At 42.5% G+C, this 915,226-nt stretch overlaps 3 protein-coding genes, 7 long non-coding RNA genes and 1 other non-coding gene across 20 annotated transcripts; 5 read left to right on the top strand and 6 right to left on the bottom strand.

Annotated features, from left to right (window-relative positions):
- Window positions 1-54,729: 54,729 nt before the first annotated feature.
- On the bottom strand, window positions 54,730-54,811 carry TRNAS-AGA. Its single transcript has one exon. It is a non-coding gene; the product is annotated as a tRNA-Ser (tRNA).
- Window positions 54,812-59,869: 5,058 nt separating this feature from the next.
- LOC102937318 (myosin regulatory light chain interacting protein) lies at window positions 59,870-80,800 on the bottom strand. Of its 2 annotated transcripts, none has more exons than XM_037893096.2 (7): window positions 80,516-80,800; window positions 78,638-78,828; window positions 64,670-64,855; window positions 63,598-63,795; window positions 62,921-63,085; window positions 61,868-62,288; window positions 59,870-61,331 (listed from the first exon to the last, which is right to left on the bottom strand). In XM_037893096.2, the coding sequence occupies exons 1-7, from the start codon at window positions 80,615-80,617 to the stop codon at window positions 61,242-61,244; spliced, it is 1,353 nt and encodes a 450-aa protein (XP_037749024.1). In that variant the 5' UTR covers window positions 80,618-80,800; the 3' UTR covers window positions 59,870-61,241. The 2 variants fall into 2 exon arrangements, with proteins under 2 accessions (XP_037749024.1, XP_037749025.1); XM_037893097.2 differs by lacking the exon at window positions 80,516-80,800 and adding an exon at window positions 78,974-79,882.
- Window positions 80,801-81,448: 648 nt separating this feature from the next.
- Window positions 81,449-120,113, top strand: LOC119565502. Of its 3 annotated transcripts, XR_006288662.1 has the most exons (4): window positions 81,449-81,829; window positions 88,521-88,584; window positions 116,976-117,276; window positions 118,612-120,113. It is a non-coding gene; the product is annotated as an uncharacterized LOC119565502 (long non-coding RNA). The 3 variants fall into 3 exon arrangements; XR_005224173.2 differs by lacking the exons at window positions 116,976-117,276; window positions 118,612-120,113 and adding an exon at window positions 96,860-97,316; XR_006288663.1 differs by lacking the exons at window positions 116,976-117,276; window positions 118,612-120,113 and adding an exon at window positions 96,802-97,316.
- Window positions 120,114-172,813: 52,700 nt separating this feature from the next.
- Window positions 172,814-183,972, bottom strand: LOC122464271. The gene is made up of 3 exons (XR_006288218.1): window positions 183,839-183,972; window positions 181,642-181,776; window positions 172,814-173,167 (listed from the first exon to the last, which is right to left on the bottom strand). It is a non-coding gene; the product is annotated as an uncharacterized LOC122464271 (long non-coding RNA).
- Window positions 183,973-212,457: 28,485 nt separating this feature from the next.
- LOC122464197 lies at window positions 212,458-219,414 on the bottom strand. The gene is made up of 5 exons (XR_006288137.1): window positions 218,985-219,414; window positions 217,692-217,804; window positions 215,907-215,991; window positions 215,210-215,308; window positions 212,458-213,919 (listed from the first exon to the last, which is right to left on the bottom strand). It is a non-coding gene; the product is annotated as an uncharacterized LOC122464197 (long non-coding RNA).
- Window positions 219,415-252,306: 32,892 nt separating this feature from the next.
- LOC122464196 lies at window positions 252,307-276,230 on the bottom strand. The gene is made up of 11 exons (XR_006288136.1): window positions 276,148-276,230; window positions 275,620-275,719; window positions 274,906-275,001; window positions 274,075-274,153; window positions 273,476-273,610; window positions 272,595-272,689; window positions 266,623-269,256; window positions 265,504-265,578; window positions 264,960-265,124; window positions 260,036-260,118; window positions 252,307-252,893 (listed from the first exon to the last, which is right to left on the bottom strand). It is a non-coding gene; the product is annotated as an uncharacterized LOC122464196 (long non-coding RNA).
- Window positions 276,231-347,990: 71,760 nt separating this feature from the next.
- On the top strand, window positions 347,991-522,264 carry DTNBP1 (dystrobrevin binding protein 1). Of its 7 annotated transcripts, XM_037893089.2 has the most exons (12): window positions 348,104-348,285; window positions 351,585-351,635; window positions 357,907-357,957; window positions 376,495-376,555; window positions 381,654-381,786; window positions 417,298-417,430; window positions 431,325-431,347; window positions 489,314-489,385; window positions 511,271-511,426; window positions 513,674-513,817; window positions 521,492-521,756; window positions 522,012-522,264. In XM_037893089.2, the coding sequence occupies exons 1-11, from the start codon at window positions 348,230-348,232 to the stop codon at window positions 521,743-521,745; spliced, it is 1,134 nt and encodes a 377-aa protein (XP_037749017.1). In that variant the 5' UTR covers window positions 348,104-348,229; the 3' UTR covers window positions 521,746-521,756; window positions 522,012-522,264. The 7 variants fall into 7 exon arrangements, with proteins under 7 accessions (XP_037749019.1, XP_037749017.1, XP_037749016.1 ...); XM_037893088.2 differs by having other exon boundaries at window positions 348,105-348,285; window positions 521,492-522,264; XM_037893093.2 differs by lacking the exon at window positions 348,104-348,285 and adding an exon at window positions 348,503-348,704 and having other exon boundaries at window positions 521,492-522,264.
- A 638-nt stretch (window positions 522,265-522,902) lies between these two features.
- JARID2 (jumonji and AT-rich interaction domain containing 2) lies at window positions 522,903-825,482 on the bottom strand. The gene is made up of 18 exons (XM_007054880.4): window positions 822,084-825,482; window positions 695,422-695,557; window positions 655,380-655,521; window positions 611,651-611,820; window positions 589,922-590,098; window positions 578,395-578,624; window positions 570,649-571,666; window positions 565,740-566,233; window positions 560,140-560,232; window positions 559,461-559,579; window positions 559,196-559,266; window positions 550,712-550,826; window positions 540,659-540,764; window positions 536,586-536,768; window positions 531,085-531,215; window positions 528,808-528,991; window positions 525,980-526,087; window positions 522,903-524,787 (listed from the first exon to the last, which is right to left on the bottom strand). Exons 1-18 carry the CDS (start codon window positions 822,126-822,128, stop codon window positions 524,614-524,616), a joined length of 3,696 nt encoding a protein of 1,231 aa, XP_007054942.3. The 5' UTR covers window positions 822,129-825,482; the 3' UTR covers window positions 522,903-524,613.
- Window positions 551,477-566,192, top strand: LOC119565623. Its single transcript, XR_005224395.2, has 2 exons — window positions 551,477-553,332; window positions 559,798-566,192. It is a non-coding gene; the product is annotated as an uncharacterized LOC119565623 (long non-coding RNA).
- On the top strand, window positions 773,244-781,383 carry LOC122464195. Its single transcript, XR_006288135.1, has 2 exons — window positions 773,244-773,559; window positions 779,882-781,383. It is a non-coding gene; the product is annotated as an uncharacterized LOC122464195 (long non-coding RNA).
- LOC119565622 lies at window positions 823,521-889,420 on the top strand. The gene is made up of 7 exons (XR_006288134.1): window positions 823,521-823,588; window positions 834,208-834,311; window positions 862,938-863,121; window positions 867,018-867,140; window positions 871,267-871,370; window positions 872,940-873,039; window positions 884,056-889,420. It is a non-coding gene; the product is annotated as an uncharacterized LOC119565622 (long non-coding RNA).
- Window positions 889,421-915,226: the final 25,806 nt, after the last annotated feature.

The raw sequence follows: 915,226 nt of genomic DNA, 5'->3' as shown, positions 1-915,226 counted from the left end.
ACTAATGATCAAATAGTAAAAATGGAAAAGCCAACAGTAAGTGAAATGTCAGTGCTGGGGGGACAGCAGTGAGTGTCAGAGGGGCTCAACCAGGAATGAAGGGCATGAGGAGGAATGTAAGGTGTGTTAGGTATAAGGAAGTAAGGTGTATTGAGGGGAACCAGTGATGGAGGGAGAAGTAGTGAGCAAGGAGTAGTTGTGAGAAGGAGACAATGAGTGAGCAATGGGTGGGTGGATGTAGGACGGCCAGGATGACTGAGGGTGTAGACACAGACTGGAGAGGAAAGACTGAGGGTAATGGAGACAAGGAGGGAGAGCCTGAAAGGGGGTTAGAAGAAAATGAGGGAGAATTTGTAGATGGGGGGAAGAGAGAGTCAGACGTTGATGGAGGTGGGAAAGTTGATGGAAAGACAGGATGAAATACTACTGGAAAGGAAGGAGAGAGCAATATATGAAAGAATATGGAGGAAGGGTGATGAACTGGGGTAGAGAAAAATGAATTAGCCCAAAAGAGAAACCCTGTAAAGATAAATTAAAAACAGATACCACAGAGATGTGGATGAATTAAAAAAAGAATGAAGGAATAGAAAAGGGAAAGAAGGAATAATAAAAGTTAGGGAAATAATACTATAGTCTTTTTAATGTAATAAAGTTTAATGCCAGAATGTTGCAATACACATAAATCAAAGAATATTTTCTGAGTGGCCCATAAAGTTGCACATTAATTCTTTTCAGCTTTGATGTCTTACATTACATAATGCATAATGGGGCGGGAGCAGGGGTGCACACATGTGCATGTCCTGTACAAACAGTTATGGTAAATTTAAGGGAGTGATAGTACAATATTTGGAGCCACTAAAAACACACAACACAAACCACTACCACCTACCAATCCAACCCTCAGAGGAGGAGGCTTATTTGGGAGGGCTGGGTAAAGTTAGTGATGATAGAGAGAGGTGGAGGACAGGATGCCAGATTTAGGTGGGCTGAAGTGCCCATGAATGGGGGCCCAGCTGGGACAAGGTGTTTGTTTTGGAATTAGAAATAACAGTTTTGATCTAAGAAGGACATTATAGCCATTCGAAAATCTCAAGAGGGTGAGAACTATCAACCATAGAACTTATTTTAAAAGTTGTAGCCAAGATTTTAAATATAGCAGTCTAACTATAGTCTCCTAAATCTCTATTTAGGCACATAAATAAGTAGTCAGATTTTCAGAAATCCTGAGCACCTATGAGTTCAGTCTTCTGAGTAACTGATTCAAGGCCTTATTTTCTGTCTTGTTCAGGATTATCAGGCCAAAAGTATATTTCTCATAAAGACACAGAATTGATACTCACAAAAGTTCTAAATTCCAAGTCAGGTGTACCCTACTAGTTTGAGTCTGGTTAGACTCTGGTATTTCTCTATTCTAATCTCAGTTCTGAGACCGATGCCCTCTGTGCAAGACATAGCCTAGTTTCTTGTGCAGGTCACTTAATTTCTCTGTTTTGTTTCCCCATCTGTGAAATGGAGATAACAGTTAATTACCCGCCTCACAGGGGATTAATTACCTAATATTTATAAAGTGCTTACATGTTGAAAGCCCTATATGGATGTTTTTCCTTTATAAACAATGTTCAGGTACCTAGAGAACAGAAGAGGAGCTCTTCATATAATTAAAATTAAATGAACAAATTGCTATAGAATTGCCATGCATTAGATCAGTATTATATCCATTTGTTATTATTATGTATATTATAGTGTGATCTCACCTACTGATTTAAATCTGGATTGTGCTCCATTGTGCTCAGCGCTGTACAAACTCAGAGCACTAATGATCTAATTTGTCATTACTAAATTCTGTATTATTTCTACAGCACCCAAAGTATGCATCACAAAATAAATAAGCTGTGACTGCAAATAACATTTGGCTGTCTGTCCAAGCCAAATTAAAGTATGGAATGAAGGCCATGTTCCAGGTTGTGTTGTGCCTGCTTTGCATGGGTCCAGCCAGAAGAAAAAAAACCGCCATAAGCCAGATGTACTTGACAAAAGAAGGATTTCCTCTGAATAGGGGCATCCTATATAGTATCCTCCATATTGGCCCCCAATTTAAGGGAAAAGAAGTATGGCTAAGGAGTTCCGGCTTCTTGGTGAGCCCTGGCTGTTGAAATGACTCTGGGGCACCATTGCCAGACAGATAAAGTAAAGAAGCCCTCAGCCTGCTCTGCGTTATGCCAGGAACTAGACTAGCACCAAAATGGCCCCAGAATGAGAACTGAACTCAAGGTGGGCTTACTGCTACCTTTGCTCTCCATATGCCTGACCTGTGCTGTGCTGAGCACAGCTTGGACTTAATCCAGGATCTGGCCCTGAATCTGTAGGTGTAAAATTGAACCTTAACTGAAGTATAGCTCTCCCTAGCACCACCGGGAGCGGTTTCCAAAAGGGAAAAGAAAGGCAAAAGTGAAGAAATGAAATACAGTAGAAGCTCAATCAAGTGCTCTTCAAAGGAGCTCACCCCTCAGAATTTGTAGTGACCTTACTCGTGACAGTGTAGTTTTTCCTAGGTTTTTCAACAAGCAAAATGAAAAAAGAGTAAATCCATCATGTAGCATCATATTGACACTCACATGGGTCATCAGCAGGTTTAGAACCTTTAGATCCACAGCACGGATCTCTTCCGCTTGAGCTGACAAAGTAAAGGACAGTAGTAATAGGTTGTCATCCTCTATGTGGGCTGTCCAGTAGAGGCAGACAAGGCACTCATTTTGAGAGTGGGTTTCACAGCACAGTCCAGGCATATGGAACGCAAAGGTAGCATTAATTCCAGGTTCTGAGAGGAATACTCTAGTGGTTAGAGACCCTTCTGTCTCTGGCTCCTCCAGCCTGCCCATATCCCAGTCCCACCTGTTGGCTTCTTGGCTCAGTCCCAGTCTCCCCATCCCCATTCCGTTCATCTCCTTGTCCCAGTCTACACACACACAGACCCCCGCACCCTATGGACTCCTTGTTCCAATCCCAGTCTTCCCCTAAGCTCTTCATCTCAGTCCCAAAATCCCCAACACCAACTCATCCTAGTCCCAGTCCCAGCCCTAGGGTGAGGTGGGGAGGCTGAGCACTCCAGCTCTCTGGAGGAAGGCGGAGAGCCAGAAGGGAAAGAACCTGGGTGCTCAGCCTTCAGCAGTCTGCCTGGGAGGTTCTTGTCAATTTCACTTTCTGCAGCAGGGACAACTGAGGAGAGCCTCTGGGCCAGGCAGCTGGAGAGCTGGAAAATTCCTTTTCAGTTCTTTCTAAACAGAATTTTTCTGGAAATCCCTTCCCATGAAAAATGTGGTATTTTCAACTCAATTCATGATGACAGTTTTTTTCAAAAAAACCACCTTTTTTTGGCAGGAAGGGATTGCTCATCTTCCAGCCAGCTCTACTGCCAGACTCTTTACTGAGCATCTACAAACTGAGATTTTTCAGAAACGTATAACTTGGCCAAATGTGGGTGGATTGTCATTGGGATGGCAAAAGACACAGCCCTGACAACAGGGTGACACCCCTTGGCCAAATTTCAAGTCCTGCTCCAAAGCATAGACGCGCTAGAGCTTCTCATTAAAAAGCTTGTCAGACATTTTTTACTTAGGAAAAACAACGTATTTTCTGCTAACTTGATTCTAAGAAATGGCAGATACATTTCTGCCTAAATTCAGGCTAAGATAGACACATGGCCTGGAAAATTTCAGCCCAAATGGTTTAAGTTTAGCAAAGTTATAAACATCTGAAACTAGGATTTTATAATAAAACATGTCAGGCAACCTTAACTATAGGCATCACTACCCTGTGCTGCCTATAGTAAGTAAGATCCATTTAAATTTGACATGGGAGGAGAGAATATTTTGATAACTGCTTGGATTTAACAGAAACTGAATAAGCAAGATAGCAACCTACGCTCATTTACATGTTAATTTAAATAAACCTATGTCATTAGAGAAATTCACATGTACATTTAAAAAGCCAGAAGCATAACTCCCATCCATTCCCAGGCACTGCGAATAATAATAATTATAATAGCTCTTATATAGTTGAGGAAGACTTTTATAGAATCATAGAAGATTAGGATTGGAAGAGACCTCAGGAGGTCATCTAGTCCAATCCCCTGCTCAAAGCAGGACCAACACCAACTAAATCATCCCAGCCAGGGCTTTGTCAAGTCGGGCCTTAAAAACCTCAAAGGATGGAGATTCCACCACCTCTCTAGGTAACCCATTCCAGTGCTTCACCGCCCTCCTAGTGAAATGAGAGACTAGATTGCATAACATGGTTAAATGCTGGAAATTTCCTTAGTGCTAACTCTGAAGACATTGTGGGCCAAATCCTCAGCTCTTGTAGAATCTGCGAATATGGCTCTGGTGCAACTGAGGGTCTGGCCCTGCAAATATCAGAAATACCTAGCTGACATTACAGACCTGTTTGGGCTCAGCACTAACAGGGGCATCATATAAAGTTAAAAGGTAGCGTGTATAAAACTGTAATTTGATACATCCTAATGTATGGAACAGAGACTTGGCTAGTCACAAGAAAATAAATCTGTATGTTCACCACCATGGAAATGAAGATGTTGACAAGGTCAAGTGGTTGGACACGCTGTGATAGGAAACAAAATGAGGTTGTGAGAGGACTATTGTTGGTTGCCCCAACTGAAGACAAGTTGAGAGAGGCTAGGCTATTTTGGAATGGACATGTCTGGTGGAGACCTGAGACATATATTGATAGGATGGCCTTTGTAATGATTGTGGATGGAAGACGAGCAAGGGGGAGGCCAAAGATTCTGTACATGGACTGGATATCAGCGGACCTTAGAGAGACGTATTTGCAAAACAGCCTGGCATACAATCATGAGTTTTGGAAGAAGGCTCTAAAAGTCACTGATCCCAAATAGGGAAGTGACGAGAAAAAAGAAGAAGAATCATTGCTATCAGCTCCACAAAGGTAGATCCCTTTATCCACTCCTTTATCTTCTCCTAGACCCACCAACATAGATCCAGTTGCAGGACTGATGACTTCATTTTCAAAGACAAGTCCCAATTTACTTGTGCTGAGTAGTGCCCCTTGCCTTTCTGGCTGCTGGATGGGAAAAGTTGGGTATTGTTTTATTTTAATCCACACAGAAAAATATCTGAACTGAATTGGAGAGAACAAAAATAATAAATGTGATTACCAGGCTGCTGATTGGGTGACTAGCATGGTAACATCAGTGAAGCTAAGCAAAATCAGAATCTGCCTAGTCCTGGGAGATTTAAAACGTGATGAAAAGGAAGCTTTACCTGTCGTGTAGAGCAGAAAATGTTACACTGTAGTGACAATGCTGTATTGTTTTTTAGACTGGCTACACATCAGTGGCTTTGGCAAATACGGCTAAAGGAGGAATGCTGGAAGCTGTGTACTGTACATTACATTTTGTCCAGCATAATGTTGATTCACATGATCTCTCTTTAATAGCTCATCTGCAGTGTAAGAATCCCAGAAATGTCTGAGAGTTTGGAAATTCTAGAGGTGACATTTGGATATGTGTTTAGAAATACATGGCAGAAGCATGATCATAGTCTCGCATTGCAGCTAGAAGCAACAACCTTGAAACTGCAAGAAAGTACAAAGTCTGGCTGAATGAAGTAGGCTTCACTGGGCATCTACTGACTAAGCAGAAAATGTTTCATGCCAAATCCTGGAAAGGTAAGGGCCATTCACAAGATGCCAGAGCCCCAAAATAAAGTGGCACTCATGAGACATGGATAGGATCCAGTACTGGGCACAGTCCATTCCCAAACTCTGTGAAGTGTTCCATTGAGAAAATAAGGTTGAATGGCACTGAGAACAAAAGCAATAGAATGGCTTCTATGAGCCAAAAAACTGGGTTTCAGATGTTCCTGTCATCCAGCCCAGCAGTGAAGCAGTGCCAGTAAATCTGTTCACTGAGGCAACCTTTGAGGATTAAGGAGCAGTGGTTTTGCAAGATTGAAGCCAGTCTGAGTTTAATAATAATGGTGCCAGTAACTGTACATAAAAGCTGTTCGGGTGCAGACTGGCACAGTAGAGCTGCAACATGAAACTGTGGTTTGCAGGTGCATTTAAAATCGGTGGGCCTGGTTCACCACTGGCTCAGCCCTTATTATTTAGTGTTAATTATTTCTGTTTTATTATTATTCATTATTTGTGTTGCACTCGCTCTTAGAGGCCCTGTAGAGAATATAGGCTGACATTACACCTGGGTTTGCATTTGAATGTAGGCATGAGTGATAGGCCCAAAGGGTGTGACTAGACCGTATGAACTCATGAGACAGAAAGATTGTTTGTGTTAAACTTGTTGTGACCTTTGAAATACCAGCATTATCTTATTTAAGGTTTGGGATGAGGTAATAGAAACAAAGAAAAACATGGTTAATTGGACACCAAGTGCCCAGTAGTTAGGCAGACTTATGGCAAAATGAGATAAGGAGAAAACTTTGAAGAAAGATGCCTAGTCATTAATCTTGTCTTGACTGGAGCAGAGGACAGTGTCCAGCCCTAAAGTGCTAAGGTCTGATAACCACCAATGACATCACTTTTTTAGGATAGTGTATAAGAAACAAGGTTCTTTAGAATTTTCTCTGTCAGAGCTTTTCATATGGAATCACACCATGATTGGAAGGTGTCTCCTGGGCCTGATCCTGTTGTAAGTATTTGGACAATGCATGTAACTGTATTGTTAAGGTATGGAATATAAGTGCTTGTATTTGTATTTTCGATGTAATCAGCACCATGTGACCTTTGGACTAATAAAGGAATGCTTGTGTGGAAGCTGAGTCATGGTAAGACCTTAGGAAAATTATTTCCAACAGGCCCTGACTAAGATCAAGGCCCCACTGTGCTAGATATTGTACAAACACATGAGAGATGATCCTGGCTTTGAAAAGCTTACAGTCTAAAAAGGTAAGACAAACAAGGGGTGGGAGGAGAAACAGACACAGAGAGGTGAAGTAACTTGCCTAAGGTCACAGAGGAGGTTAGTGGCAAAGCCAGGAATATAGTCACGTCTCTTAAGTCCCAGTCTAGTGCAACCTCCACTACTAGACCATAATGCCTATACACCTGTCCAAAGCAGTTGTAAAAAGCTATCAAATTGGATCAGCAAATTACACTCCCTTTGCGTGGGTATAAATGACTATGTAAGAGATAAAAGCAGGAGAGGAAGCACAGAAAGAAGTCAGTAGTCTATATAAAGGGGGTATTTTTATTTTAAATCCCACAAACAGTAAATTAATGTGACTTAGAAAAAGTCAGATAAAATAAAGATCTCTCTGCAGAAAGTCATCCCAGCAAAAGTACCAGGCCCCAGATCCTCAATGATATCCAAGCCCTTGATGCTCATTGATCTCAATGGGACTTAGGAGCCTGAATATCTTTGGGTATGTCTACACTACGAAATTAGGTCGAATTTATAGAAGTCGTTTTTTTAGAAATCGGTTTTATATATTCGAGTGTGTGTGTCCCCACAGAAAATGCTCTAAGCGCATTAAGTGCATTAACTTGGCGGAGTGCTTCCACAGTACCAAGGCTAGAGTCGACTTCTGGAGTGTTGCACTGTGGGTACCTATCCCACAGTTCCCATAGTCTCTGCTGCCCATTGGAATTCTGGGTGAGATCCCAATGCCTGATGGGGCTAAAACATTGTCGCGGGTGGTTCTGGGTACATATCGTCAGGCCCCCGTTCCCTCCCTCCCTCCGTGAAAGCAAGGGCAGACAATCGTTTCGCGCCTTTTTTCCTGAGTTACCTGTGCAGACGCCATACCACGGCAAGCATGGAGCCCGCTCAGGTAACCGTCACTGTATGTCTTCTGGGTGCTGGCAGACGTGGTACTGCATTTCTACACGGCAGCATCAACCCATTGCCTTGTGGCAGCAGACGGTACAGTATGACTGGTAGCTGTCATCGTCATGTCCGAGGTGCTCCTGGCCACGTCGGCCAGGAGCGCCTGGGCAGACATGGGTGCAGGGACTAAATTTGGAGTGACTTGACCAGGTCATTCTCTTTAGTCCTGCAGTCAGTCCTATTGAACCATCTTATGGTGAGCAGGCAGGCGATACGGATTGCTAGCAGTCCTACTGTACCGTCTTCTGCCGAGCAGCCATGAGATGTGGATGGCTTGCAGTCCTTCTGCACCGTCTGCTGCCAGCCAAAGATGTAAAAGATAGATGGAGTGGATCAAAACAAGAAATAGACCAGATTTGTTTTGTACTCATTTGCTTCGCCCCCTCCCCCATCTAGGGGACTCATTCCTCTAGGTCACACTTCAGTCACTCACAGAGAAGGTGCAGCGAGGTAAATCTAGCCATGTATCAATGAGAGGCCAGACCAACCTGCTTGTTCCAATAAGAACAATTACTTAGGTGCACCATTTCTTATTGGAACCCTCCGTGAAGTGCTGCCTGAAATACTCATTGATGTAAAGCCACCCCCTTTGTTGATTTTAATTCCCTATAAGGCAACCCTGTAAGCCATGTCGTCAGTCACCCCTCCCTCCGTCAGAGCAACGACAGACAATCGTTCCGCGCCTTTTTTCTGTGCCGACGCCATACCAAGGCAAGCATGGAGGCCGCTCCGCTCACTTTGGCAATTAGGAGCACATTAAACACCACACACATTATCCAGCAGTATATGCAGCACCAGAACCTGGCAGAGTGATACCGGGCGAGGAGGCGACGTCAGCGTGGTCACGTGAGTGATCAGGACATGGACACAGATTTCTCTCAAAGCATGCGCCCTGCCAATGCATGCATCATGGTGTTAATGGGGCAGGTTCATGCTGTGGAACACCGATTCTGGGCTCGGGAAACAAGCACAGACTGATGGACTGCATAGTGTTGCAGGTGTGGGACGATTCCCAGTGGCTGCGAAACTTTCGCATGCATAAGGGCACTTTCATGGAACTTTGTGACTTGCTTTCCCCTGCCCTGAAGCGCATGAATACCAAGATGAGAGCAGCCCTCTCAGTTGAGAAGCGAGTGGCGATAGCCCTGTGGAAGCTTGCAACGCCAGACAGCTACCGGTCAGTCGGGAATCAATTTGGAGTGGGCAAATCTACTGTGGGGGCTGCTGTGATGCAAGTAGCCCACGCAATCAAAGATCTGCTGATATCAAGGGTAGTGACCCTGGGAAATGTGCAGGGCATAGTGGATGACTTTGCTGCAATGGGATTCCCTAACTGTGGTGGGGCCATAGACGGAACCCATATCCCTATCTTGGCACCGGAGCACCAAGCCGCCGAGTACATAAACCGCAAGGGGTACTTTTCAATAGTGCTGCAGGCACTGGTGGATCACAAGGGATGTTTCACCAACATCAGCGTGGGATGGCCGGGAAAGGTACATGACGCTCGCATCTTCAGGAACTCTGGTCTGTTTCAAAAGCTGCAGGAAGGGACTTTATTCCCAGACCAGAAAATAACTGTTGGGGATGTTGAAATGCCTATAGTTATCCTTGGGGACCCAGCCTACCCCTTAATGCCATGGCTCATGAAGCCGTACACAGGCAGCCTGGACAGTAGTCAGGAGCTGTTCAACTACAGGCTGAGCAAGTGCAGAATGGTGGTAGAATGTGCATTTGGACGTTTAAAGGCGCGCTGGCGCAGTTTACTGACTCGCTTAGACCTCAGCGAAACCAATATTCCCACTGTTATTACTGCTTGCTGTGTGCTCCACAATATCTGTGAGAGAAAGGGGGAGACGTTTATGGCGGGGTGGGAGGTTGAGGCAAATCGCCTGGCTGCTGGTTACGCGCAGCCAGACACCAGGGCGGTTAGAAGAGCACAGGAGGGCGCAGTATGCATCAGAGAAGCTTTGAAAACCAGTTTCATGACTGGCCAGGCTACGGTGTGAAAGTTCTGTTTGTTTCTCCTTGATGAAACCCCCCGCCCCTTGGTTCACTCTACTTCCCTGTAAGCTAACCACCCTCCCCTCCTCCCTTCGATCACCGCTTGCAGAGGCAATAAAGTCATTGTTGCTTCACATTCATGCATTCTTTACTCATTCATCACACAAATAGGGGGATGACTACCAAGGTAGCCCAGGAGGGGTGGTGGAGGAGGGAAGGAAAATGCCACACAGCACTTTAAAAGTTTACAACTTTAAAATTTATTGAATGCCAGCCTTCTGTTTTTTGGGCAATCCTCTGTGGTGGAGTGGCTGGTTGGCCGGAGGCCCCCCACTGCGTTCTTGGGCGTCTGGGTGTGGAGGCTATGGAACTTGGGGAGGTGGGCGGTTGGTTACACAGGGGCTGTAGTGGCAGTCTGTGCTCCAGCTGCCTTTGCTGCAGCTCAACCATACACTGGAGCATACTTGTTTGATCCTCCAGCAGCCTCAGCATTGAATCCTTCCTCCTCTCATCACGCTGCCGCCACCTTTCAGCTTCAGCCCTGTCTTCAGCCCGCCACTTACTCTCTTCAGCCTTTCACCTCTCCTCCCGGTCAATTTGTGCTTTCCTCCATTCTGACATTGTCTGCCTCCACGCATTCGTCTGTGCTCTGTCAGTGTGGGAGGACAGCATGAGCTCAGAGAACATTTCATAGCGAGTGTGTTTTTTTCCGCCTTCTGATCTTCGCTAGCCTCTGGGAAGGAGAAGATCCTGTGATCCTTGAAACACATGCAGCTGGTGGAGGAAAAAAAGGGACAGTGGCATTTAAAAAGACACATTTTATAGAACAATGGGTACGCTCTTTCACGGGTAAACCTTGCTGTTAACATTACATACATAGCACATCTGCTTTCGTTACAAGGTCGCATTTTGCCTCCCCCCACCGCGTGGCTACCCCCTCAACCCTCCCCCCTCCCCGTGGCTAACAGCGGGGAACATTTCTGTTCAGCCACCCGCAAACAGCCCAGCAGGAACGGGCACCTCTGAGTGTCCCCTGAAGAAAAGCACCCTATTTCAACCAGGTGACTATGAATGATATCTCACTCTCCTGAGGATAACACAGAGAGATAAAGAACGGATGTTGTTTGAACGCCAGCAAACATACACTGCAATGCTTTGTTGTACAATGATTCCCGAGTACGTGTTACTGGCCTGGAGTGGTAAAGTGTCCTACCATGGAGGACGCAATAAGGCTGCCCTCCCCAGAAACCTTTTGCAAAGGCTTTGGGAGTACATCCAGGAGAGCCGCAAATGCCAGGGCAAATCAATCCTTTCACATGCTTGCTTTTAAACTATGTATAGTATTTTAAAAGGTACACTCACCGGAGGTCCCTTCTCCGCCTGCCAAGTCCAGGAGGCAGCCTTGGGTGGGTTCGGGGGGTACTGGCTCCAGGTCCAGGGTGAGAAACAGTTCCTGGCTGTCGGGAAAACCGGTTTCTCCGCTTGCTTGCTGTGAGCTCTCTACAACCTCATCATCATCATAATCATCATCTTCTTCGTCCCCAAAACCTGCTTCCATGTTGCCTCCATCTCCATTGAAGGAGTCAAACAACACGGCTGGGGTAGTGGTGGCTGAGCCCCCTAAAATGGCATGCAGCTCATCATAGAAGCGGCATGTTTGGGGCTCTGACCCGGAGCGGCCGTTTGCCTCTCTTGTTTTCTGGTAGGCTTGCCTCAGCTCCTTAAGTTTCACGCGGCACTGCTTCGGGTCCCTGTTATGGCCTCTGTCCTTCATGCCCTGGGAGATTTTGACAAAGGTTTTGGCATTTCGAAAACTGGAACGGAGTTCTGATAGCACGGATTCCTCTCCCCATACAGCGATCAGATCCCGTACCTCCCGTTCAGTCCATGCTGGAGCTCTTTTGCGATTCTGGGACTCCATCATGGTCACCTCTGCTGATGAGCTCTGCATGGTCACCTCTGCTGATGAGCTCTGCAGGGTCACCTGCAGCTTGCCACGCTGGCCAAACAGGAAATGAGATTCAAAAGTTCGCGGTTCTTTTCCTGTCTACCTGGCCAGTGCATCTGAGTTGAGAGTGCTGTCCAGAACGGTCACAATGGAGCACTCTGGGATAGCTCCCGGAGGCCAATACCATCAAATTGTGTCCACAGTACCCCAAATTCGACCTGGCAAGGCCGATTTAAGCACTAATCCACTTGTCAGGGGTGGAGGAAGGAAATCGATTTTAAGAGCCCTTTAAGTCAAAAAAAAGGGCTTCATCGTGTGGATGGGTACAGGTTTACATCGATTTAACGCTGCTAAATTCGACCTAAAGTCCTAGTGTAGACCAGGGTTTTGAGGATCTGGGCCTATGCCCAGATTCTGCTATGAGATTCCCACAGCCGCAGGAGGTGCACAGAGCTCATTGCAGGATTAGGCCATAGAATGTTCCTGTCTGAGTGCTGTGTTGAGCCTGATTTGTTTAGGTGCTGGAGACTAATTTTAAAGGCATTGGTTTCAGCCCCTCTTTTCTCCCAGCTGGCTTTTGTTGTTATATTTTTGTTTCATAGTTTCCCCGTGGTTTGGATGTTAACCACTAAAACCAATTTGACACCTTAGCCTTCCGTAGTCATCAACACCAACCATTCATAAGCACACAGAACAACAGAAGCACTAATATAATTACCTGGTATGATAGACCAGACCAAATCAAACAAAAACAGCTAATTAGTATTTTGCAGTGTTGTTGTAGCTGTGTTGATGCCAGGATATAAGAGAGACAAGGTGGGTGAGGTAATAGCTTTTTAGTTTCTCACAGAAGTTGGTGCAATAAAAGACATTACTTCACCCACCTTGTCTAGTAAGTATTTGACTGTTCCCCATTCATTTCACTAAGAAGCTGTAGTACTGTATTCTTAGCACAGAGGGTGCTGTGTAAGGGTATAAATAGCAGCACTCACCAGTTTCTTTATGTGATCCAAAATGGCATCCATCAGCAAGTACAGCTCTTCTCTTGGATCCAGAGAAAATCTTGAATTCTGAAAAACACTCCTCTGAGGTCAGAATGTCTTTTTGTAATATAAGAGCCAGAGGAAGGAAGAAACTTTCTTTGCAATTGGTTTCTCCTTATCTTGCCTCTTGGGGATTCATATATGGTTACAGTGAGAACAGCTCTTCTCCTTTGGCTTTTTCATCTCATTGGTGGATTGTTCCATTGCAAAGACTGATTACACCCACTAGAGATTAAATGTAAAACAAACGGTAATGTGAACACCTTCTGTGAGAACTAGGGGAAATAATGTACTGCTGAGAAAGTGAAGTAAGAAAAAAATATCACCCATAACATGCCATCTGGAAAAGAATGCAAATAAAGAGTGATTCCATAGGAACTCTGTAAGAGGTAGAAACAGATGGAGTTTTTCATTCAAAAGGTGTTTTTTGTTTTGTTTTGAGTCTTTTGGGGTTTTGGTTTGGTTTGTTTGTTTGTTCAAATTAAATATGGCTTTTTTATCAAAATGAAAATTTCAGAAGAAACTGTCTAATTTTGCCAAAAAGGATTTGTGGGGAGAAGAAGGTTGTCAAAAAAACAAACCCACAATATTTTGGCCAAAAACTGAAAAATGTTTAAGTCTTAATTGCTGAAAACAAAATATTTTTCAGTTTCCAGACAAATTTTTTCAGTTTGCTGAACGTGTTCTGGTTTTTGCCATAAACTGGAAAACAGTTGAAGAAAAATGTTGACAAAAATGAAAAATTTTGGTTTAGTTTGAAAATTTTTTTTTTTTTGTAGGAACAAAACATTTCCCAGCCAGCTCTGGTAAGAATGCAAAATACCAGATAAACCATGGGCTATGATAGGGAAGATTTCTGCCTAAAGACCAGCTCCTGTGTGGACTGCTGCTCAGAAATTTGGGCATAGGTAGCTGGGCACTATTTGGCAGTGATGTATTATCAATATCTTAATATTTTAACAAAAACTTCCTTCTTAGCATTGTCCTGGGGTATGTATGCTTGCAGACAAGTGGCAAGAGGGACTGGAGAATCGATTAAGTTGAACAAAAATGTTGTCTCATAAGAAGAAATTAGGAAGACTGGAATGCCACTGTGCAAACAAAGTTCTATTCAGTGCATTTGCTATATATGTATACATTGCCCCTACGATGTTGCCAGCTCTCATGATTTTATTGTGAATCTTGCTCTATTTGGTGTTTTTCTTAATGTCCCAGCCCCTGGAATCCTGTGATTATGTGAGAATCTCAGGTGCATTTTAAAAAATGTATAACCTAAAGGCTCAAAAACCAAAAGGCAAATAAAAAGAAGCTAAGCTTTATTATTTTATTTAAAAGCTCATGCTTGTTAAGCCAGTCTCATGCTTTTGGGGAGCCTGGCTCATGGATTTTGAACACTGAAGGTTGGCAATCCTGAAACTACACTGAGTACTTTGTTCAAGCTGTATCATCTGAGCGAGATAGGGTGGAGAGGGAGGAAGACCCTTACAGACAGATATGAGGAGATCTTTCTCCAGGAAATTGTTCTAAAGTACCGATCATCTGATGCAATCTGGTTTATTCGATAAGTACGAATTTTTCTCTTCAGCAGTATTTTATGAGCCTTGGGATCGGATCAGTTTTAGATAGGTTTTGTGGGTTCAGTTGCACCCACAGAAAGCATGAAAACAAGGGTGCAACCCCCGCCCCATGGGGGGGGGGAGGATTGGGGAACTGCATTCACTCCTTTGCACAAGAAACCATGCATAGCTCAGGTCCTGCATCATGCTGGTGCTGCTCCTAGCCATGTCACTGTGTGATGATGTCAGAGTCATGCACCGCTGTGAAGGCCTGAAGAACAAAATGTACAAGAGGGAGCAATGGGGTGCTGGAGGGAGATGTCTGATGCCCCCATGTGTCCCAGTCTCCAGGCAGTAAGGATGTGGGGATGGATGCCTAGCTGGGCTGACTCCCTCACCACGTCCCAGGTGGTGTCTCTCTCGCCACTGTGAGCACACCCATTGAATCTGGAGGCTGTACCCTTGCCACTGTCCAGGCTGTCTGTGGGAAGGATGATCTATCAGTACTTGCGGGGGGCGATAGGGAGGAAGGGCTAAATGCTAGAAGAGACAGTGAAATCACCCCAATCCTCTATGTAGAATTTTAACAAGGGTTTTCAGGAACTCCTCAAGGTACTCCAGTACGCTGCTGCTTATTGGTTTACTAAGGCAGTAACTTGGCTGATAGTCCCAATTATTGTTATGCTTCTTGCAGGCCAGTGTCTACTAAACTTTTAGGGCCAGGTTATGGAAGACTCTCTCATTGATGTGCAGGGTGGATTTGATTTAAATCATGATTTAAATCACTAGTCAGGAAGAATCAATTTAATCATGACTTTCTACATAAAAGTGCATTCATGTTGGTTGTTATAACCTGAATACATATTTTTCACAACACAGAGATAGATGTAGGTTTCATTTTTAGAAGGTACTGTACACACTATACATTTTTAAAGTGATTTATTTTGAAAACTTTTCAGATTAGTTTTATAGCTATATCAGAAAAGAATGATTATTTGGTTATTTCATTTACCAAAGGTAATTGAAGCAGATATTTATGAAGTCATTGGGAGGTGAACTACCTCCAATTTAACAGGTTAATCATTAATATTTGGAGGATTTTCTTGCCATGCTGTATTAGGAGGAGAACATTACCAGACAGACATTTAAATTGTTTTATTTAACTAAAACAACAACGTTAAGTATTCTGGATTTTTTTCTTCAACAGCAAACGTATAATATTTTAACAAAACAAGCATATGTCCCTCGCTTCTCACGTTTATGTCCCGACTTCTTCTCCTTGTCCAGATCTATTCCTCCCCCAACAATCTTCTATTCATTGAACTTTTTGAAACTTTGCACTTTTAGAGAGAGGTAAGGGATTGACTCTGTGTACACAAATTTGCAGAGGGACAATAGGGTTGAGGTCTGTTATTTCTCACCTCTATATATTTATTTATTTTAAAACTTTTTTGCTGTTAACAAGCATGTTATCTCTGGAGACACAAATCCACAGTTTGAAAACTGCAAAACTAAGCATCTCTGATGGTATCTTCTAGACTGAGCACTGAGTCCCATTGGGTAGATAGAAAGATTAACCTAAATAATCTATACAGAAGTCCTTGGAACCCCATAAGATTGGGTTCCTAATCCATGAACTGTTGGAACTCATTTACAAAACTTTTCTTAAACATTACATGAATATATTGTCTCATACTATAGAATTAGAATTTATAATCCCTATTCCATGATGAGATATCTTTGAGCTATAATGTATCTTAATTAAAACTATCTTTAGATAGGTTTTTTCCTCAAAAAGCATTTTATCAAAAAAATAAGATTTAAATAAAAAAAAACATTGATTTTTATCCACCCTGGTGATGCGTGTAATGGTAGTGAACAAGAAGCTGCCTCCCATTGCAGGATCCATGCCAGGACCACGCAGGGGCTGTATTTTTGGGGCATCCTCCAGGGCACACGTACATGGAGGGACAAGGCAATGAACTTCTCCTCTGCACCATCGTATGAAGTGGGCTGTGCCACTCTTTAGGGGGATGAATGGGCCTTGATGATGGTACCATTTGGTAAGTCTGGAATGGGTTCTATGGAGTAGGCCATGCGTTTGAGGGTCGGCCAAGTGTAGGTAGCTCCTGTTCACTATACCTGTCCTAAACCCTAGTTTTGCCTTAGCAGAGAGAAGGTGTTACTGTTCTACAGTGATCATGTACTCCATTCCTGAAATGTTCTGTAGAATCTGCAAGGTCAGAATGCAAGTATGTGCAGTGCTGGCATATGGGGACACTGCTCAAAGAGGGCCTAGTTAAGGTTGTGTTGTGGGGGTGGCATGTAGTTCTGTATTTCCTGTCTTTCAGAAGGTTAAATTTGCATTACCTTAGCTCTTCATTTCCTAGATTTCAGGGGTTTAAGTGTAGCTGAACTCGATGTTCTGAGATAGGGTGACCAGACAGAAAGCATGAAAAATCGGGACGGGGTGGGGGGGTAATAGGAGCCTACATAAGAAAAAGACCCAAAAATCGGGACTTGTCCCTATAAAATCGGGACATCTGGTCACCCTATTCTGAGATGAAGCATCACTGGACAATCTTAACTCTGCCTTAACAAAGTTTTTGGTCCTTTAATTTCCTTTAAAAAAAATTCTAAGAACCCCATGTTCCACAGGCCAGCTCTCCATCTCTACTGCCTCTGGCTCCCTGACAACTATTACCCTGGCCACAGAAGGTACTGAACTTTTGTTGGTCCCTTCACTGCCCTACAATCACCTCTCTGCTTGTCCAGCACAGCCTGGTCCTCCCTTCCCAGCCTTCCTACCCACAGAGGAATGGGCATCAGTGGGGGGCCCATTAGATTGAGAATCTGGGTACAAGATGCAGGAATAATACAGGCACTGACACAGTCAGTAAAGGCATATTTTGAAGGGGGGACAAAAATGAGGGGCATGGGTAGGTTTTGGGGATGCTGAAGCCTCCCTACTTCCCTCAGTGCACAGCTCTGACCCTCTCCTTTCCTCTCCACATTCTTCTGCACTTCTCTGACCTTCCCTTTCCCCCTAGAAGCAGCAATATCCAGCATCCTGGAGGCAACACGGGGAAGGACAAAGTCCTGGGTTCCTTCCCCGATCAGGTTTCATTGGAGGGAAGGAGAACCACTGAGCCCCCTCCCTTGGCCTGGTGGAGAAGCCATGGGGAGGAACTTTGAGGTGGTGGGTGTATCTGTAAGGGGCCTAGGGCAAGGCAGAGCTCGCTCCATTTCCTTTCCCCTCCTTATGGTACTGTTCTGTCAGCACTTATGAGCTCCCATGGAGCAAAGATCCCTTTGAGGATGATCCCTTATTCATAGAGTGATTGTAGAAAAACTATACTTTTTGGGAACTTAGTTCTTCATCAAAGCTCTAATAATCAAACTAGGTTTTCAGAAACATAATGCTTGTACGATCCCTTGCATTAATAAAAGTCATTGTCTAAGTGTGTGCTGGCCTCTTAGTAGATGTGCCCGGTTGGCAAAGGGGCAGAGCTGCAGTCCCAACTCCAACATTGCCTGCCCTGCTCCAACATATACCCCTATTTCTCCCTCACCTCTCTAATTCCTCCATGTTCCTATGAAACAAAAAAGTTATGAAAATCTGAAAATGTTATGAGCAGCTCATGTTAATGGGTTGTCTATCACTAACCCCCATGACCAGAGGACCCAACAACTTACTTGCTTTCCTTTGATCACATTCAGTCCTATTGTTCAGGAAATGATTGAGCCTCATGAGTCATAATTGCATTACCTTTACTAGAATCTTTTATCTGACATCTGTTTAATACTAATTTCCTTGGTAATACTTCTAAAGTAAAACCAGAGTGCATGTGGATTTTAGAGCACTTTAAAATATTCGCTCTTAAACCAGGGCAAAACTTTCCAAAAGGAGCCCCTACAGAATGCAGGCAGAGAACTCAAATGTATAATACAGATGCTCTGAAAACTGCCAAGGGTACAGCTCCAATTCACTGTTCATAGCCATTGCTCAGGTTCAGTGGCCATAGCATGTCACCTTGAGCCATCCAGTCACTGTGATAAGACTGCCTGCGAACTTTCTGGCATGAACAGAACCCTAGTCTTGCTGCACATGTGGATTTCACTCTTTGGCTTGTCAGTTAGGCTCAACCCAGGGTGAAGTTCTAAACTTTACCCTGAATAGCTTTGGAAATATTGCATTCCCTAAAGAGGCCGTGGGTAGCATGCAATAGTTGAGATAAATCCAGAGCAGGTAAAATCAGTGTGGAGAAGATTAGAGCCATTGTTCAAAACCCAGGTATGCACAAAAACTGTTAGAAGAACCCAGTGATTTTGTAAACATGATTTTTAGGGGGACTGCATTTCAGGAACCCTTTGTTCAAATGATCCCAAATTTGAATCCTTCCCCCAGCCCCATGTTGCACAGCAACTTTCAAGACAATACAAGCCACCATGTGGATTTTAGGGTGACTCTAAATCTTAACTATGCAAAGTTGCCACTTTGCTATATGTGCAACATCTAAATTGCCATTAACACCATGACCCCAAATCAAAAACAGAAAGTATCTTAGTGCAAAAAAAAAATTAAAAATCAGAAGTACTTTCATGAATGACCACCATGTGAGAAGCATAAAATGATAAAAGACCTTCACAAATTGTTGAGGCCATATTTATTATGTTCTCAGGATGACATATAGTAATGAAGGCATATATCAAGGATATGAGAGGCCCTCTTTGAAAGGTATCTGGATGTCTCACATGTATCAAATAATCAAAGCAGATGTGGGTATTATGGACAGTTCCAGTGTATCAGTTCTTAGTGAGAAACCTGCATCTAGAGCAGGACAATAAAAGGTCATTTTGTTTTGCAGGAGATTTTGATTTTTAAAAATTGGTTTACTTTGGATTTGGAATGAAAACCAAAAATTTCAAAATTCTCTGTGGAAAGGAATGGAGCCCTGGCTAGCTTGAAGCCAGGGACCCTGAAAGCTCTGGGAGCCTCGCTGCCCAGGAGCCGGGCAGGCAAGATGGCAGAAAAATAGGCAGGTTTCATGACCTACTTGGGTCCCATCAGAATTTCATCAAAATTGAACCATGTCTGTTTGGTTTTCAACAAATTTGCGAATGCTGATGAATGCCGATGGTCTGTGATGACTTCTGACCAGTCTATCGACAACATTAAAAATCGGTAAGTTTGTGTAGTCAGTTCATTATTACTGTTTTATTTCTCTGTCAGTGTTATGAAAGCATTTTGCATCGAAAGTCAAATGTAGATCTAGTCAGTGGATGATGGAGCTGATTGTTGTGCACAGGGAGACAGTAGAACCCCAAACTTAGCAGTAAATATTTTCCTTCTTTTTATTTATTTTTTCTTATTTTTCTCCTGTTGCAGCTTTCTTTACATGTTCTTTGCTGACAACATTAGTCCTTTGTGCCTTTCTTATGGATGACTTTTCTTGTGAATTTTGTAAGATACTTGTTCCCACTTTTCATGGCTGGTGATAAGTTGAATTACTCCAGACACACTCTTGTTTTGCAGTTTATATCCAACTCATAATTTAATCATTTGAAAATAGATATGTTCTTTGTAGAGTGGTAGATTATCTATTTTTTGTGTGCGTGTGAATCAAACAGAGGTCAATTAAAATAACAAAACAAAAACTATATAATCAGGCAAAGGAGAGACTAAAGCAAGGCTAGATTGCTACGAGATTATCAACACCTTTTATGAAAGGAATCTAGCACCTACCATCTAGTGTATAAAATAGTCTGAACAGTACTAAATAAACTACTGCTTGATGCTGGACACCTCACAAACTATTGCCCAGTGTGTTACCTTCCTTTCCTAAGTAAGATAGTTGGCCAGCTTGCAGAAAACAGTCTCTGATGCCCTCTGTTAGCTGCCAGGACCTGGGATCCCTCTCAGTCAGGCTTCAGATCAGGGAATAGTACAGACACTGCACTTGTGGATTACTTCTTTCTATCCACAGGTGATGGAAATGCATCCGTATTCTTTGCTGGACCCTTCTACGGCATCTGACGGTACTGATCACCAGCTAGTCTTGGCCATCATGAAGAGGTTACTGGAGTGAACAGAAATGCCCTGAAATGGCTTTGGTCCTTCTTCCCTGTCAGTGGGTTGGAACTGGCAGCTGTTTCTCTGTCTGGAGTCCTCCAAGGCTCAATCCTCTCCTCCTCCATTTTAGTCAACATCTGTATGAAGCTATTGAGAGAGCTGGTGAAACAACACAAGGTGATGTGACAGCAGCACACAGATAACACACAGTTCTACAACTTGTGTCAAGTATATGTAGCACCATCTCCCAGCTTTCTCAGAGCCTGGCTGAAATCAACACTTGGGTGAAGAACAGCTGCCCAAAGCTGAATCCAAGCAAGACTGAGGGGATGTTGATAGGAAGAGGCTGAAGTGCTGAATTCAGACTTTTCACAGGAGCTGGGCCTGGATTATGGGACTCACTTCCCCAAGAGATAAGAATGACCATGGAACTAACTACTTCAGAATGAGATGTAAAACTCACTTCTGCAACTCAGCTTCCCCTCAATAATTTCTTCACACATGCCACATCCATTTATTCACACATGCATATCCACAAGCCTAAACAAGCAAATAAAAAGCCTATAGTCTTTCTCCTTGGAAGAAAGCAAGCATGGTTGTTGTGATTTTGTTTTTGAGATACTTGGGCGGTGCTCTCATACGACACAAACACCTAGAAGGTTAAAAAGGAGAAAATGTTCAAACCTGGGTGTCTAAAGTTAGACTCCTAAATCCATATTTAGGCAACTAAATACAAATGGCCTGTTTTCAAAGGCTAAGGTTGCTAACAGATTCTCCTTCAGTGTATGTGGGACATAGATACTCTGAGTTCTACTATGCTCTCGTTCAAATATTTCTGGTGTGAAGCATGGTTACAGCTGTGAATTCCTATGTTCCCATACAGTTGTTGTGAATATATATATATTTATAATGGAAATGTAACATAGACCTTCTCACTGGTAAAGAGATTTCACATATGTAACACTATCTTCTGCAAGGGGTAAATGGTCATTCATAAAAAGTCATTTTGTAAAGGTCCTGTATGAGTTCTTTTTGGGACTCAGAGATTAGCCCAACAGCAGAAATGACAGGTTCTGTATGTGCAGAAAGGAGGGTAAGTGTGATGGGGAAAAAATGAAGGACATACAGTCAAACACACACAATAGCCTGAAATTAAACATTTCCCTTGAGGAGGTATGCTCTCTGTGGCCATGAAAACTGTTTTCTATCCTCCCAGCACAGTATGTTATTAGAGAGAAAAAATAGACCACATTGTAATGTGTGTTCTTTCAAATACTTTATGAAGAAACTTGGCTAGCTTACTCTCTTGCTCTTTGAGTGGCTTCTGTCTGCTGTTCCTGAAACAACAGATTGTTGTGACTGAAGCTGTGACAAAAAAACCTAAATGTGGATGTCCACAATTTTTGAAGTGTCCACAGAAAATACCACAAAATAGTGCAAGCTGAAATCACTTCCCTGGAGAAGTGTCTGCACAATCAAAATGCTCTTCTTACCGCTGGCATCACCTATATTTAGTAACCGTTTCAGAGTCATGGTGATTGGAAAAACTGCTCCTCCTTGTGCCCTTTGGACTCTCAGATAGTCAGTCAGGCTCATCTGGGTTTCTTTTAAACCTCATTAATGGAGGATGCTGCCAATGTGAGTAATAAGCTGGGACTCCTTGACATGCTGTGTATAACACTGGAAACAGAAAATATCCCCCAGGAAAGTTCCAAAGACACTCTTGGCTATTCATTCAGCTACACTGAATCACATCACTTGAGTTGAACATTTGCTCTGTCAGAAAGAGCTTAATTAAACAAAACAAGAGACCAATGCCCAACATTTCTTTTGAAAGCCATCTGCTTCGCTGACCTGTTTCAAAGCATGCAAATTTACAAGTGAAATGCAATTTTCAGTCAGTCAGTGGCCTGTGAAATATAATTATTATGCTAATTTCAAATTCCAAATCATCAGCCCAGGTTATGGGTGCTCACTCAGCAAATAAGCTTGTATAATTATAATGAAAATTAAAATGTCAATCCTAGGATTTGACTAAGGCATTGAAAAGTGATGTCTGTTTTTTTTATGGTGTCAGCAAACCAAAGTTCAAAAAACTCAGCATGGGTGAATTTTTCCAGTAGAAATTGTATCTGGCTGTCTGAAGGCAATCCTGGATGAGGGAATTGTGCCTCAATGGATGTATACAAGACTGAGTGAAGAGGCATGTGATCTGTATTGACTTGTGTGACCTTAGTCAAGTCACTTAATCATTCTGCTGTGCAATTCCCCATCTGTAAAATAGAGCAATTGATACTGACTCTTTTCTGTAAAGTGCTGGGTGATCTACGATTGAATAACGCGAAACATTCATAGGTGTACAATATTTCATTTTGTCAGCATGTTAGTGGCACAGGGATGTCTTGGAGATGGGGAGCTGTTTAGAAAACATGGAAATATCCTCTTAGATATATTTTCCTTTCTTTGCAATAGAACTCTTACTGTGAAATTTCAAGCTATATTTGAACTGTAGTGGCTTCTCTCCTCCCAGCAAGATAGCACATCTATCACCTAACACCAGACAGTTATTTTTCTTCAGTAGCACCTTTGGGATTCAACTAACCTTAGAAATTGTGTTCTGATGGTAACAGCAGGTGACATACGGAGCCAAATTTTTCACTAAATTATATCGGTGCAACCTCATTGAAGTAACCGAGAATAGGATTTTGTCCATTAGTGTCTCTAACGCTGAGAGATGAATCAATAACATGACGCTGTGATGTATCACAGGTAGGATTCTAGTGAGCAAAATAAAGCCACAGCTCTCTTGGACATTTGTCTGAAGGGACTCCATTACTGACCTTCAACTGGTCATACCACTTGTTAGGAAAGAGCTGTTGCTGCTGCCAGGGTTGTTGTTAACGTAATCAAATTAACAGTGATTTTGTACAGTGCCTCCAACTCTTGTGAGGGCATGCACACAATGGGTGTCACCATGCCTCTCAGCACAATTTCAATGTACGAGTAAGCAATGCTCTATGGACCCAATGAACCAGACAGAATATGTACAGTAGACATTTCTAGTGCAAAGCACAAGAAGGAGTCTGGAAAGGAAAAGAACTGGGGAGCGAAAAAGAGTAAATTTTGCTTCTTGGAAGAGATTAGGCCTGCTCCAGCTCCACTGGACAGCCTCTATGAGATTTTGCTTTTCTCGGGACCATTGGAATGAATGGGAAGGGAATAACAGCATAATGAGGAACCATCTGATCGAGAATGAATCTGTTGCCCAGGCCTGAGATTCTCTAACCTTGCTTCAGAGCTTTGGTAGCTTGTGGTTCTGTGGCAAGGCAAAGAGATCCATTTTGAGTCTCCCCCGCTTTGAGCAAATTGAGAGAGAGAGAGACTGCCCGCTCACCTGCCCTGTTGACGGACTGCTTACTAGGGCTGATGGCTCGATAACTCAGCCAGTCTGACTGCAAGCTGGGGGCTCCTGCCAAATGTGATACTTTTAAGGCTGTGAAATTCTTCTCCATCCATTCTGAGAGCATTCGTCCCAATGGCTATACAGTTCTTTGCCAGGTGCCCTGCTGATGATTGATATGAGACCACCATGGCATTGTCAGGTAGCCGCATGGTCTCCTCATCCTGGGAGACCATGTCCTTGAACAGCTGTACAGGTAGTCCCCCGACTGCTCTGAGCTTGAGGAGGTTGATATGCACCCTCCTGTCCTGTCCGGACTGCATCCCTGAGGCACAGTGGGCAGGAGAACAGCTGTTAAGGAAGTGAGAAAGTTTAACTGTTCCTGTATGAGTGATCCAAGGAAGGGTAACAATAATACCTAGCACTTATCTAGTGCTTTTCATCAGGAGATCTGAGTGCTTTACGAAGGAGGCCAGTATCATGGTGAAAATGTCTTTCTGTGACTGGGAGGAAGGAGTCTTTTCCATCATAGAGGTCTTGCAGTGCTTGGTCTGGTGAAACTCCAAAAAGACATTTCCATTTAAAGGGATTGGCAGTGTGACCATTTGCATTAGAAAATGCTACTCAGCTTCAGGGTGGCAGAATCAAGCCCTTTACAATCACGTCCTGTTTAAAAATTAAAAAATTGACAGGGAGGCTTGGTGACAAGTGTAGCACCTGGAACTACTTTAAACTTTTTTAAAAAATACTGATTAGGTTTCAAGTTGTCACTTTAAGAAATGTCTCAAATACCTGTAACTAGGCTTAGCACAAAATGTATACACTGGATTACAAAATTGATGCCTCCGACCACAAAGGGAGGCTGTGAGGTTAGGAGTGCCTTGGGGGTGGGGGGCTGGGGATATCTAGACTCAGTGCATTCTGACATAGTGTTGCAACTCCTGTCTAGGGTGGAGACTTAAACAGTAGGCTTTAGAATGCTGTAGCATTCTAGACAAGGTAAATACTGTAGGAAGCATTAAACTAGAAAAAACACAAACAGCAAAAACTAGCTGTAACCAGTCCCAGAAGTCTGCACCCTTGTGGAAGAGAAGCTGAGGGAAAGCTGCTGGCCTCTCAATCACGTGCATTTGAGCTTATTTGTGTAACTACTCAAGGGGTCTAATTCTCTGTTACACTAAGGTCCCCTTATCCCACTCTGGCAGCATAACAAGGACTTAGAAACATGGAGATAGCCACCCCCCCCCCCCGGATAACACCCCATCCACAGGGGGCTTCCCAGGCCAGCACAGAGCTGGTGTATCTATACAGAACTCATAACTAAGTATAAGGGCTCCAGGCTGATAGCTAACTCTAAACTAGCCCTGCTCCTAACCCTCAGCACAGGGGGCAGGCAAGATACAGCTATTCTTAGCTTCCTAGGACTGCTCAAGGATGCCCAACCTCTGGGCCGTAAACAGCCCACTGCAGCATTTCATAAGGCCCACAGCCTGCTTCAACACAACATACTAACGGCCGATTCATTAGTGTTGTGTCATCATGTTCACATCATTTTAGTTTACACAAGTGTATAGACAACACTGTACATAGGTTGTTTCTGTCTCAATACATACAAAACAAGCTGAACTTAAAAATACAAGTGACTTTAAATTTATTAAAATACGTTGAATCTGTTTGGCCCACACAAGGTTGTGCTTAGGTTTACGTGGCCCTCCTGTGTAATGAGGTTGGGCACGACAGAGGATCGTGAAAAGCAGAGCATAAGCAGAGAACAGTCCTGAGGTTGCTGTAGCTTACTCTGGTGACTGGGCATGCTGCTGCATCACCCCAAAATACAGGGAGTGCAAAGGTGACTTAAAGGCACTTTAAACCCTCTCTATGTCATAGTCCATCCTTGCACTTGGAGAAATGGTAATCTGAGCCAATGCAAGGTAAGTATGGAAGAAATCAGGTCCTACATATCTGCCTTTCTGCCTATTGCTGTGTATAAAACCCACATAAACAGAAGGGAATGACTCATTAACAGTTGATTGTTCAAGGGAAACCATGGCATTGACCATCCACCAAGTGCTGTCATGCGCCAAAAAAAAGTAAACAAAAAAAGTAGTTAAAATATTAGTTCCCATAATCTTTCAATGATAGTGGGTGTTACAAAGTGACAAAAATGTTCAAGCGGAAGTGACCATCTTTGTGTTCTGTTTGTACAGCACCTAGCAGAGTGGGGTTCCGGGACATGACTGTGGCTTCTAAGCATTATGGTTATGTTACTGCTGCTGTTATCTAAATTAAAGGTGTTCCCTTAAATCTTGTGTACTTTGTAGCTGTCATATATAGCATCAGTCATCTCAGTCTCTTCAAAAAAATTAATTATGCTTCACAACACTTCTCTGAGACAGGTATTATTCCCATTTTACAGATTGGTAAACTGAGGCACGGAGACGTTGCCCAGAGTCACAGATCAAAATTAGTGGTGGAGTCAGGAATAGAATTGAGGACTTCAAAGAGTGCCAGCACCCTGCTCAAACTACTAGACCTCACTGCCTTGTCTGTACGCTGTTAATTTTCTTCTTGTGTAGCAACTATTTCCCTGTTTTCTTTCTTTTTTCACCCGCCTGTCCCTCCTCAAAAAATGTATTTCAATTTTCCCCAAACATAATGCTTAAGTAAACTTTACGCATTTATTTTTCTTGACTCCCTACCCCACCCACCCATTTACCACCTGAGTACCTGGAAGAGATTTCCCAGCCCTTCCCAGTCAATCTGAGTGACCAGTCAAGTGACACAGTAGCTAGTAGCAGCCTCAGCCTGTCAGTAGGAAAAATTATTTTGCTTCTCTCCAGACAGAGCAAACTCTAGTGTATTCCAGATGCAGGAGCTGGCTTCTTTATAAATTGCTTGGGAGGAGAGGAGAGAGATCTTGGTAGCTCCAGATGTGGTGGGAGGAGCCAACTCCACTGTCCCCCACATTTATTGGTATTTGTGATTTCCCCCTTTTAAAAAAACTGCTTTCTTCAAAGGGGGGTTAGAAGCCAGTGTGATCTACTAGTTAAAGGAACTCAGAACTTCTGTATTCTGGACCTGGTTCAGCAATGTACTTGAGCATGTGGCTTACATTAAGCACGAGTGGTTCCATTGACTTCAATAGCACTAGTGTCACACTTAAAGTTAGGCATGTGTTTAAATACTGTTACGGGTTGTTAGGTTAAACCGTGTTGAAACTGGAGGGTGTAACAGCTGCCCTTCATTTGGAATACATATAAGAAACAAGCTCCCTTATGGAACCAGTAGCTGAAACAATAGCAGCCTCCACCCAAAACACAGGCACATGTCACTGTGCCAGACAAAGACACATGTGAGCAGAGGGGTTTCTCTGGCTATTGTTTTGTGAAAATTTGCTTCTGTGAAAGAGAGGCAGAAAGACCAGAGAAGCTGCGAGAAAAAGAAGCACCAGACACAGCCTGAACAAACACTAGGAGTGTGGCCCTGTGAAAAGGCTAGAAAGGGAGCCAAGTCGTGAGCTCTGAGCGAAGACACTGTCTCCTGCTGTTTGATTTCTGCTGTGTCTAAGGAAACAGGACTTTGATGCAATCCAAATTATTTACAAAGAATGTACAAAGATACCTGACTACATCAGTTTCACCTTCCTCACCAAAACAACCTTCAGGGCCCTGAATTTGGATAACCACTCAGGTCAAAAGGGATAACAGTGCCTGGATGAATTGGGGCCTCTGTTTCAGCTCTTCCACTAATATACCGGGTGTCCTCAGTCAAGTTGTTTAACCTTTCTGTGCAATAATTCTAAGCTGCCCCTGAGGGTTGTTGTGAACTTTTATTAACCAATGTTTATAGAGCTTTTTACAGTCCTCAGATGAAAAGTGGTATATATTACACACACACACACAAACTACTTTAAATGAACATTATTAAGCTTGCAAAGGTAAGCACTCAAAAGTTGGAAAATGCCAGAATTAAGGTTGCCTATGCAACCTTAATTCAACTCGCTTGTGCATATGCATTATGATATTGTAACTATTACAGAGTGAGCTGAACCTTAGACCTCTTGGCAGTCCCTCATGAGTGCCCCTCCCAAGTGCCAGGGTTTGCTTCCTTCAACTCTGTCAGGGTAGAACCTGTAGGTCAGCCACTATTAGACTGGCTCTCTGGGCTACAGCCCCCTTGTTTCCCAGCTATGTTAACTCAAAAGGCCCAACTTATTTGCAACCAGCAAGAAACTTCCTTCCCAGAGCCTGTGACCATCTGCTGATTGAAGTGACTCAAAACAGCTTCTCTGGAATAAATTTGTTTATTCACCTAAAGGTAAACAGCAACCAGAGAAAACGGTTAAAACGACAAAAGGCCTACAGGCCTGGGTCTTACCTAAAGCTTATCATTTCCCTCAAAGCTTGTGCAAGCCTAGCTACCTCGAACCCATCCAGTAGAGCTGTTTCAAAGTCTCTGTACTCTGCAAACAGCCCCAGATGACTGAACTGCCCTTCCCCCTATAAAGTTTTTAGCTATTTAGTGTCCTTTTGATCTCAGGCCTTCAGCCTTGTCGAACCAGCAGTGTATCTTTGGCTAGTACCTGGAAATAATATCCCGGCAATTAATGGCCCAGCTATGGGTCTCTCACCAACCTTGAAGTTGTTTAGCCAGAGGTATCTTATCTGTGGTGGTTTTCATTTCCTGTTTGCTCTTTCTAACAGCTCCTTTTGATTCAACTCCAGGTGATTAGACAGAATAATATCAAACAAGTAAATTGGGGTACACGCAATATGAACAAAAAATAACAGATATCTCCCATATTCTCCACAGATACTCTTTTTAATTACATGATCACTTACTTTATATTCCATAGGACCCCTTGCTCACACAGTGCACAAGATGGATGGTACTTATTTAGTGAGCACCTGTTTATTATTTTGTTTTATCCTCATTGTTCAATGTGTACCCCCAGGCCTTATTTACTGCACACTATTCAAAACCTGCTATGGAGAGAATTATTAATTTCCTCCTGGCTTTTACTATGGTGCTCATCACTATAGAACCTGAGTGCTTCCCAAGAAAATGGTTACTCACCTTTTTGTAACTGTTGTTCTTCGAGATGTGTTTAGGGTGACCAGATGTCTTGATATTTAGTTGTTTGTCCCGCGTCCCGACTGATGTACGGTTGGGGCGCCATTTGCTTCGGTGGCACTCCAGCTTTTTTTTTTTTTTTGCTTGGGGCAGCAAAAAACCTAGAGCTGGCCCTGGTGTGGGGGTGAGCCTGTGGCTGCCCTCCCATGAGCGCGGATGTCGGAAACTTTTTCCGCAGCAGCTACCCATTGGGCCAGCTGTGGAGCCCCCTGGAGTGGCGCCGATATGGTGCTCTATATATGACCCTGCCGGCCCGACCCCCCCTTCAGTTCCTTCTGGCCGGCTACTCCGACAGAGGGGAAGATGGGGGGGAATGGAATAGATATGAGCAACACATCTTGAAGAACAACAGTTACAAAAAGGTGCGTAACTGTTTTTTCTTCTTCGAGTGCTTGCTCCTGTCAGTTCCAGTTAGGTGACTCCCAAGCCTTACTTCGGAGGTGGGGTCGGAGTCAAGGAATTGCAGACTGGAGAATCACCCTGCCGAAGGCCCGCATCGTCACGTGATTGGTGGACGATGGTGTAGTGCGACGTGAAGGTGTGCACCGAAGCCCATGTGGCAGCCCTGCAGATTTCCTGGAGGGGTATGTGTGCCAAGAAGGTTGCTGACAAGGCCTGAGCCCTTGTGGAATGAGCCATGACAACAGGCGGAGAGACCTTCGCTAACTCATAACAAATACAAATACACGCCGTGATCCAGGAAGATATCCGCTGGGAAGAGACTGGCAAACCTTTCATCCGCTGTGTTAGAGCGACGAACAACTGGGTTGTTTTGTGGAACGGCTTCATTCGGTCTATGTAGAAGGTGAGCACCCTTCTAACGTCCAGCAAATGCAGCTGCTGCTCATGGAGGGTGGCGTGCGGCTTTGGATAGAAAACCAGCAGGAAAATATCCTGGCTGACATGGAGGCGAGACACGACTTTTGGTAGGAAGGCCGGGTGAGGCCTAAGCTTCACTTTGTCCTTATGAAAGATGGTATACGGGGGCTCACGTGTGAGGGTTCATAGTTCAGAAACGTGTCGTGCTGAAGTGATGAACTCTAGGAAGGCAACCTTCCAGGAGAGGTAGAGGAGCGAACATGAAGCTAACGGCTCAAAGGGAGGACCCATGAGATAGGACTAAATTGAGGTCCCAGGCAGGGACAGGGGGCTTCATCGGGGGATGGATCTTTTCTAGTCCTTTTAGGAAATGTCCCACGATAGGGTGCGCAAACACTGAATGCCCGGAAATGTCCGGGTGAAATGCTGAAATAGCCGCAAGGTGAACCTTAAGAGAACTGAATGCCAGGAGCTGATTTTTCAGGTGCACCAAATAGTCCAGGATGCACAGGATTGAAGCCTGGAGTGGGAGTACCTGCCGTTGGGCATACCAGATAGAAAACCTTTTCCACTTTGCTTTGTAAGTGGTTCTGGTAGAAGGCTTGGGGCTTTCCAGGAGCACCTGCCTCACCGGGTCCAAACAGGCGAGCTCTGCTTGGTTCAACCACAGATCCTCCAGGCCAGGAGGTGAAGTGACTGAAGGTCTGAGTGGAGGAAGCAACTGTGATTCTGCGAGATGAGGTTGGAAGTGAGAGGTAGACGAATTGGTGACCGGATCGATAGGTCCATGAGGGTGGGGTACCAGCACTGGTGAGGCCAAGCTGGGGCCACCAGGATGACATCTGCCTTGTCCCTGCGGACCTTGAGAAGTACCTTGTGGATGAGAGGAAATGACAGAAAGACGTATAGTAGTTGACTGGACCATGGGATCAGGCAGGCATCTGTAATCGAGCCTGGGCTGTGAGCCTGGAAAGAGCAAAAGATTGGGCACTTCTTGTTGGCCCGCGTGGTGAACAGGTCAATTCGGAGAAACCCCCAGCTGTAGAAGATGGAGTGGATGATGTCCGGCTGAATCGACCATTCATGTGTGAGGAACCGCCTGCTCAAGCTGTCCACCAGTACATTCTGAATGCCTGGCAGGTATGAGGCTTGGAGAAGATGGAGTTGGCTAAACAAAATTCCCATAGGAGGAGAGCTTCCTGGCAGAGAGGAGACAACCAAACTCCGCCTTGCTTATTTATGTAAAATATAGCCCTGGTATTGTCCGTCAGTATCGCTACACAGTGGCCCTGCAAGTGAGACAGGAACGCCTGGACACGAGGCGGATTGCCCTGAGCTCTTTGATGTTGATATGCAGAGCCAGTTCCTCTACTTGTCATAGGCCCTGAGTCATCATGCTCCCGAGATGTGCTCCCCAGCTGAGGGCCGACGCATCCGTTACCAATGTCAGAGTGGGCTGGGGGGGCGGGGTGTGGGACGGTACCCCAGAGCTTACCATTCGGGGGTCCAGCCACCATTGTAGGGAATCGAGGGTATGTCCCGGAATGGTCAGCACCATGTCCAGACTGTTGCGGCCCGGGCGATACATTGACACAAGCCACACCTGCAGGGGCCTGAGCCACAACCTGGCATGCTGCACCACGTAGCTGCAGGACGTCATGTGGCCCAGCAGCTTGAGGCACTGTCTCACTGTGGTGGTGGGAAAGTTGCAAAGGCCGGTGATTACATGCACGAGGGATAGACGACAGGCCTCTGGGAGGAACGCTCTCACCTGGTTTGCATCCAGGACTGCCCCAATGAACTCTATTGTTCTTGTTGGGGTGAGAACAGACTTGTTGACATTCAGAATAATGCCTAAGTGGTTGAATGTGTCCCTGACCAATTGTACCTGTGATTCTACCTGCTGGCGAGACCAGCCTTGTATGAGCCAATCTCTAGGTACGGGTAAACGTGTACATGATGGCGGCGAAGAAAGACTGCCATGCATTTGGTGAAGATGTGGGGAGCCGTGCACATGCCAAACGGGAGAGCCGGGAACAGATAATGCGTCTTGTCTACTACGAAACAGAGAAAACGTCTGTGAGACGGGTTGATTGAAACGTGAAAATAAGCGTCCTTCATATTGAGGGTGGCGTACCAGTCTCCTGAATCCAGGAAGGGGATGATTGTGCTCAAGGAGACCATGAGGAACTTGAGTTGACAATGTGCTTGTTGAGTTCCCTTAGGTCCAGAATGGGCTGTAGACCCCCCCTTTGCCTTGGGAACAAGGAAGTAGCATGAATAGAAACCCTTGCCTCTGAGCTCCCGAGGTACCTCCTCCACTGCTCCTAGAGCAAGGAGGGACTGGACCTCCTGGACCAGGAGTTGCTTGTGAGAGGGGTCCCTGAAGAGGGATGGGCAAGGGGGGTGGGAAGGAACAGAAGTAGATAGAATAGCCTGCCTCCACTGTGCAGAGGACCCACTGGTCTGATGTAATAAGGGACCATGCAGGGTAGAAGCGGGATAGATGGTTCAGGAAGGGAGGATAACTCGCCGGGATATGGACTGGTAATCTGTCTTCAAAATGGGCGCTTAGGGCCCGGAGGGGGCTTGGACTGGCCCTGGCCCTGGCCCTGACCCTGACCAGAGGGAGGACGTGATGGTCTGCGCCTGGTGTATCTACTCTTCCTGCAGGAAAAGTCCTGCCTGGGCCTAGCGGGGAAAGACCGCTGCTGGGTGGGCTGAGGCTTAAACGGAGGAATGTAATGACATCAGAAGGAGGTCGCAGTGCAATGAAGTTTCAGAACCCCTTTCATATATAAAATCTTCCATGGTCCCAAGTCTTCCTTTCTGTAAGAAGTCCTTTCATTTTATTTATTCTCTGTCATTCCAGACTCTGTATGGGAGTGTGACCTTGTGGGAAGACACTCTGCTGGTTTCCTCCTAGCTTGACACCTACTCCCCGTATTCCCTTTAATGTGTCCTTGCCCTACTACTGTCTCCTTCCCGCTCTGCTTATCTGTCTCTTTCTCCTTGCCTACTCAATCCCAATCTCTATTCCTTGGGCTTCTCGTTCCAGTTCCATTCTCCTTGCCCAGCCAGTGCTACTCTTCCTCCTCCAGGTGTGCTGTACAAGTCCTAGTCGCCCCCATGATTCCCAGTTTCTCCTCCCCACACCTAATGTCAGTCGTCTTGCCCAACCAGAGTTTCTCCCCTCCTGACTCCTTGTCTGATCTGCCTCTGTCCCATGCCACTGGCTCCCAGTCCCAATTTCCCTCCCTGGGCTCCTCATCCAATGTCAGTCTTCTCCTCTCTTACTGCTCCTTGTGCCAGGCTCTCTTCCCAGTCTGTCACTCTGTGGGGATGGTGCATGCACAATGCAGTCATATATAGGATCCATGAGGGGATGGACCATGTTCAGTGAGGATGGACTCATCAGAGATTTTAGCTGAGAAACTCTAGCAAGTCTCTTCTGAGCATATATAATCTGCAATTTTTTCAGAGGCTTATAACTTAGCCACATTTAGACATATTTTCACAGGGATGGCAAAAGGCCCATCCCTTAGACAAAAGCCAATTCCTTGCTAAATTTCAAGTCCCTGCTCCAAAGCATAGGGGCAATAGAACATTTCAAAGACAAGATCTCAGGTATTTTTTTAACATGGGCATAACAGTGTTTTTGTCCCTAGCCTTGTTCTCAGAAATGGTTGAACCATTTTGGCTGAAATTTCCTAGAACACCCAGCATGGTATATTTCAGCCCAAATGATTAAAGTTGGCAAAGTTATAAGACCTTGAAAACAGGGTCTTATAATGGGAAGTGTCAAGCAACTTTAATAGGCAATGGTCCCAGCTCTGCCTATAAGAAAAGAGAAAAACTACATTCCTTTTACAAGTTTCAGAGTACCAGCCGTGTTTGTCTGTATTCGCAAAAAGAAAAGGAGTATTGGTGGCACCTTAGAGACTGACAAATTTATTTGAGCATAAGCTTTCGTGAGCTACAGCTCACTTCATTGGATGAAGTGAGCTGTAGCTCACGAAAGCTTATGCTCAAATAAATTTGTTAGTCTCTAAACTTCCATTCCTTTTACATCTGTTCCCAAACTGTGGATCAGGACCCCAAAGAGGGTTGCTACCCCATTTTAATGGGGTCATCAGGCCTGGCTTAGATTTGCTGGGGCTGAGGTTACAGGCTACCTGCTTGGGACTGAAGCCCTTGGTCTTTGGCTTTGGCCCCCCCCCTCAGGGCGGTGGGGCTGGACAGGCTCAGGCTTTGGTCCCCACTCCTGGGGTCATGCAGTAATTTTTGTCATCAGAAGGAGGTCGCGGTGCAATGAAGTTTCAGAACCCCTTTCATATATAAAATCTTCCGTGGTTCCAAGTCTTCCTTTCTGTAAGAAGTCCTTTCATTTTATTTATTCTCTGTCATTTGGTAAAGCACTATCATCCATTTTGCTGTCACATTGGTTCACAGGGCAAACCAAAAAACTACATTAACAAAAATGAGGGGTCAGTATGTAATGTCCCACATTATATCTGACTGGAAACTACTCCAAAAGCCAAACACATGCAAGTAGTTAAATTGTGGTTTGCATTTCCTCTTAGTCCAGGCCTCCAATTTTCTCAAAGACAAACATTCCCAAACAGACCATCTGTTGTTGAAGAGAGCACTTTGAGGAGGAGCAGATTCTTTCCATTTCACTTATTTCTTGGTACCCATTCCATTTTCTGTGTAGGCCTCTTCTGTAAGTAATGAACGGCTTTGCATTTATTTGGTGCAGTTGCTAAAATGCTTTATATGTAATATAAACTTCCTTATATGTGGAATATGTGACTTGGGATGGAAATCAGCATAAGTTAAAAATTGAAAAGCTCTTAGATTGAATATATGAAATGTCTATTTACTGACCGTAAGCAGTTTGCTTTTAAAAGGAAAGGGATATATGAATAATCACTAAATACTAAAGTCAGAACAAATGTACATATTAGAAAAGTGAGGCCAAATATCAGTGATGATAGTCAATACAGGGCTAAACCTGGTGGCTTTAAAGCACGGCCACATTGCTCTGGGAGGCATTGTGCTTGAGGCAGGTACAATGCCTCTGAGGACACAAGAGTGCCAGTGCTGCTACACCTTTGGAAAGAAAACAGCATGTACTTGCCTCGGGGTGGAATCCGTTCCATGGGCTGGCATGGAAGGATGGGCCCTCTCCTATTTTGCAAAACTAGTGTCACTATGGCTGCTAGTGGCAGCAGTCTCCATGGTGCTGATTTGCAAAGGAGCTGAGCACTCACTGCCCCCAAAGTGACTTTACATAGGGCTACAGGGGCCCAGCACTTCTGAAAACCAGGGGCTCTAGGCAGGCGCTTGAACAAGGGTTGCATTGACTTCTACGAGGATGTCAAGCAAATTCAAAGTGTGGGACAGTGCTGCAAAACGCCTCTGTCTCCATGTCCTCTGTTCTTTCCCAGCTTTAGAGCCCAGGCCCTCTGGTGTGCCTGCAAAGGTGCTTGCATGGGGTCAGATGGGAGTATGCCATGGAGGTGGCGCGCCCACATTTTCTGCTTTGTACTCCCCTCCACTCAGGGGAGGAGCGTGTGGTGCTCTGGTTGCAGCTCATTCCGTCCTCCCAATTCTAACAAAAATCTGCCAAAAGGGAAAGAACGAGAGTGCTGTGAATTCCAGTAGCCCAGGATCCCTCAAGCTTTGCCCAGCTGAGGGCCACATTAGCAACTGGCTCAGAGCTCAAGGGCTACCACGTCTCATTTTCATAAAATGGAGCATTTTACATCTGTACTCAATTTGAATCTCGATGTGCTGCCTGCAGAGCCTGGCTGCTCAGATCAAGATGGAGCATTGCATGCTGGGACTTCATCATAATGCAGCCCACCGAGACTTAATCATATTGTTATTTGGCTACTGTTGTTGGTTGTTACATATTTAACCAGGAATTGTGCCAGTGGGGCCTATTGTACTAGGTCGATACCAACATATACAAAGATATGTCTGGCCCTGATCCTTATATATTCACATAATGGCCTCTTTACACCACTCTGAGAGTATAACAGGGCCTCAAAGTGGACATTAATAAAACAGCCACTGTAAGACCCTTTTCCATGGCTGGAGCAGTGTAAAGGACCCTTAGTGTAAATAAGAATCAAGGCTGTTAGTGTAAAATATCAGAACCACTGTGGGCCACATTTTTCTCTACTTCTGCTGTAGAATATAGAGCTCAAAAGCAGCTCAACTTATTGTCCCAACCCTAACTAATATCCATGGAAAGGTTTAAGAATCCTGTGTTCTAGCCCCAAGCAAGATTCTTAAAGGAAATGCTTTTGTTTCAAAGAAACAAATAAATGCAAGCAAATAAACAAAGCCAGTTCACCCACTCTCTGCGTGCTCTTTTCAAACTTGAAAGGTCAGTTTCTCGAGGGAGACCACAACCCTTTTCAGGGGATACAGAAGGAAGCCCTGGGGAAATGGAAAAAAACCCACATTACCACATTCTTTTTCAGTGCACACACAGCACGGGAAGAGTTAGGGTTGCCAGGCATCCGGTTTTGGACCAGAATGCCCGGTCAAAAAGGAACCCTGGTGGCTCTGGTCTGCATCGCCGACCAGGCCATTAAAAGTCCAGTCGGTGGCACAGCAGGGGCCTGGGGGCTAAGGCAGGGTCCCTGCTTGCCCTAGCTCTGTGCGGCTTCTGGAAGCTGCTACAAGGTCCTTGCAGCCCCTAGGCGTGTGGGTGACCAGGGAGACTCCACGCATTGCCCCTGCACGACTGCTGGCTCTGCAGTGCCTATTTGCCAGGAACTGCGACCAATGAGAGTTGCGGGGGAGGCGCCTGCGGGTGTGAGGGCAGTGCACGGAGCCTCCCTGGTCACCCATGTGTCTAGGGGCTGTAATGACTTGGCAGCTGCTTCCTGGGAGCCGCGGTAAGCGCTGCTGGGACCCCACACCCTGAAACCCTTCCTGCACCCCAATCCTCAACCCAGAGTCCCCTCCTGCACCCAAACTCCCTCCCAGAACCCGCACCCCCCGAACCCAACCCCCTGCCCCAGCCCTGAGCCCCCTCCTTCACCCCAAATCCCGCATCCCTGGCCCCACCCCGAGCCCTCACTCCCTCTCACACCCCTGCCCTAGCTCAGTGAAAGTGAGTGAGGATGGGGGAGTGCAAGCAATAGATGGAGGGGGGCTGGAGTGAGTGGGGGCGGGGCTTCAGAGATGGGGTGGGGCATCCTTGGGTGTGGGGACATCACAGAGAAGACACAGGCCCAAGAGGAGTGGAGATTGTGGATATGGCAGAATGACCTCCTGCATGGTAAGGAACATTTCCATGTGGCCAGGGGTCTGTGGGATGCCCATAGATACTCCAGAGGGGCTTGGTGGAGTCATTGGGGTCAGTCAGTCCAGATGGTGATGAGACAGTACCGACAGAGTAGTTGGAATCATGCTTGCAGTCGGGATAGTCAGACTGTTTTGATACTGGGCTCCCACCATCGATACCGATGGATCCCTCTTCCTCTTGCTTTACCCTCAAACTGGCAAGGGGTCTTTGGCACTGGTCCTGTGGGATCTGCATGCAACATCTCACCTGACCGGGCGCAGCTCAGGGAGGAAACACTGTTCTTATGAGCAGTTCACTGCGGTGCCCTGCTCTTGTGCCTGTGAGAGAGTTTCTTACTGTCATGATAGGGCTCGTCTTTAGGCTTTGGTGCCAGCAGTTCCGCACTATGAGTGTGCTCGGAGGGGTGCTCGCAGTTGGCGGTGGCCACTGTACTGGGGGAGGTCCCTGGCCAGGATCCAAGTGCGCGCAGGGCTTCATTGCCTTCTCCATGAGGTACTTGCAGAGGTGGCGTTCATGGTCCTCTCTAGTACTGGGCGGAAAGGACTTACGGATAGCGCAAGTCACCGAGATGTGCACCTCACTCAGACAGTAGAGGCACCGTCGGTGCTCATCACTCATGCAGAAGGAACAAGGACAGGAGACACCGTTTCTGAAGCTTGGGATCCTGGCCATAGTCTCTGGATGGTGAGGGGATGACAGCCAGAGAACTTATATACTACTTTACACTAGTCTATACTGTCTCTATAAACTATCTACAAGACGAGGAACAACTCTTAGGGTACTAAGAGCGAAGAAGGAGCAAAAGTTCTGACTCAGGCCATGCGGTGGTAAGAGGGAACTGGAGTCGTGTTGACCCGCACTGCCCCTTATACCTTCAGTTGAGAGCACGGGAAAACATACTACACACGTGCGGGTCAGTGGTCGCTGCTTGGAAACACTTCCAGACTCAGGTGCATGGTGCGCATGTGCCCCCACATGTGGAATACACCTAGGGCCCATCACTCGAAGCAGCAGCATCGGTTACCCTCTGAACCCACAGGTCCTTTGTGGTTGAGGTTTGGGTCGGGGTGTGGCTGTGGCAGACGGGCTTGTTTGTTGGTTTTTTTACATGGCTATGAGTAGGAAGACAAACATATGAAGAGGTTCTCTTCATATTTAATAAAAACACAGCCCAATACATTGGACTGCTGAGGAAACTGGCCCTTCACCTTCCTCTCATCCGTGCCCCCTCCTATCGTCATTTGTTCCCCTGTAGCTTGGGGAGAAGATGCTTTTCGAAACCAGTGTTACAGCTGTGCTGTTCCTATGCCATTGGTCAGCCTGTCTCCTGCATAGCATGCTAAACTGTATCTACCTGCTGCCACACAGCTTCCTGCCACTCAGAGAGCAAATGCCATGTGGGGTAGTGAGTTGAGTCAACCCAGCATGGCAGCTGGATCAGGAGGACTGATGCTGGCAGGAGCGGAACAGCAGTTGTAATTAAACATTTTTAAATTTTAGTTTCAGAATCTTGCTGCTGTTTCCAGAGGTCCCAGCAAGTGGCAGTGGATCAGACTCCATCAGGATTTAGAAGGGAGCCAGCAGACAGTGCAAGGGCTAGATCAGGAAAGGATAGGGTTGCCAGCATTCTAATGGCACAAAACTGAACACCCCTTCCCCGCCTCCTGCCATGAGACCCCGCCCCTGCCCAGTCCCTTCCCCCCGCTCACACCATTCCCCCCTCCCTCCATCTCTCATTCTCCTCCACCCTCGCTCACTTTCACCGGGCTGGGGCAGGGGTTTGGGGTGTGAGAGGGAGCGAGGGTTCCAGCTGGGGTGGTGCAGGCTCTGGGGTGGGGCTGGGGATGAGGGGGTTGGAGTGCAGGAGTGGGGTCCAGACTGGGGCAGGGTTATGGGGTGGGGTGCAGGCTCAGGGCTGGAGTTTGGGTGCAGGGGGGTTAGGACTCCAGCTGGGGGTGCAGGCTCTGGGGTGGGGCTGGGGATGAGGGGGTTCAGGGTGTGGGAGAGGGCTCCGGGATAGGGCAGGGGGATTTGGAGTGCGGAAGGGGGTTTGGGCTCTGGCTGGGGGTGTGGGCTCTGAGGTCGGGCTGGGGATGAGGAATTTGGGGTGAAGGAAGGGCCTCCAGGCTGGGGCAGGGGGTTGGGGTGCAGGAGGGGGTGCGGGGTCCCAGTGGCGCTTACCATGGTTCCCAGGAAGCGGCTGCTCGGTTCCTGCAGCCCCTAGGTGCGCAGGTGGCCAGGGAGGCTCCGTGCGCTGCCCTCATGCTCGCAGGTGCCACCCCCACAGCTCCCATTGGTCGCGCTTCCCAGCCAATGGGAGATGTGGAGCCAGCACTCGGGGCGGGGGCAGTGTGCGGAGTCTCCCTGGCTTTCCCATGCGCCTAGGGGCCATAGGGACCTGGCAGCCACTTCTGAGAGCTGCAGTGAGTCTGCCTTAGCCCTGGGCCCCTGCTGAGCCACTGACCAGACTTTTAACGGCCTGTTAAGCAGTGCCGACCGGAGCCGCCAGGTTCCCTTTTCAACTGGGGGTCAAAAACCGGACACCTGGCAACCCTAGGCCAGGAGGGCAGAAACAGGATCTGGATCTTAGGCAGGAGTCAACACGTAGGGTGGGTAAGAAAGGGAATTTGGATTAGGTCTGGTGGCAGCAGCTGGGAGGGGCACCTACCAGGAATCCTTCACTTCAGCTGGCAAAAAATTGAAGTTACACTTGTCCGATCTATTTCTGTGATTCCATCTCTTTTTGTTAAGAGCTCAGTATGTTGAGATGGGGAAACCGATATTTCTTTTGTTCTTCTTTCATAGATTGTCTGCTTTATGTTCGGGGTGGTTTTATAATTGGGGGGTGAATGTGAGTGCTTGTGAAATGTGTCATAGTGGTAGCATGGGCAGTTCTGTTTCAAAACAGAACAGGCAGCAGTAGGGTAAGGTTGCTAACAGTGTCCACCCAATGCAGTGTGCTAGAGGGACCAGCTCAAAGAGGGGGAAAGCTGTGCAAGCCTCATGACATTCAATCCTTCTTGGCCTTTCAGCTCAGCCTGCCCACAAGGATCCCAGTGCTCATATGGCCACTTGCCTCTTTGAAAGCAGACAAACTACCCAAGAACCAGCCAACAGAAGCAGTGTTTGGTCTTCATCAACCTGGAATGGATTCAGTTAAGATTGTATCCCAATCTCCAAAGCTATCCAATCCCCCAAGTTCTCCCTTCTAAAAAGCCAAACGTTCTGTCTAATATAGTGTTTGCTTTAACTGAGAAGCAGAGATGCAGAAATGTTTTGAGTCAATCCTGCTTCTGACATCACTTCATAGGATACATCATAGATTATAAAGCCAGAAAGGACCAGTGTGATCTAAGCTGACCACCCACATAACACGTGCCATAAGACTTGCCTGAATTAAGACCTGTTTGAACTAGACCATATCTCTTAAAAACCATCCAATCTTGATTTTAAAATTTCCAGTGATGGAGAATCCACCACAACCCTTGGTAAGTTGTTCCAATGAGTGATTACCCTCCATGTTAAAAGTGTGGACCTTATTTCTATTCTGAATGGTCTAGCTTCAACTTCCAGCCATTGGATCTTGTTATAACCCACACAAGCCTTCTCAACAGAAAAACAGACTGTAACTATGAAAGCTTTTATCATTCAGTATTGCTTCAAAAATCTAATAAAATCTGGTTATGGGCAATTCATTTTGCGATACTGTTTGGAATGAGGTCCAGGCAGGCTGGAAGCTTTGTCCTTGATTTCAGAGTCAGAAATACAAATTACTTTCTTGTTCCCAAAGTTGGTACACTTATCATAGGATATGAAAGGAAGAATTGAAGTCCATCGATGGCAGCCCCTTGCAATCAGGGGCAATAGATTTCTTGGGCTTCCCAATGGTCATTTTCAAATGTAACCCTGCTCCATGTTCCAAAGGAAGGTGTATGGGGAAAGAAACTCCTTCCTAATTCCCCATATTTGATGACTTGATCAATTCCACACATGTAGGCAAGAATCTAGTTGAGCAAATTAAGCCTCTGATCGTGTGTGTGTATATAAAGTGTGTGTCTATAGATATATCCCAAGATGTATCTGATATTCATGTAATTATCTTTTTTTATTCTTTAATTCTAGTAAGGTGAATTCAGCCAATACTCTCCTCTTGTAGCTATTTATGCAATAGATTCCAGCAACCTCTAGGTGGTGGTAAGGATCTCAGGCAACCATTCTGAAAAGGTTCCAGAGCTAGTTCACAAACAGGAATTGCCTCACAGTGAGTTGAACTGGAATGTTGGCCACTAATTGTCTCAGTGCTCATGTGACGTTGAGTCATTTCCTTGTTTTTAATATTCCTATTTGTAACATGGTTAAACTTTCTCTTTTACTATTGGGCAATTTAAATCAAGACAATGAAAGGTAATTTCTGTGATCAAAAAGAGCCCTTCTTTTCCAACAGAAGAGGACATATTCTGGGGAGCAAATTGATGAATGGACTCCCCAGAGGTTTGAAGGTTAGGACAGATTCCCCCCTCCTCAAATTTTGGCTGCTTAGTCAAATCTCTTGAGGCACATCTGTCCTTTCCCCATCTGTTTCCCACCCGCCTTCCAACCCAACTAAATCTTGTTCCTCAGTTTTTCTATCTGATCCATAAATTTGCTCTCCCAGTTTGGACCCACAGCCTGGACCCAGTGACTTTCTCCTCTTCTAGAGCTCCACTTTCTTCCTCTGGGTCCCCAAAACAGGAACGTCACTAGCCTTTCCCTCGGTGAAGCAGCAAATGTCCACCCATACCAGCCTGCAAACACCCACACAAGCAATGACTCAAAGTCTAGCTGGTCTAGTTGAGCCTTTAGAGTAAAAATCTGTCCCAGCTAAACACCTCACTATTTTCCTATTGTGATGTTACCAAGGAAAACTGAGAGTGAAGTTCAAGAACAGTATTTGACGGCATATTACTTGAAGTAAGCTCTGACAATAGATAGTTCCAAGAGTGTACATAAATGAAGTACAGAGTTTCTTGTTTGTGGTTTAAAACTATATTTAAGAAATCATATGCGTAACTATTTTGCAGAGATAGGACCGTTCTTTCTCTATGATCAGTGTGCCCATGTATCGCTTGGCTGTGAATTGAGAGAAATAGGTGCAGCCCAAGGGAAATGCAGGTTGGCAGATGAGAATTGTCCCTAAGAGTGTTTTATTGAGAACATAAAACAGTCCTGATATATCACAGAAAAACAAATCTCAAAACCTATGGCCACTATTTTCATGCGGCCAGTTGTTTTGAATGTGGTTTTGTAAAGCACAGGAGAGAAACCAAGGGAAAGGTTAGCTTATAGTTCAGCTTAACTACCTCACTTAGGGCTGTGAAAAATTTCACGCCCTGTGTGATGTAATTAAACAGCCTAAGTCCCGGTTAGTTGACAGAAGAATTTGTCCATTGATCTAGCTACCACCTCTCGGGGAGATGGCCTTACTACAGTGCTCGAAGAACCCCTTCCATCCCTCGGTGTTTACACTACAGCACTGCACTGGCATAGCTGCAGCACTGCAGCTGTGCCACTGTATCATTTCTAACGTAGACGTACCCTTAGTAAGGCTGAAGACTTTGTGCTGACTTGTATATTTAAGATATTCGTAAGTGAATAAAAAAGAAAAAAAAACCTTTAGGCCAGGCTGTAGAACCTTGCAAGGTGGGTCTTCTATGTGCCGATCTCCCTTTGCCTACAAAAAATGGGGGGTGACCTGAGGCTAGGGGCAACTGCCTCCACCAGGCTGGGGCCAATCAGCACAACTGTTCCTGCCCCACCCCAGAAAAGACTGGGGCAGTCCATCTTTTTTAGCCTGAGAAAAGGTGGGTTAGGAGCACAAATGTGTCTATAGCTAAATGCACAACTTTTTCAGTGGTATTTAAGTCCCAAAGAGTTTTATTAAGGGCAAATCCAACTCTTCCAGTAGGGTTGCCAGGCATCCAGTTTTCAACTGGAACACCCGGTCGAAAAGGGATCCTGGCAGCTCCGGTCAGCACTGCTGATTGGGCTGTTAAAGGTCCAGTTGGCAGTGCTAAGGCAGGTTCCCTGCCTGCCCTGGCTCCGCGTGGCTCCCGGAAGCAGCCAGTATGTCCCTCCCACTCCTAGGCATAGGGGCAGCCAGGGGGCTCTAAGTGCTGGCTCCACAGCTCCCATTGCCTGGGAACCATGGCTAATGGGAGTTGCGGGGGCGGTGCCTGTGGACAGGGGTAGTGTGCAGAGCCACCTGGACAGGCCTCCACCTAGGAGCCAGAGGAACATGCCAGCCATTTCCAGGAGCCGCCTGAGGTAAGCACTGCCTGGAGCCCACACCCTGAACCCCTCCTGTGCCCCAACCCCCTACCCCATCCCTGAGCCTCCTCCCACACCCCAACCCTCTGCCCCAGCCCTGAGCTCCTCCTGCATTCTGAACCCCTCTGCTCCAGCCCTGAGCCCCCTCCAACACCCAAACTCCCTCCCAAAGCCTGCACCCCCTCCTATACCAAATCCCTCATCCCTAGACCCACCCCAGAGCCCGACCCCCCCCCAATCTCCTGCCCAGGCCCAATGAAAATGAACTAGTGAGCAAGGGTGGGGGAGAGCAAATGATGGAGGGATGGGGGAATGGAGTGAGTGGGGGGCAGAACCTTGGGACTGGGGGCGGGGCAAGGGTTCGATTGTCTGCAGTCAGGTAGTTGGCAACCCTATCTTTTGGTCTGGGACTTACTTCTCCTGCTGATCACTGCTATGTTTTCGGGAGGACTAGACGAGGAGAGCATGTGGTCAGTATTAATGCTGTACTATTAATTGTCAGGTAAGAGGTGCTACAGCGCAATATGGTTTGTTTTTCATACCATCAAATACGCGAGCATGCTAGCTCTGTTGCTGGTGCTTTTCTCCTCCAAGCAGTTATTTTTACTTGTAGCAAAACTAGAGGCTGTAGCCTTTAAAATAAGATGTTGCATGGCACTAGGCCCACTGAATATTTCACACAAACAACGTTCATTGTGTATATGTAGAGAATTTGGCTTAATGGATAGAGCACTGGACTGGAACTCAGGAGACCTGGGGCATAGTCCCCTCTGCCACTGACCTGCCAAGTGATCTTGTATGAGTCTCTTCACTGTTCTGTCCCTCAATTTCCCCACCTGTACACTGGGGATAATGACAGTGACACATTGTAATGTGTTTTGAGATTAAAAGTGTTACATAAGTATTATTTCTATAAATTAGTCTTTTTGCACTGGAATAGAGTTAGGTGGAGCATGTGTTCGTGACTTCTTTGGGAGTTTTAGGTACACAAGGGGTACAGGATCACTGTTGTATAAAATAAAAATTTTGTCTTGAGGCAAGGAGAAAAATGACTACCAAAGAATGTAAATACTGGGCCATCCCTCTACACTTGCAAAAAAAGGTACAAATAGTATAAACCTCACTAATTTCAATCAAATTTACAGTAGTGTTTATTTAACACCACTTCCCTATCTGCTAATATTTAAATTGTGGAAATGATTTGGAAGGAGAGAGGGCAAAAATTATCAAGATTGTCTTGGGAAATAGGGACTGACTCTCACCATGAACAATAATTGATATGTACTGCAGCACACAGTTTAATTTTGAGGTGCTAGATGGTTTATTTCCTGTTTTTAAATTCTTTAGCCTTCTTCAGCAGATCTCTGCTCCTGGGGGGATTGGGTGTAGTGCTCTTTCATAAAATACATACTATTGTCAGAAATCCCCAGCATAACCTACCACCTGAATTCTGCGAAGTGTGGCTAAGAGAAATTATTTTTGTGTGTGTTCTCAAGTGTGTTATTTTAAGCAGGGCTTTTGGGGAAAGCCCTGTGAACAAAGCAAATACCCTTACGCCTTCAGCCTTTCTGAGGTAGCTTGTGGGGCACCTTGTAGCTTGATTTTTACTTTACCTACTAAAGTTCTGATGAGCTTTCAATCTGCAGTATTTAAAAAGAAAAACAAAATAGTTATGAGTTAAGTGCCTCTCAAATGAGTAAAGGATTGGACATCAGCTTTTTGCTAATTTTAAATGTACTTCTAATCTCCTCCCTTCAGCAATCAGCTTCTATTTAGTGCTTATACACCTTTCTGGCAATATGATACCCAGAAATACTGGAGACTGTAAATTAAGTCCTGAGGAGGCTTTATTTCACAATATGGCATGATTTCCTAAAACAATCTTATCCCTTACAACAAGATATAAAAAATACTCTTTTTAACCAAAGGATTTGCCATACACATCCAGCTAGTTTCAGTTGCATACTATGTTAACAGAAAGTGGGCCGGGTTTTGTGCTGTGAAAGAGGAAGTCAGGGCAGGGCAAGGCAAGAAAGGCTTGGGGATTTCTGCAATGTGTGCCTTGCAAAGGAAGGTCTTTTTATTGCTCTATATGTGTAGGCAAAACACACTCAAGCAGTTTTTGTTCTGCTTTCTAATTACAGCTCACACTCAACATGATGGCTACATGTTCTTTACTTAAATTGTAGCATACTACGGTGAGTGATATATTTTCCACTGTCACTGCTATGCTACGTAGGCAGCTCCTAAGGGAATGCAGCCACAGATTTACAGTGAATGATGGCATCCATAGAATATCAGGGTTGGAAGGGACCTCAGGAGGTCATCTAGTCCAACCCCCTGCTCAAAGCAGGACCAAGCCCCAACTAAATCATCCCAGCCAGGGCTTTGTCAAGCCTGACCTTAAAAACTTCTAAGGAAGGAGATTCCACCACCTCCCTAGGTAACGCATTCCAGTGTTTCACCACCCTCCTAGTGAAATAGTGTTTCCTAATATCCAACCTAAACCTTCCCCACTGCAACTTGAGACCCTTACTCCTCGTTCTGTTATCTGCTACCACTGAGAACAGTCTAGACCCATCCTCTTTGGAACCCCCTTTCAGGTAGTTGAAAGCAGCTATCAAATCCCGCCTCATTCTTCTGCAGACTAAACAATCCCAGTTCCCTCAGCCTCTTCTCATAAGTCATGTGTTCCTGTCCCCTAGTCATGTTTGTTGTCCTCTGCTGGACCTTTTCCAATTTTTCCACATCCTTCTTGTAGTGTGGGGCCCAAAACTGGACACAGTACTCCAGATGAGGCCTCACCAATATCAAACAGAGGGACATGATCATTCCTCTCGATCTGCTGGCAATGCCCCTACTTATACATCCCAAAATGCCATTGGCCTTCTTGGCAACAACAGCACACTGTTGACTCATATCCAGCTTCTCGTCCACTGTAACTCCTAGGTCCTTTTCTGCAGAACTGCTGCCGAGCCATTCGGTCCCTAGTCTGTAGCGGTGCATGGGATTCTTCCGTCCTAAGTGCAGGACTCTGCACTTGTCCTTGTTGAACCTCATCAGATTTCTTTTGGCCCAATCCTCTAATTTATCTAGGGCCCTCTGTATCCTATCCCTACCCTCCAGCGTATCTACCTCTCCTCCCAGTTTAGTGTCATCTGTAAACTTGCTGAAGGTGCAATCCACACCATCCTCCAGATCATTCATGAAGACATCGAACAAAACCGGCCCAAGGACCAACCCTTGGGGCACTCCACTTGATACCGGCTGCCAACTAGACAGAGCCATTGATCTCTACCCGTTGAGCCTGATAATCAAGCCAGCTTTCTATCCACCTTATAGTCCATTCATCTAGCCCATACTTCTTTAACTTACTGGCAACTAAACTTTCAGTCTGTTACAAGATCAACTGAAACCCAATTCTTAATTAGGCATTAAGACCTTTTCCGGCAGTTATAATCTCTGCATTATCATGAGGTCAAATAAATTGCTTAGTCAATTCAGTACAGGTGCAGTGTAAGTCTTGCTTACCTATTTTAAAATCTGTTTTTGTAGAAAGCCAAACTTTTCAAAACATGGGTCCATATTTTGGCTTAACAGCTGTGTAAGCTCAAAAGCTTGTCTCTCTCACCAACAGAAGCTGGTCTGATAAAATATACTATCTCACCCCTTTTTATCAATGTAATCAGGATGAATTCAAAATCTATTTTAATTTAATTTTTTTTTAAATAAAGCTGTTTAAAAAGAAATCTGAATTTAATATAAAGGTCTAAACTTATCTTTTAAAAATTTAAATAAAAAAAATATGCTGAATCCATGAGCACTGAGCCAAAAACTTGACATTTAAAGGCTGCATTTTTATGTAAACAAAGTGTCAGGGGAAAAACCGCTAACTCTTGAGGTCAATTTTTATTAACATGATACTGTATTAAGGGCTTGATCCTGTGGGGGAGCCAGGGGCTGTGCTTCTGGATGGAAGAGACTGGCGAAGTCATCAGTGGTGTTGGGACCCAGCCTCTTACTCCAGGGGATACCATCATGTATACCATCAAGATCATCCACTAACCCCCAACCCCTGGTGGTCTGATAGTCCTGTTTTATAGCTTCTCCCTACCTGAACTCTGGCTCAGTTCTTGATTTAAGAATATTTACGACTCACCCTCCCATGGAAATTTACTCTCCAGCTTATGGAAAAACAAGGATCAGCCCAGTAACTACCAGCCCCTGCTTCTGGATGGTTCTGGGCACTTCAAGTAGATGATCTTGCTCTCTCTCCCCCCTTGTATGTGTACAGACAAAGATAAATTAATGGATTTCTGTTTGTAGCAGCTGTCTCAGTCTTTCAGCAAAGAACTGCCATGTAAAAGGCATGTGAGTTACATAGGTGAAGTTTTCAGTGTTGTTGGTTCTTGTGTTTTTTCTAGAGGTGGGGGAGTTATGCAACAAGGAAGGCACAACACTGGTGTAAAAACAGGACACTGTGCAAAGGGGGGACGATATTCTTCAGAGGGCAACCTCTAGCATGGGGAACTGCCAGAAAAAACTACCATGGGTGCAGGTCGTAAAAAAGACCCTATGTGAGAATTTTTTCAAGAAATTCCTGTATCATTAGGTAAAAAAGAAAACACGTGCCAAATGTAAACATAAAGCAATGCAAGGCCCGGTTGTCAAAATGAAACAGTATGAACAATGCTCCTCAGAAGGCAATGAGTTTAAAGATGATATGGACATGACAACAATCTGGATCAACTGGTAATAAACCTAGTTTTGCATCATTCCCTTGGACTTCCCATCACGTCTTATGTGCCAGTAAATAAAAAACGGTTACTCACCTTCTCGTAACTGTTCTTAGAGATGTATTGTTCATGTCCATTCCAATCAGGTGCGTGTGCGCGCATATGCATGATAGCCGGAAGATTTTTCCCTTAGCAGCATCCGTTGGGTTGGCGCGGGCGCCCCCTGGAGTAGCAAGCTTATGGCACCTAATATATAGCCCTGCTGACCCGCCACCCCTTCAGTTCCTTCTTGCCGGCTACTCCGACAGAGGGGTAGGAGGGTGGGTAGTAGAATGAACATAAACACCACATCTTGAACAGTTGCGAGTAGGTGAGTAATCGTTTTTTCTTCGAGTGCTTGTTCTTGTCAATTCCAATCAGGTGACTCCCAAGCAAAATTAGGAGGCAGGGGTCAGAGCTGTCCACTGACCGGAGTACTGCTCTACCAAAGGCCGCAGCATCTCTGACCTGTCTAGTAATTGCATAGTGTGCGGCAAAAGTGTGTATCGATGACCACATCGCTGCTCTGCAGATTTCCTGGGTGGGGACTTGGGCCAGAAAGGCTGTTGATGAAGCTTGTGCTCTTGTAGAGTGCACTGTTATGGGGGGCGCTGGGATCCCTGCTAGATTGTAGCACTCGGTAATGCAGGCCACAATCCATGATGAAATGCGCTGTGTCGAAACAGGCTGGCCCTTCATTCTGTCCAGTACTGCGACAAAAAGCTGTACTGACTTCCTGAACGGTTTTGTCCTTTCTATGTAAAAGGCCAGCACTCTGCGGATGTCATGAGTGTGGAGTCTCTGCTCCCTGCTACTCGCATGAGGCTTGGGGTAGAACACTGGGAGCAAAACGTCCTGGTTGATGTGGAACTGCGATACCACCTTCGGGAGGAAGGCTGGATGGGGTCTGAGCTGAACCTTGTCCTTAAAAACACAGTGTAGGGCGGCTCTGACGTTGGAGCCCTAAGCCCAGACACCCTCCAGGCTGAAGTTATCGCCACCAAGAACGCAACCTTGTAGGAGAGGTAGAGCAGGGATCATGTTGCTAGAGGCTCAAAGGGGTGCCTCATGAGCCTAGAGAGGACCAGGTTAAGGTCCCAAGCAGGAACCAGTTGGCGGACGTGCAGGTACAACCTGTCGAGGCCCTTCAGGAAGCGATTGACCAGGGGGTTATGAATACCGAGCAGCCCTGTTCCCCCAGGTGGAAAGCTGAGATAGCAGCCAGGTATACTCTTATAGAAGACAAGGAGAGACCTTCCTGCTTTAGGTGGAAAAGAATCCAAAATCTGGGGCACTGAAGCTGGCGCCGGGGGAAAGTCATGCTGAGCTGACCAGATTGAAAATCTCTTCCACTTGGCCAGGTACATGGCCCTAGTGGAGGGTTTCCTACTGCCCAGGAGAACCTGTCTGACCTCTTCTGAACAGGAGACCTCGAACAGGTTCAGCCATGGAGCCTCCAGGCTGTGAGATGCAGCGACTGCAGGTCTGGGTGCTGGAGCCGCCCATGATCCTGCGTGAGAAGGTCCTGGAAAAGCGGCAGGGTAATCGGGGTTCCCACTGACCTGTCTAGGAGAGACATGTACCAATGTTGGCGGGGCCAGGCTGGGTCTATGAGAATGAGCCAAGCCCAGTCTCTGCGGATTTTAAGCAGGACCTTGTGGATGAGGGGTATGGGTGGGAAGGCGTACAGAAACTGTCCCGCCCAATGGAGGAGTAATGCATCCGCTGTGGAGCCCGGATTGTGATTCTGGAAGGAGCAGAACTGCCGACACTTCCTGTTGCATCTCATGGCAAAGAGGTCAACCAGGGGAGAGCCCCACCTCTAGAAGAGCAAAGATGCGACCTCTGGGCGAAGGGACCGCTCGTGGCTGTGAAAAGACCTGCTGAAGCTGTCTGCCAGCTTGTTTTGGACCCTGGAAGGTACGACTCCTGTAAATCGACTGAACACTCTATACAAAGTCCCATAACCTGAGGGCTTCCTGGCACAGGGGAGAGGAGTGTGCACCCCCAATTGTTGATATAGAACATCACGGTCGTATTGTTCATCATGACTGAGACACATTGACCCGCTAGATATGGGTGGAATGATTGACACACTAGGCGTACTGCCCTGAGCTCCCTGACATTGATATATGACTGAGATCTGTCTGTGACTAGAGGCCCCGAGTCCTGTGGTCCCCCAGATGAGCCCCCCACCCCAAATCTGATGCATCCGTTACTAGTGTCAGGCATGGTTGTGGGGCAGCGAAGGGGACTCCTGAGCACACTTGCTGAGCATCCATCCACCAAAGGAGCGAGTCGAGGATGGGGGGAGGCAGAGTCACGATCCTGTCCAAGCTGTCCCTAACAGGTCTGTACACTGACACTAGCCACAACTGAAGTGGTTGAAGCCTGAGTCTGGCATGTTGGACCGTGTACGTACAGGCTGCCATATGGCCGAGCAGTTTGAGGAAATTTCTCGCGGTTGTGGTGGGGAGGAACTGCCTGAGTCCCTGGATCATGTTGTCGAGGGCCTGGAATCTTGCCTGCGGGAGGAATGCTCTGTCTTAGGTTGAGTCCAGAACCGCTCCTATGAACTCTATCCTCTGGACCGGGGACAGAGTTGATTTCACCTTGTTCAGTAGGAGGCCCAGATTCTCAAAAGGTGGCTCTGATGAACGCCACCTGAGCTCTGGATTGGCCTTTGATCAGCCAGTCGTCAAGGTATGGGAACACCTGTACCCGATGTTTCCGCAGAAAGGCAGCAACACCACGTGCATGGGAGTCAAAGACTTGAGGTGCTGCTGACAGGCCGAAAGGGAGGACTGTAAATTGGTAATGGGAACAGTTGACCACAAACCTGAGGTACTTTCTTTGGTTTTGCGCTATTGCTATGTGAAAGTACGCGTCCTTCAAGTTGAGGGGGGCATACCAGTCTGCTGGATCCAATGAAGGGATAATGAAGGTCAAGGAGACCATGTGGAACCTGAGTTTCCTCACAAACTTGTTGAGGCTGCGCAGGTCCAGGATAGGCCTTAGTTCTTCGGTATTAGAAAATAGCAGGAACAGAAACCCTCATCACTGTGCTCCAGTGGAACCTCCTCCACAGCCCCTAGCGCTAGGAGAGATTGCACCTCCTGAATGAGAAGTTGCTCGTGAGAAGGGTCCCTGAAGAGGGACGGGGAAGGGGGGAGGGCACAGAATTGGATGGAGTATCCCCTCTCTACCATGCGAAGCACCCAGCTGTCCGAACTTATATGAGACCATGCACAGTAGAAAGGGGATAGTTAGGAGGGAAAGGTAAGGTGGGGTGAATCCAGTCTCTGGTCTGGTGCACTGTCCTTGACCGCACCTTCAAAATGCCGGTTTAGGGCTAGAGTGTAGTTTGGGCTGGCCCTGATTAGCAGACGGATGTTGCCTTCTCCTACCTCTCCAGTTCCTCCTCCTAGAATTGTCCTGGCAGTTCTGCTGTTGGAACCTTTGAGGAGGTTGCGGGCAGAAGTGTCTGTGGTGTGTGGGTGGGGTATGCAAGCCCAAGGATCTGAGGGTGGCTCGGGAATCTTTTAGGCTGTGGAGAAGTTTGCCCGTCTTCTCTAAAAACAGTCTCACTCTCAAACGGAAGGTCCTGAATCATTTGTTGGACTTCGCAGGGCAACCCTGAGACTTGCAACCAGGCCCCCCGTCGCATAGCTATCCATCGCCATGACTCTTGTGGCAGCATCGAAAACTGCCTGCAGTGAAATGCGGGAGACTAATTTCCCTTCTTCCACTAAGGCAGTGAACTCTGACCAAGAATCGGAAGGGATGAGCTCTGTGAACTTAGCCATGGAAGCACAGATATTATAAAAGTACCTGCTCAAAATGGCCTGCTGGTTAGCAATATGGAGTTGCAGACCGCCAGTGGAGTAGATTTTCGTACCCACGAGGTCCAGTCGTTTAGCATCCCTATTCTTTGGGGAAGGACCTTGGAAACCTTGTCTCTCCCGCTCGTTAGCCACATCAATGACCAAGTTGGGAGGGCGGATGGGCATAGAGATGCTCAAAGCCTCTGGAGGGGACGAAATACCGGCGCTCATTATGTTTGGCATTGAGTGGCAGAGATGCGGGCACCTGCCATAGAGTTTTGGTAGTTTCCACCACTGTCTTTATAAGGGGTAATGCTACCCATGAGGGCACTGAGGGTGTTAGGATATCCACCATGGGATCCATGTCCTCAACCACCTCCTCAGCCTTTATGTCCAAGCCTAAGGCAGCCCTGCAGAGCAACTGCTGTAAAACTCTGTTGTCCTCTAATGCAGGGGCTATGGACATCCCTGCCAACGCTTCGTCCAGTGACGATGAGGAGGAAGCGTGCGCTGGTGGTAGAAGCTCCCTGTCGTCTGCCCCAGACAGGTCACATGACTCCTGGGGCAGCATTGGAGGAGGTACTGATGATAGTGCCGGGGCCATAGGCATCGTAGCCAGCATCGATGTCAGTCTCACAGGAGGGAGCTGCATCGGCACGCTCACAGGAGCCACCGGGGTTGGGGGGCCCGGTGCCGACATCGGCACCTGGGTTGTAGGTGCCTGCATTGAGGTCAATGACTTCGAGATCTTGGACACCGAAGACCACAGAGGAGCCAATCCTTTGTATCTCGAACGGCGAGAGCTCGGGCAGCGGGAAGGCTCTCTGTCGGAGTGTGTAGGTGCCGATGGACAAGGCAAAGGGGAGTGCCTCGACATCATAGCCGGCTTTCCCTTAGAAAGCACCGGAGGATGGGGCTCCGTTGGAGCTGATGGTTCCTCCCTGGCAGGTGAGGACGGTGCTGGCAGGTGGAGGAGATCTCTGGTGGTCTGGTATGCTTCCGGCGTGGACAGGAGCTGAAGCTGCTGTGTAGGCAGAGATTGAGGTGAGGCCGGACTCAACTGCCTCACCTGGACAGGAGTTGATACATCCCCGGAAGGCCCGCCTGGGGTCGCACTTCAAGGCTTAGCTGGAGAAAGGTCATCTGGCTTTTTCTTCTTTCGAGGCACCAGCGAACAGGAGCAGTGCCTACTATCAGAAGAGCCCCCTGAGGAGCCATGGCAGTGCCAAGTGTCCCTGGAGGAGTCCTTCCTAGGTGCCAAAGTTGCTGAGGTGCTCCGTGTCGAGGATGACGCCGTTGCGGTCAGATCTCTTGAACCTGGGTTGGAGTGGAGGCACAAGGCTGCCTCCATGAGGATCACCTTCAGCCGCTGTTCCTGTTCTTTACGTTTTCTCGGGCAGAACTCGTGGCAGATCTTGCAATGATCATTCTGATGAGTCTCCCCCAGGCACCGAAAACACGATGAGTGCAGATCACTCTTAGGCATGCGCTTGGCGCAACCCACGCAGTTCTTAAATCCCAGGAACTGTGGCATGCCATGGCACCAGGGCCGGAGTGTGGGGGGAACCCCCAATGACTATGCTGTACTAAACTTTAAACTGGTACTACTAACAACTAACTATATATACACAGAATGACTAAGAAAACTTGCTGAGAAAGAGTAAGGGAAGTTCCAGACACTGTCTCTGGTGGTAAGAAGGAACTGAAAGGGTGGTGAGTTGGCAGGGCTATATATTAGGCGTGACTCCAGGGGGTGCCCAGGCTGATCTGACAGATGCTGTTAAGGGAAAAATCTTCCTGCCATTGTGCATGTGCGCGCGCATGCACACACCTGATTGGAATAGACATGAACAAGCACTCGAAGAAGAACTTAGTTTATCAAAAATTTGTGGTTGGGATGGGTTACTTATTAACAAACTGTGTTCAAAGTATAATTGGTATATTTGCATCCGATGAAATGAGCTGTAGCTCACAAAAGCTTATGCTCAAATAAATTGGTTAGTCTCCAAGGTGCCACAAGTACTCCTTTTCTTTTTGTGAATACAGACTAACACGGCTGCTACTCTGAAACCTGGTATATTTGGAGTATTTATCAATTACATTTTTACTATTACTTCTAAAACAGATAGATTTGGTGCTCAATATAATTAAACATCCTAGGTGAAGATTTCCTGTTTAAAAGTAATGTTTTATTAGGCATTTCTCTCTTCTAGCATTTATTTCCTCTTCTCCCCCAGTTACTAGGTATGTTGCTAGAGATAAGTATTTAAAGAGATTTAGGTAACAGTTATGATTTTTCATCTTCCCTATAAAACTAGGTTTAGAGTAAGTTACACCATTTAGACAGTGGTACAAACAGCTGCAGCAGGAAGAATCTTTCATTTACAATTTTATTTTTAAAGCAGTGCACTGAGTAATTCAGTAAGTGATTTTTTTTTACCATTTTGTTTCATGGTCCAACTTAGACACAAGAGGTTATGAATGTCCATCACCTGCAACTTTGGCATCATCTGCTGGTTACCACCAGAAGTGGTGCAACAAGGTATATATCAGATAATAAAATACCAGTATCAAAAAAAAACTTCATCCAGGAAATCCATGGATGAGTTCATAATCAGGATCAAGAAATTCCAGCAAGACTCCTCTGTAGTTGACAGGATTCAAACCTGTGCAAAGAGACCCCAATGGATTTCTAGTCCTTCACCTTAACCACTTGGCCACAACTACTTGAGGGGAGGGATAGCTCAGTGGTTTGAGCATTGGCCTGCTAAACCCAGGGTTGTGAGTTCAATCCCTGAGGGGGCCATTTAGGGATCTGGGGCAAAAATTGGGGATTGGTCCTGCTTTGAGCAGGGGCTTGGACTAGATGACCTCCTGAGGTCCCTTCCACCCCTGGTATTTTAGGACTCAGATGAAGAGACTGTTCAGTTAATTTGTGCAACAAATTCTCCCTTTCATTTTGTTCAGAACAAACATTTCAATAACATGGTTCAATCCTGATGAAGCTATGCTCCATCTGGCTGAGCAGACATTGCAGGAAGGTTGCTGGACAGTATATGAGAAGGAAGTCAAACAGCATGCAAAAAACATTGACAGTAAATTCATTAATCTCTCTTGATAGGTGGAGCCAATGATCCACTAATATGTGCTTGTGTGACAACAGAAGATGGGGTTGTCTTATAGAAACAATTGATACATCAGGAAATGCCCATATGGCAGAATACGTAAGTGTAGCACAAAAGCTATAACTGAACAAAATTCTAGTGTTTTTGAAAACTTCTGCATGCTGACCTAAAATCATAATTCACTGACTACAGTTAGTCCTGCTGTTCCTTTAATAAATCATTTAGTTGTAAATGGGAAACAATTTTTGAAAAGAAGTGTGTATCTAAAGCATTTAAGGCAGTTTTGTTTAATTAAAAAGTTACATGCGGTTATGTTTAAAGTAGCGCTGTCGATTAATTGCAGTTAACTCACATGATTAACAAAAAGATTAACTGATTAAAAATTGTGATTAATCGCACTGTTAAATAGAATGCCAATTGAAATTTAAACATTTTGGATGTTTTTCTACATTTTCAAATATATCGATTTCTGGTACAACACAGAATACAGAGTGTACAGTGCTCACTTTATACTATTTTTATTACAAATATTTGCACTGTAAAAATGATATTTTTCAATTCACTTCATACAAATCTCTATCATGAAAGCATAACTTACAAATGTAGATTTTTTTTTGTTACATAACTGCACTCAAACAAAATAATGCAAAACTTTAGAGCCTACAAGTCCACTTAGTCCTACTTGAAACAACATGAAATATATGGCAGAATGTGGGTAAAACAGAACAGGGGAGACAATTCTCTCCCAAGGAGTTCAGTCACAAATTTAATTAACACTTTTGTTTTTTTAAACGAGCATCATCAGCACGGAAGCATCCTCTGGAATGGTGGCCGAAGCATGAAGGGGCATAGGAATGTTTAACATATTTGGCCCGTAAATACCTTGCAAGCTGGCTACAAAAGTGCCATGCAAACGCCCGTTCTCACTTTCAGGTGACATTGTAAATAAGCAGTGATTAGAAGTATCTCCCGTCAATGTAAACAAACTTGTTTGTCTGAGTGATCAGCTGAAGTGGACTTGTTTTACATCATTTTAAAAATAAAACAAAGTTATTTTGTACACAATTCTACATTTGTAAGTAGAATTTTCATGATAAAGAGATTGCACTACAGTATTTACAGTAGGTGAACTGAAATACTATGTTTTTTACCGTGCAAATATTTGTAATAAAAAATATAAAGTGAACACTGTACAATTTTTATTGTGTTGTAATTGAAATGAACATTTGAAAATGTAGAAAACATCCAAAAATATTTAAATAAATGGTATTCTATTAACAGTGCAATTAATCGTGATTTTTTTAATCATTTGACAGCCCTAGTTTAAAGTCCAGTTACCATCCTAATGCAGGTTGACACAAATCATGAGCAAAACATTGTCTAGTAACTAAGAAAATGGTGAATCAGCTATTGCGAATACTAAAAATGAAATTAAAATGAATATTAAGCTTAAATATTGCTTAAATTAGTTGTACCTTCCTAGCTCACCCGATATACCAAATCTAGTATAAAGGCTTATTTAGTTGTAAATCAATTAGTATATGGACTAATGAAAATGCACCTTTCTTTAGAAAAGAAAAAATAAAAATGGAAAAAGATTACCAATTACTTAAACCACCTTGACTTAAAACAATCCAGCCTGATGTTAATTTACAATTTGGTTATCAGTTTTAGCCAGCTTTCTTGTGATACAGGGATTTAGATTCTATCACTGAGACACTGCTGTCCACTGAACCAACTAGCTACTTTAGGATACCTACTTAGGTGGCAAGTTCTTTGTTTTGGACTTCAGGCTGGTGTGGTAGACTATTCTTTCACCTCAAAGATGTAACTAAAGGCAATGAAGAGGATAGCTTGTGTTGTATATTTGTTTATGCGAATACACAAGCTGTGGTAGTGATCATGTTTTATAAATGCAAACGTTTCAATGTTAAGAGTAGGAAAGATTACCTTCTAGTTCAGGGATGACAGTACTTTCACTTCAGGTACCTGTGCACCAAGCTCTTAACAGGGGAAGACGCTTATGTTAAATGGTTGTCGCTGCATAAAACCTGATCTTTGGATACTTTTGTCAGTCTATTAGTAAAAGACTTCTGCCCAGAAGCTGAGAAGTATTTTATACAAATACTTAAATAGGTACAGGTCAAGAGAGAATATTTACAACCTAGTGCTTAGGCCCTCGGTCTTTGTGCCAATGATTATTTATACACACTGGAACAGCTTCAATAGTGGAGACCCACCCCAGAATAGCCAATAACCTGCAGGTTAGGGCACTCACAACCTTTTCGAGTCCCTGCTCCAGGTGAGTGCCCCAACGACTGAGCACATCAGTAGCACTTCCAGCTCTGGTTTTGTACATCAAACCCTTCATTTCCTTTGCTTTTATTAAAAAAGGTTAATGTGTGGAAATGAAACACTGGAAAAGCTGACAACTTTTATCTGAAGTCAAACAATTCACCAAGAATTTTTTGGATCACACCAACTTTATGGGAACTGCCAGTTAACTGAAAAGTTAGGTATTGGCCAAGCTCTAGTTTCTGAACAGTGTTAACAAGTATATAGCTCTCTCTCCAGTGCTAAGTCTTTTAAGTTTTTAAAAAGCTGTCTATAGTTACAGTATCATGTTAAGAAGTGGATAGGCTGCAGTTACTAGTTCCCATAAAACTAAAAGGGTGAATTACCCACTCCAACCATTCATCACGAGTTAGATTTTCTCCAGAAAGAAAAAGGAATAACTTGCAAGTGGTCAGCTAAAAGGAACCAAGTTCCATACAAGAGCCTGAAGTATGTCTACTCCCACCCCATACAAACTAGTAACTTTTCTCTCCAGTGTAGGGGGAAAAAGTTTGGACTCCCAAATCCTAGACACCTAAACACACACACCATGACAAGGGAATCTGCTAATCAGAAAACCCTACTCTGACACTACAGACATGCATTTTCAAGTTTGCTTGGCAAAATACAATTTAACATAAGACAGACCACCACCCTTTCTGGATAAACTGCCACAAAATACCAGAGCAGAACTTGAGAGATCATGTCAGAAGGGCAACACATGGCAAAGACAACCTTGTAGGCTATTTTAAATGCCTGACATGGCAGCTTATTTGGTGGCCACAGACGTTACAATGCGCAGAACCCCGATTACAGTTCTCATGGTCAGACAACCATCACAGGTTTACTATTCAAGTATTGTGAGCTCTTAAGCTTGAATACAGATAAAGCACTCCACACTCTTAAGGATAGGAGAGTTACTCTGTACTCCTTGGTCCTCAAAACTCCAAGTATTAAAAGGAAATCAGTCAGATACCAAGGTCTTGAATATATTTGCCAGCGACTGAGGAAGCTTTTTGAATTCAACAAAAAGAATTTTCCTTGAAAAGAAATGTGAACCTATCTTTGGAGAAGTGATCTGTGCATTACTGATTCAGTCCCATAGATCTAGCTCCAAGCATTTACATCATACTCATCACTGTAGTCTGAACCTGATTCACTCCCCTCACAGCTGAGACTGACAACAGTACAAAGACATACGCTGCTAATAGCGTATCTGGCAACAGAAGAAGATATATTAGTCTGCAGCAAGGCGGGCTGAAGTCTGACAGCTAGTCTCTGGCCAGCAATAATTTGTTCAGTATCTTCAACCAGCGACAACTGCTACTTCATCTTAAGTAGCATAAGAGGTAGAGGCAGCCCTGAACAACTCTTCAGAGAAGTCTCTTAAGTTCTGCCTCAGCTTTCAAGAGGGACTGTAGTTCTCCTATCCACCTTAACCATGGTGGTCTTTTGGAGATGTAACTGCTTAAAATAAAAGCAAGCATAAGTACGTACAGTGCTTGGTTCAGGCTTAGCCATTCCAAAGTACTTAGAAATGGCCACTATGATTTGCTATACATATTAAAATTCCATGAAATTACATTCACCTACTACACTATTTTGAGTTGAAATACCATTGTTTCATTTGCTCTAAGGTGACATTAATAGGTTCAAGTAATAAGGTTCCTGGGATTGTCAATTTAAACTGTGTTCAGGTGGAGGCCAAATGTGGAAAGATTTTAGCTTCAATAGGATAAGTGATGCTAATGAAGCCTTCAAAACTGAAGAGTGATATAGCTGATGACTAGTGACTCAACTTTAAAAAATTTCTAAATGTCTACACACTAGTGTAAAAAGGATTTATGTTAAATGCTTCAGTTGGACTGACGAAACTCTAAGTTTAAATTCTAAATCTTGTAAGAAGCTTGTTTAGGTCAAACAGTATCTTACATTTTTAGTTTCTACTCACAAAAACCTTGTATTTCCTCTGAATGTTTCTATAAGAAAAATTAAGGACCCTCCAACTAGTGAGGTGTTTTAGGCCATATCATTTGAAAGCAAAAGGTAGCTACAACATGAAAAAAGCTTCCTCCTCCAGTTAGCTCAAGAGAGGAAACAAAAGAGAAGGGTCTGATCCAGAAAGATTTTAAGCACCATTACCCTGAATGGCAGTTACAAATGGTCAGTACCCCTTAGATGAGTCCCAAAATATGCAGGTTTATGAAAAAAATGGACAATATGATAACTGCAAAGGAATGGATTAAATTATGTACGACATGGCAGGATTTCTCACAACAAAGCTAATAAGCAGACTTCCAAATACCATCAATAATGTAGAAAGACATCTGATTTAAAGTCCTTTATTAACCTGAATATAAAAAGACAGAAGTTGTCTACAATATAGGACAGAGTTCTTGCTTCATGTGGAAACAAAATTTCTTTACAAAGTGAAAAAATAAATACCTCTTGGAGTAAGGTTTATATGCTAATATGTGCGATAAAAAAGTAGAGTTTTAATATTTTGACAAAATGTCTGTGCAAAGAAACAAATGCATAAACACACATTACTGCTACATTAAGGCAATATGAAAAGTATACTCAGAAAATCTCAGTAAAGTGACAGTGTAGTTTTCTAGCTTTAATTTAGCTAGTATTGCACCCAAATATGCTCTTCTAGTTTCCTCTAAATCATGGAGAATACACTAGTTGACTGAAGTCCAAAATGCCCAAATGGGGGGTGGAAGATAAAGAGTTTTAGCAAGATAGATAATCAAGCAACTCAAAAAATAAACTTATGAAAGCACTTAAATTATACAACGTTTAACACTATTTAGGCCAAAATGGATTTTTGATAGTTCAAGCAAAATCAGCCTCCACAGGTAAGGCAGATTTATAGGATGACAGATGAATTTGTGGCAACCTGGACACATCTCTAGGGTTGGCTAACTTACATCCTTCCCAAGTGGAAATGGTCTTCCCTTTTGATTTGCAAGCAAAGCCCCAGAACATTTCCTCAGTGGAGCATCATTACTAAGCAGGAGAGACTTTCCTGACTAACCCCTCAACATCCAGAAATTAAAATTTGCTGTAAAGAACACTTCCAAAATTATCATTGATTTGAATTAAGCTTTGATTAGATTGCTGATTTAAATACAACTGCTTGCTTAAAGCCTTGCAACCTCAGGTTTTTAAAAATACCTGATTTTTAAAATAGTTTCCCCTCACTTCAGAACAATTTACTAAACACAGAAACTATGAACATAATAAAACTGATGTATAAATTTGTAAAAAACTAGTTTTGCTATTAAAATAATGGAGTGATCACACTAAAGGAACAAAATAAAAAAACTTAAAACCAATTACAAAATGTGTAAAACTACATATTGAAATATCCCTGCTGGGTATATCAAATTGACTTTACACCCCATTCCCCAGAATTACCTAGCTTTTGGCAATATTGCCACATTGCAAGCTCATGCATCAAGAAGAACTTTTTCATCCTTTAGATGACATGAATTTATTTAGAGTTCTGTTTTCACAGGATGACCCCAAACCATCTTCTTGGGCATGCTGAACAGAGAATATTGACCCCTCCACGACCCAAAGGTGTAGTGGGAGTTTTGCTTCTCATTGTAGGCAGGAGCTGGAGTGATTGCCTTCTTCACAATCAATGGCTGTAGTTCATCTTAGTGCAGTTTGTAAAAAGTACATGATGATCATATCACTGTCAGATTGAGAAGACTGGTGTGGGTTGGCAAATACACGTGCTGGACATGCTCTACCCGAGACCTGCAAACTGGGCATGACTGGAGAGAAGATAGAAAGTATTAGGGAACACTCCTTCACCACAATTTTCGGAGACCCTATATGTCTCATGAGCACAAAGTCATCATCTTAATGAATAAACATTGTTGGTGAGACTGAAGTATTCAGATCTGTCTCTATATTTCTAACATGACACCACAAGAAACTTCCATGCCACTGATTCCTAACTTCTCTGCAAAAAATGCCTTAATTTACATCAAAAGTAATGACCACATACTATACCAGACCTGAAGAGCTCTGTGCAAGCTCAAAAAAACTTGTCTTTCACCAACAGAAGCTAGTCCAATAAATTACCTCACCTATGTTGTCTTTCTTCACAATACAGCCTCACCTATTTAGCTTATCATCTAAACATTGTGAACTAAGACATTATGCAAACTGAGTTTAAATACCAAAGCAAACTTTGCTGAGTATATTGGTCAAGATCAGTTAATTATACTTGTAAAAAATGAACTGTAAAGTGAAATCAGCTGTTTAACACATTAATATGGAATGTCCCAAGTGACATTGCAATTACCTGCAATTGGGCAGCACAGGTCTCACAGCATACTGTGTGGCCACAGGGACAAAAGGTTGAATTTATTTCTTCCTCACAACACACCATACATAGCATAGACTCCTTCAGCTTCCGCAACTTCTCTTGAAGAGCTTTTGTTTGCTGGCAGCTGAGACCCTCACAGCTGTCACAGTTCATATTACTTTCTGAAGACTTAAGGGGAGAATTTGGTGGCGTTTGGTCACTTCTTGAAACAAGATCCACAATACCAGCATTGTAAAGAGTCCTCCTCGCATGATCATAAACCTCCTTTGATGTTCGTTTAATGTCAAAGACATACTTTTTGCCAAGATTAATGTTTTCATTCAGGAACAAGGATGCTAGGTGACCCTTTAAATCTCGACTGTACTGCATCATGACAGCGCTAGTAACAGTGTCACACCTACAAGACAAACCCATGAGACAAGTGAAAAACTTGGTTAATACTGAAACCTCAATGTATCTTATTTGTTCCCTGAGCTCAGACACCCGCGAAGGATGGAAGATCCACAGCATGGTTAGCTTACATAATTTTGTTTCTATATATGACAGCTGTATTTGCAAGGATTTTTAAAAACAGAATTAGAGGAATGAAGCTATAGATTATTTTGATGTTTTCCATAAATTATAAACTTGTTTTCATTTCTAGCATATATTAGTGTCTACTGCTTACTGAGGTATCTATTAGAAACTGATTTAGTTCTCATTCTGAGGAAATGCTATGTATATTGTAGTAGTGCAGAGAAATATCTTGTATATTCTCACCCCAGAAAACCTCAACAATAAGAATCTATCCAGCTCTTGGATGTAACAGAAGCAAAGTAGGACTATGCTTGAATTTTGTTTCATACCATTCCTGGTGTTGTGTGTCCAGGAGTAGCAGCAAAGATATGATGGAATTCTGCAGGGGAATATCTAAAATGCAAGGTAGTCTGAGGAAGTGTCAAATACCTATAATCCAGTGCCAAGTTTAAATACTGACTCAACTGCTGTTGAAAAGGTAGGAAGAATGGTTTACTCACTAGTAATACAAACCTGTAAAATGCATGAGTCTCTGTTATTGCTCTGTACAGTCCACTTGCTGCTCTGGTACTGATCATCTTAAACAAGAGAACTATGCTATTACCAGACTCCTTGGTGACTGTCAGATACACATTCTTCCCAGACTGGGTTGCCATTTGAACAACAGGATAAGCAATCCTAAATGTGAATAGAAAATGATGAGTAGTGTGCGCGCGGGGGGAGGGGGGATTATTCTCCTTCTAAAAATTAAGACAATTTCTACAGCCACTCACATATTGTACTATGAGAAACGTCCTCTAAGACTACCCAGAAGAAATTAACAGCTACATTTGCAAACAAGAGGCCTTCCCAATCTTCTATAATGCTAGATTGAAAATGCTACACTGAACAAGTACAGGACAGCTATACCACTAATACAGTCCCCATGGAAGCACATAATTTATTTGTATAGCCCCAAACACAGCGTTTTAAATCAATGGTCTCCTGAAGAAAAGGCTATCAGAAGTGGATAAATCCCCAGGCACTGCATGCTTTGGAAGCTCTTGCATGGTCCAACCAGAACACAAAGATACAAAAGATTTTAAACACACTTCCTTTAGAATACCACAGTTTTGATTATATAGGTATAGAACCAAAGTATAGCTCACAGAAAAGTCAGAAGATGAGATTCTTTCGCCCCAGGAACTTACCTGTTAATGGGATTGAAGTCATCTTTACAGATGGAAATGCCGTCAGGCCCAACACCAATGAGAAGTTTCTGCCCTTCACTGTCTCTCACTGAGTGCCACTCTACCCCATAGTTCTCCAGTGTTGACACAATCTGCAGAACCTGGTACTCTGCTGAAGCCTGGCTCAGCCCTTCTAGTTCCTTGTGCTTTGCAGTAATACTGTGGATAAAAAAAAGACTGATAGGTGAACCATTCAGCCATATGCAGTAATTTACAGCAACATCTCATTTTAACAAGGTTTTAAATGATCAAGTTAGGTGGTCCTTATATAAAAGTACTAAATTAGTTGGTCTGTTTAGTTATAGCTGGCTATATGTTTCTGATCATTAAAGTGACAGAACTAATTAAATTAAATTAAAAATTAATTATTGGACTATTTAAAGGATCCATATATTTATTGAGTAAGTGAGTGAGTAGAAAGAGATCCTTTCTTTATATAAATATGAAGAAAAAGCTGCATGCTATTTTAGAAACTGTCCCTTGTGTACAAAGGCTTTCAGATCGCAAATTTCCTAGCAGTAAAAAATTCACATGCATGCAAATACAACATTTAGAATTTTTCTCCTTGACGTTCAGGTTTTACACTAGAAAAATATGTGCACGTGCACAGGAAGTAGACTCAGGCTTGTTTACAACACAATCTAAGGGTATTAAAATTATGGAGAGTCTAGGCATCTAAAGTCCTAAAATTGTACCTTTAGATGTATATAGTCTTCTATATGAAAGACTATTTAGGCTACCTTTACTTCCTAATCAAGGAATATTTAAATAGTTACCACTTCTGTTTCCAAAAAGGAAATGTAAACTGCAGTCTACAAATGCAGATATGTAGGGCCACTTTCATTAAACACATTCTGGTTAGAGTTTGGTTTCCTTTCAAAGAATAGCTGACTGTAACATTAGCTTTGATTTTTTTGCAACATAACTTACACTTACGTTTTAGCACCAAATAGCCAGACATTATCATTTACCAATTTAAATTCTTAAACAATTTTTGTCACTGGTTGTTAGAGTAGTTACAGCAGTTACTTACCTGTCTAAGGTGGCAGTAGTGAGCTCCTTTGCACACATCTCTTCATAACTGTACTTGGCAGTATTCTGGTTATAATCCCCAAACTTCATGTGAGCCAACAACGCACTAAGTTCAATGGCATGCTCTGAAGAACACTGAAGATTACCAGCCAAAAGATCCTCCCTTATATGCAAGAAAAACATATGCCTGCAAGAGAATTACTTTTTATTTTTAAAAAGTTTGACTAGCATAGAAGTCAATAATTGTTTGAGACTCTAGAATGGTCACTGAGCATATTAAATACCGAATAGTTCTGGCATCAGAGTTAGAAAACTGACTTGATTTTGTTAACGCTTATGCTATCTTTTCAAAAGCCAGCCTACATTAAAAGATGAGTTTCTTTCAGCAGCTTCATTTAAATACTGAATTGTCCAGCAAGTCCAAAAAGATCAAATATCTTAAGGCCATTAAAAAAAATCTCACTATCAGTGAATATCTGAAATGTTAAACTCATCCAGTGAGAATTACAGATTAAACAAAGAAAGCACTCATATTGCATGTAAAAGGCTACCCATGTAGTTACGTTGTTCCACTGTCATTTCTAAATAAATATGCATTACTTCAGTAGGCACTATCATTCGTAGTTAAGTGAAGCAAATATTGTAAAATACTAAGCATAAATCAGCACATGCAGTTCTGTGAAATATTACAGTTGAGAAATCTGTGGGAGATTTTTCTGTTTATTCAAAACAAACAGCTCTCCAATAGTACTCTTACAGAGGTGGTGTGATTTTCCCCAGCCTGAAAGAATCCAGCGAAAAATACTTGAAAAACCTACAAAAGTGCTGTGAAAACATATATATGCTATGTTTACTTTGTAAGCATATTTATTCAGCCATTTATTGCCGTTCTGGGTTTAGCCTCGGACCTTTATATTTGGATCTGTCAATTGGCTAAACAGTTTAAAAAACAGGATGGATAAAAATCAATTTGAAAAATTCAGACTTATTTAAATCAATTTAAATTAAACCATTTAAAATTTGACAACCTATATTTAGACCTAACCTACTTATAAGCTATAAAAATAATTTACATTACATAAAAATAGACTTCAAGCAGTACGTATTTTCAGCTGTTTTAAAAGAAGTCAAATCACTGAACTGGTGGCAGTCACTCACTAGGCACCAGGAATCAGAGTTTGAAATGCTAAAACAGCTTTTGACAGAAGTAGTCTCTTCTGCAGATGCAGAGAATATTTTCTTCAAGTCACTTTCTTCAACTAGTTCAGATCAATGACTAGTTTATTCAAAGGTGAGAAACCGAAGGAGAATTGAAAAGAGCAGGAAAGCCTGTTTTAATATTCCAAATTATAAATAAAAATTAGGTATGAAGATGAGATGTTCTAGTTCTAAAATCTTGGAAGGGCTTGATGACCAGAAACCACCAGTTCAATTCAGTAACGACTAATACTTCCTTTGTTTAATAAAACAGTTTTAAATGCAAAACATGATCGACTTTTTCTTATGTATCCAGCACACTGAAGGTAGTTTTATAGAATTAATAAAACCAAACTTTTAGAAAAATATTGGTTCTGTACATTTAATTTTCCATCCACATACAGCTTGAAACAAGTCTCATGTAAAAAATTAATTTAGTAAATATGAAAATGCTTCACTCATTTTCTAACATAATAAAAATGTAAAAATTAAGAGCCTGAACAAATGAATGTTAAGCTCTGTAACTGCTTAAATGTGTAGATACACTGTATCCTTCTGGTTAGCAAGAGTACCACCAAATTTAGTATAAAGGCCACATTTTGTTTCAAATCAACATGTTTTAAGGGTTACCAACCAATGAGAATCAACCTTACATACTTCAGGAAACTAACTACAGAGTACAAATGCAAAACAAGATTAAAAGTCATGGTTTCCTGCTTGCCAATTTAAATCAGTTAAACCTGGTGATGGAAATCAATGTGATCACAGACTAATTGCCATATTTCGGGTGTTAAAGCAGAGACTCATCCTGAAGCAAGATGCAGAGCTACTCCAAGGTCTGGAACAGGGACTTAAGGGCTTGTCTACACTTGAAACGCTACCCACTGTAGCGCTTTAGTGTAGACACTACTATGCCAACAGGAGTTCTCCTGTCAGGGTATGTAATCCATCTCCCCAGGAGGCAGTAGCTAAGACAATGGAAGAATTCTAACAACCTGTGTAAACTGATCTAGCCCCTGGTGTAATGATGTTGCTGAGGAGTGTGGATTTTTCACACTCCTGAGCAATGTAGTTGGGTCCGATCTAACTTTTCAGAGTAGACCAGGCCTTAAGCTACGTCTACACTTATTATGTCACTGTAGCACTTCAGTGTATATACTCACTACAGCAACATAAGGGGGTTTCCTGGTGCTGTAGTTAATCTACTTCACTGAGAGGGGGTAGCTAGGTGAATTGAAGAATTCTTCCACCCATCTAGCATGGTCTGCACACCCCTGAGCAACATAGCTGGGTCAATTTAATTTTACAGTTTAGACCAGACCTTATTTGGGAATCAATATTCTGCTCTTCCATTTCAATAGTGGAAGTTTTATGCAATGGCATATTTCATCTTGAAGAATTAAAATAAATGTATTTTCTGCATTTTAAGGTGAACATAAAACCTATCTAATCTTGCTAATCAATTTTTGACCATGTTTATTTTAGACCATTTATTTTAGAACTATCCATTTTCATTACTTCAGCTAACTTGTTCACCAGTTCCCTACCTTTTTAACTTTAGACATGCTGAGTCAGGTAAGTTCTTACATTTCGTAATCCTTACGCATTTGCTAACCAATTTGATGCACTGAGCAGCAGATTTCACATTTGCTACAGTCAGAATGAGAAAGTTATCTAATGAATAAAATATTGTAAAGACTAAAAAAATAACGAGAGCTAGCCAAGGCCTGAGTGGTGATGAGTTGCAACCTGAGTTGCAGCTCTCTTCCCCCGCCACCCTCCAGGGAGGAGGGGAAGAGAAGGGATGCTTATATCTTCAATTTGACTACATACCAATACACACGAGAGAGAATTGATATACCAAATATAAAAACTAACCAAAATAATTGTTTTATAAAGCAATCCTTATGCATCATGAAAAAAATTCATTTTATTGTTGCTTTGCAGTTTACCTCAAAAAACCTGAAGCATTATTAAAAAATTGCAACATGTTTAACTGTAGGGTTTATATCAAATTGAAATTTTAGCCACATGCATGCAATCTGACAATATATTTAACTTTTTAAGAGCAATTAATGCAGGTTATCTAAATTAAACTACTCAGACTTGCTCTGGCCAAGACAGCTGTCTAACAGTAATCATTTGTTCAACTTTGCCTCCCCCCAAGATTAGAAATATGAAAAGTCTGTTTATACATTTCTGCATACTACTGCTTCTTTGGAAGTACTTATGATTTATGTAACAGTGACATTTAAAGGGATATAGCAAACTTGAAAACATTCTCTGCCTGAAAAATTTACTCCTACTATAGTTGCAAGTGACAAGATTACAACTGAAAAAAAAGCAAAAGATATTTCAGTGTGCTTTGTGCAGTTGACAGCACTTTGATTATACAGGAGAAACAGCAAGATAATCTCTACCATTACTGAGAAGGCCCTACAGACATCAACAGGGAGCTGTGAAAAAGCTAAAGATTTCTCCAGCAGATAGAAATGCATTAGAGAAGAAACTACAATAGAGATAACTGTTCTAGAACCACTTCCACCTTCTCTTGCTAAAGACCTATCAAGCCTAAAAAGTGAAGATGCAGAGAAGATACAGAATTCCAGTGTGACCTTGGGCAAGTCACGTAGCCTCTCTGTGCCTCAGTTCATCAACTATAAAATGGAGATAACAGTACTTCCCTAGCTTACAGAGGTGTTGTGAGGTGTTCAGATATCATGGTAATGGGGGCCAGATAAATAGTTCAGACAGACGCCCACTGTAGCTTTTTCACCTTTATTTTTATAAAAGGACACTTGAATGGAGCAGACAAAGCAAAATTGGGATGGAAAAATTTCTGAAGGCTTTAATCATTAGTTACAGAGCGCTCAACATTTAAAATGCTAATTTTGACCAGTGTTCCCTCTTCATACAACCTGTTTCAGTTCACACTCCCCGAAGTCATTTTAATCAGTCAATTTTAATGAATATCTAGGTTCCAGTTGCCTGATACACGTGCAACAACCAGAACCTCAGAATCTGGTGAAGTCAGCTGCCCTGGGTAGTATCAGATCACCAAATTAAAATAATGGTGTGTTACTTAACATGAAGAGGTGTGAACTAGACTCCTAATTCTTCAAAGTTCATCTGCAGGGCTGAATGGACTACCTGTAGCATTCTTGAGCCAGGAGGCATTAAACCAAATTTCTGCAAACTAGTTTTGGGGCTTGAGTACAAAGCTTTTACTGGATCTCCAAAAGCCAGGACAGACTCAGGTGGATCTCTAGGCAAAAGGTGCTCAATTCTTCAGATCTATGCATTCATTTCTAGGACATTCTGTTCAACAAGGCAGAGAGATTCAGCACATTCAGAAAACTGACTGGAAAGTCAAGATAAAAATGAAGTGGTGGTCCCAAGAAGCATTCCTGTAGCAGTTCACTAATTCAAAAACCGAAGCCTCCTTTAAGTTGGTTTCTATTTAATTTTTTTAAACAAACTGCACCAGTTGCTATAAACTATTTCAGTTCAACAAGTTTATTAAAACTGAATTAGACAGTCACTGACCAAGTTTCATGGCTACATTATTTATCGTTTTAGTTATGCAAGGATACATTTTTAACCCTTAGAAACATGCTGGAAAAAACGCTACTTTAGTCTCATTAGAATTGCTACAAAAGTTAGTACTTCACCAGTTCTAAGATTCCGCCTTCTCTTATATCATGTGACTGATTCAAACAAGTAGTTCTTTAATTTATTTTTCCAAACCAGTTGTACAGTATCACTTCAACCTTAAAACCTCTTTAAAATACAAAGCAAATCTTCATAATGCAAATTTTCACTCTTAAATTAAATTTTATCATGGTTTGTGTTAATCTTAATATCTCCCAGACTTAGGCTTAGTAATGTCAGAAGTGTGCCAGTGAAAAAAATAAACTCTGAAATCACTTGTATACAGAAAAACTGCTTTCCAGTGTAGTAACAGAAAGTCACTCATACCTCCCTTGAAGACCTTCAATCATGGATTCACATAACGTTGTAACATTAATAGGAAAAAATTGAAATTAAGAGTTTAATCTTACTACTCTGCAATGCAGGACAAATCCTCCTCTCAAGTTTAACTGCAGTATTCCTGCATGACAATCATTCAAAATTTCTTGCCTCCAGTGTAATGCACCCAAGATTGTATAGCATTAGGATATTAAAACTTGTCTTCTGTTTTGAGTATGAATATTTTTGTTTGAGAATGAAGCCAGGTGCTCCAGAATATTTCTGGATATAAAGCAGACTACCTCAAAATATAATCTAAAGAATTACTGTCAGAATTGCAAAGTAGCTAAAGGTTTGTCCATACAGGATAACTCAAAGTTAAGAGAATTAACTAAAGGTGAAGTTAGGGTGCATACATTAAAGTGCACTGCACCCCAAAGTGGATCTTCTCATTCAGAAGTAAAATGGCCTTAGTTTGCTGTAGCTTGATCCTTGGAATTAAGGCCACTTTACTTCTCAATGCAAGGATCCGCACAGGGATTTAATGCACTAATATATGTGCATTAACTTCACACCTTTAGTTAGTATGGCAACTCCCACGTAGACAAGCCCTTAGTCTTCAATTTGACATTTCTAGCTAATTGTAGCCCATAACAGGGCTCAGGAGTCCCAAGGCTTTTTGAAATAAAGCATTTAAGGCAGTTGGAACAGTACCAAGAGGCTTCTGGCCAAGCACCTACAACATTAAAATTAGTTTATTTTAATCTTGTCTCTTTTATACTGCCCTAATCTTTCTCATACAAATTTTATTGACGTTTTAGCAGCATACACAAACCCTCAGAAAAAATTCAGAATCAAATGCATACTGGCTTAGATTTATTTTTCTTTTTGACAGTACCTTTTTTTCCAAAATTAAAAAGCAATACTAGTGATGCAGAAAAGGTGGTCAACATAAGGATTTTTGTCTAAATGGTCAACGGTATGAAAATAATTTTAGGGGTACTGAAAACTACCAACCCTAATCACTAACACAAATCTACATGTTGTGCCTACTGTTCCTCTCTTCATATATGATTTATGCAGAGTCCCTGGAGTGACAGCTGTTGCAAACAGAAACAGGTACTTAGGAGCCATAATGAAATTTAGACAGGGGCAAAATTCAACAGCCCACAGAAGGCATAATTGTACATATTCCAGATTTTAAGTTAGACTTGAAATTCTACTTCCCCTTCAAGAAAAAGAGTTCACACTTAATATGCAAGTTCTGATATCAAAATATTCCTTTTGTATCCATAAAGTTAATTAAATATCTTTTTAGTCTAGTAAGGTAAATATGGGAACAGTCCAACAGGGCTGTCTTAATCCCTTTCTCGTTCCACGCTCCAGCTGAATGGTGCCTACAAGGGAATGAGGCTGAGGTAGCAAAAAAAGAGCTGCAATCTCCACTCTGCTTGTGGTGGGAGAGGCAATAGGTGGCCAGTGTTTCTCAAAAACTAGGTGGCACAACCAGGAACATACATCTCTTGGAACCTCCAGTTACTGTGCTCCTGGTAGAAATACTGCCGGTCCTTTGGGGGCTAAACCCCTCTAGTACCTGGGGGTCCTCTCACTGATACTGAAATGTAATTTGCAGCTCCTTGCATGAGGTGAATTTGAACTATGAAGTATAATTCTCTCAAAATGGAGTTACACTGTTGAAAAACCACCACCTGAAAAGCTGAAAAATAAGGCCCACCTACCCCAACAAGATGACCCAATGTAAGTTAGTTACCTGATATGAGAATCTAAAACTCTGCACTGGTGTACTCCTATTATATTTCCCAGTATCTCTATCCTAATTTGCTCTCTGTAAAAGTAAGTGAAAGGTTACTAACACTATTCAACTCTGCCTCAGATAAACAATTAGATGCATTCAAACACATGCTAGTTTCAATGGCAGCAGTTAGCTTTCATTTGCTCTTAAAATAAGAGGGCACCATATCTAATTCAATGCCATGCGCAGCCAGTGTTACTATGTAAAATAAGCGAGAAACTGGCCATTTCCTCACTCTATTCCCCATATAATCAAATGTCTAAATTAGCTATAAATTTACATAAACAAACCAGCCATTCTTACTAACATTGGCCCATAAGAGCAACTAGGTAATGTGGTAATGAAGCAGTTCACTGTACTAGTCTTTAAACCAGAATGCTTATTTTGCATTTTTCTTACTGAGTCACTATATGTATATTTCAAAAATACACAAGTAAACAAAACAGTCCTCAATGGAATATGGCAATGCCATATTTTTGAACAAAACTGTTCTCAAAGTAAAACAGAGCTATTTTAAATGCTAATTCATTAGACTTTTCAGTGTAATATGTCAGTGACAAAAAGGTGCCAAGAGCTATATATGAGTATCTGATTTTCAACCCAGTCACACAAGTAAATTATATAACCTACTTTGTCTCAGTGTCAGGTTACTGAAATAACATTAATAAAGCTTGTTTTAGTCAGGCATTATGTTTCTCAGCTTTCTAGAAAACCTGTTTTAAATAGAAAGCTAACTTTAATAGAAGTGATGGCCTCTGGTCAATTAGGAAACAAAATATAACTAATTGACATCAATCTTTGCAGAAAGCTTTCTTAACAAAATAAAGTGTCCATATATTACATAGTGGAAAAAAGATGTGTACAGACAAATTACCCCAGAAGTAAGAGGTTTGATTTGGAAAACCATCAACCTATCAACCTCAGTCTAATACAATAAAATTTCTTTAAGATATTGTTCAAAGGGTATCTCACATCAGTCAGGTTAAAAATATAAAAAGGAAATAAATGCTGGAGAAATTATGGTGAAAGAGGAGATTTTATGATTATCCAGCGGTCATGTCCAGTCATTAGAGTATTGCGATGCAATCCATAAGCAAATATCACAAATTGTTAGTCTCTAAGGTGCCACAAGTACTCCTTTTCTAGTTGAAATGGTCACACAAAAGGAAAAGAAGAATTGGTCTCATCTGCTAATAGCCGCTCCACTACTGATCGCCTCATACTGGAAAAAGAAAAACTGACAACCACAGAGGAATGGTTCAAAAAAATATGGGAGGTTGTGGTTATGGAAAACACCATATTAACTGAACAAACAGAAGGCAGACTGATACTTAGACAAAATACACCCATCCCTTTTTAAAAAAATATTAACATTTGATAGACATGCCTTGTCTTACTTAAATAGGTGTATATAGAAATTTCATTTAATTTATTAAAATCACTAGAAACAATACAGGTGTTGTGATAATGCTTACTCTGTAATATGGTAACACCCTGTTTAATAGAAAGATTTGATGATTAAATTCCTGTATAATGTCTTTTTATACAAAAGCTAAGTGTTGTAATGATAGTTTGGTTTCTGATATTTACCAGGCAAGGATTCGTAAGCTTGTTTAAACATTCCTAAATAAAGAGTTAAAAAATAAAAATGAACTTGTTTTATTTTACTTAGAATAATCTTTACTTTAAAATTAATTTCAATGTTATACTTCATAAAAAATGCACATTTTGTACATATGGGCTCAAGTTGAGAGTTTATCTTAACATACAAAATAATAAAGCAGTACATTTCAAAAGTACTACTATTAACTGCAATTTGTCCCTTCATACAGTTTGGCAAACATTGCTTGTTATAAAAAGTGACAAGTTCCAAGACTTCTTTGCTACTTGCTTCACAAAGAAATCTTTTAACCACAAAAGCAGAACTTTCTGCCTCGAGACAAGAGTTCTAAGCCAATCAGGAATTGAATGTCTTCAGATCCTGGGCTGTGTTCCAATGCAACAGTCACTGATTTGTTAGACATGCCTAGTAGCTATTAGTCAGGGGTTACTCGCAGTCAATGACCTAAAGTTACATTACCATCACTTTACCATAGAGAGCCATACATCCTCCCCTGGAGCCTCATTGCTAAAACAAGTACAAAAGAGCCACTCCTAGTCACTTCTGAGGTTTTAAAGTTTAACAAACTCATCTGAAAGTATAAGCTAAAACTGCTTCTGAAGTCTGCCAATCATCTTGGATCACAAATTCAAACCCATTTGCTTCCCTACTCTAAAAATCCCATTTGCCTTCTGTTAGAGAATTGTTTTATAGCAAGTTCTTTGATACAGCAAACACCACCCCTTAAACCCTGATTCCTTTGAATTCAATGGAGCAAGAACCCTGCTGAAGTGATCATTTGACAGTATAGGTTATTCTAATGAACAAACTACGTTAACCAAGCCTGGACCATCTATAAAAATGTCTATTTACAAATGCAAAAAAATATTTTGAAAACCATGAAAGATGGAAATGTCTTTTAAACTGTGTTAGAACATAAACTGGTAATGTTTCAGATAAAATGAAAAAGTATATTCTTTCTCAAAGGAATTTCCTACTCAAAGAATAACACAGAAACCTCAAAGACTGGAAAAGTATACAACATAAATGTCCTTGAAATAGGCCTGCTCCTTTCTACATGTCTGAAAAAACTTGCTTGGGAAATTTGAGCTGCCACAGCATATTATTTCAATAGATCTATGCCTGCATTGACCATTTTACCTTTTATTTCAATGGAAACCAGTCTAAATTTGTGAACTTTGCAGCCATAGTTCACCACAATAAAGGATTTAGATTTTAAAAAAACAGCAGCCAGCCAATAAACTGAAACCCACATTAGAGCACCAATAAAAGCAACTGTTTCCCCACTCTTTAAAAGGAAGAAAAATTTAGTAGGCACAGATACTTCATGCACACCTCCATTTACTTAACTAATGGCAGCTGTTTCATGGCCACAAAGGTTAGACAAATTAATCTGCTATGCCCTGGAAAGCCTAGCAATGCAAAGAAAAATAAAGACCATAGAAAATATCTAAGAGTTTAAACTTTTATTTTCCACTATTTTCCAAGTAGGCAAGAAAGAGGTTACTACTCAGTCAAAACAGCTTTCTGGCATCTATTTGATAGAAGTTGTTTTGAATACGTAACTGACATAAGAATTATAGACAACATTGTAAACTAAACACTCAGGCCATGACTACGCTACAGCTGTAGAGCCACAGTGGAGGCACTTCCTACATCGATGAAAGGCTTTTCTTGATGTACTTAATCCACCTGTCTGAGAAGCGATAGCTAGGTCAATGGAAGAATTCTTCTTCTGTCAACCTTACTAAATCTACACCAGGGGTTAGGTTGACCTAACTATGGTGCTCAGAGCATCAAATTTTTCCTGGACCTGAGCAATGTAGCAAGGTCAATCTAACTTCTGTGCATAGACCAGGCCTCTGAGTTGAATAATAAGTGTTAGCATACAGAGTTCTTTCTAATGAAATGGTAAAATTGCCTATTTGTGTTCTGACTTTAAAACCATTCAAAAAGGGGCAAAACACAGTGTTTGACAACTGTGTCATTCCAGCTCTTCAATATTGTAGTATCTAGTAATTTACAGCTAACATGCTTTTGTAATTTAAAAGCAAGTGTGGTATTTAGTTAATTTAAGGAAAATCCAGGGCTGTGATCTGCATACCTTATGGTGTCAAGGTGTGAAGAACATAAGCTAACTTCAGAGGCGATATTTAATGTGGTACAAGCTAGACCTCCTGGCCTTATCTACACTGAAGAAATTGTCATGTTAACCACCGTTCGGACCACTTGACAGCCAACATATTTTTACATACAAAATTTTCATCAACAATGCACAGGCATTTGCACAACTGCTTTGAATAAAGCTGACTATCACGTCATCCATCCCTGTGTTATCTGCATGGTTGCAATGTCAATGAAGAAACAAGGTGTTGCAGCTGTAGTGGTACAAATGATCCTCCAAACATGCCAATGCACCTGCTCATTATTCAGTGACAGCTCAGACAAGCTTCTGGCCTGCTCTCCCTCCTCAATGTCTTCCCCTTATACAGGCCTGAGAATGCCATGGCATCTGCAGTGAGTGTGAGAGAATGTGTACCAGGCTGTGGCTCCTGGCCTTCAGGGACCACATGTAGTACTTTCTACAGGACAGAAATATTGGAATCAACTGAATTAAACCAGAAATGTGACCACAAGAAAAACAGACATTATGCAGTTCCAGAGTGCTGTGTATATCCAAAAAGAGGATTGCTTAGTGCGGCCTACACAGTTGCAACTTGCACCACTGTAACCCCACCAGTTCAGTTAATAGTTTAATTATCTAACACAGATGCAACCTAAAAGACCTACTTACATCAATGTGAGTGCAAAAAGGTTTATGTTTGTGTAATTTACACAAAGATAAGTGGTCTCAAGCCTGGTCTAAATCTAAAATTTAGGCTGACTTAGCTACCCCGAGAGATGCAGTTAAGACAACCTAAGTTCTAGTATAGATGCTATGACTTCAATGCAAGAAGTCTTCTGTTAATCTAGCCACCACCTCTCGTGGGGATGAATTAACAATAAAACAGAAAAATCCCTTCCATCACTGTAGCAAGCGTCTACACTACTGTATAGGCACACAGCTGCAGCGCTGTAGCTGGGCCACTATAACGCTTGGAGTGTAGACAAGCCCTCAGTTAAAACTAAGTTTGTCTTTTTTTTTTTATAAGGGAAATCTTCATTTTTTCTGACTTTTTCAACCAGAGAAATATCAAGAATGTCAAACCAGTTCTTCCTTTGTTATACAGGACTTTTTGGAAGTTCTCGGGCTTTAGACTGTGAGCTCTGACACCTTAACTGAATACTCAGGAGTATTCTATCTTTATAAAAGGATTCTCTCGCTCTCAAATGTTCATTGGAATTCAATATGTAAAAGTACCACTCAAACTCCTTCCCCTCTCAACTGCTTTACTTGCAGGAAGTTGTCAAGGCAGTTTCACTAAATCTCTGGATGACCAAGAATTCCCAAGATAGAAAGGATTTGAATTTATATTATAAAACAAATTTAAAAAATTCAGATCTTCATACATCATAAAGAGGGGGAAAAGGACACATCTAATATGTAATCCTCCTGTGTAATAAGCATTCAGATCAGACCATCAGCCACACTGCACAAATGAATTAGCTGAAAATTTCTGGTAAAATGAAGAGTGAAATACCCGACAATCCTGGGATATGCGTGTTCATAATAAACTTGAATTTCACATTAAGATAGTGGATCATCATATTTTGTGCTATTTGTTTTCATACAGTAGAGTTCATCAGTTTATGGCCCCCATCTAACACTAGAACCTAATGGCTGACAGAAATTAAATATATAAATGCTTTATGTTGCTAGTTCAAAAGGAAGAAAGTTATTGACCCGTCCAATGAAGATGTGAGACATTTTCTCGTGTAAATTAAAATCAGTAAGGCTTCATTACTATTTTTGCAGGAGTTTGGAACTCAAAAGATTGGTAACGATGCATTTTTCTGAAATGTAATGTATCATCAATTTAGTTATTGTGCTTTGTTAGTACCCCTCTACCCGATATAACACGACCCGATATAACACGGGTGCACATACAACGTGGTAAAGCTCTGACACGCTGCTCTGAGCAGCATGTTAAGGGTGCCGGGCCAGGGCATTGAATAAGGGGCAGAGGGTCTCGGGGGTGGTCAGGGTCTGGGAGGCAGGAGCTGTGGGGGGGCACTTTTGGGGCCCCGCAGTCCCAGAGTGGCCCGGGGTGATTAGTGGGGGGCCGGAAGCAGCCCACTCCACTTCCCTCACCCCGGCCCCAGCCCCAGCCATGTCGCTTGGGGGAAAGGATTCCCCCCTGCACTCACCGGCAGCAGAGCAGCCCAGCCCCAGCCTGCTCCCAGCCACAGCGCTCCACTTCCCGCTGCAGGTGACTGCGGGACCTTTCCCCAACACACCACACCACCCCACAGCGACACAGCTGGGACAAGGAAAGTGGAGTGGGCTGGGGCTGCATCACTCTGCTTCCCACCACCGGTGAGTACGGGGGGCATCCTTTCCCCAACCTCCCCACAATCACCAGCGGCGGAAGCGGAGCACCACGGCTGGGAGGTGGCGGAGTGGAGCGGGCTGGGGCCGCATTGCTCCGGTTCCCGCCGCTGCTGGTGAGTGCCTGTCAGGGTGCAGGGTGTGTGGATAGGGGTCGGAGCAGGGGGGGTTAAGTAGGGAGTGGGGTCCTGGGGGTGATTAGGGATGGGGGGGAGTTTCTGGAGGGGGCGGTCAGGAAACAAGGAACAGGGGGGTCAAAGCAAGTTCGACATAACGCGGTCTCACCTATAACACTGAGATTTTTTGTTTCCCGAGGACCGCATTATATCGGGGTAGAGGTGTATGTCTTCTACAGGAGAAATAAAACAGCTGTTCCTTTTGTAGCTTGAGAGAGGACCTATAGCTGTTTGAAAATTATTGTAATATGACACTAGACTAAGGAGTTTAGCAAGTTTAAGCATGTGGGAGAAGCCACTTCCTACACAAGCAGTTCAGAATGACCTGCAGTAACATGCTGGAAGAGAGGTTACTATCGGGCATGCAAACTCAGTATAAATATCACATGTTACCTCCTGTATTTTTCTTTCACTTGTAGCAATAAATATGTATGGAATTAACTATGCTGTTCTTAGCTCTCATACTTAGCTACATATTATGAATAAGTTACCCTTCCTCTTCAAGCTCAAAAAAAAGGCAGAACAATACATTTAAAGTCATGTTAGGTTTTCACAGCAAGCTATATATACAGCTCAAAAGCAAATAAGTTGAATATAAGAGATACTAAATGATTGATATAGACAACGTACAGCTACTTTACAGTATTAAATTACAGAACATGAAAATGTGAAATGAAGTTCACTCAAGATTGGATTCATCTTACCTTGTCTGTTCTTGCAAAATAAGATGTGGTTCTACAAAAAACTTGACACGCAGTTTAAATCGGTAAGGAGCTAGTCCATCCATCTGCTGGGAGATCCTATTTCTCAAATTCAGCCATAAACTCTCTCCTTTGCTGCCCGTGAACTGCAGTCCAAAGTAATCAACTTCTATAATCCCCAACCTTCTGCATACCTATAACAAAAATTGAAGTTTTGTACAAGTGGCTCTACAACATAGCTAATACCAAACCCATTACCCAAACACAGAAGTTTAGCTTTTTAAAAACTGCTCTCACACGTTACAAAATCTCAACACTCAAATAATAAATTTATCTTACTGAATCACTTTTCAGTAGAATCATAGAATATTAGGGTTGGAAGAGACCTCAGGAGCTCATCTAGTCCAATCCCCTGCTCATAGCATAAGTAGTCATCAAAACTAAGCAAAGCATTAAAGAAGCTGTCCAGATGGCAACCTACAGATATATATGTATATAAATACGAAATGGCAATAAAAACAGGAGGCACCTCTGTTGGTCCACAACACACATCACAGGAGTTATCGCTATTTCCCCCCTCAAACCTGGGCATCTAAGCAAGAGTGAGTGACCTGATTTTCCATGATGCGGAGTGTGGACTAAGGGGAGGTATGATAGAGATCTATAGAATCATGAATGATGAGGAGAAAGTAAATAAGTAAGTGTTATTTACCCCTCCCCCCCAAAGAACCAGGTTACCCAAATAAATTAATATGCAGCAAATTTAAAAACAAACAAAATAAAGTATTTCTTCACACAAGGCACAGTCAGCCTGCGAAAGTCATTGCCAGGGGATATTGTGAGGGCCAACAGGGTTCAACAAAGAATTAGTTAAGTTCACCAAGGATAGCTCTATCAATGGCTATTAGCCAAGACGGTCAGGGAAGCGATCCCATGCTCAGAGCCTAGGTGTCCCTAGCCTCTGACTGCCAGATGCTTGAGCTGGAGAACAGGGAACCCACAGTGACCGGCTCACTGGATAACTGCCCTGTTCATGCCATCCGCAGCACCTGGAGCTGGTCACTGCCTGCAGACAAGGGTACTGGGCTAGATGGACCGTTGGTCCGACCCAGCACAACCCTTCTTCTGAGCATCAGCAACGCCCAAAGAAGCCAAGGGCACTTCTGAAAACCAGGCTACTTGTTTAGGTGCCTAACACAGGCGGAGCGCCCCAGGTCTGACTATTTTGGCCACCGTGGAGTCAACTGAGCAGGCAGCACGGTTCAACGGAGACAGGGAGGACGGACAGATCAGAGGCAGTAGGGTAGCCCCCTCCCGGCCACGTGTCTAATGTTTAGGTGAATGTTTGCGGTGCCACGCGAGAGAACCCCGAGCACAAGCCGGGGTCCCGCCTCGGGTTGGCTCCAGGCGCAGGGGGGTCCCTCCCCGCCCCCTAAGCCTGGGAAGGGCGAACTCGCCGCAAGGCGAGGGGATGGGAGGAGAGACGCTGAGGCCTCTCCCCACCCCGCCCGGCGGGGTCCCCACCCGGGGGGAGACCGAGCACCCGAGAGCGCAGCAGCCTCTGCGGCCAACATGGAGGAGGACTGGGGAGACTCGCCTCAGGGAAGCAACAGAAGCACGAGCCGCTTCTCCCGGCCCCCGACCCCTTCCCGTGCAGACACCCCCCGCTCCCGCGCAGCAACCGGCCCGCGGAGGGCGGTGGGCGCGTTAGCTAAGGGCGCGCGCGAGCCCCGCGCGGGGCTGCCGCCGCCGCCGCGTGACCGGAGGAGCCGCTGGGGGGGGGGGGGGGGGGGGGGGGTCGGTCGCGATCTCCGCAACGGCGGCGGCTTCCAGGGCCGTTGGGGAGCCGCGCGGCCGGGAGCCCCCGGGGCGGCGCCTCACCTGGTTGAGGCAGTCCTCGCCGTTGGCTTTGGCCTCCACCTCCACCTCCATCACCACCGCGTCCGGCCTGGTCACATAGCACAGCATGGCTGGGGCAGACATCCACCGCCAGCGCGGCCCCCGCCTCGGACACCGGAGCCGCTGCCGTCGCCGACCCAGCCACACACCCTGCCCGGTGCGCCGCCGCCGCCGCGGCGTATCCCCTCCCAGCCCCGCGGCCACTCGTGCGCGCTCGCTCGCCCGCCTCCGGTGCCGCCTCTGCCCTGCGCTCCAGCAGCCGCGCTCCGATCGGCAGCCGGCGCCGGCGCGCCCCCATATATCCGCTCCGCCTCCCCGCCTCCGCCGGCGACCGGCAAAAGCCGGCCAATCCCAACGCGTCTCTCATCGCGGCAGACAGTAGCTCTCGCCAATCAGAGCGAGGCTTTCTTGCGACCGCGGGGGCGGTTTGTTGTTGCTGCTCCCTGACTCCCCCTGCTGGGCCACAGTGGGGTGGGGCCTGCTGCGCCCAACGGGGCTCTCTGTCCCCAGGAGGCAGGGGAAGCAGCCGCCTGGCCCCACCCGTGACAGGCCCTGGAGGTCCCTGGGGCTGCACAGAGCCAGGCTGTCCTAAACCTCTTCAAGCAGGGAGCCAGCCATGCTGAGGCTTGTGTTGCACTTCAACATTATATCTCCTTGTATTAGCAGTTTACTCACACCCCGGTTCACCGAGCCATGCCCCCAACCCCCTGGTGTGGACGCAGCTGGCTCAATGGATGCGTGCGGCTCTTGCCAGACTGAATGTTGCTCAGGGTGGTGGCCTTCCTACGCCAACAGAAAACCCCCTCTGGCAGCGTAGGCTGCCTCTACCCTACCGGGCTGTGCTGACATAACTGGGCTAGCATAGGGTCCGTAGCATAGACGTAGCCTAAAAGCTAGTCTTCCTGTGGCATTGCTCTGAAATAGCTATTCATGAATAACGGCCTTTGTGGACACTTCTATTCTGAAATAAGAAGGATTTTTCCCAAATTTTCCAGTCCGCTTTCGAGTTCTGTCTGGAGTCTCTGCTGGTGGGTCTGGGGATGTGTCTGCACTGGCGGTAGGTATCTGGCCACAGGTATGCTGTGTAAAGTGACCAGGCTGGATGTGGTGGCAGGCCCCATGAGAGAACGTTTGGGCTGTAGTACATCATGTTTGCTGTGGCCCCATCCCCTCTCATTTCACTTTATTTACACAGATGCTACAACATTTGGAGGATCCTGGGAGCTTGAGGCCCTGGTACAACTGTTCCCCCTTCCCTTCTGTCAGCACTGTGTGGCAGTGATGGAGGAGGTTGAGGTAAAAGGCAACAACAAGGACTGTCTCAGAATTATTCATTTCCGAGTACAATATACAATTATAAAAATATATTTTGGTATCTTATTTCTAGGCTAAAATGACTCATCTGATTCTGTGACTGGAAAATAATTTGAGATACCAATATTAAGATTAACACTATTTTCTCTGCTATGTCCACCTTTGTTCCTGATTATACCATTTATTTCACCATGCGCAAGGCACAGGAGATGGGGCAAACTGTGTGCAAAAGTGGCCACAGACTAAAGTTCACCAACCTCCATGCACTGTGATGCTGCATCTGAGCACAAAGGATGATAGGCTGTCCTGTATACAGAACTCAGTGGATATGAACTATTGTAATAGACAGTGTGGGCTGGCTAGATGAAAAACACCTGCACTAGATAATTACCTAAAAGTATGCATTTGACAAAGGCACAGAACATGTGTGAAGTAAAATAGCTTCTAGCTGAGTGGTGGGCAACCTGTGGCCAATCAGGGTAATCTGCAGGCGGGCCACGGCCACTGGGAGCTATGGACGGCCATGCCTGCAGCCTGTCAATATAAACAAACTGTCTCGTGGCCCGCCAGCAGATTACCCTAATTGGCCACGTGCAGCCTGTGGGCCGCAGGTTACGCACCACTGCTCTAGCTGCTTAAACCTACGTAGGGAATAATATAAGCCAGTATGAAAGTAAAGAACACGTCAGCAGACAGGGGAGGTCCCAGAAAGAGGTAGCAGTCCAAGTGAATAATAGGCAGCACAGAGTGAATAGGAATAGGCAGTCTGTCAAGAATAAAATAGGGTTCTGGAAAAACTTCTTGAGACTAAATGGAAAAAAAGAGTAGAGAACTAACTAGTGGAATGTCACCACATGGATGGACATTAATGTTCTTGCTGCAGTTAATTCTGTATGGCGCATCTGCTTCTGTTTCTCTGGGTATTTGTTCTGCATCCATCAGCATAGCATTTGACCACTATTATTAATTAGTATTACAGTAACTCCTGGATGCCACTCTCGAACAGGTCCCCCTGTATTGTCCATTCCTGATTTGGTGGCAGCCACACAAGAGACATGAGCAGAACAATTCCCAAGCTGCTATGGTGGGGGATGGTGCTCTAGGAAGGCTGCCAAGCAGGCTCTGGTAATCACAGACACCTTGTCAATTTCTGCATCTCTGTAACAAACAGAAGCATACCCTTTGATGGGCAGGTTGAGCACCAACTGGTTCCTACCAATACTGGTTATACATGATACAATTTACGATCCATTTGGGAAGGACAGTCACATGCATATGACATACAATGTTTTTTGCATAGTTGTGTGGGTTTGTTTTTTAAACTTGTCCACTGATCAGAACAATGAAGGTCTCTGTATTATGTGTCCCTCTCTTGTCCTATATTTTTTCCTGTCTCTCCCCCACTCTGTCTCTCCTATTCTTATTCCTTACTTTCTCACTTTGGCAATGCCTTTAAAGTGCATTGAGATCCTTAAAAGAAAAGCACTACAGAAGTACACTGTACCATCATTACTACTTTAACTCTTCCTTTTGCTCCTGTTTATTTCCTGTGTCTGTTTCTTCTTATTCTGGGTCAAACTACCAGCAGCAGCCAAGGATTAACACTGCTACAGAAATAGACTTTACCGCCAGATGTGAGGTAGAATGAAACTGACCAGGATCACATGATTCCAGTCCATTCCTTTTGGCAGCTTTTCCTTGGGAAAACTTCTGTGTGTGTGAGAACAGTCATAGTGCAAGGCTGTTCCTTGGAATTGTCTTGATTGCTAGTGCACATCACTCATGTGGAAGGTGGTGTATGAATGGAGACACATGGAGGGAGGCTTAGAATTAGAAGCTAGTCCAACACAATCATAGAAATGTAGGGCTGGAAGGGTCTTTGAGAAGTTATCAAATTCAATCCCCTGCACTGAGGCAGGACCAAGTAAACCTAGACCATTCCTGACAGGTGCTTGTCCAGCCTGTTCTTAAAAACTGCCAGTGACAGGGGTTCCACAGCCACCCTTGGAAGACTATTCCAGAGCCTAACTAGCTGTCATAAATATAAAGGGAAGGGTAAACACCTCTAAAATCCCTCCTGGCCAGAGGAAAAACCCCTTTCAACTGTAAAGGGTTAAGAAGCTAGGATAACCTCGCTGGCACCCGCCCACAATGACCAATGAGGGACAAGATACTTTCAAAGCTGGGCGGGGGGGGGGGGGGGGGGGGGGAGAAACAAAGGTTCTCTGTCTGTGTGATGCTTTTGCTGGGAACAGAAAAGGAATGGAGTCATAGAACTTAGTAAGTCATCTAGCTAGATATGCGTTAGATTCTGTTTTGTTTAAATGGCTGATAAAATAAGTATGCTGAATGGAATGTATATTCCGGTTTGCGTGTCTTTTTGTAACTTAAGGTTTTGCCTAGAGTTTTGCCTATGTTTGAATCTGATTACCCTGTAAGGTATTTACCATCCTGATTTTGCAGAGGTGATTCTTTTACTTTTTCTTCAATTAAAATTCTTCTAAGAAATTGATTGCTTTTTCATTGTTCTTAAGATCCAAGGGTTTGGTTCTGTGTTCACCTATGCAAATTGGTGAGGATTTTTATCAAGCCCTCCCCAGGAAAGGGGGTGTAGGGTTTGGGAGGATTTTTTTTTGGGGGGGGGGGGGGAGAGAAGAGAAGACAACATTTCCAAGTGGGCTCTTCCCCTGTTATATATTTATTAGGCGCTTGGTGGTGGCAGCAATGAAGTCCAAGGGCAAAAGGTAAAATAGTTTGTATCTTGGGGAAGTTTTAACCTAAGCTGGGTTTAAAAAAAAAAAAAAGCTTAGGGGGTTTTCACGCAGGTCCTCACATCTGTACCCTAGAGTTCAGAGTGGGGAAGGAACCTTGACACTAGCTTTATAGGTAGAAAGTTTTTCCTAATATCTAACCTAAATCTCCCTTGTCACAGATTAAGTCCAATACTTCTTGTCCTACCTTCAGTGGATGTGGAGAACAATTGATCACACACCTCTTTATAAGAGCCCTTAACATATCTGAAGACTTATCAGGGCCACCAAAGCCTTCTTGTCTCAAGTCTAAACATGCCCAATAATTGTAAACTTCTCATAGATCAGGTTTTCTAAACCTTTTTAGTGTTTTGTTGCTGTTCCCTGGAATCTCTCCAATTTATCTTCTTTCTTGAAGTATGGCATCCAGAACTGGAAACTGTACTCCAGCTGAAGCCTCACTGGTGCTGAGTAGAGCAGAACAAATATTTTCCATGTCTTACATAATACACCCCAGACCGATATTAGTCTTTTCCACAACTGCATGACATTGTTGACTCATTCAGTTTGATCCTCTATAACCCTCAGATCCTCGTCAGCATTGTTATCCCCTAAACAGTCCCCCGCCCCCCAATGTGTAGTTGTGCATTTGGGTTTTTTTCCTTCTTAAGTGAAGTACTATGCATGTCTCTATTGAATTTCATCTTGTTGAATTTAGATCAGTTCTCCAATTTGTCAAGAACATTTTGAAATTCTAACCCTATCTTCCAAGTTGCTTGCAACTCCTCCCAGCTTGGTGTCATCTACAACTTGTATAAGTATACTCTCTACTCTATTATCCAAGTAATTAATGAAAATATTGACCTGATGCTTTGAGGGGCACACTTATCTATCCATATAGACACAAATACTCTTTTGCAAATAAAAGGTCCTTCTAATATTCTCAGATATCTTTCTTAACTTAAAAAAATTCCCAGGGCTGTAGTGCTAAATAGTGTTCTCTAGGGAAGTGAATGTCTATGACTGGAAGATGTTGCTTCTTCCACCAGTGCAGATTTGCCGTAACCAAAACATAATCATTGCTCTGTATTGAAAACAGAACAGCACATAACATCTTATGATGAGATGTTTTCTGCAGTTATTTGGTTGTCACCTTTCTTTTCTACCAAGCACGAGCAGAGATACCTTTTCACCAAGATTGGCAGATGTGACTAGTGACTTTGGATAGCTCAATTTTAGAATGCCCAACTTGAGATACTGAAGATTAATCCCCTTTAAAGTAAGTTCTGAGCAACCAGCCTCTGAAAATTAAGACCTCTGTATGTGTCTGAAGATGGAGACCCAGAAATGATGGTCAAATTCAGGAGTGATATACATGGTGCTACATGTCAGTAAGTTGGTCTAAGTGTGTACAAGATGGAGTAATTTACATGGGAGTGGGAGGAGGAGGTTGCAGTAGGTGGATGTAAGAAAGCCCTAGGAGGTTCTTTATTGTATATGTTCTTACACCTGTTACTTTTCCTGCTGTAACCCCTCCCTTCTGACACCAGCATGTAAAATACACCAATTTACACAGATTTATATGAACATATCAGATGTAACATCCTTGGCCTAGAGATGTTAAGTGACATGCAAAAAGCTATACAAGGATCAGGTGCAGAGTCAGGAATAGCACATGCAAGTGCTGACACTCAGTCCCCTTCTCTAAATACTGAGATTAGACGTTCACCCATACTTTTTGTATTTGCTTCCATCTATAAAAGCCAAACATTTTTCATGAGCATTCAATAATTTATGCAGTTCTGATGCTCAGGTTAACATGCCAGTTGTTGATCACTGCAAAATTCTGTGCAGATGTGGTGACATACAATCTGCTGCTACGTGTAGGATCTGCTCCTCTTATGTCATCTTCAACCTTTTAAAGATTCCTTGCAGAAAAATATATTCTCCCCTTCTCTCTGCACCTTCAGGAATTCTTAGCAGCATGCCACCTTTTAATCTGAGCTTGTTTTCCAGGTCACCAATTTAATTTGAGCATTCCACATTCTTTAGTGTTCTCAAAATAGAGTCATTTATTATTTTCATGTCTTTAAAATGTTCTTTCATGCTTTAGCAATGCTGAGCCAAAGCTTTCAGATTTCACATCAGTAGCCATTACCACCCAGATGACAAAAATCTTTCCTAACATTAGTCCTCACTATTGTATGTCTAACATCATTTGATAAATCAAATCTCTAACCCTCAATCCATGACCGCTGGAATTTTGAGAACAATATGTTGATACTTAAAGCACACCAAAATTTTTTTAGGCATAACACAGCATTTATCTTTCATCTTCCTGGGAAACTAACAAACACCATTTAGAAAAATCAGGACTGAGGGCATTAAATTGCCAAAATAATAAAAGTAGGACACACAAAACAAGCAGGTAGCTGTTAAAAGCTTTCTGTGATCATGACTGACCAATATGTAATGAACAATAGACCCGATTCTGACACAGTCAACATTTGACATTTACCACACAGTAGCTGAGATGACCAGTTTCCTCCCATATTTAGAATAGAAAATACCTGTGGTAACTGTATGGCCAGCTACCAAATATTACTTCTGTATCTCTTAAATTTTTAAAGGGACACAATCAGCATAATCTTTTTAATGCACTATTACAAATAACACCCAATAAAGAGATTAGAGAATATAAGTATTACTGGGTGCATTTTATTCTACTTGTCTATAATCATTTTCACTGTTTCCCCTGTGAAGTCTATTAATTAGTCATCTTCCCCTTTTGTTTGTTTGAATAAAAATCACACTCACTGTTAAAATTTAAAAGTGCAAAAATCTGGTGGCAGAGCAGGTTTCATAGTGGATTGGTGTGGTAATGTAAGAGGTGTTTTCAGGAACATGTCAATTAAGAAGACTGAGACAGTCATCTCTTTTCTAAGGTGAACAAAGGGGAGATATGAGAGAGGTCTGTAAAATCATGAATGGTGTGGAGAAAGTATTTACCTTTTCACATAACACAAGAACTAGGGGTCACCCAATGAAATTAACAGGCATCAGGTTTAAAAACAAACATAAGGAAGTATTTCTTCACACAATGCACACAGTCAACCTCTGGAACTCATTGCCAGGGGATGTTGTGAAGGCCAAAAAGTATAACTGAGTTTAAAAAAGAATTAGACAAGTTCATAAAGAAAGATAGGTCCATCAGTGGCTATTAGCCAAGACAGTTAGTAATGCAAACCTATGTTCTGGGTGTCCCATAATCTCTGACTGCCAGAAGCTGGGACTGGACCACAGGAGATGGATCACTTGATAATTGCCCTGTTCTGTTCATTCCCTTTGAAGCATCTGGCACTAGCCATTGTTGAATACTAGTCTAGATGGAACTCTGGTCTGACCTAGTTTGGCCATTCTTACATTCTGCTCTCCTTTTGCTGTGTTTTTGCAATGTTGCTTTTGATTGTGTCTTTTTCTAATGGTGAGGCAGAAGGGAAGGCTTTAGGCTGCAGTTGTGCTTTCATGATATCAGTTAACTGAAAATGGAAAGACACCTACAGTTGTTAAAAATATCCTGGGATCCACTTTCAGTATGAAATTGTGTACCTAAACTTTCCAGTAAAGCAGAGCCGGATGTCCCATTTCAGTGGCCTAGTTTCTATTATAATGCTGATATATATTGACTTGATATTTCAATGCTGTTTGTGCACTGCTAAAGAACAATTTTCCAAAGAACATTGTTATTTGATTCATTACCTACTTTATAAAGCTCAGATATCAGCTTATTAAATGACATTGTAAAGATATCATGCCAAGTATTGGAGCATCTTAATTTTCTGCTAATAAATAATTCTGCTAACTTAACGTATATTTATATCATGTCCATTAAATTCATGGATCTATTTTCCTTTCTTATATAGTTCCATATTCTAGCAACAATACAAACCAAGACATGAGTTTTAAGGTGGTAACTTCACTATCCAGGTCAGTAAAGTCATGTGGCTTTCTGCCTCATTTTATGTAATACTATTACAGCCAGATTATTATTAGCCAGAATAGTACTGCTAGTTGTTTTGTTTTATGGTTTAACTACAGTTTTATTACTCTTTGCTGTTGGTTTTATGGGTATGATGCAAAGTTCAATTTACACATGCAAAAACTAGGTTAAAAACTTCATTAAGGCTGAAAAGTCAAGCACTCAGAAGTTAGGAAACGCCAGAATTAAGGTTGCCTGTGCAACCCCAATTCGGCCCCTTTGTGTGCATGAATTAGGACACAGTCTAACTACATGATCTCACGCTATTTTTTTTCTTATAGCCTACGACCCTTGCCTCATTCAGGGGCATAGAATGGATGGTGCTCAATGAGTGAGCAACTGTTCAATAGATCATTTTTTCTTGATTGTTCAATGTGTGGCTCCAGGCCTTGTTTACTGCCTACTTCAAACCTGGCTCTGAAGATAGAATTATCAATTTCCTCACAGGCTTTTTTATAGTGCTTATTGTTATGGTGTCAAAGAGCTTCACAGATATTAATGAATTTATTTTCACAAGACTCTTGTGAGATTAGGGAATATTATTTTTCCCCTGAGAGATTAAGGTCAAAAGTCTATGATTTTGGGTGCCAAATTTAAGATGCCTAGGACCTTATTTTTCAGAGTAATCAACATTATATAGCACTTGATATGTTCAAAGCATAACACCCAGTGATTTCAGTTGCTGCTGTGGGTGCTCAGGGCTTCTGCAAATCAGACCCCAAGGCCTCATGTCAGGCACGTAGAAAATGAGCAATGCAATTTGTAACCATCTGTTAAAAGTTTGGTTTAAGTGACTAGATTAGCATCACATAGGAACTCTGTGGCACAGGCAGGGATACACAGCAGTTCTTCACTCACTTACCTTAGTCAGAGACCATCCTCACTTTTTCAGAAATCCCCTGCCTCATTCACTGTACACCTTCCAACTTCTGCAAAAATAAGGCAAGGGTCCTACAGACAACAGTTTCCTTCACTACACAACCCTGATTCATCCCCATAGCAGGTCCATCCTATGCAATGAATGAGGCATAGGTCCTGTGGGAAGACCACTATGTGATCATGTAATCAAAAACTGTGTCATGATGAGTATACACAAGGGGGCAAATTTAGGTTGTAAAGACAACCTTACTTCTAGCATTTCCTAACTTCAGAGTGCTTGACTTTGCAACCTTAATAATATTCCTTTAATGTAGGTTTGTGCGTATCATTTTCTAGTTTTTTTAAAAATCTGAAACAAATTCCATCATGTGCATCATATGGACATCCATATGGGTCATCAGGATTGGAATTTAACCACATAATCTGCTGCTAACAGCATTAATGGAGTAATTGATAGCAGTAGTAGGTTTCAGAGTAACAGCCGTGTTAGTCTGTATTCGTAAAAAGAAAAGGAGTACTTGTGGCACCTTAGAGACTAACCAGTTTATTTGAGCATGAGCTTTCGTGTAGCTGTAGCTCACGAAAGCTCATGCTCAAATAAACTGGTTAGTCTCTAAGGTGCCACAAGTACTCCTTTTCTTTTTTCAGTAGTAGGTTGTAATCCTCTCTGTGGACCAGCACTAGAGAGGGCTGAGACATTTTGCCAGTAGGTTTCACAGATATTTGCTGACAGCAAAGGAATGATGAGACTCAGGAATCTGGGGTTCCATTCCAGACTATGGAAGGCTCATCTGCTCATTCCTCCTGAGTGTGACCCCTTCTGCACTGTCTCCACCAACCTGTCACTGTCTTAGTCCTGCCTCTTCCCTATCCGTGGCTCCTCATCCCAGTCCCATTCTCCTTACTTTGTCAGTCCCAGTCTCCACTTCTCAGGTATCCAGTTCCTCACTCCAATTCCAGTCTCCTTGTACCACCATTCCCAGTTCCCCTCTTCTCCCCACCATCTCTTTGTCCCCAGTCTCCTTGCCTAGCCAATTCCAGCCCCCCTCTTGGCTCTTCATCCAATCGGTCTCTCTCCCCTGGCCTCTAGTCGCCCCTTCTTCTCCCCCGACTCCAGTCTCCCTTTATTTCCTCTCCCTGCTTCCCCCACCCATGTTCCCTTTCTTCACTGGCTCCCAGTCCAAATACCCCCTCCTCAGGCTTCTCACCTAGTGTCAGTGCCCCCTGAAGCTCTTCATCCCAATTTCTTTGCCAAGCCTGTTGCAGATCCTCGTCTCATCAGGCTCTCTCCTCCATCCTGGCTCCAATTCTACACGTCACACCCTGCTGCCCACATTCACGGTCTCCACTGGCTCACAGTCCAAATATCATTCCCCAGGCTCCTCATAAAGTCTGTGTTACCTCCTCACTCCTCCTAAATGTTAACTTACTGCTTTTTGATTGGATTACATAACGTAAATGCTTCAGCCAATCAGAAACCATTTAAGCCATAAATGTAGTTTATAGAGACTATGCTGTACTTGTATGGATAAATTAGCTTCTGACTGGCCAATAAGTAGTGAAATCATATTTGTCACTAAAGTGAGCAGATATGACACCCAGAGACATTATTGAGCAAGGTGATATTGTTGCAGTCATATTTGCAGGTAGGCAATCACATTTTACTAATCTGATGGGTGAGCAGATGATCATTAATTCCCTGATAAAAGTTTCTCTCTCACTCACAAATAAAAAGGACCTATGCTAAAATACATGATTTTAGGGTTGTAGAGTTATTTGCTCAAAGACTAGTGTCACGGTGCGAGACTCACCCCTGCGGCGCCTCCTGCTGGTCTCTCAGGGGAATTAGCTCTTCTAGCCTCCAGAGCACCCTCTGCAGGCTGGTGTCCCACTTGCCGCTGGGCCCAAGTCCCTCCTGGACCCTGGTGCCCCTTTCAGGTCAGGGTGTCTTCCCCTGGCAGTACCCCCACAGGTTTCTGGATCTCCGTTCCCCAGGGAACCCACACCAACTATCCCCACCTCACCTCAGTATATGGCTACTGCCCAGTCACCACTAGCCCCCATTCACTGGGGCAGACTGCAGTATATAAGCCACTCATCACAGGCAAAGGGGGAGTTTGGACCTGCTGCCTCTGCCTACCCATGGGCTGCCCCCTGCAACTCCAGTACCCTTTTGGGCCTTCCACTAGGCCTGCAGCCTGGGGGTTTCCAGGCCAGAGCTCCCCAGCTTCTCTGGCCTTCCCCCAGCCCTGTTCCACACCAGGTACTTTTTCAAGCTCCCCAGCAGCCAGGCCTATCTCCCGCCACAGCTAGAGGAGACTCTCTGCTCTTGGCCCACTGCCCTCTTACAAGGGCCAGCTAAGCCTGATTGGGGTGTGGTCACAGCTGAGGCTGCTTCCCCCAGTCAGCCTGGGAATTGCTTGCTCCCAGCCACAGCCTTCTCCTGGGGTGTTTTAAGCCCTTTAAGGCCAGAGCAGGTGACCACCCCTCTACAATTAGGAAATACCAGGATTAAGGGAACAGAATGGAGGTTGCACAGACAACCTTCTGTTCCTTGTACACTAAGTGAATTTGTTATGGCAGCTGGTGAGATACAAATGTGGAACCAATATGTGTTTTTTCTAAAGTTCCTTTTCAGTGTATAATCAGACTTTGAGCAACAAATACTGTCACCTCCTTGATTTACAAGACAATCTGATCATTGTTGAAACAAGAAGTAGAATTTTTCTTTTGTGTTTGGAACTTGCAGGCTTTGAGACTACTCAGTTAAATAATTGGCATGGCATTATCTGAACAGTGGATACAAAGACAGGAATCAAAAAGTCATCTGACTTTTATCCTGCATTTTGATTGGATGAAAGGATCCATTTATATTATAATAATTTCCTTATCCTGCAATAGCATTCTATTCGACTGACATGAGAGTTCTAAGAGCCACTTACAAGCTTTCAGAAATACACTTTTAGGTCAAACTCTTCAAATCAAATAATATTTTATGTCACACAGAGTGAACTACTCATGAAAAGAAATGGTTGTCTTCTGCCACTGAATTCAATAGCAGGAATTCCCTTGACTTCTTTTTTTAAAAGTTAGTTGTGAGAATAAATCATGAACATCCAAATTATACCATTTTCCTCTTTTTTACTTTGCCTGTCATTTCCTGTGTAACATATGGTCACACATGAGATGTTTTATCAAGAGTTGTTTCCTCAAGTTATCAAAGTGGAGCATAAGACATTTATTTGTATTATATCTAATGTCAAATCTATAATATTTCTTTGCTAATATATAACTTAAAACCCAGTAAAAAAGTTAACTTATACTATTCTTAGTCAGTGCTGAGTACATCAACTGAGGTACCAGCATGAGCCAAAACAAAATAGGGAAAACTACCTGGTTAATTTAATAATTAAATAATAAGTTAATAATTAAAGCTTATGCTCAAATAAATTTGTTAGTCTCTAAGGTGCCACAAGTCCTCCTGTTCTTTTTACCTGGTTAATGCATCTCTGTAGTTATCAAATGTGCACTAAGCACTATTGTTTGCTGCATGTCAAATTCACTTTAGGGCTATTAATAATGTTTGAGAAGACACAGCTGTGCCATCCTGGTCAGGTCACCCAGAATTGTGAGCCATTGTGTTCCTGCTTTGCCTCAGCAAGAATGAGCTTTGCTGCTGCTAAGCTATGTGTCAGCTCCCCTACACACCAGCTTCTCTGCCTTGCCAGCAAACTCTTCAGGACTCTACCGGTCCAAACTTTGCCTTGCAAGTAACAATCAGTGAACCTCAATTCCCAAGTTCTCCAGAGACATCTTTCTGCAATGTCTGTCCCTCTCACTGGACGCTCACAGAAGGTCAGTTCACTTCCTTCAAAGAGACAGAGCACTCATCAGCCTGTTAGATTAGCTGTGGAACCACACTTCACTTAAATAAAACAGCACTGAGATGGTTTTGTAATCAATTAATTCTTGTTTTATTAATACAGAACATAGGTTTAAGTGAAAGTTAGAGTGAAAGATATGAAAGGTTACAAACAAAACACATTTTTAGTGACTAAAACTTAACTTCAGCAAGTTACAATCTTTGTCTAAGCAGGTTTCTCACCTACAGTCAGTTCCCAGAGAGATCCACCTTTCTCAGATTTTAAGAGCTATGGCCTCTTGTGTCCCTCAGACAATGGATGCCAAAATGACTTTGTTTCTGCTTATATTTCCCAAAGTCCATTGTCTCTATTTCAAGAGCCAGGAAGGCTTCCTGAAGATCCAGCCCCCCTCCCCTGCCATGATCATTAAGTGGACATCTCCCCCATTTGCTAGTTTGTTGGCTTTGTTTACCTTCTGTGTAAATGTACATCTATTGTTTCTGGACTCAGCTTACTCAATTTACATTGGAGACACAGTCAAGCAGGCGAAACAACATTTCTTTGTCTGGGATTGGCAAGCAGTTCATACCCCAGCCTAACACATTTTAAGAACATATTTCCAGCACACATCTAGAATTCTTTATACACCACCTGTACATATATCATGTAATAACGTTAGTGACAGTATAAGGTGTCATATGCAAACCGATCACACGTGACATGTTTTAGATACAGATTATGACAACAGTGAATTGGGGCAATGAGTATGTCACTCCTGGTGCGAGGTCACAGGGAGTTGGCTCCCTGGGTCACAACAGCCCTGAAAGCCTGTTAGTTATGTACGCTCTAAAACAGTGGTTCTCAAAGCCGGTCCACCGCTTGTTCAGGGAAAGCCCCTGGCGGGCCGGACCGGTTTGTTTACCTGCCGCGTTCGCAGGTTCGGCTGATCGCGGCTCCCAGTGGCCGCGGTTCGCTGCTCCAGTCCAATGGGGGCTGAGGGAAGGGCGGCCAGCACGTCCCTTGGCCCGTGCCACTTCCCACAGGCCCCATTGGCCTGGAGCGGCGAACCGCAGCCAGTGGGAGCCGCGATCAGCCGAACCTGCGAACGCGGCAGGTAAACAAACCGGTCCGGCCCGCCAGGGGCTTTCCCTGAACAAGCGGCGGACCAGCTTTGAGAACCACTGCTCTAAAAGACTCTAGGAATTAATATCCCAGTATTTAGCAAATGAAAGACAAGCAAATTACTGATCTGCCCGCCTTTGTTATTAGAGTATTCTGCACAAAGGCATTCTGATACACTACTACCATGCTACTGAAGTTATCTGCAGTCAAGACATTGGAGTGGATTATTCTCAGCCGTAGCTAATAAGATTGCAAAAAAAAAAAAAGGGTAACAAAGTCGGTTCCATGCAGTACCAGAATTACCTACTGTCATTAATCTTTTCTGTGAATAGATTTTTACAAAAAACAAAGGGCTTGATTTACTCTTCCTTACACCAGTTTCAGGATGATGTAACTTTCTAGGTTTACTTGGTCCTGCCACAGCGCAGGGGGCAGGACTTAATAGCTTCTCAAGGTCTCTTCCAGCTCTACATTTCTATAAGTCTCATTCTAACGCCGATGAATTCACTGTGAACACTTCTGATTTAGACTGGTAAGTAAGAGAAGAATCAGACTCCCAGTTTTTACTGGAAAGTGCTCAGATACCATGGTAATACTAGGTGGTAAATTTGTTTGTGGATTTTGTTTGTTGGTTTGTTTTTATAATTTGCATTTTTTAAAAAAAGTTAAAATTAACACAATTAACCCCTGACAAATTTCCTAGTTGGTTACTAGCCAGAAGATTGATTCTACTGATCACTAGTGCTCAAAGTATGCATAAAGTATGAGGTAGGTGAGAGGGGGCAGTTAATGAAGCTTGGAAACGTCATATAAATCAAGGGGTAAAATTAAAATAGTTCAGATACAGCTCTGAGTCTCAGGAAAACGAGCAGACATAGTTCAGACCTCTCAGATGAAATCTTGCTTCCTCTTCTGTGGTTAAGGATGCCCTCTTGTAGCAGAACTGCTGCGGATTGGCTGTACAGGGATGCAGGATTTGGGGAGTTAATAGAGGGGAGTCAAGTCAAGGGTTCTCCCTACATGCCACCTGTGTAGTGAGTATTTTGTGGCAGAGCCAGTGGTTCAGTCACTATGTAGTTCCACCAACCATTATTATTCATTGAAGGGGAAGGTGCAAGTGATAAAGGGGCTACTCCACTCTGGAGGCACAGAGTAGCTCTTCTGCTGTGGCGTGATCAGGCAAGGGCTTCTTCCCTCGCATCCCTTGAGCAACTCCACAGCACAGAGTCTGGCTGCTCAAACTGGGTTATGGTACAGGCAGCATATTTAGCAAAAAAAGTTCAACTACAATATTTATTTTAAAATATGTGCTTTGCATAATATCATTCTTGGACAGGGAAGGGTTAGTTGATTCATAATGTAAGTGATACAATTGATGGATTAAATTAATTGTTGCATGAAATCAATGAAAAGATTGCTGGTTTCATGAATCCAGTAAAGTGCTATTGATTTTCTGAACCATGTGTCTCAAATTTTATACAAGTCAATGAAATAGATAGTTATCAGTTTCTCAAATTTGTTATGTTCACATATGGCTCAGGAAAATGACAGTGGTTTAGGAAATTTGTGAATTTATCTTCACACATCTTTCTGACTTGCAACACTGGCAAGCCTTTTGGACTCATGAACTCAATAACAAAAGGAGTAATATTTCATGAAATCAGTGAACACCTTTCTGAGGTGAGATATAGCGTGTTTATTGCAAACATTTGCTAATGATTTTAGGGCAAATATTATATCTATTAAGAAAAAACAATGGTTAGTTGAACTGTGCTGTATTTATTGTACATGTCTGTTAACCAGTTAATGAACTGAGAGAAAAAACGTGATGTGTCCCTTGATTATGCCTTCATGGTTAGACATCCAAAATCCCAAGAGAGCCATTTAGGAGCATGTGTGCATAGTGGGCCATATGGCCACTGCTTCAGCCTATAGGCTGGAGTTGCAGCTCCAGCCCCTCCATGCCACTTGCATTGTGTGGCGGTGCCAGGGATCCCATAGCTCAGATCCATTGCTGCCCTCCAAGGGGCTTGTGCAAAAACAGTTTCAACAGTTTTCAGAGGTCACTGAGGCACCCCTGCGTGGCTTCTTTGCTCACAGTTCTGGCTTGAGTGGTGCAAAGGGCCTGGCACTGGCTCTTCAGTACCATGGATGAATTTTATCCTTTGTGGATTAGAAGGATTAGGAGAAAATGGGAGTGGAGATGTAGGTGAGGACAAGATTACACATGACCTTGAAAGCAAAGATAAGGAGCCTGAATTTTTCTTTCTTTCTTTCTTTTTTTTTTTTTGGTGGTGACAGGAAGGATCCAAGGAGAGGGGAATGTAACAGACTCTTTTATTATTTATTTCCTCCCCAGACAAGAAAATCTAAAACAGGAAACTTACTGGAACAGCTAAGTATAAGAAACCCTCTAAAAGCCTTTGGAAAAAAAACAACTTCAAATACATTATTTTGTACATGAAAGGAGAGAAAACTGGAACCATGAAAAAAATATAAAAAACATACCTAGAGACTCTCTTTTCATTGGCAAACTTCTGTGCATTAACACAAACAATAGCAATAAAGAATTAAAGTACAATATTATTTGATCATTATTGAACTGCTAAAAACCACACTGGAAAGGATTGGGGCCTATTTTATAGCGTCCTCTGCCAGATCAGGTTTTGCTGTTGCTTAGCCAGCTCACTCCCTGAGACAATTCTGCCTGAGCTCTCTCAAGGAATCCAGGGAAGCAGTTTCCAGCTGGGGCTTTATTTTAGGCCTTTTTCACAAAAAAATTAAAACCTCACAGGCCAAGTAGTCCTTTCCTCAAGTTTGCCCCTCAAACCAGTAACTTCAGCAACCAAAAATTTCTTGGCTCTTACCTCACAGCCTGAGCAATCAAGGACTTCACACAGTCTCTCTTCTGTCCATTTGGTTTCTGGAACAATTCCTCTCTGCAGTAGCTCAAGGAGCAGTCCATTGGGAGCACAGCCCCTGGCTCTAGGGTTGCCAGGTGTCCAGTTTTCGACCATAATGCCCGGTTGAAAAGGGACCTTGGGAACTCTGGTCAGCACAGCTGACCAGGCTGCTAAAAGTCCAGTCAGCAGGGCTAAGGCAGGCTCCCTACCTGTCGTGGCTCCATGCGGCTCCAGGAAGCAGCAGTATGTCCCACATCCAGCTCCTACACATAGGGGCAGCCAGGGGCTCCACATGATGCCCCCGCAGCAAGCGCCGGCTCTGCAGCTGTCTGCAGGAGAGATTAATGGGAGCTGTGGGGGCGGTGCCTGCAGACGGAGCAGCGCGCAGAGCCACCTGCCCGTGCCTCTGCATAGGAGCCAGAGGGGGGACATGCCGCTGCTTCCAGGAGCTGCTTGAGGTAAGTGCCACCTGGAGCCTGCACCCCTCCCTGCTCCCCAACCCCCTACCCCAGCCCTGATCCCCATCCCACCCTCCAAACCCCTCGGTCCCAGCCTGGAGCACCCTCCTGCACCCCAAACCCTTCATTCCCAGCCCCACCCCAGAGCCTGCACCCCCAACCGGAGCCCTCATCCCCCCCACCGAGCACCCCAACACTCTGCCCCAGCCCTGATATTGTGGTATCTTCTCACACTGAGGATACCTCTCCAGGGGAGGGAACTCCAGTTATTAGGAAGAGACAGGTTTCAGAGTAGCAGCCGTGTTAGTCTGTATTCGCAAAAAGAAAAGGAGTACTTGTGGCACCTCAGAGACTAACAAATTTATCTGAGCACAAGCTTTCGTGAGCTACAGCTCACTTCATTGGATGCATTCAGTGGAAAATACCGTGGGGAGATTTATATACATAGAGAACATGAAACAATGGGTGTTACCATACACACTGTAAGGAGAGTGATCACTTAAGGTGAGCTATTACCAGCAGGAGAGCGGGGGGCGGGGAACCTTTTGTAGTGATAATCAAGGTGGGCCATTTCCAGCAGTTGACAAGAACATCTGAGGAACAGTGGGGGGTGGAGGGAAATAAGCATGGGGAAATAGTTTTACTTTGTGTAATGACCCATCCACTCCCAGTCTCTATTCAAGCCTAAATTAATTGTATCCAGTTTGCAAATTAATTCTAATTCAGCAATCTCTCACTGGAGTCTGTTTTTGAAGTTTTTTTGTTGAAGAATTGCAACTTTTAGGTCTGTAATCGAGTGACCAAAGAGATTGAAGTGTTCTCCGACTGGTTTTTGAATGTTATAATTCTTGACATCTGATTTGTGTCCATTTATTCTTTTACGTAGAGACTGTCCAGTTTGACCAATGTACATGGCAGAGGGGCATTGCTGGGACATGATGGCATATATCACATTGGTAGATGTGCATGTAAACTAGCCTCTGATAGTGTGGCTGATGTGATTAGGCACTATGATGGTGTCCCCTGAATAGATATGTGGACACAGTTGGTAATGGGCTTTGTTGCAAGGACAGGTTCCTGGGTTAGTGGTTCAGTTGTGTGGTTCCTGGTGAGTATTTGCTTCAGGTTGGGGGGCTGTCTGTAAGCAATGACTGGCCTGTCTCCCAAGATCTGTGAGAGTGATGGGTCGTCCTTCAGGATAGGTTGTAGATCCTTGATGATGCGTTGGAGAGGTTTTAGTTGGGGGCTGAAGGTGATGGCTAGTGGCGTTCTGTTATTTTCTTTGTTAGGCCTGTCCTGTAGTAGGTGACTTCTGGGTACTCTTCTGGCTCTGTCAGTCTGTTTCTTCACTTCAGCAGGTGGGTATTGCAGTTGTAAGAATGCTTGATAGAGATCTTGTAGGTGTTTCTCTCTGTCTGAGGGGTTGGAGCAAATGCGGTTGTATCGCAGAGCTTGGCTGTAGACGATGGATCATGTGGCGTGGTCAGGGTGAAAGCTGGAGGCATGTAGGTAGGAATAGCGGTCAGTAGGTTTCCGGTATAGGGTGGTGTTTTTGTGACCGTTGCTAATTAGCACCGTAGTGTCCAGGAAGTGGATCTCTTGTGTGGACTGGTCCAGGCTGAGGTTGATGGTGGGATGGAAATTGTTGAAATCATGGTGGAATTCCTCAAGGGCTTCTTTTCCATTGGTCCAGATGATGAAGATGTCATCAGTGTAGCGCAAGTAGAGTAGAGGCATTAGGGGACGAGAGCTGAGGAAGCGTTGTTTTAAGTCAGCCATAAAAATGTTGGCATACTGTGGGGCCATGCGGATACCCATAGCAGTGCCACTGATTTGAAGGTATACATTGTCCCCAAATGTGAAATAGTTATGGGTGAGGACAAAGTCACAAAGTTCAGCCACCAGGTTTGCCATGACATTATTGGGGATACTGTTCCTGATGGCTTGTAGTCCATCTTTGTGTGGAATGTTGGTGTACAGGGCTTGTACATCCATAGTGACCGAGAGACTGCTGAATTGGAATTAATTTGCAAACTGGATACAATTAACTTAGGCTTGAATAGAGACTGGGAGTGGATGGGTCATTACACAAAGTAAAACTATTTCCCCATGTTTATTCCCCCACTCCCCACTGTTCCCCAGACGTTCTTGTCAACTGCTGGAAATGGCCCACCTTGATTATTACTACAAAAGGTTCCCCTCCTCCCCCGCTCTCCTGCTGGTAATAGCTCACCTTAAGTAATCACTCTCGTTACAGTGTGTATGGTAACACCCATTGTTTCATGTTCTCTATGTATATAAATCTCCCCACGGTATTTTCCACTGAATGCATCCGATGAAGTGAGCTGTAGCTCACGAAAGCTTATACTCAAATAAATTTGTTAGTCTCTAAGGTGCCACAAGTACTCCTTTTCCTTTTGCAAATACAGACTAACACGACTGCTGCTCGGAAAGAAATCAAAAGGTACAGCACCAAAAGTAAAATCCCCTGCAAGCTTCATGGAAACTTTTTAAAGACACCATAATAAAGGCTCAATTTAAATGCATACCCCAAATTAAAAAAAAATAGTAAGAGAACCAAAAAAGAGCCACCGGGGCTAAACAAAGTAAGAGAAGAAGTGAGAGGTAAAAAGGCATCCTTTAAAACGTGGAAGTTAAATCCTAGTGAGGAAAATAGAAAGGAGCACAAACTCTGGCAAGTGTAGTTTAAAAATATAATTAGGAAGGCCAGAAAAGAATTTGAAGAACAGGTAGCCAAAGTCTCAAAAAGTAATAGCAAAATTTTTTTTAAGTACATCAGAAGCAGGAAGCCTGCTAAACAACCAGTGGGGCCACTGGACGATTCAGATGCTAAAGGAGCACTCAAAGACAATAAGGCCATTGCAGAGAAACTAAGTGAATTCTTTGCATCGGTATTTACGGCTGAGGATGTGAGGGAGATTCCCAAACCTGAGGCATTTTTTTTGGTGACAAATCTGAGGAACTGTCCCAGACTGAGGTGTCATTAGAGGAGGTTTTTGGAACAAACTGATAAAACTAAACAGTAATAAGTCACCAGGACCAGATGGCATTCACCCAAGAGTTCTGAAGGAACTTAAATATGAAATTGCAGGACTACTAATTATAATCGGTAACCTATCATTTAAATCAGCTTCTGTACGAAATGACTGAAGGATAGCTGATGTGATGCCAATTTTTTAAAAGAGCTCCAGAGGTGACCCCAGCAATTAGAGGCTGGTAAGCATGACTTCAGTACCGGGCAAACTGGTTGAAACTATAGTAAAGACCAAAATTGTCAGACACATAGATGAACATAATTTGTTGGGGAATAGTCAACATGGTTTTTGTAAAGGGAAATCATGCCTCACCAATCTACTAGAATTCTTTGAGGGGGTCAACAAGCATGTGGACAAGGGGGATCCAGTGGATATAGTGTATTTAGATTTTCAGAAAGCCTTTGACAAGGTCCCGCACCAAAGGCTAGTAAGCAGTCATGGGATAAGAGGGAAGGTGCTCCCATGGATTGGTAACTGGTTAAAAGATAGGAAACAAAGGGTAGGAATAAATGGTCAGCTTTCAGAATGGAGAGGGGTAAATAGTGGCGTCCCCCAGGGGTCTGTATTGGGCCCAGTCCTATTTAACATATTCATAAATGATCTGGAAAAAGGGGTAAACAATGAGGTGGCAAAATTTGCAGATGATACAAACTACTCAAGATAAGTCAAGTCCCAGGCAGACCGCGAAGAGCTACAAAAGGATGTCTCAAAACTGGGTGACTGGGCAACAAAATGGTAGATGAAATTCAATGTTGATAAATGCAACATAATGCACACTGGAAAGCATAATCCCAACTATACATATAAAATGATGGTGTCTAAATTAGCTGTTACCACTCAAGAAAGAGATCTGGGAGTCATTGTGGATTGTTCTCTGAAAACATCCACTCAATGTGCAGCGGAAGTCTAAAAAGCAAACAGAATGTTGGGAATCATTAAGAAAGGGATAGATAATAACACAGAAAATATCATATTGCCTCTATATAAATCCATGGTACGCCCACATCTTGAATACTGCGTACAGATGTGGTCGCCTCATTTCAAAAAAGATATATTGGAATTGGAAAAAGGTTCAGAAAGGGCAACAAAAATTTAGGGGTATGGAATGGCTGCCATATGAGGAGAGATTAATAAGATTGGGACTTTTCAGCTAGGAAAAAAGACGACTAAGAGTGGATCTGATAGAGGTCTATAACATTATGACTGGTGTGGAGAAAGTAAATAAGGAAGTGTTATTTACTCCTTCTCATAACACAAGAACTAAGGGTCACCAAATGAAATTAATAGGTAGCAGGTTTAAAACAAACAAAAGGAAGTATTTTTTCACACAGTGCACATTCAACCTGTGGAACTCCTTGCCAGAGGATGTTGTGAAGGCCAAGACTATAGCAAGTTTAAAAAAAGAACTAGATAAATTCATGGAGGGTAGGTCCATCAATGACTATTAGCCAGGACGGGCAGGGATGGCGTCCCTAGCCTCTGTTTACCAGAAGCTGGGAATGGGTGATAGGGGATGGATCACTTGATGATTACCTGTTCTGTTCATTCCTTCTGGGGCACCTGGCATTGGCCACTGTCAGAAGACAGGATACTGGGCTAGACGGACCTTTGGTCTGACCCAGTATGGCTGTTCTTATGTTAAATCACACTCCCGCCCTCCAAAACTCTCAGTCCAAACCCAGAGCACCCCAAACCTCTCATCCCCAGCCCCACCCCAGAGCCCGCACCCCCACCCACACTCCAACACCCTGCCCCAGCTGAGAGCCCCCTCCTGCACTCTGAACCCCTCAGTCCCAGCCCAGAGCCCCCTCCTCCTCCCCAAATCCCTCATCCCTGGCCCCACACCAGAGCCTGCACCCCCAGCCAGAGCCCTCAGCCCCCCTGGACCCTAACCCCCTGCCCCAGCCCGGTGAAAATGAGCGAGTGGGTGAGGGTGGAGAGAGCAAGCTACAGAGGGAGTGAAGGGGATGGAGTGGAGGGGTGGGGCCTCAGAGAAGGAGCATGGCAGGGGGACAAGGGTGTTCATTTTTTTGCAAGTAGAAAGTTGGCAACCGTACCTGGCCCCCTCAGACTTCCAGAGGGTGTTGCATTCCTCCCATCCTGTCCCCCACTCTATTTCCTGCCAAGCAAAGCAACCTACAGATTATAAAGTGCTTGATACTAAACTGCCAGCCTTTAATACAAATAATAAATAATTTTTTAATGTAAATGTCTAGGAACTTTAGTCATGGATCAGGACCCCAATATTCTAGGTGCTTTACAGTACAGATGTTGCCACTCTTTTTTTTTTCTTCATTAAAACTTTAATGGTGGTAAATTTACTCAATATATATACAGAACCCATCTACCAGAACTTGGGACTTAAACAAGTTGAGAGTCTTTTGTTTAACATTCTGGAAAGAGATGTCACTGCTACCCATTTCTGTCCCCAGACCGAAATATCTGTACTATCACTGGTGCATCATTGGAAGATATAGCCTATATGAATCAAATTTGGTTAGATGCTGGATTCAGCAACATCTTATGCTGTCATGGCCCCAATTATATCTGTACTGGGAAGCCTCATATGTATCCAAGTTTCTGCAGGTAGGCCTGCAAAAGCCACCTAAGTCCCGATGCCACCCCTGCAGCTAACGAGTCGCTTGGAGCCCTCGCTCACACCTCAGCCCCTGTGGGATTCTCAAAGTAGGCATTCCCCTGGTAGATGAACTCTGAACATGCCTACTCTGCACAGAACAGCTAGCAGGTGAGGAATCTGGTTGGCGCGCATGCCCCAGAAAACCCAATAGCCCTGTGGTTTGGGCACTCTCCTGGGGGGGGGCACCCCCAGCAATTTTTCCCATGGTATCCCCAAGGCTCCCCAGGACTGTGACCTCTGTGCAACAGGTCACAACACCACTCACTCAATTTCAGCCCCACACCTTCCCTTGTCATGATGGAGGGGCTGTGGAGGCCAAACCTGTGGGCAGTGGGACGGCTAATGTTGCTTCTCCTCATCACTGCCTTTGGGAGAGCCCAACACTTATAACTTGGCAATGATATGCCCTGCCAATGGTATGCACAGTGCAAATGGCTGCAGGTGCCTCTTCTCTCCTCTCCGGCATGTTCGAATCCCCACTCTGCCTGATTTGAAGGAGGGACTGGAAGCCAGATTTTCTATATTCTAGGTGAATGCTCTAACCACCAGGCTATTGAGCTTTCTGGGGTTGGTTGCTCTCAATCTCTCCATTGGAGCTGCTCCACTTTGTATAAATAATGAAGTATCATTGTGCTGAAAGATACTGGTGAGTGCATGGATCACAAACCTCCTTAAGACTGGGTGTGAAGCACCCTCAGCTAACATAACTGTCCAGATGAGTTAATCACAAGCCCGCCTCCTAAGACAAAAGGGGGTTGAAAACCCACTCAGGAGACTGGACTGTGTGGGTGAAGAGCTTATGCTGAGTAGTCTGTGTGTGTGAATGGATAAAAGAACACACAGAAGCAGAGGACACAGACAAGCAGAAGCAAAAAGCAAGAAAGCCAAGGAGTAGCTTTGGAGTCTGTTAGCTAAATAGGCTTGGGGTATAAGCTAAGAAGCTGCTTCTTTTGTTCTTGGTTCCTCCTGCATTTGGAGAAGCAGGACTTTGTACAATCATTGTAAATAAACAAGATGGCATCCAAGAAAATACCAGACTCCATCAACTTCTACTTCCAGCTGGAACATCTCCAGGGCCCCAAACTTTGATTAGCTGCTCAGGTCAAAAAAAAGGACAACAATCTCAGTTGGAGCAGGGACTTGAACCTGATCCTCCCCCACCCTGCGTGAGAGCCCGAACCTCCACGTTAGAGAGTTCTTCTCACTCATGCTTTCTCTGTGACCCAATTAATATATAATAATACAAGGTGGAGCCGCTTCAACTGGCGAGATGGAGAAAGCCCTAGAATACCCAAGAGTCTGGTAGTTCAGGCACCAACCTGGAGTGTGGGACACCTAGGTTCAAGTCTCTGCCCGTAATCAGGGATTTGATCTCAGGTGAGTACACTCACCACTGGGCTATTAACTATGATGGTGTGGGAAGGGTCATCTTTGTGAATCTAGCCCTAAGTCTTTGCATGCAGTCGTCAGGACTGTGATTATATTCAATCCTGGCCCTGGGGCTTATTGGTGAAGAAAGCTCCTTAAACTCTCCTCTCAAAATATCCATTTAAAACATAAATTAAAAGATGAGTCACTAGTGCTGGCTTGAATTTGAGTCCATAATACAGTGCAAGTCATGCATATGAAGACAGAGGAGTTAAACTGATGTGAAGGCCAAAGAGCTGAATAATAACAACTACATTGGATAAGTAAAATGCTACTTGAGAAAAGTAAGGTTTGGGATCAAATTCTGTCTTCAGACTGTGCAGCAAACTGGAAGGAGTGTAATATTCAGAAGAAAAATAATTTTGGTGTTATAGCGGGAGATAACTAATCAAACAATATGGGGGAGAAAAAGAAGGGAAATATCTGAGACAGAGAAATTGTTATGGATTATGACAGGGGGAAAAAGACAGAACAATATGACATGAAAAGAGATAAGAGATATAACCATATAAACATCCTGCAGAGAGTTAGGGATTGAAAGGACAGTTCATATGCTGCATGAAAATGGAGAATGACATGATAAATGGGGAAAATATTCGTGATTGTCTTCTTTTTACTAACCTATCAGTCCAAATCGGGAGCTTGGACATCAGGAGTACGAAACATCTGGTGTGTGTCCCATAGAAATATTGTATCTTGACAACAGTTTCCACTTTCCACATAGTTCTCAATTTCTCTTCAATGAGCCAGAGTGTTGTGTATACCAGTTGCTTTTCAGTTCCAATATGACTTACATGGGTTGAGGGCATTGTTCAGAGACGCGTGGTTTGAGACATCTGGTCATCTGTCACCTTTACACTGCATTTGTGGAAAAATGTATCATAAGATTTATGTCCTCCACAGCTGAATATGATTTTAATTGTCTTGAACTACAATTGTTTGTGAGTTCCCCAGTTAATTCAGTGATTCCAGACAGAGAATGCTTGACAACCAATTTGGGATCTTAAGATAGAAGACACTACCAAAGCACAAATTATTCTTATTATTAATCATTCTCTAGAACTTCAGCTAGTGTAAATTAGTAGATCTTCACTGAAGTCAGTGGCATAAATGAAACAATGTCAATTTTAGCTAACAAGGATTTAATCCGAAATGTTTCAACCTCATTGGGGCATCTTCAAAGCAATTTAGTAGTGATTTTTCTTGATGTTGTTTGTTTTCAAAAGAAACCAAGGGGAAAATAAATGCAAAAAACTAATGTTAGTGCAGTGTTCATGTTGAGAAATCCATTCATAGTAAAATAATTCAAAAACGGAGAATTCTATTGGAATGGTATTTCAACCATATATGGGGGAGAGAGCGTGTGTAATATATATATTGTCTATTACTGTTTTCCTTGTGCAACTGTAGAGACGTGCAGTAAACCATATTTTTATCTCAGCTATGATAATTTACTTCTGGAGTATCTCCAGTGATATACAATGCTATAACTGAGATTGAAGTCTGGCCCATAATGTTTTAAATGCTTTCTAGTGATAATGTCTCATTATAAGGAAGAATTTGTAAGGAAGAATTTGTTGGATTATGTTACCAAGATATTCTTATGAATAACTTGGGTGTGATTGTTATCAGAGTGGAAAAACCCTAGTGGATTATTAACAGCACCAAAGAGTTCCTTCACATGTACAATAAACAATGCTATGTTTGTTAGATGTAAATTTTCACATATTATCCTTTATTATTAAAACTATTGTATATAAAATATACAGAATATGCAATGTGGTCAACTTAACATTGGGGTAGAAATAAATTTTGGAATTTCTTGACTTTGCAGTGCTTAATTTATCAACCTTAACACTGCATTAATATTAGTTATGTCACGTAACATCACTGGTTTTGTTTTATAAAATAAAATTCAGGCTTTAGAGTACAGTATTTCATATTATGGAAGGTGCAGTGTACCATGAAGTAATCAAAAATGAAATGATAAAACCCCACGCGAGCAGGCTGGCTAACCTAGTGAGGAGGGCTTTAAACTAGGTTCACCAGGGGAAGGAGACCAAAGCCCTGAGGTAAGTGGGGAAGCGGGATATCGGGAGGAAGCACGAGCAGGAGCGTGTGAGAGGGGAGGGCTCCTGCCTCATACTGAGAACAAGGGGCGATCAGCGGGTTATCTCAAGTGCCTATATACAAATGCACAAAGCCTGGGAAACAAGCAGGGAGAACTGGAGGTCCTGGCAAAGTCAGGGAATTATGATGTGATTGGAATAACGGAGACTTGGTGGGATAACTCACATGACTGGAGTACTGTTGTGGATGGGTATAAACTGTTCAGGAAGGACAGGGAGGCCAGAAAAGGTGGGGGAGTTGCACTGTAAGTAAGGGAGCAGTATGACTGCTCAGAGCTCAAGTATGAAACTGCAGAAAAACCGGGGATTCTCTGGATTAAGTTTAGAAGCCTGAGCAACAAGGGTGATGTCGTGGTGGGAGTCTGCTATAGACCACCGGACCAGGGGGATGAGGTGGACGAGGCTTTCTTCCGGCAAGTCGCAGAAGCTACTAGATCGCATGCCCTGGTTCTCATGGGCGACTTCAGTCATCCTGATATCTGCTGGGAGAGCAATACAGCGGTGCACAGACAATCCAGGAAGTTTTTGGAAACTGTAGGGGACAATTTCCTGGTGCAAGTGCTGGAGGAACCATCTAGGGGCGGAGCTCTTCTTGACCTGCTGCTCACAAACTGGGAAGAATTAGTAGGGGAAGCAAAAGTGGATGGGAACCTGGGAAGCAGTGACCATGAGATGGTCGAGTTCAGGACCCTGACACAAGGAAGAAAGGAAAGCAGCAGAATATGGACCCTGGACTTCAGAAAAGCAGACTTTGACTCCCTCAGGGAACTGATGGGCAAGATCCCCTGGGAGAATAACATGAGGGGGAAAGGAGTCCAGGAGAGCTGACTGTATTTTAAAGAATCCTTATTGAGGTTACAGGGACAAACCATCCCGATGTATAGAAAGAATAGTAAATATGGCAGGCGACCAGCTTGGCTTAACAGTGAAATCCTTGCTGATCTTAAACACAAAAAAGAGGTTTACAAGAAGTGGAAGATTGGACAAATGACCAGGGATGAGTGTATAAATATTGCTCGGGCATGTAGGAATGGAATCAGGAAGGCTAAATCACACCTGGAGTTGCAGCTAGCGAGGGATTTAAGAGTAACAAGAAGGGTTTCTTCAGGTATGTTTCAGAGTAACAGCCGTGTTAGTCTGTATTCGCAAAAAGAAAAGGAGTACTTGTGGCACCTTAGAGACTAACCAATTTATTTGAGCATAAGCTTTCGTGAGCTACACCTCACTTCATCGGATGCATACTGTGGAAAGTATAGAAGATCTTTTTATACACACAAAGCATGAAAAAATGGGTGTTTACCACTACAAAAGGTTTTCTCTCCCCGCACCCCACTCTCTTGCTGGTAATAGCTTATCTAAAGTGATCACTCTCCTTACAATGTGTATGATAATCAAGGTGGGCCATTTCCAACACAAATCCAGGGTTTAACAAGAACGTCTGGGGGGGGTGTAGGAAAAAACAAGGGGAAATAGGTTACCTTGCATAATGACTTAACCACTCCCAGTCTCTATTCAAGCCTAAGTTAATTGTATTCAATCAGCTCTCGTCCCCTAACGCCCCTACTCTACTTGCGCTATATTGATGACATCTTCATCATCTGGACCCATGGAAAAGAAGCCCTTGAGGAATTCCACCATGATTTCAACAATTTCCATCCCACCATCAACCTCAGCCTGGACCAGTCCACACAAGAGATCCACTTCCTGGACACTACAGTGCTAATAAACGATGGTCACATAAACACCACCCTATACCGGAAATCTACTGACCGCTATTCCTACCTACATGCCTCCAGCTTTCACCCTGACCACACCACACGATCCATTGTCTACAGCCAAGCTCTGCGATACAACCGCATTTGCTCCAACCCCTCAAACACCTACAAGATCTCTATCAAGCATTCTTACAACTACAATACCCACCTGCGGAAGTGAAGAAACAGATTGATAGAGCCAGAAGAGTTCCCAGAAGTCACCCACTACAGCACAGGCCTAACAAAGAAAATAACAGAATGCCACTAGCCGTCACCTTCAGCCCTCAACTAAAACCCCTCCAACGCATTATTATGGATCTACAACCTATCCTGAAGGATGACCTAATGCTCTCACAAATCTTGGGGACAGGCCAATCCTTGCCTACAGACAGCCCCCCAACCTGAAGCAAATACCCACCAGCAACCACATACCACACAACAGAACCACTAACCCAGGAACCTGTCCTTGCAACAAAGCCCATTGCCAACTGTGCCCACATATCTATTCAGGGGACACCATCACAGGGCCTAATAACATCAGCCACACTATCAGAGGCTCGTTCACCTGCACATCCACCAATGTGATATATGCCATCTTGTGCCAGCAATGCCCCTCTGCCATGTACATTGGTCAAACTGGACCGTCTCTACGTAAAAGAATAAATGGACACAAATCAGATGTCAAGAATTATAACATTCATAAACCGTCGGAGAACACTTCAATCTCTCTGGTCACGCCATTAGACATGAAAGTTGCGATATTACAACAAAAAAACTTCAAAACCAGACTCCAGTGAGAGACTGTTGAATTGGAATTCATTTGCAAATTGGATACAATTAACTTAGGCTTGAATAGAGACTGGGAGTGGCTAAGTCATTATGCAAGGTAACCTATTTCCCCTTGTTTTTTCCTACCCCCCCCCCCCAGACGTTCTTGTTAAACCCTGGATTTGTGTTGGAAATGGCCCACCTTGATTATCATACACATTGTAAGGAGAGTGATCACTTCAGATAAGCTATTACCAGCAGGAGAGTGGGGTGCGGGGAGAGAAAACCTTTTGTAGTGGTAAATACCCATTTTTTCATGCTTTGTGTGTATAAAAAGATCTTCTATACTTTCCACAGTATGCATCCGATGAAGTGAGGTGTAGCTCACGAAAGCTTATGCTCAAATAAATTGGTTAGTCTCTAAGGTGCCACAAGTACTCCTTTTCTTTTTTCAGGTATGTTGGCAATAAGAAGAAAGCCAAGGAAAGTGTGGGCCCCTTACTAAATGAGGGAGGCAACCTAGTGACAGAGGATGTGGAAAAAGCTAATGTACTCAATGCTTTTTTTCCCTCTGTCTTCACGAAAAAGGTCAGCTCCCAGACTACTGCACTGGGCAGCACAGCATGGGGAGGAGGTGGCCAGCCCTCTGTGAAGGAAGAAGTGGTTCGGGACTATTTAGAAAAACTGGACATGCACAAGTCCATGGGGCCGGATGCGTTGCATCCGAGAGTGCTAAAGGAATTGGCGGATGTGATTGCAGAGCCATTGGCCATTATCTTTGAAAACTCATGGCGATCGGGGGAAGTCCCGGAAGACTGGAAAAAGGCTAATGTAGTGCCCATCTTTAAAAAAGGGAAGAAGGATGATCCTGGGAACTACAGGCCAGTCAGCCTCACTTCAGTCCCCGGAAAAATCATGGAGCATGTCCTCAAGGAATCAATTCTGAAGCACTTAGACGAGAGGAAAGTGATCAGGAACAGTCAGTATGGATTCACCAAGGGAAAGTCATGCCTGACTAATCTAATTGCCTTCTATGATGAGATAACTAGTTCTGTGGATGAAGGGAAAGCAGTGGACATGTTATTCCTCGATTTTAGCAAAGCTTTTGACACGGTCTCCCACAGTATTCTTGTCAGCAAGTTAAAGAAGTATGGGCTGGATGGATGCACTACAAGGTGGGTAGAAAGTTGGCTAGATTGTCGGGCTCAACGGGTAGTGATCAATGACTCCATGTCTAGTTGGCAGCCGGTATCTAGCGGAGTGCCCCAAGGGTCGGTCCTGGGGCCGGTTTTGTTCAATATCTTCATTAATGATCTGGAGGATGGTGTGGATTGCACCCTCAGCAAGTTTGCGGATGACACTAAACTGGGAGGAGTGGTAGATACGCTGGAGGGTAGGGATAGGATACAGAGGGACCTAGACAAATTGGAGGATTGGGCCAAAAGAAATCTGATGAGGTTCAACAAGGACAAGTGCAGAGTCCTGCACTTAGGACGGAAGAATCCAATGCACCGCTACAGACGAGGGACCGAATGGCTAGGCAGCAGTTCTGCAGAGAAGGACCTAGGGGTGACAGTGGATGAGAAGCTGGATATGAGTCAACAGTGTGCCCTTGTTGCCAAGAAGGCCAGTGGCATTTTGGGGTGTATAAGAAGGGGCATTGCCAGCAGATCGAGGGACGTGATCGTTCCCCTCTATTCGACACTGGTGAGGCCTCATCTGGAATACTGTGTCCAGTTTTGGGCCCCACACTACAAGAAGGATGTGGAGAAATTGGAGAGAGTCCAGCGAAGAGCAACAAAAATGATTAGGGGACTGGATCACATGAGTTATGAGGAGAGGCTGAGGGAACTGGGATTGTTTAGTCTATGGAAGAGAAGAATGAGGGGGGATTTGATATCTGCTTTTAACTACCTGAAAGGTGGATCCAAAGAGGATGGATCTAGACTATTCTCTGTGATAGCAGATGACAGGACAAGGAGTAATGGCCTCAAGTTGCAGTGGGGGAGGTTTAGGTTGGATATTAGGAAAAACTTTTTCACTAGGAGGGTGGTGAAACACTGGAATGCGTTACCTAGGGAGGTGGTGGAATCCCCTTCCTTAGAAGTTTTTAAGGTCAGGCTTGACAAAGCCCTGGCTGGGATGATTTAGTTGGGATTGGTCCTGCTCTGGGCAGGGGGTTGGACTAGATGGCCTCCAGAGATCCCTTCCAACTCTGTTATTCTATGATAGGTCTAAATGAAAACATTTTTGGGATCAAACATCTCTTATCCATAGTCAGTTATGATTACTATCTGGAAAATAACCATAATTTGAAGAGAATCAATCATATTTTTAAAAAGTCAGTTTCTAAAACAACTACTTAAAATCTGTACACTCTGCCTTATGTAATTGCTGTAGCCAGGTGCTCTGTCTGCAAATGGCAGACATAACATCATGTTTCTAGTAATTTCATTTCAACCACAATGCAAATGAATTGAGGACAATGACATGGAGGAAGATGGAGGTCAGAAGAAGAAATGGAGGCATGATACCTTTGAAATGGTAACAATTTGCCATTCAGTTCCCAAGGATAGCAAACCCAAGAAGATGACAAGGGAAAAAAGAAATAAGAATGTCACAATCCTATTCCTCAACATGAGCTGTTCAAAAATCAGCAGCAGCAGGTGAAGAGGCAGAGAAGAGGATTACTCATATTGTGTATTAATATTTTGTACTTCTATAGCATCTCACACCCCAACAATCTCTAAGAGGTTTATATACAGACTTAGAACATCCCTATGAAGTAGGGAATGTACTATTAACCTCATTTTACTGATGGGGAAACTGAGACACAGAGAGGCTACCTGATTTACTCAAGTTCACAAGGCAAGTCAGTGGCAAAACTGCAAGTAGAACCCGGATATCTTCTTTGTTAGGCCTGTGCTTTATCCCAGAGAAAATGCTCCCTCTTGCTAGTAAACCATATTTCCTCCAAATACCTAGAATAGCCAACTAGCTACAGTAATTGCCGTTGTAGCAGTGACACTTTATGTCTGCTGTGAACTCTAATTAAAGTAATAACATTGTACTTTTTAAATAAGTGTGATCTTTAAATCAAATTTCTATATGGATAACCACTGGATAGCTATCTGGCATATCTCTATTGTGCTGTCCCATTGGATGACTGCAATTATTCTTCATCTCAACTGCCACTTAAGTGTTTCACACATACAAAAGAATATTGAACCTGATAAGTGGTGAAAAGTGAGACACAGAATTAAAGGCTGCCAAATAGATTGAATTTAACAAATCAAGAGAGAAGCGGATTTCTTGGATCAAAAAGCCTCCAAGGCCACATTGGTAGAAGCATGTCATTTTCATGGCTGCAGTTAGTGGAAAAACCCACAGTGAGAAAGCCAGTGAGATGTGGACAGGGCTTGCTGCCCTGCATCACTGGCTAAAACAATACATAAAGCTTACTTTGCAGCTCCAGCCCCTCTTATGCAACCTATCCCTTTTGTTCAGAAGGCTCAGCTTCCTCAGCACTAAGGAGGTAGATAGGGGAGTTCTATCTGGGTAGCAAATCACCAGGTATCTGCCACTTTGGGGCCAGAAGAAGAAGGTTCTACTGATCTCTGATCTACATGTACTTTTGACACTTAGAAGTGAGGATTTGATTTGTTGTACATTATGATTTGTACAAATCTCATCCCTCTCAGGATCACATAGAAGAAAAGGATCACTTTACTTGGTATGCTGGATAAGGAGAAATCATGATATTACATTGCACATTTAAATTGTTGCACAAACTATACATACGTCAGGTATTTTCACGCACCTCTGAAATTCAGTCACCTCTGGGTGAAGTGTGCAACTGTTTTACACTGCTTTACAACACTCCATACCATATCAGATGAGTTTAGAAACTAAACACATTTTTTCCCAATAGAAAGTATAAAGGAAATTTGGATAGGTAAAATGTAATTGTTAGAATTGAAACTTGGCGAATATAGCAAAGTTAACACCACTACTCTCACAAAAAATACTATAGGATCTTTAATTCCCACAGGTGCTGAGAACTACGGTTTTAAGGCTCATCCAGAGGAGAGAGGAGGTGGAACAACACAGTGATAAAATCCCTGGCTTTTTTCCTTTTCCTATACTTAAGTAATATTCATTAATTTGCCTGATTTTTGTTAATAAATTATTGCTACATAATTATGTTTATCATTCCAACACACTCGAATGTACAGTTGCCAAAAAGTCCAATCTTACCATTGCTGTCCACCTGGAGCTCAATGGAATTTTTGTGTGCACAAGAGATCTGTAGAATCAGATTGCAAAATACTTGACGAACGCTCATTGTGGTGTAGCTAAACATACTGTAACAAACTGAGTGTGAATTTCATGACAATAAGTATGCGCTTATATCCTGGTACGAATCAGGGAACACCATGTTTGAATTCTGAAGACTTTGTACTTATCTTTAATCCAATTTAATTCCATTCATGGGACAGCATTGCGTCCCCCTCTTATTTGTTTGGTTTTGCTTGGTTACGGACCCTAAAGAAGATATAGGTGAAGGTGACTGGTGTAGAGAGAACTGTCGGTTCATGTCATGCTGGAGCTGATTTTTCACTTAAAAGACTTGTTTTTATGGTATCAAGTACAGATTAATTTTCATCACTTATATTTCTAAACAATATGAAAAAGTAGCGATGCCTTATCAAAGCATTGATCATCCTCTGAACTACTGTGGCAATAGTTTATTAGATGAATAATTTAGGATAATAAAATACTGTATAGAAAGTTAAAGATTTATTGTTGAAATATGAAAGGTATGAATCTGAAAAAGAAGTCTTACAAAATAAGCTGATTTTAATATTTTTAAAAATATATGTTTTTATGGGGAACAAAAAATGAAATATCCCTTCGGTTAGGTTCACAACAGGAAATGTTAGCGGAAGTAATTTTTCGTTTTGCTTTTGTGATCTAGCGGGTCTGAAGCTATTTTCTGTCTATTCACACTCTCAAGGCTAAGATGACAGACTACTTCTCTAGCTTTAAAAATTGATCAGATTTTTTTTTTTAAAATCACAATTACTTTCCACAAGGTAAAAAGCAGGAGGATTAGACTTTTGTGGTGACCAGGGGAAGCTGTGCAAATCTTTTGTGATGAAACCCAATGCTAAAGATGGAGCCAAACTGCAGATCGGAGCCTGAAAATGAACTCATTGCAGATAGAAGGGTTCATATGTAAGAAGCTCCCTGCAGGATCAGGGCCTCAACTGCCAGATGCTATGTAACACCAACAGACCCTGGTCAGTGGCGGGCGGGATCAAATCCGGGACCTCTGGAGCTTAGTGCATGAGCCTCTACTGCATGAGCTAAAAGCCAACTGCCTGTTAGCTAAGGCTGTAGAGCAGACTCATTTTCTCTCTCTCTCAGTGGTCTCACTGGATGGGACAGAACACCACACCCAGCAGGTGTGTGGGTTGCACTTACACCCTCAAACATTCAGGGCAGTCAAAGTCTGAATCCAGATCTGAGTTTTTACAAATGCCCCCTATCTTTATAGTGGGCTGAAGAAAAAAAATCAAGCATGAAGACACTTTGTCCAGTCCTATCCTTAGACCTTAGTCCATCCCATGCTTTGCTGCACATTGGGCTACCCACATTTGCCATCCTTGCCTGTCCACTGCCCTTCTCTCCAAATCTTCCCATTTCATGTTGAGGTGCTTGATGTTGTTCAGAACTGTTCATTTCCACGTTATTCGCAGTCTTCCTCTCTTTCTTCTTGCGTTTTCTGGCTTCCATTCAAGGGTGGTATTTGGTAAGTGTTCTTTTTCCATTCTCAGCACATGTCCCAGCCACTGATCTCTTCTTTTGTAGATTATTTGTGAGAGGGTGCCTTGTCCAGAAATTTTTCTGATTTCTTCATTCGTCTTCCTATCTCTATAGGTTATTCCCAATATTCTTCTCAGACATTTGTGATGAAATGCATCCAGCTTTTGTGTATCTTTCTTGGTAAATTGCCATGACTCACTGTTATATGTCGTGATGGCAATAACAATTGCTTTGTACATGTTCAGTTTTGTCTTGAGGGACATGTTTTTAAGTTGTCAGATATTTCTGAGTCTTCCAAATGATGGAGGGATGAGGGTGCGGGGGGGGGGGGGGGGGGTTGGGGCGGGGAGGGATGCAGTGAGGAGGGTGGGGGGTGGGACAGGGAGGGACACAATGATGGGGGGAAGGGGGTTCAGGGGAGTTGGGACAAGGAGGGATGCAGTGACGGGGGATGGGGGTTGGGGGGTGGGACAGGGAGGAAAGCAGTTAGGGGGATGGGGGTGTGGGTGGGTTGGGACGGGGAGAGATGCAATAATGGGGGTGTGGGGGGTGGGACAGGGAGGGATGCAATGATAGAGGGATGGAGGTGTGGGGGGGTTGGGACAGGGAGGGATGCAGTGACAGGGGGATGTGGGTTCCGGGGGGTTGGATGGGAAGGGATGAAGTGATGGGGGATGGAGGTGCGGGGGGGTTGGGATGGGGAGGGATGCAGTGACGGGGGGATGGGGGATGGGACCAGGAGTGATGCAATGATGGGGGAATGGGAGTGCGGGGGGGTTGGGATGGGGAGGGATGCAGTGATGGGGGGATGGGAGTGGGTGCGGAGGGATGCAATAACAGGGGGATGGGGATGCAGGGGGGATGGGATGGGGAGGTATGCAGTGATGGGGGGATGAGGGTGCAGGGTGAGGGATGCAGTGATGGGTCAGGAACCTTGTCTCCATATTTGTCTGTATAGCATTTAGCACACCGTGTGGGGAATACAAACAAACAATTACCAAAGCCCAGAAATCCAGGAGCACTGAACTTTGGGGTGATCAAAATACAAGTTATTCATTCTTCTATTGCTATTTTACAGCCTGATACTGTGTTAGGTGCTTCACAGCCCAAACAAAAACAGATACATGATCTGTTTTGAAGGATTATGGGGGAGATTTTCAAAGGCACAAAGAGGAATTAGATGCTTAACTCATATTGAAAGTTGGTCACCTAAATTTCCTTTGAAAATCTCCCCCTACTATCTGATTTTTAGACTTTACACAATGAGAAGGGGTAACAAACTCTAGGGAGGGAAGTGTTACAGAAATAAAGTCCTGATATTACTTATTTTAAACATGTGCACATCTTGGTGGTTCAATTAAAAGTATGGGGGAAAATATCAAGCAAACCTTGAGCCATGGTTTTGATTTGGGATTGAAAGCATATGAAACATCAGAGCTTCACATTGTTTTTTCCAAACCAGGAAATACATGGCAGTTTTGGCTGAGTTTTGTTTTGTTTTTGTTCATCCAGATCTGAAACTCAAAGTGAAACTTGGATGGGGGCAAAGTCTATGGGAAGTGAACAGGAGAAAAATGAATCACATGGAATCTGGCAAACCAAAATGAATTTCACAGATCTCATTCAAGACCTATGGTGACATCTGAGCACTACTGAAGTCAAAAGGAAGTCTGCCATTGATTTCACTAGAGCCAGGATTTCACCCTCAAACCTAAACCTTATGGGCAATTCTATTCTCAAACGGATGCAAGTCCCACTGATTTCATCTGATTTGGCCTTAGAGTAATAAATCTGCATTATTGTATGTGGTTATGTAAGTGGTCTCTTGGTTACTTATTTTAATGAAAGTTTTTAAACCCAGGATTCCTAGTATCTAATTATTCTGATTTACACACACTTCCATCAGAATGAAGTTCCTATCCCGTATTCTAAGAGCTAACTGACAACTCTTAAATATACAGCCATGAACTAGACCACCCTTGAAACCTGCCTTCAAATGGTAGTCAACATAATAGTATAATACAAAGGATTAGGGAGTGGAACTGGGTGACATTTTTTGGCTGAAACTTTTTTTGGCAAAAAATGCAGAATCACCACCCCTGCCACCGTGGTTTGTGAATTTGTGTCACTTTCCCTAATTGTTCATTTTGAAAAAAAAATCTGAATATTTTATTTTGACATTTTCAAAACAATTCTTTTGGTTGACAACTTTTTGTTTCCAAATTTTCTTTAACGTTATAATTTTTAAAGTGTAAGAATGATCAAAATTGAAATGAAAGGCTTATATTTTGTCAAAACAAAATATTTAGTTTGACCTGAAACAATTGTTTTTAACTTTTCAATTTGTCAGAAAAAATTTGTTTTCAGTCCAAAGCATTTCTTTTAATTTTTTGAAATTGCCAATGAACAAAAAAACACAAAACAAACAAACAACATCAAAACTCCACCATTATTTACCCAGCTGTTTTGGGAAGTCTGTTTCTTTGTTTAGCACTGACACCCTGCATTAGAATTCATTATTTCTGAATATTTTTGGAAAGAAGGAAAATTTGTAGTCGACTAGCTTTGCTAGCAGTGATGTGAAAGGCATTACTTCAAGGGCTGCTGTAATTTTCATGCAGGGGAGGAAAGAGCAACGTAGAAACCTGCTAAGCAATTGCCCAAAGGTCAGGTTTGAGCCTCAACCCGATCACGACAACAGACTTTGCGCTAATGCTCACAAGCAAGAGTTCATAGTAGGGTAGATAGAAAACTGCACCTAGCTCAAAAGAATAACATGTCAAGATTGCTTACCTTTAGAACATGTCTTACTAAGCATAGCAGTTTAAAGGTTTCCCATATACTTTAACCACAGAGACAGAAAGAGAGAGAACATACCACAGAGCAGTTAGAAATTCAGCTGCCACTTTGCTTAAAGATTATGGTAACTAAAAATTCATCAAGCCCTTTCCCAAAACTGTGCCTCACATAATATTACTTGCATTTTCTCTCCTATCAGATAAGATATTATTAGAGATGAGAAAGGAATCTAGCAAGACCTGCCCCCTACCCACCACACTCCAGGCCATATGTGGGATTTATAATAATGCATAGTCAGAGGATGCCATTCAGTTCTTGATTTCCTTTCCCCCTCACCCCTCTTCCTTAGAGTCACCAAAGGATGAGAACCACAATGGAAACAGTTGGATCACAAAGAACTTCTTGATACTTGGAGTGCTGAATTGTTGACTGCTGCGTTGCTCGGCAGTCCATCAAAATGAATGACAAACCACAACACCCCCTCTCCTGCCCACTGTACTCTAAAGTATTCCTGTGGCACAGAGGCTTTGGACAGCCTGTCAAGATTTTTCTTTACATGTGTTTATTTTTGAGACTGTGGGATCCTAACACTGCGGTGAGGATCAGAGGCCTGGCTTACAGACACTGTAAACTAAGTATAAGATATGGTCTATATCAGCTTTTGGATTTCTTTCTTTAAATCTTTATGGAAGTACAGCTTTAAATCACAATTGATGTGAGATCACCGGTAAACAGAACTTGAAGCACTGTTGGGCTTTACATGTGAAAATATATATAAAAAGGTGTGTGTGAACACCAAAGGAAGGCATGAAAACCTTTAATATCTTCAGTTTTCATATATAACAACCATCTGTCTATCTAAGGTTCTTATATGGTCCCCATTATCACAGTACCTGAGTGCCTTACAATCTGTAATGTATTTCTCATCAAAACATCCCTGTGACGATGGTAAGTACTATGTGTGATGCTGGCAGACCAGGTGCAAGCTCTTGCCAAGTCTGTAGGTGTCAGCTGAGCACAGACAAATTCATAGCTGGAAACCAGACCAGCTCACCTGTATGTTAGTATTGTTCGAGATAGGTGTTAGACTTGTAAGGATATGTTTAGTGCTTAGACGCTATAAAATGCTTGTAAGTTGCTGCATGCATTATTCTTACTTGTTATGTTTGTATCCCGCGCTGTAAGGTAATATGAAAGTTTTGCTTTAGAATTGTAAAAATGCCTGCTCTGAGCTTGTGAACTCAGACAGAAGGAGTGGTTCCCCCCACCCATCAAGAAGGACTATCAAAACTAAATGGGCCTTTGTAAGACAAAAACTTTGTTGATTGCCCCATCCAGCCATGAAGAAATTACGTATGCTCCTGCTCATCCCACCGATCTGAACTCTGGGGGAAGGGCTTATAAAGATGTTCACAAGAACAAATAGTTATATCTTTGCTGTTTGGACTCACAAGGGCTGGAGCTAAGAAACTAAAGCAGAGATCCCCAAGGTCAAGCTGGGGTTAGCCCTAAAAGACATTCAGTGGAGAGATTAATACATCTCTGTCACCTTTTGGAACCATAGACTGTAACTCGTTTGTACTTATATGTTGCCTGCTTTCACCTGTAAATAACTCATTTCTTTATCCTAATTAATAAATCCTTAGTTAGTTTACTTTGGGATTGGCTACCAGCATTGTTTTCGGTGTGAGATCTAAGGTACAAATTGATCTAGGGTGAGTGATAGGTCTCTTTGGACTGGAAGCAACCTCAATATTTTGTGATTTTTGGTGTAAGTGGCCATTCATCACTAAGTCCAGCTTGCCTGGGTGGCCAGATAGACTGGAGTGCCCAAGGTGTCTGTCTATGACTCCATGGTAAGACTGGTATAGTGCTTCAGGAGTTCACATTTGTTACTGGTTTGATGAAATCTAATTATAGAACAGACCACCAGTTTGGGGTGTCTGCCCTACTTTTTGACAGTCTGCCCTGAGGTAGGCACTCACAGTCATGAACCACTCCAGACAGCATGACACTATGATCCCCACTGCACAGATGGGAAACTGAGGCACAGAAAGATTAAATGACTTTCCTTGGTTAGGGCACTAGCCTGCGACGCTGTAGAAGCAGGTTCAGTTCCTTGCTTCCCCATAAAACAAACCCTTTTGTTTGTACTGAAAAAGAAAACAATAAAAGACTGAAGGGTACTGAAAGGATGTAAGTGCCCTGTTCTGACATATACTTTTTGAAAAAACACAGAAGGGATATATTTTCTTTTTTCACTATGTGCAAACATCTCTTCAGATTATTGTAAACTAGTTAAGAAAAATGGTAGGTTTCAGAGTAGCAGCCGTGTTAGTCTGTATTCGCAAAAAGAAAAGGAGGACTTGTGGCACCTTAGAGACTAACAAATTTATCTGAGCATAAGCTTTCGTGAGCTACAGCTCACTTCATCGGATGCATTTAGTGGAAAATACAGTGGGGAGATTTATATACATAGAGAACGTGAAACAATGGGTGTGACCATACACACTGTAACCAGGGTGATCACTTAAGGTGAGCCATTACCAGCAGGGGGGTGGGGGGGTGGGGACCTTTTGTAGTGGTAATCAAGGTGGGCCATTTCCAGCAGTTGACAAGAAAGTCTGAGGAACAGTGGTGGGTGGGGTGGGGATAAACATGGGGAAATAGTTTTACTTTGTGTAATGACCCATCCACTCCCAGTCTCTATTCAAGCTAAAGTTAATTGTATCCAGTTTGCAAATTAATTCCAATTCAGCAGTCTCTCTTTGGAGCCTGTTTTTGAACTTGGCATACTGTGGGGCCATGAGGATACCCATAGCAGTGCCGCTGATTTGAAGGTATACATTGTCCCCAAATGTGAAATAGTTATGGGTGAGGACAAAGTCACAAAGTTCAGCCACCAGGTTTGCCGTGACATTATCGGGGATACTGTTCCTGACGGCTTGTAGTCCATCTTTGTGTGGAAACTGCGGAACCACCTGATCAACATCCTCTACAGCAAACAGGGAAAGATTAAGAATGAGCTCTCAAAACTGGATACTCTCATAAAAAAACAACCTTCCACACAAACTTCCTCGTGGCTGGACTTTACAAAAACTAGACAACCCATTTACAACACACACTTTGTTTCTCTACAAAAGAAAAAGGACACTAAACTATCTAAACTACTACATGCCACAAAGGGTCACAACAGTGGTTCCCTTAACCCACACAGCAATATTGTTCATCTGTCCAACTATACTCTTAGCCCAGCAGAAGAATCTGTCCTATCTCAGGTTCTTTCCTTCTATCCCTCCACCCCCACAAACATGATACAGTTCTGTGGTGACCTAGAATCCTATTTTCGACGCATCCGACTCAAGGAATATTTCCAACACACCTCTGAACAACATACTAAGCCACAGAGAGCTTCCTACCAAGACTACAAAAAGAAGGATTCTGGGTGGACTCCTCCTGAAGGTCGAAACAACAGACTGGACTTCTACATAGAGTGCTTCCACCGACGTGCACGGGCTGAAATTGTGGAATAGCAGCATCACTTGCCCCATAACCTCAGCTGTGCAGAACACAATGCCATCCACAGCCTCAGAAACAACTCTGACATCATAATCAAAAAGGCTGACAAAGGAGGTGCTGTCGTCATCATGAATAAGTCGGAATATGAACAAGAGGCTGCTTGGCAGCTCTCCAACACCACTTTCTACAAGCCATTACCCTCTGATCCCACAGAGGGTTACCAAACAAAACTACATCATTTGCTCAAGAAACTCCCTGAAAAAGCACAAGAACAAATCCGCACAGACACACCCGTGGAACCCCGACCTGGGGTATTCTATCTGCTACCCAAGTTCCATAAACCTGCAAATCCTGGATGCCCCATCATCTCAGGCATTGGCACCCTGACAGCAGGATTGTCTGGCTATGTAGACTCCCTCCTCAGGTCCTACGCTACCAGCACTCGCAGCTATCTTCGAGACACCACTGACTTCCTGAGGAAACTACAATCCATCGGTGATCTTCCTGAAAACATCATCCTGGCCACTATGGATGTAGAAGCCCTCTACACCAACATTCCACACAAAGATGGACTACAAGCCGTCAGGAACATTATCCCCGATAATGTCACGGCAAACCTGGTGGCTGAACTTTGTCCTCACCCATAACTATTTCACATTTGGGGACAATGTATACCTTGTGGCAATACTTCAACAAAAAATCTTCAAAAACAGGCTCTAAAGAGAGACTGCTGAATTGGAATTAATTTGCAAACTGAGTACAATTAACTTAGGCTTGAATAGAGACTGGGAATGGATGGGTCATTACACAAAGTAAAACTATTTCCCCATGTTTATTCCCCCGCACACACACACTGTTCCTCAGACGTTCTTATCAACTGCTGGAAATGGCCCACCTTGATTATCACCACAAAAGGTCCCCCCCGCCTCCCCCCCCCCCGGCTCTCCTGCTGGTAATAGCTCACCTTAAGTGATCGCCCTGGTTACAGTGTGTATGGTCACACCCATTGTTTCATGTTCTCTATGTATATAAATCTCCCCACTGTATTTTCCACTGAATGCATCTGATGAAGTGAGCTGTAGCTCACGAAAGCTTATGCTCAAATAAATTTGTTAGTCTCTAAGGTGCCACAAGTACTCCTTTTCTAGTTAAGAAAAAGATATCATTGACTTAAAGTTCATACATTTGGATAAAATTTGAGTGCCAACAGATTTTAATAGGATGCAATCTGCCTTAGTAATTTGCAAGGAGGATTCTTTGTCCATAGTTGGATGTTGGGCCATGACATTGAAAGCATAATGATTGATCCAGATAAGAAATTCACCTTTAAACAGTGTGCATCCTGCCTCCCTAGAAGCTGAAATCAGATGACCATATTTGCTGCTTCATCTGTCTAGAAAATGGCCATTCCCTGGTTCAGTGCTCCATTCAGATGTGCTTCATGCCTTGGGCCCACAGGCTCGCTTCAAGCTTCCTTTCATAAATGTCAGAGATGTGTAGATTCCAAAGTTAGAAGACAGCACTATGATCATCTAGTCTGACCTGCTGTATAACATACACCCTAGGACTTCCCTGAATTAATTCCTGCTTCAAGTCCATTAGCTGTGGTTGAACTAGAAAAAAAAATCCAACCTTGATTTAAAGATTACCAGTGATGGAGAATCCACCACAACCCTTGGTAAGTTGTTCTAAATGTTAATTACCCTCTCTGTTAAAATCTTGTGCCTTATTGAAAGACACCTTATGGGCTAAATTCCAGGATGAGTGCTCTTTGGAGTGAAACTATTCCAACCAAAGGACTAGGTAGGCTCTCACCAGATTAGAAGAATGGAATGACTACAGATAGGCTTCTCTCAGCACTGCAAAGCATTGTCCATTCCAAAGTAGTCCACAATGACTACTTTTTTCATCGGTTTGAGTCTTATGTAAAGACTAATGCCAGGTATATTTGGCAGCTCTCTCGGCCTAGCATGAATTAGTTGAAAGCAGACCAGTAGATTCTGCAGCCTCTTATTGTCAGGTTCATGCACGGCTAGACCCTTCTGGACCTTCCCATTAAGAAACCTATGTCTTGGAATATTAATGGGGGTCTTGATAGAGCTAATGAAAGCTCCTTCTGAACCACTTAATCTCTATGAGATTAGGTTTCCGACAGAGAAAATAATTTTTCTGGTGATATTGTCTTCACTTCACAGCATACCCACTCAGTACTTCATTTGTAGGGATGTCATTTTAGTCCCAAAGGCCCAGATCTCCAAATGTATTTAGGTTCCTAACATCCGGTGAAATCAAGGAAAGTTAGGACCCTAAAATCCTTTGAATTCTGGGCCAAAGTTACTTATATTCCATACAAATTTGTTGTCCCCTCACTTCTGGTTGAAAGTCATGGACAACAGAAATAAAAAAATTATTAAACTGATTGTGCTTCTTTGAGCGTCCTCTGTATATTTTTGCACATGGGATGCTACTGAGAATGCCTTGCCTGATACATCCTAGAATCGTATTTGCCTTTTTCACAGCCACATCACATAGTCATCCTGTGATCGACCCGCACACCAAGGTCTCTCTCCTCTTCTGTCGTTTCCAGCTGCTGAATCCTCAGCTAGTAGCAGAAATTCTTATTAGACCCTTAGTGCCTGACCTTGCATTTTGTACCGTTGAATTTTATCCCATTTCTGTCACTATGGGCTTCAGGGTCATCCAGATCTTCCTGTGTAATATTCCGATCCTCCTCTGTAGAGATGATACCTCCCAACTTTGTATCATCAGCACATTTCGTTGGCTCACTCCTACTGTTTGTGCCAAGGTCATTAGTAAATATCCCAAGACCGATCCTCGAGGAACTCCGCTAGTAACCTCCCTCCAGTCCAATTATTTACCTTTCAGCACAACCGTTGGCTTCTCCCTTTTAGCCAGTCCCTTATCCACCTTACAATTCTTGTACTTGGGGCACCTTAGAGACTAACCAATTTATTTGAGCATAAGCTTTCGTGAGCTACAGCTCACTTCATCGGATGCATAAAGTGGAAAATGCAGTGAGGATGTTTTATACACACAGACCATGAAAAAATGCGAATACAGACTAACACAGCTGCTACTCTGAAACAATTCTTGTACTGATCTCCATCTTCCCTAATTTAGCTAATAATTTCACATGTGGTACCATGTCAAATGCTTTACTGAAGTCCAAGTTTGTTAGATCTACTGCACTTCCCTTATCTAAAAAATCAGTTATTTTCTCAAAGAAGGAAATCAAGTTAGGCTGGCATGATCTATCTTTGATAAATCCATATTATATTCCATCCCATTTACCTCCATAAATTTAATTATTCTTTCCTTCACAATTTGTTCTAAAGCCTTCCATACTACTGAGGTCAGGCTCACAGATATGTATTTGCCCGGATTACTTTTTTTCCTTTTCTTAAATGCAGGTACAATGTTAGCAGTCATATGGTACTATCCACAAATAGATAGATATATTAAAAATCCTTGATACCGGACTAGCAATCTCATATGTCAGAATTCTGGACATTAGCCTGTCCTCCTGATTTGAGCACATTAAGCTCTAAGTTTTTCTTCCACCTTAGGTAATTTCCATTTCTAGACACTTATTTCCATCAGCCATACTGCCTTTGTGCACATTTGGGATGGTTCTCTATGACGGTATCAGCGTTCTACTTTAATAAACTTACTATCCTGCCAAAATTCTTCTCAGACCTACTTGCCCTTCCTGCAAGGCCCTTCTCCATATGCTTAATGTCAAAAAGACCTTAAGATACTACAGCACACTGTGGCCCTTAGAAAGTCCCACCAGGGACTTTTTTCTTTTCACACCAGTTCTCAGGGCAATGCTGTTATTAAGAGGAACATAGCTAAATGTTTGGTAGCATTTCACCCTAATACCACTGGTCTAAAGGGTAAAAAACAAAAAAACCCAAAAGAACTAGGGACTTCTTCCGCTTTTGTGCTAAGGATTTAAGACCCTGGAGTGAGTATCCCACAAGATGATAGCTTCACAGAGGCACAAGGTAAGTAATTTTCGATTTTTGATACCACTGGAGGCAACTGTTAGTGCAAAATGCTCTAAGTATTGCTCAGCTCATTAGAACGTACCAAGCTCGTCTCCCACAAAACACTCAAGGACACAAAAGGAAAAGACCGGCATGTTTTGCCAAAAGCAAAGATTCACCTTGCTTTTCTTCCTTGGTCCAGCTGGGGAAGCCGCTACACCACTAGAGCATAGAACACTAAGCAAAGGTGCCAAGAAAGCCGCACTGCACTTCTATCTTTGCACATAGTTATTATACCCATTTTAAGGATGGCAAACCTGAGGCATAGACAAGCTCAAACTGCAAGTCAATAGCAGAGCCAGGACTGCTTCTGCCTTTACTCCCTGTTCTAACCTGACTCCAAGAGATGATTTGCTGTGAAGAAGTGACAAATGCCAAACAGTCCTTCTTTAAAAGGTGTATACACTGTAGATGGTATTGATTTGAACAGCACTAACCAACCTGGATCTCACGTTACAAAACACATGTTGCATCTCTTCTAGACAACATTACCTACAGGTGCACTGATCATTAATTACAGCTGCTAGTGGGAAAGGTGCTTAGGTAGAGCTGCATATTCTAGAAAAACATTGATCTACAATTATGCAACCAAGTGCAGCATGGTTCGAGAAGGCCCTCAAAGCTATTTTATGCTTGTAGATCATGATTTAGGAATGCTCTTGCAGGTATCCCAGAGAACATCACACACAGAAGGCCAAACTGCACTGCAGATTTAGGATGACAACGAAGGGATGCTTTCAGGCTACACTCCATGGAACTGATGAATTGCAGCAGAACAGCAGGGCTGTAGGAGTCATTTATTAGCAAAGGGAGAATGGGCAGAGCTGGTTAAAACCTTTCAGAGTGTAAAAGGCAACAAGAATTCAAGCTCAGGTTTGACGGTTACCATATGTCAGTCTTTTATATCTCCTTTGCACAGAAATGCAGGGGAAGAGAGAGACATCTCTGCTAGGGCCCACGGTTGTCATCTGCCCTTGTGTGGGTGTGCAAGAGCATGCAATGAGCCTCGCCCCAGCCTTTGCACAATTGCGTGAGGACCACCCACAATAGCAGTCCCCACACTCCAGAGAGCACAAGGATGGCTCCCTCTTGCTATCGGGCTAGGGGGCAAGAAGCTGAAAATAGGATGGAAAGGAGGGGATCATGGCCTTACTTCCCACTGCACCAGTCACGGAATGGGACTGGCGCACAAGGCAACAGTCTATGGATGGAACAGATTACACATCCCCTTGTACACACGAAGAAATCCTTGGAGAGACTGTGTCATGCCTGAGCCATAATCTCCCCCAGACTTGTCCTGGGGCAGTGCAGCTCTGCTTTGACCTTGATACACGGTTGTGGCATAAATGCCGCAATCTAGTCCTTTGTGACAATAAACATTTTCTGACTTCTGAGTGATTGACTTTGCAATCTTCATATTCTTTTAATGTTGTGTTTTTCTACATCTATCTATAGATATGGATATGTATGTATTTGTGTATGTATCTATATACATATGCACTCAGAGGCCACATGAACAAATTAATTTGTGTATACATATCTCTGTTTATAAATCTATAATAAGAAACATTTCTAGCTTCAATAAGATTTTTCAAGCTGCAGTTACATTTGGGGTCTAAATGTCTTGACACTATCTTATTAATAAATAGCTAAAACAGGGGAATTTAAAATTTGCAAGTTAGAAATTTATTTTAAAATGATATGCTATCTCAAAGAGGGGAAACAATTACTGTCTTTGGCTTTAAAAAGACAGAGTTGTAAGAAGGATGGACAGAAAATGTGTCAACTTTATCATATTGACATGATTGGGCCATGATGTCAAATGTTAAATTATGATAGTTTCCAAATCTTGCTTTTCATGGCCTGATCTTGAAGGAACTGAACACCTGCAATCTCCATTGATTTAAATAGATCCAACCTCATGTTGCTTGTAACATTACAACATACAGTCTGATTTGTATGTGAGTTTTTCTTGGCAATAATCTTTTTTCCTCATTGGGAGAAACAGTGAACCTTCAGATTTTTTGTTTCTTCACTAATGAACTAGATAATTGACTTTGGGGAAAAAAGCAAGCTTTCTATTATTATATCAGTGAGTCCAATGGCCAGAACACTGTGGGCCATATTTTCTAACATAAGCACCTTAGTTGCACCCATAAAATATGCACAAACATGTACACAAAAGTACTGCAAGCCCAGAAAGCTGCACGCACACACAATTCTAGTTGTGTGCATGCTCGTACATATTTTGGAAGCCTGAAGTAGGTGTGTGTGTATGCAGGGAGAAGGTGTGAAATTAAAAATGATACTGGGGTTGTGAGCCTTGGAGACAGTAATGGAAAAAATTTGGAAGTGAAGAGGATTTGGGAGGAGCTCAATGTTAGTCTTTTAAGCTAAAGTCGATGGCGACACTTCCAGCATATGCTGGAGATAATTTATTGAATAGACTGCTGGGATTGAGTCAACGCTGATGACAGAGGGAATACAAACTGCATCCCCCAGTGCCAGCAGACTCAGCTGTGCCCAAAAGAGGAAGGCGATTCATTCCTGGGCAAGGACAGTGGTACATGCACCCTGGAGTTCTGCCAAGGGAAGGCAGCCTTAAAGTGATTTGGGATGCATAGGAGCAATGCCTGGCAGATGCCCTGAATGAGAATCGTTCTTTGGTGCTCTGGCCATGCCCCCCCCCCAGTGAGTACCATCCAGTTTTGGAGCCGTGCTTTCCATCTGAAGACCTCTTAACGAAGCAGGGTTGTTCCACTGTGAACTTCCACTGTGGTGTGTGTATAATGTAAGCCACCAGGGTCCTGCAGCTTTGGATTTCTGCTGGCAGAGGCTGGTGGAACATGGGAGTGAATCGAAAGCATAAGAAAGACAGTGTTTGATACTTTGCCTGAAGGGGTGGGAAAAGATACACTGGAGATATATGACTAAGGAAAGTGCGAACTTGTGAATGAAAGCAAGGTGTCAAGATAGTCCCTTAAATATTTTATTGCTGCTACTCTCTGTAAAATTTCAGATGGCAATTAGAAAGCAAGCGAATCTGGAATTTGTGCTCAGGCTTAGTATTGTATTGTTTCCAGTGCAAAGGCATTACTCAACTGGACAGAAACAGGCTGTTCTTTCACACGTTTAACAGCCAAGCAGTACCAGCAAGAGTCTCTTCTGGTTCATAAATATGACCAGGCTACAACAATATGATTTAAAGCACTTTAAAAATACTGTTTATTGGGGTTCCTTCTATGATGAACTGCTGCATGATTTAATAATCTTTTACCATATCAGTTGAGTTGAATCCCAGTAAACATGCCACTGAACTCGGTTTCCATACTGAGCAAATGGTTCAGTTATCTCACACTTAACCCTTGGAACACTAAGATGTTACCCTCTGCATGCTGTATCAAGGTAGCAGATATACGTATGCTCATCTTCAGTACCTCCCCTCATGCCCGTGTTCCCTCTTGTTCTTCCAAAGGAACTACTGTCCCTAGCTTTCTTGCCGGGCAATCAGACAACCTTACCCTCCTCATCTGTCCACCTTTACCTACCCATAGCTGGCCTGCATAGAGCTGATCTGGCTTCGTGCCACAAACTTCTCAGTTCTGGTCTCTACTGCCACTGTTAACCAATTGCCCCTGGAAATAGCAGAAAGCAACAGCAAAGAAAAAGTTGTGGACACTGAGCGTGCAAATCAAAAGAGGAAAAAGGGTTCCCAACAGGGCATTCCTTCCTTAGGCCCATTAGCCAACATCCACAGGCCTTTCCTTTTCTTCCAGAGTGCCTCCCTCCCCAAGAATTATTTTCAAAAGGGATAAAAATTCCATCTGTTTTCTTTTGTATAATTGGATTAATTATCAAAAGCACTTAGAAAAATGATGAAAAATATTTTTGTTTAAACAAGGCTTCATTCCCCACCTTTCACACAGATCACAATCTCCTCCCTTTTGATTACATACTGCTGTTTTTAAAGCACCCTACTAAGTTCCATGATATTAAAGTGTGAAATCATAGAGGACCACAATTTTCATTGCAGGAAAATGCAAAATGAAAAGCTGGGCACCGTAAGGGAAAAATCTCAATTCAGTATGCAGCACGACAATATGGTCAGCTGTGTGAAGACATGGTCCCAAACCAAAAGCCAAGAACAGAACACTCCTAAACTATGGGGAAATTTGAGACCAAATCCAAAATTAATCCAAAAGACATCACGGACTGGTAATGCTATAAAGACCTATGGCAAAACTTTGGCTCTGACTAGCCTTAACTTTGGGAAAGTTTGGATCTGGATCTGAATTGCTGTGGATCTGAGGAAAACAAAGTCAATTGCTTTGATATAAATATTCTCTCTTTTTTTTTTCAAGGTTATCCCTGTACCCAATGTCCCTTTTTAATGCTGCTACCTAGGTTAGCTCTGCAGAGCCAGAATTCTAAGCAGCCTGCATTCATAGCCCATGCACAGAATTCTGAGCTTAGAATGGACATCCAGACCTGCTCTCTCTCTAAATGGGGCCATGTATCGATTAGTTTTCACAGAAGTTTGCTCTCGCTTATGAGGGGAGAAATGTCAAAATTCACATTCTGGAAAATTCATTAACAATAACAAAAAACAGTGCAAAAAAGTCAGGACAAATGGGTTTCACCACATCCAAATGACTGGTGCCATGTACATGGGAACAACAACCAAATAACGACCAGGGCAGCAGTGCTAACTGAGCCCCAGATAGCTGAAGTAGGAGAGGCAAAATAAAAGCCTATTTAGGATCTGATCTTGTTCTCACTGAAGTCAGTAGACAGAGAACATATGTTCTAATAGATCAGTTTAGGAGGCAGAACAGTCTTGTGCTTAAGGACTGGACTTATAAAATCTGGGTTTGGCCCCAAATATTCTATGTGGCCTTACAAAAGTCATATACTTGCTCTGTGCCTAATTCTCCATGTGTAAAGTAGGGATTAATTATATTTCTCTACTGCACAGAAGTGCAGCAAGAATTGAGAAATTCCTTAATATATAGGCGACGGCCAGTTACTAGGATGATGAGTAGCATAGAAAAGTCCATAAAATAGCAATCAGTATGTGCAGCCTGTTATAACTTTTCGTCTCTTTGTCCAAACAAAGTGCATATCATTTAGTGCAGTTCAACCATTTGAGCCGGGCAGCATTCTGTAAATAAAGCTGTCCCCTGTCAAACTGTCAGCTTCTCTCCTTCAGCGCATCAGCTCAGAGTACGGCTTGAGAAGCTAAAGAAGATCTTTCTGCACCAACAATGGTTATTGACAGGCACCAGAAGGGAATCGGGCCATCTCTGTTTCATGTCAACCAAAATGTAGCTAGAGAGTGAGGAGTGTATTTGTATTCCTGGGGCTGTCTGAAAGCAAAGCAAGATTCACAGGATCCTTCTCTGGTGCCCCGATTACTGTGCATAAAGCTGAGTTATTTTGAAATGGTAGGGCTGGAAAGGATTCAGATTTTTTTTTTTTTTAAAAGGAACTAAGTAAATAGTGGTCAGATGCGGAGGTGGCAGCAGTCCCAACAGGCAGACACTGATTTCATCTGCACTTTCCTTTATTTTCTTTACAGTTTATACTCACTAACAGTTTCATTGGATTTTCCCAGCAAATCAAGACGCATTAACAGTGTAAACTGTCAAAGACTCTTTCTGCTTGTGGACAGCTCTCCAGAAACTCTAAAACCATCCCTGTTATTTTGGTGCATTCTTATTTAAACTCTAGAGGCCTGTATTGCAAATCCCCCAGCCTCTGGCAGTTGTGCTAAAAACAACAAGAATTCTTTGTATTCCTCCAAACAGAAACAGTGAAAAAAAAGCTGCATGCAATCAAGTGTTCAAGTAGGTTGCAGCTGGGAGAAATGGTACTGGAAGCTCAGGAAAGCTTTGCAGAATCTATCTCACTAGGAAATGTGCTCACCACACCAGGGACAAGTTAGTTCATTCATGCTGTCCAGTAGCATTCACATTTTTTCCAGCTCAGTGGTACTGATCAGCAGACAGGAAAAAGACAAGAGACAAAGAAAAACATTTCAACCTTTTCTTAGAGGTTAACAATAAGATGTATCCAGTTATTCGGGAAGGGGCCTGGAGTGAGGAATCCTAAGTTGTATTTTTGGATCTGCCAGTTACTAGCTGCCTGATGTTAGGTATGGATCCTGACCCGTTCTGTACCTCAGTTTCTCCATCTACAGAGAAATAATACTTTACTCAGGGGTGTTGTGAGGGTAACTTACTTCATGCATATAAAGCACTTTGAGCTCCTTAGATGAAAAGCTCTGTGGAAGTGCAAAGTATTATCATCCTACAGGTCACAAATATCTTGTAAGAACATCTAACTGACCTGGTAATGACAGGTTTCAGAGTAGTAGCCATGTTAGTCTGTATCCGCAAAAAGAAAAGGAGTACTTGTGGCACCTTAGAGACTAACAAATTTATCTGAGCATAAGCTTTCGTGAGCTACAGCTCACTTCATCGGATGCATTCAGTGAATTTCATTTCCACTGAATGCATCCGATGAAGTGAGCTGTAGCTCACAAAAGCTTATGCTCAAATAAATTTGTTAGTCTTTAAGGTGCCACAAGTCCTCCTTTTCTTTTTGACCTGGTAATGGTTATCTATTTAAGTACATAATAGACCTCTGCTGTGGCAGGGTAAGTACATTTTCTGTTGTACATGAAACAAAACATTTTTTAAAGTTTTATTTTGCATGTGTTCTTCAGCAGAACATACACTAGGCTTCACAGTAATTACTATAGGACCTACCAAATAACCTGAAAGAGCAACTGGTTAGTATGGACCTCCAACTAGCAAAGAGAACGCTGCACAAAGATCAAAGATTGTCTCTGGCCCTTTTTATTCATATGGTATTTATTAAACCAAAACTCTGTGTAGCTACAACTTATCATGTATATTAGTTTCCGTTCCATGTAGGTATGGTTACCATATACCAATAAGGAAAAATTCTTTGCATAGTCTGATGTGAAACTTAAAGCATAATCAGCAACTGAAAATAAATATGGCTTAAAACAAAGACTATGGCTAAGATTTTTAAAAGTGATTCATGATTATTTGTGTGCTCCGCTTGAGATGCCTTAAAGGGGGTTGATTTGCAGAAAGTCCTGAGCACCCAACTTCTGCAAAGATGCCTCAACTTTTAAGATGTTTCTGCTCAGGCACCCAAAAACTGAGGCACCCCAAATTACAATGCTATTTTTGTAAATCTTGGTCTAGGGCCCACTCTGCCTTCTATTTTTGCTCCTGTTGAAGCCAGTCTCAAGAAACTAGGATCAGGATCAGGCCCTAAGAACTGAGTTTAAAGGCACGCTATGGATTGCGTCACATAACACATTTTTTCTAAATTAAAGATGGAAATGCCTTGTTCCATCTCTGTTCAGACAGCTAATGAGGGAGTGTCACTAGAAATACTGTCCTAACTAATGAAGAAACACAGTAATGATAGTTCACTTTTCTACCAAGTAATTATTGTCTGGTTCTGATTCAGAGACAGGCAAAGGGTTTGAAGGGAGAAAGTCTAGACTAGCTCTGTTTATTCAGGGCATGAAACTAAGTACAAGGTAATGGGTGGGGGCTGGTTGCTAGGTATCTCTGGGGTGGGGAGAAGAAAGGCCGCGTAGCGCGAGTAGCTCTCCACTGCAACATCGCTGTGAAGGACAAAGTAAGAGGAGATGAGAGATCTGCTCAGTCCTACTAACTGATTAACCTTTGAAAGTTTCACTCTTCTTGCTGCATTTTATACGTTATGGTGACTAGTTTGAGTAACAACAAATTCTCCATAAGTACAGGGTAGATTAAACAAAAATAAATCTGTTTACACACATTTTATTTAGAAATAACAAATGAAATAGCAACCACGTTAATACATCGTATTTGCAAACTAATAAAGATTCCATGCAAACCTTTCTTTCTCCTGGGGCACCAACAATTTCTTCCCAAGAGTTTTGCTTGCTGGAAAGGGATGCAAAGAGGTTTAGCACCAGAAAAGAGAAGTTTCTAACTCCCACTCTCGGAAGGGAAATTGACTCTTTCAGTAAGGGATCCTATACTCTTTACACTGGCTATGGATGAGTTCCCCTCTAGCAGTAGTGACTTAAATAAGAAACACTAGAATGGCAGATATGACAGGTCCCTAAAGGTCATTTGAATGAGCAGTGAAAATCCTCAATCATAGTTTTATAGACACAAATGTCACACCAGGAAAACCAGATTGTACACATGCTCCTGATGATGAGCAAAACTTTTTACACAGACCAGGAACTTCTGCAAGTACTTCAGTCATATTTTGCTCCAGAACCACATCAGTGAAAAATTCTAGCTTCGTAAAAGAAAGTGAAAAAGAGGGAGAAATGTTTTCATGATCTGTGGCTGAACACTGTGAATGGGTTAAATGGCACTCAATGTCAAGCTCGTCTGTAGTTTAAGTAATGAGGTGACAGAAACCTTGTATCATAAGTGGAGATGATATGTAATAATGCTATGAATACAGTAGGAGTTCCCATGCAACAATCTAAGAATATTGAGATGTAACCATTTTATGAACCTTGTATATGATCCAGTCAGTGTGGGCAAGTTATTACATATTGGTATGAGTATATTGGTCTGCCTTAATGATGGATTCTTAGTAACATGAAGTCTTTAAATCATGATTTGAGGACTTCAGTAACTCAGTCAGAGGTGATGAGTCTATTACAAGAGTATGTGTGGGTGAGGTTCTGTGGCCTGCAATGTGTAGGAGGTCAAACTAGATGATCATCATGGTCCTTTTTGGCCTTTAAGTCTATGAGTTTATAACAGGGCTCTGTGAGAAGATAAAACAGGAAGGCAATACAATTGCTCCACAGATAAGCAACCCCCAACAAAACACTTGGGGTGACAATTACAAGACAATGATATCCTTCCAGGCTTCAGGCTGAAGTAACATAGCAGTTTTGCCATGCTGGGAACTGGAGAACAAAAAGAAAGTAAATAGTTTAAAAGAGCTTCTCAAGAAAAGATGAGGGGGGTCAATTGTCAATGAGTTTTGTCCAGAAGTCAAGCTGACCGACATGCTCTATGAAGGAATCTGAAGGAGTTCTGCCTTTCTAGATCCAGAAAACAGTAAGCCTTCAGGAAAAGCAGGCATTGCATAGAGGGTGTTTTATTGTTTTTAAGATATGTTTTCTCTGAGATGCTCTTGTTTCAATAGATAGTACTTTGCTTGAAGGAGGAGACTGCCATCCAGAGTCCTGTCTGAGAATGGGGAAATTGTATGATTCTGCCCTGATCCAGGTGACAGCTGAAGGACTGAGACCTGGAAGGGCGTGCGCTCACCAGGAGGGGTAAGAGGTGCAGTTGGCACACTACCTGTGACACACCTATTGCCCGGGTTTGGTCTCAACACAACTAGGCTCTCTCTATGGATGACCGTATAAGGAAATCCCAATATGTGAAAATTGTTAAGTGTTTGCAAATCCAGGGGTTGTTTACTGATCAGATCTACTACAAGAGCTATGCTCAAGAGCTCTCTGCTGATGTGCCAGACACAAAAAAAAATTCAGAGAACTGACCCAGGCCAAACTTACTTACAAATGCAAGAGGTTGTGTGGACACCACCATTAATCCTTTAGGGGAAACACCGGCACCAGCCTTATTTCAAAGGTTTGAGCTATGCTGTCATGGGAGATGGGAATGGCAGACAAGGAGTAACCCTTTCTTTTCTTCCCTCCTGCCCTCTCTAAACCCAGCAGATATGTTAGATCTACCTCAATAGAGTCCCTGGCACTGCTGCATGTCTCTGCTATCTCTGCTATAGCTTGCCTAGATCATGTCCTCTTCCCACTCTGGATGAGGAGGGACGGAGCAAACCCCATCTGTCAGATGTACAAATGTCATTGAGCCAACGCCACTGAGTTTCCCTGCCCTCCTGTAGGTATTCCCCACAGATGATGTGATTGGCTAGGTTTGCACAGAGGGTAAATCAACTGTTTTTTCCAAGAATCATATGACCTTCTTTAATTATGAATATTTAATTTCAGTCTCATGTAACAAAGAGATATTCCACAAAAGCAGGATTAGGGTGGTTTAGCAGCACAAGGTTTTTTGATTCATTGCACAGCTCCATCTTACCCTGTAGCATCCAGAACACATCGTGTTCTCGCTCTTGCTTTTCCACACCGCTTGTATCTTGGCTCCCTTGGCCACTGCAGTCTTATATTTACATAGCTGGCCCTGACAATGTAAGTCAGCTCTAGCTCTTATCACATGAACAAATGTAACACGCAGATCACACAGAACATCACTTACCCGATTTCCCCCCTCATTATTAAGCAGGTCATGTTTTGGCATTTGTCTGCTGCAGGATAATTAAAATGTGTTTCACATATTAAACATTTCTGCTTTGCCAAAGCAGAATCTTTTTATTATTAATTTATTATTATTATTATTGTGAATAATTTCAGAACAGGAGAAAATACAAATAGGGGAAACTTTCAACATGGCACAGAAAAAGATAGGTTTAACACTCTCCAAACAGTAATAGGGGACCTGCAGGTTTAAAGCATAGGGATGCCAGTTTTGTTTGCATATATTCCTGGAGGTTTTATCACAATATAATCTTTAATTAAAGATTAATATTTAATTCCTAGAGATTCCAGGAAAATCCTGGAGGGTTGGCAACCCTAAAGCTACTGGTCACCATGTTACATATGCCATGGGAGGCTGTTGTAGACCAGTGATTCTCAATCAGGGATCTAGAGCCTCCTTGGGGACCGCAAGCAGGTTTCAGGGGGTCTGCCAAGTATGCCAGCAAACGACTCTCTAGGGTCCAGGGCAGAAAAGCCGAAGCCCCACTGCACGGGGCTGCACCCTGGGGCCCCAAGCCCCACCACCTGGGGCTGAAGCCGAAGCCTGAGCAACTTAGCTTCATGGGTCCCGCTGTGGTGTGGAGCCCAGGGCAATTGCCCTGCTTGCTACCCCCTAATGCCATCCCTGGTTTTTATATGCAGAAAAACAGTTGTTATAGCACAGCTGGGCCATGGAATTTTTATAGCACGGGGGAGGCTCCGAAAGAAAAAGGTTGAGAACCTCTGTTGTAGACCACCCCTACAGAGCCCACCTCTCTAGCTTCAAATGGAGATCCTCAGACTTTGAGGTCCATGGTTCAATCCCTGGTGCATAGGCTGAGGTAGCAGCCATCACTCAAGCGTTATGCTCTGCCCTGAAACAATGTCCCTTAATGACGGTTATCTATCACACGATGCAAACAGATAGAAACATAAAATACTCTTACTAGAATGTTGCAACATAACACTACTTAATTTCTGATGATTCAGAAACACAGAAGAACTCCCAAACAGGTTGCTGCCTGAACCAGAGAGGCACAATTCATCTTGCCTTGCTTTAAGCTGGCTCTTTTCAAGCTGGCTCTGCTCCCATGTTTTGCTACTAGAGCCCTGTAGCCTAGGAGCAGGGACAGGGAAGAAGCAGCCCCCTTCGCTTCCAACACCATCCTCAATACACCACAATGCTCAGATTATCAAAATGATAAGGCAGCTTCTTGTGCTATTGAGAAGGAATTTTAAAAGATACAGTCCACAAGATGTCACAATTATCTCCATGAGAGCTGAAATATATAAAACAACCACTTATGGTGTTTTTCCAGCCTTTTAGTGACTGAATGCTGCAGGGCCTGAAAGCCCAGGAGTGCTGAACTGGGGGTAAGAGACAACTTTCCAGAGGAGAACCAGGCTGCAAGTCCTATACCTCTGGCTAGACACAAATTAGACGGATGCGGACTCTCAGCTGTCAATCAAGTGATATGGTAGGTGTCAGCTTGAAAGGAGCTGGATGTAAATCTGCCTCATTTTTCAAAGGCTTTTAGGTGATTGATTAACTTCTGGTCCCAGGTTTTTTAATTCTCCTTGTTAATTATGCCTGGTGGGAGAAGGGAATTGATGCCCAGTCTTTGCCCCTAACTCAGATCCTCACATGACCAATCCCGGACATGAAAACAATTCCGCTGTGCAGACTGTCTGAATTAATGCTGATCAATAAGATCACCAACATCTGAGTGTGGGACAGAGAGAGAGAGAAAGCAGGAGTGAGAGAAATCTGTGTTGCTAACCCAAGTTATAGCAATGGACTCGTATAAATTATCATCTCATATCATTAGACCCTTTACAGCAGGTCCTATCGTGTAACTCCTTGACTGCACTGCTGATACAAAATCAATGACATGTAGGGCCATACCTGCTACGTGCAGCAGCACAAAAGATTTGCTGCCATGTATACCTAGAGCATTCATTTATCAGCAGTCAAGTGGTAAAATTATACTACAGTTTCCTAAAATGAGACTTCCTTTAAATTGTACCCCCAAACAGGCGGTGAGAGACCGTTTGCAGGGACTGAAAGTGCAGGAATTCTGTACTAGCCAAAGTGAGGCTCCCAAAGAACCAAAGAGCACCTTACTGTTATCTCTGCTCACGGCAAATTGTTTAGTGGAATTTCTAGGGTGGGCAAACAGTGTGGGGAAAAATTGGAAGACACCTTATTCTCCATCCTATTCCTCACGGATCCCAATATCTTGATTGCTTTGCCACCATAGCTGCACATTGAGCCGTAGTTTTTCACTGAGCTGTCTAAAATGATGCCCAGGTCTTTAATAAGAGTGGCTTATTATGTTCCGTTATGTTCCAACCCATTGGAGTTGCACAGGTGTCATTGACATAAAATACTGGCCTGCCAAATCTTTACTGCAGCTAATGATGCATGGGAAGTAAAGGACCCAGCTTTGTCCTCAGAACCCAGTTTGAATTTGCAGAGCTGGCAGCTAGAAAAAAAAATCTTTCTATCTGCAGACTAGCACAATTAACAGACAAATCAATGGGCCAGATTCTGATTTCAATTGCACCAACATAAATCTGGAGTAAATTTCACTGAAGATTAAGGAGATAGTGTAAATCTCTACTTGGTAAATGAGATCAGGATTTGGCCCAGAATATTTAGGAGGAAGAATGGGATATTGCAGAACAAAGGGACAGTGTATATACTGGGCTATATATACACATTGTTTTCCATCATCAGATAATCTGAGCCCCTGTCTCTTTCTCCATTTCCCCAAGTTTCTCTTTGGAAAGTGACCCTTTCCCAGGAACGTTCTGAGATGAACGAGCTGTCAGCAATCTTATGAATTGTGTAAGCCAGCCACTTTTCCTGCGATAATCATTTTAAAAAGAAAAAGAGCACTACAACAGTAGGAAATCTTTCTAATTAAAGCCCCCAAATAGCCCTGAGGAGTCAAGCAGAAATGGAACTGTCATATGGCCGTGAAAAGCATGTGAAATTTCAAGGGATTTCTATTTCACGTGAAGGCCAGCTAGCTCAAATATGGGTTGGTAGGAAATAGCTGCAGAGAAAAATTCATTAGCATTAGAAGTTGGTGTGAAGTCTGTCCTTTGAAGAGTGAGTGGTTCATGTAAACCTCAATGTATTTGGGTTTTATCCTAGCTCCTAAAAAAGGATGTTTAGCCAAAATCATCACATCTATGATGCTTGAATGTTGTTACTGGATTTTCTTTTATATACTTTCACCTCAGTTAATCTTGTCCACTGCTATTTGCAGTTTACATTATAATACATCTGTGACATTGCACTCCATATGTTTTATGGAAACATATTAATGATCTGGAGGATGGCCCTCAGCAAGTTTGCAGATGACACTAAACTGGGAGGAGTGGTAGATACGTTGGAGGGTAGGGATAGGATACAGAGGGACCTAGACAAATTAGAGATTGGGCCAAAAGAATTCTGATGAGGTTCAGCAAAGACAAGTGCAGAGTCCTGCACTTAGGACGGAAGAATCCCATGCACCGCTACAGACTAGGGACCGAATGGCTAGGCAGCAATTCTGCAGAAAAGGACCTAGGGGTTACAGTGGACGAGAAGCTGGATATGAGTCACCAGTGTGCCCTTGATGCCAAGAAGGCTAATGGCATTTTGGGCTGTATAAGTAGGGGCATTGCCAGCAGATCGAGGGACATGATCGTTCCCCTCTATTCGACATTGGTGAGGCCTCATCTGGAGTACTGTGTCCAGTTTTGGGCCCCACACTACAAGAAGGATGTGGAAAAATTGGAGAGTCCAGCGGAGGGCAACAAAAATGATTAGGGGACTGGAACACATAACTTATGAGGAGAGGCTGAGGGAACTGGGATTGTGGTTTAGAATCTTGATGGCTCCCATTGGCTAGGACAATTGGTTGTAGATGGTTTATTTACCTGCAAGCCTTCCTGTGTACATGTGGGCCAGCCTGTGGGTAATAAAGAATGAGGTCTCACAGGACATGTGACCATGTCACATGATACTGGAATCCATCTTAAATCTGGTACTTTTCCATTTAGAAAGAGGGGTGGGGACACAGAGAGACAAAAGATTCCCACCTCGTGCCAAAGCTATAAAAGGGAGTGGAACAAAGGGGGTGGCCAGTCATGAGAACACCCCTGCTTTCCACCTAAGATGTCAGCTGGAACTAACAAGGACTGTACTAGGGGAAAGGATTGCACCCAGACTTGGAAGGAGTCTAGTCTGTGAAAGAAGCTTATTGGAACATTTCTGAGGGTGAGATTTTTCCTGTAATCAATCAGTTTCTTAATGTATTAGGCTTAGGCTTGCGTGTTTTTGCTTTATTTTGCTTGGTGACTTATTTTGTTCTGTCTGTTATCACTTGAAACCACTTAAATCCTACTTTTTCTACTTAATAAAATCACTTTTGTTTATTAAGTATCGGGGGTAGCCATGTTAGTCTGGATCTGTGAAAGCGGCAAAGAGTCCTGTGGCACCTTATAGATTAACAGATGTATTGGAGTATAAGCTTTCATGGGTGAATACCCACTTTGTTGGATGCATCCGACGAAGTGGATATTGACCCACGAAAGCTTATGCTCCAATACGTCTGTTAGTCTATAAGGTGCCACAGGACTCTTTGCCGCTTTTGGTTCTTATTAAACCCAGAGTAAGTGATTAATACCTGGGGGAGCAAACAGCTGTGCATCTCTCTCTATCAGAGGACAAACAATTTATGAGTTTACCCTGTATAAGCTTTATACAGAGTAAAACGGATTTAGTTGGGGTTTGAATCCCATTGGGAGCTGGGTGTCTGGTGCTGGAGCGAGGTGCCCTGCTGAGCTGTTTTCACTTAAAGCCTGCAGCTTTGGGGGTGTGGATCAGACCTGGGTCTGTGTTGCAGCAGGCTAGAATGTCTGGCTCAACAAGGCAGGGTTCTGGAAGTCCCAAGCTGGCAGGGAAAATGGGCTGAGAGGTAATTCCAGCATGTCAGGTGACAGTCCCAAGGGGGTCTCTGTGACCAAACCCCTCACAACATCATCCATTTTTAGCATCTGATCCTTCTTCAGTTGAAGCCAATGGGACTTTTGCTATGGATTGCAATTGGAACAGGTAGAGGGCCTGGTAGATAGCATAAGCTTTTGAAAAATTATCAAAATATTTGGGAAGATGTAAGCAAGATGTTTTTCTATTCCCCTTTTGAACCAGGTCAAAGACCCAACACAATTAAAGAGCATTTCTAAAAAGTACCATTCAGATCACAGCTTTGGCTGCTGTTTTTCTATAACAAGTCATCATTTAGACTAGATCAACATTCACTTTTGTCAGGTCAATTTCCTTAAGCTTCTTTTTCTGAATATGTATAACTGCTAAGCTAAGCATGGCCCACACATTTTAATACAATATTGGCTATTTGCATTTAGAGGCCTTTCCAGAAAAATCTTGGGGAAAAAGAAGCTCAAAAGTATAAGTTCTCTAATGCATTTATAAAACCTGCTGCTATTTCCTGAATCTCCCTGTACTACTTGTCCTTAATGATAGCCAGTAACTCTAGGACCATACATACTGCTCTGTTAATGTGTAATTATGTTACTCATGCTAATCCATAAGGGGGATCAGACTTCATTAACTCTAATCTATTTTATGCAGAAGTTAAAGCAAAGTGATTTACAAGTTTGAATAAAGCTCAGGCTTTTAAATATAGGTTAGCAACTTCTTTAAAAAAAACCATTTGGTGCCCATTTCTGCTCCTCCCAAAGTCAATGGCAAAAACGCTCCCATGCACTTCAATGCATGCAGAGTTTGGCCCTGTATATCTATTGCATAGATCAGACATATAGATGACTGCTGAATCAGAGCCATCTAACAAAAGAAGAAATTATAATAAACTTCCTTAATCATAATTACCACTTTCTTATCTTCCGGATACAACCTATAAAAACAATCAAAACTAAAGATATAAAAACATTAACATTTTATTGCATTAATGCCTATAAGACCCTACATGCAATCAGTCCCTCTCAGAGGTCCAGAGAGGCTCAGGCCACTTCCAGCTTTTGAGGCCCCTAGCCATAATAAAAATAAAAAACAACAACACATGAAAACGAAATAAGGCACCAAAAAAAGAGAGAGACATAATTTGAATATTTTTTTATTTAACAAATGCTTTTCTAGCCTTTTTCTGTGCAAAAAAATTATGGCTTTTACCAAATCACATCTCTTATTTGCTTAAATTTGCAGCTCTAAGCTGAGAGAGTGTGTCACATTTTGGTCCGATAGGGATGCACACAAAAACAAGTTGCAAAACTTATCAAATGCCAAAAAATTAACATGTGTCTGAATTTGAGGCCCACTTTGAGCTTGAGACCCAGGCCAAATGGCCCTCCTGGGCCCCCTCTGATTGGCCCTGCATGCAATACACTGCCACACTGACCAACAAAATTGACAGGAATCCTTTAAAATGCCTCCTCTCGCACATTTTGGGGGAGCAGAAAACTATTTTGGATAGCTACAGTAGGAATAGGGAAATAGGCTGAGAATCAGATTCAGCCAGTATTATTATTGGGTTTCCTCTTCTTCAGATGATACTTTAGATTTGGAGATGAGAAATGAAAGTTTAAACCTATTTGCTTCAGTAAACTAGGGGAAATTTAGTTGCATGGTGGTTTCTGCTTGACTCACCTGAATTGCTGGTTCAAAGGGTTTTCATTGTAATAGAATTTGACAACAAACTGAACAGTAAGGAAAGCCTGTAGCCAGGTTATAATTGCCCAGAACCTCTACTGAAAATTGACTAAGAAAACCTTTAATAGCACCCAAGTGTCTGAGAAGGGTGAAGAAAGTGCTCTCATGATGGGACCGCTGCTACACACATGACCTTGTCAGTTGGGCCTTCTCACCCAATCTTGAAGTGAGCCAATGAAGAGGCCCTAGGTACGAATTTGATCCTTACTAATAAATAATAAGAATACATTGCAGATCTATAGTGCTACCATCTCAAAGTGCTTCACAAACGTTCATGACTTTAGCCTCACAACACCCTTGTGAAATGTTTTACAGGTGGAGAAACTGAAGCACAGAGAGGTTAAGCGCTTGGTCCTGCAAGGAGCTGAGCACTCAGGCCCCAGTCCAGAAAAATACTCTAGCACATGATCAGTCCCATTGTGACTTCAAAAGGACTAACTGTGCTCAAAGTTAAGCATGTACTTAAGTGCTTTGCTGGATCAGGGTGACAATGCCTTTGCAGCCTTGAGCCCTCATAAGAACATAAGAATGGCCATACGGGGTCAGATCAAAGATCCTTTCAGCCCAGTATCCTGTCTACTGACAGTGGCCAATGCCAGGTGCCCCAGAGGGAATGAACTTAACAGGTAATGATCAAGTGATCTCTCTCCTGCCATCCATCTCCACCCTCTGACAAACAGAGGCTAGGGACACCATTCCTTACCCATCCTGGCTAATAGCCATTAAAGGACTTAACCTCCGTGAATTTATCCAGTTCTCTTTTAAACCTATTATAGTCCTAGACTTCACAACCACCTCAGGCAATGAGTTCCACAGGTTGACTGTGAGCTGTGTAAAGAAGAACTTCCTTTTATTTGTTTTAAACCTGCTGCCCATTAATTTCATTTGGTGGCCCCAAGTTCTTATATTATGGGAAGAAGTAAATAACTTTTCCTTATTCACTTTCTCCACACTAATGATTTTATATACCTCTATCATATCCCCCCTTAGTCTCGTCTTTTCCAAGCTGAAAAGTCTTAGCCTCTTTAATCTCTCCTCATATGGGACCCGTTCCAAACCCCTAATCATTTTGGTTGTCCTTTTCTGAACCTTTTCTAATGCCAGTATATCTTTTTTGAGATGAGGGGACCACATCTGTACGCAGTGTTCAAGATGTGGGCGTACCATGGATTTATATAAGGGCAATAAGATATTCTCTGTCTTATTCTCTGTCCCTTTTTTAATGATTCCTAACATCCTGTTTGCTTTTTTGAATGCTGCTGCACACTGCGTGGACGTCTTCAGAGAACTATCCACGATGACTACAAGATCTCTTTCCTGATTAGTTGTAGCTAAATTAACCCCCATCATATTGTATGTACACTTGGGGTTATTTTTTTCCAAGGTCATTACTTTACATTTATCCACATTGAATTTCATGTGCCATTTTGTTGCCCAATCACTTAGTTTTGTGAGATCTTTTTGAAGTTCTTCACAGTCTGCTTTGGTCTTAACGATCTTGAGCAGTTTAGTATCATCTGCAAACTTTGCCACCCCACTGTTTACCCCTTTCTCCAGATCATTGTTGAATAGGATTGGTCATAGGACTGACCCTTGGGGAACACCACTAGTTACCCCTCTCCATTCTAAAAATTTACCATTTATTCCTACCCTTTGTTCCCTGTCTTTTAACCAGTTCTCAGTCCTTGAGAGGATCTTCCCTCTTATCCCATGACATGACAACTTAATGTACGTAAAAGCCTTGTCAAAGGCTTTCTGGAAATCTAAGTACACTGTGTCCACTGGATCCCCCTTGTCCACATGTTTGTTGACCCCTTCAAAGAACTCTAATACATTAGTCCTCAAAGGCAACAATGGAAACGTCCCAAATTGATCAGAGAAAACAAAGGGAAACCATAGTCACATACTCAGAAAGACCATGATGGTAATGGGATTCTTTTAAGAGTTATTTGCTACTTGTAATTCCATCCATCCTATTCATCACATGAACCAAAGAGATTGCTTACTGTATCTATTTTGCTTTTCTTTTAATGTTCTCTGTTGCCTGATCTTGCCTTATACAAACTGTAACTATATAATAAATGCTATAAAGAATATATATATAATATATTATATTATATATATATATAAATGCTTTGGTCTGTGTCATGTTTAAGGAGCACCCTTGGAGACATTATAACCTTTAGAGAATGCATGCCTTACGGACAGATATGCCTAGCCCGGTTATTTGGGTACACAGCAGAGTGTTGGAAATATGGTCTCAGGGCATGGTGAAGCTCATTGTATTTCAAAATTTACTGGGGAGACCAGACAGAGGGGAACAGTGCAAGTGCCCATAAATGGAGCCATGCAATTCATACAGAGTAGTGCTGTTTAGACATATCAAAACATCTGCTAGATATATGTGTGTGAGAGGGACAACGACACTTGGCTTTTTTTTACTAATGATTGACACTTGTCAATTTATTAGAAGAATAGCCACATAATCCCACTATTTATCCTTCAGTGAAGAAGTTGGTTTATCCATGGAAATAAACTCCCAATTACAAATAAAATCTTCAAACCGCTCATGTAAATACATACTTTTAGGAGAATTAAGTTCATTTTTCCATTCAGCAAGAAATACATTCATTTGAACTGTCTGCTGCTAACACAAAGACAACTGGAGGCATTTTAAAACAAAAATAATTCATATTTAGCATGCATAAGACCCTGCTGATGTAGTGCATGCATCCTTGCCATTTGGAAAGCAAATAAATAGGAGAAACCTCAGCCCAGGGGTAAATAGCAAAGACCTCTCACCCTCCAGTACACAAAGCAAAGAAAATCGTTATTACACTGCCTGAATGTTTTTCAGTTCAAGCACCTATGCTTTGTAGTTCCAGGAAGACTTCAGTACAATGCTGATTATAAGAGATATAATAAACTCCTTCAAAGACCATTTGCAGCAGAGATTTGAAAAAAAGAAAAATCCACAAAGAGCAGTGGAGTGAAATAAGGAACAGCAATCACTTACATTTTTTTCTTGTGATGTAAGGAAGCCAGAGAAAATTACCGCTATCCTGGCCTCATGCTTTCAAGCCACTTCCACTAATTTAATAGTATGGAGCTGGACGGTAACTGAAAGCCACAGGCTGCACTGGAGGCAGGTGCAGAGGGCTGCCCTAGTGCTGAGGGAGCTTGGTGGAAGAATTCTGGGGATCTCAGATCAGAGGTGCCAACTTTTTGGTTTTCCCATGGGTGCTAAGCCCCGCTCTGCCTCAGTCCCTGTCCCCATTCCACCCCTTCCCCCAAGACCCCAACCCCTCCCTGCCTCTTCCTGCCCCCTGCCTCTTCCCACCCCATTCTGCTCTCTTTCCTGAGCGCACCCAGCCCTTGCTCCGCCTCTTACTGCCCCTGCTCTCCCCCTCCTCCCAGCGCCTCCTGTACACCCCGAACAGCTGATCATCAGTGGGCAGGAGGTGCTGGGGGGAGGGGGAGGAGCTGATTGGCGAGGCACTGGGGTGGAGGAGAGGAGCTGATCGGTGGGGCCCACCAGTGGGTGGGAGGGGGAGGAGCTGATCAGCAGGGCCACCGGTGGCTGCTCAGCATCCACTATTTTTTCCCTGTGGGTGTTCCAGCCCCTGAGCACTCACAGCGTCGGTGCCTATGTTTCAGACATCATTCCTTCTGGGGATTCCTGGGGAGTACCAAGTGCTCTCCTCTGTGCTTGGCCAGGTTCAGCTGGGGCAGAACCAGGGGCTCACTGACTAGCTCTCTCTCTTCTGGGGAGGCTAACAATGCTGGGAGCCATTGCCACGCACAGTTCCTGTGCTCACCAGTTATTCTGTGGCTGGTTCCTGCACAGGGGCACAGTGGAAGAAGGCTCCTTATGCCTTCTCTTCTCTACAGGCTACATTCGATGCATCGGATACTGCAGCATGCCCAGTGGTCACCTCACTCAGCATGCACACGGCTCCATGGCTACAGTCATCAGGAATACTGGAGGAGGTCCAGAGAACAAGTGAGGACCTCCAATTCTAAGGTTGTGACCTATTTAATGTAAGAACCAATGAAATCGTGCACTCTCTGAAAGGTTCAGGAGCCACTGTTTGTTATTTGGGAATCTATAGGCCGGCCCCTAAGAGAAATCAGACCAGTCACAAAGCCACTGTAGACAAAGACCCTCTACATATGACTATAACCCACAATTTTTTTCCCCAAGGTTCCCAGCTACTATGGGGTTCTATACCACCTGGATTCTGTCCTGGTGAAGGAAATGAGGGATGGTTGCGCCTACTCTGCCCTACATGGCCGTTGTGAGATGCGCAAGGCATCCAGGGTGCAGACGTGGCCCCAGTTGTTTCTATTGGCCAAAAGATTTTGATCTTGTACTCATGGGGTGCATGCACACCAAGAGTGGAATCCAGGTGGACAACACATCTCAGTTACTGGAAGGTATGTGACCATTCTTTTTTATTGGGAAACTTCAGCATTTTTCCCCCAGTTGTTCCTTTCTAAATTTCTCACAGAAAATACTTTCCCTCCAATAATAATATATAGTGAAATCTTCAGTAATGGGGAATACAATACTCCTTATACTAGTTTTACTCCAGGTTTTTGCACCATTACCGTTATATGCTGTAGCAATTTTTTAAGTGTCAGCACAGAGTCCAAAGGAGAGCTGAGGCTAAACAATTAGCCTCACTTCAGAGCAGGCCACTGGAGTTTACTACACGCTTTGTGTGCTCTTGACATAAAACAAACTATTACAGCTAATAAAATGCAACCCTTCTGCTGGTTGGAGTTGGCAGCAACAAAGGCCAGGTTCAATATCTAGGGTTCCTTTTCAACAATACAACACACAACCAGCTTGAGCCCCTAACCAGTAATCTGGGACAATTACACACCACCCCCTGGGCGCCTCTGAAAGGCAATACTTCCCCTCTCACAAGCACAGAGTCTGAGTGTAGAAAATAAACTTTTAATGAAAGGAGGGAAGTCACCCTTCGTTAATTTGTGAAAATGCCGTAAGCAGGATTCATAAACATAAAGCCATGAGCAAAAGACCCACCCCAGAGTACGTTGGGCAGTGTCATTTTGCCTCAGGTTTTGAAGTCCATCAACCAAAAGTTCCTTTAACATGCCCCTCCCTTCTCCCTCCACCGCACCCCACTCACAGCTGTTGTCCTTGGTCAGTGAAGACCCAGAGTTCAGAGGTGCATCTGCATGAGTTCACCTCCCCCACTGCAGGGGGTGGGGGCACTTTGCTCACTCTGATGTCCAAGTGCTTCCTCTGGCATCAGTTGCCCTGCCAGCTGCTCGCTGGCTCGAGATCAGTGACCTAGAGATAAAAGCACACTATGTCATTATCAGGTCCCTGAGTCATCCACTTCCAAATACTTCTAATACAGCCATTTAAAAATCTATAGTAGGGTGCAATGAAAGATGGTCTGGGGCTCTATAGACAAATCAGTTATACAAATCATAAAGCATTCTACTTAGCATCTGCAGCTCCAGCGCTCCATTCCAATAACTAGAATGAACCTCGCAAATTCAAAGCATAGTTAGGAGAAGGTTTTCATACATTTACTGCTTCACACTGTTTCATTAATCATTGTAGCTGATGTTTTGACCAATCCAACCGTCATCAGGGCTTGATACTGAATTACTATATAAATAGAAAATTTCAGGTCCAGCACCTGATCTCCCTTTAGCATCACTAGAATGGGATTCCTCGCATAATGCAGCAAACCCAGGATTTATGTTATGCATTGATTTTTATTTTGCATTGGAATATTGATGATGAAAATCAATCCTAGGTTGACAGCGTCTGCAGAAGGGATCCTAGCGCTGCTGATGAGAGATGAGGTGTTGGAGAAGGCTTATTTTTTTAAAGAGCTATTCAAAGCTGCAGCTATAATGAGAAATAAAATAGGCTATAGCATCATTTCGAACACTGACTAAGACTGTGTCTGATTTGTCCATTTACACCATAGGATGCTCTCTTTATTTGCATACAACCAGCAGCAATTCCAAGTGTGACTTTGTATAACATTTTCACATCAAGACACTGACTTAATGATTGAGGGTAGCACTGGGGAAAAAGCACCATAAGACATTAGAAGCTTGTACATCACACTAACTTAATACATTATAGGGCAAATCAATTGTGACGGAATGAACTTCAAATAATAATCTGATTACACAGGAACAAAACCAAGAAGCATCCAGGTAATTTTACAATGTGGAAGGCAGACAAATTAGATTTAAATTTAATCTTAACTAGACAATCATTTCTGCATCCAGGACTCACGTTCACAAGGATTATTGATCAAAATATATCTAAACCCAAGCACAGTAGGAATGAACATCAGAAAGACTCTGCCCTCTGATGCACAAGCATTGCTGCCATTCATTTCAGAAGGACCTGCAACAATTATCTGAAGACCAAATCTGTCACAAAACGTTTTATTATAGCACTGCCAGAGTTAAGAATCAATATTTCCATTATAATCCTCCTTTCTTTTTCCTTTTAGGAGTTTATGATGCAATTTTTGCAGGATCAGGGGCCAAGCCTCAATCATGCAGATGTTTAAGCATGTGCATACCTCTAAGCATGTGATCAGTCCCATTGACTTATCTGGGACTAGTCAGATGTTTAAAGTTAAGCATGTGCTTAAACATTTGCAAAATCAGGGTCCAGGACATCATGACAAACTAAAGGTTGGAGAAAGTGTATTATTTAAAAAGTCTTTTCTAGAAAGACTCCAAAGATTACTAGAGTGTTTAGTGTATTGGAGATCAAACAGTATTTACAAAATATTTGCAGTGTGTATTTTCCATAAAGAGTTTTACTAACCATTTTGCTAAATGCATGCTACTGTGTATACATATTGACACAATTCATTCTAACATCTTCTTCAGCAATTTTACACTGAATGATATAAGCACACAAACCCAGTTAATTCATTGCCTATTATGAATTCTGAATACTGATTTCAGTGCTATTAGTAAAAAGCATTCAGAGTAAACACTGACTCTGAAGGAACCAGAAGTGAATGTTAATAAAAATAATACACAGGATTCAACAAAATGCAAATGAGGTGATTCACATGATGTCAAAATCATGGGCTCCCCAGGGAGTATCAATGGAGTATTTGTATTTTGTTTTATTTGTGGGAAAAAAATTAAACATCAGGGTCTGATTATATTAAACTCAAACTTTTGTCTGAAATTCTTTCCCTAATTTGACCCGCTGTAGTCTATTGCAGCTGTATTGGACAATTAGCCCTATTGTAGGTATAGCAGGGGTCCCTAGACATAAGACTAATTGTACAACTCTCCTGCAATATAATACATTGGGTCAAATTAAGGACAAATGTTTATCTGCACAGTGTAACATTATATACCCTGGGTGTCCTCTTGAACTGTGCACCTTGAAGGTAATTCCATTGTACACTAAGAGACAATGGGGATGCCTTTACAGAAGAGGTAAACAAAATCATCAAGCTAACAAGGGGAGGAGATAACTCAGCATCACAGCAGGAGGAGGAGATTGCAGCAACAGATCCATTTGCATTTTAGCAAACACCAGCATGGACCTTCCTTAACCAGGTCTCCTTCCTCACAGCTTGAATGCAGTTCACCCTGGCCTTCGGAAGAATCCATTTCAAAGGTTCACTGGACTATAGAAGAGAGGAGCAAAGAACCCCCCAGAGATCTTTCACCTAAGAACACAAAGGGGTGGTCAGCCATCTTGCTGGAAAGTAGTGTGTTAAAAAAATCTTACCTTGGACGAAGACTGTAGTTTTGTTAAGTCTTAGCCTCTAGAATGTGTTTTTCGCTTTTATTTGCATGTAACCATTTCTAACTCTATCCTTCATACTTGAACCCACCTAAAATCCTATCTCCTTTTGTTAATACGCTTGTTTTACTTTTAATCTAAACCAACCCAGGCTGTGTTTGAATTAAAGTGTTAGTTAACTCCAGTTAAAGTGATAAGCTGTGCAGTTTGTAATTTTGATTTTGTCCTGCATACATACACCATGCAATAATATTAATGATCAGTATGGTATTAGCTTTCTATTGACACCTTACCTGGCACTTTTTAGATACAGGTTATGACAGTAGTGAGTTGGGGAATGCTGAATGGTCAGGCCAGCTGAAACTCACTACCAGATACCAGTGACCCCCTTGCCTTATTGCATGGGGATGGTGTTCCCCATTCACCCCTTTTGGTTACAGACCCCGGCAGCACTAGTGTGGAGCAATCTTTGCACTTAGGAAAGTGAAAAGACTGATGGCTTGTGGTCCTTGTGCAAAGGTGGAATGGATTTGGAGGGAAGGTTCCTCTCCTTCTCTTGCACACTCATACAGGACAAGACACTGTGTGTTTTGTAATAAATAGTGAGTGGAGTGGAGTGAGTTAGACCCAGACTGAGAGAAACACTTAAGCATGTGCTTATTTTTAAGCAGAAGATCATTCCCTTTGAACTATACAGGACTATTCATGTGCTTAAAGTTAAATATTAAATTCTTTGTTGGCCTGGACCTTAAAGAGGGAGCTGAAGCCTTAATTTCTTGCTTTTATGGGTTTACTTAGATCACAAGAATGATATGAATACAGACATTGCTTTTCGTGTGTGCCAAGAGAAGGATAAAATATCCATTATATGCACTAGTAACAAATAAACCAACCAAAAGAATTCTACATTTGAAAAGTGGCTGTACTATTTCTACTGGAAGTCAAAAATAGCTGATCAGCTTGAAGAATTTAAAAGTGTTTGTTCCTTCAAAACTGTTTAAAACACACAGAGAAAATATACTGTTGTCTTGCTGAGCTCGAGTTATAAACTCAAGACTCAGATGAAGCTTTACCACTTGACAAAAATGTGGCAATAGTTGAATCTGGCCCTTTAGAAGCCATTTTCAAAATTCAGGTCCTGCTCTGGGTTTGGATGTTGAACATCCACAAAATTTCTCTGTATTCAGATTATAATTAGGACACATTTCTCAAACCATTCTAGATTTTGGTTGAGTCTTTCCTGCATTTTTACACAGATCTCAGACACTTTCCCTGAATAGCCTGCTTGACACTATATTTCCTGGGCTTTGCTTTTAGCCAAGCTTCTTCTTAAATTTTTCTTCTTAGCATCATTTATAGGGCAGGGATTTCCTGCTGGGCCTTTATTATTGGTATCCCATATGAAATGAGTTGATGACCCCAGTTCAGTTGTTAGTGACCAGCTGTCCACATCACCAATCCACCTGCATGATTGGCACTAATTGGCATCAGTGTAGCAGAGTCAGCACAGAGGTGTGTAGTAAGATGAGGCCCTGAAACATAAATCCTGGTATCAGAGGCCCAGTAGGAGACCTAAGGCCCGAGCTAAAGTAATGGTCAAGACTTTGCTAACATAAAGCAAAGTTAAGCTGCGAGCCAGAGGCAGGCCCTGCTCACAGAAGCTGGCAAGGAAAAGGCTGATGTTGCATAAACATATGCTGTTGCACAAACATATATCTAAAGCGTATTGGATACCAGAACTGTATACAAATGGTACAAGAACATTCTTATACCGTCCACATAGATAACAAGGACAGGGGCAAGAGGCTAGTATGATGGATAGAATTGTTTTGTTCAAACCAACACGTACAAGGTGAGAGGCGGCACCTCGCTACGTAGAAGGGTGGTGCATAGTTACGTAAAGGGGTTGCACCTCAATACGTCAGGAGCGTTATGTAACTTGTTTGTACCTGTGTATAAGAACGCATCCCTGGCATGGTGTCTTTGGCCGGCCTAGGGGGCAGTGGAAAGTCCTGCCACTGACTGAACTGAGTCCATTGCCAGGGGAGCACAAATTCATTGTATGCCCTGTAGAGTCTATAGGGAACTATCACTGTGCTTCGTTTGAGCAATAAACCTGGCCGACGTGCCTTTGTACCTTACTAGAGTCTGTGGTCATTGGGGGTTCTCTCGGGGTCTGCTGTGTTAGCTATCTGCGCAGAGCTGGGACAGCACACAGAGGAAACACACATGCAGCCGACTGTTATCATCACCGAACACGAGCAGAGCACCACACTGGTAGCGTCTGACAACAAGGTGAATGGCTAAATAGGATTGGAATTATCCTCTCATCTCTGGAGGCATTCTTTGCAGAACAGAACTAAGACACGTTGGCAGGGTGCAACGTGAGGCAGCTTCTACTGCTATTAAATATGCCATATTTCTTCAGTGACTACACAGAGTATTTCAGTCTCCAGGGCTGTCAAGCCAGCTCGTTTTGCGTCACCTTTCCCCACTAGAGCAAAATAGGATCCTTCCTACTGTGCTGTAAAGGATTAAGCTTTTGTAGGCTGTTTAAAAGTCACCATAATATCCTGAAGGTCCCAATGCCACATGTCCTGTTTGCTCCCACAGACTCTCTGCCACACAAAGATAGGAACCAGTTGCAACAAGCAAGACTGAATATACAACCAGGCTATATGATAGCAACATCAGTGCCATGTTTCCAAGTTATTTCTTGTTAGTTCAACATGTTTTGCTAAAACCTGCCTCACTGAAATACTACCTCCCACCAGAACTAATCTCAGTTTAAAATAGAATTCATTAGCAATTGTGGCTCTAGTTTTGATCAGGAATTCCTCTAGCATTACATTCTGCACTGCAGAGAAAGGTAGTCATGTCCATTACCTCATATTCTAATGAAAGGGCATCCTATCTGAGATTTCCATATGGATGGTTTGCTATAAACTCCTCATTCACTTGGTTCATCTATTGCAGCGTTGGCCTGACAGGTGTTGACATTTTTGAGGGCTCACTTATCCCAATAGAATTTGGAAAAGGTTAAACACTTATTACAGACTCTGAACACTTTGGTCAATATCTTGTGGGCATGGTGAGCAGAAATGGGTATTAATGAACTTTCATTGACCTGTTTTTTTTCCACTAAATCCTTTAGCAGAGGAAAATCGTATTTATTTCCCAGCCTCCAAGACAGAGAGCGCCTCAAATGGAAAGACATAAAATGTTACTAAACTGGAACATATTTCTAGTGGCAGGGTTATCTATGACCCTTTTCAGGATACATTTGGGACTGTTGCTCAACATGTCTGAGTCCTAGGAGAATCGTCGTCCCATCAGAGATTGAAACCCTATTCCATTTAATAGTAAGTTATTCCCCCAACCCACTACCTCTAGAAGGAAACAATGTCTTCTGAAGACAAGTGAGAACAGAGCTGGTAATATGGAGCTGTAGATTGAGGGGTTGCACATCACATCCCTTTGCCTGTGCACCAATTCACTGACTGTAGACTGGGACCAGGAGCAATAGCAATAACGTGGTTTTTTTTTTTAATAGGAAAAAGATGGAAACGGTTAAAGCAGTAGTAGTCTCATGAGGAGGGAAAGGAGTACTGGGAACCCATTTGTGGGCCTAGGAATGATGGGAGCTGTACTGGAATGGTGAGGATTGAATGAGGCATGGCACCCTTCCTTCTAGGGCAATTCTTGTGCTTCCCCTAAAAAAGCAAAAGTAGCATTGAATGAGAAAGGGGGATTGGCACAGATTCAGATTAGTCTGATGCTTCCTAGAAGTGTTTGGCATACCCTTACTCCTACTGGGAAATACTAGATTCAAATAGATACAATACAGGCTTATCAAAAGATGCCACTTTATACTCTGACTCACATGTAGAAGATTAACTACGACTGCAGAATGCAGACTTGTTTCATACAGTGAGCTAAATTCTGCCCCGGAGAGGCACACTCAGCTCTCATTAAAGTTACTAGGAACAGCAAACACTGAATTGGGCCCGGTATGTTTTCTAGTGCTTTGCCAAGTCCAGTTTTGAAGTCATTCTGTATTGCTTTGATTAACAGGTTGCTGTTATTATGTGTATTTTATTAGTGCCTACAGGTGCCTAGGTACTGTACAAACTTATAGCAAGAGACAGTTGTTTCTGCCCTGAAGACCTTACACTCTAAATCAGCAATCTGCCCTGAAGATCTTACAGTCTAAATTGGCACAAAGGATGGGAGGGGAAACAAAGGCGCAGAAAGGCGAAATGATTTGCCCAAGGTCATACAGCAAATCAGTGGCAGAAATGGGAATAGCACCCAGATCTTCTGAGGCCTAGTGCAGCATTCTACCCACTGGTCCATGCTGCCCTCTCAAGTTTGCTAAATGTTTAAAAATATTTATACTAGTGCAGAGATTATCATGCCCCTGCCAAACTTTTTCCAGAAGCGATCATGTTCTTTCACAGCAAATGCAAACGCATATAGTTTAGCAAAGTTTTGGATGAATACACATAGCAGCCACAGGCTTGTTTAGGAAACAGCTTGTAAAAAGATGTAAATTGCAAACAGACCTCAGCCACTGTTGTCATCCCTCTGCATATAGATTGGGTAGAAAACCATGAGCTGGGCTTAGCATGACACCATCGAGATAGCTGGCAGGTAATGTAACGGAAGCTGAAGAACTGCATTAGTTAGAACTGCCTCCCATAAGACCTGGTCCCCAGCATGCTGTTGTCTTCTTACTACTGTTCATTCGTCTTGGCAACTAATGGATCTCAGTGGCTCGCTGTTAGTATACAATTTCCACAGTTTATACGTGAAAGGCCCGATTCCTTATAAAATCCTCATACAGACAGAACTAATTTTGTCATTAATCTTTTATATGTGAGTCAGAATGCATATTATCCACACGACACATAGAAGAATGGCTTATCTGTGGGATGCCCAGAGGGTTGGAGCTGCATCAGGCAAGGGCACCATTACATTATAAGAAAAATTTAACCAAGAGCTTGAAGGAAAAAACATACTTTCTGGGAATACCTATTTGCATTTTGATTTGGTCTGGATTTTTATTGTTTTTAAAAGTGGCTCTTCAAGATCAACTTGGTTTCAAAGCTTATTGAAAGTCAAGTAAAAATATTCTAAAGGGTTAAAATGACTTTTCAACTTTCTCGCTCAGGGGTGTGAAAAAACACCTGCCTAAGCTGCTGTTTCTATAGAGACCGAATGCATCAAACTGAATCAAATGGGAAGGTTTGGAGCTTCAGTAAAAGGGACATTATTTTTTTGAGAAAAATCTATAAGATTTAAGTTAAAAGGGTTGATTCATGGCTTTTTTATTTTATTTTATTTTTTTAAACAAAGTGGCAGCACTTAAACTTCCTCTACTATACAGATTAGCATGGACATCATTTTTGTGCGTGTTTCTCTTTATTGGAGAACTTCCCTCCCCAAGTCCCTCATCCTCATCAGAGGAGTTTTCCTCCCTCAAGGGCCCAAGCTCTTCCTTGCCTGAAGACAGCTGGATGGGGATTTGTTTAGAGCCCATGAAAGCTGCTTCCTCCTCAGCTAAGAGGCTGCAGAACAATATGAGGGACTTGTTCTCTTTACAGTGTTCCCGGCCCCCTTTACCTCACAAACTGAGCTTTAGGACTTGTCTTCACTACTTAAAAAAAGCTGTGTTTTTTACCTCAGGGAAACTAACATGCATGAACTATCCTGAGGTAAAAACACACTGAAGACCAGGCACTTTAGTTTTACTGTAAGCCCTATATCCCTTCCAATAGTTGACCCTGGTGAGTTTACCTCATGGTAAGTCTTTGCAGTGTTTTCACATCAAGATAGTTCACAGGCATAGTTACCTGTTGTAAAATATACACCTTGTGTAGCAGTGAAGACAAGACCAGAGTCTCTACTGTGTCTGAATGGAACTTGGGACTGACCAACGGAGTTTCACTTTCAGATCCAAATTCTCCCATTTTGTTTCAACTTACACAGAAATGGCACACAGAATTAAATATTTTAGGCTACATACCATAAAAGGAATTTGCAGGGGACAGCAGTCCTTCTCCCTGGCAGCCTGTGAGAAAATAAAACAAAGAAAAGAATATTTGCTGGCAAGTAAAGTTAAAAAAATTTCCCATGTTAAGAAGTGAGGTGCGTTAACAACTACTGATCTAAGTCATTGGGTCCTTTTTCATTTTAACTCCTGCAGGCAGGCATGGACCATGTCACAATGTTTGGATATTATCTGTATTGCAAAAGCACTTATAATGAGCTCCAACCACATGAGAAGGCATAGTCCCTTCGAAGACAGGCATGATGTTAGAAGAGTAGGATGCGAAGCAAACTTTCCAGCCAAATCTATTTTAAGCCCAGAAACTCCATGGGCCTTCCTGGCTCTTGAAAGTCAGGTGGGGAAAAGGGGATCATCATAACTCTGGGAAATGAAAACTGTTCTCTACCTATCTTCATCAAGCCTTCGTTTCATTCCTTATAAACTTGGAAGTCTGAAACCAAAGTATTTTTTCTTTACTGATATTTTCCCCCTTCCATCATGTGTGCACACACCCATGTTTGCTCATGCTAGGCTGCAAGCATTTTAAAAAATGAAACATTCGGGTTTTATGGGGAAACAACAGATTTCAAGAACTGCATGGAGTAGTAAGTCAAATTTTGATCCAAATGCCTTTGAAAATGTTCTCTTTAATACAGGGAGAAATTATGTAAATTATAAATGGGAAAGTTTTTCAATTGTTTCCCAAGACAAAAATTAGGCACAGAGTACTCTGGAACTATGCTGAACCTGAAGTGTGTCCAAAAATGACATTAAGTGGAGTCGGTATGTAAACAGCTCTTTAGCCGTCACCTTGCTGGATTGATCTCCAGACCAAACAAGTAGATTCAAATTTTGTTTTACGCAGCACCTTTCAAACTCCAGGGACCCCAAAGAACTTTACAAATAATACCTATAAGTAGTAACTGGTATAACAAAATCCATAGGGAATAAGGTAGAAATTCAGACCTTGGTGGAATAAATAGAAACCCTAAAGGGCAGTTATAAAATAATGGTTTTGTTATTTCAGTTATAAAATTAGGTCTTTCAAAGATATTTATTCTAGGGTTTCTCAATTATTTTCTTCCTCCCCTGTACCCACTAATCAGTGGGTTGTTACAGAATGCAGCTATGCGTACCATGAACCATCTAGCAGTCTTAGGGGTTTCTACAGTATGCTCCACTCTAGCATGTAAGTGTCTGTATAGCATCCAACTATACCTGTTAGAGATGCACTTTGAGCACTATATTAATTCTGCAACTAAAAGGCTAAACATGGGTTAATTAGAACATCTAGTGACTCCTGTTTAGTGGCTAGCAGTAGCTGGGATCAAACGGAGTTGTACACTGTTCAAATGGTGTTACATTTTTTAAGAATGAGAGAGAAAGATGAGGTGAGAAAAATGCTGTCAGAGACGGGAAGGTTCTTCTAAAATGGGACAGACTTTTGGTCTGTCATCCTCTGGAAACACTCCTTTTTAATAGGAGTTAGGCATTTTATTAAAGACATTCAAGTGGGTGCTTTTGAATCTGCACTACACAACCGAACCAAATAAAGGGCATTAGTTTCAAGCATAACTCAGGTTTTGCCAGTGTGATAGGACATGCATATGTATAGAGTGGAAATATTGACAGTAACAGAAAAGGTTAAGTCAATGTTTGTATAATGCTTCAATCTTAAGGTCAATTTAGTGTAGCAAATTCTGAAATTCCTGACTATGAAGTAAACAAAAAGGTCAAAGCAATTAACAGATAAGCAAGAAGTGCTCAGCGCAGCCACAAGCGGGCTCAGAGTATGAAGTTGTTCCAGTGTGGGTGATTGCATGAACAGGCTGCTCTTGTTGCCCTGGGCTTTGCAAGCCAAAATATTGTAAGGTTTCCCTACATTATAGGGCAGAATTCTGCCCTCAGATACAGGCGTGCAACAGTCTCTGAAATCAACAAGAATTGAGCACCTGAACAGGAAGGCAGAAATCGACCCCTCCATGCATTTATTGTGTTTAGTAAAGTGAGAAGCTGGTCCTTATTCCATTGACATCAGTGAAAGTATTGACTTTTGTAGGAGTCAGATTGGGAGCTCAGAGACACATCAGTCTTGTCATAGAGGCATATTGACCTCTTGAATCTATATAAACAAACTAAAAGCAATATATTTTCATAGGTGCTGGAACGAATGGTGCTGCCGCACCCCCTAGTTTGAAATGGTTTCCATCATATACAGGGTTTACAGTTTGGTTCAATGGCTCTCAGCACCCCCGCAAAACAAATTGTTCAAGCCCCCCTCTATGTTTTATAAATGTTCAGCCTAATCTGTATATTTTTAATTTGCTGTGGAAATGAGTCACTGGAAAACATTCTTCAATGTGAATTGACCTAGTGACCTGGTTTCTTGACTGTGGACAAGGGGCAAATAGCGCAGTTTAGGCGGGCAAGCATATGGGTGGCTTTTGAGCTCTCCCAATCCTGGGTGAGCTGCCTGCAAAGCTAGTTCCACAGCCAAATACAGAGCAGTCTGAAGGCTGCTGTGAGTTACGCCATCTGCCAACACCCCCGGGGACTGACGTAACAGCTAGTACCTGCACGGCCTTGGGAAGTGCTGACCATGCCTCCTGCAAAAGAAACAGAGTGGTAGTGGTGGTATGCCAGGTTTAGATCAGCAGAGAATTCCCCTACACTAGAATGAGCTCCAATAACTTTAAGGGCAGTATTCATTAGCAATTTGATGAAAGGCAGCCAGGCTGCACCCCGGGAGCTGAGCTGGTATACAATAAATCACAGGTTATTAGCTTTGGAATGGTACAAGAGAGAACAGTAGGATCTTACATAGAATCAGCAGAACTGTCACCCATGTGAAACTGGTGTCTGGTTTCCAGGACTTTTAACTACTTATATCTGGTGTTCCACTGTACATTGTGCAGCTATTTTCTACAGTTATTCCATGCGTTGGCCCAAGCACTACCTGGCATTCTGGGCAGCAGTGAAGCAGTTAATCCTGATTTCCTACAACTCAGAGAGCTACTTGCAAGTCTGTGGAAAGAAGCCAATGTTTAAACACAAACCAAATAAATCAGGAGAAAGCACCCTCTTTAACCCAGGAATTGCAGCAATACACTTATGTCCTGCGAAATGTTAATGTCTAGAGGTGAACTAGTTAGACCTTGAACTTCCATAGAATTAACTTAGTCCATTCACTCCAAGAGACATTCTGTGTGCTTGTGTCCTTCTGGAATTATGAGACCAAAGTTTCTGCCAGTTTTCTGCTAATTTGTGAAAAGTGTAAGAGGGCATATCCTCCGCATTATTAGTTTTTAGAATCTTCTGACTGATCACTAGAAATGTTCTGTCATGCTTCTCTAAGAGTGGAGTCCAAATTGGCTTCAGGAGGTGTTTGATTGCAAGAACTCTTTATTTCTTTTCATAGTTCAGTAAAGGCTGGGGAATACACCAGACCAAATTCTCAGCAGGCTTCTCTAATTGCCCCAGCAAATGTTGTAAATATATCAGTCTGTGTGTAAAAAATGGAGAGGGATCTGAACCATAACTTCAGATTCAAGATTCCCAAACTCTGGAGAGCTTTGGATTCAAACTTTGCAGATTAGGTCTATATCAAGTTCAAGACTACATTTGCACATGCTTATTTGCATCCACAAATGGGGATTTTTTAAACACTATTTCATTGGTATAAATTAGTACATGTAACAAACATATTCAAGATTCACTTTGAGTAGCGAAAGGATCAAGGACATACATGTAAAACAGCACAGTAACCTGTCAGACAAAACACTCTTTTTATCATTGTAAGCAGAAAAACTCTCATGTGATACAGTGTGAGTGTTTCTAATCCCCCTCACTCAAAAGCAATTTTAAAAAGAGAAGATTTCATTTCCATCCTATCTCCTTCAGGAGTCAGAAACCTCTCTCTATGTTCCTGGAAACTTGCTATGGATTATGTGGGTGGGATAATTCAAAGGCTAATTCAGTCATGCCTGAATCCACCATCTTTTGAGTTCTTCCAGGCAGAAAGTTCAGAAGTGGTCCTGCAGAGCCCAGGAAGAGTTGATTTAATTCTTCATTCTTGCTTGTTTTTCTTTTCCATGTACAGAATTCCCAAAACATTGATTTTCAGCATGGGAACAATGTTTTGAGATATCTTTATCCAGTTTATCAGAGTTGTTTTCTGTGCCACAGAAAATGAGACTCTCAGGGAACAAACTTTGTAAATTATAAATGGCCAGCCAGAAGTTCCATGGGGTCCAAAGGGGATTTACACACTAAAACAACTGCACAAGATGGACAGTAAAGTTTCCCAATATGAAACCATCCCTGAGATCAACCACTAGCAACTGTTCTGGTGTGTCAAAATTCAGAGGCTTGGGTAAACCCTTGGAACTAAGTTTGCTTCTGAGCAGTGAATTAATGTACAATAAATGTCTTATTCTCTTCCCCAACAGTTACTTTGAAGGCAGCATCCAAAGAATCAAGAGTATTTGCCATATTAAAAGAGAAAAACAAACACTTTTTGATCTTGCCAGGGAATAATTCTCCTCTACATCAGAAAATCCCAAATGATTTGCACCTGACAAACTAAATTATGCTGATTCATGGCAGGGATTCCCAGATCTCATTTGCACTGGGTGGACAACCTTGTACATGCTGTTTTGGCCTTTTAAATGAAATTTGAGTATCATGAATTTGAACGGCATGACTGGAAACATTTACGAAATATATAGTATATGGGATATAGCTGTTAGTGAGACATCAGTGTAAGGGAGCTGCAATTGTCTTGACCGGCGAACCCTGATTTTGTTAACTGAAGGAAGAATGTTTCTCTCATACAGATCAGAGATTCCATTAGGCATCCAGTCACCAAGATAACTGGTATTCCTGTACGTCGGCTAATAAGTTATAGCACTTTCTAACCATAAATGTCAAGGCACTTCACAAAAGAATTTAAGTGTCATTATCCCCATTTTATAGATGGGGAAATAGAGGCACACAGAGGTGAAGGCCCAGAGCTACAAAGGGACTTACGTGTTGAAACACCTAACTTATAGGTGCTGCAAAAAGCACTGGATCAACACTGCAACTCTCACAGCCTGAGTTAGGCACGTCAGCTCCCTACACAATGAGATGGGGAAAGACAAGTATCTGAGAGAATGTGATCCACAAATGTTAGCATTCTAGGCAGCAAGCTGCCGGAACTAGTGAATAGGAGATGCCAACCAGAGAATGTCCTGAGCCCCATTCCTCTCAGGGAGCTGGGCACCCAAAGCTAGGCTGCAGGGAGGCACCTATCTCTGATTAGTGATCCACAACTAGGAACTCCTCTGCTGGAGTCAGGCAGCTTAGGCACTTAAGCCATTTCTTATGAGAAGGAATTAGGTACCTGCCTCACTCCACACAAAACAGCTAGAGGAGGCGGCAGTGGTGATGCTGCCACCACCACCCAACTTATAACTTTTCCCCCAGTGGTTACAGCACTCCCCTGGGATGTGGGAGACCCAGGTTTAATTCCCACTTGTGCCTGAGTGGGAATTTGAAAGGATTTAAGCAGGGGTCTCAGCTCTCAGAAGGGTGCTGTAGCCACTGACTATGGGACATTCTGAGGTGGGACTTCCTCAGTCTCTCCTGTTGAAGCTGTTCCACTGTGTATAAATAATTAAAAAGAGCCACTGGAGCACTGGACCTTGGATCTCCCACTTCCCAGGTAGGTGCCCTAACCACCAGGCTACAGAGTCATTCTCTCTCTGGTCTAACAACTCTTTAAGGTGGTGGAGCATCTATCTTCCCAGGGTTTATGAATTTCTCTGGAGCTTGGGTGGGAGATAGGTGGCCAGACACCTAAGGGAGTCAGCAGTGTGCATACTCAGAGGCAGAAACATGTAGGGAACTTTCACACTGGAAAATTAGGCACTGAGTGAGTTTAGGTTACATGGTTAGGCTTCAGCCAAGTGGAGATTTTGTGGATCACAGTTTAGGCTAAAACTGGGACTTGGGTACTTAAGTCTGAGATTTAGGTGCCTAAGTACCTTAATGGATCTGGGTCAAAGTAACCGATCTAAGGTCACACAGCAGTTCAGTGGGAAAACCAGGAATACTATCCAGCTCTCCTAATGTCCTATCCACTGAACTATGCAGTCTCCCTGATTTCCATTGGGTGAGTTTAAACAGCCCAAGAGGAAGAACTGCAGACTTCTCAAAATTAATCTTGAACCCAGAGAAAAAACCAAAACATTCAGTAAAATAAATTAGACAGAGTTAGTAGTCTCTTTGGGTTTGACAAAAGAAAACTAAACTAACTTATCATCCACCTCCAATGCATACATTCTGCCACTTCAGAGACAAAGATAAAACTATGACTTCAACAAGAGAATTTAGAACCAAGACAAACAGAAGGGAGGAAAGAGCGTATCCCCACGTTATTCCTCTTCCCAGTGCACAACATAAGTTAGTACTGCAGCTTTGGGGATACATAAAAGATGTAGAATCACTTAAACATTTGTGCCCTAAGATGACAGACTAGTAAATAATATTATAGCCCCACTCCACAATATCAAAAGACCTTCTCTGTGATCAAAACTACCCAAGACAAATCCAATGTATCAGTTTTCTCTGAATGGGCAAAGAGACTTCAAATGTGTAGCTAAAACCATGGAAAGTATTCTGACAACTATAGTAAGGACTGAAATGGGTAGGGCCCAAATGATATGAGCTGATAAAACATGTTCTACTAATGATGTAGTTAAGAAAAAATACCGTGGAATCTGAATTGCGGGATGTAGAAAAAATAAGTGTAGTTTGATCCTTAGGTTTTAATAATGTCCTAGCCATCAACCAGAGAAAGGGCTATTACCAAACTTCTCAGATAGCCTTCTTTGATGTAAAGATGGGCAAACTGATCCAAATGAGCATCTAAGACACAATTAAAATCTTCACCCAAAATAATGTTTCCCTATGTGAGAACTTAGAAGGGGAAGGTATTCTGCTTAAAACAACAACACCATAAAACCAAAATAACTGAAGATCAGGATTGTTAGGTGAATATTATACCAGATTAATTCTTCTCCATATCATATTCTTCTTCCTAATATTACTCTGTCATCCGCATCATTAAAAGATGATTTAATCTGTAAAGGTAGATTTTTATGCACCAAGAAATATACTTGCTACAAAGAACTCAGCTGTGGAAGGCTACATGCACTGTCTGCATTTTAATGGAAAATTTTTATGTCACCTGTAGTGGATTCTAGTGAATGGGGAACATCAGTTTCAGAAATATAGCCAAGAATTTTCAAAGATAATCAACAGAGAAGTAACCCAAAAGTCCTTACTCCTGGGCATGTCATGATTATCCTGGGGAACACTTTCAGCCTCTATAGGAACAATTTAACAAAACAGTGATAAAATAATAGAGCCAAGGGAAAATGTAATTGCTTAATGTTCAGACACTACAATTGCTCTTTCAGGAATATTTGCATTAAGAGAAAGACAAAAATGGGTGCCACTATTCAGTTAAAGTAAGACCAGGAGTTTGTTTGAGATACTCCATCATATTGTAATGAGCTACTCCTTCTCCAGTTAGCTGGGTTACAGGTGGCTGTAAATTGAGACAGAGTCTGGGAGAATTGAATTCAAATAAATTGATGGTTGGTGCTGCCCGTCACCAGTTCTGGAAGGCAGGCACTGCAGTGGTAAGGCCCTGGATGCATTAAAAAGTCTGTTATATTTTTAAACAATCTGGTCTTGTATTATTCATTTGGACACCCCTGATATTACAATATTTTATATACACACACTGATTCTTGCACTAGATTGAGCTATCCAAGAGAAGTATCTCTCCAGGTCAGCATTTCTCCAACTGAGCTCTTTTGGCCCAGTTTAACTCACGAATTCTGGTAGCCACAGCATCCCATCTGGATGGGTAGGGAAGGGCAGGATTGGACAAGCATCCAGACAAGTTAGTCAATCCACTAAAGAGAAGATGACTTGATGGGGAGTTGATGTATCCTGTACAAACCAAACGAAAGCTTCTCTCAAAGCAGCTAAGTGAACTACATTCATCTTGGAAAGTCAATAGTTCAAAGCTTTTCTGGGCTGGACTTGGGTGCTTTATTGTTGATGGTGGTCAGAGCTGTGTAATTAGATCTTACCAAAGATGAGTAAATTGAAGAAAAAGACTTATCATTTGTTGATATCTCTGGATATGTTGAAAGCTACACCCACAATGTCTTCTTTCCATCTGTAGGAGAGATCTATCAGTTCTGGGTGAAAGCTGCGCAGAAGACAGCTTATAGTAACCAAAGCATACATCAACCTTCCTCTTCCCCATTCCCAAACCTAGCTCATTCACACCACAACTCCAAAGGAAGAAGGTGAGATAGGACAGTGAGGGGAGACAAGCCACACCTCAGATGAAGTAACTGTCAACATTTTACAAGCGCAGCTGGAAATGGAAAGGGAAGTAGTAGAAATGTTGAATCACACAACAGATTTTGCAAGGTGGTACAGATATAATTACTCTTGGGGGAATTCTGTGCAGGGTGGATAAAAATCAATGATTTTTTTTTAAAAATAAAAAAAAATGGATTTTTTAAATTTAAATGGGATTTTTGAGGAAAAAAACCTATCTAAAGATAAAGATACATTATAGCTCAAAGATATCTCATCATGGAATAGGGATTAGAAATTCTAATTCTATACTATGAGACAATATATTCATGTAATGTTTAAGAAAAGTTTTGTAAATGAGTTCCAATAGATCATGGATTAGGGACCCAATTTTATGGGGTTCCAGGGGCTTCTGTATAGATTATTTAGGTTAATCTTTCTATCTACCCAATGGGACTCAGTGCTCAGTCTAGAAGATACCATCAGAGATGCTTAGTTTTGCAGTTCTCAAACTGTGGATTTGTGTCTCCAGAGATAATATGCTTGTTAACAGCAAAAATATTTTTAAATAAATAATATATAGAGATGAGAAATAACAGACCTCAACCCTATTGTCCCTCTGCAAATTTGTATACAGAGTCAATCCCTTACCTCTCTCTAAAAGTGCAAAGTTTCAAAAAGTTCAATGAATAGAAGATTGTTGGGGGTGGAATAGATCTGGACAAGGAGAAGAAGTCTGGAGACAAATGTGAGAAGGGAGGGACAGGCAGTAGAAACAAAAGTGAAACTGTTTGAGCAGCATATTCCAGAAGTCTTGAGGTCTTTCTGAGTGTAGCCTTCATTGATTTGAGATCTACCATACCATTCTCTCAATAGAAAGGAAAACCTATAATGGCAGCAGGCCATAAAAGAGACCAAGTTTGGGAATAAGAACCATTCAAGAAATATATGTTTGCTGCAGATGTTTTAAAGAAAGTCACACCAGTGAAATTGGTGGAAGTCACTTAAGCACTTGGATTCAGAGACTGTTGAAGTGATAATCTCACTTTTAACAACAGTAGCTTCTTCTGCCTGTGTAAAAAGAATATTTTCTTCCTTTGGATTAATTCATTCCAAATTGAGAAATTGTTTGGGACCTGAAAAAGCAGGAAAGCTTATTTTTATTTTCCAGATTATGAACAAACAGGAAAATGAAGGTGAAGACGACTGAGTTAGCTGCAGAAGCCAATATTTTAAATTTCTCATGTTTACCTGACTGACATAGTGGACTTAATTTTTGGTGTTTTTTTTTAATATTTCATTTAACTATGTATAGTGTGTACCTTCTAAAAATGAAACCTACGTCTATCTCTGAGTTGTGAAGAATATGTATTATGGTTATGACAACCAACAAGAATGCACTTTTATGTAGAAATCCATGATTAAATTGAGACTTCCTGAGTAGTGGTTTAAATCAATTTGATTTAAATCAAATCCACCCTGATTCTGCACCAAAAAATTAAAAATTCTGCAAAATTCTGCATTTTTTGTCAAAATAATGCAACCTAATCCAGCTAGTTTCAATTATTTTGATAATTTATTTAAACTACAATACAATGGACGGAAAATGGGAGTGGGGAGCACTGGAGGAAACCACCAAACCCCCTCTATCTAATAGTAATGTAGCTAGTATTGACCCTTTACCTCTAATTATTAGTCAACCAATATATGCAGCCAGATTCTCAGTGTTACATCATAGGCACCTGAAGAGCAAGTGAGGACAGGGGACTCAAACTCACAGTTTATACTGGCTGCTGACCATCTCCAAAAAGGTCAGTAGCAACAGTTCATGGAGCACATTCTGACAGGAGATTTTTTCAGTCCAAAAATTTAGACCAGTTCTAGCCATTAAAACACTATAAGCATTTATAAGGCATACTGTCCTTTACAATTAGGCTCCTTTACACCGGTCTGGCAATGTAAAGGAGCCTTAAAATTTACACACCTGTTTTATACTCCTGGGGAAATTCACTAAGAATAATGGGAACAATTCACTAAGCAGGCAGGCTGCTACATTCTCCTCTGCCTGAGGGAACAGAGCCTGCCCCACGCATACTTCTTCAGAAATGCCCCAAAGCCCTTTCCCTCCACACCAAGCGTGCTGCGATAGCAAGTGAGAGGGACAGAGTGTCTCTCTCACACACGACTACCCATCCCCCTCCCACAAGGTGGTCATTTACGTCTTTACTGGCTGCTCTGGGTGCCCAAACTGACCTGTCTTCACTGCCTGGGAGTGGGTGCATGACCACTCTTGTGGCTTCCCTTTGCTTCCCCATCAGAAGTCATTTTTCTGCGGGTAAGCAAAGAAATATGCAGGGGCCATGAATTCTGTATACATGTAGTGATGCAGAATTCCCACAGGAGTATATAATGTATTGCTGCTATTTAACACAGAAATGGTGGCTTTTCAATACAGTATTCCCTCAGCTGTAGCGATGTGAACTCAATCCCCCTTCAAAGGCAGTCTAACAGGTGAATGCAATGTATTATAAGCTTTTAAACATACTTGGCTTTTCTTCTTATGTTTTTAACTAAAGTTAAACTTGGGAGACTGACAGCTCTTAAGGGAGACATCCGTAACAAAGCTGAATTTTACTTGAAAAGCTGAAGGGTATTCCACAAAAGGTTGAATTGTACTTACATGATAACAAAATTTATGCTATGGTTTTAAAAACACTTAGAAATTAGATTGGAGCTCTTTGGGGGCATGGATTGTGTCTTCCTCTGTGTTTGTAAAATGTCTAATACAAGGGGCCCCCAATCCTGATGGGAGCCTTTAAGCACCACAGCAATAGAAATGACAAATAACCCTAGTGATAACTGAAATGCTTTTACTGTTATCAAATGCTTGAAATACATATACTTACTTTTAAAAACTAAATAAAAGGTCATTTGTGTTGGAAATAATTGCTCACCACACCAGTTACCCTGGAGAGAGGTGAGACAAAAATGGGAAGTTTATTCTTTTTAACTGCTGTCTGGTGTTCTAATATAAAATCTGAAAATAAATTTCCAGATAGATGCAGTGCATGAAGTTCCCTGTGTACCAGCTGTGTGTATACGTGTGCTTTATGGACACTGAAATCCAACTCTGGTCTCCTGGTATAGAGTGATGCTGTATCTGGACAATTCAGTGATCTCTGATCATGTTGGAGAGATGGCCTGATCCAAAGCCCACTGAAATCCATGTGCCATTTCATTGACTTCAGTGAGCTTTGAACCAAATCTTTAATATACGAAATCTGATGCTGCGTGGGGATACTATGGGGTGATCACTTAGGACAGTGAGTACTTTAAAAAAATGGTCTAAAACACAGGTTATACTAATACACAGGTTACATATACTCATATACTATACACAGGTTACAGCAATAACATGCTGAATGCCCTTCTCATTTTGGGGGTCTTATCTAAATGTATTGCTGGAGTGTAGGCTATTGACTGAAATTTTAAAAAAAAGTGTGTGTGTCCCCTTTAAATGATCAAGCTAAATCATACATGGCATTGTGGACAATACATCTTTTGTTGCTAAGTTGTTAAGCACAATAATTGAAACTATTTAGCGGATAATGGGAGTGCTCTATTTCACAAGGCAATAATCTAGTTTCCAAGGGGACTAACTATGAGGCCCAAAGCTTGTAGTTTATTTTTCCTCAGTAATGATCCAATCCCTGCACTGAGATAGAGCAGCCATCCAATTACCACCATTGTATTACAAATGTAAATGCATGAATTATATTCATCAAAAAAAGTTTCTCTCTCTTCCACTTCTTCGCTACTTGTCACTCGGTAATTTGTGACTGGGGTCTGAGCAAGGTCACATGCTGCCATGCAGCATTCCATAACTGGATGAATGTACCCAGAAATACTGGTAGAGTGTGTGATTTGTTCCAATAAACCACATACAAATAATGATAATTAATGATGATTGTGTCACAGAGGGCGAAGTGATGCTTTGTTTTGGAGGGACTAGGGCTGGGCTACATTGGCTGTTTGTCTACTTCCGGGCTTTCCTATAGGGCTGCTGAGCCATCTCCCTTCCACCTCCGTTTTTAGGGAGATGGAACAGATATTAACTGCTGCTTGTCTCTAACTATTTCAGTTTGCACCTCTTTGGCTGGGCTTCTTGTTACCTTAGGGTTCTGGTCTTAAATGTTATGGAACTGACCATCTGCTAGTGGGATTTACTGTAAGGTTATCAGGTTGTAAACTTTCTCTCCTCCATAACATCATCCTCTCTCTGCTCTTGATTTGCGCTTCTTCATCAGACCACAATCTCCAGTGATGTACTGTGGTCTCACCTCTGACCGAGCTACATGCCATATTATGTGGGGGAGGGGGGTCACATGACAGAGGGTGCATCATGTAGTCCAGCCAGGGAGCCTGGTCCATAGGGGAGAGTAGGAGCCTGAAGCACCCAAACTACAACTCCCATGAGGCACAGAGGCAGATGGAGTTTAATATCAAACTAACTCAAAAACTAAATGTTTCAATTCAGTTCAATAAACCAGAATGGAATGTTTCATTTCAATGTTTCCAAATAATTTTTTTGGGGAAAAAAAGCAGTTTGTTACAAATGTTTATATTTTGACTTTTTATCCCAATTTGGGATGAAAACAAATGTTGAAAAATCATATCTATTTTAATCAATTAAAATTACTACTACTACTGTTACTGTACTACTGTTCCTAGATCATTCCTCCTACTCATATCTTCTATATAAAAATATGAAAATGTGCAAAACAATAACAAAAGAATATGCCAAAAATATCCCAGGCCCAGATCCTGCAGTCAGGCTACATGCTCATTGATTAAGGCCTCATCAACAACATGGGCCCAATTCTCCACTCACTTAAGGCTGGTCTACACTCGGTAATTGCACCGTTATAAGAAAATCATATTCTAAATCAATTTAGTTAAATTGATGCAACTCGTTTAGTGTGGACACTCAAATTGTTTTATTGAATCAAGCTACATCAATATGAGCCATTCTTAAACCAATTTAACAGAAGGGAGGAGTTCCACTAATTTAACAAAATTGATTTAGAAAATTATATAGTTAAAGTCATCCAATTTTTGTGGCCCTATACAGATTTAATTCAGAATTAATTCCGTTGAAGTCAATAGGGATTGGTATAAAACTGGTGAGTGTGTGACATAAATCAAGAACTATCAGTGCAGCTGTCATTTTGCGCCTAAGTCATAACAACCATATTTATAAACCATCCGTGACATCCTCTGATTAAATTAAAACAAATGTAGTGGAGCTTATTTCACAACACAACCATCCGCCAAACACCTGTCATGCTGTCTAACCATGTTTTTAGTCAGTGAATTCTGGGAAAATCTAGGCAGCCGCTGCCTTAAACAACAGAGCAGAGTACCTGGAGGACATGCACACTCAGCAGCACCAGTAACACACATGCCAGTGTGCTTTGGGATGTTTTACCATATACAGAACAGAGAGAAAGGAAGACCAGACAACTCAATTACACTGATCTGGTTAGGGAGGTGACTCCCCTCTCCACAGCAAAACATGTGTTATGACCTTATTAATAGAAGAAAAACATGTCAGTCTACTGAATGTATTAAAGACTCCCAGTAATTTGTAACTGAGCAGTGGCCAGGTAGCATATGTTTATTGCTGTAGCTTTTTTCCATTGAAAACTTGGTGCCAGTATAGCTTTCAGTCAAATACAATAAATTGCACTTGCTAATTTATGGACAGACAGTAGGCCAAATCTACCCATTCAGCAGACTCAGCCCAATCTGGTAACTGGACAAACTATATACACATTATCACAAATAGGAATTGAACTGGAAGGAACTCTTATAATCTATAGTCAGCTTTGCTATTTGAGCAGAAAGGAAATCTTCTTCCCGAGCAGTCAACAGGGACTAGGCTATGGTTGTCTCAATTCTATGTTTAGCTTTCAACAGGGATTCTCAACTTGATTTAGTCTGCAACTCACAGAGTGCCTGAAAAATTATCCTGTGGCTCCCATGTCCCACAAGCCCTTGCAGGTGTAAAGTATTGTGAAATTTGCGTTATTGGATAGGTTTCAAGCCATTTTGTGGGTTGCAGATAAAAAGAAGAGGAGGGTTGAGGAGATAGTAGGCTGCAGGAGTTTGGGCTCTTGGGTGGGTGTGATAGTATGAAACAGGTGAATATGGGGGTACAGACTGACTATGATAAATCTTATACAAAGCTGTTCCTTTGTCAAGATATAGATTTTTCTCCCACACCCTCTTTCCTGCCAAAGAATAGCCACTTAAATACGTGATGGCTCATTTGATCTTGTTGACACCTGGCTGAGGCATTGACTAGCCTTTTGTCTGAGGAACTGGTTTGTGGCTTCCTCCCCCAATCCCTCCATTATGTCTAGAAATACCATATGGTTATAGGATTCTACTATACATACAATGTTGCCGCACATATTTTACCAGGACAGTAATGATCAGCAAATTGTGGTGATACCTCACAAGGCAAACTGTGTATAAGATTTATCATAGTCGGTATGAAACAGGTGAATATGGGGGTACAGACTATCACACCCACCCAAGAGCCCAAACTCCTTCAGCCTACCATCTGTCTCCTGAACCTTGGCTGTAGAGGACTCACAAATAGAACTGTACAGAGAGAGGAGTTGCCTCAAATCATCTCTCCCTTTCTCTCTACCCACAACATCAACACCACCTGAAGAACAAAGGAAGCAGCATTGGACTGGGGGAAGAGATCCTGAAAGATCAGCCAGTAAAATTGATGAGACGTGTGGTGAGAGAGACCTTTGACTTGAATTCACTTAGTTTTGTTAAGTTAGGCATTAGTTGCATTTTACTTTTGTTTTCTTGTAACCAATTCTGACTTTTATGCTTTATTTCTTGTAATCACTTAAAATCTATCTTTCTGTGTATGATGGTCATTAAAATGTACTTCTTACTGCCATGCAGTGTTTGACAGCTACACTTAGAAAGGACAATACCACAATACACTCAAATAGTGCAAATCAGTAAAAGCTGCTTTTTAAATGACAAATACTAAATGCCAGGGGGAAGGTTACAAAGGTGCTCACTAGCATCTTAAAGTGTATTCCAGGCAGTTCTTTCTCCTTCTGTCTCTCTCAACAAAGGGTGATTTTAAACTGTAGAGCACAGATGTGCATGGCTGATATATAATTCTGTCCACATCTTAAGCAAGTGTCTCAGAGATGCTGAACCATTAATCTCATCAACAACAGGTACTCAAATGGAATTAGAAAAGAATGCATCAGCAAAAAAAATAGCAAAAACTAAGAATGGTTAGCAGAAATGTTAGTAAAATGGAGACCTCCTGCAGTGAAAGAATACTGTACTATTGCTACTTAATTATCTGAGCTCCTGGAACAAATGCAAAAGGTGTCTGTTTATCGATATATTCCTAATGCACCCACCACTGTAGTATGCAAGGGCCAATGTCAGGCACATTCATGCACAGTTATTTGATGCAATTCTGAACCACTCTGGCTACTGAAACTTTCCTCTTTCTTAAGGAAAAAAATGTACAAGATTACACAAGCGAAACCCATTGGGTTTATTTGCCAATTCCGTACAGAACTTTTCATACAAGTCCCATACCTAATTAACTGCCTTTTATCACTGGCTCTCATCCTTTCGAAATGACAGATTTATGTTAAGTCAAAGCTTAGATGATATTTGTTGTACAGTATTTTACTTACCACCTCCGCTTTAAAGTATTTTCCAAAGCCCCCTTTTTTTTTTAATTAAATGAACCATTGCTTAATGCTGTAAGTATTCAGTCAACATCAATTATTATGCCTGGCACAATGTGGTTCAGTGTACTGGTGCCAGGCACTCATTGATCATTGCTTGTATGTGCCAGTTTTAAGAAAGCCTTTTAATAAGCTCAAAACATATTTCCGGGACTGGTCTCACATCATCTCTAGTGGAATAATCAGGCTTGTATGAGGCTGTGGAGAGAAAAAAAAACAATTTTATTCAAGGCATTCCAGCTCAGACATTGAATCAAAACAGTTCCTAACTTGGCCTCATTAAAGAAGTTTCAGATGGAATGTCAAGATCACAAAACAGCATTTCAAGGGCTATTTATGGACTTTCCCCCCCAGCTTGAATTGCCTTTATTAGATTACTTGACACCACCTATAGGACAGAAAGTATCTTAGCCACTTCTGGAGACCAGGCAGCCAAGTTTATTGGGATTTCCTGGTGTCCCGGACTTCATTTAAGTCAATAATCCTTCCATCTTTGCTGAGTTTTCATCATTCATCTGTTCCTCCACAGGTGAAGTATATTCCCATCCTACCAGTTCAGTTCCTGTATCTATCCTGAATCCCAGCTATAGTTGGCATTCTTGTCTTAGGTTCGGACAACCTTCCAGTCCAAATACTCTCATACTTCCAGAACCTCTGGTATCTAAACAATTGTTGACACAGAACTTCAAAAGTGCTGTGGGAGCAGTGGGTTAGGCACAAAGGAATCTGTGGAACATCACTCTTCAACCTGGAGGACATAGATGCCAGAGGTCCTCCTGGGTGGGCAGATGAACAGGGACACAGGATCAAGTCAAAATTGGGGCAATAACAGGAGAAAGAAGAGAATTCCAACTGGATAGCAGGGATGGCTGGCATCTGAAGATGCTTCAAGGAAGGCAAGATCACAGGATGAACAGCAGGACCCATTGAACCCAGGCAATGTAATGAAATATCCAAATCACAAGACCTGGTAGTAACAGGGGACTTTAACTACCAAGACATCTGTTGGAAGAATAATATGTCAAAACACAAAATGTCCAATCAATTCTTAGAATGTATTGAAAACAATTGTTTGTATCAGAAGGGGAAGGAAGTAATCAGAGAGAGACAGCCATTTTAGACTTAATTCTCACTAACAGGGAGGAATTGGTTGCGAATCTGAAAGTGGAAGGCAATTTTGGTGAAAGTGATCATGAAATGATAGATTCTATCATTCGAAAGAGAGAAAGAAGGAAAGAAGTGAAAGCAGCAGAATAAGGACAATGGGCTTAAAAAGAGCAGACTTTAACAAACTGAGAGAACTGGTAGGCAAGGTCCTGTGGGAAGAAAATCAAAGGGAAAAAGGAAACAGAAGAGTGGGTAGTTTCTCAAAGTGATGCTATTAAAGGTGGAACAGGAAACTATCCCAAAGTGAAGGAAAGATAGGAAGAATAGGAAGAATAGTAAGAGACAATAGGACTCCATCAGGTGGTCTTCAATGACCTGAAAATCAAAAAGGAATCCTACAAAAATTGGAAATAGAGACAAATTGCTAAGGATGAGCACAAAAGAACAGCACAAGCATCTAGGGACAAAATCAGAAACGCTAAGGCACAAAACAAGTTACACCTAGCAAGGGACATAAAAGGCAATTAGAGGAGGTTCTTTAAATATATTACAAGCAAGAGAAAAATGATGAAAAGTGTAGGTTCACTGTTTAGCGGGAAAGGAGAGCTAACAACAGACTATGTCAAGAAAACTGACATGTTTAATGCCTATTTTGCTTCAGTCTTCACTAAAAAGGTAAATTGTGACCAGACTTAATATTAATAACAAAGAGGAAGGAACACAAGCTAAAACAGGAAAAGAACAGGTTGAAGAATATTTAGATAAGTTAGATGTATTCAGGTTGGAGGGGCTTGATGGAATTCCCTAGGGTACTTACAGAACAAGCTGAAGCAATCTTGGAAGCATTAGCTATTACCTTTGAGAACTCATGGAGGATGGGTGAGGTTCCAAAGGACTGGAGAAGGGCAAATATGGTACCTATCTTTAAAAAGGGGAACAGAGAGAACCCAGGGCATTATAGACCACTGAGCCTACCTTCGCTACCTGGAAAGATACTGCAACAAATTAACAAACAACCAATTTGTAAGCACCTAGAGGATGATAGAGTATAAAGCATAGCCAGCATGGATTTATCAAGAACAAATCATACCAAACCAACCTAATTTCCTTTTCTGATAGGATTACTGGCCTAAGGGATAGGGGAGAAGCTGTATAGGTGATATATCTTGCTTTTAACAAGGCTTTTGATACAACCCAACATGACATTCTCATAAGCAAACTAGGCATAGGCACCGGCTTCTAATGGCATGGGTGGGTGCTTGACCCCTGCTCCCCTTGGCCCCACCCCAATTCCACCCCTGCCCCGCCCGCATTTCAACCCCTTCCCCAAAGTCCCCGCCCCAACTCCACCCCCTCCCTGCCCCTATTGGACTCCTTCCCCAAATCCCTGCCCCACCTCTTTCACGTCTCCTCCCCTGAGCGTGCCACGTTCCCGCCTCTCCCTGCTCCCTCCTGGAGCTTGCTACAGCTGTTTGGCAGTGGCAAGCGCTAGGAGGTAGGCAGAGGAGCTGGGATGCAGTACACTCAGGGGAGGAGGTGGAGGAGGAGGTGGGGGGGGGTGAGGAGGGGAGCTTGGCTGCCAGTGGGTGCAGAGCACCCACTAATTTTTCCCTGTGGGTGCTCCAGCCCTGGAGCATCCACGGAGTTGGCGCCTATGAAACTAGGGAAATGTGATCCAGACGAATTTACTATAAGGTGGATGCGAAACTGTTTGAAAGACCATACTCCAAGAGTAGTTATCAATGGCTCACTGTCAAACTGGGAGGAAGTATCTAGTGAGGCCCCACAGGGGGTCAGTTCTGCCTCCAATACTATTCAATATTTTCATTAATGACTTGGATAACGGAATGGAGATGTATGCTTAAAAAATTTACAGATGACACCATGCTGCAAGGGGTTGCAAGCACTCTGGAGGGCAGGATTAGAATTCAAAACAACCTTGACAAATTGGAGAAATGATCTGAAATCAACAAGATGAAATTCAATAAAGACAATTGCAAAGGTCTTCACGGGAGGGAGGGGATTAAATGAACTACTACAAACCGTGGAATAACTGGTAGGCAGTAGTACTACTGTAAAGGCCCTGAGGATTATAGGGGATCACAAAACTGAAGTAGCTAAAAATGTGATACAGTTGTGAAAAAAGGCTAATCTCATTCTGAGGTGTATTAACAGGAGTGTTGTATGTAAGATAAAGTAGGTAATTGTCCCGTTCTGCCTGGCATTGGTGAGGCCTCAGCTGGAGTACTGTGTCCAGTTCTGGGCACCACACTTTAAAAAAATATGTGGACAAATTGGAGTGAGTCCAGAGGAGAGCAACAAAAATGACAAAAGGTTCAGGAAAATCTGAGCTTATGAGGAAAAGATTTTTAAAAATTGGGCATGTGTAGATTTGAGAAAAGACGACCAAGGGGAGATCCTGATAGTCTTCAAATATGTTAAGGGCTGTTATAAACAGGACAATGATCAATTGTTCTCCATGTCCACTGAAGGTAGGACAAGAAGTAACGGGCTTAATTTGCAGCAAGGGAGATTTGGGTTAGATATTAGGAACAATCTTTTAACCATAAGGATAGTTAAGCATTGAACTATGCTTCCAAGGGAGATTGTGGAATCTCTGTCATTGGAGATTTTAAAGAACAGGTTACACAAACACCTGTCAGGGATTGTCTGAGGTATACTTGGTCCTGCCTTAACACAGGGGGCTGGATTTGATGACCTCTTGAGATCCCTTCCAGACTCACATTTCTATAAGTCTATGATTTTTTACAACAACCTTGAAACTTCAGTTAGTAGTTGTCACAGCCTATTGGCTCCTTGGAGTGGATTTTTAAAATCAGTGTAATTATTTGATTACATTAATGGCGCATGAACTAAAATGTGGAGAGCCTGTTAAACATGAAAAAAAATCATTAAAGTAGAAAAAAAAGACCTCAGTAGAACAGTATGGTCAATTCACTAGACTTATAAGCTGATTTTTTTTAAAAAAGGCTTCAGTTTCCAAATACATCTCTAAAAGTAACCCTGCCTGACCTGAAACATGAAAGGTCTTGGTATCCTGGACTTATTTATAGAGACCCTAGGTTTTTCCATTACAAAAATGCAAACTGTATGCAAAAATATTTTTGCAGAATTTTGAGTGCCCCCCTAGGGTCGTAAATAAAATGTATTTTCTTGCCTCGTCTTCAGCATTCAGTAGACTTCAAGAGCAAACATTTTCACCCTAGAATCTGCACTATGCCCTATAATAGAGATTACATCTTGGTTCCCATGGGAACATTAATTTGATCTGTGGCAAAGAGACACTCTCCAATGCAATTTTGGTTGGGATAATTCAAATTTAAATTAATAGCATACTCCTCAGCCTTCCATTCTTTATAGAAGACATACACGACTTGAAGGCATTCTTCTGTTTATCTAGCCTTACTGTGACTGGGTTGTGATATATTCATTTTACAGGCTTTTCTACAGACCAATCTCTACAGCTTTTGAGCACCACACAAACACTGAAGTTATCCTACATCACTCCTATAAGATAGGGAAGTAGTAGTATCCCCATTTTAAAGATAGGGAACTGACACACCAAGGAATTAGGTAAGTTGCCTAAGGTCAAACAGGACATCTGTGTCAGATCAGGGAAATGAACCCAGAGCTCCTAAGTCACACTCCAATGCCTCAGTTATGAGACCTTCCAGCCATTCATGCTACACACAGTTACACACATATGCCTCAACATTGAAGGCACTGAGGTTCAATACATTTGATTGAGGACAGAATAGGACCATCTGAATCTGGATTAAGTAACAGACCAACTTCCCCAGAAATAATCTTCCTTTTTAATCAGAAGATACCTCTTGAAGAAGGTGTTTGAAGGTTGGAAACAGTCCATTATTTTCCCTTCACACCTGTAACAAACCCAGTCTTCCTAACTGACTTCAGTTGGTAGGATCGGGACCTAAATGGGAGTTCTTTCATAGGAGTAAACTTTCCCTTTCTGCTCCCATCAAAACTCTTGTGTTACCATTACAAATGAAAGAACTGGTCTGGAATAAATAAGGTTCATTTTAAACTAAATGGATGAGCCTGGACCTTCTTTGTGTTTCAAAAAAGTTTGCTTAGAATTTTTGTTTGTTTACATTTTTCCTGAGCTTTCTGGTTTTGCCTCAGATGAAAAGTGGGAAGTTCCAAATATCTCCCAGGGGAGCCTCTTCTTGTGCAACTTCCAGTCTAAAGAGCTTCTGAATTTTTGGATGCTTGCTTGACAGACTTTCCAACTGATTGGGATTTCTGCATTACTATTAACCACCCTGTAGTCTCTCTTTCTTTGCCCTGGGGAGCTGCACAGCAGCTAAGCATGGTAACATAAGTGTGTTATCTGCTGGAATCAAAAGATAAATTAGATCCTGTAATAATCTGCCTTTTACCTTTAATGAAGGGTGACTCTTTCCTTTGATGTGAAACACAGGAAGTGCCCTGAGCACAAGTGTTTACTAGGATTGCCATAAAAGACTCACTCCCTCTCCCTGCCCCCTTTTAAAGTCTTTCACTTCAAGGGGAAGAAGTCTGTGAAGTGAAAAAAGTTAATTGACCTTAATGCCTCCTGTCAGACTATGCGCATCTGCCTCCCTGGATAAAACAAAATAAAAATTAACCTGGAAAATACAAATGTTCCTCTGTAGCCTTTGTTTTATTTATTAATCTCAGAGGAAAGGAAAAGGCTATAGGAAGGGATCTGAGGGCATTTCTCGTGCTTAAATGATTTCACTTTAAACACAAGCACATGGGAAACTTACTTTCTTCTCACCCTATATTTTTCCCTTCTGTTCAGATACTTATACCAATTCTGCCAACTGGAGGTAAGGGCTAATGGTTCTAGTGAGAACTGGTCAGAACACCTGGAGATACTGTGCAAGCCTAAAGACTACTTTAACATACTGATACAACCAAATTCCAAATTCAAGACGTACTTCCTGAAGGTCATTTGGCCTGCATATTGACCTATCTTAACAGTTATTCCATAGCGAAGGACTTAAACTCCAAAAACAAATCTGGAAGGTAAGTCTTTGGAAGGTGCTCAGCCACTCTGGTGATGGGTGTCATTGCACAAACCTGGATAGATTAGATTAGATAGGATTTGGATTATGTCCCCGCCCTACCAACCCATGTAACTGTGAGACCAAAACCCCTGCAGATTGGATCTATCATTCCACTTCAGACCTAACGCTCACCTCCAAACTTTTGAGAAGCTCTAATTTGGATTTAAACCCAAACTTCTTGAGCTGACTCAGAACGCAAACTTCCTCACCAGACTTGAACGGTCAGATCTTAATCTGAACTCGCTGAGGCAAATCCTTAGCTGGTTTAAACTGCCATAACTCACATACATCAGTTGAGGCACTGCCCCTGTGACTTATGCCCATAACTGGGAGTTGGAGGAATCCCATTTGTACCTCTCTGACTGGCACAGATACTTTCTGCTTCTCCTTCCAGAGCCCTAAAACCCCTTTATTCCCTATATCAGAGGCTTCCCCAAGATTTCCCTAAAGGGAAGGTTAGGATGGTCCAGTGGTTAGGGCACTACCTTGGGACTCTAGAGACTTGGTTTCAGTTCCTTGCTCCACTACAGGCTTCCTGTGTGAACTTGAACAAATCACTCAATTTCTCTACCCCTCAGTTTCCCTCTCTGTAGAATAGCAATTATAGCATTTCCCTACCTCACAGGATGCTGTAAGGATAAATATTACAAGGCACATGGACATTATGGTGGTGGAGGCATATAAGTTACATAGTGAGTTGAAGAGGAGAATGGGTAGTAAAGTCAAGGGAACTCTTTATTTACATAAAAAGAACAGGAGGACTTGTGGCACCTTAGAGACTAACCAATTTATTAGAGCATAAGCTTTCGTGGGCTACACGAAAGCTTATGCTCTAATAAATTTGTTAGTCTCTAAGGTGCCACAAGTCCTCCTGTTCTTTTTGCGGATACAGACTAACACGGCTGCTACTCTGAAACCTTTCTTTATTTACCTAAAAGTTCTGGGCAAATGACCCGGATTTGGTCTTCAGTAACATTTTCATGCTCATATTTAGTACTCTAATAGTAACTGACAAATTCAAAAATAGTGAAATTATCCTATGCTTATTCATTAATTTTTAAAACATTTCTAAATCTTCTAATTTTGTTGTTGTCTTATTTACCAATAAGAGAATGAAGCACACAATAGATGCAGTGCATGTTTTTGGTTATTATTAGACATGATGGTCTACACATTATTGAACATAACTAGTTATTTTGGGGCGCAACTTGAGCTGATCACCTCTGACAATCAAGCCCCATTAAGGTGTCTCACGTTGGGGGTCCCAAAATCACTGGTCCCCATATAGTAATTTAGGCTTTTACATGAGCCACACTATGCCATTAACCTTTAACAAAACCATCCTGATAGTTTAATTAGGGCTGTTTTACTGTAACTGTTTTAAAGTTTTATTCCAGTGGATACAAAAAAAGAAAAACAAACAAACTCCTGAAAAATACAGCCACATGCCTAAAGCGGTTTAAATGATTCAAAATGCAAGTGTTATAATTTAGCTGCCATAATCTCTTTTCTCTTCCCTTTCTAATGCACAAAATGTTAAAGCCATTTCCTTATGTTTGAAGATTTTGTCAGCTGAAATTTGTTCTCCTGCATGCAGTAGGTTCTTAATGCTGTAAATAGGATTATGTTGGTGGATGGATGGTTTTATCCTGATTTTTAAAACGCTTAAACCCAAAACTGTTCAAATAATGCTGGTCATTCATGCAGTAATCCGAGACTAAAAGACATTCTGAACTTTTTGTGAAAGTACATTGTAAACAACAGTACAGCCACATGCTTTACTTACATATTCCTATTTCCTTACGATGTAACATTTATTCAGGGCCAGATTCTCCATCCCTTATTCAGAGCCAGACAAATAAATGCTTAGGATGAACCACTTAAACAACAGTAGTCTCCAAAGGGAGAAACTTATTTCATCTGCTGGTTGCTACATTAGAAGGATGCTATATCACCATGTCAGATTGAATGGAAAACAAACGAATGAAAGAAAGATCCAACACTCTACCCAAAGAATTAATACCTGTTCTAATATGATCATGAGTGCAGTGAAAGATGTAAACAGTTTCCAAAACATACCTGAAAACACAAGTAAATTTAGTTCTGATGACAGGTACTAGGAATGACAGCACTGGAAACAAAAGCCTTCCATTTATCCATAGAATAGGTACCATACAGGCAACAGTCAATGTACCTCAAGGAGACCTGGAGGAACTATATGAAGGACCTATCCCCTCCTTAGACTCTCTGCTGAAACTGTCACCTTCTGTGCCATTTAATGCCGGTAGTGGTGGTGATTGGGGAATAGCTGTCCATTGAGAAATGGATGGGTCCCACCAAATTCATTTAACATAAAACACCAAATCATCTTCAGATGGTGACTGTCAACCCAGCTGGATTTGAACTTGTGAGTAGTGAGCGCCAAAGGCCCTGGAAGGAAGAGATTCTCTCTAAATGCTTTCCACATACCAAACTTTTGATCAACCCAGACTGGAAGGGCTTTCATCATGAGCAGGGGTTGCAGCGGGAACGTATGTGGGTATTTTGAGTATGTCCATACTTCCTTTCCAGAAGCAGCAGTATTTCCTTTGGCAGCTGTGAACACTGAGGAAAAGGGTGTAAATTACCTGTCTCCATTTCCCAGAGTTCCTATCTGTTCCCAGCAAGAGAAGGTTTGTAGAAAATACAGTAGATCCCCAAAATGAGTTATGATTCACTAATGGGATGCAATTTTACAAATTGCTACTGCCAATTCAAAATTACTCAGATAGAGTTGGGTTCCTTTGTGAGGAGGAAGGTTTTAGGTGTCAGTTTCCCAGATGAAGTATCAACAGCTGATCCTCCAGGCCAAGACAGAGGAAAGAGAAGAAGAGCAGAAAATGAAACAACAACAAAAAAAACTGGGCTTTTGTCATAAACATACAGCTAAGGGTAGCATAAAATGCCTCCTTTACCTGTAAGCAGTTAAGAAGCTCAAATAACCTGGTTGGCACCTGACCAAAAGGACCAATAAGGGAAGAAGATCCTTTCAAATCTGTGGGGGGAGGTTTTTTGTTTGTGTCTTTTGTTGTTCTCTCCAGGACAGAGAGAGACCAGGGCAGAAAAAAAAAAAACCTCTCCTAAAACCCTACCTGAAATAAGCATCTAGATTACAAAAGTTGTAAGTAAAGCAAGGAAATGCATTAGATTATCTTTTATTTTAGCTTGTGAATTTTCCCTATGCTAAGAGGGAGGTTTATTCCTGTTTTCTGTAACTTTAAAGTTTTGCCTAGAGGGGAATCCTCTGTGTCTTAAATCTTATTACCCTGTAAAATTATCTTCCATCCTGATTTTACAGAGGTGCTTCTTTTACTTTTTCTTTATAATAAAGTTCTGTTTTTAAAAACCTGATTGGTTTTTAGTGTCCTAAAAACCCAAGGGCCTTGTCTGTGCTCATCTTGTTTACCTATTTGGTTGGTATATTATTCTCAAGCCTTCCCAGGAAAGGGCGTGAAGGGGCTTGGGGGGATATTTTGGGGGAAACAGGAACTCCAAGTGGTCCTTTTCATGAATCTTTGTCTAACTCATTTGGTGGTGGCAGCAATCCCGTCCAAGGACAAGGAAGAATTTATGCCTTGGGAAAGCTTTTAACCTGAGCTGGTAGAAATAAGCTTAGGGGGTCTTTCATGCGGGTCTCCACATCGATACCCTAGAGTTCAGAGTGGGGAGGGAACCCTGACAGCTTTAGAAGGCATTGTTCTTGAGGAAGATAAATATATTATGTCACTAGCTGCTGCTACTGACTCCCTTCTCCTATATAATTGTAAGTCAAATACAGCTCGCTCTCTCTGCCTAGTGCTCCTCATATCTGTTATTAGATGAACTATCTTATCAACACATCTTCCCCAGCCAAGGCTTGGAGTTTGGCCATCTGATTCCACATAAGACCGTGCCCTTTAAAGGGCCTGTGACTTGCACTCTCTGGAATAAACCCCAAGCGTCCCTAAGCTGGTGATGTCCAGCAATGGCTTGCTACCGGATACCTGTCTCTTAGGACTTATTTGTTCTTAGGTAAAGGGCTTGTAAAGCAAATAGGCAAGGGCAGAAAAACCCAGGAAAGTTAACTAAACAGGGCAGGCATCACTCTGTCACAGATTTGTCCTGTGCAGAAGAGTGTGGCCATGGTTATGAATAACGAGGAGTCTGGTGGCCGCTTAAAGACTGACAGATTTATTTGGGTATAAGCTTTCATCGGTAAAAAAACCCACCACTTCTTCAGATGCTTGCAACCCTTTCTAGCTTTACTCCTTATATTTGCCATCACTTAATCCTATGGCCCTTTGTTAAATAAACTGGTTTTATTATAAACCGCTTCAGTGTGCTAACTGAAGAGAAGGGGTATTTACCACAGTTAAGCTAACAGGTTGCAGTGCATGTCTCATTAAGCAACCAACTTAACTGCTGTGAATATCTAGTAAGGGGGCTGGACACTGCAGGGAGAGGTTTCTAGGGTGCTTGGAAGTTGAGGTTCACTCTTTGTTAGTTTCAAGGCAAGGTTTGGACTGGCAGAGTCCTGAAGGGTTTGATAGGAAGGCAGACAAGCTGGTGCATCAGGGAGCTGTCATACAGCTTAGCAGTAGTAAAATTTTCCCTTGCTGCAGCTGAGAGGGGTAATGCAGTAACTCACAGTTCTGGGAGCACCTACAGATTGTCACTCTGTGTCCTGCTGATGAACTTCCAGAACAGCAAACCAAAAATTTCCCACATGCCCAGCAAACAATACAGCAGGGAGCAAGTCAGCCTACCATTTCCATCCTGGTCTGTTTCAAGCCCTGCCTCTGTGGTAACTGCTTCCCTTTTCTTAGCACGCCTTATGTCCTCCAGCTGCAGCCAATTTAGAAGTAAAGCTCCTGTTTAATTAATCAGTAAACTCAGTCCACATAGAGTGTCAGTGTTGCCATCTCAAAGCCTCTGTTCTATGCATTTTGTTCTGCCAGTTTGTACTGTCCATCCATGAAGTGTAAACCGAGAGGTTTCCCTGATGCCACATAAAAACCTGGCCCTACTTCTTCTGTTCACCTGCAAAGGAAACTAAATGTGAATAGACAAGTGATCACCTGTGCACAATATTCGGGACTTGTTCAAAGTGTTCTTATGAGATTGTATCCAACAAGAAAATCACCTGAGGTGTTTGTAACCATAGATTGAAGAAGAATACAGTGTAGGGGGTAGGTGAAGCAAGGCTACTCTAACTGAGCCTCCCCACCCCGCAATTGAAGACAGATGGTTTTCTCCTTGTCCCTTATAGACCGTGTAGTATGCTCTTTCTCAGGGATGGTGCATTTCATGTACCTCGGGATGTGCACGGATAGGAAGTTTGCTTAATTATGACACGATCTCTCAGAGAACTGCCTAATGGGCCAAATCCTCCCCAGGAGTAATTACATTTAACTCAGTTCAACACAGACAAATTTTGGCCCAGTGCTCCTAAGCAGATTCTGTTGTCCTACTACTTTTGAAACAAATGGGCCAGAGGCACCTCCCCCAGCGCAGAGGGCAAACATTATACAACCCCTCTCTGTGCACGGAGTAGCAGCTGTGCACAGTGGGGATTCAGCACTACTGCCCTCCTTGGCACCTAGGCAGGGAACCTTCCGGATCTCCATGAGAGACGTTCTGAATCAAATCCCCTACTGAGCAGCTTGACTCTGCCCACGCCAAGCTGACCTCATCCACTTTGTGGGCAGCACCAACCAGTTCTAGGGCCCCTTTGTGGAGTGGCGGTTTGCAGGCAGCTTACGCCACTGAGCCATTCCCCGCACCCTCTTCCAGGCAATCCTTCCATCGCTGAGGCCCTGCCGCCTGCTTTCTGTTGGGGCTGGGTGAATACAGACCGACTACTTTTTCCCGCTTCCTGCCCCTTCCAGTCTGTGTGCTTTGAAAATAGTGTCTCATAAGAAAACACCCAGTGGAACAGAAAATCCTGCTGCTTAAATTCTGCAGTCCACCTCCTCCAACCACTGAATCCCTTTAGTGGCTTCCTGACGTCTTCCATGTGAAGCTCACGGTCTGATTTCACCAAGGCAGTACACAGCTCTGCCGAAACTCAGCTCTCATTCCTTCCCCTTCCCTCTCGTCCTTTCTACTCTCTCCCTGTGCCACAGCCCTTCCTTTGACTCCTCCCACTGTCTTTCTTCCTGCCATCTTCGGGTTCCTGTTCAACACTGGCTTCTTTCAGGTAGCACTGAATTAGGGATTAGCAGTGGAAAGCTATCTGCTCCTTTGTTCGCGCCTTACCATTAAACACTGTGTTGTACCTGTCTAACTTAGAGTGTAAGCTTCTCAGGTCATAGACCTCATCTTCTGACAGTACATGTGTCACCTATCATGCTAGATAAACAACAATAATGTGCATTGTATCATTTCAGCCAGACCATGTACGCTTCTGGACCATGGCCAAAGACAGAGCGGCACAGGTCTAGATTTCCAACAAGAGTACCCACCTTTCAATCTAGTTCTCTCTACTTAGCTGTAGCTGTTTCTACAGGTTGCAAAATAAATGGGGTTATTTTTACCCCCTGCCCCATTCCTGTATATCTCTTCCACTTCAACTCAAAGACAGCCCACTTTGTTGATTTTTCTTCTCACTTTCTTTTCATTCTGTGTCTCAGCAAAAGAGGATTTGAGTAATACCTTGCAATAAGCAGCTCTTCAGATACATTATTCTGCTAAGAATGTTTCAGAACTGTTTCAGCCTACTTTCTGCAGGAGAAAACACTAATGGGCTCATCTTACCCTATACATTTCTCTCAGTTTAATCTCTGGTAGTAAGGAGTCCCGTCATCCTATGCTTTACTCATGACCACACAAATATTGAAATTGACAGATGGTGCAGGTGTGATGGCCACCATATTGGCCAACACACTAGGCATTGATTCACAGGCCTCCAGAACTAAATGTATATCCTCCAGCTAGAGTGAAAGAGCGAAAGCGCTCATGCTGGGGCTGCAATAGACTGAAGCCCAGAACCTCAACGGTATTTAGGTGCCTAACTCCCATTGAAATCATTAGTAGTTAGGTGCCTAAATACCTCTGCAGAGCTAGGCCTCACATCCCCTGCAGATCCGACACAGAGGGGAACTTGTAATGCATACTCGCCAGTGCAGTTACACAAGATGGTATTTTGATTTATCAGACTCATCTTTCCCAAATCAGGACTGTGCTTGAAGGTGCAGGCATTCTCCCTTCTCCACCTTTGTCCCTCGACAGGGAGAATTATGTCTTATGTGGGAAGGAGAGTATCCTCGGAATGTGGTGTTCACATGCCCAGCACTGTAGCCACTGGCCCCAGCAATTGGGACCATAAGATGTTCATATGAGAAAAAGGCTTGTGAAAGCACCATCTGTTATCTGGTCTAGCAGCTCCTCAGCCAGTTGAGACTGGACCATCTCCCTAAAGAGGAGAAGCTGGGTGGAACCTGCAGCCTTCTCCCAACAGGGAAGTTTATAGTTTTAATTGTTATTTCTCATTTGAAGCCAATGGGCCCACCCACAGTGTGTAAAGTTAAGTATATACACAAAGTCTTAGCAGACTTGAGCCTAAGAAGACAAGTGGTTATTACCAACCAGCCCCTGAACTTCACCATCACTAATTGGTTAATTTCTTATAGGTGTCATAGAGTCTAAGGCCAGAAGAGACCACTAGATCATCCAGTCTGACCCTCTATTTATCACAGGCCACCAACAACCTCACACTAAACCTAACAACTGAAATGAGATGCACAGGAAACTAGACTATTATGTGCCACAGGCAGAGCACAGAAGGGACAAAGGTGGGCCAGGGCTTAAGGCCCCAGCAATGACAGGGAAATGATCATGTGAGACATACCCAAATAATCTTAGCAAGTGACCTGCACGCAAACACTGCATAGGAAGACAAAAAACCCTCAAGGTCACTGCCAATTTGACCTGGGGGGAAATTCCTTCCCATACCATGTATAGCAATCAGTTAGACCATGAGCATGTGAGCAAGAACAGCCGGCCAGCCAACCTGAGAGAAAGACTACTCAGTGCCACCTCAGAACCCTGGCCCACCCCACCTAGCAGCCCATCTCCAGTTGTGGCCGTTCCTCATCCTTCAGAGGAAGGGGGGAAAAAACAAATCAACCTCCGATCATACACTGGGAGGAAAAAATCCCATCCTGACCCCTGTCAGTGGCTAGGTGAAACCCTAAAATGCAAGTTTTAGGAACATAAGCTATGAACCATAACATGAGATATACACCAGGGCTGTTGAGCCCCACTCCAGCCTCCCCGCCCCACCCCGCCCCCAAAACAACCGCATCATACAATTGCACTCAGATGTTTGTCCGGCTCGCTCTTAAAATTAATTGTTATTTCTCCTCACAACTCTTGTTGGGAAGCTGTTCCATAACCTTACCCTTCTGGTGGTTAGAAACCTTCTAATTTCCAGCCTGAATTTGTTCATGGACAGTTTATATCCATTTATTCTTGTACCAACGTTGTTCTTTAGCTTAAATAGTTCTTCACCCTTCCTGGTATTTATCCTCCTAATGCATTTATACAGCGTAATCATGTTCCTTCTCAGACTTCTTTTTGCAAGACTAATCAAGACAAGTTCTTCCACTCTCCTCTCCATTCCCCCAATCCTCCTAGTAGCTCTCTGCACCTGTTCAAGTTTAAATTAATATTACATGAACATGGGTGACCAGAATTGTACACAATATTCCAAGTGAGGTGTCACCAATGCCTTGTACAATGTCATTAATACAGTACTTCTCTATCTCTACTGGAAATACATCTCCTACTACATCCTAAGATTGCATTTGCCTTTTTCACAGCCAGATCATATTGGTGGCTCATAGTCATCCTGTCATCCTGTGATCCACACACCCAGGTCTCTCTCTGCTCTCTCACTTCCATCTTATGAGCCCCCCAGTTTGTAGACGAAATTCTTTTTACTTAATTACATGAGTTTGCACTTGGTACTATTGAATTGCATTCAATTTCTGTCAATTTGTCTTGAGATGACATATGAACAAGACAGTAGCCTCAAGAATCAGTACAGGAAGTGTTTTCCAGACCTAAGGGCATTTTTTATGAAGGGATGGAAAGGTTTGTGGAAGAAATTACATTCATGTAATGATATGTTGACTTACTCTTACTGTCTGTGTTTATGATACAAAGGTTGTTGCAGAAAGCCAACTGGCTATTATCTGAGAGCAGAAGCCAAATGGCTGTAAAATTGTTCTCTTGAGTTTTAATGTTCTAGTTGCCTCTCTCTGTAAAATGGCTTTTGGCCTTCACTCTCCAGGAAGAATTAGACTGAGCCAAACCATCTCAACTTTGTCCCTGTAACAAAAAATTATGAGGCACTTTTGCTGCTGGTGGAATAGTTTATACGCCAGACTTGCAATGCTCCAGTCGAGTGGTTTTCCCATGTGTTCATACTGTAATTACAGAAGACCTTTTCTTCTGAAGTCAGAGAAAAGCCTCCGAGAAATGTACTACAGTCATATCAGACTGCTGTAGTTGGAGTCTTTCCTTTTACATTGTGAATTAGAACAGCTACAAGATGTGCACTTTTCAGTTCTGCTGCTAAATTTTGTCTTTGAATATGGAGGCCTACCGTAAAGTATTCCACCTGCACAACACTGCTCAGTCTTGGAGGAATTCCACAGGTGTGTCTAATGATGCAGGCATGAAAGAACAGGGCTCATCATATATAATCTTATAATATTTATCAGTCAAAAGGTTTTAGGTCAAGAATTCCAAAAGTGACTAGTAATTCAGGGTGTCCAACTTGATATGCCTTGAAGGGGTCTGATTTTCAGAGAGAGCTGAGCAACCACCCTCACCCTTTTAAAGTGTCTCAAGTTGGGCACTCTGAAAGCTGTTTTTGGGAACCAGGAGAGGAGAGGTGCCCCACTGCAGTGAAATCTGGAAGGAGTGTTCTTTGGGGTTTGCTAACGAGACCCTGGGGCAATAGGAAATGCACATCTCCAATAAGGAGGCCTCTGTTAAAATTATATCTAAAGACAGAAAGAATGAATAAGAGTGAGCTGAGAGCATCTCAGGCAATCATCAGGGATTTTAGGTCTTTTGTGTTAATATTTACAACAAAACTTGGTCACTGTAAACAAGTCATGTGTGTGTTAACTCCTACAAACTGGGAAGTTCTGTCCTGGGTAGATGTTTCATATATTGTATCTACTTCTGGCCAAGACCCAAACATTGTGTTTCTTTTTACACTTTGGCCACTTTTGCTTAACGTATTCTGCCAATAAAATGTTATTAAAATGAACTGAAGTGTTATGTGTGCACGTATCAACTGCAAATATTACCAAACCTGTGACTGAGATTGAAAGATTTCCATATTCAACATCTCAAAGACAGGAGTCAATCAAATAGTTCTTGTAGTGTCATCAACATTGACCCGGGAACCTGCAGCACATTAACCCTACATTTAGGAGGACAGATATGAAGAATGACCATATCTGTACACTTGCTTAGGAGTGGCCTAACAGTCATGCAGGGGATGCATATTATGCATAGTCCTACAGTTTATGTGTGCATAGCTTTTCAGAATGACAGTGTTTATAAACACAAACACACACCCAATGTGAAAAGGTTGGTAAATATTATTAGTATCAGTGTTATCAAAATTCTTCCTGAGACTGAAGTGATATTTCATATTTCAAGGCTCAGGAATGGATGAGAAAGGATTTATAGGTCCATTCATATTAAGAGCTTAATCATGCACCATTGAAATAAATAAGACTATTTCCTTTGACTTCAAGGGGGGCAGGATGAGGCCCTCACCCAGGAAATTGAGGACTGGGAGACATTTCATATAAATTCAGACACAGGATACAGAAACTAAGAACTGTAACACTAACAAAAGAAGTGCTGCAAATATAGAACACAGCAACAACTAACGAAAAAAACCAAGAAGGTTAATGGCTTTGGAAAGTCTCAGTAGAATAGAAAAAAATATCAAATTAGCTTCTGCCTCTTTCAGTCTGAAGAGCTGGTGCTGATGAAATGCACCTATTTTTAGGTCCTTTCAAAGTCGAGAGGGCTGATGCCCTGACATAGCAAAACCTTATGACGCTCCTATCCTTCCACCACGGCATATAACAGGAATAATAGTCCCTGCAGTGTACTGCTCATGCTGCAGGGAATAGACTCTCAGCTGTGGTTCACTGCAGAGCATTTGTTGTGCCATGTTACAAACTAGCATTTCAGCCAATAATACAGAGCTATTTACAGACCTTGGGTCAAATGCTGCTCTAAGGCACATTGCACAGCCTGGCTGGGTCAGCTCCAGTAAAACTAAAGAACTTTCCCCTTCCCAAGGTGCTTCTAGTGAGTTCTCATTTCAAGGAAGGTGAAATAGTAATAAACAGTGAGCAAAGAAAATCATTCTTTATCCAAAGCATTTGATTAAATAAAATGTAACAAAAAGGACATGTGCTGCCACATGCAGCTGAAGGCAGGATTTTTGGGATCCATGTTCAATGGCTTGAGAAGGCCTGAGTGGAGCAGTGACTAACAGGACACCGTGGTTCACAGCATACCTTCAGTTTGCAGATAGAACAAGATTTCAGGAGTAGAAGGAAGATGAGAGCAAGGAGGAAGACATCCAATGACTGGGATGGAAAGAAGTCTTCCAGAGAAGAGTTTGAAAATCCCCTAATAGAATCATAGGACTGGCAGGGACCTTGAGAGGTCATCCAGTCCAGTGCCCTGGACCCATGGCAGGACTAAGTATTATATAGCCCATCCCTGACAGGTGTTTGTCTAACCTGCTCTTAAAAATCTCCAGTGATGGAGATTCCACAACCTCCCTAGGCAATTTATTCCAGTGCTTAACCACCCTGACAGTTAGGAAGCTCTTCCTAATGTCCAACATAAATTGCCCTTTCTGCAATTTAAACCCATTGCTTCTTGTCCTATCCTCAGAGATTAAGGAGAACAATTTTTCTCCCTCCTCCTTGTAACAGCCTTTTATGTACTTGAAAACTGTTATCAAGTCCCCTCTCAATCTTCTCCTCTCCAGACTAAACAAACCCACTTTTTTTCAATCTTCCCTCATAGATCATGTTTTCCAGACCTTTAATCATTTTTGTTGCTCTTCTCTGTATTTTGCCACATCTTTGAAAGATTTGTCCACATCCTTCCTGATATGTGGCGCCCAGAACTGGACACAATACGCCTGTTGAGGCCTAATCAGTGCACAGTAGAGCAGAAGAATGACTTCTCGTGTGTTGCTTACAACACTCCTGCTAATACAAACAAAGTGATGTTTGTTTGTTTTTGCAGTAGTGTTACACTGTTGACTCATCTTTAGCTTGTGATCCACTATGACCCCCAGATCCCTTTCTGCAATACTTCTTCCTATATAGTCATTTCTCATTTTGTATGTGTGCAACTGATTGTTCCTTCCTAAGTGGAGTACTTTGTATTTGTTCTTATTGAATTTCATCCTATTTATTTTGGGCCACTTCTCCAGTTTGTCCAGATCATTTTGAATTATAATCCTACCCTCCAAAGAACTTGCAACCCCTCCCAGCTTGGTATCATCTGTAAACTTTATAAGTATACTCTCTATGCCATTATCTAAATCACTGATGAAGATATTGAACTGAATTGGACCCAGAACAGATCCCTGTGGGACCCACTCAATATGTCCTTCCAGCTTGACTGTGAACCTCTGATAACTGGTTGGAAAACCATTCCCAGAAAGTAGTTGTGTACTCACCTTATAGTAGCTCCATCTAGGATGTTGTATTTCCCTAGTTTGTTTATGAGGTCATGTGAGACAGTATCAAAAGCCTTACTAAAGTCAAGATATACCACATCTACGCTTCCCCGCAATGCACAAGGCTTGTTACACTGTCAAAGAAAGCTATTCGGTTGGTTTGACACAATTTGTTCTTGACAAATCCATGCTGACTGTTACTTATCACCTTATTATCTTCTAGGTGTTTGCAAATTGATTGCTTAATTATTTGCTTCATTATCTTTCCGGGTACTGAAGTTAAGTAGACTGGTCTGTAATTCCTCGGGTTGTCCTTATTTCCTCTTTTTTATATATGGACAAAAATAGTGCCATTTTCAATCCTTGGGAATCTCTCCCTTCTTCCATGACTTTTCAAAGATAATCGCTAATGACTCAGATATCTCCTGAGTCAGCTCCTTGAGTATTCTAGGATGTATTTCATCAGGCCCTGGTGACTTGAAGACATCTAATTTGTCTAAGTAATTTTTAACTTGTTCTTTCCCTATTTTAGCTTCTGATCCTACCTAATTTCACTGGCATTCACTATGTTGGGTGTCTAATCGCTACTAACCTTTCTGGTGAAAACTGAAACAAAAAAGTCATTTAGCATTTCTGCCGTTTCCACATTTTCTGTTTTTGTCTCCTCATTGAGTATTGGGCCTACCCTGTCCTTGGTCTTCCTCTTGATTCTAATGTATTTGTAGCATCTTTTCTTGTTACTCTTTTGTTGGGGTTGACCGCAAATTACCTTGGGCTGTTGTTACAGCATGGTTTGGGGGGAGCTAGTAGTGAACTGGCTTTGATCGACCAAGCTGGCTTGCAGCCACTTGACTGGATAAACAAGCGAAGAGATAAGGAAGGCCTGAGACTAAAGTGTGGGAATAGAAAACAGCAGTGTTTCCTGCCAGAGCCTGCTTGTGGGTGAATATGCCCCGCCGCCCTTAGAAGAAGTTGATGATTAAAAGCAGCTATGAGAATTGCTTTAGACAAACAGTCTCACCTGTGGACCCTGGCCTTGTGGGTGCCCAGGAAATTCCCCATGCTGGAGCAGTGCCTGCTACTGTTATGCTATACAAAGCATACGGGATCTTTTATAAGAGAGAAGGCAAATACGCCATATTTATTGAAAATACAACAGTTAGCATATGCTTTTCAGTCAAACACACATACACACCATGCACACAGTCCTGCCAGCTGATGTTTTTATAGTTACCAGTCTGTTGTAGCTCGAGTCAATCTAATGGCCAGTTTGGTTGAACACAAGTGAGGAGCTGGGTTCTGTCGGTCGCAATCCGATGCTCCGAGGCTTTGCAGGACTGAACCCAGAGTTCCATGGCAAAACACCCCATCTTTATAGTTGTAAATTCCCATTTGAGTCCATGCATTTTGCAATGTCATTCTGTAATCATTAGTCCTTAAGTGGTGTTAATCTTGGGGTTTTCTGCTGTTATCATTTGATGGTTATTGTTGGGCTTCCTAACATTATCTTCTATTTGTTGTCTCGCCTTCGGGGGTGCCTGCCTCACCTCTGAGGTCATCAATGCTGCTAACATGTTTAGCATGGATACAATGGATATTTTCTGATTGTCTCCTGCTGTTTCCAAGTCTCTCACTTTTTCTTAAAAAGAAAAGGAGTACTTGTGGCACCTTAGAGACTAACCAATTTATCTGATCATAAGCTTTCATGAGCTACAGCTCACTTCATCGGATGCATACTGTGGAAAGTGTAGAAGATCTTTTTATACACACAAAGCATGAAAAAATACATCCCCCCACCCCACTCTCCTGCTGGTAATAGCTTATCTAAAGTGACCACTCTCCTTACAATGTGTATGATAATCAAGGTGGGCCATTTCCAGCACAAATCCAGGGTTTAACAAGAACGTCTGAGGAAGGAGGGGGGGGTTGGAAAACAAGGGGAAATAGGTTACCTTGCATAATGACTTAGCCACTCCCAGTCTCTATTCAAGCCTAAGTTAAAATTGTATCCAATTTGCAAATGAATTCCAATTCAGCAGTCTCTCGCTGGAGTCCGGATTTGAAGTTTTTCTGTTGTAATATCGCAACTTTCATGTCTGTAATCGCGTGACCAGAGAGATTGAAGTGTTCTCCGACTGGTTTATGAATGTTATAATTCTTGACATCTGATTTGTGTCCATTTATTCTTTTACGTAGAGACTGCCCAGTTTGACCAATGTACATGGCAGAGGGGCATTGCTGGCACATGATGGTATATATCACATTGGTGGATGTGCAGGTGAATGAATATCCACCAATGTGATATATTGATCTTATGATCAGATAAATTAGTTAGTCTCTAAGGTGCCACAAGTACTCCTTTTCTTTTTGCGAATACAGACTAACACGGCTGTTACTCTGAAACCTGTCACTTTTTCTTGACCATCTGGACATTTGTGATGGGTTTTACACCTTACCTTTTCCTGATGCATGCATTCCTCATTCACACAAACAATCTCTCACAGAGAAGACAGTAGTATTTTATATTCAGCAGAATACATTGTAAATTAAACTTCACTAATATCTTGTGGTCAAAACAGTTTACATTGTGGCTCAGGCCTTTAACATTCCTTTAATCTAATTAACATAGACACAATACAAGATCCTGTCTTTTACTCACTAAACCTTAAAACGAAGAAATGTATATTTAACTAGAGTGCCTAATTTGTAATACATATAGGAAACCATAATAGACATTATAACTTATCCTAAAACAAAAGGGTGACCAAAATCAGTCATAAGGATTGTTCTGGTCTGTCCCTGCCTTAACATCAGTACAGACACTGGCAGTCTGTCAGATGCATTCCTACCAATGTCCCAGAGGGTTATTCCTTTCTGCTATTCAAAAAGGGTGGCTGGTAAAATGAAATCAAGACACACATTAGTACCTCTATTCTTATAGTACAATTATAAAATCCTGTCCCTACACTACGAGCCCTCAAGGACAAGGCAGGAGGGTCCGGGACACTCCGCAGCAGAAGGGGTGTAAGCACTGATTCTTGCTGGCTTGCTTGCTTGGTTGCTGGAAAGCATGTATTTAGTAATACATGAAGACTGGGAGGCTTCCCAGTCTTTTATATTATTATATTATATTATCTATTATACTTTGGCAATAAAACCGGTTATACTTATGCACCTGGAGTGGCTTCACTGAGTGTACCTGAGCCCACCCACGCCCTCGCCCCCTTGGGACCGACACCTTTATGTCTCTAGCTAGTTTAATCTCATTTTGTGCCTTGTCCTTTCTAATTTTGTGCCTACATGCTTATGTTATATGTTTATATTCATCCTTTGTAATTTGACCTAGTTTCCACTTTTTATAGGACACTTTTTTGAGTTTCAGGCCATTGAAGATCTCCTGGTTAACCCAGGCTGGTCTCTTGCCATACTTCCTATTTTTCCTATGCATTTCCTTAATAATGTCTCTTTGAAAAACTGCCAACTCTCTTGAACTCTTTTCCCCCTAGACTTGCTTCCCCTTTGGATCTTACCTACCAACACCCTGAGTTTGCTAAAGTCTGCCTTCTTGACATCCATTATCTTTATTGTGCTGTTTTCCCTGCTACCATTCCTTAGAATCATGAATTTTACCACTTCATGATCACTTTCACCTAAGCTGCCTTTGACGTCCAAATTCTCAACCAGTTCTTCCATATTTGTCAAAATCAAATTGAGAACAGCCTCTCCCTTAGTAGCTTTCTCCACCTTCTGAAATAAAAATTGTCACCAATACATTCTAAAAACTTGTTGGATAATCTGTGCCCGGCTGTGTTATTTTCCCAGCAGATGTCTGGGTAGTTGAAGTCCCCCAGGACCATCAAGTCCTGTGCTTTGGATGATTGTGTTAGTTGTTTAAAAAAAGCCTCCTCCACGCCAGCTCTTCCTGGTTAGGTGGTATCTAGTAGACCCCCTACCATGACATCACCCTTGTTTTTACCCTTTTAGCCTTACCAAGAGACTTTCAACACGTCTGTCTCCTATTTCCATCTCAGTCTCAGTCCAAGTGTATACATTTTTAATATATAAGGCAACACCTCCTCTCTTTTTTCCCTGCCTGTCCCTCCTGAAAAAGCTGTACCCTTCTATTCCAATCCTTGGTAAATGTACTGTCCTGTAACTCTGAGCACAAATCCTGCTGGCTCTTGCCAGTTCTTGTTCATTTTTCTTCTTATATGCCTCTGGCAAACTAAAACCACAGAGACAAAGATTAGTATTTGTATTTGTACTGAGCTGGACAGGTTCAGAGACATTAATTGCAAACAAAGGCCCTGACTCAGGTCAGCACTTACACATGTTTAACTTTGAGTATATGCTTAAAGCCCATCGATTGCATATGTTTGGTTGGGGTGGGGGTGGGGAATGAAATGTGGATGTTTTTCAAAAACACCTAAAAAATCATTTTTGGTTTTCTAAAACTTTTTTGACAGAAAAATGTTTTATTATTGTTTTTGGGTTTTGTTTATTGTTTTTGTTTGGGAGTATCCCCCCCCCCACACACACACTGCCCATTTTTATTTGGGAGCCTAGTCACATGGTGGCAATTTTTTCATTTTTGAAGAATATTTCAAAATGTAAAAGATTCATGTTTCAGAAATGATTAATTTAAAAAATGAAAAAAAAAACACAGAAAATATTGAAAAACTAACATTTTGTTTGAAAACCAATGGACCAAAATCATATCTGAAATTAAAAAATAAATACTTTTTGACCAACTCTATTTGCAAAGGACTAAATGGAAGAATAGAAGGAAAACCTTCTAGTGTTGGTCTCTAGGCGCTACAGCAATATTAGTGTTAAATAATAATAATAAAATGGCACCTGCAAAAACATCTGAGACAATCAACGTGAATAAGAACCCAAGATCTTTCAATATGGTGTGCTACAGAGCGATTTATTGCAAGTGTCCATTATATGGCCTCAAATCTAAGGCACACGCCACAAGGTGTGGGGGAAGGAATAGCTCAGTGGTTTGAGCATTGGCCTGCTAAACCTAGGGTTGTGAGTTCAATCCTTGAGGGGGCCATTTAGGGATCTGGGGCAAAAATTGGAGATGGGTCCTGCTTTAAGCAGGGGGTTGAACTAGATGACCTCCTGAGGTCCCTTCCAACCCTGAGATTCTATGGTCAGGGTGCAGGTCTGACCAAAGGCAGCTCACTGAGTTCTACAGTGCAGCCTCTTTCAGTTTTAAATCAGAGTTGCCTCCTGTGTGGACTCCAGATATCAATGCCCCCTTTTGAACTAAGAAGCTTAGTGTTACAGACAGGACCCCACTGGGGTCCTTGGCTGGGAAAATTCTGGGGGTAGCCCTGACATAGAGAAATTGCTGAAGACATTTTACCTTCACTAGCACCCATGCCATGGCAAAAGGGAAGTCAAGTTTTTGCCACTAACTAACTGAAAGGCAGAAGTCATTCTCGAGCACAACACACACACAGCTCTTTGGCCATAAAAGACGGGAGGGGGTGGGGGAGGCAGGGAAAGCATGCAGAAGTGATGAAAATGTACGGTGATGTTTTGAAGGCAGGGATGGCTCAAGTAGCCATATAGCAGAGAAACCCATTTTCTTGAGCTGTGAATTCCCTCCCCCCCCAATGTCAACTATACGTCCAAGCAGGACTAATTTTTGTTTGTGTGTAATTTTTCTGTTATTTTTTTCCATATCAAACACATACATTAGAGGGAAAGGAGGAAATTTTAAAAAAAATTAGTCAACATAGTTACCACTGCTGTCTAATAACAACGACAATTTACAATCTGTGTAGTAGCCATGAAGCAGACAAGCTCCTCGGTGCAAGGTACCATGCTGTACATTCACATTTGAAAGAACACGCACCCAAAGAACACGCAGAGGAATTACTCATCTGCTTGACCTTAAGCACACCTGTAAGTATTTGAAGGATCAGGGTTTTATTCTCCTCTTGTCTACACCATGGTAAATCTGAATTAATGCCACAGTCACTGGAGTGACACTAATGTAAGGCCAGTGTAAATGTAAGGAGATGCCTGTCGTTGACGGCAAGCATGGGGTTCTTGTCCTATCTTTAGGAGAGTTGTTCTAGTTTTCAATCAATTCCCAATTGACCACCGGCTACATTAAATATCATTTTATTATTTTCAAAGTGCAAATGTACAATTACACCCAATATTAATAGCAACATATAGTTTGCAAGAAGAAAGAACTAAATAATGACACATTGCAACTAAGTGGAGGCTACAATAACCATCAAAAAGTATTTAGAGGATGTAAAATCCAACGAGACAAAGGAATTGTTATAACTAGGATTAATGGGATGAAGTTGACCAAAGGAAAATTAAAGCCAGATAATATCAGGCAAAATGTCCTAGCCGTCTGTTACACTGCAAAATAATTTCCTAAGGGAAGCAGTGGAAGCCTCAGTGCTCAAGTCATTTAAAATGGAACTGGGCAAAGCAATGAATTACAGAATCGCAGGAACAAGTCCTGCCCCCTCCTCTGCAGCTGAGGACAGTTCACACTCAGCAGAACCACACAACTGTTGAAACACCACTGCATGTACCATATCCGGATTTCTGGGGCCTGCATAGCCCCCATGTCTAGTCTGTGCAGCATGGGTTGAGGGCGAAGGGGCCGTAAGTTGATGAGTAGAAATGGAGCCAATGGGCCTTGTCTCTTGCACTGCAAGGAGGCAGAAGTAGTGGAAGCTTCTGTGGCTTCTAAGAGCCATGAAGCATTTCCACTGCCATTCAGTGACTTGGGGAGGGAGGGTCCTCTGCCATTTCTCACAAAGCCCACTTGCCTCAAGCCTGGCTGCCCAAGCTTGCTGAAGAAGGAAGTTGGAGGATTTAGGACATAGAAGTTACACCATATAGTCTTTCCCAGCTGGCAGCAGAAGATTATTCCCTACAACAGTGCTCAAGTGCTCTCTCCATTCATTTCAAATAACACAAGTAATAAGGCTGCCAACTACTCTTCTATACAGTTTAATAGGCCTCATGGCTGAGAATTTGTCCTGATATTGATCCTAGGTGTTCTTTTGCTCAATTTCACCCAATATTTCTAAGTATAGCTCTTCATGAGCATCACTGTAATGTAATCATAGTAACTGGAACAATTGATGGGAACTTATCCAAGTTGTGATATTTAATTTTTGATGTGTCAATCAGTCTTGTCAAGCCTGTCTGTTTGTAAATAGGCAGAACTACTAGCAGATTTCAGCAGAAAAATCCCAAACTGTCTTTTCTTGCCTCCAGCTGCTCAATAATATGACACAGTATCTCTGTACATGGGATATATCATACACAACTAAAAATGAAACAGTTTATTAGTGGGAGTACTGGTTCAGCTATACAGATGGCTTTAGAGAGGACTATTTTCAAGAGATACCCACAGCATGACTGTAATGCTAAGTAAACCATCAAATTCTAGGGTTACCTTAAGAATATGGATTGTTGAATTAAGTGTCTTTTAACACTACCCTTTTCTTTCCAGAAATGGGAGTCCATGCCTCAATTTCACTGAATCCAGAAGGCGTTTAAGTGCCAGAAGTAATGCATCGTAGAAGCAACCTTCCCCAGGGAGGACCAGCAGAAGTCTGTAACAGCACAAACAAGGGGAATTTGGCTCTCCCTTCAGAAGAGTTTTGCCATCTCTGCAACATGCAGCTTTTGCAGTCACTAGTTCTGGGAAGCCCTATGTGGGTGGCACTCTTTATTCCACATTTCACACTTCACTTTCTTCTCAGAAACAGATACACAGGAGGTTTTCCTCTTCGTCTGAAGAAAGTAACAATGGCCCTATGGTATTTCCAGTGCTGCTAACACAGTGCTTGAACTGCACCAGGTCGCAAGGGGCTGCAGACCTGGAAAATAACATATCTAAGCAGTGAGCCAGGTCACTGAGGGGTGCACATTTTAATACCACCTGCGGAAAGCCCCTCTGGTTGGATGCTTTCCCCACTTGCCCTGCTTCCTGGGGAAGAGCAGGCTATCAGGGCTGCTGCAAGAGGCTGGCAGAGATTCTCACCCTCCCCTTAGGCACAGACACTATTCTCATAGGAGGGGTGGGGATAGCAGGAAAAGCCCAGAAGCTCATGGCAGCTGTGCTCCCTCCCTTCTCCCCTGCTGGGAGTAACAGGACAGCTGCTCTGCTGCTCCCATCCCTCTTTGCAACACTCACTCTGGGAAGGAGCAGAGGAGACCCCTCCTCCCCCTCAGTAGAGGTCTGCTCGGGCCTAATCTTTAGGCTTGATCCAGACCCAAGCCCACCTAACATGAGCCTAAGTGATTCAAGACATTTTCCAACCCGACCCTTGCCCCTGAAACTGAGCTCCCACTGCCACCTCTTGCCCTGGAGGTCGGCTCTCTGTGGTGGTGGCACTGGGGAGTGAGAGGTGCTGCGATTCCTTGGTACTCCAGACCTCAGCACAGACAGCATTGCAAGGGTGGCTGCAGCTGGCAGGAGCAGAGCATGCAGCTGCCCTTGCACCACCCCCCTGGCCAGGAGAAGGAGAGCCCAAAGAGAGGGGCCAGTTGCTTTCCCACCTTACCCAACACAGACCCGACACTGGTGGTAGTAACCAGAGCCCTTGTGCCACACGGAAGTCGCAGAGCTCATGTGCCAGCATTAACCCCTGGAGTGCTCCAATGATTTTATTGTGTCCTTCAATGAGATAACAGCCTCACTGCATGTCAGCATATGTCTCGTCAATTTGTTCTGTTCGTGTGTGAGAAACACGTATTTGTGAGTATATTTTTGCCTGGGGTACAAAAGACTTTAATAGATAAGGGCCTAACCCTTAATTAGCATGCACCTACTTCGGTCTTTATGGAAAAATTTAGAGTTGGATCGACTTGGTACGTCTAAATGTTCTTTTGAAAAATTTACACTGGAAGTATATACACACTGCCAAGGCTGGGTGCTAGAAGGATCTCTCTATCGCTCAGCTTTCTCGAAAAGTATGAGAACCCAGTGCACTAGAAAAATAAAAAAGAAAGAAAGAAAGATGTAAAATTCTATAGTGACTAACCCAATGGTCACAACTTTCCCATTTTGGAAGCAGAGATCTAGTATGGCTATTCAGAGGATCTGAGATCAATTTGATGAAATGCAGTCCTTCAGAGAGGTTGGGACTGAGAACGTCCTGTAGCTAACACTCCTTATAGAGGTTTGGTTTCATGAGTCTTTCCCATTTGTGAGCACAGATCCAAAGGAGTCTGCTGCTTCCATCCACAATGCATTATGGGCTGGGAGATCACCTGATTGCATATGAGATGTGGGGTCTGAGCATGGTTTAGCAGAAGGACAAGGAAATTGACCTGTTAGTCTGAATGTTTCACATGATTGGTGAGAGGAAGGAGTGATTAAAAAGGAATGTGAGCAACTGGTGGATTTTCATAAAGACTTGAGATTATAGCCGTGGTCCTCCACTTCCAGAGCCCTACGATTTGTATATCCTTTCCTTGATATGGTATGTTTACGGGAGGGAAAAGTCCAAATAGAGGAGAATCGGAGCTGGGGATATGCCAAAACTGATAAAAAACAGCTTTTAAAAGTGTAATTCTAAAAGAAAAATGAACAGATAGCTGAAATATGTGATATTCTTTTGTTTCATTAAACCTAGTTTGTATCACAGCATAGATAACTTTGGAAAATTAAGGGACATCCCTATAAATCCAGGAGCATTTAAGGCCAGGGTAGATATCAGTTAGGGCATTAAGAGGCATCTGTGTTCAGCCTTGAAGCGGCTGCACTTGATATTTGTGGGGGATTTGTGATTTGCAAGAGGTTCTAGAAGAAAGGGAAATGTACTAGTGGATGGAGAGATTAGGGAACACGTGTGTATGTGTGAGAAATGCTAATTGCACAGAAGGGAAAACTTGGTCTGGAAAAAATATTCTAAGAAGGTATCTGGGCAAAAGTTTAATAATTCTGAGATCTCATTGGGTGAGTGGATTAAATAATTAAAATGAGCTTTCATAGCTACTGCAGCAGATTGATGAACCTGCATTGCTGCTCTCACATATGGCTCAGGGAAATCAGCACCAGTTCAGATCATTAGCACCTTCAGTTCTCACTCTGTTATAGCAACAGCAGGCTGGGAATGTACAGATGTAAAAAATGACTTACCCACAAAGCAAAATGGATGAGATTTTGGCCTTTCATCCATTTCTCCGGCACTCTGATGTTTTTCACCTGGCTTTGATTTTCAGCCATCTCTACCTTCACATATTATTATATAGTTGTATTAAAGCAGCACCTACAGACTCTGCCTAGGGCTGCGTTCAGTATCTGTCTCCCCTTCACAGTTGCACAGAGTATCAGGGACAGTCTGCTTTAGTGTTCCCTTTATTCAGCAAATCACCATTTTTAGCCCTGGGTCCAGGAGTTCCACGCTAAGACTCCAACCTCAGCTGGATCATTAATAGCCTCTCCCTTCTTGGAGTGGTACAGAGTCTGGAGGCCGGTAACCCTACTGAAAAGTCAACAGTCTCCAGCCTCTTGGGGCTCAATGTTCCCTCTAATTGTTTACATCCATGTGCCGAATGAATTTTGTTCTGTGCGCCAATATGGAGGAGATGTGTGGCAGGGGTAGGGCCGAGCTGTTCGGAGTGTGGGATGGGGCTCAGGGCTGTGGCAGAGGGTTGAGGTATGTGGGGGGTGAGGGCTCTGGCTGGGGGTGCAGGCTCTGGGGTGGGGCTGGGGATGACCGGGATGGGGTGCAGGCTGCCCCGGGGCTGCAGCAGCGATATAAGGCTCCCCTTAGCCCTTTCTCACAGCAGCAGCCCGGGGTTGGGGGAGAGGTGCCTCTCCCTGTCAGCATGGCCCTTGATAGCCTGCTGCATGGTTGCCCAGCTGTGCAGTTTAGAGAGAACTTAGGCTCAGACTACTTTGTCCTTCAAGGGCTTCCTGCCAGCCCATTGCTGAAGGCTGCTGCTCTCAGGTGTTCCTCAGTCTTCTTGAAAGCCTTTTTATCTCCTCAGCCGCTGCAGGGCCACCAATCAGCCCCAGCTGAGGTGGTAGCTCATCTCTATCTTAACCCTTTAGTGGTTGAGATAGCACGAGGGCTGTACACCCTATGACAGACCCCAACAATAACTAGGAGCTCATTGTGCTGGCGGGTGTGTAAACACATAGTAAGTGACAGGACTTACTGTCTAAATAGAAAAGAGAGACAGAGGGTGGTAGAAGTGAAGAATTTTTAACAAATTCATTAGAGAGCTTCCAAAAGATTAAAAAGTGGTGGTCTACTTATTTTGTAATGTATCTTATTCAGGGCTAATGCTAGGCAACTCAATGCAAGCATTCAATGTGATGCCATTGCCAAATTTTTAAAGTGCTATTATCCAATGTACCATATATATTGGATGGTCACATATACAATTAAGGCGGTAACAATGACATAAGCCCTGACAACACTGCCCATGGGATAGTATGTGGGAAGGTTAAAGAAAAACCAGAGACAAAATAATGTCTAACAAAGAGCGTACCAGTATTGGAAAATAAACTATACAACCAGAGGGATGACTATGGGCGCTATATTTACATAATCTAGAGAAGAGAAAACTCAAGGGGCCATAACTGCAGTATATAATACCTTAAAGGTATAAGTATAAATGCATGAAGGGAATTCATTAGTCTCAGTAGATGCTGGAACAAGGAAGCAAACTAAGGAAGGAAAAAAATAGGCTAAATTTCAGGGTATGTTTCTGAAGAATAAAAAGTCAGAACAGAATCTTGTCCTCAGTCAGACCCTTGGACATGAAAGTATCTAGCCCTTAGTTGTTCACTTTGTTAAGGAGAAGCTCAATGAGTTCTACAATGTTGACCATGGCTACCCTCAGCTCTGATATGGAGATGCTGTCCCTCAATGCTACAGATCCTAGAACGCACACTCTAAGCATTCAGAATGGAACACAGCATGCTGGGACCTGCAGTCCCCTAAGCCATCCCACAGACTGAAAGATAAAGGTGGCTGCATCTGTTCATTTTATGCATATTCGTTGGGGAGTGAGGTTGCTTTTTGTTTTGTTTTTTGACTCCTGGCAAATTGTTAGTGCAGCCTTCAATGGGGGAAAATTTGGGTATCCCTCAGCTTTATTTCAGAGTAGCAGCCGTGTTAGTCTATATCCGCAAAAAGAACAGGAGTACTTGTGACACTTTAGAGACTAACAAATTTATTTGAGCATAAGCTTTCATGAGCTACAGCTCACTTCATCGGATGCGCATCCGATGAAGTGAGTTGTAGCTCATGAAAGCTTACGCTCAAATAAATTAGTTAGTCTCTAAGGTGCCACAAGTACTCCTCCTCAGCTTTATGAATGCTTTCCCTGGCAATAAGACATACAGTAGAGTCAGAGTTACATTCAGGTTTTCATTTTTCAGAAGAGGAAATTAAATGCAAAAACATTATGTAAGAGCAATATTAAGATTATAAATTTAAATGCATATATGTGAGAAAGGTTTGAGTAATTCACCACCATTCATTTTATTTTCGATTACTAGTTAGACATATCTCTAAACGTGATCAACACTGCATATGCTATATGGGCACATTACTATTACTATAGGCTTTTAATGTATTCATTTCCTGACTTGGGTGTGTTTAAATTGATAATCTTAGAACTGCATTAACAGTCTGCATTTAATACCCATTTTATCGCTTCAGTAGTTATTGAATCCTGCCCAATAACATGATTTTAAGTTGGTTATCAATAAGGCTAGCCAGAAAACAAGAATTCCATTTCACACAAAAAAATGTCAAGGTTTAGAGATCTGTTTTTGCTCTGCATTGGAACAAAACATTTTGAAATTTTTCACAAAAAAATGAGAGAGAAACACACGTTTTCCGTAATAGCCAGAGAGAGGTATTCCCCTCCCCCAAACACACCCACCTGAATAGTCAATAGCCTAGTAGTTAGACCATTCGCCTGGGATGTGGGAGACCCAAAGGCTCAAGCCATTGCTCTGCCTGATTCAGAGCAGGGACTTGAACCTGTTTCCCACATCCCATTCAGTGGGCCAGAGAGAGAAAATGAGAATGACTGTGTGTGTCGGGAAACTCACCTGGGATAGGGGAGACCCAGGCTCAAGCCCCTTCTCTGAATCAGGCAGAGCTGGCACTTCAACCTCCGTCTTTCACATACCAGGTGAGTGCCCAGACCCTCAAGCTAATGGCTATTCTGGGATAGGTTGATCTTTCCGCCCCCAGTTCCATCCTGGAACTGACAAAGAAACTTTCCCATCAAAGCAGTTACATTTCCATGAAAAGTTTCAGTTTCAATGAACTGGCATCTTCTGTCAAAAAGAACCAAAACCTTTTGATGAAAAATTCCCAACCAGCTCTAGTCATCAGGAAATGATTTCCTTGCACTGCAGAATGCCACACTCAGCAGAGAACACTATAACAGTAGCTCTCACTCCTATCAGGTGCTGAGTACCCTCAACTTTCAGTGGCTTCAGCACGTTGCAGGAAAGGCTCAGCTCTCTCACAGGATCAGACCCTTTAATAGGCAACTAAGTTATAAACTGGACAGAAGAAGGATGATTCTTCCAGTTAAGCCTCCCACGGAGACCATTGTCTTTGCCAGTTTACAGATGAATAAACTTTAGATGCTAATTGTAACACAGTATACTCTGACTGAGCTAATCAGCTCACAGGGTACAGATGGGCAACTTTTATTATCAGTTCCATTTCAGCACCCTGATCATCTTAAAACTCTTTCCCTATAACTAGTTTAGAGTCCCTTTGCTTTACCTCTGCCCGTTGTAGGGTTGTAAACAGCCTGTGCTCTCCAAGTACTGCTCTCTCTCACTCTCTCCAGTTTGCCTGCAGTGTTATGCAACTATCCCCAATAGGCCCTGTGAGTGGGAAGCAAAACATGCTAATATCTATCACTAAAAGTACATGTTCAGCATCTCAGGGGGAGTTCATATGTGAGAGATTGTAGAAAATTCACTCACCAGCCTAAATAACAACGTACCAGCTTTTGATTTTTGAAAAGAGCTGCAGCAGAAAAAAGGCTTTCACTCTCCCTTTGATAGTGTAATAGGTTTTACCATTAGACGTTATTCCCTAATTTGTTTTTGCCCCTCTCATTGGAGTGAGATACCATAGTACATGATCAAAGCTAACGGAAATCACTTTCAGATATCAGACCCTCTCTGGTGCTGCTGTGAGCTCAGTTAACACGTGAACACTGCAGATGGCATTAACAAACTGAACCCTAAAAGAACCAGAAGAACAGAATGTGAGTGCTTTGCATTGACTTTAAACTGGTGTAAAAGGCTACACAAGGTGCATGACAATGAAGAATCAGACCAATCTCTGTGGCCATTTCAGACAAGTCGTTCTCCCTTCTTGTATTATGAATAACTCCCAGTGTCCTTCAGAAATGCAGGGGAAATTAGCTATTGCCCAAAGAGATGGCAGAGCAAGCTGTGATTGATGAAAGCCCACTAAAGATCACTGTATTGGAACTAAAAATGTTCACACTAAGGTTTCAGTTTGATAGTGTCTTAAGCTTGCAAGATGGTCTCATGAGGAAGAATGATGGAAATCTCATCCGATCTGCTATTATATGATACTTCTGCTATCTTGTTCTGTAATCTTGTGTTAAAATCCACAGGTGGAAAATAAGCACCTTCTGCCTTTGGATCTGACCTTAAGGCAATTCCCACTGTGCCCTGAAATCAAAAGGAGTGAGGATACGAAGTTCTGGCCTACCTCTACTTGGAATGATTTGTTTCTGAGAAGCAACATGTTCATTTCACTCAAACAGAGTCTTTTGCAAACCATCTTACCAAAACTATTGGAGACGGAATTGTTCATTAGAGGCGCAGTCCTGCAAGGTGCTACGTTTCCCTGTTCCCATGGACGTCAACTGCTGAGGGTGCCAAGTGCCTCACAGGTTCAGAACCTGAGGGTCAAATCCCGAGGTGCAGAGCTCAGGGCTTGCTTCCATTGAAGCCAATGGCAAAACTCCCACTAACATCAAAGGTGCAGGTTCAGGCACCTACTGAGCACCGAACTCTCAGTAACATCAGCAGCATCTCCCAGGAATTGCACTAAGTCTCCCATGTCATCTACACCTCCATCCCCCGGTCCTTGCACCACTAACCATGTATACTACACAGCACAAGGTTAAGCAAAAAGAATAGAGAGTGCACCAAACTGCCAGCTTAGCCACACTTCAGACAAGAATCACTTACATTAATTTCCTTTGGCTTTTTCTAATTAATTAGGAGATGAAAATCTCAAGCATCTCGTAGCTCATTATTAATACATAGTCATTCACTGCTGCTCACAGGGGAGAGTCGCTCTGACAACAGACTGCTGAGATGGGAGCCTGATTACACAGCCACTGTATATGAGCAATTCCCATTAACCAAGTGGAGGGAACAGAGCCTTTTATTTTTATTACCATTAATCATTTGTTAAACACTAACAATGTGTTTGGCGCTGCACAAGACATATAAACACACGCCCTACCCTAAGGAGCATACAAACCGAAAGACTCTGTGGAGACCCAGAGAAGGTGGCAAGGTAAAATTTGTTATCCATTGTCTTTTAAACATCCACTTTTTCCTCCATCTTTCACTCCCCTGTAGCTAATAACAGGGTGGGGAGGGCAGAGGACTGATATGGCCTAGTGTTTGAGGGCCCTGAGGCAGTGAGTGCAGAGGAGGAATCTGAATGAGACGACAGAGGTGCACTGCGGTTGGGTAGTCACGAGGCAGCATGTAAGAAGATCCAGCAATGGGAGTGGGAGAAAGAAGTGAATAGGTCGGTGGGGTTGCATTGCTGTCAGGACACAGGATCAGCGATATAGGCTGATGACATGTTAGGCTGAGACATTTAATCTTCATAGACTGTGGATTTAATGAGAGGAGTGACATGATCTGATTGGCAGTCAAGGAAGAACATTTTGGCAGCTGCATTTTTGATGGGCCTGTGGGGAATAATGTGGGCATCTAGGAAGCCAGAGGGAAGGAGGTTACAGCAGCTGTGGCCCATTAAAGGAACTTAGAGAGGAAAGGAAGATAGGATAGTCGCAGGGGAGTCACTGGGTTTGAGGTTTTTTGGCTGTTGTTTTTATTTTATTTATTTAAGGCTGGGGATTGCTATAGCATTCTTGTGAACTGAATAGAAGGAGGCAGTAGTGAGAGAAGAGGGAGAAGAAGGGAATGGTTTAATCATGCTGACCTCTCTGGGAAGGGTAAGTGCACAGCTACTTAGTAGCTGAGAGGACATGGTGATCAAGGGCCAAGTGGAATCAGAGACTGGGAACAAAGGCTATTGGGAAGGGAGAGAGCCATGGAAGGAAGAACGTAAATTGCTAGAAGCTCAGACTAGTTCATTTCAACCTTCCACTTGAAGTCAGTAAATGCTACGACAGACTAGGAAAGAGAATGGCGAGCGAGAAGGATTGAGGAGGGAACTAAAGGTCACACACAGTCATTGTGAGTAGCTGGCCTGGGACTTGCTGGGAATAGGAGGACTGTTGCATGAGGAAGATTTGAAAAGACAAAGATGTTTAGTGCAGAAAGTCTGCCTGGCCCCTCAGTTCCCTTTTCTGCAGGCATTCAGGGGCACGGAAGTAAGAGGACAGGAAGCAGGAGCAAGGCATGAGCTGAGTTTGGAGGCTAGTGAGATGGACAGTGTGGTGAATAAGGGTGGAGGAGAAAGTGGAACTGAGAGAATCAACCTGGGAATCTCCGGCAGCCAAGGAGGAGCAAGCGGGAATGAGGGGGCTCAGATCTGCAGAGACGCGAGAGGTGTTGATAGTTTGAAGGCCATGGCAGGTGTGAGTGGATGGATGGGGCAGAGGCAAGGGACAGTAAGCTTTGCAGAAAGAGGGAAGGAGAGTGATCATGAAGATGGAATCTTGTCAGTCAGAACGGGAGCAGTTGCTGAGTGAAAAAGACGCCCCCTGAGTGATACAAGTTACAGAGACATAAGCGCTCTCTACACCGGCGCAATGTTGGCGGGAGACGCTCTCCCACCAACATAGCTGCCACCTCTCATGGAGGTGGAGTCATTATGCTGAGGGGAGAGCGCTCTCCTGTGGGCACAGAGCGCCTTCACCAGACGCGCTACAGCGGCACAGCTGCTCTGAGGTAGGGCTTCTAGTGTAGACCTGTCCTTAAAGCAGACATTTGTTTTTTCTGTCAGTTCCTGAGTGAAGCAGAGAGGCTGCCCAGTCACAAGGGTTCTCATACTTTTGGAGGAGGAGGAGGAGGAAAAGAATGTTATTTTGGGAGCAATTCAGAAAAAAAAAAGTAATGCAGTCTGATGAGTTTTATTTACACTGAAAGAGGGATAAAGTCAATGTTTCATTATGGCATCCTTGCTGAGAGGCATGGCAGCATGATTAAACCATTCCTTTCCACTTTGCAGCTTGTTACAAGAGGCATCACTTATTTTGAATGGCTGAGCACCAGCATTAGGCACAATCAACAGACATGTTCAATCATTGTTTTACAATCCAAAATGCTTCCTAGAGGTACAGCACAGTACAGCACATAACTGATGCTGCCTTGGCTGATGCCTGCTAATGTGGAATCCAGCAATTATGCTAGCTCAAAGGAAAAAAATAGGACATTTTTTTCTCTTATATGCTATTTTACGTATAGCTTAAAACAAACAATTTTGCAAGCCCAGTAGATGGGCAGCTGCCACTGCCCTCTGGACTTTTATGCAGGAGGTATTTCTTTTTTATTGATCATAATTAAATAAATGCCATGCTTATCATAAAGCTCTGAGCTGTAGCACATTCAGGGCCTGAACACTTGGGTACTAAGGTGATGGGTTCTATAGAAAGCCCATGATAAATGGAGAGACCTCAACGTGATAAATACTAGGGGACAGATTCTGACCTTATCTGCTCCAGTGCAAATCCAGAGGAACTCCACTTTTGGCAGTTGGGCTCCTCTGTATTTACTGCAGTGCAACAGACTAGTGGCACAGAATTATGGAGTTCTAGTTCTAGAATCTGGCCATAATAATGCAATGACTGCACAGGAAAACACAGCTACCATTATACACTCACAGTAGCTCTCACACCCTCTGCCCAAGATATTAGAATTGTTTTTATGGAGCGCAGTTATCCTAGCCAGAGCACCATAATTATCCCCTTTTCATTCTGAAAAGTACCACTACTGTTAATTATATCTCTGTTTATTATCAGTCATCTGTACTGGTCTGGTAACTTACATGTCACTTGACAAATATAGGGCCCAATCTTGCTCCCACTGTAGTCACCAGGAGTTGTTCCACTGACTTCAACAGCTGCAAGATCAGACTCGGAGTGAAACATGTTCCACATCCTGAAGAGTTAGACAAGATCGAAGACAAAATATAGGACAATAGCACAGGCAAGGGAATTGTTATGGACTAGAATGTAGGTGATCTGCCCTAATAGAGTAGGAGTCAGGTCTAGGGAGCAGAGCAGGCATCCAGGTTGCAGAACAAAGCCAAGGGTCAGCTCGAGGGTCAGCTGCCAGTTACCAGAGCCAGGGGCCAAGCCAGAGTCAGAACCAGGAATCAAAGCTTAAGGTCAGAGCAGTGGTCAGATGCCAAATGCCAGAGCCAGGGGTCAAGCCAGAGTCAGGATCAGAAGTCAGAGGCTGAGGTCAGAGCCAGGCCTGGTCACTGAGGATTGGATGCAAGGCATAAAGGCAGGAGGAGAGGCAAAGGTCAAGCATGGAGCAGGCACAGGTGGGAACAGGAGCAAAGGCAGGGTTAAGGCCAGAGCAGAGCAGGATTGGGTGCAGGAGGCAGGCACAAGCAGGGTCCAGAGCAGCCACAGCATGAAACTACCTTGTCCCTCAAACAAACTGCCTCTTTCTGGCTTAAATAGTGTAGTTTGACCAATCATGGAGCTGGGCAATCCTTCAATCAGAGCTGCTGTGGGTGGTGTCTTGGCAAGGGCTATAGCCCTAGTAGCTTCTTAGCTCATTGTGACCAGGATGTGGCAGCTACCTGGGGACTCTCAGGCCTGGGCCCAAGACTGGGGACATCACATGATTGGCTGGAGAGCATTAGGGTCAGAGTATGATTTCAATGGTGTTCTGGAGGCCAAGGACAAGTCAGAGCAGAATTTGGTCCTTAACTTGTATCTGCCACTTCCAGAGACCATGATTTATCATCTCTTCCACAGGATAGCACTTCAAGTGGTGAAAGTTTCTTGTCAGCGTTGTTATGAGCCTAAATGCAGACGTGGGATTTGACCCACAACTTCTGTCAGAGAGCAGCTATACCGCACTAGAATGCAATGATAATGTGTTTGTGAAGTATGGTTAGATGTGAGTGTAAGTTTAAACTGATATTCCACAGCAGCATCTGCAGCATATTCTAATATTCAATAACTAGTAAAAATTAATGGAAAGGCCCCACTGTCACATGACCAGTTCACACGAGAAACATATATATTTTAAAGTACAAGCTGCATGCCTATATGATAGAACTTAGTTTAAACTTAATTCAAGGACTTACAAAAACCATGTCAACAGGACTACTCGCAAGTTTAAAGTTAATAGTGTACTTAAATGCTTTGCTTGATATGGGCAAATAGATGCATGCTTCCATATTTTAGAAGGGATTGCTATGTGCCCTCATTTCAACCTTCCCTCTTGCTCTTTGAAACTATCATAGCTAACCTGCAATCCATAACATCTGCAGAGTATCAGAGGAAGGCATTGCTTTTCTATTTGTCTAAAAATAGGTCTAGTGGCAAGGAATTCTTGATTTCTAGTCCCAGCTCTGAAAGTGACTTGGGCAAATTACTCTGCCTCATTTTCCCTGTTTGTAACTCCCTCTCTTCCTCATAACATTATGGTGAGCATTAATAAATAGCATTAAATTGCTTTTGTAACCTCCCCAACACATCTTTCCCTAAGTGGAGCTGTGAAACTTATGTGGGCCCTGCCAGGGCCAAAGATTGCATCCCAACAGAGCTGCTGCCCTGTTAACAGTCAACCCTCCTGTAAGAAAAGAGACTGGAGACAGGTAACTAATGTAGCAGCCCCAGATGTCCCCAAAGAGGAGAGATCTGTTGGGTTCTTTACCCCAGAGACCAGATGCCAGGGAGAAGGAAGCGACTGCCCAACGGACAGTTCAGCCAGCTACTTCAGCTGCCTCAGCCTGCAGCCTGATCACCAACAGTTACCTCAACCAGGAGGAAAAGCGGAAAGCTTATATCTAAGCTTGTTACCCCAGTGTGAGGAGTGTTCCCTTGGAGCTGAAAAGCTACTTCTGAGATGCAGACTGGTCCATGGATCATCAGATCCCTCAGATAAGACAGACACCGGACCACAATGCCTGCAGCATCCACAAGTGCACCACTAACAGGGACCTCGACTGGGGACAGACATGTTAGAGGGCTGAGTTAACAATTAAAGTCAGGGAGACTTTGCTGTGGTTGTGTTAGATGACCAAAAGAGAGAGAAAAAAAGTTTATGGTACCCCGCCCCATATATATATAATCTGTACTTAAAACAACCTAGCCACATTCATATATATTTATTTAGTACAACTTGTTCTTTACAATTTTTGTGTTTATAATTTCTGTTGTTTCTATATAGTTTATTGGAGTTACTTGGTAATTTGAGTACTGTGTACTTAGTTATGACATGAGCACAGTATGCCCTGGTAGGATGGATTACCCATTATTTCCCAGGAAGCACTGCCATTGGAGTATCATTTTGAATAATCCAGATAACTAGTGGGAGGAGTCATGAGTACAGCAGGGAGACCCAGACTAGCAGGATGACCTGGGCCCTTGGTAGGTAATGCGCATCCCATATCCTGAGTTTGTTCCCTCAAGGGCGCCAAGGTTACACTTTGAAGAGCATAAGTGCTATAAAATTAAGTACGGCATTATAATGATTATATCATTTCATTACACTATATAATTCTTCTTGCTACATCCATGGGTAACACAGATGATTTATACTCAAAAAAGACACCGGTCCTTGAATGTGAAATTAATGCTGCTTCTTAAAAAATGCAGTAGTAAAAGCAGACAGCAAGGGGAATCAGCTTCTCTTCAAGTTTTTGCAGCTGTTCTTTCTCTACTCAGGAATGTACAGTTCACTGCTTTTCCTTCCTGGAGAGTCCTTAAGAAACAACAATTAACTATGCAATACCTTATCATGCATTCCATGATCATGGAGAACTTTTTTATCTGTGTCTTCTACCTAAAGGCTATTGAGAAGCATTTAAAGGCAACAATGAATATGGATGAGATGAGGTCAAGCAGATGGGGCTGATATCAGAGAAAGATAAAGAGTCATATTTAATGTGGTTCATAGCAATTGCTATAAGCATGTGCCCAAAATGATATAAATATGTTGATGAAAAGCAGGTGATGAGTTTTCAAATTTCTTCAGCATACTGCAATAAGTAACACAAGTCATGTAGGCCCAGATCCTGAAAGGCATTTAGGGGGCTAGCGCCCATTGAAATTTGAGGATATGGGCTTTAGTGTCCTCCTCAGGGTTTGGTATGTAAGACAATGGAGTCTATCGCACCAGTTTCCCAGGGCAGAAAGAAACATAATGACGCATCTCCCCAGTAACATCTCTCTCTCTCTCTTTCTTTTCTGCATTTAAAGTGGGAGTGGGGGGATGTCACAATTTGTAATTTGTAGGCAATGGTGCAACCACATAGAAAATACTTGGGAGGCAGCTGGACCGATAGATTTCCAAAAAGGGGTTATTTGTTTTTAAGAGATTCTGTCAACGTCTTCGAAAAAGATGTTTCCTCAGACCTTAAAGGAGGGCTTTCTACTGCCCTCTTTGCTCAACGATTGTGTCTCAAAGAGGAAATGGGTTGCACCATTTGTAAATTTGATTAGCTTCATTCTCTTCACAGTGCAGATTGCAAGCAGTAGCAAAAGTTGTGGCATTCATTGGAGATGGTGTTCCACTCGGTCTGGCATCCAGACAAAAATATTCCTGCACCAGTCCTGCAACAAATTCAAAGTTAGAAGGGCTGTGTCCATTGTTAATGAAAGCTCTGCCCCTAGATACAGCCTTAGGAGTCTATAATACAGAAAAATCATTTCAGAGGGTGGAATAGAACCTCTGATTTAATGAGTGCTTCAAACACTATGAGACATCCTGAGGTGTCACCCATAAGGAAAATGGTTTTGGACAGGTTTCCAGTGGATGTGGTCTGAGAAAACAAATAATGAAATAACACAACCATTCCATCCCCTGTGTCACTGAGTAGCTCAGAGATTTGCCGTGGCTTTCGTCTCTTCATTGTGTTTTAAAGTAATGAGAACACTGGATTAGAACTGGCATTGAAATGACTATCCTGCACACACTTACTGAATGTCTGAACAAATCTTTGCCACACAACCCATCCTGATCTGGAAAAAAGTTCTGGTTATGATTGATGGCAATAGAGTCAGGTAATACTGTGACCATCATGCTGCAGGGGACAGAGGAAATATGGTTATGGGTTCCTAAAATACAGCCCGGGGCTATCCCCGCACTGTAGCTGCAGGATGAGGGCAAAACGGATCAACTGCAGCTTTCTGATGCTGTTGAACATGCAATTTCTATTCATCTAGCAAACAAGACACTAATCTGAGAAAAAAATTAGATTATAAAATTTTGCAAATATATATGCAAATCAGGTGCAGTCGTTGGGCTTCTGGCAAGCGGCCAATATGACCCTCTGAGTTAATAAGTTTGACTATTTCTTTATGACGTAGTTATGGTTACGTCTCTCTTCTAAGATAGGCCAAACTTTTGAAATATGATTATGCCCCTTTCCAATAACTTTGTGGGTGTGACATTTATAGGTAACAGAATATGTAAATATCATGCACTGCAATTAAATATTCGTTCCCTTGTGCATGGTCCACTTAGAGATGCCCTGATGGTTTAGAAAAAAGGGTTGTGCCAGATAAGGTATTTGCTTGCTGTTCATAGAATCTTGATTATGTTATTGTTGTATATATGATTCCACAAAGTCTCCTTGGGGTGTTTAAGATTGCATCTGTGATCTGGCATATCCAATGCAATCTTATAGTGAAGCAAAGAATGTGATAGAAAGATGCCATTTTTCCACTGATGCACTGGAAACTATAAAGTGATGGATATACAGATATACGGCAAATGTAGTAAATAGGACTTGGCTAAAGCAAAGGCAGTTATTAATTTTGTATATTTATTTTTTAAAAGGTGGCCTTAATGTCTAAGTAGGGCCAGGAGGTTTCATTATCAGCTGTCTGCTTCACATTTACCTCTCTTTCACCATTAAGGGTCAGATTTCCAGTCCTGTGCTCAGACTCTTCTGGATGTAAAAATGCATACATGTTTGTAGTTTAATTGGAAAATACACTCTGTGAAAGCAGAATAAAAACAACAAAAGTGAAAATGCAAGTTAAGAGCACAACTCTGCATGTATTTGTCCATGTAGTTGTACCTCTGCAGTTCTGAAAAATCTGACTTTTAAAATGTGCTGGGCTCCTGCTGCCAACACCTTTCTAGGAAGGGATTCCAGGAAGAACCTTCCATGAGCCATACACATGCAAAGTTGTGCCACCCACTGCCCATGCCCAGACAAGTAGCTGTTGTATATAGGACATTCCAACCAAGGAGCTCTGTGGCTCCCCTTACCTCTGTCCTACCAGTCAGAATTGGGGGAAGGGGCTCCAGCGTCCTCCCTTCACCAGCCTACTTTCAAGTGCTGACACCTAGCACTCTGTATTCCCAGTTAATGAAAGTAAACATTTAATAATATGGTTCCTATCATCCCCCCTGCCTCAGGTTTCTATTACACATTTTCATGTGCACCAATCCTAAATAGTTTGGGCTGATTTAAATTATACTGAATGACATCAAACAGTCATTGAAGCTGCACCCTTTAATGCTAATTCTGAATGTGACCCACTGAGAATTTCAAGGTTTTTTTCTTGCCACCTCTGACTACAGACTTACCTGAATAGATTGTGGTGAAGAACTGGGTAGTAAGATATTACCAATACATGAGTTTCTGAGCAGCAAGCAACCAATCACAGCAGTGCTGAAGGAAAGAGTGTAAGGAAGGTTGTTTGTGTGGTGTCAGTTAAGTCAGAGGAGCAATGTTTAATTGACAAAACAATATATCCCTTGGACTACTAGGCTCTGTTCAGAGAAAGTGCATCAAATAAACCTCAAATATGGCTCATCATCTTGCACTTGCATGCAAAGAGGAACACTGCACCCCGATGAGAGAGGTGAGAAAATCAACTCTGAATCCAAAAGAAAAGCGCCAGACTTCAATGGAAGGTACCAGCTGCAATATTTTAGATTTTAAAATGCATCGGCTACATCAAAAAAAGAAGTACGTAAAAGCTGTCACCCTAATGCAATAACCTTAGAGCACTTCTGTCACCAATTCTCAACCAGACTAAGAGAAAGGTTTCTGTTATTTACTTATTTTTAAGCATGGAACTCTTATGAGTGTTGCCCATTCTCACTGGTCAGGATGATTACTGTTAGAATTGCATATTTATTCCAAGCTACAAACAGACTCCCTTGGCCGTTATGAAGACCCTTGTCTTCCTTAGCTTATCTTGCTCCGTCAGAACCTTTCAGGATAGCAACATTGAACAGCTGGAGGGATTTCAGAATGGTTTAAAATAGCATAGTCTTTTAAATGAAAGTGTTTGTTATTATAGGCCCTGGAAATAGCACCCCTAAGTACAATATCCTCTTCCAAAAGAGCTGCCCTAAATGTATTCAATTCCAAAACAGTTACCTCTTCTACAACAAAATCATTAAGCTGAGTACCCTGGCTTAATTAGACTTAGATGTCATCAGGGATTCACTCTGTCTTAATAAACTCATCTGTTTTTATCATCACTTCTGTAACGTAGTCCACAAAACCCCAGTTATCTTGTCCCATTGCCTCAGGAGCACAATTAGAAATTATCTGTGTACCTTTTGGACTGGCCTTCAGAGGGCCACATTTTCAAAGATTTTGTGCCCACAATATCAGGCACTTGCCACTGCAGTAACAGGTGCAAGTGGGCTCATGCCAGCAGAGCATTTTCAGAGGAAGGTATAACTTGAGCACCAAATTGCTCGACTCCATTTGTGAGACTTATGGCAAGATTATCAGAAGAGAACAGCACATTGGGTGCTGAGCTTTTTTTGAACGATCTGTCCCAGTATAGCTGTGACATTCTCCAGGGTACAATCTGGCCTGTTGAACGGCTGTGTTAATTCTCCAGCTCAGGGTGACTTTTATCCTGCTTTGTTAGTAACATGCAGCGTCTCTAGGCTCTGCTCACACACAGCCATTAGCATGGAAAGTCACTCCTAGCAAAGTTACACAAATGCTCTCCCAGCCACTCATGAACTATATACAGGGTAACACTAACAAATTCCCCAACATCAGCCTTGCACCCCAGAAATGGGCACCTTTTACTGCTCAGTAAAACCCTGTGCAGTATAAGCTCATACTAGTCCAACATTCCAACAAAGGGTAATGTCTATATGGACCAGCCTTGTTGTCTCAAGTGGAGTCCCCAAGTCCCATTCAATCCAAATACACCCTGGATTAGATAAAGGAATATAACAAGTTTATGAACTAGAGAAAGAAAGATTTTAAGTGATTATAATGATAAAGGCATAAAAGTCAGAATTGGTTACACAAGAAATAAAAGGATAAAACCACAAAACTATTTCCTAAACTTTACCAAGCTAAATAAGATTTAAAAGCAAATAGATTTCTCTTACCCCAAAATTTTCAGCAGTCCATACTAACTGGAAAGCCTTTCAGTGACGACAACTCCCCCCAATCCAATGATGCTCCTATTGTCTTTCAAGCGATCTCACATCAGTGAGTAGAGCTGAGGGAGGAGAGGTGGAGAGTAGGTCACTGTCTCTCCTTCTTATACTCTGACCTTTGTACTGGAAATATATTTGCTGGAACATGGAGTCAGCAGTTCCACTGCATACATGTTCTGCCAGCTGTCCTTCGGGTGAATTGTAAATATTTTGTTTACAACTCCCCTACTGGTTAATCTCTGATTAAAGAAGTAATGACTCTTTAGCAGCCTGCTAGCGTGCAAGTCTGTCTTTGTCTCTGAAAAACTCATTTGAGCCTGCTCTTCTAACTTTGTAACATGCTACAGTAAAATCATTGTCATACTTTAGGGTCTCATAACTTTACATACAAAGGATAATAATGTTCAGCAGATTATGAGTTTTCAAATAATACCATGCAAGGCATACATTGTACTAATTATATCATAATCATATAAAAGTGATGAATGTGGGGTACAGGGTGTCACATGGAGTACAGGGTGTCACAACAGCCCTCTGAGAGCAGGTAGAATGGGGGCATGACAATGGTTGTGATGGAGTAGGTGAATCGGTTCATTATGGGAAGGATATGTCAAAATAGTAAGTTTTGGAATTTGTTCTACAGATAAACAGGTTCATTGTCATCCTCAGCTCTTCTGGCTAAAAGTTCCACAGTTGTGGGCCAGCCAGTGAGAAGACTCTGTCTCCTGCTTGCATTAGGCTTCCCCTATTCATTGAAAGTTTCATTGTCCCTGAGTACTGAAGCTTTCTCAGGAAGTTTGGATCACAGAGTAATAAGTGGTCTTTGACATATAGCTCAGTCCCAGCCTGTTGTGTCCTAGGGTAATCTTTGGGTGGGCTAGAGTTCACTTCATTGCCCTTTTCCAGTGCCTAAAAAACCCCACAACTCCCATAGAAAAGTAGTTGGAGACCCAGAGTTCAGTCTGTAAGGATTTTCAGTAAAGACTGTACAGGGTCAACTTCCCCACATTCAAGTCCCAAAAGGAACTAAAGAAATTAATTTAATTAAATAACTTTATAAAATCATATGATAAAGAAACAAATAATAATCTAATTTTTACAGCATGACATGGCTATTTTATAATCCACAGACATTACCTTCACAGTTATACATAAACATAAATAAAGAAAACAAATTAAAATCTGAACAGTTCAGTCCCCAGTGAAACACAGTGAGAAGAAACTTAGTCCCCAAAAGCTTACGTTTAGTTCACGTAAGTCTCAGTTAGAGTCTTTGATCACCAAATCTATACAGTTTGCTGAGTCTAAAACAACATCTTCCCTCCACTTGCTTATAGGAATCTTCAGTTGGAATCTATGCAGACTCTTCCTCTGCTGAAATCACTACTAGCCAGTCAGTTAACTAATTAACCAACCACTCAGTTAAGTCACAGGTGTATAAATTTAAAGAAAACTGCTGAAAAATGCTTCAGAGGTGGGGACAATAGCCTGCTTTCTGCTCCAGGGCTCAGCTTCTCCCAACTCACACAGGACACATGGCCCTTCGTAAAGCAGCTACCCTGACTGCTTGCCCTCATGGAGTCTGACCTCAGCAACAGGGAACCTATTGGAGCATACCCAAAACTACCACATCCAATTCCAGAAGCTTCTTGATGTGGAGTGCTATATCTGCCTAGCAACAATGACTCAGACACAACTCACTCTTACCTCCCCACAATGAGTCTCTTAAAGAGATATCTCCCTATTAGGCACATGGATTACACCAGCTCTTTACACAACATTAAAAATATGAGGAAACCAAATTAGCACAGCAAATAACCATGTTTTTAACTGGTTCTGGTTGCTTCTGTAATAGAAGGCAGGGAGGCCTATTAGATGGCTACTAAACTATTTAAAAGGATGTTATCCAGTTCCTATACACTACACAGCCCATTATTATTCTTCATGTGGCTGACGTAGATATAGCAACAACTATAATTTTACATTCAGATGGTTAAACCAGATAATTGCATCTGGAGTAGCAGAGTGTATCGCTGCAATGCCTCCTTCATATTTGTGAATTGGGCATTGATTTGTTATATGTTCCATGGTCTGTTCTGGTGACCACCGTCATGCTCTGGAGAGTCTTTAATTTTCCATTTGTGCAGCAAGTATCCGCATCTGCCATGGTTTGTGTGGATGTGATTTAGGGTTGCCCATGAACTTCGTGGGAGATTGAAGCCAGGGATCTTCTGCATCAGGTCTTTCACAAAGTGTTTATTTGTGACTTCTTGTGAACTCCATTCGGCTTTCCAAACTTCATGAGGGTTGAAGTTGCATTGTTGAAGGTTAAATGCGTGGGTCCAAAAGGGCTTACACGACTTCAAGTGGTGGTGAGAGACGTTGCTAAGGTCCTGATGGATGGAAAGATGTTCATTTTCCATGATCCTCTGGAATTCCTGAAGGGTTGTGGCATCGTGGCAAATGGATGGGGGAGCAATGTGCGACAGTACTGGCAGTCAAGTTGTTGGGATCGACTTGAGGGTTCCAGTGATGCACCACATTGCAGTGTTCAGTTGAACATCAACAAGTTGAGCATAGCTACTTCTGGCCCATACCAGTGCACAGTACTCGGCTATGGAGTACACAAGGGCCATCGCTGATGTCCGTAACCCTGCTACTGATGCTCCCCAGCTTGTGCTTGCCAGTTTCTGGACCAGATAGACTTTTGTCTTCGTCTTGGCAGCTCCCTTCTTCAGATGGTGATGGAAGGTTAGTGTGCGATCCAGCTCCACTCTGAGAAAGGTTGAAGTGGGGTCATGGTAATGGTGATCTGAATCCCTGCAACAACGTCATGTTATAACCAGTTCGTTGGCCTCCTTACCGCCACCACCAAGAAAAGTATCCCCAGAGCTTCTGGGAAGAATACATGCCCCACTGGACAAAAGAGATCCAGGATCTGCACCAGCAGTACAACTAGTCGGGCAGACCACAGGTTGCAAAGCCCCTATTAGAGTCTCTAGACTCAGCCAGACGCCAGCAGTGGATTGAGTGTGTTGAAGGTCTGAACTTCACACACTCTAATCGCCATGCGTGGGCCTAACTACAACATCTGAGAGCCACTAATCCAATGGAATATCGTACCTCAAAAGTACGGCCCAACTCCATTGCCTCCAAATTAGTGGAGAGCACAAAAGAACCACTCGACAAAAACACCAAGCAAGAGATACATTTTCAACTACATCGAACAATGACCTCAATCCTTCCATAAGACCCCCTCGCCATCCGTACAGCCCACTGAGAATTTAACAATTAAAACAAGGAATTGCTCCTTCTCTTCACCCTCAAGGGTACACATCCTCCCAAAGGTGACTGGGGGTTGGGGAGGAGAGTACAGGAAGGAAGCAGTAGCATGGCCTCCTCCACATGCACTGATCTGAGAGCAGGCAAGATGCACCAAGAAGGGTGGATGACATTCTAAAGCAAGTGTTAGTTTAAGCATTCCCATGTGTAAGAAAGGACTTCCTGTGCATGAAGTGCAAGTTGGTGGCTGTGTTGAAGGAAAAGATTCTTGGATTGGAAGGGCAAGTAGAGATGTTAATGAGAATCAAGGAAGCTGAGGAGTTCTTAGTCAACCAGGTTTGGGAAACAATCAGTCCCAGGTTCAAGGAAAACAGGAGATGGCCACAAAGGAGTAGGAGAGAGAAGAAGTCACTGAGGTGGCCAGGCAAGGCATAACCACGAGAGGCAAGAGGTCACTGCAGCATGTTTCACAGCTAGAAATGGACAAGGATGGGCAGGCTGTAGCCACCAGAGGGAAAAAGACCAGGAGGAATTCTACTCACCTAGAAGTTTCCAATCAATACTAGGTTCTCAATGTGGAAACTGTAAGACATCTCTCAAGGTATCCAGCTGGTCCAAAGGAATGGAAAGATGTATGAGACACAGGTCTCAGGGATTCATCACTGAGTGGGTGTGTTTCTAGTGGGGTTCCTGCAGGTATCTGTTCTTGGCCCTATGATATTTAACATTTTTATCTGTGACCCAGGAGAAAACATAAAATCATCACATATAATGTTTGCAGATGACACAAAAATTGGAGTGGTAATAATGAAAAGGACACGTGATTAATACAGAACAATCTAGATAGCTTAGTAAGTTGGCCACAAGCAAACTATGCATTTTAATACAGCTAAATGTAAATAGAAAAGGAGTACTTGTGACACCTTAGAGACTAACAAATTTATTTGAGCATAAGCTTTCGTGAGCTACAGCTCACTTCATCGGATGCATTCAGTGGAAAATACAGTGGGGAGATTTATATACATAGTGAACATGAAACAATGGGTGTTCCCCTACGCACTGTAAGGAGAGTGATCACCTCAGGTGAGCTATTACCAGCAGGAGAGCAGGGGGGGTATGGGGGGAACCTTTTGTAGTGATAATCAAGGTGGGCCATTTCCAGCAGTTGACAAGAATGTCTGAGGAACAGTGGGGGGTAGGGGGTGGAGTAAACAAGGGGAAATCGTTTTACTTTGTGTAATGACCCATCCACTCCCAGTCTCTATTCAAGCCTAAATTAATTGTATCCAGTTTGCAAATTAATTCCAATTCAGCAGTCTCTCGTTGGAGTCTGTTTTTGAAGTTTTTTTGCTGAAGAATTGCAACTTTTAGGTCTGTAATCCAGTGACCAAAGAGATTGAAGTGTTCTCCAACTGGTTTTTGAATGTTATAATTCTTGACGTCTGATTTGTGTCCATTTATTCTTTTACGTAGAGACTGTCCAGTTTGACCAATGTACATGGCAGAGGGGCATTGCTGGCACATGATGACATATATCACATTGGTAGATGTGCATGTGAACGAGCCTCTGATAGTGTGGCTGATGAGATTAGGCCCTATGATGGTATCCCCTGAATAGATATGTGGACACAGTTGGCAACGGGCTTTGTTGCAAGGACAGGTTCCTGGGTTAGTGGTTCTGTTGTGTGGTGTGTGGTTGCTGGTGAGTATTTGCTTCATGTTGGGGGGCTGTTTGTAAGCAAGGACTGGCCTGTCTCCCAAGATCTGTGAGAGTGATGGGTCGTCCTTCAGGATAGGTTGTAGATCCTTGATGATGCGTTGGAGAGGTTTTAGTTGGGGGCTGAAGGTGATGGCTAGTGGCGTTCTGTTATTTTATTTGTTGGGCCTGTCCTGTAGTAGGTGACTTCTGGGTACTCTTCTGTCAATCTGTTTCTTCACTTCAGCAGGTGGGTATTGTAGTTGTAAGAATGCTTGATAGAGATCTTGTAGGTGTTTGTCTCTGACTGAGGAGTTGGAGCAAATGCAGTTGTATCGTAGAGCTTGGCTGTAGACAATGGATCGTGTGGTGTGGTCTGGATGAAAGCTGGAGGCATGTAGGTAGGAACAGCGGTCAGTAGGTTTCTGGTATAGGGTGGTGTTTATGTGACCATCGCTTATTAGCACCACAGTGTCCAGGAAGTGGATCTCTTGTGTGGACTGGTCCAGGCTGAGATTGATGGTGGGATGGAAATTGTTGAAATCATTGTGGAATTCCTCAAGGGCATCTTTTTCAAGATGTCATCAATGTAGCACAGGTAGAGTAGGGGCATTAGGGGATGAGAGCTGAGGAAGCGTTGTTCTAAGTCAGCCATAAAAATGTTGGCATACTGTGGGGCCATGCGGGTACCCATAGCAGTGCCGCTGATTTGAAGTTATACGTTGTCCCCAGATGTGAAATAGTATACCTCCAGGAGCAAAGAATGTAGCCATACTTACGGATGGGGGACTTTATCTTAGAAAATGACTCCAAAAAAGATTTGGGGTTTGTGGTGGGTAATCAGCTGAAAATGAGCAAAAGTGTGGCCGAAAGGGCTAATGCAATCCTTGGATACATAAACAGAGGAATCCTGAGTAGGATTAGAGACACGATTTTACTTCTTTATTTGGCACTGGTACAACTGCTGCTGGAATACTGTGTCCAGTTCTGGAGTTTACAGTTCAAGAAAGATGTTGATAAATTGGAGAGGGTTTAGAAAAGAGCCACGAGAATGATTAAAGGCTTGGAAGAATGCTTTACAGCAATAGACTCCAGGGAGCTCAATCTGCTTAGTTTAACAAAGAGAAGGAAAAATGTGACTTGATTGCAGTCTATTGTCCCTACCCAGGGAACAAATATTCAATAATGGGCTCTTCAGTCTAGCAGAGAAAGGAACATGATCCAATGACTGAAAGATGAAGCTAGACAAATTAAGACTGGAAATAAGGTGTACAATTTTTATCTAAAGAACCCTATCTGCCTCCAGACTTGGGGCCTGGAAAGAGGAAAATCAATTCTCTGTGTAGACTACTCACATAGTGTATTTACATTTTGTAAGATATTCTGAAACCATGGCGATGGGGACATTATAGAAACATTTGATGGGCCGGAGGCCATCCCTTTGTCTCTGTTTAAAGTGCAGGTGGGCATGGATACGTACGCTAAGGAGGACTTTAGACATGATGCTCATTTGCCTGCTCCCACAGAATCTCCAACAGCAGGAAAGGATTATAATTTTTGTGTCCACTGCAACAAGAAGTGTCTAGACATGATTTGTACTGGGAAATCACTCATTAAGCACTGTTGTGTGTGAAACACTTGTTTCCATGCTGGGACAATCAGTCTGGTTTGTATGTAGGCAAAATTAATGCTAATGTACCTTCTGTTCAGATGAGCAGGTCAGCACAGCAGGTCCAGTAGGTAATGTTTCTAATTACCAGGCTGAGCAGTGTTACCTGATGGCAGTTTATTGTAGAAGATATAAAATGACTGCACAACTCCCAAGGTGTTTTTTATAAAGTCACTAAGAGGTGACGGGGTATGCCTTAGTGATTACTAGATATTGCAGAGATTGTGTTTATTTGTCACTTCAATTCTAGGAGCTCCTCTGGAGCCACATGTTTTTATTAATTCAGTGACTGACAAATAATGTCTGACACTCAGGTATAGGGCCTTATGCTGGAATCTCTTACTGGAAATTCCGTTCTGCTAATTGTTGCTGTAAGCAGGACTGCATGGCACACGCTTTTGCCTCTAGGCCATGCCATCTGGACCTGGTATTGACTATGCTCTATTATGAGCTCTAGGAATGTGAGCTCATTGATTTTTCTACCTTTTCACTAAAAAAAATTAAAATGGTGCCTTTAAAGCCATGTGTTGATCTTGATGACGTCTCAGAATATATTCCAGAGCTAATCAGAGGCTTGGTGTGCTAGGTGGACTATGTCTATCATAGTATTGAATAGACAGTGTGGCTGAGGTAACATCATTTACTGGGCCAACTTCTGTTCTGAAGAAGAGCTCAGTGTAGCTCAAAAACTTGTCTCTTTCACAAACAGAAGTTGGTCCAATAAAAGACATTACCTCACCCACCTTGTCTGTCTAATATCCTGGGACCAACACGGCTACACCACAACTGCAAACATAATATTGAATAGTTTACCACCTGCCTTAAAAGCACTACACAAGGGCATGTACCCAATGTTAATGTAACACTTTTGCATTTTAATAGGCTTATGTTAATGTCTTACAAAATGACAAAGGGTGCTTTTGAACTCTTGGGTTAGATGGTATGGTGGCATGAAGAGCTCTAACACACTGGGCACATGTTGGGTGCTAGCCCTATGGGTGGGTGCTGAGCACTTGAAAAATCCAGCCTCATATCTTCCAGATATACAGTGTGTCTACATGTCAAATGATCACATATCACAGAATTCTGCTCCTACTAGTGTCTCAAAAGAGCAAAGTAGTGATATTTAATATTGTATTTTAAAATCTATTTATGCACTTGTTCTGAGAAGAGGGATGGGGAGTTTCAATCTCTATGCAGTTTCTGGTTTCTGTACTTTTCTTCAGTGGTGACTAAAGCCCTCTGTTCTCATATTCATGTATGAGGAAAACTAAGGCCAAGTTCTTCAAACCTGGGTATCATGAGGGACAACATAATGTCAAAGTAATGCACATTGGCGTGAAAAAGATAAACTGCTCATACACTTTACAAGGTTCTAAATTAACTGTGTCAACTCAGGGAAGGGACAAGGGCCTCACTAAACCAAGCTCTTCCTTGAACTATCTACAATGTGAAGCTGTAGTAAAAATAAACAAACAAAAAGATTGGATGCCTAAGGAAAGCGATGGAGATTAGTCCCGAACTTATTATAATGGCGTTCTATTATTCAATGAGGTGACAACATCTGGAATACTGTATACAGTACTCCTCACTAGGACGTGCCAGAAAAATAACCATTAAGCTTGATAAAATATTGGAATAAACACAAATTTCGAAACCTCAAAGTGGGATGAAAATTAGACCTTTTGAAATCTAAGAGAGACATGGCACCCCAGAATAGTTAATAGCCTGGTGATTAGGGCATTCACCTGGGATGTTGGGGATTCAGAGCAGGGACTAAATGCTGGGACTTCCACATCTTAGAGGAACACCCTAGCCACCAGCCCACTGGCTATTCTGAGATCTCTATCTCTGTTGGGTATTCTGGGCTCTCACTCTTATAGCATGGAAATGAGAAAAAAAATTTATTGAAACAGTGGTTTCCACAAAACATTTAGGTTTTGACAAAATGGTATTTTTTGACAAAAAAAAATTCCAAGCAGCTCTGTTGCTCACCCTAGCTCAGAAAAGCATATTGCAAAATTAGAGGGAGTTCACTTTTTCACACAAGGGAATTAGATTGTGGAACTCCTGGCCACAGGATACTGTTGAGGCCAAAAACATAATGAGAATCAAAAAGTGATTGAACATGTCTATGGGTAACAAGAATACCCAGAGTTATAATAGTCATTCCAGAGAAAGATTGAATCTCATGCTTCAGTGTTTAAGAGAATGTCTAACTAATAGAGATTAGGAGGAGACCTAACACGCATGCCTCCCTAACGCAAGGTTTCATGTCACTTCCTCTGATGCATCGGGCGCTGACAACTGTCAAAGACAGGATTCTGGACTACATGGATGGCAATTCCTGTGTTCCTCTACATCCAAAGCCTCTACATAGCCCATTGATTTCAGCGGGAGCTGCAGGTGCTCAGTTCTTTTGGAAAAAAAAAAAACAAGCCATTTACACAGGTGGTTAAATATGGTGTTATATACAAGCCTAAATTTAGACATGCAAGTTTGACAGATTTGGCCAACTTCTCGTGAAATATGGGGCCAGGTGCTAAATAACCCCACTCTGGTACAACCCCCCCACACTCACTTCAATAGAGCGCTTTGTCCAAGCAAGAACGGCAGGATCAGATCCACTATGTACATCTGTAGATTTCTACTAAGGGTAAAACCACTGACTCCAGATAAACAGAACAAAGTGGATACAATACTAGGAAGCAGATGGTGTGTATCTCTGTCTCAGCACTGGCTGTGACATGTGAGTTTGAACATCAGTTATATAAGAAGAGATTCACAACTGACATGTGTCTTCCTTTAGAAATGAGACAGGCAGGCTATTTTTTTCACATAACCTTTTGTACAGAGCATACGTTCTGTAAATATGACCCATATTTTTGAGAGTTTGCAAAAAATTTAAATACATTTGCATCTTACATGGGTAGTCTTAAAACCAATTCTAAAACACTCGTCACAGGGGAGTATGAAGCAGTTTGTCTCTTCCAGGCATGTATATTGGTTAAGCAGGAGTATTTCTTTAGATAACACTACCATCTGCCACAGAAAGAATATTTGTGTGAGAAATTCAATTCAATAGGAAAAGGGCTTTTCTGTCTTTTCTAATACAGAACTTTTCAGAACGTGCTACTTTTATTATTGCTCTTCTGTTCATAGGAAACATACCATACAGTAGTCACATTTATCAAGTTCCCTCCCTTTGGAAAGATTGTACCTGTTTAAGAGATGTTCCTTATGCTTAAAATGGGGAATGCCAGAAGGACTGATAATTTCTGTCAAAGCAGTAAAAACTGTTGAAGTGCAATTATTGTATTTGCATAGTTCTTCTTGCACATAATCCCTGAACTACAGTTACTCATAAATCCTCTTTGACATGTTACAGATAAGAACTGCTTTACTTTATAAACATGGCCCAGCTCTATTCTCAGACTTCAGAAGGAGTTGCAGGCATCTATATGAGAGCTAATGTGGGACCATAAGAACTCCAGAATCCAAAAAGAGGAAAGACAGTGTGAACATTTTGCTCAAGGGAGGCTGTATTATCTAGTGGTTAGAACAGGTGTGATGACTCTTTGAGTTTGATTCAAATTATGTCATCAGCTTCTGGTGCACTCTGTGCAGGACTCCAAGGCCAAAATCTCCAGACTTAGGTTGCCTAAACATTATGTACTTCAGTCTTTGTGTAGATCCCTAAATAAAAGTGGCTTGGTGTTCAGAGGTGCCAATATTCGCAGCTCCCAACTGACATCAGCACAAGCTTCTAATAAGAAGGCCACTTATTTTATTTAGATGCCTAAATATAGATTTAGGTGCCTAATTTTAGGCAACCACCATTGAAATAAATTGTCCTTAACCTCACTGTGAGGCTAATTGTCCTTAACCTCACTTAATTCACCCATTCATAATATGGGGCATTCTGTAATACTCACCTACCTCACATGGGTATTGTGGTTTAGTTTTTGTACAGCAGTTTCAGAGCCTCAGATCAGACACTCTACATAAGATGAAAGTACAATTAATTAAAAACCCACCTTTGAACAATGGTTATTACTACCCTGGAGTTCTTTTGCTCAGGAATTTAGCAAACACACTTCTTAGCCTCATCCACTCATCAATTTAGTACCATTATCTCCTTAATTCAGGAAAAACAGAAGCATTTACTTGGATATTAAGTAGATACCATTGACCCCTTTTAGTCTCTTCTGCTATTTAGGAAATCCAAGTGTGAGTCATATTTCAGATGAATGCCCCAGACTCACTATGAAAATAAGTAAACAAATATCACATCAGGATCAGTGCTATTGTTACTGAACTAATAAGTGGTTCACCACAGTTTCAAGTTTTGCATCTTTCCACATTGAGCCAGAACAGACTGGATATGCGTTCTCACACAAAACGTTAGTAATGCAATTAGATCTATCTTTTGAACAGGGCTGATACATGAAGCATGATACATTATTGCAGCAAAGTAAAATTACTAACATTATTGGAAGAAAAATAACTGAAATGGGATCAACAGTTTTTGACCACACAACACCATATCATTAGCAGTGCCTGCCTGGGTTGAATACCTGAACAACTCTTGTTACCTGCTGTCACAAAGGCAGGGGCCTTTTTCCTATGTAATAAGTGAGAATGGATATTCTTTTTGTGATTTATTGCGTGTGTACAGCACCTAACACAACGGGGCCAAATCCCTGACTGGGACCTTTAAGTGTCACTGCAGTACAAATAATTCATGATAATGGTTTGCATGGTTTCTTGGCCAGCTCTTCAGGACAGGGGCTGTTTTTGTGTTTGCACAGCAGCTTTCTTGATGGGGGCCACAATTCTGAATAAGATCACAGGATGCTATTGTAATATAAACACTAAACAATAATAATGTACTTCGTGGATGACTGAGTGAGCCTTGGCTCCGAACCTCTTACCAGCTAGAATAGCTGAGCCAGCATGGGATAGGTAGTAATTTACTGCTGGCCTATCCCAATGTTAGGTATAGGGAAGCAGTAACTCTCTACCCCTCAGGAGCAAGGAAGAAACAAGAAGGGCAATGTGATTCAGAGGTGTATCTTTGAGGCACAATGCCTCCCAGGGCTACTCCTGTGGCAGTGCAGCTTACACTAAAGTCACAATCAGGCCCAGGTTTTTTTAATCATTCTGGGTTAATGTATTTCGGAATGTCTCTTTTTATATGTGTATGTTTATATATGTATATATGGTATGTGTGTGAGGCATATAAACATGCACATCATATTTTGCTTTTCAAGTGTAGCCAGACAATGCTGTCTATGTCATGCTGTGCAGCCTAGAAAGCCACTCTAGTAATGTAGGAGCAGAGTATAAAAGCCATAAGGTAGCAGTGGGTTATCTATTGATCTTTTAAGAGCAGGATGCATAATAATCTGTGCGTATTTACATGAGTGCCTCTTGCATTATACTGCAGTATTACGTTTCCAGGTGAGGGTTTTTTCATGTACTATAGGGCTCCTGAAAAGTACCAACATGAGAGTCACTGAGAATGAAGCCATTTGTTTATCCATAAAATAGCTACAGCATGAGCAGCACAAGCTTCCTCACACTGCCCCACCAATGTGCTTCAGCCCTGTACTGATTAGATCATTTTAAGGGGTGAGAGTGCTTTTCAGCCTTGAAGCTCATTCAAGGACACCAGTTAGTGCCAGCTGCGATGGTGCTTTTTGTGAACACCTGTTCATTAGGAAAGGGACTGAAATCACCAACTAATTTCAGATAGAGGTGACTGAACAGTTAGAAGATCGCTTTCATGCACTGCTGACCTACTCTCATTGAATCTGTTTGACTGAGAGAGGAAAAGCTCCAGATTCCATGTCCTTAAGCCATTTGGTCACCAAGTATTTAGACATCACATTTTGGTTATGATATAACTCTGACACCAAGCACTTTTTAGACATACCATTAGAACTGGTTGACCACTAACATTTCAAGGGGGGAGGGAAGGGCAAAATGAAGACATGCCCCCTTATGTCAGCCACAGGAATAGCTTTGTCATAGGTTTCAAGAATAGCCTTTGATGTTTCAGCCTAAATTCCATAGAATAGGCTCTGTCAAAACAATGCTGTAGTTGACCTGGAACATACCAATAAGAACACTGAATACATAAGGTGTCAGGTAGAAGGCATCTGTGAAGTTGGTTCCACATGAATCGTGTTGAAAAGTACCAAGTAACTAAGCAAAAGTTGGAGGCAGGGCAAAATTCCTTTTCAATGTGAAGAACCTTCACCAATCATCTGAAGGCATGTGAATCTATGCCTGCGTGTGTTAGTGTTAATATTATAAGAAGACCATGGTTACCTAAGAGTTCAGTTATTAATGTTCTGCATACCATGAGCATTTAGAACTTCCTGGTGACTGTGGAGATAAAGCTCAGATCTTCCTGCTCCAAAAACACAGCCTCCTGCCACCTGACCTAAAAGAGAATCTGGTATCTGCTGGTAGCCAAGGATCTGAGACATAGTTAAACAGTTCTCATTCTACCCAGTATATATGTGGCAATGGTAAACATGTAGACTAGCCAATTTATTAGTCTGTACAGTCATAATCTTGATAACTTCCAGGAGTCTTTCTGATCTTTTTAATGCAGTCTGCAAGTCTGTTTCTCCAAAGGCTACTACAGCACTATGCTATGCTCATTCCAGTCTCACTCACACTTCTGATCTGACAATTCTAACCTCTTCAATAGCTACATAAAAGTTAGAGCAGACCCATCCAGCAAGCTGCCACTCCAGCCAGAGCTGCCGGTAACAGCTCAAGTTGCTCTTTTTGCCGTGTGGTTGGCTTAGAAACCATGTGTCATAAAGAAAAAACACAAACTGAATTTTTGCTAACAAATATTTAAGTGAATAGGGCAGGAGATGGTAGCTGTTTCAGGAGAGACAGGAACATGAAAATAAGATTAACAAGATATGAGAAGGCCTTATAGAGGGTTGATACACATTAATTTAGAGGTTGTTGGTAATTCCATGAAAAATGTTGATGACTATGTCCTTCTGGGGCAATGTCAAAGTCAGATTCAGGACTCACATAATTTGTCAGACCACTCTGTTTATTAGCAAAGCGTTTTGCCAATGCACCCAGATATGTGAGCCCCTCTCTGAGGCTCAAGTTAACTTATTTATACAAATAAGCCAAAGCCAATTTAACTTAAGAGACCAAAGGAAGCAGAAACTGACAAATATACATACATATCTTATTTGCATACTAACATTTACCAATCTCCTAGCTCAGTAGGAGCTCTAAGTTAATTAGTTTGAGGACCCATTGTCTCACACTCCTTAATGTTTCTCTTCCTGACAACTACATGTCACCAAACCCTTCAAGTAGCATTTCTTTAATGAATTATAATTTCAATATAATTCATTCTACTTTCACAATCCCTCCTTTTGGTCAAGCTACGCAATGACCAACAATGACTGGGTTCCACATATCAATCGTTCTTTATCTCTTTGTTCATCAGTGATATTTAAAATCATCAAATTAGAACTCTGGTTTGGGGCAGCTATCTGTGTAGCATGTCTGACACAATTTTGGATACAACAGGAAAGTAACTGAAAACATACAAAAATTATTAGGATTCCAAACAGGAGAGTTAGGGCTCCCTGAAACAACCAGTTTCCTATGCCAGAGATATTGAAAAGGTTACTTAGCCACTTCCATAAAGAACTTAGCTCTTCGTGGGGAAGATATGTGATTTGTTCTAAGTGGCTAGAACGATCTATTACCTCATTGGTGTTGTCTGGTATATACACACAGCAGTCTTTTCCAATGAGAGCACAAGTCCCTCTTTTTGCTGCCAGAACTATGCCCAATGCCTGACAGTTTTGGACGGCCATCTGTCGGATTGCCCCTGTTTCTTTGGCCAGGGCTCTTAAACTTTCTCCGGTTTCATTTGCCATTATTTCAACTACTGCTTGTAACCTTAGGAGCCTTTTTGCATGGTGTATTACTCCCCCTAATGGTATGAAGGAACCGCCAATGGCCTCTTCCCAGGTTAAGGGGCTTATGTTATTTACATACCATTGGGCATCTGTTAAGTCCCTTCTTTTTCGCCTGAATTTGCAGAGGCGTTCTCGAGGGAAGGTTCCTAGCACTCGGAATTGTGGGAAGAGTCGGGCGGGATAACAGATTCCTGACCAATTAGCTGGTAGTGCAGTATAAGCTCTGGTCCCACACACCCAGTGATGGCCTATTAAGGCCGGGAAGGGTCGGTTGCATCCATTTGTCATATAGGTGTTTGCAAAGGAGGAGTAGTATCCCCCAAAGGGTACAGGGTAATTCTCCTTACGAGGAGTGGTGTTATTTGCATGACATTGAAAGATTGTATTGTTTTCACTAAGGTTACTGTAGGGGGAACATGAGATTGATTTCTCTGTTTGATCCCAGGTTGAGAAAAAAAAATTCGTATCTCCATACCCGGCCCGCCACTTTTTAGTTTTGTTTGAATAATCCCATACACCATTGGCCACAATATGCTGAAGGCAACGGTTTTTCCCCAGATCCAGCCCTGTCCCATTACACACCCAACACCAATGACCTTTTCCCTCCACCACACTTATCCATTTAGATGCATTTATTCCCACCGCTTCCCAAGTGTCATTGCTATTCCATATTTTGTTAAATGGACGAGGCCCTCCAGTGAGGTCTGGGGACTTGAGTGGGATAGCCAGGACAGGAACACCAGTTTGAGAGTGGGCTGGGATGTGGCTGCAGACTCAGCAATTAGAAATATTAAGGGTCTGAACTATCCACACCTGCTGCTGGATAAAAGAATTGTCATCGTGGTCTCCCCAGACCATAAGATACCAGCAGCCAAGGAACAGCATCTGCTTCTGGCATCCCTTACGAGAGCGTAGATTGTAAGGTATTGCAGACTGTTCCTCTACGTCTTCTTCTGGAGTCAAAATTGACTCTGCGTTGTCCTGAGGTGATGATTGGTTCTCTGGGGATGATGCCTTCTTACACTGTGAAGCATGTATCCACGCTGTGATGCCAGATAGTTTAACAGCCATCTGTGTAGTAAGCAGTACCTGATGAGGACCCTTCCACCGGGGCTCCAAGGCGTGCTTTCGACGATGGCGCCGTACATAGGCCCAATCACCTGGCTCGAGCTTGTGGCAAGCGTCGGAGGTGGGTTCCGTGGGCCAGGCAGCTCGAACCTGTGAATGGAAGTGACTTACAGCTTGCATTAGTCCCTTGCAATACTGAAGGAGCGCACTGTGAGTCAAGTTCAAATCTGGAACGGGAGTAATGGTAGTCATAGCTCGCATAGGGCGTCCCATAACAATTTCAAAGGGACTTAATTTATGCCTTTGGGATGGAGTGGATCTCATGTCCATAAGGGCTAATGGTAAGGCTACTGGCCAGCTTAATCCTGTAGAGTCACAAATTTTAGCAAGCTTATTCTTAAGTACACCATTTCGTCTTTCAACTGCACCTGCACTCTGTGGGTGGTAGGGACAGTGCAACAGGTGTTTGATATGCAATATACGGTCCAGGTGTTGACAAGTTGTCCAGTAAAATGTGTACCCCGATCACTGGACAGAGTAGCAGGAATTCCCTTGGCAGGCATAATATGATTTAACAAAAATTTGGCAACAGACAGTGAGTCAGCTTTGCGACAAGGAAAGGCTTCAATCCAACCAGAGAATAAACATACCATAACCAATATAAATTCATATTGTTGACACTTAGGCATTTGTACAAAATCAAGTTGCCAATGCAAGAACGGTGGTTGAGGCAGACCCCAGAACCCCTGGGCCACTTTTACAGGTTTACCAATATTATGGCTTTGGCAAATGGTACAGGCTGCACAGTGGCGGGCTGCAAAAGAGCTAAAATGGGGGGCCCACCATCCTATCTTAGTTACAGCAGAGACCACCCCTCCTTTCCGACATGCGAAACAACATGTAACAGGGCGGCCAGAGACGGGTAGAGTGAAAAGGGGGCTACAAAGGCGTCAGTAGGTGAGCGCCAAAAAGAATCGGGATGTAAAGAGCAACCTTGGGCAACCCAGGATTCTTTCTCAGTTTCTGGGGCAGAGTCTTGGAGCAGGGTGAGGTCAGTGAGGGACCAGGAGAGTAAGAGGAGAGTGGAGAACAAGGGAATCAGACATTTCGACTAGGCGCTCTGCAGCAGCCACAGCACGCAGGCAGGGGGGTAAGCCTTGGGCAACAGGGTCTAAAGTGGCAAAGAAATAAGCCACTGGGCGGTTCTTTTCTCTATGCATCTGAGTGAGAACTCCAAGTGCACACCCAGATTGTTCGTGGCAGAAAAGGGTAAAAGGCTTAGAATAGTCAGGCAGCCCTAAGGCAGGGGCAGAAGCCAAACCCTGTTTGAGGGAAACAAAGGCAGAATTGGCCTCAGGGGGCCACAGCATAGGGTCAGGCACAGAGAATCGAGTGAGTTCCTGGAGAGGTTTTGCATGGGAGGCATATTGGGGAATCCATTGTCTGCAAAATCCAGCCATGTCTAAAAACTTCCGGACCTGGCGTGGGGAGCGGGGTCGGGGAAAGCTAAGGATAGCTTGGACGCGGGTGGGAGAAAGTGCACGGGAACCCTGGGAGAGGAGAAAGCCAAGGTATGTGACAGAAGCTTGACAGAGTTGTAGTTTAGAGCGAGAAGCTTTGTGACCCTTATTTGCTAGGGCAGTAAGGAGCACTAAAGAGTCAGTTTCAGAGGCAGACAATGAAGGGGAACAGAGGAGTAGATCATCTACATATTGGACTAGTGTGGACCTGGACGGGAAAACAAGGTCAGCAAGGTCTTGGGCTAATGCTTGGGAAAAATATGACGGGCTTTCAGTATACCCCTGGGGCAGTGTGGTTCATGTGTACTTTTGCCCCTTGTAAGAAAAGGCAAACAGGAACTGGGAGTCAGGGTGAACTGGGAGAGAAAAGAAAGCAGAGCACAAATCAACAATAGTAAAATGAGTTGCATCTGGTGGGATAGAAGCCAGAATCTTTGAGAGAGGCAAGTTTTGATTCTGTCCACCTATGATTTGCCTCTTCCCACCACTGCATGAAACAATCAACCTCTCCTTTTGCCAATTTAGTTTTAGGTTGGCCGAGTTTGTCTTTTAAGACGTCTACTCGGTCTTTGTCCCAAGATCCTAACAGTGGCCACTGAATTTTTATTTTCACTGAATTTATTTATTTTCACTGAATTTTGGGATTCTCCTGAGTTAGCCTAGACCATTTTTCCAGAAATTTACAGGAGTCCAGACCCTTCCTAAAATACATAAAATGAGCCGGTGTTCCTTTAGGGAACTGTCCCGACTTAGACGTCTGGTTACCCATACAGGAGGACTTTACACACCAATCACACAAGAAGGAAAGTCGGGTTCGTCAGAGCGATGCCCGGTGCAACATACAAAAGGAGCCCACAGGCTACTGTCTCAATCGCCCTTGCTTTCACACCAAGGGTTTTACCCAAGGCGCGGTGCGGCTGTGATTGTGCAGATTTCACTCACTCAGACCGTGGGGACAGGAACCCTTTGGTCAGCCGATCCCCGGACGGAGACGGCGCCCAGACTCAAACACACCACAGGGAGGACGGAAAGACACAGAGACAAGACAGTCCTCAGTCCAGACAAAACACAGAAATAATTACCTGACCAGATTCCTGATGTCAGATCCCAGGATCCCTACCAGAACAGAGTGGGAACCAACAGGTTCGATGGCGTAGACTTCACTGTGGTCATGCACCCTTCCGTTCTGGCGGAGGACCGCTCAGGCCAAATGCCCAGGTGCTGGCTTGCCATGGCCGTCCTAAGAACAGTCAGGAGTCACACGGCCCCAGTGAAGACGGTTGCCATCTCAGTGGGACCTCCGAATTGTCAAAGTCAGATTCAGGACTCACATAATTTGTCAGACCACTCTGTTTATTAGCAAAGCGCTTTGCCAATGCACCCAGATATGTGAGCCCCTCTCTGAGGCTCAAGTTAACTTATTTATACAAATAAGCCAAAGCCAATTTAACATAAGAGACAAAAGGAAGCAGAAACTGACAAATATACATACATATCTTATTTGCATACTAACATTTACCAATCTCCTAGCTCAGTAGGAGCTCTAAGTTAATTAGTTTGAGGACCCATTGTCTCACACTCCTTAATGTTTCTCTTCCTGACAACTACATTTCACCAAACCCTTCAAGTAGCATTTCTTTAATGAATTATAATTTCAATATAATTCATTCTACTTTCACAGCAACTTAGCACAACGAAGGACAGCTGTATAGAAGAAATGAACAGAAGATTGAGAGTGGAGTGGTGCACTTTGGAGAAAGATTCTGACACAGTAAAAAAAAAGCAGGAGACCTGCCTGCATTCAGATATTTAATCATTGCATGTTGCTATGTTGATGACAGAGATAAGAAGATAGAGAAGTTCAGATTAGCACAAGTGACTATGAAGTGATTAATACTTAAGATATCTGAGGCAGAAAAGCTGAAAGTGCAAGATGCAATTAAGAAGATAAAGAACATTGAATAGCAATGCTCTTTGCACCTGGCAAAAGGGGCAAGCTGATGAGGAGGAGCAATATCTGAATGGCTACAGAGGCAGGAAATGCATGAGATATAGGGATGAAATACAGAAATTTGCAGGACCGCTTTGAAGATGAAAATTTGGTTTTCAAAGGTGGTTTTAAAGACACGAGGATGAAAATCTAGCAGTCTACCAAAGATGGTGGTAGCTGCAGCTTCTGTTGATAATTATGGGGAAGCAGATGGTCGTGGGTGGTGATTTAGTAGTTATTTAGGCATTAGTCTAGAACTTAATTGCACTGCTCTGGGTATAATTTTATGGTAAGACGATGGCCTTGTCTATACTACCAGGACCATACAGGCTTAACTAAGGCACCGTAGCTGTGCTGACATAAACCAGGAGCATAAACTCAGCCTACCCAATGGAGGAGGTTTTTCCATCACTGTAGGAACACCACTTCCCCAAACAAAGGTCCACAGAAGCATTCTTCCATCAATCTGGGTACATCTACACTGGGAGCTAGTTTGATATAGCTACATCACTCAGGATTTTTCACACCTCTAACCAAAGTAGCTATGTTCACCTAAATTTTAAGTGCAAACCCGGCCTAAATCTTCAGTAGCTCTCCCGTCTTCAAATGCACAGCTCAGTAAAACCTTTTCACTTCTTCCATTTTATCTCACAATTTAAACAGACATTAATAGTATAAGTAAAGATTAAAATAACAAGCACCCTTAATGAGGTGAGCTCACACCAGCTGAGAAGTTAGATTCTAAACAACATAACATATCAGCCAGGGACAAGGAAACAGTTAATATTAAAGGTCTGTTATTTGTACAACACTGGATAGACTAGTCTCAAAAGTGACTGGAAAAATTGCATTCAGGGGTCCTTGTTTGTCTCAATGACTCTACATCAATTTTTCTGGGTTTACAATGAATAAGATGTTTTCGATTGGTAGAGCACACTCAATAAGCTAGCTTTATGATGCCAAAAACACGAATGGTTGTTATGAGCTCTGTATTGGAAAGAAAAGGCTACCATCTTCTTTCTGGCTACAAAGGATGAAAGGATGTCAGCCATTGTTACCTTACATCCTGCAGCAGCTAAGGATCAAACAAGACCTGCAGGCAGAAAACCTGAGTAAAACACAGTTGGCATAATTCTGCATTCAGGGGACTGCTATCGCCAACGTATGCTTCCAGTACCACATAAACAGCATCTCACCCTTATCTGGAGTGAGTCTCAGCCCTCATCTACATCCCATCTCTGTCAGAAACTGGGCAAGTAATTCAACTGCACTGGAGAAGAAGAGATGGGTTCATCTACTTACTGTATATATCACAGCCTTTATTTCCTCACTCCTCTTTTCAGAGTAACAGCCGTGTTAGTCTGTATTCGCAAAAAGAAAGGGAGTACTTGTGGCACCTTAGAGACTAACCAATTTATTTGAGCATAAGCTTTCGTGAGCTACAGCTCACTTCATTGGATGCATAAAGTGGAAAATACTGTGAAGATGTTTTTATACATACAGACCATAAAAAAAAGTGAGGATGTTTTTATACACACAGATCATGAAAAAATGGGTGTTTATCACTACAAAAGGTTTTCTCTCCCCCCACCCCACTCTCCTGCTGATAAATATTAGGGGGGAAGCAATTTCCAGCCTGTTCATGCCTTGACCTGCAGGCTCCACAGCAGCCCCCCAGGCAGGGGCTTTGCACCCTCTTCACCACCACCCCCGCCCTGGATCCTGGTCCAAGGAACAGGGGGCTGCTCTGTCTCCTAGGCACCCTCCCCTGCTGAGCCACCTCTCTGGCTGGGTTTGTGGAAGCCCCTGCAGTCAGGTTCCCTGGGCCCTGGTGCACAGTGAATCCTTAGGGCTTAACCCCTTCCTGCCCGCGCTGTAGCTAGGAGACAGGAAGGGGCTGGGTTATGTTGGTGGCCAGCAGCAGCCTGGATGTGTTAGCTGCCTTTCGTTACTGTGCAGGCAGGAAAAGACAAGCTGCTTCCTGCCATGGGGGAGCAGGGGAAGAGATGAGCTCTGCCAAGACAAACGCCAGGTCATCCCTTCCCGACCTCCTCCTCCCCTGCGGCTGGAAGCAGCTCCCGTCTCTTCCCTCCCGCACAGTGCCAAAAGGCTGCTGCTGGCCACATTCTGGTGTGAACCCTGGCAGAAAACTGGGTTGGCTCAGGAAGACATGGCGCTAGGTACCAGGAGAGGCGGGTCCATCACTGATTGATTGCCGTTGAACTCGCTTGAATATGAGTAATTTTACCAGGTGTCCCGTATTCAGCACAGAGAAATATGGTCACCCTAGTTATGTCACACAAAGGAAATTGGCTCCTCACAAAGTTTCACAACCACAAAGCACCCTCCTGCCCTTTCATTCAGCCTAACATTCCAGCTCCCTAAGCAGCTTCTATAATTTTTTTAACCAATCCCACTACAAGAACATTCGTTCTTTTCCCCAAATGTAGTATTTCCTCTGCAAAATTATGCAGGCAGCGGTGTAGGGATGGGCAACAGACAGTTATACACTACACCTCCATTGTACCAAATACCCACCCTGTACCTTCCTATGTACATATGATATATAATACATACACAGCTACACTTAAAAAAATGTAAACTACCAACAAGCAAAATTTGCTCTTGTGATCTGCCCCTTTTTTCACCGGCCACTTTGTATCTCATCTCCTTGTGGCACACGTGAGAAGAAACTATCTTTTCACTTAATCTCAATCAAGTACATTTAAACATGCAAGAAAAGTCTAGATCTGTTAAGCAAAGCATTGAAAATGAAGCCTTTACCAATTCCCTGATTGCCAGAAGAAACAAATCCTGTTCTAAAAATAGATGATGAGTGATTTGTCGGAAGGACTGGATACAAAGGGGCTCTTTGGAATGTAGGCCATCGTAGAGTCCTCGCAGAATGTCACTGTTGCTGTGCTTCAGTACATGTTGAACTGTTCACATTGGTGTACGTTTCTGCAATTAAGGATTGCATTTTCTTAACTATTGGGTCTAAACCAGCAGGTAATACCAGAAGAGCCACTAATTTTGAAATATATAGCAATCCTGGGTCTTGTGACATCTACTGTGGCTTCAGCATATAATTTCCTTTGCTCAGGACCCATAGTAGAATGATAGCATGGAGAAGGGAAATTAAAATGAATGCCTGAATGGGAAATCAGATGCCGTATGTGCTTGTGTTCATCTCCCACATTGGATTTTGAGAATAATCCATCAAAAAATTGTTTTAATTCTACTGGACTCATGTCAAAATGGTAAGAGTGATTAGTTAATGGGATATGTGGGGCCTAAAGCAGTAAAAGGATATACATCTTCGAATGTGTTGATGTATTCAATTACAGAATAATATGGATTACATTACCCTAAGCTTAAACTGATCCCTTTCAAACCAAATGCCTGGAAGGGGGTGGAGAATAGCAATATTGGTTCAGTTTCAGCTCACAAAGTTCTGACACTTTTCTCCCAGAAGGAAGGATTTTTTTCCCTTGTGGGGAGCAAAAGATGCACTGGAACGTCACAAGCTTGAGGATCCACGGGGAATTTTGGCCAAAAAGATACAAAGCCCATAGCATCTCCATGGAGTGCTTGTTTCTTCACACACTGTCCTTAATCCCACCAGTCACAGTTCAGGATAACTGCACCTATATTCCCCCTCTAAAGTCCAGCAAGGTCACCCACTCTAGGCCCAAGGTTCCTTAGTGGTCACCTCTCTTGGGTTGAGACCCACATTTCTCTCCCTCCTGACCAGGGTAACTCCAAGCAGCACAGCTGGCTGCCTCCACTGTGAATCCACCAGCAAAGTCAGATTGCGTAAGCAGGCCTGCTTTGCTTTTCTCCTCAGACACAGTAGACAGTGTAATTCCCACAGTTAAGTTACGACGCAGCTCCTCCCAAGCAAGCACATTTAATCTTTAAGGGAAAACATTATAGAGAAAACAGACTAAGACAATAAAGAACCTACATGCCTGCTAATCAGTTTACCAGAGATCATCCCCTCTCCACTAAGGGCTCTGGCCAGTGAATAATCCTTCAGACCCCACCTGGAGATGTTTGTGTGGTCACAGGATCATAACAGCTTTCACTTGGAACACACACACACACACACACACACACACTCTCATGACAAAGTGAGTCACTCCTTTAACCAGTCTGGTACTTTGAAGTGACCCTAAACAGAAATACAGCCAGACAAAAGTTCCCCTCCCCAGGGAAGAGCTTCGAAAGGCTGAGTTCTTGCATAACTTGAGTCCCATTTGCATACCCATCCCGGGAATTCCTGGGAAACCCAATTAATTTTAAAAGTTTCACATTGTTTCAAATAGTCCTTTGAAGTTCAAAACATTTCCAAAGGCTTAATTAGTCAGCTCCCTAGAAATATTACATTAAATCCCATAATACACATTTGCATTTTTAATACAATGAACTCCCAAGACACTTAAACTTAATTCAATAAGATCCAGGATATTGCAGGAAATTACCATACCTGTCTCACCACCCATCTACTCCCAGCAATTGTCATGGCACCCAAATACATACGGGCGTGGCACTCCCCTTATGGACAAACCATCTCCCCCTGGGATTGCAGCAGTTGGCTTGCTCTCCTAGCAGTTCTAACCACTAAGGAGAGATGCTGCTCTGCTGTTTGTACATAGGGAAAGGGCTTCCCTACACTTTGTTCACTAGTAGAGAAGAGGACAGAAACTAACCCATAGAGCATCCTCAGCTTGGGTGTGCAAAATTAAAACAGCAGCACTCAGCTATATTCCAGTCTTGTGAGATACTATGACGGAGTCTATGGTACAGTAAAATACAGTAGAGATGATGGAGGGAGGAAATGAAGGACGCTCCTTCTATCTCAGTGTCTGTGAGATTACTGGCGGAAGGAAGGAATACTAGAAAATGAAGGCCATGATAAAGAAAATCTGCTAGCAACCACAGACCACTATTCTTTGTTTTACTTAAATTTGGGGATTTAAATTGATTGCTTCCTGGGCAGCAGATGGGGGAAAGGTTACAGAGGATACAATTAATCCTTCTTCTGAAACACGTTGGGAGGACTTGAATACACAGTACAATATTTGACATAGCAATGTCATCTTTCCATTAGCTCATAAAAACCATCACAACCAAGGGTAATCAGCCAGCTTTTCTCTTAATGAGACATTAGATGACAATTTACAGTGACAAAATGTGTGCGAAAGGTGTGCTGTTTAAGGTATGGTAAGCTATATTCCCAGGATGGGGGCAATACAGCGGATTTAAGTGTAGTTTAGTGAAAGGAAAGAAAACCCAGTGAACTATGAAATAAATCAAATGAGTTCTGCATAATCCATTGGCCCTTTCCTTGTTTCTGTCACACTATACATGATTTTCTACTGAGCCTCATCTACATTTATTTGTTCAAGCACAGATCTCAATAGTATAACAGACACTGTACTATTACTGCATACAGCTTGATTTTCATTTTGGAAGTATAACATAATTTTTTTCTGTAACCTTAAACCAATCTAAAGTCAACCTGACTAAACAAATGTTTGTTTCTTTTCAAAGAAACACTTTCACATTTGAACATGGCCTACCTTAAAACTGAGGTAAACTGTTGGGAAATGTCCCGCCACTTTAAATACTATTCTGAGGGGGGAAAAAAACCCTCATTTTTTTAAATGACAGTTTTTATGTAGGACCTATCATATTAGCTTTCGGACTCTACTGCAGACTCAGTAAATTAATCAAAAAGGTATCTGCAAACTCTAATCTCAGAGTCACTGCCTCATTGATGGCAACAGTGCATAATCTATGTGGCAAATAAAAGAGCCAGACTGGCTTCTTTTCTTTAAAAAATACAGACAAACATATCAATGTATTAAATTATTGTTAATTACAATAGTGTCATAGATGTACACATTGTGTTACATAACAAAACAACCAGGTCCTTGCCTTGAATATGTTCTTGCCTTGAAGAGCTGTAGGGTAGGCCCAGCTTTCCAGGCCTTTCCTAGTGGAAATATATATCCTCCATTAGACCCCTTCAGGCTGGTCTACACTGGTTTCTACTGATCTCTACTGATTTCAGAAGGATACCAATAGCCCCAGGAACCAGCAGAAAAATCCATTAGTCTGCTCCAAATCCTATGGCTATCATTAGTTTTTATGCAGGACTCTGGGAGTTCCGCTTTAAAACTGAAGGCACATGGTGGCCACTCATTGTTAACTGGAAACTGTAGGAACCAGGTGAGATGTTTCAACAGGAACTTCCTGTAGGGTTTCTCAGGCAGAGTTCCCATTCACTTAAGGATGATTAGACCAGCAAAAGCATTGTGAAATTAATCTAAAAATATTTACTTAAAGACAGCAAATTGTAATCCCACTGGATTTAAAATAGGAATCAAGGACAAGGGCAAGATATTTTTATTTTCGTGGTCCTGACAGCTGTTGGTTATAATGACTGGAGTATGCTAAACATTTTTTAAGGTACTGTATCCTTTTTAAGACCTACCAAAAACTGTGTTATATGTGTTACTTGCTTTCTATTGTTTCTCTAAATTAACAAGTGCAAGTTAACTCTCCTATTCTAATCAGCCAAACAGGGAAGCACTGTGAAGAATGACAACTGCACAGCTTTTCCTCCCTTGTGAGAGATGCAAGGCTTCAAAAGAAGGAGGTTTGAGAAAGGAAGACAGAAAAATAGAAGAAAATTTAAGAGAAATGGGATGGGGGGGAATGAAGCGGTATTAACACCTTTAGCATATTGCTTTTAACACGGAATGTGAGTCACCTGATTCAAATATCAGTTTTGCAGAGAGATAAAGAAAATATTATTTTGTCCTGTGAGGTTCTCAGAGAGATGAACCTCTCAGGAAGTAAAGAAATAGGTCATATGAAAGTTAACGGAAAGTCAGGAATGCAATATGTTATGCCATAATGCATCATTTCAGTTAAAGGATCGTGTGCTAAATGCCATTTAAACTGATTAATACCCCAGCTCTTATCAACCTGGTTGTTTCTTTTATGAATTCATAGAGCTCATTGTTAATTCCACTGAGTAGCCTCTGGAATCCTCCTGTTGTGTTTGTCAGTCTAGAATAATTAAAGTGTGAAGTAGCCAAATGCCATGGTTCAGAGGAAGATGTTTCATGGGAGGATGTTTCACCTAATCACAGATGTTTGGGCATTTTAGAACAAACAAAGGATACTGAAAAAGACTGCCTTCCTCACAGATGAAAGCAGAATGTGTCCAGAACTAGACTGGCATGCCCTGTACACTGCTGTGCAGACCAAAGCTGTGGTCTAAGGGGCAAATCCACCCCCTTCCCCCAACAGGCCCAGAGGGAAACAGGACTTTGCAAAAGAGGAACAATCGGTGGGGAGGCGCACATAGGCAACACGTACTATCTGTATGGCATGGATGTATGGCCCTGCTGTACACAAGCTCCCTGCATAGCAGTGGGAGAGGATGGAAGGGGTGTCTGGCAAGGACAGGCCAAAGAGGATACTGGGATGAGCTGGAGAATCCACGGTTATACATATTCTCCTTCATGGTGTAGGAGGTGGGTAATAGCTCAGAGGTAACTTCAGCCACTGGGCTGGTGTAGGCTATGCAGAGAAGCTTTGCAGCTCCTCCATAGTCTGAAGTGTAGGACTGATTCCCCCCTTCCCCCAATTTAGTGGCACACAACCTTGGAAAATTTAACCCACAGTGTGGGCCCAATCCTGCTCCCATGATGTCTTTGACAAAATTCTCATTGACTACTCAGGGCAGTATTGAATACTATGGGCCTGATTCTCCCCTCCATTACAATTTATACCAGTAACTCCCATAAAGTTATTCGTGATTTACACTGGTACACAAGAGGAGAATGAACCCCCCCCCCATCTCTTTTAGCTTTAGGTAATGGTATTTCTCATTTCAAGTTGATCATTTTAATTTCTTCTCAGGCTAGTTGTTTTAATCCTAGGCACTGAAGTATGTTAATGTTAGACCTTGGATGATATTTCCCCTAGGTTAATTTATGATTATGCACTACATGCAAGAGATAGTATGTGCTTCAGTTCTCCCTCTTTCCTTCCAAAACAAATCTACAGGCATACCGGTATATAATGAATAGCTACAACTAGGGCTAGCTCAGCAGCAGTTTCAAATGTTTTCTGGGTGGAGTCAGTGAATCAGAACCTCAGAAGCGAAAAACAAAACAAAAAAACAAGGGAGCATTATTGTAAGAAAAACATGCTCCTAATTCTGCTTTAGAGGAGATCTAGGATCCACTCAGCTCTGACAATCATGCAAATATCAAAGCTGGGAGAAAAAACAACCCACAACCTTCCTTTTCCCTGTAACAATCCTCCATGTGCATAAACACCATTGACAGGTTATAAACGAAAAGCAGAGATACTGCACATCCCTGGTTTAGGAATGTCTGAATACTTACTGCTATCCTGCAAATTAAAATGCTCATGTTTGTGATTTTAAAAATTTAATCTAGTTCTGAAGGCCTGCTCCTGCAGGAGCTCCTTGCATTGAATTTCTGTAGACTTTACCATACTCAGTGCTGTGGAGGTATTGGGCCCTATTTGTGTCTATAGTCCCATCTCCACATTTTGGCTTCCTTTTGCTGTCAAAAGCTTGAAAAAGAACATCTCACAGGCTCATCTTTAAAATACTTCCAAATGGATTTTGTAGACTGTTAATATTTAAGTACCATCTACAACACACATAATTGTGTGCAGTCTTTGTAAAGCCCTGAATGAGAATCAATGCAGTGCAGTGCCCTGCCAGATTAATGTAATTTGTTCTTTATATAACATAATAGTTAGAGCACGATTATGAAAAATAGTACCTCTAATAAGGGATGCAAATTTACACAATTTAGCTTATTTTCTTCCTAGCAGATGGGAAGAGGTGCCTCTCCATCTCTGAGAACATGCTTTCAAAATGGTTAGTCCTTAGAGGAATATTGTTCTTTTGGCACAATTAAATGAACATCTAAGTAATAGATGATGATGTTAATGCTATTACATCTTAAAATTGTAGGGCCAAATCCTCAGCTGGTGCAAATTGGCACCATTAACTTCAATTGAGCTACACTGATTTATGCCAGCTAAGGATCTGAATTTAGCACTCAGGAAATTGAGGGACTAACAGAACTGACTAGAGCCAGGCATACCATGCATAGATGCTGTCCACGCTGCCCTGCCAATACCCCATAATCAGTCCTCTGACCCTCTTTACCAGTCAGGCAGGTAAAATTGTGTAGCTATTTTGTAAGGTGGACAAATGTCAAGAGGAAAATAAGATGAAGCCACCAAACTCTTCTCACTTACAAGTGGCTCGGGTCTTGAATATAGCAGGTCTCTGGGGTGAAAGGCTAATGCGTTAATTTTTTGTGCCAAGCATTCCCCATTATATATAGCTAATGGCAATACATTAAACAACACTGGGAACTAAGAATCTGATACTGTATGGGCCTTTTTCTCATGCCAGTCATACACTCTGCATCTTCAGTGGTGGATTAGCAACTGGCCAATGGGGCTCATGCCCAGGGACCCTGGCCAATTGGGGGGCCCCGGAAAAAGGAGCGCTCTCGCACCCCAACCTGCTCCACCTGCCTGGCACTCCTGCTGGGGAGTGGGGTCGGGGCACAGAGGATTGCCCCGCTCCCTGGCAGGAGCATAGGGTGGATGGAGTGGGGCAAGCAACCGTGCCCCGACCCCATTTCCCCAGCAGGAACACTGGGGGCGGGGGGGGGCGAGGGGGAGACTGCAGGCAGAAGGGGTGGAGAGGGGCCCCCACTTGCTCTGGCCCAGGGCCCCGCAAACCCCTAATCCACCTCTGTGCATCTTTCCTATAATTTAACCCAAAGAATTATGTCAAATAGTTCTTCTATATGAATCAATCGGACCACAGATATACTAGGGAAGAGGGTGGGTAATACTTGCTGAACTGAATGTTATTCATATGATCTCCTTGTGAAAAAAAAGAACACCTTCTCATCTTCAATGTGGACCTGCCTCTCTCCCCTCCCCCCGCGCCCCTCCCCACTGGCTCTGATTCTCCATTCTGCCCCAGACTTTTTACACCATTGTTGTAGCACAAAGGCAGCAGTAATGGCCTCTAGTGAATACTCCTGCCATAAGGGGAGCTGCCAGAATGGCTCTACGCCAGTCTACCCTCACATCTTTCACCAGGAACATGGCCAAAAACATGGCTATTCTCAGCTGCTCTGACAGCCTTAATACCCACAGAGGAGAGAGAGAGAGAGAGGTTAGCCCTTTCACAGACGCTGCATGGAGTATGTGTACAACTCTAAAAAATAACCCTATGAAGTCCATCACTAACAACATTTAAATAAACTAATGATTACTTTTTATATAAACAAGAAGCTAGGGTGACCAGATAGGAAGTGGGAAAAATCAGGACAGGCGGTGGGAGGTAATAGGCGCCTATTTCAGACAAAGTCCAGAATATCGGGACTGTCCCTATAAAATTGGGACATCTGGTCATCCTACAAGAGGCTCTGTTTGCAATGAAACAAAGATGGGATCTGATATAGCTTTTAGTGGTGATAAGGCAATCACTCTAGCGATACACATTAAACACTTTGAGCTAAATTATAAGTGGGTCCCTCCATCTACAAGTGCGTCCCTTCTGCATGGTGAAGGCAGCTATGTGACTGAAGGTAGATACGGTCATTCCGCTGCGTGCTACACTTTTAAACAGAGAGGAGTCTTCCTGCCTACTGCAGAGGTAACTTTGAGGCAGCTGCTATTTTGTGAAGGAGAGTTGCTGCAGCATGGTTACTTAGGAGACATCTACTGTGCTCTCTCATGCACTTTAATTTTGTTCTCTCTTGATTTGCTATTTCCCTAAATCTAAAATAAGTCAATCAGACTGAAGGTGTATGGAAAACATTAACAGTTCCCAGGTGCCAAAGCCTACGTTTCTGCACACAAAATGGAGGCCCTCACAAATGGTGTGTGCACATTTCAAAAACTAATGGGAAAAGGTATCCTCATCTGAAGTCTTAAGGACAGGTGGAATAGGGAATTATCATTGTGCATTACGGCTCAAAATCCCATGTCTGTGTCTGTAAGCTTCGCTTATTTTTAAAATAGGAGTAGTTTAGCTCAGTGTTTCTCGACTGGATGGCCACAAAAGGCAATCAGGGGGTTGTGAGGTATTGAAAATATTATTACAATGTGAAGTCAAGAAAAATCTCACTCCTCCACTCAGCCTTTCCCTTCAAGGTCAAGTATTCTCGATCAACTTCTCAAAATGCACGCTCACAAATAAGTATTTGTCTGGCTCCAAAGTAGAGCAAGCTGAATAATGATTCCAGAATAGCTCTTTTGGTAAATTGGTAAATGTATACAAACCTTTGGTGTAGGCAAGGCCTCTAAAGTGAAGCATCTCTCTGCAGCCACTATGGAGCTGTTTTAACCACAGACTGAAAAGTTAAAGCTGTACGGTTCTATATCTCACTATTGCACTGTCAATCCCCTGAACCACCCATTTCCCTCAACTAACTTCTAATACATGTTTTTTTTTAAATCTTACTTCAGTGTCAGCCTCAGATGCATGATTCATACCATCATAGTTTACATTGTACCTTGGGAGGTGCGTCACAAGCTACCATGTGACAGTTTTCCTTGTGAAGTATGACACTTCTTTCTTAAAATGGCTTTAAATGTAACCTGCGAGTAGGTGACCAGACAGTGAGTGGGAAAAATCAGGATAGAGGGTGGGGGATAATAGATGCCTACATAAGACAAAGCCCCGAGTATTGAGACTGTCCCTATAAAATCAGGACATCTGGTCACCCTACCTGGGAGCATTAATGAATCACTACATTTTTGCCTTCATTGTCACAAAGGGGCAGGGGGTTGTACATAGATAATTTTCACATGTTAATTACCTTGCTGCTTAATTCTAAATAGCACTAGCAGTTTCTACCATGAGGTAGCTAGGCAAGGTCAGCACTCTCTCTGTCCTGCCCATGATTGATCTCGCCCAACTTACTTTGAGGTTTTACAGCAGAATAGCTAATGCTTGTTAGTTATTCCATGGTAAAAAACTCAGGTGTTTTTTTTTTTAAGCAGTGAAGACAGAGCCTAAGAGTTGTTTTGGAGGGATTTAATGGAACATAAATTACTAATGCTATTTTGCTGGTAGAAAATTTTTTTTTAAAATGCAATTAAATGGGAAACTCAGGCAGCGAGTGCAAATGTGTTACTCTAGCTCTTCAAAGTAGCTCACAGATTTATCTTTACAAAAGTCAAGTCACTATGGTGTGGCAGAGACATGCTGGAAGTCCACTGTGGCCAACCGCAGATAAAAGGGCATATTGTTTGTCATCTCAGCCTGTGGGGTTTTGGCCGCATAGCTCCTGTTAATGCTGATGGAAGTTAAACTTGTAAATTACTGCAACTGAGATGAGAATAGATCTCTTGGGACTTTACAATGTTTCATTCTAAAGGTTCTGAGCTTTTGATCTGAGGCAGAGATGGAAAATAGTTGGGATCATTTGTCTTAATGCTCCAAACTTTAAATGTTCTGATAAAATATGACACTGTTCTGAACCAGTTGGTTGTGCAAAAATCAAGCCAGGCTGACAATTATACTGTAAAATGAAAACCAAACCTGGCTACCCTATATCTTGGATAGTTTTGTGGGCAGGGGGATGGGGCTGCTACATCTACTGCACACATGTGGGCAGGAAGGGGTGGAGAGTGAACAGACCCTCTGCCCCACTCCACACAACTCATCAAGGGATGTATGCAGTGCCAGGGATAGTGTCAGCATAGGCAATGTACCTCACAGAGCATAGGGATCCAGAGGCAGATTAAGACTCTTTCGTTTCCTGATCTGCTTCTGAAGCAGTGAAACACGACCCTGTCCCATACCGAGGACTCATGGCAAAGCAGCTGTTAAGCCCTACAAAGGTAAGACAAAGGAAATATAATTAGCCGCATTTAAAGTTATTTTCCTTTTCTCCCTCTCTCTGCAAAACATTTAAGTCACTATCTGATGTGGATTCTATTATTCTGTGAACTGCTGGGGGGGAGAAGATATTGATATTGCAAATAGTGCTTACCTTACACAATATTTTTCCAGCATGTTGTGTTATCTTTGCAAGTGTCAGCAGGACATGGTGGTTCTCACACTTAAGGTCCCAAGATATAATACTAAAATGCAGATTTAGTTCCCATCTATTCAAAATTATGGCCCATTTGGTACACAGTGAGAACGTTACATAGGCAAATAAATCATAATTGATAAGATAGAGTAAAAAAATGAATAGTGTGTAACAGTGTGTGGAGAAGTTTTCTTCTGCCAGTACATTAAAGGAAACTTGCCCTTGAAATGCTGAGCAAATAATTTATCTTGATTTTTTTTTAAAGTCTGATTCAGTCTCTTAACATTCTTTCATGAGCTTTGAACTCACTGAGTCTTCTAATAATGTCCTTAAATGAAGGAAGGAGGTAATTTTCTCTCTCAGTGCCTTTAGGGGATCATTAATCATGCATCAGTCATAAGTGTTAACTTTACAGCATGCCTGCTTTTTTTTTTTTTTTTTGTTAAGAGCTTAATTTCACATGGAGAAAGTGCTGTAAAGTAAAACTTAACTCAGAAATTGCTCCAATTCTCTGCACAGAATTGCTGTATCTCCTGCAAGGCAATTTTAGTATAGCACACACCACCCTGGCTCAGAGTCCTAGATATACTACATTTCATTACAACCTTTCCCTGCCCCCTGCCATGACACATTTCTGTAACAAGCAAATTCCATGGATGCTGGGGCTAGATTTATAGAGAAGCTGTGCTGTGTTATTGTCATAGAGGGTGTGCTCATTAGGCCAAAGGGACATGCAATTGCTCAACAGCCTGAAAAACCACACCACTTTTATATGGGTCCTGTACTCTAGGCACCCAAATATGAATAGTTAAGGACTGAATTAAGTCAAAGCTAATTGAAAAAGTTTATCTGAGAATAATTTAGTGAAAAAGGCTAGGTACTGTAGCACTGTACATACACTAGCTTTTCCCTTGGGTTCAAATCTGGATTAGATTGCAGAAATTAACATTAATTCCAGTCCTCAGTAGGCATTTGTCAACATCAGAAAAATCAATATTTATTATTCCAAAATGGAATGTGGTTCGCATATGATCAGGAGATGCCCCAGTCTGGAATACCATGTGTTTTGTGGGAAAAGTATCTGTGGGTAAAGAACAGTGCACAGCAACTGCCTGTCTTGCCACTAACTATTGCCATTAGCCCATTGCTTAAAAAGCAGGAAGAAACATTTTGTTCCAACAATGTGATTCAGTGTCATAGATGGGTGAATCACCTATACGGTATATACAGTAGGCAGCATTCATTAGATGCCTGCACTGGGCTAGCATTCTTGAAGCTATTCCAAGGAACTAGTAAACAAATATGATTCTGAGTAAGTATTGCTGCCTTTTACTTTCCTATTTGACTCTTCTAGAGGGTGAAACTGCCTAATGTTGGTCAAAAGATCTCAGTAATTCCATTTTGTTCAGAATAAAGAAAAAAAAACCCTATGATAAAAGGCAGAAGATTACCAGATCTGGCCTTTCACCTTTTGAACTTCAGAACAGCTTTTTTAAAACAATCAGCTGCAAGTGTAAATGGTGTCCTGCTTCCACTTATCCATATTTCCCAGGGAACCCATTTGTGATGTATTGTTTGTTGCTCTCTCTCAGGACAGAAATAAGCATTAAACATGGGAGAGTTAATACACTTTATAATGATAAACCAGGGGTTTAAATGAGCATGGAACTTGCTGAGGTAAAGTCTTTTACAGGCTTTTAAAGCTCTAATAAGATCACTAGCATGCATCTGAAACATATATGCACATTAAGCCTTGACCCAGAATGGTTTCATTACTATCTCTATTATTGTTATGACTTTGTAAGTGTAAAGGTAAGTGTAACAGGGCCCATCTCTGCCCCCACCCTCTTTCCTTCAGAAACTGTATGGAATCCAATGTGTGCTCCCTGAGAGCCTCAGGTGGAATTCTGGCTAAGTCAACTCACATCCTGGCCTCTCCTGTCCCATCCTGCCCATCAGACACACACAGTGCAGAGCTGTGCCTTTGCGAGAACAACAAGGCTAGACTGAGCTTTCAAGGCACAGCTCTTCACTGAGGGAGGGAAGTTCCTGCAGTGAGAGCTACTCACAATTCCTCCTGGTAGGAATGCCAACTTTCTGACTGAACAAAACCGAACACCCTTGCCCCGCCAAAAACACCCGAGGCCCTACCCCCCTCACTCCACCTTCCCCCCTCCCTCTCTTGCTCACTCTCCCCACCCTCACTCACTTGCTCATTTTCACCAGGCTGGGGAAGGCTGCAGAGGGTCCCTTTTTGACCGGATGGGGTTCAGTTGAAAACTGGACACCTGGCAAGTGGCAATGCTACCTCCTGGGGCTCCAGGAGAGCACAGGCTGCAGTAGTAGCTCAACCACGCTTTAAATAGCTGAGCCCCCTCACCATAACTTTGCCCCCAACCAGCTAATAGATGCAGGACCTGGGGAGCACGGACCCCCCACAACTCAGCTCTCTCCACTTCCTTCAGGTCGGCCGATGCCTTTGGCGGCACTAACACAGCATGGTACCTGCATTCCACAGCCATACTGTGCTTGGTTCCTGTGCAGGGGTTCGAGAGGGGGAAGGCTTCTTGGAATCCCCTGTGTATCTGGTCAGGACTAAACATAAGTTGGCCCTACTACAGTATACATACTTTGTATTCGCTCCTCAAAACCTTTACATTTTACAAATCTGATCTTTCCCTCCTGCAGCTTTCTCTGCTTCTCAAGGTAAGTCTCCTTAATTGATCCTGGCAGCTGGAGTTCCGATAATACCAGTGATTATTTTTTTCCCCGTGTAGGTTTTCTTTGGCTCCATGATCATCTTTGAGGTTTCTGGGAATGCAATCACAATGTGATTTGCTTAGCAGGGAACTCTGTCCACTTAAAGAAAGCCTTCAAATAGTTATTAAAATTCAAGCTCATTTTTTCTTTTTTCTGCTGCAGAGAGGCAGACTGTATGAAATCACAATCACATTTCTTATTCACACAGCAGATTCCGTCCCATTCTAATGACAGCTTAAAGCACAAGATAAAAATTAGACAATAGTTAAGATACATATATAAATATATACAGCCAGATCTCATCCAAACAATGGCTTATTATTTGATGAGAATCCACAGAGTGCTCAGCATTGTGCAACATAATTCAACCCTTGGACTCAGCTCAAACTACATGACTAAGTCTTTTTTGTGTCTCTCTTTCTCACTCTCATCTCAACTTTTCACATATGAATCCCTAGGGCCTACAGGCCTTCCTATATGTAAATACTAGTCCTGGATCCTCTTCGCTGACCCAGTGCACTGTTTCCCAGCCTTCTCCCGCTTCCATCCTTCCCGAGAAGTATACTTCTTCGAAATGCCATACAAATGCCCCCTTTAAGAGTGTTAACTAATTAGAATTCAATCCGACACTCACTGACTTCAGTGAATGTTTGATCAAGCCTTTAATGACTAAAACACCCCCAACAGAATAGAAGATGATCATGGAATTACTGTGATATACCCCACACTACACTGTTCATTCACTCTACTTTTGATCACATCCCATTTCCCAAACTCTGTCTATACCCTCAGATCCCAGAAAATTCCTGAGGGTTCTGAGCACCTCTCAGGAGATGCTCAACTTCTTGCAGGATTGGGCCATTAGATTCTAAGATCTTCAAGGTCAGGGAGACATACTTAGCTTTATACATGTGAGTAGTTTTGTTGATTTCAATGGGTCTACATGTGTGCATAAAAATCAAGGATGTGATAAGTGTTTTCAGGATCAGAGCTTTAGTTTGCGGAATAGTCTCCAAAGGTGAGTGGGGAAACCTAATATTTTGGGACATTTTAAAAAAGACTGGATAAAAGAAGGTGAGAACATATTGTAAGGAACAATTCTTCCCTAGCAGATGAATAGATTTAGGATTGAATAGGGTCTTCTATCATTCCATGGATTAATATATTCTGAATAAAAAATATACAATTAATCCAGACAAAAAAGACTAAAATTATAGCTATCAAGACATCCTTCTGTGTTGAATAGTGGATCTAAATAATGCTAGTATTCATGGGCTTTAAAAAAAGCATCTCTGTGACCCAGAAAGATGCACAGTAACCTGCGCTGTAGCTCACGAAAGCTTATGCTCAAATAAATTTGTTAGTCTCTAAGGTGCCACAAGCACTCCTGTTCTTTTTGCGGATACAGACTAACATGGCTGCTACTCTGAAACCTGTCATTATGCAAGGCACTGAATTTAGCCATATGGAGTGGAAATCTATCAACTTCATGAAAAAACAATGAAGTGAGCTGTAGCTCACGAAAGCTTATGCTCAAATAAATTTGTTAATCTCTAAGGTGCCACAAGTACTCCTGTTCTTTTTGTGGATACAGACTAACATGGCTGCTACTCTGAAACCTGAGCAATCCTATCACTGTTTCATTAAGTTCAAGATTTTCCCCCCAAAAGTAATTACCACTGAGTTCAACAAAAGAAAGATTGACAATTAAAGGCCATTTTAAGAAGTTACATACACGGTCTCTTCAATCTATTTGCCTTTTGGCAGAAAAAACATTCTGAGCATATAGAAATGCTGTTTGCTAATATAAATGGAGAAAAGTTTTTCCCCCCTAAGGCACTGACACATTTTAAAAGTAAATTGTTCCCTTTGAAGATGATTGATATTATCTGAATATCTTCCCATGAATAGGATAATCACTGAGGAGTATAAGCTGCCATGCAAACCACTTTCACTGAGAGGTTCACAATGGGTAGGATGATAGCTTTACAGTTCTATTTGTTAGCCACTAGCTTAACAATGTGCCAGGTTGATAGAGGCCACAATTACTCACCTGCCAATCTGCAAGCCATTTCTTCTAAGAAAAGGAGGTAAATGAAGAAGACTGATTGCCTAGCTAACCAGGGCCTGCGGATATAGGAGCCAGCCGGTAAGAGCATGAATGCATTAAAATTTACTATGCAAACCTAGACAAAAGAATGCTGTTGCCTTGCAGGAAAGTGAAAGCAGTTGGGTGAATTGGGTGCTCTTTCAAGGCAAAAAGAGGCACCTGAGTGTGAGAGGATGAATGGAATACATTTGATTTGCATTTCTTATTGCTGCTTGGAGTTGTGAAGTTACAAGCAAGATCCTGAAGGTGGTAAGTTCCCCATCTCACTCCCTCTTGGCTGCTCATACCCAGTATGAGGGTCACTGACCATGTCTACACTATGGGCGCTACAGCCCCATAATTATGCCATTGTAATCTCATTGTGTACAGACACCCTACAGCTACCGAAGCAGTTTTACCATCACTGTTGGAACTCCATCTTCCTGAGCGATGGTAGCTATACCAATGGAAGCATTGTTACGTTGACCTCGATTCATCTACGCTGGATTTTTCGCACCCCTGAGCACCGTAGCTTTGTCAACCTATGTTTTAAGCATAGGCCATGCTGACAACACATATGAGCTGTAAACTTTTGCTGTCCTGATCTTTTTTTTGGAAGAAATGAAATCACCACTGACTGAAATCTGATTGTGGGGGATTGGGGGCTCCCCTGAGCTCCAACCAAACTACAATTTGAGTTGTTTACAAGGTCCTTCCTCCATCTGTAGCCAGGAGTGATGGAACAATTTTTATAGTGGGGGTGCTGAGATCCATTGAATCAAACTGTAAATCCTGTATATAATGGCAACCATGTCCAGCCAGGGGGTGCAGCACCACCCCCAGCACCCCTAGTTCCAGCCTTATGTTTGTAGCACACAAGGGACTCTCCAAACAAACAAGCAAAAAATAAAAGTCTTCTCTCTCTCTCTTTCCCTGGGGGTGGGGGCAGAAATCAGAGTAAAAGTAAAGGAAGGCAAAGGTGGTCTGTCTCTTAGGCAGTCTTTTGGGTCGCCCCTTTGGGGCTTGGCCCGTCAGCAGGTACAGTGTCTCTAATCAGGATTAGGGTCTGCCTCCAGCCCCTCCTCTTGGGTCACTCCACTTTATACCTGCTCTGCACAATCTCAGGGGTGGTGAGGTCTGCAACTGCCTCCCTCTTTGCTGATCTGCCTCTGCAGTCAGCAGGCTCTGTGGCCTGGTCTACACTAGAAAACTTGGCTTAACTACATTGCTCAGGAGCCTGAAAAATCCACACCCCTGGGCAGCGTAGATAAGATGACCTAACCCCCAGCATAGACAGCACTAGGTTGTCAAAAGAATTCCATCGACCTAGTTACCACCTCTCAGGGAGGTGGATAACCTACATCAACAGGAGAATCCCTCCCATCCGCGTAGGAAGTGTCTACACTGAAACTCGAATGCAGCACAGCTGTGCCACTGTAGCGTTTTAAGTGTAGATATACCCTGAGGTACAGCAGTCTTCTTCCTGTTTATCACCCTTTCCTATGGCAGGCTTTCCCTTATTAAGCTCCCCACCTCCATCCCCACTCCAGGGAGAGCAAGCCTTAGAGGTGTACCTGGTTAGTGCTGGCTGAGTCCAGAAGAGCTTGTTAGCCCCAGCTCACCTTCAGAACTTAACTCAGGTTTAGAAAAATTCAGTGACTCAGCAATTAACCTTGCCCAAATCTGACCCTGCTGTAATTTACCCTGGATTACTGTACACCAGATACAAATTCATAGGCAAGAGAACACAGTGAGATAAAGGCCAAATTGTGAAAAAAAAATGCCACTTGTGCTCACCTGGACACTCATTACACAATGAATCAGTGGCTATGTTACCCAGGGGTTTCAGAGCCCAAAGCAGTGATAACTTAATGGGTTTTTTTCCAGGGGGCATCAGGAATAAATTAATGGGGACACAGCTCCTCCATCTAATAAATGATTGATACAAACCAGAGTGCTTTTACCTAAAACTACTTTTTATTAGGTCACAAGCACACACACATATGTGCTATAGCAATAGATTCAGAGCACCCCAAACTATAGCTACCCAAGTCTGCGATGGTTTTGACTGATCAACAGCCAAGCTTCTGGGGACCCTCCTTCCATCCAGCTTCTGGGGAGTTTAGGTGTCAGCTCCTTGCCTGAAGAAAAGTTCCCTCCGACTGTTCCAAAGTGTATTCTTTTACCTCATCTTTTATAGCTAACTTAAATAAAGCAGGTAACTCATGTGACTCACTAGAAGTCACTCGTAGTACCCTGTAGTGCAGTGGTCCCCAAACAGTGGGGCCCTAATCCTCCCCACCCCTGCTCTGCCCCCAGCTCTGCTCTGGCCTCACCCTCAGCCCCAGTGGCCCCAAGCTCCCAGCCTGGTTCCCAGCCCCTGACCACGGCCCCACTCCCAAGCCAGTTCCCATGGGTGGGGACAGACAGGTTCCATTTTGGGTAAGGGGGGGCATGATGGAAAAAGTTTGGGGACCATTGCCCTCGTGGGACAACAGTTCTCCTAGTTTCAGCAAATTGCTCATTATTCCTTATCAGCAAAGCATTTCTAGTATTTCTAGTCATAACAACAATAAAGCATATACGTCAGGGACAGTTAAACCAAAGTCACCTATCTCCACACTCCCTTCCATTTTTATGGCACATTGCCTTTCTGTCCCATCCTCCCATTCTGATTAGTAAAACTGCAATCATGCAGCTAAACAGCCTTGCCTCTCAGAGTCCTAACGAATTATTTCTAGCTATGTGGTTTTCAGCTAGCAATGGCTGGACATACACAATGGCTGAATTTATGTCAAGCTTAAATTTTCCCACAACAGCTATTTACATAAACTGATGCCAAGAGCAAGATCCACGTTTTAAAAATCCACTTTTCTTTTATTAGTAACTAAGGGACAATCAGTAGTGCTAGATCTCCCTTATTCCATTATACTTCTATCCACCTCTCATCATGGTTCACTCAATATTCACCAGTTGCTCCTTTTTACACTATTATTCTTATTCTTATTTATTATTTGCATTATTGTAGTGCCAGTCATAGGCCACGACCCCACTGTGCTAGGTGCAATGCACACACAGAACATTCACTTGGCTAAAAGAGTAAAATCCTACACATTATATTCCAATATCCTATTCAAAGATACTGTACTACCATTCACAGACAATATACTCCCATTTAAATGCCTGCATTCTACACGGCTCTGTTAAAGATATTTTTCTGACTGTATAAAAACAATGCTTTTTTTTTAAACTTTCATCAAAACTATTTTAAAAAAATACTATTGTGTGTATTTCCTTAGGCATTATTTAAAAGGAAATTACTCTGCTTAGCTCACTTCATATATTTGTCCATTACCCTGAAGTTCCATACAGACTACATCAGTTACAAGAGAAGCATCTTCAAACAATATATTCTCGACCTCTCTGTGAAACTCAGCTCACCCATTTGCTTTCAATGTCTAGAAATTTAGCATTATCCTTGACCCTGAACTCACACTTCTATTAGTCCAAATCCTAGCCTGGCTAGTGCTGCAATGGATAGCAAAGATGCTGGCACTTGCATTCCCTCCTAAGCAATTGTACTGAGTAGGACAGGATTCCAGAATGTGGCTCCAGAGGGACACATGGTAGGGAGAACTTTGCTATCTGAAAAGGAGGATTATGTGCCACTGGCAAGCAAATGTTGCTGTCTGCAACCTAGGTGCTAGCTAGCTGGAGTCCTGGATATAGTTCCTGAGCCAGCAGACAATTCCACCTTAGGGCCACACTGAACAGGCCAGTATAGTAGCCAGTCTCCCCACCTAGTGTTCTCTTAGCAATAAGGAGAGATCCTGTCCTGCGGTTTGCAAGGGGGTGGGGCACAAGGCTTTCTATGCTCTTTTTCCTCCTGTTGTGCAATAGTAAAGTAGAGGACAGGATCTAATCCCAAATTCGAAAAATCTGTGTATCACCACTCCTGCAACATCACCTGTGCATGCCATTTCTTTAGTACCACCTCTGCTGAAATATTCATCCATATCTTAATCTCCTCTCTGCTTAACTATTGCAGGTCCTTTCTCAATAACCTCCCTAAGCTCAGCTCTCCAGATTCCAGTAACTGCAAAGTGTTGCAGACTTTCTATCCTCAGAATGCTCCATTAGCTTGGCATGCAATTCAGGATCCAACTCAGAGCTGTTCTCTTGTCCTCCTGGCTTTGCAAACCATTCTCCATGGACTGTCTCTAGCATTCCATATGGGTCTGATTCCTCTCCTTTTTCTGCTCCCTCCCTCTATGGTCTAGCACGAGCCTCCTTGTTATTTCTTGCCACTAATAGTGCAAGCACCTTCTCATCTTAAGTTCCTGCCATGTGGAACAGACTGTCTCCATCCTTCCACCTCATCAATTTTCCATCTCCTTTCAAATCTCAGTTGAAAATATATATTTTCTTCCCGGCCTATAACTCTTAATTTCCATCTTCCATCTGTTATTGGCCTTATGCTTGAATACTTTAATTCATTCACCATAGAATGTCTTTACATCACTGTGTTCTGTAATGTATACCCAATACTGTCTTGCACTATGTAGCTCTAAGAGGCATTTTGGGACATGCCCTGCATGACAGATTCAGTATAAAATATAGTTGCATTGTATTGTTTTGATCTTCCTATAAATCAGCATATAACATATTTATAACAAAGACACAGCTTGAAAATAAAGTTTGTACATCGTGTGCTTACAGTAAACTCCTGATAAACCAACTTCCATAGGGTACATTGAATTAGATTGTGTAATGAAAGTTTCAAACAACCTTTGAAATCAGTGTGCCTAATAGACTTTGTGACTGAGGAGCACGCTCAGCGTGAGAGGAGGACTGGACATTGAAATATGTGCAAAGGAGACGGGGGAAAGGATGGATGGGAGAAGGAGATTAAATGAAGATCAAAAGAAGAACAGCTGATTGATATTTTTCAAAAAGGGGGGAAAAACCATATCATGCTGACAGATAAATACACCTGCATACATCATAAAACTACTTTTCCATGTAAGCCACTGCTGTAGTTGTCACATGGATGTTGTGTGACTGTGAATGGAAGGCAATCGCTCTATTAAGATATGGTCCATACCTTGAAAATGTGAGAGAACTCCATGCCTAATGCATATCTTCTTGTTTGTTACTTTCTCATTGTCAGGAAAAGGCTGTCTTTGCCTGTAAAACAAAAAGAGTTCTGTGCAACTTGAACAAGACAGGCAGGTCTGGTCCCCAGACCAGTTGTGCTGTTCACCCGAAAGCTGTTTCCTGCAACCACTGGAACAATACGCCCTGTCATTTTTAATAGTGTATTAACTATTGAAACAAAAAGCACTATTGAAACAGAGCCAAATATTACATAACAATGTAATATGTCAGTTAGAACTGAATTAGATGTAGTCTATTGGATAAAGATGTTGAACCTTCTGGGAGAATATTTCGTCTTTTGATCACAGATCATTTTATGCTGCCTTTGCCCTGGGTCACCAAGGTAACACAAAATCATACATGAAACTGGACCAAAATTCTGACATATGTTATTGTCCATCAGAAAGGAAAACATCCTGTGCCCTCAGCAATTTTTCTCATTAATAAAATACAGCAAAGTGCACAGCTCAGAGTACACACAGTGCTGTACATAGAAGTACAAGTGACAGATGTGAGCTGACAGAAAAAGGCCCAGGGAGTATAAACAGAATCCATTTGGCAACTGAGAGGGGCCTGTCCCAACTTGCCTTGTTTTTACAGTTGAATTTTATTTGTCATGGAAAGAAGATTCATGTCAAGAGTTTGGGATGAGCCGCTCTCAAGGCCAGCTTGACCAGAACAAACTAGGGATTGAGCTAGGGGAAGAAAGAATGCAGGGGTACAACATGTTCTCACCTTCTCTGAGCTGCCATCTCATTCTCCAAAAGCTCAGCTTTCAGTAAAAACCAAAAAGGTAAGTCTCTAGTCTTTATGCTTACAAACAAAAAAACAAAAAGTGAGCAAACGAACAACAAAAACATACCTTCAGAATGTGAACAGAGAGCAACTAATGCTGTCCTATCCTCCTGACTTGGCAGAGAGCCTGAAATAATAGCTCTGGGAAGATGAATAGTTCCATTCATCTCAAAGGAATTCTAATGCTGATGCCCAGTGATGATGATTTAATCCTGTCTACATTATTGACCATTTCCTACTCATTAAAGGATGTAAGGAAGGAGAGAGAGGATCATACTGTGAAGATCTTGCCAAGAATATATATATCTATTATGAATTTGCTATTCCCCAGCCATTGCCAGGTGTCTTGGAGATTCTGGGAAGATGTCAATCACAATGTCATGTCAACACAACACTCTCTCAATAACTGTCAAGCCATCTGGAATGGCGCATGAGCAGGAGTACCAAGCTCAGGGCAGACTGTGAAGAATCAGGGCACAAACCCCAAACTGGTTGTGAATTCTATACTTAGATTTCGCCAGCCAAGTGTCAAGTGTGAACTCCTTACGCACTACAACAGCCTTAACATGGAGTCACAGACAGTCCCCTTTTGTACTCTGATCTATCTTGCCACCCAGGCAAGCTTGCCTTTGTGATAGATGGTCCCTTATACCAAAAAATCAAAATATTCAGGTTACTCCCAGTCACTTACCCCAGGTCAAGTGCACCCTAGATCTGTCACCAAAGACAACACTTGTAGTCAATCCAATAATAAACGAACAAAAGATGTATTAACTAGGGGGGAAATAAGAGCGTTGTTTACAGGTTAAAGCAGGTAAACATACACACACAAATCAGCTACAGCCTTAGGTCCCAAAAACAAAATAGAAGCTGCTGTAATGTGGAAGCTCTATATGCCGTTTAGGGCTGACCCAGGCTAAACAGCTGGGGAACTCTTCCTTATGCTTAGAAATCTTTGTCCCTCAGTGTTCAAGCAGCACAGAGATAACAATTTCTTCTTGACAAGATTTCTATTCCCATCCTCCCAGAGTTCAAGCTCATGGGATGACTGCATTGGATTTCTCTTCATGGGTATGGGGAGGGGGGGAAGCAATCACTGTCTTTGGTCCATGTTCCACAATGGCTTGTCTGGTGTCTATGGGCCTTCTTTTTTTGGAGAGAGATGACATATCTTGTGGTAAACTAGCATTTCACACTTAATAATGCTTCTCTCCTGACTTGGTTTACAGTTTCAGAGCAAATAATTTTATCATTACCAAACACTTAAATATTACCTTATAACTTGGGATAGAGACAAAATAAGTAAGATTAATATGCTCTGTGACACTCGCAGATCAGATGCCAGCTCTTGCCCAGGCTGTAGCCATTAGCTAGGAACTGATAAACTCATAGCAGGAGACCAGATCGGGTCACCTGTATGTTAGTTTTGCTCAAAATAGGTATTAGTCTTATAAGAATATATTTAGCATTTAGACTCTATGAAATGCTCATAAATTAATCTCACTTGTAATGTTGGTATTCCATGCTATAAGAAAATATGTAAATTTTGCTTTATAACTTTAAAAATGTTTGCTCTGAACTTGTGAATCCAGGCTGGAGAATCGTCCTTCCCTCTCCCCCTCCCCACCCATCCAGATGGACTATCAAAATCAGAAGGGCCATCAAGAAACATCAGGAATCTTGTCCTGTAGGCTTGGAAGCTGAATGAAGGAAATAAAACAAAGCCATAGGAAAATTTTCCATCTTTTTGGCTGTTTGAACTCTGAAGGGCCAGAGACTCTAAACTGCAGTCAGAGATCCCCAGGGACAGCCTCCTGTGTCTGCCTTGAAAGACACTTTGAATTGACAGATCACTACAGCTCTGTCACTTTTAGGATTTAGATGGTAACTCATTTGTGTGTATATGTTTGCTTGCTTTGACCTATAAATAATTCTTAGTCCTTTTTCCTAGTTAATAAACCTTTAGATAGTTTATTGCAGGATTGGCTGCAGGCATTGTCTTTGGTGTAAAATCTAGGGTGCCAATTAATCTGGGGGAAAGAGACTGGTCTCTTGGGACTGGAAGCAATGCAAATGTGGTGTGATTTTTGGTGCAAGTGACCGTTTATCATTAAGCCCAGTTTGTCTGGCAAGATAGCTTGGAGAATCTAAGGGGCTGTCGGTGACTCCACGGTAAGACTATTATAGTAAACCAGGAGTTCACATTTGTTACTGGCTTGGTGAAATCTAATTATAGAACATACCACCAGTTGGGGGTGTCTGCCCTGAGGAAGGCATTCACAGTCATGAGCCACTGCAGACTGTGTAGCAATTGGCATAGTCTTGGCAGGATTCGCATGCAACAGGTCAATTGGTTTTAAAGATCAAAACCCAATGCTTTTTAAAAGTTTTAATTTGACTGAGAGTGTTTAAGAGTTAAAGATTAGTCACAATGAGTGAATCACAGTCCTATGAGGGTCTTGGGACAAAAGACCTTGAGCATTTGTGCTCGCAAAGGGAATTATCATTTAAGAGGAAAGCCTCAGATCAGGAACTGAGAACTTTGCTCATGAGCTATGACCAGGCATCCAAGGGCCCTGCATCCCTGAACATTTCAGGGAAACTGGCCAGGCTACAACACCTGGAAGCCCAGAAAGAATGTGAACATGATATAATAATGATGGTGGAGTTGCAGATCAGGGAAACTGAGGCAAGTGCCCAGCAACGATGCATGGAATGTATGGCAGCAGTCAAAGCCAACAATGAAATGGAGGAGGAAGCCTAACAAAAAATGCATAGAGCAGCGCAACTGAGGAGAGAACTCATGCATTGCAGCTCAAAGTACTGAAGCAGCACTTTCAGACTCTGAGTACCTCCCTTCTTAACAGCAGGGAGCAGGAGAAAGCCTGCCCAATTTATCAAGAGACTGGCTGCATAGAAAAGTCCCTGTCCACCTTTGAGAGACTGTGTGGGATCCATAAGATTCCAGAGGAACTGCCATTGACCGCTGTCACAACAGCGAATAAGGTCAGCAGTATCTAGCCCTGGTACCTCAAATACAGTGCCAGACAAATACACCTTCTCCAGGGTACAGCAACAGCAGGGGCTGCAAACAATTTCAGATCCCTGCAGCCTGCAGAGAAAGAAGCAGTTCCTCCGTGCAGAACACCGTGGCCCAGACCACAGGGGAAGCAGGCTGGTCTCTGCCATCAGGACTCTAGTGACAGAATACAAGTCTTGTTAGTTAGAGCTCTGTGCATTGGAGGGGTTTTGCAATCCCCATGCCCTTACGTGGAGCAGCCATTTCTAAGAGGCTGCTTCCCAAATGTGTCAGACAGACTCTCCAACAGGCCACCAGCCTTGGTTCACACTGACCTGAGGAATCTCCTGCAAGATTCTCAGTTTTCTTCTCCAGGCCAGGATGCGGAAGCACTGGCTGGTTGTTGTTCAGGTGGGACATTAATTTACGGACTGTTGCACTGGAGTGTGGTCCAAGCACAGGACTTAGAACCAGAACAGAGTCGTAATCAGCCTCCTTTCTAGGGGAACTCTCCACTGCTCCATCTCTGTCCGTCCCTCTGTTAAAACAGGGCTGATTTCTTTGATGTATATCCAGGCTCTTCCTACTGACAAGACTCCAGATCATGTTCTGGTGACTTCCCCAGTTTCCCTCTCCCAGCCATCCAAACTGCAGCTGCTGACATGATCTTCCTCTCCTGGTGCTGTCTTCCCCACTTCCCCAAGTCTGGCTCTGGCTGCCCTTTTTCCATGTCCAGTTCAGACTTCTCCTTCGCACCTCCAAAGCTCCCTGTGCAAACACCTCCCTGTGCCAACATCTCCACCTCAGTCATCCCCTCCTCCCATCCCACTCCCATCTTACTGCCACTTTGTCCCACAGCATCCCCTGCTACCGGGAAGGGCCCAGCAACCTCAGCTCAGGCTCCCCTTTCTATTCATTCCATCAGACAGACCCTGCGGCTCTCCTACACTCCTAGAGTGACCCCTTTAGCTTGAGTGAGAGGGGCTTGTGCTGAAGGGCCCTGGTTCAATCCCCACCAATGCCCGTGGTGTCTATATGTGGCCATGGTTTTACTTACCTATCATTGTAGGTTGTTTAGCCCATTCCTGGCCATGTGTGGAACATCTGCTGCTGTCCACCTCTGTGATGTATGTCCCTCATCCACCCAAGGACATGACATATCAAGGTCAATCCATCAACTCCCATCCGGTCTTAACCTTCATGATGGACGGTGAGTCCTGCCCTGACCACAGAAAGACAGGGTGGTGTTCTTCAGGGGAATCTGCTGGAGCTCCAGTCTCCCCTGCTCCACCTCACACTAAGGGTTTTCAAAAGATACTCCTCATCTTGGATAAACAAAGCAGCTAAGATGAGGCCAGTGTGGATGGATTTACTGAGCAGACTGGTTCTAAGAGAAGAGGAGATTGCTTCTCTGCTCTAGTGAGATTCCCATAGGAAAAGTATCTGATGGTGGGAGTGCGGGCAATACAAGCCCTCAGCCTCTGGAATGGCAGGAAATCAGGACTCTGGGAGTTAAGGCGTGTCTCTGTCCTGCTGGAGGGAGCAGAGCTGGAGAGCAGAAAGGGCAGTGCTGAAATTGTATGAATGACAGTGACCTCTACCTGTAAAGGTGACTGCAGCTTCTTGCAGGCAATAGAGTCCAGGATCCTTATACACCTCCTTCGGAGATGCTTTTCCTAGGAATAAAATCAACATAGCACAATGAGAACAACGTCTGAGTCCCAGGGCTGGGATCCAGGGATAAGGGATGCTGTAAGCCAGGCTATGTAACAGGAACCTGATCTTTGTCCCAAGAGCTGCAATTACCCAGATGAGTGAGTGGTTCCTACCTCCATGAGGGGAGTGGGGTTTTCTACCTAAGCATCACTGAGAGCCAGCTCTTCTTGGTTTGACAGGATGAGGTCATTGGTCCCCAAGCTGGGCCAGCTGCAGGCTACATTGATTGATGTAGGAGGCAGGGACAGATCCCTTAGCGTGGAAGACAGAGAGGGGAGGAAGCTCCTGTTCATTTCCCGTTTGGAGACCCCATAGAAGAAGATCCCAGAGGGGAAGGGAAAATGAAGGGCAGGAAGTGAAGCTGCCCCTATGAAGAAGGCACTAGAGCGGAACACAATCCAGTTCCCAGATCTACCCAGTGGTGTAGCTAGGTGGAGCGAACAGGGGCAGCGGACATAAAAGTGCCACCCGCTTGTACTCACCGGGCGGTGCTCCAGGTCCTTGGCAGCACTGAAGGCCCCCGCTGCCAAAATGCCGCTGAGGACCCGGAGTGCATGAAGGCCCCCGCTGCCGAAGACCCGGAGTGCCACCAGGTGAGTAAAAATTTTAAAAGGCGCCTTTAAATTAAAAAGGCGCCACTTGTGCTCAGAGGGGGAGCAACCGCTCCCCCCGCTCCCACCCTGGCTACGCTACTGGAGCTACCTCATGTTTGTAAGTGTGGCCTCGGAGGGGGTCACTTCATCACCTTCATTCCCTGCCTGTAAAATGGGGATAATAGTTTCCTCCCTCCCAGGGAGTGAGGGGAGGACAGTCCCATTGTCAGCGAGGAGCTTGACTCGGACAAGCTGGGGGTGGACTGTGCCAGGGTAAGGAAAAGGACCGAGAGTTTGCTCCCTATAGCCAGTGGAGGAGGATGGGATCAGAAGGTCAAGGAAGGGGAATGGGGCAGGAACTAGTGCCACAGAGAGGGCTTAGGGATTCGGTCAGTGCCAAGGGCTCAGTACCTCCATTCAGCAAAGAGTTTCTCTATTGAGAAGACCCCTCCTGTCATGGCAGTCTGCATATTATTTGAAGTCCTTCCTAGTGTCCTCGAGGTGCCCCCTTAGTTCTTCTTGAATGTGGTGGATTCATAGAACCAGGTTGTTGTCCGGCAAGTTCGGAGAGGCCATTGGTAGTGTGGGCTGAAATCAGGGGTTAATCTATCATTAGCAAAAAGAGTTGAGGTTGGCATTCTGGTTTTCAAATTTGGAGCTGATCTGTGCTTTCAGCCAAAGGTACGCGGTCACAGCAGATGAAGCCTGCCATCTTGGTCAGTTGATCTACGATAATCAGTTGTACCGTGTGACCATTTGATTCAGGGAGTTCTACAATGAAATCCGTGGTTCCAAACTGCCATTTTGGTCAGAGCCTGGTAGTCTACACAGAGTAAGAGTCCCACTTCCTTCTTTCCAAAGAGGACTGGGGCCCCTGTGGGAAACGCTGAATGGCGAATAAACCCTTTGGACTGTTTCTCTTGACTACATGCAGAGAGAGCCACCAGTTCTGGTTCGGACATTGCGTAAATATGGCCAAAGGGAACTGTTGCCCAAAATTGTAGATCAATAGGGCAGTCATGGTCTCAGTGCAGAGACAATGTGTCCACATTTTATTTTTGAATATGTCCAAATAATCCTGGTACTTAACAGGAATGTGGGGTGTCAGACCCAAGAATGGATCACTGCAGCCAGTTGCTGTGAGCCCTGGTACACACAGGGGTGGACTCACCACTGTCTGGCAATGGGTCTCTTGGACAAGGAACTTGTTGCTGTTGCTATGGAGATAGGCCTGCTTGGAGGAAAAGCTGGTCTTCCGGGTTTGCCAGAGAACATGGGGGTCCTGTCATGCTAACCAGGTGAGCCCACCAAAATGTGGGGAACACATCACAGTGAACGTTAGCACTTCTTTGTGTACCTGGGTTACTGCTTGCAGGGGCACCATTACCTGAGTCACCAGTCCTGAGGACAGGAGGGTCTTGTCAATCGTTCCCACAACATCTGATGTGACTTCTGCAGGACAAGGATTTGCAGATCTTGGGCTGTCTCGAAATTTATGAAATTGTCCGCAGCCCCAGAATCAATAAGTGCCCACTGCAATGCCACTTGTCGTGTTTCTCTGGAGATGCACAACTGAATTGGAACTTGGAGATGCAATGAGGGCCCTGATGGACCTGGATTTCCATGAAGACTTGGCCTTGTTCATTTCCTAATACTTTTCGGGCTGGGGTCCATGACAGGCAGCAAGTGAGTGCGTGCCCTGACTTACCACAGTAGAAGAACAAGTCATTGCGCTGACTTCAGGTTCAGGGGATGAGTTCAAGGGTGTTAGTGCAGAGCCAGGCCAAGGCGGCTCTGTGACACCCTCTTCTCTTCCTCCCTGCGCTTGCGATGGCAGTTCTCAATGTGGTTGACCAGATCAATGAAGCTGTACAGGCCCAAGAGGGCTTCTAGTCAGGCTAACTCCTCCTTGACCTCTTCACTGAGTGCCCAGCGGAAATGATAAAACTGGGCCATCTGGGTCCACTCGACATTGGCCACAAGCCATCAAAACTGCATGGTATAGGAGACGGCTGGCCTATGTGCCTGCAGGAATTTTGGCAGGAGAGCTTCAGCCAATCACAGGAAGGTGCTCCAGCATATTAGTGCCAGAAAATTCAGTTTGAGTAGAGGTGAGGCCCAGTCTAGCACCTCACTGGTCAATAAACTAGTTACCAATCCCCCCTTAGCCTGATGGGTGGGGTAGGTCCAGGGGCAGAGGCTAGTTAAGAAACCCCTACATTTTCAGTCATTTCCATCAAACCACTCAGGTAGAGGAACCCCAGGGCCAAGCTCAGTTAGCAAGGCCTTCGTTCACACCTGGTGTGATGTGTCCCCTTTTGTGTACGGGCCACTTACTAGCAAAGGGCCTGTTTTCTGCAAAAAGTTGCATCACCTGGTGTCAGGCTCTGCTTCCTATAATTAGGCCTACTGCTTCAAGCAAAAGTCCCAGCTAGGCATAGGTTTGGACCTGGGTGAAGGATGGTGCAGGAATCAAGATCCAAGGACAGGGCAAGGTCAAAATCAAGATCAGAGTCCACAGACAAACCAGAATCAGAACTGGAGCCCGAGTCCAGGTGCAGGCCAGTGGTCAAAGCTGGGTGGTTAGAGTCCAAAGATAAACCAAGCTGATATCAAGCCAGAGTCCAGACACAGGCAGAAATTCAAAGCCAGGTAGTCAGAGTCCAAGGGACTGAGGAGGATCAGGAGTAGGAGACAAGGCTGGAGTGAGTTGGTGGTGGGGCTGGAGTGAGGCTAGAGGGCGGCAAGGACAATACAGAGCAAGAGTTCACAGCCAACATCTAGAGCCAAGGGTCATGCCAAGGTCAGTAACCAGAGTCCGGAGCTGAGGGTCAAGCCAAAGTCAATAGCCAGGAACTGGAGGGCAGGGCAGAGTGGTGCACGGAGGCATGAACCAGGATCAAGGTGGGGACTGGCTCAGCAGACGGGCAGGGATCTGCCTTGTTGCCCAGATAACTTCCCGGTACTTCCAAGCAGTGCCCACATGGAGGGAGACCTGCAGATCTGGGTTCCAGTCCCACAAATCCTCACCTGGGGACTTTCTTCCTAGGAATAAAAGAAGGACAGCATGATGACAAAATGTCTTTGTCCCTGGGCTGGGATCCAGGGCTGGGGGAACTCCCACCCAGGCTATGTACCAGGGACCACATCTCCATCCCTAGCTCCTGTTCATTTCACACTCAGAGACCCCCTAGAAGGAGGGGAGAATAAAGGGCAGAAAGTGAAGCTGCCCCTGGGGGGAAGGCACTGGCCTGGGACCCAGTCCAATTCCTATATCTACACCCAGGTTTATGTGACCTGGGTCACAGCCCTTCCTGTGTGTCTTAGTCCTCACCTGTCCGATGGGGAGGATCATTCCCTGCCCCAGGGTGCTTGGGGGGAGTTACGTTCCTGGCTGGGAGGGGTTCAGATACCATGTGGGTGGTGGGAGGCTCAGACATTCACAATTTCATGGGTGACATGGGCCATGGGATTGTCTGAGCAGTGACCACAGGGGAGGGGCTCCACGTCAGGCCACCTCTCCCAGACTGCAATGGTTACTGATGAGAAACTCTGGTTCTACAGATGTTCTCAGTGTAATAAACCAAGCCTGTTGTCCTGGGCTGGGCCCTGACAGCCAGAGGCTTCCTAAACTGGCCTCTAGACATGAGGCAGGGACAGTAACCAGACAGGCCATAGCCCCGCGGGGTGGGGGTGGGGCTTGGTGGTGAGAGGGAGGTGGCATTCTAGCTCTGGCTCCCTGAGGTCGGACTCATCCTCTGATCCCTTGGCACAGGGGATGGACTGATGGGTGGGGCAGGAGACCTTTGCCCTTGCCCTGGGGAGAGGGAGTCATTGCCCTAGCCCTTAGGAGTGGTAAAAGTGTTGTGGTGGGGGGGTCCTTCCCTGCCCCTTCTGAGGGAGTGGAGGCTCCAATGAGCAGCAGAAAAGGCCTGCAGTTCCCTCTCCCAGGGAGCTGCAGTTCCCTCTCCCACCTTGTGTCCAGAAAGTCTCCTCATTAGCAGCTCCAACCCACAGCAACCAGGGGCAGGCATAAGCCCAGAGCAACTGGGAGGGAGCCCCTCCCCTCCCCTGCAGCTGGATTGGTGGGTTTGGCTCTCTCTCAGGATACTTGGGGAGGGCCCGGCCACAGCAGCCCCAGGTCAGACAGTGGTGCAGATGGGGCACTCAACCATTCCCCTGCTGTAGTGCGGAGCTTTCTGAGCTCCAGGGGGGGACATGGGCCCTGGTACTAACATGCAGGCCCTTCTGTGTCAGGCCAGGCAGGGAGAGCATAGAGCCATGGCAGAGAGAGTAAGGCCAAGAAAAAGGAGGGTGGGGAGCACTGTTCCCTCTAAGCTGTGTGTGTGTGTGTGTGCCAGCACACAGATCTTAAACCCCGCACACATGTCAAAACACCGCGCGCACTCCAGCTTCAGGGGTATTAATGGCACCTGAGGTCACCAAAATTTCCACCCAGCCCCACCCCATGTCTGAGGGACAGATTCCCCCACCCAATCCCCAGATGGATTCTTGTCTCCTCTCTAGTGACCTCCAACCCCACTCCCACCCTTGTAGAGTGAAGCTGTGCCCCACTCCACCCCTTCCCCTGAGGACTGCAGCAGGGGTCAGGCAACCCACACTCACTGGGCGGTGGTAAGTGCAGTGACCCAGTCCCAGCCTGCTCCACGTCGCCGGCTCCCAGCCACACTGCCAGTGAGTGCTGGGGGCCAGTTCCCCACTGCCTCCCAAGCCCCAAAGCTGGGAGCCAGGGAAGCAGAGCGGAGTGGGCTGGGGCTGGGTCACTCCACTTCCCACCGCCCCATGAGTGTGGGGTCGGGCCCACCCTGCACTCACCAGGAGGTGGGAAGTGGACCGACCCGGTCCCAGCCCGCTCTGCTCCACCCTGCTCCGCCGGCTCATGCTGGGGGGTGGTTCCCCCTTGCCCCCCAAGCCTGCGCCTGCCCCCCCCACGGAGGCCTGGGGCCACACACACACCCTGCAGGGGGGCTGCATAGGGCACCAAAATGGCTAGAGATGGCCCTGGTCTCCAGGGGAGTTTCCCAACCCTAGCATGAGCGATGGCAGCTTGTCCTGTTGATGTGATGCCTGTAAATAAATAGCCTGGCTGGAGAGCTGAGTCTGAACTGCTTTGAGCTGCTCAGGGGACAAGCTGGCTCTCCCCTGCGCATGGAGTTGAATTCATCTCTAAGAATGGCACCTGCAATGACTCATTCACCTCCTTGCTCCCCGGCCAGCAAATGGGGATGGGATGGGAGTGACTTTTCCTGGCCGAGAGGTGAAAGGCCCTGGGTCCTTCCCCAAAGCTAGATTAATCCTTCTCTGGTTACCTCATCCCCTATCAGCTGCCCAGCTTCCCCCACGATGGAGAAGGCTAGAACCAGCCCAGCCTGGCTGACACGTAGCTGGGGGTCATGGATGGCCAGCAGCACCGCCTGCAGGAAGGATCTTCTCTGGTCTTCTGAGAAGATCTCACCGAAGACCTAAAACCAACAGCACCTGAGCTCTTGGTAGATTGCCCAAATCCCTCTAGTGGCTCACGTGGAAGGTAAGAGTCCTGCTGCAACCAAGGCAGCTAATTCCCCTGGAGGACCTTTGGGGTCCCATGGCCCAGGGATTCCCCTTTAGTAAGAGGTCGCAGGCATTGAGGCCTCTAATAGCTCAGGATTCACCTCAGGAGCCATGATATGCTGGGAATGTGTCAATGTGCACAAGCCTGGTGCAGTCTGGAATGTAGCTCACAACGACTACACAGGACCCTCTACTGCTTCCAGCAGCGATATCTCCTGGAGCTCACAAGCTAGAGGGATGGGGCTTTCCTAGCTCACTCAGGTCCCATTCCCCATGCCACCGACATTCCCACGAGCCTTACGTATGGTGCAGTAATGCAGCTCAGGGTAGGAGCTCAGTGTCCCTGACCAAACTCCCTGGGCAGGGGCAGGTTCTGCTTCCTGATTTGCAATGGTGCTGGGCAAACCCCACACCCTTCCCGTGCTTTCACAGGGAGCAGGGAATCCAACAAGGGTCTGGTCTGGCAATACCTGGGTGTGAGCTTCCCAACTCACTGACCCAGTGGCTCCCCTCTCAGACATTCGGGTGTCAGCCAGGGAGACAGTGAGTGGAGCCAGATCCCTCGAGATACAATCCTGCATTAACTCAATGCCCCAGGGGATTCCTTTTATGCCACGTAGAAATGGATCCATGTATCACCCCAAACCAGGGCCGTTAGGAAGGCTCCGAACTAGGATCCTCAGCCTCTCCCAGCTGAACTCTGTCAGCTGGAAACACGCAGCAGGCTCTTGTCCTGTATCCAGGCACAGCCTCTGCAGGGGGAGACAGCTCCACACCTGAGCTGCTGTAATGCATCAGCTGAGAGACCTTACCTCCCCCACTCTGGCCATATTTCTATAGCCAAGGTACTTGGTGTCCTGGAGCCCATCCTGACACCACAGCTCTTTGACATCTCTGATGTTCAGCCCTGGGAGAGAAAGACACATTTGTGAGGTTGGCATTCTGGTTTCAGTGCTTGATTCCTTTTGTTCCCATTGCTGGGTGCACACTGACTGGGGCCTTCGCAGTATCTATGCCCCAATGGAATAGTAGGGTCCTCATCAGGCGGTTTAGTATCTGGAGGGGGATTTGTTCCATTCATCACAGAAATCATGTGACCATTACAGTCTTTGGGCTCTGGGAGTGGGTCCCTACTAATGAAGGTGTCTAATGCTGAGAACCCCCCACATCCACTGAAGTCAGGATCTGGCCCTAGGTACCCAGCTGGTGAAATCCTGCAAAGCTTTCTGTCCTTCCTCTGTGGTCCCCACTCCTGCCCCTGCCCTCAGTCTGGGCTCTTACCCTCCATGTGTCTCAATACCTCCATTCCTACCCCCTCACCAGCTGGCAGCCCCATGGCAGCTCAGCTGTGCCCTGTGAGATAAAAGAGCCAATTTCCTTGGCACTTTCACACTCATCGCTTATGAATTCATCATTTAAACTGGGGTCGGCCTCAGAGGAGGGGGCTTCTTCTATAGAGTCCCACTGCCCAGTGGAGTGAGTCTCCAAGAGTGCCACTTTTCCATACAGGTCCCATTGCCCAGCTGGGGTCAGTCTCAAAGGAGGGACCTTGTTTCTATTGGCATCCCTCTGCCCAGCTAGGATTGGTCTAAAAGGAGAACCCTTAGTTCTACAGGGGTCCCAATGGCCCACTGGAGTTAGTCTCCTAGGGGCTTGTTTCTACAGCGTCCCATTTCCCAGCTGGGTTTCTTACCCCTCTTCTGCAGCCGTAGCTGGTAGAGCCTGTAAATCCCCTCCCTGGATTGCAGCTGATATCACATGCTGGGTCAGTGACATAGAGACCCAGCTGTGCCACAAGATACCCCACCTTGGGGAAGTCAGATGAGCTCTGATGGAAGGAGGAGGAGAGGGGAATCCATCAATATTCTACCTTCAGCTTTTTATCTCCCCTGGGCCAGGAGTCTCTCTCCTCCCACTCCTTCTATAGGAAGTGCTGGGGGACAGAAACTAGAGCTACAGCCCCCATTCTCTCTGCCCCCAAAGGAGCTTTGAGCAAAGGGACCAGGGGAGGGGCTCTCTATGAGGACTCACTCGCCAGCAGCTCCAGAATAACAAGGGCCCTGAGGCCAGGCACAAATCTGCCAGCCCGTGGGCTATGGAGAACAGCCCCTTACGGACCCAGGGGAACCAGTTAGCCAGGAGAAAAGGAACTTGACTGAAGCATAGTTGATTCTCAGTTTTGACTCTGCCTCCCCACAGGGGCCCTCTCAATCTAGAACCCCTGCAGCTGCAAATCTCCCAGTCTGTCAGAGGCCAGCCCTGCCTATGCAGGGGGGGTCAAAGGTCACTTACATCAAATCCTGGGAGGCAGGTGGTGTATCGGAGTAGGGCAGTGCTGCTCCGTATGGACCTAGCTCTCTCTTGCGTCACTCTGGCGTGCATCCAGAAATTGATGTGCAGTGAGAGAAGGAGGCAGGTGAGGGTCAGTGGGCAGATGCACAGGCTCTACAAATGAGCTTCCCCTCCCCATGGGGCTGAGACATTGTGTTCATCACAGAGCTTTAAAAGGGGGTTCTTGTATCCAGGACGCTGCCCATGTCCTGCTGGGCACAAGCTGTCATTGTCTCTCCAGATTGGGACAACGTTCGGTCTTGGGGATAGTCCCACCCTCTCTGAACCCCTGATCCATGAATAGCACATCACGATCAAGTCACACGCTCTAGCCCCTCCCCAGCTGCAATGGCATTGGTACGATAGAGAGAGTGACTGTGAGGAGAATCCCTCCAGGAATTGCCGTGTCCATAGGGAATCAGCTGTTCTGTCCTAAGAATCCTTCTGTATCTCAGGGTCTCAGTAGAAAGGAGCCAGTGACTTTTCTGAGAGGCCCATGTCCCGGGTCTCACAGTGGTTTGAGGCTCTCAGTCCCCAACCAGGCCTGGTGCCCACTGTTAGTGCTTAATAGAACCATGCAGAGCTCTGGCTTACAGTCCCAGCTCCTTCCCTCTGTCCCCCGAAAGGCGGAAGGGCCCTGACATTGCACTGCACTGACAGCTCTGGCAAAGTCTGGCCCGCTGCGTCCCAGCTGGGAGGACACAATGGAAATGTGGCTCTTCCAGTCTCTCCTTTGCAGCCCTCCCATGGAGTTAAGATGAAATTCCACCCAGACCCTTCTCTTGTGCTCACCTCCAAGAGGTGCTGCAGCTTGTCCGTGGTGAGGGTTTCTGTGAGCAGGCTCCTCAGCATAATGTCCAGGCTGTCTACATAGGCCTTGTGAAGAGCCTGCAAGAGGAGGGAGTGCCGGACAGTCATGGGATCTGGGGCTACAGCATTCAGGAGATGATTAGGAGGGTTCGCTGGGGAGCCCTGGCAAGACCCCAAAGATGCATCCTGGCCTCTCCCATTCCTATCACTCCAGAGACACTTAGCAAGAGTTCATGGCAGGATGACACTGTTGTAGTAGCCAGGCAAGGTACTAACAAACTTCAACAGGACTTTATTTTTTATAGTGGAAACCTCTTTTCCAAGCTGCTGCTGCACCTTCAATAGCTCTCCCTCGGCCTAAACACCACAGACACCTAGCTCTTCAGTCTTTGCCCTTAGCAGTTCTCTGCAGAGGGCCTGGTATGCAGCAGGGTATGGAACAGCCACACTGCTATGGATGGGAGCTAGGGGCCCGGGTCCAGGCAGCAGAGCTGAGAATGAGGAGGGAAGGCCAGGATCAGCCACAGAGGGTAACGCGATCCCCTCTGGAGGGAAGGGGCCCTCCTTGCCATTTTGTTAAGCCCAGGCCTGTTCCCAGCTCTGCTCACCCCTCCTCTATTCTCAGCAGCTCCACCAAACCAAGGGAGCAGGGACCACAGGCCGCTCCTGGGATACAGAAGTAGGATGATGACCTACCTGGAAGTGAGCGGTGTCCTTCCCTGTGCCCATGGTAAAAACACTGTACAGGACAGCCCGCAGGAGGTGTGATTCCAGCTCAAGAGGCAGCTTCAGTTTGCTGGCAGGACAGAGGAGCCTGTCTTAAACTTTAGCGCACGAGAGTGGGGCTGGCACTACCATGGGACGTGGAATGTCAGGGAAATAGGCACAGGCCAGCAACAACAGAAACAGGGGTCCCAAGAAGCGCAGTGAGCTAGCTGAAGTCATAGAGCCAGTCAGTGGCATGGCTAGAACAGGGCCCGTTCCCCTGATCTCACCACTGGACCTGGCTGCCCCTCTTATATAACCCCCTACCCCAGTGATCCTCTCCCTAAAGCCCCTATAAAGTTACTGGAGTGAAATCAACCACCCAGCCAGGAAAGAGTGAACATTCCCACCCCTTCGGCTGCAATTGGGGGTGACCTAGAAGGGGGAGGATCTGTGACTCCCGGCTCTGGGCCTGAATAGCACCAGGGTCAGGGCAGCTAGGCAGGAGGGTTCTGGTACCTGAGGTTGCAAACCGCAGCCACAGAGCTGGAGAGGATAGAGCTTGGCTCAGACTCAAGGGGGAGGTCTTCAATCAACTCCTGGGAAACCCAAAGAGGACAAAGCAGCAGGTGAGATTCAGGCCCCACAGGCACTTCCCAGCGAGGAGGCCAAACTGTGCAGCAGACACAGCCAGCATAACCCCTCCCCCCCACCTTGACTCTCCTTTCCTTCCTCCCATCAAACTAACCCCTCCCTCCCCCTCTCCAGCTCAACCCCCACATTCCTCCCTCCCCTCAGACACCCCTCCGGCCCTACCATCCCCCCCGCTGCCAGTTCCGGATCAGTGCCAGAATTTCCCCCTTCCCTGCTCCCCAGTCCTCAGCCCCAGGAATCCCTGCCCTCTGCTGCCCCCTCCAGCCCCACTATCTCCCCCCACTGGCCCATGTCCAGCTCCCTCCCCCCACGGGCCCAGGCACCGGGTCTCACTCACCGCAGTGCTCTCCACAAGGGCCGCTCTGGAGCAGTGCGGCTCCAGGGTGTCCTGCCCCTGCTTTTGTGCGGAGAAGCACAGAGTGGGGATAGCGTGCAGGAAGCGGAGCTGCTTGGCCCTGTCCCGCACCCACTAGGAGTGGGGCTGGGGGAGAGAGAGCCGGTTAGCTAGGGGCCTCCCCGCCCCACCCAAACCAGCTCCAGGGCTCAAGTCCTCCATGGGGGAGGACAGGAAAAGCCCCCCCCTTCCCAAAACTGTAGAGTTAAAAATCCTAAGGCCATCTTGGATCCTCTAAAGGACAACTAGACATCCATTTTGTAAGCCCTTCTGGTCCCCTGCTCTCTCTGAATTTGGCGCCTTTTTATGTTTAGGTGGGAAAAGATGGTTACTGTCATTGGCTAATCTGCCTAGCAACCCTATGTCTATATAAGGACGGTGCTCAGATTAGATCGGGGCTGCCCACCTGAGTGGCAGAGTCTTGTTGCTGTCTGTTTGGGGCAGATCAAGTGGCTGAGGGTTAATAGGATAGGCCATTCACTCCACAAGGGTCATCTTAAGCAGGGAATATACTTACCTGCACGCACCTGATCCATCTCCTATAGTGATCACTTGTCCCACGCACGACAACGCAGGAAGGGGAGGGATTTAATTACCTGAATACTTCCATCTTACCTGAGAAGACATTCATCTGGTTCTGCCTGGAGGTTCTGTCTCCATCTGAGGAATCCAGCTGTCCTGTCGCGCTGCATCTGTAGTAAAATGAGGCCCTGAAACATAAACCCTTGGTATCAGAGGCCTGGTATGAGGCCTGAGGCCTGAACCAAAGGAATGGTCAAGACTTTTCTAACATAAAGCAAAGTTAAGCTGTGAGCCAGAAGCAGGCCCTGCTCACAAAAGTTGGCAAGAGGAAGGCTGCTAATTGGTATCTAAATTAGATACCCATATCTAAAGGGTATCAAGCACTAATAGGATAAACATGGACAAGGATGGCACCAGAACAGCCCGGTACAAACACAATCCACAGAAATAATGAGGAACAGGCTGACCCATCCCAAAAGACAGGGTCAAAAGAATAATATGATGGATAGACTTGTTTCTTCGAACCAACATGTACCCCGAGAGAGGCAGCACCCCAATACGCAGAGGGATTATACCTCGATACGTCAGGAGTGATATGTAACTTGTTTGTACCTGTGTATAAGAATGCATCCCTGGGGCGGTGTCTTGGTCCAGCCTAGGGGGCAGTGGAATGTCCCGCCACTGACTGAGCTGTGTCCATTGTCAGGGGGCACATATTCGTAGTATGTCCTGTAGAGTCTGCGGGAAACTGTTACTGTGCTTCGTTTGACAATAAACCTGGCCGGGTGCCTTTGTACCTTATCGGAGTCTGTGGTCATCGGGGGTTCTCTCATGGTCTGCTGTGCCAGCAATCTGCAGAGCCGGGGCAGCACATAGAGAGAACACAAGTACGCAGCCGACTGTTATCAACATTGAACAAGAGCAGAGCACCATACCGGTGACGTCTGATGACAGCAGCCATCCTGAAAAGGAGAAGGCACCATCAAATCAAGCTGCCAGAGATGGTAGTGTCATTGTCATTTTAATCCTCGTATATAGATCCCTATTGATGCAGCCTGCCTTGTTTTATTATCCGTCTCACCTTGTTACCTGGGGAATCCTTGCCACCCCATTAATAAATCTGGTTGTACTTTTATCCTGTCTGACTCATATCTGGGAACACAAACCCCCAGTGATAGATACGGGAAGGGAGGCGAACCTGAGACCGAGACTCCTGGCCATTGTTAATTCTAGCTCCTGTGTTGGTCAACAAAACCACAGTGTCCTCCCACACAGGCAGGGATTGTAACTGGCAGTGTCTGTGGTGGGAGGAGACCCTGGCCTTTGTGGGACAAACACCCCCTCTTGGAGGTCCCAGATAACATGGGAGAAGTGCCCCCATCAGGGGGTTATGGGTTCTCTGGGGTGGGGATGGCGCAAGGGGCAGGACAGACTCGGCGCCAGCTCCACAGGGGGATTTTTGTACCTCTTCTCTGCCCTGCAGATGTTTCTGGATGACCCTGATGGGAGCTTCTTCTGGGGGCATGTCCTCGTCCTCGTCCCCCTCCAGCTGGACACAGGGGTTCCCTGCACCAGGGAAAGAAGGAGAGAGGATGACTCCTGGTGCTGCTGAGGGGTGCAGTGAAGAGAGAAGGCTTAAATGTTCCATCCTCCTCTGTAAGGAGCCCCATGGCAGAGAGGGCCCCCCCACCCCCCACAGAGACGCCCTTAGCCCCATCTGCCTCAGGACCCCATAGCAGTCAGGCCATGCCCCATCATCATCAGGGGCCCGGGAGACTGAAGCTCCCCCAACTCCGCCCTGAATGCCCTGCACAGGGCGTGGCTGTGCCACTCCTACTGGTGTCAGTGAGTCTCACGTGGCTCAGGGCTGATGCCTTGGTGAACCAATGGGCCCAGGGTGTTACTAGTCCCCCCACCCTGTCCTACTCCCTTCCCCTGGCTTCCCCTCACCTGCCATGGGGGAGCCTTCAGCCTCAGCCCTCTCACACTCCTATGAGGTGCTGCCTGCCCCTAGGGAGTAGGCAGAGCTGCTGGTGCTAGAGCCGGGGTCGCCCATCTCCTGCTCTCGGGAGGCTGGGGGCTCTCCAGTGGCCAGGCAGGGGGATGACTCCTGCTGGGCCCTGGGGCTGGGCTCCTGGCTCCTCTGCTTCCTGGAGAGGAAGCCCCAGAGCAGCTTTGCCCGGCTCCCGCCCTGTACTGGGTCCCTCCCGCACAGCTGCACCCTGGGCCACCTCCATGTTGGCCCAGAAGGTGCCTCAGGGCCTGCTCTGGGAGCTAGTGTCTTCCTCCTCCAGAATACCAGGCACTTCCACCTCTTGGACAGGCCAGAACCTGCCTCCCCGCCAGTGGGGACAGAGGGGCCACTCTCCTCCTGGGGCAGCCTGCAGCAGCTTCCCACTGGTCCTGGAGCCACCTTCACAGCCTTCTTCCCCAGCATCTTCCTGAGCCTCTCCATCCGGGAACTGAGTGGGGAGCAGCCTTGAGTCTGGGTTCAAGGCAGCCTCTCACTAACAGGCCTTCCTGCTCCCCTCCACCTCTCCTCCGCTGGGACAACTCCCCCTCACCACACGGCCCACCATGGGGTACAGGGACTGCAATCTACACATGGGCAGGAGCTCACAGAACAGGCTACTCCCAAAGTTCCCCCTCACCACTGAGGCACTGTTGCATCAGGGGAGCCTCATCCTTTCAGAGCAGTGGGGTTTTCAGTTAGTTTGGACAAGCAGCTCCGCCCTGCCAACCTCCGCCCCAGACCACACTCCCTGCCAGGCTAGAGAAAGAACAGAACCCGGGAAGGAGTCTGAGCCTGCCCTGGGGACTGTTCCCCAGCTAAAGTTCACCAAGTCCCAGTCATATGAGGCATAATCCTCCCTCCACCAAGTTCCCATTGATTTCATTGATTGGGGTTGTGGGTGTTCAGCAGCTGGCAGGGTCTGGCTCCCCCAGAGACTCTCAGCCTGGGGAACAGTCTCATACAAGGGAAGGGCTGGGAGCCCTATTGCTGGGCTATTTCCACCATACTAGAGATGACTCTGGAGAACACCCTGCAGGAAACATGCTGCCCAGGTCCAGAACTGCAGGGGGCTGTGTTAGGAAATCTCGTTTCATTGGGAGGAGATTTCCCCCCACCTCCCATTTCTGCCCCTCCCCAAGCAGAACAGGGAAGCCTCTGAGGACAAGCTACATGTGCCACTCACTTGCTCTAGATGGTGTAGAGCTCGGTGGCAGATGCTCAGGGCAAGGTCTCTCCCTTGCCCTCTTCCTCGCTCCTTGGAACTGGAAAAGGTGCTGCACTGGGCAGCACAATTCCCTGCCAGCAGGGCAGGGTGTAGAAACCGAGAGACCGACAGTGGCTGTGAAAACAAGATGATGTTTTATTGCCAAGGGATGGATAAACTCAGGTCAACAGCCGGGGGTCCAAAACACTGACCTACTGCAGGCGTAGGACGCTTCCCATCTCAAGGTCTCCTAGCACTTTACACACATTCCTGAAGCCTGACAAGCCCTGGGCTGTAGGGGAGGGACCCCAATCCCACTGACCGAAAACTGGCCTGGGCAGGGGAAGTCACTGCCTCAGGGTCGCACTGGGAGTCAGTGACAGAACCAGGGATGGAGTCCAGGAGTCCTGTGTCCAGGCCCCTGAACTAACCATTAGAGGAAGACTCCCTTCCAGAGCTGACAATTGCAAGCAGGACCCTATTCCCAGTCTCCCTGGCTTTGAAAGGGAGTGTGGCCTGCTGCAGTGCATGAGGCAGGGTATTGGGAGTCAGGACTCCTGGCTTTTTCATTGGTAGTTTTCCTATTGATTATGAGACCTTGGCCAAGCCATTCCCCCTCTCTATGTTTCAGTCCCCATCAGTAAAATGGGTATATAATACTTACCCACTATTGTAAAGCGCTGTGAGATTTAACCAGAAAAAGCCGGTCTGTAAGTGCTATGCAGCATTGGACCATTAAAGGTCAGATCCAAATTCCTAGAATTTAGATCTGGGCTTTCAGTTCAGCCCAGTACAGAGTGAGGAACCCAGCCTTAGACCTTAGGTTGAGGAGGATCAGCCCTTCCTGGATTGGGAGATGAGCTAGGAGGCTTTTCAATCCCTAGGCAGATGGATTAAAAATAGATTATTTTTAAAATATGAACTGGATTTTTTAAATTAAATTAACCACAGGTTTGTTTGTTAAACTAAACTTGCTTAAAATTAAATTTGAAATTGACAACCTATGTTAAACCCTAATCTTATTATAATCTCCTAAAATAATGTAAAGAGAATAGGGAAAAAAACAATATTAAGTAGTACATGTTTACTGCCAAGTTTTAAGGACAGTCAAACCCCTGAAGCACCTAGAACCAGAATTACTTGAAGTGCTAAAACAGCTTTAGACAGCAGTAGCCTCCTTTGAAAGTGCAGAAAGAATATTTTCTTCATTTCAGTTTATTCAACTAGTTCAGTTCAATGACAAATTCAGTGGATTTCAGAAATCCATGGGGAGTTGACCAAGCAGGCAAACTTGTTTTCTTCCTTCAATCTATGAATAAAAATGAGGTGTGAGGGGATGAGATCTACCAGTTCATACCTCTTGAAGGACATGGTGACCAGAATGTATCAATTCAGTTCACTAACTACAGATAATATTTCCTTTGTTTAAGAACTCAGTTTTGATAAATGTTTTTTCTTATGCTTTTCTTTCTGGCTCTGCCACGGCGTTGCTGTGTAACTACCTCTTGCTTCTTACCTCTATTTTCACCTGCTCTGTTCAGGATAGAGACACTTCTCTAACTCCTAGAAGTAGTGTGATTTAAGTAGGTCATGAGTATTAGACACCTTTGAGCTCAAAAGGACAATGGGTGATTGTTGTTTGGGGCAAGAATCCCTAGTGATTTCCTGCTTCTCCCCCATCCAAAGCCAATGTCACATCTTTGGGTTTGGAATCAACGGTTGGAAATTCTCAGTGTCCCTCAGTCTCCTACTGCCCTCAATTGTTACTTGGCTTTACAGGCTTGGCTGCTAACAGCACTAGAATGTGTTACTTGGTTCTTGGTTGTTCCTAGTGAATGAGGATCTCAGTCTGGCCTCCAAAATTCAGAATCCCAGAACTAGACATCAGGGTGCATTGATTTAAACCATTTATTTTAATCATGTTTTACAGTTATACTTTTTAGTTATTTTCCTAATGATAGGTTGATTCTCATTAGTTGATAACTATTAAAAATGTGGATTTGCAACTAAATATCGTCTTTACACTAAATTTGGTGCTTTTTCTTTTGCTAACTATGATGGTAAACTATATCTAAGCACATTTATTTAAGCAGCTATATGGAGTAATTTACATTTCTTCAGTCTAATTTTTACATTTTTATTATGTTGGAAAATGGCAAATGATGCATTTATTTCCTAGATTATGATGATTTTTTTTACTTCTGATTTGTCCAAGCTCTGTTTGGATGGAAATTCAAATACACTCAAAAATGCACAGAAAGAGCATTTTCAATATGTTTATTAATTAAAAGAAATTACCTTAAATTTGCTGAATAGAGAGTAACAAAAAAGTTTTCTGAAACGTGTTTTTCATTTAAACCTAACTGATGTAAGGAGGTATTTGCAGTTAGTGAATTGAACTGATTGTTTCTGGGCATCGTATCTCTCAGATTTTGGAACTAGTAGATCTGATTCCCCCAACATGTAGTATTTATTCATAGATTGGAAGAGGAAAAGTAGCTTTCCTGCTTTCTCAATTCCCAGTCAGCATCTGAAATTTGAATGAACTTGTCCTTGAACTCAATTAGCTGAATATAATGAAATGAAGAAAATATTCTTTCTGTGCCTGCAGAAAAGGCTACTGCTGTCAAAAGCTGGTTTTACCGTTTCAACAAACTCTGGTTCCCGGTGCTTAGCTAATGACTTCCACAAATTCAGTGGTTTGACTTCCATTAAAACTGCACAACAAACATGGACTAAACTATAGCAAGTTTAAACACTAACACAGGTTGTCATAATTTCAAATTTAATCCCCGATAGTCTGGTTTTTAAAAAAAACCCTGTTTTTAATTTAAATAAAAATAATTTAATTGAAATTTTTTTAAAATCCTTTTTGTGTTTTTTTTTTTAAATCATTTTTATTCACCCTGATTTTAGAAGAACTACTACATTCAAGAGAATCATAAACTGCTCATATTCAATTATAGGAGAGAAGGCAGCAAAATTCATCATATCAATAATGCGTTGAAAATTATTTACTCGATTTTAAAAGAGGCTAACTAGAGGGTTGGACACTTGTTTGTTTATGTAGGCCCAGTTTCCATCCCTGAACCAGTAGCAATTGGACCTGATAATACCAAAAAACCCTACATTTTATTGTCAAATCATCTAAGCCATTCCTCTTCTGTTCTTCGCGTTTTATATGTTTCAGATCAACAAAAACTTCCCCTTGACAGTCACTGCCCATGTGGCTCTGCAGGCAGAGAAGCCTGAGCAGTAGCATTGTGAGATCAGAGGTAACTCAGCAACTCACCCATCACTCATTCACTCCAATAACCTTGATCTTAAATCCTAACCCTGCCGCCTGCGTTGGTCATCTCTCCCATTGAAACCTGCAGGTTCATTTGCTCATTTTAACCAATGGGGTTGAATTATGCAAATCAACTGGAGAAAGTTAGGACTGACTGGCTGAGTTAACTCTGGTGTCACAAAGCGCCTCTGCCTATAGCACCAATTTAATGGGCACGGTGTGGAAATCAGGCTTTTCTGGTGTTGCTGTTTTCCAATTTGTCACCAAAATCAACAAGGTTCTTCCCACTGATGCCTAGAAATTTTGGAATCAATCTAACGGAGTCTTCAAAAATTATCATGTTACAGACAGACAAAGAAATGCCATTGAACTGAGCGTTAGGCCTCACTGCACTCAGCCAGCAGTGACCTGGGTCTCCTCCCTGTTAACTCAGTAAGAACCCCAAGCTCAACCAATCAGTATGGAGACTCTCAAGGGCTGGAAGCTGAGCAATTGAACAGATGGGCAAAAGACAGCCTTAGTCACCACAGGAGGTCATTTTGGGGGAGATCACTATCAGCACAAAATTCTAGCCCCATCTCTTTGTGAGGGCCTCTTACAATGACAACTAGAAAACAGCCCCACCCTGCTCAGGAAGAAGAGCAGCAGAGAGAAATGGAACAAGAAAAGAGAAAAGAAAAGACAAGAGGAAGGGAGGTAAAGGCAAGCAAAAAGGGACAAATTCCAAACACCCCAGTGAATCATAGATTCCAAGGCCAGAAAGATCCACTCTGATCATCTAGTCTGCCCTTCTGTATTACATGGGCCATAGAACTTCACTCAAAATAATTCCTGCTTGAATTAGAGCAGATTTTTTAGAAAAACATCTCATCTTGATTTTAAAAATGCCAGTTATAGAGGATCCATCACAACCCTGGGTAAATTGTTCCAAACCCTGTCAGTTAAAAATGTTCACCTTATTTCCAGTCTGAATTTGTCTAACTTCAACTTGCAGCCATTAGATCTTATTATACCTGTGTTTGCTAAAGTGAAGAGCCCATAACACATATTTGTTCCCTTATGCTCATCCCTTAACCTTCTCTTTGTTAAGATCAATAGACTGAGCTCCTTGAGTCTATCAATATAAGGCATGTTTTCTAATCCTTTAATCATTTTTGTGGCTCTTCTCTGAACTCTCTCAAATTTATTGGCATCCGTCTAAAATTGTAGATACCAGAACTGGACACAATATTCCAGTAGTGGTTGCATCAGTACCAAATACAAAGATATATAACCTGTCTAATTCTACCTGTGATTCCGCTATGTATGGGTCCAAGGATCGCATTTGCCCTTTTGGCCACAGTGTCCCACTGGGACCTCATGCTCAGCTGATTAGCAAACATGACCCCAAGTCTTTTTCAGGGTTACTGTCTCCCAGGATAGAGTCCCCCATCTTGTACATATAGCCTATATTTTTTATTCCGAGAGGTATAACTTTACATTTGGATATACTAAAATGCATGTTGTTTGCTTGTGCTCAGCTTACCAAGCAGTCCAGATGGCTCTGTGTCAGTGACATGTCCTGTTTGTTATTTACCACTCCCCCAATCTTTCTGTCATCTGCAGATTTTACAGTGATGATTGTATATTTGCTTCCAAGTCACTGATCAAAATGTTAAATAGCACAGGGCCAAGAACCGATCCCTGCACGACCCTACTAGAAAGACACCCGCTCGATAATGATACCTCATTTACAATTACATTTTGAGACCTATTAGTTAACCAGTTATTAAGGGGCGGATTCCTAGGTGGGACATTTTTCTGCCAACTTACCTTGTGTTTTCTGAGCCTAGTACTCGGCTGGCAATGTTTGGATCAGACTGAACATGTTCCAACCCTCACTGATAATCTTAGCTTCTACACAGGGGATGTCTGCTTTCTACAAAATCAAGACAGCAAGGAGAAAACTCCCAGAGAAGCTCCTCCTTAGCACTCAGGTGCATGAACACAAATCATCTCTTAGTCCTCCAGGAGAGACCGTGAGAAGGAGGCTTGCTGCACCAAGGCTATAGGGGTCTCTGAGGTTCCCCCTGCCCTGCACCCCTGTACTGCATGTCTGATGTCAAGGGAGCTCTGTGAGGTCACAGCCTCCTCACCACCTTTGCCCAATAGGCTGAGTTCCTTTCAAAGGCCCTTGTGAAGTCACTGCCACACCCACCTCTCCCTTGCAGGGCTGATGTCTGCCCCTGGCCAGCCCCTTTGGATGGCTCAGCTGCTCCCCCAAATCTCCCCACTTGCTCACTATTAATTCTGGGGAGCAAGCAGGCTAAACAGTAAAACAGCAGAGTCTGTTCCTCATCTCACACTGAGTTTTTCATAGATTCATAGATTTTTAGGCCATTAGATCTCCTAATCCGGCTTCTATTTCACAGGCCACGAAGTTTCACACTCTTACTCCCATATTAAACCCAACAGCTTGTGTTTCACTAAAACACACCTTCCCGAAAGACATCCAGTTGTGAGGTGAGGACATGAGGAAACAGAGAATCCACCACTTCCCTTGGTAACTTGTTCCGGTGATTAATCACTCTCACTGTTAAAAATTGGTTCCTTGCTTCTAATTTGAATTTCTCTGGCTTCAGCTGACAGCCGTTGGTTCTTGTTATGTCTTTCTCGGCTAGATTGAAGAGCACTTTGGTACTTGTTATTTTCTCTCCATAAAGGTACTTCTACACTGTAATCAAATCACCTCTCAATCTTTTTCTATAGCTACATAAGATTGAGCTCCTTAAATATATCACTTTAAGCCACATTCTCGGGCTCTCAAATGATTCTTATGGTTCTTTTATGCACGCTCTCCAATTTTTCAACATCCCTTTTAAAACATGGACACCAGAACTGTACAGAGTATTCCAGCAGCCATCTCACCAGTGCTATATACAGAAGAGAAATTACGTCCCTTCTCCTCCTCACTACACCCCTCTTTATACATCCAAGGATTGCACTAGCCCTTTTTGACACAGCATCACACTGGGAGCTCATGTGAAGTTCCATGTCCCCTATAGCCCCAGATCGTTTCCAGAGTCACTGCTTTCCAGGATAGAGTCCTCTATTCGGTAGGTCTGGCCTATATTCTTTGTGCCTAGAATATGACAGTTCATTTGCTTTAAATGTGTTTTGTTTGAATGGGCTGTACTGTCCTCATCATTATTTACCACAATATCAATCTTTGTGCCCACTGCAGATGTCACCAGCTGTAATTTGATATTGACTTCCAGATCGTTGGTGAAAATGCTGAAGACAGTTAGCGGCTGGGAGTTTGTTCAGCCCCCAGGCACAGCACACCTACTCCCTTCTGCAGAAGAGGAAAAAGGCATCCAGCCTGACTCTCATTTGGGGTAAAAAAACATGCTTAATAGCAGTGTCAGTCATGAGGTTATGAATCACATGTGGGAGTCACCTGCTAACAAACTCACTGCACAGCTAGAGGGTCAACAGGCTCAGTTTTCTGTGTTGGTTCCCAGACCTGGTCCCAGTCCCTTATATTCCTTACCTCTCTGTTCTAAGTTCAGGCACAATCCTACTAGAAGCTTTTCCTTTTTCTCTATTTCCCTTAGCTCCACCTCCCTAGAGAGGAAGGATTGTCTGTTACCCAGCTGGCTCTAACACATGCAGATATTACAAAGATAAGGTGGGTGAGGTAATATTTTTTATTGGAATGACTTCTGTTGATGCTTTCAAGAGAAGCTTTCAAGATGCATGGAGCTCTTCTTCAGGTCTGGCAAAGGTACTCCCAGCATCACAGCAAAATGCAAGATGGAACAGATTGCTTATCATATATATGTGCTAACTACTTTATGCTAAACAATCTTTCATCATCCGATGAAGTGAGCTGTAGCTCACGAAAGCTTATGCTCAAATAAATTGGTTAGTCTCTAAGGTGCCACAAGTCCTCCTTTTCTTTTTGCAAATACAGACTAACACGGCTGTTACTCTGAAATCTTCCACCTTGCATTTCACTGTGACCCGAGGAGTACCTTTCCCGGACCTGAAGAAGAGCTCTGTGCAGTTTGAAAGCTTCTCTCTCTCATCAACAGAAGTCGTTCCAATAAACGATATTACCTCACCCACCTTGTGTCTCTAATATCCTGGGGCAGACAGAGCTACATCTACACTGCATACACGTGGATGTTGTCACAGACTGAGTCCCTCTAGTGGACAGTCACCAGACTGCGTTAAATGGACCTAACCTCTGAATCCAACATACATGCAAGACATGTAGGGTCTGTGCAGAGTCCAGCCACTGCTTCAAAGTAGTTAGCACATATATATGATAAGCAATCTGTTCCATCTTGCATTTTGCTGTGATGTTGGGAGTACCTTTGCCAGACCTGAAGAAGAGCTCCATGCATCCTGAAAGCTTCTCTTGAAAGCATCAACAGAAGTCGTTCCAATAAAAAATATTACCTCACCCACCTTATCTCTGTAATATCTGCATGTGTTAGAGCCAGCTGGGTAACAGACAATCCTTCCTCTCTAGGGAGGTGGAGCTAAGGGAAATGGAGAAAAAGGAAAAGCTTCTAGTAGGATTGTGCCTGAACTTAGAACAGAGAGGTAAGGAATATAAGGGACTGGGACCAGGTCTGGGAACCAACACAGAAAACTGAGCCTGTTGACCCTCTAGCTGTGCAGTGAGTTTGTTAGCAGGTGACTCCCACATGTGATTCATAACCTCATGACTGACACTGCTATTAAGCATGTTTTTTTACCCCAAATGAGAGTCAGGCTGGATGCCTTTGGGGCTCCCAGACACAGACTTCTTATCTGGCTCCCTTCCTGGGAGTGTAGAACTTCACAATCCAACTGTCCTAGGCCTCAAAGAAAAGGTATCACAGACTGCTTTTTAAAGTATCATGCTCACTTCGCTGCAGGTCACAAAAGCTTATGCTCAAATAAATTTGTTAGTCTCTAAGGTGCCACAAGTCCTCCTTTTCTTTTTGCGGATACAGACTAACACGGCTGCTCCTTTGAAACCTCTCCTATGCTAGGAACCCCAAGAATCCCAGGACACTGACCAAAATCCAATGGTTCTCAGGAATACTGAGAGTTCAGAGAGGGGATTGAGGTCAAGTGTTTATTGTTTTGCACAGATGTGTGACTCTCTTGTGCTGTCCAAAAGTAAAGTGTGTGTGTGTTTAAGAAGTTCCTTTGCAAAGTCTGTGTTCCTCACTTTACTGGTTCTGTGATCCCAGAGGGGCTAAACCAGAAAGGGAAGAGAGCACACGTGAAGGGAGAATCTGGGGAAATGTGCAAAGTGGCTACAGAGGCTTGGGAGGTCTCAGCACTGGCTTTGGGGCCAGTCTCCTAGCCCAGTCAGTCCCAGTTGTTCCCCTCCCATCTCCTCAACTGATTTGTCTCTCTCCCACATCCTGGCCTCCTGTACTAATATAGCTCCCCAGGCTCTTCAACCAATCTCAATGTGCCTATCTCTCCAGTCCTGGCTCCTTCTTTCAATCTCTCCAGCTAGTCTCAGTTCTCCTTCTGAACCACAGCTCTTCATCAGATCTGTCTCCCATTCCCCTTCACCTCCTTCCACCTAGAGTGACCAGACAGCAAGTATGAAAAATCGGGACAGGGGGTGGGGGGCAATAGGTGCCTATATAAGAAAAAGCCCCAAATATCAGGACTGTCCCTATAAAATCGGGACATCTGATCACCCTACTTCCACCCACCCCACAGGTTTTCAGTCCCAGTCTCCTCTTTGGCTGCAAGTCTCCTTGCCCAGCCTGGCCCAGTCTCTGCCCTCACCTCAACTCCAAATGCCATTTTCTTTCACCTCCTCCCAGCTACCAGGATCCCTTAGCCTCTTTCTTTCAATCTACTCACCCCTGCCCCCTAGTCTCTACATTTAAATCAGGTACTTCCTCATCTGGGCCCAGCAGGATGGAGGGGTGGGTCACTGAGAGCACAGGAGAGACAGGCTCTCTGCTCTCAGTTCAGATACCTGGTGTAACAGTGGCAGGCCAGATGTCACCTCTTGCCAAGGCTGCAGACATTAGCTAAGAATTGACAAACTCGTAGCTGGAGACCAGACCAGGTCACCTGTATGTTAGTTATACTCAAAATAGGTATTAGTATTTTAAGAATACTAATGCTCATAAATTGCTACTGCTAATGCTCAGAAATGCTCATAAATTGCTGCATGGATTAATCTCACTTATAATGTCGGTATTCCATGCTATAAGAAAATAGGTAAGTTTTGCTTTATAACTTAAAAAATGTTTGCTCTGAACTTGTGAATCTAGACAGGAGAATTGTCCTTCCCTCTCCCCATCCCCGTCCATCTGGATGGACTATCAAAATCAGATGGGCCGTCAAGAAACATCAGGAAGCTTGTCCTGTAGGCTTGGAAGCTGAATGAAGGAAACAAAGTCATAGGACAATGTTCCATCTTTTTTGGCTGTTTGAACTCTGAAGGGCCAGAGACTCTAAACTGAAGTCAGAGATCCCCAGGGACAGCCTCCTGTGTCTGCCCTGAAAGACACTTTAAATTGACAGATCACTACAACTCTGTCACTCTTAGGATTTAGATCAGAGGTGGGCAAACTACGGCCTGTGGGCCACATCTGGCCCGTGGGCCCATCCTGCCTGGCCCTTGAGCCCCCGGCCCCTCCACCGTAGCCTCAGCTTGCCATGCCGCCAGCGCTCTGGGCAGCAGGGCTGCGAACTCCTGCTGGGCAGCGCCGCTGCGAGAGCCGCAGGGTGTAGTATATTAAATTGCTCCCCGTAGAAATGTGCTACTTATGGAGCACCAGGACTGGCAGCCGTAAGTACTACACCGTAAGTAGCACATTTCTACGGGGAGCAATTTAATACACTACATCTTTGGTGTAAGCTCTAGGGTGCCAACTGATCTGGTGGCAAGTGACTGGTCTCTTGGGACAGGAAGCAACCCAAATGTGGTGTGATTTTTGGTGCAAGTGACCATTTATCACTAAGTTCAGTTTGTCTGGGTGGCAAGATAGCTTGGAGAATCTAAGGGGCTGTCGGTGACTCCATGGTAAGACTGTTATAGTGAATCAGGAGTTCACATTTGTTACTGGCTTGGTGAAATCTAATTATAGAACACACCACCAGTTGGGGGTGTCTGCCCTGAGGTAGGCACTCACAGTCAAGAGCCACTCCTGACAGCGTGACACATGCAGCATCCTACAAGCATTTCATAAAGTTTAAACAGTAAACACATTCTTTTAAACTTAACATCTAATTTAACAATACCAATGCACAGGTGAGCCAGACTGGTTTCCGGTTATGCATTGGTCAGCATTCAGTGGTCTGCCAGCATCACAGTAACCATGTGCCTTCATGTCAGTGACTGAATAGGGATCTTGGCATGGTTTGCTCACCTTGCCTTTTGTGTCTCTCTTCTCAGGAGCAGAAAACCAGAAGAAAGCATAAAAATGAAATTCAGAAGGGACTATTGTTCATGAGACAAGAGGATGGGTTTACATTGTTAATAGACAAGCTGGAACTTTTTGGAAAAGACGCCCCATGTCTGGTCTGGATATATGAAGAAGTGTTTGTATGTTACCAATGCAAACAATAACTGACAGCAAAATGTGAGACACTGTTAACTGCATCCCTAACCACAGGAGGAAGAACCCTAATAGGTCAAATGCACATGGTTTACATAAATAATTTACTGAGAGCATAAAGAAAAAAACAAAAACAAAATCAGACAAATAAAACTTGTATGAATTAGTCTACACTAATATGAATAATCATAATATCAATAATCATATCTACACAGGTATGCCTGATACTCTGATCACCGTTGAGCGATTCTACATAACCATCACTCTTTAAAAAAACCCACAGAGACCTATTTGGGAATGATCAATGGGATCTAGAGAGCTGTGGTGTGATGGTGAAGGAAACTCTCCTGAACTCATCCCATCCAGCACTCACAGCAGTTAGAGAAAGGGACAGTGGAGTAAAGAAGGTTGCTAATGTTACATTCTCTCAAAGAACTTATAGTCTGCAGTCAACTGTTTCTACATGTTAATTTCACACCCTTTAAACTACTTTTTTATAAGGAGCCAGCAACCACAGTGCAGCATACTCAGACATCCAGTTTGGCTATGATGTAGTTCATCTTGGCTATGATGTAGCTTTCTTAGATACCTTGGTGATAGGTGCCTTTTAAATACCTAATAATACTGTAAATAGTCTATATTCAACACATCTCCTGTGAGTCACTATGTCCCATTGGAACTAGCATCACTCTCAGTGACGTCCCAAAATGGCAACTACACACAATTCAATATGTAGTATAAGCAACAGTGAAGTTGCACATGTGGTGGTGATTTCAAAAGCACTTAAGTGATTTAGGAGCACAAGTCCTATTGAACTCATGACACTGATAACAGAATTTTATCCACTGGCACGGGTGCTACCTAGGATTCCTCTCATAAGTGAACTGTTGGATTGCTGGTGAGAGCAGCTCTAGTTGATCAGTTACAGACATCAATAAGAGATATTTGGCTCTGCAACTGGAGAGGAGAGAACATTTTCTAGCCCTCTGGCAGGAATCTATTTGCTGGAGTCATTAGGAGATAGGATTGGCCATGGGCTAGGAGGAGTGAGTACTCATCAAAGGAATTAGCATTTGGTTTGTTTCACAGATAGGCCTAATTCCCTGCAATTAGCTTGGGACATGGGAAGCTTTATAGGAGCCACAAGTATAGGAAGAATCTTTTTCATCTCTGAAACTGTGGCCCAGAAGTGATGTTTTCCACCTTGCTAACTATATGCTGGTTCAGTGGATTATGATTAGTTTTGCGCATTTTTTAAAAAAATCCCATTTCTTTCCTGTATCACACAATTACCTACTTTCCTCAATCATGCAACTGTTGCAACTTTGGAGTTTGTATTTGTTATTTACTGTTAGGTAACACTTGCTGGTTTTAGTGGAATTGTCCAGAATTGCCTGGGAGCGGGAGATTTAAACCTTCAAAGATACAGAGGACATGGGGTAGAGAGACAGAACAAATAACTCTTAAAGAGCAAAGGATAAATTTGACCAAGCACAAATGGAGATTTTCCTGCAGGATGGCTCAAATATGAGGTATGGTAAAGGGTTTAGTAGAATATAGTGGCATATTGCTAACCTAAGAGCTCAAAAATTATGAAAAAGGCTCAAAAATCATGAGATTGGCTTTAAAAATTATATTTCTTTAAATAAATTTAGGCTCTTTTCCTTTGCCTTCTGGCTTCTGAGTCTTTAGGGTGCACTTGGGGCATGTTTTCAAATTTTTCTATCTAACCATGAGGGCTAGAAATTGTCTTTTATTAAAAAAAAAAAAAAAAGAAAGTTGAGATTCTGCCATAGTCATTTTACTCCAGGAGCTGGAGCTTTAAGGAAAACACTGTATATAAAGAGTTTCAATAAAATTACGAGAGTTGGCAGCACTGAGTGTCATATGGCTTTGGGGCTTGTATGAGGACACTGTGACCCTATTTACATCATAGCATCACAAAACAGTTCTTTGGATGCTTTCCCACTCAGGACTGGACAGCATCTAGTTTAGGCAAAGGTTATCTGTGTCCTGTTCAGTCGTTTGGTTTTAAGTGAATTGCATGAAATAAAGTTGAACCCCAAGCCTGCTACCTGGTCCGCCCTCACTGGAACACATCCACAGCAATTAAAGGCTCTCTGTACTGTTTGTCAGAAGAGGTTGATACTGCTACTGTCTTCATTTTCTATTTCCATTTGTAGCAAAAGGCGATGATGTCTATAGTCATGGGATCAGAAACAAGATATCCCATTCTAAAGTAATGCTCATTCCCATATTTGTTTATTGCCATTGGAAGAAGCTGAACTTGAAGTCCTGGTTTGATCAGTCACCTGGCAATTTCCCCTCTGTATCTTGCATTATTGATACTCAGGTTGTTTGCAACCCCACAGCACAAAGAATTATTGAGGGATCTTCATAGGTTTATCATATTTTATCTTAAATGATGTTTTCCCAGAGCTGGTATCCTGCTTTGCAATAACAGATGTGCATGTTTTGGCTCTGTACCAGGCATCAGATACATATCACTCCTGAGAGCATATTTTTACCATAGTGTGCTTTTTATTTTGTAACAATACGTTAGCATTGACAGTGAAGCTGCAGCTTACTGCGCTCTAAGCCATTTGGCATATAGTATGTCATATTGTAACATAACTGCTAAGTTTTGAGCAGCTTCATGTATGATATTTTTCATAGATGAAAGTCGCTGAGCAATGGGATCCGAGGCACTCCCCAGAAAAAGGTGATGAGACGGTTCACCTATACACACAGGGACCCCATCTCCTGAAAGAAGAGGGAGGACTTTGTAACAGTTGTCTGGGACAACTGGCTGGATAAGGGTTGGTATGGGCTGGCTGGAGAAAGGTGACTGGGGCAGCAGGCTGAATGTGAGGCTTGTGTTGGGCTACATAGGAAAAGGGGATGGGTTTCCTGAGGAAGCTGGATGGGTGGAGAGGTCAAGGACAGTTGGCTGGTTGGGGAGTTACAGAGATTCATGGGTGGAGGAAGGTATCTGCAACAGTTGAGGGGTCAGTGTGCTAGGGAGCCTGATGGTGGTCACCTTGGACAGCTGAGTGAGGGGCTTGGTGGAGGGTGCCTGGGGCAGATGGAGCATGTGCTGGTCTTAATAAGACCTGGAGAGCTTGTATTTAAACTATATTTTCAAAATGTAAACATTAAATAACACAGCAAAAGCCTGCTGTAAACTGCAGCCTGACAGTCTGTTCTGCGCCCTGCAATCTCTGTCTTCCGAAAAGGAAGGACGCTCTCTGCAGCCACACCCCACATCCGTACATAACAATGATATCTACTCCATACAGTGGGAGAATAGGGGACTCCTGGTGCTTTTTCTGAGCCTGCTCTGGGCTGTTGTCCTGCTGTGCCACTGATGCAATCAACTCTTTCATGCTCTTGCCAGCTGCTCATGTGGCCAGAAGCCAGCTGGGGTAGGGTGGGGGGCAAAGGACAAGAGTGGAGGCAGAGAAACCCTCTTGCAACCTCAGAACAGATGCCACAGAGAGAGAGGCTAGAGGGTAAATGAAATAATGCAGGGCAAACCTTGAAGTCCTGGTAGAAGTGTGATATCCAAGGGGATCTGTAAGGAGGTGAGACGGGGCTGCCAAATGTATGTCATGTTGTATTTGTGACACTTGGCAACCCTGTAAAAGTGCACAGTTCTGAAAGTTTCTCTCATATTATTCAGAGCCTGTAGATCTGGAAGAAATACATTTGTATTTTAGTAGCTGCATGAAGCAGTGCATGCTAAATAGTCCTTTGAATGCACCAGTTTGTAGTTACTGCTGCTGCCAGACATCTCTGTACTGATTCATAATCATCTAGCCATGAAACGGCTAAGGCAGTTTCAGTGTTTTCTTATCAGGACTAGAGATTCATGTCTTAGAATCAGGAAAAATTGACCTGAAGTGGCAGAAATATAGAACAGAGCTATGAAGGTGTAAAGGATACCATTCCTCTGGGGTCAGGAGCCTGAAGCTGGCTGGCTGGTTAGCCCAACCTGCTGTACCTGAGAAAGAGCTGGACATTAATTAGCTGACCCTTATAAAAGAGGACAACAGGAAATGGAGGGGGGGAGACTGCAACACCCTCCAGAGGCTAAGGGGTGCTGTGCTCCTAATGGTCTGCTACTGTAATGAGGAATTGCTACAGAAACCAAATAGACAGAAGGGAGGTTTCAGAGTAGCAGCTGTGTTAGTCTGTATTCGGAAAAAGAAAAGGAGGACTTGTGGCACCTTAGAGACTAACAAATGTATTTGAGCATAAGCTTTTGTGAGCGACAGCTCACTTCATCGGATGCATTCAGTGGACAATACAGTGGGGAGATTTATATACATAGAGAACATGAAACAATGGGTGTTACCATACACACTGTAAGGAGAGTGATCACCTCAGGTAAGCTATTACCAGCAGGAGAGCGGCGGGGGTGGGGGGGAATCTTTTGTAGTGATAATCAAAGTGGGCCATTTCCAGCAGTTGACAAGAATGTCTGGCACATGATGGCATATATCACATTGGTAGATGTGCAGGTGAACGAGCCTCTGATAGTGTGGGAGGTTGTGTGAAGTCCTTCACTGCTGAGGCTCGAGCCAAGAAAGGTAGGGTTGCTGAAGTTACTGGTATGAGGGGCAGATTTGGGCAAAGGACTACTTGGCCTACACAGCCTTTTGAAGGAAGAGTCTGTGAGTCTTTGATTCCTTTTGTTAAAAAGGCTTTAAAAATCAACTAGCCCTGCTGGAAGCTGCTTCCCTGGATTCCTTAAGAGAGCTCAGACAGAATTGCCTCAGGGAGTGAGCTGGCTCAGCAACAGCAAAACCTGGTCTGGCAGGAGAAGGACATGACAAGATGGGCCCCAATCCTTTACAGGACCAAAGAAGAGTTACAAGCTATATAAAGAACCAATCAAAATTAAGTCAAGTGAGGATAACTTTAAAAGTATGCTGTAGGATAAACATGAAATTAAAGAATTAGCGTTAGCTGAAGAAAAATGTGTTGTAAAGAAAGGCCCTGACTAGAAAGTAGAATGAAGGCCTTGAAAATAAGTTATAAGGCTAGATGGAATAAAGTAGGAAGGCTGTCTGGTTCAAAAATAACTAATAAAATAAGGGGAAGTTTCTCTTTGTTTTATTAAAAACCATTTGCAGTCACCCATAACCGTCAGAGGCCTTCTTTTTAAATACTGTCTTAAAATAAGCCAACATGGCCCTTCCCACGCCACGCCCCCCCCCCCCCCAGTGTTAAATCCCATGTGAACCCAGGTGCCATGGAAAAACTGCTGAGCAACAAGAAGGAGGGGAGGAAGTATTTTGGGAAGAAAGGCGGTTGTAAAGCTTACCTGGATTAAGACTGGAAATAAGGGTGAACTGTCTCAAATTGGCTTTTAGCTGAAGTCAGTAATTGGCAATGACATCGCTTGTTTATTAAAGGGTATACAAAGTAAAGGGTTCATTGCTAATATATGCTTGACTTCACTGGAGCTGACCAATATGGGTCTCAGCACCCCTGCATTTATCCCATTTGTAAGTAAGTTGATCAAATGCTTATAAATGTTTTGCTACTGTATTTGCTGAAGTAAATTGCTTATTATTTAGGCTTTTTAGGCATGTCTAGAGCAATTGTTTAAACACCATTTGGTCTTTGGATTTAGTAAAGGTTAAATTAATGTTTGGTGGTTTCCCATATCGATATTAATAATTTCAAATATTAAGAATTCCACCATATGCCTTTTCCTTAAGAACAAAATGATCTAGTTTTTGCTACAGATGAAAAGAAAAGGAGTACTTGGGGCACCTTAGAGACTAACCAATTTATTTGAGCATAAGCATTCATGAGCTACAGCCCACTTCATCGGCTGTAGCTCACGAAAGCTTATGCTCAAATAAATTGGTTAGTCTCTAAGGTGCCACAAGTACTCCTTTTCTTTTTGCGAATACAAACTAACACGGCTGTTACTCTGAAACCTGCTACAGATGAGTGGGCTTAATTTTCAACAGGCTCCTTAATTACAGCCACAACATGTGTAAGCCTATCTAATTTATATGCATAAAACAGGGGCTTCTTGAGCTCCCCCATCGTGCCCATGTGGGGCTCAAGAACAAACAGCGTGCCATCTGCCCTGTTTATCATATCAATGGTGGGTGGATGCACTTGATGTCTTGGGATGATGATGCTGTGACTATATCACTTACCCAACATCTAATTTATTGATTTTGTCTCAGAATCCATATGTCAGAAGAAGGTGAACAAATCAGTATATGCACACTGATTTTATACACACATTTAATTCTCATTTACACTAAGAACCCTTTCACATTTGATCCTAGAACAAAAAAAGGGAGGGTCAACTGATAGAACAAGCAAGGTTGCAAATTCCTTCCCTTTTTCCTATGTTGTAATGCTGTAATGCCCTGAAACTTCAGTATTGTGGTGGAATACTTTCTGCGTGCTAGAGAAATACTTCTCTTACATCCATGACAGAATAAGACCATCAGACTGATGTCTTGTCTGCATTACAGAGTTTTGTTAAGGCAAGTTACGCCGACAATCAAAAACCGGTATAATAATATCACATGTGTGTGTTCACAAAACACTCCTGTTGGTGCTCGAGCATTAACAGTGAGAGCAGTGCACTGTGGGTAGCTTTTACTGTGTTACCACCTTCTGTTGCTAGGAGTTGTGGGAAGGTGGAATGGATTGCAGTGCATCCTGGGTGTGGGCCCAATGTCCCATGATGCAGTTTTTCCTGTCCCATCATTCCATGGGTTTCCAACTGCATTTCTTGGTATTTTTCAACAACCCCTGTTTACTGTGCACCCGCCATCTCTGTCTGAAAGAATGGATCCTGCACTGCTCTCTACTGTTGTGGTCATTGTTATGAACACATTGTGGTTGGTTGTGCAGTATATCATGAGCACCCAAGCTGAACAGGAATCAGAGTTGCCTGACCTTCCTCTGTGCTAGGGAAAGAAACAACACCAGATTACTTTTGGCATTCATGGAGTAGCTGCACACCATGGACCGTCACTATTGGGCACTCAGTGGTGGGATTGCACCGTTATGCCGGTCTAGGATGACAAGCAGAGGCTGCAGAACTTTCAGATGTGGAAAGCCACCTTCCTGGAACTGTGTGCTGAGCTCGACCCAGACCTGCAGTGCAAGGACGCCAAAAGGAGAACTGCCTTCTCAGAAGAGAAGCTCATGGTGATTGCTGTGTGGAAGCTGGTAACCCCAGACTGCTACTGTTCAGTCGCAAATCAGTTTGGAGTCAGGAAGTCCACCGAAGGGGCTGCATTAACGCAAGTGTGCAGAGCCATTAATCGCATCCTGCTACAAAGGACTGACTCTTGGCAATGTGCATGAACTAGTGGATGGCTTTGTGGCAATGCGATTCCCTAACTGCAGTGGGACGATAGGTGGTGCATATTCCAATTTTGGGCCCAGACCATCTTGTGAGGGAGTACATCAATAGGAAGGGGATATTTCTCTATGATATTGCAGGTACTTGTGGATCACTGTGGCTGTTTCACTGACACCAACGGAGGGTGGTCCAAGAAGGTGCATGACTCGCGCATCTTCAAGAACACTGGCCTGTACAGAAAGCTGCAAGCAGGGACTTTCTTTGCAGACCAGAAGATTCTAGTGGGGAATGTTGAAATGTCCATAGTCATCCTAGGAGATCTGGCGTACCCCTTAATTCCATGGCTTATGAAGCCTTACATGGGAAACCTGGACAGCAGCAAGGAGCGCTGCAACAATAGGCTGAGCAGGTGCAGAATGACTGTAGAATGTGCCTGTGGCAGATTAAAAGCACACTAAATTAGGAAAATATTACCATGGTTATAGCAGCCTGCTGTGCACTCCATAATATTTGTGAGGCTAAGGGTGAAAAGTTTCCCCCTAGGTGGAGCGCAGAAGCGGATCACCTGGTGCTTGATTTTGAGCAGCCAGATACCAGGGCTATTAGAGGGGCACAGTGGGAGGACTATTCAAATTAGGGAGGCTTTGAGGCACCATTTTGACAATGAACTCCAGTAATGTCTTTCTATACAGCACTCTGCCATGCTTTAACTTGCCACCTTGCATGAAAACTTTGATTCCTGACCGTGATTTGTACTCAGCGAATGTTCAGATTACCACTGTGTATTAATTCTAGCAGCAACCACAGACAAGAGACAAAGACAAATATTGGTTATCTTTCAGAGTGCTTTTTTAATTAAATACCTATTAACAACATACACCAAAAGCTTGGTGGGAAGGGAAATAATGAAGGGCAGCGTAGGCTCTCATAGCTGTGTGTAAGTCCAGCTATCATTTTGGAAGCTGTCCAAAGGGGTGGAGTGAAGGGAGTACCGAGACAGGCTGGGAAGTTGCAAGGAATGTGTGGGAGGAGTTTGGGCAGGGCATGGAAAGCAGTTCTGTATTGGCTGCACGGGGGGCCGAGCATGCATGAATTCAGCCTGCAGTGTGATTAGGGACTTCAACATCTCTTCTTGCTTCTCCATTGCTTTTATCTGCTCCTGGCCCATTAAAATTCACTCCTGGCTCTCCTTTCTGTCCTGCCTTCTATTTTATAATTTTCCTTTAAAGTCGCTCTCCACACCCTGTGTACTTGTCTTTCGACCTCTGAAGATTGGAGCACCTCTTGAAACTTGCCCTCCTTGCTCCTCCTTGGTCGCTTCCTTAACTGGCAGAGGCACTCCGCCAGCATGTAGGTGGTTCCCCTAAAGGCCACATCCAGAGAAGCAGAAGAAACAACAGATAGCCATGATTGTTAGTGCATGCACAGTATCGAATCATTATAGTAAAATTCACCTTTTTAAAAATACAAATCAGTTTCTCACTGTCCCTTGGCAAGCACAGAGCTCAGCGAACATCCTAAACATGGTGAGTTTAACCCAGGGTGGGCACTCAAGATTGGGCAAAGGATATCAGTGTTTTTTTTAAGGAAATCACTGTAGGCAACTAGGGACAATATTATAAATTCTCCCACCAGTTTCCACAGGCAGGGGTCATTGAAGCCAATATCTCACTCCTGAGGGTAAATGAGGATGCAAGGGTGCATTTCCTGTATGTGTGCAGCTTCAGACAAGGTCCCTATGCTGCTCGCCTGCATGCTACTTTTGTCCCTGCACAGGTGATTGCAGAGTGGCATGAAAAAGTTTCTACAATGGGGGAAGGAACAACGCAGCTCTGCCAAGGAACCTGGGGTAGAGGATTGGTGAGTACCTCCAGGAAAGGGATTTCTTTTTCTTTTTCCCCTAGAGATATCTCTGGAGGATTTCCATGAAATCTCAGTGTGCATTAACACACTGTTCCACCACACTGCTTAGCTGCACAGGGGAATGTGAAGTACAAGACCAGCTGTGTTTGCATGTGCATTTCTGTCCCTTCACCTACTTCTAGAAGGACAGCCCTACCTCATATAACTGAGCAGCATCAACTCAAAAAGCACACTTATGAGAGCTCTCCTCTCCTGAATCATGCACACCAGAGATGGACTGCTGGGATGGGCTAGACCCCTCCAGAGTGGAAAAGAGGTCCTGACTCACTGCACCACCAGACGACTCTGCTGTGGGCTCCACATCATCTTCAACTTGATCTCTTCGTCCATGACTTCGTCCTCAGGGTTCAGTCCACTGTCAGCTGTCTCCAGCCCTGCTGAAGTATCCATGGGGCTCTTGACAGGGAAGGTGAGGTCGCTCCCGAGGATGGCGTCCAGCTCCTTATATAACCGACAGGTCTTCAATGCAACACCAGATTGCCTCAACTTCTTTCTTTGCACGGCACAAATGTGTGTCCCATTCGTATCTTTGAACCACACTGATGCGTGTTCCATTTGTAGCCCTATCCAACATCCCATAAGAAATTTGACTGTAGGTATCGAAGTTCCTATGGCTGGAGCAGAGCTGGGACTGCACAGCCTCCTTTCCCCACAGTGCCAGCAGAGTCAACAACTCAGATCTGCTCCAACTGGGAGACCGTTTGCTGTGTGGAGCCACTGTCAGCGGGGAAGATGAGATGGGAGTTGTCCATGCTGAGCAAACAGGAAGTGGAATTTCAAAAATTCCCGGGCCTTTAAAGGGGGAGGGGCAGAAGCCTGTGTACCTGGGTGAGGGGCAGAGGAGTCCGAACTGCTGACTAGAACGGTCAGGATGGGCATCGTGGGACATCTGGAGGCCATTTACAGCAACATAACCAAGTGCGGTGTCTACACTGACACTTTGTCAATATAACTCTTCCAAAAAAACTCTATACCTCCGGTTGAGGTGATTTTATTTTGTCGGCAAAACTCGAGAGTTTTGTTGGCGGAAGAAGCATTGTAGTGTGTACACCTCCACTATTTTGTCAACGAAAGCTGACTTTTGTCTACAAAACTCTGTACTGTAGACAAGACCTTAGGAATGGTCCTGAGCTCCAACAAGGACCTGACTCTCTTCTTTGTTCAAATCAGGAGTAATTCTGTTGAAGAGAGGAGAATCAGGCCCATAAAGTTTGAATACAAAACCAAATTTTCTTAAAGCTCAGGAGCATTTGGATGTGAAGCTTTGCTCTTGGCTCATCTCTAGTTAGCATAATGCATGCATGCTTAGATTGCTGAAAACATTAAGCATTATTTTAGCCAAGATTTGGCAAACAAATTAGACTGAAAAATAGAGCCACAAAACCCTGGAAATGTTTGATGCAGAATCTGGGCTATAAAAGCCATAGAATTCCACAAATTCTGACTACTCGTACTGAGAAAGGAAAAACACATTATTTCATGCAGGGTGGGTGGAGTAGGAATGGTGTAAAGCTGGCTTAGCCTTTGATTTTCTCCCTCCATTTTCTCATAATTAAGAGAGATCATCATTATTATTATAGCTGTCAATAGCAGATGATTGTACATAAACATTATTAGTCTATATGCAAACATGCCAAAGGGAGCTCATGTTGCAAGATTATTGCAATATTACATTACAAAAAGAAACTTAACAAAATAGTTGACTGTAACTAAATGATTCAGTGAACTACTGGTTGACAGCAAAATACTGAAATCACTGGTGTCTGAGAGAAAAAGTTAAATCCATACCACAATTCACTACTTACTTGCAACAATAAGAATGAAAGGAGCAAAATCAAAAAGGGAAGTGTAACCCTGTTCTAGTGTTCATTGAGACCACTTCATGTTTTGTTGACATGGTGTCACTAACGATATGATAATGGGGAGTGCCCTGCAATACCATGAATCACTGTTGGTTTTTGGTCACACTGGTCATTACAGGCTCTTTTCTCCATAGAGTGATTAGTCAAGCCTCTTTGAAATGGCATTATGAGAGAATGAGCTGTGTTAATAACTGTTTGAAATGTACTAACATCCTGCAAACATTTAGCTCCGGCATGCACAGGAATAATTGAAATCCTAAACTCCCCATGCAGATTATGAAGCCATTTCTAGTCTAGTCTATATACAGGTTCTTATACTGTCCTCATCATAGTATCTGAGCCAGGCATGTAGTTTTTTAGAATTCCATAGATGTGCAATTCTAGAGTGACCTGCTTGCCAGGTCATCTAATTTTTGCTGCTATTCTCCATTCTTTGGCGACCAGAAAGGAATATTTTATCTCTTGCTAGACTTCTGTTTGTCCTCCCATGTGCACTGCATAGTTTCTTCGATCTAGATTTGGACAGATTTTTGTGTCCTTTTCATTCAGAGACCATGTTTCTTAATCTCTTACACTCCCCAGCCAGGTTCTCATCTGAAGGAATGCATCTTTGCCCATGTGCCCTTTATCTATTTGATCAGTTCTAGGTATGGATTCCCTGCATGCCCTCATACACCTTGGCGGGAAGCTGCCATGCTGATGCAGCAATCCTCTGTTCATTTGCACAGCAGTGTATCTATTTTGGGCAGATTTTCATTGGTGATGCTCATGGAAGTCAGATTGTTGAAGAATTCAGCTTTTGTTTTAATAGTGTTTAAGTAGACAGTAAAATCCAGGTGTGAGGCTCCCAAGTAAAGTCTTTCAAGCCTCTGACTATGGAAACTGCAAATTTTGGGCATTGGCTAGCATTCTGGCTGGGTAGAATGGTCAATTCCCTAGTGAAAAACAAACTCCCTTTCTCCATAGCTCTGTTGCTAGCAAAAATGTGAATTTTCATTGGTCTGGCCAATTATATGTATTTTTTCACATAACTCTAGCACCCAAGATTCTTTTTGTGTTCAGGATGAGAAGAAATAAAGTAAACAAAGATTACCTTAATTGTATGACTTCTGGTGAATGTTCTAAGTACATTCAACCAGAATGCATCCATTATGGTGCTCAGTGTACCATATTCAGGTATCAGAGGGGTAGCTGTGTTAGTCTGTATCCACAAAAACAATGAGGAGTCTGTTGGCACCTTAAAGACTAACAGATTTATTTGGACATAAGCTTTCGTGGGTAAAAAACCACTTCTTCAGCATTAAGGTGCCACTGGACTCCTCGTTGTTTTAATGTACCATATTAGCTGCTACTCTCTAAAATTCCACTGATTTCAATATATCATATTAATGAACAAAAGCAGTAAAGCAAGTGCAACAAAGGGCTAGGTTAAAGGCTAATTGCATAAAGGGTAAATAACACACACACATCTAGTGCTTCCATCTGGACAGAAGAGCCAAGGCAGATCTTTGGTGTATTCTCTAGGCAACAGCAATTCTCCTCCCCCTCCCCCTCCCCCTCCGCCTCCATGCCCCTTTGATAGTACGGAGATTTTCCAGTAGCTAGTAAAGTCTCTCAGAGATGAGTCTGGTATTGGGACCCAGATGCCTTATGCGTTTCTTGAATACCATATGCTATGTACTTTAGACAGTCCTAGAACTTCCCATGCCTCCACATACCAGTGTTGGGGCAAATTCAGAGAAGAGTCTAAGATGGTATAATACTTCTGGTCCCTCAATGTGTAATTTAAATACCACCTGAGACCAGTTTAAGACCATTCATCAACATGTAACTTACACTCCTTACACATCTCTGAATTTCTTCTAGAAGGTGAAGAAGGGATTTGAATGTTATTTCCTTAACTGAGCTGTAAGTGTTTTGCATCTTTGTTCTCTGTTGGTGGCAGCATAGGAATACACAGGTAACAGACCAAGTTTAATAGGACAAATGGGGTCTGAGGGAATAAGGGATGTAGATTTTTACACAGACAGTCTGGAGCTACCTCTTCTCTTGCCTTTTCTCTTCTATGTAATCCTTACAGAAAGAAATGTTACCATCCAATATTGCATTGTAACTCAATAAAACAGTCCACTTTACACTAATACTATTATCCTCCATATAATGAAGTGAAATAGCTTGCTACATTCCTTTATAAGGAGAAACCTTTCCCATAATGCATTTCAAACAGATATACACTCATGAGTCATTTTTCACAATAAGACTATGCAGCTTTGTGATGCTAGAATTATTAGCAATGCATTTATGAAATATCTCAGCTCTTGTCAGCAATCAGGCAACTGCCAGATAATTGGCTTGTCGCTCATGTTCTAATTGTTAAACATGTGTTTCCAATATGCTTGTGATTGGCTTAATTATCCTTAGTTAATTCTGGGTTTATTTATGCTGTAGGGGATAGCAAGCACTCCCTGAAGTTATTTATTGACACCATATGGTGATTTTAAGGATGGACAACAAAGATATAATGAGGCCATTAAAAAAACTTGCTTCAGCATAGATGGGGTATATGCAGTAACTTTGCCAGTATATCTACGCTAGTACAGCTGTACCGCCAAACCCTCCTGTTGTAGCTTATCCCAGCAAGACTGCTTTACCTAGTACAGCATATGTCTGTTTCCTGAACAAAATAAGTTATACTTGCAAAAGCACTTTTATGCTGATATAACCGAGTCTATACTTGGGCTTTTGCTAGGATAGAAATAATATTCTTTTGCTGGCAACAGTTTTAGTATAGACCTGGCCTTAGAGTTTCAGTGGGAGGGGGAAATTGGGTATGAATTACATAAATGAACTTCTACAGTGTGCACATTTCAACAGTCCATGTTTGCACTCTATAGGTCTGACTCTTCTTCCCCCCAGCGCTTAGCATTTTGCACTGACTCTACAGAGAATAAGTAGTGTTCTTCTATTACTTTTTTGGCTTTATTTTGCTAAAAATAACACACCTTCTGACTCTAACACAGTTCATTAAATAGCCTTGTGGTGGGTCGATGCCCCACCCCCAGGCAAAATTGGGCTACAACAGGCCAGAGTGGCTGCGCGGAATGGCAGCCAATCAGAGAGGGCCTGTGGGGGAGCCAATCGGTGCCAAGCAGAGGGCAGCCAATCAGGGCCAGGCTGGGCCCTATATAAAGGCTGTCCAGGAGCGATGCAGGGAGTCTCTCCCAAACCTTCAGAGGGGAAGGTCTGTCTCCTGAGCTAAGGAGACCAGCACCTCAGATGGCTCAGGGGAACAGAGGAGAACTCTAGCCTGACACCTGTTAGACTGAGAGCACTGACCAGAAGGGCCTAGAGGGTGCAAGGGGGAAGTGATGCAGGGAGGACTGACAGATGAGGGGAGAGAAGGAGCGTGGAGAGGCTGCCACTAGAGGGTCCCTGGGTTGGGACCTAGAGCAGTGGGCAGGCCTGGGTCCTTCCCCCTTGTACTGCACCTGGCTGTGGAGGTGTGGCTGTGACAGACTGCAACCAGTCCTTAAGCAGAGAGGCTAGACTTTAGTGGCTCTGGTTGGCCACTGCAGTAGGGGTGAGTTGGAAGACTGCTGTTAACCCCTGGACTGGGGGCACTGCCAGAGGGCAGTGTCCTGAAGTGGACGTCATCAAGCAGAGAGCAACATGAGTCTGGATACCGGCAAAGCAGATGACAGACAGGACACCACCGGCAGAGGGTGCTCTGCAAGGTACAGAGCTAATTCCCAGATGTGCCAGTGGGAGGTGCTGTGGTGGTGAGGCCCAACCCCCTCACAAGCCTCTGGATAAAATGCTGCTTATAGCAGGGGTGGGCAAACTTTTTGGCCCAAGGGCCACATCTGGGAATAGATATTGTATGGCAGGCCATGAATACTCACAAAATTGGGGTGGGGGTGAGGACTCTGGCTGGGGGTGCAGGCTCTGGGGTGGGGCTGGGGACAAGGAGTTTGGAATGTAGGAGGGTGCTCTGGGCTGGGACCCAGGGGTTTGGTGGACAGGAGGGGGATCAGGGCTGAGGCAGGGGTTTGGGGCATGCGGGCTCTGGCTGGGTGTAAGGGCTGGGGATGAGAGGTTTGGGGTACAGGAAGGTGCTCCAGGCTGATATTGATGGGTGGGAGGGGCATCAGGGTTGGGGCATGGGGGGAGGCTCAGGGGTTCAGGCTCTGCGCAGCGCTTACCTCAAGTGGCTCCCGGAAGCAGCGGCATGTCCCTTCTCTGGCTCCTACGTGGAGGTGTGGCCAGGCAGCTCTACACGCTGCCCCATCAAGAGGCACAGCCCCTGCAGCTCCTGACCAATGGGAGATGTGGGGGCGGTGCTTGGGGTGGGGGCAGTGTGCAGAGCGGAGCCCCTGGCTGCCCCTACGCATAGGAGCCAGAGGAGGGTCATACCGCTGCTTCTGGGAGCTGTGTGGAGCGGCCCCCAACCCTGCTCCCCAGCGAGAGCTCGAGGGCTAGATTAAAATGGCTGGTGGGCTGAATCCAGCCCGCAGGCCATAGTTTGTCCACCCCTAGGTTACAGCAATGTAAATCTGAAGTAACTTTAATACCTTAAAAGGAGTTACTCTGGATTTACACTGAAATATCTGAGATCAGAAATTGGCACTCTGACTGTGGTGTTTAGGTGGGTTTTTTGTTTGGTTTTTTTATTCACCCTTCAGTTGACTGTTGATCACTTGCTTGGTTTTTAAAATATTTTCTTTTAAAATAATTAGTTTGCTCTAAAGGATCATTATTATTTAGGAAATTAAACTTAACTCTTCAGTCGTCATTTCTGTGGTCACTTCTACTGTAATGTTCTTTGGGTAGCATCTAGGGTCTCTTTTGAGGATAATAAGCTATTCTTAGATATTCTCCTGCTGCTTAATGTTCCTGGATAGCTTGTAGCTAGGAATCACTGTCCTGCACTGATTTATCATTCCACTGCATAACTGACACCAATCATGTCAATTAAATATTTACCGGAAGCTAGAAGTCTACATAAAACTTGATCATCCTAACAATATTAGTGTATAATTAGTTTAAAAAAAATCCTCTGTAAAAGGCTTAAACATCTATTGCTAAATAGAAACATTCTATTTTCAAGACTAAAGCCTTGCTAAAACTAAAAAAAAAACCCACATCTACTCTAAAAATTGAATTTTCACTGTATTGTCATTTTTTTTCTCCAATAGGTCTAGAAATTAGTTCACTGGCTGCAAAAAGAAATACAGAAAGGGCAGCCATAAGTCTCTTATGTAGATAGGACCATTTGTTATCACTTATACTTTAAGAGAATCATATGAAAATGTAACAGATGGTGGAAATGTTTATCCAGGCTAAAAAGATTTTTGTTTAAGAAAGTAGCTCTATTTGATTTTATCAAATGCATTTTCTGTGCATGAAGAGATTACAAAGCATCCTAGCCACTGAATTTTTGAAATCTGACATTAAATCTTCCAATTTTACAAAAGTCCTGAGCAGAGTCAAAGCCAGTTAAATAGAATTGGATTATGCAGAAAAAGATGCACAGTATGTTAACTTATAAGCAAATCTTCTGGATGATATTGCAAAATGTAATAAAACTTAAGAGAGTTTTACTTTTTTACCATAGAAGAAATAGATGTTTTCTGAAGTAACAAGCAGAATTAATCACAGTTGCCAGTGAATTATTACATCCTCTGAGTAGGGGATTTTATCCCTGACAATATGCATTTTTACAAAGGTTGATCTGGTGCAAATGTGACTTCTGGCAAACATTTGTAACCTACAGGAGGTAGACTGAATTCACAGGCTTCCATCAGCAGAAATATTGGAACATAAAGGAGTACTTTAAGGGATCTGTACATTCCTTTTCTATGATGCAGTAATTAGAGTACTGTATTTCAGTTTCAAAGACCCTTTCAGGGATTTATTGATAGAATTATTTTTGAAATATAGGCAGACCATAAAAAGGAGGCTTCTGAGAGTGTCAAAATAATCCCAGGATTGTCATGGCAACTTCCCAAATTGGTCTTCTCTGGTGGATGCATATGTACTTAATGGATCCCTTCCACAAGATGTTTCCACTAATTCATGTACAACAAGCCCCTTTGGGTCTGACACCTCAGAATTCTTTGTGCTACCTGCTTCAGCACTGTTTTTTAAGGCAGTGTGTAATATATGTAAATGATAGCGAGATGCCTTCGATTATTAACAATACCTTCTGAAGACAATTGAATAAAAATCAGGACACCATACCGGAAAAAGAGGTGATATAAATAGGGGTGGTGGATAGCAAAAGGAAGGGGGATATAGCAGCAGGCAGAGGAGGAAGTCAAACACCTAGGATATTGATGTGGGCCAAGGTGAGTAAGAATCTTTTACTGGACCAGCTTCGTTTGGTGAGAAACAAACTTTTAAGACACACAGGGCTTTTTGAGTCTAGGAAAGGTAATGTAAGCTGCCACCAGACCTTGCCAGAACAACAGAGGCAAAACCTGCAGACATCTCCACTGCTTCAGCGATCACAGTCGTCTCACCCTCCAACACACCTTTCAAGATCCATGGATCCTACACATTTCTACCACAGCATGTGGTCTACTTCATCCAGTGCACTAAATGCCACAATAACAATGTGGGTGAAACCAATCACTACACTCATGGGCGGAGGGTGAAGCTTCCCCTTGGGGAGACTAGCCCCCTGTCCTGCCTCTTCGAGCCAAGGCCATGCCCCCACTCACTGCTCTCAGCCTCTCCCTACCCCCTGCAGCTAGCTGGGAGGCTGTGAAAAGTGATACTTTCCACAGCAGCAGACTTAGTAGCTAGCAAGTCTCTCTCTTTTTTAAAAAAAAAAAAAAAAAGAGGCAACCAAAAAAGCAAAAACAGAACGTGCAAAGAGCCATAAGGGAAGAGGTGGGGCTAGAGCCATGCTGCCTGGTGCAGAGCAGCAGCTGATTGGGAGAGTGCCTGGGTGTGGCAGCAGCAAGCTGCCTCCCTCCTGTCCTGGGCTTCCAGGACAGTGGCAAAGTGAGCCAGAGCCCCCACCCCTGGCATGCTCAAAGTCAGCTCCTGTCCCCAGAAGTCTAGCCTGGGTAGTGAGTGCTGCTCTCTCAGCAGGCTGCCCCCCAGGCTCAGCTTCTGGGGACAGGAGCAGATCCTGAGCATGCTGGGGTGGGGGGGCTTCGACTCACTCAGCCACTGTCCTGGAAGCCAAGCCCAGGAGGGAGGCAGCTTGCTGCCGCCACAGCCAGGTGCTCTCCCAATCAGCCGCTTCTCTGCACCAAGCAGCATCCAGGAGTGGCTCCAGGGCCTAGCTGCTAGGGAGAGCAGCTGAACATGACGGCACACCTCCCCAGGTAATGTGGGACGGGCAGGGGACAGGGAGAGTGCAGGGGCCCCAGGCTGGGGTCAGGGTGAAATCAAGTGGGGAGGTCACGTATCCTCCCCTTTAGCTGGTGTCGTGCCCACCCCCCCCCCCCCCCCCGGCTGTAGTGGGAGGCACCAGTTGTCTGCCTGCTGAAGTGCTGAGTGGTGTGGCAAAGTGTTTCTTCCGCTATGGTAGGACAAGGCAACCCTCCCCAGAAACCGTTGGCAGAGGATTGCAGACTACATCCAGGAAGCCTTCCTAGGGTATGTCTATGCTGCAAAGTTGTCAACAAAACTTTTGTCTTTCAAGGGTACTTAAAGTGTCCTCGCAAAAGACAAAAGTTTTGCCGACGCAAGTGGCAGCACTCTCCTGCCGACAAAGCTAATGCCGCTCACAGGGCTGGAAGCATTTTCTTGGCAAAAGTGCCACCAAAGAGTGTTTACACACGCTGACTTTTAGCGACAAAGCTGTGTTGACACAGCCCTGTTGCTAAAAGCTGCATGGTGAAGACAAGCCCCTAGATATCTCTGAGGATTCCTGGGATATCCCAGTTCATGTAAACAAACTGTTCTGCAGGGCCCCCTCTGCCTAGCTGCTCAGGGGAATGAGAAGCAGAGAGCAACTGTACCTCTACTGGTTATTTCACCATTACTTCTGGCCTGATTTAAAAAAATACAATAGATGTGTCCCTGCAGTACTGAAGCAATCTCAGTACTTGTCCCAAGTTCCTTCTGTGCATCAGACTCACCAGTGCTGGTCTCCTGGGTGTGGCTCAACTTCTCAGCAGTCAAAAACAGGTCCTGGCTTGCCATGCCACTGGATCCCCTGATCTGCTGTCCCACATACTCCTACTTCTTCTCTTCCTTGTCCAGCACCTTGTCCTCAGGGTTCACTGTGGTGGCATGAGACTCCAGCTACCCCAAAGGATCCACCGAGCGCTTGGCAATGGAGGTGAGGTTGCAGCTCTTTGTAAAACAGGCATGTCTATGGCTCCGCACCAGAGCGACTATTTGCCTCTCTTGCCTTGTGGTACACCTACCGGAGCGCCTTGATTTTTCACATGGCACTGCTGCATGTCCCTGTCGTGCCCCTTCTCCATGCCCTGAGGGATCTGGCCCTAGATGTCGACGATCCTGCGGCTGCGTCCGAGCTGTGCCTGCACAGCTTCCTCTCCCCGCAGACCCAGGAGATCCCCCTCCTCCCATGTACTCCAGGCAGGAGCATGTTTGCTGCATGGAGCTGGCACAGTCAGCTGGGCAGTTGCTATGTTAGCTCTCCATGCCAAGGAAACAGGAAGAGCAATTTAAAAAATTCCAAGGGCATTAAACGGGGAGGGGCATGTACCTGGCTGCCAGACAGCGGAGTTCAAAACAGTGACCAGAGCATTGTGGGACTTCTCCTGGAGGCCACTTAGGTCAATGTAAGCAATGCAGTGTCTACACTGACACAGCATTGCCCTAACTGCAGCGATCTAAGCGTTATGCCTCTTGCCAAGTTAAAGTGGCAGGAGGAACAATGTAGCGTAGATGCCTCCATCGTTTGGTTGATGTAAGCTGCCTTTTGTCAATTTAACTCTGTAGCGTAGACCAAGTGATAGTCTTCTTCTAATCAGAAAATAAACAGATTTTTTTTTTCCTCTTGTTGTGTGTGCTTTCTCCTTGCATCTCATCACTGACCACAGACTTCACCCCTCAAACTCAGTTCTCTTGGGCAGGGGTGGCGCGTATCATAGGCCAGGGAAGGCTTAGCCTTGGGCTGTACCCATGTTTCATCCCCCCTACCTGAAGCCGGCAAGGACTCGGATCAGTCAGGGGCTTGCTGGGACAGCCCATGGGAGTTGTTCCGGCCGGGGTTGGGCCAGCTGGGGAGGCTCAGGCCAGGCCAGTACAGCTCAGGCTGTGGGGGGTTTGGGGCTCAGGCCATGGGGAGGAGGAGAGACTTGGGGGACAGGGCCTCGTGTGGAAGGGAAGGGTGGCAGGCTAACTTCCCTGAATGTGGGGTTCACCCACCACCTATGCTCTTGGGCCTGGTTCAAGATGGCAGGAGCAATCTCAGCAGCAGGGACCTTGATGATGACATTCATTAGGCTGCTGTCTAAAGTTTGTATCTGGACAGTCTGTCCTCTGTGGTGACTGACTGCTGCAAACTTGCTTTCTCCTCACTTGAAGTCTCTTCACTTCAGCCTTATTCTACCTGCCCCCTCTTCTCTAACCCTCCATCTCCTCTCACCTTCCTTTGTCATTCTATTTAACCAATCCCCTCCTAACATAACCCCACTTGAATTTATATAAATCAAACCCTGGGGTGGTGGGGAGGGGAGGGCAGAAGCATGGCACTAACATTCCCATTGTAACCATCATTCTGCTAGTGTCATGTCCCTTCCCCCTAACCTGTGTCTGTCTTGTCTTTAGACTCTTAACTCTTCAGGGCTGGGACTGTCTAGTACTCTGCATTTGTACAGTTCCCAGCACAATGGATACTACAGGAATTCATCCCTTGGCATCTCCCCACTATGCCCACCAGAACCATACCTCTGCTCACAACACACTTGCTGGGAAGAGAGAGGACTTTTAGTTTGTGCCTTTCAGTTTGAATACCCTGAGTGGGGTGAGGTTCCAGTCGTTAGCTCTCCTTAGAGGGGTTTTGCTATCTTGGTACCTGCCTGCAAGAAGTTACTTAAGCAAGCGGTCTCCTTAAAATATGTTTAGTTACAGCTAAAGTAAAAGAGAGGGTGCATTATATTCCTAGAAATCAATTCTTCACTGTTTCTTTTGGCCAGACCGTCCAAGACACCCTAGGACACAGGAGAGAGTGCATGTCAACACTGCAGTTGAGAGATGTGATTTCAACGTGGGTAGAAATACCCGCACGAAGTTTAACCTAAAAATAGCACTGAAGAAGAGGTGGCATGACAGCCGCACAGGCTGTACAAGCCTGCCTGGAATTCTGGGTGCATACTCCTGTTTCTAAGCCCACACCCTTACATCTTTTTTTAGTGAGCTAGCTAGATTAAAGCTAGTGCAGGTAGGCCTACACAAGCTGCAAATCACACTTCTAATTGCAGTGTAGACATATCTGCTGTCCCATATCACTCATCTCCCCCCACCCACATCAGTCCTTCCACATGTGGTAAATGAGAAGTCCATTGATGATCAAGGGGGTTCATGCAGTTTATTGTAAATAGCATCTTTCACTAAACATGTTTATCCACTTGTTCTGGTTCATTATCCAATCAGACAGCCTTTCTTTCCCCCAGGAAGTGATGTTTCCTAATCCATTCAAGGTGGTATGCAATGCCTAGTTGTCTGTTAACCCTCCCTTGATAGACACAATAGATGCATTTAAATGTTTTACATCCTTGAGGTGAGAGGATGCTAATTAACCTCCTTTCACGTTTCATTGCTTGACTGAGCAGACAGACCCGGCTTGTTAGCTTAGATCTCTTCAATGTCTCTTTGTATTTGGACATAAAGATGATGGATATCCGTAATGCAATTTTCACATTAATTTTATTCCATTAAATAACAATTATTGATAGATGCCAGGCCCTCTGTCATGATGACAGTTGAGGTTCTATTTCTATTGTGACAGGTTTCAGAGTAACAGCCGTGTTAGTCCGTATTCGCAAAAAGAAAAGGAGTACTTGTGGCACCTTAGAGACTAACCTATTTATGTGAGCATAAGCTTTTCTATTGTGGCAATTTGCTCAGTTCACACAAATGTATTAGTTTTAACTGCCAATGCTGCAAACTCCTCATGGGATCTAAATTTCAGACTAAGTTCCTGAAGTCAGTAATAAAGTACCACCCGGGTTTGCATGATAAAAAGTAGCCCTTCATGCAAAAATTGAGAAGGGGATGAAAGGAATTTGGGATGTGATATTCCAAACCATATTCATGTAAACAGAACCATTGAAGTCAGTGAGAATAATCATCTCAGTAAAGATTTGCAGGATTGGGCCCATAAACTGCAGTCAGAAACATCAGAGACATTGATCCAATTAGCATGGGATATTTACAAGAAGATTTTCATTCTTCTAATTTTGGAGGCAAACATTAATACCAAAAGAATGCAAAAGCAATGACAAAAAGCTGTTAAGCATTCCAAACTAAAAATTTTATCTCCCATAAACACAATTCTTTCAAAATAAAGGTGTTTAAAAATAGCAGTATAGCCGCTCTAAGACGACTCTGGCCATCATCGGAGAGCTTCCTCCCTTGGGGAATTAAAAGTACTTGACTATGCTCCTTGCATTCTAATCAACCAATCTCGTTATGCCTTCCTGCTTAATAATTATAGATCTTATTAAGGGAGATGAGTTTGATTAAAAAACATAAAATAAGCATTACAAATTATGTGGTTTCCATGGGGAGACCAGATTTGCTTAGTTTTGGATGCTAGCAAGAATGTGACTTTAACCCAATCACTAGGAGCCCTCTTATTCTTAATATAATTAAATTAAATTGCATGATTTAATGAGATGTCAGAGACACCACTTCTGAGAACATGCAGTATGAGGAACTACAGGTAAGTGGAAATAATGGGCCAGATTGCAGCTGGGGTACATTACTGTAATTCCATTGACTTCAGTGGAGCTATGACAGTAAACTACTAGCTCAGGATCTGGCCCAATGTGTTGAGTCAGCCCATTAGATATTTTTGTTCATTCAACCAGCTTGTCTTCAAAATGCTTTCCCCTCTGAATATAGAAACTGATAGCAGGCTACAACTTTCAGCATTACTTGTCCATCAGCCAAGCTACATTAAAGCTAGTATGTTTCATATCTCCAGTTTAGCTGTGATAGTCAAACCACTATAGCAGAGAACACCAAGAAGCTGGTTTGTGTTAGTATTTTCTTATAGTTTGTGCTCTATTATCAGTTCTAATTTTGGCTTTCTTGAAAGCTTCTAGATAGACACGGCCCTGTCTTTACACTGTCACAGCTCCCATTGAGATCAGTGTCAGTGGGAGTTTTGCCTGAGATAGGACTGCAGGTTCAGTGATATACTATATAAGGTGAATGTGTCGTCATAGCCATAAAAAGAAAAGGAAAACATAATGGATACTTACTAGCTGGAAGAGAGAAAGATGTAGCTACCAGTCTTACAATAGCTGAAAAGTACAGCTTATAGATGTAAGTATTTGCTAGGTAAATCATAGATACTACTGCCTTAACTTAGGCAAGGAGCCCCACAACCCTCAAGGCCTGTAAAACAATAGTGTAGCTAAATTAAGTAAGGCCTAAAAAGTCTTAGTATACTCAGCTAACCAAGAGTAACCCTAGATCATAAGAGATCACAAGATAGAATGCTGTAATACTGAAACTTCTGACAGGTAACCACAAGATGATAGTTTATATCAGTATGAGATATTAAGTTAGGAATATCAACAGATGTCCAACCACAAGAATGCCATGTTAACTAATTGATGGATATGCTAATAAGCTTGAGGTAAAAGGCCTAGTAACCTATCAGAAAAGGGCACCCCAACATTAGTGGGGGGTGGAAGTTCAAATAAGGAAAAGGGTCTGAAACCCCTACTGAATATGCATTAGGCATAATGGCATCAGTGTAACACAACATAAAAGTTGTATCCTGGCCTCTGCCTTGAAAGATGCCAGGATGATGGCCACCGGTGATGAGGATGATGACTAACACTTAAGGTTTTTCTGCAAGGGATGATTTGAGTATATGGATGCTCAGATGCTCATGTTCTATTATCTCTACCTTCCTTGCTGGGTTAAAGTGTTTGTAACTTTGCTAACTGTATTAATAAAACTAATGCAAATGCAGAAGGCTCTTCCAAAGTGTGAGCATTGCAGCCATGCCCGTCAGGGTTCTCCTCTTAACAGTAATTTTAACACTGGGCCTGATCTTGGATGAGAACCTACCAAATCTCAGATTGTTAATTGGGAATTCTTAAGTAATCAATATAATTAACAAACAACCAATAGATCAAGCACTAAAGTATATTTTGTGATAAGCTCAATTAGTGTTTCCAGTATAAATTAGCTGAGTAGGATTTTTTCCTTCTCTTCAGTATAGATGCCAAATATCAGAAAGAATGTAATTATATCAGTTGCTAGTCAGAGAAACTAAACTGTGCATCTCCCAGACAGAAAGGAAAATTCAAACTGTTTGTTTTTAAATGGGGGTAGATTTCACAACCTGTTTGATAAAAATATTTATGTAAAGAGGTGCTTCCACCTTTTGTAAAGCACTGACACCTGAATAGGTCATAGTCATTTGGACCAATACGAATGTTCGAGGTTAGGAACTTTGTCAAGATAGTGTCTCTAATTATGCAATAAACCTGAGTTATTGATGAACTTTTAGCTAAAACTCTTCATGTTCATTTGTATTTAATCTTCATTCACTAATATTCAGAATTCTTTTGAGAATCTCAAGACTGATACTGAATGAGATCAATTCAAAGTGCTACCAGAGATCGTAGGCTTTTAGGAAGCAAGAGAACCATGCAGCATGCCTGACACAAACAATGCCATAACAAGAATGTCTAAAAAACTAAGGACCTAATTTTCAGCCCAGCCATCCACAGTAAAAATAAAGAATGGCACAGTTTAAATCTATCTCAGCTAGAAACCTTCATGACTGGAAAAATTCTACTCTGGCATGATGATCTGACAGCAGTCCATAAGGCTGGGTAGTGACCTCATTACTTCCTACCACCTTGTTGGAGTTCAAATGCATTACAGAGATGAAGTTGTCCAATAGAACAGCATTAAAAACATTGTCATATCAGTGCAGTTCTTGACAAGGTGCTTGAAAGATGACAAGTGGCTGCACTACAAACAGATGGATTAAGTGACCAGCACACACCAATATTCCTGCTATATAATAATATTGCTATATATATACACATACAATAAGAGTTATGATGAAAAATAAACAAGAAGATGGAGGTAAATGCATTTGTGTAACTGGCTGAAGCATTATTGCCAGTGAGTGAGTGATACCTGGGAAACTTGAACAATGCTTTCTAAAGAATCCAAACTCTTCATTTATTGGGAATATAGATAACTCTGGTCTAGTATTATTTTTATCACTTTTTCACATTAAAAAGGATGTATGACGCCCCTGGAGCTGCTGAAAGGCTGCTGACTGAATTAGAAAAGTCTACCTATTAATTGTGAGTAAGATCTGGAGGACATTTGTAAGTGGTTTTTCAGGTTTTTTTTTGTTCTCAAGGTAAGCTACCATCTGTTACCCTCCTCTGTCATTAATGTACCATCAGCTGCTATTTCTCTGATACTGAGTTCAGGAATGAATTTGAAACTGTTCATTAGTTACCATGCCTTTCTTGGCAGAGCTTTTGCCTGAATACCACTAACCCATTCTGCCTCCTACTTGGAAAGCAGAAACCATACAGGAAACCTACACGACCAGAGCTGATGACACTAGAGTTCACTGCAGTATTTCATCACAAGGACCGGCCCATTCCTACTTCACACTTTCACTGTGTGACTTTGGACACTTAGGCCAAAATGTTCAAACTCAGGTGCCTAGAGTTAGGCACTTAAATCCAAAAGTAGGCACCTAAATAAAATGGCCCAATTTTCAGAGATGCTAGACTCCCACAGCTCCCATTGACTTCAAATCAGGCCATTTATTTAGGTGCCTTAAATATAGGCACTCAAATTTGAACAGTTTAGCCTGACCTTCTTTGTATTTTTTTTTTCCTTCTGTACAATGCTTACTGATCTATGCAAAGCACTCTGAGGGCCTGGAATGAGAGGTGACATATAAATAAAATTTACTTTAAAAAAATGGAGCAGAGATCTCTTTAAATCACTTGTATGTATAACTCCCCGTGTTCCTCTTCAAGTTGACTCTGTAACTTGGAATACTGAGTGCTTTTCAAGAGGACAAGTTTACTTTCACAAGAGCTAGTAATGTAATTCTGAATTGTTGCAAGAAAGATTAAATTGACAAACACTGTGATCAAGTCCTGCTACAATATGAGAGTTGCTGACTATTTTTTGATCGTGTTGCTTTATTTATTGAGCATAATTCCATTTGAATGATATGAAATAAAGTCTCCAAGCTTCTTACAGCATAAGTGGATTAGATTCCCTGCATAATGGAGTGGTAAGCAGCAGACCTGTACAAACTGAGGACCCAGAATTCCATTTTAAAAAGCTAAACAGTGCAAAGTTCACAACTCCACAATCAACAATTATAATCAAATGCTAGGCAGTCCACCACAATGGCTCAATAGAAATTCCCTTAAGTAAGAAAATAGCAAAGAAGGGGAAGGTTTCATGGCAAAAAGGGCAATTAAAATTCACTCATGAGAGGATATCTGTCACAAAAAAGACACTGACGGATGACTGAGATCTTGTTTTTAAAAACAAGACCCTGAGCTAATGTAAGATGAAGTCAGCCAATTAGCAGCTTAATACCAAACACAAACCTAGAAAAATGCTATGTTAACGGTGAAGGGGGAAGTTACTTTCTTCTATCATGATCCCCTTTAGAATTCACTTGGATAACGAACATCTCTGTACATAAAACTAAAATTGATCTAATTGGTTGCAATAATTGTCTCTGAACAGTAAAATTGACTCAGTTTTCATTTGTCGTTCAAAAGCTGTGGGCCTGCTCCCATTGAACCATGTTTCTGAATTCCATGGGAGCAGGACTTGGGCTGTTATTGGCGGGGGAAGGAGGGGTGGGAGAAGGTTAAAGTAAAATAGAACAGTTTAAGATAAATCATTAAGTGCTGGGGAAAATATGTATTTTACTCTACGCAGAACACCCTGTTCTTCACGGCATGTCTTCTACTCTGGTAACAGTCACAGGGCATTTGTGGAAGATGTTTGTAGTCTAGGATGCCATAAAAGCCAAATGATGTAACATTCACTTAAGTGATTACACTTTATAATATAAACAATAGAACTGACAGATGCAGAGACAAATTCATGAATTACTACCAGTTCAGTACCCACTCATTTAATACATTTCCCTGATTTTCTTATGACAACATTTCCCCCCCCCCCCCTTCACTCTCTTTTGGATTTGTGCAGCCCGCTGATGAGAAGAGATCACCTACAGATGCCCTGGGGATCCAAGTTGAAGGACATTTCAAGAGCAACAGAGGCAGAAGCTGTCTGGACACCTGCTCCCTGCAACACTGTGATTTTTGTCCTCCCTATCTGTGGCAGCATGGCTCCAGCTGAAGTCATACTGCCACGGGTTGAGTCCTCCTGTGGCTGCTCACTAGTGCTCATTTGGGCAGCTATGGGCTCATGCTAGGCGGGGTGGGTGTGCCTATGCAAATGAGATCAGCCCCTGAAGTTTTCCACAACTTGCCACAACTCATCACCAGATGTCAGGGTGGAGCTCATCCTGACTCTGCTTACCTCCTCCCCCCAGCCGAGAATTTGTCATCCCAACAAATCACACTCCCTTTATACCAACTCATTGGTTTCCTCCAAAGGGCCTCAGGAAGCCCACTTTAGCTTCCACAAGCCTGTGTGCTAAATGTATTGGCTCCTCACTAGTCACCCCAGGTGCATCATAAGTTAACCGTTTTACTGCTCTTATCACCCTGTCTCATCTATTGAGAATCTCTGTTGCTGTGGTAGGAGGGATCCTCTTGAGCGACGGATGGAGAGGTTTCTTTCGAGGGGCCCTCGGCTACTGGCGTAGGCCCCTGCACTGCTAGTTCTAACACTGGAGGGTCCAAGGTGCCCAGGACATCCTCTACCTGTGTGTCTCCACTGTCCAACCTGTGTGTGTCATCACATGGGGGTCCCATCAGCGGCACAGCGGTGTCAGAAATGGGCCTAAATAATTCCGCCATGGGGTTTAGGGCAGAAGAGGGGGAACTCTCTTTAGTTTCAGCTGATCGAGACTGAAATCTTGTCTCCATTCCAGGATACACCATGGTTGTGTCTTCCTCCTCAGACTCACTCACAGATGTGCTGCATAGGGGCCGGCTGTCCATGTTGGATGGTGGCTTTTGTCTAGCACCTTTATCCTGCCCGGTTGCCCTGTTGTGGCCCATCTCATAAGGGGTGCCTACCAATTCCCCCACAGGGAGCAAAAGGTTTCTATGCACTGTCTTTATTGGCCCTGGACCCTCTTCAGGTTTGATCTTGTAGACCGGCAGGTCTCCCAGCTTTTCCATCACCAAGTAAGGTATTGCCTTCCATCTGTCAGCTATCTTGTGTTTGCCAGCAATACCCAAATTTTGCAGCAGAACTCTGTCCCCCGGCTGGAGCTCCTACAAATGTACCCTACCATCATATCGATGTTTGTTGCGGTCTGCATTCTTCCGAGCCACAGATGAAGCTAAGTGATAAGCATCCCGTAGCTTTTCCCTTAGTCGGGATACTTATTGCTGATGAGTTTCATAGCTATCTCCATCCTCTGATACCCCAAAGCACAAATCTATGGGTAATCTTGGTTCTCGCCCAAACATCAAGAGATATGGGGTGACTCCCGGAGCATTGTTCTTTGTGGCATTGTAGGCATGCACCAGAAATGTGACATGTTGGCTCCAGGTTGCCTTCTGCTCTGGTCGCAAAGTCCCCAACGTATCTAATAGGGTTCGGTTGAACCTCTCTGGCTGAGGATCACCTTGCGGGTGATAAGGCGTTGTCCTAGACTTTTTAATTCCCGCTATCCTCAGCACCTCCTTCAGAAGGTGACTCTCAAAGTCCCGCCTCTGATCCAAGTGTATCCGGACTGGGAATCCATAGACTGAGAAATATTTGTCCCACAATACCCGAGCAACAGTGGTGGCCCTCTGATCACGTGTGGGATATGCCTGCGCATACCGTGTAAAATGGTCAGTCACTACTAGAACGTTCCCAACATTCCTCCTGTCTACCTCTAAAGACAAGAAATCAATGCATACCAGTTCCAAAGGTTTGTTGCTGGTGATGTTCTTGAGATATGCAGCCCTCGTGGGCAGAGTTATCCTTTGAACAGATTGAGTGCAAGACTCACATTTCTTGAGAACATCTTCAGCCATCCGGGGCCAATAGAACCTACTACGAATAAGTTCCAGGGTCCTCTCCATCCCTAAATGTCCAAAGTCATCATGCAGGGCCCTCATGGTCAGGGCTCTGTACTCTTTTTGGTAGTGCTTGTTGCTTTTGTAAAGGGTCGATGGTCATTCGGTGTAGCACTCCCTGAATCAGTTTTAGTTTGATCCATTCTCTTAATAGTAGTTTACCCTCTGGATTAGGTGGGACAACCACATCTGGGCTTCGCCCCTCCCTTTTGGCAAGTAGCGTATCACGAATGTCAATATCTTGCAGCTGGGCTTCTTGCCAGTCAGCTGCATTGAGCATGGGCAAGGGAGATTGGTCCAATGCAATATAGTTCACTGAAGCAGAAGGCACGCATTCAGGGGGCAGGCCCAAAGCTTCTGCAACACATCCATGAAGGCTCTCATGGGCCTCTGGCTCTCGGCGACTCTCACTGCAAATAGTTCTCACTCCATCTGTGGATATCACAGCAACTTCTGGTGCCTGCCTGGACAATGCACCTGCATCTACATTGCTTCTCTCTGATCGGTATTGAATGCTGAACTCATAGCTAGGCAAGGCGGCCACCCATCTCTGCCCTGTAGCATCCACCTTAGCACTTGTTAACACATAAGTCAGTGGATTGTTGTCTGTCCACACCTGGAACTGAGCACCACACAAGTAGTCTCGAAACTTCTCAGTGATGGCCCATTTCAAGGCCAAGAATTCCAGCTTGTGGGTGGGATAGCGAGTTTCACTATCAGACAATCCTCGGCTGGCAAAGGCTACAGGTTTACATTTGCCTTCTACTTCCTGGTACAGGACTGCTCCCAGACCCTCCAAACTGGCATCAGTATGCAGGATAAACAGTTTGTTTGGGTCAGCAAAGACTAGGACTGGAGCATGAGTTAGGCAAGTAATGATTTCTCGAAAAGCCCTTTCACATCTCTCATCCCACCATGGCCCAAATGGTTCGAAGGGGCCATAGTGTCTCTGCACAGGAGGCTTTGGGGACCTCCCCTTATTCTGGGTCTTAGATTTGTTCTTGCTGGACTGGTATCCCCTGGTAAGATCATTCAGAGGCTTTACAATCGTAGCATAGTTTTTCACAAATCTGTGGTAGTAGCCACCAAATCCAAGAAATGTCTTGAGTTCTCTGTAGTTACTTGAACATGGCCCTGTAGTGAGTGCTTCTATTTTATTGGAATCAGTACTCACACCCTCTTGGGACACGATGTGACCCACATACTTCACTGAGGTTCTGCAGAACTGGCATTTGTCAATTGAAAGCTTCAGACCATAATCCTCCAACCTATCAAGCACTTTAAGAAGTCTTTCTTCATGCTCCTCTAAGGTTCTTCCAAGCACAATCAGGTCATCCAAATAAACTAACGCTTGCAGTAAATTCATGTCTCCCACAACTTTCTCCATGAGACGTTGAAATGTGGCAGGTGCTCCAGAAATCCCTTGAGGCATGCATTCAAACTGATAAAACCCTAATGGGCAGATGAAGGCTGTCTTCTCCTTATCTTCTTCTCCCAGAGGGATCTGGTAGTATCCACTTCGAAGATCCAACACAGAGAGCCACTGGCTTCCCAGCAAACAGTCTAAGGCATCCTGGACAACCACAGTACGGCTGTTTAGGGTGCAGTAGTCAATACACATCCGGATTTTCCCATTCTTTTTACGGACCACCACAATGGGTGAGGCATATGGGCTGAGGGACTCTGTAATGATGCCATTCACAGCCAGCTCCTGAAGATGATGTCGCACATCTTCCATCTCAGAGAGCAATCTTCCTAGATCTCTCCCTGAAAGGTTGAGAGTCATGTAGTCTGATGTTGTGCTCTACTCCTTTTGCACATCCCACATCCCACTCATGCAGTGAGAACACTTTGGATCTTTCACAGAGTTTCTTCCTCAGGCGATCTTTCCACTCCCCGGACTCTGGTGAATCTCCAAAGTCAAACTTTGCTGGGTCTATTGCCGGTACTTGAGTTTCACACTGGGGTTTTACAATCGACTCAGGCTCAAAGAGGTCTGCTATCTTTTGTCCTCGCTTCACAGCAACAGCACGACTCGTTTCATTAGCAATCAGTATAGTCACCCTTTCTTGGGCTTCAGCAGGTAGGGTTATGACTCCACTGGGGACCAGCACTCCTTCAGGGAGCTCTCCTCCCATCGGCTGCTCTATCATTGCTAACGTCGGTTTACTGCCTTTCAGCCAGGTACTCATGACAAGCACTTCTTGCTCCGTCCTTGCAGGCGCTACTAAGGGGGTCGCGCCTGCGTACTTCAATGCCCCAATCTGTAGCTCAGATGTCTCCCTTTTAGCGCTCTCAATTTTCCTATAGGCTTCAGCACAAAGCGTATGGATCATCAGGGTATTCAGGTACTGGTCCCCAGCCCGTCTTCTGCAGTAATCCACGTGTACCTTGAAGAGACTGGAGTTGGTCCCTATCAGCACAGACACATCAGAGGTCCCTTTAGGATCAGGGCATATTAAGGCAGCTGTGTCTACCTCTTCTCTTACTGCAGCCACCTCCTCTGGGAATTCCAGGTGCACTATGACATACCCTTGGTATGGGAATTCATCCATGCTGAGGCCACATAGACCAAGGCTAGTCAGTGGCTGTATAGGCAGGTGCCTAAGCATCTGTTGGTAGAATGACTGAAATATAATAGTCACTTGAGATCCAGTGTCAAGCACTGCTTTACACTCCACCCCTTCAATCATCACCGTGACCTCTGCTCAAGGCCCTATCAGTCCTGCGGGGATCCCAGCTGGACAGTCTTTTCTGGGGGAATCTTCAAATCCTGCAGGTGGTCCCCATCCCCAGACCCTCTGGCAGCTACCGGATCTCTCCCAACTGATCCTCAGCTTTCCATACACTAAGGAGGGATTTTCTTCATTACGGCACTTGGCAGCACTGTGTCCATCCTGACCACATCGGTAGCAGAAGAACTGTCCTTTCCCCCTTCGCCTGGGTGGGACGGTGGCTCTAAATGCTGACTTCTCCATCGCCACAGTTTGAGGCTCCTTATTCCTGGAAGTCTTAACTTGGTCAATGGTGCTTTGCAGCTCAGCTATCCGTTCTGTCAGGACCTGCATTTGTTGGGCAAGTTCCTCTCTGGTGCTCACCATCAGTACACTGGCCATTTGCAGTGGTGTGGCGCTGGCTGGCTCCGATGTTTGGGCTTCCCAAAACTCACTGGCAGCCTGCCTTTCTTCCTCCTCTCTGACCTCTTTTATCAGCTGGGAGTAACTTGGGGATGTTCCTGTCGTTTTCTTAGCCAGAGAGGAAGTAGAATTGGGTTCTGATACTGAGTTCCTCTTACAATTTGAGCCAGTCTGGTCCGATCCATCTGCTCAGCAGTCACTGCTCCCCTCATGACAGCTCTCTGAAGCAGTCTCTCCAGCCTCTGTATATAGGCTGAAGCCTTCTCACCCCTTTGCTGTCGGGAATTAAGGAACTTACAGTAGCTGTCTTCAGGGCCCTCTACGCTCCCAAAGATGTGTTCAAGGGCCTCTAGGCAGTCCTTCACACTGACCCCAGGGTCAATGAGCTTCAGGGTGCGAATCACATCCAGTGCTGGGCCGCCAAGGCTCTCTATTAGGCATCTGGTACGGCCCAGTCTTGCAGCATTTCAGTGGTATGCTCTAACTAGGGTTCAAACTCCTCCTCCCCAGCAAATAACCTTAATTTACGACAAGAGTTTGACGCAGCATAGGACAGCACAACCTTTTCCAGGGTTTGCCCCAGTGCTTTTGTCCAATCATCGGCAAAGGCTGCAGTCTCTGAGCTAGAAGCTGCTGAGCCGGGGCCCAACAAACCTGACATATTAGCCATTATACAAACAGTACTTTCCTCAAAATATAAACACAAACAAAACAAAATATAAATTGTTTCCCAATGTAGTGGATCACTCAACAGGTGCTTGCGAGGGGTACTGACCCAGGGAGCCCGGATGAGCCCCCAAAAATGTAACCCTTCTGCCCGTCAGAGGTGGCAGCAACAAGGGCCGGGTTCAATATCTAGGGGATCCATTCCAATAACACAATGCAAACCGGCTCGAGCCCCCACCCAGTGACCTGGGAGAAATATATACCACTCCCGCTGGGCGCCTCTAAGAGGCAATACTTCCCCTCTTGCAAGCACAGAGTCTGAGTGTAGCAAAAGCCTTTTAATAACAGAGAGAAACAATAAAAAGAAAAGGAGGACTTGTGGCACCTTAGAGACTAACCAATTTATTTGAGCATGAGCTTTCGTGAGCTACAGCTCACTTCATCGGATGCATGCTGTGGAAATCGCACAAGACATTTTATACACAGACACCATGAAACAATGCCTCCTCCCACCCCACTCTCCTGCTGGTAATAGCTTATCTAAAGTGATCATCAAGTTGGGCCATTTCCAGCACAAATCCAGGTTTTCTCACCCTCCGCCCTCCCACAAACAAACTCACTCTCTTGCTGGTAATAGCCCATCCAAAGTGACCACTGTCTTCACAATGCATATGATAATCAATGTGGGCCATTTCCTGCAGAAATCCAGGTTCTCTCACCCCCCTCCAAAAACCACACACACAAACTCACTCTCCTGCTGGTAATAGCCTATCCAAAGTGACCACTCTCCCTACAACCTGCATGAAAATCAAAGTGGGCCATTTCCAGCACAAATCCAGGTTTTCTCACCCCCCCCCCCCTCCACACACAAACTCACTCTCCTGCTGGCAATAGCTCATCCAAACTGACCACTCTCCCCACACTGTGCATGGCAATCAAGGTGGGCCACTTCCAGCATAAATCCAAGTTTAACCAGAACGTCTGGGGGGGGGGGAGGAAAAAACAAGGGGAAATAGGCTACCTTGCATAATGACTGCATTGTGAAGACAGTGGTCACTTTGGATGGGCTATTACCAGCAAGAGAGTGAGTTTGTTTGTGGGAGGGCGGAGGGTGAGAAAACCTGGATTTGTGCTGGAAATGGCCCAACTTGATGATCACTTTAGATAAGCTATTACCAGCAGGAGAGTGGGGTGGGAGGAGGCATTGTTTCATGGTGTCTGTGTATAAAATGTCTTGTGCGATTTCCACAGCATGCATCTGATGAAGTGAGCTGTAGCTCACGAAAGCTCATGCTCAAATAAATTGGTTAGTCTCTAAGGTGCCACAAGTCCTCCTTTTCTTTTTGCGAATACAGACTAACATGGCTGTTACTCTGAAACCAGAGAGAAACAATGTGGCATTATGTTGGGGAAACACCACTAACAGGATTCATAACACAACCCATGAGCAAAACACCCAACCCAAGCAAATTGGGGCGTGTCCTTTCCCTTTGGTTCTTGAGTCCAACAACCCAAAAGTCTCTGCCCCCGGTCAGTACAGCACTAGAGTTCAAAAGTTTAATTGCAGAGTTTTACCTTCCAACCTGGGTGGAGATGGGGGGGGGGGTTAAGGGGCACCTTATGTGGTCCAAAGTCGATTGCCCCACCTCTCCATGGGGCGGGGCTCGGCTCCGCTCCACCAGCCGTCCCACGAATGGCTCCGCTCTGCCAGCCTCCCCCATGAGCTGCTCCAGCCGTCCCCGCGAACTGCTCTGCTCCAAGAGCCACTCTACTCTGCGCCCCATGACCCACTCCAGCCGTCCCGCAAACTGCTCCACAATATATCTTCAGGCTCCCCCACTACTTAACACAACACTCAGTGATTTCAGCTCTCAGTAAGTTTAGCTCTTTTGTGATTTCAGCTTGTAGTAGGGGAGCCTCAGTGCTGGTGCACCATTGGCCCAAAACGAATTCAGCTCAGCAGCCTGTAACTAGACTCCTAATGGAATCAAGATTAGCTCTGATATTCCACAGTGAAGAGAGGAGGAAGTGCAATTAGCATGTAAGGCTAAGATCAATTGTTGGTAGTCTCTTGGCCTATCAAAGGCCATGATCAAGTATCTTGATGTTTTTGTTCTTTTGGCCTCAGGATGAAAACCTTGTCTGTGCCTCTTAGACTGTGAAGTAAAAATATTATCTAAGTGATACCTGTTCCCAGCCTCTCTCAATTCACTGAGTTTTGGAACCCATGTTCCTTGCCTAGCGGTGCTACTTAGTTGATGGCGAGTCCCTCCATCATAACAAAAGGCCAAGTACAGTTCCACTGTCCTTGATTCACATAATCAGGGTAATAACAATTTATTCTTCCTGCTCCAATAACAGAGAAACTGGGGATCCCACAGCAGCCAAAGTGACCATTTGGGCAGCTATGGGCTCATTCTAGGCGGGGTGGGTGTGCCTATGCAAATGAGATCAGCCCCTGAAGTTCTTTTCCACAACTTGCCACAACTCACCACCAGATGTCAGGGTGGAGCTCATCCTGACTCTGCTAACACTAGAAATCATCTCCCTCTCACCGAAAACTCATGGAGCCCCTTTCCTCTATGGCATCAATGGAAAGGTATCTGTGGTACCAAGAAGTGGGTGGGGAATGGTTCTACAGCGGTTTCTTTCTTCTACACAAGCAAGGGAGAGCTGCTTATGGAAAGAATACTTCATGAATGTATAGAAGGGATGCTCTGGCTCAAGACTGACTTAAGGATGGTGTGGCTATTACACTCTTTATTCTATATACGAGGCACCCAGTACCACAATGATTGAAATAAAAGGGAGTTCTTCAATGTGGTTTTGTTGTGCAATACTGCAAGAATAGCACTTGATATACTGCAAGTAACCTTTAGCTGCTTCCAGATACTGGGACAAGGCACTTTCTCGGTCTCACCAGCCACAGCTGTTTTTAGCCTGGGTGAGACGGGCTTGGGGTAAAACAGTCCCTCTTGGCTGCACAGGGGTAGTCCATCCTTCTCTCAGACAGTCTTTTGGGCTTGTTTTTCTTCCTTATGGGACGGAATGTCGCCCCCCCTCCTGGTGAGGCTTGCTCTCTTACTGTTACTTGCCTACAAGCAGCTTGACTCCTTCTCTCTCCCTTTTCTCCCATTAGGGGAGGGTTTAAAAAGGTCTCAGGCAGCCCTTAGTTGGAATCAGATGATCTTAATTGATCTCAGGTAACTCCCTCTCAGCAGATCCTAATTGATCTCTGGTAACCCCTTCTCAGCTGAACCTGATTGACATGTAGTCACCCCTCCTCAGTTGATAGGGAAGAGGGCCTTTTAACCTTCTGGGACTGTTTTCTACCCTCCCCCCCACCCCCCCATGCAGCCCTCTGTCCTGAGTTTATCACAGTACATTGTGTTTTTTTTCTGATAAGTATTCTTTTGGTTTTTGTTTTTTCTCACACTGCCCCCTAGTGGCCTTAGCTGTTTGACAAGAATAAAGTGTTTATCACCTAACTACATTAAGCAATTTAATTTAGGCTGCTTACCAGAAAGAAAAATCATCATTCAACCACTAGGTCAATATCAGTGGGACATGCAAGTAGTCAACACCTCTGAAAATTTAGTCCTCAGGTGTGGAATAGGATTAAAGAGGTAAGCATATATATGAATCTCACCTCTCGTATCTACATTATATCTAAGATATTTTCACCAGAAAAATTATTCCCAGGGAAAGAGAAAATGAAACTAGGAGGAAATATTAGAGAAAATAAAAAACCCAATAGAAATACAATTAATGTTATTTCATAATCTGTAAAGAAAAGAATTATTAGAGCAATTTACAAAAAAGGCATTGTTTAAGAAAAACACATTAGTTTTAATGATAAATGTGAGAAAGTGCTCAACATCATAACAGCACCTGATAAGTCTGTCAATATATAACATTTGTTTATTCTGTACCAAAAGCAGTGCTATGGCCTGAAATCTGAAACGCAATATAAAACTTCAGATAAATTTACTTACACACCTATAAAGCTACCATCCACGGAAATTATACCACCTAAAAATGCTGAAGAAATTGTAATTCTGAAGGGAAGTTAAAATGTATAGCATGCTTCTCTAAAACTAAAAACTTTTGGGGGAGTGCACCAGTGGTAATTCCAAACATTGAAAAATCAGAGTCAGGCCCCAAAAAATCATGAGGCTGATTTAAATTATATTTTAAAAAATGGGTTCTTTTCATTTGCTTTCTAGTTTTGGAATGATTAGGGTTAAAACTTTCAAGTTTTTCTCTGCAACCCTGAAAGCTAGATATTTACATTTTTAAAATATTAAAGCCAAGATTTTGATGCAATTTTCTGACTTTGAGAGCTAAGGGTTTAAGAAAAAACACCACTAAATTGTGACACGGGATTAAATTGCAAGATGTGTGAGCACTAGGTGAGGTTTGTGCTGCTATTAAAAATGTAATCAGGCTACGACAGATTCAGGTTTGTAACTCTGAAATAGTCCTTGGAGTTGAAAACTCAGAAATACAAAATGGAAAGCCATTAAAAACGCTCAAAATGCTCTCCCTAATAGTACAATACACTATTGCCATAGCTCCTGATCAGAACAGAGTCAATTCTGTGAATTTCAAATTGCACCTTTCCATTGGATGCATATGAGATGTTTGCCCTACTGTTGCAAAAGCACCTCCTTTAACTTGGGGGAACCCTGAACATCTTTACCTACATCTTTGAACATCTTTGTCTATCATAAGTGCTTACATGGCCCACGCATTACTGGAATCTGAATTGTGACCTGAGAGTAACCCAGTCAGACAACAAGGAGCGCCCTGGAATGTAACAGTAAAACTCAGCTGGTCTGACCCGTTCAATACACCTAACATACTGTGATATTTATTTGAAATGTGTCTTGTAATATATTACTTGAAAAGTAACAACATGCTGGTCATTAATCACTGTGAAATGTATGTACTGATGCTGTCTGTGAAATTATGGATCCGTTCTGATATTACGTTTTGGACCAAGGAGGCAAAACAGGTTTTTTTATCCAGGAATCAAAGGTCCAGCATCTAAGTGGGGTGCCATCCGTGAAACACTGGAGTCCCTCTATGAGAGCATGAGGGTATGCTGGGGGAAACTGTTCAGAGGCAAAAAATAACCGGTATCAGAAAAGCGAATTTAGCTAATATAGAAGTTTAAAGCCTGAGATTGCGTCTTTCTCTATTTTCTGTGTAACTTGTGTTTGTTTTTCCTATTTTATTTTTGAATCTATTATTTTTTTATTAAATAAACTTTTTGTTTATCTTTACCCCAAACAGGTTGCTGTGCAAACAGTGTGAAATGTGTGTCCCAAAGCGAACTGATAACCTGGGGAGTAGGTTTCATTCCTTTGGGGGTGATGAACCAGAGGGGAAAAATCCAAGCGTCTAATAGTTTAGAACTCAGGGGAGGCAGATTTGGGAAGCGTCAAGATTGGAAGGGCTGTTGGTGTCACCCTGCAAGGAGTAACTAGGCTGGTGTCATCCAGGGTAAGACTTTTATGCTTTTGGGCTGGCTACTGGTTTCCTGGCTCTGAGCCATAGCAGCATAGCATTAAGGCACCCAAGGTTACAGGGCAGATGGTGACAGAACCCCTTACTGGTCTGGGTGATCCCCAAAATTTCACAGCACCTCAAAAGCTTTTAAAGTACTATCCTCACATCCCCTTGTCAGATAGGAAATACTATTATCTGATTTTACAGAGTCAGCAGGGAATTGAGGCACAGACAACTAAGTGACTTACCCAAGGTCATACAAGAAGTCTGGGATACCAAGAACTTGAAGCTAAATCTCTTGAGTCCTAGGCTAGCACCCTAACGTCATTCCTCTCTCAGGAGCTATAGGAGGTGAAGGGCCTCTGTGCAGGTGCAATGCCACTTGTCTCTATTTTGCTATTGGGTCGCCAGCTGTACTTTCAGAGGGTCACCAAAATACTTCTAGGTGAAAGAAAAGCAGCATGAGTTAATAGTGATCATTCTGACTGAAAGATTGTAGACCTCTTCCATTAGAACAAAAAAGATGTATGGGGGAGGGAGGAGAGGAGGGAAAGCATGCTATTATCCTCTGTCGATCAGCACATACAGGGAGACACAACAAGCACTTTGCCAAATATAATCATTTGTGAGAGAGTAGTGGAATGCTGGGCATCATGATTTTTGGTTTCTACTGATGGCTCTGGAACCAGATTGCAGAATAGTAGTTACAGACAGTATAGTTAAATATAATACCACCCCTGTCTGGATAACCTGTGGGGACTGAACCTTGTTCAATCTCCGGGCACAAAAGCACAGGCCTCTATCACATCAAATAAAGAACCACACCTCTTAGCAGAGAAGTACTAGGAGAGTCATAAACCTCTATAAGTGGTGTAGTTGCTTGGGGTTGACACAGTTACACTGTGTTAGTGTGGGTAACAAAAGCACCTAATTTGGCATGTTCCTTCTGAAAGCGTGTGTGGCAAAGTGCATGAGTCTTAGCTATTATGTTAATGGCCTGGATTCTACTCCGAATTGACACCGTGTATAGAGTCCAAGGCCAGAAGGGACCATTGTGATCATCTAGTCTAATCTCTTATATTACACAGAACTCCCACAAAATAACTCCGAGAGCGTATCTCTTACAAAAACATCCAGTTTTGCTTTAAACATTGCCAGTGATGGAGAATCTGCCACAATTATTGGTAAATTTTTCAAATGCTTAATTCCCTCATGGTTAAAAATGTATGCGTTATTTCCAGTCTGAATTTGTCTAGCTTCAACTTCTAGTCACTGGATCATCTTCTATCTGTCTGCTAGATTGAAGAGCCCATTATCAAATGTCTGTTCCCCATTCAGGTATTTATACAGTGTGATCAGGTCACCCCTTAACCTTCTCTTTGTTAAGCTAAATCTCCTTGACTCTATTGCTTTAAGGCATGTTTTCTAATCCTTTAATCATTCTTGAGGCTCTTCTCTGAACCCCCTCCAATTTATTAACATCCTTCTTGAACCGTGGACACCAGAACTGGACATACTATTCCAGCAGCAGTCACATCAGTGCCAAATACAATAACCTCTCTACTCCTACTCGAGATTCCCCTGCTTATGCATGCAAGGATTGCATGAGCCTTTTTGGCTGCAGCATTGCATTGGGAGCTCATGTTCAGCTGATTATTCACCATGACCCCCGAGTCTTCTTCAGAGTTACTGCTTCCCAGGATAAAGTCCCCCATCCTGTAAGTATGGCCTACATTCTTTGTTCCTAAATTCTCAGTTGTCTTATCTGTGAAATGGATGAATGACAGTTATTTCCCACCCGTGAGTATAGGACTAACCCCCAGCTAATAATGACGAAGCACACCAAAAAACACTAACAGCAATCATGGAAAAAATGGGACTAGAACACAAGGTCTCTCATCTTGCAGTTTAGCAGACCTTCTCCTAAGCTGCAGGGCTCTCTGTGGGTGCATGTATGGGGCGGGCTGCTTTCTGATTTTGCTTCTCCAAAATCACATGCAGGCTGGAACTTTTCACATCATTGCAAGACTGCTTGCTGCAGGGGCCAACGTTGCATCACTCACTATAAATTTGCAACACTGAAGGTTTTCCCCAGGCAGGGACAAGATATTCTGAATTCACTGATCACCATTCCATCGTGGAAGCCGAGTTTCCCTTACTTCTGCAAAAAAAAATAAGACAGCAAAAACAATCCCCTAAAGTAGTAGATCTCTCAGATGGTTTATGGAAGCTTTGTGCCTTCAAACAGGCATCCAGCTGGCTTTGCCATAAGACTCATTCAGGAACTGTGCTGCCATTGGCTCACTCCTCCTCCAGTTATACTGTAGCAGCTATAGAGAGAAGTCTGAGCATTCATGTTTCCCCAACAAGCATTATTACTCATCTGGATTTCTGCTCGGAAATCGACAGGGAGCATGCCATGCAGATTGGCTGGTCTGCTTCCTCCCAAAACCCTACAGAGAACAAAGTCCACAGAAATCCAGTGGAGGAGTTTCTGGCCTGGGGGAGAGTTTATGGAGTTGAATCTCCACCCTTCTGTATCCACACAACAGAAACCCAATTGTTTCAGTTCCCTTCTGCTTCCAGAAGTACAGCGCAGATTTTACCTGACAGTGTCCCTTTAAACTCAGTTGCTTTGCTTTTTTTAAGCTTGCCTTTGAATTTTTTATTTACCATTTTGCCAAACAGGATCTAATTTGGAAAGACAAAACTTACAAACTGGATTCAGATCATGCAGATGTAACGGTGATGATACACGTTGGGCCAGATCATCGGATATGGGCAAACTACATTTGGCACCAGACTGTTGGGGCAGTGGTATCTTTAAACCACCTTTTATGCCACTCCCATCCTAGAGCTGAGTGGGAATCTAGCTAGTCCCTATCTGGCTGCTCTAACTTACATCTGGCTGCTCATGACCCTAGCAGGCTATTCCAGCAGCTGGAAATTTGCCTTTCTTATTGCCGTATCCCCTTCACTTGAGGGCCTGGAATGAGGGTGGCACAGGAGCCCCATGAGCATGTCTCTATATCATCCAACCAATCCAAAGGGGCCAGATTTATTGGCTTTACAGCTGCTTTCTCACTGCTAGACCAGCATCCAGAATCTAGACCTTTATTTCTGGATTTAGTTCAGTATTTCTCACTTGGTGGATTGCCACACCCAGAGGGATTATAGGGTCACAAGGTGTTGAAATTTTATTACAATCTGAAGCAAAATCTCACTCTTCCACTCCCCTCACCTCTTAAGGCCAAGTATTCTCTGTCAACCTCTTGAAACACAAACACAAATAAATTATATAGGATTGTCATTGTATCACTGACACATTATTTACTTTTACAGCAAATGTAAGGAGTTTGCAAAAATGTTTGACTTTGAATAAAGAGTAGCCAACCTCAAAATGCTGAGAAACACTGGTTCAGTGGTATTGTTATTCCTCTGCTGTCTCCTTGCCACTAGATATCTTGAATAGTCCAGTAGTTCTCAAAGCAGCAGGGACCCCAAAGTAGGTTGCGACCCGATTTTAATGGGGTTGCCAGGGCCAGCATTAGAGTTGCAGGGACCCACTGCTGAAGCTAAAGCCCTAGCTCCAGCCCCACCTGGGGCAGCATGGCTCAGGCTGTGACCCCCTCTCCATCCCACCCGAGGCAGTGGGGCTGGGGCGGCGGCCCCCTTTCTCCCACACCTAGGATGGTGGGGCTCGGGCTCCGCCCCCCTCCTGGGGTCATGTAGTAACTTTGTTATCAGAAGAGGGTCACAGTGCAATGAAGTTTGAGAATCCCTGTAATAGGCAATACTATTGCACTTGGATTATAGTGCTTTACTGATACTAGAGTTATTCCACAAAAGAAAATTTTATAATCATATCATACCAGAATGACATACCTATTTACAAAATGCGAACAGAAACAATATACTAGTGCCAGAACAGGATTAGAAAGGTTATTTAACAACTTTAAGATCCAAATTCTACAGCACCTCATTGTGGATAGCTCCAACTGAATACAATGAAAGTTGTATGCTCATAGCAGTTGCAGAATCACGCCCAAAGTAATACTGGTACATATTAATTGAAAACACATGGGTAAAAGATAACATTTACTTTATGAAATTGCCACCCTGATCATAGTCATCCAGAAAGAGTGACCTATTGTCCTGAAAAGGATTGATTCCATTTAAATTAAACTGTCTGAAAGATTAGCTAAATCACTTATAATTAAGGCTGCGAGTCTTTCATGGAGGTCACGGATTCTGTGGCCTTCTGGGACTTCCGCAGGTGCAGCAGCTGGTGCAACTGACCCCAGGACCGCCCAAGCAGCTGGGGCGGCCCTGGGGCCTGCTGCACTGGCCACTGCTCTAGCGACCCCAGGCAACTGGTCCTGGGCGCTGCCCTGAAGCAGCAGTCTGGGAGCCGCAGCGGCAACCCATGCCGCTCCCAGCCTGGAGGAGCAGCAGCGGTGGTGGGACTCTGGGCCACCCCCGCCTGGGGCAGCAGCAGCAGCGAGGCCATGGGTTGCCCCCCCACCCAGGAGAAGCAGCAGCAGCGGCGGCAGGGCCTCGGGCTGCCCTGCACCCTGAGGAGCAGCAGCATTCGCTGGAGCACCCGGCCACCCTCAGCACCTAAGAATTAATTAGCGGTATTTTTAGTAAAAGTCACGGAGAGGTCATTGCCCATGACTTTCTGGTTATTGCTCGTGACCTGTCTGTGATTTTTACTAAAAATACCCATGACTAAATTGTAGCCTTACCTATAACTGATAACAGTGGTTAATTTAGTAGACAACCTGATAACCGAGTTAAAATATCTCCTTCTATTATACAGTAACCTGTAACAACCAATGGATATATAACCTGATTTCCCATCACCTTGAATCCTGAGTACATACTGCCATCTGTGCAAAGTGGGGGTAAAATGCTACCAAGTCAGAATGGTAGTATTTCTCAAGCCCTTTGAATAGGGGTCTGATTACACACAGTGCAAGGCACTGGCCAATCAGGCTCATATGCCTTGTCTACATTAAAGAAATTAGGGGTGCTTTGCACCATACAGTCCCTCCAACATACCTGTAATGCATCCATACACAGAAGTACTCCCAATGGTGCACAGCAGTTACAACTACCATTTGTATTAGGCTTGCTTTGAGAAAGGCTAACCACTGTGAGATCCTCCAACATGTCAGTCTCCCCCACACAATTCTGTTGTGAATGGAGACTGCTGGCACAATAGCCCTACCAGTGCAAATAATCCTTTCATTATCTTTCCACAATGTCCCAGTCACTGCTTTGATTGCCTGTCTAGTCTACATTCTGCATCACGAACTTTACCTGGCCAGCCTATGCAAATGTCTAGGAAATTGGAACAATGTACACCTAGTTTTGTTGGGAGTCATGCGTTCCATCTATCACTCCTGCTTAGTCTGGAAATCCCACTATTCCAAATCCCTCAATCTATGACACATTGGCCATCCAGTTCATAAATCCCTGCAGCACAGTACATATTACTATGACAACAGCACCGACTACGGAAGTCCAGCCTTGAACTGTGTGAATGTGGGGCTGTCATGTTATATGGAATCATAATCCTTCTAGAACAAGAAGCAAAACTTCAACTGAATGAGCACGGGCAGTGCGGAGACATAATACGGTTGGAGACATAATACTGTCGCTCCTAAAGCTGGTATTATTCCACCTGTTCAATTAAACTATGGTTTAGGCTACAATTTTGAAAATAGCCTAAAGGAGGTAAACACTCGAATCCATTAGGCCCTTTTCAAAATCCTAGCCATAATTCTCTAGTATTCATAGACAATATAAAGAAAAGGGAAGTTCATGCAGAAGTCATACACAATATTTATTAAGCATATATTAGAAGTCTATTAATAATAACATCTAGCTCTTATGTAGCATTTTTCTTTTGCAGATCTCAAGCACTTTACAAAGGAGGTCAATATCATCATCTCTATTTTAAGGATGGGGAAACTGAGACAGCAGGAGGTGAAGTGACTTGCCTAAGGTACGCCCAAGTACCAAAGATTTCATAACAGCTTCAAAGACTGATGTCAGAAACTTGCAGGTGACTGGTTAGTGTAACATGCAAGTGGGCATCTCACCACGGTTGAATGTAGAGATAAGCACATACTGACTGCTTTCCCCAAATAATTTCTGAAATCAGTGGGTACTGTAGGTGCTCTGCATCTCTGACAATCAAATCACATTTATATGTGACCAAATATCTATTTAGATTTCTAACCTTATTTCCCTAAATTAAAACATTTTTGGACTTTAAGATTTAAAATTAAGACTTCATTGTAAAATGAGAGCTTGTGTTTAAACCAGAGCAAGGTGTTGGGGACACTGGGGCATGGCCACTAGGTAACTCGAGGGGATGGAAGACCACAAGTGTCGATGAAGCCCCCTCGCACTAGGCCCAGGTGTCCTTGGCCCCCCCCTCCCGCCTGGAGGCACTCACAGCAGCTCTGCGTACTAGGCCCAAGTGTCCTTGGCCCCCCTGCCTGGAGGCACACACAGCAGTTCTGCTGAGAATCTGCAACAATATGCTGCAGAGTCAGACTGCCTGAAACTAAGCAAGGCCAAACAGGGCAGATATGGAAGAACAATGCTGAATAAAGCAGCTTTATGTATAGTTTAACAAATGATACAGAGAACCAGGGAACTAGCTGGGAACTGGATTGGCTGGCTATATGGATACTTGGGGCAGCTTGCTATTGGATAAGTATGCTGGGAAAAAGGATGTATAAAAGCCTGTGTAACTTCCTGCTCTGTGTACAGGATTTGAGATTCAAATCTCCCTGTACCTATTTGAAGCTTCAAATAAACTTTTCTGCTTCTCCACCCCGTTGTGATTATTGGGTGTAGCACACTGGGTAACGAACCAACTCAAGCTGTTGTTCAGCCTCTCGGCACTGGGTGCCGGCAACAGCTTTTGGCGTCCCTGGGTGGGCCAGAGGCTGCAATTTAGCCTTGCCCGGACCCCTCCTGGAGGTCGAGGATTGCGGCGAGAACCGACGCCCAGTGCGCACCGGTGAGTTCACCGGGGCCTCGGAGGAGACGCGATTTGATCGACCCCGGAGGGCACAACGGTGCAACGCACGCATATAGTGGAAAAGCAGTTGTGGACGGCGGTAAAGAACCGGTCCCTTAGACATGGGGGAGAAACAGCTGCAGGCCACGGTGAAGAACCGGTCCCTTGGATAAGGTAGGAACCGTTTGAAATCCGGATTGTATGCTCTGTTGGAACCTGGGGACGCCCAGAGTTACCCTGTAGTTATGGGACAGGGACAGAGCTCAGGGGTTAGGGCACGGTGTACGCCCCTAGAGTGCATTCTAGCAAACTGGAAGGTATTTGGTGCGGATCCGATGACTAAGAGCCAATTAAAACAATTCTGTACAGTTGACTGGCCTCAATATCAACTAGAGGACCAGGAGTGGTGGCCACCAGGAGGGTCAATTAATTACAACACGATCCTCCAATTAGTTTTGTCAGTGAATGGGTAAATGGAATGAACATATGTATGTGCATTTGTTTCTAACTTTATGTACTAGACCAGATACTTTACAGCACTGTAATCTGACTCCGACTGGTTCGGTAGCAGCTAATGTTAGTCCCCAGACCCCCACCCCCACTGTAATGGCAGAGCCGGTGTCCCCTTCGGCCCCTACACCCACACCTTGTAAGTCCCCCGAGCAGACCCCCGGTGGGATCCAAATGATGAAAGGGATATGACCCGCCTTACCTCCTATAAGGAGTTGCTTTTGCATGGACTCCATCACTCGGCTGTCCGACATAATAATTGGGCAAAGCCATATGAAGTAATGCAGGATTTAAAAGAAAGCCCAGGGGCCTTTCTACAGCGTATTCGGGACACCATTCTACAGAACACTAATGCAGACCCCGATAATCAGGCAACTGAGTCAATTATTAAGGGAATTTTTACAAGCAGAGCAGCCCCTGATATTAAGAGAAAGTTACAAAAAAAAGGAGGATTTAATGGGCATGACCATGGCACAAATCTTAGAGACTGCAAACCGAGCTTATAGTCTGAGAGAGACAGAGAAGGAGAAAAAGCAAGTGAGAGTGATGGTAATAGCGTACAGGCCGGCACTAAGAGAAGTGGCCGGGGAGGAAGGGGCCGTGGACGCGACCGTCCGGGCCCGCAGGAGAGACGACTGGGTCACAACCAGTGTGCCCTGTGTTGACAGGAGGGACACTGAAAAAATGAGTGCCCAAAGAGGAAAGAAAAGGGGGGTGCCCCTATGATGGCGATGGCGGAGCAGGAATAGGAGTGTCAGGGGAGACAGACCACCCTACCCCCGGAACCCCGAGTAAAGATGCGGGTGGGAAGCTCAGAAATAGATTTTTTAGTGGACTCTGAAGCGGCCCAAACTGCCATAAATCAGCCTCTTCAGTTGCCAGTAGCAGATTCCCTTACTGTGATGGGAGCCACAGGCAGGGACACCAAGTGCCCAGTGTATGCCCCAGCGGAATGCGCTTTGGGAAACAGGACTATATCCCACAAGCTGGTATACCTCCCTGAGTGCCCAACACCTCTGCTGGGACGGGATCTGCTTTGTCGCCTTGGTGCCACCCTGCATTTTACTGAGGACGAAATAACCCTTACCTTATCCCCTGAGAATGCATGGATCATGACCCTTGCAGTTGAGCCCTCAGCTATGCAAGCCCCAGAATGGAGCCCGTGGGAAGACCAGGTGTATCCCTTCGTGTGGGCATCAGGGATTCCAGGAAAGGCCACCCACCAGACCCCCATTACTATTCAGCTCATACCAGGGAAAGGCCCAGTGCAAGTAAAACAGTATCCAATCAAGAGGGAAGCCAGAGAAGGTTTACAGGAAACTATAGATCGATTCCTAATGTATGGTATTCTCCGGGAATGTCAGTCAGCCTGGAACATTCCCATTCTACCCATACAGAAGCCTGATGGCACGTATCGGCTGGTACAGGACCTAAGGGCAGTCAATGAATGGGTTAAGACTCTGCACCCTCTTGTCCCTAACCCGTATACCTTATTGGCTTCTATAGGGGGACAGTATACCCATTTTTCAGTCCTTGATCTGAAAGATGCTTTCTTTACCATCCCAGTTGCCACCCCGTCACAGGAGATCTTCTCCTTCGAGTGGGAGGACCGAAAAAAGGGTTAAAAAGCAACTTTGCTGGACAGTGTTGGCCCAGGGATTTAAAAACTCCCCCACCTCTTTGGCCAGGCTCTGGCCAGGGACCTAGAGGAGTGGGATAATGAGGAGGCTCTCCTTCTGCAGTATGTAGATGATTTGTTAATTGCCCCTGTGGGCCAAACCCCCTGCCTTAAAGCCACCATGAGCCTCCTGAATTTTACTGGACTCCGGGGATATCGGGTAGCACGGAGTAATGCTCAAATTGCCCTCCCAGAGGTACGGTACCTCGGGTTTCAAATACAGCAAGGGGAGCGTCAGCTTTCAAGCGAAAGAAAGGAAGCTATCTGTCAAGTTCCTACCCCAAGTAACCGTAAGTGGCTCAGGGCATTTCTGGGTATGGCAGGCTTTTGCAGGATATGGATCCCAGAGTTTGGACTGTGGGCTAAACCCCTGTACGACTGTGTAAAAGAAGCAGATCATGACCCCTTCTACTGGACCCCAGAGGCTGACAGGGCATTTAAAATCCTGAAAAGAAAATTGATGGGAGCCCCGGCTCTGGGCCTGCCAGATCTTTCTAAGCCGTTTCAGTTGTATGTACATGAACGAAGGGGGGTGGCCCTAGGAGTGCTCACACAGCTGTTAGAAGCATGGAGATGTCCCGTGGCTTATTTTTCTAAGCAATTGGATCAGGTTGCAAAGGGTTGGCTGGCATGTTTTACAGGCGGTCGCAGCTACTGCCCTAGTGCTTGAGGAAGCCGAGAAGCTAACATTGGGAGGGGTTATGCAAATCTATACTCCCCATATGGTCCGAGCCGTATTGGATGCAAAGGGAGGGCTTTGGCTCACCCAGGTTCGGATTGCTCGGTATCAGACTAAGCTGTTAGAGAACTCTGAAGTCACCTTACAGCCTTGCCCCTCCCTTAACCCAGCCACTCTCTTGCCAGAAACAGAGGAACAGAAACATGACTGTTTAGAGATCACAGATGCCCAGTACTCCAGCCGTCCGGATTTAAAGGATGTACCCCTCCCAAATGCAGATTATGAGTGGTACACTGATGGTAGCAGTACTGTAATAAATGGGCAAAGAAGGGCGGGTTATGCTGTTGTGACCCTCCATGACACTGTGGAAGCTGAAGGTTTTCCTGCTGGGACCTCTGCCCAGCTTGCCGAACTGATAGCCCTGACCCGTGCACTTGAACTGTCAAAAGGAAAGCGGGTCAACATTTTTACTGATTCAAAGTATGCTTTTGGTGTGCTGCATGCTCATGCTGGCCTATGGAAGCAAAGGGGAATGCTGACAGCCCAAGGCTCCCCAGTCAAGTACGGGCCCCAAATCCTCCAGCTCCTAGAAGCCGTACAACTTCCCTTGAAAGTGGCGGTGGTACACTGTAAAGCCCATCAAAGGGAGGATCAAGATGTGGCCAGAGGTAACGCCCGGGCAGATAGAGAGGCTAAGCATGCTGCCACCCTGCCATCCCCTCAGACTGAGAACGCCCATATGCATGCCCCTATCCCATCAGTAGGGGAGCTTCCAACCCCTCAGTACTCTGGGGAGGAGAGACAGCTAACTGACAAACTCGGTCTCCGGGAAAAGGAGGGATGGCTCCATTCCCCAGAAGGAAAGGTCCTCTTACCAAAGGGCCTAATCCGGCCAGTGCTGCAGAAACTACATCAAACCACTCATGCTGGCAGGGAAGCACTTATCCAACTAATGGGAAAATACTTTATCACTTCCGGACTCTGACCCCTGGCTGCCCAGGTACAAGCGGACTGCTTAGTCTGCCAAAAGAATAACCCCCGACCGGGACATCCTGTGCCACCAGCTGCCCTAGAACCCACTCTGGGCCCCGGACGAGTGTGGCAAATAGACTTTACTGAGTTTCCCCGGACCCAAGGGTTCAAATATCTCCTTGTTATAGTGAATCGGTTCAGCGGATGGCCAGAAGCCTTCCCATGCCGTAACTGCACTGCCAGAACAGTGGCCCTCAAGTTTGTTAAGGAAATCATTCCTCGCTTTGGACTCCCCCGTGGATGGAATCTGACAACGGGACACACTTCACGTCAAAAATCATTCAAAGCATCTCACATGCCTTACAGATCCCCTCCATACGCCCTGGAGACCGCAAGCTAGTGGGGTAGTGGAGAGTACCAATCAGACCCTCAAATGGCATCTCTCAAAAGTGTGTCAAGAAGCCTCACTGCGGTGGCCTGATGCTTTGCCCCTCGTCCTACTCCGTATCCGTGTTCTCCCAAAGGGTAAATTAGGGCTCAGTCCCTTTAAAATTATGTTTGGAAGGGCATGGCCTATGAATGGCACCCTGGTTCTGTCAGGGGAATGGGAGTTGGGTAATGTTTTTTTGTCACAGTATATGTGTTCCCTGTCTGCTGTTCTCTTGTCTCTTCACAGGTATACCAAGGATTCCCAGCCTCTCCCCTTGGACTCTCCCGTCCTCTCCTTACAGCCTGGTGACTCTGTGCTTGTTTGCACCTGGAAAGACGAGCCTCTCCAGAAAAAGTGAAAAGGACCCTATACCGTCCTGCTGATCTCCCATACAGCGGCAAAGATCGAGGGACACAAGAACTGGATCCATCACTCTCGTCTGAAGGCAGTACCCACCCCCTCGTCAGCAGAACAGTGGACCGTCCAACCTGCTGACTCCTCATCTAGTGACGATCTCGGGCTAAAGCTACTGTTTAAAAGACACAAATAGCGGGCACCTTAATGCTAAAATGGGCCCACCCAGGTACTGGAGACCCTGGGTTGGGATGACTCTGGTGATAATTAATTGGGTAACATTGTTATTCTCTGTATTGGTATTTCCAAATTGTGCATATCGGGAGCATAACTCCTTTGTTTCGCTTGCGCACCATGTTGCTACTTTAACAAATCAGACTGATTGCTGGGTATGTGCTCCAACTCCACTATCCCTCAGAACGGGAATGCCCCTTGACATGCTGCCCCTAACCCTAGCAGAATTAGCCACCACCAAAGAGCGGAAAAGAACGGACTCCCCGTTCTGAAATAAGACCTCTTTACAGCAGGCCACCTATCAGGACCAGGAGTATTCAGTTGCAGTACTCACTGAGGGAGTGTTATGTTTTACCTGAAACCAATCTGATCACTATGGGCGTCCTGTGGGAAAAAGCTCCTGTGTTATTACACAGTGGGCTGATGGGTATTGGATAAAGACCAAAAAGGACGGCCAGCAGTGTGGGTGTAATGGTTCCTCCCCTTTTAGGAAAACTCTTACAAATACTCTTACCACAAAAAAGGGGTTTGGAAATGTAACTTGCCGTCCAGTTAACATTTCCAATGTAGCAAGCCAATGGTGGGTTTGTAGTGGTCCCTATGGCCAGTGTAATTTGAACGGCACAATTAGAAATGCCCCCACTTGTACCCAATCAGGAGGATGGGATGCCCCCCTATGGGCATATGAACTGTTTGAAAAAGCAGCCTTAAATATCCCAGGAATCCCCTTAAGAAACAGTCCTTACTGGGCCCTACAGGGTCACTATTTTGTATGTGGCCGAAAGGCTTACAAGGTGCTGCCAGCCAACTGGACAGGTAGCTGTTATATAGCTCATGGAGTTCCTCATCTTTCTATAACTGCCACACTGCCCAAAGGAAAGATTAGAAATGCCCAAGACACCTCTGTTGAGTCACGAGAAAAGACCCTGTGGCGACTGACTACGGCATTGGAGGGCAATATGAAGAATCCCCTCACAACCGAGAAGCTTGTAGGGTGCTCTGTACTGGGAATAGCGCCACTGGTTTCCGGACCAGCCATGGCGTGCATAGGCTGCTATACTGTAAGGCTGCAAATGGTACTTGAGAAAGTTGCCTTAGAGTTAGAGGACTCGGTTACTGATTGAGGGTCAGCAGTAAAAACATTAAATAAAGAGGTACAGCAGCTCAGGACGTTTTCCCTCCAAAACAGGCTGGCTTTGGACTATCTCTTGGCATCCCAAGGAAGGGTTTGTGCCCTCGTCGGGCCCCAATGTTGTATATAGGTAAATGATAGCAGTTATAAAATCTGTGAAAAGGTGGTACAGGCTGAGGCCCATGCCCAAGCTGGAGCACAGGTTGCCTATACTGCCCCAGAGAACAATTGGTTGCAAACCTTGTTTTCAGGCTGGGGTTTGTCGTCGTGGCTTGGTGGTTTATTTAGCCTGCTATTGAAAATTCTCTTTCCTATATTGCTTGTATTACTGGTATTATGCTGTGCAGTATCATGTGTTAGGGCCCTTTTGCAAAAGTTAATAAGTCATTCTCTTCAGGGCTATCACAAAGTGCTTATGCAAAGTCCTATTGTAAAGAAATAAGTAGCCCAAGTGAGAAAACTCATAGCCAAGGTTGTTGAGTGTTCTCAAAGGGGGGAGTTGTTGGGGACACTGGGGCATGGCCACTAGGTAACTCGAGGGGATGGAAGACCACGAGTGTCGATGAAGCCCCCTCGCACTAGGCCCAGGTGTCCTTGCCCCCCCCCCTCCCGCCTGGAGGCACTCACAGCAGCTCTGCGTACTAGGCCCAAGTGTCCTTGGCCCCCCTGCCTGGAGGCACACACAGCAGTTCTGCTGAGAATCTGCAACAATATGCTGCAGAGTCAGACTGCCTGAAACTAAGCAAGGCCAAACAGGGCAGATATGGAAGAACAATGCTGAATAAAGCAGCTTTATGTATAGTTTAACAAATGATACAGAGAACCAGGGAACTAGCTGGGAACTGGATTGGCTGGCTATATGGATACTTGGGGCAGCTTGCTATTGGATAAGTATGCTGGGAAAAAGGATGTATAAAAGCCTGTGTAACTTCCTGCTCTGTGTACAGGATTTGAGATTCAAATCTCCCTGTACCTATTTGAAGCTTCAAATAAACTTTTCTGCTTCTCCACCCCGTTGTGATTATTGGGTGTAGCACACCGGGTAACGAACCAACTCAAGCTGTTGTTCAGCCTCTCGGCACTGGGTGCCGGCAACAAAGGTAATGCCCTGCTTGCCTCAGGTTACCAACAATTTCTGCAAGCAAGCTGAGACATTGTTCTGTCATCCATAAACACTAAATTGAATATGGCACAATGGCAAAAATCTATTTGGCTACATTCTAAGCAGACAGGCCAACACAAGTTATAAATTCTGTGAACTTCTGGCAGCCCTTTGCACTTCACAGGTTTTATAAGTTCAGGCCCTATGTCATATCTTCGATTCGCAACTGCTAAAAAAATACTGAGTCATAGAATCATAGAATATCAAGGTTGGAAGGGACTGCAGGAGGTCATCTAGTCCAACCCCCTGCTCAAAGCAGGACCAATCCCCAACTAAATCATCCCAGCCAGGATTTTGTCAAGCCTGACCTTAAAAATATCTAAGGAAGGAGATTCTACCACCTCCCTAGGTAACACATTCCAGGGTTTCACCACCCTCCTAGTGAAAAAGTTTTTCCTAATATCCAACCTAAACCTCCCCCACTGCAACTTGAGACCATTACTCCTTGTTCTGTCATCAGCTACCACTGAGAACAGTCTAGAGCCATCCTCTTTGGAACCTCCTTTCAGATAGTTGAAAGCAGCTATCAAATCCCTCCTCATTCTTCTCTTCCGCAGACTAAACAATCCTAGTTCCCTCAGCCTCTCCTCACAAGTCATGTGTTCCAGTCCCCTAATCATTTTTGTTGCCCTCCACTGGACTCTTTCCAATTTTTCCACATCCTTCTTGTAGTGTGGGGCCCAAAACTGGACACAGTACTCCAGATGAGGCCTCACCAATGTCAAATAGAGAGGAACGATCACGTCCCTCGATCTGCTGGCAATGCCCCTACATATACATCCCAAAATGCCATTGGCTTTCTTGGCAACAAGGGCACACTGTTGACTCATATCCAGCTTCTTGTCCACTGTAACCCCTAGGTCCTTTTCTGCAGAACTGCTGCCGAGCCATTCGGTCCCTAGGCTGTAGCGGTGCATGGGATTCTTCCGTCCTAAGTTCAGGACTCTGCACTTGTCCTTGTTGAACCTCATCAGACTTCTTTTGGCCCAATCCTCTAATTTGTCTAAGTCCCTCTGTATCCTATCCCTACCCTCCAGCGTATCTACCTCTCCTCCCAGTTTAGTGTCATCTGCAAACTTGCTGAGGATGCAATCCACACCATCCTCCAGATCATTTATGAAGATATTGAACAAAACCGGCCCCAGGACCGACCCTTGGGGTACTCCACTTGATACTGGCTGCCAACTAGACATGCAGCCATTGATCACTACCCGTTGAGCCCAACAATCTAGCCAGCTTTCTATCCACCTTATAGTCCATTCATCCAGCCCATACTTCTTTAACTTGCTGGCAAGAATACTGTGGGAGACTGCGTCAAAAGCTTTGCTAAAGTCAAGGAACAACACGTCCACCGCTTTCCCCTCATCCACAGAGCCAGTTATCTCGTCATAAACATTGAGTCTCATTAATGTCACTATTTCCTGGCCAGTTGGTATTTTTACAGCGGATTTTTTTTTAACGTAGGTTATAAATGCCTCAGGGAACAGACTATTTTTATTCTTTCTGTGCTAGGATTATCTAGGCCCTGATCCTTATGCATATGCTTAATTATTTTGTGAGTAGTCCAACTACTCAGGGTAGTAAAGTGAAGCATGTGCATAAATGTTTGCAGTACTGGCATACTATTGTGCTATATATAAATGATAAAAATGATAGTTTATATTCTTTTCTTTGGTGGTGTGATTTGAAGGGGAAGATGGCATTCTGCCAATGTGTGGGGATCTTTATTTTGTAATTGTTTGGGTAACAGGCTGCTGAATACACCAATCCCAGTGCTTCTTTAGTCCTGCCCATTTTTAAAAAGGATGGGAGAACAAAATCATCTTCAGCAAGAAAACAATATATCATTCCAGTGACACTCTGTTTCTCAAAATAGCACCCTGGAACCTGAATATTCACCACTGTGATATGGTTATGATATGTTTTGTACAAAGTATGCCTAGTGAGGTATCATTTGAGAAGTCATGATCTGTTGAACATTACTATTCTGTTGTGTTACCATTCTATTTGAAGTTATGAAGTTTTGCTATGTGTGTTGCTGAAATGTTGTGATTCTGGGGTATGCCCAGAGCTGGCCTTTCAGTGGCAACAAAGGAGCAACTAACCAACTAACCCCCCCAAGACAGATTTACATTAGGACTAGCCAACCATGGGTTGATGGCCCATTAGGTAGAATCCACTCTCCCAAGGGACCCTCCAAAAGACACGAACAATGGAGGCCCGGAGTCTCAGCAGGGCACATACAACATATGACACCTGCCTATGTTTAAGACAGTATTTTTCCATGCACATGGATAAGGCAGTATAAATTGGAGTCTGTGACATCAGCCCAGGGCCTCTCTCCTCTCCCACGTACTCCAAAGACAAGAATGTTTGGAAAAAAAGACCTTGCAGTGGAGAGACTGGGCACAGGCTGAGCAAGGAATTCAGCCAGTGTATTAAGAACTGTGAACTGCTTACAACACGTAGCGGGGTGAAAAACTGCTTGATTCAAATCTTATTTAGTCTGAAGGTATAGAATTTAGACTGCTATTTTTTTATTTATGTAATCATCTTTGACCTCTATGCCTACCACTTATAATCAGTTAAAATCTATCTGTAGTTAATAAACTTATTTGAATGTTTTATCCTTACAAGTGAGTTTGTCTAAAGTGCTTGAGGAATCCACTCAGATTACAAAAGCCAATGTATGGCCACTATCCTTTGACAAAGTGGTGAACTAATTAATGAACTTGCATTGTTCAAGAGAAGGTCTTGAGCAGTGTATGATAGTACATTTCTGGGGTGCAAGGCTGAGGGGATTTGCTGGTGTCTCCTTCTGAATAGTTCACAAATGGCTTGTCATGCATGCATACAATTTAGCTGGGTGTGTCCCTGCATGTTGTTGGCTGAGGGATCACAGCACCTGGAGAGTTTTGCTGCTTGTCACTAGCACAGCATTGTAAGAGACAGCCCCGATTGGAGAGTTAAGGCAGCACAGCAGTCCCAGGTTGTACCATCTGTCACAGTTCCCCACTGCCATTTTCTCTTGCTCCTTCAAAAAGGAGTCCACCCAGCTTCTCAGTCTGTTTTGAATGACACACCCAAAGTGCAATTTGTACCCCATTTATGGCCCATCGTACTTTAAAACGCAGCCTGTTCCCATCTTCATTAAGAGCGATGTAATACAGGGAGATCACGTGTCCCAACATGCTGCATCCAGATGGAGCATAACATGCTGGGACTCCAGCGCCTCAGGCTGCCCTGTAGTTAGCTGTTTCCCAACCAGGCAGCACCAGACACACCCCGGATGACCGCGGAGAGCACCGGGAGCAGGCAGAACTGCATTACCACAGACCCAGCACTTCCAAAGGGCTCGCGCGGTTGTGGTAACGGTGGGACACCATGGCAGAGGAACAGAGTCTAAGGCCAGAACTTGGGACCAGCAGATCACCCAGGGGCCTCCGGGCTATCACAGGCCGCCAACACCACGGCTCCCGCCACCGCCCGCGTCCATCTCAGCGACTGCGCTCCCGCGCGAGGGGCCCCGTACAGGCGCGGAGGCCTCGAGTTCCCGCCCGCGAGAGGGAGACCGCGCGCACAGGTCGGCAGGGAAAAGCAGAAGGAAGCAGCCTCGTCGCGGTCCTTTACCTACGTCATGACATCACTGCGCGGCGGCGGAAGGGGAGGGAACATCGACGGCTCCGGGGCGGGGCCTCCGTCGCCGGAATGGGGCGGTAACAATAGCCGCGGGAGAGACGCCTTTTTCCCCTCCCCCTCTGCGCGCGGAAGTAGGAAGCTCCACCCCCCCGCCTCGCCCCGCCCCGCCCCGCCCCGCGCGGCGCTCGTGCCGCAGTGAGTGAGGGGCGGCAGGGAGGAGGCGCGCGCAGCATACGGAGGAGGTCGGCCGGCGGGCCGGCAGGCGAGGGGAAGATGTTTGAGACTCTGCGCGAGCGGCTGCTGAGCGTGCAGCAGGACCTCACCTCGGGGTGAGTAGCGCCGGCCTGGCCCCTCCCCTCCGCGCGCGGAGCCCCGGAGGGAGAAAGTTCTTCCAAGTCCGCGCCGGGGACAACGGTGCTCGGGGGCGCGCGTGAGGCCGGGCGGGACTCGGGGGCACGTTGCCCCGCCCGGCAGGGTCGCAGGCCCCCCCCCGGGCGGTTACAGGCTGAAATCCGGACAGTGGCTCTAAACCGAAAGTTTCAGCCCCCGTGAGCCCCAAGTCCCGGTCTCTGCCCCAGTGCTCCTAGGGGCGGGCCCAGACCCCGGGGGGAGCCAGCGCCCCATGCCCAGGCTGTGACCCGGGGCGGCCGCGGAGCCCCCCCACCCCTTGCGATGGGTGGGGGAGAGGGCGCTGGCTAGGGCTATCCCTGCGGCCAGGGCCGGCTCCAGGTACCCGCTTTCCAAGCAGGTGCGTGGGGCGGCATTGAGAAGGGGGGGCGGCCGTCGGTGTCCTCCGGCTGCTGCTTGGGGCGGCGAAATTGGTAGAGCCGCCCCTGCCTTGCGGCACCGGCTGCAGCCTCGGGAAACTTCCGGGCAGCTGCGGAGGCTCCGGCTGGGAACCGCTGCTCTGGGAAAAGGCCGCTTCCGGGAGAGCGGTAGGGCCCAAGGGAAGGGGCCCCAGCGCCCCTAGTTCCGGGCTGTGCCTCCCCGGCATCGCCGCAAGGCGCTGATACAGACCTGTCACCTGGGGCGCCCCCGGCCCTTCATAACCCCGACCGCCGCCCATGGGCACGGGGCTTGCAACGCTAATAGATTGAAACCGGAGGCGGTGAGAAGTGGTTGGAGGCGCCGGGGGAGCGGGCGCCGGGTAACTCTGGCGTTTGGTCGTGTTCACTTTGTAGGGAGTGGGGGAAACGGGAATGGAGACGTGTTGGTGTGTGGTAAACATGGTTTGAAAGAACTGACCAGCAAACTTCCTGGATCAAAGTAGCGATTTGATTGGCGGCCCTGGAGTTTACACACCTCGCTAAAAGCTCGTTAGCGTCGCTGCCTGTAGAAGGGGTGACCCTCATGTGAGGGGAGGAGGCGGGGAAGGAAGGAATGGCTCCACCCATACTTTAGGAGTGGGAAGGGAAAACCAAAAGTAGAAATCTGAGCTTCAGTTTAATTTGCCCCACATCCTTGTATTTACAGGAGAAAGATCCCACTTACCAATAGATAATGTTCCCCCACCCACTTCCTAGAACTTTATTATTTGCAGTGGTTTCTGACTTATGGCTGCTTCCTGTGGACTTGTCCAGCCACTTAGGGATCTGATAAATAAATCTCATTGAAAGTCAGTGGGATGTAGAAGCCTTAGGCTCGATTTACACTATACAACCTGATGACATAGCTGCACTGAGGTAACACCACTGTAGATGCAGCTATGTCAACAGAAGGGGGCTTCTGTCCTCCGTTGGAGAGGTGGTGTTCCTACACTGATAAGAAAAAAAGCTCTTCTGCATTTTCACTATGGGGCTATGCCGGCATAGCTCTGGTGGTATGGTCTCTGTAGCATAGGCCATGTCTAATGTACAAAATTATGTTAACCTAACTTACACTGGCAGACAGCCCCCGCAATTATTAAATTGCTTGTCTATGTGCAGACTTCCCTCCTTGTGTAGGTGCAAAAAGAAAAGGAGTACTTGTGGCACCTTAGAGACTAACCAATTTATCTGAGCATAAGCTTTCGTGAGCTACAGCTCACTTCATCGGATGCATCCGATGAAGTGAGCAGTAGCTCACGAAAGCTTATGCTCAGATAAATTGGTTAGTCTCTAAGGTGCCACAAGTATTCCTTTTCTTTTTGCGAATACAGACTAACACGGCTGCTACTCTGAAACTTGTGTAGGTGGTGCATGTACTCACCAGGAGCATTTGTATCGATTGTATTGTCAGTGTGGGGCATTGTGGAACAGGTCTTGAAAGCCAGTTATCAGTCGACATAAGCAGTGCAGTGTCTATGTTGACACTGCATCGGCCTAATTACATGAACCATGACTCTGATGCTTGGGGAGGTGGCGTTAGTAAATTGGCATACAGAGGCAGTTAAGTCAGTGGGAGCCAAATTTAAGTGAGGACAGTTCTATAGCTAGATTGATGCAAGGCAGCTTACGTTGAGCTAGCGGTGTAGTGTAGACCAGGCGTAGTCTTACCCTCAGTCTCTTTTGAAAATGGATCCAGGTGTGTTTGAAAAATGTTATCCTTTGTTCTTATACTGACACTTGAATTTAGAGCAGGGGTTCTCAAACTTCGTTGCATCGCGACCCCCTTCTGACAAGGAAAAATTAGTACATGACCCCAGGATGGGGGACTGAAGCCTGAGTCTGCATGAGTCCCACCGCCCAGTGTGTGTGTGTGTGTGTGTGTGTGTGTGTGAGGGAGGTTAAAGCAGAAGCCCAAGGGCTTCGGCCCCAGTAAGTCTAATGCCAGCCCTTGCAACCCTATTAAAATGGGATTGCAACCCTTGAGAACGACTGATTTAGAGGACTATAAATTTGCACCATTGTTGGAAGGGTGAGAAGTCCCTATCTTTTTGGTCTGTAGGTATTGCTTTACTTGCAGTTGAAGCGCCTGAGGAATTTTACTACCAAAAACGATGATGGAGTTGTACTAGTGGTAATGCAATGGTGGGAAATTTCCCAAAGAAGTTTTGTTGACATGGGGGAGTGGGAATTTTCAAACACACCTAAGACCTTGGCTGCCTAAGAAAGTTTTTATGATGTAACTTCTGAAGTATAAATTGATAGAGTTGAACAGGTATAAACTCCCCGCCCTGGTGCAGAAATTTTTATCCTGGTATAAGATCCTCTGTGGAAACTCTTATACCAGAATAAATGGGTTTCTTTGGTTTTACATATGTTGCTTGGGAAGGGTTTAAGCTAAACCAAAAAATAGTCACACTTAGTCCTATAAGAGTTTCCACACAGGGTTTTTTTATACCTGTATAACTGATAAAACTTTCCTGTGTAGACAAGATGCAAGTGATTCAGGAGCGGAAGTCACTGTGTAGATGCATACATGGGACTTGTACTCCTAAGTCATAGTAGGTACATTTGAAAATCCAATATGCAGCTGTCTGTACAGTACTGTGTGAGAGAAGAAAGGTGGAATACAGTTCATGGAAAAATCACTTAATGTAATAGTCTTGAAAAATACAATAAATGGGGAAACGGATCTCGCTTCCAAATAAACTAAAGCAAAATTGACATTTATAAACCTTAAGATGCACCCTAGGCACCTACTGTGTCAAGCTTTTTTTCTATTGTGGTAGTTAGCAAAGGCCTGATGCTTTTGTTTTGAATTCTAGGTTGAAGACTTTGGGTGACAAATCAAGAGAAGCAAAAATAAGCAAGCAGAGGTACTTCTGAATGCTCAAATACACAGTTTTGTCTTATGTCTTTATTTATGAAAACATTGTTTAAACATAGCTAATATACTTTGGCAAAACTATTTACATAGTATTTTACATAACACTGAAATTTTGATGAAGAATATGCTGCTCTATTGATAGGAATACCTGAAACTTATGGTTTAATAGAACACTCTAGTTCCCACTTTTTAAAATTAGCCGTTTTTTGGTGCTCAGCACTCAGTTTAAAGTTTGATGTTTGCTGTAACTAAAGTATATTTTCCTTTATAATATAGTAAATTAAACAGTGTCACTGCCCAAAACATTTATATGATACTTGAATTTATTATCTTTCTCCATGTGACTCTTAAGTACACCTCTACCCCGATATAGTGCGACCTGATATAACGCAGTAAAGCAGTGCTCCGGGGGGGGGGGGGGGGGGGGGAAGCTGCGTGCTCCGGTGGATCAAAGCAAGTTAGATATAATGCGGTTTCACCTATAACGCAGTAAGATTTTTTGGCTCCCGAGGACAGCGTTATAGCTGGGTAGAGGTGTATTACAATCGTTCTTCCTATGTTATGAGGTATATTTTAAGTATAAGAACAGAAATAAGAGCCTTTCTTTGCTTAAAAAAAATCGGTGATAAAGGGATGGTAACTTCAGAAGAGAAATCTTAAATCATTCTGCAGCATAGCTGAAAATGGCATTGGTTATAATGTTTCTGAAGTCAGCATTTTAAAATGTCATTTTTTTTTCAACATGAATAAATGGCATATTTGTACAATATTCAACTGTAGAAAAGTACAGTTTTGCTATGGGTTTCAGAGTAGCAGCCGTGTTAGTCTGTATCCGCAAAAAGAACAAGAGTACTTGTGGCACCTTAGAGACTAATAAATTTGTTAATCTCTAAGGTGCCACAAGTACTCTTGTTAATTTTGCTATAGTTATATACAATGTCTCAAATGTGATTTGCTGTGAAGCATTGTATATGTGCTTTCATCCAGAAAGTGGTGTTACAGACATTTATTTTCTTTTTAAAATAACAGAAAAACCCAAACAAAAAATCCAGAGCAATTTTAAATAAATTAAACTGATCACTGCATTCTTGCAATTCAGAAGTTGTTAACTTTTGGAAGATCAGACTTTTATAACTAAAAAAAGTTGCAATTGCCCATAATGTAGGCCAAGGCTAAAATATTTTATTGAGAGAAAGCTGAATTAGTAATTTTAGGAAACTCCCTGCTGTGCATATGTATTGCTCATAGGTGCTGTAGTAATACAAATAAATAATGTTTTAATGCAGGTGGTATATTGAAGTAATGCCATTGATTCTGTAGGATCTGTTGTTGATATGTTAACATGAACTCTGTACAGCGAAAGTTCATGAAGACTAGGGTCTGAATCCTCCATCCTGTTTGTGCTGCTCCTGTGTGTCAAAGGTTGGGGGGGACAGAGAGCTGCTTTGAAAGGGCAGCTGATGAGTCCCCTTGCATAGCTATATTGCATAAGTTGCCTGAATGGCATAACTGGCTCTTTTATTCCTTTCTAGTCCTGCTTTGTAGAGTTTGTGTTAGAGTGATACGGAATTATTAGTAGAGCCCTGTGAAATTCTTTTTATTTTTCAGAAATTTCTTATTTTGTTTATTAAAATGTTTTATTTCTTTATTACATTTACATTAATAAATTACCCCAGATAACTATAAATAAAAACAGTGGCCATAAATCCGAGTTTATCTACACCGCATCATTTTACCTAGATGTACCCTGTGCTGAAGCCTCCTGATAACCTCTCCATGTCCATCCTCACTCAATGTCTCAAACCCCATGAGATCTTCCCAACCCCTCCTGCTTCCTTCCCCCGTCCTCTTCCCTGGGGTGCTCCATTTCCCCTTATATAGTCTCCCTCTCCCATTGAATGTCAAACCCCCTAGTCTCCATTAGCCCCAGACACCCCTCTTCTACTTCCCCTTCCCCACTGAGCTCCAGCTTCCCAATTAGTACCAGGAACCCTTCCCCTATCTCTGCTTATATAGCTCTGCTCCAGGGTGGGTGAGAGGCCCTTGGGAGGTGTGACAGTTACGTCTTAGTGAGAGACCCTTGAGGGAAGGCAGCAGTTGGGTTCTGTCCCCCTGGGGGTGGGTGGGAGGCCCTTGGGATGGTGGCAGGGTAGAGTCCTGCTCCGCATCAGCGGGCGGAAGTCCCTTGAAGGGAAGTGGGGGCTGGATGGCCCTTGATAGGGGGTGGCAGGTTCTGCTTCCTGGAAGGCCGGGAGCCATTGGGTGGAGAGCAGTGAGGTGGGGTAGTGGCTCCTGTCATGATAGGGTGGGCCGGCCAAACTTGCGCAATGCTTTTTTTCCATTTTATTTCATTTTTTATGTTGATTTTTGTTTTATTTCATGTTGTTTTGCCTTTGTGAAAAACACAGGGCTTTAATTATTGAGATTGTGGAGGTGTGACCAGAGATCCTTGTGTACTAGTGATTCTTGGCTGACAGAATATGTTAGAGGGCTGTTGCAGCGAGCAATAGGTTAGAGCACTGCTTCCCAAACTTTTTACTAAGGTGACCCACCACCCGCATTTTGTCTTTTTTTGGGGACCTACCATTACCCCTTCGCCACCCCTTGCCATCCTACCCCTCTGTTCCTCCTCTTCTCAGCCGTCCAGCCCCTGCTGTCTTCTCCCTTCCCAGCCCTCCAACACACTGTGCTCTCCATTTCACTCTTCAGCCTTCTTCTTAGTCCAAGTCCGGTGCTCAGCTTCCCCTAGCTCCCTTATTCTGGCTATCCCAGCACTGCCCCCTCCTGCAGCCCCAGCTGGCCCCTCTCTTTCTGCTGCTGAGTCTGTGTCACTACGAGGCTGCTCATTGACCACTTGTTGGCTCCGGCCATTTCCTCTGTGCTGCAGCTGCCCAGATTCCACTTCCCACACTGCTTCCTGCTAGATCCTTCCTGTGACATGAGGTCAGGACCCACTTTTTGGGAAACATTGGGTTAGTTTCGCCTCTAGCCTCAGACTAGGTGAACACAAAGGTGGCTTTAAACCACATTTGCTTCCTCTCCACTGACCAGGTTCTGAACCAAACATAACTTAGCCTAATCTGTGAATCTAACTAATAAACAACTGTTGAGTCATATTATTTATATCACATACACCATCATTCAAAGAGTTGGTATAATTGCAGTTTCACTCCATTCTGAGGGTCCTTCAGGAGTCTGAAGTGAGGAAAGTCTTGGTGTAGTTAGGGCTGTCGATTTAATCGCAGTTAACTCACTTGATTAACTCAAAAAAATTAACAGTGAATAAAAAAATTAATTGTGATTAATCTTAATGATAAACAATAGAATACCAATGGAAATTTATTAACTATTTTTGGATTTTTTCTAAATTTTAAAATATATTGATTTCAGTTACAACACAGAATACCAAGTGTACAATGCTCACATTATTTTTTATTACAAATATTTGCACTGTAAAACCGATAAAAAAATAGTATTTTTCAGTTCACCTCATACAAGTACTGCAGTACAATCTCTTTATCATGAAAGTGCAGTTTACAAATGTAGTTTTTTTGTTGCATAACTGCACTCAAAAACAAAACAATGTAAAACGTTAGAGCCTACAAGTCCACTCAGTCCTATGCTTGTTCAGCCAATCGCTAAGACAAACAAATTTGTTTACATTTATGGGAGATAATGCTGCCCATTTCTTAATTACAGTGTCAACTGAAAAAAGAAAAGGTGGTGGCACCTTAGAGACTAACCAATTTATTTGAGCATAAGTTTTCGTGAGCTACAGCTCACTTCATCGGATGCATAGTGAGAACAGGTGTTTGCATGGCACTGTTGCAGCTGACATTGCAAGATATTTACCTGCCATATGCGTTAAAAATTTATATGCCTCTTCATGCTTCAGCCATCGTTCTAAAGGACATGCTTCCATGCTGATGCTGCTTTTTAAAAAAAAAAAAGAAAAGAAAAAGCATTAATTAAATTTGTGACTGAACTCCTTGGGGGAGAATTGTATGTCTCCTGCTCTGTTTTACCCACATTCTGCCATATATTTCATGTTATAGCAGTCTCAGATGATGACCCAGCACACATTTGTTTTAAGAACACTTTCACTGCAAATTTGACAAAACGCAAAGAAGATACCAATGTGAAATTTCTAAAGATAGCTACAGCACTCGACCCAAGATTTAAGAATCTGAAGTGCCTTCCAAAATATGAGAGGGATGAGGTCTGGAGCATGCTTTCAGAAGTCTTAAAAGAGCAACACTCTGATGCGGAAACTACAGAACCCAAACCACCAAAAAAAAAAATCAACCTTCTGCAGGTAGCATCTGACTCAGATGATGAAAATGAACATGCATCGGTCCACGCTGCTTTGTATGGTTTTCGAGCAGAACCCGTCATCAGCATGTCCTCTGGAATGGTGGCTGAAGCGTGAAGGGACATATGACTCTTTAGCACATCTGGCACGTAAATACCTTGTGATGCTGACTACAACAGTGCTATGCAAATGCCTGTTCTCACTTTCAGGTGACATTGTAAACAGGAAGCATTATCTTCCGCAAAGGTAAACAAACTTCTTTCTCTTAGCGATTGGCTGAACAAGCAGTAGAACTGAGTGGACTTGTAGGCTCTAAAGTTTTACATTGTTTTATTTTTGAAGGCAGGTTTTTTTATACATAATTCTACATTTGTAAGTTCAACTTTCATGATCAAGAGATTGCACTACAGTACTTGTATTAGGTGAACTGAAAATACTATTTGTTTTTTACAGTGCAAATATTTGTAATCAAAATAAATATAAAGTGAGCACGGTATACTTTGCATTCTGTGTTGTAATTCAAATGAATATATTTGAAAATGTAGAAAACCTCCATAAATATTTTTTAAAAATGGTATGCTATTTAACAGTGCAGTTAATCATGATTGATTTTTTTAATTACTTGGCAGCCGTAGATGTAGTACAATATATTTATAAAGTCTTACTAATATTTAATATGTGGTAGAAGCATTGTAACTAACATTGTTTTTATAGTTAAGTTTATTCTTGCTGATAAATTATACTTATTGACTAAGAGATATAGCCGACTAATTGACTGTACTTGCAGTTCAATATTAAAAATATTCAAGAAACCAAATAACCAAGCTAAGCCAGATTTATCGTTTAAAGACAAAGCAATGCAGTGCAGGAAGGAAAGAGAGAGTACATTGGTTTTTCCCAGGAAGCTCAGTCTTGCAGCGTGTTCAGTTCACCTTACACAGAAGATGTGCTTCCCAAATGCCACTTAAACGAGCCATCTTTTTATAGGATAGCTGTTTATAAGCTGCGCAGCACTCACTGTTCATGTCACTTAAAGTTTAACTAACCGTCTTGTGCCAGCTTTGTCATTGGTGCATTCCTGTACTTTCCCGTCTTTTGTTTTGTTTATTACCTTCCAAACACTGAGGGGTATGAAAATACTCCTTAATGCAAAGCATTCATACACCTTACAAGGAAATAATGTACCTCATTATACCTTTGTTTCATAAAACTCATTCGCCTAGTTTTTGGCAGTTTTTGTATTTGCCTGAGCCATGTGCTGAGAGATTTGTCCCAGGGCATTGTGGGTTACATGTCTTGGCATAAGTGAGCAAGAATAAGCATAGTACAGTTTAGCATGATTCCCCTCCCCATGCACACACACACAAATGTTAATATTGTGCATGTAATACCTATTGGTGTTTATGTATATTAGCTCTGACCAACATAGGAAATATTAGATTATGGGCTGGCAAAGATTCTTTCAATTTTGTAGCTACCACAGTTTTAACGTAGAGTGCATTAAATGCAAAACCTTTGGGCTTTAATGATTAGTGTCAACATATTAATTCAAAAGTAGTTAAACATCATTATAATCATGATTTCATAATCTACTCTTAAAGTTAGTATTAGATGTAATGTCTTTCTTGCCAATGCATCTGCAAAAAATTGCCTTGTACGTTGTCTGTCTGGTAATGAACACCAAGAATAGAGCAAAGTTAAGGGGTATAATGCAATAATAAGCGAAAAAGGGAAAATGTAGGTGGATATCAGCTTGACAGTGAAATGTAGTGGTTTTGTATTTTTATATTCTTGTAAAGTAGATTGCGTCATATGTTTTGAACGAGACCAGACAAAATGGTAGCAAATGGAGATGGCAGTGAATAATTCTGTACTGACAAGGAGATGGATTGGTTGACCTTATTCTCTTCCATTTTTAACTTCTGTGGTTTTATGATTCTGTTTACAGGGCTGTTCAGTATTTGCCAAAGTTTTCTGCTGGATTGGAATTGCTCAGCAGGTATGTCCTTCCATTTTCATACTAATATTTCTTTTCCCCATGGTTTGTTTCCCTAATCAAAATATTATAGGGGGAACAAGTAATAAATAAGATCATAAGAAAATGAAAACTCTGTATTGATTGCAGGTTTTGAATGGTGTGCAGTAAATAAGTCAGGGGCTATTAATTGAATGATGAGGATAGATACATTGAACAGCTGCCTCAAACCCAGAGCACTGTTCATCCGGTGTACTGAGTGAGGCAGGAATACTGTGGAGTGGGGGAATATAGTATGTGATCATGTAATTAGGTTACATAATGTTATAAAATAATCTTCTAAAATTAGGCTGCCCAGACAACCTTAATTTTAGCATTTCCTAATTATTGAGAGTTTGATTTTGCAACCTTTATTTCTACTACATTCCGAATCCCGCATTTCTAATGTATATCTTTGCATATATTATATAGTTATCCATAGAATATTATATACTTAGAGTGTGATAATTATACAATTATCCAGTTTCTCATGCCGCTGAAGCCCAACTGGTCTCTGTGCTGGGGCAGGTTATACTTGATTAATACAAAAAGCCGCCCAGCTTGCATTTAAGTAGATTAGGGTCATCTGGCTTTATAGTATAATAAACTCACCTCCCACCTGTGGTACTCCTTGCTAATTTTGAAGAGATTTTTAAACTTAAATGTTAAAGAAAATATTACTCTTTTATTTGCTTCTTGGATTGGAGGAAAGAATGGATCGATGTTGATTTTTTTAATTTGATCAAGTGCAATAAGAACACTGTTCTGTTGTCCCCAAACCCTCTTGCTTCCAGAAAAACAATCAACATTACATAAAGTTATTGTGCTATCTAGTTTGTTTTCTCTGATGTACTCACATTCATTTTCTAAAATACCATGTGGTCTGCTCTTTTGACACACCACAATATTGGAGATCTGAAGCATAAATCTTGCAAAATGACTTCACTTGGATGTTTCTTGATGTGTTCTTAGTTGATTCCGTTGAAACGTCATTCAGATCTGTGCAGTGTTGTAGCTGTGTTGGTCCCAAGATATTAGAGAGGCAAGGTGGGTGAGGTAATATCTTTCATTGGACTAGCTTCTGTTGGTGTCAAACACAAGCTTTCAGGTCTACACAGAGTTCTTCTTCAGGTTATTTTTGCTGATCTTAAGAAGAGCTTTGTAAGCTTGTCTTTGTCACCAACAGAAGCTGGTCCAATGAAAGATATTACCTCATCCACTTTGTCTCATTAAGATCTATGGCATTTGTAGCTGCAGTCAGATGTACTCTTGATTCGTAAAACAGCCTACCGGAGCTCCTTATGCTTTTTTGTTATGTAAATTTGAAGTTGCTTTAGACTCTCCTACAAGAACTGACTGCTTGACTGTTAAACTTTCCTTCCCTTTTCTGGACTTAAGGCGTACAAGAATATTGAACTTCAACATATATTTATTTAGAATTTTTTATAGAATTTGTACCTGCGACTCTGTTATCTGGGTTGTCTGCTGCATCCAATTCAGGACCAGCTTCTCTCTAAGACCACAGTAGCTCCAGGCATTGCGAGGAGCTCAGATAATCTGATATTAACTCTTCTTTGGTTGCCCATAATCTTTGTTTAGCAACATAGGCTTCATAAGAGAACACATGTGGAGTCTCTACCTTTTTGTGTGTCTGTAGAGGGGTTTTTCCCTGCAAAACAAACTATCATTCACAAGTCTAGGATTTCATAATTTGCTTTTAAAGCTGTAATTCTGGTATGGATGCCTCCAAAGTGTGCTTTAACTTCAGATGAAATCTCAAACAGACTCCCATTGTCCACATTATTTCCCAGTCTCTGGTCTTCCTGTTAGACTTCTTTTTCTATAGTTGCTTTAGGCAGGTTTTGCTTTGAATCATTTTTAGGTTGTATTGAGTACTCATTCCTTTGACTTGGATCTCTCTGGAGCTCATATTTTCCCTTACTGACTGTCGAGTTGACCCATGATTATAAATACTTTGTTGTATAACTATTGTGTTGGCACTGATTTAGCACTGGTTTTCTTCTTGAGATGATAATGAAAGAATCTTATTAAAATGATTTGGAATGTTACATATAAAAAATTGAATTATATGAATGGATATTTCTTCTATGAGATAGGTAATATAAAAAAGAAGTCCTTATATACATAACTGTTTTTCTTGGAGATCAAACTGATTTAGTCCAAAGAAATATGTGTAGAAGAAGCATATGAAATACCTAAACTATTTTTGCGTGTATCAGTATGTGTGTATGCCAGGTTTAATAAGTTGAGTTCTGGAGCAGGTAGTTAAGCAGATGGAACTATTACCTAATGCATTGTCCTATGGCAATAGAAGGTAAGCTGCACAAGGAATGCATGATTCGGCCCCTGGCTATATGAATTAGTGGTTTGTTCCCCCCCCGCCCCGCCCCAGCTGTGCTAATTAAGTCACTTGTGATTCTACTTCCAAAATTGAAAATCTTTTTCTGTCAATTGCAAAACATGTTCCTGTGGAAATCCGTTAGGTAACATCTAATTCCATTTCAGTCATAAATGTCTAAAAGTTTGTGGTAAGTTGGGTCAAATATAAGAGTGTTGGTAAACTGAATAATTCACATGTTGGTAATAGAAGTTGGGCTTGTTTTTGGCTTAATTGGCTTGTGAGTTGCTTGTTGGATAGTTTTTTGGCTTGTTTGGCTTGTTGCTTCTTTTTTTTTGAGTGGCTCCTGGCAAAATGGGGGAGAGCATCAGGGGTGCACAGCGGGCCCACCACAGTCCCAGATTGCAAGCTGGGGGATCTAGTTACATGGAGTGATGGGGTTTTTAGGTATTGGCTTGTTTTGGCCTTGTTTTGAAATGGGGTTAACTTGATTTTTGGCTTATTGTGAAAGTCAGGTCCTCATTTACCACATGAAAGTCGGCAACTGAGGTCCTGACCTGAAAGTTTGGTCAGTAATCTGCTGGATCTTGTGGTGAGAGACTTTGCTTTGCAGATAAGCACACTTGTCTACACTACACAGTTCTGTTGACAAAAGTCAGCTTTTGTCAGTGAAACAGTGGAGGTGTATACACTGCAATGCTCCTCCCCCCGCCTGTTTAATTTTCCTGCTACACAGACATAATAAAACCACCTTGATGAGTGGCATAGAGCTTTTAATGATGAAGTTAGTGCGATAAAGTGTTAGTGCGATAAAGTGTTAGTGCGATAAAGTGTTAGTGCGATAAAGTGTTAGTGCGATAAAGTGTTAGTGCGATAAAGTGTTAGTGTAGATACTGTGCTTGCTTATGTCTCCATAAGTGGCCTCCAGGAGGTGTCCCGTAATGCCCATCATCACCGCTCTGGTCAGCAGTTTCAGCTCCGCTGCCCTGCAGTCATGTACATAGGCTTGCACTCTCCCCTTTAAAGCCCTGGGTATTTTTGAAAATTCAATTACTGTTTGCTCAGCGTGGAGAGCTCCCATAGCATCTTCCTAGCTGATCATGGCGGCTTTCTGCAGGAAACACACTCCCACCTGGAGTACATAGGAGTAGTTGGATCTGCTGGGTCTGCGGGGTGAAGAGGCTGTGCAGTCGCAGTGCTTCTCCAGCTGCAAGAACTTTGATATGTACAAGCAGATTGCTAATGGCAGGAGCAGAAGGGACACGAAAAGGACACGGAGGTAGTGTGTTAAGATCAAGGAGCTAAGGCAGGTGTGTTAGAAGGCAAGGGAGGCAAATGTTGCTCTGGTGCGGTGTGGAAGACATGCCACTTTTACAAGGAGCTGCACGCCATCCTCGGTGGTGACCACTACTCCATCACCAAGAACCTCATGGATGCTTTCGAGGGACTGGAGGCTGTGGCCAGTGAAGTCAACTCTGAGGATTAAGTGATGGAAGAGGAAATGGAGGAGGGTGTTGGACAGGGTCATCCGGTGGCATGGCGAGCCAGGGCCTCTTTTTGACTCCGGAGGGGTCTGTCCAATCCCAGCACTCTGGCTGTAGCATGCCTGAAGCAGGAGAGAGGATCTCCGGTAAGTATTCATTTTGATTTTATACTGCATGGTGACATGAGGTGGAGCTCTCCTTTATTTTGTTATATGGTAGAAGCGGGATAATGGATAGAAATTAACCCTAGGATGGTTTGCATCTGCTTCTAAGTCCCCTGTACAGCTACACAGTTTAATGCACACTGGGATGTCCCGGGAATCCTCCATAGAGAACTCTGTGAAACTTACCTGGAGGTACTCAGCAATCCTCTGCTGAAGGTTCCTTGACAGAGCTGCTGTGTTTCTTTTCCCATTGTAGGAAACTTTGCTGTGCCAGTCAGCAATTATTTCTGCAGGAACCAAAGCAGCACAGACTGATCTGAAGCTGCACGCATACAGGAGATGTACCTTTGCATCGTCTGATACCTCAGTTGTGAGATATCCGCTTCAATCACCCCTGTCTGTGGAAAATGGTGTATTCAGAATAGTGTCCCTACGTGCTTGTAGAGATCCCCTTCTGACCCAGACCGTTTGTCCAATGTTGCCTCTTCCCCCACAGGCTGAACTCAGTATGTTAAGGGCTCTCGCCGTGCTGTGTGCTTGCCAAGGGAAAGTGAGAAAGAGGAGTGTCAGGGTTCACCATCCCCCACGCTGAACTCTGGGGTACAGATGTGGGGGCTCACATGAAAGACCCCCGTAAGCTTATATTTTACCAGCTTAGGTTAAAACTTCTCTAAGGCACTAATTCCTTAGACTGATATTGCTGCCACTACCAAATGATTTACACAAAATATTCAGGGAAGGGTCACTTGGAATCCCTGTCCCCCCAAACCCCTTCACTCCCTTTCCTGGGGAGACTTGAGAATAAACTACCAACCAATTGCCTTAGCAATGTGAGCTCAGACGAGACCCTTTGTCTTCAGGACACTGAAATCAATCAGGTTTTTAAAAGAAGAATTTTATTTATAAAGAAAAAAGTAAAAGAATCACACCTGCAGAATCAGGATGGAAGGCAACTTTACAGGGTAATAAGATTTAAAACGGAGGATTCCCCTCTGGGCTCAGCTTCACAATTACAAAAACAGGAATGAAACTACCCCGTAGCATAGGAAAATTCACGAGCCAAAAGAAAAGATAACCGAACGCATTTCCTTTCTCTACTCACAGTTTCTGTGGTTTTAGATGGATTATTCCAGGTATATTTTCAGGAGATATTGTACCTGTTTGGCTTCTCCCTCTGTTTGGAGAGGGAACAACCCACAGAACAAACAACAAATCCTTCCTCCCCAGATTTGAAAGTATCTTCTTTTCACATTGGTCCTTCCGGTCAGGTGCCAACTTGGTTATTTGAACTGCTTAACCCTTTACAGATAAGGCAATACAGTACAGTTGCCAAGGATATATAAAGGTTGCTACCCTTACCCCTATATTCATGACAAGGAGTATGTAACTTTTATGATTCAAGACTGAGTGCACTCACAATACTGCCTCTGTGTATTGTTTCTTTTGCTTCTGCAGATGTGGCCTTGAAGGCCGCCACATACATACCGTCAGAGCACCTCTGTCAGAGAAAGGAGGCAAATGAGGAGGAGTAAGGAGGTCATGTTTAGAGAAATGCTGCTATCATCTGATACTGCAGATAGTGAGCACAGAGCATGGAGAGAGACAATCAGTGGAAAAACTCAGAGTTGATAGCCAGGAGAGGAGACTGGGCAGGCAGGAGTGGATGATAAATCAGATAGAGGACCAAACAGAGATGCAGAGGTCCCTGATTTCACTGCAGTCAGAACACAACCATGTTCGACTCCTGCAGCAACCCATACAGAACTGCATTCCATGCCCTTCCAAAATTTCCCACATGTTCCTCACATGTTTCCAGCCCGTCGCAGTACCCTTTGCACTCCACCCCTAGGGAGATGTTTCATAATGCCAGCTTGCCTTGCACATAGCTGTGAGAGCCTCATTTGAGAGTGCTCCTCAATGTCAAGTCCTTTGTAAAAAAAAAAAAAAAAAAAAAAAAAAAAAAAATGGAAATCTGTGTATTACTGTTTAATAAATATTTAGTCTTAGAAATACGATTCTTTATTTATGTCCTACATATCGTGGTTGCTGCTGAAATCCATACACCATGGCAGTCGGCACATTTGCAGACTACAGTTAACGCTCAGGCAGCAGTCATTACAAGGGTCATTCAAAGTAGCAAGTAAACAATGCCTGACTGAATATATTAAAGAAAAACACATTACTGGGGCTGTCAAAATGCTGCTTCAAAGACTACCTTATTCAAATAGGTCCACCCCCGCCATGTTGAACTCCTCTAATAGCCTTGGTATCTGGCTGCTCAAAATCAGCTGCCAGATGATCCACCACAATGCTCCAACCCTGTAGAAACTTCCCCCCCTAGCTTCACAAATGTTATGCAGAGCACAGCATGTTGCTGTGACCATAGGAATATTTTCCTCATTGAGGTCTAACCTGTCAAAAAGGCAGTGCCAGTGACCCTTTAATCTGCCAAAAGCACATCCGTGGTCATTCTGCACTGGCTGATCCTGTTGCAGCGCTCCTTGCTGCTGTCAAGGATTATGGGGTAAGGCTTCATGAGCCATGGGAGTAAGGGGTAGGCTGGGTCTCCCAGGATCACTATGGGCGTTTCTACATGGAATCTTCTGGTCTGGAAAGAAAGTCCCTGCTTGCAGCTTTCTGTACAGGCCAGTGTTTTACTGTTTGATCTAATACAGTGTGTTTAAGTTGAAGTGTCTGGGTGACTATTTAAGGTAATAAATTGCCATATTATTCCCGTAAAGGAATAACAGACTTACTATATTTGTACTTTCCAGGAAAGGGGTGGGCAGTACAGGATATATGCTTCTTGGGAAGGTCTGGGACTGGAGTGTTGGGTCACCATATAGTACAACCAAGTCTAGTGAGAGCCAGGGTTTAGCTAACAAGGTGCAGTTACACATAGACACTCAGGGTGTGGCTTGCATGCTTGAAGGCTGTGAGTGGCTCAGATGGGAGCCACTAAAGTGAGGCATTGTAAGGTATCCAGGGTTGTAGGGGAGGGGTGATGCAGCCCCCTTTTAGTCTGGATTGTGCCCATTTGTCACATCTTTGTAACTCTTCACGGTCAGTTTTGGACTTAACTATCAGAAATAATTTTGTATTGTACAAACTTTGCTACCTTGCTGTTTAACCCTTTTTCCAGATCATTTATGAATATGTTTAACAGCACTGGTTCCAGAACAGATCCTTGGGGGACCCCGCTATTAAGCTCTATCCATTCTGAAACTGACCATTTATTTCTACTCTTTTTGTTTCCTATCTTTTAACCAGTTACTGATCAATGAGAGGACCTTCCCTCTTATCCCTTACTTTGCTTAAAAGGCTTTGGTGAGGGACTTTCTCAAAGGCTTTCTGAAAGTTCTTTTTACCCATCTATAAAGTTTATTATTTATGATTCACTAGACAGAGCTCTCTACTGGTTTTGGGAATAATAGACTTTGGTTTTAACTTTCCTCGAAGAGAGTCCCTGCCAGAGGTGGACCCACACTCAAAGATATAATTTCTGTTGAAAGGTCTCCACAGAGAGACATATGGAAGAGATTGCAACTGAAGCAATCATTGTTTTTGTTCTGTTGAGCTATTGTAACTTTTTCTTTTCCTTTCTCTAATAATTAGTTATGATCAGTGGTGAGCTGGAGCTTCAGCTGTTCGCGCAGGAAGCCTGGGAGGGCTGAGAAGCAAGCGGTGCTTCGTGCTCAGGCCCAGGGAGGCGGAGGGGAGCTGGGGTGGGAGGGCGTGAGGACGGCCGCCTGGACTACAGTAGGTAACTCGGGGCGGGGGGGGTGCAGGGGAACGGCTCCCCTCCCCAGCTCAACTCCGCCTCCCTGGGCCTGAGCGTGAAGCCACTGCTTGTGGAGGCGGAGCAGAGGTGAGCTGGGGCCGGGCAGGGAGCTGCTGATGCATGCTCTGCACCCACCAAATTTTCCCTGTGGGTGCTCCAGCCCCAGAGCACCCATGAAGTCAGTGCCTAAGGCGCCATTTTTGATGTGATCAGTGGGGGGAGCTGCCGCTCCCCCTGCTCCCTCCCTAGCTACGCTACCCTGCCCCTAGAAGCCAGAGGGACCTGCTAGATGCTTCCTGGGAGCTGCCCCAGGTAAGCACCACCGGGACTGCCCACCTTGCCCCCCGGCAGGTCCCTCTGGCTCTTAGGGGCGGGGCAGACACCCACTACAGTGGCCCACGAGACCCTCCTGCCCGGTTCTGGGAGCAGACAGGGGAGGGGGGTAGATGGGGCGGGGCGGGGGCACACGTCAAGGAACGTGGGGGGTTGGATGGGGCAGGAGTCCCGGGGGGCAGGGGTGGGCCATGACCCCCTCGTGGGGTGAGGAGGGAACCAGTTAAGATTTTGGCAGCTCATCACTGGTTATGATGGTGTCCCCTAAGGCAGGGGTGGTGAACCTGCGCCTGAGAAGGAGCCAGAGTTTACCAATGTACATTGCCAAAGAGCCACAGTAATACATCAGCAGCCCCCATCAGCTCCTCCCTCCCAGCTCCTCCCGCCCACCGGCAGCCCCGCAGATTAGTTATTTCGTGGTGTGCAGGAGGCTCGGTGGGGGAGGAAGGGGGGAGGAGCGAGGGCACTGCAGGCTGAGGGGAGGGGGCAAGAAGGGGTGGAGTGGGGGCAGGGCCTGTGGCAGAGCCAGGGGTTGAGCAGTGAGCTCCCCCTTCCCCCCCAGGCACATTGGAAAGTTGGTGCCTGTAGCTCCAGCCCTGGAGTCGGTGCCTATACAAGGAGTCGCATATTAACTTCTGAAGAGCCACGTGTGGCTCTGGAGCCACAGGTTGGCCACCCCTGCCCTAAGGCATAGGAAGTACCCCATGTGACTGAAATAGGAGTCACATCCCTACATTGGCAGTTGAGGTCTGCTCTGTCATTTCTTGTTTCTGGAGTCTATAGTATAAACTTGTAGTTATTTTTAGAATAAAATTACTTGACACTCAACCACTTAAAATTGCCTTTTTTGCATACTACTGCTTATTTTTGCTTTATATGTTGAAGCCATTTAAAAGGGTATGATGTATTCTTATTCAGACTAAGATTTCTCAAATTTAAAATATAAATGTTCTCATCCATTGATCATGAGTTTAATAATCCTGAATAATTACAGTTGAAATCTACTGAATCAAGCCATAGCTCAAGGAAAGACACACACATATTCATACTGCCATTTAAAATTCTCTGCTTGTTTGTCCAATCCTTCCTAGTTACTACCTCCATGCTGTATTTCCATTACTGTCCAATCATAATGAAATTGGTCAAAATCCATTTGACTAAATTAATGAACTTCTGAATAAAATTAATACCAATATCTGAGAAATTAAAAATGGAATGATTGCTTTCTTTTTACTTATTAATTGGGGCGTTTATAAAAACTTATGAAAGCGAACCCGCTAAAATGCAGTTCATTTGTTTTTGTTATAGTTATTTTTCTGTCCTGTTTACATTAGGTGGTGCTTGTAAGAATAGGTAGAAAAATGTTGGATGTGATTTGTCAAGTTGATATCTCTTTAATCTAGTTCCTTTGGTCCCCGTTATATAAGTGACCCTTTTTTCATAAGGCTCTCATGCCACCTTTCAAAACTACTTTAAGAAACTTATTAGAAGTTGCTTTACAAATCCCTGTAAAAACTACTTTGCTTTAAAAATAAAAAGCTTTTTGTGAAAGCTTTAAATTAGCCTACAGTGTCTCTTGAGTCTCTTCTCTTCCTCTAGGTCTGAAGTGATATTCTGAAACCTGGTTCCAGTTAGTGGTAACTGAGTTTGTCATTAAACAGGCCATTAATTTCCTACCCTTTTCCCCAGAATCTGTCTTGAGAGAAGATAGGCTCCATACTTCCTATGTGTGTGTTTGGGTGGGAGAATACCAAACCCTTCTAGTGTTTTTTTTTTTTTTTTTTTTTTCCCTTGACTAAGCCAGGGGATTTAAAAAGTTCCTCAAACTTTTTGTAACACTGCAGGATAAAAATAGAGGGACTACTATTCCTATTCAGCATTCAGTTACCGGTAAACTACCTGAATTGCTGCTGCATAAGCATAATCTTGCTTATACAAGTTCACCAAAGAGTAAGACCTCTAGGAAGGTATGTGCAGTACTTGCACAACTGCCATGCCAAAATGAGGATCAGATCCAGATTCCAAATTGAGATTAGTACTGAATAAAATATATGCATAGAACTCCAGCTAGAAAAAGTACAAATCTCCAAATTAGGGAAGTTATGGAAAGACACCATTGAAACCACCTTAGCCCTAGCAGAATGACCTTCATCCCTCTTATAGCCTTGGATCTGCATTTTCAGACTTGAGAGGGGACACGTGTGTGTGTGTGTGTGTGTGTGTGTGAACCTAGTGTGCACTCTAAAGTACCAGAAGTTCATTGGTAATGGAGAAACATATCTTGTGTGAATATGCAGAAGCAATATTCTAAGAACTACAGTTTCTGGTGAGTGACCTTTATTTAATTTAGGTGCCATTTATATTTTACCACTGTGTAACCTGTGGAGTTTATTACCTCTAACCAATTAATCTCTCTTCCTGCCGGAGGGTCAAGTGGTCTCCATATGAAAGGGTGTTAAAGTATTTTGTTACAGTTTCATAAGGCTTTCCTGTTTTATTCACATAATGTTTCTAGAAGCTTTTTATTGCCTTTTTTTCCCCCTCGCTCATGTATTTTCTTGGAAGCTTTTGCCAAATTCATAAATTGCTAGTGGTCTTTGTTCAACTGTTTTATTTTTCAAAGCTTTGTTTTGATATTCTTTGATGGCTGAGTTTGTGTCTAGTACATGCCAGACACAAAGTGTATGTCAACATTGGTCTGCACAGTTTCTGAAGTGGGAGTGAAAACGACACTGCATTCATTTGGCCTATGTTTAAGTAGTCCAAGGGTATGTCCACACTATGAAATTAGGTCAATATTATAGAAGATGATTTTTGGAAATCGGTTTTATACAGTTGATTGCTGACTTAATGAGCTTAGTGTGGACATACGCAGAGTGTGTCCTCACTATCGTGGCTAGCATAGACTTATGGAGCAGTACACTGTGGGTAGCTATCCCACAGTTCCCACAGTCTCTGCTGCCCATTGGAATTCTGGGTTAAGTTCCCAATGCCTGATGGGGCAAAAACATTGTCGTGGATGGTTTTGGGTGCATGTCGTCAGTCGCCCCTCCCTCCGTGAAAGCAACAGCAGACAATCGTTTCGCGCCTTTTTTCCATGCAGACGCCATACCATGACAAGCGTGCAGCCCTCTCAGCCCAGCTCACTGACGCTGCTGTTGTGTCCTGGGTGCTGCTGGCAGCAGACAGTGCAGTAGGTCTGCTGACCATCGTCATCCACTGCTTCTGCTGCAGCTCGCGGGATCTGTTCTGGTCCTCCTGGGTGCTGCTGACCGTCGTCATGCACTGCTTCCGCTGCAACTCTGCTCTGCTGCTATTGTCTCAATATTGAATTTCTCCATGTTGTCTGCCATGGGCTCCCGGGTATGTGTGTTCTTCCTCGGGAAATGTGTGCGGTGCTAACTCGTCCTCCACCACTTCCACTGCAACTCTGCTCTCTTGCTCTCCTGAATCCATCTCACAGGTCCGCTCGTCGTTCTCTATAAATATCTATTCTCGTGGCATCCATCTTTAGCCACTGCTTCTGCTGCAACTCTCCTCTCCTGCAGACGCCATACCATGGCAAGCATGGAGCCCGCTCAGATCACTGCGGCAGTTATGAGCATTGTAAACACCTTGCGCATTATCCTGCAGTATGTGCAGAACCCGAACCTGCAAAAGCAGGCGAGGAGGCGATGGCAGCACAGTGATGAGAGTGATGAGGACTTCTCTCAAAGCACGGGCCCTGGCCATTTGGACATCCTGCTGGCAATGGGGCAGGCTCATGCTGTGGAACGCCAATTCTGGGCCCAGGAAACAAGCACAGCCTGGTGGGACCGCATAGTGTTGCAGATCTGGGACGATTCCCACTGGCTGTGAAACTTTTGCATGCGTAAGGACACTTTCATGGAACTTTGTGACTTGCTTTCCCCTGCCCTGAAGTGCAAGAATACCAAGATGAGAGCAGCCCTCATAGTTGAGAAGCGAGTGGCGATAGCCCTCTGGAAGCTTGCAATGCCAGACAGCTAGCGGTCAGTCGGGAATCAATTTGGAGTGGGCAAATCTACTGTGGGGGCTGCTGTGATCCAAGTAGCCAACGCAGTCACTGAGCTGCTGCTATCAAGGGTAGTGACTCTGGGAAATGTGCAGGTCATAGTGGATGGCTTTGCTGCAATGGGATTCCCTAACTGTGGTGGGGCGATAGACGGAACGCAGATCCCTATCTTGGGACCAGACCACCTTGGCAGCCAGTACGTAAACCGCAAGGGGTACTTTTCAATGGTGCTGCAGGCACTGGTGGATCACAAGGGGCGTTTAAACGACCTCAATGTAGGATGGCCGGGAAAGGTACATGACGCTCGCGTCTTCAAGAACTCTGGTCTGTTTGAACAGCTGCAGGAAGGGACTTACTTCCCAGACCAGAAAATAATTGTTGGGGAATGTTGAAATGCCTATATGTATCCTTGGGGACCCAGCCTACCCCTTAATGCCCTGGCTCATGAAGCCATACACTGGCACCCTGGACAGTATAGTTGAACACCCTGGAGCTGTTCAACTATGGTCTGAGCAAGTGCAGAATGGTGGTAGAATGTGCATTTGGACGTTTAAAAGCGTGCTGGCACAGTTTACTGACTTGGCTAGACCTCAGCAAAACTAATATTCCCATTGTTATTGCTGCTTGCTGTGTGCTCCACAATATCTGTGAGAGTAAGGGGGAGACGTTTATGGCGGGGTGGGAGGTTGAGGCAAATGGCCTGGCTGCTGATTACATGCAGCCAGACACCAGGGCAATTAGAAGAGCACAGCAGGGCACCCTGCGCATCAGAGAAACTTTGAAAACCAGTTTTGTGACTGGCGAAGCTACAGTGTGACAGTTCTGTTTTTCTCCTTGATGAAACCCCGCCCCTTGGTTCACTCTACTTCCCTGTAAGCCAACCGCCCTCCCCCCTTCGATCACTGCTTGCAGAGGCAATAAAGTCATTGTTTCAAAATCATGTATTCTTTATTAATTCATCACACAAATAGGGGGATAACTGCCAAGGTAGCCTGGGAGGGGTGGGTGAGGAGGGAAGCACCGGGTGGGGTGGTGGATGAGGGGAGGAGGGAAGGACAAGGCCACACTGCACTTCAAAACTTATTTAATGCCAGCCTTCTGTTGCTTGAGCAGTCCTCTGGGGTGGAGTGGTAGGGTGCCCGGAGGCGCCCGCCTGCGCGCCCCCCCCCCATGTTCTTGGGCTTCTGGGTGAGGAGGCTATGGAACTTGAGGAGGAGGGTGGGCAGTTACACCGGCTGCAGGGGCGGTCTGTGCTCCTGCAGCTCCACCAGACTCTGGAGCATATCAGTTTGATCCCCCAGTAGCCTCAGCATTGCATCTTGCCTCCTCTCATCTTGGTCGTCCCTCGTGTCCTTTCAAAGTAACAGCCGTGTTAGTCTGTATTCGCAAAAAGAAAAGGAGGACTTGTGGCACCTTAGAGACTAACCAATTTATTTGAGCATGGGCTTTCGTGAGCTACAGCTCACTTCATCGGATGCATACTGTGGAAATCACAGTATCTGTGATTTCCACAGTATGCATCCGATGAAGTGAGCTGTAGCTCACGAAAGCTCATGCTCAAATAAATTGGTTAGTCTCTAAGGTGCCACAAGTCCTCCTCGTGTCCTTGCGTTCATTTTCTGCTTTCCTGGACTCTGACATTGTTTGCCTCCAAGCATTCTGCTGAGCTCTTTCAGTGCGGGAGGACTGCATGAGCTGAGAACATTTCATCGCAAGTGCGTTTTTTTCACTGCCTTATCTGCGCTAGCCTCTAGGATGGAGATAACAGAGGGAGAGTTGAAACATTTGCAGCTGTGGGAGGGAAAAAAGTGAGAGTAGTATTTAAAGAGACACATTTTAGAGAACAATGGGTAGACTCTTTCATGGTGAACCAAGCTGTTAACATTACACAGCACACGTACTTTCGGTACAAGGTCGCATTTTGTCTCTTATATTGAAGGCCTGCCGGTTTGGTGTGAGATCACACATACAGAGCTGGGCAACAGAATTTGGCTTGCAGGCAGCCATGGTAAGCCACAGTCTTTCGGCTTTTTCAACCTTCATAATGTGTGGAAATGGTTTCAAACAGCAGCACCCTCCTTTCACATACCAAGCACCTGTTGGGTTGGCCATTTAAAAGGAGGGGCTACATTGGCTGTGAATGCATCCCAAGTCTTCAGGACAAATTAATCATTAAACATGCTTGCTTTTATACCATGTATTATATTTACAAAGGTACACTCACCAGAGGTGCCTTCTCCGGCTTCATGGTCCGAGAGCCCGCCTTGGGAGGGTTGTGAGGGTATTGGCTCCAGGGTGATAAACAGTTCCTGGCTGTCGGGAAGAATGGTTTCTCCTATTGCCTGCTGTGTGCTATCCTTCTCCTCCTCCTCATCCCCAAAATCCTCATGCCTGTTGCGTGAGACTCCCCCCTTGCAGGTGTCCACTGACAGGGGTGGGGTAGTAGTAGGGGCGCTCCCTAGAATTGCATGCAGCTCATCATAGAAGCAGCATGTCTGGGGCTCTGACTGGAGCGGCTGTTTGTCTCTTTGGTTTTTTGGTAGGCTTGCCTGAGCTCCTTAATTTTCACAAGGCAGTGCTGCAGGTCCCTGTTGTAGCCTCTGTCCCATCATGCCCTTGGAGATTTTGGCAAATATATTGGCATTTTGTCTTTTGGAATGGAGTTCTGATAGAACGGATTCGTCTCCCCATACAGTGATCAGATCCAGTACCTCCTGTTCAGTCCATGCTGGAGCTCTTTTGCGATTCTGGGACTGCATGGTCACCTGTGCTGATGAGCTTGCCACGCTGGCCAAACAGGAAATGAAATTCAAAAGTTCCTAGGGCTTTTCCTGTGTACCTGGCTAGTGCATCTGAGTTGAAAGTGATGTCCAGAGAGGTCACAATGGAGCACTCTGGGATAGCTCCCGTAGGCCAATACCGTCGAATTGCGTCCACACTACCCCAAATTCGACCCAGCGATGTCGATTTCAGTGCTAATCCTGTCGTCGGGGGGGAGTACAGAAATCTATTTTAAGAGCCCTTTAAGTCGACGAAAATGGCTGTCGTGTGGACACGTGGAGGGTTAAATCGATCTAATGCTGCTAAATTCAACCTAAACTTGTAGTGTAGACCAGGGCCCAGTGTGACAACATTTTCTCTATTGAAATAGAAGTAGTGGCTAGTGATGAAAAGTGGTTAATCTTTGTACGCTTTTGTTTCTGAATGTATAAGTCTGAAACGGGCATCTTTCAAAAACATTGGTATGTGTCAGGGTGACAGTTTCTAATGCTTAGTGCCAAAACCACATTGCAATATATCAGGGGTGGCCTAATTTACTGACCCTCCAAGTTGCCCACGACAATCTTCAGAAGTTCGAGAGCTGGGGCTCCGGGCTTCAGCCCTACTGCTGCTGAAGCCTCAAGACCCCCTCTCCCTTCTGGGCAGAAGCGCTTACCCCACCACCCTGCTGGCAGGCAGAGGTGCTGAGCTCTGGTAGGTGGAGAATGGGGGAATGTGGAAGGCTCTGTGAGCCACATTTTAACTGTAAAAGAGCCACATATGCTTTGTGAGCCACAGTTTGGCCACCCCTGCAATATAGAGTTCTGCTGGATTTCCCTGTTCCAGTAGACCGTGTACAGGCTTCTGGTACTTACCATTTCAAGTTCCTTTGTAATGTAGGTCCTTCCTACTGACCTGCTTTTGTACTTTTTCATGTCCCCTGCTATGCCTCACCAGTTATGCTAGTCGTTTTGCCTATATGTTCACTTCTTCCAAAAACACTTTCTTTCTTCCATGCCAGCCTTACGCATAGATCCTTCTGGAACTAGTCGTCCTCCGACCAGGTTTTGAATGGGACCTGATATAGTAGTGGCCTTTGAGATCGCCTACTGGATGAGGTTCCCCATGTGAGATAGGCAGGCAAATGCCTCTCTTCCCCCATTCATGCATTGCTCTGGGGCTTAGGCAGGAGTTGGGCATCTGGGTACCTAGAGTGAGGCAGTGGAAGCTTGGAACTTTCTTCCCCTGAAAATTTAGACATTGTGAGTTTAGGCACCTACAGGGGTATGCGGAAGTTTTATGAATCACAGTGGTGCCTAAACCCAGACTGAGGTGCCTAAGTGTGTCTGTGCCTTTGGGCCCTTGTTTCTAGTCACTGTCAGCTCAGTTCACTACTACAAATACTTCCTTTGTTTAATACACTGGTTAGTTTTAAATGCAAAATGTGTTAAACTTCTTTCTTAGGAGTCCAGCATATCTAAATTACTTTTGTTAAATCATTAAAAAATGCTATGTTTATGCATTTTAATTGAATTCTAATCTTCATCCTGTTGCAGCTTGACACAAATCACAAGTGTGTGTATGGAGGGGAAAATTCCAAAGAGTTAATAAGAAATATGCATAATTCACCACTTATAATAATAAAAAAGTGTAAAAAATTAGGAATCTGAATAAATGAGGTATATTAACAGCTTAATTAACAGTGTGTAGCTATAGTGTCTCCTCCTGGTTAGCAAAAAAGAACCAAATTTAGTGTAAAGGGTATACTTTGCTGCAAATCAGCATGGCTTAATGGTTACCAACCAGTGAGAATTGACCTCTTGAGTAAATAACTAAAATACAAATCAAGATTTCTTGCTTTGTGATTTAAATCATGATTAAAGTTGGTGATTTAAATCACTTGGATATAAATCAGAGGTGGGCAAACTACGGCCTGTGGGCCACATCCGGCCCACAGGACCCTCTTGCCCAGCTCCTGGCCCAGGAGGCTAGCCCCCGGCCCCTCCCCCGCAGCCTCGGCACGACATGCTGGCGGTGTAGTGTATTAAACTGCTCTGCGTAGGAATATGCTACTGGTAGCAGTTACGGAGAGCAATTTAATAATGTTATTAAAATGTTGAAGTAAAAAGAAAATGGTACAGAGTTTAAGCATAGAAGTTTCTGGTTATTAGGGAATAAGGTACAGATTATCAAGGGGTGCGAAATTCGGTTTAGGAATGGGTGGTGTAAGGAATACCTAATCTGCAATGTCCCCGATTGGGGGTAAAAGTTTAACGGGTCAAAGTACAGACATTGAGATATGGGGTTATGTTGTTCATATAATGGCTATGTTCAGGTGTGCAGTATAATGAGTGGATACGATGGTGAGGATGGATTTACCCTCATTTGGTGGGATTTAATGTTCAGTGAGTTTATGGTTCCAGTTCATATGGTCCAACTACACCAGTGTAATGCTCTGGGTGGCTGGGCAATGCTCTGGGCGATGCGGCTGTAGCGCCGCCAACCACCGGTGCTCTGTGCTGCGCGGGAAGGGAGCAGGGGGGGGTTGGATAGAGGGCAGGGGAGTTCGGGGTGGTGGTCAGGGAAAGGGGGTGAGGATGGGGTTGGGGCGGTCAGAGAGCGGGGGGGGGGGGTGTTGAATGGGGGCGGGGTCCCGGGGGGCAGTCAGGAAGGAGGGGGGTTGGATGGGGCAGTGGGGGGCAGTCAGGGGCAGGGATTCTGGGGGCAATCAGGGGACAGGCAGTGGGGGGTTTGGATGGGGCTGGAGTCCCGGGGGGGGGGGGGTCAGGGGCCAGAGAGAAGCAAGGGGAGGAGGATAGGGGCCGGGGGCACAGCCTCCCCTAACTGGCCCTCCATACAATTTCCGAAACCCGACGTGGCCCTCAGGCCAAAAAGTTTGCCTGCCCCATATAAATCAATCCACCCTGGTCTATGCAAACGCATATTGCACTTCCATAATTCATTCTGATGTATTTTACACATACTTGTATATCTTAGATGTATCAGCCCAAAATAACTTCTTATAGTGGGGCCTCAATCCTTTAGGTGCTACTGTAAATAATCAAAATAATAGTTTATATTTGCAGCATCTGGAAGTGCACCTGGCATTGTAATAAACAGTCACTGTATGGATGAAAAGCTTCTTAGATAACTCTGGGGTCAATGGTCTTACTCAGTGTTCCAGTAAAAGTTTACATGGATGTATGTATTCTGAGTGCAGATTCCATAGGCAAATATACCTTTTAAGAAAATAAATATCCTATTCAGAATGCTATTTTTGTTACATACAATTATAAGATCTTTAATGTTAAGTATTTTATTGCTTTCCTCATGGGACTAGTGTTTTTAGTTGTCTCTTTTTCTGTACAGTTTTGAAGATATTACTTGGCTGTGTTAGTTAGCAGGTTAATTAGCAGTTTAGGAAATCCATGGAGCACTAAGCAGCAAATGCAAAGTTTTCAACTGGGACAAATACGCTACTAATGTGAAACTTGCATTTAGAAATACACAGATAAGATGAAACACCAACATTCATAACGTTTGTTTTGAGTTGGGACTGAATTTATGGTAAGCATAACCACAAAAGTTTTAATTTTTATTCTGTTCAGGTATGAAGACACTTGGGCAGCCCTTCACAAAGGAGCTAAGGAATGTGCAAAAGCTGGAGAGGTAAGAAAAAACATTACATCTGTTAAAATATCTGAAGAGCTGTGAAACTTTTTAAAAAAATTCTAATAAATATCAGTATTTTGATAAATGATTCAAATTACATTACAGTTGGATAATTGTTAAATTGGACTTGACTGTTTTTACTGGATTAATCCTGTACAGTAGAACCTCAGTTATAAAGACCTCAGGAATGGAGGTTGTTTGTAGCTCTGAACAAAACATTAGGGTGGTTCTTTCAAAAGTTTACAACTGAATATTGACTTAATACAGCTTTGAAACTTTACTATGCAGAAGAAGAATGCTGCTTTCCCTTTCTTTTTAGTAATGTACATTTAACATAGTACTGTGCTGTATTTGCTTTTTTTGGGTCTCTGCTGATGCCTGATTGTGTACTTTCAGTTCCAAATGAGGTGTGTGGTTGACTGGTCAGTTTGTAACTCTGGTGTTCGTAACTTTGAGGTTCTATTGTATTTAGCAGGTGGTAGTTGTTGAAGCAGAATTTCCAAAATTCCTACAAAGTCTGTTGCTTCAGATTTAAAAACTCCTTACTATACCAGATGGGTGACTTAAGGTACATCTTCACTTGTGGCAGCATGTAATGTACAGACACTGCACGCCCAGCTAGCTGGGGTATAATTGCAGTATACACAGTGAGGCGTGCCTTAGGAGATAGAGTGCCATACATGCCTGATCCCCCACGATATATACCGTTCATGAGCTCTCGACATTTCTAAGCAGTGCCTCACGCATATACACTGATATTTTTGGCAGTGTAGTGCCCTGTTATCTTCCTGCTGCCAGAGCCTTTCACTGCAGCGTATAGCTACACTTGTTGTCCCTGTACTCTACGTGCTGCTGTAGGTGTAGACAAAGGTATGTAGCCTTGATAAATCTGTTGCTATTCACTGCTTCTCTTTAAATCCTAGAAGAAGAATATCTTCCTATCCCTTAACAAAGGGGAAGGTATTTTTGGAGGTTTTCTCCTTGTCACTCATTTTTGGGGGGAAAACAGTTTTCGCCTAGGAATTTATTTAATTAGGCTAAACACTTAATTTAATAAAACAAGCATCTACAAACTTAAATATGAGCTATTATTCTCCAAGCATCATGTATGTGAAATTAAAAATATCTCTTACAATTAGTAAAGACTAAATCAGGCTTGTAACATTATAAGATTAAATTGTTGCAAAATGGTTAAGATGGTTATAAATGTTGATATTTAGAATATAAGACTGGAAGGAACCTCTTTGGTCTTAGAGTCCAATCATCTACTGTCAAAGGTTTACCCCCACTGCTCTGTAAAATTGCTTTGACCATTTTTGAGCTGTCATGCCTGAAGTTTTTCACATTTTTCCACATGACTGTAATATGTGAAGAAAGATTTGTTGCTTTATTGTATTTATTTTCCTTAAGCATAGAGTGCTGGAAGAGTGCTTTATTAATTTAGGTTACATTTCCAGCTTACAACTTCATATTTAAATGATATTTTCCCCTCTAGATAAAACCCTGTATCCAGTACTGAGAATCCTTTTGTAGGAGAAGTATAAAATTAAAGTTAGCTTAAGTTTGGTTAAGGAAATATATATGTGTTGTAAAAAAAAGTCCTGACTAGCAGGTAGAAGGAAGGCCTTGAAAACAATGAACTACAAGGCCAGCAGGAATAAAATAGGGAGGATGTCTGGTTCAAAGAATAATAAGATAAGGGGAAGTTTCTAAAAAGAGAGCCTCTGATCAATAGGGGTGACTGAAGATGGTTTTAAATCAAACAAAGAGAATCTTAACATGAGCCAACACGGCCCTTCCCCAACCCACACACCAGTGTTAAAGCCTTTGTGAACCCAGTTACAATGGGAAACAGTTGCATGGCAAAAAGGAGGGGAGGAGAGGCCTTGGGAAGAAAGGAGGTTGTAAAGCTTATCTGGATTAAGACTGGAAATAAGGGTGAACTGTCTCAAATTGGTTTTTAGCTGAAGTCAGTAATTGGCAGTGACATCACTTGTTTGGTAAAGGTATAAAAAGTAAAGTCTTAAAGGGTTCATTGCTTATACCTGCCTGACCATGTTGGAGCCAATCAATATGGGTTTAAGCACCCTGAGTTTAGCCTGAGTTTGTAAGTATCTTGATCAAGATACTTATATGTGTTTTCTTAGTATTTGGATGTAGTACATTGCATATTATTTAGGCTTTTTAGGCATGTTTAGCGTTATTGCATAAGTACCATTTGGCCTCTGAATGTAATAAAGGAACTTATGATTAAATTAGTGTTTGGTGGTTTCCCATATTAATTTCAAATATTAATAATTCCAACAGTTGTGTTCACAGAGAATTATATTGTTTATATTTTAAAGATATGATAACAGTTGGATATTATTTTGTGCCCTCTTTTCCTTTACAATGTTTAAAGAGGTCTGAAGGACTTAAAAAAACAAAACAAACAAAAACCCACCACTTTAGTGCTGCATATTTTTTTAACCGTAAAAATGTCTGGAATTTCATGTTTCTTTCCTTGAGGACTTCTTCAGAAGACCCAGAGATGTGAATTGAGAGCTCTCCGTCCTTAATTGTAAGGGCAGCAGGGCAGATAAAAATTAATGTTTTTAAAAAATAAACAAAAATATCAGATTTTTAAAATTTAAATTAAATACAGGTTTATTTTTAAAAAATAAACCTGAAATTTTGACAGTTATGTTAAGGCCTAAATTTGTAATCTATTTAAATGTAAAGTAAATAAAAATAATACTAAATAGCACGTTTGCTAAGTTTTTAAAGAAAGTTTACTACTGCACTAGGTAAAATCACTGGGTAATCCGAGTTTAAGAGCTAAAACAGCTTTTGATAGCAGTAGCTTGTCTTTATACCTGTAGAAGAATATTCTCCTCCTTTTGGTTTACTCATCTAGTTCATTCAGAGTTAAGAAACCAGTTGGAGTTGAAAAAGCAGGGAAACTTCCAATCTATGTATAAAAACTAGGTGAGGGAGAATGAGATCAACTAGTCCTAAAATTTTGAAGGATGTGGTGACCAGAAACATTCTGTTCAATTCACTTAATATAGATAATTCTCCCTTTGCTTAATAAATCAGTTTTAAAAGCAGAACATGTTTTGATGAACCTTTTCTTATGTATTAAGCACATTTAGGATAGTTTTATTTAACTTAATACTCCTGAGGGAATTGTGCACCAAGAAATAAAAATTCTATACACAATATTTTAAAATTCTGCATACTTCATTTGTCAAAATAACACAATATAATCATACCATTTTCAATTATTTCCTGACAAGTATATTGAAATAAATTACCAAAATAATTGAAAATGGTCTGCAGAATTTTAAAATTTTTAATTTTTTGGCACCGAGTATTGGGTTTCTGTGTGGTGCAGTCTGTGTGCGGACAACTCTGTGGGGGGGATCTGGATGCACAGTGGCTTGTTGGAGGTTTTGGGTGCAGGGGGAATGGGACTGAAGTGTCCAGGGGCAGTGGTTAGGGCTCAGCGGGGTGTCTAGGTGCTGGGGGATTGGGGCTTGGTGGGGTGTGGGCCAGGGTGTAGCTGGTTGAGGCTCAGTGGGGTGCAGGTCTGGGTGTGGGGGGTTCCTGATGCAGGGGGTGAGGCTGGGGGGGGGTCTGGGGTTCTGGGTGCAGAGGTTTCCGATGCGGGGGGGGGGGTTCCAGGTTTGTGGAGGGGGGAGGCTTGGCGGGGGGGAGAGCAGATGCATGGGCATTGGGTGAATAGGGGAGCAGCTCCCTGTACAGTGACTCCTTCACCTATGGCTGAGGAGTGATGGGGCCAGGAAGTGCGGGGAAGGGGTCACTGTACAGGGAGCTGCTCCCTCTGTCTGTCTAACCTCTGTGCATCTGGACCCACCCCCAGCCGAGCCTCACCCCCTACACCCAGACACCTCCTGCCAAGCCCTGCCCCCATCCCACTTTGCAGAGCTTTCTGTAGCTGTGGGAGGTTTCTGGGGGGGGGGCGGGGGTGTTGATCTGACCCAGCCCCGGCTGCTCCAGGCAGAGGAGGGGGAACTCTGTCTCTGTCATCCTTCTCCCCTTCTTCACCCTGCTCAGCTGGGACTAATGTCCCTTGGCAGTCGGGGCATCCCCAGACCACACTCCTGCAGTGACTTACCTCTCCTCCAGCTGCTCTGGGTACCCAAACACATGCATCCCCACTGCTGGGGATAGGTGAGTGAGCACAAGTGCAGCTTTTCTTTGCTTCCCCACAAAAACCAGTTTTCTGTGTGAAAAAGAGTCTGCAGGGGGACATGTTTCTGTATGCCCACAGTGGCGCAGAATTTGCTAGGAGTAAACTAATAAACAAAATTTTTAAATGCCGTTTTTGTCCATTTTAATTTAATTTTAATTTCCATCCAAGTAGACCTTGATATTGTTTGTTTTTTCATTTATCTAGTAAATAAGAAATGCATCATTCACCTTTTCCTAACGTCATAAAAATTTAAAAAATTAAGCATCTGAATAAATGTATGTAAAGCTATATAGTATACTTAATCTATACAGATTGATTTAAGCAATTTTCCTGGTTAAGAAAAATGAAGCATAATTTAGTGTAAAGGCTGTATTTAGTTGCAAATCAACATGTTTTAATGTTTACCAATCATTGAGAATCAAAAATAACTAAAAAGTACAAACATAAAAAGATGAAAATAGATGATTTAAATCAGTTTCCTGCTTGCTGATTTAAATCACTCCCCCTTGAAGGACAGGGTATTCAGATATTTAAGAGCTTAAACTTGGGGGAGAGGAGGGCCAGAATCTTCACAGAGAAGCTGTTTTTTATAAATATTTACTCCTGAAATAAGTAGAAATAAATACTTGATCATGAATAGCAAAGGCTACATTTTATGGAGACTTCCTGTTAGTGCATATTGAACTTAAACATTTTTAACCCCACCCCCTCCTCAATCTGTACAAAAGCATACTGTGACCATCTCTCTCAGCAGTGAAAGTTCATTGCTCTAGTCATAGGCTTTGTGGATGCATGGATTATAAAAATCAATCAAGATGCTCAAAAGCTGAAGTTCATGAATCACTATTTTGCAAGTAAATACAAACTAAGTTTTATCATTGGTTGTAAATATTACAGCTAGTGGATAGCGAAGTTGTGATGCTTTCTGCACACTGGGAGAAGAAGAGGAGTAGTCTAATAGAGCTGCAGGAACAACTTCAGCAAATTCCAGGGTTTTTAGGAGATCTGGAGTCCATGACAGCAAATCTGGGTAAGTTGTGTGATGTGTTTTTTAACAGGTGTAGAGAGCATTGTAAAAAATTTAGTCACATAGGACTGACAATAATTCAGCTGTTCTGTGAATCATAATTATAAAGCTATTTTTACTCTAATAGATGATTTCTCTGTTTTATAGAATGTCTGTCTCTGTTGCTTAAATGCTTACATGTTTGTAACAGTTGCCTGAAAACTAGCTGGTTATCATACATAATGAGTGTGTTCAATTATTGAACACTCCTAGAGAATTTATCTGTAAATTGCATTTCTGCGAGAGAATCGCCTAATCTGGCAAGGAGAATGGGACTGGGAGCCAGAGAGAGAAATAGGGTGGAGGTGGGAACAAGGACCCAATAGGTGTGTGTGTGGGAGGGGTGGAGACTGAGAGATTGGCTGAGGAACTGGGGGTGGGAAGAGAGATTGGTACTGAGGACCTGTGGGGGCGAGAGGAAACACATCTGACGAGAAGCTGGGGTATGGGATGAACTGAGACTGGCTGGGCAAAGAGACTGGGACAAGTAGCTAGGGGGGACACATGGGGATTGGAACTAAGATGCAAGGGAGCCTGGGGTGGGAGATTAGGATTGGAAGCCAGTGGGTATAGAGAACATAGGGTAATGGTGGGGGAAACACAAATTGGATAAGGAGATGGGGAAGGAAATTTGGGGTGGTTTGGACAATGGGATTGAGATGGGGAACTGGGACAAGTACAGTAACTCCTCACTTAATATCGTCCTGGTTAACGTTGTTTCATTGTTACGTCCCTGATCGATGAGAGAATGTACTCATTTAAAGTTTCGCACTGTTTCCTTATAACATTGTTTGGCTGTGGGGGCTTGGAAGCAGGGTGGGCTGGCAGCCCCCCCATTCCCCTATCAGCTCCCCTCCACCACACTCCAGTGCTTCACGCCCCTCCGGCGGCCCCTTGGATCAGCAGCTCCCCCCCTCCCTCCCCACACCTCCTCTCTGCAGCAATCAGCTGTTTCACGGGTGGTCAGGAGGCTGGGGGGAGGAGAGAGGATGCGCTTGGGGGAGGGGGTGGAGTGGGGGCGGGCCTGGGGCAGAGCTGAGGGTTGAGCGTACTCCCTCCCGCCCCTGCGCGCCCCCCCTCCCCGTGCACTTCGGTTAGTCAACACCTGTGCAGCCATGCATGCACTGTCCGGAGGAGGGAGTGGTGCGTGTATAGCGTGGGTTCATCATCCTGTTCTGTTTCCACAGGGAAGTGTTTGCAGCTGCTGTTCTATCGTGTCTCCTCCCTTGGTGCTGCCTTGTAGAGTGTGAGGTTACATTAACAACAACGTGTTAACCCTTGAGGGCTCAGCTGAGTGCTAGTTCATCATTTAGCAGCAACGCATTCCCTGGGAAATATCCCACCTGATATCAACACGGTTGCTTTAGTGAAGCTCAGGGAGCTCATGAGCAGGTTCCCAGACAATCCTCTGATTAGAACTTGTTTAAAACTTATACTGTATATTGTGACAAAGTTCCTCCTTTGCCTTGGTAGGTCCTGCGCTTATTGGTGGATTTGCTCGCCTCAGAGGTTCATGGAAGCCCAGTAGTTTTGCTAGTGGCTCAAACCTGCCATTTGCTCAGCTAACCTCATCACTGGCCAGCATGGGGAAAAGGAAGTAGAACAATCCCCGCAGTCTCTGCTGATCCACCTAGTGGGTCAGAGGACAGGCCAGGGACCTTCCCCTCTGGTGGGACCCACAGTCCAGGTCAACTCCTCTTATATCCAATATGGGGGAGGGGGATGGCGGGAACCCGGGACCTCTGTACTCCAGGTTCTGTACTCCAGGTTCCAACCCAGGGCCCTGTGGATCACAGCTGCCTACTGTGTTTCTTGTAACAGCTGTGTGACCGTTACAACTCCCTGGGCTACGTCCCCATGGTCTCCTCCCAACACCTTCTTTATCCTCACCACAGGACCTTCCTCCTGATGCCAGATACTGTTTGTATTCCTCAGACCTCCAACAGCACGTCCTCTCACTCTCAGCTACTTGCGCACCCCTCAGTGACTGAAGTGAGGTCCTTTTTAAACCAGGTGCCCTGATTAGCCTGCCTGTCTTAATTGATTCTAGCAGCTTCTTAATTGGCTCCAGGTGTCCTAATTAGCCTTCCTGCCTTAATTGGTTCCAACCAGTTCCTGATTGTTTTGGAACTGCCCCTGTTACCTTACCCAGGGAAAAGGGACCTGCTTAATCTGGGGCTAATATATCTGCCTTCTGTCACTCTCCTGTAGCCATCTGGCCCGACCCTGTCACAATATATATATAATGTCTTTTGTCTGGTGAAAAAAATTTGCGTGGAACCTAACCTCCCCATTTACATTAATTCTTATGGGAAAATTGGATTCGCTTAACATCATTTCATTTAAAGTCGCATTTTTCAAGAACATAATAACAATGTTAAGCGAGGAGTTACTGTAGTCTGGATGAGTGAAATTTAGGACTGCTGGGCAAGGAGGGTGGGACCGGGATGGGAAACCTGGGGAGTGGAAATTGGGATTGGCTAAATGAAGAAAATGGGATTGGGATGAGAATCCATGGGTCAGGAATAGACAGGAGTGGGACAGGGACGGATTGGATGGCACAGGACAGAAGGGGGGGCAGAATACTGTGCCCACTGGAGCACATTCACATATTCTATGAATTAGGATAACTGTATACTAGAATATATGCTGTTTGTATTTGAGAGAATTATGATCTTCAGTGTTTTTGAAAGGTAGAATCACTGTTGTAAACTGTTTGCTTCAGCTTTCAAATCAGTGCCATATTAAGAACATCTGATAGGCTGCTTTCAGTAGAGGGAGAATTAGAGGGTCTTAGTAAATGATACAATACCGACAGTATTCTTTTTTCTCTTTAAAATGTACTAAATTTAGTTCTATCACAGCTTTCTTGTATATTTTGCTTTAGAATATGTAGCTGAAAGCTTTAAAATTATACACTTATGAACTGCACTCTGTAGGCTAACTCTTCTGCCTCCTAGAGGTTTATACTATATATTTCTTTCATCTTGTAAATTAGAGCAAGTATCACTTATCACTGTCTTGTATTTCAGAGTTTATGGGTATTTAGAACTGAATCATTCTCAGTAGCCTCCATGTCAGTCTTCACAGTGGGCATTCCCCATCTCCAGGGGCAGGCTGACCGTATCTGTGCTCTGAGCATAGGACTGTTTCTCAGGAAGAACGCTTCAGAATTCTCTGCCTCCAGATGGCACACAGATGAAAGGTCTCCCTTTGTAGCAGAGCCTTTACAGGATTTGTAAAAGATTAACTTTAACTTTTTCTTCATTGTCTTCAATGGTTTTCTCCTCAAAACTCAACAGACACACTTGGAGAAAGAAATTCCTGCTCCCAGCCAGCACATAGGCAAGTTCTGTGCTGAGATGGTTGAAAAGGCTACAAAATATCCCCCTTCTCACAAACTGTCTTTCTTACAAAGCCGTAGCTGCCATAAAAGGTGCCAGCTCCCACAACCTTTCTAATACTAGTGAGTCATTTGTTTCCTCTGGCTCCGGCTCCCTCCTCATTCTGTGTTGTCACGCCCCACTCAGCCTGGACCCAGCAGCTGGTAGCATGAGGTGAAGTGATTCAGACCTCCTTCTCTGTGAGATGGATCTACCTCCTCTCTATATAAAATATTTAAATATTCATTGGGTGAGAGAGAGAGTGATTCTATAGCCTAGTGATTAGCACACTTTCTCAGGATAACCCAGGTTCCAGTCCTTGCTCCAAGGAGTATTTAAGTATTTCATGCAAAGTAAAATAGCTTCAAAAGGAGAGACTGAGATACCCACCCCAGAATTGCTTTATAGTCCAGTGGTTAGGGCAATTACCTAGGAAACATGAGTTCAAGTCTTTGCTCCAAATTAGGCAGAGTGGGGATATCGCCCACCACCCAGGTGAGCGCTTTAACCACTGAACTATTAGGTATGGGGGGGGGGGGGGGGCACCGCCACCACCCCTTTTTGCAAAACGGCTGACCTGGTGTAGGTGCCTAATTCCAGGGGAGGGTTCACAGCTGTGAATCCCAAGCGGGGATAGGCACCTAACTGAGTTTCAGGGGCAGGGCTTTGTTTGCACCCCTTTTCTTGATACTTCCTACTGGCCAGCTTACGCACGTCCCTGCTCTGTGTGCAGGCTTTTATGACTCTCTTGTTTTTTAGGTGCCTAACTGCCTATGCATTGTATAGGAAGCCTGGGCACCTAATGTGGGGCTGAGGATTGATTCCACTGGGTGGCAGGGCACCTGATCCTATCTCACCCGCCTTGTCTCCCTAGTCCCTTTGTGGATCTAGCCCAGTGTGACTACTGTTTTCCTTAGGGTGCAGACATGCAGGATGTTTCTGCAGATTCTTTTTTGATCTCCCTGGTAATGTGCTTTCCCCCTGCTCTCAAGGATTTGTCACAAGGACTGGTGAAGGCAGTTGCTCACATTTTGCTCTTAAAGGGGCAGCACAATATCTTAAAACCTCTCATATGAGTCTCCCCTCTAGATCTTCTAAAGAGAAGGTTGAATCTCTAGAGCTGGGATTTTGAGTGAGATACCTGAGACTCTTAATTAAGCTTCTCAGAATTAAGCACAATCTACGACTAACTTCATACGTGTTTATGTTTTTAGAAAATGAAAATTAATAAAACATCCTGAAAAGTTGAAGGAATGCTGTCTAGTTCTTCCTTATCTGGTTTATTAGGGTGTAATTAAGGGGGAGTGGGAAATCCCTATGAAGACATATTGGTACCTAAGGACTAAAAGGTCTTCATTACTCTGGCTAAGGTGAAGCCTGCAGCTTCATTAGTAAAAGGCCTAATCATACCAGCTGAGGGAGTATTCCTGCCAAACACATGGACAAGAGAGTGAATCATTGAACAGACTAAACTTGGATACAACAGCCTCAGTGCTGAGTATTGGCTGCAATCTCTTATTGTGCAGATCTGTCCTCATCTAGGAGACAATTGTGAGAGTGCTCAAAAATTAAAAAATACATAAAATCTATTTTAAACTAGATTTTCCTAGCAGCTTTTTCAGGGATAATGCTGCACCTGACTGATTTGCTGTTATTCATAACTTTCAAAGATGTGCCTGAGGTGTACTTTTTTGGTAAGTTGAGCATACAGACAAAGCAGTCATTGAATCTTTAGATGAGAATAAGTCCCTCCCTCATTCCAGGGACAGAGACTCTTCAAATTATCTTATATCAGCAGCTGTTCCCTTTGAAGAATTTGATCATCCAGGTTCCAGTATTGAGATCACAAATTAGGAGGAGGCCATTCTGTTTTGAGAGTTGGAAGACCAAGGCTGGGATTCTTTAGAAAACAATCGAACTCCAACTTGTGTTTTTGTTTTTAGTTTCTCAGTTCTAGGCTGATTCCATCCCTCTGAGACGTGTTTCAGGGTACACCCCCATCTGAGAGTGAACCACCTCAGCAAATGGGTGCTTGAGATAATCAAGGAAGTCTACGTTAGGCTTTGAAGGATTAGATTTTTGTTGGTAAATGGCAGTAAATGTTCATTTCACCATGCACACAAACTGACAAAGTATTTCCAATGATAGTCTAAATTTACAGATAGGCAAAGAGAGAATTCTGATTGGGAACTTATTAAAGTTTAAAGATATTTATTTGGTATATTTTGATGTGTTGACAATGTGTGTGTGAACAGTTATCAATCTTCTACCTTTTTAAATCTTAACATTTACAGTCATTAAATTTTCTGATTCCTCCCCCACATAATTTCCTGCAACTGTGAAAATGTAAATAGATGAAAATAGGGAAAAAATCCTTAAAAGCCATAACTTTGTGCAGTTATAAATGGATAAAAGTTGGAAAATATGCTTAAAGAAACATCAATCAGAATTATTTTAAAAAAATAGAATTCTGGCAAGCTTAGATGTGCAATTGAACTCACTCATTGTCTTAGGTACAAGTTTACCCTTTCCTCAAAATAAACTAAAATAAACCAACACATCAGCAAGATCTTGGTAGCATTAGAAGACAAAAGGTAAAATAATCCATATCCTACCTGTGAGAATTATGGAACCAGTTCTGTGGAGAGACAGATTTTGATAAGGGCACAAGATTTTTTTTGTAGTGCAGAGAGACACAATGGCAGGCAGCCCATAATGAAATCAGTATTCTTGGTGCAAATGCAGTCCATTACAGCATTATCTTCCAAAACTTCAAAGTATACAAATAATGTCCTGGAGATTCGCTGAAAATATTATCAGGACGTGTCACCCATTGATTCCTTAGCTTCTGCTACAATAAGCATTTGGGTAAAAGTGATTATGACATTATGTGGATTTCATGATTGTAAGGAAAGGAAGGCGTGAGAGCAGCAGAGTAAGGAAAATGCACTTCAAAAAAGCAGATTTAAACAAACTGAGGGACTTAGCAGATCAAGTCCCCTGTGAAGAAAATTGAAGGGATGAAGGAATTCAGGAGAGCTGCCAATTTTTCAAGGAGACTGTATTAAACATACAACTGCAACCTATTCCAATGCAAAGGAACTAAAGGAAGAATTGTAGGAGGCCAGTATGGCTCTGTGACCAGGTGCCTCGGATGGGCCACACTGAGAATGCTACACTCAGGGCAGATTGCAAGTAATAGGGCAGACCATCCCCAAAGCTGGTGATTTACCCTATAAGTTGATTCACCAAGCAAATAACAAAAGAGCTTCTCCAGCGCACTAGTTAACCTGAAGCCAGACAGTCCCTTTTGGGCATTCCAGCGCTTGGCTCTGATCCAGACAACCAAATCTAATATAGTGAGAGGTTGTTATAAATCTGTTTCATTATATGTGATGTTCTTTCTAATCCCAAAGGATCAGGCACATATCCCCAGATCTCAGATTTTATCCAAATATCAAACTGTCAGTCAATTCTTAGTAACTAACTAAAGATTTATTAATAATATAAAAGTTATAAATGATAGATCATATACATACAAATGATTACAAAGTCCTTATATCAGGTTTGCAGCAGTGGTGGAATAGACTGCTGGCTTGCAAAAGTCTCTCTGGTAACTTCTAAAAGATTGAAAGGACCTCAGTCCGTAGTTCAAGATTCTCCTTTTAGTTGTAAATTCAGTCCAGAGAATTAGAGCAGGGAAGAAGCAACATGGAGGTGTCTCAGAGGTCTTTTTATATCCTTTGCCATGTGCATGGAAATTTATTGTCCCAAGCAAAGCCCACAGCTCCTGTATGTGGAAAGTTACTGGCCCAAGATGGAGTCCATGTTCACATGAGCACATCACATGCCCTTACATGTTTTGCTGAATCACGGGGTGGTCATTGCTTGTTTGCTGTCTGAGACATCCTCAGGAAGAGCTAGCTGAACAGGATGAGTTTCTTCAATGGTCCATTGTGAGAGTGGAGTGTTGTTGATAGGCCATCAACAGGTAGCTGTCTAGCCCTAATGTAAATTCTGCCTGGGGTTGTCACCCAGGAATACAACACATTTTTAAGATACATGTACATAGCCAATATTCATATCTTCAGATACAGAGATGATACATGCATATAAACAGGATAATCATACTTAGCAAATCATAACTTTTCAATTTAGAAAAGGAGTACTTGTGGCACCTTAGAGACTAACCAATTTATTTGAGCATAAGCTTTCGTGAGCTACAGCTCACTTGCATCCGATGAAGAGAGCTGTAGCTCACGAAAGCTTATGCTCAAATAAATTGGTTAGTCTCTAAGGTGCCACAAGTACTCCTTTTCCTTTTACAAATACAGACTAACACGGCTGTTACTTTGAAACTTTTCAATTGACATCTTACATGACATTGTACAAGTTTTGTTTCATTGTATAACAGTGGTAGCAACAATGATACAAATGGTCATCTTTCTTATGCACAGCATCACAGGCTCTACCAGGAGCTCTTTAATGACCTGAAAATCAAAAAGTGGAAACACGGATGAATTGCTAAGGCTAATTACAAAAGAATAGCACAAGCATGTAAGGACAAAATCAGAAAAGCTAAACGATAAAATGATTTATACCTAGCAAGGGCCATGAACACAATAAGAAGTGGTTCTATAAATACATGAGGAGCAAGAGGAAGATGAAGGAAAGTGTAGTGGGGAAAGAGAGCTAATAACTGGTGACATCAAGAAGGATGAGGTGTTCAATGCCTATTTTGCATCAGTTTTCCCAAAAATGGTGACCGGATATACAATACAACATTAATAAGGAGGAAGGCACACGAGTCAAAATAGGAAAAGAACAGGTTAAAGAATGTTTAGATAAGTTTAGATGTATTCAGATTTTCAGGGCCTGATGAAATTCATCCTAGGGTACTTAAGGAACTAGTTGAAGCAAACTTGGAACCACTAGCAATTATTTTTGGTAATTCGTGGAGGATGGGTAAGGTCCTAGAGGACTGGAGAAGGACAGACATAGCACTTATCTTTAAAAAGGGCAACGAAGAGGACCTGGGAAATTATAGGTCAGTCAGTTTAACTTTGATACTTGATCTTTGGAAAGATAGTGGAACAAATTATTTTGTAAGTACCTAAAGGACAATAGGGTTATAAGTAAGGTTAAGATTTTGTCATGGTTATTTTTAGTAAAAGTCAAAAACAGGTTGCAGGTAATAAAAATACATGGGAGCCGTGATCTGTCTGACTTTTACTAAAAATAATGGGGGGGGAGAGGATGTGGGGAACGAATAACAACTGGAGCCCCATGGAGGGGACTGGGAGCCCCACCGCCATGTGGGGGTGTGCACAGCCCATTCTCTGGCCAAAGCTGCGGGTTGGGGGCGCACAGCCCCAGCAGAACGCATGGGTTGGGGATGCACAGCCGCAGCTCCGCCCCCATTCCTGATAGCTGAAGCTGAAGTCAGAGGTGTAGTAAAGTCATGGAATCCATGACTAAATCGTATCCTTAGTTATAAAGAATAGCCAGCATGAATTTGTCAAGAACAAATGATGCCAAACCAACCTGATTTCCTCCTTTGGCAGGGTTACTGGCCTAGTAAATCAAGGAAGCAGTAGATGTGATCTATCTTGATTTTTAGTAATGCTTTTGGCACAGTCCCACATGACATTCTCCTCAGCAATTTAGGAAAATGTGATCTAGGTAAAATTACTGTAAGGAAGGTGCACAACTGTTTGAAAGAAGAGGAGGAGGCGGGTGGTGGTGGTCGGGGACTCTCTGCTCAGGGGGACTAAGTCATCTATCTGCCGCCCCAACCGGGAAAAGTGAGAAGTCTGCTGCTTGCCAGGAGCTAGGATTCATGATGTGACGGAGAGACTGCCAAGACTCATCAAGCCCCTCGAATCGCTACCCCTTCCTGCTTCTCCACGTGGGCACCAATGATACTGCCAAGAATGACCCTGAGCGGATCGCTGCAGACTACGTGGCTCTGGGAAGAAGGATAAAGGCGTTTGAGGCACAAGTGGTGTTTTCGTCCATCCTCCCCGTGGAAGGAAAAGGCCTGGGTAGAGACCGTCGAATCGTGGAAGTCAACGAATGGCTACGCAGGTGGTGTCGGAGAGAAGGCTTTGGATTCTTTGACCATGGGATGATGATCTAAGAAGGAGGAGTGCTAGGCATAGACGGGCTCCACCTAACAAAGAGAGGGAAGAGCATCTTCACATGCAGGCTGGCTAACCTAGTGAGGAGGGCTTTAAACTAGGTTCACCGGGGGAAGGAGACCAAAGCCCTGATGTAAGTGGGGACGTGGGGTACGGGGAGGAAGCACGAGCAGGAGAACGCAAAAGGGGAGGGCTCCTGCCTCATACTAAGAAAGCAGGACAAACAGCAAGTTATTTCAAGTGCCTATACACAAATGCACGAAGCCTGGGAAACAAGCAGGGAGAACTGGAGGTCCTGGTGATGTCAAGGAATTATGATGTGATTGGAATAACAGAGACTTGGTGGGATAACTCACATGACCAGAGTACTGTCATGGATGGATATAAACTGTTCAGGCAGGGCAGAAAAGATGGGGGAGTTGCATTGTATGTAAGAGCAGTATGACTGCTCAGAGCTCCGGAATGAAACTGCAGAAAAACCTGAGAGTCTCTGGATTAAGTTTAGAAGTGTGAGCAACAAGGGTGATGATGTGGTGGGAGTCTGCTATAGACCACCGGACCAGGGGGATGAGGTGGACGAGGCTTTCTTCCGGCAACTTGCAGAAGCTACTAGATCGCAGGCCCTGGTTCTCATGGGAGACTTCAATCACCCTGATATCTGCTGGGAGAGCAGCGGTGCACAGACAATCCAGGAAGTTTTTGGAAAGTGTAGGGGACAATTTCCTGGTGCAAGTGCTGGAGGAGCCAACTAGGGGCAGAGCTCTTCTTGACCTGCTGCTCACAAACTGGGAAGAATTAGTAGGGGAAGCAAAAGTGGATGGGAACCTGGGAGGCAGTGACCATGAAATGGTCGAGTTCAGGATCCTAACACAAGGAAGAAAGGAGAGCAGCAGAATACAGACCCTGGACTTCAGAAAAGCAGACTTTGACAACCTCAGGGATCTGATGGACAGGATCCCCTGGGAGAATAAGATGAGGGGGAAAGGAGTGCAGGAGAGCTGGCTGTATTTTAAAGAATCCTTATTGAGGTTACAGGGACAAACCATCCCGATGTGTAGAAAGAATAGTAAATATGGCAGGCGACCAGCTTGGCTTAACAGTGAAATCCTTGCTGATCTTGAACACAAAAAAGAAGCTTACAAGAAGTGGAAGATGGGACAAATGACCAGGGATGAGTATAAAGATATTGCTCAGGCATGCAGGAGTGAAATCAGGAAGGCCAAATCACACCTGGAGTTGCAGCTAGCAAGAGATGTTAAGAGTAACAAGAAGGGTTTCTTCAGGTGTGTTAGCAACAAGAAGAAAGTCAAGGAAAGTGTGGGCCCCTTACTGAATGAGGGAGGCAACCTAGTGACAGAGGACATGGAAAAAGCTAATGTACTCAATGCTTTTTTTGCCTCTGTCTTCACAAACAAGGTTAGCTCCCAGACTGCTGCACTGGGCAGCACAGCATGGGGAGGAGGTGACCAGCTCTCTGTGGAGAAAGAAGTGGTTAGGGACTATTTAGAAAAGCTGGACGTGCACAAGTCCATGGGGCCGGATGCGCTGCATCGAAGAGTGCTAAAGGAGTTGGCGGATGTGATTGCAGAGCCATTGGCCATTATCTTTGAAAACTCATGGCAATCGGGGGAGGTCCGGGACGACTGGAAAAAGGCTAATGTAGTGCCCATCTTTAAAAAAGGGAAGAAGGAGGATCCTGGGAACTATAGGCCAGTCAGCCTCACCTCAGTCCCCGGAAAAATCATGGAGCCGGTCCTCAAGGAATCAATTTGGAAGCACTTAGAGGAGAGGAAAGTGATCAGGAACAGTCAGCATGGATTCACCAAGGGCAAGTCATGCCTGACTAAACTAATTGCCTTCTATGATGAGATAACTGGCTCTGTGGATGAGGGGAAAGCCGTGGATGTGGTGTTCCCTGACTTTAGCAAAGCTTTTGACACAGTCTCCCACAGTATTCTTGCCAGTAAGTTAAAGAAGTATGGGCTGTATAAATGGACGATAAGGTGAATAGAAAACTGGCTAGATTGTCGGGCTCAACGGGTAGTGATCAATGGCTCTATGTCTAGTTGGCAGCCGGTATCAAGCGGAGTGCCCCAAGGGTCGGTCCTGGGGCTGGTTTTGTTCAATATCTTCATAAATGATCTGGAGGATGGTGTGGATTGCACCCTCAGCAAGTTTGCAGATGACACTAACCTGGGAGGAGTGGTAGGTACGCTGGAGGGTAGGGATAGGATACAGAGGGACCTAGCAAATTAGAGGATTGGGCCAAAAGAAATCTGATGAGGTTCAACAAGAACAAGTGCAGAGTCCTGCACTTAGGACGGAAGAATCCCATGCACCGCTACAGACTAGGGACCGAATGGCTCGGCAGCAGTTCTGCAGAAAAGGACCTAGGGGTGACAGTGGACGAGAAGCTAGGTATGAGTCAACAGTGTGCCGTTGTTGCCAAGAAGGCCCATGGCCAGTGGCCGATTTTGGGATGTATAAGTAGGGGCATTGCCAGCAGATCAAGGGACGTGATCGTTCCCCTCTATTCGACATTGGTGAGGCCTCTTCTGGAGTACTGTGTCCAGTTTTGGGCCCCATACTACAAGAAGGATGTGGAAAAATTGGAAAGAGTCCAGTGGAGGGCAACAAAAATGATTAGGGGACTGGAACACATGACTTATGAGGCGAGGCTGAGGGAACTGGAATTGTTTAGTCTTCAGAAGAGAAGAATGAGGGGGGATTTGATAGCTGCTTTCAACTACCTGAAAGGGAGTTCCAAAGAGGATGGCTCTAGACTGTTCTCAGTGGTAGCTGATGACAGAACAAGGAGTAATGGTCTCAAGTTGCAGTGGGGGAGGTTTAGGTGGATATTAGGAAAAACTTGTTCACTAGGAGGGTGGTGAAACACTGGAATGCGTTACCTAGGGAGGTGGTGGAATCTCCTTCCTTAGATATTTTTAAGGTCAGGCTTGACAAAGCCCTGGCTGGGATGATTTAATTGGGCATTGGTCCTGCTTTGAGCAGGGGGTTGGACTAGATGACCTCCTGAGGTCCCTTCCAACCCTGATATTCTATGATTCTATGAAAGATTGTTCTCAAAGAGCAGTTATCAATGGTTCGCTGTCCAACTGGGAGGATATATCTAATGGATTCCCACAGAGATCAGTCCTGCATCCAGTACTAGTCAATATTTTCATTAATGACTTGGATAATGGAGTGGAGAATATGCTCATAAAATTTTCAGGTGACTCTGAGCTTGCAAGGACTTTAGAGGACAGGATTAGAATTCAAAACAACCTTGACAAATTGGAGAATTTGGTCTGAAATCAACAAGATGAAATTCAATAATGACAACTGCAAAGTTCTTCAGTTGGGAAGAAAAAATCAAATGCACAATTACAAAATAGGGAATAATTCACTAGACATTAGTACTGCTGAAAAGAATCTGAAGGTTATAGTGGATCACATTTTGAATGAGTGAGCAATGATTCAGTTGCAAAAAAGCTAATATTTTGGGGTATGTTAACAGGAGTGTCATGTAAGATACAGGAGATAATTGTCCCTCTCTACTTGGCACTGGTGAGGCCTCAGTTGGAGTACTGTGTCCAGTTCTGAGTGCCGCACATTATTAAAGATGAGGACAAATGGGAGAGAGTCCAAAGGAGAGCAACAAAAATGATAAAAGATTTAGAACACCTGCGCTATGAGGAAAGATAGAAAAACGGGACATGTTTATCTTCAGAAAGAAGACCGAGAGGGGACATAAGTCTTCAAATATGTTAAGGAGTGTTACAAAGAGAATGGTGATCAATTGTTCTCCATGTCCACTAAAGGTAGGATAAGAAGAAATTTGCTTAAATCTCCCCTGCTGCTGATTTGGTTAGATATTAGGGAAAGCTTTCTAACTATAGGGGTAGTTAAGCTCTGAAGTAGGTCTCCAAGAGAGCTGTGGAATCCCTATTAATGGAAGCTTTTAAGAACAGGCTGGATGAACACCAGTCATATATAGTCTTGCTCTACTCGGTCCTGCATCAGCACAGGGGGCTGCACTGGATGACTTCTCAAGGTCCTTTCCAGTCCTACATTTATTTTTCTGTCTCTCTCTTCCCCCCACCCGCCCCCCAAGAGTACTCCACATTTGGACTTGTATCTTCTACTTGGGTATTCACAAATGACATATCACCTCTCCCCTGCAAATGAGAAAGTTATCAGACAAGGGGAGAGTGTATTCCTTTCATCATGTTATACAGGGCCCAGCAGCCAATACTAACAGCTGTTAGAAACAAGGCTTTGGGCAAACAAGAGGATGAGCAAATTACAGCCCTCTGAAAATTCTGCATTTAAATTGGCATTCAAGACATTCTTTATTTCAGAAGAGAGAGGGGAAGAAGATAGTATCTGATTTGTCAAGTGATAGAACACCTCTGCTAAGATATAAAACTGGATTCTACTCCTGGGCTAATGGGTCTTGTGTGGATACCCAGCACAATTCTTTCTTTGTTTCCTGCCAGCAATTGCAGCGAATCAGTAGATAGAGATCTTGATCCAGATCTTGTTGTAGCATCTTGGTGAATTTGTTCTGAATGTTTAACAGCTACCTGATGAGTTCAGAGAAGCTTGTCAGTCAATATAGAGGGATGGGACTTGGAGAGGACACATGGATTATAATGAAGGCTATGATTTTGTCATGGAGGTTCTGGAAGTCATGGAATCCATGACTTCCAAAGACCTCTGTGACTTCAGCCTCGGCGGCTGGGAGCTGTAGTGGCAGGGAGCTGTGAGGTACCCCTGCCGCCTGAGGCAGCGGGCCCCCAAGCTCCCAGTTGCCATGGACAGTGGGGGTATCCAGCAGCTCCCAGCCACTACAGGGGTAGGGTATGCCGCAGTTCCCTGGCACCATGGGTTGGTGGGAAGGGGTCCCCGGCCACCATAGCAGGGGGATTCCCACAGCTCCCTGCTGCTGGGGAGGGGGGACAGGGGGACCCTGGGGTTCTGAGCCCCCACAGGTGATGAGGGCCCCAGAGCGCTCAGCTGCCCAGTCCCATCCTATTTTATCATGGATATTTTTAGTAAAAGTCATGGACAGATCTTGGGCAATAAAGAAAAACTCATGAAGCCTGTGACCTGTCCCTGACTTTTAGTAAAAATATTCATGACACAATCTTAGCCTTAATTATAACCTCTCTCATCCTGTGTACCATCAGGCTCACTTATACATTTCTAACAAATTCTTTTTCAGAAACTTGGTATGTACATAGCTGCTAGGAAGGCAGAAAACCATCAGCACTGCTTAGGGAAGTAGCCGTATTCATTTTCTGGGCAGAAGCTTTCACTTTACTCCAATGCTCTACACCAAAAAGGAAATTCAGAGTTAACTGAGTCAGTATGACATGCTTATGACTGGAAATGTAGTTTTGTTCCCCTAGCCTTTTACTGCATCAGAGGTCATATTGGAAGTCAATTGATGAACATATTTGCATCCGAGTCCAGTTGGAAAACCAAAATAGGTACTACATGAAGAGATGTTTGAAAACACAGGGTATGTTTCATTTATCTCAGACATGGGCTAAAATGTCTTTATGCCTTTCCCACATGAGAGTAAAGATGGCAAAGAAGATTGTGAAGGATTAGGCCATGGCAGTAATCACCTCCTCGTTAACCTTGAAGTCTTGGTTCTTAGACTGATTTAAATGTAACAGGAACCTCCTTTCAAACTCCCAACACACACCATTGTGCCACAGGAACCTATCCTGAACCAGTATTCAGTGCTGCCTAAATACTGCTGCTCATTCTAAGAAGGTGGTAAATAACTTCATTTACCCTGAAGAAAAAGCTCCTTCATGCCTTCCTTCAAATTCTTCTGGCTTTCAAGGTATTGAAGAATTGGCAAGGCAAGAGTTAGTGATCCCGTAGACCTGTTCTTGGAGTTTCTGGCTCGGTTAAAAGTTCACCTATTCTCTCTCCTCTGAAACTTGTCTCATCAGAAAGGTAGAGTGGTGTTGAAAAATTCCCAGCAAGCTCTAATCCCAGACCAGTGCCCTAACCACTCAGCTATGGAGTTCTTCTCCCAATTATGTTTTTGTGAAAATAGTCAAAAGGTTTTGCTTTTCTTCCAATGTGGAATGTATACAAATTTCAAAACCTTGAGAGTTGCTGTAAAACTGAATTGTTGTCCTCTAGAGAGCTCTAATTAGGATTAAAACATATATCCCTGTTCTTTAAGCAAGTAAACAAGTTGTATTTTCCCAGGCTCCCACTAGAGGCTACTCAAATACTGCTGCTCAGAAATGGTTGGCTTTTGCTGAACTCTAGTTTTCACCCTTTCTCTTTTTTAAATTGCTTGATTTTATTACATGATTTCCTCCTCTTTTAAAATAGGAAGAATACTAGTAAAATAGTACCTCACTCTATATTACACTGTGGGAGACCTGTTGCGTGTTAGTGAATTTTGCAAATTAGTAAGTGAACAGTTATTTAAAAAGCAAGTTAGTACATCAGTTTTCTGTGATATATTTTGAGAATTATGGTTCATTATACTTCATGAGCTAGTACTGTGAATGCTTATTTTCACAAAATATTAAAGATTTTCTAGAAATAGAAGAATATTTTAATCACATCTCTGAAATTTTTGCTAGGTGGTATGGTTGGTCACTTATTACAATATTATAAAATGTGTGGATTAATGAGGTTTTACTGTTATACAATTTTATATTGGTATGTGAAGTTTGAAATTGTATGTTTTATTCAGGTCACATACAAACACTCAAGCTAGGCACTTCATGTACATCATTCCCATGAATTTTAACTACTTCTTCGAGTGATTGCTCATGTCTATTCCAGTTAGGTGTGTGCACACCCTGTGCACAGTCGTTGGAAAGTTGTTCCCTTAGCAGCACCCGTCTGGTCAGCTGTGGAGCCCCCTGGCTTGGCACTTCCATGGTGGTGAATATATGACCCTGCTGTCCCGGTGCCTCTTCAGTTCCTTCTTAGCACCAGTGACGGTCGTTAGAACTGCGGTGGCTTGCTCTTGCAAGTTCTCCTAGTAGCTTTGTGTATATAGTTTAGTTTAAAAGTTAGTGGTGTAGAGGTGGGGTTTTTCCTCCCCCACCGCAGCATTCCTGTTCCACCTTGGAGTTCGTGGCATGCCTCGATCCCAAGGCTTTAAACCTTGTGGAACCTGCTACAAGCCCGTGCCAATGTGCAGTCCCCATAGCTCTTGTCCCACGTGTCTGGAGGACGCACACCAAACGGAACGGTGCAAGATTTTTTTCTCCTGGATCAAAAAGGGTGTGTGTGGGAGTGGGTGAGAGTGAGTGAGAGAGAGATCCTGACTCCCAAATATTTGTACAAATGCTTGTTTTAATAATGAATACCTTTAAAAATAATATTTAGGATTTTGAGTGCTCCTTAAACGTAAGGCTTCTGTGCAGTCCATAATCTACTTACTGACAGGTATTTTGAAATAAATTACCAAAATGAGTGAAACTGGTAGGCTGTGTTGCCCATGATCACTATTGGCATTTTAGCATTTCCCATGGTAATCTGCCAGTTGGGAAGGAAGGTCCTTGCTAGCAGCTTTCTAAACAGTCCTGTGTTCTTAAAGATGCACTTACCATGCACCTTCCCTGACCAGCGCACATTGATGTCAGTAAGCATCCCCAGTGATCCATCAGTGCTTGCATACCATAGAAAAAGTAGCCATTTCTGTTGATGTACTTAGTGGCGAGGTGGTCTTGTGCCAAAATAGAGAGATGTGAGTCATCATTAGCTTCACTGCAGTTTGGGAACCCCATTGCTGCAAATCCATCTGCTATGTCCTGCATATTGCCAAGAGTCTCAGTTCTGCATAGCAGGAGATGATTGAGAGCCCTGTACACTTTCATTACAGTGGCCCCTGCACTGGATTTCCTGACTCCCAAATTGATTCCTAACTGACTAGTAGCAATCTGGCATTGCAGATTTCCACAGTGTAATTGCCACTTGCTTCTCCACTGTCAGTGCAGCTTTCATTTTGGTGTCCCTTCATTGGAGGGCTGGGGTGAGCTCAGCACACAGATTCAAGAATGTGGCTTTGCACATCTGAAAGCTCTGCAGCCACTGCTTGTCATCCCAAAGCTGCATTATGATGCAATCCCACCAATCAGTGCTTGTTTCTTGGGCCAGAAGTGGTGCTCCATCTGCAGCTGCTCCATGAATACCACCAACAGCCTTGAATTGGTACTTATGTCCCACAGCAGTCTGTCCTCCAAGGAATCATCATGTTTCCCCACTCATTTGGTGGTTCTTGTGGATCTGCAAATGCTCCTGTGCTTGCAATGCTCATGACAATAATGTGGAGCTGTGCATGCTTCTGTTGGAGATGGTGGAGAGCGAGGATGGCTGTGCAGGTTTGTGGGATTTTGAAAAAAAATGCAAAAATGACGGGATGCAGAGAACATTATGGGATGGAGACAATTGCAAACTGGGAATTGACTCCATGCTCCCAGTCACCCCTCCATGACTCGTTTCAGCCACATTGTGCATTGCCAAAATTCCCCAAAAGACAGCGTACTGGATGGGGGCGAGTAGCACAGTAAGATACCTACTCAATGGGGCACTGCGCTCTGCATTGATACAAGCACTCCTGGTGAGCTTGTGTACCGCCAGCATGCGGAGCCAAATATAGACATGCACAAGCAATGTTACATCAGCATACAACACCGCAGTTAGAACTTGTTTCGACATGCATTTGTAGTGTAGACATGGCCATGGTTCTGAGTTGAACCCTGTCCAAATAGAATACTGTGTAGGAAGGCTCTGATGTCAGGTCCTTGAGCTCAGACACCCTCCTGGCTGAGGTTATCGCCGCCAGAAATGCCACCTTGTATGAGAGAGAGAGAGAGCACGGAGCATGTCGTGAGTGGTTCAAAGGGCAGCCCCGTCAACCTGGAAAGGACCAGATTGAGGTCCCAGACTGGGACTGGCTGTCGGACATGGGTATAGCCTGTCAAGACCCTTGAGGAAACAGCTAACCATAGGGTTGGCAAAGACCAACCAGTTCTCAGCACCTGGATGGAAGGCCGAGATAGCGAACCCTTATTGAAGACATGGACAGCCCCTGCCGCTTAAGGTGGAGAATGTAGTCCAATATACACGGTATAGAGGCAAGAGTGGGTGACGAACCATGTTATGTCGACCAGATTGAGAATCTCTTCCACTTGGCTAGGTAGGTAACCCTCGTGGCGGGCTTTCTACTGCCAAGAAGGACTTGTCTGACTGGGTATAGTGACTCAAGGTTCGGCTGCTGGAGATGACTGTGATTGTAGTGGTCCAGGAAGAGCGCCAAGGTGACTGGGGCTTCCACAGACATTTGCAGGAGTGATGTGTACCAGTGCTGGTGGGGCCAGGCTGGAGCTGTCAATATCACCGAAGCTTATTCCCTCCATATCTTGAGGAGTACCTTGTGAACGAGCGGAATGGGTGGGAACGCGTAAAGGAGGTAGTCTCCCCATGTGAGGAGGAATGCATTTGCGATGGAACCCAGACTGGGACTCAAGAAGGAGAAAAACTGCTAACACTTCCTGTCTGGCAAACAAGACTATCTGGGGAAAGCCCCACTGATGGAAGATGGAGTTTGCGACAACCAGACGTAAGGACTACTTGTGGCCATGGAACGACGTGCTGAGATAGTCCACCGACTTGTTCTGTACCCCTGGGAGGTACAATGCTTGAAGGTGTATTGAATGCTTTATGCAGAAGTCCCACGACACGAGGGCTTCCTGGCACAGGACAGAGGAGCGTGCACCGCTGTTTGTTAATATAGAACGTCGCCGTGGTGTTGTCTATCATTACCAATACACGTTTCCCTGATAAGTGGGTACGGAAAGTCTGGCATGCCAGGCGCAATGTGCTCAGCTTTCTGAGATTGATGTGGCGAGCGAGCTCTGCCCCAGACCAGAGGCCTTGAGTCCTGAGGGCCCCCAGATGTGCTCCCCAGCCCGGTGCTGATGGAGCCGTCACTAGGGATGGAGACGGCTGATGCCTGGAGAAGGAGACCCCTGCAAATACTACCTGTAGGTCGAGCCACCACAGGCGGGAGTTGAGAACCTGGTGGGGCAGGGTTACGACCCTGTCCAAATTGTCCCAAGCTGGCCGATACACTGACACTAGCCACAGCTGAAGAGGCTGAAGTCTGAGCCTGGCATGTTGCACCACATAGGTACAGGCTGCCATGTGTCCTAGAAGTTTCAGGCAGTTCCTTGCTATAGTGGTGGGGAACTGCCTGAGACTTCGAATGATGTTGCTGAGGGCTTGGAACCTCACGTCCAGGAGGTACACCCTGGCCTAGGTCGAGTCCGACACCGCCCCTATAAATTCTATCTGCTGAACTAGAGACAACGTCGATTTCCCCATGTTCAGAAGACGGTCCAGATTGTCCAACGTCACTCTTATGAAGTCGACCTGTGCCTCCACTTGAGCCCTGGAGTGGCCCTTGATGAGCCAGTCGTCGAGGTACGGGAACAGCTGCACCTGCCACCTGCACAGGAATGTGGTCAAGACCGCCGTGCACTTGGTAAACACTCTAGGTTCCACTGACAGGCCGAATGGGAGGACTGTAAACTGATAGTGGTGGTTGTTCACCATAAACCTGAGGTATTTTCTGTGGGGCAGAGTTATTGCTATGGGAAAATACATGTCCTTCAAGTAAAGGGCGGCATACCAGTCTCCTGGATCCAATGAAGGGATGATGGAGGCCAAAGGCACAATGCGGAACTTGAGCTTCTTCATGAACTTGTTGAGTTCTCAGGTCTTAGGGCATGGGAATACCGGAAATAGAAACTCTTGCTCTTCTGCTCCTCAGGAACCTCTTCCACTGCCCCTAGCAAAAGTAGCGAGTGCACCTCTTGTATAAGGAGTTGCTCATGAGAGGGGTACCTGAAGAGGGGCAGGGAAGGGGGGGTGGAAGAGCGGGAGGGCATAGAATTGGATGGAGTATCCCCTCTCTACCGTGCGGAGCATCCAGCGGTACAAAGTGATAGGAGACCATGCACGGTAGAAAGGGGATAGTCGGGATGAAAAGATAAGGCAGGGTAGATCCAGTTCTTGTTCTGGTGCGCCGTCCTCGACTGCACCTTCAAAAGGTCAGTTTGGGGCCAGGGAGCTTGTTTGGATTGGCTAGAGCCCTGGCCTGAGGACGGGTGCGGCCTTTTCCTGCCGCTCCTATTCCTCCTCCGGGAACTGGCCTGCCGGTTCCATTGTTGGTAGAACCACAGAGGAGGTTGTGGTCTGACATGTTTCCGCTGCGTGGCGGGAGTATGGAGGCCCAGCGATTTGAGGGTGGCTCTTGAGTCTTTCAAGCTGAAGCCTTTTATCCATCTTTTCAGAAAACAGTCAACCCTCAAAGGGGAGGTCCTGAATAGTCTGCTGGACCTCATATGGCAGACGTGAAACTTGGAGCCAAGAGCCCCTTCTCCTGCCCACCCCTGTAGCCATCACCCTGGAGGCAGCATCAGCTCCGTCTAGCGCCACCTGCAGGGAAGCTCAGGAGATGAGCTTGCCCTCCTCAACCAAGGCCGAGAACTCGGCACGGAAGTGTTGTGGCTTTGCAAATTTTCCATTGCTCCACATGTATTATAGCAGTACCTGCTAACAATGGCCTGCTGATTTGAAATGCGGTGCTGCAACCCGCCCATAGAATAGACCTTTTTACCGAAAAGGTTGAGTCTTTTCACTTCCCTGTTCTTAGGGGAGGGTCCTTGATAGCCCTGCTGCTCGCGCTGGTTAGCAGCGTCTATGACCAGAGAATCAGACAGCGGGTGCGAATACAGATGCTCGATGGTACAAAGTAGCACCTTTCATTGAGCTTAGCTGTGGGGGACAATGAGGCTGGAGTCTGCCATAAAGTTTTGGTTGTGACAGATATAGTTTTGATGAGAGCAAGGCCAATGCGCGCGGGTCCGGAGGGCGCTAGGATGTCCACCATGGGATCTGTGTCTTCGATTATCTCCTCCGCATGAATACTCAGGCCATGGGCAACTCATCGCAGCAACTGCTGCAACACCCTGTTATCCTCCAGAGCTGGGGCTATTGCGGTGCCTGCCAGTGCCTCATCTGGCGAGGAAGAAGGCACCCATAAAGGGTGGCTGTTCCCTCCCCTCGGCACCCAAAGGGTTCCACGACTCCTAGGGATCCCAGGCAGGAGCCGACCCGCACAGTGTCGTTCCCATAGGTGCTGGGACAGAGGACACCCATGCTGGGGCTGTAAGCGTTGGTGCAGATGTCAGCACTATCGGTGTCGTCGGTGCTGGTGCCAATTGAGCTGGCGGTGGTGCCTCAATAGCTGGCTGTCGTGGCTGGGAGATCGCCAGGGCTGCAGGACCCTGAGGGGCGGAAGGCGGAACAAAAGTAGCTGAGGCTACCGATGTTGCTGCCCAGTGCGACCCTTGGCTCCATCCCTGGTTTTGACGGAAGGCCCAGGGCATCTAGAAAGGCCACTACGCCAAGTTCTGCCACTGCAGGGGCCACGGTGCCCGGTAAACTAGTATCTCCCGCCGTGACCTGGACCTCTTGCTCCTGGTTGTGCTGGCGTGATAGGAGTTGGATTCCGACTCCAAGGTCTCCAAAAAGGAAGACCACAGAAGCGCTGCACTGCAAGACACTGAGCATTGGGAGCTAGGGGACCGACTGGGCTCTCGTTTCTGAATGACCGGTATCAGAGGGCACTGTGGGGAAGGTGAGCGCCGGGACAGCATAGCTGGTTTCCCTCTTGACTGTACTGCAGGGTGGACCGGTGCTATTGACGCCGGTAGTGCATCCCTCCTTGGAGGTGAGAACAGCACTGTGAGGTGTAACAAGTCCTGAGCCGTATTAAACGCCTCCAGAGTTGATGGGAGCTGTAGCTGCTGACTCCTGAGGTCTGGTGAGCGGGGTGGGGCCGGACTCAACTGCCCTTCTGGGGCAGGAGTCAACATGGCCCTCACAGGCGACATGGAGCTGTGGCCCAGCTGGGGTCTCACAGTTGCCAGCTCCTTAGATTTAGCCATGGGAGAACAATCTGTCTCCGGCTTCTTTTTCCTCTGAGGCATCAGTGATTGAGACCGGTGCCTTGCTGCCGAATGGACGTGGGAGGAGCCATGACGGTGCCAAGAGTCTCAGGAAGAGAGTAATTTCTCGGCACCAGTTCCCTGGATGATGGCGCAAGGGCGCTCCGCACCAACGAGGAGGTGCTGGGCATGGGCTCCACAGGTCCCGGGTCTGAATGGGGACGAAGAGCTGCCTCCATGAGCAGAACTTTGAGCCGCTGTTCCCTCTCTTTCAAAGTTCTGGGGTGGAACTTGCGGCAAATTCTGCAACGGTCCTTTTGGTGACCCTCACCTAGGCACCATAAAGATGCAGTGTGTTGGTCACTTTTTGGCATGCGCTTAGTACAGACCTTACACTTTTTGAACCCCAGGGACCGCGGCATACCACGGCTCCAGAGATCTGAAGGGAGGGAACCCCAACAAACTAACTAACTAATAACTAGAGATAAACAGGTAACAGAAAAAGGCACTTACTAAAGCAAGGGCTATGGGATGTTCCAGCTAACCATCACTGGCAGAAAGAAGGAACGGTGGGAGGGGAGGCGGCAAGGCTCTATATTAGAGTGCCGTGAAGGCACGACTCCAGGGGCATCCGGGCCGACCTGTCGGATGCTGCTATGTTAAAAAATTTCCAGCTTCCATGCACGCACACGCGAGCACACACCCCTAATTGGAATGCACATGAACAAGCACTCTAAGAACCACCTAGATTTCAATGATACCAAGTAGAAAGAATAGGGCTAGAAATGGTTACAAGCAAAAGTAAAAACAGGATTCTAAGACTAAAATCCAATTTAAACTAGAGTCTTTTGTTCAAAGTAGTCTAACCACAGCCATTCTTCCAGCATGGCTGACCAGTCTTTAGAATCATAGGGCTACAAGGGACCACAAGGGTCATCTAGTCTAACCTCCTGTCAAGATGCAGGAATTTTTTTTAGACAGGGTCCATCACAGAACCCAAAGTTCGTGGTTTCTTTGTCTCCTCAGGTGAAGGGTACCCTGAAGTCTTCCAGCAGTTCCTTCTCTCCCACTCGTGACATGCTCCCTGCTCTGTCTCTCGTACAAGGTGGCATTTCTGATGGCGATAACCTCAGCCCGGAGGGTGTCTGAGCTCAAGGTCCTGACATCAGAGCCTTCCTACACAGTGTTCTATTAGGACAGGGTTCAACTCAGACCACATCCAGCTTTTCTCTTGAAGGTAGTTTCTCAATTCCATATCAACCAGGATGTTTTCCTCCCAGTGTTCAATCCTAAACTACATTCAAGCAGCCGGGAGCACAGGCTGGACTCATTGGATGTTCGCAGAGCACTAGCTTTCTACATTGAGAGAACGAAGCTATTCCGAAAGTCTATTAAACTCTTTGTAGCTGTGGCAGACAGGATGAAAGGTCTCCCAGTCTCCTCCCAACGAATTTCATCATAGCTCACGTCCTGCATCTGAGTGTGCTACAACTTGGCAGGGGTGCCTGCTCCTCCTCTCACAAGGCACTCCACCAGAGCGCAGGCTTCCTCAATGGCATTCTTGGCACAGGTTCCCACCCAGGAAATATTCAGGGTGGCATCGTGGCCCTTCATACACATGTTCACTGCGCATTATGCAGTCACCCGGCAGGCCAGAGACAATGTGACCTTCAGTAGAGCAGTATTCCAATCAGTAGTCAACTCCGACCCTGCCTCCAGAACTTTAGGCTTAGGAGTACCCTAATTGGAATGGACACAAACAAGCACTCTCAGAAAAAATGGTTACTCACCTTCTCATAACTTTTTTGTTCTTCGAGATGTGTTGTTCATGTCCATTCCAATACCCATCCTCCTATCCCTGTTGGAGTAGCTGGCAAGAAAGAACTGGGGCAGTGTCGGAGTCGGCAGGGCTCTAGATTGAGAGTCATGAAGGCGCAACTCAAATGGGCGCCCACGCTGACCTGATGAATGCTGCTGTGGAAAAAAATTTCGGTTGCCGTGCACGCACGCACATGTCTAATTGGAATGGACATTAACAACACATCTCAAAGAACAATGGTAATGAGAAGGTGAGTAACCGTTTTTTCTGTTGATAAACTTGTCTTAGTTTTACAAAACCATTTCACTGCTGTATATTGAACTACAGGATAAAATCCTGAGTAAACTAACATGCTGGTGTGCATTCTGTCTTTTTGGAGGCAGCGAACTTGATGACTTTCGTGAGGATCCAGTGAGAGGGACTGGAGACTACAAGGGGGATGGGAAGGGCTGTTGGTGTCACCCTGCAAGAAGTAACCAAGCTGGTGAAGTCAGGGTGATGCCATTGTACTGTGAACATGCTGCTTGTGTCAGGGCTCTGAGCCAAAGCTGCACTCCACAGAAGCACCTGGGGTTACATGACAGGCAGTGGTACAATCCTTTATTGGTCTGGGTGAACCCCAAATTGTTATGGCATTTCTCTTTTACAGAGGTTAGAGTCTGACCAGTGGGTGCTCACACAGTAAAGGCAGAGTTACCTCACCTAGTTTTTCTTCAGTGACTTATGTGATAGTACATTCAAGCCACAGGAAGTGTTTGATTTAGAGTTAGGAACATGCACTGCCAATACACCGTGCTACCCATCGGTCTGTCCTCAGCACTGAGGGCGTTCAAGCTTATGACAGTAGGAATGGCCCATATGCATCATTTTGGAGTGCACATATTTTCCTGCCTGGATCATTGTTTAGTGCAAGGAATGTCAAACAGAAGTGTACAAACCAGCATCCCTATTAGAGATCTGTTCTCATCTGGGGCTAAAGTTGAATGTAGAGAAACTGACATTACTGTCAATACAACAAATTAATTTTATAGGAACAGAAGTGGACACCGTGCCCATGAGGGTTTTCCTTCCAATGGACAGGTTTCAGTCTTCCTGTGTGAAAACCCCAAATCTGACCCATGGACAGCAGTGCATTCTTGCCTTCAGCTTTTGGGGCATATGGCCTGAGGCGTCCATGTGTTCAGCATGCCAGACTTCACCTCAGATGTCTGCAGGCCTGGCTTCACTCAGTATACCGTCCAAGCACATGCTCTCTGGACATGCTGATTTGCTCACCTGCACAGGTACCTCAGGTGCACCTGAATTCGTGGATAGATCCTGGGAACATCTGCAAATGGGCTCTTACCACCAGAGCCAACAATGACTCTTGTAACAGATGCATCCATCATGAGCTAGGCTGCCCATCTGTGGCAACTTTTTAGGCTCACGGACTATGGACATCACAAGAGTCTTCCCTCCATATAAATATATTGAAGCTTTGAACCATTGTTTGTGCCTGTGAGATTTCATTACCATCATCAGGAATCAGGTGATTTCAAGTTCTTACTTACAACACACTGCTGTGTTTTATCTGAACAAGCAGGGAGGTGCAAGATCCACAAGTGGATCACTTCATGGCAAAAATTAGTTGGTTGAACTTTTGCATGAAAGAACAACATATCATTAAAGGAATTTTACCTCCCAGGAGCGATAAACAGTATAGTGGAATCCCTCAGCAGACACTTTATACATCATGATGAGTGGTCAGGAAAGGAGGAGATGCTGCAAGAGATTTTTTTGTCTGTGAGGGTACCTGGTAGTAGCCCTCTTTTGCAACCATCCTGAACAACATATGCTCACAGTTCTGCTTCAGGGCAGGTCACAGAATTATAGAATATCAGGGTTGAAAGGGACCTCAGGAGGTCATCTAGTCCAACCCCCTGCTCAAAGCAGGACCGATCCCCAATTAAATCATCCCAGCCAGGACTTTGTCAAGCCTGACCTTAAAAACTTCTAAGGAAGGAGATTCTACCACCTCCCTAGGTAACACATTCCAGTGTTTCACCACTCTCCTAGTGAACAAGTTTTTCCTAATATCCAACCTAAATCTTCCCCATTGCAACTTAAGACCATTACTCCTTGTCCTGTCCTCCGCTACCACTGAGAACAGTCTAGATCCATCCTCTTTGGAACCACCTTTCAGGTAGTTGAAAGCAGCTATCAAATCTCCCCTCATTCTTCTCTTCTGAAGACTAAACAATCCCAGTTCCCTCAGCCTCTCCTCGTAAGTCATGTGTTCCAGTCCCCTAATTTTTGTTGCCCTCTGCTGGACGTTTTCCAATTTTTCCACATCCTTCTTGCAGTGTGGGGCCGAAAACTGGACACAGTACTCCAGATGAGGCCTCACCAATGTCGAATAGAGGGGAACGATCATGTCCCTCGATTTGCTGGCATTGCCCCTACTTATACATCCCAAAATGCCATTGGCCTTCTTGGCAACAAGGGCACACTGTTGACTCATATCCAGCTTCTCGTCCACTGTCACCCCTAGGTCCTTTTCTGCAGAACTGCTGCCGAGCCATTCGGTCCCTAGTCTGTAGCAGTGCATGGGATTCTTCCGTCCTAAGTGCAGGACTCTGCACTTGTCCTTGTTGAACTTCATCAGATTTCTTTTGGCCCAATCCTCCAATTTGTCTAGGTCCCTCTGTATCCTATCCCTACCCTCCAGCGTATCTACCTCTCCTCCCAGTTTAGTGTCATCTGCAAACTTGCTGAGGGTGCAATCCACACCATCCTCCAGATCATTAATGAAGATATTGAACAAAACCAACCCCAGGACCGACCCTTGGGGCACTCCGCTTGATACCAGCTGCCAACTAGACATGGAGCCATTGATCACTACCCGTTGAGCCCGACAATCTATCCAGTTTTCTACCCACCTTATAGTTCATTCATCCAGCCCCTACTTCTTTAACTTGCTGACAAGAATACTAATGTCTGTGCACCGCTGTATTGCTCTCCCAGCAGATATCAGGGTGATTGAAGTCTCCCATGAGAACCAGGGCGTGCGACCTAGTAGCTTCTGCGAGTTGCCGGAAGAAAGCCTCGTCCACCTCATCCCCCTGGTCCGGTGGTCTATAGCAGACTCCCACCACGACATCACCCTTGGTGCTCACACTTCTAAGCTTAGTCACAGCCCTGACTCCATGATAGATGCTTGCTTCTTCCCTGGTTGAGTAATCTGCTGCATTCCCTCTAGTTCTCTTACTTCTGAGGGTAATCAGGAGGCTAAGAAGAGATGAGGCAATCTTAATCCTCATAGTTTGACTGGCCAAAACAGTACTACATCAGCTCTGTTTGACCAGCTATAGCTCTACCTTTGGTTGAGGATCTCTTGTCTCAAAGCCAGAGCTAGTCACTGCACCCCAGTTTACAATTTCTTCATCTCATGGCTTGGATGATCTCTGGTTGAGGAATGTAGAAAAAAGTCTGCCCTCAAGATTTCTGGGCCATTTTGATTAACAGCAGAAAGGTCTTCACTTGAGTTACTTATGTAGCAAAATGGGAAAGGTTTTCAGTCTGGGCTGAATCTCATCACTCCTCACCAAATTGCACAGAGGTCAGACATATTGAACTACTTGCTGCATTAGAAATCTGGTCTTTTCATCAGTTTGAGAGTCCATCTAGCAGCCATTTTTGGATGTGTTACACCCACTGAGGAATGGGTTTTTTTTTTTTTTCACATCCCTTGGTATCAAGATTTGTAAAGGGACTTACTCATGTTTACCTTTCTATGTCTGATTCAGTAGATCCCTGGAATCTGAATTTAGTATTGCAACTTTTAATGGGTTCCCCCTTTTGAATCTTTGGCAACAGAATCTTTATTATTGCTGTCAATGAAAATAGCATTTCTACTAGCAATTACCTCTGCAAGGAGGGTGTTAGAGCTTCAGAGTACTACTAGCTGGCGTTCCTCCCCCCCCCCCCTTCATGATTTTCTATAAAGACAAGGTCTCTCTTAGACCGCACCTTTACTTTATGCCTAAGGTTGTTTTGGTATTCCACCTCAATTAAACCATCCATATTCCAGTGTTCTTTCTAGCAAGGCTGAAGAAAAGCGTCATACCTTGGGTGTCTGGAGGGCTCTATCCTTTCACCTAGACTGCACAAAGTCTTTCAGCTCTTCTCCTGGACTTTATTTTAGCCTATGCAGAAAGGATTAAAGGGCAGCCTATTACAGCTCAGCATATTATCCCGCTGGATTTCTGACTGTATCAAGCTTAGCTATGATGTAGCAAAGGTCTGTCCTTACCCCAGGATGACGGCCCATTCCACCTGGGCAGCCTTTTTGAGCAACATACCTATTGTAGACCTTTGCAAAGCATCAGCATGGTACAAACCTTTTCCAAATGCTATGCAATTTATAAAGCATCCTGAGAAGAAGTGATTTTTGGCAAGTCTGTGTTGCAGTCCTTCAAATAATTTGAAGTCCCACTATCTGCAAGGAAACTGTTGGTGAGTCACCTAACATAGAATGTATTTGTGCATAGTCATCTGAAGGAGAAGAGTGGTTACTTCCCTCTACAGTAACTATTCTTTGAGATGTTTGGTGCATATACATTCTGTGTCCCTCCTACCTTTCCCGCTACTTTCGATATTTGTTGGAGGGTGCTGTGAAGAAACAAAGAGAGAGGTGTAGGCCATACCCCTTTATACTCTAGGCTCTGTGCACAAGAGTGGTGGGGCATGTGTGCCACCTGCTGGCACTGCTGGCAAAAGTCTCCAACTCGAGTGCATTGGACATGCGCGTACACACACCTACAGCGGAAGTTATATAAGTGTAACACATCTCAAATTTACTGTACAGGTAAGTAGCCATTTTTAAAAATCTTTGCTATTGCCAAGTGATAGTGGCTTTTCTAGACCTTTATAGCCAGGTTTTGTTGGTATAGTTGTATAAATACTTTAGTAATATCAGTACATCTTAATCTGCGTAAAGGGATAGTACTTTAATTTATTTTTAAAAGTAGTCCTTTGCAAAGCTCTAAATGTTGGTGTGATTTGTATAAATATATCACGTTATAAAAAATGAAAATTTTAGAATTTTGAAAACCTAACATAATTTGGACTAATATGGATTAGTCATAACAAAACTTAGGTGTAAGTCATAATGTATACCATACTCTCAGCCCAGCAGAAGCAGCTGTCCTATCTCGGGGTCTCTCCTTCTGCCCCTCCACCCCCTCGAACATGATACAGTTCTGTGGTGACCTAGAATCCTATTTTCGACATCTCCGACTCAAGGAATATTTCCAAAATACCTCTGAACAACATAATGATCCACAGAGGCCTGCCTACCAACATTACAAAAAGAAGGATTCTAGGTGGACTCCTCCTGAAGGTCGAAACAGCAGACTGGACTTCTACATAGAGTGCTTCCGCCGACGTGCACGGGCTGAAATTGTGGAAAAGCAGCATCACTTGCCCCATAACCTCAGCCGTGCAGAACACAATGCCATCCACAGCCTCAGAAACAACTCTGACATCATAATCAAAAAGGCTGACAAAGGAGGTGCTGTTGTCATCATGAATAGGTCGGAATATGAACAAGAGGCTGCTCGGCAGCTCTCCAACACCACTTTCTACAAGCCATTACCCTCTGATCCCACTGAGAGTTACCAAAAGCATCTACAGCATTTGCTCAAGAAACTTCCTGAAAAAGCACAAGATCAAATCCGCACAGACACACCCCTGGAACCCCGACCTGGGATATTCTATCTACTACCCAAGATCCATAAACCTGGAAATCCTGGGCGCCCCATCATCTCAGGCATTGGCACCCTGACAGCAGGATTGTCCGGCTATGTAGACTCACTCCTCAGGCCCTACGCTACCAGCACTCCCAGCTACCTTCGAGACACCACTGACTTCCTGAGGAAACTACAATCCATTGGTGATCTTCCTGATAACACCATCCTGGCCACTATGGATGTAGAAGCCCTCTACACCAACATTTCACACAAAGATGGACTACAAGCCATCAAGAACACTATCCCTGATAATGTCACGGCTAACCTGGTGGCTGAACTTTGTGACTTTGTCCTTACCCATAACTATTTTACATTTGGGGACAATGTATACCTTCAGATCTGCGGCACTGCTATGGGTACCCGCATGGCCCCACAGTATGCCAACATTTTTATGGCTGATTTAGAACAACGCTTCCTCAGCTCTCGTCCCCTAACGCCCCTACTTTACTTGCGCTATATTGATGACATCTTCATCATCTGGACCCATGGAAAAGAAGCCCTTGAGGAATTCCACCATGATTTCAACAATTTCTATCCCACCATCAACCTCAGCCTGGTCCAGTCCACACAAGAGATCCACTTCCTGGACACTACAGTGCTAATAAACGATGGTCACATCAACACCACCCTATACCGGAAACCTACTGACCGCTATTCCTACCTACATGCCTCCAGCTTTCACCCTGACCACACCACACGATCCATCGTCTACAGCCAAGCTCTGCGATACAACCGCATTTGCTCCAACCCCTCAGACAGAGACAAACACCTACAAGATCTCTATCAAGCATTCTTACAACTACAATACCCACCTGCGGAAGTGAAGAAACAGATTGATAGAGCCAGAAGAGTTCCCAGAAGTCACCTACTACAGGACAGGCCTAACAAAGAAAATAACAGAACGGCACTAGCCGTCACCTTCAGCCCCCAACTAAAACCCCTCCAACGCATTAAGGATCTACAACCTATCCTGAAGGATGACCCAACACTCTCACAAATCTTGGGAGAAAGGCCAGTCCTTGCCTACAGACAGCCCCCCAACCTGAAGCGAATACTCACCAACAACCACATACCACACAACAGAACCACTAACCCAGGAACCTATCCTTGCAACAAAGCCCGTTGCCAACTGTGCCCACATATCTATTCAGGGGACACCATCACAGGGCCTAACAACATCAGCCACACTATCAGAGGCTCGTTCACCTGCACATCCACCAATGTGATATATGCCATCATGTGCCAGCAATGCCCCTCTGCCATGTACATTGGTCAAACTGGACAGTCTCTACGTAAAAGAATAAATGGACACAAATCAGATGTCAAGAATTATAACATTCATAAACCAGTCGGAGAACACTTCAATCTCTCTGGTCACGCAATCACAGACATGAGGGTTGCTATCTTAAAGCAAAAAAACTTCAAATCCAGACTCCAGCGAGAAACTGCTGAATTGGAATTCATTTGCAAATTGGATACTATTAATTTGGGCTTGAATAGAGACTGGGAGTGGCTAAGTCATTATGCAAGGTAGCCTATCTCCCCTTGTTTTTTTTTCCTACAAACCCCCCCCAAGACGTTGTGGTTAAACTTGGATTATTGCTGTGCACATTGTAAGATGAGCTATTGCCAGCAGGAGAGTGAGTTTGTGTGTGTGGTTTTTGGAGGGGGGTGTGTGTGGGGGGGGTGAGAAAACCTGGATTAGTGCTGGAAATGACCCACCTTGATTATCATGCGCATTATAAAGAGAGGTTTCATAGAGGGATGGGCTATTACCAGCAGGAGAGTGAGTTTGTATGTGTGGGGGGGGGGGGAAGGGAGGGGAAGGGTGAGAAAACCTGGATTTGTGCTGGAAATGGCTCTACTTGATGATCACTTTAGATAAGCTGTTACCAGCAGGAGAGTGGGGTGGGAGGAAGTTTTGTTTCATGGTCTCTGTGTGTATATAATGTCTTCTGCAGTTTCCACGATATGCTATGCATCCGATGAAGTGAGCTGTAGCTCACGAAAGCTCATGCTCAAATAAACTGGTTAGTCTCTAAGGTGCCACAAGTACTCCTTTTCTTTTTACGAATACAGACTAACATGGCTGTTACTCTGAAACCTGTCAAATAGGCTCTGTGTATTATGCACGCAAATGGCTCAACAGATTTTTATCAGACTTTTCAAACAAAAGAGATTCTGAGCTGTGACAACAGACTAAACAAATCAGTCTAAAACCTCTGGAGAAATTAAATTACTGAAAATGGCGGTTAAGAATGGATGTGCTATCCCAGCCTTAAACGTAGCATAGCGTCATGCTGTGCAAACAAAAGATCATGTTATGATGTGAAGTATCATAAAGTTAACTTTGCCATAAATTCAGGGTGTTATTTTGAACGATGACAGAGCCGGCAATAATTATTTTGCAGCACTTTCCAAACAAGCAGCAGAAAACTTTCAACACCCCACACTAACGTTTACCAAACTTTGGAAAGCTGAATCTCTCCAAGAAAATGAAACTAACTGCATCTCCCCCTTCATTCCTGCCACATGGTGTTAAACCAAAATGATCAGTCACTCAGGCCTGGTCTGTACTACAGGGTTAGGTTGACGTAAACAGCTTTGCATTGACCTATCTGTGGAAGTGTCTCCACTTAAATTTGGCTCTCACCAATGTAAGTGCCTCTCTACGCTGATTTAGTAACACCACATCCCCAAGAGGTGTAGAGTCATAGTTGATGTAATTAGGTTTATGCAGTGTCAATGTAGACATTGTGTTGCTTATGTCAACTGTTACTGGTCTTCAGGAGCTGTCCCACAATGCCCCACACTGATAACACAATCAGTACAAGTGCTCCTGGTGAAGACACATGCTGCTGACACAACTGTGATTTTTATAACTGGGGGCTGTATGCTGATGAAAGTTAGGTTAACATAATTTTGTATGGTTAAACATGGCCTAAGAGAAGATTATGTAGATCCTCTTAGTACTCGGCTTTCTTCCATGCTTTGAGCAGTGAATGAGTTAACCATAGTGACCTTTAAAGTACTGTCATTAGAAGCCATGGAAATGAATGGAGCAGTTGACACTTCAGACCTATTGTTTGAGGCGCTTTGCAAAGTGAGACAGGCATCAGTGACACTTGAGTCATGTTTTCATGATTTTCTTTGCAACCATAACTAGAGACTAACTTCTTTGTGAGAGGAAAGCTGAGGCTCCAGAGAACAACGGAGAGGCCTGTATGCAGTCTAGTCCTTCACCCCTGTTCCCAGGGGTGCTGCTGCAGGGTGGTACGCTGCCGCAGGGTGGTACGCTGCATGCTTCACAAAACACTGCCCTTCATAAATACTTTTTTTTATTTCTAATTTCTTTTCATTTTGAGGTGTATTACTGTCAAAGCTCATTGATGGAGCCTACAGATGCACAGAAATACAGTTTCAAACTACTTTAATTTAAAAGCATACACCAGGATTTGTGAAGCATAGAGATGTATTAGCGTAGAGTGTGGTAGACAAATAAACATTCAACAATATTAATCTTTTAGGACGAAGAGTGAAAACATTTTTCCAGAAAACACATGTTTAAAGTTTTTAATTGTCTTCCTAATCAAGCAAGATTTAAAAACTAATGTACGTACATACAAACAAGTAATTGAAAGAAAGCAGTTTTCTTTACAAAGTTATCAATTCCTGGTCCTCATAACATCAGCAGTGTGGAAAACTTCAGTAGCTCAGCAATGCTTCTGAGCTTGAAAGGTGCCTAGATGAATCCTGAGATTCCTTCTCTGAGGCTGCTGTGTAGAGCCAGTGGCTGCCCTCTCATGCTCCCTTGTCAGGGGCAGAAACCATGCTGAATTCCACAGAGTCTGGCTACCATATTCGTAAGCTTGTGAGTTGTTTGTGAAATGGTAGCTCCCTGCTCTCTTAGTGGGCATTGGGATTTGAAATTTCTGGTTGAGTGACAGCTTAGAAAATTGAAAAGCTTGTATAGCCCAAGATAGTCCCCAGCTCAACACAGCCAAAATGAAGCTGTCAGCTAGACAAGATGACAGGGATGCTTTTACAGCCTGATGAGCCTTTCTCCTGAGCATCCAAAACACAGGCAGATTTCACCTTTGAACCACTTCTCTGCACTCTTCCTTGCTGCTTGTTGTTGCATGAGGGTTACTGCAGCCCTCAGAGATCCCAGAGCAAAGGGGAAAAATGATTAGGATCTACATTAGGTTGCTGGAGTTCAATGCTGCTTTAGTTGTCTCTGTCCTAATCTCCCGTCACATACAAGTTTCTTTGTCTCCAGGATTGGGAGGACTGGTCAGCAGCCAGTTTACCCATTGTGGCAAATTGATACAGAAACATGCTATCTACAAACTCCATTCTGTTCTGTGAGCTTCATTTTGATTGTAACGTATACTGTATCTTCACTTCTGCAGTGTAGCCTTCATCCTGGGCTGGGACACCCAGGAGGTGTTAGAGTAAATCCTTTCACCTCACAGAGGGGCTAGCAATGGGAAAGCCAGCAAGAGTCTTCAACCTTGATAGTCCTTCATTCAAATGTGTCCACTCTAGTATGTTAGGTTTGCTGGAATCCAGAGGGATTAGTTTTCTCACTTTGGAACCCAAGGCTGAACTGGCAGATTTGGGATCACCTGACAAGAGGCCAGAACTTCAAGGGCCAGATCTTCTCAAGTCTGAGGCTGTTGTGGGCCATCTGTTGAACAAGAAAAGAATACTGAGTACATGGAGTGGGATTTGTAACTTTTGTGCTTTGTCTAATAAATAAATTCTGGTTTAGAAGTTTCTTTGCAAAGTCTGTGTGTATTCCATTTGGTTTAGCTGTCACAAGGTCCACAATAAATTAAACTGTAAATAGGAGTGCCTATGCGGTGGAGCTCTGATAGGGCATGGTTAAACTACTGGGGAGTCTTTGGAGGGGTAGCATGGTCTTGGGGCACGTTCATGTGGGCTGTGGGGTACCACATCCCAAGAATCTGGACCCTCAGAGCATGCCTGAGAGGCTGGACTAAGGCAGTGTGTAGATGCTGCTAAGACTCAGTAGGCTTAAAAGCACATGGAATCCAAAGGTTGAATCCAGTACAGCAGCCTGGTGTCTGACCACAAGGGGCAACTGAACCATGGTCATAATACCTATTCATGGGAGCCTATTGTGCCTCTCTTGCTTACCTGGACTGGAATTTGACGCTAAAAAAAGAGGATAAATGCAAATGTGTACATAATTTTACCATATTAAGCAATTTTAATACTTGCCTCTGGCTCACTGTTTCTGGGAAAAAGACGTTGTATATCTTTCATATATATGAAGCTTGGCTAATATTTGTTTGTTTTTTCTTGCAGCCCAGCTAGAGGTGAACTTTAAGGAAATGGAAAATCATCTGTTGCTGCTTGAAGACCTATGTGGACAGTGTGAGTTGGAAAGGTACAAACATTTGCAGACACTACAGCTGGAAAACTACAGGAAAACAAAAAGGTAACTAAACTACAAATGCTATGAATAGTAACATAAAAATAACTATCAAGCCATTAGTTTATAAACCTTTAATTCTCAATGTAAAATGATCTTGGTGCTTTTCCTCTTCATAGAATGTGGTCCATTTTGTTGTCAAATAATTTGTAAATGTCAGGGTTATCTGTGAGAGTTGATGTGATCTACTCAGGAACTGAGCCCAGATCTTCTGATTCCCATACCCGTGCCTTAAGAACAAGAGCATCATTTTTCTAGGGCTGTCAAATGATTAAAAACATTAATCACAATCGTGAGATTTAAAAAATAGTTGTGATTAATTGCAATTTTAAATGCAGTTAATAATGGAATACCATTTATTTAAATATTTTTGGATGTTTTCTACATTTTAAAGTATATTGATTTCAGTTACAACATAATACAAAGTGTACAATGCTTCCTTTATATTATTTTTAATTACAAATATTTTCACTGTAAAAAAGATAATATATTTCATTTCACCTCCTACAATTACTGTAGTACAATCTCTTTATTGTGAAAGTGCAACTTACAAATGTCGAATTTTTTTTAACATAATAGCACTCAAAAACAAAACAATGTAAAACTTCGACCACCATTCCAGAGGACATGTTTCCATGCTGATGAGGGTTCTGCTCAATAATGACCAAAAGCAGTGCACACCGATGCATGTTCATTTTCATCATTTGAGTCAGAAACCACCAACAGACAGTTGATTTTCTTTTTTGGTGGTTTGGGTGCTGTACTTTCCACGTTGGAGTGTTGCTATTTTAAGACTTATGAGAGCATGTTCCACACCTCGTCCATCTCAGATTTTCAAGGCACTTCAGATTCCTAAATCTCGGGTCGAGTGCTGTAGCTATCTTTAGAAATCTCATATTGGTACCTTCTTTGCCTTTTTTCAGATCTGTAGTGGAAGTGTTCTTAAATTGAACAGCATATGTTGGCTCGTCATCCAAGACTGCCATAACATGAAATATATGGCAGAATGTGGGTAAAACCACGGAGCAGGAGACATACAATTCTCCCCCAAGGAGTTCAGTCACAAATGGAATGGTGGTTGAAGCGTGAAGGGGAATATGAATGTTTAGCGTATCTGGCACATAAATACCTTGCAACCTCAGCTACAATAGTGTCATGCAAATGCCTGTTCTCACTTTCAGGGGACATTATAAATAAGAAGCAGGAAGCATGATCTCCCATAAATGTAAACAAACTTGTTTTCTCCGAGCGATTGGCTAAACAAGAAGTAGAACTGAGTGGACTTGTAGGCTCTAAAATTTTACATTGTTTTGATTTTGAGAAATGTGGAAAACTTTCAAAAATATTTATAGTTCTAAATTGGTATTCTGTTATTAAACAGTGCGATTAATTATGACTCATTTTTTTAAATCTAGTTAATTTGTGTTGCGTTAATTGCTTGAGTTAACTGCAATTAATTGACAACCCTATATTTTTCTCTGCTGGGATATTATTACCCAATAGTGGACTCAGTTTTTATCACCACCCTGCTTGGTGCAAGTATAGTGCTGTACAATGGCAGTCTACCAATTCCTAGATACTAGTTAATTTGCCACACAACTATTTAAAATCTTGTATGTAAAGAAGTAGATTATTGAATCCAGTTAAGTGTATTAATTCTTCTGAAGCATTCTGAGAGGATTTTATTCAGTATATGTGTTGAGGTATGCAGGTATTTTTCAAAGAAATCTCTTTGGTGGAAGTAATTTATTTTGCTAAGTGTCAAAATATCTATTAAGTTTGCTAAGCAGTTGTCAGTTCTATAAATAGCTTAACTAGCTTGGCATACTAATACTAAATTGATTGAATGATGTTAGTTATTTGGTCAGGTGTAGCCAAAGCCAAAAAAAAAATGAAAATAATAGATTATGCCTGATGAATAATGTATGCCATTTTTAAATGATTAGTTGCCTTATGCATAGTGTAGTGTTTTGGAAGATCCCACTCTGTTATAAAATTTAGAATGGAAAGAAATAATGCTTTAGGTCAACATTAAACCATTAAAATTCATTTCACAGTAGTTATGGGAGAACTGTCTCTCAGAAATAGACTTCTTTATCTAGTCCATGTCAGATGACTTATGTTTTGCCATTGTGTGTTGAGTCACTGTTTCGAAGTTTACTACTCCAACAAGATGCTTAAATGTTTGATTGTAATTATGGCTAAGATTTTGTTATGGTTATTTTTAGTAAAAGTCACGGACAGGTCACGGGCAATAAACAAAAATTCACAGAAGCCCTGACTTGTCTGTGACTTTTGCTGCTGCGGTTCCATGATTTCCCCTGGCTGGGACCTGTGGGGTTCCCCCTCTGCCCAGGGCAGCTGGAAGCTGCAGGGTGACCATATTTCCCTCAGCCACTTGCCCAAGGCATCTCTATCCCCTCGACCCCTCCCTCACCCCCCCACCCCCACCCCCGACGCTGAGGAGTCTGTCACCTGTCGCTGGAACCTTCAGGGGGCCCCCTGTCACTGCTGTCTCTGGAACCCTGCCAGGACCCTGCTGGCTGCCAGCTTGAGTCCCGCAGCCCCTGGGGCTGAAGCAGAGAATATCACGGAGGTCTTTGGAAGTCACGGATTCCGTGACTTCCATGACCTCCGTGACTTAAACCTAGCCTTAATTATAATGCATTTCAGAGCCTTATAAATTAATCAGAGTATTGCCCTCTGAAGTTTTGATTCTAAATTATAACTGTTTTGCCTGTTTAGGCCCTGGTCCTCCAGTTGATTCCATGTGGGCACAGGAGTTATACCTGCATGCAACAAGCTGTAGGTTCAAGGCCTAAGAGAGGACAGGAACGGTCTGTGTTTGTACAGCCCTTTGTACAATTGGATCCTGGTGCAAAATGAATAATAATGCAATAAAACAACCAGAAATAACCATACAGAAAAACCTAAAAGAAATCAGTAGGTAAATTTCAGATGACAAGGAGGTAACAGTGTCAGGAATAAGAAAACTTCAAAGGTTTTGCTCACATTAATCTTGTATTACCGGTTCCAGATATTGGTAGTCTAACAACCACAAACTTTGTTGATTTGCACATTTTTATTTAAAAAAAAATTTTGTTCGATAGTTCACTAGCCTGTTTTTCCAAAATCAGGTGGGGCTAATATAACACGTACAATTAAATATCGTGTCACAGCTGCTAGGCTGAGTGACCGATGAACAACAAAATTTGGAGCAGTCTCTAAATTTCCTGCAGTTGAGAACGTGTGCATGTTATGCTGTTCCTTATTTGGTTTCAAAGATATTAATTGTCTGGGGTTTGAAATTGACAGGACTGTTGCTCTTGAAGTCCTTTGAAAAACAGGTAGGCTTCTTGTTCTCTAATGTCAATACATGCTTTAAGAACAGAGCCAGCAGAAAGCTGAAGGAAGGAAGGTATTCTTGATTAGTACAAATCTAAAATTCTGGGTTTATTGTTGGTAGGGTAATCTTTTCTAGGAGCTGAGCATTTAATATTACTGTAATCTTTGGAAGGACTATTTTTCCTCTGTCTGGGGATATTTTAAAGAAACAGCTCCATTTAACTAAGACGTAAATTGTTTTTAAACATGATAGACTTGAAAAGTGAAATTTGTTTTCAAGGTAGATTTCTAATTCTCTCACAGGCTTCTTGTTTCTGATATACTTAAAGAATTTCTTGTTTGTTTTTGACTTTGGCTATTTGTCCATCAGTTTCCCTCCTCTACTTCCTAATAGCCATCTTATATTTTGTGCTGTAGATTATACTTTTTTTGGCTTCATGAGGGTTGGATTTTCATTTTCTGAAGGATCTCTTTTGGCTTGAATAAGTTTTTTTTATCTTGCTATTTAACCATTCTGTTTTTTTCTCATTTTCCTGCTTTATTCTTTGTTTTATAGCTAGGCATATTTTCTGTAACCATAATATGCTTAAATAGCCACTGTGCAGAGTCTGATTTTTAATTTGCTCACTCGTGAGCTTTGTTACTGTTATTAGGCTTAATTGTTTCTCTAATCTCTCTCAATATGGTATACACATTATCATTTTTCTGATCAGAAGTCTGTTAGTATAGCATTACCATTATAACTGATATATAAAAACTTAGCTGTGAAGCCATTCAAGTTGCTACACACATACCATATCTGACATAAACCCACAAAAGTAAGGAGATGAAAAGTTAAATCATCTCATCCTTCATGGTACATGGTAATTGTAGTCAAGGAAAACGTAACTCGGTCCCCCCTCAATCTGCCCTTCTCCGCATATCCCTTTACTGAAGTTGGGATATGAGTTGGGAATGAGAAGTTTGGTAAAGGGGGGGTTGTGATAGAAGGCCGTTATCTCTAAGTGTTAAAGTTAAGGTTATGTTTTGTGGTATGCGGTGCATGGTGGTTATGGTAATGGCTAGTTCTTCAAGTGATTGTCCATCTACACATTCATCTTATGGTGTGTGTGTGCGTCATGCACCAACATTCTGAGTCTTTTAGCCAAAAGGGTGAAGCAGGGTGAAACATCCTCTGTTTCTCTCATCACCTCTTGGCTTCAAGGCAGAGTGGCTTGCTGTCAATGAACTGTTGGCATTTTTTCTCAAGTTGCAAATAGAGTAGTAGTAATTGTTGCCTATTGGCATTTTGATAGTTTTTATTAGGATTGTTTTATTATTTTCACCTTGTGATTGTGCTATTTAAAACTTAATGATGGATATTTAAAATTCTGATTTTGCTTGGGGGAATCGTACATTCCTGGGAAATGTGCCATTTATAAGTCTTTCACTGCCAGGACCACAAAGGTAGAGAAGCTCAGTAGCAAATCCAGTGAGGCCTGCTTCAGGCTCTGGGGCATATGACAATCCTGCTGCTCCCCCTGCCTGGCCTCCCACCCCAGCCACCACTACACATCCCCAGACATGATTCCCCTACTTCAGGCTCTAGTAGGTCAGTCAAAAAGCTGTTGAGAAGGACGGTACAGGGATTAGGTGGTTCTAGAGAAGGGGTTTTCAAACTGGGGGTCATGACCGCTCAGGGGGTTGCAAGGTTATTATCTGGGGGTCGCGAGCTGTCAGCTTCCACCCCAAACCCCGCTTCACCTCCAGCATTTATTATAATGTTAAATATTTAAAAAAAACAAAACTGTTTTTAATTTATAAGGGGGGTCACACTCAGAGGCTTGCTGTGTGAAAGGGGTCACCACTACAAAAGTTTGAGAACCGCTCTTCTAGAGGTAAATCCCTGGATTAAGGTATCCTCAAAAATAAAAGTGGCTTCCCTGCACCATTCTGCCTCTGAGACTTTGTGGCCCTGGGTTTTGACTTCTGAAGCTCGACCCCTTCACCGTACTGAGTCCTTGACACCAAAACAAAATGCTGAGAAATCTTCAAGTGCAGTATCTTCGTCTTCCCACTTTGCTGTGTTGCTACTGCCTCCACCACTGGTCAAATCAGCACAGTTAGCAGAGGATTCACCCAGCTGGTGAGCCCTCTATAGCAGTGATGTTCATGGCACTGACAGATCTCAGTGTCTTGCAGGAAACAGCATTGCCATTGTTGTTCACATGTGGTGTCTCTTATGGCACCAGATCACTCTCACTGCAGTACCAAGTATCTCCACGGCTCTACAATCCATGCCTATATCTACTTCCCCACCAGTCAAGTTGGAGTGCTCCTTCTCTTTGTCATCCTCCAGCAGCATCAAATCGTAGTGAGAAAAGGGATGCTCCCACATGTGCTCCCACATGTACTCCCCATCCATGTCTTCTCCACTTTCTTCTGTCTTAGGTAGTGGATCTAGAGACTGGTCTCTCAACGGACGTGGTGTTCACTAAGCTGGGCACAGACCTTGGTTCTGGTCTATGGCCACCAGGCATTTACCCCTCAATACCTGTGTAGCCTTGTTGGGGGCCATCGACCTCTCATGGAAGGGAGGATTACCTGGACAGACCTGTGCCTTCTAGAGCTTCTTGATGTATGGCTCAGTGTGACAGTCTGTACCCCTCTGTTTGCCCCTTTTACAAGACCATATTAAATTTTGTACAAAGCATACTGTGATTTGCTGATCATTATTGTCCTGATAAAATGTGTGGCAACATTGTATGTAAAGATAAGATTCCACTGTATAATATTACCAACACATGTTCCAACATGTTCTAGAAGGCAGTCACAAACAAGTTCCACGGAGACAAAAGGTTAGCCAATGCCTCAGCCAGGTGTCAACAAGTTCAAATGGACCAATGCCTGAGTAAGTGGCCACTCTTCGGCAGGAGAGAGCGTGGGGGCAAAAAAAAGCTACATTTTGACAAAGAAGCAACTTAAGGTTCCTGGCCCCACAGACTTCCTGAACATCAGCTGGAGATGATTCTTGTGCAAGAGAAAGGGCTATACGAGGAGAGGACAGATGTCCCAGATAGTCTCTGCCTTGCTTTCTACCCATGGCATTATCAACACCTGAAGAAGAAAGGAAGCAGTGTTGCACTGGGGTAGTTGGGGGGTGGGGGGAGTGATTGACTAAAAGAGGTTCAGCTAGTAAGACTGCTGGAACATGTGGTGAGAGAGACCTTTGCTTCGATTGACTTGACTTGTTAAATTAGGTGTTAATTGCATTTTACCTTTTATTTCTTGGTAACCAGTTCTGAATTATATGCCTCATTACTTGTAGTCACTTAAAAATCTGTCTTTCTGTAGTTAATAAATTTGTTGTGTTTTATCTAACCTTGTGTGTTTGGATTGAAGTGTTTGGGCAAACAAGATAAGATTTGTGCATATCATTTTCTATTAATAAATGACGGATTTTATATGAGCTTGTATTGTCCAGGAGGGTACTGGGCAGTACAAGGTGCACATGTCTGGGGGAAAGTCTGGGACTGGGAGTTTGCTGATGTGGCCCTGTATGTAATTTGTGAGTGGCTGAGTGCCCGGCTGTAGTATGCATACAATATAGCTGGGAGTGATTTACATGCCGGAGGCTGTGTGGGAGCAGACCAGGAGTGGTGGTTTTCACAGCGAAGCAGGGTAAAAGGCACCCCAGGTTGGAGAATTGAGGAGACAGAGCTGTCCATAAATCCAGATTGTATACCCTGTGTAATGTCACACTCATTCACCCAGGCTGCTTCTGAGCAACAGCCAGCTTAGATTTCCCTCCAACCTGAGGATTTACCAGGGATATCCTATCTCATTCAGTTAATGTATTGGGTTCTAATGTCCTAGTTATCCCCTGACACAGCTGTGGTCCCTCCCGGTACATTTCAGATGAATAACTTTGATCTTCACCCAGACTTTTCCATCCTGGAGAGGATGAAAGGCAAACCCAACTCACCTTGGAGACTGTTGAGATGGATATCTAACTGTGTGAGAACCTGCTTTGAGTTGGCTAAGGTGGATCCTCTTATTTCTCTGAGCTCACTCCACCAGAGCTCAGGCAGCCTCAGCAGCATTGTTGAAAAACATTTGTTATGGACATATGTAAAGCAGTCAAGTGGGGTTCTAGCTATCCACACATTTACAAAGCATTGTGCTATTATTGAAGCCTCTAGATCAGATGCTGTATTTAGGAAGGCTATTCTGCATTCTCTGTTTTCTTGAGCTTCCACCTCCATTAGAATGGTCCACTGCTTGGGAGTCACCATAAATGGAATGTGCATATGGACAATCACTCAAAGGAGAAAGGAAAGTTTCTTATCTGTTTAGTAACTGTAGTTCTTTCAGATATTTTCTATATGCAGATTCCATGATCCACCCTCCACCCCTTCTACCTAAAAGTCCTTTACCACCTAGGATTCTTCAGTGGGGAGGAAACTGAGTGGCAGGTGGCCCAATCTACCCTTTTATGTGTTTGGTGCAGGACACAAGGACACTCAGGGTGCATGTGTATGAAGTGGCTTGTGCGCACGCACACACCCACACACCAGGTTCCTTCTCACTGCCACAGGCAGTAGGAGGAAACTGAGGGAGAGATGTGGCCACTCCACCCTCTATATGCTTATATGGAAACACAAGGAGGCACGTGGTGCATTTGTGGACCTGACAGATACTGATATTCAAAATAGCCTGATCTCTCACGCATGAGATGCGTGCATATCTATAGAGGGACACATACTTAAAGAAGAACATCAAGTTCTATACTACAGTGCCAGCAGGCACAACTGACATTTCACTCTTTTGTCTTCAGGGAAAGAGTAGGTAGCAATGAAAGAGTAATTAAAAAAAAAAAGAAATTACGAGTCACACATGAATGGTAAGAATGAATTAACTCTGTGTGTGTGTGTGTGTGTGTGTGTGAACTATGTAACTAGTAAGTGGGAACCAATGAACAAATGCTCCTGTGACAAGTAAAAAGTCACAGTGCAGCAGTTCATCATATTGCCATTAAGTTGAAAGCTAAGCTGAAGTGTTTACAAGCAAGGATATACAAAATATTGTTTGCAACTCGAAATTCATAACACACAATGTGTGTTTAGACAAGTTATAGATTCCTTCTCTGCAGTTTTATTTTTAAAAATATTTTCCATCACTTGCTTATCGCGATCCAAGATAAAATCCTGAAGATGCTGCATCTTTCCTGCTGTGGCAGGGAAAGTTAACAGCTTATGTGGTGCAGGGAACTGCATTCCCTGAGTCACGTCCTAGTGATATCAATTGCAATAGAGAGGGCTCCATCTCAGATGTTGTCAGATATACAGCCTTTCAGATCACTTTTGTGATGCCTCATTGGGACAGAGTCACTAAATTATGTGTTTATGTAATTATGAAGAATATTAGACAGGATTATGAAAACCCATTTTGTTTTTTTCTCCAGAAGAACACAGTGGGCTCTTGTTTTTTTTCCCAGGGGGTCTTATTTTCTTTTTAGCTCAAATTTCACTTTGAAGTGCTTACATGAATAAGCGAGATGGAATGGACTGAAGTAATTAAAACAACTCTCCAAAGTAAACTTTACATATCATTAAGATGTATGTAGCAGAAAAGGATTCATGTTAATCTATTCTCCCAAAAGGTACAGAAAATAGTTGTTTTGATTCTTCAAGTCAAATATAATTTTTTTTGTCTAGTGAAGTAGAAGATAGGAGATTAATGATTCTGCAAGGGAGGAGACATGTTTGATGGCAGTATTTAAAACGTATCCACAAAAATAATTCAAAACTCCCTATACCAGTCTTTTCAGCAGCTTGTCACATCAGTTAATTAAGGAGCAATTTTTGTTTTTCTACACACAAAGATGGAAAAGATCAACTGGTAATCAATCTATTAAAAACAAATGAAAACTGCTACTATTATAATACTGCTCTCAGCTTAGCAATTTAAAGAAAATGATAGAAGCATTTTGCCTCCATGTATTCCTACAGATTTAAACTATAGGTTGCAGCTGCAGGAGAGGGGGGAATTAAAACAAGAACTAAAAGAAACCATATTGATATGAATGCAAGATTGTCAGTTCAACATGGAAGTTTACCTAAGAAAGGTTACAAGTACAGATACAGGAGGAAAAAAGTATTTCTACTCAGTTCTGTTGCTTCTGGATGTGGAAAAAACCCTGCAGAATGCTGTGATCCATGCTGCAAATGTTGTCATTCAAGAACACAGAGAAAATTATGGAGACTGCATCACATTTCACTGCATCAAAGTGACAGAAAAATTGTGGAAGTAAAATCATTGAAAGCAGGACAGATTAATTCAGAATTTTGTCCATTTTTAAGAGATCTGCATTTCTGTCCAGCCCACTCAACATGAGTAGGATTCAGCACATTCAAATTCGTTTGGTTGAAATTTCATAATAGCATAGTTCCTAAGAAAGCAAACAGATTAGTGATACATTTACCAAAGGCATATACAAAAGAGTAGTAGGTCTAGCAAGTTAGTAAACTGGGGACTCAATTGGTGATCTGTTTTACTTACAAAACTGCAAGCTTTTTGTTTAGAACAATATATGTGCACCTTTGAAGCAATAAATATAAAGTGAATCACATCCTCATAAAACTTACTGGGATTTTTCCAAAATATTTTTCTAGTGTTTGGGGTGTGGGGGAGGAAAAGTAAGTGGATTTTTTCAGTTTGGAGAAATCAGTTTTGACTTATGAACTAAAAATAAACCCAGAGGTTCTCCAAAGTTTTCCATAACTTTCTAATGTTTGTGCCATCTTTGTGATGTGGGCAGAATATCAGATTGTGTTTCTGCAATCTGTTTTAATATTATTCCCCTGATGCCTGATGTATCCCATTAAAGATGTGAGCTGTTCTCTTGCCTAATGTACATAATAAGCTTATCTATAAAAAAAAATCTTTGAAAATTTAGCTCAGGAATATCAGTTTGATAGGTCCTACCAATACAGTCTTGCTTCCTAGCAATGTAGTTCTTGAATAATAAAATTTATGCTTGCTCGCAATGTTTTAATCCTAGGAAGTGCTGCAGCTATATACCATTTCACACTGAGCTCTTACATCAAATGTAAGAAAGTAATTATTTTTATTACTTTCGGAATCTGAGTTAAAAGCTACTGCATAACTTTAAAAAGGATATTTGAGTTGCATTGCCAAAAAATTACACATCTCAAATATACTATTTTAAGTGTGCATTTAGCCTATGAACATTTTATCTATATTTTAAATTAAAAAAAAAAAAGCCTACTGAGTGCTTATCAGAAGTAAGGCTACATTTTAGTCACAGGTATTTTTAGTAAAAGTAATGGACAGGTCTTGGGCAGTAAACAAAAATTCACGGCCTGTGACCTGTCCATGACTTGTACTATATACCTCTGACTAAATCTTGGGTGCTCTGGGAGGGTAGACAGGGTGGCATGCTGCCTAGGACCACTGCTGCTGCGGGGTGTGTATGTGGGGCTGGCAGGCTCCTTACCTGTGAGGCTCTGTGGAAGCGGCAACATGTCCTTTAACTCCTAGACAGAAGTGCAGCCAGGGGGTTCTGCACGATGCTTCTGCCCACTGGCTGGGAACCACGGCCAGTGGGAGCTGCGGTGGCGGTGCCTGCGGGCTGAGGCAGTGCGCAGAACCACCTGGCCACATCTCCACCTAGGAGCCGAGGGACATGTTGCCACTTTTGGGGAGACCCCCAGGTAAGCACTACCCAGAGCCGCCATCCCCCTCCTGCCCAAGCCCCTGCCCCAGCCCTGAACCTCCTCCCACACCCAATCTCCTGCTGCTGCTGGGGGTGGGGCAGTGGCTGGTGCGGCTGGCCCAGGGTGACCAAGCTGCTCAGTCGGCCCCCAGGCCAGCCACACCGGCTTCTGCGGAGGTCCCGGAAACTCTCAGAATCCGTGACCTCTGTGACAGACTCACAGCCGTAATCAGGAGTATGTCAAGCTTACACTACTGCCACCTTCCAGGTTTCCGTAGACAGGCAAGATGAGCTGTACTTCAGGAATCTATTCAAGGGGAAAGAGACCTTGAGATTAAAGCAAACCTCCATCTCTCAATGTGTCATATCTTACAGGTAGGTATTTGAGTTAATTAGTTATCGTGAGGGATGGATAAAGAATCAAATGCTCTCTTTTCTGCATCCTGTGACGGATACAATAGAAATTATCGATGAACTAGAGTTGAAATTGAGATCACAACTGTAAATTCTGGAAAAGTGTCGAACTATAGAGTTAAATAAGAATAAGTACATGGCTAAGGCTCTACTTGAATTGCAGGATGATTGTCTAATTGCGGCTGAGTTGTGGACAAGAGGTGGAAAATTGCAGAAAAGTAATAATGGACCTTTATTAATGGCGGAATTTGTTTTTAAGAAAAATTTGCTGGAACAATATAAACACTCAAGTATTGTGTTATGCCTGCTAATATTTTTTGATAACCAGACATTTTGCTGCAACTGTTTTAAAATCATTAATGCATGAGGGTGACAGCGGGAGCCCTGCCGTGTGCGGGGCTGACAGCAGGAGCTGAAGCTGCTATCTGCTCATATAAATAAGGTTCTACTCTACTAATTGGGGGGGGGGGGGAATGTGTGTGTTGCGAACCTCAAAATGTATGCAAAATTATGGACTGTGCAAAGGAAGCTAATCAAAATTGTGGTGGAAGCCGAATGTTGCGGGATCCACAATTTCTGCAGTATCACAAATTAAGTAGGGCCTTATACATTGCCCATTATTAAAAAATAATAATCTACAAGTGTCTTAACAGAATCTTGGCTTAAACTGCAAAAATAGGTGAACAATAAAAGTGACTGGCCACAGAAAAGAACTTTGATATAACAAACCACATGTGACAACTTCAACTTTCCCCTTCCCCACATAAGCTTACTACTGTGACTTGGCTTCCGTCTTCAAATTTATCATATACCTATTACGTGGAGCTGGATATGGACAAATTGAGTACTCACTCTGTAGAGTAAATATAAAATTAGAGAATTAAAGTTGTCTTAAGTTTGGTTAAAGAAATGCATTGTAAAGAAAGGCCCTGAAAGTAATGACTTTGTAAGGCTGGAAGGAATGAAGTAGGGTGGATGTCTGGTTCAAAGAATAAGTAATGAAATAAAAGGAAGTTTCTAAAAGGAAGGCCTCTGACCAATAGGGGTAACTGCAGAGGGCTTTCATTGTGACAAAGAGAATCTGTCTTAAAATGAGCCATTATGGCTCTTCCCATCCCACATAGCAATGTTATCTCAAAAATTAGGGCCTATGTGAACCAAGGTGCAAAGGAGAAAATATTGGTCAGCAAGAAGGAGTGGAAAAGATAAGGAGAAATGGCTGTGGGGAGAAAGGAGATGATGAATCTTACCTGGATTGAGACTGGAAATGAGCATGAACTGTTTCAAATTGATTTTTAGCTGAAGTCAGTAATTGGCAGTCACAGCACTTGTTTGTTAAAGGGTATAAGAAAGTAAACTCTTAAAGGATTCATTGCTAATATATGCCTGACCATGTTGGAGCCGACTAATATGGGTCTAAGCACCCTGGAGCTTAGCCCATATGTAAGTATCTTGATCAAATGCTTAAAAAATGTTTTGTTACTGTTTGGATGTAGTAAATTGCTTATTATTTAGATTTTTTTAGGAATGTTTAGAACAATTATATAAATACCATTTGGCCTTTGAATGTAATAAAGGAATTTATGGTTAAATTAGTGTTGTAATACCCTGCATAAATAATAATTCCAAGACACAACCCCTTTAATTCTCCCCGAGGTGCTAGAAGGAAGAAAAAATGTTTCTTGCTCACCTCACTGTAATGCCTTCAGGCAGAAAGGAAAGTGCATGTGTATGAAGGGATGAGTGGGTGTGTCTGCTGCTCTACCTGTCTTCCTTCCTTCAGGTTGCAGAGTTTTGTGGGGTCACTATTCCTTCCACATATATGAATCCTCCTCCTCTGGTAAATAACTCCAAAATCGAGCTGTGCTACATCTGGAGTTTTCTCAAGTAGCACAGTAAAATTTACCAGATTTTTGTCTTTCACTGCTAACCATAGGGTTTTGAATGTCAGTCCTGAAAACTGACAAGACAGTGGTCAGTTTTCACTCTGTTACAGCTTGACAAAGCTCTGAGAGGCAGCAGGGATGTCTTAGTGTCTGTCAGTGGATTTTAAAAGCCTTCATTTATTAATTGATTATACTCAGTTCATATTCATGTTATCTTTGCAACCAGATGATCTAGAAACAGTGAGAATAGATATAAATATGTAATATATATTTGAAATATGTGGTAGCTCAGTTCTAAAGAAGTTGATATCAGTTACTTGCTCCAGGAAAGCAATTCTTCAAGCTCTGTACATGCAGCTAGAAGTTTCCATTAACCAAGTTTCTAAAAATGTCACAATAATCAAATCCTTCAGTTCACCTTTTCATACATTTTAAACCATTGCAAATCATCATAGATAATCCCAGTTGCAGTTTGAATTTATGCAACATATCTGTTTTTTAATCGGAGACGTTCTATTCTGCTTTCTCTCTTCTACAGGAAAGAACTTGAAACCTTCAAAGGTAACTTCTCTTTTTAATTCCACACTTTAAAGTTGTTGCGATTTTCTCAATATTTTACATTGGATAATGTTGTTCATCTTATGTCACAAACAGCGTTTTGTTATGCTGTCACTATCTGTTTCTGCTACTGACATCTTTAGGATGGTAGTAAATGCTATAGAAATACAGATGGGACTTTCTTCTATGGGTATTATGAGGGAAATGCTAAATTTTAAAGATCCCATACCTAGTCTGTCTCCTGAAGGATTATCTAGAAGTGAAAGACATCAGGTCATAGGATAGTTATTATGTCTTTTTCAGCTTGTATTGGTTTTTGACATGTGCCATGGGCACTATCTAGAAACAGCTATGCAGAAGTCTGATAGTTTGCACTGTATTACACTATCTCAGAGAGAAGAATATGTGGGTTTTTTAGACAGCTTATTTTTTCTTCCTTACTCCCATTTGGGTTTGTTTTAAAGCAAGAATGTACTATATGTCAGTCCAACATAATACAAAGGGGTTGGGAATTTTATGTATGTGACAGTGCTTTGCCATGGTAGTGGGTTGGCAGAGGATTTTGGTGTTCATGGTTTTAATAAACCTTATATTTAAATTTATAATTTGCTACTTAAGAATTTTAAATGTGAGGTCAGTTTAAAAGTTAGCTGTACCCTTTTGATCTAGGTAAAACACAAGTGTGAGTTGAGATTTTTCATCTCATGTATATTACAAAGATTAGTGAAGTTTGATTCATGCATGTTAGCTTGTGCAATTTAAAATATAGCTGAAAATTTCTACAGAATTTACTGTATTTGCCTGTTTGGTTCATTAGCTTATTTTATTATTATATAATGCTAAAAAAAAAAAAACAATCAAGTTAACATACCAGACAGTAAATGACAGATTATGTAAAGGTTTCAGAGTGGTAGCCGTGTTAGTCTGTATCAGCAAAAACAACGAGGAGTACTTGTGGCACCTTAGAGACTAACCAGTTTATTTGGGCATAAGCTTTCGTGGGCTAAAACCCACTTCATCAGATGCAGTGTCACCTGTTTCTGCAGCTCTGTAGTACAATTCTTTTAATTGGTTTGACAGCTTTAAGCACAGACTGAGTAGATAGCCAGACAATGCAAAGTTGATTCTGTTCCAAGGTAGTGCAGTTAGTTTTATGATACTAAGTGTTCCTTTATAGGCTGAAAAACGCAATCCTCCTTATTTGTGTTGATACCTTAGTGCAGTGGCCCCCAACCTTTCTGTGGGAATAGCATATTCCTATTCCCAGACGACCGTGGCAGGTGCCAGACACCCCACCGCCGAAATGCCTCCGAGAAGCGGCAGCGGCAAGAAGTGTCCCCGCCGAAATGCCGCCGAGAAACGGCAATGCGTCTCGGTGTCATTTCGGCAGGCGGTTCTTCGGTGGTGCGGTGTCCTGCGGGTGCACACAACTGCCTGGCGGGTGCCATTGCATTGGGGACCCCTGCCTTAGTGACTTCTTGAGTCAGTCTGTGAAACTCAAGAGTTGCCTGTAGCTGCTTGCTTAGCTTGGCCATGTGGTCTCTGGAGGTCTCTGGTGCTTTCAGGTGCATAGAGTGCAAATGATTTAACTGACTGAATTGAGAGACATTCATATTTGCAGTTGCATTTATTACATTACTCTTCAGACTAGTTTGCCATATGGACCTAATGAAAAGTCAGATGCAGGCACAACAAATGAACTTTGAATAATTTTTCATTTTGATACAAAGAGGCATGATTTTTAAATATTTTTCTTAGTTAATGTTTACTGTAGATAAGGAAAAACAAACTTTTACTTGAATAGCTAGTACAGCTAGATTAATTTTGATTTGGTCATTGAAATAGCAAAAAGTGTCTTTATCCCTGTTTCTGTGAACCCTCATTCATGCTATGGAAACCAGGCAAGATCAGCTTCTGTTATGTCTTCAACAGCTGTAAATGCCTTTTGGCAAACTTTATGTAATCTTGCTGTCTATATCAGTATATGTATTATTCCCTCATTTTATTTTGAGGCATACAAGCAGTACGAGTGGTGTTGTACTTTTTATCCTTTGTGTAATGATTTTCATCAGTATATAGTTTGTTCTAAGCAAGGGGTAAGAATTTATTTTCAGACCAACGCTAACATGCCCATATAAAACTGAATACCGTGGAGGAAAGAATTCTGAGTTCCGGAAGGTTCTAAGCTTTTTTCCAGTGACTTGCTGTGCAGCCCTGGATACATCACTTTACTACTTTGCTTTCCCATCTGTAAAACAGAGTTACTTTGATGATCAGTTTGTAAAACAAACTTTTTATATTTTGAAAGTGGTGGTATATAAATGTCATAAATGATGTAAGTGATATTTTTCAGCAGTAAAATAAACCCTGAACTAACTCAAATATAACCAGGGATGAAATATTTTTCTTCGAATATGTGCCAGTGTTGGGTGAAACATTTTTCTTCAAATATGTGTCAGTGTCGATCCCACAATAGGTGGATGTGTGCCTAGTGTGCAAAATTGGATTTGTTTTGGGTAAGTGTCTGTTGGACTATGCATGTGTTCTGTACCTTCTTGTGCTCTCTTATGTGAGGGCATAAAGGATGGAGCGGCTGCAGCCTTCTCTCAGTTTCCTCTTATTGAATTGATATGCAACCTGGCAGGTGTTCAACTGATATTTTTCTTGAGCTTCAGACTTACTTTCCACACTAGGTTTTTTTGTTTTTTTGTTTTTTTTTTTAAGAAATCTTTCTTCACCGACTTATTTGTGCCAATTTTTTAATTTGGGCATTCAAAAAAAAAGGGTGGGGGGGGGCAAGAGACAACAGGTAAGACTCCCTTCCACCTTCTTCCCTCCCTTGCCTTCCAGGTTTAAGGCCTGCCTGACATGCAACATGCTCATCCCCCTGGTCAAGGGGCATACTTGATGCTTTTTCTGTCTAGGGAAAGTCATTTCCATGATAAGTCTGAGATGCATAAACCGTCTCATCGAGAACTCTCAAGGCATGGGACATACAGATCAAACTACAGCGGCTCGAGCAATCAATGTGCATCATTTCAGACTTGGAGGAGACATCAGCATCAACCTCCAAGGAACCCCAGGAGTCTTCTTTAGCAAGTGTTCCTTTACGCAGACACCAGTGGAGTCCAATGAGAGAGGAAGGCAGGGAAGAAAACCGCATCAAAATTAAGGGATACTTTGAGGAAACCAAGGGAGGCACAATGTACCTCCCATTCAAGGGGTTGGAGCTATTCAGCTCAAGGGCTGATGAAGCACTCTATTCCATAAAGGACTTGAGGGCCACCCTGAGATCCCTAGGAATCTATACACTGTCCTCCTACAAGAAGTGCTATAAATATCAGCCCCAACAGAGCTAATGGGTACATCATTACTCCCAGGGCAAACAACTGGCTTACCAACAATGTCGTAGTATCAGAGGAGATGTCTTTCATCCACCTCCTCTGTCACAAACGCTGCCCCATCAGCCAGATGGCAGATTTGACAGGAATTGCAGGAGCCACATCCGAGCCAATCAGGAGCCAGCACCTACCATTGGAAGCCACCATGTCCTGTTCTGTTGGATGTAATCTGTTATCACCTTGGACAAATGGATGTTGGATATAATCACCTATCATTATCCCTTCCCTGTCCCTGTTCAGGTACTCTTCTTACACAAAAGTCTGTTACGAAAAGAAGTGGCTTCATTGTTTCATCTAAGAGTTGTAAAGGGTTCCACAGGAGTACAGGTGAAGAGATTGCTTCTCATGGTACTTCCTTATCCCAAAGAAAAAAGGGGGTCGTCTTCCTATCCTAGACCAGAGGAGACTAAACAAATATATGCACCCTTCAGATTCAGGATGGCAGCTCTTGTCTCCATCATTCCATCTCTTCAGGCTCAAAATTGGTTTGTGGCTCTCGAGTTCCAGATGCATATTTTCATATAGTGGTCCACATAGCCCATGGGAAGTATTTGCAATTTGTGGTGGGATCCAATCACTTTCAGTACAAGGTGTTGCCATTCGGATTCTCCATGGCACCGAGGGTCTCCATGAAAAGCCACACAGGATAGTACTGCACTGAGGAGATAAAGCATTCACATCTACCTCTGCTTGAGTGACTGGCTGATCGGAGACAGGTCACAATGGAGATATCAGTGAGCTAGGGCAGCACTCTGTTTCTGTTTACCTGACTAGCCCTCTCAGTGAACTATAAAAATGTACTCACCCCATTTCAGATGGTGAAGTTCAGAAGAATTTGGATTGACTCCAAATCAGAAAGAGCATATTTTCCTAACGACAGATTCCAGGTACAAGGACTCTTACTTCAGTTGACATCAGAGCTACCTATAATGGTATGAACATACTTTGCAGTCTAGCATGACCTAATGTGTTGGCATATACATACATGTTGTCACTTGCTAGCCTTTATCTGTGGCCCCTTCAACTTTGGCTCAGAATCAATTCTCCGGTAAACACCCAGTAGACAGAAGATCCTAGTACCAAGTCACATCACTGCTGAACTGATTTGGTGGTTAGAACCCCCAACCATGCATAAAGGCATTCCCTTTTTTCACTTCCCTTCCTGACAAAGACACTAATCATAGATGTGTCAGGGACAAGTTGGGGAGATCACTTGGACTATCTACAGATCCAAGGAACCTGGTCTCCAAGCTACGTGAAGCTACAAATTAATGTCCAAAAGCGTGTAGCCATCAGAGTTACCAGTATGTTGTTCCTACCTGTTCTCCAAAATTTGATAATGTAGATGTTCCTGGACTACACGACAGTCATGCGCTACATAAGAAAGGGAATGTCTGTTCCTTGCCCCTCTGCCTGGGAATCATTCTGGAATTTGGTGCCATCAGAATGGGGTGACATTGATGGCCCTTCACCTCACTGGAGTAAGCAACAATTGAGCAGACTTCCTGAGCAGACAGTCAATGACCAGTCACAAATGGTCCTTGCACAGATCCATCATGAAAGTCACATTCCATCAGTGTGAATCCCCCTCAGTAGACTTATTTGGCATTGAGGACAATCCAAAAATGTCAAACTTTTGTTCCAGAGGAGGTCTGAGTCCACGGTTGCTACCAAATGCTTTCTTCCTACAATGGAACAAAAGTTTGCTGTATGCCTTCCCGCCAATTCCCGTTTCCCAGGATGATTTCCAAAATAGAGACAAAGCCATGGTCATTCTGGTAGCTTTGTAGTGGCAGAGAGCACTGTGGCTGATGGATGTACTATAGAGGTCTATTTAGCCCCCCGTCCAGTTCCCAGTCTGATTGGATGTGATCTCAGCATCACTACCAGATACTCCATGCAGATCCAAAGTCACTCCACCTTTTAGTGTAGCTGTTGGGTGGCTAAGTGCAATGGACAAGAACTGCTCCGTACAGCTCTAGAAAATCCTGATACAAAGCAGGAAAATATCTACCAGAGAATGCACTTTTTCTTTACAGAGTGTAAGTAGCTTTCAATATAGGCAGCCCACTAAGGGCTGTGGTCCAGTCCAAGCCTCGATATCAAAGATTCTGGACAAACTACAGCACTTCAAACAGGCCAGTTTTTTTGCTCAGGTCTAAATCAAAATATGTCTTCAGCAATTTCACCTAGTTACCTGCCTTTGTAGTCCTGCTCAGTCTTTTCTCACTGTATGGTACAGATGTTTCTTAAAGGGCTCCTACATATTTACCCACAAGTCTCTTCCTGCCATGGACCTCAATACAGTCCTTCTGAGATTCATCAAGCCCCTCTTTCAGAAACCTCCTTGAACCACTTCACTCTGAAGACAAACTTCCTAGAGCTTTTCTACACAGAGAATTAGTGCGTGACAAGCAAGGGTGTGAATCTACAGCACACCAGCTTGTGGTGCACAAACTGGCCATGTGGACATGCTGCTGCACACTAAAAGTTCTGTACTGCGAGTATGTCAAAGTGTGCTGTGGAACTTCTAGTGCATGGTAGTAGGGTCCACACAGGCAATTAGTGTACGGCAAGCTAGTGGCTGTAGATTCACACCCTGCTTGCCGTGCTCTGTGTTGACAAGCCACTAGTCATGGTCGCTTCAGCCGGAAGAATGAGTGAGTGAGCTTCAGGTGCTTTTGGCCAAACCTCCATAATCAACAATCCATAGGACCAAGGTGGTGCCAAGACCGCACCCAAAATTCATGCCCAAAATGGTTCCAGTAATTCATCTGAACCAAACCATTAACCTACTTGTCTTCCCAAAACCACATTTGGTATTGGGAGAAAATAAATTATACACACAATAGGTATATCTAGGACTCTGCTTTATTATATTGACAGGTCTCCTTTGGAGACCATCTTGATGCTGAGAAGACTATGCTGAATGTGCCCTGTGCATTCCTAGCAGGGCCCGGGACCAAGCTTTGTACATTGCTTTTGCACTAAAGCCTCTAATAAGCTTTTGATGTACTACTTTGGGTGCTTACCATTGACTTTGAGCATCACTGCACACTTTTATATTGATGGCCCCAGATACTTGATGATTGAATTGGTTGACTGGGCACTAATAGTCCTCTTCAATGTACAGGAATTTGAGGCAGCTCTCTCAGGTTTTTCTCTGGGTCATGGCAGTGAGGGAAAGAGGTATAGACTATCTCTCCATACTGTGCCCTTCATACATACGCTTTGTGCAGTCCACTCCATTTATAAGAATCACTGATGGTAAGAATCAGCCGCCTATAGTGATCAAAACCACTGGGACAAAATCATTCCTATAGTAACCTATGCTGCACTTGTAAGAATCAGCCACTTATAAGAATCAAATAATCTAGGACAAATGTGATTCTTATAAAAGGAGTGAACTGTATTTTGTTTATTTTAAATGGGCAGTGTGGCCACAATTTACAGGGGTTTAAAAGCTTTCTGACATTGGGTATGTCTTCATTTACATTTTATAGCGCTCTAATTTGCTGGCTCAAGGGTGTGAAAAATCACCCCCCTGAGTGCAGCAAGTCTGAGCGGTTGAAACTGTTAGTGTAGACAGGCTCTGAGCGCTTGGAGCTAATCCCCTCGTAGAAGTGGATTACCAGGAGCACTGGGAGAGCTCTCTCCCAGCACTCACGCGCGACCACACTCACACTTCAAAGTGCTGCCACGGGAGTGTTCCTGCAGCAGCACTTTGAAGTTTCCAGTGTAGACATACCCATTATTTGCTATTTTCAGACCAAAATAATCCAGAAGAAGACAAAATGTATCTGCATTAGTGGGTTATGAAGAAAGAGAGGAACATCCCAACGGGGTGTCAGTTGTCAGAACTCAATTGTAACTATGCGAGGTACAAGAAAGTTTGTTTTTTGTTTGTTGGGTGGGGTGGGAGGGTGTCAAGTGGTAAAAATTTTAAGCTAGGTAAACAAAGACCAAAAACTAACAGAAGTTGATAAGGGGCACCACTAGTATATCCAAGGTTTTTGTTTTAGCAGTCAAAGAATTGAAGAGCAGTTGTGAGCTATACTCCTGTCTAGAGCATATTGTATATGGGTGAAAGTGCATGCCTACCCAGATTGATACTGCTTGCTAAAGATTACAAGCTCATGGAGTGCCCAAGAGTGGGGAGATAATTGTTGAAAAAGAACACAGTAATTTAAAAGGTTTTTAAGCTCTGTGTTTATGCTTTTTAGTAACATGTTGCTCTTGTTTTTGTGTGTGCTTCTGATACCTATAAATAAAATTTATATTTAAAAACAAGATTTAATTTTCCTTAGAAAATAAACTGGTAAAAGAGATAATGAAAATACTCGACACAATTCATTGTAAATGCTGATGGCTTCCTTAAAGTTTGTACTAAAACTGGGGCCTAATTTTTCTGCCGATACTCGAACTAACTTGCCACCAAAAGTTCACGACAGGTAATCAGTTCCTGAAACATCGTATTAGTGCCTGTATGAATTGTACAGAATTGATCGTTTTTTACAAGAAGCAAACTTGTGCCTCTAGGAATTCAGGTAAGCTGTATTCAGAGGGTCAAAACACTCAAGCACAGGAAATATGAATTCAATGTACAGACTAATGTGACTGCATGTTTAAGAAGAAAAAAACACTAGTTGTTGGCAAGAATAAGAGAACAGGGATCCAGTTCATGAAGCAACAGATGGAACAAGCCTCACTGCTGTCTCAAATCTGTTTTTAAAACTGCACCCTTCTAGACAACCACGGCATTTGCATACAGCTCTGGAGGTGAGCACTTGAAAGCAGTGACTCTCCACATGCTTATGCTCAGGAACCTATTTCTAAATGCCCTTCTGTTAAGGTCATTAAAGAAGAATATAAACGTTATGAAAGTCCTAATCAGTAAACATTCTTATAGCCAAGATAAAGAGTTTAATCAGAACAATAAATTCTTATTTTTCATCAAAGTATGGAGCAACAATTCATAAATCTATGATAGAGATTTTCCATAGTTTACCAGATGTCATAACGAAGGGACTTGAACTAAGTTTTGATCATATTTTTTGCAATATTGATAAGTCAGTGAATCCACTAGCATTTCCAACTTATTGAAGGTATTACCTTCAAATAAATGAAGCGGGTTACAGTAATACCATATAATTTGTCAGAAACTGTGATGGAATGATTGTGCCTCGTGGTTGGAGCTGTGGCAGCTGGGCCTAGGGGTCAGAGCAAGAATCGGGAGTCCAGAGCAGAATTGGAGCATGACCAAGAACAGGGAGGGAGCAAGAGCAAGGTTGGGAGTCTGTTGCCAGTGTCAAACAGGAGACAGTTCCAACCCCTGGAATGACATTGAGCAGACTGAGTTGCTGTTCCTCCTGTGGTGCTTATATACCTGTCCTGAGAGTCACCAGATCAGGTCCTGGCTTGTGAATTGGCTGGAATCTATCATGAGGTGGACTCATCACCTTACATAATTGCCTTTTAAAGTTTGAACCCAACTGAAACACTGAGTTTTTCCTTCTCTTTATTCTTACTGGTATTAAACAGTGTATATTGATTTGGCTGGAAGAGTGGCTTTGTTCCCTTTATTTCTGGGGATTCCTGTGTACTGTCCCTAAAACACATTCTAGCTTTCCTCTTTCCACCCTCCCACTCTGTGTGACAGCAGCCCCTGCTAGTCACTAAAAGGGCTCAAAAAGATTCCAAGCATTAAGGTTAATAAATCTTTTAAACTAATTCATTCAGGTTAGCTATATATTTTTATATTTTGACTAGAACATGTTTGCAGCCATTTCTGAGACACAGAAGCATTGTTACTGATATTGACTTGAGGGAACGTGGGGAAAGTAATCATTGCTCTATAAAGCACAAATCCATTATAGTCATTGCGAATGGCTTTTTGCATCATTCAGCTGCACTGAAACCTGGTATTCATTGAGTCTTCTGTGGCAGTAGGAAATAATTAATAGGTGGTGTTTGTTTGCTTTTAAAAGCTTTTAACAAAGCACCCACGTGCCTCCATGTATTAATATGTAACCTCAGGTCTCTCAACCTACTGTGTCTCTGCTGCCAAGGGGGTGTGTGGGTGTAAGGCACACTGGCTAACTTAACTACAATGATCCTTTCATAATCCAGGATCCCATTACTGGTAGATCTAATGGAGCTAAGGCCTCAGTTTCTCAGATAGTAGGATATATGTTTAATAAGACACATTGTTTACATAATAATGTGGCCCATCTGCTTGTAAGTGAGAAACAAAAAGGTGACAGGGAAGAGTGCACATCACATAGTGAAGCAGATAGCACTCAGGAAAAGAAGAGGCAAAAGTCTAGCTGTTTTATATGGGCTAATTCTTAACAGTTCTGATTCATGAAGATCAGATGTTGCAAAATATTTGGTCGTTGTAACACCTGGAAATATGATTCACATCATTTTATAAAATGCTTTCTTCAGCTATTAAAGGCATAACTTTCAGAGGTACTGAACATATGCCACTCCTAATGATTATGAATTTCCTCTATGAATGACAATGAATAGTCATTAGGCCAGGGAGAGGGAAGATGACTTTCTGGCCTGGTGGTTAGAGTACTCAGCTAGGATTTGGGAGACCCAAATTCAAGTCCCTGACTCTGGTGACAATTTATTTATAAACAAATATAATGGAACAGCTTCAGCAGGAGCTATTAAGACCCAGGCCAGATTATCCCATAGCCAGGGTCCAGGGCACACTCCTGCAATGGGGGAGATCCAAATTCATATCGATCCCTTCTCCACATTAGGTAATGGGGGTGTAGAACCCAGGTCTCACATTTCAGGAGAGTGCCAGTGAGTTAAATGATATAAGGAAAGTGAGTACCACTTCTACCCTAGCTGTTTTGTGAATGTAATTCAAAAAATTGAATTGTTTTGGAAATGTTGAATCAAACTGTTCAGATTCAGTATTTACTAACATTTTGATTTTTTGCTTCAGTTGAAACTGTTGGTGAACTCAACAGAAATTTACTCATGGTTTGACCAAAACAGTATTTTTTTGGCTAATGTTTATTTAGTTCTGTTCCCTACCCAGTATTGCAGAAAGGCAAAATGACTGAGACCTCCCTCGAGGTTCCTGACTTTCTTAATCAGATGATTCACCTACCTGTTTCCTTCTCCAAGCCTCTCACTACTCAGAGAGAAGCTAGGCTTCATACCCTGGGTCTAATTAGGTGCCTCTCATACTATCTGAACAGAAAGAAGCTGGCATTCTCCTAGGTTGTTCCTAAAATTTGCTAACAGAATGAAGGGACAACTTATTTCCATTCAGAGACCATCAAAATGAGTGTCTGACTGTATTAAGACATTCTGTGAGCTGGCCCACTTTGATCTGCCTGGGCAAGTTAGGGCTCATTCCATGAGAGCCCAGGCAGCCTCTGCTGCATCTCTCTAAGGTGTCCCAATTTCAGAGGTTTGTAAAGCTGGTCCTTGAAGTTTAGTTCACACCTTTGCTTAGCAGTATTCATTCATAGAGGGTTGCAAATCTGACACCTGCTGTGGTAGAACTATCTTGCAGTTACTAATTCAATAGATCAGAGCACCCACCATCCAGTACGAGTTACTGCTTGAGAGTCACCGGGAGTGGAATGTGTATGGGCTATCTCTAGAAAAAGAGAGAATAGTTACTTACCCTGCTGTAACTGTGGTTCTTGTCTACATGTATTCCATGAGCCCTCCTCCTTAGCCACTATTTTGGAGTCCTTGCCAGTTTGAATTCTGGAGAGTGGTTGCAGCTGCTCTGCCTTTTATACATTTGGCTATTGGGCACTGGAGAGTGCATGGGCGTGGACCCAACAGATGCTGATACTTTAAACAATTCCAGCCTTGAACTCACGAGGTGCATGTGCCCCCAAAATGGAAAACCTGTGGACCACATCTTGGAGAACCACAGTTACTGCAAAGTAACTGTTCTTTCTGTGGAACAAATATGTAGTTATTTAATTAAAGACTGCGTCATAGTTCATGCATACAAGTGGGTAAAATTAAGATCCACCTTAATTCTGGCTTTTTCTCTTTTGAGTGCTTTACTTTGCACCTTTAATGTTCTTAAATTTTAGTATTTAAGTTCCTAGGTTCTTTTTTAAAAAAAATCTATCGTGGAACCATATTTTCTTTATCCCAAATAAATTAGTCTTCAAACTGTAGTGATGTTCAGTAGTGGTTGTGATGTCACTGGCTGACTATGTAATGGACCTACCTACCCCTGCTTTATGGTGCTCTAACAGAGTAACCAATGATCACTTTTGTACATTTGGTGATCTGAAAAACTACAAATATTTTAAATTTAGTGTCCTGAAATTTAGTTTACCAAGTGTTCTGGAATTCAGTACCTAACTCTAAAGTTCAATAAACTTGTAGTTCACCTTATGGGTGTAAGTCACACTATTAATATTAAATCTAATACAGTTAGATAGTGTGATAGCGTAAATGTGTCCATGTATTATACATAGATCTCACATAGATTCTGTAATGAGCTTCAAATTTAGTTTTTTTTCTAATTCTTTACTAGTTTTTGGTCTGCAGTTGTAATTTATTCAGCCATTAGTACTACTTGAGTTTTCTGAACAATTTTTATTTAAATGCTTTAAGGAAGTGAGATCCAGCAAATTGATTTGTCCTTTTGAACCTTATAGTACAGTTCTAAGAAGGCATCTTAGTCTGGCATCTCACAGAGTAGAGTTGGGAAACTGATATTGCTTAAATAAAAGCTAAGATGGCATGAAAATGTGTTTTGTATAAAAGACTTGTTTAGTCCAGGAACAAGCTTAAGGCTTGAGGCAATATCAAAAGAGTATGTGGTAGATGAAATACTATAACTGTGGGGAAGATTACAACAGTAAATATATAATCAGTCACATAAATCATAGAAGATTAGGGTTGGAAGAGACCTCAGGAGGTCATCTAGTCCAACCCCAACTAAATCATCCCAGCTAGGGCTTTGTCAAGACAGGCCTTAAAAACCTCTAAGGATGGAGATTCCACCACCACCTCCCTAGGTAACCCATTCCAGTGCTTCACCACCCTCCTAGTGAAAAACTGTTTCCTAATATCCAACCTAGACCTTCCCCACTGCAACTTGAGACTATTGCTCCTTGTTCTGTCATCTGCCACCACTGAGAACCCCCTAGCTCCATCCTCTTTGGCACCCCCCCTTCGGGTAGTTGAAGGCTGCTGTCAAGGTTCCTCCCCCACTCTGAACTCTAGGGTACAGATGTGGGGACCTGCATGAAAAACCTCCTAAGCTTATCTTTACCAGCTTAGGTCAAAACTTCCCCAAGGTACAAAATATTCCACCCTTTGTCCTTGGATTGGCCGCTACCACCACCAAACTAATACTGGTTACTGGGGAAGAGCTGTTTGGACACATCTTTCCCCCCAAAATACTTCGCAAAACCTTGCACCCCACTTCCTGGACAAGGTTTGGTAAAAAGCCTCACCAATTTGCCTAGGTGACTACAGACCCAGACCCTTGGATCTTAAGAACAATGAACAATCCTCCCAACACTTGCACCCCCCCTTTCCTGGGAAATGTTGGATAAAAAGCCTCACCAATTTGCATAGGTGACCACAGACCCAAACCCTTGGATCTGAGAACAATGAAAAAGCATTCAGTTTTCTTACAAGAAGACTTTTAATAGAAATAGAAGGAAATAGAAGTAAAGAAATCACCTCTGTAAAATCAGGATGGTAGATACCTTACAGGGTAATTAGATTCAAAACATAGAGAACCCCTCTAGGCAAAACCTTAAGTTACAAAAAAGATACACAGACAGAAATAGTTATTCTATTCAGCACAGTTCTTTTCTCAGCCATTTAAAGAAATCATAATCTAACACGTTCCTAGCTAGATTACTTACTAAAAGTTCTAAGACTCCATTCCTGGTCTATCCCCGGCAAAGACAGAATGTAGACAGACACACAGACCCTTTGTTTCTCTCCCTCCTCCCAGCTTTTGAAAGTATCTAGTCTCCTCATTGGTCATTTTGGTCAGGTGCCAGCGAGGTTACCTTTAGCTTCTTAACCCTTTACAGGTGAGAGGAGCTTTCCCCTGGCCAGGAGGGATTTCAAAGGGGTTTACCCTTCCCTTTATATTTATGACAGCTGCTATGAAATCTCTTCTCTTCTCTTTTTTTCAGACTGAATAAGCTGAGTTCCCTCAGCCTCTCCTCATAAGTCATGTGCCGTGCCCTAGCCCCCTAATAATTTTCATTGCCCTTTGCTGGATTCTCTCCAATTTATCCACATCCTTTCTGTAGTGGGGGGCCCAAAACTGGATGCAGTACTCCAGATGTGGCCTCACCAGTGCCGACTAGAGGGGAATAAGCACTTCCCTCAATCTGCTGGCAATGCTCCTACTAATGCAGCCCAATATGCTGTTAGCCTTCTTGGCAACAAGGGCACACTGTTAACTCATATCCAGCTTCTCATCCACTGTAATCCCCAGGACCTTTTCAGCAGAACTGCTGCTTAGCCAGTCGCTCCCCAGCCTGTAGCAGTGCATGGGGTTGTTCCGTCCTAAGTGCAGGACTCTGCACTTGTCCTTGTTGAACCTCATTAGATTTCTTTTGGACCAATCCTTCAATTTGTCTGTCATTCTGGACCCTATCCCCTACAGCGTATCTACCTCTCCCCCCAAGCTCAGTGTCAGATGTCACATGAGGATACTTTTATTTTCAGGATCTTCAAGACAGCTAGACATAGATTTGTTTAATTGGTGCATGACTAGAATTTCCAAATTATATGTCTGTTTACATGATGAATAGAACGCTGTTTACATCTGACAGCGTTGAAGGAACTGCTGTGTATGTTTTCTTGCTGTGTATGTTTTCTTGCACTACATTTCCATTTTGCTAAACAAAGGTTTTCTGCCTTTAGAAATACTTTTTTGCATTTGCAGTTATTTTGTCTTAAAGCATTTACAGATCTTATTTTGATAGTTGTAAATGTGAGTTTGAGTGTTTCAAGGAAAAATGAAATTTTAGAGATGGAAAGGGATACAGTGGGAGATTTCATAGAAGTCAGGGACATACTGAATTGTCAGACTTTCTTGGGATTAATACTTGTGCAAATTTCAGTTTAAAAAATTACTGAAAGGTATTTTTTTGCCAAGCCTCTCATCATATTCAAGTTTAAACACTTAGATACTTTGGTATAATGCTGGTTGGCTTCAATATAATTTAATATTTGTGATTTATGATGCTTCTGCTTGTGTAGGTGTTATCTGAACATACAGCTTTATTTCATCAGTGTTCCGTCTATATGATTTTATTTCAGCAGTATTATGTGGTGGCTGCCACATGAAATTTGTATGCAAGTAATCAGTTTTAGTAGTTTGGAGATTATTGGAAAGCTTAGGCATTGGAGACCTTAGTTTGAAGAGGTTTCTTTAGCTATCTCGGACTCAAAACAGGCTTGCATTCATTTTTTAAGCTTTGCTTCTTTTAAATTTTGCTAGAGAACTTTGTTTTCTTGCAATAAACTTTTTGTTCTACTTTTTGATGCTATGTTATATGTTACAGTGTGGTTTTTGGGACTAACTGATTCTCAGCAGTTGGATTTTTGTTGTTTTTGTTAAAGGCATTCAGTGGGTAGTCTTCCTGTATTTGCAACTAATTCCATGTAGTCCAGTCTTGTTCTGTCAAAGTTCACATCTGTACACATATTGCAGCAAATTCAAGACTAGTAGTGTCATTGCTAAGGGCCAGATAGTCTTTGGATATGCATTTGCAGCTCCCATTGACTTCAGAGGATTGCACAGAAGTAACTTTGGGCAGAATTTGGCCCTCCGTGTCAATCAGCCTTGCAGTGTTCTAATCTCATCAGGGTTCATTTTGTTTGGACTGATGGGTAAAATATTAATAGTATTTGTCAGGGAAAACTAGTCAATTTTTAAATTCCAAGCTGGAAAATTGTCCTGGCGATGTAAGTCTAATCTTATGGAATTATTACAGAAAACGTAACATTTCAAAAATGTTAATATTTTAAAAATGTTAAACTTGGATAGCTGAAATGGAGACAAAAATAGAATTTCACTTAAGTCTGCAACTCTGTCCTTAACTTCTCCCTTTTACATATTAAAGTCCAAACTGAATATCCTGTAAGATCACTCTCAGTAATTTTGAGTCTTCCAAAGAAATGATTGTATATATTATTTTCAGCCTCTCAGTGAGAGAAAACTAGGGTTTTTTCATAGGCTTGATTTTCATTTAATAATGGCTTTGAAAAAAATTAAAAATATAGACTCATAGGCAAAAAGGGAATTACACAAGTATTCATCAAGAGGCTTTTACAAATATACAGTATTTTAAAAATATATCCTTTTCTTTTTAAATTGTGACTTTAGAAAACGTCAGAGTTCTTTTATCTAAACCTACAGTATATTTAGGGACTTTTTAGGTGGTTATTCCTGTTTTGGTTCATGGCATCATTAAGTACTCCGGGGCTCTTAAACTGAGGAAGTAATTGTATGCCTGTATTCAAAATAAAGAATGGAATTATTTTAAAAGAAATGTTTGTTTACAGTAAAAACCTTTTTTTAAACAAACCTTTTAGATTTGATTTTTTAAAAATCCTGAAAATTGTAGGCTTCACTGATACAACATTTGGGGGAGGGAAAAGGTTCATTTTATTGTAAATTTGTTGTTTGTGTACTTAAGAATAAGGAGAAATGTTAGCTTTATATTTAGTACACATGCAATCTAATGGTAACTTGGATTTGTAATGCATAAATACCTTTTTCATTGCAGAAGTCTCGTTCTCATTTGTTCACAAATCATATTAAAGTTCACAAATCATTTTAAATATTTTAGATCTGAACTAAGACTATAGTATAGAATCTGGTGTGTAAGATTTTTGAGCTGACACATTTAGCAAAAATTTGGAGGGGAGGGCTACGTAAATGTTTGATAAAAACATAGCAGAAATCCTTTTAAGCACTGTCTTGCTTCAAAATGTGATTATCTCGATCAAAAAAATGCACAGTGTAAATTATATGTTGTTGGATTGAAAAAATCTGTAGTGTCACACTGTTCTTACCACCCCTTTCTTTAATAGCATGTGGTATATTCCCAAATACATGCTCGCATCCTGGTACACCACGGCTCCTGACAGCTTGCATTAAGGTTTTGGAAAGGCAGTGAGTTAAAGTGTCCATGTATGTGTATCTGTGTGTGAGTGACCAAACTGAAAATTGTCAGGCTCAATATTATTCCTTGGAAAAAACAGGCTTCTAACATCGCTTTGTTCTGCATCATTGAAGATGCACATCAGTGGAGCTGCTTCATAACTGGATGTTTCACTTGACCAGCACTGTGCTTCTGTTTACTTGCTAATTCTTCACTGCCATGTCATCTCCAGGAGCCACCAAGAATAATCAAAGGAGTTCCTGTAGGTGCAGCTTTATTTTAATTTTTATCATCAGTCAAGCTCGTATTCAAAGCTAATTCAGATACAAAACAAAATTAAAGTTAGATCAGTAAATAAATTGTGTTGCAGTACCATAGCTTCTCTTGTAATGCTTCTACTGTGAATGAAGGGTTAGATATCAACTTGATTTGGCAAAACAGAATGAAATGGGGTCGTAAAGAATGTCTATTTTCACTGGAGTGTTGTCTGTTCCTTTGTATTATTAACAAAGTAATATTCATGAGGCAGCATGCATGAATCAAGATTAATGAAAGTGCACAAATGCATGGATATGTAAGGGGTTTCACTGTTATCAAAGTCTGTATTACCACTCAGTGGTTTAAATTCATCACATAGACCTTTTTCTAGGAATGCATTAATATTAGAGAGAAGATAGACTGCCAAGTGTAGTAGTAATGAATCAATGCATCCCTAGATGCAGCTTTGTAATGCTAACACTTAGTTCAAATGCTAACCTTTAGTTCAGTTGCATTTTTTTAACATAAAGCAGTTTAATGTGAGCTGTTTGTGTGCCATATGAAATAGCGCTGTAAATCATGACAAGTCATTTTATGCTGGTGAATAGTTTTAACTAAATTGGTGGGATTTGTAAATTAGTGATTTGAAAATCAAAACAAACCAGATATCCGCACTGGTTATTTTTACGTTATTGATTCTTTTAATCTGCTGTTGACTGGATTTATTTTGTTCAACCGGAATATTTTGCATTTTTGTATTAGTTCGCCAATGTCTTTCAGCCCTAGGCATCAAACTGATATTTTTTAAAAATAACACCTGTTAGACAAAAGGCCATGCTTTTATCAGACTCCTATCTCGATGGATTGTAAATATAACCAGTAGAATTGGCTTGATACGTACGCTACATGAATGCTAAACTTGATGTTTAGCCTTATTGCAGAAAATTATTTATTCTTAAACTGCTAATGTGGCAATGGTAAATTTATTCAAATTCAGGTTGACAGGAAATATTTTGCTCTTTGGGATACATTGCTTTCCTCTAAACTTAAAGATGACAGTTGACTGTTCACTCATTTCAAGATGGCAGAATTTACCACGTGTCATTACATGAACTACTTATCATAGCAACTATGCATTCATAATGGTGCCAGGTTAACAAAAGCGTATGTATTATATAGGGCTGTCAATTAATCGCAGTTAACTTATGCGATTAACTCAAAGAAATGAATCGCGATTAAAAACATTAATGGCGATTAATCACACTTACAACAATAGAATACCAATTGAAATTTATAAAATATTTGTGTATGTTTTTCTACATTTTCAATATTGATTTCATAGAATCATAGAATATCAGGGTTGGAAGAGACCTCAGGAGGTCATCTAGTCCAACCCCCTGCTCAAAGCAGGACCGATCCCCGACTAAATCATCCCAGCCAGGGCTTTGTCAAGCCTGACCTTAAAAACTTCTAGGGAAGGAGATTCCACCACCTCCCTAGGTAACGCATTCCAGTGTTTCATCACCCTCGTAGTGAACAAGTTTTTCCTAATATCCAACCTAAATCTCCCCCACTGCAGCTTGAGACCATTACTCCTTGTTCTGTCATCTGCTACCACTGAGAACAGTCTAGAGCCATCCTCTTTGGAACTCCCTTTCAGGTAGTTGAAAGCAGCTATCAAATCCCCCCTCATTCTTCTCTTCTGAAGACTAAACATCCCCAGTTCCCTCAGCCTCTCCTCATAAGTCATGTGTTCCAGTCCCCTAATCATTTTGTTGCCTTCCGCTGGACTCTTTCCAATTTTTCCACATCCTTCTTGTAGTGTGGGGCCCAAAACTGGACACAGTACTCCAGATGAGGCCTCACCAATGTCGAATAGAGGGGAACGATCACGTCCCTCGATCTGCTGGCAATGCCCCTACTTAAACATCCCAAAATGCCATTGGCCTTCTTGGCAACAAGGGCACACTGTTGACTCACATCCAACTTCTCGTCTACTGTAATCTCTAGATCCTTTTCTGCAGAACTGCTGCCTAGCCATTCGGTCCCTAGTCTGTAGCAGTGCATTGGATTCTTCCGTCCTAAGTGCAGGACTCTGCACTTGTCCTTGTTGAACCTCATCAGATTTCTTTTGGCCCAATCTCTAATTTGTCTAGGTCCCTCTGTATCCTATCCCTACCCTCCAGCATATCTACCACTCCTCCCAGTTTAGTGTCATCTGCAAACTTGCTGAGGGTGCAATCCACACCATCCTCCAGATCATTTATGAAGATATTGAACAAAACCGGCCCCAGGACCGACCCTTGGGGCGCTCCACTTGATACCGGCTGCCAACTAGACATAGAGCCATTGATCACTACCCGTTGAGCCTGACAATCTAGTCAGCTTTCTATCCACCTTATAGTCCATTCATCCAGCCCATACTTCTTTAACTTGCTGGCAAGAATACTGTGGGAGACTGTGTCAAAAGCTTTGCTAAAGTCAAGGAACAACACGTCCACTGCTTTCCCTTCATCCGCAGAGCCAGTTATCTCATCATCGAAGGCAATTAGATTAGTCAGGCATGACTTGCCCTTGGTGAATCCATGCTGACTGTTCCTGGTCACTTTCCTCTCCTCTAAGTGCTTCCAAATTGATTCCTTGAGGACCTGCTCCATGATTTTTCCGGGGACTGAGGTGAGGCTGACTGGCCTATAGTTCCCAGGATCCTCCTTCTTCCCTTTTTTAAAGATGGGCACTACATTAGCCTTTTTCCAGTCATCTGGGACTTCCCCTGATCGCCATGAGTTTTCAAAGATAATGGCCAATGGCTCTGCAATCACATCCGCCAACTCCTTTAGCACTCTCGGATGCAACGCATCCGGCCCCATGGACTTGTGCACATCCAGCTTTTCTAAATAGTCCCGAACCACTTCTTTCTCCACAGAGGGCTGGTCACCTCCTCCCCATGCTCTGCTGCTAAGTGCAGCAGTCTGGGAGCTAACCTTGTTCATGAAGACAGAGGCAAAAAAAGCATTGAGTACATTAGCTTTTTCCACATCCTCTGTCACGAGGTTGCCTCCCTCATTCAGTAAGGGGCCCACACTTTCCTTGACTTTCTTCTTGTTGCTAACATACCTGAAGAAACCCTTCTTGTTACTCTTAACATCTCTTGCTAGCTGCAACTCCAGGTGTGATTTGGCCTTCCTGATTTCACACCTGCAAGCCCGAGCAATATTTTTATACTCCTCCCTGGTCATTTGTCCAATCTTCCACTTCTTGTAAGCTTCTTTTTTGTATTTAAGAGCAGCAAGGATTTCACTGTTAAGCCAAGCTGGTCACCTGCCATATTTACTATTCTTTCTACACATCGGGATGGTTTGCCCCTGTAACGTCAATAAGGATTCTTTAAAATACAGCCAGCTCTCCTGGACTCCTTTCCCCCTCATGTTATTCTCCCAGGGGATCTTGCCCATCAGTTCCCTGAGGGAGTCAGTCTGCTTTTCTGAAGTCCAGGGTCTGTATTCTGCTGCTCTCCTTTCTTCCTTGTGTTAGGATCCTGAACTCGACCATCTCATGGTCACTGCCTCCCAGGTTCCCATCCACTTTTGCTTCCCCTACTAATTCTTCCCTGTTTGTGAGCAGCTGGTCAAGAAGAGTTCTGCCCCTAGTTGGTTCCTCCAGCACTTGCACCAGGAAATTGTCCCCTACAGTTTCCAAAAACTTCTTGGATTGCCTGTGCACTGCTGTATTGCTCTCCCAGCAGATATCAGGGTGATTGAAGTCTCCCATGAGAACCAGGGCCTGCGATCTAGTAACTTCTGCGAGTTGCCTGAAGAAAGCCTCGTCCACCTCATCCTCCTGGTCTGGTGGTCTATAGTAGACTCCCACCACGACATCACCCTTGTTGCTCACACTTCTAAACTTAATCCAGAGACTCTCAGGTTTTTCTGCAGTTTCATACTTGAGCTCTGAGCAGTCATACTGCTCCCTTACATACAGTGCAACTCCCCCACCTTTTCTGCCCTTCCTGTCCTTCCTGAACAGCTTATATCCATCCATGACAGTACTCTGGTCATGTGAGTTATCCCACCAAGTCTCTGTTATTCCAATCACATCATAATTCCTTGACTGTGCCAGGACTTCCAGTTCTCCCTGCTTGTTTCCCAGGCTTTGTGCATTTGTATATAGGCACCTGAGGTAACCTGCTGATCGCCCCTCTTTCTCAGTATGAGGCTGGAGCCCTCCCCTCTCATGCGCTCCTGCTCGTGCTTCCTCCCAGTATCCCACGTCCCCACTTAGGTAAGGGCTTTGGTCTCCTTCCCACGGTGAACCTAGTTTAAAGCCCTCCTCACTAGGTTAGCCAGCCTGCATGCGAAGATGCTCTTCCCTCTCTTCGTTAGGTGGAGCCCGTCTCTGCCTAGCACTCCTTCTTGGAACACCATCCCATGGTCAAAGAATCCAAAGCCTTCTCTCCGACACCATCTGCGTTACCATTCGTTAACTTCCACCATTCAACGGTCTCTACCCAGGCCTTTTCCTTCCACGGTGAGGATGGAGGAGAAGACCACTTGCCCCTCAAACTCCTTTATCCTTCTTCCCAGAGCCACGTAGTCCTCAGTGATCCGCTCAAGGTCATTCTTGGCAGTATCATTGGTGCCCATGTGAAGAAGCAGGAAGGGGTGGCGATCTGAAGGCTTGATGAGTCTCGGCAGTCTCTCCGTCACATCGCGAATCTTAGCTCCTGGCAAGCAGCAGACTTCTCAGTTTTCCCGGTCGGGGTGGCAGATAGATGACTCAGTCCCCCTGAGGAGAGATTTCAATTACAACAAAGAATACAAAGTGCACAATGCTCACTTTATATTATTTTTTATTACAAATATATGCATTGTAAAAATGATAAACAAAAGATAGTATTTTTTCAGTTTACTTCATACAGGTACTGAAGTGCAATCTCTTTATTGTGAAAGTGTAACTTACAAATTCAGATTTTTTTTGGTTACATAACTGCACTCAAAAACAAAATACTGTAAAGCTTTAGAGCCTACAAGTCCACTCAGTCCTACTTCTTATTCTGCCATCGCTGAGACAAACAAGTTTCTTTATATTGACGGGAGATACTGCTGCCTGCTTCTTATTTACAGTATCACCTGAAACTGCAAACAGCCGTTCACATGGCACTTCTGTAGCTGGTGTTGCAAGATATTTACATGCCAGATATGCTAAAAATTCGTATGCCCTTTCCATGCTTCAGCTACCATTCCAGAGGACATGCTTCCATGTTGATGATGCTCGTTAAAAAAATTGCATTAATTAAATTTGTGACTGTCCTCCTTGGGGGGAGAATTGTATGGGTCCTGTTCTGTTTTACCTGTGTTCTGCATATATTTCGTATTATAGCTGTCTCTGATGATAACCCAGCACATGTTCATTTTAAGAACACTTTCACAGCAGATTTGACAAAATGCAAAGACGGTACCAATGTGAGGTTTCTAAAAATAGCTACAGCACTCAACCCAAGGTTTAAGAATCTGAAGTGCCTTCCAAAATCTGAGGGATGAGGTGTGGAGTATTCTTTCAGAAGTCTTAAAAGAACAGCACTCTGATGCGGAAACTACAGAACCCAAACCATCAAAAAAGAAAATCAACCTTCTGCTGGTGGCATCTGACTCAGATGATGAAAATGAACATGAATCAGTCTGCACTCCTTCGGATTGTTATCAAGTAGAACCCATCATCAGCATGGAAGCATGTCCTCTGGAATGGTGGTTGAAGCATGAAGGGACATATGAATCTTTAGCGCATCTGGCACATAAATATCTTTCAATGTCAGCTACAACAGTGCCATGCGAACGCCAGTTCTCGCTTTCAGGTGACATTGTAAACAAGAAGCGGACATCGTTATCTCCTGCAAATTGTAACCAACCTTGTTTGTCTGAGTGATTGGCTAACAAAGAAGTAGGACTGGGTGGATTTGTAGACTCTAAAGTTTTACATTGTTTTATTTCGGAGTGCAGTTATGTAACAAAAAAAAAAAATCTGAATTTGTAAGTCACACTTTCACGATAAAAAGATTGCACTTCAGTACTTGTCCGAGATGAATTGGAAATTTTGATTGTTTTTTACAGTGCAAATATTTGTAATAAAAAAATAACAGTATAAAGTGAGCACTGTACACTTTGCATTTTGTGTTGTAATTGAAATCAAAATTCCAATTTCAATCTTCCTGCAATTCCTCCCTTCCTAGATAATATTATCCTGAAACTCAGGATTGCTATCTTTGTACCTATTTGGGCTAAACAATTGAAAACTAAATTGAAGATTCTCCAAGGACTAGAATATGAAATCTCAATGCATTACTGACATGCAGTCCCAAGCATTATCAAATTCCTCCACAACCCTCTTGGAAAAGGAAATAGAAAACCCCTTATGGCAGTATTGTATTGATTTTGGAAATGAAGTTTAAGCACCCTGTGGTCTCTAAGGGGTGCTTGTTTGTTTTTTCTCACGTTATGTTCCAAAACCTATTGGTAGTAAGAGGTGAAGTACAAATACATGACCCTTGCAAAACTCTGATTGGGCTGTTACATTTTCATAAACTACTAGCCCACCTTTTATGATGATTGAAGTTAATAGGGGGTAAAAGGAATATTTTTATCTATCTGTTAAACTGTTTGCCTGTGGTAAGATTGCAAGTAACATTTTGCAAGGCTGAAATACATTAAATTGTAGGTTCTTGTAACTATGTGAACGCATCATGGTAAAATGAATATTTAAAATTCATTTTTATCCATTATAATTAACTAATGCAATATTCTTTGTATTGGTTTGCTTATTTTTGTTTTTAGAAAATTAAACCTGTGAGTTCATGTTTGTTCAGTCTGATATGGAGCTCCAGAGCAACAGTGTACCTAACAATTAAAATATACATTTATCTGTATGAGCCCCAGGGTGGTGCCTGATATGTATATAGTGGCACTGTAAAAGTACAGAACAGTTTTTATGCCTACATCACACTGAGATAGAAGTACTGTGTGTTTATGTTAAATGCTGCAGTAGTAGTTCTTAGACATGAACTATTCCTTTCATATAGCATGATCTCAAAATAGGTCGTCATGATTAAGGCTACGATTTTGTCATGGACATTTTTAGTAGAAGTCACGGAGAGGTCATGGGCAATTTACAAAAATTTAGGGAAGCCGTGTCCTGTCCCTGACTTCTACTAAAAATGTCCATGACAAAAAGGGGGTGGGAGGAGAGTCCAGCACTCTACCCTGGTGTGGCTGGGAGCTCGGAGGGACCCCCGCCTGTGGCGGCTGGGGAGCTGCGGGGGATTCCACCACCGGCAGCAGGTGAGAGCTGCCTGGGATCCCCTGCTGCCTGAGTGGACTGGGGAGCTGTGGGGAACCCCCACCACTCCAGGCAGCAGGGGTACCATGAAGCTCCCGGTCACCATGGGAGGTGGGAGTAGCCTGCAGCTCCCAGCTGCTGTGGGCTGAAGTCATGGATTCCGTGACTTCCGCGACCAAATCATAGCCTTAGTCATCATGATCCATGTTTCCCATCTGTTAGTTAACTACTTGTTCTTATCTATGTCCATTTATGTGGATTAAAGGAGAGACCATTGAGGTGTGTGGGAATTCTGATTTTATTTTAATTTAATTCTGATTTTAATTTACTTACAGGTATTGTAATATTCACTAAATAGAATTAAACATATATTTCTGGTAGAGAGTTTTTCAATTACATGTCTTATCACATATATAGTCTTAAATGTCCAGATGTTACTACTTATTTAAGCTCCATATATGTACAAATACAGTCCCTATCCATAGGTGTTTGGTTAGAATACTACATTTTACTGTTTATTAATCTGTACTGAATAGTTACACAAATGAACACAGCGAAAGCATAGTTTCCAGAAGTGAATATGGATGCCTTTAAAAATGAAATACTTAAATAAAAACTATTGATGTGTTTTTAAAAACACATCAATTGCATGATAAAAAAAAGTTAATTGTGATTAATCATACTGTTAAACACTAATAGAATACCATTTATTTAAATATATTGGATGTTTTCTACATTTTTGAATATACTGATTTCAGTTACAATACAGAATACGAAGTGTACAGTGCTCACTTTATACTTATTTTCAATTACAAGTATTTGTACTGTAAAAAAACAAAAGAAATAGTATTTTTCAATTCACCTAATACAAGTACTGTAGTGCAATCTCTTTATCATGAAAGGTGAACTTACAAATGTAGAATTATGTACAAAAAAAACTGCATTCAAAAATAAAACAATGTAAAATTTTAGAGCCTCCAAGTGCACTCAGTCCTACTTCTTGTTCAGCCAATCACTCAGATAAACAAGTTTGTTTACGTTTTCAGGAGATAATGCTGCCCACTTCTTGTTTGCAATGTCACCTGAAAGTGAGAACAGGCATTCTCATGGCACTGTTGTAGTCAGCGTTGCAAGATGTTTACGTGCCAGATGTGCTAAAGATTCATATGTCCCTTCATGCTTCAACCACCATTCCAGGAGATATGCACCCATGCTGATGATGGGTTCTGCTCGATAACAATCCAAAGTAGTGCAGACTGATGCATGTTCATTTTCATCATCTGAGTCAGATGCCACCAGCAGAAGGTTGATTTTCTTTTTTGATGGTTTGGGTTCTGTAGTTTCTGCATCAGGGTGTTGCTCTTTTAAGACTTCTGAAAGCATGCTCCACATCTCGTCCCTCTGATTTTGGAAGGCACTTCAGATTCTTAAACCTTGGGTTGAGTGCTATAGCTATTTTTAGAAATCTCACATTGGTACTTTCTTCGCGTTTTGTCAAATCTGCTGTGAAAGTGTTCTTAAAATGAACAACGTGCCGGGTCATCATCCGAGACTGCTACAACATGAAATATATGGCAGAATGCGGGTAAAACAGAGCAGGGGACATACTATTCTCCCCGAAGGAGTTCAGTCACAAATTTAATTATTGCAATATTTTTTTAAGAGCGTCATTAGCATGGAAGCATGTCCTCTGGAATGGTAGCTGAATATTTAGCATATCTGGCATGTAAATACCTTGCAACGCTGGCTACAAAAGTGCCACGTGAATGCCTGTTTTCAGTTTCAGGTGACATTGTAAAGAAGAAGAGGGCAGCATTATCTCCTGTAAATGTAAGCAACCTTGTTTCTCTTAGGAATTGGCTGAACGAGAAGTAGGACTGAGTGGACTTGTAGGCTCTGAAGTTTTACATTGTTTTGTTTTTGAGTGAAGTTATGTAACAGCAAATAAATCTACATTTGTGAGTTACACTTTCACAATAAAGAGATTGCACTACAGTAGTTATGAGGTGAATTGAAAAATACTGTGTCTTTTGTTTGTCGTTACAGTGAAAATGTTTGTAATAAAAAATAATATACACTTTGATTTCAGTTACAACACAGAATACTACATATATGAAACTGTAGAAAAACCTCCAAAATATTTAATAAATTTTAATTGGTATTCTATTGTTTAACAGTGCGATTAAAACTGCCATTAATTGCCATTAATTTTATCGCAATTATTTTTTTGAGTTAATCGCATGAGTTAACTGCAATTAACTGCCCTAATATTAATCTTTTTGAGGACTTGCCTACATAGCGCACCTTCGCCCATTATGGGGTGTGATTTCTAAAGCACACTATCATGTTGCGCACTAATTGGGCTGTGTAGACCCTGCTGGTGCACACACAAATTCTCTAGTGAGCGTTAACATAATGCTTTAAAAAACAGTACAATGTTAAAGTGCACCAGAGAAATGTGTGTAGAAGCTGGGTCTACACAGATTGATTAATGTGCAACAAGTTAGTACGCTTTAGAAATTTCATCCCATAATGTGCATGACTGTAGCATTGTAGACATGTCTGAATTACATGATTTTTACTGTATTATATGTAAATATTATAGTGGGAGGTATAATGTTGAACAAAGTTAAGAACAACCAATGATAATTTTGACTAGTTGAAGTCCTTGCTTCTATTATGTCTGTTCTTCGTTTAAAAAAACTTAAGGAGTTCAGTATATTGTCATCTACAGTACATTAAGACAAAATGACACTCAGCTCTATGGTTTATTTTTACATATTGCTGTTTTGACTTTCCCAGTGTGTAATTCAGATTGGGAGTTGATCAAGAACTAGCTGTCTAGTCTCGATTTAAATAAAATAGAAGTGATGATGTTTGGATGATGATAGAGCTGTTGACAGCCAGTGCTAAAAACATCATTCAGACATAGGCAATGGTTTCATCGCATGGACCACATCTTAACAGAGAGCGTTGTAGATATATCCCCTCTGTGTCAATCAAATAACATCCATGTGGAAACTACAGCAATTATATATGAAGTTATATTGTATCTTTAGTTGTCTTTTCAGTGAAATAGGTGGAAAAGAAGAGGGGTCTACAATATGTGATAAGCTTATTATGGACCACCGGTGGCCTATGAATTACAGTTTGTAAACCCCTGGCTAAGACTCGATCTCACATTTACTGTAACATAAACCTTCCATTTTATTGATGGAGATATACGATACAGCTGTAAGTTTTAGAATCAGCCGTTTTTAGAGTTGGTAATTGCATAGCTTCATTTTTCGTGTGCTTTGGTCTTCTGGTGCTGCTTAGTTTGATGACATTTGTGGAAAGCAATGCCCCCTGGGACTGCCTGAGTGGGGTTACAAAAGGTCTGTGGGGTACCAAATGGCTCAGTCCCTTCCTTTCCAGAGGCCGATGTGGGTTGGGGACTTCCTATCCATATCCAGAGTGCTTGCTGCATTTTTGATTATTTTAAAAAATTTATTATAGTTAATACATGGTTAGGTACGATGTTTGTCAGTACACATATAGGGCATGGTCTTCCACTATACCCAAATATAAGTCAGGCATAGTGAATAGTGGTAACTGACAGGGAGCTGATTGTGTTTCCCTGGTTCTCATGCCCCTGAGGGACTGACACACCAGTGAGGAATTGACTGTAGAAAGCCTCATGAGACTATGTCTGCGCCTATCCTTGACTGACATTCTTCTCACCCTTCCCTCTCCTGTCACTACTGCACCAGCCGGTAGAGTTCTGTCACAAGAGATGGCAGAGATTCCTCGTGTATGGTGGGGATTCTTCAAAGGAATTGTCTGGGTGCTTTAATTTTATGGTGCAAAGTGAACTTTGAACTGAAGAATCAGGCCCAGTGTTTTTATTCTGGACGTGCACTTTTTTGTCACAGGGGTTCAGGCCCACAAGGAGTGGGATAAAAAGGGCATGCATAAGCTGCCATAGAAAATACCAAACTCCGTGAAGACCAACTAATGGTTTTGTATGGCAGATTGAAAAAGACCAGCCTATAGTTTAAAAGTATGTTAAATGTACTAGTAAAAGTGCTATGAGAGGAAACTTCTGAAAAGCAAAATTTTGGGTGTATGTGCTACTAATGTGAAAGCTGAAGTTTTCAAATGGAAAAGAAGTATACATTATTACAAACATTAAGCAGCAAAACATTGCCTTAAAATGTTTTATAGATTTAAGAGTTTTTATCATCATCATCATTATGGCACATCCCAAAGGAATGCAGCCTCTTTGCAGATTGAGTGCCACCTGGATCGATCTCTAGGTAGATCCTTCAAGTGGTCTGGCTGAATATTTAGTTTATGTCCATCAATGACGATATGACACCTAAGCTTTTGGCGACCAAATGAATACCAGCTGTGTAGTGGAATTCCTTGGTAAACATGCTGCCAAAACTGAACCAGTGCTGATGTAGGTGGTTGCTCGGTTCAGCTTTCAGTATTCTCATATCTGATCTTGTCCTGCGACTTAATATGGAGCAGCTGACAAAGGTGATGAGAATCAAAAATGTCAGTCTGTTGTTCTTCAGCTTGTCTCAGCACCCACATAAATATGGTTCTGTAGATCCTCAGTTTCATAACAGGCTTGATGTCCCAACATCCCCACAGAGGTCACTGAAGATCCTAAAACATAACAGCTGCTGCTGAGAGTCTCCTTCTCTTTCAAGCATTCTCCAGCACTATTATGAAGCTTCCAAAGTATTTGATAGTTGCCATTGTGCTACGTGTCATGTCTGGACAGGGCTATAGGCTACTTGATGGTAATGGCCAGGATCTTAGTTGTATTCAGATTAATAACCAGCCCATATGTGCTGCTTTTTGCCTGACCAGACCTGCCATCAGTTGCAGTGATTCACCAAATTTAGATAGTTCACCAATAAGACAATGTCATCAGCATTCTCGAGATCTCAAAGTAGAATGGTATTCAGGTCAACTTTACCAGTAGCTGCCTTCTCAAGCTTATCCGTTAAACAATCAATGCTAATGGTTAGTAACAGTGGTGACACAACACCAACTCACCAAACTCCCATGGAAATAGAGAACCAGGCCATGTGTCTACCACTGACTCAAGCACAGCTTTCTGTTCCATTATAGAGCTCTTCTGTCAATGACACTGTCTTCCCAAGGATGCTGAGTAGTCTCATTAGATCCCCAAAACTTTCTTGATGCACTGAATCAAAGGCCTGATAGGAAGTCTATAAAAGTGATGCATTCATTTACTAAATTCAACCATCTTCTCAGGCTGAGAGTGGAATGATCAGATATAAAACTGAATATCCCAGCCTTTGCCATAAAGTGCATTGTTGATTCAAGACATTAATGTGGAAGTGATGACTTTTCTTAGGACCAACAATAATGTAATGCCCCTATAGTTACTACATTCAGCTTTATCACCCTTTTTTGAACAGAAGTAGAATAACACCCTTATTCCAGTCATCAAGGATATAATTTGTGTGCCAGATTATCTGGAGACACCTATGCAGCTATGGGAGATAACAATACTCTCACCTATCGTCAGCATCTCTTGGATATTACAAACCATGGTGTCTTCCCAGACTTTAACATTATGGTCTACGATCCAGATCTCTTCTTGATTGAAGGAAGGTGTCTCTGCTGGAACTTCCTGTCCTTGTTTGAGCAGAGGAGGGATTGCGGGTGACAAATGGTTGAGGGGCATCTTGAAATGATCTTCCCATTTATGCAACTGATTTTGCAGACTCTGGCTGATGCTGCCATTTCAATTCTTTACTGGACAAGCTGGTGCTGCCTTCCCCCACAAACAGTGCAAAATTGCCCTCCAGGGTCAGTCTATTCACACTGTGAGGGTATTTAAACTGAAGCCAGCCACCTTCAACAGTCTGGTCAATTGTCCTTGTAGCTGAAACAGTTGAGTTCCTCTGCCACTGAGGCAAAAATGACCAGTGGAAATCTTTGTAAAAGGGCCATTTCTGTATCCTGCATTTTGGTGGCAAATGTAAAATTGGTGCGTGGCACATTCGAACGTTGTCTGAAATTGCTAACATGCCATCCCCCTCATCACGCAGTTGAAAAGTGTGAACATTGAGTTCTGAACCTTATCTGAAGTGCAACAGGAAGCAATGAAAAGAAAGCGGAGGACCATACATTCTTTTTTGAGTACTGTCCTTCTAGATGCTCCACTTCCAGAGTGCATGCGCCTTTGATCTGAGACTTCTGATAACGATACCTGTTTGGTCCACCCACGTTTCCTAGGTATCCTTGAGCCCCATACTGAGGTTATATAGGGCAGTGTCTGACAGACCTCCCTTAATTCCTTCTCAACTTCCTCAGCCTGAGACAGAGTGACTTGTACTGTCTGCTTCTTTAACTAGTCTGCTTTAGGGTTAGATTTTCTGTAGTTTTAGTAGTTTAGTTAGGTTTTTATTTAGCTTCCCTTTGTTTTTGTTAGTTTTTAGGGATTTCTTTGGGAGACTTTTTGTCTTCCCTTCTTCCTTTCCTGGAGGGTTTCTACTTTTATTTGAAGGAATTAATTTTTTTCTCCTTTTAGGCTATGCCTAGATCCTTGGGGTTTAAGGGTTGCCCAGCTTGTTGGGAGCCTATTCCAGTTTAATGATGGTTACTGTCTCCATTCTTTAGGGGGCACCAGTGTCCGTTCTAAGTGTAGGATTTGCTCCAGGTTGAAGAGTAGATCTAGAAGGAACGAGGAGATAAAGTTGAGACTTCTTATGCTGGAGCACTCCCTCAGTCTTTCAGGCCCAGGTATCTCCACGCATACATTGGGACCTTTTGATAACCAGAGAGCCCAGTTGACCACCTCTGCAGCCCATTCACCTAATAAGCCTACTCACCAATAAGTCTGTGGGGGACAATTCTAAGAATTCTAAAAAGATGAGTTCTGAATCCCCTCAAAAAGAAGTTAGTGCTGAGAAGTCACATCCTAAAAAGAGCTGAGGGTCCAAGGTCTCCCTGAACTAAAAGTCTTGTGAAGTGCCACGTGCCTCTAAGGCTCACAGTACCCATCATCACTTGTACCTAAGCTAGTCTCAGTACCACCTACGCAGCTAGAAATTCTAAGCACTCTGTATTAACTAGACTGGTACTGTCTTCAGCGTCAGTGGCTCCTGCACTACCGGCAATACCCAAAACCATACCACAACCTGTCAGACCGGTACTGTCAAAGTCAGGATCAATTGCCGTACCACCACCTTCCAAGTCTTGAACCTCACCAGGCTCCTGCTCAACTTCCCCTGATACTGGAGGAGCTTAGACTTTGGAAAGACTTGATTGTTTTGGAGGAGCCAGAGTCGCCTCTACTGATGAATACTGAAAGACTGATAATAGTGGAACCTTGGTTCTAATCTGTAATGTGATTTCCCAGTGCAGACATTCTCTTGGGTACCCACTCAAATGGGCAGACTCCCTAGCTCAGCTCCACCATCATCTCCCCCTCTCCCCCCCAACTATGATGAAGGTGCTTCTCTGACTTAAATCTGCGTTCAAGGCTTGCTCAGTTATGAGTCCACAGCTGTCTTTATCAAAACCTTTCCATAAGGGAATCATCATGGCATAGACATACATGGGTCATTCTACACTTCTTCTGGTCTAAGCATTCATGGGTGCCCCCTCTTATCCTTATGACCCGCCAGACTGGTCATTCTGGGATCATGGGCTGCCTGTAGAAAGCGCTTCTTCAGAGCTCTGAGCTACATCCAGGGCAAGTGTGAAATAAAACAACCTCTTACTTCTCCAGCTTGTTCACATCCGTAATCTCTCAGGAGGAGTCTTTCAAGGATCAGGAGAAAGAAGGGCTGATGAGAAAGCTAAACTCCTCTCTCCTCATAAATGAACAATTTTAAACAAATTTCTGGATCTCATGAAAAGAATTGCAGATAGCCCTTCAAATTCCTCTTGGAAGAGATTCATGTGACTCAATACAAATTGATTGACGTTACTTATGTTGCAGCCTCTGGGAGGTTAACCCTGCCTATCGATGAGGCTCTACTTGAACCTGCAAAGGCAATTTGGCAAACTCCAGCTACCATACCGTGCCTGCAAGAGAGTGGATAAGAAGTACTACATTCCTTCTAAGGCTCAGAGTTCCTGTATGTACACCTAGCCTCCTTGGTCTTGATGTGGTCAACAAACGAAACAGGCTGCACCTTCTAGATCCACCCCTCATGATGACTAGAAATGACTAGATGACATGATTAGACTTGTTTAGCTTCAGAGAATTTTTTTTCTGCATTACTATAATTTAGAATCCCCAATTATCAAGCTCTAATGGCAAAAATAACTATCCAATTATGGGAAGTTAATCATTTGCCTGAAGAACAATGAGAGCAACAAGGAGCAATTGTTAGCAAGGATTTTGCTGCAAGCATCCCTGGATGCAGCTGACTTAGCATTACGCTCTGTGAGCAGCGATTATTATGGGTAAGGATAAGATTTTGTCACGGATATGTTTAGTAAAAGTCACAGGCAATAAAGAAAAAAATCACAGAAGCCCGTGACCTGTCCCTGACTCTTACTAAAAATATCCATGACAAAATGGGAAGCTGCTGGGCAGCTGCATGAGCTAGCTTGGAGCTCCAGAGTCCCATTCCACCCATGGCTCGGCGCTGCAGGGGATCCCCTGGCACCCGCCAGAGGCGGGGGGCTGCAGGAATCCCCCTGCTGCCCACTGGGGCCGGAGAGCTGCGGGCATCCCCCTACTGTTCACCAGGGCCAGGGAGCGGTGGGGATCCCTCTGCCGCCGGTGGTAGCTCAGGTGGCAGGGGTACCCTGCAACTCCCTGTCTCTGTGGGAGGCGGCAGGACCCTACAGCTCCTAGCCGTCATGGGCTGAAGTCACAGAGGTCTCTGTGACAAAATCATAGCCTTAATTATGGGTCATGTGTCTTGGCTATGATAATCAGGAGTCCCGAGAAAGGTTCAGAATGCTGATGAGGGATGTCCCTTTGACAGATCCAAAGTATTTAGCAAGTCCACTGATGAGTTCGTACACACTCAGAAAGATTCAAGTTTTAACCTTTTATCTCTCAGTATTTATACCCTGGCAAACAAAAAGAAATTCAGCAGGTCAAAAAGCACAGAGGGATCAAGTTGTTCAGTTCCCCGTCTACCATAGGTTACCAGAACCTCTAAAGAAGAAACCCAAGTTCCAAAAAGAAGAGACCTTTCACTTCCACTGCAGCAACTACACAAACTTTATCTTCAGCCAAGCATCTGTTTGAATGTCTTGTTTGAGGACAATCCCTCCAGCCAGACCCAAAGCAGTGTTTTCCTGCCCTCCCTCTCCTGCTTTTTGGGGACTCTCTCTCATGTTTTTGATGGTCCTGGGAACAAGTTATTTCTGACAAATGGGTTTGAAGGTCATAACGTTGGGCTACTCCATCAATTTCACCTCCTTCCCCGTCCCATTTCAGGGACCCATCTAATGAACATCTGCTGAGACAGTAAGTTCTGTTCTTTTCTGTGTAGAAGCCATAGAACCTGCACCTACCCAATACAGAGGGAAGGGGCTCTATTCCAATTACTTTCTGGTTCCCATAAAGAAGGGTGGAGGGAGACCAGTCTTGGGTCTCAAGATGTTAAATACTTTAGTCAAAACACAAAAGTTCAGGATGGTGACACTGACATCTGTAATACCATTTCCAGATCCAGAGGGCTGGTTCATGTGTATTTTTTATATCACAAAGCACCAGTTTATGAGAGATTTCTACATTTCATAGTCTGTCAGAAACTCTTCTAATAATGACTGCTCCCCTTTGGACTCTGTACCACCCCTAGAGTCTTTGATGGTTCTGACACTGGTAGCTGTTCAACTGTGTGAATGATGAATAGTCATCTCCCCTACTTCAATGATTGGCTTCTCAAGGCTCCCTCTCACATCAAAGGTCACTCTGCAGTCAGAAAAGCCATAGCTCTGTTCAAAATGATAGGACTTGAACGCAACAGAGAAGTCCACTTTGATGCCAGTCCAACACATAGAGTTTATGGGAGCCATCACAGAAGCCATGACATGTAAGGCTTACTTACCCATGGACAGGTTTATCATATTGATAAACTCTAATTTCTCAGGTTCAAATGAGCCCACAGACAACGGAATGTATTTGCAGCTCCTGGGTCTTAAGACAGCCTGTATCTTTGTAACACTGCATGCCAGGTTGACCTTCATTGCTTCCAGTCTTGGCTGAGAAATGTTTACACCTCCACGTCTCGGCAAATTAGTATTGATCCCTTAAGAGGTTCTAGACTCTGTAAATTAGTAGAAGAACCCCCAAAAATGTGTTCTGGATTCCCGTTTACTCCCCTGTTCCTATCTACGACTGTAGTGATAGATGCGTCCCTTATAGGCTATGTCTACACTGGGGCACGTACCTTAGAACTGGATGGAGTTTATGCTCCCTTGTGCTACCCATACCTGTGCCCAAGAGTATATAATATGCTGTGCTGGACATGGGTATAACGTGGTGTCCACAGATATACGTGTCCACACTGCTGCTTTAGGTATACAGGGTTAGCAATACCATAACTGTGCCTGTGGCCCCCACAATGAAAGAGTATGATTTAAGTGAGAGATAACCAGGTGATCCTGTCAAGTGACCACACCCAGGTGCTGCAGATGAAGGCGAAGAAACCCCAAGTCACGGCCAGTCTACCTGGGGAAAAATTTTTTTTCCAACCCCACTTATGATCAGACGCTGAGCATGTGAGAGAGAACCAGCCAGCAAAGCACCTGAGAAAGAATGCTTCCATTTCAGGCCAATAACCCGTCTCCAGCCATGGCCATCCCTGGTGCTTCAGAAGGAGATGAAAAACAAAACGAGAATATGTTTGGGGAAGTGGGGTGGAATCCCTTCCTGATTCCTGCAGGTGACTAGATGAAACTCTGAAGTATGAACTTTTAGGAACTGAAGTGAGCCCCCCTACCATCACAAGCAGCATGTCATACAAATGCACTTATAAATTTGTCTAACTCTGTCTCTTAATTAAGTTGTTTGCCCCCAGAACTCCTGTTAGGAAGCTGTTCCTCACCCTTCTGAGGGCTAGAAACCTAGGTAACAAATGCCCCTTTCCCAGCCATCAAAAGATCTAGCTTCCCCACTAACAACTTCTATAATGCATTTTAAATATGAAATTCTGCAGGAATTTTTTTTAAATAAAGATTTGGGGATAGTATAAAGTTGAATTTAATCTAAAAAATGACTATTCTACTGAATGTTAATTTTCATATTTAATTCAATTAATACCTTATTTTTTGAAATTCTCTCTGTTAGGTTATCTGGATGCAATACTGGTATGCCACACAAACAAATGGTCTTGCCACAGAATTTTAAATTCACCTTGTCACAGAACACATAGGGCATTGAATCTAAATCCCAGTTCCCATTAGATTCGAAAGGCAGACATTGCTGTGGTGTATATCTTCTTTATTGCTCTTTTTACGTGTATTATGTAATATTTTGTGTTTATATAGGATGTATATTTAATGCAAATTGTATTTATGTAATCACAATGTTACGCTGCATTTTTTTAAAAGAAAATTTAAAGTTCCTCTGGTATCCTTAACTGGTTTCCAACATGTTCTTTATGAATTGTGACCATGCCCTGTATCCTGTCCAGCTCATTTTACTTCAGTTATGCATTGGGAACTGCAGCAATATGTGACATGGCCATTCCAGTGGTAGTGCCTTTTTTCTCTTCTTGTTCCTCAATGGTTTGATTTCTCACTCTCTGTTCTTTACTAATATTCAACTATACCTACAATATTTTGACATTTAATAATTATTCTCAAATGCTTTTCTTTTTTCTTTTAAACAAATCATAGAAATCTTAGTGCTTAGGGGCCATGATTTTCTTTGTGGTCTCTGGGCACCGCTGTAATATAGATAATAAATAAGTAAAAGGTAGATTTGTTTTACACTATTCACTGGATCTGGAAAGAGTGCATAGACAACTGAGGTAAGTATAAAAATTATGTAGAATGCAGTCTTGTTTTGTGGAAATGCTTTTTTTTTTAACCGTAAGTGAAAGTTGTCAATGTCTATAAGCACTTGTTAAAAAGGTCAGTGAAGATCCTTGTGATCTCTGATGTCACCAGCTGTAAGGAAATCTTTAGTGCTGTCTCCCACTTATTCCACAGTCTTGGAGGAGTGCCAGAACATTGCATTAAAGCCCATAAGCAGTGGTACTGTAAGTTATCTATCACTGCCCTTGCTGGTCAGTGAGGTAGAATTACATGAGGGTGACTGAGCTAACATCTCCAAAGGAATGGAGACAGATTTGGTGTGACAACGTAGTACGCTTCACTTTGCAAGCCTGTAATTTAAAAACTCAGGGCATGGCTACACTTGCAGATGTAGAGCGCTTTGAGTTAAACCAGCCTTCGTAGAGCGAAGTAGGGAAAGCGCTGCAGTCTGTCCACGCTGACAGCTTCAAGCACACTGGTGTGGCCACATTTGTGGTACTTGCAGCGGCATTGGGCGCGACGAGTTATGGGAAGCTATCGTAGCATGCAAGTGGCTGCAATGTGCTTTTCAAATGGGGGGTGGCGTGGAGTGTGACAGTGTGTTGTGTGTATGTGGGGGGGGGGGGCTGTGAGCATGTCAGCATGCTGTCTTGTAAGTTCAGACAGCAGCAGACCCCCTCGCCCCCCACAGCATTCCACAGTAATGGTTGCTTTGTCTCGGAGGAGATAAGCAGCCGGGTGTCAGAAACAGCTTTCAAGGGGCATTTTCGCATTCCTACAGCCGATTCCAATCAATGATAAGAGTGGCCACTTGACTTAAGGGGATTATGGGACTTTTCCGAAGGCTGATCAGAGCGCTGTAAAGCAACACCTCGTTCACACTGGTGCTGCGGCACAGCAAATGTTGTTCAACTTGCCGAGGTGCAGTACCAGCAGCGCTCTAGCTGTGGGGTCAGAACACTCTACGTGCCTTGCCAGTGTGGACGGGTAGTGAGCTAGTGCTCCCGGGGCGCCTTTATTGCGCTGTAACTCGCAAGTGTAGCCAAGCCCTCAGAAGCTCAGCTTTAGACTCTGGCTGCCTGGAAACCATATTTTGATTGCACATTGACAAATATGTTTTTTCCTAACAGTGCTGACTGTGCTTTGGGGAAGCCTCAGTTTCTCATTCACAATGCTAAATTTTATAAATAAGAAAAGAGTGTGTTATAACCAAAGGAATATTTTCCATGTAACAGGTTTATTTTTTTACAGTAGGTCATTTAGGCTTTAGCTACTTGTTGGTCTTTAACAAAAACCCTATAAATCCGATCTATACAATAGCTAAAGAATGACCATCTTGGTTTGTTGTGTGGTTTTTTTTGTTATTTTGTCCCTGACTTAAGAATTTTGTGCAGGTTAACAGTCTGGGGAATGAGTCTTATATTTATTAACAGAATAATCCCCACATGGACTGTGAAAGTGCAAATGAAATGTGTGTACTGCCTCATCAATAAGCCCCAGCTCTGACCTGGAGATATCAACTCTAATGAGGGGGCAGTTCAGTCCCCATGCTCACTCATTCCTTGTCTTCTCTACTGATAGTGACTGCAAACATGCCAGTTATAGTGGTGGATGTGGTTAGATGTTTGGCTGTGTGTGTGTTCTCTCTGTGTGCTGCCCCAGCTCTGCGACGACAGCAGACCTTGAGCAAACTGCCCAATAGCCACAAGATCTGTTAAGGTACAAAGGCACCCGGCCAGGTTTATTGTTGACAAAGCATGGTAATAGCATCTGGCAGACTCTACGAGGATACTAAAACATGTATGCCTGTGGCAGTGGATGCAGCTCAATGAATGGTGGGACTTTCCATTCCCCCCTCGGATGGACAAAGATACTCCCTCTGAGATACATCTTTATACCCGGATACAAACAAATTAGTACTGCCTCTGACATAGTTACTGCCCCCTGATGTGGCTAGTTATTACCCATCATCTTGTATGTGTTGGTCTGATAAGAACATCTCTATTACGTACTGTCATCCTGACTTTATCTTTTAAGAGGGGTCAGTGTGTTCCTGTTATCCTTGGGGAATGTTTTTGTACCATCCTTGATATTGGTGTGTTCTGGTACCACTTGATATCAGGATGTGTTTGCATGAGTACTCTGTGCTTAGCACTTCTTAGGAATGTGTATTTATGCATTCAGCCCTGTTCTTGCCAGATTCTGTGAGCAGGTCCTGCCTCATACCAGGCCTCTGATACAAGGGCTTATGTCTCAGGCTCTCTTCCTACTACTGTGGGTTTTTTAATGTGGGCATCTATCCACTTTCACCAGCTCATTTAACCACAGGCCACTAACTGAGGACTAGTTATTAGGCTAATTTTTAATTCTATTGGTCAGGTCATCTAACTGTTGCCCATCTCATGGCAATGGAAACAACTGAGGCTGTAGGGTTTTTAGGTGAGACTCTCCTTGGTGTACAGTTATACGACCACACTCTGACTCCAGTTCACTGCCTCTATTAGAGGGTAGTGTTAGGTTTGCTGTTCTCCAAAACAGAAAGCTTGGGAGTGATGATTTTCTCTTATAAACTGCTGGGAACTTTAAATTAGAATTTCAGTCATTAGATGATCTCCTTTTTAGGGGTGCCTGAGTATCTGGCAAGTCAAATCTGCATGGCTTCTCATATTTTCCCTAACCCTAGTCAAACTTGCCTTTCACCACATCGAACACTGGCTTTTTCACAGCAACACAGCAGAGTTTTCTAGTCTATATATTATATATATATTATATCACCAACCTTCCAGTATCAATGAACCATCCAAATAACTGGAATCATGTAGGAAGAGATAAGTCAGAAGACCTGTAGTCTGACTTTTTTCCCCCACCTTCTTTGGCTCTCAGTGCAGACACTAGAATAGGCTAACCAATTGGCAGTTCTCAACCTAGCCAGGCAGCAGAGTGATCTAACAGAGGTTCCCACATGTAATTCTTGGACCACTTCCCAGTGATCTGCATAAAGTTAACTAGCCTTATGGTTCTTGATAGTGGGGGTTCCAGCTGAGAGAAGACAGATAAGGGAGAAATTTAAATTCAGAGCAGCAGTGGATGGTGTGAGTAATTCTTTTAAAAAAAAGTGTTTTGCACCTAAAGCCAATAACATAAAAAAATACTTTTCTTATTCTTTATATTCTTCCATATAAGCTGTTGCTCTAGTTGCCACGGTGGGGATATGAGCTCATGAATAGAAGCTGGAATGGTCATGAGACGGTCCTTATGAAAACATGGCCACATCATGAACAAGTTTTTATTTGCAGCCTTTCACTAAAGAATGGCTATCTTTTCAACACCCCTGAGTAGGAAAATAGTATCCTCATTTTATAGATAAGTTACAGAGATTCCTTGAGGGTTACACAGGAGAATGTGTCATAGTTGTGTTAGAAACCAGATCTTCCAGGTTCCAGTCCAGTGTCAGTCACAAAACCATCCTTACTCTCCATGGGAAGCATATATGGCACATGGAATTCCTGCAAGAATTTCACGTAATTTATATAGATCATAGGCCTTGGTAGATGAGATGTGCAAGCTGTCTTATCTTCAGTACTTCAAATTTTCAAAAAAAAATGAGTTCACCTTCCATGCATTTGCTAATTAAACCTTTGGCAGAAAAATCGCCAACTCAATGGTAGCTGTTTATTTTATTTGTTCTTTATAACCTATGTAATTTTTAAACTAATAATTTCCTCACATACCTTTCTTTAGTCTTTTTGCTGCTGGCTTACCATCCACGCATATAGTGTAAGTGGACCTGCCTGACTTGGAGAAAACATTTGTCATACCACATAATTCCTTTTTTCTGAGGGACATATCTGCTGATCTGATTTTCATGAATCTGTTTGGGACAGCAGTATGGTGATAGAGGTATATTTTGTGTGTCATTGTTCATACATTTGATGTCAAACTATTGAGACGCTTACATGAAGAATCTGTTTACTTATGTAATGCCTCATGTACGTAGTTGTTGTTCATAATGATTAGTTGAAAAGTTCTTACAAGTTTCTGTAGTATTATGAAAGAATACATTTTGGAGCAAATAGGACTGCCCTGAGCCCCCTACTGCCTGGTCCCACTTAGGCTACATCTACACTGCACACCACTTCTAGTGCTGTTTAGGATATGTGCAGTTATGTGCTGTAGTGAAAAGCAGGCTGCATCCATACTGCCGTGTATAGCTACATGTGTCAGTGAAAGGCTCTGGCAGAGGGAGGTAGTGGGAGAAGGCTCTGGTGGCGGGGAGCAGCTGGAGCTTTTCCCCGCTGTCTCCCCACTGCCAGAGCCTTTCTGTGCAGTGGGAAAAGACTCCAGCAGCAGGGAATCAGTGGGACATATGCTGCTAAAAATAACAATGTGGACAAGGGAGGCACTGCTTGAGCGAGTAGAGAGCCATGTGGGGTATGTACCCACAGGGTTCAGGTGTGTCTTTATTTGCCTAACCCGTGCCTCACTGCACTGCTGTCTGTACCCATCCTGGGGGGGTCATGTATTGTATATACGCTACATGCTGCTGAAAGGAGTATGCAGGGTAGACTTATTTTAGGTGGGGACAGAGCTAATCATAAAATCCTAGGACTGGAAGGGACCTTGAGAGGTCATCTAGTCCAGTCCCCTGCACTCATGGCAGGACTAAGTATGATCTAGACCATCCCTGACAGGTGTTTGTCTAATCTGCTCTTAAAAATCTTCAATGATGGAGATTCCACAATCTCCCTAGGCAATTTATTCCAGTGCTTAACTACCCTCACAAGAAGTTTTTTCGAATGTGCAACCAAAACTGCCCTTGCAGCAATTTAAGCCCATTGCTTCTTGTCCTATCCTCAGAGGTTAAGGAGAACAATTTTTCTCCCTCCTCTTTATAGCAACTTTTATGTACTTAAAAATTGTTATCAAGTCCGGTCTCAGTCTTCTCTTCTTCAGAGTAAACAAACCCAATTTTTTCAATATTCCCTCAAAGGCCAAGTTTTCTAGACCTCTGACCATTTTTGTGGCTCTTTTCTGGACTGTCTCCATTTTGTCCACATCTTTCTTGAAATGTGGTGCCTAGAACTGGACACACTACTTCAGTTGAGGCCTCATCAGGGCGGAGTAGAGTAGAAGAATTCTTTCTCGTGTCTTGCTTACAACACTCCTGCTAATACATCCCAGTATGATGTTTGCTTTTTTTGCAACAGTGTTACACTGTTGACTCATATATAGCTTGTGATCCACTATCCACCAGATCCCTTTCTGCAGTAATCTTTGCGAGGCAAACATTTCCCATTTTGTATGTCTGCAATTGATTGATCCTTTGTCCTTATTGAATTACATCCTATTTACTACAGACCATTTCTCCAATTTGTCCAGATCATTTTGCATTTTAATCCTATCATCCAAAGCACTTGCAATCCCTTCCCAGCTTGGTATTGTCCACAGACTTCACAAGTGTACTCTCTCTATGCCATTATCTAAATCACTGATGAAGATTGAACAGAACTGGACCCAGAACACATCCCTTTGGGACCCCACTCAGTGCCCTTCCAGCTTGACTGTGAACCACTGATAACTGCTCTCTGGGAATGGTTTTCTAACCAGTTACACACCCACCTTATAGTAATTCCATTTGGGTTTGTATTTCCCTAATTTGTTTGAGACGGTCATGAGAGACGGTATCAAAAGCCTTACTAAAGTCAAGATATACCACATCTACCATTTTTCCTCTATCCACAAGGCTTGTTACTCGGTCAAAGAATGCTATCTGGTTGGTTTGACACCTAATTAGAAAGGAAATGTACTTGCTTGTGTATGGGCTTTAAAGATTGTCACAAAGTTACAGTGTGTGTTCTTGTTTTGTAACAGGTGCTGATCAAGATTGTTGTAAAGTAGCTTTGAACAAGTTACTGTTAGCTAAGATTGTAGAACAGTACATGTATGTGCCATAGTAAACGGCTTCGTGCTGTGTTTCAAGTTCTATATGCATATAGACAAAACAGACCAAGTGTACAAGCCTTGAACTGCACTAAATCTATACAGTCTGTAATAGGAGTTTGTTAGATGGGAGTGTTTAGTCTGATCCTCGGCTAACGTAATTTGTGGGGAAGTAGGTTAAAAAGTTTGACTATTATACATCCATTGGGAAGAAGGCCTTGGTGAATTGGCATGTAAGTAATTGACCAAATTGTCTTATGCTTTAGCTTTATTCCCCCCCCTCTCCCCCCGTTGTGTGAGCAACACTGGAATTGATAATGATTTGGCACAAGTTAGGCCCTATTCTGAGAGACTTTTAGTCAAAAATCTAAACAAAGTCACTTTCCCAAGGTACTGATTGCGGATAAGTATTATTTTTTGTTCTGGTTGTGTGATTTGATTCTGCGAGATATTGACAAATTTCCTAGTTTGTTAGCCAAATCATAGTCCAGTACTGTTTTCTTCCTCTCTTATATCCTATAGTTGCTGCTGTTAAGGATATTTAATAAAATGTTATAAAACAAATCTCATCTCTTAAGTCCTTCTCTTTAGTTAAGCAATCAAAATTAAAAGAACCCTAAGAAAGGTGGTATGGGCACTCAGCTAAGCAGTTGCTTAACTAAGATTTGTTTTATACTCTCTCTTTCTTACAGCCAGTGAAGCCAAATGCATATTGTGGGGTTTGATACTTCGGACTATTTAATGTCAAAATACTTAACAGTAATATACTTTAAAAGGTAAAATCTAAAGGAGAAAATTAGAGGGACCTAAAAACCATGAGAGGAATAAGGAAAAGATTATACATGGACTTAACATTAATCCAACTAAAAATACTTTGAGGAGAAATTTTGTTTTAACTGTTTAAAAATGGGTTGAAATTGACTTACACAGATGTCGGGGGGAGGAGTGAATTCTACATCCCAGAATACACCACAAAAACCATGATTGGCTGCTGTCCTAAGGTATGAAAGTGGGATCCTTAAGAAGTAGGTAGCATCAGAACAGAAGTACCCTTCAGGTTGATTCTCCAGAGAGAGCGCTTAAATATAGCCCCAAAACAGGTCTTCCAATCTAATGTTATGAAGACAAAATTTTAAAAATAATAAGTTTTCAATGGTCAGTTGAAAGAATAACCTAATAGATCCACATTCCTAATTACATGATCTCCAGTATGCAATACTAAAAAATTCTCAGCTTCCTAAATTTCTACCCCTGATTCACTCCCACCTCTTTTTTGAAGCATTCAAGGTCTCTCCTCTGTTTCCATTTCTTTTCCCTTTATATCATCTTGTTCATTTCTTGTTCTGGCCATGCACCGGCAACTTAAGAGAGAAATATGTTGTCTATACAATCCCCCATGTTTTTTCACAGTAGTAATTGTTCCACAGTTCTGCCAGCAGTGTGAAATTCATTCGGACTGTGATAGTTCCTAGTGAATTTCACGTTGCTTTTAATGCAATAGGGGAACATGTTATTTTGCAGGAGTACAGACAAGATTATTGGCATTAAACCACACAAGATTCGCCTCAATAAGGGGCAGATATTAAATAAAGGGATTCACATAACCTAATAACAGATTTAGTTGTTTCAGTGCTATTTTCTCAAGCTACCAAAAGCCGAGGCTTGTTTACATTAGAAAACGTGCATGGTTTTAGCTAAATCGAATTTAAATCAGTTTAGTTAAACTGGTACAGACTAAGTACTGTAGACATACTTAAAGCAGTTTGACTGGCTAAATTGGTTTAATCTTAATTCGCTACTGACACAAGCTAAACCAATTTAAGACAGGGTTAAAATGATTTAAAGTGTGCCCACATGAGTGCTTTGCACTGGTTAAGCCAGTCTAATTAAAAAATAGATTTAGTTAAACTGGTGCAACTTTTCTGAGTGAAGATTTGAAAAGTTGTTACATAATTCTGTTATAGGTGACCTGCTACAGGGAAAAGATTTTGTCCTCTGCTTTTTTTTATGATTTAAAAAGCAGTCCTGAAAAGTGATAGGTATCCGTCCTCAGTTCTTTTTCCTATTAGAAATTCACTCTTAGCTACCTTCTTTCCTTGAAGATAATATGAACACTAGAACACTGGTAGAGTTTTATCATTAGAGATTCCATGCATGCAAGTGAACCCTGATTTGGAGGTAAGAAGTGATTTTTATTCATAGTTTAAAAAATGCTCATTTATGTTTTTTCCATGGTTAATATGAATACATGAGAAACACTTCAGAGAAAAGATATCTTTGCTAGACTCAATACCCTCACATCTTTGGTGAAGGACCAAGAAAGTTTACCAGGTATATCTGAGATCTCTGGGTTCTGCTTCAAAAAAGGTCCGAATAGTCTTGTTACATCTAATAAAAAAAAATGGCAGTAAAAAATGTTTATTTTAAAAACAAAATAAACCCTTTTCTGGCTTAATTTATACACTGAAGAAAGTAAAGGGCACATGCTCTGTTTGTTTGTTTTTTTTTTCTTTTGTAGATTGTCTTTCAAAGTCTGTTCTTGAAGACACTTAATATTAGAGTAGACAAAATAATGGAGAATTATACTGTTGGGAACAGAATACTGTTGAATGGGCATTAGGATGGATTTGATGATGTAATAATGAATGTTTCTGCCATCTCTAACATTTACAATTATAAACCTGCTTTGTTCCACATTGTAGTTCAGAACTCCAGAGATAACTTCTTCCAATGCCAAAATTGCTTATCTTTCAAAGTACTCTTCTTTAAAAGAACTTTCACAAATATTTCTCCCTAAATAGGTTCTTCCTGTTCATCCAAGGCACTTTTGGAGAAGTTAAAATTAACTAATAACATATAGCATTATGTAAATTTCCAATCTTGATTAATTTTAAATGACTAAGGCCAGTTGTTCTCAAACTGTAGTTCACTGACCTGTTCATGGCTGCTTAACAAGATAAAACAGAAAACCCAGGAGAGTGGGATTGGGGTGTTACTAAGGGATCTGGCCCATGACAGAATCTTTTTAATGACATGGTAGGCAAAATTTAAATTGTGAACCACTAATTTAACCTGATCATCTCTTAGAACTACATAAAATAAAATTGCCATGCAGCTATAAATAATTTTTATATCTCACTTTGTGTTACTACATTTGTTTTGCACAAACTCTGCTTGTGTTTTGAAAGCTATGTAAAGGGCCATGTATCCCTTACAACTATGCAATAAAGAAACCACAAGTACTGCGTATTTGCACCCTGTCTAAACACTGCCTTTTTTCATCTAACTTTTGTTACTCTGTGTGGCTAGAATATCATTTCATAGTGGAAAATGAGAAATTGCTGTGGAAATAAAAATGATTAATCTTTTACTTCAGATATCGTGAAGATCTTTAATTTCATTATTATATTTAGTGACTTCATTGTATCTTTAACATTAGATTATAGTGTGTTTTCCCCCATAAATTTTATCACAAAAGTTAAAATGACTAAAAAGATCAAAGACGATAAAGGATCTGTAGCCTACACAACACTTTTTCTCCATCTCTAAAACTCAGTCAGCCCTCCCCCCAGCCTTGTGAAAATCCTGGGAAAACAGATGCGTCTTGCAGCATACTCTGAACATTACCTAATCTGGAATGTGGAAGAACAAGCGAGTTCCACACTTAACACCCCTTACTGAGATTGCTGTCATAAGGTAGTTAATTATACTAGCAAATAGGAACTGTTCACATTTTATTGCAGAAAAGAATGGGGGAATTTCCATGTACAGTAAAAGCTGTGTTATCCGGCACTTTACCAACCGTAAAGCTCTAGAAACCGGCTTTTCTGATATCTCCCAATACAAATCTTCAGTGGGGTTGCCAGGTGTCCGTTTTTTTTATCTGAATGCCTGGTCAAAAAGGGACCCTGGCGGCTCCTGTCAGCACCGCTGACCAGGGCATTAAAAGTCCGGTTGGCGCGGGGCTAGCAGGCTCCCTGCCTGGCTCTGCGTGGCTCCCTGGAAGCGGCAACATGTCCCTGCTGCTCCTAGGCCAGGGTTGGGCAAACTTTTTGGCCTGAGGGCCACATCGGGGAGTGAAACTGTATGGAGGGCCGGGTAGGGAAGGCTGTGCCCCCCGTAACAGCCTGGCCCCCATCCCCTATCCACCCTCACTCACTTCCCACCCCCTGACTGTCCCCCTCAGAACCTCTGACCCATCCAACACCCCCTTCCCCACTCCTTGTCCCCTGACTGCCCCCTCCCGGCACCCCCTGCCCCTAACTGCCCCCCGGGACACCCCCGCTCCCTGTCTCCTGACGGCCCTCACCCCTATCCACACCCCCGACCCGACACGCCCCCCAGGACCCCACCCCCATCCAACTTTCCCTGTCCACACCCCTGCCCCCTGACAGCCCCCCAGGACTCCCACGCCCTATCCAACGCCCCCGTTCCCCGACCGCCCCAGAACTTCCACCCCCATCCAACTGTCCCCTGACTGCCCCCCCGGGACTCCTTACCCGCTGCACCCACCCCTTACCATGTCACTCAGAGTGGAAGGAGCTCGCAGCCCTGCTGCTCTGACAGAGCCAGCTGTGCTGCCCATGCGATGGCATAACTGCGGGGCAGGGGGGACAGTAGGGGTGGGGCTGGGGGGTAGCCTCCCTGGCCAGGAGCTCAAGGGCCGGGCAGGATGGTCCCACGGGCTGTAGTTTGCCCACCTCTGTCCTAGGCGGATGAATGGCCACAGGGGCTCCTTGCGCTGTCCCTGCCCCACCCTGAGAGCTTGCTCCACAGCTCCCATTGGCCGGGAACCACAGCTAGTGGGAGCTGCGGGTGGAGGCAGTGTGCAGAGCCGCTTGGCTGCGCCTCCGCCTAGGAGCAGTAGAGAGATGTCGCCGCTCGTGGGGAGCCACCCGGATCCAACACCCCTCCCGCACCCCAACACCCTGCCACGAGCCCTATCCTGCACCCAAACTCCCTCCCAGAGCCAGTGCCCCACACCCCTTCTCGCGCTCCAGCCGTGAGCCCTCTCCTGCACCCAAACTCCCTCCATTGGTAAGTATAACTCTTAATTAACCGGAATTTTTTACCAACCGGCACCTCCCATTCCCCCAACATACCGGATAACAAAGCTTTTTCCTCTACTGCTTACCCTCTATTTGGAAATAAATGTGGATTTTTTTCATAACTAGGTTTATTGTAATGGATATGCTGTGTATGATGAGGGTGGGGTTGTGTACACTTCTAGATTGTTGAATGATTCATGGTTGTCTGTGCTAGTGCCATAGAGAGGTGAATAGTTTACTCCTTTTGCAGGTTATGTTCTGACACTCTTGGGTCTTCCTGTAGAAGACTAAATGTCACTTGAGTTGTTACTTGGTAATCATAGTACATACTGTTGTTTGACTGTGCCTGATATCACTATAGGACCTTGTGAAGCTAATTCTAAAAGTAAGCACTTGGCTGCTAGCAGTAACTGAACACTCTTGACATTGGCTAGATTTGAATTAGTGACCTAGAGGTGGAAGATCTTGTGTCTCCTCAATAACTTCCTAAAAATATCAATAAAATTAGCAACCACAGTTATACCATAGGGTCTTATTTCAAATAAATAAAAAATTATCACCTATATTTGTCAAAATCTTATGCCTTGACAAGAGTGAAAGAGGAAACTGACTGACCAATCTCTTCAGGAAAAAATACTTATCTGTTTCAGAGATATTCTACATCACTTGTTCTGTTTACAAAATTGTACTGCATGTGACAGTTCTTGTAAAGTGTTACTGTACATGAAAACCTAAATTAAGCAAACAATATGAGACTTGTATCTGTTGAAACAGAGTAGTAATCTACATTCCCTTTTTTCATCACAGGCCATATGGCACTGGCCACTTGATAGTTATACCAAAGAACCCCGTTTCCTGAAACTGAAGAAAAGCATGTTTTTGTTTATTCTCAGGCTTGATTTATAGAAGCAGTTCCCTGTCATATTTCAGTGCCTGCATACTTACCTAAAACAGAAAGAAATTAAATAAGAATAAAATTTAGTTTTATGTAGCACCTTTCATACTTAAGTTATTCCAAAGTTCTTTATAAAGCAGTAAATTTCATATTGGTAGTGCATGGGCAGAATAGGCAAACATAGCAACCAATATGCACTCGACAGTAGCAGCCCCTACACAGCCCTGGATGTAGAACTTGTTTTATTTAGTCTCAACATGTTGTGTACACCAAACATATTTTCTAGGGAAGAAATTCAGGCTCTGTTGAAGTCAGTGGTAAAACCCCCATTGACTTCCGGAGTGAAATCCACTGGTCTTAACTTGTACCTGGAAGCCGCTACTGACAACCAGGAAAGTGACCTTTTGGTTAATTGTGACAGCTATTGAAGATTCCATGCTTTCCATCTTTAGACAGTTAAAAAAAAGTTTGTGAAATGGCTTCATGATTACTTTAGTACTGATATTCAAATGAAGCAGAAAAGATGGTTGGAAACAACCTCTGCTGTCAAATACTGATTGTGCATTGTGGACTTTCCTAATAGTTTCCCTTGCTGTTTGAAATGTGCATTTGCAGGGTGCTGAAAGATATAGAAGTTTCATTCATTATTGTATGCTGTTCTGCAGATTTACAAATTTGGGGCTGTTATTAAAATGGAGACTACATTGTACATACTCTATTTCATATCACATGAAGGGGATAAGCAAAAATTTCATTATGCATTTATGTTTCATCTTTCAACTATTGTATAATTTTCTTGGTAAATGAGGATTTGGGAATTCTTGTTGCTGACTGTTTTGATTGTGTTGTGTTTTGATTTGTATTAGAATGTGCATACCGGTTCATTAAAAAACTGTCAATCCCTTTCTGAACCCAGGTGTTCACCTTAAACACCAAAATACCACCTCAGTGGCTCAACTCATAAGTACCACTGTGCATCATAACTCGCTTGCTTAATTATATTAATAATAATTCTGTTTAGAAGAAACAAGTTTTAGAAGGCAGTCTGTCTCAAAAAAAATCACTGAAATCTACTGGTTTTAAGTTATCAAAATGTAGTTTCCAGTTTAGAACCAAATAGAATATACATTTTCTGTTTTGTTTCACTATATTAAATATAGAATGGACACAATAGTTGACAGGTTTTTATCCTTTGCCTCAAGCATGGGTGTCTGAACTATCTCTGTCCTAGAGAGCTCATAGTTTTTTGTTTTTTTCCCCTCTCTCCTCTTTCCATTTTTAAAAATAACTAATTGTATTGTGGTAGTGTTCAGTTAGCATCAGGACACTGTTCTAGACTCTGTCCAAACATACATGAAATCATGAGTCCTATGCCAAGAACTTAAAGTTGATTTAAGTTTGGCAACTAATTTTCAGTACTTAAGATCAATTGAAATGTTTGTTGATTTTATTTTTTAAATTCCAGTAGCAACTTTTAAAACTTCAAACATAAATGCTCCACTATAGCATTTGGAATACAAATTTTGCAGCATTGAGACTCTGGAAGAAGTCTCTTGGACAGTAAAGTTTAGGCTAAGTAAATAATGAGGTAGTAGGTGCTTGTGTCTATATACAGCTGTAGCCCTGATAACTGTGAGTTTGAATTAGTATTAGAGGAAAGAGGAGCTTGAAAGATCTTGGTGGCTTTCTTTATTGGTCAAAATATTTGTGTATGTATTCATTATGTCTTGGGCTGTTTTTATAACCCTTGATCACTCCCACAGTTTGTAATTAGTCACACAAGCATTGTGTGCTTGAAGCCAAAGTTTTGTTAATATCTCTCCTGAGGGTATGTCTACACTACAAAATTAGGTCAAATTTATAGAAGTCGGTTTTGTAGAAAGCGTTTTTATACAGTCGATTGTGTGTGTCCCCACACAAATGCTCTAAGTGCATGTAGTCAGTGGAGTGTGTCCACAGTACCGAGGCAACCGTCGACTTCCGGAGCATTGCACTGTGGGTAGCTATCCCACAGTTCCTGCAGTCTCCGCCACCCATTTCAATTTTGGGTAGAAATCTCAGTGCCTGATGGGGCTAAAACATTGTTGCGGGTGGTTCTGGGTACATATCGTCAGGCCCTCCTTCCCTCCCCCCTTCCGTGAAAGCAAGGGCAGACAATCATTTTGCGCCTTTTTTCTTGAGTTACCTGTGCAGACGCCGTACCACGGTAAGCATGGAGCCCGCTCAGCTAACTGTCACCGTATGTCTCCTGGGTGCTGGCAGACGCGGTACTGCATTGCTACACAGCAGCAGTTAATTGCCTTTTGGCAGCAGACAGTGCAGTATGACTGGTAGTCGTCGTCTATGTAGTCCTGGGTGCTCTTTTAACCGACCTCGATGAGGTCAGGGGTGCCTGGGCAAACGTGGGAATGACTCAGCCAGGTCATTTCCCTTTTAAGTTTTGTCTCATGGCGATTGAATCCTGTCGGCAGTGCACTGTCTTTTAATCAGCAGCCAGCAGAAGACGATGGTCAGCAGTCATACTGCACCGTCTTCTGCCGAGCACCCAGGAGATGACTATGATTTCCTCCGTGAAATCAACGGCCTGCTAAACCCAGTTTTGAGTTCTATCCTTGAGGTTTTGAGTTATATCCTTGAGGGGGCCATTCTGTTTCTCGCAAAGCCACCCCCTTTGTTGATTTTTAATTCCCTGTAAGCCAACCCTGTAAGCCATGTTGTCAGTCGCCCCTCCCTCCATCAGGGCAACGGCAGACAATCGTTCCGCACCTTTTTTCTGTGCAGATGCCATACCGCGGCAAGCATGGAGCCCACTCAGATCACTTCGGCAATTAGGAGCACATTAAACACCACATGCATTATCCAGCAGTATATGCAGCACCAGAACCTGGCAAAGCGAAACTGGGCGAGGTAGGCAACGTCAGCACGGTGACGAGAGTGATGAGGACATGGACACAGACTTCTCTCAAAGCACGGGCCCTGGCAATGTGGGCATCATGGTGCTAATGGGGCAGGTTCATGCGGTGGAATGCTGATTCTGGGCCCGGGAAACAAGCACAGACTGGTGGGACCCCATAGTGTTGCAGGTGTGGGATGATTCCCAGTGGCTGCGAAACTTTTGCATGCGTAAGGGCACTTTCATGGATCTTTGTGACTTGCTTTCCTCTGCCCTGAGGCGCAAGAATACCAAGATGAGAGCAGCCCTCACAGTTGAGAAGCGAGTGGCAATAGCCCTGTCGAAGCTTGCAACGCCAGACAGCTACCGGTCAGTAGGGAATCAATTTGGAGTGGGCAAATCTACTGTGGGGGCTGCTGTGATGCAAGTAGCCAATGCAATCAAAGATCTGCTGATATAAAGGGTAATGACCCTGGGAAATGTGCAGGTCATAGTGGATGGCTTTGCTGCAGTGGGATTCCCTAACTGTGGTGGGGCGATAGAGGGAACCCATATCCCTATCTTGGCACCAGAGCACCAAGCTGGCGAGTACGTAAACCGCAAGGGGTACTTTTCAATGGTGCTGCAGGCACTGGTGGATCACAAGGGACGTTTCACCAACATCAACGTGGGATGGCTGGGAAAGGTACATGACGCTCGCATGTTCAGGAACTCTGGTCTGTTTCAAAAGCTGCAGGAAGGGACTTTATTCCCAGACCAGAAAATAACTGTTGGGGATGTTGAAATGCCTTTAGTTATCCTTGGGGACCCAGCCTACCCCTTAATGCCGTGGCTCATGAAGCCATACACAGGCAGCCTGGACAGTAGTCAGGAGCTGTTCAACTACAGGCTGAGCAAGTGCAGAATGGTGGTAGAATGTACATTTGGACGTTTAAAAGCACGCTGGCGCAGTTTACTGACTCAGTTAGACCTTAGTGAAACCAATATTCCCACTGTTATTACTGCTTGCTGTGCGCTCCACAATACCTGTGAGAGTAAGGGGGAAACATTTATGGCGGTGTGGGAGGTTGAGGCAAATCACCTGGCTGTTGGTTACGCGCAGCCGGACACCAGGGCGATTAGAAGTGCGCATCAGAGAAGCTTTGAAAACCAGTTTCATGACTGGCCAGGCTACGGTGTGAAAGTTCTGTTTCTCCTTGATGAAACCCCCTGCCCCTTGGTTCACCCTACTTCCCTGTAAGCTAACCACCCTCCCCTCCTCCCTTCGATCACTGCTTGCAGAGGCAATAAAGTCATTGTTGCTTCACATTCATGCATTCTTCATTAATTCGTCACACAAATAAGGGGATAGCTACCAAGGTAGCTCAGGAGGGGTGGTGGAGGAGAGAAGCGCCAGGAGGGGTGGTGGAGGAGGGAAGGACAAGGCCACACAGCACTTTAAAAGTTTAAAACGTATTGAATGCCAGCCTTCTGTTGCTTGGGCAATCCTCTGGAGTGGAGTGGCTGGGTGGCCGGAGGGGGGGCCCCCCCCCCACACTGCGTTCTTGGGCGTCTGGGTGAGGAGGCTATGGAACTTGGGGAGGAGGGCGGTTGGTTACACAGGGTCTGTAGAGGTGGTCTGTGCTCCTGCTGCCTTTCCTGCAGCTCAACCATACGCTGGAGCATATTAGTTTGATCCTCCAGCAGCCTCAGCATTGAATCCTGCCTCCTCTTTTCACGCTGCCGCCACCTTTCAGCTTCAGCTCTCTTCAGCCCACCACTTACTCTCTTCAGCCCGCCACCTCTCCTCCCGGTCATTTTGTGCTTTCCTGCACTCTGACGTTGTCTGCCTCCACGCATTCATCTGTGCTCTGTCAGTGCGGGAGCACAACATGAGCTCAGAGAACATTTCATCGCGAGTGCTTTTTTTTCGTCTTCTAATCTTCGCTAGCCTCTGGGAAGAAGAAGATCCTGTGATCCTTGAAACACATGCAGCAGGTGGAGGAAAAAAAAGGGACAGTGGTATTAAAAAAGACACATTTTATAGAACAGCGGGTACACTCTTTCACGGTAAGCCTTGCTGTTAACATTACATAAATAGCACGTGCTTTCATTCTAAGGTCACATTTTGCCTCCCCCCACTGCGTGGCTAGCCCCTCCACCCTCCCCGCTCCCCGTGGCTAACAGCGGGGAACATTTCTGTTCAGCTACAGGCAAACAGCCCAGCCGGAACGGGCACCTCTGAATGTCCCCTTAAGAAAAGCACCCTATTTCAACCAGGTGACCATGAATGATATCACTCTCCTGAGGATAACACAAAGAGATAAAGAACGGATGTTGTTTGAATGCCAGCAAACATACACTGCAATGCTTTGTTCTACAGTGGTTCCTGAGTACGTGCTACTGGCCTGGAGTGGTAAAGTGTCCTACCGTGGTGGATGGAGTAAGGCTGCCCTCCCCAGAAACCTTTTGCAAAGGGTTTGGGAGTACATCCAGGAGAGCCGCGAATGCCAGAGCAAATTAGTCATTAAACATTCTTGCTTTTAAACCGTGTATAGTATTTTAAAAGGTACACTCACCAGAGGTCCGTTCTCCACCTGGCGGGTCCGGGAGGCAGTCTTGGGTGGGTTCGGGGGGTACTGGCTCCAGGTCCAGGGTGAGAAACAGTTCCTGGCTGTTGGGAAAACTGGTTTCTCCGCTTGCTTGCTGTGAGCTATCTACAACCTCATCATCATCGTCTTCCTCATCCCCAAAACCTGCTTCCGTGTTGCCTCCATTTCCGTTGAAGGAGTCAAACAACACGGTTGGGGTAGTGGTGGCTGAACCCCCTAAAATGGCATGCAGCTCATCATAGAAGCAGCATGTTTTGGGCTCTGACCCGGAGGGGCTGTTCGCCTCTCTGGTTTTCTGGTACGCTTGCCTCAGCTTCTTAAGTTTCATGCGGCACTGCTTCGGGCCTCTGTCCTTCATGCCCTGGGAGATTTTGACAAAGGTTTTGGCATTTCGAAAACTGGAACGGAGTTCTGATAGCACGGATTCCTCTCCCCATACAGCGATCAGATCCTGTACCTCCTGTTTGGTCCGTGCTGGAGCTCTTTTGCGATTCTGGGACTCCATCATGGTCACCTCTGCTGATGAGCTCTGCATGGTCACCTGCATCTTGCCACGCTGGCCAAACAGGAAATTGAAATTCAAAAGTTTGCGGACCTTTTCCTGTCTACCTGGCCAGTGCATCTGAGTTGAGAGTGCTGTCCAGAGTGGTCACAATGGAGCACTCTAGGATAGTTCCTAGAGGCCAATACCGTCTAATTGTGTCCACAGTACCCCCAAATTCGACCCAGCAAGGCCGATTTCAGTGCTAATCCCCTTGTCGGGGGTGGAGTAAAGAAATCAATTTTAAGAGCCCTTTAAGTCAAAAAAAAAGGGCTTCGTCGTGTGGACGGGTGCAGGGTTAAATCGATTTAACACTGCTAATTCGACCTCTACTCCTAGTGTAGACCAAGGCTTAGAAAAGACTGTGCAACAGACCCTGAAGAGTGCTTTCTTAGCATACATCCTGTAACAAGCCATTGGAGTGCATCTACCATCTACCCCACTGGGTAGATAGACTCACCAGGAGTCTCTCTGCTTTGGTTATCATTTTGGGTTATTCTGCTAACAAAACTTTTTTTTTTTTTACAGAGATGTTGATACTTACATAACAGAAAAAATTGGCAAACGTGATTGGAAAATAAAATTCCTTTTTAGTGGAGTTTTTTTATATTCGGAAAAACTATTGCACTGCATGCATGCACTGCATCAACAGGAAATAGTAGAAACAAATTGCAGTGGTGTCTTCTCCATGGTTGCTTTAAGTTCAGCTTCAGCAGAATTAAACATTTGATCAAATTAGTCCTCAAATGCCCTAAAAGACTTCTGACCAGATCTGAGGCTACCTCATGGGCCATAAAGGTTATGCTGCATATGATGATATATATATTTTTTAAATTCAGGAAATTATTCCTCCTTTGGACATTTATTGTGATTCATATTCCACTTATGGAATGGAAGACATGGGTAATATAGGATACGTGTGGAGGGAGAAAACTTTCTTTAGAAGCTAATAGACAAAGAATGTATCTGTTTCACCTGCAAATTTTCTGACCATTTGTTAATTCAAATCAAATTTATTTTTGATAATTCTCCTTAAATACCTTGCTGTGTATATACAGAATAATATTAGATAAATGGTATTAAAAATGAATATATCTCACTAGTATTGACACAGCTTTTGGGAGTATTATCCTTCAGAAGAGAGAAAACTTAGCCCAATATTGAGTGGCCTGGTTCTGCTGCGCGTTCTTTACGACAGTAATTGCAAGAGGACTTACAGATGTGGTTTGGGAGAAAAAACAGAATAAGGCAAGAAAGGCCATGTTTATTTCTTGTTCATACAGGGGTAACAAAAGTTAGCATTTGCCAAAGGTTCACCAAATAGTGCTCCTGACAACTACATATTTTAAACATATACTTTGAATAGAAGCTATCATCTGTGGTAACAGAAAGGAAGTGGCCAACAAATATTGAATTTTAATGATTTCTAATATAAATAATGCCTTTTATCTGATGATCTGAGCTTTATCAACTTTAAGATTTGCATCACCCCATAACAGCAATCTCCATTTCAGTATATTCCAATTCCAGAGCAGGGGAAAAAAAAAGTTATTGAGCAAAAATTCAACTTATAAGGATGGAAAATGCTGATTGTTGTTTTATATTGCTCTATAATATTAGAGTATTGTATGTCTGCGTGGACAGATTTTACAGCCAGATTGTCCTTGTAAATGGGCTGGGTATAAAATTTATTCTTAAAGTTGCCAGACTTGTTCATATTGAAGAATAAACGATTTTTTAGTTTTCTGACAGAATTAACATTGCTATAATATAGTAGTTAGATTAATACATTTGTTGTGAGCCAATAAATAAACCTGATATTTTAGATGCTTGACTTTCTGTTTTCAAGTTACTTGCTTTTACTGGAGAGATCTCAGTCATTATTAGGTTTTCCCTTGCCACCTTTTCTCAGCTTTCCAGAAATTGGAAAAGGGCACAGGTGTCAGGGGGAAGTGAAAATGATCAGTTTTTATAAACTTTAGCTTTCTCCCTTCCCCTCAAAATCACAGCCTTTTGCCTGGTGTCTAGCAGCACACCTGAAGCAGCTGTGATTTTAGGTTCACAAAAGTAAATACTCTAATCTCAGGAGAGAGGTTAAGGTCAGGATTTCTCTATTGTGGTGTCTCCAGCATCTGCCATTCTGGGAAACAGACTCCTAGTTTTCAGTGAACAGAAATTCTACTGCAGAATTCCTTCTTGTGATCTCTAGTTGTCTATTTTTAATAGGAGTCTGAGGATAGCTGTTGGTGAATTCAAAAGGATAGCTGTTAGTGAATTCAAAAGTGATGGTACTTAACACTTTGAATATGCAAAGTGCTGCATAAACCTTAATACTCAAAGCGACTTTTGAAGTAAGTATTATCCCTAATTTAAAGCTGGGAAATGGAACCAGAGAAAAGTGGCTTCCCCAGGGCCTCACAGTGAGCCAGTAGCAGATCTGGAATTAGAATTCAGGTGTTCCTATTTCTCAACAGCATTCTCATTCCCCTGTTCCATACTGTCTTCCTAAATAATTCTAAATGTCTGTAATTTCATACTGTATTGGTATTTTCCGCTATCTGGTATTGAACCTCTCCTTTTCATTTTGGAAAGAGTAGCAAAGTGCACAGAGTACATCCAAAGAGCCATATATGTAGTACTATCCATTAATTTATCCAGTGCCCAAAGTGTGCCAAGTGCTGAACAAATAACTGTCCCTGCCCCCAAGGAATTAAATTGAATAACACTTTTACGTTCTCCTTATCTATCTTGTTTAATGGTGTGTTCACTGGTTCTGTATAAATGATAATAATTAGTAGCTAGCTCTTATCACCCACAATGGTAGGAAGCAATATATTTTTGTGGGGAGTTGGGCAAGATGAAGTGGTTGAAGAAGAGTTTAAAGCAGGAGGGAAGGGAGAGATGGCATTGTTGTGGTAAAGTAATAGGTGAAGAGTGGAAGAAAAGCTCACATGAAGAGGTGTATGGCAAATGCTGCGGTTGGGGTATGGCTGGAATTAGAACAAAGTGGTGATATACTGTGCAATTTTCAGTTAAGTTGCTAATAACATCATATACAAAAGGGTCTGAAGGTAATGAGTCAGCAGAGGCAAGGTGACCTGGAATGGGTTTGTTCATTTAGTGGGGCAGAAGTGGGGGCCTGGAGTGTGCCCAGTGCGCCTCAGCTCCTAATGAAGTCATTACTACTACACCAGACCCTTGCGAGAACGCGGGATTTGGGATCCATGCGCGGTACTGCGTTAAAATGAATTGCAATTAAAGTAATTAAATTTGGGATCCATGGCCATGACCACATTATATGTGAATTCATGGTATATAGAGGTGCGTTCTAGCAAGTGTCCAGTGTATTTCTGATTTCCCTCTTAGGAAGCTAAAAGCTACCCATAGTAGATTCCTAGCCTCAGAGAGGAAGGTGGGTATTTTGATTGGGGCTTGGTACTCTGGAACAAGCCTAATGTAGGCTGGGGAGAGGGGATGCTTCTGCTGGTGCTTGTATGATGTTAATATATCTTGTGAAGGACATATAGTATGCTCTACATACTAAGGTAGTAAAGCAGGTGCCTAGCTATATCTTGAAGTAATATCTGTATTTATGGTATGGTACAGTAGCTATATTAACTATAGTAAGCTAGTGCCCATTCTTAAGCACAGTTTCACATTAGCAACAGGTTTGCAGACAAATGAAAAATTGTCTGCTCTTGTTGATTAACTCTCTTAATTCAACGTGAAGACAAATGTATTCAAAGTTGAGACTGCCTTAGTGGTAACTAAAATAACCAAAAATGTTTTTACTGCTTTCTGAAACATGGGATTTCTAAAGTCATGCTTCTAGAGATGAGCCTCCAGCCAAGTATACTTTTGGACTTGCGGAAAACAAAGTAAAGAGTATGTGCCACGTTAATGGTATTTTTCTGTAATATTTTTGTCTGATTTTTTGCAGTAAACCACAAACTGCATTTGGACAAGACAGGAAGTAGTCTTTTTATGCAGGGGAAGGAAATCTCAAGACTGGGTACTGTTGGTTTGTGACAGATCCTCTGTGTGTAATTGCTGTATAGCTTTTGTATTAACCATCAAAAGTGTCCATAAGGTTCTGGGAGCAGACAGCAGCTGCTAAACATCAATCCACAGGCTAGGTGCTTTCCTATCATGTACAGTAGGAGGCTAGTGTGCTCTACCTCAGCAAGGTCTTTTTTTTTTTTTATCCTGACCCTCTAAATGCAAGGCAGGAAAAAATGAGGAAAACTTCTGCAACAAAAGCAAATCTAAATACAGCATGGTTCTTTAATTGGCTTACAAACAACATAAAATTGTCTATAAGCTGTTAGTGCTTTAAAATTGTGCGAGGGAATGTAGGGTTTTTTTAGGCTTGTCTGATTGTGTGTTAGACTTGTTATTTCAGTCTTTTAAAACCAGGTTCAGATGTTTGCTGTTCTGCAGAGCATATCATTCGTGTCTCTAAATTCTAATAACTTCCTGGAAGTCAACAGAAAAAGCCAGACTAAAGACTTTCATGTGACTCTAAAGTAGTATTTCCTGTGGTGTATTAGGAAGTTGCTTTTCCTCCAGCTGCTTTTAAAAATTTGAAATCTTGGTACACAAAGGCAGTTGTTTTGAGGTGTGTGTTCTGGGACTTGGTTAGACTCATTCTGGTGACTAGCAAACATCTCCAATGAACAGTCTATTTCTTTCAAGTTCTCAAGGTAAGTGAATTTCTTAGTGTTGCTTGCCTGGTAATTTAGAGAGACACTCTATGCAGCTGATCAGTACCTTTACTGCACTATCCTGTTCCTCTTTTGTTTTGTTTTCCCTTTTGTTTTGCACATGTTAATAACAGCACAATCGCAAGATGATAATTTCTGACAGCTTGTCTAGTAGGAAGATGTTAAGAATTATTGCTCTGGATACTAACTTATTGGGAAGAATGGGAAGGAGATTATCTGGCATAATTCTGCACTAATAAGCATCTCTGAAGACGAGAAGTAAATATAGAAACTCTAGTTTTACATGTAGGAGTTTACATTTTAAACTGTTTTTAAAGAACGTAGGCAATCAATAATTGAGATTTGCTTGTGAAATGGTAGAATATTTCTTCACCTGGAAGTGAATTTGAGGCCTTTTGAAAGTGTTCAGTATATCTCTAATTTGCATATAGTTTTTTCCAGTACAAATGGGTATGCCCTTCCTTAGTGTTTTTTCTTTGGCAAGGAGGCTGATATTTGAGAAGAGAAGAATACCAGATTTTAAACATTTGAACATAAATTTTAAACTATATTTTATTTTACAGCTCCTTGTAATTTAATTATGTATCTTTCACTTGTTTATTTGTTACCACTTATACTCAGTACAGGAGAACCTTTGGGCACTGATCCACAAACCGAATAATGCTCTCAGACACAAACCATTTTTCTCATTCCACTTATCAGCAAAGGTATAATAGGTAATTCCAGCCATTGGGAGCTGCATTGCTAGTTCTCTGGGCAGGGCACAGAGCCACCTGCCATACCTCTGCCTAGGAGCAGCAGGAACAGTTCACCGCTTACAGGGAGCTGCCGGAGGTGAGCGGCCCCTGGATCAGGCACCCCGCACCTCCTCCTGTGCCACAAGCCCCCTCCTGCACCCAAACTCCCTCCCAGAGCCCGCACTCAACATCATCTGCTGCGCCCTGACCCCCTGCCTGCCCTGCAGGAACCGGACTATAAACCAGCATTTCAATGAAGATCAGAAATACCGATTTATATAGCTTTTGGTTGGTGAAGTGCCGGATAAAACAGCTTTTACTGTAGTATACTACCAAGTATAAATAAATGAGACTAAATGTATACTTGTTATAAAACATTTTCAAACGTACTCTCCTAGATAGTTTGTAATGTTTGCTTACTCACTACTTCTTTACTTGGGTGATCCATGCATCAGTCATGAGTACAAATTTGTGAGGTTTTATTGTATCTAAGAAGAGACTATTGGGAAGAGAATTTCTTGGTTCTTTTATTTAATCTTATAGCGAAGTAATCATTCTTATATGTGTGACTCAATAGTTGCTATAATAGCTGGTTGATATGAACACTAATTTGTGATTTCATGCCATGATTCTGTTGTATTTGAAAGCTGGCTTGTGTGGAAGAAAGGTTTTACTCAAACGCAGATAGCTTCTATTGACCTAGCTACCACCTTTGGGGGAGGTGGATTAACTACAGCAATGGGAGAACCCCTCCCATGGCAGTAGTTGAGTGTCTGCACTGAAGGGCTACAGCAGCGCAGCTGCAGCAGTGTTTGTAAGTGTAAACATAGTCTGTGACTATGTAGCACTACAGCTATGCCGGTAGACACTTGCTACAGCAACAGAAGGTTCCATCTCTGTCCTTAATCCATTCCCCTTGAGAGGCGATAGCTAGGATGACGGGAAAATTCTTCTGTCAAACATGCGGTGTCTATGCTGTGGATTTGGTTGGCTTAACTGTGTGTCTCGGGGGTGAGAATTTTTCACATCCCAAACCAATGTAGATAGGTTGACCTATGTTGTAGGTATAGACCAGGCCTTACGATCTGTAACTGCAACTACTCCTTTCAAGTCAATCATCTCTCACTGTTCTCATACTGGCTGTTGTCAGTGGCCCTCTAACTGTGATCATGTACTAAAGAAATTACCCATTTCTGAATATGCCTTCTGTGACATCAGAATTGTTTCTCTGAGACACTTGCCAGTGATTTGTTTCCAACTACGATAAGACTCCATGACCCAACTGAGGCTGTCATAAATGAAAGATGTTTTAGTCAGTTTAAAAGGTGATGTTGTCGTTAATTTACAAATATAAAAATAGGTATAAATCCTTCACATTTTAAGAGAAGAGTTATGGTGTTTTGGGGTATAGTAAATTTGTATTTCATTACTGCTGAATTTTGTTAATATAATCTTAACTGTGATTACCTGTGTTCCAGATACATTTTAGTCATGTTTTTTAAATCTTTTATGGTTTTCAAATTATATTCCATTAAATATATATTTACATTCTTAACTTCAGTTTAGTGACTTTTGTCAGGGAATCGCTTTAATTTGGGGGCCTCTGTTGATTTTTTAATAAGGAAAAAAATCAGTGACCATTTGATATATATTAATAGCTTCGAAGCTGTGCACTGGCCCATCTTAGGTAGGATTGCCACTAAAACTTTAAACCTTGTTGTATGTAGCCTTTCCTGTGTACCCTTTATCAAGCCATACCCTCTTGAGGCTAGTTCCAGTGTGAAACAGGAAAAGCAGTGTGAAGGCTGCTCACGTGGAAGGGATATAAGAGTATGACCAGATACTGTGGATTGCTTTCCAAGTAAATCAGGAGGAGGGTTCTCCATGTATGTGTTTCAGAAGTAAGTTCCCCCAACACAAAGCTATTGCAGTTCATGATCCACTTCTGTGGATCTGTGTGGTGAAAGCTATACAATACAGATGATGGTTAGGCTTGATCAGGACCAGCTCTCTTTTTGGCCCATGCATTCCCTTTTAGTGCATGCACTTTTTGGCATACAGAATCACATACTTATTTTGTAGCTTCTGTGAGAGTTTAAAATTTAACACTGACTTACAATCTGATTAAACACTGCTTACCTACTTGGTGCCAGTTGTTTAGGCCACGTTGATTCCTCTGCAACATTTTATAGACTTTCTGTGACTGATCATCTTTCTCCCTTTATTTTTGTGTGTTCCACTTTCGGGTGGAAAAAGCCACAGGTAGGTGTTTGTGCCTACTGGAAGATGAACAACTTAAAACATATTGCAGGTTCTTTTCTCATACTACATTATGGCCATTGTACTGCAGAACAGAACAGGACTGGGAGAAAGACATATTCCAAAGTCTCCTTGAAAAGTGTTGTGAATAGGAAAATTTCCACTGTTCTACATGACTGTTGCCATGTCATTTCATTTCAGAGCAAGATGTTTTAATGAAACAGCTGGTTTCTTGAACACTTTATATGATTTTGTTTAGCTGTGCTGAAGGGATGGAGCACTTACTTTTAGCTTTTGAACTGTGGGTCAAAAGAAATTCTCAAATAGTTCGGTGTTGCAAAGGGAATGTGCTATGAATTGAATCAGTTACAGGTCTATAAGTGTATTGAAAGAAGATTAAATTAGTATTTGTGTCTGATGTTATTTCTCAGTATATGAACCATTACAGTGTATGTTGATGTTTCACAGCTGGATTGCTGAATCCGCCTGTGAATTTTCATGTTCAATGTTTTGCTGTGGTAGGAACCAGTGTTGTGGGAGAAAAATCAGGCTGTTTTTAAACACATTGTTCCAAGGAAACAGGATCTAACTTCCTTGATGAATGCGAGAAATATTTTATCCACATTATCGGAGAGGAACAGACACATGTGTGAACAGTGATTTCTATGTATTTGTTTTCTGTGAATTTGTTTTCCATTTTTCAATTTCTTCAGAGTATGGAAATGTAAAGAGAATGAGTATTTGTCCTATAAAAATCTCCTTCTAGTCCTAAACAATGGCATTCTCTTTTCGAATGTTGATCCCATCTTCTAAATATTTGGGGGAGGGACTTAGCTCAGTCAAGGCCAGGCACGGATTTTTCTTTGCTGTGTAGACATACCCTTCGACTGTAATCAAGTCTCCCTTAAACTTCTCTTTGTTAAGAGCTCCTTGAGCCTATCACTGTAAGGCATGGCTTCCAATCCTTTAATCATTCTCCTGGCTCTTCTCTGAATCCTCTCCAGTTAATCAACAGCCTTCTTGGATTGTGGACACCAGAACTGGACACAGTATTCCAGCAGCAGTTGCATCAGTGCCAAATACACAAGTGAAATAACCTCTCTACTCCTATTCAGGATTTCCCTGTTTATACATCCCAGGATCACATTAGCTCTTTTGTCCATAGCATCACGCTGGGAGTTTACATTCAGTTGATTATCCACCATAATCTTGTTTCATAGTCACTGCTTTCCAGGAGAGACACCCTCCCCTCATCCTTTAAGCATGGCCTACGTTCTTTGGTCCTAGATGTATTAAAAGGGCAGAGTTTAAGGTTTTTTCTGGCAGAAGGCCACATTGTGGCTCCAGTCAGCACTTGGATGCAGTGGACATATTGTCAAGGCTCATGGCCTCAACAATGATGATGATGAGGGTATATTGGCTGCAGAATTCTGGTATTGCTCCAGATGTATAGCAGCTGTAGAGGACTTGCTGTTTGGTGGATGCTCTGTTGTCTGAAAAGGCAGATGAGACTTTACATTCATTTGAGGAGTTCAGGGTCACATTACAGTTCTTAGGGCTTTATACCCCAGTAGTTAAAATATGCCATCATTGGAGGCAAAAAAACCAGCAGCAGTCCCTTCAGTATTTCCAACGGTACTTCAGTCAACCTTGTTACTCTACAAGGCAGCAAGACTTCTCCAGAAAAAGGCATAAGTCTTATAGGAGAAGGCCTTCAGAGTCTAGCTTTAATCAGCCAGCTCATCCTTCATAAGCTGCTGGAAAGCAATGAGTTTGACCCTCATCAGCATTCACACCATTTCCCCTCTGTTTGGGGACAAGCTGTCTGACTTCTACAATATTTGGGGTTTGATATCCTCAGTCAAGTTGTTCTTAAATATTGTGAGATTGAATTAGGTCATACACTCCTTATCCCATCCCTTTTCTGGGGCCCCTCCTTTGAGTCACTGGTTCTTCTGCAGTCCTTACGGCTTACTTGAGGACCTATAGAGGAAGTTCCCCTACAGCACTGGGGAAAGGGATTCTACTCTCAGTATTCCCTGGTCCCCAAGTCCAAGGGCGGGGTCAGACCTATTCTCAGTCTTTGCAGCCTCATCACATACATCAAATAGATGAGATTCTGAACAATCGTCCTAGCTACGATTCTTTCTACCTTAAATCATAATGAAACTGGTGTCTTTAATCTCCAAGATGCCTGCTTCTATGGGATGATTCTCCCATGCCACGGGAAGTTTGAGACTATTAGTCAGCAATCAGCATTATCATATACAGTTTTCCCCTTCAGTATGTCATTACCCCACATGTCTTTACCAAATGCATGATGATGGTAGCAGCTTAACTCAGGAGGAAGGGAATTTGTTTTCCAGTACCTAGGTGACTGGCTAGTGAGGAGCACAGCTAAAAAACAAGTTCAGTTTTCACATTGCAACCCTTTCATTGTCTAGGGTTGATTTGGAACAATACAAAGACAACACTGATTCCTATGCAAAAAATCAAGTTCACTGGTGCTCTACTAGACTCTGAGTTCTAGAGCTTCTCCTCCACATGAATGATTCTAGACTATTTGATGCTTGTCTGTACCTTCGGTCTAAATCTTTGACCCTGGTCCAGATACGCCAGAAGTTGCTAGGTCATATGGCTTCATTCATGTATGGGTCCAGCATGCGACATTGTGTCTTCGTCCTCTTCCGTCATGATTGAAGTTGGTTTATCACCTGAGTTGCAGGTCAGTAGGCAGTGTTGTTCAAGTGCCACTAGAGATACTTGACTCCCTTCTGCAGTGAGTGGAACAGAACAATGTATGTCAGGATGTTCCAGTTGTTCACTCTCTGCCAACCAGGCGTGTAGTCATTGATGCCTCCACAACAGGTTTGGGAGCACATCAAGGGAAGTTAAAGGTTCAGGGTTTGTCGTTGGAATACAAAGCGTCCTTTTGTATCAACCTCCTGGAGCTTAGGCTCAACAGATATTGAAAATGCTCTTTCAGGACTAGATTGGGGGAATGGGTTCACATTCTTGCCAGCAACACCACTGCAATGTATTTTGTGAACATGACAAGCAGAGCTCACTCCAGCAAGCTGTGCCAGGAAGTGATGAGGTTTTGGCACTTTTGCATTAAAGAGGACATCCTGTCCCCAGCCTCTCACTCACTGGGCTTTCAGTTGGCCGATCATCTCAGCAGGCTCTCTGAGAACCACCAATGGTCTCTGAAGAATATTATAGTCAGGTCCATCGTCATGGAATGGGGCATCCTATCAGTTGACCTATTTGCAACAAAGGACAACAGGAAATACCATCAATTTTGTTCTCAAGCAGGACTCAGTCCAGGGTCTCTAACTGATGCTTTCCATCTGAACTGGGGAGGGGCCCAGATGTATGCATTCCCATCATTCTCCTCATTCCTCAGATAATCCTCAAGCTGAAGTTGAACCATGCCAAACTAATTCTCATTGCCTTGACTTGGTCAAGACAGTGTTGGTTCTCCAACCTATTAAGCCATATTTATAATGCTTGACCTCGAAAGTTGATGGTTTTTCCACTGATTCTTTATTTAGAAAAGTAGCCTCCAACTTTAACTTGAAGTTTTGATAGAGGCTCATGGATTCAATATATTTATTTTTTATTTAACTGTTTTAAGAGTTACAATAAGTTTAAGCCTTAATGTATTTTGTATTAAATTCAGATTTCATTTTAAATAGGTTTATTTTTGAAAAGAAAAAAATAAATTGGATTTTTTTATTTAATTAATTATAAGTTTTTTTTAAAATCCGCTTTAAAAAAATCAATTTTTATCCACCCTGGTCTACTAGGTCTACTTATTTGGCTAAGTGGAAGTGTTTTTCAATTTGGGCAACTTGGAAAGGACTTAGACCCATATTGACTCAGGTTCAGGACATTTTGGACTATTTGCTACATTTGAAGTCCTCTGGTCTGGCTTTTAGCTCATTGAGGGTTTACTTGGTGACAATCTTGGCATTCCACCTTCCCAATCCAAGGGAGGCTGGTCTTCCCAGATTCCAGGGTAGCAAGATTTCTGAAAGGTGTTGTCTTTCTGTTTCCAGCAGTAAAGGAGCTGGTCCCATTATGGGACCTCAGTACTGTCCTGGCTGCTTTCCTGGGTTCTCAGTCTGAGACATTAGCAACTTGCTCATTTTCTCTTCTTTCCTAAAAGACAGCCTTTTTGATTGCTATAACTTCTGCAAGAGTCAGTGAAATGCATCTTCCAGAGATACTAATGGAATGGAAAGTGTGTTATGGTGAAACTATATCATCTGTTTCCCCCCCAATACAGAACAGATATTTATTAAACACTTCTGCCTTTTCTGCATTATTATTGGTAATTCTACCATTTTGATAGCTTGACCTTTTTCACTTCCCTGTTAGGGATAAGAGGAGGCATATTGGCAACCTCAGCAACATATCTTTTAGTGAATTTTCAGTCTTTTAGTCTGTTTTTCTGGTCATTGTTGTTCACATAGGGATTTTTTTTACAAATTGAAGTCAGAAATGTTAAGGACATTTATTGGTTTCATAGAGCACTGGGCTGCCATGTTGCAGATATGGATATAGGAATAACTTTTAGTAATCAGACTTACGGTATCATAAAAAAAGATGCATTTGATCTCCCGGTAAATGGATAAGCAGCTGTATGGTATGTTTGTGCTTCCTACTCATTTCAAGCTTGAACTCTTCAAAGCACTGGGATATGGATTGTAATTTTTAGGAATGGCGTTCAGTTGTAAGGAAAGTATGAAACAGAAAACAATCCTGAAAGCCTTGGCTGCAAAAAAATTCAACTTGTAGTGGAAGTGCAACCATATGTTCTGAATGCTAAAGGATATTAGAAATGCAAATTAAAAAAGAACCATAAACATGAGTGTCATACTAGATAATAAAATCGCAGTGTTAATCATGTGCCTCTGTTCTAAACTGATGATTCCTATAGGCCTGGATCTAATTATGAATTCGCATTTTGTACCATCTTGTTTCTCTGTACATAGAAGTATTGCTGGTGAATTCTAATTCTAAAGCACTCTTTTCTTTTAGAGTGGAGGAAAAAAAACCATAATGCCTTAAGAAGCATGTGTCAAACATCATTGGGAATTCATCTGTGGCAATATGTGGCCTATATTTTTCTCTTTATAAGACTTTGAAAGGTGGATGTCAGCTGTACTCAACTCCATTATAAATTGCCTTTATATAACACATAGTCAGAAGATGCAAAATGTGACTCAAAATGTCTTTGGAAAGGAACAATGCATGTGTTTTCTGTTGCTTCAGATTTGCTGAGTGTTTTCATGCATCACTAGTGTTATTGAAAACAAACAGAAATCTTTGGTGCAGCAGTTTCCTTTTGCTTAGCCTAGGTGATTTTTATTGTAACTGGCAGAAGCGTGAAATCATGTCAGAAGGTTTTTCATGTAAACTCCCAGTAATTGTGCTTAGAGATCAGGCTTATTACAGGTTTCAGAGTGGTAGCTGTCTTAGTCTGTATCAGTAAAAAAAAACAAGGAGTTATTTATGGCACCTTAGAGACTAACAAATTTATTTGGGCATAAGCTTTTGTGGGCTAAAATCCACTTCATCCGATGAAGTGGTTTTTAGCCCATGAAAGCTCATGCCCAAATAAATTTGTTAGTCTCTAAGGTGCCACAAGTACTCCTTGGTTTTTTTAGGCTTATTACAGTCCTTCAGCTAAAATGTTCTGAGTTGATTATTCCCTCTTGGGGAAAAAATATTAGAATAAGTCAGTGCTACATGTGACTGTTATTGGTTAGCTTTGATCAGTGCTGATTTAAACAGATGAAGTACAGTTTAGGCTAAAAGGAAAGTCTGGCAAGATGAAATCCTTCGAGGTTGCATAAATGTCATTTATTGCTTGGATACTGTCTCTCTTTTGAGTACAAAAAGAAATCCTGCACTACCACTACAGAAAACAAGTGTCAGAAATTATTATGGGAAATCCAGGAGATTTCTACAGTCAATAGCTGCTGGCCTTTAGCATTACAATTCAGTGACATTTCTGCATCATGCACAACAGAATTAGTAATTGCTTATAACTCAGGAGAAGAGTAAGAAATTTGTACTGGAAGTATCTGATGACTATACCCTACTGGCAATGAAGAGATGGTGATTCATATGAAAACTTTAATATTTTACTCCTGAGTCTCATTCTAAAAAAATGGTTTCAGCTTATTGACAGACATTTTTGTGGATATGTGGCATTTCATTCCATTTTTATAACTGTCAGCTGCTGTCATAACTTGGTTGTTTCAGTATACACATCATGACCTTGACACAAGGCACTGCACTCTGATATCTCTGCCTGGCTAAAAGACTTCCTCTATTTTGTTTGGATAGTAGCCTTATGTAAAGGGGGACTACTTTTAAAAAAAAAATTGCTGCTGTCAATTGATTCTTTACTTTATATAACAGGAGGTCAGACTAGATATCTGGTGGTCCCTTCTGACCTTAAACTCTCAAGTAATGGTTTTCATTAAGGACATATACTGAGCTTGATACCCTATAAAAGTTTGTATTCTTCTTTGAGCTGTGTCCACACAGATTCCACTGCACATGTGTGCACCCCATGTGTGTAAGCCCAGAGTCTTTTAGTCAGCAGTGTCCGTTGGGGCTGTGCATGCTCCCTCCTGAGAGTATAAAGGGTAGAGCAGCCCCAATTGGTTCCTTTTTACCACCCAACGCAGTGTGACAGACTACAGTATACATCTGCTTCTCCGTAGTTTCCTATATAGTGTTAAGATAGTGTTACTATTTTTAGTAATTGTAAATTTTATTTAGTGCCCATTGGCAGTGGCAACAACAAAAAACTAATCCCTGAGTCTGCAAATCCTTTTCAAAGCATGTGTCAAGAGCTTGTGATGCTCATTTTAAAATGTTTCTGATGGAAAAGACTATGAATGATTCTCAAGTCCCTTCTCAAAACCAGTCTTCTGTCTTAAAGCAAGTTTACTCTGGAAGCTACCAGGTCTTCTGGCTCTGAGACCTCACGCGTCTCAAAAATATGCTGACCCTTCTCTTCAGTCATCCTTGAGTTAGTCAGCAATTCCTGCTGCCTGCAGTAGGAAGGAACAGAGATCTTCTGATGGCACTTAGCACTGGTCACCGTCCCAGGTACCAACTAAAAAGAGATGTAAGACTCATCACTCTGTCTCCAAGCCATTTCCCCCCGCCCCAATTTATCATCACAGTGTCTTCAGAAGCTATGGAAGCTTGTTCTGCTGCAGTACCACATAGGTGATCTTTGGTGATCAGACCACTTTTTCAATACCGATGACATGAGTACTGCTACAGATACTTTGGTATGGTGTAGTGGTAAGAAGACCTATACTTCTGAGACGACCATATCAATACGGTTGATTTTGGTATTGTCCACTTCAGTAATGAGGTTTCTCTCAACACAGGAGAGCATCTGTGGACATGATGATCATTCTCAAACCAGAGTCTGCTCTCTTGAATATTTCTCAAATATCTACAGGTTCCAAGTTTCTTTTGTTAAGAAAATTGCTCTGCATGCATCATCTGTGATACCAATGTCTGTTTTTCAGAGACTAGAATCTGGCTCTCCTCAGTCTGTTGCATCCCTGAGATAGTTGCACCACCATTGTAGGAGTTCTACTTATCTGCATATTCATCGGCTCATGACAGTAGAAGCCATTATCCTAGTCTAGTTCCTAAGAAGGAGTCTTTCTGGTCATAGGTCCCATACTTCTGAAAGGTTTCAGGCCCTTTGGTTTCTACCCTGTGGCTTTGCTATTCCTGAAATATTGGCTATTGTAGTACCCTTACCATTTTCCTGCTTCTTATTCCTCTAGATCCACAGGTAGGAATAGATCTCATCCTCTTAAGGAACTATCTGAGACAATGCAATCATCTTACCAGTGTCTGATCCAGGAGAATTCTAGCATGAGTCTCATACTGAAGAGAAAGATGTTGATAGAGGAATATGAGGATCAGTGCATTCCCTTGGCTATTTCTTCTTTATCCATGTGAAGCTGTAAAACCATCTGCTCCTTCCACAATTAATTTTAAGGGCTTTCAGTATCTCTCAAAAGTATGGTGGAGACCTCAGAGATACCCCTCCAAGTCATTCAGGCAAGGTCTCAAACTATTCGACATTCTGGATCCAGGCTCCCAAGGCCACTTGGCCATATCAGTCATTGAGGGTATTGTCAATTCATCTTAAGATTTGTGGCAAACCTCTGTACCTATTGCAGCCACAACTGAAAAAGCGGACTGTAATTACTAAGTTCATCCTAAGGAGTTAAAATATTTCTTTTCGGCCCTGTTACTGGGTCCTTAGTAGTAGCAGCTGCCCATGAAAAATCTTAAGTAGGCTAGTCCTCCCGAGTAGACCCCCAAAGGGGCACCAAGGAAGAAAAGTATATTCTTCAGCTAGTCTGTGAATTCAGATAGTTAATTATAAGGCTTTTCTGGATAAGTACAATTTCCCCAATGTGACGAGATATCACAGCTCCCTCAGGGACCCTTCTCACAATAGTCTGCTGCAGGTGGAAATAAATTTTCTTCTTCAGTAGGGTGTGATTGAGATGGTACCTCCAGAATTGTGTGACAAGGAGTTCTATTCCCACTACTTCCTCGTTCAAAAAAAATAAAGGAGGTCAGCATCCTATATTGGCCCTCAGACATAATCAACAAATTCCTCATGAAGTGGTTTGCAACTCTTGACTTGCAGGACCCTTACTTCCATGTAGCAATCCGTCCAGCTCACAGGAAGTTTTTTACATTTCATGATCAGTGAACATCCTTACTAATTCAGAGTCCTACCTTTCAGTCTCAACAGCCATGAGGGTATTTACTAAATGCCTTTCAGTGGTGGTTGCTCACCTGAGGAGACAAGGTCTTCATGTAAATGCCTGTCTCAATGACTACTTGATTTGGGAAAACACTTATCACCAAGTTGTCAGATGTTCACACACACATTCAATTTTTGTCCTGCCTGAATCTCAAGATAAATCAAGAAAAATTTACTCACCCCCTACTGAACTGATAATTTATAAGTGCAAGATAGGACTCTTTATTGGCAAAAGCATATCTTCCTCTGGAGAAGTTTTTCATGATGACTCATCATCACTTCTAACCTCTGCTACCAACCAAAACTTTAATGAAAATCCGCCCTAGCTTTCTGGATCATATGACAGCTTGTACCTGCATAACTGCATACACAACAGCATCTCTGTCCTCTCGACGATGATTGTTTGGTTTATCAACCAGTAAGACAAAGCATGGATTCCCTGATCTTCTAAGGGTGCTGACATCTCTGTGTTGGTGGACAAACCCCCTTCAAGTCTGTCACCCACCACCACTACCCAGAAGGACTCTTGTAACAGACAAATCCAAGTAAGGCTCTGGTGCTCATTTAGAAAATGTCCGGATTCAGGGCCTTGGTTATACATAGATATGTTTGAACTGAGAGCTGTTTGTTGAGCCTGCAAGGCATTCCAGCCTTGCTTTGGGACACCAATACCCAGATTTTAATAATAATACAGTGGCGATGCACTATATAAACTGAGGGGGGTGCAAGATCTTCCCCCTTATGTCAAGAAGCAATTTGTGGGAATTGTGTATTCTTCATTGTATCAACTTAATAGCCCAGAACAATTTGGCAGATCACCTAAGTAGAAAGGGTTCCATCACCCATGAGTGAGAACTGAAGGACTCTGTTTTAGATCAAGTTTTCTGGAATTGGGGGTTACCTTTAAGATATCTGCTTGCCAGTCATCTGAACAAGAGGTTCCCTGTATTTTTCTACCAAGGAGGAGTGAGTCTGGGCTCTCTGGCAGCTACATTTCTGGTTTCAGTGGGAAAAGGTGCTGCTTATATACTTTTCCCCCTCACTCCAGTAATTCTCAGAGTCCTCAAGAAGATATGTCAGGACAAGGCTTGGGTAGTGATGGCGCATCACTTTTGGTTCTCCAACCTGATGCACTTTTCAGTCTGCACGTTTTCCACTTCCAAACATCATTTCACAGAACCAAGGTGCAGTGTTACAGCCAGACCCAGCGTACCTATATCTGATGGCAGGGAGATTAGTTCTTAAATTCTGTTGATGGAAGCTTTATGGTAGCAGTCGTATTACCCAGGGTTATCTGAACCCAAAGATGTGGTAACTAATCTCTGTTTTCACAGCAGTGTCAGGAAATAAATCAGTGGGGGACACAGCACCTCCATCTGTTAAATGATTGGAACACATGAGTGCTTCCACTCAAAAATCCTTGTTTTATTGAGGACAAAGCATGCATCAAAAATGGCAATAGTCTAGAACACCTCAGAGATAGTTACCAACTATCTGAGCTGGGGGGTGTGGGGGGTTCAGGAGTCAGGGCAGAGGGCTGGGGGTGTGGGCTGGGGTCGTGAGGGTGCTCCCAGCCCCCTGCCCTGAGCGGCCTCACGGCAGGAAGCTAGAGGGGATATGCCCTGATTCCACCCCCTTCCCCAAGGTCCCCAGAGCAGAGAGCGTGCTGCGGTTCCGCTTTTCCCTTTCCCCCTCTGTAGCAAGGGCCATCAGCTGATTGGCTGCAGGGAGGGAGAGAAGGAGGGCCAGGAATCCAGCACACTGGGGGAAGAGGCAGGGGGAGGGGGAAGCTTGCCTGTCCTGCAAGGAGAGAGCGGTGGGCAGGGGGGGGAAGAGTGGGCCAGGCCGGGCAGGAATTTTAACGGCATGCTGCTGTCTGCTGGGGTCTGGCAGACAGCAGCATGCCATTAAAAATTGGCTCGCGTGCCATAGGTTGCCGACCCCTGCTCTGCAAGATAGACATATAAGGCTAAATGGACTTTTGTGATCTACTCAGAGGCATATTCAACTCTCAGAGCCTTCTATTTGCTTCTCTATATTATTTGCCTCTAAAACATTCAGGACTTTCAGTCAGTTCTACTAAGGTACATTTGACCGCTGTTTCTGCCTACCACCTGCTAGCTGAGGGGCATTCATTCATCCCCCACCCCCACCCCCAAATATCTTACTGATTCCAGATGACTAAAAGCGTTGACTCATTTATTTCACTTGCTAGAGCCCTTTCCTGTTTGGGATTTCAGTGTGGTGCTCATGTCCTGAATGGATCCTCCCTTTGAACCTATGTTATGTTCCTTGCATCATTTCACTATAAAAACAGTATTTTTAGCATCTGTCACTTCAGCTTGCAGAGTGAGTGAAATACAGGCTTAGATGGCAGGGTCCCTATACATTGTGTTCCATAAAGACAGTTACTCTTAAGCTGCAGCTGAAACTTTTACCAAAAATTACTTTGGATTTTTATTTAAATCAATTTATCCCTTTAATATCTTTGGCATTCTAACTGCCTTGACCCTTGTCATCTTTGGGTCCCTGGGCACTTTCCATCCCCAGACCACCTTGGACCCTCCTGAGGTCTGCTGTTCACTTTTTTGAAGAAACCCACATTTCTTCTTTGGACTCCGAAAGGGAGGAACTTGTATCGTCTTCAAAATCAGATTTGCTAGAGCAGATAAAAACTCTGGTAGACTCCAATTTCTATAATACCTATGGTCAAGTGAGTGCATGGATGTTAAGTTCCACAACAGAACTTAGGTTACATTTTTACCCATCCAGTTTCCGATTCCTTACTGGTCACGGACACTCATGAGTGATCTTGACATCCCATCCTAAAGTCACTCCCAAAAACAAGGAGTTCAAGAGACTGGACTTACATGGCCAAAAGGCATATTCCATCGCTACTCTCCAAATAAGTGGACAACTATCAAGCACTCTTGTCTAATTTTATTCGTTTTACTTTAATTTCTAAATATGCTGACAAACTACCAGAAGGTCTTAGAAGGATACCTCACAGCCTGGACATCCCTTCAGACAGCTATTTGATGCTGCTGTTACAGCTTTGCCTTCAACTGCCACCACCATCTCTGTGAGGCATTCTCCCTGACTGGAGGCTTCTGGCATCTGAAGAAGCTGCAGAATACTATTGAAATGTTTCTCTTTGAAGGGTCCAAAATTATTTTCTTCAAAAACAGACGATACTATGCACACCCTGGGCAACACTTCATTCATTAGAAGTTTGCACCCCAGTGAGTAAGATCCAGGTAAACAGTGAGTCTAGACCTCACTGTTATGGTATCATATTTCCAACAGAGGTCACAGGACTTCTTGAAGAGAAGGTTTAGATCTCGCTGTCACCAGTTGGCTTAATCTACAACAGATCTTTCTCACCAAACTATTTCAGTTTCCAAGCAGTCATTTTTGACTGCTCATTCGAGGATAGCACACTGACCATATCTCCTCCCTTTCGAAGATACCTATCACTCTTTTGCTGTGCTTGGAAAAAATAAAATCACATCAGATAAGTGGGCATTCAGCACAATAATGAAGGAATATGTTACCAATTTACTTCCCTTCCTTTTCCAAATCCACCTTCCCTGTCCCCTTCCAGAGACCCATCTCACAAGACTGTGTTGCTTCAAAAAGTATACTCTCTCTCCTGTAATGGGGAGCAATAGAAGAGGTTCTTTATCAACACGGAGGGGGGTGGGGAAGGTTTACTTCCTGGTCCGAAAGAAATCATGTAGATGTCCAATTTTAGATCTAAGAAAGTTGAATGATTTCATCAAGCGATTCAAGTTCAAGATGTTCATCTTTGCTTCTGTTATCCCTTCCTTGGAGATTGGAGGTAGGTATGCTGCCCTCAATTTTCTCATGTATTTCAATGTGGCTGTACATTCATTCAGACCACAGGAAGTACCTTTGTTTCATGGGAGGCAACATGCATTATGACTACAGTTTTTCCCTTTAGGCTGTCGTCAGCCCCAAGGGTTTTTCATCAAGTGCATGGTGGTGGTAACCTGTGATCCCTGTAAGCTGCGTGCTTGGGCGGCCACGCAGGAGAGATTTGAGCACGCCCAGCCGGCAGTGTGTGTTCGGGTGCTCCTCCCCAAATGTTGCTCCGTCCTGCAGCTGCTTCCGGGAACCAGGACCCTCCTGCTGGCTGTGCAGAGCAGGGAGGGAGGAGGGTGCTGATGTCAGGGTGTCCTCGTCCCCCCACCCCTGTGCCCCATCTCCACAGAGCAGGGCAGAGGGGACAGCCTGGCTCAGGAGGACTCAGAGCTGCTGAGGTCTGACTGGTGTGTTGCTGAATGCCTTTCTTTTCTCACTGTTTCTCAGATATCCCCAGCAACCAGCTCACACAGTCAGTCCCTCCCCCCCGCCTATGTACCCCATCTCTGCAAAGTGGGGAAGGGGAGACAATAGGGCTCAGAACAGAGCAGGAGTGCTCTCAGTAAGTGTCTGGAAGAGACAGTGTATGGCTTTCCCCAGCAGCCAGCGCGCGCACACACTGTCCGTGTCTCTCTCTCACACACAGCTAAATTCCCTCTAAACTGTGCGGCCGCGTATTAAGCCCCACGCAGGGGCTCAGGGCTGAGGCGGGGAGAGGCACCCCTCCCCTGGCCCCAACACGGACCTGTCCTGGATTTGCCACGCCTGGGGGAGAGGAACCCCTCCCTCGGCCCAGCCCAGCCCCGCCCCACCGAAGTTGCCGGGGAGAGGCGCCTCTCTCCTGGTCCCAGGCTGCTGTGGTGAGGAGGCTGGGGGGAGTCCTTTCTCCCCACCCCAGAGCCTGCACCCCAAACCTCTCATCCCCAGCCCCACTCCAGAGCCTTCACCTCCTGATGGAGCCCTCAGCCCCTGCACCCAACCCTCATCACCCACCCTGAGCCTCCTCCCGCACCTCGAACCCCTCATCCCTAACACCTGGAGTGCAATTTATATACACCATCATGCATAGGAATAAAAACTGTTACTTACCTATACAGTAATGGTTGTTCTTTGAGATTTTGTGCACATACACATTCTATTACTCTTCCACCTCCCCACTACTTCAGACATTAGATAGTGATGCAAAGGAATGGAGAGGGAAATGGCAGACACATCCCTTTTATGCCCTCAAACAGTTGCACGAGGAGAGCATGGGCACATGTGCTGCCTAATGATAGTGCTGACAAGTCTCTCATTCATATGCATTGGGTGCACTATACCTGCAATGGAATATATATGTTCACAACACACCTTGAAGAACAACGGTTACTATACAGTCAAGTAACATGTTTTTTTTTTTCTCAAGATGCCTTTGTCCACATGGATCCTATGACCTGTTCTCAGTACAAAGTTCTTTACCTGGATATCTGTATTTGTGAAGGATCTGAGTGGCAGTTGCTGCTGCTCTGCCCATTGGATGGGATTTGAGGGCATTCAGGCTGAATGCACAGTCCCAATAGACACTGCTGGCTAAAAGATTCTGGGTCCGTGTGTGGGGCACGCACACCTACGGTGTAGACCAAGGCATCTCAAACACCTCCAGTTACTTTAAGATAAGTATCCTCTAAGATGGTTGCCAGAAGATTGGGAAACACAAAGGAGGGAATATGCAGGATTCTGTAGGGGAGAAATTTTTATTGATTTACTACTTCCATCATGGAAGGAAATGCATCTTTAGAAGGCTTTTAGTAAGTGAACCAGAGCTCTGGTTTTGTAGCTTTAAATATTAAAGTAGCTGATTATAGCTACCCTGAAACAGTCAACTGATTATATATTAGAAAAGTCCGCATCCGTCTCCTGACATTTTCTCCAATAAGATGTGTAAGATCCCTGAATTCTGTTGTGGTGCTTCTCACAGTCATTAGTATCAGTTAATCACCTTGATTCAGATGTTTGCATTTTCAGTTACTAAATGTATTGCTAACACTCTAGAACAGTGAATGCTGGTACCTAGGGGTATGATATAGTATTACACAGTGTGTAGGTTGTAGTGGTCTCTATAATTACCATTAAAATGGCTAGAGCACCCTCAAAGAAGTTATAAACTCTGCCTAAAATAGCTGAAGTCCTCACTAAAGTCCTAATATTGATGGACATAGGTAAATAATCCTAAAGAATGGAAAAATTTAGCACTTTCAATGTGCTTGTCATGCTGTCTGGACTGGCTCATGACTGTGAGTGCCTACCTCAGGGCAAGCTGTCAAAAACAGCACAGACACCCCAAACTGGCGGTATGTTCTATAATTAGATTTCACCAATCCAGTATAGAGTCACAGACAGTTCCCTTAGGCTCTCCAGTCTATCTTGCCACCCAGACAAGCTGGACTTAATGATAAATGGTCATGCAATATTCAGGTTGCACCAAAAATAACAAAATATTCAGGTTGTTCCCAGTCCCAAGAGACCATTCGCTTACCCCAGATCAATTTGTATCTTACATCTCACACCAAAGACAATGCGTGTAGCCAATCCTGTAATAAACTAAATAAAAGTTTATTAACTAGGAATAAGAAGTGAGAGAGTTATTTACAGGTTAACGCCAGCAAGATGACAGAGATGTAGTAATGTTTTGTTTGAAAATGTCTTTCATGGCAGACCCAGGGGTAACCCCTGGGGAATTCTGCCTTAGTTTAGTGTCTCTGGCCCTGTGAGTTCAAACAGCAAAGAGATGAAAATTTTTCTTGTGACCCTATTTTATCTGTTTTATTTAGCCGTCCAGTACATGAGCTCCCTTGCATGTAGCATTTCCAACGTGTTGATAGGGCCATTCACCAATCCTTTGTATTGTGATGTTCTTTAACAGGCCGTTTAATCTTCATAGGCCTCCTGAATGGGGAGGAGGGACAATTTTCATGCCTGAGTTCACAGGTTCAGAGCAAACGTTTTCAAAGTTATAAAGCAAAATTTTAATATTTCTTTATAGCATGGAATACAGGCATGACAAGTGAGATTAATGCCTGGAGCAATTTACAAGCATTTCAGAGTCTAAACACTTGTTACATTCTTATAAGACTAATACCTGTTTTGAACAAATCTAATGTACAGGAGAGCTGGTTTAGTTTCCAGCTATGAGTTTGTAAGTGCTCAGATGACACCTACAGACTGGGCAAGAGCTGGCACAGCACTTTCCACATTTATGAAATTTTCTATTTAAGAGAGGAAATTTCAAGACAAAGAACCTTGACATTCTAGCTTAATTATGTTATATTTGTCATAAAAAAGACAATAGAATGTTATTTTTAAAAAAACACTTCAGTTAAATCAAAGCTATCTTATAGTTTTCTTGCATGTACTTTAACTCTGCCCTTGTATCTCCTCACATCTTTACCTGTAATTTAAAATATTTCCTTTACAACCTCATCCTCTTTTACTTCTAAAGCAGATCAGACACTAACTGCCCTGCTAAAACTTTACATACTAGCTTACAAACTTCTGTTACAAACCAAACCAAATCTAATGCATCTGGGACTCATATTTGACCCTTCGCTAGCTCCTTCTTACTAATGTTAGGAAAATTACAAATTTCTGGTTTTGGTTGTGTACACAGTCCCGGGGAGCACCTTTTCCTCATCCACCATCATACTGCAAGACAGCCATCCCACTGTACTCTAAGCACCCTCCTAACAGATGCTAGACACCACACTACCCCCATGCTTTTTACTATCCTGATAGCTCAGACTTGACAAATTCATGCACTAATAAACAGAAAAATTTCCTGGAGTGTAGGGAGCTCATCCAACAGTTTCTGCAGAATCTGTTTTTTATTTATTTCCAGCCCTTATGGTTGTGAATAACCTCTCAAATGTTGTCGACAATATTCCATTTTTTTCACCTGAACCCATACTGCAGAAGTGTAACCTGAAACAATTGAGGTATGAATTCTCGAGTACTTAAATCCTGGCTGCTGTACACAGCCAGAATCACTAACTTTTTCCACAGTTGACGGTTCAGTGGCAGCAGTTGCACTCTGTAATCGCTACTTCAGCCATATGATGGACTGTGCACCACTTGCACTCACAGCATGCCCAAGGGAATTGCTCCATGCAATGTAGTCCATTGCCCTCTCCTACAGATACACAATGCACTGTGGCACACAGGGAGCCTTCATGTAGTTTGGCTCCATAGTACACAGGATCTGTACATCTTCATAGGTTCTTTATATTCTGACCCACTCTGTGTTTAGTGGAACCACAGGGGTTTTGCTACATGAAGGTTCTCCATGGTTGCACAGAAAGGCATGTTAAACTGCCTTTGTTCATGGCGTGTCTCATGTATCTTTCTTAGATGTATCCTTCAAAGCAGCTATATGTCTGAAAACTTGGGAGGTTTCAAGCATTCCTCTTCCATTTGTTCCAAATCTTGAGCACACTGAGAGCACTGGTGACAAGTAGGATTAATTTTCTGGATCTCCTATATGATTTCTCTAAGGTTGGTCGAGGTTGGTGCAGGAATCTGACTTTCTGAGTGTCCAGCCTTTAAACCTTTAATTTTTCTTTTCAATTACATTACTAATATGGTGATGTATCATCTCAACCATGAGTATCTGAACTAAGTTTTTGTTGAGAATTATAAGAAGTGTACTTTCTTATCCTGTTAGAATGGGGAATAGCTGACAGTTTATTTGATGTGGCATCATTACCTTGAAGTTTCAAAGTGGGCTCAACTGTGCTCTACAGACACAAAAATGAAGACTTGCATCTTGACAGTTTATTTATTAAATATGCATAATAACATCATCATTGCTAATTTTACTCAGCAATATTCTGACACTGTCATTATTTGAAGTCTGTACTCAATAAGTGTTTCAGTTTATTCATTCCAAGAAATACGGAGTTATATCCGTTTAATATTGGGGCATCCGGTTATATTATCTCATAGTATACCATATTTGCCTTATGGGAGTGATGAGGTATGATTTTGAAAGCAGACTATCTCCAATACTCAGGAAGTGCAGAAATGATGCTATAACATCTTATCATTATTGCCCTTATACATTACTGTACATAGAGATTCAGACCTGTGTAATCCAATCTTAATTTATCCATGGGTCTTAGAATTCAGTCACTGTGATGAGTGATCAGTTGTGTGTCAGATGAGGTACATAGAATTTGAACTGTTGGGTTGAATGAGAAATGTGTACTTTTCTTTACAAATAGCCTAAAAGTGAGACAGAATGTGTCAAGGGGAGGAGGTCTCTTTTTTGTGTATTCACACTATATTAAATACGAGTGTGTATGATTGAGAAGATATACTTACATAATTTGTTGGTGTGATTCTGATAAGTCATGTTAAAAGCAAACTTACAGATGTTTCTATATTTTTAATGGTGTATATTCTTTTTTATTGTTGGTCCTCAGCTGAGCTAGATGCTGAGCATGCCCAGAAGGTTTTGGATATGGAGCATACCCAGCAGATGAAGCTAAAGGAGCGTCAGAAGTTCTTTGAAGAAGCCTTCCAGCAGGATATGGAGCAATACCTTTCTACAGGATACCTGCAGATAGCGGAGAGAAGAGGCAAGTTTTGAAATATCCCCCACTTAATCCATAGACCCACAACTAGAAGGCTAGTGAGAGGATTGTTTTGGTTTCCTTTTGCACTTGGTTTTATTTTGACACTTTTATTAGTAAAGTGCACAGTAAGTAAACACAGCAATGCAGTGTGTTATCGGAGAGAAATGGGTATATCTTTTTATATTTATCTTTGTTTTATAATGCAGTACCAGCGCTAGTCAAGGAAGAACATAATTATTGCTGAGTACAGTATTTTACTATGCTGCAGGTGTGAAAGACAGGGATATATCCTGTACTTGGAAAATAAAGTAATCAGAGGAAGGAGTAGGGTTGCATCTCCATTTGCACACTGACATCAGCATTGTTTGAGACTTTTAGTAATATGCATACTTAAGGTATTTCTTCGGCTTACCTGTTATATAGTCAGAGTTTTACTGCAAAACAAAAGGTAAATAAGAGTTCATATGAAAGTTATAAAATGATCATTTTTGTCATTACTGATCTTTGATATTTGAAGTACTATAATTGTGGCAGAGTCAAAACAAACTTCTTTTGGGGGCAACTGAAACTACTTGTACATTTTTAAATATGTTTATTTCTAATCGGAAGTTTGCACTTGTCTTTAATGATGTGAAGTCTCCATATGGGACAATACATTGGACATTTGTCTAGGTCGGGGTGGCCAAACAACTGTTTGCAAGCTGCATGTGGCTCTTTTACAGTTAAAATGTGGCTTGCAGAGCCCCACCCCGTTTTTCTCCGCCTACCAGACTGGATGGGAGGAACGTGAGGCTTTTGCCCTCCAGCGGGGTGGTGGGGCTAGGGATTTCTGCCAGCAATGACTGGTTCCTCCTGACAGTGGGGCGGGGTGGGGGGGCACAATTTAAAGGTTCCCCCCCAACAGCTTGAGTCACGCCCTCCCCGTGAGTGCTGCATGGAATGGGAGCTGCGGGGAGGGGCTGCTGCTTTAGCTCCGTGGAGAGAGGCAGCAGCAAAAGGAGTGGCTCTCTGCAGCTCCCAGCTTGCTGGCTCCAGCAGCTTCTGTGCAGGGAGTGGGCTCAGCAGCACCATGTGACTGAGCTAGGTCAGCAAACCCTGGCAAAAATCTGTGGGGTATACCTGTTGGGGCTCAGGGCTTCAGTAGGAGTGGGTTTGAAGCCCCCAAGCCTGGGCAGACACCTCCCGCGGGGCTGAAGCCCTGAGACCTCCTTACCCACAGGGCTGAAGCCCCGAGCCCCGGCAGGCTTGCCCCAGCTCTTGAACTTCTGAGATTGTTGTATGCAGCTCAGAGAGTCAGTAAGTGTCGCCAACCTTGGTTTAGGCTCTGCACTACTGTCCGCTACCACTGATCACACGGGTGGGTTAAATGGGAAGAAAGAACACCTGCCTTTTGAGAATTACAACTCTTCCTTGCATTTTCACAACCCCTGTGTGTTAATACTTTGTCCAGTCTTGTACTTTTTCTTTCTTGAGAGGTTTTTGTTAAACGTGCAGCTGGGGAATAGAGTTGTGACACCGGAAGAAGAAAAGGGTTGGATTAGTAAGCACCTTTGGGCAGGTCTGTCTCTTCACAGGCATTCCTATAGCACCCGCATGACAGGGCACTGATCCTTATTGTGGCTTCTGAGTTGTCTTTTTTCTTCTTCTTCTTCTTCTCAGCATATGCGCAACGTGCCTCAGGTGGCATTTGACCAGGATTCATCACAGAGTTTGGTCCATTGGTTGGATCATTAGCTTCCCCAGTTTGGGCCGGGTACTGAGGGGGAATGTGATATGAATGCTGATCCACGCTGCGCTGTCCCCCCAGCTTCTGGGTGCTAGTAATACAAATATTAATACTAATAAAATACCTTTTTGCAAAGATAATGAGGGCAGCCTGTTCTAAAACAATGAGAGCAAGAAACAAAGAAGTCTATCCTGCTTTTGTAGGTTCCGAGACTGCCTCTGAGAAGCTATTTATAATTCATATCAAAAAGCTATAAATACAATAACCTGTATTGTTACCAAGATCATACCTTGTTGTTTTGTCTTTCTAAGTGATTACCAAAGCTGTTTCCTATCAATAATCAAGTTTCCTTGTTTGTCAATGTATGTAATATTTACATTTTGAGAATAGCTGTTTAATAGTCAAAGATGCAGTACAGTAATGTGGCAATTGTGGAAGCCTTTGTAATAATATTACAAAGCTGATGGTCTTTGCCTAGAACATGCGCTGCATTGTCAATTCACTTATATTGTTTGTTGCTGCAGAGCCAATAGGAAGTATGTCTTCCATGGAGGTGAATGTGGACATGCTGGAACAGATGGACCTGATGGACATGTCTGACCAAGAAGCACTGGATGTCTTCTTGAACTCGGGAGGAGAGGATGATAGCATACTATCTCCCATGTTGGGTATGAAATGAACAGTTAGGGCATGCCTTGTAAATTATCTAGTTGTGCTTGCACTAATAAATCACTAGGACTCTAATCTAGAATGTATAGTGTTTCATACTGTATCTGTTCTCTAAAGGTTAGTATTTCCTACAGAACCTCAGTCATGATGCATAAGAGCTTACTGCAAAGCTGCTTGATTTTCCAAGAGACCTTTTTTTCCCTCTGGCCCTAGACATCCCTCTGTGTGTCTTGGGGTTAGATGACTTGTACATTTTTGTTTTTTAGGGTGAGAAAAGAATCTACTTTGCAGGATCTTTGGCTTTATATATATATATATATATATATATATATATATATATATATATATATATATATATATATATATATATAAAAAAGTTGTCAATTGGCTTTTTAATTATATAGATATATATATATATATATATAAATAAATAAACGCATTGAACTTAAAGCTGTTAAAAGCTGTTGTTGTTGAATTTCTTTGTGGTAGTTAAGCTTTTTTTTTTTTTTTTTTTAAGTAGAATACTTTTCCCATAATTAGTCTTGAATTTTGTCATTTTGAAGCAATCCATGACCACTTTCATCACAAAAGTTGCTCAAAGATGTAGTCTCTGTCAAGGCTCACAGGGAGATGTTTGGGCTGGAACTCAGCATTAAATGATTGCTTTTCTGGAGTTTCTGTGCACTGGTGTATTCAGGTATGTTACTTTACTAATTTGAAGAGAATAACTTACAGTAGGACTGAGACATTCAGAATTACTCTATATGACCTGGTACTCTGTTCAACTCGTACTCTGGTTTTATTTATTCAGAGAGTAAGTAGCTTATAAAATACATTTCTTTGATCCATGTTTATCTGAGCCATGTTACAGGTAGTGCTGTAAACTTTTTTCTCTAAAAACTGAGGAATGCTGCCATTCCTCCCTTTAAATCAAAACTCACTCAGTTTCTCTTCGCTTTCAGGTACTGACTTGGTATTCTAAAGCACCGGTTCTCAAACTGTGGGTCACGACCCTGTTTTAATGGGGTCACCAGGGCTCATGTTAGACTTGCTGAGGCTCGGGGCCAAAGTTGAAGCCTGAGCCCCGCTGCCCTGGGTGGTGGGGCTTGGGCTGTGGCTCCCCCACTAGAAGCGGCAGGGCTTGGGTAGGCTCAGGCTTTGTTTCTCCCTCCCCAACCCCATGTAATAATTTTTGTTGTCAGAAGGGGGTCGTGGTGCAATGAAATTTGAGAATCCCTGTTCTAAAGCAATTACATTATTTTATATCCTTTGTGAATTTTTTAAATATATTGAGATAGTGTAATTTAACAGACCTTGATATATGGAGATGTACTGGGACCTCTTACTGTAGCATGCCTGAGCAGTCTAGCTGTTGGTTGCAGGAGATTATAGATACTTGGTCACCTCAAGTAGTTGCTGTACATTAAAATTTTGTTCTACAGGCTGCAAAATTTTTGTTCTCACCAAAATTCCATCCTCCAAAAAAAAGAAAAAAAAATCAAAGCCAGAAGTTTTTAGGAAAAGTGGTGTCAAGAATAACTGACTTTAAACCTAATGATATTCAACCTGCATTTTCAGAGGAAAGAAAGTGTTTTACTTAATGTATTGATAGTGAAAGTAAAAGATTGTCTGAAACCACCCTCTACTTCAGAGTTAGTTTGTCACAAATGTATTGGGGGAGGGGGGCGTGTGTGAAATTTCCTGGAGTTAATTCTCCTGTCAAGATTAGTTGTATGCCCTGGATATGAAAAACACTTACCCCCATAACACTGTTACTTCCTTTGGTTAGCATGAAGTGTCTAAATTCTTATTGCTGAAACTTAATTCAGAGGGTTGTGTTTTAAAGTGTCATCTAGTCTGCATTTATTAACATTTTGTCACAGTTGGAATTGGAATTACTTACAGATTTAAAAAAAATGTTAAAGCTAACTAACATTCTGTAATACACAGGTTAAAGAAAGAGTGCCTGTACATCTGGATATAGTGCTTAAATTATTCAAAAGTAAAAAGGTTGGTTTGAAAGTCATAAGATACATATAGTACATAATCTGCAGTATCCCAAATTAAGGTTAATAAATTCAGTGATACAGTTAAAGTATTAGCATCCAATTAACGGGTACCTCACTCAGAAAGGTTATACTAAGAATAGCTTGTGGAATGCAAATATAGCAATGAGTGAAGATTGCCCTTCAGTATTTGAGAATTTAGGATAGGTTGACCCTTAGAAAATACAATCCATCAGGGAAGTATGTCAGTTACTTTCCTGACTTTGTTTCTCAATGGCACTCGAGCTCATCTCTCCTGTTATTGCTGATGTCCGGTGATGTGTTATAGATAGTTGTCCCTCAACCACCTGATGGCGTCTGACACCATGAGTTGCCGCATCAGTCGAGCACAGTGCTGACCAATTCTGCATTCTTGCAACATTTGCTCGTTACTGGGTTCCCACGGGCCCAGGGCTCCGACGATGAGCATGTGAGTTTGAACCTCATAACCCCTAGCTCTCAAGGTGTCCCAGCTTTCGAGATCAGACGTCGTGGAAGGCCGGGGTCCTGTTTTCAAGGGGAACTATGACATCCACCATGACTATCTTCTTCTAGTCCTTGTTGGTGATGTCCGGTCACAGTTGGCTGTCTGTTCCGGGGATGGCAGGGGTCACAGCCACCTTCCCTTCACAGCCACCATCCCAGGTGGCGGGATGGCTCTAACAGGGCGATCTTGGATGGCATTTTGGTGCAGCTGCCGGGCTCTGGAATGGGGCTTGCCACTACACAAGATGTGGGGTAGCGTCTCATTGGCATAGCCGCACTTCCTGCATCACTTGTCCTGATTCCCATGGCAGATGGCTCAGTTCAGCGGGACACAGTTGAGCTGGGCCCTGTAGATGAACCTCCAGTCGGCAAATTGGGTGAAGCTGCCCCCGAGGAGGAAGTGCTTGCTGGTGTCCCACTTGCATGTCACCTTGAAGGCCTTCCCCTGATCTGGCTTCCATTTCAGGTTTTCCACGTACTGCCAGGGGACGGCATCCTTCAGGGTCCTCTCCAGCATGGTTCTAGCTCTCAGAGTGATGATTGTGTGCTCTTCATTTTTCACTTGTGGCACCAGGACTCCCAGCTCCTGGCGTTCCTCGCACCAAGTCCAGTGGCAGCCGATATGTTTCTCCAGTCATTGCATAGCATTGCAGGGATAAGTCCAGAGCGAAGCAAAGTCTCTCCCAAATTCAACTTCCAGGGAGCCACTCAGGTACGTGATGATTCGCTTCCAGATGACATCATGCAGAGCACTCTGTGATATTCCTCACCATGATGTCCAGGCACATCAGAAGGCGTGAGTGATCATCGCAGCGTTGCACAGATCACCCATTCGAGGGACGTTGGCATGGCGCTTCCTGTGTGACATGTACACCAGTTCATTGCTGGTGCTCTGGGGAAGAAACATCCACTTCTTCACTAGCTGCCTGATGATGTTGTTCACCTTGTTCAGAGGTACCTTCACCATGGCAGATCCCCTCAGGACAAATGAAATACGGGGGATTAGGAAGGTGTTCAAGGCACTGATCTGCCATCATGGTGCCAGTCGGGAACAGTTGATCTTGGCCACATCTCGTAGGATCTCGGCAGTGGTATCCTCAGGTGTCTGCTGGATGCGGAAACCTGAGGGCGTGCCGAGATGTTAGTATGCTTGCCCATCATCCAGGAAGATCATGGGTTCACCTTGGATCTGGAACGACGTCGCCTGGACTGAGTCCCTTCTACTGCTGTCAATATGCGGGATGCACATTTCCTAGCATTGAAGTGGAGCCCCATCCAGTTGGCAGCCCAGCTGGTGACATCGAGTATTTGTTGGAGACTCTCTGAGTTGTCTGAAATGAGGGCCAGATCATCTGCCTAGGCCAGGATATTCACCCTGTTGCCATATAGGACCTTGTGCGTGAGCAGAATGGGTGGAAATGCATAGAAAAGATGGTCCTTCCAGGGAAGAAGGAACGTATCTGTGGGTAAGCCCAGATGATGACTGTGAAAAGAGCAGAACTGTGGACACTTCCTATTGTACTTTGTCGCACATAGGTCTATCTGTAGAGTTCCCCTCCTCTGGAAAAAGTCTCTCACAATATCCAGGCAAATGGACCATTTGTGGTTGGAGAAGGATCTGCTGAGATGATCCACTAACACATTTTGTATCCCTGGAAGGTGCAGAAATCCCTTCTTGACTCCCACATAGAGCGATCAGTTAGATTCTGAGCATAGGAGCAAGAACCAGACACCCAACATCAGACAAACCAGAAGCAAAGGAACCCTCAGGGCTGCTGAGCCCTGCCCCCCATCATCCCAAACTACCCTGTCCTACAATTGCACTCATACATTTGTCTTTAGGGGTTACTGATTCTATTATTGGTTTCCAATTAGAAGAGCTGGGGGTGGTAGAACTCTAGTCCCAGAATCAAGGTTATCAAATTCAATAGCTGGTTGGGAATCTGTGTGAACAATGATGACACTCACGTGGAGGGCAACGCAAAGCTTTAACCACTTATTTTAACACAATTAGGAAAGACATGCATGCTCCAAACCACATAAAAGGTGGCAAAAATAGAGTTAAAGTAATACCTTGTACCATTCCTCGCATATACTCCCCCCCTTTCTTGGGGATTTGGTGGTCCTGCTGTGTCCCTGGCATGGCAGATGAGTCCCATGGTACAGATTCTGCCTGACAGCATAGTCTGGCCTATTAGAGGGCCTAAGGTCTGTCATAAATATTCATACAAACGTCCAACTTCCTCACCTACCTTATCCTATAGGTTAGTTAGTATATTAATGATTTTAGCTTATTGCCATATACATCAATTTGTTACCAAGGCAAGTTTGTGGTTAAGCATCTGCCAAGATATCTATAATAAAATAGCCAAGTTCATTGTTCCTGTAGTTACCTGGTATTGTGTTGTACAGAATCTCCCCCTTAAGCACACTATTCCCAATTCCCCAAAACTCAAGCTGACCTTTTGGCCACTTAGCTAATGCCTTATAGGATGCAACCTGTAGGTTCTTTGTGTTACTGATAAGCAAACTAAAATGCTAAAGCTAGCTTGATGGGCTACATGCTCTCTTAAAACTAAATCGTTTGCCCGCGTGAGTTCTGTTAGGAGCCTGTTCCAGAACTTAGTGCATACTGAGTGCAAATTTTTCCAGCTTTTTTTTACATATTCAGTTACTAGCTTCCTAAGTCAGCTTGTGCGCAGACAAATAAGCAAAATTGTATTGCATGGAGAGGCAGTATGGTCTAAGGGATAGGATATTGGCCTGGGACTATGGAGATCTGGGTTCTATTCTTGGGTCTGCCATTGACCTGCTTTGTGAGAAGTCACTTCCACTCTTTGTGCCACCATTTTCCTTCCCACCCTTTGTCTGGAGTGCAAGCTTTTTGTACAGAGAGACAGTCTCTGCCCTAGTGCCTAGCAAAATAGACTCCACTTCTCTGTTGCAGCCTCCTCGTGCTACTATTATGTAATGTATTTTCTTATTCTTTGGTTGTGTTAACTTAATTCTGTGAGACTAGCTGAGACAGCAAGAATCAACCTTAGAGCAGTTTAGTGCCTACTGAGTTTGAGCAATATATGGAAAGACACTTTCTAGCCTTGGAATGTGAGCACACTGCACCATTTTAAACTAAAGTCCTCATTCTCCCATCTCCTATAATTAATTCCTTCCTTCCTTGTAGAATTGTCTGTATGGAATTTTACAGGTAGGGGGTGTGTGTGTGTGTGTGTTTTGCTTTTGTATTAGAACTAGTTGGACACTGAATTTTCCCCTCGTCTACTACAAAATACACATGTACTAACTGGATGATTTTGTCTTGGTTAACACGTTTTTATTACTTTTTTGGTCCTTGCTACCTCTGATTTGAGTTACAGCTATGGGAAATTTGGCTATGTACAGGAGGAAAGTGCATTTGTGTATAGCTTTAGAACAGCAGGTCTCAGGGGCCCCCAGCCCCCTTTTAATAGGGTCAGCAGGGCTGGTGTTAGAGTTGCTGGAGCCTGTGGTCAAAGCCAAAGCCTTGGGCAGCAGGGCTCAGGTTACAGGCTCTCTGCCCAGGGCTGTAGCCCTTGGGTTTCCACTTTGGCCCCCCATGCAAGGTGGCAGGGCTCAGGTTCATGTAGTAATTTTTGTTGTCAGAAGGGGGTTGTGGTGCCATGAAGTTGGAGAACTCCTGCTTTAGAAGATTAGTTTTGCTGTACTAGTCCACTTCATTCCAAAAAGTAAAACTCATGGGTTTGCAGTTCAGTTACTGTTAAGTGGGTTATACTAAAATGTTCCCGTAAAACACGGAGCATTATTTGAGGATAATGGGAGATTGACTCAGACATGTGACAAAAGAATTAACAGCACTTCTCCTGTCTCTCTTCCACCTCCCTTTAGAGTGTTGCTTGGGACCAAGATACACTATTACATTAAAATTTGGAGAGCCTAATCATGTACTTTAGCCCCCAAGCAACACTTCCCATCCTACAACCCTCCTCTTGCCCCTTGGAAGAGAGCTCTTCCACAATAACTATCTGTAAATCTTCCTTGTTCTATCCCTCTTTTCTTATTTAACTTATTGAGTTGTCCTTAACCGTCTACTGGAGACTTACAGATAACTGCAGCTAAGGCTTTACCTTGGGGAGCTTGAAGTATTAAATGGTGAAATTCTGCTGCAGACTTCAAAAATTGTCAGCTCAAAAAACCCCTCTCTGTAGGAAGTGGTGGGGAGGAAGGATAGCTTTGTTAAGCATGAGACTGGCAAAGCTGGTAATCAAACCCAGATCTCAAAGACTTCCTCTGACAGCATGGATGAATCTTAATTCCCCATGTGTGAATACTACGGTCTTTCTTTCATCCTGTGTCTTATGAGCATTTTGGGGCAGAGACTGTCTTTAGTATAAGGAGGCTCTCATCCTAGGTTTGGGCTACACAGGAATACTCAAAAAAGCTAATCTGAATGAACTAAAGCTGTGAATATAAACTGCATTAAACTCCTGTGTTGACATTCAAACCAAATTAAGGCCCCTTTTAATTCATTTCAAAGCTATTCAGAATTAGTGTTCCAGTGTAGATAAACCCTTGGTTGTGGCCTCTTCCTGCTAATGCAATACAAACAGTGAGTAAATTGTTTTGCAGTAGATGCAGAAATCTGAATTGGCTTTGGTCACATATACCAAAGCAAATACCAGAATCACTAACTATTACAGGGAGAATTGAAGGGTCATCACCAGCAACCAGCACAAAGTTCAGCTGTGACTCTTGCTTAGTCTCCCTACTTGATCTAAATTATCTGCATGATTTAGACGGGGAGAAACAATTTCTAAAGGTGCTAGGACTCAAACCACTTTGGGCTTTACAGACCAAACTCTCTATCTTAAAGTACACCTGGAAACAAATGGAGAAGTGCAGTCCATAGAGTGGATGTGTAAAATGCCTCAGTTGTGGACCACCAGTTGGCTTGTCAGTCATTGCATTAATGGCTCTGTGCTAGTACATCCAGGCTGACATGTTAACCATCCTGCTGAATAGTGATCCCTTTTAACATTAAGAACAGCATAATCAGCCCCAGTCAATATCATACAGACTACGGCTCAATAGATGGATTTAATGGGTTTGTTTGTTTTTTTTTTCCTTTCCTTTCCTTACTTTTTGAAGGGCCTGAATCCAAAACCTGTCAGAATGAAATAAGCCTTCAGGTTCCAAGACAGTCTGAATTAAGGCAAAAATTGTCTTCATCATCATCAATCTGGACTGACTCTGCCAGCCAGGATACCAGTGAAGTAGGAGAGTCTCCTGTTATCCAGTCTGATGAGGAGGAAGTTCAAGTGGATACTGCCCTTGCTGCTGTAAATAGTGAAAGAAAAGGTACTTCAGACGTCAGTGATGAAAGTGATTCTCAGACTGTTTGAATCCTAGCACCATATCCTCTAAGAATGTTTGACTTTTAAATGAACAAAGCGCTCACCCAAGGTGTAGGAATTAGTTAACTAGTCTATAATATTGCCAGTCATGTGGATATTTTTTTTAATTGCCTAAACCATTCACTTTATTAAAGTTTTGGGGGTTTTTGGAGCAGTCAAGCTTTGTATATACTGTGTATAGAACTAACAGGGAGATTGGATACTTTGACTAATCTTTAAATTCCTTATTTGAAATTCCTTAACACTGATCTCACAATGTTCCTTATCTGCATGTTTGAGCTATGTAGCTGAATACAGAAGATTCACCTTACATACTGCCTAAGACATTGATGCGGCAGCATCCGCACCCCCACTATTTTGAATTTGAGGATAACTTTAGCTACAAATGAAATAAATACTTACCAAGGGATGGGAGTTGCACATTGAAATCTTACCCTTCTGCTGGAGCAGCCATCTTAGCACTGTTATAAGCATACTCCTTTTTTTAAATAAAGTATTTCTAGCCCAGCCTTGTCTTCTACTTATACCAAAACCTTTTCTGCAAGTTCATTTTATAATAGGTATTTTGGGAGAATCATTTAGTGATTAGAAAACCTAAGCATGCAGCTTTTGCTTTTTTGCTAAATCTGCTGTTCTACAGTAACTTCAGTTTGACCACATCTTGATAACAGGGGGGAAAAAAATGACTGCACTGTAACTTAATTCAAAGATGTATGAGATCCACATAAACACCTGGGTGTATCTGCCCTCCTTGAGGGCTAAGGAGCCTCATATCAATATGAAGCTGCTCCTGCACTGAGGGACAGGGAAATCTAGCCTGAGGAAGCTAAAAATAAAAGGTGACTGGCAACAGACAGACATTACCTTCCAAAAGACTCTCCTTCCTGGTAGTTAGTGGCTTGGAAAGAGGTAGTCCCCACATCCAGCCCACTGGGAACTGGCCAGTTTTCTAAGGATTCAGCTGTTTTGCTTGCTTTTTGGTGGAGTGTTTCCTGTCTTAGCACTGTGGAAATTAAATCTGGAAACAATCTTCTGCATGATAAGTTAACTTATTTCAATTTAATGAATATGAGAATAAAAGTTTAACCCTTTCTTAAAGAAATAGCTCATCTCACTCACTCACCTCCCAGAAGACAGACAAAGTGTCCAAAAAAAGTTTTGTTTTTATTAAACCTTGTAGTACAAACCTGAAAAGTAAACAAAAACTGGCAATAAACAACATGAAGTCTTTCCTTACAAGGAAAGAGAGCAGAGCAGCGCTAATAAATTAAATGTCAAACTGTAAGCCATTGTCAGAAGTTTACTGTCAAGAGGGAAAAGTACACAGCAAGGCCATAAAAACCAGACAACCACATTTAAAAAACACTTGACTCTGTTTATGTTATTGTTAAATATTCCAAAACAGTTCAGTCTTCTGCAACAACAACCAACAAATTGTATTATAGGACTTTCCTGACAGTCACCACTGGCAAGCTCAGTGCAATATGGGTAGCTACGGTATTGTTGAATTCAATTATGAAACAAAACAGTTTGTGAAAACATTTTCCCTTTTTTATTCCACACATACTGTACACACAACCAGAAAAGGGCAACAGCTACTCCATTATTATTTTTTGTTGTTGTTCAGTGATGTAAGCAGCACTTATAAATGTTACAAGAAAAACCCTGTAAGCATCCAATCCAACCGATGAAGAAAGTGAAACGTAAGGCTTTTCTTCATCTTGTCTCTATACCACCCCACCCCCCCACCCCAAGAAAAGGCTCAAGTATTTAAAACAATTTACAGGCATATATACAAAAGATGTGATTTTTTTTTTTGTTACACTATGAAGAGAAAAAATAGACAAGATGAGAGCAAATGCATTTTCACATTCAAAAGAAATATGCAGACCTGCTAGTGGCTCTAAATGTGATCATATAATGAAAAATTCAAAACAAAAAATTAATGCTGACTGTGTAGAGATGGGGAAAACAGCAGTGGAATGGAAATGGAATGTTAGAAAGATTGCACATCTATGACAAAGAAGCACTTATGGCTTCAATCACTTTTATTTTTTAAAGGATGCTATTGAAGGGTTTTTGATAAAGTAGCCAACAGCACCAAAAAATAACAGAATGGATTTCCTAATGAAATCAGGCACAGTTTTCCCTCATTTGACTCCCTCAAGGCAGGCAGTCTTTTTTTCCATCTCCCCCACACCCACCCCGCCCCCCACCCTCCCTCAAACAGATGCATAGTGATGTGCTGGTAAAAGAGAACATATTTACTCCGAATCTCCTCATTTTGCTTATGGTTAGGAAACAAAGTCCATCTTCAGCTGCCATAACCTCCCAAAGAAAGTGTGTATTCTCCAATTTAAAAAATTACAAAACTCATCTTGCCTGTGACAGAATAAAAGACAGCCAAAAGTAAAGCAATTTCTTTCAAGTTTTGTTCCTATCCCTTTTCTCTCTAGAAAATCTGCTCACATGACTGGAGAACAAATTATAAAACACATCAAACTTTAACCTATTCAAAAATGGGTTAAAAGCCTTTTTTCACAGTTACCAAAAAAGGCTTTTTTCAGCCATAGGGACAGTACAAATTAATATTTTATCAGCCCCCTTGCCGGTTTTAAAACAGTGAACATACAGCAGTTTAAAAAAATTTGACTGCTGTATATAACTATTCTAAGTACAAAAAAAATTCAACAGTTTAATGCTAAAACAAAATTAGTTCTCTAAAACCAGAAGAAAATCTTCTTTAGAGCTAGTGCAAAGACAGCTTGTATTCTACAGCAAGTACTCCAAACTATGGTATAATAATTACAAAAAAATATATATAAATCGACAAAATGAGTGTTGGCATCTTCAGGATTAACTTGAAGCACTTTTGGATGAACTGGAGGATGAAAGCCTAGATGATGGCACGTCGACTGTTGCTCTCTTACGAGGTCCTCTTTTTGGTGTAGGCTTGCTGATACAGTTCTCGATGTTGCCATTTTTACCAGAGACTTTCCCACAGAGATTGACTAGACTGATTATTTGTTCCTGTTCAGAGAGGGAAAAAACAACAGAGTTAATATCTTGTTTCTCTTTTTTCCCAGCTGCCTAAGATACCAGTTTTAAAAGCAATCCTATTAAGAGAATTCTGGCAGAGATGTTCTGTTCAGTATCTTAGAACTGTGAGGGTTGAGAAGGTTCTCAAATGATCCTAGTGGCTGCTCAGCCGCTCACCAAATTTAAAGACAATAGTCTGAAAATGAAAAAGGAGACATTGCACAAAATGCCAAACTATAAATACAATAGTTTGTCGAGAATCTGGCAACAAGAGTAAAGAAAGAGACATGAGTAGCACTGCGCCCCAGGGTGCAATGCCTGGAATGGGGGAGCTGAGGCCAGACCCACAGGTCAGGAACCACCACAGCAGGCTCACTCTCCAGTCCCCTCATTGGATCAGAATTACTCACTCAAATTTGAAGTTACGCTACCCATGATATTTTCATCACAGTGCTGAATCTGCAGCCCTAGCCATGTGTTAGAAACAGCTGAAAGGTCAGAGTCTCAAAATGCTTCGGACACTGAAAGACTGATTACACAGAGCTGCTAACAACGAGCTGCTAACAACAAACTGCTTCTTCTTGATGTGTGAACAAGTACAGCTCCCAAACACACATCCCCCCCGTCCAGCAGCCTCTGCTCTGCTGCTGCCATTGTTAATCTTCTGTTCTCCAGGATCACACCTAAACTACTGAATCGCATTGTGCTGATTTGGTTTCTAATTTGCCTCAAATCACTACTGTGACTCCATCCACCAACACTACAAGATTACCAGTAAAGTTTCACGCTGGCCTCATGGTAAGTCAAAATTTACTTTAATTTAGTGAGAGCTTGTATTGAAGTTACTGTAAACTGACAAACAAAAGTACATCATAATTTACAAGGGTCCCAACCCAATAAACACCTCCCCCCGAATACTCTCCGCCTTTACAGGTGACGACTTACAGCTCTCCTAACTGATGTGATCTTGTATTTTTTCTTTTTATTTATAGTGTTTTGATGGCCAAAATGCCAACAATAAGCATATTCCTGCTGTACCAGAAATTGCATGCAAGCTCTCCTGAGTACTTGGAGCCTCTGTCAGACTAGGCAAGAGCCAGGAAATAAGTCTAGGCTCAAATATCCAACTCTGGAGGTCATCTGGCATCACCAACCTCAAGAATGCAAACTATATTGTACAGACCTCGTCATAACGATACATCATTTTCAGTCCCCGACACGTCTTCTGTTTTTCCACATGCCGGAGGGCACATTCCAGGCAGAAGACAACATTTTCATTCTCCTGTACGACCTAACAAAAATACAGATAGAAAACATTAATATGATTCAAATCACAGTCACATCTCACACACGTGGTATACCCAAAATAGGGTTTTTTTCTGGGGTGGCGAGCAGGAGGAGAGAGGGAGACTAGAAGAACTTGTGCTAAGTGACTGGAGTAGGTGGGATAGCTGAATTAATACAAGGACAAAGTCTGTGCTGACTTTCTTCTCTTCCCCTCCCAACTAAGTATTTATTTGAGTATTTAGCCATCATCGTGGACAAATACCAGGTCTGTAAGAAGACGAGGAGGTTAATGAATCTCCCTGGTTCCAGGGAAAGAATACAAGTCCGAGTGATTTGCTGCATCCACTGCTGAGAAAAAAAATGTTCACAGGTGCACCTGCTGCCAAACCACCTTGAGATATGAGCTCATAAAATAACCCAAGGCCTGCTCAGCATTTGAATGAGACCCCTCCACTTCAACTGCCCTGCTCACCCAGTGCCCCATTTCAGCATTAACCGATACTGGTCCGTGGCAGCTACCAGTCTTTGGGATGAAGCATAACAGGAGACCTGGCCATCTGAGGGGTTTAGCTACACTAGAACCCTTCTCCCAAGAGGGGGCTGCCATGAAATTCTTTACAAATTCCAGTGTGTGTTTACATTGAAGCTACTTAAATTCCCCTTGCAGTTCCAACAGGATACAGCAATGTTCACGTCCTCTCTTAAACCCTAGGATACTAATGCTTTGTGGTGTTAAACTACGGATGTATTCTGCCCAGGGGTGGCAGAGGTATTGCTGAATACAGGATATTGTTGCAAGTTTCTGTGGAATCTCTCTGGATGAAAGGTGCCACAGAATTTTAAGATACTGTTAGGAGCTGAGCTGTCTTGACAAGGCTCTGAGGGCAGCACAGCCCTTCGTTACTATATTGCATGCCAGAGGCAGAAGGATAAGCAAGAGATTAATATGAAGGATGGGATGAGCTAAAGATGAAGGAAAAAGTACCTACTGCATTTTGCATACTACTAGCAGTCTAAATAATATACATAATAAAAAACCAGCAGTAATAATGAACAGACACAAGCTATATACTGTGAGTACACAGCTCTGTCAGCATCTTACATTTAATCGTCACAATTTCTTGCAAGGCAATTCCTTTGAACAGTAGTTCTACCATTAATTCAAACCATGTCTTGAATGGGGATAAAATTGGGGGCTGCTTTTAAATACAGTGTAACGCCGTGGTTCTGCTCTGAAAAATAACTAAAAAACACCACCCTAGGGTTCCCTATTTGCTGTCTCTCTCCAAGTTCAGATAAAAGTTGCTCAGTTTGAAAATAAAACTATCATTGTACAACTGCTAGCCCTGCTGGCATCTGAAAATCAGCTGGGTTCTTAATTAAATTAATAAAATAACAAACTCTTCCCTTACTTACACAACCTCACTGGCTTAAATGAGTAAAGACTCTGGCCCTGTAATTGGAACTTAGTTCATAAAGATTCCGTTGCTGACCCCTGAACTCAGAGTTTAATCAGTCGCGCTCTCTCTCTCGGAATTACTGGCTATACAGGTGCTACCCAAAAAATATATATTTCTGTTGTTCAACTGAGCTACTGAGGTGGAATACAGGAGATCTGCTGAGAGAGTAATTTTTTGCATGGTCATTTTTCAGAGCAGAATAAAGCCAGTTCAGGCTAACTCTGCTTAACACGGTTTAGCCCACCAGACATAACCAGTCGTTGTCCAGAGGGAGTTTAAAAATCCAACATGTTCAGCCTAGGAAACCTCATTTTTAACAGCAACAGGCTGTTTAGTTTCCTTCAAAGAAACCAATCCAAACAAGGAAGGAGGAGAAACAGAAAACTTGCTCAGATCTGGGGTTCAGCTCAGTCCTAGGACCCATAGTGTGGATGTTTGGCACTATTTAGTGATTTTCTTTAAGTCCTAGCTCCTGGAATCAGGTGATTACATGAGAAACACAGCTTAATTTAAAAACCATCATCACCACCTTAAGTTTATCGCTCTCGGAGTTGCAGAGAAAAACTTGAGAATGTGACATGAATGCACCCTAAGGGCTCCAAACCCCTACATTTATTTTTTAAAAACCTCCTTTTTTTTTTAGCCAATCACATGATTTTTGAATACTTGCTTGGCAATACTGAGTTTTATCCTAACACAGATAGTCAACCTCTCTTGCTGACTCAGTCAAGGAGGAGGAAGCTGAGCTGAGCTTTACCCTTTGTTCACCAGGGATTAGTTAGCAACCCCCAATTCAGATTCTTTCTAGGAAAATGAAATCTAGACCTTTTTTGAGTGTGACTCTTGGTATTGTAGTATATGATTTTGCAGCTGCTGGGCTACATGGTGTGTTAGTCCACACACAAGGGATATAAATTCTAGGGCGCACTGGCATGTTGTGCATTAACTTGTACATGGCAAACCTGATGGAGGGGACAAAAAGTTCCATAATGCATGTTAACACAGTAGTGTTTGAAACAGGACTATATTAATGTGCAGTCGGGAACTTTCAGTGCATACCAGCAGGGTCCACATGGGCCAGTTAGCATGCAACATGCTAGTGTGCACTAAAATTTGCACCCCTCTAGTGCAAACTAATGTACCATGAAGAGAAGCCCATTGTGTCTGTTTGTCTAACGCTTACAGTTTAATAGAAACCAGGCTGAAGATGAAGCAATGTTTACTGAGTCAGTAGTGCTATAGGCATACTAAGGGTTTTCCTCACCATAGAAAGGTAACATAGGTGCTGGCAAATCTGACACCTCCTCTCCGACGTCTCTAACTGCAACCACTTTCGAGGCTTTTTCTTTCCATCCACCCCCGAGCTACTGCTGTCGTGGCTCCCATAGCGGGCTGAAGAATGGAGGCCTGCCTCATAAAGCTGCCGCCGCTGCCTCAGTTCTGTGTCCCTGTGAATATTTTATGAAGTTAGCAAGCTGGCACCTCCCATGCAACACTGCAAAGCTATGCTCAGGAGATCTCATACAATGATCGCCATTGAAACCTTAATCACACAAAGCCAAACCATTTGCATCATCTCAGCGTTGGTGCTATTCCCTAGACCTGGTACAGGAAATGCAGCCAACATCACAGTAAGACTGGAGGTGCTTTTGAAGTCAGAGATTTTAACAGCAACCATTGTATCAAACCAGTGGTTCTCAAACCGATACATAGATCCTTGAGACAGCAGAGCACTGCCTGAAAGTCTAGAAGGGAGCTGCTGGCTCATGTGAAGAGCCAGGAGTAGCAGCTAACATGCCTGCCCTTCCTGAAGTTGCCAAGAGCCACCATGAGGAGGAGCCACTACTGCCAGGAGGAGTAGCATAGCTGCCTTCACCAGGAGGTGGAGATGACCCAGGGAGCTCCAGCCCTTCAGGAAGGAAAGGGGGAGCAGGCCCAGTTCTTGTGCTGAAAGACAAAGATCTTGCTGTACACCCAGGGGAAAGAGAAGGGAGACCGCATTTGGAATGAAGACTGTGTGTAAAAGAAGGTGTGCAGCACCTCCTGCGCTGAGCTGTGCGGCATTAGAAGACAGCAGAGGGTGGGTCTGAGCTGTGCTTGAGTGAGGAGAGGAGGTCTGGAATGAGCTTAGCAGCTGGGAGGGAGAAGACACTAAGCACAAGTTCAGAGAGAGCTAAGATATTGGGGTGGGGAAGGGGCAGAGGCCAAGCTAAACAAATGGGAAGACTGAGCAATCAGAGGAGGCGGCAAGAGACCAGAACCAGGACAAACAGGAGACGCTAGGTATTTCTACACTGGAGCTAGGAACGTGCCTCCCAGCTGGGTAGACAGATTTGAGCTAGCTTCACTTGAGCTGGCATGCTGTGACTAGTACTGTGGATGTTGCAACTCCAGCGGAGACTCGGGCTAGTAACCCAAGCTCAGCCCCAGGGGATCAAGTGGGTTTGAGAGCCCAAGCTGCTGCCCGAGCCACCACATCCACACTGCTGTTTTTAGCATGCTAACTCAAGCAGAAGTAGGGCTACTCTGTCTACGCGGGCTGGGAAACTTGCTCGCAGCTGCAGATTAAACAGAGCTGCGAGGGTTTTGTTTTGTTTTTCACATAAGCAGGCACAGGAATGACCAAGATCCTCCAGAGGATCCCGACCTTAAGAAGTTATCCAGAATATGAACAAGTTTGAGAACCACTCTGATAACAGTCAACATGGCATTTCAACAGCAAGCACTAACATTTTTGTTCCTCATTGCACAACTGCAGACTTTCTTCCCTTCAAGGAAAAAAAAATGCATGTGGATGCTATTAGTCCCACTGGGGAACTGGCTTCAGGTAGCGTGTTCTAGCACACCTGAAAATAAAATTTCCCTCTTGTAATTCACTCTGAACACTAATACAAATAATTGTGTATGGGGTTTTTTTCCCCCCTTAATCTGGAAAATTTCCAGTGACATATTAATATTAGTTTGTTAAATACAATTTGTAGATTCCAGACATCTTGATTACTCGATGTACTACGACCAGCACTACCCAGTTGTCACAAACTTGAAAGATAGGTAGCGATGCTACATGGTAGGGAACAAAAGAGAAGATCATTACATCGGAAGCCAGCTGACATGGTATCACGTTTCCTTTTCCCCCCTTCTTAAACCTTCCTACCTCAAGAGAAACCCTAAATATGGTTCCTTAATCACTGTAGGGAGAAAAAAGGAGTTTGAAGTTATTCCCATCCAACTGCTAGTGCACGACACATTGCCACCAGTACAGAAGCTCTTGGTTTGCCCTATGTAAAAATATTCTATAGCTGTACTATATAAACCCTTTGATGCTACGAAAGGGATGTTATTTTACAGCAAGTTATCCTAACCACTGGCACTCTGGCATCAAATACAGCCAAGGAAGTTTCTTCTACACCTGGCTGTACTCAAGCAGGTTTGCTGGGTCAGTGACTGCTAGATTTGACTCAGATTGTTACTTAAACTGTGTCATCTTCAGAGTTTCTCTGTGAAACACAGGGTACATGAAACAGACTCCTTGTTCTGTTACCTGAGCTCTCCAAGAAGTGCTGATATTGTAGTGAGAGTCGGTCCATTTTCCTTTTTTGCTTCTGCCGTTGCAATCTGATACAGCAACTTTTCCATTGAAAACGGTTTGGCTATACGTCGCCGCTTCATTTCCTGAGTTAACAGATTTCCAAGTTAGTTCTTGAGTAAAATTAAATGAAAAAAATAATTTGGATAAATTTAATGCAGAACAAAGTTAGATTTTTTTTATTGTTTTTTTTTTTTTAAAGCTATATGTTTCCTGTTAAAGAGCTGTGAATTATGACTTCCTGCATCTGATCTAGGTTAAGCAATGTGACAGAACAAAACACTGAAGCCTAAACCTGGTAAGGCAGACAAACAAACGTGCTACAAAGGTGCCATGGAGTGTGTTCCCTACAGAGAGAGTTTTATATACCTTCAAATTAATGCTCACCAATACAAGCCATTGAGACAAGAAAAGTCTTAGTAAAACATAATGCTCTTTACAGCTAAGAAGTCAGTCTTTAAGATTTTTTGTTACTGATTTTTTCCTTAAATTTATGAGTACTTTATTGTCAAATCTAATACTGAAACAAGTACGTCAGACAAAGTCCATCTAGGACAAATTCATTCAGATAAATAAAATATTTAATAAGTATTTGGCAGATACTCCAGTGCCAACTGGCTTTCCCCATATTTCAAGCACACATCTTATTAGAGACAGACAATCATATTCAATTAGCAGGAAGGACAGTAGGTATAGATGTCAAGAAACTGAGGAAAAGAAAGACAGAGAAACAAATCACAATACTACCTCCTGAAATCAATGGGAGTCTTTTTATTGACCTCACTAGGATCTGGATTGGGACCCCTATGACAGAATAATGCATAATCCATATTGGTTCATCAAGCCAACCACCTCTCTGTATTCCCTCCTAAAGACTCATTTGTTCTGCAATGTCGACTAGAAGTGAACCAAACCAATCACTTAAATATTCCTTCCTTTGAGCTCCCCAGTACGGTCAGTATTCCCCATTTCTGTCTTTTTGGGCAGGGTCTGGCTTAGTTTTGAGTTTCTTACAGCATCAAACATATTGTTGGCATTTAAGAAATAATAAATACAAAATAATGAATAGGAAGTCAGGTAGGTAGCAGAATGATGAACAAAGAGTACCACCACTACACATGCATATAATTAATGAGCCGTGCATATTTTTAATTTTTTGCACAGAAAAAAGCTTCTGGAATGTTGCTGCCATTCCCCCTTTTGCCCACCAGAGGACACTATGGCACTAGAACACAGCAGCCGCTCCCAGCAGATAGTAAGCTCTGCAGTTCCACCTTTTGCCCACCAGAGGGCACTGTGGTGGTAGAGCACAGCAGCAGCTCCCAACCAGCTAGGGAAGAGAAAGAGCCTGCCTTCTTTGCAGTGCCAACCAGGCCAGGCCAGGAGACAGGGGCTATGGGGGTGGGGGTCAGACGGGGGGCTCATAGGAGCTAGTGGGGTAGGACAGACTGGGGCAGGGGCTGAATGGGAATGGAGGTGCAGGGCCACATGGGCAAAGCGGGAGGGAGGTGCAGAGCTACAGGGGGAAGGGGGTGGCTGAATGGGGGCACAAAGACACTTGGGGACGGGGGGGTGGAGGGATACATGGGGATGGGGGAATGGGTGTCTGGGGGTGGAGGGACACATGGATGGGGGGCACAGACACATGGGCGTGCAGGGGCAGATATGCCTCACTGAATGGGAGAGGCCTCAGCCAAGGTCTGAATGCAGGAAGCTCCTTAACAGTCGTTCTCTGCTCTGACAAAAAACCTGTTCCATACTTTTCACACCCAGGCTCCTTCCCAGCAATATACTTCCCTCTCCCTCAACTTCTCCCTTACATCTCACTCCCCCAAGCCTTTGCTTCTGAGAGGTGCAGGAAATATGGTTCCATATTGTAATTTAAATGAATCATTACTCCAGAGTTCTGTATTAATTTGCCTAGTAAAGAATCTATGTCTCAAAAAACATTTTTTGAACCTTTTTCGTTGTCTGTATTGTTACAGACATACTTGTTGAAGGTATTTTGAAATAAATGACCAAAAATAATTGAAACAGGTGAGATTATTTTGAGAAATAAAATATGCAGAATTTGAAAATACTGTGCGCAGATTTTTTTTTTATTTACTTTTTGGGGGCGCAGAATTCCCCCAGGAGTAGAAGAGGAGTGCTATATCAAATCACAAAGTTGATAGGAGTTCTAATGTTACTGAGTATGAGAATGTCTTGTGATGAATCTGTGATCAGAAGGCTAATTGGAAGTTGCCATTTGATGGCTAATTCTTTTCCGTATCTCAGTACAGGCAAATTTCTTTTTCCATTTTGCAATAAGGGAATGTTTGGAGGTTTTTCACTGTCTTCAGAGAATCTCTTTCATAAACAGAGAGTGATAGAACAACATTTTTAAGATATATAGTAACAAAGTTGGCATGATCTAGGCCAAGAAGGCATAGCTTAAAGGAGACTGCAAAACAAAAATGGAAGGAGAATTAAACCCTGTTAGCTGAATGTCAAAAATACCTGTTAGAATTAAAACCCTGTTAGCTGAATGTCAAAAAAAAAACCTGTTAGAATTAAACCCTGTTCTCTGAATGTCATCACTAGCCAATCTATGGGGCAATAAGAAAATACAGGTTAATTTCATTTTGAAAATTATCCTTCTCTGTCCTACCCTCCTAAGCAAATGCTCTTGGTACTTTCTCTCTCACTGAAAGTACCCCAGAATGCATCATTCTGTGACAGATCAAATATCGCAGATTGCCTGGTTAAAGTAAGACTTACTATCTGGGATATCTTAAGTGAACATGGAAACGCCAAAATGGTCACACAATGCAAGTGAAGAGAAAAATGTTTGTTAAATCAGGTTCTCTGTGCTGGAGTCAGAGTGCAGTTGGGATGAGTGGGTGGGTAGGAATGGCATATAGGTCGTTCAGATGCATCTTGGATTTTCTTAGGCCTATTTACATAGCTCATGGCTGTGAAAAATGTTGCATCCTCTGTGATGCAGTTAGGTTGAGCCCACTGTAAACACAGCTAAGTCAACAGAAGAATTCTTCCATCAACCTAGCTACTGCCTCTCAAGCAGGTGGATTTACTTGAGTGACTGAAGACCCCTTCCAGCACGAAGGGTCTGGGCTACAGTGACATAGCTGTTATGCTGCAGCTGTGCCACTGTGGTGCCTGTAGTGTAGACAGCCCCTTAGTGAGCTGATTGAGTTCCTCTCTGTGGTGACAGAGAAGCTGAGACAGATTTTTCTCTGCTGGACATTGGAGGAGAAAGTATTAAATGTTTTGTTATTTAGCTACTAGCAATATCTGTTCACCCTGTGAAACATATTTGAGTGGAAAGGTAGTAGTTGGTTCAAAATGGCAGGTTCAAGGGTAAGACTGCAGTAGCCTCAGTCTGGGAGGCCACATTTAAATTGGAAAGAGGAGAACGATAAGACAGAGCCATCAGAAGTTGTAACTGATCTGCGTCTGATGGAATGACAGTTCCACAGATCGTTGCTGAAGTATCAGCCCTAAAATGCGTGGTTTGCAACACAGGAATGTTGGGCTGGACTTTTAAATACTTCGTCAGCCCATCTGACAAAAATTTCTAATAGACTCTTCTCTGTCTGTGCCAAAATTTCCTTAAATGCAATCTGCTAGTTCAGAGAAGGACACTGATTGTTATCTCAGGTTCACAACATCAGTCAGATTAGTCAAACATCACAATCCAATTCCTAATCTGGAATTTCAGATTTCCTTAGAAAAGAAATCTCTGAGGAGTCAAGCCAAAATATAACATGGAACAAGCTAGCAACACTATACAGTGCAATACATATAAAATAAAATCACAACAGCTAATAATAAGAGTAAAGTCAACATGTAATCAAAGCAGATGACAAACTATCAATGTTATTGTCCAGAATTGTAAGAAGACTAGACATGCATATGGCTGTCAGTCAAATCATTAACTACCTGAAGGAGGAATTTGGATGCCTACATAACAGAGCTCTAAAAAGCACAAAGTCGGTCTTTGAAAGTATCTCTCCTCAAAGTGAAGGAACCAAGGAGGAATTTCCAGGGCTTAAAGGGGAGTTGAGAAGGTAGCATGGTTTGAAGGGAGGGGGACGAGGAATAGAGGTTGCCAAGGTTATATTTTGATATAACTATATATCTAGATTCTTTTAAAGCTTGTGAAAGATATAACATCAGATTCCAAGGTAGGTTATCACAGTTAGAATCTGTTGAATTTTCAATCAAGTTATATTCATCCAGTGCCAATCTCGTTAATCAAAAGAAACTGTTCTTCAGATTTTGGGACACCAAGCAGAGATTTTCAGTCATCCCTAAGTAAGAATCCCTATCCTTTAGGACACTGGCTCTTTCACAACTGACAGTCAAACGCACGCTTAGGAAGACTCTTTGTATGTAGACTTTATAACAGTCACTAAAGGGTAAAATCAGGATCCTATTCCATCCACATCAAAAAAATGCAACACGGCTTTGATCTTACCACTGTGTTACTTTAAAAATCTGTTTAATGTAAAACAGACTTGGAAGAATACTACTTACCGAGAACACAAAAGAACTCAAACCTGGTCTGGACAAATGAAACTTACCGTCTGATCGTCATGCTGCTGTTCTCAAATTAAAAATGCTGAGCGTACTGACCATTGACTTCTGGCTGAAAATAAAAATCTGTCCTGGCTTATCTGTAAATGCCACTAAAGTACATGTGCAGCCGATGTTGCATTTCAGGGAAGGAGGTAATTAGTAAAAAACATTCTTGCCCCCCAAAACTGACAGCGTGGAGGCCAAGGAGAACTTTAGCTAAGCAGCATGCTGGGCGTGCACGTCAGCTATTTGTTTCCGCAGTTCAATGGCATGTCACTCAGAGGTATGAAAAGGATGCAGGAAGCTAGTTTTACTTTCAGCTTCAGGTCAGATGGGTTGGTCAGTCTGCCTAGGAATTTTAAATTCAAGTCAAATCAGATCAGCAGCTAGTTGCTGACAAAGGGTCAGACAGACAGACATAATGTAGCTGTAAAAACTAATTGATTTTGCCTACTCCTCATCCCCCAAATTAGCCATATTTTAATCAGATCTTTATATTTGAGATTCAAATTGTCCTTGGACAAGTTGCCTTAAACAAATCTAGTAAGCATAATAAAATATATTGTTGACAGCTCATTAGGAATTTTCCAAAGTGTCCTTGTGAATGACTACAACTCTAACTCCAAACTAAACTTATGCCATTTTCAGACCTACACAGTCTTTGATTACCACATACTAATTTAGGATTCTTTTCTGGAGTGAAGATATAGTTTTAGTGTCCCACAAATTTCAGAAATAGATATTTTAAAATAATCTGGAAATCCTCTGGAATTATATCACTGTGTACTACACATGCCGGAATGCTTGATTTGCTGACTTTTTAAAGATATCGATAGGGTTATGAACCCATTTTAAACTCCCATATTTCACCTTACCTTGGCAGTTTTAAAACCCATACTTGTCCACTGGGTGGTAGCAAAGTGCACTGTTTCAGAAACACTGTAGCCACAACACACTTTAGACACAAAGGATCCTGGAAAACAGACCACAAACTGCCCACTCTGCTGTACAGTACGATGCACCTTGATCCCCTCTTTGCACAAGACCTCTGGGGAGATCTAGAGAGAATAAAAATATGAGGAAAAGTCTGAATCCTTCTTACAGTTAGATCCCCTCTTCATTGGGCACCACCATGCATTGCTTGCTGTGGAAGGGTGATCACATGTAATACTGACATCTCATTAAATTTTACCTTCTCCACCATGCCCAATATGAAACACGGAATTTCCAGTGTCCAGAATGTCAAGTACTGGGGGTGGGGGTGCAGTTCCAACAGTGAGGGCTTTATCTGAAAGTACCGCTTTTAAAATGTCAATTGCCAACACCTTCAACCGCATTACATGAAAACATGGTGTGATTTAAAACAAGTAACTAGTAGGTTTGGTACTTCGTGCCACTAGTTTTTCTTTACAGAAATACAGTTCCCTTTGTTAAAGTAACTAAGCCATTCTAAAGACGGTCATAGAATAAATCTGCAGTTCAAGGTCTAAGCAGATCTATTTTATATATAAAATATATTTAGCATCTAAAAGCATATTATATTACATGCATGCTAGGTAAGACATGTTAAACACTGAAAGCTAAGAACAGTTTAAGGAATTTACTATTACACAGAATTCCTGGTTTCAATAAACAAGGGCTAGAAAATATCAACACACCTGAAAAACACCAAAAATTAACCTACTACTCCTCACCTGTCCTTTCCCAGTTTTACAACATCAAAGCTCCCTATTAATGAATGGCCAAAAATTTAAGATTGGCACAGAGCTCCATGTCAGCGTAACTTACATCCTCAAAAACGTAGCTTTTTAGTACAACATAAGAATGGCCACACTAGGTCAGACCAATGGTCCACATAGCCAAGTATCCTGTCTTCTGACAGTGGCCAATGCCAGATGTCTCGGAGAGAATGAACAGAACAGGTAATCATTGAGTGATCCATCCCCATCATCCACTCCCAGCTTCCGGCAGTCAGAAGCTATGGATACCTAGGGCATGGGGTTGCCTCCCTGACCATCCTAGTTAATGGCCATTGATGGACCTATCCTCCATGAACTTACCTAATTCTTTTTTGAACCCTGTTATACTTTTGACCTTCACAACATCCCCGGCAGAGAGTACTACTGGTTGACTGCGCATTGTTTGAAGTAGTACTTCCTTTTGTTTGTTTTAAACCTGTTGCCTACTGATTTCATTGGGTGACCTCCTGGTTCTTGTGTTATGTGAAGGAGTAAATAGCATTTCTTTATTCACTTTTTCCACACCAGTCAAGAATTTATAGACCTCTATCATATCCCTTAGTTATCTCTTTTCCGAGCTAGAAAGTCCCAGTCTTTTTAATCTCTCCTCACATAGAACCTGTTCCACACCCCTAATCATTTTAGTTGCCCTTCTCTGTACATTTTCCAATTCCAATATATCTTTTTTGAGATGGGGTGTCCGGATCTGCACGGCATATTCTAAGTGTAGGTGTACCATGGATTTATATAGAGGCATTATATTTTCTGTCTTGTTATCCATCCTTTTTCTAATGGTTATCATCATTATCATTAACATTATCATCTTTTTTGACTGCCCCTGCACATTGAGCAGATGTTTTCAGAGAACTATCAACACTGACTCCAAGATCTCCTTACTGAGCGGTAACAGCTAATTTAGACCCCATCATTTTGTATGTACATTTGGGATTATGTTTTCTAATAAGAATTACTTTGTTTCTATCAACATTGAATTGTTGCTCAGTCACCCAGTTTTGTGAGATCCCTTTGTAGCTTTTCGCAGTCTGCCTGGGACTTAACTATCTTGAGTAATTTTGTATCATCTGCAAATTTTGTCACCTCATTGTTTACCCCTTTTTCCAGATCATTTCTGAGTATGTTGAACAGGTCTGGTTCCAGTATTTACCACCACCATTATTTACCTCTCTCCACTCTGAAAACTGACCATTTATTCGTACCCTTTGTTTCCTTCCTTTTAACCACTTACTGATCCATGAGAGGACCTTCCCTCTTATCCCATGACTGCTTCTTTTGCTTAAGAGCCTTTGTGCAGGACCTTGTGAAAGGCTTTCTGAAAGCCTGCATACACTATATCCACTGGATCAGAAGCTGATTTAAACGATAGGTTACATACCACAGCTAGTAGTTCTGCAATTTCATATTTGAGTTCCTTCTGAACTTTTGGGTGAATACCATCTGCTCCTGATGACTTATTACTGTTTAATTTATCAGTTTCTTTGAAAACCTCCTCTAATGACACCTCAATCTGAGACAGTTCCTCAGATTTGTCACCTAAAAAGAATGACTCGGATGTGGGAATCTCCCTCACATCCTCTGTAGAGAAGACTGATGCAAAGAATTAATTTAGTTTCCCTGCAATGGCCTTATCGTCCTTGAGTACTCCTTTAGCACCTTAATCGTCCAGTGGCCCCACTGATTGTTTAGCAGACTTCCTGCTTCTGAGGTACTTAAAACATTTTTTTCTCTTAGTCTTTGGCTAGTTGCTCTTCAAATTCTTTTTTGGCCTGCCTAATTATACTTTTACACTGGACTTGCCTGAGTTTATGCTCCTTTCTATTTTCCTCAGTACGATTTAACTTCCAATTTTTAAGGGATGCTTTTTTGCCTCTAACCACTTATTTTCCTCTGTTTAGCCATGGTAGCACTTTTTTTGTCCTCTTCGTTTTTTAATTTGGGGTATGCATTTAATTTGAGCCTCTATTATGGTGTTTTCAAAAAGTTTCCATGCATCTTGCAGACACTTCACTTTTGGGACTATACCTTTTAATTTCTGTTTAACTAGCTTCTTCATTTTCGTGTAGTTCCCCTTTCTGAAATTAAATGCTACTGTGGTGGGCTTCTTGGGTATTAGCCGCCGCCGCCCCCCCCCCCCCCCCCCGGGGGGATGTCAAATTTATTTATATTATAGTCGCTATTAACAAGCAGTTCAGCTGTATTCACCCCTTGAACTAGATCCTGTGTGCCACTTAGGACTAAATCAAGAATCGCTTCTCTTGTGGATTCCAAGACTATCTGCTCCAAGAAGCAGTTATTTAAGGTGTTAAGAAATTTCATCTGCATCCCGTCCTGAGGTGACATGTACCCAGTCAATATAGGGATAGCTGAAATCCCCCATTTTTACTGGGTTTTTAATTTTTTTGTAGCCTCCCTAATCTCCCTGAGCATTTCATAGTTGTCATTCTGGTCAGGCGGTCGATAGTATATCCCTACTGCTATAATCTTATTAGTCAAGCATGGAATTTCTATCCATAAAGATGGTTCGCCTTTTTTTTTTTTAAAACTGCTTTTTTGACAAAGCACCCAGGAAAAAAAGCCTATTAAATTTTCATTTTTAAATGCTTAAAATAGGAAGTTAGAGAGACAACGTGTATGAGGTTATATATTTTATCGGATCAACTTCTGTAATTGAGAGAGACAAGCTTGTAAATTCAAAAGCTTGTCTCGCTCATCAACAGAAGTTGGTCCCACCTTGTCTCTCTCTTATCCTGGGATCGACACAGCTACTACACCACTGCATACAGAAAACAGGAAGTAAACAAAGGAGCTGAACTGTAAGTACCCGTAATCATCTCATATCCATGATGGACATCAGGGACAAAAGACAACAGGGACTCATCTGCCATGACGGAGACTTCATTCATGAAAATATTGGACATATGTATATTTTACATGTTTAAATGGATTGTGGGTACTTTTGAAAAGAATGGGCATTTACTGCCATGCAGGGTTAACCTTTATTTCAGCATTCTGTAGAATTGGAAAATACTGGAAATATTGTGTGATAAATGCTGCTGCAGGTGGCAAGGGCCCAGACTTTATTGGCAACGTTTTTCTTTTTAAAATCAAAAGCAATAATATTTGTGAATTAAAAAAACCTCCCTTCTGATTAGCATTGGATTCTCACAGATACAAAACAAAATTCAACTTACCATTACATTGCTTTCAAGCATTTCCAGCCCTGGAGTGCCATTGGCTTGCAGCAGGGTATGTACCACATCATCAAGTTTGTTCTCTTCCGCAGCAGGAATGCAATACCTGTTTGTTTAAAAGAGAAAATAGAAAGAGCATTTACTATGTAGTAAATGGTATTCCCCAACTTGTTCAGTAAAGGGAAGGACTGACCAAATCCACTCCAAAGTGAAAAGCAAGTGGAAAAAAATTAAAACAGCCCCCCCAGCTGTTTTGGCAAGATACTTCAGATTCATGGGAAGTTATTTATTTGGACTCAACCCTATAGTATTTACTATAGTCAAAGGAAAAGAAAAGGTTGAAATGATTACAAGCTATCCCCAAAGCAGAACATGTGACAACTCATTACTCTATAAAATCAGAGAGGAGAGAATCAGTAACATCCTGACATCTACAGTAGCAAGGATATCAGCAATCAGGTTGTCATCTACTCAGCACCTACACTGCATACAGTCACACTAAGCCTTACTTTGAATGACTATATTTGTTACATATGCTTAAACCAACTTACAATGTAAGCCACATTTTTTTCTTTAATAAAAACGAACGTTTATGGTCCCAAATCAGTAACAGAATACAGATATTGGAACTTACATTAGAAATATTGGATTAATAAAAGCAAAATATTCCAAGATCTTCTTCCTTCACTTACTTGACAAGTCTCAAGTTCACCTTTCCTCCTTTTCCCTGCAACAGAAGCCATCAAATGCCTAAAACACAGCAGGCAGCACAGGAAGAGAGGTTTAAACTGGGTGCTGAATTACAGGCATCCCATATTCTCTCAGCTCCTCCCATATTTTGCTAGCCACCAAAGTGGAAAAATTACGCACAGTCCCATCTGTGCTCATGGCCATTAGCGCTTTCCCAAGCAGAAGTGGCATGAAACACTCTAGGGATATCTTAGCTAAGTTTTATGCAGCTGGGGAACTGCCACTGTGCCGGCTGTATAGGTGTGATCTGGCTTATGAATAAAGACTGGAAGGGAAGTAGAAGTAGAGACACATACGCTGCATGGGGAGAGGGGAAAGAAATGTAGAAGAGAAACACTTATCAGTATTATCATGATCATTATATTGCAGTAGCACCCAGGGTTCCCAATCAATGCCCCCTCATGCTATGCACCATATACATGTAATAAAAGGCCAGCTCCTACTTCAAGGAGTTTACAATCTTAGTGTAACACAAAAAAGAACAAGTGGAAAACAAACAGGGAGTTGGACAAGATAATAGTGAAAATTATGTTTGGTATAACAGACAGCTGTCTTGGCGCACCACTATAGAAATTTACCAAACCATGCCTAACAAAACCTCTCCTTCCCTCTTCCTCCAAAGAAGCATGGCTTGGCTTTCCTGCCATTTAAAAGAGTATTAGGAATACCCAATCTCCCCCCCCAAAAAAACTCCCAGGCAAAACTAAAATTAAAGCTGTGAGAGAGATGCAGGAAATGTGATCAATGAAATTCTTTCTTAAATGCATGAAAGTTGAAACACCTGTGGTGAAGGAGACAAGCTCAAAAATGGATGATTTTTAAAAGATCCAATTTTCCTTCACTGCAGTTCCTTAAAGGGGGGGGAGGGGGGGAGGGGGGAGGGGAGGAAAGCAAAGTCTGTGCTGGTTTACCATTCAACTATGAGATTTCAGCTATATGCTCTCCAATTTCTTCTGGGCAAAAAAGCCCTTGGTGCAGGGTTTGTTTCTTATAAGAATGGCTATATGGGATCAGACCAATAGTCCATCTAGCCCAGTACCCTGTCTTCTGACAGCAGCCAATGCCAGACGCTTCAAAGGGAATGAACAGAACAGAGCAATCATCTAGTGATCCATCCCGTCACCCACTCACAGCATCTGACAATCAGAGTTTAGAGATACCCAGAATATGGGGAGGCATCCCTGACCATCCTCGCTAATAGCCATTGATGGACCTATCCTCCATGAACTGATCTTTTTTGAACTCTGTTATAATTTTGGCCTTCACAACATCCCCTGGCAGAGAGTTCCACAGGTTGACTGTGTTGTGAGAAGAAGTACTTCCTTATGTTTGTTTTAAACCTGTTGCCTGTTAGTTTCATTGGGTGATTGCTGGTTCTTGTGTAATGTGAAGGGGTAAATAACACTTTCTCATTCACTTTCTTCACACCATTCATAATTTTATAGACCCCATAACATATCCCCCTCTTAACTGTCTCTTTTCTGAGCTGAACAGTCCCAGTCTTTTTAATCTCTCCTCACATGGAAGCTGTTCCCCATCCTTAATCAGCTGGTTTGTCCTTCTCTGCACCTTTTCCATTTCTAATGTATCTTTTTTTGAGATGGGGCAACCAGAACTGCACGCTGTATTCAAGGTGAGGGCATACTATGGATTTAGATAGTGGCATCATGATAGTTACTGTCTGATTATCTATCCCTTTCCTAACATTGTTAGCTTTTTTTGACTGCCTCTGTACAATGAGTGGATCTTTTTAGAGAAGTATTCATGACTCCAAGATCTCTTTCTTGAGTGGTAACAGCTTTTTTAGACCCCATCATTTTGTATGTACAGTTGGGTTAGGTTTTCCAATAAGCATTACTTTGAATTTATCAACATTGAATTTCATCTGCTATTTTGTTGCCCAGTCACCCAGTTTTGTGACATCCCTTTGTAACATCTGCTTTGGACTTAACGATCTTGAGTAATTTTGTATCATCTTCAAATTTTGCCACCTCACTGTTTATCCCATCTTTGAGATCACTTATGAATACATTGAACAGTACTGTTCTCAGTACAGATCCTGGTGGGACAACGCTATTTACTTCTCTCCATTCTGGAAACTACCATTTATTCCTACCCTTCGTTTCCTACCTTTTAACCAGTTACTGATCCATGAGAGAACCTTCCCTCTTATCCCTTGACTGTTTACTTTGCTTAAGAGCCTTTGGTGAGGAACCTTGTCTAAAGACTTCCTGAAAATCCAAGTACACTGTATCCACTGGATCACCCTTATCCACGTGTTTGTTGATGCCCAAAAGATTTCTAATAGATTGGTGAGGCGTGATTTTTCTTTACAAAAGCCGTATTTACTCTTCCCCAACATACTGTTTTCTATCTGATAATTATGTTCTCAGCATCTGAGGAATGCTGAGCAATACTGATTTTAGGGTCACTAACAGATGACATTAGTTTCCTTTGAAAATGTGAAATTTGCCAATATTTTATCATGCAACTCTCGGCAAGGGAAGGTGTGCAGGACAGAAAGCAGTCTCATCCCTGTGATCCACCAGTATTGCTTGGAGCTGCTTTATAAAGAGCTCAGTAGGAATTCATTTGTGGACGCGAATACAAATATGTATCTGCAACAGCTCGATTCCTTCTATGAAATGGAAGACCTAGAGTGTCAGAGAGTGCTTTCCATAGTAAACCCAGATACTGCTGTTTAGAGTGGGCTACGGTGCACATGAGTTGAGGGGAAGAGAGGGTTTTTAAAATCATTGAGCTCTTGTCTTCTCTTCAGCTAGATGTTTATTTTTAAAGGAGTAATTTTCCTACTGACATTTCTTGTTTCCCTTGTGACATTAGGTGTTCGTGAAATGGGCAACTGTTTCGTGGTTGAAAACAAAATCTTGAACTCATGTTTCAGTAAAATGGAGCCTACGTGTCTATTCTCTTACTGATTTGGGATCTCGTGTGCATCTCTCATTTTGTATGTGCCGTTTACTTCTACCCCCATCTTCCAAGTCAGTCTAAAGGAGAACATGTTCTTATTCTCGCTCACTCAAACACTGCCCCTCCCCTTTATTTCTTTTAACTGTCAGAGGTCCTGTGTCTTTTGCAGCCATTCCTCTAGTCACAGCTTTCATAGCTGTTCAGTGGCACTAGTTCAGAAGACAGAAGGATCTTTAGAGAGCTAGCCAGGATGCAAAAGGAATCAAGCTTGGGTTCCAAATTTCTGTCACCAGATTTCTGAACTGACCCAATCTTACCTGGAATGTGTTTAGAAACACATTGTAGTCAGCTAGGGGCCATATTTCAACTGCAGCACCATGTTGGAAAGGAGAGAGAAAGATGAGACCCACCTGAGACTATAAACTTCCCCATCACTGCTTCTGGACCCAGAACCGTGCATGGGACATTAAGCCCCATACAACCCAACCCTGCTCTCGACCATGTAGGCTCAGGAAAGGAAAGAAAACTTCAGGGTGTAGGCAGCCAGAAACACGCTAGCAAGAGCTGCTACCAAAGCAGTTTCAGTAGGAACCTTTGGATACTGATTATGTCAGACCGCTTTCTATAGACTTTATTCTGAAAAGATTTCCCTGCCAACAATAGGCTGCTGCTTCCAACCTCTTCCCACCCACTCCCTCACAGTCTCTTCAGTTCAGCCTCACTCCAACTGCCCTTCATGCTCCTCTCTATCCATCCCACCTATCCCCCATACCTCTTCCCCCACCATTCTTTTTCCCTTTTTTTTTTCCTTTTCGCTAATCCCTTCGTGCCTTCCTTCGTCACCCACCCATGCCCTATAATACACAGATATAAACATACATGTAAGATTACATAAAAAATACTAAAGTAAAAGAGTGTTAAGATTTCAAAGTTAAACACTCAAAAATTAGGAAGTGCCAAAATTTAGTTATCTGTGCAACCTTAATTTGCCTCCCAACAACCTTGGGAAGCATCACAGTGTAATATTCTACTTAAAAAAAAAAAGAATCCCTGAAAAAAACCTAATTCCATCACATGATTCATCAGCAGGGTTGGAACCTTTAGATCCACTGCACAGACCTTTGTCCCTTGGCCTAACAGAGTAACTCAGAGCAGTAGTAGACTATTATCCTTTATTTGGACCAGCACTAGAGAAGAGCACTTTGCCAGTGGGTTTCACAGATATTTGCTGGTAGCAGAGGAATGGTGGGACAGAGGAATCTTGGGTTCCATTCCAGACTGTAGAGGGAAGCATGGTTTAGGGGCAACCAAACCATCTGTCCCAGCTTTCCCCTGTCCCCTTTTGTCTGTGTTCCCTACAATATTCCCTCTTTCCCACCTCCACCACACACGCACACACACACACAAAGCCTGTCCCCTTCTGTCTCTGTTCCCACTTCTCCTAACACAGGTTTTTTTGCTCCATTGATCCACATGGCTATTTTTTTATTGGGGAAGAGGGGTGATACCAGTCAGTTGTGTGTTTTTGGGGAACCAGGGCACAGTATCTAGCCTGTCTGACTGATGAAAGACACACACCACCACCCTCGGTGTCTGCTTGAACCAAAACCGATCAGAGAAAAGGCTTGTAGAAAGCAGTGAAGAGCACTGGGAGACACACCTAGACCCCTCCTCACAAGGGTGACAAGATTAAGACATCTCTATTAGCATACAGAATGAAGAACAGAGACAACTCCCCTCACCTCATCTGCATGAAAGATGGGACAGGGAGACATCCCCATTTGCATTCAGAATGGAGAATAGAACTGCACTGAACTCTGGGACCAGAAAACCAGGGAAGCATTGCATCATGGGAGATCTCTGCTCCAGATGTTAGTGAACCTATGTCTGCACACACCCAGCTCAGCAATTATCAAACAAATTCTACTAATAAATCCTTGATTGATACCCAAAATACTGAAGCAGCCTAGTTGCACTGTGGGCTCCCTGGAAGAACACCACCCATGGCCAAGAGGGATCAGCTCCTATTGTCTAGCCTAAAGAAAACCCAAGAGTCATCAGTTTACCTATAAACAAATCTAGTGTTCTCCATTGTATTTTCTCTACAAAAATCCCTACTCACCTGCCAGTCAGTGCTCTGATGCATGAACCCAAACACAGCATCAGTTCCACTGGGACTCCAATCTCCTCACTGATCCTGCTGGGGGCTCTGCCTGTCTCCTGCACTCAGGACCCTGAGCTACCACCATCACCTGAGAACCCTGACCAGTTCACGCTTCAGGGAGTGGTGAGATCCTTTTCTTTCATAGAATCATAGAATATCAGGGTTGGAAGGGACCTCAGGAGGTCATCTAGTCCAACTCCCTGCTCAAAGCAGGGCCAGTCCCCAATTTCTGCCCCAGATCCCTAAGTGGCCCCCTCAAGGACTGAACTCACAACCCTGGGTTTAGCAGGCCAATGCTCAAACCATTGAGCTATCCCTCCCCCCTTGATCTCTTGCTCTCTCTCTGTTTTCTTTTCTACCTCAGGTATTAACCTTTAATAATGTATGTTATGTTGGTTTAGGCTCTCCTTGTGTAGTTATCCCTATTATTCAATAAATAACTTTTATGGTTAAGCTGGTTGCTTCTCTCACTCTCTCTGAACTTCACTCTTTTGTGGTTTTAGCTTCCCGCATTTACTCTGCAGCAACGCTTCTTTTACCTAAGCTAAAGATCCCTATAGCACCCAAAAATACTGTGGGGTTTGCTCATCAAGTGGGTTACTACCAGTACAATTGTGATGTGAAAGTGGGGATAGGGACATGTTAAACCTGTGGCATATAAGGGGGGGCAGCTGAATGTGCTGTTTGACCCAGCCTATTGAGACCAGGGGCACATAAGGGTGACAGCTTGACAGTGCTGCTTGACCCAGCCCATTGAGTACAGGGACATATAGGGGGGTTGAGAGTGCTGATTGACCTGGTCTGCTCAGACTTGCTCTGTTAATGTGTGTGTGTGTTCATCTGGTTCTAGGGCTGGAGGAACCTAGTCCTGATGAACCTAGGTCCTGCAGGATAGCTCCATTGGGAGGGGACTTGCAGAAGGAAGGAGTGGAGCTCCATATGAACACACAAGTGACATAAGCAGTACACTAATGGAATTACAGACACCCCCTTCCCCCAGAAGAGTAACCCTAATAAATGAGCATATGCCAAAGTAAGGGGCACATCTGGTAACAGAGGGAGAGCACCAAAAGGGTTTTTTCCCCCGATGGCAAAACACTGAGGGGCTGGCCCTGGCTTCTATCCACCCCCACAGCCAGTTTTCACCACCCCAACTCTGTTCTTCACCACTCAGCATCTGAGTTAGGGTACTCCCTTCTCCTCAATACTAGCTGGGTGCCAGTAGGACAGTGGTTCCCAAACTGTGAGGTACACCCCCCCCTAAGTGGCACAGAGGAACATCCGGGGTGGGGGATTGCAGTGGACCTGGGCCAGCTCCCCAGGAGGTGGGGAGGGAGTGCCACCCAGCCCTGCTCTGGCCCTAGGCTCAGTCCCAGCCACGGCTCCCCTCCTGGTCTTGGCTCCCAGCTGTGGCCCTGGCTTAGGGTTGCCAGGTGTCCGGTTTTCGACCAGAAGGGACAGGGCAGTGACCGGTCAACATTGCTGACCAGACACTAAAAGCCCAGTTACCCACAGTAACTGGCCTCCGCCATCAGGGGAGGGAGCGGGAAGAGCTGCGGGAGCCTGGAGACGGCTCCGGCAAGGACGGCTCCGGCAAGAGATCTACCAGCAGCTCCCCCTCCCCCACCCTTCCCCCAGAGCAGAGCTCCCCCTCCCTGACCCGACTCATTCCCCCACCTGGCTGCGGGGGTGAGGGGACGCAGACTAGGGAGGGGGAAGGACACGATTGAAAAAAATTTGGGGACATGGTAGAAGGAGGTGAATTGAGAGCACAGGAGAGAGACACCTCTGCTCTCAGTTTTTATATCTGGTGCCACAACAGCCCCTGGTGGCTAGGAGCAGCAATTGCAGGTAAAGTCCTCAGCCTAGGTCTGGAGCACGTTCAGTGTGGATGGAATTTAAATTGTCAGCCTCTATCTCTCTACTGAGCATGTACAAATGGCAATTTTCAGAGGCTTACAACTCAGCGAAAGGTGGGTGGATTTTCATGGGAACAGCAACAGGCACATCCCTGACACTAGGGTCACGCCCTGCCAAATATGAAATCACTGCTTAAAAGCATGGAGGTGCTAGAGCTTCTCGAAAAAACAGGAGAACGTAAGATTTTTTTTTTAATGCTTGCAAAACAATGTACTTTTCCCTAATCTGATTCTTGGGAGCACCTTCATTGCTATTGCTGAAACTTTCCAAAGAAATTTAGCTTGGGGCTGACAGCTAGCATGGAAAATATCAGGCCAAACAGTTAAAGTCTGGTAAAGTTATACACAACCAAAAACAGTGTCTTAGGCAACCTTAACTGTAGAGTGTGCCTCCAGCTCTGCCTATAATAAAATGTGAAAAACAACCTCCTCTCCCATCTCCCCTCCCCCCCAAAAAATATTTTTATAAAATTAATAGAATTCACATGACACTTGCAAGCCATTACAATTCACTCTGATTGTATATTGTCTCTTTTCCCAGTTATGGATCTGTCTTATCTTAGACTGACTGTAAGCTCTTCATCACATGGACAGCCTCTTATTCTAAGTTTGTTCCTAGGACAATGGGGACCAAATCCTGTTAGGGAATTTAGCTGTGACATAAGCTTACCTGTATTCACACAACTTGGCACAGAACCACAACTCAAGCTTAGCATCATTAATACTGATAAGAGTTTAAATAATTTTAATTAGTAATTAAGAGGGTAACTAAACATCTCTGTATGTTTGGTTTTCTTGAAATCTTATAAAGCATTTTAAAGTACTATGTGTGGTATGTGCCAGGCATCATTAGCCATTATAATTCAGCCTCCATGCATTAAAGTTTTATAATCAAGGGGTTTCTTAATTACTTTATTACGTTTTTGTTTAATCAAGGTCTACAAGCTTAGCTGCTTATACTGTTCTTATTGTAGAGCAGATCCTTTCAGGATAAGATAGTACTACAGGAATAACACAGGTAAGTATATTAAATGCCGGCACCATCTGCTTCCAGTGATTTCACTATCAGCTGTTGTATTTCCATTACAATCTGAGCAATATTGTGTAATGACTACAGTAAGCAGCAGTCACCTCCAAGCAGATGTGTGAGCATGTTTTAAACCTATTTGCAACAGGTGCCCACAAAACACAAAATGTGGCTATAAGAAGTTACAGACTCGCAACCATCCACATCAAAATGTTAGAAGGATGTGGCTTCAAAGGCAGGTATCACTGGGTACAAATTAAAAATATACCATATATACTCGTTCATAAGCCGAATATTTTTGGTAAAAAAGTGAAGCATCAAAGAGCGGGGGTCGGCTTATAAATGGGTCTACACCAAAATTTGATGATTTTAAACTCTATGAAATCACTGAATTGAGTATCTAATACATTGTCGTTTTGTTTACCTGGAGCATCTGCAGGCATGGAGCCCCTCAGTTCCCTGGGGCTGCGGTTTGCTGTTCCCAGCCAATGGGAGCTGCGAGAAATAGCGCCACTTCCCGCATCTCACATTGGCTGGGAATGGCAAACTGCAGCCACTGGGAGCTGAGGGGCTCCGTGCCTGCGAACGCTTCAGATTAACAAAATGTCCTTACCCACCAGCGGCTTACCCTGACGGGCCGGGAGCCGAAGCTTGCCAACCCCTGAAATATAGGGTCGGCTTATGAAAGGGTCATACAGTTTTTACCATTTTTACTTATCCATCTTGGAGGGGTCAGCTTATAAACAAACTGGCTTATGATCGAGTATATATGGTATATGTGGTTTGGTATCTACAGAGTCTCAAGTTATCTTAAGTAGAAGAGTGGGGACAGTTTAGCAGAAAGATGGGATCAATCACCTTAAAAATGAGAATATATAGCTGGCTTGAATAACTCTCTCTACACATCAGTTTAAGGAAATCCTGCCTTGACTAGCTGTCATTTAGATTCCAGGTGTTCAGAAACATTCTGCAGAGTGAAATCTACACAAGGCAGAAATGGTTTGCTGCTAAATAGCCTAAAACAGAGAATAGAAGAAATATTAAACCCCTTTCCTTTAGAAGGGGTTTTTCACTTAGTTTATACCATACCATTTGTCAAGAAATTTGATAGACTTTCCCATTAAATTTGTAATCACAGAAACTTCATTTCCTGATGTGAATTATTCAGGCAAAATGCAGTAGCCGTACTGCAGTAGCTTCTAATCTTCCTACCGAGAGCCATTGGGGCTCCAAGTAATGGGACAAACCACAGGGATACTCACCAAATGCAATCAGCACCAGTGTGTAAGTAGTCAATGTATGGAAGGTGATTTTGGTCTCGAGACCAGCATGAGGTAGAAAAGACCATGCCAATACTTAGCCAAGGAATTGTCACTCCTAAAATACAGAAATTAAAAATAAACTTTAATGGATTAGAATGTCAATTAAAAATAAATAAAAGACAGTTTTGGAGCGCATTTCAGCTGAAAAGCCTGCTTCTCCATTGAGTTGACCCAGGAGTTTTAAATGAAATGGTCACTAACATTACAGTAACTGTGGTTCTTTGAGATATGTTGTCCATATAGAGTCTACTCTTGGTGCGCATGCATCCAATGCACTTGAGTCTGAATTATCCTGGCCAGCAGTGTTTGTTGGGGCCATGCCTGCACCCTGAATGTCTTTGTGCCTTACAGATTATGAAAAATCAAGGGGATACCCTAAATGGCTTAGTTCTGTCTATAGAGAATTAAAACTCCCTTCGGACATCTAGAGTGTGGAGCTTCGCCTCACTTTATTTCAATAGGTTTCAGAGTGGTAGCCATGTTAGTCTGTATCAGCAAAAATAACGATTAGTCCTTGTGGCACCTTAGAGACTAATAAATTTATCTGGACATAAGCTTTCGTGGGCTAGAACCCACTTCATCAGATGCATGGAATGAAAATACAGGAGCAGGTACACTTAGTAAAGCAACCTCCATCCTTTCATGTATTAATACCTGCTCCTGTATTTTCACTCCATGCATCTGATGAAGTGGGTTCCAGCCCACGAAAGCTTATGCCCAAATAAATTTGTTAGTCTCTATGGTGCCACAAGGATTCCTCGTTATTTTTACTTTATTTTAATGTATTTTGGAGAGAGAAAAATAGAGGCAGGAGAATAACGTGATTTAAATGAAAGGCAGATAGATATGGGGGCCCTGACATCAATGCCTGTATCTCCCCCTCTCTTCTGGCTGATGTTATCACTACCAGGAAGGCTGGTTTTATGGAAAGATGAAAAAGAACTTGTGTTGAAAGGTCCAAGAGGTGGGCCTATTAACCCTCTGAGAACAATTAGATCCCAAGAAGGGGGGGGGGGGGGGGGGGGGGGGGGGGGGGTTCCTCTAACTTTCATAAGAATCTGGCCACTGTGGGGTGTGAGAATGTAGAAGCCACTTGCAATGGACAGTGGAGAGCTGAGATGGTTGCTAGATGACCCCTTAACAGGTTCACAGATAGTCCAGTGTTCTTTAAATTCAGGAGATAAATTCCAGTCTATCTAGAATCTTTGCTTGAGATGGTGATAACTGGTGGTGTTATGACCAGATCATGAATCTCTTCAATTTAGCAGCATAAGTATGTCTGGTAGAGTCTTTTCTGCTGTGGACAGGGACACTTTGTACTGCAGATGAGCAGGTTCTTTCTACTGAAGTCAGTCAGCCAGTATTTATGCTGTTAAGTGTAGGGAATATGGGATGATGGACTTGGCCGTGCCTCCATATTATGACCTCTGGTTGGAGAGCTATGTGTATTGACGGTTGAATGGAGAGATTCTTCAGGCCTGATACCAGAACTGTCTTGATCATGCTGGAGCTACCATGATCATTATGGCAGAGTCCCATCTGAGCTTCCTGAAAGCACTGGGGATGAACAGAATTGGAGGGTAAGCGCACAGGAGACCTGATGACCGTGAAATCAGAGATGCATCAGGCAATGACCCCTGACTTAGTCTGCGTCCAAACCAGAAATTTTGACATTTCCTTTTTGCTCTTTTGGCAAAGCGGTGTATGCTGGAATGACGACAACATAAGACCTCTCTCTCAAGTGTAATCTATCAGCCTGTAACGGGTGTCTGAAAACTGCTCACTAAGGTGATCTGCCAGCACATACTGTATTGCTGGGAGAGGAACAGCCTTCAGAGTAATTTCACGATGGATACAAAAGTTCCAAAGATGTACACCCTCTTAACATGAAGGAGTAGACCTTACGCCCCAATGCTTGTTTACATAAAATGGCTATTAACTCCAGGACATTTGTGTGGAGCCTTGCTTCCTGAGGAGTCCATGTGGCTTGTGTTTGTGATCGTCTAAATGGGCTTTCCATGCTAAAGTAAAGGAATTTGTCACCAATGTTTTTGATGGTAGTGAAGGGGAGAATGGTTGTCCCATTGCAGACTTTGAAGGGCCCCTTCCACCAATTTAATGACAGGACTTCTGGTGGAACATGTATTAGGATGGACAGGTAATGTTAGCTTAGCTGATACATAATACAGATCTCAAACACCCTTGCATGCAACAGAAGTCTGGCAGGCTGAATTACAAAGGTGCAGGGGCCATGTGTCCCAGCAGTCAAAAAAGCTCTCACTGATATCCTGTGGTAAACATGAAGGTCGACAGATAGGTCTAATATGACTTGGACTCTCTGGTGGTAGACAAGCCATCACTATTAGGGAGACCAGCACGACTGCTATAAATTCTATTTTTTGTGTTGGAGTCCGTATTGACTTCTTTTTGTTTACTTTAAGGCCTAGAGAGGCGAACAGTTGCAGAGTCTGTTAAATGAAGTCTATTACTTGCTGGCGCACCTTCCCATGAATGAGCTAGTCATCAAAATATGGGAAAACTTGGACTACCTGTCTCCTGAGGTAAGTGGCCACCACCAGCAACCATTTTATGAATACCCTTCATGCTGTTGGTAGGCTGAATGGTGATGACCTTTGCTACTAGAGGCAATTGCCCACGTGAAACCTGAGATATCTTCTGTGCGCAGGTGGGATAGCTATATGAAAGTAAGTGTCCGGGAAGTCGAGAGCTATGTACCGGTTATTCTGATCTAAGCATGGAATTACAGAGGCCAGAATCACCATCCTGAACTTGAGCTTGCAGATGAAGGTGTTCAACTGTCTGAGGTTCAGAATGGGTTGCCCGCTGCCTTTCTTTTTGGGAATCAGACAATAATGAGAGTAAAATCCCTTTCCCTTGTGTTCTTGATGAATTTCTTCCATTGCTCCGAGACTGAGAAGTGACTGCACCTTCTGATATAGCATGCTTTCAGTGAGAGGGGTCCCTGAATAGGGATGAGAAAGGCGGGTTGGGGAGGGTCTGGAACTGGATGGAATAACATATAAACTACAGTTTCCAAGACCCCAGCGGTCGATTTTGCTGGTGCTCCAGGACCCATTCATGAAATAAATTATTCCCAAATGAAGGGGATATAATTGGAAGAGCCAAAGGGGTTTGCTTTAGACCAAGAAGTCAAATCTTCTGCCTTCATGTCGCCTGAGGTTGATCAGCAGAGAGGGTGGTGTGGATCCTGATGACTTCCTTCTGGGAAATTTCAGACATTTCCTAGGTGTTTCCAGGCTGCCTGTATTAAGGGTAAAAGGATTGCCTCTATCATGGTTACCATTTAAATCTCAGTGTGGCATACGAGGCCTTTAGGTCTCATCTGTTTTCACACTAACAAGTTCAAATTCCTCAAAGGGGAGATCCTCAACTGTTATTTGAGCTGCTTTAAGGATCCCTGAATTGTGGCGCCAGGAGAATCTCCTTATAGCAATTGAGGTGGCCATAATCTAGAGCAGCAATTCTCAACCAGGGGTCCACGAGCCCTTTCAGGGGGGCTGCGGAGCCCCGCCACTGAAACCCAGTGCCCCCCATGGGGCTGAAGAGGGGAGCAGCACAGGGCTGAAGCCCAGAGTTCCAACACCCCCCGTGGGGCTGAAGCCAGGAGCAGCGCAGGGCTGAAACCCCAAGCCCTCTAACGTCCCCTGCAGCCGGGAGCGGCGTGGGGCTGAAGCCATGAGCCCCAGCCCCAGCACCCCTCGTGGGGCCGAAGCCGGGAGCAGTGCAGGGCTGAAACCTCAAGCCCCACAACTCTCCTGCAGCCAGGAGCAGTGTGGGGCTGAAACCCCGAGCTCCTCCATCCCCCTGAAGCCAGGAGCGGCAGGGCTGAAGCCCCGCTGCCATGGACAGAAACTTTGAGCCCATGGGTGGAGTTGAGGGGCACAAGAGTGTTGTCCCCCAAGCTGCAGTGCCTGACCCAGAGTGGGGTAGTCCTGGGGGCAGCTCCACCCTCCCAGCCCCCAACCTCCTCCTCTCCCTCATGCCCCACCCTCTGGCCAGGTCCAAGGCAGGAAGACAGAGCCAGGCAGTGAGGGGCAACTGCTCCTCTGACTGATGGTGCCATGGAGTGGGCAGCCATGGCATTTCCCCATCTGCTGCTGGTGCCTGGGGTTGCGTCTGCTCCTCAGCTCCCAGCCTCCTTTGATTGCTCATGCAGCCAGTCAGAGCTACCCAGGCAGCTCCAGACCCAGCAGAGCCCTCGGGCAGTAGCTACCGGCACACAGCCCCGAACAGGTGAGTGGCCTGATGAGGTGAGTCAGGGGGCTGGAGGTGGCACCCCCTCCCTGGACCCTGCTGTGCAGAGATGGCCCAAGCCCTGCTGGCCCTTCCCCACCATCCCCCAGATAGAAGTCAAACTACGCCCATGCCCCAGGGTCCCACCCCGGTCCGGATGGCCCCCTGCTGGGCCCCAGAGTTTTTCTAGCATGTTGAGGGGGGCCTCAGAAAGAAAAAGGTTCAGAACCCCTGCTCTAGAGGCTGTATCTGCAGCATGCACGGCTGCCTGTAGGGATATACCTGCCATGAGCTGACTCTCAGCTATGATAATATGTGGTCTTGGGGAAACTTGTCTATAAATTTGGTCATAGAATCCCAACAAGGCTTTGGGATGATGATGATGATTCTCATTTGGAGGCTACATGTTGAAGAATTCTTTTCTCCAAATACATCTAATTTTTTGGGTTACCGGTCATTGGTGTTGATTTTTGCTGATTCCCGAGACCTTTTGTAACCGCTAATGAACCTGATGTAGGATTTGTCAAAAATTGTTCAAGTCCCTGGACGAGAACTTAGTAGCAATGGTCTGCTCTCTTCAGTGTTGGTCGTGGAATGTCTTGTAGACATCTGGGGTGCAAGCTAATCACTCAGTAACTTCCACCTCATCCAGTGACAATGAGGATATATGGACTAGGGCAGGATGGTCTTCTGTCTGGGTCTCTTCATCTGAGCCTTGACCAGTCTGTTCTGCAGGTAGTGGAGCAGCTGGTCTAGTTGTAATGCCCCATGTTGATGCAGGCCTTTTACCATGATGCATTTCCCTTGGAGCCCTATAAGGCCAACAGTGCTGGTAGGCAAAAGTGGCAGATATTCAAGGGATAGGGTATCAAAGAATAATATCCCTTCTTGAACTTCTGTGTCTGTGGTAATAGGAAGCAACCCATGACATTCTCTCAGGTGTGAACTATCCTGAATACCTAGACAAGGAACAACCTCATGAAACCTCCCCTAGTGGTTTCAGAGTAGGAAAATGCAGCATATTCCTCCAGAACAGGAGCTGTACCAATTGGTGTGCTGGAAGCCCCCATGGAACTGGTACTGTAGATGTATGCAGTACCAGTGTCAGGACAGCTGTTGGTTCTTGGAGGAGGCACCTTCCCCACCACTAGTAGTGGGGAATTTGGTGTCAAGGAGACCAACAGGTCTTTAGACGCTGTATTGGATTTTGCATATGTTAGCACTGAAGTCAAATTAAGTAGACTGCACTGGAACCAGGAGCCTTTATGCTGAGGAGTCAGAACCAGGCATTTATGCAGTACGACAAAAGACAGTCCTGGGGCATGAAGACTTGTGCCTGAATGGGTGCCAGTGGGACCGTTTTGGGGCCTGTGTCACCCTTGACCTCTGAGACTAAAAACAATTTGTGGCTCTTAACGTGAAGGACCTGGTGAGGAGCAATCTCTGTCTCTTTTCTTTATGAACCTTGTGGTCTTTCTTCCATCACCTGACATTTTACCAGACAAGGAGAAATAACCTTTAGAAACAGGAACTTCAGCCCCATGAGTAGCTGATGACTGCTCAGAGGTTTCCGCCCTGGGCATCCTGGAGCCTGAGAAGGAACACAGATTTCTCCAAAAGAAATGTCTTTATTAAGCAAGACTCCCTAGCTCTCTGGGTTCTCTTTGAAAAGGATCTACAGATGGCACATCTCTCTGTAATGTGCCCCTTACCAGACACAATATTCATCTGGTGTGCCCATCAATTAGGGGCATGACAGCCTTGCACAAAGGGCAGCTTTTGAAGGCTGGATTGTTCAGTCATAGTGTAAGTCTACACTGCAGTCCGAGGGGTGACTGCAGCACACATAGGCATACCCTTAAATCTAGGCCGCTAAAAATAACAGTGGAGATGTGGCAACATGAGCTGTACAAGCCCACTGGGGACCATACTTGGATTGCTAGCTCATGCTGCAGCCCATGTCGCCATACCTTCACTGCTATTTTTAGCTGTGCTAGCAAGAGTAAAGCTAGCATGGGCATGCCACCCCTGCTGCAATAACACCTCTCGGTGCAGGGTAGCCAGACCCAGAGAGAGTGATCCCCCTATCCTCCCAGGCAAGCAAAAAGCAGTTTCCTTACAAAAAGGGAAGAAAGGAAATGAGATCAAATTACTAACACTAAAGCTAATCATTAACTATTTACATAGTTCACAGTGGAGCAAAGAGACTTGGACACTAAGTTCCAATTCATAGCCAAAGGAGGTAAGAAGGAAGCAAGAGGCAGCTGGGGCTGTCCTACCCTTTACATCCTCCATCAGAAGCACGGCCTCAACAGACACTGCTGGCCAAGAGAATCCAGACTTGAGTACTGGGCACATGTGCACCAAGAGTGGAATATATATGGACAATGCATCTTGAAGAAAAATTTTCTGTCTTACCAGAGCAGAGTGAATAATTCACAAAGAATAATAGATTAAACAAATTTAGACTCTTTCAGCTCATAAAATATCTACCAGGCGATTGCAATGGCCTTGAATTTATTAGTTACTCAAATATCTTTTTTAATTTTCTACTTTATGGATAGATCATCAATACCCAAAATTCAAGGTTAGTTTTGATAGGTCAAATAAGTCACTTGAAACTGTATTTGTTCTCTGACTGTGATAGTACTCCAACACAGATATTTGTATATGTGATTGTGAATTCTGCTTTCAGTGCACTTTTTTTTTAAAACCACTAAAACTTGAATGAAGTCCTAATGAATATTCACAGTAAATTTTGTCATTATTTTACCCAGCACTGCGTTCTAGATTCTATAAATACGGAAGCAATATCTCAATCATTCATCACCCTGAGGCAAAATGTTGACACAGATTTACAAGTAATAACTAAAAGGGACATTACAAGGAGAAGTAAGTGCCCACAGATATATCACCCCAACTGTTCATCAATTCTAAACGTACAGATCGCTTTTTATGCCTTGAAACACAAAATACTCCAAGGCAATGTCCATCCATATGGGTTAGAAAACAAATCGGCACCTTTCTAGATCTAGGAAAAGTGCCCATTTCAAAGAACAGATTGAGGATAAATTGGAAATCATGTCCCCACCCAATATGGTTATAAATGCTGCAACAAGTGGAGGCTTGTTTGGAATCCCTGTGGAGAACTGGGACACATTTGCATTGTTTTTTATAGATATCATATGCCCCTCAGTTTATCTGGGTGACACTATCCTGCCTGAAGGCCAGGAGTTAAATCAAAGGCAGTTGTAAAGGGGAAAACAACCAGGAAGCAAAACAATGGCAAAGAGACGTCTGAAGGCGGAAGCTATCAATTGCAGAATACCCCTTGTCTGGCTCCCTCCTGGCTGGAATGGGTTGCTCTTCCCAAGGTGAAAAGATTGGAACCCTAGGGAGTCCTAAATCTCAGAGACCCTAGAAAAAGGTTGGGGGAAGGGGATTGCTGAGCCAAGAGAGGTTGCTCTTCAAGGGATGTCGGGGAAAGCTGACAGACTGACTGAGGCACAGAGACGGGGAACATGCTGCAAGAGGGCAGTGTGCTTCTCCCTGCTACAGAGGAAATTAGCAGGGCTGAGAGGTACTTACACATGCAGCCAAGGAAAGTTTAAGGCATAAGTGTAGGCCTTTTATTGTTTTACTCTCTGCCCTACATGCTTTGTACCTTTGAGGAATGAATAAATAATACTTTGTTTTGCAGACGCTGTTTCTGTGTCACTGGAAACATATGCTGTGACAGGCTCCCCAAGTGAAACTCTCACATGTCAAAACCAAATTGGGCCTGTGTCATTAACATGGTTAGAAACCAAGGGGCTGCAGCCCACAAAGCCAATCTAAGAGTGGTTGGGCTGCATGATTCCACCCAGAGTGAGGTGCAGAAAGCCAGGCTTACCATATAAGGTGGGCACTCGAGAGGGACTGAATGGGGTCTAAGGCACAGTTCGCCCAGTAGCCATGACAATGCCAATCATTAAAATGTACAATACCACTTGCACCTCTGTAATTTTAAACAGTGGGTACACACATGGCCTTCTCCAGTAAAAATTGCACAGAACAAAAAACAAAACAGAATTGATTCTGCCCACTCCAGACACTGCCAAAATTGTTGACTCCTAATACCACACAGAACGCTGGGGGGGATCTGCTTACCAGGCACAGCACCAAGATGTCGCAGGATGGATCCTGTATTATTAGGAAGGACTGTAAGGTTCCACCCATGCCTGTTGAATGAAGTGATACACACATTGTTATGCGTCTGCATTAAAAACAAACTGGTCTTAAAGTTGCTCCTCATCTCAAACATTTGTAGTCATTGTTTTGACCTATAGTCTTATATGGATTCTGTGCTGAATAGAATAACTGTAGCATAACAGGCAAAATACCATAAAAATCCAGATTATTTATCTAACTTTACCTTGAGAATGGTTCAGATTTTCCAACAGGAAAGCCGCTCCCATGTGTGTTGGTATCCACTTTCCCACAGTGCACTGCTACATGGCAATCCTTCTGTTCCACTAACCTCCAGTACTCTTGCTATAGCAAAAGAAGGCAGTAGTAAATTTTTAGTCCAACGGACAGTGAGAAAATTCCTTTAAATGTTCACCAATCAACAGAAGGTTACAGTCCATTGATACACTCAGTGTTGCTCCAACAAAACATCTCCTCTTAGAGACAGATATACAGAACTTTAAAAATAACAATGAATTAAGACTTAACATCCCTTTTGAAGACTGTTTATTTCCATTTTACAGATGGGGAAAACTGAGACAGAGAGCGGTTAAGTGACTTGTGCAAACTCACACAGGAAGACTTTCGCAGAGACAAGAACAGAACTCCAATCCCCTGACTCCCATGCTGGTGCTTCAACCACAAAACCAACCAACCCTCCTGCCTGTCTTTAACTTGTCAGTGCCTTTATTGAAGATATTAAGTAATGTCAAAAGGAAGAGCAGAGACAACATCTTCATTCTCTTCCTGCATCAGACACCTTCAAGCAGTCTACTGTGCCGCTTTCTGATTTAACTTTGCAGAGCCATCCCTAAATCCTCCATAGGGAAAGATTTCCCATGCCTAAGTGCTCTCTTGCCCCTCACCTCTATTTCAGCTACCGAAGGCTCCTTGCTGAAGCACATGTTCATGATGTTTCTTGCCGTCCGGTAAAAGGTTGTTAAAGAAACAGACCTACCCTGTGAATCAAGAGAGCACGATTAAAAGTGAAAATAAAAATGGTACCTTCGCCCCCCACCTCCAGTGTTATTTACTGTGCAAACCTTACCTTCCTCAGCCCAAGACCAGGAGAGGGGAAGGGACAAAATGTTCTCTAAGAACAGGTACAATAGAGTCCATTGATCTAATATACATTTCTTCCTGAAGCAAGTATCTCAAATGCCATTAAAAGCAGTAGGGAACTCCAGCTTTTACCATGGCAAGCAGCAGCTGATACAGCAAGTGAGCCTATGCAGATGTCATTTTAAAACTTCCACCAAGTCAGTTTCCATTTTTAAGGTCTCACTTTTTAGGAAAAGTGTTTTAACCTCATTTAACCTATTTTTCTGTGCAAACAGATGCTGTTCATGATAGAACATGCACTACATGGAGAACAGGAGGACACAAAAAGGATGACTCGGAGCTAAGTTATACTTTATATTCAGTAATTGCATGTACAACAACAACAACAAGGCAGCAAGGCATGGTTCAATAACAATATTATGAAGACCAGGGATTGGTATGGAGGGGCAGGGGGGTTTACAAAAGCAAAATAGTAAAATGTGTGTTGCTTCCTTCCTCCACTACTTTGTCTGCATGATGTCCTTTAGATTGTAAGCTGGTTGGGACAAGGAACTGTCTTATTTTTGTTCTATACAACACTTAGCAAACTTCTGAATATTCTTTTACATGTATATTATTCTTATATATTAGATGCTCACACACACATATAATAATAAACACATTTTCAATCTAATAGAGATCAATAGGAAGACATAGCACCAGCCCTTTGTATATCTGCAACCAGGTTGCCAAAGATCTTAGTAAAATACGGTGGTCAAGTTCTCAGTGTATGATCCAAAGTTTGAAATTTGGAAATGTGTAAAATAAGCCTTAAAAGTGTTTTTATGTTAGTATTATCTGAGACCAAGTTAAAGGCTTACAAGAAAAGAGACCGTGTGGAGACAGGAAACATGCCCCCCCTTTAAGGCTTGGGGATATTGGAACCTGCCTATACCCTCTGGTGAAAATGCAGCCTATATTTAGGTTTCAAGTTCTTCCATCACTCTAAACCAAGAAAATAACCTTGAAAGCTAAGGGATGTGAAGGATGACAGCACCCCGCCACCAAACCTTGCAATATTTTGGTCTAGCCACGGTGATATGTACCGATTGTAGTAGGCCAGGCTAAGTACAAGAGAAATGTTAAAAAGGAAGTTAAAAAGGAATTCCTGCTTTACAAACATGAAGTCTATCCCTTGTCCCCATATCTACCTCTCTCTTTCCTCTGACACCAAATTACCTTCCCTCACATTTGCCAACCCTCTTCCTCTCAAAAAATAAAGGAAAACCTAAGAACCAACCCCACACCCCCTCCGGATCTAAACTTCTGGTAAATGAACATTTAATTAGTTGGATTATTTTGTTTTTATTTTTTAAAATGGTGAAACATGATCTGCTAAATTGCTAAGACTGTATTTCTGCTTACTTTGAGCAAGAACTCTACCCAAGAGTAAACCAGGGAGAATTACACAGCAGTTTGTCGTTGTTTTCTTTTTCCTATAAGAGACTAAGCCTGTTGCTAAAACATGGATGGTCCTAACTTTTTGTTTTTGTTTGGTTTTAAACTGAATGCAGGGCAATTAGCTGCTACAAGAAGTCTGTAAAATGCCCAGGGCCCCAGACTCTCATAAACCTCTGAGCTGGATGGTCTGTGATACAATGAGCAATTTCCTTCATCTTTTACTGCCCTTGTGAATCTTTTATTGAGGCAGGCTTTGAAAACAAATCCTCAAATCCCTCTGCTCCTACAGTCTTCAAACTTGTACATATACTTCCCTGATGACAAGCTGCTAACGAATGCTCTATAGAAGCTTTTTAGGTTTAAGATGGTTTGCCTGCCACTTTGTCATACAAAAGAGAATAGGATTCAGGACTGATCCTCCAAAATTAACTATGTCCTCCAAATTCTGAGATGGGCGGCTGCCCTATCATAGGGAAGAAACCTGCATACAATAGTGGACAGCATTGTTAAAAAGATTGAAGTTCTTGATTCTCTCAATCAAAAAATTTCACATCCCCCACCTCGGCCCGAAAGTCACAAAACATATAAAGGCTGATGAGCTTTCTACATGAAAAATATGACAATATTTTCTTGAGGATCATTAAGAGAAAATATTTTAAGACTTTGCACTCTAAAATGGAGCTGGCTGAAAATAGATTCACCATACAAAATTATTACTGAAGTGCAAAACACCTTTTGAGGCCCCTGAGAAGATCTGAACAGTTGATACTAAGGATCCTCTAGGAACTTAGAAGTATTAAGCAAAATCTTTGAAGCAGTGAGGAGCCTTAACAGAAGAATAGCTGAATTGCAAAATTATATTGTGATACCTCATTCTACCTACATTACTATTAAGGAGAGAAAAGGGGAAGGTAAGAGTCCTGAAGATGAACTCAGGTCAGGAGTGCCCAGACTACGGCTAGATGAAATTTTTCAGACATTTTTTTTGCTGAAAAACCCAAATTCAGGTCAACCAAACATTTCATGAGTTTGTGCCATTTTTAGTTAATTGTTTTAGTTTAAACTAATTGTTTTGTCATTATCCAAACAAAACACCCAAACCCAGATTTTTTTTCCTGCTAGACTCGCAGGGGAGTTAGGCATGCGAAGGAAGAGGTAGTGGTGGTGTGGGAAACCCAAGTTTGATCCCAGCTCTAGAGCAGGGACTGGAACCCAGTCTCTCCCTCCCAGGTGAGTGCCCTAACCACCAGACTGTTGGCTATTCTGGGATGGGGGTATCAATATCTCCTGCTGAAGGAGTTTCACTTTGTATAAATAATTAGTCATGAGAGCAGGGACTCAAACCCTGGGTTCTCCCACCTCTCAAGTCACCAGGCAACAAAGTCACACCCTCTCTCTCTCTCTCTCGCCCAATGACTATTCAAGTATTTTATCAAAATATTTTAGTACTTCTGCATATGGCATTGGTGAGAACTGTACTGGAAAACTGGTGGTCTCTTCCTAAAAATATGCCCCAATACAACCACAAGATATTAGACTTGATGCAGGAATTACCGGGTGAAATTCTATGACCTGTGTAATGTAGGCAATGACCAATGAACACAATGGTCCTTTCCAGCCCTAATCTATTCATTTACAAAAACCTTTCTTAAAGTGGAGCTAAGGTTGCTGTCACACAATAGGACCTTCCTATCCCTATACCCTTCTGGAACATAAGGCTTCAAAACTCAAATATTAGGAAATATTCACTTAAGGTCTTCTCACATATCCCCAAAAGAATGTTAGTGTGATAAGAAATGCCGCCCCCCCCCCCCGCCCCCAGAAAACACACTTATGCAAGCCAGGGGATCTGCAGTTAAAGTGCTGTTTCATTCATAATGAAACCACACAACCTTAGCTCTAATCCATAAATAGTACAGCTCAGCTAAGGAACCTGCACACTGTGGCTGGGAGCCACACTTGACTCACAGCAGGGCAGCTGTTCATTCTGCAGAGTCAAGAACAAAATATAATCTTAAAAACAAAAATGAGAGTTAACTTTTAGAGCTTGTTCTCGATGCTAGACACCAGTTCTCACTGCATGTTTTTTCCCCTACCTCTGTACAGAAAGATATAAGATGTGTTGTGATTTTAGTAACAGAGCCAGAGGTTAAGGCTAGGAGGTCATATTTTGGGGGGCTGTGTCTCTGGAACCCCTTGAGCAAACATTCTCAAATGTGTATCATATATTCTACCCTGGCCCATACCAATTTTCAAACAGGTTTGAGTCTGACTGTATGTGTGGTTTTAAGGAGGATTGCAAGTTTGGCTGTAAGCAGAAAACACGTTGCAATGTTCTCCATAGTACCATCCTGTAATGCAAGACTTCATGCCTGGTTTGGTTCTTGTATCTTGACTGCTTTTGGTAGATGGGGGTAGCATGAATCATGTCAGCCCTGAAGTTCACTAATATTTAATCGTTTACGTGCTAAATCACATGTACATTTTAAAAGTACATTTATTAAACTTCATTAGACCTATAATTGGTCATGGCACAGTGCCGGGGGAAGGACTTAATGCCTTCTCAAGGTCCCTTCCAGTCCTACATTTCTATGATTCTATACTGGGTCTGACATTGCGAAGTCCTGAGAGCCTTCCACAACGTTCTGAAAGCATGTCAATGAGAGTATAAGAGCATTTAGCACTTTGCATGAGGCATTCAGAACTTAGCAGGTTCAGGCTTATTATTACAGTGTTCAGGTAATGGCTGATTAAGATATTTCTCTGCACAGACTCACTCTTTTTGTGTGTGATCTCTCATCTCCCTCTAAAATGTAACTTGGGGACTTTATACTGGCAAGCAGTGGGGTGGTGTTTTGTATGTGAAGATCAGTATGTTTCATTTATTATTAAATTCAAGATATTAAGTACAAAAAAGGCCTTTTAACTATGCACAGGGAATATCATTAATGTAGCTGCCATTAGATAAGGCTTGTATCTTTTAATGTGATAGAAACATCATTAACAGTTTGTTTTAACACGGGAGTGAGAAGGGAGCCCCAGAATAGTACGCTCTTCATCTGACAAATTCTAATGCATTGCTGTGCAGAAGAAATGTGAATGAACTTTCTTAAATGCAATTCATGAGCTTAGTCAGCCTCTAAATAGCTTAACAAAAACTACTTCGGACAGTAACACTTGGAATGCTATCTGTTTTCATTTCATAGTGACAGGAGAGAGACTGGGGAGGGAAGAGTGGTATAGCAGCTTACTGGCCGCAGACAGTAAGTACTGTATATCTCACTCTCAGCACTGCTAAATAATTCAATCGAACTAAAAAGTACACTGCAAGTTGGGATGCCAATTCTTGCTCAATAGTGGAAGGCTGCCAATAAAATACAATGAAAGAGACAACAATCCTTTGTAAACGGATTTTAAATGTGCTGGAGGAACAAGCATTATGACCATTTGTGCTTAGCAAAATTTGGCATCACGGTTGAAAATATTGTTTGCATTTCAATTTGCACTTTCTAAATCGTGTGTATTTTTAGCTACATTAGTTTTGATGGCTCTATCAAGGGAGTGGTACTCTGCTCATTGAGCAACTGGCAAGAAACAGGCGTGAGAGAGCGGAACATTACTTTAAACGTCACTAAAAAATGAAAATAAATGTTGTGTCTGCTAGGATAATTGCTTAGAGTATTTCTTACAAAGAGCCAACTCCATAGATGGAGGGGGACTAGTGTTCTATGTAGCACATCCACAAAAATAACATTTTCTAGTTTGTCAAGCTGCAGTAAAATCAGGATGGAGTTAATACCCCCTCATCAAACTGCCTGCAGCAATTAATAGTCCAGCCATTGACGCTGGAAAAACACTGTGGCCCACTGGCTGACTCCAGCTGGGTCTCACCACAGTGCAGCACAGAGAACATCCGTGTCAATGCTTTCACAGAAGAAAAATCAACAGAAGTGGTCTTTACTACCTTGTATATACACTTATGTAAGTCGCTAAGAACTCCCTTCTCCTCCTCCTCCTTCTCGATCTCCTTTTCCTGAGCGAAGAGTCGCCGCCTGCCTGTTTTCAATGGGATATCAACTTCTTTCAACTTGTTACGGAAGCCGTTTTTGTGAACCACGCCATTGATGAGTCCATTTTTGGGCTCGAACCGGGGCAAGGAATGGAACTTATAGGCATTTTCTGAGTGTCCCTCCAAAGGACCTTTCCTCTTCTCTAAGATCTCCTTTTCCAGCAGGACTTCCTTCTCTAGTTTCTTGTGCTCCTCAGAGGAGAGGGAGTCATAGGAGAGCAAGTACTGGCAATAGGCTTCCTGCAGCTTTGCTAGCCTGTCCTGCGCAGTTCTGGGGATTCGTAGCATATCTGCCAGCTTGTTCCATTTCTTGAGGTCAGTCACTTGCTGCATGCCGCCCATTTCATTGATCAGCTGGAAAAAGCAGGCCAAATCTAGCTCACAGCCTCCTGGAGTCCGTGTGTGTGGGGTGGTGGGGAGGGAAGAGGGAAACACAGGAAACAGTTAGGAAAAATTTTGGCAGACTGCATTCAACATTTCTTTACTACTTATATAATATCAGATTCTGTTCAGGTGGGACACTCTATTTTCTCAAAATCCTCAGTAATGCAGATACCAAAACAGAATAGAACAGTCAAACAGTCAGTGTTTCCATTTTTAAAGTGCCCAAGTTCTGACTAAGATACTTGGATTGCCAAGATTATTAAGTGGATCATATTTTGGTGTTCACACTAACCTTCCCCACAGCTACTTTTGGCCTCCATTTTGGGTTCAGTTGCCACCTCACAAAATCAAGCTCCAACTCTGCCTGATTAAGAGCAGGGACTTGAACATAGGTCTCCCATATTAAAGGTGAATACCCTAATGATACCAAGCTATTCTGAGGTCATGCCTCCCAATCTCTATCCCACCCCACCCTCAGCCCTCCCTGAAATTTAATCCACTCAGAAACCTTCCCAGTGAACTTCTAGTCAAAACTGAGTTTCCACAAAAAGTTTTGGTTTCGGTGAATCAGCATTTATGACAAAAAAAATTCCCAACCAGCTTTATATAGGTGTAGTGCAGAGTTTTTAACATCTGTACAACATTTTCAAAATATGAAGCACTATATAAGACAAACATTAACAAACCATTTTTGTACATTAGTAAACAAAAACAAGGGAAAAACTAGGACAACAAACTGAGGAAAATGGAGATTCACATCTCCATAAGCATCACAAACATGTTTCTGTCAACTCAAACAGATGAAATGTGACTGATCTAAAGTAAAAAGCTCCAGATGGGTCCACGGAGTGGCATCCTCTAGTAATTTAGTAAAGATGGTCATTTGCATTTTACACTGTGTATTAGTTTTTGGAAACTGGGAGATCATCAGGAGAATTATTCATTACTTTCTGGGAAACTTCAATCAAAGAAAAAAAATAGACTATACAAAAGCTTTTAAATTCTAGCATAAAGACAGTCAAATTAATGATAAACTTTCCATCCAAAAGTAAAAATTTTAAAGAAAACCTCAGTATCACATTTAGTCAAAGGACAGAATTAATCATCAACAGAAAAAGGTTCACAAACTGCCCAAAAACTACCCATAAATAAGGACAACTGCTATAGGAAAAACTAAAACCACAACATTACTGTCATCAACACTGCTCCCAAGTCATCCTTATCTCCTCTTTCCATCCTGAGAAACATTAAGGATTAGCAGTCTCTAATGTGAATTTAATATGGCTTGGAAACAGTACTGTAAAACAGAAAGTATCATCATCATTCTAAATGACTCCTCCACTGCTGTGATGATAGCTACCTCCTCTCAAGCCCAATCAACCGTCTGTCCTGTTCAGATTCTTCTACTATGCCCTTTAGCATAGCATCTGAGCAGTATGCGTGCACCTCCTGCAAATTAGCCATACTGTCTTACAGTATTTCATAGCTGTCCTCAGATTTCTTATCTCCTCCATTCTCTTCCTTGACAGTTTTTCCCTACCCTTCAGCACCTTCCTTCGAGGCAAACTCAGTGACGAGGCTCAGAAGCCTGGAGACACATGGAAAATTTTTGCGCAGTGCTGCAACGGAGGCAGACCATTTTTGGGAGAGTCCCTTATTAAAATGTTGATAGCGCATTACTGGTTAGATGACCAGAATGCCCGTGGCTAGACCCCAGGAGTATGGTTTCAGTACTGGTGCTGAAACAGTAGGCAACGACTTTCCAAGTGTGTGACAAAGCTCTAGGGTAGGTCAAAGGGCAGAAAAAGTATGTCCTATCTAGCAACCATTCCTAGTTAAAGTAGTGCAACTTCCACCTACGAGGAGAGGGGTGGTGAGAGCAACACCACAGGAGAAAGGAAACAAATTTGAGAGGTTTTTGTTCTGTTACATTTAATCCTTCACAAAAAATAGCACTCAAGCAACACACAGCTTTTTTGCTCATGCACACCGTTGACAAACTAATGGAAGGTATATGGCCTGTGTGAAGCTGAGTAACATCCCTTCAGTTCGGAAAGATTAGTGGCTCAGTTTCATATTAAATGGTTTTGTAATACAACATAAATATCTACACGCTCTGTTTAAATCACCAATCTCAAAACACTTCATCACATGCTTAAAAATGTAATGTTCTCAAGCACAACAAGATGGAAGCTACTTTAGAATGTCAGAACTGGAGTTCTCTCACTGAGTAAGTATGCTGTACTGCTGTGGGTGCTTCGTAACACCTGCCCTCGTTAAAGATTGTTAAATGGTTTCAGTTACAACTCCATTTCACAGGGCCATAACTTTCTGAAACATTCATTTTTAGGGTGAAACTTCCAAAGGCTGGCCTCTGCCTGCGGGTTAATATATATTTTAAGTTTGATGGAAAAAAATTTAACCCCTTTTTTCTTTTTAAAAGGGCTCATCACAAATGGCTGAAATTGGAGACTTGGCACGGGTTACTAAGGACTCTCATCTGACTGTTTTTTAAAAAATTGTTTTGATTTGACAATGTTGGGATTATTTGAAAACTGCAATACTGAGCAAGCTCAGTGGAAAAAAATGCAAACAAATTTTCAGGCGTGCATTTAAAGCCAAATCCTGGCCCCACTGAAGTCAATGGCAAAACTCAATGATCTTCAGTGGAAATGGGATTTGGTCCTTACAGCAGGAATATGCGTGTGCGCACACTTGTTATCTCAAATAATTTAAAGTCTCTACTGCTGAAGCCAATATATTTTTAATCTGTGTGCTCTGATTACCTTCAGATTTCTCTTCCCCTTCTCCTCAACATTGTGTTTTAATTTGAAACTTAAAATACACAGGAAATTAAATGTGTAAAGATTAATAGTAACATAATCATAAAGCTGTGAGATCAGGTACACAAGAGCCAGGAAATATAATCAAAAAGTTAATGTTGCATCAGTAGGTGTTAACGCTGCCATACTGCACACGTTGTATTTTCCTCTTTCCCTTGCCAATCTAACGTGAATTTAATACTCCTTGTTATTAACATACAACCATTACAGATATCAGACATGCCAAAGGATCAATTTAATGCTGCTAGAGTAATCTTAACTTTTGGAATTCCCTGAACTTTTGAGCATTTGATCTCACAACCTAATGTTACAGCAATCCTACTTTTCTTCAGGGATTGTACTGTAGAATACTAATCTTTTCTCCTTTTTCTTAAATCCTGCTGATATATTGTACTGCACATTACAGAGGTGTTCTTGGTTAATATTATAATCTTGCAATGTCTGAATTCTTTTGTTTTTTTGCTTTTTTACATATTTATGTTGTGAAAACTGAAATAAAGTTTTAACAGAGAAAAAAATGTTGTGTACACTTGAGGTAGAAAGAAAGGAGAGGTCTTTAAACAAAGTAATGTGCATAGCTGTCTCCCAGGGAATAATGCCTCAACCACAAAAGCAGTGCCTGAAGTTGTACTGTTAAAGGTCTCCGAGTTATAACTTGGTTAGAAGTTACTAAAAAAGAAATGTTAAATAAAAATTTGAAGGAACCAAGATAAATTTATTATATTTTCTAGGCTGCTTAGAAAAAGCAGATTTAAAGATAATTTTCCTAAAGATTAAAATGTTTTCCTTAACTAGCATGTATGTTCTTTACAAGCCATTGTCACCTTTCTATTAGTTATGTCATATCTGACAGCAGACTATAAACCAAGAATTCGTTTAAATAAACAATTCTCACTCAGGCATTAGCCATGGCAGCTACCTGCTGGGAGAAATAATGAAACCGCCATTTTGCAATGAACCACATTTTACTGCCTATTCTTGACACTTAATGGTTGTTAAATGTCTGCAGGTCACTAGAAATTTGTGATCTTAAGTGTCTGGATAACCAAACAGAAGTCAGTTCAAACGACCGTTTTTTTTGTTGCGTTGGTTGATTTTTTTGTTTTGTTTTGTGTTTGTTTTTTGTTAAAAGCTTTTGAAAGGAATTCTGGAGATGGGAAAAGTCAGATTCATTTTCTAGTTTAGCAGCACTACATAAACTGTAAACAGAAGACACCTAAAAACTTCCAGTGTAACTTTAGATCAAGAATCTTAATATTTATATTTATTAGTTTTATCAGTAAGTGGGAGAGAAAGGAGAGGGTCTTGAAATTTGAGTAGAGAGACCTATGTAGCCTTTTGCCCTAGATAAAATCAATGAAGAATTAGGCAGTATTAACGTGCTTAAGTGAATCAGCATGGAGAAGCCTGCACTACACCCACCTGCACGGCACCTGGTCTATGAATAAACAGAGGAAAATCCAGCATCCTGCAGTTTCACAGGGATTCAATTAATCACAAAATCAAATGAAGCACAAAATTTACTGCACAAGGCTTATAAACTGAAGCAAAAGACCAGCAGGAGCCACAGCCCTTACCGATGAGTGGGAGCTCATCCATGGTAATGCCCTGAGATTTGAGGTGCTTCTTGATGCAGGCCAGCCGCTGCACGTTGGGTCCCCAGCGCCTGCTGAGCTTGTGTATGTGCTGAATCTGTGTCACAAACCGCATTTCATCATTCAGCTTGCACTCAGGTCTCCAGTCTGCAGGAGGAATCACCCTACACATCCCATACTTCTCTACCTGAGCTCGGACTGACTCAATGTATATCAACGGGTCATGGAACTCCTTCGTGGAGGGCCGAAGGATGGGAATCTCATCCATCATTGCCCACCCAGACTTGCTACTACCCTTTTCGTGCTTTCCTGTTGAGTCGTGTGGCTTGTGCAAGGACTCAGTTTCAGAGGTAGAATGATTTTCACAGGAGGCATTTTCAGTTTTACCATGTGCTTGTTTCCCTGGAGTATTCTTTCCAGCAGTGGCTCTTTTCGGCCTATTTCTTTCCAGAATCTTCTCTGGCATTTCCTTTTTCACATGTCCATTCAGCAAGGGCTTTTCCACAGCTGCCTTTTTGCTCGCAGCTTCTGTCAAGCTGACCGCCCCTTTCATTTTCTTGGTGGGTGACTGTATTTTCTCTATATGATTTGTCTCTTCCAGCCTCCTCTTAGAATTGCGCAGCCCCTCCCTCAACTGTCTCCCCACCTCCTTAGTGCATGCCTTTTGGTTCAACTTGCCATTGACCTTGACACCATTAACAGCGATATTGTTAGACTTGGACGCTCCAAGGGATAGCACCTGTTTGCGGGTTTTTGCATTGCTACTTTCTGTTTTCCCTGAGATTGTATGGTGAACAGGTGAACTGGGTTTGTGGTGATTTAGTTTGGTTTCCTTGACCAGTTCTTTCTTGGCTTTGGTGTATGTGACGGTTCCCTTTGTCACTGTTGCAGTGTACTTCACAGTTTTGGATGGTGAAGGTCTGACTTCTCTCATCTTTTTGGCACTGGCTGCATTTGCACCTGGAGATGACATTCGAGTGATTCCGTTGACCTTAGAAACCTGGGAAGCCAGAAGTATTGTGGAGGGAGCAGAAGGAAGAAAAGAGAAAACAAAAACTAATTAATAAAAACTATTTGAATGGAGACACCCACAGAGAACCAAATCATGCAGACCTGACTCCTAAGTGAGGTCTGCAAGATATGGCCCCCTTAGGGCAATCTGCATATCACAGGTTTCACCCAGAGAAGGGCAGGATCTGGACACTTTTTAAAATAAAACCAGAACCGAAAACAAATAAAGTCAAGCCCGCTGTCACAGAATGTGAGGCAGGTACCTCTGCCTTAAGGAGAGGATCACCGACTCATGCAGCTCTAGTTAAGAACACTACCCCATTCCTTATCTACTATAAAGTCCCAGATAGCATCATGAGGATGGATGCTTAAGTCTATAACTAAAAAGAACTAATCACTCTACTGTATCTACTATAACTACTGAGATGGACATGGCTGGTTAACATCAATGGAAGGTGCACAGAATACCCACCCACTCCCTTCCTTTATGGATATGAAATTTATAAATCTACAAATCTGAAATTTATATTCAAAACACAAACATCTGTTTGTCTGTATTTCTGAAACACTATGTACCTGACAGATCACGATGGCCATAAAGGATCCAGTCTATCATGTATACTGAGTTTCGGGAGGCACTCTATTAAAGTTGTGAATACAGAATAGGAGTTTGTACAGTAGTTCTGATACGTGCAGATACTTGTTTAAGTTTTATATCTGGGCAGTTTTACTTCTATACAGTATATTTTATTGCATCATATTATCCAACTCAAGTGCTTTAAGTTATGCATCTAAACGCAGTTAGGAAACTAAAAGTAACAGCCTAATCATCAGAAGTGCTGAGCATGGACAGTGATCACTGGCTTCCAAGGGAACTTCTGAAAACCAGGTCACTTCTATTTAAGTAACTAAGTTTAGGAAGCCAAGTTTAAACACTGCAGACTTAAATTCTTATCATCAACTGGGCATCAGCAGTTTATGAGAATGCAAAACCCACCCCAAATATCCAAAGTCCAGACCTTCTATATGTACCGACAATGGGTATTCATACTGTATAACCACGCTTAACCCAAACTCAGTTAATACCTTGCACCTCTATAAATGCCCTTCCAAGTATTTCAAAACCATTTTCAAGTAATTAAACTTCATAATCCCACTGCAATAAAGACAAGTATTATTATTCCCATTTTACTACTGGATATACTGAGACACAGAAAAGGTTAAATGACCTGCTGAGGTCACATAGTGAAATCAGCAGAATGGTAAGGAGAACCTAGGAGCTCTGACTCCCATTCCGCTGCTCTAGCCTCTAGAAGACAAGCCCTCCCTCTTAGTTATGTACCCTGGATTGTACTGTGTATATATATATATATATATATACACACACACACACACACACACACACACAGTCTCCACACAGTTTCTCCGCTGTTCTCCAGGTTTGGAGCTGGAATGGTGCCCTTTTAAAACTAGCCAGCATTCTCCTCTGCACATGGTTCCAACAGTTAGAGAAACCAAAGCCAGACTCTTCTAAGGAAGACCTGTTTACCTGATGGTTTCAGGTTTCCCTGTGACCGTTCTACATAAATGGGGGTTTATATTGTATATTAAAAATTAACCATTTAATTTACAATTAAACATGCATTTGCGAGCCTGCCCCATGACCTGGGAAGTGCTGAATGTGAGACCTGGGTAAGAGTCTTTGGTTTCTTGCTCCCTGGACGAGCTGTGACTGGGAGAGCTACAGGAGCAGCTTTTTTTTTTTTTTTACTTAGTAGAGGCTTCAAAGGAAATCCCAGGCAATCATGTAGGAGGGTAACTGTGACACACCTCAGAAAAACAGATGGAGGGAGAATGGAGGGATCCTGACAACTTTGATAAGACACCTAAAACATTCCCCTTCCCAAAGGCAAAAAAACATTGAACTCCTTTACAAGTTTTAGGCCAGAATTAAAACTGCCAAGATATAAATCCCCGGAAAATTGCATTTATTATGAAAACTGCAACTTACTGTAACCAGTTAGTGCCATTATAATGCTTCGGCATAGCAAGAACATAGATCTCTCAGAGCCAGTTATGAAGCTGAAGGGGTTCATCTGACTAATGCTAACTAACCTTCCACCCCACCTTATGAGCATAACGTTTTAAATCCCGGTTCACTCTACAAAGTTATTTCAAAGATGGTTCAGTCTGCTTTCAATATTATACCTGTACCAGTGTCTTCTACATTTGAAGATATATTTCTCTTCTAGATTCCCCAGCAGTAAGCCAACCCTATAAGGCTAAAGAGAACTTGAGAATTTCCTCCGACCTGTCCTCTTTTTAGATTAGCTACAACATTATGGTTCTGAGATGCTTCATTTACTCTTCTGTCCTCCCTCCCAAGAAGCCCACAGCTACCTCCCATATGTAGAAAGAGCATGCACCTGGCGTATTTACATACAGAAATATTTATGGTCCAGAACAGACCATGCTTCAAACTGTATTAGGCTGCAACAAGCTTCCTCAACTGGAAACAAATGGAACAAAGAACGTGGTCATAGCCATTAACAGAGTGTTTGGTGGATTCAGGGTTTCACATTGGCAAACGTGAAATTCTGTCTGGCTAGCACCCACCTAAGCTTCCTTTGCCTGTATTTGTCTCTCAGGATCCAACAGATGTTTGGTACCAAAGAAAACAAAATAATTGTGGTAGGCATTTTCTTACCTTTCTACAGTTGATATGTCTCCCCCCAATAACCGCCAAACCAAACATACACACACAGAGAGTCAGCCTAATAAATTGACCGCACTCCCAGCTGCTCAGGTTCACCACATGGGGTCTAGTGACACAGCTCCATCCCGCGGCAGTGCTTATACTGAGCACATAAGAAAGAAGTCAATTTAATTCAGGTAGTAACAAAGTGATTGACAATAGCCTTCATCACTCGTTAAAGTTATGTGCTAACAGTGAAATCAGGCATACAAATACACTTGTCTCTAGTTTTCAGCTACACTCTCAGTTTTAGTTGATATTATATATATATATATATTTGTCTTCACACCACTCTTATTCATGGTACCAACCAAAGTACTCTCCTACCACATGGAATTTTGCTGGCTCTTTTAATGTTAAACTGTATGGGGCCATCCCACAGTCTTGCAGCAGTATCTTCTGGTCTTCACAGAGGAGCCATCAACGGATACAGAATCCAATGGATTCCATAGTGCAGGGGGTCTCAAACTGGGAGTTGGGACCCCATAGGGGTGTTACGAGGTTATTACATGGCGGGTCGCGAGCGGTCAGCCTCCACCCCAAACCCTACCTTGCCTCCAGCATTTATAATGGTGTTAAATATATAAAAAGTGTTTTTAATTTATAGATTAAAAACAAGGGTGGGAGGGGGTCCACACTCAGAGGCGTGCTATGTGAAAGGGGTCACCAGCACAAAAGTTTGAGAACCACTGCAATAGTGTCTCTCCTCACTTTTTTTTTTTTAATTAAAGAGTTTAAAGTATTCCTTCAAGACTGTTTGTTAGATGTGCATTGGTGTACACATGCCGCTTCACAGCACCTAGGATCAATCCTCACACACACGCTCTCTCTCTCTAAAAACAAAACATAGCTTATTAGAAAAAATATATAATTGTAATTGTTTGAGCCCCATAAGACGTCAAGCTTTCTCATTTGTTTATTCATTCATTTGCATTGGTACAGAGTTGGAGTTTTGCGGAGCTAAATTATCCTATTAGACCAACAGAGGGCCCTATTGAACTAGATTTCCTCTCCCTACAATTCCTTTGGAGTTGTGGGGGGAGGTTGGGGGAAGACAGCAAGGCAGAGAGAGTGCAGTTGACAAGAGCAACTGCACACCAGAGAGAAAGAGAGAGAAAGAGAAACATTTGTGGGTCTATGATGCTCTCTACCTTTGTTTCCTGTAGGACAACTAACCCCCTCAGCATCCCTTGCCGTCACCACCCGCAAAAACATGCCAAAAATAGAATGGTCCTGTGGCTGGCATCCTAATGAAACAACTCTCCTCTTTTTGGAAAACACTAAAGAATTCAACAAAGACTTATCAGAATCAGAAATTTAATGGTGTCCACACTAACTGGCAAGGTTAGTGTTTTGCAACAGATTAAATCACTGTATATGAGTAACCAGCCCTTTTACAATAGCTCAGTTAGTAACAGTCAAGTTATCAGCAGATCCATAAAAATAGGGAGCCAGGTTTTTTTTCCTAGTATTGGGTTGTGGAATGAAAATTAAGGGTTTTTTTACCGATTTAATTTTAAGCTTACAAAAACTGTCTCCACTTTGAGCCCTTTTTATTTTCTTGAGTTTTAAGATGATCACTATATTTGAGGCAGATTACTTTATGTTTGCATAGCACTATGAACAGTAGAGGAATATAGGAGGATCATTTTTAGTATCTGTGTCTTTCTTATTGTAGCATGACAAAGACTCTAATATTGTGAATGCACACAACTGCCCAATTTAAATTTAAATTGGAATTCTGGAGGAAGTTATTTCACTTATATCCTCTAAATAGCATAGGATAGATAGTAAAAAGTGAAATACAAATGTATCTGTGCACATAATCTGCTGTTTGGCAATCTCAGAATCAGAGTTACTTTCCCCAGTAACAACAGTGTACTTTAGGAATAGCTGACACTATCGTTAATTTAGTTTTATACTGCTAAAGGTTACATATGCCAAAATCCCTATTAGAGAAAGACAGAAAAAGAATTTCCTGGTCAGAATCCTATAGTGCTCAAATTCTGTACTATACAAATCTGATTTTAGCTATGGTTATTGTGGTTCAAAAACAAATGCTATTCATGTATTACAAAAGGTTTACTATAACCACAAAATATTAACTAGATGTTTGTATCGTACAAAGATTAAATAATCTGTCACTATGTATCTAGTTCACTGCTATTATCCAATTTTGATAATAAGTGTAAGTATTCAAGTGTTCATTCATAGCAAGTAAGATCAAAGCTTAAAAGCATATTCAAAATTGAAATACATATCTTATGCAGCACATTTACAGATCATCCCTTAGCTTTTCTTTTATTACTTGTATATAACATTAGATATGCATGGTGCTATGCAAAAAGATAAAGACTAAGCCTGCCCCAAAGAAATTATAAGCTAAATTAATGTAAAAACAACAAGATATGACAGCACAGGGGTGGTGTATGTGTGTGGGGGGGAGGCAATACGAGTGTCAGAGCTGGAAGACAAGGGTGAACACAAAATGATCATACAGTTGGCTTGCAGTCTAGCTCAAGCATCTTAAGGGTTACAAAGGCACATGTTTCGTTTTAATACATATAAACACTATAGCTTACGCCTCAAAGCAATGAGCTTTGAAAAGGGACTTAGGTGGAGAGGAGTACAGAGAGGTTATAGAGAGCCACATGGAAGAAGGCAAAGGACAGAAGGGGGCATTCAGTCAAGAATGAGCAAAAAGTGTGATGGGGAGGAACAGGAGCAAAGGTAGGAGGGATATACATTGTGGAGAGCCTTAAAAGCAATAATGAAGAACTTGAATTTGATTCAGGAGGCAAAAGGGAGCCAGTGGAGGCAATTTAAGAGGGACTGGAACATTATCATAGCATTGCACTAAGCAGGTATTTTCTTGGCACTGGATACAGTGTTTTGCCTTCTGCTGTTTTCAATATCTAATGGCCCAACCTAGCAGGTGCCCATCCAAGGCCTGGAGGGCCATGCAAAATCCAGATTGTAGCTCTATGGGAGGCCAGCCTATCCAGAAGGAAAGCCTGTATGCTCCAACAAACCATCTCTGAAATGGCATGTTGCAGAACCAACCATTAAGAAAAGAGAAACTAAGCCAAAAGAGCAGCAAATTCCCCCTGCTGCACTCCTCTCATCCCATGCACCACCTTCAACAAGCCTTAGACTGGATTAATTTACATACGGCAACCAGTGGAAGGATTTAAAAGGGCACTGAGCTGGGTTTTTAAATAATTTAAGAAACATTACTTGAAAATTGCTGTTTTAGGAGTTCCTGCCCCAACTGCCAAAAACGGATGGAAACACTTCCTCTTTGAATGCCAGTCAGTGGCAAGCCACAACCACCAGGCCGTCGGTCCTTTAAAACTTCTCCAGCAGAGTGAAAGTCAACAAACCTGCTGCCATATGAAGACTTCGGTGGTACTGCCACTGAGAGCAGGAACAGTTTGGAATATCATATTAGGATGCAGATAAGGGGAAGATAAGTTTCCAAGAGCTCCAAGTAGTCTCTCAGTAGACTCCTGAGTTTCTATTGGCCAAGTAAAATACAACCAACAGTGATAATACGAGCTTCCCTGCAATGCCAATGACTCTCAAACATAACCTGTTTGAGGATCACCTGTAGAAAAAAAGGTCATTCTCTGTGTTCAGCCAACCTTGGCAATATCAGCAGAGAGACCAACAAGGGTGCCGGACAGTTTTCATAAAAAACAAATGTGAATACCCTACGTATACCCTCATGTAACGTGAAGGTGTGGTAATAATGTGTATTGTATTGCAATGGGGGTCTGTCCATTTATGTAATGTTTTTTTTCCTCTCTCTCACTTCTCTCGCACTCAAAGTCAACTCCCTGTTTTTCTTCATACCACACGTTAAAGATTCCAAAGTTACCTCCGTGGGGGGTGGCGTACTAGGGTTAGCACTTTATGAGCACGTGCATTTCATGTGCCCAAATGAGAGTACAACACGTTACCTGTTTCCTTAAGTCCTGAGCCGATCTATGAAGAGTGTGGTGGTTGTTAGCAGTGAACCCTTTCGCTGAGGAGCCAGTATTTGTAGTAGGATGGTGATTAGCAGCAGCCTGGTCTTTTCTGCTCTCAGCCTTGTGTTCACTGTTCCTCTCCTTCCCCGGTGTGGTCTCTTTGCTTTTGTGTTTATGGGTAGTTTCTTTTTCCTTCGTTGATTTGCTGGACCCACTGAAGACTGGAAAGTGAGAAGGGAAAATAGTGGAGAGATGGGGGTTGGGTGTGAGGGGAAAAAAAAGGAAAATATATTTGAAACCAGCTTCTTCATTTAAAAAGATTTAAAAGAAAACTTAAGCTATTGTCAGCATTAGATGTTTAGTAGGTGCCTCGTTATATACAAATCAAAATAAAGACATAAATAGAAAACTAGAGGGACTGCCAGGTTATATTTTGTGTACCTATAAAAACAGATTTCCTGAAAATAGCCAGGACCTTAAATTATCAAAAACAGACAGAATTTAACATTTAAATTAACAGTCACCAGGTATGTTCCTGTTTTCATTGTCTGAACAAACACAGACCAGCAAATTTCACATTTGTTTATAGTTAGGGTGACCAGACGTCCCATTTTTAAAGGGACAGTCCCATATTTAAGCCCTCCTGCAGGTGTCCTAACTTTTTCTTAAAAATGGGCCTACTGTCCCGTATTTTCTGCCCCTCCCCCTCATCAGTACTGATGGGTCCTGCTGCTGGCCGGAACCCTGCCCACCAGCGGTAAGTCCAGTGACTGACCAAAGGGGTGGATGTGCAAGGCTGGTGGCAGGGTAATCATGCAGCACGTGGAGCTGGCCGCTCCCCCTACTGGTCCATCAGTGCAGCCCCCACTGCTTGCTGGCTCTCAGCCAACAAGGCCCCACCCCCATCCCATTCACGGCCAGCACTTGGGAAAGCCCAAGACCCTCCAGCCTGGGGCGCTGGCTAGGAGGAGCCAAGCCCTGCATGTGCCAAAGCCCCACAAAGCGCTGGCACAAGGAAGCCTCTCTGCCCCTCAGCTAAGCTCTGGAGTGCCAGGGAGAGGGCCGGGGGGAGCGATAGTGATTTCCAGCCTGTTCATCCACCGAACCTGCAGGCTCCACAGCAGCTCCTGGGGAAGAGGCTTAGCACCCTCTTCACACACACATCCACCCTGCATCCTGCCCCCATGGAGCGTGGGACTGCTCAGTCCCTTAGACACTCTCCCTGCTGCACCAATTCTCTGGCTGGGTTTACTGAAGCCCCTGCAGTCAGGCTCCCTGGGCCCTGCTGAACAATGCATTCTTAGTAGGATTGCCAATTTTGGTTGGATGTATTCCTGGAGGTTTCATCACATGACATGATCTTTAATTAAAGATTAATCTTTAATTCCTGGAGACTTCAGGGCAATCCTGGAGGGCTGGCAACCCTAATTCTTGGGGTTTAACCCCTTCCTCCCTGCACTGCGGCTGGGTTATGTCAGTGGCCAGCAGCAGCCTGGAGGTATTAGCTGCCTTTCAACACTGTGTGGGCAGGCAGGGACAAGTTTCCGGGGGTGGCGGGGGGGGAAGGAATGAGCTCTGCAAAGACACAGGCCAGGTCATTCCCCATCCCGCAGCTGGAAGCAGCTCCCACCCCTTCCCTCCCGCACAGTGCCAAAAGGTTGCTGCTAGCCACATTCTGGTGTGAGCCCTAGCAGAAATCTGGGGAGGGGGGCATATGACCCTCTGTGCCCCCACACATGTTGCTTCAGGAAAACACGACACCAGGTACCAGGAGAGGCAAGTCCGTCCTGGGGGCCCAGCCAGGCATGGAGGTCAGAGAGCACCAGGCAGAAAGGGGAGGCTCAGTCAGACACACACACCCCTTTGACAGAGGAGTATGGGTGTGTGTCACCTCTCCCACTGTGTGTGTGGGGGGGGTGGGGGGGTGTCACCAGTCCCTGTGTGACCCCTATAGCCTTAAAGATAAGGTAAATAAAAACAATCCAACTGTGCAATAGTTCTTTTTTAACAGGGGCTCAGTCAACTTGATGTTAATTTGAACATCTGTACTGCATAGTTCTGATTGATTGCCGTTGAACTCGCTTGTATACGAGTAATTATACCAGGTGTCCGGTATTCAGCATAGAGAAATATGGTCACCCTATTTATAGTCAGTTTCTAATTAGTTTTCTGGAGTTACACTGTTGGGATTACAAACACTACAGGAGAATGGTGTTTTTAGTGGAATTTTTAAAAATTATGGAAGTGTTCCTTTGGAGAATATTCTAGTAACCAAACAACAAAAAAGTCTGTTGAGCCAAACTGACTCAACAATTTCCCTTTAAGGTGTTTTCTTAGAGCAAATGTGCTGCAAATAAAAAAAGGTTCCCTGATTAAGAAAAAAAAGGTACTAATGAGATGAGAAAATTAATTGCTTTAACACAAAGACACTATTTTGAACATATTTTATAAGAGATTCTGGGCGCACACCCCTAGCTACTAGTGTTATCTGTTTGAAACAGTTGCCTGTGCGAATTAAAGGAAATGCTTCTCCTCAAATGAAAGCTGCACTACCAGCATTTTCTCCTCAGTAAACATGACGCACGCTTGCCATGCTTTCCATTAGATCCAGGACGGAGATTTCAGATCCACCTACTCATGTTTTCTATTACTTTAAAGAAACAACAAAAACACACCCCTAGTGGACAGAATGAGGTGTTTCTAGATCTAGACTGCCTCAATACTGACTGCTCTCCCCCTGCCCCCAGCACATGTTCAATATGTCACGAATGAAGTGGTTATTTGGATCATTTACCAATTGGGTTGTGGTGGTAACATTTAAGAAGATGAATGTAAAAGTTTGAAGTCAGCTAGGTAACTTCATTCTTACATCCCCTGCACCTCCCATTTCCTGAGGCACAGAGCAAGTGGAAGCTACTGTTATGCCAAAAAATATTGAAAGGATGATCTCAGGATTAGCAGCATCAGACTGAGACACACAAGATCTGAGATGAAATCCTGCTGCCACTGAAGTCACTGCAAGTTTTGTCACTGACTTTGACAGAGCCAAGATTTCACCCCTGGTTTCTATTCCCAGCTCTGCCATGAACTTCCTGTGTGACTTTGGGCGAGTGCCCCAGACTCTGTGCCTCAATGTCCCAATTTGTTAAATAGGGGTGAAAATACATCCTTATCTCTTAGGAGGTGTTAGGAGGATAAATTTATTCTTACTTGTAAAGAGCTCTAAGATCAGATGGAAGGCACTATAAAAACATATAATTAACTGAAGAGAATTTTGCAAAAATACTGGGGGTTTTTAATAAGATGCACTACATACAAATGATGAATTTTTAACTTTGTTAAAAATGTATTTCCTCGCTGGATGTAAGTGCATTTTTACTCAGTGGGAACAAACTGGGTTTACTGTATAAATGGTTCTGCACAGACAGAACTGTAAGTCAAAGGATACATTTTCTGTATCCTGTTGTCATTTTATATCGGCAAATTACTAAACAAAAAACATAGCCAAAAAGTCAAATTGTGTGCTTTTATATACACACACACACACACAAAGCGTGAACAAGAGAAAGTATATTTTGTACTCAACAGATCATTAATTTTAAGTGTCATGGGAACCTTGCCAGTTTTATCCTTCTGAGTAATTATCTTTTGTCTTAATTTGTAAGATTCTTGAAAGCAGGAGAGGGAGAAGTAGGAGAGAGGAAAAATATATTCATTCTCACAGGAAAAGCTTAAACCCTGAAAACATAATAGAAAAAAGAGAAAACTGGATGCAACGCAGTTTGTCATACCGTCCCTAATTAAAACAATAATTGGTATCAGCCTCTTTAAAGATCACTATTCATATCTTTGAACAACACTTAGAACTGGTATTGTGCCCATATATAAAACACTACTCTAATAATGAGTACAAGTAAATATACATATTTGTATACAAACCTCTGAAAGTTAAATTAGGCTTTAACGCTACAGAAAATCAAGCATTTATAATAAACATAAAAATCCTCATTCTCATCTCACCCAAGTGAAAGTGAGAAGTAAATCCATTCAAGTTAATGCAGTTACACCAGTTTAAATCAGCACAAATGAAATTAGACTCAGGCCTGGAGTGCTGACAAAAGGTCATTTCTATGAAATTATAAAAGTATCACCAGATGAAAAAAATAATTAAGAAAGGGAAAAATCATATCACCAAAGTGTCTTTGACTAGAAGAAAGCAACATGCACTTGCCTAAGAAAAAGAAAACTGAAATACTACTGAGACTAATTCTGATTTAAAACAAACCAGCTACTAATTCCTGGTAGCTGGCTGTCTGTTTTGAGAAAGTTGGAAGGTCACACCTTTATAGCTTATCTAAACAAAACTGAATATACATATTTATTCATTACAGTGACAGTGTCTGTCTTTCCAGAAATACTCTCATCTTCATGCTAGCCAAATTTCTGCTTTTCTTATAGCAGTTTTCTTACTAAGTGTACTCTCGACTGAAAGGACAGAAGAAAAAGGTTTCAGTCTTGAAGTTATTTTCTAAAAACACAATTAAAGGAAAAACCTTTTGGAGTCTTTAATTATTATACTACTATAAGCAAGCAGGTCTGTACTCCTAAAAGAGACTTTAGTTAAAAGGCAAGTAAGAGAGAGAACTACCCCCAAGCAATATTAAAAACCTTTATAGCGGCAGCGGTGGAGACCCTTAGGGTAGACATGATTTTCACAGGTGAAGCATGATTTGTACCAGCACAGCTTCCCCTGGTTTAGCTCTCATGTTGGTATTCTGAGCATAGGTAGTCACAGAAAAGTTCAGATAATGATGACTTTTGGCTGTTGTGTTTGAAACCAGGATAACCTGCCCCACTACAAATTGCCCTGCACTGGTGTAAACTGTGTCCACACTTGGGGTTTGACTGGTACCACGACAATGGTGGCTCAAAACCCCATTACAGACAAGGCCTCAGTTCTTCTCAGTACTAGAGATAAATTACATTAGAGGAAGAAATTGCCCCTTATTGAATTTTAAAAATTTATTGCATTTTTTGCAACACTTTTTGCACATACCCAAGTTTGCTAAGCCATATCCAACCACCAGTCCAAGAACTGTTTTGTACTGTATATGATGATAGCTAAACTCAGTCTTATAAATATTTAAAACACTAACTAGTTAGATTCATGCTGCAGCTGGCTCTGCGTATAGAGCTTTCCCTCACAAACACTCCTTGGGCTTATCCTACCCTATTTTTACACTTGAGATACTGTATGAATGTATTGGGATGATTGGTGGGAAACCTACATGTGGCAGATTTTCCTATGCACTGGTATTTTGACGATAAGGCAAGCTACAGCAAAGCCTGTGCTGCATTAATAAAATTAATTTACACATTAATAAAATTATATTTAATAAATAATAATTATATGTATAAAATCAGGAGGGGAAGAGGGGTAAAAAGGAGAAGTTTTATTTTGGAGAAGAAAAGGGAACCTCAGCAATTTCCTGAACTTGAGCTAGATATTCAGATGCACATCTCATGTCGTTACATACATCTCTCCCCAAACATAATGCTAATAAATATCAATTGACTGCCTCGTATTAACTCTGCATTATTATACAAAGACATCTCTTTCTCTTGCAGCAATTTATTTTTAAGTCAGTGTGTCTGAAAACATTCATTTGGCTCCCAAACAGCCTTAAAGGACCCAAACAATTGTAAAAGGTTTTTCCCTCCCGCATGAACTAGAGATGTGGGATATTCACCCAAATCTGAATATTTTAAATTTTTTTCACCAGTTCTCTTTAGGTGCCATATATGTTCAAAGTTGTACTGAGCATTTCTCACAAACTCACTTTCTGACCCCACAAATTCTTCTATCTCGGTTTGAGGAGGTATTACATCATCGGGTACTAAACTGAATAAAACAGGATAGCATTGTTGTACATGTACCTCAACCCTAGTTCAGCTTTATCTAAATTGTAGGTGCACAACTCCATGGTAAGATTTCTTGCTGCATTCTACAGGTTAAAAGGCAGCTGTAGTGGATTATGCTGGAAGTTTCTTGCAGCCAATTATGTAGTTCAAAACTATGTGTAAACAAGTATGAGGTGGGGGAGAGGGAGGAATGTTATCGATGTAAAATATTTTTGTTTTTCAAACCTTCAAAGCTAAAATGCAGAATTTTATCCTATTCTAGCACCTATCTCACTATTCAGCTCACCTATCTATCATGACCAACAGACATCAAGAGTCTCTCACTGAGCAGTTAGTCCATATAACACTACCCCATTTGAGGTAACAAGTCTTTCACTCAGATTTCAAGTCCGTTCTTTTTCAGTTTCAGGCTCCCCTACTCTTTTCTTCAGGTCATGTTTCTCAGCTACTGAAAAGCCTCAAGAGTCCCAAAATGGGTTGTCTAATTTGCATATTTAGATATGCAAATTACTGCAGAACTGGCAATTTTCATGTTACAAATATTTTTGCAGAAAAATTACATGTGCAAAAATATGTTTATTGCAACAATTAGTGGTTCTATGATATTTCAACAAAAGGCTGCAAATCTCACAAATAATTGGCAACTCACTTTCTAGGCTAGCACCGTGCCTCTAAAATATTCTTGTTCTATACTGTAGCCGGGGACAACAGATATGCTTCTATGTTTTTTTTTTCCTTGCCAAGACAAATCCAGTTGGATGTGATAGAAGTTGTAGTTCATGCATATACCCCGAAATATCAAATTCAATGCAAAACAAAACTGAGTAGCATAATTTGCATTCAACCACACGTTCAGGATTCATTCCCATGCAAACATTCAAAAACACTGACATTCATAAGAGATGCTACTTATGGCATAGCTCACATGAACAATACACTGAGTGATTCATTGAAATGAAGAGTATTAAGCACCCCCTGATCTCTTACAGAGAATTTGTTACTACAAGACTATATATGTACTGAGAATCGTTTTGCTAAATTACCCATTGCAAATTGAGAACTGAAGTGTTTTTCTTTTTTTTTTTTTTTTTTTTTTTAAAGAAGCAGGATGCACTAAAATCCAACATAGTATTTGCAGGACTGTCTCCTTGCTTTATCTGAAGGCCCAATCTACGTTAAGAGTAAAAACGTATTTTCCAGAAAGGTTTTTAAATGTGGCCCTTCCAAGAATGGGTTTTTTCTCCTCTGCCCAACAAAGGCAAAAGCCCTATAGTAAAAGTTTTACAAACCATGTTCTAGATACATTTCAGAACATGGCTTATAACTATTTCAGATACTGTTAGGCCCAGTTTACACTGGCCAACGAAACAGTTTTTAATGGAGAAAAGTCGAGTTTGGACGACTAAAGCATATTGAGAGCAAAAGTGACCGTCTCAGGTAAGGTAGCTCCACATTCACAATTCTCTGGTTTTGACAATTTTTTTAGCTGATGTCAGAAATACGGAATCCTGAAATCTTCACATCTGAAGAAATTAGCCAATCATCACTTTAAGCTTCTTAGTCTGCTACAAGATAATTGTTGTGATTCTCCCATTTTGGGAAGTTTGCAGACATTTTAAACACACTGCACATCTAGGCATTGGCAATTATGGAGGTATGTGCTCAAGGTCAAAATGAGTGAATGGTTCAGTTGAGATTAAAATCCAGTCTCCAAAACTTCTGTTCTAACCACTGCAACACAGAGACTCTTCTGTTTTCCATAAATTAATGCTGAAATTCACCACAAAATTCTATAATATGTATCAGGAAGCTTGAAGTTAAAAGGCAACCACATGATTTTAAAAGAATAGAGAGACCATTGATGCACATTCCATACATCTATTTTAACCATTTTAAAATACTATAACAGCAAGAGTGATTTTTTTTATTCTCAGTAAAGATTCATACAGTCTCTTAGCTGGTAAGACAGTCTTTGAAGTCAGCTGCAGAGTGGAAACCAAGTGATTCAATTGATTAGTTTCTAGCTTTCACCATTTTAACCTTCGTATGAATCCTAAAGCAATTAAAATCACTCTGACTGGGAGCTCAATGCCACATTTAGCTTTAGGGCTTACTCAAAACATCTTCTCCCCACAAAGATCCACACAATGGAGGGGGGAAAGTCATGGGTATTTTTATTGTTCAATTTGGTAGAAATTTCACAAACTACATGTAACACTTGTTTGTGCTGTAGTCCATGAACATGCTATTTACAAGAATTATCACTTTTATTCTATGTTACTGTTCACAAGCAACTACAAATTCGCTCCTTTCCAATCTGCTCTCTTGTCTGGCTCGTCTTGCTTGCTCCACATTCGAAAATAATTTAAAAAGGAAAAGTATTTGAAGTTCCCATAAACAATACTAACAGTTCTTTAGTAGACAAACTAAATCTGGTGCGTATGGTGACAAATTACTCCACAAGATACACCTGAAACTGTACAAAGGACAGAAGATATCAACTCCCTTCAACCAAATATTAACGTCTGACCAAGACAAAAAGCCTGAAAAAGACTCCACTATCATCATCCAAGTCTTTAACAGGGGCTGCTGAAAACTCATTTTAACATCTGCTAGACTCTCCCCTAACCAGTTGCAATGTAGCAGTAAAGTGGTACCAATATTTAAAAGCACAGCTCCACTATTTTGCCTTGTGGCAACTGCACCCATCTCTCAGAAAACAGTTTAACCACAAAATTATTGCTGCCTGCACTTTGATATTGCGTCAGGGACAATGCCCATCACACTACTGCATATTTCTCTCTCCACTCTAGCATGAAGGGGGTTTTTTTGTTTTGTTTTTGCTTTTTTGTTTGTTTGGGGGGGGGGGTTGGGGGTGTGGGGGGGGGGGTAGAACACTTGTCTCCCTATACATTTTCCTACTCTATATCATAGCTAGAAATTCAGAGTGTGCTGGAAATACCAAGCAAGTGGGAATATAACAATATATGTAATACTGCAGCAGGGTAGGAGGAGAGAAGCTAATTCACATTTTTAAAAGTTTCTAATGTGTGTGTATTTTCTACTTAGGCAACACCACTGAACAAAAGACTCCACAGCTTACAAAAACATGTACAAATAGTTTGTAAGAACCGAGTACTCCAGCAACACATCATATAACTGCTACAGGCCAGTACAATCATAGGGTAAATGATCATGTCATCCTGGAAATTTAATGTGCCTCCTGTATTTATTAGGAAGCAATTATCTGACACTATCTAATGACACTAATCAATCTTTGAACCTTTTCTGCTTTATGTCATAGCAAATGTTTAACATTTTTGAGGCCTATAGTGTTTGTCTACACATAGTACTGTAAAAACAAAAGACTTAAATCCATTAAAAACTGACTCTCGCGCCAGATTAACCTCAATTGGGGCAGCCATTCCCGTCTCATTTGAAACAGACATACACAAACCAGCAACAAATATGACAGACACTGAAAACTTAAGGTACTCTCAAACAAGGTAGCTTTTAATACACAAAGTACCTTCTGGGGGAAGATTATGTTTCATCACCTTTGACAAAACATTTCACATAATCCCTCATGTACTATACAAAGAAGCCTCACTTATATTGACTCTGATTAGTGATGAAGAGTATCAAGTCATTATAAAGGGTGAAAATAATTAACACTTTACCCCCAACTGAGGGTTCAGGTGTGTCTGGTTTCAAGCTAATTTCAAAGTGGCTGCACTTCAGGACATTCTCAAAGAAAATGTGCTAACATACAAGAACCCTTTTGGCACAACATATGCACCATGCATTTAAAGCCCTGCATCTTACAGAGCTGAGAGTCTCATTTGCGCTATGCATGATTCTGTACTTGTTAATACTGGACTTTGATGCAAGATATAAAGTTTGGATCCTACAATCAAAGGTTCAGGCCTTTTACAACACTGAAATTGTTGCTAAAAACTTGTGAATTGTAGTATTGCCAGGTATCCTCTTTCCTCTATCTCTGTGCAACTGGCCCCAAAACAGAGAAATAAACTTATAACCATTTTAAGTGAAGGGTAAGAAACAAAGTGCCACACCTAAAAAAAGGCCTAATAGAGTATACCCAGAAACTAGTGAGGGGCAGGGGGCAGAGACAAGAGAGGAGAGGAGAGTTTCCACTGGTTTTGTGACCAGGTGGGTGGATGTATGCATGAGGGAAGGCAGAAAACGCAGAAACTGAGAACACACAGGAGGAGAGAGAGAGACAGACAGGCAAAAAGCAAGAAAACCAAGAATCAGCCTGTAAGCATCGTGTGACCCTGGAAAACAGCTAGAAAGAAGATTTTTGGGTCTGATGCTTGCTAAAGAGGCTTGGGTGGCAAGCTACAAAATTGTTCCTTTTGTTCTTGATTTCTCCTGCTTTTGGAGAAGCAGAATTTTGTACATTCCTTATAAATCAGATTGCATCAATTTCTACTTCCAACCGGAACATCCCCAATCCCCTGAACTTTGACTATCTGCTTGGGTCAAAAAGGGGCAATAATACCTTTGATCCTACAAACTGTTCCTCATACTCATAAAGAAAACTCTTGTGTAAAATGGGAATGAGGCAGCAGGAAGTGGGGGAAGCCTGGATCTCCTAGTGTTTTCCTCGGAAGGAAGAAAGAGCAAAGAACCCAGCAATGGCCACTTCTATCTTCCCTGGAAAGCCGGCTATGACAAGGAGTCTGTGCCCTTCTGCAGAGAGGAGGGGAAAGGATCCGGCAGACGTTGCAGACCAACTCTTCATAGCAAAGAGATATTGTGGAAGGGAATGGGGAATACATAATTTTGTTTATTGTGGTGAACAGCCCTGATTTAATATAGGGTGATGCTGATGTCAATTGGACCATGTGGGCTTTGGTAGTAGTGGGACATGACACCTCAGGTTCTTTTCACCCTGGCTAGTAGGCTTAGTCCTGAGGTTAGTAGGTGTTGAGTACATGTTGTGGTGACACACGCTGATTAGTTTATCTGGATATGACTGACAACCATATGAAGAAATTAGGTTGCAACTAATGCAACTCTGATGACATGGAAAAAAAATAAAGTGTGTAGAGGTGAAGTCCTATGTTACTGACAAGGCTAACACTGCAGCTTAGAAACTCAGCTGCAAACGTGCTAGCAACAGCTCACATCCGAAATTAAAATGCTCTCTCTTGGATATATTTTGGTAGCATTTATTGATTTTGTTTTTTATATTTAATTTCAACAACATTAAATTATTCCAGATTAAATATCTAAGTAAAGGCACCGAGGAAATGCCAAATAACAGCATCAGGGATTAGCAAAACTGTTTTCACCATGTAGTTCTAACCAGCTCCCTGGCTGCTCATTTGTATTTCTCCCACAGACAGACAGAATTGCAGCCTCTAGACAGAAGCTGGATAAAAGGGAAGATGCGAACCATTTTCATGGTATGGACAGTATCAGTTTTCTCCCAGATGTGAAGTCACTGCAGGGCTGAGAATATAATTCAGTTCTTAGAATTCTTTACAAGGCAGCGTCCCCCGCAACCCCCACCCTCTCTTCTCAACTGTACGCTGCAGGAAGACAGACAGAATGATTTAGGACCTACCATGCCCATTTGGAACGTGCTTATGTGTTTTTCCTTTCCTGGGGGTTGACTGGCATGAAGATGAAGCATTGTTTGTGGCTGTCTTTGTATCCTCTGTCTCCTCGTCCTCTTCTTCATCCTCCTCCTCGTCCTGAGAGCTTCCAAAATAAACCATGTTGCTGGGCAGGGCTGGAGAACCTGATCATTATGAAGAAAAGGCTCATTAATGTCATTCCATTATTCCTCTGAGCTACCAGCATTATTCACAACCTAATTTAGTGTTAAACATAGCGGAAAGAGAGGCGGTCAGACTAATGCATGCCTTCAGTTTTGGTAATGCTATTACAAAAGGGATGTATACAAAGGCCACGCTTCCAGACTCTATTATTAAGTTAAACCACCAAAAAAAAAATAAAATAAAATAAAAATTAAATAAATAAATAAATAAATCAATCTTCCTAAAAGCCCAGATTAACAGTCCTATTTATTTAACAAAACACTTAAGCACATGCCTAAAGCTAAGCATGTCTCTAAGCACTTTGCTGAACAGTGGTGGTCTTAGGCATGTGCTTAAATGCTTTGCTGAACTGGGGCCAAAGACAGTATGGATAAACTAATCTATAGCCCAGGAACACTTTAAAGTAATACTACTTAGTATTTATAGTGCTTTCCAGCTGTAGATCTCAAAGCACTTTGCACGGATGGGTTACTGTCTCCATTCTACAGATAGAAAAGAAACAAGGCACAAAGAGGTCCAAGTAACAGCAAGTCAATGGTAGAGGGTGGAACAGAATCAAGATGTCCTGATTCTCTGCCCATTGCCCAGTTCTCTGGCTATGCTCCCTCCCAGATCTCCTTTATGTCATAAGATGTGCCATCTCATTTGACTTGCACACAAAAGGACAAATATTTTTAAATGTGCCATTCAGTTAGAGACATATGAGAAATAAAAAGTGCAGTGAATAACAAGCCAAGATTAGATTTTAAATGAATACCCTATCACAGCATTTCCTTTCTATCTGTAATGTGAATGCATGCGTTTTCCTGCACTACTCAAGGATACAGGATTGTCTCCCTCTAGTAGCTAGTTTATAATACAAAAATACTACTGACACCTAAAGAACAACCTCCCATCTCACATGTTGATGAGAGAGTCCCCAGCAGGGACAGATGCCCAAGGACTACTCTATGCAGTTATGCACACAAAGGTTTTTTTGGTGTTCCAAAAAAAAGAAATCTCCATGGAAATGGAGCTCATTAATGCACTATTGTCCTACTGCTAAATAAGAGTGGGAAGTTCTGCAGAGCTGCAAAAAGTAGTTCACCATTTGGTCAGAGCCCCTTTGCAAACCCTTTTGACTGTAAACGCTTTGGAGCCGCTATTATGCTGTTTAATATTTTTGGTGCCTTGTTGTTCATTTGTTGTGACTTGCTGTAAGATGCCACGTACAGTTTCTGCACTATCTAAATGATGCATTGTTATAAAGACCTACAGTTCATTCAAGTTAATCCTTGGGTTTAATGATTCCTGGTTCAACTGGACATCAAGAAAGTGTATTATATTGGAAGGGGATAATGAACCTATACAAAGTATCTGACACGCCTTGGAAAGAGTGGCTGGAAACATCAACCTCATGCTGAGGATCACAGTGATTAGCACTACAACCTTGGTCTCTCAGAAGTAAAAATATATTTTGAGGTTTGGCTGCTCTGCGGTCATGAAGGCAACTTGTTTTCTAGGAAGAAACCCTATTTCCCCTGCTGGGCCTCACCTAACTATGTCATCATCGGGGTTGAAACAGCAGCAAGAAACACCTGCTACCACTAGCACCAGTAGCCCTAAGAGGAGCTGTAGGGGGCCTGCCACCTGTATCCGCCACAAACATTTCTGGCAGAAGCCAAAGAAGAATCACCCCTCTCCCCAAAACAGACGAGAGGCTGAGGGGCAGGGAGAAGCTGCTCATGTGGGGGAAAGGTGGAGCAGGTGAGCGTGGCTGTCAAGATGCCAGGACTGACCGCACTGAAGACACCGGGGCTTTGAACACACGTAGCAGTCTCTGTCCTCAACTTCTTTAGCAACCCTTGGATCTGCTGTGGGAGGGCACCAAGCAGCTACCTCTCTCCCTCCCCAGCACCCTTACCCCTAACACGAGAAAAAGGGGGTGAGAGGGTGAGGCACAGCTAGGGTATCCTCTTGGCAGTGGATCAAGACCTGTAGCCAGGGGAAGAGCCTGAGGTCAAAGGCTGCTACATAGGACCATACAGACGGAAGCAGTTATGTGGGTTCAGCTGCTCACTTCAGCTTGCCCTTGCTCCCCCTATACACTCATCTCCTCACCTCCCACCCAAACATCTCCTCTCCACTTCATCACTATACACATGCGGCTCCCCATCTATTCTGGTGGGCATAGTGATTTGCTCATAGATATCTGCTAGACTGGAGACAGCACAGGTGATGCCATCTCTTCCTTACGTCTGAGGCTGCCATTAGAAGCAAGAGCCAAAGCCCTGCCTGGTGGCAGCCAGTGCTGTCTCCTGATACCACTTACTGGGCCATCAGCATGGGGTAGGTAGGACCAGCAACACCCAGCATAGGATGGTGCTTTTCTCTGCAAAGAGATTATAATATGTTACACACACAACTGGTCTATTGCACACGCTAACCGTCACATTTCTACAGAATGAGGATCAGCAAAAACAGGATTCCAGATGTGTTTGAAGGCATGAAAATTGAAGCAGTTAACAAAAAATGAACAGGGCATTTTTCTGCAAGACAGGAACTTTCTGTCACATCATAAGCAATCATCTGAAGAAGATAAGAGGTGCTGGGAGGGAAATAAACAATTCCTTTTGGACTGGCCCAACTCTTCTGCAGTAACTGTCTCAAGAAAGCAATAACCCAAGGATAGTTCTGAATGAAAAAGACATTTCCCTTTCTCTTCCCTTCACACCAGTCTGCAGTGTGAATCCAAAAATTATTAGCTCTGCATGTTGTGGCAACTCACTCTATGAATCAGTTTCAAGGACCACTAGCTTGATGCCATCACTATGTTAACGCTACACAAAACCTGGCAAGAAAACAAAGTTACTGTACATTCTAAGATGCCAGTTCTCAAAAATTTGATAGCTGTTGCTTCATTTATTCAATTTAATGCTCAAAACACACCAAGCTATGAAGCCTGTAAAATTTCAGAAGAAGAGAATACTTAAAGAAAGTCAATTAGCAAAGACAGCTTTTAAATTTAAAAAAAAAAATTAACTGATACCAACAAAAATAAATAAATAATGCATATTTTTTTAAAAAAAAACCCACACGGGTGGCTGAATATGAATAACCATATCCACATGCACCTCAAGCTTTTAGCAATTTTGGATCTGGAGCCATAGGTTATGGATCAGTCCCACATTTACTGTGCGTTTTCCCCCTCTGACTGCAGAACAGGCAAACTCTTCTTCGGGGAAGAAATTAAGTCTAACTATATGCAAGGACAGCACCTAGCAGTGTTGATAACATAACAGCAATAATACCCCACTTCAGCTCAAAGCCCATTAGTAAAGTATGAATTTGCTCTAAAAGGGAGGGAAGGGTTAACCCAGTTGAGAGCATAGCTATAGCCATCTTTCTTGGCCCCATTCATTCCATAAACATGCCATCTCTAGTTGGAATACTTTTTAAATTATTTTCTGTTGCAAACTGTGAACAACAAGGGTTAAACCACATTCCTCTGACAGCTGGGACTGGTTGGGGAGTATATTTCAAGCCCAGGGAAATTAGACTAGCAGTTTCCAATGATACAGTAGAATTGCACTAATTCTCACTTCACTAATCTAGCAAGTCTGAAGTATAATGCATCACAGAAAACCTAGTGTTCTCCCCCACCTTTCACCAGAGATTTATTAAGGTGACCTGCAAATAAAAGAAATTATGCACTTTTTAGATTTTTTTTTTTTTTTTTTATGTATAGAGAAGGCTGGAGAAGGATTTTTATTTTTAATTTAGGAAGGGTTGGGTTTTTTTCCTGCTTCCAGTTTACATTAAACATTTAGGTTCTGTATAGCCGAGGAAACATGGACTTTTCTACACCTACGGTTGTCCTGGTTTGACTTAAAGGTGTGATTTAAAATCAGTGTAGTTAAACAGGTACACAAGGCTATGTGACCCCTCTTATTCTGATTTAAATCAGGTTTACTTCAGTTGAGTATATCAGGAATCAGTTTAAAGAGATAAACCACTCTTAAACCAAAATATTTCCCAGTACTAAACTCTGCTGCACAATCTCTCTGCCTGGCCAAATATGGAGTCCTGCAGACATAATCTTCCTTTGTGGGAGAGCTGTCTTTAATTCAATCTGCTAATTACTGGGAAAATAACAATTGCCTTGTGTTCACTAGGATTTCACCTTGCGTCAACTAACTTGAGTTCAGAACACACCTTTTTTCCTTGTGAAGATGAGCCATGGGTTTGCTGTTTTCAGGTTTCCACTGGAACAATATGCGTGACAGAAACTTAAATGACTAAAATGTATCTTTCAAAATGTCTCATCCACAAGAGGCAATTGGAGTGATCCACCCATCTTCTCTTCTCGGCTTCTGACAATCAGAGATTTAGGGTTGCTCCAAGCATGGGGCTGAATCCTTGACCATTTTGGCCTAAGAGCCACCAATGAACCTATCCTCTATTAATTTATCTAATTCTTTTTTTAGCCTATTTATACTTTTGGCCATCACAACACCCCATGGCAACGAGCTCCTCACATTAATTGTGCATTGTGTGAAAAAATACTCTCTCTTCTTTGTATTAAACCTACTGCCTATTACCTTCATTGGGTGACCCCTGGTTTTTGTTTGGTGAGGAAAAAATAACATTTCTCTATTCACTTTTTACACCATTCATGATTTTATAGATCTCTATCATATTCCTACGTAGTCATTCCTTTCTAAGATGATCAGCCCTTAACTTTTTAGTCTTTCCTTAGATGGAAGTTGGTCCGTACCCTTGATCATCTTTGTTGTCCTTCTCTGAACCTTTTCCAGGTCCACTATATCCTTTCAGAGATGGGGTGAACAGAACTGGACACAGTATTCAAAGTGTGGGCACACCATGGATTTATATAGTGGCATTCTGATATTTTCAGTCTTATTTTCTATCCCTTCCCCAATAGTTCCTAGCATTTTGTCAGCCTTTTTGACTACTACTGTGCATTAAGGTGAAGTTTTCACAGTGACTCCAAGGTCTCTTTCTTGAGTGGTAACAGCTAATTTTGAACTCATCTCTTCCGGTTCTTTTATTAAAAATGCGCTAAATGTATTTTCAGGTAATCTGCCAACATCTGTGGTTTCACAATTACATTTCTCTCTTTCTTGTAAGTGTTTTCCTCTTCTCCGATGTTCTGTGAAAGATCTACACAAAGGAAACTGACTATATAGGGGAAACAAGGAAACTGACTATACACAAAGTGTTGCCTAATACACAAGTAAAGAAGCTAATTGTTGTTTAATCTCTTTCAATTAGAGTCATAAGTGTTATTTGTATAACAGGAATAAAAAAAGTCAGATGGAAGTGGGATTTTTAAATTGATGGATTTCCTTTAATAATCCGCAGAGCAAAATGTTCAAAACAATGTGCACGTTTTTTCATGTGCAAAACTTAGGCCTTGTCTACGCTGCCACTTTACAGCGCTGCAACTTTCTCGCTCAAGGGTGTGAACCCCTCCCCGCTGCAAGTTTCAGTGCTGTGAAGTGGCAGTGTAGACAGTGCACCAGTGCTGGGAGCCGGGCTCCCTGCGCTGGTAGTTACTCCCTTCGTGGGGGTGATTTTTTTTTTTTTTACAGTACCGGGAGACCCAGCACTGGTGCCGCGACTATACAGCCACGTTAAAGCGCACACCAGTGCTTTACTGTTGCTAGTGAAGACATACCCTTAGACTTGCATATAATTCAATGTGCATACGTAAGTAGGGGGTTTTGAACTCTGGCAGCTACCTACACTACTTGCACACACCTATGCTGCAAGCTCAGAAGAAAGTGGCTGATGCAATAGAACAAATGAAACTCTCTTTTTGGCAAGTTTAAAAGACAAATGTGAGTATTAACATTTCTGATTTGTCAAATGTTCAATTCCCCTCCCCTCAAAATAAAAGATGCTGTTCCCTGTGAAATTACAGGCATTTTTGTCTCAGATTATATAAGAGCATTAACAAAGTTGGAAAAAAAACCCCATGAATTTGGGTCAGAGCTACGGACTCAGGAGTATGGAAAGAGTCTCTGTTTTGCCAAAAGCAGTATTTTGTTACTCTTCAAAATTAGCTGGCAGTGTTTCTGCAATGTTTACTGAACTGCAAACCAAATGTTTTCATCTGGACAGAAATCAGATTGTGATATGTTACAACCACAACAGAAATCATTTCAATCCACCAGCCTTCTCTCTAATTTGGGCTGCGGTTTTTGTAAAATTGGATTCTTCTTCCTCAATTATTTACACAGACTCCCCCTAAACCCCCTTCTCTTATTTCTTCGAATAATTAAACATAGCCCAGCTGTGCTTTTGAAAAACACTAAAACAATTTAAGCCGTCACAGTGATTTAAGAATGAGGCAGGTCAAGGTATGTGCGCCTTAAGCCTGACCCAATAAATATGTGGCATGCCAAATACTACACTACTGGCCTTTTGTGAAGGTTTGGTTTTTTCCTGCCTTTGACATAAGGCCCCATTTTGGGGCGGCATACAGGTGGAAAATCTTGCCTTCTGAATAGGGCTGACATGCCTGCACCTCTGTGCTAAATATAGAGGGCCAAATTCTCATTTATAATAAGGCCCCTTTATGCTGCTCTGGCAGGCAGCGTAAATGGTCCTTAAAGGGGGAGTAAACTTAATTTATACCCACATTTTATGGCCCTTTTATACTGTGAGGGTGGCATAATGGAGCCTTATTGAGAAATCAGATATGTAACCTCTAATGGGGAGAGCAACTATATTTCATTTATTTAATTCCACATGCAGGAATAATCAAGTGGGACAGAGAGTTCTCTGGTGCCTGAATAGCTTGGAGAAGCATATATCCAAAGTGTGCAAGCAAGGCCAGGAGCACATACACACACTGCCCTTCAAATCATGCTCCCTCCATCATCACTGGACCATGAACTGCCTGGTGTTATAGCTATGACATACAGCCCAATTTCTCCTTTTTTCCTTTTAAAGCAGCTTGTGAAGGCAGTGGAGCATGGGACAATTGTTTATCCTTTGGGGGAAGGGGAAAGGGAAAGCTGGAGATCAATGGGAATTTTCAGAACAAAAATAATTTTCATCTTTCTGGTAGATGAGACAGACACAGAGACAAGGTAGGTAGCAGGATACTGGATGGCAAAAAATAAATAGGGGGACTTATACAAGATTTCTTATCTGACGATCTCAGAGCAATTTTGCTCCAACACCTAGAGTTGAGCAATTTCTCTCTCTCTCTCTTCACACACGCACACAAAAACGGAACACTCCTTCCACTGTGATCAGATCACTATGAACAGGATTTGGACTTCAGTTGGAGTGCCACCAAGACTGCTCTCCCTGACCCTTCCACAAATACTAACTGGCTATTTTATACAGGAGGAATTTTTGTTCCATCATCAGCCTCTCTCATGGCAGAAGTGCAGAGCAGCTGCTTGTGTCTGGTTCAAAAGCATGCACAGTTGCCAGCATTTTTCCCTCCAAGGGACAACTCAACAGAAATGTTGGGATTCTGATAATTTACTAGATCTTTGGCTGCCAGAAGATTTTACTTTCTCATGAACTGTAGGTTATTTAACTAGTGACTCCAGAGCAGCCAGCAATACAGGTGACTTATCAACAAAACAAAAATGAAGCTTGTGTTATCTTTTGCTTTGTTATAACATAGGAAGGAAGGTTTTTTTGTTTTGTTTTTTTAAAAAAGAGCTTTTCAGGTTTTGTTTGCCCTGCAAGACTATGCAGCCTTGTCTACACTAGCTTTTCCCCAACTCCTAAAAACTGCCCATCATTGCTACCATTGTTTCAGCTCCACCACTGAAGAGTAGAAATGCTAGTGCATGCAAGGAGCAGACATAGTGGGGGCCAACGTCCTCATGGGCACTGAGTGCTGGAACCTGTTCTGCCCCTTCTAAGGTGGCGCGCCCCCCCCCCCACTATCGCTTGCTGCCGTCTCCACCCCTGTCCCCCTGCCAGCTGAGCAGGGCTCTAGGGGTGTAGGGGTGTCTGGGGCAGGATGTTGGAGAGAGAGAGAGAGAGCTGGGCTCCAGGGGTGAGTAACTGGGGCAGGGCGGGAAAGGGAGAGCCACGCTCTGGGGGTGGGGATGAGTGGGGCAAGGAGAGCCATGCTTGGGGCAGAACAGGGGAGCCGCCGGTACCTCTCTCCACTGGAGCTGTTCCTGAGTGCCCCACTGCTCCTCCAGGCTGCAGCAGCAGCTCCTGCTCTTCCACACGCCCCCAGTGGCAGAGATTGGTTACTACAGGTAACCAGACTTCTAGTGTCTGACCGGACACTGCTAGGTTGCCTTTTCGACTGGACTGTCCAGTCGAAAACTGGACACCTGGCAACTGTAAGCTGACAACATTTTAACCATATGTTGTCTAATCTGTATGCCTTTACTATATAATAAAGGAAATAGGGTGGGCACAGGCTCAATTTTCAATAAAATCCTTTGTTGGTTATCTTAGTAGTGTGTATGTTCTCAAAACTCAGGTTATACAATGTCAACCAAGGAAATACAATAAGAGAGGAACATACACTGAAATGTTCTAACCCATGCCACACGTATGCAAGACCCTTGCTAGTATAACCTACCATCCTCGTTTCTATTTATTGTTCTCCTCCTTCTCTTTGAAAAATAGCATCAAATTTCCTCCTATTGCTTCCCTTTTACTACACACGGTTAAAATGCTGTCAGCTCCTTGTATACACTAGCATTCCCACTCTTCAGTGGTGGAGATAAAACAACTCACCCTACTGGCTGTTAGATCTTCCCCTTGCTCTCCCCTTCATACCTTGTCTTTTTCTTTGCTCTCCGTTCCTGTATTCCTTTACTTCCCACATTCTCTTCTACAAGTCCCCCTGGTCTTTCCATAGTTCCTCCTCCCCACTCTAGCATTCAGCGCTTATATAAACATTAACTAGCTACTCATCACAGAACCCATGCAGGTACATTACCTCCCATTTTAAAAATAGGGAAGCTAAGGCAGAATGAATAAATTGACTTGACCGTATTAAAGCAATAGAGGGAACTAGTCTCAGAACTAGGATTAGTTTAGAATTAGAACTCATTCTCGTACTTATTCCACCAGACCATGCTTCTTACACTACTAAGCTATTCCTCTTTGTGATCAGAGGTTACTTTTGCTGCTCAGCAGAAGAGCGATCTCCAGCTGCAGGCTGGCAGCCAGGAGGGAGTTTGCACTAGCCCTAGCTCCATTAGTAGCAGCACATATGGCATGTGGAAGCACAGACATGGAATGGGGGTTGTGAATAATTGCTATAGTTCCTAACATTTTCACATTGACAATAGACATCAAACCCTAGAACCTGGTTTGCATTTTCAGGTCTGTCATCACCTGATGGGACAGATTTTTTGTTTCTTTAAAATTAAAGTAAAAAATAGCCATAACATTTCTAGCATTACAAAAATCAGAGGGCTCACCGATATTGGCTTACAAAGGCCAAAACCACAGTGACATCAATACCTCTATAAAGTACTGAAATGTTATCCCCATTTTACAAATCGGTCTCGAAAATCTAATTGGCTTGCCTATAGTCCTGCAGTGAGTCAGTGGTACAGACACGAGGAGAACCCGGAAGACCAGTCCCCTCTTTACTAGAATCAAGTCAATTTCACGCTGCTGCAGCAATATAGGAAGAGCAGCGGAAGCAGGCACTGGAGTCATTCATGTGAGTGGAGGTCAGGGGGGCAGCATAAGGGAGAATCTTGATTCCTCTGCAGCACTCCGGAGGCTACAGAGTAGAGAAAAAAATAGAAAGTTCCTTCTACCTTCTAGCTGCATTTCCAATTTATCAAACATCTTCTAGCCAGAAGTTGGTATGAAAGATAGAGGTCCGCACACCAGGTTCAAGGATAGCATCCTAGCAGAAGACCTATCAACTGCGGAAGGAGGGAGGTCAGAAGACTTTCATCACTCATACCTCACTACTATGGTTTCCTCCATTATCTTGTATATGCTCTTTTGGCTAGTGTGTGCTTTGTAAGTTTTTAAACCTCTACCATTACAGCATAAATTAATGCTTTATTCTTCAATTCCTGTCCTAAACCACTGTTAATGCACAGCACCATATTTTACCGGTGGGTGAAGTGATCCCATATACAACATATATTTATTTTTCATACTACATAAGAGAAAAGCTCTATCTATGGCAGAGCACTGTGTATTAGTCTTAATTTTGAAAAGGGCTTTAGGATTCGCTGGGATGAAAGGTGTTATATACAAATGTAATATCATTAATGGAATGGTTCAAGCAATTAAAATCTGTTCATTTCAAAGCTTGCACAAAAGATATGGGATTAAGTCTTATGATTTCTTGTCATGCCAAAAGCTCAACTTCAAATGCCCAAATCATTTAGTACTGAAAACCAGCTATGAAAATTGCCTTCCAGTTTTTTGTAAAACTACCTCAAGTCTTCATGTTGCAATTTCTTATATTTTAGAATTAAACTAATCAAGGTTATGAAGCAATTAAACTTCTCTTCCCAAAGTGTCAGCATTTTAATGCCCTCCTTTCATAACTATATTGATAAATCTGCTATTTGATTGGAATTATCTTATTTGGCTTTCTTTAACCTGTTTGTATAGTTCTTATGTAGTTCGTAAGAGACTGAAGTTGGAAGTGACAGAGGAGGAGAAAGACCTCGGTATGTTGGTTGATCACAGGATGACTATGAACCACCAATGTGATGCAGCTGTGAAAAAGACTAATGCAGTCCTAGGATGCATCAGGCCAAGTATTTTCAGTAGAGACAGGGAAGTGTTAGTACCATTACGTAAGTTATGGTGAAACCTCATCTGGAATACTGTGTGCAGTTCTGGACTCCCATGTTTAAGAAAGATTAATTCAAACTGGAACAGGTGCAGAGAAGGGCTGCTAGGATGATCCAAGGAATGGAAAACCTACCTTATTATTAGAGGAGACTCAAAGAGCTTGGCTTGTTTATCCTAACCAAAAGAAGGCTGAGGGGAGATAGGATTGCTCTCTATAAATATATCAGAGGGATAAATACCAGGGAAGGAGAGGAGTTATTTAAGTTAAGAGCCAGTGTAGACACAAGAACAAATGTATATAAACAGGCCATCAACAAGTTTAGGCTCAAAATTAGATGAAGGTCTCTAATCATCAGAGGAGCGAAGTACTGGAACAGCCTTCCAAGGGGAGCAGCGGGGGCAAAAAAACCCTGACTGGCTTCAAGACTGAGCTGGATACGTTTATGGAGAGGATGGTATGATGAGACTGCTTACAATGGCAAGTAGCCGATCCGCAACTGCTAGCAGCAAATATATCTAATAGCTGGTGATGGGACACTATATGGGGAGGGCTCAGAGTTTCTACAGAGAATTATTTTCTCAAGTGTCTGGCTGGAGGTCTTGCCCTCAGGGTCTAACTGATCGCCATATTTGGGGTCGGGAATGAATTTGCCCCCAGGTCAGATTGGCAGAGACTCTGGGGGTTTTCGCCTTCCTCTGCAGCCTGGGGCATGGGTCACTTGCAGGTTTAAAGTAGTGTAAATGGCAAATTCTCTGTAACTTGTAGTCTTTAAACCATGACCTGGGGACTTCAGTAACTCAGCCAGAGGTTAGGGATCTATTTCAGAAGTGGCGAGGTTCTGTGGCCTGCATTATACAGGAGGTCAGACTAGATTATCATGATGGTCCCTTCTGACCTTAAAGTCTATGAGGGGGGTAGTTTAAAAATGTTATGACACACAAAGAGAAGATATGCCCTGTTAAGATAGCAGAGGATGGAGACAGCAGGCCACTACATTTTCTACCCAGGAAAATGACAACAGTTAAAGGGGTATGCCACAGCAGAGTAAATAAAAAAAAAAAATTCTTCAAAAAAAATGTAATTGTTAATCATCTTTTGTTTTATTTAGATTATAATAAGTTTTTCTTTTTTTAACCTAAGCTTGTTTTAAATGAAATCTGAATTTAATATAAACTATGTTAAGCTCTAAAAATGTACTATAATCTCTTAAAACACTTAAATAAAAAAATGAATATGCTGAATCCAAGAGCTTCTATTAAAAATTTGGTTTTAAAGGCTGCTCTTCTACATAAAGAAAGAATTGGGGGAAAACATCTAACTTTTGAGGTCAATCTTTATAAATATGGCACAATAAGTAATGTACTGTATTAAGGGCTTGATCCTGTGGGAGACCCAGGGGCTGTGTACCCGGGTACAAGAGACTGTCCAAGTCATCACAGGTGTTGGGACCCAGCCTCTGATTCCAGGAGATACTATCATGTATCTCATGAGGATCATCCATTAACCCTTCCCCCTCCCATCTCCCTGGTCTCATACTCTTGTTTTAAAGCTTCTCCCTACCTGAACATACTAAAAATGTACAATCAGCATCTGAAAATATTAAGCAATATAATTGCTTAAATATATGTACATAGTTATAGTGTACCCTCCTAGGTAACAAACAGATGGTACCAAATCTAATGTAAAGGCTCTATTTAATTGTAAATTAACAGGTTTTAATGGCTATATATCAACCAATGAGAATGCACCTTTCTTTAGAAAGTAACCAAGAAACAAATGGAAAGTTTATGAAAATCAATTATTTAAACTGAGACTTTCCACTTGATTTAAATCACAATTTAAGTTGCTGATTTAAACCACCTTGATTTAAATCAATCCACCCAGCTGTGACCTTAGGCACCCCTGTGTTCACACCCTACATACTACTGCAATAATTTTTGTACAAAATACGCCTTGTGAGATATCATTTGAAAACTAACTCCACACTGGTCAATAATACTATTGTAAAATATATGTAACAATGCTGTATGTGAAATTATGGATATTTACTAATGTTATGCTTTAAAATCTGTGACTAAAAGATGGGCAATTGCTAAGTTTTCTCCAGACAGTGGAAAGAGGCCAATACCTCAAACCAGGTGTGGCCCAGATTCAATGGGCTATTCATTCGTATTGGAGATTGCAGCAGGAAGAGATAATTTGCATAGTAAAAACCAACAGCAGGGGAGGAACAATCAAGAAGCCTGATCTTCCAAACCTTGTGGCTCCTTTACTCAGCATGAACTAATGAACTTTATCTGGGGGTAACCTTCAGAAGAATACATTTCAAAGGCTTATTCAATTGTCAAAGGGAGGGGCAAAGAACCCAAAGTCACCCTTCACCTTAAGGAGACAAAGAAACCAAGCTATTTGAGCTCTGTGTTGGGTCCTGACCATTAAAAAGCTGGAAAGAAGACTGTGGGGGAGAGAGAGAAACCATCTTGAACGAAGACTATCTTGCTAGATTAAGTTTTAGACCTTTAGATTCATTTTTTCACTTTTGTTTGTAATCATTTGACTTTAACCCTTAAATCTGAATTTACTTAAAATCTCTCTTTTTGATTAAATACACTGGTTTTGCTTCTATTCTAAATCAACCAAGTGCTGTATTTGAATTGCAGTGATTATTAAAAACTCCAGTTAAAGCCACACGCTGCTGTGCTTTTGTCTCTTTAAAGGAGCAACCGGTCTTATTACTGAACATTTCACGGCAGACTATTTTGCGGAAATTCAGGACTCCGGGTGTGTTTGGGACACTTGGCTACTAGCACCCAAGGGTGGAGGAAACCAGAGCATGGCTGTGATGTGACAAGCAGGCTGATTGAGTCAAGAGTTGCTGAACCAAGGCTGCTTAACACACAGACACCCAGTGCATGCGTGTATGCTGGCTGGAGTGTCCACACAGGGAGCTACAACAGCACAGTGGCACTCAATGTTCAAGCACTAACAGTGACACAACCTCTTACTGGTCTCAACTGCACCCCAAAACGTGACACCTGCCCCATAGCCTATTTAAGGGTGGGATGATTGTGCGAGGACAGCAGAGGCAACACATGGCCGGGGGAGGCACCCAGGGTCATGTGTGCCCCCAGACTTCTGCCAGGTCACATGATGTGGCTGGGGCCCCTCCCTGTGGGACAGCTACCGGAGCTGGTGAGCTGCTCCCCGTGGGCAGAGGTAGAAGCAACAGCTGGGAGCTCCATGGAGATGCTGCTGCTTTCTGGGAAGGGAGACTGAGGGTAAGGAGGTGGGAGTGTGGACTTGAGCTGTGTCTTTGAATTATGTTCTCCCTCCGCCACCCTCATCAGCAGGTACGGGTTGTCTCTGGAGGACAGGGTCACTGGAATGGTGAAAGGTGCCAAAGTTTGGAAAAATATGCATATCTTTGCTGCAGTGACAGAGGAGTTTGCTGTTTGCACATGTTTTCGCAACACTGCAGCATTTTAAAGTTGATGAAATTGTTAAATCACTTGAAAGAGTGAAGAATTGTGTGTTTTGGGTTATGAGAGGGCAGAAGTTCTGTTAGCACAGACTGAAAGCTGTATTTTGAGGCCTTAATTACTGAGATGCCTCTATTTAGGAATCCCTAAAAATCAATAAAAACCTAGTTCCCAGATCTCCAGCTTATTTTGAAAACTGACCCTAGGAAAGCTTTGTAATGTTGGCTACTAATCATCATCTTTGCTACCACTACCTCCCCTGAAGAACTCATCTCCCCTGAAGGGTGGAGGTGGAGTGGAAAGAGAACCAACTCCCTAACTTCTATTGCTCCATTAACATTTTTAACCTGTAAATAATTGTAGGTGGGTAAAGGCAACTTAAAAACAGACGCTATTAGGAATAATGTGATCTCAGTCACAGAAAATACAGTAAAAGTACAGGCTATTGTACTACAGCATAAAGATGACACGTTCCTCTCCACATGAACTACTGAAAGATACTAATTATGCCTCTGGCAAAGGGCACATGAGCTCCTTCAAAGAAGCTATTTAAAGATAAGAACACTGCAGGCAAACACTTCAGATGTATTTGCACTATTCGATTCTTTCTCGTGTTGGAAATTCTGGGGCATGATTTAAAAACTAAAAATAATAAAGGAACGGGAATTCTGCCAAGCCTGGTCAATGTTGTATTCTAAATACTTTGAAAATACTATTAATTGTTAAAGTTTTTTTGTCTTAGTTAGATGACTTTTTTAAAACAAAACAAAATTTAAAATGCCCTTTAATACCCATTTTCAAGTGAAGAGTTTGAAAAATCAATGAATAGTAATTTCAGAAGCGTCCACAGCCCTCACAATTTGTGCTAACGAAAACAAGCAGGAATTAGTAAATTCTCTCCTCACTTAAATTAGAGCATGTTTAAAAAGAATAATTAGGATCACAAACTTTCAGAGAAATAAAGAAGAACCCAAAGTAATATAGATCCCAGTCCTACAAAGGGATCTCTAAGCATGGGCTTCTTTGCCCTTTGTGGAGTCTCACTGTCTTCCACCAACAGCCTGTATATAATATTCTATGTTCCTGGAATTAAATTAGACTTTCCAGCTACATTTTTGGATGTTAAAAGCCATAAAGAAAACCTTCCCTTCTCAAGGGAAGAGTGAAGATCTTGCTCTTAGTGGAATTTTTAAATTACTGTACTTTCAGGGGAAAGCGTGGTATAAAAGTTCATTTCACAAAGTACAGATGACAGGTTTCAGAGTAGCAGCCATGTTAGTCTGTATTAGCTGTAAGTTTACAAAGCTCAGTGTATCTTCCTGAAGTCACTTACAGAGAAACAAAGCTAGTTCATTAGCTTCTATTGGCAGGGAAGATTCACTTTATATGAGCATTTGTTCAATACTTTAAAGGACTGTAACACTTTTATGAAGGGATAGAAATCTCTAGGTCCTCATGGACTTTAACATCAAGGTCTGATATTTTGTATACCATCTGAAAAAGGAATTTGAGCAGGAAACCCAATAGGGTCCCTTCATTTCCCCACTGCCTTATGAAATACACGAGACATAGTGTACAATTTATTCCAAATATGCTCTACTGCCAACAGCACAGCAACACTTTGAGGCCCACCAGAAGTGTGTAAAACTCCACTGCTGTGAAACTGGCCTAATTAGCCCACGTGGTACCTTTCTCAGAATGAGCGATTGTTGTAACATACGTATCAAACATTTATACAGTGCCATACATTTATACTCTGTTTTCAACAAGAAGATTTAGGAAAAAATTTACTCTCCACATAGTATCACATTGTAGTTTTCAAGCTGTCACTGAGCAGATACCATCACTGAGCAGATATCAAAGCTCATACTACTGACTTATCAGCCAAACTAGTTCCCAATCCTGCAAAGTGACAGAGTCCCACTGAAATCAACAGGATGCTGCACGAGCGGATCACCCTGCAGGACTGTCTCATTAGCTGACCCGCTGCACAGTTTTCAAAGATCTGAACAAATGTTCTATATGTGCCTCGTGATACTATGTTACCAACAATTATATCACTGCTAAACCTATAAATTGCCATGAATTTCAGTGTTTTGCAATACTAGGGTAAACTGTAAAAGAATTGGGTGGGGATTTAGCAGCACAGCTCTTAGTAACAACTGAAGCTACAGAGTTGAAACCCCACATGAAAATTTTTGAAAATTTGCCTCTTGGTCTTTAATAAGTGATTGCACTGATAAAGAAAAAAGTCTTGTTATGCTTGCTTAGTGTGAGCGATCGGGTGCAAGCGAGAGAAAGACCGAATCAAACTGATCTGAAGATCTGACTGGAATTTTTCCTCCATTTATAAAGGGTATTGGGTTCACTACCTATAGTTTTTATCCACTTTTCAACTCTAACAACATGATTAAATCAGATTAACATTAGAAGAGAGAAAGTTGCTTCAAACATAGACAAGACAGGCTTTTTATTCCTCTGTCTCTCATGGTTCTAGCCAGCAGTTTAAAATCAACTTCAAATGTTCTTTACTGCTTAACAATCACCAGTATAAAAATCCATCTTAAAATGTTGCATGTGCTGAAGGATGGGGGTGGACTGTGTTAAAGAGAGCTGGGGTGGAAAGAGATTGCGGGGGGGGGGAGAGGGGGGGGAGTGGAGGAATTGTGGATCACAATGCAGGATGTGAAGAAAATGTCAGTTTTTAAATTTTTTTTAAACTGTGGTTACCAGATGTTAAAGGGACATTCTCTTCTCCATTAAGGCTTAAGAATGACGTTTTCTACAACATGCTTTTAACTAAGGCTGGCTATTAACATTTTTTTTAAAAATAATAAAGGAAGTTATTTTTAAACAATGTTCTCTTGCAGCACTTTATTCATTTGCAGAATACTGCAGCCTGGAGTTTGAGATCCAACAAACTTAAACTAATCAGAAACTGACAGATGGACTTCAATTTTATTTCCATTCTGTCATTATTGCCCATGTTGAGCAAAATGTAATAAGTAAGATTGCACAAAATGAGAAAGGTGAGGAATTGATATAATTTTTTAAATTTTAGATTCAATAATCCTTGTGTTAGTAGCAGAGATCCTTGAAATCCATTTGCCTCTGAAAAATGTAAAAAAAATGCAGAATTTGCATTTTTACAGAGTATCTTTAGTTTCTACATTCTGCGAAAAAAATAAGTACATATCTTAACTATTAGCTAAATTTTACTGAAAGTATCAGTGTCACTTATTCAATGAATGCGACCTACCCCTCTTGTGGTTGATTTTTTAATGGGCTTTAAATTTACACAGCTAAACACACTCCAATAAACTGCTTTGGGCATATATAGAGAGAGGTTACTCAACAGCGTGTACGGATTTGTGTTTTAATGCATCTCAAAGTTCACTTCAGCCTCCAGCTGTGAGTAATTAAAGTTATGAAGAGATGCCAAAAACTTTATCACCCCTAAAGACCATGTCACTGAGTTTGGCATGGACAAATTTCATGTTGATGGTAACGCGCTGTCCTGTAGATCATGTTTGAAGGCAGACAATTGTAGAACACATGTAAAGCTCCGAACAAACTGGATGAAAAGGAACGAAAACAAGAGGCAGAAACAGCAAGGCCATTGACAACAGTAAAGAACCAATGCACTGTGACTGGATCATTCTATTAATTTTATTTTATTATAATGATTGATGGCAGTGGCAGGCTTCAAACTTGCTTAAAAATTGTAAATATATCAATAAAACATTATGTTCAACTGAAATCTATATATATTATGGCTAGGGAAACTGGAGTTCAACCTTTCATTTCAATCGCAGAAAAACACTTTTTTTTATTGGGGGACGGGGTTAATTGGATAATTTGGGGTTTTTTTAATCACAGAAAACTCTGGTTATTCGTGTAACAGGTAAGATTTCTTTTTTATTAAATGCAAGAATTTTAACCCATCAGGGTCATTTTAGGAAAGATTTTATTAGGAAAAAAATATAAAAAGTACAATCACCAACTAGTCTAAGTTTCCCGACTTCCCACTGGAGGTCAGCGGTGTTTTCTTTGGGAAACAAAGGCTTAATCTGGGGGGAATCTTTAAAGTTTCTCCACCACTGCTACTTGCACATATTGGGTGAAGTTCCTTTGTATAAACTTTGTCCAATCTCTTCTCTCTGTAACTTTTTATATTATAGGTGTGAAAAATAAATACAAAATAAATATACATATAAAAATCTGGTGAAAATGAAGGTGTAAAATGTGCATTAAGGGCCACATTTGATGCTCTGCCTCCAGGAGTCCGTTGTCTCCTGCAGGCACAGCACAGAATTTGTACCCTACTGCAATGGCCCCAGCATAATTCAGAGGAGCCTGGCTCCTCTAAATTATGGCATACTCCCCAGTGCTCCCTGTGGCTTGAAGCACAAGCCAGAATGGACATACTGACACACACTATGGCCCACCCTCTCCTGCCCTAGGCTCCTTCCCCCAACATTTCCCTGTTTAAGGCAATCCAATGCAGTGCCTTCCCCCAGAGTCCCTGTGTGTTGTTCTCAGACCCTATACAGTGACAATGGAACTGTGTACTGTTTATTTTTTATCCTAATACTGTATTTTTATCTATTACTTCCTGGGGGAGGGAATCTACATATAACCTTTTGTTAACATGCACATATTGTTTGAAAAACATCCATATTTCTGGATCTTGAAGAAATTTGGAATTGACCGCAGACCTTCAACAACTTTATAAAACTTCTATTACTTTACAGAAAAACATCTATTAGAAGAAAATTACAGATACCAGATCCAAATGTTCACTATTAAGAGAAAAATCTTGCTGCATGAAGCATTGGATCAGGAGAAGATACCTGTATCTCATATTGCATTATTCAAGTCAGATTGCTGGGGGTAAAGTCTCCCCCCTTTTCAAGTCGCCTCTCCATAGGTGTGAGGGCCTTAAGAGATTTAACAATACATATTTAATAAGGAGAAGAAAATATATATGTACAAATGCACCCATGTGCACACACTTATTAGCTGAACTTTCCCACAAACAGAATGCGTCAATTGGCCCTGAGCACTTCAGCAGCGTGCTGCCAACAGACAGAGCAAATTACCACACAGCAAATTAGATCTAATCCACAGAAATGTAGAAAGGGATTGAGTCTGCATTTTAGTCTCCACTGGATGCTACTTTTCACAATCCATATATATAAAAATAAATAACCTTCCATCCCTATCCTGGATTACAAGAGAACTCTACATACTGGATGAGAGAGTCAAGATAGACAGCTTGGCAGCCTGGTTTCAAGCCATTAGCAGCAGAATACATAAGCGTAGGAAAATTCAACCATGCTGAACTAGGAGGAGAAAAACCAAGGCAGGCAGCTATGATTGATGCTGAGCAGTTGTATTCCAAGAGAACTGTGCTGTAAGAGAAGCAATAGGAATCTGCAAAATGGTAGTAGTAACTGAGAAACGAGGCAAATGTAGCAAACCTCAGGGGATTAAGTCCATCGCGTTAGGATTCTGCCAGTAGGGCCGGCACTATCTGTAATGAAGGCCTTCAACCAGGCTACAGGAAGGAAAGGGCAATGGCAGTGTTCTTCACTGCAAGCCCCGCGAGACAGTGGTGGCCCCCTCGACCCTAAGTGCGGCTCCCTAAATTCCCTCTAAGCTGCGTGGCCACACAGCAGGGTGTGAACAGCCGTGAAGTAGGGACCTGGAGAAGAGAGAGTTTGGGGTGGGAGGGAACTGTGGAGGGGAGCAAGTTGGGGCTTGCAGGGCTGCTGTGGGCCTCTCCCCCGCCCCAGATCTCCCGTGATGCCTACCGGCAGCGGGGAGAGAGGCCCCTTTCCCAGACCTAGCTGCTGCCGGTAGGGAGAGGGCTGGTGGAAGTCCTCTGGCCCCAGCCCTGGGGCAGCCTGCCTGGACCCCAAACTCCTCATCCCCAGCCCCACCCCAGAGCCTGCACCCCCAGCCAGAGCCCTCACCCCCCTCTGCATCCCAGCCCTCTTCCCATGCCCTGAGCCCCTTCCTGCACCCTAAACCCCTTACCCCGACCCCAACCTGCAGCCCTCACCCCCCCCCCGTATCCCAGCCCTGAGCCCCTCCTGTACCCCAAGCCCCTCATCCCCAGCCCCACCCCAGAGCCCTCACCCCTGCACCCCAACCCTCTGCCCCAGCCCTGAGTGCCCTCCTTTACCCTGAACCCCTTGCCCCCGCACTCTACCCTGGACCACCTCTCACACTCCGAACCCCTCGGCCCCACCCCATGTGGCTCTCACATTTAAGGCTTTTTGCCAAAGTGGCCCCTACTTCAAAAGTAGTGAAGAGCACGGGGCAATGGCAACAGCAACCCCTCTGGCACATTAAATATGAGCACCGTCTAGCTACAAAGGGACCTATGGCAGTCCCAGCACTCTCAGATGAAGGAATAATGGCTATAATGCAGGTCTAATGCCACAATCAAGATATTGAACCGGAGGCCTCTGCTGGGGGGATGAAGGGGGGATGAAAAATCCCACCCTGGGGGAAGCCTAAGTGTGACCTAGCAGTGAGGTACAGCACTCAAAGCGAGTCTCTGGTTTTATCAAGACAGAATTATCAGTATGTCATTCAAAGGCTCTCTTTTCACTGTCAAAAAACTGTGTTTTTTCAGTGAGAACTGACACAGGCTAGCAAGAGGTTCACCATATCTACCTACCTCATGGTTAGACCTACCGATGCCTTGTTTCCACTATGGTTTTACAGTGAGATAGTGAACATGCATCAGTTATCCTACTGAATAAACAGATTTTTCTTATTCAAAACCAAAACAAAAATCAACCTTTTCTTCTAGTCAGATAAAGCTTGTTGCTCTGGGATTTAGCTGGTAGGGTGAAGAGCAGTTAATGAACGCTCCATATGTAGAGAAAGGGAATAACCAGCTAGCTTTCCATTCCTAGTGGAAATAAAGAGGTACTTGTGAGGGTTAAGCAGGGCCTCAGTTTATACAATCAGATATAATTGAGAGAGAGGGAAGGACAAGGAGAAAGAGTGCTAAGCATAAAAGTAACTTCCATTTGCTCTATTGTTGGCCTAATTCTATAATCTTTATATTGATGAAGTAAAAAGCTACTCCACTGTATCTACAGTCAGACTACTGGGTGGAAATGTGTGCAATATGTTCAAGTGCAGCACCACTGCGTTCAGCTAGACTGTACTGTGTGATACTGCAGCCTGTTCTCCGAACTACAGGTTGTTCCCTTAGGCTGCTGTAAAATTCCTACCTCGAAGGCAGAGAAATGTAAGGAAATCTTCTGTCTTGGGCTTCCTTTTGGAGAGGTCAGAAATCTGAGTAGCTGGAGGGGGTAACAACGGTTCCACTATCTTTACTGGAGTTGTGCTGGGACTGTTTGGCTGGGATTGAGCAAACTTCCTTTGTGCTTGCAGCCTTGGCCTGTGAAAACAAGAGAACACCACACGCGTATTAGGCAGAACCGAGAATACAGACTTAAATTTAACAATTCACTGTGAGAAGAGCGGAATAAATCAATCTATTACCAATAATATCTTCCTTAGTTGTGTTTAGTCCACATTTTTGGAGTGTAACAATTAGGATTTATTGAGTTTGAGAGAAAGTTTGTTTTACCACAGTTATTTTAAAGTATCTGTTGCAATCTTAAAAAAAGAACAGGAGTACTTGTGGCACCTTAGAGATTAACAAATTTATTAGAACATAAGCTTTCGTGGGTTGTAGCCCACTTCATCGGATGCATAGAATGGAACATAGAGTAAGAAGATATAGATATATACACTAACAGAGAAGGTGGAAGTTGCCATGCAAACTGTAAGTAAGGCTAATTAAGAATTTCCAGGTGATTTTTACCTAGCTTACACTAAGTCAGTGTAGCAAACCAGGAATTTTTCACCCATAAGCGTGACAAGCATACTATATGTTCCAAACATTTTCACCCGCTCCTTATCATTAAATTACACCAACTAATATCTGCTATTTTTCCTTCATGAAAACCTCTTTCTTAAAAAGGTACAAATACATTTGTTACTTTGGTTCTACCCTAGTTAACATTTTGCTTAATTTATCACTGAACATTTTTAAATTAAAGTTTCTTAACTTATTCCAATTCACTAAAACTGACTATTAGAGATAAAGTGGGTGAGGTCCAAAATGGATCCAATATCTTTTGGTGAGAGACAAGCTTTTGAGACACAGAGCTCTTCTTCAGATCTGGGAAAGATACTCCCAGTGTCACAGCAAAATGCAAGGTGGAACAGATTGTTTAGCATAACTAGTTAGCACATATTCTAAGGGACCATTCATGTGGAGTGGCCTATTAACACCTCTGCAGCCATAGGACAAAAAGAGAGGGTTAGTGAGCTGCAGTCCATTACACCTTGCATTTTGCTGTGATGCTGGGAATACCTTTCCCAGACCTGAAGAAGAGCTCTGTATAGAAGTTGGTCCAATAAAAGATATTATCCTGGGGCAGACATGGCTACAACTACTCTGCACAAAACGGAGAGTGACAGAAATCACAAAAGTTTAATCCAGGAGCATCAACACATACTTCAGTTGTATTGTTGAACATCCATAATTGCAGTTTTGCAAAGCCTCAAGGAAAGCATTTTATTTTTGACCGGCAAGTAAAATATCAAGTTTTATTTCCAACTGTCAGCAGCCTGGTAAAGAGCAAGCAAGTAGATTTTGTACTTGGGCTGTAAATATTCAAGGACAATTTTGCAAGGCTGCATTAGCAGGAACGAAGAACAGGGAAAGGCAGAACAAGGTTATCTTGTTGCTTGCCCTCTGTAACTAGCTGTACTTCCTGGATTAATCTTGGGTATGTGTCATCTATAGGGCTCTACCAAATTCACAATCTATTTTGGTCAATTTCACAGTCATGGGATTTTAAAAATCATAAATTTCATGATTTCAGCTATTTAAATCTGAAATTTCAGTGTTGGAATTGTAGGGGTCCTGACCCAAAAAGGAGTTGTGCAGTGGTCACAATGGTATTGTAGGGGGGTTTGTAGTCCTGCTACCCTTACTTCAGCGCTTCTGCTGGCAGTGACGCTGCCTTCAGAGCTGGGCAGCTGAAGAGCGGTGGCTGCTGGCCGGGAGCCCAGCTCTGAAGGCAGAGCCACTGCCAGCACCAGCGCAGAAGTAAGGATGGCGTGGTATGTTATTGCCGCCCTTACTTCTGCACTGCTGCCTGCAGAACACTGCCTTCAGAGCTGGGTGCCCAGCCAACAGCCCCCCTCTCACTGGGCACCCAGCTCTGAAGGCAGCATAGAGATAAGGGTGGCAATACTGCGACCCCCGCTAAAATAACCTCCCTCCCCCTCTGCCCCCCCCACACAATCCCCTTCTGGTCAGGACCCCCAATTTGAGAAATACTAGTCTCCCCCGTGAAATCTGCATAGTGTATGGTAAAAGCACAAGACCAGATTTCACAGGGGGAAACCAGATTTCACGGTCCATGACGCATTTTTCATGGCTGTGAATTTGGTAGGGCCCTAATCATCTAATTTGGCTGAAATGACTGAAAACAAGCGAAGTGGACTTGGGACTCATATCACAAATGAGAAAACTCACCGATTCAATGATTCTCATGGGTACTCACTTGCAATAATAATAAATAATTTAGAGCAGAAATTTGTTCTAGGAAAAATACCCCTGTGCAGTGCAGTTAACTGGAGGGGAACAACTGTGTGCCTCACTTTGACCGTGATACTGCATAGCACTCAAGTCTTTTGGAAGTGAGTGGGAATTAAGTTCTTTCCTGAACTGAGCCCCCATCAACCCAGATTTCTAAGCATTCCAAGAGCTTGACAGAGAGAACACAGTACAGAATAAAAGGGCTTCATAGAAGTCAAAAATCCAAATGTTATTCAGATAGTTAGACATTAACAACTCACAATCTTTATAATTTATAACTTATAAAAGCTAGTTTAAAATTCCCGTCTTCAATTAAAAAAGAAAAAAAAAGGCAGCTAACCTATAGATGGCTGTTAGTGGCATGGCTGGAAAAAGATGATAAAAAGACCTAAAATATCAATTTTTAGAGGAGAGAGAAGGCAACTTTACACTGATTACTGGTTCTACTAATGCAATATTTATCTAATATGAATTTGAGATCTGTAACAAATACTGCCACAGAATAATCCAGGTTTGTCATTGCATTGCAAACAATCATCGTGATTCTCTGATCAAATTATACACATTGAAGTACAACGATGACAAAAATTTAGATGTAAAAGACAATCAATTAGTGAGGGTAAAACCAGTAATCTGCAACCTTCTCCATTTTCACAGCTATTAAAACTCTGCCATCCAGCTGTTCAAACCTGTAACAAGTTTTTGCTAAGGAAAGAGGTGGCATTTAGAAACCATATCACAGAACTAAGTGCCAAAGAGCAGCATCTATATATGTGATCCTAAAAATATCTAGTAAACAATACCTTAGGAGCACTGTTAGGGATTTACAGGTAGCATAGTCGAGGGAGAGTCTGAAATCTGTCTGCATAGAAAAGCTATACATGGGACTGGAGGAAAGCAGGATTTTTCCCTCCCAAGAACTTCAAGATCTGCCTTAAATCTACAAAGCCTAGACATTTCAGAGTTAAAATACCTTGCCAGGCTTAAGCTGCTCTCCAAACATACATGTATATTAACACCAAAAGAGCAGTAGAAGTATCATCCACATACTTCATGGTTTTATCTTCAAAAGCTTTGTGGTGGATACTATGCACAATGTGTGTTCTCGCAAGCGAAGGGCCAATTGCCTAGCTAAAACACTGAAAAAATAGCAGTGTTATATATACCCTCTAATAATGACAGAAAATGAATTGTTAACAATTCCTCTAAATTTGTTGTCCCTATAGTCTCACACAATTGCCTATAAAGAAAATTATACTTCATCGTGACCAAAAGACTCTGCTAAATTCCTGATAGACATATACTGCTTGCTTATTTCCACCTCCTCAGGGGCTCATATACTGCTTATTATTACAACCATGCTTATGATTCTTGAACTGAAACAGACTAATTGAACATTCATATTCCTTGTATCTAGGAACAATGGTCCTTTAAAAAGAAAGCGCTTCTGTACACCAATACACCTGTCCCAAAAATTCATTCAGTTTGTAAATGCAGAATGCCATCCCCTCTGCATTCATGCAGACTAGAGAGCTCTTGCACAGGATAAATGGGATTTTAATTTCAACTAGTTACGTTTCTATCACCAAAAGCACATATGCGGCCACAAGTAATGCTTTGTTATGGATTCTCTTCTGCACAAAATGTATCCAAAAAGCAGACCATTAAATTTAGTAGGGAAAAGAACCTTGCTTGCTGCTGTAGCATAGAGTGATTTCCCCCAAAAATGTACTTCATAATCTCCCAACCATGCTGTTGGAAATAATCTGTACACCAAATTGGGCAAATTCTTGTTGAATTTACCTGTTTAAGTCCACCCCAACCAAAAAGATTTAGATAAGATGTAATATTACGGGTGACTGAACAGAAATCCAAGAAATGCACATTTGAAGCCTATCATAAGATTTAATGGACAATCCTGAATATAAAAGGTTAACATCTGGTTATTTGCAACACAATGTACCATCACATGAGATCTGAGTCAGAGTGTGTCCCTACTCAGTCCATCACATCCCAGGAGCAAAGTAATATTCTCAGTCCATGGGGTGCTGAAAAGGGCGTGGGCAATAACCAGTGTATTTAGCCTAAATACTAATGTCTATTGAATTAGTAAATTAAAAGTACTTTTCAAAATGTCTTGACATGTATATTTTGCACCATTCCTTTCCCACCTGTTCCACTCCAGTGCACACACTTTCCTCATATTCTGACCACCTCTTCAATGCTACATTTCTCCAACCTCACCCAGCCACCGGGTAGTAAAAATGTCTCTCCACCCCACAACAGCCCAACCCCAGCAGAGGTCTTCCAATCTAGTTATGAAATTTACGGCAGAAAATCTTCCTCCAGTCCACCTTCAAGACACACCAGGACTTTATTATTACCAGAGGAGGTGAGATGGCACACTTGATCATACAATGACAAAAAGTCTCAACAACTGCTCTTCCTTCATTCTCTCCCTTCTTGATATAAATGATTTAGCACCACTTCTGATGTATTCCCTGATCTCTCTTGCTTTGTTCTCACACCTGCAGTGCACTACCTCTTGGCCATGGAACCAGACCCTCAGTGTCTGAAATGTCAAGTTTTATTAACTAAAAGCCTGGCCAATTCACTTTAATGAAGTGAATTAAAAAAAAAAAAAAAAAACACCCACCCCACAGCTTTTTTCCTCTGTGGGGCTTCCGAAGTAACTGTCGATAGTATATGGACTGGCACTAATTCCACAGGCTTCAGTTGTGATATGTGGAAGTATACAACTAGCCAATGTGTGGCACATAGTGACTAATAACTAGATGTTTAGTCTATCATGCAGTTTTAGTACTGTAGAATTGCAGTTTCTAGGTTAAATTTTTGATTCAATGTTTAAAATCAGATTTCTGCCTCAGTTTCACAGTTTACCAAAGGACAAAGTCTCAGAACATGGCCCAGGGAAAACCAAAATGTGCTATATAATTCAAAGTACTGGTAACATGTAGCTGTTCCCTTATTGACTTAATTTTAATTTTATTAATTTATTTAATCTTATTAACTTAACTTTCTAATATGAAAAACCTTAAAGTAGTAAATCCAATTATTTAGATTACATACCAATTCTAAACAAAGACAGAATGGGTGGTCTGTTCACTCCAGAGCAAGACATTTTGTATCTGGCAAATACCAAGTGACCAACATGGTTGCCCTCTTTGAATGGTTAGAGGAACAAGCTCTTGTTGGTTTGCCAACTAACTGAAAAGCCTATTTAAAAAAAGAAAAGAAAAAATGCTGTTTCTATTTCCAAAATAATTACCCTCTCCACTCTAGCCCAAAATAGACTACAGAGTTGGGAAATACACCTACAAAAAGGGCTTCGGTGGGTGAAAAAAAGGGAAAATCCTCAAAATAAAATAATAATAATAATAAGCACTGTGTAAAATTTATGTAAATAGAAAAATGAAAAGTAACAATTACAAAACACCCAGATGTTTTTTTTTCTTTAAAAAAAATACAACCATGAAATAATCCACTTTTCCCCCGAAACATGGCTATATAGATTCTAAAAATTCGCTAAGCTGAGCAACCAAGACCCAGAAAGCTGAGTAGAGAAGAGGCTTTGCTAAGTTTCTATACAACATTTCTACAAAAACTAGTTACAATTACCAAGTGTTTAGATACAAGATATTAGCGTGTTAAAATAGGAGAGGTCTACACAATAAAAATATTCAAAGACTGCATCTATGCTACAAAACAAGGCCATGTTAGGAAAATATTTAAAAAAAAATTAATTTAGTTGACATGGTTTTCTTATCAAGTGCGGTCCTGGTTTGCGGTAAAAAAACTTTATGAAAAACTGTTCTAGTCTAGAATTATTCTATAAATAAGCCTTTTAAGCAAATTATAACCCATGCGCACTACAGTTCCAAGACTGAACTAGCTAAAGGTACTTTTAAAACTTTCTTTTTTCCCCAATAGGGTCTCCTAGCGCCATTTTTTTGGTAGTGTAGACAAGGTCACATCGAGTAAGACGAAAAGGCGTACTTGTGGCCCCTTAGAGCATAAGCTTTGAGCAACAGCATCCGATGAAGTGAGCTGTAGCTCACGAAAGCTTATGCTCAAATAAATTGGTTAGTCTCTAAGGTGCCACAAGTACTCCTTTTCTTTTTGCGAATACAGACTAACACGGCTGCTACTCTGAATTGAGTAAGACGACACTCACTAAACAAGACGCTTACTTTCTCTGCCAAGTAAGGTCCAAGTTATTAATACAACTCTGTTAATTTTAGTAAAGACTGGTATTCTAGATTACCCCATGCACTCGGTTACCTAGAAAACAAGTTGTTTAAGATACCTTAAAAATTACTTCACAAATATAAGAAAATAAAACCAAAACTTAATACAAACAGTAAGCTCTCAATAGTAGACTACCATGCAAAACACTTTTGTCAGGAAGTTACTTAAATTATCAGTAGGTTACTTTTAGTTCCACATTTTTCTGAGAGACTTATCCTGCATTCAATTTACCACTCCTTAACTCCTACTAGAAAGCAAAGTGTAGATACTGCATAATGCTTAGGCTGGAGAACGGGGTTGCCATTACTATACTGGATTATATTCAAATTGACAGAACATTCAGAGACTGAAAAAGATTACCGTCACACATGGACATCTCAAGACCAAAGAGGTTTGGTGGGTTGAAGCCCAAACAATAATTTTAAAGGAATCAGACACTGGAGTATAATTAGCACCACTATGCTTCAACACAGTAACTAACCCTTGTAAGATAGTTCACAGGAAGACAGAAATTGTCATATTGGACCAGACCTGTGATCCATTTAGTCCAGTATCCTGGCACCAACAGTGGCTTGCTGTTCCATAAGAAGACAAGAAAGCCCAAAGTAGGCAGATATGTAAAAATGTGCTCCCCAGGAGAGTCTTCTCATGACCCCTAACAGTTACGGTCAGTCCTTAAGCCTGGAAGCATGAGGTTTTATAGCCCTTCAAAAATAAATAGTTTCAAATCCATACAAATGTTCAATCTTACTTAATTTTTTAATACCAGAAAATAGTCGGTCAGGGCAAGGATAGATATATCCCTAACATCCTCTAGGGCGAACAGTGATGTAAAGAAATGATTTCGTTTCCCAGCAAAATCCTTGTCTCCGGTAATTGCTTTCTTTAACCTATGGTGATCCAGAAGACTCACCTACTCTTTCAGAAGCAGGAAGTCTGTGATACACACACTTAAATAGTCTCTTGCTGTTTGTTTTATACCCTTAGCTACTTCTTCTTGAATTCCATTTTAGGCTTCCTAATTTCCTTTTTGCCTATTGTCCACTGTAGTTTATGCTCATTATTATTAGCTTCGCTAGGGTTAGAGTTCCAAATTTTGAAGGTTCCTTCTTTGTCTCAAATAACCTCTTGAACTATCCCATTTAACCACACTGGTTTAATTCTTGTTTTCCTACTTCCCTTTCTGTTTGGGGGCATACTTGCCTTCCAAGGTTGTGTGTAAGTAACAACCATGGCAAATATAAGGATTTTACTTCTCTGGCTTTCTGAAGTATACTGTCACTGTGTTAGTTTTTGTTACCTTTCCTCCCTCCTGGGACCATTACTATATTATTGTGAACACTGAATTTTGAATTTTATTACATTATAGTAACTATTGCTTAGTGGGTCAGCTGCCTTTACCTCTTGAACTAACTCCTGTGCTGTTATTTAGGATTAAATAAAGAATAGCCTCTCCTCTTGTATGCTCTTAGTCTAGCTGTTACAAGAAGCAATCATTTAAGGTGTCAAGAAATTGCTTCCCCACACTTTGTTCCATTGTGATACTTGACAAGTTTATGTGTAGATAGTTGAGGTCCCCTGTCATTACTGCTTTGTTAGACTTGGCTGCCTCTTTGATCTCTCTCAGTATTACACACTCAATATTCTTTTCTTGATCTGGAGGGTAGTAGTTTGGAGACCTAGCAGCATACTTGTATTATTACAGCTTGGGATTTGCAGCCATACAGATCCAACTGTGTCATCTCACTAGATTCTACGGAATCTTTTAAGTCTAGCACTGCCTCTCCACCTCTTCATCCTAATCTGACATTCCTGTATAATTTATAGTCAGGCATTAAAATATCCCATTGATTTTTATTATTCCAACAAGTTTCAGTAATGCTTATTATATCAAGGGTCCCTTCCACAGCTAGACATTCTAGTTCACCTATTTTTGAGTTTATCATATTATATAAAGACACTTATAATTTCTGTTTTTGTCTATGTGCCTGTTTCTATTTCATTCCTTAATCTGACCTTTTGCTCATTTAGCAAAAGAGTCTTCTGTGATCTTTACCTGCTGTTGCTCCAGTTCAGGCCGGAATTGCACTGTCCTTCACACCCATCAAGTGAGACACAAATGACACCCTTAAGTTTGTTTCAGCGTACAATGTGAGAGTCAAACTAGTGCAGAACATTCATTTATGCAAAGATACTTTAGTAAGTGACCCTGTGTACATAAGAGTAAGTGCACCTGCCAGTGAGATTCTTCAGATACTTTATAATGAAGCCTGAATGTATCTAGAACCTTGAACCTCTGTATGCGGTTTAAAATAGTTTCAAATAATCTACCACATAGAAATTAAGTACTTGAAAATCATGCGCTATCTTAAATTAAATCAAGCATTTTAAATGTACTTGTGCTCATGCTGGGCAAAGTCCATGGCAAGTGCAATAAACGTGCTGGTGGAGGTATCATTCTTCATAAGACAACTAGAAAATTTCTTACGGCCTTTCACACACACAAGTGGCCAAATGGAATTTTATACATTTTCCAAAAAGACTCACTCCCTGTCTGAGAACAAGCATGAGAACATCAGCACAAAGGGTCATTTTTTCAGAGCGTTAGCAGCACAGGAAAGCAGGGACTTACACTGGCAGTGAATCCTCTGCCACAAAACAATCTTCACTACTGCCAATGATCATGGAAGAGACAAACTTTCATTCTAATTAATCCATGAGGTTAGATCTTATGTTTTAAGACTATCTGAAAAAACAAAAATTGCTATTTAACATGCATACAAGACAGCTTGGTCTACTTTTCTTGTGAAAGCACATTTGTACAATTTTACTTAGCTTAATAACACTATCTAAACCATGTTCTAGCTACATGTATCTTAGTTTGTTATAGAACTCCAATCACTGTGGGCTAATCAGGGGTTCTCAAAACTTCATTGCACTCCAACCCTCTTCTGACAACACATATTACTACATGACCCGGGGGGTGGGGGCAAAGCCCAAGAACCACTTCCCTGGGCCAGGGGTGGAAGGGGGGGACCTGAAGCACCCACAGGCTTCAGCCAAAGTTCCCTCTAATTTTTTATATCCATGTGCAGAATGAATTTTGTTATGTGCACCAATATGGAGGTGATGTGTGACGGGGTGGGGCCTAGGGATTTGGAGTATGATAGGGGGCTCAGGCAGGGGTGCATGCTCTGGGGTGGGGCTGGGAACGAGGGGTTTGGGGTGTGGGAGAAGGCTCAGGGCTGGGGCAGAGAGATGGGGTATGGGTGGGGTTCAGGCTCTGGCTGGGGGTGCAGGCTCTGGGGTAGGGTTAGGGATGAGACGTTCGCGGTGCAGGCTGCCCCGGGGCTGTAGGGAGGAGAGAGGATTCCCCCCAGCCCTCTCTCACCGCAGCAGCTCCGGGGCCAGGGGGAGAGGCACCTCTCCCCGCCTGCACAGCCCTTGACAGACTGCTGCGCAGCCGCCCAGCTTAGAGGGAACTTAGGCTTCAGACCCAGGCAGGGGTCTCTAACCTGAGCCCCGCCACTGCTTCGGCCCTGGGCAATTGGGCTCGGACCCAGACCCCAGCAAGTCTAAGTCTAAAATGGGGTCACGACCCACAGTCTGACAACCACTGGGCTAGATTGTAACTTTAGTCACAGACCTGTGCATTCCTGCCTAAGAATAACTGCGGCTGGCAGGATGACTTGAGGGCTTGTCTTCACGGCTAAAAAAAAGCTGTTTTTAACCTCAGGATAACTAATGTGCATGAGCCATCCTGAGGTAAAAACATAGTGAAGACAATGCACTTCAGTTTTATGTGAGTAAATTCACAGAGGTCGTCACTAGGCAGGAGAAAAGGCACAACCTCAGCTAGTTTTATCTCTTGCTAAAACTCAAATGTTTGGTCTTTGCTGTGTTTTTTACCTTGTGATAACTCGTGCACATTGGTGACCCTGAGGTAAAACAGCTTTTTTTTTAAAGCAGTGAACTCAAGCCCTGAGGCCTTCCTTTGAGTCACATTTCCTGTCCTGCTTCCTTCTTGCTCCCAAGGGATAGCAATTAATTACCAGCAGTAAACTACTACACCCTTTTCCACCGTCACCATCTTGACTCGGCAGTTCTGGCCAGCAAGTATATGGTGATAAAACCAAAGTTCCAACCATTTCCTGTCCCTCCCCACTACTTGCTTAGGAGAGGAAGTAAGAAGGCATGAACCCAGCTCAATCCTATGCACCTGCACATCCAAGGTGCAGATAGCCCACGTAGAGAAAAATATGGGGCTGTTACTCTTTGTTATTGTCTTGCAAAAGCATGTAACCTGGAATCACAATCTAGCCCCATAATATCTATGTAAAAGAAGACATAGTATTTACAACATATATTTATTACTGAGAAGAAGATTTTTTGTTGTATTTTGGAGCATAAGTTTACAATGATTTAAAGTATTTAAAACCTTAAAAGTAAATTTTAACAGGTAACCAATTTAGAAATTCTTACCTTTTGTTTTCCCCATATCCCTGTAGCCTTTTCCCCCCAATATCCTTCCCCTACTTTGCCCTAAACCTTTTCTTTTAAGCTAGTCCACATAGCCTAACAATTGGTTGCACAATTTAAACACTCTTCCATTTTAAATTAATGCTCCAAAGTGAAGTATTCTGACTACCTCCCGTTAGTGCCTGAATATCAACAAAAAAGGCTTACTGAATTCTATTTTTTGCTCTAAACCTTACAGCACAAAAGGGTCATGTTTTATTTTACTTTTTAAAGGGAAATAATTACTATCACAAGTCTTTAAAAATGTCTTCAGGAATAAAATGATGGAAAAAAGTGTCTGAAAATGTGATCAAATGAAGGGTAAATGATCTTACTCCATCTGACAAATGGCTCTAGTTAAAACCACAACTGATTTCTTGTACATACGTACTCAACACTAAATGCGACTCCCATGACTCCTAGAATTAAATTAAAAACTTCTGAGCAAATTTTCTGACCACAAAAAAGTAGAGGCTACAGCACCCGAACTACACTGATTTATCCAGTATCAGATCTCACTGGAGATTGCTGGATTAACATTCAGCAATATATAAAACAGGGTAAATGTAAAGCATGCTTGACAAGACAGATCAGAAACACCTTTGTTCAAGAGCTGTCATGTAACAAAAACATGGAGTTAGACAGTAATTCCCTCTCCTCCATAAGGCCCTGTGGTGACCTGTAAACAACAACAGATGGCAGAAGAGATCCTTCGAAATGTCATAGGCCGGTGGGGCAAAGCCTTCCTTGTCCTGTGACAAATCCTGGAATTCTCTCACTTTGGAGTAGCCTCATTTTGAATCTGATAGTGTAACTAACACTGACCTTAGTTATGAGTTGTAACCCAGAGAGACGGGCCAAGAGGTTGTTTTTGTTTTTAATTGCATATTTAACGATTTATGTGGCAGGGCTGCTCTGGAGAGGGCTCTAAGTGCATGGTAAGCATCTGCTGTCATGTGCATATCAAGAAGTTTATCATGTGTCTACCACAGGGGGCCTTAGAAATAGCTTGTGAAATCAAGGAAGGCACAGGACTGACTATACAATCCAAGAAAGCTGAGACAAAGCTACAATAGGAGTTACTGCACTGGTCCACTTCTTTGCACTCTCTAAATGAACCTGGCTGGGATGATTTAGTTGGAGATTGGTCCTGCTTTGAGCAGGGGGTTGGACTAGATGACCTCCTGAGGTCCCTTCCAACCCTGAAATTCTATGATTCTATGATACTCTTCTTCCCTTCCCCCACCCCCATATATGTACCTAAATTGAGAAAATATGTCTGTCTGCGTCCCCTTCTCAATTTAGGAAAACCAACCCTGCCCCGCTCGTCTGAGTTGAGGGTTGTGCAGTGGGCACATCTTCTGGAAGTTGTCTTAGGCCTATTCTATACATTCTGCAACAGCGAGATGGCCTTCTTACATAAATCTACAAGTCCAGACAAGATGCACTGAAAAGAAACTAGGGCAGTAACAGTGATGCTCTTTATAGCCATAGTGCAATCACAGTTAGAACAGGGTGTACAGTTCTAGTCCCCAGAGTTTCAGAAGGACAGAGAAAAACTTAATACATAAAAAACAGTAGCTAACAGAATGCAAAAAGAGATAAATAGCTGATTTGCACAGGAATACCAGAAACCCTGAAGTACGCATTTCAGCATTAAGTGAAATAATACTACAGTCATGTCTCCCTACATTCTCTCTCTCTCTCTCACACACACACACACACACGTTTAAAAAAAATAACACAATCACTCATTCACCCAGGGTTAGTATAGCAGGAGGATCAGACGCTGTCACATCCACAGAATGTGAGGTTTCTCTTTGGAAAACACCTGTCCGGGGGGGGAAAACCTGCACGGTTTTGCGTTTGTTTTTTTTTGTTTGTTTGTTTTTTTTTAATAATCACTGACAGATACCTCAATGAATTTTAAAATTCTGGACACCCTTCTTCTGTAAAAAAGTGAGAGGTATATATTTCTTTTTCGGACAACAGCATCATTCCACCTGCTGGAGACAAACAATGGAGGATTCTGAACTGGCAAGTCCCTTCTATCTGAGAAGGAAGTTTTAACTCAGAAGCTCACTTGCCCAGTCTCCAGCTACTGGCAAGGTATTGTCAATGGCCTACTGTATGCACTGGTAGAGGAGGAGGAGGAGGAATTAAGAAATTAATTGATCACTCAGTAAAGTTTCAGTCAATCAAAGCACTGCTATCAACCTTTATGAAAAATTACTTCACCGATTTTTCTCATTTAATTACTCCAAGGCCAACATGCTAATCTTAGCACAACAAACACTTCTAACTGAGCTACTCTTCTATTGTCATTTTCAGCACTCTCACATGTGTGATGGATGCTTGGAAAGCCTGCATGCTGAAAGCAGGTTCCTCTTAACCAGAAGAAATTAAACAAAACTAAATGGTCTGGGCTGTTGGATGCTCTTATGACATTCTCAAGCATATCAATGCTTCAGCATTCTCCCTGGGATGTGAATTCTCAGTACAGATTCAATACCATCCTGGGATCACATTTCCTCTCCAGAATAGTTGTACCAGAGATTCAAGCTGTGGAGTGAACGAGATGCTAGATAATACAGAAGATATCAGAAGCGCCCAACGCTAGTGCAATATCTATCATGCCCTAACAATTTGGCCTGCTAACAAAGCAGAGGGTACATGATCAGAACACTGGGGCTAGTAAAACCAATTTCTCTTATTCCCTGAACAGACTTTTCCCTCCATACAGATGACTACTTTCTTTCTTCCTCAGGAGCTAATCCCAAACACCTCTTTTACCACATTCCCCAAAATCAACAAATATAAGCCAGGCTGCCAGAGATAATCATGTGGACAGTTCATTTCAGCCACCATCTGAAGGGTTGAAATACTTCCTGTTTAATTACATTCTTCATTAATTAATCCCAACTGTTTTGAGTAAATTTTCCCTTTTTTCCCCTGCAGGAAGTGATAAGAGTCACAAGGTCAGTCTGGTTCAGGGCACTTTAACCTCTTGTGAAGGTGGCTGCTTGCAGTCTAAGCATACGAGAAACCAGAAACCTGCATCGTACATTGCGCCTTTTGAAATCTTTACTACCATCTGGCTACCAGTACTTTTTTTTTTTTTTTTTTTTTTTTTTTAAACATTCCTTTATGAAGCTAAAATGGCTAATGCCGCAGTAAAAGAAAACTAAAGACAGACACAATACACATTGTATCGGCTGCATATTTTTTATTCTGATAAGCAGCAAAGACCCACCAATCACATTCACAATCTTGCCAAAGAAGATTATAAACAAACGAAAAAAACCAGAAGTGGGCTATGAAATCAGCATCAACAAATACACCCATATTATCCTTGTACAAATCTGATACCAAAAGCCAAATTTTAGCACATCACCTTCTATGGTTGGTCACCCTTTTTCTCTTACACCAGAGTAGTCACTTTTATTAAATCTTTTCTTGGGATTGCTACCCTTTTCCCCATTTCATCCCTCAGACTGGAACAGCCCATTCTTGCAAGTCAATCGGGGCAGATGCAGTCAGTTGTCAAATTAACTCTCTTCATGCCTCTTTTCAAGCTATGACACATCCCACCACCAGCCAAGCTATCCTGGAAAGAAAAGAGGCCATTTCCCCTGCACTTTCCCTTTGAGACACATTAAGCTCTAGGACAGGGGTGGCCAACCTGAGCCTGAGAAGGAGACAGAATTTAACAATGTACATTGCCAAAGAGCCACAGTAATACATCAGCAGCCCCCCCTCAGCTCCCCCACCCCCCACAAGCTCCCAGTGCCTCCTACCTACCAGCAGCCCCGCCAATCAGGGCCTCCCCCTCCCTCCCAATCAACTGTTTTGTGGCATGCAGGAGGCGGGGGGTGGGGGGGGAAGCAAGGGCATGGCAGGCTCAGGGGAGGGGGCAGGAAGGGGTAGAGTGGGGTCAGGGCCTGTGGCAGAGCCAGGGGTTGAGCAGTGAGCACCCCCGGGCACATTGGAAAGTTGGTGCCTGTAGCTCCAGCCCCGGAGTCAATGCCTATTCAAGGAGCTGCATATTAACTTCTGAAGAGCCGCATGTGGCTCCGGAGCCACAGGTTGGCCACCCCTGCTCTATGAGGATGGCTAGGCTGACTGAACAGGCTCTCCTGTTCTCCCTCACTGGTGGATAAAGTAATCAGAAACTAATGATATGTATGGAAACTATGGAAACCTATCCTATGCCATCACCATCCACAGTCACCTTGTAGACTTTCATTCCTTACCTGCAATAGTAACAACTGGATGCTTGTTTCTTCCTTGAAGCAAGTCTCCATTCTGCTTCTTATGCAGAAATACTGGCAAAATATTGAAATGTGTGTGGAAAGCACTTTTTGAGTGCTTATGGTGACCAGATTTTTCAAAGTAAAAACCAATATGCTCGTCAGGGAGATGGAGAAAGTTTGTGTCTTTTTGAAGATCTATGCACAGGAAGGTTATGTCAGCTGGGGTAAAGAATCACTGATCCACCTTCCCACTATTTATTCTTAGCCTATATAATCACTGCAAAAAGTGGGTTTTTAACAGCGGGAAAACTAATATGCCTTGTCTCCACTAGGATTTAACAGCAGGATAACTAATGTGCTTTAGTTATCCCAAGGCAACACAAACACCTCTTTTGGCAGTGAAGACAAAGGCTTAGTCCTTGGTTTCTGCTCTCCTTTCCCAGAAACAGGTTCCCCTATATATTGTGTCCTGTCAAATAAATTTTTATCTCTAGTGCAAGAAGAAAGAGGAAAAGTATGGCTGCTGGTCCAGGTACTTCCTACAGACAATGAAACGTGCAACTGAGCTGCTGCCTGTAAGCCTGCCACTCACCACCCTGTTAGGAATCAGAATGGGTTCTATGTCCACCAGAAGGGACTCACTAGGTGGAAGAAGACAGGGTACCAACAGGCCCATTTGGAGTGGTCCATCAGATACAGTTGTGCTCAGCTAGCATATCAATTTCACCAGCTCAACTGAGCAACAGCAACAATGGCATTTCTAATTTTCAAGGACATGTGGCAAAGTTAGGGTCACTTACAGTGACTCCACTTGTCTAAACATACTCTAATGGCTTCATTTAGTTTAAACAGAAATCCATCTTCAGGATGCTCAGAAACAACATACTCTCAGCACTAGATCAGATCAGCAAAGTGTCACTATCTTCTTACCCCACAGCCATTTGTAAATCAATCTGGCATGTGATCTGTATACACGCTGCTGCTCACCCTGCTCCAGACATCTATTATGTTCCCACAAGAGGATATTCCACTAAAGGACTACATTAAGGCCCTATGACCATCTTCATCCAAACAGTCTACTACATACATTGGTCAAATCTACCAATAAAACAAAACCAGAAGGCTGGGGGTAACTCACTTAACAACAGAATATGAAGCCCAGCTTAAGCTTTCTCTACAAGCTTGTATATTTAACCAGTTTCCTTACAGGAGTCTGCGGTTTCTGCCCAGCCCATAGTACTTTCTGACTAGATTGTCATGTCCATCTCTGAAATCCAGGTGGAGTTAACAACCTGCACCTGCGATAGGCAGTCAGCAAAATTTACTCAGCAACTTTATGCTGCTAACATGGGGAAGGTCTCAACAGAAAAACCCAGTTTCCCAAGGGGTCCAATGACCCTTTGGTATCTTCTGTTTAATTCACACTTTTTGCTTCTTCCCAATACATAGGAAGTTTTGAGTGTGAGGTCTGAAGCAATGAGCCAAGGCTGAGAACCAGGAAGGCCTCAGTTCTAATCTGCACTGACTTGCTGTGTCTCTTTGAGCAAGTCACTTCACCTTTTTGTCTCTGTTTCCCCATCTGTAAAATGATAACACGTACCAATCTCTCTCAGAGTGATGTTTTGTGGCTTAATTAGTTAGTGTTTGTACAGTGTTTTGAATATGCAAGGTGTTATATAACTGCTAGTGTTATGTTCAGCTTGATCAAGCACAAATGTGACACCATCGCTTGTAACAGTACAGACAACCACATGTTAAGTAAGTAGCTAACACACTAGTAAAGCTATGGTAGCGATATAACAGTCTCTCTAAACTATCTGCAGAAGTTCAAGTGTTTTCATTTTCATCCACAGAAAGAGGATTGGGGCTTTAAATTAATCTTAGTTTAGTCCACGCTTAAAAGCCCATGCAGCTAGAAGACAAAAGTTTGTGAAAACTCAATACAACAAAAAACCGGAGAGCGAAAATGAAAAACAGAGGAGATTGAAATGAACAGTGGAAGCCGGCTGCCAAGGACCAGGGCAAAAAGGTAAAGTGAAGTAATGCTCACTAGGGAAATCAAAGAAAGTGAAAAGTTCTATAAATATAATCAGAAAAAGAGAAGAGGCTCAAGAAAAAAACCAGAAGCACTACAGGAACCAGAATAGCAAGCAAGCTAAGTGAGGGATTCCAAAATGGCTGACAGTTTTACACCATTTTCCAATGAGAAAAGATAATATTGAGACAATACAAAAGTCTCGTTAAGGAATTAGGCAGATTAGCCAACCACTGGGCAAAGGGTAAGTAAAAATGGTGAGTATCTCATGAAAAAAATGAGTACTGTCTATACTGCATATGATGTATATAACATTATCTATAGGCTTAGCTACTAGGAATGCAGTACAAAAAATTATCAAACTACAAAGGCAACCACAGTGGACAACATAACTGACAGCTGTTAGTTTGCACCGAGATGCTAATAACTAGAGGAGATGAATACAGTAAACAGAGCCAATTAAAAAAAATAAATCATCTTTCATCCTGCCATTGCCAAGGAAAGAAAGTGGCAAAAGCCAGAGCAGGAAAGGCTTTTCTCGAGGCCTTGTCTACACGAAAACAAACTTGCACCAATTTAATTCCATAAATTAGTTAAACCAGTGGAAATGCCTGTGTGGATACTCTTATTTTGTTTGAAGAGTGATGCATTTTGGTTTAGCTTAAACCTGTGTTCCTAGTCAACTTAAACTAAACCAAAATAAAATGTCCACACAGCCTTTACAATTGGTTTAATTAAGTTGCTTTAAAAAAAAAAAATCACATCTTAACTTATGCAACTGTGTGTAGACAAGCCCTGAGAAACCCCGGCCGCCCAAGATCCTGAATCATTAAGTCCAGAATTAACTGCAAAAACATCTTGCATCCCAGATTTCCTCTACAGCCCATTGTAGCAGTTAACAGCGGTCTCTCAGATGACTGCTCTCTCAGGGCAGAGACTTGAACACCAGTTTTACGTTAGACATGGGCCTGAACCAAAACTCCAGATATGAACACTCCTGTACTCTGGAGAAGGTGGTGATTCAGAGTTCAAACCTGGATACAAATATACCTTTGGCCCCTAAAGGTCTATATTAAAAACCTGTATCAACTTTGTGAAGGGTTCAATATCTAGCCCTGAATTTTGCAGATGACACTCATCAATAATTGTACGTCCTCATCATTGCCTTCCCCACTTATGAGGTAGGCAGCTACATTCTGCAACAGTGAGATGACCTTCTTACATAGATCTAGAAGTCCAGACAAGATGCACTGGAAAGAAACTAGGACAGCAACAGTGATGCTCTTTACAGTCATATTGCAATCACAGTTAGAACAGGTGTACAGTTCTGGTCCCCAGAGTTTCAGAAGGATATGGAAAAATTTGACAATACATAAGGAACAGAAGCTAATAGTGCAAAAAGAGAGAGTAAATAGCTGATTTGAACAGGAATACAGAAATAAATCCTTAAGTACTCATTTGAGTATTAAGTGAAATAATACCACAGTTATGTCTCTCTCTCTCTCGCACACACACACACCAGCAAGTTTAAAAAAACAGCACACACACACACCCCCACACACACCAGCAAGTTTAAAAAAAAACAACACACAACCGCTCCTCCACCCATAGTTAGTACAGGAAGAGGATCAGACACCCTCACATCCGTGGAATGTGAGGTTTCTTTTCTTAATTTAAGGTTTAGCTCTTTGCTGTAAAGAAAACTGTCCAGATATGAACCAGTGCTTATCTGATGCAGTGGCATTGTCCTAAGTCTGCAGATTGACAGCAACAAGTCTCTTGTTGCTCATAGCTTTGTCAGGCAGCAGAAGAGTGAATTAGAAAGAGAATGGTCAGTCTCCCCAACTTCACAGTGGTCAGGGGGCTCTAACAGAAAGCTTTTTCCCTGTTGACCTTCACATTTATAAAGAAAAACACACTGGCCCTCTTTGGCAAATAGATAAGTCTGAGGTTCCTCCCGCCAAAAAACGCAAGCAGGGTCCAGGAACAGCAACGTGGCAGAAATTCAAGCCCTCTTCTTACCAGCAGCTGAGGATGTTGCGGGGTGAGGGAACACAACCTGCATCTCACCAAGTCATCATCCCTGGACCTCACTGGTACAGGGTCCCCATCCTTGTTTCTGTACCTACCTCTAGATATTGGAATTCACCCTTATGCTACTGGGTGTCAAATTTTTCAACACTCTGTGGTCAGGCAATCTGGGCTGGTTCTCAATACTCAAATCTCCCCTCCACAGCTGAGAGTAGGAGATTCTCAAGGCCCTCTAGCAAGGTACAACAGCACCAAGGCTCTCTACCCTGTCAGATGTAAATCAATCGGGCAGAACATTCCCTCTTTGGATCAACACTAGAGCAAAGCATCATTCTGTTTGTACATTAGATTGTTCTAGATAGCTGCTTTGTAGAAGGGGCCTGGGTATAAAAAACTGGGGTCCACCAGTATTAAAATGATCCCCGTTTAATATCTTCCATTCAGCAAAAACAGGGAGGAAAATCTAGTATTTAGACAGTACCACCTTCCTCCCTCTTAACCTCCCTCCCACCCCTCAGATTTGTCACATTCCTAGGCAAGACATGAGAAGAGAAACTAAGGGAACTAAATTTACAGACTCTAGAAAAGAAGACTAAGGGAGAGATTATCAGTCTATAATTACCTTCAAGGTAACAATACAAATGGAGTCTCAGAACACAGCTGAACAAAGGCACGAGCTAAATAAAGAAAATGTAGGCTAGACATAAGGTAAAGTTTCATAATACTAAGAATAGACAATCAAAGGAACAGACCCAGTGTCTCTCAGCTCATGGAATGAGATGCTCAGGTGGGGTGCAAGGATGCTCTCAGTGGGTCACATCGCCTCCACCAGACAAAAAAAATCCTGCATAATCCTGTGTTTGTTAGCAAGAGCTAGGGAAGAGAAAGGAAGCAACAACTCATTCTGTCTCCACTCCTGCTCAGGCCCAGATTAACCAATCTGCACTCGGTGCACTTGCATAGCGCGTCCCTCTCCAGGGGGCTCCCAGCCATTGGATATGAGCGTGTGGGGTCGCGGCACCACTGAGATCTGGCCCCTGTCATGACAGAGGGTCGGCTAATCCAAATTTGAGTGAAGGTGGGTGGACGGGACACATTGATTTAAACAGAACAGAGGGCTCCACCGTGCTGCAATTTGGCTCTACTCCTGCTGATGCCTGCCCCTTCTTTGCTCTCTCCTGCCCCAACCCAAACACACAGCAGAGCCTTCACTCTCCTCATATCCTTCTGCTTACAGAGCATTCAGTGAGGAAGGGAGGATAGAGAAGAGAAGCAACCCCACCAGCCAGCCCCTACCACCAGCACCAAACACAGCCCTGTTCCCAATCGCCATCAGAGACTCCCTCTACTCTATTACCTAGTCTTTCAATCCAGCTCCAGCTTCCAGCCACCACTCCCCTGACCTATCCTAAATCTACAATCATACCTCCTCAGATCATCATGTAACCCAAGTGCCCAAAACCTCCCGTTATTCCTTTCCATGAATGTGACATATGTTGGTTGAGGGATGATTTTTTCCACCATTTCAATTGTCCCAGCCCAAAAAACAGAGAATAACTGGAACAGACAATTATACCAAAGTATATGGCTTGGGACATTGGAATAACTTACATATACATATAGAGCCTCTACAGCCCATGGGGCTCCAAAGCAGTGCATAGGGCTGGAATGTAATGGACAATCAGGCCTTCACTGCTTAGAACAGAACTCTTTACTCATACAGTATAATTGTCCAGGGCTTTGTATCACCAGTCCCATAAAAAGAGCCAGTCATTTTTTTTATTCCTTTTAACATAAGGAAATTCTCCACACAAATTGCAACTGTCTATAAGAGAGCCTGAAGAAGAGTGGTCAGAATTTTAATAGAAAGAGGAATCTGAGGACCAAAAATGCTGCCTACCATGTGCAGTATGAAGACCTGGCATGCCTTCAGTTGGGGATTGGTTTACCATGGGCACAGATATTAGTAGGACATATGGTTTTATTTAATGCTACAATCTGACAGGAGCATCACCAGTTTTTGTGTGCTCATTATTTCCTGCAATATGCAAAAGTCCTAACTTTTACTGCATGGCATTTCTCAAGCTTAAATATCCTGTTCTTCTTAATAGTGTGTATGCTTATAGCTATTTATAATAATGGGTTCTGAAGAATGAAGCTCATCCCTGGAGATGTTCATTGTATGAGGCCAGAAAAGCTAAACAGCTGAAGTGATGGAACACATCTTACTGAATTTATCATGTATCATTAAGTAATGCAAAGTTTATTCTAAAATACCCAACTTGGTGCTATACACTCTTTCAGCGTGATGCTACCTGTACAGAGAATGTGAAATACCATGCTGTATTGCATAATGACATTTCCAGAGCAATGAGCAGATTACATTTCTGTAATGCAATGATAACGTGCAAGCTGTCACTACGCATTCAGCAGTATCTTTTACAGTGACTGTAGAACAGGGCCAACTAACTTGTGAGTGTATAATAGAAAGAATCAATGATGGTCAGAATACTACATACATTCGGAAAGGTTGGCACTTCCTGGCACCTCAATACCTGCTAAAATCCTCATGAGCGTCAATGCATAATCCATTCCCCGGATAAGCATTTGTGCTGACCCATGATATGCAACTCAAACATCAGCCTATTAAGCTGGTGAAGTGCAGCTGAAAATTGTAATTGCAGATTTTTTTTTCCTGTATCAGCACAGTGCAGCTGATTTAGATATCCTGAAAAGACTACTGGTACTAGCAATTGCCAGAAAGAGCCATCTCACCCCAGTGAAGAATTCCCAAGAGCATTTCAGATGTTACAGCTGGTGAGATTTGTTGTTGTTGAACACCACCAGTACTTGGGACTCCTACTCCATGTCTCATCAACCTTACTAATGTATTTGAAAAATTCACATAAATCCTTCTTTTTTTCAAATCTTAAGAGTAACCACTGTGGCATGGTGCTTTTCCCAGCAGCGTTTGGAGCTTTTTATTTTCATAATCATTAAAATAATTAGGGGGCTCAAGTTAGCTTAGGGATTTTTTATGTGTGGGTTTCCCCACCCCCACCTTTTAAAGGGTTCTACGGTATATATGATTTACAACTGCAGAACCTTCTAAATTAGTACTTCAGGTATGGGGTTAGTAGCTATTTATTAGACAGTGAGAGGGATAAGGAAATCTGTGATTTTTTTTTTAAACTGATGGAATAAAGTACAGCCTTCCGAGGATAAAGAACTCCCCTATGTCTCAAAAATGTAGAGCACCAAATTCACCAAGCTAAATGTAGTTTTAGAATCCTTCACTGGCAATAGCATCAGACAGGTAAGACAAGTGGATTTTTTCTTCTATCCTCCCCCTCTCCTTCACCTCAAGTCCTTTCTAACCAAAACTGAAGACCTGATCTGAATCGCAGGAAATGCCACAAGTTCTAGTTTTGATTGGATGAATTAAGGCAAATATTGGGAAACCAAACAGATTCTTCCCAGTGGAGCCCAGATAAAAAACTCAAGTATGATAGATGGGATGGTCCAGAGGCACAACAACATGACCCAAGAAACAAAACAAATAAACGCCAAATTACAGCCCCAAGGAAGTGAACCATTAGAGGATATAATCCTAGGGGTATCTTTCTACCACCATTCCCAGCATACTAACAATGGAAATCTGAACCCATAGGGTGCTCACCCAGAGAGGGGGAGAAAAAGGAGATAAAAGTTTTCTCCCTGTCTCAGCCAATACTGAGAAAAATCCAGAACCCAGTACAAGGGAATGTTTTTTTGACACCTCCCCTGCACCTTTTTTTTTTTTTTTTTTTTTGGGGGGGGGGGGGGGGGGGAGTGTGGAGGGAGGGCATGCAACTGTGCGGAAATTTCATTCTGTAATAAATCCCTTTGAGATGGCTACCTTCCTCGAACACAAAATAATCCCAACACCCGTTGGGCGGATGAATGGATTTATCCTCTGGAAAATATACTGATAGAAACACTTCCCCTGAGCTCCCACACAGAAAGTTGCCTCAGTCGATCAAACATTCCACTTCCTGAAAAGAGATCATTGTGGATGAGATATGCCTCCTCCAACCACCACTTCAATAATTTTGCTGCTCCAGGACTCCATCTAACAAATCTAGAAGACATGTTACTGAGCAAAGGAGCAGAAATCATAAGGGTCTTGTATGAAAGCACTCGCTGAGGGCAGAGAAGATCACAATACCACGCAGGCACCAAGTTCTGTAAACTTGCCCATATCCTGAAGTGTAGCTGCCTGCCCTACTGTAAGGCTTCGCCTAAAACCTGAAAATGCCTTTAAATGTCAGCATATGAACACATGGTTTATGAAGATAGTCTGTATTATATTAACACTTTCTACTAGGTTTCAGAGCAGCAGCTGTGTTAGTCTGTATTCGCAAAAAGAAAAGGAGTACTTGTGGCACCTTAGAGACTAACAAATTTATTTGAGCATAAGCTTTCGTGAGCTGTAGCTCAATAAAATAAATTTGTTAGTCTCTAAGGTGCCACAAGTACTCCTTTTCTTTTTACATTCTACTAGCAGGCTGGAAAAATCAACAATACATGACAAATCCACTTGCAAACTGGAATTTTGCGAGTTAAAAATCAGAGGGAGTGAGTGTTGTGACAGAGCAGTTTTCAAACATCACAGCTCAGCCCTGGGGGAAGAAGAGGATGGAGGTGAACCAGAGCTCAGAAGAACCACAGTAACAAGCCATCCACTACCCTGCTCCCTCTTCCCAAGCCCAGCACACTCCCTCCCTTGTGGTAAGTAAGATGAATCTTTGGGCTAGTCACCTTGGAATGTTTTGTGGAGGTTGGGTGATTAGCATGCAGCTGCATACCCAAGCACAGAGACTAGGCTGAACTCTTTTTGCCTTAAAGCAGTATGTAACAACCCAAACAGATAAGCTATGGTAGCAGTCAGTCCGAAGGTTTGAAGTCTGAAGATCATGCACAACGGAGAGAGATACAGAGAAAGAGAAGCTAGAAATAACAAGAGAGCAGTTAAATTTCTTAAAATGAGCAGATTAAGAGAAAAACGTACAAAACGCAATGAGATGAGTAAAGAGCAAAAAGCAAAAGAAATGAACCAAGAGATGAAGAAAAAGTTCCACAGTGTAGTTCTAATAATGGAAACAGAAACCCAACATAACTTGCAATCACTCCTGAGATCTACTACTACCCTTCAGAAAGTTAAACTGATAGAATCACATGGTAGCACTGAGTAAACACAAAAGGACAGATTCTGCTACCCTAACTCAGGCTGAGCAGGACCTTCAGTAAGGCACAGCTTCAGTAAGGATAACACAATCTGGAACACAATCTAAATTTGGAAAAGACTGACACACTTTATGCAAGGTGTGCGTGATAGTTTAGTGTCCTTTTTCTTTTGTAGAGAAGCAAAGACTTTATGCAAGCTGTTTTAGACAAGCAATTGTGCATCTGAGGAATAGGTCTCAATTGCAATGGTAATGCAACAGCTACCAAGAATCCTGAGAGACCTACTTGTAGCCAGACTTGCTTTCTCCCAATATTATTAGCCAGCATCAATGAAGGTAAAAACCAGACATGAGACAGATTTTAACGGAAACATATGGCAGAGAACTTGGGTGCCACATCATTGGGCAGATACTTCATTATGGCTTTTAGTGGGCAAAAGTTCCAGCTCACAATGGGGAACCCACATTCACATTGCAACCAGCAGGGACAACAACATAAGACACTGACAGGAAACCATCATTAACTTATCTTTTCTGGAGAATCTGGGAGAGAGAGAGAGAGAAATCAAAATTGTTCCAGATGCGGCAGCACTGCTCTAACATGGGAGGCGCTCATTTAGGACAGACACCTAGAATGAAACTGGACCCACTGAAATCAACAGGAGTTTTGCCATTGACTTCAGCGGAGTCAGGATTTAATTAATATTGTTTGAAAATGGATTTGAATGCAGCTTTGTAGATGAAGTAAATATTTATATAACACTGTTTGATGAGAAGATTTTTGTTTTGGCTTAACTGTGAATACCTATTCATTTTACACTCGGAAAAAAAGGAGCAGGGGAAATATTTTGAAATATCTGTATAACACCTCTGATGATATAGCTTTCTAATGGACGGCAACAAATAGCCCTAAATGAGACATTCATGCAGAGACAAATATAGGGGCTCCTTACCTAGTTCACAACAAGCTCTTGATTCTGCAAAAAATCATGAGAATTTATTTCTCTGTGACTCAAGTAGACAGTGAAGATTCCAATCAGTGATGCAGGGCAAAATCCTGTTCCCCCAATGATGGAAGAGGCAAAACTCTCAAGGTTTATCCACACTAGAAACCCCAGTACTTATATTACAGTAACAGTGCAACTGCACCCGTATGAAGCTGCTAGTGAAACAAGGTGCCAGCATCCACCAACTTTATAGCTATCATATCATCTGCATTTATTGTAGTGATGACAATGGTAGACCATTTTACTGGGAGATGGCTCGTGTGGATACCCTGAGCGAGCTTCTACAGCCTTCCCTCAAAATGTCAGTAGACCAAGTGCTGACTTCGTCAAGTGCAGCACCATTGCCCAAGACCAAGGAGTATGGAAATAAAATAAGCACACATGATCTGTGTACCCACACAAATTAAACTACCCTATTCAGGTCAGGAAAGCAGGCAAAGACGACAGTGTCCACATGCCAAAAAGTTTGAAAATACAAAGCCGTGTACAAAGAGCTATCTAAATGGTGATGCATTGTGCAACAAGCATTCTCAAACTTAAAAGGATAAAACAGAGTTGGCTCTTTTTTTCATCTCTTCATATGAAAAATTTAATTTGCACAAGGGCATATTTAAACCAAATTCCAAACGTCATTTTAAAACAAATCTCAATTCTAGGGGCTATCCTGGGTTTTAACACACTGACATTTTTTTTCTTTTGGTAAATATACCAGTCAATTCATATTACAAAAAATGTAACTCTAGTAAGTAACTCAGCCATTAACACATATCCAAATCAGCTAATAGTTAAGAAAATATCCCTCCACCTAAGGACCTCCACCTCATAACCAAAAATTCTGTGTGCTACAAAAATGCATATCTATACCATTTCAGAAATATAAACAGAGTAAACTGTGGCCATGTAACAACATTTTTCAATTGTAAGGACACTGGGAAACAAGATTTCTACAAAAATGACGACATTAATGAAAAGGAAGACAACTGCTGCAGGAGCTCTGGTAGCAGGGAGAAGAGGAGAAGGAGGAGCGAGAATAGTAGCTAGCAGTCTCCATGGTAACAGCCAAGGATACAAGGCCGAACTTGCAGGGGAGATAGAAGTAAGGATGCTATCAGCAGATGCTGATCCATAACATAAAATACCAACAGAGGGTGGTGAACTGGAGGCCACACAGGTGATGATTCCCCAAAGTCTCAGCTTATTTAAATCAAAGTAAAAAATACATGGAGAGAAGAAGGTGAAGTAAAACACACAGTAACAACAATACAAAGCATGACCACTGATGGTATAAATGATTTATTAATAAACATACCATAAAGTAGGGAAAGGCGTTCACAGTAAAATGACAAAAACTTCACTAAGCTTTCATTAGGAAATAGTGTTCTTAGACATAAACCATTAGCCAGACTCTCCCAACAAAACTGAGAGCTGAAGCATTACACCAGCTGAGATTGGGCCATTTATTTTCAACTCCAAAATGATTTTTATATTAATACCAGATACTAGGGATTTAAAACCTGATGAGATTCCATGACGGACATTTACATTATCATTCTGGCTCTGAATCAGAGTTTAAAAAAATAAATAAAAATAATCTTTCCCTGTAAGCTATAAAGTCATTGGTGTGAATAGATTCTAAATCTCTAATCTAGCCAGGGCCCTGTCCTGCTCTTAACTTCATTATCCAGCCCAGTCACTTAAGAGCAGTTCCCATAGTTTCAACCTCCTTTCATTAAAAGCTTTTGCAATGTTACTGCTCAGTTGTTCTCTGATACCAAAAGGCTAACTCACTAAAGTGATTTTTCGTGAATCAGCAAAAGTTCACGTCCCCTCTTTCAAATGGAAAGTACATGCCAACTACGTATTGTTCACACAAACACCAAGTAGCTTCCAACCCAGACACAAAAAAATAAAAAAAATCAATAGTCTTCGACTAATATACACTATAAAAAGATGATCTTCAAATAATTTTTAAAACCAAGCTTCAACCTTGCAACTTTAATATTTACTTTAATTGTAAACTCTTTGGAGCTGAGATCATTTTTTCCACTGAGTAGGTATATTGTGCCTAGCACAATGGGCTCCTGGACCCATGATGGGGGCCCCTAGTGAAATTACAGTGAAAATTATATTATATGCAACCTTGCCATATCTCCAGGTACCTTCCCCAAAGCTCCCATTGGCTACGGTTCCCTGTTCCCGGCCAATGGGAGCTGTGCGGTGGGTGTTGCGGGGGGAGTGCCTGGAGGCAAGGGCAACGCACAGACCCCTCTTCTCTCCTTCCCCCCGCCCACCGGGGCCGCAGGGAGGTGGTGCTGGATCCGGCCCGTAGGCCATAGTTTGCCCACCCCTGGTGTAGAGGACATCTCTACTTCTTCCCTAGAGGCATAACTCAGACTCGACAGGCTTGGCTACCAGTGCTGGTGTCAGTATCAAGGTCAGCACAGGCCTTCAGCCCCGTGCACCACACCAAGGGATCAGCTCATCTCTTCCAATTTTTGAGCCATAAGAAAGAACATAAGAATGACCATATTGGGTCAGACCAAAGGTCCATCCAGCCCAGTATCCTGTCTGTCAACAGTGGCCAATGCCAGGTGCCCCAGTGGGAGTGATGGTAATGATCAAGTGATCTCTCTCCTGCCATCCATCTCCACTCTCTGACAAACAGAGGCTAGGGACACCATTCCTTACCCATCCTGGCTAATAGCCATTAATGGACTTAACCTCCATGAATTTATCCAGTTCTCTTTTAAACCCTGTTATAGTCCTAGCCTTCACAACCGCCTCAGGCAAGGAGTTCCACAGGTTAACTGTGCGCTGAGTGAAGAAGAACTTCCTTTTATTTGTTTTAAACCTGCTGCCCATTAATTTCATTTGGTGGCCCCTAGTTCTTATATTATGGGAACAAGTAAATAACTTTTCCTTACTCACTTTCTCCACGCCACTCATGATTTTATATACTTCTATCATATCCCCCCTTAGACTCCTCTTTTTCAAGCTGAAAAGTTCTAGCCTCTTTAATCTTTCCTCATATGGGACCTGTTCCAAGCCCCTAATCATTTTAGTGGCCCTTCTCTGAACCTTTTCTAATACCAGTATATCTTTTTTGAGATGAGGGAACCACATCTGTATGCAGTAATCAAGATGTGGGCGTACCATGGATTTATATAAGGGCAATAAGATATTCTCCGTCTTTTTCTCTATCCCTTTTTTAATGATTCCTAACATCCTGTTTGCTTTTTTGACTGCCACTGTGCACTGTGTGGACATCTTCAGAGAACTATACACGATGACTCCAAGATCTTTTTCCTGATTAGTTGTAGCTAAATTAGCCCCCATCATATTGTATGTACACTTGGGTTATTTTTTCCAATGTGCATTACTTTACATTTATCCACATTAAATTTCATTTGCCATTTTGTTGCCCAATAACTTAGTTTTGTGAGATCTTCTTGAAGTTCTTCACAGTCTGCTTTGGTCTTAACTATCCTGAGCAGTTTAGTATTGTCTGCAAACTTTGCCACCTCACTGTTTACCCCTTTCTCCAGATCATTTATGAATAAGTTGAATAGAATTGGTCATAGGACTGACCCTTGGGGAACACCACTAGTTACCCCTCTCCATTCTGAAAATTTACCATTTATTCCTACCCTGTGTTCCCTGACTTTTAACCAGTTGTCAATCGATGAAAGGATCTTCTCTCTTACCCCATGACAACTTAATTTACGTAAGAGCCTTGGGTGAGGTACCTTGTCAAAGGCTTTCTGGAAATCTAAGTATACTATGTCCACTGGATCCCCCTTGTCCACATGTTTGTTCACCCCTTCAAAGAACTCTAATACATTAGTAGGACATGATTTCCCTCTACAGAAGCCATATTGACTTTTGCCCAACAATTTATGTTCTTCTGTGTGTCTGACAATTTTATTCTTTACTATTGTTTGAATTAATTTGCCCGGTACTGACGTTAGACTTACCGGTCTGTAATTGCCGGGATCACCTCTAGAGCCCTTTTTAAATATTGGCGTTACATTAGCTATCTTCCAGTCATTAGGTACAGTAGCTGATTTAAAGGACAGGTTACAAATCATAGTTAATAGTTCCGCAATTTCACATTTGAGTTCTTTCAGAACTCTTGGGTGAATGCCATCTGGTCCCGGTGACTAGTTACTGTTAAGTTTATCAATTAATTCCAAAACCACCTCTAATGACACTTCAATCTGTGACAATTCCTCTGATTTGTCACCTACAAAGGACGGCTCAGGTTTGGGAATCTCCCTAACATCCTCAGCCGTGAAGACTGAAGCAAAGAATTCATTTGGTTTCTCCGCAATGACTTTGTCGTCTTTAAGTGCTCCTTTTGTATCTCGATTGTCCAGGGGCCCCACTGGTTGTTTAGCAGGCTTCCTGCTTCTGATGTACTTAAAAAACATTCTTTTGTTATCTTTTGAGTTTTTGGCTAGCTGTTCTTCAAACTCCTTTTTGGCTTTTCTCATTAAATTTTTACACTTAATTTGGCAGTGTTTATGCTCCTTTCTATTTCCCTCACTAGGAACTGACTTCCACTTTTTAAAAGATGCCTTTTTATCTCTCACTGCTTCTTTTACATGGTTGTCAAGCCACAGTGGCTCTTTTTTAGTTCTTTTACTTTGTTTTTTAATTTGGGGTATACATTTAAGTTGGGCCTCTATTATAGTGTCTTTGAAAAGCGTCCATGCAGCTTGCAGGGATTTCACTCTAGTCACTGTACCTTTTAATTTCTGTTTAACTAACCTCCTCATTTTTGCATAGTTCCCCTTTCTGAAATCAAATGCCACAGTGTTGGGCTGCTGAGGTGTTCTTCCCATCACGGGAATGTTAAATGTTGTTACATTATGGTCACTATTTCCAAGCAGTCCTGTTATAGTTACCTCTTGGACCAGATCCTGAGCTCTACTCAGAACTAGATCGAGAATTGGTCTCTCCCCTTGTGGGTTCCTGTACTAGCTGCTCTGAGAAGCAGTCATTTAAAGTATTGAGAAATTTTGTCTCTGCATTTCGTCCTGAGGTGACATGTACCCAGTCAATATGGGGATAATTGAAATCCCCCACTATTATTGATTTCTTTATTTTGATAGCCGCTCTAATCATCACTATCACTGTCCTGGTCAGGTGGTCGATAATAGATCCCTACTTTTATATTCTTATTAGAGCATGGAATTACTATCCCTAAAGATTCTATGGAACATGTGGATTCATTTAAGATTTTTACTTCATTTGATTCTACGTTTTCTTTCACATATAGTAGTTTGAAGGTTTTGCCCTTGGAGAAATGCCTTTTGGAGTACTCTTTGTGGGGTGGTCACACGGTTCTCAGAGCCAAGTTTGTGTTTCATCCAGCCTTGTCTTTTGGAGACCGAGTTATCCTTTGGTGTTGGGGGTGCAATGCCGGATCTGTTGGGGTCATTACCAAGATAACTAGTGCCAAGGTAGTCCGCAATGGAGCCCATGGCGTTGAGGTTGCTGGCACTGATGTTGTTGGCACCTTCTTCAATGCCTTCTTCTCTCTGAACTCCAGAGTATGGTGTCTGCTCAAAGAAACGTTGGCCAGTGACAATTTCTTTGGCTCTAATCTGGCTGTTGGCATGTACCAGGGTCGGAAGTAACCCGCATGGACTGCACTAGCAGGTGTAACTTGTGCCATAAGCCTTAAATTGTTCCAATGGTTATTATCCTCACTGTTAAACAAAAATTGAGCCTTATTTCTAGTCTGAATTTGTCTAGTTTCAATTCCCAACTATTAGATCTTATTATGTCTTTGTCTTATATTGAAGAACTATCTATTATCAAATATTTGTCTCCTGAGAAGGCACTGAGATCAAGCCACCCCTTAACTTTCTCTTTGTGAATAAACAGATTGAGTTCCTTGAGTCTATCACTGTAAGGCATGTTCTCCTCTCCTTTAATCATCCTAGTGCAAATCCAGCCCAATAGCCAATTGCTTTATTTGTACAATTTGTTATTTTAATATATATGCACTACATTAAATAAATTCTATCTATTTCAGGATTTCCAGGGAAAAAAAACTATTTGTATCTAAACACTCTAGTCTCCATTCCCCTCTCTAGCATGGATAAATGCAGTTGTTCCCTCACTAAGCAAACAACTAATGCAACTTTGCATAACCCTCTCAAAATTAGAGGTGGGTAACTGAAGCACCTGGTCTATAAACAGGATTACAGTACATGGCAGTGAGCAACAGGTGAACAAAAATACATTGTACTTTGTTTCCACTAGTGAATAAATTATTCATTATACAGAAAAAGGGGAACGTCTGAGGTATTATGAATATTCCCTCCCTTCTGTAACTGAGCCCTATTACATCACTGCCCGTTATTTATTATTCTCAACATTCCACATCAATTATGACAGACACTTGAACAGGATTAACCCTCATTTATGGTTTGTGTGTATGGTGTTAATAGCCATGCACTAAAGATGCTGTTCCTCCTTAACTACGAACACAGTTTATCCCAAAAGCTCATCCATATTACTCTGACAAATTGAATTGTTTCTTATAACAAGCTAAGTATTTAAATACAAACCCATCAGCTGTTAAGAGAAAACAAAACCTTCTAAACAAGGAGAACAATGCATACATACTTACCTACTCTTACAGGCTCAATTGACTGAAGTGCTTTGAGATTATCAGAGGAAAGGTGCTATGTAAATGAAAAGCTTTGTAAGTCACAAAGAAATGAAGAAAACCAGGTTGACTCCTTGCGTGCTTGCATTACACACATAAACCCCTCCCCTCCCGATCCCTCAAACCACAATTTCATTTCACTTCTCCAGTGAAGTCTGCTTAAGGGCTTGGCTATACTTACATTTTATAGCGCTCTAACTTCCTGGCTCAGGGGTGTGAAAAATCACCCCCCTGAGCGCAGCAAGTCAGAGTGCTTTAAAGTGCTAGTGGAGCTGGATTACCAGGAGCGCTGGGAGAGCGCACTCTCAGTGTTCGCACACGACCACACTCGCACTTCAACGTGCTGCTGCGGGAGCACTCCTGTGACAGTGCTTTGAAGCTTCCAGTGTGTGAGTGTGCATACAGACCATTAACTACAACGAGGCCAGTGTAATGAGATCACATCTGTACATGAGAAACTAAGCACACACACAAGTAGGGTCCAGTGCCCTAACCGCTCTACTCTTCCTGTGATTCATTTTAACATTAAATATGGTGACTAGTCAAGATTGTCTCATAAACCAGCATGCACAATCATCGCTGCCATGTCAACCAACTGAAATTACAAGCACTGATTGGAGAGTGCAACTTGCAGAGCTTAATATACAAAAAAATATTCCCTACTGGAAATGCAATGGGGCGTGAAAGTTGAGACTGCTGTCACGTTTAGCTATCCTCCCCAGGACCTCAGGTTCAAGTTTCCCAACCATACTTCTAATTTCTTTCCCCTCCCAACAAACAAGAATTTACTTGTTCATAATGAAAGAAAGAGAAAATCTCAATTATGTAAGTATTTGAAAGAAGAACTAAAATCTTAAAAATGCCTACTAAATATGTGGATTAATTTTGTTACAACTAGAATTTGCGAATTCAAAAAATATGTTTTATTAATAGTGCTGCACAATAAAAAATAAATGCATTTATACATTTGAAAATTTTCTACAAATATGTTTTACTTGGGCCAAATACATGAACAGCCACCTGATTACTAACATAGAACAAGCAAGATGCTAACTCTAAAAACCAGAGGATAAATGTGCTGTTTATACCAAACTTGCTCTGCATGCATCCTTTCTGAATAAAGTAGAGCTACTGTTCCTAGAAAGTGTACAGTCATCGCTGTGCACTGCTATTCACTGACAGCAGACAAATTCCTAAAGCTATCTTTAAACAATCTGAAGACATCCAGCATGATGGCTCACACTACTTTGAACAATACTGTTAACCTCCTCAACTGAGTATCACAGCATTGCCTGAAATTAGACACTCATCCATGTAAGAGCATTCAAAACCTGATGCAAGTTATTTTTCTTCTCCTTTGGTGATAAAAAAAAAAAAGCAGTGATTATCCTTTAATGAGTAGCTTTTTTAGGACTTCTAGGTCTTCAATCTGCGAGCACAGTCCACCACAACAGATGGATGGTCTCAAAATTTTACTGTCTTTTAGTCATTTGCCAGGGTTTCAGACCATCTCCACCAATAAAATGAAACAGGCTAAGATTGCTTCTGCTCACATGGGAACTGGAATGCAACCCAGTAAACAACAGATTTGGTGTTTTTAACACAGCATTTTAAAACATTTAACAAAAATCCTAGCAAATACAAGAACAAAAGCAATACTTTATGGCCATATTTTTGCTTCCAAAATGGTAGAAAAATTTTGGCACCTATTTATTCATATACATTTGGAAAGTGACACTGCTATTACTAGAAGTAAACTGAAATATCCTCATGCAAGTGGTCCCTTTAATAACATACACAAGAAACCAAACATATATTTGCTGGCAAGACCAACAAAAACTATGCAAGTTAGCCAGATGTCATAATAATGAAGATCATAAAGACTTCTAAGTACTTAGAGATTACTTTAAAATAAAATACAATACAATATGGGCCAAGTTTTTCACAAGTTATATTGTGTGTGCCAGCCTCTCTTGGCACACACAATTCAGTTGCTTGTATGCATTCTGAGACAAAAATGATGAGGTTTACATGTGGAAATTTAGCAAATTTAATATACAAACACACAAACATTCTCAAGTAAACTGAAGTGATCACCACATGCAAAAGTGACCATATTTTGAAAGCATGGTCCCATGTTCTTATTCTTCTATAAATTAGATTTCCAGTGGTTGGACTGATCCAGAAACCTTATGAGTAAAGCTTTACCAAGGTGAACTGATTTAAAATCAAGTTGATTTAAATCATTGGTTTTAAATCATTATTGAAATCAGCAAGAAGGAAACCTTGATTTAAATAATCCATCTTTATTGTGTTTAGCATTTGTACTTTTTAGTTATTTTCCTAAAGAAAGGTTGATTCTCATCCGCTGGTAACCACTAAAACATGTTGTTTTGCAACTAAATGTAGCCCAAATACTAAATGTGGTGCTTCTTTTCACTAATCAGGAGGATACACTACATCAATAGACATTTATTTAAGAAATTATACAGCTTAACTTACATTTATCCAGATTTTTAGTTTTTACATTTTTATGAGAAAATGGTGAAAGATATATTTCTTATTTACTAGATGATTATTAATTTTTTACTTGTGATACGAGTTAAGCGCTATATAGACTGGAACTAAAATTCAATAAAAATACACAAAAACAGCATTTTAAATTTTTTAACTAACTAAACCTACCTTAAATGTGCTAGATACATAAGTGGGGAATTTTTGCATTATAACTAATTGAATTATTAAACAAGGGCGGTGTTATCTGTAATTAGTGTATTGAACTGATTGTCAAGATTTTAGAACTAATAGATCTGATCCTCTCATATCTAGTTTTTATTCAAAGATTGGAAGAGGGGGAAAAAGGCTTTCCTGCTTTTTCAACTCACAATTCATTTATTAACTTTGAGTGAACTAGTCACTGAAGTGAATAAGTTGAATAAACTGAAATGAAGAAAATATTCTCCCTGAACTGGCAGAAAAGGCTACTACGTCAAAAACTGGTTTATTACTTTAACTAACTCTAGTTTCAGGTCCCTAGCCAGTGACTTCCACCAATTCAGTGGTTTGAACTTGGCAGCAAACGTACTGTTTAATATAATTTTTGTATTTATTTTAAATAATTTTAGGCCTTAACATTTGAAATTTAATTTTAAATAGATTTTTAAAAGATACACCATATGTAATGTAAATTAAAAAGTCAATTGAAAAAAGAAATCTGATTTAAAGAATAAATCCTGTATTACATATATATGTATAATTTCCTTCCCTTCCTACCACCATCAAGCTGGGACATTGAAAAATTGTATCTTAAAAAAATTAGAAATTGTGCATTTTTAGTGCTTTTCCACAAGTTTTGCTATTTTTACTACAGAAGACACACCTGGGGGGGGGGGGGGCCCCCCCCGCTGGTTTATTGTAAAGACAATTTTTTCTGCTTCCCTGTCAACTTGGTTTTGTAGAAAACTCTCCAACCAATTTGCAGCAAAGGTGTTAGCTACCTTACTGAGGCAGCAACTTCAAAGGCTATTTGGGCTAATATTGTTGAGGAAAATCAATCAAGTTTAAACCGAGCCAGTTATACTGGTAAACTCGACCTCCACTCCCACCCCCAATGTGGCTTTTTTATTTATGTTGCTTGGAAAAGTGTTTAAAATAAGCTGGGGTTGGGTGGGGGGGAGGAAGAGAGTCTCCCTTATGCAAGAATCAGTGTCCACATGGGGAGCAGGGAGGGACGGCGCAGAGAGCAGTGTTACACTAATATAACTTGTGAAACTTTACTGTGTAGACAAGTCCTAAAAAATGCTCAGTTGGAGTCATTTTACTGTTTTAGATGATAGCCTTCATGATGTCCCTCTTTCATTTTGTCGTAGGGTAAGCTCGACTCAGTAGCTCTTTCAAGCAGGATTTCTGTTTTCATTTTCATTTCTTAGCAGCAATGTGATTGGCCTTCTCTCCTATTCATCCTTGCAGGAAAAATCCATTTCCTAATCTTTCCAAAAAAATTTTTAGCAGAAACAATTTCCACTATATGAACACAGTGTAACAACATCATCTGGGAAATGCTCATGCCCACTTACAACTGGAAAATGAAAAGCAGAGCTCACACACATACACATGGAGTTTCTCTCTGCCATATGAAAAATATGGAGTGTGAGTGTGTGTGTATACACACACACACACTCATACTCACATACATATACACACGTAAAATTTTTAAATGAAAGTCATCAGGAAATGTTAGGCTTCATGATTCTAAGGAAAGGAAGGAGTGAGAGCAGAAGAATAAGAACAATGGACTTCAAAAAAAGGAGACAAACTTTGAAAACTAACAGCTTAGGTTCCATGGGTAGAAAATCTGAGAAAAGGAGTCCATGAGAGCTAGTAGTTTCTCAAAAATAATATTTATGGCACAACAGCCTACTATCCCAACGCGAAGGAAAGAATAGTAAGAGATCAATATGGTTCCATTAGGAGATCTTTAATAACCCCAAACAAATAAAAAGAAATCCTACAAAAAGTGGAAATGTGGACAAATTGCTAAGGATGAGTGCAAAAGACTAGCACATGCATGTAAGGGCGAAATTACAAAAGCTAAGGTACAAAGTGAGTTATACCTAGCAAGGGACACAGAAGACAATAAAAAGAGGTTTTAGAAAAATATTAGGAACAAGAGAAAGGTGAAGGAAAATGTATGTCCATTACTTAGCTGGGTAGAAGAGCTGAAAAAGGATGACATCAAGAAGGCTGATGTGTTTAATGCCTATTTTGCTTCAGTCTTCACTAAAAAAGTTAATGGTGACCAGATGCTTAAAACAATATTAACAACAACGGGGAAGGAAAACAAGCCAAAATAGGGAAAGAACAGGTTAAAGAATATTTAGACAAGTTAGATGTATTTAAGTCGGCAGGGCCTGATGAAATTCACCCTATGATACATAAGGAACTAGCTGAACCAATCTTGTAACCATTAGCAATTATCTTCAAGAACTCAGAGAACAGTTAAGGTCTCAGAGGAATGGAAAATGGCAAATATGGTACCTATCTTTAAAAGGGGGAACAAAGAGGACCCCAATCCTAACTTGATGACATGGACAGATACTGGAACAAATTATTATCCAACCAGTTTGTAAACACTTAGAGGACAACAAGGTGATAAATACTAGCCAGCGTGATTTTGTCAAGAACAAATCATGTCAAACCAACATAATTTCTTTGACAGTGTTACTGGCTTAGTGGATAGGTAAGAAGTTGTAGAAGTGATTTATCTTCATTTTAGCAAATGTTTTCACACAATCCCACGTGACATTCTCATAAGCAAACTAGAAAGACGCGGACTAGATTAAATTACTATAATGTGGGTGCACAACTGGTTGGACAAAACATACTGAAAGAGTAATCATCAATGATTTGCTGTGGAAATGGGAGGGTGCATCTAGAGGGATCCTGCAGGGGTCTGTCCTGAGTCAGGTACTATTCAGTATTTTCATTAATGACTTGGGTAGAGGAGAGAGTATGCTTATAAATTTGCTGATGACACCAAACTGGGAGGGGTTGCAAGTAGTTTAGAGGACAGGATTAGAATTCAAAACAACCCTGACAAATTGGAGAACTGGTCTGAAATCAACAAGATGAAATTAAATAAAGACAAGTGCAAATTACTATACTTGGGAAGGAAAAATCAAATGCACAACTACAAAATGGGAAATAACTGGCTAGATGATAGTACTGCTGAAAAGGATCTGGGGGTTACAGTGGATCACAAATTAAATATCACTCAACAATGTGATTGTAATCCTAAAAAACCCTCCATGCCAAATGACAAAGGGTTCACTGTTGTTACACCAACTCATATCCGGCCTGACAAACTCACTACACTTAACACACTGCTTTCAATAATTCATGCACAAAGGGTTGTATAAGGTGTCTAGTGGAAGCTTACCTCTAGTGGAAGTTGATGCACCTAATCACTGTGGGATGTGTGTATGGGTGATGTTTAAGAAGTTGTATGTACGTATTGAAAATACATTTAGAATCTGTGTCCCTGGCAAGGTAGACAAGCAGGTTTTGCCAGACAAAAGGGATGGGGAAATCACCTATCTGCCTTGTCTCCCATGCGTATTAAGCATTGTAAAACCAACACAAAGTAAGTCCTATTTGTAAGTAATGTCCACAGGAAAAACTGGTTGACAGAGGGATCTGAACTCAACAAGGAAAAGCATCCTGACTCTGGAGACAAAAAGAATGGACTTTGGGGTATAAGAACAAGGTACCAGAACTCCTCTTTTATCCTGTAGTTGAAGGGGTAACCAGGCAGTGCAGTTTTGCCAATGAAAACAGGGATCTCAACCAATCTAATTTGAAACACCGCAAGAGAAGGTTTGGGTGAGATCAGGCTGCTTCAGACAAGGATTGTAACCTGTTAAGTTTTAGTCTCTGGAGAGTGTGTTATACTTTTGTTTTATTTGTAACCATTTCTGTTTCCATTATCCTTACTCATTCGCTCTTAAGTCTCTACCTTTGTTAATGAGCTTAAAACATTCTTGTAATATTATGAATACATCTCAGTGCTATTAGATTAAGCAATGCTGGAAACCTGAGTTGTAACCTTCCAGTCACACGTACACTGTCTGTTTGGGAGACAGCTTCCCTGATAATTTCTGAGTGCGCCCACTGACAGGGCCTGGACACTACAGGGAAACACTCTTTAAGAGGGATCAGGGATTGGGATGCACCTCTTGTAAACCTGCAAAGCAAAGCAGGACCAGCAGAGTTCTGAGGAGAATGCTTAAGTAGTTGAAAGGCCAGTGGTGTACAGACTCTGACACCCAGCTCCACAAGAAAGACTCCCTCATAACAAGGTAACTCAGAGTCTTGGACATTCTGAGTGATGCAGTTGTGAAAAGGCTAATACCCGTCTGGGGTGTGTTAACAGGAGTCTCGTATGCAAAACATAGGAGGTAACTGTACAATTCTACTCAGCACTGGTGAGGCCTCAGCCTGAGTACTGTGTCCAATTCTGGGTGCCACACTTAAGGAAAAATATGGACAAATTGGAGAGTCCACAGGAGAGCAGATTTAAAAAAAAAAAAAAAAAAAAGATAAAAGGTTTAGAAAACCTGACCTATAAGGCAAGTTTAAAAAACTGGGCCTGATTAGTCTCGAGAAAAGATGACTGAGGAGGGACTTGATAACAGTCCTCAAATATGTTAAAGGCTGTTATAAAAAGGACAGTGATCAATTGTTCTACATGTCCACTGAAGGTAGGACAAGAAGTAACCCCCAGCAAAGAAAATTTAGTTTAGATATTAGGGAAAATGTTCTATCGGGATTGTTAATATTGGAAGGAGGTTGTGGAATTCTCATCATTAAAGATTTTTAAGAACAGGTGAGACAAATACCTGTCAGAGATGAACTAGGTCCTGCATCAGCCAGGGGACTGACTAGATGAAATCCAAAAATTACTTCCAAACCTTCATTTCAATGACCCCTACGATCATCAATCAAATCCAAACAGTAGCGCATCTCTACAACTGTCTTCTTGGTAGCCTAAATTAAAAGGACCAACTGCACTCTTCTATTCCATTTCATGTCATGCTTTCATGGCTGCAGTTTCAGCACAGCTCAGGCCTGACATTTCTGAAGAAGTCCTCAGAAAAATTTGGCCAAAAGCCTGAGGTTAGCCAAGTGAAGCAGTGCTCCATTTTCTAAACAGTTACTCTCCCGTGTATACCTTATGTATAAACACTGGCTGGAATACAAATCATTGCCAAATATAGCCTGAACTACCATCAAGCCCAGTGCAGGTTCAGGTAACAAAGACTATTTCAACTTCAGTAAGAAATGCAAAATAAACAATAAAGAGTTGTAAAAGCATTCGGATTGGGGTGTCATGGGAAAAGAAGAATCCTTTAACAGATAAATTTGAATTGAAATTCAATTAGACTTCTTCGATTACTAAACTACATAACCACGAAATCTTATATCTGTCCGTATTTATTTTGAATAGCCATCTAGATTCCTCTTCTCTATATATCATTAAATAAGACAAGAGAACAGGCTATACAAGTGATCTTTCACTGTATAGAAGATGGGTTCAAGTTTCCCAAAACCTCCCTCCCCTTGCAACACACACACACACACACACACACGATAAATAGTGATTTACATATATACATAGTTCAAAACAGTGCTACCAGACACTAAGCCTACTTTATTAAATACAGAAGTATACACCCTTGGGACCTGTGCTATCTATGCAAACATTTAAATTTGTTCCATTGTGTATGCTGCTTGTCATAATGCGTGGCATTTCTCAAAGACCAAGAACAATGCACATTCTAATTATGGGAGTGAGAAAATTGTGGATAGTCTGACTTTGGCATGTTCATCGTTTAAATGCATATCTCAGCTGGCAACAGGCCATCAGTCTTGTTCAAAGCTGAAAAGGAACATTGAGAAGTTTGGCCACTGGGGGGTATAATTTCCTAAATGTCATCAGCTCAGAAGCAGAGGAACAAAATGGTACCAGATATAATATATAATACTAAATGGAGAAAAGGGGACAGAGAAATAGAAAAGAGGGCAAAGAATGTGGTAGTTGGGGGAAGGGAGAATACAGAGAAAAAGCAGCACAGAACAGAAGGGCAAAATCAGAAGGTAGATAGAAACGCACAGAGAGGGAGTCGGAAAGTAGACAAAAAAAAGAGTGTGAGAAATACATAAAACAGGAAGGTTCTATATAAAGGGGAATTCCACAGGCAAAAAGGATTGGTGGTGGAGTTTTTTTTTTGTTGTTGTTCTTGTGCTTCTCTATGATAAGTGAAGTAAAACTGAAATGTTTCTCCCACTTCCACAAAAGCCCAAAAATTAGGGATTTTTCAGCTTGGCTTTTTTTTTTTTTTTTTTTTTTAATCTCAAAAGTATCAAGTTGCTTATTTTTGTTCCTTGGAGGCCCAAAAAATTGGAGTGGGGACTTTCACATCCCTTAACAGTGGTGGTGTTGCACCATTAACAAAGGCCTCCTCCCAGTTATATATATCTCTAGTGTTTGAATTAAATAGGTATTTTAAAAAAAAAGTTTTGAATGATATTTCTAAAAACCCCATTACCACCCACCCACCCAGTTTTACTTCCTCAGTCCTTGTGATGTCACAGTTCCACTAGTTCCTGAATCACATGCCAAGTCTCCCAGGAAAAATATGATAAACAATACTTAAATTTCTAAACAGAAAGACTTTCAAGCATTCTTTATACCTCACATAAAAAAGGGAAAAGGGAACATAGCTAATTCGTTTCTCCTTTGCAGGTTACCTTCCACACTTCTGTGGTGCAACTTGCCCTTGCAACATTTCTATCTATACAAAATACTAAATGCAGATTTTGTCCTGAGACATATACAGGAGCACACATGCATATCCAAAGGCAAACTTTGCTCATTTAATTTTGGGGGGGACCACTCTCTTTACCCCCTTTCTCGGACTTCCCCAGAAATTCCCAAACTAAGTTTGAGGTTACCTAGGAAATAGAAATGTGAAAAAGTCTATTTTGTGTTTTAAGTAGATATTTATTTTTAAATCCATTTTGCTTTGGGGGGGTTATTCTGGTGTGGTTTTTTTGCAGGGGGGAGCAGGGGATTTATAAGAAGGCTTATACATTTAAATAGTTAGCCCTCAGTAAATGTTGATTTCACTTGACATGCAGAAATAGGAAAAAAAAAAAATCTATCAACGACAGTCATCAAGTGCAGCCTCCCCTGCACCTACTGGCTGCAGGGATCCAGGGTCAACAGCCCCACTGTCACCCAGGGAGCTCTCTGCAGCCAGCTGTTACAGTCCTGCTCTCTCACTCAATGGCTCGGAGCCATCCCTGGGCAGGAGCCATGCAGCAGAGGGACGACCTCACCTGCATTCAGGGATCATCCTGCTCCTTGTGGCCCTAGCTGGGAGTCTCTGCTTTGCCAGGCCAGGACCACAGCGACCCACCCCCTCATCTTGCACCCAGGTGACTTGCGCCCCTTGACAGCGCTGGGAACACGCAGTCAGTGTTGCCCTAACCCTATCCCCTTTTGTTTCCCAAAACGGTGAAAATTCAAAATCAATAAAAATAAAATGCTTAAAACCCATAATTACACACAACTGAGAAAAATAAAACCGATAAAAAACGTTTAAAAATAAAAATTGATATTATCCATTGAAATTACAAAAAATAGAAGTCAAATTTTGCCAAAACCTTATTTATAAGACATTTTTCAGTCAGACAATTTTAGTTCTTTCTTTATACAAGAGGGGGAAAAAACACAGACCTCTGCCTGCACTTTCAGCATATTTTCTACAAAAAATTGGCTTAAACCCTGCAATTTTAACCTACATTTTACACGTTTAGGAATTGGCCAAGATTGTAGCATAATGAGAGTTCAACAGAGACTTCATAACTGATTTCTAAGGAACAGGAGCCAGATTGCCACAGCATTAGCCCAGAGTAATATTTACAGACAATAACCTACATCTTTATAGTGAGGCTCACTATACAGCTAGTATTCTGAGGCCACATTTATTTTAAACCTCTTTAACATGTAACATGTAACCATTTTAACTTTCAAAGCAAATCTAAAGGTAATTCTAATTTAATGACACAAATGTATCTTGTTTGTTGAAATTACATTATCCGGATCCAGTAAACTAACACACAGATATTTACATTGACAGACCCAAAAATACCGAGTAAAGATTTCATTTAACAATCACCCAACTGCAGTAAAATGACAGCGACATTGCCATGTTTTCCGCTGCTAAACTACAGAACACCCACTGTGTAAAGGATGCAGGACAATGAACCCAAAATGCAAACTTATTCCTATAGCTGTATGAAACACTCTACACCCGAAAATCTGTTTATGGTATGGGAGATTTTGGCATACGTTCAATGCTACTCAAAAAATTATTTGAGTTCTTAACCACCACCAGACATGCCAAACATCTTGAAAAAAATGCAGAAATTGGGCTTGGTTTTGGCTTAATTGGCTTGTGAGTTGCTTTTTGGTTAGTTTTTGGCTTGTAGCTTTTTTTTTTTTTTTTGATCAGCTCCTGGCAGGGTGGGCGGGGGGTGGGGGAGGAAGAAAGAAAAAGAAAGTCAGGGGTGCATACTGAGCTCACCACAGTCCCAGACTGCATGCCGGGGGGATCTAGTCAGAGTGTTGGGGTTCTTAGGGATTGGATTGTTTTGGCCTTGTTTTGAAATGGGATTAGCTTGATTTTTGGCTTCTTGTGAAAATCGGGGTGCTTACTTACTGCGTGAAAGTTGGCAACTGTGAACGCCACTAACCTTTTCCTTGACGGTCCTTCTTCAAAATCTGAAGAACTAACATCATTGCTAGTTGAGGACACTTGCGATGCATCGTCCTTCTCGTTCTCTGACTGTTCTGATCCTGGTCCTAATCCCTTCGATGGGCCATTAGTGAGAAGTCCTGTAAGGGTGAGACAAACAGTACAGAATGTTCAAAATATGCATTAATAATACTGAACAGGCCAGGAGAAAGTTCACACAGGATACCAAGAGCAAATACAAGGCTCCAAAACTCTTTCCTTGCAAAAATGAGCATCCCTGGTAATAAGAACGGCCCTACTGGGTCAGACTAAAGGCCCATCTAGCCCAGTATCCTGTCTTCCAACAGTGGACAGTGCCAGATGCCCCAGAAGGAATGAACAGAACAGGTATTCCAGTTAGAAACTGATGAATCTGCAGATCTTTAGCTTAGTGGAGAACTGCAAACGTCCATTACAAATCAGCGTACAAAGGGTCAAGAAAAGTGCTTGGGGGTCACACTGAAAATCTTTCCCATCCCTTAAAAATGGCATAATTTAGCAGCATAATTTCACCTCTGTGTTACAGAATTTATACAAGTTACTGTATCTGGCATTAATAGGGGTCATTTGCATAAAGCTCTGCATCAATATAAAAATAAATTATGTGGACAATTTCTATTTCTCCTCTTCATTCTGCTGCTTCCAACCATTGCAATTTATGATGTGTTAAGCATTGTAAGTCCCAAAGGTGTGATAACATAAGGTCTGTTTCCCTTGACTCTCCTGTTTGCCTAGCCAAGTCCCACTCAGCTACAGTGGCTGCGGATGATGAGACAAAGCTACACAAAATAGGAGTGAATATACCACAACCACCTTCCCCCTCTGTAACTTCCTATCTCCACTTGAAGAGCACCCTAGGCAGCAGAGCAACATAGGTGGAAAAGGGCATTTAGCCCTACATATGTAGACTAATAACCAAATTTTGCTCATCTTACTCACATAAGGACAACATGATTTGACCTAAGACGTGAGGCTGAGAAGCACCAGTACAACAGCAGCACACTACAACCATTCACGCTTCGGGTTATTGAACTAGCGACAGCTATTTTTTCAATATTTAGGTAAGGTTTTAAGAATTGATCACTGCAGAAATTCCAGTTTTGACTGTGAGAAGACCACCGCTTTTTCCAAGCCAACGAAATAATCCTGCAGATGGCATGAGCAGTTTTGTGTCAGAGATTTGTCTCCACCAGGCAACTGCTAGTAGCACTCTCTTCCCTCAATCTCTCTAACCACCCTTTCCCCAATTTCATTTTAGCCTCCTGCTTGAATCTCTTTTTGTCTCCCTCCAAGACATGCCAAGCAGCAGCAGCAATCTGCATACCGTGTAGCAGCACTAATGGTTACCTAGTAACAACAGTTCAAAACCAATCACAAACATTGTATGATCATAGTCCATTTGACTCTGCCATTGCCAGGAAAGCATTGTGCAGCAGTATCGATACCATGATCACACTCCCTAGTGTTCAACTATGCACATCTGCAAAGCAGCTTCTGAAAGTAAATAGACTATCAGAAAGGAACTTTCATCCCCACGCAGCCTGCTGTATACAAACAGGTACTGAGATGGGAAAAGGCCCTCTGCTCTCTTCTGCCCATTTATTCAGTGCGCCCATTGACACTGTGAGCTGGTATGACACATCATCTCTTATTACATTCTCAAACATTTTGGGACTTCTGACTCCACTCTAGCAGCTCTAGCTGGCCCTTTCAAAACAACCTAATTCAAGGGCTCCCTTATACCACCACCTGCCTTGTCTTCAAAGTCTGTACTTAGTCATTACGTTTTTAGATTGCACTACATTTCTCTTGACTTGGAGTCAAAAGCAAATACATGGTGGCTACAGTTGGAGAGCTGCAGGTAGGTAGGTGTGTGTGTGTTATTTTTAAACACTACTTTTTAACATCCCTTATAAAAACAGAAGCCTGAATTTCACTGTAGGGAAAAATAAAGTAAGATTAAAAAAAGAAAAAAAAACAGAGTACCAGAAAAAATTTAATGGAGTTAAGCTTAAGATGTGTTTAATACCCTCACTAACTAGTCTGCATGGCAGACACAGCACAGAAATAAGTTAAACAACTGTGTTTAAATTTTCACTTCCCTTTTGTTAATAAATCCCCTTAAATGTTTCCTGAGTCACTGAAGGTCTCAAACTGAAGGACATCAACAAATGAGTTGCAATGAGATTTCTGGCATGAAACTTCTATAGCATTTGTGATGTCAAAAAATGATGCATTTTGGGTTCCCTTCAGGAAGATTCAAGAGGATGTCACATGGAGGAGAAAATATTTTAAAACCTTAATTAGATGTTATTTACATGCACAATATCTTCACTGGAGACATTCAGCACAGAAGTGTGGCTTTAACTCAGTTTCAATTTTTGCTTTGCATTTTAACTTTTAAAATGCGAATGATAAAATTTACAGTCTGTAAACTCCAGAGAAGTCTAAACTAAACATATCATTTGGGGCCCTATTTTCAGTAAGTTAACCATTACGAAAGAATTCAGCTAGTTTTTCCAAAAGTAATATTTATTCTGGAGAGATGCCGTATGTCAATACCAGCAACCTGAAGTGTTGGAGTCAAGAAAATCACCTCCTGGGCTGTCAACTCACTTGCATTTGGAAGGTGCTTTCCATTCATCCTCCCATCCTGCCAAACCATTATTGTATTTGGAAGGTGACTATATGTTTCCCTACTAGAAAAAAAAATATTATTTCTCCTATTATTCCAACAAATCCCATTTATACAATGTTCTTTATCATAAAAAAAAAAAACAACACACCCCAGGACATCAGATAACCAATGTTAGTGAATGTAAACAAAACACCTTGAATTAAAAGCTGAAATGAATCAAAGCCAGAACAGCTACAGCTGAAGTATAAAACTGCTAAGTAAACTGACCATCACATTCTGCATCTCCTTAAATATACAGTGATCCGGTCTGAAAGTGACAAAAGGCATAGAGGACTGTGGCACGGTCCACAACTGTCAGGAAAAGATAATATACTCCTAGCAAAGTGCAAAGGGAAAACACTCAAATACAGTTCTCTTTGAAAAATTGCTCTAACGGTGGTATTGTGGAGTTTATTGCCTCTTGGTGATTTCTGTATCAGTTTACACAAAAAGGATGCACTTTTTTCTCCTCTTCTAATTTCTGGTCTTGCAATCTCAGAGCCAACCCTGCACGAGGCACACTCAAGGTCTTTGGACGAGCCTGCAGGTGGCTGATTGACAAGGTCCACTATAGTCTGGAATCTTTTTTTGTGCGAGATAAGTTTTCACTGACCTCAAACTTAATCCATCCTCTATTAAATTTATGCTGCGAGTTGGAGCAAAGGTGGATTTTTCTGTTTATTTTGAGGCCCAGAATAGCAAAGAGCCTTGTGAATTATGTGAACGGAGCTAGTCACTTGCTATGATTATTTCCCTCAGATGAGCCAACTGTCAAGGTACAGGTAGACCTGGATGCCTTGCCATCCCACTTATGCTGCCACAACAGCCACACACTTAAAGACCAAAGGGCAGGACCCTGTCTTGGTAGTGAGTCTCTCCTACCAGGAATCTGAGGTATTTCAGGTATGCTGAGCATACAAACAGGTGGAAATAGGCCTCTGCAAGGTTGAGTGCCACAAACCAGAGTTGAGGGGATTACAGAGACCTGACTCACGATCCTGAATTTGAAATGACAGATGAACTTGTTGAAGCCCTGAAGGCACCAATACCCTTTCTTCTTCAAGATTAGAAAATTATGAGAGTAGAACCCCTTGCCCCTGAACTCCAAGGGCACTTTTTCCACTGCTCTGAGTTACAAAAGGGGCTCCTATTTCAACAGTATCATGTCAGAAGAGTTCCTGAGGAGCAATGGGGAAAGGGGGATTTGGGGGAGGGGGCCCTGTTAGAAAGGACCTAAAGCTGTATGCAATACCGTTTGCTGACAAAGTAAGATGCATTGGTTCTTGTTGATTCCCGCCCAGGCCTCTTAAAAAAAGACCAAAAAAAGAGTTGCCAAAAAAAAGGGGGTGAGGGAGAATGGGCATAGACCCTCTATAGGTTTTGCCAGACTCTCAGTGATGTTAAACCTGCTGCTAAGAGGAAGATCCGGAGTGCATAGCAGCTGAGGAAGTGGCAGGAGGACCACCAGCTCAAATTCGTTTCTTCGTCACTGGTTCCAGTTCCCTCTATGGCTTATAGTACTGAGGGCAGAGGGCACTGTCTGAAGCAGCTATGAGGCCTGGCTTGCTTTTTTCTTGGGGCTGAAGTGTACAAGTCCAAAAAGCCCATGATAGCCAGAGAGTCTTTTAACAAACCGAGGGCCTCATTGGTCTTGGAGTTGAAGAGGTCACAGAGCTCGAAGGGAAGATCCTCCATAACTGTTTGAACATCCCTCAGTAACCCCAATGACTGGAGCCTGGAAGAGCTTCGCATCACCACAGGCATGGCCAGGGAGCATGCAGCAGTGTCTGATGCAACCTGCATGAAAGTTTAAGCAATCAGTTGCCCCTCAAGCATATCTATCATGAGTGATGCTAGCACAGGATGTGATTAGAAATCCTCAAAGTCCTCAGGAGGGACTTGGCACATCTATCCATTCTTTTGAATGTGGCTGGTCTTGATGTTCAAGCCTGCCACAATTATTTTGCAATGCCACATTGAGTGGAGGTCTTCATCAAGCTGTCTACAGTGACCGCCAGACCCTTTCTTAGTGCTCAGTATAAGCAAGGGTTAAAGCAGCTTAAGTGAGTCTACACGAGGGATTTGCAACATTTTAACTGGATTCGTTTTAAAAATCAATCTAGTTAAACCATTGTGCTTTTCTAGTATAGACAAGGCCTAATTTATATAGAGACCACAAATAAGCATTTCAGATCAGAAGGGTTGAGGAGTAGGGGTGAAATCAGTTCAGTGACAAACCAATGTGAAATGGGGAAAAGTATTGGAAGAGTTTGGATTTTGTTTTTAAAATGCATTTAAGATTATAATCTTTCACATATTTTTCATTGCTAAAGTGATTGGGCACTGAAGCAGGCATGGACACATCCAAATAATTCGTAGTGGCAGAATGCTAGCCCAAAAAGTGGTTTTGAGAAGGGATTTTTATAAGGTTTCCAAAACACTTTACATGCCTCTCTCATCCTACTTCAAATAAGGCATCTGGAAGTAAAGTTTCCCATTCTCTCACACAACAGGACAGTGACATAGTAAAGATTTCTGCACACTTCACTTCATTGCACTGAGAAAGCTTGGAAGGCTGAAATAGATGCATCTGTGTTTCCAGCCCAGAGCCTGCGGTCACAAGCAGCTGACAAGAGCGATTGTGATATAGCATTAACAACAGTCAACAACATAGAATGCACGCCAAATATATTAAGAGCATAAATTGACCTAGACAATTGTGACATGGGGAAATTTTGCCACAATTATATTCATAATCTTCAATATGGGGTGAACAGTTAACACTCTGGAAAGAGGAGATTACAGTCCTGCTGTCTAGCTCGGCACTAGAATATGAAAAATTATAAAATAGTATCCTCATATTTCTTGCTCACACAAGCACACATACTCTCTCTTGTAAAGACATTTTAAGCCCTTTTTGTGCATTCATAACTGAACAATACAAACTGAAAATAACCGAGGCTGGTAGTGAGGCCTCGTCTCCAGCGTAGGTTTTTTTTTTTTTAAATTAAATATCAGAGTTACAAGTATTGGGGGAGGGGAGAGTTTAGATACAATGCAACTTTCTCACCACAGTACATTATTCCACAGTCATATAATAGTATTGTAATTCTAAATACACAACAGATTTTGAAGGCACAGCTCAGGGCCCTATTGATCTGTCGGATACAACAGCTGTCCAGGATTTTAGCTGTGCGGTTTGAGAAGTGTACAGTAAGTCACCTGGAAAGAAGAAGAGTCAAATTTACTTCATTCTCTTTTCATTATCACTTACAGGAAAACTGCATATAAAAAGTTTAGTATGACAGTAATGCTACAAATGTGAATATTCAAGTCAATAAATAAACAAATTACTGTTATCACATAACTACGTCCATCTGAACATAGAATATACTCAAGTTAAACTCTTAAGTGTGCCCCAAGGGGCCCATTTCTGACCTCAGATTACTGTAGGTACATACAACTAAAATTGACTCACATGTGAATTGCATTGTATTAGGCCAAAAATGAGTCCCAGATATACAATGTGGAGAAACAGTTATTATGAAACTATAACCTATTAGTAAACTACTGAAGATTAGAAATACATATTTTATATAATAGACTCTATATTTACATTAAGTTGATATTTCCCTCAAAAACAAATTAAAGACCAGTCAAAAAATTTTGGAGTCTAAATTATTTGGCTTTGTTTTTTCAGCCTGAGACACACTTCACTTATCAGTTTATTATGAGCTAGTTTCATCCACAAGTTTACTTGCTGTAAATTATCTTTATTGAACAGACCTCTTCTCTTTTCCATTAGTGTAAGACAAACAGATGCAACTGAAATGTGATCAGAATAAGGATCTCATTCTCCCTTACTCTAAAGGCCCACAGCTACCAAAAACAAATAGCCCTTATGTGCACGTGACCATTTACTACCATAGATCTGGTAGGCAGGTTAAAAAATCATGAACCCTTTAATGCCAAGTGAAAATATTCCAATCTCTCTAAAATATTTATTATAGTCTTCACTAATAAGTGTATTGTACAGAAAGCTACTGTATTTAGCTGTTGTATACCTATGCACAAATGATAATTTAGTTTTATTAAGCAAATGCCATCAGTTGCCTTGTGACACCATGACAAGGTATCACATTATGTATTAAACAAACAAGCTTAAAAAAAGAAGGCCCATGGTTGTCTTAGAGACTGAAAAACTATGCTTTCAAAGAAATAACCATTTTAAAAACACATTTTTCTCTGGGATAAAATCCTGTCCTTGTGTCTAGTGTATTTATCATCGACTTCACAGTGAACAAAATGCTCTCCTAGCCTCCGGTGATAATCTAAAGCTACAACAGTATCCTGCAATTATGCCTCATTCTGAAGGTTTTTATTTAAAGTCAACATCTATGCCACCCCCAGGCTCCGTGTTGCCACCATAAGAGTACCGAATGGTACCCAGACTTTTCAGATGACAAGCCACTGGACATTAAGTTGATTATGGTACGCATATGCATATGATATGCATATGTATGCAGTAGTATTGTTATGCCAAAAACTGTTAGCAAATAACCTTTACAGTTTTCATAAATGAAAAGAACAGGGCTTTTATATGTAGATATACATCATTACTATGGAAGCCAAGCATGAATGACATTACAGCATAAGATGTTTTTGTCAGCCTGTCAAAAGAAGAGCTCACCAAAGAGAATTAGGTTAATAAAGCAGGTTGAGGGAAGCTGTTTACCCCCAGCCAAGACTGTTATAGGATTGAGCAACCCAACAAAGACATTCTTGTGATTTCATTATATAGGATGTTATATGTTATGTGTTACATTTTGTACATGAACATAGAGGGTGCCAATAGGTGGGTTGGAGTAAGTGAAATTAAATAATTTCTTTGTTTCAACATCAAGATTAAACATTTGTTTAGGATTTTTTGGGAGTTAAATTGATCAGCATCTGAGAAGTATTAGTATCAGTAATCCATGGACCTCTGCAACCAAAGGTAAGGAAAAATATTCCAGCCTCCTAGTATGCATGGCAGGCCTGAGCCTTACTGGGTGAAAGGGGGAGCGGCGGGAGTCTGGCTGTGCGGTAGGGGTGAGAGAACAGAACAACATTTGAAGAAAAACACATTCTACCACCCCAATAGCTGTAGTTCGGCATCCAGAAACTCTCTTCCTTAAATCCATAGTTTTATTTCATTAGATTTATACACAAACCTATTAAAAGGGGCACCTAGCCCTTGGCATAGGCACTCCTCAACAATTCTTAGGCACATAATCATAAAATAGACCACTCCTATAACTTCTTCCAACCTTTAATCAACAAACCCACAACAGCTGGCAATAAGCCAGCAGCAAAAAAACAACATGATCAAGATATTTAGGATCTCACAACAGAGCCTTCCCATTTCCTCACAGGTAGGGGCAAAGAAAAGAGCCCTGCAGCAAGTCTGGAAGGTCTAGAGTAATCTTGGGCTCTTGCGAATCAAGTAGGATAGAGGGGTGCAAGACCCAAAGCTAATAGGAACTCACAGAGAAAACCCTGCCAGCTGTTCCTTCTCTTTTAGCGGTGGGAAGCTCCAACTACAGTGCTGCCACTGACTGCTACTGTGGCCACACGGAATCAGGATGGGGGCAGCTTTTGTGACAAGCAGGTACCAGGCCATTTAGGGTATGTCTACGCTGCAATTAGACGCCTGTGGCTGGCCCGCACCAGCTGACTTCTGGGCTCAGGTTGGAGCATGGCTGTAGGACCCTGTGAGGTGATAGAATCCCAGAGCTCTGATTCCAGCCCATCATCTCACAGGGTCCTACAGCCAGGCTTCAACCTGAGCCCAGAAGTCTACTCTGCAGTGAAACAGCCCCACAGTCCAACCCCATGAGCCTGAGTCAGCTGGCACAGACTAGCCGCGGGTGTCTAACTGAAGTGGAGATATACCCTTCAAACCTTCATAAACCTTTAATAGGCTCACAGGCCAAGTGGAACCACAGCGCATTTTTACAGTATCATAAATGATTAAAACACTGATTTTTTTTTTAATATATATATTGGTGGGGAAATGTGCCCAATACTTCTTATTGCCAATGTTGAAATACATCTTAGTTGTGATTAGCCTACACCCACAATTCATCCTGGAATGGCGAGTACCCCATCTCTCTTTTGGGCCGAGGCCTACACCAGACAGTAAGCTTCAGAGGACAGTGAGGCCTCTAAAGGAAAGGTAGCAGCTACTCATTACAAATGTCTACCCCTTGCTTTGGTGGTGGGAGGAAGGGCGAGAAACTGAATCTCCAAGTCTGAAAATACCTAACTGGTTTGTATCTCACGTTGGTTTTCTGGCTGGACAGAATGGTATTATGTTGCCCAGAAACAACAAATGTCTTTTTGATTTGTAGCTATGCCCAAGAACATCTGTCCTCCAATGAAGACAACTCTTGCTACATCTCCTATTTATAACAAACAAACAAACTGGCAATTGCGTTAAATGCATATTTTATTCAAAACTATTCACGCACACATGAACGCATGCAAAAAGCCAGGTCACGGTAGACACGTAGGTTTTATCCCTTGCAGTTAAGGTACACATGCAACAGAAAAATAAGTGGTTTTAACATCTGATAAAGAAACAAAAATACTCAGAGGTCTGAATGAGGTTTTTTCTTTTTGGAAAAATAAATTCTGCTTGTTTTTTACATTAGAAACACCAGCTCCTCTTTAGCCTGATTTTGCTGGACAATTTTGTGGATGACTGGAGGACTAGTAGGATGGCATCACAAGTAATAGGCGAGTAAGACCACTGAGAGGGAAAGGCACTTTTACGCATAGTATTTAATGTTTCTTCAACATTTTAACTCAAATTCCTAACCAACGTTTCAGGGAAAAGGTATGTGTTATTGATTCAGCACCCCAAATCCTTAAAGTCAAGGGCTGAGAGAGCTTCCAATTTACAGAACAGGAAGCAGACATGAGCTGGCAGAGAGGACCTGATATCTCAATACATCTAAAGTAAAAAAAAAAGTATTTCAGACCTTCTTAATACATCATGAAGCAGCACAAATAAGGACAAATTTTCCCCTTTGCAGGTTACTTTTACAGTTCCATTTAATCTATAACTCATACTTGCCAACTGGTTATCATTTACTAGCAGTCTCGGGGTTTAGTCAGTTATTTTACACACTGGTTCCTTAAAACTTCCTTTTAGCCTCACCTGAACTAGCTTAACATTGTAACACAGTGGTTTTCCACCTGTGGTCCACAAACCCCTAGGGGTCCGCAGACTATGTGTAAGATTTCCAAAGGGACCCGTACCACTATTCAAAAACATTTTAGGGGTCTGCAAATGAAAAAAAGGTTGAAAACTACTGATGTAACAGAATAAGTTACCATTAAGGACTGGTAGCCAATGGCAGAACACATCTGATCCTCAAATATCCATCCCAGATGGAGGAACTAAAACAGATCAGCAAAATCTAAGACATCGTGGCTGTTTTTAGGTGCCATGTGGAATAGTAGAGCCTATAAATAAAATGTATCTCTGGACAACTGCTATTCCATGGGGACAAAGTAGGGACAAAGTAACTAAATGCTTCTCCATAAGTGGCAGTGAAAAGGGACTTGGGAAGTCAGTAGAAGACACACTACAAAGTAAGCAGGAGTCTAACGACTGGAAGAAGCAAGCAAATGAATGAGCAGGTAAAAAGATAGGGTACACAATGCCTAACCACTAGGGATGAATATTTTATATCCTTGAGAAGAAAATGCCTGAACACATCAAAACCCTTATGCTACAGATGAAACCCAAATGCATAATGGTTATGGGGGGGGCATTTCTTAGGAGTGGCAGATTTCTAAGGACCATTTACAGGCCCTATCATTTCCAAACAGCATAGCTGTACCAAGCTGGGGAGCTACAACAATGTAGCAGTCTCAAACATTTCTTACAGATAAGTGATGATGGGTTCTACAAATAGGGCTGCACTTATCTCAACAGACAAAAATCACAAAGGCCAATTTCTCCGACAAGAGCCATCTTCATAGATTAGAAAAATGTGTCCTTGGCATTTCAGAGAAGGCCAAGAGCTTTCATCTGAAAGGCCACTGCAATAGTCCTCCTCAGAGCTGTATCTCTGCAGGGGTGAAGTCTGTAAAGCTACTTGCAATTCTCTGCTCTGGCTGTGCAGAATTGGCACCAAGAAGTGCAGATTTAGCACAGCAGAAAGACTGCAGCAGACCAGTTCAGCAATACAAGTTAATATGATGTGTAAGGGAATCATCTGTAGCAAGAGAAGGTATCCAAAATTATATATTTCAAGAAGTATGCCAGGTTAAATTAATAACAGAAGACTCAACACAAAAGGATATAGATATAGACACAAATATATATTAGGGGAGAAGGAAGAAAGCTAGCAAAGCATTAGCTCAGGATCAGAAAGAAAGAATCCTAGCAACAGAATACACTTTGAAAAAGAGGGCAAAGGTGTCAGAAAGACCTTTTGGGGAGGTTATTCTCCATTTAATTATCTGTAATTCTGCCTGTGTGAGACAAAAAAAAAAGCCATGAAAGGCAAATGCTGAATGACATATTTCCAATTGTATAGCCTCATTTGATATTGTAATGTGTTTCATTGAAGATTTGTCTTTCATGTTTTTTTTGTTTTTTGGGTTTTTTTTGCCAAGAGCATGGGCAGCTCTCCAGACAGACTGAAGAAATGTTTTTCCAATGTGACACATGCTTTGAAGATCATCCTTACTGTAGTAACACATGACCCAGTAATGTAGTGCTGACCCTCCCCCACAATGAATGTATGAATATCGATTTAAAAGCCTCTTAATTGCAGATATTTTGTTATACGAGTTTTCAGTTGAAGACCAAAAAATAAAAGGCTTGCATAGAAATTCTACTCTGTCCTAGAAAGTGGTGGGTTAAATGTTCCACACAAGACGACTCAAATTGCTGCCAATGCAACTGACATTTGAGGGGAACAGTTCTAATTAATTTCACCGCAAAATTTTAAAACTTCTTCAGGTAATCTGTTGACAAAGTAAAAGTGTATTCAGCAAACCTTTATGGTTAATTGTAGCATTTAGTGGAAACATGTGGTGTGTTATTTTTCTTGAGTACTACTTTCTACCAAATGTTTGAATTATGAACCCATGAGGTTTATTGCTCTAACTTTAGAACAATTAATATTTTTCATTCGATTTCTCACTAACCTTAGAAATTGAGCTATATTTACTTCTAAATAATTATCTTCAAAATAAACGGTGAAAAAGAGGGAGAGAAAACAGGGGATGCACAAAAACTTTTTTAGATACGAGAATTCCCCTTCCCTCTCCACCTGGAAAAGGCCTCCGAGCCTGGTTAACCTCCTTTGCAAAGTCCTTGAAGGCTATGTAATGACCCCATCCTTCTCTCTAAGGAGAGTTGGATGTGGCTCCCTCTGGAACTGAACTATAAACATAACTGCTTGCACTGGCTGGGAGGAAGAATGGCTCATTGCCAGACACATGGCTCCCGCCTACACACATCAAGGGATGAGCATATTTTGCACAGTGCAAAGTTTCTAATTCCCTGCCAGAGGGGGCACTTACACATCAGTTTTGAACCCCAATGCTGTGTTGCCACTAGACAAGCAGGCCAGCATGCTAAACTCTCCTAACAAATAGGAGTAAAGAAAGGAAGGATGTTGTGAGTCTTTCGTGTGTTTCTCAATAAAGTTTTTTAGTCATTGATTTCCTGAAGCATGAAGCCAGCCTTTTGTCTATAATGCTGCATTTATTCTATCTTCCTAGGTTGTAAAGGCAACTTTTCTCAGGACGAATGTAACAGCCACTCCTTCACAGAGAGTGAACGTTTCACTTGGCAGAAACAACTATCCAGAGCAGAGGCATTAATTTTCCTCCTTCAGAGGCAGCAACTGCTCCTCAACTACAGAAGAACTGCTTTGTAGACAATGCCAGTGCTGGAAATCAAACAGTAGACTTAACCGAATTACCGGCAACTGCACTATTTGCATCTGATGAAGTGAGCTGTAGCTCATAAAAGCTTACGCTCAAATAAATTGGTTAGTCTCTAACGTGCCACTAGTACTCCTTTTCTTTTTGCAGCTTGCCTCCACCTTCCAAAATAAAGACTATCCTTAATTTTTAAAAAGGGCATCAGTAAAAATAACAGAACCATTCAAGCATACCCTTATCTCATGAGTTACAAAAAGTAAACCGATAGAAGTGTATTTACTACGGTGGTGAACATACATAAAACTCCATAGATTCACAGCTAAATGCTGAGTATCTTAGCTTGTCTCCTGTTGTCTATACTTACCATCTTCCAACTCTCTACTGGAATCCCTACAACACTGGTTCTCCCTCTCCACTCAACCAAAACCACAAAATTGCAGTTGAAGGGACTGAAGTTTTTCCCTTAAGTTATTCACTCTTTGACATACTTGATCACTCTCCTCCACATTCTATGGCCTCCTAATTAGCTGACGACTCCATTTAACATCTTCTCCTCCTAACCTCTCAACAGAGTGACCTTTCATCTTCCTCTCCTCCCCTTTTTAACCCCGTGCCACCTATAGATATATATATATAGGCATATGTAGTCAACGCAATAATTTCAGTCACCAGCTCGATGAGAATGATTCCCAAGCCTATCATCTCCTGCCCAGTCTTGCATTTTCATCGTCTCTTTTTGGATATCCTCCTTTACTGATTTGTTTTAAGCCTTCTTTTATACTGCTTTCTATGTAGAAGTCTCCCAATCTTTTTTCCACCAGGCACCTTCGCTTCCCTCTGCAAAACCCAGACAATCTTTCTTTCTTGTTTTCTTCAATAATTGCTTAATACTATTTTAGATAATGTCTTCACCCAACCATCAAGGCTTCCCACAAGGTGACAGCAGGTAGAAGGCAGGCAGGGCTGGTCAAACAAGGGGTGATTGGAAACATCACATAACCATCCAAAATTCAGGATGTTCATCCAAACTTTTGGAATTTTCTCCCCCATCACTGGTTTCATATACATCTTTGCTAAGTTGACAATGGGTTTTTGCACAGCATTTGTTCTTACATCATTATATAATCATGCAACATAGGGTTTAGTGGATTTTTGATGTCGTAGGAAAGGACATGCTTAAGAGCATCCTGAAAATTATCATTTTGATCATGTAGCCTTGCAAAATTGTGTTCACTTTCTTTTCTACGGTGAACAACTGTTTGGGGTGGGGGTTTGTTTGTTTTTTTAATAAAGACAGTCCAGTAAAATATACATAAATTTCTTATCGTGGTTAAAGGTCACACAAGTAGATTTCAGCTCTGGGCTGGTAAGTTCTCATGCTAGTTCTTCCTCAGCCCCCCATGTAATTTATTTGGAGAATGATCGGGGGGTGGGGGGGAATCAATATACATGACACATGACTTTGAGATTGAAGTGTTTTCAGCCAGCCACAATGTACTGAAATCACAACAACAATATGAAAGCCTGACAAGATAAAGAATTGTGCTACCACACACACACACACACTCACAAGTGTTGAGAGATGTTACTTCTATTTTAGAGTTAAGCCTTTGCCTAAGGTGAGAATCCTTGTACATCTCATACTTGATTCTGACAGTAGTGGGAGGGGCTTGTGTCTGATGTCTTTTTAATGCACAGCAGTTGTCTACCTGCTGGGCACGTGCAATTCAAAGAACACACCAGGAAAGAAATTTATAGCTGGGAGGTCCAGTGTTCTCCTAGATTGGCTTCAGCACTGCAGTGTCATTTGATAATAATGTGATCAGTGACTTGAGAGCAGATGAGGAAACAAAGCAAGAGAAGCCAATGCTCAGCGGTCAGTTAATCTTTGAGAATCTCATCATGGGAAGCAGGTATAGGTCGAACTAAGAGTGACATGCTTAAAGGCAAAGGCTTTGGATAATATAAATATAAACTGCAACTGATTGCCAAAGATTTGAAGAAGGAATGTGTGTACAGAGTACTCCGATTTTCCTTAGTGGATCCAACTTATCCTTATATAGATTAATAAAATCCTCTGAAGTACATGCATACACACTGCCATTGATGTTACAGCTTTTAAAAGGAAGCGTTCCTCATTTGCCAAGCAATTTTCATCTCTATTTGTAGGAATTGTGGCCAACTGCTTAATCTAACTCTCACCTCTCCTTTAGCGAGATCTCCGCAGATGAACCAGATTAGGGTTAGGGGTAGGGGGCCAACAATTTGAAAATCGGACACTAGAGAAAGTAGTCCTGAAGAGATTTCCTCCTCCTCTCCCCCAAGGATTTAAAGAAATCCCACTGACCTAAAATATTCCACTGATGTTAAAAAGCGTTTTTGTGTTTGTTTTCAGGAGAGATGGGGAGGTAAAATACATTAAATTAAAATGCTTGCTTACTTAATAGTTGCCATGGGCATAACTTGTCAGTAGAGCCAGTAGTGTGTATTTAAGGATTCTGGCTTTTTGATTAAACAAACAAGACAGATAACATACTATTAGTTGTCATTTAAAAATTGGTGATTATTTTCCTAAAACCAAAAAACCTGAAAATAGCAAGGTTTCCATAAAAGGACTTTCAGTGGAATTCACCTCCCATTCATGCAAAACACTGTAAATTACAGCCTGTTACACTTAGTTCACTTCACGTTTGTGCGTAGCAACAGCATAAGTGATTATTTTGCGCATATGGTTACAGAGTGGAAATGCAGGATGCAAACAATAAATGGAACATTAAAACGTGTGTGTGTGTGTGTGTTAAATTTTGCCTTTTTATTATTGCTTTTGAAACAATGGATTTAGGCTCAAATGTGTGTAGCTGGCATTCAAATAAATCTATAAAACCCAACTGTTCTAGGAAATTACAAGACACTAAAGGAAAAATCGAGAAACAAAAACTGGAGGTTTTCTGTACATCTGTACATTTTAAAACTGCTAAGGAAACCAGGGCAGAGGGGTATGGGGGGGGGGAGGGGGGTGTAGGGGGAACAATCAGTCAAGGCAAACTGCGTTTGGACTCCACACAGTCCCATTTTAATCTATCACAATGCAATCACTGTGTAGCCTCAAAGCACTACCCCAGTGACCCAAATGGAGTTACAAAGGGCTTGTCTACATTACCCACTGGATCAACAGGCAGCGATCGATCCAGCAGGGGTCAATTTATGGCATCTAGTCTGGACACGATAAATCAACTGCCGAGCGCTCTCCCGTCGACTTACTGCAGTGAAGACACCACGGTAAGTAGATCTAAGTACATCAACTTCAGCTACGTTATTCACGTAGCTGAAGTTGCTTAACTTAGATCGATCCCCAACCCCGTAGTGCAGACCAGGTGAAAGACTGCTTACATGTTGTTAATACTGAGCGCTTACCATGTATACCACTTCACATATTCAAAATGTTATGCAGACCTACTGAGCCAGTCATCCTACAGAAGAGGAATTAGTTAAAGTTCTGTGTACATAAATATATGGTTAAAGTCACTGAGTAATGTGAGTATCACCCAGCTAGGAGAAAACCCTGTTCTTATCAGTGGAACCCACATATGGCAGGATGAGGAGGAAAGAGGGGTGCTGGACATGCAGTGGATACCAGAGCCATTCTTTGGGCACAGGGGTGGATGGATCAGGTTGGAAGCCACACCATTCCTGGGCCACAATATGTTTTGAAAAAACAACAACATATTTCCATGACCAGCATGTGCTAAATACCTCAGAGTAGATGCAAAGTGGTTGGAAACCGGGTCATAACCCATAAGTGCAGCGGTGGTACCAGTCAGCATGGTAAATCAATCCTTGAGAGTTAGGTTAAATTTAAGGCAAACCTCTCAACCTTTAAACCAAGCAGTGTGTAACACAAGCAAGTAAATGACAGCTGTGGAACGGTGGTAGTTTGTTCTATATTGTGCCATAAAAGTGACTGATTACAATTGGTTTTTAAATATCAAACATTTTTAATGTAGGTTTTCTTCCAGTGTGAAGTAACTAAACCAGTTTTATTTTTAAAAAACTGGAAAAAAAAATTCCAGTGTGTGCAGTCACAATCATTCCCCACCTGGGTGACCAGCAAGGTTTAAGCATTGGACCTTCAGGTCCCCAGCATGTTTTTCTGATCCTCAAACAGATCAGTGAATCCTCCCCTAGGCTACACGGTATCTGCATGGGGAGTCATTCTGTCTCTCTCTCTCTCTCCATGTCCCCACCTCCGGTGGAACACTGCCTGACCTAGGGATTTAGTGGAATAGATAGCCTGAGTCAGCTGAAGTGCCTTCAGTCCCTCAGGATCCTGTAATTTGAGAGCTCTAGTGGCAAAGGCTGAGGACAGGGAATGGGGGGTGGGGAAGAGAAGATATTTTCTTCACCCGTCCCCTGTGTACCATGCAGCAAAGGCCAAGACTTAACTCCATATGTGTAAAGGAGCTTATGAAAAATATAGTTACAAAAAGTGCAAAAATGAATGTGAACACCAACACAAAAAGGCAAACACTCAAGAGTGCCAAATGCCTGCCACTAAAGAGAAAAAATAAAGAGAATTACCGGATCCCAACTGGAAAGCAGGATGTAAACGGGAAGGGAATTCAGGAGGGACTATTATGTTTTCTTTTTCTGAAATGCAGGACCAGCAGCAGAATTTGGCAGCAGATGGCTACATGAAAGTAGTAAGTTTGCACAGGAATGAGGGCGCACATCACTTTTTCAATTTCATTTTTTCTTGGTATTAACTATTTCTACAACCTACAAGGAACAAAGTGCATAATTACTGAAGACATGAAGGCTGCACTACCTTTTCGCTAAACTTCATGTGTTAATACATGCAAATAAATAAATAACCTCCCTTCTGGGACTTTAAATCCACACCCAGTCTCTTGGAAAGGGTAAAAAAGAGAATGTAGGTTAGGTTGTTGAGATAGGGATTGCTTCTGAAGGGAAAAAGCATAATAGAACTAAGCTTTTCCAGCCTTATGTTTCTTTGAGATTTCAAAAATAAGCAGTATTTGATAATAAATTTCATTTTTCTGTAAGGAACTAATATAGTTAATTGTAAGTTAGAGAATTAATGTACAGTCAGTGCTCCAACTGAGCTGGTAAAACAAGCCGATGCTTCTTGCCAACATGTTACGTGTGCTTATTATAGACTCTCTCCAAATTTTAAGACCAGCCTGTTCTCACTTAGGTAGGATGATTCAGAAATTTGCATAAAGCCTACAATCTGCAAGGCTGTAACAATGTGTCCCAGATAGCATGGAACGCCCCATAAAGTTTGGTAAAATTACGTAAGCAGATCATATATTTAAGGGGGGAAAGGGAGAACAGTCAACGCACGAAGAGAGGAGACATGCCAAAACTTAGAAAGAGAGATTGAACAGGAATACTAGGAAATGGGAAAAGACAAAAAAACAGAAGTGAGAATGAATCCACCCATTTCTGATGAAAAGAAAAGGTGACATCAATAACAGAAAATGAGAAGGGCTAAAATCCATGGGAAAAAAAAGCACACAGAAAGAGGGTGTTAATCATAATTTTATAGCATAGAAAGGGAATTTTTCTTAGAACTATTTTACACATCATCAGTCTTATAAACAATTTTAAGATGAAATTCCTTAATATATTTAACAGGAAAACAGCCCTAAGGGATATAAATGTTGTTGCTGATGTCCATTGTCAGCAACAGGTGCAGCTAAATTGGTGCTGAAAACTTATTTCCAAGTCAGAACCAAACTCTGCTCTGATGTTTCCGAAACTCAAACAGGCTTTAGGCCAGAGGTGGGCAAACTATGGCCCGTGGGCCACATTCGGCCAGCGGGACCGTCTTGCCCGAGGCCCTGAGCTCCCAGCCCCTCCCCCTGCAGCCACGCCACCGCACAGGCAGCACAGCTTGCACCCGCCCACCTCCCAGGCTTTCCAATAAGCCTGTCCTGCTGCTCTGAGCTGCATGGTAAGGGGGCGGGGGTTGGATAAGGAGCAGGAGGTCCCGGGGGGCAGTCAGAGGACAGGAGGTGGTTGAATGGTGCGGAGGTTCGGGGGGAGGGCAGCGGTCAGGAGACAGGGAGCAGGGGCGGTTGGATAGGGGGTGGGGTTCCGGGGGGTCCCAGGGAGCAGGAGGGATTGTATAGGGGGTGGGGTCCTGGGGGGGGCAGTTAGTGACGAGGGTCCCAGGAGGGGGCGGTCAGGGGACAAGGGGGGGGCTGGAGCAGGCTGTTTGCTGAGGCACAGCCTTCCCTACTCAGCCCTCCATACTGTTTCGCAACCCTGATGTGGCCCTCGAGCCAAAAAGTTTGCCCACGCCTGTTTTAGGCAGTTTCTGAAACAGCTCTGAATGTATTCAGAACTGATTCAGCAGCATCTGTTGCACATCAGCATGGGGGGTAGTCCTAGTGCTTCAACATAGTTGTAGCTGACAGTCTCAAATACAGTCCTTGACTTCATTAGGGAATTTTAATTGTGGGGGGTGGGGGGGGAGGGAGAGGAAGTCTGGTAGCTCACCAATGAGTTCAGCTAAACTGGTGTTAGCAGCAGTGGGAGACCTATTGTACCAAAGCTCCAGCAACTTTCAGTATATTGACCACTGTGCGAGTTAGTTAGACCTGATCGGTTTTTCCTAAAATTCTTCAGTGTATACATGGATGTACTATGGACAGAAACACTGATGCACAGTTTAAGGTGTGACGATTTGGGGAATCTGTCTGTTCAACTCGTGGACTCTGACAGTGGGGACTCTGTATCTGTGGCTACAAACTCCATTTTGAATGAGGGACTTGTTTGTCTCCTCTTATCTTTTTACCTCAGTGTTGGACAGAAATTCCACAACGTGGTGACACAGGGCTAGCAATGGAAGGTCATTAAACCCTGATCGTCATCTATTTAAATGGAAGCCCCTCAGACAAAGGAGGTGATCAGATCAAGAAAAGTAGTTCTTTAGGTAATTAAAAGATCACTTTAGTCACCTGATGATGCTTACAGGGGTCAGCTGACAATGGGAACTGGAGGTTAGGAAGGAAAAGGTCTCTCACCAGGCAATTTAAACAGAATGGGAGGGAAGAAAAGTAGAAGGCTGGCTGCAGGAATGAGAAGAGACTCAATGTACTGGAAGAGACACGATGTGCAGGAGCGAAGGGAAATAGGAAGGATCTTGGATTCCTTAAAAGACTCTGACCTGATCCTAAAGAACACTTATCTCTCTTGAGGAAACTGGCAGAGAAACATGTATAGGTCTTATTATATATTGCTTGCTGTAGCTAAAGTAAAGATTAATTTTGTTAGAAACCTTTGCAAAGCTGATGTGTTACAGTGTTTCAACTACGACATGTGCCTGGAGAGGTAAGTGGTAAATCACATTGCCAACAAGGTTGATGTTCTGGGAAAGTGTCTCGAGCAACTGGGGTGTCTTTAGGGGTGAGCACTGGTCTTGGGGGCCTGGTCCCACTTCCATGAAAGGATAACAGTCTCTCTGCCCAGGACGTGTGCCAAAGAGGCCAAAAAGAGACACTGAGGCAGTCTACTCAGGTCAAAGCAAGCTTAAGAGAACACAGGTCAAGTGTGCAGGATTCAAACACAGCAGGGGGAGTTCTACCAGGGCTGTGAAAAAGGTTTCCACCAGACGACTGGTCCCCAGCTGATGAACTGCATGAAACTATCTTCTTCAGCAGGAGAGAGGGCTCACCTGACCGTGCCACAATGTACAACCTCCAGTTTCAGTGAGGGACTGAAAATAATGAAACAAGAAATAAAAAAAGAAATTTGGGAATGGAGGGCGGTGGGAGAAAGAGTGGGATGACAACGAAGGAAGGCAACCTTAAGGGTGAGTACATTTTATTTCAGTACACCATGATCCTGTTTTTAACTGCATTTCCATGGCAGAAAAGCATAGGGAGAAAAGGGAGTTGAAATTAAAATGAGAGGGTGGAGAATTTTCAGACCAGTTGCAGTGCTGGAGAAAGGGAGGAATGTACCAGCTCTTATTTTCTTAGTCAAGCATAGTGTATAATTCTATTTTTTCATGCAGAGTCAGAAATAGAACAAATTGTGGTACCAATGCCTGGAAAGGGGGCGAGGGGGTGGGAGGGGAGAGAGACAGACAGACACAGACACAGACACACAGCACCGTGGTACTCAAAAAAACTGTCAGTTTTACCCAAATAAACAGATACTGTTACCTTAGTAGTTGCAGCATTTCCTTGAAGTTCTCTAAATTTACTGTAATAATTACTTTGACTACTTAGAATACTGACATAAGCTGACTGGAAACCATTTGGCCAAATCACTTTGAAGAACAAACAACCAAAAAAAATCACAATTTGCAAATGCTCACACTGGAGACTTCTTATATTTTAGCAAGGCTGTGCAAGACTTTCCTTACAACTGCTGGGCTGCTGCAGATTGTTCTGGATCCAGGTCCAGTCACCTGAACTGTGAACACAGATAGAGAGAGAGAAACTGTCCTAAGCTCTCCAGGACCATCCTGCTGTGCCTAGGTTGTGTGGAACAGGAAATTTTAACTGTTCCTTAATCTGAAAATTTCCATAGATCCACAACATTAGATCTCTGCTCTGTGTAGCCTTGGAGGCAAACCAAACCCACCAATCAGTGGCTGGAGGGGAGGTGTGGCTCCATCTTGGAGAAACTGTCAGTTGAGGCCTTTCCACAACACAGGAAATATCTAACCACTCTATACTGATAAGGAGAAGTAGAACAATATTCCTGCAAAGAATTCAATGAATAACAAATGGAGTGCCAATAAATAATCCCACATTTTTCCCTCATTAACTGCTCATTCAGGGTGGATAGGATCTGTGGATCTCGTTACTCCTAGAAAAGAATTTTTCAGGTAACATATGGATATGCTTCCCTATTCTTTCTTGCAATTCAGTCTATATATCCAGGACATTGCGATTTTCATAGCTATATCCACTTGGGAGGGTAACTATAGAGAGTTACCTACAGACGTGAAAAGAGATAATCCTTTCCTAACAGTTACTGGGACACTACTGCAAGGAACACCCATCTAATGAAGGCAACATCAGATGATGACAACAATGTCCAGCTTGTAGAATTTAGAAGAAGTAGGAACAGAGGAGCAGGTGGCTGCTTTACAACTTTCCTTATATGAGGCATGTGATCTTTTCCTCAGGAAGCTGCCATAATTCTGAGGGAGTAAGCTCTGAATTTGGAGGCTGGATTTATATTTTTTGACTTTTACACTGCTGAGATACAATAGGTTAGCCACCTGGAAGTGGAAGATTTTGAAGACTTCTTTCCCTTTGACGCTGGATGATAAAGCACAAAAAAAAGCATGTTTCTTTCTAAACTGAGCTGTGGGGTGACTATATACTTTTAACAGCTCTGTGTACATCCAAGTATGCCACCACTTCGCTTTGGGCGCAATGAGTAATGCAGAAGGATGGAAGGACCATTTAGTTTATGCTTTATGGAGGCTGAAGTTAATCTTTGGTATGAAGGCAGGGTCAGTGGCATTAAACTGACTGTCACAATACTGTAGTTCTGCAGCACCTTTACTGGCAATGCTGTCTATGAAGAGAATTGGATAAGGAGGTCACCCAGGAAGGCACAGATACAGACCCTTTCCTGTCTCAGAGCTGCTATTTACGCTACCAGCACTTTCATAAACCCTTCGGGAAATGAGGAGGGACTGGCATTTGGCATGGCAAGGAGACTGGGAGCCAAGAACAGAGGCTGGGACTAGCTGTGCAAATTTAACTCCACTCCTTTGTGAATGTGCATTATGATCTAATCCAATTACATGATCACATACTATTTTTTCTACAGGACCCCTGCCTCATGCAGTGCACAGGATGGACCTGCTCTGGGGATGAATCAGGGTTGTGAAGGAGATGTGCAGTGAATGAGGCTGGGGATTGTAGGAAGAGAAAGAGTTCCTATGTGATGCTGGACAGGTCACTTAAACCAAACTTTTCAAATGGTAACTAATTGTGTATTCCTCATTTTCTGGGTGTCTGACGTGAAACCTTGAGCACTCCAGCTGTAACTAAATGAAATAGGAGCTGTGCTTTGAACATATAAAGTGCTATATAACGATAAGTACTCTGAAAAAATCTGGTCCTCGGAATCTCACACTGGGCATCCACAATTAATAGTTACTTTGACCACCATTTCTCTGCGCCTCGGTTCCCCATCTGTAAAATGGAAATAATAATACCCCCCTCATCTCACAAGAGTGTTCTGAAAATAAATTCACTTATTTGTGAGGCACTCAGATACTACAGTGGTGAGCACTACAGAAAAGCCCATGAGGAAGTAATTCAGTCTTTGGAGCAGGGCTTGAACAGTATGCAGTAAATAAGGCCCAAAGGGGCATGCACTGAACAAGGAGAAAACCAAATCATAAATAGCTGCTCATTAAGTGAGCACCGTCCACTCTGAATAAGGCAAGGATCCTCAGGGGGGAGAGAGAGAGTATGTGATCCTGTATTTAAAGACTTTTTCATTAGCATGCACATAAAGGTGACAAAAGAAGTTTGAACAGATAGACAACCTTCATTCTGGCATTTCCCAACTTGTGAATGCTTGACTTTGTGCAAAAAAAAAAATAAAAAATAAAAAAAAAATAGCATTTTGTATGTGTAATAGGCAGAGAGAGAGTTTTGTTTTGTTTTTAATCTAAGTCAGATGTGATAGGGTAAACAAGCCATACCCCACCAGGAAGGAAGGTATTCAACGGACCCACTTTGTAACACCTGCCAGCAATATCCTATCAGAAGGGCTGGAGTGAAAACACAAAGAGAGAAAGCAAGCTCCAGATAGAGGGCTCTTACGTTTGGGGCAGAGAGGACCTAGGAGATGGGCTGAGCAATCATGAATTAGGAGCAGTTACTCCTAGACAGAAGACTGGAACAGAAGACTTATTATTAGGCAGTGAGGCCTAGGGGATAGAGTACTAGACTGAGACTCAGGAAATGAATGTCTCTCCGTTTAAAACATCTGGAAGACATCGTCTGTCTCTGAGGCAGCCTATTAAAAGGTCTACTTTTGAAGGGAACTGGATGAGTTGGAGCAAGTCATGCTTGGATTTACCTCTCTGCCTTCTGCTTGTGTGGAGACCCCGGGGGCCGAAAGACTTAGAGGATTCAAAAGGCCAGCTGTGACTAAAGCTCAGTGATGGAAGAAAGGTGTGGGAATAACTGACAGAATAGGTGGTGTGGTCCCAGCATCAGAAAAGGCATAAGTTAGAAAGGATGACTGGGCCAAATCCTTTGGGAGAAAGCCGGAACCTGAATGACTGGCTTTTAGCTCCTGGCTTCCCAATCATAATAGGCACAGGGTCCATCTTTGCCAGCTCCTTCCTCTGTGGGATTCTAAGAGGAATGTTCCTGTTGAGCTTCTTCCAGCTCTCCACTTTTTCCATTTAGCACTTAGCCAGACTAGAGAACACAAGAAAAAAACCTACTTAAGAAGTGGAGTCTTTCATAAACTGATACTGAACAAAGCATGGGAAATTCTGAGCAAAGTAAGAAATGAACGTTGTCCATTCATTGGCTTACGTGGAATGAATTATCTTCTTAGTAGACTGGTCTCAACATCACACAGCCCTAACTGTGATTAGATCTTTAATGGCAATCTTGACATGGAAGCAAAAGAATTGATAACCAGGGAAATTCAACTACTCTCAAGGCCTAGAAATCAGTCACTCCAGACATATCTGGGACACATGGACAAGACAGTGTGCTGGATCTTGCACTGCCCCACCAATACTGTATCCTGTTGTGTGCATAAATGAAAGACTTTAGTGTACAGTGCTATTAACTGGATAGCTTTCACAAATACTAAATTCACTTAAAATGAAAAAAATATGAAAATGTAGATCATTAAGAATGCCAAAAATGATAGCCTGATCAACAAATCCTTGAAATGGACACCTCATTGGTCTTTGATCTGGGATCTGAGCCATACAATAAAGACAAAACTGCATGCACATGCATTATACTGGTGTAGTTCATAACACTAAGATTAAACATCTCCTATTCCATGTTTATTTTCTCGCATTTAGAACTTAGTATATAGTACTCACTCCCAAGCACTGGGAGAATAAGGTCTTCTTATCACAAAGGGCCAAAATGAATTAATCTAAAATGACTACTTTGAATAGTTTTTAAAAATGGAGTAATTAGTTCAGAATGTGGATTAATTATTTAGTAGAATAGTAAAATGAAAATTACTATTCCTTACACAACCAGTTACTCCAGCAGGTAGCCGGCCATTCACAGTGTTACTAATTCTCCAGCCTGTCACAACAGAAATCCCAGCTTCAAGTGTGGATTAGTTGCTGAATTGAGTTTAGCAGTAGCAATCTACTGTAGTACTCAGACTTTAGTTCATGTCACAGAAAGCATCACATGGTCTTTGTTGATTGGCAATCTCTGCTCCAAAGAAGCTCAAAAATAGGGAGTACAGGTAGTAAAGGGAACTTCAAGGTCAGGAATAAGGTGTGTTGGTAGTTGTGTCAGGAAACTTGCAATAATCCTCATTGTGCCCATCTGTAGAGCTATAACCATCTGTCACTAAATTGTACTTTTTTTATAAAACCACCTTACTACATGTGTTGGACTTGCACAGGTTTATAGCATACATGACATCTGCACTGATTAAACACAGCCTAATGAACTTTAAGAATATTCTGTTCAATCAACAAATTAGTTTAACACTTGTATATGGTCATCCATTTCTAAAATACTCCATTTAAAAGGGGGGTGGGAGCAGACGGGGAGAAGCCTGGAATTTAAGAACTTTTTAGGTTGAAAATGTATTTATTTTTCCATAGCCTGGAGATATTGCATGAAGTGTAGCATTGTGCAAAAACGCTAGGGAGAGAAAGAAGGGGAGAGGGGAAAAAAACCTAATCTCACAATAAAAAAAGCTCAATCATAGTTAATCATGTACATAAGGAGTGCATATGTGTATGTAAAATGTTTACATTTTGGTACACACAGTTTCACAAAATACATTTTCCTTTATACTGTTTAAGGTACTTTCTAAAATTGTATCAAACAAGCTCAGGTATAAATCAGACTCAAAATATTTGTATTTACTTGCTAGGTTTATTTTATTTTGTGTTTTGTTGTGTTTACCCTAGTAAAAGAATGTACTCTATTTTCCTGCCCATCTTTCATCCTGTTCTCTTATCCATTATGTCCTTTGTTTTGTGTCCTGCAGATTAGACCATTGGCACTAAAACATTGAAGCACTTGGATGGCCAAAAGGGTATCAACAGTACTCATGTCAAAGGTTGGAGTACAAAATTGACATAAAATTTGGTATATAATTTAGGGCTGTCAAGTGATTAAAAAAATTAACCGCAATTAATCACAGTGTTAAACAAGAGAATACCATTTATTTAAATATTTGTGCATGTTTTCTACATTTTCAAATATATTGATTTCAATTACAACACAGAGTACAAAGTATACAGTGCTCATTTTATATTTGTTTTTGCACTATAAAAAGACAAAAGAAATAGTATTTTTCAATTCACCTAATACAAGTACTGTTTTGCAATCTCTTTATCATGAAAGTTGAACTTACAAAAAAACTGCATTCAAAAATAAAACAATGTAAAAATTTTAGAGCCTGCAAGTTCACTCAGTCCTACTTCTTGTTCAGTCAATGCTTAGAGAAACAAGTTTGTTTACATTTACGGGAGATAATGCTGCCAGCTTCTTATTTACAGTGTCACCTGAAAGTGAGAACAGCCTGGCACTGTTGTAGCCGGCATCGCAAGATATTTATGTGCCAGATGCGCTAAAGATTCATATGTCCCTTCTTGCTTCAACCACCATTCCAGGGGACGTGTGTCCATGGTGATGACGGGTTCTGCTCGAAAACCATCCAAAGCAGTGCAGACCGACGCATGTTCATTTTCATTACCTGAGTCAGATGCCACCAGCAGAAGGTTGATTTTCTTTTTTGGTGGTTCGGGTTCTGTAGTTTCCTCATCGGAGTGTTGCTCTTCTGAAAGCATGCTCCACACCTCGTCCCTCTCAGATTTTGGAAGGCACTTCAGATTCTTAAATCTTGGGTTGAGTGCTGTGGCTATCTTTAGAAATCTCACATTGGTGCATTTTGTCAAATCTGCAGTGAAAAAGTGTTCTTAAAACGAACAACATGTGCTGGGTCATCATCCAAGACTGCAATAACTTGCAATATATGGCAGAATGTGGGTAAAACAGAGCAGGGGATGTACAATCCTTCCCCAAAAAGTTCAGTCACAAATTTAATTAACACATTATTTTTTTTAACGAACGTCATGGAAGCACGTCCTCTAGAATGGTGGCTGAAGCATGAAATGGCATGTGAATGTTTAGCATATCTGGCACATAAATACCTTGCAATGCTGGCTACAGAAGTGCCATGCAAATGCCTGTTTTCATTTTCTGGTGACACTAAGTACAGAGCAGGCAGCATTATCTTCCCTAAATGTAAACAAACTTGTTTGTTTTAGCGATTGGCTGAGCAAGAAGTAGGACTGAGTGGACTTGTAGGCTCTAAAGTTTTATATAGTTTTGTTTTTGAGTGCAGTTATGTAACAAAAATAATCTACATTTGTAAGTTGCACTTTCAGGACAAAGACTGCACTACAGTACTTGTATTAAGTGAATTGAAAAATACTATTTCTTCTGTTTATCATTTTTACAGTGCAAATATTTGTAATCAAAATATACACGGATTTCAATTACAACACAGAATACAAGATATATATGAAAATGTAGAAACATCCAAAATATTTAATAAATTTCAATTGGTATTCTGTTTAACAGTGCAATTAAACCTGTGATTAATCGAGATAGTTTTTTTAATCGCAATTAAAAAAACTGAGTTAATCGCACGAGTTAACTGCGATTAATCGACAGCCCGAACAGAATTCCATTATGCCAGCCCAAAACCTTTTCTCTGTTATATGAAGATTTTAATGATTACTAAAAATTAGTATTCAGCTGGCACTAATCAGTCACTTGGGCTCGTCAATTTATCAGGGGAACAAAAGAGACTAAAATCGCCCATGTCCCCCCCCCCGTCCTTTTATTATTATTATTATTTTTTAAAGAAAAGGAGTTTCCATATATTTGTCCAACGTAACATACTCCTCCTATCTTGCTGCCCCGATCCCCACATTTTTCCCATATACTAAAGCAGGGGTCGTCAAACCTTTTTCATAGTGTGAACTGCAGCTTACTAAATAGAGTCTGTTGTGGACCACCTCCTCTCCCATTAGCAATCCCGTAACACCCCTACAGCAATTGTTTACTTTATTAAGCATTAACTGTAATTTTGGCTTCTTTTAATGCAATTTAGCACCTGGGAATAAGGAAAAGCAGCCAGCACCATGGGACCAGCCAGTTCTCTACACTACATCAGAAAGCATTCCGTAGATCTCAAGTTGTCATATTTTGAAGACTGATGCTCTAAGCAGATCTTTCTGATTTTCAATATCCTGAGGAAATCCAGCCACCTACAATCTGTATAAAACAGACCTATCTGCCCGCCAAAGGAACGAGTGTTTTTCAGACCAAGGTGTTGAGTTTTATAACAGGAAGAGTAACTAGTCAGATTATCTAGCAATTATATATATGCTGTCAAACATCTTTGTAGGATTAATTCAAGGTCTGCTAAACCTGTGCATATTTAGATACAGAACTGAATGGACAGCATGACAGTAGTCAGAAAAGCAAATCTGCAGAAGAAGTGAAATCTTGTTTTGATTTCTAAAACAAGCACATAAAATACAGAAATTGATGGAGAATAAGATTTCTGACAGTACTCCAAGCTCTACCACATAGCTGAAAATGTAAGTTGTGTTATTTCTGCTGCACACATCAGCTATAAAAAGATTCCACAGGCTGAATTTAGCTGGCAATTTTATTGCTACAGGAGGCAGAACATAATATAATTTGCTCTTCCCTAGACTACAGAGGCCTGTGCTGCTGAAAGCATCCAACAAAAATGTTTTAGGCAGTAAACTGAAGCAGATATTATCCTGAATCTGAAATACACTTTTGTATTCTGTTGTGGGCAACGGTGGATTGATTGATTTAAATCCAGGCAATTTAAACCACCGGTTTTAATCCTGATTTAAACCAACAAGCAGGAAACCTTGATTTAAATTGTCCATTTTAATCTTGTTTTGCATTTGTACTTTCCTGTTATTTTCCTAAAGAAAGGTTGAATCTCGTTGATTGGTAATCATTAAAACATGTTGATTTGTACCTAGAGATCACCTTTACACTAAACTTGGTGCTTCCTTTTACTAACCAGGAGGATACACTAGATCTACACACTTTTATTTTAGCAATTATGTAGCTTAATTTACATTGAACAGTTCCTTAATTTTTAAATTTTTACTATGTTAGAAAATGGTTAATGATGCATTTCTTATTTTACGAAATGATTAATTTTTTACTTCAGATTTGTCAAGCTCTATTTGAGTGAAACTTAAAATTCAGTTAACAATGCACAACCCAGCATTTTAAAATGGTTAAATAAAACTACCTTAAATGTGCTCAGTACATAAGGAAAAAAGAGTTTATCAAAATATGTTTTGCATTTCAAACTAAATTGATTTAATAAACAAAGGAAGTATTATCTATATGCAGTGAACTGCACTGATTGTTTCTGGTTACCCTTTACTTCAAGGTCTTAGAACTTTACAATTTATACATCAGCTTCCCCACCCTCCATCTTCCATAGTTGGCAGTGGATAATTGCAGCAAAGTGATATTTTTAGAGTCACTGACTATAAACATACTGAGGTACAATAGCAGCTATTTTCAAAGGTCTGTACAATGTTTCACAGTTAGAAAGAGATGCAACAAGGCAATGAGTCACAGTGTTTTCTATATCTTTTAGGTGCGTGTGTGTGTTGGGGGGGTGAACTGGGGGATTGGTGATCTTGAAAAAAAAAAAAGGTTCCTCTCATTTCCTTGTACTGTCACCACACAAAAATGAAGTTGCAAAGAGGGCATCATTTGCACACAGTGACACTGTGCAGGTGTCACTGAGGGCATAGTTTGGCCTGTAGGATCTTTATAAAACTGGTGATGATGGATAAAGTAGAAAAAAACCATCTTGATTCTCAGAGCCCAGTCTAAGTGTACAGACATTGTCAGTTAGAAAAATAATTGCATATTTAAACTGAAAAGGTGTGATATTAAATCAGTCAGTGAGAGAAAAATGGGAACCAACATAATTTCTTAAAAATAAAAACAAAAACATGGTTCAGAGTAGAACTGCACTGTTAACTATTATTCATTAGATTAGGATCTTGAAATACTGTTACTGTAATGAATTTCCTAATGGTAAATATTAGAGCTGTCTATTAATCACAGTTGACTCACATGATTAACAAAAAATTAATCGTGATTAAAAAATTAATACACCTCTACCCCGATATAATGTGACCCAATATAACACTAATTCGGATATAACGCAGTAAAGCAGCGCTCTGGAGGGAGGGGCTGCGCGCTCCGGCGGATCAGCGCGTCAGCGTGTCTGGCTCCGACACACTGCTCTGAGCGGCGTGTTAAGGGTGCCAGGCTGGGGGGTTGGATATGGGGCAGAGGGTCTCGGGGGGCAGTAAGGGGACGGGGGGGTTGGATGGTTCGGAGATTCTGGGGGCGGGGTGGTCAGGGGACGGGGAACAGGGGCATTGGATAGGGGGTGGAAGTCCCGGGGGGCCTGTCAGGGGGCAGGGGTGTGGATAGGGGTCAGGGCAGTCAGGGGACACAGGGGTTGGGTGGGGGATTGGGTCCTGGGTGTGATTAGGGATGGAGGGGATGTCTCTGGAGGGAGCAGTCAGGGGACAAGGAGCAGGGCGAGGTTGGATGGTTCGGGGGTTCTGAGGGGGTCAGTCAGGGGGCGGGAAGTGACCATTAATAACGGGAATGCTCGAGGCCAAAGCAAGTTCAATATAATACGATTTCACCTATAACGCAGTAAGTTTTTTGGCTCCCAAGGACTGCGTTATATCAGGGTAGAGGTGTAGCAATTAAAAAAATGAATAGTTATTAATCCGTTTTAATTGCATTGTTAAACAATGGAATACCAATTTAAATTTTTAAATATTTTGGATATTTTTCTAAATTTTCAAATATATTGATTTCAATTAGAACGCAAAATACAAAAAGTCTAAAGTGCTTACTTCATATGTATTTTTGATTTCAAATATTTGCACTGTAACAAACAAAAGAAATCGTATTTTCAGTTCACCTAATACAAGTATTGTAGTGCACTCTCTTCATCGTGAAAAGCTGAACTTACAAATATAGAATTTTGTAAAAAACAAATAAACCTGCATTCAAGAATAAAACAATGTAAAACTTTAAGCCTACAAGTCCACTCAGTCCTACTTCTTGTTCAGCCAATGCCAAGAGAAACAAGTTTGTTTACTTTTACGGCAGATAATGCTGCTGGCTTCTTATTTACAATGTCATCTGAAAGCGAGAACAGGCATTCACATGGCACTTTTGTATCTGGCATTGCAAGGTATTTACAGTCCAGATCTGTTAACATTCCTATGCCCCGTCATGCTTTGGCCACCATTCCAGAGGACGCTTCCATGCTGATGATGCTCATTAAAAAAAATAATGTGTTAATTAAATTTGTGACAACTCCTTGGGGGAGAACTGTATGTCTCCTGCTCTGTTTTACCTGCATTCTGCCATATATTTCATGTTATAGCAGCCTCGGATGATGACCCAGCACATGTTGCTGTTCGTTTTAAGAACACTTTCACTGCAGATTTGACAAAATGTAAAGAAGGTACCAATGTGAGATTTCTAAAGATAGCCACAGCACTCGACCCAAGGTTTAAGAATCTGAAGTGCCTTCCAAAATCTGAGAGGGAAGGAGTGTGGAGTATGCTTTCAGAAGTCTTGAAAGAGCAACACTCCAATGTGGAAATTACAGAACCCGACCAACCAAAAAAAGAAAATATCAACCTTCTGCTGGTGGCATCTGACTCAGATGATGAAAATGAACCTGCATCGGTCCGCACTGCTTTGGATGGTTATCGAACACAACCCATTATCAGCATGGAAGCATGTCCTCTGGAATAGTGGTTGAAGCACGAAGGGACATATGAATCTTTAGTGCATCTGGCACGTAAATATCTTGAAACGCTGGCTACAACAGTGCCATGCGAACACCTGTTCTCACTTTCAGGTGACACTGTAAATAAGACTGGCAGCATTATCTCCCGTAAATATAAACAAACTCGTTTCTCTAAGCATTGGCTGAACAAGAAGTAGGACTGAGTGGACTTGTAGGCTCTAAAGTTTTACATTGTTTTATTCCTGAATGCAGGTTTGTTTGTTTTTTTACTTAATTCTATATTTATGAGTTCAACTTTCACGAAGAGATTGCACTACAATACTTGTATTAGGTGAACTGAAAATACAATTTCTTTTGTTGGTTACAGTGCAAATATTTGTAATAAAAAATAAATATAAAGTGAGCACTGTACACTTTGTATTCTGTGTTGTAATTGAACTCAATATAGTTGAAAAAAGTAGAAAACATCCAAAAATATTTAAATAAATGGTATTCTATTATTGTTTAACAGCACAATTAATTTTTTTAATCACTTGACAGCCTTAGTAAATATTCTCTCTTTGAACATGCATAGTTAATTTAGAAACCAGTAAAAGAGGTAACCCTTATTGGGCAGCATAATGTCTTAAGAGACTGCCCCCAAAGAATCCTAATACATACAGAGTAGGATTCTGCTTCACCTTTATCATAATACCTTTGTTGTGTTTCCAGAGGTTGTACACACAGATTCTACATAAAAGATATCTGTCAGAAATAAGTGCATCCCAAATGATTTGTAACTCTAAACTATTTATGTATCCTGTTTTTTGGACCTGGCAGTTGGACAGATATGGAGGCAGAAAACACATAATATTCTAGACTGATATACTTTATTGTCTAATTGGCTGATAGTGAGTTATATTGAATTGTACCAATGCACTTCAGTTAGGTTTGGGCATTAATTATAAGAATGGCCATACTGGGTCAGACCAAAGCTCCATCTAGCCCAGTATCCTGTTTTCCGACAGTGGCCAACGCCACGTGCCTCAGAGGGAACGAACAGAACAGGTAATCATCAAATGATCCATCCCCTGTAGCCCATTCCCAGCTTCTGGCAAACAGAGGCTAGGGACACCATCCCTGCCTGTCCTGGCTAATAGCCATAGATGGACCTATCCTCCATGAATTTATCTATTTCTTTTTTGAAACCTGCTATAGTCTTGGCCTTCACAACATCCTCTGGCAAGGAGTTCCATAGGTCGACTGTGTGTTGTGTGAAAAAAAATACTTGCTTTTGTTTGTTTTAAACCTGGTGCCTGTTAATTTCATTTGGTGGCCCCTAGTTCTTTTATTATGAGAAGGAGAAAATAACACTTCCTTATTTACTTTCTCCATACCAATCATGATTTTATAGACCTCTATCATATCCCCCCTTAAGTCGTCCCTTTTTCCAAGCTGAAAAGTCTGAGTTTTATTAATCTCTCCTCATATGGCAGCCGTTCCATGCCCCTAATCATTCTTGTTGCCCTTTTCTGAACCTTTTCCAAGTCCAATATATCTTTTTTGAGATGGGGCGACCAGATCTGCACGCAGTATTCAAGATGTGGGCGTACCATGGATTATATAGAGGCAATATGATATTTTCTGTCTTATTATCTATCCCTTCCTTAATGATTCCCAACATTCCGTTTGCTTTTTTGACTGCCGCTGCACACTGAGTGGATGTTTTCAGAGAACTATCTGACTCAATGATTCCAAGATCTCTTTCTTGAGTGGTAACAGCTAATTTAGACACCATCATTTTATATGTATAGTTGGGATTATGTTTTCAAATGTGCATTACTTTGCATTTATCAACATTGAAGTTCATCTGCCATTTTGTTGCCCAGTCACCCAGTTTTGAGAGATCCTTCTGTAGTTCTTTGCATTCTTCCTGGGACTTAACTATCCTGAGTAGTTTTGCATCATCTCCAAATTTTGCCACTTCACTCTTTACCCCCTTTTCCACATCATTTATGAATATGCTAAATAGGACTGGACCCATTACAGACCCCTGGGGGACACCACTATTTACCTCTCTCCATTCTGTAAACTGTTTCCTATCTTTTAAACCAGTTACCAATTCATTAGAGAACGTTTCCTCTTATCCCATGATTGCTTACTTTGCTTAAGAGCCTTTGGTGAGGGACCTTGTCAAAGGCTTTCAGAAAATCTAAATACACTATATCCACTGGATCTCCCTTGTCCACATGCTTGTTGACCCCCTCAAAGAATTCTAGTAGCTTGGTGAGAAATGATTTCCCTTTACAAAAATCATGTTGACTATTCCCCAACAAATTATGTTCATCTATGCATCTGACAATTTTGTTCTTTCCCATAAGTTCAACCAGCTTGCCCGGTACTGAAGTCAGGCTTAATGGCCTGTAATTGCCGGGGTTACCGCTGGAGCCCTTTTTAAAAACCGGCATCACGTTAGCTATCCTCCAGTCATTTGGTACAGAAGCTGATTTAAATGATAGGTTACAGTCCTACAATTTCACATTTGAGTTCCTTCAGAACTCTTGGGTGAATACCATCTGGTGACTTATTGCTGTTTAGTTTATCAATTTTTCTAAAACCTCCTCTAATGACACCTCAATCTGGGACAGTTCCTCAGATTTGTCACCTAAAAAGAATGGCTCAGGCTTGGGAATCTTCCTCACATCCTCCACCATGAAGACTGACGTGAAAAATTCATTTAGTTTCTCCGCAATGGCCTTATCGTCCTTAAGTGTGTTGTATTATGTATTATGTTGTATTTTTATTTAAATTTAAATATTGATTGTTACTATTTGTATTACTGTAGCACCTAGGAACCCGACTGGACCAGGACCTCTGTGTTAGGTGCTGTACAAATGCACACATGCACAAAAAGTAAGCTCTTTGGGGCAGAGCTCGTTTAACAACCACATATGTAAAGAGGAGAAAAATGAATATTCCACCGGAACAGCAGGCATAGTACACTCAGTAAATCAAGAAGTAGACTGAAGATTTAAAGAGAAAAATACATGAAAGTTTTGAATCCCCCAGCCCAACACTAACTAGAACTCATCCTCATGCTTACAAATTCATCAACTAGGTCAGGTTTCTACACAAGTTTGGGAGCATATATTGGGCTAGCATATTTGTAGTTGATTTCATTCATCAGCTTTATGGGACAAACCTAAGGTTACTGACAATTTTATGAACATTGGAGTATTTCTGCTGTCTGCAAAATGACTACCTCATCATCTTTATAGTATATTATTACGGATAGTCTTAACAGAAAAAAATTCTTTGCACTTCTATCGTTTTTGAAGGTAATGCTACCATAAACAAAACAAAAAAAAAATATCTAAAAATAGGATTGTAAAAGGTCATCAAAACTTGGCTCATGAGCTACTCTTAAGGGTTCCGGATTTACTCTTGTAAACACGATGCAAGCAATAGTTAAATCTTTTTTTCTTTTATAGCCATATTTCACATTTAAAGCTATGTAAGAAAACTATTTCAATGAGAACTAGTTTTCCTCTTAAAAGATGACTACTAAAAACTGGTATCTCAATCCCAAACACACCAGTCTCTATTATTAAAATCTTAATTCAAATGACAGACAATAATAAATCAAAATCACAGTACAGGTCTCCTTTGGGTTTTCCAGTGTGCAAGTTCGTTACTATAATCTGAGATAAAGTATCCCATTTAGTTCTACAAAGGGTTTCCTGAAAACTTACAGAAACATCCTCTTCTGATTTTTTGTTCCCACATGTTGGAAGAGAACCTAGTGAACAAAAGGCATATTGTACCAAAAGGATAGTGGGTCATTCCATACTCTGAATATTTAGAGTCAGTGTAAACATACTGATACAGTATATTTCATCAGCTTCCTACATCCTTCCCTCTAAAAAGCCCGCTGGTTAAGTATTGGGGGAGGGGAGTGTTGGGCACGAAGGCAAACGCTAAGTGTACAAAATAATTTTTGAAACTAATTACTAACAGGGACAAAAAAATGAGCTAAAGAAAAAGGTATGAAGAGTTAGGCAGTCCTTAAGGAAACTACTGAACACTAACCAGGACCAGACAAACACCAGAGATTCGGCAATAAATTTAAAAAGCAAGGTTTGTTTTAGAAATAACTATCCACTATGATTTCTTTATCAGTGATATAGGGACAGAGTAGAGGAGTTAATACAATTCAGCTTTCAGTATTTTAAAGACTATTTTAAACAAAAATAATTACGTCAATGTTTTCATTTAAGAGAGTCTTCTATTATACATACTTAGCACAGTTAATTGTGTGTCAGTCTCCTCTAGGTAGAACCAATACAAGCCTTATTGCAGATATAGGCTCCCATAGATGGGGCCATTTCTACTGGATCTGCTTTTCACGCAGTCAGCTAAAATGGTGATGTAAATGGTTCCAGTTGCCAAAACAGTACATATACTACAGCTCACGCTCATTTTAATTCTTTTTGAGGGCTTGTTTGTGACTATTTGTAATCCATAAAAAAAGTTTTAGAAACAGTGGCTGCATGAGGTTATTGAATGTTTCATTTGCCCCTTCTTCCATCATACAGAACTTACTAGGGATAAAAAATACACGACAGGTTGCCATCCCGTCATATTTCTAAAAAGAAGGGGAGATAGTGGGAAATCTCCTGCCAATCTGGACATTGGCACCATGGATACGATAATCTAACTTGGGGTCCTCTCATCTACCTGTGATGGATTTCTGAATACCTAGAAGTGCTTGATGACAATCAGTTGCTCTATAATGAGCGTAGACCTTGATCTCATGGTATCAGAGTCTGTTTTCTGCTTCCAGATACCTACCTGACTTTGCAGTTTGCTGGAGGATGCTCTCCACTGCCTGCAACACACGGTAAGAGTAATACCATGGAGTGAAGACAGTCTCTCTTGAATTTAAGTATACAAAACAACATTCAGGCACTTAATAAGGGGCCTCCTTTCTATGAATGTTGAATACGTGTAGCTCCCATTGAAGAAAGATTCCCATTGAAGTCATCAGGAGTGGACAGTGTTCAACACCTCTGTAAAATCAGGACCTCGTTTAGGTCCCTGACTTATGGTCCCCAAGACTGAAAATTCTGTCTCATGCATATAAAAAGTAGTACCACCAAATTCTGTCCCATATAGGACCTATGCCACACAACTCTTGAGCAAGCCCAATCAACTCTCAAAAGGGGTTCCAAGGTTTATCCCTATCACAACATTTCTTTCCAACACAGTCACAACATTTTCTCACCACTGAATAGTAACCTGGTGAAAATTAAGTATGATCTGCAGTCAAAAAAGCAAACAGGATGTTAGGAATCATTAAAAAAAGGATAGAGAATAAGATGGAGAATATCTTATAGCCCTTATATAAATCTATGGTACGCCCACATCTCGAATACTGCATACAGATGTGGTCCCCTCATCTCAAAAAAGATATACTGGCATTAGAAAAGGTTCAGAAAAGGGCAATAAAAAAAATAGGGGTTTGGAATGGGTCCCATATGAGGAGAGATTAAAGAGGCTAGGACTTTTCAGATTGGAAAAGAGGAGACTAAGGGGGGATATGATAGAGGTATATGAAATCATGAGTGGTGTGGAGAAAGTGAGTATGGAAAAGTTATTTACTTGTTCCCATAATATAAGAACTAGGGGCCACTAAGTGAAATTAATGGATAGCAGGTTTAAAACAAATAAAAGGAAGTTCTTCTTCACTCAGCGCACAGTCAACCTGTGGAACTCCTTGCCTGAGGAGGTTGTGAAGGCTAGGACTATAACAGGGTTTAAAAGAGAACTAGATAAATTCATGGAGGTTAAGTCCATTAATGGCTATTAGCCAGGATGGGTAAGGAATGGTGTCCCTAGCCTCTGTTTGTGAGAGGGTGGAGATCGATGGCAGGAGAGAGATCACTTGATCATTACCTGTTAGGTTCACTCCCACTGGGGCACCTAGCATTGGCCACTGTCAATAGACAGAATACTGGGCTGGTTGGACCTTTGGTCTGACCCAGTATGGCCATTCTCATGTTCTTATTTCCTTATTCCCCGCATAGTAAGTTTTAAATCTAAATTAATGTACGTGGCCATTTTGTTTTATAAAAAACGGAGAGTGATGAACATTTCTTAATGGTCTTTTCCTCCATATCAGACCATTTCTCCCTTTCACAAAACCTCACCCTTCTTTTAAATGAGGGTTAAACAGATCCAGTGAAGGTCAGTGGTCTTCCTTAAATGCCACAGCTCTGCAGCTGGACACCTAGTGAAACATTTCATTAACAGAAAGGAATCAGAAAGGAAGCCCTTCTGGCTCAGAAAAAAAGTAGGGCATATCTATACTTCACCTGAAGTTTCAATTTCCAGCTCCAGCAGATGAACATCCACCAGGTTTGATCAAACTAGAACACTAGAAATAGCACCATATCCACAATGGCATGGGTGGGAGCATGGGCTAGCCACCAGAGTACCATGCTTTCCAAGACCCTAGGTACGTACTTGTGTGGCTAGCTCCTGCTACCACCTGCGCTACTGTAGCGACACTGCTCTTTTAAGCATGCTAGCTCAATCAAAGCTCGGTTGCATATGTCTATCTGAGCTGGAAATGATCACTCCAGCTGCAGTGTAGACATACCTTTAGTCACCCGTGTGTGGAGAGGGGGATTACATTATAGAATACCAGAGTAGTGAGGCATATTCTGAAGACCTAGTCCTCTCTGGCAATGACATAGCCGATGGCATACTCCATGTCTGGTACCTGCATCGAAAGAGCATTCCCAGACAACTCAGTTTTCATCTCGGCTGTCTTTGGAGAAACCAGACACCATACAACCCCCAGTCATCCTGTAACCTGGCACACCATCAAAGCGTTCTAACGCTCAATTACTGTGCTTCACGCCTAGAGATTTTTTTTTTTTTTTTTTGCTTTGACTAAAGAAAACCCCCACAATGGAATAAGAAACTTCAAAAAAAAAAATCATGCTTGACAGAAGATCAATGTAGCAGAGGTGCTGGAGAAAAAAGAAAGCCAACGCTGTTTTGCATACACCTTCAAGCTTATTAGTGGCTTGTGGCTAAAGCTAGAGTGACCCTTTCCTTCAGATTAGTATTTGATATTATTACTGACGTCAGCAGTCAGAAGGTATTCCTTAGTCGCACTGGAGAGGCTATAGTTGTTTATGTGACGCAATAACTTAAACATACACAGACTGTATCTCTCCATCCATCTAGGCATTCCACTAGTATCTGCCTTGTACCTTACAAACGGAAGCTGCATTCAAATATGAATAATCCACCAAGTAAGCACCCAGTTGCTGCTTTAATGTATTAGCGCATGTACAGTTATTCATATGCTGACAAGCATCTGCACTTAGCCTCTACAAAGAAACCCACCAGCTTTTGTCAGTGAAGAGAGAAACACAAACTTGCCCAGAAACTTGAACACTGTCAGTCATTTTCCATTTTCAACCCAGCATGATAAAGCCTATTTAAGGAAGGATCGTGTATCACTGAATGAGCTCAGAAAAGCCAAATTTTATACTCTCCTCTGAAGGCATCACATCTTTCTTACTCAAGAAGAGAGAGCAAGAGTACTGAAAGACTGTGAAATCATTCCTTCAGTGGCCAAAGGGCTTAACGAAAAAGATGAAAAATAAACTCTTACCAATCTCAGCAACTTTTCTTTATTTTCACCTCCCCTCCCACTTCTGCCCATCTGCCTCCATTATGGGGTGAAGAAAGTTGCATGATGGGAACTTGACCCATAGCCCCCAAAGATCCCTGCGCAACTCATTTCTGCCCCACAACAATTTGTGAACATTTCCCAAAAGGCATTGTGTCAGATGGTGGCACATGGCACAGTGGGTTACCTACCCATGGTGCACCACACTTTGCATTTACACAAGCATTCCTGTGAGTATGTGCAGCACTGACACAAGCAGCCAAGCAAGCACGCGCATGAGAAATATGCTAACTTTGGCAGCTGTATGCAGACACAACTTGTGTTGACCAAAGTTTGTAGCATAGACATGGCCTCAGTATCCCGCTTTTATGGCGCCCCGGGTCTACACAGTTTGTTGTAGAGGTAAAGTGAACCCCTTAAGCATTCAAAAACCAAGTTCTCCTGAACTGTGCAGATCAAAAGGACAATGTGTTTGCCAACCTGTGTATTGTCATCTTGCTTCTAAAAACTAGCATTACACTTAAAATGACAGAACTCTTCCAGTTGAACCAAAGAGAAGAGACTTACCATTCACAGTCTTGAGACTCCCATTGATGCCGTCACCATGTTGCCTCTTCTGTGCATTTTTGAATTCCTTTAGAGATAAATAAAGGACCTTTCGTACCACCCTCTCTTCTGACCATGGAATCCCATCACTGTCATCCTAGAGAAAATAATAATGGAAAGGAAACATTTACTGGAAGGATCTAAACAAATGCATTCAAAAGATATCTTCTATCTAGACCAGAGGTGGGCAAACTATGGCCCGCACGCCACATCCGGCCCACAAGACCATCTTGCCCGGCCCCTGAGCTCCCAGTCGGGGAGGCTAGCCCCCGGCCCCTCTCCCCCGCAGGTACACCACTGCACGGGCAGCGTGGCTTGCGCCCGCCCACCTCCCAGGCTTTCCAATAAGCCTGTCCTGTTACTCTGAAGAGGGCGGGGGGGGGGGGGGGGGGGGAGGTGGTTTGGATATGGGGCAGGAGGTCCCAGGGGGCATGGGCCGGTTGGATGGGGCGGAGGTTCAGGCGGGGGGTTGGATAGGTGCTAGAGTCCCGAGGAGTCCCGGGGCGGGGGGGGGCGGTCGGGACAAGGAACGGGGGGGGGGGGGGTTGTTGAATGGGTTGGGGGTCCCAGGGGGGGTTGGATAGGGGTTGAGGCAGTCAAGGGACGGGGGGGAAGGGGGGTTGTTGCATAGGGGGTGGGGTTGGATAGGTCGGAGGTTCTGAGGGGGTCAGTCAGGGGGCGGGAAGTGGATAGGGGGCGGGGGCCAGGCTGTTTGCGGAGACACAGCCTTCCCTACCTGGCCCTCCATACCATTTCACAACCCCGATGTGGCCCTCGAGCCAAAAAGTTTGCCCGCCCCTGATCTAGACAAAGAAATTATAAAGAATAAAAACTGTGTAGCATGCAAACCCCATATAATTTGAACATCAGAGGCATTAACACATGACAGGAACATGGAAATCAAACCATTAGTCCATCTAATCCATTACTCTGCTCCTAGCAATAGCCAATATCAAGTACTATAGAAGAAGTACAATTTATTTTTAAATCCCTATAATGAACCCTACTGCACAGAGAAATTTATCACAGCCAGGAAATATTCCCCCATTCTCAGAGACCGGTAAAAGTAGAAACAACACGGAATTGAGCTGCAGAAAACATTTAAGTAAATACAGTGTACCAACATAACATGTTGTCATTTATGTGCCTCAATATTTTATATACTGATGCAATATCAACTGTTCACTGGCATAACAGTGTATCTGGATTATAGTCGTACAATACATTTGACTACAATGAAGTTACTGTGGTTTAATATCAGAGTAGAGCAACGTGGAATTTGGCCTGTGGAGCATATTGCTTTCTAAGTGACTTTTAGGAGACAAATACTGTATTACAAAAAGGAATACTAGAGTATGTAATATTTGATAGTTGCTTTAGTTAAAAGGTTAGTGCCCTGCAAAATTATTTCCCTTAAGCTTTTAGCATTCTAATCAGTGTAGTTAGAAAATTGTTCTAAGGGCATATGTAGAAGTAAGGTAAGTCTTGTTGCATCTCATTTTCTTACGCTCTAGCTTCCCTGTTGTGGTCTCAGGATTTTTACAATAATAATTTATGGTTTCTAGCCCTAGAATTCCTCAAGGGCTGCGTCCCTGCCAAGTGGGAAGATTAGAGTTTTCTGGACAGCCCTTGTTTACGCAAGCATACCCCACTGCACTGCCACACTTCACTGAGAAACCAAAACACCACTATCAATGATCCACTCCAGAGGGCAATAGGGTTTACATTGTGTGAGAGAAGCGACCAACAACATTAACTTTTTAAAAATAAACTTATTTTAGGGGGACTATCAACACCTTTTCTTAGCTACACCAGTAAGTTATTTGAGGCTGGGAGGAGCCTGTTGAATGCTAAGTATACATCTTTTCCTCCCAATTGCCTGACTGATTACTTGACCAAAATATACATATATGAAGGCCAAACAATGACTACAGTGAAAAAAGTTAGCATCCTGACAGCAGGATGTTCCTCTCACACTAGGGACATGCTACTATACTACAAACAAACACAGAACTATGCCCAGATAGCTTTTGGAATATATGGAACTTCAAGCCAAGAAACCAGGACTTTGTAATTGAACTGAAACATTTATGGAAAAATTCTCTAGGCAAGTACTTTAAAGAGAATGGTGATCTCAATTGCCCCGACAACAGATGTTTATATAAACTGAATTTCAGTTTGCCATTTTCCTGCCAATACAAATTCAGTCCACACTTTTCTCCTCTCCCCTACTAGGCGTGACCAGAACTGGCAGAGTGAAGACAGTAATCAAATTGGAGGTTTCCACGCTATACGTAATTTTAATAAAGATTAGCAGGATTGTCAGTTGTATTTTTCCGACACACCAACACATACTGAAAGTAAACTACAGCAGGGACCGCTTCTGATGTAGAACAATGTTGACAACAAAGTTTGCCATCACTGCTGGCAGTGTGCTGACCTCTCAGTTAGTTAGATGAGAAAAGCATGATGATTTAATTAAGAGTTTTCCCTTCAGTGGTAAAGGTATTTTTGCTCAGTTAGAAAAAAGGCCATAACATCTAATGCATTTGTCTGAGTTTATCATTTTAGTGTTTATAACATGAAGAGTCTACTGTTTCCTTAAAAATGTTAAATTGGTATTTGTACATGCGGCTACACGGATGACCGGGGCAAGGAAAAATGTGGTGTGCTCTAAAATGGTACTTCAAATATGGCCTGAGGACATTACCTATGAGTTGTGATGCCATAGTCAAGTTACATGGGTCATCCAAACAAGAAACAACAAAAACTTTATCACCCTACACGGTTACATATTTTGTTTAAACTACAGATACGAAACAAATAAGAATTCATAAATAGGTCAAGAAACTCCCTGGTGCCTTTTTCTTAGATCCACCAACCGTAATGGAGAAACCACTGGTAAAAACTGCTTCGCTCCCACTTCTCCCTCCCACCCCCACCCCAGCAATTGCAATGCCCCTGGAGTCCTGAAATTCACTTGAAAACTACAGCAAGGGCCTGTACTGATCCTGGCAGATAAAAATGCAGCTTTTCTAAATTCAAGAAATCCTACTGAAATCCACTTAACCATGATATGGAAACTGACTACCACTGAAAGAACATGGCAGCATATTTTGTTCCAATACCCACAAAGTGAAATTTGCTGACAATGACCTTTAAAATATTCCTGGCACACACGGATCAGAGAGCAGAGTGCAACTGAGTGACCTGTGAAATGTACAGTATATTCTCCGGAACATCTTAGTTACAGACACAATTCAAGAGGAAGTAGTAAAGGAAAATCTGAAGAGAGAGGCATGTCTAACCTACTTTACTTAGGTTTAGACAATTCACTTTTTTAAAGCTACTAAAACATGTAGATCAACGGTTTTATCCTTCTCCTCCTACAAAGTACTATAGACCCAGAAGAGGCCCCGGTAGAACTTTTACCAAGACATAGTGCCATCGCACAGTGAAATTTGTTTGTTATTGTTTTTAAGTTGGCAGCTACAGCCTTACCACAGAACATTCTCTGGTAACCTCACACCTGCTGAAGGACCTGATGAGCAGTAGTTCCATCAGAGAACAAAGGGGTCCCAAAAATTAGCAACAACTATAGCTCTCTGCAACCACTAAAGCTATAAGATTATATTTCACATTATTACAGAGCAATCTTCTCCTTTGTGTAACTGTAGAACCAAGACGAATCATGCTGGCTTAATCTTCACACCACAATAGTGGCACTTGCTATTTATATGCCCCAGAAGGAGGGTGTCTCCACAACCAGAACTTCCACCCACCCAGAGTCCTACCCACACTGCAATATGAGAAGGCCACAACAAAGCAGCCACCCCACTTCAATAAAGACTTCAATTTCACCAATACAGTATCCTCCAAGAACAGCAAAATAAGAGACCAAGCCATTGCCAATAATCATGGTTGCACATCTCCACATCTTAAAAAAGCAATAAAAATATATCATCATCACAAGCTACATTTCCCCTCAGGCATCCAATATAAAAGCAGACCGGAGGGAGAAAGCAGCTGACCTGGAACCCAACTGCATTCTTTCAGCTAGCAAATTCCAACTCTTGACACATTTAGTTATAATTGCACAGGTCAGAACTTTGCCTCCTAACATCAGTGAAGGAAGACTTGCCGAATGTCTCACTTTGTATGCTACCAGTTAATTGGGTTAGTTAACTCACCTGACAAACTAGTATACGTGTGCATTAAAAACCATTTTGGAATGCCTTATAGTGAAAGACTCAAGGAGCTCAATTTAGTTATCTTATCAAAGCTATGGCTAAAGGTTGACTTGATCAGAGTCTAAAAGTAACAGAAACAGAAATGTGATAAGAGATCTAGCAGACAAAAATGTTCAAGATGTAATGGCTGGAAGCTGAACCTAGTCAAATCTAGACTAGAAATAAGGTGTAAATGTTTTAACATGGAGGGTAGCCAACCATTGGAACAACGTACCAAGGATTGTGGTGGATCCTCGATTTTAAAATTTCCAATAATGAAGTTTGGATGTTGTTGTTAAAAAAAAAAAAAAGGGGGCAAAAAAAAATGCTCTGTTTCAAACAAAAATTAAATAGGTGCAAATCCTAAGGCTTGTGTTAAACAGGAGGTCAGGCTAGACGATCACAATGGTTCCTTCTGACCAATGTTCCCTCTAATTTTTGACAGCACGCATGCACAAAAAATTTCTTCTGTGCAAATTTTTGTGCGCGCGGTGTTTCACCATGTGTGCGGGGTTTAGGATCTGTGTGCGCGCACACATGCACAGCTTAAAGGGAACAGTGCTTCTGACCTTATAATATATAGTTAATTTTATTTATAACTGAAGTAGTTCAAGTCCCAACAGATCACAGAGTTAAAATGCTAATTGCAGAATTTCTTTTAAATTGTTACAAAAACAATTAATTTATTTTCCTCATCTGTTAAACAGTTTCGGGAGGCTTGGTATCACACATGTAGTATCTAAACATCAGGTACAAAGTGCCTGCTAGTGGCAGATTGCTGAATACAATATGGAAGAAGAAAATACATCATTCCCTATGATTTGGCACACAACCCTCTACCAGCCAGAGATGAGTAGCAAGCTTCTGTAGAACTCTGAGCTCTGCTAAATGTACCAAGGACAACCCTGATCCAAGGTAACTGGTTTGTAAATTTTTCTTTATTTGTAAAATTTCATACTCACTGTTTTCGAAGCTAAGTGACAAACTACTGTCATATACAAATCATTTTAAAGTGGTTTTATTTTAAATTCTTTACCTGTGCCACTCTGCACCTCACTATGCAACCAGAGCTTACAATTTGTTCACTGTGGGTGAAACTCAACCCTGTGCAGAGGTCCTTCACAAGGACTATGCACCACTTAAGCTCCATTTTGAGAATTAAAGTGGTGCATAAGCCCTCAGTACAGGGTTGAATTTCACCCTTTTGAATGCTACTACTTTACAAGCACCAAAAGCACTATTACTTTTGCTTCCATATTCATTCAACAGATACCACATTCTTAGGCTCGGCCTAGCCTTTAGTAAATAGTTCATATGGTAAAAAAGCAGCTGAAGCAAGGGCAAATGCACACAACACAGAAGGCTATTTGTTTTACTTTACATAAATAGTTTAACTGCAAGGATGGCTTTATTTAAAAAGAGTCAGGACTTTGTAAGGTACAAGGATAGTTATAGACACGTAGGTTATGACTCAGTATGTCTGGCATATTTCCAGTTCTCTTGGGTCTTTCCCCAGCAAGCACTTCTTGACCCCATTTCTCATGCCAAGTGGCAATCAGCAAAACAATAAACAAATCCAATCAAACAAAAAAAGCCTAGCACAGGAGCCAGCAGTTGGTAAAGATTACCATGGCACCCACTGCATTAAATGAATATGATTTCATAGTATGGTGGCCCCAAGGGGTCCTCCCAAAGATAAGAAGGTCAGTCTGAAGTAATGGGAAAAATACGCCACAAGTTTCGGTCCTTTCCTCAGAGATATTTTTGAACGAGATCTATTTAAAAGATGGTTTTCTTGCTGGCTAAAATATGAAAGAATCTGCCTTCGGCATGAATAGTAGAGTGAATTTTTTGGGAGAACGACTGGATGCCAATCCTCCATGTACAGCATAAAATGCCCCTTACTGTCCAACCAATGTCCCTAAACCCTCTTCTGGAGTAACAACTTCTGGACATGAAAGCTTAGTTCCGTCCTCACACCCAATAAACCACTGTGCTCAGCACAGACTAGCAAGAGAAGTTATATCTACAGCACAGGTATGTGAAGCCAGGCTTTTTAGAGCTTTTCATTACTCTACAACACAGCTATTTAAAGTGAAACTTTCAACACATTCTAGTAGCAATCATTCAGTCTAGATTTTCTATAGTTAAGTGCTATATTATGCTTAAATAGAGCTATATTCAGTCTGCAAGGCGTAATCCCTAATTTTTATTGTTTACTAGTTTCTACCAAACTCTCTGAATAAAATTCATACTTAATATTTAACTTTTTTTAGCAAGTTTAACTATCCAGAGGGTGCAAGTGTTGCTCATTTAAAACAAACTTTTTATAGAAATACAGTGCAAAAAAGTAAAACCTTCTGAAGGAGTTAAATTGATGACGATTGATAAGGCTTTATGAATACAGATTTCTGCCTGCTCAGAAACCTAACATCCTGTCTAATGTAGGAAAATAGCTAACATTTTTTATTGTGACCTAGCACATTGTCAAATATGACTTTGCACATAACAGACAGTCTAACATTAAAAATGGCTTATGTATTCTATGACAAGCAGCTAGAGTCATTCATAGCCAACTGACATTGTTTAAAACAGGGGTGGGCAAACTTTTTGGCCTGAGGGCCACATCTGCGAATAGAAATTGTATGGTGGGCCACGAAGGCTCACAAAATTGGGTTGGGGTGCGGGAGAGGGTGGGGGCTCTCGTTGGGGGTGTGAGTTTCGGGGTGGGGCTGGGGATGAGGAGTTTGGGGTGCAGGAGGGTGCTCCGGGCTAAGATCAAGGGGTTTGGAGAGTGGGGGGGGGGGGGGAGGGAATCAGGGCAGGGGCGTGAGGAGAGGCTCAGGGGTGCAGGCTCCGAGCAGCGTTTACCTCAAGCGGCTCCTGGAAGCAGAAGCATGTCCCTTCTCCAGCTCCTATGAGGAGGCACAGTCAGGCAACTCTGCACGCTGCCCAGTCCGCAGGCACTGCCGCTGCAGCTCCCATTGGAGCACCCAGGAGCCCGAGCGGGGCCATGCCGCGGCTTCCAGGAGCCATGTGGAGCGGACCCTGACCGAGCACCCCAGCTGGAGCACCAGAGCGGGGCTGAGCCGCTTGGAGCAGCTCCCAAACCAGTGCCCCAGCTGCAGCTCACGGGTCGGCTTAAAAAGGCTTGCGGGCTCGATCCAGCCCGCGGGCCGTAGCTTGCCCACCTCTGGTTTAAAAGGTTTTAAACTGTGTTTACATTAGGTGCAATATGTGTTGGCTAGCATGGAGGGAATTCTCTCTATTAGTAGTACAATTAGCATTTAGTGCTTTAGGTATTTAGATTTTTTTTTTCCCCCCTAGAAAATTTCCTGTCAATTTTTCCTTTAAGACCTTCTGGTACGAGGCAGCTCTTGTAGACTAGGTATGGGGTTAATTTGGAGGAGAACCCTCTTTTCATGATTGGTGAAGAGGGGGAAAAAGGGAAAACAAAAATCTTCCCTTCTGTCTGCCCACACGAGGCTACTAAGAGGGAACACTACTTCACATCTTTCCTACTACAGTTCCCATTCCTGGCAACCTACACTCTTGGTCCTGCTCTACACTTAAAAATTAAGATTGACCTAACTTGGTCGCTCAGGACTGTGAAAAACGTTGTGGCTGGAAGGCTGTAGTTAAGTTGACCTAGCCTCTGATGTCGACAAACCAGAGTCTTCTGTCAAACTAGCTATCGGCTCTTGAAAAGGTGGATTAACTACATCGATGGAAAGGCCCCCTCCACCGATGTAAGAAGCATCTACACTAGTGTTACAACTGCTCAGCTGCAGCACCATAGCAGTGCCACGGTAGTGTGCCACGGTAGTGTAAACATGGCCCCAGAGAATATATAGGTGCTTCAAAGTACATCTCTCTTTCTCTCAGGTCTCACACATGAGCTGCATGGCAGACAAAACGCCACATGGTTTTGTGTAACGAAAGGACTTAAGAAGGTTTGAGTCTGATTTACTTAATCTTGTGCACATAACCATACAGTGATGGAGGGGAATAATATATTTGAAAACCTTTTTCTAAGTACAAGTTACTAGTGATTTTGGGCACATTAAATTTTTGGGTGCCTACCCTGAAATACCTTGAAGAAGCCCCGTTTTCAGAGGGCAACTCCAGTTGCATTTCATATAAAAGTCAGACCTCTCTTTTAAAAAAAAGAAAAAAAAAGTTTCTCAAAATAGGCACCCCAAAACTGAGGTACCCAAAATCATTAGACATTTTAAAAAATTTTGGCCTTAAAATGTTAAAAATCCATTTAGTACTGGCTCCATGGGTAACTCATTCTTTAATAAACATTCAGTGCCCTCAGCAATGGTTTTGCAAATCTAGGAAAGTAGCACATCTAGGAAAGTATATGAACATATTGAAAGCATACAAAAACATATTATGGGGGAGGGATAGCTCAGTGGTTTGAGCATTGGCCTGCTAAACCCAGGGTTGTGAGTTCAATCCTTGAGGGGGCCATTTAGGGATCTGGGATAAAAATGGAAGATTGGTCCTGCTTTGAGCAGGGGGTTGGACTAGATGACCTCCTGAGGTCCCTTCCAACCCTGATATTCTATGATTCTATAACTGTTGTTCTTGTTGGTCTACCAAGGTAAATATTTGAAGAAATAGTAAACCCAAATTAATTTACACTAACATCAGTTTTGAAGTTTTCATTTATCAAATTAGAACAGAACTTCAGATGTGTCTTTCATCTGGCCAGAGTTTGCCTGGATGCTATGACATACTAAAAATGCATTTACAATTTAATGATCATTTTGCACCCAGAAGAAAGGAGTTCAGACTTCAACTTAAACAAAACAACACACACAAACAAGTCTCAAAAGAAGTTTTTGGGTTTTTTTCCAGTGGCCAGTAAATGGGAGGGAGAGACAGAAAAGCAAGATAGGATGACAACATTATTGTAACCTTAATGGCAGCGAAAGCAGTACAGAAGGAATTCAAGAGATTAAAGTCACTCTGATGTCTAACACTTTAAAAAATAAAATTTCAAAACAGTATGGCTGTTTTCATTCAAACTGCCTTTAAACCCTGTATACATCATTGTATTCAGATGGAAAAATACTCCTTTTTATATTCTTAATTCCACCACAATACTAAAGGATCACCACCCACCAAAACCTAGAATGACCTATATGTCAGGAAATAAAGCTGTACGATAAATATAAATGAGAGCTTCTTTAATTTTTTTTTTTAAAAAAAGGGATACCACCCCACAATACTATTCATATGAAAAAAAATCACTTTTAGCACAGCGTCAGTCTTTTACAGGATTATTGCTTGAAACCAATTTATATCTGATCAAAAGCTTATTGGATTTGGGTTACGGGACATTTGTCTTTAAATTAAGAATGTCCCCTAAAATACAGGATGGTCAGTCACTTTATGTGCAACTGTGGGACCTGCACACACATACATTTCTCTTCTCCCTCCCTCCCTCCCAGTACTGAAGCAAAATAATGAAATGAAAAGCAACAGTTCCAAAATAGAGAGAGTAATCAGATTAAAGTGAAACTGACAGCACACACTCATATGCAGCAAATATGACTTCTATGAAACACCATAAAATAATGCGGACTGGTCTTTGATTACAGACTATTAAAATACTACAGCTGAAATCGGATTGTGACCTGTTGAAAAATCATTTATTACATAACAACTCTGACAGTGTGACTCTCTGGCCACCAACAGAGTCTTTTAAAAATCTGCTGGGGAGCTGCCAATTCAGCTCTTTGCAGTTGGGGAAGGTGGGACATCTGAGCCAGCAGTCAAGGCAGCCACATGTGCTGTGACATCCATAGCCTTCCACCTTTGTGGTTAAATGGTACAGCCCAAGAATAAAGCAGGAAGGAAGGAAAGATCAAGAATGCTTTGCCTCTCCAGTTAAAAATTGCTGCTTGGAACTGGGAGATTCCACATTCTACATATTCTCTCAGCCTCTGAGCTCTAATTAAAGCTCTTCACTGAGCACATCTCCGCACGCAGCACATAGAATGCAGCGGGAAAGCGTATAAAGTAGCTCCAGATAATTAAACTCAGGCATCTTGTTCCTAATGAATTTCATTTGGATTCGGCTCTGATTTCTTATAGTTTTCAAGCCAAACAGTATGCAATATGCTAACAACCACAATAAAAAGTGATCTTTACATTTCAGAGGTTTGACAAATCGTAGGTGTGAGCTTTCCTGAACTCAACCCAAACATGCTGCATCCAATTACCGTCAGACTGAAGAACCCTCAGAATAGAATGCCTGACCCTTAACTCATGAAGTTGTAACCTTTGTCACGTGCCAAAAGCAGCAGTATAATTACAGCAATAACAGACCACAACAAAAATTAAAATGGCTTGGAAGTCCATTTAAATGCATCTTCTCCACTGTTCTTGCTAGTCATTATTTTAAAGGGACCTAAAGATGCACTAGGCACTTCACAGCGCCTGGAAGGCCATTGCGGATCAGATCAGGGATACTGGACATCTTCGAGGGCTGGACAACATTAGAGAAGTTGCACCAGTGAAAGTAAATCTATTCACGAGTACAACACTTCTAGAGTAGACCAGCCCTATGGTTAATAATTTCTCTCTGTTTTTAAGGACGTTCAGCTATGTAGGAACATAAACAAGAAAACTAAGGCTTTGTCTATACCAAAAAAGCCAGTACAGGTTATGTCAGGTCCCCAAATGCAACATGTTAAATAGGCAAAAGGACTTTTTTGTGATAATTGTGTCTACACTAGGGCTTTTGCCAGCCCAGCTATGTTGGTTAGGGGTATGATTTTTTTTTTCCCCACACCCCTAACCAACACAGCTATGCCAACAAAACTTTTGCAGACCAGGCCTAAGTCAGCCACAAGAAATCCCTTCCCTTGTCAAACATTTCTAGGCTTAGGCTTCTCGCCTTCCAATTAGTCCACAGGATCTCTCTCATTCAGGAAGTCACCAGGATTAAGATGAGGTAAAAGCCTTCTTTTCATAGAATATCAGGGTTGGAAGGGACCTCAGGAGGTCATCTAGTCCAACCCCCTGCTCAAAGCAGGACTAATCCCCAATTTTTGCCCCAGATCCCTAAATGGCCCCTTCAAGGATTGAACTCACAACCTTGGGTTTAGCAGGCTAATGCTCAAACCACTCGGCTATCCCACCCCCCTTCTTCTGCTCCTACTATAGATAATTACAGGGGTGAACTAAACCATTCTGAGACTACTTCGGATACATCTTCCCCTCTCAAGACTTTTAAGCCTGTCTACACTCCAAATTTTCACCAATTTAACTAAACTGTTTTCTAAACTGATGCAGTTAAACTGATGCAACCTCCTTGTATGGACATTCTTACACTGGTTTAAGCGTGTTAATATTTAGTTACTTAATTTGGTAACCAATGGAGTTCTTGTGGGCAACTTAGTTCCTTGTACATGTTCTCAGGTAGCTGAACACTCTTTAAAACAGGACTAAACGGCTTAACATAGGGCTGGTAATAAACCCAATTAAGTTAAATCAACATGAACCACTCACACTAATTTAACATACATACTTAACTGAACAGCTTAGGTTAGTGCACTCTCTGTGTGAAGACCAGGCCTTATATCTGGAGGAGGCTAAGGATGTGTCTACACAGCAAAGAAAACAAACAAACAAAAAAACCAACAAGGTGGAGCCTTGGTCAACTGACTTGGGCTTGAGGAGCTTGAACTGCAGGACTACAAACAACTGTGTGAACACGATGGCTGATCCTGGACTCTGAAACCTAGTGACGGGGAGGGCTCAGAGCCCGGGCTCCAGCCCGAACCTGAACATTTAATACTGCTATTTACAGCCCTGTAGTTCAAGCACCATGAGCCCGAGCCAGTTGACCCAGGTTCTGCAACTCACTGCCACTTTTTTTGCACTGTATAGACATACCCTTACAGTCTTTCAGGAGATAAGGGCTTGCACACACCAACAGCAAAGAGGTACGGTCTCTACTTTCAAAGTTGTATTCTGACTTTCAATAACTTTCCAATAGGCAAGAAACTGTCACGCAGTGTTCCAGGAAAACTCATAACTAAATAAAAAGGCATCTGCTCCACAGTTTGTCACCTAGTGACTATTCAGTGAATCTGTCCAATAACTTCCAGAAGTACGGCAGAGCATCTACTCCAATTAATTCAGGCTAAAAAGTTATAAAGGCACATACCAAGTACTGCATTCACGGCAGCTTACTAGGTATGCTAAAGCTAAGTACTTCAAAATATACTAAGGTACAGAGTCATGCTATTAGATGTTTAAAAAGCTGACAAATGCCTATGCAGTCCTCTTACTAGGCATTGCCATATGTGATCTGCAGTGATCAATATATTTTAAAACAATGGAAGCAGGAGTAACTGAAAGCCACAGGTATCACTGAGGCAGCTGAAGTGATGAAATCAGTGATGACACCTTTTTTAAAAAGAAAAACTAGAAAAAGCGTGGAGCTTTCTGAAGGGAACAGGTTCTTCTATCTGCATGGAAAGACATTTTAGTGCACAGATAGTTCACAAAATGTAGCTATTTGGTAGAGTTGGTAAAAAAAAAAAAAAAAAAAAAAGAGACATATCCATGAAGATTTTTCAACCAGCTTATTATGGACTAAGCATGCCTTTTGGAAAATTTCAAATGTCAATGAAAATTTTTTTAAAAATGCATGAACTTTTTGCTGCATTTTTTAACCAACTCTGCTCTTTCAGAATATTGAGAAGTAAACCTAATACAAAATGTCTAAAAAAATTATTATTTCCAACCCTGCTTTTGGAGTGAGTTAAGTGTCTATAAAGACCACAAAATGCAAAACAAATTTCTCAGCTTTACAAGAACTGGTTTGTTTATCATTCTTCTACTCTCCTTTCTCCATCTCTAGCTGATCAATGGAAACTTTTAAACTTTACCAAAGTTATCAGAGGCACATCAAAGATAACCATTATGCTTTCAAGTGCACTAACTGACATTTTAGCACTTACAAATACTTTTACCTTAAATTGAGCAGTAAAGCACAAAGATGAAGATGAGACTTGCTTCAACTCCTGTTGGAATTCCCCACATTTTAAAGGGGGGTGATTTTCAAAGTCTTTTTTATTTCTTCATAGAGAGGGCTTCAGATTATATCAAACTACAAACATAATGCACTTCAAATATTTAAACATTTCACAAACTTAAGAGCTTTTCCATAAAAGTTGTAAATGGCATCACAGCTATAACTCTCAAGCTTCTAAGATTTAATGAATTATGCAACTGCTGTCAAAAGTCAAACTGCAGTCTAAGCATTGCTATTTTCAAGCTACAGGTATTTAAAAATCCACAAATATATTATGAACCACATGGTGCAAAGTGAAAAAACAACATGTTAAAGACCTTACAGGTGTGTGTTTGGTTTTGGTTGGCTAGTTTTTGTGTTAGGCTTTCTAAGTCAAAATAAAACACAAGAAAAACTGAGTTAGTCTATTTCAGGTTTTCCTATAGTGCCCATCACAGGATCCACATTACTGTTGTCACAAGAACCTTAATGTGCTCTGTTATATCAGATATATAAAATTCCACTCTTCGGATACTTATGTGTAGTACATAATCTATGAGGGCCCAATTCCAGCTATAAATCACCCAATTAATCCCTCCAATTTCAGAGGAGCTCCTCAAGTGAGTAAGGATTGCAGGATTGGATCCATTTACTCCATTACAATTAGATATTTGCACAGTTGTATTCTTTTTCTGTTAGAGCAATCCACATTCAATCCTGATATTAATTTTAATTTTCTCAGTGCACTAAATATCAGGGTTTTAACTATTTAATTCATTTTTGGATCTCTTTTAGGGTTTTATAATGCCTCCCATCCCCACAGAATCGCAGCACAAAAGATGCCTTTTGGACAGGTTTGTTTATACCCCGTACGGCAGAAATCAAATATAAAACATTACAAATCCAAGAAGCAACAGGCAAATACAATACACAGCAGACAGTAATGAAAAGTATTAAACATGGCAAACCCAGTACCCCTGAAAACTCCCCTCCTCCTCCATACACAGGGATGCATTCCCATCTAGTAAGCTCAAAGACAGAATAGTGGTGGTGGGCATTATAAAAAAAAATATAAAGGCCAACTTAAATAAAGTAGGACTCTCATCATAGGCTAACGGAAGCCACTGCGGGATTTTGATTGGCCTTCTGCTGGGGAAATTTCTGCAGCCAAGAACCATCAACTAAGAAATACCTAACCCAATCCTGACCAAATCTCAGGACCCACTCCCCCCCAAAAAAAGGTCTATGCAGGGCCACAGGAAAGAGACCATTCATTATTTGAGCATTCAGGTTCTAGTATTTAGGATGATGAAGGTGTCAAGAGTTCACTTGAGCCAGTGGAATATCTCACAAAGCCAACTTGCCTTCATTTTATAGCAGCGAACTAATATTTAACTCAAGTTGGCCCCCAGAATTTTAAATTCTATAACATAAAACAAATCCTTTGCTGGCTCAACCAAAAAGGTGCAGTTCAGAGGTAGGTCCTTGATCAGACTAGGCAGGTTAAGATAAGAGAGATCCTTCCTCCTCTCCCAGTTTCACCTTTTTTTATTTTGCCTGCTGGGTCCTGACTGGCTTTGGCCTGCTTCCAGTCCTTCTACTGCTGGAGGACCAACTCTCCTTGGTTTCCCCAGCCATGGATCCGAGTGGCCTCTGTAGGTAGATACTGGAGGTCTAAAACTAGGGGGCAGTAAATGCCCGGTACACTGTGTCACAGAAAGGTGTTCGATTAAATTATGGACTAGCAAAACCTAACAAAAAACAAACAAAACCAGTAGGTTTTTGTAGCTGGGATTTACAGTGGAAATACAGAGATGGATTTTTAGGATCCAGGCAGTGATTTCATACTATGTACTGTAGGTTTATTCTCTATAGTTCAAACTTCCATCCCCCACACCCTTTTAACAGACAAATCACTTTTTCTGCTGAAGTTGTATGGAATGTTTCCCCTCTATGCTTCAAATACCATAATGAAGATTAAATATTAGTTCTGCTTTGTGACAATGTGAACTGAAAATAGATTGCTTCCCTACAAGTGAATCCAACAATGTCAGTGAACCATCCAAGATGTATATAATTCAAATTAACTAGCACACTACTCAAAAGGAGATTTACTGGTATGCCCATGCTCCTGTATTCCTCAAAGCCTTTCAACTCCTTAAGCATGAGTTCAATGTCAGATTATAATCATAAAAGCACAGTGCATAATCATAAAACTGCTAGCTCATATCAAGACTGTTTGCTCCCAAACCTTGCACAAATATCATTAAGACTGCATCATATCTCAGCAAGCACCTCCTCCTCTTCCATTAATCAAATTCAAAACAGTTGCATCACCTCTGTGAATTGTACATACAGCCATACCTCTGAGATGGATCTTTCCTGCTCTGTCCCACATACTTTTACCCACCAAGAGTATAGCATATACCAAATTTTCTGATAAAGGCACTTTTGAAGTTGTCACTGTCCCTTTAAGTGTTCCTTTCGGATATACAGGGGTACATAGTGGCATATTTTGCAAGAAGTTACTAGTGCACTTGAACATGAATAACAGTTTACAAGCCAAATGAGCAATGTATGCAATCTTACATCTTTAAAAAGTAGCTCCTTAGGTCCTGATCCTGCAATTGATTCTGCATGGAGCTCCATTAACTTAAATGGGGCTCCACATGGAAACATATCCGCTCATGCAGAGTCAGTTACAAGACAAGTGCCTGAGCCTATAATTAGCAATGCCATAATTTAGGCTCAAATGACATGACTGACTCCATTGTGCTACCAATGCTCTATTATTTTACCTTTGTTTTACCCCTCTTGAGCATTCCCAGTATGTCAAAGGACTGCAGGCAATGTAGGATGTTCCCAGTCGTACATCATAGGACGGGAAAGCCAGGAACTTTCAAGTTCTAAAGCTAAACTTGTAGCATAGACTTGAGCAATTCAATTAATGATTGTTCGCCTATCCATAATAGACCGAATTCTATTCCCAGTTACATCTGGGCATTCCCACCGAGCAGAATGGAGTTCCATTGATATAACTAGGGGCAGAATCCAGCCCTAATTTAAGGGGGACTGCATGAAATCCTGTCTCTACTGACAATCAACTAGAGTTTTGCCAATGACTTCACTGGGGTTAGATTAAGCGATCAATATTTCCTTACCTATCTCAGAGGAATATTGTGAGAAGTAGCTAATGTTTGTACATGCAGTATCAAGATGTAAAGTGCTGTGAAAGCGCAAAGAATCATCATCAGACGCAAACACCTTAAAAATATTTTACATGAAAACTAAAAATAAACCACTAACAGGCAGTAAATACGGTTTCCCCCTTCTTATACAAATGAATGCAATCAAATTGAAGTTAAATATTTTTCCATCTGGATGTCAGAAAAATCGATCAGCAGCACCTACTGAGCTAAAATGAAAAAGGTGAAAAGGAACTCCAACAGACAGTCAATACCTAGGCGAGTATCGCATCAGCTTTGAAAATCTGTATGCCTACTGCACCTGCTGTTTAAAAAAACAAAACAAAAAAACTGTAGTGTGATACTGTTTACTCTCTCAGTCCAATTTGCAGATTTACTCTTCATTTTGTGTACTGAATGAATATTTACTCTCCAGTGAGTTTAGTTAGACTTGCACAATCGTAAGTTTGAAAAGAAAAAAAAAGAGCTGAAGTTGCATGCTACCTTTCAACAGCCCTGCCAGTTGGAAATATGCCATCGATTGTCTGCTCAGTATGTGATAAGAAAGCAAAGTAAGCTGCTTAACAGAAATTCACTTAACTTCTTCATGTTTACTTTAAGTTTAGAAAATGGTAAGGGTGAAAGCAGATTAAACATTTTTCCTTTTACAGACATCCTCCTCATTTGGAAACAAGATTTTAAGCTTACTTACCAATTTATAGCTTGACTAGTTTTTTAAATGTTTGGGAAGTTGGAAAACAAAGTACAAATAGAAGTTAGCCGGAAGATCTCTCCGATTATAAATCTGAATAGTATTATACCAGAAAATAAAAAGCACCTACAAATATTCTGTATTTGTTACTACAAAAATCTTGCTCACCAAGGATATCTGACATTTCTGTTCCAAAGCAACATACGCTCCTTTCCCCTCAACCCAAAAAGAAAAGCAAAATTTGTATTTAGTCTTTGACAGCCAACTGAAACTTTCAAGGAAACGGAGACTGGTCAATATGGGGCACTTCTGCATGACCTTTAATCCAGCTTTCATTAATATAATGCGGCTTGCAGTCTCTTACATCCACACATGGTCTCACTGAAAAAATCAATGGAGCTCTGAACAGCCAGAGAGGTTTGATCACGTGGAGCAACTTGCAGGATCAGGCCTCAGAATAGCACTCTCTCAAGACAGCATTGTGTCTCACTCTGTAACCCGTCACCCCTCCCTTTTAAGTTTACCACTGCTTTAATAATTTAGATGTATATACAATAAAAGCCTTGAATGACAGCAAGCACTCTGCTACCACAAAACTTAATCTATATTTCCCATTAGTAAATGTTACTTCCCAGGAATTAATTTTTTAATAGCATATTGGTTACTTCCTTCCCTGGAGGTTTACTCTCTCAGAGCTTCTCCAGGCTGTACTATATAGCCAGAAGAACTATCAACCCCCACAGAAAGCTTACTGAAGAAGTGCTGTAACCTTTTTCCTCTCAAGTTTCTTATCATATCTATCCACTTTTGGACAGCTCAAACATACCCAAGTACAAAACTGCAACATGCATCAGGTGTGGAAAGACAGGAAGACAATATTTAATTCACATGTTGAAGGACACCACTCCACCTTTTCTAGATCACCATTCAGCTGGACAAGGTGATAAAATCTGACGAGACCAAGACTAATTTCTAGAGTTGGAAAATTTTGGACTTTAATTGGAAAAAAAAAACAAAACAAAACACAAACAAACAAAGTAGCGAATGGCCCTTCCAATTTTTCAACAAGCTGTAAGAAACTACCTCTTCTTTCCTCCTCCCCCCCAAAATTTTTAAACTAAACACCTCTTTGGTTTAACTGGGCTCCAAGATCACAACTACGCATGTACTGTAACCTTACGAGCAGGCAATAGCATGTGCAAACAGAAGCAATAGGATATATCAAACGTCACCACAGACTTCAACATGAACAGCAGGAAGAGGTCCGACAGCTACAGTGCCCTTTGCTCCCTCTACCTCATATCTGCGGCATGGAGGTATTTCACCCCAGAGTCTGCTGCTATCGACAATGATCATGGGGGGGGACATCTCAGAGTCCACCCCACAAGAAGGAAAGAGGTCTCAGAGCCTGCTGCTATCCATGTTACAGAGAGCTCCTGACCTTGGTCATCCTGAAAGCTGCTTCTGCTTGGGGGATGAGCAAAAGAAATAATAAAAGGAAAAACAGGGGTCAAAAGAAAGCCCCACACCCACAAAGGTTGGATGCACTAAGTGGGGTCCTAGAGCATGTCCTCTCTCTCCCTTGAAAATTGCTAATAATGTGAAAAAAGCATGTCTTGCCTCAAACAGGTAAGGAAAGAACAAAAACATCTCCAAATCAGACAAAAATTGAACGCATCTGAGGAAAATAGCAAAGAAGGGGGAAATGTCTGCTGTGAGCCTTTTGCTTTAGGCAAAAATACCACAATCTCAGGAACTACTTTTATCTTTGAACATTAACGTATTGATATTGCCCTCAGAGAGTACACAGTATGGTTAAGTAGGAAGATGTAAACACACAGAGTGAGGAAGGGGTCTGGAGCAAGGAACAGAGGACAAGATTAGCAAAGAGAAGCAAAGAGAACAGCTAGAGAGGCTCTAGGGCAATGGTTCCCAAACTGGTGTTCGTGAACCCCTGGGGGTTCACGGAACCTTACAGGGGGGTTCACCAGAAAAATTTCACTAATGGCGGCCAGAGGACCCTGGGCATTGGAGGCAACAGGTGGGACCCAGTGGCAGGGCAGACAGCCCGAGCCCCAGGGAGAGCGGGGCAGGGCAGTTGGGGCTGGCAGCCCAAGCCCTGCCCCTGTGAGCAGGGGAGCCGTCCGTCCAAACCGCAGCGCTCCGCACGGGGCTGGCAGCCCAAACCCCAGAGAGAGCGGGCCCAGCAGCCCAAGCTCAGTTGACCAAGGCAGTCAACGGGGTCAGCAGCAGGAGCCCCGCGGAGTGCGGAGGAAATTTAAACTTAAATCCCTGGAAATATTCATTTTTAGAAGGGGGTTCACGAGATTTCTCAATTTAGTGAAAGGGATTCGCGGGCTGTTAAAGTTTGGGAACCACTGACATAGGGAAACTGGTTCAAGTATTAGAGCCCGCAGTACATCTCCCTACCAAGTGAAGCTTTCACAGATACCAAAACATTTAATTTGTAGTGCTTAATAAAAGCCACGTAGAAGATGCCAACAAGCAGATCTGCAGAAGTCTACACAACATTTGACCTAATATAATCCACAAAGTAACCATTTTGTCACCAAAGTGTTGGTTTTCTGGAAGGGTGATGAGGTGGACATATACTGAAGAGCTGCAACTAGCAGGCTTCTACTATGCTATCTTTTAAAGAACAGCACACACATTATTTTAGAAGCCTCCTGGTGGAATAAGCATTAAGTCCTAAGGGACAAAGAAAACCCTCAGCATTAGCCCCAAACTGCCTTTAGGTAAGAACATCTCCACTCAGCTATGATACAACAGGATTCCCTCTGACGCTGCTTTGTCTCCCTAAAACAGTGGTTCGCAACCAGGGGTACGCAGAAGTCTTCCAGGGGGTACATAAGCTCATCTAGATATTTGCCTAGTTTTACAACAGGCTACATAAAAAGCACTAGTGAAGTCAGTACAAACTAAAATTTCATACAAACAATGGATTTATTTATAGTGCTCTACATAGTATACATTGAAATGTAAGTACAATATTTATATTCCAGTTGATTTATTTTATAATTATATGGTAAAAATGAGAAAGTCAGCAATTTTTCAGTAACAATGTGCTGTGAAACTTTTGTATTTTTATGTCTGATTTTGTAAGCAAGTAGTTTTTAAAACTTGGGGGTTAGCAAGACAAATCAGACTCCTGAAAGGGGTACAGTAGTCTGGAAAGATTGAGAGCCACTGTTTTAACCAATCAAATAAGTCTCTCTCTCCCCCTCCATTTATGCTAGTTATTTCATTGGTGGCTAGCTGCTGCATTGGAGCAATAAAAATGGAGGCCATTTGTTTACTTACTGATTTACCAGAACCAGGCTCATGAATTCCCCCTGGAAAATTACATGTACTTTTTTCCTTCCACTCGCTAAAAGAAATAGCATTCAATATATATGAAGAATTGGTAATGGTTTCTGTGGTTGCTATATCACCGAGTGAGAGACTAATAAAAGATGTATTTTACACAGTGTTCATATATTATGACCTAATAAAAAAAGTATTAAATATAATGTGTTATAACACTTTAATCTTATACACTGCATTCAGAAGCAGCCAATTATCCCCCTTCTCTCCGCTTCTCAATAGTTGCCTTACTCCTACTCTCCCTGATTACCATGAGCACAGGTTAAATCCTCTCATCTCAGCCCCCAAATCTCAGGGCACTTGACCAACTTTTTCCCTCTTCAACAGAGCACAAAGGGTCCAGTTACGAATGCAACATAAATCAAGCTCTAGAGCAGCTGCAAGTATCTCACTCCCCACAAAAAGAAAAGGAGTACTTGTGGCACCTTAGAGACTAACAAATTTATTTGAGCATAAGCTTTCGTGAGCTACAGCTCATGCATTCGATGAAGTGAGCTGTAGCTCATGAAAGCTTATGCTCAAATAAATTTGTTAGTCTCTAAGGTGCCACAAGTACTCCTTTTCTTTTTGCGAATACAGACTAACATGGCTGCTACTGTGAAACCTGTCACTCCCCACAGTGGACAGTCTTCAGGGTGGCCATAAGAAGCTACATCCTTGCCAATGGCAGCATTCATAATTGTTCTTGCTACACAAATGCACAACAGCATGCTTACATAAATGTTGCACATGTCCGGCAGAGGGGGAACGTGTCCGGAGAGTACACATTTGTTTGTAGAATCAATCACAGAAATTAGGGATGAAAGAGGGCATTAAGTCATTTCGTTCATCCCCTGCCAACATAAAATTGTTCTCTATAGTACATTTTCTTGTGTTTTATCCAGTCTAGTTTTAAATACCCCAGATGCAGGGGCTTTCTCTGTTTCCCTTTGGGAAACCATGCAACATCCTGATCAATCTAAATTCTGAACATTTTTCCAATATTCATTCAGAATTTTCCCTTTCCATTTCATCTTTTCAGTTTTAGCGATACCTGCCTGCACCATTCTAAATAATTCTCTTGCCTTGACATTTTGACCTCTCAAATATGGTACTTAGAAACAGTTATAAATATTTGCAAACCTACTCTTGTGATTTGATACCTCCATATATGCAACCCCAAATCTGTACCAGCCATTTTTGCTGCAAACATTACTAAAAACCTTGTCCTGGGCTGGGGTGGTCCATTATTTTTGTCTAGGTCCAAATTTCTTGGTCAAGGTCCAGACTCCAGAGAAAATAAACAACAACAATGATAATAAGTAAATAAAAAGATTTTCAGGGTCTGTTCAAAAGCATCTGGCAGTCTGGATTTGGCCCACAGACTACCCTGGTCCAGGGTTTTCTCCCTCACACAGAATAGAAAGAGCACAGCTAAGTTTTGTATCATGTTCATCACCATAGAATCCAAATGCCTGAGTAGTTTCAAAACTTTGTTTCTTGAACATGTATTTTACACATCTTAAGTTTCTCTCCCTTCCTTCCACCATATAGGTATTTGTTTACTGTGCAAAATCTCTACGTAAAAGAATAAATGGACACAAATCAGACGTCAAGAATTATAACATTCAAAAACCAGTGGGAGAACACTTCAATCTCTTTGGTCACTCAATTACAGACCTAAAAGTGGCAATTCTTCAACAAAAAAACTTCAAAAACAGACTCCAACGAGAGCCTGCTGAATTGAAATTAATTTGCAAACTGGACACCATTAACTTAGGCTTGAATAAAGACTGGGAGTGGATGGGTCATTACACAAAGTAAAACTATTTCCCCATGTTTATTCCCTTCCCCTCCCACCACTGTTCCTCACACGTTCTTGTCAACTGCTGGAAATGGCCCACCTTGATCAGCACTACAAAAGGTTTTTTTTCTCTCCTGCTGCTCTCACCTTACCTGATCACTCTGGTTACAGTGTGTACGATAACACCCATTGTTTCATGTTCTCTGTGTATATAAAATCTCCCCACTGTATTTTGCACTGCATGCATCCGATGAAGTGAGCTGTAGCTCACAAAAGCTTATGCTCAAATAAATTTGTTAGTCTCTAAGGTGCCACAAGTACTCCTTTTCTTTGTACAAAACTTGTGTCAAATAGTCCCTTTATCTAGGTTTCCTATAAGACACAATCGCCACTGTGTCTGAACACACCCCAAAATTATGAAGAACACACAAAGATATACTCATCCCTTTCTTCTCCCCCCTCACTGTCAGCAGTGACTGCTGGAGCGCATTTTACATGTTTTGTTTTTTTAAAGAAACAAAAAAAAATTAAAATCTGGAGTTTTGGGGGTGGGGGAGGAAGTGGGCAGGAGGGATTAAAGGTCAAAGAAATAGGTTTTGCATATTGCTCTGAAGTCCTGATAGAAATAGAAAATTAAAACAATGTGTCATAAAGCCAGAATGATAGTGCATATAAACAGAATACAGGAGTAAGATTAGCTTGACACTTGTAGAACACAAGAACCATTACAACAAGTTTCCTCTTAAATGCTGTTGTCCAGGAGGATTTCATAACTGCTATTAAGGCATGCTCTTTTAATGGCGGCTTTCCCATATAGATCAATTAACACAAAACTGCAAATTGCACAATACCACACACAAAAATACCTATGGTGTCAGGGAGACTAAAGAAATCTTATCAACCAATTTTCTTTAAACTCAGTTTTCACTGGGGAAGGGATGGAGACACTAGTTCAATTTCAATGTACTGAACAAAAAAAATGGCAAGTGGGAGTAGGATTTGTAGGTCAGAACTCGTCCCCTGCTCTCAGAGGCACAATGAAAGTCATGTATATTTACAGGAAGCTTCGCCGCATTATGGAAATTTTGAAAGCCTTCATAACACAACCAGGATTTCATGTTTTTAGAAAACGTTTCTCTCAGTTTACAATGTCTAAACAGATGTTTTGTTGACATAAGAAATGGGAGGGATTTCTCAAAAAGTCAGACTGACGCGTTGACAGACTTGCAGTGTTATGTTGTTCGATTTCAGACAATTTACTGCAGACACAAGCCAACAAACTAGTTACTTTAAAATAAACATTTCCCATCTTGAAAATATTTTCCTGTCTTCAAGCATACCCAGAATACACACTATAACAATAGGTTTCAGAGTAGCAGCCGTGTTAGTCTGTATTCGCAAAAAGAAAAGGAGTACTTGTGGCACCTTAGAGACTAACAAATTTATTTGAACATAAGCTTTCCTGAGCTACAGCATCCGATGAAGTGAGCTGTAGCTCACGAAAGCTTATGCTCAAATAAATTTGTTAGTCTCTAAGGTGCCACAAGTACTCCTTTTCTTTTTACTATAACAATACAAAACAATGTCCAGGGGTAGCATTTTAGGAGGGCAAGAAGAGGAGAGGAGATGCCAACGGCAGGAGACAGCAGTGACAACTCTGTTGGGGGGGGGAGGGGGGGAGGTTGGGTCAGAAAATGACTTGATCCTCTTGGGCTCTAGTCCAACGGGTCTGAGTCTAGGTTAGGCTTAAAACTTAGCCCTTCACAAGGCAAACAGTGGGGAAAACGGTCCCTTCCCCAAACTGTGTACAATTGAAATAGATGTGAGATAAGAGGCCGATACAACAGACAGGTAGGAGAAGTGCGGGAGCACCACGTACCAACAGAACAATTATGATCAGCATAATAAGCAGTGTTCACTGCACTCCAAGTGTTTTATGGGCATCACAACAAAGGTGAGTTTTAAGAGGCAATTTAAAAGGGAGGATAACATGGCGGCTTTGCAGATTTTCACAGGGAGCTCCTCTCAGGCATAAGGAGTAATATGGGAGAAAATCTTTCTCTCGAAAAACTGGATCAACGGCTGATAAATGCTAGCATCCGTAGTGAAGCGGGGGAGGCAGGGCCACAGCTTGATAGCATGTAAGTGATAGGCAGAATGGGGATCTGAGTGAAGGGCCTTATAAATGAAGACAGTTCATGTTTGATAAAGTGGATAGTGGCAAATGGAGGAATATGACGGGATAGCATAGTTGGAGAAATGAATCAGGACAATTATCTTTGTAGCTGTGTTTTGAATTGCTTTAAATGGAGTAAGATGGCATTTGTCAAGGCCAGAAAGGAGACAGCAGTAGTCACAGTGTAAAATCATGAAGGCCCTGAACAGAGTTTTATAAGTGTGGACAAAGAAGAAAGGCCAGAGCTTAGAAACATCATACAGGAAGTAGTGGCAAGTTTTAGCAATGATCAGACACACAGGCCTGTTTACTATACAGCTCTTTGTTGAAAGGCAATAGAAGTATTATTGCCCATTTACAAATATATTTCAAGGCTTTAGAGAAGATGGTGGATCTCATTTTTATAGCCTTCCCCCAAGCAACTTGTAGGCTCATTTTAACAGGTCTCTCTTCGTGTGGGTCCCTATAGCAGAAGCTGAATTCTATTGATCATAGACACACAGTTGGAAGAATAGCTTAGAAAGTATAGGGGTGGTGGATGCATTTACACACCCAGTCTCAAAACATGGCAGTTTTCCAAATAACTTAGAACCTATTCAAAACAGTGGGACTTCCCTTCCCTGTACTGACTTACAAAATTTCATACCTCCAGTTGCAGCACTGAAAGCAAAATTGGTTGAAATTTCTCTACAAAAAATTATTTGGTTATTAAAAAAATGACCTGTTTTGAAAATGAAACTTTTATGGAAATAACGGATTTTTTTTTTGCCGAGAAGTGCTGTGCTTTTACTTCTCCTGAGCCAAATTGTTTTCAAAAGCATTATCAAAAATAATATCAAAATAACTTTACATACATTCCTAAATAGTTTTAATATTGCAATACATTTTATAAAAACAGAACCTGAAGAGTTTCAACACTTCAAAATGAAAAAAATATATATCTTTTTTTTTGGGTTCAAAAGTAGGTTTTCGTTTTCCAACCAACTCTAATTGAAAGCTATACTGAAATAAAGTAGGGAGAGACAATTCACCACTGTTTTGACCACAATTTTTCTTACTATCCACTACATAAAAGTAGACTAGAAAGTGTATTATTGCAGGGGTTTAATGAATATGTCCTTGTTTTTTTACTCTGCACCTATTTCAAATTTAGCAAAGGGATATTTGAATTTCTCGTTACCAAACCAATTAATTAGGACTTCAAAACAGTGGCCAAGAGGCAACTCAGATAGGCTGAATTCTAAAGAAAAGGTAGCATTTTTCATCTCACATCTTTTATTTAAAGATCATGCTCGTTCCTTCCCATTACCCTCTTCTCACCATCTTTCACTCCTGTCCATAAAGTTTCCCAAGCAGCTGTAAAGTGAAACCACCATGATACTGTCTGGTTTTACTCTGCTGTTCCGACTGGAGTTCCATATGCAGAAGCAGAACTGAACAAGCAAGGATTAGCATTAGCGTTACTGCTTCTTGGACAATTCCTGAGATAGTAATACAGGAGATTCCTTCCTTGCAGGACTGTCCTTCTGAAGATTTTCAAAACTGAAGGGAAAGAAAAGGGACATTCAAGGAGAACCAGCATTTAAATCCAACTAACAACTGCCAAAATTGGTGTTTGGCTGCTGCTTACTGCAAGGAAGCTGTGCAAACTAAAGGGGGGAAATTGAGTAAATTTCTAAAAGACATAGGACCACTTTATTTGTATTGATTAATACATACAAAGACCTAAAACAGATTTGCCACCCTAAAAAAAAAAAAAAAAGGTGTCCCTATAGTTACACAGCAATATACAGACAACCTGTTTCTAAAGTAATAAAAACAAACTGAAAAAAATCTTGTTCCTAGCCGTGATGATGTTTCCCGTACCTCACCCATACCAATCTAGATTAAATGAATATTCTACCATCCTACCCAATCTTTGCCCTGTAAATTTAATGCAGGAAGGCATTGTCATCAACGTAATTTGAAGTGTTGGTGGTGATCTCTACTTCCACTGTTTATCTTAATCTAGAAGATCTTGCTGTCACTTTAAGAAAAATAAAAGAGAAGGAAAATTAAGAAATAAGACCGAAAGAATGACTCCAATGAAAAAAACACACTCATTAAGAAGAGAGAGTCTCATCACCTTCAGAATATGGCCTAAAAACAGCTAGTTAGGAAATGTTCAGAGCCCTGATCCAAACCCTCAAGCTGAATTGGAAGGCTTTGCAGACTGTTACAGATGAAGGACAGAAACCAGAATCAGAGGTAGAACCACCATCAACGTAATTCCTCCAAATACATTCAAAAGAGTCCATATTGAAGGGATTCCTATCTATTGGCACTGACTAATGTAAAGGCACACTCTGCCTACACAGGGCAGGTAGATCCATCTTATAATTTTTGAAAAAGGTCACAGCTGACAATCCAAAAGGCCACATTGCAGCCATTATCCCATTCTTCCCAAGATGTAGACATGGACACAGTGGAGTAAGCACAAACACAGACAGAAAAAAGGTAAGGTGTTCAGCAACTTGCCTAATGATATTAAAGAATCAAATTCGCAGGTACGACTAGACCAAACAAATGGTTGGGGAAGAGCAGCACACAGCAGGAGTTTGCCTGGGATTGGTGAGTATCCGAGTGCGTGTTTGCTGAGTGAGTGTCCGAGCGTGTGTCTGCTGGGATGGCAGTTTGAAAGCCTGAGCGAGTGCCTGATTGGGTGGTAGCCTGCAGGGGGCGGGTATTGGGGCTGTCTGTTTGTTTGTTTCAGGAAAGCCTGGCTGTTTAAAAATAGCCAGAGCTCCGCGAACCAGCTGAGTAGCGGGGAACAGCAGAGCAGCACACAGCAGGAGTTTGCCTGGAAGTTCGCCTGGATTGAGCCCAGCGAGGCTTACATCTTGCCAACTTCTCTGAGGAAGCTAATAGTAGGAAGGTGATATGGAAGGGGGGGGTTCAGCTATTGTGACCTACACTGGATGTGCCATGTTTGTCTTTCTTCCACAGGACAGAAGCGACTTTGTCTGTACAAAGTGCAAGCTAGTATCCATATTGGAAGAGATCATCGAAGGTCTGGAGCAACAGATATCGACCCTGCATTGCATACGAGAATCTGAGGATTTTCTGAATAAAAGTCAGGATATGCTTCTATGGGCACAAAGCTCTAAAGATTTAGAGCAGGTTGCACAGCGGAGCCAAGAGGCCAGTGAAGAAGCTTGGCAACATGTGACCTCCAGAAGAAGAAGGGGGAATGTCCGGGTACCAGCAACGCGGACACAGGTAAGTAACCGTTTTCATGTTCTCTCCACAGGTACCATTGCGGAGAGTGGACCAGATGATACGTCTGGGGGGAGAAAGCAGAAGGAGACTCCGCTGGTTGGAAGGCATGAGATGCGCTGTCCTGAGGTTGGGGGTTCCACGACCACCACTCCCAAGAGAAGGAGGCGGGTGGTGGTGGTCGGGGACTCTCTCCTCAGGGGGACTGAGTCATCTATCTGCCACCCTGACCGGGAAAACAGAGAAGTCTGCTGCTTGCCAGGGGCTAAGATTCGCAATATGACGGAAAGACTGCCGAGACTCATCAAGCCCTCGGATCACTACCCCTTCCTGCTTCTCCACGTGGGCACCAATGATACTGCCAAGAATGACCTTGAGCAGACCACTGCGGACTACGTGGCTCCGGGAAGAAGGATAAAGGAGTTTGAGGCGCAAGTGGTGTTCTCGTCCATCCTCCCCGTGGAAGGAAAAGGCCGGGGTAGGGACCGTCGAATCGTGGAAGTCAACGAATGGCTACGCAGGTGGTGTTGGAGAGAAGGCTTTGGATTCTTTGACCATGGGATGGTGTTCCATGAAGGAGGAGTGCTGGGCAGAGACGGGCTCCACCTAACGAAGAGAGGGAAGTGCATCTTTGCGAGCAGGCTGGCTAACCTAGTGAGGAGGGCTTTAAACTAGGTTCACCGGGGGAAGGAGACCAAAGCCCTGAGGTAAGTGGGAAAGCGGGATACCAGGAGCACAGGCAGGAACGTCTGTGAGGGGAGGGCTCCTACCTCATACTGAGAATGAGGGGCGATCAGCAGGTTATCTCATGTGCCTATATACAAATGCACAAAGCCTGGGAAACAAGCAGGGAGAACTGGAGGTCCTGGTAATGTCAAGGAATTATGACGTGATTGGAATAACAGAGACTTGGTGGGATAACTCACATGACTGGAGTACTGTCATGGATGGCTATAAACTGTTCAGGAAGGACAGGCAGGGCAGAAAAGGTGGGGGAGTAGCACTGTATGTAAGGGAGCAGTATGACTGCTCAGAGCTCCGGTATGAAACTGCAGAAAAACCTGAGTGTCTCTGGATTAAGTTTAGAAGTGTGAGCAACAAGAGTGATGTAGTGGTGGGAGTCTGCTATAGACCACCGGACCAGGGGGATGAGGTGGATGAGGCTTTCTTCCGGCAACTCGCAGAAGCTACTAGATCACACGCCCTGGTTCTCATGGGCGACTTTAATCTTCCTGATATCTGCTGGGAGAGCAATACAGCGGTGCATAGACAATCCAGGAAGTTTTTGGAAAATGTAGGGGACAATTTCCTGGTGCAAGTGCTAGAGGAGCCAACTGGGGGGGAGCTTTTCTTGACCTGCTGCTCACAAACAGGGAAGAATTAGTAGGGGAAGCAAAAGTGGATGGGAATCTGGGAGGCAGTGACCATGAGTTGGTTGAGTTCAGGATCCTGATACAGGGAAGGAAGGTAAGCAGCAGAATACGGACCCTGGATTTCAGGAAAGCAGACTTCGACTCCCTCAGGGAACTGATGGGTAGGATCCCCTGGGGGAATAACATGAAGGGGAAAGGAGTCCAGGAGAGCTGGCTGTATTTCAAGGAATCCCTATTGAGGTTACAGGGACAAACCATCCCGACATGTCGAAAGAATAGTAAATATGGCAGACGACCAGCTTGGCTTAACGGTGAAATCCTTGCGGATCTTAAACACAAAAAAGAAGCTTACAAGAAGTGGAAGATTGGACAAATGACCAGGGAAGAGTATAAAAATATTGCTCGGGCATGTAGGAATGAAATCAGGAGGGCCAAATCGCACCTGGAGCTGCAGCTAGTAAGAGATGTTAAGAGTAACAAGAAGGGTTTCTTCAGGTATGTTGGCAACAAGAAGAAAGCCAAGGAAAGTGTGGGCCCCTTACTGAATGAGGGAGGCAACCTAGTGACCGAGGATGTGGAAAAAGCTAATGTACTCAATGCTTTTTTTGCCTCTGTCTTCATGAACAAGGTCAGCTCCCAGACTGCTGCACTGGGCATCACAGCATGGGGAGTAGGTGGCCAACCCTCTGTGGCGAAAGAGGTGGTTAGGGACTATTTAGAAAAGCTGGACATGCACAAGTCCATGGGGCCGGACGCATTGCATCCGAGAGTGCTAAAGGAATTGGCGGCTGTGATTGCAGAGCCATTGGCCATTATCTTTGAAAACTCGTGGTGAATGGGGGAGGTCCCGGATGACTGGAAAAAGGCTAATGTAGTGCCAATCTTTAAAAAAGGGAAGGAGGAGGATCCTGGGAACTACAGGCCAGTCAGCCTCACCTCAGTCCCCGAAAAATCATGGAGCAGGTCCTCAAGGAATCAATCCTGAAGCACTTACACGAGACGAAAGTGATCAGGAACAGTCAGCATGGATTCACCAAGGGCAAATCATGCCTGACTAATCTAATCGCCTTCTATGATGAGATTACTGGTTCTGTGGATGAAGGGAAAGCAGTGGATGTATTGTTTCTTGACTTTAGCAAAGCTTTTGACACGGTCTCCCACAGTATTCTTGTCAGCAAGTTAAAGAAGTATGGGCTGGATGAATGCACTAAGGTGGGTAGAAAGTTGGCTAGATTGTCGTGCTCAACGGGTAGTGATCAATGGCTCCATGTCTAGTTGGCAGCCGGTATCAAGTGGAGTGCCCCAAGGGTCGGTCCTGGGGCCGATTTTGTTCAATATCTTCATAAATGATCTGGAGGATGGTGTGGATTGCACCCTCAGCAAGTTTGCAGATGACACTAAACTGGGAGGAGAGGTAGACACGCTGGAGGGTAGGGATAGGATACAGAGGGACCTAGACAAATTAGATGATTGGGCCAAAAGAAATCTGATGAGGTTCAACAAGGATAAGTGCAGGGTCCTGCACTTAGGATGGAAGAACCCAATGCACCACTACAGACTAGGGACCGAATGGCTAGGCAGCAGTTCAGCAGAAAAGGACCTAGGGGTGACAGTGGACGAGAAGCTGGATATGAGTCAACAGTGTGCCCTTGTTGCCAAGAAGGCCAATGGCATTTTGGGATGTATAAGTAGGGGCATAGTGAGCAGATCGAGGGACGTGATCGTTCCCCTCTATTCGACATTGGTGAGGCCTCATCTGGAGTACTGTGTCCAGTTTTGGGCCCCACACTACAAGAAGGATGTGGATAAATTGGAGAGAGTCCAGTGAAGGGCAACAAAAATGATTAGGGGTCTGGAACACATGACTTATGAGGAGAGGCTGAGGGAACTGGGATTGTTTAGTCTGCAGAAGAGAAGAATGAGGGGGGATTTGATAGCTGCTTTCAACTACCTGAGAGGTGGTTCCAAAGAGGATGGTTCTAGACTATTCTCCGTGGTAGAAGAGGACAGGACAAGGAGTAATGGTCTCAAGTTGCTGTGGGGGAGGTTTAGGTTGGATATTAGGAAAAACTTTTTCACTAGGAGGGTGGTGAAACACTGGAATGCGTTACCTAGGGAGGTGGTAGAATCTCCTTCCTTAGAAGTTTTTAAGGTCAGGCTTGACAAAGCCCTGGCTGGGATGATTTAATTGGGGATTGGTCCTGCTTTGAGCAGGGGGTTGGACTAGATGACCTCCTGAGGTCCCTTCCAACCCTGATATTCTATGATTCTAAGTCACCTTTTACTGACTATCTAGACCATGAATAAATCAGCTTCTCCTGGTTCTGAAAGAAACCAGAACCACTTCTAGGCAAAAAACAAGACCAATGCATGCCCCAGGAGATCTTTCAAGGAGTCTTGATATTGCTGACTGGCTGAGCTTAGCCTTTCACTCAACATCCTTTCTTTTACTATCTGTAACACAACACAATCTGTAGTGTAGATGGGATCTTAGTCATGTCCTGTAACCAACCTCAAATTTAGAACACACATTTAAGGTCATGTCTACAATACAGATTGGAACTATGTTGTGCGGGGTAGGTTACAACATGGTTGTCTCCCAAATCCTCTACCTTGGCTGTATATAAAACGTAGATTGGTTCTCACCTGAGTCTAAGGGCCTATGTCATGAAAGTGACTAAATGGAGTAGGAGTAGGCCAAAATGTACAAGAGGAGTCAGAGTTGAGTGAGCAGTGAGAAAAGTTACAGAGAGTATGTCTGCAAATGTGATTGACCTCACTGTTTGCGCCAGTAGGTAGACACTATACTTTTAGTTTAAAGCGATTTCTAACCCAAATACTGGGCTATTTGACAGCATGATTAGGGAAAAAAATTGGAGCTCATGTGGCCAGATACTACTCCTGTCACCTGTATTCTGGGAGTACAATTTTCATGCAGCCGGTAGGCATTTAATTGTAAAAATATACCTGAAAGCAAGAGGAGTCATGTAGAGAAATTCATGTATAGCCTTAACTGAAAGTTTTCTTGCATCACTGCACAATTATTTATAATAATACATGTACAGAATTGCCAACTCTCACAATTTTAATCCCAAATGATGATTTTTTTTTTTTTTTAAACAGATTCAGCTCCTAAAATCGTGCAATCACATGCAAATCTCAGCTTTCATTTAAAAAAAAAGTTCTTGTCATCCCAGTTGCAGAGAAAAAAAAAACGTAAAACCGGAATCCTAAAAGACTCAAAAATTAGAAGACAAATAAAAGGAATTCTACCACTTTTAAAATGTATTTAATATTTTTTAAGGTCCATGGCAAAACTCCCATTGATTTCAATAGGGGCAGATTTTTCCCCATGATATTAAAGCAATTTTGGGGTCCTGACATGATTTTTGAATGTTTGATGTTTGCAATACTGTGCTCTTCTTCTTCAATACTTTAGCAGGAAGCAGATTAGAAGAAGTTGGGGAAGATTCTTGGTAAAAGCTCTACAAGGAAGCAGAAAAGAGCAGAGTAGGTTCAGAATAATATTTTTTTTTCTTATTTCTAATACTTTTGCTGCTCAGTACTACTGATTTTTTTTTTTCAAAATGACAGAAGTATGAAGTTAGAGAACTATAATCACATTTTAGAGATGACACTTTTGTTTTATAACCAGATGCATGACTACCCACAGGAGGGTGAAACAAGGAACCGGTGTTGTGAATGCATCTGTAAAGATTCACTGCTCACAACATATTGTATCTTAATTGCTCCCACTGATGCTCAGCAGCATTACATATAGCTATGCCATGACATCACATTTTCACATCCAAAAGTAGCATTTCCTCTAGTCCCTTAGGAAGTGCACGGGAGAGTGAAAAAAGGGGAAAGTAGAAGGAACCCCTTTATGTTTTTTGTCTTGGTGAATATCATCATCTTGTCAATAGAGCTCTGTTAAAATATTATTACAATCCCTGGAAAGCCTGCACACACTTTAGTACTTTGCAGTTCTCTAGCTGTTGGCAAAAAAACACAGAAGGATGCATAAGATTAAAACCAGAGATGGAAGTTGAAAATTGCCTTTTGAGACACTTGTATTTTTTCATTGTTTAGTTGATACAGAGCTGCAGTTTAAAGAATAAAATGTTGGCATTTTCTTCACAAGTTTAATTTCCCTTTATGGTATCCTTCCTTTCATTCAGCTGTTTTCCAGGAGCTACTCTCATGTCAGCAAGCCAGAACATATAAACTAACTTTAGCCAAAACTACATTTTTAAAGCTCACAATGCCAAAATCCAGCCTTGCTTTTTTAACGAGAGCTTTTACATTTTTGTTTTACCACTAGGTTGAACAGCTTGCTAGAAATAGAAAAGGAATATTTTCCAACAAATAAAATTATTCATCTCCAAGTTCCCCTGCACCAACCCTTTAGTTGACCCAACTGTTCTGCTTTCACAAGGAATTAAGCAGAAAAATCTGGATTACTAGACTGGGCACAAGAAAGTTGAAAGTACAGCCATCTGGAGTTAGCGCTAACTTTCTTCTCAAAATGAGCTGTATTTAGCACTTTTTTTCTGGTTTAGTACACCTCCAGATGCCACTTTATAAAAAGCACTAAAAGCCAATCCTTAAACTTCTTCACCTTCTATCTTCCTTTTTCTGCAATGGCCTGATGTTGCAAGGGTCACCAGAGACTCCCATTTCTAACTTTCCGGTCAACAAATCAACTGGGCCAATCATACTGCAGTGTCTCTAAGCCAGAAAGCCAAAAATCCTAATATGAGGGTAGTTTCTTGGAATGTTAATGTTGTAACACTAACTGCAAGGTCAAACCAGAAAAGTAAAATTGTAGTAGTCTCCTAAATCAGGTTACAGCAAGACATGAGGAAAATCCCATTAAATGTTCTCTCTCTCCTAAAAAGAAGACCTATTAATTAGTAAGTCTGGATTAAATTGTAAATGCCTCCATACAATACATCTCCCCGTGGTTTCTTTCACTGGCTCATGGTAAACATACCCTGATGATAGTTTACACTCAAATCTTAGGTTTTTAAGATGTTTTGCAAACTGCCCCAAAACATTTTCATGAAACTTTTGGTTCAAGGAAATATAGGATGCTATGGTGAGATGGCTTTAAAAATATTCTCCTCCAGTATTTTTAAATAAGATCTTACAGCATTGTGCCCTAAATGAGAACTGAAAAGGACCTGATTAATCTATTTTCATTGTCCAAATGCAGGGAAATGAAGAAGTAAAAAAAGGAGATAAATATTTTTATTTTTCAGTTTTAATATTCTAAGCTATTAGAAAGAGGCAAGAAAATAAAAAATTTCTAAATAGATAAAAATTACTTTTTAAAGCAATAATTAAATATTTGCATCCCATATTTGTCAACTATGGAGTATTATCTTCCCCAAAGATGCATACAACATACATTATGTTTACATTTAACTTGAAAGCAGTAGTAAATGTACTTTAAACCTAGAACTCAATGGGGAATATACTATGATTAGCTAGGCTAGACTTTCCAATGCACTTCTACTACAGCTGCTTCTCATCTCTACCCAGTTGCACTTTCTTCAGAGCTGCAACATGATGCTGAAATCTGGAAGAGCTCAGGATTTTTTTTTTTTTTTAATTTAAATAAAAAGGATAAAGAATCTGCCAGGTTTGATGTTTTTATTATTCTTCCCAAAAGCGGATTCAGGCTGAAGTACCGCAGTTTGCTCCACAGATGTTCATACTTTCATACACTTTTAAGTCCTGAAAAGACTGTTATCATCTAGTCTGACCTCCTGGCATAACACAGTAGGCCATAGAATTTCACCCAGTAATTCCTGCCCCATGCTGAATAAACTCATGTCTAAACTACAGCATAACTTTGACAAAATCATCCAATCTCAATTTAAAGACTTCACCTGACGGAAAATTTACCACAGCCCTTACTAAGTTGCTAAAGTACAGCAAGAAGTTTTAAAAAAACAACACACACACACAAGTTTGGTAGAAAAGACTGAAAAAAACCTGAGATCGTTGAAACAATCTTGATCAGGTTTCAGAAGGTTTGGGACACTTAGCATTTAGCTTAAACCAAACATTTTGGGATCGGTCTTTAAAAATGCAGAACATAATGGAAACAATCTGCTTTTAAAAAAGACAAAGATGTAATAGCGGCAAAACACAGAGAAAGAATTACATCAGTGGCAATGAAAGTCCCCAGGGAAAAGAATATTTCAACTTGAATGCATTTCTAGCTGTTTCTTTCCCCTTCTGGAATGCATTACAAAAAAATTTTTCATAAGTATACACATAATACACATGTACGAACTGTATATAAAACTGTTCAATAAAATCACTACATTAAAGCAACCACACACATTTTCAAGAGAGTTGGGGGGCGGGGGGGGGGAGCTCTTCACTCTCACTAACTAGAAGTCCTTTCAGATATGTAGCACGGCCTAGCCCAGCATGGAACCAATACAATACAGAAAAAGAACACACACAGATGAGCAACATGTGACTAATCTTTAATCAACCATATCTTCTATGAAGAATAAATAATTAATAATAATAATAATAAAAGCTAAAACCAAAAAACTGTCAATATTTCACTAAACAGAACAAAAAGAAATCTGATAGCACATGGACATCTCACAGTGCTAGCAAACAAAAGTATTACACTAGTGGGAGAAGAAAGATCTCTGAAAACAAAAAGGTACACCGTGTTCTACAAGCTGCATGTTGATGAGTAGCTATTTGCTAATCCACCAGCCTTGAAAAGAAAAAAAAGTCAAATATTACTCAGTACTATAAGAATTAAAGGCAATTTTCAGTAAAATGATTGCTGAGAATAAGACCGAATAAGAATATAGAATCAAAGACCGAAATCAAAATCAAATTAAAGAATGAAGTCAAATTAAAATTAATACACTGAAGTTACTTTCTTTAGTGCTAAAGCAAGTTTATTAGAATGTATTCCAAGTGACAGACGGAAAGAGACCATTTAATGAAGGTTCAGAAAAGGGCACCAAAAATGATTAGGGGTAAGGAATGGCTGCCATATAAGGAGAGATTAATAAGACTGGAGCTTTTCAGCTTGGAAAAAAGACAAGTAAGGAGGGGATATGATATAGGTCTATAAAATCATGACTGGTGTGGAGAAAGTAAATAAGGAAGTATTATTTACTCCTTCTCATAACACAAGAACGAGGGGTCACCAAATGAAATTAATAGGCAGCAGGTTTAAAACAAACAAAAGGAAGTATTTTTTCCATACAACGTACAGTCAACCTGTGAAACTCCTTGCCAGAGGATGTTGTGAAGACCAAGACTATAACAGGGCTCAAAAAAGAATTAGATAAATTAATGGAGGATAGGTCCATGACAAGGATGGTGTCCCTAGCCTCTGTTTGCCAGAAGCTGGGAATGGGTGACAAGGAATGGATCACTTGATGATTACCAGTTCTGTTCATTCCCTGTGGGGCAGCTGGCATTGACCACTGTCAGTAGACAGGATACTGGGCTAGAGGGACCTTTGGTCTGACCCAGAATGGCTGTTCTTATCCCATATTAAAATATTACAGCCCTCATATCCATGTTAGAAGGATTGGGTTTGTCTCACTCTGCCCAAAAAGGTCAAAAGGAAGGAAACAAATCTTCATTATCTGTATAATTAGGCTCTTAAGTTGATTTCCAGTGAAGGCTGAAGTCATTCTACGGTCTCGATCCTATATACCTGCTGAAGCTAACAGCCGGTTTCCAATATCTTCATGGGAGCAAGGTTGGATTATAAGTGATAAACATACTGCCCCCCACACACTCATGTTACTTTACTATGGTCAGTAACCTTTCAATCTATGGTGCTTGAGACAGACAAAAGTTTTTCTGTACTTCATGTTCCAAACAGCCTTTCTGTAATAAAGAGAAGATTTGCTTCCCCACTGAAGTCTTCAGAAAAAGTATTTTTGGGGGCTACAAATTAGCTAGCAAAACAGGGAGATGTACGGAGACACATTTGGGGTGAACTGACCAAGATGCTTTGGAGATGTCAGAATAAAAGGTAAAGCAATTTCCCTTGCTGGTAAATGTTTAACATTTTTCTCCACAACAGTGAGGCTTTGTTGGATGTTTGCTCATTAGATCTCAGCAGCCACTAGCTTAAGTTTGCCTTTTTTAAAGACATAAGTCATCCTATTTCAGGATTTATTCACTTCTGAAATAGGAACACTAGCACATTCCATCACAATGTTACTGGTTTTTCAGGTTGGCTATTTACTCTGACATAACCAGCAAGTGTGTAGAAGTTGTGTTGAATATGGCCAGTTCATAAAGCTTCTGTAGGATCTGAGACCTCTTCCAGAACTAGGCCAGGCCATAGATACATGCTGAAGAAAAGTTAGAAGAGTTTCAAAAGGATACAAGAAGGCTGCAGCGTTAAGCATCTAAGATTTAGACCAAATATTATATATTCACAGGGTGCAGGTGGCATAGAAAATGTGAACCACAGGGTGTTTGTTTTATAACTGGTTTCACACATATCCGTCTCCAGCATGATGATACTTTTGTACCACACCACGTTTTCTTTTTCCATGTACATGGAAGATTGTTATTATTTCTGCCTGAAGAGAAAGAGAGGGTGTGTGTGACATACAGATATATAGTATATGCAGTATATGCTCTAGCTCAGACTAACAGCAGCATATGAGCGGTGATATATATACTTATGTAATTTAGGTGCTTTTAAAAATCCCATCCCAATCTGTTCGGTCAGTTTTCATATGGAAGGGTTTCCAGCCGTCTACTCATTTTCATCATTTCTGGGCCCTCTTTATTTCAGCAAAATCCTTTTTGAGACTAACTGAACAAAACTGAACAGAGTTTTACAAATGAGGGCATACCACTGATTTATAAAATTGCATCAGAATATCTTCAAAATTGTTCTCTATTCCCTTCTGCATACATCTAACATTTTATTTTTTGACTGCTGATGCACAGAGGTTTTCAGTGAGCTGAGCTCAGTGATGCCCATCTCTGTTTTCTGAGTGGTTACAGTTAACTTATAAACCAGCAGTCTGTATGCCTTGCTCAGATTATTGCTTCTAACAGGCATTACCTTACATTACTCAACAATTCATTTTATCTTCCGAAGTGCTGCCCATCCAGCTCTTTATGGCTGTGGATCACAGAAGACAGTCAAGAAAAAATTTAGTTGGTCTATAACATGTTGTCCTTAGCTTCAGAATCTCACTGAAGCAGCCCATTCGTGGTGAAAGCTGTGTATAGATGGGAAGTAGAGAGCTCAAGGGTGGGTGCTAAAAAATGTTGATGGACAACAACAAAAACAGTTGATGTGTGTGGCCACCTCAAGTGAAACTGGTTTCTGAGAAGCAGTAGATTCTTCCTATAGAAGGGGTTCTCAAACTATGGGTCTGGACCCCGAAGTGGGTTGCAAACCAGACTTGCTGGGGCCCAGGGCTGAAGCCCGAGCCCTACCGCCTCAGGATGAAACCAAAGCCCAACACCTTCAGCCCTGGGCAGCAGGGACCAGGTTACATGACCCCTGCCCGGGACTGAAGCCCTTGGGCTTCGGCTTTGGCCCCCCAACCCGGGGCAGTGGGGCTTGTGCTTTGGCACCGCAGTGCAGGGCTCAGACTTCGGTCCCCATTTCTGGGGTCGTGTAGTAATTTTTGTTGTCAGAAGGGAGATCGCAGTGCAATGAAGTCTGAGAACTGTTGCTATAGATAATTCTTCCACTACAGCCCCTCACGAGCAGGGATGAATCAAGATAGCATCTATATCTGGGCCAGCAGGATACTCATGGACTCAAAGTGAGGCGAACACAACTGGTTTGTTGGGGTCCTTTGTTTGGACTGGATCCGGACGAAGACACTGCTCAAAATGAGAGAAAGATGGATGTGGATGTGTGTGTAAAAAGCACTGTGTACACTTGAAGTGCTCTATAAAATTTTTAAAAAATGTTCATTTATCTCCAATTAAAATCCTATGTAAATTTACATGCAAATAGAAGCCTTCAGGCTTCCTGGCAAGTTGCCAATCCAGCCCCTGGTTCTGCAAAAGTTATGCACCACTGCAATCAGAATTAGCAAATTCTAATTTAATCAGAAAAATACAGAGATGATTTTTTTAAATCATTAGTTTTTAAAACCTTTCATATCCAAAATGGCTAAAAAGACAGCAAGAAAAGCATGTATCTGTCACTCAACTGATGCAAATTCAGAGGGAAGCTGGAATTTGTGTAACATTCTGTGAAGAAAGATTTGTGTTAGATTCCCTCTTATACCCCTCTTTACACTTCTCCCAAGCCTGCACAGTGGGAGCTAAAACCTTTTCACACCACTTTGTATACAGGTGCAGAAACAACCAAAAAAGCCAGGAAGACAAGCAAAGGGCCGAGGGGGAAGAAGAAAAAAAATTTTAAATGCACGTTAATCTGCTTGACAAGCCATGAACCACATCACCACTCTAATTAGAGCCAGAATCTCAGAAAGTTAAAAGAACATGGAGATGCAAGCATTTAGAACAAAAAGGGAGACTTGTGATTTAATGACCTCCACTGCTAGTTTAAAAATTAATGGGGCAAAATCAGGATTAGAGCATTAATACAGAACAGTCTAACATTTATCACTAGTAGTGTTAACTGTAAGTGGCCCCCTTATTTAGAAAAAGTAGGAAATCCTATTCTAACTTTGCCCAGGACATTTCTAAATTAAGGTCTGCAAGCCTCCTCATATTTTAAATGTTTCTGTTGTAATTTGTATATATACACACACTACTGACTTTCCTTCTCAGGTGCTAGTTGCCTAAGACAAAGCTCTCCTAGCCCAGTGCTAAGTGATCAATTACAGACACAATTGGAAATGGTGTGGGGAAGAGTGGAGGAAAAGGGAAGAGTAAAGAGGGCATTTCCCCATTCCAGCTCCCCCTGTCCCCCGCAACAGCTTTCAGTGTTCACTTATTGTCTCTCTCAGTACACCCACAGGACTCATACATTTTTCCCCTCAAGATCTTTCCTCCCCATCACCCAGACTTTTCTAATGTAGTTGCAAGTGACACACCAAGACTTAATTGTATTGCAAATGGTTCTAGCTAAGGGTTTTAAACTGCCACCCATCACCATAATATCCGAATACCTTCTACAAACTCATTAGCAATAATGAGGTCCCTAGAGGATTTTATGGAATCTCTTGAAGCACTTCTCTCTTTTTGGAATAAAAGCTCTGCTTGGGATAGGGTTTTTTGTTTTTGTTTTTTTTTAAATGGGTGTTTAAGTAGTGATTTGACTGGTTAGAGTGGGAGGAGGGGCTTCATTTTTGCAGTTGTCATTCTTCAAAAAGGCCTTTACTTTGTAAGAAGGTTTTGCAATGTTTCCTAAATGCAAAAAGTTCTAGCAACAGCTCAAACACACAGGCACCAGGGGCTCCTGAATTTAATCTCAGCTGAGAAATTTACTCTGCAAACATACACGTCTGTACTCATGGTCCTGACATTGTTGTAGCAGCAAACAACCTTTGTATTCTTCTTCCTCCAACACTTCTATCCTTCCAGTTCAGGTTATATAAAAGGGAAAAAATGTAAGTATGTACCCAGATCCATAATCTGAACAGTCTCTCTTTTAAGGTGTAATATCTGACTTAATAATTGAGTTAATTGGGGGGTGGAAGAGCTTGAGCACTACAGAAGTGTCTCAGAATTCTCCATTAATTACAAACAAATGCTAGCATAACTGGAAAAATATATATAAATAGTAAGCAGAAGAAGTCAACCACTGACCTTTATGTAGCTATTACAAATAAAATAAGTGTCAGGGATGTGGGAAAGGAAAGTAGACTATAAACTTAGCTGGTTTATCTCCCACCGTTGAAAGACTCTTATCAGTTAGACATTTTCTCTGTGGAAAGAAACCACAGGTTCCTTAATATTGCAGCGGAAGTTTCGTCAAGTCATGTTAACAACCAATTAAGAACTATTTGTTATTCCAAGGGTCTCCATCTGTTTTTCCAATTTTCAAGGAGGCATGATGTCTGTACGTCATAAAAGGACATGGGATATTTAGGTGTTCTGGGTCATAGAATAAGGTCCAATCCCAAACACTTAAGAGTTGCAAAAACAACATCAGAGCAGCAAATTTGATATTGAACCTGTGCCTGATACTGTGCCTCCTTTCCCACCCAAATACGCTCAACCTCCAAAATGAGAAGACTGAGTGAAGATACACAGTGAGACAGAGAGTTTGATTTCCCTCTAGCAGCTGGGGGCGAGGAGAGAGTGACGGTAGTTGCTTTATCAGCCACAGGCAGGATGTGAAAAATTCAGCCACCAACTAGGGTCCAAAGACTGCACCCTGATTGGAATCCAAGAGCCACTTCTCTCCCAGAACCTTTCGGAGAGAGAGAGAGAACCACTCTAGACTTCATAAGATGCTGCCCATCACTGATGCCGTCTCTCCCAAATATCTATCCACTTTTGTATGATAGTTATCTGCCGTGTTTTTAAAGTCATGATTTAACATAAGAAAGCAAATTAAAAGTGACAGCAGCTTTGCAACCAGTTAAACTGCAGAAAAAAAATGCAACAATTCAGTTTCTCTTGAGCCAGTACAAATTTCCCTAACTGTGAAACTATTGCCTTTGAAAATCCTGCAATAATTATGAAAGAAACACTATGGGTACTTGCCCAGAACAGCTCTCTCCGGCCCATCTTTATCAGTGATAATTAGCTCAAATGCCCTGATTATGTATCACAAGAGTAAAAATAGTTTCTGGATTCAGACTTTGTCCATATGCAGAATACCTCATATTATGTATAAAAGCAGCATCTATTTTTAAAACATAAGAATACAGTATCCTGGATACTGCCTCAGGGCTTGCATCAATTTCCTACTTATTAATTAATTGGTTTGTTAATGCAACAATTTGCAGCCCTGTGTTGCCTAGTAAGCTCAGGAAGTCCATGTCCTCCCTGGCAAGATCAATGAACATTAGTCTAAACCCTCTGATGTTAAACAGACTCTGCTACTGTCAAAGATAACTGAGGAGCGACATTAACTCAGAGAAACATCTGCTAAATATTGGAGGGCCAAATGACAAGGCATAAAGTTAAATTCCAAAATGTCAGTATTTAAAATGACAATAGAACATTACTTATTGCAAGACTAATATACAAGAGTAACCACATTTTGCCTCCCAACACCACATTAAACAAACAATCACAAGGGATCTCACCAGCTAGTAGGTTACTTACACAAAGCCTATCGCTCTCTCTCACTCTCTATCACCTGGACCTCCAGATAACATGAACTGACATAAAACACTCAGTTGACTGCAATTTGAAAACAAACAAGCCATCTTGGAGATACTTTTCTAACATAAAAGCTTTGTTCTTTTAGCCATATTAACATTAGTCCAAATAGCTGATTTAGCTGGGCACATACACATTCCCAAATACTCATGAGTAAACTTAACAGGGATCGGGACACAACACATTTATTCATCGTTTGCAACAATGTTTTACAAGTACTCATATAATGGAGGCTGAAGGGAAAAACTGAACTCTGAAACCCTCAGCTTGTGTAAAAAGGAATGAACTACCTGCTTATTTTGAGTTATTGGTACAGAAAACATGCTAACCATGTGCTGCATAAATCACACTGACTTCCATCTCATGCGAGGTGCAATCCACAATGCTGGTTTTAATCTTAAAGGCTCTTCATGGCTTGGGTCCTGAAAATGCCAATCTTCATCAACTACTCAAGCTGAGAATCTTTACCTAGGCTTCCACATCTGACTCTGGGTGCAAAACATTTTCCATGCGAAGTCCTTGACTCTACCCCACTAATTGAAGGAAGCAAATTTCAGTCAGATACTGTTGGTTTTCCAAACATTTTGCAATGCACATCTTTTTATCCAGAATATTCTGGGGATGGATTGAGGAGGGAGGATTTTATTTGAGATGAGTAGTTTTTGATGCAATATATTCTGACATCATGAAAATTAGATTGTTGTGCATCATTTTAAATTTGTTTACTCACTTACAGAGATTCTAGCAGGCACTCTGCACTGAATGGAAACAAATAATTATCAGGCTGCAAAAGAAAAATGTTGGTAGCCTACGCACAACTTCCGTTCAAGTTGACCAAAAACACTATCCATTCGCATTCTTGAAGGAGGCACATTTGAAAGTTACCAATCTCATACATACAATGCGGATAGAACATTAGCCCACTGTGCCTATAATCCCCTACCAACCCTTAAAATTGAATTTACCCCACTGAACATGTAAAAGGAGAAATGTCCTACCAAACAAACAAGATATTACTAAACGGATCTCTGCTTAATACTAGACGCTATTACATAGACATATATAGCCCAATGGATGTCATAGCATGCTAACAAAAGTTGAAAACAAGACATTTTCAGAATTTTCACTCATAGCAAGATATCCTTGCTCATGATTGAGTTTATAGCAGAGAGAATTCTATGCATCTCAATTTGGGCGGCTGGCACAAGAAGAAGAGTGGGCATGGTAGTGTTTCTGACAGGCTACACCTATGGTGCTCAATTCACAGCTCTCAAACCACTCGCTCACTCACCAGGATCCACAGATCCTGTTGCTCATCCTTGTTCTTCATTCATCTCAGGAAGAGCAAAAGCAACATGCCTTATATTGCTTCTATCCACACAAAATCATCAGGAGCACAATGAACAAACCGGAGTAGCAACAAGGCATCACTATGAGCTCCTCTGCCCTCAGAGCCCCCAGAATCTTTCCTCCCCAAGCAGTGAGGAGAACCTGGCTCGAGGAAGAAGAGCATCAAACTGAGGGAGAATCACAAGAATAATTACAGCATGATGTCCCAAGGTACATTACTATATTCAGTCCATATATCATGAGGATGAGTTGTATAGCTTCAGAGCTGCAATACTGACAAGGTCAGGGCACTTTGTTATGCTTCCATGGCTTGCTCAGAAGTCTTCTGATGACTAAAACATTTTGCATCAGTAGCCTTATACTAGCTCTAACGCTTACCAGTTCAGACTACAACGTAGAGTTCTGGGAGAGAAGACCCAAGAAAATTCTTATTTTACCCCTGTGCAATATTTCAGGGGAAGGAAGTGGGGTTTGCTGTTTTCAATTGTTGCTCTGAATCAAGTCACTTACTACCTACTTTTGGAAAGATTGCCTCAGGTGACCACGAAACACTAAAGATAAGCTTATCTGGTAGTTCTTACACCTGTTCAGACTGGAGGAACCAACGGGGAACCAGAAATTCCAACCTATTCAAAATGGACACAGTTCCTCCTCAGCTTCTAAGATAGCGTGTCAGGAGAAGAGACAAGATTCAGGAGACTGTGTAAGGATCGGCATGATTGAATGGATGTTGGGAGAGTCCTTAAGATGAAGATTTCTGTACACATATCCTCACACACACACACACACAGAGATCTGCTCTCCATGAACACTTGATATTAAGGGCAAATATAGTAACCGTGTAAAATTTTCAGTCATTCGTAACATCTCTTGGCAAATTTTTCCAAGCTTAAAGTACAAATTCCTCATTGAATATTTACCTCCTGACAAGCTTAAGATTTTAAGCACAAACTCAGTGAGCTATGAACAGAGAAAGTGTGAACAATTCTCTTAATATGTAAATCACTTTTTTCACACGTCAAGCTTAAAAATTACTGAACTGACTTCCTTTGGGACTAAACTCTGAAGAAAAAACTTGAGCCTCAAAAAGGTACGTTTTGAGAGAAGTTATACACCATTGAAAACAGTTTTAATGTAAATACTACTGCAACTGTAATTTAAAACGTCACTAGAGTTGGTCACTTAAGTTGTTTCTCTCTACATACAGGCTGAGCACCTTTTTCAAACACTACAGAACTCTCCAACACACATCAGAGTGGTGAAAGTGTCATTTTAATCCCACATTTAAGGAAATGAGTCTCACACTTTGACAAGCTTCTTAGACACCGACTTATTACAGAAATACTTGGAAACTTATGAGATCATATCCAGTCAGCAAAATGAATGTATTCTTGCTTAGAAGGAAAAGAATAAAATTCATCTTCACTTAACAAAATGTCTACCTGATCAGTATTTATCCCTGATCACTATTATAGATGTTTTCATTACAGTACAGCCCAGAACCCAAATGAGAACTGGAGCCTATTATGCTGGGTACTGTATGAACATGCAGAAAGAAAGAGTCCTTACCCCAAAGAGCTTACAGTCCAAGTTAGGAATGAAGACTTTAGTCCATACTGACACGGTGGGGGACTTTATCCTAGGAAGCAGTGACTGAAAAAATGTGGGGGTTGTGGTGGATAATCAGCTGAACATGAGCTCCCAATGTGATGCTGCAGTCAAAATAGCAAATGTGACCCTGGGGTGTATAAACAGGGGGATGTTGAGTATGAGAAGAAAGGTTATTTCACCTCTATGTTTCGCACTAGTGCAGCCACAGCTGGAATACTTTATCCAGCTCTGGTGCCCACAACTGAAGAAGGATGTTGATAAATTGGAGAGGGTTCAGAGGAGAGCCATGAAAATATGCCTTGTAGTGATAAGCTAAATAGACTGAGCTTTCGGAGTCTAACAAAGAAAAGGTTAAGGGGTGACTTGATTACAGCCTATATGTATCTACATGGGGAGCAAATATTTAACAATGGGCTTTTCAGTTTAGCAGAGCAAGATATAAAATGATCCAATGGATGCAAGCTGAAGCTAGACAAATTCAGACTGGAAATATGGCTTAAATTTTTAACATTGAGGGTAATTAACCACTAGAATAATTTATAGTGCACCAGCTTCCGCCTTTGGTGGCTATGTGAATACTGCTACCATGCACTAGAAGTTTTGTAGTAAGATTTGATGTACTGATGTTTGATAGCCAGTGTCTTCGGAGGATCAGAGAGCAGGGGGTCAGGGGCCAATTAAGCCATAGGTACTATAGGCCTATACCTACTGCCGGAGTTCCTGGCATCACATAATGACACCAGAGAGTCTCAGTTTTCATTTAAAAATAAAGTTTTGAGTCTTCATGGTTGTGAAGAAAAACTTCTGAACATAAAGCCAGCATAATCTGTAGTGATGTCTGCCTGAGTCTGCAGACACACTGAGAAAAGAACTCTGAGAAGTGTGAACCGCCTTGTGCATCCAAGGGGTGTTAACTCCAAGAGCAACTACTCTGGGTGGCTCCTACAACCCAAAGGGAGGGGAGGGGAAAGGGGTCCTAATTCCATAACCCTTGCTTCTCTCGGAGGAGGGGGGGAGGCATTTCTGTAATACCATTCAAAATGGGGGGGGGGAGCAGCACCTGAGCCACAGGGAGCCCCAAGTTGTAGTGAACCTAGGGCCTCAGACTGTCAATGAAATATAAGTGCAGATAAGCAGGAGGGCTAAAAGTAGAGCCTTAAAAAGGTGAGAACAAGGAATTTGATCGTGTTGGAGGAGTAGGAAATCATGGAGGGACTTGAATGAGGTGGTGGTGTTGGGTGACACTGTCAAAATGAACTAGGGTGGGTGGAGTGAAAAGGAAGATCTTAGCAGCATTTTTTTCTGAATGGACTTGAAAGGGGCAAGATGAGTGTTGGAAAGGCCACAGAGGGGAAGGCTGAAATAATCAAGACAGGAAATGAGGGCCTGGACTAGAGTTTCCGAGGCAGGGACAGAGAACAAAACCAGACCTCAGTGATGGTATGGAGGAAGAAGCTGCAACAGCCTGGATGTTCAGGGCTAGCACTAGACACAGGTAACAAGGTTGAAAATGACTAACCGGGACTAGGATGGTGCTGTCAACAGTAACAGAAAGGAAGGAAAACAAGAGATCAGTCTGGATCATAAAAAGAAAAGGAGTACTTGTGGCACCTTAGAGACTAACCAATTTATTTGAGCATAAGCTTTCGTGAGCTACAGCTCACTTCATCGGATGCACACTGTGGAAAGTACAGATCTTTTTATACACACAAACCATGAAAAAATGGGTGTTTACCACTACAAAAGGTTTTCTCTCCCCCCACCCCACTCTCCTGCTGGTAATAGCTTATCTAAAGTGATCACTCTCCTTACAATGTGTATGATAATCAAGGTGGGCCATTTCCAGCACAAATCCAGGGTTTTACAAGAAGGGGGGGGGGGGGGGGAGGGGGGGGGAGCTATTACCAACAGGAGAGTGGGTTTGGGGCGGAGGGGGGAGAGAGAAAACCTGGATTTGTGCTGGAAGTGGCCCAACTTGATTATCATACACATTGTAAGGAGAGTGATCATTTTAGATAAGCTATTACCAGCAGGAGAGTGGGGTGGGGGGAGAGAAAATCTTTTGTAGTGGTAAACACCCATTTTTTCATGGTTTGTGTGTATAAAAAGATCTTCTGCACTTTCCACAGTATGCATCCGATGAAGTGAGCTGTAGCTCACAAAAGCCTATGCTCAAATAAATTGGTTAGTCTCTAAGGTGCCACAAGTACTCCTTTTCTTTTTGTGAATACAGACTAACACGGCTGTTACTCTGAAGTCTGGATCATAAGTTTCAAAGCTAGATGTTAAGACATCCAATGAGAGAGCAGAAAGACAAGCAGGGATAAGGTGGGAGAGGGTTGGAGTGGAGTGGCAAATCAGCATAGCAATGGACGTTTAAACAGATATTTCAACTTTTTTTTAGAATGAGACTCAATGCGAGAATTAAACATAAAGAGCAATAAGAATTATAAGACCATACACTAGTTATATAAGTGCTCTGAGGAGAGTTTTTTAAAAAAATAACGGGGGTGAGAGGCCCCTCTCAAAACAATGAAACATAACTGACATTTTCTAGGCAGCTTTACCAATATTGTTAAAATGGTCTGCCAAAACAATTTTTTTATTCACTTGAAGTCAAAGTTTCCCCAAGCCAATAGCTCAGCCGACAGATGCAGTTAAGGCAAGTCACTTTCACAGCCATCGGTACCCAAGGGAGTGATGTGGCCAGCATCACATACTATCACTTTTGGCTGCCCTACCCCGATGGATCAGGTACCATTTCTGCAGCTAGGTGAACTGGAGGTTGTCCTTCAAGTGTGAGATCAAGACTCAAAACACACAATCTTCAGGATTGTAGCCGAGCACCTTAAACACTCAGCCACTGTACCTCAGCATTCATGTGGAGAAAGCTGTTATATCGGTTGTACATTCTACTACATAAAATTCACCATGTTTTTCTTTAAACGAGTGAACAAATAAAACTAAAACAATAGGTTCCTGAACCTACCAAGGCTAAGCCCTCAAGAAAGAAGAAAGAGTTTAACCAAATAAAAATACAAACAAAACGAGGCTCTCTGGGTTATCAGACATCTCTTACTGAGATTACTCAAACTCTTTAAGAAACTCAGACAAAGAAAACACCTCAGAAGATTTAGAGGATTTGTAAGGTGAATGATTGGCTTTGCCCTGAAGGGAAAGGGTAACAGACTTAAAAGATAAGATCTAGGCTTGATCTCAGACTGAATGGATCCTATAACAGAACACACTTGTATCTGAGCAGGGAGGGAGGGAAGGAGCCCAAAAATCTTGAAACCTCACTCTGGTCAACATCACGCGTGCAGTGTTTCACACACCCATGTGCTTAGAAAGAAAAGAAAATATTTTAATTTATTTTAAAACGCTTCTGTTTTACTGAGTACCGTAAAAGACTTCACAACTGCACAACTGTGAAAGGAGTCTTGTTAGGGAAAAAAATAAGACACTTTCTGAATCTGGCTTGTCAATTTATGTCTTTGTAAGATGTTTTGCTGTAACAGCTACCCAGTCTGGGGGGGGGGGGGGGGGGGGAATAAAAATCTAGAAACCCCTTCAGTTGTGTGTGCAACAATCAACCCATTTCTCAACTTGCCAAAAATATACATTTCTTGTCTGTGCCACTTAATAAAAATCTCCTCCTTTTGAAAGTTTCACTAATTTAAAAACAAAAAATAAAGCATGTTCATGAGATGTTTTAGCTTCCAAGTAATCTATCAAGAAATATTTTAAAAAATGCTATTGACTGCAAACACTACAAAAGCTCAAAACAAATTTTACTGCATAACCAAAAATCTCCAAAGATTTAGGCAATGGAAAACTATGCAGACAAAAAACAATCTCTCATTTAAAACCTTAAACGAAGGCACCTGTTCCTATTCTTTTGCATACAATAAAAAAGCCAGAACAAGATGTGTGCTTCTACTCTTAAGAACCCAATTGCAGAGGGCACAAAGGGTTAATCTTCAAGCAAACTAAGCAAAGCTGTATTTACAAAGCAAACAAAGCAACAGGGCAACCAGGATTTTTAGATATTACAGCAGAGTGACTAGTAGTAGCAATAAAGTGAACATTGTGCCAGAGTTTCCTCATAAGAAATTGCATTTTCAAGGCTTTATGATCTCCACTGGGGGTGAAGGGGAATGTTTAGGCTGAACTTGTCACATAGTATTTCAGGCCAAAAGCAAAACTAAGCTGCTGTTTTGCTCAAGTCACGCCTACAAGAACAAAATATTTGTAGTTTAATTTTTTTGAATACTTAAAAGTTCATAATCTTTAACTATATTGGTTTCAAAAATGTCAAAATTTTGTAGTAAATTTTTAATCTGGATTTTGAAAGTTCAGTTCAAATTTGACCTCAAAACTGAGTTCTAGGGAAAATTAATATTTTACAGAATTTAAAACCAATAAAAGTTGGGTTTCAGAGTAACAGCCGTGTTAGTCTGTATTCGCAAAAAGAAAAGGAGTACTTGTGGCACCTTAGAGACTAACCAATTTATTTGAGCATGAGCTTTCGTGAGCTACAGCTCCCCTCACAGTATGCATCCGATGAAGTGAGCTGTAGCTCACGAAAGCTCATGCTCAAATAAATTGGTTAGTCTCTAAGGTGCCACAAGTCCTCCTTTTCTTTTTTTAATAAAAGTTGGGGTTCTTTGTTTGTTTTTAATTGAAAAACATTCCTGTGCTATGTTTTCTGACCAAATATAGTGAGATTGTCCTGGTGTGTGACTTGAAAGAGAACCTGGTGAAGAAATGAAACAGACTATTTCATTGTCCACCTAAATGAAACACAGAAAGTAACCAGAAATACAGCAAGTAGTAAACAAATATTTTTCAAGTGTTCTGGTTTAGTATTCTGAGTTACTTGTAGTGTGGCCAATTATATTATATATATATTAATACCTTAAAACTGAGAGCACAGGTCATGATCTGTAATGCTGACTTATTAGCTAACCTGAGCAAAGTAGCACAGAGGATTGAAAATAAAAGTAATTTATATGTTACACACACACACACACACACACACACACACACACACACACACTATACTTCATTATCAAACAATATATTAGTTGTTTACCTACAGTGGTTCTCAACCAGAGGTACATGTACTCCTGGGGATATGCAGAGTCTTCCAGAGGGTACATCAACTCATCTAGATATTTGCCTAGTTTTACAACAGGCTACATAAAAAGCATTAGTGAAGTCAGTATAAACTAAAATTTCATACAGTGACTTGTTTATACTGTTCTATATACTATACACGGAAATGTAAGTACAATATTTATATTCAAATTGATTTTATAATTATATGATAAAAATGAGAAAGTAAGCAATTTTTCAGTAATCGTGTGCTGTGACACTTATTTTTAGGTCAGATTTTAGAAGCAAGTAGTTTTTAAGTGAGGTGAAACTTGGGGGGTACACACAACAAATCAGACTCCTGAAAGAGGTACAGTAGTCTGGAAAGGTTGAAAGCCACTGGTTTACTACCTAGAAATCATAAATGCAACAGACTAATGCACACTCACAGTCTTGTATAAAAACTTCAAATATTCCAGTGCCTTATACACGAATAGTTTTTCCCTCAACCGCTACAAGAATTAATGTACTGAACATTATGGACCTGATCCTGCTCACAATGAGGTGAATGAGTTTCATGACTGCCTAGAGGAGTGCAGCACCAGGACTCAAATATCCTACTACTTTTAAAACCTACACTATGCATCTTACAAATGGCTCACAGAGTCACAACTATGCAACCAACAGTATAGTTGGAACAACCTACCAGGCAGATAGGCCAAGTCAAGGTTGAGATGCCAGAGAAAATAGTTTAGAGTGATTGTGAATGGTCAGTTACTACATAACAGTGGGAGGGGAGAAATGGCTGGAAACGTTCACTGTGCATTTCTAGACTTTCTGGCACTGCCAGTTATTGAGATAGGGATGGATAAATACTTCACTCCTGTGTGCTGCTGCAAGGATGAACCAACTCATTAAAAGCTCTCACAACCACAGCTAAACTCAGTGGGAAATCTTAGTATTGGCACTGTTCGTTCAAGATGCAAAATTAGAATATTGGTTGGACGAAGTAATAGGAACATGTAGATATGTCTCAAACAGATCCAAAGAAAATAGAAACCCTTCAAAGTAGTTATCTGAATGATTCCATGTGAATCCACAACTTAAACAGCAAATCAAGCTTTACAGTCTAATACAGATTTGTATATCAACCTCCCTCCCAGCTATGGCCTTTTTCTTAGCAAGGTAGTGTATATTTTGCAAGCAAAAAAAAAAATTAAGAATAATAAAAACCCAAAATCTGGATGTCACAGGACAACTGGCCTTTAATGGGGAATCAGGATCTCAGTCTGCGCACGTCTATGGTGGGGTTTGGTTTTAGCTGTGAACATAAGAAATATTCTTCCATGGTTTTAAGGTCCTTGGTTAGGATTTGTTCTATGGTCGATAGGTCACGTGGCTCGGTTGTCAGAACAATGTCATCTGCATAGACAAATTTTTGTCTATATATTCAGGGAAACTCGTTGGTGTGGATACCAAACAGAATCTGTTCCAAAACTGGGTTTTTATAGTAGGCCATCGTTGAGAGTGACGATGTTGACCTGGTCACCTAGGAAAGCACGAAACTTATGACTGGTCAAAACTTCCCAGAAGAATTTTATCATTGAATCACATGAGATAAATGCATGAGCAGCTCTTAGAGATAGGAGAATTCTAGACGGAGAGCTGACATTCAGTTAGTTGGAAGACGCCCAACAGCGCCAGGCCTCAGCAGGGGGAGTCCCCAAACAGTGGCAGGAAGCCCAGCCTGCCAGGAACTACAAGCTATCCCAAGGAAGAGCTGCCCTTGACAGAGCTCCACAAACCACGAACTCTGCCCTTGACAGAGCTCCCCTGCCTCTGGAAGAGGACAGCAAATAGTGGACACAAAAGGAAACGGGTATCCTGGGATCAAGTCAGTCTCTCGTTTAGGAAGCTGGGATGAAGGTTTTTTTTGTGCTTTGTGGTGGATTGTCAGTCAAATAAATGAGACCTGCCAAAGACCATGGTCCTTCATACTTGAAGGCTGCATGGACTTCTTTATATACCAGGTGAAGAGAAATCAAGGCAGGCTTCAACAGTGGCACCCTGCCTAACCGCAAGAAGTTCATGCTGGGGCAGCCTGCACTATGACACTGGCCCATTTCAACAGTAACTGCCAGAAAAAAAGAGAAGAGAGAAGAGAGAAAAAGTCAGTGAAGAGAAAAACAAACAAAAAATAATTTGGGAAAGCTATCCATGCTTTTAAGAGTATACAGAATTATTAAAAAAACCCTCAAAGCTACAAAAAAATTCAAGAAGAATTTCAGTTTTAAGAAGATCAGTGTGTGTTATACACCCCCTCATACCTGAGTAGAAAGTAGCACTGCTCTACCAAACTGCACAGCGTTGACCAGGAACCAAATATATAGAAGCCTGAACCCCTTTTTTGGGCTGCTAACAGTTACACATGTCAATAATCTAGGCCCTTAAAGGGCTCAGACACTTGTCCAAGACACAGAAGTTACTCAATTTTTTCATATTACTCTGTGCTACTGATTGTGTCTGTTTTCTTCCATATTTCCAAAACGGATAATGCTTAGGAGCTGCAGTTAAGATTGTAAGCTCCTTGTGACAGGGACTGTGTTCTGTGGTCATACAGCATCTAGCACAACTAGGTCCAGTTCACGCCTAGGTCTCCTAGGCGCTACGGTAATATAAGCAAATAATACCACCTTCCTAGGAATGCACCTATTAATTAGAGTAAAGATCTCATCTTTAGTAACATGTCCCAATAATTGGCGTTGCTTGGTTTACAGACATACAAAATTCTGTGCTTTATTACTACATTCGGCACCTAGATCAAATAAGTTCTACAGACATACTTGAAGGAATTACCAAACTTTCAAATTACTGCCACTGTATATTTACTGTTCTGTAGTGACTTGGAGGCAAGTCAAGTTGATATAATGCCAAGAACTGCTATTCTTGCTCTCAGGTGCAACAGGTCTTTCCCTAAGCCCCGACGTGAATTCCTTTCATCCTCTTAAAATGTCCCCGTCAACATTTCAGTTATGCTGTATCTCTAAAGCTACAGACAAGCTCTTTAAGGTGACTGCTACTTCTACAGCAGTATCTTGAAGCAGACACAGCTTCAAAATCCCAGTCAAAGTTCAAAATGCTGTGTCCTTAATTACCATCTGTTTCTTCTAGTATTAATATTTCCCCTAGGGTTTGTTTTCTGTAATTTTGAAGGTCAGGGGAGGAATAAGTCTGTAACAAAATAATGTCCTGTCCACGTTTCTGTACTGCCCAGCGGCCAGTCCCACTGGTGACTGCTGGCTGGTTTTTGCAATGAAGAGCATGTCAACAATTAGAAAAGACATCACGAGTTAACATGAAGGACAATATTTTTAAAGCTGCAATATATTCAGTTAGATTAGTAGGGGCTCCGACTGCATGTCATTAGTTGATTTGTTTACCTCATCAGTGCTCCTGTGGAAAGATGCATTAAACTTAAAGTCACATGAAATGTTTAGTTGCGATATCTCCAGCTTCCATTTTTCAACTCCAAGTATTTGCATTGTGTTACAATGAAAACTGGTTCTCCACCCTCAAAAATTGATAAGGCAATGTCCCATTTCATCTGCGTAGATTTTACCCACATCAAGTTTTGCATTTTTTGTAAGCTTATCAGTTTTCAGAACCAGAAGAGTTGCCTTGGGGTTCCTTGGAATGAGAAAACAGGCTCCTTAATAAATACCATTTATAAACTTAAAGTGACCAAAATTTAGTTTTTATAACAATCTTTCAACGTACATTTTAGCAAAACTTTATTCTTAGAGTGGAGCTGAAATTTATTAAAATAATTAACATTACTGGGAAAAATACAGAGTAAGTCACAGAAGTTTCCTCTTGTAACTGTAAATACTGGCCACTATGTCATATCAAGAGCTGGCCACCCAAGTGGATAACCTATCCATTCCTGTACTTGTGCAGGATGTGCACAAGGCGGTATTAATGAGAAAAAGGGCCTGAAGTATATAGCTCACCAGACCAAATAACCTCCTGACCACACAAGTGGAAAATAATTAAAACAATGTACTGTTCTAATTTGGTTTTGGAAGCATATGGTGAATGTTAAAGCAGTCTGAGAAAGGTTCATTTAGTGGATAACATGAAAGTAGCCCTATTAAAGAGGGTGGGAGACGGGGCAGAAAAGAAAAACTGTTGTCTATTTGTCACACCATATATTTAATTCTTGGAACACTCATTAGAATTCTCCTTTAGAACATCAAGCCTCAGGTAAGAGGCTATCGGAGATTAAATTTCACTACATCCCATTTCGCTAAGGTCCGACAGGCAAGATTTCATTACCCATTAAAATGGAGGCACAGTATCCTAATGAGGGACAGGAGAGAGGTGCACATTCTACTTCTCCTTTGCTGCTTTCAGAGTTGAATATGTAATAAGATGCACATAAGCATTAACACTTCTAAATGGGGGGTAATGGGGCAATGCCAAGCCCTCTCTCAGAAATGCCACAAACATTACAATAGCTTTGACTGAAACAAAGTAAGGGGAAAACACATTCACTCTCTGCAAAGGAGTTTTAGCCACACTGCTATTGCAGAACTCCGGTACAAACTCCTAATGGAATACAATGAAATCAAAATGGTAGTTTGACCTTCACAGAATATAGACAGCTTGAATACAGTTTTACCCTAATATTAAGGGTGAAAGCTTCTGCTCACGAAAGGCAGACATTAACTAATCTGCTTACCCGAAAGAAAAAGAAAAAAAAGCCACGTACACACCAAAACACACACTGTGGTTTACAATAAGTCTGCCAAGAATGTAGCAGCATAATCATAACAAGAGTTTATTTCAGCACATCACTGCAATCATGCTTAAACATTGTTCTTTGTATTGAATAAGGCATGCTGTCAATTATCCCTCTAAACCATATCTGCAGACGCATCAAGCCTCAGACAAGCTCCCACACTACATCATTTGCTGTATTGTGCATGGTCACTGCCAGCTGATGTGCCTCCCGGAGACTTCCCTAGGCCCCCTGCAGCAATAATTGCAAGCAGCCATGCATATAAATCAGAGGTTGGAGCCACATATGACAGAAAGCCAGGGGTGTAGAGAAGGAATTACCAAAACAAAAATTAAAGAACATTTGCTTGCACATGTCTCCTAACCCAGTCATCCAAACTAGTGGAGAGAAAATACGGAATGATAGAAGTGGTTATAATTCTCCTTCCCTTCATTACTGGATATTTTCCTCACCATTTTAATTTTATTTCCTTTCTCCCTTTTGATTTCTTGACATTGTAAATCATTGAGAAATACACTCCAGTTCAAACTGGGTTTCACTGAAGAATTTCAGAATATAAACATTTAAACCACAGACTTGAATAGAATTAAATATTGTTTCCTTATCTTCTACATGTACCATTCCCTCCTACTCCACCCTTCTGCCTCTGCCTGGATTTTGCTCTAGTCTAGTCAACAGTGCTTTTTCGCTTGAGTTTAATTAAAATTTAAACTAGTGCATATGAAAGTGATAGTATCTCTCCATTCAGAGACAGAAGACAATATCCTCTCAGTTTTTCATGTCCTTGTTTCTTAAAAATCGCTCATCAGAAAACCACAATCCTCAGCAGCAAGTGCTAGGCTATCTTTAGGCAAGGAAATAAGAGACTGAAACCATTTTTATTCCCACACCATTATAGTATATAGAGACTGTTTCTCTTTTCTGTTGTGTATCTTTCCGATTTGGATTTTATGCTATTTACACCAGATTTGCCAACTCAAAGCATACCAAAAGCACGAGCTTCCCCCCCACCCCCTCCTGCCAATGAGATTTGCTTAAAAGTCACAGAGAGAGAAACAATAGGGTGATGTCTTCTTATTTGCCATCTGGTTTTTGAGCATTTCTGAGCTTTCTTCTTCACAACCACAAAGACTAGAAGCCTACTTTTTCAAAAACGAAAGCTGAGATTTTCACATAAACAACATAATTCCAGCTAGGGCGATAAGAAAACCACCTAATATCGTGGGAGTTGGCAACACTGTCATACTTATTTCTTACAGTCCTTCCTCCCACCTCTTCACACAAAAGACCTCATATTACAGCAACTCTCCTTCTACACAGAGACAGTCCCTTCTATCTGCTAGCTAGAGAACACAGATGCTTTCCCCCCCCCCCGCCCCCCCACTTTACCTGCATCCTTCTCTTCAGCTAGCTTGAGTTCTTCCCTAACTTTGACGTATAGACACTACAGTGACACAAACATCATCAGGTTTTCTCAAACACTTTTTTGTATAGTGGATTCAAGTTCATCAGGTTTCTTGGAAGATGGTCACGTGCTCTGAAGTGACTGTGAACTCAAAACTAACTAAAACCTATAAAATATCTTAATTCCATCATTCTAATACTGTACCCCTGCAGCTTTGCAACTGAACTGTATGATCATGTTTAGCTGATTAGGAATGTAGCTATTTTTAAAGATGCAAAACAGTAGAGAATCATATGGTCTCCTACAACATACCTTGCATTGTTAGGCTTTAAAAAAGTATAGATTCATGTAAACAGAGAGAGAGAGAGAGAGATGCAATTTTCTCTCTCACACACACACACACGTTATACATTTCTTCTGATCAAGGCTGAACTGATCTCTCTTTTATCCTCAAAACATGACAATACAAACTAGGTCAAATTTGAGATAATTTCAAAATGATAAAAGTGGCAGCCAACAGAACATCAGCTCATAGGTCTCTAGTTCTAATTGTCTATCATAATCTCAAATCTTGAAAATGCCACTAATAATTATTTTAGTTCAAAGCAATCTAGACAACTGTTTTATTTAATACCACAATCTTAAAGCAACTATTATATTGCTTTTCATATTCACCTTTCTACCCAGGTTCTAGATTACTTTCCATGTTAATTTTCAAATTAGAGATCTATAAACTGAGATGTTAACTTTGACTTCTAAGACTTCATGCAGGAAGCTCATTCCACTGACCTCATTTGATCCATGCAAAAAGCAATAATGGAGCTTATGAGGCTAACTGCCAAAGAGAAATACTAAGTACTTGTTTCCTATATTCTTTTCTGATGAAGATCTAAACCAGCAGCTCAAGACAGACTTCTGATTAGATCAAAGTAGGAAACATTTCATGTCATTAGCTACATAGTTTCATGTTGTTTAGCAGCCGCATCATAATGCACACCAGACGGGTAAAAGTACAGTAGCTTTCAAAATCAAACTTTCTTCAAAACATTGCCTTCATATCACATTATATATATTTTTCTAGTAAATTATCAAGAGCGTTTTCCTAGCCTTTGTTCCCATCCTTTTAGGCACACAGATTAAGCTAATGTCAATTTTTTTAGAATTAACAAACCTAAGGAAATGTGAAAATATTTCCATGGTAGATAAGCATGAATGTGTGAATGGTACTTCCCATGTTTGCTATAAATACCTATGGATCATTACAGGCATAGATTCATACGTATTTATAACATCCATATGGGCCAGGGAAGCGAATGATCCAACCAGGAACCAAATTTGGTGATGAATCTTGTTCATGTGCTACCTCAGGCACGTTGTGCACATGCTAAGAAGATATGTAAGTAGGAACACATGATTTTTGCACAGAATAATTCTATATGAATGGCCTGTGATCAGTGTATATATTTGCAAAATGAACTGCTCAAACATTGCAGTTTGCCCCACTAGTGGGGAGGCCATCCAATACTGTTAACACCAGGGGGAAAAGTTAGTCTGCAAATCCTTAATATGCAAACCCCCAAATCTTCCGTCGCTGTGAGACAGCATGACTGGAGAAATGAGCACCGGGGTGGGAAGTTCCAAGTTTTAATCCAGGTTCTGCCACTGACACATGGAGTGACCCTTTTAATACTACCTGTCATCATAGTCTCTAAACCAGACCCATCTAACACTCCATCTGTTTGATCTATCCGTGCGTTCTGTTTAGTCCCACATTCTCCTCGGAGCACAGAAATTCAGAAGTGGTTTTCTTTTTTAATTATTAAAAGAGAGAAAGAAATTTCTACCCCTTGCAAGTTGCCAAGTCAAGATAACCTTGAAAACTTGAGTGCAAAATGATGCAGAGGTCTCTTCCCAAGTCTGCAGACAGCCTGAAACTGACTGAGAAGTTTCAGTTTCCTGGACCATTACGCCACATCTCCCCCCAATTAATTTCATTTGTGAATTAAACCAAATGATGACATGCTAAATGTGAGCATTGCTGATTACTTTAGCAAATGAAATGGGGAAGGGAGTGGAACTGAATCTCCCAGGAAGGAAATGAGAGTTCCTGTAGGGAAGGAATTGCATAGGAAAGAACAGATGAGACTCACAAAGGAGAGGGGAAAGGAAAGAAGCAGAGCAGAGGATGGAGAAGGAAAATAAATAAAAACAGAAACAGTGATGGACCGAAAAAAAGGGAGCATATTTTCCTCACTAAATGACACAATGTGACAATAAGATACTGAACAACTAAAAGTTTAACCACTACTTAAAACCATATTCCACCCTAGATTTCTATGCAAGCTTCCCATTGACATCACTGAATGCTTTCCTGAGGACTTCAAAGAGCAGGTCATCCTAAATTTATACCCAGGTCCACAGTTAAAGTTCAAAATGGAACTGGGCCCTCTCCACAGGATAACTCTGAAGCCACTGATTTAAGTACTGAATCAGAGGAGTTCCATGGGCTTTCTGCATGAAACCAAGAAAAACGAATGCCATCAGCATTGTTTCTGCAAGATGTTAACAGGCACCAAGTTCCCACACAAGACATTTCTCCTTTGTGTACTGTGTCCTGAATCATGCTGAATGCTGTAAGGCCTAAAGCAAGCAAGCACTGGGCCAGTGCAAAGGTCTAGCAAGCAGAATTAGCATGAAAGATCGCTAACAAAAAGGTAGTTACTCCTCTTGGTTGCATCACCAGAGCCTCAAATTCAGTAGGATACAATGAAGGACCAACAGTATCTTTGAAGATGATGTATATTGCCTAGCAGGTATATAAAATGCTACTGGTATTAGACACAATATCAGTAGTCCTATTGCAGGAAGGACTTCTTTCCATGCATTAAATCATAAATGTAACCTCTTTAAAGCAAAGAGAACAATAGTTTTAACGAGTGGAGACAGTTTCTTAAGGTCTGACAGAAAATACCCATAACAGTCACAGGATACATTGCATTAAGGCATATTCCCAAAACACTACTCGCTTTGACTACCCCGCTTCCCTGAAAACAAACTAAGAACTCCTCCGATGAATGAGTTTTCACGCTCTCACCTATGGACAGTTACCACTATGTTGATTTTGGGAAATACGAAGACCAATGGTTTCTTTACTGAGGGCCTGCAGAGACTAACAATATGCTTAGGTTTTGGGTGGTGTGAATTAAATAGAAGTAGTTATCAGGTTGACAAAGCTTCAGCAAAAATCAACAGCACAACTGAAGCTAAGAAGTCCCTCTCTCTCTCTCTCTCTCCTGTTTCAGCCTAATTTAAACCCTTCAAATGCTTGTCTTCTCAAAGCGTTTGCAAGAAAGAAAAGAGAGCAGGGAGTCAACACACAAATTTTAAAGAATTGTTGAATATACATGTGTTATATCTTTATCTTTAGTTACACACACACACACACCCCTCTGAGATGTCAGGTTTGCCTATCTCAGCTATACTGATAAAATAGCTAGAATACATTTCTTCATAACACACACAAAAAATGTCAATCCTGTAGTATTATCTCCTTTTTCAGCTTCTCCTGTTATTCGTGTGTTTTTTCCTTCCTCAGCTATGACATGTTGTATTTAAAGAGAGTTTGCTTGCTAGCTTAACAAGACGACGCCATGTCATCTGGTGAAACAGACCAAAAGTACAAACAAATTTTCTAATTCACTACTGATAAGAGCCAAAAGGAAAGCTTGTCTGGGCTGCTTCCCTACACCTTCTTAATGCCAGCCGCAGGCAAAAATAAATGGAAATGCGGGTTAAATGGGAGGTAGGATGGAAACTATGTGATTTTTGCCACTTCCCTCTAACATCCTTGGGTCAAACTACTACATCTCAACGACCCTTCACAAGATCAAAAGAAGGTACTTGTGTTTACAACATCCTGAGCAATTTAGGAATCTCACTAGGCATTGCTTCCTACCTCCTGCCCGATTCCCTTTTAAAACAGATTGCTTCTAATGAAGCTGCTACAGTTTATGAGTTTATAATCATCATGAGGCTGGCTTGCTACAGGAGGCTTTAAAGAGAAATAAGGTCAACCTTCTCCCCGTTAAAGTTATTACATGTGAAACATTGCAGGAAAAAGAAAAAATATATATATAAAATTTGTTTTGTGTTTTTAAATTACAAATACGGAAGATTCATGATAGTGTCGTTTCTCAGTATGTCTTCATTTCCCAGCAACAGCATCTGTACCTTGATGGTACATAACTACTGAAGCAGCACTCTCACTTTAAGTCACTTTGGCATTTAAAGTGAGGGGTGGGGGTGGGGGGAGGAACTTTAATGAAAGCTCTTGGTAAATACACAGGATGTTCCAAGAACCTGCTCTGCATGTATTTTGTCTCTCTAGCCTCTACACCAGTGGTTCTCAAAGCCAGTCCGCCACTTGCTCAGGGAAAGCCCCTGGCAGGCCGGACCGGTTTGTTTACCTGCCGCGTCCGCAGGTTCAGCCGATCGCGGCTCCCACTGGCCGCGGTTCGCAGCTCCAGGTCAATGGGGCCTGTGGGAAGCGGCACGGGCCAAAGAACGTGCTGGCCCCCTTCCCGCAGCCCCCATTGGCCTGGAGCAGCGAACCGCAGCCAATGGGAGCCACGATCGGCTGAACCTGCGGATGCGGCAGGTAAACAAACCGGTCCGGCCCGCTAGGAGCTTTCCCTGAACAAGCGGCGGACCGGTTTTGAGAACCACTGCTCTACACCATAATGGGTGACTGTTATACCAACATAAATTTATACTGACTGGTGTAGCATATTCTGGTTTGGAAAGCAAAATAAACCATACCAGTATAAAGCAGCTTAACCCCAGTATAAAACTTCATCCACACTAGGACTTATATCAGTTTAAAAAAAACAAAACAAAAAAACCCCACACACTCCTAACTGACATAGACCTGGTCTAGACCTAAAACCTAGGTCGACACAGCTACAGCACTCAGGGGTGTGAAAGATCCATACCCCTCAGCACGCAGCTATGCTGACCTAGCCCCAGTGTAGACGCAGTTAGCTGTTGCTCAGGGAGGTGGATCCTTCCGTTGCTCTAGTTGTGTCTACACTAGGGGGTTACACCAGAATATTATGAGGCTGTAGTGCCCACGGTGTAGACATGGGCACAGTTATACCAGTATAACATTTCTAGCGCATACCAGGCCAGTATAGCTTACATTCAACATCAGGTTTTTGTAAACATTGGTCCCTAGATTCTGGGTCTTCCGCAAGGTCCTACCTGCACAGTAACCCTTATTTGTGCCGTTAAGTCTACTGTCAATACCTAGACACTAACAAAACAAAAAGTATTTTCATTTTTGCTACAGTAATTTCTTCCTGTAACTTCCCTTTCTAACTCGGAGAGTAAATGAACCCAAGCCATTAGATATTACTGAGTAAGTTTTGTGCTTTGATGTTTAAAAGTAAATAAAATTAGAAGCCACACAATTATTTTAATTTAATTAAAAACAAAATATGGTTACATGGGCTTGTAAAGCTTGTGCTTTCATCACAAATGTCATATTTTATCCCTCACTAGAGAGGTAAGTCTTTCACAGTAGGAAAAGTTTTTAAACCAACTAGAGTGCTGGAAAAAAAATATAAATTTTTCCAATTCTAATAATACTAACGTGAAATATTTTCTGGAGCACAGTTTATAAAGATGAATAGCAATAATTAAGTTTAAAATTAGGGCCTTGTTGGTTTAATACCCCAAAAAAGGATAAAAAAATGTATCTAAATAAAAATGTAAATTGCATCACTGTATTTTAAACTACTAACTATGTTTCAGTTAATTGGCTCTCTCAAATTCAAAAGAACCTACGCCACAAACTCAGCAATTCCACGACATGCATAAATGTCGTCCCAATCATTTCAGGCACAGGATGAAAGAGGTCTCCAACCTAAAGCCCTATTTATATTCTCTCACATGGTGACTATAAAAAGCTTTCCTTTCAGGATGAGGTTTCTGTCAGTGTTGAAGTTAGCAACTGTCTGAATGTGAAAACCATTTTGTATGCCTATTTTTAAAATGGAGGAAGTCTTCTTTGCATGTGGATAACTCAATTTTTAAAAGACTGGTCTTGTCTTTAAACTTACCATTGATTTACTCTTCAAGGAAGAAAGTATGTCAGACAAATTCCTTCAGATATATTAAACAAGTTGTTATGAAAACTAAAAATCCAGAGTATAAATGATTGAACATATTGATATTTTGATACAGATATTTTCCACAGGAAATATCTTGGATTCCCCCCACCCCCATTTTTCCACCACCTGTAATCATGATGATGTGCTGAGCATGACCAGAGTGGAGTTTCCTATTGGAAAAGAGGCAGCCTGGGGTTGCACACAAGACAGAAAGGCAGAAACTGTAGAGTTTTAATCTCGATTCTGCCACTGATTTACTGAATGGCCTTGGGGAAATCACTTCTCCATCTCAACAACAGCGAACAAGATTAACACTATTTTCATAGCTCACAAGGGCAGATTAAGAAATGGAAGTTTGTAAATCATTCTGAAGATTTGAAGATGTGCTAAAGGGAGCTGGTCAGAAAATGGCAAGTATTTTCTGCACAAGAATTGAAACAAAAGTTATACATTTTTGTGATTTTTTTTTTTAAGAGAGGAAATTTTTTTGTAAAAAAAATTTCAAAAATGACAAATTTTAACTAACCTCAAGTATCATTAAAATTGTAAACCACACATCTTCTAAAATTAGAAACTCAAAAATTACATGCTAGCCATGCAAAGTTGATATTCCTTTTTTCATTTTCAGGGTTGGTTTTTTGTTGTTTTTTTTTAAATAAATTATTCTTCTAATTTATTCAAGATTAGCATGTCTAGGACACCAGACTTGCTTGTCAAATTTGAAATAACCTCCCATCTCCAACCCCACCAACGGGACTGAAAGCTTTCTAAAAGCAAAGCAAAAACAAAATTCCATTTTGGGATGAGGTTATGGATAACTTCATTCACAGAAATAAAATATTTGAAAAAACTCACAAGGCAATGAAAACACATTTCATTTGAATGACCCTTCAGATACTACATCCTGCTGAAGCCATAAGCAACACTGCCACCAATATGGAACCAGTAATTCGGCCGCTCAGACTCCTCACAATCAGAGGAAGAGACTGATTTTATCATAGTGTGAGGCATACAATGCTACTGTAACTTTTATCAACACTCACATTCTTTCCACTCCTGCCTCTTGTAAAATCTTAATTCAAAAAACTTTGTAATTTACCTTCAATAAAGAGTTAATGTTTCACCAAAATGAAGGAAGCCCACAAGCATACTGACCTGTGTTCATCCCCAATATATCACCCATTTACTTTGTAGGTCTAGATTTTTCTGGTCTCATTCAGATATGCGATTTTAGAAAATTAAACTGAAGATATCTAATTAATTGGCTCTTGGGTATATTACTGTACTCTTATAGAAGTTGGGCTGAGGATACAAAGAGGTTGGGCATTTTATCTGAGACAAATATTCCTTCATTGGTCAGAAAATGAAGTGTACAATCACTTCTAAGTGAACCTACAATTTATACTTATTAGGACATGATCACAAGATCTAGGCTTATTGTTCCCACAGCAAGTGTTAAAATCGGGTTTGGATGACATGACTGGAAAAGTTGCTTTCATAGAAGGCCTATATTTACCAGCATTATAAAAAAGTCAACTTCTCTAGCGTCAATAGTAGAGGGATGCCTGATCAGGTGGCTAACAATGCAACTGATATCACATTTCTTTCATGGCACTCCAGTTTCATATCGTGCTGAACACTCTCCGGACTAATTTCTCCTCTCTGTTACAGCAGCTTAAAAGTGAAGTAACTCCATTAACTTACGAGGCTTTATTACAGATTTGCATCAGTCTAACAGTAGAATTGTGCACTAAATTAGACTATTGCACCACTTCAGTTTTTGTATTTCTACAGGTTAAGAGAATTGGTATGTCCATTGTATGGTCCGGGTGAGCTGGAACTTGAGTACCTCTGTAGAAGAGGAGTCCTTATCCTGCTACATGAGCCATAGGCGTCGCACATTGAAAAAATAATTTTAGAATTTCTTACCTGTCATTCTCCTGCTGACATTGCACTGGCTACACCAGCGCTTAGTCAGTGCAACTTACATCGCTCGGGGGGTTGGCGACATAAGTTATAATAACATAGCCTGTAGTGTAGACAAGCCCTTACTCACAATACAACTTACGAGTGTGTCCATATCAATAAGCATTATCACTAGGAGAAACCAAAACTAAAAAAGGTAAGAAATTAAAAACCACTCTCACCCTCCACCACATCTTCCTCTTCTTCACACTGAAACCTCACTCTCTCATACACCATCCACTCTTTTGGGAACTTCTCTGCTGGGAGGAGCAAGCATTGAAGAACCACACACCAATGGTAAATAGACCAGATACCCACAAAACAAACTAGAAGTGTATTCGAATAATTAGTACAGCTTCTATAAATATATAATTTTCAGTCCCAAAATAGTGCAAAGAACAGTATTTTTCCCATTATCTGAAGTTATGCAAATAGAGTGGAACAGCCCTTTTAATATTCAGATTATATAAGCCAGGGATCTCAAACTCAAATCACCATGAGGGCCACATGAGCAGGGCTGCATCACTGACAGGCCTCCCTGCCTCCGGCCCTGACCCCACTCCACCCTTTCCATGAGGCCCCACCCCCCTTCCCCGCCTCTTCCCACCCCTTCCCCAAATCCCCACCCTGCCTCCTCCCCTGAGCATGTGGCTCCCTGCTCCTCCCCCGCCTCCTGGAAAGCGCTAAGTGCTGCCAAACAGCTGTTTGGCAGCAGGAAGCATCTGGAGATAGGCAGAGGAGCGGGGATGCAGTGCTCTGTGGAGAGGGGGAGCTTGGCTGCCCGCAGGAAATAACTTGGGGGGGGGGGGCTTGGCAGGCCACAGGAAATAACCCCATGGGGCGCATGCGGCCTGCAGTAAGCCCTGCTTTACAGAGGCAGACAGCTTGCTTAGAACTAGGGCAGAGATGGAAGAATTGTTGTGGGTCTGGATGAAAGTCCATGTTCTTGTAGGGACAAATCCAGGAGCTGGACAGAAAACCATTTTGCCCTGAAGTAATTGAAGGAACAGATCCTTTCCCAGAAGGGCTCTTCTGGACAGCTGAGTTGGGTTTGTGCCCTTCATTTCTTTATGGTCTAGAAAGAAATCTGGTTACAAAACATTCTGGATTGGGGTTGGGGGGAGGGTTTCATATCAGAATTTCAGGTCTTTACCCTGGAAAAGTGATCAAATATTTATTAAAATACCATCACAAGAGAGACTAAAAATTGAATAAATAGAAGGCAAAGGGTTTTAGTTAGACTGTTGAAAATTCTACATGCTTCCTTTTTGTACACTTATTTAACTGCAATATTTAATGAACACTTGGGAATAAAAAGAGGTCTTTGTTAAAGATGAAGCACCATGACTCTTTCAATAAAAGTATGGGCACTCTCCGTCATTGAATCCCTTCCAAGAGAGCCTGCAGCAAAACTGATGAAGAAGCAGCTTGATATTCCTGATATTTCTGAAGATTTAAAAAAAAAAAAAAAAAAAAAAAAAAAAAAAAAAAAAAAAAAAAAAGCAAAAACAAGTATGACACCCAAGAATAAAAGGTGCTGGGGAAAAATCGGGGAGAGGGGGCAGAAATAGGTACAAGTCTCTTCACAATCATGAAGCAAACCGGGCACAAACCCAATTTTTTAAATTTATTCTGCTGTTTAGATTCAAAAAACTAGGAAACAGGAGAATGAAGGAGCAAGATGGATAAAGAAAAGTCACAGGTTAACATACAGTGCCAATATGTTTGAATAAATCAGGCCTCAGAAAAGGCTGCCAAGGCAAATTAGAATGTTTAATGTCATCCACATGAATTTAAGTCTATGCCTACACACCAAAAGAACCAGCCTTTCAATGTTTTTCACTACATTCTTTAAGAAGAGGCTTTCCTAGACTTCAGTATATTTGCCAGCTGAAGAGGCTCATGATCTCAGGTTCTAAGCCATTAAATGAAATGTCTGAAGCTCCCAGGGGAACTAAAGACCTTGCAGAGATCTTTGAGTACTGGAAGAGGCAAGGGGTTCCAAATGGACACTAGTAAAATCAGGGAACCAATGGCAAGTCACAGATATATTGTACACTCTGATCTTCCTAACTGCCTTGCTACTAAAAGGAAGGGAGGCAAAGAATATACATCTTCAACGCTTTCCATAGGAAAAGAAAGGTCATCGGTTTTCCAGGCCGGAGGGTACAGCATAAACAGCAGAAAATTTGAACTCTTAATTAAGGAATTATGCAAAGCACCTGCGCAAATCACCGCTGATACAGGGAGTTTAGTATCAGAGCAAATCCCAGAATGGGATAGGGTGGAAGTGTAAATCTGAACTCTCTTAGAATCAAATAGAAAAGTTCAAACAGATTTAAAAAAAAAAAAAAAAAAAAAAAAGACAGCTTAGTGGCTTCCAGAACCAACATGGCTGACACTTAGCCACTGGCATATTTGGACCCTTTTGTCTCAGATGCTTAAAAGGGAACATAAGAATGACCATACTGGTCCATCCTGGTCCATACAGACCAATGGTCCATCTAGCCCAGTATCCTGTCTTCCGACAGTGGCCAACACCAGGTGCTTCAGAAGAGAACAACTATGAGTGATCCATCTCCTGTCATCCAGTGTCAGCTTCTGACAATTTGAGGTTTAGGGATATCTAGAGCATGGGATTGCAACCCTGGTAATGGGGAGAGTACCCTTATGCAGGGGTGAAGGGAAACAGAGCTTTGGAGCAGAGCCTGGAGCTGGAGCGCAGAGCAAATCCGGAGCAATGGAGCTGCAGGTTTTTGCCTGGAGCTGGAGTGGAGCCGGAGCACAGCTCCAAAGCCCTGAAGGGCACAGGGGATTCTTGGGGGCAGAGGTATACATGAAGGAAAAAGGAGCCTACCATCAGGATACAATGTGCTGATCCCAAGTGGGTCTTGGTGTCTGACTCTCTTCCCCACATACATCCCTTGCAATATTTCTAAGAGAAATGCAGGGGTCAAGCAAGACTGGCAGTTTACACTACAATGCTTTTGGTTAGGAGATTCAGCTCTGAAGGCAGACTGTGACAGGCCATTCAGGACAACATTGGAGCGGATGTCCTGAAGCAGGTAAGCAGCAGGTTTCCCTCAGGCTGCTCAACTGGTGCTGCTCAGTGCATAGCACTGAAAAAAGTTTTAAAATGACAGGGTGCCCAGCCTGCTGCCAAGTGAGCACCAAATAATTATGCCTGTAAGCAGAAAGGAAAGGAGGCCGTTTCCCAGAATTACACCAGCTGTGAAGGGTCCCTAACAAGCAATATCCAACTATGAAAATATGATAACATGAATTTAACTACTCCCTGGAGTGATGGTCCTAATCAGGAAAGTACCAGAACTTAATTCATGTTTTATTTCTCTTGCTCATTCCCATCACCATTACACTCAATTTTTCAGATTCTTAACTGAAAAGGTTCTAACCGTCGTTTCCATCTACATGACTGGTAACCCATTAGTTGTTGCAGCCCTTTCTGTAGAATAAAGAGAGGTATTGAATAAGAAAAGTGCTTTAAACATCTGAGATACAATTAGGTGGGTTCTCTCTCTCTCACCCACCCACCCTCTATCTCCTGGAAATCCTGCTCTACACTCTTCACATTTCAGAGAAAGACCAAATATGGCCAGTCAATTAAAACAATATTTATTTGTCTCTCAATAACAAAGATCTGATACCAAATGTATGTAAAAGTTGAGCAGGGGTCAGGGGGAAGCCAGTAACAACTGCTTTCAGACTTTGCCAAATGGAAGTGACAAGTCTGGACCACTAAGAAAAATGAAGCGGTTTGTTAAGTTACACACTGTGTAATAAACACACTGTCAATTTGCTTCTTATCCTCTTCCTTCAACAGGGCTTTTCTTTCTGTTTCCCCTTAAAAAAGTGCACTCTGCAGAGCTTGTGCATATTATAAATTAAACAGAAGCTACTTCACCTCCATGGACCACACACTGTGGACAACTTCGGTCATTGTTACATATATAGAGTTTGGTTTTGTTTGAATTGTATGTTTCATTTCTGTTTTGACAGCAGATTTTAAAAGAGGATGTCACTCTCTTTACAGCTTTTAATTATTTATTTTTTTAAAAAGTTCTGCAAGAATATTATAAACGTGAAGCCATGCAATGTTTTATTGCTTCCCTGGGCCTGCTTTTACTTTTACTGCTAATACTTTTTGTTCAGTGCTGAGTCACCATAATCCAAGACAAGACACTGTTCACAGTGTATTTCAGGAACCTTTGGAGTGGAAGTGGGCAAGGGCAGGGGGAGAGAGAGAGAGAGAGAGAGAACACAGACACAAACGAATTTGCTAACTGTAACAAGTGCCATGGTCAACAATTAGCACCCTGTGTGAAATGCTGGAATTTATTCAGGCAAAAACATTGTTTACCTCACTCCCTTTTATAGATACATATTGGGAAAAAAAAGAAAAGGGTGGGAATAGCAAATTTTATTTTCTTTAGTGACAGATTTGCTATTTGCAATGTTACCTGCCAACCATGCAGAAAGCCATTGTGTGTTTTACATAACTCCCCATCCTAACTTTACATATATCACAGAACAAAAGATCAACTGATTATCCCATCACACAGCTTTCCACAACATTACTGTGTGGCTGAAATGACATTACTGAATGAGGAATATGTTTGACAAGGCTAAACCTACCTCTGGAAAGAGGATCTTGTAGTGCAAGCTCAGAACCAGAGAATCAGGAGCCCTGAAGTGTACTCCCCAGCTCTTCCACAGACTGTGTAGGACTTGGGGCAATACACTCTGTGCCTGATTCATTATCTGTAAAAATAAGATCACAGTCTTCCCTGCCTGACTAGAATGTTGTAAGAATTAATTCATCTTTGCAAAACACTTTCACATCCATTCACGGAGAGTGTTAACAGAAATTCGTAGTATAACATGCCTACATGTGCATGCGCTCTCTCTCTCTCACGCACGCATGCGCGCGCACACACACACACACACACACCACCAGCAGGCAGAACTGTTCAGACCATTTGCTCAACTGTAGTGAAGAAGTATAGTCCTCAGCTATTACACTACTCAATTTGAAATACTTAGACTTTGAATCTCTTGCTGAAATCTAAAAAACAAAACCCGATGTAAATGTTTGTTCAGGGTAGCATCAAATAAATTTAGAAAATTATTAAGTCCTCAATGTCACATTTCCAGACTGGGGTAAACACTGCTCTGCAACAGGTAGGGACAAAACAAGCACGTCTTAGTACAGATACATTCTAGTCTAATGCTCAGCAAACAGAAGTGCAGAAGGAAATCAGGACTCTCTTCCTCTCCCACTCTATTTCCAGCTGAATCTCTCCATTGGGCCTTTAGGAAAGGTTCTCCAGTTGTCACACTTCTTTTCAGCCTGGAACATCTTTGCAGACATGGGGAGCCGTACAGCATCACTGTTTGTTCCTGTCTATGGCTTGCTCCTTCATTAAGTCTAGTCTAGTCATGTTCCTCCATACAACGTCCCACCTCTTCTAGTCAATGGTCAGCCTCTAGGTCGGACTTGATTGTGTTTGCATTTTCTTCTTTGACATCCTATCATCTGTCTTCTGCAGCGTCCCCAGCATCACAATCTTTTTAACTGTAGCCAACCCCATACCCTGATTTCACATCGTACTCTCCTTCTAACTTCCTAATTGTTTTAAGATCATTCCACTTTACACCCACCCTCTTTTGAAGAACTCTTGCTCGACTGCCTCCAGCTTTTTTATGTCAGTTTCATTTAATACAGCTACTTCGAGACCACAAAGTAATACTGCTGGCAACAGATATCAGCGGGTCCACCATAGTCAACTTTCCTTCTAAGACTAACAAGCTTGGACCACTCGAGTTTGAAATCAGGTTTTCTTTCTGCTAGAAAGACTTGCCTGAAGAGGCTAAGAGAGCTCCATGTGCCCTCGTTTGAAATCAGAGTTTTCCTTCTCCTAGATATTGTTGGTTCACAGCATGTTATTCCATAATATTCAGTGCAACCCTTCTGGGTTTCTCCAAGATCATATTCTATATTACCCCACACGTGCACACACACTCCTCCAATAATGCCTATAGACCATATTACCCATATTCAGAGAAGACGCAGAGATGGGCTCTAATTCTGAAGGGTCACTTATATACAGCTTGCAGCTATTGCCACCCTCTTGGGCTGTGATCTTGACACAGCTCATGAGCAGGGTCAGGCCTGATCAGTTCTGGAATACAAAAAACAGACTGTAGATGCTGCAGGAGTGTGCAGTACTTTCCATAGGTGGCATTCTTCCCTGCCAGTCAGAACTGAACCAGCATCTCAACATTCTCTCTTGGGGACATCGTGCTATCCTTTCATACCACATGTAAAAATGGCAGCCTTGTTTTCTTGTCATCAAAGATCCAATGGTATTTTTAAAAAGTAGAGGGGAATTAACCAATTTTCTGGGTGGATTTTTAAAAATTTTGATAGTTACATTCCGTCTACCTCAATTTCCTCCACAGTTTCAGCTGACAATGGTTCAATTCTCTAATGTAAATACAGCCTCAGATACATTAATTTTCTGAGCTAAACTGTTGTGCAGTGCTGCTGATCTCTAATGTAAACATCTGTCAGGTCCATTCCAATGGCACATTAAGGGACCCTATTGAGAACTTCAGTATCCTTTGGGATGAGAGATATAAGAGGAAAAAGGGTGCTCTACAGAGTCAGATTTTGATCATACTCTAACAAACAGGAACAAAATTTAGGCTTAGCTTTTTCTGCATATTGCAACTATTTGCATCATCTACTGGCATAGGTTGGCTGATTGTATAGTTGGACTGCTCTGAGGCTGAAAAGCCACTGAAGGTATGGCGGAGTAGCATGCAGAGCTAGGCCACAGACAGACAGGCACATGGAGAACTGGATGACTAATTATAATTGGCATTTATGCCTAGTGCTTGCAGTGGCCATCTTGCTAAGACAGAAAGACATATTTGTTAATTGTTTTGCTACATTTCAGCTGATCTATTTTTGACTGACAGCTTTCTTCTTTCCTCTTCAACTGACAGGCAGCAAAGTCTATCACGAGTAAGGCTGAGAGTTTGTCACAGAGGTGACTTCTGCAGCAGCCAGCCACCACCCTGCCCCCAGCAGCAGGAGGAGTTTGGGTGGGGGGTTCAGGACTGGATCGCAGAAGGGACTGAGGGCTCTAGGTGGCGCTTACCTCAGGGGGGCTCCCCAGAAGCAATGACATCCCTCAGCTCCTAGGGAAAGGTGTGGCCAAGGGGCTCTGCACACTGCCACCACCTGCAGGCACCACCCCCACAGCTCCCATTGGCCACAGTTCCGGGGAGGAGGCAGTGTGCAGAGCTGCCCAGCCACACCTCTACCTAGGAGCCAAGGGACATAGCCGCTTCCAGGGAGCTGTGGAGCCGGGTAGGGAGCCTACCAGCCCCAACGCCCCCCCACCCCCTGAGCACCCGCGGCATCCTCCGGGCCGCACACCTCCCCAATACTTAGTTAGGGGTAGGGACAGGTTACCAGCCATGAATTTTTGTTTACTGCCCGTGATCTGTCCATGACTTTTCCTAAAAATATCCGTGACTAAAACGTAGCCTTAATCATGAGCAAGGATAGAGTCTTCTTCTGCCATCTCTCCTACTGAGACTTCACTTTCCTCAGTTGATTCCTTTCCTGACATTCTTGCAGCACCACCACATTAAACTAATTCAGGAAACATTACCATTGTAGACTCTCAGACTTTAAGGCTAGACAGGACCATCATGATCATGTAGTCTAACCTTCTTGCACATTGTAGGCCACAGAACCTCACACACCCACTCCTGTAATAGACCCTTAACCCCTGGTTGAGCTACTGAAGTCCTCAAATCATGGTTTAAAGACTTCAAACTACAGAGAATCCACCATTTACACTAGTTTAAACCTGCAAGTGACCTGTGCCCCATGCTGTAGAGGAAGGCCAAAGAAAAGAAAAGAAAAAAAGAAAAAAGCTTTTTTTCTAGTCTTGGAATAGAATTTGAATCTTTGACATATACTACTGGTATGCAGCATAAACCATTAACTTTTAATCTAACTGATTAAGACCCCTGAATAAACATTTAATCATGATTTAACAGGAGAGCCGCCATGAATTAATGTACTAAGATGCAAAAAACCCTACCCCAAACAAATTAAAAACAAATTATTCCTGCATTTCCAATACACAGATTTAGGATTGATGGCTGTCTAGTAGTTCAAGGCTTTACACAGGACTTGCATTGCACTACCACCATAGGGAAGCGCTGGTGAAATACAGTGTTTAAAAAAAGTAGTCTTTAAAGAAACCATACAAAGGTGATCAGAGTGTCACCCTGAGCAGCAGAATTCTGCAGCTTCCCCTCTCTCTGCCAAAAGAAAAGGAGTACTAGTGGCACCTCAGAGACTAACCAATTTATTTGAGCATAAGCTTTCATGAGCTACGCTTATGCTCAAATAAATTGGTTAGTCTCTAAGGTGCCACTAGTACTCCTTTTCTTTCTGCGAACACAGACTAACACGGCTGCTACTCTGAAATCTCTCTGCCAAGGAAGTTGCCATTATTTGGATGGAATCGGCTTTTGCATCTGGTAAAACAGGAGACAGACACTCTCCACAACTACATATAATTTCACGTTCCTGATCCACCTTGATAAGAACCTTTAGCACGGTTAAACCCTTATTTCTGAGATTATGGGGAACATTGCATTTTGTAAAATTGTGTAAAAGTTCATAAATTTGTCCAAAAGCCAAAATTCATAACAGGGATTAGAATATTTGGGGTTACGGGATACTGGATTCTTTCTATATTGACACTTGTTTGATTCTGAAGTTTTTAAAAAACAAGGAGTGTAACTTAATAAGTTTTCTTTGCATTGACATCATAAATGGGATATTAACAGTTGCATATATTTGTTTTTATAATGCTTTATGCAAATAGATAAAGAAACAGCCCCAAAATTTTACAGACAGCTTTAACCTTAGTTCCCTTTAAGATACAGGAAACATTTAATAAGCCACTATATTCTGCAAGATAGACAAAAAGGAGAAAAAAAAATCTTCTCAGAAACATTATAAAGATTTCAGCAACAGGGCAGAAGACAAAGCAGTACAGAAAACGATATAGCAAGTCTGTGAATATAACCAACATAAAAGAAGACGACTTTGGTGACACACAAGATAAAACGTCATGGAAAGTCCAGCTGGCAACTCGTCCAAAATTGAACGTTAAAATAGTAAAAACTAGAGGAACCTAAAAAAGTCAATCCATTGCTCAATTCAGAGCCACAAATCATGCACTATTGCAGATAGAAAATGTAGTCATTACAAAATTTGAGACTTATTTGTCTGAAATAGGTAATTCAGAATTAAAATAACTTCTAAACTTATCCCCATCTTGACAGTCAGGGAAAAAGTAGGAGAAGAAAGATTTAAAAAACAAAACATTTACAATGACCAGACATCAGAATGCATCCTGGAATCACATAATTTTGTTCTCTCTCCTTCTGTTAGCAACAACAGGTGAGCCCAAGAGACTGAGTGCTACAGTGAATACCGGAAAACACTTGCTGGTTTTAAGCATTCTTCTAATCATTTGAGTTTTGAGTTTAAGACTACATTACTCAAATAAAACGCCAGTTTTGATTAAGGATCTTGAATCCAGAAGTCCGAACAATATAATCTCATATGAAGTCACTGAGAGGCCCAAATTTTCAAGAAAATATATCCTATTTAATTAGCAACAAGAGAGTCCACCTTAAAAAAAATTGATACCTGTTCACATTATTACATAAAGTCATGTAGTGGTACAAAACTGATTCTCATCTGAAAGCATATGGCAATTTGCAGAAGGAGCCTAGGAAAGGAAACTTACACCGAGCAAAAGAATCCAAACTGGTTAGCAAGGTACAAGTTACACACAATACTGAAATTCCAAAACTGACCTGCAGATTTCACGGTTAATATGATGTGGATCTTTTTGCAGCAGCTGGGTTTAATGTGCACAGTCCTTTCCAAGGAAAAGCTCCAAAGAATATTAAACCTTGAATGAAAATGCAAATTGCCATACACTAAAAACAGAACAAGGAAGTGCACTTTGGAGAACCACAACGGAAATTATCTGCATTCCATTGGTACTTCAGTTCGGATCTTCCTTTCTATTAAACACTGACTATCAATGGATGTGCTTCTGAAAGTAACCAAAAAGCTTAAGAAAAAAGTTACTCTCGCTGAGATTATTGTTCTTCCTCCCCAAAACTAATCTAATCTACCACATCATCCCAGCTCATTGGCACAAAAATAAAGATCAATGACACTTGGAATCAGCAATATTTTATTTACTTGCAATATCCATCTGCAAAATGTTTAATCTGGGTATAGCAGGGATGTGTAGTAATAGCATGAATTTTAAAATAACTATATTTCAAAATGCCTCTTGCTACTATTTATCCATCAACGTAAATATAATCTAGAATAGATATTGGCTAAATTTTCTTTTCAACTAAAACTGACTACTCATGCAAGATCTAGCATCATAGAATCTGAACACTTCTGCAATCGTTAAGAAAAGTTACATTAATTATTTCAAACATTTAATATTAAAGCATGCATCCTCTTTCAGAATCATAGGAAAGCCAAGCTCCTTGTTACAGCTGTATGACAGAAAAAGCAGATATTTAGTTTTTAACCAACAAAATCCTCATGAGGTTAACTAAAAGTGTAAACTGAATTCCTCATTAAATCTTCCTCCATGCCAAAGCCACAACAGCTAATACTAGTTATTACTCTCTCAAAAGAAATGATCCAGAGTTTACACACATATACATGGTCTGGAGAGGTATTTTATAAATCCCACAAAAACATTTACACAAAATAACTGAATGTGGGCCAATAGAGTAAATCTCTCACATGCAAAATGTCAGCCAATTACGCTTTTAGCGGAGCACCAAGGAGAACGATTTTGGAAAGCTAAGCAGGTTTCCCAGTCTAGGAATGCTTGAAATCTGTTTATTCTCAGTCAACAACTACTTTCTTCCTTCTGCCAGTTACTAAACTAAGACTGGGGAAAACTGTTTTACTGTTACCGATCAGTTGGCTTAACCAAATTTAAATTCACACACAGGGATACATGACAAGGTCTAGTGAACAGAGCACTGGATTGGGTCTCAGGAGACCTGGTTTCTATTTCTGGTTCTACTGCTGCTCTTCTGGACGACCTTAGGCAAATCACTTCTCTCTGTGCCTCAGTTTCCTCATCTGTAAAGTGGGGCTAATGAATACTGAGCTCCTTTGAGATCTGCTGATGAAAAGCATCATGTAAAAGCTAGGTATTATTACTACCTTTAATACCCTTTCATGTGGGCAGAAAAGAGAAGCTTATTTTTCCCTCCCTTCACCTTTGATCTGTTCACCCTCCACTGCTAACAACTGGAGAAAACTAGTCTCCTTATGGCACCCCTTCATCTCCCCTGCCAATTCATACGTAAGCAGCAGTGCTGTGAAAGGGCCAGCCCTGCACCATGAACACTGATCAGTTAGGGGGCAAGCAGAGAAGAGTTGATCTTTTGGCCTCCCAAAAAAGCCCTAACTTCCCAGCCCTGACTCCCTGCCACCAGCCCTCCTGCCACTGACAGATGGGGATGCCACTCATGAGGAAACGGCACAGCGTGAGCTTCAGGAAGAGGGATGTGTGCTGCTACTGCATGGACACTGCAGTCCCAGAGTCTGATCTAAGGACTGGGACCTAGGACCAGGGAGTGGTCTCAGTGTAGATCACAACGAGCTTTACTATCATACACCAAAGAGCTGGCTAAAGCCCAAAAGGAACGGAGATGGCCTAATCTGGGGCTAAACGGTTGAGGCTGTGGGTAGGCACCACAGAGAATATACAAATTACAATTATAATAAATGTTTCGAGACCAGAACCACAAAGTGCCCAAACTGAAGCCAAAGACACTCAGGAATACTACTTCAGTATCAAGTATTGTCATCAATTACATTGGTGAAGAGAGACCAATCTTTCCCTGATTGAAGGGAAATTTAAGAGAAGTGCAAGAAAGAGAGGGTGCTTCTAAACTGATGCTCATTTTTGCCCTCTGCAGAAAAGCATCAACACTAACAACAATTAGAAATCAGATATTTGTCTACAAACAGGTAAAAATCAGTAACAACATATCAGGCGAAACTGGGAAAGAGGATGGGGTGGGGAGAAGGGGAGTAAAATTAGGATAACAGAAAGGACATATTGGTAAAACAGTAAGTAAAGAATTTTGTTCAAGAACATAAAAACAAAGATTTTCAGCAAACTCTGAAAGTCTAAAATTCACAAGTATTTTTATACAAGACCTAAAATGGTAAAATTTCATATTTTTAAAAGAAAAGGGGGACAACACTGAATAATATTAGCAAAAAGCTGTTAGTGGAGACACAGTGCTTAGAGAAACTAGGACGCATCAGAAGTATGTTTTCCAAGGAAGGGAAGAGATTTCTGAACCTGTAATTTCAATTCCAGAGAATCAACCAATATGGAAACGAAAGGGACTACTCATATTGCAACTAGATTAGATTAATTTTTCAAAGACATTTGGGTGAGCAGGGAAGACTAATTCCAGAAACACGACGACTCTCTGTGGAAAGAAGAGTTCTACAAGAACGCATCCAGACAGACAAGCAGCAAAGAGTCCCCAGAGGTGGTCACAAGGTGAGAAGAAATGAATGACCATTTTGTTGTTCCCAGGTCTATCCCTCTCAACTGATGGATACTCAGTTGGGATTTGTCAAGCAGAACCAGCAGGCATGCTTTGTGTTCTGAGACTGGCCTGCAAGTGCTTTCTAGTTTTCACTCAGGCTAACGAAGCCCAAACAGGTATTTGCATGAAAGATTGAACTGACCAAGATTCATAAAGAACTAATGACAGAATAACTTGGCAAGAATATTTACCATATATACTCGTTCATAAGCCGAATTTGTTTAGTAAAAAAAGGGAAGCATCAGAGAAGGAGGTGGGCTTATGAATGGGTATAGAGAGTGGGAGAGGTGGGACACAGCCCCTTCCCCTCCCCCAAATAGAGAGGGCAAGGAGAGGCAGCACAGCCAGCAGAGCCAGAAGTGAAGAGGTGGGGCCAGAGTCTCTCCACTTCTGGCCACGCTGCTCTCCCCCCAGCCTCCGAAGCAGCTGCAGCAGCTCCGGGGCTGGCAGGCTGCGGCTGCACCGCCCGGCGTGCTGGAGCAGCTCCGGCCAGGCCAGAGACATCCTCCCTGGCCTGCCCTAGGTAAGGTAGGAAGGGATGGGATGGGGAGAGTGTGGGGGTCCCAGGCTAGGGGTGGGGTGGGGTGGGGTGGGGAGGGGTCATGTGGGGAGGTTCCGGGTTTGGTCATGTGGTGGAGGTGGCCACAGGGGTTACTCCCCTGACCCCCAGCTTCTCCCCCTGCAAATTTCCCCACCAGTTGCTGTCCCAGCCTGTCAGGGTAAGCCGCTGGCAGGCCAGGACATTTTGTTTACTTAGGTTTACCTCCATGCCTGCGGATGCTTGAGGTAAACAAACTGTCTCGGCCCGTCAGCAACTTATCCTGATGGGCTGGGATCCAAAGTTTGCCACCCCCTGAATTATAAGGTTGGCTTATGAATAGGCCATAAAAATTTGTCAATTTTTACTTATCCATCTTTGGGGGGGGGGGGGGGGGTTGGATTATAAATGAACCAGCTTATGATCAAGCAGATACGGTATATTAAACCTTTGTCTGAAGACTCCCATTTCAGCTTTTAATATCCTTTTTGAGTATTATGTGCACACTGTTGAAAATATTGCATCTGATGAGGATGACATTCTTGCGTACTGTAAACTAGAGTAGGAGGAATGTCACAATTTTAAGAATTCAAAAATACACAAAAAAAATTCAAGTTATAAAACAAATTCCACCTTGCAAAAAATTCAGCATTTATAAAGTGCTGTAAAGAACAGAGGGGAAATCCAGTTAGTAATCAGTCAACCCATCTGCTACTAGAATACCATAGGGCTACAGAATTTCAGTTGCATGTTTTGTTTTTTTAAATGCCCGCATTTTAAACCGGGAATTACCTGACCTTATAAATGAAGTTCTGAATAAGCCTCAAATGAAACACTCAGGAGAACTCGATACTATGTCGATGTCATTTACCTCATGGTAACTAACCACGAAGAGCTCTCCTGAGGTGCAGACGCAGTGAAGACCAAGCATTTAGTTTTACTGCGAGGCAAACAGTTCTATTCCCCCTCCCAGGGTTGATCTCAGTGAGTTTACCTCATGGTAAAACTAACTAAACTGGTTTTAGCTGTGTTTTTACCTCACAAAAAGCTCCACATGCATTAGTTACCCCAAGGTAAAAACATACCTACCTTTTTTAGCAGTGAAGACCAAGCCACAGTGCAATAATTTCTAAAAACCTAAAAAGTGCCCACAATCTTAATCTTCTCTCTCACTAGACATAACTATCCCTCAATCCTACCATACCCCCCAGAATTCTGCAATTCTCTCACTTATTTTAGCCCCATTTCATGCTATGCAAGTTCTTTGCCTCTAATCTCTCCAAGAAAGGGTGTGGGGAAAACACATAGGTTGCTATATGACAGGAACTTTTCCTCCCTCTCAAACCACTACCTAATGGTTTAGGGAAGGTGACATACAGGAGAGCGCACACAAGCAGGTAATTAAAATTCTGAAATTAAATGTCCAGGTTTTGAATTCTGACAAAACAAGGGACTAGGTTTTCATACAAATTCTGTCCCACTATTTGACCAGCTCTACTCTGGCACCCAGAGTGTCTCTCTTCAGACCCAATCCCTCAGTTTCTTCTCCTTTATCCTCTGCCTTGCTGTCCACAGGCTACCTTCCTTCAATTTTCACGTGCACCTTTGTTGCACCTAGCCAAAAAAGTATCTTTTAATCTAGGGGTGGGCAATCTACAGCCCGTGGGCCGGATCTGGCCCTCTAGCCGTTTCAATCCAGCCCTCAAGCTCCTTCTGGGGAGCGGGGTCTGGGGCTTGCCCCAGTCCAGTGCTCTAGCCGGGGAGCAGGGTTGGGGGCTGCTCCACAGGGCTCCCAGAAGCATCAGCATGGCCCCACTCCGGCTCCTATGCATAGGGGTAGGCAGGGGGCTCCGCTCTGCATGCTGCCCCTGACCCAAATGTTGCCCCCGCAGCTTCAACTGGCTGGGAACTGCGGCCTATGGGAGCTGCAGTTGTGGCACCTGCAGATGGGGCAGCACTCAGCCACCTGGCCGCAGTTCCACATAGGAGCCAGTGGGGGGCCTTGGCCACTGCTTCCGGGAGCCGCCTGAGGTACCCCTGAGCCACTCCCCATGCCCCAACCCCCTTCCCCAGCCCTGATTCCCTTCCTGCCCTCCAAACCCCTCAGTCCCAGCCCAGAGCACCCTCCTACACCCCAAACTCCTCATCCTCAGCCCCATCCCAGAGCCCTTCCCCCCGCAAGCTGGAGCCCTCACCCCCCCTGCCCCAGCCTAGAGCCCCCCTCCCACACCCTAAACTCCTCATTTCTGGCCCCACCCCAGAGCCCTCACCCCCTCCTGCACCCCAACCCCAATTTTGTGAACATTCATGGCCCGCTCTACAATTTCTATTCCCATATGTGGCCCTCGGGCCAAACAGTTTGCCCACCCCTGCTTTAATCCATACTTCACAATCCTGGTTCTCCTCCTCCCTTTTAACTCCTGGATTAAGCTGTTTGCTGTTTATCCTCTAATTATTTTTTTAAACCATTGGAAAGTGGATTTTATTCTCACTGCACTTAAACTATTTCTACCAAACTGACAATCTCCATCCACTTGATCAAGTTTAACCATCTTTGACACAAACACAACTGCTGTGGGCTCCGTGCTTATGGAGATTCACTGTGAGAGAGAGTTACAGAATATGGGATGTGGTGCAACTGAGGGGTAGTTACCTCTAGTAACACATAGCATGTGGATCAACCCAATTCCAATCCCCTGCCTCAAATCTTACAAAAATCACAAGGTCAACCTTATTTGATGCACAAGACTTCAGTTGCTATTTTGTCTTCTATGAAACCTTTTCCAGTTGGCTGAATAGCATTTCTTAACCTGCCAGTATTTTTTATTTAATAAGAATTATGTAAAATGGGCTCTTATAATAGAAATTTTTAAAGTGCAGAGGAGTCAGGAAGGTAACAGTAAGTATTTCTAAAGTATTTCTGGCCCACTACAATCATCAGATGCATTACAGTGGCGTTTTTCATTACAAGCTTAAAAGAAACTGCAACATGGTATACTACTCAGCTTACACTCAATGGGACATAGGTAAGGTTGCTCTAGAAGCAGTATTGCTGAATTCCGGATTCCTGACCAACTGAAAGTCAGAACTTTAATGTTGCATTAGTTGGGTTTTGGGGTTTTCCCTTTCCTATCCAAATTCACACACTAATGTTGTGTGGAAAAATACAGCCCTGAAGGACAAGTGACAAGAGCAAGATGAAGGCATTAATTTTAGATGGCTATTTGTACATATCACAGAAATAAGTTTTAATGGCACCAGTAGAGAAAATTTTATCAACTCTCATCCTTTAAATCATGATTCTTAACATGAGAAAACATAACACTTGATAATGATCCGTCCTATAAAGATTTAAATGAGAAATTTCTAACTACAAATGTAAACTCACAAAAGCCCAAAATGTCCACTGTGAAGTTCCTCTCACTTAATATCTCAATATCTTGTCAGACTCCTCAACAGGAGGGATTTACCAGCATTACAGTATATTTCTGTTCTTGCGCCTCACGACAAAAACACCCCATGCTTTTTATTTTTTTAAAAAGAAGGTAACATTCTGATTTGGGATAGCAAAATTAGAATTCAATGTTCAATCTATGTTTAAAGACTAGTCTAATACCAAACAAACACACACCCTAGTCCAGCCTTCAAGATTCATGTCACAGCTACAGCTCATGAGACAAGTCAGTTGATATTATCGATGTAAAGACTTCTACCCTGTTTTGTTTGTTACACTCCATCAAGGTTCCTTCCCCACTCTGAACTCTAGGGTACAGATGTGGGGACCTGCATGAAAGACCCCCTAAGCTTATTCTTACCAGCTTAGGTTAAACACTGCCACCACCAAAGTGTTACACGAAGAATAGGGGAAGTGCCCACTCGGAAACGTCTCCCCCCAAGCCCTACACCCCCTTTCCTGGGGAAGGCTTGATAAAAATCCTCACCAATTTGCATAGGTGAACACAGACCCAAACCCTTGGATCTTAAGAACAAGGAAAAAGCAATCAGATTCTTAAAAGAAGAATTTTAATTAAAGAAAAAGTAAAAGAATCACCTCTGTAAAATCAGGATGGTAAATACCTTACAGGGTAAATCAGATTCAAAACACAGAGAATCCCTCTAGGCAAAACCTTAAGTTACAAAAAGACACAAAACAGAAATATACATTCCATTCAGCACAACTTATTTTATCAGTCATTTAAACAAAACAGAATCTAACGCATATCTAACTAGATTGCTTACTAACTCTTTACAGGAGTTCTGACCTGCATTCCTGCTCTGGTCCTGGCAAAAGCATCACACAGACAGAGAGAACCCTTTTTTCCCCCACTCCCGATTTGAAAGTATCTTGTCTCCTCATTGGTCATTTTGGTCAGGTGCCAGCGAGGTTATCTTAGCTTCTTAACCCTTTACAGGTGAAAGGGTTTTTCCTCTGGCCAGGAGGGATTTAAAGGTGTTTACCCTTCCCTTTATATTTATGACACACACGCTACTTGCCCCGTTACTGTGAACGGTCCTTTAGCAATGAGTTTGTAGGCCTGGGTACCATCAATCTTTCTTCAAAACAGTCCCAAGCTGAGAATGTGGACGTTGTTATGTTAGTTACAGGAGGTACTGTCGGACTCCGATATGGTTATGGGATCCTGTATTAACACGAGCTTCAGGGAGGATTGATTCCACAGCACAAAAACAAACTGGCAGTGAGAACATGTGGCTGCTTAGTCTTTCAAACACTCCACTATTCCATAATTGGCTCATAAATTTCATTCATAACTTGAAATGAACTATCTGTATTTTCAAATGTTGTCATTACTCTCCTGTCTGTAAGCAGTTAAAAAGAACCTTGTGTTGTGACTGAATTAGTGGCATAGTTTATGGCTCACATGGAGCCAACTACAACCAGAACCTCTCCAAATAGGATTTTCAAACCCAGGATTCCTTGATCAATCATCAATTAATCAAAACTGTCAGAAGGTGAAGCCAGCCCTGGATTTAAGTCACTATAGTAAGCCATGCCCCTCCCATAAAAGCCTCCTCACACAAATTCTTGCTGAGCCGATTGAGAGCAGTTATCTCACAGGCATTGACTATACTACAGCAGTATCATTAAAAGGAATTCCATGACATGCCTTGTCTTCACAACACAGAATAACAGGTTTCGGAGTAACAGCCGTGTTAGTCTGTATTCGCAAAAAGAAAAGGAGGACTTGTGGCACCTTAGAGACTAACCAATTTATTTGAGCATGAGCTTTCGTGAGCTACAGCTCACTTCATCGGATGCAAGCATGCATCCGATGAAGTGAGCTGTAGCTCACGAAAGCTCATGCTCAAATAAATTGGTTAGTCTCTAAGGTGCCACAAGTCCTCCTTTTCTTCTTACAACACAGAATAGAAGCTTCAATATTAGAAAGAAAATAGAGCAGGGATGGAAGGAATGGGAAGCCAAAAAGATTGTGTATAGTCACACAGACAAATACATTTTTTAAAAAATTTAAGCTACATAGTTGATCTATTGACCAAATGGCAGATGCAGAAGGATAAAATGTTCCTAGAGGATTAGAATTTCTTTGCATTTCTTTTCGTGTTGTAACTGAATATTAGTAAAAAGCAACAAACACTCCCGACCACAGTTGTCAAATTCATTCCAAAGTGGGCACAGGGCAAATGTGTAAAAAAAGCAAACTGCATTTCAGAGCAAGGCTTCATATATATTTTTAAATGACATACTGGACATTCAAATTATTAATTTACTGTTCAAGAGTTTTAGACTAATTTAAACAACTAGTAAAATCCCCACCTAAGCAGCAGGTTTTACAAATTAAATTGACAAAGACATCAAAATCAAGATTTCACCTCTACACCCCCCTACCTACAGAGGAATGAAGGCATAGGGAGGAGGGAAAATAGTACAATCCACACACAATTATAGCACAGGTCAGAGAAAATCCAGTTTTGAAGACAACAAAGTATTTAAATATTTGTACACATACAGACCAACACACATGACGGACTAATAGTCTGTTAACAGGGACAAGGGTTTTTTTAAAAGTTTAGAGACACTTCAGATTTTAAAGGCCCTGAAGTAGCTTTCAGACAAGCTTCAGTTTCACCCTGAACCCGCAGAATTCCAGTTCAAGTTGGAAGCTCAAGAAGAAAGCCAGCCTAGTCACATCCAGTCATTTAATTCACGTGCTTCCTAAGAGAATAAGTAGTACATTTCTTACATATAAACTTGCTGTGGTTATGTGCTTGCCCACAGAGTCGGTACAGTTCAGGTTGAAAGCAGTTTTGTTGTTTTTATTCTTTCCAGCTTTAGGCCCAGGAAGCAACTTCAGGAGAAGAGATTACGATCCACTAAGCATACTTTTCAAGAAAATACCTACAGCTATTTTGTCCCACTAGAAGATAAACCAAGCAAACAGAAGGCTATCCAACAGAAAGTTGTTTTTGTTTTGGGGTTGTTTGTTGTTTTTTTGGATGGGGGTGGGGGGAGGTGCTTCAAGGGAAAAAGAGTGACTTTGCTAACCAGCATTGGAGAAGGCCAAACTGTGTAACAAATTGAGCTCTAGTACAGTGGCTCTCAACCTTTCCACACTACTGTACCCTTTTCAGATTTGTCTTGCGTACCCCCAAGTTTCACATAATTTAAAAACTACTTGCTTACAAAATCAGACATAAAAATACAGAAGTGTCACAGCACACTATTACTGACAAATTGCTTACTTTCTCATTTTTACCATATAGATATAAAATAAATCAGTTGAAATATAAAATATTGTACTTACATTTAAGAGTGTATAGCATATACAGCAGTATAAACAAGTCATTGTCTGTATCAAATTTCAATTTGTACTGACTTCACTGGTACTTTTTATGTAGCCTGTTGTAAAACTAGGCAAATATCTAGATGAGCTGATGTACCTCCTGGAAGACTTCTACGTACCTCGGTTGAGAACCACTGCTTTCGTGTGAACAACGTAGGACAGCTTTTTTTTTTTTTTTTTTTTTTAAACAACAACATCTCTTACTCAATGAGGTAATGGCATTTTAGCTTCTTCTAAGAACAGCCTCCTAACAGGCTTGTAAAATGCATCCAATCCACACACAAAAGGGCTCCAAGCTATATGGGTGCATGCCAAACTCCATTTAGTTGCCAGTGTGCATGGAGGTCACTTGTGTAATAGCACTAATGGTTCAAACAGTCCTTCCACTATTCTCCAACCCTGCACAGGTGGCCTTTCAGAATCTCCCAGAGTCAGTCTGGGACCTGTTCTCAAAACTGTGGGATAAGCCTTCAGAAGGAAACACAGCTAAGGATTTGTCTACACAGCAGGGTAATGTGCACTGTGGGCGTACAATTTCCACAGCGCACGAACATGTTGGACATTAATTGGGCCACGTAGATCCTTCTGGTGCACACTGAAGGTTTCCTAATGCATTTTAATGTAATGCTTTACTACTCCTTTGGGGTTGTGTGTTATGGGGATTGGTTTCGCTTTTTGACATGAAATTGTGGGAACAGAGTCAAACACATTCAGCTGCTAAACTGCAGACGTTCCATTTTATGCACAAGAGCAGGAGCCTTTTGAGGACATCATCAAAAGTATATTACTTATGGAGGATTAGGGTTCCATGAATAACCTCATCTGCTCCAACAGACAAATCAGCTTATGGAGTTTGGTTGTATCTTTTACTTAAGCAGGAAAAGGACATTTTGACATTTTAAGTACTAGTTAAAAAAAAAAAAAAGTGTTTTATTAGTTGTTCTTTCAAATAATCTTACTATTAATTGTTTAGAAATACAAGAGTGCCCAAAATATGCCAGATGCTTTCCAAACAAAGGAGGAAGAGAATCTCTGTCTTGAAGAGATTAAAATCTAAGACGACAAAGATAGAGGAAAGGTGGGAGACTGCAATACTGCATACAAGCAAAGTTATTCTAGTGATGACAATCGAATATAGTGGGTTTTTTGGGTTTTTTTTTAAGTTAAATAAAACTATTGCAAATAGTTTCTGTGCCTGAGTTTATTTTTCTTTTATTAAAATCCAAATTATTCCCACATATCATTCTAATTGGCCATGTGATCCCCCAACCCATTACTTCCTGCTTGCCAGCCTATGTTAATTTACCTTGGTAATTTACTCTTTACCTTGCCACGGGGATAGGGCTCAGCGAGGGAAGATAAACATTGCAGTAAATTTCACACAAAACTTTAAAGGTTAAGTGTCCGAAGTTACTCTGCTGGTCCAGACTGTAGTCATTAAACTGTTCTCCCAATAGACTTTCAGATGATATTTGCAAGTACTTTGGAATAGATGGGGGAGAAATGGGACATGATCAGCAATCTCTAATCAAAAAGATACCTAGTACAAGCTCATTTGGAATGCTGAAGGTTTGAGGTAAGAAGGTGTGTGCACATGTAGTGAAGCTTGCTCAACACCTGGCTACAATAAATTTGCCTCAAGCCATTCTCTACAAGTCTTTTCCCTTCATAAGTATTAGATTCACTCACACTTTTACTCACTCATGCTTCCCCCAAAAAACAACCCCACCTAACAAAAATCAAAAGCCAGACTGATGTGGCTTTGCCATGTTGGGTATGTATTCCAAAAATAGAAATTAAACCCTCAGAAGACCAAAGGCCCCCTATGTGTTCTGGCTAGGGGGAAAGAACACAATAATGGTTAGATGATAGCACTCATTTTTCATCACCAAACCCTATTACTTAAGCATGGAACAGTCTTTTTATAAAGAACAACCTTAGTGATCACTAAATACACCTTTAGTGTTTAATAAAAATGAAAACTAAGTGCAAAGAATTAGCTGAAAATAGCTGTACAGCTAGCCACCTTCAGCAGATTCACAACTCATCTTTCTGTAGCCACTTCCTCTTGATTGCACCATCTTCATTTAATGCCAAAACCAAAAAAGCTTTGCTTCTATTTAGGGGATGGATGGTAATTTGTCCTTTGTATTACAAGATAAACTTCCATTGGAAGGTACTCACTGTTTTTAGTTCCTTAGGGCTATTATATTCACCCTTTGCTTTAACTACTTTTCTCTGTAGACTGGATTTATGGAGTATGATACTCAGCAACATTTACTCCCAAAGAATTTTACATCTAGGATTTGTTTACATTTCATTGGAGAAAAAACATGGTTACAAATAGGAAGGAAATAAATACATACATACAATTTTTGACCCAGATTACTGTATTTGGAAGCAGGTTTTTCTTTTAGCAAATTATGGTTTAAAAACTTTCATAACTGAAGTTTTAAGTTAAAGGTGGTGTGAAGGAAGTCACTGTAAAACAGCCTCTTTTGCCCAAAGCTAGTTTTACAAAATCGACTATTTCCCCAACTTCTGCTTACGGAGGTTTTATTCTGGCAAGCTCTAAAGTCTTTTTAAAAGCAGATCTTAGATCAGCAAGGAAACACACTCAGCAGGGCTAGACAACAATGGAAAGATTTTATTAAGCTAGAACACTCACAGAAGGAAAGATCCTGCCTTACTCATGCGACCTGGAAAGAAATGTACACTCAGAACCCCCAGGAAGGTCACAAAGGGGTCAGACTCTACTCGGGAGATAGCCAACCCAAAAAGCGTTACAACAGACTTTCACTACAACTTCTCCTTTACAACTCCTGCTAGACTGTAAGTTTCCTAGTTTGCTGATTTTCCACTACTATTTAATTGTATGCACTGCATCCCCAATTCCACAAATTAGAAGTCACCAATAGTCATTACTATCAGCTAACAGATCAACCATTTGTGGTACACACAAGAGGACATTTTTAAAAACAGGAATATGCAACCCATTTAAGCTATGTTTGTCAAGTGATGAACTAAGCAGCTATCTTCAAAGGGCAGATCCTATTCTAAACAGTAGAGGAGATTTGAACTTTGACTTAATATTCCTCAAAACACAATACAATACAGTAGTTGAAAATCGTCCAACCAGACTCTTGCAATGATCTGGAGGAAGGCTAAAGTCAATGCGGTTCAAATGCAGTCCAATTTAATCTAACTTAAAAAAAAGAAATCCAGAAACATCACTCTCACCATAGTCTGATAATGTGCAGAATTAGGTTAGAAGGGCAATTTTTGGGTGAAATGTTGTTGAAATAACTTTGCAGGTCTCTGATAGTTGTGGTCAGGGGAAAATTAAATATTCAGTCATACTTTTCAGCACAAGAAGGCTCAGAGAGGGACAGTCAGGCCAAACATTGCCCCAGATTCACATTGTGAGAGAATATGCCTTTGTATAACCCCAAGCAAATAGCCATGTTCCAAATGTTATCAGCTCTTGTGACTTTGAGAGTCATGATATTTGTGTTTTCTTTAAAGCCTCAGTTCCTAGAGTCCTGTAAATACATGAGAACCTCTTCTGTTTAAAATATCTGATACGTGCATACAGATAAACATGTATGTTTCTAGCCCTCATGGCTGCTTGAAAAGCTTGAAAACATGACCCGAATGTACCCAAAGCCTCAAAAGTCAGAAAGTAAATATGAAGAACTTCAAAATCATGGATTTTTAAAACCAAATCTTATAATTATTTGGAGGCTGCCTTTTAAAAAAGTATATTTGGAATGGACAATGCTGATGTTCCCATGATGATCAGAATGGGGATCAGGGAAGAGGATTTGCCCTGCTTCTGTTGAAGTTTACCAAAAAAAAAAAAAAAAAAAAAAACACCCTGTGCTGTTTGCAATGCAAATAATACAGCATTGCGTTTGTGTACAAAAACCTGAAGAAGACTAGAAACACAGGTGCAACTAATCTGTCCATCATTGTTGTCCAAGCTCAGCAAAACAATCATAAAAGGATGAGAAGTTAGATTTCTAACATTTTTCTTTTAATAATCTTTGGTCTTGTTTGTACCACAAATGATTTATTTTAGCCTAACAGGGTCCACCTTTCATTCCATATGCTGTCCAACATTGCTCCTCCTCCCAAAACCAGTTCCAGTGCACAGGTTCATTGGTGCACGCTGCTCAGAGAGAGGTGCACTGCAGAGTATAATGGCCGCTATTTTTAGTGATACAGTCCCTTTTACAAAAAAGGGTTTAACTACTTGCATTCCAAAGCAAATACAAATACCACAAAACAAGTCAATTTTTAGTTCCAGCAGAACCAAGCTCCAATTCTAGAAACAGACTTAAGGAAGATAAAATTCACAGGAAGGCATTTGCAGCAGATGGAGGACCCGATTCTCCTTTCCTTGCACCCTTAGTCATCATTTACACCCACTTTGCACAGGTGAAAATGATCACACCAGGTGAAAAGGAGTGGAGAATCAGACCCTAACCCAAGAAACTGGACAGAGGGTCTCTTATCCCTCCGAGAGAGGCCACAAGGCAGGATGCTATTTCATTACACAACTCAAGAAAGTGATTCTCTCGTTTAATTTTTTCATGAGACATTTAAAAAAAAAATAGCTGAGCAACAAGACTATGCAAATATTTCTAGCTTCTGAAGAGATCAGGCCAACCTCCTCCCTGGTGGTTTGCATGTTGTCATCAGAATTGCTTGATGTTTATATAGCCTTATAGCTTAAATATGTTTTACATGTCTTTCGAGGTACAGAGCACATATTTATGAGTTGCAGTGATTGCTTTTTCATAAGTGGTGTATAGACATGTGGAAAACAGAGGTTCCCAAGACTAATACTGTCTCCAACCAAAATTCTTAAAGAGAGGCAGAAGACCAAACTAACAGACACAGAATGGGCATGCTTTACTGGGAAGGAGCATATAAATTAACCAACACTACAGAAGAGAAAACCCAACTATTAATCCTCTCTGCTACACTTAATTGATTTTTAAACAGTAAAATTTTACTGATGCTAAGCTAAAAGTTTTGGTAAATTTAATTTATATATTATCCTTCATCATAAATGATCCCAAAAGTGCTTCGTAAACTTTTTTACACACCCATTAATCACTCAGATCTCTACAATGTAGCAGCTTTTTAGCTGCATAGTGATACTACTTGATATGTTAAGGACTGAAAGTGAAGAATATCATGAGGCAGACCCTCAGAGGATGTAATTTGGAATGTCAGTGTTAGAGTCCAAATGCCAATTTACACTGGCTGAGGATCTGGCCCTAAAACAAACTGAAATTAGAGAAAACTTACTTACCTAAGTGTAATTACCGGAACTGGTAATTACAAGACCACCAGGTTTAAAAAAAGTCCTATTTTTACAAAAAGCTTTCTTTAAAAGGACCACGGCCAATTTTTTCAAATGTGGACACCTAAAATTGTGCTCCTAAATCCATATTTAGACACCTGAACTAGGGTTTTCATTTTCAAAGGCATACCCGCTACTCTAGTATATGCATCAAATATGTCTTCATCCTCACTCCTGCCACACAGTGTGAAAGAGGGAATTCAAAAGTGTGTTTCTATGTCTGGGGTTCCAATCTAATTAAATGAGTATAGTTAATTGGATTGTTAACTAAAACCAACTATAATTCTTACCCTAAGATCAAGCAGTTGCTTTTCTATTTTCTCTTCTCCATCTCCTCTCTGCTCCCAGATCTGAAACATTTTCAGGTTACTCTCTTCCTTTCTCCCTACACCAAAATCCCTCCAACACCCAACTTAGCCACAATGAGCTGCGAAAATGATACTGGAACAGGATTGTCAGAATTTGTCAAGCCACTCACTCTAATCACTGTTTTAAATTGGCTAAAGAGGAGGGGAACAGGAATAGAGCTGATGTTTTAAGGTAGGGGCTGGTAGCCTTAAAAAAAACAAAAAACAAAAACAAATACAAAAAAACAACCTACCATCCTCAGCAGTAAGAATTTCCCTCTAAAATCCTGGAATTCCTTTTATTTAGTGAAGAGATATTTCTCCCTCCAATTTCAAAACTGACAAAGGGAATTAGATATTTTAAACTTATGCATGCACGTTCACACATTTTGGATTGAAGCATCTTCATTAATTCAGTTGCCCAATATATATCAGAAGCTTCCTAGTAACAGTTTCCATATTTATATTTTTTTTTTAAAAAAAAGTGGAGCCTCCAAGCCATAAATTCAGACATTCTGAATTCATGCCTGCAAATCCAGAAGTAAATCCAGATGTGAAATATCAGCGAGGCAGATACTAATGCCAGCACATTCTTCACACCAAATAATATGCATTAAACTGATACCTTACCACAATATTAGCAGGTCCCATATACAACTGCAAAATCCTTCTGCTCAGGCACCAATATCTACACCACTGACAAACTGACTAGAAATCGGATTGCCACAAGAGTGTTTGATGAAGCCTCGATAGTTTCTACCAGCTCAGTTGTGCTCACTGTTTTTTAATATTAGTAGGGGAGAGGAAAACTGGGGGAAGCTGAAGTGTTTTGGAACTGGAGGTAGAAAGAGAGAAATTAAAGTTCTCATCTTGGCCCTGCTTTAGTTTAACTCAAAACAAAATTAGGGAAACACTATATTACCACAACGGATACTGAGCCAACATTTTCTCTGGCAGACTATAGTCAGAATCACTGAAGTCCCCCGCCCCCCACTTCTCTTTAATGCTATTAAAGTTCTGCAACATGAACAACCGTATGTTTGTGCTCACTTCATTCTTCCTTGCAACGTAAAACTTTACACACTGTACTAGAGAAAGTAATACATACACATTTGAGGGAGCAGCACTGCAAAAGACACATTCCAGTTTATTCCCCCTAGTCACTCAATCCAGCATTTTGAGGTTAAACTAGAGAAAAATACCAGTGATGGTTCTACTTATCAGCCATTAAGTGGTGTTTTGATCCAGGAGTACAGCTTGCACCCCCAATACGGAGAACTATGCCGAGGAGCAACAAGTCATACTTACACTACTTTGGACACATGTAGGTGGACCCAGGTTCAGGGGAAGAGCATGCTAAAAATAGTAGTGTGGCCATGACAGCACAGGCGGTGGCTTAGGATAGCTGCTTGAGTATGCACCCATGGGTCGAGCAGGAGTTTACTCAGATGACTAGCCCAAGCCACAATCTATTCTACCTCAGCTACGCTGCTATTTTTAGTGCACTAACTCAAGCAGAGCTAGTGCTTGAATGCCTATGTGAGCTTTAAGAACGAGAAGTACTTGTGGCACGTTAGAGACTAACAATTTTATTTGAGCATAAGCTTTTGTGGGCTAAAGCCCACTTCATCAGATGCATGCAATGGAAAATACAGTAGGAAGATGTATATATATATATATACACACACACACAATGAAAAAGTGGGGGTTGCCATACCAACTCTTAACGAGACCAATCGATTAAGGTGGGCTATCATCAGCAAGAGAAAAAAAAACTTTTGTAGTGATAATCAGGATGGCCCATTTCAAACAGTTGACAAGAAGGTGTGAGTAACAGTAGGGGGAAAATTAGCATGAGGAAATAGTTTTTAGTTAGTGTAATGACTCCTCCACTCCCAGTCTTTATTCAAGCCTAATTTAATGGTGTCCAGTTTGCAAATTAATTCCAATTCAGCAGTCTCTCATTGGAGTCTGTTTTTGAAGTTTTTTTGCTGAAGAATTGCCACTTTTAGGTCTGTAATTGAGTGTCCAGGAAGGTTGAAGTGTTCTCCGACTGGTTTTTGAATGTTGCAATTCTTGACATCTGATTTGTGTCAATTTATTCTTTTGCGTAGAGACTGTCCAGTTTGGCCAATGTACATGGCAGAGCTGTGAATCACACCTCCCAGCAGCTGTCTAGACATACTCTTGGAATATGCTGTGAAACTAACATAAATGGAGTCACACATGCAATCACTTTCTAATAGAAGACACTGCCTTAATTACAAATACAGGTAATTCTGTCTAATGGATTTAGCACACAGCCAAGAACTCCCACGGTCTAATTTGTCTCTGCTATATAGTTACTTTGAGATCTAGGGCAACCCATTTACGCTTGGTCTCTAATTTTCCAGGTCCATCAGTAACATAGCAAAGTAGGCATTAAGAAGCTTTGTTGATACATACAAGTCACTTTGAAGCTACAGCATTCTATAAGGAATGAATACCAAAGAAGTGGTTTACCTCTCTACCAAGTCAAGTTCTGAAAGATTATGTCCTGTCAAGAGTCATTCTGCTACCATACAGAGGCCCAATGGCTGAGACAGAGGAGAACTGATCTGGATATAGGAGTAATTCTAGGATTGCCACCGCTGCTTTTCTAATATTTCCATACTTGAGATTATTGCTCTTCTATTGGCACCTGATGGAAGGCTATTGTGCATATAGATCATGTCTGCAGATTCAGGAAGGCACCAATCCACTCGTTTGCACTTGGCTCATTTTTCCAACTATATGGGTTAGAAACAGGTGGTTTTTTTTAAAACTCCGATTCCAGAACTCCTACAGCACATTCTGAAGCCACAGAAGCATGGGATGTGCAAGGTCCGGGGTCTACTGATGTGATATATGCCATCATGTGCCAGCAATGCCCCTCTGCCATGTACACTGGCCAAACCGGACAGTCAAAACGTAAAAAAATGAATGGACACAAATCAGACGTCAAGAATTATAACATTCAAAAACAAGTCGGAGAACACTTCAATCTCTCTGGTCACTCGATTACAGACCTAAAAATCGCAATATTACAACAACAAAAACTTCAAAAACAGACTCCAATGAGAGACTGCTGAATTGGAATTAATTTGCAAACTGGACACCATTAAAGTAGGCTTGAATAAAGACAGAGTGGATGGGTCATTACACAAAGTAAAACTATTTCCCCATGCTTATTTCCCCCCCCGCCCCCCGCCACTGTTACTCTCACCTTCTTGTCAACTGTTGGAAATGGGCCATCCCGATTACTACAACAAAAGGTTTTTTCTCCTGCTGATAATAGCTCACCTTAATTGATCACTCTCCTTATAGTGTGTATGGCAACACCCATTTTTTCCATGTTCTCTGTGTATATACGTATATATCTTCGTACTGTATTTTCCACTGCATGCATCCGATGAAGTGGGTTTTAGCCCATGAAAGCTTATGCTCAAATAAATTTGTTAGACTCTAAGGTGCCACAAGTCCTCCTTTTCTTTTTGCTGATACAGACTAACACGGCTGCTACTCTGAAACCTATCTTTGCAGAAACATTCTGAATGGATACGTGTGGAGAAAGACTTCATTTGTTAAGGCCTGAGAAAAGGACGTTACAAAAACTGAGACTCAGTTAGATGAGAGCTTAGAGAAGAAAGCTGTGTGGATGGATAAGATAGGCCATATTTACAGAGATTTCACATTGAAAGAATTGGGAAGACTTAGACGTAGCCCAGATTGCAAGATTCTTTTCCTAGCCCATCCCTTTGATTATGTCACCCTCTCTTTGAATCCTTCCATTGTCTCATTGGTTCCTTGTGCTCCCGTGTTTATACCCAATTGTCATCTCTTGCCTTATACTTAGATTTTAAGCTCTTTGAGGGGGGGGGCCATCTTATTGTTCTCTGTTTGTACAGCACCTAGCACAATGGGATCCTGATCCATGACTAGGGGTCCTACTGCAGTAATAGTAATATGACACAAGATTAAACCAATAGTGTACTCTTTTCTTGGAAGGGGAAAAAGAAAAATTCAGTCCAGTTTATCTTTGTTTCTCAATGTCTCACCACGTTAATGAAAAAGGAGTAATTTAAACTAGCCCTCTGGGTCGCAATCATAGCCATCAGCTTCAATGGCAACTACTTACATTCAATTAATGGGGTTATTAGGCTTTTGGTGTTTAAGTCCACATTTTGCTAAAGTTTCCGGATTAGACGTGTTAGTTTTAAATTTTGAAAACTGAGCATGTGGGAACACAAATCTTAAAGGAAGGCAAATGGATTATTTCAATAATCTTTAAATCAATACAATCTTAGAAATTTACCAGGCACCTCTAATGCCTTTACGATCTAGAAAAGGTATTTGTCATTAACAAATGAAGCACTTAAACCTGAGAAGTTACCTTATCACAATAAATGAGGGGGGATGTTTGGGGCCTGTTTATACAGCAGAGTTGTACTGATAACATGTATTAACTTTAAAACAGATCTAGTTAAACCCCTACAAGAGGCAGAGTGGATGCTCTTATTCTGGCATAAACTTGGCTTACTTTGGTTTATCTTAAATTGATTAGCAACAAGTTTAACTAGACTTAAATAAGCCACTCTTAGGCCATGTCTGCACTACGGGTGGTACAAAAGCACAGCTATGGTGCTATAGCACTGCAGCAGACATGCTTCGTACAGCAACGGAAGGGGTTTTTCAGTCACTGAAGGAGCTCCACCTCCCCACACATCAGTAGCTAGGCTGACAGAAGCATTCTTCCATCGACCTAGCCATGTCTACATCAGGAATTAGGTCGGCATAGCTACAGTGCTCAGGAATGTGTACTTTTCACACCCCCATGTGCCAAAACTAAGCTGATCTACATTTCAAATGTAGACCAGGCCTTATACCAAAAGAAGACTGTTCATACAGCATTTTGCTAAGTTCTACCAGTGCAACTTTCTCAGGTAGACCAGCCTGGTAGTGTAACTGACAGATATTACTCTTGTACAGATCGCCCTAGTATAGATGGGCCATTAGCACAGATCTTGAGCTTTCCATTTGTAAAATAAGAGGCTCTTTCTTCACACCTTTAAAAAAACAAACCATCTATCAAGACCAACTACTGTCATCCCATTCTGACAGACTAACACCACAAGGAGATGAAGTAGTGTTATATTAGCTGTTGCCAGTGGTAGAAAAGCCTATGTACTTGAAAATGTTTCCCTTCCTTTGTGCCCTGACGTAGTTACCAAATCATTTTAAATAGAATTGGATAGTAAGTTTTCTGCTACAACTAAGATGCAAAACAGTTACAAAAAACCCAAACAACTAATGTCCGAGATTGCAGTCACTCATTGCATTTTGGCATACAACTATCCTCAATCTTTTTATTCCTAAATTATTATTTTGGGGGAGGGGTGGAAAGAGGGGAGGGGGAATGCAATCTGTATTCCTCAAAGTACTTTTCTATTCTGAAAAGTGACAAACGCTTTGGAGCTCCATGTTTATTGGTTCTCCAAGGACTTCCAGATGAAAACATGTTCAATTTAGAAAGTAACAAGATGTTTTTCATAGCTGCCAACACTGCTAACTTGGTCTAGAATCTTCAAGTCATGCTGGTTTTTCTGCAGTGTCAGTTCTGCAATTGAAGTTAGTTAATCGTTCTAACAAAAATGATGTTATCCAAAACGGAACCCAGCTCCCTCGCACTACATCTTCCCTGGGAAAGTATCACGTTAACACATTTTAAAGTGTCAGACATGGTTTCGCCCTTGTTATGGACAAATACGGTCATATTCAAAAACATGATGGCTGGTCATAACACCTAGTGTGGACAGGAACTAAGCCATATTTAACAGGATAGTTAACAGTTTGCTAACACTTTCCAGTGTAGGCATGGCCTTAGTTGTGCTGCTTCAAAGTGCCAAGAGGAATAAAAGAGTAATCAAAACTTTTGTCACTGCAGTTAAGTGGATGCAACTGATAAAGTACAGGCTGAGGTTTAGGTAATACACCAGTGCCATTCTTACAGTCACACCTCTGACTATAATTTCAAGTGAATGCATTTTCACTGAAAATCAGAGTCCCAGCTGTACCCACCTAATGAAAGGGACCCATGCAAAATGCAAGTTTTCCACCAGTTAAACCAATGACAAAACTACTGTCACAATTCAAACTAAAAAACCCAACTGCCTTAAAATAAAATATATATTTTTTAAATCGGAGACTAAAATTACTAGCAGCTCTTTTGGCATTTCATATCACACACCAGGAAAAAAGAAAAAAAGAAACCAGTAACAGGAGGTGTCATAAAGATAAAGGGAAGGGAACCACCTTTCTGTATACAGTGCTATAAAAATCCCTCCTGGCCAGAGGCAAAGTCCTTTTATCTGTAAAGGGTTAAGAAGCTCAGGTAACCTGGCTGGCACCTGTGCCAAAATGAACAATGAGGGGACAAGATACTTTCAAATCTGGAGGAGGCGGGGGGAGGGAGAAAGGCTTTTGTCTGTCTGTGTGATACCTTTGCCAGGGACAGAACAAGGATGCAAGCCGTCCAACTCCTGTAAAGTTGGAAAGTAATCTAGCTAGAAAATGCGTTCGGTTTTCTTTGTTTTGGCTTGTGAAATTCACTGTGCTGGAGGAAATGTGTATTCCTGTTTTTGTGTCTTTTTGTAACTTAAGGTTTTGCCTAGAGGGATTCTCTATGTTTTGAATCTGACTGCCTGTAAGATTATCTTCCATTCTGATCTTACAGAGTTGTTCTCTTATCTTTTTTTGTTCTCCTAATAAAGTTCTGTTTTTTAAGAATCGGATTGCATTTTTTGGGTCTTAAAAATCCAAAGCTGGTCTGTGCTCATCTTGTTTATTCTCAAGCCCCCCAGGAAAGGGGGTGTAAGGGTTTGGGGGGATATTTTGGGGAAATAGGAACTCCAAGTGGTCCTTTCCCTGATTGGTTGTTAAATCACTTGGTGGTGGCACCATTTACTTAATCCAAGGGCAAAGACTTTGTGCCTTGGGGAAGTTTGAATCTAAGCTGGTAGAAATATGCTTAGGGGGTCTTTCATGCAGGTCCCCACATCTGTACCCTAGAGTTCAGAGTGGGCAGGGATCCCTGACAGGAGGAGTGCTTCGGCATTAGGAAAAGAAAAGTCACAGTTAGGAGTCAATCCTAACAATAGTGTTAACTAACTTTTGAAATGTGAATTCTAAAAGTCCAACTGTGTTTGTTTATTGCAAAAACAAAAACAAATACCACACACCCCAATGCATTTCTGAGCTCCAGGGCAGCTGCCCTAGACATGTTATCTTTTGTTCAGAATACACCATTAGCATTTAAAGTGTAGAGCCTAGAAAGCCAATAGGAGAACCCAGGATTGAACCAATTATCCAGAGAGAATATGGATGAAAAGTGCGAAGGAAGAGATTCTGTATTGTCTCCCTGCTATAGCACAGATTGTGATTATGTGCTGAAAATCTTTTCTCCTATATCAAGATATAAAAATTGCAAAGGATGCAAGTTTTATTTAACACTGTCATCAGCATCTTTCACAGCTATTTCTTTACAGTAAGTGCCCCAAAATGACCAAATGCAGATTTGTGGTACTTTAAGCAGCAAAAGGTGGGAAGGAATTTTAGATTCTTTTTTCCATGGTTAACTGGTAACCACACTCAAGAGTTGCCTCACTTCCTCTGAAAAATTCAGCTTCTGGCCCTACACTTTGCAGCTGTTTTGATGCAACACAATGCTGAAGTAAACCTCCAAAATATCATTGTACTGCATTTAGTTCCAGACGTTACATTAAAAACAGTTTTCCTATACCTCACAATTTCAGAAAAGGAATTCTCTTTGGCAACAGTTCAATATACACAAAAGTTAAAAATAAATTATTTCCCTTTATATACTACTTGTTTTTCATTATTAGATCAGGAAGAGAAATGCAATTTCTTTTATAAAACTTCTCTTACTCAACCTGCCCCATTTTACCATTTGAATAAAATAAAAAAGCTAAGAGTAAAACTTTTATGGAATTTAATTTCTCTCTATGAGCAGGCAATAAAGTGGACAGATGAATGGGAGAAAAAAGGGAATTATTTTTTTCAGACAGATTTGCCTGAAATCAAGACTATGTTCAGCCCGGTTTTCATTTTTCTGCATACCCTCCTCCTTGTTATCTCTCTTTTTAAATAAGCTCATTGTGCAAATCAGACTTTGACTGCTAACATACAAAAGTTAGGCTATGTCTACACAACGCAGCTTTTAACGACACAGCTGTGCCCCTACAGCTGTGCTGCTAAAAGGCACGCAGCGTAGCCTCTGTTTGTTGGCAGGAGAGCAAAAAGCTTCCACCCCCAATGAGTGGTGTTAGCGCTGTTCACACCAGTGCTTGTCATCGACAAAACTTTTGTCTTTTGTGGAGGTGTTTTTTAACACCTCTGAACAACAAAAGTTTTCTCTTTCACTTGCCAGTCTACAAAGCTTTAGTTACCAAACTTTTGGGACATACTCACCTGGACGATGTTAAGGACTGAAGTTTGGTTTGGGTTTTTTTTAAACCTACTGTTGAAGGGACTTGGCTCCCACAACTGTAAGTAAATTCCAAGTTAGGCTAAAAATTCTGACTGACAGTCTGTCTATAAATTTACACAGTTGTACTTTTGTTTTTTTTCCCTAAAATTGCATTTATTCAAACTAAAAAACAAAAAACCCATGCTGACAAACTGTCAAGTGGATTTATTCAGAGCCTTCCTGCTACTTTGAACTTTTTTGTTGTTGAATACAATCATCACTTCATTTGTCATCATATGACAAGATCAGACAATTACACAGTCTCAAGATATGTCTGCCAGTCATAGCATGCCATCTTGCTGGCTGTCAAGTGATAAGATGTGCTTCTGCCCACCTCTAGATTGAGTTCATTAAGACAGCCTGGAGGATATGCCTCGAGAATAATACAGATGAAAACCCAAATTAAAATTTTCTTAATGTAGCTACACAATCACTTGCATTTTCCACTTTGCAGTCTAACTGGTTAAGTTACCTGTTTGAGTAAAATGACCCAGCTAACAAAGAGGCTCCAACTCCAACTTCCTTTAATTAAACTATGCTTCAATTAAATAAGGAGGTGGAGCAACAGAATGTTTTGTGGTTCTCAAGGTCTTTAAAGTGAGAAAGCTGTGAAAAGGAAACACCAACTTTGCAGCTGCATGTGAATGAACTTTCTGCCAGCTAAAGCACAGGAAGCAGCTCTCCTATGTTAAAATTACGTAATGGAGAATTAAGCAAGCAGATGAGGGTGGGAGAAAGAAAAGGCAAATGTGTGCCAAGGAAAGGAGTCCAAGATGTTTCACATGCTTCATGCCGCCGTCACTTTCTAATCTCGGTATGTTGCGTCCACTTCCTTATTTAAATTTCTTATATTGGTACCTCATTACCATAGCATCCATAGACCAGAATCCATCCTTCCAACAGAACTTTGCAATATAATATTAATTACTAGCCACCTGCTTTTCAGAGCAAAGTTTCTTCAATTCCATATACAAAATATACTGCAGTCGTCCCCGTCCCCCCGCCCCCCACTACTACCCCCTATTTATCCTAGCAGGACTGATGAAGTAAGCTTAAAAGGATGACTCCAACCATTTTGCTCCACCACTGCTAGAGGTCCAGCGGTTAAGTAGCACACCTCTCTATGATTGAAACTGAGCTATATTGTCAAATTAAATTAAAATTGGCTTTTCTGACTCTTCTGTTAAGCAGTGGCCATCTCGTTTACTAAGTGACACTTCATACAGGGTAAAACACCAGTGTATTCGTGATACTGTATTTCTTAACATGCTTCAGTGTTTAATGTTGACAGAAGTGTTAAATTGAGAATGAGGGCTTGTCTACAATGGGTCAACCAGGAAAATTAATCCAAATTAACTAAGGACATGTATTTGAAGATGTTTAGTTAAATTGCATATAACTCTCATGTGAACACCCTCATTCACAATTAACACAGTCTTAATTTGGTTTAGTTTAATTCACTTCCAAAATGAATTTGGATTAACATTACTGGATATCCCCATGAAGACAACCCCTGCAAAGTATTTACAAATCTAAAGCTGACTTCTTAACAGAAACAAAGGCTCTCTCTCATTCAGAGTTTAAACACTTTATATTTGTTATAAGGTATTAATACTAATAGTTGCTTATGGCTGGAACATTGTTATTAAACATTTCTTAATATAATTTACATCAAGGACTATATGCAATCTGTAAGCGTTTTCCTCATCAGCATCATTCTGACGCTGGCAGTTTAAGGGCTAATAAGGAAACTCTCTGATTGATTTGGGCTAATAATTTATGTTTTTATAAAAACAAGGTTATACAAAGCCATGAAGTTTTAAAGTAATTCTCAGAAAATAATTTGGTCTTTTTTAATAATACTCCTGTGTGGAAAACGTAACTCAAATATTGCAGCATTATGTAAGTGCATGGGAAACAGAAACAGAGTGACCAGTCTATTTTCTTTGCCCATATGCTCAATTTTGATGTGGTAACAGTAAACAGATTGATTTAAACCTAAAAGAAAAATCTAAAAACCTATCATTGAAGGTTGGTTGTAACAAGGAATTATAACATGAAGATTTAACCCAAGAGTGATAAACAGAGTTTCATCTGGATTCCGAGAAATCTGTAAGGAAGAGCCCTGTGAGAAGATTCAACTGTGTTCAGCAGTGAAACTTACAAAATAATATTGTGTAAATGAAATCTTACCCCATTCAAGTCAAAGGGGGGTTTCACCCCATGTATATATTCTCATGGACTGAAGCCCTAGAGTAGACACGGCTCCAGCACCTTCCAGCATTTTTACCACTATTAGTTAAAACTATGGTAGTACCAGTACCAGTTTTTAATTCTCTGGTGTAGACAGGGTTAAGTGAACCTCAGCCGGTAACTGACCTACTTTATCATATTTGAGCCCTATCAAAAGATCAAGAATTAGAGAAGCCAATCAACTGAAAACGATTTGTCTGAAGAATAATTAAACAGTTAAGTATATCATCATTTTTATTTTATTGTACTTTTCTAAGGCGGGTGGAACAACCAAGCCTCTTGATTCTGTTACACTGCCAAAGCAGTGTGATCAGTCTCTCTACTACACTCACTCTATCCTGAAATGTTATGGCCATTCTCAATTTCAGTTTCATAACTGTCAACACTATATTAAAAACTGCAATAATTAAGCATTTACATAGTTTAGAAAGCTAATGACCACAAAACTATTTTACAGCTTTAAGTGAGAGTTTGCATGGAGCCATCGGTTGCTCTGACAGATACATTTTTCTGCTTTAACACTGGTAATATTCTAATACACCAGAAGGAAAATCTACGTAGGCCTTTATTAAGCTATACCACAGTTCTAAGGGCCTGATCCAAAGCCCTCTGAAGTTACGGGGCATCTGTCCATTGACTTTAATAGACTGTGGATCAGGCCCTAGGTGGCAAATCTGTTATAAAGCTTCAGGGATAAAATCCAGGCTCTGCACAGAAATCAGCTGGAGGTTAGCTATTTACTGCAATATAGCCAGGATTTCACCAGGTTTTTAGATATTGTGAGCAACAGCAGCCATCAAATACTATCCTAAAGTTATGAGCATGAAATAAATATCCAGAGAGATCCACTTATGTAACTTATTATAAATATTACAGGGTACATTTGCATCCAGCTGGGATTTTAGATCAAGTCTGATATCACTGAACAGATCCCTTAGATAAAGACAGCATTTCAAGTAAATTAATATCAGGAAAGTCAACACATTTCCCAGATACACCATTTTTAATTTTAAAAAACATTTGAAGCAGTGTTAAATATCAACTTTATTTAAGCCAGTTTCAGAAGGACAATACACTAGGAAGTCCTCTTTTGATGCTCAGCAAAGTAGTACTATGGTGGACAGCTAGCACCTGCTTTCCCTGCCCTACACCCCCATTACAATAACCCTGGTCCTTCAATGGTACTGTGAAATACAAAAGACCTGGAATTTCAAGTCTGATTTCTTGTCTTTTGGTCTCCTCCTGTCCCCCTCTGTGTATTATTAGCCACGCAGCTTAGTGCATCAGTCATCTCAGATTCTATCACAGTAAGCTTTTTGCAAGAAGCAAGATTTAGACAAATATTTATTACCCTTCCTTATCATTCTTCTCTTTCACTGCCCACCCCCTCTCCTTTTTTTTTTTTGTTCATATGAAACTTGTTAGCTTCTATCTGTTTACATTTTGATGTAGTCATTTGTTGTTATTTTAATTTGTTTGTATTATCTTGTAGAGTGCCCCAAGCATGGGTTGGGTTTTTTTGTAAATTAGTTTATTAGTAAACATAACAATTCAGCTCTATGTCCTGGTAACGTATTCTGAGACTTTTGTTTTAAGCTTCCTGATACAAAAAACAGATGCAAACGGTTTCATACATATATTGGATTTTGTTATATATAGCCACAGTCTTGTGAGACTCTTACTAGAATCTTTTTAAACAAACTCTACATTTAGAAATAATGTTCTGAGCCACTGAAAACAATAAATCATGGGAACCTTTGTTTTTTAAAAATAGTCTATTCATGTGCTTGGTTTTAGCCATGTCACTAACAATGGCATTAATGGTAGCAGCATAAGTATGGCATCTCGCCCCATATTTCTACACAATGAAGTTAAATTCATGTGCATTGTAGGTAATACCAATGCCTCATAAGACTTAGAGTGTGTTACCTGAAGATAGTGAGAAGGCCCAAAATTCCAAATATTTACTGCCAGCTTCATTTGCACTTTTTCCCCTGCGAGAAGAGTCATTTTTTGTCAAAAGTTTGTATGAATTCCATCCGTAGAAAACAGCCCTTAAGACATCAACTGAAATGTAGACACATTTCTTTTGAAAACCCAATCCTCAGGCCACATCTATACTATAAACTTTGGTCGACAAGTTAGGTCGCCATAAAGCCGCTGCAGTTAGTATATTGCTTATGCAAGTGCATAAGCGGCTTCTTGCATTGGCACTGCACTTACTTACCAGGAGTGCTTGTGTCGACACACAGTGCAGTGCGTCATGGGTAAGTATCCCAGTGCGCAACCCATCACTATCCAGTGCACGGTCTCTTGGGAACTTTTGGCAATGCATAGTGGGCAGAAACAAGTTGCTCATGGGTGAGTGGGAGCGAGGGGGTCAACTTTCCAGCATGAAACTGTCTCCATCGCATAATGTCATCTATATCCCACAATTTTGGTGACTTTTTAAAAATTCCACTCTCATGTGGCCATCTCACTGTTTGCCATCTCTGACAGCAGCACGGAGCCTGTACAGCTCTGCACTATTCTTATCAGCCTTGCCAGCCCAGCATGTATGATCCTCTGGTATTTACAGAGCCGCAAGAACCACCAAATCAGCAAGGAACATGACAATATCATGGAAAACAGACCGCTGTGGGACATGGCGGGAATCAATTCAAGGTTGTTGGTGGCATTCACGTAGCACCTGCAGATTCTGGAGCACCACTTCCAGGCGTGAGAAATGGGCACTGACTGGTGGGAACTGCATTGTAATGTAGGACTGGGATGACAAGCAGTGGCTGTAGAATTTTTGGATGCGCAAGGCCACATTCCTGGATCTGTGTGCTGAGCAAACCCCAACCCTCCAGCGTGCGGAAACCAAAATGGAAGCTGCGCTGACAGTGGAGAGGTGAGCAGCGATCGCACTGCGGAAAGCTGCAACACCAGATTGCTACTGTTAGTGGAAAATCGTTCTGGAGTTGGAACATCCACTGCAGGGGCCACTGTTATGCAAACGTACAGCGCCATTAATCATCTCCTGCTAGGCAGGACTGTGACTCTCAGCAACATGCAGGACACAGTGGATGGATTTGCAGCAGTGGGGTTCCCAAACTGCGGTGAAGCATATCCTTATTTTGGCATCAGACCACCTTGTCACAAAGTACACCACCACAAAGGGCTATTTTTCTAGGGTTATGCAAGAGTTGGTTGATCACTAGGAATGCTTCACCAACAGCAGTATTGCCTGATCAGGGAAAGTTCATGAGATTTACATCTTTAAGAACACAAGACTGTTCAGAAAGCTACAAGCAGGGCCTTTATTTCCTGGCCACTGAATTACCATTGGCAATGTTAAAATGCCAACAGTGATCCTGAGGAATGCAGCATCTGTACACTGGCCACTTCGAAAGCACCAAGGAAAGATTCAGCTACTGACCTAGCAGGTGCAGAATGACATTTAAAAGCACTTTTGGTAGACTGACAGGATGATGACGTTGTTTACTCACAAGATTGGCTCTCAGTGGAAAAAAAAGACTCAATAGTTATAGCTACCTGCTGCATCCTGCATAATATCCGTGAAAGAAAGAGGGAGAAAAGTGCCATCTGGGTGGAAAGCAGAGGTGGAGTGGCTGTCTGATGAATGCAAAGAGCCAGACACAAGGGATATTAGAAAAGCTCAGTGCAGAACTATACAGCTCATGGAGGCTTTGAAAGAGCACTTTAACAGTGAGCCACAGAAATGAACTGCAGTGTTCTGTGCTCTGTCTGGCCCTTCTGTTTTGGGGCCTGTTAGAAATTGAGTGGTGCTTGATGTACATCTTTGAGTTGTGTCACACTGTACAGTAACAAAGAAGTGGGACCTTTCAGAATTGCTAGGCACTCTGCAGAGCCTGGGTGTTTTTCGCCTACATCTGCAGCATGGGGTATGGGTCACTTGCCATTTAAAACTAGTATAAATGGTGAATCCTCTGTATCTTGAAGTCTTTAAACCATGATTTGAGGATTTCATTAACTCAGCCAGAGGTTAGAGGTCTATTACAGGAATGGGTGAGGTTGTGTGGCCTGCAATGTGCAAGAGGTCAGACTAGATGATCACCGTGATCCCTTGTGACCTTAAAGTCTATGAATCTGTATGTCATGAATTAATAAAGATGAATTATTTTCCAAATCGATTTTTGAGTAAAAAAAAAAATCAGTGAAAAAACTAATCTGTGCAATTTAAAAGCAAATACATTAAAAAAATAAACTAATGGAATAGAACTTAACAAGAGGAAAGAACATTCATGTCCTTTTTAGCTACATATACAGCAACTGTGGTTTTCACAGGTCAGTGTACGAGAAGCTGTGGCTGTTCTTAAATGTCCCCTCGTGTGCAGGGTTAGGGATAGGGGCAACGATGCAGCCCCGATGCCACATGGAATGGGGCGGGGTGGATGCAGGGAGGTTCTGTAATGAAGTCTTCCGTGGATTGGAAAGGGAGGGGAGCTCATGACTGTTGAGCCTGTAGATCCACAAGAGTCTCCACCATCTGTTTTTGCTGACAGATGAACCCGATTATATTCTGCTACATCTCCCTCTACTTTTCCTGCTGGGACTCCTGGGCCTCTCTCCTGTCTGCTCTTTCCTTCTTCAGGAAGGCCGCAAGGTACACCCTCCAGGCCCTGTGCTCAGTCTATGCAGCATTGTCTTTTGCAGGATGTCATCAAACATGTCATTCCAAGTCCTCTTCTTTCTCCTCCTTATCTGGCTCAGGCGATCCACGGGTGTGGAGGGAGAGACCCTCAAGGCTGTCATAGCAGCAGCCGCAGATAAAACACAGAGGTATCATTCTCAGTATAGTCACAGTGGCAAGTGAAAGTTAAGATTCAGAACTCCCTTCCCTTGCTCCCCTAAAGTTTTTTAAAAAGACAGGCGTATTGGCACTTCTGCGTCAGAGTGCTTGTGGACAGCGCCACTCACAGCTCCAGCCAGAGTGAGTATGGCCCACCAGGGGTGTGGGAAATGAGAAAGTCTCTTGCAACTGAGCAATTCCTATCAACACCGGGCACTGGGACCATTTTCTACAGGCAGTGGTGATTTTAGCCACTCTCTCACTCCTGAGGGTAACAAGAGCACAGAGAGCATAGCTGCTGCTGCCATCCCGAAGCCTCCTGGGCCTGTAGGCTGCTAGCCTGTGAACTTTGGCCAGCACAATTACAGTAATTACAGACTGGCACGGGAAAGTGTCTATAGTGGAGGAAAAAATAAGGCTGCCATTCCTAGAAACCCTCAGGAGAGGATTGCAGAGTAAACCTCCAAGAAAGTTTTAATCGAGATCTCTCAAGAGAATTCGAGGAACATCCCCTGTGTACATAAATGAACTTCTCGGCATAGCCTCTCCTTACCTAACTCTACAGAGGAGTGAAAAGCAGATCAGAACACTACCTCTCTTTGTTGTACTGCTACCTCTTCTAGTACATGTACATTAAATGAAAAGTCGATAGCTGAACCCTGTTAAATTGGGAGAGGGGCACCATTGCTACATCATTTTAATGGGAAATAAATTTAAAACACTCACCCGAGTTTCCTTTCCCTGCATCGGGGCTCCTGCTGGGACTGACTGGACTGCAGTGGCGCCTCAAACAGATCCTGGCTCATGACACAGCTGAACCGCCCAGTCACACGTCTCCCACCCGACTCCTCTTCCTCCTCCATCTCATCCCTTGCTGGTCACGCCAGGGGCCTGTGGCTTGGGCTCGGGCTCCTCAGGTATCCAAGATGGTCTGTGGTGTGGTGGTGGTGTCTCCGCCAAGTATGAAAGGCCTCTCTTCCATCAGCACCAGATCAACTGTTGGCCTCCCTGGCCTTCTCGCATGCCTGACACAGTTCCTTCCCCATCACACGGCACTGTGGCTGGCCCGCCCTACCCCTCCTCCTCCTCCATCTCCTGTGCAATCTGCTCATTGATGTCCATGTTTCTACAGTTGGTCTGTAGCTGTGCTTGCACAGCCTCTTCTCCCCACAGGCCCAGGAGGTCCAATACTGTCTGTCCAATCCAAGCCAGAGAGCATTTGGAGCATGTAGCTGGTATGGTCAGCTGCACACAACAAGGGAGAGCTGCTTGGTGTGCCTGCCAAGCAGGGCCATCAGGAAGAGACATTTCAAAAAATCAGAGTTTACAGGGGAGGGGAGCCTTCTGCCTAGGGGTCATGGAGACCAACGGTGTTCACAACTGTAACCAGAGCAGTCAGCATCAGGCACCGTGGGACAGCTGCTGGAGCACTGTTAGGATTGACCTAATTACACAGTGTCTTTGCTCAAGATGTATCAACCTCAGCACTTTGACCATGAATGAATGCCACTTGGAAAAGTGGTATTACTGAGTCACCGTAACAGGGCACTTACATTGGTGGGAGACAAATTTAAAGATAGACACTTGCACCACTAGGGTCAACACAAAGCGGCTCACGTCCACAGAACTTTGTCGCATAGACGAGGCTTTACTGTATATCTTTTCCTCCCCTTTCCCCTCACTGGGTCTCCCTTTATCTCCCTACTTACCTTTGCCCATTTGCATTTACCACAGTTCTCTAAAGAAGGGACTGTACTAGTTCCAGGATGGGACAGGGTTGCCAATTTGGGTTGGATGTATTCCTACAGGTTTCATCACAACAGTCTTTAATTAAAGATTAATCTTTAATTATTGGAAACTCCAGGAGAAACCTGGAGGGTTGGCAACCTTAAGATGGGGAGACCTGTTGTATATGTTCCTGTGAGTGCTGAATGCGAGGAAGCATGAAGTCTACTCTGGAATATATTCCCACTGTCTCAACCAAATGGAAATAGAAGTGGTGCAGGGGCAGTACAATGAGCCCCTAGGTACAGGGTCATGCCTTGCCATGTTAAACAGCAACCTCTGAAGCCAATTAACCAACATTACTCCTTAACTGGCTAGAAGGAGCTCTGTTCAGTCTCTGTCTGCCAAAGGAAAAAAGATGGCAGTGACTTGTGGGGACCCGAGAGAGACTGGTAATATGACTTATAGAGCATCTTGTCCATACTATGGTTAAAAATATATATAAATATAAAATTTAAACTTTTGCTCGTTTGCAACAATTAAAATCCAAACAAACACCTTGGGGGCGGGGGGGGGGAATGGGAGCAATTGTATTGCTTGGGAGCAAAAGCCAGGTACACCATAACATTTTTATAAACTCAAGTTAAGTGTTGTTGAAAGTCTGAAGTAGACTAACCTTAAACTGGTCCTATTCCTAAGATTTGTTTGCTTTAAGGCATAGTATGTGCTAAATATTTTAAAAAACTCTAAAACACTAATTCTGAAAACAATGTCTAAAACATGCACACTGGAATGGATTCCTTAACTTGGCCTCATCACTTATGCATCTGATGAAACAAACACTGACAGCTTTTTTGCATTTGTAAAGGCCCCACAGCAGCTGTGGTGATCCCACCATAGAGCAATGAATTAAGCCTGAAACCCAGCTGGGTCTGAACAGAAGCCTTTTTTGCACAATACAGCAAGACTATCATTGTTAACTTAGGTATTATTGTGAAATATTCTGCATTACATTAAAAACTGAGATAGAAATGTCCTATAAAATTAGCTCTAAAAGCAATGTTAACACATTTAAAATAATATAACATCTAAAAATATGGATCCCATATTGATTTTAATTGACAGTTCTTAGGTAAAAGGATAATAGCCATACATAGTTTAACTGAAAAATAAGTTTAAAAATATCCCCTATTAAAACGCTGAGAAAAAACAGACATTCATGAAACAAGTTCACAAAGAAAACAAAATGTTTAATATAATTGTCTGTCAGGACCCTCAGAGTTACTGACCTTGAGATCAGAGGCAGTTTGGAATGGAGACTCTTGTAAGTAATCAAAAGTATGTGAGCCCCATGATTAACACCATCGTTAGGAGATTCTTTTGGCATTAAGCCAGAGGACTTACAGCATTAAATAGTAACAATCAGCAAGATATTGACTGATGTAGATTTTTCACAGACGACCAGTAGATAGTGTACGTGTGTGATGAGAGAAGGGTTGTGAATTATGTGGAAGAACAAGTTCTCACACGAAATATTTATTGTTTTAGAAATTTACAGCAACTCAAGTAAGAGAGTATCCTATTCTTCCATCTTACCAAATACCACTCTTAAAAATGAAGTTCGAGAGATCCAAAGGAAGCTGTCCACGCAGTGTTCTATTAGATGGACCATCTGCCTGGGAGCCAGGAATTTCACATTCTACTTGTGGTTCTGCCAGGGACTCACTGTGACCTTGTGCAACTCAATTAACCTTTGCATGTATTTCTCCATCTATAACTGAGGATATTTAGCTAGCTTACAGAAGCACTATAAGGTTTAGTATGTGTACAGGTTTTCAAGGACTGAAAGAGCTATGCAAATATGTAATTGTGCACGAACACCCAATCATGCTAAAAAAGATGGGTTGGGTAAAACTGCAAGAAGAATTCAACGTGCTGTCACACTGATGCTCAAAATTAGTTCTTGGATTTTTTTTTTAAACACATAATCGTGCTTTCCAATTGTAAGGCAACCATTGTTCTTGGCATTACAGCTATGATGTGCTTACCCATTTCACACTGTACAAAGGCAGCTTTTCTTAGCTATCTGTCTCCCTCCCTCTTTCCCTTATTTCCCTCACCCCTGGCATGTTACTGAACTGACCACATGGATCCTCCAGATGATGGCTTGCAAGGATGAGGAATTAGAAGGTCTATATAGACAACTGATGAAAAACCATGGGGGAAAAAAACCTACAAGGGACAATTTGGAAACAGGCAATTAATTCAAGAGACAGAAACATGTCTAGCAGAAATAAAGAAAGGGAAAGTAAAAAAGTCTTGCATTTTTCATATTTCCCCTCAATGCAGGGTCTGGCCAGAGAAGTGAATGTCACATTAGGAGAAACCAAAGTGAAAGGAATTTTAAAAAGCCTTTCCTGTAAAACATGACATTTTGTCTCACAGGCCATTGCTTCTAGAAGTACCAAAAACTGGGGGCTGGGGTGTGTGTGTGAAAGTGGATGGGTTTGAAGGGAAATAAAACAATCAAAAATATATAAAATAGATTTTGGACTTCTCCCCTCCCCCACTCCGACCACACACTTTGCTTGGCTACCATGAAATAAGAGCAGATTGGGTACTGGCCCCTCCCATGGTAAACTCAATTTTATAACAGTTGGTGAACAAGTGAATGGACAACCCAGTACTGCTCTGTAAAACTAATTTTACAGAAGCTGTAATTCCACATTGGATGTGGAAGCATCTCTTGCAGGAGATGGTAGGGAGCCCTTCAGAGGGTTTACCCAAAAGATGGCTAACATAAGCCCAATGAAGTGAGCTGTAGCTCACGAAAGCTTATGCTCAAATAAATTTGTTAGTCTCTAAGGTGCCACAAGTACTCCTTTTCTTTTTGCAAATACAGACTAACACGGCGGCTACTCTGAAATAAGCTAATGAGCAACCAAACTTATTATATTCCTTCTTGTGACTGCCATAAAGAAGGAAAGAAACATTCAGTCTTTTCCATGGTCAAAGATAGATGATTAAGTTCCACATGCAGAGCATTTAGTATTTCCAGGGGACATTTAGAACTAGGAAAAAATGATGTCAAGGAAATGGAGTGGTTTGGGTGAAACCCGGTGTTCTTTTCTGGTATGGAGTAGAGTAGGTCTTTGTACTACTTTATCCAGAAAGAACTGTAAATGTACATGTTGTAGTGAAACCATTTCTAAGCAATTTAATCTCCTCATGAAGATACTTGATAAAAGAAAGCTTACCTTTAAATAGAAGAGGCATTAGCCAAGGGTTGAAAGGGTGACCAGGCCTTGTAGCATTAAGTTCAGGCTCCACTTGTGTGACTGAAGAACTTGTGTGCTATAGTTTGAAGTAAACTCAAAGCATGTAAAAGCAGAAAACAGCTCTAGTTTGGGGTTTTTTATCTCAAGAAGGCGGAGACCTATACCGTCAAGATTGTAAAGGTCATACCACTATGGAAACATTCACTAGCTCTCTACAGAGACCTCCTTGCATGAAGAAATGGCGAAACGGGCTGGGCAAAGTGCAGCAAGAGCCATAACCATGCAAATCATAGTAGCACTGAGACAGACGGAAAGATTCAAAGCCACATTTGAGGGAGCTTTTATTTATTGTGAACAGTTTCAGAAGCCCTGATAATAAGTCTAAGAGGGTCAAGTGACAGAGCTAACTAGTGATCATTTCATTGAGTAAAGAACTATTTATTCACACCAAAAGCATTACAGAGAAAACATCAAAGCAATAAGCAACATACTGCAGATGTATAGCTTACCAACTGTCACCCACCAACCCTGATAGGATTAAAGTACTTCAGGACCTTCACACACCTCTCTCTCGGTCACAGTTTCATGTCAGTTCTTTGATTGAGTGTGAGCAATTTCTCTCTCCCTGTCAGGGCAGTCACTTGATACCATTTCAAGTTCTCTGTTTGCCAGGTCTCTTGAACCAGGTCAAACTAGTATATGCTATTTCCCCAGGAGGTGGAACTTCCACAGACCTGTTATTTGCCCTGGTGATTTGCATTAATTACCCCCACAGGGACTTTAGTTCCCATAGGAGATCCTTTAGTTCACACATTGAACCAGGATACGATATTGCACAAGTACATGCAGCCAGAGAGCCAAGAGAAAGGAATACGATTATAGGAAAAAAAGCTCTCCAAACAAAGAAAGCAAGCTCCTGATCTCTACAGCAGAGGCGCTGAACCTGTGATCCACGTAGTCAATTCCACAATATTCCAGAAGGGGGAGCAGGACACAAAAATACAGGAATTCAACAAAGCTGCTGTTAGCGCTGTTGGAATGAGCAAGCAGATCCCAACAGCTGGGTAGGTAAAAATCTTATTTATTTTTTAAATTAAAATACAGATTTTAAAATGTCAATTTAACATTTAATTTTAAATTGGTATATAATTTATATTAAGGGCTAATCTATTAAAATCATTTAAAGTTAAACAAAAAATAATATTCAGCAGTACTTGTTTGCTGCCATATTTTTAAAAAAGTCAAACTGGTGGAAGTCCGGCTAAGAATCTGGAACCAAAGTTTGTTGAACTGCTAAACCATCTTTTGACAGCAGTAGCTTCTTCCACAAGTGCAGAGAGAATATCTCAGTGTATTCAAGTAATTCAATTCAATGACTAGTTTATTAAAAGTTAAGAAGCCAATCAGGAGTTGCAAAAGCAGGAAAGCTTGTTCTTCTTCCAACCTATTAATAAAAGCTAGGCATGAGAGGATGAGATCTATTTGCTCTAAAAAGGACATGATGAACAGAAATAATTCAGTTCACTATCTGTAACAAAGGAAATATTACCTGTAATTTCCTTTGTGTACTATATAATAAAAATATCAAAAATACATAAGTTTTTTGATAAAGTACACTTAAGACTCACAGATGCCCAAAGTTCTGGAAGGTACCATGGAAAACAAGAGGACACTAGTGACACAACCTGAAATTTGAGGCGCACATGTGGAGGAGCAAAGAAGGTTCAGAAACTGAACTAACAGATGTTCTTATATCCTCACATGAAAACCAGAAATCAACTGTCATCCCATTTTCAAAGCAGTAAGCCCAGTTCCGTAACATAAATTAAACTGAATAAACGTTTAATATACTTTAAAAAAAAAAACTCAAAAGGGATAGAATTTTCTGCACTAGAATTGCATGCAGTTATTGTTTACTTTCATACTAAACACATCATGAAGTACCAGACAGGAGAATCATGTAAAATAAACTCACTGACAGCCAGCATGGCCTAGGAGAAGGGACACTGGACTGAGCATTGCAAACCTTGGTTTTATTCACATCTCAGCCAAATGATCTTTGATGGGTATGCTTACACTGTATTTTAAAACCACACCAGCAAGAGTCAGAGCCTGGGTCTACAGACTCGGGCTCATGCTACAGCTCTAAAAACAGCTGTGTAGAAATTTGGGCTCAGGGGGGAGTTCAGGCTTTGAAACCTGGGGAGAGGGGTGGGATTCTGAGCCTGAGTCTGAAAGTTTATGCAACTGTTTTTAGCGCTATCCTGCAAGCCGGAGTCTGCAGACCCAGTCTCAGACTCCCTGCGCAGGTTTTGTAATGCAGCACAGACATACCCTATGTGACCCTGGACGAGGTCAATCAATTCCTGTACCTTGTCCTCTGTCTTTTCTATTTAGAGCGTACTCTCTTTATGCTTTACGTTTGTACTATGCGTATCACAATTAGACCCGTCAGCAGTAATGATATAGAAACTATTTGAAATGGAAAAAGACCACTTTAATACACACCCCATCATGGGTTTAAGACAGATAAAACTGGACTTAAGTTTGTTACATAATACATTTTCTAGTTTCAGTTTAAAATTTCATTAAAATTAAAAAGATTAAATTAAATACATATGTTGTAGTATATTCCTTTGGCTAAGGGCATAAACAAAAAACCCAGTAACAACTGTACCTTTTCTCTTACAAATATTCAGTCTTTTGGCGAAAACATAGTTTGTGGCAGTTTGCCAGAAGATGTCTTTCAACAGAAAAAGCACCAAAATGGAGACTTCTGTCTGAAGAGATAGGTGTTTCTAAATACCAATATGCGGGCAGAATAGGACAGGTACACAGAATGTATGCATCAAATATTAACACTTCTAATTAAAAGTGTTCATTCCGCTCTGGTGCTCTATTTGTCACTAATAATTTAGCCTCTTTCTACTTGTAGAATATCCATGAGCTGACTGCAATTTCCTTACGTTTGTCCTTAAAAACCATGTTCAAATTTTTGTGAATTTTAATTTCCTCTGTTGATGGACTGAGTATTCCAAGTCCATTAATCATAACTATCCATGCACTTGGAATAGTCAGATAATTCACATGATTTTTTGTTTGTTTGTTTCCTGACTGGATGAATGCATAAATTCATGCTTGGACATGTGTATCTAAAACATGATTTCTGTGAATCCTTAGTTATGTGGCTATGAAATCCACTTTCCCTGATCATTCATATCAAAGGAACTAAACTGCACAAATGTTCACAAAATGAACATGAAAAGGGTGAACATGGCCACAGCAAATCCATATTTTTAAATAAAGTGAACAAGGATTGACCAAAAAAAATTTAGCAGTATTTGCCTAATTCTACATGGTATCATGCAAGGATGCAAACTGGGGAAGCGGGGGGGATTATACTACCACCTTACAATTCTGGAGCCACACTTGAAGGATGGGAATGAAGACAAATGTACTCTTTCCTCCTTCAGCTATGCTTTTTCCCAGTGCCGCTGCCCCCAAAAGTGAGTTGCAGCCACTGCTCCTTGCCTTCCTTTCAGGCTTAAAGAAAAAAAGGAAGCAGGTGCTCTTGTAGTAGTCCCTCTTCCTTCCTTGGAGAGGGTACTGTGGACCAGGGAGGCTGCATAAGAGCTACTTCCCTCCAAAATAGCACTAGCATAGGTAAAATAGATGAAATCAAGGCAAATAACCAACGCAAAACGTGATCAGCAGAAGATCTGGTTGGATAGAAAATGGAAATCATTTTCCCAACTCCTATTTCTGGGCCTTTGCAAACATATCACTACCTACTGCCCAGTTTATAAATAAGAAGGAGGCATTACTGCAATAAAATCTGCTACTCCTGATGTAGCCATTTGGCTTGATCACCTTCACATGAAATTGTAGTTGCTGCTCTACACCAGCCAGACGAAAGAAGCCACAAGGCCATCCTCCCTCCCTCAGAAATCTTGATGCTGAAATTGTTACAATAACTATTTCGCTCTCTCTCTCTCACACACACACACACACACAGGCTCCAGTCCAAGCCCAAACGTCAACACTGCAGTTTTACAGCCCTGCAGCCTGAGCCCAAGTCAGCTGACATGGGCCAGCCAAGGATGTTTCACTGCAGTGTAGACATACCCAGAGTCTCACATACTGAAACCCACCACGGGCAGGAAAATTCCTAAAGCCATACAGTGTCTGACATCATGTCTTTCTCCATCTATTTAAAATTCTTTTTTAAATTTTTAAACAAAGTCTGCCTCTCCTCATTTATTTAGCTGTGGCTTTAATCAAGATACGGTATTAACGGTAAATCTTTGAAAGAAGGAAAAGCCAAGTTCAGAATGACTTGCCAGCTATAACAATCAATATATGATTTGTTACATGAAAGAAATAAATGTTACAATCAGATAAGGGGACATCCCACCTATAGGGGTTCTCTCCAGATTTAAAGTAGTACAAAGCCTTTTCTCTTACAAATATACCACGTACCCATTATGTTTAATAACTATAAGCAAACAATGCACAGTGAAAAATTTTCAAATCTAAGATAACAGTCTCAGTAGTAGACAAACTCTTATTTCTTTCAATCATTTATTAAAAGCACTACTAACTGAACATGTTAACTTCTGCTTTATATTTTAGTCATCCAATAGAAATTCCAGATGTCTAATGAGCCATGAGAGTTTCATCACCATCATTATACCTTGGGGGGGGGGGGGGGGGGGGAGAGAGAGAGAGAGACACACACACACACACACACACACACAGTCTTTCCTCCCCACTACAACCTTTTCAACTCACATTTATCTGGTGAAAATTCACTTCAAGTCCCTTAGTTTGGTATCGTTCCTCTACCAAAAAGGAACTGCAGTTAAGAGGTATGTGCCAGACCAGTGGACAGCTTTACAACCAATAACAGAAAATGCTCTCTTTTCATTTGGCTTGGAGTTTTCCAAACTCAAAGTTTGGCCTGAGTTTTGTATCCTTGAAACGGAAGCATATGCAATTCTATTCCACTTCTAGTTGTGCTAAGAAGAGTTAATTGATCTGGCATACAAGCAGACCTGGAAACTTGTATTATGAAGTGTGTGTGCAATCTTGACTCTCCAGAGCTGAGAAATTTGGCTTACAACTTTGATGTGTCGGGGCAGGGGGAGGAATGTTGGGACAAACTGAAAGTAATGCATTTTAAAACATACACACTTTGCCAAATCAACCATCTTATAAAAAGACACTAATATATAAGCTGGTTTAAGTCACATCATTTTTGAAACTTAAATGCTACTTCTAGAATAAAAGCTTCTTGGGACTATGGGTTACTAGTTTCAGAAAAGCACATTTAGAGTTAAGACAGCAGGTATGAAAACCAATAAAAAGTACAATAATTTAATAGGGTTAAACATTGAGCAAACTCGTGTCCAAGATTCACAGACTCCTTTTAAATTTTAGCAGTCGTGTTGTCAAAAATAATTCAATGTTGTGTGGGATTCATTACAGTGCTGCACTTCAACTCTCAGGTTCCCTTCTGTATTCTTAAGACAGGCTGCCACCACACTCAGGTACAAACTCTTAATTACTCAGGCCTGGTCTACACCACATGGTTAGGTCAACATAAACTGCCCTGCTTTGATCTAGCTGTGGAAGCCTCTTCACTTAAATTTGGCTCCCACCCACGAGTGCCTCTCTACGCCGATTTAGTAACACCACCTCTCCAAGTGCCATAGAGTCATGGTCGATGTAACTAGCTCGATGCAATGCAAGTCTAGAATCTAGACACTGTGTTGCTTAAGTTACCTGTTACTGGCTTTCAGGAGCCATCCCACAACACCCCATGCTGATAATACAATCAATACAAGCGCTCTTGATGAGGACGTGCACCATGCCAAGAGTGCACACACACACAAGCGATTTAGTAACTGTGGTGGCTGTATGCTGACATGGCCCTAGATTGGCAATACACTTCTATTTTTTCACATATCTTAATTCTCTGAAAAGGGGAAGGAAGGAATTTAATGCCTGCAAATAGTGAGCATACACTTGCAGTAGGGCCCATAACACCACAGTGAAACTGGCAAGATTCCTGCTGACAGAGTCAAGTTCACCCAGCACAAAAGTAGAATTTACCCAACACTGAGCCATACCAGAGCTTGCAAGGCATGATTCCGTGGGGAGGGGAAGAAGAAAAAACACACACGCAGAAAAATAGGAAGGGGAGAGAAGACAGCCCTTCCTTTCCCCACAGTCAGACTTAGGGGAGAAAAGCCAGGTCGAAAGGCCAGTACAAAAAAGTCAGCTCCTCAGCAAAATTCAGGAGCAGAACAGCATACCATATCAGTGCCCATGGAGGTGCTGGGGAAGCTCTGAGATTCTCAACGGGGGGATTCTCTTGTACCTCCCTGGATCCCTGTCCTCCACCTCTTCAAATAGTCTGGGTGTTGGCCAGAGAAGAGTAGGCTATTAAAAAATAAATAAATAAAAGGTGTGCACAACACTCTGTTCTGGATTAAACAGAAATACCAGCAAGTGCATATTTATTCTACACACACCAATTTGTGTAAAAGAACAAAGTTAAAATGATTTTCACTGAAAACCTGTATAGTAAAACAATGCTCATGCATAGATACATCTTTCCAGAGGTCAGTTAAAACAGTTGATCAGTTTTCCAATCCTATCATTCTTTCTTAATTTGAGAATACAGGCTTTCAAACTAATCTGCAACAAAAGATAAAAATGCAAGTTTGTATAGGTATTCTAAATTTAGTAGATTACTGCAGGATGAACGCCCATGGATTTTGCTGTATGCAAAAATAACTGTATCATTGATTTGTTTGAACTAAATATTCCATCTTCTGCAACCATCACACCATCCAAAAGAGGTCAGACTAGCAAGACATATTTGAAGAATAAAAAGCAGAAATTAGGGACATGGTAAAGCACAACATTGTTAGGGCTTTGCAACATGACATGACTTTCCAGTGAGATTTATTTTATTATTAGAAAGTAGAAATGACCCATTAAAGGTCTGAGAGATAGAGGTAATCTATCTCTCAGAGATCTCACATCCAAAGGATAGCTTTGGATGTGAGATCATTAATGAAGTGGTGTTGTATCTGTGTCTTTTAAGCTCGCCTCTCTCACCAACAAAAGTTGGTCCAATAAAAGATATTACCTCATCCACCTTGTTGTCTCTCTACTAGCCTGAGACCGACACAGATACAACACCACTTCATTAATGATCTCACATTCAAAGCTCCCTTTTACAGAACAATTTGAGGGAAAGAGTATCTGCCAGAAAGGATCACAAGAATCCAGGCAGAAAAGACCAGAAACATTATAAAGAGATGCATTTTGGAAGGTTAAAAATATAGTAAGTTACAGTCACTCAAGTCACCAGTCTAATAAGGAAATTAAAAAATTATCTGTGGTACTCCCACACTTCCCCATGCAATATTTATCACTGCCAAACAATCTGACTGCACACCCAGTTTGTGATCCATCAGGCACTAAACTGGAACTGACTAGATATTGGTTTCATTCTACAGGCCTGATCTGTGCTCAACCTTTCTTTCAACTCTCCACTAGAGGATTAAGAAAGAAGAGGAAAGAAAGGGAATCAATAAAATTTCAGGAGGAGAAAGGGAAGGATGACCAGAGAGAAATCAAAGTACAGGAGCCAATTCCTCATTTTTAGTATGGAAAGAGTAGCAGAGCTTTTCCAAATGCAGTTCTTGGCTAAATGGTACATCTGTGCTTCTTATGCACATGCAAGCAGTACATTTAGGTACTACATTTAGCTTTTCAAAAGCCAAGCTCCTAATACTAGCTAGAATTTTTTCAGGAACTATTTAAAAAAAAAAGATTTTTAAAAATGTTTGTAGGCCTGATCTTAAGAGTTTCTGAGCATCCAAGTTCCCCACTGAAGTCAATGGGAAACGTGGTGGTTTCAGAGCACGTTTGGCTCCAATCCTTGGGTCCCAATCCTGCCGACACTTATGTGCATGCTTCATTTTACCTGTGAATAGTTCGATTTACATCAAGTCAACACACATAAGGAACTTTAAGCATAAGTGTTCAGAGGATCAGACTCTTCATCTGCATATTAAAGTGAGGAACAAGAGGAAAACGTGTTCAAGCTTTTAGCATAAGCATCCTGAAAATAAATATGTGAATGTTCACTCCTGTTTTAAAAAAAGTTTTATTCCATTCCCCTCCCCTACTGTCACCTCCACACCGGGAAATACCAGGTGTCAACTGCTCTACTTTTACATGAAAACCCTGAACATGAACTAGCAGAACATCATTACAAGAGAGGAAAGAGTGAAACCTGAGCAACTGAAAGAAGAGCTTTTCAATCAGATGGTTTAAAACTTATTTGAACCTACAAATGTTTAAAAAGAGAACATTTTTATGAAAGATTGAAATACATCTGCCTGCTCAAATGAGAACCAAGAAAGCTCCCAATAATATTCTCTAGTTCTCTGTAGCAAAAACAGGGAAGACTATATTCAATACCCCTAAAGGTGACAAATCAGCAAACACCTCAGAAAAGATCTAAGGGAACCCTAGATATTTTATGTACCTTCTTTATATACCTTAAATTAAGCACCATGTACTCCATAGTAAACTGGACCTAAGTGTTACAGAAAACATTTTGAACACTTTGCAGATACTGTGGCAGCTTCACATCATTTTTTAATTGTGGTTTTTAATCAAATTAAATATGAAAGTGAGTGATAAGTACATTATTCCCTGGTATTTAATCATTTGATATTAAAGTTCATTTTATTTTACACAGTCTCTAAATTTTAAGTGTTATGTGCTACAGAATTGTGTTGAAAACAAATAGAGGAATCAAACATTTTCAGAAAAGCTGAAGGTTTGGGCAGTTGGCTAGGGATATTTGGGGCTCTTGATATCTCGGAATATATGGAGGCTGTTCAGGTTTGACAACACAGAAATTTGTATTACTAGACTTGAAAGTTAACATCCCCTTTAGATTAAGAAAGTCAATCAAATCCACCAGAGCTATTGTTTCTGGCTGTCTGCACTCTCATTCAGACAGTGTATCAGTTAAGCTTTGTTTACATTTGGATAGGTTTTTCCACAACCATCAGGCCTCAAAAAAATTAAATACTTGTTTTAAATGCAAAATTAGATTCTGCTGCAATGCATTTATTCTCCACATCTGCAGAATCACAAAACACTGGCTCCTGATCATAGAGAAGCAAAACATGTTTCTCTCCGTTTGCAGTTTCATCTGAGCCTTCCTCTGCATTATTGCAAACCAAATACTGTAATACTGTTCTAGTGCATAAGAAAAGCCGAAAGTGACTAGAATCTCTTCAGTGTCCAAGCCAAATGAAATAAAAAGTAGCCTAACAACATAAACGCTGAATAGATTTCCCCCCCCAGCACTCTCAGTTTTATATAAATTGGGTAGTATTAGCAACATGTCCAAACAGAATGTCAAAATCCGAATTTTAATCTTGCAGAGTCCCTTTTGCTCTTCGGTATGAGAGGGATCTGCTTAATTAAATACTCCCTCCATTGAGTAATCATCATAAGAAATTATCTCCATCATCTGCAAGATATCAGATCTCTATTCAAATAAACACAGAAAAAGAGTGCAAATTCTTAAATACAGACTTCATTATTTCTTTAGATTATGCTGAAAAAGTGTTCCTCTAATATACAGTGCAATGGGGCTGCAACTCTAAATGATGTAAAGTACCTGTACTGCTTTTACAGCTGATGCTGTGTACCATAGTTAGGCATTGTAATCAAGCAGAATGAGTATGGTACTAGAATCCAGAAACACTGGATATTAGTTTAGTCTGTTCTCTTGAGGGCTGTGCTGTTTTAGTTGAGTCATTTAGACCTAGGTCTTGCAACAATAAATGGGGACAAATCTTACCTCTCTCATTGCAAGGATCAGTTAATGTTTGTACCAAGCTTTAACATCCAGAGTGCTAAGTATTATTCTGTTCCTTTTAGAAAAATGGAGGTTATACCTAGAATGCTAGCTTAGTAGGCCTGTTAAGCCTCACTACAGCAGTGAAAGTGCCCAATGAACACTAAAACAATTAGGAACCATTTGCTGTGGTCTTAATAATTTAGTATCAGTAATTCTGGAACATATTGTATAAAATTACACACTTTTTGTTTCTAGCCCATGAAGCTGGTTGAAGTAAGAGGCCACTCCCCCATCCCTCCCATCAATAATAGACAATTTTTCTAGACATTATTCACAGCAACAAGAAAAGGTAAGCACTGATAAGTCATATGCTTGTTAGGTACACCACTAGATCCTTAGCTCTCTGAATTACACACAATGTTGTAGCCAATTTTTACACAGTGCTGAGTAATTACATTATTTTATCTGATATTTGTTGACGTAAACTCAGCCCAAGGAAAAGCCTAGATCACCTCCTGGCCCTATCCAGAGATCCCAAAATAGTTCTTCAGCTCTGCCTTCCCCTTTTTCATATGCAATACCAGCAGCTTACTCACCTGGCCAATAAGGAATAAAGGCCCCAAAGCCTGCAGACCTAGAAGAGCTGTGGTGTGGCCATGAAGCAGAGGCTTGCATTAAGAGTTTCAAGGGAACTAACAGAGCTCAGGAAGGAGCCCAGACTTAACCAGATCATCTGAATAGTGAAAGTTTTTCCATGGAGTTGCACCCTTCAAGCTTTAGCTACAATTCTTCACAAGAAAAGTGTGTGTTATTTTGTGGAGAAAGATGCTGTAATAAATCTTTGTCCTGACCAAACTTAAGAGGCCTTGAGACAAAGAGGGCCCAGCAGGGAAAGTAGAATACCTGTAGCACAGGGTACTTAACAGCAGTTTCTCCACAATACTAGCCAAGGGCTCTTAGGGCTGACAACAGAGTCCTTACAAGATTATATCTAGCCCTTGAAAGAAATATTTAATAAATAAATAAATAAATCAGAATCCCAGCCAGGCATGTAAAAGCACTATCTGTAGTGGACTGATGGAGGAGCTTATTCCTCACCCCTAAAATAAGAGCTAAGACAACATAAGGACTGAACTCCCCTTATTTGTTAAAGCTATCCCCCCAGGACTACATGGCTCAACCAGGACAGAGCAGCTCTGCCCCTCCTTTCATTGGAAGATTATGTGTCAGCAATTCAGAAAGTAGCACTGTCTTCCTCCTCATCTGCCAAATCAAGCACTGTATCTCTTCCAAGAGGACACAGAGGCCCCATCCAATTGTGAAAATTAGAAAACTGACAGCACTTGAGTGCAAGGATGGCAAGACAACAGGCGTTACCAAAATCCACCACAGATACATTTTTCCTAAATAAATTCCCCAGTGCAGTTTCTGTTGGCTCTGGTATATCATGCTTCCGAAACTACTGTATACTGTTGTTGTGCATTATGATGCAGTTGCCATGTTCCATCCCAGAGAAGGCTACACTTCAAGGATGTATGAAGCAATTTTTTTTCCTATTGATGTCACAAGGATATTGTATGATTACACAGTCCAAAGCATTACTCAAAAACATCAATGTCTTTTCAGACCTCTAGAATCTACTAATTTTCTTTAGGCTTTGAACCCCTGATTTGACAAACCTAGGCTGTCTTTATGTGGAGTGTGTCACTTTTACCCCTGCAAGGACAGACACACAAATCACACAAGGAGACAGTGGTGTCATTACTACTTAATTATATTTCACCATCTGTTACCATGGCAGAACTACGCAGGTATTTCGTTACAGTAATAAAGGTCTGTTACTTCAAAAACTAAACCACGATGACCACTGGATTTGCTATAAGACATCACAAAAAAGGATAGAAAAATGCACTTATGAAATTATATTTAAGACTTCAAAGCTTCTGATTTAAGAACTATTAATTCCAAGTACACACTGAACGGAATATGGCTTCACAGCTGATGCTTTACAACGCTGTCAGTTTTCTGAGGTTTGAGCCAAAAAGTAATATTTGATATTTAAAGATGTTTGAGGGGGAGGAGGGTGAAGAGATGATAGATAAATTTGTATGAATCAGCCATGGTTTTTAAAAATTAAGTGAAAACATTTTAAAAATAAGACACACCAGTTTCCTTTTTCTTGGATTAACACCTCCCAGTGTAATACATCAGAGGTTTAAATAAACTTTTGGTTATGATGATTATTTGCGAAACAGCAAGTTAAGCCTCGAGGCAATAGCCTTAACACTGTGCTATATGAGTCTTTTTGTTTTTAGGGTACATTTCAGACAATTACTTTTCAGCAAAAGCCTCTAGTTGCATTGTGGCAGTCTTTGTGGTTATCTGAAGACCAGAGCAAAGTAGCCTACAAAACAGTACTTTATTTATTTATTTTTTGGACTGGACAATTAGTTGACCTGTCTCCTTGTGTCACCGACGAGTGTAGGAACATCATATCTTACTTCAAATTCATCCTTGCAGTAAAACATCATATGTAGCCAGCAATATAGGCAATCATTATACTCCACTATGGGAATGTCACATAATCCCTTACAAGCCAGCTCTTCCATAGACAGAGATCAGAGATTGCTTAGCATAGTGATTGATTTATTTGAGTAACTATGAGCTGAAAACACAAATGTTCCAGTGTCCCTAAAATAGCAAAACCTCCAAAGCAATTAGAATGTGGATCAGACTTAAAATTTTTGTGAAGTGCCTGAAAGGTTTTACATGAAATAAAACCAACTGTGTCCCTCTGAGGGAGGGAGTTCAGGTGGACAAGCTGTGTGAGATTAGCTAAATGGAAAAAAGATAGAGTGCACACTATCAAAGGCAAAACTCATTTTTATATTTTTAAATAAAGTCTTTACAAAATGCCAGGAACTGGAGGCCCTTTCTGATAGCTGTGCTTCAAATCTGGGGTTTGAGTGACCATGCCTGGGACTGAAACATGCAGACAAAAGACTTGAGTGGGTGCATATGTGTGTGTATTAAAGGAAAGATGCTGCCCAGGATGCTCTACTATGACACTGCAATACTTAAAGAGGTTTCAGAAAAAAAGAAAGGTGCCGTGCTCTGTTGGTATAACTTCACCCCCTGTGCCACCAACCCACACAGGAGTGCCTCTACTTTACCATATCAAGTTATACCACGTAGGAAAAATAGAATGACTAACCCTTTCTTCTTAAAGGGCATCAGGGAAGTGTACCTCCTACCTAAAGATGAGGTAGATTAGCTCCCTGCTCTGAACCAAATTAAACAGGCTCAGACTCCACTTAATAGGAAGGGAGAAAGAGGTTGATAGAAGTTGCTGTGTATGCAATGCTTGCTACACCTGCTCACCTGGTAAGAGGAGAGAACAGTGCTGGGTGCCAAAGCTACATCCTCCCCAGTAGCAGCAGCCAGTGCCCTCGTGACTCCCCCTCTTCCCCAGCCTAAGCGGCCCGCCTCACATTTGACGTCACAGAGGAGGGGGAGGGGGAAATCAGAACATTGATGAGACGAAGATTCCACCGAGCCCAGGCCCTTCCCTTTGTGACGTCACAGAACAACAACAAGAACCTGGCACTGACTGGGCTGAGTGGCCGGGAACCCGGGGTCTCGTAATGACATTCCGCTTAACCTGTTGCCGCTGCTCGAGAGGATGCATGGGAAATCGACCAGGCCAGCCCAAAGCAGCAGCAGCAGCCATGCTTGTGTCTGTGCCTGCTACTCACTGCAATAGTGCAGCAACCCACACATTCCCCGCTCCCCACACAGAGGAACACAGTAACCTGCACTCCCTGGCCCCCTCTCCAAAAGCTATTTCCCTCCATTCCGAAGTTAAACTTGTGAACACAGGATACATTGTCTCCCTACCATGCTCACAGGTCTCTTTCATACCTTGCCTCTTGGGCAAGAGTGGGGGTGACAGTAGTTTTATTAATTCTTTAACAAGCACGATAGGCAAAACCAGAGGAAGATTCTATTGTTCACTCGTACAGACGTGGTGTGGCTTTAAAATATAGGTTATTTTATTTTAATTAAACACTACAAATTCTTCCCCCATTCTGCTTTGTTTCACTGCCTGGGAAACGTGCACGTCTTACATGTTTCGTTAGACTTTCTAGACAATGTTCCTGTTTCGATGCAATACTTTAAACTAGTCCGCTTCAGACTCCCAATTCCTCTGCAATGCGGATGTATTTTTAATTCGTAAATTCGGTGCAGAATACCTTTAAGTTTTTAATTTTTTCCTAACCCCTCGTTTCTCTAAATTATATTTTAAAGAGAAGAGACAAACATCGATAGAAATAGGCATCTTAAGTCAATTTACCTTTTATTAAATCTATTTTAAAACAAGGCAAAAAGGGTCCCGAAGGTCACCCCCCCTCCCCCCAAAAAATACATATATACACCCCTCACGGAAAAAAGCCAGAAATGATAATACAGCATATTCTACAACTTTTTTTTTTTAAAGTGTTGCGTCTCATATCTTGAGGTAAGCATTTTCTGAACAAAATGAAATATTTTATTTTCAACATGCAGATAAAAATAATTATTAGTTCTGCTGCATATCTGACGAATCCCCTCCGTTTTTCCAAACTTAAAGACTCGCCTTATGCCAATCAAAATGTAGCTGAAGCAGGACCAAAAATCAACTATCCCTGCAAATGTATACGTTTAAAGGGTTTGACTATTTCAAGCGTCTGGTTAAGCAGTTGTATAAAATAGGTGTACAGCCTGAACTATACCATATTCTTCAAGCATTTCGAGACACCATCATGCATTTTTAAACTAAACCAAGCCATTTCCCTATTATTAAAGTCAATCCTAACAAACGCATTCCCTGTAACATGATCCCCGACTGGTTTGGTTTCTACTGCAAGCCAGATAAGCAAACGATCACATATATTACATTTGATGTGGTAGTGCAAGAAACAAGCTCGCCATAACCAGACATTCGATTTCAACTTAAAAGGCTTTCAACAACCATAGTGTCTTCACTAAACAGGACTATAAATACACACATATAAAACATGTTATTTTGCATGTAAAGTGCATTATTAATAAATCCAAATGAAAAAGCAGTTTAGTAACATTATCGCAGCAGCCCCCCCTTGAGCTCCCTGCCTTTCATCTAAAACTAGATTATGATTGTGTCATTTGAGGTCAATACATTTATTCACTTGAGGTATCGCTACACAAATCTGGCTTTATAACTAAACTGGGCAGAAGGTTTTGGAATTTAAAAGGGTTTTTGAAACTCCCCCACACTTAAGGAAAATAAAAATCAGTATTACTAGTCATTTGTTTCAAACCTTTATAGCTGCAGGATTAGCTATAAACTTGACATTCACTGCCATTTCCTAAAACTGGGAGTCAAATGATATATGTTATAACCACTTACGTATTTCTTTTGAATTATATTCCTCTTGGGTCTTTCTTTACTCATTCTGGTATCCAAATTCTGATTGCAAAAGGGGACAATTGCTTCATGAAGTAAAGCCGCAACAATTTTTTGTTAAAATACCCCCCCCAAATCCAGTTTTTGTTTGTAGTAGTATCTTGTAATCCGACTTTCTTTCCTCACAAGGTGATTTTCTTTCCAATAAATCCGAGATATGGGGAATGGAAAAAAAAGAAGGACGAATGCGAAGCAAACAAAAAAAAAATCACTTTGGAGAAACATTCATAATGGAAATTTTCTCCCTAACACAAAAAACGACGCCCTTGATATCCCCTTTTCTCTTTCCCAAGCCACCTAAGCGATCTGTACGTCCTTAGTGTCTGAGCTGTAGTTACATCTTGCAAAAGGAAAGGGACTGAAAGGAGAAGATAAATAAAAATGTTGGAAGTCACGTTTGTGCTGCTGCAGCAAGGGAAAGCAGCAGAGACAACTCCAGCAGCAGCAGCTTCTCTAGCAGCAGCGCAGCAGCAGTGAAGGCTGCACGCACTGTGTGTGTCCCTGCTCCTCCAGCTCTCCCCTAACCAATGAGAGCCGCGCTCCGGCAGCAACTTTAAATGGACCTGAATTTTTTTTTTTTTAAATCTCTCGGTTAGGGCTTGGCCTCAATTCGCACCCAGGCCCCCGGCCGCACGCCCCCACCGAGCTGCATTCAGCAGCCGCCGCCCGCCCAGCGGAGTGCCTCCTGCAGGGCAAATGTCAGACACCTCGGCCTCCCTTTCGCATTCAAACCCGGCCTCTGGCGAGCCGTGGCCGGCGGCCCCTGAGAGGGAGCGGAGAGGGTGAATTGGGCGATGATCCCTAGCGTGCGGCACGCTCACTCGCCCCCCCCCCTTGCCCTGTCTGCAAAGCTCTTGAATTATCCTCCTGCCCCGCGAGCCGCTCGTCCCCTCACATCCCACGCGCCGGGCCCCGCCGGGCGATCAGCACCGGGCCTCGCCGGCCAACGCGCCGCGGGAACTCCGCGTGCCCCCTTGGAATAATCCCTTGGGCTCTGGGAAAGTTGTAGTTCCCTCCACCACAAAATGGCTACGGCTGGGAGAGGAGAAACTACAATTCCCAGCCTGCCCCGCGCGGCAGGGACCTGACGCTACCGTCGAGTGCCATCAGCCGCTCCGCCCCTCGCCTTGGACGCCGGGGCTGTTTGGTTGGTTGCCTGCGGGGCGGAGATTGTCCGCCAGGCCCCTGTCTCCCTCCTCCCGCGCTCTCGGCGGACGGGGGTTCGATAGAGGCTGGAGCGCGGAGAGAGGGGCGCGAGCCATGGAACGTTGGCCGGTGCAGGAGCTGGGGCTGCTGCGGGGGAAGGATGCTCGGGCCTCGCACTGGTGGGGGGGGGCTCCAGTGGCTGGGGCCGGCTCCAGTGGCTGGGGCTGGCCGGGGGCGGGGTCCCGTGTATGGCGGAGGAAGCTGCAATACTCGGAGAGCGTGCGGGGGAAGGAGCGACACAGGTTGGGGGAAGCCAGGACCCGTCCTAGTGGGAGGCTGTGGGGAGAAGGTGCCGGGCAGCTTTTACTGGGGGATTGCAGTGGTGCCAGGGACGCGCTTGTCATTGCAAAGCCGGGGTGGAGCAGAGGGAAGACTCCAAAATACCCTTTAAGTGGGAGACCTTGGAAGGGAGGAGGAAACGGATGGGGAGCATGTTTGGTTAAGAGGCAGTGGGAGGGGGATGTCTTTCGTGGAGATGGGAGGAAAAGAAGGGCGAGGCAGGTCCCGCCCACTTTTCCTTGGTAGGCTATGGCTGACAGGGGAACCATATGATACTGGGTGGAAAAATGGGACTTCCCTGCGAGGCTACAAAAGTAGGGGGAGGAAGGAGGCACAGGGGGGAGAGGGAGGCATTCTGAGGGAAGAATGAGGATTAAGGTGCCTGGACTGGGTTAGGATACTGCAGTAAGAAATGAAATTTACTTAAATTATCTTGTGGTGTAAAGGGACCTCTTGCTTTCCATCTAGTTATTGGGAGCCTGCTTAGCTTTTCAGTGAGTGTCACCTCAGGACAGCATGCCTGGTTTATATAAAACTTACTCAATATGTCTCCAAGGTATTCTAAGGTCACTCCCCTTCCCTCCCCCCATAATGCTGCAAAATCCCTGCTTCTGCACTGGATTAGTCTGAAGAGCTGAAACTCCTAGGCAGCAACAGCAGGACTAGTAAAATAACACACACCATAATCCTATAGCTTGATAGATTTTTAAAACCGCCCTAGTTTTGCTGGTGCCAAGGTGTGCTGCAAAGATGAGGATTTGCTTGCCATTGCAATTTGTAATGTTTGATCAAGGTAAAATATTTCCCAGTAATGAAAACAAACACTCTCATAAATGCAACATTTACTGTAGTTCATTGTATGTGATGTTTTAATCTCCTCAGTCTGCATTCAATTATTGTGCCTTTTGCTTTTTCCAAAATGTTTTTGTGTTTTTCCCTTGTTTATACACAAGAATCAAATGGTCAGCTGATTTAATTATAAAAATAAATGGACATGGTAATGTATGCAAGCTAGGAAATTACTAAAACCACATTTAAGTGTGTGTGTGTGATTGGGGTTGCTCAAATAGCTTAATTTCTTTATAAAAGGGAAGGGGGAGGAAAACAGTGATAAGAGAGCTTACATTTTCAAATATAACACCTCAGTCACAGAGAATTATTTCAGTTTTCAAATGAGAAACAGGGAGATAGAGAAATTTGAGTGACATTTCCTGATGTCATAAGACTGTGGAGGACTTCGGATGATGTTTCCCATTACTAATTCTGTATTCAAACCAGTGGCTGTTTCTCCATTTCCATGCAACCAAATAATATACTTTACATTTATAACATCTTCCAAATGAAGATCTTGGCACACTTCCCAAATTGTAATTTAGTCTTACATCATTCCTCTGAGGTAATAATATCTTCACCTTAAAGATATGGAAACGTAGGTACAAAGAGGTTAAATGACTTTGCTCAATGTCATATAAAGGCTATGGGAGAGCCAGGAATAGAACCCAGATCTTATGACTCCTAGTCATATGCTTTACCCACAAAACCATCCTTCCTCCCTTAAAGAGAGAACATTGTGCTCACATCCTGTAGAATTAGTGCACAAACTGCATTTGAAATATTAAATGAAAAGCAAAGTTACTTTTTAATATCCTAATCTTCCCTTCATGTTTTTCCATATTTTGTTGCTATTTATTTCAGGGTTTCTCTAATCTGACACATTTTAAACTTTTTTTTTAAGTTTTGGTTCTCAACTTTGTAAAATATCAAATTTATTAAAATTACTAAAGTGATTACTTATATATTTATTTATGAAACATCAACTCTGTGATAAAAGCTGTAATAATAATAAAATTACATTTTTAAGTCCCATTGTGAAGAGCTGTAGAAAACCACATCAGAACGACCACATTGGGTCAGACCAAAGGTCCATCTAGCCCAGTATCCTATCTTCTGACAGTGGCCAATGCCAGGTGCCCCAGAGGGAATGAACAGAACAGGTAATCAAGTGATCCATCCCCTGTCATCCAGTCATAGCTTCTGCAAACAGAGGTTAGGGACACCATTCCTGCCCATCCTGGCTAATAGCCATTGATGGATCTATCCTCCATGAACTTATCTAGTTCTTTTTTGAGCCCTGTTATAGTCTTGGGAATTATTTATCATAGAATTATTTATAGTATTCATATACACAAATGGAGTGATAGCTTCATTTTACCACGCTTCATCCTAAATTGGAAATACACTCATCAGCTGGCTAGTTACTCATCACTTGAATATAATTTGTTTTTATGTTAGAGGTGGGCTAAAACTCCTGCTTTTGGTTCTTCGTGATGTATACAGCAGGCCTGCAATGTTTTTTTTGTTTGTTGTTTTTTAAATAAATGTTTTTTTCTGCTTGTGCTTTACTTCACAAATTCTGGTCTCACCTACTGTGTTTTTCTTGGAAGGCTCTAATGATGACTGGAAAATAGTAGAGTTGTTGCATTACCAGGAACAAGCAAGTACAATCTGATTAACTGATATACTAGTGATTTCTCTCAGAACTGTTTAATTTTTTATTTAACTCAAGTGCCTAAGAAATACTTAAGAAAAAACACTTTTGTCAAAAATCCACTATCCTGCCTCTTCAGTTAAGGACTATAAAAGCTCTTATTCCCTGTCTCTGCATCCTCCAAGGAGGCATCCAGTAAAATCAGGCTTGACATTCCTGCTATTTCTAAGTTAACAAGAAGCAAAACATTTTTGAAACAAACATATCAGGCCTTTTTTTGTACAACAGAAATGAGCAAAAACCCTTTTTTCCACCTTCAGAATGCTTTTTGGGCAGATGTTTCACTTTGGCTCAAGGTGTCATGTTTCCTGCTAGTGGCTGTTCCACATAACAGATAAGAGCATGCTATTGCTGTTTCTCTTTTAGATCAGTTAGTAGAGATTGGGCGGTTGTTGCTGAAGATCCTTGCTTGTGTTCTCACGATTTGTTGTGGGGGAAGTTACACAAGAAAGCACCCATTGTGGTCCTGGAATCCTGCCCTTCTTATCCTACTGTGTTTCACCACCTCAGTACTGTGTTGACTGACTTGCTATAAATACTTAAAGTAGATTGTTTTACAAAAATGATTTATTAAACAGCGATACAGTGACTGTGTAGTCCATATCATGCAGTTGGTTTGAACAATATCATGCAGTTGGTTTGACATTAGTGGCTGCCACTCAATTTGATCAGGGGCTCCCATGGATGCCTTAACTTGATAGTGAGCTTAGTCCTAGCTACCATCAAATTATTCTGCCTTGGAGGTGTTTGAAAAGTGACAAAAAAAATGGCATTGTGGAGTTCCATGTTTGTGTCTCATTGATTTCTAGATCAAATCTATTTATCATAAGCTATTTTTATGACTTCCAATTATGCAGAAATCTGAAAGTTGAGTTTCTTCTTCAGCAAGATCAGTATGTTCTACACTGGGTTTCAACTATTGCTTGCAACCTTGGTGGCAGAACCAGATCTGTCAATCACTGGCAGGGCATAAGCTCCACTCTCTGAAGGATATGACCTTTAAATGGCACTAGTCTCTTGAAAGACAAGATACAAAAGGAGAAGACCCTTATGCTCGTTGGACTCTTCTGTACCTGATAATTCCAGGCACAGTAGCTTTGAGAGGAAAAAAAGAGAGCACGTCAAATATAGTAAGCAATGTGAGTCTTGAAGTCCTCTGTTGGAAGAACAGCTTTCTGAACTGGAGCCAGAGGCCGGAGGGAGGCAGGTACAAGATGAGCTCTTTGCTCTAGGCTGTTTTGAGACAGTGCTTACATGAGCTTTTCAGTCACCAGAGCAAGAGAGGAAAACAAGAAAATATTTTCTCTCTGGGTCAAAACTAGGTCCAGATACTCCTCTCTACTTGGTATGGGAGAATCCAACCAGATCTAAATGGGAATTCCCCACAAAATCTAAGTGCTTGAGTAGGCAGGCAACACATTTTTATAATGTAAAGCAAAACCAATATTATCTGGTTACCTTTAAGGCAGATGTAGCTCTTTCTTCCATAGTGAAATAGGATTATTTCCACATAGAACAGTTTTATATCCAAGGATCCTGTTGAGAGGTGAGTCGATTCTTCACTAAGCAGAAACTTCAATGGTACCTCTACAGCGAATTGATGCTGGAGGGCAGCCCTGAGATGGACAGAATCTATTTCAAAGACCCTAGAAAAAGATCCATGGCCTCTTTACAAAAGAGAATTATTCATAGCTGACATAGAATATCAGGGTTGGAAGGGATCTCAGCAGTCATCTAGTCCAACCCCCTGCTAAAAGCAGGACCAATCCCCAACTAAATTATCCCAGCCAGGGTTTTGTCAAGCCGGACCCTAAAAACCTCTAAGGAAGGAGATTCCACCACCACCCTAGGTAACCCATTCCAGTGCTTCACCACCCTCCTTGTGAAAAAGTTTTTCCTAATATCCAACCTAAACCTCCCCCACTGCAACTTGAGACCATTATTCCTTGTTCTGTCATCTGATACCACTGAGAACAGTCTACTTCCATCCTCTTTGGAACGCCCTTTCAGGTAATTGAAAGCAGCTATCAAACCCCCCCTCATTCTGCAGATGAAATAATCCTAGTTCCCGCAGCCTCTCCTCTCCCATGTGCTTCAGCCCCCTAATCATTTTTGTTGCCCTCCACTGGACTCTTTCCAATTTTTCCACATCCTTCTTGTAGCGTGGGGCCCAAAACTGGACACAGTACTCCAGATGAGGCCTCACCAATGCCAAATAGAGGGGAACGATCACGTCCCTTGATCTGCTGGCAATGCTCCTACTTATACAGCCCCAAATGCCATTAGCCTTCTTGGCAACAAGAGTACCCTGTTGACTCATATCCAGCTTCTCGTCCACCGTAACTCCTAGGTCTTTTTCTGCAGAATTGCTGCCTAGCCACTCGGTTCCTAGTCTGTAGCAGTGCATGGGATTCTTCCATCCTAAGTACAGGACTCTGTACTTGTCCTTGTTGAACCTCCTCAGATTTCTTTTGGCCCAATCTCTAATTTGTCTAGGCCCCTCTGTATCCTATCCCTACCCTTCAGCATATCTACCACTCCTCCCAGTTTAGTATCATCTGTAAACTTGCTGAGGGTGCAACCCATGCCATCCTCCACATCATTAATGAAGATATTGAACAAAACCGTCCCCAGGACTGATCCTGGGGGCATTCCGCTTGATACCAGCCACCAACTAGACATGGAGCCATTGATCACTACCCGTTGAGCCCGATGATCTAGCCAACTTTCTATCCACCTTATAGTCCATTCATCCAGCCCATACTTCTTTAACTTGCTGGCAAGAATACTGTGGGAGACTGTGTCAAAAGCTTTGCTAAAGTCAAGGAATAACACGTCCACCACTTTCTCCTCATCCACAGAGCCAGTTCTCATTTTAGAAGGCAATTAGGTTAGTCAGGCATGACTTGCCCTTGGTGAATCCATGCTGACTGTTCCTGATCACTTTCCTCTCCTTTAAGTGCTTCAAAATTGATCCCTTGAAGACCTGCTCCATGATTTTTCCAGGGACTGAGGTGAGGCTGACTGGCCTGTATTTCTCTAGATCCTCCTCCTTCCCTTTTTTAAAGATGGGCACTATATTAGCCTTTTTCCAGTCATCCGGGACCTCTCCTGCTCACCATGAGTTTTCAAAGATAATGGCCAATGGCTCTGCAATCACATCCGCCAACTCCTTTAGCACCCTTGCACGCAGTGTATCCGGCCCCATGGACTTGTGCTCGTCCAGCTTTTCTAAATAGTCCTGAACCACTTCTTTCTCCACAGAGGGCTGGTCACCTCCTTCCCTTACTGTGCTGCCCAGTGCAGTAGTCTGGGAGCTGACCTTGTTCGTGAAGACAGAGGCAAAAAAAGCATTGAGTACATTAGCTTTTTCCACATCCTCTGTCACTAGGTTGCCTCCCCCATTCAGTAAGGGGCCCACATTTTCCTTGACCACCTCCTTGTTGCTAATATACAGTACCTGCAGAAACCCTTCTTGTTACTCTTAACACCCCTTGCTAGCTGCAACGCCACATGCGATTTGGCCTTCCTGATTTCACTCCTGCATGCCTGAGCAATATTTTTATACTCCTCCCTGGTCATTTGTCCAATCTTCCACTTATTGCAAGCTTCTTTTTTGTGTTTAAGATCAGCAAGGATTTCACTGTTAAGCCAAGCTGGTCGCCTACCATATTTACTATTCTTTCTACACATCGGGATGATTTGTTCCTGCAACCTCAATAAGGATTCTTTAAAATACAGCCAGCTCTCCTGGACTCCTTCCCCCCTCCCCCCATGTTATTCTCCCAGAGGACCCTGCCCATCGGTTCCCTGAGGGAGTCAAAAATCTGCTTTTCTGAAGTCCAGGGTCCATATTCTGCTGTTCTCCTTTCTTCCTTGTGTCAGGATCCTGAACTCGACTATCTCATGGTCACTCCCTCTCAGGTTCCCATCCACTTTTGCTTCCCCTACTAATTCTTCCCTGTTTGTGAGCAGCAGGTCAAGAAGAACTCTGCCCCAGTTGTTTCATCCAGGACTTTCACCAGGAAATTGTCCCCTACACTTTCCAAAAACTTCCTGGATTGTCTGTTCACTGCTATATTGCTCTCCTAGCAGATATCGGGGTGATTCAAGTCCCCCATGAGAACCAGGGTCTGTGATCTAGTAACTTTTGTTAGTTGCCTGAAGAAAGCCTTGTCCACCTCATCTATGGAAGTGCTTCATTTCATTTTTCAGCCTGGGTCATGTGCTCTGATGTGTCTTTGAACTTGGAAGGCAAATAGGCAAAATATTTACTGGTACCCTTAAAGTTCTGGGGCATGATTTTTCAGTGAGCCAATGGATAGGGTCATGGTATATATAGCAACACAGTCAGATGAGCTACAAACCCAAGCAGTCATTTTCTGGTTTCTCCTACAATATAAAACTGGTATAACCAGTACAGGAGAGGCAGAAAGAACATGGGCTGAATTCATGTGATAACTCACCAGCCTTGAAACAAAGGGCCTGATGCCAGATTTTCCTAGCCATAAAAGGAATCTTGTATCCAGGGTAATCTGTGATTGTTTGTGAACAGATGGCCGATTACCACTTCATACAAATGACTTCTGGATACCTATCCCCAAAATGTAGCATATTTTCCCCAAATTATGGCTGCCCAAAATGAATGGGTTTTCTATACCTAAAATAGATGTAACTTTAAAGTCTGACATCTCAAGCTCCTGTAAGGCTAGAGACAAGAACTTTAGATAATTGGAAAAGGTGGTTTTCCAGATTCCCACTGGGGTACATTCACTTCTAACCCTGGGAGGTCCCAAAACATCAGATCTGAAAATTGTGACTTTTTAGGCTTAGAAAAACTATTTTTGGTCATTTTTAGAGGGTTTTAATGGCTTTCTCTCAGTTCTGTTTAGCTGAATTTATTATAACTAAGGCAACTAGGTTTACAGGTATAGGGTTTAAGAAATAAAGCCCCAACTTTTTTTAAACTCTAAAATATTCCTAGCGTAGTTTTTCTGTAATATGACATACAGAGTACATGATGGCATGCTGTGGGATAAGTGTTTTAATAGCACTTGTGTGGGGTGGCCAGCATAACTCACCTGTGAGTAACTCTAACATCCCAAACTCATGCTGGTAAAACCTTTATACCACACCATTCATGATTCATACATTTTTGTTTCATGTTCGGGAGGACAGAACTTTGCTAGGCAACAAGCAGAGACAATTTCTTCTTCGAGACTAATAGTTTAACTGCCCTTTTGGCAGCCATCTTTGTATTCAGGCTTTTATAAGGTCAACATTTTCTCAGTTACTTTAAGATCTCATTCGAGTTTGTTGTCTAGACTGTGGGCATAACCTCACTGTATGTTTTGTCCCTGATGGCCTTCTGTCTTGAGGAATCAAGAAAGGATAAGGTAGAACTACAGTTTCAGAGAGGCAACTAACTGTTCAGACTTCAAAAGCAGAGAAAGAAAGACCTTTGAGGAGACTTCAGAAGGGGAGAATGAAGGACCTTTGAGGACAGGAAATTCTCCATTTGGGCTTTATCTACACACAAACTTGCTGAGGACTACAGAAAGAATAGCATGATCTCATGGTTAAAACAGGGGAATGCTGCCCTGGAGACTACAGCCTCTTTCACTTTAGAACACTGATTCCTCTCCAGAGCAGGGCCTTCTTGTGCAGTGAATGAGCACAACAAGGGAAAAAATAGTATGTGATCGTGCAATTAAAGACTGTGTCATAATACATATGCACAAAGGAGGCAAATTAAGGTTGCCCAGGCAATCTAAATTCCGTCATTTCCTAATTTTTGAGTGCCTGACTTTGCAACCTTAACATTCTTTCAATATAGTTTTCTGTGTGTAATATGTATACATATAAAGTTTATTATGTTACATGAGATTTATAACTGTACTACATATATTTTACAAACTATAAAGCAAAAAAAGTTATGGGGAAAGCTGCTAAACTACAACTTGTTATTCATATATCTGATATTCTTATAAGAACTGATGCAAGGAAGTTCTACTTCTCTCATGCATAAGGGGTTATAGCAGTAATGTTTTCCAAGATACAGTAGTGTATGCTATGCAATGAAGCCCTCTACCTTTCATTTTCTACCTTATGATTAGATAATTCATCTAGGGATAGTAGTTCATATGCAACAGAATAATAATTGTTCAATTTAAAATGAGGAAGACTTCTTTGCTGAAATAAAGTCTACTTGGAACTGCTGCGGGTACTTCTACTAGCATTGCGTCCACTGGTACTAGCCTACAGTTAGCCTTCATAATGCCTTTATGTTGTATCTAAAGATAAAAGTTAAGCTTGTCCTTCAAAATTTCTTATGTGCAATAGGGTGTAATTAATACCTAGTGCAGTGGAGGCTATGAAATGTTTTAATAAACTATCAATTTTATACACAAAAATAAGCCTGTACGCTCAGATTGTGGGGGCTTCTGTTGAAAAGACCAAATGGAACAAATGGCTGTTTTAGTCATCGTGAGATTTGCCAAACAACTGATTGTTTGTGTCAGCTGCTCATTTAAGGCCTGATGCTGCCAGGTGCTGAACACCCTCAGCTCCCATTAACTTCATTGGGAATTGAGGGAGTTCAACACCTAGCAGGATCAAGACATTAAGTTGGGAACTGATAGATAGGGATCAGGATCTACATGTAAATGATGTAAGGAAAGCATTGGTCTTGTTAATATGTACTTAGCTCCTGTGGTCCATAAACTTGGGTGTAAGTTTAACTTTTGCCTCTGATACCCGATTATAATACATACCAATAGCAGTTTCCATTACATTAACCAAACTCTTAAATGTACTGGCTTACATAAGAACAGCCATACTGAATCAGACCAAAGCTCCATCTAGCCCAGTATTCTGTCTTCCAACAGCGGCCAATGCCACGTGCCCCAGAAGGAATGAACAGAACAGGTAATCATCAAGTGATCCATCCCCTGTCGCCCATTCTCAGCTTCTGGCAAACAGAGGCTAGGGACACCATCCCTGCCCGTCCTGGCTCATAGCCATTGATGGACCTATCCTCAATGAATTTATCTAGTTTGTTTTTGAACCCTGTTATAGTCTTGGCCTTCACAACATCCTCTGGCTAGGCGTTCCACAGGTTGACTGTGCGTTGTATGAAAAAAATACTTCCTTTTGTTTTAAACCTGCTGCCTATTAATTTCATTTGGTGGCCTCTAGTTCTTGTGTTATGAGAAGAAATAAATACTTCCTTATTTACTTTCTCCACACCAGTCATGATTTTATAGACCTCTATCATATCCCCCTGTAAGTCGTCTCTTTTCCAACCTGAAAAGTCCCAGTCTTATTAATTTCTCCTCATACGGCAGCCATTCCATACCTCTAATCATTTTTGTTGACCTTTTCTGAACCTTTTCCAATTCCAATATATCTCTTTTGAGATGAGGGGACCACATCTGCATGCAGTATTCAAGATATGGGCATACCATGGATTATATAGAGGCAATATGATATTTTCTGTCTTATTATCTATCCCTTTCTTAATGATTCCCAACATTCTGTTCGCTTTTTTGACTGCCGCTGCACATTGAGTGGATTTTTCAGAGAACTATCCACAATGACTCCAAGATCTCTTTCTTGAGTGGTAACAGCTAATTTAGACGCCATGATTTTATATGTATAGTTGGGATTATGCTTTCCAATGAGCATTACGTTGCATTTATCAACACTGAATTTACCAGATCATTTATGAATATGTTATATAGGACTGGGCCCAGTACGGACACCTGGGGGACACCATTATTTACCTCTCTCCATTCTGAAAACTGGCCATTTATTTCTACCCTTTGTTTCCTATCTTTTAACCAGTTACCAGTCCCTGAGAGAACCTTCCCTCTTATCCCATGACTGCTTACTTTGCTTAAGAGCCTTTGTGAATGCTATCCACTTGTATGTATGGTTTTTAAAATGTCTGTTGATAATGCACTCAAATTTATTTTGCTAGAAATCACACTATAGTTTTTGTTCAGCTCATGTTATTTCTTCTGTCACGTTAAGGTATTAAAACACAGTTGATGCTGATGCAGTGCCTCAGTGTCAGAGGCTAAGGTGAGAGTCCAGCTGCTTCTGAGGACATTATCTGCTGCTATCAAGATATTCAGGTTAGCACTTTCAAGTTTTACGAGAATTGGTAAGACTTATTTTCTGAAATGCTTTACTGAAGAAAGGGTGAAAATATAAAAGTCGGGATATTTTAGGAACCTTGCTTCCTTGAGCTTGTTCACTGATTGTAAAATATAGGCTGGCACAGAGAGATCCTCTTTAAAATCAAATTGAATCTTCACTGTCAAGTGGTGTAGACTATGATATTGGGCATAAGAAGGTAGCAATGAAAGCCAAATGAAAATTAAAACAAAAGAAAGAAGGCCAGCCCAGCAAAGTCACAGCAGAACAATTATAACGTTTTGAGGGATTTGGGTATAGTTTCAGACTCGCTTCCTTCACTGGTGCAGACACAATGTGCCAAAAAGGCACTCTACTCAGTACCTTGTGTGACAGGGTCGGGCCAGATGGCTATAGGAGAGTAATCCTATTGGTATCCGGGAAGTGCTAAAGGATCCCCCCCTCCAGCCTAAGAGGGGGATCCACAGGACCTGGACACCAAATAAACAGGGGGGGACAACTAATGAAATAACAGGAACAGGAGTGTGGTCAAAGGGTCAAACGAAGGGAACCGGATGGGGACACCGAGCAGAGAACGCCAGACAGCGCCCACTGCTCCTCAGTGGCGTCAAGGGAGTCAGTGGACGCCGCCCAGAGGAACTCTGTCCAGATAAGTGAATGGACAGAGGATCGGAAATAGGCCCCACAGTCACAGGAGACTCCATCGACCAACCTCCTCACTCTGGTTTTATAGATGGCCATTTTAGCTAGGGCCAGGAGGAGGTTGACCAGGAGATCCCGTGACTTTGTGGGGCCGTGGAGAGGGAGCGTATAAATGAGAAGGGGAGGGGAAAAGTAGTACCAAAAGTGTAATAAAGTATTGGTGAGGAGCTGGAATAGGGGCTGCAGCCTGGCACACTCCAAATATGTGTGCCAGGGTTTCCCTCACGCCACAAAAGGGGCAGGTGTCTGGGATAGGAGCGAACTGTGCCAAGTACACGTCCGTGCTCACGGCTCCGTGAAGGAGCCGCCAACTGATATCCCCGGCAGGCCTTGGGATCAAGGTGGAATATAGGCTGACCCACTGGGGCTCCTCACCCTCTAAAGGTGGCAGAAGGTCCCACCATTTTGTATCGGGGAGGGAAACAAGGGTAAGGGAGTGAAGGGTATGGAGCACGTGCGTGTATAGATGTTTCCTTGGTGCGGTCTGGAAGCAGACTGGCTGCAGCTGGCTCACGGTGAAGGGGTCGCGGGGGGGGTCAATTGGGTCCATGGGGCAGGGGCCTGATGAAAAGGTCCGGCGGGCCTGGGGTGGAGGGTGGGCGGAGTGTGCCCTCGTGCAGGACCCAGTCGAGGTAAACCTGAGCAGCGGGTGGCAAAGCGGCCCTCACCTCCTGGATTACGTGTCTGGGAATATGAGGTCTGGAGAGCCCCATGTGCTGAGCGAGCATCAGGAGATCCAGCCAGTCTCCCCGGTCGTAGTCCAGGAGGTCTCCGACTCTTGTGACTTCTGCCAGGACCAACCTCTGGCACATCGAGGGGGACTCTGCCACCTGCACGCAAAGCTGGGGGTTGTGTAGCAGGGGCTCCATGAGGAGATCTGCCCCCTAGGTGGCTGCCAAGGACTTGGTCTTTGAAAGCAGCTTCCAGGTCCGGAGGAGGTCCTGGTAGAAGACCGGCAGCCCAGAGAGGTCTCGCGGAAGACCTCTCGGATGGAGATAAAGGAGCTGCTAGTCGTATCGGAGCCCTCGGAAGCGGCGCAGGAAGGCGTGCGCCAGTATGCTCCACGCCGGACAACCTGCACCATAAAGGAGTCTCTGCAGGGCCTGGAGGCGGAAGACATGGACCTGAGTGTGCAGACACTTCAGGCCCTGCCCTCCCTCCTCCAGGGGTAGATGGAGAACCCCTGAGGGACCCAGTGCAGTCCTGACCAAAAGAACTCCAGAATCGATGTCCAGAGGTTGGCCAGGAAACCCAGGGCTGGGCCCAGGGTGTTGAGCCGGTACCAGAGCATGGACAGGACTAGTTGATTAAGCACCAGCGCTCTCCCTTGAAGGGAGAGGCACCAGAGTAGTCCTGTCCATTTCCGGATCCGCTCTATCACCCCGCCCTCTAAATCGTGCCAGTTCTCTGGCGGAGAGGGATGCGTGGCAGAAAGGCAAACGCCGAGATAGAGCAGCGGACCCGCGCTCCACCAGATGGCCTGAAGCGCAGGTGGGAGGGAGCTCGCCTGCCGGCCGTCCCCGACCACCAGGCCAGAGCTCTTGACCCAGTTGACCCGGGCGGAGGAGGCTGCCAAATAGATGGCCTGGCAAGCCTCCACCTGCGCCAAGTCGCCCAGATCCTGGACCACGAGAAGCATGGCGTACGCCGACAGGACCAGCCGCAGCTCTGGCTCCCACAGCACCAACCCCACCAACCTCCTGTGGAGGAGACAGAGGAAGGGCTTGATCGCCAGAGCGTACAGCTGGCCTGAGAGGGGGCCCCCCTGCCATACTCCTCGCCCGAAGCTGACCGGTTCGGTCAGGGTCCAGTTGAGCCTGACCAGACACTCTGCAGAGGCATACAGCACCCGGAGAAAACCCATAAACTGGGGTTCGAAGGCAAACGCTCGCAGAGTGTTCAGGAGATACCCGTGATCCACCCTGTCGAACGCCTTCTCTTGATCCAAGGACAGGAGGGCGAATGACAGACCATCCCTACACCCGAGTTCCAAAAGGTCCTGGACCAGATATAGGTTGTCAAAAATGCTGTGGCCCGGGACAGCGTAGGTCTGGTCTGGGTGGACCACGTCCGCCAGCACGGACCCTAGCCGCAGCGAGATTGCTTTTGCCACGACTTTGTAGACTGTGCTGAGGAGCGAGATGGGACAACAATTTCGTAAATCGCGGAGGTCCCCCTTCTTCGGCAATAAGGCTCCTTGATCTGCACAAGCTGGCAACTGACAAGAATGACCCTCATTTGTGTGGGTCCACGGCATCAGGAGGTGGACTATCTTCTGTAGGGCCCCCACCCGGGAAGGAAGTCGCTTGCTCCACACCCACGAGGGGTGCCCCTGGTGGCTCGGGTCCCGGCCGCATGGCACTGGCTGTCGCCTGAACAGGCTCGGTGGTCGTCAGCGGGGTGCCATCTGCAGCTGGGTTGATGGAGGAGTCCAGGGGCTCCTCGGAGGTGGGAGCGGAAGCAATGGTTAGGGGGAGTGAGCATGGGAAAAGGGGGGCTGGAGTGATGTCACCCAGATCGAGGCCTGCTGGCATAGGGTCGTCCTTCCCCTGGGTGACCGGGGTCAGACCCAGGGCCTCGATCTCCTCGTATATGGAGGGGAGATCGCTTTCTGCCACCCCGGAGTTCTCCCCGCTGGCACCTGACGGTCGCCTCGGGGCTCACAGGGGCTTCGGATGGTACCAGGGCAGAAGGGGCTCCCTCGGGGGTCTCGGAGGGGAGGGACCCCCATGAAGGGGAGATACTACCTTCCTGGTGCTGCCACGTCTTCCCCAGCTGGCACCGGTGGATGGAATACACTCGAGGGCAAGGCGGAAGGCTCGGCATCAGTGCCCCCCTTCCTGGTCTTCTGGAGGGCCTCTGCATCGGATGGGAGGAGTGGAGCTCGAGCCTTCCGCTTGCCCCACTTTCCCTGGACTAGGGCCCAGCCCTCCATGGCATTAGCCAGGGACTGGCTAGCAGAGGTCGTGTCAGGGGGCAGAGGCGATGGCTCAGGGACTCAGGGGGGGTAACGGTGAGGCAACATGAGGGAGGGAGGTTTCCCCCTGGGGCGGGCCCTCTCCCATGCCCAGCAGTGTCCCTGCTGCACCCTCCTCCACAGGCCCCACCAGATTGCAAGCAGCAGGGGCGGGGCTCTCCCACTCATCTGGGCATAGTGGGGGAGGTGTCCCTTGGGCCCGAGCGGGAGCAGTGGTACTCTGGGAAGGAGGAGGGGTGGCTTTGGGGGTCGGGCAGCTAGGGGTGCAGGCGATGACGGGGCTGGTGTCCTGCCGGTGCTCAGGGGTCCCGGATGCCCCTCCTTGCCGGGCCAAGGGGAGTCCCTCCGGACGTGCCCCATCGCCCGGCAGAGGTAGCCTCCCCCGTAGAGTAATGCACCCGGTAATGGGCCCCCTGGTAGGGGACCAGGAAGGACCCCTCGAGCGCCTCTCCGTCACGTGCCGCCGGCGGCAGTTGAAGCTGCACTTGCTGGTGGAATGAGAGGACGTGGCAGAGGGCGAGGTCTTTGCAGCCCAATGGGAGAGGGCTCAGGACAGAGATGGGTTTCCCCAGGGTGGAGAGGGTGGGTAACAGGGCGGCATTGGGAAGAAAGGGAGGGACGGAGGTCAGGACCAGGCGGACGCCCAGGTCCTCTAGCGGCTCCAGGGGGACGAACACCCCCCCCACCGCCAGGCCCCTCTCCACCGCCGCCTGGGCGGCGGCCTCCGATGCTAAGAAGAAGACGACCTTTCCGTACATTTTGGAGGCCGCCACAATGGCCGTGGGCCCCACTGCCATCGCCAACGCCAGCACATATGTCTCCACGTGGGGCAAGGCGGGCACCAGGAGGCAACGGACGCCGTGCTTCCTGGTCATGGTGGGAAAGGGGCCCCGGCCACTATAGATGGTAGCGGAGGCAGTGGGTGGGCGAGGTGACGAGGCAGCAGGCAAGGGGGAACCTGCCACCGCCCGGGCATATGTCCTGGGGCCCGGGGGAGGGGCACTCACAGAGCTGGTGGAGGGAACTGCGGGGAGGGGCTCTGCGGTCGATGACGAGGCCACGGCTGTGGGGGCAGCCCCTGCCATGGAGGGCCTGGTCTTTTTAGCGGGGCCCTTCCCCTTCTTCTTTCCCTGGCCTTTCCCGCCGGCTGGGGGGCTCCCCCAGAATCTGAGGGGGGGAGGGACGTGGCAGCAGCGGAGGTCACTGTGGGTGCGGTGGCAGGTGGTTCAGCAGTGGAGGTAGAGGCTTGGGGGGGTGACGGAGGGGCAGGCGGGGGAGGGGTAGCTGGGGCTGATGGAGGGGCCCCACCCGTCTCGTCCCCCACCATCGTGAGCGGGGAGGGAAGGGGAGACACCAGAAGGAGAAGGGGAAAGGGAAAGCAGGTTGACCACTCCTCCCCACTAGGCTGCAGGCAGGGGAGGATGGTGACAAAAGGGGTGGGCTGGACGAGGGGACAAAACAGGGGTTAGGGGTCAGTCACCGACACGGAGTGGAATTCCGGCTCCTCTAGCTGCACTAAGGGGGGGTGGGGAATACAACAGCATTGGGGGTGCAGTGAAGAGGGTTTAAACTAAAATGGGGAGTGGCACAAGCGCATGGGAGGGGGCATAGGCGCACGGAGCAAGGGGCTGAGCGGGCTGGAGTTAGGGCAGGGAAACCAAGGGGCTAGCTTCAAAGGCTGGGGCGGAGCAAACAAACAAAGGCTGTAGAGGAAATAGGGGCAGGGCAAACAAACTGAAGCTAGTAAGGGGGCTGGGGCAAAGGGGGCAGGTAGCAAGGGGGAAAAGCTGTGAGGTGGGCAGTCCGGGGGGGGGGGGGGGGGGGCGCGCACGTGCACTTGCACAAAGAGTCTGTTTAGGCTGGCTGCTGCTTCTGGCCTAAAAGGTGGAATCAGGGTGTGGCAAGCCAAGCAAGCAGCTGAGTCCACAAGCAGGAGCTGAGGCAGATAGTAAACAGGCAGTGGGGGTGGTGGAGGGGGCAGTGGTTGTGGTGGAGGTTGGGGAGGACACACAGATGGATCGGGGGGCAGCTCCACACCACACCCTCTGTGTCCCTACAAACACAGTCAAGACCCCCCACCACAAGAGCAGTTTGAAAGATACTCAGTCTTAAGGCCCCCTCCACAGTGGTCTGCAAAGTCTCTTGGTGCTCCCCTACCGGTAGATGGTCCTCTTCTTCTCCTCCTCCTCGGGGCTTCAGCAGCTCCGGGCAGTAACCTCCACAGCAGCAGCTCCAGGAACTTCAGGTGGTGGTCCAGGCAGGCAGAAAGGACCCCTCTCAGGTGGTGATATCCACAACAGCAACAGCTGGGGTCCCTCACTCCCCCCTTCTGGGGAGCAGGCCAGCAGGCACCGCCCCACCCAAGGGGCTGCAGTTGGAGCAGTAGCAGCACCTAAAGGGTGGGGTGGGGGGAGGTCTAGCAGCCGGTCAGCAACCAACTAGCAGAGAACGGGGATGGTGTCTAGCCTAGCCAGAGGAGCAGCTGGAGCAGCAGGGAGAGCCCAGGGCCGAGCAGGAGAAAGAGAAGCAGCTCTCTCCCTCCTTCTCTCTCTAGGCCAGAGGCCTACAGGAGAGCAATTAAAGGGGGAGTTATTGGTCCCCGATTAACCAGGTCCCTTTTCCCTGACTAAGGTAACAGGGAAAGTTTTACAACAATCAGGAACCTTCTGGAGCCAATTAAGACAGGCTGATTAGAACACCTGCAGCCAATCAAGAAGCTGCTAGAATCAATTAAGGCAGGCTAATCAGGGCACCTGGGTTTTAAAAAGGAGCTCACTTCAGTTTGTGGTGTGTGTGAGAGGGAGGAGCTGGGAGTAAGAGGTACTAGGAGTGAGAACATGGACTGTTGGAGGACTGAGGAGTACAAGCATTATCAGACACCAGGAGGAAGGTCCTGTGGTGAGGATAAAGAAGGTGTTGGGAGGAGGCCATGGGGAAGTAGCCCAGGGAGTTGTAGCTGTCACACAGCTGTTCAAGGAAGCACTCTAGACAGCTGCATTCCACAGGGCTCTGGGCTGGAACCCGGAGTAGAGGGTGTGCCTGGGTTCCCCCTGCAAACCTCCCAACTCCTGGTCAGACACAAGAGGAGTCAACTTGGACAGTGAATTCAGAAAAGTGGCTAAGCTGAGGGCTGCTGTGAAGCTCCAAGGCAAGCAAATCTGCCAATAAGTGCAAGACCCACCAAGGTAGAGCAGGAGCTTTATCACACTTGGTAAAGGATGCCAGCCAGCCAGATTACATGATGCCTTCTGCTGTGCAATCTATGAACAAATAGTTATCTTTGAAAGATGCTGTTTGCTTTCTTTCAAGGCCACAGTGGTTCCAGCTCCTTTCTGCCCAACAGCAAACTCCATTCCTCCTCTTTACTTTGGCCAGTAGACTAGATTGTTTGTGTGCGTGTGCTTGCTCTCTCTCTCTCTCTCTCTGATGCCTGTGACAATGGTTCTCTACTATTGTCTTATGGGGAATGCAGCATAAGAGTAGCCCCATTTTTTAAAATTGTTTTGTTTTAAGTCTGTAGATGGATAACCGTTCACAATAGAAACTTGTTTTTTCAAGTCTTCTTAGCATGAAGAGATGAGTGTAGCATACTGATCAGATTATTCTTGATTTGGGGTCGCTTTTAAATGCGCAGCTCTGCAGGCCCATGTGTAGACTTCTAGCATTCTACCTCTTCCTCTGTTCAGTGGAACTGCCTCAGTTCTACTGTAGTCATAGCCCTCTGCAACTGAGAGAGCAGGATGACACAGCATTTGCTCCATAGCCATGTTTTTAGAACAAATATTTGTGTTCTATTTAATTTAAAAAGTCATCTTGAAACTCGGATTAAAAACCCTACTTTCCACTATGACCTGTAAATTTTAAAAATACCTGTCCTTGTAACCTAGTTATGTATCCAGTAATAATATATGTGATCGTAACAGTAATATGTCAGTTTACCTATCCGTGCCATGAAATGACTCCGCTTGCATACCGTAGAGAATGGTTTTTAAAATTCAGATCAGCTAATTTTAGATTGTAAGGCTTCCAGGCCAGGGACCATCTCTTTGTTCTATGTTTGTACGGTGCCTACCACAGTGAGATCCTGCTTATTTTGCACCACTACAATACAAATAATAAATCTTGAACTATCCCCTCCACAAGGGATTAGTACTCCTGTAGGGAAATGTGTGAATGTGGAGACGTGTTAAATATTGGAATTCTCTATACCAGGGGTTGGCAACCTTTCAGAAGTGGTGTGCTAAGTCTTCATTTATTCCCTGTAATTTAAAGTTTCATGTGCCACTGATACATTTTACGTTTATGGGGCCGGTGGACGGAAGCCTAGATAGGCAGCGGGACCGGTGGACGGAACCCTAGGCTGGTAGTGGGGGCGGTGGATGGAATATGAATGAATGAATAGAATGAGAATTTTGTTTGCTGTGCAAACTCCCATAATGACTTCAGAGCAATTTTTACCAACTGTTGCAAAATAACATTTTACCTTTTAATGTTTTTTTGTACCTAGATATAGTGGAGTATTAAGACTGTGTGCAGAAGAGGGGGCAAATGATGGATATAATGATTGTTGTAACATTTGCAAGAAAATAATTTATTTAAATTAGATCAGGCTTTAATGTTATCATACTTTTCTACCTGATTTAACATGGGAGAAAGAATATGATTTTATGGTAAAGTGTTTTAAGCATTAGATATTTTCTTTTTGATCATCCTTTCATTCTACCCTAAAGCCATGCAAATGTTCCTAAATACAAATCCTCATTGGCTTATATTACATCTTACATTCCACTACTCCAAGTGAAGAGGTCATGCTAAATCAGAAATGATGGAGAGACTGGACCTCATTTATACTCAAGATGGCCCAATTAATACTATTGAAATTGTGTGGAGGAATGCAATATGAACAGACAGGTTTATTATATGAACTTAGGTAATTATCTCTTATACTTTATTTTCTTCCACTATTAAATTCAACGCAATATTATCTCTGGAATTCACATTCAGATCAAGGCACCAGCAAGATAAATACCTGAATTGGACCCTGTGGGTTTGGGCCTTGCATTTGCTACAGTTTTCAGGCCAGCCCAATCTAGTCTACTGATAGCATGACCAGTGTTAGAGGCAGTTTACCATTCTAACCTGATTCTTCTCCCTCCAGCAAAAGGAATAGTTGGGATAAAATTCTTGTCTTGATGTGTGTCACTTTTAGGCCCAAAGATGTTACATTATAGCTTGACCTAATTTAAAAGAATTTTATAAATGAGTCAGTTTAGCTGTAAAGTGCAGTTACGATAAGAAAAAGTGACTAGGTAAAAATGGTACCATCCTTTTAAACTCCTGTTAAAAACTTTCCTCTGTGTATATCCAGGCTCCTTTCTCCCGACAAAAATAAGTTTGGCTTATTTTTTAGTCGGGTTAACGCTGCAGAGTGAGTATTAAATGGGAGATGGAGGTGAGATGCATTCTGTTCTGGCTGATGCAACACCAAAGAAAGGTTATGTAACTCGTATTAGGAGGTCAAATTCTCTCCCAATCCAGTTTCCATTAAAATCAGTGGTAAGGCTCCTATTGCCTTCAGTGGGGGTTGGATTGTAATCAATGAATAGATTGTAAGGGCTGACTTTGACCTACATAATCTTTATTACTGGTGGTAGTGCACAAACCAGAAAACACAGCCTGACTCTCCCATTCCAATTTGAGTTTCAAGGCTGGTGGTTAAAAAAACTATATCTTTACTTGTAAATTGAGCACAATTGATCTGGAAGCCACTGAGATGTAATAAACATCTCAATAAACCCCATGATGCTGCTTTTTTAGAGTCACTTTTCAAAGTTAGAACTACACTTTAAAAGAACAAAGGGTTAATACTATGAGGAATCCACTGCATTCTCACTACCTGCATAACCCTTTCTTTATCTGGGAGTAAAATATCAGTACGCTTCTCAATTTAAAGTTTATGAATTTCTTTTCTTCCTTAATAACTCTTTGAGGTGTCAGCACTGAAAAGATGAATCACTTTTTTTAGTAGGAGGCCTGACACACGATGAAATCACTGTCTGACACTTCAATGACTTCTAATGTTGTTTTGTGTAACGCATCACTGTTGGGGATGCTGTGGGATTCTGAACGTTCAGCAACGCACAGATAATGTGATGTGGCAACTCTGTGGGTAGTAGTTCTTTTCTTTCTTCCAAACTGATGAAATGCTTTATCATCACAGAGTGTGAGAACTTGCCTTTTTGGTATGACTAGCCTGTGGCTGCTATTAATCATGATTCAATTAAAAAAATACTTCTGAAAACTTAACACATTTGAAACTGGCATTGGGAGACTATCTTTAATTATTCTTGAGAATCAGTGTAAAAGCAGAAGTGAATTAATTTTAGTATGGGAAAGGCCTTTAGCTTCCTCAAAACAGTCAGATAATGCTCTTGGGAGAAGTGTGTATATATCATAGAACATCCCTTTTTATAATGTGTTACATGATTTTTTCTGCTATATTGTAAATGAAGGGACTATGTGTTGGCCACTTGATTACCCCCTGCACAGAGCAATTGGTGTTAACCCTACAGCCACTTCAGCTATAACCACTGATGTTTGGCAATCAAGTAAAATAAAATAATTGGTAATAAACAATTCGCTGTTTGGCAATAAGCCAAAAAGTTTTATTTGAAAGGAAAACATTGTAGATGGCAGTACTAATGCTGCTACTCGTTCTCCAGACATGTCCAAAACCTTTTGGTCTTATACTCTTCAAACTGATACCTTCTTGTGACTCCAAAAACCTCACATGACCCCAAGCTTCGGAATCGGAGATTATATTTTTTCCTAATATCTGCCTCTTCTCCTCCATTCTCCACCACGAAATGTCTGTCTTTCCTTTACATTCCCTATCTTACATGTCTGTTTCTATAGCACTCATAGTTTCTAATCACTTAAATACCCCTGCTTTATGACATTTTGGAATTTTAAATGTCTTCATCAATCATGTGTCCCCTCCCCCCCCCCCCCCAATCAAATTTCGCAGTCCCTTCCTCTGGACCTGCAGGTTGTTCAGGAGGATAGTGTTGCACTCGAATGTCACAATAAGAAGCAGTTTGAGTACAGACTCAACTTACCTTCCTACATGAATGTTATTTTATAAAACAGCTCAAGGTTGGTCTCTTAAAGAGGGGTCTCCCCTTTTCCCCCACAAACTCAAATGTCTGTCCAGATGGATCTGGTCTGTCCCATCTGCTCCTGGCAGCTGTGATCAGGTCTGTCAGTGTCTATCTTAGACACGTTATCAAGCCTCCATTACTCTAGTATCTGAGCACCTCACGCTCTTCACTGTATTTATCCTAACAACATCCTGCAAGGTTTACAGATGGGTAACTGAGGCATAGCGATACTAAGCATCTGTGAGACCAACCTCTCACATGAAGTCTGTAACAGAGCAAGGAATTTAATCCAGGTCTCCCAAGTCCTAGACTTGTGCCCTAACTACTGGACTTCCTTTAGAGTGGCATACTTGGGTATTCTTGACCTGACAGCTCCACAGTTTAACCCAACTGATGGACATGGAGAAGCCCCTATTAGTGGCCTCTTTTGCCAGTCACACCAAGAGGCTCCCAATAGTTTCCATAGGTGACATGGTGTCATTGCCATAGCATGGGGGATGAGGGAAGTTTTAATCTCCTACTAAGAAGTCTCCTAGACCCTTCTTACACACATGATAGAGAAACTCTCTGAACAGTTGAAAATGTAGTTTACTTAAACGTGGTGGCACAGTACTGTACAGGAATTTAATCACAGATTTTTAAAAAAAGTTTAACATTGTAATAAAACAGTTAATATTCAGAAAGAAACCAGTCAGTCTCCTTAGTGGCAGGCCATAAAATACTCCTGTTGCAGTGGTTCAGTAGTGTCATGGCATCATGGGCATCTGGCCAGACCAGGCTGATCTTTTAAGCTGCCACTGCCCTGGTTGTTGTTGTAAGGACTGTTTGTAAGATTCTTTATTGTGTTCTGCAGCATCCTTGTTTTCCCTGCCTAAAATCTAAGCAGGAACCAGTTCAGCTGAGAACTGCATTTATGCAAATATCGCACAGTTTATATCCATTATGTAATGTGGTCTGGTAGCACCTGTGCAATAGACTCGTCCCCTTTCTCAAAGGGATTAAACACAGCTACACAAATTTACTCAGGGCTAAAATTGTGTATACAAAGTTTAACCACAGTACCAGAAGTGAGGTTTTGTTTTTAAAAACAGGATTTTAAAAAATATTATATTTAGATTTTAAAACAGCATCAATAGTAAAATACTGGCAAACAGACAAACCAAAGGTAGATGCCACAATATAGCAGGAAGTGATTACAATTTGTCAAAGTGAAATGATCCTTGACCAAAAAAAACCCCACTGTAGGCAATTTCCAAGAGAAATATACTTGACAGTACTTGTCAAGTTAGGATGAATTTTCCATAAACATACTACCTGATAGCATAAAAATATCACTTTGTGTGAAACAATCATAGAGATAAAAGAGACATACACCCAAATTTTGCAAAGCTCTCGTGAAAATCTAATACCTCAGAAGAAAATGCTAAAATAGTTATTCCTGAATATGGATAAATCTAAATTTACATAGAAAATATTGATATTTTCTTTCTTTGTTGATCTTGTAATAAAGTAAATGCTATTATAAGATATAATAAGGTTTTGTCAGCATATTCCTAAATTTTATATATATATATATATATATATATATATATATTGCTATCAACAGCAACACAAAACTTAGTTGGAAATAACACATGATCTGATACCAAATTGATTAAAAATCAGACGTTTCTTATTATAAGCCTGAGATACCCATACAATGTCAGGAAATATATAATTTTTGTTTTAATGCTTTAGATTACTTTGGCTTTGCCAAGTTAGTCATACACACCTCTCTTTCACTGAAGAAATTTAATAATCAAAACATGGCACAACACACATTAGGGTTCCAAAACACTTCACAAACAATATACATTCAGCTCCACAAAAATGCAGCTACCTTTCGGTACCTCTGATGCTGGGGAGGGGAAATTTTTGGCCTAGGTCACTGGAACAACCTTATGAAAAGTACCATAAGAGCTTTATGAAAATGACTTTCTTATGTAAATATTGTCGTTGTGCATAAAGTTAAGGCTTCAGCTTTATGAAAATCAAGTCTTTAGCATCCAAGCGGAGCAGGTAAAACCTCAGTTCTTAATATCTAAGCCAAAAGACTCAAACTGCAATACATTTTATCTCAGAAATCTTAAGTAGCTGAATTAGCCGTTCCATGTTTGAACTTATGGTTCCAGCGCTCTTAGATCATGAAACCATCACCTCCATGTTCTATAACTGCAGGGGTCTGACTTTAGCCTACACAAGCAAGACAATTCAATATTAAAGGATGAAATGTTCTTCTTAACCAACTCCACTGTGTCTGGATAGGGGAAATAGTCACATTTCAGATCATCTTGCATACCATATGTACTGCCATACATGGGTAATATTCACTTGGTAGGTGAACAATGGAGTTTCAACTTAGCACATACATTTCTTATTTTTGTTACTCGGACCAGTCATTGACATTAACGCTAGTTGGAATCTAACCAGCCTCCAAGTAATGCTTTCTTTAAAGACATAAAAATGTCAAACTAGACTTGGCCCTGTCTGACATTATTCTAGCTAATATGGGAGTAAGAAAACCTTTGCAATTCCCTTGTGATTTAATATTTTTTTGACATATGAGGTTGTGACAGAAATGGAGCGGCTCTGTAATAATTTACGAACATTGCATGTTGACCTGGCTAGGGGGATGTTTGCTCTATGAATATAATGGTTTCATTTATTAGGGGGCTGTCAGGACAAACAAGCAAAATGGAAAATAATGGCTCAAGATATGCCACACCTTAGCAAACACTTGAGAGTTGTTAAGAGACAGTGCCTGGACCCTTGGCTCTGAGGATGCTGTCTTGATCTCCTTCTGAGCCTAAAAGACTAGTTTGGAAGAGAAGGGTGAAAGCCTGACAATTCACAAGAACAAAGGAACTCTGGCAGGATTAAAAGGGATCCTCTCTCAAGAGGTGGGGGGAGTTGTTTGGGGGAACCAGACTGAGGCAGGCGTTCACTGGAGTGTCTGAAGAAGTTTGGCCTGTCTAGCTTACCATTGGGGATAGTAAGCTTTTCTGTAAGATAGTCATGTTTGTTATTTTAAAATATTTTTTCTCTAACTGCTTTGTTCCAACTATTGAAAACAATGCTTTTATTTTTAAAAATGCTTTCTCGTCACTGTATGCTAGAGCTGTCAGGAAAACAAAATTTCATTCCCACAAAAAAATTAGTTTTCAGGAAAACCAACAACTGAATTTGTCATGGAACTGAAATGATGCAGTAATTTATTTTGGAAACATGAAAATGTTCCTGCAGTGGGGAACATCTTGATGTTCCCAAGTTTAAATACATTGCCCAGAATTCTCAGCTGCCCACCTGGATGGCTGCCAAGGAGTTGGGGACTCTGGTAGCCCTGGCTGTGCAGCAACCTGCCTGACAGGCTGCAGGGGAGCTGTGGAGCTCAGAATAATTGTCTGAAAGAAAATCATTCAAACAGAAAATTCCTGGCCAGCTGTACTATACAGCACTGGTCACAGACTCCAGAAGAGAGGAACCTTAGGTACCGGAACTCAGTCAGACCTGCTGGAAAAACCCAGCTGATATACAGGGCACTACTGCAACCCAGCACCTGATCTAAAAGTTGAGAGAATTGCAGAATTCCACGCTGGGTAAGGTAAAGTTACAAAGCCAGACATGCAAATGAACTCTGAGAGACCAGAAAGAGGACAGAGGTGCAGCTAGCCCTGCAACTGTCACCATGGTATTTTTCCCTTATTAAATAACATGTAACATCCAGCTCAAACCAACAAACTTTCATAGGCAATATCTACACTACACCAACACAAGTTACATCAGCATAAAACTGCCGCGGTTACTATATTGTGCATGCATGCTTGGTTCCTTGTGTTGGTGCTGTGTATAGTCACTAGGAGTGCTAGTGCAGATGCACAGTGCAGTGCACCATGGGAAGGTATCCCAGTGTGCATCTTGTCACCATTCAGTGCACTAGCTTTTCAGAAGCTTTGGCAGTATATCGTGGGGCAGAAACAAGTTGTGCAGGAGTGACTGGGAGGAAAAGGTCAAGTTCCCAGCATGCAACTGTCCCCATCCCATAATGTCATTCATAACCCCTAATTTTTGCTCCAGCGCATGGACACCAAAATGAGAGCTGCACTGACAGTGGAGAAGCAAGTAGCAATTGCACTGTGGAAACTTGCAATGCCGGATAGCTACCTGTCAGCAGGAAATCAGTTCGGAGTTGAAAATCCACTGTGGAGGCTGTTGTCATGTAAGCGTGCAGGGCAATTGATCATCGCCTGCTACATAGACTGCAATTCTCGGCAATGTGCAGAACGTACTGGATGGATTTGCAGCAGTGAGGTTCCCAAACTGCTGTGGAGTGATAGATGGCGTGCATATCCCTATTTTGGCACCAGCTGTCAGGCTCTGGTTCCAGGCAGTCAGGTCTGGTGGTTGGAGCAGTGGTCAAAACTGGATGTGGGGTTGGGACTGGGTCAAGGGCAGTGCTGAAACTGGGGCCCAGGGACAGGCTATGGGTAAGAACCAATATCAGAGTCTGTAGGCAAGCCAAATCACTACAGTAGTCAGAGTCCAGATGCAGGCCAAAGGTTAAAGCCAGGTTGGAGTCAGTCTGAGGGTCAGGAGGTGGATGCAGGGCTAGAGTGGCTCAGAGCTGGGTATGGACAAGGCTTGGCAAGGCTGGGGCTGGAACAGAAACCAGATCAAGGGCAGGCTGGAAGCCTAGGGAGTCTGACACTGTGCAGCAGCAGGAGGCGTTTCTGGCTAAGTAGCGTTGTTACACAGACTAACTTGCAGATGTAGCAGGGTCAGTGAAATACCTGTGCCTGGTGGTCATCTGACCCAGACCCTGCTCAGGATGCTGCAGCATGCCTGAGGGCTGAGTCACTGCAGGTTGTGTTGGAGGGGTCAGTCATGGCAGCACAGTGAGCAGCCTTGGTCTGGCTGCGGGTTTGCCAGACACCAGCTCAACTTGCCCCAAAGTATATCAACAGGAAGGGCTTTTTTTCTATGGTTATGCAAGTCTTGGTGGCTCTTCAGGGATGCTTCACTGACATCAGTGTTGTCTGATTAGGGAAGGTGTATGATGCTCATATCTTTAAGAACACCGGACTGTTCAGAAAGCTACAAGCAGGGACTTCCTTTCCAGAGGAGCAAATTATCATTGGTGATGTTGAAATGCCAATAGTGATCTTGGGGGACTACCCTTTGCTTCCCTGGCTCATGAAGCCGTACACCAGACACCTTGAGAGCACCAAGGAGGTACAGAATGGCTGTTTAATGTGCTTTGGTAGACAGATGGGACAGTGGCATTAGTTTGCTCACAAAATTGGATCTCTGTGAGAAAAATATCATAATGGTTATAGCTGCCTGCTGTGTCCTGCATAATCTCTGTGGGGTAAAAGTGCCACCTGCGGGGAGGGCAGAGATGGAGCAGCTGTCTGCTAAGTTTGAAGAGCCAGACGCAAGGACTAGTAGAAGTGTTCAAAGCGGAGCTGTACAGCTGAAGGAGGCCTTGAAAAAGCACTTTAACAGCAAGCCACAGTAATACATTGTGGTGAACTGCTCCACCTTCTTTCTGCAGTTTTGGGGAATGTTAAGAATTGTGTGGTGCTTGGTTTACATCTATGAATATAATACTCTCAATGCACCTATTACTTTAATGGTGTTTGCTGAACATCTTATAATAATTTACAGATTGTCACTGATCCTAGGAGTTGTCACATTGTACAATAACAAGGAAGGGGTTGCTTTCAGTACCACTAAGCATTCTACTAGATGTGTTGTGAACTAGATTATTTTCCAAAGAATAGATTTTTAGGGAGTAACAAAACCAGTGCAAATTAAAATCTGTGCAATTTAAAAGCAAATTCATTAAAAACTTAATGAACAGAACAGAACTTAACAAAGGGAAAGAGCATTCATATCCATTTTGGCTACATGTACAACTGTAGCTCTCACAGGTCAATGTACATGAAGCTGTGGTTGTCCTTAATGCCCCCTAGTGTGGAGTGGTAGTGGTAGGGGTGTGACCTCTGATGCCATGTGGAATGTCGAGGGCAGGGGTGTAGGAAGGTGCTAAAATGGAGTTCTTCATGGCCTGCAAAGGGAGGTGAGCCCATGATTGTTGAACCTGTAGGTCAACAAGTCTCCTGCCCCCTGGGCTCCCCACCCGGCTCAGGGCAGGTGGAGGTGGAGCGTCCATGCCGGCTCCCCACAGCTGCCCTTGTGGCTCTCCCTGACCTGGCTCTGGCTGGAGGGGGGCACTTCGGAGCCACAGCCCAGCCATGGTAAGAGCTGCACAGGGAGCTGTGGGTAGCCACGCGGACCCTCCACCTGCAGAGGGTGTGGGGTCAGGGGCTGCTCTCGTTGGACGCACCTCAGGCATGTGGAGGGTCTGCACTGGCTCCCACAGCTGCCTGCCCGCTCTTATCATGGCTAGGCTGCGGCTCCGAGGCCCCGCCCCCGGGTTGGAGCCGAGTTGGGGAGAGACGCGTGCGGAGCCTGGGTCCCTCCACCTGTCCTGGGCAGGAGGCCCAGGAGTGGGGACACGGGCAGGGGGCTGCTTTCACCCTCCTGGGCATTCATGGCAGGGGTCTGTTTCTCTGATTCCTGAGAAGTATCCATGGTGGTGGTGTCTCTTTGTAAAAGCAGCAGATCTGTGTCTCAGCACCCGATTGTCTGTTGGTCTCCCTGCCACTGATGTTCCTGCCACTGTTCCTTTGCTTCCATGCCTAACTGCTGTGGATCTGTCATACCCCCTCTCCTGCAACCCTCATGCCATCTGCTTGTAGATGTCCACTTTTCTGTGGCTGGTCCATAGCGGCACAGCCTCTTTTCCCCCAAGGCCCAGGAGATCCTATATCTCTTGTCTACTTCAAGCCGGAGAGCATCTGGAGCATGTAGTTGGCATAGTCAACTGGACAGTTGCACGCAACAATGGAGAGCTGCTAGATATGTTTGCCAAGCTGTGCAATCAGGAAATTGCAGTTCAAAAATTCTCAGGATTTTAAATAGTGGGGGACTTCTGGTCTCCATAACCGCTGGGCAGTGGCGCTCACAAATGTGACCACATTGGTCAGTGTTAGGCATGGTGGGACAGCTGCTGGAGGACTGTTAGGGCTGACGTAGGTAACGCGGCACCTAGTACATCGGCCATGGCTCAACACCATTCGGGGAGGAGATGTTGCTGTAATGGGACACTTATATCAGTGGGAGACATATTTAAGTGTAGACACATACACAAGGCAGTTTACGTCTACGTAACTTAGTAGTATAGACCAGACCTTAGTCTCTTTTTCGTGTATATAAGTGTCTATGAAAGGACACATGCTTTTATTTCTAACCCTATCTAATTGATTTCCAGTGCACAATTCAATGTTGTGATGTGCACAAGCAGATGGGGAATGTTAGGAATTAGTAAGGAAGATTCCATCTTTTTTTTATCAGTCTTATGAAGAAGCAGATTTTCCCCCAATAGTTTCTTCATAAAATGTCATTAAGTAAAGGATTCAGAGGCTTATACTGCAAAGCATCTCCTTTTTGTTACCCAATGCAAACGCAAAGGAGCTGGCTTAACTACGAGAAAGAAACGGTCTTAAATTCCCTAACCTATTTTAAATCCTCTCCCATCTCCCCCAAATTATGCCATCTCTTTTCTAGAATATTACTTATGTATAACTCCTTAATGGGAGTTAAATACATGCATCAAAGGAAGAATATCCCTTTAAATCCTGCTATTGATTTGCACTCAAAAGTTCCATCGACGTCCGTGGGAATTCCGTGTGTTGATCAATGGGTGTATCTGGTTAATGCATCCGATGAAGTGAGCTGAAGCTCACGAAAGCTTATGCTCAAATAAATTGGTTAGTCTCTAAGGTGCCACAAGTACTCCTTTTTCTTTTTGCGAATACAGACTAACACGGCTGCTATTCTGAAACCTGGTTAAAAAATAATTCACCTAACAAAACTACGTTAAGAGAATGTTAAAGGTCTGCATTAAACCCACAAAAGAAAGATTTCCCACATTCCCAACTAAATTTATATTTCAGATTCAAACTTAGTGTAGGTGGATCCAACTCCAGTAACATTAATACTTACATCAATTTCACTAGTTACACAGTTTGGCTCCAAAGTCTTTACTATATATGTAGACACAACCAGGTTCTGGTATGTAGCTTGAAGGAAAGTGTTCCATGCAGTTAAACATAGGTTTAAAGCTTAAGTGTTTTGAGTATTTCCTTTAGTGAGTTTGTGGGATCCCTACAAGGTGTGTATGTGTATATGGGGAGATGAACATCTGAAATACCTTCCATTTTATTTCCATTTGATTCCTCCCCTCCCTAAAAGAGATACTTGACTGTAGCTCTCCCTCTGGCAAACAGGCCTTAACATAGCAACCTTCGAAGCTTGTTTAATGTCCCTCCCTCCATGGAAGGGTAATTGGGAGTTGTACAACCTTGCTCCCTCCCCTCAGGCTGAACTTGGTCACTTCTCAACACTGCTGTATCCTTCTGTTCCACAGACCAAGGGCCTGAGGCCCATAGGGTGTATCTACACTGCAATAAAACACCTTGCAAGGGGGGAGGGTCTGAGAGCCTGGATTCCAGCCCAAGCCCAGACATCTACATTGAAATTTTATAGCTCTGCAGCTAAAGCCCTGGGAGCCTGCATCAATTGACATGGGCCAGCTGCAGGTGTTTTACTGCCATGTAGGCATGCCCATAGGGTCTGACCAAAATAGAGATTGACACAGGGGTCTGTGCTATCAGATCTTAGTACAGGATCAGGGTCTAAGTTCCTGTCCCTAGTGGTGCTGATGTTTTTGGTAGATGACTTCCACTCCATCCCCAACCTCCAGAAAGGAGTGCAGTGGAGAGTTAATCTGGAAATAGCAAGTCTGTTAAATAAAACACTTATGGGGGTGAACCATTTTGTACTTAAAGTAGATACAAATTGTGTTCTTATTTTATTTCCTAGTGTGTTAGGGAGCATGTGCAAGGCAAGAGCTAAACATTCTATTAACTCTAGAATGTGAAAAGTTCACCTATGTGTGTATGGTTTTAACCAGTTTCCTCCAATTAAACTAGGTAGGAGTTGTGTGGCTGAAAACTTCCCTGCTCATTAAAAATTTACCCCTTTAGCACCTAAAAAATTTATAGATGAGATTTCTTTAAGCTCTTTTAGAGCAAGAGAGAGAAAAATCCCTCTAGCCCATCTAGGAGATTTACCAACTATTCTGCTTTCAGTTAAAACATTTTAATCTTGGACAATAATAGTTTGAATGTCAACTAAATAAATAATAGTCATGTCCAGTGTCTTTAATAAGGCTCAGTGGCCCTAGTATTTTGTTTGCATCTGTTTTACTATAGCATTGGACTATTTAGAATGCAATGACAGGATCGATTAGATCCAAATGTATACAACTAACAAATTCAAGATTTCAAAGTTCCAGAATTTTCAGGAGAGTTTACTTTCTGACAAAAATTCACTGGTTTAGGATCATTTTACTGCCTACCCCTTCTTTAATGTGATTCTGGGTGGTGGAGTATAGACACTTGGTTTTCCACATGGATTTGCTCTGTTTTCCTTGGCCTACAAGGGATTAGTTTTAATTAATGTAATTGGCAAATGTATTGTTCAGTAGCTGTGGCAGACATATCTTTGTGTTAGTAGTCAGGTTAAGTAGCCCCTTGATTAGCGTTATTAACACCTAATATTGGTGGCTGATTAAGGATCATTCAGTGAATTATGGAGTCCCAATGCTTTTTCCCTCTAGAGCTAGAAGTGCACATTCCAGGTGCTCAGATAAGAAACTATGTTAGGGAAATTATCACCATTACATCAGTGGCTTTGTCTTCATTGCAGAAATGTGGCTTATTTTTACAATGGGATAATGAATGTTAGCAATCCCACTTTAAAATCCTAGTGAAGACAAAGTACCTGGAGTTTTTAACAAGGTGAGGTCAACCCTGCCAGTAGCTGAATTTCCATGGTGTAGTTTGGCGAAAACTACAGTGCCTTGTAAGATTTTACAACAGGATAGCTAATGTGTTAATTATTTCACAGTAAAAACAACTTTTTGGGAAATGGAGACAAAGCAAATGTTACATGAATGCAAACCTCTAATGTAGATGTACTGCATTGGCCCAAAGCATGTCTCCTATAGGTAAAAAAGAAAGGAGTACTTGTGGCACCTTAGAGACTAACAAATCTATTTGAGCATAAGCTTTCATGAGCTACAGCTCACTTCATCAGATGCATTCAGTGGAAAATACAAGTGGGGAGATTTATATACATAGAGAAACAATGGGTGTTACCATACACACTGTAACAAGAGAGTGATCACTTAAGGTGAGCTATTACCAGCGGGGGGGACACTGGGACAGACCTTTTGTAGTGATAATCAAGGTGGAGTGAAGGAGAGGAATAAACATGGGGAAATAGTTTTACTTTGTGACCCATCCACTCCCAGTCTTTATTCAAGCCTAAGTTAATTGTATCCAGTTTGCAAATTAATTCCAATTCAGCAGTCTCTCTCCTTGGAGTCTGTGTTTTTGAAGTTTTTTTGTTGAAGAATTGCAACTTTGAGGTCTGTAATCGAGTGACCAAAGAGACTGAAGTGTTCTCCAACTGGTTTTTGAATGTTATAATTCTTGCTGTCTGATTTTGTGTCCATTTATTCTTTTACGTAGAGACTGTCCAGTTTGACCAATGTACATGGCAGAGGGGCATTGCTGGCACATGATGGCATATATCACATTGGTAGATGTGCAGGTGAACGAGCCTCTGATAGCGTGGCTGATGTGATTAGGGCCTATTATGGTGTCCCCTGAATAGATATGTGGACACAGTTGGTAATGGGCTTTGTTGCAAGGATAGGTTCCTGGGTTAGTGGTTCTGTTGTGTGGTTGCTGGTGAGTATTTGCTTCAGGTTGGGGGGCTGTCTGTAAGCAGGGACTGGCCTGTCTCCCAAGCTCTGTGAGAGTGATGGGTCGTCCTTCAGGATAGGTTGTAGATCCTTGATGATGTGTTGGAGAGGTTTTAGTTGGGGGCTGAAGGTGATGGCTAGGGGCGTTCTGTTATTTTCTTTGTTGGGCCTGTCCTGTAGCAGGTGACTTCTGGGTACTCTTCTGGCTCTGCCAATTTGTTTCTTTACTTCAGCAGGTGGGTATTGTAGTTGTAAGAATGCTTGATAGAGATCTTGTAGGTGTTCGTCTCTGTCTGAGGGGTTGGAGCAAATGCGGTTGTATCATAGAGCTTGGCTGTAGACAATGGATCGTGTGGTGTGGTCTGGATGAAAGCTGGAGGCATGTAGGTAGGAATAGCGGTCAGTAGGTTTCCGGTATAGGGTGGTGTTTATGTGACCATCGCTTATTAGCACTGTAGTGTCCAGGAAGTGGATCTCTTGTGTGGACTGGTCCAGGCTGAGGTTGATGGTGGGATGGAAATTGTTGAAATCATAGTGGAATTCCTCAAGGGCTTCTTTTCCATGGGTCCAGATGATGAAGATGTCATCAATGTAGCGCAAGTAGGGTAGGGGCATTCGGGGACGAAAGCTGAGGAAGCGTTGTTCTAAGTCAGCCATAAAAATGTTGGCATGCTGTGGGGCCATGCAGGTACCCATAGCAGTGCCGCTGATTTGAAGGTATACATTGTCCCCAAATGTGAAATAGTTATGGGTGAGGACAAAGTCACAAAGTTCAGCCACCAGGTTAGCCGTGACATTATCGGGGATAGTGTTCTTGACGCCTTGTAGTCCACCTTTGTGTGGAATGTTGGTGTAGAGGGCTTCTGCATCCATAGTGGCCAGGATGGTGTTTTCAGGAAGACCACCGATGGATTGTAGTTTCCTCAGGAAGTCAGTGGTGTCTCGAAGATAGCTGGGAGTGCTGGTAGCGTAGGGCCTGAGGAGGGAGTCTACATAGCCAGACAATCCTGCTGTCAGGGTGCCAATGCCTGAGATGATGGGGCGTCCAGGATTTCCAGGTTTATGGATCTTGGGTAGCAGATAGAATACCCCAGGTAGGTCGGGGTTGCAGGGGTGTGGCTTAAAATGACTGAAGTATACTGCATTGATGTAAACTCCACTTTGCACTATTGCAGTGCATCTCATTTAGGGTATGTGTTGGTAAAACTGCATCAGTGTGGTTACACTAGTGTGAATTTCCACTAGTAGATAGGACCTAAATCTAACCTGTAAATTACTTTAAAATGTGAAGAGAACCAAGGGAGTTCCTTCAGGAGTTCACACAATGTAAGTTAACTGAAAGTATCTTTTTTTTTTTTTTTTTTTTTTTTTTTAAACGGAGCAAGTTCAGACCTCATGTGAATGGGTACAATTCCTTTGACTTCAATGGAGTTGCATGTGCTCATGCCAGCACTGATTTTTTGGCTCAGTATTTTCAATCTATCAGTATTGCGTTGGAACACAGTTTTTAAGAGTTTGTAAGAACTTTTGTAGCCACTTGACAAAGTTTTACATTGTTGTTAGAACACAGAGAATGCTATATCCTGCAGTTTTTCCTATGTGTTTAACTCTGACATAACAGAAACTTTGCATGTGGTGATATAAGACCCACAGGAATGGATGAAACAGATGAGTAGGAAAGATGTTCTTTTCTTTTCAGATTTTGGTGCAGGGAGATTCAGTAAATATGCAGAGAGAGAGAGACATTGCATCTCTCTGCGCTTGCAGAGGTGAATCTGATTCCAGATTCAGTCTTTCTTACGAGAAAGAGGGGAATTGGAAAGGGCAAGAGGAAAAGCTAAAGGAAAGCTGAAGAAAAGAGGTGCAAGCTGGGGCAGGGGAAAAAGCACAGGAAGGGAGAGAAGTGGGAGGGTTAAGATGTTGGATAGTAATTGAACATGTTACCTATCCTTCAAAAATGGGTAACCCAACAACCTTATTTTGTGTAAACTTCATTCCTCCTTTAACCCCATTCCCTTTGCTGGAGGTATTCGCAGTGGGTATGGCCACACTGCATTCGCAGGTGTGATTGCAGCTCAGGTAGGCACATCCACGCTAGCTTTAATCTAGTTGCTAAAAATGGCAGTGAAGACACAGGAGCACTGGCACGGGCTTCAGCACAGAACCCTGGTTACATGCTATCATTGTTAGCCCATGCCGAGGTCTGTGCCATTGCTTCTTCACTGCACTGCTGTGGTAGCTAAATTAAAGCTAGCGTGGATATGCCTACCCGAGCTCCAATCTCACCTTTGGTTGCAGTGTAGGCATACCCTGTGTGATGTGTCTAACTTAAACTCCTTGGGGCATGAACACTGTCCTTACCTGGCTGTAAAAGGCTACACCCTTCAGTAATGCTGTCTATAATAAGATACTACTACTACTAATAGAAACTTGGAAGACCTACTGAAAGAGAAAATTAGTAGGCCCCCCCAGAAAAGCTGGTGGGAAAAGAAAGACGTTGGTGAGCTCTACCAGTGGTGTGGCTCTTAAGAGATTGGGCTGATGGCAAGTGAAGCCTCAGGGCTCCTGTCTGCATGAAAACACAATGGATGTAATCCTGGCTCCCACTGACTTCGGTGGGGCGAGGATTTCAGCCTATGTAGCTGGAGAAAGAGCTGGTATGTAGATGGGATTGTCCACCTACGGGGTATTGCATGTATAGACTAATTAGGTGAAGAGTTCTCTTGTATTTTTATGTGAAAGACACAATAAGTGGCATTTTATTAATAAGAACTCTTCCTTTTATGCTGCTTCCTGTTGGGGAACATGCCAAAGGAGCACTCACTCCAATCTTGCTCCATAGTAAATCCGGTAAGAGAAGAGTCTGAATAGGGTCTGGGATATCATTTTTCCTCAGTGTAAAAATGACCATTCTTCTAGGGTTGCCTTCACACTGAGGATTTTAGGGAATTCTCCTACTTTTGCTGTATCACCAGTGCAACTCCACCTGGGCTAGCAACAGCTGGAGTGTTTTGTGTAGACCTGGCACAGACATGTTTACCACAGTGCTGTTTAACCCTGTTTAGATCCTCAGAGAAGAGGTTAATAACTCTCTTGGCATAAGTGCTGCTTAGAGCTAAGTGGAGAAGGGAAACCATATACCTAGGATGCCTAGGAATTCTGTAAAACAAAAAACAAACAGTACTCTAAACCAGTGGTTCTCAACTTTTCCAGACTACTGTACCCCTTTCGGGAGTCTGATTTGTCTTGCGTAACGCCAGGTTTTACCTCATTTAAAAACTACTTGCTTACAAAATCAGACATAAAAATACGAAGGTATCACAGCACACTATTACTGAAAAATTCCTTGCTTTCTCATTTTTACTATATAATTATAAAATCAATTGGAATATAAATATTGTACTTACATTTCAGTGTATAGTATAGAGAGCAATATAAACAATTCCTTGTCTGTATGAAATTTTAGTTTGTACTGACTTTGCTAGTGCTTTTTATGTAGCCTGTTGTAAAACTAGGCAAATATCTAGATGAGCTGATGTACCCCTGGAAGACGTGGTTAAAAGAACAGGAGTACTTGTGGCACCTTGGAGACTAACACATTTATTTGAGCAAAAGCTTTCGTGAGCTACAGCCCACTTCATCGGTTGCATCCGATGAAGTGAGCTGTAGCTCACGAAAGCTATGCTCAAATAAATGTGTTAGTCTGTATCCCCAAAAATAAAAGGAGGACTTGTGGCACCTTAGACTAACACAGCTGCTACTCTGATACCCCTGGTTGAGAACCACTGCTCTAAACAATCTGCTTGTCTAAGATTAGAAAGAGCTGACTTGTGAAGGGGAACTTTAGAGTTTGAGCAGAACTGCCTTAGTCTGAAAATTCAAGAGCATCATACTCCAAAAGATGCATTAGATTTATCAATAGACTTTTCTTACTCTACTCAGAACTGAGCTTTCATCAGAGACACAGAAGAATACAGAATTAGAAGTAGAGGTCAAAAATGTTTGGTTTGTAGATTCCTATTGCTATTTGCTTCTGAAAGCACTTCTCAATGAACCCATATAACATGTCATTTAAACCCATGTATACTGCTATTAAACACCTGAAAATGGCCCCATGTCAGCTGAATTGGGCTACAGGGCTGTAAAATTGCAGTGTAGACGTTTGGGCTACAGCCTTAATGTCTACACAGCAGTTTTACAGCCTCAAAGCCTGAGCCCGAGTCAGCTGACACAGGCCAGCCACAGATGTTTAATTGCTGCATAGACATACAATTACAGTCTTACACAACATACCTTTTTTCCCCCTGTTGGTTACATTTCCAAAATGATCAGGCACTCCTGTGGGAGTAATTGGTCTAACTATAAACATGTCACCTCCTGTAAGCATAGTCTCCTTGGTCTGCTGTGTCATAACCTATTATTTAAGGCCCCCATCTACATTAGATTTTTCAACTATTAGTACTTTCTTTGAGAAATGGGTTTTAAACAGAAAATTCAGTGTGGATGGAGTCAAAAGAACTACAGTCATTGCCTTGCAAGGATTCTTTGTCTGGGATACTGCATGTTATTCAGCATTGCCAGAGCTGATGCTGGAGTGGATCCAATTTATACTAGGCCCATATTCTATTCCTTAACCTGTTGGATCTGTACCAAAACCAATACAGGAACTCCTACAGTAAGAAAAAGCTCTGCCTTTTAACTGACTAACGAGATTTCCTGATTTTGTTAATGTAATGTAATGAATCAGGAGGAAGAGTTAAGTTTTAAAGATTTTCAAAGTTTGCTGAGTATTTTTATGTTATGTCTTTGGTGCCACATACACCGTACTTCAATGAGTAAAGAAGATAAGCAATAGATTACAGAACTGCCCCATCCATATACCTACTCATCCCACAATCCTCAGCGCAACTTAAGAGATCCCCCAGAGCCCACACTCTGCAGCCTGTCTTCCTGGTTCCATAGGCTCCTTGTGTTGAGCAGAGCTGGTGAGACCAGGAAGTAGGTTGGCAGTTTCAGAAAATGGCAGTAGCTGGTGAGTCTGAGCAGTTCCATCAGCTAAGCTTTGCATAGTTCAACCAGTTCTCCTAACTAACCACAATAAAATGACAAAAGTGGCTTATGCCTGAGATGGTATCACAATGTGCATGTGAAGTACGGAGTTTGGGGGACTGAGTTTTCGACATAGAAGTCCACAGGTATGTGAGGAAACTGGCAAATTTTCAAAAAGGAAGCCTTTTAAAATGTTTCCTTTGCAATAGCCAGGAAATATTTTAATCAAAAAAGGTGCAAAGAAAATGCGACTGACCCATGAAATGTTATTGTGCCACATTTGGAGATTGAATTCAGTCATTAGAATGAGAGAGACAGAGGGATGTTAGTTTTTATGTGACAATCTGAATGCAACCTCTGCTGACGCTTTGATAATACACACAGGTTCACATGTGCACACAATGCCTATATAACTTAAAAATTAATTCAGACTACGCCCCAAACTTTTGGAGACAGAATCATAATCCAGACTTTGTGGCTCAAGCTCACCTGCAATATAAATATCATAAAGCAGAAAAAATAGGGCATACGTTCACTTTTCCAAAAATACAGTCCTACCTTGAATTTCTGAACTGGCAAGACTATTTCTTAAATGATGAACAGTGAGTCACTGAGTTTTACAAGCCTGGGTTCATTCACTATATGTCAGGTGTTGCAAGAGCATGAGAATACACATCAAATATAAACAGGCTAAACAGCTTCACAGTAGCATCTCCATTCAGTAGTAGGAAGCTGTGGAAGGAACTACTTGAGTTTAGTCTTCCCAGTATGGATAAGATAATGGGATCTTGAGCATAAGTACCTTCCCCACCCCCAACCTGTGTTCCTAGTAGGAGAATCAAGACTGCTACACTGCAACACTCACAAATGATTAGAAAATCTTAATTTGTAAGAGAGAATGTTATCAAGCCATTAAGCCATAGGAAGGTTCCTTTCTCATACATTTGATTTCCTCATGGGCATGCCTCTGGATTTCTCAGGACTAAGGGCCATTACAAACTACACTGATAATTGGACCACTTATTGCCATGGGGATAGTAGCATATGTCTTTTTGAGGAAAGGATCCACCTGAATAGTGGACGATCACTTTTTCTGATTGTTGATGAGGTTTAAGTAAAATTCTTACTTCTCAGCACCAGGGCAACGCTCAATGTGCTGCAGAAAAGGGAAACTTAAAATGATCTTGGATCCGCATATTCAACAATAGTAATTTTTTGAGGAGTCACCTATGAGTTTACCTTCTTTTTCTAGCAGCTTTTTTCCTTCACTTCTAACCTCTTATCTCTCTACTGATGGCAGTAGATGGTACTCCTGGGCACCATTTGTTCAGTGCCTAGAAAGGAGGACTCCTGGCCCCTTTTTGTGCTCCCTTTCATTTGCACTGTCACCAGTGGAGATTTCCCAAAAAGAGCTAGTGGAGACACACCCTACAGCCTTCATCAAGATCGCAATTACCAATATTCTCCCATGGATTTTTCCTGCAAGTGTAGTTGTAGGAGCTAGAGCAGGTCAAGAATGTTTGTCAGAATGACTTTCCAATTGTTTCTGCAAAATCCACAGGAAAACTTAAATTTTGCCAAAAAGATTTGATTTTGATGTTGGGAAAATCTAAATTAAGTATTTAATTTTGGGGTGGTTTGACCTGAACTGGAATATTTCATTTTGTTGAACTGACCTGAAACGTGTAGTTTCAAGTCAGTTCAACATTAAACTATATTTCCCTGTGATGTCACATTCCCCCATGGGAGTTATAATTCTGGCCTCCATTCTTTCCTACAGACTGGGCTCCCTGGAGAACTGCGTCTTCCTAGATGCAATGCCAACACCCCTCTGATCAACCTGCACAGTGCATCATGGGAGTCTCGTGGCTACAGATGCATCATGGGAGGTATAGTAGGGCCAGGGGGCTCTGCCCACAGGTGAGAATGTGGGCATCAGACTCCCAAACTACAACTCTCAAGAGGTAATGCACCACATTACAGTAATGCAGTTTAATGTTGAATCAACTCCCAATTTTGGACAAAAACGAATGTTGAAATATTGGAATTTCCCACAGGATGGAAATTCTGAATTTCACTTAGCTCGAGGAGCAGCAATGTTGTTAGCTCTCCTATATTTCAAATTTTGAGAGCAGGAGTCCTGAAAATGTTCCCAAACTCAAGTCTCCTACTCCTACATGATGTGGCAGTGCATGACTGCTGTGAATCCAGGCTGACAGTAAGCATATAACTTGATATCAGAAAATATAATGAATTTAACAGAGTAATAACATATTAGTAGCAGATTTGTCATAGGCCTTTCTCAACAGGACAGACATCGAGTTCTCTGCAGGTCTGATCACAACAACAACAGGTTCTGACACTCTACATGCTTTATCCACAACAAAACCACACCATATCACCTTGCATTAACCCATTCATTAACTCCAATAATAGGTGGAGTTTGACTTGCATATTTATGATTATAGTAGGAAAATAAAGACAATACTTTTTTTTAACAGATAGGAAATTAATTCATTTCTCTGAGCCCTTTTCATGTATTTGGGTGATATTATTGTCATCATCGATTGTTAACTGGGTAACCTGCTTTACATAGTCTCTCATTTGCCCAAATTAATTCCTGGGGTACCATGGACTTCAGCAGAGTTAATCCAGGAATAAATATGAATTCCCTTTACTACATAGCTGCAGAGGCAGGCTTTACCTAAGACTGCAAATGCTCCTTATATACGACCATCAGCTATCCACCTTCTCTGTGGTATTACACAGTGATGATAGAAGCTGGCATGCTAGTTGCATGCTGACAATACATTGCCCAACTTTTTGCAGTTGGTTATAAGTATTATCAGTGAAAAATATTTGTTTTATTATTAACTATTAGGATTCATATGTATGTTAATTTCTTAATGTAGAGCCTAGATACTACAGTAATACAAATTTTAAATTGGTAAGAGATATGTGGGGCCAAATTCATAGCCACATGTTTTTTGTGTGGGGAATTGTAACAAGCATATGACATCTCAGTGCAGTAACTACCTGCCTCCAAATACTGTACAAAATAGAAAATGGGAAATACAGGATTGTGACTGTTACAATTTAAAGCAGATAAATAGATTTATTTTTCATTTCTCAAATGAAAGATATCCATTATCTCTTTAAGAAAACCTCCAAGCCATTTGGTCCTAAAAAAACAGAAACTTTTATTGCTAATGTCATAGCTATCAATTTGTTACAGTAAGTCTCTTCTTCCACCCTTTCTGAAAGTCAGACATTAAAACTGTTTGTTCTGTCAATCCAGTTTTACACAACACCGGATAGCAAGATATGTATTATGTTTCCTAGCTCCCTGCCCCAAGGTTTGGTGTCTGCAGCTGAGAAGCATAAAACATTGCATACCCGCCCAAGTCAATTATGGTGCAACCCAAACTAGACAGAGCAGAAAAGTAAGCTGCTCCAGGGACATCTGTTACATGCACTGTATGGTAACAAATCTAAACCTCTGAATTACGACACAGTATTTTGTCCATCTCTTCACTCTGAGACTATATAATTCTTCTTTTATTGCAAGAAGTGTTAATTTGTGAGCCATATGTCTGTGGCAGGATTTAAATCAGCAACCAACACAATATAGTAAAACCTCAGAGTCATGAACACCAGAGTAGCAGCCATGTTAGTCTGTATCCGCAAAAAGAAAAGGAGGACTTGTGGCACCTTAGAGACTAACAAATAAACTTCTTTTTATGAACACCAGAGTTACTAACTGACGGGTCAACCACATACCTCATCTGGAACCAGAAGTACACAATCAGGCAACAGAAGAGACACCACACACACACACACACACACACACACACACACACACACACACACACACACAAGAGTAAATACAGTACAATACTGTATGAAATGTAAACTACTAAAAAAAAGGGGAAAGATTAAAAAAAATTGACAAGGTAAGGAAACTTTCTGTGCTTGTTTCATTTTAATTAAGATGGTTAAAAACAGCATTTTTCTTCTGCATAGTAAACTTTCAAAGCAAAGTCAATGGTCAGTTGTAAACTTTTGACAGAACAATCATAACGTTTTGTTCAGAGTTACGGAACATTTCAGAGTTACGAACAAACTCCATCCCCGAGGTGTTCGTACCTCTGAGGTTCTACTGTATAAACATGAACTAAAGAAAATTTAAACAGAGTATCAGGAAAAATGACTTTCCATTGAGAGCTGCTAAACTAGAATAATCACCCAAGGGAAGTGGAGGAAATGCCATCACTTGAGTCCTTTAAAACTAGACTGGACAAAGGCTGAAAAATACGCTATAAGGAATAATCTGCATTGCCAGGCAGTGGCCAGGATGATTTTATAGGTCTTTTCCATCTCTTATTTCAATAATTTTACGCTATCTTACTAAAACACTAGTGGCGCTTCTGGCAGGCGGGTACCTCAGGCAATGCTGGATTCAGAACATAGAGAATATGAAATCAAAATAAAACGAAATTTACCTTCATTTCAGTTGAATGGAGCACTCTCAGCTGTCAGTGAGCAGCCAAGCACTTTAATCTCCCAGATAATGTATCCATGTAAGGGAAAGCTGCTCTTATGCCCCAGACTGTACATTGCACAAAAGAACACCAAAGCAACAACATCTGCAGAACTTCAGGGAGGGTGTCCATGTGTTGTTGAACACAGAGAACTGACAGACACTTTCAAATGTGGTGTTCGACTCTGAAAAGTGATTTTGTACAAATGGCATTGTTGAACTCTGTCTTAATGACTTCCAGATCAAATCTACTCAAATGACGACAAGTAAAGTTTTTTTTCCCTAAAGGTAGTCCTGCCAACTCAACCTGGAATCTTGAAATCAAACTGGGATTTTTCTTGTTTACATGTCATCAGCAATAGAGGTTCTGCAGTTGCAATTTACCTAACAATTCGACTGACAGTGGATGAGGCAGAAGATTATCTAGTTCCGTTTCCCATAGCTGTATTAGCTGTGCAGTACTCATAATAGTCAGCATTTTAGTCAGTAAAATAAGCCAATATGACTCCAAATACAGACAAGGAATCATGTCTATCGAGTTACAAGGTGCTCTTTTTATATAGTTACTTTCCACAGTAGAAGTACACTTTAAAGAAGGAGCAGCAGATAAACAGCTGAGGAAGATGGAAGTGCATTATCTAAATTTATAATTGAGAACAGCTGCTGTGACTAAGGATGGGAAGTTTAGTACATTGACTTTTAAAAATGGAGACCTAAGTTCAACTTCAGAATTGGGTCACAAGTGAAAAGGAGTTCATCTCTGCTCTCTTCTTGAAATTACCACACACTTTTGGTGTAGGTGTCCATCTGTGTTCAAGGGAAGCCCAAAACTTCCATCCAGGCCAAAATTTGGCCCTAATGTTGTAGGATGCTGCAGGCCAGGTCTGAAAAGTTCACTAGTTGAGCTGTGTGAGGAATTTTACCCTGTTTGGCATTATATCTGGTACAAAAGTATTCATCTATAACTTTTGTAATCATTTTAATTCAAAGGATTCTTTTAGAATATCTAATCCACCAGGGCTAGTCAGAGAGCCTTCCTGATTAAGTGAATGTTGGTAATGTACGTTGTTTGAAATATTTCTGAATTATTATTATTATTTGTATTGTGATAGTGCCTAAACACCTCAGTCATGGGCCCAGCCCCGTTGTGCTAAGTGCTATGTAAACACAGAACAGAAAGGTAATCTCTGCTCCAAAAAGCTTACAATCAAAGTAACCTTGGTAGTAATTTGTAGGTCTGTGTAACCTGAATGAGAGGATCTCAGAGCACTTAATAAACATTGCAAATATTAATTAAGCCTTGTAACAATCATTTTGCAGATTCAGAAACCGTGGAACAGAGAGAGTAAGTGGTTTACCGGCATTCACAAAGCAAGTTTACAGAAGAGCTGACACTAGAACTTAACCCTCCTGACCACTCATTCTATGCTTAGCACTAAAGTGGTAATATTTTATTTATATTTTACTGTGAAATCTAGATTGAAGGTACAGTGCAGTGTAATATGGAATATCTTACATGAAATGAACATAGGGAAATTTCCTTTTATCATGTTTTAAGGTAAGTATAGAGTGAAATGGCATTTTGAAACTTGAATGCCTAAAATTAGACACTTAAATCCATATTTAGGTACTTAAACAAATGTGGCCTGATTCTCTGTTGAAGCTGAGCCCCCACCATTTTTTGGAGTCAATGGGAGCTGCTGGTGTTCAGCATCTGAAAATTAGGTCACTACTAGTTAATGGTTTACAAGCCTATCCTTAGGCACCCAAGTTAGGTGTTATTTTCAATCAGATATATGGGTATGGGATTCGGGACTTTTGTAAATTATTTGAGAGGCTAATAGACATTTAGATATAAAAATGAGGATTCAAAATGCTATGGCAACTTCCTGGTAGAGGCATCTCAAGTGAAATATATCTGAAGCCTGTAGTCAAGGCCCCAGTGACCTTTTGTTCACATACTAAAGCTGCTACCCAAATGTCTCTATTTAAGAGAACCCAACATTAAATACCTGTTTTCCAATTGACACGGCTGAATGATAGTGTTCATCTTGTGTGAGACCTAAAGTATCCTAGCCTAGAGGAAGGCAGAAGCAGTGTTTCTCTTTTAAGTGTTGTCAAACTAGAAAGAATGATTGTTCCTAAGTTTTGCATGTGCCAGCATAATAGAACGTTGTCATGCAAATTCCTATTACTTAGCAGTTCCCTAGCACAGAAAAATAGTGTTACCATATTTTATTAGTGTTTGTAATTAAAAGCATCCCTTTCAGTGTGCTTTTTAAGAACAGTTGTCAGGACAATGTTGAAAACATAAATGAGTGCCAAAAAATATTTTTCTGCTTTAAAAAGGAGCCGGGGGGGAGGGGAGTGAGGGCAGGAGAAACCCTAAGAAGTTGAATCTTTTGGTTTGAATTTCCATAAAAATACTTAATTGTTTATGTGCTTCCCCCAATTACTACTGGGAAAAATAAAATAATTATTAACGAATGTATTTTTTATAGTCCTGCTAAGTGCAAAAATATATTACACAGACTTTCAAAGCCTCTAGAATTTTTTAGAACTTTGTGACACTGTATTACATTCAAATTTATTGAATAAACGCACTGGGGTGGAACATTAATTTACACATATAGTTCAAAGACAGATATAAGGCTGATGTTGAGAGAAGTCAGCTGTCAGTGTCAGCACTGTGAAAAAGGGGGGGACATGGTTTGGGGGAAGAGAAATGTGCATATAGCAGTCATGTTCTTTGTGTCACACATAGCATGGACAACTGCATGGTCCTCCTGTGAAGGAGAGATTGTTGTGTGGCCACCCAACCAACAGCAGGCACTGGAAGATGTGTTTGAGAGTGAGTGCTGGCAATCATATAAGGATATATCTAGCAACCACTTGCCAAGGTGACAGGAGGCTGTTTTATGGTCACAACAAGGCAGGGGTGAAAGTAAGTTAGAGGACTTACCAGTACACCGGAGTCCTGAGCAGGGGGTGTGGCCTCAACCGGAAGAGGCGTGGCCTCAGCTGGAAGAGGCAGGACCTTAAATCCCCAGGCCTTTTACATCTTGATTTAAAGGGCCAGGGCTCCAGCTGTAGAGGCGGCTGGGAGCCCAGGGCCCTTTAAATCACCCCTGAGCTACCAGCTGCAGAGGCGGCTGGGAGCCCCGGGGCTTGGGGGTGATTTAAAGGGCCCAGGGCTCCAGCTGCCGCTACCGCAGCGGCGCCCCGGGCCCTTTAAATCACTGAGGAGCCCTGGGGGCTCCCGGCTGCCACCGCTGCTCTGGGCTCTGGCAGAGCTTTAAAGGGCCTGGGGCTCCACTGTGGTAGCAGCTGCCAGAGCCCTGAGCCCTTTAAATCCCCGCCTGAGCCCTGCTGCCTGAGCCCTGGGGTAGCGGTGGCTGGACTCCATCGGGGATTTAAAGGGCCCCGGGGCAGTAGCGGCGGCTGGAGCTCCGGGGCCCTTTAAATCCCCATCGCAGCCCTGCCGCCGCTACCCCAGGGCTTTAAATTGCCCTCTGGGAAAGCCGGTCCTGGTAGGGTGCACCGGCTCTTACCGGTACGCCGTACCAGGGCGTACCGGCTTACTTTCAGCTCTGCAACAAGGTTCATTTGGACTAGCAAGCCAGACAAAAGGAAGGAATCATTTACAAGTGAGGTTCCTATTTCTGTCTTCCCTATGCTTGCTCGCTTTGGCTTGGCTGTCCATATGCAGGATTGTGGAAAGGAAGTGAGCTTATGCTCAAATTTGTTAGTCTCTAAGGTGCCACAAGTACTCCTTTTCTTTTTGTGGAAAGGAAAATGTTATTGATGTGTTTTATTTCCTTTAGCTGTTAGACTTTTTATTTTTGTTTCTGTGCTGCATTAGGTATGCTGCTTTGGTTTTGAACACTTATTCTATGGTTTGTTTCACATCATCAAAGGCCTTGGACTTGAATGGGGCCCCTTAATGTTGTGCAGACTGGCTACTTTGTGGTATGTAGCCACAGCATTGTTGCACTGGCTACCCTCATCCTGAGCAACAGACAGTCCTGTAACAGGAGGTATTAATTAGAGGTGGAGCTCGTGGTGCCATCTATGGTTAAGGTTGTCCGACATTTCTCATTATAGGATTCTCTCTTTAGTTGCTTATAACTTTGCCAAACACATACCATTTAGGCTGCAAGTTTCCATGCCAGTTGTCTGCCTCCGGCTGAATTTTTTGGCAACGTTTCAGCAGATATGGCTCTGCTATTTTTGAGAACAAAATTAGGAAAAAAAATACATGGTTTTGCTTGCATTTAAGAATTGTTTACAGCTGTTTTGCTGAGAAGCTCTAGCAACTCCATGCTTTGGAGCTGAAATTTGAAACTGGCAGGGGGATTGCCCTTGTGTCAGGGATGTGCCTTTTGCCATTTTTGTGAAAAACTACCCATAAATTTGGCCGAGTTATGAGCCTTTGAAAAGTCTCAATTCACACATGTTCAGTAGAGACTTGTTGGAATTTAGCAGCTAAATTGTCCAAATATTCCATCTGTACTGAGCATACTCCATCCCAGGGACGCCGAGTTTGAGCAGGACTTTCCCTGCAATTGCTTCTTCTGGATGCTGAGGGCCACTGTGGCCCTAGGCACAGGAACTGGGAGTAGGGAGGCTGTCTGCCTTTCCTGTATTCTCAGTGCTCCTCATACCAGCTCCCAGGCAGCATGGAGGAGGAAGCTGGTTGACTCAAATGCAGCAGAAATGAGCTGGATGTGGGCTCGTGGAAGTAGACTGAGTAGCTTGGGACCAGGAGCCTGTGGGGGAGTCGGAGTGGAACTGCGAGCTGGCGGCGGGAGAGACTGGGACTTGTAAGGCAAGGAGACTGGGCATGAGAGCATAGGGATGGAAACAGGAGAGAGTGAGAGGAGTAGGAGCCATTGTGTCTGGGATGACTGAGACCGGCTGAGAAACATGGGAGGGAAGGGCAGGGAGACTAGGACTGGCTGGGTGAGGAGACTGGAAATGGAATGAAGAGCCAAGGAGGGCAGAGACTGGGACAATGAGTAAGTATGGGGCAGGGGAATGGACTGGCACAGGCTGGAGGGATGGGGCAGAAGTGTCTGTGCCCATGAGAGCACTCTCCCTTCCAGAACCTGGAATGGTGAGCAAGACTTCTGAGTTTCACCGTTCCTTCGCTGTCAAAAAATATCTGTAAACCCACTGTCAAAGTGTATATCCTAGTGGCTGCCTTGCAACTTTAATTCAGTCTCCTTAAGTATATGCATTATGATACAGTTTTAAATTGCACAATCACATACTGTTTTTTCCATAGGGCCCCTGCCACATTCAGTGCAGAAAATGGTCTGTATGTTGAGGATGAATCAAGGTTATGTAGTGAAGGAGGCTGTTGTCTTTAGGACCCCTTGCTCAAATTTTTGCAGAAGTTGTAAGGTGTGTGGTGAACAAAGCAAAGGATTGCAGGAAGAGAAAGAATGGTCTCAGGGTTAAGGAAGATTAATATTGCCCTGGAGAACTGAATTCTATACCTGCCTCTGCAACAGAGTTCCTGTCCCAAACCAAACTTTTCACTAGTTGTGTGTTCCTACTTTTCTAGGTGTCCAACTTGAGACCCTAGCGTTTGCAGAAGTTCTCAGCACTCACAGCTGCACTTGAAGTCATTGGGAGCTGTGTCTTGAACATATAAAGTGCTCTTTAATGGTAAGTACTCTGAAAAATCAGGTCCTAAGCCTCAAATTTTGCACTCAACATTAAAGGACACTTTTTAACCTATTCCGCAACTGTAAAATGGGGATATGCCTCTATTCCGCAACTGTAAAATGGGGATATACTCCCCCCCCGCCCAGTCTCACAGGGATGATGTGAAGATTAATTAATCAGTGTTTGTAAAGCTCTCAGATACTATAATGATGAGCACCATAAAAAAAACCCATGAGGAAATGAATAATTACATCTCAGAGCAGAGTTTGAATAGTGCGCAGTAAATAAGATATGGGGCTACACATTGAGCAATGAAGATAAAATATTGAAGAGCTGCTAACTAAGTGAGCACTGTCCATCCTGTATTGAATGAGGCAGGGGTCCTGTGGAAAAAACATTTGTGAACATGTTATTAAAGACTGTATCATTATGCATATGCACAAGGAGACCGAATTAAGGTTGCATGGGCAACCTTAGGCAATCCTAATTTTTGAATGCTTGACTTTGCAACCTTAATGTTTTCAATGTATTTTTTCAGGTAATATACTATATAGAATTAGTTAGATCTCTCTCTAGTGTTAACATAGGCAATCAAATGCTAAAAAAATAATAATTTTACATTAAAGAAAAGAAATGTCAAATCCCTTTCCTTAAAACACTGAGAAACTGCCAGTTTTGTCTGCAAAATAATTTTTCTACTTGGAGAAGAAAAAGGGCTTAGAGATAGGAATTTCAGTGTGATAGAAACATCATCAGATAAATAGCCTGCTGTAAATGACATCTTAGGTAGCTCAATCAATATCCTGCCAGGAGAAGCACACTATCTTGTAAAATAGTAATAAATGCAATGAATTGCTTCACTGGGGACTTATTGTAATCTATTTTTGTATACATTTTGTTTTTAAAAGGATGAGAAAATATACCTTCCACCACTCTGAAATAAACACCATTCACGTTGTTGTTATGAGCTGATGGAAATATTTGTCTAATAAGTTTTCTCCATATGTCTTTTTATGACTTGCCAAAGAATAGTGTATTTATATTATTAACAGCAGTAATAATTAGCACATACATATTATTGTCACCCGTAGATCTCAACAAGCTTTACAAAGGTGAGTAAAGATTATTATCGCCATTTTGTAGATTGGGAAACTGACATACAGAGAGATGAAGCAATTTGCCCAGAGCACAGCAAGTCAATGACAAAACTGGGATTAGAACCTAGATCTCGTGCCTCCCACTCTGGTGCCCTATCCAATTATTGGATTTGAATTACATTTACTTACATGCTGTATTAATTGTATGTAACAAACAAGGCATCGCAGATAGGCCTTACACAACTAATGATTACTGTAACAGAGGGTTTTGGTTTGTATTTTTTGGAAGAGACTTTTTAAGATCAAAAGATATGTGGGGAAAAATGGTTTAAAAACTAGACAAAGCTGGACATTAGGCTTTAAATATGACTCTAGGTCACAAGTAGCATACATTTGTTGGGTCTCTGCCTAGTCTCCTTTAAAAATTATGAACTGTGTAAAAAAAATTGCTGTATTTTTTTTTTTTAATCAGAAGTCTAAAGATTATGTATCAGGGAATGCTGGTCAGGAATGAGGTGCATTGGCAATCCTGCCTGAGCAAATGAGAACAGCTTCTACCCACACAGGCTGCTGTGAGTACTGTTAGTCTCATAAACACTAAAAGATTAACCCCCAAGTATTACAAAAATATACAGAACAGGGGTATGCCCATTTCTTTATAATAAAACTGTTCATACTAAATAAATAATGGAATGTGCCTTGATTCCATTGAAGAACATATGTAACTTTCAAAACTCTCTTAATATTAAGTTTATCACTAAAATCAATTTGTTTTTATGTAGTAGTGAAAATAGGTGTAAGGCTCATGGAATTCAGTTGTTGAACCTTGCTCTTTCAACTGAGAAAAATAAACTTTTACTTAGAAACAGTTTTTCATTAGGCTGCATGGGGGACAAAATAATGCATGCAAAGTATTTAGCGATACGGTTCCTGAAAAGCACGTTTGAGAATTATTCTGTTAAGCTTAAAACAAGCTTTCTTTAAAGCTCAAATGTTCTAAGTGCGCTAAAATCTCTGTGGTTAGTCAGAGTGCCTTGAAATTTGGTGTGCCTCATGGGGGTCTGGGGTGTGGTCAGTGATCCAAAATGTGGAGCCATTTGACCAAGGCATTCCTGAGCTATAGCGCCAGGGGGAAAAACAGCTTTTCTTGAACTTGACACATTCTGGCAAAAAAATTTCCCCACATATGGATAGAGCTCAAATGAGGGCTCAGATCATCGCACCAGGTCTCAAATGCTCTGTAGCAGGTCAGTTCGATAGCCAGCTGGTCTAGTGGTCAGGCAGTGGCTTAACAGTTCTTTATAGTCTGGTTGCGCTGGAAGGGGCCTGTCTGGGTTGTACAGGCAGGCCTCAGACTCACCTGTGTGTCCCCTCTTCCCTCGTTGGGGTTCTGTCACAACAGAGGGGAGAGGGATTACAGGATGGGGACACAGGCCCACCCATTCCACCAGGTCCTGACCCAGAGCCCTAAAGGAGTGTTACACTTTCCAAACCACTCATTGGTACACCCCAATTTACACTCCCCCCTGCCCTCCCAGGTCACTGGAGGCTGGGCCGCCCCCATTTGGGGCGTGGTCACAGTTTTAGTCGACAAAGTACCATTCTTTGGGGCATCTCCTGTCTTCTCAGCTTCAAAGTGGGTTGTGGGGGGCTATGCATCGCTGCTCCCAGAATGGCCTTACCAAGGCGTCAGTCACTCTGCCCACAGTTCCAGGCATCCACCTCCCTTCCTGGTGCAGCCTGTAACTCCTTTTCCCCTCACTGGGCTACCAATGCCCTTTTTAAACTGTCCTGCCATCTAGGACATGCCCTGCAGCTGTTGTGGGGTGGGATCTCTCTGGCCAAGTACTGCTCCGTGTCTTGCTCTGGTTTAGTGTGGTAGAGTCTGCAAACCCTATCACACACCCACCCCCTCAGCTCCAGAGTTGCTGGGAAGAATTGTGATGACAGGTCCCTCCCCTGGTCTCATGAAAAGAAGTCTGCATTTTTATGATCTCTGCTGGTTTTATGTAATACTTCAAAGCAGTATAAGTGCAGAGACAAGTACCACCACCTGATTCAGGAGTTGTGGTCTTTCATGGACTGTAGCCATCCTAGGGATGCATGGTCAGTCACCAGCCAGAACATCTGACCGATAGCTGTAGATGCTCTACACTACTACCTAACTTTACCCATGGGTGTGTGGATGATGACCTTCTCCCAGGATTAAGGAGTGGGGGGTTCTGCCAGTATTCCTTGGTCAGATCGAAAGTGGGGGCAGAGAGGCTGTAATGATAGCCCTTGTGTCTGGCTGTTCACACTCAGCAGAAAGCCAGTCCTCTTCACCCCTCCACCCTACCTGTAGCCTTCCCCCTTCACAGATATTATGCAATACAAAATATGCAGCTCTAATGATGGAGATGTTTGCCTTGCTGAGATCCAGTCTGATCTATAAACACCACCAGCAACCCTTTATCAAAAACACATTCAACAGTCCTCATACACCTGCTGAGCAAGTATTTTAATCTTTCTCTAGTGCTGTCGAGGTGGCAGGTGTATAGTTTCACAAGCAAGCAATAGGCTGGGTCCCCCAGAATTACTCTTGACATTTCAACATTGCTAATGGTAATGTACCTGTCAGAGAAGAATGTCCCTGCATGCAGTTTTTGGAAAAGTCCTCTGTTCTTAAAGACGTAAGCGCCATACACGTTCCCTGACCAACCCACATTAGTATCAGTGAAGTTTTACGGTGATCCAACAGGGCTTGCATAAGGATGGAAGGTTACCCCTTTTGGTTTATGTACTCACGGGCAAGGTGGGATGGTGCCAGAATAGGGACATTCAGCCTGTCTATCACCCCCACTGCAGTTTGGGAACCCCACTGCGGTAAATCCATCTACTATTTCCTGCACGTTGCTGAGAGTCTCAGTCCTGTGGAACAGGATATGCTTAATGGCCTTATACACTTGGATGCAGTGTTCCCCACTGGATTTTCAAACTCTAGACTGATTAGCCACTGACTGATAGCAATCTGGTGATGCACGCTTCCAGATCATGATTGCCATTTGCTTCTTTACTGCCAATGCAGCCCTCATTCTGGTGTCCCCATGCTGGAGTGCTGAGTGAACTCACACACAGATCCAGAAATGTGGCCTTTTGCATCCAAAAGTTCTGTAGCCACTGTTTGTCATCCCTCACCTTCATTACAGTGCAATTTCACCAATCAATACTCGTTTCTCGGACATAGAAGTGGCGTTCCACCGTGTGGAGCTGCTCCATGAATGCCCGCAGCAATCTGGCATTTTATTTGTTTTGTCCATCAGCATCCAGTTATCATGCTTGAACATCTTTTCTTCCTCCTCACAAGCCCAGTTGTAATAGTATTCATTCAAGCTGTGCAAATACAGGCGAACTGTGCAATGGGCATTAGAATATGGCTCTGAGGTCAATGCTTCCCCCAGAGAAATTGCACAGACTGAAAAGTGGTATATGTGGGACATCCCTGGGTGAATTGCTGGTATCCCATAAAGCATTATGAAAATGTCCCACAAGACATTGAACCTGCTGGCAGCACAGGGCACACTTGGATACCTACCCATGGTAGACCGCATTTTCCATCAACATAACTACTTGTGAGTATGTGCAGTGCTGATGCCAGCACCCAAATCTGCATGCATCTAAGCAATACACAAAAGTTGTTGGCTGTATGCTGATGCAACTGGTGTTGATCAAACTTTGTAGTGCAGAGATGGTCACAGCCTAGGTCTTTTTTTATTATTATTTATTTATTTATTTATTTTTATTTCTATCTAGCTAGAGTAGTATATCAGCTGCACACAGGTGAGAACTAGAATCTCTTCTCTTGCTTTCTAGTGTTGACTTGAGCTCTGGGCAGAGATGAAAGTAAGCTGGTACGGGCCAGTACGGCATACCGGCAAGAGCTGGTGCGCTGTACCAGACCAGCTTCCCCAGGCCGGCGATTTAAAGGGCTTGGGGCTCCCGGCAGTGGCCGGAGCACCGGGCCCTTTAAATCGCAGCCCAAGCCCCGCTGCGGGAGCCCTGGGGTAGTGGCGGCGGGGTTCCGGCGGTGATTTAAAGGGTCCAGGGCTCCATTGCAGTAGCCATGAGCTCCGGGGCTCCCAGCCACCTCTGCAGCTGGTAGCTCCCACGGTGATTTAAAGGGCCTGGGGCTCCCAGCTGCCACTACCGCAGCTGGAGCCCTGGGCCCTTTAAATCGAGCCTGGGCCCTTTAAACCTTGATTGAGTTTGAGAACCTCTTCCGATTGAGGCCACGCACCTTCTGGTCAAGACCCTGCCCCCCAGCTCAGGACTCCGGCGTACCGGTAAGTCCTTTAAGTTACTTTCACCCCTGGCTCTGGGTTTATTTGTTTTTATGGCTTCACACATGGGAAGCAAATCCAATGCTGGATTTGCAAATGCAGTTGTGTGTCTTGCAAGTGGAGTCATTGTTGGGGGGAGGGTTTGAGGCACTGGCCTTATAACATGCTCTCTTCTCCTGCAGAGACCTCACATGCCACTCCTCAGAAGCAGACACAGACTCATGGGACAGACCTCTCCATCTGGGTCTGTCCAGTGCAACGAGTTCCTAGGTTTTAATGTCTATTTTGCTTGTTTTGAGATTGACCTTCGAGGTGTCTCTATATCTGAGATCTCCTCATATTGTAACCAGAGATCTATGATGCTCCTCAAACTCATTGCCAGATCTCCTCACATCACAATCACATCTCTTCCAAGTTGCTCCAGTTTTGCTGAATTCAAGATTCTGGAAGGGCACAAACTATCACCAGGCAGTCTTAACTCTGCATTAACAAACTTTTTTTTGCCATTTAATTCAATGCCATTTGAATATTCCAAGTGGAGTAGTGCACACATCTACCCATGTTCTGTGTTTGAGGTAAAAACTCTTGCCTCTTGTGAATGATGAAAATGGGAGAAGAATTTCGTGTGGCACAGTGCATAAATTTCAAGCAAGTTAAGCCCCATCGATGTAAATTAAGCATGGGCTTAAGTGCTTTGCTGCATCAGGCCATAGTGAATAGACCTGTCTATGGTATTGCTTTTACGAAGCTTCCCAGTTCTGTTCAAGAAGGTAGTTGTAAATGAGAATACAGTAAACTGGGGAGCTGGTTTCCTATCCTGCTAAGTTACTAAGGGCTCATCTGTGGTGGTGCATGTTAATTTAGAAGGTATTTAACACTTAATCATGCCTGTCTCAGACAGGCTGGGAAGGACACTGCTTCCTGCACCATCTAATAGTGTGCCATCAGTAACCTAACCTCCAGATTGTCCCAGTCAGCAGCTGTATTGCATAATCAGCTCCAGCATACGCCCATTTGGGATCAGATGTATAAGACAGAGCTGCATGTGTCTGTGAGATGAGCAGTGTGTCAGTTACATAGATGTCCAGATTTATGTGCTTTTTGACAGTACTAGTTGGCTATTAATCATGCCTTATGAATAGCGCCTATGTAAATCAGAAGTAGGAGACACATGTCACAGATAATCAGAGCAAAAATGTCACTTTCCTATTTTGTCACACTCAGAATATCTAGAATTGGAAACAGCACAATGACACACAAAGAAATTAGAGCTGAAATACTTTTAAATTGTTCATGTCATGCCCGTGAATACCTGCCTAAGAACTGAACTTTATCTTAATATTTTAAAATCAGGAGGTCAATTTGTATAACAGAACATCAGGACCTATTTTTTTAAGACTTCTCAGTTTTCCAGTGTTGGAAGAGTCAGTATTGTGTTCTTTCAGTATCTGGATCATTTTTATGGCAGCCTGAGAAATTCCTGGTGTTCCTTTACTTTTATTGCACTGTCATTTACAGTATATGGCCCTTGTGTGCAAATATCTTATTACTCACTAAGATGCATATCTCATGAAGTATACTGTATTTAATGTCATAATTAAATGTTGTCAGGATAATGCATGAGTGTTTTGAGCTTTATCACTAATTGCTGTGTTAGGATGAATTACACAGTAAAGTAATTAGAAAGCAAAAAGTAGCTGTATCTGCTATTGCCCCTTGTAAATTGCAAAAGGTGACTATCTCCTCTTGTCTCCGCTGCTTCAGGGCCAATACTAAAACGATACTCGGAGGTTAGTCCCCATAACAGCATCATCCATGATGGAGAAAATTCTGTTCTTTTGAAAATGTAATTTTCTGTAACCAGTCAGTAGTGATAACTTCATGGATTAAACCAGAATTAATACAAGCCTGGTTTGAGTTTAAAACAAGAGATTTGTGTCCTCAAGACATCTGGCTTCAGCATCAAACACTTTCCTAACATTCCCTTCCAAAGGGAACATTCCCCTTCCTCTTTGTTCCATTTTCCTCCTTACCTCTGTGTAGTTTCCTTTCTTCCAGGAACCTCTCAGTTAGCAGCATGTATAGAGTTAAATTAGTGTTAATTCTTTTTTAAGGTAACATCAGCATGTGTTGAACAATTAATAACTGAACTAGTCGGATAGCATCAGCAGTAAATATCAGTCCGTCCACATTAGCCATGCTGTTTTGAATGCAGATTTGCTTTGCATCCACACTGGCACTCTGCTTCACCAGTGCAGTGGCATTGCATTCTGGGTACTTATCTCACAGTTCCTGGCACAGTTTGCTGAAGCAGTGGCATTTTCTGAAATCTCTGGGGAATTGTGGGAAGAGAATTGAAACTCTTACAACTCCCTGTTAATCCTCAGAAATCCCAGCTCCGTTTCCGAGTCCTCGTCTCAAAATGGAGGCCAGGGCTCTTGCTCAGCAAGAAAGTGCTTTTGAAAAGCAGCAGTGAGGCAGCTGCACTGGGCAACAGAGGGCATTGTGGCAGCACCTGCAGGGAGCCAGTGCCTGAGGCCAGCATCTCAGAGTTATTGCAGCCGTGATCACCCCCCTCCCACACATACACACAACAAAACAGATCTAGGCAGACTTGAGATTGATGTCGGCCAGCTCCATAAACGAAAGCTAAATCTTGCAGCTTGAATGGTATGTTGAACTTCTTACCCCTTAAATGGCAATGACTAAATAATGCTGATGCATTTTCTTTTATAGAGCAAGAATATAGTCTACTGTTCTGAATTTAATTCGTGCCACTTTCAGTGCTGTGAAGCTGAGGGAGTCAGTGTAACAGCCGCAGGGATGAATCTGTCCTCAGATAACTTTTATCGACCAGAAGGGTGATTACAGCACGCTTGATTTCTCAGACAATTTTACTTCTCTGCTGCCTGGTAGTGGGGAATCAGAGTACAGAGAGAGATTTCTCCCTTCCCCCCCATCATCTGAGATGCAGTGCATCCTGTATATATATTTGAGGCCTACTGTATTCTAGTACCTATTTTAACTCAATACCGATATTTTTATAAACAGATACATACCTTTGCCAGATAAATGTTTCAGTCTCTTTCCCCCTCAGTTTTAGTTCTTGTCCCAAAATGACTAAAATAGTCCAAGAAATTCCCCGCCCACTTTTGAATAAGAAACAGGAAAATAAAGGAGACTCTCTAAAATACCTGTTGACAGTTTTGACAAGTGTTGTCAAACACCCTTAAAAATTATGAATTGTATTGTCCATTTAAAATCTTCAGACTTGCACAATTTTCAGGATTTTAAAACTTCATTGTCCACCTTCTCTGGAGTGCAATCCTGAATATCAGTAGGTTTGTCTACACTAGGATAAGTGGTCAAAGTTACATCAGGGTTAGCTAACAAATTAGCTAATCCCAGATTACCTCCTCCTTATTAGCCTAGATGCAGAGTAACATGTTTTACTTTAACCTTAAGCACTTTTCCTAGGCTACAGCTATGCTGCATGCAGTTTGAACTTCAGGGTATAAACAGAGGTGTGCCTGAAAGTGTAGAGAAGCCCCTAGTCGTGACAAACCCAGTGTAGGAGGGCTGTATCCATCTGGCCAACAAAAGTGGGAAAAGGGGCTCATTTGAAAAGGAGGTGGTCTAGGAGAATGGGTAGTTGTTGTTACTTTTTTTCAGTTTAATATCCTCCTCCTGAAATTAGGGTTACCATGTTTCAAGTTACCAAAAAGAGGACACTGTCAGAGGGAGAAGGGGGAGGCAGGGTACAGTTCGGGGAGTGCTGGAGGGGTGAGTGTGCTGGGGAGGGTATTTAGGGGGTGCTGGAGGGCGGGGTACAGTTCACTGGTGCAGACCTGGGACGCGGGGACAACCGTCAATCAGTGCCTCCTTGCGAGGTTCTTCTTGTCTCCAGGGCTGGGAGCTGGGGCCTGGTTGGGTGGGAGCTGGCAGCTGTGATGGACCAATCAGATGCAGGGGCAGGGACAGGACCAGTCGGGAAGCAGACCAATCGGGGCTCTTTTTGAATGGCACCATTTGCTCCGCAAAAAACCCGGACATTGCCTCTTTCTTGATCCTCTACCCTCTGTCCAGGAGGATTTCTCAATTAAGAGGCAATGTCTGGATGTATGGTAACCCTATCTGGAATGTACATGTGCACGCAATGAGCCTGCCTCACCAACTTGGTATCTTTAGAAAATTTTATTAGTCCAGCACACATTTAATCTACACCTTTCCAGAACAGGGTTGTCAAACCCAAACACCCATACCCATGCCCTTGCCCTGAGGCCACACCCATGCCCCGCCCCTTCCTCTTCCCTCCATTGCTTGCTCTCCCCCACTGTCACTTACTTTCACTGGGGTGAGGGGTTTGGAGTGTGGGAGGAGGCTCCAGGCTGGGGTGCAGGAGGGGGTTCAGGGTGCAGGCTCCAGGAGGGAGTTTGGATGCAGGAGGGGGCTCAGGACTGGGGCAGGGGTTGGGGTGCAGGAGGGCATTTGGGGTGTGGGCTCTGAGAGGAAGTTTGGGGGCGGGAGGGGGCTCAGGGCTGTGGGTTGGTGTGCAGGAGGAAATATGGGGTGTGGGCTCTGGCCGGGCAGTGCTTACCTGGGGCAGCTCCCAGAAGCGGAGGCATGTCCCTGCGGCTCCTAGGCTCAGGGGAAGCCAGACGGCTCCCTGTGCTGCCCCTGCCTGTAGTCACCACCCCTGCTGTTCCTATTGGCTGCAGTTCCTGGCCAATGGGAGCTGTGGAGTTGGTGCTTGGGGTGGGGGCAGAGCACAGAGACCCCCTACTGCTTGGAGCCAGACATGCCCGCCGCTCTTGGGAGCCCCGGGCAGAGCCAGGGAAGGTAGGGAGCCTGCCTTAGCCCCACTGTGCCATCGACTGGACTTTTTTGGCCTATTAAAATCTCCCGGATTGCTGTCAATAGCAACCGGGAAATTGAGGCTGATTCCGTGAGACTCCTGGCCAATCAAGGAGGGTTGGCACCCCTACTCCAGAATGGGAAAAAAATCAATGCTTCACTTTTCCCAGCCTCCATCAATTCAAGGAGCAGAGGCTGGGAGAAGTGCAGTATTGGGAGTGGGATAACACAAGTGTAACCAAGTGTTGAATTTGGCCTGCAGACCTTTATTACTGAGGATGAATCCAACTTGGTTCATAAATCCCAGGGTGAATTTGCAGAGCTCACATTTAAGGGGAAAAAACACAAACAAAAAAAACCCCCTTTCTGTAACATGTAAAGTGAACACATTTGAATAAATGTGGTTGAGAGAGACATATGGAACCCCATGCAGAATGCCATCTTAACAGAGGCATGTTTCAGAGTGGACCATGTTAAGTGTGAGTTCTCTGAATAGTTCTTTTTAAAATGCAATTGGTGTTTAATTTTGCAATTATTTTCTTGGTGGCATGTGTTTGAGATGATAGACTTCAGGTAATTATTCCACAGTTTGCTTTTTATCAAGAATTAGTTGGTAATTTATAAAGTATATTTTATTGTCATAAGAGATTCAAATAATTCTCGAGTCCTTATTGTGATGCCAAAGATACAGGATCATGCAGGATATTTTAAATCAAAGTTCTTATTTAAAAAAAAAACTTTAAAAAATTGATACAAAATCATAAAGTTAAAAACCCCAAAACCTTGCAGCCCCAAAGTTCTTGGCTTCCAGTCATTTTCAAAGCTCTTAGGGTGAAATTCATCCCTATGCAGAGGCTCAGCACAAAGCCTGTACAGCACCGAAGTCCCATTTAACACCTCAAAATAAGGAGTAAATGGGACGTAAGTGTGGCACAGGCCTTGGACTGACACTCTGCTCATCGGGAGTGAATATAATAATTAAAAAGCATACAGCCTGCATAAAGATGTATTAAGGGATAGGTTAGCTTAATGATTATTCAGATCCAGTCTTATTTGCCAGTGTTTTGAGTCTTATGTCTTGTGATCATACAGTGACTACATTGATCCTAAATGCAGCATAAATTAAAAGTTCCAACATGAAACTACATTTACAAATAGCTTGGGGGAAAAACTTGGAACAAATGAACAGTAAAGCAACACGCCTTAGTTATTTTCCCTCTTCAGATCCTGATGTTATCCAGATATCAACAATCAATTCTGCATTTTTGATGCTAGCAATTTCTGACTTTGTGTATGTTGGTAATATTGGATGAAGCTTGTTTTCTTATCAAGGCTTAAGAAAAGATTGCCATGACTGAATATGATACACTAATGTAAGAATGTAATATAAATGATGTTCTTCACAATGCAAGTAACTGTGCTCTTTCATATTCCTCCCTATGACTTGATGCATTTTTAACCCTACACATTTTATTTCATTTTAAATTTCTGTATGATAACTAAACAGATTGAATCTACTTGGATTCTGGAATTTAAAGGAAGGCTCTGTAGTTAACTGCCCCACAGGAAAAGAAGTTTCCTCATGACTTATGGGCCATTTGGGCTCAATTGAATGTAATTGGTTTCAGCTGCATCTCCACAATGGCTTTGAACAAGGAAGTGAGAGGAGGGTCTATAGGTCTTAATTGCTCAAGTCTAGCTTCTATTGTAAAAGCTGCTTTGAGGGTGGGGGTTGGATATTAACATACCTAGCCTTTGAATATCCCAGAAGGGTAGAGGATCTGGCACTTGATAAGTGGAAACTAGAATGCAAATAGCTTGAGGACATGACTTGACAATTAAAATGATTAATCTACATTTGTCTATGCTAACAGAGTGAGTTTTCAAAATAAAATGAACCAGTTGGGATGGCTGGACCAAACTTTCCTTTCAGAGAGATCTCATGCTGGTTGACAAAGCAGTTGGACTGAGACTTCTAAGAATATTTGCAGTGTTGTTGCCTCCGTGTTGGTCCCAGGATATTAGAGAGACAAGGCGGGTGAGGTAATATCTTTTATTGGACCAACTTCTGTTGGTGAGAGAGACGAGCTTTCGAGTTTACACAGAGCTCTTCTCTGAAGAAGTGGAAATGGAAATTCCACTTCTCAGAAGAAGAGCTCTGTGTAAGCTCGAAAGCTCGTCTCTCTCACCAACAGAAGTTGGTCCAATAAAAGATATTACCTCACCCGCCTTGTCTCTTGTAAGGATGGCAATTTGCTTGTTTTTCCTCTGACCAAAAGTTGCCAATAGAATGATCAAAACTACTAGTTAGTTCTTAGTAAAGCAGCTTTCCATTTCCTTTCCCTGTTTCCTATTGAATGCTGTGTCATAATTGCTACTGAATTCACTGACATGATCTCTAACTTCATATTCAAGGGTGGATCCTCTTGGAAGTAAGTTACACAACAGGAAAACATGCCTGTAGGAAGAGAATTGTTTTGACACCATTAGCTGGGCAGACAGAAGAACATGTGAAAAACGAACTCAGGATAGAACTCTCTTCTCATCCATGGTGAGCCAGGGAGACTGTATTACCAGATGGTAACCGTGGGTATACTTTGCAGCGTCATCCTGCATGATGTGTGCAAATGCTGAATAGGACACCATATTGAGGCACCTGACAAATGGATCCACAATGCTACTTTTGTAAAAAGAAGATTAAAAACAACAACAGCAACAAAACAGTTATTATGTTCAATACTAAGGGTCAAATTTCTACTGTCAGTGTTGCAAAGCTCAGACAAGGAACTGAATGCAAACATTTTAGGGGCTGAACTGCGTAGTTGGGAATCTAAAGAATTTTCTGAACGCTCCAAATAGCTTTTTAGACCAGATTCATGTTGGGGCTAATGGATTCCCAAAAGGGAGCATGGTTTGCCAGAGATGAGCATTTTAAGTACAGTATGTTTATGTCCTAGGTGATGGTGAGCTCCTTAAATCAAGCTCTGAGGCTTAAGTGAGGAGAATAACTATGAATTTTAATGATCATGTCTTCACTGCTTATGTATGCTAGGAGGATACTCGGACTCAACTACTAATACAGTGCCCCAGCATGCACTGGGGTAAAATTCAGAGTGTATTCTTTGTGGGGAAGACTCTTTGGTTGTTTTCAAGTCTTGATTGTAAATCTGGAGGCAAAAATCTGAGAACATTACATCATTACATTGGTTTCTTCCATCATGGCACTGGCTAGTTCATGTGAAACTTAACTTATATTTTTCTATCATAAAATGTGCCTATTGCAACCTCTACGCATAATTATAGGAACAGAATTATTCTTCCATTTTGGGGAATGGTATTTAGCTGAATACCACATATTTTTACAGATCTCAAATGTGACGGTCCCCAAGCAAACATTTGCATGGAAGAACATTATGGATGTAGAACAATATCTGGATTTCAGTTCTATAGGACTTTTTTTCTTTTTTTGGCAGAGTGACACATTCCTGTCTGTTCAAGCTATGAAATGTACTCCACTCCCATACAGACCAGGTAATTGGTCTCTGTGGGCAAAATGCTGAGAAGGAAGGATATGATCTATTAAATGCATCCTCTAACTGATGTCCAGGGGTCTCCTCCCCTGACTTTATACAGCCTCTCCCCCAACCCATGCACTTGTGTAGTGTGTGCGGGCCATAACTTTGCATAAGTATGGATGGCTCTTCCCTGGCCTCTTTTTAATTGTTCTCCTGTATACTAGCCTATGTGAGGCCAGTGGAGGAGCATTCCACAATGCAATGAGAGCACTGAGAGACACCCTTGAGCAACTGCTCCATCCTGGCTCTCCACGTCAGCTCCTCAAACAGCTCTAAGTCAGCATTTAGGTGGTGCAAAAGGCCTTGTGTTGGCCCTCTCTTTGTGAGCAAAATTCAGTGAGGTGAGATGAGCCTTGCCAACCCTTCTGTTATGACCAATAATCTCTCACAGCAATTCCTGGGTTGGAATTTTCACAAATGTTTGGCCAGTTCTTGGTTTAAGTGGCCACATCATCTTAGTGGGTTGGAAACTGAGTGGAATGTAATGACGGATCACACGGAATGGTTTTGTGCTGCAGGTGGAGGCTACCTCTAGGTTTTCAGTCAGAAGAGACTTGACAGTGATTAACTCTGTTGATATCCATTTGAATTCTTCCTGTAAGGAAGTCTGCTCTGCAGCAGGGCTTGAGGAAGAAGGCGACTGAAATATACTAGAATAGCACAACATAATGTGGTGGTTTTTTTGGTTAACATCAAAGCTATTTACAGTGTATCTTGCGAGTTTATGCATATTGTTGCTCTCATGGGTTTGGCCACTAATTAGCACAAACCACTTTTTGGAAGAGGATTAAAAAAAGAGCATGTATCCCTTTTTTAAGGTTATAATGATAAGAAAAATGAGGCTTACTTATGCCCCTTTCAAATAAGACCTTGTGGAAGCACTATAATAAGTCATTTGTTCTCTTTAAATATAGTTTAGCTTCACACAGGCACACACACACTCAGATGGTTTCCACTTGAAATTCCTCATCAAATCCAAATAGCTGCCAGCCTTGTCTGCTGAACTGTGAAGGAGCTCCCTCCCCCACCTCTCCTTATAGACACAGAAGTGTGCAGTATGCCTGTGGCATTCAGTGCCTGCAGAGTGTGAGACTGCAAACTTTTATTTTAGGGAGTACACCATGCTAAACTCTGTCCCTGCATCTGCTCTCTCTAAAGAGGAGAAGAAGCAGAACAGTGTTTAGAGGGCTTTGGATTCTTTCTTTATTATATGCTCTAGCTTCCTCATTTTAAGCTTGAAGTTTACAAGCCTACAAGGAAGAGTTGCTTAGCATTTGAAACTGACAGTCAGGTCCATTTAGTCCAGAGGGGAAACAGAAGTGAATAGTCCCATTAAGCTGTATATATCCTTACTACTCAATGTGTATAAACTAATGTGCTGTATTGTTTATAAATCTTTAATAGAGTGTTTTAAACAAATAACTTTTTTTTCTTTTAGAGTAGAAAGGGCTTATGTAAAATTCAGGGTCAGATGGATACAAGAAGCCTGTTAGGTTAGTGTGTACTGCAAATCCAGATAATCACAGCACGATATATTGTACCTACTTTCATATTCCATCAGCAATATGTTCTGGAGTTGTGTGTGTGTGTGTGTATCAACCAGGGTCATCTTGATAATCTGATTATTGTGAGATGCAGAATTTAGCACCAGGGATTGTTTGTTTGTTTTGTTGGAAGATATTTACCTTGTTTAATATTTTAACATGATTATTGTCTTCATGGGCCCAAACTATCATGTGCATGTCAAAGAACAAATAAAAAGGCAGGAGTTTGCAGTCTAAATTTAGACATGATGTGTTGAGTGAGGATAACAAATAGAATTGGAGTGATAGGGTAAGGAAGGACAAAGGTTGCAGATTATGTGATTATTCAGTCTAAGCGTATGCACTGTTCACTAATACTTTCCTACTTTCCCATTCCCTACTGCAGCCAGATACTGCATGAGGGAGGCCAAAGATTAGTTCTCAGGGGCACGGACCATCTTTGTGGTATCTGTTTTTACAGTGTTTAATATAATGGGACTCTAATCCCTGTTTGAGGTTCCTAACCACCAGCACAATACAAATAATCCATAAAGCATAGTACACATAATATCCCTCAGCCCAATTCTTCTCAGAGTGCACAGTCTCTTTGTGTCAGGCAGACACTGATAGGGCTCCTTGCAAATGTATCAGAGGTAGCAAAGTAATCTCTTCATCTGGAGCCATGAATCTATGTACCTGACTTCCTGAGGTTAATGTAATTTCTTTCACTGAGTCTCCTTTAGGCAGAAACAAGATCTATGTAGATTGTAAGGATGCATCCAAACTTTGGATACTTACCCTAATCTTTTGACGCTTGTTCATCATGAATAACAGCAGAGCTATCTGAGCTTGAAGCTATTGGAACTTGATGCAACAACCTTGTCCCTTCTTACTATTTGATAAATATCAGTGTCTGACATTTCTGGATCTAGTAGTATCATGGATGTAAGCAGGGTCTGAATGAGTTCTCCCCTGACATCTAGTGATCCACCAGGGGGAAGAGACTTCAGGAACAGACCATAGGTGCATAGATACACTTACTCTGCCTAGATGGTCGGCAGTCAAAGCTGCTTTGCCAAAGTGAACAGTTTTGGCTGGTTTTTGGTTACTATTCCCTTGAGTGCAGGGTAATGAAATGTTATCCTCATTGTATGAGTAAAGGGCAGCAGAACTGTACTTAGTCTGCCTTGACTGAGGATGTCACCCTAAACTGAACCTTACTTGCTAAGCAGGGAGTAGGGATGGCAAAACCCAGTGAAAATGATGGGAATAGTTGTTCCTAAATAATAAGTTCCAGACACTTTTTGTCCCTCCCATCTCCAGTGTTTAAAGACAGAGCTGTTTTGTTTCATGGTCTCTGTGTGTATATAATGTCTTCTGCAGTTTCCACGATATGCTATGCATCCGATGAAGTGAGCTGTAGCTCACGAAAGCTCATGCTCAAATAAACTGGTTAGTCTCTAAGGTGCCACAAGTACTCCTTTTCTTTTTAGCTGAGTCCTTGTTACTGTTCAGCGATTACTAGAGCTGAAATCACTGACGAGCAGGGTGGGGATAACCCTTAAATCTGGTGCGGGGTCAGTGTTGCACTGAAAGACAACAAAGAGGCAATAGCACAGAGCAATCACTAAGTGCTTGCGAGTGGGAAAATACTGCTTCTCAAAAGGCACTCCAGTATAGTGTTCAGTTTTCCCAGATTACTGGGGGGATGCTGAGGATGATTCTGTTTCTAAGGGCAAGTCTACACTATGGCAGGGATCAACGCTCTGAGATCGATCCACCGGCAGTCAATTTAGTGGGTCTAGTAAAGACCTGCCAAATCGACTGCAGATCACTCTCCGGTATTCTTCTCGCCGAGAGTAGAGTACTGGAAAGGTAAGTCGACGGGAGATTTTCTCCCATTGACCCCCCTGGGATGTAGACCCCACGGTAACTCGACCTAAGGTACGTCGACTCCAGCTACATTATTCACATAGCTGGAGTTGCATAGCATAAGTCGACTTACCGCAGTAGTGTAGACATAGCCTTATTGTTAAGAGGAATGCCTTGGAATTGAACCCGGCCCTTGTTGCTGTGGACTCCACGTGGCAGAAGGGCTACATACAGGTATTAACTCGAGCAGAGGTCCATGTGACCCATAGCCCAGATGTTAGATTCAAACATCTGAGTATTTCTCAGTGAATTTGACTTATGTTAATACTACTTGGGTGGGACAGATAACATTTAAAAGGAACATAGTTCTCAAAGCCATTTCCCTAGAGACACAAATGTCAAGGGATTTCACTGACTAGTAGTGTATAACAGGTTTGTGAGCAACAAAAATAATTATTAATACATAAAAATGGAAAGCCCAGTCTTCAAAATCTTGCTTTGTGGCCTGGGGAAGCCTGATATATACATAGGTTCAGATCGCAATACGATTTGTTACTGCTCAACAAGGCTTGACAAATGTGAAGAGGGTGCTAGCAGTGTGAGCTATTGAAAAGTGTCATCAGTTCTGCTAAAGCTTAGGTGCCGACTAAAAATGGTGGGTGCTCTGCACCCACTGGCAGCTCCCCACCCCAGCTCACCTCTGCCTCCTCTCCGCCTCCTCCCCTGAGCGCGCCGCTGGGTCCTGCTTCTCCCCACTCTCTCCCAGCGCTTGCTCCGTGAAAGAGCTGTTTCGCGCGGAAAGCCAGGGAGGAGGAGGAATGTGGGGTGCTTGGGGGAGGAGGCGGGGCCGGGACGGGGATTTGGGGAGGGATCCAATAGGGGCAGGGAGGGGCGGAGTTGGGGCAGGGCCAGGGCAGGGGGGCACGAGCACCCACCGGCGCCGACAAAAGTTGGCCCCTGTGCTGCTAAGATCAGGATATGGAGTCAGTTCTGGTGCCATCTAGCTTGAGGAATTTAGGAATAGCATGGATGAATCCAGCTGTGTTAGAAAGGTTGTTTAAAACACTTGCTAGACCAGAACCATGTTTAAAACACGTTTCTAACTTGATTTTTCTGCGTTTTCCCTGACTGTTGGAAATAGGTTTTGCTGGAACAGAGTTTAAACACTGTTCCTTAACTTGATTTGAACTGTAGTGTGGCCATGATCTTTGCTACTTCAGCCATTATTTCTTTTTCATTGAGCAAGTCCCAAAAGCATTAACAGATAATTCTCTTGCTTTCAAGTAGTGTGAACTGAGGTCTGGAAGACACCCTTAGAGTTTGTCTAATTAACTTCCTGTCACTACAGCCAAGGCAGAGAGTTAAGGTACAGTAGCTAACTCATTTTGCAGTCACTCTGTCTGGCAAGGAATATAGATTGGAAAAATTCTTTGCTTGAGCAAGATGTGTGGTAATATTGTTATGCTATATTAAAATGCTCTTTAAAAATAAATTAGGTTCTCTTGAGAGTGAGAAATTGAGATCATCTATCACAGCCAGACATGATCCAGGCATTCTCTTCCTCATGCAACTCTGCCCTGAATTGTTCCATGATCTTGAGATGGACACGAGGGACAGAAATGAAAAACCACACCCCACTCATTTTTGCTTGTGACTCAAACAGGATGAATTCAGGTCTTCAGAAAGGAAAGACAAGAGGTAAGAGTCAGCCTTAGGGCAGGTCTACACTACAGCCAGGATCGACGCTCTGAGATCGAGCCACTGGCGGTCGATTTAGCAGCTCTAGTGAAGACCCGCCAAATTGACTGCAGATCGCTCTCAAGTCGACCCCTGTACCCTACCCCTGACGAGAAGAGTAAGGTTAGTCGACGGGAGAGTTTCTCCTGTCAACCCCCCACGGTGTAGACCCCACAGTAACTCGACCTAAGGTATGTCGACTCCAGCTACGTTATTCATGTAGCTGGAGTGGTGTAGCGTAGGTCGACTTACTGCGGTAGTGTAGACATAGCCTTAGTTTAAGCAGGCAAAATTCACATTTACTACAACCAGAACAGCATCTGCTTATACTGTGGTTGAGTTCATGGACACAAACCTACTGCCCTACCTACTCCCTGAAACTTTTTTCATGCCAGCAATTGTAGTTTCACTTGTAATTACTTTATCTTCCTTCTAGTGACCTGCCCCCCTCCCAAAAAAATCCTACGTTGAATGCAGTTTGTGAATGGAAATATTCATGCACTTTCAAATTCTCTCCTGGGAAACTAAGGCTCATCTCTCTCTCACACACACACTATGCTGTAATTTCACACCTGTTTTGTTTTTCCAGCAGTTGAACTTTTCCTCGTTATGTAGGACATGCATGTTTCATTTTCATTAGAGCTTTTATAGTTGAGTCCTAATGAGCATGGTAAAGAGGATTCGCTCCATGGAGCTGCCACAGAAAGGCCAGAGGGTCCTCTTATAAATGCTATTGATTTGATGCATCCCTCCTAGATGATGCAGGATTTTGCTGATGTTGACGCCTACAGCAAGATCACAGTCCTTATAAAAACTATCACACAGTAATATTTATACATAGTGGAGAGAAATGGGGCTGAAGTTTAGAGAAAATAAAAAGTATACTCCCTCCATCTACTTGTCTACTAACTCTCAGTTATGTGAGACTGAAGCAATCCACATACACATCTCACTGTTTAAGAACTTTTGTTTAACCACAACCCAACAATGTGTTAGCAATAGTTCCTGTGAGACAAATCTGAGATATGAAGGCCAATCCTCAATGGTGTATTTACACCAGTTACAATTTACGATTTACAACTGGGGATCTGGTCCATCGCATTTGTAATGTCCTAACAATTAATGACTGTCACCAAATTATTAAAACTTTCTGGACTGATCAATATCTAAGAAGAACTCACAGTTTATTGATTCCAGTCTCTCACCAGTAGAAGTACAAACCCAGGAGTTCTTTTGGGGGAAGGAATAGGAAATTTCGGTGCTATTTTATTTTATTTAGCCTATTGCCTAGCTTAATTTACATTATCAAGTGTTTATCTTATTCAGGAGTAGTTTTTAGTTTTATAACACACAAGGCTTGATTTCCCTCCCACTAAAGGATTTAGCTCTCAGACATTATATAATCTGTCCTTGTCTGCTGGGAAATTGCACAGTCTACTGTAGCAATGTGTCTAAATCTGACACCTAAACACCAACAGGGGTCTTTAGTATATATTTTAATCAGCTATACAATGTGCAAAAAGCTAAATTAGAAAAAGAATAGGTCAGTTGTAGAAAGCTGGGATTGTATTAAAACAACCCCAGTGGAAATTTTAAATGGCCCTGTTTAGGAAGACACAATTAAGGCTAAGCAAGTGTCGCATAGGCCTTGTTTACACCAAGGACACTTTCCCAAAATGTTTTGCTGTTGCTAACATCAGTTCATCACCGCAGGTGTTAGCCACATTTCCTCTACGCACACCTGAAAATAGTGGCCATAAGTAGCTGTGTATTGACACTATGCTGCTAAAGCTGATGGAGCTGAACCATCCTGGCAAGGGTAGGAAACTTTTGAAAAATACCCCGAGGTTAGACAGGGACAGGGCTTCACAACCTGAGAGGGGGAAGAGCATAGGTGTTGCAGGAAAAGCAGCCTACAGAAGGAAGCATGAAAAGTAAGAGACTTGCTGTATCTTCACATAAACACCACCCTATACCGGAAACCTACTGACCGCTATTCCTACCTACGTGCCTCCAGCTTTCACCCTGACCACACCACACGATCCATTGTCTACAGCCAAGCTCTGCGATACAACCGCATTTGCTCCAACCCCTCAGACAGAGACGAACACCTACAAGATCTCTATCAAGCATTCTTACAACTACAATACCCACTTGTGGAAGTGAAGAAACAGATTGATAGAGCCAGAAGAGTTCCCAGAAGTCACTTACTACAGGACAGGCCTAACAAAGAAAATAACAGAACGCCACTAGCCGTCACCTTCAGCCCTCAACTAAAACCCCTCCAACGCATTATTAAGGATCTACAACCTATCCTGAAGGATGACCCACCACTCTCACAAATCTTGGGAGACAGGCCAGTCCTTGCCTACAGACAGCCCCCCAACCTGAAGCGAATACTCACCAACAACCACATACCACACAACAGAACCACTAACCCAGGAACCTATCCTTGCAACAAAGCCCGTTGCCAACTGTGCCCACATATCTATTCAGGGGACACCATCACAGGGCCTAATAACATCAGCCACACTATCAGAGGCTCGTTCACCTGCACATCCACCAATGTGATATATGCCATCATGTGCCAGCAATGCCCCTCTGCCATGTACATTGGTCAAACTGGACAGTCTCTACGCAAAAGAATAAATGGACACAAATCAGATGTCAAGAATTATAACACTCATAAACCAGTCGGAGAACACTTCAATCTCTCTGGTCACGCAATCACAGACATGAAGGTTGCTATCTTACAACAAAAAAAACTTCAAAACCAGACTCCAGCGAGAAACTGTTGAATTGGAATTCATTTGCAAATTGGATACAATTAACTTAGGTTACCTTGCATAATGACTTAGCCACTCCCAGTCTCTATTCAAGCCTATTTCCCCTTGTTTTTTCCTACCCTCCCCCCCCCACCCCCCACCCCCCCGACGTTCTTGTTAAACCCTGGATTTGTGCTGGAAATGGCCCACCTTGATTATCATACACATTGTAAGGAGAGTGATCACTTTAGATAAGCTATTACCAGCAGGAGAGTGGGGTGGGGGGAGAGAAAACCTTTTGTAGTGGTAAATATCCATTTTTTCATGGTTTGTATGTATAAGAACATCTTTTGTTTTTTCCACAGAATACATCCGATGAAGTGAGCTGTAGCTCACGAAAGCTTATGCTCAAATAAATTGGTTAGTCTCTAAGGTGCCACAAGTACTCCTTTTCTTTTTGCGAATACAGACTAACACGGCTGTTACTCTGAAACCTGTATCTTAGGCTGTGTCTACACTGCCACTTACAGCGCTGAAACTTTCTTCACTCAGGGGTGTGAGAAAACATGCCCCTGAGCAATGCAAGTTTCAGTGCTGTAAAGTGCCAGTGTAGACAGTGCACCAGCACTGCACTAGTAGCTATTCCCCTGGCGGAGGTGGCTTTTATTACAGCGCTCGGAGAGCTCTCTCTCAGCACTGGAGCTGCAACTACACAGCCACGTGGCAGCGCTTTAATGTCGGCTGTGTAGACATACCCTTACGCTGTAGTCATTCTCTTGTAGCTCTTCCTGCTACAGCCCTGCCTTTCTTCCCCCTTGGCATGTACAATACACTCACACAGTATATGTTATACAGTGTCATGTAACTAAAATTATCTTTAATGTTGGCCGAAAGAGTCATTAGTATAATTTATATGACAACAGAGCCAAGGAGGCCACAGTCAACACCCCGTTGTGCTAGGTGCTGCCCAGACGTTATGGACAAAGTCAGTATCCACCCAAAGAGATTATTACAATCCTGAATTATGACAGATGTTCAAACAGATGTGAGTGGGGAGGGTGAAAGATGAAGTAGCAGTGAAATGATCAAGTTTTGTATGGTAAAAGCAGGAGTCATTAAATACAGTTTAAAAAACCATGAATCTCTACTTCACAGAAGTTTCAGGCAGGACTGTCAAGTTAAGATCTCCAAAACTCATTCCAGGTCAATGACATAAATTCCATGTCAGCCAACTGGCAAATTTTGCTACAGATCAGTAGCATCACAGAGCAAACTCATTACATTTCCAGACTACTGAGCATAGTATTAGTGTAATTCACTGATTTCAGCCTTCAAGGGAAAAAAAATCAGTACTACGAGATTTTAAACTTTTATTTGAAGGGGGAGGGAATAAATAAAAAATAATTTAAAAAAATGTTGAAGCCACCTTAGAAAGGCAGCCTTTAAAGTATACAAAACAATACTGCAGTTCATCACATGCTACTCCAAGCTTAACAAAATACTCAGTATTACCAAATTTAATTATATAGTCCAGTTATTACCAGCTTTACCTCTGACTGTTCTCGAGATACATCACGTTCTTTCATCTTATTCTACACCACAGGAAACAGGTCAGCTTTTCCCTGGATATAGCGCAGGGATGTGTGCTCATGACTAACTAATCTTAAGTATCTTCATTTTATCACTTAAGTGAATCCAAATAATCAGAGATCTTTCACAGATTCCATGCCAGAATCCCAATTCTGCTAAGCATTCAAAGCAAACAGGTTAAAAAACGCAAGAATAATGTAATTAATTCTTCCTAGGCATACCTGCTTTGAAAGGGTTAATGAGGGGCACAGAATGCCTCACACAAGTCACCAATGCAACATTAATTTACAAAAGAAAATTCCACTGTTTAATTTTGTCATGGCAAAGCTGCAGATTCTGCATCAAATTTGTTCCTGTATAGATAGGAAAAGTGTCTACTTTTTATTTGGTTTGGAGTCATTATCTTGATTTTTACCCACTACTGTTTCTTATAAGAACAACAGATATGTTCAGTTAGCTTAAGGCTAAAGTTGGACTGCAGTATGATGGCAATACTTGCCTAAATCTGTATTCTGGTTGCTCTCAGATCCCATACAGAGGGAGAAATCATGATCCCAATAAGCTAAAATGGATAGACTATTTCCTCTGGCCCTGAAGCCTGTTGCCAGCATCTTTCCAGCTTGGCTCTGTAGAGCAGTATTTGAATGAATGTGGAAGAAAGCTAAGAACTGGGACTGACCATTTCAACAAGAGATTGAAAAGACTGGGACTGCTTTATAGAGGAGATGAATAAGTGGGGATGTGATAGATAGATGTGAAATAATGAATGTTATACAGACGGTTAATCAGGTGCTCTATTTACCCTTTCTTATATTAAATACAAAAATAGGATATCTAATGAAATTAAAAGACAATGAATTTTGAAAATTTATAAAAGGAAATACTTTTTACACAGTGAATAATTGACCTGTGGAACTCATTGCTTCAAGATATAGTCATCTCTGGGAGCTTAGTTGGATTCAAAAAAGTTTAGACATTTATATGGAAAATTATAACATACATGGCTACATTGTATAAGATAAAGTAGTAAGGCTATAAACCCCCATGCTCCAATGCATAAGCCAGTCCCTAACTCATGGGTTTAGGAAGAAATTTCTCTATAGGAGCAGGTTCCTGTTGTTGTCAGATATGTATATTTCCCTAATGCCCAGAGATCTCTATCTGGGGTGGAGCCCCATTATGCAATGCACTGTACAAAAACAAAGCCAAGGGAGGGAGGTGTTAATTTTGCTCAGATGTTTAACTTCCATTATTCCTTACCCTCAAAAGTGAATACATAAAATGATTTTTAAAATGAGATGTTTTGGTAGGATTGGGGTTGAGTATGTGAGTCAACTGGTGCTGAGATAGCATGAATAGCCAAGAGAAAAGAAGTACTTAAGTGTTTTAAAAGAGACAGTTTTTTAAAATGACTAATTAGAATCAGATCAATGAACATCGATCTTGGTGGCATGTCAGTTTTCTTTGTCCTTCCAAAGCCAATTGCACTAATTAATCCACTCTTCAGCCTTCATAGCAATGCACACTAATGCTCATGATTATAATGGGATTTCTGCACATGCATGCTTGGGTAGGAGAGGCAGTTCTGCAGCTGCTCTGACCTTAAAATGATAGTGGATCTTCAGTGCACAGTGTGACTGCAGTAGCAGGCCACTGAATTTTAAAGAAAATTATGTTTGTTTCACTTTAAGTCCCTTGGACAAACAGTACTCCTCATTCCTTTCCCAGCCCCACACTCTCCTAGAGTTTGCTTGGTAAGGGTCCCTTTCTGTTCTTTGCCATAGGATCTAAGCCTTCATCTTTTAGGTGTCATATGATCAAGGGGCAACCATACTGGACTGTTCAGGGTGAAAGAATGTTTGACAGCCCTTAAGAATATATTTCTTTATCTGTCCCCAGAACAGGAACAGCTTGGGCAGTAGTGGTGCCAACTTTTTCATGTCACCTTGCCAGTGATCTTCAAATCTGTCCTGGAGCCGCCACCTATAAGAGTAAGAAGGAAATTCAATACCCATCTTTAATTTTTGTGCTGAGACTGCCAAGCAGGGTTCCACTTAGCACCAGCTGTGTTAGGGATTTTGTGAGATGCACACTGAATAAGAAAAGGAGGACTTGTGGCACCTTAGAGACTAACAAATTTATCTGAGCATAAGCTTTTGTGAGCTACAGCTGACTTCATCAGATGCATGTAGTGGAAAGATGCATTTAATTTATTTTCTTTTTCCAGTGCTAGCTGATAAAGATTATATTATTATTTATTAATTATAATAGTAGTACCTAGGGATGCCTATCGGGGGAGACCCCACGAGGGGGGAGGGTCCCAGAGCCTGGGTGTCAGCACAAGCCCGACCATCTACAATATAATTTTATAACCTCATGAGTCTGTGTTAGCTGATCCACCTGAGCCAGTCACAGGTGATTTATTGCAGTGTAGACATACGGTATAAGGGCATGTCTACACTGCAGTGTAAGCCCAGGGTTCGAACTCAGGCACAAGCCTAACCTCCCTTCTGTCTACACAAAAATTGCACTAATCCAGGGATCAGACCCAGGGCCCTAGGAGCCCACGGGGGTGGAGGATCTGAACCTTAGTCAAGCTGGGACGCAGGGTGCAAGCCCTATTGCTTTGCAGTGTAGACACAACCTCACTGGACTTGTGCTCTGGGAGTCCACCTAAAGTATCCCACAATCCCAAAGGCTGAATTTCTTTGTTCTCTGGACAGTCACATTTTCCCACACTGTGTAACCCACTCACCTCCTGGGTGTGGTGTTCTGTCCCATCTAGCAGCACTAAGACCACTTAGAGAGAGATTAATGAGTCTGCTCTACAGCCTTAGCTAAGGGCCATATGGCTTTTAGCTAAGGCCGTCAATTAATTGCAGTTAACTCAAGTGATTCACTAAAAAAAATTAATCGCAATTAATCACATGATCAATCGCTTTGTTAAACAATAATGGAATACCATTTTTAAAAATATTTTTGGATGTTTTCTACATTTTCAAATATATTGATTTCAATTACAAGACAGTATACAAAGTGTAGATTGCTCACTTTATATTATTATTTTATTACAAATATTTGCACTGTAAAAATGATAAACAGAAGAAATAGTATTTTTCAATTCACCTCATACAAGCACTGTAGTGCAATCTCTTTATCATGAAAGTGCAATTTACAAATGTGGATTTTTTTTGTTACATAACTGCTCTCAAAACCAAAACAATGTAAAACTTCAGAGCCTACAAGTCCACTCAGTCCTACTTCTTGTTCAGCCAATCGCTAAGACAAACAAGTTTGTTTACATTTACAGGAGATGCGGCTGCGTGCTTCTTATTTACAATGTCACCTGAAAGAGAAAACAGGCGTTCACATGGCACTTTTGTAGCCAGCATTGCAAGATATTTATGTGCCAGATATGCTAAACATTCATATGCCCCTTCATGCTTCCGCCACCATTCCAGAGGACATGCTTCCATGCTGGTGATGCTTGTTAAAAAATAATGCGTTAATTAAATTTGTGACTGAACTCTTTGGGGGAGAACTGTACAGTGGAGTCGCATCTTATGTGGGGGTTAGGTTCTAAAGTCAGCACGTAAGGCTAAAATCGTGTATAGTCAAAATTACCCTTGAAAATCCCTTAAATCGCCCATAAAGTACAGTATACAGTACATGGTTTTGTGTATACAACCCTGTACAGTAATATGTACAAATGTATAATGTATACAGTAATGTACAGTACATAATAAAGAGTATATATGCAAAATATAATTTTACAGTACTGTATTTTTAATTACAGGGGGGTAATTACAGGGGGTCGTCAGGGCTTGATGTCAATCCAGGAGACAGAGGTGATGGTGAGCTTGGGTGACAGACAGCGAGTCGCAGACGAAGTGGTTGGCTCTGGTTCAGCTCGAGAAGTTGATTGCGTAGGCTCATCTGCTGCTGGTTGCTTTTTTTTGAAAAACATAGTGATCGGCACTGTCGCTGTTGTCTCTTGAGCTGCTCAAGCATTTCTTGATACGGTTTCAAATCGTCCGTAATACTACATGTGATTTTGATGCTTCGTTCCATAGAGGGATCGTGTTTAGAAATTAAATCATTCTTCATTGGCAGATGCAGCTTCACCAGTAGTCTGCACGTTTTTGAGGTTGAAGCGGTTCCTAAAACTGTTAAGCCAGCCTTGGCTGGCTTTGAATTCCTTTTCATCAGAAGGCTGTCCCTCTTCAGTGGGAGGTTTGAACAGCGCATAGAGGCTAAGAGCCTTTTCTCTCAACGTGTTGCCATCGATAGGCACATGTTTATGGTTCATGTCTTCCAGCCATAAGTTTAATGCCCTTTCAGTCTTCACAAAAGTCTTATCACACACCTGGCTCGTCACCTTAGCAGTTATTGGAGCACTTGATGCCACGGCTTGATGAATTTCTCTCTCTTGAACCTTGATGGCACGGATGCTAGATTCGTTGCGGCCATATTTACGCACCACGTTGGAGACCAACATACTGTCTCTCAGTAAGTCCAACACAGCCAGTTTTTCCTCCAGCGTTGGAACAGATCGCTGTTTCTTCGGTTAAGCACCAGACGAAGTAATTGGCTTGCATTTGGGGCCATGTTGTATGAAAAATACATATCTTTAAACACTAGAATCACACTCAGTGCGGCGAGATGCTCACACTTTGAGAGGTACACAGGAACTGAGACCGACTGAGGGAACAGCGGATTCACGTCTCCCATCTCACGCTAACTCCAGGGCATGCACTCATTGAGTGGAATGGTGAGCAGAATCGCCCGCATTATTTACAGGTATCCTGTTGTTTTTCTTTTTTTTTTTTGCTGAGCGCGTATAGTTGAATTCGCGTAAGTTAAATGCGCGTATGATGTGACTCACCTGTATGTCTTTGGCTCTGTTTTACCCGCATTCTGCCATATATTTCATGTAATAGCAGTCTCGGATGATGACCCAGCACAAGTTCATTTTAAGAACACTTTCACAGCAGATTTGACAAAACGCAAAGAATATACCAGTGTAAGATTTCTAAAAATAGCTATAGCACTCAACCCAAGGTTTAAGAATCAGAAGTACCTTCCAAAATCTGAGAGGGACGAGGTGTGGAGAATGCTTTCAGAAATCTTAAAAGAGCAATACTCCGATGTGGAAACTACAGAACCCAAACCACCAAAAAAGAAAATCAGCCTTCTGCTGGTGGCATCTGACTCATGATGAAAATGAACAGGAGTTGGTCCACTCTGCTTTGGATTGTTATTGAGCAGAACCCATCATCAGCATGGACGCATGTCCTGTGTAATGGTGGTTGAAACATGAAGGGACATATGATCTTTAGCACATCTGGCACATAAATATCTTGCGATGCCGGCAACAACAGTGCCATGCAAACACCTGTTCTCACTTTCAGGTGATATTGTAAACAAGAAGTGGGCAGCATTATCTCCTGCAAATTGTAACCAAGTTTGTTGTTCTGCGCAATTGGCTGACGTAGGATTGAGTGGACTTGTAGACTCTAAAGTCTTACATTGTTTTATTTTTCAATGCAGTTTTTTTTTTTTACATAATTCTACATTTGTAAGTTCAACTTTCATGATAAAGAGATTGCACTACAGTAGTTGTATGAGGTGAATTGAAAAATACAATTTCTTTTGTTTTTACAGTGCAAATATTTGTAATAAAATAAATATAAAGTGAGCATTATACACTGTATTCTATATTGTAATTGAAATCAATATATTTGAAAATGTAGAAAACATTCAAAAATATTTAAATAAATGGTATTCCAATATTGTTTAACAATTCAATTGATCACGCAATTAATTTTTTTAAATCGTGCGATTAATCACAATTAATTTTTTTAATCACTTGACAGACCTTTTAGCTCATGCAGTAGAAGCTCATGCACTAAGCTTCAGAGGTCCCAGGTTCGATCCTGCCTACTGATGACCGGGGTCTGTTGGCGTTACAACTGGACCACAAACAAAGGGCTAGAGTGGCCACATTTTCGGACGGGGCTTGGAAGCCTGGGCATAATACAATGTAGATGCTGGAGCCCCAGCTTGGTACCCAGGATTCAACAATTCCTAATCTGGGGATACAAATGAGTGTAAACACTCAAGCTGTAGGTTCACTCAAGTTCTACTACCCGTGTGCTTACATTGCAGTGTAGTCCTACCCTCAGTGTCTTAAAAGTGGATTCACAGTGTGACATTCTCAGTTTATTCTACAGTCTCTGACACAGAAAGGACGTCTCTGGATTTGAAATAAGAAGTATTAGTATTGGGATATTTAATTGTTGAGACAACAGTTGTAATGCATACCAAATGGGGATGTTTTGTACTATGTGAAAAGTATAAATTTCACTTACTTAAGATTTTTCATCTAAGGATCTGAAAGAACTTTAGTCATGTTCATTAATACGTACAACACACATGTAAGATACTTTATATAAATATTCTGCCTGTTGTACAGATAAATAAACTAAGGCACAGAGTTTGAGTGATTTTTCCATATCCTACATGGTGTCAGTGACAGCCAGTATATTGAACTCAAGATTTCTCAGTATAATCTCCTGCTCAGGACACCAGACCTCCATAGTTGTTTTGTATCATAGCCAGTTTACACCAGATGATGACATATTTCTGGTATAATATTTCCTGCTTTCCCCTTATACTGAAAGTGGCATTGCCCTCAAAAGTTAAGGGGTATTTCAGGCCCAACGTTTTGGCAAGGGCCTAAATCTTATTTTTTAGTTGTATTTGAAATTTGGTGTTTTCAGTGGCTTTGCAAACCTTTTATTGGATTTCTGTTCAGATGGGTGGGTATGTCTTGAGTTGCACTTTGATTTTCCAGTATAAATTAATCCTAGCTGAATCCAAACAGAATTTCACAGGGTTTTGAGTCAAAACCATGGAGCAGTGCAAGTTTCTTGTGCTGTGACGTAAAACAATAAAGCAACCAGGTTCTCTCAAAAGTTTTGTCAACTTTAGGGAAACTTCCAGAGAACCTGGGCTGAGTCTTGAGTTTGTGATGAAACTAGGTGAGTTGCATATGGTGGTTTCAGGTTTCATAGCAGAAGTGTTACACAAATCAGGTTATAGGACTAAGGGCCTGACTGTGCACTGAGCTCAGTGGGGCTACTCATACTTGAAGTTAAGCATGTGCATAAATCTGGACAGGATTGGGCCCCAGATTAAGACCTGGTTATTAGTGAGTGTTCCTCCAGGGATTTCAGTGGACTACATTTATTCAGAGCAGATATGCATTTGGTCTATCGTCATATGGCTGCTGAAACCTTGTCATTGCCTCGCTGAATCCCATCAGACAAATAAAGAACTACAAGGAAAGACGGGGTATTTCTTCCTGTCTCTAAAATATGGCCAGATCAAATTCTCATGTTTAGGTTACATACTGTATTAGTATTATTAATTTTAAAAAGAAGCCATTAATAATGGTCTCAACTATTCCACTTGACTTTCCTTCCAGGCAAAAAAGAGGTAGATATTAAATACAGTTGCCAAGCAAGAGGAAGTGGGAGATAAAAAAAGAGTTATCATTAATAACACTTTGAGTGATACAATTCTGATCGCTCTGTAGCATATTTTGGACATGTGTTCTGGTTTTCCTGATTTATTTTACTTATGGTTCTTGATTTATTTTAGTTATCACAGAACTGGCCACATATTTTTCACCCCTGTGGATTCTGCCATGTCTGTTTTACTCAGTTGATTGAGAACTGTGTCGAAAAAATTTGAGACCAAGTAAAACATTTCCACAAATACATTTTTAAAAAAAACCATTGGTAGGTGTCAGACCCTCCATCCTAATTTTGTTATATTTAAGCAACTTTGATTACTAAAAAGTAAAATGCAGTGGATTGCCCTCCTCCTGTTGGATTATATTAAAGAAGTTCTGTATTAAAATCACAAATGAGTTTGATTCCCCATAGTTTAAATTCCAGGGTATTACTAATTAAGAGGTCTCTTGGTTTTTGGTACTGTTTCTCTCCCTCTATGTGTGAAACTTGCAAGCTGCTAATTGTGTTAGTACATTCTAAGACAGAGGTCTGTTCTCAAAGCAATTCTTTGTAACAACAACTACTCACCCAGAGAGAGACTCAAAGCAATACTCTGTAACAACAGAAACAGCACCCAGAGATTCCCCGCCCTTTTGTTGTGTTCACCTTGCTTTGTTAACAATTGTGATTAAAATAGAGATAGAGGATGTATGTGGATGGATGCTTTGTGTGGATAATAACTGGCTGATCAGGGAGGTGCCAGCCTAAGAATCCAGTGTCCATCTGCTGAAGAAGGTGTCAAGTGGAAATAACCAGAGGACCCCCGGAGGGCAGACTGGAATCCACCCAACAGCCTCAAGGATGGGAGAACCAAAGAACAAGATAACATCTGGCAGCACGGAGCCATCAGGAATGTGCCATCTGCTGATTGATTCAGCAACAGCATGATGAAGCAATTCTCATAGACTGGCATAGGAAGAAATTCCTATAAAACTGGACTCTAGAAAGTGAGAACTTTGGGGTCTGATTCTGCAAACCAACTTCCAGGAGCATCAGATGAGCATCTGAAAAGGCCCTGCTCCCTCCTCATGTCCAGGCCACATGGCTAGTGGCTTGGCATGAGCAACTCTAAGGCTGGTAACTATGATAACAACCTTGCAGAACCTGTGTGTGTGTGTATGAATGAATGTGTGAATAAATATGAGATTGAATGGTATGTTATAGCTATAACTAACTGCTTACTATGATTGTTTCTGTATTCACAATAAATGTGGTATTTTGCCTTTTCCCCTTTAATAAGATCCTGCTGGTTTTTATTTTATTGGTATAACATCTCCACCTCAAGATTATCCTCCTCTCTCCTTTCTCACTGTGGACAGTACAACCATCATCCTTGTCATTCAGGCTCATAACTGAGCCTCATCTTTTGACTTGTGTCTCTCTAGAACCGTACAATCCAGCCCCCGTCTAAATCTTGCTGCTTCTTCCTGTACAACATCTCTAATATCTGCCTTTTCCTCTCTGTTTATATAACTACGTCTCTAGTCCATCATTTCCATTCATATTTCAATGACTACAACTTCCTCCTCTCCTGGCCTTTGACAAATGCCATATTGCTCCACTTATATCGATTCAGAAAGTTGCTACAAAGATAATTTTCCTGGGTCACTACTTCAACCACATCAGCCCTCTCTCTGCATTGCACCCCTCTGCTGGCTTCCCTCTTTCCCACCACATCAAACACACACTTCTTGTCTCCACTTTCAAGGCACTTCATGGTCTAACCCCAGTCCACTGATCATCTCTCTTCTGCAACTGAGACGTTGACTCCTGCCTAAATTCCACCAATGATGCCAGTCTTGATTGCACGTTTGTCAACTTTTCTAACAAGCACCTTTGTATTTCTCACATGCTGCCCCTCGTTCCTGAAACGGGATTCCTGTGTAGAAATCTGCAAAGTCTCCAAATCATGCTCCTTCATATCCCTTTTTTAAACTCTTCCCTGCCATTTTGCATTAAAAAAAAAAAGGAAAAGAAACCAACAGCCCAAAACAATGGTTAGGCAGCTGGTGTGCTGTGTCTGCAGTATATTACACTAGTCATAGTTATCTCACTGCTATCTTGTGCTCATTTCTGTTTGTTTGTTTCACCCATCTCTTCATCTCCCATCTTAGATTGCAAGGCTCTGTTGGCAGGAACCATCTTTTTGTTATTCATTTGTACAGTGCCCAGAACACTGGGGGCCTCATCCAGGACTACAATACAAATAATGAATAACAATTGTACTGTTTTCTTACTGCACTATAAGTACAGTTGTTGCAGTGGAGTTTGCTGATTCCTTAGGGCTTGTCTACACTGGCAATTTACAGCGCTGCTACTTTCTCTCTCAGGGGTGTGAAAAAACACTGCCCCGAACACAGCAAGTTTCAGCATTGTAACGCACCAGTGTAGACCGTGCCCCAGCGCTGGGAACTACGCCCCTCGTGGAGCTGGGTTTTTTAGAGTGCTGGGAGAGCTCTCTCCCACCACTCTGCCGCAACCACACGAGCCACGTTAAAGCACTGCCACGGCAGCACGTTAGCATTGCCAGTGTAGACTAGCCCTAAGATGCCATTAAAGTTGTGTGCAATTAAAGAGTAGCTTAAAGGCCAGGGAACAAGGAAGGGTGCACACAGACACAAATGTTTTGGTGATATTTGCTAGTTCTTGGGAATTGAAGGTACAGTATTTGCATATCTGTTTATCTTCAATATGAAGTCAAACCATGGACACTTTTCTTCTACAGATGAAATTTGTGAAATACATCACAGCTAAAACAGGTTGGAAACCAGATTTTCTGTCCTGCCAAAATTTTTGAAATTTCAGAATATTTTTCATTCCAAATCAGGCCAAAATTTTGAAATTTTTCACAAGAAGAAATGGGAGGAAAAAAATTAATGTCAGGTCAATCAAAATATTTCATTTCAGTTTCAACCTTTTAATTTGTTAATATGTAAACTAAAGTCAATTTCAAAACAATGTGATTTTGAAATGAAACCCTGAAACATAATTCCCAAAATGTTGAAACAGGATGTTTTGACACTTTTTTTCAAAACTTTCCCCCCCGCTTTTCTACATGAATTTTTGTCAAAATTAATGCGGTATTGTGAAAAACTTTAGTTTTGTCAAAATGGCATTCTCTAACAAAACTTTTAACAAAAATTTTCTAGTTAGCTCTAATTCTGGCATTTGTTTAGAAATTACCATCATGGCTGTAGCCTTCTTCTGCAAACTCCATCACAAGTTCAAGCAGTTTTACAACGCTTCATCTTGATCAGAGAAGGCTGTCTGCAAATCTCCACAGACCATATTTTGGCCAGTGTTGTATAACCAATTTTTCTTTTTTTGATTGTAGCTGTTGTAATCAGACCTTGATAAGAATTGCTGCCAGAGACATCCAATCAGCCCCATGTTATCATCTGGAAATGATTAGAGCCTTCAAGGCAGATTGAAGCCATTTTGATAGCACTGATTAGTTCCTTATTTTAAATTGTGCCATTTCACCGGTAAGATTCTTGCCTAATTTACAGAGATTTTATTTATTACACTGTAAATAGTAAAACTAATTTTGTTGTGTGAACCTTAAACTGGCTATTGAAGCTGTAACTTTTGTAATTTGAAAGTCATGTGAATAGTGTTGGCTCTCTTGCAATACACAATAATCAATTATCATATCAGAGAGTTCAGTTACTTCTTAGTGATGTGGTATTGTAGCTGTTTGGCTTCATCTCCTGAGATGATTCTAAGCACCCTCACTGTGTGTGCCATACTTTGGGTTACCCACTGTGATGCTTTGGAGTTCAACCCAGCGTCAAAGGGGTAGTGTTACCGCCTGCCCTGCAACTCTGGGTTCCTTAAATGCTATGCTGCTGTGGCTCACAGCCCTGACACCAACAGCCAGCATAAAAGCATGCAGGTCAGACCCTGGTTTCCACTGCCCAATTACTTTTTGCAGGGTGACCCCAACACCCTCTCAGTCCTGAATTTCTTCAAAACTGTCTGCCCTGTAATGTCCAGCCCTCTTGCTGAACACTTGCAGAAGTTAAATTTGCCATTCCTTTAAAGAGACATTACACTGCAGCTTATTCACTTAAGTGGGGTTGACAAATGCTCCACTTCAGTCAAAGCACCGAGTTGGCTTAAGTTTATTAACAAAAGGAATAGGTTTAAATGATATCAAGTAGAAAGAATAAAGATAAAAACAGTTACAAACAAAATGCTTCTAAGCCTAAAATTTTACTTAATCAGCTATAGTTCTTGTTCAAGATGGTTTCCCTACTTACAGCAAGTTCTCCAATGTGACTGACTGTTTCAGCCAGGATCCACCCTTACAGAATCAAAGTGCTGGTGTCTTTGTTCCCTCAAGAGATGGATAAGTCTGGGGTTCTCTCCCCTTTCTTTTTATAGTCCAGTAAACCTTTGAAATGTATTCTTTGCGAAGTAAGCCTAGACAAAGCATCTCTCTTGCTGGGGTGTAGATGCCCTGCTGTCTTCCCAAAATTCAGTTACCCTATGTCAAGAGGCAGGAAGGCTTCCTGGTGCAGTCTCCATCCCTGTCAAGGTTGTTAAGTGATCACTTTTCCCCACTTGCTTTCCTGATGGCTTTGTTCACCTTGCAAGTAAATGTGCTTTGCTTTGTCTTTGGTTACACCTTGCTTAATTTACGTTGGAAACACCTTCAAGCAGGCGGAACCACATTCCTTTTTCTGGAACAGGTGTTGCTTAGCCACCGCTTCCCAAATACATTTGAAGAACATATCTCCAACACATAGCTATAAAGTCCTTTGTGGGTTTACTGTACATACAGCCCTCAAGAATATTAATGATCAGTCAGTTAATAGTTTCCCAGTGATATATTACGTGCCACCTTTTGGGTATCTATCATGACAATAGGGTACCAACTGGCATTGGGGTGCTCTTAGGGTCACACTCAGCTTACTGCTCAAAGACATCGACTGCCTTTTTGAGTGGTGCCTTCCCTTGCAGTGTAAATGTGGTAACAGTCGGGATAGCTCAAAGTAAAATTAGGGTTGCATCTATCAGAATGTTGAGATCCTCACCAAAAGCAGTCTCAGACACCCCTACCAACTCTTCTTCTTAACTGCTGGAAGCCTGGTGGTGACATGGGCCAGCTCTACACTAAAAAGTTAGGTCGATGTAAGTCACCTTGCACTGACCTATTTCTGCATATTTCTATGCTACGATTTGTCTCTGGCTGACATAAGTGCCCCATTACTGCAAAGCTGTAAAACTGCCTCACAGAAAAGCCATGGTTAACTTACTGAGGTCGATGCAGTGTGAGTGTAGATACCGTGTGAGTGTGACCAGTGTCTACCCTAACAGTCCTCTAGCCCCACGCCCTGCTACAGTGACAGCTCTGGTTACAGTTGTAAACTTCACAGCCCAGGGGTCACAGAGACTGGAATCCTCCCCCAGACCTTTAAAACTCCCCATGTGTTTTTGAAGTTCCTTTTCCTGATTGCCCACCATGGTGAGCACACCTACCAGCTTGCCCTTGTGTGCAACTGCTCAACTAATCATGCTGGCTCAATGCACTAGATGCACTCCTGTCTGGAGTAGACAGTAGGTATTGGATCTCCTGGGCCTGTGGGGAGAAGAGGCTGTGAAAACACAGCTACGGACCAGTTGTAGAAATATGGACATCTGTGAACAGATTGCATGGGGGATGTGGCAGGGGGTATCCAGCCATGCCAGGACCTATTTGAGACTCTGCCACAGTCTGGTCAGTCCCACCAGTCAAGCACAGATGAGCCTGATGAAGGGGGCAGGACCTCAGGTAAGTGTGTGCAGACATTTTTCCTTAACAGTGTTTAAATTCAAGGATGGCGCCCAGCCCATCCTCATGTTAACGAGGAACAAGTATCGACTATAAATTGTTTTACTCCTATGAGATGAGGTAGAGGTACAACAGAGGTAGAGTTGGCATCTGCTTTTCATTTTCCTGTCAGGTGAAGCAGGGGCTGAGTGGCATGCAGAGCACTTTGTTTATGAATGTAGGGCTGTCCCTTTTATCCTCCTGAGATCTCAGTGAAACTTGTGGAGATAGTCAGCAGTCCTCTTCCAAAGCTTTCTAGGCAGGGCTGCCTTAGTTATTCCTCTGCGGCAGGACGCTTTCCCATGCCACTCTGTAATGATTCAGCTGGCACCATTGCAGTAAAGAGGCTAGTGGCATACAGGCCCAGGCAGCTGTGGGATGCCAGTAGCCGCTGTGTGCTCAGTGCCTTTGTTACCCCCAGGAGTGAGAGATCAGCTAAAATCACCACCGCCTGTGGGAAACAGTCAGTGGTGCAAGTAGAGATCATTTCTTGCCAGTACGCTGCATTCCTGGGAGGGACAAAAAGCTGGGGCATGTGACTTCCCCACATGTCCCCCCACATGACTCCTCCCTGCCCCGCCCCCAGTCCGGGGCCCCCGCACTCTCCCTGTCCCCACCCCATGATCCACATCCATCCCATGTTACCTCGGGGGGGCTCTGTCCTCCTCTCGCTGCGCCAAAGACTTCTGCTGGTACAGACCTCAGCCCTTCCACGCAGCAGCTCCGTTTCCTGAGGCCTCCTGCCTGGGGTCTGTACAGCAGCCTCGCTGGAGGACAAGGCTGGCGGGGGCTGGGGGCGGTACAGCAGCCGCGCCAGAGGAGCTGCCGGCATGGGGCTGCCCAGTGGCCCCAAGTTCTGCTCCTTTCACTGCTGCGGTTCCCAGGAGAGCCCTCAGGCTCTCTCAGCTCCTAAGAAAGTCCGTATCCATCTTTATCTCTTGGTGCAGGGGCTCCTCCACCTCAAGTAGTGGTGGTGGTGGTGAGGGGTTTGAGAAGCACCTTTACTTCCCACTTGAGTGGAGAGTATTTCAGCATCTCCTTTCTGCTCCTGAATCAAAGCAGCATCCCCTTGTTATGCCTTCCAGGAAGCGTGGGAGAAGGCCCAGCAGTGACAAAGTGCTCTATGGTGTCATTCAGCTCAGCCTGCTGATCAGTGTTCAGTGCCTTGGGCCTGCTCTCAGGCAAAGAGAGACAAGGGCCAACCCATTTTCTCGCCAGTGGAACTGACTCACAATGTCAGCTGCTGTTCCAGACTGCTTGTGATGGATCCTTGGAGACTTGCTCCCAAATTCAGAGGCCCTTTTTGAACACAGGACCCAGATATCTGCCAATAGCTGCCTTAATCCATCCATGTCAGTTCTGTGGTAAGGAGAACAACAAAACAACAACAAAAGAAGAGATTTCATGGGATATGTTTTGTGACATGCTGAGATAAAACACACATAAACCTCATAATCTTAATGCATATCTCAGGCACTTATATGGCCCTCATCTGAACACCTCACAGATAGGGATAGGGAAGTACTGTTATCCCCACGATACAGATAATGGTGTAACCCACACACCTTTGGGGTGTGGCATTCTGTCCCATCTAGTGGCACCGAGAACACTTAGAGAGGTAAAATGAGTCTGCTTTGCAGCCTTAGCTAACAGCTAGTTGACATTAGTTCATGCAGTAGTGTTGGATCATATTAAAGAAGTTCTGTATTAAAATCACAAATGAGTGTGATTCCCCATAGTTTAAATTCCAGGGTATTACTAATTAAGAGGTCTCTTGGTTTTTGGTACTGTTTCTCTCCCTCTATGTGTTAAACTTGGAAGCTGCTAATTGTGTTAGTACATTCTAAGACAGAGTCTGTTCTCAAAGCAATTCTTTGTAATAACAACTACTCACACAGAGAGAGACTCAAAGCAATACTCTGTAACAACAGAAACAGCACCCAGAGACTCCCCGCCCTTTTGTTGTATTCATCTTGCTTTGTTAACAATTGTGATTAAAATAGAGATAGAGGATGTATGTGGATGGATGCTTGGTGTGGATAATAACTGGCTGATCAGGGAGGTGCCAGCCTAAGAATCCAGTGTCCATCTGCTGAAGAAGGCGTCAAGTGGAAATAACCAGAGGACCCCTGGAGGGCAGACTGGAATCCACCCAACAGCCTCAAGGATAGGAGAACCAAAGAACAAGGTAACATCTAGCAGCACGGAGCCGTCAGGAATGTGCTATCTACTGATTGATTCAGCAACAGCATGATGAAGCAATTCCCATAGACTGGCATAGGAAGAAATTCCTATAAAACTGGACTCTAGAAAGTGAGAACTTTGGGGTCTGATTCTGCAAACCAACTTCCAGGAGCATCAGATGAGCATCTGAAAAGGCCCTGCTCCCCCCTCATATCCAGGCCACCTGGCCAGTGGCTTGGCATGAGCAACTCTAAGGCTGGTAACTATGATAACAACCTTGCAGAACCTGTGTGTGTATGAATGAATGTGTGAATAAATATGAGATTGAATGGAATGTTATAGCTGTAACTAACTGCTTACTATGATTCTTTCTGTATTCACAATAAATGTGTTATTTTGCCTTTTCCCCTTTAATAAGATCCTGCTGGTTTTTATTTTATTGGTATAACAGTAGAGGCTCATGCACGAAGCTCCAGAGGTCCCACGTTCAATCCCACCCGCCGCCGACTGGGGTCTGTTGGTGTTACAATGGCACAGCAACTTAGAGCATGCCTACCTTGCAGCTGCGAGTGAGCCTCTCAGCCCAGGTAGTCAGCCTCCCAGCTGCGTGTATGTTGTAGCTACACAAGTCCAAGCCAGCCTGAGCCCATGGGTCCAAACTTGGGCAGCTTGCCTGAGCCTCCAGCTATGCTGCAATGTCCACACTGCTAATTTTAGTCCACTAGCTCAAGCTAGCATGAGTCTGTCTCCTTGGGCTGGGAGGCTCACTCACACACAGCTGCAGTGTAGACATACCCTAAAGCCTTGGCAGTACTATGTAGGTTACGTGTAGCCACACGACTCAGTGAAAAGCAGGCTGTGCCCACACTGCAGTGTGTACACAATAGTGTGTGGCTGCCTTTGGCAGGGAAAGGCTCCAGCAGTTGGGAGCTGCTGGAGGTTTTCCTTGCTGCCTCAGCCTTCTCCTGCTGCTGGAGTCTTTCACTGTGGCAGGGAAAGACTCCATCAGTGGAGAGGCAGTGGAATGCTATGCTCCCAAAAATAGCAGTGGAGATATGGGAGACAACTGCTTGGGCAAGCAGAGAGCCATCTAGGGCATATATCCTAAGGTTCTGGTGTGTCTTTAGTGTACTTGCCTAAGCAGTGCCTCACCATCGACACTGCTGATTATACCTGTGCAAGGGGCGTTTGCAGCATCTGGACTCTACATGCCACCGTAACCTGGGTGTCTTGCCAGGGTCACATAGGAAGTCTGTGGCAGAGCTGGGAATTGAAGCCATATCTTCTGCACCCTAGGCTAGCACCCTAACCACAGGGCTACCCTTCCTTTCGGGAGTCAAAAATTCTTTGCATGTCTTAGTTTTGACAAACTATTGGAGTTAAAAAAAAAAAAAAAGGCAATTTCCCCCTACATGGTAGCATTGCAGTAGCTTCCAAACACAAACCATCCCCTCCTGGAGTGGACAGACTACACATGGGGAAGCTGGGTACTTTGTGTGTCTCTCCTCCCTCCCCCCCGGAAGCAAAGAACCTGAATGTTGCTCAGTAAAATCATGTAATCATGGTCTGTTTTAAATCTCAAAGCATCACCACAATAAGTTCTTCAACTATTATTCGTTCCATTCCAGTTGGCCATGCCACGTGCAATGCAGGGGAGAGAGAACTTCTTGTCCCCATTCTCCACGCATTTGTGCAAGAGCCAAGGGAGAGGAGCAGCCCAGGAAGAGTGAGAAGTGGTGAGTGCAGAGCAGTGCCACTAGCATAGCAGTGGTCAGAAAGATTAGGGCTTCAGCCCTACCCTCTGGTTAAGCTCTGGTGGTGTTGCACTTGTGTGTGCAATTGCATGTGGTAGAGTCTGATCTTTTAAAAGCACTGAGACAGTATGTGTCTGAGGGAAGGATGTCGCTCTTAGACTTGGAAATGGAAAGAGGACACTTTGTTAGTATTCAAATAGGATTTACAATAATGTTAGATCCAGTTGTAAATACAGGTGAAGATGTGGGCTTCTCTGCTGAGGTCACCCTGGAATGAGGTCTCCAAACACCTAGCAATTATCCTCCTCTCAGTCTGGCTCTCAGGAAAGAATCAGACTGGGGATAAATCCTTTGGTCTGTCAGAACATTCAAGTGAACTACAATTAAAAGTTATTCACCATAAAAGAACATTGCTTCTAATGATTTTTATCAGCAAAAACATTCCTGGGCGATAGCATGATAACGGAATTAGAATCTCATACATTTTCAACTTTCTGATTTACACCAGGCAATAAACTTTGGTGGTTTTTAAAAAAATACATTACTAATAAAACTAACATTGCACTGAGAGTCTCAGTTCCTGGTCTGAGATAAATTATTATTTTTTATTGATTGACAACGCCCTTTTTCTCAGTTCTACATAATTGTGTTTGGTGGCTAGAACTTCTCTGAGAGAAAGGTATGTTTCTCCCTCAGATCTGAATGGTTACCCTCTAAATCATTCTTAATTAAATCATTAAACTTTGAAGCTTAAAATAAGGGAGGTGGGAAGGTATAAAATATGTTCATGTATGCTTTTGTGTTAATTTATGTCTTATGTTGAATAGCAGGGAAAAGCAAGTTAAGCATTTTTTTAAAACCACATGATCAGTATAATTGATGCATTCAGCCTATAGAACATACATATAATAGTCCATTGTAATAATAAGATTGGCCAGCCAATACTTTGCCTTGGAGACCATTACTTAAGCAGATGACTCTTGACCCCTTTCTTTTAGAACTTCCAGAGGTTTGCTAGAAAGAACTTTTTTGTGCCAGTCAGTCTTTAACATCTCCCCCTGGGCAGACTCAGTTTTTCATTTAACTTACTTTTGAACATTAATCCTCCTTTTATCCTGAGGATCTTTATGAGAAATGGATTGAGTTTGGAGCCTTTTCATAACAGCAGTTGTAAATGGTTCCTTCTTATGGGTATAAATCTGTCACAATGAAGCAACGATGTATGTGCTACAAGACAGATGTATTTTTTAAAGGAAAAATGTTACTAAACAATGAGCAAGCAATGTGCTGCATAGTGTATTTAAGATCACTTACCTTTGCTATCTCTCTAGAACTAATGTGCTCCCAAATCTGTAGATGGTTAAAGAAATTCAGTATATAGTGAACAGATATGAGAATGTGGAACAAGTTGCTCTAATGAAGAGTCAGATATCTTTTGACATAACTCATATATCTACCATTAGTGCCCAGTTCCTGCGGTTGTTGACAGGCATAAGAAATGGACAGAGAAGGATTTGCAACCCAAAGAGCAAACCTGATTAAAGCATCCAGTTTAAACAGATGCTGACTCAGGAAAAGAAGAATGTTGGCCAAAACCTTATAGACTTAAATAGAGCAGAGCAAAGTAGGTGGTTGCTTTGTGACATCATTGGAAGGCAAAGGGCATAACAGTGAAAAAAATGTTTGAACAGGAATGCCAGAAATTATGAAAGAAAGGACATTCATGGTGTTGTGTACTTGCAAAATAGACCAGAAAGACTACTGCAGGAAGGAAATGGAATCAAATTAGAGCTGCTATAAAAAGACCAATTCCTCTTTTTGTGTTAATCTCCTCCCAGAACACCCAAGCATTGGCTATTGCTCATCTCTTCATTCCAGAGCCACCATCTTTCATCTTCCTCTCCTCTACATAACACCCTATCGCTCTTTTTTCAGTTGCAGTGACTGTCATGTCTGCAGTCTTATTGCAGAATCATTTGAGTTGAAAGGAACCTCTAGTTAGTCACCTAGCCCATCAGTTTGCATCATGATAGAAATGCTTTTATTAACCATATGCCATCCCTGTTAGAAAGATAACAAGTCTAGCACTGACTACACCCACTATGTTTTATTGCCCAACCATCAATTCCCTTCACTTGGAATTATAGAGCTTGCAGTCTGCTCTGAGATCTATTGTTCAAAAGGAAATTTACCAACAGCATCCTCTTACATTAGAGACCAAAGTGTCAACTCACCGTGTGCCTAATCTCAACTGGACCGTAGCACTGGAATCTTTGGCATGCTCCCCCAAAACCCAGATTTCCTACATGAGATGCACTGTGAGGTGAAACAAAGGAAATTTTGTTTTTAATCTGAAGTGGTTTGTTCTATTAGAGCTGCAGATAGCCCAAAGAGAGTATTGCTGCATGAAAAATTATTGAGTTCCCTGATCTCTTTCCCTCCTAGAAGGCCTGAACTGGGCTTCTGGAATAGATTATAAGGAAATCAAACATCCCCTATAAAAGAAAAATACAGTAAAAAATAGCATACGATCAAATGGACTGTGATCTTAAAACAAACACATTTTCAAAAACAAAGCATGTCAGTACCAGTGAAAATCATTGTCAAAAATATAGTTCCAATATCAGTCATGGAGCCAACAGACATGTTTTCATTGTTTCTTTCCTATATTGCCATGAGATAAAGATTAATTCTTTGCCCAGCTGAAGGGCCACTCCGAAGACCATGCCCAATTTACAAAATGGAACAAATTGCAGTTGCCTTCATCTTTAATAGGAGAATGAGGTCCCAGTGTGTGATTATTATTACTAGTTATTATTTGCATCATGTGTACCACGTATTATTCACAGTTCCATAGAGTGTGCACAATGCTTTATAATAAAATTGAAGAGGAATTCCCTGCCCCCAAAAGTTTACGGTCTAAATCAAGACAAGAAGAACAGGGAGGGAGATGAGAAGGGGAGGACAAAAGAGAAGGCTATGTGTAGGGAGTCATATGGGAGACTAATACAGGAGTCTAGAGAACAGTGATGCAATGCTCCATCTTGATAAGGTTGGCCTTCTGCATGGCTCATTGCATTCAGAGAACAGTGTTCTCTGTGCACATGGTCCTCTCTGTTAAAGATGGAGGGTGGTTGAATTCCACATTTTAGCCAACTTGGCAGCCTCATCTTAGATTTTAAACCTCATTT

The sequence above is a fragment of the Chelonia mydas genome, chromosome 2 (genome assembly GCF_015237465.2).
Source record: "Chelonia mydas isolate rCheMyd1 chromosome 2, rCheMyd1.pri.v2, whole genome shotgun sequence".
Taxonomy (NCBI): domain Eukaryota; kingdom Metazoa; phylum Chordata; order Testudines; family Cheloniidae; genus Chelonia; species Chelonia mydas.
The sequence above is the reverse complement of the archived record's forward strand: the minus strand, read 5'-3'. Positions and strand labels throughout refer to the sequence as shown.

Excerpts from the sequence above, each read along its gene's own strand:
- JARID2 (XM_007054880.4), bottom strand. The coding sequence starts at position 822,128 with ATGAGTAAAGAAAGACCCAAGAGGAATATAATTCAAAAGAAATAC. Across the intron at positions 590,099-611,650 it reads TACATTTCTCTGCCTTCGAG|GTTCTCCAGCCCTGCCCAGC; the intron begins GTAGGAATTTTA and ends CATAATGATCAG. Across the intron at positions 571,667-578,394 it reads CTCAGGACTTAAGGAAACAG|GTTTCTAAGGTCAACGGAAT; the intron begins GTAACGTGTTGT and ends CTGGCTTCCCAG.
- LOC102937318 (XM_037893096.2), bottom strand. The coding sequence starts at position 80,617 with ATGTCTGCCCCAGCCATGCTGTGCTATGTGACCAGGCCGGACGCGGTG. Across the intron at positions 78,829-80,515 it reads GCGAGGACTGCCTCAACCAG|GTATGCAGAAGGTTGGGGAT; the intron begins GTGAGGCGCCGC and ends TTTTTGTTATAG. Across the intron at positions 63,086-63,597 it reads GACTTCAATCCCATTAACAG|GATTGCTTATCCTGTTGTTC; the intron begins GTAAGTTCCTGG and ends ATTCACATTTAG.
- DTNBP1 (XM_037893089.2), top strand. The coding sequence starts at position 348,230 with ATGTTTGAGACTCTGCGCGAGCGGCTGCTGAGCGTGCAGCAGGACCTC. Across the intron at positions 376,556-381,653 it reads AATGTGCAAAAGCTGGAGAG|CTAGTGGATAGCGAAGTTGT; the intron begins GTAAGAAAAAAC and ends TAAATATTACAG. Across the intron at positions 513,818-521,491 it reads CATACTATCTCCCATGTTGG|GGCCTGAATCCAAAACCTGT; the intron begins GTATGAAATGAA and ends TACTTTTTGAAG.